General features: G+C 42.2%; 2 protein-coding genes across 34 annotated transcripts; both read right to left on the bottom strand.

Annotated features, from left to right (window-relative positions):
* Window positions 1-49,191: 49,191 nt before the first annotated feature.
* Window positions 49,192-126,824, bottom strand: CCDC6 (coiled-coil domain containing 6). The gene is made up of 9 exons (XM_073596305.1): window positions 126,430-126,824; window positions 102,462-102,611; window positions 81,420-81,548; window positions 72,590-72,693; window positions 68,750-68,910; window positions 62,477-62,633; window positions 56,153-56,253; window positions 53,380-53,504; window positions 49,192-50,463 (listed from the first exon to the last, which is right to left on the bottom strand). Exons 1-9 carry the CDS (start codon window positions 126,688-126,690, stop codon window positions 50,275-50,277), a joined length of 1,377 nt encoding a protein of 458 aa, XP_073452406.1. The 5' UTR covers window positions 126,691-126,824; the 3' UTR covers window positions 49,192-50,274.
* An 85,421-nt stretch (window positions 126,825-212,245) lies between these two features.
* Window positions 212,246-1,115,106, bottom strand: ANK3 (ankyrin 3). Of its 33 annotated transcripts, XM_073596276.1 has the most exons (51): window positions 1,114,845-1,115,106; window positions 937,576-937,611; window positions 510,788-510,892; window positions 506,220-506,318; window positions 501,508-501,606; window positions 493,759-493,857; window positions 492,082-492,267; window positions 485,930-485,953; window positions 481,760-481,858; window positions 473,719-473,817; window positions 453,798-453,896; window positions 432,171-432,368; window positions 410,798-410,896; window positions 409,551-409,649; window positions 405,857-405,955; window positions 401,553-401,750; window positions 400,535-400,633; window positions 397,561-397,659; window positions 393,234-393,431; window positions 390,241-390,339; window positions 381,422-381,520; window positions 380,483-380,581; window positions 377,757-377,852; window positions 374,366-374,438; window positions 372,691-372,753; window positions 335,461-335,584; window positions 323,495-323,597; window positions 312,359-312,465; window positions 304,701-304,733; window positions 298,402-298,626; window positions 289,418-289,516; window positions 283,197-283,351; window positions 276,114-276,325; window positions 275,207-275,414; window positions 273,682-273,778; window positions 272,408-272,636; window positions 271,215-271,340; window positions 267,577-267,699; window positions 265,532-265,558; window positions 261,697-261,778; window positions 252,481-258,759; window positions 250,599-250,673; window positions 249,230-249,361; window positions 246,308-246,454; window positions 240,778-241,414; window positions 239,641-239,938; window positions 232,579-232,707; window positions 227,123-227,206; window positions 226,896-226,967; window positions 224,351-224,432; window positions 212,246-213,588 (listed from the first exon to the last, which is right to left on the bottom strand). In XM_073596276.1, exons 1-50 carry the CDS (start codon window positions 1,114,884-1,114,886, stop codon window positions 224,367-224,369), a joined length of 12,474 nt encoding a protein of 4,157 aa, XP_073452377.1. In that variant the 5' UTR covers window positions 1,114,887-1,115,106; the 3' UTR covers window positions 212,246-213,588; window positions 224,351-224,366. The 33 variants fall into 33 exon arrangements, with proteins under 33 accessions (XP_073452377.1, XP_073452380.1, XP_073452388.1 ...); XM_073596279.1 differs by lacking the exons at window positions 937,576-937,611; window positions 1,114,845-1,115,106 and adding an exon at window positions 855,947-856,546; XM_073596287.1 differs by lacking the exons at window positions 937,576-937,611; window positions 1,114,845-1,115,106 and adding an exon at window positions 754,321-754,342.
* Window positions 1,115,107-1,153,433: the final 38,327 nt, after the last annotated feature.

The raw sequence follows: 1,153,433 nt of genomic DNA, 5'->3' as shown, positions 1-1,153,433 counted from the left end.
CTTGTTGGGGTCTTTTATGTTTCCTGTGCGATTGATCACATTTTTTCATGATTGACCGCACAGCTAACATGACATTATTATGAGAGTTTAACACTAATAACAATGGATATTTATTTATTTTTTTTTTTGTGGTTCATCTGGCGTCTTATCCATTTCCATGTTTCTGTTTATTTTTTACTGTTTTTCTTTTCAGGAAACAAAGATTTATTTGACAGTGTTTTGGATGCAATGTTAGATGTTTGACACATTTGTAACCACTTTTTCGAATAGTTGGCGACCCTTTTCTGATCTATTTCTTATTGCACACATTTTTGTCAACTCTTTTGTCTATAAAATACAAGTTGTCAAGTATGATTGGAGGAGTTGTTTCAATGTGCATATACTTTTGATCTCATGTTTAATGTACATACACTTTGATCTTATGTTTAATATGCATGTACCTTGATCTTATAGCAATTTATATTTATTCCATTTAAACTGCTTATGTACATTTCCTGTTCTAGGGTTGCGAGAGTGCTTTGGAGTGCCTATGTACACTATGTCGGGATCGCGCTGTCACACATCCATGCATATCTTGTTTAGGTTTATATATTATATTTTTTGTACTTTTTGATTTTTGGTTTTGTATATGTGTTAGCGAAGTACCCTGCAGTTACATGGCTTTATGGTTTAACACCCTTTGGCACTCCCCACTACTCTAAATTGTTCCATTGTTGCGGCTCCACCTGCTGTGGGGGGTTTTGGCATCCAATACCAACCTTTCTTTTCCTTTTTTCAGTTATTTATATGAGTCCGTGCTGATTCATATTGGCATGGTAGTTTTGTCTATATATTTTTCTTTATGTATATCGGTTTGGTTATTAATGGATGTTTTCGCTCCTCATTTTGCTGGTGTGGGTTTTTATAATGGGATCATTATCTTTTTAATTACACTGAGAGGGTGGGTCTGCTATGTAGCGCGGTGATTGGTTGTTCTACCGGCATGCATACTCCACCCTCCCTCTTTTACTTTTTTACTTTTCTATTTATATCACACTATTACTATCCCTCTCTAGCTACAAATAAGCATCCAAATGATGTGAAACGCTGTCAGAGACCTCACACAGCAAGCACCCGTCTCCATGCAGCAGCTGCCAATCATCGTTCTGCTAATGCCAATGTGCATGCACGGAACCATAGCCAGAGACAAATGAGATCCAGGGTGGACATGCACAATGGCACCTTATGCAAACACGCACGTGCGCTAACGCGAGCCCGCGAGTGCCAAAGCGCTAATGTGCTAACGCGCATGCGCCAATGTGGCAAGGTGCTAATGTGCTAACACGCATGTGCCAATGTGATAGTTTGCTAATGCACATGCGCGTACGGACGTACGCTGGCGCGAATCCTGGCACACAGCACCCTATATAAACAGAGAGTCTGCCTAGCATCAGTGCTGGATTGTCTTCAGCTTGTTCCTGTATTCCTGTTGCTACTCTGCCTGATTGACCTTGTTCCTGAAAACCTGGCTATCTTCTGACCATTCTCTTGGATCTCCCCTGCCTGCTGAACCTGCCTCTACCTGTAACACTTACCTTGGCTTGAACTTATGATTACGGCTCTGCCTCCCGATTCTGTACCCTGCTGCCCATCTGTTGCCAACCCCTGCCTGTTCCTGACTACGGTTTTGCCTTCTGACTTGGTACCCGCTGCCAGCCTGTTGCCGACTCCTGCCTGTTCCTGATTCTGCAGTTGATCCTGATCTGGCTCCCGCTGAACAAGTTTGGTGATCAGTTTCCACATCTCCTCAGCAGAGGTTCCTATATCTCCAAGTTCCAGCCTCCTGCCTGCAGGCACCTGCACCCTTTCGTTGCCCTCGCACTCCCTGTACCCACCACCAGGGGTGCTTGGACCGGAACCGTGCAAGAGGCCACCCTCATCATTTCGGGCTCCGCTGTAAGGTACGTGACAAACGCATTAGCAGTCTACCACCCTGTACGTCTCTGTATTTGACTGTATTGTTGGATTTTACCTAAATAAAGATGTCCTTATCCCAGAGTGCGGCTATCCAGGATTTCTTCTTACTTCATTGCAACCCAGCAAAGCCAGCACCTGGAACCAGTTCTCACTAGGGCAGTGTCATTCCAGAGCAAGAGTGTTTGTGAGCTGCATCTCCTTTTTTTTTCCTGTCTACTAACCTGGATTTTTGCTTTGTGTCTCCGCCTGCTCAACACACTTGTCTGCACATCGTGATCCATACGCACCTTGGCCGTTTTGGAGGCAACTTTTTGCACCATGGATATCCCTTCGAACAAGACATCTACGGATACTATGTCCAACCCAGTCATTCCAGAGCCAGACATGGGGTTTAGCCGGACTCTCATGGCTCCATCTGATAACTCACTTAGATCTAGCTAGCTATGCTCATCCCAAACTTTAGTCTCCAGCGATGCATCACTGCGGGGTACCTTCCGCAAACTTGAAAGCCTCATGGCTAAGGAAATTCGTATCTTTTGGGATATAAAGGCCTTGACCGATTATATATCACTGAAACAGATCCCTCGAGGTCTAAGAATAAAAAAGTTTCCTACTTTTGAATTCACAGATGAGGAATCGAAACTTGAATGGACTAATGCACTTTCCACCTGTTCCTTTAAACTGATGAACATCATTATAGACTTTAAACAAAAGGAATTGAATCGCATACAGAGTGAAATGGCCCTGATCCAAAAAGACCTCATAGTACAACAACAAGCGCCAGACTATGCCAATCTTGATGGACAGTTGAACAAAAGACTGGACAAACTTGAAAGAAATGTTATTTCCACTAAAAACGACAAGAGGACTAGGGATCAATTGGACTATGACACCAATAAGGTGTACCTATGGAAAAAAAACCCTTTTCAATCTCACTACCCACGGAAGTCCACTCCAAAGAAGAGGGTCAGTTTTTCCGACACAGAGGGGGAGCGCACTTGTGACACCTTGGCAACTACTGGATCCGACTCCTCTTCCGATGGTAACCACACAACCACCAAAACTAATCCGATATCTTTAAACCCGGGCGGACATGGCCGAAACAAGAAAAAAGGGAAGAAAAGAGGAAAACACAGAGGGGGGGAAAAGGCACAGAAGAAGCAGGCACAAATCGATACCAGCTTCGAGGCCGGAAATAATGGACACCCTTAACGTAGTCAACCTTTCATCCCGCCTTCTATCCACCTCTAGATATACTATTCTTGATGTGAACAAATTCGTATGGACTTTGACACTACAAAAACACTACTATATGGAGAATGAAGACGATCAAATTACCCCACAGCCAAATCAAACCACTTCACAACAAAGTCTTCTGTCAGCCAGTGAGTCAACTCTTTTCCCCATTTTATTTTCCGATGTATGCACGTCAGTAGACCTATCAGATCTAGCTATTGAATCAAGCTCACATGTACCGGCAGATAACACTAAGTGTCATACAGTATCCTTTAACCTGAGATCTGACTTTTACCCCATTAACTCCAGAGGAAAGGATATGGACACATATCAGAAATTGATAGAGAAGGATTTGGTACATCCTGCAAATAGCATTGTTTATAACAAATCTGGGAACCTCACTGCTGAGGAGAAAAAATCTCTTAACAACTTACATAAAGATTCCTCGATTGTAATAAGAAATGCAGATAAAGGGGGGGCTGTGGTGATCTTAAATGCCTCCTCGTACAGAGAAGAAGCCCTACGCCAGCTGTCAGATTCCTCTACCTACAGCAAACTAAAAGGTGATCCCACCGAACCTTTTAAAAAAGAGTTGATATGTCTTCTTGATAGAGCGGTCTCTATAGGTATTTTTACCCCTAAAGAGAAAGAAATGTTTATCCCTGCATTTCCAGTCATGCCCATTTTCCATCACCTTCCCAAGCTACATAAAGGCTTTTCACCACTTACAGGAAGACCAATTGTAGCCGGCATTGACTCTCTGAATGAACGTTTGGGCCAATGGGTTGATCAGCAACTACAGCCCCTGGTGATTAACCCTCCTGGATATTTACGTGACACTAAACAGCTTCTGTCTAAACTGAAAGGGATGTCCTGGGAGAAGAACTTTCGCTGGATTACTTGCGATGTTTCCAGCCTGTACTCTTCCATCCCACATAACTTAGGCCTTCGGGCCGTGGCCTTTTTTCTGGAAAGATCTGATCTTTTTTCTCTGGTCGTGCAAGAATTTATCATCATGTGTTTAGAATATTTACTTACACATAATTTCTTTATGTTCGACGGGGAATACTATCTCCAGAAGTGCGGTGCCTCTATGGGCGCGAAGTTCTCACCATCCCTGGCCAACCTTTACATGGGGTGGTGGGAAAGGCTTCGCATTTTTGGGGATGACAGTCCCCGCCGATTAGATACGGTGTTCTACTGTAGGTATATAGATGACCTGCTATTCATTGTGTCCGATCCACTGGTTGAAATTGACAAATGGCTTTTTTACTTAAATGATAACAATTTGAATTTAAAATTCACGGGTAAAATGGACCCAATTTCTATTGAGTTTCTGGATGTTCTTTTCACATCGGATGGTCCTGAGGTCACTTCTAACCTATATAGAAAACCCAGTGCGGGTAACACACTCCTTAGAGCCGATTCCAATCATCCTGGACATACAATTAGGAACATCCCATTTGGACAGTTCCTAAGGCTGAAGAGAATCTGCAGTATGGAGAGTGACTTTGATAGGGAGGCCATCTCCATGTCCTCTAGGTTCATGGACAGAGGATATTCTCCAGCTACCATCAATAAAGGTCTGTCCATAGCCAAAAAGACACCCCGTCACCAGCTCCTTGTGGACAAGATTAAGGACAGGGAGGACCCTGGGTCCCACAAGGGACCATCTTTCATTCCCACCTTTTCCACACCCTATAGTGTGGAATTCCACAAGATACAAAAAAATGTTACTAAATATCTCCCGGTCCTGTCTAATGATTCCATCTATTCTAAAGTTTTGGCTAAGGGTATCCGCAGTGTCTCTAGAAAAGCACCATCCCTTGGTAACCTTCTGTCACCCAGTCTTTTTTATAGCAAAAATAAATCCAATAATTGGTTATCATTCCAGGGCACATTTAAGTGTGGTGCTCGTAACTGCAATTATTGTTCATTTGTTAAGGGTGGGGATGTGGTGACATCAATGTCCACAGGAAAGTCCCATAAAATTAATTCCTTTGTTAATTGTAATACACGTTACGTAATATACATTATTACATGCACTACATGTTCCATCCAATATGTAGGGAGAACTACACGCAGGCTGAAAGACCGGTTGTACGACCATCTCTATGACATTGACAAAGATCATGCCACAAACGTTGCACATCATTGGAACGATGTCCATCAAAAGGACACGTCTTGCCTTGTTATACAAGGCATAGACAAAATTAGGACACCACCGAGGGGGGGTGACAAATTTAGAATCTTATGCAGACGCGAAGTCCAATGGATCTTCTTTCTCAACACTAGATGACCCCTCGGGCTCAATTTCGAGTGGGATGTGTCACATGTTTATGAATGATCTTACATGCGTTCTGCGGTCTCGCTTATAGAAAATACTTTACCTGTAGTTTCTGTTACCCATATCCTCAGCAGTCTTTCATTTGGGATTTAATAAATATAAATTAGCTACTCTAAAATTTCTTACCACTAGGAAGATGCATTAGCTTGTTTATGCTTTGCCTACAACTTACTATGTCTCATAGACATTTGCACTGCCATATACCAAATACGTATTTTTCACCGTTGGTAGATTAGAAATCTAACTCCCAAATACATACATACTCTTCATTACTGGTAGATTAGAAATATAACTCCCAAAGTCTAGATTTTTCAGGCTTCAGTCTTATGCCATAGCGAGTAGCAGTATTTTTCAGCAGTTTGAGTGAGACTCTTTCGTCCGCATTCTGCACGGCAAAATGCTATAGGGTTGTTCCTTTTCCAACTCTTTCTGGGTTCCTGCCTTTTTTGCCTTATTATACATATTTTCTATGGCAGTTTCCACTTGGTTTTTGCCTGCTTAATCTTTACAGAAATTACGGACTAGATCTGTTACAATGGTTATGATTTTCTATCTCATTTTTTACTCATAGCAGGGCATATCGCACTAGCCTTACGTAGCCAGATATATTAAGTTATAGTCTAATTTTTTCGATAGTAAACTGTGATATGCTGCAGCACTTCAAGTGAGACTCTTTGAGCCTCTGAATGCATGGCATAATGCAGTAAGGCTGTTACAGACTATTCTGTTCTCTTCGCCTTTCGGCTTTATTTTTGTTAGTCCCATTTTAGATTTGAGGAATTTCTATAGTGAGCCGTGGCGTTCTGCAGCATGGGAAGTGTGACTCTGGAAGTCTCTAATCACATGGTATTATGTAGCAAGGCTGCCTTAATTTTTCTTTTGACGTAGGTCTGGGCTTTGTTTGATGCAGATTCTATAGTTACCCTATCATATCTGTGTGCGCCTGTCGTTATTTCCCTTTGTGTTATTGTTTCACTCAACCTATTTGAGCATACGAAGTGAGACTTACGGTCTCTACATATTTGTTGTTGTAGCATAGTCTGCCAGCAGGTTGACATCTAATAGTTTTTTCGGTCCTTCGTTTTAGTTCTCTTGTTGGGGTCTTTTATGTTTCCTGTGCGATTGATCACATTTTTTCATGATTGACCGCACAGCTAACATGACATTATTATGAGAGTTTAACACTAATAACAATGGATATATATTTTTTTTTTTTTGTGGTTCATCTGGCGTCTTATCCATTTCCATGTTTCTGTTTATTTTTTACTGTTTTTCTTTTCAGGAAACAAAGATTTATTTGACACTAGTGTTTTGGATGCGATGCTACATGTTTGACACATTTGTAACCACTTTTTCGAATAGTTGGCGACCCTTTTCAGATCTATTTCTTATTGCACACATTTTTGTCAACTCTTTCGTCTATAAAATACAAGTTGTCAAGTATGATTGGAGGAGTTGTTTCAATGTGCATATACTTTTGATCTCATGTTTAATGTACATACACTTTGATCTTATGTTTAATATGCATGTACCTTGATCTTATAGCAATTTATATTTATTCCATTTAAACTGCTTATGTACATTTCCTGTTCTAGGGTTGCGAGAGTGCTTTGGAGTGCCTATGTACACTATGTCGGGATCGTGTTGTCACACATCCATGCATATTTTGTTTAGGTTTATATATTATATTTTTTGTACTTTTTGATTTTAGGTTTTGTATATGTGTTAGCGAGGTACCCTGCAGTTACATGGCTTTATGGTTTAACACCCTTTGGCATTCCCCACTACTCTAAATTGTTCCATTGTTGCGGCTCCACCTGCTGTGGAGGGTTTTGGCATCCAATACCAACCTTTCTTTTTCTTTTTTCAGTTATTTATATGAGTCCGTGCTGATTCATATTGGCATGGTAGTTTTGTCTATATATTTTTCTTTATGTATATCGGTTTGGTTATTAATGGATGTTTTCTCTCCTCATTTTGCAGGTGTGGGTTTTTATAATGGGATCATTATCTTTTTAATTACACTTAGAGGGTGGGTCTGCTATGTAGCGCGGTGATTGGTTGTTCTACCGGCATGCATACTCCACCCTCCCTCTTTTACTTTTTTACTTTTCTATTTATATCACACTATTACTATCCCTCTCTAGCTACGAATAAGCATCCAAATGATGTGAAACGCGTTAGCAGTCTACCACCCTGTACGTCTCTGTATTTGACTGTATTGTTGGATTTTACCTAAATAAAGATGTCCTTATCCCAGAGTGCGGCTATCCAGGATTTCTTCTTACTTCATTGTTCACCAACTAAACTAAAATTGTGACAATCACTAATCATTCACTCCTATGACTTACCTACAAATTGCTAAACAAGAGCAATTTGAAGCAGTGAACACTAACGATATGATGTAGCACAAGTCTTACATGGTCCCTTTTAATCCCTAATGCAGGAACAACCCCCAAAATGCATTGAATGTTTATTAAATGCAAATGATTAAATATATCTAGACAGGAAAACCTGTTCCCCTCCTTTAATCCCCTCTAGCAATAAGCACTGTGAAACAATTTGTATTAGAAAGGACATTAGGCTGCCTAGTCCCTGAGGGGAGAGTAAGCAAAAGTTAATGAACTCCACTTCCAGTGTCTCTGTTGTAAATTTGGAGGAAGAATTTCTCCAAGTATCTAAAGCTACATAGGTCTTTGAGATTTTGTTCTAAAGGCTAAGGTCACCTTTAGTAACATCTTACACGTCACACCCATATTTAGGGTCTAACATGTTACTATGGACCAGTCCTCCTCACCCCTTGATCCTCTCCATACACCAGCTGTTACAGTCTAAAAATAGCATGGCTGTGCATGGCTCCACCCACATATCTGCATCATTCATTCATAGGAATCTGTGAATGAACTGCAGGTTTCATTTTCCACTGTGGCAAATGGCTTGTGGTTCTCAATGGACTGTGAGGGCGCTCGTGAGCACTCCCGTAGTTCATTGTCACTTCCTGCACTTTGTAATTGTAATTGGCTGCCTGTATGGAGGTATGGGCAGACAGGTGTACTGAGTGTCTACAGGAGCCTGACATTGCACCCACAATCCACCGAGCAGAGAGTAAAGCTTTCTGCACAATGACAATGCTTGTCTACATTTTTTTTCTTAGTTGAGGCATATAAATAATTGCCAACACATTCTTACATATGTCCTGATACACACCCTATATATTAAACCTTACATACTGTACCTGACTCATATGTAGGGCACCCCCTAAGGAGCTGCAAGTAGATTGGGACCCCCCCCCACCCTGCACAGCCAGGCACACCGAATTTTCACAGTCACTTCAGAGTCAGAAAACATTCCAGTACTTTTTTTTCTGTATCATTGAGGGATAATAACTTGGATAGGGATTGGAGGTTATGGGATGCCCACTTGACTTCAAACAACTTCAAGGACAACTTTTCCTATATACAGTCCTATATACACTCCACTCTTCTTACAGCACTCACTTGCTTACAGAAACCAGCTGTACACTGTAGAGATCTGACAAGGCACTCAGTCAGATTTAGAACAATAGCCTGATATAGGCAGGAACCTGAGGCCCCTTAGTTGTGTAGCAAAAGTTAATTGTCCAGCATTAATCACTCCTGTGGCTACTGATCCCAGCACCACCTCTTCAGGCACTGCTAGTCCACCTGGCTGCAGTTGCCCATTTTACTAGCCCTCGTGGCTAACTTCTCCACAGTCTTCCCAGACTGAACACGGCTGACTTCACAGGAGATCTCCCAGACGTGTTGACCTGCTCCTGCTGTCATCCATGTGTTGTGGAGGATCCTTCCAGCACCCAAGCCCCAGACCTGAGGTCCCCCCCCCCCCCGGACTTGCGAGGGCCTCCTCAGCACTCCATCTCCATCTTCCACCCGACTGCCCCCTGTTGGCATGACTCATGCCTATTTAATGATGTATTTATTTATGATGTGTGGCTTTGAAATCACGCAATTTCAAAGTCGCACCGGTGTGAACAGGGGCTTATACACTCACTTTCCTAAATTTCTGTTGGCAATGAGCACAGTGGAATCTGTTTTGTATCAGACTTATTCTTTCATAAATCCCTTTCCCAAACCACATCACTCCATGTCTAAATGTCTCTTTTGCACTAAGCACATCAGTATTTCTTGTAATATCTATACAGTATAAATTGGTGTTTTGAAGAATACAGGTTAGAAGCATCAGTTTGAATGGTGGTATTGTACCACATGTAGTATGCTGATGTTGATTGTGGGATGCCCAGCTTCAAGGCTTAGGCTTTCTTTTGAAGAAGGGTTGGAACCTCACTCAGGCTTTACTGCTGTTTGAGTTTAATGACACAGTGTTAGAGACAGCTAGTTATCGGAAAAGAGACAACAACCTAACTTTTTGAGTTGAAAAGGATTAGAACCTTGGTGCCCAACACTGCTGGATCCTTATGGCAGACCAGGGGCTATTGGGCATTGTATGGGCAGCGGGGTGCCAAACACTGGTACGCTCTCTACGTTTCAGCACTCAGCACTGAAAGAGACTGTACTATGGGTGGAGTTATCTCCACCCACAGTACAAGTAAGGTCGCAGTCAGGGGAGAGAAAGAGTGGTGTTTGAGCATGTGATAGGTAAATGATCAATAATGAGGGTGGGGGAGATGGGGGGTGGTTTAACACTTTCACTGCCATGACCACCAAGTCATGGAATGATGTGGTGGGTTAACACTCCCGGTGTCATGATCACCAATATGGGAGGGAGGGGGCGGGGGGGTGGTTAACACTTTCACTGCCATGACCACCAAAACAGGGGGATTAACTTTCACTGCCATGACCACCAATGTGGGGGGGGGGGGTGTAACAATTACTGCCATTAGCGCCAATATAGGAAGGATGGGGGAGATTGAGGGGGGGGTTAATATTTTATGTTTCAATATTTTTATTGAGATTTTATACAAACAAGTCATTAACGTTCGAAGGCATACAACATTAGGTGGTTTAAGGAACCATGTAGGGTTCTTGGTTGATCATCTTACCAACAGTGTTTATTCTCCCTCGCTCTGATATCCCTATTGGGATCAGACTGAGTCGAGGGGAGGAAGATTCTGCCACCAACCAGCAAGTGAAAAACACTCTCTAACCAGCAGTATGTGCCCTACGTGGTACCCTGTCATAAGAGACTTCTTACAGAATATGGAGGAACAAAAAAGAAAGCTGAGATTCTGGATATAGTCCTCAGAGAACCAAAAAAAACGTATGTGTTGATCTTACGATCAAATGCAAAGGTTTGCTTGAACTAGGCTTGTAGTGTCATCAGTGAAAGATTGTTCCCAGGTGTTCACATTTTGAGTCATGCAAGTGGGTGATCAGGGAACGTTGAGAAGAATGGAGAAGGAGGAAGGAAAGAGAAAGGAGTGAAGATGATAAGATACGAAGGCATCAGAGAGTTACCTGGGGGTAGAGTGGTTGTAATCTGTTAGAGAGGTTGTGGGAGTTTTTGTATATAGGTCTTCCAGGGTTCCCATACCATGTTGTGCTTTTCTGTAGTGGACTGGAGAATACTGACTGTTTTTTCTTGAACCATCACCCATGATATTTTCCTTTTAACTTCATTTCATTTTCATCACTGTAGGCTGTTTCCATGCTCGGGCTATCGTGAATTTAGTGCCCAGTAAAATGAAGTGAATGAGTGTCCGGAGAGGCTTGGGACAACCTATTGGACTGCCATTCAGTAGGGCAAACTCCAGGGTTTTTGGTACAGGTGTACCGGTCACTTTATGTAATAAGAAAAAGATCTTGTTCCATAGGCCCCGAATACGGGGACACTCCCACCATATGTGATATAGGTATCCAGTCAGCCCACAACCCCTAAAACATAGTGGGGAAGAGCCAGGGAAAACCTTAGCCACACGTAGGGGTACATTATACCAACGTGTGAGTATTTTGGCGTTTTCCTTTATAAGAGTGACATTGGTTATGCCCTTAAAGGCTTTGTGGAATTTGGAGAACCACGTGTTTGCAACCCAAGAGACCTTAAGATCTTGTTCCCACCCCAGTGCGTATGATGGTTTCTCGGTATTCTTAGATATTCCTCCCCTCTGATCCATGACTCCAGAGCACCATTGTTCGTATGCTGTTATATGCAGAGGTTCGGGTTTTGAGGACCATAAAGATAAGATAAAGTGTCGGATTTGATGTAGATGAAATCCTTCGGAGGATGGCATATCCAGGTTCCTACTGCAATGTTCCTTCTTTGTCCACCACTGAAACGCCCTGGTATCTTGGCCTGGGGGAAAGTTGGGGTTGTGAAAAATGTGCGCTAAGGGGTGAAGCTCAGATATTAGATTGGGAGATTTGTATAAGATATCACATAGGGCCATGGTGTGCGATAAGGCAGGAGCCATTAAAGGAGGTCTGTGTTTATGGGGGATCCAAGCTAGATAGTCAATAGTGTGTAATGGAATAGCTTGCCTCTCCATGTCTACCCAATCTGGCTTATTGCCCTGTGAGTATATGATCGAGAACTGGGATAGTTGGGCTGCTTGGTAGTACCTCCATAGATCCGGCAGACCCAGTCCACCTTGTGTGCATCTTCTAAGGATCACACTTTTGGGGCAGCGATAACCCTTATTACCCCAAATTAATCCTATTATCTGGGATTTAAATTTTTGCAAAGGAGGTCTCAGGATCGGGATTGGTAGGGATCGGAACAAGTATAGGATCCTAGGAAAGAGGGTCATTTTTACTGCATTTATTTTGCCTAACCAGGACAGATTACCCCTTCCCCAACATGCTAGCTCCTCCTTCAGCTTTCTGTACATGGGGGGGTAATTGGCATTATATAGCAGGTCCACACTAGCTGTCAGTTTGATGCCTAAATATGGGCTTGGGGAAGGTTCCCAGGTAAATGCGAAGTGGTTTTTGAGACTCTACTGTAAGTGTTGGGGTGGTGACATTCGGAGCTACTGATTTAGCCATGTTGACTATCAATCCTGAGACCGGCAAACAAGGTGCATTTGTGTACACGGGGACCGCATTTAACCCCGTGAATATCTGGGTGGATTCTTATGGCGGTGGCTAGGGTTTCAATTGCTATGGCAAAGATGATGGGATCATCTTTGCCATAGCATTCCTGTCTTGTGCCCCTGCGTATTGAGAAAGGGTTTGAGTAGTGGCCCTAAAGTTTAACTAGGGCACTCGGGTTGGAGTATAAATTCCTTAGTAATTGTATGAAGTTAGGGCCAAACCCCCATCTGCGTAGCACTTCAAATAGATAAGGCCACTCTACGGTGTCAAACGCTTTTTGCAGATCCACTGATAGTAGAAATCCTTCCTGAGATGACGTCTACCGCTCTGCGGATCTGATCGGGACCCTGCCTCCCCGGGATGAAGCCTACCTGGTCCTGGTTGTGAATGTAGCCCCCTATAAAATCTGAAAATCTATTGGCCATGATTTTGGTTAATATTTTGAGATCATTATTGATCAATGTAATGGGTCTATAGTAGCTCACTTCAGAGCTATCTTTGTCCTGCTTAGGGATGACGGACACGTAAGCCAGGTTGACGGTGCTGTCCATGGAAGAACTACCCCAAAGGGCGTTGTAGAAACGCATCAGCTGGGGAGCTATCCTTATTGCAAGGGTTTTGTAGTAACAGGTGGAAAATCCATGTGGGCCTGGGGCTGAGCCCCTCTTGAGGTTTTTAATTACTCCTAAAACTTCTGTTTCAGTAATTGGTTCATCGAGCTGCTTGCTATGTTCCTGTTTCAATATAGGGAGAGGGATTTTGTCTAGAAAGTCAGTGAGGATATGAGTTCTGAGTGACACCTTTGATTTGTATAAGTCTGCATAGAAATCCTGAAATGCTGTCATAATCCGTTTCAGGTTTTGTGTAAACGTGCCTGTGGCATCGCTTACTTTGGGGAAGGAGAATGTTCTGGGTTTGGGTGTCAGTTTTGAAGCCAGACCGGGCCCTATCTTATCTTTACGAAGATAAAAGCGAGCATTGGACCATCGAAGGCTTTTTTCTGCTTGAGTGGTTAGCGCTAAGTTCAGGGTGACTCTGCTGGATTCCAACAGGGCTCTCGAATCAGTTGTGGGGTTACATTTGTGTGTTTTGGAGAGTTTCTGAAAATCCTGTTCTAGTCTGTCTAGGTCAGCTCAACTTTCCCTTTTGAATGTGGTGGAGATTTGGATTATCTTGCCCTGTAGTACCGCTTTATGTGCTGCCCAGAGCGTTACAGAGGAGAGCTCACCATTGTCGTTAACCCTAAAGTACTCTTTAATTTCTTTGTCCAGTATGGTGCATTGGACCAGATCGCTCAGCAGCGATTCATTCAATCGCCAACAAAGTACCATCTGATTCAGTCGGACTCATGAGTTCAAGGAATACAGCCGAGTGGTCACACAATAGCGAGTCCCTGTTGAACGCCCTAGTGGCCTGGGGGATAGAGGAGGCAGCTACAAAAATGTGGTCAATCCTTGCTAAGGTTTGGTGGGGTGCTGAGTAGTGGGTGTAGTCCTTCATTGTAGGGTTAAGTTCTCTCCAAATGTCCACTAATCCGTGGGTGTGTAAGGTTTTGCCTATCTTTAGGCTCTGTTTAGGGGGTTGGAGCAGTCTGGAGCGACCATTTCCTGACTTATCTAGCATTTGGTCTAAAGCTAAGTTCGAATCACCCCCCATGACTATTGTACCTACTAAGTGTGGGAATAGGGTTTCTAGCATAGAGGTAAAAAACCTGGCCTGATTTCGATTTGGTGTTTAATAGGAGATGAATGTGTAGAGGGTCCCATTCACGGAGCTGGATAGTAGGATATATCTACCCTTGTGATCCCGGATTACCTCCTTGGTAGAGAAGGTGACAGTTTTAGATAGGAAGATACCCACCCCTTTAGTTTTGTCTTCAGCGTTCGCCAGAAAAAATTGTGGGCATCTAGTGTGGACAAACAAGGGATTAGTGAGTCTCCTGAAGTAGAAGTATCCCCGTCTGCTGGGAGGATGCGGTTTGGAAATATTTCGGACGCTTCAGTGGGGAGTTCAGGCCCTGTACATTATGGGAAGCTATTCGAATGGATGGAACCTTCCCGTCATGTGGTGTCATGGATCAGAGGGAAGGGTAAAAGTGTCACTGAGCGGAGACCTACCTTCCACCAGGCAATTTCAGTGGGGAACCACTGTAGATCGAGTAAGGAGAATACCACTAATCTGGAGCACTAATTTATGGATCTTCTCTGATGTCTGGAAAAATAAAAGTAAGAGTAAGTGTGGAGGGAGATAGGAAAGAAGAGAGAGAGAGAGAGAGAGAGAAAGAAAATTAAGGTAAAGTGTCGTGGATGAAAGAAAAGGTCACGATGAACCAACATCGCCGACCTCCTCTAGACCTGCAAGAAAGGGGCAGTGTCGACCGCTCCCCCTCCTGTCAAGTCCTAACTAAGGCATCCGCTTGAGAGGCAGATTAACTACTACCTCCGTGTGGGGAGCCTGCCTACACGCGGGGGCAGAGGGAGGCGCACTACGTCCACTCCGGCTCCGCTGACCACCTATATAGGCTTAGTAGAGGGATAGGGGAATAACATGTGAAAACAGTTTTAGTCTGTGCAGGAGTGAAGTCCCCCCCTTCCCCCTCCCATGGGAAGCTCCACCTCTGGGGGAGCCCATAAGGAAAACCCACCCCTGACAGGGACAACGTCCCCCCCTGGGCCCCCCAGGTGCAGAGCATCAGAATAGTAATATAACAAGTTTTGTGCTGAACCAAAGAACAGAAAAAAACGTGAGCCAAAATCCATGTCAACAGGAACTAATTAAGACAGATGTGTATAATGAAAATAAGGGATCATAAACCGTGAATAATGTGGCGACCGGGACTGTCAAGAAGGGGTGCGGATATGGACTCCTCCGTCCGGACTCCTCTCCCAACCACCCCCCGCCTCCCGGGCCCGGAAAATAAAGGCTCATAATTTCAGCCACAGTGCTTGCAAAGTGAGCACTTCTGAAGGTTGGGCCACCAATGGGTGCTATAATAATCTTTAAGACATTTTTGTCCATGTTTACTGGAGATATGAGTCAGGTTTTCAAATGGACTATCAGGCACCTGGCAAGGGAGCAGTGTCCCTTAATGGCAGAAGTACACGTGGTGTGCAAGTGCCAGGTGTCCAAAAAGAAAACAGCATTAGTGACTATGAAAAATTAGTGAGAAATGAGGGACCCCAGTGTTCACGATGGGTGGGATTCTTTGGAACGCTTGGATTGCTGCTTTCTCCAGACTGGAGCAATCGTGCTCTGCGGTGATGGTCTTTTAGCCGAGCCGGCGTTCTTTTGGTTCGCAGTAGATGAAGAGTCCAGGATATGAGACCCAGTTGTACCATCAGTCTTTCCCCTTCATGAATTGAAGTGAAGCAGTATGTTTTATCTTTGAAGGGGAACGACTACCAGTATTTAATAATTTTTTGTGACAAGACTTGTAACAGTGGTTTCAGGGCTCTCCTGCGTTAAATAGTGAGAGGGGAGAGATCTGCGAAAATTTGGACGGGATGACCCTGAATGCATAGTTGCTCTGCATTTCTGGCCAGGCGCATGACTTCTTCCTTGTCCCCATAGAAGTGTGGTTTGACCACCACATCTCTGGGCAGTCCATCCAATCGAGGGGGTTGAAAAGCTCTATGAGCCCTATCCAGCTCCAAACGATGATCCTAGATGTTCGCTATAATTTCTTTGATAAAGGATTTGACTGCTTGGTGGGTGTCCTTTAATGCTTCTGGGAGTCCTCTAATGCGGAAATGATAACGCCTGGAGCGGTTCTCCAGGTCTTCAATTTTAGAGAAGGCAGTGTCCAGTTGATCCTGCAAATCCTGGATGCGGGCCGTATTCTGGTTTGCTCTGGATATTGTTTGTTCCACTTTTTGTTCTGTGGCCTCAATCCTAGAGCCTAGGTTCTGCAGGTCTGCCTGTATGGTGGAGGTAATTTGGGAAGCCGTTTGTGCCAGGCCCCTGGACAGCATCTTGGAGAATGCATTCATCAGTGTTGTAATGTCCAGAGGACCTGCGGGTGACAGGGGGCTGAGCATGGCAGACATGGCAGGGCTGGCCGCATGGCCTCTCACTGGGGTGGCTATAAGTTGATCCAGGGTCCTTTCTAATAATGACTCCGTGGAAGCTGGGGATAGAATGTTGGGGAATAGGTTACTCCCTGTTGTCGACTCGGGACCCTGCAGATGATCTGCTAGTGCTCCAGAGACCGTGGCTGCATCCATCTCCTTCTCCCCCTCCTCCGCAGTATGTATTGCTCCGGGCGCAATTTTAGAAATCTTCTCAGCTGACAGGCCGAATCCGGGGTGACGGGAGAGTTCCCTCCTCACCGTTTCCGAGGACATGGGATTGTTTCCGGGCTATTCCTGTATCGAGCCCCGGGAGAGGTGCGAGTGCTCTGGCTAGCGATCGCTGTGTGGCCAGGGAAACCGGAGGGGGCGGAGCTCTGAGTCTAAGCGTCCATCTCTCAACCATAGCCACCAACACGAAGGGGTTAACTGCCATGACCACCAATGTGGATGGTGGAAGGGCGTGCGGATGGGGGTTAACTGCCACTGACCACTAATGCTGGGGGGGAAGGGGGGTTGAATTTCAATGCCACTAACCACCAATGCAAGAAGGGGGTAAATTTCACTGCCACTGACCAATGTGGGGGGTTAATAGTATTGACACTAGTGCAGTTCTGGTGGCTATTATTGTGTTTATTGACTCCAATGCCGGGGTTATTTTTGCGTCCACTGACACCAAAGCTGGAGGTTATTATTTATGTCCACTGACACCAATGCTGAGTGTTATTATTGCATCCACTGACACCAATGTTGGGGGTTATTAAAGCGGAGCTCCACCCAAAAGCGTAAGCTCCGTTTATCTCCTCCCTCCCCCACTCTGGTACCACATTTGCCGCAAGGCTTCACTACTGGTTTTCTCTACAGACAATGGTAACGGCAGCACCCGAGTGCCAATGGAAACTTTGTTTCCCACTGTTGAGGGCTATTATTGTGTTACTGACACCAATGATGGGGTTATTATACTCCAACTTCTTCAGTCTGCATTGTATTTCACTGAAAAAATGCAGCTAACTGAAATTTTGTTGGAGGGCGACCCCCTGCCCTCATTTCTGTTCTGGTGTCACAGACTAGAAAAGTGAAGTGAGGGGTACTCAGTCTACCGGTAACTGTTTTAAGAAGAGAGGAGCTTGTCCTGTACTAAGGGCTTGAGAGCTAAAAAAAACGAATGCATCACTCTACCTTGTACATTCAGAAGGCATACATGCCATCTGGATTAGATTTTCTCTGCAGTCAAGGAGGTACTGAGGAGATACTGGTAAAATTATCCAACTATCCAGGAACACTATCTAGTCAGACAACCTGAAAGGCATTGCCTAGGATATGTAGAACAGCATTGTACTGTCAGCAGAGGAATTATTGGCTATAGTTACTATACCTTTCTCATTTCACCAGCCTGTACTACAGGTGATGTTAATACACTGCGGGCCTTCATAAATTATCTGTAAATCATGGGAGAGTGGTGAAGGATTAGCAAGAGTTTTTCCAGGAAAGGAATGGAAAATTGCCAGAGACGTGTTCATACTGTATTTACACCAGCTGATGAAAACCAGGAAAAGTACTGTGACCAGATTCACTGTTTGACTAAGTTTCCCACCTGTGTATTATCAGGTCCAGAAAATGTAATAACAGTTCATGCTACGCCAACATACCTAATCCTTTCCTCTATGAACGTCAGAGAGTATATTATTAACTGAAAAACATTGACTTCCAACATTTAAGTTATAGTTAAGACTTTTAAACCGGCACACATCTAAAGTTTGGAAGTAACATTTCAGTTATTTAGTGCGAAGTCAAACTGCTTTTGATTATCTTGTTTTTCAATTTTTCCTTTCTATTTTTTTCTTTTTTCTATTGAATTGATTGGCTTTTTTTTTACAGGGTGATCCCTTACTTTCAGTTTAAAATAGAAATAGAAGGCAAAACATTTTTGTATAGATATAAAAAAAATTATAATAACCATGTTTCCTTTGTTTTTATAAATTATCACATTCCCTCTGTTCTCAGCTGCATAAGAGCTGGAGGAGGAAAAGCAGCAGCACACTGAGCTGGCCAGTGAATGGCTGTGCAGTAGGGGCATGTCAAGACAAGTCTGCTCATTGGAGGAGAGTACACTGAGTTCCCAGCATAGCTAGAGAACTGACCACAGTGTGTTCTCCTGCTTAGTGTGGTCAGTTTTAAATAGGAAAGCAAGGGGACTAACAGGGACACCAGGGATTTCACATAAAGGAAACAATACAAGGAGAAGGGGCTACTTCCCCATACAAGTACATGGTACAGCAGGCACATAATCAGGAATATGAAGTGTTGGGGTAACAAATGCTTTAATTCATCAGTTACGCACATGAGCTATTTAAGTTAAACTTCATCTTTCACAACACAACCACCCCTAAGCGGCTGGCGGCAACTCCCCCCCCCCATGCTCGCTGTCTGCCGGTTGGTCCGGCACTTACCCCATCTAGGTGGTGGGTGGCGGTCAGTGGCTCCTGTGTCCTCTCTTCCATCATGGTGGCTTCTGTTGTGTGGCTGCTCCCCTCCTCCTAGGCTTCCAATAGGATCGCCTGTCCTTCCAGCCAATCAGGTGACGGGTCTCAAGGTCCGCTTCCCGATTGGCCGGGAGGAGGATCAGTGTTACAATAGGGAATATTCTTCCGCTATTGTAACACACCTGGGTGGGCTCAGTTTTGCATTCTCTACACCCCGAGCCCACCCTATTTTAAAGTCTATTAGAGCCACTGGTTCTAATCAGGTGTTTAAAAAAACACACACCCTCCATTGGAGTCCATGCATCCGGCGTCCTGCAAGGGGCTGGACACATGGCTAGGGGGACCGCATGGATAAATGGACGGCCGCCCCTGTTATGATAGATTTGATACTGTAGGGCAGTGAGACAACAATTGGATGTGGTATTTTTTGGTTTTGCCTATACAGGCTATTGCAGTAAATGCCCCCCCCCCCCAAAAAAATTGAAATAGTATACTGCGCAAGTGGTCAAATAAATCAAACAAATATAATTGTGAAAACCAGGTGCAGGCACAATAAGTGATATCAACTTAGTCACAAAAAAACAAAAAAATACTGTGCTGCACTAAACAAAGTAATTATAGTGCAAATAGTAGTAGAGTAGTGTAAATCACAAACAGTGTTAAAAAATCTTGCTGGTACTCAGGAATAATTTTATTGTGATTTATCTAAGACAGCTGGTAATCTTGTTATAAAAAAGCTATGACTGTGCTCCAGTCCTTTGAGGATGTCATATTTGACGAAACGCATCACGGCCACGCACATGACATCATCACAATCTGGAGGTGACCTTCATGTTGATATAATTATACAGTGTTGTATCTGCCATTTCTCTGTGTAACTGCAGTTTCTAGTTTTTAATACAATTTTAATATCTGGTTTACACTGTTTGGAGCATGGGTCTCCTTATATTATTTTTTTAGTGGTAAGTGCAAGTGAGTCAGGCACCAGAGGAAGTCCTGTCAATTGGCCTAGGGGGTCCTCTTTACTCCTAATGTGGGAATAATCTAATATCTTTAGATGGTTTTGCATCTGATATACTATCAAGTTGTGTGTCCTAGTCAGTGCCGGGACAAGTTCATCCAGCGACAAGGGCAAAGATGCCAAACTGCACCACCTTTTCCTTAAGAATAGGGTCAGGGTGACTCCATCCCTGCAATAAATCTTTGCGCCCAGGGCAGCTGCCCCTCCTGCCAACCCCTTGTCCCGGCCTTGCCTACAGTGTGCCAAGGAGTTTCTGTCTATGTGAGTTATGACCTTTGTATTAATTTAAGAGGTAATGGAACTCTGGTAAGCCTTCATACATTAATTTTGGGTGACAGTTTATTACACTTATTTGATTTTCCACTGAAGAATGGGATCACCACATGTATTTTCAGTTACAAGTAGACACTTTCTCACTTTCCAATGTTTTGTATAATTTAATGTTAAATAGCTTTTTTTGGTATCTCACCAATCTTTGGACTATTACTTTGTGTAGCGCAAAGTGCATGACTTTCAACATTTAAACAGCAAATATAAAAGAAAAGTCGGACATCCCCAACTATATACTTGTGGGGGTCCAAACCAAAAAGTATATAAGCCATTTGATCAGTATAACAGCCACTTCAGAATAATAAACATAGAAGATACCCCCTGCAAAAATGTCAATATTTCTAGGGCGCAGCTCTTATGTTCACCTCCTCTTCCCCTCCCACTATTATGGGCTGTCAAAGTGATAGCCAGGAATTTCTATATATTACATAGCAGGAGCAACTGTTTGCATAGTGCTTTTAGTCCATTACAGTGCCGCATGACTGGAAACCCCCCCAGTCTTGGGCATCACAGCACACTTACACGGCCGGCTCTAGCATTGGCAACAGGTTAAAAGGAGAAAAGTGTAAGGTTATATTTCTTGCACACCTCATCATTTTTTTTAACCAATAATGTTTTTTTGTTTTGTCATGTTGGTTGCATACATATTTGCACTTACAATATGTAGGTGGATATAATAGAAAAATGTATATGCTGAACTTGCCACAAATTGAGAAAGTTGAGGTTACAATGAACTTGCTCCACATTTCTCTGATGTTCATTTTTGGCAGGATCAATAGACAAGTTTTTCATTTGAATTTAGACTTCACCATGTATGTCTCTTGATTCTTTCAGAGTGACAAAATTGTGACAGAAGAAAGAAGGATCCACAGACGTGGGCAGAATACTGAAAAAAATAAATATGTAATAAAAAAATGATTGAGGACTTAGAGGTCTGCCACTCAAATGTATTGACTCTTCTGAAACACAAAAAATAGTACAGCCAAAAGCAATGAGCAAAACATTTGCCTGAAGGGATAATGGATAAGACCATTTCCAACATTTGCTGTATTTTGATTGAAAATTATCTAATAGAATTCCACAGTGTGTTGATATTGTCTGCATAATCTCAAAGTACAAGTCAACTGTAAATGCTGTGAACCTATCATTTGCACAGCATTTTATCTGGCATTGCCTTTAATCCTTGTTTGTGAGAGGCTTGTTATAATGTATCTAAAGACAAAAACAAAATGTAACATATTAAAGCTTTCCAGTATTTAGATGTGGTGGCTGTATTATTTTTCTTTTCAGGCGTTTTCCATTTTCACCTGGTGCTTCACTCACTGCATTTAAGGAGCAATGGTATTACCCAAACAGCTGTTTTGACTTGGGGTACAAACACCTCCATCTCTAAAGCTAAGAAAGCTAATAACATTGTTTTACATTTTGGTCCACTGAAAGTTATTATTATTTAAATAAAATGTGCAGCAGCCAAAGTAAACTTAAAGTGGTTGTAGAGGCAGAAGTTTTTTTTTATCTTAATGCTTAAGATAAAAAACCTTCTGTGTGCAGCAGCCCCCCTCATACTTACCTGAGCCCATCTTGATCCAGCAATGTTGCACGAAAGACTCGGCTGTATGGGACATTCATTCATCAGAATGCATTTGCTTCCACTGTGGAGCCTCTTATAAGTTAGAGGTAGGGTCTACAGATCACAGGGTGCCTTGCCGGGGCCTGTAGCTAAGTATGTATTTGCAAATTTGTGCAACTAAACCCATTTTTAAATGCATACTGTTAGACAGGTTAATATGGTTGATCGCAGGCTGGTTGGTAAGTAGGGCTTGGAATTTTTCCTGAATTGGACTCTCCCTCCTGATTGGCTGAGAGAGCAATGGGGCACCGTTGGCTCCTGCTGCTGTCAATCAAACTCAGTGAACCAATGAGGAGAAAGAGGGGACGGGACCGCGGCTCCATGTCTGAATGGAGGGGCACTCAGCAGGGGGGATGGGCCAGGAGTGCCAAAGAGGGACCCAAGAAGAGGAGAATCTGGGCTGCTCTGTGCAAAACCACTGCACAGAGTAGGTAAGTATAACATGTATACAAATGCTAGAAGCCTAGCTAATAAAATCGAAGAACTGGAGCTGCTGATTAGGGATGAGCTTCGTGTTCGAGTCGAACCCATGTTCGACTCGAACATCGGCTGTTCGATCGTTCGCCGAATTGCGAACGATATGGGCCGTTCGCGCCAAATTCGTGTGGCGCGTCACAGCCCATAATTCACTGCGGCATCGCAGTGCATTGCTTGCTGATGATTGGCCAAGCATGCACTATGACCCGCATGCTTGGCCAATCACAGCGCCGCCTTAACAGAGAGCCATAATTGGCCAAAGCCAAGGAGGCTTTGGCCAATTATGGCTCAGGGGATTTAGTACACGCCCCACACTATATAAGGCCGCCTGCACGGCGGCCCTGTGCAGTGTGTTCCGGTGTACTTAGAGAGAGAGAGAGACAGTGTCATTTCATTTGAGTTAGCTAGATTAGGCAGGACAGTCAGTCAGTTAGCTGCACTTAAAGTGTATTGTGTATATATATGCATCCCAGGTGTTGCATATATATATATATACACTGTATTCAGTTTAGCTAGATCCGTTCCTGTTATCTTCTAGACTATTTACATTTAGTGCAGTGCGTCCTGCTCACAGTGTTCAGCTAGATCCGTTCCTGTTATATTCCTACTGACAGGCAGGCTTGTCTTGTTACAGTATTTTGAAGAAAATTACTGGTGTTCTTTTGATCCTATTAGTACCACAGTCAGGCAGCTAGACTATTTACATTTAGTGCAGTGCGTCCTGCTCACAGTGTTCAGCTAGATCTGTTCCTGTTATCTTCTTACTGACAGGCAGGCTTGTCTTGTTACAGTATTTTAAAGAAAATTACTGATGTTCTTTTGATCCTATTAGTACCACAGTCAGGCAGCTAGACTATTTACAGTTAGTGCAGTGCGTCCTGCCCACAGTGTTCTGCTAAACCTACAAGTAAGTGGGGTGCGTCCTGCTCACAGTGTTCAGCTAAACCTACAAGTTAGTGGGGTGCGTCCACCTCACAGTGTTCAGCTAAACCTACAAGCTAGTGGGGTGCGTCCTGCTCACAGTGTTCAGCTAGATCCGTTTCTGTTATCTTCTTACTGACAGGCAGGCTTGTCTTGTTACAGTAAATACAGCTACCTGAAGAAAATTGCTGGTGTTCTTTTGATCCTATTAGTACCACAGTCAGGCAGCTAGACTATTTACAGTTAGTGCAGTGCGTCCTGCTCACAGTGTTCTGCTAAACCTACAAGTTAGTGGGGTGCGTCCTGCTCACAGTGTTCAGCTAAACCTACAAGTTAGTGGGGTGCGTCCACCTCACAGTGTTCAGCTAAAAATACAAGCTAGTGGGGTGCGTCCTGCTCACAGTGTTCAGCTAGATCCATTTCTGTTATCTTCTTACTGACAGGCAGGCTTGTCTTGTTACAGTAAATACAGCTACCTGAAGAAAATTGCTAGTGTTCTTTTGATCCTATTAGTACCACAGTCAGGCAGCTAGACTATTTACAGTTTGTGCAGTGCGTCCTGCTCACAGTGTTCTGCTAAACCTACAAGTTAGTAGGGTGCGTCCTGCTCACAGTGTTCAGCTAAACCTACAAGTTAGTGGGGTGCGTCCACCTCACAGTGTTCAGCTAAACCTACAAGCTAGTGGGGTGCGTCCTGCTCACAGTGTTCAGCTAGATCCGTTCCTGTTATCTTCTTACTGACAGGCAGGCTTGTCTTGTTACAGTATTTTAAAGAAAATTGCTGGTGTTCTTTTGATCCTATTAGTACCACAGTCAGGCAGCTAGACTATTTACAGTTAGTGCAGTGCGTCCTGCTCACAGTGTTCTGCTAAACCTACAAGTTAGTGGGGTGCGTCCTGCTCACAGTGTTCAGCTAAACCTACAAGTTAGTGGGGTGCGTCCACCTCACAGTGTTCAGCTAAACCTACAAGCTAGTGGGGTGCGTCCTGCTCACAGTGTTCAGCTAGATCCGTTCCTGTTATCTTCTTACTGACAGGCAGGCTTGTCTTGTTACAGTATTTTAAAGAAAATTACTGATGTTCTTTTGATCCTATTAGTACCACAGTCAGACAGCTAGACTATTTACAGTTAGTGCAGTGCGTCCTGCTCACAGTGTTCTGCTAAACCTACAAGTTAGTGGGGTGCGTCCTGCTCACAGTGTTCAGCTAAACCTACAAGTTAGTGGGGTGCGTCCACCTCACAGTGTTCAGCTAAACCTACAAGCTAGTGGGGTGCGTCCTGCTCACAGTGTTCAGCTAGATCCGTTTCTGTTATCTTCTTACTGACAGGCAGGCTTGTCTTGTTACAGTAAATACAGCTACCTGAAGAAAATTGCTGGTGTTCTTTTGATCCTATTAGTACCACAGTCAGGCAGCTAGACTATTTACAGTTAGTGCAGTGCGTCCTGCTCACAGTGTTCTGCTAAACCTACAAGTTAGTGGGGTGCGTCCACCTCACAGTGTTCAGCTAAAGCTACCTGTAGAAGGTTGGTGGTGTTCTCATACTACAGGCAGGCAGTTGATTTTGCTAGCTGCAGTATCAGTACATATATATATATATATATATATATCCCAGCTTAGTGCAGCTACAGGCCATTAGTATGTCTGGAAGGCCAAGAAGGAGAGGCAGACAGTCACAAGCCAATAAGAGAGGGCAAGCAGGCTCTGTGTCTAGTGCTGGTCGTGGAGGCGGTGCATCCTCATCAGCACGTGGCCATGGGACACGCTTGGCCTTTTTTTCGGCAGCTGGCCATGTTGAGCCGCAACATGCGGAAGACTTGGTCGAGTGGATGACCAAGCCGTCCTCATCCTCCTCATCCTCTCTCACCCATGCCCAGGGTACTTTGTCTGGCAAAGCAGCGGCCTCTTCCCTCGGCTCAATGTCATCAGTGACTCCTTCCCTAGCCCCACCATGTCCTCCTGAGGAGTCCCTCGAACTGTTTGACCACAGTGTTGGGTACATGCTCCAGGAGGATGCCCAGCGTTTGGAAGGCTCTGATGATGATACTGAGCTCGATGAAGGCAGTAACACGAGCACGGACAGAGGGGGTGCCCAAGAAGGACAGCAATCTGGCAGTCATGCTCCCCCTGCTGCAGCATACTGCCAGGTTTGCTCCAGTGATGAGGAGGGAGGGGATGATGAGGTCACTGACTCAACGTGGGTGCCTGATAGGAGAGAGGAGGAGGAGGAGGAGGAGGAGGCGGCACATCACCAACGAGGCAGGATGCCCTCCAGGGGCCAGCCTAAGGGCAGCACATTGACTGCATCACACCCCAAAGCTCCACATGTGCAGGGCGCTGCAGTCTCTGCACGTTATTCAAAAAGTTCTTTGGTGTGGGCCTTTTTTGAGACGAGTGCATCAGATCGCACCGCTGCTATTTGCAACATATGTCTCAAGCGTATCTCGCGTGGCCAAAACATCTCCCGCTTGGGTACCACATGCTTGACCAGACATATGTTGACCTGCCATGCAGTTCGTTGGCAAGCGTATCTAAAAGACCCACACCAAAGAACAAAGAGGACCTCTGCTTGCTCCTCATCAGTTGAGATTTCCAACCCCACTAGACCTTCAGTCCTCTCTGAGACCTACACTGAGAGGAATGAAGGTGTAGAATTAGGTGTGTCACAGCCACGTACTTGTGGGCAATCTGATTTTGGTACACCGACGTCAGATTGTACCAGGCAAATTTTCCTGCCCCAGCTGCTGCACCGCCGAAAGAAGTTTGCTTCCAGCCATCCACATGCCCAACGGTTGAATGCTAGCTTGACAAAATTGCTAGCACTTCAACTGCTGCCTTTTCAGTTGGTAGACTCTGCCCCCTTCCGTGAGTTTGTGGAATGTGCGGTTCCTCAGTGGCAGGTACCCAAACGCCACTTTTTCTCACGGAAGGCGATTCCGGCTCTCTACCAGCATGTGGAAGGCAATGTCCATGCCTCGCTGGACAGGGCAGTCAGCGGTAAGGTGCATATTACCGCTGACTCATGGTCCAGCAGGCATGGACAGGGACGTTACCTAAGTTTCACGGCGCATTGGGTGACTCTGCTGGCAGCTGGGAAGGATGCAGGACAAGGTGCAGTAGTGTTGGAGGTTGTTCCGCCACCACGCCTCCAAAATGCTAATGATTGTGACACACCTCTCTCCTCCACCCCCTCCTCTTCTTCTTCCTCCATGGCCTCTTCCTCGGAACCAGCGGTGCTCCGTAGTCGTTCAAGGGGCTACGCAAGTACGCAGGCCAAAAGATGCCATGCGGTGCTTGAGCTGGTGTGCTTGGGGGACAGGAGCCACACTGGGGCAGAGGTTCTGTCAGCTCTGCAGGGGCAGGTTCAGAGGTGGTTGACGCCACGCCAACTTAAGGCAGGAATGGTGGTTTGCGACAATGGCACCAACCTCCTCTCTGCCCTCCGACAGGGACAAATGACCCATGTGCCCTGTTTGGCTCACGTCCTTAACTTGGTGGTGCAGCGGTTCTTGGGCAGGTACCCGGGCTTACAGGATGTCCTGAGGCAGGCCAGGAAAGTCTGTGTGCATTTCCGCCGGTCATATAATGCCAGTGCTCGGCTGACGGACCTCCAAAAGGAGTTTAACCTGCCCAAGAACCGCCTAGTCTGTGACATGCCCACCAGGTGGAACTCAACGTTGGCCATGCTGCAGCGGCTGCACACGCAGCAGAGGGCCATCAATGAGTACCTGTGCGACTATGGCACCAGGACAGGGTCAGGGGAGCTTGGTTTTTTTTCCCCACGCCAGTGGGCCATGATCAGGGATGCATGCACTGTCCTGTCACCATTTGAGGAGGCCACGAGGATGGTGAGCAGTGACAGTGCATGCATCAGTGACACTGTCCCCCTTGTCCACCTGTTGGAGCACACGCTGCGTGGAATAATGGACAGGGCACTTGAGGCAGAACAGAGGCAGGAAGAGGAGGACTTCCTTAGCTCTCAAGGCCCCCTTTATCCAGACAGTGTTCCTGCGTGCCCGCCGATCACACAGGAAGAGGACGAGGAGGAAGAGGAGGAGGAGGAGGAGGAAGATTGTGTCAGTATGGAGGTGGAGCCTGGCACTCAGCATCAGCAGCAGTCTTTAAGGGATCAGTCCCAAGAAACACATGGACTTGTACGTGGCTGGGAGGAGGTGGCTGCGGACCATGTCGTCCTTAGTGACCCAGAGGACTCCGGACCGAATGCCTCAGCAAACCTACGCTGCATGGCCTCCCTGATCCTGCAAAGCCTGCGTAAGGATCCTCGTATTCGTGGTATCAAGGAGAAGGACCAATACTGGCTGGCAACCCTCCTTGATCCACGTTACAAGGGTAAGGTTGCGGACCTTATCTTGCCATCGCAGAGGGAGCAGAGGATGAAACATCTTCGGGAGGCCTTGCAGAAAGGTCTGTGCACCGCATTCCCAGAGACTGGGAGGTTACAAACTCCTGTTTCTGGACAACGTGTTGCTGAGGCTTCGGTCAGTCAAAGAAGGAGCGGTGGAGAAGGTGGCCGTCTGACCGATGCGTTCAGACAATTTTTTGGTCCGCAGCCCCAAGGTATGATCGGTTCCAGCAACCATCGCCAGCGTCTGTTTTACATGGTGCAGGAATACCTAGGGGCAAGATCAGACTTGGACACCTTTCCCACCGAAAATCCTCTGGGTTACTGGGTCTTGAGGATGGATCACTGGCCAGAGCTTGCACAGTATGCAACTGAGCTACTGGCCTGTCCTGCATCCAGCGTTCTTTCGGAACGCACATTCAGTGCTGCTGGAGGCGTGGTAACCGATCACAGGGTGCGTCTGTCCACTGACTCGGTCGATCGACTGACCTTCATAAAAATGAATGAGTCTTGGATCACCACCAGCTACCAAGCACCTGATGCTGATGTAACCGAATAATTTTTTTTTGAAATCTCAGATCCCTTCAAAGACTGCCTATGCTGATGCTGAGTGACTATCCCTGAGTAATTATCCTCTTCCTCCTCAATCATCACGCTGATAGCTTGTAAGAACATTTTTGGTTCTGGGTGCCACCACCAGTGCCTAAGGCACAATTTTTCAGCCCCTGTTTAACAGGGGCGTGTAATTACGATTTTTGATGTAATACTTTGCAGCAGGGCTCGTTCCTGCATTCCAACTAGAGTGTCTGTGAGGGGTTGCAGTGTTGTGGCACCAGCACCAGTGCCTAAGGCCCAATTTTTCAGCCCTTGTTTAACAGGGGCGTGTAATTACAATTTTTGATGCAATACTTTGCAGCAGGGCTCGTTCCTGCATTCCAACTAGAGTGTCTGTGAGAGGTTGCAGTGTTGTGGCACCAGCACCAGTGCCTAAGGCCTAATTTTTCAGCTCCTGTTCAACAGGGGCATGTAATTACAATTCTTGATCTAATATTTCACAGCAGAGCCCTGTGAGGGCTTACAGTGTTGTGGCCACAGCAACACCTAAGGCCCAAATTTCTGCTGAGTATATAGGGCAGGACCCTACTTTCAAACAACTAACTTACAAATGACTCCTACTTGCAAACGGAAGGAGACAACAGGAAGTGAGAATAAATCTACCCCTAGGAAGGGAAATTCTCTCCTGTAAGAGTTAATATGGGAAAAACATTTCTCCTTTCCACTGATGCTTTCCAATCCATTGGGACAAAAAGTGAGGTGAAATCTTCTGAAGAGGAGGAAAGACAGCAAAACAAATGTCACAGGGGTGATAACCCTTCCCTATGTTTTCCAAAAAGCTTAAAAAAGATTTTTTGGCTGGAGCTAAACACGTTAAAAATGTACCCGTTCAAAATTACAAAGAGATTCTACTTAACAACAAACCTACAGCCTGTATACTGCTGTTCAGAGTATATAGGGCCTGGTGGCCCCACACCTTTCCTTATTTTAATTTGGGTGCGGGGTTCCCCTTTATATCCATACAAGACCCAAAGGGCCTGGTAATGGACTGGGGGGTACCCATGCCGTTTGTCTCACTGATTTTCATCCATATTGCCAGGACCCGACATTACATTAAACCCGCAAGCAGTTTTAAATGAGATTTTTTCCTTTAAAAATGACATTTGGTGCAGGGACTGTTCTAAACACGGGAAACACGCGTCACTTTACAGGCATACTATAGACACCCCTCAGGTACGATATTTAAAGGAATATTTCACTTTTTTTTTTTTTTACTTTAAGCATCATTAAAATCACTGCTCCCGAAAAAACGGCCGTTTTTAAAAGTTTTTTTTGCATTGATACATGTCCCCTGGGGTAGGACCCGGGTCCCCAAACCCTTTTTAGGACAATACCATGCAAATTAGCCTTTAAAATGAGCACTTTTGATTTCGAATGTTCGAGTCCCATAGACGTCAATGGGGTTCTAACGTTCGTGCGAACTTTCGGTCCGTTCGCAGGTTCTGGTGCGAACCGAACCGGGGGGTGTTCGGCTCATCCCTACTGCTGATACACAAGGAGGATTTTGACTTTGTGGGTATATCAGAAACTTAGAGCTCACATGACTGGCTTGGCACTGTCCAGTGGTATTACTTGTATTGGAGGGACAGGGAGGGTAGAATAGGGAGAGGGGTGTTCCTGTATATCAAGAATAATTTGCTAGTGAACATGAGGGATGACATTGCTAATGGGGCAAGCGAGAAGATTATATCCTTATGGCAGGAGCTTCAACGGGAAGGAACAAATGAGAAATTAATAGTGGGCATATGCTACAAGCCCCCTATCACAGTTAGGAATGGCAGTGAGGCAGGGAAATGTTATTATAATGAGGGACTTCTATTATCTAAATATGAGTTGGGCGGAAAAAACTTCTCAATCATTCTAAGGCTCATTATTTCTTAAATATCTTGTAGGACAACATCATGTGTCATGTACCTGGTGATGGAGCCTGACATGAAAGCGTTTTCTCTTCTCAGTACCCCTGGTAAAGTAACAGGAGGCATGAGAGCCTGGAGTGGCATGAGTGCCTGCCTATTTCTTGTGATGATGGCTGCAGATGATGCTGTAGATGAGTAGTCTGTGTGCACTCTGATGCAGGCTGGACTGCAGAGCAGCAGAGACAGCAGGCTGGCAAGTCAGTGGCAGACCATCAGCAGGCACATGGCAGGCTGGTGGGTCACTAGCAGACAGACAGCAGGCACTTGGCAGGCTGCAGGAGTAAGTATGATAACCATAGGCAAGACACAGAGCAGGGTCAGGCAAGCCAATTCAGTAACTAGCAGACACGTCAGGAACAGAACGGCAGGCAGGAGAGTAGTCAGGTTTAGGCTGGAGTTGGCAACAGTGAAGCAGACAGGCAGAAGGAACAGGCAGAGACGTGGTCAAAAGGTAGAGTTCAAGCGTGGTCAGATGGGTCAGTCAGGATGGCAACAGGAGATCAAACACAGAAACAGGTAGCAGATATGCAGGAATGGTGTAGACCATAAGGCAAAGTCCTAGTGCATCAGTGAGGTTTAAATAGGCCGCTTGGCACCAGTCTAGTGGCGGGCACGTGCGTTGGGAGGAGTCCGGCCAACAGGTATTCTCTGTGCATAACTATGTGGCGGGGCACATTTCGCTTCTCCTGACACTGCCCCCTCACGAACAGCCTCCAGATGCCCAACTGGGCAAGTTTTTCAGGGTACCTGTGGCAGAAAGCCTGAATTAGTTCCTTGGCGTGAATAATTGACTTTCCATTTGATCAAATATTGGAGCCGATTCCTCCTTTTCCTACAATCTAAAATGGCCTCCACTTCATACTTTTTTTTTGCCGTTAATGATTAATGGTTCAGGAGGACCCGAGTTTCAATCTGGAAAGAAATTTGGCACCGCAGGCTTTAGTAATGACATATGAAATACAGGAAGAATCTTCAGTGAATCTGGCAATTAGTCCATAGGACACATTATTAATTCTTCTCTTTACAAGAAATGGCCCTACAAATTTTGGACTAAGCTATTTCATAGGACATACCAATTTCAGATTGTTAGTAGATAGCCATACTTCCCTCACCTGGTTACAGAATTAGGTCTCCCCTTTTCTTCCTGTCAATTAACCTTTTTTAGTCCTCCTGAGCCTTAAAGATTGTCTCCTGCAGGATTCTGTTGTTATTCTGGAGAAATTCAAGGGTGTCTTGCATGGCTGGAATTGATGACTCAGGTACAGCATTAGACAGAAATGAGGGATGAAACCCACAGTTAGTGAAAAAAGGAGACTGTTTTGTAGCAGTGTGTTTTGAGTTGTTATATGCGAACTTGGCCGAGGGCAATAATGACATCCAATCATCTTGGGAGAATGATGTAAAACAACAGATATAATTGTTTGAGTGCCTGATTAGTTCTCTCCGTCTGACCATCAGTCTGAGGATGATATGCAGAAGAAATAGAAAGCTTTACCTTCAGAGTTTACAAAGTGCTTTCCAGAACTTTGACATGGACCGCTCGATCAGAGACAATGTTCCCAGAAACACCATGAAGCCTCACAATTTCTTTTAAAAAGACTCGGGCCATTTCCATTGCAAAAAGTATCCCTTTCATGGGTACAAAGTGAGCCATCTTAAGAAAAATGGTCAACCACAACAAAAATGGCTGAGAATCCGTCGGATGGTGGAAGTTCGACAACAAAATCCACCTATATCATCTTTCAGGGTCTATTGGGGACTGGAAGGGGCCTAAGTAAACCCCAGGTCTTTCTGCTACTGATCTTATTATGGATACAAGTAGTACATTAATTTACATATATTTACAGTCCATGACTGGTCACCAGAATAAATGCTGTACCAGATCCGTGGTCTTGTGGATCCCAAAATGTCCTGCCAAGGGATGATCGCCCCAGAACCACTACTTGGACACTCTCTGGCATAAATATCTTATCTTTGGACCACAGAAGACCTTCTTTTGTGGACAGAGTCACAAAAGGGGACCCCCATTGAGGCCAGTGAAAGGAGGTCCGCTTGTAACAGCAAAAAGTTTCCTGCAGATAGCACAGTATCAGATGTAGGTGAGTTTTTAGAGTCATCAAACATTCAAGAAAGGACATCAGGTTTGAGAATCTTTGACCCTGGGCTGTAAGTAATCTGAAACAAGAATCCTGAAAAAATGTGATCCGAGTAGATCAAGAGGGGATGTGCCGCTCCCTCCGGAAGGTATCCCCATTCTTCCAGTGCTTATTTGATTGCAAGCAGTTTGCAATCTCCCACATCATAATTTTTCTCAGCAGGAGACAGTTTGCGAGAGAAAAACACCACTGGGTGTAGCATAGTCTTAAATCCCTTTCATTGTGATAAAACTGCTCTGACTGCGTTTTCAGATGTGTCTACTTCCAAGACAAAGGGTAGGACAGGACCTGGTTTACTCAGAATTAGTGCTAAAGTGAAAAGACCTATCAAGGTTTCAAAAGCAGCTTGTGCTTCAGGTGTCCAGCAGAATGAAACGCCCTGCTTAGTCAGCTGAGTGATGGGAGCAATGACAGCAGAAAATGTTCAAATCTTACAAAGCTCTGGATTCATTTCTTGTCAGAAAATGCAGGCGATTCTAGTATGGCAGAAAACTTTTGCGGATCTATCTATGCCTTCAGTAGAGATTATTAGCCCCAAGAGCTGAGTACCTTGTCATTCATATTTGCATTTTTTGGGCTTGGCATACAGTCCATGTAACCCAAGCTAACCGAGGACCTTTTTCACATGACCTTGGTGAAGCTCCAGTGAAACAGAAAAGATGAAGATATCATGGAGGTAAATAACAAAAATGCCCAAAAAGTCCTTGAAAATATCATTAATGAAGTGTTGGAAGGGTGCCGGTGCATTGCATAACCCGAAGGGCATTACTAGATACACTAAATGACCAAATCGAATATGAAAGACCACTTTCCATTCATCCCGTCTCGGATGCAAACAAGATTGTAAGCTCCCTGCAAGTCTAGCTTGGTGTACACTGACGTGGGGACCTGAGCCTCTGGAATAATTCAGAGACTAACGGAAAGGGATTTCAGTTTTTAACCGTAATCTTATTCAGCTCTTGGTAGTCCACGCAGGGCTAGAGGGAGTGATCCTTTTTTTCTACAAAAAAAGATGCCTGCCCCTGCTGGTGAAGTGGAAGGAGGAAGGAATCCTTTACTCAAGCAATCATCTATGTAATTCTTCAATGCTTCCAGTTCGCATTCAGACATGGGCAAATTTCACCCAAATGGGATTTCTGCCCGGGTAACAATTCAATTGGGCAATCATATGGTCTATATGGCAGAAGTGTGTCAGCTGCACGTTTGCTGAATACGTCCAACAAGTCATGATATGCTACTGGAATGACTTGGTGTAATTCAGCATCAGAGTCCATGCAAAGAAAAGGTGAGGATTCAACTGGAAGTTCTGGGAGGCAGTGTTTAGGACAGTGGGAAGATTGAAAGTCCACTTTAACAGATACCCAGTCAATACTGGAGTTGTGTGCCTGTAACCAAGGTACACCCAGATTAACCTGGAACAGAAGTGACAAGATGGCATCTAAGCGCAACATTTCTTTGTGACCAGAGGGGAATGTCAATACTGGCAAGTAACTGTTACAGGCTTTATACAAGATCCATGGGCCAGATACACGGAAAGTCCTTGAGCTTTGGCCTGCAAGGGTATCTGGTGCTGGGTGGCAAAAGTCAGATAAACAAAACAACTGCAAGCTCCTCAATCATAGTGGAATGCCTGCATGTCGGGTTCTGTGTGATCTGCCTACATGTGCTCTCCCTCTGCGCTCCTAGTTCATCATAACTATTTTATGTTTGCTATGTGCTGGTGTTTGGATGGATTTTGTTTTACTGTACTCTAAATAACTCTCACTTAAAGCATATACAGTCTGGTCCCAGTTTTCTAAGTGTAGCCACACAGATCTGGCCATCTCTGCAGCTGATACCTGACACCTACCTTCACTGGGAAGGTGGTTTGTTGCCCCTCTTAGTGGGCTTGAGATTCCAGGATTACTTTAGAAAATAAGGCTTAGGGTCCCTGAATTCTGAAAGGAAAGAAAGGAACCCTTCTTGGTCCCATACAAAGTCCCATACAAACCCTTCTTGGTCCCATACTTCAGAGGTAAGAGAGTGCTCTTTCCTCCTGTAATCTGTTGGATAGATTTATCCAAGGCATTGCCAAAGAGGCATTTACCCTGCTTGTAGGGAACTCCGTTAACAGGCATTTTAGCCATAGTACTTGCATATATGGACCAACATAAGTCTCAGATGAGAGAGGTGTCGGAGAGTGTCTTCCAACCCATTGACACAGAAGTGTAACATTTTGGGAAAGAGTTCCAAGTGTTGTCTAGCAGAAGAACCTGATTTCAGGATCCCAAGTTCTTTTTCTATGCACTTAGCCCAGATCAGCAAAGCTTTACAAACCCCCATGGATGCATTGGTGGGTTGCATGCCCACATTTACCAAGGAAAAGGTTGCCCTAAAAAGGGACCCAAACTTTATGTCCACAAATAAGACACAGCAAAATTCACTGCTGGGACCGCTTTTGTAAAAGCTCACTCACCACTAAGAAAAAATATCACCAAGAAAAATAAAAATAAAAGGAAATATGTTAAAAATGTGAAAGTCATATCTAAATGTACATAAACATTCCAATAACTCAAAATATGTGCTCAGTTAAAATACACTGTACTCCTCCTTTAAATATGCAAAATTTACAGAGGCATTTTTCATCCTTATATAATGAGGTCAATCCTAAAATTTGTGAAGAAATTTGTAAAATATTCCACAACCAGCATTAAACCAACCTTGTTGTTGATCATAAATGGTGATTACTCTTCATCAATCAAAATTACATCTGAGATTTACACCTTCGTAAGAATGTGCCTCTGTTTCCTGCATTGGCTTGTTACTGTGCAAAACAAGAAATTGGTGTTGATACGTTTCCCAAGTAAACACAGGTGCTAAGAACACCAAATTTCAGACTATAATTATGTGTACATACTGAACTGACTTGTGTCCCCAGTACAAGGCATAGGATAACAGTGGAAGCTTAACAGCCAATTTCCTCTTTTTTCTTTTTTTTTTTTTTTTTTTACATGTAGCATGGGAATGAGTTCGAAATTGTATTTCTATCTGGGACCACAGCAGAGTGTTTTACTCTTGCTTCCAGTCTACGTAACGCCGGTACAGGTACACCAGCTCTAATCATTCCCCACACTAAAAATGTTTTTGTCTGTGCTCCTCTTCAAGAGATGTCCTATCACTTCCTGTTCTGTTGAGAAGCAAGGGAAAATCCCTCCACTAGAGAAACAAATGGCAAAAAAAAACCCAACAGATGATCTATTGTTTAAGCCATAGGTGTGCGCATTCTGTTGCATTAGGGTGTGTACCCCAGAGCTCAAACACACATGCATGTGTAGGCATGCTGACCCAGTTGAGATTTGAACCATCTATGGTGATAAAGCTGCCTGAATATTATGTATTCAGTCTAATAATTCCAAAATGCCAAATGCTTTCAATAACTAAAATAGCAGCAGAATGTGCAACCCTGTCAAAAACGTATAAAAACTTGCAGGTGAAAGCATAGAAAAATCAATTGCAAAACACTTTTTCTTTTCATGGCATTTTGTATTCACTTGCAATGTGCCTTTGAACTTGCTAACTTATTTAATTTATTCAGGAAGAGTTAATTCCCTAGCACACCTACAGTTTCCCCTCCCTCCTGCCATGTCATAAATCCGATTACTGTTTGTGCTGACCCAGCTCCACCACTGCTCACCTCACCTCTCTATATAAACTTTTGTGAAGCTGCTGGGGGATGAGCAAACGGAAATGTAATAGAGTCTCACACGTGTGACTGCTCTAAGGCTGGCCGTTGATGGTTAAAATGTTTGTTACCCTAAAAAAAAAAATAAATAAAAAAAACAGAGCCTGATCTCTTAAAGCAGTGGTTCTCAACCCTTCTAGTGCCATGACCCCTTGATAAAATTTTCCAAGTTGTGGGGACCCCTAACAGTGAAATTATTTTCGGAACATGGGTTGTCAGCACCCACAGCAAGACAAGTAATTTGCGCCCCTAACCCACGGACATTTAGTGCTCCCTGAGTCCCTTCCACTCGTACAGTATTAAAACCCCTTATGGTACATTTTAGGATGTACCACTCTCTTTGTTCTCCTTTCTTTCCCTTTTATCTCTCTCTATGCCAATTTCTTGTCCTCCCCCCATCCCTCTCTATAGCCAGCTTTCTTGTTCTTTCTCCTATTCTTTCTCTCCCTTTTTCTTTGTTCCTTCCCCTCTTTTCCTCTCCCTTTCATGTATTCTCTATTTTTATTCCTTCTCTTACTCCTTGGTGGGGGGAATGGGATGAGTGGCAGTGCTAGCAGGTAGTTGGGATGAGTGGCAGTGCAAGGGGGAGTTCTTATCAGCCAACTTAACTGCTCTTGATCAAGGTCATCTGCTGATGTGAGAACTGTAGTGGGGACTTTTAATGGCAACTATAATCACAGGTAGTGTCACTCACTGTGTCTCCAACTTTGTGGTGTCTCGCAGCAGTGACACCTATGCCAAAATCAGGAGATAGGGTCTCCTCCAGCCCCACCCACTTCACATTCCTCACCAGTCAGCTGACCTCTAGTTTCTGCCCCCCAGCCATGCTGTGAACTGAATGAGCGGCTGCAAAGAGGCTGAGTGGGCGGCCGCAGGCTCCAGGAATAGCCCAGCTGGGTGGCCACAGGCTCTAGGGACAGCTCTGCTGGGCAGCCACGGAAAGGCTGGGAGAGCAGCGCGGGCTTCAGGAACAGCCCAGGATTCGGTGACCCCTGGCAAATCATCATTCGACCCCCAGGTTGAGAACCACTGCCCTTGAGGAAGCCCTTTTCAGGGCGAAACATGTCGGGATCTGCCAATATACCGCTATGAAATAAGGACCTCAAAAGCCAGGTCATATTTGTATATTTTTTTTAGATGGATGTACTATTTTAAACTATTGCCTAAATAAATATTGAACTTTTTAAGAAACATATTGTCTAATCAATATGCCGCACCTAAAAAAATCCCATTGAAACCTTTCTATTGTCAATATATAGAACAATTTGAACTGATGGTGCCTTCTCGGTTTTACCTAAATTAAATTTGTGGTCCAAACATCCACTAAACTGAAAGTCTGACACAAAGAAGCATGCTTCTGCTTAGGACCTGGAATTCCCTGTCCTCAACATCAGCTTTATAAAACTGCTGTCATGGTTGAAATGGGAGTACTCACACACATCTTCATTTTTCTTCTCATGCTCCCTGAGAACATGAACCCCCAGCTACTTCAACAAAAAAAAATCTTCATTCCGCCAGACAAGTTTGTCACTTTAGGGCAGTGGTCTCCAAACTGTGGCCAAATGTGGACTTTTGCTTGTCTTTATACAGCCCTTTGGGCACTATTTCTCTCACTGATACAAAGAACTATTCCTCCCACTTACACCAGCAGTCAGGGGTAATTGCTCTAATGGACAGCAACAATGAAGCATATTACCTCCCATTAATAGAAAAAAACGGAACACTATTCCTCCCACTGACAGCAACAATCAGGCATAATTTTTTCCACGGAAACAAACAGTTGGGCATAATTCCTTCTACTGACAACAATGATGGGGCATAATTCCTATCACTGCTATAAACAATAGGACACTATGAGGGTAAATTTAAAAAAAAGAGAAAACAGAGGCTAAGTTTATTAAAAATTAATGAAAGTAGCGCAGTGTTGAATAGTAAAAAATGCTCTGGTCATGAAGGGAGTAAAACCTTCCGGAGCTCAAGTGGTTACACATGCACCATAAATGCAGCATGCTAGACTTTTAAAATGCACCTGCAGAGCATTGATGTGAAGAGTTCCATAGGATTTGAAGGGATACATTTTTCATTCATTTTTGTTCTGCATTTAAACATCAAAAATGCAAAAAAAAATTATCAGCGTGAAAGGGTCTTACATATACATACATACAAGCTACATTGTTACATGGTTCAACATGGCTTCAACAGCTTGTTGCCATACAGTGTCACGTACCTGGTTGTAGTGCCTAATGAGAAGAGGAAGGGCTCTCTAAGGCTGGATTCACACCTATGCATTTTTAGTGCTTTTTGCATTTTGGAGATTTGCACTACAGTCCATTTAACATGGTTTCCTATGGAACACATTCCATAGTTCAAACCTGCAAAATGCACTAAAAATGCATAGGTGTGAATCCAGCCTTACAGCTCCTGCTCAAGAACCACTGGTAGTGAGACAGTGGCCACAAGAGTGCGGTGAGGTACAAGTGCTTGTGGAATGTCCAGAAAACTGCGCTGGTAAGTAGCTGGTGCTTCGCTAGGAACTGATCAGATGGCGTGGACAGTAGTTGGCAGCAGGAGCACAGGACCGTTGACTTGGCAGATGACAGGCTGGCAGAAGACTGTGGGTACCGAACGGGCTGGCAGGCGCTGACTGGCAGATGACTGGCTGGGACCAGGTAGTCAGGGTGCTGGTCAGGAGATGCTGAGCAGGTGGATAAAACAGGATGCGTGGTCACACGAGCCGGGTCAGTAACAAATGGTCAGATCAGCCATGGACAGCAGGCAGAAGAGTGGCCGAGGCTGGTACAGGGTGAGGTCAGTATGGTCAGAGCAGGCAGATGAGCAAGAGAGCAAAGCGGGATCCAGAGACAAGCCAAGGTCAGGGCAGGAGAGGCGTTCATGTGTTGTCAAGACAAGCTGGGTCAATCACAGGAGTCAGGTACAGGAACACAGGGAACGCTGTGGATCAGACAGCAACTAACTAGTACAGTTGCTGCACTTATATAGGTCACTTGGCGCCAGTATCAGTGGCGAACGAGCACCCACAGGCCTGCATCAGCCGTGTGCACCTTGGAGCTTCATTTGCACTATGGCCAGTGCATGTAAATTGCTCTTATTATAGTGTTGTACGTAATTAAAAAAAATATCTGCAACAGTTTTGGCTCGACAGCAACTTGTGCAACAAGTAGTTCTAATTTGCTCCACTTCTACATTATGGTGCAACAACTGCACTTCGCCAAATTTTAAATAAAATACTGGCAGTTCATATCTTATGAAAGTGAAGCTAATTAAGACCAAATTTTTTTTAGGGTATAGAGACAGATTTTGCTAAAGTGTCTCGAATGCTAAGAGTGGTGCAGCATGCTCCAAATTCAAGTACAAGTTCTAGACAGGTATATAAATTTGGGACAAGCTGCATTATTTTTAGAACGCATGTGAGACACTTTCACAAAATTTATCCATGCCATTCTTTTTGAATCCTGGGGATTGTGACAGAGCCTAGAAAATACTAGTGTTTATTATGGCACGAAAAGAACCCATCTGAAAACTGCCCAATTTCTGTGTGCCCTACATCCAAGTACAAGTTATTTATCTGTGTATGCAGTATATTACATGAAATTACAAGTTTAATAAGTGATTTCCACAATGTTTTTATTACTTTATAACTATTGGTACAATTGACCCTCTTGATATCAAAGTGCACCAAGACAGATAAAAGACCAATAAAGCAACTAACAATTAACCGTGTGGTACCTCCAGCTTTTAGACTGAGACACTATGCTATCTGTGTTCATTACTGCTAAAGGTGGAACTACATTTAAAGGGACTTTTACAAAGAAAAAGATCTGTTTGTGAATTACGAAATGACATTGTACTTCTCAATCTTACAACAGGGAACCACTTCTTCAACTTTACTGTGCCTGGACTTGTGACAAGTCAGCATCTGTGCTTCCATTAGCATGCCATCACACACAAATCAGACAGGCCCTTGCAGTACATAGATGATGATAAATCAAAGCCCAGATTCACACTGACTGCGGTTTAGAAATTGTGCAAGTTCAGCTGAACTCGCATGATTTCAAATAGGCAATGCAGTCTGACTTCAGGGGTGATTTGACAGACATCTGTGTGGGTTCCTGCACAGATGTCTATACAAATCGCCAAAAGTAGTTCAGGGACTACTTTTGGGAATTGGTGTGGTGCTGCAAAGTTGGTGCCGCACCGATCGGACGGTGCCATTGCCGGCAATAGCTGCCAATTTGGCATGCAATTTGACATGTCAAATCACATGCCAAATCGGACCGATGTGAACGTGGGCTAAAGGAGATTGTACAGTCAGACTGTACAGAAAGTGGATGGTGGTGTAGTAATGAGGCAGATGTGGTTATACACGCCTATTCTTTGATGCATTAAACCAATGCATGTTGGGAGATGATCTACAGGAAGTGATGGAACCAAAATAAAAACAGAAATGAACAGTGAAAGCTTCCGTGAATGAGGAAAATGAGAGATAAGAACATTGGGATGGTTGGGGCAGAAAGGACATTACAAGAGGCTTCTATTTATTATAAAAAGTGAAATTCTGCCCAAAAAAGGTCAACTTAGTCTTTAACCACTTGCCCCCCACGCACCGCCAAATGATGGAGGGACGGTGCTGCTCTCTTTCTGGGTGGACGTAAAATGACGTTGCCTCAGAACAGACGCTCTTGCAGTAGTTTTTTTTATCAATTACCAAAATAGAAGATAAATGAACAGAAGAGAAATCAAAATCAAGTCAATATTTGGTGTGACCCCCTTTGCCTTGAAAACAGCAACAATTCTTCTAGGCACACTTGCACACAGTTTTTTAAGGAACTTGGCAGGTAGGTTGTTCAAAACATCTTGGAAAATGGACTACAGATCATCTCTGGATGTAGGCTGCCTGAAATCCTTCTGTCTCTTCATGCAATCCCAGACAGACTCAATGATGGTAAGATCAGGGCTCTGTGGGGCCAAACCATCAGTTGTTCTTTACGCTGAAGACAGTTAATGACATTGGCTGTATGTTTAGGGTCAGTGTCCTGCTCTAGAATAAATTTAAATAAAATAAAAGTATCTGCCTGTACTTCTCAGCATTGAGGACACCATTGATCCTGACCAAATCTCCAGCTCCATTTGCAGAAATTCAGCTCCAAACTTGCAAGGCACCTCCACCATGCTTCACTGTTGCCCGCAGACACTCATTATTGTGCCACTCTCCAGCCCTTCGGCAAACTGCCTCTAGTTACAACCAAATATTTCAAATTTTGATTCATCAGTCCAATATATTGCTGCCATTTTTCTGTATCTCAGTCTGTATGTTTTCGTGCATAGTTGAGTTGCTTAGTTTGTTTGTATGATGGAGGTATGGCTTTTTGGCTGCAATTCTTCCATGAAGACACCCTCTGACCAAGACTTCTCTGGACATTAGATGGGTGTTCCTGGGTTCCACTGGTCTCTGCCAGATCTGTGCTGATGGAACTGCTGGACATTTTCCGATGTCTAAGGGAAGTACGCATGATCTGTCTTTAAACTGCAGCATTGTTTTCTTGGCCACTGCATCTAAAGTCTGTAACATTGCCCGATGGTGTCCTCAATGTTGAGTAATACAGGCAGATACTTTTCCATCATGCCATACCATCAGGAAGGCATGTGATTGGCCCCAAATTTTCTGCAGCAGGACAATGGCCCCAAACATACAGTTAATGTTATTAAGAACTTTCTTTGGTGTAAAAAAAGAACAAGGAGTCCTGGATGGTTTGGCTGCACACAGAGCCCTGATCTCAACCTTATCGAATCTGTCTGGGACTACATGAAGAGACAGAAGGATTTGATGCAGCCTATTCTTCGTTTTACAAATGCCCTGTTTACCATCTATTACCATAAAACTCTTTAACATTCATTCCTTCCAAATGTAGGACTGGAAATGTAATGCATTTTCCTGTATACCAGCCCTTCTCAACCAGGGTTCCTCCAGAATTTGCAAGGGATTTCTTGAGCAATGGGCAATTTCTGCCTCACACATAAGTAACTACTGACACCAATGATCTTTTTAGCTATCTGAGGTGGAATTCTTTCAGCTGACCAGGAATATAAGGAGCATTCTCTCCCACTGAGCAAAACATCAATAATCAGTGAGCTGTAGCTATAGTAATTATTAACAGGAATTTTTTGAGATGGAGAAAGTTATTTCACAGGTTGAGAAGGGCTGCTTTATACCGTCTTCAAAATACCAGACTATTCTATATATTAATGCCTGTATAGTTCCATATGTGCATAGGACAAGCCAAATCCACTGTTGTATCACCATCTGCTGTCTATACAAGGTAATGCAACTTTTGAATAGGTATTCAAACGTGGCTTGGCAATAAAGGCATCGCAAAAGAACAGTATAAAAGAAGATAAACTGCTATGTTCTGTCAACTTGAGTTTGATTTTGCTTGATAATGGTGAAACATTATTTTTTTGCTCATGGTAAGTACAAGATACAAACATTTATTTTGCCAGGCTAACATACCTCTGATAGAACACCAAGAGCACCTGTTTCACTTACATCTACCTGAATGATCTTGGAAGACAACTCGTTTTCCACTTGGGGCATCAGGGTTAGCTTGAGGCTGGGTTCACACTGAAGCATGGAGCGGCTCACAGCAGGGGTCCGGTGCATCCCTGTTTTAGGTCTAATTTCGGTCTGAATTTTTGGCTGAATTCGGACCTGAAATGGGCCAGAATAGGCACAGGACCCCTGTGCAATTCGCACCAGAGCCGCTCCGGGGATGTGTGAACCAGCTCCATAGAGAGCAGGTAACAAACTCCTGACATGCGAATTGGCTGCGGAGAAATCCGCATTCAATTCGTAATAGTGTGAACCCAGCCTGAAAGTTTTGCAATAGAACCTATCCCAGCAGGTAACTGGATAAGAGTAACAATAACACCATGAAGGGAGCTCAGACATAGCTACATGTTAAAAAAAAAAAAAGACAAAACTTGGAGTACAGTACAGGACAGGCTGAGTACTCTCAGACCCTGGGTTATAGACTGGCGCAAGAATCAACTGGGTAGTGGCTATATAAATGTTTAAGAGGTCCCAGATAAAATACAGTAAATATGAGGGGAAAGGGAAAAGCGAAAGGGGATATTTATAAAAAAGTCAGTTCAAATATAAACAGTTCCAGTATAAGTTCCAGTTTACACTGGCGGCAGCAGCCTTGAGAGTAGAAGCACAACTCTGGAAGACAAAATAGACAGAGGACCTGGTGGCGGCTTTACAAGGCCCTGCTGTCAGAATGTTCAGGAAATACCTGTGGCCTGTTGAAGTAAGTGCATAAATGTGCAGGAGAAGCTTTGTCCTTTAGTGCGTAAGCTCTGGCGAGAAGTTGTCTTAGCGATGGTGTACTTAGAAGCAAGATGTCCCTTGCGAGGTCATGGGGGTAGGACGAATAGGGAGTCCATTTTCCAGTGTTCATTTAGTCAACTAAAATAAAGCTAAAACTAAAACAATTCAGATGACTAAAACAAAAATGGCATTTTAGTCAAAAGACTGATTAAAACTAAAATTAAAATTTCTCTTCAAAAATAACAGGGCTTTATAGTTAGAGGAGTTGCACCCACTTTTACAAGATGGTCTTAAACGAATGACCACCCCTCGTTATTGGAGATCTATTTTTTTTTCTTCCCTACCTTTTTTGAAGTACTAAGTGTACTTCCGTTCTATCTTGGCCATGGCACAGGACGTCATGTCCTCTTCTCCGGCGAGCCATTCTCCTTCACCCTTACTGTCTTCTGGGACCTGTGTGTCCCCCAGAAGACAAGCTGGCCATTCACAAAGCCCCAGGTGGCTCGCGCATGCACAGTAGAAAACTGTGAAGCCTGAAGGCTCCACTGCCAGTTTCCCTTAGCTGGAATGGTGGCGCCTGCACCCAAGCTGGTGGACGAATCGACCTTGAGGGGCTGACATCGCGGGCTCCCTGGACAGGTAAGTGTCCTATTAAAAGTCAGCAGCTACAGTACTTGCGGACTTTACTTTGTGGCTGGAACTCCGTTTTAATGCTGGTAATATATTTAGGTGATATGTGCAATGGTGATAAAGCCAATCAAGTTTGCGCTTTGCTGGCGATATATCTTTGGAGCGGTGAAGGAGAGGTGTGTATACCGCTCCTCCACAGCTCCTGCCCATAGAAATCAAGATGTGTTGTATGGCCCTGAAGCCTACCTCATGGGGTATCGATGTGTACAAAGAGGTGACATCAAGAGCCACCTCCCTATGAATAATGTTGAAGGGTGTCAATGATATGACTGGAGTCGCTAATATAGGAGGGGAGTTGGCGTACTTTGGGCTGCAAGAAAAAAATCAATGTAAACGGAAAGACCACTGTTGGTATTCGCTACTATTGGTTTCCCAGGGGGGTCAACCAGAGATTTGTGAACCTTCCCGACAAGCCTGTTCCATCCAAGGCTTGGCTCCTCTGGTTTCCAGCTCCGGACATCAGTCACCTGGTCGGCTAATCCTCTTCCATCACGATCAGGCAGGACCATCTGGCTTCCCCCCCTCACCCAGGCTTCCGATGTCCACACACCACTCAGTGGTCCGCAGTGACACCAGCCTTCCAGCCAGTGAGCCCTCTCTTCCTTTGGCTTCCACTCCGCACAAGCATGGTCTTTGGCGCCAAGTTAACTTCTCATTGCCCAGGAGCCCTCCAGTGGTATCGTAGGCTTTTTTTTTTCCCCATCTTCTAGTGCAATTTTATTACAAGTTTTATCGTACATTGAAAACAATAAACCGACTCCAATTGACATGGCATTTACTTTTATACTTAACCCATTACATGCTACCTACCTACTTCTCATTATAAACTGGAAGGGATTGTCTCCTACTGAAAAGCTTATAAAACACTGATGAGGTGGATAAATGGGTATATGCAGATTTTTAGATGGTAAGCTCTAATGAGCAGGGCCCTCTGCTTCCTCTTGTACCAAATTCTAATGTAACTGTAATGTCTGCTGTCAATTTGTTAAGCACGGGACAAACTGTTGGTGCTATATAAATCCTGTATAATAATAATAGGCATCTTGGATGTCTACATATCTCAAGTAATCCCCTTTGTGCCAAACAGGCAATAACTGGTCTTGTGGATTGATCCCATGCAAAATTCTGGAATTTTAAGGTATTTATTAAAGGATTTTAGGTCCAGTAATTGGATAGGCGCGAATACAATCCCTTGAACTTGTCCTGTAGGGTTACTGGCACTACTCACTGGGACAAAAGATATTTCAGGGCACTCTGCAAATCTGACTGTTCTTGGGCAGATTTTGGTGATTTGAGAAAAGCAAGCGATATGTGAGGGGGAAGGTGGAATTTTGCACTCCTCTTTGTACCCCTTTGAAACCACCAATTGAACCCACAAGAGAGAAGCAACATTCAACCCACACTCTTGAGTGCTTAGGGGAAGACCTGTGGGAGCCCAAGTATTACACCAAAATAATACTTGATTTTGAAGTTGAAGCCAGAGTAGAATGGTGGTGCTCTGCATTTTGAGGAGGTAGGTGTCCCGGGGAAAGGGGATTTTTGAACTTTCTGTTATGGAAGAACTATTGCTCCTGTGATATCTTTAAAGAATTTGTGAAAGTGCTTCACAAAAGAGGCATCCTCCTTCAAAGGGTATGTGCGGGAGCAAACTTACAGGCAGCTTCAGCTGACCAGGCTTTGAGATGCACAATTCTGACATGGAAATTGGAGTAATTCCAGAGATTAGTGACATTGCTTGTTCTAGGATATTCACACAACACAGGGCAGAAGGTAATTGCTCAGTTAAAGTATGGTACTGGAATATAGGATCTTGTTGGCTATTTATTGCACAAGTCCAAAAACACTTCGGCACAAGACCCAGGAAAAACTTCCATCAAAATTCTTTCTAGAATGTCAATCAATGGTGCAGCCCTCCTCCACCCAGGAAGTCCTCTGAACACACTGCAAAAACACACAGGAGGGTGCAACCACCTCATGCATTACCATTAAAAACTTTTATTAAATCCACAGACAACTGGACAATCACATGCAAAAAAATAAAACCAAACAGATTTGCTCCAGCCAGAACATGAACAAATGTTTGGTTCTTTTTTTTTTTTGCATGCGAGTATCCATTTGTCTAGGCGATGCAAGACAGGAAATTCAAGTGTAATACCAAGCATATCCACATTGGCAAGTATATTGCATGAAGTTAACATTAGGTGTAAGAAATCTCCCACAGCCTGGTGGTGAACAATCTTCCTCCTCCCAACACTGGAATCAACTCCAGTAGAAATAGGGGAGCTGGCGTTTTTGAGCCCTGGACAGCAATGGCTGTATTATTGCATGCCTGATATGGATGCAGAGACTGGGGTTAAAATCAGGTCCTGCTCTGGTGCAAAAAGAGCAGGTTGAGTGTTGTACAGGCCTCCAGCAGAGCTAAATGTTTGCCTAATCTTTTGTCATGACACACTCACCTGGTTTCGGCCATAGCTATTCCCCTGTGGTGTACTCATACAGAATAGGGCGTGCAAAAAATGGTAAGCATGTCTGAGGAGCAACTTGGGTACAGAAAGTCATGTAGAGAAGACCTCATGGCAAAAGGACAGGAAGAAGTACCATATAAAAGGGGCTCTAGGCAGAAGCGGGAGGTAAAATATGTGACCTGTGGTGTGATGTAACAACTGGTCATCAACCGGAAACTAAGCTCTAAGTGACTGCATTTTAGTGTGAAGTTTGAAAAGTTTACACTGTAAAGTGAATACATTCCAAACACAGTTAAGTTTTTTTCACAGTAAGAAATAGAGATCCTGTCTTGCCTTTCTATGTTGCTGGTCCCTGGATGTTGCCTAGCATGGAGTCTATACCCCTCTCCTGGAGGGGTCTTCAGGGCCTGGGTTTCATAGGGATTAACTATTACCCTAATTCAATATAGCACTCTGTGACCAACTACATACCCTGCACAAAGTGTCAAGGTGAGCACCCATGTATGATCCAGCACCTGAAGCAACATTACAGGCTGTCCCCGCAGTGTTAGTGTTCAAGTGTGGTTCCCAAGGTTTTACTGAGGTTACACCAATCCAGATGCACTGCTGTTATTGTATTAGGAGACAGTAAAGCTGATTGAACAATCAGAAGCTTATAAAAATAATAAAAGTAGTAAATAAAAAGAGCAAATCCTCCATAGGGGAGCACAGGTGCAACACCTTAGGACACTAGAAAAAAAACTCACCCACAAAATAACTCACTGATTGGGCAATGGCCATGTGTATCCTCAAAAGCTTATAAGTATTCAATCACCTGAAAGTAGCAGCCTAAAACCCAGGGTCTATGAATACTCATCCTGTACAATTAAGATAAGCATTTGAAAGAATGGTGTTATCCATGGCTACCATGACACTAACATATTTGAAAAGGTAAAGACTGGCTAAAATGATATATACAGACAGACCTTTGAGATGCTATCACACGAGGACCATGTTTAGAGCAGAGATTGGCTCATTCACCCAAAACATACTATATGGCAGTTTTTTTTCTGGCCCGAGTAACCAGTGTCCAACATAAGTATATTAGAGATTTTAAATGACCATTGTTTTAAATAGCTCTTTTTTAGAAACAATGCAAGCTACAGTTTGAAAGCTATTCTGGCTAGCTTGCTATTGGATGTAGCCCACAATTTTTATAAAATGTGCTTGCATAATTCAATACCCAACCATGATTTGTACTTGCATTAGAATTCCTGCAAAAAAAATGCTGAAGGTTTTAAAAAGGAAACTTGTTAAGAAGTGTGGATGCCTCACTGCTGAACACTAGTAGTTTGGTTGTCATGCTCATCCGCTCAATGCCGGTGTATGAGAAGGTCACCAAGAAAGGAGCCATGGAACCAGATGCCAAAGAAATACAATATATTTAGCAAATTATGCATAAGAAAAGTCATTAGCTAATGAATATAATGAAATGATCATGAGTGAGCATCCCACAATAATTTGTACAGCAAAGACCTGTTGTCAGTGCAATGCCATGCAATGCATTGCTGTACACCTAGCCATACTGAAACTCATGGTATTTATATAATTGCAGCAAAATCATGTTTTTTGTGATGGCACTGCAACCTCTTATTACAAGCAAGTTCCCACTCAGACAAATATAGAGAAAGGTGATCCGTACCAAAATATTCACACAGGTTCACAGATTCAGGTCCGTATACTGTACAGTAAAACCTTGGTTTGCGAGCATAATTTGTTCCAGAAACATGCTTGTAATCCAAACCACTTGTATATCAAAGCATTTTTTTACAGGGTATAAAAGAGAAGAGAGGCACCTCTAAGTGTAGCAATAAGTTACTAAATGTTGTACCTTCATTAAATGTAACCATATTGCTACACTTGGAGGCTCCTCTTTTCTTTTTTATACTCCAGTTGTGACAGGAAGCTACTCTTATATCAAGACATCGCTTGTATATCAAGGCAAAATTAAAACATTTTGCTTGTCTTGCAAAACACTCTCAAACCAAGGTTTTACTGTATTGGAGAATAAATAGAAGAAAAGGGAGGATCTGCTAGCATGGTTGCCTGGTTCAAAAGATCACTGTACCTAAAATTATAAAAGCCTGGCTGCAACTCCAGCAAACAAGAAAAACACACACAGTTCCACTGCAAAGTGAAACCAAACAATTTATTTGTGCTAAATGAAAAAAAAAAAAAAAGAAAAAAAAGAAAAAAAATGTACTCAGAAAATAATGCCTTATACATTGTACCGGCTTACAGTATTCTGCTAATTAAGCATTCATTAGTGCCAAGCTGTGCTATTTTTTCTGTAACCTGTCTTGCTTTTGTTGAATACAAAGCCTCTGGCTGCACAGCCAGTACATAGCTAAAATTTACTCTTCAACTCACACGGGTGTCTCTGTGTTCAATTTAAATTTGCATTTTAAAACTCTGCAAAATTAAAAAAAAAAAAAAAAAAAAAAAGGTTCCATATATTTTACATAGCTTGTAAAGCCAATTTTATACACCTAAAAAAAAAAACAAAACAAAAAAAACAAAAAAAAAAAAAAAAAAAACTAAATACGGAGAGTCAGAAATGGATTTGCGGACAGTTTACGGTATAAGATCACCTAAAACTGATACAATTAAATGTTAAGATCCATTTACAATACATTCCACATACTTAAACAAAGTTGCCCACATTTTTCACTACCATGTTTATTAAATCAATGAGAAATTTGGTTTTTGTGACTTTGCATCAGTTATGGGCTGTGCGCAATAGACACTGAACTTGGGGTTGGGTCTATGGATAGCTAGCTAAAAATGGAAGTGATTTACAGGCACTGAAGAACTTCAAACCTACCTCCGCATAAAGCCATAAACACATCCTTACTAGCACATGATTTATACATTTAACACTGTGCTTTAATAGGCTTTTTTTTTTTTGCAATAAAACATGCTGTTATATCAGCTTACTGCTCTTCTATTACACAGTAAGACTGGCTCTGAGTGATTGGATTCAAAAGTTAGACACCAATGGACCTATGATCACAATATGCACTTTAAAAGTCAGATTATTTAAATGTAGTGATTTACGGTATGCACGGGATACTAGTAAAACTTTCAACCCATCATGCTTTAGCAAATTCTATGGAAACAAAAATAAAAACTGTATCCCTTTTATTACATAAACCTAAAAGCCTCAAGAGAAAAGCCTTTGAGCAGCATGATATAACATTTAGTAAGGTTGTCCCAGCCAGGGTAGTAACGTAGATGTAGCGTCAGTAAACATGAAGGGGGAATTTTGTGGGAACATTAACGCTGTAAGACCCACAACACTGGCTGTATTCTGAGACAAACATTTACAACACAATTAGACAGTGAAGCCTATGTAACCTCAGTGCAAATAAAGTCAAATCTGAATATGACAGGTAAGCCTTTGGCTTTGAGTAAACTGTTCCATGTTGAGTCCAACTCAAGATGCAGAATCTGCAGAGGCCATGCACTAGGGCTGAGAGGGAGGATGCACTGAATTGTGGGAAGTGGCGGACTGAGATGCGGCTGACTGGACTGCAGGTTGCGCTGGAGGAGGTGGAGGCGGTGGAGGCTGCACTGGAGTCTGGGTGTTCGGAGATGGAGGAGGAGTGGGGCGCTTAAACTTGTCAGGACTGTTGCTTCTTCGTGGTGAGGGTCTCTGAAGAGAAAGATATACAAAGTGTTTACCCAACATGTCTTGTCCCAGTTTGACATCAACACAAAAAGGTACACAAAAACTTCAAAATGCCCCACTTTGGAAAGTACAAAATATTGTACATGATTGTATGCCTAGATACGCAAATATTTCCTGTCAAGGGGTAATTTTTGTTCCCAAGCTAGTATTTTGGAGGGAGCATAACAAAAAAGAAAAATGTGGTTATAGAAAAAAAACTCGAGTAGAAAAAAAAACAAAATGGGCAAATAATATCTCAATACTCCCCATCAATCTTGAGCTGACCCCTGCAGTACTTTTTTATCCCTAGTGTCCCAGGGTGAATGCAAGCCAGCATCTTGCACCCCACATCCTCTGAACCCAAGCTGTCATGGCAGAAACATGTGGTCATCATATCTCTTCCAATCCAATATTTTTGTACCTCCAGTGTTAAACAGTTCCTCTGAGGAATTCAATCAAATTTAGAGTACATTTGCATTATGGGGTAAAGTAACCTGTATTGGAACTTTTGGGGGCTACCACTACTGACCTCTACCTCTCAAAATACTAGTTGTCTGGCTCTCATACCAAATAAATACAGTACTATCTGACCCAAAACAAGTATGCAGATCAGGAATTCTGACTGCACTCTGACTTTCGTGATCTGAATGTAAGCCATAAAGTAAAGCAGTCCATAGAGGAGTCAGTTGTCAACCAGTGGGTTAAAATGAAAAAAAAAAAAAAAGACTCGATTCCCCATCCACACATTCGAGGTGGATGCGGGAAGTTTCTTGCTGAGCTATTGTATTCTGGCAGCTGGCAGACTCCCCTGCTGTCAGAACAGACGGCAGGGGAGTCTGTAGGTAATAGCCAGCAGTGCTGATCGAGCGGCAAAACTCAGACAATGGTTGTGCAGAAGTTGATCAGTAAATCTACTTCTGTACATACACAGTGTGCATACATGGATCGAAATTCAAAGGGACTCTGCTGAAGCACCCGAATTTCAATCCATGCATGTTTATCTGCTTCAGCCCCGGAAGATTTTACCACAATCCCCCCCCCCCCCCCCCCCCATGATCGCCGGAAGACCGGCGGACTCGTCGCGCTGTATGCAGCGCGCGTGCTAGCCCCACCAGTTAAAAGGGGACTTACAGGTACTACCATTTGCCCACCGCTGCCATTGTGCCGACGTATATCGGCGTGCAGCGGTCGGCAAGTGGTTAAATCTCTATTAATTTTCATTGAAATAAACATTACAAAACATCCACAAATCACATATGTCATTCCTACATCCCCAATTACATATAACATACAACATTCCTAGAGTGAACATACCGCAATAATATTTAAAATATCCTTTAACCACTTCAGCCCCGGAAGGTTTTACCCCCTTCCTGACCAGAGCACTTTTTACAATTTGGCACTATGATGCTTTAACTGGTAGTTGGGTGAAGCGTTGCATGACTGCACAAACAAAATTTGCATTCTTTTTTTCCCCCACAAATAGAGCTATCTTTTGGTGCTATTTGATCACCTCTGCGGGGTTTTTTTTTCTTTTGCGCTATACACAAAAAAAGGAGCGACAATCTTGAAAACAAAGCATTTTTTTTACTTTTTGCTATAATAAATATCCCCAAAAACGTTTAAAAAAAATAAATAAATAAAATAAAATTCTTCATCAGTTTAGGCCAATATAAATTCTACATATTTTTGGTAAAAATCGAAATAAGCGTATATTGATTGGTTTGCGCAAAAGTAATAGCACGTTAAACTATGGAAAGATTTATAGTTTTGTTAGAATTTTTTTTTTTTTACTAGTAATAGCAGTGATCTGCGATTTTTAGCAGTATTGCGACGGACGGATCGGACACTTGACACATTTTTGGGACCACTGACATTTATACAGCAATCAGTGCTATAAAAATGCACTGATTACTGTGTAAACAACACTGGTAAGGAAGGGATTAACACTAGGGGGCGATCAAGGGGTTAAATGTGTGTTCCCTCAGTGTGTTCTAACTGGGGATAGGACTGAGTTGGAGAGGAGACACGTTGCTGTTCCTACTTACTAGGAACAAACGACATGTCTCCTCTCCTCTGACAGTACACACTAAAAAGGTGAGATTATTTTAAATTTAAGCTGGGATAACTACCAATAGATATCAACCCAAAACACCTAAATGTCCCCATACATTTACCCCAATTGCACTGCTTCCTAGTGAAATCCTAAAAAAAAAAAAGGAAACCTCTTTCCTTTTTAAAACTTTGGCATAAAATATAAATATAAAATATAGAGTGAAACTTTATTTAAGGGTGAATATTGTGAAAGCTGTTTACAGCTATCAACCCGATTCACCTAAATACCGTGATTTTATTAAAAAAGTGACTTCCTAAAGCCTAATTAAAAAAAAAAAAAAAAAAAAAAAAAAAATGTAAAAATCCATGTATGGTTGGGGCTTTAGCCTCGGTTCACACAGGGGCGGCACGACTTGCAGGTCGCCTCACTGAGGCGACCTGCACACGACTGCCACGGCGACTTGCAAAACGACTTCTGTATAGAAGTCTATGCAAGTCGCCCCCAAAGTAGTACAGGAACCTTTTTCTAAGTCGGAGTGACTTGCGTCGCTCCTATTAGAACGGTTCCATTGTACAGAACGGGAGGCGACTTGTCAGGCGGCTAGGTCACCTGACAAGTCGCCCCTGTGTGAACCGGCACTTAGCGTTTCCAGTAACTGGTCAGCAATTAAAACTTTTGTGGGAAGAAAACAAAAGCTGTAACGTGTAACAAAATAAAGAATAGAACATTTCAAATAAATGAGTACAGTAGATTCAGATGGTATTCCCCATTATCCAAAAAGGGAAAGAAAAACATGAATGCCACTGGCATAGTGAAGGTGACCATATCATTTTTAGAGTACTTACTGTAATTCCGTGGGATGAGCCCATGTGCTGCACATGTAAACCTGGAGAGTTGAAGTAAGACATTCCAGCTCTAGTGAGGGAAGTTGGAGGTGTGAATCCGACATTGTGACTTGCATAGGACAAGCCTAGGACACAAATCAGTTTTTATCACATTCAGGTAGTTCAATCGTTATAAAACACAATTTATAGTTTATATAATGGTCAACGATGCCTGATCAAAGAACTGAAAAAATAATGCGTATAGGGATGAAGGATGTTTATTAAAGGACAGCTATCATTTGAGGGCATAAATATCCATAAATCCCTTCTCACCTTTCCCTGCAAAATAATACTACTGTGGCAAACACTTCTGATAGAATTTCTTAGATATCTATATACAGTAAAACCTTGGATTGCGAGCATAATTCATTCCGGAAACGTGCTTGTAATCTAAAGCACTCGTATATCAAAGCAAATTTTCCCAGAAGAAATAATGGAAACTCAGATGATTAGTTCCACAGCCATTTATTCATAAGTCCTTCAGTCTATAGTCCATATAAAAAGATTATATCAATGTGACTTCAAGGCAACTTCGGGGAATGCCTGGGTAATCTTCCTGCAATGCCGGATCCAAATCACATCAATTAAAGTGGAGGTCCCGCTAATTTTTTACCTGTCCAGGGCGCCCGCGATGTCGGCGCCCGAGGCAGAACCGTACCCCGGTCCTCGGATGCTGCCGCCGCCATCTTCGGTAAGGGAATCAGAAAATGAAACCTTGCTGCTTCACTTCCCGGTTCCCTACAGCGCATGCGCGAGTCGCGCTGCGCAATCCGAATTGGTCCCTGCTGTCTCTGGGACCCGTGTGTGTCCCAGCAGACAGCGCGGGGGGATGGGAAGAGGAGTAGACTCCCGCGGGAGTCTATGCCCGAAAGTGGGTGCAAATACCTGTCTTAGACAGGTATCTGCACCCCCCCTCCCCCCTGAAATGTGCCAAAACGTGACACCTGAGGGGGGAGGGTTCCGAAAAGCGGAGGTTCAATTTTTGTGTGAACCTCCACTTTAAGATGAGGATCCGACTTAGGGCTCATGCACACTGCAGCTTAAAAAAAAAAAATAAAAAACTAAATAAATAAAAAGTGCTTTTACAGGCATTTGACATTTTATTTCCACTTAAAGAAGCTTGTGCTTTTTGTGCCCTTGTGCACTTTTTATTGAGCTTCTTAAAACTTCTTTGAGCATAAGCGTTTTTTTCACAAACCCTCCCTAAAGTGATACTAAAGTCTTTTTCCTCTAAAAATAACAAATATGTTATACTTACCTGTTTTGCACAAAGCAGCCCAGATCTTCCTCTTCTCTGGTCTCTTGCTGGCACTCCTGGCTCCTCCCTAAATGTCGAGTGCCCCTACAGCAAGCAGCTTGCTATGGGGGCACCCGAACAGAGCCGCAGCTTTGTGTCCCCCATTCAGACACCAGCCGTGGTTCGGCCCCGCCCCCTTTTATTGGCTGACTGATTGACAGCAGCGGGAGTCAATGGTACCGCTCCTGTGTCTCAGCCAATCAGAAGTGAGAATCCCAGATGGCTGAGGCACATCGCTGGATTGGGATGGGACTCATGTAAGTATTAGGGGGGCTGCTGCACATCGAAGGTTTTTTTTATCTTAATACAGAGAATGCAATAAGAAAAATTCCTTCTACCTTTAGAATCACTTTAAAGTCTTTGGGCACAAGTCAAATAAAAATCGATTCAGTGTAGCATTTTTTATTATCACAATTAAAATGTGATGGTAAAAATTGCTACACAGAGTGGTGTGCGCTCTCGGTTTCTTTTTGTGCCTATTTTTTAGTGGGAGTTCCCTGGTTCCTGAGTTAATTAGAGATTGCAGACACCATCAGTGAAGTCCCCTGAGCAGAGACTATTTTTAGTCCATCTGCAATATAACTATTTATTGGCTATAAGCAAAAGGTTTTCCATCCAGCATTTTTCTTTATTGCACCTTATAGCAAGATATACAAATGGCTGTATACAGGGGCTTTTCTCTTTTATATATATATATCAATTCTTAACCTCCAGGAGTCAGGTTGGCCATTATAATTTAAGTAGTGAGAAGCACAGGTGCAGTAGCTGGCTCCTAGGATAGAGATGAGCTAAATCAAGCCAGGCAGCAGATTTCTAACCTATATTTAATGATATATTTGCTATAAGGATAAGGAAACATTATCAATCTGCTACAAAAACCTGCAACTGCAACATTTTTCTCTACCTATGCTATCTGTGGCATCAGACTGAGACTTAAATTACCAGGTTTCAATGCGGTTTCCTTGCACATGCCTGAAACTTTTCATGAGTAATGATTGCTGTCCAAACACTCAGAGCTAAAAAGGTATATAGAGCCGATTGTATGTCAACCATTCCTACTCTGCCCTTATTACCGATTTCAAAAGCCAGTAAAGAAATTCCCATAATCAGCCGGATTTTTACATCCCTTGTAAATCCTTCTGTGAATATATACGACTACTTCAGTGAATATACAGTATACTACTACTGTTCATGAGAATTTGGCACAATGCAACACTGTGTGGAAAGGCTATGACTGAAGCACCCATTCCTTGACACGTGCAACATTCTAGTCTGGGGCACAAACTCTGAACAAGGTTAGTCCCACTGCCTCAGATCTAAGTTGTATGGACACATGGACTAGTGAATACATGCTTATATAAAAAAAGAGTCTTGCATTTCAGGTGTTTTTCTTTGTGGCAAGTCCTTTTAATCCAAGAACTAAAGAGAGGCAATTACCAGGAGAAATGGGTCGGCTGGAACTTGGGGATGGTGTGTAGGGAATAGGACTGGATACGGTACGTGGTCTTAATCCTTGTGCAGACATCTCATTAAAATACCTGTAGAAAAAATAAATGTATTTAAAACAACAGCATTGTGCATAAAGTGAATATAATCATAAATGTATAAGAAAAAGATAAAAACATACATTTATAAACATATAATATAAAAATTAAAATAAAAAAAAAATGTGCTTAGAGAAATTCAGGGGCTGCCACTCCTGAAAATGCTAGTTGCCTGTCTGTCCTGATCTAAGGAGATTTGATATTGTATTGACCCTGAATCAGTACGCATATCAGTTTTGCTTTAAAAACATAGAAGAGGGGGAAAAAAGGAGACCAAGTGGTCCTTCAAATCTGCCCTATTTATATCCATTTATCTTTTTTTTTTTTTTAACTTTAAACTGATTACAGATCTTTGTCCCAAGCAAGGTTGAATCCACTTACTGTTGACGGTCTCGCTACCTCTGCTTTGTTGGTGTAAAGAAAAAAAAAAGAAAAAAAAAAAAAAAGAAATGTTCTAGGAGCAGTTTAAAATTTTCCTCCTGCTACTTTGGGGTCATGTCCGTGTTCTTGATCTTAGCTTTTTATTGAAAATACTGGCCTCCTGAACCATGTTCACCCCCTTGATGTATTTAAAGGTTTCAATTATGTCTCCCGTTTTCCTTCAGACTGTACATATTAAAGTTCCTGAAGTCTCTCCTGATAGGTCTGAGGGATAAAACCTCACATCATTTTTGTTGCCCATCTCCGAACTCTATCTCATGACCTGCTGTAAAATGTTATATCCTGTCCATACGCTAGTCTTTATTCATTCAACAAGTTCAATCGATGTGGATGGGGGAATCATTCCCACTTATGTATTGTATTTTGACAGTAGGGCGACTGTCAGAACACAATGATCAGTGCTGCCGGCTATATTTAGCAGCACTGATCCATGGGGAAAAACCCAAGTTAAAGACAGACAGCAGGCAAACATTTCAGGGGCAAATAAATATTGTTTAATGGACAATTTCACCTTTACTAACATGTTACACCCAAAATGCATGCTTTTTTTACACCCAATAAGAGGACAGTATGCGACCAGTCTAAACTACGTGGCATGTTCACCAATGCCAGGAGCCTGGTGAACTAGAGACACTGTTGAACAAGGATTTCGATTTTGTGGGAATTTCAGAGACCTCGTTCAACAGTTCATGATTGGCTGGCAACCATTCAAGGGTATTCCCTTTATCGCAGGGATAAAGAGGGTAAAAAAGGGGGGAGGGGTATGCCTATATATCAAGAATAATGTACAAGTGAATGTGAGAGATGACATCAAAAAAGGATCTAGGGAGGAGGTGGAATCCTTATGGGTAGAGCTCCAAAGGATGAAGCCAAGTGGAAAATACTGGGAGTATGCTATAGGCCCCCTAACCTGAGGGAGGAGGGGGAGACAGACCTCCTATCACAATTTGGATTAGCAGCAAGGATGGGAAGTGTTATCATAATGGGGGATTTTAATTATCCAGACAGACTGGGCGGAGGGAACCACACATTTGTCTAAGGCTTGCCAGTTCCTAAAGGTCTTGCAGGACAATTTCATGGGTCTGTAGACGCACCAACTAGAAACAAGGTGTTACTAGATCTACTGATTACCAACAATACAGACCTGATCACGGATGTGGAAATACGGGGCAATTTAGGAAACAGCATCCACAGGTCAATTGGCTTCAGTATAAATCACACAAATAGGAAACACAAGGGGAACAAAAAGACACTGAATTTTAAAAGAGCCAACTTCCCTAAACTACGAACCTTGCTAGAAGATATAAAATTGGAATAAAATCTTAGAAACAAAGAACACGGAGGAGAGATGGGTTTGCTTTAAGAGCATAATAAATAAGGGCAAACAAAAGTCCTGGATGGCTTAACTTCAATGTAAAAATGCATATAAAAGCAAAGAAGGCCTTCAAAAAATACAAGGCTGAGGGATCATCGGCATTCAGACTTTACAAAGAATGCAACAAGATATGTAAGGGTGCCATAAGGGCGGCTAAGATAGAAAACGAAAGACACATAGCGGTGGGGAGCAAAAAAAAAAAAAATCCCAAGAAATTCTAAGTATACAAACAGTAAAAGAGGGAGGACAGATCACATTGGCCCATAAAGAATGAGGAAGGACATCTGGTTAAAAAGAATGGGGAGATGGCAAAGCTATCGAATTTATTCTTCTCAGTTTTCACAAGGGAAGTCAGTAACCAAAACTGCAGTGTTTGTCCTCATGACACATCACAGGAAGCACCCTCATGGCTAACAGAGGACAGAATTAGAAATAGACTTGGGAAACTTAACATTAATAAATCACCGGGACCAGACGGCTTGCACCCAAGGGTACTTAGGGAATTCAGTCAAGTAATTGCCAGACCATTGTTCCTAATTTTTACTGTCTACTGACTAGAATGGTACCAGCTGACTGGAGAAAAGCCAATGTAGCAACAATATTTAAAAAAGGGCCAAAATACATCCCCAGGAATTACACACCAGTTAGCCTAACATCAATAGTCTGCAAGCTCTTGGAGGAAAAAAGGGACTATATACACAAGATTTTTGTAATGAAAACGGTATCATTAGCAGTAATCGGCATGGATTCATGAAGAATCGTTCTTGCCAAACCAATCTATTAACCTTCTATGAGGAGGTGAGCTGCCATCTAGATAAAGGAAGTCCCGTAGATGTGGTGTATCTGGATTTTGCAAAAGCATTTGACACAGTTCCCCATAAACATTTACTGTACAAAGTAAGGTCCATTGGCATGGATCATAGGGTGAGTACATGGATTGATAACTGGCTACAAGGGCGAGTTCAGAGGGTGGTGATAGATGGGGAGTACTCGAAATGGTCAGGGGTGGGAAGTGGGGTCCCCCAGGGTTCTGTGCTGGGACCAATACTGTTTAATTTATTCATAAACAACCTGGGAGGATGGGGTAAACAGTTCAATCTCTGTATTTGCAGACACTAAGCAAAACAGGGCAATAACTTCTCCGCAGGATGTGGAAACCTTGCAAGAAGATCTGAACAAATTAATGGGGTGGACAACTACATGGCAAATGAGGTTTAATGTGGAAAAATTTAAAATAATGCATTTGGGTGGCAAAAATATGAAAGCAATCTACTCACTAGGTCATCTGGGGGAATCTAGGAAGGAAAGGGACCTGGGGACCCTAGTAGACGATAGGCTCAACAATGGCATGCAATGCCAAGCTGCTGCTAACAAAGCAAACAGAATATTGGCATGCATTAAAAAGGGAATTAACTCCAGGGATAAAGCGTTAATTCTCCCACTCTACAAGACTTTGGTCTGGAGTATTCTCTCTGGAGAAGAGACGCTTGAGAGGGGATATGATTTCAAACGACAAATACAAAACTGGTGACCCCACAATAGGGATAAAGCTTTTTTTTGCGGAAGGGAGTTAAAAAAGGCACGTGGCCACGTACTAAAATTAGAAGAAAAGAGGTTTAACGTTAAACTGCATAGACGGTTCTTTACTGTAAGAGCAGCAAGGATGTGGAATTCCCTTCCACAGGCGGTGGTTTCAGCGGGGGGGGGGGGCATCAATAGTTTCAAAAAACTATTAGATAAGCATCTGAACGAACGCAACATACAGGGATATACAATGCAATACTGACATATAAATCACACACACACACACATAGGTTGGACTTGATCAACTTGTGTCTTTTTTTCAACCTCACCTACTACAGTCATGGCCAAAAATATTGGCACTCCTGCATTTCTGTCAGATAATGCACCACTTCGCCCAGAAAATTGTTGTAATTACAAATGTTTAGGCATTCTCATGTTTATTTCTTTTGTTTGTATTGGTATGACACAAAAAAGTGGAAAAGCAAAAAGCCAAATCTGACACATTCCAGGCATAACTCCAAAATGGACTGGACAAAAATTATTGGCACCTTCTCAAAGTTGTAAGAAATAATTGCATTCCATGTTTGTGATGCTCCTGTAATCAAAGTCACCTGTATCCGGTAACACGTGCTGACAATATAGAAATCACACCGGCAACCAGTTAAAATGGTGAAAAATTCACTCAACCTTTCTGTTGTGCGTCTCTGTGTGCCAAAAGAAGAATGGAGAAGAGAAAGAGCAGCAAAGAATTGTCTTGAGGACTTGAGATCAAAAAATGTGGAAAAGCATGGACAACCTCAAGGTAAAAAGTCCATCTCCAGAGATCCTAATGTTCCTGTGTCCACTGGGCGCACCATTGTGAAACCGTTTACAGCCCATGGCACTGTAGCTAATCTCCCTAGACATGTACTAAAGAGAAAAATTGATCAAAGATTGCAACAAAGGATTGTTTGAATGGTGGAATAAGAAACCTTGACCACTTTCCAGACAAATTCAAGCTGACCTTTAGTCACAGGGTACAACTGTCAGCTCGCACTGTACGTCTCCATCTGAATGAAAAAGGACAGTATAGTAGGAGAACCAGGAAGACCCCACTGCTACACAGAAACATAAAAAGCCATATTTAGAGTTTGCCAAAACTTAACCGAGGAAGATAAAATCCTTTTGGGAGTATGTGCTGTGGACAGATAAAACAAAAATTACAGCTTTTTGTGCTACCAACTATTACATTGAGGGTGCCAATAATTTTGTCCAGTCCATTTTTGCAGTTTTGCATGGAATGTGTCAGATTTGGCTTTTTGTTTCTCACTTTTTTGTGTCATACCAATACAAACAAAAGAAATAAACATGAGAATGCTCAAACATTTGTAATTGCAAAGTGGGTGAAGTGGTGAATTATCTGACAGAAATGCAGGGGTGCCAATATATTTGGCCATGACTGTATGTAACGCGTTACTAACTGAGCATGCAACGCAAACAATACCCCCCCACACCCCCCTGTCCCTGTTGTGACAGCGGGTCTTTGGCTCCCGCTACTCTCAATCAGAGCCAGTGACAAGGGAGCAGGGAGTGGGGACGAGCGCCACTGTGTGTCCTACAGACACACAGAGCAAGGCTTGGGAGTGAGCACACACAAGGCTTGCTATGGGAGCACACGGTGGGGAGGAGGAGCCAGGAGCATCGGCGAGGGACCAAAGAGGAGGATCGGGGCTATTCTGTGCCAACCCCGGGACAGGTGAGAAGGGGTTAAAATACTAGAGATGCACCGAAACACATAGGCCGAAAATGGGAGAAAAAGGTGCCAATAATAGCACCGAAAAAGCTATTTTGCAGAGATCTTAGCATGATTTTACTGTGCTTATAGTGCTTTTTTTATGGGTCAAGTGGCTCAAAAACCGCATTAAAAAAATGTAACGGGTGCGTTAGTGATGCGTTTTCAATAGGCGTGTTTGTTTTTTTAACTGACCAAAGATGTAGCAAAGCAGGATTTTTAACACCACAACGGAAGCGCAAGGGACCAGTGTGAAGATATACATAGAATTTAAACGGATGCATTTTTCTTTTCTTGCGCTAAAGGTGCCAATAATGGCCGACAAATTCATGATTATTTAAATTCATTCATTAAAAAGTCGAAGAGAAGACAATTTTTTTTAAATTGTCATTTTAGGCCAAGTACCTTCTGCATTTTCAGAATGAATGAAGAATGAATTCCCCAACTATGTTGCCATATACCAAGCCATTGCCAAGTCCCATGAACTGGATTACATTTAGATTAATATATCAACAGCAGATCGGAAACACTACCAAAATGTTTAGCTTCTCCTATTTAAAACAGCATATTGTTTAAAAAAACAAAACCAAAAAAAGCTTTATAGCAGAACTAAAGCCATTTTTAGAAAAAATTACTGGCAGGTAGGATTTACTACACAAAGAAACTATTATGTTTTTTCCCTTCTGCCTGCCAACAATGTTTCTTCTGAATATATTGTGCATATGCAGGTCAGTGTACATTCTGGATATGCCTTCGGTGTTGGGATGAATTAATTCATGTGCATCAACCCAGGCCAATCAAATAAGATGGCCGAAGATGTCAAAACCAGAAAATGACCAGGAGATATCAGTGGCAGCAATGGAGCATGAGTGTGATTGTAGCCATTGCACTGCTGAAGGGGGGACTCAGAGGAGATTTCTATCATCCAATCATGTGCAAGCAAAAATTCTGTTTTTCACTTTTCTGGCATGTGATTGGGTATTCTTTGCAAAGTGACACTTTACCTCATTTACTAAGCTCTGGAGCAACTGCACTTGCAGTGCACAGTATATTTGCCTTTAGTAAATCAACCCCAATGTATTAAGAAGGTACATCAACCACAAGACCTCTCATCATCCATTTCTAAGCTGGACTCGCTTTCCGACAGCTGTCTGCACAGGGCTTCTCGTCTCTCCATTTCTCTCTGAAGTTTCCTCTGAAGTCTCAGGTTTTCTTCCCTCATATGACGCTCTTCCTCCAAATACTGTGCCATCTTCTCTGTATCTGATGAACAGACATTAAGATAATGTTATTACAGTAGTATTGACATAAAGCCTAGAGTGTAATATAGGATTTTTTAATCACTGTGAAATCCATTTCTTGGTGTCTATTTAAACACAGGAAATCTTCACCTCCAGTTATAATGCCACCAACAGGAAGATTTGTAAACAAAAAACTGCAGGCCAACCTCTGCTACTATCAATTTGCCTCAGTTTTGTAGCAAGCAATACCAAGAGCATGACCATAAAAACATAGGGCTAGGAAATGTAAAGAGGAAAGGATCGCCGCTACCCCCAACCAGCCCAGATGAATAAACGATAAGGAACAGCCTCAGCCTACATGTCTCCACCAACACCACATATCTTGTGCATTAAAAGTGGGAGTCCAGTAGCCATTCCTGATGTGCTTAAAGCAGAACTGTTTATAGAGCCAAATAGCTTACAGTATAATTGTACATTTAGTTATACATTTGTACTTGGCCTTGTAGCTTCTCTAAAATGTCAGTGTAAAGGGTTACTCTCAATAAAGAGAATTCATGCTACCTACATTGCCTGCAGCCTCCTTGTTCTGAGTGTATCCTGTTGGAAAATCTGCCCCTAGCAGAGAAGTTGTTCATTCAATTCACTGCAGAGCCCATCTCCTGGTTTAAAACTGCACTCTATTGGTGTCAAACTTGTTTACATCAGACACAGAGACAAACCAGACCTAGGTCATGCTTCTGTATATAAGATTTATCCTCAGTAAAGGAAAACCGCCATATTACTAGACAAACATCACAAATGCATGTAACAGCAGACATGATTTAGGACCTGTTCACACTAGAATGCTGTGTGGGAAAGCTGCGTTCCGCACAGTGCGTTTACCCGCACCACATCACATGGTACAAATGTACCTTGTGATCCTGTTGCAATGCGTTTCCAAAAGTAGAGCATGCACTACTTTTGTTGTGGTGCGCTTTCAGCCCAAACAAATGGCTGAAATTGCACTGCCCAGAATTGCACAGGAATATGGAGTGTGATCCTGTATAACTCACATGCAGTTCCTAGTGTGCATGGGCCCTTAAGGCTCCTTTCACATGGGCTTTCTGATCAGGTCCGCCTGTCAGTTTTTCAGGTGGACCTGATCAGACGCTCCATTCACTTTCATGGAGTGGCGGATGTCAGTGGGGACATGTCCTCTGACGCCAGCTGCTATCCGATCCGGTCTGTGAAATCCAGGTGGATGGAAACCCTATTTTCCATTCGTCTGGCGTAACGGATCAGATGAAAAAACGGACAGGCGTTCCGTTTTCATACAATCTCCCCATAGAGGAGAATGGGACTCTGACAGGTCTGTTTCAGCACAGTAAGCGGAGATGGACCTGTCATCCACCTACTCAGCGGGGATCAGTGGATTGAGCAAAGCAGAGCTCGCCGGGCAGACCGCCTGTGTGAAAGAGCCCTAAAGTGAAATTTGAGTTTTTGTTTATATTTCAAAGTTTTAGACCCGGAAAACAATTTTCATTTTTTTAGTCAGGTAAAAAATACTGCATATGAATATTTCATACTTAAATCAGCAGGTGCCACATTTCCATTCTTTTTTTCAGCAAGCTCACAATGCAATGCTGTTAAAAGTAGTAAGGGTCCCCCCGTTAATACTTACCTAGGTGGATGCAGCTTCGGACCGATGCTTCATTTGTCCCCCAGTGTCTGCACTGAGAACCGAGCCATCGAACACCACTGATGGCTCGGTTCTCACGGACCCCCCGAGAGAGTTGCTGTCAATCAGTGTCTCTCCTCTGCTTCGCTGCGTTCACTGGAGCATTGAGCTGTGAAGGGGCAGGGAGCGGGCGTTTCAGGCTCTCAGTGGGCAAGACAGGCATCAGTCAGATTCCAGTGATGCAAAACGAATTGCACTCCTGTGACCCATAGGAGAAGCCCAGCCAAACAAGCTTAGGGTGGACTTCTTCTTTAATAACTTATAGTGTGGACCTGAATAGCAATTAATAAAGTCGGAGAAGGGGCATAATCCCTTCCCACACTCGTATGGGTTTTCCATTACACATGAGACGTTAGGGCTGCTTTCACACTGATCTGCGGTAAAGAGGCATATGCATTTTGACACGTTTTTGATGCAATTCAGTGTGTTTTTTGGTTCCCTGCACCTGTGAAAAATGGACATGTGATTCAAAAAAGGACCCAAAAATGCAAACATGGTGCATTTTGTTTTATGTGCTTTAGCTGCATTTTCCATTCATTGCAATGGGGTGCTGAGTTTTTGGAGTGGTTTTCAAAACCGCTCTAAAGATGCAGCATGCAGGACTTTTCAAAATGCACTGCACCCGCAGCACAGTGGTGTGAAGAGTGCCATAGGATTTAAAAGGGGAATAGTTTAGGATGTGCTTTTGCCACGCTGGAATGGTGAGTTTTAGAGCAGCAAGAGCACATAAAGTGTGAAAGCAGCCTATCAGGTTTCCAGACAATGCTGGTCATTTCTCATTAAAAAGCCTAGCATGCTATTAAAACAAAGTGCCATGGAAACACCCTGTATTAAACACTTAAAGTGGTTGTAAATGTTCATTTGTTTAGAAAAAAAAAATAAACAGGCCTATACTTACCTGCTCTGTGCAATGGTTTTGCACAGAGCAGCCCCTAGCCTCTTATTCTGAAGTCCCCTGCCAGAGCTCCAGGCTCCTCCTCTTCATTGGGTGCCCCTGCGGAAAGCCGCTTGCCATGGGCGCAACCGTGCGGACTCACTCAATCCTGCTGCTTTCCTCCATGCTCCAGTGTCACAGCTTTTGATTGACAGCAGCGGGAGCCAATGGCTACTGCTGCTATCAATCTGTCCAATGAGAGCAACAATCTGATCGCTGGATCAGATTGGGCTCAGATAAGAAAAAGGGAGGGGGTCTGGGGGGAGCTGCAGCACAGAAGGTTTTTCACCTTAATGCATAGAATGTATTGAGGTGGAAAACCTTAAGGCTTTAGAACCACTTTGATAGTGCACTAAAGACTTGTATAGAGATAACTAAAAACTATATAGAATCGGTTTATAGAATTTGCAAAACATAAATAAAAAATAAACTCACTTTGCAGCAACAACTTCTCAAATATATGGGTTGCCCAAAGATGACCAGGCCTACTCAGCTAATAACAGGTCTTTCTCCAAGATTTCAAGAAATATACCCCACCTAGCTTATCCACCAACTTCCAAGAAGGATGAATAATTCCAGTGATTAAGCCTTAGCTGATAAATGGATCATGCATGTGCCAAAGTTGATCATTGCTTTAATAAACAGGCAACAGATTAGCTGTGAAAAACAGAGCCGATTTATGAAGCCACAATTTTATTAGTACAAAAAGGGTAACCTTTCTTATCTCTCGGAAATGCCAGAAAACAAAGTACACAAGGACATGAGAAAGCTGAAATGCTGCAGATAAAATCATCAAGAGGCATTAATTATGAACAAAGCAGTGTCCAGATAGGAGTTTGTTGGTTTTAGCACACATGAATGACAGTATCAGCTAATCTCCTTCAAAAATCTCTAGCCAAGGAAAAAATAATATTCATATAAAAGTTAATGAAAAAGAATGGGAATCCACTCCAAAAATCCATCAATATCCAGGGTAATGGGCAGGTAGAGGACAAAGCTCATTGTGAACTGTTGGATCACTGCACATTATAAATGTACACTCACTGATTTTTCAGCAGCAGATTTTACTTCCAATCAGATTTTATTATTTTCCTGTTCCTTACACACAGCTGCTCCCTTCCTATCCTACCATTTCCCCTTATTTTATTATCCCCTTTCCTTTCACTGGAATCTCTGTAGCATAAACCTAAGTCATCTCTCCATGTCCTAAAAGATATATGATCTTTTCCCCGCCCCCTCAATCATACTTACCTAGGTGGATGCTCCATCTGCCCCCCGCCGGCTCCAACACTGTGAACTGAGCGATCTAACTACGCAGATCGCTTAATTCTCACAGCTCTCTGAACAGAGAGCTGCTGACTGTTAGCAACTCTCTGCTGTGCATCCTCCAACCCCACTCCTTGGAGTGCTGGCCTGTGGAGGGGGCGGAAGTGGCCGGCTTAGGCTCTTATTAGTGGCTTGCGGAAAGGCTGAGCCGGGTGCTGGTCCAGGCATGCGGGCAAATTCCAACTCCCATTGTCGTGATCTTGCCCGAGCCTGGACTGGCACTGTGACGTCAGCAGACTTCAGCTCACTGTAAATTGAAAATGGGTCACAGGAATGCAAATACGAACGGTATTTCTCCTTTCAATAAAAATGTCATCTTTAACCACTTAAGGACCGGGCCCATACAAGCGCACTTTTTTTGCATTAAAAAAAGTAAAACAGTAAAGTTAGCCCAATATTTTTTTATGTTGTGAAAGAGAATGTTAAGCAGAGTAAACAGATACCAAACATGTCACTGCACCCACTCGTGGAATGGCGACAAAGATTTACCCTTAGAAATATCCATAGGTGAAGTTTAAAAACAGTGTTTAGGTAGAAAGAAAACCCCTTAGGGCACATGTTACAGCAGCATAACCGATTCTGTCCTGTGTATGCAGTGTTGTAGGATATTATGATGCAATGGAGAGGGTGGCCATTAATAAAAAGTTTACAGGTCCTGGGCTATTATCTCTTCTCATTAGAAAGGTCAGATACACATTTGTATGTTACTGTTTAACACGGCTGTATGATAACCACTGGGTAGTGTAATAATACATTTAGAGCCTTGGATGTAGAAGGATCCTTTATTCTAATATGTTAGTCCTGGATATTACGTACATTTAACTATAGCCACATCCTACAGGTTTTGTAGTATGTGTATTGTTCTCATTTTGCTCTGTAACTATACCTGACCAATGATAGGTTTGACTATATGCATATTTAATTATAAAAAAAAATATCGAAAAAAGAAAGGCTGATACAACTGTTAACATGTAGTGATTACAACAGTTTCTAAGTTAAAGTGGATGTAAACCCTAAATTTTTTTTTTTTTTTTTAATGTCAATGTAGAGTAAGATTTAATCCAGCTATGAGCAATCCTTTGTTTGTCCAGATTTACTGAACAATAAGGGAAAAACTTTGTCAAATCCTCCCCCTTGCTGTGAGTGACAGGTGATTTACATATCTCGTGCACTAGCCTAAGACATGCATTATTTTTTAATTCCCTCCCCCACTCCTTTCTTCAGCAGCTCTGCAAGGATTGGCTGTTCCACACCTCAGCATGATTTGGCATGCTGAAGTCATGTGGTTACTTTCCTGTCTTTTCACTGAATGTTAGAGATCATAGCAGAAGTTCAGTGTAAGAAATACACAGGAGAAAATGCATATTGACAAGGAGTATAGGAGTGTAGAGGTGGGCGGGGAGTCTACTGACATCACGACTCCACCCACCGAGCTCCAGACAACAGACCCACCCACAGAATATGCAGTTTTTCGGGTCTCATATCAGACAGAGGGGAGACATTTGACAGGTAAAGATACATGCAGGAGGCATGTATATCCTCATAGATAACCACTATGGCAGTAGTTTAGAAAGGATGACATTGGGTACATCTACTTTAAAGCCGGGTTCCACCCAAATTTTGAACAATATCTGTATTTATTCTCTTCCTTGCCTAGATGCTGACATGCCGTTTAAAAAAATTTAAATCGCCGTAATTACCTTTTATTTTTCTATTCTTCTTTGCACTTCCTGGTTCTCCTCCCGTGGGAGCAGGCGTGTTTCTAGCCTCTCCCAGACTCCTGGGAGCTAGTCTCAGGCTTCCCAGGATGCCACTGAGCATGTGCGGGAATGAGCAGTGAATGCTGGGAGCACAGCATTCACCACATCCAGGAAATAAATGCTTGTGGGCTTCAAATGCCCACAATGAAGATGGAAACTGCCTGCAGTGAATAATATAAGTTATTCTTTCCGACGAAATCTGACACAGGCGGACATATTACACACAATATGTGAGTATGTAATGCTGAGAAGAAAAGTTTGTGAATGAACTCAAAAAAAAAAAAACAAAAAAAAAAAAAAACGATAGATAGGTGGACCCCCGCTTTAAACATAATATTCTGCCATTCAAATAGGCTGGAGTTTACCAGAAGCAAAAGACATAGAACTAGATGTTCACTTACGCTGTAACTGAGCAGCCCGTAGTTGCTTCTTTAGCCTCTCTACTTCATTCTTTAGAAATCGTATATGTCTCATCATGTTTTCCGGAGAGTCAATGTCCATTGATATGTCTCGTGGTGAAGGTGGGGCAGACACAGGCTGGTCCAATTTCTCCTGTAAAATTCTAAAAACAGAAGTGGCTGCCATGAAATTTGACTTCCAAGGTTTACACATCCAGTAAGTAATGGGTCAAGAACTGTAAATTAATATTAACTAAGAGAATTTTTTTGTTTATAAAAACTTTTGTACTCCCTTTTATATGTATGCAAATGGAACAGCCACATTTTTTTTTATTACACATGAAGGCTTCGTAATGACCTACTTACTGGCTTCAAATACTGCGTCCCCGCCGGGAGTAATTATTGCAAATCTGGTTGTACCAAAGGTGATCAATTGAACATCTTGGAGTACATTAAAGTGTTTATTACCATAAAAAAAAAAAAAAAATTGATCCTGTTCCCTTAAAGCATGTTATACAGCACAGTGCCTGTGCTGTGTAATCTTTTGGCTCCCTGTATCACCTGAAATACCTGGCTGATCCTGCCTGGTTCTGCCCTCCCCCACGATTTATCATGGCTGCTGAACCCTGACATCGTGGTCAGTTTATGTGCCTCCATCATCCGCAGCTCTCCTGTCCTCCTCTCCCCCCTCCCCGTCAGCTTGTGAAAGTACCACTCCTGCAGCTATAAAACTATTGTATGATCATGCCATCCCCTCTGTTAAATAAGGACATGTGCTGCACAGTATGTTTTTTAAAAAAATATGCAGATTTCAACCTTCTTTCAGAGCGTCTCCCGGCGCTCATGTGACTCCTCGGCTCTCTCCTCCTCTTCTGACGTCCACTGAAGTTCTTGGCTCCGCCTGCTGGAGTTGTCAGCCCAGGAGAGGAGAGAGCCGAGGAGTCACATGAGCGCCAGGAGACGCTCTGAAAGAAGGTAGAATCCGCTTTTTTATATAAAAACACATAAATAAGGACATGTGCTGCACAGTATTTGTTTTATTAAAAAAAAAATGCGGATTTCTACCTGCTTTCAGAGCGTTTCCCGTCGCTCACGTGACTCCTCAGCTGACAGCTCCAGCGGGCGGGGGCAACAACTCCCGCTGACGTCAGAAGAGGAGAGAGCCGAGGAGCCAAGTGAACGCTGGGAGATGCTCTGAAAGAAGGTAGAAATCTGCATCTTTTTTTTTTTTTTTTTTTATAAAACACACACTGTGCAGCACATTATTTATTTAACAGAGGGGATGGCATGATAGTACAATAGTGGCTTTACAACCACTTTAAGCCCGCCCATACATGGTTCGAATCTCAGCTGGTTCCTGCTATATCGGCTGAGATTCAAACAGTCTATGGCCATCTTAATACAGTGACTAGTGCTAATACTATATACACTGTCACTGTACTGACACTGGCTGGGAAGAGGTTAACCTGTAGTGCGATCAAAGGGTTAACTGTGCCTAACAAGTGTTAATGTGTGTTGCTTTTCACAAAATATCGGTTTCTTATTTCGGCTTTATAGTTTCCCCTATACAGAGCCCTGTGTTTGTTAACACAGGGCTCTGGGCTGTGATTGGATACAGCCAAACAGCAGGTCCCGGCCATGAATCATTGTCCAGGACCTGCTGAGGAAACCCCACAGAGTCTAATCACAGCGGGTGTCGGCATGGGGACGGTTATGCACCCTAAACCCAGAAGAGGCCAGCAGCCTACGCTTGTACCGGCCGCCCATTTGCAGTACATTGCATGTAGTCCAAAAGAGGTTAACCACTTCACTACCACTGTATATTTATAGGACACTTCAGAAATCACCCTTAAGTGGTCAGTGCACGTGTTAATGGCTTTATACATAGCTGCTCTGAGCAGATCTGTACCTCATGATCACTGTGGTGACCAATCACAGCGATCACGAATGTAAACAGTACTACTGCTGACAATGGAGCAACTGCCCCTCTTCTCACAATGAATGGATGAATCAGTCACAGGGAGCAGCAGATTTGTGGCAATTTTTATTGTGGGATCGTTTTTTCTCCTTTCCCCCCAAACTTTTACTTCTCCTCCCCTCCTGTAGATCTGATTTACATCCTGCCTCAGAATGTGACCTGTAGATAAACCCTTTACTATAATAAGCCCCTCATCTCCACTGTGTATGACCTTGCCTTTTTTAGAATGCACTGTATCTAGTGCACCATTACCAAGCTACATTGTTTAACCATCTAAATACAAGCATGTTTCTTTATTTTCAAAAATGTGGCAAAGGAGACCTTGGTGTCTACTTTTCAAAAAGGTAATTTAGGCATTTGCTTTCCTGGCCATTTTTTAAATGTGTTAGAACAGTTTTCCCCTTTATATAGTAAAAAATAAAAAAACAGTGATTATTAAATAAAACCAAAATAAAGCTTTGTCTCAAAAAGGATATAAAATGAAATTGATTTCAGTGTTTAACCACTTTCAGTCAGGGCCAATTCTGACATTTCTCACACACACACTTTTTTTTTTTTACTTAGAACCCCCCCCCAACATTATATATTTTCTGAAAACAGAGGCCCCGAAGAAAAAAATAAATGGTTGTTGCAATTTTTTTTTTATGCTGCACAATATATGCGCAGCCGTTTATCAAATGCAAAATTTCAGGTAAAAAATACTTTACATTTTAGTGCACACAAACAATAAGATACCCCTTTTTTTGGCATTATATAAAACAGTGGTTCTCAACCCTGTCCTCAAGTACCCCCAACAGGCCATGTTTGCATCACACATGTGAGTTATCCCCACAGATGTCCAAGTGGAAGCAATAATTCTATTGCCAGAGCTCATGTTTAACTCTAAACTGGTAACATGTAAAGGCTCTTAAAGCGTTGGCCGTTGAGATTTTTAGGTACCATAGTTTGTTCATTCCTGACATGCTTGGTATCTTATTTACTTGGCGCAGCATCATCTTTTATATCAGTGGTTCTCGAACCTGTCCTCAAGTACCCCCAACAGTCTATGTTTTGGGAATTTAACTTAGATAAAATAGCTGTCCAAAATACCAAGCCATTGACTCTGATTTAAAGCACCTGTGCAAGATGAAGGAAAACATGCAAACATGGCCTGTTGGAGGTACTCGAGGACAGGGTTGAGAACCATTGATATAAAAGATGATGTTGCGCCAAGTAAATAAGATACCAAAAATGTCAGGAATGAACTATGGTACCTAAAAATCTCAATAGCCAAGGCTTTAAGAGCCTTTACATGTTACCAGTTTAGAGTTAAACATGAGCTCTGGCAATAGAATTATTGCTTCCACTTGGACATGTGTGGGGATAACTCACATGTGTGATGCAATCATAATTTACATATGCGTGCATGATTGCATTTGCTTTTTTTTTTTTAACATGGTTTCCTTTTTGTGATACCATGGGCCATGACAGGTACTATTTTTTGAGAGATCTGGGGTCTATTCCTTCTGTGCCCTGTAAACATGATCATGTGGCTGTAGAGCTGCTCTAATCACTTTTACAGTAAACCCCATCGCCAAATGCGGATTGCAATACCAGGATCATGGCTGCAGTTGCAGTACATCCTAGGGATGGGAAGTAGTTGCCCGACTGAGAAATTTTCACACTATAACACTGAAAACTGAAAAATGGCCTCATGAACAGATATTACAGGCTGGTAGTCAAGTGGTTAAACAATCGTTTTGGTGCACCAATACACACAGTAAGGCAACTAATGATGTCTGCTTGTCATTTCTTCACTGGCCACTTTATTAAACTTATAATTGAAAGGGTTAACTCATGTTTTCAAAGAGATGTCGCACACTTACCTTTTCTCAGCTTCAAGTTTGTCCATCCTTTTCCATAGACGATTTACTAGTGCCTCTTGCTCTTGTTCCAATGTATTTTCAAGGTCAATTTTTTCACGCCTTAGCTGAGTGCATAAAAAGATTTTGGTTAGAAAATGAATATATGCAGAGCTGTTGAGAATGGAACAAGATTAACCAGGTGTTCAGCTTCAGTAAACAAACTGACATGAAGAGAAAATGCTTCAAAACCAACTCCAGGCAGAACTTTAGCTTTGAATAGCGTGGAAAATTGTTAGAAATAATTTTTCAGTGCCGTTTTTATCTTCACTGAGCTAATTTCCCACTGCTTTCTACCTACCTGACAAAAAAAAGTAGTGAAGGGGATTCTAGACAGTGAGGGGGGGTATACACAGTATTCAGAGGGCAGAAGGGTTGGAACCGCCTTCAGGGTTTTATTTGTCCATGTCCCATTTGGAAAGATTCCCCTCTGACTTCTCGTCCAAATGATGGGTGTCAGGCAGAGTAGGAATTGAAGAGAAAATCTCTCAAACACAATCTATTCTTTTCATAAAAATATAGAAAATTATTTCAATCCAAAACTCCAAACTGCTGAAACGGCTGAAACTCAAAACTGTGCTTACTGTTACACCTGTCAATGTATATGTAATTCTGTGCAACCAATCATGTGAAACACACAGTCCTTAATTATGGACTGGTTCAGCAACGCTGCATCCTAGGTCACTGTTCCATCTCCAGATTCCTGATTGGACAGGAAATTATCATTACCTACATCCAGTAAACAGGGAGACAATTCAGGAGTAGCAGTGACCGTATTTACTACAAGTGGTATGTGAAAAATAACACTTGGCCAAATAACCACTAGCAGGCAGTAAAGAAAGACACTGTCACCTTACCCATACTGGGCAAAGTGACAGTGTCTTTGCAAGATCCATGCCGATCCTGTTTAACTCACCCCACCAGTGCTCTCCCATTGTTCCTTTCACCCCTGCAGCGGGTGACAATAACCAGTATGGCTGGGTATGAAGGAACAGATGAAGACCTCCCCAGCAAGTGTTCCAGTCTAGAAGCCAATCGCTAGGTCTGAGCAATGTCTGGTTTTGGAGTACACGTGTCTCTACAATCCCCTGGGTCATCAACACGAGTCATTTCAGTGACAGCTGCAGGAGGAGGAAATATAAATATATATTTATTTCAACAGTGTATGTAGCGTTTTCCTGGAGTTTCACTAATGACAAAATCTGTGTTTTTGTATCGGTAAAACTGAACTTATTCCTGTGATTTTTTTTTTTTTTTTAAAGTGCTTGCTATAGGCGATCTTATGTTGTCAGAAGTTGAATCAAAATATTGCACTTATGTAGTGTATAAAGAAAAATATATTTGTCTCACATGCTTTAGAAGTTGTAGCGACCTGGTGACTTAATAGGTCATAGTAAGAAATAACCTATAGCTGAAATTGATTCAGTGATTGTTGTGTCTACTTTTGGCTGCAGAACTGAACACCAGAGGCTTCAATGCCTCACAGGAGTAAGCAGTTGTTATGCGAGAGACTATTGCTCCCCTAAGACACTGGCCAAGTAGTCTATTCTACAGATACAGAAAACGCTCTCAACATTGAGCCAAGAAAACCTGTACTAAGAGAAATAAGGTGGTTGCTATTGGTGACCTCCCTATCCGAAAGTGATTTAAAAAAAAAAAAAAAAAAAACAAAAAAAAAAAAAACAAAACAAACAAACCTTTACAAACATGTTAATTTTACCTGCTCTGTGCAAGGGTTTTGCACAGAGCGGCCCCGATCCTCCTTTTCTGGGGTCCCCCGGCAGCACTCATGGCCCCTCCTCTAAATTGGGTGCCCCCACAGAGAGGCGCTTTCCATTGGGGCAACCGTGCGGGCACGCTTGAGTCCTGCATCTATTGACACAGACAGCAGGACTTGGCCCCTGCCCCCGGCTCCCACATCACTGGATTTGATTGACAGCAGCAGGGGCCATCGGCTCTTGCTGCTATCAATCTATCGAATGCGGACCCGAAACAGAGGCTGGAGCTGCTGGACCGATTGGGTTCAGGTAAGAAAAAGGGGGCTCTGGGGGGCAGCTGCAGCACAGAAGGTTTTTCACCTTAATGCATAGAATGCATTAAGTTGAAAAACCATGAGACTTTACAACTCCTTTAATTGTCTAGTCGTCTTGAATGTCCAAAAGGCTTATATATCCAGGGTCATGGATGAGGTGTTGGCTGGCTTCAGAGGTCAGGGGCAGTCATCGCTATGTGCCACTCAGCACCAGTGGTTCACACATGGTGTCATATCCTCACATTTGTCGTTTGATTTTATTGTCTGGTGCCCCTGTACCAACATCTTTCTATAGCAGTCTTCCATGGCCCCTGTATGCCCCCTGTGGCCACACAGAACCCCCTCCATCACGATTTGTGGACTGTCTTGGTATGTGCTTCTTTGGGTCTCTGAGCCGTTCTGAAAATTGATGATCTGTATTTAGCCCTGAAGAAGCCATCAATGGCGAAACATGTAGGGACGTGATATTCATCAGTGACCATTTTATGTATATGGATACATTGGCCAGTATAATCAGTCTGTATATTCACTCTGCCTATTTTATGAACCCTATCTGTTCTGTTTCTATGTAATAAAATGTACATATTTTTAGCAATTTTGCAAGTTCCTTTTGTATATGTGGCACCGTCATAATCCCCAAAAAACCCTTTGCTACTATTCCTACTACTGTAAAGGGATGAGGTGACAAATCTTTTAGAGTCACGCAATCCACCCCTTTTTGCACTTTCTGGCTTCAGTTGTTGCATGTTTATTCAAGGTGGAAGATTTAAATATTAGCATGGCAACTAGCATTTTCAGGAAGTCCGCAATGACAGGAAAGGTTTACCTTAAAACCTTTGTTACATTAAATGTTTTCTTTTAGCATTAATGTTTATAATTAGATCCAAGCAATTTATGGAAAGATTCCATCACTGGGGGAATAGAGGCAAACTGCTGCAAGTAAAAAGCGCATGCATGTTCCAATAGTGCTGAAGCTTGCCATCTTATTTATATTCACCAGTAAGGCTGCCAATCATTGCAATGGGTCAATAGGAATGTGGGGCAGGGCTCAGTAACAAGCTTCAAAACTACCTGATGTGTCCAAGCTTACCCATCAGAAGGCTTGTCACTGCAGTGCAACTGAAAGGTTCACACTTGCAGCAATCTGCCCCTTGTTACTAAAATAGTTGTGTTGGACATGTGAAAGCACGTTCTACCGAACAAGCAACACAAACTACTAATAAACCACTGATGTAAAACTGCAGCACACAAAAGCATCTTAAAGCAGTTCTAAAGTCTATTTTTTAACAATTAAAACAAAACATGGTATACTTGCCTGCTCTGTGCAGGGGTATTGCACAGAGTGGCGCCAAACCTCCTATCCTGGGGCCCCCCACCAGCGCATTCCATCCCTCTTCTCCATCTGCCCCCATAGCAAGCAGTTTGCTATGGGGTAGACGTGTGGGCTGTGTGCGTCTATTGCCACATACAGTGCAGCTTGGCCCTCCACTCCCATCCTACTGGATTTGACTGTGTCAGTGTGTGATGAGGGAGAGAGAAGACTGCAGCCAAGGACAGCACTGGATTAATCCAGGAAGGAAATGTTTAGCAGGGGAGGGTGGCACAGCAAGTCTTCTGTGCTTCCATGGCAGGCACTTGCAGAGAAGTACAATATATATCTCCACCTAGTGGTCAACTTACTGAAGCTACTAAAGCAGTTTTTTTTTCTTTTCTGTGTTTTGTAGCCTTTCTAGAAGGTCTCCCAGCTGCTGTGCACAGTGCAAGACATTGGGAGTCTCTATGACCTGACAACTTCAGCTTCTTCGCTGCACAGCTCAGAGGTATAAGGCATTAGCACAGAGCAGCCCCGATTCTCCTCTTCTGGGGTACCCCACCAGCTCTTCTGGCTCCTCCTGCCTTCAGAGTGCCCCTACAGTAAGCTATAAAGTATAGTATAGAGTGCCCCTATACCAAAGGAGAAAAAAAAAAAAAAAAAAAGACTGCCTTTAGAATCACTCACTTACTTCTCCTCCCCAAGACTACATGTCCAATGAGGCATTGCTCCTTGCACATTGACATGTTCTCAGGGATTTACTGACATGTATGGATGGTGTAATGAGCAGTATGTGCGCTGCACTGCATTTCCTAATATGTAAACAAATAATCCATTCTGTATGCAGGCCATCGAAATCGGCTGACCAGCTAAACGATGAAAATAGTTGACAACTATTTTCATATTTGCTTATAATCGATTATGCTGATTGGTTGTTTCAGCCTGACAAAATTATACACCACACCTTTAGAAATAAAGCAGTTCAAAACGACTCAATGTCCCAAGCTTGTAAATCCAGCGAGTCTCACTTTGGGATACTGCTTTCTTCATATCCATACCCCTCCAATGTTTGTCTGTCTTATCAATATCACAAAAAGACAGTACCCTCGGATCCCTGTTGTGGTATTGTCTAAAATGTTTGGAGATGCTATATTTACAAAAACCATACATATTTGCATGTTCTCGTACCCCCAACTTCCTAGGGGTTGCACAAGTACTGTTGCAAGTAATGATTTTTTTCCCCCCCATATTATTTACATGTGGTACTAGATTTAAAATGTTCCTTTTCCCTTCATTGTGCTGGACCATCCTACAAAAGGAATGTATCTACCACAAAAAACAAAATTAAAAAAATGTTTTGGTACAGAAACATGGTTAGCTTCTTCGGGGAGGCTGATAGATTGTGAACCAATTTCTTAAAAAGCGGGGCTTTTCTATACACAAATTGGGGTTTAAGAAGAACCAAGCGCACCAAAAAAAAAAAAAAAAACAGCATGCAGGACTTTTTAAAAAAACGCACTGCACCTGCGGGGCACTGGTTGGAAGAGTTCCATAGGATTTAAAGGGATACATTTTTCATGCATTTGTCTTCTGCTTTTTTACTTCAAAGACATGCCAGTGTGAAAGGACCCTTATTTCTAAATGTCTCTATCAGGGAATCAAAATTTCCCCTGATGCGCATCAGTTTCTTCCCCGTAGATTTCCTCCTCCTCATTTGCTCATAAAGATGTTGACAACACTGGGAGCATACTTTGCTCCCATCTCAATGCTACATCGTGCCAGAAAAATTCTAATATAAACTGTATTTGCTTAATTTTTAAGCCAGGTTATGCAATGCCCACCTTACTGCATCTAGAGCACCATCCTGTCTTATATTCATGTACGACTCCACATTTATCTTTAACAGAGGTCTCTTAATATGTCAATAAGTAGGACAGATAATTTTGTACCATAGGCTATAAAGTAGTGGTCTATGTATTCCCCTATCCTGAAAAACAGCAAATTGACTCCACGTATTATAGGTCTTCCTGGTGGATTGTGTTTGTTTTATTGCACCTTGGGCATCTGGTAGGTGACTGGTAATTTTGGTGCCTCTGGGCCTCATTCTTGCTCTGGCTTCATTCTTGTTCAGTATACCTTCTTTCGGGCCCTTTTTAATATCAGTATTTTCAATTGTCCTTTACACCTGTTACTTGGATCTCCCAACAGTACATCATATGTTTCTGATTCATTCAACGGCCTATTTAATTATATATCATAAATCGGCTTTATTCAGAACCACAATTCCCCCGCTTTATCCGCTGGTCTTAGAACAATGTTTTTCTTTTCCAATTATTTGACGCCTACTCCTCTGTCCCATTAACAGGATTTACTGTAATACATTCTATGGCATGCTCCAACAGATTTAAAAACATTACCCCCATCTTGGGATTAAAGGTGGATTGATCTCTCAACCCTCAAACCTTTAACCACTTCATATCCTTAGGCCCACACATGACGGCCTCGACTTTCCGGGATTATATCTAAATGATGCCTGAGGCTACAGACATCATTCAGATACTGGCATTTTCAGCCGGGGATTCCGTACACCATGAGAATGATCATAGCGGCTGTTCCGCCGCTTGATCGTTCTTACGGGCGGCGAAAGAGGACGCCCCGCCCCCCCGGTGCTTCTACTGACTCACCTCAGCGATCGGTGAGTCGGAGAGCGGATCAGCCGGCGCCGGATGTAGATCATAGAGGTTTCCGGCTGACCAGATGGCCGCCGGAGTCTCTATGATCGTTCGGAGGCCGGGCGCGAAGTTATAACATCACGCTTGGCCTCTGCATTCAAAAAAACTGCGCCACCTCAGCTGGGAAGCGGTGATCGATTTTTGTTTTTTTTTAATTTTAGGCTTCCCAGCCTAGAGGTGAGATGTGGGGGTCTTATTGACCCCATATCTCACTGTAAAGAGGACCGATCATGTCATATTCCTATTACAAGGGATGTTTACATTCCTTGTAATAGGAATAAAAGTGATCAAAAACATTTTTTTTTTAAAAAGTGTCAAAATAAAAAATTAAGTAAAATTAACAATAAAAATTTTTTTTTAAAGCGCCCCTGTCCCCGTGAGCTCGTATGCAGAACGCATACGTAAGTCCCGCCCACATATGAAAACGGTGTTCAAACCACACATGTGAGGCATCGCCGCAAACGTTAGAGCAAGAGCAATATTTTCTTTCATATTATGCAAAAAAATTTGGCTAACTTTGCTGTTTTGATTTTATTTAAAGCATGAAACAGTTTTTTAAAAAAAAAAAAAAAAAAAAAAACGCGTTTGAAAAATTGCTGCGCAAATACCGTGCAAGATAAAAAGTTGCAATGACCGCCATTGTATTCTCTAGGGTCTCTGCTAAAAAACATATATAACGTTTGGGGGTTCTATGTAATTTTATAGCAAAGAAATTATGATTTTTGACATGTAGGAGCGAAGTGTCAGAATTGGCCTGGATGCGAAGTGGTTAAACACTGTGTGCGTTGAACTTAATATTTTTTTTATTTGGGTCATATTTCAATCTAAAGTCCAACACCTTAGACTTCTTTTCTGAAAAGACAGTGGCACCAAGACTGAAAATACGGATTGATTGAAAGATTTAAATAAGGCTTGGTGGAAACCTTGGAAGAATCCATATTACTTGAGTGGTTTTTAAACATACTCTAGGCTGCTATACCAGCTGGGAGTGTGCACACACTTGTACAGCCAACTGTCAGCTTTCATGTGGAAGTGATACAAGCTGTTTTGTAGCCGTCTGATCATTTACACAAACGCTGCATGTGTGGACTCCTTCCACCATGTATACCGGGCTCCGTTGTCCCAGCTACAAGCCTGGTGCAGTCAGGGCAGGCGCCGCCAGCAAAGGCGGTGGGAGACAAGTTCCAGTCTCTGGGTCCACCTTCCTGCGAATGCATCAGGAAGCAATGTGTATGACGTTACTTCCTGGTCTGGTGCGGTCATTCTCTGAGAGGGAAATAAAATTGTAAAGCCTTACTACACTCTCACATATACGCATTCATTGGTGCACCTACGTATAAAAACAGCAAATGCCCTACACATGTTCTACATCACTGTGCATGCCAGAGCAAGATCAATAGTTCTAGCACCATACCTCATGGACATCTCTAAACTGATGACCTGTAGGGGGTTTCAAAGTGTCACCTATGAAAAAATATAGGGTGCCGAAGTTTGTCGCCATTTTACAGGGGCACACAATTTTGTATTTCACAAAATGCGTTATTGAGTAACAAAAAATTGGTAATGCCCCTATTTTCTTCTTTGGGGTGCCTTTCAAAAAATATATAATGTTCAGAGGTTTTAAAGTAATCTACAGCCCTAAAATTATTTTTAAAACCTGTAAACAAAAAAAAAAAAAAAAAAACCTTACACACGTTGAAATAATGGCTCCAAGACTCAAATTGCTAAAGAAAAAAACAACAGGAGGATGGAATTGGGAATATGATTTTTTTTACACTTGGTTGTTTATAAGAAAAATGAAAAACTGTGTACTCAAACTCACTTTAAAGAAACAGATTGCAACTGGTACCTCCCCATAGAAAGCTGTCACCACCCTAGGCGGAGAGCGGGGCCCCTAAGGGACAATTGATGCGCATCAGGAAAATTGCAATGAAGATTTTGATTCCCGGGCTGACATCCTGATGGGGAAATTTGGAACTATAAAAGCAGTATAAAAGTGGCTTGGCTCTCTTGACAATATAAAAAGACAGGAAAAACGCTGGATTTTATTCAATAAAGGGTACTTTACCATGTAAATTTTCTCCTCTCTCCTTTTTCATGACCAATACCTTCTCTGTGTGGGGGATGAGACTATAATGCTTACCCAAAGAAAAACAACGGGACCAGTGCCTGAAGAGTAATACAGAGCTTAAATTTAACTTGCTTGCTAAAACAAAGGGTCAACACCATCTGTTGAGTGGTGATAGTTGGGGGGGGGTTTACCTGAACTTGGGCTACACCTATGAGAACTTCGCTTCTTTACTGTATGTAGTGTACACAAGTCACACATTGATCAGGAATATTACAAGCCCTGAGCACGTTATAGGAGTTCTACTCCTATAGTTATTATAATATATGGACAGTATTTGTATCTTTTACTGGTGCACACAGATTTTATTTTAGTCAAATAGCTCTACAACTGCTGTTACATTTTTGTTTTAGTTTTCACAATGTTGTGAACACCTTGCAGCAGCAGCTGGGTTAATATACTTTCTTATAGGTAGCACAATTTCCATTTTGTACTCTTTTCCCATTTTGAAAGGAAAGGTTTCCATTTTAAAGAGGTATAAAATCTTTTTAATGGATAGGTTTTTGCCTTTTCATATTCTTTAATATGGCGTAAAAGTAATGTGGTAAACTGCTGTGTTTGAAAAGTAAACCCTAAAGGATATTTTTTACCTGTTCTAGTGTTAGCTGTTTGGAGATGGTATCATTTTCCAGTTTCCTGATTTTCTTCATTAGTTTGTTAACCTGAAACTCTTGCTCTTGTTCCAGGTGCTGCTCAAGTTCTGCTTTCTCGTGCTGCAACTAAACAAAAAGAAAAAATGCAGAGCGCAGGTCAGTGATCAGACAGTCTCTCCACCAACTCAGTTTACTGCATATTGGCAGTACACAAGGTGTGAAAACGTATTTCATTTCCCGGAATGCCCACGGTGTAGCACTATGGAGGCGAATCTCACAGCCATTCGCACTCAAGCATGTTCTAACTTGCACTCACCCGGGCTGCAGAACAGTTGACTTTACGGAGTAGCAGAAGAAATAACGTGTGAGAATTGCGCTGTTGGCGGAAAATGAGTGACAGGAATCTAGAGCAGCAGATTAACATTAAATTGTGCGTGAAAAATGGCAAAAAGCTTGAGTGAAACTTTAGCTCTGTTACAAACAGGCTTATGCTGAACATTCCATGAAGAAATCAAGCGTTTTTGAATGGCATAGGCGGTTTAAGGAGGGACAGGTAGAGGTCCACTATAACGCAAGAAGTGGGCAGCCAAAAACGCAAGGGACGGATGCAAATGTGGACACAGTGCAAACCCTCATACACTCATGCTGGTGTGTTCTTTTGTTCATGAGGGGACAGTTTACAAGTTCATAGAACATAATACAACAATGGTGATTCAACATTGTTACTTGGAAATTCTGAAAATGTTATGGAAATCTGTTGGAAGGAAAAAAAAAAAAAAAAAAAAAACAGAAAACTTGTATGAAAAGTGGGTTTTCCTCCCTTTTCGGGAATTAAATTGTCACACCTCGTATGGCTATTAAAGTATGCTACGAAGAAGCAAATATTTGGTATTTTGCACAGTTGAGTAGGAAATGGCCAGAAACAGATAACTGATGCAGTTGGTCAGCTATAAAACAAATTTTTGTGTCCCTGAACCAAATCTCTTTATACACACTTATAATATCTCTGACTTTGTTTTATGTACCTGGGCTTCATAACATACAGTGGGGAAAATAATTATTTGATCCCCTGCAGATTTTGTAAGCCTGCCCACTTAAAGAAATTAAGGGTCTATAATTTTTATCATAGGTGTATTTTAAATGATAGAGACAGAATATCAACCAAAAATCCAGAAAAGAAAAAACACATAAAACAATTGCTATAAATTACCCAAAGTTGCAGTTCAGTGAGTAAAATAAGTATTTGATCCCCAAGCAAAAACATGACTTCGTACTTGGTGGAGAAACCCTTGTTGGCAAGCAGAGGTAAGATATTTCTTGTAGTTGGTGACCAGGTTTGCACACATCTTAGTAGGAATTTTGGTCCACTCTTTACAGACCTTCTCTAAATCCTTAAGGTTTCTTGGTCGTCTCTTGGCAACCCAAAGTTTGAGCTCCCTCCATAAATTTTCTATAGGAGGTCTGGAGACTGACTAAGCCACTCCATGACCTTATTGTTGCTTCTTCTTGAGCCACTCCTTTGTTGCCTTCGTGGTATGTTTTGGGTCATTATCATGCTAGAGGACCCATCCACGACCCATCTTTAGTGTTCTGGCTGAGGAAAGAAGGTTCTCATCCAAGATTTTACAATACAAGGTTCCATCCATTGGCCCCTCAATGCAGCAAAGTCAGCCTGTACCTTTAACAGAGAAACAGCCCCAAATCATCATGTTTCCACCCCTGTGCTTGACTGTAGCGATGGTGCTCTGGGGTTCATAGTCACCATTTTTCTCTCTTACAAAACACAGCGAATCGGGTTAATGCCAAAGAGCTCAATTTTGGTGTCATCTGACAACAGCACTTTCTCCCAATCCTTCTCTGAATCATTTAGATGTTCATTGGCATGACTGTACATGTGCCTTCTTGAGGAGGCGGACTTGCCGTGTTTGGAGGAAGAAAAATGCTGAGTATGACCCTAAGAACACCATCCCTACAGTCAAGAACGGAGATGGAAACATGCTTTGGGGCTGTTTCTCTGCTAAAGGTACAGACCGACTTTGCCGCATTGAGGGGCCAATGGACGAGGCCACGTATTGTAAAATCTCAGATGAGAACCTTCTTCCCTCAGCCAGAACACTACAGATGAATGGGTTTTTCAGCATGACAACAACCCAAAACATACCGCCAAGGAAACAAAAAGGAGTGGCTCAAGAAGAAGCACATTAAGGTCATGGATTGGCCTAGCCAGTCTCCAGACCTTAATACTATAGAAAATTTATGGAGGGAGCTGAAACTCCGAGTTGCCAAGCCAAAGCTTAAGGATTTAGAGAAGATCTGTAAAGAGTGGAACAAAATTCCTCCTGAGAGGTGTGCAAACCTGGTAACCAACTGTAAGAAAAGTTTTACCTCTGTGCTTGCCAACAAGGATTTCTCAACAAAGTACAAAGTCATGTTTTGCTTGGGGATCAAATAATTTTTTTTACTCACTGAACTGCAACTCACTTTATAACATTTGTTTTGTGTTTTTTCTGGATTTGTGGTCGATATTCTGTCTCTATCATTTAAAATACACCTATGATAAAAATTATAGATCCTTCATTTTTTTTGTAAGTGGGCAAACTTACAAAAACTGCAGGGGATCAAATAATTATTATTATAAGAACTTTGTTGTTTGTATTTGTACTTGAATAATTTGCAAAACAAATGTCTTTAAAAAAAAAAGTCTCCACATCACCAAGATAAAAGCATACATACAAAACAATACACACAACGCACCCCACTGCTTTGCAGGGTAGGCCTAAACAGCACCTTCTGTGGATCAATCCACGATAAACTTCTGCACAAAAAGAGAAGCAACATGCAAGTATTTATCACTTATAAAATGTATGCTAATTTCACAACTGTGATCTGAGAGATGTGAACGCCTCATGGCATTGTGTGCAGAGTCCAAAGCTTTCAATTTATGACATGATCGGCATTTTATGCCATTTCTACTAGCCTGCTGCTTTCCATTTCTGGCAGCTGCTTCTCTGGAGAATAATGCTGAGAGAGAGGGCAGAAGAGCATCAGACTCCTGCAATCCGGTCCCCTGACACCAAATTCTCTCATCCAAAATGGTCTAGTCACAACCAGGCGATTGCAAAGCAACCTTGTAGTTTTCAGTGAATCCTATCTGGTGAACACCCAGGGTGTAAAGCCAGCCATAGATGGAGTGATTTTATCTCCAACAACCATGTGTTGCAGGAAAGAAAAATCGCTTGATACCTCAATTGACACAGTCAGTGTTGATGGGGGAATCCCTCCTGCAGAGCCATCGTGTTCTACGGGGGGGGGGGTTGAGCCATCCACAGTGATTACTGCTAACGGCTATAATAGCTGTTGTCAGGCACCCTTAAGTCTAGTACATACGATCAGAAAAATCGGACGAAAAATACCGCTTTAGAAGCGACTGTATGATAAGCTCATTTGTACATAGCTTTCCGGAGCTGATCACGACAGTTTATCCGAGATTATACCAAAAGACAAACATGAACGATTTTCTCGTACGATACCAGAGCGAACAATTCTCCTTTACTCAGTACAGTTTTCATCCGAAAATACAATACAAATTCAATACAATACATTATATCACTTCCGAAGTTGTATTCTGTCGTACGAGAATTTTTGAGTAACCTCTTCATTTTCAAAAGGAGATTAGCATGCAAAAATAGGATTTTTTAAAACAGCTTACCTGTAAAATCCTTTTCTTTCGAAGGACATCACGGGACACAGAGCCACAGTAATTACTGATGGGTTATATAGGTATCACTGGTGATTGGACACTGGCACACACTATCAGGAAGTTAAACCCCCTATATAATCCTTCCCCCTTGCAGGGATACCTCAGTTTTGTAGCCAAGCAATATAGTGTATTAGAAGAGGGGCGGACCTCTGTGTCCCGTGATGTCCTTCGAAAGAAAAGGATTTTACAGGTAAGCTGTTTTAAAAAATCCTATTTTCTTTCTCGAACATCACGGGACACAGAGCCACAGTAATTACTGATGGGATGTCCCAGAGCAATGCTACCTGAGGGGGGGGAACCACGACCAAGTAGGGTGCAATCAGACCTGAGGACCCTGTACCGCTGCCTGCAGCACACTACGCCCAAAGGCGATATCCTCATGCCTTCTCACATCCACCTGATAGAATTTGGTGAATGTATGAACTGAAGACCAGGTTGCGGCCTTGCAGATTTGAGCCATAGAGGCCCGGTGATGCACTGCCCAAGAAGCACCAATAGCCCTTGTGGAATGTGCCCTGATCTGAAACGGAGGAATCTTCTGTTTCAAACCGTAAGCTTGAAGGATCAACTGTCGAATCCATTTAGAAATGGTAGCTTTTTGACGCTGCCTGTCCTCTATTGGGACCCTCTGGCAGCACAAACAAAACATCCGTCTTGGTTTAAATGAAAATCAGAAACCACCTTCGGTAAAAAAACTAGGATGAGGGCGTAGTACCACTCTATCCCTTGTGTATAATCAAATAAGGCTCCTTACAGGAAAGAGCTGCTAATTCTGATACTCTTCTAGCAGAAGAGATGGCCACCAGAAAAATTAATTTCCTTGTCAACAAGACCAAAGGAATCTGACTTATTGGTTCAAAAGGCTGTTTCTGTAACACAGCCAGGACCAAATTCAAGTCCCAGGGGTTTAGGGGAGCTTTAACCGGAGGATTAAGACGCATCACCCCCTGCATAAAGTTTCGGACCAAAGAATGTGAAGCAAGTGGCCGCTGAAATAATACTGATAAAGCAGAAACCTGGCCCTTGATGGTACTCAAGGCCAGCTTCATCTCTAATCCCATCTGTAGAAAATCAAGGATTCTACCTATGACATATTTCCTGGGATGCCAACCTCTGGATTCACACCAGATTATATAAGCCTTCCAGACTCTATGATAAATCATCCTGGAAGCTGGCTTCCTTGCATTAATCAAGGTAGATATGACAGGACCTGAGAGCCCACGACTCTTCAGAACGTGGGTCTCAATAGCCAAACCGTCAAATTTAGCGTTTGTAAGGCAGGATGGAACACTGGATCTTGAGATAACAGGTCTGGGCGTTTCCGGTAGTGTCCACGGGGAACCTACCGTCATCCTTACTATTTCTGCATACCAAGTCCTTCTGGGCCAAGCGGGGGCCACCAGAAGTACCGACTTCCTTCCTGCCTGATCCTGCGAAGGAGTCGTGGTAGTAGCAGAATAGGCGGGAATGCGTAAATCAGTGAGAACCGATGCCACGGAATCACCAACGCATCCGTCCCGCATGCAAGAGGATCTTTTGTCCTTGCCACAAATCTATCTTTTTGTTGAATCGGGATGCAAAGAGATCTACATCTGGAACCCCCCATCTTTGGCATATGGCCCAAAAGACGTCGGGATGCAGAGACCATTCCCCTGGAAGTAACTGCTGGCGACTTAGATAGTCCGCCTGCCAATTTTCTATTCCCGGGATGAAAACTGCCGATATGCATGGCACATGCATCTCTGCCCAGACTAAGATCTGGTTCACCTCTTTTTGAGCAGCTCTGCTCCGGGTGCCTCCCTGATGATTGACATAAGCCACTGCTGTGGCATTGTCGGACTGGATCCTGACCGGACAACCCTGTAGCCTGATAGTCCAGGCTTTTAGAGCTAGATGTATCGCCCGGATCTCCAGAATGTTGATGGGTAAGGTCCTCTCTGTTTTGGACCATACCCCCTGGACCGCAGCCTGTTCCAGAACTGCTCCCCAACCTGACAGACTGGCATCTGTTGTTACCACCGTCCAGGTAACCAGTAGAAAGGATTTCCCCTTCTGCAGGTTTTCGGGTATGAGCCACCAATTGAGGCTCTGACGCACCGCATGCGACAGGTGCATCGGAAAGTCTAATGCCTGAACCTTCTTGTTCCAGGTCGACAGAATACTGTGTTGCAGCATTCTTGAGTGAAACTGAGCATAGGGAACTGCTTCGAATGAAGACACCATCTTCCCTAGTAGCCTCATACAAAGGCGGACTGAGGGACCCTTCTTGGTCCTTACTGTCAGAATCAGCTCTCTCAAAGCAGTGATCTTTGCCTGGGGTAGAAATATTTTCTCCTGGCTTGTATCTATAATCTGACCTAAATACTCCAGTCTTCTTACTGGTTTTAGGAAAGACTTTTCTAAGTTGAGGATCCAACCCAGGTGTTCTAGATACCTGACCGTGGTCCTCAAGTTTCCATTCAAAGAGGCTACCGACCGGTCTATCAAGAGCAGGTCGTCTAGGTATGCTATGACAGCTATACCCTGAGCCCTTAATCTGGCCAGAGGAGGAGCCAAGATCTTTATGAACACTCGAGGTGCAGTGGCTATCCCGAAAGGCAGAGCCACAAACTGGAAATGGCGCCCTCCTACCTCGAAGCGCAGAAACTTCTGATGAGCAGGAAAAATGGACACATGCAGATATGCATCTCTGATGTCTATTGATGCCAGAAATTCTCCTCCCTGCAGGGTGGGAACTACTGTTCGAATTGATTCCATGCGGAAGGATTGAATCCTTAGGAATCGGTTCAGATCCCTTAAGTCCAAAATGGACCTGACATCCCCATTTGGCTTTTGGACCGTAAAAAGGTTGGAATAGAAGCCCAATCCCTGGTCCTTTGCGGGCACTATCATAATGACCTCCTGCGACAAAAAAGTCGCTCTAACGCTAGAAGGAATGACTGCTTCTTCTCTGGGTCTCTGGGAACATTTGATCTGAGGAACCGAGGAGAAGGGAATTCCTGAAACTCCAGCTTGTACCCTAAGGTTACCGTGGAGACTACCCATCTGTCCTGGAAGTCCTCGTGCCAGAGCTCTGAGAACTGTCGCAGTCTTCCCCCCACTCGAGTGAGCGGGGGCGCCCCCTCATGCAGAGGTCTTAGTTTTTTGCCTAGTAGGCTTCTTTCCCCAGGACTTCTTTTGTCCCTGGGGTTGACTCTTGTCTCTGGACCCCGATGGAGGCGGCCGTCGAGACTGCCTGGAGGCTGAAGCCCCCGGCGCTGGGGAAAGAGTCCGTTTGAAAGAGGGACGCTTACTCTTCTTCTTGACAGGTAAGAGAGTGCTTTTCCCACAAGAGATTCTCTTGATATAGTTATCCAAGTCCTCTCCAAACAACCTTGCACCACGAAATGGAAACCCAGCCAGTAGCTTCTTACATGGTGCTTCGGCTGACCAATTTTTCAACCATAGGATTCTACGTATATGCACCAACCCCAGTGAAAGACGGGAGGTTTGCACGATAGAATCTCTAATGGCGTCAACCACAAAGCATAAGGCCGCTGGAAGGTTAGCAAACCCCTGGGCCTGCTGTTCAGGTAATACTTTGATGACCTGCTTAACATGGTCTCTTAAGTATTGACAGACTCCAATCGCTGCTACTGCAGGTTGGGCCACTGATCCTGCTAAGGAGAAAACATCCTTAAATAGGGATTCCATCCTTTTATCTACAGGATCCCTGAGCATTGTCTACAGGACAAGTCAGGCTATTATTTACGGAGGAAATGGCGGCATCAATAGCCGGTATTCCCCACATTTTAATAAACTTTTCTTCCATCGGATAAAGTGTTGAAAACTTTCTCGGCGGAAAAAAACGTTTGTCTGGGTGATCCCACTCAGAATAAATAAGCTTTTCAAGTAAAGTATGAACAGGAAAAACATGTGCTGCTTGGAAAGGTTTCAGTGACCCCAAAGCAGAAGAGGATTCTTTAGCAGTTTCAGGTATGGGCAACTTAAATGTGGAGCGGACCAATCCAGTGAGGATCTGCACTAAGACTTTCTCCTCTTGGGAAGTCGCAGAGGGTCCCTCTCCACCTGAATCCTCTGAAGAGGAATCATCTGTCCCATCCCGATCCTCTGAAAGGGATTCATCTCCTTTATCCCAGAGCTCCTCTGTCTGAGGGTCTTGGGGCACAGAGGAAAGCCTAGTGCGTTTTCTTCCACTGAGTGAAGACGTAATCAAGGCCATTAATCTTTCCTCTAGACCATTAATGGTTGAGGAAAAAACCTCTTGTGTAATATATACAGGGGCTGAAGTGCCAGAAGCAGGTGTAGCCCCTGACCCCGATGGCTCTCCCTGGCTAGCCGTCCCTGGCCCATCTTTAGGGGGGGAGGATGCTGCCGACAGGGGGCCCTCAGAACCTGAACGAGATCCCCTAGTGTCTCTGGTTCCTGGGGTGCTTGAACCTCTTCTACCCATAGTGCAAAGCAACAAAGTGTGAGGTATACAAATGAACACTGCCCGCTGAGCGATGTAGTCTGGCTAAAAGCCTTGCTACCCAATGCTCAGTCTGGTGTTACTTCAGTAAATGCTGCCTAGGAGAATGCCTGTGTCCCACCTTACATGCGACCGTCAGCTCTGTGTCTCTCAGAAGGCTGAGTGCACCTGTACAGAGTGCCTTTAATAGCCTGCAGCTGGCCTGAGTGGGAGTCTAAGCACTCTGTGCTGACATCCCGTCCCCTCCTCTACCGCCCCCCCCCCCCCTCGAGTTTTGAAAAAAACGAGAGCTTCCCGCGCTGCCGACTCCTGTCATGCTTTCGGAGAAAGGCTGGGGATGGGGAGGGAGGCTGGTAACAAGATCTGCCTGAACGGCTATCTTGAGAGATGGTGGCCATTAGGCTGCAGAGCCCAGGTGGTATAACCACTTTCTAGACCCCTGTGGCCCCTCTCTAGCCTGGGGGGAACATTCAAACATGAGAAATCCCCCTTTCCACCTTACCTGCTTGCAGCCTGCTTGAGACGCTGGGACATAAACAGCGATTACAACACCTGAGACAGAGTCAGCATGTGTAGGTTTGTGCTCTTGGCAGCCCCCGGTGGTCACAATAGGCATAGCATGCATTTACCTTAGAGAAAAGCCACTAGAACTCAAAAATTCTGTGGAATCTCCTCTTACCTTATCCAGCCGCAGGGTGCTGTTTACACAGACCCAATCTTCACCTCTCACGGTGGGCTCCGTTTGAAAAAACCGTCAGAGACTGGGGCCCCCATCAGTAGGGGGATCCAACAGTTCTGGGACCGTAAAGCACCTCGCCAGAAATTAGGAAGTTTAAAGCCATTTTCTGATCTGCGGGGTCCAGCTCTCTAAAAAGAGAAGCATTACGGGTAAAACCTCGTTTCTTCGGACACGAGGCCCGGGTACCATTCAATTCGGCCATGAAAAGACACTTTGAATGGATCCGGTTCGCCTGGCTTGCCCCAGTATAGGATCTTAGGATATTCCCTTTGGAGCTCAGCACAGGACATCTTTACACGTCCATCACCTAAGACACTGGCGTAAAAACTGAGGTATCCCTGCAAGGGGGAGGGATTATATAGGGGGTTGAACTTCCTGATAGGGTGTGCCAGTGTCCAATCACCAGTGATACCTATATAACCCATCAGTAATTACTGTGGCTCTGTGTCCCGTGATGTTCGAGAAAGAAAAAAATTTAAAAAAAAGAAGACAGACGATCAGTCGTCCGATAGTCTCATGTGTACAAGGCTTTAGGGCTAATTTGCACATGCAACAGTGTCTGAAAAGTGATGCTTGGACTACTTTTCAGAGCAGCAGAGCGGCTTTTTTTCTTTTCTTAAAAGCTGAACAGGGTTTGGTGACACAGCCACTCCATGTGTACAGAGCTGTCAAGTCAAACTATGTGACATCAGCTCATCAACAGCTCTATTTGGAAGTGTAAACTAGGCCTTATGCTATGTGTTTAAGCCGTAGAAGGGGAAATGGACAGTGGTACTTACATATGCTGCTGGCACAGCTTACAACGCAGAAAGTACCAGTCAGGACAGGTTTTCCAACCAGTCCGTTTTAAAAGTGACTAATCAATAATGCAAGACTCAAGTTTATGATTATCCCAGATCCATCGAAAAAGGGTTGTCAAAGAGGTTTACTTTTTTTAAACATCTTTGTATTAAAAGATTTAGGACTCATTCACACTACTGCATTGCACTTAACACAACGCACGTTACAAGCATTGGTGCAATGCTATTTTGAATGGCACCCCAATGCACCTTGTTGGAAAACGTGCACTGTACTACTGGAAGCGCTACATGGAACTCTATTGGTGCTTTAGGCAGCTTTTTCAAACGGGCTGCTTTACTGCAACACAAACATGCAGCAAAATGGTGTTAACGAGCCCTTAGGAAGCTTAAAATTAGTATTAGGCCTCCTTTACACGGCTGAACAGATTCCAGTGACAAGAATCAGCAGATTCTTGTGGATGGAATGACAGGAAGAGGGAGAGAAGTGGAGTAATGCATCATGGAAACCAGGAAGCCACAGAGAGGAAAATCTTATCTGTACTGACTGAGAGTGTTACAAATAAGGAAAAAGTAAGTGCGGCATTTGAAATACTTAATAAAAGTAGACGTTTTGCAGGGACTAAATTTAAAGAAACATATAAAGTTGTTTAAAGGTGAACCAACTCTTTAAAAAGAGAAACTAAACTCTGGAAGCCGTGCCCCAAAAATAGCAGGTGGAGGGCAAAAAAGACTAATTACCAGTATTGCCTGTGGTATTTCTACAGCTGATCTTTTCCCAATACGAACGCAGGGCTCGACAAATTCCAGATACAAGGTCGCCATGGCGAGTAAAAATTGCATCCTGGCGCCTGGGCTGTTGTCAGCCTATTCACTGTTGCAGAATTTGTGTCCCCTGTTGACCATTTCCCTGGCTAGCATGGCTGGGAAAGAAAGTAAAATGTAATGCAGTGCATTACATTCAGTGGAGCACACGGGAGACATGCAGGGTGTAAAAGGCTCGGTAAAGGGAACCTGTCAAACAATCACCACATAGGGGACTCCCCCCCCCCCCCCCCATGTAATTAAAAAAACAAAACCAAAAAAATAAAAGTTTTAGGGATTGTAAAAAATTAAAGTCACACCGGAGTACATAAACCCCCCCCCCCAAAAAAAAATTGAGGGCCCCCCACATCCAACTGCAAACGCACATGTTGGGGTGCCTACACATGAAAACCACGATTGCGATAAACGTTATATATTGCCGCGCACAAGCTGGCTCCAAACTTTAGCTTGCTCCTAGGTTCAGAGCAAATTTGTCAAGCCCTGTGCTAATGTATCTACTGTTTTACTAGATGAAGGCAGCCTTGTTTCCGCACACCAGATACACAGCCTTATTTCAGCCCATTGATACACACAGCTATACCAATCTGCCTTAAAGTCAGCTATCCTAACAGAATGTTTTTGGATTGTGGGGGGGGAAACTGAAGCACCAGAAGGAAACCCAAACAGGGGAGAAAGCAAAAACTTTGCAGATAGTGAACATGACACATGCCATACATTTAAGAATGGTGCTCCTCATTTTTTATTGTACTAGTTAGAATATCAGTCCATGTGTACAATAAAAAAAGTCAGCATTATTTATTCAACAGCTACACATTGTGGATTTCCTGCTAATGGAGTAGCCACTGGAGGAGATATGATGTGGGAGTAAAGTTCAAGTGAGGAATTTTCTATAAACAGAGAGTTATTTGATTTTGGATGAATTTACAGTTAGACTGCCTTTCAGGAACAATTGCAAGAATGAGCAGGCAAAAGCAGTAACAAGTAAATAAATCAAGATCAAATAGTAGCTGTAAAAAAGTTACCCAAACAGAAGAACTAGAGTGTTTGATTTTATAACCTGTAATAGCCTCCGATAATAGGCATGTGCAAGATCAGATTAGATCAGAGCATTATGGTGAAATAAAGGGTTGGTCAGACTACATGAAAAGATTGTTTCCTACTGTCACACCACGCTATTGCATAGAAAAATCTGTAGAAATAGTTGGCTATACCTTAAAGCTGATCCCAATATTTCATCTAACTTTAAAGTTAATCTGGCCCAAACTGTTTACTTTGGTAAAATATGCAGTGGCTGGGAGCTCTGTATGAACCGTTGTAAAAGCTCAGCTACATACAGTGTACAGTGCTGTGCTCTGCAGCAGGATCAGACCTTCCTGTCCCACTCCCAGTACAAAATCAAGTCGGGCTAAGTGCTGCTCAGCCAGAGGAAGTTTTGTATTCTATGAATGAACACAAAGGTTCCTCTGATTGGCTTAGGTGGAGTTCATTGCATCATCAGCCCGCCTCTACGCTAATCATTGATAGAATACAAAGCTTCCTTTGCATGGCTGAGCAGCACCCAGCCCAACACGATTTTGTTTCTGAGAGCGGGATGGTAAGGTCCCACTGCTGGAACACAGCGCTGTATACTTTTTGCAGCTGAGGCTACATACAACGCTCCCAGCTGCTGTTAGTTGTTTGGCCCAGCTTGGTTCATATGAACTATTTGAAGTCAAATTAAACATGAAGATCAGTTTTAAAGAAAGAGGAAAAACATTTTTTAAAAATCACTTGCCTTTAGGAGTCTGACTAAAATGGCCAATAGTTGATCCACAACGTACAGTGCCTTGAAAAATTATTCATACACCTTGAAATTTTCCACATTTTGTCATGTTACAACCAAAAACCTAAATGTATTTTATTGGGATTTTATGTGATAGACCAACACAAAGTGGCACATAATTGTGAAGTGGGAGGAAAATTATAAATGGTGTTAATTTTTTTTTTACAAATAACTATGTGAAAAGTGTGGTGTGCATTTGTATTCAGCCCCCTTTATTCTGATACCCCAACTAAATTCTAGGGGAACCAATTGCCTTCAGAAGTCACCTAATTAGTAAATCGAGTCCACCTGTGTGTAATTTAATCTCCGTACAAATACAGCTGTTCTGTGAAGCCCTCAGAGGTTTGTTAGAGAACCTTAGTGAACAAACCGTATTATGAAGGCCAAGGAACACACCAGACAGGTCAGGGATAAAGTTGAAGTTTAAAGCAGGGTTAGGTTATAAAAAAATATCTTTGAACATCTCACGAAGCACAGTTCAATCAATCATCTGAAAACGGAAAGAGTATGGCACAACTGCAAATCTACCAAGACATGGACGTCCACATAAACTGACAAGCCAGGCAAGAAGAGCATTAAATCAGAGAAGCAGCCAGGAGGCCCATGGTAACTCTAGAGGAGCTGCAGAGATCCACAGCTCAGGTGGGAGAATCTGTCCACAGGACAACTATTAGAGCCCTTTCACACCGGGCCGCCCATAGCTTCGGCGGTAAAACGCCACTATTTTTAGTGGCGTTTTAGAGTCGGAATAGCGGTGCATTTCGGCCTCTAGCGGGGAGCTTTTACCCCCCGCTAGCAGCCAAGAAAGGGTTAAAACCGCCCGCAATGTGCCACAATAGCGGCGTTTTGCCGGCGGTATCCCAGCGCTGCCCCATTGATTTCAATGGGGAGCAGCGGTGGAGGAGCGGTAAACACACCGCTCCTTCCCTGCTCCAAAGAAGCAGCTGGCAGGACTTTTCCTGACGTCCTGCCAGTGCAGCGCTCTGGTGTGAAAGCCCTCGGGCTTTCACACTGGAGACAATGCTGCAGCTGTTTGAGGGCAGATTGCAGGCGCTATTTTTAACGCTATAGCGCCTGCAAAACGCCCTCGGTGTGAAAGGGGTCTTAGTCATGCACCCCACAAATCTAGGCTTTACGGAAGAGTGACAAAAAGGAAGCCATTGTTGAAAGAAAGCCAAAAGAAGTCCTGTTTGCAAAAAGCCATGTGGGGGACACAGCAAACATGTAGAAGAAGGTGCTCTGGTCAGACGAGACCAAAAAGTAACTTTTTGGCCTAAAAGCAAAACGCTATGTGTGGCGGAAAACTAACACTGCACATCACCCTGAATACACCATCCCCACCGTGAAACATGGTGGTGGCAGCAGGATGCTTTTCTTCAGCAGGGACAGGGAAGCTGGTCAGAATTGATGGGAAGATGGATGGAGCGAAATACAGGGCAATCTTAGCAGAAAACCTGTTAGAGTCTGCAAAAGACTTGACTGGGGCGGAGGTTCACCTTCCAACAGGACAACAACGCTAAACATACAGCCAGAGCTACAATGGAATGTTTTAGATTAAAGTATATTCATGAGTTAGAATGGCCCAGTCAAAGTCCAAACCTAAATTCAATTCAAGAATCTGTGGAAAGACTTGAATAGAGAGCTGTTTACAGACGCATTCAATTCAATTACAGACGCATACTCCATTCAATCTGACAAAGCTTGAGCTATTTTGCAAAGAAGAATGGGCAAAAATTTCACTCTAGATGCGCAAAGCAGGTAGAGACATACCCCAAAAGACTTACAGCTGTATTGTCTCAGGGGGGCTGAATACTAACGTACGCCACACTTTTCAGATTTATAAAAAAAGTTGAACCATTTATCATTTTCCTTCCACTTCACAATTATGTGCCATTTTTTGTTGGCCTATCACATAATATACTTTAATGATTTTGGTTGTAACATGACAAAATGTGGAAAATTTCAAGGGGTATGAATACCTTCTCAAGGTACTGTATGGCAATACTGTATCACGAGGCAAATCACGCAATTCTGATTGGCAATTAATGTAGAACTATAGGTAAAACCTTTTTTCATTTTGGATATAGTAAGGGAGGGTAATAACCTCTGTTTTTTTTTTTTTTACCATCTGTGTCCCATTCGAGAGATCTACCTTCACTTCCTGTCCCATAGCCAAAACAGGAAGTGATAGGAAACCCCTGCCATTAACCTCCCTGGCGGTTTTCCTGAGTGTGGCTCGGGGTTAAATTTCAGCACCATTAGTGGTAACCCTGAGCCACACTCAGGATTGCATTGCAGGATCCTGGTGCGCTGTACTTACCTAGTCCCCAGGATCCTGCGATGTCCCCCCCGCGGTGTCCGTGGGCTCTTTCGTCCGCCCGAAGCCTCTCTTTGCGGGGCTCCGTTCCCTGCGAGCGTAGCGACACACGGGGCGGAGCCTGGCAGAAAATTTAAAAAAAGTGAAAAATCATAACACATACAATACACTGTAATCTTACAGATTACATTACTGTATGAAATTATTTCACATCCCTTTTGTCCCTAATGCTTTGTCCAATGCCCTGCATGCAGTTTTATATTATATATACTGTTATTTCTGCCTGGAAACTGGAGATTGTCCATAGCATCCAAAAACTGTCCCTTTACGTCAAAAGTGGTTTTAGACCAGCTAGAAAACAGTGATAGTAAATTAGAACACTTGCAGAATTGAGCAATAGTGAATCGTGGGGAAATAAATTTTATTATTACTATTATATTATTTATTATATTATAATTTATGATTTTGTGTTTCAAACTTCATCATACCCGGGATATCTACTAGACTCTTGGTGGACAGATATAAGTGCGTTATTGCTAAGAATTACAGGCCTACAATATAAAACGCCAAATTTCTATGCAAAATAATTGTACCGCTTTGAGATGCAAAAATCTGACATAATCATACCGCCAGGGAGGTTAAGGGAATCCCTTGGGGACCCTGAGGCCATCAGAGCTATTGTCCCTATTGGAAGATTTTCCCTCCATTACTTTTCTGGGGACAACCCAAATGAGGATGAATCTCCCTAATGGGAACACAGAACACAAATAAAAACTGACAGGTGTTCTAATCCCTCTCCACTCTATACAAAACTAAGGAAAACGTTTTGCCTTTAGCTATACTTTAAAGTAAAACTGTTGCTTAAAGTGGAAGTCCATGCTAAAGCTAAAATCCCTGCATCTATAGCCACCAACATTCTAACACTAACCTATCTAGCCCCGTAAAGAAAAAACAAAAAAAAAAAAAAAAAACATCAGTATACATACCTTTTCTGTAGGTGATCCGACCCGATCTCCAGCGGCAGAAGCTCTGCTGAGTACACATCCGACAACCGCTGTGAAACGACTGGGGAGTGACGTCTCCCATAGAGTTACTATGGGGCTTACGTTGTCAAACGTGTCCTCTGCACCCGCCTCCACAGCGAAGTCGCGGCTGACAGCTCAGCGTGGGATCAGAGCTTCTGCCGCTGGAGATTGGGTCGGATTACCTGCAGAAAAAGGTACGTATACTGATTTTTTTTCATTACAGGGCTAGATAGATTAGTGTTAGAATGTTAGTGGCTATAGATTCAGGGATTTAAGTTGTAGCATAGACTTATGTGTTAAAGTACCTTAGAGAGAGGCATATCCCTTCTTAGTCAGCTGTCACGGGAACAAGTCTACCCAATGAAATATTTCCCCTCTATCCCTGTTCTGAAAGCAACTCAATTTTGGATTTACCCAGTTTTATTCCCAATGACACAACAATTTGTGGGGTGAATCTCCTAGGCGGGGACAAGGACATGAATAATACACCGATTCCAACAACTTTACGCTTTAAAAAAAAAAAAAAAAAACCCTTGATTTTAAACTTTAGTTATGATTTTAAAATTAAAAAAAAAATCTGAATATATTCCTGCTTCACTGACTGACAACAAACCCTCAAACATTTCACAACTATACAGCAATAAAAACGGACTTTACTGTCTGTCTAGTGACATTAAAATTCAATGATTTACCCACTATAATTTCGGTATCTTTGTCACGACTAGCCAGAACATGACAAGGCCAAGATATAATCTGACTAACATGACAAGAAAATATGTAGCAAGAAACTAAGCTTGTACTCCAGAATGACCCTGGGATTTTAAGGGATAAGTATGCAAACAGTACATCCTTTCAAAGTGGTACATGCAGTACTTTAGTATTTTGATATGTGATCACAGAGAGCAGTAAAACTAGAACTTGTTCTATTTAAAATATTCTGGTAAAATTCAATAATGCTCAATGTGTTAGGTCAATGTATGATTCTATAAAAAAAAAAAAAAAAAAAAAAAAAAGAAGTATTTGAGCTGGGTCAGGAAATATTCTTTATTGCTTATGAGTGGCATAAACATCAATCCTCATTCTCTTCCTTTTTCCTCACAGCAAATTAGCCCAGCTCTGGGCCTCCCCTCTACATTATTTCAGGTATTTTTTTTGTATTCTTAACTTTTGCAGCTGCCCTTGGACCATTACATGAGGTGCAGGGTCCTGCTCAGTCTTTACCTGGTTGTGGGGGGCCCTTGATGATGCAGAAGGCACTGCTGACATCAAATCAACACCACTGTGCATGAAGGCCTCTCCGTCACCCAGCATTGTCCAACCAGGAAGGCAGAGAATATCCTGTGGTGACGAAGAGGTACTGCTTGCAACAGCTCTGGATTGAAAGAAGAGTATTGAGCCATAGTTCATTTATTTTATACCTCTAAGGAAACTTAAAATTTCGCCCAGAGCTGGGCAATGAAGTAGAACTTCCTTTTTACTAAACACTGCGGATTTATATTTGTCATGCAGTCTATGAAAAAATGCCACTACGTTGAGCAAGTTACCTTTACAGAGGATAAACCTGGTTTCCAGCAGCACAGTCAGGCCTTGTGTCTGCATCCATCTTTGACTGTCCCCTCTCTGCTGAGATGAATGCTCAGCCTCTTCATTAAAACTAGTCAGGTCCTGCTTCTCCTGAGTTTGTGCGCAGGAACGTGTGCGACATGGTGTATGAAAACGCACTATTTCCTGACAGGTATGCTGTGCTGCCATTTATTGCTATTGGTACTGAGAATGCACCAGCCAGCCCAGGTGCAAAACGACACCACAACACATGGCAAACTTATTACCATGTATTGTAGTGCAATGCAATTTAAAATATAAATTAAAAGTAGACTACCTCCTTGCAGGAGGGGAAAACAAATCTGATTACAAAAATAGGAAAGGGCGGTAAGCAGGCTTGCTTTCCATAGAAACACTGCTAGCAGTAACCCCAACTGAGAATTTCCCAAATTATCTTCCAGGATGGGGCTTCATAATGAGGTCACTTCTGCTCAGCTGGAATGCATGCTACCACCCAAGGCTTGCAGGTAAAGCAGCGGTTTCCTGGTACATTGATTTATACTGTCTTCCAGTGCTGACTGCAGCACATTTACGAAATGTATGAAATAACGGTCAAATGCACTCCTATAAAACTCCATTGGAGACTCCAGATATCATAAGGTGTCCATAATATCTGGTGAATGGTGCATTTTAGCAGACTACAAAACAAAGATCTAAAAAACTCTCTCCACTCCTTGATCTTAAGGGTTATTACAAAAAGGAGAATGCACAATTTCCTGAGACCTATGAAACATCCTATCGACTTTAGGTAGGTATAAGGGATCTGGCTTACACTGATTGTAAAGGCAGGTTTTTTTATCTTAATGCATTCTATGCACTGAAATAGAAAAAACCTTCTGTGTGCAGCAGCCCCCCTCAGCCCACCCTAATACTTACCTGAGCCCCATCTAGATCCAGCGATGCTATAGGATTGTCTCCGCTGCCCAGGACTCCCCTCCTCTTTGGCCGAGACCGCAGCGTGGCACCATTGGCTCCCACCAAAGTCAGTCAGCCAATGGAGGATATAAAGGGGGCGGGGCCAAATTGACACAGGGAGCTATGGCTCGGCTCAGGGGGCACCCATAGCAAGCGGCTTGCTGTGGGGGGGCGCTCAACAGTAGGGAGAGGCCAGGAGCAGCAAAGTGGGACATGAGAAGAGGAGGATCTGGGCTGCTCTGTGCAAATCCACTGCTCAGTGCAGGCAAGTATAACATTTATTCCCCCCTTTAAAAATAACAAAACACAACTACTTTAAGCACTACTCTATCGGGAATTGTCCACAAGGTGGATCCCTGTTCTGACATTTGTCTGGCGCAGCGTTGCAGTCCAGCAAAAAAAAAAAAAAAAAAAAAAAAAAATATCGCAGATCGCCGCCATTACTATTAAAAACAATTAAAAATTTAAAAAAGGCCCTATATATATCACATAGTTTGATTTGCGCAAAAGTTATTGCGTCTACAATCAACATACGCCTATTGCGATTTTTTTTAACAAAATTATGTAGAAGAATATATATTGGCCTAATCTGATGAATAAATTAGTTTTTTTATTTATTTTTCTTTAAGCAAAAAAGTTTTTTTTCAAAATGGTCGTTCTTTGTTTATAGCGCAAAAAAAAACAAAAGCCACAGAGGTGATCAAATTCCACTAAAAGCTCTATTTGTGGGAAAAAAGGACGTTAATTTTGTTTGGGTACAGTGTTGCATGACCGTGCAATTGTCAGTTAAAGCGATGCAGTGCCATATCGCAAAAAATGGCCTAGTCATGATGGGGGCAAATCCTTCTGGGAGTGAAGTGGTTAATAGACAAGGCCAGAAGGTCTCCAAATCGTCTAGCGGTAGTAATGGAAAGAAAAAAAGGCCATTTTAGGAGTGAAGCAGGACAGACAGTTTTTTTTCGCTTTAACTTGTACCCAAAGGGAGCCAAGTATCAGACCTCGATTCACTCAAACTTGAAGAAAATCCAAAATAACAGGCCGAGGAAGGGAACGCCTTTTGTTTTTCCATGTGGATAAACCCTTCCAAACTTTTATTAAGAATCAAGTTTTAGCGCAACTTTTTGATTCTTATTAGATTTATGGCTTACTACTTTTTAGTCGCAGCTTATGTAAATTAGTGTAAGCGCAGTATTTATTTTTTACTTTTTGACCTTCCAAACTTTTGCATAAAAATGTCCAAATATTCTTCCTCCTCAACAGCAGTGTTAATTTTAGTCTTATGACTAAAATGGCATTTTAGTTTTAGCCCCATTTTAGTCTTCTGCAATTTTTTAGTTTTAGTCAACTAAATCTCCAGTACATTTTAGTCGACTAAAATGTCCTACATTTTAGTCGACTAAAATCTCCAGTACATTTCAGTAATTGCAATTTAGTTTTAGTCATAGTCTTGACTAAAATGGCTTTTAGTTTTAGTCGTATTTTAGTCATCTCAATTGTTTTAGTTTAGTCGACTAAAATAGTATTCATTTACTCGACTAAAATGTTTTAGTCGACTAAATTAACACTGCTCAACAGTTCTGTGGGAAGATGAACAAGTATCCTCCTCACCTTCCTCTTCCTAAGCTAACGGGATGGAGGAATATTGTGAGAAGGCAGCTAGAAGCAAGAAAGCCTTGCATGGGTAGTGAACAGCAAAGTACTTGACAAAGCCCGCCCCCTCCTCGTCTGTGATAGGTGGAACACGGATACAGTTTCCCAGCATCGTATCACTGTTCCTCTATCACGGACGGAGGAGGAGGAGGTGGGGCGGGCTTTGTTTCATTGGACGGCTGAACAGAATGCATTACACAGCGGGAGACACATGCTGTTTTAGAGTTTAAATGGTCTGCAAAACTAGAAAAAAATAAGTAAATTTAAAAAAAAAAAAAAAAAGTCAAAAAAATACCTGGGGTAAACATAGATCAATAAAATAACAGAGAAGAGAATGCATACATAGTTAATAATTGAAAATGATCACAAGGGGATAAACTACACTGTCTCTGTGCAAAAAGCAGTACAACCAAATCCGATATTTGCACTCTTAAGTTACATCCACACAGATGTTGAGTTGTGGAAAGTTTCCCATGTTCAAAGAGTGCTAAACATCCCCAATGAGCGAAGCAACATTCTGTGCTTTGGCTGCATAAAAACTTACCAATTAGCTGCTGCTAGTTTGTGTGCGACCCAAACTCTAAAAAACGCAGACCCTTGATAGACACAGTCTATGTCCTAGGTCGGTTGGAGGTTCTATTCATATGCAACCACTGAGACAGAAATCTGACAGCTGCTGCGGCTCACACACTATGTGCAGACATTGTTTAGTACATTCACATGGCTGCACAGTAGCAGCCAGGGAAGGCCACTGGCAAGGATCACTAGATTCTTACTGGTGGCTGCTCCTGGCCGCTACATGTGAATTTACCCTTAGGCCAGCAAGTAAAGTGAGCTGTAACAGAAGTTGAATTTTTAAGGTTATGTCTGTCTGCCCCCTAAATACACAGCTTTGCTGCTACCGCGACAATCAGCCTGCACATGAGCTGGCACTAATGAAAAGCTAAACTTATGTTTTGTAACGATTTGTCTAATTTCTGAGATTTGATATGAATCTACATGTTTCTAGTGTCTAGACGTTAAATGGATGCACGATATCTAGGCAAGGAGCATCTTCCAGCATATGCACAGCTCATAGTATGTTTGCAACAGTAATGAAGCAGACAAAATATTCACCTGCATGAGTTTTCGTGACAGTTCATTAGTGAGGAATTCCTCTTCTTTCTCATAGTTGACTGCAAGCGTTTCCTTCTCTTTCTGCAAGGCCTGGATCTTCTTAAACAACGTGTTACTGATGAATTCTTCTTCTTGCTCGGCCCTTGCTTGCTAAGAAAAGAATAAACATGTTAGGATGAAAACAAAACAATCATACAAGAAAAGCACAAGGTCTACTGGGAATACATTAGCAGTAAGCAATATATCAACACAATCATTTCTGCAGTCTTATCTACAGCCGTTTATGTGAACTTCCAGGCAGCCATGTTCTAGAAGAAAAGGGAGGGCAACAAATACTGTTATAATTTGGTTCACCAACCACTTGCCTACTGGGCACTTATACTCACTTCCTGCCCAGGCCAATTTTCAGCTGTCACACTCTGAATGACAATTGCGCAGTCATGCAACACTGTACCCATACGAAACTTTTTTTTTTTTCCACACACATAGAGCTTTCTTTTGGTGGTATTTAATTACTACTGGGTTTTTTATTTTTTGCTAAACAAAGATTTAAAATTTTGAAAAAAAAAAAAAACCCCAACGGCACCGAGGCAGGGACTGATGTCATTGTAACAGAAGCCGGTTACCGGCGTTCTGCTTCTCTCCTCACGCTGATCGTGAGGAGCAAAAAAGCAGTCAACCAACTTTTTTACTTCCGTGATCAGCTGTCATTGGCTGAGCAGCGCGATCACGGGAGGACATCTATTGACTATTAAAGTGGTAGGGGTGGAGGAAGCCATCCCTGCCGGGAGAAGAGACAATGATTATTGATAGAAGATCTAACAGTCGCCTGCAATAATTGCATATATAATCCTGCAGGTTGGTTGTACCCAAGATGAGCGATCAAATCAACTTGGATACAACCCTGGCCAGTTCCTGCTGCACCAGCTGAGATTTAAACCGTCTATGGTCGGCTTATGGGGTGTATTTATAAAAACACTGAACAGCCGTTTAATCCAGCAATTTGTACACGTACATTTGTTCTGTGTGAATGAGGCAAAATTTAACATTCTCAGGCTACATCTTCTGCAATTCGAATTTGTAAATGTGGAAAATGCAATCTTAGAACCATGAGATGGTGCGGAGAAGCATACTTATTTGTATAGTTGTGGCATTATGGCAACTAGACAGCACGGACTATCATAGAAAGCAAGTATGCTACTCTGCGCCATCCAGTGGCCACAATACCATTATTTTTGCATTCGAATTCCAGAAAACAGCCCGAGAAAATTTTATTTTGCCCCATTCACACAGAATGAATTTACATGCAGTTTCAATAGATGGAGAGCTTTGCAAACGTTTCATAAATGTATCCCTATGTGCAAAAAGATTGAGCACAATTCTGCAACAATCCTTTAAATAAAAGATGAAGACAACCACAAAGTCTAATCATTTTTAACATATCAAATTTCTAATAGGCTAGATTAACCTATAAGGCCTCATTCACACGGGTAGTGTTTCCTTGCTTTTTGATGCATTTTCCAGATCAATGATAGGAGACTAACAGGTTCTGTATGAGAAGAATATCTACATCTGAGATATCACTTACTAAACAGTTTTACACGTCACCAAAAAATTATTAGGCACTATAAAAAAACAGTTGTCAAAACTACTGTTGCATCACATTTCAGTGATTTTCTTTAGCGGTCACTGCTACTCAATGTGCTTCCTCAAACACCACCATGTTGGAATGAATCACAAGCAGGTGACAGATCTAGGTTAAATTAGCTGTAGAAGGTCACAAATAACAAGAAAAACAGTAAATATTACAGAATAGCGCCCCAGGCAACGCAAGCACTTTATTAAACACGGAGACTAAAGCCATTAGAAAGGTGTGACAGAAGGGACTCTACAACCAGTAATGACACACTAATGCAAACTGAAAAAAAGGTCACCACCCAGCAACCATATGCATGTATTAGTTATGCAATAAATCCGGACAAAGTTTCTAATTTTTCTTATTCTGTATTATTGTACTTTAATTCCCTCATATCCAGACTAGAAAAAGTATTCCCAGGGCAAACAAGAATTTAGGCTTGCATCTATGGCATATAGTAGGCAGATGACAGGGGCACCTACCATCAGCTCAGACAGGAAAAAGTTTAATTTAGGAACTGTCTCTGGTGACACTGGAGAGGAGGTCTAAGTGTCATCAGAGTACAACTGTCATATGGCTGCTATGGGCTACAAAGACACTTGTCACCTTGCCATTTTGCATTAATAAACCCCAATATTTGACACGGATAACCAATGACTCTTGTGAGGGCTGACCCCTAACCAAAAAAGATGAAGTCACACAAGACAGGGAGAGCAGAACTCACATTATGCAGTATAGCCAAATCCTGATATTTGAATGGTGCAGTTTAGATATTCACAAGTGTTTTTTTCCTTTTTTGGCAAATGGAAGTACTGCTTTAAAATAACCAACTTTCAGAATTAGCTTTGCTGCCCATAGAATGTGCAAACAAAATCCTGGCTGAAGTAGGCAAAATGCTTCTGATTCTGCAGCTTCCGGTTCAGCCTGAACTCACTGTAAGGGAGCTCTGATTGGGACCTGGTCTTCATCCATTCCAATTTCAGAATAATTTGACGAGTAGCTCTAATATACTGGATGTGTCTGACACTGCTCTGTACCAAGAGGAATGATTCAACCTGGCACTTGGCCATCCACCTTTATTATTTATACAATTTCCTATTTTTAAAAGAATTCATTTGGTAAATGATCTACTAGAGGTCGATCTAACAGTCTGATTTCAGTTGATGTATAGTGGGGCCCTCAACTTTATCAGCTTCTGGCAGATCAAACCATTCATTTCAATGATGTACTCAACTTTGTGGCATGTTCACGCACAGAAATAAGGAGATTATTTCAAAGCAGCTGCATAAGATTCCTCCTTAATCAATCTGATATAATTAGCACAAGAAACAATGTGGTTTGAAAAATGAACAGTGTTAAATCTCAAATTGCCTTAATCGTTTAAAGTGGTTGTAAAGGCTCAAGGTTTTTTACCTTCATGCATTCTATGCATGAAGGTAAAAAAAAAAAAAAAAAAAAAAAAAAAAAAAAAAAAAAAACTTTGTGCAGTAGCACCCCTCTTACCTACCTGAGCCCCATATCGATCAAGCGATGTGCACGAGAGCAGCGGCTCACCCAATTCTCTTCCTCCTCCTCCCACTACAGTCAATCACAGCTAGTGAGCCAATGACGGGGGGGTGGGGCCGAGCCACGCTCCATGTGTGAATGGACACAGAGTAGCAGATGCCCCCATAGCAAGATGCTTGCTGTGGGGGCATTCGGTAGGAGGGAGGGGCCAAGTGCACCAGCAGGGGACACAAGAGGAGGATCGGGGGCTACTCTGTGCAAAACCACTGCACAGAGCAGGTAAGTATGACATGACCTTTTTTTTTTTTTTTTTTTAAATCTGCCTTTAATATCACATTAAATCAGATTTAAAGTCATGTTCTCTGCATTTCTATATTAAGCAAATATTTGTATTTTTTGCAATTACAAATCATATGGATAAAACAGCAAGCCTCAACAGAGAAGTGTTTTCTTCTATTCCATGGAACGCTCTGGGCTGCTATTCTGCAATCACATGAAGCAACAATGCTGGGTTCACATAAGTGAGTAATGGGCTCAAGTTACCCATGAAGCAGAATTAGGCCCCTTTCACACTTGTGCGACTTGAAGTCATACCTCATGATTTCCAAAGAATACCATTCATATCTGTGAGTCTTCAAGTAGCAGCAACTTCAAAGTAGTCCCTGCACTACTTTGGTCTGACTTTGATGCGACTTGAGGTCCACAGGCTTCAAGTCGCGTCAAAATCCTGGTAAAAAAATCGCACAAGCGTGAAAGGAGCCTAAAACATGCTATAATATTGATAATTGTTTAGCATATTAATATCAAAAAATATTTCTGAGAAACTACATCCTTAGGGAGTACACGTATTAGGCCGCATTCAAACCCGAACGTTTCTAAGCGTTTTTACAGCAATTTTTGCCGCAATTTTGTACAGGTCACCAACGTAAAAAGCAGAAAAATGCCTATAATCTGTCCCAAAAAAGCTCATGTCCTTTTTTTGAGCTTAAGGCGTTTTGCTTCAGGTGAAAAAACGCTCAGATGTGAACAGGTGCCACTGAAATTAAAGTGATTTTGCTAGTTGGGCGTTTTTCAGGCATTTTTATGAGCTGAAAAGGCTCAGGTGTGAATGCAGCCTTATCTGAATTCTTATATTTGATATGGCTTTTAGGTGTTATATCATCACTCTTCCATATTAAAATATCAGTCCTTCAAAACTTAAAAAAGATTCTCTATCGCATAGTTTTGGGCACACGACAGGGTGGATAAAAATCAATGATTTTAAAAAAATGTAAAATAAAAAAAATCCAATTTCTTTTTAATCAAACTTATTTTAACAAAATGCTTTTGAAATAAAAATCTATCTAAAGATTTTCTATTTAAGATACATTAATCATTTAGTTTATGCAGCATGAAATGGAGCTTAGTTAGTTATGTAGCATGAGGCTGTATATTCTGCACTATTTACATTTTTTGGTACACTCATTCAATGAATCCAAGCTGAGATAACATGCACTGCATTGATGCATTCACACAATTTCACAGTAACCATGAGATAAAACAAAGTTCAGGAATATTCCTTTATCCCATTGTTTTGCAAATCTATGTAAACTACAAACTGTATGATTGAATCGTGTATATCAGCGTTTTACTAATCTGACACCTTATTCTAAACCTTCATTTTGTTTGCAAATATTAAAAAAGTCAAAGGATTTTTATTTTTTTTTAATTTTTATAAGATTAAACACTTGGATGCATCGGTCCGATGCTGCATCTGTCCCCTGGCGCCTCTGCACTGAGAACAGAGCAATCAAACGCTCCCGATCGCTCACTGTCTTGGCTTACACTGTGTGGCAGCTGATTGGAGGAAAGGCACCCCTCCACTCTACACATAAGCAGAAAAGCGAAGATACTTGCAGAACTGTGCTGTGAATAGACAAGCTCTCTGCTAATCTATTTATAGTATCCACCCCAACATAAATTTCCAGCTGCTTTTATCTCCAGTGTTGGAGAACTTGTCTGAAGTTATCATGCTGATAACAGAAGAACGAAGCAGCAGAAAGACAGGGGACCTAGGGCTTTGGAGAGAGATAATTAAACACTACAGATATGTGTGCCCAGGTCAAATTTCGTGAATTGGGTTTACATCCACTTTATTATTTAAAAGTTTTAATCACGTTTTCTCTTCTTTCCTCAAGGCTGTGCATATGTAAGTTCACCTTTTGTAACATGTTACACACATGTTCATGTAACTGCAGCAGCCCCCGCACCGCCCCCCAACTCCGATCCCCCATTGTGACAGCTAGCAGGGGATCTTTTCCCTGCACTCGCCGTTACAACTTTTTTTAACCACTTGCCGACCGCCGCAAGTGGTCCCTACTTTGGAGATGGATATCGTTATGGCAGCAGCTAGCTGCCATAACCCCAGTATCCCCGTGTTCGGCTGGTGGTCTGCTACAAGATAAAAGTGGTCTCTGTGGCAGATTAGTCGCAAGATCACTTTTATCGGTGGCGGGAGAGGGGCTCCCCCCTCCTGCCGCGATCCGGTGCCCTCCGCCGCTTACCAGATCCATCAGCAGTGGCGGAGGCGATCGCATCCTCTCACTTGCTGTGCATGGAGACGAGGGAGGGTAAGATGGCCCCCACCCGACTCCATGACACTGCAGGGCAGAAGCGACGTCAAAACGTCACTTCCGCCCTTACGTCTTAAAAGGCACCATTTTTTCAAATGACAAAATGTTTTCTTCTTTTATTGCATTTAAGTCCAAATATGAGATCTGAGGACTTTTTGACCCCAGATCTCATATTTAGGAGGACCTGTCATGCTTTTTTTCTTTTACAAGAGATGTTTACATTCCTTGTAATAGGAGTAAAAGTGACCCAAATTGTTTTTTTTTTGTTTTTGTTTTTTTTTTTTTTTTAAAAACAGGTGTAAAAATAAATAAAATCAAGTAAAATAAATAAGAAAAAAATTAAAATTTTAAAAACGCCCTGTCCCGACGAGCTCACGCGCAAAAGCGAACGCATACATGAGCAGCACCCGCATATGAAAACTGTGGTCAAACCACACGTGAGGTATCGCCACAACCGTTAGAGCGAGAGTAATAATTCTAGCCCTAGACCTACTCTAACTCAAAACATGCAACCTGTAGAATTTTTGAGGGTAAAAGTTTGACACCATTCCATGAGCTGGCACAATTTTGAAGCGTGACATGCTGGGTATCAATTTACTTGGCGTAACATTATCTTTAACAAGAAAAAAAAAAAAATTGGGCTAACTTTACTGTTGTCTTATTTTTTTATTCAAAAAAAGTGAATTTTTTCCAAAAAAAAGTGTGCTTGTAAGACCGCTGCGCAAATCCGGTGTGAAAAAAAGTACTGCAATGACTTCCATTTTATTCTCTAGGGTACTAGAAAAAAAAAAAAAAAAAACACAATATTTGGGGGTTCTAAGTAATTTTCTAGCAAAAAAAACGGTTTTAAACATGTAAACACCAGAATCTCAAAACGAGGCTGGCCCTTAAGTGCTTTAACCACTTAAGGACCATCCTTGTTTTGGATTTTAGGTGTTTACATGTTTAAAACAGTTTTTTTTTTTTTGCTAGAAAATTACTTAGAACCCCCAAACATTGTATATTGTTTTTTTTTCTAGCACCCTAGAGAATAAAATGGAAGTCATTGCAGTACTTTTTTTTCACACCGGATTTGCGCAGCGGTCCTTTAAGCACACTTTTTTTTGGAAAAAATTAACTTTTTTGAATAAAAAAATTAAACAGTAAAGTTAGCCCAATTTTTTTTATACTGTGAAATATAATGTCACGCCAAGTAAATTGATACCAACCATGTCACGCTTCAAAATTGCGCCCGCTTGTGGAATGGCATCAAACTTTTACCCTTAAAAATCTCCATAGGCGACATTTAAAAAATTCTACAGGTTGCATGTTTTGCGTTACAGAGGAGGTCTAGGGCTAGAATTATTTCTCTTGCTCTACCGATCGCGGCAACACCTCACATGTGTGGTTTGACCACCGTTTTCATATGCGGGGCCTACTTACGTATGCGTTCGCTTCTGCGCGTGAGCTCGTCAGGACAGGGCGCTTTAAAAAAATATTTTTTTTATTATTTATTTTACTTTATTTTATTTCTTTTTTCACTGTTTTTAAAAAAAAAAAAAAATTGGATCACTTTTATTCCTATTACAAGGAGTGTAAACATCCCTCGTAATAGAAAAAAAGCATGACAGGTCCTCTTAAATATGAGATCTGGGGTCAAAAAGTCCTCAGATCTCACATTTGGACTTTAATGCAAAAAATAAATAAATTTAAAAAAAAAATTGTTTAAAAAAAAAAAATGACCTTTAAGACAAATGGGCGGAGCCGACGTCACGACGCCGCTTCCGCCCTCCTATGGTATGGAGACGGGTGGGGGCCATCTTAGCCTTGCTCGTCTCCATACCTAGGAAGTGAGGGGACCCGATCGCCTCCGCCGCTACCGACGGCTCCGGTAAGCGGCGGAGGGCGTGAGAGGGGTGGGCACCTCTCCCGCTGCCAAAAACAGTGATCTTGCGCGCCGCAGAGACCACCATTATCGTGTACAGAACCGCCGGCCCTAAAGATGGATACCTCGGTTGTGGCAGCAGCTGCCATTACCAAGATATCCATCTTCAAAGTAATGACGTATATATACAGTGGACGGTCGGTAAGTGGTTAAAAGCGGCCCTGCGGCGCTCCACCCACACGGCCGTGTCGTTCAGAGTTCTGTGAATGGGAGAAATACAAGTACAGACAGCCTTTGCAGCTGTCGACTTGTAGTTCTCAACTACAAGGGCGCTGTTGTGTGCTCTAGGTAGCTCATTGATGCTATCTGTCAGTTTGTAGCTGCCTGCCCGTATGAGGTACGAGCAAACGGCTTACACTGACAGTCTGCAAGAGTCCTGCATTGCAACCACGATCTGCTGATCATGGGTGAAACTTTGTAGGCTCCTAGCAAATAATTTAATAAATGCACATTTTTTTTGGTAACAAAGGTGAACATAGCATTTAGGTTCCTGCAGTCTCGCCAGATATATTTTTATCCCAAAGACCTTTAACCATTTTTTTTTCTGCCCTTCTCAAGATTTGTACCATCAATAACTTTTTTAATTAAAGTCTTTAGATCTAGACATGGGAGAATTAAATAAAATTGGAACAAACAGAATCTGGAGCAGCTTTGCATAGTAACCAATCAGCTTCTAGTTTCAGCTTGTTCAGTTAATCTCTGAAAAGCAAGAAGCTGACTGGTCGCCATGCACATCTGCTCCATTGTTTCGTAAATCCCCCTCACAATATTCTAAAATGGAGTCTAACTAAAGATCTATAGAATATACCTGCATGAGTTTCCCCAATTCGCCTGCAGCTTCACTGTGTCCTATATATTTATGTGCTTGAACAATGCACCGATTTTTCAAGCCAACAGCAGTAATGAATTAGCAGGTTTGCTGACACCACTAGTACACATTTCACAAAATATGCAGCCTTGGCAGATGAAATGCCATACTGCAAATCTCCCACCTATACATTTTAAACCAGCAAATTTAACTTTTTTTTCATTTAAACTAAAGGGGAGAATATTGTTTTTTGGGTTAAAGGGGATTTTCAGGTTAAACTCAAGGAGTAAGGACCGTTCAAATGTCAGCACAAGTGTAACATATAGCTAGTCAAATACAAATAACCAGGCAGTCATCAGGAAGCGTGACCTGGTGAATAGGTCATGCCCATCCTTGACTAACGGGAATTTGAGAACTGCATGACTCCAATTACCAAAAACTGCAGCAGGTGTCTGTAAACCTGAACAGATGATACACACAATAAAAACAAGCTTTACCACCAGTATTAAAGGATATTATTAAAGGATAACTCCACTTTCGCGGGGGGAACAAAATAGCAAATAAAGAAAAAATATAGCATATACAATTGCAACAAGTCATATCGTAATTGATTAATAAAAATTACCTCTTTTTCAATTTGCAGCCGCTGTAATTTTTTGAAAGTGCAATATGGCTGCCTGGAGTTGTTCTGTACACCGAATGCCCCCCAGAAACATTTCCTACTTGTGTGATTGGTTCACTGATTTTCTACACTAAGATAAAATCCTTGCAATGTACATAGATCACATGGGGGAATGTTTTTTTTCTCAAGAAAAGTTGAGTTACTATTTAAAGGAGGATTAAAGCGGAGTTCCACACAAATTTTGAACAATATCTGTATGTATTCTCTTCCTTGCCTAGATGCTGACATGCCGTTTAAAAAATTTGAAATCGCCGTAATTACCTTTTATTTTTCTATTCTTCTTTGCACTTCCTGGTTCTCCTCCCGTGGGAGTAGGCGTGTTTCTAGCCTCTCCCAGACTCCTGGGAGCTAGTCTCAGGCTTCCCAGGATGCCACTGAGCATGTGCGGGAACGAGCGGTGAATGCTGGGAGCACAGCATTCACCGCATCCAGGAAATAAATGCTTGTGGGCTTCAAATGCCCACAATGAAGATGGAAACCGCCTGCAGTGAATAATATAAGTTATTCTTTCCGACGAAATCTGTCACAGGCGGACATATTACACACAATATGCGAGTATGTAATGCTGAGAAGAAAAGCTTGTGAATGAACTCAAAAAAAAAAAAAAAAAAAAAAAAAAACCACGATAGATAGGTGGACCCCTGCTTTAATGCAGGCCATACATGGATCAACCGCCGAGCGATTTGTCAATCGAAATTTGAAAATTTGTGCGTTTAATTACGTGGTGGCACATGCCGATCACTCAAATTCGATGGCCGCACGAAAATTGGTCGTTGCTGCGGCTCCACTAATGGTCAAAAATCAAACGATTATTTAAAGGTGCAATTTTCAAACTAAAACTCGTTCAGAATATGACACGTATATGGCCAGCATAAGTTTATTTTTTAAAATGCAAACACTATGTGTTTAAAAATAGCAAGTTAAAGAGAAGCTCTACATCCCCCCCCAAAAAAAAAAAATGTATTAAAGAGGAGCGGGGGAAAGAGGTTTTATGAAGAAGCTACTTTTATTCTTTGCCAGGAACTGGGGATGGGGAAGTTCTATCCCCCATTCAGTCACTCGTTTTACACTGTGTACACACACACACACACACACACACACACACACACACACACACACGTATTTTGACCAAATCATCATTTTTATGCATATTGTCCAACTCCAAGCTGTATAAACTTGAATGCTTTTCGGACTTAACCACTTCAATACCTGCCCATTGTCATATGACATCCGCAGATGGATTCTCCCATCCAAGGGTGGGGGCATCATATGACATCCTCGGCTTCCCATCCGTATATTGGGCGCGCGTCACCAAGGAGCTGATGCGCGTGCTAGCGGCCGCGATGTCTGCCGGGCACCTGCGATCGCTCGTGACAGAGCAGGTACATGGATCTGTATGCTTAAACACACAGATTCACGTCCTGTCAGGGGAGAGAAGACAGATCGTGTGTTCCTAGTATATAGGAACAGCGATCAGTCTCCTCCCCTAGTCAGTCCCATCCCCCCCCACAGTTAGAATCACTCTCTAGGTAACACATTTAACCCCTTGATCGCCCCCTAGCGTTAATTCCTTCCCTGCCAGTGACATTTATACAGTAATCAGAGCATATTTATAGCACTGATCGCTGCATAAATATCAATGGTCCCAAAATATTGTCAAAAGTGTCCGATCTGTCCGCCGCAATGTCACAGTCAAGATAAAAATCGCAGACCACCACCATTAAAAAAAAAGAAAAAAAAAAGAAAAAAAATTAAAAATGCCATAAATCAATAACCTATTTTGTAGGCACTATAACTTTTGCAAAAATCAATCAATATACGCTTATTGCAATGTTTTGTGAGTATGCATTTTGACTTCCAATGCAAAGAGGTTCACATTAAACGTAATTTTTAACTTTAGAAGATACAATTCAATGATTAACAGCACCCTTCCTCTCTGGCTTGGTATAACAATGCTGTAAAACTTTAGCTTTATGATGACAGGCAGTCTACATTACTAGCAATTTGCATTAGGCACAGCAATTTGAATGTATGGCAACAGTCAGCTTAACAAGTACACACATTCCTGGCTGCTTCACCTCACTTCTGTTCTGGGGACAATGTTTTTTACCAGACAGGAAGTGCAGGTAAATCTGAAAAAGGATCAGACAATTAAAATTAGCAGTCTTATAGTGGTTAAAGCCACTACACCATAAAATACCATCTCCTCTGTAAAATAACATTATGAGTATCGGTGTTATAGAATAATATAAGGAATAGTTGCAGCAAGAGGGGAGGGCTGCGGAGTGGACAAAGCTGACAGGCAGGGAGGGGTGGGGTGGGGAAGAGGACAGGGGAGAGCAGAGAGGAGAGCTGCAGATGACGGAGGCACGTATACTGACCACGGTGTCAGGGCTTAGCAGCCATGATAAACTGGTCAGTTTACAGATGAGGAAGGGGGGGGGAGGCAGAACCATGCAGGATCAGCCAGGTACTTTAGGTGATAGAAGGGGCCAAATTACACAGCACAAGCACTGTGCTGTTATTCAGGCTTTAAGGAACAGGATTATTATTTATTTTTTTTTTTTGGGGCAACAAATACCTTAACCACTTGTCGACCACCCGCCGTCAGCGTAGGTGTACCTCGGCTCCTGCAAGGAGCCATAGCAGGCGCGCGCTCCCGCTGTACGGTGCAATGTCCACCAGCCACCCCCGATTGCGGGAAAAAGAGCCAGAAAGGGGATCTGTCAGGATCTGTCAATGTAAACAGACAGATCGCCGTTCTGACAGAGGAGTCAGAGAGATCTGCTGTTCCTAGTGATCAGGAACAGCGATGTCTCTCTTCTCCCAGGCAGCCCAGCCCCCATACAGTTAGAAACACTCCAAGGGAACACACTTAACCCCTTGATCGCCCTAGTGGACCCCTTCCCTGCCAGTGACATTTATACAGTAATCAGTGGCTATTTTTTGCACTGATCGCTGTATAAATGTCAATGGTCCCAAAAAACGTCAAAAGTGTCCAATCTGTCTGCCGCAATGTCGCAGTCCCGCTAAATAATAAAAATGCCATAAATATATCCCTCATTTTGTAGACGCTATAACTTTTGCGCAAACCAATCAATATATGCTTATTGTGATTTTTGTTTAACAAGAATATGTAGAATACATATTGGCCTAAACTGATGAAGAGATTCGTTTTATTATTTGGGGGATATTATAGCAAAAAGTAAAAAAATAGTATTTTTTTCAAAATTGGCGCTCTTTCTTTGTTTATCGCGCAAAAAATAAAAGCTGATAAAATACCACCAAAACAAAGCTCTATTTGTGGGGAAAAAAAGGACGTCAATTTTGTTTGGGTACAGCATCGCACGACTGCGCAATTGTCAGTTAAAGTGACGCAGTGCCATATCTCAAAAAATGGCCTTGTCATTAAGAGGGAAAATCCTCCGGTCTGTAAGTGATTAAGCAAGGTATATGGACTGACCGACTTTCAGTCCAAGTGTACCACTGACTGTTAGAGACTGTTAAACAGAAGCCGGTCTAATGACCAGCTTCTGACTAATGGTCATGCTGGAAAATCAGCATTTACTCAGCGCTGATCTGTGTATTCTGTCAGGAGGGATCGGTCAGGTTTTTCTTTCCCTTCATCCGGCTGGTTAAACGAAAGAAAAAAAAAAAAAAAAAACTGAACATGTATACCCCTACTTTACATCTATATGTATTGCTGTTGGAATGTTTCCTTCACTCAGTCTGGTAAAACAAGATTGTCCCAAGAAACTGCATATCGCAATTATTCTAGTGAGGGCGGGCAGCATTTGCCAGTGTTCTGACAGACACGTGATTAACCGCTTCTGGACCGCCCCACATACATTTACTGTGTCAGGGCGGCCTGGGTGCGCAAAATCACATACGTGTTTTCGTGCACGTGGTGTAGGAGGCGTGTGCCACTCCCACTGTGATTGGACATAGCGGGGTATAATCAGCGTGTCAGGCTGCCGTCACGACCCGCCGATCGTTCACAGGAGAGACGGATCAGCTGCCTGCCTGTGTAAACAAGGCAAACAGCAGATCTGTCAGGAAGGGAAAGAGAGATCTTGTGATTCAGCTAAGCAGAATCATGGATCTCTTTTCCTTCAGTGTGACACTGCCCCACACAATTAGTAAGAACCTCCCTAAGGAACATTTAACCCTTTGATCGCCCCTGGTGTTAACCCCTTTTCTGCCAGTGTCATTTATATAGTAATCAGTGCATTTTTATAGCACTGATCACTCTGTATTGGTGTCACTGGTCCCCAAAAGGTGTCACTCAGTGTCAGATTTGTCCACCGCAATGCCATTACCAGTAAAAAAAAAAAAAAGAAAAAAAAAAATTTAAAAAGTCCCTAAATCTATTCCGCAGTTTGTAGACACTAACTTTTGCAAAAACCTATATACGCTTATTGCGTTTTTTTTTTACCAAAAATATGTAGAATACCTATTGGCCTAAACTGATAAAGAATTTTTTGGGGGGGATATGCATTATAGTAGAAAGTTAAAAATATTGTTTTCTTCAAAATTGGCGCTATTTTTTTTGTTTACAGCGCAAAAAATAAAAAGCAGAGGCAATCAAATACCACCAAAAGAAAGCTCTATTTGTGGGGAAAAAATAGGACATCAATTTTATTTGGGTACAGCATCGCATGATCGTACAATTGTCGGCCTGGTCAGGAAGTGGCTAAAACCTTCCGGAGATGAAGTTAAGAAACGATCCTAAAGTAAATAGCACCATGGAAAACAAAACATAAAACATCAATTTGTTTAACGTAACGAGAGAGATAGAGATAGATATTTTTTTTAAATCAACCATGTGACTGCCAGAGCTCTGCCCATAAATAGACAGCAATGATAAACAGCAGAGCAAAAAAGAAAATGCTCTTCTGTCAATAACAATCCTTGAGACGCCCCGCATGATGTGCAGGTAAACAGCTTATTGTGGTGGACAATTCATACAGAGTTACAACGCAGATGAGTGCCGGTTGCCCCCAATAGAGTTGCCACTTTGAAGAGGGAACTGGTAGGATGCCTAGGAAATTACAACCACAATAAGTGTCACTAAACCCTCATCATAAAAAACTATCAATAAATGATGTATTACATGCTGTTCATACTCACTCAGTCACTATGAGATTAGTTTTCTGTATTCTGCAAAAAACCTGGTTGATCCTGCAGTTCTTGTCCCCAATTCAGTTAGGGATTTTGCAGCTATGGTGGCAGCTCTGCACATGCTCAGTTTTCAGAGATTCTATGCTGAGCATTTCCTCCCTATCACATTGGAGCAGTCCTTTTGACTATAGAGTCACAAATGTAGACGTATACACAGTGGTAAATGACAGCCCACTCCCTCCCCCTACCCAAGCTAAACACAAAGGGGGTGGGACATTACATGTAGATTAATGAAGACTTCACCTCCCTCCTATTCTAAGACAGGTATCCGCTCCCCCCCCGAAAGGTGCCAAATGTGGCACCTGAGGGAGGGAGGAGACAAATCAGCGGAAGTTCCACTTTTGGGTGGAACTCCACTTTAATTGCTGTTGCTAAAGCTGTGTTGGTACTGTAAGAGAAGTTTCAAAATATGAACTTAAAATAAAACAAAGTTTCTTAAGAATGCCGAGTAGAGCTGTCCTCTCTAAATATCAACGCATCAAATCACTTAGGGCACTGAACATGCAGCACGAGAAGCACATGCTTTCAAGAAAACATATTACTTAAAGTGGTTGTTAAGCCACTATCTCATCTTTATATCATCCCCTCTGTCAGATACAAAGCTGTATTCTAGTGCCCGTTTTAAAAAAAATAAATAAATAAGGAGAAGAAGATTTCTACCTGTTTTAACTCCATCTCCCAGCGATAAGATGACTCCAGGCTCTCCCCGTGTGATATCTCCAGTGGGCGGGGCTGAGATTCCCCTGCTGACGTCAGCCAGGGAGGAGAGGAGCTGAGAGCCCGGAGTCATGTGATCGCTGGAAGACACTGTTGGAACAGGTAGAAATCTTTTTTTCTTTTTTAATAAAGCATAGGCACTAGGACACAGCTTTTTATCTGACAGAGGGGATGGTATACAGATCAGTTCGTTTTGAAGCAGCAGGGTGAAGAGTAAATCAGCGAAAGTGAGAGATGACAGGCAGGGAGGGGGAGGAGGAGGACAGAGGGAGACCTGCAGATAGCAACGGATGACGGAGGCACATACACTGACAATGGTGTCAGGGCTCAGCAGCCCTGATATATCGGAGTCAGCGTACAGAGGGGAGGGTAGAAACTGGCAGGATCAGCCAGGTATTTCAGGTGATATGAGGGGCCAAAATACACAGCACAAGCACTGTATAACATGTATTTTAAGGTAACAGGATCTTTCATTTTTTTTGGGTTAACAATTTAATTATATTTACCTGCAATACATGTTGCAATCTAGCAATTACTTTACATACTCTGGTTACACCTACAGACTTAGCTCATAAACAAACTATAAGCATTTCTGAATACAGCCCTTACCACACAAGTAAAGCTGCATCACAATACCTGATGCTGTCCAATATGCAAACAGGCCAATTTTACCTCTATAGTAAAAACGGGTTTTATACAACCGTATACTTCAAAAGGAGCAAGGTAACAAAAATGGTGCCCCTGTGTATGGCCAGGACGAGTCTGTCAATGTTTTTTCCACAATTGTGCACAAAGGCCTTCAATTTTAAAACGTGTTCAAAATGCTGTAATGTCATCTTTATGACAACACTGACATTTATCTTAGTAGTGCAGTGTTAAAATTCTGGAGTTCCAAACTCAATTTTACACACAACACGGTTATGTACATTATCCTCGTGTGCAACACTGACAGTCCTGTCCACCTCACTGCCTCAAAGAAACAGCCCTGAGCTCCCTATATCTGAAGGCTGGATTATGTGTCATAGTTTGGGTGTGCCAAATCAAAGATCTGCAAAACAGGGCATTAGACAATGGAAACACTCTTCACATGATAATATCCCATTATGCAGTAAACTGGCATGATGTCTATGCAAGTCTCAACCATTGCCAAATTAGGTACAAAACACTGATATGCTCAATAATATAGGGATGCCATAGAGTAAAAAATGTTTTTCTGTGTTCAAATATTCCAGCTGTATTTTCTCCTCTTGTTCATTACCAACAGATGTGTTTTTTTTTTTTTTGCAGTTTGCTGTACTTTTTAATGGAAGCAATAGCATGGTACAGCTGTAAAGCTTAACTTAATGCATGGTCCTCACCAGAACCATGCACTGCAGTGCATCCTGAAAATGTTCTGCGTGTTTCTTTTCAGGGTCATCGCCTTGCCTTTCAAGTCACCTGAATGGAAACCTGTAAAATGGCATCACATACACAAACTCATAACATTGTTCTCTTATTCACAATGGATATGATCTGCAGGCAAACTAGTAAATACATTTCCAAAACACCAGGTACTTTACAAACCCAATAAAATCAATCTCCTGTGATGTGCAGATCACAGGTTTAGTGTCAGGCTCCCACAGTCCTCCCATACGGACTCTAGGAAGGCTCGAGGAAAACTGAATGAACCACGAGCGTGCTAAGCAGAAAGATCGCTGCCCATTCAAACCTACACTTCTCAGGTGGAAGATATGTACTTGTAGTTTTTTCATTTACAGGAATCTGTCAATGAATGACGCAGCTGTGTGGGAGGAGCCCTGTACAGCTGCGCTGTTTTCAAAAAGTGGGTGTGGGGAGAGGATACTCCACCCGCTGTCTCAGAGAGAAGAACGCTCACAGCGGGAGGTGGGTGTATAGGAGTGTAGCATGTAAAGGTGAACTTAAAGGGCAGGGTGATTGGCTCACTTTAAATCAGTGCTGAGAAAACAAACAAAAAAACAGGAGTAAAGCAGGTATTGCTAACAGCTGCTGCCCAATGTATTTTTTTTGTTTGTACTTGCAAATGGAAGCCTGTGTTTACGGTCTCCTAAAGATGCTAGCCAACTCATTAAATCTGCACAAAACAGCCAACGTCTGCATTTAAACCACACCATAAGTGTGAGATACTTAACTCAGAACTGTCAGCACATTGCAGGCACCTCTGGGTATCTGCATTATCAGGTTCATATTTAATTTAAAGTGGTTGTAAAGGATGAAGGTTTTTTACCTTCATACATTCAATGTATGAAGGTAAAAACCTTCAGTGCGCAGCTTCCCCCTCAGCCCCCCCAATACTTACCTAAGCCCGATCTCTATCCAGCGATGTGCACGAGACCCGAGGCTCTCCCGTCTTATGGATGCAGAGAGACAGCTCAGGAGCAAGCACGCACGAGTGACCCCACAGCAAGCAGCTTACTATGGGGGCACTCAGCAAGGGGGAGGGGCCCAGAATGCCGGTGAGGGACCCAAGAAGGAGGAGGATCTGGGCCACTCTGTGCAAAACCACTGCACAGAGCAGGTAAGTATGACATGTTTGTTATTTGTTTTTAAACATTTTTTTCCTTTACAATCACTTTATGCACCATAGGTGCCCAGAATGAAAAAAAAAATAAAACAACCAACCCTGTTAGTTGCCAACCACTGTAAGTACTTGCATGCTGTACTGATGTATTGATCAGTATTCCTGGTCGAAATTTATTGAGTTCATTTTGTGCGTATTTGAACATGCACAAAAAAAAAAAAAAAAAAAAAATAAAAAAAAAATAAAAAAAAAGGTATAGCTTTGAGAATGGAGTTCTAATCTCTTCATATTACATATTTATTAGAAAAAAAATTGAAAAAGTAATATTTTGATTCCCTATAAAAAATAGAAGTACGTTTTTTTTTTTTTTTTTTTTTAATATTCATACTTACCCAGGTGGATGAAGCATCAGACCGATGCTGCAGCTGTCCCCCGGCATCTCTACACTGAGAACCGAGCCGCCGCCCTGAGCGGAGGAATGCTGCCTGTCAGTCAGCATCTCTCCTGCACTGATCCTCCATGCTCATTGGAGCGATGAGCTGTGGGGGAGCGGCTGTCTCAGCAGCTTGCTGAGACTGCCATCAGTCAAGGCAGCTGGTGGATCCAGACTTGGGAAGTCGGGATGATGCGCTGCCTCGACTGATGGCAGTGACATCAGCGGAGAGTGGACTGCAGACCGATTTCTGCTGAAAACGGGTCAAAGGAGTGCAAAACGAATTGCACTCCTGTGACCCATAGGAGAAGCCCAGCCTAAAAAGCTCAGGCTGGACTTCTCCTTTAATGCATCAAATCTAAAAAAAAAAAAATGTTTTATAACATTCAACCCATGTATCAGCAGCCTCAATGTACCAAGTTGATCAATTAACTTGGGTACAACCAGCATGCCAGGTTTTACCTGCAATTATTGCTAGTGGCTGCTATAGTCGCTAGCAATAGTCACTGTCTTCTCCCGGTGGGGACAGCTTCTGTGTTGATGGCGAAATCAAGCAAATTTCTTTCCTGCAACCACGGCAAATTAGCTCAGTGTATGGCCGGCCTTACACTGCTCATTCCAAACAACCGTCTATGAGAGGTAAAAGGAGGAATTTGGGAACTCATGAAGGATGTTGCAAAGAAGCAGAAAAACAATAAAATAATAATAAAAAAAGGATTACAGGGCCATATGTGTATGAATTGTTGTTTATAAGAAAAATGAAAATAAAAAAAACACTAAAGTGGAAAGCATTCATCTATAAATGTTGGGTTGCAAGGTGCTGCATAAACTGCTGGTGCTATAAAAAAAATCCTGTATAATAATAATATAATGAGTCAAGAGCTTTCAACTCAAGACAAAGTGACTGTGCATTTTTTTAATCACCACCCCCCTACAACTTCCTTTACCAGCACTAGCTTGTCAAGCCTGCCTCTTTGATTGTGGCACTAAATGATGTTTCCAGGTATGGGGGGACTTGTGGCCTCCTCCCAGGTGTGCTTTGCCCAAGTAATGTCACATGACTCTGGGAGCAAGGTTGCCACCTCCCTTATAATCTAAGGCCTTAAATTTCAGTGTCAGCTACACTGGAGGCAGCAGCTGCAATAGAATGCTGGTAACCGGAGTGTAACTTGGGTAATTGGGGCTTTACAAATATACCATCACTTCACTGAACAAGCTGAAGTTAGAAGTGGCAGCAGATTCTGTGTGCACCAGTTTTGGTAAAGCTCTCCCCTTGTCTGCATTACACTGCAGCCAGAGACATTACCCAATACTTCTGGATATGGGAGGAACATGTGACCTCCTCTCCTTTGACAGTGCTTGGGTCATGAGGACAACTGCCAGGCCTGAACATGGACACGACCAAGCCAATGAAGGCAACACACCCTTTCGTCCCCGACACCACTGCTTTCAGTACTTGCCGTGATAGATAAAGAAAGGGAGGGAGGCATGGCGAGTATAAGGCGGTCAGGGGTGCCCCTCGGCAAGGAAATTGTCACTTTGCCTGCAAATTACCTAAAGTGGCTGTATCACCACAGGGACCTATATATCAAAAGGTGGACACCTGTAAAAGAAGTGCTTTTACTTACCTTTCCAGCAGCCTGTGTATTGAAAAGCCGCCAGATCTTCACTCCCCAGCAAGTATTAACCATTCGATGAGTCAAATATTTGCTCACCCTGCCAGACACTGTGGTGCCTTGTGCTGGCTCATATGTACTGTAATGATATACAAGCCAGCAGGAGGAGCCACAGTGGTCTGAGGGAAAGCAATTCTACATAAAGGACGAGTACAGGTTTGGTCTGAATATGGATAGAAGCAATTATCACCACCAATGCATTCCCTGCTCTGCAGAGTGAAAGAAAAAGGTGCAAATTATGCAAAAGTCCTCCTGAGTTGTCAGGTGGGGGATATGCAGTCTCTCAGTTGCCAACACAATAATTAGTAGAACATGATCCATAACTCCATACATGCCCTTAAATATATCCAAATTTATTGATACTCCATAAAAGACAGATAGGCACAGCAGATGTTAATGTTTTTAAGCCATGATGACCTTGTTCACAACATTCCCTGCTCTGCAGCCTCCCATAACAAAGGGATGGATGTTCATTACATCACCGACCTAACATGGCCACATTGTCCAAATATGGCCTACATTGGGTCAATGTAATGAGCTTCCCCGACTCCTTTTTTACATGCAGCTTTGGTGTGGGGTGTCTTAGCATTTGGACTGGATAGCAGTTCTGAGTTTGGTCTGAAACTAAACATACCCAAATCCATAGCTTCATAGCTGTACTGTCAGCAAAGTAACTGCATACATGTCTCCACCTGAAAACCAGCTTTCCTTAAGGAGGGAAGGTTTGCGGGTAGAGACGTGTTGTATGCAGTCACTTTGCTGACAATCAATAAATAAAAGTCACGAGGAGCCAAGTTTACAGTACAGCTGATGTTTTTTCACATCACATTGCAATCCTAACTTTGGTTCAAAACCTGTGCTCATCCCTTGTCTACACATCTGGAAGTGTAGAAAGCTCTCAGTGGTTGGAGAATGAGGATGCAGTGGCTTATCACTACACAAGCAGCAGGAAAAGTACATGAAAGTTTCCTTTCCAGGTTACTTCTTCTGTAAAAGTACCCCCTTGGTGATATGGTCACTTTAGGTAAGCAGGTTTATGCACTTGTTCTGACCATTGTGAAGGGTTCACGGGACTTGTTGAATTATTCTGGCATAGAATGTTTTGGAGTGTGCAAGAGAAGGAGCAGGAAACCCCAAAAACTCTGGAGGTGGACAAAATCAGTGCCAGGACCTATGGTACAGAAACCTCCATTACCCCACATCTTGTGCAGGAAGTCTAGAGGTGTGTCTGCCCATCATCACTCCAATGTCACTTCCAGGTGGAGCACCCCTTTATCAAGATATTAAAGACCAGTGCTGGTTCTAACTACAGAACTACACCAATGAACCAGAACTTTATGACCACACACCTAATTTGGAGTAGGCCACAATTTTGCTGCCAAAACAGTCCCGACCTGTTGAGGTATGGATGACACTAGACCTCTGAAGGTATGCTGTGATATCTGGCACCAAGCCGTCAGTAGTAGATCCGTTTAGTCCTGAGTGGCAAGGTGCTGCCTCAAGGATCGGATTTGTTTTTCCAGCACATCACACAGATGCTTGATTGGATTCAAATCTGGAGAATTTGGAGGCCAATCCAACACCTCAAACTTATTGGGGGTTATTTACTAAAGGCAAATCCACTTTGCACTACAAGTGCACTTGGAAGTGAAGTCCCTGTAGATCTGAGGGGGACATGCAAGGAAAATAAAAAATTAAAAAAAAAAAAAAAAACAGCAATTTTGCTTGCACATGATTGGATGATAAAAATCAGCAGAGCTTCCCCTCATTTCAGAACTTCCCCTCAGATCTAGTGCACAGTGGATTTGCCTTTAGTAAATAACCCCCATTGTGTCACTCAAAACATTCCTGAACAATTTTTGCAGTGTGGCAGGGCACATTATCCTACTGAAAGAGGCCACTGCCATCAGAGAATACCACTTCCATGAAGGGGTGTACTTGCTGAATAAGGATGAGCTCCGCAGTCGGCACTGCACAACGCTAATCACAGGCAGTGAGACATTTTCCCGATCTCTGCACCCGTGCATCAGGACAATGTCTCACTGCCTGCGATTAGCGCTCCGCAGTGCCGACTTCCTGGCAGGCTCTGCACGTGCTGTTTGTGAACACGCCTGAGCTCATCCTTATTGCTGAACAATGCTTAGGTAGCTGGTACGTGTCACAGTAATGTCCACATGAACAGCATGAGCCATGGCTTCCCATCAGAACATTGCCCAAAGCATCACACTGCCTCCACCAGCTTGCCTTCTTCTCATACTGCGTCCTGGAGCCATCTCTTCCCCAGGTAAGTGACACACACACCCGGCCATCCACATGATGTAAAAGAAAACATGATTCATCAGACCATGCTACCTTCTTCCACTGCTCCGTGGTCTGGTTCTGATGCTCATTTTAGGTGCTTTTGGCTGTAGACACTGGTCAGCACTGACACCCTGACCAGTCTGAGGCTACACATCCCATACACAACAAACTATAATGCCCATTTTTTTCTACTTTCCACACATCACCTTTACTTGCTGCCTAATATAGCTCATTAACTTTCACATGCCATTGTAATGAGATAATCAATGTTATAAACTTTACCTGTCATAAAGTTATGACTGATGGGGGTATTTACTGGAAGGTCCCTTCTGGGTGGAGCACAACTTTATTTATAGACATCTGTGGTCAGACATGTATGATCTGAACACAGGACATCTTTCTACTAAGCTGTGCTTGTACAAGGCGATCTTCACAGGGCAGGCCTCCCCAGCCATCTTGGGGTAAAAGCCTGACCATCTCCTTCCCCTGAGAACACTTGGTACCTACAGAAGCCATGTTCTTCCTCTCCAGGCAGAGGTAGGTGTGGCTCCACCAGAGCTCCCTCTCCGGGCAGAGGTAGGTGTGGCTCCACCAGAGCTCCCTCTCCGGGCAGAGGTAGGTGTGGCTCCAGAGCTCCCCCTACGGGCAGAGGTAGGTGTGGCTCCAGAGCTCCCCCTACGGGCAGAGGTAGGTGTGGCTCCAGAGCTCCCCCTACGGGCAGAGGTAGGTGTGGCTCCAGAGCTCCCCCTACGGGCAGAGGTAGGTGTGGCTCCAGAGCTCCCCCTACGGGCAGAGGTAGGTGTGGCTCCAGAGCTCCCCCTACGGGCAGAGGTAGGTGTGGCTCCAGAGCTCCCCCTACGGGCAGAGGTAGGTGTGGCTCCAGAGCTCCCCCTACGGGCAGAGGTAGGTGTGGCTCCAGAGCTCCCCCTACGGGCAGAGGTAGGTGTGGCTCCAGAGCTCCCCCTACGGGCAGAGGTAGGTGTGGCTCCAGAGCTCCCTCTCCGGGCAGAGGTAGGTGTGGCTCCAGAGCTCCCCCTACGGGCAGAGGTAGGTGTGGCTCCAGAGCTCCCCCTACGGGCAGAGGTAGGTGTGGCTCCAGAGCTCCCTCTACGGGCAGAGGTAGGTGTGGCTCCAGAGCTCCCCCTACGGGCAGAGGTAGGTGTGGCTCCAGAGCTCCCCCTACGGGCAGAGGTAGGTGTGGCTCCAGAGCTCCCCCTACGGGCAGAGGTAGGTGTGGCTCCAGAGCTCCCTCTACGGGCAGAGGTAGGTGTGGCTCCAGAGCTCCCTCTACGGGCAGAGGTAGGTGTGGCTCCAGAGCTCCCCCTACGGGCAGAGGTAGGTGTGGCTCCAGAGCTCCCTCTCCGGGCAGAGGTAGGTGTGGCTCCAGAGCTCCCTCTACGGGCAGAGGTAGGTGTGGCTCCAGAACTCCCTCTACGGGCAGAGGTAGGTGTGGCTCCAGAACTCCCTCTACGGGCAGAGGTAGGTGTGGCTCCAGAGCTCCCTCTACGGGCAGAGGTAGGTGTGGCAGCAGAGCTCCCTCTACGGGCAGAGGTAGGTGTGGCAGCAGAGCTCCCTCTACGGGCAGAGGTAGGTGTGGCAGCAGAGCTCCCTCTACGGGCAGAGGTAGGTGTGGCAGCAGAGCTCCCTCTATGGGCAGAGGTAGGTGTGGCAGCAGAGCTCCCTCTACGGGCAGAGGTAGGTGTGGCAGCAGAGCTCCCTCTACGGGCAGAGGTAGGTGTGGCAGCAGAGCTCCCTCTATGGGCAGAGGTAGGTGTGGCAGCAGAGCTCCCTCTAATACTAGTGATCTGATGGGAAGCCTGGACTGTACAAGGTTGGGCTCCCATCTGCTGTGGAACTACAAGTGTCAGCATGTCCCGGACGCTCCCTCGCAGCTGGCACTCCACAGGTGCCGCCCTCCTCCCCCTCCCGTCCCCGGGGGGGCGCTATACTCACAATGGTGACGCTGGCTTTTCTCAGGTCGCGGTTCTCCTCTTGCAGCGCCTTGCACTTCAGCTTGTAGGTCTCCAGCTCGATCTTCAGCACTTTGTTCTCCTGCTGCAGAGAGGCCAGCCGGTTGGTGAGCTCCTCCAGGCGGAAGGGCGAAATGACGATCCCGGTCTTGCTGGAGGAGGAAGCCGAAGAAGACGTCTGCATGGCGGCTGAGCTGTTCCCGCCGCCTCCGTCTGTGTCACTCTCGCTGGCACTGTCCGCCATGGCCGCGACTGGCTTGGGCAAGAGAGAAGGAGGGAGGAGGCAGAGGGGACACAGGCGGCGGCACCACACACAGCACACCCGCCCTCTGGGAGAGCACACTGCACTGCGCACACTCTGCAACACACCACCGAGTCCAGACAAGAGGGCGCTCCGTTCTCATCCCCAACAACGCCGCTTATTCACAGCGGCCCCTACAGGGCACCCGGGATAGTACAGGCAAAACCCCACTACGAAAGGAAACATTTATATAGAGCGAGGAAGAGTTATAATAACCAGTGTCATCTTTATTTTTGTCATCTGTGTCCTATTCAGGAAATTTCCTTTCACTTCCTGTCTCATAGCCAAAACAGGAAGAGAGAGCAACCCCCCCCCCCCCAGCGAGGGCGTTCCTGGCAGTGTTGTCAACCTAGATTTAAATTTACTGACACAGCACCCAAAATTTACTGGCACAGCCACGTTTTTACTGGCATTTCCAAAAGTTACAGTTTTAAGGGCAAATTTCAGTATTTAAGCTACAAACAAGTACAATATGCTATTACCAATGTGATTTAAGGTAGATATAAATGCAAAAAACATATTTCTTATTTTATTTTTTGATATAGTAAGTAAGTAACTCAGGGACAGGACTCAGGAGGGCAAGATATTAGAATGGGCGGTGCACACACATAAAATTGACTGTCACAGTGACACTGATGGCAGTGTGTAGCAGCACAGATGATGATGATGACACCTCACTGACACAACATCTCCCCTCCTGAGTAAGGATGAGCACATGATCGGAAGTCCACGTGTCCGCCAGAAAGCTGACACTCCGCACCGCTAATCACAGACAGTGAGACATTTCCCAATCCGCGACTGCACAGATCAGGAAATGCCTCACTACCTGTGATTAGCGCTGCGGAGTGTCATCTTCCTGTTGGGCGCTGGCACGTGGACTTGCGAACACGCCTGAGCTCATCCTTACTCCTGAGTCATAGTGAAAGTCTCTCTCCACACCGGGTGGTCCCTTCAGTCCACTCTAGTCCAAACAGCACTGACAGTCCCGCTCCCGGCTTGCCTTGCTCCTGTCCTTCAAACCCAGACACGAGGCTTCATCTGCTCTGCTCAGCTCCCTTGCACCATGACATCACACAACATCCTCGGCACCGCCTCCTCCAGACCCGCCGGTGACACCTGAACACACGGCACTCGGATGGTTTCGGCCGGCTCTGGACCAGAACTGTGCATGAGCAGTTCCGAGCCGAGCGCCACAACCATATTTTTAACTGGCAACCTTCTCCTGTCAACTGATAGGAGAAAAGTGCCTGTTTTTTACTGGCTGCCAGTAGAAATACTGATGGTTGGTAACACTGCTTCCTGGTTGTCATCAGATCTAGTGACAGGACAAATAAAGAGAGCGAATCTCCCCTCTCACAGACATAAAAAAACAGACAGGGGTTCTAATTAGTGGTGCACTGAAATAAAAATTCTGGATGGAAGCCGAAAATTCAGGATGCACTCAGCCGAAAACCGAAACAGACTTTTTTTAAAAAAAGTATAATTTTTTTTCTCTATATAATGTGATTATATTCTACTTTTTAATTAATCGTTTTTGAAGCGCTTTTGCATTAAGAAAAGCGCAAGAAAAGCTCAAGGAAAGTGCCACTCTTTAAATTCTATGTAGGTCTTCACACTAGTCCATTGCGCTTGCAGTGTGACGCACCAGCCCATTGAAATTAATTAAAAACACTGTAAAAACACATTTTTGTTGCATTTTAATGCTGTTTTTGAGTCACATGACCTATGAAAATCACGGCAAAATCTTGTTTTTTTTTCTTTTGCCAAATGCTTTTTCAGATGATTATTTTTGGAGGAGGAAATATCGAGGCATCCCTAGTTCTAATCTCTTTCCACGCTATCCAAAACTAACAAAAGGTTTTCCTTTTAGTTTTACTTTAAGGCTCGGTTCACTTCTAAACCGGCCGCGGATCACACAGCAACGCTGTCTGTCCCTGTTCTCCATTTCAGGGACGAATCAGGGCAGAATCTTTGCCTGAATTCCACCCTAAAACAGAGCCAAAGACGCACAGCATTTCTGTGCAGTGCGCTCCGCAGCCGCAACGGAGATATGTGAACCAGCTCCATAGGGAGCCAGTCACATTCTCTGCTATGCGAATTAGATGCGGGGAAACCTGCATCTAATTCGCATAGGTGTGAACCCGGCCTAAAGTGGTTGTAGGCCGGTTACATACAAAATGTTGGTTAGGCAGTTGGCTGACCCAGGCTGGGTTAATGATTGCACCACTGTTCCTGGGCTTTTTGGATCCTGCCTATCTGCCCTGTTATATAAATGAGGGGGAAGGCCAGGTTCAGGGATTTTCCTGATATCTGTGACTCAAGATGCTGTAGCTTCCATGGAGTACTCAGTGGGACTGCTACGCCCAGCAGTGTGTAGAAGGACATTGGGAGGCTGGAGAAAACAAGCCCTGGAGGATGCCATTATTGGACTAATACCTTGTTGAGGTATGCCTGGGCAGCCTAGTTGAGTTAGTTAGGTAATGTCGCATTGAATTGTTCATGCTGGACTGTGCTGCAAAATGTTCAAGTAAAGTTGTATCAACTGTTATAATCCTATTCTGAAGTAATTTAAAGGGGTGCATAGAGGTTCCTGGCATATGAAAATACTGAGGCCAGTAAAGCACATGTGGGGTATGAAGAAAAGCCACCAATTTAGGTCTACTCATCAAGACAAGGAGGAGGAATGCAGTTGCTATGGGTAGCCAAAAACGAGTGCAAGATACATTGCATCCAGTCATGAAGCATGGAACCTGCTGAAGGGGACGGGTCCTCCGATAGTGAGGGGATCAATGATATGGCTCCCTCCCCAGTGGTCAGTTTCCCAAAGGGAACCTGCGTTACCAAGACTTATAGCCTGGTCACATGATACAGGAATGAAGGAATTAACAAATACACGCATGAGGGTCACGCTAAGTGCCGGTTCACACAGGGGCGACTTGTCAGGCGACCTAGCCGCCTGACAAGTCGCCTCCCGTTCTGTACAATGGAACCGTTCTAATAGGAGCGACGCAAGTCGCTCCGACTTAGAAAAGGTTCCTGTACTACTTTGGGGGCGACTTGCATAGACTTCTATACAGAAGTCGTTTTGCAAGTTGCCGTGGCAGTCGTGTGCAGGTCGCCTCGGTGAGGCGACCTGCAAGTCGTGCCGCCCCTGTGTGAACTGGGGCTTAGTGCACGGCAGGACCCCATTCTGTTACTGGGAGTGAGGTGGCAGAGGTACGCTGGACTGGTGAAGAGGGCATGGGCTTAGAGGTGTCCCTCTTATTTGTAATATACAGAAGGAAAGTGTGTGTAGTGACATGGGACAGCACTTTACAGAGGGACTCTGTACATTTTTTTTTACTGCACACTGTGTAAGGCTCATCTCTAAGTTGGAGAACTGCCATAAATGTTTGATTATCACATAAACACGGTCCCCACCTTGTCCCGTGCAATGATAAGAGTGCTCCACGCGAAAGGTACCCCCGTGTGAAGGATGAGTGGCCCTGCCTACACCTTGGCATAGTCGGCAGGACACGCCCACACGGTATTAAACCTAAAAATGTAATTATTGCAGTTTAGCAATAATTTAGATGTGGTGTCTGCATTGGCTTTCCATCTGTTGATCTGTCTAGTAACACACCTCCTGTATTAGAGTGCCTCCACTCTGGATGAAGGAGCAATGGAAACACCTTTTGACCCTGTTCACACCTGGGTGTTTTAGAATCACCAGCAGAATCACGCGAACCTGCCCGTGATTCTAGAACAAAGTTAAATTGACGTAAAGCGTTTAATGCACGTTAGTGTGCCATTACTGTTAATGGTACCCCAAACGTAGAAAAGAAAAGGGCGTTTTGTTGCACAAAACAATGCGCGCAAAGCGCTCAAAAACATATATACAAATATATATATATATATATATATATATATATATATATATATATATGTGTGTGTGTGTATGTGTACCAAAAGATGCACATACACACTCACAGTGCAGCACTACTACAGTGATAATTCAATGCTATACTTAGTGCTATGTATACATGCAATTAAATTCAAATTCATAATAAATGTCCCATAAATCAATATCAATCTTGATAGTATTGCTCCAGTGTTATTATCATATCACAGTGCTTCTCAATAATTCTTCTTGCTTGTGCGTTTTCATGTTCTTTTGAGTCTTCCTGACTCATCCTTGAGGTGAGCAGATTAAATAGCTGGTGGTGGTTTGCACAAGCAATACGAATTATTGAGAAGCACGGTGATATGATAATAACACTGGAGCACTACTATCAAGATTTTTATTGATTTATGGGACATTTACTATGATTTTTTTATGAATTTAAATTTTATTGCATGTATACATAGAACTAAGTATAGCATTGAATTATGACTGTAGTAGCGCTGCACTGTGTGTGTGTATGTGCGTCTTTTGGTACACATACACATATATGATTTTATATATATATATATATATATATATATATATATATATATATATATAAATTTTTTTTTTTTTTTTAAGTGTTAAAAATCTTAATTGATTGATTAATTTCAGATGGCGCTGATTGTTTCACACATTTGTAGATCTGCAGGTACCGCAGACTCGATGTCCGTTGGCACCCGGCGAGCATCCAGCACATGTAAACAAGGCAGATCGCCACTCTGTCAGTAAGGAAGGCACGGATGCTGTGTTCCTGCAAAGCAGGTACATGGATCCATGCCTTCCCCTAGTAAAAGCACCTCCCACACAGTACACAAACACTGGCTAGGCACACAGTTAATCCTTTGATCGCCCACTTCCCAGTCAGTGTCATTAGTAATGTGACAGTGCAATATTTCTAGCACTGATCACTGTATTAGTGTCACTGATTCCAAAAAAGTGTCAGATAGTGTCGGACTGTCCTCCGCGATGTCGCAGTCTCGTTAAGTCGCTGATCGCTGCCATTACTGGTAAAAAATAAATACATATATCCCATAGTTTGCAGACGCAATAACTTTTGCGCAAACCAATCAATATACGCATATTGGGATTTTTTTATCAAAAATATGTAGCAGAATACATATCGGTCTAAGTTGATAATAAATGCTTTCTTTTAGGTTTAATACCGCTTCAAAGCGGACCTTCATCCCAAAAAACAAATTATTTGCACTTGAATGCAGCCCCCTCCCTCTTCCACAATTAGATTTTTTTTTTTATGTGGTTTGGACTTTAGGCAAAAACTTTCTTTTTTTGCTAAGTTATTTCCAATTCAGAAAATCACATGCCCAGCGAATCCAGCATTGTCCTGCTGCAATCTGTTGCTCCGTGCCTCTGCACCATCTCCTCTTCTAAGTCACCAGGAGATGGCTGTCTCTTGTAGATTCTTGATGACACAAATCTGCCCTTCCAGCCGCTGTATGTCTCTGGGCTAGGAGGTTGCAGGAGCAAGGAAATGTCATTTAAGCCTGACAAGCACAGAAGAGTATAAACCTCTTGCAGTCCCTATATAGCAGGGCTGGAGTTTTAAAAGAAGAAGCCGTAGAAGGAACCAAACAAATAATGTATGGACAAGAAGCATGCTGATAGATTGACAGAGAGATTAGCTGATACTGTGCTGCCTCTCCTTTCACTGGCCAGTCACAGGCTGGGGCTGCTCGAAGATGACATGGGCTCAGTGGAAGTGAGCTAAATAATGTTGGTCATCAAATTGAGGACATCTTATGGTGGAAAAGAAATTCTGTTGGGGAAAGTTCTGTATTAAAAGTAAAATTTGTAAAAATATATATATTTTTAAATTTTATCTTTAATTGGCTATTAATTTGTGATTTGTTATTTTTACCATAGCAGCCTCTTCGCAGCAGCATTGTGTGAGAGGAATGGTCAGCATTCTTAGCCAGTCAGGTGCTACTGCATGCACTTGTGCTTTTGGGGAAAATGCTAACTGTGGGAAGAGATAGAATGACTTATCAGTGTGTTGCTGCTCCTTTATTGTCCAGTCAGTAAGTGGGTATGTGACACTACTGTACTCCTTCACTCCAAAAGAGAAAGTGGTGTCACCCTCCTGGCAATGCTGCTTGATCGAACTATATGCATTGCAAATGCAGCTGGACAGACTTGTGCCGCGTACACACGACCGGAATTTCCGTCAGAGTAGACTCTGATGGTCTTTGCGATGGAGTTCCACTGAAACGGACTTGCCTACACACGATCACACCAAAGTCCGATCGTTTATAACGCGATGACGTACGACGGGACTAGACGAACGGTTTTCTCGATAGGTATTGAGTCCGTCGATTTGAAACATGTTCTATTTCTAGGTCTGTCAGAATTTTCGAAAGAGAAGGTCCGATGAAGCCCACACACGATCGGAATGTCCGACGGAATGACTCAGTCGGACCTTTTCTGCCGGTAAGTCCGGTCGTGTGTACGTGGCATTACACATTATTTGGCAGAGAATACAGTTCACATACTGTATAAAACTGTATATTTAAAGTGTTACTAAACCCACAACAGCAAAATCAGTCTGTATATGCAGTAAAGCATGCTTGTTTTACTCACTGTGGAACCTACAGTGCCTTGCAAAAGTATTCATCCCCTTGGTATTTTTCTTGTTTTTTTGCCTCACAACCTGGAATTAACATGGATTGTTTGGGGATTTGCATCATTTAATTTACAGAACATGCCCACAACTTTGAAGAGGTTTTTTTTTTTTTTTTTATTGTGAAGCAAACAACAAATAGGACAAAATAACAGAAAACGTCAATGTGCATAACTATTCACCCCCCTAAAGTCAATACTTTGTAGAGCCACCTTTTTGTGGCTTATTCAAGTTGGATGGTTTGCACTTATAAACAGCAATCTTTAAAGCGGTTGTATACTCAAATTTCAAACTTTCAATCCCACCATGGCTCCCAACATCTCAAAGCTATTGCTATTATCAATTTTTTGCCTACCTGCTTCCTTCATGTGTTATTGCAATATTTCCTTTGAATGACGTCACAAGCGCATGCGCCGTAACATCGCTAAAATACGGCAACTCGAGACCCTGCCGGACAGATGCCTGTGTATGTCTGGGCTGCGTCATTTCCTGTTGTAGACGTCAGCCCCGACCTCCCGCGATGGATCCTGATTTATCTATGTATAAAGTTTTTTTTCTCTAGTGCTTGGCCAATTACATGAAACTTATCATTCAGCCTGCTCCAGGAGGTATGGCCACTTACTTCAGTATTACCTAGTTTCTGGAGAAAGCTGTGACTCGCTATGCCTTGTTTCCATAGTAATCGGAAACGAAGAAGAGGCTTGGCTATTTTGTTACTGCGCATGCGCGGGATTAACAGGACGATTAGGTACTGTGGGCAGAAGCATTTATCACAGCAGAAGCGGAAGACCCACAGTACAGATGGCGCCGGCGAAGACAGAAAATAAACGGAGAAAGAACAACATTTTTATACAGTAAGAGAAACGTTTTCTAAACCAAAAGAGTGATCAATCGTTTCTCATTGATGATGTCTTTTGGAATATTTGTAAATTTAAAGTATTTTTTGAGGGTTTACTACCGCTTTAAGTCTCAACACAGATTTTCTATTGGATTGAGGTCTGGGCTTTGATTAGGCCATTCCAACACATTTACATGTTTCCCCTTAACCAGTGGTGTATTTAGGTTTTGAGCTGCCCTAGGCCTGACTAAACGCATGCACCCCCCTAATTTAAATACGACCCACCCCATCCTGTCGAGGCCACACCCCTTCCTGTTTAAGACCCACCCTATCATCTGTAAACCAAGCCCCTTCCTCTTTAGGCTTATTTGGCACCTTTCAGGGGGGAACGGGTACCTGTTTCTGACAGGTACCCTTCCCCACTTCCGGGAGCCTGCGCTGTCCCCTCTGAAGTTTGCCCCCCCTCCTCCTTCCTCCACTGGGCCATTCAGAAAGTGCAACGCGCTTCGCACATGTGCAGTAGGGAACCGGTCGGTTTCCCTTACCATGAATGATAGTGGTAAAACCCGAGAGCCAATCCGAAAATCGACTGAGGTGTCGACATCGCTGGACCCTGGGACAGGTAAGTGTCCTAATATTAAAAGTCAGCAGCTACAGTATTTGTAGCTGCTGAGTTTTATTGCTATCATGGGGGGGGGGTCTCACTGTGCCCATCAATTGCAGCCTCACTGTGCCCCATCAAATGCAGCCACTGTGCCATCAAATGCAGCCACTGTGCCATCAAATGCAGCCACTGTGCCATCAAATGCAGCCACTGTGCCCCATCAAATGCAGCCACTGTGCCCATCAAACGCAGCCACTGTGCCCATCAAACGCAGCCACTGTGCCCTCAAACGCAGCCACTGTACCCATCAAATGCTGCCACTGTGCTATCAAACGCAGCCACTGTGCCAAATGCAGCCACTGTGCCCATCAATTGCAGCCACTGTGCCCATCAATTGCAGCCACTGTGCCCATCAATTGCAGCCACTGTGCCCCATCAAACGCAGCCACTGTGCCCAAACGCAGCCACTGTGCCCATCAAACGCATCCACTGTGCCCATCAAACGCATCCACTGTGCCATCAAATGTAGCCATTGTACCATCAAACGCAGCCACTGTGCCCATCAAACGTAGCCACTGTGCCCATGAAACGTAGCCACTGTGCCCATCAAATGCTAACACTGTGCCCATCAAATGCTAACACTGTGCCCATCAATTGCAGCCACTGTGCCCATCAAACGCATCCACTGTGCCCATCAAACGCATCCACTGTGCCCATCAAACGCATCCACTGTGCCATCAAATGTAGCCATTGTGTCATCAAACGCAGCCATTGTGCCCATCAAACGTAGCCACTGTGCCCATCAAATGCTAACACTGTGCCCATCAAATGCCACTGTGCCCAAACGTAGCCACTGTGCCCATCAATTGCAGCCACTGTGCCCATCAAACGTAGCCACTGTGCCCATCAAATGCTAACACTGTGCCCATCAAATGCTAACACTGTGCCCATCAAACGTAGCCACTGTGCCCATCAAATGCTAACACTGTGCCCATCAAACGTAGCCACTGTGCCCATCAAATGCTAACACTGTGCCCATCAAATGCTGCCACTGCCAGTGCCCATAACACTGATATAATTTATTTAATCATTATACCTGCTGTCCTGGGGGTTTCCCTCGTGCTCCTCTCTCTCCTCTATCTGACGTCACAGCCAGATCCCGCCCCAGGGCCGAGGAGAAGATTCACTGCAGGGGAGGGTAGGCGGAGCTTAAGGCTCCACCTGTCACCTGCTGATTATAGAGGAGCGAGTGACACACGCCGCCCCCCCGCATGAGAAACACCCCCCCCCCACCTGTCTTGCCGATTCCCGGATGCCGCCTCCCGCACACATGCAGCCCAAGGCAGCCGGCTTTCTGTAGCGGCGCCGCGGTGTATGGGCGTGCTTGGCAGAGAGGGGGGGGTGTGAGGTACACGCCCCCACCCTCTGCCAAGCACGCCCATACACCGCGGCGCCGCTACAGAAAGCCGGCTGCCTTGGGCTGCATGTGTGCGGGAGGCGACAGCGGGAGCCGGGAATCGGCAAGACGGGTGGGGGGGCTTCCTCTCATGCGGGGGGGCGGCCCTTTTCGCCGCCCCCCGCAAAGTGCCGCCCTAGGCCTAGGCCTTGTTGGCCTAGGCCAAAACACAGCCCTGCCCTTAACCACTTAAGCCCTGGACCATTTTGCTGGCCAAAGACTAGAGCACTTTTTGCGATTCAGCACTGTGTCGCTTTAACTGACAATTGCGCGGTCGCACGACGTGGCTCCCAAACAAAATTGACGTCATTTGTTTCCCCACAAATAGAGCTTTCTTTTGGTGGTATTTGATCACCTCTGCGGTTTTTATCTTTTGCGCTATAAACAAAAAAATAGCGACAATTTTGAAAAAACGCATTTTTTTGCTTTTTGCTATAATAAATATCCCCCAAAAATATATAAAAAAACTTTTTTTTTCCTCAGTTTAGGCTGATACGTATTCTTCTACATATTTTTGGTAAAAAAAATCGCAATAAGCGTTTATTGATTGGTTTGATTGGCAAAAGTTATAGCGTCTACAAAATAGGAGATAGTTTTTATGGCATTTTTATTAATATTTTTTTTTTACTACTAATGGTGGCGATCAGTGATTTTTATCGTGACTGCAACATTTTATCATGACTGCGATTTTGGGATCATTCACATTTATACAGCGATCAGTGCAATTAAAATTGCATTGATTACTGTGTAAATTTGACTGGCAGTGAAGGGGTTAACACTAGGTGGCGCTGTAGGGGTTAAATGTGTCCTAGGGATGTGTTCTAACTGTAGGGGGGATGGGCTAGCTGTGACACATCACTGATCATAGCTCCCGATCACAGGGAGCTATGATCAGTGACACTGTCACTAGGCAGAACGGGAGATATCCCCGCGGACATCAAGTCCACGGGACCCGCAACCCGACTCACGGAGCTCCCAGCCAGCACGCACGCGATGGCACAGCGGCAAATGGTACAGGTATGCCCAATTTGCCCAGCCATGCCATTCTGCCGACGTACATCGGCGTGCGCCGGTCGGGAACCAGTTAAACCACTCAAATGTTGCTTTAGCGGTGTGTTTGGGGTCATTTTCCTGAGGGAAGGTGAACCTCCGTCCTAGCCTCAAATCACACATTGAGTGGTACAGGTTTTGCTCAAGAATATCCCTGTATTTAGCACCATCCATTTTTCCCTCAACTCTGACCAGTTTCCCAGTCCCAACTGCTGAAAAACATCCCCACAGCATGATGCTGCCACCACCATGTTTCACTGTGGGGATGGTGTTCTTTGGGTGATGTGAGGTGTTGGGTTTGTCCCAGACATAGCGTTTTCTTTGATGGACAAAAAGTTCAATTTTAGTCTCATCAGACCACATGCCATTTTGTTTTTTACTGAAAGTAATGGCTTTCTTCTGGCCACTTTGCCATAAAGCCCAACTCTATGGAGCGTATGGCTTATTGTCGTCCTATATACAGATACTCCAGTCTCTGCTGTGGAACTCTGCAACTCTTCCAGGTCCTTAGGTCTCTGTGCTGCCTCTCTGATTAATGCCCTCCTTGCCCGGTCCATGAGTTTTGGTGTGCGGCCGTCTCTTGGCAGGTTTGCTGTTGTGCCATGTTCTTTCCATTTGGTTATGATAGATTTGATGGTGCTCCTAGGGATCATCAAAGATTTGGATATGAACCTAACCCTGACTTGTACTTCTCAACAACATTGTCCCTTACTTGTTTGGAGAGTTCCTTGGTTTTCATGGCAGTGTTTGGTTAGTGGTGCCTCTTGCTTAGGTGTTGCAGCCTCTGGGGCCTTTCAAAAAGGTGTGTGTATATGTAATGACAGATCATGTGACACTTAGATTGCACACAGTTGGACATCATTTCACTAATTATGTGACTTCTGAAGGTAATTGGTTGCACCAGAGCTTTTATGGGCTTCAGAACAAAGGGGTGAATGCATACACAAATATAATATAATACTGTGCCAAACTGTACCATGTACAATGTGAAAAATTGTAACGGGAACACATAAATCTCTCTAGTAGACAGTGCAATAGTACAAACAGTGCAATCAAAGCTTCAAATAAAATCCATGGGTAATGTATGAAACAGAAAATAAATCATAAAGGTCCATATGGGAGAAACCCAAAAAGTGATGAACAGTCCTAGGTGATTCAAAATTAGGTAGAATCATAGATGTGTGGGTCCACCACCAAAAGAAAGGGGAGCCTGGCCCCTTACCGGAACCCCATGACCCCCCGTTACAGAGGGTCTAACTGGGCATTGAAATCCTACTAGTCTGGAACGCCCACGAATGAGGATGGAACTTGGAAGGGCGTCAAAGACTGTGATGGAAATGGACGAATCCCAGGAGACTCAGCTCTCAGCATTATGTAGTCATCATAGGAAAAGAAAAAGGGAGGGCTGTATAGGAGTTTCCTGTGAATGGGCTCCCAGCACTGGGCCCTGCAGACTCTGCTGTGAGGCTCACAGCAGAGCCTCACAGCAGAGTCTGCAGGGCCCAGTGCTGGGAGCCCATTCACAGGAAACTCCCCTCCTATATAGCCCTCCCTTTTTCTTTTCCTATGATGACTACATAATGCTGAGAGCTGAGTCTCCTGGGATTCGTCCATTTCCATCACAGTCTTTGACGCCCTTCCAAGTTCCATCCTCATTCGTGGGAGTTCCAGACTAGTAGGATTTCAATGCCCAGTTAGACCCTCTGTAACGGGGGGTCATGGGGTTCCGGTAAGCGGCCAGGCTCCCCTTTCTTTTGGTGGTGGACCCACACATCTATAATTCTACCTAATTTTGAATCACGTAGGACTGTACATCACTTTTTGGGTTTCTCCCATATGGACCTTTATGATTTATTTTCTGTTTCATACATTACCCATGGATTTTATTTGAAGCTTTGATTGCACTGTTTGTACTATTGCACTGTCTACTAGAGAGATTTATGTGTTCCCGTTACAATTTTTCACATTGTACATGGTACAGTTTGGCACAATATTATATTATATTTATGTATACACCGCACTGTGCGGCACTCTTCAGTCACATATTTATTTATTTGCTAAGCGCGAGTCCACATTTTTTTCTTTCGCATTTTTTGTTGTGTTTGTGTCACAATTTAGGACATCGCAGCTTTATGTCATTTATTTTGTAGAAATTCGAAGCGCAATTATTTATTTATTTTTTTTTAATACATACACACATGCCAATTATCATTTTTTTATTTCTGAAAAATAGTTTTATGTATATATTTTTCTAATTTTACTTCACTAACTTAGACTACTGTGTTCTGATCCATCACATAATAATTCAGATTAAACAAACATTGAACTAAAGGCTGTAATGTAACAAAATAGATAAAAAACCAAGGGGGTGAATACTTTTGCAAGGCACTGTAAGCGGTTATTCCTCTGTATTGGGTTAAAAAGGCTGAATGATCCTGTCTTCACTGATCCCCCCCTTCTTCCACAATCCCTAAACCATCTCCTGAGAGAACAGAGCCTTGGGGACAAGTTGCACATGTTCAGTTTGGTGTAAATTGCTAGAGGGATTTTTTTTTCTTGGGAGGGTGCATGTGATCAGCACAGGGCCAATAAGCATTGTCCAGACAGAGGGTCTGGGGTCCTGCAGCCTCATAGGGCAGTCAGAGTAGAATGAAAGCTCCTCCTACAAGCTTTAACCAGACACTGATAGAAGTCACAAGACTGCTCTAACTGCTGATGATAAAACGTATTAGCAGTTTATCTTTACTCACATTATTGCACCAGATATAGTGAATGCAGGGTCCTGGGTTTAGTAACACTTTAAGCTATACATTTAGAGGTTTGCCTGGATTTGAGCTTTCACTATATGAATTGTTTTCCCATTAAACAAAATTCTTGTGGACAAATATATCGGAACCGGAGATAAAAATTTTGAAAAATGTGTAACTTGTGTTTCAACGGTCAGATACTTGGTGCCCCTCAGTAGTTTGTTTCTTTCTTGATAGCAAAGGATAGAGGGAGGTAGAATATTATTATTAGTATTATTATACAGGACTTACAGTCAGGTCCATAAATATTGGGACATCGACACAATTCTAATCTTTTTGGCTCTATACACCACCACAATGGATTTGAAATTAAACGAACAAGATGTGCTTTAACTGCAGACTTTCATTTGAAGGAATTTAAATCCAAATCAGGTGAACGGTGTAGGAATTACAACCGTTTGTATATGTGCCTCCACTTTTTAAAGGACCAAAAGTAATGTGACAATTGGCTGCTCAGCTGTTCCATGGCCAGGTGTGTGTTATTCCCTCATTATCCCATTTACAAGGAGCAGATAAAAGGTCCAGAGTTCATTTCAAGTGTGCTATTTGCATTTGGAATCTGTTGCTGTCAACTCTCAATAGAAGATCCAAAGAGCTGTCACTATCAGTGAAGCAAGCCATCATTAGGCTGAAAAAACAAAACAAACCCATCAGAGAGATAGCAAAAACATTAGGTGTGACCAAATCAACTGTTTGGAATATCCTTAAAAAGAAAGAACGTATCAGTGAGCTCAGCAACACCAAAAGACCCGGAACAACCACGGAAAACAACTGAGGTGGATGACCGAAGAATTCTTTCCATGGTGAGGAAAACACCCTTCACAACAGTTGGCCAGATCAAGAACACTCTCCAGGAGGTAGGTGTATGTGTGTCAAAGTCAACAATCAAGAGAAGACTTCACCAGAGTGTATACAGAGGGTTCACCACAAGATGTAAACCATTGGTGAGCCTCAAAAACAGGAAGCCAGATTAGAGTTTGCCAAACAACATCTAAAAAAGCCTTCACAGTTCTGGAACAACATCCTATGGACAGATGAGACCAAGATCGACTTGTACCAGAGTGATGGGAAGAGAAGAGTATGGAGAAGGAAAGGAACTGCTCATGATCCAAAGCATGCCACCTCATCAGTGAAGCATGGTGGTGGTAGTGTCATGGTGTGGGCATGTATGGCTGCCAATGGAACTGGTTCGCTTGTATTTATTGATGATGTGACTGCTGACAAAAACGGTGTTTCGGGCAACATTATCTGCTCCTATTTAGCAAAATGCTTCAGAACTCATTGGACGGCGCTTCACAGTGCAGATGGACAATGACCAAAAGCATACTGCGAAAGCAACCAAAGAGTTTTTTTAAGGGAAAGAAGAGGAATGGTATGCAATGGCCAAGTCAATCCCCTGACCTGAATCCGATTGAGCATGCATTTCACTAGCTGAAGACAAAACTGATGGGAAAATGCCCCAAGAACAAGCAGGAACTGAAGATAGTTGCAGTAGAGGCCTGGCAGAGCATCACCAGGGATGAAACCCAGCGTCTGGTGATGTCTATGCGTTCCAGACTTCAGGCTGTAATTGACTGCAAAGGATTTGCAACCAAGTATTAAAAAGTGAAAGTTTGATGGATGATTGTTCATCTGTCCCATTACTTTTGGCCCCTTAAAAAGTGGAAGGCACATATACAAACTGTTGTAATTCCTACACCGTTCACCTGATTTGGATGTAAATACCCTCAAACTAAAGCTGAAAGTCTGCAGTTAAAGCACATCTTGTTCATTTAATTTTAAATCCATTGTGGTGGTATATAGAGCCAAAAAGATTAGAATTGTGTCAATGTCCCACTGTATATAGCGCCAACAGGCTGCTTCTCGATTTACAAAATAAAGGTAGACAGTACAGATTCAATACAATTTGAGAATAAAAGAGTTCAAAGGGCCCTGCTTACACGAGCTTACAATCATTCACAAGCAACAGCAGCCTTTAGTACCCCTCTGAAAAGCAACTTATGCCGCGTACACACGATTGGAATTTCCGTCCGAAAAAACTTGGATGGTTTTTCCGATGGAATTCTGCTCAAGTTTGCCTTGCATACACACGGTCACACAAAAGTTCTCTCAACTTTCGGCCGTCAAGAACGCGGTGACGTACAACACTACAACGAGCCAAGAAAATGAAGTTCAATGCTTCCAAGCATGTGTCAAATTGTTTCCGAGCATGTGTGATTTTTTTTGCGCGTCCGAATTGCATACAGACGAACGCATTTTCGGATAGGAACTTTTTCCGACCGAAAAAATTGAGAACCTGCTCTCAATCTTTTGCTGGCAGGAATTCCGCCAGCAAAAGTCCGATGGAGCATACACACGGTCGCATTTTCCGACCAAAAGCTCTCATCGGTCTTTTGCTGACTGAATTTCCGATTGTGTGTACTCGGCATTACAGTGTATTGCTTTCAGAGGGCGGTAAATTACCAGCTGCCAGGCATTGCGGAGGCGGTATTCCCACTTTCCAGATTCCTGATTTTTTACAGCTGATGGCATTTTATAATTAAAAGCTGGCGTTGCGGCCTTATTCATTTGAATGGGTTGCATTTCATTTGGTGTTGTCTGCCAAAAAGCATTGCATCTGCAGCCTGTGTACAGCCCTGAGCAGCTGCATTTTTTTTTTTTTTTTTGTGAGTGGTTGGGGGGAGGCAGCAAAACTGCCACTCAACTCCCTCTTTTTAACCCCCCAAATGCCCATAATGAGACCTTAAAGCGGAACTTATCCTTTACAGCCAAAGAAGCTGCCATCTTCGTCGCTGTTTGATCTGCAGATGCCACAGTCCTGAACATGTGATCAGTTATGACACCAGCTATTTGATGGATCAACAGATTGTTGAAAGCGCAAGCAACTGCGACAGTTATTATTCACGGCATGCCTTGAATGTTCGTTTAACTGTTTGGGAAACAGTTAAATTGATAAGTTTAGTTCCACTTTAAAAGGAAGGCAGATATTCATTACAAAACAGCAACATGCTTTGTCAGGTCAAAACTGTCAAAAGGCAGCATCCAACATCAGTTTTGCTCAGGCAGCCCTTATACTGGGAACATCCACCGATCAACCATAACACTATTACCACTGACAGGTAAATTAAATTAGTGAGGGAAAGAAAGTGGCGTATATTAAAAATTTAATGGATTGAATGTAAAAAAATAGTGAATACACTCACAAACAGATGAGAGAGACAGGCATGTACAATGGGTGTCATCCGCACTTATCCAGAGGATGCAGGGCTGGGACCGGTGTGTACCGAGAAGCCGTCCTCGGTAGAGAACGCAGTGGCGGAGTCCAATGCCTTCAGTATCCAGGGGAAGGGATCCGTGAACACCGGAACGTCCTGCTGCAATGTTGTCACTTCCGGATTAAAGTCCAGTGGGAGGGTGCGCACAATCGAAGCAGAAAGCCTGAGGAAGAAGCATACATGCTTCGAACGCGCGCACCCTCCAGTTCTCCTTCTTTGGACCAAAAATGGTCCAAAGAAGGAGAACAAAATATTTGATCGATCAATTATCTACTTGTTGTGCCACATCCTAAATTCGAGTTTAGAGCAAAAGAAGTTCCCCTAGCGGACTTTAAAGGCACATTTTTTAAGAAAATATTTTAAAAAAAAGGTATGTAAAGTAGATAACAGTTTATTAGTTACAAAAAATAATCAAGTGAATCACATAGTTACAAAGTTAAAAACAAGGAATGCATTTCCATAAATATAGAAGTTGATACCAATACATGTGCACCCGACGCGTTTCGGAGTTACTTATGCCTCCTTCTTCAGGGGTGATTGTAGGGTTTGCAACAAGAATTTTATTGGTATCTACGGATATAGGTTGTGCATTCCAGGACGAATTAAAAGAAACATAGATATGTTGACGTACTGCCCATCGGACACGCTCCCTGGTCGTGGTGTGTAGAACTTTAGTGAAGTATAGCAGGAGTATTCACATAGCCACTGTCAAGGTGGAAGTAGAGACGTATAAATATATAGGGTGGTTTTATTCTTCCTTCCAGTAGGAAGAAAGGCCCAAGGTTAGCGGGCGTATGACAGTTTAGATCTGAGGTCACACTGGGGCCAAATGTGTATCCTGGTCCGCCTACAATAATGGGGGGCAGTAACTGGTGGTAAATATGGATCAGATGTGGTTCAGAAAGCAAGTGTCACAGCACCTCGCACCAAGAGCGTCCTGTCTGCATCTGCTGCAGACAGGACGCTCTTGGTGCGAGGTGCTGTGACACTTGCTTTCTGAACCACATCTGATCCATATTTACCACCAGTTACTGCCCCCCATTATTGTAGGCGGACCAGGATACACATTTGGCCCCAGTGTGACCTCAGATCTAAACTGTCATACGCCCGCTAACCTTGGGCCTTTCTTCCTACTGGAAGGAAGAATAAAACCACCCTATATATTTATACGTCTCTACTTCCACCTTGACAGTGGCTATGTGAATACTCCTGCTATACTTCACTAAAGTTCTACACACCACGACCAGGGAGCGTGTCCGATGGGCAGTACGTCAACATATCTATGTTTCTTTTAATTCGTCCTGGAATGCACAACCTATATCCGTAGATACCAATAAAATTCTTGTTGCAAACCCTACAATCACCCCTGAAGAAGGAGGCATAAGTAACTCCGAAACGCGTCGGGTGCACATGTATTGGTATCAACTTCTATATTTATGGAAATGCATTCCTTGTTTTTAACTTTGTAACTATGTGATTCACTTGATTATTTTTTGTAACTAATAAACTGTTATCTACTTTACATACCTTTTTTTAAAATATTTTCTTAAAAAATGTGCCTTTAAAGTCCGCTAGGGGAACTTCTTTTGCTCTAAACAAAGAAGGAGAACTGGCAGCAGGGATGTGGGTGGCAAAGGGTCATTGATGCATGTGGGGAGAGAAAGCTGGCCAATGTAGTCTGATCCAATAGAAGAGCTGAAAAAGTTAATGCTGGCTCTAATAGTAAGGTGTCAGAACACACAGTGCATCACAGTTTGGTGTATAGTGCTGCAGATCTTCAGGATGCTCAAGCTGAATTATGCCTATAGCCAAAAGCACCTACAGCAGGCATGTGAGCATTAGAACTGAACCACTGAAAAATGGAAGAAACTGGCCTTGTCTGATGAATTTGAGATCAGTTTGAGGAACACAACAATAAGTTCAAGGTGTTGACTTGGCCTCCAAGTTCTCCAGATCTCAATCCAATCGAGCCTACGTAGGATGTACTGGAAAAACAAGTCCAATCCATGGAGGCCCCACCTCACAACTTACAGGACTTAAAGAGTGGTAAACACAACATTTCATATTGCTGATTTGTGTCTTCTGTACCGTGTACTTGTATTGGTTTCTTTGTGTGAAATCATTGGTGTTCCTGTCAGTCCCTCTGTTTCCAATTACAAACTGACCACACTAAGCAGGAGAACACACCATGGTCAGTTCTCTAGCTAAGCTGGGAACTCAGCCTCAGCTCCAATGATCAGACATGTCCTGACACCGCCTCCCCTGCACAGCCTTTCACTGGGAAGATCAGTATAGTGCTGTTTCTCCTCCCCCAGCTCTTATGCAGCTGAGAACAGAGGGAATGTGATAGTTTATTTAAAAAAAAGGGGGGGGAGGTATTTATAATGTTTTTATATCTATAAACAAATGTTTTGCCTTTAATTTCTATTTTAAACTGAATGGGTTGTTTTACAGGATAAGGGATTACAATCACTTTAAAGGATCTGTGTCTGGCAGTAACCCTTCTTGCTCAGTCACCTTGAATGCTGGACAGCACTCTGGACAATTCCTTGAATGATCCTGCGTTGAACTTTGTCTTGAACCCCTTGCTCCTCCCATGAACTTTATACTTCCTGTTTGCCAGATTACTGTGCTCTCTTCAGTCAATATCTCGCTCTTGTCATTCCTGCTGCCATCCATATATCCACAACCACTCGTTACCGACCCTTGGCTTGTTCCTCAACTGTGCTTCTGATTGACCCCAACCTGCAACCACTTATTACCAACCTTTGGCTTATTTACTGACTACGCCTCTGCTTATTCCTACCTGCTATATGTGATACTGGACCCTGGCTTGCTAAGCTCCTCAATGGGGCAATTCTGAGGACTCAACCTGGTACTAACACACAGCAAAACCCATCTCCACCATCAGGAGCTCTGGTGAACACCTGTTAGTACTTAGACTCCGCACCTCAGGAGAGCTTGTGTTATCCACCAGGTTGACCTGTTTCTGTACTTATCCAGCTGGTCGGTGGGTGCCTCACTATTGCTATAGCTACTGACCTCCAGACTGTGACAGACAGTTACTGATGGCTTGGTGCCAGATACCACAGCATACAGTGCCTTCAGAGGTCTAGTGGAGTCTATGCCTTAAAGGATTATGGTGGGTTGTATGGCTGATCAGTGTAGCTGTTAGAAATGGTGGCACGCTGGTTTATGAATGCACTGCTGTTTTTCTGATGTGTGGGCAATAAATCACTGTTCATACACTTTCTCTGCTTGTGTGGAAGTGGTAAAGTGATTGTGTGTGCAGCTTATTTGCAACAGCAATTACATGGAGACAGTAAGGGCAGTTGTTATGCCGCGTACACACGGCCGGACTTTCCATCAGAAAATGTCCGATGGGAGCTTTTGGTCGGACATTCCGACCGTGTGTATGCCCCATCGGACTTTTTCTGTCAGCATTTCCGACGGATTCAGATATAGAACAGACTCAGATATAGAACAATGAAATGCCAACAGAGTTTAGCCTGTTCGCAAGTCCGCTCATGTGTATGCGGCATTAGAGTGAGAGGCAAGTGGTGCAGTATTATTTGCCTGCCCAATGTCACCTTTTAGTATCCATATTGTACTGTTTATGTCCTGATTTGTGTTTTCTTTAACATACATTTATTTTCCACTTTAACCTTGTAAAAGGATACCTAAACAACACAATTCCCCCGTCCACCAACCAATGAGCAGCTCTCCCTTAATAAGTAAAGAACAGGTATGAATGGGTTATGCGGATTATGGGGAGCAGATTTTCTATAGTGCTGTTGTGCTATTTAAAGCGGAGTTCCACCCATTTAAAAGTCAGCAGCTACAAAAGTGTAGCTACTGACTTTTAATAATCAGAGACTTACCTGTCCCACGTTCCAGCGCTGCGGGCACACAAAGCCTCGCTCCTCCTGCCCTCCATTCCGCGGCGCCGGCGTTCTAACTGTGGGCGCCGGGCTGTGACCTGTCCCAGAAGATTGCAGGGAGGGAGGGGGGAGAGGTGAACTTCCTTCCGGCGCCGCGGTGCCAGGGGAGGAAGTCGGAGCTGGGTGCCTGTAAAAACTGGGTACCCGCTCCTCCCCCCAAAAAATGACATGCCAAATGTGGCATGTCAGGGGTCACCAGCACTTAAAGTGGAAGTTGCATTTTTGGGTGGAACTCCACTTTAACATAAGGGGTGAGGAGAGATCTACATGGCCATGTGAGGTACATCTGCTCTTCTGGACCTCTTGCAGTGTGGACAGCATTGCTGAAAACAATTCATATTTACAGCTTTCACAAGTACACGGGATTCAGGTGTTCCAGTACAGGTGCAAACTCAGGTAAAACTACAGCCATAGCAAACCATTCAATGGCTCTGCAGCCCAGCATAACTGGGGGCCTAACACTGCCTGCAAACACATTTGGATAAGCTGAATGATTATGCATGTGAACATCCAAAAGACTGGTACAAAGGAAAATAGGATTGGTATGGCTAGAAGTATTGGGAGTGGAGAGTACAGAGCAAGGAGCCCCTGAATAATTTTGCTATGGGGCCCCAACATGCATAGTTACACTTCTGGGTAGAACCCATCCTTGTTTTCCAGTGGCAGTAACAGATTTTGAAGACTTATATCTAAGAAACTTTGCCTGTTAAATGGCCTAGTTTTTCACCACAGTGTAGAATCACAAAAACCTGTGTCTTTCAAAATGTTAATTCATTTTTATCTTCTTATACCATATTGAATTTAAGGTTAATATATTTAAAGTGGTGCGTTTAAAATGCAAAGATACTCTATAATCCAATTTCATAAATATGCCAAGACAGAATAAGTGTTCTAACAAAAAAGTACTGTATTTATTGGCGTATAACACTCACTTTTTCACCATGAAAATCGGGTGCAAATATTGTGTGCGTGTTATAAGCCAATACTTCAATTTTAGCTGCCTCAGAGGGGACAGGGAGGGGGGCGGGATGAGCGCCGTCAGATTACATATAGTGAGAATCTCCTGTTTACTTGGCGGCCTCTGTAATAGGAAGTCCCGTCTGAGCCGCCATTGGACCACTGTTCTGTCTATCATAGAGATTTTCACTCTATGTAATCTGTCGGCGCTTGTCCCGCCCCCCCTCCCTGTCCCCTCTAGACTGCAGATGGGCATCGATCAGGCTGCACTAATGGCAATGGCGAGGCTGCTGCATTGATGGCAATGGTGAGGCTGCTGCATTGATGGCAATGGTGAGGCTGCTGCATTGATGGCAATGGTGAGGCTGCTACATTGATGGCAATAGCTAGGCTGCTGCATTGATGGCAATGGTGAGGCTGCATTGATGTGGACTGATGAGGCTGCATTGATGGCACTTGTGAGGCTGCAGATGGGCATTGATCAGGCTGCATTGATGGCAATGGTGAGGCTGCAGATGGGCACTGACCCTTATTTTGCTTCAAAGTTATTTAAAATGTAAGTTTTTTTCCTCTAACTTCCCTCTTAAAATGAATGTGCGTGTTATACGCCGATAAATACGGTATGCTTCTTTGTGGCTGATTTATTAAAACTAGAGAAAAGAAAATGAGTACAAAATCAGAGTTGTTACAAGAAGCAACCAATCAGATTTCACCTACCGTTTTATAGAAAAACTAAACAAGTATTGTGATTTGTGTGAAATCATTTGTTTTTCCATATATACTGTAAGTAAAATGAACATTGTTAAAGTTTATCTCTAGGCAAAATCTTTTTTGTGTGTTTTGGATAGAGTAGAGAAGAGTTACCCCACTGTCCTGGTTTTGATGGATGTCTGTATGCCCATTGAGTAGGTTCACCGCTCTATTTTAACTAGTGAACATTGTAACTAAAAAGGAAATGAGGAAAATCCAAAATGTTTTGGATTTGTACCCAGAACAAGAGGTAAAGGGAAATCTTTCAACAGGGACACCTGTTCTGGGGACAACTGTCTAGGAGGGTATTTCCCTCACTTTGGGAGATTTCCTCTAGATTCTTGAAATTGCAATTCTGGGACAGGAAGTGATGGGAAATTTCTCCATTGGTACACAGATGTTAAGAAAATAAACTGGCAGGGGTTATGACCCTTCAATTCTCTTTCCAAAAATAAAAAAATATTCTATGTCATTCTTTCTAGAAAGTATATGAACACTGACCATACTTTTTGGTAAGTCTTCTTTCTCAAAAAGAAAGCAGTCACGTTTGAAAGAAACAGCCACTTCTAAATGCGTTTTCCACCTGGGAGACTTTCTGAGTGTTTTTTTTCCTATCCTGTACCAACTGCATGGCTGAGCATTGACATCACATCCAAGTTATGCAGCTTCCAGTAATGCCATCTTCGGGTTCCTTTAATCGCACACCACGGCCATTTTGTTGGTTTCTCCAGCATCCTCATGCCAGATGGTGTCTTGCAACTCCCCTGCTTGGTCTGGGCTCCCCCACTTTAAATGGCCACAAGGTCAGGTATGTGGACTGTTGTTTACTTTGATTCATGGTACATTGTATGGTTTTGCACACGGGTCACCACCTCTTATGCACCGTACACACGGTCGGACTTTGTTCGGACATTCCGACAATGAAATCCTAGGATTTTTTCCGACGGATGTTGGCTCAAACTTGTCTTGCATACACACGGTCACACAAAGTTGTTGGAAAATCCGATTGTTCTAAACGCGGTGACGTAAAACACGTACATCGGGACTATAAACGGGGCAGTGGCCAATAGCTTTCATCTCTTTATTTATTCTGAGCATGCATGGCACTTTGTCCGTCGGATTTGTGTACACACGATCGGAATTTCCGACAACGGATTTTGTTGTCGGAAAATTTTATATCCTGCTCTCAAACTTTGTGTGTCGGAAAATCCGATGGAAAATGTGTGATGGAGCCTACACACGGTCAGAATTTCCGACAACAAGGTCCTATCACACATTTTCCATCGGAAAATCCGACCGTGTGTACAGGGCATAAGGCTTTTATTTTTTTATATACTTTGGTAAGCTACAATAATAGACATTATTCATAATCTTATTCACTATTATATTCCAGTGGTTTTGTTTAGCAGCACAAAGTTCTTTTGGACTTTTATCCACTACGGCTACGTTGGTTCAGCGCCATGGCATGGAGACTATTTATTGACAGATTAGTAGGGCAATCTACCAGTTTTACTTTCAATGTAAACCCAAAGATCTTCCACTGAGTTTTTCTAAGTATCGATTAAGGCCCTGTAGCAGGGGGGTCCTGTGCTACTGTGTAAAATGATGGTTTAGGCCAGGTTTTGTGGGAAGCAAGCGCACTGATGGCTCAGGTGTATGCTGACTTCATAATAAAGCCGGAGTTTGAGCTCAGGGCCCCCACCCTCTTGAGGGAGGTCAGTGTGTCTGAAGGAAGCCGTGTGAGATGCCCAAGCCTGAGAGGAAGTCCATGTGGAATGGGAGCAGCAAGGACACTGTAGAGAGAGTCCATGTGGAACAAGAGCAACAGCTAGGAAGTTGTATGGAAGACGCAGAGCTGAGGTGCAGTATCCCATGCATGGGAAGATATACGTGTATGAATTTTTGATGTTTGTTAAAACAAAAGTGGGCAGGAAGCTCTGAAAACTAAATCTGGTGTGGAGTTAACTCACAGTTTTGACGCTACAATTGAGCTAAGGAAACCCAACGTGTCATAGCCCCCAGAAATACAATTTTCTGTGTTGGCTGCATAAAACTTTTTATTCAGTTGATCAACTAGCTGTAAGTTTGGTGAGTCCCAAGCATTCTGTTCTGATACCGTATCAGGAGTTCCTGGTCACAGATTAATAGCAGAATATCATCTCAAGTAATGATGGATTCTCAGACCTTCCTCTTTGAGGTTTGCTTATAATGATAACCAGGAATTCTGTGAATGCTCTTGACAATGTTGACAGCCAAAATAGCGGACATAAAAACTGAACAAGTGTACCTGGGCCCCTGAAAAACAGAGGTACTGCTGGAAATTTAGATGCATGGGAATATTGAGGATTGCCCTCACAACTGCTGCTAGTTATTGCTGGTCTACAAGGGAAACGGGTCAAGGTGGATCGAATACTTAACCCAGAGATTACTATTTATTTGACTTGCACTGTATACATACCGTATTTGTTTGTATTATACTTTATTGGGTTTATTGTTTCCCTACATGAAACATTTTGTTTTGCTGCTAATGAAAGGAATACATTTTTTTTCATATTATGACATTTGTATGCCAATTTTAAATCTGGTTGAACGTTCTGTATGTAATAGCAACAGAAATGTTATTGCTCTGAGACATACACACTTTGCAGGGAATTGCTGGCACTTTTATTCAATGTATTAAAGTGATTGTAAACAATCACCTTGGAAAATAACCCATTCAATTTAGAGTGGTAGTAAACTCTATTTTTTATTTTTACTACGCTTTTACTAAGCTTATATTTTACCTGTAGGTCATTTTACCTGTAGGTTAAATAAATACTGTAGATGGGCAGATTGAGGCAAAGTTGAATTACGTGCATCAGTTCCACCCTGGTGAAAATAATTTGGGATCCTAAATAGCTATGGATAAAACCATATGCATTAAATTCAATAAAGCGTAGCTATTATGTATGGAATGAACATACACCAATACAATCTATAATATGATGAATATTAATATTTGTTACTGCTTGATATTTATATGCAGGACCAGTATATTCAATGCAATAACCCACTGAGGTTCAGCAGTTGGGTTTGATGATAACGTTGATATGATCTGCCTATAAAGTGTTTATTTGAGATTACTGTATTGCCAGTCAATTATATAAAGTTAGATCAAACATAGTGCATTATGATATATTGATAGATAAGTTATTCACTGGAATATCTAGTATGTTATTATCCCCTAGGGGTTTTTTTTCTATGAATAGTGAGTGGTTTCTTAATGTTTTATTTTTATAATACATTGATTGGCTCTATAGGTGGAAGTTGTAAACCTTTTTGAATTAGACTGCATTACCCTGGAGTGACTCCAGATTCATTATTTGGGATTGATAGCCCCATTGTTCGTCCCTTTCACATGATTTCTTCTTACCTTCTGTTGTGGAACAGAAACAAAGGGAAACCCACTGTATCCTCTAAGGTTGGGGCATGAAAGTGATGCTCCTGCATGCATGGTAGATGCTGCTGGCGCTCTCTGGCCAGTGCACATGCTGCAGGGGCTCCTGTCTTTTGTGATTTTGCACTGTGCCTGATCGGGTGCACTCCCAAGGGAAAAAAGTATCAAAAAGTATTTATTACATATTTCGAGAAATACACAACACAATGTAACAATATAACAAATTGGGTAACAGGTTCCATTTGAAGTGTTCCAAGTATTAGTTTACAGGATAAGAGTATAGTAATTTTCTAACAAATGTTCAAGTTCCGTAAGTAACCTATTTGCATCAGAAATAGTGATCAATGTTTTAGGGTATATGTGCTCCTCAGTTCAGTATGTCTCCTCTCAAGTTGGTTTACTACTGTTTCAGGAGTTTATCGGAACCACCTGCCAGGGCATACAAATATTAACTCAACCTGTCCCAATTGTTCCTATCTGTTGCTAGGGATCTGGGGCTCAGGATCAGACATTCCCGTCTGTTCCCAGCTCCAAGTCGCTCCTGCTACAAGGTTCAGATAATATAAAGAACAAAAAGAGAAAAGAAAGCGGGGAGAAGGGGGGGGGGTGGATACAGAAAAAAAGGTGGGGGGGGTGTATGTGGAGAGGGGGTGGAGTCCCACCTGCTAGCCTCTCTGTCCACTGTCCACACGCTACATCCACTGGGTCTCCCGAATCCCCGGGGAGGACCATCTACAATAAAAATGTGTTATGATAATAGGTTGCAGGTTATGTTGTAACAATTCCTGATATGGCTGGGAATTTTTGTATTTGATACATGCCTCCCAGATAGCTGAGAAGCTCGAGATTTTATCTTGCAAGGTAAGAATCAGTTCCTCCATCGTTGCTATGTGATCAACATAGTGCCCATTCTTTTCGGGAAGACGGCCTTGTGGACCTCCAATGTACCGGCATACAGAGCCTAGCGGCATTTATCAGATGCATAGCTATCGAGTTGAAGTTTTTTTGGGGGGGGTTTTAGATAAGTGTAGTAGGTATTGTCCTGGTGAAAACTCCAGCGGGAGTGAGGAGATTGCTGAAGTCACTTCATGTATCTTACACCAGTATGGCTGGATTAGAGGACAGGACCACCAGACATGAAGGAGGGTGCCAACCTCTGTTTCACATCGCCAACAGTGGTCTGGAACCATCGGGAAAATCTTATGGAGCACCTGTGGGATCTTATACCATATAGTTTTGAGCTTATATCAATTTTCCTGCATATTGACATTGAGAGAGCCTTTGTGTATGTATAAGTGCCAGCTGACTTCTCCTATCTCCCTGTCTAAGGCTGACTTCCAGAATTCATGGTCTGTGCGTAGAGAGGAGTATGGTTCTCCAAACACGATTGTTTAGATGCCCAAGGTATTGAGCCCAGTTCAGCTTCTGCAATTAGTTTCTCAAGATTCACCCAGCTTTTACAAGGGGCATGAACCTTCCAGTCCATCACCCTGGTCATGTGGATAGCCCAATAATATCGCTGTAAGTCCGGGGGGACCAATTCCGACCTTCTCCTTGGGCGAAACTAGCTTTGCCCATCCGATACGAGCTGATTTTGCACCCCATAGAAAGGATCTACACATCTTCCTATAAGCTGTAAAAAAGGTGGGAGGTAAGTGTATCGGGACAGTCTGCATTTCGTATAGAAGACGGGGTAAGACTGTGATCTTTAGGACAGAGGCCCGTCCAAACCATGAAAGGGTAGGCACATTCCACTTCAAGAGATCTTGTTGTATAAGTTTTAGCTCAGACAAGAAGTTTTTAGTATACAGTGTTTTTAGTTTAACTGGTAGCTGGGTAGCTAGTAAGTGATGGCCTCTTTCTCCCATTTAAACGGGAAGTTTGTTTAAATGAGAGAAATGGCATTGTCACACCAGGTCATTCAGTAATGAGACATTTAGTGCGAAGATTTGGATAGGTTGATTTTTAAATTTGAGATACGATGTAAAAGTTCTAAGATAGGCATAAGGTTGGGTAGGGACGTCAGTAGCAAGGAAAGAAAGAGCAGGATGTCGTCCGCAAAAGCCGCAATTTTGTATTCTTTTTGGTGGACTGCAATGCCTTTTATATTTGGATTGTTTTGGATGCAACGTAGTAAGTGTTCTTGGGTCAGAATATAGAGCAGGGGTCTCAAACTGGTGGCCCTCCAGCTGTTACGAAACTACAAGTCCCATCATGCCTCTGCCTCTGGGAGTCATGCTTTTAACTGTCAGCCTTGCAATGCCTCATGGGCCACCAGTTTGAGACCCCTGATATAGAGTATATGCGAGAGAGGACACCCCTGCCTAGTGCCATTATGGATGGGGAAGGCGTCCGATAAGCGGCCATTGACTCGGACTCTAGCTCTTGGGTTCACATAAAGGGAGCCTATAAAGGCAGGCATACCGCTCCCTAGACCAAGAGCTATTAGTGTCGCTTCCATATTGTCCCAGGCTACTCGACTGAACGCCTTCTCCGCATCCATTGCCAGGAAAAATCCCTCCTGTTGAGAGGAGGTGAGCCAGTGATGGAGATGCAGGGACTAAACCCACTTGGTCCAAGACTATCCAGGCCGGTACATGGAATGCAAGGCGATTGGCCAGGATTTTAGAGAAGAGTTTGACATCTACATTTAAAAGTGAAATTGGCCGATAGTTAGCCACATTAGTCCGGTCTTTGTTTTCTTTGGGAATTACGGAAATATTGGCTTCTTTTAGGGTCTCTAAAGTGGTATAAGGTAGTGGCCAACGTATTAAAGGCTTTAAGGAAGCATGGGGCTAGAAGGTCTGCAAAGCTTTTATAGTATTGCGCTGAGAAGCCATCCGGTTACGGACATCTGCCAGGTTTCGTGACTTTAAGGGCATCCGTCCATTCTTCAGAGGACAGAGGGGCTTTCAGCGCAATCTGATCGGTCTCTGACAGAGCTGTAGGGCTATATGTATTAAGGAGGTCCTTTTTCAGCCGTGCGCATGTTTCAGCAGTAGAAGGGTTCTGGTTCTGGCTTGCCCCTTTAAGATTGTAAAAGTCACTATAAAAGCGAAGAAATTGATGCACAATCTCTTTGCTTTTGGAGTAAATTGTTCCCGACGGGTCGGTCCCATGGTGCACAGTGTGGGCCTGTGTACGTTTCTGCGTAAGTCTGGCTAGTAGCTTATCTGGCTTATTACCCTGTTCATAGAACAGTTTATGTGACAGGACAAGGCCCTTGCGCGCTTTCTTAAACAGTTCCTCCACTAACTGAACTTGCGTGTCTGCTAATTCCTTAGCTTGGAGGGCCTGAGAGCATTTATGTTGGGCTTCCAGCCTAGTTTTTTCTTGGAAAAGGATATGATCAATGCTTGATGTACTTTCTTTTTCCTAGCAGCTATAACAAGGAGGTGTCCTCGTATGACACCTTATGCGCCTCTCATTGAACCATGGGAGACACCTCAGGTGTGTCATTCTGGGAGAAATAATCAATAAGGGCCTGCTTGATGCTTGCTAGATCTCCAGGATCAGCCAAAATGGATGCATCCAGTCTTCATGTCTTGGTGGACTCCACTCTTTGTGGGAATCGCAAAGTTAGGGTAATCAGGTGATGGTCGGTAAGGACCATATTTTCAATGGTCGGATCTGCAAGGTATGTCAGGTCAGACTGGTGAATGAAGAGGTAATCCAGTCTCGAGTACCGATTGTGGGGCGGCGAGAAGAATGTATAGTCCCTCTCCCTTGGGTTAAGAGTGCCCCTGGTATCGTGTAGTGTAAGAGAGGCCAATTGGAGTTTTACTTGTCGCAGTGCTGAGAACGGAAGGGAGGAGGTGCCCGTAGAGTTATCCAACAAGGGTTCATGGGCTATATTGAAATCACCCCCCAGTAGGCCTGTTTTTAAGGAAGCAAGTTTCAGAAAGGTCTCTTTTAGAAAGGTCACCCTCTTGGAGTTGGGGCATTATATGTTCGCTAGGGTCATAGGTTTGTCTTTCCAGGTGCCTTTCAAGAACAGAAACCTGCCCTCGGAATCCAGCATTTGGTCTGTCAGGTGAAACGTGAGTGACTTGGCCAGCAAAATGGAAACTCCTTTTGTTTTGGATTCCGCACATTTCGCGTGATACGCTTCTGGGAAGCGCTTGTCAGTAAGGCGAGGGACAGACCTTGTTTTAAAATGGGTCTCCTGAAGAAAAACCACATTTGCTCTGCAGTGGTGAGCCTCTGCTAAGACACTGCTACGCTTTTCCGGTACATTGAGGCCCTTAGCTTTTAATGAGTATATTTTGAGCAATAAAGGAACTGGCGATTGCACTGTAGAAGACATGAAAAAGTGATATCAGTGTGCGTGGATCACACTCGGAAGACGTACACGGAGGAGGGTCTCGGGGGGGGGGGGTATGGAGGAAGAGATTAGGAAGTGTCAAGAAGGGGGGAGAGGTAGGGTATATCTAAAGCCAACGTATGCACTGTAGGTATTAGAGGTGATGGGTAAAGATCTCTACGTGCGTGTGGCAAATATCCACAGCGCAGGTATGTTAAGGAATATACCGGAGATGGGCCTAGACCCGCTGACCCACCTGATTTAAAGGATTCAAGGGGTATGGGTATGGTGAGGAGGGTATACCGGTAACTGTCAAAGGGGAGGGAACCTGCCTCTTTGAGGTGGGAAAGTGGTCCAACACCAGGGAAGAAATCAGTACAACCACCACCTAGAAACTCCTAAAAATTATGTTTTAATTTCTGTGGGACAATCCTAGGCTAAGGACATCGGTGGGTAACAGCTAGATGCCCCCTAAACTGAGTAGCCATAATGACTATCTGTAGACCCCTCTGTTGCCATTGCACACCCAGGGCCTACATAGGGCAGAAGTAAGATATTCTGTGAGACCCACTAAAATTGTAAGGGGATTATGATATGAATACCTTAATACAGACACCTTTGCAAAGATATTGGGCTGGGGCCTTTGATTATCTGAAAAAAAAAAGAGGGGGGGTCCACCATAACAAATGTTACTAGGTATGAGGCCACACAGCTAACAGTCAACGGCCAACAGGTGTCTCAGTAAGCTAGGTGCAGGAGCACTTGCAGCTCCCAGATTGGTGACAGAGTGTGTGGCCTATACACTTTCCTTTGGAGCCTCATAGGCACGGTCTTGATAGCATGTGTGGTCTAGAGTATGAGTCCCCCTTCAGAGTAAGTGCAATGTCCTGAGGCCGGGCGACCAGTCTGTATACCTGGGACTCAGGAAACAATATAGCAACTACATCAGATGTAACAACAAAAAAAAAAAAAAAAAAAAGTCAGAGAGAGAAAAAAAACTGTTCTCTGGCAAGTTACTCGAGTACCCCATCAAACAGGGGTGAGGGCTACAATGCCAAGTAGGTTACATCGTGCCTGTGGTCTTTGCTGCCCGGCCTTTGTATTCAGACAGTTATCTGCGCATAAGTGGGAAACAGTTTCCTCTTTATTGTAGAAAACAGTCGTAAGGCCCCATAGTGATACATACAAAGTGTAAAGGTGTTCTGAAAAGTCTCACCTAACCATTGGTTTCACGGTTAACGAAATCCACCAATCCTCATTGGGGAGTTGGCTGATGTTCTGCATCTCCTCTGTCAGTGTCTGTGTGAGCGTGAGGTGTCCTTGGGAAATGTGGGATTTCCCACTATAAGCTATGCGCCTATTGCGTAGAGATTGCAGGAGAGGACGCAGGTCTCTCCTATGCTGCAAGGTGATTGTAGACAAGTCTTGGAATAGCTGTACCATTGTGCTATAGGCATTCGTGATTGCGGGCCAGGCGTAGTATCTCTTCTTTCTGTGTGAAATCAACTAGACAGCATACTGCATCTCTGGGGGGGGGGGTCAGTATCTCTACCCCTCGGTCTAAGAGCTCTATGGCACCTTTCCATCTCCACAGGAGCATCAGGCGGCCGCCCCAGCAGTGTATTAAAGATAGCCCACACCACTGATTGCAATTGGGGTCCTTCTACTGTCTCAGGGATGTCTCTCACCTGCAAATTGCGCCTGCGACCTCTACTATCCAGGTCCTCCATGTATCTATGCATCTCAATCAGGTGCTGTGCATGTACACTGACAACTTTCTGGACCTGTTGTATGGCTGTCCCATGTGTCATGGTGACTGTCTCTACATGCTCTAGCCTAGCTTCTACAGCTCTGTCCGTCTTGAGGTCTGCTATCGCTGCAAATCATGCTTTGATATCTAGTGCTACTTGCTAGAGGTCTGAGAGGCACAGTAAGGGGGAGGTGTGCGGGGCAGAGGTACCTGTTGCAGGGGCAGATGCGCCCAGGGAGTCCACGGTAACAGGCGGGCCCGCCGTATGCCAATCTGAGGCCTGAGATGCGGCCTGTGTGTCCCTCTGAGCTGTGTTGCCGGGTCTAGCTGTGACCGGGAACCCGAGTTGCTTCTCCCGGTCATCTCGGCGAGTCTGGGGAGGGATTGTCCGGCTGATGAAAGGCAAAAATAGAGCTCTAGGTGGCGGAGCTCTCAGATCAAGCTGCATCTTCGCCGGTGATAGGCCACGCCCCTACACTATTTTACTTTCAGGACTTAATACTACTTTAAATGGCCTTTGCCCAGAGTCCCCTTTTGTCTTAAAGCAGCTTTGGTTAAAGGTTTTATTTTATCGTGTTCTGTTTTGTAGTATTTGGCTTCCTAATATATTCCATGGCAATTAATTCCTGCATAGCTTTCCTGGAGCTTCATTCATACTTAACCTTTGATAGCTCTGATGGCTGAATAACTCTGTGGCTTTTCCTGATGCCGGAAAATCTGTTATTCAGCTGACCCCACCAACATGTTTCTGACTAACACTGCTGAGTCAGTGCTGGATCAACCCAACAGTAACGGAAGCGATAACAGGCAATGGCCAGTCTGGAAAATCATAGCTATTTTCAACTGTGCACATTTTTTCATATCCTTTTTTTTTTTCTCACAAGTAAATGATCAACCTGAAAGCTAGACTGGTTAAAAAAATCTTTAAAGAAAAGTTCCTTCAACACAATGTGAAATGGATTTTATGAACAGACGATATAATATGATTATCCAGGGCATTGTAATTTAATTATATTTGCATGATGCTATCACATGAGTAAACATTCACTTTTTTCTGCACTGTCCATTTGCTCTTTCATATACTTATAAGGTCTGCTCTGCTTGCATGCAGTTATTGCTATAAGTGATCTGAAAATAAAACCCCTAGCAAAGGACTGATGTGTTTTGGTTTTAGTTTAAGGTATCAAGTTTTTTTTGTTAAGAGTAGCCAGAAACAAAGTCTTGCCAGTAACTTCAGTCAGCCACACTGCAAAAAAAACAACAACTTTTGTGCCCACTACAGTTGTGCCCACTAAACCAACTACAAATTACAGGGTTTAGCTGTGTGGCATCAGAAAGCCATGATTATTTACACTTCTGCTGTCTGGCACATAGTAATTAAAGTTTATAATTTATAAGTGGGGGAAGCAATATTTGCTTAAAGCCCCGCTTTAGACAAAACTTATTTTTGTCATGGAAAGAGGACTGGAAGCCAAACTCTGGGCCCAGACCCCTCCATGGAGGTATCTGACAGTGTTTGTTTAACTTTATTTTTTCTTATACTTACTTTTCTTTTTACTCTATTATGTCTTCAAGCTAGTAACAAGATGCCCAGGGTTGTCTTCTTCTCTACTGATGCAGAGAGCATTGCTGACCTGATAATGTCACTACTGCTCACTATGAATGAAGAGCATTGAGAGGACCCCCTAGGGCAGGGCCATGACACCAGTTCATTCATAGCATCTCCTCAGTCTTCCAGGTTAAATGGCAATAACACTCAGGGAATATCATGGCAGAATATAATTATTGCAGGGAACAACTCCAGGTTAAATTTGAGTGCACTCATAATGATTTCAGTCTGAATAGCCAAACAGTTACTGCATCCAATTGGATGCAGTCACTTTTTAGCCAACAATTTTTTATCTGGCTCTTTGATTTTGAAATTGACTTTTGTTAAGCTGCATGGTGCCAACAGGGCCATCCAATGCTCAAATTCAACAGGAATTAATCTAAAGTCAAGTGGTGTATGGCCAGCTTAAAGATGCAAGTTGATCTTACCGGGTTTTTTTGAGAAAAAAAATATATCCCTGTCTTATGTAGCTCTTACCTTCGAAGGAGCCGCTGTTTCTTGGGACCCCTGTTTCTGTACTTATGACTTTACAAATAGAACCACGCACTTTGACACACCTGGCTAGGTGGGGAATATTTATTGCAGATGTATAGGCAGTACCCCGGTGGTAAAGGAGATATGAACATCAGTAATGACAATAAACAATAGCAAGAAATGTATAGCAAATAACCAATTAGAATGGAAAGTAAACTCTCCTAAACCCTATACTGGGGCATTCCTTAGGAGAGTTATGCTACCATAACAGTTCAGCAGTCTGTAGTATACCCTCTCTCTCTTCTGCTGGCCAGCTTGTTGGGTGCAAACTCTTATGTTGGTGCACTCAGGATAATGTCTCTTCAACTGCTGATAAAGCCATTTGCTCTGTGATACCTGTAGGTAACATTGTTTATCATTTGTCAAGGTGTAGTGGGGTCTAGCCAGCGGCTTCTCACCAACTCCTGTGGTAGCAGGTGATCTCCCTCTGTTATTTATGGCAGCACAACTGGTCAGTGCCAGCGGTGTCTTTCCCCATGATCAGCAGTGGGCTCTGTCAGCACCCATGATGCTCTCTGATATTGCATGCCTGTCACTGCATCTCTCTCCCTCTCAGGTGCGATGGTGAGCAATATGCTGGCAGCCTGAAGCACACTTATTCCTTTCTGAACATCCTACTTACACTCTGTCTCCTCAGCCCAGGTACAACAACCCTCCTCCTATACCATATGGGATCCATAGCTTTTTTGCTCAGTCTACTAAGCCATCTCAGACTGTACAGAACTACACTGCCCACAATACCCCTTTCCTCCTAGCGTTCCTAGCATTCCATATCCTCCTCCTCTGTGTATTCCTACTGGGAGGGTGGGCTAAACACTGGTTATACACAGTTCTATAATAGCAGTCTTTTCTTACAGCTGTGAAAGTGAATAGTCTCTGTTGCTAATCAGACAGAAAATCCTCTCTACATAAGTATTTGTCCACTATATCATTCTGCATATGTGGACAAGTACTGCAGCAGACACAATAAAACTGCAACCGCTCCTCTCTGCTAACATTGTGGGCCAGGGCTACATTCCCCCTAAAAAAAGGTCATTGGTCCCCAAGGATTTAACATGGCTCGGCAAGGGATTAAAGTATCAATGATGTATCGAATAACATAACCAGGGAACAGTAAACAAAAACAGCAGAAAGAGGGCTAGTAAATAGCCCTCTTGTAAATAGTAGTAGTAAAAGCAAGTAACACTTTATTCAGATACACTTACATAAAAGTATCTTGCAAGCTGCACACAGGGTGGATATGGATCACCAATCAAGCAGTCAGCCATCACAAGGGATGAGAAGACCACTGTGGGGATAAGCTCAGACTTTCCATATGGAGGTATATAACCAGCAGTGTCTCCAACTCTCATTCCTGCTCTCACAGATCTAGCAAGAGACCAAATCAGGACGGGGTGGGCCGCAACGCATTTCCGTGGTGCCGCCTTCTTCTTCAAGCAAACCGCCCCCCTCTAGAGGGGAACATTTATACCGTCAAGACAGAATAAAACAAAGAACACTGGGCGTGGCCAGTCGTCCAATCAACAGGGCTATACTGGCCAACTTTTTTAGCCGCGGTGCGCGCTTACAGTAGACTACTATAGACTATATGGACTACGTTTTATGAATTCATTTTGCGTATATCTTGTTCTTTTTCCTCCCCCTCCCTGTTATTGATCCCTTATAGTCCACCTTATAGCTGCCAGTGAGCGCTGACTCACACACTACCTAACAGTTCTGTGTGATATATTGCAGGGAACAGTAAACAGGACATTATTTACTTTATGCAAATTTGACCCTGGGAGTCAAGCTAATTTTATGATATTGCCTTGCAAAGGGAGAAGGCATCAGAAACACCCACCAAGGTGTGTGTCAGGAATTGGGCAAGAGTTTTTTTCCACCAAAGTTGTAACAGAAAGTATCAGAAACAACAAATGACTGGACGGCACCAAACCAATGTATAGGAAAACAACAAAATGTGGTTGTGGGTGTATGGTGCAAGTCACTTGCATGGGTAACAAGATGAAATGCAAAAAGAAAAAAAGAAAAAACTGCGCTAGGGTGAAATTAAATAGCGTACCTAAACATGAACCGTGCTAATAAGTATTGAATAAATATTGAATATTAAATATGAAATAGAGTGATGAAAGCAGCAATTCTTCTGCACAACAAAATACAGTGTCTAAAAATAGAGAATTAATAGAATTGCACTAAACATCAGCATAAATAATAATATATGCATGCACTAATCCATTGACAATAGTGATGTCCCATGTGCGTGAACAGATTATCAAACAGTAACGTAACACCAAAACAAAAAACAAAAGTGAAATAATAATAAATCAATATGTGTTAATGTAAATAAATATCATATAATAAGGTGTCCAAAAGCTTGGGCTTCAAATTTATTAGGATTAAAAAGAAACAGATAATACACTCACATATAGATGGCAGAAAACAGCGCCTGAAAAGTCTGGTGCTCTGGCCGGTAAGCACACAGACAGAACCCAGTCCTACTGAAACAGCAACAACGATGCAAGGTGACGCAAGCACGTCACTCCGCCCTATGCGTTTCGTAATAGAATTACGTTGTCCAGGGGCACCCGGCCGGAGCACCAGACTTTTCAGGCGCTGTTTTCTGCCATCTATATGTGAGTGCATTATCTTTTTAATCCTAATAAATTTGAAGGTTTTACACTATTGGAGCTTCTCTTATCTTTACATGCCATACTCGTTTATCCATGAGCTGGGATTGTTATGATGGGGTCTGAGGTCAATTAACCCTGTTTGGTGTTTGTGGATATCATATTACCACTAACGTCTCCAGATTCTGGTTTAATTTGCTATGCTCCGGAGGGCATTTTCTATTCAGGCTTCCCTTGATCCTCTGTAGTGGGGGATCATGGGTTTCTGGTAAGCGGCAACCCTCTATCATTGAGCACCAGTTTTTTTCTTCACATTACTGGAGATTTTTTATTTCTTGAATGGACTTTTTTTATTTTACTAATTAGCTCACGGGTGTTTGGTCATCCCAAGCTTTTGGACACCTTATCATACGATATTTATTTACATTACCACATATTGATTTATTATTATTTCACTTTTGTTTTTTCTTTTGGTGTTATGTTACTGTTTGATAATCTGTTCACATCATATGGTACACGCACATGGTACATCACTATTGTCAATGGATTAGTGCATGCATATATTATTATTTATGCTAATGTTTAGGGCGATTCTATTAATTCTTTAACAAGATGAAATGAAGTCTATGGAAAAACTCAAATTTTTTGTGAGGTCCCAAACCTATTAAGACGAGCCCAAAGAATCCATACATTGGACACAATGTAAGTGCTAAAACACTATGTCCTCTTTATTGAGAATAAAGATATGTGATGTGCCACTTACTGTACATCCAGCAGGTGTAACAAATCCACATTCCTACATGTGACCCGCTGCTGGTAAGGTGAGGTACCATCTATGTCGCCTGTGGCCACCAGGTAAACCAAGGATGAGAATATGGATGGACCAGCCGGGAGGAAAAATGCCAATGGTAAGTAGTGTGTATTCTAAACCAGGAAGAGCAGTCAACCAGACTGGAAATTACCTCACATGAAATGATATCACAGGAAGTGATGTCTCACCAACCAGAATCCAGAAAGCTGAAGACAGTGCTGAAAGGAGGCAATCAATCTCGATCTCTGTGGTAACATTTTGAGGCTCTGTGTCAGAAACCATGAACCAGACCGAGACAGAAGTACAGTTAAATCACACTTGTTTATTAATAAAAATAAAAAAGAGCAGCAAGCAGGATAAGCAGCCAGAAGGGATGGCAGCAAGCCAGTCTTTAAACAGGAATGCAGGAGATGGTTTCTTGTGATGTGGCCAAGGCGAAGGCAGGAAAGAAGTGAGCTGGACATCTTTAAGTAGGCGGGACTGACGAGCAGATCCACAATAGCTGGTTAACTGTGGAGAGAGAAGAGAGCTGGCAATTAGCCGACAGCTGAGCGGCCAGCTCAGAGAAGGAAGGGCTGAGCCAGCCCTGACAGTACCCCCTCCTCAATGACCCCTGCCCCTCGGAGGACCACCGGGCTTGAGGGGAAAACGTCTATGGAAATCACGGAGGAGGGCAGGGGCATGTACGTCCGAGGATGAGACCCAGGAGCGTTCCTCCAGACTGTACCCCTTCCAATGCACCAGGTACTGTATGCACCCACGGAACCTACGGGAGTCAACAATGGATTGTACCTCATACTCCTCATGGTTCTCAACCTGTATAGGGTGAGGACGTGGCACCGAGGTGGTAAAGCGGTTGCAGATCAACGGTTTCAATAAGGAGACATGAAACACATTTGAGATGCGCATACTAGGAGGAAGGTCCAACCCGTAAGCCACTGGGTTAATCCTGCAAAGGATACGGAAAGGCCCACTAAACCGAGGTGCGAACTTCAGTGAGGGAACGCGAAGTCGGAGGTTGCGAGATGACAGCCAGACCCTGTCCCCAACCTGGTAAGAAGGTGCAGGCAGGCGTCTGTGGTCAGCATGGAGTCTGTACCTATCATTAGCATGACGCAAAGCCTCCTGGACTTGTGCCCAAGTGGAACGAAGGCCACGGAGATGCTCCTCTAGCGCAGGAATACTCTGCGGAACAAACGAGTCAGGCAACATGGAAGGCTGGAAACCATAATTCGCCATAAATGGAGACAATTGAGAAGCAGAATTCAAGGCACTGTTGTGAGCAAACTCTGCCCATGGTAATAGGTCCGAACAGTTGTTGTGATGGTCAGAAATATAGCAACGTAGGAATTGCTCCAAGGACTGATTTGCTCATTCTGCAGCCCCATTAGACTGCGGGTAATACGCAGAGGAGAAAGCAAGCTGAATTCCCAGCTGTTCACAAAAGGCTTCCCAGAATCGGGACACAAACTGACTACCCCTATCCGAGACAATCACCTTGGTTAGCCCATGTAAGCGAAAGATCTCCCGAGCAAAAATGGAAGCCAGTTCCTTAGAAGTGGGCAACTTTTTAAGTGTAATACAATGACACATCTTTATGAACCGGTCAACCACCATAAGGATAACAGTGTTGCCTTGGGATTTGGGCAACTCCACAATGAAATCCATAGACAGGTGGGTCCAGTGCCTCTCTCCATTGGGTATGGGTTGTAGGAGGCCCACTGGAAGGTGTCGTGGAGTCTTACTTTGAGCACACACGGAACAGGCAGCTATGAAGGCAGTTACATTAGCACGTAGACTAGGCCACCAGAATTGTTGGGAAATGGCCCAAATGAGTTGATTCTTCCCAGGGTGGCCAACTGTCTTGGGAGAATGGTAAGTCTGGAGCATGGCAGTATGAAGACACTCTGGGACAAAGCAGCAGTCACAAGGTTTCTCAGGAGGAGCATCAACCTGAGCAGCAAGAATTTTGTCACCCAAAGGAGAAGTAAGACTGGTGCAAACCGTAGCCAAAATACAATCAGGAGGAATCATAGGAAACGGAACCGACTCCAACTTGGAAGTGGAGGAAAATTGTTGTGACAAGGCGTCAGCCCTTACATTCTTTTGTACCGGATAAGAATGAGACAATGTAATTGAAACTTGACAAGAAAAGAGCCCATCGCGCCCTTCTGGGAGAGAGGCATTTAGCCTCAGACAAGAGTGTGAGATTCTTATGGTCAGTAAGAATGAGAACTGGCACAGTGGTACATTGAAACAGATGTCTCCATTCTTTCAGGGCTAAAATGATCGCCAACAGCTCTCTGTCACCAATCTCGTAATTGCACTCCACAGGTGACAATTTCTTGGAAAAGTAGCCACAAGGATGCATAGCACTCTCAGAGGTAGGACGTTGAGACAGAAGGGCGTCAACACCAGTCTCAGAAGCATCAACCTCAAGGATAAAAGGTAACATAGGATCAGGATGTTCTAACACAGGAGCAGAAACAAAGGCAGCCTTGAGACTTTCAAAGGCCTGAATGGACTCCGGAGACCAACTCTGTGGGTTACCATTCTTTCTGGTCATATTGGTCAGGGGCTTAAGCAGAGACGAGAAGTTACGAATAAACTTCCGATAATAGTTGGCAAAACCCAGGAAACGCTGCAGAGGACGTAACCCCACGGGTCGAGGCCACTGTAGGACTGCCGAAAGTTTCTCTGGGTCCATCGAAAAACCAGCAGTGGAAATGCCATAGCCCAGGAATTTAACCTGTTCCCGATGGAACTCACACTTCTCTTACAATAGAAATTGTTCTCTCTTAATTTCTGAAGCACACGACAGACATCTGTGTAGTGGCTCTCCAGGGACTTGGAAAATATGAGGATATCATCGAGATAAACCACCACACTGCAACAAATCTCGGAGGACATTGTTAATAAAGTCCTGGAAAACTGCCGGGGCGTTACAAAGGCCAAAAGGCATTACGAGGTACTCATAATGGGCTGTTCTAGTATTAAACGCAGTTTTCCACTCGTCGCCCTCCTTAATCCTCACGAGATTGTAAGCCCCTCTCAGATCAAGCTTAGTGAAAACCATTGCTCCCTTGAGGCGGTCAAATAACTCTGTAATCAACGGGATCAGGTTGGCATTCTTAATCGTGAAACGATTGAGACCCCTATAATCAATGCAAGGTCTCAGTTCACCGCTCTTCTTCACAAAGAAGAAACCAGCACCAGCAGGAGACGAGGATTTGCGGATGAAACCTAGAGAAAGTGCTTCTGCAACATACTCCTCCATGGCTTTATCCTCCAAGACCGACAAAGGGTAAACCCGACCACGAGGGGGAGTGGCACCAGGCTGAAGGTCAATTGCGCAATCATATGGCCGGTGTGGAGGCAAACTACCGGCTTGACCTTTGTCAAAGACATTGCTAATATCACGGTACTCCTCTGGCAGGGAGGAGAGTGAAGAGGTACACAGGACCTTGGCTACCTTCCGGAAGCATGTTTCACTGCATTGTGGTGACCAGGAGAGAACCTCAGCACGGAGCCAATCAAAAGAGGCGTTGTGCCTCTGTAACCAAGGATAACCAATAACCAGTGGAAACTTAGGAGAGGAAATCACTTGGAATTGGATTATCTCATGGTGAAGAGCCCCTACGGCCATGGACAACTAAACCGTCTCATGAGTCACATGGGCAGGCTGTAGAGGTCTCCTGTCAAGAGCCTCTCATGGCAAGTGGAGTGTCACGCGGCTGCAGTGGAATCGAGTGCTTTGATACAAAGGCAGCATCAATGAACAGGCCTGCAGCCCCAGAGTCGATTAGAGCCTGTATCTCGATAGACGACTTAGCCCAAGAAAGGGTGACAGAAACCAGGGGCTTATCCTTCTGGATAACTGGGGATGACACAACACCACCTAAGGTCTGTCCATGACAGGACCTCAAGGTTCGAGTGTTCCCAGGATGGGTAGGACAAGACTTCAAAAAGTGACCTGCCTGGCCACAATAAAGGCACAATCTCTCCCTCCACCTAAAGGCTCTCTCATTTGCAGAGAGACGCGTGAAGCCCAAGTGCATGGGTTCATCTTCACTGACCGACTCGGTACCAGGAGGCATGGGAGGTGAGGGAGGCACGGGTGGGACTGCAAAGCTCGGAGTCAAACGTACAGGAGGCTTCCGCAAGCGCTCCTTAAAAGAAAGTCTTTCTCTGAGTCTGGAGTCAATGAGAATGGCAAACGAAATCAAGCTCTCCAGCTCAGTGCGTATATCTCGGGCTGCTATCTCATCCTTGATGGAATCTGAGAGACCATGAGAAAAAGCAGCCATGAGGGCCTCATTGTTTCTAGCAACCTCTGCTGCCAGAGTACGGAACTTAATGGCTTAGTCGGCAACCGTTCTCGTACTCTGTTTGATGGACATGAGGCACTTGGCAGCAGAAACAGAGCGTGCGGGAACATCAAATACCCTTTTAAAGGAGGCCACAAACTCAGGGTAACTCAAGACAATAGGTTTTTGCATCTCCCATAGAGGGTTAGCCCAGGCCAAGGCTCTCGCAGAAAGCAAAGATATCACAAACCCTACTTTGCTTCTGTCCGTGGGAAATGCCTGGGGCAGCATCTCAAAGTATATCTCAACTTGGTTGAGAAACCCTCTGCATTGAACTGGATCACCCCCAAATCGCTTATAGAGGTAATACTCAAGGCAGGTGCCTGCACAGAGACTGGTGCAGCAGCAGGGACGGCCTGCAACTCAGGTTGTACCGGAGCAGCCATAGTGGGGGGATTCCAGGTGAGCCGTGCGACTCAGGAGCATTTGTAACGCAATGGCAAACTGATCCATGCGGTGATCTTGCTCATGCAATCTGGAAAAAATATTACCAACACGTGGATTGATTGTATCTTCTGAATTCATAACCTTCGCCTACTGTCAGAAACCATGAACCAGACTGAGACAGAAGTACAGTTAAATCACACTTGTTTATTAATAAAAATAAAAAGGTAAATAGAGTAAGCGTAGTCAAAGCATAGCCAGAGTCCAGTAACCAGATCGGGTAATCAGCCAAGCCAGAGTTCGGTAACCAGATCGGGTAATCAGCCAGGCCAGAGGTCAGGGATCCAAGTGGAGGAACAGCAAGCAGGATAAGGAGCCAGAAGGGATGCCAGCAAGCCAGTCTTTAAACAGGAACACAGGAGATGGTTTCTTGTGATGTGACCAAGACGAAGGCAGGAAAGAAGTGAGCTGGACATCTTTAAGTAGGCGGGACTGAAGAGCAGATCCACAACAGCTGGTTAACTGTGGAGAGAGAAGAAAGCTGGCAATTAGCCGACAGCTGAGCGACCAGCTCAGAGAAGGAAGGGCTGAGCCAGCCCTGATACTCTGCCTCTTTATCAAGCCAGGCGACTAAAGAAACAGCAAGCCATTAATATGCAAACATAAGCCAATTAAAACTGGGGAACAAAAAATGGGCTGCATGGATAAAACCTCGCTCCACTCTCATAGAACAATTAACCCCTGAGTAACCTGCACGAGTCATGTAAAATACATTATATGAATTTGGGATTGATTGTTACAACCAGAGATAATTAAGTCTAGGTTGAACATAATCAAAAAATGACATATGGACTGTTATCAAGAAAATAGAAGCAAACAATCATAATCCATATGCTCAAAAACACCACTTCGTGATACATCAAAAAAAGACCCCCCCCAAAAAAATCCATTATATAAGGAAATAAAATTATAAGATAAAAGAACAAATAAAAATGTAAATAGAAAACAATAGAAATAAACCCATCAATGCATATAAATATATCCATGTAACAAACCCATAATAAAAAAATAAAACTGTGTGATGCTCTGGAACACATACTGGAGGGGGTGAAAGCACCCTGTAACGTTCCTCTGAGCAACTAAATAAAAATGAATACAAATTATTCACAAACCCAGATGGAGAAAAAAGCCTAGCGATCTGTGTGTATAAACATAGAATTACCCATGTCAATTGTATATGCTGTCGGGATCAGAGGGGTAAACAGGCTTCTGGGAGACAGTTCATTAAACTTAAAATCCGCTTTATTCAGCACCAAACAGAAACAATGACAGTCTTTGTCTTCAGATTCAGGTTACACATGGCAGGAAAATCTTCCCATCAGCAAAACATAGGCTTAGATGAATCCTTCAGCATCCCCGCAACAGCATATACAGTAAAGAAAGTCCCTGCTACAGGCCAGGTCACCCACTAGGTCAAAGTCAGAGTATGGAGGCTTCCATGCAGCATCCAGGTCTCCTCACCACAGACAGCAAAACAGCCATCCACCTCTCTTTGACCAGTTGCTTGGTAAACAGGCCTGAAGGGGAAGTATCTGCCCTCTACAATTAACCCCCTCCTAAACCTCCCTAAGGCTAACTCTCTACAATTTACATGTGTATACCAAAGCACAGCCACGAGATCACTCCTACAAGGACCTTCTTCTTAAACTACTGTGTATATGTCAATATACACAGTAAGTCCGTTCAGTTGTGATCCAAGCACCACATGGTTTTTATATTTATATGTATTGATGGGTTTATGTTTATTGTTTTCTATTTGCATTTGTATTTGTTCTTTTACCTTGTAATTTTATTTCCTTATATATTGGATTGTTCTTTTTCTTTTCTCATTATGCATTTTAATAGAGTTTTCATTATATACATGGTGTATGGAGTCTATTTATTGATGTATCACGAAGGGTGTTTTTTTGAGCATATGGATTATACGTTTTTGCTTCTATTTTCTAAAAGTCCATCTGTCATTTTATGATTACATTCATCCTAGACTTAGAAGATAAGTATTAGTTGTTTTTTTTTTTTTTTGGCTAATCATACTTACCTAGGTGGATGCAGCATCGGTCTGATGCTGCATCTGTCCCACGCTGCCTCTTCACTGAGAACCGAGCCACCGAACACCGCCGATGGCTCAGTTCTCTCACCTCCCCGAGCAGAGAGCTGCTGCCTGTCAATCAGCAGCTCTCCTGCTCTGCTCCTCCACGCTCACTGGAATACTGAGCTGTGGAGGGGCAGGGGGTGGCTGTCTCAGTGGCTCGCTGAGAGGCTGAGACTGCCATCAGTCCAGGCACCTGGCGGATCCAGACTTTGGAAGTTGGGATGACGTGGTGCCTGGACTGATCTTGGTGATGCCAGCAAAGAGCGGACTTCAGTCTCTGTCTCTCTGCTGAAAACGGGTCACAAGAGTGCAAAACGAATTGCACTTCTGTGACCCTTAGGAGAAGCCCAGCCAAACGAGCCCAGGCTTGACTTCTCCTTTAATGATCTCTGTTTGTAACAATGAATCACAATCTCATATAATGTATTTTACATGACTTTGGCAGGGTACTCTGGGGGTTATGTATTATAGGGAAGTGGAGCAAGGTTTTATCCATGCTGCCCATTTTCTTTGCCTGGTTTTAATTGGCTTATATTTGCATTTACACCAGCATTTTTTGGCCTGTTGTTTCTTCGGTTTCTGGCTTGACAAAGAGGCAGAGCCCTGAAACATTGCCACAGAAACTGGGGCTGTTTGCCTTCTTCCAGCAAAGTCCTCAGCTTCCTGAATTCTAGTTGGTGAGATGACACCAACCAGATTGGTGGTAGAACACGAAAGACACATAGCGGAGGAGAGCAAAAAAAATCCCAAGTAATTCTTTAAGTATGTAAACAGTAAAAAAGGGAGGACAGACCATATTGGCCCCATAAAGAATGAGGAAGGACATCTGGTTACAAAGGGTGGGGAGAAGGTATTGAATTTAGTCCTCTCCTCAGTCTTCACGAGGGAATCGGGGGGCTTCAGTAACCAAAACTGCAGTGTTTATCCTCGTGACACATCACAGGAAGCACCTCCATGGCTAACAGAGGACAGAATTAGAATTAGACTTGGGAAACTTATATTAACAAATCACCAGGATTGGATTGCTTGCACCCGAGGGTACTTAGGGAACTTGGTCAAGTATTTGCCAGACCATTGTTCCTAATTTTTACTGACAGTCTACTGCCTGGAATGGTACCAGTGGATTGGAGAAAAGCCAATGGAGCAGCAATATTTAAAAAGGGCCCAAAATACATCCCTGGGAATTACAGACCAACATCAATAGTATGCAAGCTCTTGGAGGGGATATACAAGATTTTAGTAATGAAAACTGTATCATTAGCAGTAATCAGCATGGATTCATGAAGAATTGTTCTTGCCAAACCAATCTATTAACCTTCTATGAGGAGGTGAGTTGCCATCTAGATAAAAGAAGGACCGTAGAAGTGGTGTATCTTGATTTTGCAAAAGCAATTGACACAGTTCCTCATAAACGTTTACTGTACAAAATAAGGTCCGTTGGCATGGACCATAGGGTGAGTACATGGATTGAAAACTAGCTACAAGGGCGAGTTCAGAGGGTGGTGATAAATGGGGAATACTGGGAATGTTCATAAACGACCTTGAGGATGGAGTAAACAGTTCAATTTCTGTATTTGCAGACAATACTAAGCTAAGCAGGGCAATAACTTCTCCGCAGGATGTGGAAACCTTGCAAGAATGTCTGAACAAATTAATGGGGTGGGCAACTACATGGCAAATGAGGTTTAATGTAGAAAAATTTTAAATAATGCATTTGGGTGGCAAAAATATGAATGCAATCTATACACTAGGGAGAGAACCTCTGGGGGAATCTAGGATGGAAAAAGACCTGGGGGTCCTAGTAGATGATAGGCTCAGCAATGGCATGCAATGCCAAGCTGCTGCTAACAAAACAAACAGAATATTGGCATGCATTAAAAAAGGGATTAACTCCAGGGATAAAGCGATAATTCTCCCACTCTACAAGGCTGTGGTCCGGCCACACCTGGAGTATGCTGTCCAGTTCTGGGCACCAGTCCTCAGGAAGGATGTACTGGAAATAGAGCGAGTACAAAGAAGGGCAACAAAGCTAATAAAGGTTCTGGAGGATATTAGTTATGAAGAAAGGTTGCGAGCACTGAATTTATTCTCTCTGGAGAAGAGACGCTTGAGAGGGGATGTGATTTAAATTTACAAATACCATACTGGTGACCCCACAATAAGGATAAAATCTTTTCGCGGACGGGAGTTTAACAAGACACATGGCCGCTCATTAAAATTAGAACAAAAGAGGTTTAACCTCAACCGCTTCCAGACCAGCCGCCGCAGTTATACTGCGGCAGAGTGGCTCCCCTGCACGAAACCACGTAACTATACGTTGGCTTGCGGGACTTGAATAGCAGGCGTGCGCATGCGCCCGCTGCACAGCGGGGGGTGCCGATGCTCGTGGCCAACGGTCGTGATGACCGCCAGCCACGAGCAATCGTGAGCTGGAGACACAGAACAGGGATGAGTGTGTGTAAACACACAATTCCCTGTTCTGTTCTGACAGGAGCGACAGATTGTGTGTTCCTATTAGCTAGGAACCACAATCTGTCACTTCCTGTAGTTAGACCCTCCCCCTTCAGTTAGAATCACCTCCCAGGGAACACAGTTAACCCCTTCACCGCCCCCTAGTGTTAACCCCTTCACTGCCAGTGACATTTTTACAGTAATCAACGCATTTTTAATCGCACTGATCGCTGTATTAATGCCAATGGTTCCAAAAATGTGACAAAATTGTCCGATGTGTCTGCCATAATGTCGCAGTCATGATAAAAGTCGATATCACTTTTGCGCAAACCAATCAATATACGCTTATTGCAATATTTTTTTAACCAAAAATATGTAGAAGAATACATATCGGCAACTGAGGAAAAAAATAGTTTTTTTATATTTTATTTTTGGGAGATATTTATTATAGCAAAAAGTAAAAAAAAATGCGTTTTTTTCAAAATTGACGCTTTTTTTTGTTCATAGCTGAAAAAAAAAACCGCAGAGGTGATCAAATACCACCAAAAGAAAGCTCTATTTGTGGGAAAAAAAGGACGTCAATTTTGTTTGGGTACAACGTCACATGACCGCGCAATTGTCAGTTAAAGCGACGCAGTGCCGAATCGCAAAAAGTACTCTGGTCAGGAATGGGGTAAATTCTTCCGGGGCTGAAGTGGTTAAACTACTTAGAGGGTTCTTTACTGTAAGAGCGGCAAGGATGTGCAATTCCCTTCCACAGGCAGTGGTCTCAGCGGGGGGCATCGATAGTTTCAAAAAACTATTAGGTAAGCACCTGAACGACTGCAACATACAGGGATATACAATGTAATACTGACATATAATCACAGACATAGGTTGGACTTGATGGACTTGTGTCTTTTTTCAACCTCACCTACTATGTACATAATTATGTAACTTCTTGTAACATCATTTCCTGTGACGTAATTTCCAGTCTCAAAATATAAAGAAAAGAATTGTGCTAGGTGTATAATAAATGTGAAACAAAAAAAGACTGTGAAGGATATCCTGCAGCTAAGCACTATAACCCTGATATGGGGCACAAAGAGTATGGATAAGGATAGGAGTGCAGAGCTGGATAATGTGCTAATATACAATACAAATAAATATGATTTATAATGTGTCATTAATAATCAAAAATATGTGCAGATAAAAAACCATAATGCAACAATATAAAAGATAGTCCACATATGATTACTGCAATGGCAGCAAAATCGTGCATGTAAACACAAAAGAAAAAAATATTTAAAAAAAAGGTTCATAAGTGTAGATATCCAATGAAAGATTTCTAGTGTGAAACCATAGGTATATATTTCCACCACTTGTGCTGCCATTGTCACCTTTCAATAAAAATGGAGGCTTACCAGAAAGCCTGCAACCGCCCTTACTCAGGGGGGTCAAACAAGGCTTAGTAGAACAACAGGATCGCTGCTGAGATCTTATAAACTTCCCTCACAGGTGACCGGCTGGCATCTATGAATGCACCTTCTGAGGCACGCTCCCGGGAGGCAATCACTACATGTCAGTGGACGTTCCCTTCCACGGGTGAGGTACAGGCATCCAGTGGGTTTCCCAAGTAGAGGACAGGAAAAACAAGAGTGGGAGAGAAAAAACTCCAGTAGTGCAGAGATTCCTTTGATTGGTTTATTAAAAGTTTCCAAAGATAGGATAAAAAATCCCAATACATAAAAGCGTTCCTTGCAAAGATAATGTAAAAAAAGCTCTGCTAGTATCTACAGAGACGGTTCGCGCATGTGCAGTGTGTGTATACGTGATGTCATTTCCAGTCTGGTTGACAGCTGTTCCTGGTTTGGAACACACACTACTCACCATTGCCATTTTCCTCCTGGCTGGTGCATCCATCCTCCCATCCTTTGTTCACCTGGTGGCCACAGGCGACATACAGTAGATGGTACCTCGCTTGACCAGCAGAGGGTCGTATGTGGGGCTGTGGATTTGTTACACATTTTTGGATGTAAGTGGCACAACACAAATGTTTTTATCTTTACTCTCAATAAGAAGCACCTGCTTCGTGTGCAATATATGGATTCTTTGGGCCCTTCATAATAGTTTGGGGACCTCACATAAAATTGATGGGTTTTCCCATAGATTACATTTCATCTGGTTACCCATGCAACTGATTTGCACAACACAACCACAACAACCACATTGTGTGGCTAACTGTTGCTATAAGCTCCACACATCTGTGTGCGCTGGGAATCTCTTTTGAACAGAAACTACCAGCCTCTCTTGCAACCTTGGAGGTGTGGACACAGGTTCTTCCAAACTTTGGCCTAGGGAGTCATAGATCAGTCTTTTTGGGGGGCATATTGAAATATTGTCTCTTTGCTCCGCTGGAGGAAGTATCAGGGGACTACAAGTGCAGTTACGTCCTGCTCCCTTGAGAACTACAGTCCCTCTACTGTGGTGGCAGATGGCACTGGTAGTTTTTCATTCACAATTCTATGGTAATGAATGATGTGGCACTGAATTCAAATTTGACAAGGGTCGGCAGGGGAAGAACCCCTAAATTCTGTAAGTGGGGGGTTTGAGGGTTAAGGACTGTGGACTCATGTTTCATGTTGCGCCCTAAATATAGGTGTAACATGAAACATAGTCTGAAAGGTGGAGTTATTTTTTAAACATAAACTTTCAAAGGGGATTAAAAAAAGAAAGAAAATCTTTGTCTGCAAAAATGTGTGATGACAAGGTTTCTTAGTTGAAGACCTCCAAAACCTCACTACAAAGTATGTTCAGATGAGTGATGAAGAGCACATACTGTCTGAGCCTAAAAATCATCAGAGTCTGGCAAACCCGGTAGTGTTCCAGCAGATATACTATGCACAGGATTCCAAGCCTGGATGAAAGAATGGGTTAGTTGATTTCCATAAAAAGGGCAACTGAGGTTGAAAAACACCTGTAGACAGGTGCCTAAAATGTTTTGTGTATGAGGTATTTAAAGTGTTAGAAGTGTGTGCTGTGGTGTACCATCCCCTGCCTGACATATGTCTTGCTTCTGGAGGTGATGCAGTATATGCAGGAGGAGGTCAGACCTCATGGTCTGTTTGATCACCTATGGGAAGTGAGCACTGAGGACAATCTGTGTCAAGAGGTGAGCTGAAGTGTACGATGGAGGTACCCCACAGTGGGATACTGACATGGGTCCAAGAACTGAGGTATCTGAATGACCTTGTGAGGAAGCGACTAATCTATTGAACGGTATGGACACCACAGCAAAGCACAGCCACAGCCCTGTACAGCATTTATAGTAACAGAGAATCAGAATTTGAAGGTATTCTGGACATTGCACCGAATGTATTCCTATGGAAACTAGTGCAGAACTATTAATACAACTGTTTTGCTTCAGTTAAAGAAGTTATGATTAAGAGACAACATCTTGTCTGATTTACTTGAAGAGGGAAAGTGTGCTTCTGCAGTGTATTGGTGAACTGGGGAACAAAGTGTACAACTACAGGTTAATTCTGAGGGTTATGACGTGAGGAGAATTAAGGAGGTGCAGCCAGCTCAGGAGCAGGAATAGTGGTGGCTGGCAATGCAGGTTGTATAGGTAGGGGAAGCCTGGCATTTGGCATAACCAAGATCTTGTGATGTAAGTTGGTGGTTCCCCTCTTTGTCTTTGGGTTGGACATTTGGACATGGTGAGGTGTACAGCGTGAGAAGAGTTGGTTGAGAAACTGAATGCCCTATCACTCAAAATGTCTCTATAGTTATAGGTGTCAGGACAGGTGTCATTGGCAAGTGTAAAGGACATTATCCTTCTGTACGTGGGGCCTCAGTGAAGCAGTTTGGCATCTGGCCATGAGGGGTCACTGAGCCTACATGAGTAATAGTATAAATCAATGAGAATGCAGTTTCCCCGTGCTTAACAGACTGATCTAAATTTTTCTGTGGATTGAACAGATGTATCTTCGGGGAAATAGTGAAATACGCATTTGAAATACATCAATGTTTTAAGCTATGGCTGCCAGGTGGCTGGACATTAAATCATGTCTGTCTTTATTAATCTCCATTGGGGTATGGGTCAATAAGTAGTTTACAGAAAGAAAATAACAATATTTTATGCTTCTAATTGAGCTCCCATGAAGTGACAGAGATGCAATGGGGTGGATTTACTAAATCAAATAAACTGCTGTGTCTGATCCAAGTGTATGCAAAGAAAATTAAAAAAAGCATTTTTGCTTGTACGTGGAGTGGATGATGGAAGTCAGAAGAGCTTTTCCTAATTTACTAAGCTCTAGAGAAGGGGTCTCAAACTGGAGGCCCTCCAGCTTTTGCAAAACTACAAGTCCCATCGTGCCTCTGCCTGTGGGTGTCATGCTTGTAACCGTCAGCCTTTCAATGCCTCATCGGACTTGTAGATTTGCAACAGCTGGAGGGCCACCAGTTTGAGACCCCTTCTCTAGAGCAAATGTCCTTGCAGAGTGCAAATACACAGTCTATTGGCCTTTAGTAAATCAACCCCAGTATTTCTGGCCAGATCAGCGGTCTGTCTTTGCTGAAAATGTTCTTAGGCTGAAAAAAGAAACCTAATGCAACCACACAATCTAAAAACTGGTAAGCTACAATATTTAACTTTTTTGTCCTTTGGTTTAGCTAACATGTAATGGTTGCCGCCAAAATATTTCATTAGTCGGTTGTTTGGACTAAATGAATTGCCATTTGTTTCATCCTAGTAGATCAACTTGGCTTAAAGGTTATGTTTGCTGAACTTTAATACCAGCTGTTTCCCAGCATGATTAGTTAGGCAAAAGTCTTGTTTATGTTTAGGCTGACAGGACATGCACTTTTTCTGGTGATAGGAAGGTCCTTCGTATCTTAGCCAAAAGATTTTTTTTTGTTAGACAGAGAGTGACGAAGGGTTAGAACTCCTGTTTCACTGCAGTCAAAAGTTCCATTGGAGAGATTCCTTTACCTCTCTCTTAAAAATGTTGTTTCCAGTTTGGAAAGTTAGGGGGAATCTCTCTATCAGCAACAGGTACAGAAGTAAAAATGCTCTTTTTTTAAGTCAAGTAGGGGAATTCTAGAACCTTACTATTGTTGTCCGTTTCCCTGTTGCAGATTTTCACCCTCTTCCTGTCTGGTTAAAGTTATTAACAGGAATCTCTAAATTTGAGCCCTGGGTAGCAATAAAACTTGAAAAGGGCTCTAACCTTTTCCCACTCTTTCCCAAACTGAAAAAGAACATAGACGTTTTTGAATATAAATATACTTTATGTTGGGTTAGCCCTGGTCTGCAATGCTAGCAAAGAGGAGTGGCTGCAGTTTCATTGTGTCTGCTGCTGCCCTTGTTCATGTTTGCAGAGGGACATAGTGGACAAACATTTCTGTGGAGAGAATTCTGTGTCTGATCAGCAACAGAGACTATTCACGGGCATAGCTGTAAGAAGGAACTGCTTTTATAGAAATGTGTACAACCAGTGTTAAGCCCACCCTCTACCCATCTGAGCTGAAGCTCCATAACTGATGCTCAGCTGGGGGAAGAGTCTGCAGGAGTCAGAGCATTGCATCAGAGATCCACTGATCATATTTGCAAAGCTTTGAAGGCTTCAATGCAAAAATTGCATTTTTGCTTTTTGCAACAAGTGTGCATTTATTCTTATGTTTTTTTTAACTTGGAATTCTCCTATAAACAATTTGTCTGGCTCATCAAGTCAAACTGGGCAGCTGCTGCTGCTTTATATCTGCTGGTACTGCAAGGTCATAGTTAATTGGTTACAGTAAATTTAATTTACGTCTTATTAGCAGGTGCAGTTAGCTTGCTTGTCAATCACAGATAGTCAGGTTAAAAAAAGACACTAGTTCGTCTAGTTCGACCAACCAAAAAAACACAAATTAAAAACCTTCATATACACTAACCTATACCCATAGTTGATCTCGAGGAAGGCAAACCCCCCCAAAAAAACAATAAAGCATGATTCAATTCGCTCCAGTGGGGGAAAAAAATTCTTACTGATCTCCCAGGAGGCAATTGGATATTCCCTGGATTGACTGGTGTTATTACTTCTAAAAATTTGCATCCAGATATACAGTATTTTGTGCATTTGGGGCTCTGTTCTGAATATAGTATTTTATAGGGAAAGTGGTAATTGGGTGTTATGCCTTTTTGGAGAAAATCTTTCTCTAGTGATGTAATGGGTGGAGTTTTAGTGCCCATATAAATGCCAGGATTGGAGGGGCCTAGGAGATGGGGCATGGTAGCCTAACACACCAGAGGTATCTGGATGTAATCGGCTACCGTCCAAGGGTCCTTAAAAAGAGAAGTTTCAGTTTTTTTTTGTTTCTTTTTTTGAGAAATCATACTTACCTAGGTGGATGCAACATCGGTCTGATGCTGCATCTGTCCCCCGATGGCTCTGAGGCTGAGAACTGAGTGACTGCCAATCAGTGGCCCTCTGCTCTGCCCCCCTGCGCTCACTGGAGAGCTGAGTTGTGAAGGGGGGGTGGGGCGGTAACGGCTCGCTGAGAGGCTGAGAAAGGTGTTGGTCCAGGCATCTGGGTGGATCCTGACCATATGATTGTGATCTTTCCCCAGCCTGGTCCGGCTCTGCGATGTCAGCCAACAGTAGACTTCAGCCCGCTCTCTGCTGAAAACGGGTCAAGGGAGGGCAGAATGAACTTTGGCTGTAATTCTCCTTTAACAAGGCTGAAACCCCCCGGGTGAGGTGGTTTAGAACTCAGTAGGAACAGTTGCAGTCGCCCTGACTCTTTCATGAGCCATGGGCAAGCTGCAAAAAACTTTTTTAGGCCAGGTCAGAGTCCTCGATGTGAGTACTAAGTCACCTGGGAGTGAGTGTGCCATCTGGGAGCATGCCCAGCTGATGCAGAGCTATGGAAGGTATATTGGGGGAGATGGGTATACTAATGAGGACACATTGATTATACTCATTAATGGAAGATGAATGCTATGGACTTAGTATACATGAGGGATATAGCCCCCACTCTCTGGTGCTCTTAAGGAAAGGAGGTGCAAAGGGAAGATGGCTAACAAAATGATGTAATGGCGTTCTACGCCTAAATGACAATTACAGAATGTCCACTCCTGTGCACAGCGTTCTGTGCCAAAGAATTCTGCTAGTATGTCAATGTGATGTTAGATGTCATAGAAACTTTATGTAAAGTAAAGTACGAAAAATACATTATGCTTGTATTCCTTTATTCTCAAATATTAAGGCCTACGGTCAAGAATGTCGTAAACGGGCCTACGGCCAGGAGGGTGACACATTATGGCCAAGGGTTCTATCTACAGCAGGTGGGTAGCTGTCCTATCCAAGAAGAAATGGACAGGGGACTTGGACAGTTTGACACCAACACCTGACCAAACACAAGCCCCTTTAAAGTGATTGTAAATGATCACCTTGTAAAACAATCCATTCAGTTTCAAATAGAAATGAAAAGCAAAACATTTGTGTATAAATACAGTCGTGAGTCAAAAGTTTGCATACCCTGGCAGAAATTGTGACATTTTGGCATTAATATTGAAAATATGACCGATCATGCCAAAAAACTGTATTTTATTTAAGGATAGCAATCAAATTTAAGCCATTTATTATCACATTGTTTTTTTTTTTTTTTTTTTTAAAGTTTTGTTTATTGCTTTTATAACATAACAATTACAATTAAACACAAGACCCAATGGGCCACACACACACAAAAAAAGAACTATTTACATCCTTCAGCATTGACTCTCTCCTCCTCCTTCCAGACCCTCACTTACTGACCGGATCAGAACAATGATAATAAGGCCCCTTACCCCTAATAGCAATTAACCATACATTTCAATATGTGAAATGATTATAAACATGTTAAGTCTCACATCAGGTGCATTTCATTATGTGCCACTTAATCTGCCACCGTATTGTCGCTATTCATCCAACTGCCCCACACTTTGTCAAATTTCTGTGGTATGCCCCTGCTAATATATGTAGCTTTGTAAAAAGGAGCAGCTCTATTTACCACACCCTTCCATGCTGATGCAGATGGAGGATTGGGCTTTTTCCATGATAACACTATTGTTTTCCTAGCATAATATATTAGTATTGTCAGTAATGTACGCGTTACTCTCTTTGGGGCTAGATTGTCTACCAAGCCCAAAAGATACACCTCTATCGTAGGCTGTATATTAATGGCGGTTACTTCAGCTATATTAATGGCGGTTACTTCAGCTATCGCATCGTTTTTTGGATCCTTTTTAAATCATAATGATAACAGAAATCACCCAAATGATAAAAAGTTTACATACCCTGGAATGTTTGGCTTTGGTACAGACACAGAAGGTGGCACACACAGGTTAAAATACCAAGGATAATTTCCCACATTTGTGGATTTTTAAATCACAATTAGTGTCTGTGTATAAATAGTCAATGAGTTTGTTAGCTCTCACTATGCACTAAGCAGGCTAAACACTGAGCCATGAGGAGGCAGAAAAGAACAGTCAAAAGGCCTGCGTAACAAGGTAATGAAACTTTACAAAAAGGATGGAAAAGGATATAAAAAGATATCCAAAGCCTTGAATATGCCAGTCAGTACTGTTCAATCACTTATTAAGAAGTGGAAAATTAGGGGCTCTTTTGATACCAAGCCAAGGTCAGGTAGACCAATAAAGATTGCAGCCAGAAGTGGCGGAAGAATTGCCCAGGATACAAAGAAAAACCCACAGGTAACCTCAGGAGAAATACAGGCTGCTCTCCAAAAAGACAGTGTGGCTGTTTTTAAGGAGCCCAATTCAACAATACTTGAACAAAAAAGAGCTGCATGGTTGAGCTGCCAGAAGTAAGCCTTTACTGCGCCAATGCCACAAAAAAGCCAATGAGGCTTGTCAAGGTGTTGTTGCACATATTGTAACCAGGCTTTTTTGTGGAACTTGTACAGTAAAGGCTTCTTTCTGGCAACTTGACCATGCAGCTCTTTTTTGTTCAAGTATCATTGTATTGTGCTCCTTAAAAACAACCACGCTATCTTTTTCCAGAGCAGCCTGTATTTCTCCTGCGGTTACTTGTGGGTTTTTCTTTGTATCCCGAACAATTCCTGTTGCAGTTGTGGCTGAAATCTTTCTTGATCTACCTGACCTTGGCTTGGTATCAAGAGATCCCCAAATGTTGTACTTTTTATCAAGGCCATTTGGGTGATTTCTGTTATCATTATGATTTAAAACAGACCCAAAAAACGATGTGATAATATATGGCTTCATGTGATTGCTATCCTTAACCTCCCTGATGGTATTCCCGAGTGTGGCTCGGGGTGGATTTTCAGTACCAAAAGTGGTAACCCCGAGCCAAACTTGGGATCGCATCGCAGGATCCAGGAAGAGGTTACTTACCTTGTCCCCAGGATCCTGTGATGTCTCCCCGCTCTGTGTGTGAGTCGCCCTCTGCCGGATCTATCACAGAGCCGAGCTCCGTTCCCTGCGAGCTTTGCGCCAGATTCAAAAAGTTAAAAACACACAATACATACAGTACACTGTAATCTTACAGATTACATTACTGTATCAATTGATTTCACATCCCTTTTGTCCCTAGTGGTTTGTCCAGTGCCCTGCATGCAGTTTTATATTATAAATACTGTTCTTTCTGCTGGAAACTGGAGATTGTCCATAGCAACCAAAAAGTGTCCCTTTACGTCAAAAGTGTTTTTGGACCAGCTAGAAAACAGCGATAATAAATTAGAATCACTTGCAGAATTGAGCGATAGTAATTTGTGGGGAAATCCGTCATGAAACACTGCAAGTAATGACAGCGACAATTCTGCAACTGAGCAAATTTCAGTGTTTTTGATTTGATTATTGAATAATTTTTATTATTAATATATTATCATTTGTTATAATTATTTATAGTTATTTATTATATTATAATTTATGATTTTGTGTTTCAAACTTTATCATACCCGTGATGTCTACTAGACTCTGGTTTGTACAGATTTAAGTGTGTAATTCCTAAGAATTACAGGCCTACAATATAAAATGCCAAATTTCCATGCAAAATAATTGTACCGCTTTCAGCACCTAAAATCCGACATAATCATACCGCCAGGGAGTTTAAATAAAAGACAGTTTTTTGGCATGATCAGTCATATTTTCAATATTAATGCCAAAACTTCACAATTTCTGCCAGGGTATGCAAACCTTTGAGCACAACTGTAAAAAAAAACATTATGAATAAAATAATTGTTTTATAAGTGATCCAATTCCCTCTGTTCTCAGCTGCATAGGAGCTGGGGGAAGAGAACCAATAGTACACTGACCTTCCCAGTGAAAGGCTTTGCAGGGGGAAGGGGGTGTCAGGACAAGTCTGATCAATGGAGAACTGACCATGCTGTGCTCTCTTACTTAGTGTCGTCAGCCCTAGGAAAGCAGAAGGGCTGGCATGAACACCAGGGATTTCACACAGAGGAAGCAATACAAAGAAAACAGGAGACTCTCTCATACAAGTACATGGTACAGCAGGCACAAATCAGGTTTACATACTCTTTAAAGGCTGCATAGATCACAGAGACCCTTGGACCTTGCTAAGTTATAGCTGCAAAGCAGATCATCATAGCTAAGTCCCTGAGGACATCTACCTTTGACGTATGGGAAGTCAGATGATTGCTAACTTTATGGTCAATTAAATATTACAGTAGATTAGCTGACACATTCTCAAGATTCTTCAACTTGCCGTTCACTTAACAAACCTCACTCAGCAGACAACCAGCAGACCAATGGAGTTTATTGTGTGTTGCACAGTCCTCAGCTGATTAGATGTCTAGTACTATACAGCACTTGGAACTTTGAAGGACAACTTCTGCCAAGTACATACTTAGGTGTATTTCTAGGAGTTTTACCTACATAGGATTGTACCTACTTAAACCAGCAACCCTTGTTTGCATAGCTGCAAAGCATATAGTGGGTGACAATGTTTTTAGGAACCTACAGTTCTGCAACCTACATGTTATTAACATGACTGTTGGCTGCTCTTGAACTGCCAGTAAACATGACCGCACTGGTGAGGCCCATCCTGGCATTCTCTTTCACCCTGTCTTATAATTTTAAAGAAGCTAACCACTGTAAATAAGAGTGGAACCCTGCTAGATACTCCTCCATATAGATACATGGAGTCATTATGCCTGCAATCTCCTTTTTTTCTGGACAGGTATCCATTGAAATAAGATACATGAGCAGCATTATATATGAAGAGACTGCAGCCAAAACTTTGTTTTTCCATTTCACATAGCGTGGGAACAGGACCCGGGACAAGGGGTGAGCAGGTGGGATGGCTGCCCTGGGTTTGGTGGGCATTTTGGGGGATTGTGCTAGACTGGGTGATTGGGAGGGGGTTGTGCTAGGGGAATGGATTTCTGTTGACAAGGGGGATTTGAGGGGGACAATTTGTGCAAACAGGGATGATTGAGGGGATTTGTGCTAGGAGGGGAAATTTGTGGGTGGGGATTAGTGCTAGTAGAGGGGATTTGGGTGTGTGGGGGGTGGGTTGTGCTGGGAGAAGAGGATTTGGAGTGGAGGGGGAATTTATGCTCAGAGGGGAAATTTGAGAAGGTGTGGATTTCTCTTAAGTAAGGGGGTTTGGGGGGAGGATTTGTGCTAGTAGGGATGATTGGTAGGATGAGTTCCAAGAGACAGGATTGGGGGGGGGGGCTTGTGCTAGGAGAGGGGGATTTGGAGGGGGCAGGATTTATGCTCAGAGGGAAAATGGATGGGAGTGGGAGCGGATGTCTGTTAGGACGGGGGAGTTGGGGGGGGGAGGATTTGTCCAAAATTGTCCAAAATGTCCACATTTTCCCTCTATGCCTGGTCTGCTAAAACCTATTAGGTTTTGGAATACCACTCACTTTCTGACCTGGAAACAGTGGTTCCAGGATAAATAGTAAAGGTGGATTTCTCCAATGGGCACAAAGAGGGAAAGGAGGGGTCTAACCCTTCCTTAACGTATCAAAAAGCTAAAGAACAGAGCAGAGATTTATGTTTGACTATGATGAGGAACCCCTTTTAGTATGGCTGAGGTGAAAATATGACCCATGTGAACATATCACTACTATACAATAGGGATGAGCTTCGTGTTCGAGTCGAACCCATGTTCGACTCGAACATCGTCTGTTCGCCTGTTCGCCGAATTGCGAACGATATGGGCCGTTCGCGCCAAATTTGTGTGGCGCTGTCAGGGACATGTCAGCTAGCGTTCGCGCTAGCGCCGTTTGGCGCCAAGGGGCCTTTAAAAGAGTCACAGGTGCTCATGTCAGGTGCTGTTCGTCTGCAGCTCTGCACCTGAAAGTTCCTGTATCTGCTTGCTGATTGTTTGCTATTGACCCGGCTACGTCTGACCACTCTCCAGTCTCCAAATCTGACCCGGCTTGCCTGACCTTGCTTATTCTGTTACCTGTTGCCGAACTCCTGCCTGTCTGACTATCCTTGGATCATCCCTCCTGTTTATACCTGCCTGATCTCCTGCCAACACGGACTGTCTGACCTTGTTTGCCTGTGTCCTGTGACGCTGCTTCCAGCCTGCTTGTTTGCTTCCAGCTGCTGTCATCGCATCTGTCCGCCTGCCCTCCGGCCTGCACCAGTTGCCTGCATCCGCGGTTCAGCCATCCCTGAGGGACATCCTTCCAGTTCCGGTGTCTGCTTCTGCTGGAACCTACATCAGGCCCTCCTACCCACTGTGCTCAGGAGACCACTGTTCCCACTTCCAGCGGCTCCTGAACCAGCATTTAAGAGAGGTCTCCTTCCACCAGTCAGGCTCAACTACCAGGTACATTACAGTACGAACAGCCATGACTGAGCCTGCAGGAGAGACCTCTCCCATTAAGGAAATCTGTACGCACCTGGCAGCCCTCACCCAAGCAGTTAAGACTTTACAGGACAGCTATGACAGACTAGAGGGTCAAGTGTTAAACCTCAGTGGTCCCGGCGGTGTGGCTCCTGCCCCCGCAGCCGCTCCAGTACAGGCTGCTGCACCACCCTCCGTTGTCATGCTTCCACCGGAACCAAGAGTCCCTCTTCCTGGAAAGTTTTCTGGTGACCGAACCAAGTTTTTGGCTTTCCGCAGCGCGTGTCAACTGTACTTCGGTTTACAGCCACGGACTTTTTCCTTGGAAGTCACCAAGGTGGGATTTGTCATATCCCTTCTCCAGGGGGAACCTCAGACCTGGGCCCACCGCTTGCTTGAATCCAACGCTGTACAGATCCAGTCTTTACCCGCCTTCTTTGAAGCCATGGCCCAGATTTATGAGGACCCTCAGCGGGCTGCCACCGCTGAGGCAGCTTTGTTCGCGCTCCAGCAAGGCCGTAGACCGGCCGAGGACTATGTCATGGACTTTCGACGCTGGAGCGCGGACACTCAATGGAACAACGCAGCTCTACGCCACCAGTTCCGCATGGGGCTATCTGAGGGTCTTAAGGATGAACTTGCCCGGGTGGGAATGCCTGACACCTTGGAGGAACTTATTGCCATTACAATCCAAATTGACCGACGCCTTCGTGAGCGCCGGTCTGAACGATCCTCTCAACAAACACGGCCTATGTGGATGACCACAAGAGCCCCGCTGCCTGCCTCTCGGTATCCATCTTCTGCCGGGCCAAGTCCAGTCAACCAAACAACTGATGCCTCCGAGCCTATGCAACTGGGTCTTATGTGTACTACTCTGACCCTTGAAGAACGGGCACGCAGACGCCAACTGAACCTTTGTCTCTATTGTGACGGGACGGGCCACTATGTGAACAACTGCCCAGTAAAGACCCGTAAGTGTTTTCCTTCAACTCCAACCAGTTTATCTGCTTTAACAGCCAATGCCACTCAACTTGTCCTCCCTCTCTCATTACATCTCCAGGGAAGAACAATTCAAGTCAACGCCATTGTTGATTCCGGGGCATGCAGCTGCTTTGTTGACTCTGTTTTTGCTACTCAACAAGATCTTCCGTTAAAGGATAAGACACATAGACTTTCAATTTTTCTGGCCGATGGATCCCATATAAAATCTGGACAGGTCTCTCAAGAAACCCTTCCTCTGTCTGCTACCTGCTCATCTCAGCACCGAGAAATCCTAGTCCTGGACGTTATCTCTTCACCACTTTTTCCAATCATTTTGGGAATGCCCTAGCTTCAAGCCCACAATCCTCTTGTTAACTGGGCCACGGGCGAGATCAAGTTTCAGTCACCCTATTGTCAGAAACATTGTCTACCTGAACCTGTCAATTCTGCTACCACCTTACTGTGTATGGACATTGACCCAGATCTGCTTCAAAACATACCAGAGGCCTATCAGGACTTTGCAGACATGTTCAGTAAGAAGGGAGCAGACTCTCTGCCACCCTATCGGCCCTATGACTGTCCAATTGAGTTGCTTCCTGGGGCTGAGATTCCTTTTGGGCGCATCTTTCCGCTATCCGAAAAGGAACAAGAGGCACTTAAGGCGTACATCAATGAAAATCTTGAAAAAGGCTTAATTCGACAGTCCACTTCACCAGCCGGGGCGGGCATATTTTTTGTCTCCAAAAAAGACCTTACGCTTCGCCCTTGTGTGGACTATCGGGAGCTAAACAAGATCACGGTCAAAAACCGTTACCCGTTGCCCCTAATACCCGAACTGTTTCAAAAATTAAGGTCCGCCATCATCTTTACCAAATTGGATTTGAGAGGAGCCTACAATCTGGTCCGCATTCGGGCCGGGGATGAATGGAAGACGGCCTTCCGGACCCGTTTCGGACACTATGAATATTTAGTCATGCCCTTCGGCCTTTGCAATGCTCCTGCCACCTTTCAGCATCTGGTCAATGATGTGTTTAAGGATTTCCTGGACATCTTCCTAATTGTCTACCTGGACGATATTTTAATTTTCTCCAGTTCTCTCGAGCAACATAGGGAACATGTCCGTAAAGTTCTGGCCCGACTCCGCCTGCACAGATTGTATGCCAAAGCAGAGAAGTGCGAATTTGAACAAAGGGAGATTCAGTTTCTGGGGTTGGTCATTTCCCCCACCGGCATCAAAATGGACCCTCAGAAAGTGTCTGCTGTATTAGAATGGCCAGCACCCATGGACAAGAAGGGCGTACAACGCTTCATCGGATTTGCAAACTTTTACAGGAAGTTTATCAGGGGATTCTCTACCATCATCTCCCCCATTACACAGCTTACCAAGCAGAATCTTCGTTTCCACTGGAACTCGGAAGCTCAAGAGGCCTTTGAAGAGTTAAAGAGGCGTTTCACGTCGGCTCCCATCCTTAGTCATCCTGACCCATCTTTGCCCTTTATCCTAGAGGTTGATGCCTCCGAAGTAGCTGTGGGTGCTATTATCTCCCAACGACAAGGCAACAAGGACCTGATGCATCCTGTAGGGTTCTTCTCTAGGAAACTTTCACCGGCTGAACGGAACTACGATGTGGGGGACCGGGAGTTACTTGCTATCAAGACAGCCTTGGAAGAATGGAGATATTTGCTTGAAGGTGCAGTCCATCCAGTACTAATTTATACGGATCACAAGAATCTGGAATATTTAAGATCTGCTAAGAGACTAAAACCCAGACAGGCCCGTTGGGCTCTATTCTTTACACGGTTTTGCTTCCATATAACCTACCGGCCGGGATCCAAGAATGTTAAGCCAGATGCGCTGTCGCGCATGTTTGATAATCCTAAGGACTCTTCTGTACCTGACACTATTCTGCCGGCAAATAGTTTTTTTCTCCTTCAGACAGATCTTCTATCCATGATCAGAGAAGCATCCCCAGAACCTTCAAGTCTCCAGGGGTCCTCTTTAACATCTCGAGATGGACTATTATGGAGGGGAAGTCAAATTTTTGTACCAGAGAACGTCCGAGTCAAGGTGCTAACACTCTTGCATGACCATCCACTTGCAGGACATTTTGGGGTCCGTAAGACCCTTGACTTGGTGCAGCGCACCTTTTGGTGGCCTAACTTAAAGGAATTTTGCAGAAAATATGTTAACTCCTGCTCTGTCTGCATCCAGAATAAAACTCCCAGAAACAGAGCTTGGGGACTACTAAGACCATTGCCTATACCAGATAGGCCCTGGAGGATGATAGCAATGGACTTTATAGTTGAATTGCCATGTTCTGAGGGATGTTCGGCAATCCTTGTGGTCGTTGACCGACTATCCAAAATGGCCCACTTCGTGCCCCTAAAGGGAACACCTTCTGCTGTGGAGACGGCCCGTGTGTTCATTAAGGAAATTGTCAGGTTACATGGAATTCCCGCAAATATAGTGTCTGATAGGGGGGTACAGTTTACTTCACGCTTTTGGAAAGCCCTCTGTGAAAACCTGAAAATTGAACTAGCTCTGTCCTCAGCATACCACCCCCAAACAAATGGGCAAACTGAAAGGACAAATCAGACTCTGGAGCAGTACATTAGGTGTTTTACATCTTTTGTGCAAGATGATTGGGTGACCCTGCTGCCCCTAGCGGAATTCGCTTATAACAATGCTAGTCACTCTGCCACCGGTCAATCCCCTTTCTTTGCCAACTATGGGTTTCATGCATCTTTTTTACCAGATTTTCTATCAGAATCCTCAGTTCCAGCGGTCCAGGACACAGTGCAATTCCTCAACCGTAATAATCGGATCTTGCAGGAAGCGGTATCCAAGGCGCAAGCGGACAATAAGAGGTTCTTTGATCAGAAAAGAAGAGGAGATCTAGACCTTCAGCTTGGCGACAAGGTATGGCTGTCTACCAATAATATTAGATTGACATGTCCTTCCAAGAAGCTTGCTCCTAAATTTATTGGGCCTTTCCCTGTGAAAAGGAAAATTAACGAGGTATCTTATGAATTATGCTTACCTGACTCACTTAAGATACACCCTGTGTTTCACGTGTCACTCTTAAAGCCTGCTGTAGATGACCCTTTTCCTGATAGGGGCACCAGGGTCCCTGAACCAGTTCTGGTGGATGGCAATGAGGAGTATGAAGTGGAATCCATCCTTGACTGCAGAAAGAGGTCTGGGCAAGTACAGTTTTTAATTAAATGGAAGGGGTATGGTCCGGAAAACAACTCATGGGAACCTGACTGTAATATTCATGCCAAACGTTTGATTCGTGCCTTTTTCTCTGCCCATCCGGAAAAGAAAAGTCATCTGGGCATCCGGAGGCTGCCCGTTGGGAGGGGGCAATGTCAGGGACATGTCAGCAGTTGTCGGGTGAATCTGCGTGCACGCAGGTCCACAAGAAATGTTTCTAGGCGAATTCAGCTAAATTCCCCACCAGGGGGTGCCGGCGCGCTTCCGCGTGCGCCCGTACGCGCGTTCGCGGGTGCGCGCACGCGCGCCAGTTCGCGCTAGCGCCGTTTGGCGCCAAGGGGCCTTTAAAAGAGTCACAGGTGCTCATGTCAGGTGCTGTTCGTCTGCAGCTCTGCACCTGAAAGTTCCTGTATCTGCTTGCTGATTGTTTGCTATTGACCCGGCTACGTCTGACCACTCTCCAGTCTCCAAATCCGACCCGGCTTGCCTGACCTTGCTTATTCTGTTACCTGTTGCCGAACTCCTGCCTGTCTGACTATCCTTGGATCATCCCTCCTGTTTATACCTGCCTGATCTCCTGCCAACACGGACTGTCTGACCTTGTTTGCCTGTGTCCTGTGATGCTGCTTCCAGCCTGCTTGTTTGCTTCCAGCTGCTGTCATCGCATCTGTCCGCCTGCCCTCCGGCCTGCACCAGTTGCCTGCATCCGCGGTTCAGCCATCCCTGAGGGACATCCTTCCAGTTCCGGTGTCTGCTTCTGCTGGAATCTACATCAGGCCCTCCTACCCACTGTGCTCAGGAGACCACTGTTCCCACTTCCAGCGGCTCCTGAACCAGCGTTTAAGAGAGGTCTCCTTCCACCAGTCAGGCTCAACTACCAGGTACATTACTGGCGCGTCACGGCCCATAATTCACTGCAGCATCGCAGTGCATTGCTGGCTGATGATTGGCCAAGCATGCACTATGACCCGCATGCTTGGCCAATCACAGCGCCGTCTGAACAGAGAGCCATAATTGGCCAAAGCCAAGGAGGCTTTGGCCAATTATGGCTCAGGGGATTTAGCACACGCCCCACACTATATAAGGCCGCCTGCATGGCGGCCCTGTGTAGTGTGTGTTCCGGCATTCATAGATATAGAGAGAGAGAGAGAGAGAGAGACAGACAGTATCGTTTGATTTGAGTTAGATAGATTAGGCAGAACAGTCAGTCAGTTAGCTGCACTTACAGTGTATTGTGTATATATATGCATCCCAGGTGTTGCATATATATATATATATATATATACACACTGTATTCAGTTTAGCTAGATCCGTTCCTGTTATCTTCTTACTGACAGGCAGGCTTGTCTTGTTACAGTATTTACAGCTACCTGAAGAAAATTGCTGGTGTTCTTTTGATCCTATTAGTACCACAGTCAGGCAGCTAGACTATTTACAGTTAGTGCAGTGCGTCCTGCTCACAGTGTTCAGCTAAAACTACAAGTTAGTGGGGTGCGTCCTGCTCACAGTGTTCAGCTAAACCTACAAGTTAGTGGGGTGCGTCCTGCTCACAGTGTTCAGCTAAACCTACAAGTTAGTGTGGTGCGTCCACCTCACAGTGTTCAGCTAAATCTACAAGTTAGTGCGGTGCGTCCTGCTCACAGTGTTCAGCTAAAACTACAAGTTAGTGCGGTGCGTCCACCTCACAGTGTTCAGCTAAAACTACAAGTTAGTGCTGTGCGTCCTCCTCACAGTGTTCAGCTAAACCTACAAGTTAGCGTAGTGAGACCTCTGCACAGTGTTCATCTAAAGCTACAAGTTAGTGCAGTGCGTCCTTCTCACAGTGTTCAGCTAGATCCGTTCCTGTTATCTTCTTACTGACAGGCAGGCTTGTCTTGTTACAGTATTTACAGCTACCTGAAGAAAATTGCTGGTGTTCTTTTGATCCTATTATTACCACAGTCAGGCAGCTAGACTATTTACAGTTAGTGCAGTGCGTCCTGCTCACAGTGTTCAGCTAAAACTACAAGTTAGTGGGGTAGGTCCACCTCACAGTGTTCAGCTAAACCTAGAAGTTAGTGCGGTGCCTCCTGCTCACAGTGTTCAGCTAAAACTACAAGTTAGTGCTGTGCGTCCTGCTCACAGTGTTCAGCTAAACCTACAAGTTAGTGTAGTGAGACCTCTGCACAGTGTTCATCTAAAGCTACAAGTTAGTGCATTGCGTCCTGCTCACAGTGTTCAGCAAAAAATACAAGTTAGTGGGGTACGTCCACCTCACAGTGTTCAGCTAAACCTAGAAGTTAGTGCGGTGCGTCCTACTCACAGTGTTCAGCTAAAACTACAAGTTAGTGCTGTGCGTCCTGCTCACAGTGTTCAGCTAGATCCGTTCCTGTTATCTTCTTACTGACAGGCAGGCTTGTCTTGTTACAGTATTTACAGCTACCTGAAGAAAATTGCTGGTGTTCTTTTGATCCTATTAGTACCACAGTCAGGCAGCTAGACTATTTACAGTTAGTGCTGTGCGTCCTGCTCACAGTGTTCAGCTAAACCTACAAGTTAGTGTGGTGCGTCCACCTCACAGTGTTCAGCTAAACCTACAAGTTAGTGCGGTGCGTCCTGCTCACAGTGTAAAGCTGAAACTACAAGTTAGTGCTGTGCGTCCTGCTCACAGTGTTCAGCTAAAACTACAAGTTAGTGTGGTGCATCCACCTCACAGTGTTCAGCTAAAACTACAAGTTAGTGCGGTGCGTCCACCTCACAGTGTTCAGCTAAACCTACAAGTTAGTGCGGTGCGTCCTGCTCACAGTGTTCAGCTAAAACTACAAGTTAGTGTGGTGCGTCCTCCTCACAGTGTCCAGCTAAACCTACAAGTTATTTTTTTGCGAGCTCTGCACAGTGTTCAGCTAAAGCTACCTGTAGAAGGTTGGTGGTGTTTTCCTGATCCTATCACTACCGCAGGCAGCAAAAAAAGCTACAAGTTTGTTTTTGGCGAGCTCTGCACAGTGTTCAGCTAAAGCTACCTGTAGAAGGTTGGTGGTTTTCTCATACTACAGGCAGGCAGTTGATTTTGCTAGCTGCAGTATCAGTACATATATATATATATATATATCCCAGCTTAGTGCAGCTACAGGCCATTAGTATGTCTGGAAGGCCAAGAAGGAGAGGCAGACAGTCACAAGCCAATAAGAGAGGGCAAGCAGGCTCGGTCGTGGAGATGGTGCATCCTCATCAGCACGTGGCCGTGGGACACGCTTGGCCTTTTTCCGGCAGCTGGCCGTGTTGAGCCGCAACATGCGGAAGACTTGGTCGAGTGGATGACCAAGCCGTCCTCATCCTCCTCATCCTCTCTCACCCATGCCCAGGGTACTTTGTCTGGCAAAGCAGCTGCCTCTTTCCTTGGCTCAATGTCATCAGTGACTCCTTCCCTAGCCCCACCATGTCCTCCTGAGGAGTCCCTCGAACTGTTTGACCACAGTGTTGGGTACATGCTCCAGGAGGATGCCCAGCGTTTGGAAGGCTCTGATGATGATACTGAGCTCGATGAAGGCAGTAACGTGAGCACGGACAGAGGGGGTGCCCAAGAAGGACAGCAATCTGGCAGTCATGCTCCCCCTGCTGCAGCATACTGCCAGGTTTGCTCCAGTGATGAGGAGGGAGGGGATGATGAGGTCACTGACTCAACGTGGGTGCCTGATAGGAGAGAGGAGGAGGAGGAGGCGGCACATCACCAACCAGGCAGGATGCCCTCCAGGGGCCAGCCTAAGGGCAGCACCTTGACTGCATCACACCCCAAAGCTCCACATGTGCAGGGCGCTGCAGTCTCTGCGCGTTATTCAAAAAGTTCTTTGGTGTGGGCCTTTTTTGAGACAAGTGCATCAGATCGCACCGCTGCTATTTGCAACATATGTCTCAAGCGTATCTCGTGTGGCCAAAACATCTCCCGCTTGGGTACCACATGCTTGACCAGACATATGTTGACCTGCCATGCAGTTCGTTGGCAAGCGTATCTAAAAGACCCACACCAAAGAACAAAGAGGACCTCTCCTTGCTCCTCATCAGCTGAGATCTCCAACCCCACTATACCTTCAGTCCTCTCTGAGACCTGCACTGAGAGGAATGAAGGTGTAGAATTAGGTGTGTCACAGCCAAGTACTTGTGGGCAATCTGCTTTTGGTACACTGACGTCAGATTGTACCAGGCAAATTTCCCTGCCCCAGCTGCTGCACCACCGAAAGAAGTTTGCTCCCAGCCATCCACATGCCCAGCAGTTGAATGCTAGCTTGGCAAAATTGCTAGCACTTCAACTGCTGCCTTTTCAGTTGGTAGACTCTGCCCCCTTCCGTGAGTTTGTGGAATGAGAGGTTCCTCAGTGGCAGGTACCCAAACGCCACTTTTTCTCACGGAAGGCGATTCCGGCTCTCTACCGGCATGTGGAAGGCAATGTCCATGCCTCGCTGGACAGGGCGGTCAGCGGTAAGGTGCATATTACCACTGACTCATGGTCCAGCAGGCATGGACAGGGACGTTACCTAAGTTTCACGGCACATTGGGTGACTCTGCTGGCAGCTGGGAAGGATGCAGGACAAGGTGCAGTAGTGTTGGAGGTTGTTCTGCCACCACGCCTCCAAAATGCTAATGATTGTGACACACCTCTCTCCTCCACCCCCTCCTCTTCTTCTTCCTCCATGGCCTCTTCCTGTGCTTTGTCCTCGGAACCAGCGGTGCTCCGTAGACGTTCAAGGGGCTACGCAAGTACGCAGGCCAAAAGATGCCATGCAGTGCTTGAGCTGGTGTGCTTGGGGGACAGGAGCCACACTGGGGCAGAGGTTCTGTCAGATCTGCAGGGGCAGGTTCAGAGGTGGTTGACGCCACGCCAACTTAAGGCAGGAATGGTGGTTTGTGACAATGGCACCAACCTCCTCTCTGCCCTCCGACAGGGACAAATGACCCATGTGCCCTGTTTGGCTCACGTCCTTAACTTGGTGGTGCAGCGGTTCTTGGGCAGGTACCCGGGCTTACAGGATGTCCTGAGGCAGGCCAGGAAAGTCTGTGTGCATTTCCGCCGGTCATATAATGCCAGTGCTCGGCTGACGGACCTCCAAAAGGAGTTTAACCTGCCCAAGAACCGCCTAATCTGTGACATGCCCACCAGGTGGAACTCAATGTTGGCCATGCTGCAGCGGCTGCACACGCAGCAGAGGGCCATCAATGAGTACCTGTGCAACTATGGCACCAGGACAGGGTCAGGGGAGCTTGTTTTTTTTTCCCCACGCCAGTGGGCCATGATCAGGCATGCATGCACTGTCCTGTCACCATTTGAGGAGGCCACGAGGATGGTAAGCAGTGACAGTGCATGCATCAGTGACACTGTCCCCCTTGTCCACCTGTTGGAGCACACGCTGCGTGGAATAATGGACAGGGCACTTGAGGCAGAACAGAGGCAGGAAGAGGAGGACTTCCTTAGCTCTCAAGGCCCCCTTTATCCAGACAGTGTTCCTGCGTGCCCGCCGATCACACAGGAAGAGGAGGAGGAGGAGGAGGAAGATTGTGTCAGTATGGAGGTGGAGCCTGGCACTCAGCATCAGCAGCAGTCTTTAAGGGATCAGTCCCAAGAAACACATGGACTTGTACGTGGCTGGGAGGAGGTGGCTGCGGACCATGTCGTCCTTAGTGACCCAGAGGACTCCGGACCGAATGCCTCAGCAAACCTACGCTGCATGGCCTCCCTGATCCTGCAAGGCCTGCGGAAGGATCCTCGTATTCGTGGTATCAAGGAGAAGGACCAATACTGGCTGGCAACCCTCCTTGATCCACGTTACAAGGGTAAGGTTGCGGACCTTATCTTGCCATCGCAGAGGGAGCAGAGGAAGAAACATCTTCGGGAGGCCTTGCAGAAAGGTCTGTGCAACGCGTTCCCAGAGACTGGGAGGTTACAAACTCCTGTTTCTGGACGACGTGTTGCTGAGGCTTCAGTCAGTCAAAGAAGGAGCGGTGGAGAAGGTGGCCGTCTGACCGATGCGTTCAGACAATTTTTTGGTCCGCAGCCCAAATGTATGATCGGTTCCAGCAACCATCGCCAGCGTCTGTTTTACATGGTGCAGGAATACCTAGGGGCAAGATCTGACTTGGACACCTTTCCCACTGAAAAATCTCTGGGTTACTGGGTCTTGAGGATGGATCACTGGCCAGAGCTTGCACAGTATGCAGTTGAGCTACTGGCCTGTCCTGCATCCAGCATTCTTTCGGAACGCACATTCAGTGCTGCTGGAGGCTTTGTAACCGATCACAGGGTGCGTCTGTCCACCGACTTGGTCGATCGACTGACCTTCATAAAAATGAATCAGTCTTGGATCACCACCAGCTACCAAGCACCTGATGCTGATGTAACCAAATAATTTTTTTTGAAATCTCAGACTCTCTTCAAAGACTGCCTATGCTGATGCTGAGTGACTATCCCTGAGTAATTATCCTCTTCCTCCTCAATCATCACGCTGATAGCTTGTAAGAACATTTTTGGTTCTGGGCGCCACCACCAGTGCCTAAGGCCCAATTTTTCAGCCCCTGTTTAACAGGGGCATGTAATTACAATTTCTGATGCAATACTTTGCAGCAGGGCTCATTTCTGCGTTCCAACTAGAGTATCTGTGAGAGGTTGCAGTGTTGTGGCACCAGCACCAGTGCCTAAGGCCCAATTTTTCAGCCCCTGTTTAACAGGGGCCTGTAATTACAATTTTTGATGCAATACTTTGCAGCAGGGCTCATTTCTGCGTTCCAACTAGAGTATCTGTGAGGGGTTGCAGTGTTGTGGCACCAGCACCAGTGCCTAAGGCCCAATTTTTCAGCCCCTGTTTAACAGGGGCGTGTTATTACAATTTTTGATGCAATACTTTGCAGCAGGGCTCATTTCTGCGTTCCAACTAGAGTATCTGTGAGGGGTTGCAGTGTTGTGGCACCAGCACCAGTGCCTAAGGCCTAATTTTTCAGCCCCTGTTCAACAGGGGCATGTAATTACAATTCTTGATCTAATATTTCACAGCAGGGCCCTGTGAGGGCTTACAGTGTTGTGGCCACAACAACACCTAAGGCCCAAATTTCTGCTGAGTATATAGGGCAGGCCCCTACTTTCAAACATCTAACTTACAAATGACTCCTACTTGCAAACGGAAGGAGACAACAGGAAGTGAGATGAAATCTACGCCTAGGAAGGGAAATTCTCTCCTGTAAGAGTTAATATGGGAAAAACATTTCTCCTTTCCACTGATGCTTTCCAATCCTTGTTCCACAAAAAACCCACATTTTCAAAAAACATTTGTCATTGGGACAAAAAGTGAGGTGAAATCTTCTGAAGAGGAGGAAAGACAGCAAAACAAATGTCACAGGGGTGATAACCCTTCCCTATGTTTTCCAAAAAGCTTAAAAAAGATTTTTTGGCTGGAGCTAAACACGTTAAAAATGTACCCGTTAAAAATTACAAACAGATTCTACTTAACAACAAACCTACAGTCCCTGTCTTGTTTGCACCACCTGTATACTGTTGTTCAGAGTTAATAGGGCCTGGTGGCCCCACACCTTTCCTTATTTTAATTTGGGTGCGGGGTTCCCCTTAATATCCATACAAGACCCAAAGGGCCTGGTAATGGTCTGGGGGGTACCCATGCCGTTTGTCTCACTGATTTTCATCCATATTGCCAGGACCTGACATTACATTAAACCCGCAAGCAGTTTTAAACGAGATTTTTTCCTTTAAAAATGACATTTGGTGCAGGGACTGTTCTAAACACGGGAAACACGTGCCACTTTACAGGCATACTATAGACACACCCCAGGTACGATATTTAAAGGAATATTTCACTTTTTTTTTTTTTACTTTAAGCATCATTAAAATCACTGCTCCCGAAAAAACGGCCGTTTTTAAAAGTTTTTTTTGCATTGATACATGTCCCCTGGGGCAGGACCCGGGTCCCCAAACCCTTTTTAGGACAATACCATGCAAATTAGCCTTTAAAATTAGCACTTTTGATTTCGAACGTTCGAGTCCCATAGACGTCAACGTTCGTGCAAATTTTCGGTCCGTTCGCAGGTTCTGGTGCGAACCGAACCGGGGGGTGTTCGGCTCATCCCTACTATACAAATTATTGCTTAACAGAATTGTATTGCCCATTTTCCTTCCAATGTAATCATTGTTCAAGCGGAAACTTATTCAGCCAAGACAATTGTCTGCAGTTTGGAATGTATCATTTCTTTCTTGACAATAAATCTGGTTGTAAAGACAAGATGTTTTATTAATAAAGTCATGCATTTTATGAAAGGTGAATTAAATAAACATATATTACATCCTAACCAATAAATGTATTCTTGCTAAAATACAGTGCTGTTGTCCCTTTAATTGCAATTGTGAGAACTGTCCTTATTAGCTTGTACTGTATTTGTAAATGTACTTCTCATTGCTGCACCCAACATGTGATCACACTTATGCTGGCTATACAGTAATAGAATTCTTCCTGCACACTGATTAAAAAAAATGAACAGATTCCTCTATCTTTGCTTTGCAGCAGGGGGGGGGGGGAGACAAATCTGCAGTGATAGCTATTGTATGCTGACAGCCAGCACTGACAACTGTCAGAATACCTAAACAGATGTAGTCACTGTTCAGGTGACAATTTTTAGCCTGATCCTTCAATTTTTTTAATATAGGCAAGTGGAAACCCCCCAAATTATGATATATATATATATATATATATATATAGTATGTGTATAGAGGGTATTAGAGCTTCCTGTATGTGTAGAAGAGGAGCACTGAGGGTAAGAGAGTGAGAAGTATATGCAGGAAAGGAGTGCTCAGGGTAAGACCAGCTTTCCTGTCCTGCACATACTGCCTGCTGTTTTACACTCAGTGTTCCTCTCCAGCACCTATGACCCTTCTGTGATGATCTAAGCCCTACCATTTGTGATGCTCTGAGCATTCCTCTCCCACACATACTACCCACAATCATGTCCTTAGCATTCCTTTAATGCACACAAAATCTTTTGTCATACCCTAAGCACTGCTCTGCTGCACATACTACCTGCTGTTATACCCTCAACTTTGCTCTCCTTCACATACTCCCATCTGTCATACCCTCAGCACTCCTCCACTATGCACACTGCCTGCCAGAGTGTAATATGTGCAGGAGAGAAGCGCTGAGGGTATGGCAGCGAGTAGTATGTGCAATAAAACAGTGCTTGGGGTATGACAATGTTTCAGGGATGTGCTGGTCATAGTGCTACTAATGCTCAAAGGCAGATACAAATGCTCAGGCGCTATCCCGCAAGTGCCCATCGTGTTAGGTACATTAATGTGCCCAATAAACGTGGGCGCCAAATGCCATATATAAATGCAGCGGTTGCACTAATGCTTTGCAGTCGGCAGCTCTACCTGTGTTCCTGAAACCTGATCTTGTTATTCCTGTATTTGACCCGGCTTGCCTCTGACTCCATTGAACCTCTCCATCCTTAACCCTGGCCTTTATCTGGATTTTGCTTCTTGTCTTTTTCTCATCTGCCTGAACTCACATTGCCGATCTCTGCCTGTACCCTGACTATTCTTTGCCTGCCGTCTATGCCTGCATCTGATTGTCTGTTACCAACCCGTCTTGTCTAAGCACGCATCCTGTGTCTCTTCTGCTCCACATGCACCTGTCTGGTCCCTGCTTCCTGCTGCCGCTAGCCCGAAATCTGCGGGTCTGCTAACGCCTGCCGTTTAACCTGCTGGTTCACCCAGGTGACACATCCACTACACGGAAGATGATCCAGGCACCCATACACCATCACACTCTCACGGCTGCTGTTACAACATCGATGGTCCCTGAGCCATGGTTGTACGTGAGGCCTTCCCTCTGCACGTTAGGCTCAACCATCAGGTACATGACACAATGTGTAGTATGTGTAGGAGAAGAGGAGTTCTAGGGTTAAAAGAACTAGTAGTATGTGTTCAAAGGGAGTGTTAAGAGTATAACAGCAGGTAGTACGTGCAGGATAAGAGTGCTGATGAGGGTATGAGTGGTGGCAGGTAAGGTTATTAGGTGAGGGTCTTCTTTTAGGACAACTGAAAGAAAAAATAACTAAGTACGTGAAAATGAGACTGGGGCTGGCTAATTCGAAAACTGCATATTTTGCATATATTAATAAGTGACTTCCCAAATTCACTTGACCAAAGAAAAAAAAATGAAACTTGCATAATACTGTGTGTATGGGTTATGGTCCCCTTAAGAATTTTGAATGCAGTCTTGGAGTACTCAGAGGTTCTCACCCATGCAGGTTGAGGGGTTCTGATTGGAAAAGGGGAAAACCGACTTACAGTCTGCCCAAGATCTGTAAGTCCCTATATGAGATTCAGAATTCGGTGGATCTGTCTGAGGTGGAGTGGAGCAGTACACAGTGAAGGCGTGGAAACTCTAGTGACTTTGACATTGTTTGCTGAACTCCTCTGACCTTTGCGCCCCTGAAGCAGATGGCAACCTTAAACCTTGGTGTGGTACTGGTAAACTGGTGGTGAGCCATTGTTATTTTCAACATATCAGAATTATTGACTGTTTCTGTTTATTTTGCTGAAGAAAGCGTTTTTGTTTGCCTGGTTTTGTAACAATAAATGTTTCTTTTACAAGTGGCTGACTGTAGTATCCAAGCTCCCCAGATTAAAATATATAGTGCAATCATAAGTGTTGGCTTTAATAGGTATATTGGTACAGCTCCTACCCGAGTCAGATGACAACCACAAAATCCTGTGACAAAGACAATTGTAAATAATAAGCAGCTTTATTCAATAGTGAAAATAAGAAAAAACGGACAACCAATTCAATGATTAAAAGTGGAATCACAGTATTAGCATTTCAACATCAATGAATGTGATATAGTGGTTCATTTTTCCTTCTCTACATAAAATAACTATTTAAGTTCAAAACTTGTTTGTTGATGAGCTGGCAAGTCTGCATTGGAGTCTAGGACAACTGTACAATAACTATTTCCTTTTCCAAATGAACTGATGTATTGTCTTTTGAAGCTACTACATGCTGAAAGAAATAACAGATGTGTGGACCCTTTAAGATGATATATCTTGAAAAAAGATATTTTCTCAGTCAGTTCGCTTGTCCATTAGACACCACTGTACAACAAATCTTTATCCTCTGTATGTGGCGAACAGTCCTCTCTTGACTATGCAATATAGTCTCTCACACTGGTTTCTGGTGAGATGAACAGATAACTGAAGACACGACAATATCGTATTGCAGAAAATTAGTCCCTTTTAAAAATCAAATAGACAGTCACTGTAGCATAAGGAACTTCTTTGCAGAGACTACGTATGTGACACTAATGCCCTGTACACACGATCGGACATTGATCGGACATTCCGACAACAAAATCCATGGATTTTTTCCGACGGATGTTGGCTCAAACTTGTCTTGCATACACACGGTGTCACAAAGTTGTCGGAAAATCCGATCGTTCTGAACGCGGTGACGTAAAACACCTACGTCGCGATTATAAACATGCGTCGGATTTGTGTACACACGATCGGAATTTAACCGATTGGATTTTGTTGGCGGAAAATTTTAAAGCCTGCTCTCAAACTTTGTGTGTCGGAAATTCTGATGGAAAAAGTCAGATGGAGCCCAACAACACAATCGGAATTTCCAACAACACAATCCGATCGTGTGTACAGGGTATTACACTGCAGCAATCAGCTCTCTGTAGTCCTTTTGGACATAAGAAACAGGTAGAGTCAGCTCCAGCTTCTCTGTGCTGTCCTCTGGGCACTGAACAAACACAAATCTGACTTACAGCATATTTAAACCCAAGAACAACAATTGAGAGTGTTGCAGCTTAGATGTGGTGGTTGCATTCCTTTTTTTTTTTTTTGCACTTTTTTTCTCTTTATTTTATCTTGGTAATCCTGCCATTAACAAACTTCCTGTTCTAGGGTGACAACCATACGGAACGGTGTTGTCACCCTAGGAAAGGAAGTGTGTTATGACTACATAAAACTGTTAGGACTACATAGGAGCTCCGTATCTTTTCCATATTAGGGGGTGGTGTTTTGTAGTTTATGGAGATAGCAGGAAACAATGTTCACGGGAAACAATGCTAACTTCAGAAGCAGAGAGCAGGTAAGTTTATTAGCTCATAAGATTTCTGGCTGGATAAAGAGCTATTTATTTTATGCACTTGTTGAACAGATATACATTGTAATAAAATGCTTTCAATTGTATATTTAACAGACAATATACATTTTAAGGTCCCAGCCGCATGCCTCCCTGAAGTCTCTTTTATCTACCCTCTTCCAATAACTTCTCTCACTAATCTCGTTCCTCCCAGACTATGCTACAGAACATTCCTCCCTCTATTGTTATGCACTCCTCATGCTGGTACATGTTCCTCTCATTTCTGTAGGTATCCCATAAAGGTAAATTGAGGCAGTCATTATGGGATAGTCTGAAATCCATTGCTGGTAAACTTGTTAAGTGGCCTCTGGTAGCAAAAAACAATCACTTAAATTCGTTGTAAACTCTGGAAAAAAAAAAACCCTGCAAGACAAAGGTATAATGAGCTAGTATGCATCACATACTAGCTCATTATGAAATACCTTTGTTCAAAGCTGTTGCAGCGGTCCCCTCACACCGCTGTGATTGGCAACATATCTCCCGGAGTTATTTCCGGTCACGGTACTGCTACTGAAGAAACGGCAGGAGCGAGACGTTTCTTCAGTGCGCATGTGCCGATGACGTTGGCACGCGTGGATACAGTGAATATCTCCTAAACTGTGCAAGTTTAGGAGATATTCACGGTACTTACAGGTAAGCCTTATTATAGGCTTTCCTGTAGGTAAAAGTGGTGTAACAGGGTTTACAACCACTTTACAGTACCTCTTTACTTGTATCTACAGATAAGCTTACAATCAGGCTTACCGTTAGGAACAATGAAAATCTCCTAAACGTACACCATTCAGAAGATATTCACATCGGCAATAACCAATGACGTCACACCGCGCATATTTAGTAACGCTCTGCACTCCAGGGCATACAGTATGCTATAGAATGCAAAACACCATGCCACGGGGCAGTTTAACACTGCTTTAATAGGTGAATATGTAAAAACAGTCTTGTACACGTGCACAGTAGACAGCATTGAAAATGGCTCTGAGCTGGCCTAAATACATGTATATGTGTGTGATATATATATATATAGATATATATATATATATCTATATATAGATATATCTATATCTATATATCTATATATAGATATAGATATATCTATATATAGATATATAGATATATATAAGTATATGTGTGTGATATATCTGGATATAAAATATTGTGATTAAAACCGGACACAGTAAGCATGTAAAATGATGAAAACTATGAAATATAATTTACATTAATAGCAAAATAAATACTTAGAAAACACACAGCAGCTCCCATTTAAACTGAGCTTCTTAGATCAAAGCATTCTTTTTGTAATTGTTGATCTAGTAAAAGCAGACCACCAGCTGTTCTGTCAGGCCCATATAATGGTACTCTGCAGTACAAGAGCAGCAAAGCCTTCTGGACAGCAGTGTCTGCTTGCATAATTGTAATAATCAACATAATATGTGGGTATTTAAGTATTGCCTTAATCTACAGCATTACAGAGACAAATTAGACATTTTTATTATTCACTTACAGTGGGAGTTCTTTTTGATTATTGGATTTATTGCAAGCGAGTGGAATGACACCAGTCTGGCTTTATAGATCATATGGATTTTAAAAATACATTAAAAATGACTATTATGGTAATGAAACCAACAATAAGCCCAGCTTGTAATATTGTTGTAAAACCTATAGAAAGCAACCATGGCATTAGGTATAATTACAGAAGGAGACAAAGCTTGACAACATAATTGTAGGCTTTAATATTCTTGTAACAAACAATGGAGAGAAAAGATGACATCGGATTTCAGATCAACAGATAGCATGGAAATCTATGGGACATAATGCATCCAAAATACAATTAGTTGATGTTGTTTTGTAGCCTATGTTTAATCAGTTATTTGGCCTAAAAGAACAAAGTTAGAAGACTTTCCTTTTTTGGGATAATGTGCACACTACACATCCCATAGTTCATGGTCTGTATTGGGAGCAGGCAAGAAAGGATAGCTACATTCCTTCATACAGTGGGACCCTCAGGTTACAGCAGCAAAAAAGGGAATTTGGAGATTTGGAGGAGGCTGACAGCAATAGAAGGTATTTTTTGAGTTAGGAATATATACTTAAAGAGTTCCGCTGAAATTTTTTTTTTAAAGTTAGCAGCTACAAATACTGCAGCTGCTGACTTTGAAATTATAGATACTTACCTGTCCAGGGCGCCCGCGATGTCCTCACCCGAAGCCGATCTGGCCCCCGACTCTCGGGTGGAGGCGCCGCCATCTTCCGTAAGGGAATCAGGAAGTGAAGCTTTGCGGCTTCACAGCCTGGTTCCCTACTGGGCATGCACGAGTCACTCTGCGTGTCCTCACTGGTCCCTGCTGTCTTCTGGGACCTGTGCGTCTCCCAGAAGACAGCGGGGGGGGGGTACGGAAAAGGGGCCGGACATGGTGTAGATCACCACGGAGCCTGCAGTGATCTATGCCCAGAAGTTGGAGCAAATACCTGGATTATACAGGTATATGCTCCCCACTCCCCCCTGAAAGGTGCCAAATGTGACACCAGAGGGGGGGAGGAATCCGATCAGCTGAATTTTTGGGTGGAACTCCGCTTTAAATGGAATTATTTTAAAGCTAGAGTTTAGCGTCACTTTACTGACCTTACATCTGGCATCATAAAAGGCCAGAACCCCTCATAAAAATTACAGCTAGGACTGAGCTGGCCATACCTGGATCAAAATTCAGCCAGTTCAGCAGGAGCCAGCCAAATTTTGATCCATTGATGGGCAGGGAATTACTCAGTTGAATTTTCACTGCTCGATCAGCGCCACTAGCTATTACCTCCAACGATAATCAGTATATTCTGGAGGCGGGGAAGTCTCACCGCCATTAGAATACAATAGACCAGCAGGGAGGATTCCCCAATCAAACAAGAAAACCCGCCGCTCCAGGTGAGACCAGGAAGCCTGATGATCCAGTGGGTGCTGGATTCCCCCTTCTACATCGAGTGTGTGGATGGAATTGAGTAATTTTATTTCCTTCAACCTGCTGATTGAATTAAAAAAAAAAAAGACTCATCTATGGGCTGTTCCAGCTGTCCTGTTATGTACAATTAAGAAACTTTTTGTTTTGTTTTGGATAGATTCGAGAACAATTAAAACCTCTTTCAAGTTTTTGGAACAATCACTGACCCAAAACAAGCATGCAGATAAGGCATCATACTTGTCAAGGGTTTTCATTAAAGCCAGTAGACCGTTATAACATATAGGCAACAAGAAGTTACAGAAAAAGGTCAGCAGCCCCCATATCTTTTTAATTTTAATGAATTTAATATTTACTGTATTACCACAGTTCAACCCTGTATACTAAAAACAAATATTCAGTACCATTTGGTTGCATTATTCATTTATATTTGGGCAGTAATGATGGTATATTTGATGCATTGGGGTTGATTTACAAAAGGCAAAAAAGACTGCAGTTGTGCCAGAGCTTAGTAAATGAGGTAAAGCTTCACTTTGCAAAAAAGTACCCAATCCCATGCAAAGAAAATAAACAGCATTTTTGCTTGCACTTGATTGGATGATGGAAGTCAGCAGAGCTTTTGCTCATTTACTAAGCTCTGGATCAACTGCTCTTGCAGAGGGCAACTGTACTTTGCAAAGTGCACAGTTTTTTTGCCTTTAGTAAATCAACCCCATTGCATCTCTCTGAGGGATGTTCTAGAACAGCCGGTAACCTGCACTTGTCTCTTGGCTTTGAATGTTGTTGTCATAGACACTGGTCATCAATATACAATGAGCTATATGGGTTATCTTAGGGACACTGTGACTCCGGGAATTTTGCTCATTTCATTGCCTGTGTTCTCTTTGTTTAGTTCTTTTGTGTTTTCCCTGTCCCATTCTGTTTACTGTGAATCCACAACAATAAAATTGAGGCATCTGCACTAGTGCAACATAGACTAAAACTGGAAAAATAAAGGCCTGCCTGACGTTATGACCTTAAAAACATCTAGAACTACATTATGTGGATTATTAGACCAATGGAGAAAATATGCCAGAAAAGTACAGTTATATATTTAAAAACACTTTTCAGTTCACTTATGGATTCAAAGGATTTCAATTATTTCAAATTAGCTATCTTAATTATCCAATAAGGCTTGCCCAATCATCCAGTAAGTGAATGCCCAGTCAAAAGATTTTCTGTTTTTGATTTTGGATAGAGTATAGAAGGATTTAAACCCCAGCCAGGTTTTTACTGCTATCCAGAGCTCTAGTTAGAGTTAGTTAGAATTCTCTCAAGACACAATTTTGCTACCGCAGTGTAATTTGACGAACATTACAGGCCTGTTCACTTTAAATGTCACCCCAATGCACTAAGGAAATGGAGCTCCAACACACCATAATGCATTAGTGTGCATTGTGGTACACTGCATTAGAAAAAAATATTACATTACTGTTTTTGGTTCCTTTGTGTTGGCATCCCTTTTAAAATGAACGGGCTGTCTTAACACAACGCATGTTAATGTGCATGTATTAAAGTGTTACTAAACCCAGTAATATTAAAATAGTTACTCTGCCACCCCCCACAGTGCCCACAGCTTATAAATCTTCTTTCTACATTAACCACTTGCCGTCAGCAATATAGCCGAAAGACGGCTACAGTGCGGACTTAATTTCCCGGGAGGACGTCCTTGGACGTCCTCCCATGCTTGAGCGGCCTGCGCGCCCCCTGCAGGGCGTGCGTGGCACGCTCTGTGATCAGTGAGTCTATGAGACTCGCCTGATCACAGATCGTAGTAAGGGGTCAATCCCGATCCCTTACCACGTGATCAGCTGTCAGCCAATGACAGCTGATCATGTGATGTAAACAGAGGTGGTAATTGGCTATTTTTCCTCCTCACGCGTGAGGAGGAAAAAAACAGCTGATCACCAGTGGCTGCGAGAGGGACATTGGTCCCGATTGTGGAGGTGTCACCAGCGTCACCTACCAGTGCCCACCAGCACCACCTACCAGTGCCCACAGTGTCACCTATCAGTGCCACCTATCAGTGCCCACAGTGCCGCCTATAAATCACCAATCAGTGTGTCATTACCAGTTCTGCCTATCAATATCACCTATCAGTGCCACCTACCAGTGCCTATTGTATGTGTCCCCATGGGAAATTGTTTTCTTTTGTTTCCAATTTTGGTGACCACTATCATCGAGACAGTAAAGTGAGTGAAATCCTCCCCAAATGGGATCTAAGCATTACTGAAATCTTAAAGGGGTTGTAAAGGTTCGAGTTTTTTCACCTTCATGCATCCTATGCATGAAGGTGAAAAAACATCCGACAATACCGGCCCCCCCAGCCCCCTGTTTTACTTACCTGAGCCCATTCACCTGCTGCGCTTGCCCCCGATGTCCTCTTCGCTGCTCAGCCTGGCCGTTGATTGGCTAGAGTGGATGGATTGAAAGCAGCGCAGCCATTGGCTCGCGCTGCTGTCAATCACATCCAATGACGCAGCGCGCCGGGGAGTGGGGCAGAGTGACACAGTGAGCGGCTATAGCCGCCGGTTGTATCATGGGAGCGCGCCCACAAGAACTAACCACCATGCAAGAGAGCACGCATGAAGGTGGTTAGTTCTTGCGGGGAGGAGCTGTGACAGCCGCCGAGGGACCCCAGAAGACCAGGTTAGGGGCCACTCTGTGCAAAACGAGCTGCACAGTGGAGGTAAGTATAACATGTTCGTTATTTTTTTTTTTTAATTGCCTTTACAACCCCTTTAAGCTGTCTTAAAGTGTTACTAAACCCAGGACCCTGCATTCACTATATCTGAAATCCCACAGTACACAGGACATGGAAATATAATTATTTTAGTAAATATAAAGTGCTAAATACTTTTTTTTCATCAGCAGTATATAGCAGTCTTGTGACTTCTATCAGTGTCTGGTTAACCTGGCTGTGCTGTGTGGGTGCCGGCCCATGGATGACCACTGCCACCCACCGATGATTGGAAAGACACACAGGACAGACCTATGCTTATGTAAACAAGGCAGATCTCTGTCCTGTCAGTGGTGGGAAGCTAAGCTGTGTTATTTTAAAGCCCTTTAAGTACATCTAATAAAATACATACATTTTAAATGTGTGAATGAACTCGGTTTCTAAAACCTAATTTAATTTGAATTGTTTTAAGTAGTATTTTCCTGTTTTGAAATGACAACGACTCTTTCTTTAGGGGGAGGGGGCACAGTTTGCCATCTTCACCCTGGGCACCAGATGACCTTGTCCCGGCACTGACTAAAGGAACATAGAGTGCGCACTTGTGCAGTTGCACTCTTAGCCTAGTAAATGAAGGGAAGCTCTTCTAACTTTCAAACTTCAAAAATGCTGTTTTTTTTTTCCCTTGCATGTGTAAAGTGAAGCTTCACCTCATTTACTAAGCTCTGGAGTAACTTAATTTATAGACTAATGCCCCGTACACGCGATCGGACTTTCCGACAACAAAACCATGGATTTTTGTTCGAAGTATGTTGGCTCCAACTTGTCTTGCATACACACGGTCACACAAATGTTGGCCAACAATTGCAAACGTAGTGACTTACAAGACATATGTGATATCTCCATTACGAACGCTAGTTATATCTCCGGCTCGTACTTGATTCCGAGCATGTGTGGACTTTTGTATGACGGACTTGTGTACACACGATCGGAAAGGGTGTCCGGTAAACTACATACTTGAATAGATTTTTTTCTTTAAAATCAGAGCTTAGTGCAACTTTAATGTCACTATTTTTATTTTTTCCTTAGGAGTATAGTTTTACCTTGGCAGTCATGGGCTGGCATAGAGGACCTCTCAGTGGAATTGACACGAATTGTTATATGACATGTCATTTTTGTATCTGTGAAAATCACCTAGCACTTTTCTACACCAGGGCAAATAGGATCCTATTTCAAAAATTCTGTAGCCCTCTTAGAACCAGGGACAGAATTGGAAAGCTTGGCTTTTGTGTCACATGTTCCTACACTTTCAAGATCACATTTACTGCATATGTGAATTTCTAATACTGGGTACACAAAGGAAGTATCTATTGTTCATCCCTGCGGGTTGAATGAAAAAAAAAAAAACGTACAGATCGCCATACTAACACATCCAATGTTAGTGCAGCAAACTTCCTTCTGAGCTATTGTGTTCTGACAGGAGGACTGTACCACCACCAGATCACACTGATCAGATGCCGGTTTTCCAGCATTCTCGTTTGGCAGATGCTGGCCGTGAGCTATACATACTACACACTGGCCGAAAGTCAGACGGTAACTGCCGAACTGACTGTCTTTTACTGATTTTCTCTGTACACAGAAGGTAGGGAGCTGAGCTGTACGGTGTGGGTGAAACCTGCACATACCCATGGGAGGCTTCGACAGATGCTAAAGGAATTCAGACAGAATTCAGACAGAAAATCCAATTATCCATTATCAAAGTCTCTTTGTGGGAATAAACAGGTTCTAGTCGCACTGCACTGATTGCCCTTTAGAAAAAGCTCTAGGTAAACCTCAGTGAAAGCCAGAAGCACTGACCAGATACTGCAAAACATTAATAGATATTTTTATTTATAGATATTATTCAGGCTATATACGATAAGAACAAGTAGGGAGTATAAATTTGTACCTTTAATGAAACCTAGAGCAAAATTCGAGCTGTAGTCTGCATTATAATCTTTTTTTCCCAGAGAATTAAAGATGAACAATGATGGTTTCTAATAGGTTACAGGTCCCCTTTTGCTCCTGTTCTTTGCAGAAGTGTTTTTGGCTTCTCTTCTATAAAACCGAAAACAGGAAAAACCCTGTGACTGTGATTTACTAAAACTGGTGCACACAGAATCTGGAGCAGCTGTACATATTAACCAATAAGCGTCTAGGTTTTAATCTACTTTCACACTGGGGGCGTGAGGGCTCTGGCGGTACAGTGGCGCTAAATATATTGTTTTAACCCCCCACTGGCGCCCGAAAAAGGATTAAAACGGTTTGGAGCGCTCTCCCATTGTTTTCAATGGGAAGGGGCGCTTTAGGAGCGGTAAATACACCGCTCCCTACAGCGCTCCAAAGATGCGGCTTGCAGGACTTTTTAGACCGCCCTGCAAGCGCACCGCTCCAGTGTAAAAGCCCTCGGGGCTTTCACATTGGAATGCATTGAGCGGCTCTTTCAGGGCACGTTGCAGGCGCAATTTTTAGCACTTTAGCGCCTGCAAAGCACCTCAGTGTGAAAGGAGCCTTATTGTCAAAACTTAAGGCCCCTTTTACATGGGGCGGAATCCATCCAAGCGGATCCGCCTGCTTAGCGGGGATCGCTTGGGTGATTCCCGCTGAGCAGGCAGATGACAGGTTCATGTTTGTTCTGCTATGCAGAGCGGACACGGACATAGCCTACTGTTCTCTATGGGGCGGTCGGATGGAAACAGATTGCCTGTCCATTTCCATCGATTGTTATCCAATCCGCTGGATGGATAGAGAAAACGAAACCCCATTCATCTGTTTTTAGCAGACCAGATCAAATCAGATGATAGCAGACACATGTCCGCTGACATCCGCCGCCTCATAGAGAACAATGGGTGCTCCGATCGGGTCTGCCTGTCTGCTGGTGTAAAAGGGGCCAAGCTGAAGTTAGAAGCTGATTGGTTACTATGCACAGCTGAACCAGATTCTGTATGCACCAGTTTTAGTAAATCTCCCCCTGCTGTCAACAATAAACTCAGGTTTCCTGACACAGTGAGCCATAGGGGTGAATTTATTAAAGGCAAATAGACTGTGCACTTTGCAAGTGCATTTGCTCCAGAGTTTAGTAAATGAGGGGAAGCTCTGCTGACTTCCATCATCCAATCATGTGCAAGCAAAAATGTTTTTTTTTATTTACTATTCTTGCATGTGATTGGGTATTCTTTGCAAATTAAAGCTTCGTCTCATGTACTAAGCTCTGGAGCAACTGCATGTGCAAAGTTGTCAATCTCTTTGCCTTTAGTAAATCCACCCCATAATCTCCAATGTCAGTACTGGTGGCAGAGCATGTCATTTTGGAGATCTTCTAACTAAATAATAGTGGTCAATGGGCCTGCCTTTTCTTTCAGGGCACTCTAGAGGATGCAAACTATGCTATTTTACTGCACAAATTAACCAGTATGATGGGAATTATGTCAAAAGCAAACAGCTTTGCAATCCAAACGTGCAACTTTCCCAAGAAGTACAACCAAAAAGAAAGTTCAAGCAATGCTAGTGTGTGCATAGTTATTGCTGGATGTTGTGCTTTGCCTCAAATTTTAATTCTTTGTAAAACAAACTTGTACTTTGCTCAGTTAGGGCAAGTAACATGTTCACTGGATGGTCTGCTACTTCCCCTTCTACTTACCTTCCATACGCTTCCTGACACCCCTTGTGAGTGACATACCCAGTACTTCCAGATATCAAAGCATGTGACTTTCTCTCCTACTTTCCTACCTCCTACAATTCAACACTGGTTTGCCAATTGCCAGATCCAAGTGCTGTCATGTGACCTAGAAACAAACAAAATTGACACAGGAGTTTTGTTGGGGGCTTCAGCAGACAAACAGAAGCACAGGGGCAAACGGGGAAGGTAATCAGCAGCAGGGAGAGAGGGCTATCCAGCTGATCTGTTACTTTGCAGCTCTAAAAAAAACAAAACTAAAAAAAAAAAAAAACGCAAAGCAGTTTTAAACACAATTTATTTTTTTGTTGTTTTAAATAATCAACTAGATCATCCAGTGTTTTGATTTCATACATTGTTATTAGAGCTATTATCAATGAATGCTGTTTCCATATGAAGAGAATCAACAAAATAAAAAGATTTCACCAAAACCCAAATAAAAATGCCCTTTAAAACACAGCAGCATTAACAACCTAATATTACACTGCTAGAATGAATACAGATGATCGGCTTGACTGAAAAGAGTCTACATCTTATAGCCAGTACACAATACAGTAAAGACTTTACATCGTGCTGCTTGCCTAAGATCTAATTGCTCCTTTTCAGTTGGTTGTGCTTTGCCCAAGCACAGGGTCACCTCTTAAGCCATAAGCCCAACCTTCGTAAAAGCAATACAGTTAGTGCCTATCACTATGCACAACTGTAGAATATATTATTTTTTTTTCTCTTCAAAGTTCATGAAAGTATATTGGCAACAGCGACAGGATTAAATAAAGGGCTTCGTGTGAAGAAGAGCTATAATGTCGTTTGGTTCATGTTTAGTGTAACCTTTTGCAAAGTTGAAAATAAAATCCTGAATTCAAATCAAGGTGAGAGAGCTACATGCACCAAAATATTAAATGTCCCGGGACTGCCAACATTCCCGTTTTTTTTTTTTTTCCTGTGTACTATTTACGTTTGCAGCAGAATTAAAGAAATTGTGTAAAATCTGCTTGGCTTTGTTTATTTTTTTTCCATATACAAATATTTTAGTTGATAATATACAAGATTTTGTGAAGACGCACCCAGTATACTGACCCATCTGTGAAGTCTTACTAGATGTCTATCTGGATTTATGAATATGTGAGCAACATCCGATCGATGCGTTATTAACATGAACTGTAGTCTTGTTAGAATTTTATACAAGTGTCACTTATTTACAGCAATTGATGATTTATAAAAGAAAAGAGCATTTTTAGACCCCGACTTTTAGGGTTCAGATAAAATAAGGCGAACTGTTGCTTATTTAGTGATTATTATAGGTCTTCCACAAGTCCAACCAATGTCATCTTCTTGGATAGTGTTGCAGGGATCTCCCGATGCTTGGATTGATGACCAGACCAGCATGGTATCTTATATATACACTGCATTGTAAACTGCACACTCCTTGACCCCATCTGAATGAAAGGTGATTTTTCCATGCTCAGTTTAATTGGCTCATGCTAAAATAAAGGTTTCTTGCATTAAAAAAAACCCATGCGGTTAATGTGTGGAAGCAGCAAACACACACTGTCTTCAGTGATTTTCACTAAAATTTCTGTTCTTCTGAAAGTGTCTTCAGAATACTGGCAGTAACCATTGATCCTAAGGGAAAAAAAATAGCAACATTTTAGTTTAACTTAGATTAGCACCCTTAAAGTGACATTAAATGTTAATAAAAAAAAAAACCCAAAAAAAAACAACCATGCCATACTTACCTGCCCCAATCCTCCTCTTTTCGTGTCCCCTGCCATCACTCCTGGCTTCTCCTCTTCATCCAGTTCCCCCAACAGCAGTTTGCTTGCTCTGGGGGCACTGTTGCGTGCTCGCTCCCGAGCCCCGCTCTATGCGTCCAGAAGACAGTCAGAGCCCCGCCCTCCACTCTCTCCTCTTTGGCTCACTGGCTGTAATTGACAGTAGCAGCAGCCAATGGCTCCTACTGCTGTCTCAGCCAATGAGGAATGAGAGACCCAGGAGAAGCTCAGGTGAGTATTGGGGGGGGGGGGGGGGGGGCTGGGGGGCACACAGAAGGCTTTTTACCTTCATGCATAGAATGCACAGAGGTGAAAAAAACTTTGAGCCTTTAAAACCACTTTAAATAACAGGAAAAGGGATAAAACCTGTTTTATTTTTTTCATTTTTTTGCTGACTGTGTCCCTATTGGAAAAGTTTCCCAGCACTTGCTCTCAAGACAGAATGTGATAGGAAACTCTCTTAGGACTCATGCACACTTGAGCTAAAAAATGCCTGATTTACAGGTGTTTGACTTTTTTTTTCTGCCCCTAACTGCCCCTCCATGTTAACCTATATACAGAAGTTTAGAGGCAGGGGTGCATAGAGGAAGAAAAAAAAAGAATATCACTTGCACTTTGTAAAGAGGTGCGTTTAGGCTGAAAAAACGTGCATTAACGCTAGGTATTTGTGCGCATTTGCACGTTAATACATTCTGATGGGCAGAATAAATGAATATTCTGGCCAATAGAATGCATTTACACCAAATGTGTGAACACGCATGGAAAAACACAGCTTTTACCGCATTTTTTCTACTGTTTTTCTCCTGTAGGAGAAAAGGCATCCAACAGAATATAGTGTGCATGTGGCCTTATGGGGGCACATACAAAAAAACTCAAACCTTTTGCCCACAGATTAGGTTTTAAACCTATTGAAATCAACAAAAAGTATTTTCTTTAGCTTTTGGACAGCTATTACCTCTCTCAGGTTTTAATTGCTGTCTGTGTCCCCCTTGAGAATATATTAAGCAGGGCCGATCCTGGGCGGGTGCGCGGGGTGCTCTGCATACCGGCGCTGCAGAGGGGGGGCACAAAGTGTCAGACTGCTCTGCTCCCTCATCCTCTTCTTGTGTCACACACAGAGCCGGTTCTAGCGTAAGGCAGCTGCTAGGGCGCCAGGAGGGCACTGAAGCTGGGAGTGACAAAATGTCCCTGAAGAAAAGTTACGATGCCGTCACCCACCGCTCTTATCTAGCTCAGCAGCACAGGTACAGGCACAAAGCGCACCATGACAGGCAGCACAGCCCCCACAATATGAATTTCAGCCGCTGTTTCCAGTGGAGGAATTACCAGGGTCGCACTTGCACCCTGGTATTCCGCCACTGTGGGGGGCCTTCAAGACCCTGCACCTCCCCCTGTACCTCTGGGCCAGCTGGCATCTCTAACTGTACAGGGGAGGGGGGCGATCGGCAGCTCTGTGATGTCCCTCCAGCCAGCACAGTTCACTTCCCGAGTGTCAGTGTATACAATGGAGAGGGGAGGGGCCTCTGACCCGAGCAGGCGCCAGATTCAGTGCACAAGTTTGTCTTGCCGATACATGCTCGGGTCAGAGGCCCCTCCCCTCTCCATTTTATACACTGACACTCGGGAAGTGAACTGTGCTGGCTGGAGGGACATCCTGCACATATCACAAGGATATGTACAAGGGCTGCTGCTTGTACTTCTCATGTGAGGTAAGCCCGACACTGGCCCCCCACCTGTAACACTGGGCCCCCCACCTGTGACACTGCCCCCCCACCTGTGACACTGGGCCCCCCCACCTCCTGTGACACTGGCCCCCCACCTGTCACACTGTCACCTTGGCACAATACCCCCCTGTCATACTGCCGCCCTCCTTTAACACTGCCCCTCCATCATTCTGCCCCCTCGTCACACTGCCCCCTTCTGTCATATTTCCCCCCCCCTTCCTGTCACACTACCCCCATCATACTGCCCCCTCTTATTACACAGCCCCCCTCCTTTCACAGTGCTCCCTCATTACACTGCCCCCTCCTGTCATACTTCCCAGGTATCCTTTTCCTGTCACACTGCCCACCTCTTGTTACTATATCCCCCTGTCATACTGCCCCCTCCTGTCACACAGCCCCCATCATACTGCTCCTTTTTGTCACACTGCCCCCATCATACTGCTCCTTCTTGTCACACTGCCCCCCTTCTTTCACACTCCCCCTTTCGGTCACACTTTCCAGATACCCTTCTTTTGTCACACTGCCCTCCTCCTGTCAAAATACCCTGTCACACTGCCCCCCCCCCCATCCTTTCACAATACCTCCCCCCATCAAACTATGGTTCAGGGGCCCTTCATGGTTTCTTGCAGTAGCAGAGGGTCCTGAAGGTTATAATTACGCCTCTGCTACTGCACTTCTGACTGCTATTCCTTCTTCCTCACAGGTATCGGGCATAGGACTGCCTTTTTTTCCCACTGCTTCTCTCCCTCCAGACAGTAGGCTCCAGCCCCCTGCAATTAACAACGGTTCCCATCCACCAGTCCAGCACAAAGATGGCAATCGCCGATGAACTCGTGGCATGAGGGGGAGGAGCCGAGTAAGACCAGGGGGAGGTACCAGCAGGCACAGGAGTGGGATCAGCATGGTACCATTACCAAGACATACCATCTGCTTACCAAAAAATGTACCTCTTAGCCTCCCATTCACACTGAATCTGATAAAGCACACTATAGTGCATTACCAGGATATTCTGTGCTGCTTCATTAAAAGTAATGTACTGACATCAAATTCTACTAGGATAAAGCAACAAATTGTTTAATTGTCCAGGTAATGAACTATACCAGACCGGGCATGCGGAGTACCTGGTACCAGACTAGGTGGAGCTGTGTGCGGAGTACCTATACCTATTACAGGAGCAGACGGAATGGTGAAAGGCCACTCTTGGGAGAAAGTGTTGCTACCTGCAGTGTTGCTCTTTGAGCAAAGTGGCTGCAAATATCCAGCAGATGACAAACGCATGTCACCTCATAAGTTTAAGATGTCATGTTTTGTGGTAAGCAGATGGTATGTGCTCTGACTTGGTGATGGTACACTGAAGTCAATGCAAACAGCTTGCAGTGGATCTGCACAAGTTTATCATGGCACGATTTTATTGAATTTTTGTAAGAAATGTATGTTTTATGCATATTATTTATTGTGCTAGGACTGTGGAAGGTACATGTATTAACCACTTCAATACCGGGCACTTACACCCCCTTACTGCCCAGGCCAATTTTCAAATGTCAGCGCTGTCACACTTTGACTGACAATAGCAACACTGTACCCATATGAAATTGTTATCTTTTTTTTCACACAAATAGAGCTTTCTTTTGGTGGTATTTGATCACCACTGTTTTTTTTTTTTTTTTTTTGAAAAAGGAATGAAAAAAGCATGAATGTTTTAAAAAAAATTTTTCTTGGTTTCTATTATAAAACTCAGCAAATAAGTAATTTTTCTCCTTCACTGATGTGGCTGCACTGATGGCCACGGATGTGGCTGCACTGATGGGCACTGCTAGGCTGCACTGACTGATAGTAATAGGTGGCATTGATGAGGCGGCATTGATGGGTACTGATGGGGTGATTGAACACAGCTGATCACATGGGAAAGGGCCACTGTGATTGGCCCTTTACTGTGATCTGTTAACTCTGCTGACTTTGACGTAAGAGGGGCACTGAGAACCTTGATTGTAAGGTGGAAATGTTGGGAACTTTGATGTAAAGGGGAATTTCATTGTGGAAGGGAGGGTGTGGTGGGAGTACAGTGGGGGGCACCAAAATACATCTTTGCCTGTGTAGACAAAAATCCTTGCACCAGCCCTGGTCACACATACTGTACTGAGCTTCATGAAATGCCCGGCGGCGCTGTAACAAAGTTCTGCCTCCTAGACCGGGCTCCTGTAATAGACGGCCCACTGATCCAATGCCATGAAATTGAATCAGTGTGACGTGTATCATAGGAGTTTGAATCCAAGCTCTGTGACAGCAGGAGATCGCTGCTCTGTGTGATCCATCTAAGGACACTGGTAGGCTGCAATTGGTGGGCACTGGTAGGCTGCAATTGGTGGGCACTAACAAGGCTGCAATTGGTGAGTACTGATAAGGCTGAAATTGGTGGGTACTGATAAGGCTGAAATTGGTGGGTACTGATAAGGCTGCAATTGATGGGCACTAGTAGGCTGCATTCTATGGGCACTGATAAGCTGCATTTGATGGGCACTGATGAGGCTGCATTGATGCACTGATCTCTTGTATCATTTCCACAGTCTCTGACCATTTCTGGTATCATGTCTGCATTCTCTGACCGTCTCCTGTAGTATGTCTGCAGTATGTCTGGGGGCTCTTTCTAACAGACTCTAACAGAGGCCCTCTCTGTGTCCATTAGAGAGACCCATTAGAGTACTTTGCTTCTCTTCCTGTATTTTGTTTATTGTTAAGAGATTGTGGGAGGATCCCAGGGCAACGAAGACTCCTTAGGGGAGCATCTCTGGGAGTCGTTGCCATAGAAACATTTGTAAAGGGGAGGGGTTAGCAAGATGACCATGCCCATGTGGGGGTGCCAGAAATATTTCTGCACCCAGGCGTCTGTGACCCTAGAATCGGCCCTGATATCAAGGCACTTTTTGTACCAAATGGCACCAGTGCAACCCTACAGAGGTTCTAACCCTTCCCTACTCTATCCAAAACCTGAAAAAAAATAATCTGAGGCTACTTCTTCTTTAAATATCAGAGAATGGGTCTGACTGATACAGATAATCACACTTGCAACATTTTCGAGTCCAGGCAGCTAAATTGGCAGCTGAATTACTGAAGGCATGTTGATATCTCGGCATCTGGCTGAGATACAAAACACATTTTGTTTTCTTTGTTTGATTGCAGGCAGCGTTCAAAATGATCTGATGTTTCTGTAGGATGATTGAATTCCCGCATTTCATTCCAGTGGACAAAACATTTCCACTTTATTTTTTCAGAAGTAAACTGCATAGAAAAAAATGGGCAACACATAATACCACTTCTTACAATGTGGTTTTAGTGCACATGGATCTGGTAGACCTTTTTTTTCGAGTGGCAATGCAGTCTTTAAAACAACAAAGGGAAAGATGCACATCATTATTTTAATAAGGATGCACTTTAATATGTAAGCATATGTGAAAATGAATGCATAAACACATTAGTACATGTGCATAGATAAGAACTGGCCTTTATGGTGGCCACATTCCTAGTCTTTTTAGGCAATTTCACTTTCAATCATCTTTTGATTGTAACAATGACTAACACATCAATGCAGGCTACCGTCAACAATGTTATTTATCAGCACCATGAAACGGATTACTGGTTGCAGTTGCTTGGAATTGTTTCATTTTTTGCAGTCAAAATATTGATTAGAAGCTTAGAAATTTCTTGAAAAATTTAATTAATGTTTCTTTTGAAGAAATCCTGAATTTGTTGAAAGTTTTGTTTGCAAATTTAGATATTTCTACTAGGTTTTTACTTTTGCCCAGTTTCAAGTGACCAAAAAGATCAAAACTGGCATGCATTTCAATTATAAATATCTCTGGACTGGCCCTGCAATGCTTTTGATAATTTTGCCCTACAAATTCAAAAGTTTGGCTCCTGAAAACCTGTGAAACAAATGAAAAGTCAGCTGACAGATTACATACAAATATACTGTACAGCTAACACAATGGCAGGTTTCCTTATTAAATAAATACCGATACAAGAGTCCCGATCAATAATTGCCAATATAGTAGCTAGCTGCTATCTGATACTATTAAGGCTCTATTCACATCTAAGTGCACATTATGCATGTGTTACGATACTCATTATTCATTCTGATTGGCACCCCAATGCACTCTGTGCTTTGTGGCACGCTGTTGGGCAAAAATAGTGCAGGTGTGTTTTTTCAAGCATTAAGACTTGTTTCGGGCCTATTCAAAAATAAATGGGCTTCTTCAATGCAACGTGGATCAATGCACTTTAATGTGCACAGAGGTGTAATTGTGCCCTTAAAGAGGTTCTAAAGGCACAATCTTTTTTACCTTGATACAACTGGGTGCAACCCCCCCCCCCCCCCCCCCAGCCCAACTATATTTACCTGAGCTCGATTTTGATCCAGCGCTGTGCCTGAGAGCCGCAGCAGCAAAGCAGAGCAGGGCCCAGCCACACTGTCTGTGTCTAGGGTCCATGGATGGGATCAAGCCACCACAGGAAGCGCCTTACTATGATGGCACACGGAGAAGAGGAGGAGCCTGAAGCACCAGCAGGGGGTCCAAGAGGAAGAGGATCGGGACTTTGCAAAATCATTGCACAGAGCAGGTAAGTATAACATGTTTAATTTTTTTTTTTAATTACCCTTTACCCATTTCTCTACAATTCGTAGAGGACACAGCTCTGCTTTAAAGGATTTGTAAACACTAAAGCTCGTAAAACAACCCATTCAGTTTAAAATAGAAATGAAAGGCAAGACATTTGTATATAGATATAAAAAATATTATAAATACCATTTTTTCCTTTTCTATAAGTGATCATATTCACTGTGTTCTCAGGTGCATAAGTGCTAGGGGAGGAGCAACTGTAGCACTGTAGCCGGTGAATGGCTGTCTGGGGGGGAGGGGGGGAAGTGTCGGGACAAGTCTGATCATTGGAGGACCACAATGTGTTCTCCTGCTTAGTGTGGTCAGTTTTTATTAGAAAAGCTGAGGAATTGGCAGGAATACCTGGGATTTTACACAAAGGAAGCAATACAAAGAGAACAGGATACTTTTTCATACAAGTACATGGTACAACAGGCACATATCAGGAATATGAATTGTTGGGTTTATGTATTCTTTAAATCAGCACTAACTCCTGCAGATGGCAATATATCCAAAAAGTGATGAACTAAAGCTCTAAAACAGAACTGTGTCCTTCAGTGAACAAAAGAAAAGTTTTTCTATCTTCTCTATTGAAAAAAACCCAGAATTGATAGAAATGCAATTGCTGCCATTGTTGACCTCCTTCAGAACATGGTAGTTGCCTGGCTTTCTCTGATGTCAATTCTCCAAGTTACTGACCCAGGACAAGTACAAAGCTACTTAAAATCAGAGTGAAATCAGAGTGAAATCAAAAGTCCTGATCAGTATACTTGTTTCAGGACAGTGATTCAGTCTATTAAATCCATTGGCGTAATAACTAGCCAATCAGCATTTTCATCTGTGGCAGTCTGCATACAGTGCTTTAAAAATGTATTCATACCCCTTAATACCCCATAAATTTTCCACATTTTGTCATGTTACAACCAAAAACGTAAATTTATTTTATTGGCATTTTATGTGATAGACCAACACAAAGTGGCATAAATTGTGAAGGGGAAATGAAAATGATTTTCAAATTTTTTTACAAATAAATATGTGAAAAGTATGGCGTGCATTTGTATTCAGCCCCCTTTACTTTAGGCTTCAAAAAAGGTGGACTCGTGGCGCAGAGCATTGCGCTATGAGCCCACCCATGTGTGTTAGCAAAGCAAATGAATATTTGCTTTGCTAACACTGAACCGCCTCTCTCTGCCAATCAGGGAGCGGGGGTCTAATACCCATCACCTGATTGGCTGAAGGCACAGACATCCCTATTGTACGCCTAGCGGAACAGAGGAGGAGATGCACGGGAACCATGGAGGATGCAGGAGCCGTCGCCTGCCCATCCCACAGGTTGCCGCCATCATCCGGATGGGGTAAGTGCTGGTCTGACAGCGGGCGAGGGGGGGGGGGGGGGCAGTGGCTGAATATTATGGACACAGGCTGCATATGATGGGCACAAAAGCTGCATCTGGTGGGCACAGAAGCTGCATATGGTGGGCACAGAGGCTGCATATGATGAGCACAGGCTGCCTATGATGGGCACAGAAGCTGCATATGGTGGGCACAGAGGCTGCATATGATGGGCACAATGGCTGCATATGATGGGCACAGAGGCTGTATATGATGGGCACAGAGGCTGCATATGATGGGCACAGAAGCTGCATATGGTGGGCACTGTGGCTGCATTTTTTGGGCACAGTGAGGCTGCAATTGATGGCACAGTGAGGCTGCAATTGATGGGTTTTTCAGTGTTTTTCAGAATTTTTCAGTTTGTTTGCCCCTCCCCCCCAAAAAAAAATTCTGAGCACCAGCTGACACTAGTGGTGGCAACATCATGTTGTGGGGATGCTTTTCTTCAGCAGGGACGGGGAAGCTGGTCAGAGTTGATGGGAAGATGGATGGAGCCAAATACAGGGCAATCTTAGAAGAAGACCTGTTAGAGTCTGCAAAAGACTTGAGACCGGGGCGGAGGTTCACCTTTCAGCAGGACAACAACCCTAAAAATACAGCCAGAGCTACAATGGAATGGATTAGATCAAAGCATATTCATGTGTTAGAATGGCCCAGTCAAAGTCCAGACCTAAATGCAATGGAGAATCTGTGGCAAGACTTGATAATTGCTGTTCACAGATGCTCTCCATCCAATCTGATGCTTGAGCTATTTTGCAAAGCAGAATGGACAAAAATTTCACTCTCTAGATGTGCAAAGCTGGTAGAGACATACCCAAAGAGACTTGCAGCTGTAATTGCAGCGAAAGTTGGTTCTACAAAGTATTGAATAAAAAGTAATGAATACAAATGCGCCACACTTTTCAAATATTTATTTGCAAAAAAAAATGAAAACCATTTATCATTTTCTTTCCACTTCCCAATTATGTCCACTTTGTGTTGGTCTATCACTTAAAATCCCAATAAAATACATTTACGCTTTAGGTTGTAACATGACAAAATGTGGAAAATTTCAAGGGGTATGAATACTTTTTCAAGGCACTGTAGTTTCTTGAATACAAGTTTTCGTTTAAGGCTTGGTTCATACTACTGCGACCTGAAAGTCATGCGACTTTGCTAGGCGACTTCCTGGTGATTTGCTGGTGACCTGATGTGATTCGAATACTACTTTGATGCGTCTCTGACGCGACTTAGTCTTGTGCAGGTATGCAGAGATAACAGCATACAGAAAGATGTAATGCACTGCCTTGGTAATCTTCTTGTAATGTTAGATCCAAATGACATCAATATAGATGAGGATCCGAATTGGATGCGACTTCTGTTAAAGTCTATGGGCACAAGTCTGATAGAAGTCGCCTTGAAGTAGTACAGGTATCTTTTCTAAAGTCGGACTGACTTTAGTAGTGCTAATTAAAGTGTTACTAATCCCAGGACACTGCAGTCACTATATCTGGTCTCCTACAGTACAGAGAACATTGAAATGCAATTATTTTAGTAAATATAAACAGCTAAAGACATTTTCTCATCGGCAGTATATAGCAGTCTTGTGATTTCTTTTAGTTCCTGCTGAAGCTTGTAGGAAGAGATTTCATACTGCACTGAGCTGTCCTATGAGGTTGCAGGGCTCCTGACCCTTTGTCTGGACATGTCTGGACATGTGTGGACAGTGCTGATTGGCCCCGTGCTGATCACATGCACTCTCCCAAGAAAAAAAAAAAAACCTCTCTAGCAATACACACCAAACTGAGCATGTGCAGCCTGACTCCAATGGCTCTGTCTATTCGGACTTGTCCAGGGGGACAGTGCAGGGAGGGAAGGAGCCTTTTTAAACAATGCACAGGATTAGCCCCTTAGGTTCCACAGTGAGTATAACAAGCATGCTTTACTGCATATACAGACTGATTTTACTCTTGTGGGTTTAGTAATACTTTAAAGCGGTTGTAAACCCCGCTTTGTGATTTTTACCTACAGGTAAGCCTATAAGGCTTACCTGTAGATAAAATAATTATCTCATAAACATACACCATTTAGGACAGTGGTTCTCAACCCTGTCCTCAAGTACCCCCAACAGGCCATGTTTGCAGGTTTTCCTTTATCTTGCACAGGTGCTTTAAATCAGAGTCAATGGCTTGGTATTTTGGACAGCTATTTTATCTAAGAGAAATTCCCAAAACATGGCCTATTGGGGTACTTGAGGACAGGGTTGAGAACCACTGGTTTAGGAGATATTCAACCTGCATGCAGCCACGCTCTAAAGGTCCGGTGTATCATGCCAAAACTTCAGTGCTTCTTGCCGGAACCGAGGGCTCCCGCACGCATGCACGGGAGTGATGTCATTGTGGTTCCGGCCACTCACAGCGAACCCGGAAGAAATGCCAGGGGAACATGTCAGCCCCCTCAGTGGTGACCGGGTGCCGCTGCGGGGGCTTCGATGCATACTAGCACATTATGCCATTGTCTTGCAGGTTTCTTTTTCCAGCGGTTTGCTACCTCTTTAAGACAGCGATTATTGACTAACATGGCATTTCACATGTCATGCGACTTAAGGATCTCACAAGTCGGATCCAAAGTCGCAGCAGTGTGAACAGAGCCATAATTGAGACAAACAATCTCAGTTTTCACAGTTTTCAGTTTTCCTATTGGTGAAAAAAGTAACTCATCAGTGCAAATATGGTGATGCACTGAAAGGGCTAGGCCAGGTCTCTGCTCCACCATAAGCCTCCCCCAAGTTACACCCACATTCACTGAATGACAATTAGGACAATCAGTATGTTTAGCCTGTTACCAAAGTTTATATAAAACTAACCTTAAGCACTAAGGTATTATGAAAAACTTTTCTTCTCAACATGTCGCACTTCCTTCTTGGTTTTCAGTTTATAGGTGTCACTCTGTAATGAAAATTATTATTATACATAAAGTAACAGAGGTCATTCCTGCAACATGTAACACAGAACTCTAAGCAACTACAAAAACCCTTTGTTCAACTACGGATTAATTCAGAAATAATTATGGGTATTTTAAATACCTGCACTCTGCACTGTGAGCCAATCAAGTACTATTACACTGCACAGTGCATTCACTCTAGAGTGTACAGGTTATTTACACATTAGGGGAATGTTTAGAAGAGGGGTAGATCACTTGTGTTCTGATGTTTATTTACTGTCAAGTGTGATGTTTTGAGGGGGGGGAGGGGGGGGGTAGAACAAAGATGCTGCAGAGCTGCAATGATGAATGGTAGTGCCATTTTCATTTCATTATGTGAACTGCAAGAGTGACTTTATAGAATTAAAAATATTTTTTTTTGCAGGTTAAACAGTTCAACTATATGTATTTAAGCTTTGATTTAGCTGTTTGGAGTTCTGCTTCAATTCATTTCTACAAAGCAGATAGAGTGAAAAAAATCCTGCAATAATACTCTAAACATAGGGTGGGGAGTGGGACACAGACAGCTGACATTGTCACATTAAATCCAGCTAGTGCAGATTTGTAGGATAATAATAAAACACAAAAACAGAGATAAACTACAACACAGCATAACACATGGTATGGCACTATACAATACTACTGGATGGTCCTGGGCAAAGCTATGCCAGAAAGCAAATCCACCTACATATACCACAACAATCTTGTGTGTTCCACTTTTCAGAATTATATATATGATACATTTTGTCATGTATAGAATAAAGGGATATAAGATGATTCAAACAGCAGGTGTCCACTTGATATTTTTATCTGTAGCCTTAATGTCATCCACATTGACAAGTGGGAAGAGTCTCCAGTGCAGTGAACGACGGCATGTAACCCTGCATTTTGTAGGATGTGGCACTTTAACTATTTTTATCAAGAGGTTAAAAGGAGGAGTGGATAAAAATAGAGGTAATTTAGATTAAATTCCATTTTAAAGAGGAAGTCAAGGCAACAGCATGCAGTCATATTTCAGTGAAGATGCGCCCCCCCGCACCACTGCCACAACCTCCCTAACTGACCATATAGATGCTTTAAAAACACTTTGCGTATAACTTTTCATTGGGAAAAATCCATACTTCTAAAATAAGATCAGATGATCCTGTTGTCATGTTTTCTGTTTCAAAAATTGCACCCTAGGTGGAGGTATGGCAGAGGCTCTAATTTCTCCTTTCTTAACCTTTTTACCCCAGATGAACCCCCTTACCGAAACCAATGGATCAGAGGTCAATGGGAAAATTGTCCCTTACATTGGTGGTAAGTAGGAAGAATGCAACCCTTACAGTGGTGGTCAGAATACCACACTTACAGACAGCTAAAATTATCATTGGTATCATGCTGCTGGCTTTGCCAAGTGCATTGGCCATGGAACTTTGTAGGCACGATCAATTGGCAGGTCAAGCAGCCATAGCTCAAATAACCTTCAGCAACCTCTGGAGTAACCCTGGGGTTCAATGGAACCTGGGATGAGAAGAGATCTAGTTGGTAAAGGAGGAAATTTACTCTGTAGACATAACATAGGGAAGTACTGTGCTGTCAATCAGCCTCTGCAGTCAGAGACAGAGATGCTGATGTTACTAGAGGGTTCTATATCCAATGTGCACTGGTGGCACGTCAAGTTCTTAGTGCTGTTACCCAGATCCACACTGAGATTTAACATCTCATACATTACAAAGCTGACTGCAGGACAATAATGTAAAAGGTAAAGCCCACAGTGGTAGAAATGGCTACAGATTAAAAAGAAGGTTGCCTTGACTTCACTTTAACACCTACTTATACTTTATAATATAAGTGCTTCAAATACTTACCCAGTTCCCACAATGCACCACTGACACTATTCAATTCATAAAGCATCTCATAGTGCTCCAGAATCGGATTACACCATGCTATACTTTTATTGCCGTTATAGCACATTTGGGATTGACTTACAAAAGGAGCATAGCATGTTCATTTTGGAAAGTGAAAAATCACTTAGCTTGGTAAAGCTGTTTTTACTTTAACCATTCTAATCATGTACTAAAAAATATCCTGTTTTTTGTTTTGAATTTCCTTGAATGTCTGGGTATTCTTTTCAAAGCAAATTTTCACTTAGCTTCATCACATTCACTAAACAAAGTAAACATGTTCCACGTCTCCAGTAAATCAACCCAAGCGTATTAAGATAAAGGTCAGGGTAGATGGGAACTAGTTTAGTCAAATGATGTGGTAATGAGAACTCTTTTGGCCTTTGCTCATTGCATCCAGTCATGCACTACTAAGAATCACACCACTGTAGTAAACATATCAAGCAACCAGTTAAAACAATCCAAACAGATACACAAAACTGTAATAAAAAACTAAAATAGTAAGGCACACAGCATACACCAGCACAACAAGGTATTACTTGCCCCAACTATTACAGTTCCACCAACTTTTTTCTCTTGTGGAACCATAACTCGTCTCACGACTTTCCGTGTCACCTATGAGAAGCAGGAATATTGACTGTGTTTCCTATAAGGACTTCGTGAAAGATACACGAAAGCACTGCACTGCATCAGTTGTCAAGCATGGGAATATACCAATGGACACAAAGGATTTTGGGAAATCACAGCAGCAGAAAATAAAGATCATTTACTTTTCTGGTGATGATGTTGCCTTCTTCATCTGTATACTGTTCTTCCGTAACAGATTCACCAGGAATGTTTTTTACTTCATCCCCCTAAAGAGCGTCAGAGCATTACATCAATCGTACATCTTAAGACCTATACATGGCACGCCAGACATGCAGGATAGGAAAATAAACACGCTGTAGGGCAGCATGCCAAGGCAAGATAGGGTTAAACTGGCAGCACAGCCAAGTTAAGAAAATGAATCTATAACAATATGTTGCACATGTACAAGTGAAAATTGTACATATCTCAGGAAGCTCTAATGACTGCTATAGCATAATTACAGAATTCTTTTATTCCTACCAGTGTGTATAATAATGAAGTTTCCTGCTTGTTCCTTTATTTTCACCTCATTCTTTATCTGCGTGACCTTGGATCCTGTGAACCCAAACACACAAAGCAAGTGCCAACTTTGGACCTCTGGCAAGCCCCACCATCTCCATACGTGGTGCATCCTCTGCCAAAGGAAAGCCAACCCAAGTGGTTGGCAGAATACAGAGGTCTGAAATAGGCCTCTGCTTGCTGTATGCAGATGTGGCCAGTAAATCCTGGACACACAAATGATCTAGGTACAAACTCCTTTTAATTCATGTTTTTAAGTGTGTAGAGTGGTGGTCCGAATACTACCCTTACAAATAGCTAATAATATCATACGGCTGGCATGGGCCCTAGAACTATGCAGGCACCATCAAATGTGGGGTAAATACCCATTAACTGGGAGGTCAATTGGCTCAAGGAACCCCTCGCAGCCTCTGGATGAACCCTAGCTGAGAATGGCTGATTTAAACAGTGAAACGGGTCTGCTTTAAGATTTTTATGCACCTAAAAGGTAAACGAGGGAGAAAACCCAGTACTTCTACTTATCAGAAGAGAAAAGGCTCAATCTGCAACAAATGACCCTTCACAGTAGTGATCAAGTCTGGCAGAAACGGGCAGAGTCAAAACAGGTGTCAGCGACAAAAAAAAAACAGTTATCTTTAGATCTGCATGTAGACACTAACGCAACCTGCATATCACTGCATCTTCTATTCCACCCATGAAATATCAAAAGCATACAATTATTGGATGGAATAATAGTGGAAACTTTAAAAGTTCTCATTATCAACAAGCCTTTTCTGCCAGTAACTTGCACCTACATGGGTGCCTTAAACAATATATCAGAACACAACTCTTTTTCACTTAGTTCAGATAGGATATTTTCCCACTGTCCTTTGAAAGAGTGTTTTTTTATGAACATCCTGTGTGATTACATGTCAGAAGAACAGCTAAATTCAGATACGTATTTGGCTGCGGATCCATATTACCTAATAATAAATCTTACTCATTGCTGATAAGAATCAATATGCACATTTTTGATCAATTGGCTGTGTGTGTGTCGTCTTTGTTCCTCTAGGCTGTACACTTCACTATGCATTTTTTATATGCTACATTGACTTCTAAATGGCAGATTTTTACTCTATATTTTACATCCCTTAATCAAAAACACATTTATGATATAATGAGTGCTGTTTAACATACTTTTTCTGTGAGACCCATCATACAATAAAAAAAAAGTGATGCACATCTACAGTGCAGTGAATAATCTCTATTGTCTATACTAAGAGGAAAAAAATAAAATCAGTCTAAAGTGAATGGTATCCTTCCACCATGGGGATGACGTAATATAGGGGGTTATTTACGAAAGGCAAATCCACTTTGCACAACAAGTGCAAAGTGCACTTGAAATTGCACTGAAAGTGCACTTGGAAGTGCAGTCGCTGTAGATCTGAGGGGGACATGCAAGGAAAATAAAAAAACAGCATTTTAGCTTGCACAGGATTGGATGATAAAATCAGCAGAGCTTCCCTCATTTCAGATCTACCCCTCAGATTTACAGCGACTGCACTTCCAAGTGCACTTTTAGTGCAATTTCAAGTGCACTTTGCATTTGTAGTTTGCACTTGTAGTGCAAAGTGGATTTGCCTTTCGAAAATAACCCCCATTGAGTTTTTATTTTTTTCTTATGCATAGCCAAATGGTTTTCCATATATATAGAAACAAACATGTAAAAGTGCAGTCTTTCCAAGACTCGGGTAGTCGAGTAGCTGCAATTATTTTGATCCTTTTCCCATGTGAATGCCAACTAAAACATGCAGTGTGTTTGTGGCAGTACACTGCCTGTGGCTGGACCATTGAGAAGGCCAGGAAACAATATGCACCTTCAAAATGAAAGCTTGGCCGAACTGCTGTAAAGAGCCCAAAATGTAATGTCCGCATGTAGGCAGGTATTTAGTTAGTTTCCAGCAGTCGGCCCAGGCTGGGTAAATGGTTAAACAATTTCAGCCTACTTCCCAGGGCTTTTGGATATTGGCAGGCCCACCTGTGTTATATAAAGAGAAGGACCGCTAAAATCAGAGAGAATTATACAGGAGTAATTGTAGTAGCAGTTGCCTTCAGAGAGCGCTTTAAGTCCTGCCGCTGGGGAGAAGACGTAAAGACACCGGGGACCACGAACAGCATCCAAGTCATGGAGAATGCCTATATGAACTCTCACCTCATGGGGGTATGCCTGGGCCACCACATCATGTTAGTTAGGATTAGGGAAATGACATTGTTTGTGCTGTATTATGATGCTGCACTGCAACAGTATCATTAACCGTTTTGAGCCTGGTCTGAAGTTATCAAAGGGGCGCATATTGGTTCTGGTGTATTACAAAGAACCTGGGTCTATAATTTCACTACGGAGTATGAAGTAACACTGCTACAAAAGGTTAACTTGGCAAAACAAGGAAAAGCAGTGCAGTTCCTATGGGTAACCAGGCAAAGAAACAAGCTACAGTAAACAGTCATTAAGCATTGTACCTGGTATGATGACAAGTCCTTTGGTAGCGAGGGGGTCGGTGTTCTGGCTCCCTCCCTAGCAGTCCATCTCCATGGCAACTAGTTGCAGACTAGCGTTCCAGAGATCTACGGCCTGGTCACGTGGTATGAAAAGGACAACTTGCAGTGCCGCTCTAAGCTGAAACAAAGGTCTCCCCGCCGGTTGCAGTGAAAGGTGCAGGCGCCTATGCACCATTCAGGGGTGTAGAAGCATCAACAGAGAAAAGAAGGAACACTGCTCACTGACCCAGTGTATGAATATGTGAATGAATGTGGCCTCAGCCAGTGTTGCTCCAGCCATGCCCTCTGACATGTTTCACCCCGCACACTGTTTACTAGAACAGGTTGGGACTTTAAATGAAACATGAGTCTCCATCCCTATGTATACTAGAAACGGGAGAAGTGGGACTTTGAGTGAGGTGTGCAAAAAAGGCCAAAGGATCAGTCACTGTATAACAAACCATTTATTGATTGACAATAGTCAGGTGGCACAGTGTAGTTCCAAAATGTACATAAAACCATCATAGGTGCTTGCATATATACATGATAAAAATAAATAACAAAACCCCAATGATGCAGGACAAGAAATGGTTAAAAGGTTGAAAACATCCATAAAATGCACAGGGTCACAGTATTGCTATACAACACTGGGGCTTTATCACAGCCCTGGTGTGTGGGTAAGAATGTGTCAGAGGGTGTGGCTTAAGCAGAACTGACTGAGGCCACATTCATTCACATATTCATACACTGGGTCAGTGAGCGGTGTTCCTTCCTTTCTCTGTTGGCAGAAAGTACAGAGTTAAGTGAGAGCACGCATGAGGTCCGCGCTAAGTGCTTGACGCACAGCAAAGGTTCATGTCTAAGTTGGGGAACTGTCTTAATAATGAGCTGAATGATGATGATATACACACTTTTTTGAAAGGCCCCAGAGGCTGCAACACCTAAGCTAGAGGCACCACTAACCAAACACTGCCATGAAGACCAAGGAACTCTCCAAACAAGTAAGGGACAATGTTGTTGAGAAGTACAAGTCAGGGTTAGGTTATAAAAACTATCCAAATCTTTGATGATCCCTAGGAGCACCATCAAATTTATCATAACCAAATGGAAAGACCATGGCACAACAGTTAACCTGTCAAGAGACGGCCGCACACCAAAACTCTGGGCAAGGAGGGCATTAATCAGAGAGGCAGCCCAGAGACCTAAGGTAACCCTGGAGGAACTGCAGAGTTCCACAGCAGAGACTGGAGTTTCTGTACATAGGACGACAATAAGCCGTACGCTCCATAGAGTTGGGCTTTATGGCAGAGTGGCCAGAAGAAAGCCATTACTTTCAGCAAAAAACAAAATGGTACGTTTTGAGTTTGCGAAAAGGCATGTGGGAGACTCCCAAAAATGTATGGAGGAAGGTGCTCTGGTCTGATGAGACTAAAATTTAACTTTTTGGCCATCAAAGAAAACTCTATGTCTGGCGCAAACCCAACACATCACATCACCCAAAGAACAACATTGTTTTCAGGTGCAATGGATTTTTTTTAATAAAAAGCTGAAAACTGAAAATTTGAGTGGGACCCAGTGATAAATTATCTCACAAATTCTCTACTATTTTCATAAAATATGACAAATGGATTTAAGTGAAATAAAGCAGTTCATAACAGAGCCAACAGCTGGCAGATTAGAATTACAATAGACATTTCTCATTAACCTGTTATTTTATTCTTTGCAGAACATTAGATTATGGCTTATAAACCTGAAACCACAGAACATAAAATACCCGTTACAACAACTGAATAAATAAAACAAAGCGATACAAGCATACAGAGTATCTGGGTAAAGAAGTTATTGTTCTGCGTGGTATTCACAGCAAACATCAGTGGAATAAAATAAGACAAGGATAAGGGCCACTTATCAGGCAGCTCTGAGTTTTTGCCATAATCAAATACAACTGCTGAAGTTCGACTTAGCCATGCTATGTGAACATATAACGTGCCAGTTATTTTATCAGCATTGTCATTGACACAAATGGTTGTCTAAAAGCATTTCCTTTTCCTGACATTTTGCTATAGACTGATTTTGTGTACTAAGCAAGAAGCGAAAATGCAGATTCGCATATATATTAAATGATCGTGTGCCTTCACTAAACAAGATATTAACTTAAAAGTCAGCACAAAGCAAAATAACACTGCTTCGGGGGTGGGAAAGCATATTCTCAAGCCATTACATTATTCAATGGCTTAATGCAGACTTACCGAGGAACATGCAAACAGCAACAGTGTGATAACCTAAAGCAACCAATCTCATATCAGCTTTCATTGATCTATGTCCTGGCAGTAGCTGAAAGCTGGTATCTGATTGCATACTATGGGTTACTAAGCACCATAGCTGCTTACACAGTTTAAATTAGCTTATAAATGTCTAATTCTGAAGTTATTTAAATATAGAATATGTATGTATTTACATATATAAATACATAATAGATTTTAGGAAAAAGCAAACGTCCAAGGCAAAAACAAAAATCCATGCTGGGATCTGCACTGGCACTGCAGTCAGACATACTTGGTACCTTATATATCAATCTCCGTCGAGTAATTTTCGTAGTGATCCTTTGTTCCTCATCTGAGCTTGACTCATATTCACTGTCACTGCCACTAGAATCCTGATAAATGCATTTTAGGCATGTTTTACCAGCAGACTTAAAGGAAAAAGAAATATTTTTATCTACGACAGAGGAAGGACATGGTTACTTTGACATTTCATAGAAGATGTCAAGATATGTGCTTAACATGACCAGCACCCAAACTATAAATTGTTTTGCTTATAAGCTAAAAAGAAAGAAATATGGGAGGTGCTGAGGCCGGGTCATCGGAAGTTTGGACAGACATGGCCTGTAATTTGCCTGACCATGTCACACACAGTCTCCCATCTTCTGAGTGTGCATTGTGCGGAGTCAGGCAGATATGCACGTCCTTGACACTTCAGCTAAAGTGCTAGGATAAGGTAATACTAAACAAAGGGGAAAAGCAAGTCTGCACAGTTATGACATTTAAACACTGACTATTTGGTTTCTTGTATGAACCCAAATCAAGACAGGCTTTTGCTGAAGCTCTAGTGCGTCATCTATACATGGCCAGCACTTGGCGGGGGGGGGGGGGGGGGGGGCAGGTTGGGGGTCTAGGCAAGTCTACAGGGCCCCCATATTCCAGAATGATCTACGTACAGCAAACAAAGTACTTATAAGTAGATTTGATTTCAGAAATGTATTACTGTTGTGCTCCTTTATAAAATTGAATAGAGTATTCTGCAAGGCTGCCTCTTTCAACCGAAGGGGTCTATCTTGGCATACAAGACGTTCTGGAAAGGGATCTTGGCAAGAAAGACTTGGAGAGGTAGAAGATATCAGGATGGACAGAGGCTTTAAATTTAATGTGTCAAAAAGTTGGAAATTCATACCAGGCAATATGATAACATGTTTAAGCAGAGGTTTGTTTCAGTGAAAACTGCACTGGCAGTCAGACTGATCAGTAGATTAATTGTTAATGGCACCCCCATGCATTAAGGAACATGTTACACCAGTATTTAGGGTGTAGCATGTAACATGTTCCAGTACCTGCCTCCCTCAGCCCCTTCCATGTGACAGCAGACGGAGGTTCCTCTCCCCCTCAGCCATTGTCACATATAAAATCGGTGCGGCTGTGCGGTGCTCCACTTGCACAACTGGGTCATTCATTCGCTGAGCTCTGTGAATGAATAAACTATAAGTTCCGTCTGCTACCTTGGTAGACAGGCTTGTAATTCTCAATGGATTACAATGCACTGATTGGTGCACTCATAGTCCATTAAATCTTCCTCCAGTTAAAGCCCATACAGAGGTAAGGGCAGAAGGCTGGAAGGAGAGTGTGCAGGAGCCTGACACTGCATCCGCGATTCACTGATCACAAATGCAAAACTTTGCAGGATCTTGTGTAAATGGAAAATAAATGCACATTTTTTTACCTTCAAAAATATGTGCATGTATTCGTTTTTACTTAAAGGTGAAATTAGCCTTTAATGTATTGTATACACCCATATACTCCATATGTATTTTTTCATGTATATGTATTTTTTCAAAAACCTACCGTATATAAAATCTTTATCTTTGAAATAAAAAATGTTACAGGGTGCAGCCATGGCACTGGGCGTTGGCTGTATGCTTTTTTAAAAGACTTGGTTAGTCCACCAAGTTAAAGTAAGTGTGGTCACAAATTATATATATAATAAGACAGAGTTTGTCCCTGCTACTAGTATTGAATGATAACTGGTGATCCAATATCAGCTGTACCTAACCTCATTCCATTGGCTGAAATGGTAAGCAGCATTATCAGTCCTGAATGTAAAGTCCACAGCTGGACTTTCAAACAATGTACTGATGTTAGCTACAAAAGCACGGTATCCCTCTGACCATCTCTCTAACACCAGCATTCATGGGAAGTGCAGTTCTGTGGCTGTCTGCATGTCAAGGTGCCACAGAAGGCTCATGTGAAAACCTCTGATACTGTATGCTGCAGGCAGAAACAAAGGATTTAAAGCTGGCTTTTTTACTTGTATTTAAAGTAATATGCTACACATGAAAATTGTTAAAAAAAGGTTTAAATTTCATTTAAAGCATTGCAGTCTCTGCTAGAACAGGAGAGGAAAGTATGTCCTTACTTATGTAGAGAGAATAAGTAGGCTGGCTTTGCTCCTTCTGAAAAGGCTAACTGTTTGGCTACCTTTGTTTTTTATTCATTCTGAGTCCTGGAATAAGCATGCAGCCAGAACTCCTTATCTGCATATTTGCTGAGGATCAATGATTTAAAATACTGAAGTTGCGGTGTCAGCATTACAGAGCCAGGCAAACAGCATTTTGAGATGGAGTCAGGCTTAGCTGTTGGGAGTAAATGCAGAATTTTCAAATGTTATATATCATATTTACCTGGTTAAATGGAAAACAATTTTTTTAAAATCTTCATTGTTTAATACTGAGGATAATAAATTAAGAAAATGACGGGGTTCTCTATAAAGCAATGAACTTTTGCAATTCATTCTCATAATAAATAATCATATACATAAGTGTAAATGGAAAATAATACTGTGCTAGCTCAAAATGAAAGAAAAGTGAAAAGCTGCTACATAAACAATGTGACAAAGAATACACATATCTATATGCACATAAATGATACGTGAATCAATCATAAATGAAAAGCAAAATGGGAATGTGAAAAAGTCCAATGGGTGTAAAGGTCCTAAAAAGGAGTCGTGTAAGTCCACCACCAAATAGTGGCTAATCGGGGATGGAGTACACTGGCACAGTCCGGCATAGAGAGCATCAGAGATGATACATCTTCAGCCAAAAAAGGGGAAGTATATCTACTCTTACCGGAACAGGTGGACTCGAATGTCAGCGACAACGAGTCATTAAGGCAAGGGTGCAGGGCTGTAAATCAGGCCTTTCGTCCCAAAGGACTAGTATGCCCCAGTTGAAGTCCTTTGGGATGAAACGCATCAGGCTTGGCTCTCTGCTTCCCACATTGCCCCTTTTCTCTTTTATTCTGTGATCACAATTTTTATCTCATTGATGTATGCCAGTTTTTAGAAATAAAAAACTACCTTTTTGACCTACACTATATGGAGGCATTTTTTCTTTTCATAACCTTTTGGGCTTGAGTTCCTTTGCGGTCCAGTCCGGCATTCCACTTTTTTGGCTGAAGATGTACCATCTCTGATGCTCTCTATGCCGGACCATGCCAGTGTACTCCATCTCTGATTAGCCACTATTTGGTGGTGGACTTACACGGGTCCTTTTTAGGACCTTTACACCCACTGGACTTTTTCACATTTCCATTTTGCTTTTCATTTATGATTGATTCACGTTTCATTTATGTGTATATAGATATATGTGTTTATTCCTCAGCGCTACATTATTTATCACTCAATCATATACATAAGTCTGATCACTCCTGGTCAAACTCCATGTTTTGCTGACTTTCAAAGTCAAAAGTGAACACCCTTTACCGGAAGCAAACTTAAATATGTAATTTCTTTTGCTGAGTTACTGTTTATACATGGAATTGAATTATCTGTAGCTTGACCGCTTCAGCCCCGGAAGATTTTACCCCCTTCCTGACCAGAGCACTTTTTGCGATTCGGCACTGTGTCACTTTAACTGACAATTACGTGGTCATTTGGTATTTGGTATTTGATCACCTCTGTGATTTTTATTTTTTGCGCTATAAATAAAAAAATGCGTCAATTTTGAAAAAAAAACGCAATATTTTTAACTTTTTGCTATAATACATATCCCCCAAAAATATATAAAAAAAGATTTTTTTCCTCAGTTTAGGCCGATATGTATTCTTCAACATATTTTTGGTAAAAAAAATTGCAATTAGCATATATTGATTGGTTTGCGCAAAAGTTATTGCGTCTACAAAATAGGGGATAGTTTTATGGCATTTTTATTATTATTTTTTTTTTTTATTAGTAACGGTGGCGATCTGCAATTTTTATCGTGACTGCGAGATTATGGCGGACACATCGGACACTTTTGACACTATTTTGGGACCATTGTCTTTTATACAGCGATCAGTGCTATAAAAATGCACTGATTACTGTGTAAATGACACTGGCAGGGAAGGGGTTAACTACTAGGGGGCGATGAAGGGGTTAAGTGTGTCCTAGGGAGTGGTTCTAACTGTGGGGGGGATGGGCTACAACTCATATGACAGCGATCACTGCTCCCGATGACAGGGAGCAGTGATCTCTGTCATGTCACAAGGCAGAACGGGGAAATGCCTTGTTTAAAAGCCACTTCCCCATTCTGCGGCTCTGAGACACGATCGGCGGGAGACCGGCGGACATCGAGTCCGCAGGTCCCGCGGGCACGGTAACGCTGTACACGGCGGGTGCGCGTGCCCGCTAACCCCGCCGATTAAAGGGGACGTACAGGTACGCCCATTTGCCCACCGCTGCCACTGTGCCGATGTATATCAGCGTGCAGCGGTCGGTAAGTGGTTAACTCCTGTACCAAGATTTCAAGTATGTGATACATGCAAGATGTCATACATTTCTGTGAACTACTGTATAAAAGGAAAAGCATTTCACAAATCATGTAATTTGATCAGGAGAGCCCAAACATTTTGTACACAGTTCAAAGCTGTTTCAAGCAGCAGCAGCTATTTCCATAACATGTTTTAGTAAATGGCCTAATGTCTAAAATGAACCTTTATTTTATAAATTCAGAGCCAATCGCTTTTGACTTTGTGTGGCAGGTTTAATGTTGCTCAAAGATTTCTCTCAAAAGGACCATTAATTAATTAAATTAAGCCGTAGTTTCAGAAAACTTGTTAAACTAAGCTCCTCTCCTTGAGATAATAGATATCATATGACCAGATATATTCTAAATTCACGTTCTCTCTATTCAAAGTACCAACACAGCATGTAGAAGTTCCTATGCAAAAGCTAACTTCCTGAGAACCAGCATATATTGGCCATGTGTCCCCTAACAGTGTTTAGACCTGGCAATTGATCACTCAGTCCTTGTCACTTGTGGGAGTAAACTTGTGCCTTCCCCTTCCATATCCTGCCTTCTTTTGTGAAGAAGGAAACACAAGAACAAAATGGGAGCTGGATTCAGATTTTCGAAGGCTCACAGAATATGTTATTGGATACACTGGCTCCAGTTTTGGCAGCACCCCACAAAACAGGGACTTCTGTCAAGAACAGGAAAAGGACCCAGAGTTGAGAATCCACATGACTACAATCCAAAGAGAACGGCACGCATTCTCAAGGTAATTTATTGATAAAATGAATTCATAGCAGAATAAAACTAATGCATTTCGGAGGCCAAACACACTCCCCTTTCATCAGGGCTTAGAAATTTTGACTGTGCTTAAACGAACTCAGGTGAGCAGATACAAAATAAATCTGTATAGTGATATACTGCTTGGAAATGTTTCAGGAAGGCAGGTTTAGTAAAAAAATTATAACATTGAACTGATGCTTCTACGTACATATTGTAAAAATAGACATGAAAAACAACTGTTCATTTGATTTTTCATTTTTGTTTTAAGTTAGCCATACATATTTTACAATCTGATTGTACTATCTATGTGCAATCTCCCTCAGAGAACACAGCTACCTACCAAAACAATCGTTTCAATCTGGCAGGCCTTTGCAGTACTTCGTTGTTTGTAGTTCTAAAGAAGATGTGCACTTAGATTGTAATTTGTATAAGACAAATTTTCCTTGAATGACCCATATGTTCAACTCAAAACCAGCCACTTATTTTATACCAAATACCACGAATTGGAAATTTCTAAAAATACCTGTAAATTTGAAGCTTTATTGTTCGGTATGTGTTTCCAACTGAGACAAGCATACTTTTTTTGACCTTTAAAGTGGAGTTCAAAAAAGTCAGCAGCTACAAATACTGCAGCTGCTGATTTTTAATAATTGGACACTCACCTGTCCCACAGTCTGCTCGTCTCCCCCTCCTCTCTGCGGCGCAAGCATTGTTACTGTGGGCACCCGACTGTGGCTTCACAGCCGGGCATGCACTGCACATATGCGAGCCACGTGTAGCGCCGTGACTGGCCGGGCAATCATCTAGGACCTGTGATGTGTCCCAGATGATTGGCGAGAGGGAGGGGGAGGGGAGGTGATCTGCCTTTTGGTGCTGCGGTGCGCCGGGAGGAAGTGGGAGCTGGGACCCACAAAAAAAATGACATGCCAAATGTGGCATGTCAGGGGGTCACCTTCCCTTAAAGCGGAAGTTCCATTTTTGGGTGGAACTCAGCTTTAAGGCTGCTATATGTATGTACTCAGGAGTAGGCCTTACTAATCCCAGTAAAATGGCATAACATTGTTTTTGAGCTGACATATGGTGTAACAGTCAGCAAATGACACACTGCACTTTGAGCTCTTCTCAGGAACCGTTTGGCTAGTTAACAACACGGTATGAGCTTTAATAAATGAATTCATAACATAGAACTGGTAAGGCCTCATGTACACTGCTGCTGCTAAATGGATGTTTAGGAGTGGTTGGGCATTTTTGCTCCTGAACTCTCCTCTATGTTATGTTATCAGTACATGTCAATAGGGTCATTTATAGTCGTTTCTAGGCAGTTGAGTTTAGAGGCTTTTTTTGGAAAGCAAAAAAATGATTTCAAACGCTGAGTTTAGAGGCATTTCAAGTGCCAAACGCTTCTAAACACGGCTAAACGCAGTAACTCGTGTTTAGCCGCGTTTTGTTTACAGGCGTTTTTCATTTTTTGGCTATTTTGAAAAAAAAAAAAAATTTTTTTCCCAAACGATTCTAAGCGCAAACGCGGCAAAACGGACGTTTTAAACGTGGGTTACTATCTGTCAAGTTAAATTGTTCAGGAGAGGTTGTAAAAACGTCCCGTGTACATTAAGCCTTACTGTTGGGTGGTATTATTCTTTCATTCCAGCTGATGTTCTATTGTAACCATAACCCAGTCATAGCAAGATGAAGACATGAGTTTCTTAAGCAGGCAAAGCTGCCAACCCATTCTGTTGACAAATACAGAATAAATATTTCTCATGTGTACAAATATTAGCATTCTCAAACATTCTGTCATAACTGTACCTTTTCTGCAGATGCTCCTTCATCTGCATGGGAGTGGGGCCTAGATCTGCCTTCGTCCAAGCCAGTCCTTTTAGCACTAACAGGTAATGAGCTCTTATGCTCTCCTATTACCACCTTCTGCTCTCCTCTTCCATTTGTTCCTTGGAGTGATTTTGGTTTCTGTTTGTCATTCGCTTTCACAGGGTCCATCTCTAGCATGCTGGAACTGGTCTTACCTTCTGTTAGTGACTCAGAAGGACTGACACTAGATTCCAGTCTTCCTACTTCTCCTTTGAGGTATGAGGTAATTGTCTCATGGCTACAACATAAAGAACAAAACTATAGTCATTTGGCAATGCAGGGACCATCTTCTCATCTAAAAATGACAGATTCAAAAGTGTCCTTCTGAGCTATTAAGCCCACATGCAAGATAACATCTTTTTGGTGTAATTTATAAAACTGCTTATTCAGACTGCTTATAGCAAAACCCTAAACCCTAAGCTTCTGCCACTGTTCCCCACCTCTGACCGGCTTAATATCATTAAACATCACTAACTGCTGACAGAACACTTTAATGCAGTGGCAGCAGTAGTTGACTTTTTTACATGCCTATCAAGCTCCAATGTTTAGTGCAGAATCCCCACTCTGGGAGGGGATGGGGGAAGACTACTCAAAGTTGGCTCTTGATTGATCCAGCCTGGCAGCCAATCAGAAACCAGTAACTAGTTGTCACACCCCCTGCTGGAAAGTAGAATCTGTAAAAAGACTATGATGCAAGAGAAAAGTACAACATAGATTCTGGCTGCTCAACCACAATAGTAGGGTGCTTTGAAAGTATGCAAAAATATCATATTTTATAATTACAAATGTTCCAACTGTTTGAGCAGAAACACTGCTTTACAATTGTCACAAGTTAGGGATGGCCGTTTACAGTGGGCACAATGACAAATGCAACTGCCCAGAAAAGCATAAACAAGCAAGATAGGTAACAAGTGATTTAAATAAAGTCAATTACTTAACTGTTTTACAATTTGAAATCTGCTAGAAATGTGGCACTAAACAAAAAATACTCAATGAAGTTCTAGATGTATGAATGTTATAACTACAGCATACGTCTACATAAAATTATTTTTTACTGGTACAGGGCACATTGCATACCTGTCATCCAATCTTTCCAACAGTTCGCTGCCGATTTTCCGCTCTGTATGTTCTGCCAGGGTGCTCATTGTATCTGTGTGCCAACCTGAAATTGAAGAAAGTTCTTGTTCTGCTTGTTGAACATTTCTGAGGATAGCCTGCACCTTCTCTTCAGTCATCTCCTCTGACTCTACCTCTTCAAGGTGAAGTTGCTTAAATAGTAATTTAAGCCTTTCTTCGGTCATTTCCTCCTCAGGACCAGATGCATCTCTCTCATGCGCCTCAGATTCCTCTCCTCTTTGAGCAGCCTTTTCAACTTCAATGTAGCTACCCTCACTTAGAGGTTCATCGTGCAATTTTACATCTTCAAATTTCACCCGATGAATGGCCATTTCATAAGAAGCACCAGGACTGTGAATTAAATAGTCCAGTCTGCCGTCATCTAGTGATGTGTCTTCTGCAGCCACCATGGGTGGAGCAGCTAAAATGTCTCCATTGCCCTGTGGAATTACTAATACGTCACTCAGTCTACTAGGAGTTCTAAAGGGGGACTCTATGCTAGAGTTATCACTAAAGAAATCATCTTGGTGTATGGGGGTGGGAGGCACATAACGCAAGCCAGTGGGAGTTTCCAGTTCCACTTGGATGGTTGGGTAACCTGAGGAAAACAGTACACTTCAACTGAATGGAATGGATTATGAAACCACGCATTAAAGAAATCATAAACAATAACATAAAGAAGAGTGTTAAGATAAAATGAATACATGAAATGAAGAGAAATACATTGCAATGAGACATGATATGAAATGAAGTTAACATTTTGCTATTTTGTTATTAGTATAATGGGAAGTTTAAAATCTAGTTCAATTAAAATTTTGTTTTATTTTTCTTTCATTTAAATTTTCACGCAAATTCGATGTTGATATTAGGTGTACCAGTGTCCCTGGAAACTCTACATCATTACATAATCTACAGGAGCGGGTAGCTAAATATGGGCCATCTATAAGAATATTTCTGGCACAGAAAGGACAAGCGGATGAGTAGAATGTGATGAGTAAGGTGATCTTGGAGAGTGAAGAGAGTTCGCAGTCATGGGTAAGATCAGAAGCACTGACCAAAGAGAAAAGAAAAAGAAACACAAAGTGAGCCATGAAACACAGACACAGAATTACAGTGATAAAAAGTAAAAGTTATTTAGTGGTTGGAAAATGAATGCTAGCTGCTTGCATACGGATGATCCAAAAGAGAAAAGTTCACTGGGCAATAAGGTCTCTAGCAATTCAGATCTTGCATTGCTTTGGAGCTGGAACTGGAAATCAAAACTGCCATTTATAAGGTATGTCCTTTCTGTAGTGGTTCTTTTAGATGTTTATTCAAATTATTTTATTATACTTTGAAAGTCCAGAACCAAAAATGATTAGTGTGGTTTTAGTGATATCTAATTTCAGCTCTAAAATCATAATTACCATAAGTGGTGGAGACGACAAAAAGCCCAGAAGGCTAATCTGAAAACTCTGTTATTCGCTGTGTGTCTAGGAGTACTGGCGAGATAATAAGGTGTAGATTTACCAAAGGCAAATAGGCTGTTCAAAATTAATTTTTACTCTGCAAAGGCATTTTTTTTTTTTTCTTTTCCGCCACATCAGCTAAGTACTTTTCATGAGGATATATTATTTCAACTTTTCAGTCAAACTTATCCCTCAATACTTTCACATCCTTGTGGCTATTTTCTAATTACGAATACTCTTGATATTCCCTGTATGCTCTATGCGTATGATTGCCTTTTGCCTTCATTATTTAGTTCCGTATCTTATTTCTATATACCCTCCCCCCTATCCCCCTCCCTTCCCAGATCTCTCCCCATTTGAGAGAGAGAGCGCCCCAACGCAACCTCGAACTGATGATAGTCCCTTCCTACTATTTCTAGTATTTCTATAGCATGTTGAAGTAAGATAGTTTCGATCTTGAATTAGATGCTTCATTTAGGGTGAGTTTTCTGCTTTGTCCTCCCACGCCTCAGCTGCATGGCTAGAGGCCTTAAATTTGACCCAATCTCTCCATATCTCCTCATACTCTTCCATCTCCAACCCTTCGCTATACCTCAGATATTCCATATAATAGATTTCATCCATTTTGTCGAGCCACTCCCGCTTTGAGGGTCTCATACTATCACGCCAGTGTCTAGGGATGAGACTCTTGGCCGCATTGAGGAGGTGTGGTGTTAGGCTTTTCCGGTAGTTTTTAGATGGTATATTGCTACCGTGGTGTAGGCATACCCAGGGGTCGTCCGGGATTTTCTTATTGGTTATCAAGTGTGTGATCCCTCGCACCTCCTCCCAGAATTTTCTTATTTCTGGGCACGACCACCAGATATGCACAGCTGTCCCAACTTCCCCACACCCCCTCCAGCAGAACTGCGAGGTCTCCTCCTGCATTTTGTGTGCAAAGGCATTTTACCTTAGCTTAGCTAAAATTCACTTTGCAAGGAAAATACTAAAAAAAAAAAAAAACTGTATTTTTGCTTGCAGATGGTTGGATGATGAAAGTCAGTAGAGCTTTAGCTCATTCACTAAGCTAAGGGAAAATTCCAATGCAAAATTAATAGCCTATTTACCTTAGTTAAATCAACCCCCATGAGAGCTCTTGTGGGCTGCGAAAATCCCAGTCACATCTGCTTTAACAAAAAAGCAAAAGCCTACACATATGCTACACCTAAAATCATCTTATATGGAATGAAAGGTAATGTAATACTAAAAATGATTAACCACTTTGTTCGCATACTGGTGCAAACTGTTAACCTTTGCATACAAGGGCTTATTTTTAGCCCCAAGTTATGTGCAGTTTGTTCCCAAATAAGAAATCCACAAGGCTTATTTTTTTGGATAATCATTTTTTTTTTTACGGATGCCCCTCCTGGGTAATTATTATATTATTATTATTATTATTATAATACAGGATTTATATAGCGCCAACAGTTTGTGCAGCGTTTTACAACATGGTAATCACTAATCATGCAGATATAAAATATATGTGTATTATTATTTTAGTTCTGTTAATATACGTAGGCTAATGTGGGTTGCAAATAGCATTGTTTCATCAGTTTCTTTAGGACCACCTAAAGTAAATCATAACTTTCAACTATATTCCTGTGAATTAGGTATCTCCATAAATCACACTGAAGTTCATGATTCAGGAAGACATTTTTTGTTTGACAAAAGTAATTTTTTTTCATAACAGCTTAATCAGCAGATTGCTTTAGACCGAGAGTATAGAAGCCAAAGTCTGGTCTTGATGAGGCGTATAACATTCAGAGGAGAAGCGGGAACAAAAGAGTACCCAATCATACAAGAGTGCAGAGGCAGACTGAGAAGCAGGTTAGCTAAGGAAAACAAACAAGCCTGCAAAAGGAAGCAGTGCATTTCACATGCATGTTATTGGAATACGCAGTAAAATAACAAAATTTGAAATCTTCACATTTAACAGACTGCAAATACAAAATGACACCAATTTGTATTTTGAAGTAAAGGATTTACTTTGAAGTAGTTCTGTAAATGATTTTCTTCCAACAACAAAATATGAAGGCGATGATGGCTCATGCCTATGTTAGGGCGTGATGAAACCAGTAGCATTACTTGGCAGAGAGTGGGTACTCTAGCATGGTGGACAGAGGAATCAGAAGGACAGGAGCAGTTACAGAATATTTCAACACTACCAGGATGAAAATTCATATTCTAAAAGTGAACCCAGCAAGTGTTAGTGATTCTGCTTTTAAATGATCAGAAAGCAAAGCAAGAATCCTTAACTACATGTAAACATAAGCAGTACCTTTACTTTTACCTTAAAATGAAACCAGCCTCCAAAGTTCACCATAAAATCTGTCTGCTCCATTAGGGCTATCAGAAGCATTCAGAACTACCCACAGGCATTGACAAAAGATACAACTGAGGTATCTACTGTTCATAATATAAAGCCTGAGAGGCCATGTTTTAAAGCTGCTGGTTTTTGAATCCTGTTCAAAAGGCAAAATGTTGCTAGGATGTGGTAAACCCTTAAGCCCAAACAAAATAAAAAGTAATGTAGAAGAATTTAATGGATAAATAAAAATTGAAATAATGAAAATACAGCATTCACTTTTGAATAACTATGACTGTAAGCAAAGCTTATATGCAATTTGGTATGTAAACATATGCTTTAAAGTGACACCAAACAATACCCTTATTCTCAAGAGATAGACCATACATGACTACCTATTTGTCCAGTAATCTGTTTTGCGTTAAATTGTTTCTTTAATGTGCTCCCAACCCTCTTCTTTATCCTCCTGATTTCAGTTTGTTTTGAACAAGCAGTGCATGTTAGTTGCGGTTATGTGCACTGCTCTATGCACACCACAAATCCAATAGTCCATAGTCTCTATTCCATTGTGGGAGTGAGTAAGAGAGGGTGGTTATGTTCCTACATACAGTGGGACCACAGAGAACAAACATACCCACCCTCTAACACAAAGTCAGTTTACAGCAACATAAAAAAAAATAAATGATAATAATTTGGAGATTTGGATGAGACAGGCATCAATAGAATGCACTTTTAGAGCTAAGATTTCGTTTTTGTAAACCAGTTTAGTGTCACTTTAATAACAGCAATAGCCTGGCTAAAAGGACAGAAATTACAGCAGTACTGGTAAGACCTTTTTTATAACTTTTTTTTTACATGTCAAATAACACAGTAAAATGAAGTGATTTATTTTTGTTTCTAATCTCTACAAACATGTAGTTGCCAAGTTCATTAAGGCCGGGTTCACATATGTGCGGCCCCAGTTCCCAGCATGGGGTCTGTTGTGTTCCTGTTCACCGGTTCAGGTGCAAATCAGGTCTGAATTTTTGCCTGAATTTACACCTGAACCGGACCCAAGCACGTACAGGACCCTTTTGGAATGGAGACCACGGCCGCCCAGGACCTCTGTGATCCGGCTCCATTGAGAGCCGGTCACACTCGCATGTCATACGAACTGGATGTGGGGAAACCCGCATCCAGTTCACACATATATGAACCCGGCCTAAACATTTATCCATAAAGCAATGTGCAACTACACCTAGCCAATACACTGGCTAAGCACTTAGTACTTTAGCCATACCATACTGAGGGACTGGATTTTACTTTCTCTGGGGACATTATCTGCACACAAGTTTGTATCTTCTCCCCAATCTGTGTTGCATTCCACTATTTGCCAGGTTTCCTCCCAATACATAGAAAACAAACTGATGTTTTTTGGTGTCTGACTTAATTGTTTCTTCTCTGCAATTCCTATGCAGAAAAAAGGACAGATAATCTACTTTTTATGTAACCCTGTCTTATGAAGGAATCCAAAGGTTTAGTTAAAATAGGATGACTAACCAAACATTCAGTGTCAGTCAACATTCCCTCCAATGCACTAGACAGATGAATACTGTATTTCTACTTATGAATAAAGATTTTTTTTTTTTTTTACAGTAGTGGGTTCCCTTTACAAACCTATACTTTCATTATTGCCATACTGTGCAAGTTATATAATTACCATCAACAGCAGGGTCATTGAACACATTGCCATCTTCTGCAAAACTTCTCGTTCCACTAATGTTTCCATAGTCAAATATTGGACCCTCCAACAATGTCACAATGTCTATTCGGTTGATCTTCGTTAGGACATTGGTTAAGGCATCAGCTTAAAACAAAACATACACAAGTTATTTTTGTGTATAAAGTGAATGAGATACAGGCAATGCAATAAATATATACCCATACATCTTTCATTCATTAAATGCATAATAAATTGTGATGCGAGTACAATGCTGACACTTTTCCAGATGCACGTTCGAAAAAGACCAAATGTAGTGTATTTTCTTTCAGTGCAAGTTATGATTTATTTTAGCAGTGTTTGAATTGACTTTCATATTTTTGTAAACTTGCTATTCACTATTTATCTCATTGTATTAAATAAAGATTTGTAGAGGCTACTTCGGGGAGTCCTTAAAGTGATTTAAACTGGGTATACAGTACACCAGTAGATTTTTGAACAAAAATTTTCATTTTAAGAATACTTGTTTACTTTTTTATTTGTCAGTGGGGAAAAATTGGAAACAGCCAGATGAAAAAAAAAATTCTCGAACAAATGTTTTTCTAACAGTGTATGTGGTTTTCATTCAGTAACTTACATTCATTCCAAAATCAAATGTTAAAATCAAAACATTGAATACGCTGAGAATTTTCATAAGAATCTTCGTAAGAGTTTTCTTACAAATTTTTGTTCAAAAATATTCTAGTGTATTCCCAGCTTTAGTGCAACTACTCTGTCTCTTCTAACAACTGAGATAAGTTTAGAGAATGAATATGTGATTTTGAAAGATGGTTGCCCCTATGTACATCTATAATCACATTTTGCACCTAAAACTAATTTTAAAAAATACATAAGACATAATGATGAGGTTAGTTACATCAAGTTTTTCCTTTAAATAATAAAAGATAACTAATGGATAAATCCACATTCTCTCTTAATTTTTTTTTTTTTGTGTGCGTTTCATAAATGCTTGTCGTGGGGTGCTGCAATGTTAAAGTGAAGTGTTAAAATGGTGAAAAGCAGACAGACTAAATAAACTGGAGAGTGCAAAATCTGGTGCAGCTGTGCATGGTAGCCCATCAGCTTCTAACTTCAGCTTGTTCAATCAAGCTTTGACAAAAAACCTGTAAGTTGATCAGTTTCTATGCAGTGCTGCACCAGATTTTGCACTCTCCAGTTTCAGTAAATCAACCCCATAACGCTTTAGCCCGGGTTCACACCACAACGGGCTGCGGATCGCACAGGAGCGCTGTGCGTCCCTGTTCACCGTTTCAGGGACGAATCAGGGACTATGCCTGAATTCGGCCCTGAAACGCAGCCAAAGACGCACAGTGCAGTGCGCACCGCAGCCGCCCCGGAGATATGTGAACTGGCTCCATAGGGAGCCAGTCACATTCTCCTGCTATGCGAATTAGAGGTGCGGAAACGCACCTCTAATTCGCATAGGTGTGAACCCGGGCTTAAGAAAAAAGTCTTGCTGCAAAATCAATTTTACTGGATTATTTAGGCCGGGTTCACATATGTGCGGCTACTGGTTCGTGCCTGGGGTTTGATGCGTGTCTGGGTGTGAATCAGGTCAGAATTTTGACCTGAATTTGCACCTGAATGGGACTCAAACATGTACAGGACCCTTTTTAAATCCAGGACTGCGGCTGCCCTGGACCTGTGTGAACCGACTCCATTGAGAGCCAATCACACTTGCATGTCATGTGAATTAAATGCGGAGAAACCCGCATGTGTGAACCCAGCCATAATCTCTGCTTTTGCTGGATTATGTAATCATTGTTAAAAAAACAAATGGAGCTTTTGCATTGGTTAGCTTTATAAAAAAGCTAAATTGCTAGGTTCATATTTAACACATTGTTAATCAGTTTCTATATTTCATAAATAGGCAACAGTCATTACCATTGTGCTCAATAGTAGTATGAAGACAAGCCACTTTGTTTCTATAGCAATGTAGGGATTAGACTCGACTGCAATACTGGAAGTGACTATTATTATATTATATAAAGTACTTTATTAGTATAAAATAAAAAAATGTCCTCCTGGCACTGAATTCCACAATCATCTACAAATACACTTGCTAAGAAATCTGGATATTTCATATGCTTGATCTCTCATTGTTCTCTGGTCCTTCTGCCAGTCCCTATGCCAGTACTGTGCCCCATAATAAAACCATAGAGGGAAGTAGGGGGGGTGGGAGCAGACACTCCCAGAAACGCTGAATGCTGCAGAATCTTCAGCAAGCTTATCTCAGCGATGTCGACAGTGGGAGGGCTGGGTATCAATGAGGACAGAATCGCCTGTAAGCCAAAGATTGTGTAGTATAGATTATGACAGGATGGTGCAAGCAATCACTCTGAGAGGTAAGTCAGTATTCTGTAATCAATGGTTGCCACCCAACAAGGAATTATAAGTATTAGCCCAGGTTAACACTCATGTGGTGCGGGACACTGCGTGTAATTCGCACAGGAATTGCAGCAAATTCCTGTGCGAATTACATGTGGTGTCTCTGGGGTGTGCGATTTGAGTCATGGATTTGTATGGCTCAAATCACACCAAACTCATGCAGGACAATTTTTTTTTCTGCACCAGAATCGGGTCGCATGGGTGTTTACACCCATGTGATCTGATTTTGTAAATCGCATTGCGTTTTGCAAACCGTTTACGAGGTGTCCTTAACTTAACATACACTCCGCAATCGGTTTGCATTGAAGGGGTTGCGACTTTAAAGCGGTGTGGAATCTGCAGCAAATTTGCTGTGAATTTGCACCGCATCTAATGTGAACCGAAGCTTAACTGAACGCTAATAAAATACCTACTGTACAAGATTATTCTGTTACCCACTACATAAATAAAAAAGTGCAAGGAAAGAGTACTTACTTGTTGCATTCTTGCCTTCTCTTATAACCCACTTCTTTAGCAGTATAAAACTTTGTGTGGTCAAAGAATTAGGATTTTCCACACGAATTTGATTAATTTCATCAACTGAAAAATTCAATTCTCTTGCAAGTTCTGAAATGTAAAAATGTAAAAAAAAAAAAAACAACATTAAAGAACATATGTTTCAAATGTCCACTAAACCTAGAATGTGATGCGGGAAATCTGCGATCTGTGCGCATTTGCCGCACCACAATCAAATCTCACTTCCCTTGCGTTCTGCAGTGGGCATCAGTGCAATCATAATGACACCCCAAAGGCAGTTTGCAAACGCAGTTTAAGTCAGGTTGCAGTGCAGTTCCAAAATTGGTGCAAACACGACTTTGGTGTGATATGGTGCGATTTGAGCCAATTCAAAATGAATGGGTTTAAGGCTGTGTTCCCACCTATGCAAATTGGAAGCGAGCTTTCCCCGCATCCAATTCACATAGAAGGAGAATTTGACCAGCTCTCTATGGAGCCAGTTCACATATCTCCGGGGCAGCTGCAGAGCGCACTGCACAGAAACGCGTGCGTCTTTAGCTCGGTTTCAGGGCCAAATTCAGGCAACGATTTGGCCCTGATTCTTCCTTGAACTGGAGAATGGGGACGCACAGCGTTTCTGTATGATCCGCAGCCGGTTTCAGTGTGAACCAAGCCTAAAACACACCACTTTGAATCATATGTAAATTGCACATGAATGCGCTGCGATTCCTGTGCAATTTATATGCAGTTCATAGTGTAAACTGAGGCTAAGCCTATCCACTCATTCTGCCTCAAAAAATATTATACAGTATATCCCCTACATACGAACAAGTTACGTTCTGAGAGAGCGTTCGTAAGTCCAGTTTGTTCGTCCAACAAAGTTAGTCTAGGTACCCAACACAATCAGCTATAAAGTACTATACTGTAATAGGTCTATAATATCTTACTTTTCACAAGAATAATGATAATGTACTCTATACAGTACTGTACAGTAAAGTGCACAAAAATGCATATACAAATTATTCGCTACAGTGAAACTTTCAAGTTCATTTACATCTCTGTGATGCTAGTTAACATGCTACTCTGGTAATAAAACAATGTCCACTTTTCCCAAACCCAACAAGAGTCCAAATATGGTAGGAAGAATAAAGAACCCTCCAAGTTTTTATGGAAGGAAAGCCTAGTGATTAATCATTTAGGTAACATTATTTAACATAATCAATAAATGCAAATTGTATAATACAGTAGTGGCTTTACCCCCTAAAGGAAATGTATCATTATATATTTTTAATCACAGTCTTTATAATACAGATGATATTTAAAATGTTTTGAAACCATTTTGTCTTACCTGTCCAACTAAGTCCTAAATGATCAGCAACTATGGCCATCCTTATGTCAGTACGTTCACATGGACTCTGTGGACCTGGAATTTACAAAGGTACAATTATAATAACATTTTGTTGTTTCACACATGTGTGGCAGAGTTGTGGATCTATTCTACAAAATTCAAAAGTGTATGTGATTAGTGATTTTCAAAATAAAATTAACTATTATAGGTTGTAATTTTGTATGTGCGATGACTAGAGTTTAAGTACGTGAGCACAGTTACTGAATGAATGTATACATGCTAGTTGAGTGTACAGAAGGTGAGTACAGGTGTTGGATGGTGTTGTCTATGTACAGGCTAGAAACATGTTTACAATCATGGGTAGTGTCATTTCTCTGAATGTTTTGGCATGCTTCTCTAGATAACTAGTGTATGTTTTCTAGACAGAACGAATAGTGTGGACAACAAACACAGATGACAATGGAAGAATGGAAACTAACAGAGGTCACTCCACAAGCAATCACGACAGGTCATGCACTAAGGTCAACAAGTCGAGAGGTTTACAAACTAGGCTGGATATCCACGATGTGAGCTATTACAGCTCCAGAAACCTGACTGCCTTAATTCTCACCAGTCCTTCTACTGCTCCTTCTCTCACTGTCGGTCTTTTCAATCTTTGATTTTAAAGATGTTGCGTCTGCTTTCATGTCTTTAGCAGACCTCGATGTTACTGAAGGCTGGGAGACTTGGGTGGCTTCAGATAATGACGTATTTCTCGATGTACTGTCTTCATCATCAGAGAGGTCAGGCTGTATCTTTTTCTCTTCATCAGAAAGGCGGTCCACAAGCTTTAATGTCTCACCACTAATTCCCTTAAAATATTCAATAGAGTGTTTACAAACCTCACTGAACTCATGATTCTTTACTTTGGCTGCTGAAGTGGCAGAAGGCAAAGATCTTACCTTTACTGGTAACTTTGAAGGAGTCGGTTTAGTTGCCTCCTTCTCTAATTGTTTCTGCTTAGGTTTCAATGCAGCTTTTCTCTGTATTGTTGTATTTACTTTACTCATGTTCTTTATGGGGATCTTAGAAGACCTAACATCTATACTGGATATGTGTTCCTGTCTTGTGTCTTTCTCATTCTTAATAAACGCTGTTCTTCTACTGAATGAAGTGTTTGTATTGCTGGACTGGTTATTTACTGGTTTAACTGATATGGCTTTAACTGGCAGTTTAGATCTTGGTTTACTCCCTGATGAATCTGTCAGTTTCTGTTGACTTTTTGGGGCTCTTTTCTTTTCCCTATCCGTGTCTAGACTGACTGTACCCTGTTCTTTATTAACACTGTCCTTCGTTTTGCTACCTTTGTCCACAGACTTGGATTCACAGTCTTTAATTAATACCAAATTAATTGCATTATTGTTTACATTTAAAGCTAATGAATCCAAGTTGTTGTTATTATTATAGTTTTCTGTCTGAAAATCATGTATTTCTATGTGACTAATGATTGTCTCATTGGTTGATATGTTTGTCAAAACAGTCTTATCATTATCTAGTACATGAGAATCTGGCACAGCCTCTGTTTTATCTGCCACTTCTCCAGTGCCATCTTTCTTCGTGGTCATTGTTGAGGCAGATATGCCCATCTTTATAGGTGTGCGCAATTTAGGATCAACTTTACAATTGGTAGTAGCTGCTGATTTCTCCAATGAATTATTACCATTTGTTGCATCAAGACAATCTCCATTTCCCTGGATGATGGTAGAATGTTCAACTGTAGATGTCTCTACTTGTTTTTCTAGGATGGGATCTACCAAGATGTCCCCTGACTGTGGAGGTGTGATGGAAGTAATTTTGTCCCCTTCCCCCTTGTCCCCTGACTTCCCTTCAGAATTATGCTCACCAATCTGGAAAAATTGGAGTCTTTCTTCAACAAAATCCCTCTTGCTCATGTCAATAGCACCACTGCGAGTCATCTCAAACATCTTCCCTTCATGAAATGGGAAGGGATTGGGCTCACTAGTTGGTGTACTTTCATCTGTAGGAGTTCTGGCAGGAGTCGTGTCGGGTGTGGTTGCCTGAGAACGATCTTCTACAGCCAGACTAAAAGGCTTGGGTTCTTCATCTTTGGATTTAGTTTCAAACACATCATCATCTCCTGGTTTACTCGACCAGGGATCAAAGTCAAGGCTCTTTGTAGCTACTGTTTTAAAAGGTGTTGCAAACTCTTCGTCCACTTTGTAACTAAAGTATGTGTCTGGAAACACTGGTCTATCTGGATGCCTTCCTTCTAAGGAATAGGATTGTGCCCCTTCTTCCTTCTTGTCACTTTGATCTGTGTTCTTTTCGCCATCGGATATCTTTCTACATGGCTTGTACTCCTCAGTTACTCCCTTTTCTTCTTCTATAACTTCAAGCTTACTTTGGCTAAAGCTGCGATCACTATGTTTCAGAACACTCTCTTTAGTCCACGGCTCCTTTTTAACTTCAACGTCCTGCATTAGCCCAAGTTTTGCCTCACTCTCAGTAGTCAGCCCATCATCTTCATCTTGCAGATCATAACCATCAAGAGAATCAATCTCAGTTGCATCAGTATCGTGTGAGAATTCTGCAGTGGTTGCTATAGAACAATCAGTAATAGACTGGTCGTTGCCATTACCATTTTGCTCTAGGTCATTGGATGGGGAACTTAAACCCATATCTGTTTCGATAGACTGTTTTTGAGGACAGGGCTTCCCAGAACCATTTATCTTTGTACACTCTTTTACTTCTTCATCTTTAATTTTAAAGGTATACTTTTTAATTGCAAAGGGTTGGAGAACAGATTCATCATCACTAGAATCAGTGGCATCTAATTCAGGGGGGACAGGAGACGGTGGTTGCACTCTAATTACTGGTTCAGCTGAAAGAAATTTGTCCTGATCATCTTGTAAATTAACTTCAGTAAGTTCCATTTCACTATCTGTTGAATTTTCTAAATTTTTTTTACTTGAATCACTGTTTTCAGAATCTAGAGGTGGCGGAGGAGGAAATTCAATATATGCCACTCTATTGTCCTTTGTTCTTTTGCTTGAGTCCTTGCTAAGAGTAACTGGTTTTACTATGTCAATATTTTGGGCATCTGGGATGTTTTGTTTAATAGATGGTAATTTGACTACTTCTTCCTCCTCTGATTCTTCAGATACTTCAGGTATTGGACTTGGTTTTCCTGGTATATATGGCATTAAGGAGTCAGGAGTTTTGGAATTAAATTCATAGCTGACTTCCTCTGAACTAGGTGTCTCTGGAGTTAAAGGACTTTTTCCTGAGCTATCTATAAAGGACACCTGTTCCAGGGTATCATCTTCAGGGCTGCCCTGAGGAGATGGGGGTTGTTTCTGTGGTTTAATAGAAAAAAGTGTACCTCTAGTTTCCTGAACTGTCCTACTTTCCTGGCTAACAACTTTTTTAACACCTCCCTGTTGCACCTCTTTCTCATATTGTTTTCCTACCTGTACAATACTAACATAGACTGGTAGTGTTTTTATCTCCTTTAACACTTCTGCATTCACTGTTGAATTTCTGTCCTCAGATGTCATAGATTCATGCAAGCCAGCTAATCTGTCTTTGCTAGGACTAATCTCTAAAGAATCTGGGGATTTAACAGGGGAGAGCTCAGTATCTTCATTATAAGATGAAAACCCAAGGTAATCTTGTGCTTTGCCCTGCAGGCCACTACTAGTGCGTCTATTGCTTTCATCTGTAATGAAAGCAGAATGAAGAATATCAGGCTTAATTTGCTTAGTTATTGGTGATATTGGTGCACTAGTGCCTTCCCTATTAATTTTTAAATGGCTGCTAATATTATCAACACTGCTTAATCCTTTCTTCTCTTCATTAATTGTAGAGATATGAGAACCTGTCCCTTCTTTCCTGCTCTCAAGTTTTTCTTCATTAGTATATCCTACATCCTTACGAGCAAGTTCAGTGTATAAAAGTTTTTTAGAAGGAGATTTAACATAATTCTCCTTTATTTCTTTTGTGGTAGATCCATTCCTGGTCGGTGTTTGTTCTTTAACAGTTTGTTGGGCTGGAAGATGAGCTCCATCCAATTCTGAATCTTTGTCCTGTATGATCACATGTTTTAGCTTTTCCTTTTGTGTTTTCTGATTTGCACTGCCAGACATTTCCCATGTTCTGTAAACTTTCTTGTCCGGAGAAACAGTATGACCAGTTGTAGTGTTTGTTGATTGTGGTACATATTGGTCTTTTAGTCCTCCAATCAATTTGTCAGGTTTCTGATCTAAAAATCCAGCACTATTTTTAATCCTTTCTTTGAACTTGGAACATTCTTCATTAATGGCTTCTGTAATAGACTCTTTGAGCAAAGGTAGCTCTCCATTCATTTCATCAATTGTTTTTTGTTGTTTGTCCTTTGTTTGGAACTGGAAAAATGGAAGTCGATTGTCCTGTGTTTTCTTCACAGGAATTTTTGATGGAGACTCATGTTTTTTTTCTTCCTGTGAACTGTCCTTGTTTTTGAGACTTATACTTTGCTCAAATTTTAGTTTAATAGAGCTGAGCTTTGACTGTGTTAGTTGGAAGCCAGATTGTGAACCTGATTGTTGACTCTCTGCCTTTTGGTCAAAAGCCCTCTTTTCTGGACTGCAAGGCAAACTTGTAGCTTTTCGGTCGTCAACCAAGGTGACACATTTTCCATCAGTCATAAACTGGGGGTTTTTTGTCCAGTCATCACTAGATGTTCTCATTTCAGTATATTTAAGTTTTTCAGGACTACTGTTAGTAGAACTGCGACCTGAGGCTACCTCCTTACTGTTCTTTCTGCGGGTTGTCTTCTCTGGTGACTGAAGTTCATCATTCAGTTTTTCAGTTTTGTCCCGAAAAAACTGGGATACCTCAGTCAGTTTGTCTTCTGCCTCTTTGACAGTCCTGTCTACTCTGTCTTCATATAGCAACTTCTCTCTACCCCTATCTAGCCTATCCTCAGTAAATCGCATCCACATTGCATGTTTGGGACTTTTGGGATCTCCAGCATAATGCAACACTGTCACTTTATCACGAGAGTCATCAGTGGACATTTTACCTATACCATTTTCAGTTACATCTTTGTATATTTTTGAAAGAATTTCCTTTTTAGGGGTTGGGATCACTCTTTCTCGCTCTCTGCAGTGCTTTTCAGTACGATGGAAGTCCGACCCAAGGAGTAGAGCATGGTCTGATTCCTCTGCGTCATCTAATTTTTCAGAAAGGAGCATTTTTTCAGCAAAGCGATATGACTCCCCTCTTAGTTCTGATAATTCATCATCATGATATTCTACCGAATGCTGACTCAATAATTTTAATGTTTTGTATGAGTCATCAGAGATAAGCTGAGCTGAACTTGGGCGGCTGTCTTCTTCTTGAGATACTGGGGTATTTACTCTTGAAGACTCTAAATAAGATGGCAAGGACTCTTCCACGGTTAGCTCCTCTTCTTCAGCCTGCCCTTGTTCATCTGAGTATGAAAATATTTTACTTCTTTCTGTTACCATATCTTTGCTGTTTAGGTCTCCCTGACTTAAGTCCCTTTGATAAACATACATCTCTTTTTCTGGATGTTTTTTTGTTTCTCTAATAATGACTTCTGTAGGTTCAGCCTGGTTACCTTTTTCAATATGGACCTCAATTATGCGCTCCAGTTTTGGTTTCATTTTGGTGTCCCTTTCAGCAAGTTGTTGTGGGCTTTCTGTACACTTCTGAACATCCGAAGCTACTGAAGTTTTGTGTTCAAACAGACCTGCCAGCTCTTTAGATGGATCTCGGCCCGACTGGAAAGCTTTCATTATATCATGGACAGACATAGTTTCCTCCATCCTTTCTGCTTTTTCAGAAGGAGGAGGCTGATGATAAACCATTCTCGTAGTAGTTGTGATATGAGTTTCTTCTTTTACTCTTACTCCTTTTCCTAAAAGCCCTGTGTGGTCCTCCTCATCAATTCCAGATTTAACCTGAAATCCCTTACTTTTGACTTTTATGGATCCAGGTGAACTTTGTTCTAGTTCCATAAAAGATTTATCTGGTTTTATTTGTGGAATTTCCCCCTTTTCGGGTTCTATAATCTCCCCACTTGAAGGCTCATAGCTTCTTATAACATGCACAACTTCAGTTCTTGTTTCAGTAATCACTGGTGGGATGGGTACATCCTGAAAAAGTGGCTTAGGACCAGTGCTTTCAGCACTCTGAGGGGCCGATGGCGTTTTTTCACTTCTTGTTTCAAATCCACTATCAGACAAAGGACTTTTGTCCTGCTCGTGTTGTGAAAAATCATCTGGTGACTCTAAAATCATGTCTGTTCCAAAGACAGAGTCTGCAATTTTACACAACTCTTTTTCAGAAGCCGAAGATCTCATTGATGATGGGGGCATTTTAAGTTTATGGTCCTGTAGCGCTATACCTGGTTTCAGAATTCTTTTTTGCTTTTCTTCTCCTTCTTTTTTCCCATCATCATATTTGTATTTCAAGTTTGAAAATGTGTTACCACCAATGTCATTTGTCAAGTAATCAATGACCTTTGTTAAATTATAGTCTTTTTCAGATAAAGTTCTAGATTTTAACTCCACTTTGTCTGTTCGGTAAAATAGTGGGGTGGTGCTGGCACACTCTCTAGCTTCTTCAAGTTCCTCCCTACTAAATTCTACCCAGTCATCTTCTGGTGATTGCCCCTGATCACAAAGAGATGTCATTTTTTCCAAAAACACATCTTTTTTCAAAATTTCACTGACTTTGACCAGGTCCTCTTTTACTTTCTCTACTATTTTAAATGGCTCTTCATCTTCAATTTTAACTTCTTTAGTTAATTCTGAGTGGTATGGTTTATCTTCAGAAGTATCAGTCTGTAAAATTGCTGTCATTCTTATTAAGTCTTCTTTCATATCAGCAACGTCTTTTAAGATCTCCTGACTTGAAGACAATGGAGAGGTAGCAGATAACTTGAGGGCAGCAGGAGACAAAAATAAGGATGTTTTAAGAGGTGAAGAAATTCGACTAAACTGACTGGTTGTGTCTGCTGATGCATTTTTTGATGGTGATAACAGAGCAGCAGCGGATTTAGTCAATGATGCAGACTCTGTCAATTTTTTTAAGGTTGGTTCTGACAAAACATTTACTACAGAATATACTGGTACAGTAAAGGTTGACGATGTAACAGATGAGGTAGTAGAGGACAGAGCAGACCTAAAAGATGTGTAAACTGCACCAGTAGGGGGAGTTCTTATGGTTTGAAAAGCTGAAGCTGTTGATGTGAAAGACTTGAGAGGTGAATATGACATTTGTGAAGTAGTGGGAATGGAGTAGCTTTTTTCCGCTGTCTCAATTGTTGTGCTAACTGAAGCAGTTGCTGATTTTGTAACTGCTGATATTCGGTCTTGCAAATTTACAGCTGAGCCATTGATGTAATTTGAACAAAGTGGGTACTTTAGAGGTGAGGCAGACCCGTTCATTAATCCAACCTCACTTGGACCATTCCCAATCTTTAATGGTGAAGAAAGAGTAGATGCAATATTCACTTTAGAAGTAGCAGAGATGGCAGGAGAAACCACTGATTTTAGAGCTGAAGATGAAAGTGACCCTGCAGAAGTAATGATTGATTTAAAAGGCAAAGTTGAAGAATACATATTGATGTTAGATTTAGGGGAGGCGGGAGGTGTCATTGTGATGGATGATCTTTCTAAAAGAGACCCAGCAGTGGTCACTGGAGAAGTTCTAGAAGTGAAAACTGAAGTGGAAGACAATCCCTTGAAAGCAGGAGCTTCTGCTATTGTAGAAGCCCTAATTGGTGACCCTGTAGAGCCTTGAATTGTATACGGAGGCTGAGACACAACAGTTTTTATTGGAGAAGCGATTGTCCGAAATGATCTTATTGGTGATGCTACATCACTAACAGATTTAACAGAAGATGTAGTAGAAGCTCCTAGCGTGGATTTTATTGGAGAAGCAGAGGAAACAGACCAAATTGATTTTAATGGGGATGCTGATGGTGTATTAGAGGAGGAGCTTGACAGGGAGGTAAAGCCTGATTTGGTCTGCCCAGGGACTGTAATTGGAGCAGTTGTCCATGACTGATAGGGTCTTGTTGGAAAGCCTGGCTTGTAAGCATAAGTGGCAGGGACAGGTCTTGTTGTTCCTGTGCTCCGTTCAACTGGTTCTTTCATGAGTAAATCAAAATTAAAAGCAAAATTAACGAAAAAATGATTGGAAAAACAGAGAGACCAGAGAAAAAAATTGGTCAGTAACGATTATATAATTTCAAAAAGCAAGTACAACTGTTTATATGAGTCAAAATGATGGTTATGGTGAAACTGAATGGGCTCAAATAAAAAAATAGCTGGGACTGCATGGATGTAAAATGAGCAAAGGATATAAGCAACAAAGGAAAAGACGTGAAGCAGAAATAACAATGAAAGACAGAAAAGACAACACATAAAAATGGACTACAAACACACACTGCTACTCAAGCTTCCTATTGACTTTCTGATGTGCCGTTTATTAATAAAACAAGCTGTATTCCCCTGAAAAATACAGTATAATTGTGTAGAGTTAGTGTTTGGAATTAGTATTGCCTTTTGCTCTTTCTCTGGTTGTACAATATTGACACACACACTATTGTCAACTGAAAACAATATCAACTACAAACAGTGTTAACTTTGTTCTTTTGTCAGAATCTTTCATGCACACTCCAGATTCATGTATATGACAGGCAAGTACGGTGCAAAATGTGGGGAAACCTTCAAATATATGTCTCTCTCTCATGCAAAATTTAGAAATAAGTTGCACAATCACAAAGCCAATAAGATCCGTTGTTTTCAGAACAATTCTGTTAACATTGTAGTTTTTGTTGCATTTTTCATGCATTTCTTCATCTTATATTTCTGATAAAACCAAATTAAACATAACATGAAATGGATTGGAAGCCTCTGTGTTTTGATGACAGGTGAGATGTGTGATCATTGAGAAAATGGTCAAGCAAGGTTAACTTAAAAAAAGTTGTGGATTTAAGCGTGCACGGAATGTTATGTTGGAACAAGCGATGGATTATGAGATTGTATCTTTAAAAAGCACATTATACAAATATTTTCCAAAGCCAGTCACTCAACAGCCATTATATGGCTTCATGCAAAGAACTTCCACCCAACTGGACCTCAGCATAATTCATGACGACTGAGTATAGTTACACGGAAGGCCTTAAAATAAGACTGGTCTTGGAAAACCATTGCTTACTAAGTCATATTTTTTAAAAGAAGAGTTTACCTTTAGCACAATATCATGACATCAGTTTTTTGCATCAGTTTAATATTTTTGACAGAATGCCATAAAACCAACCAAAGCAGGAAGACATTAATGAGCTTTTATTTATTTATTTAATTTTCTGCTAATCTCACCTCAAACTTTCCCTCTGTCAAAAAATGTGCAGTTGGAAACCATAGAAATTGTTAAGCTAAGACACATTTCTACTACTAGTCAGCAAATGTTTTATGTAAATCATGTGTGCAGCGCTCGTGTGTAAGTGGAACAATTCCAGGTATGGATATTTCTGCATTGTTATATTGGTCCCACTTGGACCAATTATTAAACTAAGAGTCACATGTTCCACCATGTCCAATCAGAGAATGCCTTGCATTAATTGAGAAAGTGCAAAGCATTCTCTAAATGGTGCCCATGCCAAGTAGGCAACCCCCTATGCTCACAATGCAGCAAAGCAGCCACCAGGCACGAGACTTGGAAGCTAGTGAAGATCAGTGTAGTAGCGGAGCCTGCCACAGTGATTTCCACAGGTATGGTATATACATAGTTAATATAAGTAAAAATATCCATACCTTGAATGCTTATTTAAATACAAAAAGGGCTAAAGACGTGTGCTGGGGCTAATTTGAGTGGAAAACAAGGAATTTCCTCATAAGTTCATTTTGGAATGACAATTACTTTCCAGCTGTACATATTTATGAGCTTAAAAAAGTATAGTGTATAGTCATTTTACAAGAAATAAAAGCAGACTCATGGGTATTGAGAACAAGTGTCCAAAGATGTTTGTCACTTGAAATGTTACCTCTTCAAAGCAAACCTGTGCTTTGCCCAATCAAGGCAAAGCAACAGGTTTACATTAACCAGCTTTCTCTCCCCAGCATATACTCGACTTTCATTGGCTTGCCTGCTGTTCTGTTCAGCGCATGGAGCAGGGAATGCCCAATATTTAAGAGTATTTAGGAGAATGTGACCCACCCCACATGACATTACTGGACCAATCAACACTGTCACAAAGGGAGTTTATAGCCCTAGATAAGCTAGAACTGTGGTAATTTGTAGCTTGGACAAGTCATTTGTTTGCTCCTGGTAGCTGAATAGAGTGGTGTAAAAACTAAAGGAAAGTTTGTATATGCGCTGTGGTGGGTTGTGTTAATGTGTCCTGCATAGCCAAAATTTTGGTTTACTTTGAAGTAGTATCTGATCCTCATCTTCATAAATTATATTAAATGGAACTACATGTAAATGCTGTGGAAACACTAATTATTATATATTTTTTTTATTGTGACAAGAAGCCTAGTGCAGCAGCTATCACTTTAATCAAACACTCTTGCTCATACCTGGCATATCAACTATGTTATTTGGCAAGGAGTATAATAGTTATGAAAGAATCCCACATCCTTGCATTACTTGAATTCATTTTATGGCATTTCTAAATTGTGTCTTAAAACCATGTATAATATATAGAAATTATACTATTCTCCTTTACCATTTAGGTGACAATGAATATCTTGCATTTCGCATTTCTTTCTTTTCTTGCCACCTTCTATACTCATGGCCTTTTTATTTGTGGTGAGAATGTGGAACTACAATGCCAAACCACAACATTTCCTGACACTAGTGAATATTTATTCATATATAAATATTTACAATATTCAAATGGACAGGAACCCAAAACTAAGCTAATCAGCTAATCACATTCAGGCTATCAAAATATCTGGAATTTTATATTACTGTGATATTTTTTCCTCATTTTCTCAAGTATCTGAAAATATAATCTGATGTCAAAAAGTAAACTGTTCTTTTAGAGTAATTAGTATTGTTAGAAGGTTATTAAACTCACTCATTCCAGGCTCAGTCAAATAGCTGTATCGCTTACGCAAAGCTAAAGACACAAAGTTCTGACGACGGTCCACTTTCTCCATCTGGGGAGCAAATAAAAAATAAATATAAAATGATAATGTCAGTCTACTAATTATTAAGCCATTGGTATGAACACTAATAATCCCAAATAACAACTATTTATTAAATTACACATACATTAAAACAAAATAAACAAATTACACAGAGCACATAGAACAAACAACACAACACAATACACAGCTTTCTCTACTGTGGTATTGTTTAGCATTTAAGACAAATGTATGCATTAAAAATTTTGGAATGAAGAAAAAATTACTTGGTTATGCTAACAACAAATTATTTGTTATATAGAAGCTGTTGCTAGAACCATGCAAACTAAAATTGTATTTATTATCTTATTATAAGGGTCCACACAGGAAGGGATATTTCAGATTTAATGGATACTAGAGTGATAAACCAAATTTCTTATATCTTACATGGGGTCCCATTGCAAGGGGATCCCACTCTCCCTGTCCTATATTTCTGATATTTTATAATATGGAAAATGAAAAGAAAGGTGTAGGAACATCCCAAGGTGAACAAGAAAACTAGAACCTCCAAGGTATGTGAGAATTGGGCAAGGAACCATAGTTTGACACTTTTCCCACCCAACTTGGAGTCCTAGGAAGAACTTATATGCTCACTGGAGTTTCCAGTAAGTATATAAGAAGCCAGTGGGGGATTCTTACCCATGTGTAACTGAAATCTAATTTTCTAGTTGCCTCACCATTAAAAAAGAAGTCCAGTCTAAGCTCGTTTGGCTGGGCTTCTCCTATGGGTCACAGGAGTGCAATCCGTTTTCCACTCCTGTGACCCGTTTTCAGCAGAGAGCGGACTTAAGTCTGCTCTTTGCTGACGTCACAGGAATCAGTCCAGGCACCACGTCATCCCGACAATGGAAGTCTGGATCCGCCAGGTGCCTGGACTGAGGCCCATCTCAGCCTCTCAGCGAGCCACTAAGAGGCTGAGACGGCTGCTCCCCGCCCCTCCACAGCTCAGCGCTTCAGTGAGCATGGAGAAGCAGAACGGAGAGAGCTGCTGATTGACAGTCAGCAGCTCTCTGCTCGGGGAGCTGTGAGAACCAAGCCATCGGCGGTGTTTGATCGCTCGGTTCTCAGTGTAGAGGCGCCGAGGGACAGATGCAGCATCAGACCAATGCTGCATCCACCTAGGTAAGTATAATGGACGAAAAACCACCAAACCCATACTTCTCTTTTAAATAATAAACCTCTTCAGTGTGAATTGGATGTTTAGGAGTCATTGTACTGCACTACTAAGAAGAGTTTTAGAATAACCACATATTTGACACTGCAATTAAATTATATATATATATATATATATATATATATATATATATATATATATATATATATATATATATATATTTACTTCGACCTTTGCAATAAGATTATTAACTCTCTACTAAGAAATAGACCAGAATTTGTTTCCCAGTTCTGGAAAAGGGACACGTGCTAAATAACATAGGGCAGGTGCTTAATAACATGTTCAGTTGGGAAGCAGGTATAAGCGAATAATGCCAAGCATACCACATCCTAGTCACTGGTATAATAAAAATTTGGATTTGTTTCTAATGGAAAAATAATCACATTTATGCCAGAGGGGAGAAGAAAGTAGAAGAAAGGAAAAGAGATAATGAAAAAGGAAAGAAAATAGTGGAAAGAAGGTGAGAAAATAAGAACAAAAAGGGAGTGGAGATCAAAGACCATTACAGGGGAGGAAAGTAATGAGGGAAGGGGAGATAAAATAAATTAAGAACAAGTAAGGCCGGCCATACACGGATCATATTTCTTTCCTGCAACCATGGGTTGCAGGAAATAAATGTGCGCAATTCCCCCATCAACACAGACAGTGTTGATGCGGGAATCCCTCCTGCTGGGCCATTGTCTTCTCCTGGGGGGGTGGGAGAAGCCGTCCCTGCCGTGAGAAGACAGTGATTATTGCTAGCGGCTATAACAGCTGCTAGCGATCATCACAGGTAAAGCTAATCAATTTGGTACACTCAGCATGCCCATGCACAGTTTGAATCTCAGCTGGCTCCTGCTGAACCAGCCGAGAACCAAACTGTGTATGACCTGACTTCATGAAAAATGCCGGGAAAAGAGAAAAAGATAATTGATTAGATGACAGGAAACAAGAGGAGTGAATATCAACAAGGGGAGTGGAAGAGAAAGAGGGAAAGAGAAGAAGAGGAAGGGAAATTAAAGGAAAGGTGAGCATATAAGCAGGAGAAGTGAGCATAGGAAACAAGAGGTCAGGATAGGGACAGAAAAAATGTATAGGATAAGGAAGGTCAGAGGATAAGAAAGAAAGCAAGAGCAGAGAAAAGAGGGAAGTGAAAATGAGAGGAGATGTGAAGAAAGGAAAGGAAACAAGGCAAGAGGAAAGGAATGTGAGGAGAAGAGATTCAAAAGAAAAAAAAAGGGTGGAGAAAACAAAAACAAAGTCAAGACAAAGAAAACAGGAGAAGAGGAAAGGAATCATGGAGAGGAAACCAGAGAAAGGATAAATGGAAAAGAAATAAGATGAGAGGCAATGAAAAAAAATAACAAGAAAAGCAGTGGAAACTATAAGAAAAAAGAGGAATGATAATCTCAAGTGAGAAAAAGAATGAAAATGTAAAGACAGGCGGGGAATGGAAACAAGAAGCGAGGAGGAAATAGGAAGAGAGGAGAGTAATGTAAACAAAAAGAGGATGTAATGTAAAGACACAAAGAGGAAAGGAATGTAAATGAGAAGAAAATAAAGTAAGAGAGAAGCTAGAACAGTAATGTAAACAAGTAGACAGAAATGTAAATAAGAAGAGAGGGGAGTGATGCAAATGTGAAGAGCAGAGAGGAATGTAAACAAGCAGAGAGAAGAGGAATGTAAACAAGAAGAGAGGAGAAGAATGTAAACAAGAAGAGAGGAGAAGAATGTAAACAAGAAGAGAGGAGAAGAATGTAAACAAGAAGAGAGGAGAAGAATGTAAACAAGAAGAGAGGAGAAGAATGTAAACAAGAAGAGAGGAGAAGAATGTAAACAAGAAGAGAGGAGAAGAATGTAAACAAGAAGAGAGGAGAAGAATGTAAACAAGAAGAGGGGAGAGGAATGTAAACAAGAAGAGAAGAGAGGAATGTAAACAAGAGAGGAGAAAAATGTTAACAAGAAGAGAGGAGAAGAATGTAAACAAAAAGAGAGGAGAAGAATGTAAACAAGAAGAGGGGAGAAGAATGTAAACAAGAAGGGAAGAGAGGAATGTAAACAAGACAATAGAAGAGAAATGGAAATGAAATCAAGCGAGAAGAATGGAAATTAGACGAGAGGAGAGAAATGGAAATGAGAAGACAGAAAAGGAATGGAAATGAGAAGAGAGAAATGGAAAAAAAAGGCAGAGGAAAGAAAAAGTAAAACTTAGAAAGAAAATGAGCAAAAAGAATAATAGGGTAGAGGAGGAGACAAGTTAGGAAAGAAGAGATAGAGAGGTGCAAACACAGGAATGAAAACAACATGTATTGTAACAGAATAGCTTCTTAACAGGATAAATTACCTAAAAAGGGACCGTCAACCTTCTATGTCTAGACACATATAGAATACGCAAGCTGCATAGTTCAGCTTTGACTTACTACATGTGCTCGAAGCACACTTGAATCATAGACCCTAATGCCATGCATATATATCATGAAGCCTGGGCATTTCATATGTGTCATTACTGACATGGCTGACACTATAACTATATCTACGGTTGATTAAAATAGAACAAAGTGCATGATTTTTACCTCATCATCTTGGTCTGACTCTGTTTCCTTTTGGATCCAATATGCATTGCAGAGATAAGGTAAATTATAGTGGGCAGCAGGGAAAGAAATATTAGGACATTGAAAGGGAGAGGCAGGCAGCAGCGCAAGCACATGAACAGCAAACAGTGACACAAGAAACTAAGTGGACAATTAAATTAAGAGCCAAATGTGAAGGAACAAACAGATTTATCTGAAGAATACAAACTCACGTTCTGAACTAAGTAATCCACTTTAACAGAAATCACAGTCATGACACCACATTGGAAACAACAGATATGTATTATATATTCCTTTGGTCTACACAAAGTTTGAAAAGACCCATTAAAGTAAAGTATTACATAATGGAATTTCAATACAATTAGGATGGGCTAGAAAATATAGTTTTAAACATTAAGTGGCAGTTTATGCAAGTTAAAATGTACAGCATATACAAGTAAATGGTTTCAAATGGAAATTAATACAGGTGATGGGATTTTTGTGGAAAGCTCATATACTGTCTTGTTAAAGTGTAAAAAAAAGAAAAGATTTGCTGTTTTATAGGGAACATTCATCAGTGTTAACTGTGCATTATGTCTCAAATGATATTATTCTGGTTGAAAAATAGCAGTCCACCTCATGGTATGTAAGAGCTCCTAGGCACTCCAGTTTTGTAGCCTCATAGACATGTGTCTGCAGTGTGGCATCTAAATCACTGAGTCTCTGACATTTAGTTTCTGGAGATTTAGAGCTGCTCACTGTTCTCCTTGCTAAAGGCTATGACTTTGTGCCTTATGCCTCTACCAAGATGGTTGCCTCCACCTAGACACATAGGTTCTTGATTCACAAGGCTTTAACATACAAAGAAGTATAATTATTTATAATAACAGTAATAAGTATAATTACTTGATAAGTAAAATTAAGTATAATTATACACAGTAGTTATTTTGAACTATAGGACTATAATTTTCAAATCTAATTGGACTGAACTGAAAATAACTGTCACCTTTTTGAATATAAGTATTCTTATCCTAGTGAGCTATCTTTGTGAATTGAACTTATATTGCAGAAAAAGATATAGTACATCAGCAAAGGGGGAAGATCAATACTTCCTACTAGTCCTTTGCCTAATTCTGCCTTTCCAGCATGGTTCCACTTACAGTAAATCTAAAGTTATTACAAAGCCAAATAACTGATGGTGCCACATTGATCAACTGACTTCTTCAAAATGCAATAGAAAAATAACTGGGGAGTCCACTACAATAGAGTGACCCCTTCAATGTTTCCTTGAGGCGTGGAATCAGTAAGAAATCTAAGGAACCGGCAAGTGCAAGCAGAAATATCAGTTTTGGATAGTTACTCTTAATATAAAGTTATTCTGGCAAGTAAAGAGAGAGTAACAACATTCTTCTGGATACATTTGGCAGATACAAAAAACTGTAAAATAGATCCTCTTCCAATATGTTTTATTTAGACATCATCTTTATGTGATGATAGTTCTAGGCAACTCACAAAGATCCCTTGGTCTTGTTTCCAACCCATGCATGCACAGTCATGCTCACAGAATGCTGAGCTGCATGAGCAAACTGCCCATGCATGGGTAAGGAATGAAGCGTGTGCTCTTTTGTGAGTTGCCAGCGGACCCGCATACAACACTCGGTATGTACTTTTATTTGTGGGACAAAGAAGGGAGGGCAATGAAATCTGCAGCTTGAAAAGTAAGCATCATTTTACAAAATGGGGGACTGCATATTTATTGAACTGAGGACATTGTAATGCATAGGGATTTTGGGGGAAATGTCAAAGGTAAACTAACAATTTAGGATTACTTTGAGGGCCAGATATATGAGGTTAAGTTGATGTTAGGTTAGAATTAATCTGGACTGAGGAGTAGGAAAAAAATCTACAACACAATATATGGGAGATAAGTTACTCCTACCCCCTCTGGATAGAAACTGTTTACAGTCTCCCCCAGCATGCCAAGGATTAGTTCTAAAAAGAAGTACAAAGTATTAATCTAAAGCGGTATTTAAAAAATGCCCAGTTACCTTCTTCTGGGTTGGAAGAGTGATGTTGAGGTTGCAGACGGCAGTCTGTGGCAGGCCTTTTGTTGTCTTTGGTTCTTTCAAAAAGGACAAGCGACCACAAGGTTCTTGGCTGGGGTCTCTCACCTGCAAATGGAGTTTGAAATCAGCTTTCAAGAGATATCAAATAATAAGATTCAAACACTTCAAAAGCATAATGACTATTTCATTTATAGGAAGAAATAAAAAAAGCAAGCTCTCTTTTCTGCTATCTGTGAAAATAGTGAACAGTACACCATTATCTTATAATGTGTGTAATATGACTGAAGGAACATATAAGCCATTTCTCTGTATTATATGGCATATCTGTTAACAGGTATTTTTCTTACCTTCAATAGTAAAAGATAGGTAGGTAGGCATGTTTCTACTTTCCTTAAAACAAACTCTGAGATTCTAGACCAGCTACAACTTAAGTTTGTTTACACCCATGTCCTCAGCACCGTAGGCAGCTGGCAGCAGGGGCTCCAGTCTCCTCAGCGCAGTGGGTGGCTGGTGGCAGGCTGGGAGCAGCTCCGGTGTCCTTTCTTCCATGGGTTTTGCCGTGCATGACCTCTCTCCTCCTCCTTCTCCTAGGTGTCCAACAGGATTGCCCAACGTTTTGGCCAATCGGGAAAAAGGTCTCAGACGCACTTCCTGATTGGCGGGGAGGAGATTTAGTATGAAAATAGCGAATACTGATTTGCTATTGTCACACAACTCGGATCGCAGTGCTCTGCGCCTGAGCCCACCCTTTTTTAGAGTCTATTAGAACCTCTGGCTCTAATCATGTGCTTCAAACCCCCCCATTGGAATCCATGGTCCAGCGTCCCTGTATGTAGATCAGGGTGCCAGATGCATGGCTGGGGGGGGGGTGCCGCCCATGCACCCTCTATGGATGGGCCGCCACTGCAAAGACTCCTCTCTACTTTTGGTGCTGTTTTAGTTTATCTCGAAAAAAACCCATAAGTGCTATCATAGCTAAAATAAAATGCATTTTCACAATCCTGTTTTTAGTAAGGTTAACTTAACTTTTAGTGAAGTTGTTCTTTAATTCCTTTCCATCTGTAGGACTGCTGGAGGCCACAGTGAATACAACTATCCCTTAGGAATGAACAAGCCATGGTATGCATGTGCAGCGTAAATAGGAACCTTTGGAGGTTTTTTTTACTATGGCTGTGCATCGTTTGGCAGGGCCTGAAGGAGTGTTACAGGTTGGGCTGCACTCAGCGTTGTGGTGGTGGGGAGGGTTAATTAAAAAGCAACTTCAGTAGAGGAGAAATTGTCCTTTAAAGTGAACCTTTCTTTATACAAAGAAACATATTTGAACAGGTCATGCCCCCCAAAATATAAAAAGGTAGGTATGGTTGGAGTCTGATGTCACCACAGTGGAGCAGGATAGCCCAGAGGACAGCTTACCTTAAATTACGGTTTCTGTCAGGATTAGACTATTAATCAGATTATTATTTTCATTGCTCAGATGGTTTATCAATCTGAAGTTCCTCAACATTTGCATAAATGGAGGTGGAAGGTTGCTAACAGTGTTCATTATATGTTTTCCTTTCCTGATGACCATATTTCTACAACGAAGCAGCATTCTTATTCCTGCTTTTTGAGTGACAAGCCCTAGGTGATCGTTGTTTTTATTTTTTTATGGTTTTAGGTTTTTTTTTTCTTGTATTGTGCCTTGTGACCTGGGGTATGCACAGAGGCTCTGTTTTGTACTTATTGCACTAAATCAATATAAAGTATTTGCAAAAAAAAAAAAAAAAAGAGAACCTTTCCTTACAGTGATTGTAAAGCTTTATTTTTAATTAAATTAATAAACATGTCATACTTATCTGCTCTGTACATTGGTTTTGCACAGAGCAGCCCCAATCCTCTTCTTCTGGGGTCCCCCACTGGTGCTCATGGCTCCTCCTATTCAGTGCGTGCCCCCATAGAAAGCAGCTATGGGGGCACTTGATCACAAGCCGCACTGTGTGCGTTCATAAACACAGACAGCGCGGCTCGGCCCTGCTTCCCCGCTTCCTTGTGCCTCCTTAATGTAGCTTCTCTCCAGTGCGTCTCTACATTTCCCCCTCCTCTCTCCCTGTCAGCTCCATAGTGTGTAGTGAGAACACAATCTCACTGCCCCTCCCCTCTCCTCTCCTGCCCTTCATTCACTGACTATACTTTTAAACAGAAGGGAATCTCAACCCCTCCCCCTTGGCTCCCTTAGATTGGGATCCAGAGCAGAGGGAGGACATAACCACAAATGAGCACAAGGAAAAAAGTATTTACAATTGGAAAAAGTAAAAACACAACCACACTGCACTGCTTAATGAACAAACACGTGGAGGCTAGATCATTTTTAGCCTTTTGAGTTTACAACCACTTTAATGCATAGAATGCATTAAGGTAAAGAAAAACATTGAGGCTTTAGAACCACTTTAACTAATACAGAGAAATGTAGAAGGTTTACATGGCTTCCCTCTCTCCAGCAGCATACATTCTTCTTTTCTTCATTCCCTCACTATTCTGTTTGGCTACCAGGAGAGAAATAAGGTAGGAGAACATAGCAACGTGTGAACTCTGATAAGTCCGTTTGGAGCATAAGGCTTTCTTAGCCAAGTTCCAGCAGCTGAATGGATCAGCATGGGAGCAAAGAATGGTGAGCATATGCTGCTGGGTAAGAGGGGTTAGCTAAATAGACTGTTCGGCTTGCACTAATTATGTAAAATGTTAATTTTCAGGGTGAAGCAAGTCTATTTATAAGTAATTTATAAAATGTAAAAAAAAAATGTGTGGAATTATAAAAATACCTAGGGTGCAAAATTAAAGCATAGGAGCCAAATTATCCCTTGTTTTATTACTTCAGATACATGTATGAAGTCTGTCTGGGGGATACTTGTAAAATGAACATGTATTCACATGCAGTCTTGTGTAGTATAAAAAAAAAATGACCACATACAGGTTTTCTGGGTCACAATGACCTGGCCTAATAGCGAACGACACAATAAAAGCAAACTATGGTGAAAGCCAGTTCTGTTGCAAACGTGTGCATTGTTTATTGACGCCAAAGGATTTAGAAAAATGTAAGGGAATGTAGAGTATTTTTAATGATTCTTTTAAGATATACACATTTCAGCTTGATCTAATATAATTAAAGACACCTTGCTCAGTTATATTTATCTATGATTAGCCATATTTAATTATTACATATTCAGGTTGCTCTGCTTCCTCCCTCGCAGTGCTTTACTGGCCCTCCTCGTAATGCAAGTTCATGGGTCGGCCAACTCATTGAAAGCAATACACAACCTGTCTGGCAGATATCTCAGCCAATGCTAAAAAGTTTTTGCTTACTCTAGAGGCTGTATTTAATGTAATGACAAACATATGGAAAAGTAAGCTGCTACAAATCTGAAAGTTAAATTAAATTGACTTAAATGCAACAAAAACTCAAAATATGTGTTCAATAAAAATACACTATACTTTCCCTTTGAAGCAAAAGAAATGTCCACTTCAGCCGACTGCTTCAAGATAAACAGTTTATTAGAACTCAAGCAGAAATGACTTTCAAGTAAATAGTAAGCAACTATAGGGTATACATTAAAACAGTAGGATGCAAAGTAGATTTACTTTACCTTTACAGAAAACGGTAGTCTATTTTCTTTGAAAGCATAGAAATTGAATATAAGCTGTTGTCCTCCTTTAGTTAGTGGAGCTAGATTTCCGTAGCAGTCAACGTGGATTGTTTTTCCTTCTAGAACCTATGTGGATGAGAAAACAAAGAAAAATTACGTTTTTTCACACACAATTAATTTTTCCCCATAAATTTCAAGGGCCGGAATGTCTGTATCTTTAAAGGGGAAGGGTGTAACAAGGTAAAACTAGGTTTTAGGCCTGCTTCTCCTCCTCTCCCTCTTGCAGGCATTCAGCAGCTGCAGTAGGAAATGGAGGGAATTGGTTCATCTATATGCTGCCCCCGCCACCCCTCCTATCTAGGTTACTCTTCTTTCTTCCCCAGGGCCCTTGTGTGCTCCCCTGACCCCCCCTCCCCTCTCCCACTGGCTGCTGAGGGGGATGTGTCAGGATAGAGAGGAGGGAAGGTGATGGTAAATATGTCAATTACCGCCCCCTTCATTTTCTGAATGGATGATTCTGTCCATTCATAACGGAAACATAGTAAACAGTGTTTACTGTGCTTCAGTTTGTAAATTAACGGGAAGATCTATACAGCGTTATTTGTGACCAAGAGGCTGCAGAGATGGAGACTGAAGGCCGTGTCCTCAATCTCTCTTCTCTGCCTCAAAGGTGAAACACCAGAGGTCTGTTTAGACCCCTGATATTTCACCAAAGCCCCCCAACGGGGCTCCTAAAAGAACTGTGAAAAATAATTTTAAAAAAATTGTAAAAAAAAAAAAAAAAAAAAAGGTAAAAAACAATAAAAAAATAAAATATCAAAAATAAAAAAAAAACTGACAGCAGTGGTGGAACTACCAGGGTCGCAAGTGCACTTGTGACTGGACCCTAGCGTTCCACCACCTGTCTCGGAGGGAAGGGCCCCAGCTGGTGGTCAGGGGGGCCCTTCAGGGTTTCTTGCAATGGGGCCCTGAAGGTTCTAGTTATGGCCTATAGACTCTTTTTCTCCAAGACACTGTTAAAGGGTGGAGGATTGTGTGAATGCCCTTTTAGGTTTGTGGGAACCCTAAATCCAATTAGTTTGCACCCAAGTATTACCTTACTGAATAAGTCGGAAAGAGTTTTCTGACAATATTTCCCTAATTCAGATCATACAATAAACTAACCATATAGCCATGGAGATCTGAGAATGTACCTCAATGTCTTTACTCCTAGCAACTTCTTCAAAGTTTTCTTGCTGTTCCAGGGTTTTGTCCACTTTGTCATCAGTCATACAGAAGCAGCGCAGTCGGGCTTCTACAGGATCATTCATTTTAGCAAAAACAACAAACTTGGCCATATAGGGAACACATATCAACTCCCTGTAAAGCTGTGTCGCTAGGCTTACAGTTTCGGGGATTTGATGGCAGTCACCAAGCCAAAATCTGCAGAAAAAAAATATAAAAAAGATATATAACATATATAAAACCAAAAAAAAAATGTATTTACTAGTAAAACAATATGCCATAATATTGATGCTATAAGTGGCCTTTGTCAGGTACCATATCTAGAACTGATGGAGGTCACTAAGCTTGATACTGCTGCACACAAGTTGGCTATATGGCTTTACATATTTGTCTGTGCTATAGTGAGGGACCTTGGATCTATGAACAAACAAAAGCTTTGCCCACAAGTCATTGCAAGAGGATATGAAAAACAACCAAAACAAGGTAGACAGCTTTAAACAACTTACATGCAATTCTGGCTGGGTGAACTTGTAATCCACACATCTCTGTCACAATGCATAGCAAGAAGTTCACTGTAGTGTTTCCTGGTTGAGTCCTAGGCTGGTGCCACAGTGGCATTTCTGTGAAATTTTTCTCCAGCACTAGATTAGGTGTGCTGGCCACTTACCCTAGATGGTGTTATTTCACAGAATCTGGCTCACTAGTAATGGAGCACCGATAGAGCTATTCCATAAAAGAGAGGTCTCTTAGAGATCCTGTGACTTGCAAGATGTTGCCAGCAACAGGATTGCTTGTGTGACAAAGCCTTTACAGCTTTCAGTCTTTCCCTGTTTATAGGACAGAGCTGATATATCACTCAATGCCTAGCGAGCAGGCTGCAGACAAAGAAGTGACATAGGCAGTGTTACTGCTGAACAAGGAAATAGATACGTCACTTATGTGGCTGTGCAATGCGGTGGAGAGGTTAGGCCTCATGCACACTGGACGTTTTTACAGATGCTCCTAGGGGAGTCTGTTTTTTTTTTCCTGCCTCTAAACCCCCCTGCATGTTAGCCTATGTGTTCATGCACATATAGGCTTTTAGCAGCGTTTAGTGGCAGGGGCTTTTAGAGGCAGGAAAAAAAAAAAAACACTGCCAGACTGCCAGCACAGGATATAAAATAAATCTTAAACAATTAACATGGAAGCAATCTATATTTTCTGCTTCAATTTCTGTAAATGACACCTAATGTATACAATTTACCTGGCGGATACATTGGTTGTAAAAGAGACACAGTCACTGACAAAGGTTAAAGGCGTAGTCCCTGTAATATCCTCCCACTGAGCTGGAGAAGTCCCACCTGTGGAAGACAACCAGAGTGAATGTGTATCGTTATCACTGGAGGTAGAGTATAAAGCCTTATACACACGATGAGAATATCGGACAAATGATTGCCATTTTATTGTATGCTAGTCTCATATCAAAAATGAAGAGGTTACTCAACTTACTAAAATTCTCATAGGACAGAATACAGCTTCGGAAATGACGTAACGTATTGTATTTTATAGTAATGCATACTTTCATTTCTGAGCATGCGTAATCTTGTTGCAATTATTTTCGGGGGAAAACTGTACTGAATAAACGAAAATTGTATGATCTGGTGTCGTACGAGAAAAATTTTTGTGTTTGTCCCTTCGTATAATTTTGGATGAACTGTCGTGATTGGCTCTCGAAGGCTAAGTACTAATGATCAGATTATCGTACAATCGCTTCAAAAGTGGTATTTTTCGTCCGATTTTCAGATCATGTGTACTAGGCTCAGGCTGCAATCTATCATGATAAAAGTTATTTTCACAAAAAATGGCCTCTCTGTGTAGTAAAATTGAAGGGTGTAAATTGCATAGCTTCATGGGTGGTCCTGACAAAAGCGTGATAAAAACTTATAAATTGAAGAAAAATATTTAGAAAAAATAATAGATCTCTGGCACTTTCTGGGCACAAGCTACCTTCACAGGGAGATGTATGTTGCGAGATTGAAGGCAGCAAGCTATCTTTCCCTTAATCTGTCCAGACAATCCATTTGTGTACAAATCAACGAATAATTGTCTATGGTATTGGACCTCCCATGAAAAGATACTTTAGTTTTAGATTTCAAATCCACTGTGTCACCTCACAGGATTTTTACTACTAGAATCATTTTCAACTAAAGGATTATCCAGAATGAGTCAAATTTAAAAGCAGGACGCTCTATTATCGAACAAGGATAGCTAAGATACAAAACCATGTAACATTATGGAGTTGATTTACTATGTGCAAATAAGCTGTTCACTTTGCAAGGGAATTTTCCCTTAGCTTAGTGAATGTGGTGAAAATTCACTTCACAAAGAATACCCAATAATGTGCAAGGGAAAAAAAAAGCAGTGTTTGCACATGATTGGATAATGGAAGTCAGCAGAATGTCACCTTATTCACTAAGCTAAGGTAAAATTATTTTGCAAAGTGAGAATTCTTGCAAAGTGAACAGACTATTTGCCTTTAGTAACCCCCTATATCTCTGCCCATGTACTTAACCTTATGAAGGGTGCTATTGGTTCAATTGGGTGTGGTTGCCCAACTTTCAAAATTGGAGCTCTATAGAGCATAATTTATAACAAAAAACATTCATATGCCTCTATACCTAGCAACTGATTAGATTCCAGCATCTAGGAGTGCAATAAAAATGATGAATGAAATCATAATGTTTGTCTTTGCATTTGTTTATGAAATAATGGTAATGTTAAAAACCTACCCGTAATACTGCACAGTAGCCTCAAACTTGGGGTTGTGTCTCCTTTATAGCCATTGCTTACACCTTCACCGGACGGTGGCGGTACTGGAATTGTCATAGTTATTGGCTTGTGGAATTTCCGTCTTCTGGGTTCAACTGTGACAATGGGGCTGAATGTTGCTTTGTTTCCAATTACTTTCTTGACAAGTTCATCAGGTACCGGCTGTGCCTGTGATGTGTTAATGTTTTGAATAATTAATTAGCTCTATAGAACATCATTCAATTAATTGTACCACCTAGCATTATCTAATGACTCAGCAATCAAACATCTATTGTTTCAGATTTTTCCATCAACTCAAATGTCATTTGTCCTAAGTGTTATTGAATGTATTGGGTAGCTGAACCCATTTGCAATGTGGCCAAGAAGAACAAAAACATATCCTGCATGCTAATGTTGCACTATATTCAAATATCAGCATCAGATTACAAAGCAGAACAGAGAATAAATCCAAAGTATTAATCTTGTATTGTAATAAAACTAAGTCTACAATCTTAGGTCTATGAAGTGAATTGTCATACATTAAGCTAATCTAAGCTAGTCTACAACTGTGTCCCTCAAAACCTACTGGCTGTAAGAGATTTAGTCTTGGTTTTAGCATTATTATGTGATCCCAAAATATATGAGCATCTCAGGGGAATGAACTGTAAGTAAAGTTCTATGAAGGCATGTAAAACAAAATGTAAAAATAATTTGAGGATTGAACTGACCTTTATACAACTAATTCACTGCAATATATTTTCCAATGCTACTACAAAACTCTCTCTATTTCCTCCACAGTCTAGGCCTAAAGACATTTTTTCCCCTAAATTTCCTTTTTGAAATTATAGGTATACGATGTACAAAGTTGCATGCATGTTTTCAATTTACCTGAAGGCCTACTCGAATTCTTTTAGTCAGTGCCCCCTCTGGGAAGGATGCCTGAACAAGTGGGACCGTTGTACTCTTCAAAACCCCACCTTCTGGTCCAATTTGGTTACTCTCTTGCTTTATCCGAGACACAACAGCAAAGTATTGGGGGAAATCCTTTGTAACGATTCTGCATATCCTTTTTTTCTCCAGTTCTTCTGCACTGTCCAGTTCTGAAATGTAAAACATTTGTAACCAATTAGGTTTATGTCTAATATGATAAGCAGTGTTTGAGAGTGCACACCTAGCCAGCAAAAACTTCTAGCAGTTTGTGAGACAGGCCAAGATCCAGTATATGTATTATAGTAAAGCTTAAACCATTTAAAAACCATGGCATCCAGGCACTTAGCCTGGCTTGACCCTTGTTAGAATTGGTTGCATACCAAAGCACATGGTAACACGTTTTCTAAAGGATTATTTTTCGGCTGTAGGAGTTGTTTAAAATGACTTTGAGAGAGGAGGGGAAGACACCCATAATTCCTGCCCAATACCTATATAGCATACTGTTAGGATAATAAGGAACCATCTTTGTATGAAGGTACCCAGTACCTTGCCATTAAGTGCTATACACAAATATGTCCACAAGGTGGCGCCATAACACCATAATTTACACAGAATTTGTTTGTTTATGACATAGTTAACAATGTAAAATTAAAATAGATAAATCTGCATAAGTAGTAGAGAGGCAAAAAAAGGCCTGTGTTTTGAATAGTAAAGATCTGGGGATATTTTCTGTGTAGGGCTGTAATAAATAGGCTCTCAATAATAGGAAATTGCAATACACCCATCTAGACCTCTTTCTAGAATATTAAAATTTTATTGTTCACAACTATGCTAGATGGTTGACAGAAGAAAAAATACTTTCAAGCTACCACATGACAAAACCTGCTACAATTATCTGAGTTGCATTTATTCTCTGTTGACCTAATTTCTTGGATTATCGGTACACATAGTAAGCAGATAATCAATAGAAAATCTCTTCCTTTTATGCAGCAATCACATTTCTGTACTATATCTGTATTTATGTACTTATATTAAGTGTATTCAGGTCTTCATGTGCTGTAAGACACTTGTGAGCCTTTGCCTAGGGCAGAGGATCTAAGACGTTGATTCCAAAATACAGTGCTTTCATTTGTTGGGTAATATTTACTTTTTATTTGATGTAAAAAGGCACTCTGATGCAGACAGCTGATGTAAGGGGGCACCCTGATGAGGACAACTGATGAAATTGGTCACTCTGATGGGTATACTCCATGTAAGGCGGCACTGTGATGGGGTCACTGATGTTAGGGTAACCCTGATGTAATAGGGGAACTTTGATAGGGACACCTCATATACAGACATGCCCCAAGTGAACAGGGAGTACCGGTTCTCTGAATCTCTATCACACTGTGTGACAGACTGCCCCCTGATTTCTTACTGCACAGATCAGATCCAGCCCTGGCTGTGAGTATCATTTACAGTGTAGTGATAGTTTAAAATGATTTGAAAGGCTATTTTTTTTAAATTACACACGTCATACTTACCTTCTCTGTGCAATGATTTTGCATAGAGCAGCCCTGACCCTCCTCTTTTTTTTGCCTTAATGCTTAGATGTAAGAAGGCAAAAAACCTTTAGCCTTTACAACCACTTTATGTGTTTGAAAAGACGCAGAAAATTTTAAGCCCATTTTTTCCAGAAAATGTCTTGATCTTGTTTTTTATAGTATATTTTTATTATGATCTAACGCTTAAACCAAAATTTCTGTCTCTTGGAGCCCTTGTATAGCAGAGCTAGAGTGTGAGAGGAAGACGCAGTACAATGAGCCAATCAGTTAGTGTGTGAACATGAGGCATAGGAAGAGAAAACAGGGTGACAGAGAGATGATCTCATCACTGTGCTGCTTTTCTTTTCACTGTCCAGTCATTTGCTGGGGGTTCCAAAACCTGGGCTCAGAGGAAGTGGCTTAAATGATGCTGACCATTAGACTGAAGACATCTAGTGGAAAAACAAAAGTAATGTGGGGGAAATCTCTGGAGTGAGGATAAATATTGCAGCCTAATCTGTTTTTATGTTTATCTTTAAATGGGCTATTCATGTGTATCTTGATGCTTTTGGTTGGCGTTCTGCTTTAAAATGTGCCTATCTCTCATGGTAATGCTGTTTTATGTCTCCCATGTCAGTGCATAGCTGCATAAGGCTGATGTCGCACATGCAACCGCTATCACTCAGGATCATATTAAAAACTGAAACAGTGTTGAAGTCACTGGTAAGAGTGAGGTCATATTCATCCAACCAGTGAGGGAGCTGCACATGGAAACCGTAAGCATTTCTCTGTGTAGTCGTCTTGTCGCTGGATAGGATCTCTACTAGTGTGGCCCTGAGAGAAGTAATAGTTGGGTTTCAAAATATACCAAATCCTCTATATTTAAATGATTCTGTCTAAGATGACAGCTTAAAAAGTTATAACATTAGGGAAGACAGTAGCTGCAGGATCAGTTTCTACGAGCTACAACCTACTCCTTTGCCATATAGGATTGCATTGTTGTTGTAGGTTTACCTTTTCCTATTTTCACAATATAGATAAAGACTGCAGCTGTCCCCATACAATGAATAGGGAAGGCAGGTGCATTGGTGTCTCCACGGCTTCCATTGTTCCCACTGAGAACAGACCCTGAAGGCAAGCTTTGCTCAGGAAATGGGAGATGGAAAGTGTTTACATAGAGACATGCAACCATAGCCATCTGTCATTTGTAAAGAATTACGCAAGAAAGATATTAACAGATAACAATCGTTACAGAAACATTTGCATTTACAGTACATGCTACATACCTTAATTAATTGTACTGTTTACACTTTTTTTTTTTTTGGTTTAGGTGATCCAAACAGATATAAATGTTTCGGGTTAACCCAGGAAAATGATTTTAATCAATAGAGAAGCTTTCACTGGCTTTAAAGTGGCGCTCTGGTCATTATAAATAAATAAAGGAAATTTAGGCCCCTTTCACGCTGACAGAGTCCGCCAGCAGATCAGCCTGCTCAGCTGGCAATTTTTCCACTGATTTCCGCTGAGCAGGAGGATGACAGGTCCGTGTCCACTCCGCTTATGCAGAGCAGACATGGACACAGTCCACACTCTCTTTGGGCACACCGATGGAAGCATACCAGCTGTCCGTTTCCATCCGACTGTCATCCAATCCACCAAACTGATGGGGAATGGATCTCCCATCATTCTGTTTTTAGTGGTCAGGGTCAGATCGGATGTCGGTGGGTGTCAATGGACACATATTCATTGACATCCGCTGCTCCACAGAGGGCAAAGGGTGGTCCAATAAGGTCCATCTAAAAAACTGACAGGTCGACCCAATCGGTTTACCCATGTGAAAGGGGACTAAAAGGAACATTTAAGAAATGCCTAGGGGCTAACTTTGTATAAGCAACCACAACTAGTAATTTCTCTCTCTAGAGCAGTCATTCTCAACCAAGGTTCCATGTAACTGTAGGTTTCTTCCACAGATTGCTAGGGGTGATTTAAACTGTGGCTAATTGACCTCTCATTCTATAGTGCCTGCATAGTTCGAGGACCAAATCATCCGCATGGGCGTGCACAGGGGGTGTGCCAGGTATGTCTAGACACACCCTAATCACTGTGTCCATTGCTGATTCCCCCTATTTCCCGGCCCCTCCCCCTTGTTGGTCCCCCAGCCCTGCAGTGCTGCTCGCCTCCCTCCTCTCCTCTTCCCCACCGCTGCTGCGGGAGATGTTTCAGAATGGAGAACAGGGGAGATGTTTCTAAATGAACCCAGTCAACACACTCGCTCACTGTGTCCATTCATAACTGAACAATAGTAAACTGTGTTTACTATGCTTCGATTTGTGAATGAACAGGAAGCCACTCAGCACAGAGCACTTCCCATTCATTCACTGCCCTGTGCCGCTGAGGCTGCAAAGAAAGGCATGTGTGTTTGAACTTTGGGGTACATAACCTAATGCAATAGGCTGCACAGAGCTATGATCATCTGGCACAGTTAGCGGCATGACACCAATAATCTTTTAAGCTGTCTGTAAGGGGGCATTTTCGCCACCACTGTAAGGGGTGCTTTCCTCCTACTAGTTATCAATGTAAGGTGCATGCATTCCACTGATTCCTAATGAATTTGTTTTAGCAGGGATTCCCTAAGACCTGAAAAAAATTTCAAGGATTCCCCTTGGGTAAAAAGGTCGAGAAAGTCTGCTCTAGAGCCTAGAAGCAAAAAGATCATGCCAGTATGTCTAACCACACTAGGGTACTGCATGAGAATGATCCACACATTACTGCCTATTATTTATTTAAACAAGCATAGATTTACAAGAGTAGCATCCATAATTAAATACACCCTAAATATCAATATTATTTTGCACCCAGCATGATCCTTTCTCAAGCCTGAGCAGCAAAGTCCAACTATCCATATCACTCTATGGACCACTGAAGCCATTGCACATACACACAAATGGGACACAATTGAACACATACAGTATATGTAAGCCCTGCGATCATCTCCCATCTCCCACTTAATGTCTATGAATGTAGGTTGAGTTGTAATAAACTTTAAACATGATGACTATTAATAACTATTTACACAAATGTATGTAATTATGCATTCCAGTAACTGTACCTGCCTAACTTAGATTTGCTTTTACTTTTAATACAGGTAAACAACACAATTCCATTGAGGTGAGAGCTTTGCCCTGACAAGTGTACAGTCTAGTGGACTAAGGATGAAACCCAGGCAGATATAAATATGCAAAGTAATTCAGGTTTGTATTCATGAATACAACATATATAAATGATATTCCTTTAAACGCTAGTGCAAGTAACTGAACTTAACTTGATATCAGTGACTTTCAAATCCCTCAAAAGCCTCTAATCAAACTGCGATCGGTTTGATCAGATGTTTTACAAGTTGGAAACGGCTTGTAAACATGAAACCAAAACCGGAAGTGTCAAAATCCTTGTTGCTTTTCTTCCATCATAGAGGGGAGGCGGGTATGGATGTACCTTCTTCCATCTCAGAGTAAATTAACACCAAGCAGCGGCTCTACTGAGCTCCCTGATGACTAAGGAGAGTTCGGTAAAGGAGACGGGCGATGGTGCGGGGGGGCTTCTGCACCCTGTAGAAGTGATCTAGTGGATATATAGCCGCTTTAACCCCTTTTTCAAGAAAGTCCATCGTCGGCTAAAAATTTTGATACTAGGATGATGCCTCATCCTGGTATAACCACTTCAACCTGAGGATGTACAGGTATGTCCTAAGAGGGTTTAAGAGGTTAAAGTCAATGGGGCTGTGCTGCTTCTGCTTGGCTCACAGTTGTGGTACATTAGCCTCATTATAATCTGCCAAATAAAGGCACTCTGGAAAGCGGCACTCTGGAAAGCAAACCACCGTAGATCACTTTTCAAATCATTGGCTAGTGTAAACCAAGCCTTACAGTTTTTTTTTTCTTTTTACAATGCAGTCACATCCTGAGTGTCTGGCCAGCAGCTGCAAAGTTGGACTCTTGCTCTATGTTTTTAAAGGATAAGTTCACCTTTTGGAACATGTTACATAATTACATATATATGTAATATGTTCCAGCTACTGCTGCCTCTCTCCCCGATCCCCCCTCAGTGTGACAACAGGAGGGGGAATCTTCTCCCTGCACCCACTGTCACAATTCAAAAACAGCATAGCCATGTGGGGCTCTGCCCACACAGCTGCATCATTCATTCACAGTTTCCTCTGAATGAATGAACTACAAGTACCGTAATCCACCACAGCAGATGGCTTGTAGTTCTGAATTAACTGCAAGGGTGCTGATGAGCACTCCAGTAGTTCATTCGGAAGCCTTGCAGCTTTCAAACTGACAGCCCGTATGGAGGTATAGTCTGAAAGCTGCAGGGCTTGTCTGCAGAAGCCTGACATTGCACCCATGATCCACTGATCATGGGTGCAATGCTTTCCAGGCTTCCACTGGAAAAAATTAGTTAACATACTTGTTTTTTTGCTGCAAAAATATGTACATTTATTATTTTATCTAAGAAGGAGAACTTCAGCTTTAAGAGGTGATCTATTTTACAGAGGTCTGACACACCCTCTGCTGAGTCTGGGAGTTCTCTAATCAGACTGCTTGCTGTTTTACAGGCCTAATTCAGTAGGAAGGGCCTGTCAGGCCTCTGCAATAAGATGACTGCTTCTTTACAGAAAGTATGCTTCTCACTCTGCAGCATTCTGGCAGGGGGTTGGCTTTCGTATTAAGGTAGTCGCTGCTTAAAGTGGTTGTTAAGCCACCATGTTATGTTTATACCATCCCCATTGTTAGATAAGAACATGTGTCCTAGTGTCTGTGCTTATAAATAAAAGCTGATTTCTACCTGATTTCACAGTGCCTCCTCCCAGCTCCATCGGGCAGGGCCAAGAACTCACGCTGACGTCAGCCAGAAAGGAAGGGAGAAGAGGAGGAGAGAGCTGAAGAGTCACAGACACTAGGACACATGTTCTTATCTAACAATGGGGATGGTATAAACATAACATTGTTTTGTAGGAGCGAGGAAAGGAGCAGAGCAGCACTAGTGAGAGCTGACAGGCAGGGAGGGGAGGGGGAGGAGGACAGAGGGAGACACAGGAGAGCTGCAGATAGCTGTGGATGATGGAGGCACGTAAGCTGACCACGGTGTCAGGGCTCAGCAGCCATAATAAATCGTTGTCAGTTTACAGGGGGGAGGGCAGAACCGGGCAGGATCAGCCAGGTATTTCAGGTGATAGAGAGGGCCAATTTACACAGCACAAGCACTGTGCTGTAAAACATGCTTTAAAGGAACAGGATCCATTTTTTTTTTTGGGTAACAAACACTTTAAGAAAACAAGAACAGTAAAAACACTGAACAACTTTTACCTTGGAGCACATGCAATGTATTTATATTTGTATTGGGTTTGAACATTATGTGAGTAAACATATCTGTACTAGCCACACAAGCTGGCAAACTCTTTCATAGGCTGAATTTTACTTTAGGTTTAGTGACCCTGCAGCATCATATGTAAACTTACCTTCATCCATGCCATTGAGTAACTCAGTCAGCTCCTCCAGCTTGCAGTCATATTGATGCTCTTTCCATGACTCTCCATTCTCACTTCTCAGTACAATCAATTCTCTCTCCTTACTTCTCATTGATCCAAAATGGGGAATTTCTACTACCACAGGTCTGCATAGAAACAAAATAAATGCTTTCAAACTAGAGCACCAACAAGCATTCTATTGTACGTTTTGTGACACCAAGCCTAACACGTTAAAAGCCAAAAATAAATGACATTTAATCAACCAATTACAAAAGCTGCATAATCCGCTAAAATAGAAATACAAATCAAATTTCAGATAGGATAAATCCAGCTGATTCTAACAATTCATCCAAATTTGAATTAATTTACCAATTCTAATAACTAAATTAACATAAAAATAGAAAGTCTGATTGTGCAGCTTTTTGTCTCATTAATAGACAGTATCTATCTTTTCCTACAGAGGTTGTACATACGTTATTCAAGTTTTTCAGAGCAAAAAAAAATGTACAACATCTTTATGGTAGTTTTCAGGTCCGAAAGAGGAGATTTGTAGAAGGAGAAAATATATCATCTTGTGGACCACATCTGCAAATTCCGTTTTAGTCATTTCCTATGTAATACTCACAGAATTAAACTGTTTACAGTAAATCATGAAATCTTGACATTACAATCCTTTAGACATACAAACAGTGTAGACTTGACAGATTCAGCCAAAGAAATGGACACAGGGCAATGGTGATGTCAATACAATCTTTGCAGGTTAATAGGTCAGATACTGTCTGCATATTGTCAGAGATCACATAATCAGTGTGCATGGTGTAGAACAAGACTGTTCACAGAGAAGGTATTTCATAGTAATTTCATCGTCTTATTTTTTTCTCCATATTTTTTATTACCAGTAAGTATGAAAGTACAACATAAGTTTAAAGCTAGATGAGGTCTAAGAGGATTTTTGGATAAATCCATGAAACAGCTCCTAATGTTGTATTCTGTAAGAAATTTACATTGAAGGTAATGCTTCATGGTTGATAGTAGGACACTACAGAAAGTAGTATTTATTTAGGTCAATTCTGAAAATAGTACTCCATGGGAAGACCAAAGTAAGAAATACCTCCACTAATACCATATTGTTGAGCCATAATTTGAAGGGATAGCCACAATATTTTGAAAACAGCAGAGAGCATAGAGTGCAAAAGAATGCCAAACAAAAAATCTAGGTCTCTCTTTGACGTTGTTACTCCATTGTTAATCTACATATGTTTATGCCTTGTCAACATTACCTGGAAGTAACCTTTCTCCATTAGGAACTCACAGGGCTTCTACAATTATTGTGGACCTGTTTTGCAGCTATGAAAGTTAGCTCTGTTTCATCCTATGTTCTACTGTTCACATACCATTTGCTTCAGAAGTGTCTTCACTAGCATCACCAACATTCGTGACATTATATATTTTGTACTTTACTAAACCAATATATCAATGATACCTTTGGGGAATTTTCTGAAATTCTGAATTAACAGTTTCTAAAATGCAATCTGATCTTCACCCAGGTCAAAAAATCATAAATTATTGTAATTTAACAAAAACCTAGACTTTTTTACTTTAAATTGCTATTTACTGAAAATTGTTTTGAACAAGCAAGGTAACTGAGGAAAAAGTACGTGACCCTCCAATCTGTAAATACTAGCGCTCACCTCACAAAATTCTCTAGCTTTAGGTTGTCTCGAAATGTAGTAATTGAAGTTCTGGCTATCCTAACAAAGACTGGTTTTCTCTAGGCTGATTTATAAGCAAACATTATATAAAAGAAGACTGTTTCCAGTACTGAACACATTAGGCATAACTGTTTTTAATTCTCAGATAAGAAGGCTGCACTGTATTTAACTCCACTATCTGCTCACTCTGGGGCATAAGTAATAAAGAGTTAGGGTATATGAATCATACTTTTAACATAGGCCACCTCAGAATGAGTTTAGAACATTTCTTACATGTCAATCTCACACACCGTTGCATTATCACAGTCAAATGTGGCTAGTTGACATGACATAAATGTGCAAAAACTCTTCTGCTGCAAATCCCTACCCCCCCCCCCCCCACTACTATATGCCATCAAGGCTTTAAATAACGATTCACAAAATAGATATAAAGTAACTATATATATCTGTTCCTACCCTCTCTGTAGGAATGACGGAATGACTTTTAGTGAATTTGCCCAAAGTTTTGGGAACAGGGTAGACCCCGCTATAAAACGAAAGAACGGCTGAAGTCCTGCAGAGCGACATGATCCTAAATACAAGGTCATGGAAGTCTAAGATGAATTAACAAGTCTTCAGGCAAATAAAATAATAAACACATGTCCTTGAGCAACTATGGAAAAGCTAATATAACCAAAAAATACCTCTGTGGAAAAGCCATAAAACACATGTACGCTAAAAAGACAATAATTTCAATAAGTTCCCCTGCTCAGCATTATCCATGCTTGTGTAATGTATAGGCTCTATAATGTTTTATTGAATTTCTCTGTTGAGTTAATTTCTCATTGTCTGCTCTACTTTATACTGTTTCTGATTCAAAGCCCTTAAACAAATTACACCCACAATAGTATCATACCATCATGATAATCACAACAATGTCACTCTTTACTCATTACTTAGTTAACAGTCTGTGTTAAGTTTCAATATAAGCTGTTTAGTTTATTGGATGTGCAAAGTGAAGAGTACAATTGCTGGGTCAATGCCCTACAACTGATTGTCATCTAATCATTAAAACACCCATTGAATCTGGATGCCTGTGGCTTGATGCATATGATTTTCACTTGCTTGCCAAAATGTAGGGCATTTTTGCAAAGGTCCCCACAGCTGCACAGAAAATGGTATGGAAAATATACAGTATCTCACAAAAGTGAGTACACCCCTCACATTTATGTAAATATTTTATTATATCTTTTCATGTGACAACACTGAAGAAATGTGTCAGAAACCATGAATCGGACTGAGACAGAAGAACAGTCAAATCAGACTAGTTTAATAATAATAAAAAAGGTAAACAGAGTAAATGTAGTCAAAACCTAGTCAGAGTTCAGGAACCAGAATGGATAGTCAGACAAGCCAAAATGTCAGGGAGCCAGAGAAGAGCGTAGTAGAACAACAAGCAGGATCTGGAGCCAGAAGGAATGTCAGCCAAGCAAGTCTGTAACAGGAACACAGGAGAGCGTCTCTAGAGATGTGACCAAGGTGAAGGCAGAGATCATCTGGACTGGACAGCTTAAGTAGGCAGGACTGACGAGCAGGATATCATCAACAGGTGAGTCACTGTGGAGAGAGCCAATGCACCAGGTACTGTATGCGCCCACGGAACCTACGGGAGTCAACATTGGACTGTACTTCATACTCAACCTGTACAGGGTGAGGAAGGCACCAAGGTGGTGAAGTGGTTGCAGACCAAAGGTTTTAATAGGGAGACATGAAATACATTTGAGATACGTATATTAGAAGGAAGGTCTAATGCGTAAGCCACTGAGTTAATCCTGCGAAGAATACGGAAAGGCCCAATAAACCGAGGTGCGAACTTCAGAGAGGGAACACAAAGTTCACAGGTTGCGAGATGACAACCAGATGACAGCCAGACCCAGGGTTTAGATCTGGAGACATGCTTGGCCAGTCCATCACATTTACCCTCAGCTTCTTTAGCAAGGCAGTGGTCCGTCTTGGAGGTGTGTTTGGGGTTGTTATGTTGGAATACTGCCCTACGGCCCAGTCTCCGAAGGGAGGGGATCATGCTCTGCTTCAGTATGTCACAGTACATGTTGGCATTCATGGTTCCCTCAATGAACTGTAGCTCACCAGTGTCGGCAGCACTCATGAAGCCCCAGACCATGACACTTCTACCACCATGCTTGATTGTAGGCAAGACACCCTTGTCTTTGTACTTCTCACCTGGTTGCCGCCACACACGCTTGACACCATCTGAACCAAATAAGTTTATTGTGGTCTCATCAGACCACAGAACATGGTTCCAGTAATCCATGTCCTTAGTCTGCTTGTTTTCAGCAAACTGTTTGTAGGCTTTCTTGTGCATCATCTTTAGAAAAGGCTTCCTTCTAGGATGACAGCCATGCAGACCAAATTGATGCAGTGTGCGGCGTATGGTCTGAGCACTGACAGGCTGACCCCCCACCCCTTCAACCTCTGCAGCAATGCTGGCAGCACTCATACATCTATTTCCCAAAGACAACCTCTGGACATGACGCTGATCACGTGCACTCAACTTCTTTGGTCGACCATGGCGAGGCCTGTTCTGAGTGGAAACTGTCCTGGTAAACCGCTGTATGGTCATGGCCAGCGTGCTGCAGCTCAGTTTCAGGGTCTTGGCAATCTTCTTATAGCCTAGGCCATCTTCATGTAGAGCAACAATTCTTTTTTTCAGATCCTCAGAGAGTTCGTTGCCATGAGGTGCCATGTTGAACTTCCAATGACCAGTATGAGAGAGTAAGAGTGATAACACCAAATTTAAAACAGCTGCTCCCCATTCACACCTGAGACCTTGTAACACCAACGAGTCACATGACAGCGGGGAGGGAAAATGGCTAATTGGGCCCAATTCAGACTTCAGAATTTTAACTTAAGGGTGTACTCACTTTTGTTGCCAGCGGTTTAGACATTAATGGCTGTGTGCTGAGTTATTTTGAGGGGACAGCAAATTTACACTGTTATACAAGCTGTACACTCACTAGTTTACATTGTAGCAAAGCATAATTTCTTCAGTGTTGTCACATGAAAAGATATAAAATATTTACAAAAATGTGAGGGGTGTACTCACTTTTGTGAGCTACTGTATATGTAACTTTGCTATGCAGGATGATGTTCTGTGTTGTTTGACCTCCCTTCAAACCAGCCATTCTCAACCAGGGTTCTGTGGAACCCTAAGGTTCCTCCAGAGGTTGTTAGGGGTTCCTTGGCCTGTGGCTCATTGACCTCTAATTTGATGGTGCCTCTATAGCTCAAGAGTCAATGCCATTTGGCAGAGCCCGCTGTATGACACCAATGATCTTTTTAGCTGTCTATAAAAGTGGCATCCAACCACCACCATAAGAGGGCCATTCTTCCCATTAGCCATAAATGTAAGGGGCATTTTCCCACTGACCATCAATGAATTGGTTTTTTGAAGGGTTCCCTGAGATCTGAAAATTATTTCAAGGGTTCTTCTGGGGTTAAAAGGTTGAGAAGGGCTGCCTTAGACTAATTAATAGATAAGTGCACTCACAAGTGTACTAGTCACTGCTAACCACCAATATAAGGTGAACATATATTTCACCTTACCTGTAGTGTAGCTTCCCTGAGCCTGGATTGAAGCACACAGTCTCTCTTCAAAAATACACCTTATCCTGCATAATGCTACCCGCATACATTTTCTGCTTGTTGTCTAATAATTTCAATGGATAGTAGTCTATATGTGGTTATGTGGTTTGGTAGCACTATGGCGGACTGTATAGATTTTCAAAGGGAGATTGGTTATGTGGAGTTGAGTGGATCACATAATGGATATCTTAGTGGAGCTGCATTAAAGAATAATAGAACTTGATATACAACCTGCGCAGCATCAGGAGTAGGGACAGTACCATTATCACTTTGCAGCATTCTTTAATGGAGTTACTACACAAGTAATGAGCTATGTGTAGGAAATTAATGCTCCCCCACCCTATACACATAATATCGCTTTCATTTTAAATACATTTATTTTTAAACAGCTCCTAAAAATAATTATATAGTTTTAATTATTCACTTAGAAAAGTTACAGTTTAGCAATTCTGTTGAATTCTACACCAATAGCAAAATAATATAAATAGCGAAAAGGGATAATATATAATTGTAAGATTTTTAGTTAATTGCAAATACCTTCTCTTGAACAAAATAAAATAAAATACTCTCTTCCAAAATGACAATGTGCTTGATGCATCATAAACATAAATAAGAGAAAAAAAACACAACAGACAAAAAGAGCAACTTAAAATTTTGTTAGCTGTGAGAATAACATGCCTAGAAAAGCACAATAAAGTCAGCGGTAATAAAGACAAGCCACTATCCTTTCAACAACATAAAAGCACTGAATGCTGTGACAAACTAAAAAAAGAAATATGGATGTAAAAATAATAATACAAAAAATAAAACCCTTCGATGAAATTGTATCCTTTTCATTTTAACAGTGCAGCATCCTACCCTATAAATTTTGTCCCTTGAGGCCCAAGCTGCAGGATTCGGCTAATCAAGCTCTCTCCCTCATTTAAAGGGGGGGAATTGGTAGGAAGATGAAGTTTACTGAATAAGATCCATGCAGCAAGAAGAGAAATAAGAAGGGGAGTATTAGGATTGGATGGCAACTACAGACATTGACTTCTGGTGCTACACCAGTTGTCTGGTGCCTGCTTTGAAAAATAAACAAAAATTCTGCATGCATTATAGGGACATCCGTTAAGAGAAAAATCTAAAGCATAGCTGTATGCTTTAAATGAATATGTGCAACCACTATAAAGGCAGAGGATTGACAATATCATTACAGACACAAAGAATTGCCTCAAAAAGGTGATACTGTGGCCTTTAAAAAGGGTTGTATTGCGACATTTTAAAACGTAGCAGTCTAGGTTTTGAGGCTTAGTTCATATCTTGCACTTGTTGTCTGCAAAAGAAAAGTTAAATGAAACAGCATATGATGGGGTTACAAAATGTAATGCTACAACCCTATTCATTTAAACCTCCAACCAGAAATAGTATTTCAGCTACCACTAGGCACTTTCAGCAACCACTTACCATCTTCTTTAAATCTCTCAGAGACTCCAGGAGACAGGTTTCCCTACAATAGTTTATTTCTTCACTCCAAACAACAAAGCTAACAAGATTTTTACTTTCTCACAGCTGAATTTCAAATATTATTCATAATATTAAGACTGCATTGGGGGAGAATCAACTATCATGAGCTCATCAATTACACGGAACTGAGAACTCTGGTGGGAACACCTCATCACTGAAGTCTCCAAAAGATAACAAAAGAAAAAGTGAAATATTCATTATGAGATGAGCTGTTTAGATCCAGAGGTCCTGTATTACAATGATGATCAGGTCCACCTTATATCAGAGAAAGTCCAGGACAAAGTTTAGGAATGCAAACTCAAATGTTACACTGTATGTGTATAACAGCATAAATATAAATTCATAAGTCTAACGGTTTCCAATAAGCCCTCTGCTTGTAGATTTGAACTGAATGATTTAGCTGTGGCAGAATGGCAGAGGAAGCAAAAGAAAATGCAAATGGGGAAGGATTTTGCAGATTTCGAGGACCATGTTAATACAATGGCATTACATCAGCAGTCACTCTGGTTAACACTCCAATGCTATGTACACACGATAGGATTTTCCGACAACAAAACCGTGGATTTGTTTCCGAAGGATGTTGGCTCAAACTTGTCTTGCATACACACGGTCACACAAATGTTGTCGGAAATTCCAAATGTCAAGAACGCGGTGACGTAGAACACGTACGAGGAGCCGAGAAAAATGAAGTTCAATAGCCAGTGTGGCTCTTCTGCTTGATTCCAAGCATGCGTGGACTTTTGTGCATTGGACTTGTGTACACATGCTCAGAATTTACGACAATTTGAGAACCTGCTCTCAAACATTTGTTGGCGGAAATTCCGACAAAAGCTCACATCCAACATTTGTTGTCGGAAAAACGGAGTTACTTACCGGTAACATCCTTTTCCAGGAATCTTTCAGGACAGCACCATAGAGAGACACCGGCTCCTCCCCTGTTAGGAAACACCGCCTTCCAATTCAATATTTAAATCTCATCCTCCCAACGGCCCCTCAGTTCTTCACGAGTTCCTCCGGCCAGCTGGGGAGACACAAGAATACGTCATACAAATCTTTATCTTACCTGACGTTCTCATGCGATGAGTTCTCATAGATAATCAAAAACCTGGGTGGGTACTAGTGCTGTCCTGAAAGATTCCTGGAAAAGGATGTTACCGGTAAGTAACTCCGTTTTTCCCCATTCATCTTTCAGGACAGCACCATAGAGAGGATAAGCGAGCACCTTACCTTAGGGAGGGACTACTGCCTGCAGCACCTTACGCCCAAAGGCTTGGTCTTTGGCTGACAGCAGGTCCAATCTGTAATGCTTCACAAACGTGGAAAAACTGGACCACGTTGCTGCTCTACAGATCTGCTCCGGAGAAGCACCAGCCCACTCTGCTTGAGAAGTTGCCACTGCCCTGGTGGAATGTGCTTTAATACCCTCCGGGGGCTCCAAACCCCCGATTACATAGGCCTGGCTAATGGCCAACCTTAACCATCTGGCTATTGATCGTCTAGAGGCTTTGAACCCTTTCCTAGCCCCTGAAAACAATACAAAAAAAGAATCGGATTTCCTAAACTGTTTTGTACTATCTAAGTACTGAAGGACGCACCTTCTAACGTCCAGTTTGTGAAAAATATGCTCCTGTTCCCTCACAGGATTCGAACAGAAGGTAGGTAAAATAATTTCCTGGCCCCTATGAAAACTAGAGGCCACTTTTGGTAAAAAGGCCGGATCCGTTTTAAAAATCAAACGGTCCGGAAAAACCTGAAAAAAAGGCGCCCTAATAGAAAGGGCTTCGAGTTCACTTACTCTCCTCGCTGTGGTGATCGCCACCAAAAACACAGTTTTGAGGGTGATCAACTTCAAGGTACAGGATTCCAATGGCTCAAAAGGATCCCCTGTAAGAGACTGTGAAACTAAGGAAAGATCCCACACTGGGAATGGGGAACTTTTAACAGGCCTCTGTCTGCCTAAAGCTCTAAAAAACCTAGCTTCCCAAGGATCTATAGCTAGCGGCTTTTCCAGGAAAACGCTTAGTGCCGATACTTGTCCTTTCAAGGTGCTAAGGGCTAATCCTTTGTCCGCTCCTGCCTGCAGAAACTCTAATACTGCTACAGAACTTCGTACATCGAAGGAGCTTTCTGTGCACCAACTGTTAAAGCGTTTCCACACCTTTAGGTAAATGGCTTGCGTCTCTCTTTTCCTGCAATTTAGGAGAGTTGTCACTAACCGATCCGAGAAACCTTTGCCCTTTAGCAATTCTTCCTCAGTAGCCACGCTGCGAGGTTCCATCGCTCCACCTGAGGGCAACAGATTGGACCCTGAGAGAGAAGATCCTCCCGGATAGGCAGAATCCAGGGAGGCTCCACTGTCAGACTCTTCAAGAGGGAGAACCACGGCCTCCTTGGCCAGTGTGGTGCGATCAGAATGAGGGTTGTGTCTTCTGACCGAAATTTTCTCAGAACTGCTGGAATCATTACGGGAGGGGGGAAGGCATAACACTTTGAGAAACGCCAGCTCTGAGCTAGTGCATCCACCCCGGCTGCTCCGTCTCATCTGTTTAGGGAAAAGAACAGACGAGCTTTCGTATTCGCCTTTGAGGCGAAGAGATCCACGGAGGGGACCCCCCACTTCCGAGTAATCATCTCGAAGATGTCCTGGTTCAAGACCCAGTCGCCTTCCTTCAGCATTTTTCTGCTCAGAAAATCTGCTACGTGGTTCTGCTCCCCCTTCAGATGTATTGCAGAGAGAGAGAGAATGCTCCCTTCGGCCCACCTGAGGATGGATTCTGCCAGACCCCACAAGGATCTGCTCCTGGTTCCCCCTTGCCTGTTGATGTAGGCCACTGCTGATGAGTTGTGCGAACGGACCCTCACATGCTGCCCCAGGAGTTCTCTCTGAAAAGCTCTGAGAGCCAACTCTATTGCTCTCAGTTCCCTCCAGTTCGAGGACTTCTTTGCGTCTTCTTTTTCCCAGGTGCCTTGCATCATCTTGGAATCTAGGTGTGCTCCCCACCCTGTGCCGCTCGCATCGGTCGTAACCGTTCTGGACACTGGAAGAACCCACTCCAGGCCCTGTGAGAGATTGGACCCTTTCCTCCACCACCAGAGGGACCTTTTGACCTGACTTGGCACAGATATAAGGGAGTCCAGAGATGCTGGACTGTGGTCCCAGACACTCAGAATAAACAGCTGTAGGGGGCGAAAGTGCAGCCCTGCCCACTGAACTGCCGGAAGCGTGGAAGTCAGTAAGCCCAGTGCTGACATTGCTTTCCTTACTGAGATCTGACTGCTGCCCTGGAGCAGTAATATTGCTCTGTCCACCTTCTGGATTTTTTCTGCTGGAAGGAACACTTTTTGTTTTGTCGAATCCAGTACATAGCCCAGGAAGGTGCCTTTTGGGCCGGAACCAAACTGGATTTTTCCAGGTTCAAGAGCCATCCCAGGTTTTCTAAGCTGTCTCTTGCTACCTGAAGATCCTGGTACAACTGCTCCGGGGAAGGAGCAAACAGGAGTAGGTCGTCCAGGTACGCAACTACAGAGATGCCTCTGAGCCGCAAGAAAGCCAGGACCTCCACCATCACTTTGGTGAAGATGCGGGGGGAAGAGGATAGTCCAAAGGGGAGTGCTTTGAACTGTAGATGAAACGTTCCTTCCCCAGTTTTCACCGCCAGTCTGAGAAACCTCTGGTAACTTTCTGCGACTGGAATGTGCAGATAAGCGTCCTTTAAGTCTATTGACGCCATGAAGCAATTTGGGGGAAGAAGCGCTTTCACCGAATAGATAGAATCCATCCGGAATTTCCTGTAGGTAATTGAGACATTCAGAGGCTTCAGATTCATGATAAGCCTGAATTTTCCCGAAGGCTTGCGGACCACAAAAATGTGGGAGTAAAAGCCTCTGCCTATCTCCTCTACAGGAACCCTCACTATCACCTCTTGTTCCTCTAACTCCTGTAGGGAGGATAGAAGAGCTGACGCTTTCTCTGCACACTTTGGCAGCTCGGTGACCAGAAGTCTGTGCTGAGGAGGTTCTGAGAACTCTAGCTGGCAACCTCTTCTTATGATCCCTAACACAAACTGGTTGGAGGTGATCATCTCCCATTGTGGGAGGAAGGCCCCCAATCCTCCTCCCACCGTGGTTACCCCGTCATTGGGTCTTCTTGGGCTGTTCAGGAGGGCGAAAAATCGCCCCTCCCCGCCCCTTGCCCTTCTGCCCCCAAGCTTTTTTCTGCCGCTCTCCTTTTGGGGTTTCAAACTTTCTCTGAGGGCGAAACTTTCTTTTAGCCTGCTCCCCAAACTTCTTTTTAATGGGAAAGGCCTTTTTCTTATCGGCCGTCCGGTCTAAAACGGTCTCTAAACCTGGGCCAAACAAGAGATCTCCTGTGAGGGGAATTCCACAGAGTTTAACTTTAGACGCGCTGTCCTTGCCACGTCTTAAGCCATAGGGCCCTTCGAGCCGAATTAGTGAGGGCTGAAGACCTTGCGGACATGCGCACTGATTCGGCGGAAGCGTCCGCAATATACGCTACACCCTTAAGTAGCATGGGAAAGGAAGCCAAAATAGTCTCTTTTGGCGTTCCTGCCTCAATATGCGCCTTTATCTGCGTAAGCCAATATTCCATATTGCGGGCCACTACTGTGACCGCCATGGCAGGCTTAAGGTTTCCCTGTGACGAATCCCAGGACTTCTTTAAGAGAGAGTCCATCCTTCTGTCCATGGGGTCTGCAAGAACCCCCATGTCCTCGAAGGCCAGATCTGTTTGCCTGGAAACCTGAGAAAAAGCAGCATCCAGCCTAGGGGTCTTATTCCAAACTAGAGACTCCCCTTCTGAAAAAGGAAACCTTCGCTTCAAAGCCCTTGAAAAGAAAGGTTTTCTCTCAGGATCTTTCCATTCATTCTTTATGGCCTCAACCAATACATCATGGACTGGGAAATCCTTCCTTTTTTGTTCCCCAAGACCTTTGTACATTTGGTCATGGAGCGATAACACCTTCTTTTCTTCCTGAATTCCCAAAGTGGTGTGAATAGCTCCCAAGAGCTCCTCCACTTCGTCCAGGGAAAGCTTATAGCGAGAGGTTCTTGTGGATTCCCCATCCACCTCCTCCACATCCGATTCCCTTTGAGAATCTGAAGCGGTGCTATCTGGCTCCTCCTCAATTTCCACTCTGGAGCCCCCTGGTCTCTCTCCACTAACAGAGGGAGTATCCACTGGGCTAGGTGTAACACTCTGCTGCACTGGTAAAGGACTGCTTTGGGTTTGCGGCAACTGGAAGCTAGAAAAGAGTGCCTTAAAGGACTGAAAGGTGCTAGAAAGCTCTTTGACGGATGCAGCAAGATCTGTACCCTGTTCTGCTGCCTGTTCCCTGACTAATCCATCAATGCACTCCTTGCAAAGTGCCTTGGTCCAGGATTCCCCCATACTAACTCTACAAGAGGGGCATTTTTTCTTTGAACCATGAGGCGACTTGCTTTTCTCTGTGGCTTTCTGAAAAAGAAAGAGAGAGAGTCGCCATAAATGCCCAATCCCACCAGTGCTTTTACAGAGGACCACCAGGAGTGCCCCCCCCAGGACCAACCACCACCAGGGTCCCAGACACACTCCCCTTCCCCCCGACCACCAGTGAGGGGAGAACACCCGTGAAGCTATCGGGACTTAGGTAAGGAAACACCACCCCAGGGTTCCACTTACCTTAGCATGGCTGGTGCTACTGTCTCCTGGAGCAGTTCTAGAGACCTCTGTCTCAGACATGTCCGCTGAGGATGGTGGTCGATCGTTTCCCCCAACAGCTGACTCTACAGCAAAGCAAGAGGGTCGCACCAGCCGAACGCTCGGTCCGTTTTCTTTCCCCGCGTCCGGAACCAGAAGACGCGGAATCATCGGAAGTGCCCGCCCTCGCCGGAACTGACGTCACCCGTCATCCGACCCGGCCATAGAGCTTCAAACGCTGGCTGCTTGAACAAGCAGGAGAGACTCAGGCACTTCCCACAGCGCCCCCCTGGGCAGAAGAAACACGGACCTCCTCAGCTGTCTCTTTCCCCAAGAGAGGCTGAGGCGCGCCAATTCAGTTTTAAAAACAGGTAAGTATGGCTTCCCCAGCCTTTACCTAACTGAATAAACAATAGTAGAGGGAAAGAGCTAGAGAGACCCGACTCCCCCTCTTCCTCACACAAAATCTTTGGCTTCAGTCTCCCTGACTGATCCGCCACGGTTCCCAAGCAGTGTCTCCCCACCGGAGGAAACACCTGAACTGAGGGGCCGTTGGGAGGATGAGATTTAAATATTGAATTGGAAGGCGGTGTTTCCTAAGAGGGGAGGAGCCGGTGTCTCTCTATGGTGCTGTCCTGAAAGATGAATGGGGAAAATCCTATCGTGTGTACGGCCCATCAATGTTAACCAGAGGGACTGCTCAGTCAAGGGTACTGTTCTGTCAACGTACATGATATTTCAATCAGTGCTAAGCTGTTATCCTTTAACTGTGTAAATCCCATCTCTTATTGTTGATACTTGTATTTCTTAAAAATCTGAATGAAACTATTTGAACAGAAAAACTGTCTCTAAGGGACAGTGCTAAGCTTTCTATTAATTGTATAGTTGCAAAGTATGAACAAAATCTAAATATATGGAAGCTAATTTGCTTCAAAACCATTTAATTTAAAGACTAATACTGTAATGTCATTGTGATGTAGTATTTTCTGGATTGTTTAAATTAAAAGACTTAGTATACTGAAATGATCAATCGTTCTAAATCTAGCCACTGAAGGATTGAAATTTGGCTGGTTCAAGAATTTTTATCTATCTATGGGCAGGCTGGTTAAACTGAAGTCAATCTGAAGTCGATCTATACAGTTTTCCCCGCTGTATTCTGACAGCGGGGAAACCTCTCACTGTCAGGATACAATAGCGCAGCAGTAGGGAGTCACAATCAGTGTTGATGGGGGAATTGAGTGATTTTCTTTTATTCAACCTGTTGCTGAAGGTAAGAAAATTGCATAATGTATGGCAAACTTAAGACTCACTAGCTAAATAAAGAGTTGCAGAGGTAAAAAATGCCACATTATTTTTAAAAGCCTAAGAATGTTAAATGCCCATTGCTGTTCTATTTAACCGTTATGCATCTGTGCCTATACATAGGTTGTACATTTGGATGTCACTCGGAAATACCGTATTTATCAGCGTATAACACGCATTTTTTTCCCCTTAAAATCAGGGGAAAGTCGTGGGTGCGTGTTATACGCCGATCCCCGCTATCGCTATGTGAATGTCGGCGATCGCCGCCGACATTTACATAGCGAGTAGTTTCAAATATGGCGCTGCGGACTTCGGAAGGACTCGGCGGTGCTGAACGAGCGCCGCCGAAATCACAGAGCCGAGATACACATAGTCGGGTGTATTCGGCTCTTTCCGGCGCCGCTCACTGTCACGCCCAGTCCCGCCATTGGACCTGTGTTATGTCCATCATAGGGCGGGACTGTGAGCGGCGCCGGAAAGAGCCGAGAACCCTCGGCTATGTGTATCTCGGCGGCGTTCGTTCACTTCCGCCGGCGCCGAGTCTCTCCGAACTCCGCGGCGCCATATTTAAAACTACTTCTATGTGTATGGCGGCGGCGGCAGCGGCAGGAGGCATGGACACTAGGCTGCACTGGGGACAAGGCTGCAGGGACAAGGCTGCACTGGGGACAAGGCTGCATTGATAAGGCTGCACTGGGGACAAGGCTGCATTGATAAGGCTGCACTGGGGACAAGGCTGCATTGATAAGGCTGCACTGGGGACAAGGCTGCATTGATAAGGCTGCACTGGGGACAAGGCTGCATTGATAAGGCTGCACTGGGGACAAGGCTGCATTAATAAGGCTGCACTGGGGACAAGGCTGCATTGACAAGGCTGCACTGGGGCAAAGCTGCACTGACAAGGCTGCACTGGGGCAAAGCTGCACTGACAAGGCTGCACTGGGGACAAGGCTGCATTGACAAGGCTGCACTGGGGCAAAGCTGCACTGACAAGGCTGCACTGGGGCAAAGCTGCACTGACAAGGCTGCACTGACACTGAAAAGGCTGCAATGACACTGAAAAGGCTGCAGATGAACACTGATGAGGCTGCATTGATGGGCATTTTAATGTAAGTTTCTTTTCCTTAAACTTCCCTCCTAAAAGTTTTTTTCCTTAAAATTCTCTCCTAAACTTGGGGTGCGTGTTATACGCCGGCGCGTGTTATACGCCGATAAATACGGTAATCATGTGCACATTTACTTCAGATATTAGTTGAAATATTAAATGAAAAATTATTTCTCAAAATGTTTTAAAAAAACATGGTATTGACATTCAAGGATTTAGGTTATAAGGACTTACCCCAAAAACTGAGCCCCTGATGGGCCCATTTCAACCAGCCGACTTGCCAGGCCTTCTCCTTCTACCATTGGTGGAGGGGTTGCCAGTTTGTGCCTTTTGACCAGACGGCAGGTGATGCGAGTAGGCGCCGTGCATTTTCTTGGCGGTATGACAATTCTCATTCCATTGTGTCGACTCCCCCTCATAGAACCTCCACGTGCATCCACCATAAAGCTAACCAAAAAACTACAAGATACAGAATTTTGAGTGTTAGGCTTATTTTAAACAATGGGAACAACTGACAAAAAACAGCATGCATAACAAACATACCAGAGTTAATGTTTAATTTCCCCTACAAACATTTTCAAATAGTAAAGGAAAGAGAAAAATTAGAACACTCAGCAACAAAGCAGATGATGATTCAAATACATTTTTAATTTGAATTCCATGCAATTAAATGTGCAAAAAGACTGTCAAAAAGTGAGAACGCAAATAATGATGTATTGTTTCAGCTGATTTTTATTTGCCAGAGACACAGGAGCAGTCAGCACATTTCAGGGGCTCGCCAGTGCTCATCAGGGCTTGCAGTGACTTAATAAAAGTCTGTTATCATGTGTAGGAGGGATCATTCAGGACACTAGTCAGACAGCACATGAAGTATGATAGCAAAAAACAAGACAATACAAAATACATCACATATAAAACTAGATGGGGTAATTACCCAAAGATTCCGTCTAAAAAACAGAGTGTTCTTCAGACAAAATAACACTTGTGACAGCATAATTAATACAAAACTAAAGCATGAGACATGGCTTAAATGAATGTAATAATAATTTCTGCTTTTCTGAATTTAAAGTACTAAATTTTAGTTTGTGTAAAGCTATGGAGACCAGGCCTTAAAGTGTAACTAAACCCAGTAATATGAAAATAGTTTATCCCCCACCCATATAACTTATAAATCTTTTTTTACATTAAAATACTGCCACTATATACCTTTTTGGGTGATCTGGATCAGAGTTCCGGGCAAAAATACAACTAGGTCTTGAACGACAGAACCCCCCACCCCTCCTCATTTTTGGATATAGTTTTTTTTTTCTATTTGTTTTGCACATTTCTAGTGTTTTGAAGGTGCACTTCTGCCCTAACCTTGCCGCGGTGAGGTACGTTATTTCCGAATCTGTCCCTCCTCCTTCCCAACCGCTGCCTTCTTGGTGTGTGTGTCCCAGAAGACGACGAGGCCATTCAGCGCAGCACGACTCGTGCATGTGCAGTAGGAAACCGGCAGTGAAGCCTGAAGGTTTCACTGCTGGTTTCCCTTAGTTGCAATGCCAGCGCCTGCACCCGAGCCAATGGATGAATCTGCTTCGGGGGGCCGACATCATGGGATCCCTGGACAGGTAAGTGTCCTTATATGAAAAGTCAGCAGCTATATGATTTGTAGCTGCTGACTTTTAAATTTCTTTTTAAGAGGCTGGAACTACACTTTAAGGGTTCCTCCGTGTTAAAAAGGTTGTGAAAATCTGCTCTATGCCATTCCTTTTCAACTCTGCTCATCTAAAACTCCTTTTCCACATAGTAGAAGTATATCTAAAGCCAAAACTTTGTTTTTCTTTTGGAAAGAGCAGGGAATGGTTGAAACCCCAGTCAGGTTTTTCTGTTGCCAGCTGTGCCCCATTCACAAGTGGCTTCCCTTCATTTACGAGTTCTGTAGAAACCACAAGTGAGGGGACATATCTCTACTAAGGTAAATTCCTTCTTGGACTGTTGTTACAAGAACATATGTCACCATTGGAAAATTCCACAGGTATTTCTTTTCTAGTGAAAACTCCAATTTTAGATATTCCCTCGCTTTTTGTCTCAAGCCTCGTACACACGATGAGAATATCAGACGAAAATGAAGAGGTTACTGAAATTACGAAAATTCTCGTACAACAGAATACAACTTTAGTAGTGGTGTAATGTGTTGTATTGTATTGTAATCTATCCTTTTGTTTCTGAGCATGCATGGTCTTGGTCACTCGATTTTTTCAGACGAATACTGTACTGGTTAAACGAAAATCGTTCATTCTGGTATCGTACAAGAAACATTTTCATGCTCATCCCTTCGGACAATTTCCCATGAACTGGTGTGATCGGCTCTCAATAGCTGTGTACTAACGTTCAGATTACTGTACGCTTGCTTCAAAATTGGTATTTTTTTAATCAGATTTTCTCATCGTGTGTGTAGGATTGGATTATCTAACTAAGTGTTTCTCAACTTTTAAGTCGAGGCACCCTTTAAAATTATGCACACTCTCAAGGCACCCGATTCTAAAATGTAAAAAACTAAATTAATTTTTACTAAAAGCAACAGCACCCAGACATATATGACACTTTAGAAGTGATTTACTCAAAGTAAATACACATTTGCACACTGGTACTGACTAGTATTCTAATGTGTCTCTTCTCCCTCAGTTTCTCTCCCTCACTCAGCTAATGTGTCCCCAGTACTGACTCAGAGGGTCAGGAGAAGGGAAAAACAAAGATGCTATGCAGGCACCTGATGTCCTCTTCATCAACCAATGATGTCATAGAAGGTTGTAATGATGCACAATGAAAACCTGTGACTTTGTGTAACTAAAAGACAAGCCTTATCCACCCACTGCCCTGCATACAATTTGTGGACAATTTTTAGGCATTTTGCCAAGGCACCCCTGAAGAAACTTGAAGGCACCCCAAGGTGCTTGTTCACCCTGGTTGAAAAAGACTGGTTTAACTAGAACAGGGTGGTACCACAACTTTCACACCTCCCATCCTGGACTGCCAGCATCTGGCTTGTTACATTCCATGGTGCTTGGAATAAGGTATCTGTGCAACTGTGGATTTATAAGTGAGATATATTTCTGACATATGTTAGAACTGGCTTGTTAGAAGTGGCTTGGAAGAGGCAAGAAAAATTTTCAACTTACTCAAGTTCAGTTGAATCTGACCAACTACTGTCATAATTTTATAATTCTAAGTTGGTAAAATACAGTATATGTTTTAATGATCTTATCTCATCATACACTATTCAACTTCATATTTTGGCTGGTAAAGCACAAATATTGAAAGTCGTTATTTAATCCAAAATGGATCCTTTCTCTATATGAAAGTATTATTGTTAAATATCTATTGCTTTAACCTTTTTGAATATTTTACCCAAAGGGAGAAGATTACAAATCCGCATGGCGCCACTCCATGGCTGTCTCTTGCCGATAACTATGGCCATAACATTGGTGTCACCCCTCTAAACAAGCAATACTAGGCAACTATAAAGGGCAAATATAGTTGTATAACTGTTACATCAGTCATCTTTTCCAGTACTCTGACAACGGGTATTTCAGGTTTCTGACAAAAGACCATGGAGCTTTGAAAACCGTGTCTACGTTTCAGGTGTTTTCCTACTGTGTAAAGCTTGGCAAGTCCTCCAACCTGAACATATACTTTGCTTCTTCTTCATTACAACAGGAGTTTTCCATCTATCACACAATTAAGACAGAAATCTGCTGGCAACAGCTACTGAGAGTGAATTCAAACAAGCAATGTCTGTCTCAGCCACACAAAGTGCCTTTTATTTTAACTGGTTTATGAAATGAGGGAAAGAATCATCAGGCAGGTTATAGGCTATCCTCAGGTTTCCCACGCATTGTGTTATGTGAAGCCTGAGCACCTAAAACCTTCCTATGCTCAAACAAAACCTCTCTACTGTATCTCATTGTGATAGTTAAATTAAACAAGAAAATATGTAGCTTTAGGTTTTGTTTCATTACCTGAATCGAACTATAGGTTTGTGTTCTACGCAACTCTCTCTGCATGCACAAATCCTGATTTCCTTAAATATCATGTACTATTCATAGTGCAGGACTTTGTCACCTTTAAGTGTATGTCAAGCCAAAAACTTTTTTTCCAAGTTTTGGATAGGGTGGAGAAGGATTAGTACTCCTGTTGGGTTTTTGCTGCTATCCGGGACTCTGTTGGAAAGTTTACCTTTACTTCCTGCCCTGCTGTTGGGAAGTTACAAAGATATAGACAACAAAAACCTGACAAGGGTTCTAGCATTCTCCTACTCTACTGAAGTGAAATGTTTTTATTTCTGTCTGTGCTGAAGAGTTCCCCTCACTTGCTATCTAGTTAAATGTCTTCAGCAAAGCAGGACGTTGGGTATAAACGGATACCATATGGCAGTAAAAACCTAACAGGGTTTCTAACCCTTCCTCAGTTTATCAAAAAACTAAGAAAACAAAAGCTTTGTCTGGATATACACTTTACTTTCAATATTTTTATTGATAAAGAGCAAAAAGATTTACAACCGTAATAATCATTATCTGTAACAAATTGGGATTTGAACATTTAGAACAATTTTACCCTTAAGGGATGTGACTTTCAACAAGTATAACAATTAGAAATCCTATTATACGCATCCACAGTAAAAAAAAAAAAAAAATGTACATACACTTTAAGACCCCTTTCACACTGGTGCATTTTTCAGGCGCTTTTGGGCTAAAAATAGCGCCTGTAAAGCGCCTGAAAAACACCTCCCCTGCAGCCCCAATGTGAGAGCTCGAGTGCTTTCACACTAGGGCGATGCGCTGGCAGGACGTTAAAAAAAGTCCTGCAAGCAGCATCTTTGGGGCGGTGAAGGAGCGTTGTATACACCGCTCCTGCCCTTTGAAATGAATGGGCACCACTGCCAAAGTGCCTGCAATGCCTCCAACGGCACTACGGCAGCGGCACTACACGGGCGCATCGATTGTTAGTGGGGGTTAAAAGCGCCCCTCTAGTGGCCGAATAGCGCTGCTAAAATGACGGTAAAGCTCTGCTAAAACTAGCAGCGTTTTACCGTCAACACCCGCCCGCCCCGGTGTGAAAGCAGCCTTAGGGCTCTTTCACACGGGGCGGATCAGTGATGATCTGCCCCGTGAACACCCACTTGCCGATCCCCGCTGAGCAGGAAGATGACAGGTCCGTCGCTGCACACTGTGCAGCGACGGACCTGTCAGAGCGCCGCTCTCTCCTATGGGGGATAGGATTATGACGGACCGTAGAGTCACCCGATCCGATCCGAAAACGGATGGAAAGGTAGGGTTTTCCTCCGTTACACTTTTTCGGATTGGAGCGGGTCGGATGTCAGCGGACGTTCATCCGCTATTCCATAGGGATACATGTATGTCTGTTTTTCATCCGAAAACGGAAGGATGAAAAACGGACCACATGATTTTTTAAGGGATTATTACCTTTTTTGGATATTACACAGGTGAACGTCTGCTGTACCCCCGCCACCCGTGGCTCCTGGGATAGAAGTGTCATCAATCCCAGGAGTCAATGGGCAGCCTCCGCAATACAAGTGTGCCACGCTTTGTATGAAATGTGCATGCGTGAGATCGGGTATCCTAGAAGAGCTACCAGTGGGCTTCAGATGCCCAAACTGAAGATGGGAGCGCGCATATTAAGGAGGTGACAGTGACTAATTTGCACAACTATCTAACAAAAAAGTTAATTTACTACATATTTTTTTAAAAGGCTGTAACTCCGCTTTAAAGGCCACACAGAAGCAAAAACGCTCATTTAGTCTGGACGTGTCAAGAGACGTGTCGTATATGTTCTGCAATCATTTAAATTTGCTTTCAAGCTTTGTTATTTAGATTGACAACTGATCATTTCCTCCCCTTAATGATCTTTGATGTTCCTGCACATTAAATTAGTTGTCAACCCCCCCCCCCCCCCCACCTCCCTAAATTTATCAAGAGGGAAAGATCAGAGGAAACCCTAACGGAATGACATTTGTTTTGCTACAGCCTTGTGTATCAGAAACAATTGCCATTTTTTTCAATTAAAATACTGTTTTTACCCTATTTCATCCTGTGGTCGATATCAGCACTGAAATTCTCCTGCAACCTTTTTGCAGTCACTTCCTGTCTACTGGTGACTAGAAACTGCCGAGTGTCATTTTTCAGGACAGGTTTCCTTACGGTAAGAACATGCTTGTTCAATATGTATCAACATGGCTACTTGTACATACAACAATGCCCTCATGTCGGGACTACCAGGTATTATTCTAATGAAAGCAGAAAATTTTAACATTTAGCATTATATTAACACATTAAAGCCTATGAGATTTTAGTAACTACAGTATGTTAAGTGAATGCCTGTATATCCACATGCTTGTATAACATATTACAAAGTTACTGGTATTAATAAAGATAGAAATACAGTGGTGCACCTAGCTAGAAAAATCAAAAATAAGTTAGTACTGTTAGTACAAATGCAGCAGGCAAAAACCACACACAGATCCTTATTATCACCTTGCATCATACACTGGAAGAGTAGAATAATAGCTGCAAAATAATATAAAAAAGCAAAACAAAAATCATATAATTCAGCATAGAGCAAGCAAAAGTCATGTTAGACTATATATCTACATGGTACTGCAAAGGAAAGAAATGCGACTCTGCTCCATGAAAGCTTAGGACAAACAAATCAGCACCGCATATACTGTGGTAATCCTCTTAACTTTACGAAATTAAAAAAATATATATATTTCTGCTCTCTAACCATTCATAATATGAGGACCCTAAAAAGGGACACAAGTACCCTCCGGTACAGCGAGACTTTAGGGGCGAACAAAAAATATATTGGTGTATCATAAAATATCATTTATTAGAAAGATTAAAAAACATGTATAAAAAACATGAAACAATTAATACAGCACTTTTGGTGCATAACAGAAAACACATTTTCATCATATTATATTGTTTACACATTCCAAAGATGAATATAATTTTCCTCCAATTAGCCTAACATGTTTCGGGAAAAAATCCCTTCCTCAGCGTTTATAGGAGATGATATAATATATTCTGAAAAAGAGGGTAGGAATGGTTTTAGAAAAACATCTTTCAAAGCAAATCAACATCATAATGCATGAGCATAACCAGCATATGTACCAATTATTGAAATATGAAAGAATATATTTGTTTTTTACATTTTTAAAAAGACAATTTTGCTTGGAAACCCTAATTTTGACACTGATTGTCCATTGGGACCGATGGACCCCGTCTTTGCTGGGAACAGCCCTCACAAGAGTCCCCACAGGACGGCCGCCACAACACAGCCACAGGAAAACCCTAAGAAAGGATGAAATGTCTTAGTAAGATTAAATTTGTATATATACACATGAGGATTGTGTAGAAATATACATAAAAAAATATATCATATAGGTGTTTTTAAAGGGTAAAATTTGATATTAAAGTGGTGTTCCGGCCGAAATTATACATATATATAAAAATACCCCTATAATACACAAGCTTAATGTATTCTAGTAAAGTTAGTCTGTAAACTAAGGTCTGTTTTGTTAGTTTATAGCAGTAGTTTGTTATTTTATAAACTTACAGCAGGCCGTGGCCATCTTAAGTGTGGGCATCTGAAGCCAGACTGTATTTATTTATTTTATTTATTTATGGTACTTATATAGCGCCGTCAATTTACGCAGCGCTTTACATATACATTGTACATTCACATCAGTCCCTACCCTCAAGGAGCTTACAATCTAAGGTCCCTAACTCACATTCATAAATACTAGGGACAATTTAGACAAGATCCAATTAGCCTACCAGCATGTCTTTGGAGTGTGAGAGGAAACTGGAGTACCCGGAGGAAACCCACGCAGGCACAGGGAGAACATGAAACTCCAGGCAGGTAGTGTCGTGGTTGGGATTTAAACCAGCGACCCTTCTTACTGCTAGGCGAGAGTACTACCCACTACACCACTGTGTCGCCCATATTTCTTCCTGGATCTCATCCTTGCAGATCTCGCACATGCTCAGTGCAGCACAAGCAGTGTAATAGGTTTCGGGTCAGGTTTCCATAGCAACGGCAGTGTCAGAGGAAGTTGCCGCCCCTTCCCTGAAGGCATTGCAAACAGGAAATGATGCGATGGGCCACGGCCGGGGAGGAAGAAGTGGAAAAATGAATACAGCAGATATACAGTAGGTGCTGAGAAAAAAAATGTAAAAATATCCAATTCGTTTACAGTGCACAGTTTAGTGAGGGATGCTGAACAGTTGTAAAAGTGGGTGGAACTCCACATTAAATGGGTTATATAGTTTTTATTTTCAACCCAAAGATGATGTTGTTTGCCACAGCAGCTCACTTGAGCAGTTTAATAAGAGTTTACAAATTGGAGATTGTTTCTGTATGAAACAGGGAAGGGGGGGGGAGCAGGGAGAGAGGAAAAGACAGGTCAAGGGGGGAGAGAAAGGGAGGGAGGGGAAAAACCAAGGGCGCAAAGGAAAACCGATGTTTCATACATTTGAAAATATCCAGTTGGAGAACAGCAAGAGCAGAATAAAAAAAATCCTGATGAGCTAAAGACAAACCTTTTTACTTGCTGGAGATATGTGACCATTCGTGGATAGATTGTTCTTTGATCTGAAGGGCTTAGACTGAGCAGTGCGCCAGCTGTGGGCTTAAAAAGCCGCCGGCGCATGTGCAGTGCTGTTCGATCGTGTGGTATCAGCAAGGTATGTTAGTTTGTATGGCGTAGTCGTGTACGATGACGCGGCAACGTCATCACGTAGCGACTCTGAATAAGAAGACCGAATCAGATGCTCCTGAGTGAGTCATCCCAATGGGTGAGTCATCCCAATCCCATCCCCTTCCTCCCCTTTCCTGTTTCATCCATTAAGAAACAATCTCCAATTTGTAAACTCTTATTAAAATGCCCAAGTGAGCTGCTGTGGCAAACAACATCATCTTTGGGTGGAAAATAAAAACTATATAACCCATTTAATATGAAATTTTACCCTTTAAAAACACCTATATGATATAATTTTTGATGTATATTTCTACACAAACCTCATATATATATATATATATATATATATATATATATATATATATATATATATATATACACACATTTAATCTTACTAAGACATTTCATCCTTTCTTAGGGTTTTCCTGTGGCTGTGTTGGGGCGGCCGTCCTTTGGGGACCCTTGTGAGGGCTGCTCCCAGCAAATACGGGGTCCATCGGTCCCGATGGACAATCAGTGGCAAAATTAGGGTTTCCAAGCAAAATTGTCTTTTAAACTAAAAAACTAAAAAAACAAATATATTGTTTCATATTTCAATAATTGGTACAAATGCTGGTTATGCTCATGCATTATGATGTTGATTTGCTTTGAAAGATGTTTTGCTTAAACCATTCCTACCCTCTTTTTCAGAATATATTATATCATCTCCTATAAATGCCTCTGAGGAAGGGATTTTTTCCTGAAACATGTTAGGCTAATTGGAGGAAAACTATATTCATCCTTGGAATGTGTAAACAATATAATATGATGAAAATGTGTTTTCTGTTATGCACCAAAAGTGCTGTATTAATTGTCATGTTTTTTAATCTTTCTAATAAATGATATTTTATGATACACCAATATATTTTTTGTTCGTCCCTAAAGTCCCGCTGTACCGGAGGGTACTTGTGTCCCTTTTTAGGGTCCTCATATAATGCATATTGGGATGTTGGCAACACCCTTTTGAGAATAGTACTTCTCTTTGTGGTTCACCACTTATACTCTAACCATTCATAAAACCTTAATGCACACAGAATGTTTTTTTTCCTCCCCTAGCCATCTTTGCTCCAGAGGATGAAAAGACGCAGCTTAAAAAAACGCATCAAAATCTGTGTCTTGCATGCACGTTTATGCGTCTGATAGATTGCATTAATTCGTGAACAAGCGCCCCTCTTTTGAATACTCAACTGATTTTTTTTTCCTGCTTCTAAATGCTCCTGCATCTAAATGCCTGTAAATGCCCATGTGTGCATGGACACATAGGCTAACAAAGAGGGGTGTTTAGAGGCAGAAAAAAAAAAAGTCAAACGTCTCTAAAAGTAGTGTTTTTTGATGTCCTGTGTGTATGAGGCTTTACAATGAGAGTACATTGTGTTCACACTGCACAGTACATCTTGCACAGCACAAAACACTGACTGTCCACTGCACTGCATTGCTTTAATGTATCGCTTGCCTTTATTTATTTTTTTTACTTGGTAATCCTTTGCACTGCAACATGTAACATGCTGCTCTGCAAAAAAAGATAATGTCTGCATCATTTTATCACAACAACACACCAACACAGACACAGCGTGTTGGTGTGAACAGGCCCTATACAAAGCAATGCTATTTGCCTCGTCTTTGGGTTGGGATTGCATTGAGAAAAAGCTGCCAAATGCAGCCCACGGTGTGAACCAGTTCTTATAACATAGTACCCCCATTAAAAGAACAATGTTTGTAATTTTTCTTAAAAAAACAAGCCTATATAACCGATGTATATTAAAAAAAAAAAAAAAAGCAGCGAGGGAAGTGAACCTAAGAACCAAATGAGCTGCCTAATTTCCTAGCTAGTGGATTCTAGATAAGCATAGTGTGTCGACTTCTAGTTGGACCCTGTGGGAAACACTGACATTATCTTCAGCATTGTTTTTTGGTACTTGTGTCATATAACACTATAGGGCTTCAGTAATGTGAAGGTCAAACGTTTAATAACCCCTAGAAATCAATCAGAAAAACTTTTACTGCTCTGACTTCAAAAAACAGAAATCAGATTGGTTGCTTTGAATTACTGCACTAGGCCAGCACAGTTTTATGGCATCACCCAATTATAACGTGACCTACTGTACTGTTCCAGAGGAAGTCTAAACAAAACTTGTTAACAACTGTGGACAATTTATTCTCACAGAATGAATTTTATTTAAACTAAATATAGCTACTGGCATTGCTTTTTATTAAATTGCTAACATTTAATTAAAATTAAATGAATACACCAACCAATGCAAATGAGAACAATAAAGTACATTTACAGAATAATTTACAGCGAAGAAGGGATAACCAATATGGCGTCCAATTACCTATTCAGTAGAACAGCAGAAAGTTTTATCCTAATCTTTAATTGCCTATTTTTTGACATTATGACTTTGCAATCTAGGAAATGTTTTAAATGTAAAAGGGAAATAGAGACAAAAGTAGCCGTGGATTGTGTGTAAACATATAGAAAAATGAACACTGATATAAAATCAAGAACATTTTTAGAACAATGATTACAATTAATATAAGCAGAGATTACTGCGGATAATAAAATACTACTATTTTTTGAAAAATTGATAAAAAATGGTCAAACAAAACTCCAAATGCAAACTCGACCCGTATCGAACATTCTTCTTCAGGAGGACAAGTGAGTAGAATCAAAATGCTGCAACCCCAACACTTCTTCTTAAGGATACATCAACAGGTAGTATAACTACACCATCCAAAGGAAGACCTCTATCACATAATGCAGATAATGGAAATTCACATGGAGAAACAAGTTAAACTGTTGTTCAACAAGTAGTGTAGTTTCCAGCACATACATCCTTTGATAATGTGTCAGATCCTACAATACAGGAGATCAACAGTCCACAATAAATCTTTAAATAACTACTATAAAAAAATCAAGAAGTGCATTCCTGCAGGCTCCTCCGTACACTGAAGGCAAAATAAGTCTTCCACATATAGCATATTTGGTAAAGTAGATAAGGAGATCATCAAGGCATAACATTTGTGATCTCAGGTTTAGCCATAATAGATATATCCAATGAAAATATACAATTTGGATAAGGCTCAACTTGACATGATGCATGTTATGCCTTGATGATCTTCTTATCTACTTTACCAAAAATGCTATATGTAGGAGACTTATTTCAGCTTCAGTGTATGGAGGAGCCTTTGGGAAGGCACTTCCAGATATTTATAGCAGTTATTTAAAGATTTATTGTTGTCTGTTGATCTCCCGTACCATATGATCTGATACACATCAACTACTTGTTGAACAATAGTTTATCTTGCTCCTCCATGTGAATTTCCCCTATGGGATAGAGATGTTCCTTTGGATGAGGATTCCATTATACTACCTGTTAATGTATCCTTAAAGAGGTTGTAAATCTCCATGCAGTGTTTGTACCTATAGGCAAGCCTAGATGCCACTCCTGCATGCGCAGGAGTGACGTCACTCGGCTCCGGCCAGTCACACAGCCGGAGTCCGCGGCCCCAGAAGGAAGACCAGAGGAAGATGGATGCGGCCTGCAGTGGGGACGGCGTGGGCTTTGTTTGCAGGTAAGTACTCATAATGTGCTAGTATGCAATGCATACTAACACATTATGCCTTTACTTTGCCGGGAAGGGGGATTTTTTTTTTGTGGAAGTGTTTACTTACTCTTTAAGAACAAGTATTGGGGCATTTTCATTCTAGTCACATGAACTCTGAAGAAGAATGTTTGAAACACGTTGAGTTTACATGTGGAGTTTTTTAACCATTTTCCATCCAATATGAACCAAAAATAGACATATTTTCTTATCTGCAGTATTCTCTACTTACGTAATTCTTAAACATTGTTGTAATAAATTTCTTGATAGTATGCCAGTGTTGTTGATTTTTCTATATGTCTACACACAATCCATGGCTATCCTTTTCTCTATTTTTATTGTAAACATTATGTGGATGTAAACATATAGCACACCTTATCAATCTGGAAACAACATTTAATTATATTCTTTAAAAGGGAACATATGTCTGCTACATGGCATTGTGTCTAAGGCTCAATTCCAATGCTGGACTCTACCATTGCCTGACTCTTGGTGCCAACACTAGACATGTGACATTATGGGGTTGATTTACTAAAGGTAAAAAGACTGTGCACTTTGCAGTTGCCCTCTTCAAGAGCAGTTGCTCCAGAGCTTGGTAAATGAGCAGACGCTCTGCTGACTTCTATCATCCAATCATGTGCAAGCAAAAATGCAGTTTTTTTAATTTTCCTTGCACGGGATTGGGTACCCTTTGCAAAGTGAAGCCTTACCTCATTTAATAAGCTCTGGAGCAATTGCACTTGCAGAGGGCAACTGCACTCTGCAAAGTGCACAGTTTTTTTGCCCTTAGTAAATCAACCCCTATGTGTGATGCTGCAGAGGTGTCTTCTCCCAAAACTATCAATACGTGGGCAACAGCCATCTCCAGTGCTAGATTTGTGGTTTCTTCTGTCTTAGATATTAGCTATCCATTTATGCTTAGTTTCCTATTGAAAGGCAATCACCATAACAAAATATGTAGCCTGTTAGTGCTAATAGCTATCTGAAAATGCTAGTTGTTAGGTGGTTATTCTGGCCCAACTGCTTCAATACGTACAAGTATGTATGTGAAGAAAGTCAGAGCTCCTGAGTGTTATGCTTTTGACTGGTCATTGATTCAAAGTATTGATGCCAGAAGGTCAGCATGATAGCCATACAATTAACATTTTCAGTACATAGTCAGCAATAACAGACTAAAAATTGCCCTATTGATGGATTTTTTTTAAGGCTATGCTATACAAAAGGTTACTTAATTACACTGCTGCAAGACAGAGAATCATTACTAGTGTCCTACAGCTGACAGGAGGGTTGATCACTAACTGTAGAGGCCAACAATAATCCTAAATGGTCAAGCAATGCAACAATTACTTGCATTTATTGCAGGTCCCTGCAACTCAGACAGTATCTCACATTCAGTTGAGATAGTCACTCAGCCCTGGGCATAATGTAGCATTCGCAAAGTCCAGAAATTTTATCAGCAAATATCCCATATAGCTAAGTCTTTATATAGACCATGTAGATACCACATTTTAGTAAAACCATTCTTACACAATACAGCTCATTTGTAAACAAATTAGAAATGGTAGAGCTCTAATTTACCTTCAAGTTATGTACATTTCTCCTAATGATATTTTTTGGGGTACTAGTACTTGTTATGGGTCATATTTACCTCTTCTGTTTAAGTTCATCTGTAATTCCTGAAGATCACCCAAAATAAAGTAAGGGCAGTCTCCATGTTTGGACTGCTCCCATCTACAGTCACATTTCTATGGCTGGAGAGCATGATCAGACATATTTTTTTCAACTTACCCAGAATGCACTGGACTTGAGACGAGATTGACATTGTCCAGCGTGTCCGCAGCCCAGCTATAGTGTCTAAGTGAGTCTGAGTCGAATTCTCTTGTAAATGAAAGATGCTGCAACAGACAATTTTAAAGACTGTTAAAAAGCAGGACGGATATAATTTTTTAATAAAATAATACATGGAATGCTTAGAGATCAAGGTTATAATCTCAGGACTGCCAAGCTAAGTGAACTTGAAGCTTTCCCCAATGATTTCTGAGCAAAAAGAAATTACAGTGGAACCTCGGATTGCAAGCAAGTTTACGAGCGTTTCGCAATAAAAGCTATTTAGAAAAAAAAATCCTGGCTCGATTTGCGAGTGTTGTCTCGCAAGACGAGCAGGATTCAAGACAGTGGGGTGTGCAGTACCGCATCTGGCCAGAGGTGCGGGGGTGCCGGTGACGCTTGGAGACACTAGGTTCCCGAGTGTCTCTGCTGCCCCCGCACCTCTGGCCACATGCGGTACTGCATACACCAGCAGTCACTGTAGAACTAATTATCTGAGATTCCTATGGGGAAACCCGGTTTGATATAACAGTGCTTTGGATTACAAGCATGATTCTGGAACAGATTATGCTCGTAATCCAAGATACTACTGTATAACTTTAAATAAAGGTATTTTTTTTACACTGGAAAATAGAAACTGAGGGTTAACAGCACTCTACGATGTGGTCATATGTGCATTTTGAAAGATCCATGTATGCAATATTTGAATAGAATGAGTGGAACTTCAGAAAATTTCCTAAATATGTCATACAATAACCACACACAATTACATGCAATCACCGTCCAACCTCATGTATAATTAGTAAGCAGTTGAGACCAATGTTAAAAACAATTGCATTAAAACTGAAATACTGTTTTAAGCCAGGACCAACATCAGTAAATATAAAAAGGCTGTTTACAAGCCAGGCCCATATGTTTTGCCATGTCATAGATCAATATGTCTTCTGTTACTATCAGTTATAGTTCTTGATGTAACCACTCAGCTTAAAGTGATGAAAGACTGCAAAAAAAATTGGGCTCTTTAAACCTGAGAATTAGATAGTAGGTTGTAAATAGTACCCTCACAAGGGGTCTGGCACACAAGCAGCAAAATGTTAATTTCTTTTGATCTTTCCCCTCAGTCCTTATTGACATGTGCATTACAATACACAGACTTTGCCAGCAGACATCTCTATACATGGCCCTTGCCTGACAATGAATGACTGAGAATTTGCAACTAGTCCACTCAACTGGTCATTCAGCTGAGCTTAGAGAGTTTAAGCTGAGACTTTATACAATTAAAGACTAATATAAAAGCTGCTCTCTTCTATGTGCAAAGAATAAAGACAGCTTATCATGCTCAGCGTATTTCCTTGAAGAATGTAAGGCATGTGCATATAAAGACTGAATTCTGAATGAGTAGGAAATTCTCATGCTCCACAAGGATAAACGTGTGTATACACACCCAAACACACACACACACACACACACACACACACACACACACACACACACACTGTATAAATGTAAACTTGCAAAATATACAGAGTTAATTTAAAAATTAAAATATGCAAAGCTAAAATCAGAGTTTGGCCACAGTACACATAAGGCCTTGGTGCCCAACCTGTGGCCCAGTATCAGCATGCTGTCATTTGGCACTTATTTGGGCCCTTAGGACCCCTACAGGCAGTTATACAGTAGTACCTTGGATTATGAGCTTAATTCGTTCCAGAAGCATGCTTGTACTCCAAAGCACTCGTTTATCAAAGCAAGTTTCCTCATAGGAATCAATAGAAAATCAGAAAATTCTTCCAGTGTCACTGCTAGTGTAAGCAGTACCGCATGTGGCCAGAGGTAGGGGAGACACTCGGAAACGCTCGGAGACTGGTCAAAGACGCTCGGAAGACACTCGGGAACCGAGCGTCTCCGAGCACCTCTGGCACCCCCCACCTCTGGCCAAATGCGGTACTGCACAACCCAGAGGCTTAAATCCTGCTTGTCTTGCGAGACAACGCTCGCAAATCGAGTCAGGATTTTTTTAAAAAGCAGCTCGTATTACGAAACGCTCGTAAACCACGTTACTCGCAATCCGAGGTTTTATTGTATTTACCTTTTGCGCGGAGCAGTCCCGACCCTCCTCTTCTCAGGTTCCCCTGCCAGTGCTTTTGGCCCCTCCCCCCTTCCAAACGCTCCCAGAGCAAGCTGCTTCTCTCGTGAATTTCTCCAACTGCTGTGTCCCAGCCAATGAGAAGGGAGAGACCTGGGAGAGCTTTGGCTCTTGTGCACATGGCTGAATCGGGATCAGGCTCAGGCCAGTATTAGGGGGGCTGCAGAGGAAGCTGCACATATAGAATGCATGAAGGTGAAAAACCTTTATCCTTTACAATCACATTAGGTGACTAGCTTCATGTGATACACAGAGATGAAACAAATCCTCCTACATATGTTATATCTCTGTATCTGCAGCTCTCTCCTTTACATCTTCTAAAACACCCAGATCAAAGGATTTTTCTCAGCATTAGAAAGAGGGACAGGGATCTGACGTCACACAGACACACTGCAGACCTAAAGCACAGAGGCCATGTAATCTGAAAGCTGGGAAGGAAGACACCCCCTCTAACAGGCTCATATAAAAACCTACAGAGTATGAGTCACCTGCTGCATGCTGGAGGGGGGTGGTCCGTCTCCAGGGAGGCCGTGGTGTTGGCATAGAGTATTATCAGATACTCATGCAGATAGCAAAGAGATCAAAGAGAAACGCTTTGGATAGTGGCAAGTATACACTATAGGGATGTACTTTATTCATTTTTTATGTTAGAGGTTTACAACTACTTTAACTAGGTGCTTACTCAAGCCAGTGAGGAAAAAATACATTTTTATACTGACTTCTAATAGCTAAAGTTTTTTATTTTGGGGGGAGGGGGGTCACACTAATTTGCTCTATTTTTGTGCTATCCACCCCCTTTATATTTTTAGCTTTTGTTTTTTCCTCTAAACTTATTGTGGATCTTGCTAAAAGAAACGTCAGATAAGGCACAAGTCAGGGTTGTAGGGAGCACAAATTTGGAAGCTTGATTTGTAAAGGGGCTGTAATATCAGCAGTCTTTATATGGCAGTTTATGGGAAGAAAGTTGACCACCATTTATATAAAGGCTAAATTAAAGGTGGAGGCTCAGTACCACACTTGGCTTCTTCATTTTATGGAGCCAGCAATATCCTGATTCGACAATATTACTTTTTTGGTACCCATATACTAACTCTCTGGTTGTAACAAAAGATTGTTTTGTCTGTACCAGGAAAGAGGTACGTACAAACTTCTTTATTAAATAGGACGATCATCAGTAGCGATTTCACTTTGAACTGCCCAGGAAGCTTACAATGGGGTAAAACTTCACCCCATTTCCTCTGCTATCTACTTTTTTTTGCACAACACAGACAGGAAGCAAATGGAATGATTCCTCCACCACGCATAGTCTTTTGTTGGCTATATCTACATGATGAAAACTTTAATGTGTTTACTATACAGACTCATACAACATGGATAATCCTGTTCAAGTGGCTCACAATTACCTTTAGTCCAGGTGCACCCAAGGATGCTTTCCTGCCAAGAGCTTTCTCTTTTCTTTAATAAATGTATTATTTATTCACCTGACAGTTGTTTGTAGCAGGACTGTTAGACAATATCCTGAAGTTAAGCAGATGGTTTCCGAATACTGGCCTGTAATAGCGTGATTAAAAAGTTCTCTCATTTCGCATGATTATATTATTGAGCTGTATAAAGGGGACAGATTTGTTTTCAGTACTGTTCTTGATATTAATGACCATCTCTATGTGATCCACTGTCCAGTCACTTAAAAACACAGAAAATGAAAAGTGGTTCTAAAGGCAGAAAGTTTTTTTTACTTTAATGCATTCTATGCATTAAGGTAAAAAAACTTTCTGCAAGCAGCCCCCCCCCCCCCCAAACAAAAATACTTAAGTTAGCCCGAGCTTGATCCAGGAATGTGCACGAGAGCAGAGGCTCTCTCTGCTCTCTCCCTCCCCATTGGCTCAGACACAGCAGAGGGAGCCATTGGCTCCCACTGCTGCAAATCACAGCCAGTAGAGTGAAGTGGAGGATGGGGCTTGGGAGTGAACACACAGAAGTGCCCCCATAGCAAGCGGTTTGCTATGGGGCACTTGGTGAGGAGGGTAGAGCCAGGAATGCCGTTAGGGAACCTGAGAAGAGGAGGATCAGGGCTGTTCTGTGCAAAACCATTCCACAGAGCATATAAGTAGAACAGGTTTGTTATTTTAAAAAAAGTAAAATGTATTCCCTTACAATAATTTTAAAGAAAAGCAAAGTGGTGTTATAAACCATAAAAAATACTGGACATTTCCCTTATAAGGCACTCAATTAATCATTGTAACATTCAGATGTTGGCCATCCATAGGCTTCAGTGTTCCATTATACTTTTGCCAGCCATGTTTCTCTAGGATGACACACTGCTACACACCATTTAAAGTGTATCTAAATCCAAGAACAAAAATATAATAAATTGCATTATTGCATAATTTATTTGGTGGCTGCATTTGTTTTTGTTTTTCAGGCTTCTTCTTTAACTGCACCTGGTGATCCTGCCAATAGCACACTTCCTGTCCTAATGTGACAACACTCTTTCACTGTACAGTATATCTATACGAACAGAACTGCCAACCTAGGTAGGGCTGAAACAACTAATCGATTATGAAATTAATCGATTACTATTTTCATTCGGCCAGTAACATAATGGGGTTAAAAAAACTAAAATGAGCCCTTTATAGTACAAAAAGAGCAAATCGCTACTGTAAATATTACTTTCACAGTTCTACAGTAAAAAAAAATGTACCCCTTACAGTAGTGATTATCTGCTTTTTTTGTACTATAAAGGGCTCATTTTCATTTTTTTAACCCCATTATGTCACTAAACGTAAAAGCAAACTGCATAGGTGTGTACCGAGCCTTATGCTGGCCACAAGGAACAATTTTCAGACAAGAATATTCAGACGAAAAATCTTTGTACATTCACTGAATGAAAGAATGTTGTTTGAATTTTTCACTTGTTTTTAACATTCTGTTTTTAAAATGAATGTAATTTCGGAAAGAAAACCACATACACTGTCTGAAAATTCTTTTGACCAAGAAGTTTTCTATTTCTAAATTTTCCCGTCACTGTGGTTGAAAACGAACGTCGATTTGACCCCACTAACAATTAGAAAATCGAACGAACGTTCTTAAAAAAATTTTTGAAGGAAGAAATTGTTTGTTTTTTAATAAAAAAATTTGATCTCTGAGTCTGATGATATTTACCAGATTCACCCTCTAATAGTATATACAGTATACAGTGGGGCAAAAAAGTATTTAGTCAGCCACCAATTGTGCAAGTTCTCCCACTTAAAAAGATGAGAGAGGCCTGTAATTGTCATCATAGGTATACCTCAACTATGAGAGACAAAATGTGGAAACAAATCCAGACAATCACATTGTCTGATTTTTGAAAGAATTTATTTACAAATTATGGTGGAAAATAAGTATTTGGTCACCTACAAACAAGCAAGATTTCTGGCTCTCACAGACCTGTATCTTCTTATTTAAGAGGCTCCTCTGTCCTCCACTCATTACCTATATTAATGGCACCTGTTTGAACTTGTTATCAGTATAAAAGACACCTGTCCACAACCTCAAACAGTCACACTCCAAACTCCACTATGGTGAAGACCAAAGAGCTGTTGAAGGACACCAGAAACAAAATTGTAGACCTACACCAGGCTGGGAAGACTGAATCTGCAATAGGCAAGCAGCTTGGTGTGAAGAAATCAACTGTGGGAGCAATAATTAGAAAATGGAAGACATACAAGACCACTGATAATCTCCCTCAATCTGGGGATCCACGCAAGATCTCACCCCGTGGGGTCAAAATGATCACAAGAACGGTGAGCAAAAATCCCAGAACCACACGGGGGACCTAGTGAATGACCTGCAGAGAGCTGGGATCAACGTAACAAAGGCTACCATCAGTAACACACTACGCCGCCAGGGACTCAGATCCTGCAGTGCCAGACGTGTCCCCCTGCTTAAGCCAGTACATGTCCGGGCCCGTCTGAGAGAGCATTTGGATGATCCAGAAGAGGATTGGGAGAATGTCATATGGTCAGATGAAACCAAAGTAGAACTGTTTGGTAGAAACACAACTCGTTGTGTTTGGAGGAGAGAGAATGTTGAGTTGCAACCGAAGAACACCATACCTACTGTGAAGCATGGGGGTGGCAACATCATGCTTTGGGGCTGTTTCTCTGCAAAGGGAACAGGACAACTGATCCGTGTACATGAAAGAATGAATGGGGCCATGTATCCTGAGATTTTGAGTGCAAACCTCGTCCCATCAGCAAGAGCATTGAAGATGAAACGTGGCTGGGTCTTTCAGCATGACAATGATCCCAAACACACCGCCCAGGCAACAAAGGAATGGCTTCGTAAGAAGCATTTCAAGGTCCTGGAGTGGCCTCGCCAGTCTTCAGATCTCAACCCCCTTAGAAAACCTTTGGAGGGAGTTGAAAGTCTGTGTTGCCCAGCGACAGCCCTAAAACATCACTGCTCTAGAGGAGATCTGCATGGAGGAATGGGCCAACATACCAGCAACAGTGTGTGACAACCTTGTGAAGACTTACAGAAAACGTTTGACCTCTGTCATTGCCAACAAAGGATATATAACAAAGTATTGAGATGAACTTTTGATATTGACCAAATACTTATTTTGTCTCTCATAGTTGAGGTATACCTATGATGACAATTACAGGCCTCTCTCATCTTTTTAAGTGGGAGAACTTGCACAATTGGTGGCTGACTAAATACTTTTTTGCCCCACTGTATCTCTCCTCTAATAGTATATACAGTATATCTCTCCTCTAATATTATATACAGTATATCTCCTCTAATAGTATATACAGTATATCTCTCCTCTAATAGTATATACAGTATATATCTCTTCTGTCTGTTATTCTCAAAGTGGATTCGATATTTTGCTCACTAACCATATATTTGGTTATTTATATTTACCACTGCATAGTGATATTTGAGAATAAACTGCCTTTTTTTTAAACTTTACATATTAACTAAATTATGCACCACACTTTTTTTTAAGGTTATTAACCAATTAATCGACACAATAATCGGCCAACTAATTGATTATGAAAATAATCGTTAGTTGCAGCCCTAAACCTAGGACAGATTTGGATAACAGAACACCCCCCTTCAGCTCCATAACATAGGAGGGAGGTGTTCTGCATTTCACAGATGGTAACTTGAGCAGGGCTGTTAAGACTGCAGAGTGCACAGGATGGAGGACAGCACTGGACTTCTGGCAGGATCCCACCCCCTTTTTTTTTTACTTAAAGTGTTACTAAACTAAACAACAGTAAATTCAGTCTGTATATGCAGTAAAGCATGCTTGTTATACTCACTGTGGAACCTAAGGGGTTAATCCTCTGCATTGTGTAAAATGGCCTGTCTTCTCTGATCCTCCCCTTTTACTGTCCCCAACCCATCTGCTGATAGTACAGAGCCTTGGAGGCACTCTGCACATGCTCAGTTTGGTGTGTATTGCTAGAGAGTTTTTGTCTGGGCGGGTGCATGTGATCAGCACAGGGCCAATCAGCACTATCCAGACAGAGGGTCAGGGGTTATGCAGCCTCATAGGACAGTTAGAGGAGAATGGAAACTCCTCTTACAAAATTCATCCTGCACACTGATAGAAGTCTCAAGACTTCTATATTAACTACTTCCCACCTGGCCACTGCACATAAACGGCTGGGTGGTCCTTTCCTCGTTCAGGAACGTCCCTCAGAAAGAGTGCTCGCAGCGTGGCCACGAGGCATGCTGTGGGTTGATCCTGTGATTATTCTGATCACAGGATCCAGCTGAGCAGAGATCGGGATATGGGCGCTGTGATTGGCCCTCCCGATCACCTCATGGCTGTGTCCAATCACAGCCATCACAATGTAAACAGAGACGCGTGTCTCTGTGACTGGTCTCCCCGCCGAGCTCAGTGAGAGCTCAGTGCGGGGGGGGGGGGAAGAGGGGGAATCGAAGGATGAATATACACAGAGAGCTGTTACAGATCACCCCACAAAGTACACCAAGCACCACTGATATACCCCTGTCCCTATATACATTTCAGTGTCCCAATAAAAAATCTGTCTGTCGCCCATCGCTGCCAACACCAAATAGACACTGATTTGGTTTATTTTTACCAAAGAAATGTAGCAGCATCATTTTTGGTCAAAATTTATCAAGAGAAATAACTTATTTGCAAAATTTTATAACAGAAACTAAGAAAAATGCATTTTTTTGGAAAATTTTCGGTCTTTTTTTATTTGTAGCGTAAAAAAGAAAAACCCCAGTGGTGATTAAATACCACCAAAAAGAAGCTCTATTTCTGTGAAAAAAATTGATAAAAACTTCATTTGGGTACAGTGATACATGACCGCGCAATTGTCATTCAGAGTGTGACAGCGCTGAAAGCTGAAAATTGGTCTGGGAAGGAAGGGGCAAAAGTGCCCAGTATTGAAGTGGTTAATATAGCAAAAATAATTGCATTTCCATGTTCTGTTTACTGTGGGAGACCAGATATAGTGAATGCAGGCTCCTGGGTTTAGTAACAATTTAAACATTTGTTATCCTGTTTACCCTTTTTCTAATTTAGGCACCCCTGTCAGAAATTATACAGGAGCCTGGCCTTTTACTTATGTTCACCGCTTTCAACAAAATACAGTTCAAGACTGGCTGATTGGAAAGTGAAGGAACGGCAGCAATGAAGTTATCTTTATGATCCCTCCTTTAATCATTAACCTCTATTTGTTAGATCTGCAGCACTGTGCAATACAGTTAAAGCGGAGTTCTGCTTAAAAAACAAAAAAATTAAAAGTCAGCAGCTACAAATACTGCAGCTGCTGACTTTTAATAATCGGACACTTACCTCTCCCAGGGTCCAGCAATGCGGGGGATCGAATCCCCACTCATCTCCCCCTCTGCTCTGCGGCTACGGAATTGTAACTGCAGGCACCCACTGTGCATGCGCCGCACAGCACGCCGTGATTGGCCGCGCAGTCATCTGTGACCTGTGACTTGTCCCAGATGACCGCCTAGAGGGAGGGGGGGAGCTGATCTCCCTTCCTGCGCTGAGGGAAGTGACGTCAAGAGCCCAGGCGCTGAAGAAGACAGACTACGAGGGACCCCCTAGCAACAGGTATTTAGAGGTGAGTAAAAAAAAAAAAAAATTTCCAAATTTTTATTTTTTTATTTTATTTATGTACATTAATGATTTTTTTGGGGGGGTGGAACTCCACTTTAAGAAGGATTGTGCAGTGCATAGTACAGTGGAACCCCTTCCTCTCCCAGTCTGAAAGCTGATGTGCAGCGATTACTACAAGAGGCTTGTACAGATTGAGCTGTTCAAAATACATACTAGCAATTTATAATGATCATGGATGAATTAAATGGGAGTCCTTTACATTGGCGTACACGTACAAGCAACCCTAAGTGTGTTCTCATCCTTTGAATTTCCAACATTAATAAACCTGGGCCACTATGAACCAGTTGCTGCTGAAGTTTGCACTTCCCATTACTGAATAACATTTTGCTTTTTGTCTCCTTGGCACACATCTTGAGAAGAACAGCTGAGGGTTGTTTATGAAATAAGAAGCATGTCCGCCTAATGATGGATTAATAGAAGGTCACTCGCAGGACTGTATACTTTCTTATCCAGCAGGAGCATATACCGATTATGTTGTTTGGACTTGAAGCAATTAAATCCCCAGGAAATTTAATTTTATGTCATTAGAGAACTGGAGACTTTCTAATACATTTTTATTTCACCCCCTTTAATTCGCTTTTTTTAAATTATTATCTACAAGCTAATACCACTCAAAATTAAATGATGTGCTCTGATCAGTAAACCCACGAATATCCTTGGCAGTCCGGACACCCAAGATCTGTGTCAACAGCATGACCAATGGTATCTTCAGTCTGTTTTGTAAATTAAATTAATAAATGTGGAATACAAAAGGAATAATGAGACCACCTTGATATGGCTGTGTTCCGTGACAGAAGTAAGAATTTACGGTGCCAATATTCCACCAATGGAAAGTTGCCAAAAGATGAGGGAGCCAAACCATTCACATTTATCCAAATCTTAAATATGTATTTTGTGAACATTGATCCTTTAAAAAGACACAGCCTAAACCTTTTGTAGCCAACGATAGTGGGGTAAATTAACTAAAGTTGTAAAGACTTCACTTTGCAAAGTGAATGTTCACTGTGCTTAATAAATATTGTGAGCTGTGTTCACTTCAGTCACCCAATCACATGCACGAAAATATCCTGTTTTTTTTTTTGCTTGCACATGATTGGGTATTTCTGGTGAATACAGCTTCACCTTACTTACTAGGCTCAGTTAACATTGACTTTACAAACTTGATTGACTTTAAAAAGTGAAGAACACCTAACACTTTTATAATCAACCCTTGTTTTTATTTAATAAATGAATTCATCCCACTACAAGGTACAAACATTTTTAAAATTTTAGTGTAGGAAAGTCTGGTGGCCATTGAAGCTATTTGAGAACTAGTTTGAGGGCAGCAGAAACATACAGATGTTATAAAGAATATAGTTAACTCAAAGCTTCATCTCACACCTTTTGCATCTGAATGATACAATTTAATCTATTAAATAAGATTGTATTGTTACACCACATCCCTGAAGCAAGGGAACAAAAGGGATGAACTGACTGAGCTGGTAAGCATTGTCTGCTAGTGTATGCTGAGGTTTTCGAGATTAAGAAAGCAGTAAGTACATGCTTATAATTGCAAACAAGAAGGTCAAGCTCAGAGATGATTGGGCTATGTGTGTTACATTTGTATACTTTAGTACTGTGGATAAATGCTTCATTTTTAATTTATTATGAAATAACTAAATAGTTAGATGGCAGCTTATTATATTGAGATTACCTTAACCAACCATCTTGTTTTAGGAATATTACTGCAGATGTCATCATCATTACAATGTTCATATCAGCTTTCGGCATAAAAAAACTGGATAAATACCTGTTCCTTTGAAGGCGCAAGGAGTTCTTCGATCATCATACTGTCCCGAGCGAAGGAGCTTCTGTTCAGTGTGTAGGACCTATCCGAACTGAAGGAGCGGAGGCTGTTGTTGCATTTACAATATACCACAGTACACGCAGATGACAATGAAATGGATGAAAAAAAACAAAACACAAAGGAAGAATGAATGCAGCTTCCAGGGCAACATGGAATATGATAAAAATGAATTTGATCACTGACACACAGAAATGGTGAGCTCAGAAAAATGCAAGTAGGAAAGAGCTTAAATCATTTTTATTTTGGTATTATAAATGTGAGAGATAATCATTATCTTTTGGTAAGCCTTACAAAGGAAAACATAGATATAGCTGTATTCAAGCTCATGTCATCCAACTTTATAGTGTAGTTTGATTTCAGATTGAACCCTGGAAGGTACATGAAAGGCAAAACTCAAACCAAAACCTATAACTAAAACACAAACCAAATCCAGTTCAAACCAAACATTCACTAAGACACCCTTGCTCCGGTCAAAAAGACTACATGCAGTTCAAAGTTAATTAATCAGAGCAGTAGCAAAATAATGGCATTAAGACGGTTTGAACACATGAAGTTAACAGCACAAATAAATTGTTTATTACAGCTAACTAACAATGATCTATATGAAGATTTCAGTGACAAATGGAAGCCAGTCAGAATTAAGCATTCTGCCTGGTTAGTGCAAGGCCATCATATGTTGAGCATTGGCCGGAATTTTTAAAGACAACAGGCAATAAGAATGAAAGCCCCAAATGAATCTTGCATCTAGACAAACGCCATGAGTGAAGAGAGAAGGTCTGCTTATGGTTTTACTGGGAGGGTGTGGGTTGGACACATGGATACTGAGCCTGAGGGTGGGGGGATGTGATCCTTTAATGGAGGGCCTAGGAAACTGTAACAATATATGTTATTCTTCAATGTGTTTTTTTATCTCAGTATACTTTATGCAAGCACACTCTCTTCTACACAAATTTGATGAGTCAGCCTGTCCAACAGCAGTTTTTTTGGGTTTAGCTTGACAAAGCATTGAGAAGCAATGCAACACGCTTATATTATATGCCTTTTCAAATTATTTCAAGTCTTTAGACACGCATTCTCCGGTTGTATCAATTTATAAATCCACACTATGGAGGTAACCATTGAGTAAGCTTAACTTGGGGAAGAACTTGAAGCCCAATCAAGCCTTCAGTTTATATCAGCTACAGTACCTTGAAATTTTCCACATTTTGTCATGTTACAACCAAAAACGTAAATGTATTTTATTGGGATTTTATGTGATAGACCAGCACAAAGTGGCACATAATTGTGAGGTGGAATGAAAATGATAAATGGTTTTCAACATTTTTTACAAACAAATGTGAAAAGTGTGGCGTGCATTTTTATTAAGCCCCCCTGGGTCAATACTTTGTAGAACCACCTTTCGTTGTAATTACAGCTGCAAGTCTTTTTGGGGATGTCTCTACCAGCTTTGCACATCTAGAGAGTGATATTTTTGCTCATTCTTCTTTGCAAAATAGCTCAAGCTCTGTCAGATTGGATGGAGAGCGTCTGTGAACCGTAACTTTCAAGTCTTGCCACAGATTCTGAACTGGATTTAGGTCTGGACTTTGACTGGGCCATTCTAACACATGAATATGCTTTGATCTAAATCATTCCATTGTAGCTCTGGCTGTATGTGTAGTGTCGTTGTCCTGCTGGAAAGTGAACCTCCTCCCCAGTCTTAAGTCTTTTGCAGACTAACAGGTTTTCTTCTAAGACTGCCCTGTATTTGGCTCCATCCATCTTCCCATAAACTCTGACCAGCTTCCTTGTCCCTGCTAAAGAAAAGTATCCCCACAACATGATGCTGCCACCACCATGTTTCAAGGTGGGGATGGTGTGTTCAGGGTGATGTGCAGTTTTAGTTTTTTGCCACACATAGCGTTTTGCTTTTAGGCCAAAGAGTTTAATCTTGGTCTCATCTGACCAGAGCACCTTCTTCCATGTGTTTGCTGTGTCCCCCACAAGACTTCTGACAAACTGCATATGGGACATTTTATGGCTTTCTTTCAACAATGGCTTTTTTCTTGCCACTCTTTCATAAAGGCCAGATATGCATGACTAATAGTTGTCCTGTGGACAGATTCTTCCACCTAAGCTGTGGATCTCTGCAGCTCCTCCAGAGTAACCATGGGCCTCTTGGCTGCTTCTATGAGTAATGCTCTCCTTGCCCGGCCTGTAAGTTTAGGTGGACGGCCATGTCTTGGGAGGTTTGCAGTTGTGTCATATTCTTTCCATTTCCAGATGGTGGCTTGAACAGGGCTCCGTGAGAGGTTAAAAGCTTGGGATATTTTTTTTATAACCTACTCCTGCTTTAAACTTCTCCACAACTTGACCTGTCTGGTGTCTTCCTTGGCCTTCATGATGCGGTTTCTTCACAAAGGTTCTTTAACAAAACTTTGAGGGCTTCACAGAACAGCTATATTTATAGGTGGACTAAATTTACTAATTAGGTGACTTCTGAAGGCACTTTGTTCCACTAGATTTTAGTTAGGGGTATTAGAGTAAAGGGGCTGAATACAAATGCACGCCACACTTTTCACATATTTATTTTTAAAATATCTTGAAAATCATTTATAATTTTTCTTCTATTTAATAAATATGTGCCACTTTGTTTTGGTCTATCACATAAAATCCAATTAAAATACATTTACATTTTTGGTTGTAACATAACAAAATGTGGAACATTTCAAGGGGTATGAATACTTTTTCAAGGTACTGCAAATACATTCCAGGTGCATCATAACAAAGGGTCTTCAATGTCTTACAACTTGTTTTCTTTCTAAAACAACCTTATCAGAGTAGAATGGTCTGTGTCCTGCCAGCATGCTACAAAGTGGGACCCTTGCTCCCTGTGAATAATAAATCATTTCTGTGCAGAAATCTAACACATTGCCCGTCAAAGCCAGAGCTCCCGATTCAGCAGGGACCAAGGGCTTTTAGAGATATAGGTCTGACTCAGGAGGCAGTGTTTAAGACCTCTGAAGAGAGACTATTGCTTACACACAAAGAGAAAAGGTCACCCTTTACAGCTGCTGGCAGAAAACAGGCCTTTCTACTCAGGCTATAGTTGCTTGAGAAATAAAGTAAACTGACATTGAATGCCTTTTGTTTTGATGCACCTAGGATGTATTTAGCTGATTTAAACTGGAGCTTCAATTGGGCTTTAAAGTCCCAATATAATGTGAGCAGAGTTTTTCAGGTGCTATATCCTCATAGTTTCTAGTCTCTTTACCATCTCTAAGAAACAGTTCCTGGTAAGAATTTGCTTGGGGTCACATGAATATTGGATCCACACAAAATACCTGTCTGGTGCATAGGTGATGGTTAACTAACAGCTGATAATACCAGTGTTTGGTTTCTGGGGCAAACAGAAAAGGCTGCCTTAACCCACTTGTGCCGAATTGTTCAATTCATTCATTGAAACATAAAAAGCATATCAAGACAATTTTTTGATGATGAAAATGGAGAAAATAAATATCACACCACAGCACAATATGAATGAAAATGAGCAAACGTTAAAAAAGCAACATGTTGAATGAATTACATGCTTTCTTACCTGACTTTAGGACTAGTTTAAAGTAATTTATTATGACCAAGGAAAAAAAAAGTAAGAATAAAAAAAAAAATCAGACGCAGTAAATGTAAACGTAGAAATGATCAAACTGTTCAATTATATCTACATGTTATACACAAGTTAAGTTGCATTTGTTTGTAAACGTATATACCATTTTTAAATTTTGTTGAGGAAAATTTTCCACAATCTAAGCATATAACATGTAGATTTGATAAGCAAAAGAACACCAAAATAGAAGATAAAATATGAATACGCATATTTGGAAATGATTAGGTATGTACTGCCCAACTGATTAAGCTCTTTACAGATCTAGGGTTATAAGCTTTAAAAAAGATATTTGAAAGTATATATTAAAAAAATTTCAGATCTATAAACTGTAGAACCCATGACATATTCAACTAAGGCTTCCAATTCAAAAGAATATTATTTTATATTATATACATACAGTATATACACACAGCAAGATTATCACCTCCCAATTCTGATGCTTTTGGCAGAAGTGGGGAATGATCAAGCTATATGAGTACTTCAGGCAGACCACAGCAGATACCTTTGGTTGGCACAGTTTGGAAGATAGATTAGTACACCTACTGTAAAATAATGGAGCCATTTGTATGTGCTAAGCAAATAAGGCACGTAAAGTCTTCCAAATTCATTCTACATGTATATCTGAGAATCAATAAAATGAAGTTAAATCATACAAATACATGGGATCACTGTTTGATGTCCTATGGCCAATTAAAACAACTTTAGTTAAAAAATTAAATAAAATACAAAACTGCTGCAGAATTCACTTTGAAATTTAAAGTAAACGTGTATTAACATATGACTAAATAGCCAAATGAATAAAGCTGGTGTACAACAGGTAAGCTACCTGCTCCAACCTTCACACTGCTGCCGCTGATTCCTTATTATGAGGCACATGTGACAATGTCAACTGGTTGCCACAAAGCAGTTCTCAATGTCTGAGCAGCCAGTCACATTTGAAGGTGTGCTTAGCCCCTAGAACACGTTTTTGCACTTTAGGTTGGCTACCGAACCAACAGCTTTGTTGTTTTGGCTGGTCTCACAGTAATACCGGTTCATATTGTTTTTTTAGTTCTTAATACATTTAAACAGCAGGTGGGAGAACCAAAAGGCAATGGAATTAGCAATAGATTGCTGTTATTGACTTGGAACTGATCTGTTTTTACCATAGGTGTGTTCTTTACCAGTTAGCATAAGATACGTTTACACAAAATGGCCACTTTTTAAAACTGCGGGGGGCTGTAACTCTAAAAAGTTTTATTAGATGAAATTTGCCGGACAGAAAACAAACTGCACCATAATCCAAAATACAGACATTAATCTCTGCAAACACACTGCCTTGTTTGTTTCAGGCTTTGAATAAGCTTCACAGAGAATGTGAGGCTGTGTGAGCGTTCGCAAAACTCCAGAGAGTACAGACAGCAATATCTCAGCCCACAGAGTCTTAACAGGCCTGAATTCCACATGTAAAGTGTAATATCCTGATAAATTGATGGGCGTTGGGCTCCTCCAGAGCCATGCAAAATCATGAGCTATATTATCCTGTAAGGCTCTATCCTTCTGCCTGCCAAACTAGTTGGTACGGATCTAGGTTTCTATAGTAAAAACTAAACACACAGAAAATGAACACTAAAATGGAAAAATTAGTAAATGTGCTTTTATTATAGAATGTCTGTTTTACATATGTATCTTTTGTGCATATTCTATGTATGCATGGGGTGCTTTGCTACTTATCAGAACCATTGGGGGCTGGAGCCTTACAATTCTGAAGTACTGACAGAAAAGGCAAATTTGTCATCACAAAAATAACAGTAAAAATGCTTGAGTGCCGGAGGTTTCATATGGTCTTTATGGAAAAATAAATGCAAGCCAACCTTTCATAAACTGTGATCAAGTGTAGGCAGTTGTCTAACTCAGTACAGAGAATGCAGCATCCATTTATGCAGATCTAGTCATCGAGAACTTTTATGTATGGGTGAAGGCTTGTAGGATCAACCTACACAGGTTATTTTCAGTTGCATGACTAAAACTGCAAGCATTCAGTCTCTGAACTTTAAAGGGCTGCTCCACCCCAAATGATATTTAGTTTTTGATTAAATGTCTGTACTTAAATGAAGTTATTTGCCAATAAGGGACTCTAAACTGGACGGGGTAGATGTGGCTGATTCTTCAAGCCAGAAAGTCAAGGTCTCCATAGCACAGTGAAAGTAATCTCAAAGCTGACACAGAGGATGCTTTTCAGGATCATAGAGGTAACAGCAGACCTTGTGGTGCCTAGACTTAAGTAGCACTTTCAGATGATGACAAAAAAGGTTCAACAAAGTATTTTCAGGTATGTTTCCACTTTAAAATATAAGTGGAACTAGCATCAGATATAGTATTTCATGTTAAGGCCATGCAGGCTAAGTAATGTTTAAAGTGTTACTAAACCCACAGCAGTAAAATCAGTCTGTATATGCAGTAAAGCATGCTTGGTGTACTCACTGTGGAACCTAAGGGGTTAATCCTGCACATTGTGTAAAAAGGCTGCTTGATTCTGGTTTCTCTGATGATCCTACCCTCCTTCCATTGTTCCCTAATCATTTCCTAATAACACATAGTCTATGGAGTCACTCTGCATATGCTCAGTTTGGTGTGTGCTGCTAGAGAGGTTTTATTTTGGCTGTGTTCACACATCAAGCACAAATAAGTTCCCTGCTGCACCCTGTCACCTTGTAGCATTCTAAGTTAAAATGTTTCAGCCTGATTCCTGGGGAAAAGGAGACTGAGGAAATGCTTCCTCCTGCCTGCAGAAGACTGATGACAACATTTCAGCCCAGGCAAAGTCACTTGCCTTGAGTTCAGACATGGCTTTTTAATGGTAAAAAGGGAGAGGTTATTTAAAAATTATACTGTTGCTGCTAGTAAATTGACAGATTGACCATGATTTATCCACACAGACTTGAAAGTGACTACAAGGTCCAATTTATGTTAAAAATTGATTTTAGACATGCAGACAATGAATAGTCACAGAAAGCACCACAATGCTGGAATGAGCTTAAAGTACTTTTGTTAAAGTGGTTGTAAACTCTTTACAACCACTTTTTGCTACAGGTAAGCCTATAATTAGGGCCCTTTCACACTGAAGCGGTTTGCAGGCGCTATTGCGCTAATAATAGCGCCTGAAAACCGACCCGAAACAGCCGCTGCTGTCTCTCCAGTGTGAAAGCCCATCAAGCGCCTTACCGCTGATGCCGCCCCCGCCCCAGTATGAAAGGGCCCCTAGGCTTACCTGTAGCTACACTGGATAGGAGATACGGTTTAGGAGATATCCCCTGTATTTGCATGTGCCGACATCATTGGCACATGTGCACTAAAGCAATGGCAGTACGAGCCGTTGGTTCAGTTGGACTGTGCCGCTACCGGCAGCATGAGCGGGAGTGACTTCATTGCACCTCCGGCAAATCACAGCGCTAGAGCCGTGATACCCGGAAGTAGCTTCGGGGAGAAATGTCGCCGGGCCGGTGCTGTGTACGGGCACCGTAGCGGGGGCTTCGATCTCAGGTAAGTAATTCATAATGAGCTAGTATGCTATGCATACTAGCTCATTATGCCTTTGTCTTGCAGGGGTTTTTTTTGTTTCTTTTTCTAGGGTTTACAACCACTTTAATGGTGAAGCTGTAACTGCAGATCACATGACTACTTCAATCCATACTGAAGTCATTTTGAAGCTAAGAGATTAGGGCTCATGTTTGTGATGCTCATTAACGGATCCCTGCCTTAATTTTCAGGAACATAATGGTGCATTCTTAAGTAAATGATAAATAGGATTACACTAGGATTGTGGGATTACGCTAATAACATGGCATCACTGAAGATGTTTCAATTGCTCATCTTCAAAATGTAAAGATTTTCACAGGCAAGAGGAGAGTGTGCGCAAAAAGCGATGACTCATTTTTCAATGTGTCGGGGTGGGGCGAGTGCGAAAATACCATCCCTTCTATAGAGGCACCATCCCATAAATATACTGTATGCAAATGTGTTCCTAAAAAGGTATATAGAACTGAATGGGACTTTAATTGTGCCTCTAAGAAGTATAAATAGATGAAAAGCAATTAATGAGAAAATACATTATTTTATTTTATTCAGTATAAAAACTTTTATACTAAATAAAATAAAATATTGTATTTTCTCATTACTAATTTTGCAAGTACCAGGCCATTAAAACATCTTACAACTGCTCACAGTCCACCATCTGTCTTTGCCAATCCCTCCATTAGCTTCCACACACGCAACAAATAAAATTCAAAATACTATCATCATACAAAGCCATCCATAACTCTGATTCAAGCTAAATCGCCAACCTAGTCTCAAAATATCACCAATATCATCACTTCTGTTCTTCCAAAGGCCTCTTGCTTTGTAGCCCCCTCTTTACCTCTAAAACTTCATCAGAGCCTTTCTCATCTTCTGGAACTTCCTACCCCAATCCATCTGGTCATTTCTACGGGCCGCCTTTAGACAATCCCTGAAAACTCATCTCTTTAAGGAAGGCTATCCTGCCTCCACCTAAAAGCTAATTAGTAAATAGAGTCCACCTGTGTGTAATTTAATCTCCCTATAAATATAGCTGTTCTGTGAAGCCCTCAGAGTTTGTTAGAGAACCTTAGTGCAGTGTTTCCTCAACTCCAGTCCTCAAGGCGCCCCCAACAGGTCATGTTTTCAGGATTTCCCTCAGATGAAACAGCTGTGGTAAATAAAGTGAAACTGATCAAATTACCTGTGCAAAATAATGGAAAGGCTGATAAAATGACCTGTTGGGGCGCCTTGAGGACTGGAGTTGAGAAACACTGCCTTAGTGAACAATCAGCATCATGAAGGCCAAAGAACACACCAGATAGGCCAGGGATAAAGCTGTGGAGAAGTTTTAAGCAGGGTTAGAAAAATAAAAAAATATCCTAAGCTTTGAGCATCTTACGGAGCACTGTTCAATCCAACATTCGAAAATTCGAAAGAGAATGACACAACTGCAAACCTACCAAAACATGGCCATCCACCTAAACTGACAGGCCAAGCAAGGAGAGCATTAATCATAGACGCAGCCAAGAGGCCCATGGTGACTCTGGAGGAGCTGCAGAGATCCACAGCTCAGGTGGGAGAATCTGTCCACAGGACAACTATTAGTTAGACAAACCTGGCCTTTATGGAAGTAGAAAGCCATTGTTGAAAGAAAGCCATAAAAAGTCCAGTTTGCAGTTTGCGAGAAGCCATGTTGGGGGACAAACCAAACATATGGACGAAGGTGCTCTGGTCAGATGAGACCAAAATGTAACTTTTTGGCCTAAAAGCAAAACGCTATGTGTGGCAGAAAACTAACACTACACATCACCCTGAACACACCTCACTGTGAAACATGGTGGTGGCAGCAGCATCATGTTGTGGGGATGCATTTCTTCAGCAGAGACAGGGAAGCTGGGCAGAGTTCATGGAAAGATGGATGGAGCCAAATACAGGGCAATCTTAGACCCCTTTCACACTGGGGCAGTTTGCAGGCGCTATTGTGCTAAAAATAGCGCCTGCAAACCGACCCAAAACAGCCACTGCTTTGTCTCCAATGTGAAAGCCCCGAGGGCTTTCACACTGGAGCGGTGCACTAGCAGGACGGGAAAAAAAGTCCTGCTAGCAGCATCTACACCGTATACACCGCTCCTTCACCACTCCTGCCCATTGAAATCAATGGGGCAGCGCGGCTATACTACCGGCAAAGCGCCTCTGCAGAGGCACTTTGCGGTGGGTTTTAACCCTTTCTTGGCCGCTAGTGGGGGTAAAACCGCCCCGCTAGCGGCCGAATGCCGCCGCTAAAACGATGGTAAAGCACCGCTAATAATTGTGGCACTTTACCGCCGACGCTCCTCCCGCCCCAGTGTGAAAGGGGCCTTAGAAAAAAACCTGTTAGAGCCTGCAAAAGACTTGAGACTGGGGCGGAGTTTCACCTTCCAGCAGGAGAATGACCCTAAACATACAGCCAGAGCTGCAATGGAATGGTTAGGATCATGTGTTAGAATGGCCCAGTCAACGTCCAGACCTAAATCCAATTGGGAGTCTGTAGCAAGGCTTGAAAATTGCTGTTCACGGACACTCTCCATCCAATCTGAAAGAGCTCAAGCTATTTTTTGCAAAGGCGAATGGGCAAAAATGTCACTCTCTCAATGTGCAAAGCTGGTAGAGACATACCCAAAAAAACTTGCAGCTGTAATTGCAGCGAAATATGGTTCTACAAAGTAGTGACTCAGGGGGGCTGAATACAAATACACGCCACACTTTTCACATATTTATTTGTAGAAAAAATTGAAAACCATTTATCATTTTCCTTCTACTTCACAATTATGTGCCACTTTGTGTTGGTCTATCACATACATTTACGTTTTTGGTTGTAACATGACAAAATGTGGAAAATTTTAAGGGGTATGAATACTTTTTCAAGTCACTGTATGTGTCAGTAGAGCAGTGGACAGTGTCAGTAGGGCAGAGATTCGTGTCAGTAGGGCAGTGGACATTGTCAGTAGTTTTTATTTGTATTATTTTATTTTTTATTATTTTCTACAATTTTATTTTTTTTGTATTATTTTATTTTTTATTTTTATAGGAGCCCTGTTAGGGGGCTTTGGTGAAATATTAGGGGTCTATCAGGGGGAATCTGCGCCACACGGGGTGATTAGGGTGTGCCCAATTACACCTGACACACCCTGTGCGCACGCCTATGATGCAATGAATATGCACTGCAAGCAAACCGCCATGAGTTAAAAAGCATATAAATTGTCCATGCATGAGTGTGTGAGAACACACATATTTGCAAGTACATACTGTACTGTAGATGTGTTTGCACCCTTACAATGGTTAAACATAAAAAAAATGCAGGTACAGAACCCCTTTAATGCACTGTTGCACTGGGAAGCTGCTGACATCTAGTACAGTAATGGTGCAGTATATACACTATATGTTCAAAAGTATTGGAAGGAACTTGACTGGTCTGCACAGAGTCTTAATCTCAACCGGATAGAACACCTTTGGGATGAAATAGAGCAGAGAGTGTGAGCCAGGCCTTCTCAGTGCATGACCTCACAAATGAGGAAGAATGGTCAAACATTCCCATAGACACACTCCTAAACCATGTGGACAGCCTTCCCAGAAGAGTTGAAGCCGTTATAGCTGCAAAGGGTGGGCCAACACAATACTGAACCCTACGGACTAAGACTGGGATGCCATTAAAGTTCATGTCCGTGTAAGGCCGTCCCAATACTTTTGACAATATAGTATACCTCTTGCACATGATCATGTGGCATCATATGACCAAACTCAGGGGTTGCATTACATTGCATACAAGTAGCAACTTTGTGCAGTCATCAGCTGTTTGCCTATGAAGCTCTGCATTGGAGAATCTTCTGCAATAATATCTCTGCTTACAACACACTGCATGATTTAAACGTTTACTACTCTACTATATTACTATGTACTTTGATACTATGAGGCTGTTAAGACAAGACTATCCGTGTTTGAACATCTTTGCCTTTTCTCTAGTCATTATTTCAGAAACTCAGCTCTTTGAACCAAAATCACCTTATGCCTTTTTGAAAGCTGTATTTTCTTGAAAACCAAATTAAATAAACTATAAAAAAAACTTTTACTAACGCTAATAAAAGCTTTTACTACTTCAATATGGTAGGGCAGTAAATTGGTAAAGGTACAGTAAATGGGAGAGCTGGGCAGTATTTGAATCTGGGTCCAATACTGTTTTAGCTACACCATTGCCTGCAAGCATCTGTATCTTATTATTAATATTTTATATGGGTTTATATAGCAAAAGTAGCCAGGGCTATTCAAGTGGCCATACTATAAACACATCTTACCGCCTGAATAATATGAATATAATTCACTACACTGCAGCAGATGCTAGCATTTTGGACTTAATTGTGATAACATAATATAAAGGACACAGTTTCTAATCACAGTTTAGTTTCCTCCATTCAGAAATACAATCTAATTCATTATTATTGTATGTGTGCTTACCACTGAAAACTAATACAAAAACTCCAATACACCAACTACAATTACACTTTTTAAAATAAATATAAATAGACACGATAGATGCCCAGATCAAACAGAAAAGGTCCGTTTTGCACAGCTATACTTATATTTTCATTGCTTATGAATTTAGAGTCTTGCATGAACGGAAAATGAAGAAAAGATGGTAAAATGTATTACAATGGTAAAATATGGATTATGACATATATAGACAAAAGAGACCTACCTGGCTGATCTGGCTCCTATACTGAAGCCCATATACCCTTCTTGAGGTAAAGAATCATCCCCCAGTTCTTTCAGATCTTGTGGTCCAAGGTACTTGTCCGTGTCGCCTGTCATTGCATCCTCACCTGACAAAAATAAAGAACCGTCTGTTTATTCAAATGATGATGTGAGGAATTCCTCTCAGTGAAGTTGCTGACAACACGTCAATGACATACCAGCCCCAGGCCTTTTTCCATGCAGTGATAACAATATGTACACCAAGCACCCGAGCACAGATATCAATAAGCTTTTATCTGTTAGTATATTACAGAAAAGTGTTAGAAGAAACCTCTTTCTATTTTCTAGTTTTCTTTTGTATGTCTTTATAAAACATGCTATAAACCACTGTAGGCCTGTTTATGTTTCTTTGATGCTGTCTGTCCTAACAAAGGGTTAAACATATAGAAATTGGCCTCCTGCATTATATGTTAATGAGAGATAGCTCAGTGAATCCCCAGGCAGAACCACTCAAACTCTCCAGAAATGCTTACAATCAACCATTACACCTTCTCTTCACAGACATAAAAGGAGAGAAATATATGTATGTTTTAATTATTTTATGGTATGCTCTGTAATCACTATAACACCTAAGAAGCGTATAGTGAGGTTTTCTCAAATTTGACTGCAAATGCTGAAATTTGCTTTAAAATGGAAAAAAGTGCTTATCTGGCAATTTGAACCCGAGCCTGCTTCTGATGAGCTATTGCTGTTAGTGGTATATGAATGTATACATTAATTTCATGGCATTCATGAGCACACCACCGGAAAAGACTTTGGGTTGATTTACTAAAACTGGAGAGTGCAAAATCTGGTGGAGCTCTGCATGGTAGCCAAGCAGCTCTTAAAGCGGGGTTCCACCCAAATTTTGAACAATATCTGTATGTATTCTCTTCCTTGCCTAGATGCTGACATGCCGTTTAAAAAAATTTAAATCGCCGTAATTACCTTTTATTTTTCTATTCTTCTTTGCACTTCCTGGTTCTCCTGCCGTGGGAGTAGGCGTGTTTCTAGTCTCTCCCAGACTCCGCACAGAATCCTGGGAGCTAGTCTCAGGCTTCCCAGGATGCCACTGAGCATGTGCGGGAATGAGCAGTGAATGCTGGGAGCACAGCATTCACCACATCCAGGAAATAAATGCTTGTGGGCTTTAAATGCCCACAATGAAGATGGAAACTGCCTGCAGTGAATAATATAAGTTATTCTTTCCGACGAAATCTGACACAGGCGGACATATTACACACAATATGTGAGTATGTAATGTTGAGAAGAAAAGTTTGTGAATGAACTAAAAAAAAAAAACGATAGATAGGTGGACCCCCGCTTTAACTTCAGCTTGTTCAATTAAAAAAAGACCTTGAAGCTGATTTTTAATGCAGAGCTGCACCAGATTTTGGACTCTCCAGTTTTAATAAATCAAGCCCTATGAGACTACATCCAAGATCAATGCATGTGTCCACAGATTACCCACAGAGAAGTCCAGAGAAATGGGCAAATTTTAAATGACTATTCGTCTCCAAATAGATCATTCATACAAAAGCTTATTTAAGGATGACAATCGACAGAATAATCTTTCAGTAATTTTGGAATGTTTCAGCCATTTTATGTCAGATAAACCATCTTTAAGCATGTCAATTTTTGCATCTCTGGTTGAACGATGGTATAGTTACACATGTACATTTCCTGTACCTGGAAGCATCATTTCGATATTACCTGACATCGTTGCATATGAGTTCTGCAAAAGAACAAGCTTTCTAGTTGATAAGATTGTTACTGTTTGTGGAAAATTCTCTTGTACAAAAGATTTCCCCAATCTGGCTAGAACTGCCTTATACCTATGGCTAGTGAAAGCAATATCGACTGAGTACCTCAACTGTCCATTTGGGTTTACTTACACCAGCCTGATTTCCATGCATTCTGCAGTGATTGCAAGAAAAGTGGCTCTTCCTGCTACTTGCCACATTGGGAAAATGTCACACATGCTACATTTCCATTTGTTGTCAGAACGCCCAATGCGTGTTACTGCAGCCTGCATTGCTGTGCACTTTACAGTGTGAACATTTTTGGCTTAGGTTCCCCCATTGAGGGTTAGCCAGTTGGTCAGGTACACTTTTGAATATATAAGCTAAGAGATCATACTTCCCTATGAACTGACTTTTACCTTACTATCAGATGCTAGATAAATACATGTGCTGAACATTGTCTCATGATCTCCTTAGACAAAACATATTCCAAAAAATAAAAGTGTATCAAAGCTGCTACCAATAACAGATGAGGGAAATCTCGAAGCTTCCAAATTCTTTCAGCTGAAAATCACAATAAACAAGTTTGCGCTATTCAATATGGAAGCAAGGGATCTGAGGGCAGCAAAAGAAGTGTGACCATAGGTCAAACATGCAGGATGCAGCCCTTCAGATAACCATTTTTGCATTTCATAGATACCCCTGATTCAAATTATGATAGCAGTTGTTCAGGCTGAGTTGTTTGTAACACCTGCAACCAACTGTTCCAGAATGAAGGGTTTTTTCCCCAATGCTCACTAATGTTCCTCAAACATAATCCCTTGTCAGGAATATCTGCACCCCACATATACATGTGCCCTCAGAAGATGCACACTTGTATTTTTGTATTGGAATCCGGAGTCATTCTACACTCGTAAAGCTAAGAAATGTTTAGTGCACTGAAGAGAGTTCCATATAGCTAGAAGTTCAGCTCCTTCATGTATACATGTTTATTTCAATGGAGAGGGGGGTAGCTACGACAAAAAGCTAGCAGCACCAGCATATTGAGGGGGACCAAAACGCCTTTTTCCAACTTTTCTGATTGCTTGTCCTTATGACATTGGAGTCTGCAACCACCCAGACACAATATTGTCATTTCACTTTGCTCTAGTTTTTACACATGAGGTCCAATATGTCATCTGTTATTTGAACAAGAAACAAAGAGAATAAAACAGAACTAGCAAGTTATATACAAAAGAAAGACTTAAATAGAAAATTTAAGTTAGTTGCTCATTTTTTAATCTTCTGTGGTTATTGGAATCATCACTCCACCAAGTTATTAGCACTGTATCTCAAATAACATCAATAATGTAATGTTTACTTAGGTCTACAAACATAATGCTCATTTGACTAGTTTGGAACATGTACACCTTGCAGACAGGCTGATAAACTTCCTGTTCTCGGTAACAGCTGCTGGTTACACTATTAACTTCTAAATGTCCCTCGTATGGAAGGTCACAAAATGAGGAACTTTCACCTGTACGGGAACTTGGCGTGGACAAATAGGTGTAGAGTTGTAAAACTATTGTGTATAGGAAAGAGTTCTTGCATGATTTTAAAATGAGGGATAAAGCACAACGCTTGGCATTTAAGGGCCCGTTCACCCCAGAACGCAGTGCAGCAAACCCATGTTCCCTGTGTGTTTCCCACATGTTCAAAACGCACTGCAAAGGCAATCTGCAACGGGTGTCAGCATTAAGTTAATGACACCTCAATAGCACTGCATTTGCCTGCACCGCATCTCATGGTACAGAAGTACCATGCAATCTGATTGCAGTGAGTTTCAAAAAGTAGTGCATGCGCTACGTTTGGTGTGGTATGATTTCAGTTCATTCAAAATGACTGGGCTGAAATCACACAGCACAGAACTGCCTGTGAACTGCAAAGGAACGCACTGTGCATTCTTACACTATTTTCGGAGTGAACTGGTCCTAAAGCATGACAGCCCAGCACTAATGTAAACTGGCGAAAGCTGGGTATACACTAATAAAATGTCGTACCTCATGTTTTGTTGTAAGAATCATCCAAGAACGTTTGTTCATTTTTCTAATCATTAGTTGGGTAAAACTGACATTAGTTTTCAACCACAGTGATGGGAAAATCTAAAGGCGAAGGAATTTAATTTTCGACTGTACAAGTTTTTAGTAAGAAACTGAATATTAAAAGAAAAGGATATCTTGAACTACTTTTGGACAACATTCGAATGTACTAAAACTTTTCTTTAAAATTTTCCTGTTTGAATGAATGAAAGAATATTCATACAAAATTCTACTACTGTATACCTAGCTTTACAGATTTAATGCCACAAATCTCTTAATTTAACACAAAGTCACATTTACCAATAGACTCGAAAGACTGAGTCTAGAGGCAGCAGAGACACTGAGATGGCTTCTCCTTTTAGGCTCCATTCACATCTAGGCGATTCAGATCGCGAGTGGGAACCTTTCGGGTGCTGCAGGATTTCAGTCCTTCATGGTGTATTAAGGGGGAGATATCAGAGGTTTGTTAAGACCCCTGATATCTCACCAAAGCCCCCCAACAGGGCTGATTAAAAAAAAAAACAAAAAAAAAAAAAACATATAAAGAATAAAAAAAATATTATTGTAAAAAATAAAAATTGTAAAAAAAAACAAAAAAACACACACACACACACATACACCGTTCACCCCACCCCCCCCCCAAAAAAAAAAGAAAACACTGTTAAAAAAAAAACAAAAAAAAAAAACAAACACTGTCACGTGACATTAAAAAAAAAGTATCGGTAATCGGTATCGGCGAGTACTTGAAAAAAGTATCGGTACTTGTACTCAGTCCTAAAAAAGTGGTATCGGGACAACCCTAGTAAAAACCCTGTTCTGTCAGGGGAGAGGAGACATATCGTTTGTTCCTACTAAGAAGGAACAACAATATGTCTCCTCTCCCAGTCAGTCCTATCCCCATACAGTTAGAAACACTAACGAGGGAACACATTTAAGCCCTTGATTGCCCCTAGTGTTAACCCCTTCCCTGCCAGTGACATTTACACAGTAATCAGTGCATTTTTATATTTCTGATCACTGTATAAATGTCAATGGTCCCGCAAATTTGTCAAAAGTGTCCGATCTGTCTGCAGCAATGTCACAATCCCAATAAAAATCGCAGATTGCCACCATTACTAGTAAAAAAAAAAAAAAAAAAAAAAAATAAATGCCATAAATCTATCCCTTATTTTGACGCTATAACTTTTGCGCAAACCAATCAATATACGCTTATTGTATATTTTTTTTACCAAAAATATGTAGAAGAATACATATTGGCCTAAACTGATGGAATAAATTTGTTAAAAAAAAAAATTGTGGATATTTATTATAGCAAAAAGTAAATATATTGTTTTTTTTTTTTTCAAAATTGTCTCTTTTTTGTTTATAGTGCAAAAAAAAAAACCCGCAGAGGTGATCAAATACCACAAAAAGAAAGCTCTACTTGTGGGAAAAAAAGGACGCTGATTTCTTTTGGGTACAGTATTGCACGACCACGCAATTGTCAGTTAAAGCGACGCAGTGCCAAATTGCAAAAAGTACTCCGGTCAGGAAGGGTGTAAAATCTTCCGGGGCTGAAGTGCTTAATAGGGGATCAAATACTTATTTCACTCATTAAAATGCAGATCAATTGATAACTTTTTTGAAATGCATTTTTCGGGATATTTTTGTTGTTATTTTGTCTCATTGTTAAAATAAACCTACCATTAAAATGATAGACTGGTCATTTCTTTGTCAGTGGGCAAATGTACAAAATCAGCAAGGATCAAATACTTTTTTGCCTCACCGTACTAGGTCACACTTTTTTTCCATCATTATAAAAACCATGGTCATGTCTTATTTACAAATTGTTAAGTCATGTCATGACCAGTAAAACAAGAATAAGTTCTAAAAGAGAAGATTCTAGCAGGAGCGTTGCTTTAGGCAGCAATAATTGTGTGCCGCACTCTCCAATGATGCAGCCCTGATGGAGTACACACTACATGTTATTATCACTGCTATAAGTTACAACAGAACCAACAGAAATACAATCCAATGTGCTAAAGCTTCAGTTACTAATACAGTATATCGAATTATCCCCTAATTAAACTAAAACCACAAATAATAAGGCAGCCACGTGACTCACTTGTTTTTATCAGGATTTCCAGGAGCTACAAATGTATCCAATTTTGTACAAAGGTACTAATAACAGTCCATTTAGTTAAAGGATATAAACTATAAATCCACAAGGCTAAATAACTCTCTATTGCAGGCATTATGAATATGTACTAACATTTATAGACAAAAATATTCACTTGTACAATTGCACTAGCTAGTTTACTGTTGCATAAAATGTAAAGAAACGGGTACCCCTGTCCGTCCTGTTCTTTGTATCTGAATAGTGCACCTAAGTCGACAAACCCAAGGAGTGACATCACTCGGGTGTTTGAATGCAGCACAGCATCACTCTGACTCATTTTGACAGGAAACGTCTATCTGCTTTCTCCAGGATAGCTGTGCAGTCTGCCTTTGAACTGGCAGGATAGTCCACCTCTGATTAACCCTTGAATAATCAAATTGATTCTTAAATTTCATACAACCATACTTTATTATTAAAAAAAATTATAAAAACATTCATAAGGACACTAAAAAGTTTCTCTATCTATTCTAATGCAAATGTAATAAAAAAAAGTGTAATATCTGTATTTAAAAATTTAGGGGATATTGTGTCCAGCTCATAAATCCAGTTGGAGTCTTGGCTTGGCATTTTTACGAATACTATTAATTGCCAACTCCTCAGTCTGGTCTCACAACCGTTATTCCCCAAAATAAGGATCCTTTCAAGCTACTAATATGGACAGTCATAAAATGTTTGGAAAGTAGATGCTTTAAGCTTCCCACAAAAATATTGCTAAGTGGTCCTTGATCTTAACCCACAGCTAACTTTTAATACGTCTGACATATACCTTGCTGCAAGGGCTCGGTATGCCATAGATGACTTCCTTGGTTTTACAAGTAATTAAATCTTTGATTTCATATTTCTTGCTTTCATGATGTATGGTAAATTCCTCCTTTTTCGTATGACTTTCATTATGTTTAAATATCATACATGTGTTAAATCTTCAAAATCCATCCAATTTACTTGTCAGGTTATTTGTCCTCTTGGATCTCAACAAACTGTAATTGCAATATTCAAACCCTTTGAACTTTTATGTTTTCCCATATTAAACATCTGCATTGCTGTACTTATTTGCTCATATACAATGTGTTCTAAGCTGTAATATATCCTGTATTTACCTAATCTTTTATATAGGACATTGTACCTTTAACATTTGGATGATACTCTTCTGTTATGACAAAATACAATATAAATATAATATATAATTATACAATATACAGGGCATAATGAACAGATATAGGCCAGGCTTATCTGTCTATATTGCTCACAATGCTCCAGGTATGCCCATAAACACGGTTTAATATTATACTTATCTATTCTTCATTTAGCATGGATCTGTATAAACTTATAACAGTGTACATAATATTTATATAATTTTAAGCATAAAAAGGCATAAGGGTCAAACATAAATATGCACATATACATATAACAGAGAAGGTTCAGTGCAGACCAGGTCATTCAACACAAGACACCAATCCATCTTCAAAGTAAATGTTATCTTGTTTTCCAAAGAGAGGAAGTCATAACTTACACACCATTATCATGCCTCACATAAACATTTCAATTAAAGTCCATGCAACAAAGAACAGATACCTTCTAATAATAAAAAGACTGCTCTTCTATATTACAACTAGGTCCAACCTATTTTGGTGATTTGAATGAGACATCGCTGCAACCTTTGTCAGAAATATAATGTTTTTCCTTGAGGGATTTCACTTCGCTTCCTTTTTCAGTGACAGTGTTGTCACTGGGAAAGGAAGTGAGGGGAAAATCCAAAACAACAGAGAGATACAACAGCAATACAAACATTTTGTCAGTAGTATGGGGAAGTGTTGGCGCCTCCATTAACTTTCTGTGTCCCTGCTGGAGATTTTTCCCTTACTTGCTGTCTTAGTGACAACATTGGAACTGATACAAAAGTGAGGGGGATTCACTCCAACTGGGCTGGAAATACCAATTAAAAAACTGACAGAAGTTTAGTTACACTTTAAATTTATGTTCCTACTAGTTTGAATGTCAACTCAGGCTTTGGATATGATTAAAATTTAGGATGACTGCTCCAGTCCAGTTATATAGGGTATGAAGAAAACTTATCCAGGATGTGAACATAAATTTGCTTCCTTTTTTTGGAGATTTGGGCAGAAGAATACCCAACATAACTTGCTAGGTACACAAATCAAGCAGAATTAGTATTACGGAAATTCATTTAAACTCTATAGATATTTTGTACACATGCACCTCTGGATGAGTCAGATCTGGTTATACCTGATTATGGGCAAATCTGAAATTTATGGATGAAGAAACTCCCATGGCAGAGGGACTTGTGGTTATCAATGGAACACAAGCGCGGTAATCACTTAAGGTAAAAAAATAAATAAATGCACATCTTTTTTCTGCATGAGTGCGTTTATTATTTTTGTCAAAAGGTGGAAGTAGCCCTTAAACTGCTTCTAAAGTCAAAAGGTTTTTAACCTTAATGCATTCTCTGCATTAGGGTAAAAAACTTCCCATTTCCACTAGCGTTTCCTCCCTTCTCTAAACACTTACCCGATTACTACATCAATCCAGCGCTGTGCCCGTCTGCAGCTCTTCTCTCCCCTCACCCCACTTTCAAAAGCTTTACTGAAAGCACCGGGAGCCGAGCCATGCTGTGGGGAATGGAGTCGAGCCGTGCTGTTTGTATCAAAAGACGTACACAGCCTGGCTTGGGAGCACACTCGCACATGTGCCCCCATAGCTTATGGCTTGGTATGGGGGCACACACAGAAAAGGAGCGGAGAGTGCTGGCGGGGGACATTAGAAGAGGTAAGTAGCCGCTCTGTGCAATAAAATTGCACATGGCAGGATAATATAAACCTTTTTTATTTAATACATAATTACATTTACAACCACAATAGGAGTGAGCCATAGAAACCCAGAATTAAGTCAGGTGGTCTGTTTTTTCTGAGCATGACAAACCTTCCGAAACTGAAGGAACATAAGCCTAGAGAACAACAACATCCACTGCAAGTATCAAGTACCCTACAATTACCCTTTGATTAAGCTCTGGTGAGTGAAGCAAAACATGTCAGAGGGCATGGCTTTGGCGGAGACTCATGGGCTAAGGCTATTTTCAAGTCAACACTAGGTTGGCAGGATGGGAGTGCAGTGCTTTAAATCAACTGCAAGTAGTCATATGTAAGTGGACTATATTGCAAGCATGGGTTTCATTCGATCATAATGGTTAGAAAATATCATTGTCTGCATGGTTTGCCTGAACTGTTGATAAACCCATAGTAGAATTAGTAAATCAGCTGGGTTGGAAACTTTCAATTTGCTCTGCAGCTAAGAATTTTTTTTTCGATGTATGTATGTGTCAGCTATACAATTCTACAAAGCAAGTACAATATAACAATAAAACCCTGGGAGAGAGAAAAAGTCATTGCTCTATGGGCTATAAACTAGTTTTCCAGTTTTCACCGCAATTCCTGTGCTGGCTTCAAAAACAACCTCAATGTGGCCAGATCATGTTAAGATTTTCTTAAATGACCATCTTTATCTAAGCACACGTACAGAAAATTGCTAACAGCAGTTTCAAAGTAGACATTTTCTGTGATTGTTCTGGATTCTTATAATGTCAGACGGTTGTAATACTCTTCCCAGCTGCAATTATTATTATGTAACCACTTGACTTGGAGTATAGAAGCCTTGAAGATCATTTACACCAGGTCTGTTGAGCTTGTGACTCAACAGAAGGGCACATAGAAAACAAATGTTCTCTTAATGCTGTGTTTAGGTGGGTTGTGATGCAATAAGAAAACAAATCAGAGATGCTACACTTTTATGGAATGCAACAAACCCCACGACATTATTATTATTAGTATACAGGATTTATATAGCGCCAACAGTTTACACACTGCTTTACACTGTAGAGGGGGGGCAGTGCAATTACACTACAATATAGGCGGAATCAGAGGGCCCTACTCATTAGATCTTATAATCTAAAAGGGGGGGGGTATGCAAATTACCAACTGATGATGTGTGAATGGACAGACATTTTGATTAATTATAAAGCATGTGGGCAGAAAATCATTTTGTCATATGGAAGGTACAGATTTTTTTTCAACATGCTGCACTATTAGGCCTCATTCACACGGGAGTACCTATCGGTACATCCGTGTGAAGGGCAGGCCCTCACCTTACCACACCGTGGAAAACGATGTGTCATTTTGGGGTTGATTTACTAAAGGCAAATAGACTGTTCACTTTGCAAGGAATGTTGCACATTGCAAGAAAATTTTCCTCAGAGCTTAGTGAATGATGTGAAGCTCTGCTGACTTTCATCACTTAATCATGTGCATGCAAAAATGACATCTTCTTTAGTTTCCTTGTATGCGATTGGGTACCCTTTTGCAAAGTAAAATTTCCCAACATAAAATTCTGGAGGAAGTTTACTTGCAAAGTGAACAACCTATTTGCCTTTAGTAAATCAACCCCTTTGCAACAATTAAATAAAGTTAAAAAAAGAAAAGAAAAAGGTAAACAGTGTGATGTGTTTTAACAATACATTGCACCATCTCTTACAGACCCAGTGCTATGTACACCAGCACGCATGCGTTTTAGCACATGGGTTGGTGAGCATGAACCCTTTGATCAGCTATATAAAGTCTCACCTTTCAAAAGGTGTAATGAAAAGGCCACCAATTCTTAGCAGGTATATCTCTCCCAGTGCCATTCTAAATCAGCCAGCATATAAACCAACCCACATAGTAAACGAACAATATCTCTATATTAGCATCTCAATCATTTCCCTAGCATATTATCAACCAGATGCAGACTATTAGCAATCTAACCAATTTTAACATCTCATCCGGCCAAAATGTTTCTTAATAGAACATAAAGGGTTAGATCTTCTGTCAAATTATTATTGCTATTTGTTTCCCCATTGGGGAGATGTATACTCGCTTTCTGACAGGACAAAAGTGATGGGAAATCTGTCCAGTTAAGAAATACAAAAGTATATTTTAACCCCTTGTTGCCACCTCCCAGCAGCTCTTTAAGGCCTGGTTCACACCTATGCAGGTTGCAGTTTGCATATTCCAGGTGCATTTTGCGTTTTTCAATACACATTTTTGATCCATTGCAGTCTATGGAACCAAAAACCAGAAACAAATCCCTGGTCCTTTGCATAAAATGCACAGATGTGAACTACATCCATAGGAAACCACGTTAAATGGACTGTAGTGTGTTTCTACAAAACTGAAAATGCACTAAAAACTGCATAGATGTGAACCAGGCCTTAGTTGGTGTTAATGCCAGAAGGCCACCCAATCACATGGTGGCTGTGATTGGCTTTCACGGGGTTCAGATGATCAGCAGCCTTTGCTGCTGGATCTCAGACCAGGAGCTATCGGCGCACGCTCGGAGTACAGAACCTTGTAGCCACCTGGATGCATATGATCAGTAGCTGGGCAATAATGCGCACCTTCTCTACAGCAGCATATATGCATTATGCAGGCAGGAAAAAGTCCAGTAGAATAAGGAAATGTTAGAACTTCTACTGGTTGTGCCTTCCTGTCCCAGTGACCACTGCTCCCCCATGTATTGTATGGAAGCAGAGAGCAAGTTAGGGAAACACAATGCAATGGAGTCATATAGAAAAAAAAATGGACAGCAGAAACAAAAAGTTGGAGTTACATTTTAGAGTGGTGTTTGAGAATAACCAGACTGCAAGTCTTATACCAAACCACGAGTAGCACATACCAGTATTTATGGGAAAGGCCACAGCTGCCATTATCAGTCCAGGCCTGTATTCTCCTCTGACCGCTGTTATGCTGAAGAAAGTTGTGTAGATATTTTTCTGCATGCATCGCAACCTCTACCCATGACACCATGGTTTTTTCCCAACAAGTGAGTTTGCATATGTCATGCCTTTTAGCTGACTAATGCTAACAATAATCATATCCCATATGGACTGTTTATATGAAATGTTCTTTAGTAACACATGCAAATGACTATATTACATTACACAGTGTCCCTAACAAAAAGGACAACCCGACTGATTTCCATTTCTTTTCAGGTTGAACTCAGGCCACAAAGGGTTAGCCGCATACACTTGCACCTCAGGTTACAGCAGCTACATTCCAACAGTGACACAGGTTCCAGAACCTTTATCTCTATTTCACTCCTAATTGTTTTTTCCATTGCAAGCTAGTGGGTAAAGCAAAGTTCAAAGCAGTACAGTCTCTCTCTCTCTCTTTACAACTAGTCATTACCTTTCTACAGAGACTTGTAATCAATGCAATCTCCTTCTTTCCATTCTTTTTTATAGGAATAATTCACTGAAAGCCACAGTTTCCATCCAGGAAGCCACAGATGGATTGTGTGTTTAACTGGCCAGAACCCATCTAAAAATACACAGCATGCTAGCGCGCACAGGAGTCTACTTATAAAGAATAGATCATCTTTCCGCCTCTCCCATTTTTATTTTAAGAAACAGGTTTAAGAGCCAGGAGGGGTTTATTTTTTGAAGTTGCTTTCTGCCTTTTGCAGTGACAAACATGTGAAAAGCAAAAGCATACAAAACCTTACTTGTTACGAGAGCCATTGAAGCTTAGAGCTGAGATAGAATAAAGGCAATCCAGAAATTCCTTGTCGTCCTTAAGCACTGAATTAAAATTAATCCAAAAGAGAACAGAGGGAAAAAAAAATAACTAATTCCACGGGGTCATGTTAACTTTTCCATGTGACAACCAACATATTCCAGACATTTTAAAGTGCCCAGCAGCTCTGTTCGGAATAATCCAAGACCAAAGTCCCTTTAAACGGTGTGCTACAAAATACAGCAATACAAACAACCCAAGAGGAAAGAAAATAGACAACAGCAGTCATCTGAAGTGTAGAAGATGATCCTAGTGACAAATCGCTCTGCAGACATCCATTGAATACCTCTTCTGATTGGATTACAAACTTTGGCAAAACTCTGCTCGCAGTGAATGGTGTAAATGTGAGCCCTTGAAGTATTTGTATGTAAATAGGGATCAGCCAGGGGGTGTGGATTTTTTTTTTTTTTCTGGTAATCTGAGCCTTAAAGATACAGCGTTTCTGCAGTTACAGTGTGCTAGCATCTGAAACAATACTTTTATTGGAGTTTGCAGTGACTTTTTGCTGCAGATTTTAAAGTGATATTCACATGCATTCATATCTGACAGACCCAGATATCAGGATTTGTACTGAATTTCTGTCCTAAAAAACTGGACATTAAAATTCATCTGCTGCTAAAACTTGCAATGCCTGTAAAAAGGTGGGTAAAGCCATTTATAAAGTATTCTGAAGTTCAGTGCACAAACCAAGATAGAGATTTTGAATGAAATAATACAGGAAATCGTGCAATGACCATCAATAACCATCCAGAATGCATGTATCAAATTGAAACTGACCTCAAGAACTGAGTTTTTTTTTTGACTCTCCTAATACCTATACCTCTTACCAGGGATGTGCAGTCAGGTGAGGCAGGTCCATGAACATAAAAAAAATAAAAAATCAAGCTTTGAGGGTTGTAGCTTGGCGACCTGGGGTCACAGAGACAACAAATTTGGGCAGTATGTAGCCTAAGTCCTACCCCACCACTAGGGTCTCCTATGACCTATGGTTCCAGAGATATGGGGCTCATTGCGCAGCCCGTCAGAAGCTAAATACAGAGCGGCCACTTTAAATAGCTGACACACTCTGCAGCAGACTGAGAGGATGAGCTCACAGTGCCTCTCACTTCTTGTCAAAAGCACTGAGTTCAATGAACAGCTTGGAGTCTTGGACCAATGGTAAAGTACCATTGGTCCCAGCAGTCCAATAAAAATGCTGCAATGGAGGCATTCCTTTCATTGCAGTGTCATAGAAGGTGGGCATATGTCTAAAAGACAAATGCTCCCTTCCAGCCCAGCCCTCTTAACTACAAGGAAAAAACACGTGTTTATGGGTATAAGATTTACCCACAATCCCATGTTTTTCTCACACAGTTAAGAGGGAGAAACTGATTCTGTTGAAAAGGTACTGTTATATTCAAGCTAAATCATATATTTATATGCTATATGTTATAACATAATAATTTATTATTTATTGTGAAATTACTGGTTGGAAGTTATAACTTCAAACTTCAGTCCATTAGGCCACCTGCTTGAGTACAGATTTTGAAAATATAGTAAATTACCTTAAAAATAATATATAATAATAATTTGTATATTACTTACTTATGGTAATTAACCCCTTGCCACCCAGGCCATTTCTGACACTTCTCTACATGTAAAAATCATAATTTTTTTTGCTAGAAAATTACTCAGAACCCCCAAACATTATATATATTGTTTTAGCAGACACCCTAGGGAATAAAATGGTGTTTGTTGCAACTTTTTATGTCACATGGTATTTGCGCAGCAAATTTTTGAACATGTCTTTTTTTTGGAAAAAACTGTTTCATGAATAAAAAAAACCAAAACACTAGTTAGCCCAATTTTTTTGTATAATGTGAAAGATGATGTTACACCGAGTAAATAGATACCTAACACGTCACACTTTAAAATTGCAGACACTTGTGGAATGGCTCCAAACTTCAGTACTTATAAATCTCCATAGGTGACGCTTACATTTTTTTTACAGGTTACATGTATCAAATTACAGAGGAGGTCTAGTGCTAGAATTGTTGCTCTCGCTCTAACGATCACGGCGTATGTAACTTGTGTGTATCTGGTTCTGATACTAGCCAGTGCCTCACCAGCCACTGACCTCACCGCACATCCCTGCTTTTACCGCATTCCTATGTTCCACTTTCTACTTTCTCCATAGGTAAAGCAACATTCCTCTGACCCTACCTTTAGCTGGGTACACACAGGCCAAATATTTGCAGACATTTGCCAGTTAAAAAAAATAAACAAACAGCGGACATTTGACCCGTGTGTATTGGCCGGTTTCTGTCAGACGAGCATGCTGGAAAGCCAGCAGCCAACCGAATCCCGGTCAGCGCTCTCAGTCAACAGTGGAGATCTCTCAGAACACAACAGATCAGCAGTGGAGATCGCTGTACTAATGTCGCATGGTTAGTACAGCTGCTCCAATGGGAGCTGCCAGTTCTTTAAAAAAAAAAAAATGTTATGCCCCGTACACACGGTCGGAATTTCCGACAGAAAAAGTCCGATGGGAGCTTTTCATTGTATATTCCGACCGCGTGTATGCCCCATTGGACTTTTTACGTCGAAAATTCAGACGGACTTATATAGAGAACATGTTCTATATTTTTCCGACGGAACAAATTCCTATCGGGAAAACCTCTCGTCTGTATGTTGTTCCGACGTGCCAAAAATGACCCATGCTCTGAAGCAAGTACGAGGCACCGTACGTGTTGTCCTGTCGTACGTGTTGTACATCACCGCGTTCTTGACGGTCGGAATTTGGTGTGACCGTGTGTATGCAAGACGGCTTGAGCAGAATTCCGTCGTAAAAACCTTCAGAGTTTATTCCGACGACAAAACCGGTCGTGTGTACAGGGCATAAGTGTGCAGCAGGCTTTTAGCTGGGTATACACAAAGTTTTTTTCATTCAATCAGCAGGTTGAACTTAAAAAACTCACAGATCCCTGCATCCACATAAGCAATGTGGATGCAGGGATCTCCACCCTGTCCGAATATACAGATTAGTTTTGCAGCCATTGGCTGCAGCAGCTGATTGAATGCTGGTTTTCCAACAGGACCATTCAACAGAAGCCAGTCTAATGCCCCGTACACACGGTCGGACTTTGTTCGGACATTCCGACAACAAAATCCTAGGATTTTTTCCGACGGATGTTGGCTCAAACTTGTCTTGCATACACACGGTCACACAAAGTTGACGGAAAATCCGATCGTTCTGAACGCGGTGACGTAAAACACGTACGTCGGGACTATAAACGGGGCAGTGGCCAATAGCTTTCATCTCTTTATTTATTCTGAGCATGCGTGGCACTTTGTCCTTCGGATTTGTGTACACACGATCGGAATTTCCGACAACGGATTTTGTTGTCGGAAAATTTTATCTCCTGCTCTCCAACTTTGTGTGTCGGAAAATCCGATGGAAAATGTCCGATGGAGCCCACACACGGTCGGAATTTCCGACAACACGCTCCGATCGGACATTTTCCATCGGAAAATCCGACCGTGTGTACGGGGCATTAAGCTGGCCATATATGGCTCAGTTTTTTTTCATTCAGCCAGCTACAGGGGTTAACCTTATGGTCTAGATTTCAACAAATAATATTCTTAGGCATTTTTCTTTTTGCATTCTTCTTATTTATATCGCTTTTCATTCTTGTAATATTATATGAATGCTTCCATCATACTCTTAAAGCTGAACTCCAGGAAATCTGAAAAATCTTCCTTCATATTTGTATTATTATATGAATGCTTCTGTCATACCCTTTAGGCTATATGCACACAGGCAGAACGAAATGCGCTTTTAGAAGAATTTTTCTTTCTTCACAGCACAGTATGTGTCCATGCACATTGTGGCACTAATATTCCTATTTTAGAGCAGTATTTAGGGAAATAAAAAAATGTCCTAAACCTGCATTCAGAGAGAAGTGCATAATTTAAAGAAGAACTCCGGGCAAATTTTTGTTTTCCCTATGCAGTGGGGCTGTGCCCATTTGGCATGGGTTAACGCCTGGCTTTTTCCAGGAGCACAAGGAAAAGTTATACTTTCCCGATCCTTCGATCCTCCAGAAAAAAGCACTCCCCCACGTCCAGCAGTGGACTGTTCCTGCCACCCTCACATCCAGCGCGATGGGCGTGATGACATCAGGAACAGTCCATTCACAAAAATGCTAACGTGTGTGTGTGTGTGTGGGGGGGGGGAAGGGGTGCAGGAGTGGCCGGGATAAATCTTGCGCTTAGAGGGTCGGCGGATATTAGGTACATTTCTCTCCGCTCTGCATTCCCCTAGACAAAAATTTGCAGTTAAACCATGCTGTGCAGACACAGTAGTAAAACAAATGCCTGGAGTTCTTCTTTAAGCATATGTGCACATAATCATGCATAGACGTGTACGCATATTTTCAGCCTAGTGGCAAGGACAAATTAATATTCTAGCCAATAGAATGAAATTAGGCACATGAACGAGTGTAAATACATGCTGGGTTGAACATTTTTTTTGCTGGATTTTTCTGCCAGCAACTGGCAGAAAGATAAAGCGTAAATGGGAATATTTTGAAATGCCCATGTGCATGTAGCATAAAGCTGAACTCTTGGAAATCTAAAAAAAATCTCACTTGCAATGTTACTACACCCACACTGCAGATTGAATTGCTTGTTTAGATCTAGTGAGCATAGAAAAGAAGATTTACTTACCTGATCCTGCTAGATCAATCCCACCACAGCATCTTCTCCCCCATGTTCCAGTCATCTAAGATCCTGGCGTGGTGACGTCAGGGGACAGTCCACTGGAACATTGAGGAGAGGGAGTTGGCTGAGGGAGCAGAGATTCGGATAAGTAAAAATGCCTTTGCGCATGGAGTTCACCAGAGCTTCACAGGTTGCCACTGGAGTCATCTTCCACTCCTCCATGATGACATCACGGAGCTGGTGGGTGTTAGAGAACTTGCGCTTCTCCACCTTCTGTTTGAGGATGCCCCACAGATGCTCAATAGGGTTTTATTATGGAGACATGCTTGGCCAGTCCATCACTTTTACCCTCAGCTTCGTTAGCAAGGCAGTGGTCATCTTGGAGGTGTGTTTGGGGTCGCTATTTTGGAATACTGCCCTGCGGCCCAGTCTCTGAAGGGAGGGGATCATGCTCTGCTTTAGTATGTCACAGTACATGTTGGCATTCATGGTTCCCTCAATGAACTGTAGCTCCCCAGTGTTGGCAGCACTCATGACACTCCCACCACCATGCTTGACTGTAGGCAGGACACACTTGTCTTTGTACTCCTCACCTGGTTGCCGCCACACACGCCTGACACCATCTGAACCAAATAAGTTTATCTTGGTCTCATCAGACCACCAGACATGGTTCCAATAATCCATGTCCTTAGTCTGCTGGTCTTCAGATAACTGTTTGCAGGCTTTCTTCTGCATCATCTTCAGAAAAGGCTTCCTTCTGGGACAACAGCCATGCAGACCAGTTTGATGCAGTGTGTGGCATATGGTCTGAGCACTGACAGGCTGACCCCCCACCCCTTCCACCTCTGCAGCAATGCTGGCAGCACTCATACGTCTATTTCCCAAAGACAACCTCTGGATAGGACGCTGAGCACGTGCACTCAACTCCTTTGGTTGACCATGGCGCGGCCTGTTCTGAGTGGAACCTGTCCTGTTAAACTGCTGTATGGTCTTGGACACAGTGTTGCAGATCAATTTCAGGGTCTTGGCAATCTTCTTATAGCCTAAGCCATCTTTACGTAGAGCAACAATTCTTTTTTTCAGATCCTCAGAGAGTTCTTTGCCATGAGGTGCCATGTTGAACTTCCAGCCACCAGTATGAGAGAGTAAGAGCGATAACACCAAATTTAACACACCTGCTCCCCATTTACACCTGAGACCTTGTTACACTAACGAGTCTCATGACATCGGGGAGGGAAAATGGCTAATTTGGACATTTTTCAATTAGGGGTGTACTCACTTTTGTTGTCAGCAGTTTAGACATTAATGGCTGTGTGTTGAGTGTTTTTGAGGGGACAGCAAATTTACACTGTTATACAAGCTGTACACTAACTACTTTACATTGTAGCAAAGTGTCATTTCTTCAGTGTTGTCACATGAAAAGATATAAAAGATATAAAATATTTACAAAAATGTGAGGGGTGTATACTGTATACATGTAAAAGAATGAATATTTTTTGCTAGAAAATTACTTAGAACCCATAAAAATGATATATATTTTTAAAAACAGAGGCCCCAGAGAATAGAATGGGGGTGTTGGACTTTTTTATAAAATTTTTTTTGGGGGAAAAAAACACTTTAATGAATTTTATTGCACAAAACACAATATAATATCCAATTGTTTGGTAATATATAAAAGATGATGTTACGTGGCGTAAATAGATACCAAACATGTCACGCTTTAAAACTGCACACACCCGTGGAACGTCGACAATCTAGGTGCATTATATCATCCATAGGAGACATTTTAAAAGCATTTACAAGTTACCACTTTAGATTCACACAGGAGGAATAGTGCTAGAATTATTGCTCTCAATCTGACATTCGGGGCGATACCTCACATGTGTGGTGCGATCACTATTCACATACCGAAGCACGCCTTTGTGCGTGGGCACGGGGGGGACAGGGGCGGTGAAAATTTTTATTTTTATATTTATTTTATTTCTTTATTTTTACACTGTATCTTTATTTTTTTTTGTTTTTGGACAATTTTTATTGTTATCAGAAGAAATGTAAACATCCCTTGTGATAGCAATGAGCAGTGACAGATCCTCTTTACTGAGACATCTGGGGTCTATTAGACCCCACATCTCTCCTCTGCCCTTAAAAGCTTCGGATCAAAAGATATTTAAAATCACAGGACAAGCACTGTTAATAAAACAAATATATATATAATAAGGGGCACAGCCCCCCCACCCATGCATCCTGCCCCCTCTCCTCCATCCCCCATTAACATACAGGGTGCTGGACTATGGATTCCAATAGGGGGTGGAGTGTTTTTTTGAGGCACGTGATTAGAGCCAGAGGCTCTAATAGGCTTCAAAAAAGGGTGGGCTCGGGGCATTATTGCTGTGTTTCATATGCATTTTCTGGTGCATTTTTGCATTGCCTGGACCTGTGAAAAATGGACATGTGACTCAAAAGCACACCAGAAATGTAAATCACGGTGCATTTTTACCGCCATTTGCTTCAATTTTCATTCATTTCAACAGGAAACTGCGTTTTTGGAGCGGTTTTCAACACCACACCAAAGATGCAGCATGCAGGACTTTTCAAGACGCAACGCAGCCACAGTACATTGTTGTAAAAATCTCATAGGATTTAAAGGGAAACATTTTTCTTGCAGAGTAAAAACACAGGAAAAATTTATCAGTGTTAAAAGGGGCCTTATAGTGAGTGAGCAAGTGCTGATTAAGTGAATGTACAGGAGATTGTATTAGAAAGGAATTAGTGAAGTTTATTTTGTAGTGATCACCTCCCCGGGACAGTGTGGTGCTGAGGACTGGATTTCTTATCTAATGACATTTGCACTGGCAGACTGTTTATGAATAAAATGTGATGAATGGATGCTGAGCGTGTGTGTAGTGATCGCTCTGTTCTGGGATGCAATCAGCGATGATGATGATGAAGCGCCCGGTAGGGAGGCAGGCGGTAATGGAAAGAAAGAAGGCGCAGTGCAGGCGCTAAAAGGAGGGTAGGCTGGCGCTTGCTGGGAGGCAGAGTAGGCATTAGTCGGATGGAAATGGGAGGGGACATGGGCGGTACAGCACTGATAAGGAGGAGGGGGCGGTCCGGCAACTCAGGCTCAACCCACATGGAATGTTTTTAAAGATCCCCCATTGATAGAAGATCCCACTTCAAATACAATCTTCACATGTCATCATTGCTACAAGTCATCCTGTAGTAGGCCCTGTTCACATATACTGCACTGACTGGCATCTTACCAAACCCGAAAGAATGCAAGTCACTGCAAGGACACATAGAAAACAATTGTCTACTAGGGGGAAACATAAATATATGCGTAGGTGGGAGGATCAACTTGGGGAGGAACTGACACCTGAACAATGGGCCATTATATGGAGATGGCAGCTAGGAGCTCTATATGCATACTTATGCATACAAAACTCATACAAGGTGCTCCTTCATTGGTACCTTACCCCATCACGTTTGCGAGCCATATACCAGTCGGCCTCGGATCGCTGCTGGAGGTGTCGCCGGGACTGGGGTACGCTATATAACATTTATTGGAGCTGTTCCTCTCTCCAGCCCTACTGCCGGGCGGTTCAGGACCTCCTTCACCAGCTATTTGAGGTAGATATTCCTCTCTCTCCTAAATTTTTCTTATTGGGGCTCCCTCCCACCATACTTCCAGGACTAGCCAAAAAACTGGCGACGCAAATACTCACGGCAGCCAGATGTCTAATATCCTTACATTGGAAGCATCGTAATCCCCCGTCTCTTTCTGATTTGTATACCAGAATTAAAGAAGTAGAGATTATGGAATCCATGACAGCCAGACTTACAGATAGAGTGGATAGACACATAGCAACATGGGAGCCTTGGCACAAGCGAATGGATCCCCCCGCGATTCCATGAGACCCCCCCGCCTTGTAAACTGTACATACCTGGGGCCCCGGAGAGATGAGCCTTAATATATGGGTTCTTTTTATCTACCACTTTCACTTCCCTTTTCTCTCTTTTCTTCTCTCTCCCCCTCTTTGAGCAGCATGGACAAAACACTATTTATGTGTTCGTCTAGAATCCTAAGGTCAGTTTGTCCTTTTTCCTAGAGAAATTTGTTATGACTGCTATGCTTATATTGCCTCTTTTTTCTCTATGTTTATGTTTTATTGTACATACGATGTTACTTTCAACAATTGTATTGTATAATTGGAAACTTAATAAAAATCGTCAATTATAAAAAAAAAAGAAAACAATTGTCTTCCTGTTCACACCACAACACCTATGTGATGTAGAGTGCGGTGCATTGTGGTGAAATGGTACATATATGCATTTTAATGCACGTAATGCATGTAAATACCCATCAACACAATGCAAATCTACCGAGAGAAGAAAAAGCTTTTTTTATTATTTTGTCGCCTACAAGGACCCATTTTAGTGTGCATAAACACCTGTCAACGGACATAACAATGCACACCAATGGAAGGCACATCCATTTCTCAAACATTTTCATGTAATTTAAAGTGGAACTTCATCCAAAAGGGGAAGTTCTGCTTTTCGACGCTGGATCCTTGGACAAGTGAATGACAGTTTATTTAAAGTCAGCAGCTACAGGATTTTAATTTTTTTTTCCTAAGGTGAAGATCTTCTTTTTAGCCCAGGTTCACACTGCCAGTGACTTCTGCACGACTTCCGCAAAACTTTGAAGTCAGACCCCAGTGCGCCTTCGGCACGACTTGCATGCGACTTCTTTTTTTTTCATTAAACAAAGGTTTTATTAAGTAAAAATAGTGCATATAAACACAGGGTTATACCAATATACATGTATATAAAATGCATGTTAAACAGGGGAAGTATACACTGTTAATATAGTCAAGATTTGGAGTAACATGTGCTAACACCAAATGTAAGTGTATACAACTATGAAATACTATTTCCCTCCCCCCCCCCCCCCCACCCCCGTTGAACATTTATTGTTTTTTATTTTAGTATACGTGCTGTATATATATATATCGTGGCGTTCTCATATATGTTACATACCTTTAAATCTGTATGGGATATGTTATGCACTGTGCAGACATGACCATTATGGGAAAACAACATTAACCATGGTGCCTTCTGATTTATACTTTCATTATTTGTAACTGGAATATAATCTTAGTTATGTAGGTCTAAGTGGTGTATTGTCGGATGATCCTATAATTAAGTACAGGTGTCAGATTCTTGCAACCATCGATCCCAAATTTTGTTGTATTTTGTCGGACAACCTCTATTGATGTAAATATGTTTTTTGTATGGCAAGGTTGCGTTAACTTCTGTTTTCCATTCCACCACGCTGGGGGGGGTTGGCCTCATCCATTTTCTTGCAATAATTTTCCTGACAGAGAATAGGGTTTCATGTAGAAATACCTTGGTAAATTTGTCTACTGTGTCTGGAAATATCCCTAAGAGACATTGTTTTGGTTCTAGCGTTATTGGAGAGCCCATGGTATCGTGTAGGAATGTTGTAACCTGTTTCCAAAGTAATTGAATCTTGTGACATGTCCATATTAAATGGAAGAACGTGCCTGTTTCTTGTCCACACATCGGACATAGAGTGGACTGATTGCGTTTGTATCTAGCTATTCGAATTGGGGTAAGGTATGTTCTATGAGTTATGTAAATCTGAGAGAGTCTGTCTGAAAGTTTTGGTGATACTGCTTTGCATGTCTCGAGGGCTTCCTCCCACTCCTCATTTTCCATCTGTCCCACTTCTCTTTCCCAGCGAGGCTTCAGGTCAAACGCTATTTTTGACGAAGTGGGAGTTAGGAGCATATTATAAAATGTGGATATTAATCCGCGTGGGTCTGTATTTTTAACAATGGCCATAATGGGGTGAAGAGTGGGCGGAGCCTCAACCCGCAAAAATTGTGTTTGGGTCGCGTGTCTTAATTGTAGGTATCTGAAGAACATGAAATTTGGAAGAGAAAATTCCTCTTTGAGTATGTTGTAAGTTTTGAGGACTCCATTGGATAGTAGATGATGTATATAGTAAATTCCCCTAGACTCCCACAGTTCCGAGTCCGGTATGTTTATAAATTCTGTCATATCCCTGTTGTGCCATATCGGTGTATGGTCGTGTAGTCTGGGTATTCCTAATTTAGTGGAAGCAAGGTCCCAAATACATCTGTAGTGGTATATCAAGGACTTCTTGTCTCCCCCCATCTCAGTATTCCTGGATCCTGCTGATATTGCATATAGTGAGTCCCCGGTAAGCTGTACTCTTTTAGAACAAAGGAGGGTCAGGAAGCGTACGTTGTCTGTCTTGTCTATGTGGAATAGTTGTGATAATTGTGATGCAATATAATAAAGGTTCAGATCAGGTAAGGCCATTCCCCCCATGTCTGTCGGGTTTTTAAGCGCTGGCCATGCGATTTTATGTCTGCTAGTCCCCCAGACAAAAGGTTTGAGTAGAGCCTCAAGAGATTTAAAGTGTTTTAGTGAGAGATATATTGGGGTATGCCACAATATGTAGAGGATTTTCGGGAGAAGGATCATTTTTATCAGATTTATGCGACCCCATACTCCTAGTGGTAAACGGGCCCAAGTGCGTATTTTGGTTTTGACTAGTGTAAAGAGGGGTTCTATATTGAGGGGAATATAATCAGCCGGATCTCTGGATATATGAATTCCTAGGTACTTGATTGTATCTGCTCTTTTTAGTGGGGTCTCTGTCCATGATTCAGGTGGTGGGAAACTGTCTATAGGTAGTATCTGGGACTTTTCCCAATTTATCTTTAAACCGGAAAACGTTCCGAAGTGTTCGATCAGCTGTAGTGCTTTTTGAAGGGAGGGACCTGAGTCAGCTAAATAAAGTAGGGTATCGTCCGCGTATAAGCTAATTTTTTCGGTTAAGGTCCCCATTTGTAAACCCACAATCCCGGGGTCTGCACGGATAGACACGGCCAACGGCTCTGCAGCCAGGGCGTAGAGAAGTGGGGAAAGAGGGCAACCCTGTCTCGTGCCTCGACTGAGGTCAAACTCTTGAGACGGCCACCCGTTCGCCACCACTCTAGCTGTAGGATGTTGATAAAGTAGTTTGATCCACTTAAGGAACCTGGGGCCAAAACCATACTTCCCCAGGCATTGCCACAGGTAATCCCACTCTACAGAGTCAAACGCCTTGGCCGTGTCAAGCGTCACAATCACCCGGGATCCCACATTTCCATGTGTGGCCTGTAAATTTATAAACAATTTCCGTAAGTTGAACGAGGTGTTACGACCAGGCATAAACCCCGCCTGATCTGTATGAATCAGAGAGAGAATAACTTGATTAAGTCGGAGGGAAAGTACCTTGGCTAATATTTTGATATCTACCTGTAATAAGGAAATTGGGCGGTAGGATTCGGGGTATCCTGGATCCTTTCCCGGTTTAGGTATGAGGACTATTGTTGCCTCTCTCATAGAATCTGGAAGTGAAAATGTCTCAAATAAATGGTTGTATAAGGTTAAAAGTTTTGGGATCAAAAAATCCCTAAATTGAGAGTAGAATTCTATAGGTAGGCCGTCCGAGCCTGGGGATTTGGACCTGGAGAATCCAGCTATAGCCACAGCTATTTCTTCCTCGGTGAGGGGTGCCTCGAGGAGGTTAACCTGGTCTTCTGTTAATTGAGGAAGCGCCGTCTCCTCCAAAAAGGAGTTCATTGGGCCCTTGTCCTCAGGGCTTTTTGAGGTGTAGAGGTCAATAAAGAACCCCCGGAACATAGAGGTCACTGTGAGGGGATCAGTAATGGATTGACCGCCAGGACCGTATAGGGATATTACCACCGGAGGTCTATCTTCATTGTGTACCAGGTATGCTAGGAGTTTGCCAGCCTTTTCCCCGTGCTCAAATAGCTTTTGTTTGGCAAAGAACATTTTATGTCGTTCCTTCCCATATTGAAGTTGGGCTACTACTCTGGTTTGAAGTTTAAGTAAGTCCGCATTTGCGGGAGAGGGGTCGCTCGTATAATTTTGTTCAGATTGGGATAGCGCCGTTACCGCTCTGTCTAGCTCCCTAGAGGAATCTGATTTGATTCTATTTATGCGAGCTGAAAGTATTGTGCGAACATGAGATTTAAAAGATTCCCAGATTGTTGCTATGGAGGTTGAATGGTCATTGTTCCTAAAGTATAACTTCCATTCATTCATGAGTTCATCATCCTCAGGGAGTATCGAGAGCCAAAATGGGTTTAACCGCCAGCTCCTTTTTGGTTTGTCAATGGGCATGTTTAATGTAATCGAGTATGGGCTATGGTCAGACAACAACCTGGGAGAGAAAACTGTCTCTAGTAATCTAGGTGTGAGACTTTGTGATAGCAATATCATGTCAATTCTAGACATAGAGTTGTGGGAAGAGGAGAAACAGGAGAATGATTGCTTGTGTGGGTATTTATATCTCCAAGAATCCACAAGGTGAAAAGGGGAAATTAGCTTGGCAAATTTGGTTTCTCTGTTGGTTATTGGATGTGGACTCGAGGGTTGAAGTCTATCAATCGAGGGGTTTAGCGTGGTGTTAAAATCCCCTAGCCAGACCGCCTGGACTGTGGGATGTTTGGTCATGAATGTAAATCCCTCTAAGATTATGGGTATGGAGAATGGGGGAGGAACGTAGAGAGCCAGAATGAGAAAGGGTTCCCCATATAATTTAACAAATAAAAAGACGTATCGTCCCTGCGGGTCTGTGGAAACCTCTATAAGCTCAAATTGTACCGATTTGGCCACCAAAACTGATACCCCACGCGCGTGCGATGTGTAGGTCGAATGAAATGCCCATCCAACCCAGGGTCGGCGAAGAGCCATTTGCAATCTCCCCTCCACGTGAGTCTCCACTAAGACCAGTATGTCAGCGTGTTGTTTTTTAAGGAACGCAAGGGCCGTCGAGCGTTTTATCTTCTCGCGCAAGCCCCTCACGTTCCAGGTAAGAAACTTTAAGGTCCCCATGTGTACCCTCTTATACTGCTACGTGTTTCAGCTATTATGTGTTTGTCTAGTTTTTTGGTTAGTCTTTCTATAAATTCGTATTGTATATTCAGTGTATACTTTACTAGATATAGCATAGCTTTTAATATCTGCAGCAACAGTGCCAAACTTTGGTTGGTGTACAGTCTGAATACAGCACATATAAATCTGTTCAACGGTTGAACTATCCCCCCTACCACCCCCCACCCCGCCTTACAACCCTCCCAACTGTTGCAGGCATCATCCCCAAACCAATTGAAATTCCCCAACAAGAAAATAAAAAACTTTGCATGGTAAAGCCATAAACACATGTGTAATCGGGGCCACCGCACTAGGTAATGATAACGGGATATACTCCGCGTTGGAGGATTGGCATTTAAATGTTCATTGCAGTGGCACCCAATCCCACAATCATATCCGTTGGTGTTGAGTGGGGTAAAGTCTCGCTGCACTTTGCAATAAAGGGGCAGGACTATGTCATCCCCGAGCTCCGTCTTCTCAAAAAAGATAGTGAGCCACATAATATAACAGAGGAAACAAATTGAAATAAAAAAAACGCATGGGCAAGGGGAAAAGTAAAAAGGGTTGACTGTTGGTCTAAACTTGACTCTCGCAGTAAGTATACAACTCACAGTTCCTTGGTGGGTTTCCCATCTGGCTCACTAAAGAAATAGGTGGGCTAGCGGGAAGAGCATTGAAATCTAGCAGTTTGATCTGTATATGTCCACTTCTGTGCTCATCGCATAGTTGTTAAACGCTAATCAGGTCTGCGAAAAGTATCGGGAGTAGTATGTTGTATTGATTGTAGTGAGTGGTGGCAAATAATGTACTTACAGCGGTATCAGTCTGCTCTCTCCGGTGCCCCTTGGCGTTCCAACCAGGTTATCACCTCCTCTGGCTCCTCGAAGAAGTGGACTCTGCCATCCCGCTCCACTCGAAGTCGGGCTGGGAACAGCATTGCGTACTTAATTTGCTTTACTCTCAGCCTACGTTTGGCCTCCGTGAACCCCTGTCTGCGGCGCTGTACTTCTGTCGAGAAATCGGGAAATATGGCGATTTTGCTGTTCCCTATTTGAATGTTGCCTTTTTCTCGCGCCATTCTCAGGGCCGCATCTCGATCTTTATAATTAAGGAGCTTGGCTATAAAGGTGCGCGGGGGTGCTCCCTGTGGAGGTGGTCTAGCAGGCATTCGGTGGGCTCTTTCTACAGTTAGCAGTGGGGAGAAGGCCTCTCTGCCATAGTGCGTGATGAGCAGCTGCTCCAGGAATGTGGTGGGGTCTTTACCCTCAGTGCCTTCAGGGAGGCCGATTAATCGCAGGTTGCACCTCCTCAGTCTGTTCTCCATTTCATCCTGCTTTGAGAATAGTTGCTGGATTTGGCGCTGCATACGTTCTGTTCTCTCTTGCAGGGGTGGGATGGTGTCTTCCACATTGCTGATTCGGTTTTCGGTAGTTTTAACCCGGTCTCGTAGTTTATGTAAATCTTGCCGGATGTGAGATATATCTACCTTTACCTCCTCTATCTGGGCTGTTAATGAGGTTCTGCAGAATGTGATTGCCTCTAGAAGCCGCTCTGTGTCTCCTGTCGCACGTTCCTCCTCAGGCTTCTCTGCAGCTCCATTTTCCTCCAACTCCTCTCCCTCTTGTCGGCGGTATTGAGCCAGTTTCGCTGCTGTCGCTGCTTTCTGAGCCTTTGTGGGAGACATCGTGTCTGGATGTTTCAGCGGTCACAAGGGGGAGGTTATTGCGCTTGTTTAAAGGGGGTCTGTGGGCACTGGATAGTGCAGAGGCAGGCAGCACGTGTAGGCCCAGGCCGCAATCTAGGCCGGTTTGGAGCGTCAGCCTCTCTGGGTCTCAAGGGGGCACACAGGTCAGAAGCAGGGGGATGACAAAAGTCCAGCTCCTCCGGAGAGTTGTCTGATGGCTGGGTACCTGGAATGTTGGGGCTGGTTTCATGCAGGGCCAAATCCGAGGTGTACCAAGATGGCCGCGGCCTCCGGGTGTAGGCCGAAGCCGCGGTCTCAATTAGTGCTTGCCGCCGAGCGGGAGATCGCCGCTCCGTTCGGGCCGCCGGGTCAGAAGCAGGGGGGTGACAAAAGTCCAGCTCCTCCGGAGAGTTGTCTGATGGCTGGGTACCTGGAATGTTGGGGCTGGTTTCATGTAGGGCCGAATCCGAGGTGCACCAAGATGGCCGCGGCCTCCGGGTGTAGGCCGAAGCCGCGGTCTCAATTAGTGCTTGCCGCCGAGCGGGAGATCGCCGCTCCGTTCGGGCCGCCGGGTGTCCTGTTCCTCCGGAGGTGAGATCCAGCTGTCTCAGGTGTCTCAGGGAGTCAGTCTAGCCAAACTGTCAGCGGTATTTGTGCAGGATTATTGCTTTTATCAGGAGTATTGGACGGAGCTCTGAGTCCACACACCCTACCCCATGCTGCGTCAGGCCACGCCCCCGCATGCGACTTCTTTAACAGAAGTCAATGCAAGTCGTACTAAAGTCAGATCAAAAGTAGTGCAGGGACCTTTTTCTAAGTCAGAGCGACTTAGGAGGAGCAACGACCCCGGCAGCAGCAAGAGCCTCTTCCATGAGACTGGATTCAGCAGTGCACCACCACCACGTCCTCCTCCCCGCACCTCTACCACAGTATAAGGTAAGGCCAATGGATTGCGCAGCGGGAGGGGGGCTGGCGGTAGTGCGAGTGGATCGAGAGCCCTTGAGGGGAGGGGGGAGCACGGGGGGTGGCGGCAGTGCGAGAGCCGTGTGGGGGGGGGTTGGGTGCGAGTGATGGGGCCAGGTCTGTTTGACACACAACCCCCCCCAAAATATTGACGGGGGGGAAAGGGGCAACACAGCTCAGCAGGAGAGATCGCTGTACTAACATCAGGCTGTTAATGGAGCGGCTTTTCCTGAGCTCAACCCGCTGGGTTGAACAGCAAAAAAACTACTAGTGTAGTAGCGGCATCAGCTTATGTTTTCACCTAGTACACCCAGGAATAACACACCCCTGTCCCTGGGTGGCTACGCTCACTTCTGCAGTTTATCTATATTTGCCACTCAGGTTGGACTACATACCTGTCTTTGTCTTGCCTTTTGCATTAATAAATAAATGTAAGGAACATTTGGTCAGCATTTAGCAAATGATACTTCCACTCTCTTGGCAGTGTTACCCTATTTGACCAGCACCGCACTAATAGTTTTGTAGTTTCCTTGCATGTAATTTTCTCTAGTGCCAGCTTCACCCAGCGATAAATTAACTTGTCTAAAAAGAAGCTGAGCGTGCAAAGTGACCTGCGTTCCCTGACGCTTGCTCAGTGTCATTATTCCTCATTTAACAGACACAGCAGAAGGACTTTTCAATGAGCAGACACATTCCTCTCATAGAGGAGCAACTAAAATGGTCTACAAATGAGAATATAATGCATAACCAGGTGGCATTGTCTAGAGATAGACTATTTGTTCTTCTTCTGTTTAGTGCTCTATTATTACTACAACAGATTCTGAAATGAAAACCAAGTATTTGGTCTGATTTATCCATATACAGTAGTTGGGTGACATGGCATGTTGATAAACAATCTAGTTGCATTTTTGTATGTCAACGGTATAGCTGACAATGATTGGGCTTCATTCAGATTGGCATTGACACCCATTCTGCATGCATGCCGCATTTGTTATTGCGCCTGCATCCGCTCCAAAGTGCTGGAGGCCTTTAGAGGTAGATGCAGGTATGGCGTCTGCACAGATACAGCCGTGTGTCAAAGTTTGACATGCATTCAGGAGCAGGTGCACTGATCCATGTACATCAAATTTTGACATGCAGATGTGTCTAGGCAGCTGCTGTGTCTGCATCCATCTCTTTATGCTTCCTGTGCAAAGTTCAGGGCAGATGCAGGCGCAATAACAAATGCAGTCTGAAAGTAAAACGGGTGTCAACACCCATCTGAATGAAGCCTAGGGTTGAAATAGATCTTCACTATAAATAGCAGTGACACACAAGTTTCTATCCTGAATAGCAGCACCAAGGGGCTAAAAGCATATTTAACAAGTTTCTGACACCATATACTTTCCTTGTCGGAAGAATAAAACATATATTTATATATTAATGGGCTTCCTGTGGGAGGATGCAGACGAGGCTCATAAACTGAAAGGTCGCCTGTCAGTGATCAATATTTCTTTTTTTCTCAGACATATTAGATTAATAAATTCTGTGTATTACAACAAAGTGTAGAATAGCTTGAGATCAGAATAGTGAAGCATACTGTTCAGGCATTAAAGGGTCGGTGCTGCTGACACAACTATCCATAGAGGCTAGCATGAGATGTTTAACACTACATATGTCAATAACACCCTCTAGTGGTTGAAAATATAATAACAGCCAAGACAACATCTACTCATAGAAAAGAAGTCCATAGGAATGTCCCAGGATCTTCTTTTAACTTACCATTCCCGCCGCAGGGTACAAACTGGAATACTCACAGTGACCCAATCTTCACCCATCACGGCGGGTCGGAGTAATGCCAGACCTTCAAGGACAGGGTCCCCTTTTAATGTAGGGTCCTCTGCCTTGGACCCGTATAGCGCCCTGCCAGAACAAACCTGTGGTATAGAAATGTGACCAAGATACTGGATCCTAGGGCCCAGCTCTCTTAAGAGAAGCGTTACAGGCAAAACCTCATTCTTCCGTACCAAGGCTCAGGTACCATCCCCATTAGCCTTTGATTGTAGCCTTTGAATGGATCCGATTGTGCAGCTCCTTGACCCTGACAGGCCTTTCCAGGGAGCTTCTTTAGCACAGATTTTAACCGTGACCAACACCTTAGACACTGGCAAAAAACTGAGGTACTCCCTGTGTGGGAGGGGTTATATAGGGAGGGGGACTTCCTGTCTGTAATTATGCCAGTGTCCATCACCTGAAGGTGGCATATAACCCATACAGTTATTACTGTCGTGCTCTGTGTCCCATGATGTACGAAAAAGAAAGTGATATTTCAGTTATAGGTGGTGTTTCATAAGCTGAGACATCACTTAGTTTTTACTTTCTTTGGAACTCCAGTGATAAAGACTGTCCACCCAAATCCCCAGTTGTTCTTACTCACCACAAAGAGGTATTAATCACAAAACCAAAACATACTGCAGCTTACCAAGGATTAGCTGTGATGGCTGCATTAAATACATTTTTAAGGCCTTTTCCTTCTGTTTTCACCTGTAAATCTGGTCAGTAAAACACTTCTTGTATCAGAGTGCCCCACTCTGGATGAAGAGGCACACGGGGGCTATCTTTGAACAGCAACACAGTCAGTCTGGGGTGAGGGGAGTCTTACATCTACTAGTAGATTTTTATATGTATATATATATATATATCTATATAGATATAGATATATATATAGATATATATATATCTATATCTATATAGATATAGATATAGATATATATATATATATATATACACACACTAACAAATGAAAGCCAAACAGCCAGCTAACACTTTAAAAACAGTTACAGCAAACATTTTTTTCCATTATAGGATAAAGATTTGACATAAATCAATAAAAAGCTGATCATTGTAAACACCACTGTCACTGTCCTTGTAACTGCTACTTGTTATTTTGAAAAACAGCAGACTTACTGGTTGAATCACCAGCTAAAAATAAAGTAAAGAAGGCCTAGAAAAGAAAACAAATGCAGCCACCACATCTAGGAGGTGGAATATAATACAAAATAATATATTTTGCTTTTGGGTTTAATACCACTTGAATCACTAGCCATACACATTTTGAATTGAGCCAAATTCTTCCATGTTAACAGGGTAGATGGGGGAATGTCCGCTGCTAGTGGCTGTATTCAAGCAGCCACCAACACCGACGGCTGTAAGGATACCCGAACAGTGACTGCATCTGGTTGGACACAGTCATGGTTTAGTCAACAATTTTCCACCTGGATACTTCGATTTTTCAATCAAAGTCTGTCAAGTGTCTATAGGGATCTCCACAGCTTGAATTTCAGCTGATTCAGCCAAAATCCAAGCTGTGTATGACTATCATTGCTCCTCCAGATACAGGAAAAGAGTGTTCTCTCTCCTCCCATTGCATTCTTCATAGTATACAATGAAACAATTCTACAAGACTGAAAACACCTTAAAATTAGTGAAGGGGAAATCATGATACAAGAGACATACAGTACCTGAGTGAAAGAAAACATAACACTCCATAATTCGAGATATTCGTTTTGAGTGGACTGTATTTTCTTCTGAGTTCGTCCCACAGTTCTTTAATGTGGTTAACATAGCATTCCAGGTAACAGAAGCTATTCTGGTACCAATTAACATAGAAATAGTTTCTTTGTTTTCTAGAGAATAATCTATTACAAGAAAACACTCTTGAGCATTAGCTCTTTGCCTGGAGCCACTTGTGTTCTCCCAGACTCTGCTCCCTACTGGGTTTCCTGATTGCCTGTTGGGCTCCTCAATGAGCTTTTCCATTCTTGTACCACATGTGTCTGTACAACAAATGGGTTCCATTCTGAATCTCTGTAACTGATGTATTGTGTGAATTCAACTACAGCTAATTATGGGCCATCCAGAGGACACCCGGGTAGTGCAATTTATTGGCTGTTTAGACAAGTTACACATTGCCATTGTCAGTGAGCAGGCAGGCCTGTTAGAATTGACCAAGCATGCAGCTAAAAGGTGGGCACACACAATCAATTAACCAATGCATCTAAACTGATCAAATAAAGACTGCCAACCAAAAACCCTCCATTCTATCCAATTATGTCACTTAACCAAGGCAGGCTCCAGAAAAACACCAACTTTACAGTCAGGATCCACCTAAATGCCTGGACTGGCAGCTGGCTCAGTCTCTCAGCGAGCCGCTGAGAGGCTGAGCCAGCTGCTCCCACTCCCTCCACAGCCCAGCGCTCCAGTGGGGGGGGGGCAGAACAGAGAGCCGAAGACTGACAGTCACAGGCTTTCTACTCACTCACATGTTAACCATTAAATGTTTTTAATGGTTAACATTTATAACTGATAGATCATATTTTTTAACAATATTTTCAGTTGACTGCAAAAAGCAGAATAATACCTTGCGTATTGGCTTGTTCAGAATTGTAAAGGGTGATTAATGGCTTGTTTGCAATCACTGGTAGCAAAATCCATCAAAAATCGCTATGTATGCTCACCTTAACCTGATCCTATGAAATGACAGTCCTCTGATCTGACCTTTACTAGCCAGACCGGGTAATAATCTTTTGTATACTGAATAAGACATTGCCTGCCTTTCTGGGGGTAACAAGCAATTAAACATTTTAGAAAATGTGTTCCGATTACTACTATTTCCTCATAAGATAAGTGCCCCTCCCCTGGGCTCCTTCTTCCTTTGTATAGGCATTAACAAGAATGCCTGCTTGATCCATACATTTGTGTTTTTGGAGCGGTTGTCAGATCTGAGAGCATGAGGATAGCTGGATAATGTTTTTAGGCACCTTCAGGATAAAGACAGACAGGCCTATTTATTTATTCTTTATACAAACTCTGTTTGCAGCTAGTCAGATATCTGGTTCACCTTGAGACCCATTGTTTTTATTATCACCAACAAACAATCCAATCCCGGTAGTAAATAGCAATATTCTGTCTTTCCTTTCAGTATGCGATTGTCAGAATGTGGACCTCAATTTTCTTTTGAATTGGTTGTGGTTATTACATAGTAAATAGGTGATAGCTGAGCACATATCTGTAGCCTTTTTTTTAGAGAGCCAATACGATCTTCGAATCACAGACCAGGAGCTTACTGTTCTGCAGTTTCTCTTTCAGATAAGATACTTTGGGGGTTATTTACTAAAGGCAAATCCACTTTGCCATACAAGTGCACTGCAAGTGCACTTGGAAGTGCAGTTGCTTTAGATCTTAGGCACTTGGAGGTACAGTTGCTTTAGATCTTAGGCACTTGGAGGTACAGTTGCTTTAGATCTTAGGCACTTGGAAGTGCAGTCGCTGTAGATCTGAGGGGGGCATGCAAGGAAAGTAAAAACCAGCATTTTTACTTGAACATGATTGGATGATAAAATCAGCAGAGCTTCCCCTCATTTCAGATCTTCCCCTCAGACTGCACTTCCAAGTGCACTTTCAGTTTGCACTTGTAGTGCAAAGTGGATTTGCCTTTCGTAAATAACCCCCTTTGTGTGCAAAATGTCAGGGTTGATTTAGGAAAGGGCAAATAGACAGTGCACTCTGCAAGTGCAGTTGCTCCAGAACGTAGTACATGAGTTGAAGCTTCAATTTGCATAGAATACCTAATCACTTGCAAGCAAAATAAAAAAGCAGCATTTTTGCTTGCACATGATTGGAGGATGAAAGTCAGTAGAGCTTCCCCTCCTTTACTAAAGCCCTATACACACAGCCAAATATTGGACATTCTGAGTTCTTTCATTTTATTTTCGTTCAGCCTGCAGGGTTGAACTAATAAAAAAAAAAAAAAAAAAAAACCTCACAGTATGTACTGGGTTTAAGGCCGGCCATAGACAGTTTGAATCTCCGAATCTGCTGAACCAGCTGAGAATCGAACCACGTATGGGTAGGATGAATGTTGATCAATCAACTTGGGTACAACCAGCCTGCCGGATTTATTTGCGATTATCGCTAGCAGTTGCTATAGCTAGGGGCTTTGCAGGAAAAATATTTGCACCAACTATGGCCTGCCTAAGCTCTGGAGCAACTGCCCTTACAGAATGCACAGTTAATTTGCCTTTAGTAAATCAACCCTTTCATATTAATTTATAGGATCATCCTCTTCTTAATAGAAATATTCCAGCTTGAAGCGTTTTTTGTTTTTTTTTTATAATCAGTGCTACACATTTTATTGTTTCTGTGAGCTCATTACTATGCAACATTTTTTTGTTCACTAGATATTCATAGCAACCTTTAAATCTTCCATACATTAAAGCGCAAACCTGTGCTGAGATAAAAAATGTAGGATAGATATCCCATAGCTAAAAGCCTTGTGAAAATTGGATCTGCCTGGCTGACTCTGTTTTCAGTGCTTTACTGGCAACAAGTATGCAGCCAGTGAAAGTGAAGTCATGCCTGCTCAATGGCTCAAAGTACTGAGGATATTGTTTTTCTATTTTTGTTTTTTTCTAAAACACAAAAACACACACACACACACACACACACACATATATATATATATATATATATATATATATATATATATATATATATATATATATATATATACGCATTATAGAATTGGAGTCACTTACAAGTGGAGTCAATTCTTTAAAGTTTAGTGGAAGTCAGAATGAAGTCAGCCCAGGACACATGCCACTTGCTACAGCAAACAAGTTAATCCATATGAAAGATTAAAGTCCTCTCACTCTGCTCCATATGGTGTGTCCTAGTCTGACTTGAATCTCATAATAACACTGGCCTCTGGCCCCAAAGTCCTACTAATTTTTACATTGTCCAAAAAATGTAATCAGGCCAGTTTTTACCAAGGCATTACCGGGAAACATATCTGTATGCATGTTTTTTTTTTTTTTACCTATTTCCCCCAATAATCCTTCTGTGCCCCAACCCACTAGCATTAGTTCTTCCTAATATATATATATATATATACAGCAAAGCAATGTTTGTTTGTTTTCTTTGCACTTTTCCATGTGTCTATTTAAACTTTGAATGCATCATTCTTCATCCAGTGTTAATAAACATTACCCGTTATGAAAGCACAGTCATACCAGACATTAGGCTTAGTGTGGTTACGATCAGAAATCTGGAATTAATTCAGTTGATTAAAAACAAAACACACCATGTAATTAGTAGAAAACGATGAGTATGTAACATGGAGCTCAAACAATACAAACCAGCTACATGTTTTTTTAATAACTTAAAAGCATTGAGCATTTCAGTAAATATGGCAAGGACAGATTCTGAGGTTTGATTTTTGTTTTGATTTAGCTGTTTTTTGGTCACATGCTGTTTTTATCATTGACTAATCCAGGGATTTTAGGATAACCAACATCTACAGAAAACAGCGTTAAACTCTTGCATGCACCTGACGGTGGGAATATAAGGCACAGACCTTTTTATATCTATAAAAAAAGAGTGAATTAACTTCACTGCATCCATAAGGGCCGGACCATTTATTTATGCCAGCAAGCTGGATAAAACACCTACTTTTTCTATCGCTCAGGGATCATGGAGACAAGATATTTAAACGGAAAATATAGAGCTGCCATTGGTGTCTTCTTAGCTGGCTAACTGCCTGGCTTACCTTATGCAGATAAGGACTTCTGACCACCCGAATGACTTTCCTGATCTACCTGTTTATTCTAGCTCAGTGACACAAAGCTTAATAAATGCAGCTTTCATAAAAAAAAAAAAAAAAAAAAAAAAAACTGGTGGTCCTGCCATGAAGATCCTTGTTCAGAGACTTCTTGTCATGGGGTGACAACCGCTGTGCTCCTGCATTGTCACCTTGTAACATGTGCCCCTGGCAGTGACCACAAACAGATGTGCCTGTAGTTAACATTAGGAAGCTGATCCAAAACAATGACATACAGCTAATGCTGTGTATGTAGACAAGAAGTGGCTGAAAAAAAGACTGGAGAAGACCAGTAATGCTAATAGGTGCAAAAGAAATAAAAAAAAAAACTGGTGAAAAAAAATAAAAGCAGAATTTTTCTAAAAGAAAAAATGGCAGTTGTTGAATTGCTTGTATTTGCTTTAACATTATTAGATTCCAGAGAAAGTGGTCAGAGTACTGAGAAATTATTGCTTGTCTGCATGTTGGATGCTAATAAGGCAAGAGATGCTTAATTTGGCAGGTGGACCTCAATGACATAGACCCCAGAGATATGGGAGGATGTAGTAGCTGTTGTAGTTGTTAGAGCCCCATATTACTGGTGTTTTGTTATATCTGCTGCAGTTATAAATACCTTCATCCCCTTCTGATAAATACTCAGCATCGCTGAGAATTTCAGGTATATTGGCTCTACGAACTGTACGAACAGGAGACAAAAATGTAATGCTTGGACAGGACAAGTGTGCCTAAATTTCTCATCAACAATAACAATAATAATGATATATGGACTATATCAGACTATAAGTATTATCTAAAGTAAGCGTGCTAAAAAACCATTAGCCATTATTTGCTGCCATATACTTATAGACTTCTTTCTTTACCAATGCTAACTGGCACAGATGGACAAACCTCTAGTTGTGGCCTTTGTATTCTGAGAGCCGGTGCCACCAGTTATCAGAATACCCAGTAGTGCTTGCATCTGATTGGATGCAGGCACTTGTCAGCTGAAAATGTTCCTCCCGGTTCCTTCGACTTTTCAATTGAAGGATGTCATTGGCGCTGACAGAGCCAGTTTAAAGGATAAGTTCACCTTCGGGAACATGTTACAAGTTCCACCCTTTTCTATGGTGGGACATGTAACATGTCCCAGCTCCTGCTGCCCCTCAGGGATCCACTGCCTCTGTGTGACAGCAGTATGGGGAGAAGTTCTCTGTGACAGCTGTCACTTTTTGGAAAGAGCGTGGCCATGTGGGGCTCCACCCACACAGCCATGTCATTTTTACATAGTTATATAGTAGGTGAGGTTGAAAAAAGACACACGTCCATCAAGTCCAACCTAGGTGTGTGATTATATGTCAGTATTACATTGTATATCCCTGTATGTTGCGGTCGTTCGGGTGCTTATCTAATAGTTTCTTGAAACTATTGATGCCCCCCGCTGAGACCACTGCCTGTGGAAGGGAATTCCACATCTTGCCGCTCTTACAGTAAAGAACCCTCTACATAGTAGAGTACTGTGAATGAATCAACTACAAGTACCGTCATCCTTTGTGGCTGTCGGCTTGTAGCTCTCAATGAATTACTACGGTGGTGTTGAGCGCTGTGGTAGTTTATTGATTCTTCCTGTCAGTGTGAAACTGCCTGCCCTTACAATGTATGGGCAGACAGCTTACACTGACAGATCTGCAGGAGTCCGTCATGGCACCAGCAATTTGATCATCGCGGGTGCAATGCTTTCCAGGCTCCTAAAAAAATTAGTAAATGCACAGTTTTTTAACTGCAAAAAAAATGTGCATTTTTTTTTCTTAAAAGGCGACTTTATCCTTTAGGATTTGTCAACAACTGTGTCACGGGAGGGCTTATCTAAACAGTCTATTGTATGGTCCAGGTTGTAACATTTTTGGTTAACTTCTGCATGACATTGCATAGTTCCAAAGATCAGATATCTGCATGCTGCTAAGCTGCAGTTACTGTGTCAGGCAGCTGCCCATATTTCATGGTTATGGAGGTAACTGCAGAGCATATCAGAGGTCAACAAAGGCCCCACACATCTGCAGACCAAAAATGCAGTCTTATGTGTGTGTGTGGGCCTGCATTGTACAGTAACCTTTGATAATCACAGAGATAAATAATGATACACCGACAGCCAGGAATGCTTGTGTAAAGTCAGTGTAGCTCAGGTAATCTGGGATCTTCAGACCCATGTAAACCACAGATAGCACAGTCACTTTATCATTTTACAGAACTGACTTTCAAGGCGGGACTGGCGATGACACGGATAAAAGGAAGGATGCACGTTACTTCCATACCTTCATCATCTGACATGTCCAAAACCTCGTTCATTGTTTCTGGGACGTTCATTTTATGTTTTTCAGTCACCATCTGTTAAAGAAAAAAGGAAGAGAAAACATTGCTTTAAATGTTAGACTGGGGAGTTTTACAAGCCAAATATGACAGCAGCGCAGGAACAATGCAGCCGCTTCACATGTTGTGTGTATACTCTCCAGGCTGCCAAAAATAAAAAATAAACAACAGAAACTCTCCCTGGTGTGTCCGTGGAGTTCTGATGCTAACTCAGAGCATATGTGTTCTAAACCCTTTCTGAGCCTGACATCGATACACCCCATTTGTCACTTCAAGGCTTGCAATACTTTTTTTTTTTTATTTGTAAAGGTTAATGCATAGGTTATGTATGTAATCTTACTAAAATTATATTATAAACTAAAGCAAAATTGTTAGACCCTTCTTGGCTTTGTTGGTAAAATTTAGTAATGGGGAAACATTTGCCTGTTGGCCTCTTCTTGACCTTCTCCTGTTGACCTTCTTGACTGGTTCTTAACAAACTGGTCAAGAAGGGCTGGTTTCAATGCAAAAATCCAGGCAATTAGTTATAGACTCAGTTATAGAACATACAGAAATGTTTTTTTATGTCAGTAAATTTGTATCTTTAGTTTGTGATCCTACCAGACAGCACAGCCTGATCCTGAGGCCCCATTCACACCTGAGCGTTTTGTAGCTTGAAGCCCGAAGCTACAAAATGCTGGAGGGGAAAAAATCTAATATTGTCTATGGGGATGGTTCACATCTCCACTCCAAAACACCTGAAGCTAGAAGCTCCAAAACGCCTGAGGCTCAAACAAGTTCTGGAGCTTCTTTTTAGGCAGATTACAGGCGTTTTTCTTCTTTTTACATTGGTGACCATTTGACCTGGGCAAAACTGCAGCAAAAACACATCAAAATCATGGCAAAATTACGGTAAAAACACCTGACTTTCTGCCTGAAAACGAAACACTCAGGCGTGAATGCAGCCTTAGCCTCCATTGAAGCAGCAGCAAAGTTTAGTCAAGAACATTACCCCAAGTCTGCTATAAAGGATTGATGAGGTCATCCTTCTGCTCACTGCTCCAGTCAGTAGGTTCTCTGCCAGCACATGTGTACTGCAGCATAACTTGATTGGCTGTCATTTATTATTTGTGCTATATTTAGCACAAGCATGGGATGTCTTTAATTGGCCTATGCAAGTTTGGATCACTTAATGTATTACAATAGCTCTAAAAGGCATGGGGTAACTTCCTTGCTGTCAATTTATTTCAAGCATTTGAGCATGAATAATTATATTCGGTTCATGCACACTGCATCTCAAAGAAGCGGCTCCTACGGGCTTTTGAGCTCTCATTTTTTCTGCCTGGAAACTCCCCTTCATATTGGCCAATGTGTCCATGCACACCATGGCTTTTCAGGAGTTTACAGGCATACGCTCTTACAGGCAGAAACAAACCCCACCAAATTTGAGAGGAGCTTTCCAGTAGAAAAGACACCTAAGTGCCCGAAAACATGCAAAAAAGCTCAAAGAAGCTTGAAAATGCACAAAAAAAAAAAAATAAATATAAAAAAAAAAAGATAAAATGAGCTGAGCGGAGGGTTTGTGAAAAAAACACGCTTATGCTTTAAAAAAAGCTCAAAGAAGCTAAAGAAAAAACACATGCAAAAGAACACAAAAAAGCACAAGCTTCTTCAAGGTTTTAGGCACAGAAATAAAAGCAGATTTTTTTTTTTTGCATACTGCAGCTCAAAAAAAAAAAACCTGCTTTTACAGGCATTTGAGCTTTTATATCAGCTTGAAGAAGCTTGTACTTTTTTGGGCTGAGCAGCTTCTTTGAGCTGCAGATGCGCAGTAAATGCAGTTATTGTGTTTTGAAATAAGATACAAATTCATTAAGTTTAGTTCTAATGAAATGTTGTTAAGTAGATTAACCCAATGTTCATAGAACAAATGGGCCAGTCTATAGCCTCGTACACACGATTGGATTTTCTGCAGACAAAACCCCAGACTTTTGTCCGAAGGTGTGTGCCTGGATTTTGTCTTGCATACAAACGGCAAGGAATTGTCGGCCAACAAACACGAATGTATTGACGTACTACGTGTTTTTTCAGCTCTTTAGCGCCACCCTTTGGGCTCCTTCTGCTAATTTTGTGTTAGTAGCAGTTTGGTGAGTGTTGATTCGCGCTTTTCATTTTGCGCTTTTCATTTTGTGCTTTTCAGTTCGTTTCTGAACGGTCGCTCGTCAACCAGACATATTTCGGAATCAGAGGTGATAACGTGTTATTTATTATTGGCCTTGGAGTTATTACTTTGACCCAAGTCCAGTCCAGGAACAGGAGGAGGAGGAGTTCTTGGACCAAAAACTGGTTACTTTATTAATCGTAACCTATGTCATATGCCTTTGCTGCGGGAGCTCCAAGAGAATAATTCAGATGTTTTTCAGAATTATCTCCGGATGACGAATCCCTGCTTTCACCAACTCTTGGCATTGTTGACCCCCTATATTAAGAAGCAGGACACATGCATGAGGTTTTTATTTTATTTTTTGGTTGAATAATAATCGTTTGATTTGTTATATTTTCTATATTTTTGGATGCATAGAATGCACTTTTTGGTTAAGTTCTATTGGCAGATAGCATGTCTAATGCTATTTTTCTTTTTTTAATGCACAATAAAAAAATTGTGGAGAATAATACTTGTGTTTTACTTCAAATGACAATTGGGGAGTAGGCAGTTACATTTTAAAAAAATACAATGTAAAATTGGCAAGGGATACCAACATAGTTGTAGCTTTGATCTTAAAAACTACGGGATAATGGTGTTGTGGTAAAAAAAATAAAAATAAATAAAAAGCATAATAATATTATTCTTGATATCACTAGAAAAAAAAAGCCTGTGAAAATTTGTTTGCAATAACTCCATCAGTATCACCAGCAAAGCAGATTCATTATTATCCCATTAAAGAAGAAAAGAATGTGCGCTGCATTTCGAGATTTCATAATTTGTCACATCACAAATGTTAATCCTCCATTACAAACGCTAGTTTACAAGACCGACCGCTTCTGGTTTGTCCTTGCTTCTGAGCATGCGTGTTTGTACTTTGGACTTTTGTCCGACGGACTTGTGTACACACGCTTGGAAAATCAGACAACAGACATTTGTCCACGGAAAATTTTAAAACTGCCATCCAACATTTGTCCACAGAAAATCCGACAAAAATTGTCCGATGGAGCGTACAAACGGTCGGATTTTCCACCAACAGCCTGTCATCACACATTTCCCGTCGGAAAATCTGATTGGCTAGCCGATCAACAACTTTTTTTATTAAAAATATATCATGCAGTAGATCAGAGACATAATTAGATAAGTTTACTCACAATTGTAGTCAGGGTCTCCTCTGTCACCACTTTCAGTGTATCGACCACTGAAATATAACCCAGTCTACGAGCTATAGCCAGAGCAGTATTGCCATTCTATTGAAAAAAAATGAATTAGTATAGAAGCCACAACAATGTTTATATAATTAGAAAAAAAAGTGTAATAATGTAATGTATGAGCAGAGGTGTTTCCTTCTTTATGTATAACATTACAGTGGACTTTCCTGTCTCACTTCCCTACCAGCATCATACAAATATTACACAATAACTTTCCCATTGCGGGATCTGCTCTGATGACATACATTTGGCTATCACCCATAAATGAGGATGTTAGGATTGACAGACAATATCCTGTATGTACTACATGTTTTATCTAAAATATCTGCATTGGCCCTAAAAGGCCATCTAAAAACAATAATATTACGTCTTTCGTAGGAGAAACAAATGGCTAGGACAATAATACACTTACTTTATTGGACTTAATGAAAAGAACAGTGAAATGCAGTAAGTCATGATAAAACATTCTACTATGCAAAAGTCTTCTATAAATTGAGAAGATGAGAGATAAAGAGAACATGTGCTTTGCCCATACAAGCTTCCCTTAATGGTGGCCTACTTGTTGTTATACTTAATTTTCCTTTGTTCTCTTGCTATACATACAAATACAAAATAAATATTTGTATGGGGTTCAAGTGACTTGCTGTTTTTCATGTCACGTGAAAGTGATGGTGCTTGGCGATTGGCAGCTCAGACACCTACTAATGGGGTTGATTTATTAAAACTGGAAAGTGCAAAATTTGGTGCAGCTTTGCATAGAAATCAATCAGTTTGCAGGTTTTATTGTCAAAGCTTAACTGAGCAAGTGGATTGGCTACTATGCACAGCTATACCAGATTTTGCACTCTCCCGTTTTAGTAAATCAGCCCCACTGTGACTTGGAAGTGACTAGAGTCACCACAACCTTGTGTAAGTTCCAAGCTTTGCCTGTACAAGTTTCCTTAATTGTGGCCTACTTGCTGTAATGCAGCGTACACACGGGCGGACTTTTCGACCGGACTGGTCCGACGGTCTATCCGACGGACTTTCGGCGGACTTCCGATGGACATTCCCAACGAACGGACTTGCCTACACATGATCCCACCAAAGTCCGACGGATTTGTACGTGATGACGTACAACCGAACTAAAATAAGGAAGTTGATAGCCAGTAGCCAATAGCTGCCCTAGCGTGGCTTTTTGTCCGTCGGAGCGGACTTTTCGCGGGGAATCGAGTCCGTTGGAAAGATTTGAAACATGTTCCAAATCTAAAATCAGTCAGATTTTCGACCGCAAAAGTCCGCTGCAGATCCGATGAAGCCCACACACGGTCAAATTGTCCGCCAAACTCAGTCAGTCGGACCAGTCCGGTCGAAAAGTCCGCTCGTGTGTACGCGGCCTTATACTTATTTTTTCTTTGTTCTTTTGCTACACATACAAATATTCAATAAATATTTGTATGGCGTTCAAGTGACTTGCTCTTTTTCATCTCATGTGAAAGTGCTGGTGCTTGGTAATTGTCAGCTCAGGCACCTACTACCGTGACATGGAAGCGACTAGAGAGTCACCAGCCTTGTATAAGCTCCAAGGTGTAAATACTAAGCTAACTGAGCGGAAATAAGCCAGGAATATGAAGTGTTATAGGGAGCTTATCTGATATGTAGTGAACCAATTAAAACATTTCTTTTCACAGGTACACATAAGGTACCTGTCATAAGGTGCACAATGTTAGCATTTTACCAAATAAAATTTAATTTAAAGTGTAACTCCACTGTTGTTGAGAAAAAAACATTCTCCTCTGGGTGATCTATGTACATTGCAAGGATTATAACAACCTTTGTTGCAGATTCCTACCTTCTGTTATTCTGAAGAAATCCCTGTTTGTTCCTCTATGCCGAGTAGGTCTAATGGGAGTGGTTTCATAATTATCTATCAGCTGTGCACCTACACAGCACTGATGAGGAAATCTGTTGGGCCTGCATCCCTTTAGACGTATTCCTATTGAAAGTATCTTAGCAAAAATGACAATTTTTGTTGCAGGGAATGCCTGAAATCTGACCTGTATCTTATGCAGACTTCTGGGAAAATTGGTGAGCCAATCACACAAGCAGGAAATTATGTTTCTGGGGTATGTTCAGTACACACTCTGCGTACAGAAAAACTCCAGGTAGCCATATTGCATTTCATTTACAGAAAATTACAGCGGCTGCCGATTGAAAGGTAATTTTTAGTGACATTCAATTACAATATGACTTGTGTCGCAATTGTATACACTATATTATTTTTTTCTTTATTTGCTATATTTTTCCCCATGAAAGTGGAGTTACCCTTTAAAAGAAAGATAGAGCAGAAGTCCATAGTAACAGAGGTCAACTTTTACTCTCTATCCTGCAACTGGAAAAAGAAGTCTGCAATCCTGGGGGTATATTAGAGGGATGCTGACATTCAAGGACTATTCACTGCAGTTGAATCTTCCTTGTGCATTTGTTTTAAATGACAGTAACTGATTCACCACCAGTAAATGTTTGGTGAAGGCCACATTTACGGCTTTATAAAATGTACCCCTGGCTATCAAAAGACCCTTTTTTTTTTACAATTTTTTGGGTTCTGAGACAAAATGTGACATTATAATGTATAAAAAAATTCAATGGATGTTAGTTTGCGGGTTATTGGAAACTGTTTCTCTACTTACCACAGTGACTTCATTGGGCGACGCACCATGCTGGAGCAACACGTTAATGATATGGGTATGTCCCTGCTGAGCAGCCTGATGTAGAGCAGTATACCCATTCTGAAAAGGAGAAACATATAATTATCAGAAGGAATTTGAAAACCATCGCTTTTTTTAATGCATCAGGAATAACACAGGGCAATCAAGTTTTATAATACTACTAGTATCATTAAACAGTAAAAAGAAAAGGGGAGGGGAGGGGAGTTTGAAGGCCCCATGCACACGTGCTTATAAAAATAAGCAGCTGATAGAATATGGCAGAAAAAAAAACACCTCTAATGTTACAGTATGCACATGCGTTTATGTGTACACCATTATAAACTCATAAAAACTATAGATAAAAACAAAACCCTCTCTAATATGCACAATGCATCCCAGTCCTATAGACATTTATTTATGATACATGGATCACTTATAGTCAACCTCTGTTTTTTACATTCATAAATATGCTTTTTGATGCGCTGGACAACAGGGTCTTAGTTCCTCTACACGTTTCTCATAAATGTTCCTCTTCATTGGGAGATAAAAGGAGGCCAGCACTATCAGTAGAGTAGTGGTACAACTTAACTAGGACCCTAGGCTCGTTTTGTTTTTGGTGAAAGGGTGATACCCCTTTTCAGGTTTTACTCTGGTCTTCCCCTCACTTCCTGTCCTGGTTGCCATATTGTCACTGGGACAGGAAAGGAGAGGAAATCACAGCAGACACACACAGCAAAAAAAAAAAAAAAAAAAAACAACATTCCCCAACCTATCCAACATTTTTGAAAAAAATCTTAGGTTGTAGACCCATAATAAGCAGGGTTTATGCACCTACAGGCTCAACCTAGTAACATCCCAGATGAAAAGCCCATATTCATGCATTTAACTTAATTATTTTCTGTAAATATATGCACAACTCACTCTGGTTTTGGCATTCACTTTAGCACCATGTTGCAGCAAGAAATTGACCATTTTAATGTTCCCGTAATGGCTTGCCACATGCAAAGGCGTATATCCCATCTGCAATACATACGAAAAAGATAAATGGTTAATGCTGGAGGATGACAGATTTCAGCTGATCATTTTGCATTGAAAATATTACATTTAATGGAAAATAAAAATGCTATGTTTTTTTTACTCCTAAGGTGTGTTCCATATCAATCAACATCGTGACTCAATAGCTCTCATGATTGGCTGGCAAACATTCAAGGGTATACCCTTTATTGAAAGGATAGAGAGGGTAAAAAAAAGGGAGGGGTATGCCTATATATCAAGAATAATGTACAAGTGAATGTGAGAGATGACATCACTAGTAGAGCTCCAAAGGGATGAAGCTAAGGGGAAAATAGTACTGGGAGTATGCTATAGGCCCCCTAACCTGAGGGAGGAAGGGGAGACAGATCTCCTATCACAATTGGGATTAGCAGCAAGGATGGGAAGTGTTATCATAATGGGGGATTTTAACTATCCAGACATAGACTGGGCGGAGGGAAGCACTCATTCATCTAAGGCTCACCAGTTCCTAAATGTCATGCAGGACAATTTTTATGGGTCAGATGGTAGACGCACCAACTAGAAATAAAGCGTTACTGGATCTATTACCATTGGGTAATAAATTTAAAAGAGCGAACAAAAGTCCTGGATGGCTTAACTCCAATGTAAAAATGCATATAAAAGCAATGGAGAAGGCCTTCAAAAAATACAAGGTTGAGGGATCATCATCAGCATTCAGACTTTATAAAGAATGCAATAAGAAATGTAAGGGTGCAATAAGGACGGCTAAGATAGAACAAAAAAGACACATAGCAAAGAAGAACAAAAAAAATCCCAAGAAATTCTTTAAGTATGTAAACAGTAAAAAAGGGAGGACAGACCATATTGGCCCCATAAAGAATGAGGAAGGACATCTGGTTACAAAGGATGGGGAGATGGCAAAGGTATTGAATTTATTCTTCTCCTCAGTCTTCACGAGGGAATCGAGGGGCTTCAGTAACCAAAACTGCAGTGTTTATCCTCATGACACATCACAGGAAGCACCTCCATGGTTAACAGAGGACAGAATTAAAATTAGACTTGGGAAACTTAACATTAAAAAATCACCGGGACCAGATGGCTTGCACCTGAGGGTACTTAGGGAACTCAGTCAAGTAATTGCCAGACCATTGTTCCTAATATTTACTGACAGTCTACTGACTGGAATGGTACCAGCTGATTGGAGAAAAGCCAATGTAGCACCAATATTTAAAAAGGGCCCAAAATACATCTCTGGGAATTACAGACCAGTTAGCCTAACATCAATAGTATGTAAACTCTCAGAGGGGGTGATAAGGGACTATATACAAGATTTTAGTAATGAGAACGGTATCATTAGCAGTAATCAGCATGGGTTCGTGAAGAATAGTTCTTGCCAAACCAATCTATTAACCTTCTATGTGGAAGCGGATGTGGAAACCTTGCAAAAAGATCTGAACAAATTAATGGGGTGGGCAACTACATGGCAAATGGGGTTCAATGTAGAAAAATGTAAAATAATGCATTTGGGAGGCAAAAATATGAATGCAATCTATACATTGGGGGAGAACCTCTGGGGGAATCTAGGATGGAAAAGGACCTGGGGGTCCTAGTAGATGATAGGCTCAGCAATGGAATGCAATCCCAAGCTGCTGCTAACAAAGGAAACAGAATATTGGCATGCATTAAAAAGGGGATCAACTCCAGAGATAAAACGATAATTCTCCCGCTCTACAAGACTCTGGTCCGGCCGCACCTAGAGTATGCTGTCCAGTTCTGGCCACCAGTCCTCAGGAAGGATATACTGGAAATGGAGTGAGTACAAAAAAGGGTAACAAAGCTAATAAAGGGTCTGGAAGATATTAGTTATGAGGAAAGGTTGCGAGCACTGAACTTATTCTCTCTAGAGAAGAGGCGCTTGAGAGGGGATATGATTTCAATATACAAATACCATACTGGTGACCCCACAATAGGGATAAAACTTTTTCGCAGAAGGGAGTTTAACAAGATTCGTGGCCACTCATTAAAATTAGAAGAAAAGAGGTTTAACATTAAACTACGTAGAGGGTTCTTTACTGTAAGAGCGGCAAGGATGTAGAATTCCCTTCCACAGGCGGTGGTCTCAGCGGGGAGCATCGATAGTTTAAAAAAACTATTAGATAAGCACCTGAACGACCACAACATACAGGGATATACAATGTAATACTGACATATAATCACACACATAGGTTGGACTTGATGGACTTGTGTCTTTTTTCAACCTCACCTACTATGTAACTATGTGACTTGCATGTATCCTATAAAATATTATGTTATCCTTGTTATTCTTGATGTTCAATAACCATGTTATACCCTTCCTTCCACCTTTTTTATTTTTCTCCTAAAGTTTAGACGTAACATGCCCCATGTACAAAGGATGCATATGGATGTGCATCTGGCCCCATTGCCTTTTGCACCACCACAACTCTGGTGTGCTTCACAAACTACTGCTTCATTGTTATGCCTTTACATTCTGTCAACATTTCATTTTAACTCTTTGGTGTTATGCAAAACGTTGGTCCTTATACACACTCAGTGAGGCATTGCAAAAGTGACCTAACAACATGAAAATCAAAAAATAATTACAGATTTTGCTTAGTTTACTGGGTGCATCATCACTGCTCTCTGCATTGCCTCTTAATACTTACTACTAGTAATACTTTTTACCTTTATGCTGCTTTACTTTTAGGTACTGTAGAGCAATATGAGGGAATAAGGGGGAACTTATACTCAGAACTAAGACTGGATGTGGTATTTTACAGCCTGCACTACCTTTGGCCACCACTAGAGGGAGACTCCACTCCAATCCAGCTGGCTGTCCACACACAGGCAGATACAAATCTTACATACAATCTGGTGCACTCTAATGCTACGTACACACGAGCGGATTTCTCGTCGGAAAAATATATGACAGCTTTTCCAACAGGATTCCGCTCAAGTTTGCCTTGTATACACACGGTCGCGCAAAAGTTAGCTAAACTTACGACCGTCAAGAACGCGGTGACGTACAACACTACGACAAGCCGAGAAAATTAAGTTCAATGCTTCCGGGCATGCATCAAATTGTTTCTGAGCATGCGCAGGAATTTTGCGCGTCGGAATTGCCACAGACGATCGCATTTTCGGATAGGAACTTTTTCCGACCGAAAAATTGAGAGTATGCTCTCAATCTTTTGCTGGCTGGAATTCAGCCAACAAAAGTCCGATGGAGCATACACACGGTCGCATTTTCCAACGAAAAACTCTCATCGGTCTTTTGCGGGCCAAAATTCCGATCATGTGTATGTGGCATAAGGCTACTTTCACACCTGGGCAATTTTTCAGGTGCTTCTGGGCTAAAAATAGCGCCTGTAAAGCGCCTGAAAAAGCACCTAAAAAGCGCTGCTATAACAGCGGTAAAGCGCCGCTAATATTAGCGGCACTTTACCGCTAGCGCCCCCACCCCAGTGTGAAAGTAGCCTAAGAGTTGGGGAGCAGTCTAGAAATTAGTACACATTACTAGGATTCCTCCAGCTATCCTAGAAGCTAGAACCCCTGTGTTAATCACTCTTCCCACTGTCCACACACCCACACACCAGACATACAACAAAGCCTGCCATCACCCAACAGTTTGACCGCAGACTTGTCTGCTGGGTCACCACACACACATAGATCTTTGTCTTGCAGGTCTGCTAATTTACAATCTGCATGCAATCTGCCAACACACAGAGCAATTGCATACCGATTGGCACGTAACTTAGACCGAGCACTTAGGCACTAAAATGCAACAATCTCTCCAGAGTCCTAGCTTAGTACACAGAAGTCACTTATTCATTTTATTTATTTTTTTTATTTATTTCAGGTACTTATAGCGCCGTCAATTTACGCAGCACTTTACATATACATTGTACATTCACATCAGTCCCTACCCTCAAGGAGCTTACAATCTAAGGTCCCTAACTCACATTCATACATACTAGGGACAATTTAGGCAGGATCCAAGCGTGTCTTTGGAGTGTGGGAGGAAACCGGAGTACCCGGAGGAAACTCACGCAGACACAGGGAGAACATGCAAACTCCAGGCAGGTAGTGTCGTGGTTGGGATTCGAACCAGCGACCCTTCTTACTGCTAGGTGAAAGTGCTATCCACTACACCACTGTGCCACCCATTTTATAACTTAATATCCCCAAAAGTGGGCAGTGCATAAAATATATACAAAAAAAATTTACAAAAAAATATAATAAAAAAAAGACAAAAAGATAATAATAATAATAATTGCCAATTTGCTATGAAAATAAAAAGAAAAAAAAACAGAAAAAAACTTTACCGAAGTTTATCCTTTAGTGGAAGCATACCGGACCATGTGGGGACTCCCCAGTTTCGAACTGGCTTCGTGAAAGAACGACGTACATATTTCAGGCTCCCCAATTTATTAAAATATGGATGATGGTGGGACTTTAGCCCTTGGCCAATCAACCCTGGGGGAAATTTCAGTCTCAGGCCACAGGATCTTTCGTGTTCTGAAATGATCACTGTCAAATTTGGCCCAGAACGGCGCTGATCGCTGTGTCAAGGATAGGATAGGACACCAGCGCATCGGTCCAATCACGACAGGACCAATTACTGTCTGCCTGCCGCAATCAGGCACCATATAATGGTTTTGTGTGTTCCTCTAAAATTCTACACATGCTACAAATACAGAGTTACATGTACTTGTAGCCCAACACGTGTACGGTCACCAGGAATCATTTTCATCTCTCTGCCGCTAATATTTTAACTTTTATGAGAGTTAAAATAGATTCCTCAGATCTGGTGATATCAATCAAAGGTGGCACACTGTTCAGGGCTCCTCATAGCCCCCTGCTGATATTGCTAGACGGAATAACTAGGCCTCTCCTTTGAGGTTTTTGGAAGGTGACAATCCATGTTTACTTGTATGGGAGAGTTTTATTGGCATCTAGGTGTCAACTCGATCCTTGGAGCTGGCCCTGTCCTTTTCAAATGCTAATGGAAGAACATACACGTGTATGACTGATACTGAACACTATATCTCTAATACCCCAGAATTACATCTACATCTAAAATTATACGACTTCTACGGATCACATCCCACTAAGGCAAAACTATCCTTCTCTTACATGCATGTTACACCCTTATAATGTAAAAAACAGCTGAGTTTAAATAAATATATTACTATATCCACATACACAATTACTGCAACAGTTTGAATATGTGCTACACATAATAAATACAATGTTACAAAGTTCACATTCTTTCTTTGTAACTGTGCTTCATTTACTACACAAAAAAGTACTTGGAAATTGATCCACCATCTAAGCAGGTTCAGTTATAAACAGCGCCGCATGTATTCGGAAATCCACATCAGGTGTGCTTGACTGTGTTATCCACCGCCAACTTCAGAAAGAATCACTCTCCTGATAGGGTGGAACTCAGAATATAGAGTCCGGAGGCACATTTTCACCATTATCTCTATATATTATATATCTCAAAGGACAAGAAATCTGTAGACAAAAACACCCTATTGTTTTATAAAAGATCTCTTTTCCACCAGTGCAACTTTAGCTCCAGGATGTGTCTCAATGTGGGAAGGATTTAAACATGAAATATAATCCAATAGTGTAATACTGTTTAAAAAAAAAAAAAACTGTACTTGAGTCCCACCATCAGAAACTCTATTAGCAGTATATCCTGTACTCGTTCCTAAACTCATGGTAGGTAGCATGAACCAGTGTAATGATGTCACCTGCTTAACCTCACTATATTTATTTTAGTTTTTTTTTTTTTTTTTTTTTTTTTTTTTTTAGGCTTATATCCTTCCCACATTGTGAGAATTCATGGGAATGGGGCTAGAATGATGGAATTGGAGAGACCCTTTATGAAAATAAATGGGTATTTGTATCTGTATGTTTTTTTCCCTATAAAGGATAATGATGAAAATGCACATCTGACCTTTATCATTTCAGGTTCGTCCCATCTGACGAGTGAGCCTTTCTGAAGGTGGTGGTAGATATAGATAATGCAGTTGGAGCACATTTGATGTTGACTTCAAAACACATAAGGTGCTTTGGATAGCTTACCTAGATAAAGATGGTGAATCAATTTCCAAGGACTCCTTTTGTATGGTGAATGAAACAGTTACACAGAAAGATTGTGGACTTTGCAACATTGCATTCCTTATCTGAAGCACATATTCGATCTTTAGTGCTAGTTTTGTATGTAAGTATAAGCCTTCTGCTTGGGTGGGTTCCTCCCGACTGTGTACAGTGATGCTGTAGGTGTGTGTGAGTGGTGGTAGGAGAAGAAAGATCTCCCCTGCCATTGCTCAGGTACCAGAATCAGAGTCATTCAAAAGTGTAAAGTGCCAGCAGGATCACAGCATGTTGATACTAGGAAACCACATGACACTAATACAGGGATAGGAGGCAGAGAGAGGTGAAAAGGGGTGAAACCAGGCATTAGTAGCTGGTAGCTTCCTACTCAATAATACTACAGGTGGATGGTTAGCAGACCGATCATCTAGCACACAGTCATGCAGCTGAGGATAACCTGGCTCCACAGCCAGAAGTGGGAGCTTTACTCATTCTGAAGAGACATTTTGCAAACACTTCAGGCTCGTTCACATCATGAGGTATATCTGAGCTTGTGCATGTTTTTGCATGGCACTTTTTAAGGCAGCCCATCAATTTCAATGGGCTGCCCTATGCAAGTAAAATGTGCAAAAAAAGATGCAGGCACAATTTTTTCAACTGAAGCTGCCCCAAAACACACGGTTCTGCGATACTATGCGTTTTGGCAGACACTGACGCACACGTATTTCCAAGATGCATGGGACTCGCACACGTCTACAGAAGGCAGTTCGGGACACATGCATTCCCACATCATACCTGGTGTGAACAAGCCCTCATCCAGTACCTGGAACATTCTAATATAATATTTAGGGTAGGTAAGCATGTTGCTTCTTTATATTTTATCTTATGTGTCTAAGTTCAGCTTTAATTTTTCTTATCCTGTGCAATCCAATGCAGCAAAAACACCTCACAGGGTTCCTAGAACTTTCTAAAGCCTGTCCAGTGTAACTTCCTCTCTTCCTGATTTCTATATCTCTTCTATATGTCCTTTCTATATCTCTATAACTTCCAAGGCAGGAATGAGTCTCATTGGTTTCTGGGACAAACTTTATACTGACATTTTTTTTTTTAAATCAAGTTTTCAGTATACTAGAGACAGAAGGAGACCTGCGATGGTTGTGTTTAGGAATGGCTCTTTTGTATCAGAAGCAGGAGTGCTGACATAAGCATAAAGCAGAAACAGAGGACTGGACTAGACTGGTGCACTGCAGCAATATCAGGATATAGACTTGTACTATGTGTATGCATCTCAAGGTTTAATTTTCACTTTTGACTAGGCTATACCTTCAAATAATAAGGCAAAGAAAAATGAGTTATGGTAGTAGCCAATGGCACCCAAGTAACAGTATACAGTACGTTCATTAATATGACAGCTCTAAACTGCTGACAAGTGCATTTTATTTATTTGACACTATGGTACTACTTTTGCAAGTTATTTTTGATCTCTACGCTACCCTTTTATATAGGCCTGAATGTTTTCTAACATGTTTGCACACTATGAATTTATGAGGAACTTCCTGTTCTTAGTCTTTAACCACAGCTATATGATTCATGTTCTAGTCTTAGCATTAGAACAAAATATAATCATAGCACACATCTGCTTAACTACAATCTGCTTTGCCTCTAGACAAGAGTAAAAGAAACAAGACAACCGTCTGCCCCATTCAAAAAGGTGTAAGTAGAAAGAGCAATAATTATGTGCAAAGCATACAGGAACCAATCAGATTCCTGTTTACTGTACAATACCAGAGATATTTGATTGATTTCTATTGAGTAATTCTAGAAGGCCTATCTACTAAGGTAAGAATCTGAATAATTAGGGCTGATTTACAGATATGGAAGTATTGGCTGCATTGGACTGAATGATGGAAATGGGGCTTAGAGTAGACTTGGACAGACATAGAGGAAAGATGTCCAGTCTGGGCTTGAAATACAGGTATTTCACAAAGACACAGGAAGTGATATGCAGCCCAACTTCAGGCCCACTACAATGCAAGGGTTAGTTGCTCAATAACTCTAGGGAATGATACCTACCTTATTTCTCGTTCCAGCAGGCTCCATCTATGTGACTGGTCCCCAAGCCTCTTCTATAAGATGCTCTGGGCCCCAGTCAAAACAATAACATCATCAAGTATGATGCAGGGCCTATAGCCCTCTATTGTATGTGAGGACAACAAGGGAGTGTTCATAAGTCTGAATGGAGCAGAGTGCTGGAGCAAGAACTTAGTATTACACAATATTCCTATGGAGCATGCCCCCACACAGCAGGGTTTGTTTTTTTTGTAATTTTCAGAGATGGGTTTTAAAGATTGAAGGAGATATTTGCAGGCATCATGGTTTACCAGCACTTCCTTTACCAGATTCTTTTTAGGCCAGATTCTTTTTAGGCCCTAACTGATTCACTATAAACTGACTTACTGAATAAGCACAAATGAGTCTATACAATGTCTGTCTGGCCTTGTCCATTAAAACAATTAAAACATTTTGCATCTAATTTACTATGTGAGATTACCTTTATAATATAAGACCTAATAGTAATGTCTATAACAGGTATAGATTACCTTTGTTGTACAGTCAGAGCCTGCTCCATTATTTGACAGAACCTGGGCCACTCCCACTCTATCCTCTTGCGCTGCCAGGTGAAGAGGTGTGAGTCCGCTCTACAAAATGCAAAATGAGGTAATATCAGTTCACAGTACATAGTAAAAATCAGTGGCGGCTGGTGCTCAATATTTTGGGGGGCGGCAAACAAACCTCCCCCCCCTCTCACACATAACGCAGCCAGCAACGCACCCCCCCCATGAAAAGGTCGGCCTCGGTACTCATACTGCTCCCGCTCATCCTACCATTTGTTGATGCAGTCTCCTCCTCTGAGGCCAATACATGCTCCTGGCCCGGATGGGCCAGGCTCTATGGAGTCGGAAAGGCAGCAATCAGTGTCGAGGGGCCACTGCTTCTCCTCACGGATGAACAGGAAGTGAGTCCTAAGACTCCCTGGCCAATCGGGTCTCAGGACCCACTTCCTGATTGGAGAAGCAGGAAGACATTAGCAAATATTAATTCGCTAATGTTACACAACTGGGTGGGCTCAGGACGCAGTGCTCTGCACCCCTGAACCTACCCTTTTTTGAAGCCAATTAGAGCTTCAGGCTCTAATCATGTGCTTCAAAAAAGAAAAAAAAAAACCTTTGAAATCCATGTGTCCAGCACCCTGCATGTAGATTAGGAGTCGAGCGCATTGTTTTGGGGGGGCACCACTGGTAAAAAGTATACAAAAGGGAACTTACTGATAGGAGGAAAGAGCAGAGTAGGCACAACTGCTAAGTTACCAGTGTGCAAGGGCTCCTATATTGTACAATTAGCAAGCTCTATATAGGGCAGGGATACCACTGAACTTCTCAACTGCAACATCAATGTAGTGTCACCTTCCTGGCTGTGCTGTATGGCAGAGGTGTATGCATCACAAAAGTGTCTGGACAGAATTACAAATGCTCTGGCAGAAAAGACAGTTCACATGTGTATTTAGTGCTTTGCTTTAACAACAATGTCAGAGACTTCCACTTAGGAGCAGATGTCCACGAAAAGTTCATCTCTTAAGAAAATGTTCAGTAGCAATGGCTGTCACTACTCATAACACCTAGCCCTTTTTCTGTTTTCAATTGAGAAAATAGGATTAGCTCCTCTGTGCCCCTTTTAGGGAAATTTCCTCTCCCATCAATATATTTTAGGTAGGAAAAAGTTTAAGAAGATTTGAGTTATGTTCTTTTTTTGTAACACGTCTTTGCGAACAGCAATGCAAGAGTTTTGCCTTGGGGTCTAAAGATGAATACAAACTAGACTTTCCTGTTTTATCCAGACTGGGACAAGGATTTATTCAGCTAAATGTTCTGTTATTCACTTTGGCTGTCACAGCTGTGTATATACAGAGATAGGAGGCATTTTAGGATGCCCAGAGCATAATTCTTAGCATTGCTATCGCAAAACGATAGGGTGCCTGGGTTCTGAGTCCAAATGTGATGCTATCTGTGTGGGGTCTGTATGTTCTCTCTGTCCCCCCATGGCTTTCTTGACCATAGTTCAAAGACATACCGATAAAATTAAGTGTTTAACCAAACGTGGACACCCGTTAACATAAGATAGACTGCAAGCCCCTGGGGAAAGTAACTGATACATGCAAATAAAACTTTCTAAAATGTTTCACAGAATAAAATGGACTATTATTTGCTGATTTATACATAATAAAACTCTGCCTTCCTTCACATTTTTTTTTTTTTACAAACTTGATATTGAACAGACAAGGAAGAAATGTGATTCCACTGTCAACTGAATATCACTGTCCATTCTGCAGAGACAGTCATGAGGACTACCAGCAACAATGTTAGCATCTCCTTTGGGAACAATCAATACATTTCAACAGCCTATATAAGGGTCAGTTTAAATTTGTATAGTGCATTTTAGGCACGTTGCATTTTAAACATGCTTTAGATTCGTTCTAGGCGCATTACCATTGAGCAAGCAAAACTTTTTTAACGCACCACACCTAAAATGCACAGATGTAAATGTGGCACAAAGTCCCCTTAGCCTGGGTTCACACTAATGCGAATTTGCAGCGGGTTTGATGCGTTTAGGAACACACAGATTTTGCAGCATAGTATTCCATGGCTTTGGTTCACATCTATGCATTGCGAATTTGGTGTGAGAAAAAAAAAGGGTCCTGTGCGTGTTGACGAATTCCTATGGTGCAGTGTGAATTTTATCTTCATAGGCTTCAACTGAACTTGCAGTAAACTCACAGCACACAGTTCACATCTCAGCAAATTGTTCACTGTCTGCCTCCTGAAATTTGCGGTAAAATCATGGTAAAATCGCAACTCACACATTACAAAAAAAATTATTAAATTTGCAGTACATCGCAGTAGTGTGAACCTAGGCTAAATCTGAGTTTGTGCAATCGGCATTCGTTTTTGGCAAGCTTTCTAGTTGGGGTTGACACTGCTTGTCACAAGAGCTTGTGCTTTGCAACTTCTATCTCTTTCTCTTTGTTAAGAAACAAAGATGCCCAAGTGAAGATCCCCAATACTCTGTATCCTGCGCTATATGGCTTAACGTATAACTCCCTGGTTTGTTTCTACTGCTGTCTCCCCTAATTTCAGTACTTTGCTTGTTGCCCCTTTGTCTTTTATGCTAGGTTTGTACTGCTGACCTTTTTTTCATTTCCATCTACTGACTAAACTGCTTCTGAACTTTCCTTGGCTAGCCAATGCAAAACAGCATTTTCCATACATGTGCCAACTGTCAACAGGCATCCAAGGTTTGTGACCTGGAAGCTTCATATAGCTAAATCCATACTTTTTTCCACAGTGTTCTTGCTAACTACCAGATTCTCCCTAGATTCTTTTTCTTAAGGTAGCCCATACAATGTGGTAGTGCCCTGGAGCACCTGGCATCTCATCTGAGAAATAGCAAGCAATTTACAGTGGATGGAGTTGAAATGGGATTTACTGCATATGTACATGCTACAATGCCAAGAAACATTGAGGACAACAGATGGTACCTTGTTGCTAACATGGACATTAGAATTTCTGGTGAGCAGCAAAGACACCATGTCAACATGGCCTTCTTGGGCAGCAAGGTGAATGGGAGCAATTCCTTGCTTAGTCATTGCATTGGCATCTGCCCCATATTCCAGTAACGTGGTGGCTATTTCCATCTGGTTTTTCTTTGCTGCAATGTGTAAAGGTGTGTACCCATTCTATAAAGAAAGACATACATTTACAAGGACAATTATTGGGAAATGTAAGCAAACATATATATTTTATCAATCATTCTGTCAAGTACCTGTTAACAAAAAATCCAGAGAACCTTGAATATGATGTTAGTCCTTTAATAAACTGCCTATCCTAGATTACTGTATGTGAACAGTAAACCTATAACAAAAGGTACTCTCCATCTATTCAACAATTTCCTTTGAGTATTCTAAAGTCATTTCACAATTAAAAAAACACTTCTGTAAACAGAGGAGTGATTTAGTAGATTGGGTGGCCTTTAAAGTTGTCTCAGTAGTCAGTTCTGAATTTTAAAGATTTGAATGACATGAAGTAGAGAAAGTAGTTGCAAAATGATTACCAATGCCTGGGTCCACAAAACTGAACATAAATCACATCACTGGTTAAGCAGCAGGGGCTAACTTTAGTAGTTGTTTGATCAAAGTTACATTCAAAATTACATTACCCTACATTACCATTATTGTAATGGTGTAAAAAGGTTTTTGTATCACCCAAGATTCTCATCCAGGCAGGCTGAGAGGATTCGGGCTGCTTGTCTCACATGGAGTACACTTTTTTCTCACTAGCTGGTAAAACCTGGATTGGGACCTGGAGCCTAGAGATTTCTTAAAGATTATGGGAGGGGCAAAATCTTTTATCCTAGATCCTGGTTTTCAGAACCACCAACACAATAATTAGGTAGTTGTGTGCTGAATTTTTAGTAGAGACCTGACTATAGTTCTGGACTTCACCCCAGGAGACAGAGGAGGTCACTGCCCAGGAGTCAGGTGGGCTCCACCTAGCACTACAGGTGGGAGCCAGAGCAGCAAGGGGTGGCTAGCTGTATGGACAAAATTTGAGTGAAGACTGTCTGTAAGAGACAGACAAGAGCCTAAAGGGTAAGATCAGAACGGCAGTACTGCTTGTATAAGTCAGAAGGATGACGATCCGTTTGATAAATCTGTGCAAGGGAACACACTGATTTTGATTTCTGGAACTGTGTTGAATTTCTTTTTAAAAAATTGGGCAAGAAAAGCCCTTACAAAGAAGTAGAAAGCGAGTGGCTGTGACCTTAATGTGCTACCAATTGAAGCTAATTCTCACTATATATACACTGTACAGTATATACACATACAGTACATATACACAGGCAAAACTTTTTAATACACTATCTACTTGCATCTTCCATTTATAGGTCAGCGTGGACATACTCTCCACCTCAGAGGATACCAGATTAGCATGCTCCAATCGACAGACCACATTTTAAGAATGCCTGATGCCAGATACATTCCAAATCATTAGTCACACTATAGCTGACAATGACAGGTCAGTAGAGCTTCTTATCCTAATGACACATTCCAGCTGATAACAAAGAACAGATTAACCGTCTCAGGGTTCTAAAAGTGCAAGCCCACAATGTATGGTATCAGCATGGAGAAAAATATATTTACAGTGATACCTCGGTTCACGAACGCTTCTGTTCACAAACAACTCAGTTCGCGAACAGAAGAGTTCACAAAAATTAGCTTTGGTACTCAAACTCTGCTTTGATTCATGAACACGAGTCGTGGCCAACTTCCCTGCTCTGACACGCGGTTGCGACTCCTGTAGGTGAGATTGCGGTCACACTCAGAGAGACACTGAAAGTATACTGTGAAGACACTTACAGTATTGAGAAGCTTTTTGGTGCACTTTTTAGCACATACTGTACAGTACTGTACTATACATCCCTGTGCACACTTGCTGGAAAGCTTTTTTGTGTGCTTTTTATCACATACTGTACTGTACCGGACATCCAGTATGGCTCCAAAGAAAATTCAAAGCCAGCATGGTTGTAAGAAGAAACTGCAGAGCAGTAATGAAGGTGACAAGACTGTTCAGAGCAAGCATGTTGTTGAAAAGAAAGCGCAGAGCGGTAATGCAGGTGACAAGAATGTGCAGAGCAGTAATGAAGGTGACAAGAAACCGCCTTCCTCCATGCCAGAAGTCATCTCAAGCAAGGTAAGTGTTAGTGTTCTCTCTCTTCATACTGTACTCTCTTCATACTGTACTGTACTTTGTTTCATATTTTCGTGGTTCAAAAACAAAAAAAAGAAATTGAACCCTATGGGAAAATTTTCCTCGGTTCGCGACTAATTCAGTTCGCAACCAGAGTCGTGGAATGGATTAAGTTCATGAACCGAGGGTACCACTGTACTTTAAAAAAATGAACCTGTGTATATATAGAGGTCACAGCTGACAATGAATACTGTATCAGAGAAAAGCCATGAGGCCAAAAGAACTGCCTGCAGAGCTCAGAGACAGGATTATTGCAAGGCACAGATCTGGGGAAGGCTACAAAAAACTTCTGCTGCAATGAAGGTTCCCAAGAGCAGAGTGGCCTCCGTAATTCTCAAATGGAAGAAGTTTGGCACAACCTTCCAAGACCTTCCAACTCTTCCAAAAGTTGGTCGCCCAGCCAAACTGAGCAATTGGGGGAGAAGAGCCTTAGTAAGAGAGGTGACCAAGAACCTGACTGAGCCCCAGAGATCCTGTGTGGAGATGGGACAAAGTTCCAGAAGGACAACCATCACTGCCGCCTTCCACCGATCTGGACCTTATGGCAGAATGGCTAGACAGAAGCCTCTCCTCAGTGCAAAACACATGAAAGTCTGCTTGCAATTTGTAAAAAAGCACTTTAAAGACTCTCAGACTATGAGAAACAAGATTCTCTGGTCTGATGAAATCAAGATTGAACAGTTTGGCCTCAATTCTAAACGTTATGTCTGTAGGAAACCAGACACTGCTCATCACCTGCCCAATACCATCCCAACAGTAAAGCATGGTGGTGGTAGCATCATGCTGTGGGGTGATTTTCAGCAGCAGGGACTGGGAGACTGGTCAGGGTTGAGGGAAAGCTGAATGGAGCAAAGTACAAAGATATCCTCAATGAAAACCCGTTCCACAGCACTCAGGACCTCAGGCTGGGTTCACCTTCCAACATGACAACTATCCTAAGGACACAGCCAAGACAACACAGGAGTGGCTTAGGGAGAACTGTGAATGTCCTATAGTGGCCCAGTCAGAGCCCTGACTTGAACCCTATTGAACATCTCTGGAGAGACCTGAAAATGGCTGTCCACAGACACTCCCCATCCCTGACTGAGCTTGAGAGGATTTGCAAAGAAGAATGACAGAAAATCCCCCAATCCAGGTGTGCAAAGCTTGTCGCATCACACTTAAAAAGAATTGAGGCTGTAATTGCTGCAAAGTACTGAGAAAGGGGTCTAAATACTTAAAGAGGCTGTAAACCTCTCTGTGGAAAGTGTACCTATAGGTAAGCCTAGACTAAGGCTTACCTATAGGAACTGTAAAATCTCCTAAACGTGCGCCGTTTAGGAGACATTTACTGGTGTTTTTTGACTTCCCTTCCATTTCTTCACAAGCGAGTGCCGTGACTGGCGGCACCCACGCGCATACGCGGGAGTGACGTCACGTAGTTCCAGACTATCCCCTCTTTTTCACATTTCTTCTAGATTTACCCTAGGGTGAATTTATTGATAGAGGCTGCAGCTCCTCATTTTTCATTTTCACCATAAGCGCGGGGGTCTAATAATTTTTTTCATTAGTCACGGAGCTGGAGTCCGCGGCCCCAAAAGGAAGAGGGGCGAACATGGATGTAGACTGCCGCGGGGATGGTGCTGACATCATTTGCTGGTAAGTGTCACATAATGTGCTATTAGTTTGCAGGGGCAAAGGAAGGATATAAAACCCATCAGGGTTTACTTCCTCTTTAAGTACATGTGGTATTTCAGATCTTTTTCTTTTTAATAAGTTCACAGACATTTCTAAAATCCTATTTTCACTTTGTCATTATGGGGTACTGAGTCTAGATTAATGAGAAAAAAAATGAATTTAAACAGTTGTAGTATCAGGCTGCAACATAACAAAATTGAAAAAAGTGAAGGGGGTCTGAATACTTTGTGAATGCACTCTATATGCCTATACATCTTGCTGCATTATTTATTTACCATAAAATACAGGGAGTTATTTCTTAATCATTCATTGTATATTATTAAGATCATTAGATGTCAGAACATGATTTTATTAAACATTATGAAATTTTGAGTTATTTACCTTTGCAGCTCCATGAGGGGATGCTCCTTTATCCAACAATAGCAATGCCACTTTCTGGTTATCATAGTGTGCCGCAACATGCAGTGGTGTTAGACCGGTCTAAAAACACATGCAAAAACAACCACTGTTATCACCAACACTGTGCCATACTAGAAGTTCTGTGAAGCATATTAGCAGCTATGTCTGCTCGTTAGTTACAAAAGTAACAGAGTAAAACTAGAAAAGATGCACTGTCACACTATTACTGATTAAGGAAGTACAGATGGCTTGTAACCTAACGGTGACATTAACACTTTTTACAAAATAAATAAGTGTATATTCAGATTCAGAATACTTTATTAAGTGGGAAATTATTATATACATTACAATAGGAAATACTGAACGTTTATATATTGCACTCATTTTCTGACCATGGAGATAGAGCTTTAAAGTGAATTTATGTTTTCCAATGCAGGACAAATCAACAAGTTCACTTTAATGCAGACACATATACTTGGTTTCCTTTCTTACCGCCTGGAGCTCCATTCAGCTGCCAGGAATAAAGGCTAATGGCCTGTACCCTTGATCCGAATATCGTACGACAGATCGTATGATTTTCTTTTTTTGCTTAATAGTAGGAAATTGAATAGGTTACTAAAGTCACGAAAATTCTCGTACGACAGAAAAAAAAAATCGGAAAGTGATGTCATGGGTTGTAATGTATTTGTATTGTATTTTTGGACGACAACTGTACTGACTAAACAAAAATCGTACGATCTGATATCGTACGAGGACATTTTCGTGCTTGTCCGGTCGAATAATATTGGATGAATTGTCGTGATTGGCTCTCAAAAGCTCTGTACTAACGATCTGATTATCGTACGATCGCATCGAAAGCGGTATCTTCCGTCCAAATTTCGGATCATGTGTACGGGCCATAAGGTGGGGTAGAGTATGTGCTACTGGGGACAGGTGAGTTAAAGTAAAACTGCATTCTGTGACCCGTTTGAGAAAACTCCCTTCACTTCCTGTCTCATAGCCACAATAAGGAATAAGAGGAAATTTTTCCAAAGTGAGGGAATCCCTGGTTGCCACCAGGGCCACCAGAACTACTGTTGCCACTGAAAAATGTTCCCTTTATTAATATTTTGGGGACAGCCCAAAATTTGTTATTTTCTTTCACTTTTTGTGATAAATGTAAACATGACAAATAGAGAGGGTGTACCTCCTTAACAGGGGCACAGATGGCAATAAAACACAAACGAGTGTCCTAATCCCCCTCCACTCTATACAAACTTTTTAAAAAATTGCCCTTAAGTATAATTTAAGGTGGTTCTAAAGGCAGATGTTTTTTTACTTTAATTCATTCTATACCTTATACTTATCTAGTGATGTGCATTAAAGCAGTGGCTCCCCGGGATGTCTCTCTCCTCATTGGCTCACACAGCAGCGGGAGCCATTGGCTGCTGTAAAACACAGCCACTTGAGCCAGTGAGGAGAGAGCAGGGGTGGGGTGGAGCCACGCTCTGTGTGTAAATAGACAATGCCCATTCACAGGAGGGCGGCTCGGGAGCGAGCCTGCTCGAGTGCCCCCAAAGCAAGAGGCTTGCAATTGGGGGCACTCGGCAGGGGTGAGGAGCCAGGACCACCGGTGGGGGACCCAAAAAGAAGAGGATCAGGGCTGCTCTGTGTAAAACCATTACACAGAGCAAGCAAGTATAACATGTTATTTTAAAAAAATTACAACTTTTACCATAACTTCAAAGGAAACCTTTTTGCCCTAATTTTTGCAAAGCACAGATTTTCTTCTTTAAAGTGGAGCTCCACCCAAAAATGGAAGCTCTGCTTGTTTGCACCCCCCTCTTCCACTGCCAGGTAAGATTGCCAATCTATGACATTTCCAGCCCCTCCTCCTTGCCCCCACTGCCTTCTGGGACACACACAAGTCTCAAAAGACGGGGGTACAATTCAGAAAGCACAGCGCGACATGCATGCTCAGTAGGAAACCAGCTGTGAAGCTAAAGACTAAAGGCTTCACTACCGGTTTCCCTTACTTACAATGCCAACGCCTGCACCGGAAGCCGATTGACGAATCGGCTTGGGGTGCCGAAATCGCAGTATCCCTAGACAAGTAAGTATTCTTATATTAAAAGTCAGCAGCTACAGTATTTGTAGCTGCTGACTTAAAAAAAAATGTTTACCGACTGGAGCTCCTCTTTAAGCACATTTCCATGTATTTACAGGTTGTTAGCATCTCTGTTAAAAGAAACATGTTGTTTACAGACTTCAGTAGCTCAAACTGTAGTTTACACACACACACACAAATAACTTATTCCAGTCACTAATCCCTTATCTTACCCCTGTGTCTAAAGTCTCAGACAAGCAGAGCCTAAAGGTAGGCAGCTACTGCTGTGCTGTTTCTCTCACTAAACCATGGTGCTCTTAAAATCCTTTGTCATGCCTTTGCTACCATTATATTTCCTTTAAGATAAATAAACAAAGGGTAGATCTTCATCTCCTGAACCTCTGCAGGGACACGCACTGGTTAAACATGACACTGACAGAAAATGAAGGGAAAGGGTTTGCTGAATGAATCTGTAGTCTGCCGGGATTTAAGGATTTAATGCTGCCCATACAGGTAATAAGTGATTAATCTGGTAATAATAAGTGATTATTCAATCACATATTTGATCATTTCAACCCCCTTTAATAAGAAAGGATTGCTCAACAAAAACAATTTAAGTTGGTTATTTTAGGCACATTTATTTTCCAAGGAAAACTATTGATAATTAATCTAACTGATATTTTATGCGAATGATTTTTGAAGGATACCACTCTTTCCTTGAAAGTTTGCCAACTTTTTGCATATGGCCAGCTTAGGTGTCATACCAGCTCTGGTGGAAATCTTTCACACACTACTGCCATCTCCTGTTTGTACTTGGTAACAGATATTTCTAAACGATGGAGCCAGTCAATGACATAGGTCTATACCCACCTTTCCTGCAGCATCTGGAGATGCACTTTTTTGTAATAGCAGTTTGGCAACTTCAAGCTTCCCATATTTTGCAGCAACATGTAGAGGAGTAAATCCTTTCTGTAAATATGAGTTTTAACAGTGGTTAAACCGGTTTGCATGTTTGCTCACTACTTGACGTTTTTACTCATCCATAATTTGTTTTTCCATAAAAGAGTCAGGCCAGTAAAAAATTATATTTCCAACATGAATAGATGTTTGTGGGCTGCTTCATCCACTGGCTACCTTTATGAATTAAAGAAGCCAGTTCACAGCTTCACTTGCCAGGTTTATGCCAGAGCCACTGTGCATCCAGCCAAAGCACTCCATCTGCTGTATTTTGAGTAATATAAAATGAATGAAAAATCCAGCAGTGGATGCATGTTTACAGGTAATGCAGGTATTATGTAAATTGAGTTCTCTGCCAAAGTCTATATGCCAGAGTCTTATAAACTCTGGGATGGGGAGCATAGCTGACTTGAATGACTTTCAATGCTTCTGCAGTGAACTTTATGGATTAATTGCTCCACACTGCCTAAAGCTACACAGATATTGAGATCTTGTATTAAAGCACATATGCTGCTTGTTAAGAATATGTAAAAATAAGTGTTTTTGAACAAATTGCTGCATAAACATGTAAGTTCACATCAGACAAATTTGAGAGTGCCTTTGGGGATAGAATAGGGAGCTCTGTTGGTGGGATAATAGTGATTGGCAGTGAAATGTCTCCAGGCAGGCTAAAACAGGAGATATCAGGGAAACTTGTAGGCCTGCAAATGCTCCCCAATCTCACCATTAAAGATCAGATGATCATTCTATTATTTTAGTGTGAACCTTTGGAAGAGGTATAAAAAGGTACAGAGTAACTGAAATCACTTATCAGTATTAGGATATGGTACTGAATTTATGTCTCTCACTCAATGATAGTTGTTGTATTGCCAGTTTCCACAGTATGAGTTAAGGAAAATATACATCCCATTTTTAAGTAATAGTAACTGACCTTTGTGACTATGGAATAGGATGCCCCATGGTCAAGTAGAACAGAAGCCACATCATCATGTCCCTCTCTTGAAGCCAGGTGCAGAGGAGTATAGCCAGATGTTGTTGCTGCATCGGGACACGCTCCTTGCTTGAGTAATTGCTGAACTATGTCTGCTTTTCCCAATCGAGCTGATATGTGTAGAGGTGTCTGATCATCCTGAACACAGAGATGAAGAATGGCAGGATGGTTAAACGTTCACAAACCTTAGCAAATACTTGGTGAAAAGATACAATTAGACTATTTTTACTGGGTCAGCTGAAAACATATACTGTATACATATAGGACAAAATCATACTGGAGAGTGTCTGCCCCACCACAACCAATTATATGTTCTGTTTAAACTGAAAGAAGGAACAAATCTGACTGGGTACTAAAGAGAAACACAAATTGTTACAGACAATTCTGTTGGTTCCACAAACAAGGTAGTGCACCTCTCGTGCCTCACAGTATACTATAGACAAATCCCTAATTAAGGTGCTACCGGGAAAGTAAGACATGAATATCATACCTATTTCCTATCAGCAGGCATGTACTGGCCATCGGGACTACCGGGAGTTTCCCGGTGGGCTGATGGCTCAGTGGGCCAGTCAGGCACAGTCCTGGAGCCACTCCTCACTGACAGTGAGTGATTGTGATTTCACTCCTGTCACCAAGGAGCAGCTGCAGACACTTGCTGGAGAGAGGATTGGGCTTTCTGCTTCCTCCAGCCTGCAGGGGGAGATAGACAACCGGCAGACTTTCCTTCCTCTCTGCCCTTGTCATGTCACTTATCACATGACTGCAGAGAGGAATGAGAAGCTGCCTTCAGAACTATGAGTACACGTGGGAGGGGGAGGAGAGGGGGGACACTTTGATGTAAGGGGATGCTGATGGGGACACTCTGATGTAAGGGGGTGCTGATGGGGACACTCTGATGTGTAAGGGGGTGCTGATGGGGACACTCTGATGTGAAAGGGGGTGCTGATGGGGACACTCTGATGTGAAAGGGGGTGCTGATGGGGACACTCTGATGTAGGGGGTGTGCTGATGGGGATACTCTGATCAAATCGGAAAAATTCTGTGAGCCACAATGATCTTATGCCTTGCTTGTGCTACCTCCAGCTGCATGCGCTAATCACGCTTCATATAACGTCCATAGGATAAATTTACAAGTTATGCGCTGCGTTTGGGTGACCCCAAAAACAAAATTAATAATAACCAACTCTGTGCTTACTAGTGTGATAATATTAAATACAAATAATATGAATGTTAAATACATAAACAAGGTGTGAAAAAACAAGTGCTTGTTACATCATAAATTAGTGCTTATTAGTGCTTGTTACACCATACATAGTGTCTTAATCAACATAAAAAGTGCTTAGTGCTCAATAAAAAGTATCCTGCTTGTTTAAATGAAAAACTTAATAAATAATAAAAAAAAGTTCTCTTTGGCACTCTGAATAGTGCGTGCAAATAATGTCCAGCAGTGATAATAAAACAATGCGTGCAGGTGGTGTTCAGCTGTGACAACAATCCAACATCATGCCGATGATATCCTGAGTGCTGCAAACCATGCTCCGGTGCTCCTTCGTGACCCCCTTAAGCTAATGTGCTCACCTCAGAGCGTGTGACTCAGCTGTTACCCTGAGTCCAAATACTCTTTGGAGCCACCCCTGGGCTCAGTCTCAGTGTCTGCTGCACTCTTCCAGCTGGAAACAATGTGGCTCCATACATATAAATGAAAAGGAAACTATATAGTGTAATATAGTCAAAATACTTTAATTAAAAGAAAACATCAGGGGGATATCCCCCTGATGACACGTGATCCCTGTGTCGAAGACGCGTAGGGGAGGGGCCAGGACGGAGAGACTGACACGGACTTTACACCACTGCTGTCCCAGCACAGCATACCGCACCAAACATCCAGTGATTTTGCATAGAAAGCGGTTATAGTATGGTGCACTGATGCACCAGTGCCATGTGAGTACCCCGGTGTGGGGAGCGTTTTCTTTTAATAAAAGTATTTTGACTATATTACACTATATAGTTTCCTTTTCATTTATATGTATGGAGCCACATTGTTTCCAGCTGGAGGAGTGCAGCAGACACTGAGACTGAGCCCAGGGGTGGCTCCAAAGAGTATTTGGACTCAGGGTAACAGCTGAGTCACACGCTCTGAGGTGAGCACATTAGCTTAAGGGGGTCACGAAGGAGCACCGGAGCATGGTTTGCAGCACTCAGGATATCATCGGCATGAAGTTTGATTGTTGTCACAGCTGAACACCACCTGCACTCATTGTTTTATTATCACTGCTGGACATTATTTGCACGCACTATTTAGAGTGCAAAAGAGAACTTTTTTCATTATTTATTATTTATTAATTTTTTAATTTAAACAAACAGGATGCTTTATATTGAGCACTAAGCACGTTTTATGTTGATTAAGACACTATGTATGGTGTAACAAGCACTAATAAGCACTAATTTATGGTGTAACAAGCACTTGTTTTTTCACACCTTGTTTATTTATTCAACATTCATATTATTTGTATTTAATATTATCGCACTAGTAAGCACAGAGTTGGTTATTATTAATTTTGTTTTTGGGGTCACCCAAGCGCAGCGCATAACTTGGGGATACTCTGATGTAAGAGGTATGCTGATGGGGACACTCGGATGTAAGGGGTATGCTGATGGGGACACTCGGATGTAAGGGGTGTGCTGATGGGGACACTTGGATGTAAGGGGTGTGCTGATGGGGACACTGTTGTAAGGGGTGTGCTGATGGGGACACTGTTGTAAGGGGTGTGCTGATGGGGACACTCTGATGTAAGGGGTGTGCTGATAGGGACAATCTGATGTGAAGGGGGGTGCTGTTGGGGACACTCTGATGTAGGGGGGTGCTAATGAGGACACTCTGATGTAAGGGGGGTGCTGATGGGGACAGTCAAAATTAAAGTGGGCCGGTCTGGATGAAGTCCAGGGCTAAATATTTGTCCCATTCCAGCCCTGCCTATCTGTAATGTTGTGTTCCATTGTGCTGCCTTGTTTTCTTGGCACACTGCTAATTGGTTCTAGGTTCCAACACTGACACTAGCAAGCCAATCCTGTGCATGTACACACTGTGAATGGAAAAATCTGTTCTAGTTCTCAAGAAATGTATAACAGGCTCAACATATTATGGTCCCTATAACAAACAAAAAACTCACTTGAATAGCATTAATATGAATGAATAGATTATCCATTTAAATGTATTGTCTAATGAAAGGCTATTTTTATTGTGCTTTTGGGATTGGGAGGAGCAGGGGAGAAGATAAGGGACTTTACTTATATATGCTTCTCTATTACCAGTACTTCCTTGCACATATGAGGCACAGATAAACAGTCTTATGCATAATGTGGGTGGGAGGAGGGTGGGGCTAATAACAGTATGCACAGTGCACTGCCACAAAATGTATGTAATGTTTTGTGGGAAGGGGAGCTGAGGGACCCTAAGGAATGGAGGAAACTAAGGGGCTGAGTTGACCCCCATCATCTGTGTACTCACTCAGTTTAGATCTCCTTCTAAGAGTGGAACACATAGGGAATGAAGGTAGCTTCTCCTTCTTCATGTGATATGTTACGTGACAAATGGAGATGTGAATCAGGGCAGTCTGCGTTCACTCCACAGCATCGCGGCAGAGGTCTGTTCTCTGTCCCAACACCCGCTCTCTTCTGCCTACAGCAGGCTGCTATTGTAGGAATGATAGAGCAGAATCCTGCCTCCTGCAGCTATCGAGGCCCCTGCTCCTTTTGGCAGGAGTGACACTGCAGTGCACCGTCCCCTCCACATATCAGCACAGCACCAGGGGAATGTGTACCTTCTGCCACCCCACCTTGTCCTGGCCCTCGTTGAGCTTGCAAGGACAACATATTGTAGACACCTAGTGATGCCAGGTCAAGGACACACTGTGACAAAATGGCATTATAAAAAGTGGGCATACATGCAAGAATGTTTAACTTAAAGAAGTGGTTACATTTTTTCCTTACACAAATACCCTCTGCATTGTGTATTGACTGGCGACAAGACTACAACACACAAAACAGTGAAGTAGGCAGGTATCAGAAAATCTGTGATGTTACTGTACATCAAATTAACAAGCTGTTGTTGGAAAAAATTATGCTTGGGTCAGTAATGAGTAATGTATTCCAGCATAGTAAATGGTTTTCTTTTAGTCCCAAATGCATATTCTAAACAGTACAAAATTTTTTTTGGGAACAATCAACCCTGTTTTGTGACTTACCTTCGCTTTAGCTTCTACTTGAGCTCCATTTTGCAAAAGATATCGGACAACTTCTGATTGGCCAGCTCTGGCGGCCATATGCAGCGCAGTCTCTCCTCTCTGCAACATTTAAAAATATATAAATTACCCACTGTCTCATATTACAGTGGCCCCCATGTATCAACTGCCAGAGCAGTAAGTGTCTTTATTGCCAATTGTAATTACATTCTTTTCATTTTCCAACATTTAGTACAAAAATGATGACTGCAATGAATCTGCTTGCTTCAGTAATTGCACACAATTCTTTTATTGTGTGTTATATGTATTCGTTTATGACAGTATGCACTGCTTACCAGCTTATAACTCTGCTATACTGTTTTATAGATAGCAATAGTCTAGCAAAGGCAAGGGAAGTAAAACTGTGCTGAATTGTAGGGCAACTATGTAACAGCTTCGCGGATAACGTGTTAGAACAATTAGGAAGAAACGTATGAACTTAATTTTAATCCTGGTTTACCATTTATCAAAAGGGAACGAATAGACTTTTAATACAGTATATAAATGAGATCAGTCAGATGTAAATAATGTTATCAATCTGTGTTAAACTCAGCACACACATTACCATCTGATTGCACGATCAACCTTTAGATCTACCAATAACTTTGTAATACAAGGGCCTACTTGGTAGGATACAGATTGATTGAATAGTTAAGCAGTACAGTCAAATCGTAATGCGCATGGTGAGTTTTAGTGTTTTACAAACCTTTCTTTTTATCATTTGTAATTTTATTTGTACATGAGGGCAAAACCTTGCCACAAATGAGAGCTGTTGAGGTGACCACCTCAGATGGCACTCATGGAGGCATAGCTGGGGCTGGGGTGGGGGTAACTGCATTAAGACCAGAATGTCCATGGTGAACTCTCCGTCCTCAGTACAGATCGGTAAGCTCCCTTCCCAGCCACTGCACCTCTCACACAGGCTAGTATCAACGAGCACAGTTCTGCTGCCCACTGCATCTACCTGTGACAGGCACATTGGCAGTGCAGAGACTTTTACTCAATGTAGTTGAACCTACACTTTTAAAAGGCTCCGCGTCACTGAGCTGACCGTACACATGTGGGAGGAGGAGGGAGCACAAAAATTGGCCACCTCGGGGGGAATATGCCCCCAGGACAGTCCAACATGGGGACGGGGGAAATATATATGGTTATTAAATACATAGACAATGCTTCCAGCTTTGCACAGCTACGCAATTGCATTGCTTTACTGCGCCTTCTTATAGTGCAAGTCTATAAGTTGCCAATCATGTGATCAATATCTTATCCTACCAGTTGCGAAACAGAGGTAAACTGATGGTGAAAGTAAATTTACCATATCTTTAGTGGGTAATCTACAAAATGTAAACAGTGCAATAACTCAAAATATAGAGAACTATATGAACTGATAAGTATTGCTTGTGTTCCATCCACTATCTCATGGCTCATGAATGGTCTACCTGTGAACACTATAGGGCTGATTTACTAAAACTGGAAAATTCTAAATATGGTGCAACTCTGCATAGAAACCAATCAGCTTCCAGTTTTTTGGGGGGTTTTTGGCATAGCTTAATTGAACAAACTGAAGTTAGAAGCAGATTGGCTACCATGCACAGCTGCACCAGATTTTGCACTCTCTAGTTTTAGTAAATTAACCCTCGTGCAGCTATAGATGGATGGCTTTTGACACTATACTTGGGAGTTATGCCCCTCTATGCCTGATATCGTCATTGTGCTATTTGTGGGGATTTTATACCATTATATTATGCATGACATGCAGTAAATACTGACATATTTCTGGATGCAGAGCTAGCCCTGTGTTATTACAGTGTTGCCATGCACATCTGGTTGTTACATGGACTCTCATCCCTACAGCACTAATACAACTGGAGACAGGCATAGATTAGGTTGTCTTATTACAGACCATCCTCTCTACTTATCATATATAAAGTTGAGTGCTTTGAAAACAAGTATGTGCACTGTAGAATGAGGTGCCTCAAGATATGAAACACCAAACCAATTACTGTATCTATAAGCACTCCTCTAATGCATACAAGCCTTCACTTTACCACATTTGGGTTTTAGTTTTCACAGTGTAATATTATCTACAAGATATTTGAATGAAATGAAGGAGATCCCAACTGTATTCAACTGGTTTGACCCATTTTTTATTTATTTTTGTAAACATTTTGGACTGAGTTTTGGACAGTCATAGCCAGATTTTTTACCTTCTTTTTGGGAGAGTACAAAATATGCATTCACTGAAAATGTACTATACTTTGCCTTTAAAGAAAGAGAAACAGACATCAAGGACTTGATCTGGGTTTATAAACAGAAGTGAATTTCTCCCACCTACAAATCTGACTTTTTACTATGGCCTGGAAACTGACCGCAATCAGTAGTGGAAATCGGTTCCCACACTGCTACTTATTAGTCACCAGACCATATACAAATATTCAGGACAAACAGCTGCAGCAATAACAGAAAGTCATTTATTCTTGGGATCCTAAGATCTAATATTACAACAAATGCAGAGGACTCATCAGTGAAACAGCTTACTAAAAAAAAAAAAAAAAAAATCAATACCCTAAATCAAATGACTTTTTTTAATTTGCTTAAAACATAACATTGTGAAAACTCTTGTGCCTTTCTACATCTTCATACTAAAGCAATTTGTAATCCCTGCAGCCAAAAAAAGCTGACCTAAAAAATTCACTGGAAATGAGAATGATGAAAGTTATCTGTGCAAAAAAAAATTACTGCAACGGAATTAAAAATAGTTTAGGCTTTTCGTCACCCAACATTTCAAATTCCAAAATTAGGACATTTTTATTTTTAATCTATTTAGCTAAGTTCAATTTAAATCTTACCACATTTAGCTTAACAATGCCTACACATTTATATCCACAACTCCCTGAGGATGTGAAAATCTGCACTGCCTTATCAGTATGGCAACAAAGAAGGTAGGCTGATTTTTCATCGATCAATGCTTTGGCTAGATAAAACTAAGTTCTGATATGTAAATTTTGTCAAGATTAAAATAAAGTATGGTGCTGCCCTGGACAGAGATGCATGTCACTCAATAATGTCACCTAACGTGGCATATTAGTGCTAGTACTATGGCCAACAAACAAGTCATCCAAAAGGGGGTAGTAAATGTAGCCATACATGAGAAGATATGTTCTTTCATTAATTTCCAAATCACAAAGTTGTATGACTTTTCTTTGGAGCAATTGAACTAATTATTAGAAAGCAAATTTTCTTTTTTATCATCAGTAGCAAATATCTAGAGTAACATGTTAATGATAAGTGACTACATCTGCTCTCTTCCCTGAGTATATCTGAATAAACAATCTGAACTCTATGCTCATTCCCACCCACACGTGTGTCCTCAGCTGATATCAGCGCAAATTCATTGTCAGTATCTCCTGACTGTCATAATGATTCAACTGGCTTAATTTTGTGAGTCTCAGACCCAGAGCAAATGTGTAGATCAGGCGTTTTGACTTGACTTTAAATTCAGTTGCTGCATGCTTGTTCGGGGTTTGTGACAGAATGGACTGAATTCAGAGACAGCCAGGCAGTTGCCATTTTCAAAGGGAGATAAGCAATGTCAGTTTCCATATACCTCTCAATAAGGCCTCCTTAAAAACTTTTTGTGAAAAATACAAACACTCACCACGTTCGTTGTGTTAGGTGACGCTCCATGATGCGTTAACTGGGATACAATATTGACGTGTCCCATGAAGGCAGCAACGTGGATTGGCGTCAGTCCAGACTATGGAGGAGGCAAAACACACAATTATACAACTATAGGGTAGTTGGGAATCAACTTTTTTTTTTTTCCAGAATCAAAGTAACCTTATCATGGTCTTTATTAATAAAATAAGAGACAATGGGGGTTATTTACGAAAGGCAAATCCACTTTGCACTAGAAGTGCACTTGGAAGTGCAGTCCCTGTAAATCTGAGGGGTAGATCTAAAATGAAGGGAAGCTCTGCTGATTTTATCATCCAATCATGTGCAAGCTAAAATGCTGGGGTTTTTTCCTTGCATGTCCCCCTCGGATTTACAGTGACTGCACTTCCAAGTGCACTTGCAGTGCAAAGTGGGTTTGCTTTTGGTAAATAACCCCCAATGTGCAATATTTAATACCTCATAACAAGTAGTAAAAAAAAAAAAAACACTGCTGTGACCAATCTTATTAGACTAAAGCTGAAATTTTATTAGTTACTATTGAATATTAGACACTTTTACTAAAGAGTAATTCCATTCAAACTTTGGCCTTTCAGTCAAACTACTTTTTAGCTACCTGTAAGTTCTTTGTATAGTCTGAAGAGCAATCTACTACAGCTATGATCCAGAACTGTGAAGCCATGACAGCAAGTTAAACCCTATTCCACCCCATCGAACATATGAAAAATCTGTTTTAGGCAAAATTATTAGGGTACACAAGACATCCAGTATGTCAAGTAGAAATAAATATAGATAATTAACAAAGACAGTAAAAAAAAAAAAAGTAGGCTACATACTGTGGCACAAGGATGAGAAAAAAATGCAAGTAAAAAAAAAAATTGTGCCTTTTAACCAGCACGACAGCTAGACCCTAACTGGTGGCTATGGGCTACATCTACACCTTTCTTATTTGTAAATTTGAATACATTATGCCAATGGTGTCTACAAAATAAAATCACAAATTGGAAGTGGAAACATAAATCTAATTATAGCGGCCCTGTGTCATGTACTTGAAAAATTATAGTTTTCATGACCTAAAAAAACAAAGCAAAGGGGTGCTACATTTATAGACAGACAGATGCAAAATATATATTTATCAATGTTTTACATGTTTTACATACTGTTATCTCTCTAAATGGACAGAATTGATTTTATTTTATTACAAATGCCTACAGCAATGTTGTCATTTACCTCCGTAACTGCCTGAATAGATGCCCCATGCTTCAGGAGAAGCTCCATTACTTTAGTCCGGTTCTTCTTGCAGGCAATGTGAAGTGGTGTGAAGCCATTCTGTATTAACAAACAAAAGCGTGATTTAACTACAATTCACACTGTACAATGCTTAAACTTCTTTTTCCAAGTATCCAAACTTGGATGCAATGACTACAGGGGTACAAGTAAAAGCCACGGCTTATCAAAAAGTGTGATTGTGTTAGTAAAGCTTATCTATATAAATATGTTGCTATATAGAAAGAAATAATAAAAATGACCTTATTTAAGAGATAGAGAAATAAATAGAAGCTGCTCAGGGAACTCGAAGTACAACAGATGGCGTTTTTATTTGTCAGAGAGAATGGTGCACCATAGCGAAGGATTAGGTGAGAAATCCACAACAGACTGCAAGAGCTATTCCACTGCCTTGGGATGTCTGAATTAAATACATGTAAATAAACAGATAAATAGAGATTGCTAAATATTTTCTAAAATGGCCAATGCACTGGGGGAAATGTACTAAAACTGGTGCACACAGAATCTGGTGAAGCTGCGCATAGTAACCAATCAGCTTCTAAGTTTAGCTTGTTCAATCAAGCACCTGATTCTGTGTGCAGCAGTTTTAGTAAATCTCCCCGATTTAATCCATCTCGACAACACATGAGCAAATTTTGTGACAAGAGCAAACTGAAGCAACATAAGGAAATGAGTGCCCTACCTAAAGGGTGTCTGCATAAAGTTTCAATCTTGCAAGAACTGGTTTAGTATTGTTTCTCATCAGTGAATATAACAGGTGAAAAATGAACTTCAGGCAAACCAGTAAATGCATATATACTGTAGGAGCTCTTTTACCTACCAACAGATTTGTGTTTTCGTCCATCAAGTTCTGAGATTTATTGAGCTTTGTCCCAGAGCCCAGTCCTGTCTGACAGGACAGAAGACCTGATTTTTCTCTGCTGCTGTTAAATTACATATACAGGTCTTGCCCTCCCCCAACCTGTGCCTGACCAGTGAAAGGAGAAGTATACAACATACAATCCTTGAAGCATGGTTTAATTTGCTTCAACAGGAGAAACAATTCCATCCTGATCCCCTAAGGCAGGGATCTCCAAACTACGGCCCTCCAGCTGTTGCGGAACTACACGTCCCATGAGGCATTGTAAAACTCTGACATTCACAGACATGACCAGGCACGATGGGAATTGTAGTTCCTGAACAACTGGAGGGCCATAGTTTGAAGACCCCTGCCCTAAGGCAATCATATTTTCCCTGGATCAACAATATCTGGTGTTATTACTTTTCCGTGCACGTTTCCAGCACCACAATCAAAATGCACTGCAGTAGCAATATGCAGTGGGTGTCAATATTAAGTAACATAGTTACTCAGGTTGAAAAAAGACACAAGTTCACCTAGTTCAACCAAAAAAAAAAAAGTTAATGACACCTTAACCCTCCTAGCAGTATTCCCGAGCCTGGATCGGGGTGGATTTTCAATACCAAAAGCAGTATCCCCGAGCCAGACTCGGGATTGCATCGCAGGATCCTTGCAGAGGTTACTTACCTTGTCCCCTGGATCCTGCGATGTCTCCCCGCTGTGATCTGCGAGCCGCCATGTCTCGCTCGATTCACAGTGCTGAGCTCTGTTCCCTGCGAGCGTTGCGACGCACGGGGACGGAGTTCGGCGCCAAATTCAAAAAGTAAAACACACAGTATAGATACAGTATACTGTAATCTTACAGATTATAGTACTGTATCAAATAATTACACATCCCCTTTGGTCCCTAGTGGTCTGCCCAGTGTCCTGCATGCAGTTTTACATTATAAAAACTGTTCTTTCTGCCTGGAAACTGGAGATTGTCCATAGCAACCAAAACTGTCCCTTTACATCAATAGTGGCTTTAGACCAGCTAGAAAACAGTGATAATAAATTAGAATCACTTGCAGAATTGAGCGATAGTGATTTGTGGAGAAATCCGTCATCAAACACTAAAAGTAACGAAAGCGACTGAGCAAATTTCAGTGTTTTTGATTTGATTACATTATTGAATAATTTTTATTATTATTATATTATTATTTGGTATAATTATTTATAGTTATTTATTATATTATAATTTTTTATTTCGTTTTTCAAACTTTATCATACCCGGGATGTCCACTAGACTCTTGTTTGGACAGATTTAAGTGAATTCCTAAGAATTACAGGCCTACAATATAAAATACCAAATTTCTGTGCAAAATAATTGTACCGCTTTCAGCACCTAAAATCTGAAATAATCATACCGCCAGGGAGGTTAAACAAAGGTCGCAAGTGCAGTGCGTTTGCCTCCACTGGATCACATGGTATAGAGGTACCATGCAATCCAGTTGCAGTGAGCATCTAAAAGTAATGCATGCACTACTGTTGGTGTGATACGATTTCAGCCTATTCAAAATGAATGGACTGAAATTGCAATGCACAGAACTGCATGTGAATCACACAAGAATGCACAGCCTCTAAATCCCAAACTCTATATCATTTCTAAAAAAGGTTGAAGCGATAGTATACTGATCTAGATTCTTTGAAAAAATATATTTTCGTCTCCTTTTATTCCTAATAATGCAAACGTTGTTCTGTGAAACATGTTAAATAAGAGTATAATAAAGAGCGACCACTATACCATCTATTTATCACCTCCGCTCCAGTGAGTGCTGGAGGGGCAGAGCACAGAGCTGGTGACTGACAGTCACTGGCCCTTTGCTCACTGAAGACCAAGAACTGAGTGATCAGCAGTCTTTTATCAATCCATTCTTAGTCTAGAGGTGGCGGAGGACAGATGCAGCATCAGACTGATGCCACATCCACCTAGGCGAGTATGTATGTTTATTATTCTTCTCTTTTAATTGGTTTTGGGTTGTGATGTAATGATTTTTATGGATCAATTAACAGACTGTCTGTATTAGTCACTGGTGTCATAAAAGTTACACTATTACTATTGTTATCTTTTCGATTCATGTATAAATGAGGATGCTGATAATACATTTCCTAGATATACACTGCAATCCAATCATTAGTCCACAGAAATAAGAAGGTGCACACTAATGTGCTCATCTCACTCTCTTGTTAGTAAATGAGCACTGCAGCACAGATGAATGGCTGCTTCAACCTCTTACAGCTGAGCTCTACTGTACAGGAACTGCAAGAGGCCGATACCATTTAAAATAAAATGCTCAAAATATGAAATTTTTCCTGTCTGTGTATTTTCATGAAACATAAGGTTGGAATCTCCCTTTCAAAATCCTAATCTCCCCTAAAGTGTCTAGGCGGATACCTAAAGTGTCTAGGTGGATTGGTGGCTGTGGGCAATTTTCATTCATTCTGAGGCTCACTGAATGCTTTAAGAAAGTAATCTATGGTGCCAAAAGTAGACCAAAGTATTACAGATTTGTGTATGCTGCGAGACAAAAGAAACTGCATACTGGACTCACATCAACCATTTTGCAACTAAAAAGATACAATATATTTCCTTTAGTACTGCAGATATAACTTCTGAAATGGAACAACACTTTTTCTTCTGCCATATACTGACCCTCTTCAGCATTTCAAGGGTATGAATTCTCTAAGCTCAGCAAAAACGAGACAATTGTAAAGCTGCACACCATTGAACTGGACTGATAAATTGGTGTGATGGATGTGTGCTTTCCACTGACCTTTGCAAAGTGATCGAATGCAATACAGGACTGTGATCACCAATATATATAGGCATTTACTATAAGTAAGGCATGTTTCTAGATCTCTAAAAACTCTCTAATAGCTTACTGTGTTTTAAAGATACTTCTGGCAACATACTGAGTGAAGGGAACAAATAATTATTAAAGTGGTTGCAAATGCAAGACATTTTTTCAACTTAATGCCTCACTTCCTGTTGGGTCTAGAGGACAGGAAGTAAAGGAAAATCTCCATAATGAAACACAGATAAGGCCCCTTTCCCAAGTGTGTGACTTTTCCTGCAACTTTGGACATCAGAGTCGCATGACAAGTCATACCCCATGGTTCCCAACGATAACCATGCATATCTGTGCGACTTCAAAGTAGTACCTGCACTACTTTGGTCAGACTTTGATGCGAGTTGAAGCCCATATTGCTCAAGTTTCCACAGGCATTCCCTAAAATCATGTCAAAGTCGCGGTAGTGTGAAAGGGGCCTTACAAAAAAAAAAGGTTTTGGCTTTAGATATTCTTTAACCACTTCCCGCCCGCCCTATAGCGGATTGACGTCCGGGAAGTGGTTCTGTTATCCTGACTGGACGTCATATGACGTCCAGCAGGATAACATGCCGCAGCGCGCCCCCTGGGGCGCGCATCGCGGCGATCGGTGGAGCGGTGTGTCAGTCTGACACACCGCTACACTGATCTTGGTAAAAAGCCTCCGGCGGAGGCTCTTTGCCACGTGATCAGCCGTGTCCAATCACGGCTGATCACGCTGTCAATAGGAAGAGCCGTTGATCGGCTCTTCCTCACTCGCGTCTGACAGACGCAAGTAGAGGAGAGCCGATCGGCGGCTCTCCTGGCAGGGGGGGTCAGCGCTGATTGTTTATCAGTGCAGCCCCCCTCAGATCACCCCACTGGACTACCAGGGATGCCACTAGGACCACCAGGGAAGGGGCAACATGGATGGCCAGGTATGTACCCCATGGCCATCCACATGTGCCCAATCTGTGCCAATCAGTGCCCACAAATGATTGGCACTATTATGTCCATGATCTGCCCAGCAATGCCCAGATCTGCCCAGCAATGCTTTTTTCAGTGCCACCTGTCATTGCCCATCTGTGCCAACTGTCATTGCCCATCGGTGCCACCTGTCAGTGCCCATCTGTGCCCATCTGTGCCTATCAGTGCCCACCTATCAGTGCCCATCAGTGCCACACATCAGTGCCACCCATATATACCAATCAATGCCACCTACGAGTGCCCATCAGTGATGCCTATGTGTGCCCATCGGTGCCACCTATGAGTGCCCATCAGTGCCGCATACCAGTGCCACCTATCAGTGCCCATCAGTGCCACCTATCAGTGCCCATCAGTGCCGTCTATCAGTGCCCATCATCAGTGCCCGTTAGTGCCACCTCATCAGTGCCACCTCATTGGTGCCACCTCATCGGTGCCCATCAGTGCCGTCGTATCAGTGCCCATCAGTGCAGCCATATCAGTGCCCATTATTGAAGGAAAAGCGTACTTATTTACAAAAAAATTTAACAGAAACAAAGAAAAACTTGTTTTTTTTCGAAATTTTCGGTCTTTTTTTATTTGTTGCGCAAAAAATAAAAACCGCAGAGGTGATCAAATACCACCAAAAGAAAGCTCTATTTGTGGGAACAAAATGATAAAAAAATTTGTTTGGGTACAGTGTAGCATGACCGCGCAATTGTCATTCAAATTGCAACAGCGCTGAAAGGTGAAAATTGGGCTGGGCGGGAAGGTGTCTAAGTGCCTGATATTGAAGTGGTTAAGGCCCCTTTCATATGGGCGGATCCGCTCAGAGGACTGCGCCAGCTCAGTGGAAGATTGCTCCGTTGATCCCCGATGAGCCGGCGGATGACAGGTCCGTCTCTGCTCACTGTGCAGGGACAGACCTGTCAGAGCCCCGCTAATCTCTATGGGAAGATTGGATGAAAACGGACAGCATGTCCGTTTTCATCTGATCCGATTCGCTGGACAGATGACAAACGTATCGCCATCTGTCTGTTTTCAGCGGATCTTGTCAGATCGGATGGTAGGCAGGTGTCAGCGGACACATCTCCGCTGATATCTGCCTGCCCATACAAGCCAATGGGTGGCCCGCTCGGATCCGCTTGAAAACGGACAGGTGGATCCGAGCAGGTCTATCATGTGAAAGGGGCCTAACTATATTATTAAAATACATGAATCCAACGATGCCAATCATGCCAGAATGTTGAGTAACCTGACCTCTCTCACTTGCATGCTTCCTATGATTGCTTGCTAAGACAACAAGTCAGAGAAGCAGAGCTCCCATCTGGCATCAGTCAAAAGAGGGAAAACAAATCTTCCATTTCCCTTTAGTATGTGCCTGTTTTAGGGAAAGGCATAACTTCAGCTATTCTTAGCTTTCCTAACCACAGTCACAGCACCTGGTAGCATGACGTTAAGGTAAAGTGTACTGCACTGAGCGAGAGAGGGCGAGAGCCTGAAGATGAATGTGGCTGCACTTGTAGCTGCTTCGAAGCTTGTTCCCAGCGACAATAAATCAGCAACAAGTGAAATAGAAATCTCATTAGCTACAAAATATATCTATCACCTTGGCACTATTCCCAGACAGGAGACAGTACAATTGTTAGTGCTTTGCTAGTGTTTTCAAATGTTAACCATTTATGACACAAAGCAACTTTATTTCAAATGCATCATTATGAAGAGTGCAGCTGTATAATGCCCCTCCGTGTGATGGACATGTCTATGCTGTTAAAGCAGACATCAAGAAATACAGAAACAACATACTTTAGTCTAGTTATAAAGTCATTAAAAACCTTTTTACAGTATATCCTCTTTTTTGGTTGTATAATATACCCCTTTTTTCTTTCCTTTTCTTTTTCTTTCTTTTTGAGGCACCTATCCTACCCATGTATTTTTTTTTCTATATTGTTTTCTGATTTTATGCCCTGTTTTTATTGTGTAATGCTTTGTTATGCTGTTTCTCAATTTAACATTGGCTGATGTAAGCATTTTGATTTTTTTTTCTAATTGTATCATTCATGTTGTCAAACCTAATCCTGAAAAGTAATAAAAATGTATTAAACAAAAAAAAATAAAAAATGCAAACCAACTCCACATTGTTGTATTGCACAATGCTGCCAGCAAACAGGAACAGGAAGCAGTTTTAGTAGATCTCCTCCAGAGTGCATAAGAAGTATAGATGGGCAGAGGTTCACCACTCTGTGAAAGGCTGCATCTAAAAATTGTTGAACAATTTCAGAATAATTTTCCTCAATGTAACATTGCAAAGACTAACTATATCATCATCTACAGTACATAATATCAACAAAAGATTCCGAGAATCTGTAGAAATCTCTGTGCACAAAGGACAAGGACGAAATGCAATATTGGATACCTGTGATCTTCTGGCCCTCAGGAGACACTGCATTTAAAAAACAAACATGAATCTGTGATGGATATCACTGCATGGGCTCAGGAATACTTCCAAAAAATACTGTCTGTGAACACAGTTCACTGTGCCATCCTAAAATGCAAGTTAAAGTTCTATCATGAAAAGAAGAAGCCATGTCTGAACATGATCCAGAAACGCCACCGTCTTCTCTGGGCCAAACATTGTTTAAAGTGGTCAGATGAATCAAAATTTGACATTGTTTCTGGCAACTATGGGCGCCGCATTCGCAGAGCAAAAGCCTGATGGTATGGGGGTGCATTAGCGCGTATGGAATAGGCAGCTTGCACATCTAGAAAGGCACCATCGCAACTGAAAGATATATCCAGATTTTAGAGCACCATATGCTTAGGCAAGAATGGGACAACATTCCTCTCCCGAAACTCCAGCAACTGGTCTCCTCAGTTCCCAAATGTTTACAGAGTGTTAATAAAAGAAGAAAGGATGCCACACTGTGGTAAACATGGCCCCGTCCCAACTTTTTGGGAATTGGGGTTGTTCTTTGCCAGCTTTTTGTTGCACTGTCCCAACTTTTTTGAAACGTATTGCTGCCATAAATTTAGAAATGACCTTATTTTTGTCTTAAAATGGTATATTTTCTCAGTTTAAACATTTGAAATGTTTTCTATTTTCTATTGTGAAAAAAAAATAGGTTTATGAGATTTGCATGTCATTGCATTCTGTTTTTATGTAGATTTTACACAGCGTCCCAACTTTTCGAAATTGAGGTTGTACCCAATATTGTTTTAATTCCATTTTACACAGCGTCCCAACTTTTTTGAAATTGAGGTTGTACCCAATATTGTTTTTTTTTTTTTTTGTAATTCTTTATGTCTTTCAAAGACATCACATGTTAATTAACAGATATAAATGTAACAAATGACAGCATATACAGAGATGGTTGAGTCATAGGCATGTCACATAGAGGGTTATAGATCGAATCAGAAGTGGCAAACAAACAGGCCCCTTAATTATATGTTCAGTGTAGCGTATGTAGGGTTACAACCTTATGGTAGGGCAGTCCGAAAACCCAGCCTGAGATAGGCAAAAAAAAAAAAACTTCTCAAGTATCATCTTAATAACCCGTTTGAGTCTGCAAAGCAATCAAAACTGACTAGTGATAATAAAATTAGAATAAAAAAAATAAATAAAAAGAAATTCCCCGGCTGGCCGGAAGGGATTACCCCAATGCGACCAGCTGGGTCCAGTCGTGGGAGCATAGATAGGCAATGTGCATCAAGATATTCTCATTATCTGGCTAAACTTTCCCCACAACTGGAGAGGATTGAGGGGGAAACAGAGGGGGGGGGGGGGGGGGGCAGAAAAGGAGGAAAGAGGTGAAAAGAAAGAAGAGGAAGAGAATACAGCGGCGGTGGAGTCCCCCGGCCAGGCAGGCAGCCCAGGCCCCGTAATCATTCAGCCCGAGCCATCTCCTGGAGGTACGATTCAGAGTAAGTAAAGTGTTGCCAAGGTCTCCAAGTCTCCCGAAAGGCCTCCTCCCTGTCGTACAGCGTGGCAGTTAGATCCTCCATATTGCGAAGTTCGTTCACTTTAGCATACCACTGCTTTTGTAGGTGGGGACTCCGATCTCCAACATAAGGGTATACATGCCTTGGCTGCGTTCAATAATTGAATGGTTAGAGAGGCTTTATATTTCTTGATCGGACGTTTAGAGAGATGCAGCAAGCAGGCCCCAGGGTCTCCCTCCAAAGCAACACCAGTAAGGTGTTCAACTGTGCGTGCCACCTCCAACCAGTAGGGTTTGATTTTGGGACAATCCCAGAAAACGTGAAGCATCGTTCCCTCTCCCTCCCCACATCGCCAACATGAGCTAGAAACCTGTGGGAAAAAACGGTGCAGAGTAGAAGGTACTCTGTACCATCTAGTCACAATCTTATAGCATGTTTCTTGAACCCTGGTGGCCAGGGACGATTTCTGGGCAAAATGTAGAATCTTTTCTCTCTGTGGTTCAGTGAATTGTACGCCTAGTTCTTCTTCCCACTTAGAGAGAAAGGGGGGTACGAATCCTTCTGCTGGTGATATCAGTGAGGAGTATATCATTGATAGACAATGGCGGGTCGGTTCTTTACGATAACAGATTTGTTCCAGCTCTGTAAGCTGGCGCGATATACCCGGAGTCCGTGCACAACGGCGTAGGAAATTGCGAAGTTGGAGGCCGCTCAAAAAGTCTAATGGAGGGTCAGAACCTGCCGACACCCGGCGTCCGCCGTGAGCTGGCCAGTCGGGTCTAGAAAGTCGTGGAGGTGTGGCCAACTGCCCTCCTTCGTTAAGTGACGGAATACAGGACCCTCGCAACCGGGTGAAAAATCAGGGTTGCCCGGAATTGGCACCATAGGTGAAGGTATTGGGGATATCGAGGAATGCCTGAAGGCATCTCTCGCCACCTGAATCGTGCTTCCTAGAGTGGGGTGAGCAGCGATGGCCTTCGGTATGGGAGTGGTGGTCCAGGGCCAGCTTTTGGCCGTGCCTTCGGAGTCCTCGAACTCCATTGTCACCCACTGCTTTGCCTCCGCATGACAATGCCAATCCACTACCCTGGTGAGGTGAGTTGCCCTATAGTACACTTTCACATCAGGAAGACCAACCCCACCTTTGTGTTTTGCCATGTGGAGAAGTTGCAGTTTAATGCGCGGCTTTCGGTGTGACCAGATAAAGTCACGGAACAGTGAGTGGATCCGCTTAAAGAAGGGAGGAGGGAGACGAATGGGGAGGGCCTGTAGCAGATAGAGCACCCTTGGCATGGCTGTCATCTTGATGGCATTGCATCGACCAAACCACGTCAGGGTCAAGGAGTGCCAGTGGAGCAAATCCGTCTTGAGTCGAAGGAGTAGAGGAGCGAAATTCGCCTGATATAGATTGGCAGGGTCGGGGGTAATGTCAACTCCCAGATATGGGATAGTATCGGTTGCCCAATGTAGCTGGTACTCTGCGCACAGGCGGCGTACTATGTCTGTGCCCACCGTGATGTTAAGTAAGGAGGATTTTGTTAAATTAATTCGGAACTGGGAGAGATCTCCATAGATTTGGAGGGAGTGAAGTAAAGTAGGAAGTGAGGCCAGTGGGTCCGTCAGGAAAAAGATGAGGTCGTCGGTTAAAGCGGCTACCTTATGTGTCCCAGAGGATTTGTGGTAGCCGATAATGCCCGAGTTCGCCCTTATCCTGCAAAGGAAGGGCTCCAACGTGAGTATAAAGATTAGCGGAGACAGAGGACAGCCCTGTCGGGTGCCATTACGTATGGTAAAGTAGCTTGACCTTGTTTCGTTTACCTTAACTGCTGCTGTAGGATGAGAGTAGAGGGATAGTATCCAGCTGAGCATTGATGAGCGGAGACCTATATGCTCCAGGGTGGCCTGTATGAAGGACCAATCTACACGGTCGAAAGCCTTCTCCGCGTCTGTAGACAGCAGGAGAAGGGGTCGCCGTGATGTCCTGGCTGCATGAATCAAATTGATTACCCTGATGGTGTTATCACGGGGTTCTCGAAGTGGCACAAAACCTGCCTGGTCCTTATGAATCAAGCTCGGCAAATGCAAAATTAGTCTATTGGCCAGTATCTTGGCAAACAATTTCAGATCAGTGTTCAGGAGAGCTATCGGCCGGTAGCTTCCGCACCGCAAGGGATCCTTCCCCTCTTTAGGGATAAGGGAAATATAGGCTCTTAAAGTGTCAATGGGAAAGGAGTTACCTTCAGTGATTGAATTAAGTGCAGATATCAGGGGTTTAGAAAGCGTCTCATAGAATGTCTTATAGTACGCCGGTGTAAACCCGTCTGGGCCTGGGGCTTTCTTAGGTTTTGAGTTCGCTAGTGCCACACCCAATTCTTCTAAGGTGATGGGTTCCTCTAATTCTTCCTGGACCGCAGTCGGGAGTGAGGGCATACCCGACATGGTAATGTAAGATCGGGGGGTGAATCCCCCGGCAGAATTAGGGTCTTCCAGTGGTTGCCTGTCAAGGTTGTAAAGGCCTTCATAGAAGGATCGAAACTCCACTGCAATATCAGAGGATGCAGTCATCTTCCGACCAGAGGATGACAGGATGTGGGAGATATAGGTTTTGGTACGTGGGCCACGTAGTGCTCTGGCTAGGAGCGAGCCAGGTTTATTGGAGTACTCGTACATCGTTCGGCGTGCCCACGCCAATTTTTGTTTCATTTTATGGAACAAAAGTGCGTGAAGCTCCTTGCGGGCTTTAAGGAGGTCATGGTGGGTGGATCGGGCAAGACTGGCCTTATGGGCACCCTCCAGGGTACGGATCTGGGCGAAGAGTTCATCAATGCGGCGTGTTCTGTCCCGCTTAAGGCGGGCACCTATACTAATTAGCGTGCCCCTAATAACTGTCTTGTGAGCCTCCCAAACCGTTAACGGGTTAGGAAGTGAGGCTTCGTTGACAGCAAAGTATTCCCGCAACTTGGCCTGTATTTCTGAACAAATCTCCTCTGACTGCAACAAGGCTTCATTAAGCCTCCAGGAGGGTGGAGTCCGGGTCATCGGCCCCAGCTGGAGAGTCATATGAATCGGTGCATGGTCTGAGAAGGATATGACATCTATGGAGGTATTCACCACCCTAGCTAGATCTTTATGTGTGATCAGCAAATAGTCCAATCTCGAGTAAGAGTGGTGGACTGAAGAAAAATATGTATAGTCCCTATCCTGTGGGCGCGACAGACGCCAGGGGTCTATTAGGCGTAGAGCATGGAGGTCTGCCTTCAGTCGCTTGAGGCATGCGTAAGAAAGATGGGACGAGCCGCGTGAGGCATCTAGCAAGGGATCCATTGTAAAGTTAAGATCCCCCCCAAAGACAAGCACCCCCTCCGAAAACTCCAGTAGCTAAGGTAGCAGCTTCCGCAGGAATTGTGGGTGGTCTACATTGGGGAAGTAGACATTGGCGAAGGTGACCTGTACATCAGACACCCTTCCCTTCAGGAGGAGAAAGCGACCCTGGGGATCTACCCGCTGCGCCTCGAAGACCCATGGTACTGGGATTTTGCTACAAGGATGCTGACCCCCTTAGATTTGGAGATGGGCGATATGCTGTGGTATGCCGTTGGGAATGCTCCATTAGTCAATTTAGGAGTGCGATCACCATGGAAATGTGTTTCCTGTAAAAAAGCAATTTGGGTTTTGCCTTTACGCAGATCAGTTAGTAACTGGGAGCGTTTTTCTGGTACATTGAGACCACGTACATTAAGGGAGGTGACCTTTAGGAGACCCATAATGCCAGTTATCAATCCGGTAAGCAGGGACAGTAATGTGAGGTATGTAATCTTCTCCAGTCTCAGGGCAGCACCACCGACAAACAGAAAAGGGAACTAAGGAGGGTACCCAATATTGTTTTAATACCATTTTATTTAATTGAAGAGAAAGAAAGCAAGCACTGGGGTTGATTTACTAAAGGCAAATACTGTGCACTTTGCAAGTGCAGTTGCACTCTGAAAGGGAATTCACCCTCATGCTTAGCTAATGAGGGGAAGCTCTGCTGACTCCCATCATCCATTCATGTACAAGCAAAAATTGTCTTTATTTTCCTTGCATGTGATTGCGCATTCTTTGCAAAGTGAAGCTTCACCTCATTTACTAAGCTCTGGAGCAAATGCCCTTGCAGAGTGTCTATTTGTCTATTTGTCTTTAGTAAATCAACCCCATTGCTTTTTAAGTAGTAATCAATCAATAAAGAATAAACAGGGTTGGAGTAACTTCAATACATACAGTACTAGCCCTTTAGTAGCATAAGGCCCAAAATGTGACATTGAGATCTTTTCAGCCATCACCAGCAACCGGTTTGATACTATACATTTTTTTCAGCTGTAATAGGCCTAAACATCAAAGATATTCATATTACTATAGGAGACTTCAGTGGCGGAATTACCAGGGTCGCAACAGTCGCACTTGGGACTGGGCCCGGCATTCCGCCACCGTCGGGGGGGGGGGCAGCGAGGTTGCTCTTCACAGCGCTCTGAGCGGAGAGCGTGTCTCTCATCTAACAGCAGAGAGACACCGGCATCATTTGTTTTATTTCCCTCTCCATGTGTCCTCTCTCTCGCACAGGATGACAGAGGACACACAGCTGATCTTCTCCCCCCTCCCCTCTCCTCTGTGCTCCGCGGGAAATGTGAGTTTCTTAGCTTCACACTTGACTGCCCGCAGAGCACAAAGGAGAGGGGAGGGGTGAGAAGATCAGCTGTGTGTCCTCTGTCATCCTGTGCGAGAGAGAGGACACACGGAGAGGGAAATAAAACAAACGATGCCGGTGTCTCTCTGCTGTTAGATGAGAGACACACAGGGGTTGCCGGGGGGGGCGCACCGGGTGACACCCGCCAGAGGGGTGACACCTGTGGGCAGCGGCACCGCATGCCACTGCACAGAGGAGCAGACCGAAGCCGCCTCCCCCTCCTCTCTGTTTACGGAGGGGGAGTCCGAGGGACACATGCCGCTGTGCCTATCCCGCACTGTTCTGAGGTCTGTAAAGTTTTTATCCAAATAGACATGTGCTGGGGGGTACACTATGGGAGGGGGGTCTGCACTGATGGAGGGACGGTGGTCTGCACTGAGGGGGGTCTGCATTGATGGGGTGGGGGTCTGAACTGAGGGGGGTCTGCATTGATGGGGTGGGGGTCTGCACTGAGGGGGGTCTGCATTGATGGGGTGGGGGTCTGAACTGAGGGGGAGTCTGCATTGATGGGGTGAGGGTCTGCATTGATGGGGTGGGGGTCTGCACTGAGGGGGTCTGTATTGATGGAGGGAGGGGGGTCTGCACTGAGTGGGGTCTGCATTGATGGGGGATCTGCACCATGGGGGGTCTGCATTGGGGGGGTGCTGATAGATTGGGATGGTCTGCAATGAGGGGGGTCTGCACTGATGGAGGGGGGTGGTCTGCATTGTGGGGTGCCTGCACTGATGGAGGGGGGTCTGTACTGAGGGGGGGTGTGAACTGATGGAGGGGGGGCGGCAATGAGGGAGGGGAGGTCTGCACTGATGGAGGGGGGTCTGTACTGAGGGGGGGTGTGAACTGATGGAGGGGGGGTCTGTACTGAGGGGGTGTGTGAACTGATGGAGGGGGGGTCTGTACTGAGGGGGGGTGTGAACTGATGGAGGGGGGGTCTGTACTGAGGGGGGGTGTGAACTGATGGAGGGGAGTCTGTACTGAGGGGGGGTGTGAACTGATGGAGGGGGGTCTGTACTGAGGGGGTGTGAACTGATGGAGGGGGGTCTGCAATGAGGGAGGGGAGGTCTGCACTGATGGAGGGGGGTCTGTACTGAGGGGGGTGTGAACTGATAGAGGGGGGTCTGCAATGAGGGAGGGGAGGTCTGCACTGATGGAGGGGGGTCTTCACTGGGGTCTATAGTGATAGAGGGGGGTCTATACTGATAGATGGGGGTCTGCACTAAGGAGGTCTACACTGATAGATGGGTGTCTATGCTGACAGAGAGGGGCTATACTGATAGATGGGGGGTCTGCAATGAGGGGGGGCTAAACTTATGGATGGGGTATGTACTTAGTGAGGAGGATCTATACTGCAAGAGGGGGGGTCTGTACTTAGTGGGGGGTCTATACTGAGAGGGGGGTCTGCAGTTAGTGGAGGGGGGTCTGTACTGAGGGGGGGCTATAGTTGGTGGAGGGGGTGACACCAATTTTTTCCTCACCGGGTGACACCAACCCTGGTGATGCCACTGGAGAGACACGCTCTCCGCTCAGAGCCGTGCTGTCCTGAGAAGACAGAGGACTCTGATAGAGGACTCTGATGGGCACTGATAAGATTTACTGATGAGCACTGAAGGGGAGGCACTGATAGGGGACACCAATGGGAGGCACTGATAGGGGACAACGATGGGAGGCACTGATAGGGGACACCGATGGGAGGCGCTGATAGGATTTACTGATGGGCACTGAAGAGAGGCACTGATAGGGGGCACTGATGGGCAATGATAGGAGGCACTGATGGGGAGCACTGAGAAGGCACTAGGGGGCACTGATAGGGGGCACCAATGAGAGGCACTGATATGATTTACTGATGAGCACTGATAGGGGGCACAGATGGGAAGCACCAATGGGATTTACTGATGAGCACTGAAGGGAGGCACTGATAGGGGGCACTGAGAAGGCACTAGGGGGCACTGATAGGGGGCACTAAGAAGGCACTGATAGGGGCACAGATAGGAGGCACTGATGAGCACTGAAAGGGGGCACTGATAGGCTGTACTGATAGGAGGCATTGATGGGCATCATTGGCACTGATAGGCAGAACTCATATGCTGCACGGATGGGCACTGAGGAACACTGATAGGCAGAACTAAGGCAGTATTGATGGGCACTGATGGGCAGTATTGAAGAGTACCGATAGGTGGCATGGATGGACGCTGCAATAATGAGCACTGATAGGTGATGCTGATAGGCAGATTTGATGGGCACTAATAGGCAGCATTAATGAGCACTGATAGGTAACACTTGTAGGCGGCATTGATGGGCACTGACAGGCGGCATTGATGGGCACTGATACATGGCACTGATGATTGGGGCACTGATTATCAGTGTAAACAATTTACTGACATTCTTGACAGTTAATGGCAGTCCTTTCCTCACACAGACACAGTGCTGGAGGAAAGGGCTGCGGATAACCGGCAAGTCTGTTTACATGTGATCAGCTGACATCACATGGTAAAGGGCCACTGTGATTGCGCTGGATGCACGTCCCAGGGGGCATGAATCACAGTTTTGGGAGGATGTCCATGGATAACCTCCCAAAATTGGAAGCCTGGTGCTCGGATGGAAAGGGAGGGGGGCCATCATTGTTTCTTGCACCAGGGCCCTGAAGGTTCTAGTTACGGCTCTGGGAGACTTTGTTTATTAACCGTTATAAAAAGAAAAAAAAAATATTTTTGCATATTTTCATGGGGCTGTTCTTTTGCCTTGTTTGAAATGATAAAAACTCCTACATGGTTTTATGTAGCAAAGCCTTAGACTTATGGACAAATCACAAAAATATTATAGTAGGCAACCTGAAAACTCAACTTGTAGGCAAATACATAAAGCATTTCTACCAATGACAGGAAAGTATGAATAGCCAATAACTGCACAAGCAAAAGCTGCTTTCCCTTCATTGCCTAGACCCACAAGCCTATTGTGCTGACTCGTAAATCCAGACTAGAAAAAATTGTGCAGTTCTAAAAGGCCACTAACAAATAGCAAATTCCTGAATTCTGATTTATAACAGATATTTACTATACGTTCAGCAGTCTGCTTAACAACAAATTAAAGACTTAACAAGTATAGCTACATGCCATATTTCCTAAGTGGTTTTAATTATCTGTGATAACTTAGTCCATCATTATTTAATACTGGTGCTTGCAACTCTACATAACTGAATGCTGTAGTTCAATTTTCACTCAACATACATACTATATTAATGGTGAGCTTTGCAATGTTGTGTAATAAGTACATTTTAACGTACTAGACACCATGGGTATTTTAAAGCTTTAGATTGGACCAAAAAATACAAGGGAAAAAAATGTATTTTAAATCTCCCAGCAAAGTCACATAAAAGACACAATGGAAGCGTAATTTTCTTTGGTTCACACTGTCAGTAAGAGATGCTAAGGTCTAATAAGTGCAATGTGTCTCTTTTATTCAATATCCAGGATTCTTTGATTTGATTTGACATGAAAAGAACCACGAGGCAACCTGCTGATAAGGAACTTCTGGATCTTCCAAAAGCCAATCTATCATTAACTAGTATTTTAACAAGCTACAAAAGGAAAGGAAACAAATAAAACAAGATGACAGGTTGTTGGATGACAGTATGTGGAGGGGGGTGACACTCACAAATTACGAGGAAAGTTTATTTCATTTTTAATTGGCTGTAAATTAAAAATGGAAGAAAAGAAAAGATTTTCCCACACATGTTAAACATAAATATCCATTACCCAATGCCACTAGCATTTGCAAGAAAGATGGGGATTTGAAAAAAAAAATATATAATAGTAGGGTCGCTAGTAACTACAAATGAGGTTTTTGTATCTATGTTCAAGATGCTATTCTGAAAAGTGAACAGCTAGATTTTAAAGCATTCCACAGACAACAAAGGCAATTACTTAGTAATGACAACCATTAAAAAAATTGGCAAACTGGGTATTGGTTGGCATGAAACCACTCGCTAAAATTCTGTTGTTCCCATATGACAGATACAGTATCAAAATATTCGGCAACAAGAAACCAGTTTCAGGTATTTGCTCTAGAATCCCCTAAAACCCAACCCTAATTCTCAACCTAAACTCTGACACTAGGTAAACTCCTTGAAATTCATAAGCTCTTTGCCATCACTAAAAATTTCAGGCAACATGCCAACAGTATTAATGCTGACACCACCATATCCCTATTCTACAAATAAATAGGCAAATAGGATGTTCATTCCAAAGCCGCGTACACACGATCGGAATTCCTGACGGGAAATGTTCGATGTGAGCTCATTGTCGGAAAGTCCGACTGTGTGTATGCTTCATCAAACATTTGCTGTCGGAATTTCCGCACACAAATGTTTGAGAGCAGGTTCTCAAATTTTCCGGCAACAAAACTTGTTGTCAGAAAGTACGATCGTGTCTACGCAAGTCCATCACACAAAAGTTTGTGCATGCTCTGAATCAAGCAGAAGGAGCCGCAATGGTTATTTAACTTCCTTATTCTCGGCTCGTCGTACGTGTTGTACGTCACGCATTCTTGACGTTTGGAATTTCCGACAACATTTGTGTGACCGTGTGTATGCAAGACAAGTTTGAGCCAACATGCTTCGGAAAAAAATCCACGGTTTTGTTGTCAGAAAATACGATCGTGTGTACGGAGCATAAAGGGAGTTTTCCTTTAAAGGATAAGTTTGCCTTTTTAAAAAAAAAAATTATAAATGCACATCTTTTTGCAGGTAAAAAAATGTGCATTATTTTTTTTATTGGGAGCCTGGAAAGCATTGCACCCACGATCGGGAGATCTTGGGTGCTATGCAGGGCTCTTGCAGGCTCTGTGTGTAAGCTATTTGGCTGTACATTATATGACCAAACAGTTACACATTAACAGGAAGCATCAATTCAGCTCTCAGCAGCGCCATGGTAGTTTATTGAGAACTATAAGCCAACAGCCGCAAAGGCTCCTGGACCTTGTAGCTTTCAATTCACAGAACTCTTGGGATGGGTGACGCAGCCGGGCAGGTAGAGCCCCGCACATCCACGTTCCTGCAGATTCTGACAGAGAGTGAGAAAAATCCCCTGCCACCTGTGACATCGGGATTCGGGGAGGTGCGGGGACCAGTGTATTTGTAACATGTTACATGTTACACCCTGAATATGGGTGTAACATGTTACAGAAGGTGAACTTGTCCTTTAAGGGCCTTACACACGGGCTAAATATCAGGTAGCATTGGCGGGTTCAGTAGGAACTGGCTGACATTTGGCTTCTGTCGAAAGGGCATGCCCAAAAAAGGTCTGCCGATCAGCACCCAATCAGCGCTCTTAGACAATGTCTGAGAGCACCAACCGGTGTGTTCTGGCCAAGGCCTGTCCCCCTGTCTGAACACAATAGCTCAGCGGGGGAGATCACTGTATTAACATTGGATAGTTAGTACTGCAGCTGCTCCCAAGCTCTTCAGTTTTTTTTTCATTCAGCCTGCTGGGTTGATTGAAAAAAAAAACTTCTAGAGTGTACTAGGCTTTAGCTTGAATGAAGTGAAGCACTGCTGACTTCCATCCAATCCAATCCTTTGCAAGCAAAATACAATTTTAATTTTATTTTCCTTTCATGTGATTGGGTATTCTTTACAAAGTACACTTTTACCACATTCACTAAGCAAGCTAAGTGAAAGGGAAATCTTTCAAAGAGAACAGCCAATTTGCTTTTAGTAAATCAACTCCTCTGTCTCGGACCAAAACCTTCTACCAACCCGACAGATGTGTTACAGCTCTTTTTCCTTTCTGTGTAAAAATGTCAATTTGAGCTGTTGAGCTCAGTACACAGATCTCTTTTTCAACAGAAACTAAAAGGAGACTAAAATGTAAAAATTTAAAAATAGCAGCCCAAATGGCCAGCTAGTGTTAATACAAAATAATAACATGCAATATCTCATATTTGGGTCAAATACAAAACATTTTTTTTTTTAGATTTTGATGTTTAGCCCTTACCATAATGAAAAAAAAAAAACATCCACAAAACCACTATACCTTCACTTTAATGGGGTCATTGGCTGGCTAGCTTATGAAACTGCCACCAGCCCACATGTACATAAAACTTTGTGTCAAATGCCACAGTTGCCAGATGGCCTGTCTAGTCTTCTATATCTGAACACAATTGCTTTCACAAAAACTCAGAGAAGTCTTGATTAGGATTCTTATATGAAAAATACAGCATGACAGTCCTATTTAACCCAATGCAGACATTTTATTTTATGGTGGATAAGTCAGACTTCCTTCCTGTGACATGAAAAGCTATATAACCAGAATTGTACAGGATCTGCTGTAAATTCTCATAGTTAAAAAGAAATCACAGCAGACAGACTTAAATAATAAATCACAAACTGTAGAAAGTGACAAGAGAAGTGCATGCACTGAGGGAAGAAAATCTCAGCGTGGCGGCACATATCAACTTCAACAAATTTGAAAAATCTTAGGATAATTACATTTTTTTCTAACTTAAGCAACATCAAAACACAAGCTAGTTTCAGAATATTACTTTTAAGTTTGTACACTGAAGCAAAGCAAGTTATTGCATTTTTTTAAAGGCTATATTCTTTCAAAACCCATATTTCACATAACTGTCTGCTGCAGTTCCCAGCATGCTTCCCTACTGCTAGAGTGCTTGATTTTAAGTCAACCTTTATATTTGAACTCTAATTAGCACTGTATGGAAATTTCACTCTATTTGGATAGATACAGTGCAACATGACATGGGTAATAAAAAGTAGAGAGTAACTTTCATGCACAGAACACAGTTTTATTCTACTGTTTATTTTTAAACCATCAGTAAAGTTGATCATATACCATACAACCTGACTGTATAATCTTCTTTAGATCTACCATCAATTATGTAATGCAAGAGCCTACGTGATCGGATACTAAGAGAATAGGCTGGTTAGGTGCATTCTCCAATTACACAGTTTTGGTAAATCTAAGGGACACTGTATAGAAATTATACAATCACATTGTATAGGTTATGGTCAGCTTTGAAGTAAAGCTGAAGATTCATTATCCTTTATATGTAATAAAAGGATAATAGTTTTTCCACAAATTGCAGCATTTAGAAAGCCACAGTTCACGTTCAACCCATGGTTTTCCTACATAAAAGATATAAACAACAACTTAAAGCCCAACAATAGTCAAGGTGGACAAATATGAACTGTACAGACTTGGTGGAAATGTGTACAGTTCTAAAATCTCGTTAAACCAAAGTATTGCTTAGCAAACTACCCAGATTCTTCCTCACACCTGTGCCAACTGATCTGTGTCCTACAGTATCCCACTGGAATTTCTTCCTAACCATGGACATACCCATCATATTAATCCAAAGGTTACTTTACTGAAATGTATGCATTAGCCCCTGCTTTAGATTCACTTTAAATTGACACAGGCAGTGCTGTGGATTAGAATTACCACAGCACATTTAGAATTTTTTTTTATATCTGACATGGTTTCAAAAGAGGAAATATTTGCAGTATAATAGTGTTATGCGTTAAAAAAAAAAAAAAACAAGGCTATGTTCCTTGTCCAGCTGTCACAAATTATACTGATTGGGTCTCCCTTAGCTTGTATTATTATGCACAGAATGTCACTTTACCATACATGACATAGAACATGATGTTCAACCCAAAGTTTCATCCATCACTGTAATGTTATTAGCAGTAAGTAAATGACGATCAATATTGTTTCACCATACAGTGTGACATTGTCATATACATTCATTGCATATGTTGCTATAGAAAAATGGATATACAGTATATATACTGTACCTAATAAAGTGGCCGGTGAGTGTATATATCTATAGCTATATATATATATATATATATATATATATATATATATATATAGCTATAGATATATACACAAATGCAAACAATTTGTATCTTGGCTAGTGTAGTTTGCTATCAGAATCAGAATCTTACAAAGGTGAAGGCAATACTGGAAAACAGAAATAATAAAATTTGGCTCATACCAGTGCTTTGGCGTTTGGGTTGGCTTTCTTATCCAGCAGGACTTTAGCGACTTTGTAATGTCCACAGTGGGCGGCCACATGCAGCGCAGTTAAATAGTCATTGGTGACATCATCCACAGGCACATTATGTAGGAGCAGCAACTGAACACAGTTCAAATGATCTCCTTGGGTTGCCATGTGCAGTGGGGAGAGACCATTCTGTAAAACAAACAGGAAGAGTCAGTGACAGCAGACTGACATGTGTCAGGTTTCCCACAGTGCTGTCCCATTAACACATAGGGCTGGACATTTACTACTGTAGGCTTGGCCTACTCACATTTGACCATTGAAAACTAGTTTTTCCTTGTTAGTCTTTCCTGAAAAAAATAATATTCAACAAAACATAATATCAAGTTATATTATTAAATCTGGTCTCCATTGGAGAAGCTGTACACACAATGAAAAACCTGTGGTGAATTGTTATGCTTGCCAAAGTATTTGTTAGTCTGATCAGAAAAAGGTGATCTAGGCAACCTTACTAGACCACATAATCAGGTTCTGGCCCGCCTATCAGATTAAAATAGAGCTAAGCAATATACCCTGGTCCAAGACTAACATCTGTCTGAGGTTAAACTAAAAAGGAATAGCAGACCTCCCCCCCTAAGCATATTCACAGTGTTCGACTGACAGCACCGTGGAAAGAAATAGAGCTGTGATTGGATTAGAGCTGTCCTGTAGTCATGCTGTATAGGGGACTGCAGATGGCCAATATCAAAACAATTTTGAAAAACTTGCTAGTAAGGTAATATTAGTTCTGTTTAAAATACAATTAATATATTTTTTTTAATGAATATATACTTTATTTAGTGGTGTTTTTAATATTTGCATGGAGTTTAACTTTAAAGTAAACCAGTTCTAAAAAGAATTGCAGAATAAAGCCTCGTACACGCAATGAGAACATCGGACTAATGATCATTCGTTTTTTGTTTTTTTTTGTATGTCTCATATTGAAAATAAAGAGGTTACTAAAGTTATGAAAATTCTCACATGTTTTGTGCTTGTCCCTTTGGATAATTTTTGCATAAACTGTCTTGATTGGTTCCCAAAAGCTGTGTACTAACGATCAGATCATTGTACGATCGCCTCAAAAGTGGTATTTTTCATCCGATTTCCTCATTGTGTGTACTAGGCTTTGATGTGAGGCTATAAAGCAGATACCATAGGAGGTCTAATCCTTTTGTCACAGCTGATCCCACTATCATCTCGATCTACCCTGTCAAAAAAAATAAATAAAACAAACCTCGAGGAAAGGGCACACTTGTATGTTTCCCCTGCTTGCCACAAAGCAGTGCTCAAATTCTGAATGATCTATCACAAGACCAAGGACTGTCATGTATGGGGTGTGATTAGTCCTACTGCCATACTAACATTCAGAGCAGGGGTCGCAAACTGGCGGCCCTCCAGCTTTTGCGAAACTACAAGTCCCGTCATGCCTCTGCCTTTGGGAGTCATGCTTGTAACTGTCAGCCTTGCAATGCCTCATGGGACTTGTAGTTTCGAGCCCTGATTTTGGGAGTTTTTTTCATGGGATTTGCAGAGGCTCTAGCGGTACATCAGGGTGGCAGGGGACTATGATCAAGGTACAGACATGTGATGGTACCTGCTGTACAGCTTCATTTTTTTTTTTTTGACATCTCTTTTCTTAAAACACATTTTTTGAACAACAATGCAACTTAGTCAGAACCCAAAGATCTCATGTTTTATAATCTACTAAAACATGTGACTGGAAAAGTTTTCCAAGCTCTCTGGCTTATTACTTGGTCAATCAGAATAAAAATGTAGCTGCCACCACAGCAACATTTCTTTTGAAGGTACAAAATTCCAGGTCTGTCATAGTCCTTTTTTCTTCAATGCATGGTGAGTCAATGACCTGGAGTAAGCATGTGCATATTAAATTGTCAGGACATCATATGTGCATGCTAATTTTAGCTTAATTTCTAACTAAAAAGTGACAGAATAAAGGAGGCTACCATTGCTGACTTGTTTTTGATGATGCATTCTTCCAAGCTGACATGCTTATTTTAGAGGACTCTAAAATAAGCATGTCAGCTTGGAAGAATGCATCATCAAAAACAAGTCAGCAATGGTAGCCTCCTTTATTCTGTCACTTTTTAGTTAGAAATTAAGCTAAAATTAGCATGTCAGCTTGGAAGAATGCATCATCAAAAACAAGTCAGCAATGGTAGCCTCCTTTATTCTGTCATGACAGACTTCCTTTATCTGCTCAACTTTTTGGCACATTCCTATTATATTTATCCTATATATGAAGCATTGCCTATCAAACTGTTGGAACGTGGGAGTCCAGTGTCAGTAGTAGAACTTTCTTAGCTCAGCAGATGAGTATCTACAACCCACCTCTTCCCATTGCTGACTATCAGGCTATGAATAGTAGATGCCATATTGGGCACCATGAGACTGTTCCGATCAGTTATTTCTGAATAATGACATCCCAGTGTCCATTGGCAGTTTTATATACACACAGTTTTTTTCAGCTAACATACAAAATCCCAGTCCATCAGTACTTTAGGATACATCTGTGGGTTAAACAGTGTGATTATTCTACAGCACTGTTCAGGTTCAACTGGTTTTCCAAATTATATGTCACGCTTCCCTATTAAAAACCAGTTTGTACTGGGTTAACAGGAATCTGCACATATTTAAACATTTGTCTTGGACAATCCACAAGGCATACAGTCACATGAGATAATGACAAACACTCCAGCAGTGATTCCTTTTCTAGTGTATATGTAAAATAGGCCTGGAGCCTATCATATCAGATACAGAACTTTATTGTAACTCATGGTTTTATTTACATATATACAGCCATGGAATGTTGAGGAAATACAAGGCTGATACAGAGTAAATTATCTACTGACATAAAATGCAGCTAGCACAGCATACATTCCTTTGCACTTATGTAGGCAGAGATTAAAGTGGAAGGACTTTCCCACGTGGAAGTTTAAATAAATCAAATGTTAGCCTTAGGGCTGCCATGCATGGGCAGATCTTCAACAGAGTACAATAAGCTTTTCCAAATGACTAGAAGTAATAAAAATATCATGACTTTATCAATTAATGACCCATTATTGGAAACCATGCTGAAATAATCTGCATAGTTAAAAAAATATGCATCATCAGTATTAGCTTTTATAATTTCCTTTAGACAAATACAGTAATTTAGAATCTGTCAGGCTAAACCTATGAGATTATAAAAACCTTATTATCACCTCATAAAAGGAGTATTCTGACTGGATGACCTTGATATTCAAAAAGTAGTATATATGAACACCAAAAATATAAACAAAATAACTAAACCAGCTTAAAAAATGATTTGAATAAAAAATAAAATAAAAATACAAAAAATATATATGGGGCGGGGGCGTGGTCTGGACATGGCCGTGTAGAGACGTGCTACCGCAGAGCTCCCGGCCGTCTCTCGCCCTTCCTGGCATCTATAGACCGCTTAAACACAGAATGCTATCTGCTAAGAAGCGGGCTAACAGGAGGAACAAGAAGAAAGCCAGCCCGGCCATTAATACCCCTGTTGCCGGTGATTTTCAGAGACTATTTGGAAGATCGCAGTCCGGCTCTCCGGATCCCAAGATGGCGGGTCCTCGTGACTCTCTTTCACAGACCCCAGACCTCATGGTGGATCCGGAATCGTCCGAGGGTTCCCGAAGCCCAATAATTTACTCTAGCTCCCCCAGACTGTTTGCTGGGACTCCGGGAACAGCGGCACCCCCGCCAGTTACTTACAGGGCAGATGCGGAGCTGAAAGCTATTTTACAGGCCCTACCGACGCGGGCAGATATAGAGGCGTTGGTGGGGAAGGTAGAGGCCGCACACAGAAAAGAGATCCGGGCGATCAAGCAAGACGTGCAAGTTCTATCTTCACGCATCACGACGGATGAATCATCTTTGGCGTCCCTTGAACAGAGAGTTACATCGATAGAATCCCGACAACGAGACCAAGCCAGTGCAGCTGTGGACACCCAACTACGCCTGGAGGAAATGGAGGACCGGAGCCGTAGGAACAACCTGCGGCTCCGGGGCCTCCCAGAAGCAACAGGCCCATCGGACCTACTAGCCACGGTCACGGACATTTTCAAGCGGGTGGCGGGCGACCATCTCCCTGAGCGTGTGGAGGTTGATAGGGTTCACAGGGCTTTGGGCCCCCGCCCATCTGACCTTACCAGACCACGGGATGTAATCTGTCGGCTACATCATTATACCCACAAGGAAGCCATAGCCCGTGGGGCCTGGGAGTCGGGAGATGTGGAATTCGATGGAGCAACTGTTAAGATCCTACCCGATATCTCCAGGCCGACACTGCACCGTCGCTCCCTTTTGAAACCCCTGTTAGACCTAGCCAGACGCTGCAACGCCACTTATCGATGGGGCTTCCCGCTGTCGGTCACCTTCCTCAAGGAACAGAAATACTTCCTCCTGCGGTCCCCGGAATCCCTACCAGCTCTCTTCGATTTCCTTGGTTCGGACCCGATCACCATCCCCAATTGGCTGGACTATCTTCCTCGTGCTCCGGGACGTCTAAGCGCATCGAGGGGACAGGTTCCACAGCCTCAGAGGCCGCAGAGAAATGGTCGTCGATCCCGCTCTCTATCCCAGGATGAACATCGGGAATCGTGAGTAATGACATCAAAGTCCCTTACACTTCTGATGAGACCTCTATACCCGTTTTGACCGAGCCTCGCCCTCAACAACCTCCACCTTAATGTAACCTGGACGGATACCTTAGACTCTGGCACCCATTCCCGTTATACAGACAACCACCGAAGTCCTCCACCACGGCTATTATATATCCCAGTTTTGTTGCCACTCCCCTTATCCTACAGTTGAATAAATATAAGGTGCTTTGGGAGAAAACATGGAACAATGTTTACCCCTCATCCTTGAGGGAGATCCCCCCACCCCCCCCCAGGAACAGAAACTGTACAGGAGCCACCGCAGGGAATGATCTCTGTCGGAGAACAACACTAATATCGCCCTTCAGAGTAATGTTGGTTATCCCAAGGCTCCCGCTCTGACAGACCCTCAGGATTGACGTGGAGGAGCAGGATGAGAAGACCGGCTGGTATTATGCTATGTACAAAAGACTAGGTTTTCCCTGTTACTTAAATTTACTCCCTGTCTTGGCATACTTGACTAGAGACCTCGGGATGACAAACCAGTCTTTTGGAAAAAGCTTTGGTAACATGAGCTGATACGCTCCGGGAAGTAGGTATCGAGGTCAGCCTATGTTGGGGATGGGGCTTGAACTAATACTACATCATGTGAAGTGTATGGACTCATTGTTTGGTTGCATATCCCCGGATGGCTGCTGGTGAGCGCGAAGCTCGGGGGCGAGTAACCAGCCGGGGATTGTCTTGCAAAACTTATTCATTGCTGACATCTGTTACTATTTTAGTTATCACTTTGCATTCTGTGTTTTATTGTTTTTAAGGAAAAACTACTGTTGATGTGATGTCGGGAGGGGTGGGAGACCTGGACATTCACTTACAGGCTACAGGTTTCTGACCACCCACACCCCAAATAGGCCATTGTATACATCCGGGGCTCCGGTTTTGTATACATAATAAGTTGATAAAACTTACACATTTAGTTGACGCTAGGTCAGACTTCTCTGACTTGAAACCCTTCCTTCATTTATCCCTCCTTTTCCCCCATCTTCCACCTCTTCCCACTTTCTCCCTCCCATCCCCCCCCTTGTCTTTTTTTTTTTTTTTTTTCTACACTTTTTCCTCATTCTCGAGACATGGCGGTAGATTCCCTTAAAGTAACATCTCTCAATGTTAGAGGCCTAAATACGCCTGAGAAGAGACGTATGTTACTTCATGACCTCAAAAAATCACATACTGACGTTGCCTTCATTCAGGAGACCCACTTTAAAACGGATAAGTCACCGATACTACAGAACAGAGCTTTCTCCCGAGCCTATCATTCAACTAACTCCCACTCTAAATCCAAAGGGGCCTCTATTTTGATCTCCAGCAAACTGCCATGGCAATTTCAGGAGATGCTGGTAGACCCTGAGGGGCGTTACATATTCCTTAAAGGCTTAATAGGGGGGTTACAATTCACGTTGGCCACACTCTATGCTCCTAACGAATGCCAGGATAAATTTTTGAGACACTTAATAGACAAACTCATGACATTTAAGCAGGGTCAACTGATTCTAGGGGGTGATTTTAATGTCCCTCTGACTCCCTCAGTGGACACATCCTCAGGTAGTTCCTCCACATCCCCAACCTCCAGGAAGCGTATAGCACAGGCCCTTCACGGTGCGCAGCTGACAGATGTATGGCGTCTCCAGCAGTCAGGGGAAAGAGATTACTCGTTTTTCTCTCCCCCGCACAAGGTCTACTCTAGGATCGACATGTTTCTGATACCCCATGACCAGTTGCACCTTGTGAGCTCCTCATCAATAGGTCTGATTACATGGTCAGACCACGCCCCTGTCTCTATCACATATAGACTCACGGAGAGACCCTCGCCCAGATCCCTATTCTGGCGTCTGAACGAGAGTCTCCTGCAGATCCCTGAGGTGATGGAGGACGTAACTAAAGAACTAGAGCTCTATTTCAGGGAAAACGATATACAGGGATGTGACCCTGGAATACTATGGGAAGCTCACAAGTGTGTCCTCCGGGGGGTCCTCATCAAACGTGGGACGACTATAAAAAGGAAAAGAAACGAACAACTCACTAAACTACTCTCCACATTAGCCTCAGTAGAAATACAACATAAGCAGACACCCACTCCAGACCTTGAGACGCAGCTGACGACACTGCGCACACAAATCATAGACTTACTACAGTACAGGGCAAAGGCAGCCTTACAGTATTGCCGTAAAATGTCATACGAGTCAGGAGACAAGTGCGGGAAACTACTAGCCAGATCTGTAAAAGAAGTCAGATCAGCCGCTTATATCCCACAGATCACTTGCCCTAACGGCCAAAGAGCCACCATCCCGACACAAATCTCTAAGGGTTTTGAGGACTTCTTCTCTGACTTATATAATCTTCCCGACTCGCCTCCTGCCCAGACAGACATAACCAAATATATCTCAGATTCGAAACTCCCGTCCCTACCAGCTGAAACCAAGGCAATCTTAGACGAACCAATAACTTTGGAAGAATTACAGGTAGCAGTAAGCACTATGAAACTAGGCAAAGCCCCAGGGCCAGATGGTTACACGGTCCAGTATTATAAAGCCTTTCTTCCCATTTTAGGCCCACGATTGGTTGCGCTTTTCAATGCACTGGGGGCAGAGGCTAGCTTCCCGAGAGAGACACTAAAAGCCCATATCTCCTTGATCTACAAAGAGGGGAAAGATCCAGGGGCCTGTGGTAGCTACAGGCCTATTTCTCTTTTAAATTTGGATCTAAAGTTATTCTCAAAGATTATTGCCACCAGATTAGCACAACATCTTCAACACCTTGTCCACCTTGACCAGGTCGGTTTTATCCCCACCAGAGAGGCGAGGGATAACACCATTAAGGCCCTCAACCTCCTACATGTAGCAAACGCCAATAAGACCCCCTGCGTATTCGTGAATACCGATGCTGAAAAGGCCTTTGACAGGGTCAACTGGAACTATATGTTCTCAGTCCTCCGTCATATAGGACTTGGGGATAAGATGTTGAAATGGATATACAACATCTATTCCAATCCTTCAGCCCAAGTAAAAGTAAATGGTGTACTGTCGAACCCCTTCGCTATTACCAATGGCACCAGGCAAGGTTGCCCCCTTTCCCCTCTACTCTTTGCCCTCTCCCTAGAACCGTTCCTCTGCACTATCAGAAATAACCCAGATATATCTGGACTTCAGATAAGAGATTCCCAATGTAAAATTTCGGCGTATGCCGATGACCTCTTATTCTCCCTCACCAACCCCAGAATATCTCTACCAAATCTTATGCGAGAATTTAAAATATATGGAGCAATCTCTCACCTAAAAATTAACTTCTCCAAATCAGAAGCAATGGGCATCGCCGTACCCCCTAATACGTTACTAGAACTGCAATCTAATTTTAACTTCAAGTGGACTGATACAGCCCTAACATACCTAGGTACGAAAATCCCCTCTGACTTGACACATACATTTGATCTAAATTTTCCGCCCCTACTAACAAACACCCGGATCTTACTAGAAAAATGGAACACAGGTTTTCACTCCTGGTTCGGGAGATGTAATCTCCTGAAAATGTGTATACTCCCTAAATTTATCTACCTCATACAAGCATTACCTGTTCATATCCCACCTTCCTTTTTCAAACAGACCCAATCTCTTTTCACAAGATTTGTGTGGGCCCACAAAAAACCCCGACTACGACGTTCACAATTAACGCTTCCCAAAAACGAGGGGGGACTAGCTTTACCTGACATTCTGGGGGGTGCACATTGCAGGGGCTTCTATCCTTAAGGCTTCTATCTCTAAGTGATTCTTTCTACAAGTGATATGCACTTCATTCTCTGCCTCACCTGATCATTCCTTCTGTCTCTTTACAGGTATGTGTCAGCTCATCCACATCTTCCACCGTTAACTGAAATTGGAATCTGCCTGCTGTCTCTGTGTGTGTGTGTCTCTGGTATGTGTCAGCTCATCCACATCTTCCACCGTTAACTGAAATTGGAATCTGCCTGCTGTCTCTGTGTGTGTGTGTCTCTGGTATGTGTCAGCTCATCCACATCTTCCACCGTTAACTGAAATTGGAATCTGCCTGCTGTCTCTGTGTGTGTGTGTCTCTGGTATGTGTCAGCTCATCCACATCTTCCACCGTTAACTGAAATTGGAATCTGCCTGCTGTCTCTGTGTGTGTGTGTCTCTGGTATGTGTCAGCTCATCCACATCTTCCACCGTTAACTGAAATTGGAATCTGCCTGCTGTCTCTGTGTGTGTGTGTCTCTGGTATGTGTCAGCTCATCCACATCTTCCACCGTTAACTGAAATTGGAATCTGCCTGCTGTCTCTGTGTGTGTGTGTCTCTGGTATGTGTCAGCTCATCCACATCTTCCACCGTTAACTGAAATTGGAATCTGCCTGCTGTCTCTGTGTGTGTGTGTCTCTGGTATGTGTCAGCTCATCCACATCTTCCACCGTTAACTGAAATTGGAATCTGCCTGCTGTCTCTGTGTGTGTGTGTCTCTGGTATGTGTCAGCTCATCCACATCTTCCACCGTTAACTGAAATTGGAATCTGCCTGCTGTCTCTGTGTGTGTGTGTGTCTCTGGTATGTGTCAGCTCATCCACATCTTCCACCGTTAACTGAAATTGGAATCTGCCTGCTGTCTCTGTGTGTGTGTGTCTCTGGTATGTGTCAGCTCATCCACATCTTCCACCGTTAACTGAAATTGGAATCTGCCTGCTGTCTCTGTGTGTGTGTGTCTCTGGTATGTGTCAGCTCATCCACATCTTCCACCGTTAACTGAAATTGGAATCTGCCTGCTGTCTCTGTGTGTGTGTGTCTCTGGTATGTGGCCTTCTCTATCTGTTGCCCTGTGCGAACAACCATGACATTATTTGTTTTTCTGGACTGTCTTACCTAAGTTTTATGTGTTGATCTTGTCTTGGCCTCTTGCTATTCTGACTTTTGAAGCAAAAAGTTCACTTTGATTGCCAGGCACTCTTATAGTCACTCATGATTAATTAACGAACTTCAACCCCACCCCTATAACAGTATATATTTGAGCATCCTTAAGGGGTCAGCACATTGCTGGGGGGTGCACATTGCAGGGGCTTCTATCCTTAAGGCTTCTATCTCTAAGTGATTCTTTCTACAAGTGATATGCACTTCATTCTCTGCCTCACCTGATCATTCCTTCTGTCTCTTTACAGGTATGTGTCAGCTCATCCACATCTTCCACCGTTAACTGAAATTGGAATCTGCCTGCTGTCTCTGTGTGTGTGTGTCTCTGGTATGTGTCAGCTCATCCACATCTTCCACCGTTAACTGAAATTGGAATCTGCCTGCTGTCTCTGTGTGTGTGTGTCTCTGGTATGTGGCCTTCTCTATCTGTTGCCCTGTGCGAACAACCATGACATTATTTGTTTTTCTGGACTGTCTTACCTAAGTTTTATGTGTTGATCTTGTCTTGGCCTCTTGCTATTCTGACTTTTGAAGCAAAAAGTTCACTTTGATTGCCAGGCACTCTTATAGTCACTCATGATTAATTAACGAACTTCAACCCCACCCCTATAACAGTATATATTTGAGCATCCTTAAGGGGTCAGCACATTGCTGGGGGGTGCACATTGCAGGGGCTTCTATCCTTAAGGCTTCTATCTCTAAGTGATTCTTTCTACAAGTGATATGCACTTCATTCTCTGCCTCACCTGATCATTCCTTCTGTCTCTTTACAGGTATGTGTCAGCTCATCCACATCTTCCACCGTTAACTGAAATTGGAATCTGCCTGCTGTCTCTGTGTGTGTGTGTCTCTGGTATGTGTCAGCTCATCCACATCTTCCACCGTTAACTGAAATTGGAATCTGCCTGCTGTCTCTGTGTGTGTGTGTCTCTGGTATGTGTCAGCTCATCCACATCTTCCACCGTTAACTGAAATTGGAATCTGCCTGCTGTCTCTGTGTGTGTGTGTCTCTGGTATGTGTCAGCTCATCCACATCTTCCACCGTTAACTGAAATTGGAATCTGCCTGCTGTCTCTGTGTGTGTGTGTCTCTGGTATGTGGCCTTCTCTATCTGTTGCCCTGTGCGAACAACCATGACATTATTTGTTTTTCTGGACTGTCTTACCTAAGTTTTATGTGTTGATCTTGTCTTGGCCTCTTGCTATTCTGACTTTTGAAGCAAAAAGTTCACTTTGATTGCCAGGCACTCTTATAGTCACTCATGATTAATTAACGAACTTCAACCCCACCCCTATAACAGTATATATTTGAGCATCCTTAAGGGGTCAGCACATTGCTGGGGGGTGCACATTGCAGGGGCTTCTATCCTTAAGGCTTCTATCTCTAAGTGATTCTTTCTACAAGTGATATGCACTTCATTCTCTGCACTTCAGCGATTGCACGAAGCAAACAATTACAGCAATCTGCACTGGAAAGCAGCTAACAGACTACAGGTGACCCTGTCTCTCTCTTAAGCTCTCCTTCCACTCTGTAACATGCACTCTCTACCACTACTTCTGACACTCCTGACCTCTCTCCTCAAACTCTCTTACCTTCACCCCCCCTCTCCACCCGCCTGCTTATACATATCACCCTGCCTTCTGTCTTCCTCCTACTACTGCTCTTACCAACTCTCGCTCATTCTACATCCATACACTGATAAAACCTCCAGTACTCTGAAACATGCCCCTTCACATAAATCACAGTCCCACATTACCTCCCTCACCCTCCTGCTTCTCCTAATCTCTGGTGACATATCCCCAAACCCTGGGCCACCATCATCTGTCATTGCCCATTGCTCCCATCCCCCTACACCCTCTGGCAGGAGCCGCAACCCACAGAACTTGGTCTCTATTCCTCTTTCCAATACCAGCCCCCCCTTTTCCTGTGCCCTGTGGAATGCACGTTCTGTCTGCAACAAACTCACCGCCCTCCACGACCTCTTCATCACAAATTCCTTTAACCTACTTGCCATTACTGAAACCTGGCTTCATGAATCGGATACTATTTCTCCTGCTTCCCTCTCCCATGGGGGCCTTCTCTGGACTCACTCCCCCAGACCAAGTGGACGGAAGGGAGGTGGAGTGGGAATCCTTCTAGCTCCATGCAGCACCTATCAGGTTCTTCACCCACCTCCCTCTCTGATACTCTCCTCTTTTGAGGCACACTGCATTCGTCTTTTCTCTCCCATTTCTCTAAGAATTGCTGTCATCTACCGGCCCCCTGGACCGGTATCAGCCTTTCTTGATGACTTCTCTGCCTGGCTACCCTACTTTCTCTCTTCTGAAATCCCCACAATTATTCTTGGGGACTTCAACATCCCTGTCAACACTAACACTACTATTACTTCTAAACTTCTCAGTCTAACCTCATCGCTTGACCTAAAGCAATGGATACAGGCTCCTACCCACTCCAATGGCAACACCCTTGACCTTGCCTTCTCCTATCTGTGCACTCCGTGCAACCTTTCCAACAATCCACTCCCACTCTCTGATCACCACCTTATTAGTTTTGCTCTCTCCTTGTCTTCCACCTCTTCTCCCTCCAACCGCCTAACAGTTACACGCAGAAACCTTCGCCACCTCAACCCTTCTCTTCTCTACTCTGCTACTGATCACCTCTATGACAAAATCTCCCCCCTGTCCTGTCCCAACCTAGCTACTTTCGTTTACAACAGCTCACTGTCTTCCTCCCTAGACAAGCTGGCCCCCCTCACTACACGCAGAATTAGGCCCCGACTGCTACAACCCTGGCAAACAGATGACACCAGAAGTCTCAGAAAACGTAGCCGCGCTCTTGAGCGCCTGTGGCATAAGACTAAGACCCAGGAAGACTTCACACAATATAAATCTGCCCTCCTAAAATACTACTCCTGCCTTCACACTGCCAAACAGACCTACTTTATCACACTCATCAACACCTTCTCATCCAGTCCACGTCAACTCTTCTCTACCTTCAACACTCTACTCTGTCCTCCACTGCCTCCACCCACCAACTCACTCACTGCCCAGGAGATTGCCAATCACTTCAAAACTAAGATTGATACAATTCATGAGGAGATCGCCAATGCGCAAAAACCTCCCCCATGCAACACTCCATGTCCACAGATACAATCATTACTTCCCTCATTCAACCCTGCTACTACTACTGAGGTTGCTAAACTTTTATCTAGCACTCATCTAACCACTTGCCCCCTGGATCCTGTTCCCTCGCAAATGCTACGCTCACCCTCTGACTCGATTCTACGCTCTCTAACTCACATTTTCAACCTCTCCCTCTCTTGTGGCATCTTCCCAAACTCTCTAAAACATGCGCTAGTCACCCCCATACTAAAAAAGCCCTCACTGGATCCCACCAATCTCAACAACTTACGTCCCATCTCCTTACTCTCCTTCTCCTCCAAACTTCTTGAAAGACTGGTCTACAACCGATTAAGCGACCATCTGACCATGAATAAACTTCTTGATCCCCTTCAGTCCGGTTTTCGACCTCAACACTCCACGGAAACTGCTCTCCTTAAACTCTCAAATGACCTACTAATGGCTAAAGCCAATGGACACTATTCTGTACTACTTCTCCTGGACCTCTCTGCTGCCTTTGACACAGTGGACCACCCCCTCCTCCTCAAAAAACTCCACTCCTTTGGTCTCCGTGACTGTACTCTTCGCTGGTTCTCATCCTACCTATCCCACCGCTCCTTCAGTGTCACTTACAACTCTACTTCCTCTTCTCCTCTTCCTTTTTCCGTCGGGGTCCCCCAAGGTTCTGTTCTCGGACCTCTCCTTTACTCAATCTACACCACCTCCCTGGGTCAATTGATTGCCTCCCACGGCTTTAAATATCATCTCTACGCTGATGACACCCAAATCTATCTCTCCACCCCCCAGCTCTCTCCATCTGTCTCCTCACGCATTACCAACTTATTAGCAGACATATCAGCCTGGATGTCACATCACTTTCTCAAACTCAACCTATCCAAAACCGAGCTCATGATATTTCCTCCCTCAGGTGCCACTTCCCCTGATCTCCCTGTCAAGATCAACGGCTCAACTATCAACCCATCTCCCCACGCCAAGGTCCTAGGTGTAATCCTGGACTCTGAACTAACCTTTCGACCCCACATTCTATCACTATCCAAAGCTTGCCGCCTCTGTCTTCGCAACATCTCCAAGATACGCCCCTTCCTAACCAATGACACCACAAAGCTTCTAATCCACTCCCTGGTCATCTCCCGCCTTGACTACTGCAACTCCCTCCTCATTGGTTTACCTCTAAATAGGCTATCCCCACTTCAGTCCATCATGAACGCTGCGGCCAGGCTCATCCACCACACAAACCGCTCAGCGTCTGCTACACCCCTCTGCCAATCCCTCCATTGGCTGCCACTCAGTCACCGAATTAAATTCAAGATACTAACTATAACTTACAAAGCCATCCACAACCTGGCCCCTAGCTACATCTCTAACCTAGTCACAAAATACCAACCTAATCGTTCTCTTCGCTCCTCCCAAGACCTCCTGCTCTCAAACTCCCTTGTCACCTCATCCCATGCTCGCCTTCAGGACTTCTCCAGAGCCTCCCCCATCCTCTGGAATGCTCTTCCCCAATCCGTCCGATTTTCTCCTACCTTATCCACTTTCAGACGATCCCTGAAAACTCATCTCTTCAGAGAAGCCTATCTGGCCCCCACCTAACAACTGTACATTTATCTTCTCAATCAGCACATCACCCACAGCTATTACCTCTTGTATCTCTTAACCTTCCCTCTTAGATTGTAAGCTCTAAGTGAGCAGGGCCCTCTGATTCCTACTGTATCAAATTGTATTGTATTTGTACTGTCTACCCTCAAGTTGTAAAGCGCTACGTAAACTGTTGGCGCTATATAAATATTGTATAATAATAATAATAATAATAATAATTCGACAGTACTACTTAGCCTCACATCTGGGGCGCATCCTTGACTGGAGGAGGAATGGTGAGTCCAAACTCTGGGTTCAACTTGAACAATCCCAAACCCTCATACCTCTGAAAAGTGCATTGTGGTGCTATGATGACCTTCCTCATGGAATGAAGTCGCACCCCTTAATTGGCACCACCTTAAGACATAGCCACCAAATCGCCATACAGGCTTCCATTACATCTAAAAACTCCTCTTTGTTCCCTATTCTGGGTCACCCAAACTTTACCCCTGGTTTACAGACAACGGATTACTCCACTCTAAGAGACACGGGCAAGGACCATGTAGCCAAATTCTCCATAGGAGGAACCTGGCCTTCCATATCAGAACTGACTAATCCTACAGGAGACTTCCAACTTACCTTCTGGAAGGCAGCTCAGCTACATCACTTCCTTCATTCCCTTCCAAAACCACAAACCTTTTCCCAACAGCAAACACCGTTTGAGGATCTTTGTACAGGAGAGGGCCCATTGGCCCACATTCTGTCCCAAACATACTCACTAATAAACACGCCAAAAGAACGAGCACCTCTACTCAGTTTGGACAGATGGGAGAGAGACCTTAACTGTACATTCTCAGCAGCACAGCGGCAACACATAATCATACTAGCTCTTAAATCCTCGTCTTGTGCTAAAGTACAGGAAACTAACTTCAAGCTACTTAACCGTTGGTACCTGACCCCCTCCCGGTTGCGAAGATGCTTTCCATCTTCCTCGAATCGGTGCTGGCGCTGTGACGAGGAGGAGGGAACCCTGATTCATATTTTTTGGTCTTGCTCTAAGCTGCGAGACTTTTGGGGAGAGGTCAGGCGCATAACGCAAAAGTGCACAGAATATAATATCCCTGATGAGGCCGCTTTTTTCCTCCTGCATCTTTCTTCCATCCCCATCAAAAAATATAAGAAGTCCCTCACACGTCATTTGCTCAATGCAGCAAGGGCGTGTATCCCACTTTGCTGGAAACAACATCTCCCTCCTGCCACTTCATTATGGCTACGGAGGGTAGAGGAAATAAAGAAAATGGAAGACCTGATCCTCACCGCACAACATAAACAAGAAATACATAAAAAGACCTGGGACATCTGGAACGCATTTATCTACTCCGAAGAAGGCCAGCGCTTACTTAGGTCATGATAACATCTCCACAATTATAAGGATTACACTGTCTAAAAGGAATATGGATCTAGATATCGCCATGTCTCTATCTTTGTCCCCCCCCCCCTTTTTTTTTTTTTTTTCTTCACTCCCTCTTCTTCCTTCTTGTCCCCCCCCCCCCTTCTACATCCCTTCTCCCTACCCTTACCCCTCTACCTGCCCAGGGAATTTAATTCCCATTTTCTAAAAGAAAAGTTGAAAAAGTAGGTGGGGGACACCCTGATGCTGTAGAACTTTGCATAAAGATATTTTGCACTAATAAAGTGACACACCAAAGATATTCACATGTTTCAAGGGTTCATGCTCACATATACATGGTATATTGTCTTGAATTTATGTGACCTCTTTATAGCAAATGTAACAAAACACCAGTACTCATTTATATTTGTATCGCGGGGCCCTCACCCCTGTTTGGAGTTGAATAAAGTTTATATTTGAAAAAAAAAAAAATATATATATATATGGGGCAAAGGAAACAGCTAAAAACAGTTACAAATGATAATCCCTTAGTTTGCAATAAACCATCTTGTATGTTGTACAAACTCAAGTTGAGAAAAGTAGAAAAATAGCGCTGGGCCCACAGGGTTATCCCAGTGGTATTGCTATGTTAAGGTATTGATGTTGACTTTCAGTGTAATCTAACAAAAACTGAAATTGAAGTGCCACACCACTGCTAAGAGGTACAACTTTATTCCAGTAACAGTCAGGGGGACAATCCAAAAAGTAGCCAATGCATTTTGGTCACCTATCTGGACTTCTTAGTTTCTTAGCAGTGATATGGCGCTTCAATTTAAATTTTTGCCTGTATTCAAGCTTAACCTTTTAAAACCTTAAACTAAGGCAACCACAGGAATTAATGGCAACTCTAAATAAGAGAAATATTTCCAAAAATATCAAAAAAGTTTCTGAATCAAAATATATTTGATCTTATATGACCTGTTCAACTGTTCAAACTAGAACTTTAGGCAAAACTTTTTTTCATTTTAGATAGAGTAAGGGGGGATTTTAACCCCTGCAAGGTTTATTTTTGCCTTCTTTGTTGCAATGGGGAGATTTACCTTCACTTCCTGCCCCATAGCCCAAACAGGAAGTGAGAGGAAATCCCTGCAAATTTGGGGAATCTCTTGGGGAGCCTCAGATCACCAGAACTAGTGCCCATTAGAAGATTTCTCCTCTATTACTTTTCTGGGGACAACCCAAAATTTGGTATTTTCTTTTATTTTCACTTCAATGATAATGGTAAACAGGACAAATATAGAGTATAAATCTCCTTAACAGGGACACAGGCAGCAACAAAAACTGTAACAAACAACTGGCCACTGCCCTCACCTATAACTGGCCTTTACAGCAAGGAGCACATGGAAGGGCAACACATACAAAACAAAACCAAAACGAAAATTCCCAGCTCAACTCACCAACCAGTCTGCAACCAATCGAATTACCCTGTCTAACAGTATGCATTAAAAATAGGGGTTTAGTTAGCACACATTTGCTAATACATGAGTAAGCAGAGTCGTTCCAAGGCACGCCTGGAGGTAGCCCATCCCTCCTTAAAGGCACAGGGGCACACTGGACACCCAGCACATAGCAGAATGGCAGCAAAGGTGTCCAGTGTGTCCCCTCACCAATATCAGTAACAAACAACTGGCCACTGCCCCCACCTATAACTGGCCTTCCCAGCAAGGAGCACATGGAAGGGCAGCACATGCAAACCAAAACCAAAGAAAATTCAACTCAACTAATTATTCTAACAGCAATAAAATCTGATAGGTGTTCAAATGCTTCTCCGCTCCATCCAAAACAAAACATTTTTTTCCTTTAGTTATACTTTATATAATGGCAATGATTGTCCATCCAAAAAATTTCCAGGCGTCTCCTGGCCCTCAAATATACTGTAAAGACCACTCTATTGTAATGTAGAAGCCAACAAAAACCATTCGTCAAAACCTGAAATAACTGCTGCAATATGATTGGAAGTTGCCTGCTATAGTCCCAGCCTAAGCATAGGTTCATGTAGGACCAACCTAATATGCAGCCAGACACCTCATTGCAGGATGCTAGCAAAAAAAATGCTCAATGGGGACTGTAACTCTCAAGTCAGAGTCACTTGTAGAATGACATCTAAAGGTATTTCTATATTAGTAGAATAGAGATGAGAGGGATACCTCCAATCAATGCACACCCATATGGGTATGTACAGTTTTCATTGCTGTTCATCACTGATAATACTTGCACATCTGCACTTGTATCCATCAAATTATATAGACTGGTGGTAGCTCAGTAGAAGGCCTCTACAGCACACAGACAATGGATAAATTCAAATTCTGAGAGCTGTATAGATATCCTACACATTCACATTCAGATGTACAATGTTGTAAAATATATACGCACAGAAGTTTCCAGTTCAAATATTGGTGATTTTTCCCCAAGCAGAAGCCAGGACCATATTAAGAAATCCACTGCTAGAGAGTTCCATGGCATTAATAGGGTAAATAACTCTGTTACTATAATGAGGGTTTACTACTCCCCTAGTTTCCAGGCAGCTGCACTGTTCTCTGTTACTCTGTGTATGTGAACTTTTCTGTTGGACCAGATGACTTATGAACACATCTTTGATATTTTTGTTTTGGGGATACAGCAATGATCTTTGAACTGGGGAACTACACCTGTACACAGACAAACATAGGTGTACAATATCTTAGATTGTCCATTGCACCCTCAGGGGATAAACATTTTTTTTTTGTATTTTTCATTTTTGGAGGTTGTATTATCATAACATTTTCAGTTACTTTATGTATTTTTGTTCTACATTTTGAACAGTTAGAACATCCTATGTTGGGGGAATAATAAGGTTGTGATAGTCTATTTCTATGGAATATAGATATTCCTAGGGGTGACAACAAATTTATAATTTTTTGGGAAACTCTAGTTTGGCCCCATTTATTTGTATTATAGTAATATTGAGGACTTGCTTCTGAAGATTCCTGTTGCTGGGTTGTCATCCTTACTCTTCACTTATTTAACACTGAATAAGAAAATGTATACAGTGTTTGGACACCTGATATACAAATGCTTGTTCCAGGCCTGTGACTCACATAGTAATGAAAGAAAGAGAAGGATGACAGTCCCAAAGCTTGAACCTTCAAAGCAATGACAGCTTCCATATTCCTATGACTTTCTTCACTAGTTGTAATTACCTGCCTGGGAAACACACTAAACCCCTTTGTAACTACTCCATTTGGTTTTGTGTAACTGAGTCCCATGTATACAACAGAAAGAAAAACAAAAGTGGACAAGCTGATCACAGCAGCCAGCTTAAAAATGAAAAAATCTGGTAACTGCTCTGAAAACGTTTTCATTTGTTTTACTTTCCATAGGTGAGGATCATTGTCTTTTACCTCTATTTTATAAGAAAAATGGTTTATTCTCTTAGTTTGTTTCAGTTTTTTAAAATGTATTCGTACCTGGGCAGCATGACACTGCCTAAGGTCAACTGGTACATGCCTGTTCAAGATCAACCCTCTTACTCACAACTTTTAGGATTCACTGAACCTTGTGAGCAGAACTTCCAAGGAGTGAATGCTTACAATTCCTACTACCCTTATCAAAGATTCTGCAACCTGAAAAATGCAGTCAGAAGACCCACTACGGCACATGTTGAGGCCGTGCTACGTACAGCCATGTGCAGGTAGAGCTTGAGTGGTTTCCAGCCACCCATGTACACCTTTCCCCAAATTGATATATGCAAACAAGGCCTTGTTGGTGTTAACTCAATCTGATATGTTAATATTTTCATGACATAATTTGTCATGTGATTTTCCAAATTCTGGTCTCTACCTTTTTTTGTATATCATACATTCAGCAACAGACCAGTGATCTCCAAACTACGGTCCTCCAGCTGTTGCAGACCTACACGTCCCATGAGGCATTGTAAAACCCTGACGTTCACAGACATGACGGGAATTGTAGTTCCTTAACAACTGGAGGGCCATAGTTTGGAGACCCCTGCTCTAGACTCTAGACATTTCACATAGAAGCCAGCATCAACATTTTTTAATTCTTACAACATTATAAAACCAACATAAACTTGTACAATGCACTTCTTTTACATTAGGTGTATAGATATGCTTGGTCATAAAATCTGTGGTCAGGGGTTTAAAGGGAAACCTCATTGACACCTGACACCGTCTACTCCAACTGTCCCAAAATTTTCAAGATTAGGTTTAAATTATAAAGATGCAACAGATGTTATCTGCCATAACTGCTATTTTCAGCAACGACCACTGATGAAAGATGAAAATACTGTCACATGGATGAAAATAGCATTCATAATGGCAACAGACACGTGCGGTATAGCTTAGTCAATGGAGCCCTTTATCCTGTATGGAATGTTTGGGTGGCTTCCTTCCAAGCTATCAGACAACCAGGGCAGGATTTACTATGGTGATAACACATGGTGTAGCGCTAGAACAAGATATTGACATATAAATCATGTGTAAAATATATCATACAATGCAATAATTAAACCACATTGCTTAATTAAAGTGCCAAGTGCAAAAGTGCAAAGAGTCGCTGATCGACCAAATAAAAATGCAAATAGATGGTGAATAAAGTTCATATAATGGTGAAAATGCTAATAATTAGACGGTGAATCAGAAAATTAAAGAGCTGCAGATTGAAAAGGAAAGGTATTTGCTGATCCATACATTGGATGATTTCTACCATCCACATTTTGGACGATTTCCACCAGAGCTTCAGCTTCAACTTTCGGTGTACGAGGTCCAGTGTTCCATCTCGGAGTCTACCTATTCAGTATTTTCTGACTGATTGACCCCCTGCCGCTGGCATGTGTGTCCACACCATCCGGTAAGAGTATTTACCCCCAAAATTGGGCCAAGGACGCACTATCCCGGGTGATCCAATTGTGGCTTTTTGGGTTTCTTCATGCATCTTCTCCCCTGTACTGGACCACATCTCGGATCCCTCCTCCCCGAGTGGACTGTTCTAGCATATTGTGGCATTAACACACCATTATATGAACTTTATTCACCATCTAATTATTTCCTTTTTTACCATTATATGAACTTTATTCACCATCTAACTATTTGCATTTTCATTTGGTCGATCAGCGACTCTTTGCACTTTAATTAAGCAATGTGGTTTAATTATTGCATTGTATGATATATTTTGCACATGATTTATATGTCAATATCTTGTTCTAGCGCTACACCATGTGTTATCTGTTTTAATTTGTTGAATTTTGTGTTAGCTGCTTAGACTTACGTTTCAGGTTAGCGCAGTAATCTCACCTCACTCACATTTACTATATGGTACTTCATTGGCCTGTCTTGCATGATTCATTTTGATTTACCATTACTATTTCTGATCTACCCTGGAAATGTAAATTCAACAGCAGATCCAAGGAGGCAAAGGATGCAGGAGCAACACAGAGAAGCCACACAACTGTATGCTATATGTCTGCTAGAGCATAGGCCATACAGCCACCCCCCTTTCCTGCTTTTCTCTGCAGGGTTTTGGCTGGGGCATTTACAATTCAACTGAAGCTCTGGAGAAAAAACAGACAGCACACTACCTCTACATTCTAATCTAAAGCTTCTTCAAATAATTATGTAACATGCCCGATGAGAAGGATTGCATGTGTACACAAGAGCATCATCATTTCTGTGCCTAGGGCTGCATGATCTCTAAATTCTGCTATTTCTAGAATATTTTGATTATTTTATTAACCCCCCTTTACATACAGAATTGTATTTCTGCTTTTCTCTACGTACAGAATTGCTTCTGTTTTGTGGATCATAGTTGCACAAACCTTGGTTTTGGAAAGAATAGGAGCTCCTCTGTCCAGTAGCATTTCCACAACTTGTTCATGGCCGCTCCTTGCCCCGCAATGAAGAGGTGTCAGACCATCCTAGAAAAGCAGAAAGTTTTTAGTTACTGAAGAAGTTTGTATGAATCAGAACCTTTTTTTTTCATCTGCACTTAATTCCATGAGTAGTTTTAGCTATGTGTATTCCTATCTGACCTTGAAGCTGGCAAACCATCTCCCAGTGTGCCAACTGATGTGTGTGCCAACTGATGTGTGTTACCTCCAGTGTATTCACTTCAAGCAACTTTCTTAAAAGAGGGATGATGGATTTAGAAAGCATTAATGTGTGTTATGCAATATTCCTTAAAGGTAACTGTTTACGCATGCAACATACTGGAATACATATATTAGTACCAGTAATAGTATAACAGCACTTGCACTATATGCACTGGATGGTCAAAAATCTGACCTACAACAGCCCTAGAATGGGAGGCTACTCCTAGGACTTAATGTGGATGGTCAAAAGAAGTTAGGTTTTAGTGCTAAGACCCAGTCAAGATCCTAAAGCTGTCTAAAGTATAATTAACAAGTTAAACTCCCTAACACTAAAACACCACAGCTTTTCCATACACATTCACTACTTAAAGGGTTTGTAAAGGAAATTAAAAAAAGAACAAAAACAAACATATCATACTTACCTGCTCTGAGTAATAATTTTGCACAGAGCAGCCCTGATCCTGCTCTTCTTGGGTCCCCCCTCAACGCTCTGGGCCCCTCCCCCTTGCTGAGTGCCCCCACAGCAAGCCACTTGCTATGGGGGCACTCGTGCATGCTCACTCCTGATTTGGCTTTCTCTGTCCATAAGACGCAGAGAGCGTGGCTCAGCCCTGCCCCAAGCTCTCTTCTCACTGGCTGTGATTGACAGCAGATTATGGGAAGTGTAGTGTGCAGAGGGCAGTGCTCATGACCACAACCAAAGTGCACTGCTCATTTTAAACAAACAGAAGTAGGGGGTAAAGGAGAAGTTCAGGAACTCGCAGAGAAAGATACAAAGACTTAGAAAAACACACCTATAAACAATTTAATGAAACATAGAATATAGAGCCATTAAGATGTGGATGTGTATAGATTATTTTTGGTGAATAAAGATATTGTTTACTTTTACTGTCACTTTAATGGCCCTGTAATGTATTTTTCATGAAATTGATTTCTATGCAACATACTCTGTGAGCTCCCAGACCTCTTCTCTTCCTTCTCACTTCTGTGTGTTAGGAACGAACAGTGCACATTAGTTGTGGTCATATGCACTACTCTATACATACTACAGATCCATAGTCCCTTGTCTATCTTGGGAGGGAATAAGAGAAGGTGGTTTTGTTCCAACATACAGTGGGACCATGGAAAACAAATGTAGCCACCTCTTATGCCCTGTACACACGGTTGGATTTTCCGACGGAAAATGTGTGATAGGACCTTGTTGTCGCAAATTCCGACCGTGTATAAGCTCCATCACACATTTTCCATCAGATTTTCTGACACACAAAGTTTGAGAGCAGGATATAAAATTTTCCGACAACAAAATCCGTTGTCGAAAATTCCGATCGTGTGTACACAAATCCGACGGACAAAGTGCCACGCATGCTCAGAATAAATAAAGAGATGAAAGCTATTGGCCACTGCCCCGTTTATAGTCCCGACGTACGTGTTTTACGTCACTGCGTTTAGAACGATCGGATTTTCCGACAACTTTGTGTGACCGTGTGTGTGCAAGACAAGTTTGAGCCAACATCCGTCTGAAAAAATCCTAGGATTTTGTTGTCGGAATGTCCGAACAAAGTCCGACCGTGTGTACGGGGCATAACAGAAAATAGAAACACAACTGTCAAAAAAAAAAAAGATATTAAAATACATACTTGAACATAATTAGTTTTTTTACAGAATTTATTACGACTTTAACCTTCCCCTACCTGAACTGAACCTAATTCTTAAAGTGAGAAGCTGCCCCCTAACAACATCTTAGCTCTAACAGTTATAACACCCCCAACACTAGCCTAACACATATGCACTTCCTTATCCCCTGCAGTAGAATGCTTACCTTATCAAGCACTGGGGGCAGTAAAACAACCGTACCCCATTGAAAACGAACATTGTGATCTCTCTGCTCTAAAAACAAACGATCTGCAAATAGGATGCCATACACACGTATCCTTATGTACACTATGGATATTCTTTTGGGTTGTACCCAATAACAGACAAGCAAAGCTTTTCAGAGGTAAAACACCCCCCCCCCCCCCCATTCATTGAGGCTGATCAAGAAGAAATGTTGCATATGCCTTTTTTTAGTTAGTATATGCAAAGACTAAAGGCTGGTCCATGCCACAAAAACGCGCTCCAGATTTGTTCCGGATGCGTTTCTGCATGCGCATTTTTGGCATGTTTATGAGGCATTTCCGGATGCATTCCAGATGCTTTTTTTCTTCTTTTTTCACTGTACTGTGGTCCGGTGCATTCTGATGCGTTTTTATATGTTTTACTGCGTTCCAGTACAGTCCAGTGCAGGAAAAATGCAGCATGTTTTACTTTTTTTTCTGGAACTGGAAAGCCCTGGAACTGACCGCACTGGTGTCAACTATGCCATTGGAAACCATATAACCTACTTTCCATCCGTTTTTGATGCAGAAAAAAAAACAAACTGGACTGCATGTGGTATGAACTGGCCCTAAGACAAACTGTAATGTCCTCTTGTTTTTAGAACAGAATTGTGTAGGATTGAATCAGGAAGGATTGTTTTTCGACTTTGGAAACGTGGGTTGTTTACCATAGCAATTTTGGCACACTTTGATACCTAGTGCTTTTTTTGTTTGTTTTTTACCTATTACTGAAAGAGAACGGCAAACTGCAGAGAAAATAAATTGAGAAAAAGAAAACAAACATAAAAACTAGGTTTTTAAAAAATGTGCTAAAGATGAACACATTGGGGGAGAGTTAGGTTACTTTCACACTGAGGCGGTTTTCAGGCGTTGGCCTCTGAAAAGCGCCTCCCATGCATTGCAGTGTGTCTTTTCACACTGGGGCCGTGCGCTTGCAGGACCTAAAAGTACTGAAAGCAGTATCTTTGGGGTGGGTTGGGAGCGCTGTAAATAATTCTCGTGCTGTGTAATCTTCCCCCCTCTAAACTGTGAAAAAACCTCCCTGAACCTGGCACTTACTGTATCCCCTCTCTGCCGTGACCATGAAAATCAGGGCTGCTCAGCCCTGACCACCATGGTCAGAGTATGTCCCGGCATCATACGCTGGTTTCCCCTCTGCTCCCCCTCACCCCTACCTTCCTGCATGTCATCTCCTTCCCTTGTCTGTCTCCGGCCTGCCCCCCCCCACCGCTATTATTGTAAAATAAAAACCTAAAATTGTCACTGCCAGCCCCTCTATTAGAGGGTGGCATAGCACACTATGTGAGTAGTTTTCAAAAACGAGCATTCTAAATACCAAATTTGAGCGGTCTTCAGGCCGGTCACCTGAATCTACGATACAGAGCTTCTGCGGAAGAGACGAGCGGCCACGTGATCTCCCCGGCTGACATCAGAGGGAGATCACGGCCCCTCCCGCAGAAGACATCCATCGCAGCGGTAAAGTGTCCACGAGTCATGTGACCAGCCTGAAGACAGCTCAAATTCGGTATTTAGAATGCTTGTTTTTGAAAAACAGCCCACTAATAGAGGGGCTGGCATAGTCTTATATATTTGGGTTAACAAACCCTTTAATGCATTCTATGCATTAAGATAAAAAGTCTTCTGCGTGCAGCAGCCCCCCTCAGCCCCCCTAATACTTATCTGAGGTTCCTCTAGCACCAGCGATGTTGTAGGAATGTCTCGGCCATCCGTGACTCCCCTCCTCGTTGGCTGAGACAGCAGCGCGACGCCATTGGCTCCCGCTGCTGTCAATCAAAGTCAGTCAGCCAATGAGCATAGAAAGGGGGCAGGGCCGGGCTGCAGCTCCGTGTCTGAATGGACACATGGAACTGTGACTTGGCTCGGGTGCCCCCCTAGCAAGATGCTTGCTGTGGGGGCACCCAACAAGAGGGAGGGGCCAGGAGAGCCGAAAAGGAACCAGAGAAGAGGAGGATCCGGGCTGCTCTATGCAAAACCACTGCAACAGTGGTCAGACATGTCAAATCGCATGCCAAATTGGATCCTATTGCCAGCAATAGCACAGTCCGAATCGGTGGGACACTGATTTTGCGGCGCCGCACCGATTCTCAAAAGTAGTTCCTGCAGTACTTTTGGCAACTTTGGGGGCGATTTCAATAGAAATCTGCATGCATAAACCCGCACAGATGTCTGTCAAATCACCCCCGAAGTCACACTGAAATGCTGGTTTGAAATCGTGTAAGTTCAGCTGAACTCGCACAATTTCAAACCGACATTTCTGTCTGACTTCAGGGGCGATTCGACAGACATCTGTGCGGGTTTATGCATGCAGATTTCTATTGAAATCGCCCCCAAAGTTGCCAAAAGTACTGCAGGAACTACTTTTGGGAATCGGTGCGGAGCTGCAAAGTGCCATTGCCGGCACTAGGATCCGATTTGCCATGCCAAATCGGCCCAATGTGAACGTGGGCTAAAACCTGGAAGCTGATTGGTTTCTATGTAGAACTGCACCAGATTTTGCACTCTCTAGTTTTATTAAATCTCCCCACTGCCATCTTCATAATCATGAGGCGACCTCTCCATCCTATTAAATGAAGTATGCTTTTCGTATAGAAAAAAAATTAAGTAGCAATTCTTCAACCTTTTATACGGTTTTTATAGGCCCCGTAGCTAGCCAAAACATCCTGCCCTGTTCCCCTTGCTATTTTTTGTAATTCAGACAAACAATCCTGGGAAGCTGCAAACATCTAGCACCTTCTTATACTAGACAAACACATTTAAGTAGTATTTAAGTCTACCCAAGGAAACGATAAAGCATTGAATCCTAAATACTGTCAATGATGTATGTCAACTTGTAAAGAAGCATACTACTCAGAAATAGTAGTAATCAAACACTATAACTACTGAAACTAGTGTAATAGCAGTTGTCTGTACACAGGGTGGCGCTGTTAATCAAGAAGTAAACCTTTCCTTTGAAGTACCTCCTGCAGAATCACTTGCAAACCATGAAGTTATAAAAAAAATCTAATTTTAGGGGCTCAAAATGGCGTGAAAGAAATATTTTCAAAATGTAAAGAGAAAAACAAATCAGCGCAATAAAATGACCCCAATATATATAAAAGCTGCTGAACACTAAGGGTCAAAATTCAAATCCCTAAAATAAAATATACAAAAGACAGTGCAGCGCTAAACAGTCTGTGAGGTGAGCTGCCATTCTTACTATTGGTGGAGGTTCGTTTTCCCACGAAGCCACTTGCATGATTGTATCTGTAGTTCATCACTAAAGACCTCACGGATTGTCTTTTATATTTGATCTATGGACATTTTGATTTGATTTATGGACTGTTTAGCGCTGCACTGTCTTTTGAATATTTTCAAAATGTTTACAGCTCTAGAGGGGTATACATAAGGACATTAACAGTAACACAATATGTGTTATATATATATATATATATATATATATATACACAGTATCTCACAAAAGTGAGTACACCCTCACATTTTTGTAAATATTTTATTATACCTATTCATGTGACAACACTGAAGAAATTACACTTTGCTACAATGTAAAGTAGTGAGTGTACAGCTTGTATAACAGTGTAAATTTGCTGTCCCCTCAAAATAACTCAACACAGCAATTCGTTGTCTAAAACGCTGGCAACAAAAGTGAGTACACCCCTAAGTGAAAATGTCCAAATTGGGCCTAAAAGTGACAATATTTTGTGTGGCCACCATTATTTTCCAGCACTGCCTTCACCCTCTTGGGCATGAGGTTCACCAGAGCTTCACAGGTTGCCACTGGAGTCCTTTTCCACTCCTCCATGATGACATCACAGAGCTGATGGATGTCAGAGACCTTGCGTTCCTCCACCTTCTGTTTGAGGATGCTCCACAGATGCCTAATAGGGTTTAGGTCTGGAAACACGCGTGGCCACTCCATCACCTTTACCTTCAGCTTCTTTAGCAATGCAGTGGTCGTCTTAGAGGTGTGTTTGGGGTCGTTATGTTGGAATACTGCCCTGTGACCCAGTCTCCGAAGGGAGGGGATCATGCTCTGCTTCAGTATGTCACAGTACATGTCGGGATTCATGGTTCCCTCAATGCAATGTAGCTCCCCAGTACCGACAGCACTCATGCAGCCCCAGACCATGACACTCCCATCACCATGCTTGACTGTAGGCAAGACACACTTGTCTTTGTACTCCTCACCTGTTTGACGCCACACACGCTTGACACCATCTGAACCAAATAAGTTTATCTTGGTCTCATCAGACCACAGGACATGGTTCCAGTAATCCATGTCCTTAGTCTGCTTGTCTTCAGCAAACTGTTTGTGGGCTTTCTTGTGCATCATCTTTAGAAGAGGCTTCCTTCTGGAATGACAGCCATGCAGACCAATTTGATGCAGTGTGCCGTGTATGGTCTGAGCACTGACAGACTGACCCCCCACCCCTTCAACCTCTGCAGCAATGCTGGCAGCGCTCATACGTCTATTTCCCAAAAACAACCTCTGCATAGGACGCTGAGCACGTGCACTCATTTTCTTTGAACAACCATGGCGAGGCCTGTTCTGAGTGGAACTTGTCCTGTTAAACTGTTGTATGGTCTCAGCCACCGTGCTGCAGCTCCGTTTCAGGGTCTCGCCAATCTTCTTACAGCCCAGGCCATCTTTATGTAGAGCAACAATTCTTTTTTCCAGATCTTCAGAGAGTCCTTTGCCATGAGATGTCAAGTTGAACTTCCAGTGACCAGTATGAGAGAGTGAGAGCGATAACACCAAATTTAACACACCTGCTCCCCATTCACACCTGAGACCTTGTAACACTAACGAGTCACATGACACCGGGGAGGGAAAATGGCTTATTAGGCCCAATTTGGACATTTTCACTTAGGGGTGTACTCACTTTTGTTCCCAGTGTTTTAGACATTAATGGCTGTGTGTTGAGTTATTTTGAGGGGACAGCAAATTTACACTGTTATACAAGCTGTACACTCACTACGTTACATTGTAGCAAAGTGTCATTTCTTCAGTGTTGTCACATGAAAAGATAGAAGAAAATATTTACATAAATGTTAGGGGTGTACTCACTTTTGTGAGATACTGTATATATTGGTCTAGAAAGACGTATTAAAATAGGTCTTATGTTTGATTTGTTTTTATTACCTCTTTTTTTTATTCTTTCTTTGTATTTAAACATATTTTTCTCTGTCAGTAAATGTCAGCAGGCAATTATACTCAAAGGTTTATAATCTTGGTATCAAATGTCTAACCTACTATTTAATAATAATGGAGATGACCCTTCCTCTTTGTCACTAGAACTAATTTGTGCTTCATAACACCCACATCTGGTTTTTTTTTAAAATGTAATATATATTGATATGGTGGTAAAAATAATATAGTGTGTTAATGTGGTACAATTACAAAGTGGGTGCATTTCAAAGCATGTAACATATACTAACAAGCTCTGCCATCTTTTTCCTTAATCCCAACTGAGAGAGCAGTTTCATCTTGTACATATATTTATTAGGACAGCTTCTGACTAATGTCACCCTCTGGTGATGAACCTTGTTAAGTCTCCAGTCAGTGGTTATTACCTCCCAGCAGTGTAGCATGTTCCCATTACTACAGTAAGAGTGCTACAAGGAGCCCCATGGCAGAAAATATTTTATTAAATTTAAATGGTTAACATCTGGAAAAGAAAACACTTTGGGCTAAGTTGACTAATGGGCAAAACGCCTGAACCCGTGGATGCTGAGAGGTAGTGTGCAGACAACTCCGCATCATAAATGACTTGCATCCAGCAAATATCTATGCTGTTAAACAGGTTTGATGTTCTCTTTATGTTAGGCTTAAAAATACTAGACTTTTGCTTTAAATATATGAGAATTTTGCAAGGGCTTTTGCACTGAAAAAAATTGAGATTATGTTGCTGCTGTAAATAACGTAGATTATATTTTCTGATACACAGCCCACCTCCTGTGGGGCTTGTTTACACTGGCATCACCCTCTGAAGAGCAATCCACAGTGTAGCACTTTTTAGAGAGAGCTTTACAGGTGGGGAGGAGGTGTTAGGGCTCTTTCTCACGGGGCGGATCAGTGATGATCCGCCCCGTGAACACCCGCTTGCTCAGCGGGGATCGCTCCGCCGATCCCCGCTGAGCAGGAAGATGACAGGTCCATCGCTGCACGCTGTGCAGCTACGGACCTGTCAGAGCGCCGCTCTCCCCTATGGGGGGATCGGATGATGACGGACCGTAGTGTCCGTCGTCACCCGATCCGATCCGAAAACGGATGGAAAAGTAGGTTTTTCCTCCGTTACACTTTTCGGATCGGAGCGGGGTCGGATGTCAGCGGACATGTCACCGCTGACATCCGACGCTCCATAGGGATGAATGTATGTCCGTTTTTCATCCGAAAACGGAAGGATGAAAAACGGACATACGGATCCCTCGTGTGAAAGAGGCCTTAAGCTACTTTCTCATCGCCTGTTTTAACAGCTATAACCACGTCGCAACCATGTGCTGCAACCATTATATGCGGTTGTGGGGTATGCCATCAAGCGCAATATTTTTTGCCATGTTTTTCTACTGCCCCCCCAAACACAAAGGCTGTAATCCGTGAATTGACTCAGGCTAGGTTTCCACTAGTGCGTCCCCAAAGTCGCGCGATTTTGCCGCGATTTTTTACCGCGATTTTACCGCGACTTTTTACCGCGATTTGAAGCAATGCCTGTATCTATGGACCTCAAGTCGCATCAAAGTGGGACCAAAGTAGTGCAGGGACTACTTTGAAGTCGCTGCGACTTGAAGTCGCACAGATATGAACGGTACTCATTGGAAATCATGGGAAACAATTTGTCATGCGACTTTTCAGTCCCAAGTCGCATGAAAAGTCGCACTAGTGGAAACAGAGCCTAAGTGCCGGTTCACACTACCGCGACTTGGGATCCGACTTGTCAGACCTCAAGTCGCCCCAAGTCGCTTGACATCTGAAAGTCCATGTAAGTGAATGAGAGCCGTCTATATGTACGCTACTGAAGTCGCTCCGACTTCAGAAAAGGTCCCTGTACTACTTCAAGGCGACTTGTAGGCGACTTGTACCCATTGATTTCAATGGAAGTCGCCTACAAGTCGGATCGTGGTCTATAGTGAAGCGACTTCACAGGAAGAGAAGATGTTTTTTTCAAGCAAACCCCTCCCTCCCCCAGAGCGGATTGTAGTTTGATTGGCCACTGGAAAGTCGCCTGTCTTGGAGGCGACTTGAAGTCGCCTTGTAAGTCGCCCCAAGTCGCGCTGAAGTCGCGCTGAAGTCGCCTTGCTAAGTCGCGCTGTAAGTCGTGTTGCCCCTGTGTGAACCAGCGCTAAGACAATAGGGTTGATTTACTAAAACTGGAGAGTGCAAAATCTGGTTCAGCTGTGTATAGTAGCCAATCAGCCTCTAAATTCAGCTTGTTCAATTAAGCTTTGACAAAAAAAAACCTGGAAGTTGATTGGTTTCTATGCAGAGCTGCACCAGAATTTGCACTCTCCAGTTTTAGTAAACGAACCCCTATGTCTTGTAGACAACAGTGGCTTGACATTGTTACAAGAACAAAAAAAAATACACTAAAGGTTCATAACAAGTACTGATAATGGAATTTTTAAAGCCACATCTATTAAAATGGTATTGGTATCACACTTTTTATTCCTTTTGCAAGTTTATTGCCTTACTTGACAAAAGATATGTACTGTAATTCTGGTCAGCCATTCTTATGATACACACAATGACAGCTAGTCACTCTCCTACTTCCTGATTTGAAGCTGAATTCCAAGCAGATCTAAAATACCAAAATTAGCGAAGCTCTGTGTTCATCAACCTCCCCGGTGGTATGATTATGTCAGATTTTTGAATGTCAAAGCAGTACATTGTTTTGCATGGAAACTTGGCGTTTTATATTGTAGGCCTGTGATTCTTAGGAAAAACACACTTAAATCTTTCCAAACCAGAGTCTAGGAGATATCCTGGGTATGATAAAGTTTGAAACAGTCTCGAGTGTGGCTCGGGGTTACCGCTCTTGGTATTGAAAATTCACCCCAAGCCACACCCGGGAATACCGCCAGGGAGGTTAATACATCAATGAATGTGTTGGATAAGTTCACCACTGGAACATGTTTTTAGGGTATTTCATTTGGAAAGTGTACCATGTTTCAGCTCCTGCCCCCTCTCCCCCCTCCCTGTGGCAGCAGGTGGGGGTTCTTCTCCTCACACCTGCTGTCACTATTTAAAACAGCGTGGTTGTGTAGGGCTCCGGCCACACAGCTGTGTCATTCATTCACAGATTCCTGTAAATGAATAAACTACCATCTTCCGCTGCAGCAGATAGTTTCTATGGGCTGTGGGGGTTCTGATGAACTCTCTTGTAGTCCACTGATATGTCCTTTGGCTTTTAAACAGAAAGCCCATACAGAGGTAGGAGCTAAAAGCCAGAGGACATGTCTGCAGGAGCCCACATTGCACCCGTGATCTACTGATCACAGCTGCAATGCTTCCCAGGCTCACGTAGGAAAGAATAGTAAATGCACATTTTTTTATGCCAAAATATGTACATTATTTCTTCTGTAAAGGCGAACTTATCCTTTAAGCACAAGCAGTGTAAGTACCTGAATTTACTTAGTATCAGCCTCTTGCAGTCCCAGGACAGAAAAGCTCAGACTGGTACTGTAAGAAGCAGAACAAGGAGCTAGTAAGTTGTGCTGCAGTGCTCATGTGCTAAGAATGGACATACTGTATACAGAATGAGAGAGAGATGAGATCATTAGTTTGATACTTCTCCTTTCACTGTCCAATCGCAGGCTGGGGAAGGGACACCACCTGAAGGTGTTACTGCGGAAGAGAAAAATAGGGGTTTGCCTGGGGTTTAGCTTTAAAGGCAAAGTCCACCTTTTGCAAAAAAAAAAGAAAAAACTAATAATAAATGCACATACAGTATATTTGCAAAAAAAAAAATAAAAGAGTGTGCATTTGTTATTTTGAAGATGCGCCTGCAGTGGATCACAGTTGCAATGCCAGACATGCTCTTCCTCCGGCTCCATGTCCATACTGAGGCACAGACTTTCAGTTAGAGACTTGGAGGAAATGTCCATGGAGAGGAACAAATCCTCTGCCACTATGGTAGCAGATAGGACGTGTAGTTTACTCATTCACAGATCTCTGTAAATAAATGACATGACTGTGTGGGTGGAACTATGGGGGAGAAGAACCCCAGCACCTTGTCAGAAGGATGCCCTCTTTGGGAGGTGGTGGTTCTGCATGGCACCACGTTACCCTGTGAATATGGGTGTAATGTAACACAGTGGGGCAGATTTACTAAAACTGGCGCACTCGGAATCTGGTGCAACGCTGCATGGTAACCAATCAGCTTCAGCTTGATCAGTTAAGCTTTGATATTAAAACCTGGAAGCTGAGTGCTTTCTATGCAGAGTTGCACCAGATTTTGCTCCAGTTTTAGTAAATAGCCCCCAGTGTAAAGCCTCATACACGCAATCAGATTTTTGAATGACCGTTCATCCGTTTTTTGTTGCATGCTAGTCTCATGTCGAAAGTGAAGAGGTTACTCGCCATACGAAAATTCTCGTACGACAGAATACAACTTCAGAAGTGAGGTCATGTGCTGAATAGTTTTGTATGTATTCTTTCGTTTCTGAGCAAGCTCTTATGATTTTTGTTCGGACGAAAACCGCACTAATTAAATGAAAATCGGACGTTGAGTTCACGTACGACAGAAATGTTATAGCCTGCACATCAAGCTTTTGTCTGACGAAAAACCGGAATCGGTTGTCGAAAAAGCACCATACACCAATGATCCGAAAATTGGCAGATCGTTCGTCGGACAACATTTTACTTCCGATTTTCATATCGTGTGTACGGGCCTTTAGAGTTAAGCTCGCCATGCACTCGTAGATTTTCAAATGAACGTTCATACAAACATTTGTATGAAAATTTCCAGTACATTTGGTGACTTGCCAAATGTTGTTCAAATGACTTTAAAATTTGGTTTGCTTTTAACATTTGGTTTTGGAATGAATGGACTTTCCAGCACCAAAACCACATTCACTTTCAGAAACTAATTGTTTTGAGAAAAAAAAAATCTATCCTGCCCCCTTTCAAATGTTCTCATCACTGTGGCCTAAAACAAAAGTTGATTCAACCTCACTAATAATTAGAAAAATCAAACAAACATTTAAAGATTTCAAGTAAAAATCTACTAGTGTATGGCCAGCTTTAGCCTTTAACCACTTGCCGACCCCGCCCGCCGATATACGTTGGCACAATGGCAGCGGTGGGCAAATGGTGCACCTGTATGTCCCCTGTAATTTGCAGGGCTAGTGGGCGTGTGTGCACCCGCTGCGTACAGCGTGACCGTGCCCGCCGGTCCCACGGACTCGATGTCCGTCGGTGTCCCGCCCCCTAGTGTTTAACCCTCTTCCCTGCCAGTGTCATTTACACAGTAATCAGTGCATTTTTATAGCACTGATAGCTGTATAAATGACAATGGTCCCAAAATAGTGTCAAAAGTGTTCGATGTGTCCGCCATGTTGCAGTCACGATAAAAATTGCAAATCGTCGCCATTACTAATAAAAGAATTAATAATAAAAATGCCATAAATCTATCCCCTATATTGTAGACTGTATAACTTTTGCGAAAAACCAATCAATATACGCTTATTGCGATTTTTCTTACCAAAAATATGTAGAAGAATACATATTGGCCCAAACCGAGGAAAAAATGTTTTGTTTTTTTTTTTTATATTTTTTGGGGGGATATTTATTATAGCAAAAAGTAAAAAATATTGCTTTTTTTTCAAAACTGTTGCTCTTTTTTTGTTTATAGCACAAAAAATAAAAACCGCAGAGGTGATCAAACACCACGAAAAGAAAACTCTATTTGTGGGAAAAAAAGGACGTCAATTTTGTTTTGGTGTAACGTTGCACGACCGCGCAATTGTCAGTTAAAGCGATGCCGTGCCGAATCGCAAAAAGTGCTCTGGTCAGGAAGGGGGTAAAATCTTCCGGGCTGAAGTGGTTAAGATCCCTGCTTGGTGGGTCAGTTTTACTTACTTAACTTTACTAGATAAATCCCCTGTTCAGGGGAGAAAGACGAGGACATGGATTCTCTATCCAACAGGGAAACTGAAGGACAGGAGGCCACATAAAAAGCTTGATCGCTGAATCTGAAAGATGAATTGCTTAACCAATATCTGTGTTTGCCACCTGTCTAGCTGTAATGAAAATGCGTGTAGCACAACATTGGCTGTACAAAACTACAAATCCCTTGGCAGGTAAAATGGTAAACATTTACCACTTCAACTGTTTAGGGATTTGATTTCAACTTGTGTTTAATTTGTACTGGCCTTTTAAACAGATTTCCCACAGCCAACATACGTGAGCTGCGAAACAAGCCGATCGACATCAGGAAATAGGTCCGATCTCACATGACATATCTCACCTCCAGGTCCATTTATGTATAATTCAGAAAGCGAAGGACTGGCTGCTCTCCAGAAAATCAATACTGCAGTATCAGCGTTACGTAAGATATGATGCGTGAGTTATAAGCTAAATGCACATTCAGCATCTCAGTCAAAAGATGTTTCTGCCTTCCAGACGCACTCATTAAAATGTATGATATCTGAAGCCGCTTTTTGATAAACAGACCTTTCATGTTGTTTTTCTGCTCAGAGTAGTGTTGCTAAGTGCCATAGATTTTCCTGAACTGGCCCCGAATGTGCAGTACAGGATTTCCCAAAGCGAGCTGGCAGGGAATGAGAGACTTATTTTTAACAGGTTCCAGCTGGTCTTAATTCAGCTGGTACCGCTGCCATTCATGTCTGACCTAACGATTATTATGTGGGTTGCAGAGAACAGACCTTCATGCCTGCTAATGTTTCATGTTCTCCTGTCAGGGTCATACACCTGCCATCTACTTTAAGGGCTTGTTCACACCATGACTAGTGACTCGCGGTATTCTGCACTGGATAAATGCAGGTCACTGCAAGGGCACCTAGAAAACAATGGATTCCTATGGGCCTCATTCACACCATGAGGTTGTCTACATGTGCCATGCAGTGTGTTGCATTGAAATGCAACATATATGCACATTATCACATCAACACAACTGAAGTGAAAAAGCTTTTCTTTTTTGATCCCTCCGGGGAACTGGGAAGGATTTAGGCCTCATGCACATTGGCTATTAAGAAAAAGAAAAAAAAGCTGTTTATATAGGTGTTTGGTGTTCTTTCAGCCTGTAGAAGCAACTCTATGTTAGCCTAAGGCCTCTTTCACACGGGCAGACCAATCGGGTCCTCCTGTCTTTAGGCTGACCTGATTGGCCCACCCGTTGCCCTCTATGGAACATGTGTCCTTTGTTGACACCCGCCAACATCCGATCTGATCCTGTCTGCAAAAAACAGATGGGGGATCGGATGACAGTCGGATGGAAATGACAGCAATTTTTTTCTGCTGTCTAATAGAGCTGCACGATTAATCGTTATCGCCATTTTTTCCCTGTTGCGATCTTGACAAAGTATTTCCCGATTCTTTCTATGCAGAAAAATCTCTCTGCTAAAGCCGACGGCCGTCAAAAGAAAGGGAAAAAATAAAACGGGCAGTCTGCCAAGAATCACAACACAGTGGAACCTAAGTATAAACATTGTAACAATTTGTCCTTTAGATCAAAGGAATACACTTTGGTGTGTAAATGAGGGAAGTTTAACCACTTAAACACTAAACCTTTTTCTGACATTTGTTGGTTTCAAGTTAAAATAAATTATTTTTTGCTAAAAAATTACTTAGAACCACCAAACATTATATATATATATATATATATATATATATATATATATATATATATATATATATATATATATATATATATATATATATATATATATATATATATATATATATATATATATATATATATTAGTAGAGACCCTAGAGAATAAAATGGTGCTTGTTGTAATATTTTATGTCACACTGTAGTTGTCGTTCAAATGCAATTTTTGGGGAAAAAATTACACTTTAATGAATTAAAAAAAACAACTAACCAGTAAAGTTAGTTTTATGTCACATTGTATTTGCGCAGCAGTCTTTCAAATGCAATTTTTTGGGAAAAAAATTACACTTTAATGAATTTTTAAAAAAAACTAACCAGTAAAGTTAGCCCAATTTTTTTTGGAAAGTGTCAAAGATTTTACACCGTGAGAATCACGAAAGAATGGCGATCTTTTTATTCTAAGCAAAAAAATTTGTGATTCTCATTTTGGCCAGAATCATGCAACTCCACTGTCTACTGTGCATGGAAAATAAAAAAAACTGCAAAATGTTCCTCAGAAGATAAACTTTAAAATGTATGGCAACGCATAAAAAAAGCAGCTCGCAGGTTACTGCCATGAATCATCATGTTGTTATAGTGCATTTGGTGTGATGTGGAGTATGGTGTGAAAGAACCCTTCGGGCCCATTCACACTAAAGGGTACATAAAGGCTACTGCTTGATTTTGGTACGTTTTTTTTTTTACTTGGTGTGCTGCTGTATGGTGACATGTGCCATCCAGTGCAGTGAGGAAAATTTCAGACCTGCGTTATTTTTCCACACTGTAATACACCACACATCACAACAGCGTTGTGGTGTGAACAGGTCACAGCAACTGTTTTCTATGTGTTTTCTATGTTTTCTATGTGACCTGTGTTAATTCAGTGCAGGAAAACTCAAGTCACCACATATACAGCATTTTACCATGCAGGCTAGTGCGATGCTGGCCCTGTAGAGAGTAGTGCTTGTTTTCCTTTTTTTGTTTAAGTTTATTTGAAGTGTCACACAGTGACACTTCATTTAACCCTTTCATGCCTAAGCGCCCTTTCACATGTGCGGACCGTTCAGATCCGCCTGTCAGTTTTTTCAGGCGGACCTGAACGGACGCTCCATACATCTCTATAAGGATATCAGCGGCTGACATCTGATCCGCCCTGATCTGATCCGCTCTGCTAAATCCAGATGGATGGAAACCCTTATTTTCATCCGTCTGGCGGATCGGATCGGATGAAAACGGACAGGCAGTCCGTTTTCATCCGATCCCGGCATAGAGGAGAACAGAGATCTGACAGGTCCGTCCCTGCACAGAGTGCAGAGACGGATTTGTCATCCGCCGGCTCAGCGGGGATCAACGGATCAATCCCTGCTGAGCGGATGTCTGAAAACGGATCCGCACATGTGATAGGGGCATAAGCCTATTTCTGACATTTGGTGTTTACAGGTTAAAATCCGTATTTTTTGCTAGAAAATTACTTCGAACCCCCAAACATTATATATATATATATATTTTAGCATAGAATCTAGAGAATAAAATGGTGATTGTTGCAATATTTTATGTCACATTGTATTTGCGCAGCGGTCTTTCAAATGCAATTTTTTGGGAAAAAAGACATTTTCATTAATTAAAAAAAAAAACGAAACAGTAAAGTTAGCCCAATTTTTTTGTATAATGTGAAAGATGATGTTATGCAGAGTAAAAAAGATACCCAACATGTCATGCTTTGAAATTGCGACAAACTTCGGTACCTAAAAGTCTCCCTAAGCAGGGTTAGAGTTACAGAGAAGGTCTAGTGCTAGAATTATTGCTCTCGCTCTGACAATCGCGGCAACACCTCACATATGTGATTTGACCGCCGTTTACAGGCGCAACTTACGTGTACGTTTTCTTTGCTGTGTGAGCTCGTGGGGATGGGGGGCACTTTAAATCTTTTTTTTTTTTTATTCGTGGATTGGGTCTCCCGGTGGGACGGGAGGCCCGGGAAGAGTGGCAGAAGGCGGTGGGAGGGGAGGATGTCCCCTCACGCTCCTTCGGGATAACAGCTAAGTGGCATTTAGCCGCATGAGTTGTTATCCCTGAAGAGCCGACCGCCCGCTCTAAAAAACGCTACTGGGATGATGCATGCAGCCGCATGCATCATCCCGGTATAACCCCTTAAAGCCGAGGCCGCATATGTGTGTACGGTTGGCACTAAGGGGTTAAGTCACATTGCGCTGTGGTGCAGGCATGTGGAGCCATCCAGTACAGTGTAGAAAAAATGCAAACATGCTACATCTTTTGCACTGCATTGGATTGTATATCACACCAACATTGTGGTGTGAACAGGGCAATAGAAAACAATTGTTTTTTAAGTGCCCTAGCTGTTATCTGGTGCAGAAAAGTGCAGTCACAGCATATTGTTCGAACGAGCTGGGTAGGTGATCTATTGTGGTGCATTAGGGCATGCGTGTTAATGTGCATTTTTGCCAATATTAGCAAGCTTTATTGCATGCATCCGCTTGCAATTAAGTGGATATTCACTGCATCTGAGCACCATAAACCGAAAACACAATTTAATATATTTTTTAATATTCAAAGCAAACTCCCCCATCTATCCATGTCTCTAGGCTTTATTTTGTTGAAAAATCACTTTGAAAAACAACACCCTAGCATTTATGGCGGTGGCCATTTTGAGTAAGGGCATATGATTCATATAGCATTTACTTCCTGGATTTCATCTGCCCTTAGCTCAAGCATGCATGCAGGAGAGTGTGCTTAGCAAAGAAAAACCCTCCTCCTTTTCTCCCGCTTCCTGAAGACTGCTCGGTTACTTAAAAATGAACCTAGTTGTTGATCCTCCTGAAGACTCCTGAGATGTATGACATGCTTTGCCTGGGCAAGAAGCCATAAAGTTTACTGAAGAAATGTGTAAAACAAAAGGTTTAAAACAAATAAATATTATATACTTTCCTAATGATAGTAGCACGAGGATTAAAAATAATCAATGTTAATTGGGTGAGTGAATTTCCACTTTAAGGAATTAATTATGAATAGGCTGCTAACACACCACAATGGAAAAAAAAAAAACATGCATTTTTACAAAAAAAAAATGCAGAGCACCTCAGCACTGCATATGTGTTGTTGTGCACTGCCGTGTGTCATATTGTAAAGTTTGTTCGGGTGCCATTGAAGTGAATGGAACTGCAACTCACCACACACAGAACAGATGGATTGGCATGCATTGAGATAATGTGTGTTTCAAAACGTGTTGCCACAATGCACAAGTGTGAATGGGCCCTTAAACATCTGGAGTACATTTACTTGTAGGGTCGATTCATTACAGTCTACATATTATACAATGTTTCATGGACACTTTTCAGCAGCTAGGTAAAAGCAAATAATCTGCAAAGAATTACAAGCTGGTGCCTTAAATGACTTCCATCAAAATTCGCCCTTAACATGTATAAAATGTATTTAACAGTGATAGGGATATTAGACTGTAAGTTCCTTAGGGAGCAACATGTATGTGAATGTTCCATGTAAAACACTGCAGAATATTCCGGTGGTATATAAAACAAAATCAACATCACTAAAAAAAAAAACTCCTAAACAATGGAATGAGTATGTCAGGGGAAGTATATTTGAAACATCACCGTGGAAGAGATCAATGTAAATGATCGCACAATTCCATGTAATGTAATGCAGAATGTGCTCACGATTGTGATATATAAATTTATATAACTGTTAATTTAAGTGTATGTCAAGCCAAAAAGCAAAAAAAAAGCAAAACAAAACATTTTCTAGCTTTGGAAAGAGTAGAGAAGGATTAGGAACCCTGTTTTTTATGGCTCACTGGGCTCCGTTAGAAGGGTGTAACGACATATTCGGTGACCCATTGCAGTTTGGTACGAAAGTGACGTTCCGTCGCCGCCATCTTGCTACACCCCACACTCGTCCACAGTAAGGATACACTAAGTATGTAAGTACTGTATTTTACTATATAAAATGACTTTACTGTTATAAATACATGTAAAATGCAAAACTCCGGTGGGTGTAACAACATGTCCGCTTTCCCCTTTCTTAGTGTATCCTTACTGTGGACGAGTGTGGGGTGTAGCAAGATGGCGGCAACGGAACGTCACTTCTGTAGCAAACTGCGATGGGTCACCGAATATGTTGTTACAAGGGCTTCCCTTCACTTCCTGTCTTGCTGACAACGTTTAACCAGACAGGAAGTGAGGCTTACTCTTTAATAGCAACACAGAAAGAAAAAAATGGTTTTGTTTTGTAGATTATGGGAAAAAAGAACAGATGCGTATTGCTGTATGTGACCTTGTTGCAGGTTGTCTCTCATTTCTAGTAATATGGTTATCAGCAGCACAGGAAGTGACAGTATTTTCTCTCTAACAAGGCCCCAGATAGAAAAAAAAACAGGCATGGGTTTTAACACTCTACCACGCTAATTAAAACTAATAAAAAGCTTTTTGCTTTGTATGTACCTAACAAATAAGTATAGGGTGTGTTTGTCTTATGTGTATTTGTGTATGTGTATTCCATATTGTTTATTATGTATCTCAGAAAGGAAATGTAAAACTCTTGGAGACAAAAGATCCATGTTCACATACACTGGATAGCACATATAATCAAAACAACAGATAAAGAACTCATGCAGAAGAGATGGACATGCTACACTTCTCTTCTGATTGCATTCATGCTCCATTTAGAGTCTTCTCCCAATAAGTTATGGAAGTCTAAGATTTCTTACACATTGTCAATTCTGTGGCCAGCTACTTAGCATAAAATATGAACAGCTGAGAGACATGCACATACCCTGGCATCCCCAAAGACAGAAAAAGATAAATCTGATCAAGATAAATAAACAATAAATTCTGCTGTTTTCAATGATTCCAACCTCTAATCTATCTCAGACTACATTACATGTCAACTCACTCTTGTTTTGGCATCAATTTTAGCTCCTCGATCAAGCAGAAGTTTCACCATATTGCCGTTACCTCTCTTGGAAGCCACGTGTAAGGGAGTAATGTCATTCTGTAAAAAAACAAGAGTATACCATGAGTTCACTTTTAAATCCACAGTAAAGGAGGATTAGGTTAACAAGCATATGCTTAGACTTCGTGTTTGCATTCTGGAGACTCAACTTACATCAATTAAATTGCAAATGCTATAACTGCAGATACTTTTGTGTCAACATTTTATTCAGCATTGATTTAAACCATAACGAGTAGCTATTAGTACAATTATTCGATGGTCTTTTTAAGAATGCAGTAGATTCGGAGCGGGCCAAGTGGATAAACTTTTCACCATAGCCACCAATAAGTGAGGCACTATGGAAAACTTTGCAAGGTACACTTTCTTTAGCCAACACTAATCTGTCCCTACCACCAAAGGGCTAGTTCATGGTGTTTGCTCCCCAGATCAGGATTTCACAGTCCTCCCCCACTATAAAGCTTTTCCAAAATTCAAATTCCACCCGCTCCACTTATTCCACATATAGCATTCCTTATTCGCTCCACTTATTCCACATATAGCATTCCGCTTCCACATATAGCATTCCTTATTTTACATGGTACCCACTCAATGGTCTTACAATGTCCCTTCTGTGGTCAGTTCTGATGCTGGCTCTGTTGAGGCCTAGATTTTTGTTGAGGATTTTACTGAATACTGGAATCAGGAATGCTACAGTTCGGTGTAGGTTGGGAAACGATTTTCTTTTCAAAGACACTACTTTCAACAAAATTTAGGACCTCTTTCAAATTGCCACTTAACAGGCTGAACTATCACAGTGGCATAATGTTCAAGATTCCAAAATGTATTATTCCTCTTTGCTGGCTACAGGTGATAATCCAAACTATAATTATCAGGGTTCCTTTAGGAAAACCTTTTGTGGTGTTGCATGGCTTACATTTAAAAAAAAAAAAACGTTTTTCAGCTTATAATCAGGAATTCCTAAGATGCTGTGCTGTAAATATATATCAGTCAGTCAAAATAATTGAGGCAGCCACCAAGTGACAGGAATCACTGAACCAGAATAATATAGAAATGTGCTGCACTAAATCAGACATCCACACATATACAAAGGAAGGGAAAGAGAAGACACAGTCAGATAAAAATATCTAAACAAGCAACAGCAAATCAATGTATGAAAAGTGGATAGTCAGGTATTTATGTAAAAGCAAAAAACTACTAGAAAATCTCATGGCAAAAGCTATTCAAGTCTGAAGGAATATATGGCTTTTTCCTATGGTATTTGATAATTATCTGGAGATTTAATCACCTTACCAACAGCTTGGTAACCCTCACTGCCTCTGTGGTTCCCTGCATTTGCTTCTGCTCATCCAGGGTATAAAATTCAGAATACTAACAACAATATAAAAAGCCATCCACAACTCTGTCCCAAGCTACATCACCATCCTCATCTCAAAAACAATCACCCAAACCATCCTATCTGCTCCTACCATGACCTCCTGCTTTCTAGCTCCCTTGTCACCTTTTTTCCATACTCAACTCAGGGACTTCTCCAGAGTCTCTCACGTCCTTGGAAACTCCTTATTCCAATCTGTCTGGCTATCCTACTCTGTCCACCTTTAGGCTATCTTAGGAAAATCATTTCTTCGGTGAAGTTTTCACCTAAGAAATTTACATTTTCTTTGAATGTCTTTTGTATCACTTGCCCTTCCCTTTAGATTGTAAGCTCTCATGAGTAGGGCCCTTCTACCCAAACAGTATTGAACTGTATTGTAACAGTATGATCTCTCTTACATTGTAAAGTACTAAGCAAACTGTTGGTGCTACCTTGTATTATAATATCTTGTAAAATAAAAAATAATAATCTGTAGAACTAATGTACAAGCATGTTTGTATCAACTGAAAGTACATTCCAAGTCAGCAACATGTTTTTTCCACACCGCTCCCCAAAGTGACCAAAGTTTACAGTCTGAGTATAATATGGGTACTAGTTTAAGTGACATGGCAGTTTTAAAGTGTAACTCAAGCTAAAACAGTTTACTATTCAAAATTTTAGACAGAATTGGGAGGTTTTGAACCTCTAACAGTTTTTTTATTCCTTTTTGAGGCACTGTTGGAGAGAGATCACCACACTTCCTGTCTTGGCGACAATATTGTCACTAAGAAAAGTGACTAAAAATCTACATTTATGCACACAGAAATATAAGGCTGAAAGAGTTCTGGTCTTCTCCTATTCTGGCCTTCTATTAAGAATGTTTTTATTGCTCTCTGTGTTCCTGATGGGAATTTTCCCTGATATCCTGTCCTGGTGATAATGTCATAGGACAGCAAGTGAGGGCACAGCTTGCAAACAAATCTCTGAACAATAAAAAAAACAGCCAGGCCGGGGTTCCTTCCCTTTCTCGTCAAGTCTTCATTTATATCCCATTGACTATTCTGAAAACCTATATATGAACCTATACAGATTCCATTAGGCTATTAAAAACAGTACCAAAAGAATCTGCTTCTCAAAGCCCACAATATGCCCATCTTTGTGGGTTCCTCTATTGCAGTTTTTCTCAACCTTCCTAGTGCCGTCTCAACCTTCCTAGTGCTGTGACCCCTTGAAAAAATTTCCCAAGTTGTGGGAATTATTTTCGTAGCGTGGGTTGTCAGCACCCAAGGCAAGACAAGTAATTTGCGCCCCTAACCCACGGACATTTAGCGCTCCCTGAGTCCCTTCCACTTGTAAATTATTAAAACCCCTTCTGGTACATTTTAGGATGTACCACTCTTTCTCTTTGTTCTCCTTTCTTTCCCGTTATCTCTCTCTATCCCAATTTCTTGTTTTTTTCCCCCAACCCTCTCTCTAGCTGTCTTTCTTGTTTTCTCTTATTTTTTCTCTCCCTTTTTCTTTGTTCCTACCCCTCTTTTCATCTCCCTTCCATGTATTCTCTATTTTTATTCCTTACTCCTTGGTGAGGGAGTGGGGGAATGGGATCAGTGGCAGTGCTGGGGGGAGTTCCGATCAGCCAACTTAGGTGCTCTTGAACAAGGTCATCTGAGAACTGTAGTGGAGACTTTTAATGTCAGCTATAATCACAGGTAGTGTTACTCACTGTGTCTCCGACTTTATGGTGACACCTATGCCAAAATCAGGAGATAGGGTCTCCTTTAGCCCCTCCCACTTCACATTCCTCACCAGTCAGCTGACCTCTATTCTCTGTCCCCCCCAGCCATACCCTGAACTGAATGTGTGGTTGCAAAGAGGCTGAGTGGGCAGCCACAGGCTCCAAGGACAGCCCTGCTGGGCTGAGAGAGCGGTGCAGGCTTCAGGAACAGCCCAGGATTCGGTGACCCCTGGCAAATCATCATTTGACCCCTGAGGGGGTCCCGACCCCCAGGTTGAGAACCATTGCTCTATTGGATAATGCTCTCAACATGGAATGAATGATCAAGCCGGCAGCACTACAATGACATTAGCCTTCACAAAACTTTACTGTTCCATGGCAAGACCACAAAAGAGTCTGCCCAGATCAAGCCTCACTTAAACATGTTCCGCCCCAAAAAAACCTTAATCATAGAGAATTCATCCCTGTGTTACATTTCATAAAAAGTAGCGTATTTGAACAGTTCTTTTTTCATGAGGGAGGTATCCGTGCTTTTTTGACTGCATCCTTTCCACAATTCACCAAATGGACTAGGCAATTTTTTTAATAAGCTGCTTCGTGAATGAGTGGCAGAACTTTGAGAAATATGTTCTATGGCAGCCTTTCTCAACCTTTTCAACACAGAGGAACCCTTGAAATAACTTTCCGGTCTCAGGGAACCCCTTCTAAAAAATGACTATATCTACAACTCATGATACATTAGTGTGATCGTCAGTGGGAAGAATGCTTCTTAGACTTGTGTCATTGGGAAGAATTACCTCCTTACAAATTGCTAAAAAGAGCAGTGGTGTCAGTGAGAACTTATCTCAGAGGCAGAAATTGCTTACTGCTCAAGGAACCCCTAGTAACCTCTGAAGGAACCCTAAGGCTCCAAGGAACCCTGGTTGAGAAACCCTGTTCTAAGGTTTACCCATATACAAGTGAAAGTGGGTTTGTAACTAATAGCTATCAGCAAAGGCTGTGGGGAAACTAAGGCCCCTTTCAAACTGGTGCACTTTTGCCACATTTTCCCAGGGAAACAAAAGTGAATGAAAACTATTCCCCAATAAATCCTATGTGAATGTTCATACTGCTGGTGTGCTGTGCTTTGAAAAGTCCTGCATGCTGCATCTTTGGTGCAGTTTTTCAAAAGCACACCCAAAAGGCACCGTCCATTGTAAGTCAATGGGAGTGCATCAAAAGCGCGTGAGTGTAAAAGAGCCCTTAAGCTTCACAAAAGCACATCAAAAACGCATCAGTGTGAAAGGGCCCTAATGCCGCGAACACATGCTCGGACTTTTCAGCAACAAAAGTCCGAAGGCCTGTCCGACGGACTTTCGACGGAGTTACGACGGACTTTCGACCGGACTCGCCTACACACGATCACACCAAAGTCTGACGGACTCGTACGTGATGACGTACGACCGGACTAAAATAAGAAAGTTGGTAGCCAGTAGCCAATAGCTGCCCTAGAGTCGGTTTTTGTCAGTCGGACTAGCATACAGACAAGCAGATTTTTTGACCGGACTCGAGTCCGTCAGAAAGATTTGAAGCATGTTCCAAATCTAAAGTCCGTCAGATTTTCGACCGAAAAAGTCCGCTGCAGGTCCGATGAAGCCCACACATGGCCGAATTGTCCGCTGGACTCAGTCCGTCGGACCAGTCTGGTCGAAAAGTCCGCTCGTGTGTACGCGGCATTAGTCTTCAATAACAGAAGTATTGTGTGGTTGTTAACTTCTGCAGGTCCCAGCAAATATAAGTCAGATTAACAGCTGTTCAAAGTAACCTATGCTTAGAAATAGGTAGGGAGCCATTAATGACTTCTGAAAACTCAAGTTATGCTTGTTCCTAAGTTGATTCAATGGCTTTTGCTAAAACAGAACTGTAATACTTGAAAAAAATTATATTATTGCAGATGGGACATGAGAACAATATGTATTGAAAAGGACTTTGATGTGAGGCAAGTACAGTGTTTACAGCCAGCCTGCAGTAAACATGGCTGGAACAAGAGAGGGACGCCTGAAGATATTCAACTGCCCCCCAGCATGGTGCCTGAAGGCTGATGAATTGGATGGACATTCTGTGTGATAATCTGCTCAAAGGAACTGAAAGTTGAGCCTAAAAGAGGAACAACCTTTTAATGACCTTTGGTTCAACTGTCTTTAATGGCCGTTATCACCAACACCCCCCCTTCCCCACCCCAGCTAGGGTGCGGGTCTCAAGTCTGGATAAAAAAGACCCTGGCCTGAGAGATTCAGAGAGAATGCGTGTGAATGTTAGACCTGTAAGACCCCTTTCTTCCCCTGTTACCACATCTTCCCTATCCTTATTTATAACTGTAATGTATTGATATCCCTATTGTAAGTAAATCTAACCCTTATTCTAAGAATTAGTCGTCCTTTTATTGGAAGCCAGACACCCCAAACAGAGCACATTTTACAAGAACACATGAACAGGTCAGGAGATCTAACTCAGAATTTTAATAACAATCTAACTCTTAAAGGTTCCATGGATGGCTTAAAAATCGAGCTGTGGGTGGCCCTGCAAGCACCACCCGGCTCAACAAAAGTCAATTTAAAATCAGTTGAGCAGGGTGGAAAATCATTGGCCAAAATAACTGCATACTATCAGTGGAGAATTGGCCATCCACTAAACAAATTGGTTGTCTTTCCTGAGCTGCTTATGGCTACCATAAAATGTAATTCCAATCTTGAAGCCAAATTGGCGTAACACCTACTTCATATTCCAGGCTCGGGAACGGTCCTGACTATATGGTCAGGATCCACCCAGATGCCTGGACCGCAACTTGGATCATCCTCTCAGCGATTCGCAGAGAGCTTGAGCCAGCCCCTCCCGCCCCCTCCACAGCCCAGTGCTACAGTGAGCCCTGGAGGGGAGAGCAGCGAGCTGCTTAGTGACAGTCACGGCTCTCTGCTCAGAGCGGAGGGGGATCAAAGACTGCTAATCGCTCAGTTCTTACTGCAGAGCCGGCAGGGAACAGAAGCAGCATTGGATCAATGCTGCGTCCACTAGGTAAGTATATGTTTGTTTTTTAAATTCCCCAACTTCTCTTTCAAAAAGATATTTACAAGCTGCTGCTTACTGCTTTAAATGTTCTTTTCTGATAACTTCAGCACTGAAAATTCATACTTAGTTATCTTTATTTATGAGGGGGCTGGGGAGCTGTTTTGCCATAATTAACCCTGTCTGTACTGTGCTGGCAGATCTCAATATCAGTTGTAAACTAAATTTGGGCACTGTCTGTCTTAACATCTAAAGAATGTACTTTTTTTTTTTTTTTTATGTCATGTGAATGGGAACACATAGCAAACATACAGTGGGGTATTCTCAAATTTGACCGCAAAACTGGAAATGAGCGAACAGCCCAGGTTCCAGAGATGACATGTTTCTACTAAAAAACAATGACAATTTTCATCAGTCAGCAAAGAGGCCTTAATGTGAAAGCTGCACTTTTCATGTCAATTACAAGTACTGCTTCTAAAGCATTAAAACAGACATGCCTTTGTCTGGGGATCAATAGCCACTATTTAAATCCCAGCATGGCCATTTCATCTCTTCATTTATCAGTCATGGTGGAAATAGGGAATGTTTAAACAGCAATTTAATATTCTGTATTGATTTGATCTAGTACTTTGTAAATCGAAAATAGTACATGTGCACAGGAAGGAAGCATTAAAGACTATGTAAGAACATGTACAGGTACAAAGGTCTCTTCCCTGGAAACCTGGAACTTATATATAGATGTATGTATCTGCTGCTCATCAGAGGATGTAGCTCACAAGGTTCAAGTAAGCCTTGCAGACCTCCCCTTGGGGCAGCAATCAGTGGGGAAAAGTGAGCTGCCGGCATCTGCGACATACAGTATCTAAAGTAGTGTATATAGTGTATAAAGTAGTGAATCAGTTACTGCAGGTAAATCTTCTTGGTGTATGTGTTTTAAATAACAGTAATCGATTCACCACCAATGAATGCTTGGTGATCAGTGTCTTCTGTCCACCTGTGCATATCTAAAACTTGAATGGTCCCATTGTATTACACACAGACCTATTCTCTATGTTAGTGGAACTGCCTCATTACGGCGAAAAAGTAACCCACGGCAGGAATCTGTCATCTATGCCAGCAGACAAATCTAAAACCTAAGGTTGGCCATACAAACAGACTCTGCAGGATGAACGAAAAAAAAAAAAAAAAAAAAAAAGATTCCTGATCCAGATGCTTAACAGAACAGATTGGTGAATCTCCCATTGTAGCTATTGTATTCTGACAGCTGGAGACAGAATACCTGAACAGAAGCTGCATTTGAGTGGATGCAGCCACTGTTAGGCCAATAATTTTCCAAATGGCTCCTTCAATTTTTAATTTGAAGGATGTCAGGTGTGATTGTGCCGACAAGGCTCCAAAAACCACATTTTCTGAAGTTTATCAGGAACTAGACAACATTTGATCAGTGTATGGCCAGATTTACTCTGGTTGTTTTTCGTTCCTGCACATTCTTGATAAGTAAGTTCACACATCAGCTTGTGATAAGCCCTGCATGGGCACTATGCATTCCTGTGGGAGTGATAATGAAAGCGTGAGAAAAACTTGTTATTATTTCCAAAGATTCTCAAAAAAAAAAACAGGACTATCCCTGCCATCAGTCAATGATTGTTTCCTGATGTATGCACTGGTTCTCTCTGTCCCCTGAGTATGGGAGAAAAACTAGTTAGAACAGGGATATGCAAATCTTATCACCCGTTGTTTTCAGTGAGATCTACCCATCTATGAACATCCTCGTATCCACATTTATGAACAGGTAACAGCCTTACAGTCAGTATATTAAAAAAAACATTTAGTAAGGTAAACTGGTGACTTACTCTGGCAGTGAAGTCCACGGCTGCCCCCCGGCTTAGCAGTAGGGTGGCCACGTTAATATTCCCGTAATGCGCGGCTATGTGTAGCGGAGTAAAGCCGCTCTGGAAAGGTCAAAAAACAAAAAAGTCATGATTATGAAAATTATGGTAATGGAATTAAAATAAGCATTTTCACAAGCAAAATGCATTCACATTCCAAAAATAATAAAGTATTCACATTCACACAAGTCTTTCTCATTATCTCACTGATATTCCTCTCTTTTACTTTGAACTTATTATTGAATCTACCCTTACTGACAAGTTGTGTTAACTGGCTATTCTTTCTTAAGTGATGTCTAAAATACCAGGGCCAAAAGTATAATGAGCCATTTACTTACAAAGAAAACTAGAATGCGTATGTATTTGCCATACAAGTCATTTTGCAGTCTGTTAGGGCTTTTCAGTTTTAACATCTGTATATAAAATCCATAAACCTTTTCTCTGCATTATACTTGCTGACTACGAAATCCCAAATCTCTGTTCGTGTATGTGGCTTCATTTCTCCCTGCAGAATTATGCTCAGATCCTGAAGTCATATCACATGCAGCCTGTTTTATTAAACAGGACACCCACAGCATGCTTTAATATTTGAGTCTTCATGTTTAAAAAAACAAAAAACTCGTAGAAGATCCATCAGTGGAATAAAGGTTCGTCATATCATTCCATAGACAATAAAGACTTTGATCCACTGAAAATCTCACATTTCATATGGCAACCATTTTATGGTTTACTATTTTAAATGAGTCCACAGCATTAATAAAAATCAAGCTCTTAACATACAGTACACAAGCCAATTGTCATAATCAATGTAAAAATTAGCACATTTGAGCCTTGCTTGCAATAATTGGATACTTTAGACAAAAAAAAAAAAAAAAAACAGCAATGAGACTGGGCACCGAAGGCATATTATCATTGGCAAGATTTTCCATCATGCTGGAAATGCATTCATTCTTTGAAGCATTATCCCCTTGCATTGGGAAAAGTCATTTTCGTTGGGCTCATGGTTATAGTGGATTTCTAAGTAGTACACTATATTAACAAAAGTATTAGGGGGCCTGCCTTTATACGCACATGAACTTTAATGGCATCCCAGTCTTAGTCCGTAGGGTTCAATATTGAGTTGGCCCACCCTTTGCAGCTATAACAGCTTCAACTCTTCCGGGAAGGCTGTCCACCAGGTTTAGGAGTGTGTCTATGGGAATGTTTGACCATTCTTCCAGAAGCGCACTTGTGGGGTCTGGCACTGATGTGGACGAGAAAGCCTAGCTCACAGTCTCCACTCTAATTCATCCCGGGTTAAGGTCAGGACTCTGTGCAGGTCAGTCAAGTTCCTTTATGGACCTTACTTTGTGCACTGGTCCAAATAATTTGGTGTGGGGGGGGGGTTATGGTGTGGGGTTGTTTTTCAGGGGTTGGGCTTGGCCCCTTAGTTCCAGTGAAGGGAATTCTTAAGACGTCAGCATACCAAGACATTTTGGACAATTTCATGCTCCCAACTTTGTGAGAACAGTTTGGGGATGGGCTCTTCCTGTTCCAACATGACTGCGCACCAGTTCACAAAGCAAGGTCCATAAAGACATGGATGAGCGAGTTTGGGGTGGAGGAACTTGACTGGCCTGCATAGAGTCCAGATCTCAACTCGATAGAGCACCTTTGGGATGAATTAGAGTGGAGACTGCGAGCCAGGTCTTCTCCTCAACATCAGTGGGCCAACTCAATATTGAACCCTACGGACTAAGAATGGGATGCACTTACAGTTCATGTGCATGTAATGGCAGGCATCCCAATACTTTTGCTAATATAGTGTATAACTCTATAGGATCATTTTTATAGGCTTTTGTTTAGATTCTGACAATGTTAAAGAAAACAAAATCTGTTTCTTTGTTTCAAAGTATTGACAGTTAGGAAATGATTTATCGCTTCTGTGATTTTTTTTTTCATTATATTCTCCATATTACTAGTTTATTGCACTAAATATGCATATATTTGCCATACAGCCATACAGAGCATGGTGAAGGGTATGGGGAATTCCATTTCTAAAGAAGTACTCCCCTGAATATCAAAAGCAAATAGCTGCTTTAGACACATACAAACAAAAAGGGACCCCAATGTCATTTACATGCCCTTGTAAATGAAAGTTGCACATAATCAGAGAGACATTTTTCAGTTAGAAAGGCAGGCAATGACATGCTTGCCTGTCTATGAACCTACTGCAATGTCCCTTGTGACTAAGCTGAAAAGCAGACGCACACAGTTAAACATTTCCTTTTTTTTTAACTGAAGGATCAGTGCCATCACCCAGACATTTTCCAATGAGTTGCTTTAGTTGTCAAGGAACGCACAATATCACCCCTAGACCTACAGTACAGGTTTCCTTTAAAGAGGCACTGTTAGCTTGCCTATTCAAGGCCAGCTGACGGTGTCTTTGCCAAGGCCCCCCACCTAAAAGTGTCTTTGCTATGGGCCCACTTGTTTGTTTAAAAAGACTGACCCATGTATGACTAGCTTTAGCCATAATGCTGGATTTCTAACAGCAGGAGAAAAGTTGCCATGAGAAGTGGGACACTATGCTAGGATCAGCAGAACCAGAAGAGACATTTCACCAGTCTCTGCCGCCCTCCTAATCCATGCGCCTGGCCCCTAATCTACATGCAGGGAGCTGGAAGCATGGATTTCAATTGGGGTTTTTTTTTTTTTTTTTTTTTTTATGCACATAATTAGAGCTTGAGGCTCTAACTGGCTTCAAAAAAGAGTGGGCTTGGGGAGCAAAACACTGCACCCTGAGCCAACCCAGTTGTGTGAAAATAGGGAATTAATATTGAATAAATGACTGGATACTGAGTCCTCTCATGGACTCTATCTGTGAAATGCACAGAAATGCACGGCAAACAAACCTGCCCCCCTCACTCGCACATACAGGAATTAGTATACAGTCATTTTTTTCAACTCAGTGTTGTGTTCCCACACCTTTAAAGTGTTACTAAACCCAAGAGCCTGCATTCACTATATCTGGTCTCCCACATTACACAGAACATGGAAATGCAATTATTTTAGTAAATATGAACTGCTAAATACCATTCCCATCAGCAGGAGTTTTCAGTCTACTCTGACTGTCCTATGAGGCTGCAGGATCCCTGACCCTCTGTCTGGGCAGTGCTGATTGGCCCTGTTCTGATCACAAGAAAAAAAATCTAAACTTTAGCAATGCACTCCAAACTAAGCATGTGCAGACTGCCCCCAAGGCTCTGTTCTATCAGCAGATGGATTGGGGACAGTGGAATTAGGGGAGGATCAGAGAAGACAGGATCAAACAGCCTTTTTACACAGTGTGCAGAATTAACCCCTTAGGTTCCAAGGGAGTATAACAAACATGTTTTATTGCATATACAGACTGATTTCACTGTTGTGGGTTTAGTAACACTTTAACATCACTTTTGTGTGGACTGAGCCTGTTTGCAATAAAGAATCTATTTTTCTATGGAAGCACTAGAAATTAGCTCATGTACTGTATGAGAGGAGCTTATTATCTTCTATAGTAGATAAAAAAATATTATGAATTGGTTCTGATGCAAACCCAGTTAATTTCATCTGATCTATGGTTAAGTATAGAACTATAGCTAAATTGTGGACTTTTATTGATTAAATAACTTTGCAAAATTCATGCAGTGAGTCTTCAATCCATTTCTCAAACAGCTGAACTAAAGGCAATCTGTAAAGAGCAGGAAATTTTAGCCATGCTAGCTAATAAAGTCTTCATCGCTGAAGGTCTGCGGGATCCAGGTTCTGGTCACCAGTTTGCTGACACCAGGTGAGTGCAAGTGTCATGCAGAGAAGCCTAAGAGGAACCACTCTAGGAAGGAGCGTGTCAGGACTGTCTGCCGCTCGGAACAAATGCTGAACAAACATTTACAGGATCATTCCAGACATTATGTGACATGCTGTCAATTTTGCTGCTCTTTTACAGTGCTCAGCCGCAGATAGCCCATATACAGGATTGCCTATTATTGCACATGCTACCTTGAGTTCTAAAGCAAAACAATAACTACATAGGAGGCAACACAAGAAAAGAGAAAGAGAATGCAGCAGCAGTGCTAAGATAGGAGCAAGTGACTGTGTGTATATATATATATATACCTCTGTTGTCCTATTCACCACCATCTACGTTTACACATTGGGAAGCAAAGAGGGGGGAAAAGAATGAATGGTTAGTCCACCACTGATGACATGGATGACAAAGGATTATGATAACTGTATGGGACATTGGATGACCACAAGGCACGCACAGAAGGGGAGTTCAGAGTCTGATGATTCATTATCACACAGTATTTCTGATTCTGCATGCTGTATCATGCAGTTTAAATAAAACAGATTTTATTACTCAGTGGAAAATGCTGTAGTGTGAATTTATACTACCTAGACAAATGCACACATCGCAATACATTGAGTCCATAAATTATTAGCAATAATAAACTCTTTGGAAATAATGAATAAATAAATGAAACTAGAAAAATAGAACACTGAATGTTAAATGGACAAGAACAGGAAATGTGTTACTAACATGCCAATAAGCGCTTTACAGGCTATTCACGAATCTATTCTTGGCAGACTAGTAAGGGTTAATACTGCACTTGGAGCTCTGTGTTTTTATTCATCAGTAGGATCTTTAAAATCAATGTTTGCCTCCTTGCCTGTCAATCACGCAAGCAAGCTCAAGCAATAGTAAAGTCACACAGAATAGAAGAGGAGAGTCTGCAGTCAGATCAGTAACTGCAGTCTATTAATGTCAAAGGCACGACATCGAGTCTGGCCAATAGCAAAAGAGGAGGGCGGATTTTTCTGAGCCCAACACAGGAATGTATGAGTATGCCTGTTTCGCGGACAGAGCCATCTGAATCCCCCTGTATTGGATTGTAACTGTATTGTCTTCCTTAAATTTTGTAAAGTGCTGTGCAAACTATTGGCATTATACAAACTCTGTGTTAGGGCCTGGTTCACACCTATGCATATTCCAGGTGCATTTTGCGTTTTTCAATACACATTTTTGATCCATTGAAGACTATGGAACCAAAAACCAGAAAAAAAGGAAATCATGTTAAATGGACTGTTGTGTGTTTCTGCAAAACTGAAAATATGATAAAAAATGCATAGGTGTGAACCAGGCCTAAGTGTCCATGCAAACTTTACAAAAAAAAGCCAGTCCCCTTGGCAGAAAAAAAACACTTTTTGTACAGGCGTTTAGGCATTTTTTTTCTACCTCTAAATGTTGAGTTTAAAATATGCCTCTAAACATCCTAATGTGATTGGACACATAGAATAACATTGAGCTGCATCTATAGCCAGTAAAAAAATCCTCAAAACTACTGGACCTTAATAATAATAAAATAATGCACAAGTGCTTTGGATGAATTTAAATGTTTGTGCACTGAGCAGATACCCATTTGTGTCAGCCTTATCTTGAGGGAAAAGTAGGAATCATCCAAAAAATTCTATTTTGGATGACTAATACACCACTAGCACCTTCCTTAAAGCCGGCCATAGACAGAGCGATTTCCTTTCCTGCAACCAAAGCAATTGTGTAACCAGGAAAAATCCGGCAGGCTGGTTGTACTCAAGTTGATCGATTGATAGACTTGGGTACATTGAGCCTGCTCATACATGGTTCGAATCTCGGCCGGTTCAGCATTTGAACTGTCTATGGCCGGCTTTAGACTGTTTGGTCCATGGTTATCTGCAGAGGTCACAGTGTTCATAGCTCTCTTGTCTACAGTTATCTGGAGCTCATCATTTATATAGACTGGGGACAACTATTACTGTGAACAATGTACATGTGGCCAGGAAACTGACTGGGTATTTATGGCCCATCATGAGTTATGGATAAACAACCGAAATAATTCTGAGCATATACAATTTTTTATCTGAAAACATATTAATAACTGTAGGTATGATGTAATGTATGATGCATGTTCAGGCCAATAATAAAAACAGTAGTTAGTTTATTAGTAAACTGTGTATAAAGCTTTAGCAACATGGCTGACAGCCAGCTCCTCATAAAATACATTGCTGTGAGCCAATTCTTTTAAATGAATATTTGGTTATCATCAGAGCAGTGTAAGCAGAATAACTGCTGCAACTGTACTTTTTGTAAAACCAAGGACTTGGCCCCCATTCATGTATTTAGGACTTTACACTTAATAATCCAGCCATGCACCAGCTTGCTTTTGATGCATTTTTGTTACAGTGGAAGACTGAGAAAAATAACATGACGATGTGAATTGTTGCACTGTACTATCCTATCTGGATGGTATTTTCAGCGATGCTTAAAGAGTTTTTAAACTGTATCTAAAGGGACTTTTTATTTTAGTCTGGATAGAGTGGGGAAGGGTTGTTTTGCTGTCCATGTTCCTGCTAGGGAGATTCACTCTCTATTTTGCTGCCATAATCAACTGGATTAAAAGTAAGAGAAAATTCACAATTTTACAGTTGTCACCAGAAAAGGAATAGAAGAGTAATCTTCTGATGGGAAAACTTGCTCTGGTGACATCTGCTTTGGATTTACTTCACTTTTGAGAGATTTCCTCTGACTTCCTGCAGTAACTTCCTTTCTTAGTCTAAGGATCCTTTTCTCAAGTATATCGGCATTTACTGTATTTGATATTAGGGATGAGCCCGATGTTCGAGTCGAACGTAAGTTCGACTCGAATATCGGGTGTTCGCCTAAAAGCGAACAATTTGGGGTGTTGGCAGCAAATTCGAAAGCCGCGGAACACCCTTTAAAAGTCTATGGGAGAAATCAAAAGTGCTAATTTTAAAGGCTTATATGCTTGGTATTGTCATACAAAGTGTTTGGGGACCCGGGTCTTGCCCCAGGGGACATGTATCAATGCAAAAAAGTAATTTAAAAGTACTCGTGGCTATAATGAATTGTCTATGGGAGAAATCAAAAGTGCTAATTTTAAAGGCTTATATGCTTGGTATTGTCATAAAAAGTGTTTGGGGACCCAGGTCCTGCTCCTGGGGACATGTATCAATGCAAAAAAAAAGTTTTAAAAATGGACGTTTTTTCGGGAGTAGTGATTTTAATAATGCTTAAAGTGAAAAAATACAAGTGAAATATTCCTTTAAATTTTGTACCTGGGGGGTGTCTATAGTATGCCTGTAAAGTGGCGCATGTTTCCCGTGTTTAGAACAGTCTCTGCACAAAATGACATTTCTAAAGGAAAGAAAGTCATTCAAAAGTACTTGTGGCTATAATGAATTGTCGGGTCCCGCATAACAGATAAAAGTCATTGAAAAAAACGGCTTGGGATCCCCCCAGTCCATTACCAGGACCTTTAGGTCTGGTATGAATATTAAGGGGAACCCCAAACCAAATTTAAAAAAAAAAAAATTGCGTGGGGGTCCCCTCAAATTCCATACCAGGCCCTTCAGGTCTGGTATGGATATTAAGGGGAACCCTGCGCCAATTTTTTTTTTCAATGGCATAGAGGTCCCCCTCAAAATCCATACCACACCCTAAAAAAAATGGCGTAGGGTCCCCCCAAAAATCCATACCAGATCCTTATCCGAGCACGCAACCTGGCAGGCTGCAGGAAAAGAGGGGGGATGAAAGAGCGCCCCCCCTCCTGAACTGTAGCAGGCCACATGCCCTCAGCATGGGGAGAGTGCTTTGGGGTAGCCCCCAAAGCACCTTGTCCCCATGTTGCTGGGGACAAGAGCCTCATCCCCACAACCCTTGTCTGGTGGTTGTGGGGGGTCTGCGGGCGGGGGGCTTATCGGAATCTGGAAGCCCCCTTTAACAAGGGCACCCCCAGATCCTGGCCTCCCCCCTGTGCAAAATGGTAACGGGGTACAAATGTACCCCTACCATTTCACAAAAAAGGGGTCAAAATGGTACAAAAGACAAGACACAACTTGGGACAAGTCCTTTATTAAAAATAAAAAAATAAAAATGTCCCACGGAGTCTTCTTCTCTCACTCTGCCGACGGACTGAAAAAGAAAAAAAAAACCAAAGCCGCGACCGACCCGCCTCCATGGGAGGCACCCGCCATATGACGTGTCCTCGTTTTTCCCTGTGGTGTCAGAGGGGGGCAGGGCCAACCGTTTACGTAACCGGGTGGCCCCGCCCCCCTCTGATGCCCTGGGAAAGCCATAGGGAAGTCTCCGTGCATCAGAGGGGGGCAGGGTCACCCGGGTATGTCACCGTGTGGCCCTGCCCTCAGTTATGAAAGAACTGTCACCTGCGAGGACACGTCATACGGAGGGTGCCTCTCATGGAGGCGGGTTGGTCACAGCTATGGTTTTTTTTTTGGTCCATCGTTGGAGCGAGAGAAGAAGACTTTGTGGTGCTTTGGGGGCCTACTCCAAAGCACCCTCCCCATGTTGAGGGCATGTGGCCTGGTACAGTTCAGGAGGGGGAGCGCTCTCTCTCCCCGCCTCTTTTCCTGCAGCCTGCCAGGTTGCCTGCTCGGATAAAGGTCTTGTATGGATTTTTGGGGGACCCCCACGCCATTTTTTAAAAAATTTTGGCGCGGGGTTTGCCATAAAATCCATACCAGACCTAAAGGGTCTGGTATGGATTTTGAGGGGGACCCCTACGCCATTAAAAAAAAAATGGTGCAGGGTTCCCCTTAATATCCATACCAGACCTGAAGGGCCTGGTATGGAATTTGGGGGACCCCCACGCAATTTTTTTTTTAAATTTGGTTTGGGGTTCCCCTTAATATTCATAGCAGACCCAAAGGGCCTGGAAATGGACTGGGGGGATCCCATGCCGTTTTTTTCAATGACTTTTATCTGTATTGCCCTGACCCGACAATTCATTATAGCCGCGAGTACTTTTAAATTACTTTTTTTCCTTTAGAAACGTCATTTTGTGCAGGGACTGTTCTAAACACGGGAAACATGCGCCACTTTACAGGCATACTATAGACACACCCCCAGGAATGATATTTAAAGGAATATTTCACTTTTATTGTTTCACTTTATGCATTATTAAAATCACTGCTCCCGAAAAAACTGACGTTTTTAAAACTTTTTTTTGCATTGATACATGTCCTCTGGGGCAGGACCCAGGTCCCCAAACACTTTTATGACAATAACTTGCATATTAATCCTTAAAATTAGCACTTTTGATTTTTCATGTTCGTGTCCCATAGACTTTAACGGTGTTCGCGTGTTCGAACAAATTTCTTTCCTGTTCGCATGTTCTGCTGCGAACCGACTGGGGGGTGTTCGGCTCAACGCTATTTGATATACTAAACAATACCATTGAAATACAACAGCATACACAACAAGCTTTTACATTGAAATGGCCAGACCATAATGACCATTTTTCTATGTGGTGACACTTCAGTTGAAATTTAGGTTTGGCAATAAAAAAGAACAAAGAAAAGGATACGCGAAAATCTCTAGATTGAGTTCTGAACCCCTTCTACTATAATTCAGCTTTAAACATGATGGGCAGATGAAAAGCATATACTGTATATATACCACACAAAAAGGCTGATTTACTAAAAGATTTGCAAATATTCACGCAATAATATAAATATTCACTTCAATTATCCATTCATGTGCAGATGACATAAGTTAGTGGATAAATGAGGTGAATCTTCATACACAATTTTACAATTAGAACACTTTCAAAGACTTTAGTAAATCAACATTAATGCGTGGTATTTAGAACAGTTAGATAAATGACTATTTGCATTTGAGTTACAATTTAGGTAAAATTGTTGATAGGTCTTGAACCTTTATATAACATTAACATAACAGCAGAAGCTAAATGAGGTTGTAGGAACACGTATTTGGACCGCAAAATCCTTTATTTATAAAGATATGTATTTTCATGCCCTACAAGGATGCATGTATGTGTGCACAAAAATATAATAGGAAAAGAGAAAAGGGAAGAAAGTGGTAGACTACTCTAGATTTCTTTTATATATATATAATTCAGAATAAATCTTAGGGGAAACTACCCTGTGCTGCAAATGTGTTTTCTATTAGAAAATGTTTGCATCATAGCAGTGCATACATTCATATGAGCTAGTTGTACTGGCGCATGCTCAGCTTAAAAGGTAGATAAAACAAACTTTAATGGCAAAAAGAAAAAAAAATTGTGCTCATAAAAAAAGGCTAAAAACCGTACATTGGGGTTAAAGCAAGGGTAATGACATTTAGAACTGAAGGAAGGTTTGCAATGCTTTATTCTTATGCTTTGCTAAAAGACATTTGATTTTATTACAGCGTGCAGAATATGGTGCTTTCCATCCATGTCCCATTCACAAACCTTGGATTCCACATCGGCATTGTGGTCATTTTGCAGGAGAAGTGCAGCAGCTTTTGTGTCATCCTTCCTGGCAGCGATGTGGAGTGCCGGAAGGCGAACCTTTCCTTTTGTGTCATTTTCCAGAAGCAGAGATACCACTTGGTCATGGCCCTGCTGTAAAGCGACTGCCAGCGGTGTAAAGCCATCCTGTGGATAGAACAAGAAACAGAGCCCTGGATTTAAAACCTCTTAAAACCCTAAAAGACATCCTACCAGAACTTAACCATTTATAAGTGCTGGTTTTGGTACATTAAGGAGGTCATGTGGAAACTGTGCTTGCAAAAGACAAGCAGGGGACAAATGATTAGTCACCAGTAACACCTGTAGGCTACCTGTTGATATTTTTACTAAAGGCAAATTGACTGTTCACTTTTCAAGAGTAGTTGCAATTTGCAAGGGCCATTTTCCCAGAGCTTGTTAAATGAGGTGAAGCTCTATTGACTTTCAGTATTTAATCATGTGCAAGCAAAAACACTGATTACTTTCCTTGCACGTAATGGGGTATTCTTTGTAAAGTGAAAATTCACCACATTCACTAAGCTCTGGGAAACAATTTTAAGCAGCAGTGGAGATGCAGAAAGCACAGACTCTCAGAATGAATGATGCAGAACAGGAATTTAAAGAGGAGCTCCAGTACCCCCTAAAAAAAATTAAGAGTCAGCAGCTACAAATACTGTAGCTGCTGACCTTTAATATAAGGACACTTACCTGTCCAGGGACCCCGCATTGTCCTGACCTGAGACAATTCTTCAAACAGCTTCTGGTCCAGGTGCCGGAATCTTCACTAAGGGAAACTGACAGTAAAGCCTTGCGATTCCCACTGCACAATCGTGAGCCATGCTGTACTTTGTGAATGGTCCCACAGTCTTCCAGGACCTGTAATGTGTCCCAGAAGGCTGTGGGGGGAAGGAGAGGGGTCCAAACTTCTGCCCGGATCGCCGTGGCGATCTGACCAGAAGTGGGAGTGGGCACCTGTCAAAACCAGTTAACCGCTCTCCCCCCAAATAAGTAAATAAGTGGAAGTTCCCTTTTTGGATGAAGTTCTGCTTTCATGAGACCAACAGTCAAAGCACACTGCCTTATATCACAATGCAGATATATAGCTATTAGGCTTAAAGCACAGGCGTGCTTAGGTGTAGTCAATGACATTTGCTATTTTTCAAAATAAACTCAAGACAAAAGGTACATTTTTTGGGGTATTGCTTAACAAGCAATTAAAAATTTTAGATGTTACTTACAAGATAGAAAATCTTTACTTTTTTAATTCGGGTCCACTAAAGTTTGTGTACAATGAACTCGTATCACTTTGCTGTGCCATAACTCTGACTTGATAGCAAACAACTGGCTATTCTGTCCCTGTAAGCACTTAGTGCTGTAATCACCTTTCACCCAATATAATAAATAATGGTAATGTTTCAAGTTATACTTGTTGGGGGTGATTTTGCCAACAGACAGCAATAGTGAGCCAGTGTCACTGGTTTCCATACGCCTCACTTGTAACAGAAGCTGTTAATAGATACAGAGCAAAAACGATTTTGTATATAGTTATTAGGTGTTGACTGCATGCAATCCTGCACAATCATATATTCATGGAACGTCCGTCTGATGTTTATGCCTTTCTCCAATAGGAACTCTTACCTCTGTAGCAAGACTCTGACCCGCCCCATTGTCCAGCAAAAACTTTACAACCTCCAAGTGATTCTCCTGTGCTGCCATATACAGTGGTGTAAAGCCATTCTGAAAATAGAGACAATACTTTTTAAATGAGACATGTGCTCCTATATATCATTATATGCATTAACAAAACAAGCTGACACAAGCAGGCATTTTTTTAAATAATGCAAACAGCAATATGCAAAGTGCAGGCCCTCATAGCAACCAACTAAAACCCTTCTTCATCATTCTAGTTACTATAATCAAATAAAGCTGAAATCAAAATGGTTGTTATGATCCATTACTACTTTAGATTTGTTGTCATAACTGAAAATATTGTTTAGGAAGGAAAGGAATATAGATGCTACCATTGTTGACCTTCTGAAAAAGCTGGTTTACAACCGCTTCAAATTACTAACCTACTGTTAGCATTGAAACTCTAATGGTTACCAAAACATGTCTCTACTTGTATCAACCGAGTAGAGACACGATCAGCAATAAATCCTAACTTTAACACTTTCTTACTACAACTGATAGGAAGCATTTTAAGGCTTGTGTCAATGGGTGAATGCAGAGTGCTTTTAAGATCGGTTTGAGACACTTCTGAGATCCTTCCTGCAGTTGGCTGCCTTCTGGCCTGCATTTGACCTTCTTCTGAGCTGCTCCAAGCTGTTTTTTCATTCCCATTAACTTGAATAGGGGGAGACGCAATCCTGACATAACCAAAATCCTGCATACACAAGCCCTTAATTACACAGTTACTATGTTCTGAAAGCAACATTTTTTGCTGAAGCCTGGCAATATATTGAACACCAACTGCTCAAGCTAATGTGGGTTCAGAAGCAGGTGGCCTAAATATGTTCTATCACCAGGGCCACCATCGGGGGGGGGGGGAGGGGGACAGCCCATACACATGTAGGGAGCCCAGCTGCCTGGCAGGGCTGGGAGAAGGCAGGGGCGGGAAGAGCACCTGCCCCTGGCCCATTCTTTTCATATGGGTGCAGGGGTGCCACTTCGCTGTGCTGGCTTTCTATATAGGTGCACTACAGAATGGTGTCGGCAGCTGCTGCTGCTCTGTGTCATTGAGCTCACATCGGGGCTCATTACTGCCACCTCTGGCTACTTCCTGGTTGTGCACTTCACTTGTGTGTGCTGCCTGTACCGTATTCAGGACTGTGCTTGGCTCCTGCTTCTCTCTGTCTCAGCGACATGTGTAAACCCAAGCTAGGATTAGGAAGCCCTCCTTTACTTTAGTTTACTTTACCTTTAGTAGGGGCTCTGTGTACAGATGTGTGGGTGGGCTGAGTGTGTACAGGTGTGAGGGAGGGCTGAGTATGTACAGGTGTGAGGGGGGACTGAGTGTGTATAGGGTTGGGCCATCTCTTTGCTGAATTGGGCTGTCTCTTTGCTGAATATATGGGGATTAATCTTTTCTGGATTGGAATGTCTCTTTGCTGAATACATGGGGATGTCTCTTTGCTGGATTGGGATGTCTCATTACTGAATATATGGGAATGTCTCTTTTCTGGATTGGATTTAATGAATTTTTTTTCTGTCTTAGATCTGCTCAGGGAAGATAGATTGATGGGTATCACGAATTTGCACGCCCATGGCGACTAACTAACCGCGACGTGCGCTCCGTGACCGGGGTATATGAGGAACTAAGGGAATAAGGGGGAACTTATACTGAGCATGTAAGACTGGCTGTAGTATTCTCACAACCTGCACTACCTTTGGCCACCACTAGAGGGAGACTCCACTCCAATCCAGCTAGCTGACCACACACAGGCAGATACAAATCTTACATACAATCTTGTGCACTCTAAGGGTTGGGGAGCAGTCTAGCAACTATACACTTCTAGGGTTCCTCCAGCTATCCTGCAAACTTGAAGCCCTGTGTTAATCACTCTTCCCACTGTCCCCACACCCACACACCAGACACACAATAAACGATAGCCTGCCACCACCCAACAGTTTCTCCGCAGACTGGTCTGCTGAGCCACCACACACACAGATCTGCGTCTGGCAGATCTGTTAGCTTACAATCTGCATGCAATCTGCCAAAACATAATGCAATTGCATACCGATTGATACATAACTTAGACCGAGTACTTAGGCACTAAAATACAACAACCTCTCCAGAGATAGGAGTCCTAGCTTAGTACACAGAAGTCACTTATTAATTTTATCATTTAATATCCTGAAAGTGGGCAGTGCATATAAGATATACAAAGAAAAAGGATTTACCAAAAAAGATATAAAAAATGCAGAAAGACACACAAATTGGCAATTTGCTATGAAAATAAAAAGGGATAAAAACAGAAATAAACTTTACCAAAGTCTATCTGTTAGTAGAAGCATACTGGAACATGTGGGAACTCCCCAGTTTCAAACTGGCTTCATGGAAGAACAATGTCCATATCTCAGGCTACCCAATTTATTGAAATATGGATGCGGGCTGGACTTTAGCCCTTGGCCAATCAACCCTGGGGGGGTGTTCCTGTCTCAGGCCAGAAATGTTTTGTGTTCTGAAATGACCAGAGTCAAATTGGCCCAGAACAGCGCTGATTGCTGGGTCATGGATAGGATTTCCAATACCAGCGCATCAGTCCGATCGCAACAGTACCAATCACTGCCTGCCTGTCGCAATCAGGCGCCATATAACGGTTTTGTGTGGTTCTCTAGGATTCCACACCTGCTAAACATACAGAGTTACATGTACATGTAAGCCATCAGGTGTACGATCAAAAGGAATTATTTTCATCTCTCTGCCGTTAATATTTTAGCTTTTATGAGAGATAAAATAGGTTCCTTAGATCTCTTGATATTAATCAAAGCTTACAGACTGTCCGGAGCCTTGTGAATGCCTCCTGCAGATCCGTGTGGCCAAGATGACTAGCAGTTTTCTTTGAGCCTCAGGAAGGTGGCAATCTATGTTTACTCTAATGGGAACTTTTATTGGCATCTAGGTGTCACTTAGATCCTAGAAAAAACTGTCTCTGTCCTTTTCAAATGCTAATGAAAGAACATATTGTGCATGACTGACATTGAATACTATATATTTAATAACCCAGAATTAAACTACATCTACAATTACATTACTTCTACAGATCACACCACGTCTTGTTAAGGCAAAACTATCCTACGCTTACATTTTCGTCACAACGGGGCATTGAAAAGGTAGTACAGTTAGTGTTAGTGTAGCGTCCTGCTCAAAAGAGTCTACCTTGTTGTGGTGGCAGGCTTCAAATTTTTGAGCCAAAATATAATTCCTTACTGTTAAATCTTAAAAGCACTGATGACTTGGAATATACTTTTCCTTTTCATATATTAAGTTGTAAGTGTTAAAATAAAAGTAGGTGCACTGAAGGACCCATGTTCTTTTTTTCAATGAGTTTTATCTATAATGCTGAGACCCGACAATTCAATACAGCCGCAATCAGTTTTAAATGACTTTTTTCCTTTAGAAATGTCATTTTGCTGCAGTACTGTTCTAAACACAGGAAAAATGTGCCACTTTATAGGCATACTATAGACACCCCCCAGGCACAATATTTAAAGGAATATTTCATTTTCATTGCTTCAAGCATTAAAAAAAAAATCATTGCTCCCGAAAAAAACGGCTGTTTTAAAAAAAATTTTATGCATTGATACAGGGCAGGACACGGGTCCCCAAACACTTTTTATGACAATAACTTGCATATAAGCTTTAAAATGAGCACTTTGATTTTTCATGTTAGTGTCCCATAGACTTTAACAGTGTTCCGGTGGCTTTCGTATTTGCCCCTTACACCGCATATTGTTCGGTGTTCGCAAAACATTCGAACAACCAAAGTTCGGCCCAAACCTATGCTCGGACTGAACCGTTCGCCCATCCCTATTAGGATCTATACCAATAGAGGATCTACATGTTGATTATTCATGTTTGTGTCCCATAGACTTTAACGGTGTTCGTGTGTTCTGCCAAATTTTTTTGTCTGTTTGCATGTTCTGCTGCGAACCGAATGGGAGGGTGTTCGGCTCATCCCTAGATCCCAAGCACTTGCCAAGGATGTATGGTTGACTGCTAGTGATTCCTACAAGATTAGGGTGAGGATGGGTTTCACCGCTTGCTCCTAGATACTGCACAAATAGACTATTATGATTAGAAAACAATAAACCATGTAAACACATAGCAGCATGTAGTGGACTTAGTTTAACTCATTAATTTGAACACTTTTTTCATAAAAGTTTAGGTTTATTTCTTTATTATCAGCAGATTATGTCTAAAATAATGTAACCGAGCCAAGAAGTTACCTTATCTGGCCAAGATTAGGTTTATAATAACAGTCATCGTTATCCCTTTTCCCAATAAGATCTGTATTCATGGACAGTTCAGGCTGCAGATCACATGGTAGATTATATAAAAATTTCCCTTTTTGCAGATTAAATTTGCAATTCAAATGCCGTATTTTTGGATAGTCTTTTGGAAAGCAAGATGTGTCTTAGTAATTAGGGAAAGGATGCTGAAACACAGGGGGGTGCCAGAGAATCAGCTTTGTACCGATATGTAAGAGTGCACAACTAACACCCACTGATGCTTTGCTTTCATATGCTGCCATCTTTTACATATTTTTCAGCCATCACCCTTTTTAACTCTGCTCCTGCCAGTCTCTTCCATGCCTTGCTTCATTTTCCACTAATCGTCTGTAAAACTGAGATGTTAAGCTTATGTTCCTGGTTTTCAAACCTGACCAACTGTACTAAAAAGTCTCTTTATTCTTCTCACATATTAGATATTTATATTAACTAACCTGCATCAAGCTGTGTTCAGGATGCTTTGCCAGCCTCAGTGTAACACATCTAAAATTTTAAGCTTGCCAAACATGTTACAATCTGACTAAACAATCTTCTTTAGATCTATCAATAACTATGTAGTATAATGGCCTGCCTGATTAGGTGAAAATTTATTGGATAATTTAGATAGGTCCTCACATTACATACATGTGTACCATGGTTTAGCATCCTTCTCTTTTCTTATCAACGCTCTGTAAAATGGCCGAAAACTGAGGAGACCAGTTGCTGGAGTTTTCAGAGAGGAATGTTGTTTCATTCTTGCCTGATATAGGATTCTAACTGGTCAACAGTTCTGGGTCTTCTTTTTCGTATTTTTTTTATTTCAAGATGCGCCAAATATTTATTTCAAGATGCGCCAAATATTTTCAATTGATGAAAGGTCTGGACTGAGGGCACACCAGACTATTCTACTATGAAGCCATTCTGTTGTCATAGATGCAGTATGCGGTTTAGCATTTCTATTGTGAATAAAATATGGGTTTATAAGATTTTCAAATGATTGCATTCTGTTTTTCAAGATTTTGCACAGCATCCTAACTTTTCTGGTATTGGGGTTGTAGTTTTGTAAAATCTAAAGATAACTGTACAAAGATTGTAACTTTAGATTGTAATATGTATGGTTTAACTTAAGACATGTTCTTCTTTATATGTTTCACACTACACTCGGCAAAGCAGCCTGATTATCTGTGCATATGAAAAGACTGCTGCTTGTGGGAATCAATGACCCTTATAAGCACCGGGTGGTGGGTGCCGTTTAAGATGTGCCAAGGGCAACTTGACGTAAATAGCCTCTTAGAAAAGGAGCCACATAGAACAAAGCTGCAGCGTATACAGTGCTATGTAATCCACTACAAAATCAAACTGGAGCCCAGGAACTTAGTTAAGGAAATTGAAAAATATCCATATGAGTTTATTAAAATTAACTCTTGTATGAAATTGTGCAATAAAAATTATTGGAACCACATTATTGAAACAAATTGCAGAGTCTCCATCTGCTTCTTCTGCCAGCATCATGACGTCATTTCTGGCCAGATATGCGTGTCACTTCCAGTCCTCGGTTACATCACCTCTGTGACTTTGGTGGCTGCTGGATCTACATGTATCCATGTTTCACATCTGTATACCATGTATCTACACCCCCAGGTCCAGGATATTGAGTCACTCCATCCCTTGTGCTGGCAGAACAGAGTCCATCACAATATATATATTTATATATATATATATATATATATATATATATATATATATCCACCATGAAGCTGCTTCCCAAGTCCTGAAACACGAGACCAGTGGATCTGGTTATAGTAACCCCAAGAACCAGACACCACCAGTCTTGGAGTACACCAGAAATAGAACTGTTTATTAGAATACGAATACAGGCTTTTAAACACTTAGGAGGTTCCCCCCTCTTGATCATACTACTCCAACAATACAACTGTAACCAGAAACATAAATTAACATGAGCTAATTAACTAGTCATTTAACCAGACTAGATGACCCAGAGATATGACCTTTCAGGTCAGCCTTCATCTCCTAGCTCACTAACTACAATACACATTATTATAAATATCAACACAGAACTCCTTCACACAATAGCAGAGTTAATTAGCACAACCAACAATGGGTGAAGGACCCTTAGAAGCCACACTAGACTTATTTACAATAAACACATTATAGCAGACAACCCCAGAAAGGTGGCTGGAGTTGATGACATCAGCATCTGCTATGAGTCCCAACAGTGTGAAGCAGTCACTATTTCAAATATGGCATATAGGTCCTATACAGGGTTCCCAGAGTCTGTGTGTCTTGGGGAGACATGGACTTGAATCCAAAGTAACATTACGCCACTGGTCCGCAGGCATACAACTCACAAAGAGTAGTGTTCCCTTAAAATCCAGGGCACATAATCAGTAGTGTGTTTTTAGCCCCTTAGAGAGCTGTCAGAAGGTACCCTAAAAGATAGAGGTGATGTCCAAAGCAAAACTAAGATGCGCTACAAAATGTCAGCTAAAATCTGAGAGATTCCTATGGGCAACACTCCCACTTTTACAGTAGCAAAAAAAGTTTCTTGGCTTTTAAACCTTTTACTAGAAAACCAGAAAGAGAAATCAGGCAGATTGTACACTCTCTCATTATTGATTCTGGCCATGTAACAATGCAGTTTGCACAACTATACAGAATATACATAGGTACAAGCTCAGAATTTGTTTGTGCATAACTTGACATGCCAGGCTCAGCTGCACGAATCCTTCATTGTAGGTGCTTTTTACTCCTTTCTGTGCATGTCTCCTTCTACACAGCATGCAATAATCAGCACTCCCATCACAGAATCTCTCAGTTAAGAAAGGAGGTAGAATGGCTTCAAACAGCTTGCTAACACAATACATATCCATATCAATCGGGGTAGAAGACATCAGACAAGTAAGATTGCAAATTAATATTTGCATGTATAGCTGACAGACTAAATGCTGGGAGCTCCAATGCTGACACCAATGTCCCCTCTGCAATGTGATTCAAATCAATAAAAAATGCTGGCATGAAAGTTATTTCTTCTTTTTTTATGGAACGCCAGCTTCTAATTATAATCTGACATTATGTAGCAAGACTGTATTGTCAAAGTATGCTTTTAGTTTCTGAAAATATAAGCTGGATATGCATTAAGGATAACAGCTTCACTTCATTGGGAATTGTGTGGCTAGAGTTGGGCTTTAAACCTCTTCCATTTACAGGTTTGGACTGAAGTTGTAACCTCCCTACAAACAATAATACTGCCAAGGTAGTGACTTTAGTTACATAGTTTTTGCTGAGGTTGGGCTTTAACAATTTGTTTTGATGTTTAAAACTGTGATTAGGTTTCACATATTTGTGCATATAAGTGCCGAGTTACAATATTTTTACCTGAGACTGTGCATTAACATTAGCGCCATTTGTTACCAAAACTTTCACTACTACTGCTTGTCCCGCTAAGGATGCTATGTGAAGAGCAGTGTTGCCTTTCTGCAAAATAAAATAAGAAATACATTTGTTACTTTAGATAAAGTACATTTTCTTTTCATAAGATGATAAAAAAAGGAATTATCATTAGGGACACATCAAGCTGTACACGTAAAGCTTCAAAATAATGTTAGTAAAGAAAAAAACAGTCTACATCAATTTTAATGGGTTTTACAATATTTACAAGATTGTTAACTGCACAACTCCACCTACTGTCTGTTAACTACAAAACTCCACCTGTATCATTAGTACAGGTCACGCTAACACTAACACGCTGACTATTCTACTTTTATTATGGCACAGACACCAAAGATTCTAGATATCTACGGACAGCAAAGTTGACATGCATAGCTATGAGTGATATTAGGAGGAAACACATACACAATATTGGTATAATGTTCAGCCCTAAACCATCTGATGAAAAAGATTAAAATTTAAATGAAAAGGCATGCATCTGCATGCTGATAGATGAAGGTGCATCCATGTGAATGGTGAGTGGATTAAAAGTTCTGGGGGATGAACCCCTAAAAATTACAGTCTCTAAAAGGAGGCTGTAAAGGGAGTGAGGCCGCTTCAGGCACAGGCTGGAGAACCTGATCACTGTGAAAAAAAGGCAAGCAAAAGGAGGAGGACATCTCCACGAAGCCTACCGAGGCTCCAGCTGCGGCTAACACACGGCGCTTGTGGATCCCTCAATAGAGACTTCCTGGCGGTCCTACTGTGCTCCTGTGACACTGTACGTGGAAGCTTCCACCCGCTCTAGCACTCTGCAAGTGCTCCAACATTTTTCACGCAAGTTTTTAGTGCTGTTTTATACCTATATACTGAATTAATTCCTAAGCTGTTTAAAGGATTGGCTTGGCGCTTCTCTCTCCTCCTTTTGCTTTGCGTTTATAGTTATGAGTGACAGCTACCCAGATGGCAAGCAAATGAGCTGCAAGTTTGAAAATGAATTGCTAAGCTATTGCTAGACTTGCCAGGCTTCACAAGTTTGTTGAACAATTGCAGCAAGTCCGCACTGCATGACTCCAGATCAAAATTCTTTGCAGACATTCTGCAAGTCTGTTGCAAGTTCAGGTTCAGTTATGTTGTGCAATAGTCATCCCACCACAGGGGTCACTGAGGCTGAATTTGGAAAAGTGTCAACTAGAACTTGTGCTTCAAGTGCTCTGCAAGTGTACAATTTGCCAGTGAAACTGTGCAGCAAGTTAAAAAGACTTACAATTCAACACTGCCACAAATGTGTGGCAAGTTATCCTTGCTATCTGGGTAATTATACTGGCCCCAATATTTAGAGAAACTGAAACCCTTCCACCCAGATCCTCCATGTAATGCAACATCATAGGTCCTTTAGGTCTTTGTAGCACTCTTATTATTAAATAAATACCATGGCAAAAAGGTGCTGGACATATCAGAAAATTTACCTAAGGCCATAAAAACTTAGATGCCGTGGTCCCACCATTAAAGTGTCCAAACCAACAGATTTAGGAATGCCAAGATAGGTCATGCACTAGAATTGCTTGTATCTTTGGCTTATTGTATCCTAAAGTGAAACGATGCCCCTTCGTTTAAAATAAATTTATACTGAGAGTAATATTGAGGCTGACATTGCTGGCCTCCTTCTGAAAAACAATATCTGCCTGGCTACCTTTGCTTTAAAAAAATGTAACAAACAGACCTGGAACAAGTATAATGCAAATGAAGTAAAGCTAGGGATATGCTTACATGTTCTGAGTCAGTAACTCACACAGAAATAAAACCACTGGCTCAGCAAGAGAATCAAGCAACTAGTATTTTCAGAAGTAAAGGTCAAAATCCTCGCAGTCAACCTTATTGCAAGAATTATTTTTTGCTAAAACTCACAGATCTCTAATTTTTCTGATTCCCAAGTCAACAACGATTTTTCCTCTGTGAAATGCTTAAAGGGGTTGTAAAGGTTGGTGTTTTTTCACCTTAATGCATCCTATGCATTAAGGTGAAAAAACACCTGTCAGTGACCGGCCTCCCAGCCCCCCCATTTTACTTACCTGAACCCTCGAACTTAACACACGGGGACGCGCTCTCTGTCTGCCTGGGGGTTCTTGGCTCTTGATTGGATAGATTGATAGCAGTGCAGCCTGCTGCTGTCAATCAAATCCAATGACGCGAGCGCCGGGGGGCGGGGCCGAGTCCTGCATTCGGCCTCTATGGGCGCCAAATGCTGGACTCGGAAGCACGCTCGCAAGGTAACCCCCCAGGAGAGCGCTTCTCCCAGGGGTTTATCTGATGTGGGGAGGAGCCGTGAGAGCTGCCGAGGGACCCCAGAAGACGAGCATGACATGAGCATGACATCAAGTTAAATATAAGTGTAGGGGTATTTAAAAAACAAGAAAATATAGACCAGCATAAGGAAACAGTTTTAAGAGGGCTACAGTAAGCCCCCCCCCCCCCAAAAAAAAAAATAAGAAAAGGGTGTTAATGATATTCAAAATGAATATCATTATTGTACAGGACAACTGAGATCCATTCATGGAAAGACAACAAAAGCCTATTTTTTGTGTAATCTGCTTTACTTTGCTTATGGAACATTGTGAGTACACTACTTTGCAGAGGGATGTCCCATCACAAGCGGGTGGGGGGTGGGGGCACACATCGTCTTTGTTTTGCACAGTGACCTTTTAGTGCCCAGTGACCTTCTACCTGCTGTGGAACATTTTGGGCCACCACAGTCCCTACTACGCAGAGAGATTTCACATGTGACCCTTGTTTTACCCAGTTCTGACCTTTCAAATATTACAGAAAACAACAGTTATAAATTGTCAGCAAGAGACCTAGAAGGAAGCATCAAGGTTTCTGGTCTCCAAATACCAAAATATCTATTCAAAAAAATTTAAATGAGAGCTGTGTTGAGAAGTGCCCACCAAACCTTTGTTAATAGTACGTAATGATTCATGTACTTCCTATTTAAAAATGGAGAAATAAATGTGGTATACAGTGCCTTGCAAAGGTATTCACCCCCCTTGGCTTTTTACCTATTTTGTTATATTACAGCCTTTAGTTCAATGTTTTTTTTAATCTGAATTATATGTTATGGATCAGAACACAATAGTCTAAGTTGGTGAAGTAAAATTAGAAAAATATATACATAAAACTATTTTTCAGAAATAAAAAACGGATAATTGGCATGTGCGTGTGTATTCACCCCCTTTGTTATGAAGCCCATAAAAAGCTCTGGTGCAACCAATTACCTTCAGAAGTCACATACTTAGTGAAATGATGTTCACCTGTGTGCAATCTAAGTGTCACATGATCTGTCATTACATATACACACCTTTTTGAAAGGCCCCAGTGGTTGCAACACCTAAGCAAGAGGCACCGCTAACCAAACACTGCCATGAAGTCCAAGGAACTCTCCAAACAAGTAAGGGACAATGTTGTTGAGAAGTACAAGTCAGGGTTAGGTTATAAAAAAATATCCAAATCTTTGATGATCCCTAGGAGCACCATCAAATCTATCATAACCAAATGGAAAGAACATGGCACAACAACAAACCTGCCAAGAGAAGGCCGCACACCAAAACTCATGGACCGGGGAAGGAGGGCATTAATCAGAGAGGCAGCACAGAGACCTAAAGTAACCCTGGAGGAGCTGCAGAGTTCCACAGCAGAGACTGGAGTATCTGTACATAGGACAACAATAAGCCGTACGCTCCATAGAGTTGGACTTTATGGTGGCCAGAAGAAAGACATTACTTTCAGCAAAAAACAAATTGGCACGTTTTGAGTTTGCGAAAAGGCATGTGGGAGACTCCCAAAATGTATGGAGGAAGGTGCTCTGGTCTGATGAGACTAAAATTGAACTTTTTGGCCATCAAAGAAAACGCTATGTCTGGTGCAAACCCAACACATCACATCACGCAAATAACACCATCCCCACAGTGAAACATGGTGGTGGTAGCATCATGCTGTGGGGATGTTTTTCAGCAGTTGGGACTGGGAAACTGGTCAGAGTTGAGGGAAAGATGGATGGTGCTAAATACAGGGATATTCTTGAGCAAAACCTGTACCACTCTGTGTGTGATTTGAGGCTAGGACGGAGGTTCACCTTCCAGCAGGACAATGACCCCAAAAACACTGCTAAAGCAACACTTGAGTGGTTTAAGGGAAACGTGTAAATGTGTTGGAATGGCCTAGTCAAAGCCCAGACCTCAATCCAATAGAAAATCTGTGGTCAGACTTAAAGATTGCTGTTCACAAGCGCAAACCATCCAACTTGAAGGAGCTGGAGCAGCTTTGCAAGGAGGAATGGGCAAAAATCCCTGTGGTAAGATGTGGCAAGCTCATAGAGACTTATCCAAAGCGACTTGGAGCTGTGATAGCCTCAAAAGTGGCTCTACAAAGTATTGACTTTAGGGGGGTGAATAGTTATACACATTGATTTTTTCTGTTATTTTGTCCTATTTGTTGTTTGCTTCACAATACAAAAAAAACAACTTCAAAGTTGTGGGCATGTTCTGTAAATTAAATGATGCAAATCCTTAAACAATCCATGTTAATTCCAGGTTGTGAGGCAACAAAACAGGAAAAACTTTTGCAAGGCACTGTATGCTTTAAAAATATAAGAGACAGACACAAACCTTTGTAGATGCGTCGACATCAGCACCTCGTTGAATGAGTTCCGAAACTATTTCAACATGCCCTTCTTTGGATGCAAGATGGAGAGCATTTAGCCCATTCTACAAAAACAAACACAAGTCATAAGACTTACATCCATACTTAATTGCTTCTAAGTTAAAAACCCATTTGGTTCAGCAAGTACTAGAAGGGGAGGTTGTCCCTTCTTTGTCACATTCAGCTGTGTGTTGTGAATAATTCTGAAAGCAGAAGATCAGTTTACACCTGCTAATAAATCCCTGCAGAAAACCAGGAGTCAGCAGGCTCTAACACAACACCTGCTAGCTGAAAGTGACAATTATTTCATTTTCATATGTATCTGACTCAATTTTGGATAGAGTGTGGTATATGGGAACTTCTGTCAACTTTTTATTGCCGAGTGTGACCACATTTGGGAAGTTTCTCACCACTTCCTATCTATTTGTAGGGTGTCAGAAAGAAAAGGAAATGAGGAGAAATCCACCCAACTGGAACACAGAAATAACAGGATTATTGTACTTAATGCAACATACATTTCTTAAGCCTGGTACATAGAGATAATATATCCGCCAGCTTAACAGAAACGTGTGTACGGCAGCCTGCCCTACAGAAGCCGGCTGAACGTCCGGCTTCTGTCAAAGGGGCGTGCCAGAAAAACTTGGCTGCGAGCGCTGACCGATGTGTTCTGGTGGGGGGCGGTCCCCTTGTCAGAACACAATAGCTCAGCGGGGGATTGCTGTACTGATATTGGATAGTTAGAACAGCAGGTTCCTCCCAAGCTCCACAGTTTTTCTTTCTTTCAGCCCGCTAAGTTGAACAAAAAAAAAACTGATAGTGTGTACCAGGCTTTAGAGTTCATTGGGGGACACAGGATTAATTCTAGACATGTGCAATTAGTTTTGGTCCCAATATATAGTGCATCCGGAAAGTATTCACAGCGCTTTGACTTTTTTTCACATTTTGTTATGTTGCAGCCTTATTCCAAAATGGATTCAATTCATTATTTTTCTCAAAATTCTACAAACAATACCCCATAATGACAACGTGAAAGAAGTTTGTTAGAAATCTTTGCAAAGGTATTAAAAATATTTTTTTTTTTCATTTTTGTATTTTTAATACCTTTGCAAAGATTTCTAACAAACTTCTTTCATGTTGTCATTATGGGGTATTGTTTGTAGAATTTTGAGGAAAATAATGAATTTAATCCATTTTGTATTAAAGCTGTAACTTAACAAAATGTGGAAAAAGTGAAGCGCTGTGACTACTTTCCGGATGCACTGACTAGTTTTTGGTTATGCGAAGATTTGTTTTTCATTTAAATCCATTTAATTTTGTTTTGTTTACTAATTTTTTAATAAATTCCAAATTTTCGGAGCGATTCTAATCTGGATCGGTTGAAAAATTATCAACCGATTCAAATTCTGTGTGAAGAATAGCTGGTTGTTAAGGAGCGGGCCGGGAAGCCGGCTACCGCATCCCTAACAACTGATGACTCACCAGCGATGAAATGCCAGCAATGAAAAATTCAGAAAAAAACAGCGTTGGTTCCCCCCCAATGGTTTTTAAGGGGAACCCCATGCCAAAATGTAAAAAAAACAGCATGGGGTACCCCCAAAATCAGTATCACCCCCGGAAGGATTTAGCCCCTTCCTGACCAGAGCACTTTTTGCAATACTGCACTGTGTCACTTTAACGGACAATTGCATGGTCGGGCGACGTTGCACCCAAACAAAATGTATGTGCTTTTTTTCCCACAAATAGAGCTTTCTTTTGGTGGTATTTGATCACCTTTGCAGTTTTTATTTGTTGCGCTATAAACAAAAAAAAAGCGACAATTTTGAAAAAAAAGCAATATTTTTTACTTTTTGCTATAAAAAATATCCCCAAAAAATATGTATATAAAAAAATTCTCTCTCAGTTTAGGCCGATATGTATTCTTCTACATATTTTTGATTAAAAAAATCGCTATAAGCGTATATTGATTGGTTTCCACAAAAGTTAGGGGATAGATTTATGGCATTTTTATTATTAATTTTTTTTTATTGGTAATGGTGGCGATCTGCAATTTTTATCATGACTGCGACATTATGGCGGACATATCGGACACTTTTGACACTATTTTGGGGCATTGTCATTTATACAGCGATCAGTGCTTTAAAATTGCACTGATTACTGTGTAAACGACACTGGCAGGGAAGGGGTTAAAGACTAGTGGGCGATCAAGGGGTTAAGTGTGTCCTAGGGAGTGATTCTAACTGTGGGGGTGATGGGCTCACAACAACATGACAGAGATCACTGCTCCTGATGATAGGGAGCAGTAGATCCCTGTCATGTTGCTAGGCAGAACAGGGAAATGCCTTGTTTACATAGGCATCTCCCTGTTCTGCCGCTCTGTGACATGACTGCGGACCCCCGGCGGACATGGAGTCCGTGGGCACGGTCACAGAGTATGCGGCGAGTGCCCACAATGCCGCAATTTAAAGGGGACGTACCTGTACGCCCATTTGCCCAGCCGTGCCATTGTGCCGACATACATCGTCGTGCACTAGTCGGCAAGGGGTTAAGGATGCAGAATTCGAATCAGACCAAAATGTGTAATTCATTGGAAAATTAATAAACAAATCAAAACAAAATTAAAACAAAAAACGCAATTAAACAAAACAAAATTCAACAAAACTAAACAAATTCCCAAACAAATCAACAAAACGAAATTAGTAACAACGAATTTATCCGAAACTAAACACATTTTTCCGTTCTGCATATGTCTAGTTAATTCTGAGATCAGAGGGTTATTCAGCTGCCTCCAATCTCCTCTAGACAGCAGTATAACCTTCCTGTCTCAGAATTAAGGCTGTGTCCCCTAATGAAGAGAATTTTTTTTTTTCAAGTAGAGTGGAGAAGGTTTTTAACTTCTTCAGAATTTTGATGCTCTCTGTGTCCCAGGGAGGTCAATTTCACCTCCTTTCCACTTCAAATGAATAAGACGACAACAGAATTCAAGAGCAGAGAGCTCAATAACAGTCCCTAAGAAATACAGGTAGTTTGACTCACCAGCAGCTAGCAAAACCTGAAATATCTATGAAATGACAAGTCTCTTTTTCAAATATCAAACAGGGCAAATTATATATTCGGGTCAATCATTTACTTTTTTGTCTGGTATCCATAAAAAACAAAAAAAAAACAAAACAAAAAAAAAACAAAACAAAACCAAAAACAGAATGTATATGCATCTATATAAAAACATTCAACATCAGCACTGAAGATGTTAAATACTCAAGTATTTGCACCCATTTTATTGTAATGTAAGTTGAAGGACCTGTGCCATCAGACATTTGTTTGCTTCAAGCAGGTTTTGAAATCTCATACAAATCTGAAGGAATGGAAAATATGCTTTAAGCAAGTCAACTGCAGGTCAAATGTACAGGTCAATAAATTCTTAACAATCTTAGAAGTATCTCAAACTGATACCACCAAGCTCAAATCCCATCCACACAACTTCAGTGAGTTTTTTCAACACTTCTAGTGGCTTCAATAGGGGTTGCTTTACTAAAGGCAAATAGGCTGTTTTTTTTGCAAGGGACTCTTCACTTTACAAGGGAATCTTCCCTTAGTTTAGTGAATGAGATAAAACTTTGCTGGCTTACATCACCCAATCATGTGCAAGCAAAAATATTGTTTTTGTTTCATATTCCCTACACATAATTGGGTATTCTTTGCAGGGCCATCTTTAATATTGATTGGACCCTGGGCAAAAAATTTCTTGGGCCCCCGTCCATGCAATTTTGCTCTCCACCTGCTCTGAGACATACAATAAATAGCAGCTAGACTTAAAATCAGTTTACTGTATCAGATCAGGCAGCGATTGGTTGCCAGAGGTTACAGCATATCACTGCCGCTTACTGACTGGTTTCTAGAGGTTACAGCAAACATTAAGGCTCACTGATTCATTGCTAAAGGTTACAGCACATGATTTCTGCTTGTTGATTGGTTGCTAGAGATTACTGTACAGTAATACTGCTCACTGATTGGTTGCTATAGGTTACAGCACATCTTCTCCTCACTGTAGGGGGGCATGATATACATATGAATGCCGCCTTTATTTACATATCAATGCTGCTGGCCTCAGCTATTTACATATGAATGTAGCTGCTATTTACATATGATTGATGGTTACATGTAAACACAGGGTCTGCAGGTGAGACATCTGTACACAACAATAGGGCAGAGCTGGGCAGCATTAATAGCAGCATTTCACACTGAGATATCGGGACACAGCACAGGACTAAAACTTCAAAGGACAAGGAAATATAAACTGGGATAGTTGGCAAGTATGAGGCAGCTGCTTTGGACCCCACAACAATGATGAGGCCCAGGGCAGCTGCCCCATTTGCCCTGCCTTAAAGACGGCCCTGATTCTTTGTGAATTTTCACCACATTCACTAAGCAAAGGGAAACTTTCCTTGTAAAGTGAACAGCCAATTTACCTATAGTAAATTAACCCAATAATGTGTACAAGATCTCAGTATTTTCTATTAAAAAAAGAAATATTTACCTGATTGCAGACATTGATGTCCACTCCATTTTTCAAATAATCAAGGGCCTTTTCTAGGTTACCAGCCCGGGCAGCTCTCAAGTAACTTGCACTTGTGTCAGACTGCTGTAAGACAAAAAGCAAATATTTCATCAATTACCAGGGTAGAAATAAAAACACACATTGTTTTAACAAAAATTCCATGTGCTTCAATCAAACATAAGTCTTTTGTATATAAATGTAGAAACATTTGATTAAATGAAACAATCAATTAACCTGATTGGTAGCCCTAGCTCAATATTTCAGCCTTAGGTCGGCCCCAACTTTACTGAAAAGAATATTGTAACAATAAATAAAATAACGTAACAATTAAAAAAATTCATGTTTGCAATATACTATATATCGTATAGCAGGGTATTAAAATAACATCAACTAAAAACTAATTTGACGTGAGTTTGGAAAGCACCTCAAACACAAATCAGCAAAATCTATTGAACTTTAATTTAATGAAATTCCCTCTCTTCCCTCTCTTCTGGGGTCCCACACCGGCGCTCTCCACTCCTCATCTTCTGTGTCTGCCCTGACTGCAAGCCGCTTGCTATTGGGGTAGATGTGCGGCTCGCTCCCAAGCCGGGCTATGGGCCTCCATAGACACACACAGTGCGGCATAGCCCTGCCCTCTGCTCACAGGATTAAACTGAGAGCAGCTTCAGCAAAGCCTGTGAGAGCAGGGAGAGAGGGGAGACCAGATGCAGCCGGGCACATCGCTGGATCGATTCAAGACTAAGGAAAGAGTTTGAGGGGGGCATACAGCAAATGCTAACACATTTTTTACCTTAATGCAGGAAATGCATTGAGGTAAAAAAAGTTTCAACTTTAGAACCACTTTAACTGAACAGTACATATGGCAGTTCAGCAGCTGTGTTTGACCTGTATTGCCCTTGCGCTGTATTTCTTTGATTGCAGCATGCCGTCTTAAGGTGCTTGTGAACTGTAGGCAAACGCTGCATGCATTTAAATGGAAAATGAAGTGTTTGAACAAAAAACCCAGCAACATGAACGAAAATTGTATTGTATTTATCATGTAAATGACACCCTCTAATCCCTGAAAGTTGTGTACTCCAACTTTAAAATTATACTTTAGGTGGATCCCAATGGGTTAAGTCAGTCCCTGGCTTTTCATATGCTATATGAACTTCAATCAAGACAACCCCCGACACAATTCACAACTTTGTTCTAATCCACCAGGGAGTTTTTGATGCTCCTGACAAAATCTGTGTGCTTTGGAAAAAGGGTCGCCAAACTTTTCAGTACAAGGATCACATTGTATATTTGACAAATATTCGCAGGCCAAAAAAAAGTCCCCCCTTACATCAGGGACCTCATTAACACCCCCCCCCCCCACATCAGGATCCTCATCGGAGTCCTCCTTACTTCAGAGTCCCTATCAGAACCTCCATTACATTAGGGTGCCTATCAAAGTCCCTCTTACATCAGGGCCCCTCCATTGGATTTCCCCCTTTTTTCTTTTACAGTCCCCCTTACATCAGAGACAGAGACCATAGGCAACCTCTGCTGACCCAATCTGTGCACACTGAGGAAATGCCACTGACCCTAGCTGGGGGCAGGATAAAGCCTGGATATTGTTCGCGGGTCATAGTTTGGAGACCCCTGTTCTAGAACCTCTGTTGAATTATGCTTCATGTGCAGGCCGCAGGCCGAGGAAGTCAAGCAGATCTCTCCAATACAGTCACAAAGAGATATAACCATCTGTCAGATGGATCAACTTTGAAGCATTAACCAAAAAATATCAGTTTTTAGTAGACTGACCCTTTAAGTCTGTGTCCTCCAATAAACGTTTGAATGCTGCTTGATGCCACGGAGGCCTTTGTACATTTAATAAATACAGTGTTCAGGAGCATCAGTATGCTTTTTTTCACGATTCAACAAGCAAATGTTAACACGGCCAAATAAGCTCAATTGAAACATAAGAACCTGAACAAGCACAACGTAACAAAATAGCTAATGGTAACACCATATACAAAATTATGCTATTGGCCTGGCTTTGAATATCAATGTAGCAAAAGATGCATATAAAGGTAGAGTAATATTAACAGTGTGTACAACTGAAACAGAGTGTTCATTTTATTATATCTAATTTTGCACTGACCTTCACTCTGGAAATAACATTGAACAAATGAAGAAGTATATGTAAAAACTGCTATGCTGGGGCTCACATAATACTGGTTTGTATATCTGTCACTAGTTTCTCTATACAATCTACAGATGCTTCTTTATACCATTTTAATGTCTCTCTGACACTGCTGCAGGCTCGAATAGAAGTATTCCACAAAGTACCATAGATTTTTTACTAATCATTATGTCTTTTAATCCATTCCCTACAATAAACCACTCCGTACATACACTGGACATGGTTATATAGTATCTCACAAAAGTGAATACACCCCTCACATTTGTGTAAATAATTTATTCTATCTTTTGATGTGACAACACTGAAGAAATGACACTTTGCTACAATCTGAAGTAGTGAGTGTACAGCTTGTACAACAGTGTAAATTTGCTGTCCCCTCAAAATAACTCAACACACAGCCATTAATGTCTAAATCGCTGGCAACAAAAGTGAGTACACCCCTAAGTGAAAATGTCCAAATTGGGCCCAATTAGCCATTTTACCTCCCCAGTGTCATGTGACTCATTAGTGCTACAAGGTCTCAGGTGTAAATGGGGAGCAGGTGTGTTAAATTTGGTGTTATCGCTCTCACTCTCTCACTGGAAGTTCAACATGGCAACTCATATGGCAAAGAACTCTCTAAGGAGCTAAAAAAAAGAATTGTTGCTCTACATAAAGATGGCCTAGGCTATAAGAAGATTGCCAAGACCCTGAAACTGAGTTGCAGCATGGTGGCCAAGACCATACAGGACAGGTTCCACTCATAACAGGCATCGCCATGGTCAGCCAAAGAAGTTGAGTGCACGTGCTCAGTGTCATATCCAGAAATTGTCTCTGGGAAATAGACGTATGAGTGCTGCCAGCATTGCTGCAGAGGTTGAAGGGGTGGGGGTCAGCCTGTCAGTGCTCAGACCATACGCCGTACACTGCATCAAATTGGACTGCATGGCTGCCATCCCAGAAGGAAGCCTCTTCTAAAGATGTTGCACAAGAAAGCCCACAAACAGTTTGCTGAAGACAAACAGACTAAGGACATGGATTATTGGAACCATGTCATGTGGTCTGATGAGACCAAGATAAATTTGGTTCAGATGGTGTCAGGCGTGTGTGGCGGCAACCAGGTGAGGAGTACAAAGACAAGTGAAGTGTGTCTTGCCTACAGTCAAGCATGGTGGTGGGAATGTCATGGTCTGGGGCTGCATGAGTGCTGCCGGCACTGGGGAGCTCCAGTTCATTGAGGGAACCATGAATGCCAACATGTACTGTGACATACTGAAGCAGCGCATGATCCCCTCCCTTCGAAGACTGGGCCGCAAGGCAGTATTCCAACGTGATAACGGCTCGAAACACACCTCCAAGACAACCACTCCCTTGCTAAAGAAGCTGAGGGTAAAGGTGATGGACTGGCCAAGCATGTCTCCAGACCTAAACCCTATTGAGTATCTGTGGGGCATCCTCAAAGGGAAGGTGGAGGAGCGCAAGGTCTCTAACATCCAACAGCTCTGTGATGTAGTCATGGAGGAGTGGAAGAGGACTCCAATGGCAACCTGCGAAGCTCTGGTGAGCTCCATGCCCAAGAGAGTTAAGGCAGTGCTGGAAAATAATGGTGGCCACACAAAATATTGACACTTTGGGCCCAATTTGGACATTTTCACTTAGAGATGTACTCACTTTTGTTGCCAGCGGTTTAGACATTAATGGCTGTTTGTTGAGTTATTTTGAGGGGACAGCAAATTTACACTGTTATACAAGCTGTACACTCACTACTTTACATTGTAGCAAAGTGTCATTTTTCAGTATTGTCACATGAAAAGATAGAATAAAATATTTACAAAAATGTGAGGGGTGTACTCACTTTTGTGAGATACTGTATATATATATATATATATATATATATATATATATATATATATATATATATATATATATATATATATATATATATATATATATATATATGAGTGTGCTACAAAGTGGTATTCGATGTCACAACAATCATCGGGGGAGTTTCTGAAATCTAGGACAATTGTAACAGCCTGTGTAGTGTATTTTACTTTGAAACCACATTGGATCTATGATAATTAACCGCTCTCAATGTGGCAAGCAATCTGGAGCTGACTGAAGAATTTATTATTACAAGAGAAAACAGCCAGAGAGCAGGTTATACAGTCCTTCTAGGAACAAAAATAGACTTCACACAATAAATGTCTTCTATTCCAGTGCTTCTTAGGCAGAGTTCACATTTATGCAATTGCGGGTTTTCCCCGCATCCAATTCGCATGACAGGAGACTGTGACTGGCTCTCAATGGAGTCAGTTCACACATCTCTGGGGTGGCCACAGAGCACACTGCAGAAGGGTCCTGTGCGCCTTTGACTCCATTTCAGGTCCAAATTCAGGCAAAAATTCGGACCTAATTCAAACCTGAAATGGTGAATGGGGACGCACCGGACCCGCCGCTGTTCCCCCGCACCACACATGGTGCAAACCCAGCCTATTACCTGTTGGGGGTACTTGAGGACTGAGGTTGTTGTAGTTCGATCAATCCAACTGCCTATAGGTGCACACATAAACCAAGGTGTTCATATATGTAAGGGCAGCCCAACTACCCTCAAGTATAACTGTCTAAAAACAGTACTGTAAACATGCATGCTAGAGGTTCACATATGTGTAGAGTGGAGAGGTTGGAGGTGCACAAGATGGTCACCCCCACAGCTGGAATGAGTGATGCTCATCGCATGCCTATGGGTACCTCAAGGATTATATCTGTAGTACAGGCAAAATACATGACACCATTGAATTATTTGGCTTTTCAGGTTTATAATACGATCACACTTGTAGATAAAGTGCGACATGGAAACTAAAGAACTGTCTTTATCCAACAGCAGAAATTATATATGACTAAAATATCTGAATATCTATAATGCACAACCGCAACACCAGCTCCTTATTGCCTCATCTTGCAGCTTCTCAATGAGGAAACCCATAGACACTATAGGTGATCAGATACACAAGTATGATCCAAATGTCTTCAAGTACAAGTATATTGCCAGTTACAACTACGTAGACTTAAGAGCATCACCAGAATAAGGTGAAAATGGCCACAATGGTCAACTCTAATCTCATGTCTGAGAGTACCCTAAAGAAGAAATGTGATGAGAAAAAAAAATGCAAGGGCGCCCAAATTGTTGTAATCCATATAAAGCTTTGCATACATATAAGATATGAATGTACTCGATAATTTCAAACTTATATTTCCAATAACAGAAAATTTAAATATTGCTGTGTATCGCCAGCATTAGACTGCAATTTCATACATTTCTAGATCAATGTTTTTGTTAAAGTGTAACTTCAGTCTTCTAATCAACATTGATTATTTTGAATCCTCATGCTGCTAGCATTAGTAAATAGATAGAAAAGTATATCATATTTACTTGTTTTAAACCTTTTTTTTTTACATTTCTTCAGTTGCTTCCTGTTTTTTTGCCTAGACAAATTATGCCGTACATCTCAGGAATATTCAGGAAAGGAAGAGGGGAGGAGGAGTTTTCTCAGCTAACCCCACTTTCCTGCATGCATCCCTGAGCTAAGAACAGATGGATTCCAGGAAGTAAATGCTACATGAATCATTTGCCCTTATTCAAGATGGCCACAGTCCTATATGGTAGGGGATTGTTTTTCAAAGTGATTTCTCAGCAAGTTAAAGCACAGAGACATGGATGGATGGAGGACTTTGCTTTGAATATTAATATTAATTACCGTATATTATATTAATATTTTTATTAATTCTATTCCTACATTTACATAAACTCAAACTGGACATTATTAGCAATGACAACTTCATACAAACATTTTGGCTGAAAATGTTAAATAACTGAGAACAATGACTGCTCTCTGTGGATAAATATGTAGCATTAGGTGAAAATCTACGTAATTACAGCATGGACTCATACAGAAAATACATGTTAAATTGGATATTCATTTATACGGACCCAAAAAATAAATTAAACTAAGAGGCAACTTTGGACAAGAGAGGTCAAATGGGACCCATGCGTATGGCCTTACGGTTAACAAATCTTGAGAAGTCTAAATGAACAGTTGGTGTTGCCTAAAGCAAGCAATAGTATTCTATTTTACAAGACTTTTTACACAATGCCCACATTTGTGTATCCAAGTGGCCTCAACAAACACAAAAATGGAATAAACCAACTGTATTGGAAGATCTTTAGTTAATATAATACATACCATTGCCATGCAAGCCTTTTTCTATTATTTTACGTTAATAAAATTACATAATTTCAATCTGTCAGCAGTTATGATTATTTAAAACAAAAAAAAAGAAATGTTATTTCCTGCCCATTGGATTAGTTCACTGCAGTCCTGGTCTTACAACACTGGCACTGATCATGTGACTGCAACAAGATGACACTCCCACACAGTACTTACTGGCAACAGTTAAAGTGGTTGTAAACCTTTGACGTGAAATATGAACAAATATGAACAAAGCATATCCCTTTATAGTGTGTACTTGTCTCAATCCAGAGCACTAAGTGTCATTTCTGTGTTCTGCCTCGTTCCTCTGCTATCTGCATGAGTCACTTCTGACACGTTTTCCTGACATCAAGAGGTAAAAAGGTGACATGGGAGCTCCAGCACATGGCCTGAGATTGACAGCCTCAGCTCTGTTCCTGTGTGCTGTGTGAAGGGGATGTGTCCCTTCCCACCAATCAGCGCCCATCCCCGAGTGTAACTTCTTCTCCCCATCCCCTACTTTCTAAATTCTGGACTCTGAAATGTGTTTCATCTCTGTGTATCATTGGAGGACATTCACTTCACTGGGTATATGTAAGGGTTTCCATCCCCTTTAATGCACTACAATTACGTTTTCTAAAACCCCTGTAATGTGTACAGGTATGGGAAAATGGTACTATTTTCCCAGAAAAAAATGCAAGAATACTTTAATTTCAGCAGAGGCATCCAGTGATTCAGTTTATTTAGGGATTGCTATACCAGCTTCTAAAGCCTCAGAAGTGAGATCACTAACCTGGCTCTCTCTGACTTCAACAATTTTTAAGCCACTGACCCGCAACAAGCAAGGAGTCAAGTTTTTCATAGGATGTCACCGTTCTGACTCCCACCTCCAAATAGTCTCATTTTGTTGTTATTTTCATTTAGTGATAACTCAGGAGATTATGGTCTGCACAATTGCATAAACTTGTTGGGTGGCTCGTGAATAATGTCATATCCGACCCCTGAATTTAGTAAATCCGACATTTCCCCCTTCTGCACATTATTTGTGTCTCCCAATGAGTTCCAAATCTGGACCAAACATCCAGCACCCCTGCAGGTATCTACATTTAGCCCATCAAGGAATTGGCTATGAGTTACTACCAGAACCAAGGCAGCTGCCAAATAAATATTTCTATAATAAGTAAAAATAATTCACCAGACGATAAATGCTATTTCTGTGAGCAATATAGGCCTATAGAAGTTAATTAGGACTGCATGCATCCTCCTTTTGAGAGTTTCAGATATCATAGTGGTTAATCACAACAAAACAAAAAAATAAAAAAATTAAAATAAAATAATAAAATAAAATAACATGACATTCCTTGAAAGATTTGTCAAAACTTAAATATATATTATTATAAAAACTGTTGTTAGCAAACACAAAGACAGCATGGACCACAGCATACCTACTCTCAATGAGCCTTAACGGTCTATACACGTGTATTTTGTATGTACAAGTACAGTATTATAAGCATATGTGTAACTTGATTTTTTTTCCTGTTTTGTGTAATTACTTTACTTACTTTTTTTTTTAATTTGTAGGTCTTATTACGGTCACAAGTGTTAGCTATGCTTCCATAAGACAGTCTACATGGGCTACGCGAAGGACTAAATGAATTATAAGAATACCAACTTTAACAGGCCATACTTTTCCCTTCCACATGTGCCATCTTCCCTCAAATCAGAGTGGCTGATATAACGGCAGGACAGGAGTTTGATGGTGCCATCTGCTCTCCCTGCCACCAAGACAATTAAGGTTCTCAGTACTGAGAACACTGGGTCTTCTGGTTTTGGCAAAGAGGGGCAAGAAAATACCTTTTTTATTTTGGTGCTGGGAGCCACATCCCTATTTGTCGCCTAGGCGAGAATGATGAAGCCCTCAGCCCACACGCCCTGCTCACAGTCTCCTGAGATACACATCACACATCCCAGGAGACTTCAGACCATTCTCCCAGTAGTTTGTGATTTTGCACATGTGCAATAAGGGAGCGGCTGTGAGTGATCAGGTGATCAAATAACATCCAGCTCCTGAATGCAAGACTGTGGCTTGGAAGAAGCCTTTTGAACAATCAGGTGTAAGGAAGATCATGCTGGACTTCATGGACTGGTAAGGATATTCTTTTTAAAAAACAGCAGCTAAAGTACTTGTAGCTGCTGACTTTTGGTTTTCCCGTAGCTGAGTAACGTTTCTCATTTTTATTAAGAGCGAACGTTCCTCTTTAACCGCGTGCCGACCACCAGCCACAACTGTGGCAACGCGAATCGCCGTCATGTTAGACGGCCACTTAGGATGCGCGTGCGTGCCCCCTGCTCGCCCACGGAAGGCAATGCAAGTGCCCGGCGGTCGCGATCACCGCTGGGCTCCCACGATCGCTCTGGGCACACCGAGAACTGGGATCTGTGTGTGTAAACACATAGTTTCCGGTTCTCTGAGGGGAGAACAGACAGATCGTCTGTTCATACAGAGTATGAACAGATGATCTGTCATCTCCCCTGCACAGTCCCATCCCCTTCAGTTAGAACACGTACTAGGACACACTTAACCCCTTCACTGCCCCCTAATGGTTAACCCCTTCACTGCCAGTGACATTTTTACAGTAATCAACGCAATTTTATAGCATTGATCGCTGTAAAAATGGCAATGGTCCCAAAAATGTGTCAAAATTGTCCGACGTGTCCGCCATAATGTCGCAGTCCTGATAAAGATCGCCGCCATTACTAGTAAAAAAAAAAAATAATAATAAAAAAGCCATAAAACTATCCCAATTTGTAGATGCTATAACTTTTGCGCAAACCAATCAATATACGCTTATAAGAAGAATACGTATCGGCCTAAACTGAGGAAAATAATTTTTTTTTATAGATTTTTTGGGGATATTTATTATAGCAAAAAGTAAAAAATATTGCGTTTTTTTTTTTCAAAATTGTCGCTCTTTTTTTGTTTATAGCGCAAAAAATAAAAACCGCAGAGGCGATCAAATAGCACCAAAAGAAAGCTCTATTTGTGGGAAAAAAGTGACGCAGTACTGAATCGCAAAAAGTGCTCTGGTCAGGAAGCGGGTAAAATCTTCCGGGGCTGAAGTGGTTAATGATGCTGACAGGGAAGGCTTATCAGCAACACAAGATCCGTTATTATCCTAGCTGTGTCCATTAAAGTAAATCTTCAACATATGACCTGGTGGGGGTGCCTGATGACTTGCATTAGGAAACACTAATCTACTATACACAATGGAAAGTAATAATCTCCCACATGCAAGATCATAGTAGATCATATTGTTTTGAAATAATGCAATTAAACAGCTTAATTTCACAACTGAACATAAATTGCCGCTATGCGTTAGCTAGTAGCTTTTAGTTCTGAAGATCCATCCAAAATAAAAACCACACTTCTTTGTGTCTTGATGCCAGAAAATACATTTCTGGCAAATAGTATTATGGCAAGTGATAATGACATTGAATCTCACTCTTACACTAGGCTCCACACTTCCTCCCACGCCATCATAATGGACTGACGTTAGCTATTCCAGTTAGTATCCAGCCTATGCTCGCTCTGTAATAGACATAGTTCTATTTTACATTGTATGGCTGCTGCCCCTCACAAAGCTGTTTTTTTGTAAACATCAACTGTGCCCTAACAGACGTCACGCTTTGAGGTAACACAAGTTCACGCCATCTAAATAGGGCAATTGTTCCAAAAACAAGTGTTCAGCATTGCCCGCATCCTGTTTCGGGACACAGGCCAATGCATTTTCTTACTCAGCACAGACAGAAGCTGCTAGAGGTTTTCTTTACAACAAAAACAATTAATGGACAAAGCGACGAGCATATAATGCCCTAATAAGCAAAATATTTATTCAGAAAATATCAAATCATGACATATTTTAAGAACAATTATTGTTGATACCCGGTCGGTCACATCTATGCGTTGCGATTGCTATGCAAATGCATGTGGCAACAAAAAGGGCCCTGTGCGAGTTTACTGTGTTGCGGTGTGATTTTCCTCTTCATAGACATCTATGGAAACCACACTGAAATCGCATCTTGTGTTCAGATGTGTGCAAATACTTATTTTTCTGTGGAGATTTTTACATTTTTTCCCCTGTCAGAAATCACATCTGCGCTCAATCTCATCCTAAAACCCATTCAATTTGCATTATAATCGCACTGTCTTTAGCACAAATTGCAACGCTAAATTGTACTGAACTTCAGGAAAAATCTGCATGAGAATCACACTCATTTGCATTGCATAAGTGTTAACCCAGACTTAAGAGGTGTACTGAGGCAGGGTGCTGTGATGTCTTCAGGAAGCTATGTACAGCACCCTGCTGGCCCTTATCACCAGCCATAGGCGTGTATAGGGGATGTGCCAGGTGTGCCTTTGTGCACTGCCGATTCCCACCACTTCCTGGGTTTCCCTCATCTCCTCTCCCCCCCCCAGCTGCTGCCCACGATGGAGATCGGGGAGGGGCTAGTAAATAGTTCCTTTCCTAAATTAACACAGTGAACACACTCGCTCACTGTGTCCATTTATAACTGGAGCATAGTAAACTGTGTTTACTATCCTTCAGTTTGTGGATGAACCAGGAAGCCACTAAGCACAGAGCACTTCCTATTCATTCACTGTCCCATGCAGCTGAGGCTGCAGAGAAAGGTATGTGTTTAAGATTTGTGGTGTACACCCTAATGCAATAGGCTGTGCACACCTATGCCCTCAGCCATGCTCTACCTGCTTTGCATAGAGCTTTGGTTCTCAACCTTGCCAGGCCATTTTTGCAGGTTTTCCTTTATCTTGCAAAGCTACTTTAAATCAGAGTCAATGGCTTGGTATTTTGGTCAGCTATTTTATCTTAGAGAAATTCCCAAAACATTGCCTGTTGGGGGTACTTGAAGACAAGATTGAGAACCAATGGCATAGAGCACTGTTTCTCAACCTTTTTTTAGTCAAGGCACCCCCTAATATTATAGGCACCTTCCAAAATTATGGACAGGCTTAGGGCGCCCCATTCTAAAATGCAAAAACTATTCTGATCGTTTTAAATAATGCAGCAACATCAATACACGTAGGACACCCAACGTTGGAGGTGATTTATTCTTCCAAAGCAAATACACTTTTGTAAATGGGTACTGACTAGTATTCCAATGTTTCTCTTCTCCCTCAGTTTTTATCCATCACTTAGCTAAGGAGACCCCAAAAGCTGATGGAGAAGGGCAGGGGTCAAACAAAGATGTTGTGCAGGCAACTGACATCCTTCTCATCAACTGATAATGTAATTGGTCCTTAGGAGGCTGGCGGCTAGAAGGTTGTAATAGTGTACAATGAAAACCTGTGACTTTGTGTAACTAACAGGCAGGTTTCATCCACCCACTGGCTTGTATCCAATTTTGGGGCAAATGCCTCAAGGCACCCTGGTGGGAAAAGACTGGAATAGAGACATAGGGGTTGATTTACTAAAGGCAAATAGGCTGCTCACTTTGCAAGGGAAGTTTCCGCAGAGCTTAACCTCCCTGGCGATTTTCCCGAGTGTGGCTCGGGGTTAAATTTCAGTACCATTAGCAGCAACCGCGAGCCACACTCGGGATTGCATTGCAGAATCCTGGTCAGGTTACTTACCTTGTCTCCAGGATCCTGCAATGTCCCCCCCCCCGCTGTGTCTGCGGGCTTTGTCCTCCGTCCGATGCCTCTGTGTGCCAGGCTCTGTTCCCTGCGAGCGTCGTGACACATGGGGGCGGAGCCTGGCGGCAAATTCAAAAAGTACTAAATTCATAACACATACAGTACACTGTAATCTTGCAGATTACATTACTGTATGAAATCATTTACCTCCCTAGTGCTTTGTCCAATGCCCTGCATGCAGTTTTATATTATATATACTGTTCTTTCTGCCTGGAAACTGGAGATTGTCCATAGCAACCAAAAAGTGTCCCTTTACGTCAAAAGTGGTTTTAGACCAGCTAGAAAATAGCGATAATAAATTAGAACACTTGCAGAAATGAGCGATAGTAAATCGTGGGGAAATTCATTTTATTATTATTATATTATTATTTTTTAGAATTATTTATAGTTATTTATTATATTATAATTTATGATTTTGTTTTTCAAACTTTCATACCTGGGATATCTACTAGACTCTTGTTTGGACAGATTTAAGTGTGCTATTACTAAGAATTACAGACCTACAATATAAAACGACAAAGTTCTATGCAAAACAATTGTATCGCAAAAATCTGACATAATCATACCGCCAGGGTGGTTAGTGATTGTAAAGGTAAATATTTTTTTGGGGTGAAAAATAACAAACATGTCTAAACTTACCTGCTCTGTGCAGTGGGCGCGAACCTCATCTATTTAGGTCCCCTGTCGGCGCTACTGGCCCCGCCCCTCTGTGCAGTGCCAATATATGAAGTCGCTTCCAATGGGGCACTCGTGCGTGATTGTACTTGAGCCCCGCTGCTGCGTCCATTGACAGAGATGGCAGGACTTGCCCCGCCCCTGCTTCCTTCTTCCTCTTTGGTGGCTTTAATTGACAGCACTGGGAGCAAATGGCTCCAGGTGACCCAGCAAAGCCAGCGAGACCCGGAAGAGAGGGGAGAGAAGACCTGGAAACGTTAACAGTGCTGGATCGATTGAGGGCTCAGGTAAGTAAAACGGGGGCTGAGGGGGCGATGCAGACACCTAGACATTTTTTATCTTAATACAAGGAATGCATAAAGGTTAAAAAATGTTTAGGCTTTAGAATCACTTTAAACAATGTGGTGAAGTTTCATGGTGCAGAATACCCAGAGAAAAAAAAAGGAAAAGTTTTATTTTTATTAATACGTAGACAAGGAGGGAAAAAGGAACTAGGGAAGGGAAAAAAGTAAGCAGATTAAACTTCAGTTTTTAAAAAATATATCACAGTGCAAACAGTAAGGCTACCCCTTTCCAAATGATCAAATTATCAAAATTATGCCGCGTACACACGGTCGGACTTTTCAGCTACAAAAGTCCGACAGCCGTCCGACAGCCGTCCGACAGACTTTCGACAGACTTTCGACGGACTTTCAACAGACTTTCTAACAACCGGACTTGCCTACACACGATCACACAAAAGTCCGACGGATTCGTACGTGATGACGTACACCGGACTAAAATAAGGAAGTTGATAGCCAGTAGCCAATAGCTGCCTTAGCATCGGTTTTTGTCCGTCGGACTAGCATACAGACAAGCGGATTTCTGGGTCCAGCGGAGTTACGACGTAAAGATTTGAAGCATGTTCCAAATCTAAAGTCCGTCAGATTTGCGGCTGGAAAAGTCTGCTGAAAGTCCGGGGAAGCCCACACAGGATCGGATTGTCCGCCGGACTTGGTCCGTCGGCGTCCGTCGGACTTTTGTAGCCGAAAAGTCCGACCGTGTGTACGCGGCATTAGGCTGCCATGCCTAATATGTGATTTGTTGTTATGCTGTCAATGGAAAGATGAAGGTAAAAGATACAAGCTTTTTAGGTTTCAAAAGATATGAGGGGATGACACATGTTTCCAGTCATGAACATTATACTAAATGACCATTCTTACGAGGATAAAGTATACAGGTATTTGTGTTTTGCTTGTGGTGTCTGTTCGTGATGCTTTTTTGACAGATGTGGAATGCAGCTTCCAAATCTTGTGGATTTTATGCACATTTGCTTATTTTGTTATAGCAAGTCATCAAAAATAGGATGCATTAAGGTGAAAAAACACGAGGGTTTACAACCCCTTTAATACCTGTATGAAACTGTACATGGTCATAAACATGGTGACAACCCATCGGCCACTCATCAGACCTTCGTATTGGTCAGATCATGTCTGTACACACTCATCTCAAGGACAGAAAAGAGGGGCCCCATCCGTGGTCTGGAGCTCTGTTTTTACCATTAAAACAAGGATTATCAGCCAAGATCCTTCTTATGCTCATTTATTGCACTCTGCTGAACGCACAGAACCAGGGCATTAAGTATTTTTACCCTTATTTCCTTTTTATTTCTTTGTTACACTATTGTCTATACACTCATACATGCATATATACATAGTATCAGGACACCTGCCTTTACACGCACATGAACTTTAATGACATCCCAGTCTTAGTCCGTAGGATTCAATATTGAGTTGGCCAACCCCGTATGCCTTTAGTAAATAGACCCCAATGTTTTCTTAGATCTATTTCTTTTCAGATCCTTCTTGATTGAACTTGTGAACTGACGAATCAGATGTTTCAGATGGAAATACAAAATCACTTCCAAATATTTAGTGATCAACTTTTTACTTTCCAACATTTTTTTACTTTTAGACCTCAGAGAAACAGAGATTTGTGTATGCTGGTTACTATGACAATAAGGTAACATACTTCTTGTTTTCTGATCTAACGTTTTGTGATATTTTTCTGTATGACTTAAAAAAGGGCAGCGTTGCCTGCAACTGTCATCTGTGTTTGTTTAATTACATGCAAATGTGAAATAAAAAATGCATGCGCTTTGGAAAAATGAAGCAGTGCACAGAAATTTTGGTTTAGATCCTGTTTAAATGCTCTAGGCTCCAAGTGTATGCACGTCTGTTATAAAGTTTACTTAACTAATTATGGCTGTACCATGCTAAAACAATTCTATCTATTCAAACCATTTCATACCATTACAAAAAAGCAATCCAAGGTACAAATTATCATTTATTTGTGCAAATACACAAGAACCATTTATCAAGGTTGCTAGAATGATACAGCAGCTTAACTAAGACAATTTGTTCCACTTTAGCTTTGTGGATATTTCAGCATCCTCTTTGCATTATAAAATGAACCAACATGGCCAAGTGTGGCCTTGGCTAATCCAGTCCTCTTCATTCTTCAAGCTCATGTGAACTGCCAACCAAATCCCTGAGTGCTTTACAAAAGATTCCATATTTATAGAGAAATAGTCATCATTACCATTGATCATTGTGATTATTTTACAATCTCCTAAAATAATCACATCTTTTTCTGTTGCTGAGGAAAAAAAGGACCTTCCTGTAAATTTGAGCATGATTACAAAAAAAAAATGTTTTCTCATGAAGCAGAAGGACAACCAGCAGATAATTACTTGTACGTTAAACCAGCAAGCGGGAACATATGAAAAGTAAGAGGATTAAGAGGATTTAGATTCCAAAGGAAAGTCTGTATAGCGCCTTCTAAACCCAGATACAAACCATCTCCACTGTCAAGAATCAATGTTTATTGTAAATGGTTTAGGAATGGCCTGTATTTGGCACTTGCGTTACTTGATCTTAGGAGCCTTGGTGTGCTGCCCTTTACCTGGCCCAAGTACAAAACTCCATGGCAGCTGTCTTACAGGGTGAAACTTCCGGCTTTAAAAACTTGCTGGGAAGAACTATGAACACTGCATCCAGCATTGTTTCAGTGTTGACACTGTTCTTTCTGGTCATCATCTCCTAAAGATTTGTGGACAGTGATACTTTCCACACCAGGAGGCACAGAAACATATGGGCTATCCATTTTAAAACATATTACTCTCAAACAATAATAGATTGCTAAAATTATCTAATGTTTATATTGAGCAAGTAAGGTTGCATTTTTATTTTCTCGCATTTTGCCACTTTTTTAAATGCACATTTTGGAACTTTTATGTGCATTTTGTAGTATTTTTTTAACGTGCATTTTGGGGCTTCAACACACACACACACGTACCTCTTCAGGAGCTTCCTGACCGTCAGTACCTTTCTTGTCTTCCTGACCATGAAACACATCCCAGTGTTTATACATAGATGCTGGACCTTAGCTCTGTGCCTTCCTTACAGCTTCCTAGCTGCTCTGTTCTGCATGGACTCTCTCTCAGGCTCGGGCTTTGCTCTGTCCTGACCTGGACACCATGGTGCATAGCAGCACTTCTTACATCTCTCTTCACACACTGACCACCTCGGGACGGTGGGGCTCTGAGTTTTATCTCAGGCTCTCATATGAAGCCAGCACACACCTGAGCCATTAGTGTGTCCTACAAAATCTGGCATAAACCACCATTTTACCCAGCGGCACCAGTTCACCCTGCTAATATATATATATATATATATATATATATATATATATATATATATAGTACACCTCTCACATTTTTGTAAATATTTTATTATACATTTTCATGTGACAACACTGAAGAAATGACACTTTGCTACAATGTAATGTAGTGAGTGTACAGCTTGTATAACATAGACATTAATGGCTGTGTGTTGAGTTATTTTGAGGGGACAGCAAATTTACACTGTTATACAAGTTGTACACTCACTACTTTACATTGTAGCAAAGTGTCATTTATTCAGTGCTGTCACATGAAAAGATATAATAAAATATTTACAAAAATGTGAGGGGTGTACTCACTATATATATATATATATATATATATATATATATATATATATATATACGCACACACACACACATACACATATATAGTTATTATTTATATTAATTTATAGCCCTGCTGGTGCTGTTATTAGGAAGAAAGATGGCTAGTGAGAGCTTCATATCTCACCTTCATAATCTCTGTTCAAGTGAATGACAGAAGGGTGTGTCCTGTGATAAGAAGTGAAGAACATGTTCTCCACTCCACATCTCAGCTACATAAGCAAGAACACATGAAAGATCAACTGAGATCATCAGGACCACAGCTTTTCTCGCTTTCATAAAAGGACACCAAATGCAGTTCCCTGTGAAAAAAAGGCAAGGTATGGTCACCTCTTCAGCTCCCCTTGTCCCCTACCGTTCTTTTAAAAAGTGTCCTTCAGATTCTTTGGTGTTTGACACTGACAGGATTGTCAGATGCCTTTGTCCCTCATCCTGCACCGTGGTTCCAATCTATCTAATCCATTCCTATGTTACTACAAGAGTCAGCAGGGATGTAAGGGTTGGTGGCAGGAACCATAGCTTGCTGCAGGAAACACAGGGACCTGACACTTCTAGAAGTTTTAAATACCAAAGATTCTAATAGGTTTTTAGCACTGGATCAAAGAGAGGGTAGAAGAAAAGAGCCATCAAAGTGATGAGTTTACTGTGTCTTCTTTGGAACAACACAGCTTGGCCAGATGTTTGGTCATTTCAGAACTTTACTACTATCCATGGCTGTGTTATTAAAATTTTCCCACCCTTGCCATCATAATGAGCTCAATTTCACCAGACAGGTGAAGATCAAGTGAAAAAAAAGATTTGCAACAGGGACAAAAAAAGGGGGGGGGGGCAGGAGTTCTAGCCTTTCCTGCTCTGCAGTGCTGCACTATGTATGTATTAGCAAGTTGAAGTACCATTCATTTCATGCACCTGACACACATCCAGATACAACAAATCTTCAGTACTGTACTACGCAGGTCCAAAAAAAACATGGCATAAGGAAGCAAAATCATATTTTGTCTAGAAACACTTCTCAATGCCTTTCACTTAAATTGCAGCCTCAGTCTATGTTTATAACAGAGAATTTTACAAGGTAGCTAATGTTTTATAGCACTTCCCCAGGTTATCTATTGAAAACAGAGAAATCAAAATGAGGTAAAAAATGAGTGATAGAAAATATAAAAATGGCACATTACAATAAGCATACGTCATTTCTTTTTCCTCCGTTTTCTATAACAATACATTTTCTTTGCAATTCTCTCATTGTTCCTTTACATGAGTAGTATGCATTGTTTCCAGGTTGACAAATAGGGCAATGGTTAAAAGGATCTCCACCCTGTGGTTCATATAAAATCAGATAACACCTCTAGCATACTATTGTTGGAGACAAGAGGTAGATATGAAATATTTATATAATATACTTAAGACCTCATTCACACTTCAGGTATCTGGAATCGTAGGCAGAATCACACAATTCTGCCTGTGATTCCAGATATGGGTAAAACCATGGCAAGCGCATGGTGCAAGTTTGGGTGCCATTAACTTGTAAAGCCCCCTCAAACGCAGTTAGCAGACTCTTATTTTAAAAACACGCCAAAAGGTTCATTGAAAGAGCATGGAAAACTCCACATCTGAAAAAGTGCATAGACTTCTCTGGCACATTTGTCGCACCTACAGCAGCCCATTCCAGCGAATGGCTACCTTATGCGCGACCCGCGAAGATCTCACAGAAAAAAAAAATAAAAGGAGGAACGCGTATTTCCACTACACAAAGTGTGAATGAAGCCTTATGCCGCGTACACACGAGCGGACTTTACGGCAGACTTTGTCCGGCGGACTTTTCGACGGACTTTTCGTCGGACTTTCCGAATGAACGGACTTGCCTACACACGATCAACCAAAGTCCGACGTGATGACGTACGACTGGACTAAAACAAAGAAGTTCATAGCCAGTAGCCAATAGCTGCCCTAGCGTCGGTTTTTGTCCGTCGGTCTAGCATACAGACAAGCGGACTTTTCGACTGGACTCGAGTCCGTCGAACCTTTGGGGAAAAAAAGTCTGCTGGAGCCCACACATGATCAAATTGTCCGACGGACTCCGGTCCGCCGGAGCAAGTATGCCGTAAAGTCCAGTCGTATGTACGCGGCATTAGATTTACCTGAATAAAAATACTTTTTCATTTTTTTAATCCTGCATCATACACCTCTATGAAACAGCACAGCCCGAAGGGTGAAGTCACTATTCTATCACAGTTAAAGAGGATCTTCACTCTTATTTTCTTATTTAAAGAATATTGTTACTTTTTCCCCTCCTTTCATGAAATCACAGATACTATTTTTTTTGTAAATATATTTTTTCATGGAATGCAACCCTCATCTTTTTCACACAGGTGGGAATAACATCCCCCTTCCCACCCAAAGCCTCCTAGGACACTCACCTCATGCATCCCAGAAGGCTGTGTGGCAACCTATATCACAGTGCATATGCACCAGGCACTCTCCACCACACTGAGCACTGAGGGGGCTTACATAAAATGCTGGATTTGATGGAAGTGTATGTTTTTTAAGGACAACCCAGTGTACAAGGTAAAGCCGGTCATACATTGATCGAAATTCAGTCGGTTCAGCAGGGACCGGGAGAATTTCAATCCATGTATGGACAGGGTGATTGACTTCTGTACAAATGCCCTGTCGGATTTTCACACTCGATCAATGCCACAAGCTATAGCCGGCAGCGCTGATCAGTGTAATCTGTCAGTGGGGGAGCCTCCCCGCTGTCAGAATATAATAGTTTAGTGGGGAGGATTGGGGGAATCAGTGATGTGGATGGGGGAATTCAGTTTTTTTTTTCATTCACCCGCTGACTTATCTATGGGCTGTCTAACAGAGAGACAAAAAATGTGGAGGGAAGTAAAGTCCTTCTTTAAAGGGTAACTCCACTTTCGTGGGGGAAAAAAAACAAATAAAAAATAATATAGCGCATATGGTTGCGACACGAATCATTTTGTAACTGGATGTTATTAAAAATTATCTTCACTTTTTAATCTGCAGCCAATGTAATTTTCTGAGAATAATTTGCAATATGGCTACCTGGCGTTTTCCGTACACAGAGTGTGTACTGCCCACTCCCTAGAAACATAATTTCCTGCTTGTGTGATTGGCTCACCAATTTTCCCAGAAGTCTGCCTAAGATACAAGTCAGATTTCAGGCATCCCCTGCCACAAAAATGTCATTTTTTGAGATATACTTTCAATAGGAACCCGTCTAAAGGGATGCAGACCCAGCATATTTCTTCATTAGTGCCCTGTAGCTTCACACCTGACAGTTAATTATGAAACCACTAACATTAGACCCACTCAGTACAGAGGCACAGAGAAACACACATGGATTTCTTCAGAATAACAAAAGGTAGGAATCTGCAACAAAGTTTGTTATAATCCTTGCAATGTACATTAATCAACCAGTGGGGAATGTTTTTTTTCTCAACAAAGCGGAGTTACGCTTTAATAAATACAGTGATGTCATCTCCTCACCCACAGCCTGCAGATAAGGACAATGAAACAGCAGCGAGATACTAATTAGGCCTAGTCTACACTTGCTGTTGAAGTGGTTGAGATGCGTTTTTGCATAATTAATGAAAGCTGCCTATGGGTGGGTAAGCACCTTATATTATGAAAGCAACTATTTGATGTATCATCACTACTTTCCCACAATTACATCTCCTATCCTTGCCTAATATACAAGCAGATATCTTGACTGCAGGATGGTGGGTGGTCTGCACATGGGTTGATTATCTGTGTACCAGTGATAAAGGTCCACAACAATGTTTTCTGCTAATAATTGCCAAATCTAAAGGCACCTTTCCCTGTTATGTAATTAAACATTACAGTGAGAATTGAACATTGCAAGATAGCTGTGTGTTGGGAGATCATTTGCTGTTGAATGTTGTTGTTCCATCCATGAAGTCACTGCAGACAGCAAATGAAAGCAGGGTTACTGGGTTCATGCAGCTAATGCAAAGATGACCATGTATCTTTTTTTTTTTTTTTTTTGATTAAATACAATAGCAGTGTGACTAATGATAAAGGCATACCAGCAATATCTATGGCTACAGGACAAGAAGAACATTCACTTAGCTTGCTAGGTGACCTTGCAATCAGTGCTCTACAGTTCTCTTTTTAACCCATTAGACTTAAAGCGATTGTAAAGTCTCATTTTTTTTCCTATAAAAATATTAAACATGTTATACTTACCTGCTCTGTTGCAGTGGAATTGCACAGAGCAGCCCGGATCCTCCTTTTCTCGGGTCCCTCTTCTGTGATCCTGGCCCCTCCCTCCTGTTCAGTGACTCCACAGCAAGCAGCTTCCTATGGGGGCACTCGAGCTGAGTCATAGCTCCCTGTGTCCATTCAGACACGGAGCCCTGGCCCGGCCCCGCCCCCTCTCTCCACTCATTGGCTAGCTGACTTTCATTGACAGCAGTGGAGGCTAATGGCACCGCTGCTGTGTCTCAGCCAATTAGGAAGGAGAATCTGGATGGCTGAGACAGAGAGGGGCCTCAGGTAAGTATGGGGGGGGGGGCTGCTGCACACAGAAGGCTTTTTATCTTAATACATTGAATGCATTAAGATAAAAAAACCTTCTGCCTTTACAACCCCTTTAAGCTGGCTATACACTATTAGATTTTAGAATGAGCGTCCCCACAAAAATGATTTGTACTTTCAATGACTGTACAAATGTCATTCAAAAGAGCTTCAAATGTTCAGTTGCTTTTAACATTCAATTTAGGAATAAATGTAATTCTCTGAACAAAAACCACTTTCACTGTTAGAAATTTGTTCATTTAAAAAAAAAAATTCCATCCTGCTCCTTTGAATTTTCTTGTCACGGTGGTCAAGAAATGAATGTTGATCCCACTAACCAACTTCCTTAAAATGAAAATGTTTGAACAAAATTCTAATAGTGTATAGCCAGCATAAGACTTAATGAAGACGCACAATATTGAGGTAACAGGGCACATGAAAAGTTTCTTCATGTTCCTTTCCTCCAAACAGCTCTCACACACTGTAACTGCAGCTCTCTCCCCCCTCCCCCTCCTATGATACTAACAGATGAAAAAGGATTTTAACACTTCTATGCCCTTTTGAAGGGGTGTAGGGAAGAGAGGGCTGCAGATAAACAAGTACAACCTATGTAGGAGGAATTGTTTGATCTCTGTGTATCATCTGAGGCTGTTCACTTCACTGGGTATATGTAAGGGTTTATAACCACTTTAACTAGTCTCCTCTCTTACAAATCCACAGCCCCAGCCAGCCTTATCTGATAAACCCTGATGGCCCTGAACACTAATTGCAGAGATATTTTTTTTCCTGACCACCAATGCAAAGGTAAAACTGTGCTCTGAACACCAACACAAAGTTAAATGTTTGCACCGAACACAAATACAAATGCGAGTTTTTTGCCAATGAAAAGTTAAGCTGGCCACAGATGTATACAAAATTCAGCCAGTTCAGCAGGGACCAGCCGAATTTTGATCAATGAATGGCCGTTCCTGCTTGACATTAGTAAATCTAATGACCAACTTCTGTGGAAAAGGAATGCTGTAAAAGTTTTCTCAAATAGCCAACTGTAGCTGCAGATCAGCATATTCTGAAAGTGGAGGAGTCCCACTGTGGGGGAGAAGTGTGATCCCGCTGGCTGATCAAAAAGGGGGAGGAGTGTGATCCCGTTCGCTGATCAAAAAGGGGGAGGAGTGTGATCCTGCTGGCTGATCAAAACAAAGTGGTCCATCTAAGACTAGCATTAGTGTTGCCATTGCGCACCAATGCAAATTCACTGTCTGTTGTGTCACTGTCATTCAAATATTTAGTACACAATTCTGTTCTATATTTTAATAGTGTTTATTATATCTACATATTTATTTCTATATCTACAACTGATCACACTAGTGTACTGTGAGTTGTAAAAGAGAAAATAATTTTAGGGTTTCTCCAAATTTTAATTATGCTTTCAACGGTTCCTCAAAGGCAAAGAGGTTGAGAAAGGCTAGTTTAGAGGATATACGTATGGAATTTTGGAGGTTGCCATTGATGACCTCCTCTCTAAAAAAAAAGCTAGTTCCCTGGTTATCATGATGATCCGATGGGTTAATTACTTTTAGAAGTGACTGCAGATTAGGAATTCTGATCGATTGGGAATTCAAACCGAATTTCCTGATCTCCATACTTGTTCTGGATGAGTAGCATCACTGAGATCGGAGACACCCCGTAATTATGCATTTTAAGAAGGACATCAGCAATGGCATCCTATATATTCCTCGCAGAACATGTTTCCTTTAAGATTGCTTTAATAACAAGTTTTTTTTTTTTTTAAATGTTATTTTAACAGATTTAAAATTATATTTGACCACGAAAGGGCTGTGTATCTGTTGCTGGCAGCTCGTACATTCTAGCATTACATGTAGGTACCCCTGGAGGATAACTTCCTACTTCTTCAGTGACAGGCTGCATTTGCAGATACTAGATAATCCAGTAATACAGTCCCCCTTTTTAGGGTTGAAAATGTTTTTATTATTAGCAGTTTAACAAACAATACAAGGAGCAACGTCTCAAGTTACAGTTTAGTGACAATCACAGGCTAACAAATGTTCTGAGTCAGCCCAATGGCTCTAGCCCACAGCTTGACTTCAGTCCCCCTTTTTAGACGTACCCTGTATAGCAGTCTGGATACCATTTGGTAGAATTAACTTCTGATAGCTAATCGCTTAAATTCCAGAACACAGCAATAGCATGGTGTGTGATGATGCTGGCCAGACACACATATTAGTCCTAATATACATCATGACATTCAGTGTCTGCTGGCACAATCCAACTAAGGCTGCAAACTGATATCAAGCTAGTTAAATGATATAACATTGACATAATGATTGGAATGGTGAATAAATTGAAGCTAAGACCAGAGGCAGACAATGAATGTCAATGAGCAGAAGACTTTGAAAACAAAAGGATCCATCATTGCCGCGATTGGGGCAGTAGGGAGGGTGATGGGTGGTCAGCTGAAAAGGACCAGATTCCTCCCCAAGTTCAACAAGTTTAATCCCACTCTAAGGTAAAGAGGGAAGTAGAAGACATGGGAAGTGTTCCTGACTCCTTGATCTGCCACTTATATCAGGCAACTGCAATATACATTTGGTGCATGCGAAATGCCATTCAAGCATATGACTAATTTTTACAGCACCGATGAAGTTACAACCACCATAAACAATGTCACCTGTTTTGGTTGTAACCCTAAAAAAAAATAAAAAAAAATAAAAAAAGATCCTGTTTCTTTAAAGCATGATCTATAGCACAGTGCTTGTGCCATGTAATTTGTCCCTTCCTATGTTGCAATATACCTGGTTGACCCTCCCTGTTCCTGTGTCCCCCTGTCTGTGCTGACCACCGCAATCACGGCTGGTAAGCCATGATACCGTGGTCAGTTTACGTGCCTCTGTCATCCCACTCTTTGCTGTGAGAGTCTCTTCTCTCTCCCCCTCCCTCCTTGTCAGTGTGAGAGCGGCTCTCCTCCCCGCCCCTTCTGCCACTTTTCAGCTGCAATATCCAGCAAAAATACATGTATCCCCTTCGGATTATGCATAAACTACAGTGTATGTGTTTATTTATAGCGCAAAAAATAAAAACTGCAGAGTTGATCAAATACCACCAAAAGAAAGCTCTATTTGTGGGGAAAAGAGGACATAAATTTTGTTTGGGTACAGTGTCGCATGACCACACAATTGTCAGTTAAAGCAACGCAGTGTCGTATTGCAAAAAATGGCCCGGTCAGGAAGGAGGCAAATCCTTCCGGGGCTGAAGTGGTTAAATACAAGCTGGCACACTCTGTTCACAGCAGAATGAGAGGATGAGCACACAGTGCCTCTGACTTCTTGTCAGAGGCACTGAGCTCAATGGACAGCTTGGAGCTTTGGACCAGTGGTAAAGCACCATTGGAACAAGCTGTCCAATAAAAATGCTGCAGTGGAGGCTCTCCTCTTACTGAAGTGTCATAAAAGGGGGCATGTGTCTAAAAGACAAATGCTGCCTTCCAGACCAGCCCTCTTAACTAGATAGAAAAAGCATGGGTTTATGGGTATAAGATTTACCCACAATCCAATGTTTTTGTCAAACAGTTATGAGAGGGAGAGTGAGAATCTGCTGCTGCTGAAAAGGTACTGTTTTAATCAAGCTAAATAATATATTATTATGCTATATGTTATAACATAATAATTTATTATTTATCTATTTACTGTAAAATTACTGTTTTGAAGTAATTTGTCCGTTAAGCCACCTGCTTGAGTACAGATTTTTAAAATATAAAAAATTACCTTTAAAACAATATATAATAATTATTTGTATATTACTTATGTTAATTGACCTCTTTCCACCCAGGCCAATTCTGACACTTCTCTTCTACATGTAAAAATCATCATTTGTTTGCTAGAAAATTACTCAAAACCCCCAAACATTATATATATATATATATTTTTAGCAGACACTCTAGGGAATAAAATGGTGGTCGTTGCAACTTTTTAGGTTACATGGTATTGTGCAGAAATTTTTCAAAGGCGTTTTTTTTTTTTTTAAACAGTTTCATGAATAAAAAAAATAAAACACTAAGTCAGCCCAATTTTTTGTATAATGTGAAAGATGATGTTATGCCAAGTAAATAGATACCTAACATGTCACACTTTAAAATTGCGCCCACTTGTGGAATGGCGCCAAACTTCAGTACTTCAAAATCTCTGCGACGCTTGAAATTTTTTTACAGGTTACATGTTTGGAGTTACAGAGGAGGTCTAGTGCTAGAATTATTGCTCTGGCTCTAGCGTTTGGGGCGTATATAACCTGTGTGTATCTGGCTCTGATACTAGCCAGTGCCTCACCAGCCACTGACCTCACCGCACATCCCTGCTTTTTACATACACTATCCTGTTTTTATCTAGTCTGTCAGCAACTGTAATGCAAAACTCAAACGATGAGAGGCCATATTAAATTATCCAAACACAAAGCACATTTAATTAAATGGCTCCAAAAACACTAAATTGCTTTGGCAGAATTACTTGGTCTACTCTACAGTATGACCTTTGGTATGCTCCCTGCAGCCCAGCTTCACATGGGGCAGACGTGCTTTAATGGGTCAACACACCATGTTATTTAATTAGAATCTGGTGGAGTCAGCTTCTATGGGCTGAGTGGGCTCCCTTATATAACTCAGTTTCACCAAAAACTAAAATGTCACTTCTAGGAGGTCCAACCCTTTAAAACAAGTTCAAGAATTTTTTCTGCAATGCAATAGTTCATTTTTCAGAAATTAGTACAAATTTAGACTGAAAATGCAACTGTTCCCAAGTTCCTTTAAACCCCAAAACACTGCACAGCTCTGCATCTTAAAAACACATACAAAATCCCTATCTCTATACAGCTCAGCAGAATCAAAATTCTACCATAGCATGCACTATCCGTATCAAGCATGCAGAAGAGCCCATATGTAAGGCATACTCTATCAATACTCAATATTTAAAAAAAAGGAAGATACAGTACCCACAGAGTGATGTTCTTTTCCATAGTTTAGCCCATTGAAGCTGACAAGCCACAGATAAAACCATCGGTAGACAAGGGACCCAAACTAGTGCTAACAAACTCCCCGGACAACACAGTAAATACCATCCCATTGTTGTATAATCACACTTGCACAGGGTCAGCACACTCCTAAATCCATTGCGGTGCCTGATTGATGATTTCACTTCTACTCTATGTGGCTAAGAACCACTGTGGTTACAGAGAAAAGCCCCAATTATAAGAGCTGGGCCATATGCTATTGATAATTACGCTATATATATTATATATTTATTACAAGCTATTAAAGTTTAATTTAAGTAGTTACCCAAGCACTTCTCACAGTTATATATTATTTCAATTATTTACTATTGCTCACAAACAGTGAATTTTATATTTAAATTGAACTGTTACCAAACATTTTTTTACGCTCTGCACAGAGTAAGAACAACTTAGAGCCTTTAATTGTTGCAGACGCTAGTATTTACCACTAATGCCAGCAAAGATCTAGAAGTGGGCTGTAGTCTCTTCGTGTGTCAAAATATACTGTTGAATCTAGAGAGCAAATCTGCTTCATAAATTTGTGAATATATATATATATATATATATATATATATATATATATATATATATATATATATCAAATAAGCCCTACCCTGTCTCCTCGAAAATAAGCCCTACCCTGAAAATAAGACCCACAAGGACTTTAACTAGGGCTTATTTGGGAGGTAGGGCTCATATTGCAGCCATCACCGGCAATCACGCTAGGTCTTATTTTCGGGGAAACAGGGTATATATATATATATATATATATATATATATATACACACCTCCCAACTTTTTGAGATGGGAATGAGGGACACCCATCAGCAAAAGTATGCAGGCATAGGACACACCCCTTGCCACGCCCCCTTAAAGGAGAATTGTACAAAAAAACAAGATTGGTTCAACCCACAAGTGCTTTTTTACCACTACTATTCCTTTATATTGACTTTTGGAATTTACAAATGCAACAATTTAGAAATCAGATGAAAGGTTTAGCACTGGAAAACACTTTTTGATAGATAAAAAGTGAATTTTATATACAACTATATAGATCAGATCAAAATGAGGGATAAATGAAGAGGAATGAGGGACAGAGGGGCATTAATCCAAATCAGGGACAGTCCCTTGAAATCAGGGACTGTTGGGAGTTATGTATATATACATATATAAAAGACCCTTTAGTATTTAAAATTAAATTCCAGACACTTTTTTGGGGACACTTGGAACCTCTATGAAGCTTTGATTGAAATTTGTATCGGAAAGATGTTTTTAATATTTATTTTCTGTCCACATGACACAACAGAAAGTAAGGGATCTCAGCATGGACACAGACCACAACAAAAAACTGCCAGAGTTTCTGAACTTTTCCTCATTCTGACAATATTATTGCTTGTCCCTGTTGCAAATATTCTCCTAATACTTCACATCAATTATTCAATGGGAAGTGAAAAGAAATCCCACCAATAGGTATACAGGCAGCAATAAAATCCTGTCAGTGATTCTAAATTATCTGAAAACTAAGAACAGTTCTGGAGTTTTAATTTAACGTATTTGTAATTAGATGGGATAATTATCAAACAAATATTATAACAGCAGATCTTAATTAAAAAAAACTCAGATGTCTCAAAACCCGCACATGAGCCAACTTTTGTCCCTTTTCCTCCTCCAGAGCTTACTCTACTACTTCCTAACCAGCTCTATTCCTTGCCAAAATAAGCCCCCTTACCCACATTGTGCCCCACCATGTGAACTGTCAAACTATGCCAAAATAAAAATTGGGGAATGGTTGTCAGTTCATTCAACAGATTACAGTAATTTAATCTCAACAATGTGCACAGCACAAGGACTGGCAGTAAAATCAATACACTCCATTCTACCAGAGACACTGCCCGTCCTGACCATCAACCAGGCCCATAGATCATCATACACAGCTAGATTTCTGAATAAACTCCACTATCCATCACAGCATGGATGAAGATATCTGCACCGATGGCTATTGTACGATCTTAACAATGGCTACATCTGATAGGATGTAGTCACTGTTTGGTCAACAATATTCCCAGTTCCTTTAATTTTTTAGTCAAATTCTGTTGAATGGGGTGGTATGGACAGGGCCACCCACAGCTGGCTCAGAGCTGTCTGTTTCAGCTGACTCAGAGTGAATTGGACAATTTTGTGTATGGCCAGGTTATGACAGGAGTGGAGGGGAAGTATGGAGATTGTCTCCTTTCCACATCCTACAGCAGTGGATCAGCTTCTATTCCAGTTTTTCTGTCATCAAATTGTGATAATGCAATTACTGCTGGTATTCCCAAGAGACGATATGTACCATATATCATTTAGATAGTGATTCATTTTTTTTTACTGTTATTTCCACTCTGTATCAGAAGAATGACATTAGAGAACGATTGAATCAGAAACATCACTCACAATAAAAATAAAAAAATTAAAAAATGAAATATGTACGATCGGCATTTGTGTACACAAGAAATGATGCAGAACTCTGCTGGTAATTAATGCTTAAAGTGGTGTTCCGGCCAAAATTATACTTTTTAAATAAAAATACCCCTATAATACACAAGCTTAATGTATTCTAGTAAAGATAGTCTGTAAACTAAGGTCTGTTTTGTTAGTTTATAGCAGTAGTTTGTTATGTTATAAACTTACAACAGGCCGTGGCCATCTTAAGTGTGGGCATCTGAAGCCAGACTGTATTTCTTCCAGGATCTCATCCTTGCAGATCTCGCACATGCTCAGTGCAGCACAAGCAGTGTAATAGGTTTCAGGTCAGGTTTCCATAGCAACGGCAGTGTCAGAGGAAGTTGCTGCCCCTTCCCAGAAGGCATTGCAAACAGGAAATGATGCGATGAACCACGGCCAGGGAGGAGGAAGTGAAAAATGAATACAGCAGATATACAGTAGGTGCTGAGAAAAAAACTAAAAAAATTTCCAATTCATTTACAGTGCACAGTTTAGTGAGGGATGCTGAAGAGTTGTAAAAGTGGGTGGAACTCCACTTTAACAGAGGTTTCAAATAACTTACTGCCTTATAGATAAAACCAGGGTATATAATAATAATAATGATAATAAAGTCAATGCATATACATGATGAACTATTCTAAACTCTGAAGCAAAATGCTACACTGGGACCCCACATTATCTCTTTAATACACAGAATGCCATATACACAGAGGTCAAGAGAACTCGAGAGCCTTTGACATACTTCACAGCGAGGCCTCTGCAGTTGTAGTTACATAGTTAGTAAGGTTAAAAAAAGGGACACAAGTCAATCGAGTCAAACCAAAAGACAAATGACTAAATTAAAAATCTTACATCCTCAGAACTCAGCTGTGCTACACAAATCTCTAGCCATTACATTGCTAGGAGCAGCAGCTGATTGCTAAAGTGATGGCTCCCTATAGAATAAGCTACACAATTACCATGCAGTGACATTCTGCAGCAGTTAATTACACATGTTTAGACATGGATAGGCATGTGCCATCATACGGGACTGATCGCAACTTCAAACTCGTGCATGCTATGCTATATAGGTAGCTTACTTCATAAGGAGCTATTTGTTGGATCTGTTTAGTGAACATTTGCTACTGCTAGTGATTCTAGTGGCACAATTGAGCTACTACAAAGCTCCCTATGGAGTAAGCTACATATACAGCATAGCATGCACTAGTTGTGAGTTGCAATCAATCCTATAAACTTTAGGAGATTACCATCTAGTGGATTCTTCTCAGTGGCAAAAGATCAAAATGGCATGTGTAGCCACATTTAGGAAAATAGTATTTTTATTGCAAAGCAAGACAAAACTCAAAATGGACATTTCCAGGAAAACGTACATCCAGGGAAAAGCTGATAGCAAAAAAGACTATGGCCTCTTTCTCACGGGGCGGATCAGTGATGATCCGCCCCGTGAACATCCGCTGGCTCAGCGGGGATCGCTCCGCCGATCCCCACTAAGCAGGAAGATGACAGGTGCATCGCTGCACGCTGTGCAGCGACGGACCTGTCAGAGCGCCGCTCTCCCCTATGGGGGGATCGGATGATGACGGACCGTAGTGTCCGTCGTCACCCAATCCGATCCGAAAACGGATGGAAAAGTAGGTTTTTCCTCCGTTACACTTTTCGGATCGGAGCGGGTCGGATGTCAGTGGACATGTCACCGCTGACATCCGACGCTCCATAGGGATGAATGTATGTCCGTTTTTCATCCGAAAACGGAAGGATGAAAAACGGACATACGGATCGTCCGTGTGAAAGAGGCCTATCTCTGAAAATCAGGAAGAGCAGGCAACTATACACATTCATCATAACTATAGTCATCTAGGACCTCTATATGATATTGTATGCAGGCACGGTGTTCCATGCGTCCCCATGCAGGCAGTCTCATTGATGTCAATTGGGACACAGTAGCTGCAGGGGCAATATGACATTCGTGTGGATGTGAGTGCGTGTCCCCAAACACAGACAGGGTGAGTTCGGGGACACACACCTGCACCCATACGGATGTCAAATTGGGTTTTATTTACTAAAGCTGGAGAGTGCAAAATCAGGCTAATTTCTGCATAGAAACTAATCAGCTTCTACGTTTTATTACCAAAACTTAAAGTGGTTCTAAAGGCAGAAGGTTCTTTATCTTAATGCATGCCATGAATTAGTATAAAAAAACCTTCTGTGGGCAGCAGCCCCCCTAAAACTTACCTGAGCCCCATCTTGATCCAGCAATGTTGGATGAGAGACTCAGCTGTTCATGACTCTCCCTCCTGATTGGCTGAGACACACAGTGGGCGCCATTGGCTTCCGCTGCTGTCAATCAAAGTCAGTAAGCCAATGAGCAGAGAGGGGGTGGGGCAGAGCCACAAACCCTTGTCTGAATGGACACACCATGCAGCAGCTCGGCTGGGGTGCCCCCATAGCAAGCTGCTTGCTGTGGGGGAAATCGGCAGAAGGGAGAGGCCAAGAGCGCCAACGAGGGACCTGAGAAGAGTAGGATCTGGGCTGCTCTGTGCAAAGCCACTACACATAGCAGGTAAGTATGACACGTTTGTTATTTAACAAAAAAAAAAATATTGAGTAAGCTGAGGTTAGAAGCTGATTGGTTTCTGTGCAGAAGTGAGCCTGATTTTGCGCTCTCCAGCTTTCCAACTTTAGTAAATAAACCCCATTGTGTCTGTGCAGCCGCTGTGTCCCAATAGACATCAATGAGACTGCCTGCACGGAACACCTGTGCATCCCTGTGCGGGTAAACATGGCTCTGCATGGGCATACCGTATAGCACTTAGTCATATCATGAATCCTAAGTCATATCATGGCATATGTACGATGTATAGTTGCTACAGACTGGACAATAGTAGTTGTAGAGGGGCACTGGACCTGGATTTTCACAAGGTATTAAGATGTGTACAAAGTCATTACTTCTATCCAGTGGCTGGAGAGGACATGTGTCACTTTTCTGTCACTGTTATTTGCACATCAGCAGTCAGAGGAAATAAGTAGACATATAAATGATGGCTCAGTTGTTAATTATTTTAGATACATTAGGGTAGGGTTAAAAGCACTGCCAGTCCATTTTTTCCTTTCTGTGCCCCGTAAGGAAGATTTCCATGTACTTCCTGCCACAAAGATGTAACTGGAAGTGAGAGGAAATCTCTACAAAGGGAGGAGATTTCCCATCTTAGACAGTCGTCACCAGAACATTTGTCCCCATCAGACAACTAACCCTCACCTCTTGTTCTTAAAGCAGATCTTCAATGCATCTGAGCATCACAAACCAAAAACACTATTTCATTCATTTTTAATATTTAAAGTAAACTCCCCCATTTATCTATGTCTCTATGCTTTATTTTATTGAGAAATCACTTTGGAAAACAACCCCCTAGCACAGGGATATGCAATTAGCGGACCTCCAGCTGTTGCAAAACTACAAGTCCCATCATGCCTCTGCCTCTGGGTGTCATTCTTTGGCTGTCAGAGTCTTGCTATGCCTCATGGGACTTGTAGTTCTGCAACAGCTGGAGGTCCGCTAATTGCATATCCCTGCCCTAGCATTTCTGGCCATGGCCATCTTGAGTAAGGGCAAATGATTTATGTAGCATTTACTTCCTGGAATCAATCTGTCTTTAGCCCAAGCATGCAAGCAGGAGAGTGCACTTACAGTATCTCTCAAAAGTGAGTACCCCCCTCACATTTTTGTAAATATTTATTCTATCTTTTCATGTGACAACACTGAAGAAATTACATTTTGATACAATGTAAAGTAGTGAGTGTATAGCTTGTATAACAGTGTAAATTTGCTGTTCCCTCAAAATAACTCACACAGCCATTAATGTCTAAACCGCTGGCAACAAAAGTGAGTACACCCCTAAGTGAAAATGTCCAAATTGGGCCCAAAGTGTCAATATTTTGGGCAGCCACCATTATTTTCCAGCACTCTCTTAACCCTCTTTGGCATGGAAGTGCACCAGGGTTTCATAGGTTGCCACTGGAGTCCTCTTCCACTCCTCCATGACATCATGGAGCTGGTGGATGTTAGAGACCTTGCTCTCCTCCACCGTCCGTCTGAGGATGCCCCACAGGTGCTCAATAAGGTTTAGCTCTGGAGACATGCTTGGCCAGTCCATCACCTTTACCCTGATCTTCTTTAGCAAGGCAGTGGTCATCTTGGAGGTGTGTTTGGGGTCGTTATCATGTTGGAATACTGCCCTGAGGCCCAGTCTCAGGAAGGAGGTGATCATGCTCTGCTTCAGTATGTCACAGTACATGTTGTAATTCATGGTTCCCTCAATGAACTGTAGCTTCCCAGTGCTGGCAGCACTCATGCAGCCCCAGACCATGACACTCCCACCACCATGCATGACTGTAGGCAAGACACACTTGTCTTTGTACTCCTCGCCTGGTTGCCGTCACACACGCCTGACGCCATCTGAACCAAATACGTTTATCTTGGTCTAATCAGACCACAGGACATGGTTCCAGAAATCTACGTCCTTAGTCTGCTTGTCTTCAGCAATCTGTTTGCTGGCTTTCTTGTGCATCATCTTTAGAAGAGGCTTCCTTCTGGGACGACAGCCATGTAGAATAATTTGATGCAGTGTGCAGCGTATTGTCTGAGCACTGACAAGCTGACCCCCCACCCCTTCAACCTCTGCAGCAAAGCTGGCAGCACTCATATGTCTATTTCCCAAAGACAACCTCCTCCTCCTCTTTATGAGTTTAAGACAGCACTAAAATTTGATTTTCACTCACTTTCTGTCTTGGGACAATGGTCACCAGGACAAATAGAGAGGGTCAATCTCCCCAGCATAGAGACAAACAGAAAAAAAAACATGACAGCAGTTCTATCCCTTCTTCATTCTTTCCATCATAAGTTAACGTGTATGTGAAAGCAAAGCTTATTTTATTTTTGAATAGTCAAAATCTGCATATAAGTAACAGCAATATTTAGAATAAATTATATTAGATACTTTATTACGATTGAATATAATACAACATTTTACATTGTAGCTTCAGTCTGTTTCAGCTGCATGTTTTGGGAAGAGATGTATGTTAGAAAACTGCCACTACATGCACAGGAAATAAAAAGGTTCACTTTAAAGTATAACTAAAGGAAATTTCTTTTTATGTTTTGGATAGAGTGGAGAGGGATTAGAATGACGGTCATGTTTTTATTGCTGTCTGTGCCTCCATTTAACGGGTTGTAAACCCTCGTGTTTTTTCAACCTTAATGCATCCTATGCATTAAGGTGAAAAAGCACCTGCCAGTGAGCGGCCCCCCAGCCCCCCCCCCCCCCGTTTTACTTACCTGAGCCCTGGAACTTGATCCGACGGGGACGCGCTGTCTCTCTGGCCGGGGTTCTCGGCTCTTGATTGGATAGATTGATAGCAGCACAGGCACTGGCTCCCACTGCTGTCAATCAAATCCAATGACGCGGGTGCTGGGGGGCGGAGCTGAGTCATACATTCGGCGGCTATGGCCGCCAAATGATGGACTCAGGAGCGCGCCCGCAAGGTAACCCCCCGGGAGAGCGCTTCTCCTAGGGGGTTATCTGATGTGGGGAGGAGCTGCGAGAGCCGCCAGGGGATGCCAGAAGACGAAGTTTGGGGCCACTCTGTGCAAAACGAGCTGCACATTGGAGGTACGTATGACATATTTGTTATTTAAAAAAAAACAAAAAAACTAACCCTTACAATCACTTTAAGGAGATTCACCCTCTCTATTTCTCCTGTTTACCATTATCATTGAAAATGAAAGTATAAAAAAATCCAACATTTCGGGCTGTCCCCAGAAAAGTAAGAGGGCAAACCCTCCTACGGGACACTAGTTCTGGTGACCTGGGGGCTCCCAAGGAATTCCCTTAATTTGCAGCAATTTCTTCTAATTTCCTGTTTGGCTATGGGACAGGAAATGAAGCGAAATCCACGCAATAGGACACCGATAGCGAAAAAAAAATCTGACAGGTGTTATAACCCTCCCTTGCTCTATCCAAAATGGAAAAAAAAAATTTTGCCTATAGTTCTATTTTAAGGCTACTTTCAGACGAGCATTCTGATCAGATCCGTCTGTCCATTTTTCAGGCGGATCTGAATGGAATGTCAATGTTAGTCTATGAGTGGGAGGATGTAAATAGATATCCATCTGTCTGTTTTTTTGGATCTAAATGTGATGGAGTAGAGGTAAAAGGATGTAAACAGATGCATGTCCTTTTACATCTGCCTGCCTATAGACCTAACGTAGGGCCAGTTTCAAGCTGGAGGTAAATCCCGAATGGACAAGGATGTCACAAAAGTGACATCTGTTCCATAATGTTTCGATTTAACGGGGGATCTGATCTTCTGCTGATCATAACAGAGGACTGCTTGGCTAAAAGGATTCTTAGGTAACCACTGCAGTAAAATGCTGAGTGAAAGTAAACAAAACTCTCTCTTTAGCAAACCACTTTAAAAAGGTCTTCTTCTGAAGGACCACAGATTGTCCACCTTGACTCAGTCATTAAGAACATACTTTACATCAGGGAAAACCTGCATATGCAGGTCACCATGCAGAACGTTCATCATGAAATGACGCACTACCCCACATCTGCAAACATATTTAATTTGTTATAGCAAATATAATCTGTGTGCAGTCACAAGGTGAAATGCAACCTCCCTCCCCATCTAAAGAGATCTCAAGGTCACGGAGCAGCAAATGTGCAGCAGCAGCGACACATTAATGTGCGTGTACCCTTGAAGGTTTGTAAAGACATGCATCTGTGTGATCTACGGTCACAATGCAGGCCTGTTTGTTAAGCAGTGACTACACAATAAAATGCTAGTTCTCCATAATAAGTAACTGTTTCTGATAGTACCTGGATACAAGAGATCCCACTCTACTCCTGACAGGTTGCAGGATGCCAACATTAGGCATTAGGTACTGACAGCTAGAAGAACCCTCAGGCAGTTTATACACAATTATAAGTCCATGTGGTGTGACTGCAGCTATTTGAAATTCGAAATCTGGTCATATCAGTTTCATTATTAATACTATTATCTATATGTATTTGGTACCACAGATGTGACTACATTTTGATATGGTCGGATTCCTAGGCACATTACAGATCAAGATCATGATTTGAAATGGATAAGGAATGCTTTAGCTGTTGTCACTTGCATAGTGAATGTCACCTAGAGGCCACAATGACACATTCATTTGTATACACCTTCACGTATATAACACAAGTATACAGAAAAAAAAACTTCTCTGCATACAACCAATAAAAAAAAAAAATTAAATCAATCGACTATATCATAAATACTACACAAAAAGGTTAGAAATTATAATTCAACTTGCTTTGCCTAAACATTAGCATAATAAAATGGCTTGCAAAATTACCTAATTATCTTAATAAAAAATCTTACTACAGCTTTTCCTATTGCTGGAATACAACAAAGAAATCAATCTCTGATACAAAAACCTTCAAACGCTGAGAAAATCAAGGCATGGCATTAGCAATCAGTTAATACAATATTAACATTTAGTTTGTACATTTAAAATAAAGGTTCATAATATGTCTGTCTCATCTATCGAGAGTAAATGAGTACATTCAAATGTGTACTCAGTGATCACATTTAACCTGAAGGCAAGGGCAAATTCCAGAGTCCTGTGCAGTTGCGTGTAAACATTTACATCTGTTCCTTGCTGACGAGTTAAGTTAAAAATAAAGGAATTCATACAAGCCATTGCGCTGCTCAGACAGAAATCTATGGAAAAAGTGGAAGCAACCTTACTTGATCAAAAATGCTCTCTCCTTCTTCCACCGCCATTTTCTCTGGCTTACAATGAAACTTGATAATATGATAGATTAATAGCGTAGACTCTGCATCCCAGAAGGGAAAAAAAAAAAAAAAAACAGAACACGTAATTCCGAAAAGGCTCAGGCTTCAATTGCAGGTGACGTCCCAGAGTTTCAACTATACACTCCACAACACTCAACCACTACTCTCATCACACTGCATAGGAATTCCTGGCTGGCTTACCATATTTGTAAGCTCCAATCATTCTCTGTATATGTAACCATGATATGTAGAATACCAAAAATAGCAGCAGAATCAGCTGGCTACTTCCCGACACTTGCTTGGAAGGGCTCAGAACAGGCTTTTGTCATTTTGCTTATCAGTTCTGTTAGACATAAGTCAGTCTGCTGGGAGAAATTAACCCAAGGATGATAGCCATGTAAAGCCACGGATGCAGCAAAGACTCCAAGAACGTTGTACAGGTACTATTATACAACAGGCTATATAAGCAAATTAAATAAATTTAATTATTGTAAAAATGTACTAAAGGAACGACTGCAATGGGAATAAATCAGCTGTACAACTTTTTAGGCCAAAAGCAAACTTTTTATCTTTCTCATTGTTATTCCACAACTGTTACGGGGCCTTAACGGAACTTGGAGAGAATAAAGTGGCCTCCCTTTACTCTCCTCTGCAATAAAAACTCACATAGAGTCTCTAAACCAGAAACAGCTGTGCCTTTACTTATAAAATCTTACTGGATAGAGAATGTTACACATAGTGTGTTATCCAAAAGCATTTTTCAGTTTTGTTAAGATACCTTTATTTATCTGTTTGCCTAATCTATAAAGACAAAATTTTTAAAAAAATGCATCTTTTACACATGCTGTTTCCACCAAGTAACTCCAGATGTGGTTCATTCAAACATTTCATTGATATGTGCACAATTATTTACAGTATACCCAGTATTTAAATATTATTCCTATATCCTTTCAAGCTTAAGCTTTACAACTAAAAACACTTACTCGATCTGTTTTTCGTAAAGTTTATTTGATAGCATTTTAAACACGATGTGATTAATCTATTTCGCAAAGGAAAAGTCCTTCATGGTGAGTTGGCAGTTCATAAAGTTTGTATACAAATTTTATATCCAAAACATGTATCACAGACTGGGAACATGTGTTAGAAGATATCTACTACTACATTCCTTATTCTTTAGTCACCTGCCACACCATTATACCAGCTGGGTAATACATTCAGTTTACACTTATTATCTGTAAAATAATATTGAAGTCTGGATGATTAAATTCATAGGTACAACAACTAAACCTTAGGGGTCTGCGCTCTGTGTGCCATACCAGCTGTTTCCCATAGCTATATTTAAGATGGCCACAGAAGAGGAGACATTTCCCAGAAAGAACGTACAAGAAGACATCTGCCAGTCCTCTGCAGTACTGGCACCTGTTGCCATTTATATTACAACTTGCCTTATGGACTGAAGCAGAGCATGTGTGAGACAGTATCCCCCTCCTTAATGAGAAAATGTAAGGACCAGCCAGGTTGTGGGCACCCTATGGAAAGTTCTGAATGAGGTAAGCGACTCGTACCATGCCCCTCAAAGTCCAGCTAGTTTGACTAGTGTGATCCCTCTGTACTGTGCTCAGGCACAGTTTAGCGTACTATGCCCTGGCCCATTTAAAGTGATGGGTTTGGGCATGGTTTAGTTGGACTCGCACATGGGATCACCCTTTGGTCTATGGCAAAGATGCTGACATAGACGTGCTCGGGCCTGCCACAATGTAAGCGCAGTGTCATATCAGGGGTAGTATATATATATATATATATATATATATATATATATATATATATATAAAACCTATTGAAACCTATATTTATAGAAGCCATATGAAGAATACGTTTTTTTCCCTTAAATTCCTAAGAACGTTGACTATTGATTTAAAGACTACTTTACATGCAAAGTTTTAGCAAATCCTTTTTTCCATAATTCATTCATATTAAATCCCATAAAAGATAGTAAAATTAATGTCTGTCTAATATCTTTATTGGATTAGCTAAGTACACTATTAGCATGTACAATAATCTTCTGAAATGCTAATCTGGATATACCTAGTAAGATTAATGAAACTGAATAATATTCTTACTTGGTAGAATATCACACTGAACCCTGATTATGGATTGTCTGGATTTATCACTGAGGTGCCATTCATCACAGATGTAGTAGAGAAAACACAGATGGCTTTGTGGTTCAGATTACATTGACTATAACAACCAATCAGCTTCTTACTCATATTTCCTAGCTAACACTGAACAATGAAAGTATGAAGGTAATTGGTTGCTAGAAAGAACATACCACAGTTAGTTCCTCCATATAATTTTTTGTAATCTGGACACATAATTAACAGAATAGGTGTTAATCCCAAAAAAATACAAGTGCACATGACAGAGATTACTTCTCTCACCATGACATTGTACAGTGCCTCCGGCAGTGACATCCTGGTCTGTAATCTCTCCAAACTTTTTGTTGGAATTATACAGATGTTATAGATCATTTCTGCCACCCAAGAAGCAGGATGAAGGACTATAGGAAGAATATAGGAGAATATAGGATTTGGAGATCAGAGAAACAAGCAACACACCACACTTACCTACTCTATGACCTGCCTATGAAAAAGACACAGGGTCTTTTTAAAATTGTATTCTAGCCAGGAAAACCCTGCACAGTATAATCCAAATCTAAAAAACAATTTTTAGTTTTGAATAGGGTAGTAGGGCAAACTTTTTTTTTTTGCTGTTCGAGTTACATTGGGGAGATTCCTTTCACTTTCTGGAAATCACTTCAAAGTAAAAGAAATCCTCTCTTAGTTGTCACCGCAACAAGTGTCCGTATTGGAAAAGGTTTGCTTTCTCCCACTCTTAGTCCCGGTAACAAAGGTAACTTGGAAAAACACAAAGGTGAATTTCCCATATGGGGAAACTGACAACAAAAGTAACCAGCAGGGTTAAATACCCTTCCCTTGTCCATCAAAAACAAACCAAAAAAAAGTTTTAGCTTTAAATATACTTTAAAGTTTCAATATTCTTATTAGGTGCCGCTATCTCTGAGCTTGCATTCACACCAGAGCAGAGCGTATTCCCAATGATTTTGTAACACATTTTTCCATGTGTTTTACAAGCATTTTTGCACATGTATTAGGCCTTCAGGCTTTTGTTTTCTGTGTTGGGCATAGGGAGGAGAGCATTTGTAAAGGAGGAGTTCTTCAGGCAAAAAAATGCACTAAAAAACTTGCAAAAGCGCATCATCATGCATCTACAGGTGCTTCTATGGAAAGTCAAGAGGCCAAATGTGTAAATGGGGCCAAAAACACACAAATATGGTCAAAATAGAACTTGTGTACTTTCACACTAAGTATTTTCCACTTGCTGTCTTTAGAAACAATAAAATTCTGGGTGTTCCGGGTCAGATTAGATACACTGAATGCATCTGAACGCTTGTAAACATGTCTAAATTTAGCTTGTAAACACAAACCAAAGAAACATTTACCAAAGTTTCTTCTGCATTTACAGGGCTAGATTCCCTGTGCTTAGTCAATAAACGCTTAGGAAGGTTTTGCTTAAAGGCATTATAAACCTTTCTACCTGCACCTTGTGTTTTTTCACCTGCATAGGATGTATATTGATCATGTAGTTTCATGCTGTCATTTGTTGCCCTCTATGCACAGCCTATAGTAAATCTTCATCTTCACATCCCTTTGTCAGCAATTTCTGTTTGTTTTCAAACATGAGGCATGTGGCATGGTACTGCACTGGTTAATTAGCTTGACATCTGTCTGTAGAGTGAGAACTGCATTTTCCTGTGAAGAAACAAAATATCCCACAATCCCTGGGTCTCTCAGTCAAGTGCTGGTGCAGGTGGCAGCTACCCAGTAATTTGATCTTGGTAAACAGGGACAAGCATGGTAAATGTATACATTGGCATAGGGCACATGTATCAAACACATCCAGCCCACCAGGTCATTTCATGTGACCCTTGCACCTCTCCTGCAGCCATGGCACCCTCCCTGACTCTGCTCCCACCTTGTCTCAGCAGTTGGCAGCAGAGAGAAAATAACTCCTCCTACAGATCCTGCACCTCTCTGTGCAGCTGCAACTCCCCTTCATCTCCACCCCCTGCTCTCAGCATTCAGCAGACTCCTGCCCTCATCTTGACCTCCTCCAGACCATGCAATTTGTCCACCCCCAGCTTCTTCCTGACAATAGCACAAAGTAAGTTGGGTGATGTAAGGGAGGGTGGAGGACTCTTGGCTTCTGATTGTGGTGAAGCTCTTGACATCTGATGTAAGGGGGGGAGGTGCTTTGGAAAGCTAGTTTCACAGATACAACTGGCCCTTTGATAAGTGTACAATACCTTTAAATGTCATCAGTTCTAATTAGAAAACAGTACAGGAAGTTTAGGAAAAGAGTATTTTGCAACTAACGAAAGGTGTTATGTTTAAAGTCTGAAAGTCAACAAAAATCTTATTAGCACGCATTGCTTGTTGCACCGTGGGCAGAGACCTATTTTAAAGGAGAAGTCCTAGTTATATTTGTCCATCAGTGCCTGTAAGTCTGCATTCATATATCATGGTCTGTGTGTATCAATGTTTGTCTATTTGATATTAACGTTCTGTCTATCAATGGTTTGTCCAGTCAACCCTCGCTTACTACTACTATCTTTTCAGACCTTAGGGAGACCAGACTGTGGCCAGTGAGAGTAGAAAATGCCCCACCATCAATGGGAGGAGTCCACAATGTCTCAGGGTTGGTGGTCAGTAGGATTTTAAAAAATGTGGTTAGTAGGAGGAGGAATAGTGCCCCATCTTTGATATTAGACATGAGCACACTGAAATATTTTGTTTCGGAAATTTGGTTTCATCCAGAAAATAAATTGATTTAGTTACTCCAGAAATTCGTTTTTATTTATTTAGTTTCATTAAAAAATGCATTTGTATGAAAATCCAAATTAATTAAAGTAGAATCTGTCAATTGAAGGCTTATGGTGTCTGTTGGATGTTCTAATAAGAATCGATAAAGCAGCTAAACTGTACGCCGCAATCGTACATTTCCGGTCGAATGCTCTGCCCACAAGCTATAGTAGAATTCTAATGTTGTTTGAACAGTAATAATTGTAATTATTAATTATTATTACCAGTCAAACAACATTATAATTCTTCTATAGCCTATGGGCAGAGCATTTGACAGTAAATGTCCGCTTGCGGCGATCATATGTTTTTAGCTGCTTCGTCGAATCTTCATGTCGAACAGTATTATACATATTTTTTTGTTTGTTTCTGTTCATGTTGAACGGTCTACCCCAACAGCCAATGGAATTGCGTTGTATCAAAATTCAAGCATATAACTTCCTTCCAGTTCGCTCTGCGCTCCTAATGGTTCTGGTTCACACTGACGTCGGCAGCATCCGATGGTGGCTCCAGGCAGTTCGACCCCCATGAAGGTTCCTGGGCCTTCTATAGAGGCAGCAGCAACACCACCACCACCACCATCAAAAAAGCGCAGGAGAGGGACACAAGCTGCAACCAGAAGGAAGCTTAACCTTCTGTGGACTCACATTGAGTCCCAGGTCCTTGTAAGGGAAATGCTTCCTTGCTGGATGCAGCTGTGTGGCACCCGCTCCAGGAGGACCACTCCGGAGTGGAAGCGGGAGAAGATCTCCCGGAAAGTTGAGGAGATGCAGTGCCATTAGCATGACCTATCGGCCTGTCGTAAAAAATTCAGCGACATAAAACGGTAAGTAATGTGTCTGATTATTTTATCTTTTTACATTTTAAAAATCCCATATGATGCCCAAAAACAAGTCCCCCCCCACCACTACACACACATAAACATATATTATTGCTATCACATGTGATGTCAGTAAAGTTAAGTGATTTTTTTTTTTTTTTTTTAAAGGAAAAAATTATTTTAAAATCATCCTCCCTCCTGTGAAGAACCTAATTTGCATAGATGTGCCTAGCCTACACTTGAAAGCATAGTTTGCACATGTTACATATTATCACCACGATCGATCGCTGTGAGAGGAATATTTCCATGTTATTTGTTCTTATCACTAAACTGATAAGCAGTAAGTGCTTTTAAGTTCCACTTGACCACCTGTAAGTTACGTCCCCTTCCTGACCAGGCCATATTTTGCTATTTAGCGCGCTGCAGCTTTAACTGACAATTGCACGCTCCTGCGATGTTGTACCCAAATGATATTTACTTCCTTTTCCCACCACATATAGAGCTTTTTTTTGGTGGTATTAGATCACCGCTGGGTTTTTAATTTTTTGTTATTGAAACAAAAAAAAAAGAATAAATTATTAAAAAAAAAAATTGTTGTGTTACGACGGCTGGACTTAACCATGATTCAGTGTGTCTCTCTCTGCTAGCAATCGTCAGTGAAAGTAAGTTGGCTGTACATGTGTACTTAACTTCTAGCTATTTTACTGCTCCTCCTCTTTGGTTACAATCAGCCAATAACATTCATCATCGTCATCATTTTACTTCCTCCACCCATTCCAGCAGCGACAACTAACAGTTCTTTTACTATTGTCTCTATAATGTTGAATCTTTTCTCTCTATATCGAATAATCTTGGACTAATAGAGTTAGGTTAGGCACATTCGACTGCAGGCTCGATAGACACAGATCGCTATTGTCACCGTCATGTCGAATCTTCTATCTATATCAAACTGTTGTCGCAACGATACGAAAATATAATGTATAAGAAAATAAAGCATTTTTTTATTTTGGATCTTTCGGATTTCGGATTCTGCATGTTCGTTATCGTTTTGTTAACACGAACATGAAAATCCCTGAAATTCGGACGAAAATGCATTCTGACGATAACGAATGCACACGTCTAATTGATATTAGTGGCAAGAATAGTGCACCATCGTTAATGTCAGTGGGAGGAATGATGGCCCATTTTTGGTGTCAGTGGAAGAAATTATGCTGTATTGTTGGTATCAGTGGGAGGAATAGTTCCCCATCATTGGTATCAGTGGGAGGAATAATGCCCCACTGTTGGTGTCAGTGAAAGGAATGGTTCCTCATCATTGGTGTCAATAAAAGGAATAGTGCCTCAAGGGCCAAACAAAGGCAAGCAAAGGGCCACATCTGGCCCTTGGGCCTCAGTTTGGAGACCACTGGTCTACAGCCTTAACCCAGAAAATGCAGCAAATCAGTTAGAGTGGAAGGTCTCTGGGCCACCAGTAGTTAGGTTTATAAGAGTAGTAACATTATTGTAACTATTACCATCAGCCAAGCACCAGAGCACACAAGCCCTCAGTGGCCACTGGCCAGGTGATGATCAAAGACTACCACTAGCTGCTTGACTGGAGGCCTGGAGTAAAGGGAAAGGAAGCTGACTGGCCTGAAATGATAATCATTAGCTTTCTATTGTATTGGAATGACTTCCCATTTGTTGCATGAGTATTGATAATGATTGCCTATTTGTTGCCTCTGTATCGTAAAACTTGATAATTTGCTGCCACACATTGCAATGATCCCTCAGTTATTGCCTGTGTATTTTAACTGTTGCCCAATTGTAGCTCAGTTATTGTAATGATTGCCCATTTGTAGCCTGGTTTTTGTAATGATTGCCCCTTTGTAGCCCATGTATTCTAATTTTTTGCCTATTGTCAGGTCAAAGCTGTTTGCTAAAGGACCATAATGCTATAATTTAAGCAAATATTGTCCAAATACAAGAGTCATGTGTATTTTTACTTAAATCTTGGTATGCTTTGTGTATTCCAGATTTATTTAGTGTTGCAACGTAAAACTTGACTCTGTGTTGGGTTTTTGTGTAATAAAGACCAGTCACTGCTGTAATCTCTCCTTGTGCAGGGTGATTGGTCTTATATCCACCCCCTTGTAATTTTCAGCAGGCAGCCTAAAGCGCAAGGACATGCTGGGTCCCGAGGCTCTGCACTTCGCAAAGGCTATGTAGGGCACAGTGATGATGTCACTGCTACTTACAATAACTGTGTCTGTAAAGGCATATATATATTTGTGGTTATTGGGGAGTATATTTAAATGGCAGCTTTTGTACCTTGAGTTCAGCCTTCAAATCTTCATTTTGCCTTAGCTCTTAGCCCAGTCCCATATACTTCTTCTCACATGACAGACTAAACATTTGAATTCTATCATATTCAAAAGAAGGGCGAGCCTTTGCTAGTTTTATATTAACCACTCCCAGCTCTTAGGACATATATAAGGATATCAGTGAACCTCTTTCGTGTACAAGTGATCCAAGTGACTATACAACAGCCTGATCACATTTAGAGGGTGCGGAAGTAGGCCCCCCTCCTGCTGCTGCTGTTCCCGGGCCCTCCTTTCCTATTGGAGTGCTCAGGAAAGCTGCGAATGGTAGTGTAAGCTGAGAAAAATTGGAGGAGGAGGAACATGCGTTCCTCCCTTTCCTCTGTGACAAATGAAGCCAACAGCAACATGTATTACGTCACATACAGTTCTTTTTTTTATTTATTGGCCCTTAGTCTCGGTTCACACTAGCGCAGCTGCAAAGTCGCCCAACTTTGAAGCGGCACCACACAAAGCGACTTCATCGCTGCTTGCAAATGACTTCTTTAATAGAAGTCAATGCAAGTCACTCTGAAGTCGCCCCCAAGTAGTAAATGAACCTCTTTCTAAGTCAGAGCGACTAGAGTCACTCTGATTAGAACGGTTCCATTGCACTGAATGGGGCACGACTTGCCAGGGGACTTAAATGTCATTTTTGTATGTGTGCGCTATAATCTATTTTGTTCTGTTTGCGGTCTTATAGCGGCACCATCTTGAATGTACATGCATTTTTAGGGTGTGCCCCCCAAGTCTGTGGTTTGTCAGGGGACTAAGTCGCCTGACAGGTTGCCCCAGTGTGAACCAAGCCCTATTGACCAGAGAGGAAGCCGATCAAACTGATCTGCATTTGAACAGCTGCCTTGGTGGGATGAGGAGAGGTCAGGGGTCTAGTAGATCCCAGATCTCTCAATAAAGAAGACCTGTCACTGCCCAGATATTACAAAGGATGTTGTTCATCCCTTATAATAGAAATAGTTGAAAAAAATGAAAGAGAAAGTGTAAAAAAAAAAAAAAAAAAAAAAAGTAAATAAAATGCATTTTAAAAAAGTGCTCCAGCCCCCTTGTGCTCTCACTGAACCGCATATGTAAACAGGGATTGCATCCCATTTGTGAGGTAGCACCACTACCGTCAGAGTGAGAGCAATATTTCTAGCATGCTAGATCACATCTTAAGCCTCGTACACATGATCGGATTTTCCAATGGGAATTGTGTGATGACAGGCTGTTGGCGGAAAATCCGAACGTTTGTGCGCTCCATCGGACAATTGTTTGTCAGTTTTGCCGCGGTCAAATGTCTGTTGTTGGATTTTCTGATCGTGTGTACACAAGTCCGTCAGACGAAAGTCCAAAGTACAAACATGCATGCTCGGAAGCAAGGACGAGCCAGAAGCGGTCGGTTTTGTAAACTAGCATTCGTAATGGAGAATTAACATTTGTGATGTGGCAAATTATGAAATTTCGAAATGCAGTGCACATTCTCTTCTTCTTTAATGGGATAATAATGAAGCTGCTTTGCTGGTGATACTGATGGAGTTCTGCCAAACGTATTTTAAAAGGCTTTTTTTTTTCTAGTGATGTTAAGAATATTATTATTATGCTTGTTTTTTTGTTGTTTTTGGGCAAGTTACCACAACACCATTATCTCATAGTTTTTAAGATCAAAGATACAACTATTTTTTTTAAATGTAACTGCCTACTCCCAAACTGTCATTTGAAGTAAAACACATAGCCAAGTATTATTCTCCACAATTTTTTTACTGTGCATTAAAAAAAGAAAACAAATACAATTAGACATGCTATCCGCCAATAGAACTTAACCAAAAAGTGCATTCTATACATCCAAAAATATAGAAAATATAACAAATTAAATCATTATTCAACCAAAAAATAAAATAAAAGCCTCATGCATGTGTCCTGCTTCTTAATATAGGGGGTCAACAATGCCAAGAGTTGGTAAAAGCAGGGGTCCGCCATCCGGAGATAATTCCAAAAATTATCCGGATTATTCTCCTGGAGCTCCTGCAGTAAAGGCATATGACATAATTGGTCACAATTAATAAAGCAATCAATTTTTGGACCAAGAAATCCTCTGCCTCCTGTTCCTGGACTGGACTTGTGTCAAAGCAATAACTCCAAGGCCAATAATAAATAACACGACACGTTATCTCCTCCGATTCCGCAACATGTCTGGTTGACGAACGGCCGTTCAGAAACCAACTGAAGAGCGCGAAATGAAAAGTGCAAAATTAAAAGCGCAAATCAACACTCACCAAACTCCTACTAACACGAAATTAGCAGAAGGAGCCCAAAGGGTGGCGCCTGACAATTTAACTTCCTCTTTATCGGCTCGTAAGTACGTCTAGTATGTCACTACGTTCGTGTTTGTTGGCCGAAAATTGTGTACTATTTGGTATGCAAGGCAGAATCCAGGCACACGCCCTTCGGACAAAAGTCCGACGCTTTGTCTGTGGAAAATCTGATCGTGTGTACGAGGCTTGTAAAGGCTTTTACTTGTAACCGATAACTTGTAAAGGCTTTTAAAGTGTCACCTATGGAGATTTTTAGGTAGCGTAGTTTGTCACCATTTCACAGGCGTGTGACATTTTAAATCTTGATGTGTCTGGTATCTATTTACTCAGGGCAACATCATATTTAATATTTTACAAAAAAAGGTATTATATTGCATTTGTGAAAACTAAAATGCCTTTAAGCATATTTTTTTCCTTAAAAGTAGCTTTTGATAAATGGCTACGCAAATATTATGCAACCACTTTATTCTCCAGGGCCTCTGCTTTCAGAAAATATATAATGTTTGGGGGTTCTAAGTAGCATGTATGTGAGAAGTGTCAAAATTAGCCTGGGCAGCAGGTGGTTAAAAGGAATGCAAGAGTAGGTGGCATTTTATTAATTTGGTATTTTGTTAGTTTTGGTCATTGGTTATTGCATGGCTTTAACATCTTTAACTTTTTTTTATTTTTCGTTGTGGTTTTTTTAACATGATTCACATGAAGTGTATGGTTTGTGCTGTAGTTTTTTGTTGGGGTGGTTAAGGAAAATATTTGGGTTTATAGGCATTTGAGAAATACACCCAGCTCTGTTAATAGCAGAAACTGTAAGTTCAATAAAATATAAGTGGAGTGGGCTTGAGTCTTCCTAGAGATGTTCTTAAATCAGCTAATTGCCTCGGACACCACAGAAAAAAGATGTCTCTGAGCTAAGAGACATGAACATAAAATTAATGAAAAGCATGGAGAGGACCTGCTCTACAGTTCACTGAGAATACAACCTCATTATATACCTGATTTATTCATCTGTAAAATTCAGAGCAGGGTCTTTGGCTGTATAGATTTCACTGTTTTAAATCTTAATTCACATCATCCCAGTACTAGGTCAGCCGTAAGTCATGCCAACTGATCTCTTTGAAAAAAGCAGCTCAAAAAATAATTCTATTTGCCAGATAAGTTATATTGGATAACGTAAACCCCCTTCAAACTGATTAATGAATTAGGTATTTCAAAAAGTGACATATCCCCTGTTAGAACAGTCTAAATACCCCCAAGTCTCATTGTAACCTCTTGTGACCCCTGACACTTAATTGATTATCCTATTCAGCTAACTGAGGTCTGCTTATCAAGGCATATTGTTGCCCATCTAAGTTCATTACACCCAAAGGGCTCTCTCAGACAGTGAATTGCTTTTCAGAGGGCGTCATAGAATTGGCTGGCAGATGTTCAGAAAGCGCTACTGACGTCTCCTGATACCTGTTTTTTTTTTTTTTTACTTTTTTGAATTGCTGAATGGCAATTATGGGACCATGTCACAACTGCAGAGGTCCTATTGATCTCAATGGATGAGTTTCATCGGTGGGGCCAGCTGCCAAACTCTGCAACCCGAGTTAAAATTTGCTTTGGCATGAAAAGCCCGGTCAGACCGTAATGTTAAAATTCTGGTGGTAGGCTATGGGGCATTAAAATTGTGGATCATCCACCTGTTTTACCACTCTAGCCCCCCCCCCCCCCCCCAGCTGCCAGTATGAAAGAGTCCAACATAGTAGTGAAGTTGGAGTCGGTGAGAGGAACCACAGAGTGCATTTGCACTCCCCGCATAATGTTGGTTTCTGAAGAGACTTCAGGGACAATTTATCTGCATTGGGCATCAACTGACAGTGTAGGCAGTAGGAGAAGTAAGTATTTAGTTTCTTCTATTGGGCCAATTTGTTTTAGGTGACAGAGTTGCCTTAATGTAGCAAACTACCCTGCATATTATGAAAAACAGGTCCAATGTGACTGGCATACCAGGGAATAATAAGTGGCAGGCCAGGGATGACTCCTGTTAGTACAGAAAAGTCATACCATTATGTTTTTTAGTTGTAACAGAAACATTTTCAAATGAATATTCTAGTTTACTATAAATTAAATTAATTAAATTACCTCTTGCTGCTTAAAAAATGGGCAGCACAGTGACTTTACACACTTATGACTTACAGCACTGAGGTCCTTGGTTAGAATCTTAGCCAGGACACTATCCGCTGGGAATTTGCATGTTCTCCCTGTGTTTGTGTTTCCGCCCGGTACTTATGACTTTCCATAACACTCCGAAGACATGCTGGTAGCTTACTTGGCGATTTTCTAAATTGGTCCAAGAATGTGTATACAAATTGGCTATGCACATTTGTTAACACATTCTGCATGCCAGTTCCAGGCATGTGCAAATACTGGGGGTTGAGGAAAGATCTGGCGACCTACCTTGTAAAACTCAGCTCAAGAAAATTCTATGGAAAATGTTCTTGAGCTTATCAGACACGGCGCTCAGAGGGCTGGCCTATAGAACTGTCAAACGTCAGATACAACAGATAACACATACGCACTTAAAATATACAAATTTCCACATTCTCTAGAACACAGCTTTTTCTTCTATATCCCTAATTAATATACATTTCTATTTTTCCTGCATGGTAGTTGATAGGCAGTTCCAGGCTTTTGACATTATCCACCAGCATGCTCATAAATTTTTGAGTAGGTCAAACAGACATTGGGGGGTTATTTACGAAAGGCAAATCCACTATGCACTACAAGTGCACTTGGAAGTGCAGTCGCTGTAGATCTGAGGGGAAGATCTGAAATGAGGGGAAGCTCTGCTGATTTTATCATCCAATCATGTGCAAGCTAAAATGCTGTTTTTTATTTTCCTTGCATGTCCCCCTCATCTACAGCGACTGCACTTCCAAGTGCACTTTCTGTAGTACTAAGTGGATTTGCCTTTTGTAAATAACCCCCTATGAATCATTGAGCTTTGCTTCTCTCACGTCACTTGACCTTCTCCTACCCGCACATTGGTTACAGTTCAAGGGCACTTTTGCCTGTGGTGTCAAGAGTTGTTCTTATTGTTTATTCATGAAGAGAGGCGAGGAGATACTCTCGGTTAGTACAGGCAAATCTTTCAAAATGTCAACTCCCATTAATTGCAATACACGTTTTGTAGTTTATGTTATTACATGTACATCCTGTTCTATAAATATGTAGGCCGTACAACAAGTAGATTGTGGGACCGCCTCCATGACATTCTATATGACATTGAGAAAAATCACTCCACAAATATAGCCAGACATTGGAGTGAATACCATCATAAAGATACTTCTAGTCTGGCCATTCAAGGCATGGAGAAGATCACCAAGCCATTAAGAGAGGGAGACAAATTCAGATTACTACGTAAACGAGAAGTTTTCTGGATATTCCATCTGAATACCAGGAAACCTATAGGCTTAAATTTCGACTGGGATGTATCACATTTTTATGAATAGATGTGGCAACTAAATCAATCAATGTACATGCATGTACACATTTGGGGGATAAAATATGAGCCAATCTCTAGTACTTTTATTTTTGTTTAGTTGGAGCACTATATGTTGAGACAATAGACACTACAAATATTTTAATATTATTGTATGCACATAGCGTTTTAAATGAATATCTTTAAATAATTACATGTAATTATAATCAATACACAGGCATACATGCAGAGAATGGAATATGAGCCAATTTTGAATGGCCCGTATTCCGATTAGTTGGTTTGCCAGATTTTTATGGTATAATCATGATAATTATTTTTGGATTCTTACATATGTATAAGTTCCTGAATAGATATTTTCAAATAATTGTCTACGCCATTAGTGCCCAATTAGCACGACAGGGGTTACATTTAAATTTAAATATAAATTTACATATAATGCATGGATATAGACACATACACCTTTCACAAATATTCTTGCGTTTCATTTTATTTCCATAATCTCATGTTTTTAATATGCATTTGTATATATATATATATATATATATATATATATATATATATATATATATATATATATATATATATATGCACAATGACAATGGTACTTGGTTTTTTAGTTCTTTACATTTTCATTCGTGTATTTATTCTTTCATTATTCATTTATTTTCTTTTTCATTATTTTTTTCACTTTCTTCATCTTTTGTTCATTGATTAATTTGTTTCAAATTTTAAGGAAGAATAATTACATATTATGTTTGTTCATCATGCATTTTTGTATTGCACGATACATCAGGTATGTCTATCAGGTTAATTTGGGATGTTGTGTTTAGGTTCATTGATTGAGATATCCCATGCACCTGAATGACTCCAGGTGTTTTGTATGTGTCCAGGAATTTGAACTGACGTGTGGTTGGCCTATCAGAAGGATTTCCTGTTTGATTGACCTTTTTCTCATCCCCATATATATGGATGATCATTCCATCTTCCAACAACAATGACTAAGCAACCCATAGTGGTGTGAAACATGTTAGCTTTTCATTGATCCTGTGACTCTGATGTCTTTGTACCAGAAGAATTTTTAAACCGTCTTCAATAAAGGTGTGCAGCTGTCCAGTCTTTTCTTCGATTCATGACTTTCTCTTACCCTCTACATTTGGGACAGAGATGACAATGAAAACTTGACAGAGATTCTAACCCGTCTCCACTCTATCCTAAACTAAACAAACATTTTTGGCCGTTGTATGAATTAGTATTCCCATTTAATTTTAGGCTATGAAATATCTGACTATACTATACAGGTATAAAGGTATGCCTTGTCTGTAAACTACCCTGTTTCCCCGAAAATAAGACCTAGCGTGATTGTCGGTGATGGCTGCAATATAAGCCCTACCCCCCAAATAAGCCCTAGTTAAAGTCCTTGTAGGTCTTATTTTCAGGGTAGGGCTTATTTTCAAAGACACATTGTAGGGCTTATTTGGGGGGTAGGGCTTATATTGCAGCCATCACTGACAATCACACTAGGTCTTATTTTCGGGGAAACAGGGTACCCAGCTTCTGCTTTGTCTCTGCATTATCTGGGGAATCACTCCTAGGCCAATCTGAATGTTTCTCAAACTTAACTATATGCTCAAAATCTCATTCCCTGGAGAGCAGAGTAAGGCTGAATCACATAGTGCTGAAAGGTATGTGCAATGCATGTAGATAACAAGCTCTAATCTCTGTAGGTTAGGCCATAGAACCCATTACTTTCCAGACTGCTCAGGATATTTATATAGATAGCATGCCTTTAAAGTACACCAGCAGTATTTTTTGCATGATATTTGTAATTATATATGCATAAAGAGGCAGTCATATTTGCTGATCATTTAAAATAATGTCTGGCAAAAATCTTTTATCAAGAGTGTTTACAGTATATGAATAGCAAAGCATTAAAAAAAAAAAAAAGAAATTGAAATCTAAGGTTGTTATTGCCATCTGTGTCCTCACTGGAAATATTCACCATCTCTATTTGTCCTGGTAAACATTGTCACTGAGACAGAAGGTGATGGAAAATGGAAAACTGTACAATCAGTAGAACTGGAACCAATAGGACATCTTCCAATGATGATATTTGTTCTAGTGAAAACTAAGAGGGGAATTCAACTCAGTTTTAGAGGTCTACTCACACTACTCTTTTGTGTCTCTGGGATAAATAGTAGAGGAATCCTCCCCAATCAGGCACAAACAGTATAAAAAAAACATACTGGACTTTTCACCTTTCCCTACTCTACTGAAATCTAAGGTTTTGGTTATACATACACTTTAAGCAGAGAGACTGAACAAGGCAATGTCAAATGCAGAGCTCCTTCTAGTGCTTAATCTATACATCTCTCTATACAGGGGTTGGACAAAATTATGGAAACAAGTAAAAGAACTAAATAGTTATCTATTATGGTGTTAAACCACCTTTGGCATCCAAGATGGCCTGAATTCTCTTGGGAATTGACAAATAGAAGTCTTGGATGGTGGATAATGGAATCTGACACCACTCTTCATGCAAATATCCTGGTCATAATCCTGTGCATTGTCCTTTTGTCTCTTTTGGTCAGTTGACCATGTTGACTGCACTTATGCTTATCAGACGACATTTTCCCAAAAACCTCTGAATTCTGTACCTCACAACACCAACAAATAAATTGGCAACTTATTAAATGCTTTGAAATGCAAAAATCAAATCAAAATTGCTTTAGATGTGATTTTCACATTTTTAATGTGGAATGGTACTCACAAAATACACTATATTTTCCCTTAAAAGTGTCCAAGAAGAAGCCCAGGTCAAATTCAGTATTACAATTTTAATATGTCCACTTGTGTCTTAAATAATGGACAAACTGCTTAAAAACAAATGCATTTATGCCAATCAAACAATCTTTAGAAACATTTCTAGCCCTAAAATCCGCAAATAATACATAGGATAAGGTTTTCACAGTGAACTACGTGGGCACATGATATACAGGTTAGGGTCTCAACAAAAGATGATGATTCAACCAAATCCTCCTGTAGCACCCTCTAGTGTGCTAGAAGGGTAGTGTATGTTTTTTTTTGTGAGAGTAGGTAAATTTCCAGGCTTGGCTGGCAACCGAGCCTGGGTATCTTTTAATCTGGGTTGGGAGTGACTCAAAGCAGAGTTGGGTGACTCACAGTCTAGCATCACCAAGACCTCCCATTTCTTTCCAGAATGGAAAGGAGGAGAGGGAAGGTGGCAATGTCTGGGGTGTTCTAAGGAGCCCTGACTAATCCCAATTAGGATTGGCAAGGGGCAGGCCTCCTTAAATACCTGGGGTCAACCCAGCTGGGGAGGAGTTGTTCAGGAGGAAGCTGGAAATGGAGTGCTAGGCTGTCGTGGCCTTTGAGGGAACTCCCCAGTCTGGGGAGGGGTGACCTTGGGCCTGGGGCTCGGGTGCGGACAGGACCCTTCTCATGACACACAGGGGGGTCCTGGACAGGTGGCATAGGAGCAAGAGCAGTGGGAGGGCACTGCCAGGAAAAGTCTCCAGGAGAGGAACAACAGGTTGTAGCCAAGAGGGCTGGTGAGTGACACACAGTCGGGAGAGGACTGGGGAGGCACGTCTGAGAGGACTGGGAGATTGCAGTCTGAGATGGGTGCAGAGCCAGATGAGTGGACTGGGGTGTCACGGGCAGGGGAGACAGACAGCTGCAGCTATAAGGGCTGGCAGGGCCTGAAGATGTGGTACTGGGCTCAGTAGCCATGTGGACAGCTAGCACTGAGACTATCTACAATTTTTGCTGCACTAAAGGGGCCCAGCGGTACCTGCCTGCAAAGGGCATTCACCTTAGGCCTGGCTGAGTCAGTTTCCACCCTACAAATAAGTAGACATGTGCATTCGTTTTCGTCCAAATGCATTTTCGTCCGAATTTCAGGTATTTTCGTTATCGTTTTAACAAACGATAACGAAAGTGCAGAGTCCGAAAAACGAAAGATCCGACATAAACAAATGCTTTATTTTCGTTTTCGTTGCTACAACAGTTCGATATAGATAGGAGATTCGACATGATGATGACAATAACAATCTGTGTCCATCAAACCTGTGGTCGAATGTGCCTAACCTTAGCTGTATTAGTCCAAGATTATTCTACATAGAGAAAAGATTCGACATAGAGAGAAAAGATTCGACGTAGGGGAGGAAAGATTCGACGTAGGGGAGGAAAGATTCGACGTAGGGGAGGAAAGATTCGACGTAGGGGAGAAAAGATTCGACATAGGGGAGAAAAGATAAATAAAAATAATGATGATGATGAATGTTATTGGCTGATTGTAACCAAAGAGGAGGAGCAGTAAAATAGCTAGAACTAAGTACACACGTACTTTGGCTTATGGTGTCTGTTGAAAGTTCTAAGAAGATTCGACGGAGCAGGTAAACTATACGGCGTTGTACAGTTTAGCTGCTCCGTCGAATCTTCTTTGAACATTCGACAGACACCATAAGCCTTCAATGACAGATTCGACCTTAATTTGGATTTTCGGACGAATGCAATTTTTAACGAAAAACGAAATAAATAAAAACGAATTTCGGGAGTAACTAAATAAATGTATTTTTCAGACGAAAACGAAATTCCGAAAGGAAATATTTCAGTGTGCACATGTCTACAAATAAGTGCTAGCTGGTCCAGGAAGCCTGCAAGTAAGTGATGTGCTGGAGTGAAGACTGGTGTTGTATATACCGGAGGTGTATATAGTTGGTCCCATGTAATTTTCTGCAATCAGTTAGGCATCTCATGAGCATATCAAAAATACAAACAATGTTCAAGGACTGGTTTTCTGCCTGAGGGTGAATGAGAACTGTGTGCCTGGCTGGGCAGGGTGACAGATGGACTACAACACACAGCAACTCCTATGGGGATACCTCTACATTCCCTCAATCCAAATCAATTGCAGCACTACCCAAATCTCTGTTAACGCAAGTCCCCATCAGCACTATTCACTCCTCCACTTGATCCCCATCCCCAGCAGACATTTTGTCCACACTATTATCTTGATGCACCTCTATTCTGCCTTTTCTGTCCGTGGTCTATGATCCGCTTCCCCTCTGCCACTAATACCGTCAGGCTCCAAAACCAACTCCTCAATGATGGCACAGTTGGTCAAATAACACATGTCCAGTAGGAGTTTTATTTGATTGGGCAGTAACAATTAAGCCTACATAAACCTTCTATTAAACACAAACACAGTTGTTAGTATTTTTAAAAGCTTGTTCACATAATGAACTAGTTTTTATATTAACCATTTATCTGTACTGTCTGTTCTTAATGTAAAAATGTATCAGTTACAAGGATGAGACAAACCCTTAACACTAATGGTGTTGTTTGCAATGATCAGATTTTATGTAAAGCTTTTATGTAAAACCCTTGTCCCAAAAGAAAAGAAAATATTTGCTGTAACTGCTTATAAAGTATTAGCTAGAGTTTGACTTCAATTTGTTAGTGTATTTAAATCTGCTAGCCCACCTAACACTCCCCTCCCCCTAAATTGACAATGCTGCTGTCCAGCATTGAAGGTGCTCCTTCAAACAGAGTGTAGGCACTCTAATACAAGGGTGTTTTACTGGCCAGATCACCAGATGAAAACAGAGGGAAAAAGCCTAAGAAACTAAAACGAATGCAGCCACCACATCTAATGACTGGTAAGCTGCAATATATTACATTTTTGGTTTTGGGTTGAATACCACTTTAAGGTTCTTTCATGAATCCCTCATCACACATGAGTTTTGCTTTGCAGTTTTTCAAAAAAAAATGCATCCATTGCTGAAAACTACTAGAGCCATCAGAAACAGTTGTCTGCAATAAAGTTGGGCCCAACCTACAGTTACCATACAGTTAAACTCGGGAAAACATATATATGTTACTTACGTGCTCCCTAAACAGCATACCTAAACAAAAAATTAAAAATAAATCGTATCCTTATGGTGACTTGGGCAGACTACAAGCTAAAATTTGAAATGAGAGGAAACTCAATCTGTCCCCAGGGACAAAGGGACACACTGATTTTCCCTCATTAACATACAATGAGGAAGCCCAGCTTCTAGATCTTTAAAACCTAAGTGCAGCCAAAAAAGTAGGTCAAAACTACACTATCCATCTATTCACACCTGACACACCATAATCTTTTGGGGCTGCGGGGGTTAATAGAACTAAGAGGCTGTCACAGGCTCCCGTCAAGAGTGCCCGACTAAGCCCCCCCTCCTTTCCTCCCAGGTTATAGGAGCAGTACTACAGAATACAGCTTGCTAACGAATATAAAGTAGGGGTTATCCCCTAGGGCACTACCTGCCTGGAGTTTGCATGTTCTCCCTGTGCCTGTGTGGGTTTCCTCCGGGTACTCCTGTTTCCTCCTACACTCCAAAGACAACAGCCTAAATTGGCCCTAGTATGTATATGTATCAATGCGAGTTAGGGACCTTAGATTGTAAGCTCCTTGAGGGCAGGGACTGATGTGAATGCACAATATATATGTGTAAATTGAGGGTGCTTTACAAGGTGTGTCTATTAAATAACGAGACTGTGATCCCACCTAGTAAACAAAGCAGTCAGAACCGGTTATAACTGCATGCGTGGTGACCTTGAACATGTTTGAACCTGCATGACAAGCAGCAACACTCTATGACGTTTAGTTGATTGTGAGTCGCCATTTAGTTTGGTTGTGTTTTCTGTAGTGTGCCGAAAAAATGCTAAGTTTAAAAGTTGAACGTGTCAATTTGAAATTTTTAGTAAAATTGCACAAAACACCAGCAGAAATGCTTACTACAGCTTATGGGAATGATGGCCTGTCTTGTGCGCGTGTGTTTGAGTGGCACAAAAGATTCAGCGAGGGACGCGAGAATGAATTACCAAAAGTTAAATCAGTGCTTAAAGGAACATGTTTTGAGTTAGTTGATGCTGTAAAGAAGAAAACGGAGGATGTGTTGAAACAGCTGACAGAAATTGATTTTCTCCATGCCTTCGACCAGTGAAAACAAGACTGCAGCAATGTATTAGTGCAAATGGGGAATATATTGAAGGGGACAAGCATTCAATTTGCGATACATATAAATAAAGGTGGGTTATTTAATCAGTCTCGTTATTTAATAGACACACCTTGTATAAGTACCTGTAATAAATAAAATAAATAAATATTTGGCTGCAAAAGTAGAAATACACTTTAACCACTTCCGGACCGCCGCACGCCGATGTACATCCAAACTTTGAAGGGGGATATTGTTGTTATGGCAGCAGCTAGCTGCCATAACCCTGGTATCCCCGTTTTCGTGCGGCGGTCCGCTTGCTGATAAAAGTGGTCCCTGCGGCGGATTCGGCGCAAGGTCACTTTTATCGGTGGCGGGAGAGGCCCCCCCTCCCGCCGTGATCTGGTGCCCTCCGCCGCACACACTGCTCCACACCTCTTAAAGACATATTTTTTTCAATGTCATTTTTTTTAAATGACTTTTTTTTTCTTTAATTGCATTTTAGTGTAAATATGAGATCTGAGGACTTTTTGACCCCAGATCTCATATTTAAGAGGTCCTGTCATGCTTTTTTCTATTAGAAGGGATGTTTACATTCCTTGTAATAGGAATAAAAGTGACACAATTTTTTTTTTAAACAGTGTAAAAATAAATAAAATAATGTAAAATAAATAATAAAAATTAAAAAAAAAAATTTAAAAACTCCCCGTCCCACCGAGCTCGCACACAGAAGCGAACGCATATGAAAACTGTGGTCAAACCACACATGTGAGGTATCACCGCGACCGGTAGAGCGAGAGCAATAATTCTAGCCCTAGACCTCCTCTGTAACGCAAAACATGCAACCTGTAGAATTTTTTAGACGTCGCCTATGGAGATTTTTGAGGGTAAAAGTTTGACGCCATTCCACGAGCGGGCGCAATTTTGAAGCGTGACATGTTGGGTATCAATTTACTTGGTGTAACATTATATTTCACAATATAAAAAAAAATTGGGCTAACTTTACTGTTGTCTTATTTTTTTATTCAAAAAAGTGAATTTTTTCCAAAAAAAGTGCGCTTATAAGACCGCTGCGCAAATACGGTGCAAAAAAAAGTATTGCAACAACTGCCATTTTATTCTCTAGGGTGTTAGAAAAAAAAAACATATATAATGTTTGGGTGTTTTAAGTAATTTTCTAGCAAAAAAACCTGTTTTAAACATGTAAACACCTAAAATCCAAAACGAGGCTGGTCCTTAAGTGGTTAAATAAAGAGAAATGGTGACACTGCACCTCATGCTAGAATTTGCAGGGCCATGGAATGGGTTTTACTGATCAGTGTTGCAATCAGAATTACAGTTTTAAGTGGCACAGGTGAAGGGAAAGCACCCCAGGGTCAAAAAAGCAGCTTCTGCAATTCTTTATCTTCTATTGCTTTTCAAGCCAACATATAAAAGCTCCTATAAATCCCATTGTGAAGGGGTGGATAATGCCTGGTGGTGGTGGGGTTGCGTAGGCAAACCGATCTCCATATTACTACTCAATACACAGCAGTATATGCTTTCAGCAATTGGGAACACCCCTTTAATTATTTAAGTTTGCAATTATTACTCAGAAATAGGTCATTAGAATTGACAAGTGTGAGTTGTCAGTATGTTATTTTAGGAGGGCACGTCAGCTCTGTCGTCTACTACCAGCATAGCAAAGAGTTAACTTCTGCAATGCAGAAAATTTAGAGGTTCTGTAGTGTGCTGTGTCTCTCTTCTAATGTCACTGCTTTTAATGTAAGAGAACATGGTTTAAATCACTGCATGTCATTCCTGTAACCTTTAACCAAGACACCAAAAATAGGATGCACGCATAAAAGCTGGAGGTCGGAGATATGCAGCACTGTAAAAAGAAACACAGCACATTGCCTATACTGAATAAGACAACAGCAATGCTCAGTGTGACTTAAACCCTAGACTAGTCAATCCGCTTTCATTTGTCTGACAATAACAAATTACTGACACAAATCCAGATGCATTTGCATGAGTATGATACAAGCAGGGCATTACACAGAATACATTTGTAGGTAGGCTGTATGACGCAGTACTGCAGCCTATATCGAGGAGTTATCACACCTATATCCAAAAACAAGAATTAAAAACAACATTCTAATATTGAAGGCAAAACACCACACGTCACACATTGCCATCTACTGCACATCCTGCTTTTTTTCTTTTTTTTTTTTTGCAAGCCTTGCATTTTATCGTAGTTTCCTATAAATAAAGTCAGATGTTCATCCGTTATTGTCATAGCAACTGCTATTAATGTCAAATGATCTGTTAGGAATAGAACAGCTGTAACAAAGATAGGAAAGGAGACCCTTAAAAAAGTTACTCAGCAAAAAAACAAAAAAAAAAAAAAAAAAACAATGCAGCGTAGTAAAGAGCATTACCATTTTTTAAAAATCTAATTATTGTCATATTTCTTGAGTTGGACATTTGGACATTTGTGAAGCTGGCTCAGAATAAGCATAATCTGAGTTAGTAAACATCTGCCTTATTTTATTTGGATCTCTTGAAAGGCAGGTCCAACCCCGATATAGGTCATAAAATAATTTAAATTTAAACCTTTATTGTTATGAACACTAAAGACTTTTGTCATTGTACATAGCACATTTTAACCTATACAGTACACGATTGCTGTTCATGAAAACAACGTACTGTAAGACCAGGCTAAGCTGTAGAAAGCAAGTATTGTCTAAATGACTACACTGATATGCACCAACAAATAACAGTTCTCTAAATTGTATATCATACATTTAATTTATACAGTGCCAACACAATTTCACAGAACTTAAAATAGAACCCATCACAGTCCCTAAAGGAGCTTGCAAAGCAATGCCTGTATCACACTGACACATACAGTATACAATATATTCTATATATGATTATTCTTGTAATCGTGTAGCATATTTGAGGGGGGGGGGGGAGGGGAAAACACATATGCAGGTTGTGTTCTTAGCAGACAAAGTTAGGATACAATCTTTGTAGGGTGGTGGTCCTCAAAGGTATATATGGCATTTAAAGAGATAAAGGATTGCAAAAAAGGATATATTTTACAGTGGGAGAGGTTGCAACTGAACAAGTTGCATGGTACAGGCAACCTTCCAAGTATAGAGAATACCTCTGTCTCTACCCAGGGAAAAGGTAGGTCGTTTCAAATGGTTCAGGGAACCTGATCTTAGGTACTCATGGGTTTTTACCCCAGTGCGGTAAACTGGGATGTAGAAGAGAGAAAAAAATCCCACAGACTGTTCAAATGACAGAGGCGTCTGTAGTGATGGGAATGGCTCAAAGTAATAGTTTTGCAGTCGGACGTCGTATTTATTTCTTAACGCCAAAGACATGCTTTGTAGCTAAAATATGCCACATCATCAGTTTCTGTATAGAGTGCTCTAGGTGCATTGTGTTTAAGGTGTGCTTATATTGAACTCAATATAACAAGCGTTTTGATGTTAGCGCATTAAAGATGCAGTGAGCAGGATTTTTTTTTTTTTTAATGCACCACACCAAAAGCACACAGGTGTGAACAGGGCTTTAGAGTCACAAAACCTACTGTTTCCTGCTACACACTTCCTACGGTCAACTGGCTAGTCTTAATATCACACTAACGTATAGGGATATTGTATCCATACAAGGCACACTAAGGCTTGGATCGAAGGGGCAAAAAGGGCAAGTTGCCTGTTTTATGTCGCCACACAGGACTAATGAATAGAAGGATGGGGTAAACTGTAATCCAGTTCTGCCAGAAGTCGTGGGTAAAATATGAGTTCATAGAACAACTAATAGCCAACAACTAATGGTCAACTAACAAGGATCTACGAACTATGTAGGGATAACAATCAGGACCTAGCTGCATTGCACTGACAGACAGGCCAGTACTCTGGAATCTTTAAGGGCTCCTACACACAGGTGCCCTAAGCCCGTGCAACATAAATTCTGGCATCTTACCCCTGCATGGAAAGCCCAGTTGCTGCATACAGACACCCATAGATATGAATGTAAGCTCTAATGAGCAGGGCCCTCTGATTCCTCTTGTACCAAATTGTAATTGTAACTGTAATGTCTGCCTTCATTTTGTTAAGTGATGCGCAAACTGATGGCGCTATATAAATCCTGTATAATAGAAAATAATAATAATGAATGGCTGTGTATGGCTGTATTTGGGTCTATGCCAGTACCCATGAAAATATTTGTATAGCATACAGGTGTATGACTTGGATAGACAATTTTCTACTCTTGGAATACTCCTGTATGTCATACAAGTGTTTACATGTATACTGCCAGAGCCCTTACATAGAGAAATGTGTTACTGATTGTCCACAATGGCCTTTGTTGGCTAGGCAGAGATCAAGGCCCGAGTGCAGGGGAGGTTGGCTATGCACAAACCAGACCTGGGTGAGGAGGATGTTGAGAGGAGTTAGAAGACACTTTACGGTTCTTTAAATGAGAATCCATCTCTCCTTTCTCTTGTTTGATGGTCTGTACAGTTGAGAAGTAATCCTGCATTAAACACACTGTATGCTGCCTCCATTAGCATATCCTAGCATCACCATATAATAACATGACACAAATAAAGCTTGTAAATAAGATGTAATCATTAGGTGTGCTTAGGGCAGTCTTGATGTCAAAATAGAGCCATGGGTATGTCTTTGCACTACATTGGTAAGTAAAAAGGAGATTGTAGAATTAGATAGTAGCATGCTTAGCAAGCTTAAACAGCATTCTCTCACTCATGTGTGACATTATATTAGTAGACCATAGACAATTATACTTTCAAATATGAAGTCTTTTTTTAAAATGCGTATAAGTTAAACTACTCTTTAAATTACCAGTAGCACAAAAGCCCACATAAAACTAAAAAGAGCATTAAAAAATGAACCTAATATAAAAAGGAAGGATCACATTATGTTGGTCCAAAGTTTGGTCCAGAAACCAAACATCAAAACACAGGAATGTACCCAAATATCAGGGACATCAATTGACAACTATGTTACTGTCTCAACAACTAGGCAAATACAATTTAAAATATGTTTTTATAGATTGATAAAAGCAGTAATGCACGTAGAAAAATAAAATATTCCTCTCCAAGGCGAAAGAAGAAACGAGTGAGTTGATGTTTTGCCGATTTTTTTGGCTTGCAATTTGCTGCTGCAGTTGTTTTTTGGATTCTCTTTAATTTAGCTCATCATGTGAATCAATGTTTTATGAGAGCATTAACTGTGATTGTATCACCAGAACCACTGAACTGTGAAAGAATGATTAGAGCACACAAAAGGACAACTGTGCATGAATACTACCCATTTCACATCACTCTCTGCAAAGGCTTGAAACATTCCTGGGTTTTAAAAAGGGAGTTATCTAAATTTAAATGGGGAAGATAATTTAAAAAAAGAGTTCTATTAAGAAGAAAAACATAAAAGAATGTGAAGCTTCTGGTGGAAGCTCTCATCCTTTGACTCTTAGATTTTTCTGCTTCCCAGTGCATTTTTCACTATTTGATGCATAGTTCTGCTCAGCAGTCAGATTTCCATTTCAGGCTTCTCCTTATTTAAAGCCCAACTGAACCTTCAGTTAAAATTAGCTAAATTCATTCCAGGTACACCAAAACAAAAGGTGTTCAATGCTTTTAAGTTCACTTTCTTTTGAAACAGCCACAGCCTGAGTAGAAAAGCCTGCTCCCTGCCAGCAGCTACAGAGTGGGACCCTTTTCTGAAGCTGTGGTCTTATTACAGAGAACCAATAGTGCCCCTACTGGGTCAAATCTATAACTCTGCAACTAACAAAGCTTACATTACCCAATGAGTGGAGATCTATTGCCCTGACTCATCAGGGGGTGTGTCACTGCAACAAGATCACTACTTCCTTACAAAGAGCAAGGGTCCCATTCTGCAGGATGCTGATAGTGGGCAGGATTTTCTGATCAGGCTGTGATTGCTTTCTAAAGAAAAGAAATTGTAAGATCTCATTCACAGGTGCACAAGGTTAAAGTGGAGTTCCACCCATTTAAAAGTCAGCAGCTACAAAAAGTGTAGCTGCTGACTTATAATAAACAGACACTCACCTGTCCCATGGTCCAGCAATGCAGCCGCCCGCAGCCTTGCGCCTCTCTCCCTCCTCTATGCGGCACCGGCATTGCAAGTGTGGGCGTCCAGCTTTGGCTTCACAGCTGGACGAGCCGCGCTGCACGCTGTGAATGGTCGGGCCATCTTCTGGGATCCGTCATGTGTCCCAGAAGATTGCATGGAGGGAGGGAGGAGAAATGATCTTCCTTTCCGGCGCCAGGGGAGTAAGTGGGAGTTGGGTACCTGTGAAAAGTAGGTACCAGCTCCCCTCCAAAAAAAATGACATGTCAAATGTGGCATGTCAGGGGGTCACAAGTACTTAAAGCGGAAGTTTCATTTTTGGCTGGAACTCCGCTTTAAATGCCTTTTTATGCATTTATAGTACATTAAAATGCATATAAAGGCCAATTTACACTATGCACCGTGACTGGCATTTTACCACACTGTCAAACACCAACAATTGTTTTCTGTTTGTCCTATTCAAACTGCAAAACAGCCTGGAGCTGCACTGCAGAAAGCTGTGATAAAATGCAGACATGCTGCATCTTATCACAGTGCACTGTACAGGATCACGTCACTGTATAGCAGTGCAGCACATCACACTGCTGTACAGTGGCATGACAGAGGCATCACTTTTGTGCACTTCAAATAAAGTTTCTAGAAAAAAAATTGAGGTGTGTGATGCACTGAATTGTGCACCACACCTCCCCCAACTGCAGAACAGACAGCAACCCGAGAAGTAAACTGCTGCGGTTTAACTCTTTGTAAGCTGCTTGTTTAGTGTGCACGGGCTCTAAATGCATGTAATGATTTTAAAATGTATAATGCATACTGTTTATTTACAAGTGTTCAAATGCATTAAGTTTAGCTGCACTTAGACAAAACAGAAATGTGTGCATTAAGTAGAGCTGGGCGATTTTCTCCAAAAAAAAAAAAATCTGCGATTTAAAAAAAAAAAAAAAACTCGATTCACTATTCGAATCGAGTTTTTTTTTTTTTTTGATGGACACCGCGCCGGTCCTGAGGAGCTGCGGGCACTAGTTTTTAGGTGAGGCCGTGGCTTTGGCCTAGTCCGCAGCGTCCGGCCTCGCGGACTAGGCCGAAGCCGCGGCCTCACCTAAAATCTCCTGCCCACAGCTCCTCAGGACCGGCGCGGTGTCAGCACCAGTCTTGGTGGGAAAAAAAAATATCGATTTGCTGAAAATTTGAATCGATTTGACCTCTCAATTCGATTCAAGATTCAAATTGATTTTTTCCCCAGCCCTAGCATTAAGGGGCAGATTAGATACTTTGTACACATCTAAACGCATGCAAGTGCATGTACATTTACATGCAGGAAAAACTGATGGGAACTACAGAGTTCTGTTATAGTACCCTGATCAGTTTCTCCCATGTTTAAATAAAATAAATGCTTGTGGTTCAGGTGAAGGAGAGATAATACTTAAAATTTCAGTTGACGTTTTATTTTGATGCACCTGGAATGTATTTAGCCAATATAAGCTAAAAGCTCAAATGGATTTTAGCCCCGTCCCGCCAACTGTAAGTGTATTCTGTATGTGGCCTCACGGAAGTGGGTCTTTATCAGTGACGCTGCATATATTTATACCAGTGTTTGTGCTGGGAGGGCGCCAAGAGTCCCAGGCCTCATACTAACAATCGTGACCCAGGACTCCCAGTTCCCAGTCACCTGATCACTGTGATAGCCTCTGACTGGCTATCACAGTGATCAATCACCGTGCAGCCCACCCAACTGTTTTCTTCCTCCTCTGAATGGAGAGAAAGATACATTGTATCTTTCTCTCCTTGCAGGGGAGAAAAATGTCAACAAAGAAAAGTGTGCAAAAAAATAACATAAATAAAAACAAACAAAAATTTAAGAAAAAATAGCTAAATCAAGGTTTGGTCTAGGTAAATGCCAGGGTTAGTGTTTGGGATCAATGTAAGGGTCAATGTTCAAGGTCTGGGTCAGTATATTTTGGGTAGGAGTAAAAAAAACATTTTTTAAATTAGGCCCCTTTCACACTGGGGCGGTTTGCAGGCGTTATTGCGCTAAAAATACCACCTGCAAACCGCCCCAAAACAGCCTCCGCTGTTTGTTCAGTGTGAAAGCCTGAGGGCTTTCACACTGAAGCGGTGCGCTGGCAGGAGAAGAAAAAATCTCCTGCAAGCCGCATCTTTGGAGCGGTGAAGGAGCGGTGTATTCACCGCTCCTAAACCGCTCCTGCCTATTGAAATCAAAGGGACAGCGCGGGTATACTGCGGCAATACCGCGGCTATAGCCGCGCTATACGAGTGGTTTTAACCCTTTTTCGGCGCTGTTTTACCGCCGATGCTCCCTACCGCCCCAGTGTGAAAGCAGCCATAGTATCAGTGCCAGGGTGTTTTAGGTAGCATTAAAAAAAAGCAAAACGTGCACTATTGTTTCTGAGCCCTACTACAGGTACAAACAACAAATAACATACACATATGTGATATTTCTGTGGTCATCAGGAGCCGGAGAATTTATTTTGGGTTGTTCTTTGGTTGTAAGTTAAGGTAATAGCAAGTAATATACAGCTAAATTTAAAAAGATTTTTTTTCTTTTACTATTTTGGGACAGTTTTCCTTTGGTAATAGAAAAAAACCCAGGAGATATCCATTACCATTTACCACCAAAAGAAAGCCAAATTTGTCCTGAAAAAAAAAGGACAGATAATCCACCTACCGTGCCTTGAAAAAGTATTCATACCCCCACATTTTGTCATGCTACAACCAAAAACGTAGTGGAAGGAAAATAATAAATGGTTTTCAAGATTTTTTACAAATATATATCTGAAAAGTGTAGCGTGCATTTGTATTACTCATAATTAAAATCTAGTGGAACCAATTGCCTTCAGAAGTCACCTAATTAGTAAATACAGTCCACCTGTGTGTAATTGAATCTCAGTATAAACACAGAAGCCCTCAGAGGTTTGTTAGAGAATCTTAGTGAACAAGAAGCATCATGAAAGCCAAGGAACACACCAGACAGGTCAGGGATAACGTTGTAGAGAAGTTTAAGGCAGGGTTAGGGTATAAAAAGATATCCCATCTTTAAATATCTCAAAGAGCACTGTTCAATCCATCATCCGAAAATAGGAAGAATAGAAAGAGTATGGCACAACTGCAAGCCTACCAAGAAATGGCCAACCACCTAAACTAACAGGCCGGGCAAGGAGAACAATAATCAGAGAAGCACCCAGGAGGCCCATGGTAACTCTGGAGGAGCTGCAGAGATCCACAGGGCAACTATTAGTTGTGCACTCCACAAATCTGGCCTTTATGGAAGAGTGGCAAGAAGAAAACCATTGTTGAAAAAAAGCCAGAAGTCCCTTTGCAGTTTGCGAGAAGCCAAAGCAGAAAACATGTTGAAGAAGGTGCTCTGGTCAGATGAGACCAAAATGTAACTTTTTGGCCTAAAAAAAAAAAAAACACTATATGTGGCAGAAAAATAACACTCAGCAGTCAAACTTCCATTTCAGGTTTCTCCTTATTTAAAAGCCCGACTGAACCTTCAATTAAAATGAGCTAAATTCATTGCAGGTACATCAAAACAAAAGGTGTTCAATGCTTTAAAGTTTGCTTTCTTTTGAAACAGCCACAGCCTGAGTAGAAAAGCCTGCTCCCTGCCAGCAGCTACAGAGTGGGACCCTTGTCTGAAGCTGTGGTCTTATTAAAAAGGACCAATAGTGCCCCTACTGGGTCAGGCCTATAGCTGCTGAGGTTTAACTAATCTTTTTTTTTTTTTTTATAATTCTCCTTTAAGGGGGTGTGGCAGGAGGTGTGTCCTATGCCTACATACGTTTGCTAATAGGTGTCCCTCACTGCCATCTCAAAAAGTTGGGTGATATGGGTAATGTAATACTATTTTTGGGGAAGAATTAATATTATTGCCACAATTATATCACAAGCGTATGTAAACCCTAACAGAGAACCTCTTTTATTTCCTCCCTTTTTCTCTTTTAATCACTTAAGCCCCAGACCATTTGACTGGCAAAAGACCAGAGCCCTTTTTGCGATTCGGCACTGCGTCACTTTAACTGACAATTGTGCGGTAGTGCGACGTGGCTCCCAAACAAAATTGATGTCCTTTTTCCCCCACAAATAGAGCTTTCTTTTGGTGGTATTTGATCACCTCTGCAGTTTTTATTTTTTGCGCAATAAACAAAAAAACTGTGACAATTTTGAAAAAAAGCATTATTTTTTACTTTTTGCTACAATAAATATCCCCCAAAAATATATAAAAAAACATTTTTTTCCTCAGTTCAGGCCGATACGTATTCTTCTACATATTTTTGGTAAAAATCACAATAAGCATTTATTGATTGGTTTTCGCAAAAGTTATAGCGTCTACAAAATAGGGGATAGTTTTATGGCATTTTTAATAATATATATTTTTTTACTAGTTATGGTGGCGATCAGCGATTTTATCGCGACTGCAACATTATGGGGGGCAGATTGGACACTTTTGCCGCTATTTTGGGACCATTCACATTTATACAGATCAAAAATTTCAATAAAAAATGCACTGATTACTGTGTAAATGTGACTGGCAGCGAAGGGGGTTAACCACTAGGGGGCAGTGAAGGGGTTAAGTGTGTCCTAGGGAGTGATTCTAACTGTGGGGGGGGAGGGGCTATGTATGACATGACACTGATCACCGCTACCGATTACAGGAGCGGTGATCAGTGTCAGTATCATAAGGCAGAACGGGGAAATGATTGTTTATGTCAGCATTTCCTCGTTCTTCCTCTCCGTGAGACGATCGCGGGTATCCCCGAGGACATTGAGTCTGCAGGACCCGCGATCACGCTCATGGAGCTTGTGGCCGGCACGCATGCCCGTAAACCGATTCTTAAAGGGCAACGTACAGGTACCTGCCTGTACATGCCCTTCTGCCGACGTATATCGGCGTGAGCCGGTCGGCAAGCGGTTAAATATACCACTGAAAGTGTTTTCTACTATCTGTTTGAAAAGTGTAAAAAACATCTGCTGATTTTGTAGGAAATCTTGTGAACTTTGGAGTACAGAACCACTCTATGTTATCGAAAACAGGTAAGGGATGGGGTTCCATAGCCTTATCTTGTTTTGTTGTATTGATAAATAAGGCGAGTGATTTTTGTCATCCTAGGTGTGGAATCACCAGGTGAATATACAGCAGCCACTACATCTAAGGACTGGGAAGCTTCAATACATAAAATCTTGTTTAACAGCACCAGAACTTAAAGTGTCACTAAACCCACATATTAAAAAAAAATATCAAAAAATGGTGTATTACATGCTGTTATACTCACTCGTTTTCTATGTTCTGCATAAAACCTGGTTGATCCTGCTGCTTTCTATCTCCACCTTCTGGTCTCCAATTCAGCTAGGGATTTTGCAGCATCGGTGGCAACTCTGCACATGCTCAGTTTTCAGTGAGTTTCTATGCTGAGCATTTATTCCCTATCACATCTGAGCAGCCCATGTGACTATAGAGTCACACTTGTGAGCATATACGCAGTGGTAAATGACATCCCACTCCCTCCCTCCCTCCTCCATGCCCACTAACCAGTTAAATAGAGGCAGGATATTACATGTAGATTGATGGAGGCTTTACCTCCTTTGTATTCTAAGACACAGGGTAGAAGGGGGGACACAGCCTGTGACTGTCAGAAATCCACCCACACCATATTTCCACAAAATAATAAAGGTTTGATTTCAAATCTATATTTGTGTGCCAATTTAAACAGTTTATTGATATTTATTTATTTTTACTCTGTATTCCAAAGGCTGTTTTTTTTTAAACATTTGACCAGCAGCAGAGGACTAGAAGCTCTTACCGATTATGTTTCCCTGCAGGCAGGCTGGGAAAAAAAGCTGGGTCATATGACTGTATATTGATTAGAAAAAATGTACTTCAATTTTTTTTTTTATTAGAATAATTACAGTGTCATCATCCACATACAGAAATAGAAGAGACCATGTAAATTTAAGAGTGTGTGTTTAGTATCACTTTAAATATGGTAAAACTACAGACCAGTACTTGAAATTCTCCTTTAAAAAAAGCCACCCATGAGAATTACACTTCTAGACGTACAAACATTTAAATACATACGCAAGCTGTCTACAGTTGGCAAGGTGGTTTGTCATCCCCAAAGTTTAAACAGGAGCTCCTTAGTAAATCAATATCAACCAAATACATCCCCAGATGCACTAGTGGCATGTATCCAGCAAGTACATCTGGTGAGTTTGTGCGAGTTGCTCTGACATAGAACTGCCAAATATAGAATTATCCGCATCACTGGCGTCACATGCTGCACCATGGTCAAGTACGATCAGAGGGATGGAGCACCACTGACCTGATTTACATTGTGGATTTTTAAAGTGTCTTATTTTCGACATGTGCACAGATTCTTATTATTAGTAATATGTTTCCATGTACTAATTATGTGTAAACCAATTTGACATGAACATATGTCAGATCATTCATGGTTAAAGCATTGCTTGCCCTGCAGTTTAAATGCAGTAAGAATGAAGTCATTGCAGTATCGTCAATGTCATGGAGCCTCCAGCACTGAATTCACGGTCATATAAGCTGAACGTCCCACACATTTCAGGACTTAGTCGCCTTACGGGAAAAGGTGATCTGGGGCAGAAGGCTGACCACTAAGGCATATTTGGAAATGTGCACAAAAGAAATCCCGACGTTGTAAATACAGTACAAGACACATTTGTAGAAAACACGGAAATGTTATCTGCAGCTTTGCTGTTAGTCAGTTGTAGCAATGTTAGCAAATTAGTATGCTTATCCAGTGTCAGAAATAGCCAAAGTAATGTCAAGTAACCAACAGCAAGCACAATAAATCCATCATTCACTGATCTGACTTGAATAAACTGAAATCTGGTTGGCTGCTAGAAGTCATTGTGCTTTGAACATTTGCAGCGCTCTTTGCATTGATGTGATGAGCACAGAACAATTTATCATTTTGCAGTAGCAGTACCATCAAAAAGTGACAGATCCTCAGCCTGCTGATGTTTGTAAACAGACCAATCAGACATCTCTGAGTGATGTCATTGATTGCTGCAACAACCAATCACAGTGGTCACATCAGGAACTCTGCTTCCCATCTTTCAGAATTTCTTAAAGGTCTGATGGGAAAAAGCACTAAGGGGTTAATAAAAGACTTTTCAGTGTTGGTGTTTTCATTTACAGTATGGTTCAATTTTTTTTGGTAAAGAAGGATACTATGTATTCTATACTCATTCACCAAGGAGTGGAGACAAATATCTGATGGCTCCCCTCACCACTGGGGACAAGGTGCCTTAAAGCAGTAGTAAACTCCACTTTTTAACTTGTATCTACAGGTAACCCTATAATAATGTGCTGTGTTTAGGAGATATTCGCTCTGAATGCAGCCAGTGATTTCACCGATACATGCGTTCTGAAAGATCGGCATACCTGTGCTGTCCCTTTAGAGCTCTGTACCGTAAACCACGACTCCTGTATGCAAGCACAGCAGTTATGTCTTCTCGGCTCAGCCATTCACAGGAGTGGAGCCAACGAACCTCGAAGGAAAACCGGGGGAAGGTAGAAGCCCTGTCAGCAGTGACAGCACACTGCTGGAGGGCTTTGTTCTATGGTAAGCATTTCATAATGTGCTAGTATGTGATGCATACTAGCACATTGTGCCGCTTTAAAATATGGGGGATACTTAACCCTCAACCCCCACTTTGTAGTGCACTCTCTCAATGTTAACAGCATGTTGCCTGGCCTGGTTCAGGAGGGATTGCACACACATGTAGCCAGTTCTTTCCTGGCCATGCAGGCTGCATGCTTGGATAAGTATACTTTATGAACATTTAGGGCAGGGATGTGCAGTCAGGGGAGGCAAGTGAGGCAGAGCCCCACCTGCCATGAACAAAAAGCTGTGGCTTGGTGACATGGGGTCACAGAGACCCCAAATGTGGGGGGTAGATAGCCGAAGTTATACCCCACAGCTGGTCAAAATTTGGAGTTCCAAGGACCCATGGTTCTAGGGATACGGGGCTCCTTGTGCAGCCTGTCAAAAGCTACATACAGAGCGGCCAGTTTAAATACAAGCTGGCACACTCTGCTTGCAGCAGACTGAGAGGATGAGCTCACAGTGCCTCTCACTTCTTGTCAGAGGCACTGAGCTCAATGGACAGCTTGGAGCCCTGGACCAATCGTAAAGTATGATTGGTCCCAGCTGTCCAATAAAAATGCTGCAGTGGAGGCTCTCCTCTCTCTCTGCAGTGTCATAGAAGTGGCATGTGTCTAAAAGACAAATGCTCCCTTCCAGCCCAGCCCTCCTAACTATAATGTCCTGTACACACGGTCGGACATTGATCGGACATTCCGACAACAAAATCCATGGATTTTTTCCGACGGATGTTGGCTCCAACTTGTCTTGCATACACACGGTCACACAAAGTTGTCGGAAAATCCGATCGTTCTAAACGCGGTGACGTAAAACACGTATGTCGAGACTATAAATGGGGCAGTAGCCAATAGCTTTTTAGCTTTTATCTCTTAATTTATTCTGGCACTTTGTGCGTCGGATTTGTGTACACACGATCGAAATTTCCGACAAAGGATTTTGTTGTCGGAAAATTTTATAGCAAGTTCACAAACTTTGTGTGTCGGAAATTCCGATGGAAAATGTGTGATGGAGCTCACACACGGTCGGAATTTCCGACAACAAGGTCCTATCACACATTTTCCGTCGGAAAATACGACCGTGTGTACAGGGCATAAGGAAAACGCACGTGTTTATGAGTATAAGATTTACCCACAATGCCATGTTTTTCTCACACAGTTAAGAGGGAGAATAAGAATTTGCTGCCTGCTGAAAAAGTACTGTTATATTCAAGTTAAATCATGTACTATTATGCTATATGTTATAACATACCGTAATCATTTATTATTTATCTATTTACTGTGAAATTACTGGTTTGAAGTTACAGTATAACTTCAAACTTCAGTAATTTGTCCGTTAAGCCACCTGCTTGAGTACAGTTTTTGAAAATATAGTAAACTACCTTAAAAACAATATATAATAATAATTTGTATATTACTTATGGTAATTAACCCCTTGCCACCCAGGCCAATTCTGACACTTCTCTCCTACATGTAAAAATCAGCATTTTTTTGCTAGAAAATTACTCAGAACCAGCAAACATTATATATACTTTTTTAGCAGACATCCTAGGGAATAAAATGGTGGTCATTGCAACTTTTTATGTTACAAGGTATTTGCGCAGCAAGTTTTTCAAACGCGTTTTTTCATGAATACAAAAAAAAACCCCCACTAAAGTTAGCCCGATTTTTTGTATACTATGAAAGATGATGTTACACTGAGTAAATAGATACCTAACATGTCACGTTTTAAAATTGTGCAATTGTGCATACTTGTGGAATAGCGGCAAACTTCGGGACTTAAAATTCTACATAGGCGACGCTTTCAAATTTTTTACAGGTTTAGAGTTACAGAGGAGGTCTAGTGCTAGAATTATTGTTCTCGCTCCAACGATCGTGGCGTATGTAACCTGTGTGTATCTGGCTCTGATACTACTCAATGCTTCTGACCTCAGCACACGTTCCTGATTTAGGGGGATCCCATGCTGTTTTTTTCGTTAAAACAAGTAAATATGATATGTCAAAAAATAAATAAATATGAGTAACTCCCGCACTGTCACAAAGGACCTATACTAAAGGGCACTGCTGCAACACCTGTGTGACTGATCCCAACAGAAAAAATATATACAAACAGAAGAATGGTAGTTGCGCTGTGATAAAGAGGGGAAAGGGGAAGTGGAATGTGGGAGGGACTAAGTAAAAAGTGAATGTAATGGAGAGGTGAAAACAGCCCAAAAGGGGCCACACATACACTAAAAAAGGAGATAATATACAAAATGATAAAATCCAGTGTAGTATGTATAATAAATGTGGCGACTGTAAATTAATAATAAATAAATTCATTATAATAATAAATGAACTTGAACAAAGTTAAGTAAGAGAACTCAACAGAGAGTCCAAGTGGTCTAGTCTCCAAACTAGCACAAATTGACTAACATAAATATGGAAGCTGGATACAGTGAGTCCATGTAGGTGAATAAATAGCAGTCCCGCCACCAAACAGCATACAAATCTTCAGTGTGAACACCTCCGTGTCTTTAAGCAGCTCACCTTACTGCTGTAAGGTATACAGCATGTGCTTAGTTACAGACCACGAGCGGACATGGATATCCCATCCGGTGTTTCAGATGGTTCCAATAATGGGTATATAGAATGATAATAGAGAATGACATAAGCAGTATATCAAATATAACACCGTGACGACCAGACAGGGGGCGGACCAAAAGAAAGGGATGCACTCACTTTTTATATAGTGGCACTCTAATACAGGAGGGGTGTTACTGACCAGATCACCAAGTGACAACAGAGGGGGAAATTGTCTAAGAAAAGAAAACGAATGCAGCCACCACATCTAATGATTGGTAAGATGCAATATATGACATTTTGGATTTTGGTTTTAATAGCACATTAATAATACATATATGCTGTAAACTAGATTGCTTTGCTTTTTTCACCAAGGCAGAAATAAATAAAAGATCTTTTGACGGTTATATTAAATCAAAAACATAACATCTGAGTTTATAAAACAAACTCAAAAGAACGACATTAGTTTTGTATGCAAAAAACAAAAACAAAAACAAATTATACTCCATTTAAAAAGAAAGAAGTATTTTAACAGAAAGCAATCTACAAAACATGCCTAGACCTAAATATGTAAATGAAAGTGTTCAAGAAGGAATACTGCAGGCTTTCTCCTCTCTCCTACACTGCAGAAAAATATGTTCCCCTTCGATATTTATAAGCCCGTGGCAAAATAACAATGGAATCGTGTATGCAGAATCCTGACTCCCTCTCCCTTGCCTTTCTCACTAACCCCCATGCTACTGAAAAAAGACAAGACCTTTTTTTAAAATTCTCATATAGCTAAGTAGCTACACAGCCTTTACACTCCAGTATCAAAGTGTCTTCAGAAAGGCATCCTGACAACCCCTTTCTAAGGCTAGGTTCACATCTATACATGTGCAGTTAATGCATTTTTGCAGCATGTTTTCTGTAATGTTTTGCTTTTTTTTTTTGTATGCGCATTTGTAAAGTATTTAGCATTTTTTTGGAAAGTGTTGATGTTGCTAGGAGGAAGTGTCTGTTGCCATGCAGGAAACACACCAAAAATACATGTGCATGCATTTTTTTATGCAATTCTATGGAACCAAAAATGCACCATGCTGCATGAAAAAAAAGTCCCTGCGCCTTCCCAAAAAACACATTGCTGGGAAACTAGATGTGAATGAGACCCATAGGAAAGAAGGTTAAATGGATTGTAGTGTTTTCTGTGAATCTGCAAACATACTAAAAATGCACAGAAGTGAACCTAGCCCTAGTGCAGCCCAGGTGACTCCCATCCACTTCCATGCTGAAGAGATATCAAGTGTAGACAGCACAAATCAGTACTGGCAGCACTCTTTCAAGGCCACAATGGGGTTTATTTACTAAAGGCAAATAGGCTGTGCACTTTGCAAAGTGCAGTTGTTCCAGAGCTTAGCAAATGAGGTAAGGCTTCACTTTGCATAAAAAAGAGAGAGGCTGTGGGAATTTAAATGAGGTCCATGACCAAAAGGTCAAGGTTACCTCCATCCCTGGTTCTGATAAGAAACTAAATGAAGGGTTGGGACTTTAAATGAAGCATGCACAATAAAAATCAATAATTGTTCGTATCAAATTTATTCCATATAATAATAAATAAAAACCAAACCAAGACACACAGCACTATGAGTCTTATAATACATTTCATACATATAGAGTCAATACATATATGTACACACACATACATGCAAAGGCACAATATCACATGATAGTTCAATATAAGTAACTTAAAAAACGAATGATAACATGATAAAAAATATCTAGTCTGGCCATAGATAGGTACAATGTTGCACATATCTGGATGTTGCTGTGAATAAAAGATGCATGGGTATAGCATCAGTAGCTCAGATATCAAGTGTAGACAGCACAAATCAGTACTTGCAGCACTCTTTCAAGGCCACAATGGGGTTTATTTACTAAAGGCAAATAGGCTGTGCCCTTTGCAAAGTGCAGTTGCTCCGGAGCTTAGAAAATGAGGTAAGGCTTCACTTTGCAAAGAATACCCAATCACATGCAAGAAAAAAAAAAAAAACTGAATTTTTGCTTGCACGTGATTGAATGATGGAGGTCAGCCAAACTTCTGCTCATTTCCCAAGCTATGGAGTAACTGCACATTGCAAAGTGCACAGCCTATTTGCCTTTAGTAAATAAACCCCAAAGTATCATCCACAATGAATGCAGTGCCATGCACTTCTACATATTGCCAAATAGCAAATATGCCTGTATAACAGAAAATCCGCTGGTTTTAATATGACCTGTTCACTTCAATGCACTGCTTTGCTATAGGTTTAAAAAAAAAAAAAAAAAACTCAATGCTGCATTTTGGCTGTTAACCTTCAATTTGCCAACTGAGTCAACATGACTCTTTTGAAAATGCACATCAATGTCAGTTAATGCATACACTGCAGTGCTTAAAGCAGATCTTCACTGCTTTTTAGCACCACAAACCAAAAATACTATTTAATTCATTTTAATATTCAAAGCAAACTCCTCCATCCATCCATGTCTCCATGCTTTATTTTGTTGAGAAATCACTTTGAAAAACACCACCCTAGCATTTCTGGCCATGGCTATCTTGAGTAAGGAGAAATGATTAATGTCGCATTTACTTCCAGGAATCCATCTGACCTTAGCTCAAGTATGATTGCAGGAGAGTGTACTTAGCTGAGAAAACTCCTCCCCCCTGCCTGAAGACTCCTGGGATGCATGACATCATTTGCCTAGGCAAGAAACCAGGAAGTAACTAAAGAAATGTTCCCAACACAAAGGTATGGTGGGAAGCAGGTTATGACTCAGAAGTCTTACTGACATTCATGTACAAGGTACAATCACCTCTTAGAAGACTTTGGCATTCTTCTGCTGTATTTTTCCTGCCTATGGTCATTAAATTGGATAGGCATAACATATACTGTTTAATCACCATCTATAAACAATGACCTTCATACAATGACTTAATATGAACAATTGTAATATTGTAATCATTGCAGAAGAACTGTAATTCCTAGCAGCCAGCCAGACATACAGTATCTCCCAAAAGTGAGTATACCCCTCACATTATTGTAAATATTTTATTCTATCTTTTCATGTGACAACACTGACGAAATGACACTTTTCTACAATGTAAAGTAGTGAGTGTACAGCTTGTATAACAGTGTACATTTGCTGTCCCCTCAAAATAACTCAACACACAGCCATTAATGTCTAAACCGCTGGCAACAAAAATGTCCAAATTGGGCTCAGTGTCAATATTTTTTGTGGCCACCATTATTTTCCAGCACTGCCTTAACCCTCTTGGGCATGGAGTTCACCGGAGCTTCACAGGCTGCCACTGGAGTCCTCTCCCACTCCTCCATGACGACATTACGGAGCTGGTGGATGTTAGAGACCTTGCGCTCCTCCACCTTCCGTTTGAGCATGCCCCACAGATGCTCAATAGGGTTTAGGTCTGGAGACATGTTTGGCCAGTCCATCACCTTTATCCTAAGCTTCTTTAGCAAGGCAGTGGTCATCTTGGAGGTGTGTTTGGGTTCGTGATCATGTTGGAATACTGCCCTGCGGCCCAGTCTCCGAAGGGAGGGGATCATGCTCGGCTTCAGTTTGTCACAGTACATGTTGGAATTCATGGTTCCCTCAATGAACTGTAGCTCCCCAGTGCTGGCAGCACTCATGCAGCCCCAGACCATGACACTCCCACCACCATGCTTGACTGTAGACAAAACATACTTGTCTTTGTGCTCACCTGGTTGCCACCCCACACGCTTAACACCATCTGAACCAAGTAAGTTTATCTTGGTCTCATCAGACCACAAGACATGGTTCCAGTAATCCATGTCCTTAGTCTGCTTGTCTTCAGCAAACAGTTTACGGGCTTTCTTGTGCATCAACATTAGAAGAGGCTTCCTTCTGGGATGACAGCCATGCAGATCAATTTGATGCAGTGTGCGGCTTATGGTCTAAGCACTGACAGGCTGACCCCCCACCCCTTCAACCTCTGCAGCAATGCTGGCAGCACTCATACATCTATTTCCCAAAGACAATCTCTGGATATGAGGCTGAGCACATGCACTCAACTTTTTTGGTCGACCATGGCGAGGCCTGTTCTCAAGTGGAACCCTTTCCTGTTAAACCGCTGTATGGTCTTGGCCACCGTGCTGCAGCTCAGTTTCAGGGTCTTGACAATCTTCTTATAGCCTAGGCCATTTTTATGTAGAGCAACAATTCTTTTTTCAGATCCTCAGAGAGTTCTTTGCCATGAGGTGCCATGTTGAACTTCCAGTGACCAGTATATGAGAGCAATAACACTAAATTTAACACACCTGCTCCCCATTCACACATGAGACCTTGTAACACTAACGAGTCACTTGACACTAGGGAGGGAAAATGGCTAATTTGGCCATTTTCTCTTAGGGATGTACTCACTTTTGTTGCCAGCGGTTTAGACATTAATGGCTGTGTGTTGAGTTATTTTGAGGGGACAGCAAATTTACACTGTTATACAAGCTGTACACTCACTACTTTACATTGTAGCAAAGTGTCATTTGTTCAGTGTTGTCGCATGAAAAGATCTAATAAAATGTTTACAAAAATGTGAGGGGTGTACTCACCTTTTGTGTGTCCTCTTTTTCAGCAGTATTCAAGAAGCCAGTTCCCCACACATGCACACAACAAACTGGATATTATTGATCAGCAATCACTAAATGCTAAACCTATCCCGATCAGCACAACTTTTCCAACACTATGGGGGGGATTTACGAATCTTGTGCAGCTGTGCATAGTAACCAATCAGCTTCTAACTTCAGCTTGTTCAATTAAGCTTCTGCGACTTGGGATCCGACTTGTAAGACCCCAAATCGCATGACATGTGAAATTATTTTTTTTTTTCTATGAGAGCCATTCCTACTGACACTACAGAAGTCGCTTCGACTTCAGAAAAGTTTCCTGCACTTCCTTAGTCCAACTTTTGATGCGATATTGGTCCAGAGAATGTAAACTCAGATAAAAGTCGCACCAAAAGTCACATCACTCCAAAGTCGCACTGGAAATTGTGTGAATCTGGAGACACCCTAATGTACAAAGGAGTCTAAAACCTGGAAGCTGATTGGTTATGTTCTGGAAATTTTATAGATAGGCAACTCCTATCCTCATATTGATTAGTGGTTCCAAATTAATAATAACTACTGCAGTAGGGAACAGACACAAAAGATACACTCCGCATCTTTCCAAAATAACTGATCTGTTTATTTGATGCAATTGATGTTTTTTATACACATGATTACGTAGGTATCACATTAATATTACAATTGTACTTTTATGATAACAAGGGGCGTAACATAGGCAGGCTAATTCTAATCAGAACGCGACAGAATGCAAACATGTAATGAAAACATTATTAGTGCCGTGTGCACAGTGAGTGCAGTGTGCAATACATAGGTAAACATACAAAATAGAATTCAAATATATACAGAATTTACAAATTTCCTTTACAGTTATGCCCCGTACACACGGTTGGATTTTCTAACGGGAAATGTTCGATGGGAGCTTGTTGTCGGAAATTCCGACCGTGTATAGGCTCCATCGGACATTTTCCGTCAGAATTTCCGACAAACAAAATTTGAGATCTGGATCTCAAATTTTCCGACAACAAAATCCGTTCTCGTAAATTCCGATTGTGTGTACACAATTCCAATGCACAAAGTTCCACGCATGCTTGGAATCAAGCAGAATAGCCACCCTGGCTATTGAACTTCATTTTCCGTCGTACGTGTTGTGCATCACCGCGTTCTTGACGTTCGGACTTTCCAACAAGATTTGTGTGACCGTGTGTATGCAAGACAAGTTTGAGCCAACATCCGTCGGAAAAAAACCATGGATTTTGTTGTCGGAATGTCCGATCGTGTGTATGCGCCATTGCTATGCACAGCTGCACCACTTTTAGGCTGGGTTCACACTTACGCGCATTGGATGGGGGTTTCCCTGCATCCAATTTGCATGACAGGAGACTGTGACTGGCTCTCAATGGAGCTGGTTCACACATCCATAGGGCGGCCGCAGAGCGCACTGCAGAAGGGTCCTGTGCGTCTTTGGCTCCATTTCAGGTCCGAATTCAGGCAAAAATTCAGGCCTAATTTAGACCTGAAAAGGTAAACGGGGACGCGCTGGACCCCTGCTGCAAGCCGCACCACAGATATTGTGAACCCAGCCTTAGTAAATCTCCCCCACTGTGTCCCTGTCTCTCAATTGTGCGTTGTCACCCAGTCAGAGGCTTTTGAGAGAGACTACAAGTGGCCAGTTGAACACACATTTCACAAGCATGGTCCACTGGTGTTACCATCAGGAATTTCACCCTGAGAAATTATATGCAGCCATCACCTGACTCCATGCATGTAGACAGAAGGTGGCTGCAAAGAGTCTGCAGGAGATCAGCAGCACTAATAAAACAAGTATTCTATTTAAAAAAGTGGTAATGGTTTATGATACATAAAGGCTTTAGCAAACTGAATGTCGCTCAGTTAGTGCTTATATCTTTAAGAAAGACTATATTTTTTTTTACCAATGCAAGGCCCTGAATGAATAAAATTACATTTATGGTAAGGTACAAGATGTTATAGTTTACAATAAAAATGTAAATTTTGTATGCCTTTATCAGTCAAGGTATTTAATTCCCATAGAGTAATATTGCCTCTTACACACATTAGCATATGATTACCAGCCAGATGGTGGAAAGATGCTACATATGTCATTTGTATCACAATTAACAGTGACATAACTGGTTGAATTTCATTATAATCAAGCCAAGAGGCTTTCACAGAAGTTTTCTTGGGCAGGGTGCAGACCTGCTTTAGCCAGTGCTATAAGCACCCAGAGTAAAATCCTGGTTAGGACAAGGTTCATTTAAAAATAAAAAACAAACATAAATAGTTTGCAGCAAAAGGAGAGGGGACTATGTTGGGTTTGTTTCAATTTTCAAACCTGCTCTAAAAAAAACAACACCTGGACATCTATGGATATTATAGGCAGTACGCTCAAGTTTTTAATTTATCTTGATTAAAATATGCCACAACAGCCTCCAGGATAAGCAAATAGTGTCTAAATACATTCATCATGTGTATTACTTGAATCTTGGTGTCTTCTGTGCAATTCTTCCAGATCTGTGCAGTAATTCTATGTGTAGCTTTGCCACTGTGCAGGAAGGTCCTTTAATAAGACCGGTCACTAATGCTCTCATTCCTTGTACAGGGTGATTGGTCTTGTCTCCACCCCCTCCTGTAGTTTTCTGCAGGCAGCCTGTAGTGGGTGAAGCCTGCTGGGTCCCTCCTACAGCTCTGCTCTCCGCTACCAGTTACACAAGTATACTCCCACGCACACTGACAATTCAGGCTCAAACTATGTCTTTTTAGGATTTAGTGCTAAAGAACTTTAACAGGAGAGGGGTTTACAGAATACTCCAAAACAATCAGTAACAGCAGTAGTAGAGGGTCAAACTTTTTCAGTTGCACCTTTTCTGGAAGTAGTAGGGGATAGCCAGTATATCTAGGACCCTACAGCAGCAGTCCATATAGCCACTTCAGGCTCTTAGTTTCCTTTCTGGTACTTGCACAACTACTGGTCCTGCATAAGGTCTTTACTCACAGTGTCCCAGGAACTGTCTGCAACCCAGCATCCACAGGGAGATCCTCAGCGAGGGTGGTAACAAGAACCTTCTCCAGACCAGGCATTCAATGCAGTTCCCTCCAGCAAAAATCAATTTTCAATCTTCTCCAGGCCCTCAGCAGCTACTGAGACCCAGACTGCAGTTTCTTGTCTCAGCAAAACTGCCTCCAAGGGCAGCAGCCCCAAGAGACCAGGAACCCTCACTGAAGGGAAAAAAAACACTGTGGGAAGTCTTCCAAAACATTTAATCACCTCCCCTGCCACCTTTTGGATGCCTCCTTCTAGTGATAGGCTGGGGCATGATAAATATTTGCACTCATCTTTTCAATCTCTCTGCCCTATACTCTGGAAACTTCTCTCAGAGGCAGGAGGGAGGAATCAAACTCTCAGCTCAGGAGACAGGCCAAATGTCAGAGAAATAATCAACCCGGCCATATTGGCCGAATGGGTTTCCAGAACGAATGCATGCGCAGTAGAACGATGCAGCGCTTGCACGCTCGTGGCCCAATGGCACAACGCGCACGCGTTCGTATTAGCAAACGCTCAACGTGATGCTCTGGCTGCCTATTTAAAGACACTCAGGTGTTCAAACAGGTTGCTGGTTTGTCTTCAGCTTCCTGTCTGAGTTGTTTCCTGTTTCCTGCCTACTGAATCACTGCTTGACCCGGATCGTCCCTGACCACTCTGCTCTTCTCCTGGACCCGACCAACGGCTTGTTTATATGGATTCTGCCTTGTCTTCAGTGTTTGACCCCCTTGCTTGTGACCCGGATTTACCTGCTATCTCCTGTGCCTGAACCTTTTGCTTGTGACCCGGATTTGCCTACTATCTCCTGTGCCTGAACTTCTGCTTGTGACCTGGACTTACCTGCTTTCTCCTGTGCTTGACCCTCTGCCTGTGTCCCGGATCTGCCTGCTAACCTTGTGTTTTATCCTCAGCCTGTTTCAGACCTTCTGAATTGCCAGTCTCTGCACATTTACCAGGACCCTTCAAGAAGTATTATGCAAGTCCCATCCAACCTACTGATAGCCTGTGCCTCTTCGTGCCATCTGCTCCCTGTTCCACCTCCAGGGAGCGGACTGTGCTTAGTCGCAAGGGGAATCGCTCTCGGCATCTCAGCCAGGTAAGTACTTACCTGACACCAAAACAATCAATCACTGCTCCACTCACTACAGTGGAGCCAAAAACTAAATTTAACTTAGCAGCCTAACTTGAGGCGGACACTAGATACAGCATGATGGTGAAGTCCTTGCTACTTTTACAAGGTAATATCTTCGTTTGCAAATACATTTGGCACAAAGTGGATTTATATTCTCTGTGGTTATTGAGGAATGTATTTACTTGATTTTTTTTGTGCCTGAAGTTCAGCTTTAAGATAACATTAAAATACAAAAGTTTGTTGAATCTGTAAAGACTCCCTGCTTGATATATATAGGGATGTTTTCACCATATCTTTCTAGTTACCTACTTTCCCTTTCTATTCAACATACCCTGTTGACAGTACTAGCTTGTATATGTTCTCCATTCCCTGCAATACTAATCTTAAAAAAGAAAAGTTGGTTCTCTTTAATCAGAAGTAACTAAAACAGTTTGTTCTTATTAAGACATACAGTGAATAGTATTAGCCCGTAGTGATGTGTGATCCCAGCAAAGCACAAGTGTAACCCATCCACCGGAAATACTAGCAGTACAGTCCAAACAAATGCAGCTATAAACCAACAAAATACAGCTTTGTAGTCGTGCTCAGATGTCAAATAGACAACCTACATACAATATTTGGTTTAATAGTTCTGCTTTCCTAACACACACAAAAAAATGAAATGAAAGCTAATTGTGCCTAATATGTACAGTGCCTTGAAAAGGGTATTCATACCCCTTGAAACTTTCCACATTTTGTCATTTTACAACCAAAAACGTAAAATGTATTTTATTGGGATTTTATGTGATAGACAACACAAAGTGGCACATAATTGTGAAGTGGAGGGAAAATGATAAATGGTTTTCAAAGTTGTGGAGAAGTTTAAAGCAGGGTTAGGTTAAAAAAAAATAGCCCAAGCTTTGAACATCTCACGAAGCACTGTTCAATCCATCAACCCGAAAATGGAAAGAGTATGGCACAACTGCAAACCTACCAAGACATGGCCATCCACCTAAACTGACAGGCCGGGCAAGGAGAGCGTTAATCAAAGAAGCAGCCAAGAGTCCCATGGTAACTCTGGAGGAGCTGCAGAGATCCACAGCTGAGATGGGAGAATCTGTCCACAGGACAACTATTAGTCATACACTCCACAAATCTGGTCTTTATGGAAGAGTGGCAAGAAAAAAGCCATTGTTGAAAGAAAGCCATAAGAAGTCCCGTTTGCAGTTTGCGAGAAGCCATATGGGGGACACAGCAAACATGCGGAAGAAGGTGCTCTGGTCAGATGAAACCAAAATTTTACTTTTTAGCCTAAAAGCAAAATGCTATATGTGGCAGAAAACTAACACTACACATCACCCTGAACACACCATCCCCACCGTGAAACATGATGGTGGCAGCATCATGTTATGGGGATGCTTTTCTTCAGCAGGGATAGGGAAACTGGCCAGAAAACCTGTTAGAGTCTGCTAAAGACTTCAGACTGGGGCGGAGGTTCACCTTCCAGCAGGAGAACGACCCTAAACATACAGCCAGAGCTACAATGAAATGGTTTAGATCAAAGCATATTTATGTGTTAGAATGGGCCAGTCCAGACCTAAATGCAATGGAGAATCTGTGGCAAGACTTGAAAATTTCTGTTCACAGATGCTAGGCATCCAATAGGCAAAAATTTCACTCTCTAGATGAGCAAAGCTGGTAGAGACATACCCAAAAAGAATTGCAGCTGTAATTGCAGCGAAAGGTGGCTCTACAAAGTATTAATATAGGGGGGCTGAATACAAATGCAGGCCACACTTTTCATATATTTATTTGTAAAAAAAATTGAAAACCATTTATGATTTTCCTTTCACTTCACATAAAATCCCAGTAAAATATATTTACATTTTTGGTTGTAACATGACAAAATGTGGAAAATTTCAAGGGGTGTGAATACTTTTTCAAGGCACTGTAAAACAGGTATAGAGAAAATAAAATTTGCCTGCACATTTTATGTGTCCCAGATGATGTCCTAGGGGACAAAACACGTTGGGGCAAGCTTCTGCACGTAACACTGTCCCGCCACCCCAGACTTGGAGTCTTTGCTGTACAGCCTGGAAATTTTTTTTTTGTGCTTATATTCATTTTTATCATGTGAGTAGAACCTGTATGGTGTATGTATGTTAAAGCTTTTAGTGGATTTACACTATGTGGTTTCCTTCGCTTTGATTCCATGTGGATGTCTTAAAAATATGGTCCTCACTGAGTTCATTCACCTTGGAGAGTGAGTCAGTCCGATATACTGCAACCAAGTGATGCAAAATGGATTGCCCCCTAAGTGTTTACAACAGGCGAATTGGACTCTGTAGTGGAGTCATTCCAATCTGGTAAGATTGCATTTTGCCTATTGGTGACGGTTCATGTGGTGATTACAGCAATGGATTAGCATGACTGTCGTTCAGTTCCATTTGTGGTGTTTGTCGCCAAGGCACACACTTTTGACTCTAAAGTCTTCACAAATTCATACTTTCTTCACTTTCTAGTGGGACTTTTTGTTGATTTGGTATTCATTATCACTGCTTTAGTGCAGCAACATACATGTTATGTAAATATATTATTGTCTGCAAAACTAGACTAGATTGCACGATGGATGAAAATGATTTGACTCAAAAATTCAGCATTAAAATAAAAATGTAGGTGTAAAAAATGTGTATGGTGAAGGCGGAAACACAAAACAAATCTGATTACCTTATTTAAAATGACAAAACATAGAAACACTGATATATACTAGAAAAACATGACTTTCACTCTAAGGGGTGAATTTACTAAAGGCAAATAGACTGTGCACTTTGCAAGTGCAGCTGCACTCATTCTCCCCAGATTTTAGTAAATAGGGTAAAGCTCTGCTTTTTTTCCATCATCTAATCATGTGCAAGCAAAAATGCAGTTTTTTAATTTTCCTTGCATCTGATTTGGTATTCTTTACAAAGGGAATCTTTACCACATTTACTAAGCTCTGACAATTAGTGCAACTGCACTTGCAAATTGCACGGTCTATTTGCCTTTAGTAAATCCACCCCTAAATGTCTAGGGTCCAGAGAATTCCATTCTTTATAGTTAGACTCCTTAACAAAACGCTACAAACCTCCATGTGAAACTTGTGCAATTGCAAAAACACGGGTTAAAATATTTGTTTCCACAATGCAAGGCAATGCACTTTCTCTATAGAGAGGCACTGCAGTGTCATTCATTGTGAATGGCAGTCCACTGCATTGTACAGTAGAGCGCAACGCACTTCAGCGCACCACAACACACCTACAAATGTGTGATGTGCTGTGTTGCCAAAAAAGGATCTGTTGTGGTGCACTGGTAGCCAGCGCCGCACTCGTCTGCAGGTCTTCTCTCCACTCACTTCTGGGTCTCACTGGCTTTGCTGGGGCACTGGTAGCCACTGGCTCCCAGTTCTGTCAATCAAAACCAGTGACGAGGGAGTGGGGGGCGGGGCTGAGTCCCACTTACTGTGTCAATGGAAGCAGCACATGAGTGCCCCCATGGGGGCACTGGACAGAGGGGAGGGGCCAGGAGCGCCGGTGGGGGACCCAAATAGAGCAGGTAAGTATAGACATGTTTGTTATTTTTTTTTTAAAGAAATTTCCCTTTACAATCACTTTAAGGCGTGTGCAGTAACGCACCACAATTGGCCCTTAGGGGTCATTCACACATGCGGCTAGGGCAGTTTTACTGCCCCCTGTTCACCCACCTGAACATAGATATGCAGCTGCTCAGGGCTGTACACGTGAAACACAGCATCTCTGTTGCGGCAAAAAGGAAACCGCATGTCACATTTGGCAGTTGTTACTGCCACCAAATTCAACCCACGCAAGTCTATGGGGCTGCGCCGCAATCACCCTGCATGCAACTGGGGTGCGGTGGTGAGGCATTTACATAGTTAAGTCAGGTAGTAAGAAGGTGACATATCTCCTCCTCACTACCAAAGAAGCATTCTGTGGTCAAAGCGGATCACATTAAAGAGGGGAGGCTAGGACTGCTACACATAAATGAGCCCTTACTGCTTCTGTGGTCCGCATGGCCCTGATAGATAAGGAATTCAAACATTTTCTAAGCTTCATTGTTGGCAGCTCAGAGTAGTGCAAACATTGCCTGTGCAAGCCTGGATGCTCTTGCATTCAACATTTTACTACAACATATTTGCATGTATTTACAACACGGGCCTAAAACTATAAAATGTTTTCTGAATCTAGAATTCGTTTTTAATGTTTCACCACAGTATATAACAGCTTTTCATATCTATCTCCAGCATTTCATTGCAACGTTCCCTCATTGTCATAAACTCTACAATGCACAAGCTACAGCTGTTACCCTGAAGTCGTTATTGATCAACCCTCTGTTTTATTCCAAAGGTTCGATCATTCTTCAAGTCACCACATAAAATATTTCTGAAATACACTCATTGACCATGTTCTTCCGTTCCTGTAACATTCTGTTGGTCAGTACTGATCTAGTATAATTGTCAGCAATTCATCCAGAATGGCAGAGCTCCTAGCTTTAGATACAACACACTAACATATACATTTACTATATCACTTTGTGATTAAAGTAGGATCAGCTCTCATGTAATCTTATAGATTAACCACTTGCTTACTGGGCACCTAAAACCCCCCTCCTGCCCAGATCAATTTTCAGCTTTCAGCGCTGACGCACTTTGAATGACAATTGCGCGGTCATACAACACTGTACCCAAATGAAATTTTTATCATTTTTTTCACACAAATAGAGCTTTCTTTTGGTGGTATTTAATCACTGCTGGGATTTTTATTTTTTGCTAAACAAACAAAAAAAATGGAAAATTTTGAAAAAAAACATTTTGCATACAGGTAATTTTTCTCCTTCATTGATATGCGCTGATGAGCACTAATAGGCTGCACTGGTGGGCACTGATAGGCTGCACTGATGGGCACTGATAGGCACAGGTAAGGCGGCACTGATGAGGACAGATAAGGTGGTACTGATGGGCACAGATAAGGCGGCACTGATGGCCACTGATAAGATGGCACTGATGGATGGCACTGATAGGTGTTATTGATAGGTACCACTGATAGATGGCACTGATGGGCACTGGTAGGTGACACTGATGGGCACTGGTAGGTGACACCGATGGGCACTGGTAGGTGACACTGATGAGCAGCACTGTTTATGAGGCACTGATTGGTGACACTCATGGGTGGCACTGTGGGCACTGATGGGTGGCACTGCGGGCACTGGTAGGTGGCACTGGTAGGTGGCACTGTTGTGCACTGGTAGGTGGCACTGGCAGGTGGCACAGGTGGGCACAGATGAGCTGGCGGGAGCTCTCCTTGATTGGGACTGATGTCCCTCTGAGAGCCGCCGGTGATCGGCTTTTTTTTTCTCCTCACACTATCAGCGCAAGGAGAAAAAAAACGCAGATTACAGGCTCTGTTTACATCACATGATCAGCTGTCATTGGCTGACAGCTAATCACGTGGTAAAGGGTCAGGATCGACCCCTTACTCCGATCTGTGATCAGCCGAGTTTCATAGACTCGCTGATCACAGAGCGCACCCCCTGCAAGGGGCGCGCAGGCCGCTCAGGCACAGGAGGACGTCAATAGACGTACCCACGGCAAAGTAGGTCTGCGCTGTAGCCGTCATTCGGCTATAGCCCGAATCTAAAGCAGTTAATGCCCAACTGAGTTTTCTGGTTTATTCAACTAAATGCATTTCAGGTGCAAAAAAACAAATGGTTTTCAAAGTAATTCAATTTGTTTTCTTTAGGGAAAAAAAGACTAAGTAGAAAAGCCTTTCCCCTGCCAGCATGCTGCAGAGAAAGACCTTTGGTATGTGTTTTGAAGTGGTGGTCTCTCTTTAGAGGTCCAAAATGGCCAATAGGGAGTCAGAGCTAGAACTCTAGAATTAGCAGGGAGCATGAGCTTTGTTGATTGCATAGTTATGGGTCTGACTCAGCAGGGGGTGTGTCAGACCTCTACAGAGAGATCACTGTTTCCACACACAGAGCAAAAGTCCTTCTTTGCAACATTCTTGAGGGGTGTTTTACTAAGGGACAGTTCACATGGGTGTGCACACCTTCCAGTTTTGTGTGGTTTGACAGCCTATTAATTTGAGTGGGCTGAGAAATGCACTGGACCACAGGAAAATACTGCAGAACACGTCACACCAAACTGCATGGTACATCGGTACGATGCGTTTTGGTGGTCGCAAATGCAGAGCCTGGGATGCCATTAACATTGCATTGGCACCTGTTTGCTTCTCACAAGGGCAGCGCATTCACCTGTGGTGCGGGAAATGTGCACGGAACGCACCCTTCACACACCGCTTTTTGTGCAAATGGGCCCTTAGGCTGTGGCTGCTTTCTAAAGAAATCAAACTTGGCACACTTTTTGTTTTGATGCTTCTGGAATCTATATCTGATTTAAACTAAAGATTCTATTGAGCTTTAGGCCCCTTTCACACTGGCGGACCCAATCAGGCTATCCATTGCTCTCTATGGAGTGGTGGATGTTACCCACTGGCCCGTTTCCATCCAATCGCCCCATAGAGAACTGCGGGCTGTGTCCATGTCCACTCTGCATAGACACAGTGGACACAGACCTGTCATCCGCCTGCTCAGTGGGGATCAGCGGAGAGGGGGCCTTAAAGCAGAGCTCCACCCAAAAGGGGAAGCTCCATTTGTTTGCACCCTCCCCCCCTCCACTTCCACATTTGCCACTTTTTGAGGAGGGAGTGAATACCTGGTTTTGACAGGTACCCTCTCCCAGTTTCATGTAAGGGCACCGCAGCGATCGACAAACATTTTCGGCTCTTTCTCCTTCCCCCTGCTGCCTTCTGGGACACACACAAGTCCCAGAAGATAGCAGGACTATTCAGAAAGCACAGCATGACTTGGCATTGCGCAGTAGGAAACTGGCTGTGAAGCCTGAAGGCACCCAAAGCTGATTTACGAATCAGCTCAGGGTGCCGACATCGCGGGATCCCTAGACAGGTAAGTGTCCTTATATTAAAAGTCAGCACAGCTACGGTATTTGTAGCTGCTGACTTAATTTTATTTTTTTCAGACTAGAGCTCCTCTTTAAGGAACGGGTCCATTTTTTATCAAATGGCATCTCAATGAATGTATACACATGAAAAAACATATGTATGCATGATTAAAGCTCAACTCCAGATCAAATTTCCCTTTACTGTTTTAAAATGTTTCTTTACCAAATAAAATGAGGAGCAGTCTGGACCTCTATGTGATGTTATTGTCTGTGTCCTCCCAAAGAAATGTTCCCTGACTCCCTGGGTGGTCACCAGTATAGGAAGTGAGGGTAATCTCTCCAACAAGGATACAGACAACTATAAAAATAAAAAACTAATAGAGGTCCAAACCCTTCTATTCAAATCTTAAAAAACAAAGATACACAAAATATTTTTTGCTGATTTTCACTTAAAACAAGACAGACACCTGAACATTGACACATCATTTACTTATGAAAGCTAAGCCAATTAAGCAAATTTCCTGTTTAAAGTTATATATCCAACGATAAGTCCGATTACTCCACAAGCAGTGTTTGTATCTTCAAACAATTGTCTGTCCAACTGACAGGGACATCCAGGGGACAGTGGACATTTCAGAAGAGCCCCAAGTAAGCTTTACATGCTATGCCACTCTATAGGACCCCAAACCTGTTCTCTCAGGTTTGTTGGACTGATATTATGGCTGTCGGTAGATTTAATACCATGGGGTTGATTTACTGAAGGAATACAAGCTGCTCACTTAGCAAAGTTAAATATTCACTGGGCAAAGTAATGTTAGTAAATCAGGGAAGCCTAAGTTCACTTTAATTTCCCAGTCAAGTGTGAGGGACTTTAAAAAATACAGTAGTTTTGCTAGGACAGCATTAGTTGATTGAACTGAAAACAGCTGCACCTTATTTACTAAGCTCAATTTTTACTTGAACAGGTACTATCTGATTAGTAAATAAACTCCTTTGAGTCACTGACTCCAATTTGCATTTTATACTTGATCTGATACTTCATCTGGATCAGAGACTCAAAAACAGGTAGTGGGTCAGCATGGTAGCCAGGCAAATATATTTTTTTATTTGTTTTTAGAAGAGATGACCGCTTACATAATTCTCATATTGTAATATGCAACTGATTTCACAAGCTTATCTTTGGAAACAGCAATCAGGAATTACATTTTCCAGCTCAGCCACTCAAGAGTTCCTTCAGTGGTGATGTTCTAAGGATGTCAAAGACAAGATCTATGTGCACTTGTAGCATGGCATTCACTTGGTATAAAATTGTTCTTAATGCCTGTCTTTAAATTCTTCATTTTGGATAGATCAGGAAAGTGACCACAAAGGAATGGAGAGTATATATTCTCCAAAAGACAGAGACATCATTAAAAAAAGGTCAGAGATTCTAATTTTCCCCACTCTACTGAAAACTGCTTTGACTGTTGTCTGAATGTCCATTGGAAACATTTTTCTTACCTTCTATCCAGTGGCCCCAAAAGGAGAGGAGAAATCTCTCCAGTGAAGAAAAAAATGTTCTTAAAAAAAAAAAAAAATGTTTTGGCTGGAGTTATACTTTTATTCATCAGACTAGCTAATGAACCATCCAACATCAAATGTATCTTTGAAAATATATGTATAAAAAATTGCAAGCATTTCTGTAATTCATAGGAGAAGAATGGCAAAATTAGCTTTGGCCATACTTCTCCTTTAAAGGCCATCTCACATACTACTGTGGATTCCATCACAAAGACCTTTCAATAAACCTCTTATTCTGTCATGTTCAGCTTAGAGATGCTAAATGTCTCCTAAATCATCTTTTCATCATTCTACAAGTTTAATTTTGATAATATTGTAAGAGAGCAACTGTAGAGACATATTACAGCAGGCATCCTGTCACTGACCCGGGTTCTTCAATAAATCTGTGTTTTTATACAATATTTACAGTAACACAAATCTATCTTAGAAAGCTTAACTATAGGAGGCAATTTAAGTTAATTAGCTATACCGAAATGAACGTCACAAAAGTCCATCTGCTTACCATGCTATTTAAGTCCATTTAATCCTTTTTTAAATATCTTTTTTTTTTTTGCAGTTTTGCAGTTCTTTTTTGATTCTCTTTGAGAAGAATTAAATCGATCCCATCACTTTACCAATTCAGGGCAAACTGACAGCCCACCCTCTGATCCGCTCACCATACCAGTGCTTCCCCACCACTCCTTTTTCAGCTGCTACAAAATATCTGGTCCTTCTGGGTATGGGAGAGCATATGACTGTACCCCATGATGCAGTGCTCGACATGGCAGCCGACCCCAAGACCAACCATGTCATATGAAGGCAACACCAGCCACTGCCATGGAGAAAGCTTAAGTGGGAGCATGCTGTTCAGGTAAGTATAAATGGGTAAACGGATGTACTTTAAAGAGACCCTAGATTAAGTTATTATAAGCCATTTTTTAATAAATACATACAAAAATCCATTTAAGGTCAAACTCAAGTCAAATACTGTATAATTCAAAATTTTGCTAATGGGGCAAAGAAAAGGATACAATAGTTAGAAATATGAGGAGAGCATTGAGAAGGAGGGTAAGGTGGTGAGGGGTAAGTTAGCAAATGTGGTAGGGACCAACAGAGAAGACATAGGGGTTGATTTACTAGAACTGCAGAGTGAAAAATCTGGTGCAGCTGTGCACAGAGCTTCCATGTTTTTTTTTCAAAGCCTATTTGGACAAGCTGAAGTTAGAAGCTAACTGGCTACCATCATGCACAGCTGCACCAGATTTTGAACTATCTAGTTTTAGTAAATCAACCCCATAGTGTGGAGAAGAGGAACTAGAAGCCTCCCCCCTAGAAATAAATGTTCTATATTGTCTGTCCTTAAATTAAGCTCTATTAGAGCTCTGATAATATTACTAGTAATAATAAAAATAGTACTGACAGTACTAAAAGAAACAAAGATTTTATTTAACTTCAAATAAAGGAAAGTCACTAAAAAGCACCAGTCAACACTCATGTCATGGGTTCCTCTACCTAAGGAGATAATATTCTCTATGTGATTCAAACATTTTTGAGTATCCACAGTGGAAGAGGGGGTTTCTGGTTGCCTCCACATTTCTAGTGTGCTGTTCATGGCTAATTGATATTTTTATAAATTTTTCCCAGTATAGAATTGTCAGCATGAATTGCAATTAAAAATCTGTGAATTTTTGACATATGCAGTGGATCTTCTCCCAAAACTGTGCAAGCATGGCACAAGATTAGAAGATATGTTTGATAATTCTGTCGGCTTGGCCACATCTCTAGCATGCTCTCAGAGATTCTAGTATGGTGATTTGGTGGAGAACTTGTGGCATTCTGTATCAATGGTAACTTCATACCAAGATTCCTGGTACTTTGTACAGTTCGAGGTTTTGTGCGTGTAATAAAGAATTCTTTTTTGTTCTGGTGAAAACTGTAACTGTAGGACTGCACATATACGTGTTACTCATTTAGTGGTTTGGCTGAATTTCTGCTTTAACATTTAATATTTAACATGATGATTCAAGGATGGAGTTGGAGAGGCAGAAACAGAAAAATCCCAGGAGTTAGGCTGGCAGACTTCTCTATATAATGCAAAAGGCACTTCACTTAAAAAGCCATTCCTGTCATTGTCAACAGAATCACCTGTTCTCTGGCCCCATAATGCGATCCTTGCATGGTCAAAAAGTACCAAAGTCAACATTACTGCTGAAGTTTAACCACCTTGTAAGGCCTGCAGATAAGAGTTTTAATCTTCAAATCCATTTCTGAGTCCTTGAGAAGCTCCCTTGGATGCTGGACACATACTGTACAAAAGACTGACTTTTGACCATGCTGACACTAAACTCTGCCCTCTGCTATTCTACTGTCTGGCACCAAAGCCTTTCCTGGCAAATGCAGGTTATTAAATGACAGGGCATGTTCTCTGTAAACTGATGGAGTCCTAAATTCTGCAGGACATTACAGGATATTTTTATTAGGAAAACTGCATATGCATGCCTTACTCAGTAAGGCTTACTGTGATGCTCTGATGTGGATTTAAGTTTTTAAACACTCAAAACACCTTGGGCTTGACTTACTAGTTATCGAGAAAAAAAGTGATCATTTCTCAATATTTGCAAGATTCTTCATTCCCTTGCAAATGTTTTTTGGATACAAAGGTAGCAGAAATAATTCAAACTGCATGCAAAATTTTATTTTAGGTAGATACTGAATAAAAATGTAAAAAACGTAAATAATACAATTAAGTAAAGAAAAACTTTATTTTTATTTTTATTAATATATATATAACAGTCTTTATATGCACACTAAGTTTTTTTAACCAGATGTTAAAACTGAAAGAACATCACGTACATAACTAATAGATGTCCATACATGAGTGACTGATATTATCATGTACCCATGTATAAGTACCACTGTGTAAAGATGTAAAATACATAAAATCATCACCGAAAAGCACTGCCTTGTTCCTTATTCCATTGAGTCAGACTGAAAAATCTCTTACCAGGAGGCATAAATTATTTGCCTAATAAAATGTGTTCATTAAACTTTGATCACCTATAGCATTATTCCTTTGTTGTGACCCTTGATGAAGAAGGGGGGGGGGGGGGGGGGTTTGTTGTGGCCACCGAAATTAATAGAGTGAATTGTGAACAATTAACATCTTTTCCTATGCTAGGTCACATATCACACTGCTGATATTAAATTTGTACATTTGTTTTCAAGCGGGAGGTTATCTAGTCAAATTAATTTCTATTTTTACATTTTCTTACAACTGTAATTTAATATCACCAACACACACAAACAAAAAAAAAACAGATGTGAATATGATTTGTTAAACACGCAGGTACAATTTGAATATTATTTGTTAAACACATGGGTATAATTTGTACAGCACTGTGGGCAGAAAAAGTAATGACTAATTGTTGGGGGCCCTTTCTGTATTGGGGTGAGGTTTTTTTTTTAGGTAGGTGTGCTCTGTACAGATTTGTGGCTTGGACCAAAATGTTTAAATTTAATATTACAAATTTGATAAGCAAAGTCTACATTTATTAGTAATAATAATAATAATAATAATAATGGACTGATGTGTCCAAATACAGGTGTGCGGTCATATACCGTATTTATCGGCGTATAACACGCACATTCATTTTAAGAGGGAAGTTTCAGAAAAAAAACTTACATTTTAAATAAGGAACTTTGAAGCAAAATAATGATCAATGCCCATCTGCAGCCTCACAAGTGCCATCAATGCAGCCTCACCAGTCCACATCAATGCAGCAGCCTCACCATTGCCATCAGTGCAGCCTGATCGATGCCCATCTGCAGCCTAGAGGGGACAGGGAGGGGGTGGGACGAGCGCCGACAGATTACATACAGTGAGAATCTCCTATGATAGACAGAACAGTGGTCCAATGGCGGCCCAGGAGACGGGACTTCCTATTACAGAGGCCACCAAGTAAACAGGAGTTTCTCACTGTATGTAATCTGACGGCGCTCGTCCCGCCCCCCTCCCTGTCCCCTCCCTGTCCCCTCCAAGGCAGCTAAAATTGAAGTATTGGCGTACAACACGCACATGCCATTTGCACCCAATTTTCTTGGTGAAAAAGTGAGTGTTATATGCCAATAAATACAGTAATTATTTATTAATAACAATAAAAGCAATGGGTTGTCATAAGCTGCTGTCTTAACAATATATGTCTCACATTTTGACACACCGCATAACACTGTTAATACTAACGGCTGTTTGGCTAAAAATCCCATATACCCTAATTCAGATTTAATTTTGCTTTTTATCTGTGCTAGAAAAAAAAAAAAAAGGAAAAATGTGGAAGATGAATTCAAATCTGTGAGCATGGCTACAAAAAAATGCAAACAATAGTAATAAATCATCTTGGTGCCAGCTATGGCTCACAACCCTCTAAGCACTTAAGGGTTTTACATTAATTTAGTAATTTTGACAGCCTGCCCCGTTCCCTTCCCCCACAGACATCAGGCACAATGAGGAGTGTGCAGAGTGCTTTCTGCAGTTGCCATGATAACGAAACAATTTTCCTTCTGAACAGATTAAGTGATTTTTTTATGTTTAAGAGCCAACCAAAATACAGGGTTCATCTACACAAGGTATTCCCTCTCCTCTGCTGAGGCTGCAGTAATAATGATAATAATAATAATGATATGGGCTGATTAAAGCATGTGATGCTAGCTAATCAAGTTATCAATTACAGCATTGTTAGGTGGTTACAGTAATCACTGCTTTGCCATTTATTTGACAGCTAAAATAGAAAACGAACTGCAATTGGTAACCCATGTTTACACTGTAGGTTGCAGAAAAAGCTTTGCTATGTAAAAACACATACAGCACAAATAGGAAAAACTAGCCAGTAAAAGACAGCCTTCTCTACAACTGGATTGTTGTATGTAGACACTCATATTTGAAGAGATGATCAGTGTCACATTTGTAAAAATAAGGCAAACAGTGATATGTCTGAGAACCTTAAGCAATCCTTATTCTGACAGCTGCTGAGTAAAACGTCATTGGCTGTTGGTTTATTGTTTTTTTAACTGCCTTTGTATTAGGCCTTTGCACTGCCTCATTTATTAAAGCTGAATTCATGGTATGGAAATTTTTGCATAGTTCCATTTTGTTTATCCTGGTTTTGTGATATTTAATTGTTGCGTTTTGTAACATCAATATCCTTCAGCTATCTGGCTTGTAATAAAAACAGTGTATAACGGGGGAAATTGAGAAGTGGAAAATCAAACCACCAAACATCAGCTATACAGATACAAATTTTGCTTTATTACACACATATCTCGCCAAAATTGTACTCCATATTGCATACAAAGTAGATTCCATTATGCAGATGCATTGATAAGGAACATAATCTATAACCATGAATATCCGAAGATCTATCTCATTATTCCTTACAACTTATATGGGTGTTTGCACACAGAACATTTCACCCAACACATTTCCCACAACAAGGTCTGCTCGTTAAGGATGTATGTGCAGATGGTAACTTATACCTTATAAAGCAGTGGTCTTCAAACTGCAGCCCGCAGGCCAGGTGCAGCCTTTTGTTTGCCTTTATCCAGCCCTTGGGACACCATTCTTCCCACTGGTATGAACATTCCTCCCCATTCACACCAACAATAAGATGCAATTCCTTCCACTGACACCAACAATGGGCCACTGTTCCTCCCCCTGAAACCAAAAATGGGGCACTATTCCTCCCACTGAGACCAATGATGAGGCACTTTTTCTCCCAATGACACCAGTGATCACAATCACTTTCACCGTCACCAGCAATGGGGTATTATTCCTTCCACTGACACAAGCAAAGCAGCACTATTCTTCCCACTGACCAGTGATGGGACACTATTCCTTCCACTGACATCAACAATGGAGCATTCTTCCTCCCACTGACACCAATGATGATTCACATTTCCTCCCACAAACAACGATGACCCACTTTTCAGGCCACTGACACGAGTGATGGGACACTATCACTTTTACCAACAATAGGCCACTATTTCTCCCACTGACACTAACAACGGGGGCATTATTCCTTACACTGACATAAACAAAGGAGCACTATTCTGCACACTTTGTGTGCCCAGTGTGCATGAGGCCTAAATCCTATGGATCTCTTTACGATGTTTAGTTGCATCTCAGTTGCTTCTTTTTTAAAGTCCTGCTTGCTGCATGTTTGGTGTGCTTTTCAGAACCGCACCAAAAATGCAGCTTCCCATTGCAGTTGTATTTTTGGCTCACATGTCCATGTTTAACAGGTGCATGATGGGAGTCAGGCAACCAAGAAACATGTCAGTAATACATCAAAAAAAGCATATGTGTTTTTGATGCATTTTTTATTTCAATGGAGCGGAGTAAAAGCAGCATTATTATCAAAGAAATAGTGTATATCATGAGATACTGCGGTGTGGAAAATCAAAATATCAAACATCCAACATACAAATAAAAAATGCTGCTTTATTACTTTACCTCTGTGTTCTCTACCTAGAAGCAAGAAAATTCCATAATGTCCCACGGAACAGAGAGAGAGAGGGACTGATGACCGGGGGTGACGAGTTTGCCGTCACTTCTGATCCGGCCTCTTTATTTACCTGGCCGTTAGCGGCCAGGAAAAAAGCCAATCAGACTGATCTGTGTCTGGTTGGCTGCAGTGGAGGCCCATGCTATCACAAGGGATGTTGTTCATAGCAATAAAGTTAATCCAAAATTAAAAAAAATAAAAGTTTTGCATAAAATAAATAAGAATAATAAAAAAATTTAAGCACCCCTGTCCCCCTATGCTTACGTGCAAATGCGAACATGATTGCACCACACGTGAGGTATTGTCACGAACGTCAGTGTGAGAGCAATAATTCTAGCACCAGACCCCCTGTGTAACTCTAAACTGGTAACCTGTAAAGGCACTTAAAGCGATGCCTATTGAGAATTTTAAGTACCATAGTTTGCCACCATTCCACGGGCAGACGCAATTTTAAAACCTGGCATATTAGGTATCTATTTACTCGGCGTAACATCATCTTCCACATTATACAAAAAATTGGGGTAAATATTATGTTTTTTTTAATTCATCAAAGTTTTCCAAATAAGTTGCATTTGAAAAACCGCTGAGTAAATACCGTGTGACATAAAAAATTGCAACACCCCTATTTTATTCTATAGGGCCTCTGCTAAAAAAATATATATAATGTTTGGGGGTTCTAAGTCGTTTTCTAGCAAAAGTAGATGTTTACATCTAGGAGCGAAGTGTCAGAATTGGCCCGAATACGATATGTTTAACTCACAAACTGATCAGTGTGAGCGAGCCCTAAGTCAGATAATCGAAGATGCTACAAAATATATCAAAATCACACAACAGTGACAATAATTACAGTTGCAAAAAAGCAAAGCATTTTTTTAATACTGATTTTAGTAACATGGTATAGGTGATAGTTTACAACGAGAAACCAAATAATCTTTTCTCTCTGGATGCACTGTGCTGTTATGTTACAGAGGAAACCTGGCACTATATGCATCCCTTATGTCCTGCTCATATAGTGTATGTGCTTTGGGGAGTTTGCAATGTCTTAAAAAATTCCCTTTTCAAGGGCAACTTTGCCCCTAAATTCTACATGCAAGAGGCTACATAAGCCAGTCTGCAATAGAGTGTTCCCAGTTTACCCCAAGGATGTCCCATCACACACATAACTGCACCATGCAAAACTGCGTGTTTTGCATGCTGGCGAGCTGTGGTCTTCAATGGCACCCCAACGCACCTTGCCGACAGACATATATTGCAGCGCACCACAGTACACGGTAATGAACTACTATGCATTTTGGTGTGCTGTGCAACATAAAAGAGTACATGTGCATTTTTTGGTGCATTAGGCAGTCCATAGATGGGCTGCTGTAGCTCAAAACACGATAAAGTGTGACTTAACACTCATGAGTAACTGCTTTGCAAATGCGTGAACCCAGAGTTTCTAAGCAAACAGCAAGAGCATTAAAACAGAAGTTTGGGATTAAAAAAAAAAAAAAAACATTTATGCTCACCTAGGTGGATATACCATCAATTCAATACTGCATCTGCCCCCACCAGCTCTGCAGTGAGAACTGCGCTATCAAACACCACTTATTGCTCAGTTCTCCCCTCCACTCTGAGCAGAGAGCCATGACGGTTAGTCATTGGCTCTCTGCTCTCCCCTCCAGCGCTCACTGGAGCGCTGGGCTGTGGAGGGGGCTAGCTCAGGCTCTTGGCGGTCCAGGCATCGGCTTGGATCCCGACCATATGGTGGGGACCTTTCCCAAGCCTGGACCGGCTAAGTGATACCAGCTGACAGCAGGCTTTAGCCCGCTGTCATGTGAAAACGGGTCACAGGACTGCAGAAAAAAACTGAACCCCTGAGATCCATGGAAGTATGCCAAAAAAATCTTTGGCCATACTTCTCTTTTAACAAAGTTTGCTAATAATGTATATAACTGACGACGGGTAACTATCTTACAAAGAGCCCTGGCAACTGGCTTACAAGGGCCCGTGCACACCAGCGCTACGATTCCATGTAACAATGCTTGCCCTTTTCCTTTGATTTTAACTTACAATCACTTCTTTCAACTTGACGCACGTCACGGAGTTGAGACACATTGCTGATTATTGTTAATGAACTTCATTGTGGTGAAATGTATTCCTATGTCATTTTATCGCAATGCACACCAATGCAGCACACTGGTGAGGACAGGCTCCATACAAAGCAAGGCTTTTAGCCTCATCTTTCCCTTGGGATTGTTTTGAGCAACACTGCCTAACAGAGCTGATGTAAGCAAACCACAACACACCAGGATAGGGATACTTAACAGCAAATAAGACTTTATGAATCAAGCCTATGGAGAGGATTATTTTTTTTCTCAAAAATAGTGGAGTCAGAATAGGTAGCTACGGGCAAAATTATTTCAGGTTTTAGGATTAAATCTGATGATCTGCATATTAGCACCCTGACAAATCACATGGGTGTAGTAATAGGGCGATACTGGAACAACCCTATGATTAAAGAACATATACATTTTTTTTGGAAGAAAGTTTTTCTTTTTCCAAAGTACTTCTTTAAACAACCACTGAAAAGTGAAATATGTTTGTTCAGGTGCTGCTCTGTTTCAGCTATCAGTATGTTTTTTTTTTTTTTTTTTTTCAGCATATACTTGTTGATGAATTAGCATTTTTCCTGGGAAAAGTGGGGCATTTTTTCTACTTGTGCTGGCATGCGACTTCTAGCTGACAGCATCATCTGAATAGCTCATATTTGAGGTTTGTTTCATTACAGCCTCTCCTGCCTTCCTAACCCAAGGCGCATTGTGCATGTGTACTTTCAAGCAGGATTTATTGTACGTGTTCAGTGGGTTTAGGTCTAATTGGACCCTTGCAAATGGAGCTTTACGGAGCACACCAGAAGTTTACCTTCCGAAACAATTACAGTCAAAAATGTCTAAAATGTAAATGCAGCGGTATTTTTGGCATACATATTTAGAACTCAGGCAGCTGCTCACATTAAATTATATTTGAAATATTTGCAAACTGGCTGAATAAATATTCTTGTTATGCCAGGAAAACACAAGGTTATTCCATGGATCAATTTTGGCAGATTTAGACATATTCACTATAGTCAGAAGATTGTGTGGATTTCCGGTGACACCTACGATGGTCAAAGCCATTGTAATTTCTTGCGAATTTAAGGGAATATGTCACATACATAGTTAAATATGAACCCATATAGCTCTATTATAAGGAGAATGTGGCACTTGAGGCGGGAATGGCAGCTTCCGTTGGTTTTTTGAGGAAGGTAGTTCACACTTCTGCGTGTGACTGCGGGTGCAGGAATCGCCGTGATTTCCGCAACAGCAACCACCCGCAGTGAAAACGCACTGCTCCGTGAAAGCATGCAAGGCTGCCATTGATTCTGAATGGCACCCCCACGCATGTAAAATCACAGTCTGTGTCCAGGAATTGCAGGGAAATCGCATGATCTTTTGATTTCCCTGCAGCCGCATTTTTTGAAAGGGCGCATGCACATTTTTTTTTGCGGAAACATAGGCACGGCAGCCCCTTCATTTGAATGGGCTGCCATGCATGCACAAACGCAGCCCACAAAAACACATGCACAAACGCGGCCCACAAAAACACATAGATGTGAACATAGCGTAAAAGTAGTTCCCCCAAAAAAAGTATTTCATTTTGGGAAGAAGATATTGCTACTGGCCACATGCTCAAAATAATAAAAAAAAAACAGCCTTTGGAAGACAGAGTAAAAATTAAAAAAAAATGATTGTAAAGGTTGTAATAAATAAAAAAGTCAGAGCGGCTCTGTGCAAAGCCATTGCACAGAGCAGACAAGATCCTTTTTTTTGGGGGGGGTTCCCCTTTGGCAGTCCTGGCTCCTCCCCATACCGAGTGCCCTAAATAGCAAGCCTTTTGCTATGGGGGCACTCGAGCAGGCTTGCTCCCAAGCTTGCTGCCCTGTGAATAAACACTGTCCATTCACACACAGAGTGCAGCGTGGCTCAGCACCGCCCCCTGGCTTCTCCTGATTGGCTCACTGGCTGTGATTGACAGCAGCGGGAGCTATTGTAAGTTGAGAGATCTGGGAGAGCCGCTGCTCTCATGCAAATTACTAGATCGAGATGGGTCTCAGGTAAATATAGGAGGGGGGGGGCGCTGCACCCAGGTTTTAAGGTAGAATCACTTTAATATCGATAATCTGTTATTAATTGTCATACAAATATATATTTGAAATCAGATGTTTAATATTTTATGGCAATAATATGGTATGGGTGGATTTCTGCCAGTCACAGTGTCACGCCCCTCCAGCCTGTGTCTTAAAATAACAGGGAGGTGAAGCCTCCATCAATCTACGTGTAATCACATGGGCTGCTCAGATATGAAATGCTCAGGGTAGAAATGCACTGAAAACCAAGCATTGTGCACTAGCTGCCAACACTGCTCTACAAAATTTACAACTGTAGTGGGGACATGGACAGAAGAGGGAGATAGAGAACAGCAGGATTAACCAGGACTATGAACAGCATTTTATTGATACAGTTTTAATGATTTGGGTTTAATGACACTTTAAAAAGATATTGTCACTTTGCCCAATCAGAACAAAGTTACAATATTGTGAAAGACTAACACCCAATACCCATCTTTTTGGTGACCCCCCCCCCTATTCTTTCTGCATCAAAGCCAACACTGTAATACCGGTGCTGACTAGTCTCAGAGCCTAGAGGGTGCAGAGTCGTCACCCCACCAGTCATGTGACAGTGCTCTGGCTTGGCAATTGGCCACTAGGTGACGTGCTCCCCCATAAACGGAAACCATGGATAGTCTGTATCATAAGGTAGTGGCGGGAGCGTATCATCAGGTCCTTGGGTCAGGGACTGTTACACTTTGCCTTTAATAGAAATACTACAATGGCAAAAAATATTTTGTCAATGAAGATCTCTTCTTTAGAAAATGCTTAATTGCCTGGCTGTCATACTAATTCCATGGCTTCCAAATTTACACTGATAAAGATTAGGGTCGCTTTAACCAATACAAGCAATAAAATGTAGACATTTCAAGATTAAGCATTTGGCTGGGCCGGATTCTTTTACTATTGTAAACTGAACCAACATAATCCCTTACATGCAAGCTGGCAGTGACTGTTTTATGTTACGGACAGCGTGCAGAAAATATTGGAATCATCCCTTATATACTGTATCTGTAGTATGGCACATGGCCAGGACTGAGCACTGCAGATGTATCCAGCGCGATGCATGTTTATGTAACACACAAGTAATGCTCAGATGTACTGCAGAGGCACTGAAGAATAGGGGAGTAGAGACTGCACTACAACGCATCACACTGACGTCCGCAGTGCTCCTTAACCCTTATACGACCTTCAAGTTAGAGACCATATTCTATATTTAAATAGCATTGACACAATGTAGCATCTTACATATCTAAAATCCTTAACAGTGTCACATAGGTTACACCCCCTAGGACCACATATCCGAGCAACTCAACTTACTACTGCACTAATTATGCTTGCATTGCAGATTACAGGAAAGGATGATTTCTCACCAGCGGCTGGCTGCCCCACATTTCCAGCTCTGTTGGGACAATGGAACAGACTGTATTCAGCAGCCATGTAGCAAGTATATAACAAATGCGGGCTGACATGCTAAATTCTACATCTTTTTCTACAATGCACTGAGCATTTTTTTAACAGGGGACAGCAAAGGGCGCATGCACTAAGTAGGCGTAGGCAGGTGTTAAATTGAAAAGGAAAAGAGTCGTGTTGATCAGCCAATACATAAAGGAGGGGAGTGGTGGAAAGTGAGATAGTCGTCGTAGATATATAGTAGGCTTGAAAAAAACACTGTTCACAGCTATAAGCGAATGAAAATATTAGTGAATAACATTTAGGTGAATAAATATATATATTATTTAAACACAACCTGAGCAAAAAAGGTTTAATTACGGTATCTTCCATGGTGTGATTACTCTTTGCAGGGAAAAGATTTCTCCATGGATCTGAATAGCAAAACAATAAACCACTGGATCAACAGGGTTAATTTACTAAAACTTTTAAGTGCAAAATCTGGTGCAGAGAAACCAATCAGCTTCCAGGATTTTTTGTCAAAGCTTAATTGAACAAGCTGAAGTTAGAAGCTGATTGGCCACAATGCACAGATTTTGCACGCTCCAGTTTTAATAAATCAACCCCAACATGCTAAATATATTTCCAAATTAGGCCTCATGCACACTGGGGCTCTTCTAAATGCCTTTCTCCTGGCAGGAGAAAAGCAGCTGAAATAATGCATCTAAGCCACGTTTTTTCAAGAACATTAAAGCGGAGTTCCACTCTGAATTTTTTTTTTTTTTTAGAAGCGGACTCCTCTAAACCTATAAAAAAACATTTGGAGGAAATTTTATACTTACCAGAATCGACTTGTTGCTATGTAGTCCTCCTAATCTGCCACTTCCTGGTCCGTGGAGCTCCTCGTCACTTTCTCCCTCGCCTATGCTCCTGGGAAATGATGTGTCTGTGGGCAGTACTGTGATGTTGCCATAACAATGGGCGGGACCTTCCTCCGTCGCCGCCCGTTGTTATGGCAACTTTAGAAACAATCGGCGCTACGGCCGGTGATTTGCGCATGCGCGAGATCGAGAGGTGCATGCTGGTCACCCAGCATGCATCTCTCCAAAATGAATTCAGGAAGCGATCTCGATAGGGCTTCACATGCCCACAATCATGATGGCAATGGCCACAAACGGAGGCATAAAATATTACAGTAAGAAATTTATATTGAAGTGATAAGTGTGCCTTCTCGGGACTCCAAATGAAGACACGTGACGGTGTCGTAACGCGTAGGGATTGGCCGGAGCGAGACATACACAGGAGGAGAAGCAAGAGGGCGCTTAGAGCGCCGTACGTTCATTGTCTGTAATTGTTACCATGTAAGAGTCCACCTTTTATACTCAATAAACATCTTTGCATTTTCTAATATACTACACTAGTGGAGCCCCTTCCTTTTCTCCTTTCTTCCCCCTATCACGGTGTTGCTGACACCAGAGTTTCATAGGTATTCCAGCAGAGGGCTTATAAGGAGAAATCTACAATCCATCCACTGACTACATAGAATAGTGGCAATATCAGCAAACCTGAACTCACAGATGCATTAATTAACCAGCCCTGAGGTGAGAGTTCTGGGAGACCACATTTAATTAATTGTATGAAGTTTCTATGGGCAATACCACTATATTCTATTACTGAGAAGCCAGCTATTCGAATTACATTCACCCCATCTCTTGTGACTTTTTAGTTTTACCATATTCCCAGGAGGACCTGGCATTCCTATCCATCCCCTCCTTTTATGGACTATTTATTTATATTGCACATTGATTAGTATATATGATTATTATTATCATTTTTATCAGTATTGCTGTCATTTTCTACCAACCCTTTGTTTGTATATATATGTTTCTATCAGTCATGTATTTATGACCACTTTTTATTGTATGCACTTTATGCGATTTTGGTAGACCTGTTATCACTTTTCACTTTATCACATTTAGAGGAGATATCCCTAGTTTATTGGATCACTGCGCGAAATCACCTTTATTGTCAAGAAATTTATATTTGTGATAAATCGATCATAATCATTGTATACTCGCTTTTGAATTTCATTAGTGATAATGCTAGGATCAAAAAAAAATAAAAAAATTTGTCCGGAACTCTGCTTTAAGACATGTTTAAGTTTGCTTAGAAGTTTATTCACTTCCTTGGCCAATCTAGCTATTGAAATGAAAAAACGCTCAATTGCCTAGCGCTAGCGTGCCTTTAGACGTGTTTACCTCCATTTAGGAGTATTAGCCGATTTTTTTCTGCCAAAATGCTCCTCTCTTGAACGCACAAGTGATGCAGTGGTGAAGCGTTTTTTTTTTGTCTGCTTCTAAGCTCCTATAAATGATAGTGTGTATGGACACTGGGGTTAACATGGAGAGGACTTTAGAGGCAGAGAAAAAAAAAAAAGATCAAACGCCTATAAAAGCAGCTCATGCATGAAAGTAATCCATATTAGAGGTCAAACTTCTTTTTCTCCAACAGCAAGGAAAAATCTCTTGTCTGCTGCAGTAATTATAGGGCCTGGGTGCACTTCCCTGCATTTTACAACATAGTTAATGCTCTGATATCAGAGCAATCACTGCTTATAATAGCGATTGGTAAAAAGCAGACACCCTTAGGCACTCGCACTTACCTTCCATTTGCCTCGCTGCTATCCTATTAGCCTGTCGGAGTGCCCTATAAATTGCTTAAAGTACGAGTCAATCCTGGGTTGGAGCTTATGCCTCGTACACACGATCGGACTTCCCGACAACAAAACCGTGGAATTTTGTTCGAAGGTTGTTGGCTCCAACTTGTCTTGCATACACACGGTCACACAAATGTTGGCCAACAATTACGAATGTAGTGATGTACTAGACGTACTACATGATTTTTTTAGCTCTTTAGCGCCACCCTTTGGGCTCCTTCTGCTAATTTTGTCTTAGTAGAAGTTTGGTGAGTGTTGATTCGTGCTTTTCTTTTTGCGTTTTTCATTTAGCGCTATTATTATTCTTGCTATCACTTGAAAAAAAAGCCTTTGAAAATTTGTTTGCAATAACTCCATCAGTATCACCAGCAAAGCAGCTTCATTATTATCCCATTAAAGAAGAAGAAAATTGTGCGCTGCTTTTGGACATTTCCTAATTTGCCACGTCACAAATGTTGATTCTCCATTAGGAATGCTAGTTTACAAGACCGACCACTTCTGAGCATGCGTGAACTTTTGTGCGACGAACTTGTGTGCACAAGATCGGAAATTCCGACAACAAAGTTTAGTTGGCGGAAAATTTGGGAACCTGCTAGCCAACATTTGTTGGCGGAAAGTCCGACAACAAATGTTCAATGAAGTATACACACGGTCGGAGTTTCAGCCAACAAGCTCGAACATTTCCCGTCGGAAAATCAGACCGTGTGTATGCGGCATTACATAGCACAAAATACCATTCATTTGCCCCTGACAGCCTAGCAACTGAATATGCAGGTACCCAGGGATGCAATAAAGTACAAGCAGTGGTGGGTGCTTGCTACCCAGCAAACCTGTTTCTTTAGCCTCATAGTGCAAGCATAATCTTTAGCGATCCTGCTTGTCCCTGCATTCATATCAATTTTCCTATGTGGAGATGCTGCCCACTCCGACACGCACAGGCAGTCTAGATTGCACACGCATGTACTGACAGAGCCTTGGAAACTGCTGTCAATGAAGGAGGAGCATAGAAGTGTCTTCTGTGTGATGTCCTCTTGGACTGCCTGTGCATGTTGGCGCAGGTGGGGTCCGCACATCTCCTTGTAGCCAGATTCTAGGAGGGCACATGAAATGGTGGCTCCATAGGACCCTTTAATGGAAAGGAACCACCCTGAAACAGGAAGAGGACCTGCTGAGTGGAGAGTGAATAGCAATTTTAACATATCACAAAAAGTCTTCACCTCAGCAGTAAACATTGACAAAAAAAATGATTTATCTAATAATAATAAAAATAAGAATAATAATCTTAGCCTGACTCTCCCAGTGCTTCAATTCTTGTCACAAAAACACCCACTTCAGTCTGAACACCGGCCAATTCCCCAGCGTTCATACTCTATTCTGAGCTGTAACAAACATCACACAGGTTGCTTCCAACACACAATGCAGCTCCATAGATCTGCTGCATGTAACATATTTATGAATTCTGCTTGAAGAGGACTCTTTCTTCCTGCTACCAGTACTTAGAAGTAGAACTCATAATTGAATTTTGCTTGAATATTCTGTTAAATATTTAACATTCTCTATTTCTATGCAGCATGTGTAAAAAGAAAGCTCATATACTCTGCATGTGTAATAATTAAAGTGAATATAAACTCTAACAATCGACTTCTCTTATTTGCTTCATGTTGCTCTGTCATATATAACGAAAAGTGCCTGTGAGCAATCTGCTGAGCTGACAGCTTCCCGTGCGCTCTGCTTCTGCTGACCGCAATCAGTAAGCACTGTTACCGGCAATCTCTGTGGATTGCAAAACACCAGTCCCTATGTTATGGAGGAGGGGTGGTGTTCTGTAGTCTTGACCTTGGGTGACAACGCTGCTCCTCCATAGATACAGTAAGAAAAAAAACGTATAAACTCTGAGCTTGGTAGAAACAATATTCAAACCAAATCTATAAATAGGGAAAAATGACAGCAGCGCCTGCAATTATCCACAGATATTAAACAGCATTACATACCTGCCTGGAGCATGTTCTCCCTGTGCCTGCGTGGGTTTCCTCCGGGTACTCCGGTTTCCTCCCACACTCCAAAGACATGCTGGTAGGTTAATTGGATCCTGTCTAAATTGGCCCTAGTATGTATGAATGTAAGTTAGGGACCTTAGATTGTTAGCTCCTTGAGGGTACGGACTGATGTGAATGTATAATATATATATGTAAAGCGCTGAGTAATTTGACAGTGCTATATAAGTACCTGAAATAATAATAATAATAATAATAATATAGAAATATGCTGCACTATCACTCTAAATTCACAACACAATTTGAATACAGATCTTAGGCTGTGCAAAATAGTGCAATAAAAGTGACCTAGATAGAGGAGCCACCCTAGGACAGGATGCCAGATAAGCAGATAATAAAGTAAAAAAGTCTAAGAAAACTAACACAGCCACAACATTTAGGGATTGACAAGCTACAAGATAATACATTTTGGGCTTTTTTCAAGGTCACATTCACACCTAAGCAATTTGAAGCTTTATCAGCAGTTCTTCAATGCTCAACACTAAGATTTCCATTCTATTCGATGATGCCCATTCACAAGAGTATAGTGTAGTTTTAAGCTCGTCGCTCAGAAAAGTTAATGAGTTTCTTTTGGGGCAGAGTCTGTGTTTTGGCCACAATAGACTATATTGGAAGCACAAGAAAAACATGCAAAAATCCACTAAATATGCATTTTGTGCATGTTTGTTGTGCAGTACCTAGTAAAAAAAAAATAATTAAAAAAAAGCTTAAACCTGAAATGCGTGCAAAACCCTTTTACAGATGCCCATAAAAATATCCAAAAGCAACTACTCAGGTGTCAATGGGACCTTACACTACCTTTCCAGCAAACACTTTTAAGTGTTTTCCTATAAATCTTTAAAAAAAGTGTTTTTAAAATAGGGGAGAAAGTAGGAAAAAAAATATCATAACCTTTAATAAACAGGTCTTCTTAAAAACAGAATTCACCTACCTAAGGTCCTGGTCAGATTTGGGAGATTACAACCCAGATTATAAGAGAATAAAATATAATGGATGATGCATACCTGGAGAATTTCTTATAGTAGTGAGCTCACAGACAATCTGATTAAGAGTTCATATCCGGACATCACATTTATTGGTTAATCTACAGGCTTAATTCCTCCTCATTATGCATAACCAATTAGAGCAGATGTAGAGAAAGCAAAGCTGACCTTAGTAAGTGAATCAATGGCAGGGCTCTGCTCTCAGTCCATTCTACTTAATGGTTATTTGTATAAAACACCCAAAAGCTTTGTCAGCACTCTAAAGAAGTGTTCTCACACAAGAAGTGTATGACGTCACTCTATGCTGGTGTCCATTTTGGTTGCAATATCACTTCCAATCAATATAACAGCATGCTTTACAAATTGTTTAGAAATTTAACAACATTGCACAGCAATGCCAAAGGCTGCCATTACACAGGCTGTTCAGACAAAGTTGACTTGTACTTGGGGTGCTTGTAAAAAATGTGACTTAAATAATTAAACTGGTCAGAATGGAAATAAAGGCCTGATTTGTAGAATACTAGTGGTAAAGGTGGGAAATACTTTGTCTTAATACAAATATAGCATAACTAAAATAATAGACATTTGCTTAATGATTTAAAATATATATATTTTTTTTATAAATCGGGAAATTTTTATTAAAAATGTTTTTCGTGTAACAGCAACTACTTATACAGAAACACACTTCTGCAGGATGAGTAGAAGCATCATAAAGATATCCAAATAAAAATAAAGTACAAAGTGCAAATATAACATAGAATTTAAAATATCTTCATTTGCAAAAGCCACACCACACTGATCTTCAGGGAAAGAACAAAACTAATTCAGACTCTGATATAGGGATCCTGCAATATTTTCACATAATTAGCACCTACCACACACATAAATGTTTCATACAATACAAAAATTATATCAAAAAACCCTAAAAAAAAAAAGAAAATTCTTAACAAAATATATAATCATCTTCAATAACAAGCTAGTTACTACCCCTTCCCTGAAGGCCATGGGGTGGTTAGTAGCTGTTGGATGGATGCAAGACATAAAACAAAACAAGAGATACATTTTTGTTTTACTGGAGCCACATCCTGGCCACACTAACATTTCTGTAAATGATGCATTAATTATACAGTATTTATATAACTCTTAAAATATATAATTTTTATATCACTGGAACAAAAATATTTGTATTTGTAAAATATGCTGTATCCTTGTGCACATCATTTCAAAGGGAAAACTTGTCTTCTTGTGAAATCAGCATCAGCGCCTTACTATATCTGTGCTTTGAAGATGACTTCAAAGAAAATTCACTGTATGAAGTCCAATTTAAAGTCAGCTTTGCCTGCGGTCTTGTTCTCACTAACCCCTTGTGTCTCAGTTCTTTATTTACCACATCCCTCCACCTCATCATCGCTAACATTCTCATGGCCATAGAAAACCCAGGTGTCCTATCTGCCTGAACACTGTATTTGTAGATATCCTGTGGGGATATATTACAATATTATTATTACATTTTACGGGGTTGAAGGAAGGCGCGATCACTGCTGTCGTCACCCACTCCCTGTTTGATTCCTTATATGAATTTTCAAAGGATCGTGTAAGGTCAAGTATCACCAGGATCATTTGGGACCTGGCCTAGGCTGACAAAATTTGAAGGGAGCCGAGGCCTGTCCTTTTATTTGTCATGTTATCACATTGCAGGTAAAGGTGGAAAGGAAAATTACTATTTATTTTCGGCATGCAGAAGTGTGCCACCACAGTCATGGACATGGAGGATACCCGGTAAACCTGGCCCATGCGGATATATCACTAAAATCTGCTCATGACACTGCTAGATCTTTAAACCGTGCACTTTGGTGTTTATGGATAGATTCTAACTGAAAGTTATCAGTACAAAAAACAATTGGCTAATGGAAGGTCCAGGTCGACAAGTTTCAAAACACAAACACAGGATCTTATATCAACTCTTCAGCATATGAGTGTTGAAGTTATTAGCTGTCTGTTGTATACAAAATGTAAAATTATATACAAAATTTGCCCAATACACAAGGAGAATCCACACACACCATGGTAGTAGAAAGTATCCTCAGTTAATTCTATAACTGACAAAGACTTTTGTATTGTTAAGAGAGAAGGTTAGATCATGTGTCGGCTGCCTGGCAACCAAGGTCACTCCTGGCTGTATGCTTGGATATCTGGAATGTTATCTCATTTTTTACCATGAGAGTGTAGCTAAAGCAAAGTGTATAACAAAATAAAAGCATAATGCCGCGTACAAACGAGCGGAATGTCCGACAGAAAAAGTCAGACGGAAGCTTTTCATCGTCTATTCCGATCGTGTGTATGCCTCATCGGACTTTTTTTTCGAAAATTCTGACGGACCTAGAAATGGAACATGTTCTAAATATTTCTGACGGAACCAACCGCTTGTCTATATGCTGTTCCGATGGACCAAAAACGATGCTTGCTCTGAAGCAAGTACGAGACAGAAGCTATTGGCTACTGGCTATTGCACTTCCTTTTTCTAGTCCCGTCGTACGCGTTGTAAGTCACCGCGTTCTGGACCGCTTGAATGGAATTCCATCCGAGTTCTGTCAGAAAAACCTTCGGAATTTATTCCGACGGCTAAACCGGTCGTGTGTACAGGGCTTAACTTTGATTGAGACCCACTTGCTCATTAGGGAAATGCACATTACATAGACGTTTCAATTCACTAACTTTCTCATGGATCTGAGAGGGTTCCACTTTGTTGCTAAAGTATATTATTGTTCAAAAGAATGACACCGTAAAAAAAAATGTTTTATTATCATGGTTTTTATTGATGGGAGTATTTTTAGGAGAAATTCACCTTTTAACAAAAAATAATAATAAATGTAAATTTTTTTGCAGGTAAAAAAATGTGCATTTACTATTTTTTGTTTTAGGAGCCTGGAATGCATTGCATCAGCAATCAGCAGATCGCTGATGCCATGCGGATCTCCTGCACACTGTCAGTGTAATCTGTGGTGTTTCATTGAGAACTACAAGCTGACAGCCCACACGGCCACACTCTCTTTGAATTGTGGCAGCAAGTACAGGGACAAGATCCCCGGCTCACTGGCGCAAGGAGGGGGGGTGGGGGGTTCAGGCGGCGAAGGAGTCTGATGCTGAATATGTTATATGTTGCACCAAAAATTCAGAAAGATTAACTTATCCTTTAGGCCAGGTTCACATATGTGTGGCCGCGGGTTCGTGCCTGGGATCCGAAGTGTGTCTGTTCACCTGTTCAGGTGTGAGTCAGGTCCGGATTGTTGCCTTAATTCACACCTGAACCAGACCAATAAACGCACTGGACCCTTTTGCAATCCGCTCCACGGCCGCCCTGGACCTGTGTGAACCAGCGCCATTGAGAACAGGTCACACTCACCTGTCATGTAAATTGGATGCGGGGAAACCCATGGGGATATATCACTAAAAGAGACAATCTGTAGCAGTACCATCAGCATGAGGAAAGTCATCTCTTCCAAGTAGATGATTCAAAAGTAGTATTTTAAAGGTTGAGAATAGTGGGTACCAACATTTCACATTTATTATACATTTCGGTATGGTGGACCAAAATAGTTGGCACATGGCAGAATCTCAATGCGTAAAAAACTTCAATAAGGAATGGGTTAAAATCCATGTCTTCAGACCTGCTTACACATTTAAGCCTTGCAGCCTTAGTCATAGTTGACCTGTACCATAAATATAATTTTTTTAACATATATGAAAACTACATGTATTTTGGATTATATTGCTAGAAGTTGTCTGAAGGAAGCCCAAGTCAAAGCACCGATGTTCCCCATCAGTCTTTAATTGGAATCCAGGTTTAGAGCAGAGAACTGCTTTTTGACGTGTTTACTCATTGGTTTCCTTCCTGCTGCCTAGTTGGCACCAACTGAAAAAAGACTACTTTTCCCTGTATTCATTGCAGTGTGGTTCCAGGAGATGTTTAGTGAAGATTCAAGGAAGCCTTCTTTGATTTGACCTTAACAGAAGGTTTAAACAGCACTGCTGCAAAACGACCTTGTTTGCCTTTACATTAGGATACCAACATGGAAATAAGTGAAAGTCATGGACCACCAATAAAAGGGAACATTTATTTAACAGGGTCTTTCCACTGACCATCAATATGAAAGAGATGAAAACAGAGGGATGCATAGGTCAACACAGACCAGCAGTGATCAAACAACAATTTGGGGTTCAAAACAGACCACTGATCACCAATGATAACACTGCCAAATATTAGGGTCACAAAGTGGCAGGTACAACACAGAGGTCAAAAGAAAGGGGGTTTAATTTTCTATATGGCCTTCCAAATTGTAGTATGCCCCTAGGAACGATTACATATTTTCTGTTAATTGCTGCAGCAGAAAACAAATGTTATGTTCCTATTCAAGTGACCCACTAGGCCCACACTTAGTTGTGTTTAACAAATACAGCTCTACTGTTGAACCATTAATATCTAATATCTACAAATAACTGTGATGTTCTATCATTATACTCAGATAAAATACAGTGCTGGAATAATACTTAAATCTGACATAACACAACTGTGAAGCATGATTTCCAAAAAGACAAGTAAGGCTACGCTGGGACCCATATGTGTTCCTACACTGCATGTAGTAAACTAGAGTCTGCTGTTTGCAGGAAAAGCAACAAAGGCCTTTGTTCGGCCACTCCTGTGTCTCCGATGGCTCACTATAAAAATCACCTATAAACATTTATCTGTTTATAGTGCCTGCATATAAATTGCCTGTCCAATAGACTGTCAGATAGAGGTTAATTTCATTTGACCTGAGATTTCTGTGCAAGAGAGGCTGGGCATCAGCTGGACCATGTTTTAATTGAATGCACTGGTAGAAGATCAATTCAACACTCATTGTAACAGATTGTTGCCTCCTTTCGCCTCCTTATTGGCATGTGTCATTAGAATATGAAAAGAACCTTAGCAAAGCCCATCAGACGATAATGAAAGCCCAAGTAGCTGAAGTGAAACATGACAGGTCTATATAATGGTGCAGTACTGTTTGCAGAGATTATTCTAGTGTGTTCAAATTGACACAGAACGACATGATTTTCAACATGATGCTGCGAAAGAACGTAAAGCATTACAAAACAGTACAAAAGAGTTCATACTGTATTTACATTCCCAAATATGTAAAAGAGCCTAATCCTATATAAAATGACATAAAACAACAATGTAACTTTATTGTGCTGCTATTTTAGATCAATAAGGATGCTTAAAGCTAATCTATGACCATATATGATTGAAAAATATATAGTGTTGTTGACGTGCATGTGATTTTTGATGTATTGCTGTGTGTTCTGGGTCTCTGAAAACTGGCATGCTCTGATGAGGAGACAGTGGCTAGCTTCCACGACTGCTGGCTTCCTTGGTCTCCCTTCTGTTTCCTAATCCTGTACTCAAATATTAGCTATTGATTATATTCACCAATATGGGTGATCCCACTTATTAACTGCGAGCAGCTAGAATTGGCAAGCCAGAGCTAGCTACCACAGAAGAAATTTATTTGTGACACTTTTCTGGTGTTATGGCCATACTAGAAAAACCTGCACCAAATTTATGAAAGCCTTGCAACAGTTTTCTTCTTTTTCTAGTGCATGTAAAAAAGTCAGTTATTTCTTAAGTGGGCCACTTTTGGATTCTAGCACTGTGTCTGCAAAAAATACTACATAGGAACTTTTTGATTAAAGAAAAAAAAAAAAAATTATATATATATATATATATATATATATATATATATATATATATATATATATATATATAAAGCGATATGCACAGTGATGCTCATGTAGCACCAATTCGCAGCATTTTCAAGCCATAGTTGCCTGGACCAGGCTGTGACACTTCACATGGCAGTTTTTACCTCTCTCCGGCCACAAGTGAACGGAGGAGTGGCTGCTTGGGGAGAGGTAGACTCCAGTCTGGCAGCTGTAGAAGGATATCCTAATATGATGAGTTATTAACAATTAAGCAAAAAAAAAATAGTTCATAGAATTAAAATTTGGTGTTGGAAAGAAAGATCTCTGCATGCTTCTTCTCAGACCTGGTTTGGGTGTGTGCACAGCCGTTTATCCTTCTTTGACTGGCATACTGCCATAGGACTGAGAAGGTTGCCAATATTGCTTACAGTCAGGTTAAATCATGATCAGTAAGATTACCGACACGTACAGAAAATATAGGCAGTTCTTACTACCCCCACTTTAAAAATCTATCTCTTTGGCAGCAACAAATTCTTAACAAATTACCGCCAGTTCTTGCTTTAGGAAACTGGCGCTAATTAAGACCAACTCTGATCTGGCAGAAAGAGGTACAGTGGGGGCCGTGTCTGTGCTGGGAAGCTGTCATGTACAGCTTCCTGCATTGTGTTCTATCGCCGCCAGGCTGAAAGCTAAATGTAAACAAAAGGGTTGGGGATACAGCTGATGTCATTACTCATATTGGGAAATTACTTCTCACTGGGTGGGCACAGCCTGATGGGGAACTGAGAGAGTGACAGTGCACAGTAGTGGGCAGATTCGAATGTTGCTATTGGACTGAATAGTGACTTTGGATACACCCACTCCTGTGCGCCGTCAATCAAAAGTGGAGTGGATCTCATAGGGAACAAGTCTCTCAGTTCCTTATCAGGCTCCACCCACCCCTAGTATAAAACTCCTCGGCCATGTGCCTGTCAGTGTGACAGTGCAGTGGTTGAGGAGGGAGGACAGGAGTGAGTGCAGTGGAAGAGGAGTGTCCAGTGTGGATACTCCTTCCCTAGCGCAATCACAGACAGAGTCATGTATCTATCTGTGACAGGTACAAGAAATGCATGCAAGCACCGACAAGCACAGTGCTGCACCCCAGTAGCGTTCCAAGGGGTGTCTTATGGCACCCTTTATGAATTCCCCCAATGTATGTTAAGAACAATATAAAATGCATGTGAATCCCCATATGACCCATTTCAAAATTCATAAACTGTAATGGAGATCCTTCAACAAAGTCTCACGGATAAAATACAAAAAACTACCATATATTAGGACCCCATGGTTGACAAGGTCCCAACACTTTAGGCCTGATTACCTAAAGTGTAAAGTGACATGATGAGAACCAACAGAGTTTTTCTTTCATATGACTGAAAATTAAAGTAAGCACAGTCCTTTGTTGCTGCTCATTGACTGCAAGCTCAAGCCAAAAGTTGTAGCCTCCATTTTTGGACACATAAATAAACGTTAACATGCAACTTTCTGACACGAAGATAACAATATATACTTCATTAGAGCATCAAAGTTCGATACCATAAGATAGCAGATTGATTTACACAAATGTGTTTGATATTATACATTTAGTAACCCCAGGTTACATTATACATATTTAGATTCTAGTTTCTGGCTGTGCATATTTCTAGGGATGGCAACCTGAAACTGACAACACCAAGGCTAGCGTGATAAGTCTTCTGACACCAGAGACTGTAGTGAAGCATAAACACTGCATCAAGGCCCAAGCTCCATAAACTTTTCTATGCACCAATGTTTGTAAAAATAGTCCTGCTTACAGTGATGTCCGCAGATCAGCATGGAAGTAGTTTGCTTTAAGAAAATCACAGTGTACATACAGGCTGGGAAACCATACCTGGTGGCAGGTATGATTGGGAGTGGAGTGGGTGCGGTGTGTGAAGATTGATGAGAATCGGAGGAGGATGGTGAACAGGAGGTGAGCAAAAGAGAAGTTTACCTTGATTGATATGGCATCGGATGGTGGACCTGCCACACAATATGTTGACTCAATGTTAATAGCATTTGAGTTCACACAATCTGGAAAGCACATTTAAATCTTTGTATCGATGGCAGCTTGCACATCAGGGAGACTTCTCGGTTTGATTGGCAAGGTTTTCTTCTATCAATACTGAAGTTTAACACACCTGTGGCTTACATCTTTAAGGATTTATTTGCTAATGTCACATATGGACTTTTTTCATTATTTTAATTCACATTCACTGGTTAGGTGTGGATATTTCTATTTGGATATGATTGTATGATATATTATTTGGTTGGTTAAACATTTTTTCATTATTTTAAATTAAGTATAAGTCATTTCATATCACTATATATAGCACAGCACTTTTTAACCTTTTTCTGTTAAACCATACCTGACTTATGAGTCAGCAGTATTCCTCTGTGAATATGTCTTATTACTAATGCAGGAATATAAACACAGATGTAATGGAATATCTACTTTACATGAGCCTTTGGCCAGGTATTGGACATTCAAGTATTTGCACATTCGTAACCGTAAAAGAAAAATGCCATTACTGAAATTTGTAGCTGCAGGCACTGTGGAGCTAATCATCCTCAAAATTACAGCAGAAGCATCAACTAAAATTGCTCACCTCACTCTGCTCCCCTCTCAGAGCACCTGCTCTATATTTGCATTAGATGGATGGAAAGCTGTCAAGCTGGATGGGAAAACTGGGTAAGCTGAGCAACTGAGAAAGAAACTTCAAGAACTTCAACTTTAGTTCTTTTGCTGTGAACTTTGAGGATGAGCCTGCAGCCACAATTACAAAAATAATGGAAATATATTGATAGAGCCCTTTTGACAAACATATTGAGACACAAAATAAATGGCTGTGGATGATACAATGGTTTCCAATGTTTACACCTCAGTTTCATAAAACAAATGTATATAATAAGGAACTAAACATAGAAAAACAAAAAAGAAACCAATAACCAACTATGGAGGTATACATAGTTGGAGAATTGGTAAAAATTGCAATTATGGGGTTACAAGATTTTTGAGGGTACAACAGCAAAAAATCCCACTCTCTATGGAAAATAGCCATTAGATCTAAATTATAAGCGGTCATTCTTTCAAATACACAGATTTCATCAACCTTCCTGATGACTTCTGTCAGGTATGGAACTATATTTCCCTTCAATCTCTTTACCTAAAGTCTGACCACAAAACGTGTATTCATAGAGAAAAGTTTAAAGATTGAGGGAACCTTATCTATGTCAAATGCTTAGTAGTGCTAATTCTACAGAGGGAGTTACAAAAATACCAGTAGAGCTTTCAGTTTAGTTAGAATACTGAGTTCCAATAACTTTTCGAGGACTTACACTGCCATAAATTGTGCTGTAGGATGCCTGCTTGATACCAGCCCCACCAACATAAATTGATACCTGAATGAGAGAATTATCCTATTCTGCAAGAGGGAAAAAAAGCATAATTTAATCTTTTTTCTCTTAGTAATTTGTATATTTAGAATATCTTATATTGTTACTTATAGCTTGCATCCATTTGGGTCGATGTAAAAACGTTGTTAAAGTCGTCCTCCCATCGAAGTAGTGGTGATAATGTTACACAAATCTCTTTAGACTGTAAAAGAGACAGTGTGCCCATAGTGTTGTACATAGTAAGACAATGTGAGATATGTGATATATTCCTTACTGATAAACAGAAAGTGTGAGAGTGAAAATTTAAATGGGACTAGCTTTTTTTTTTTTTTTTTGGACCTGTATATCATCCAATCAGGAAACACCTTTTTTCCTATTATGGGGAAAGTTAACGTATACCTAAAGGCAAAACTTTTTTTTTTTTTTTTTTTAGTTTTGGATAGAGTGGGGAGTGAATAGAACCCCTGCCAGTTTTTATTGCTGTCTGTGCCCAAGTTAAGAAGATTCACCCTCTCTGTTTGTCCTGTTTACCATTATCCTTTAAAGTAAATATAATGAAATATAATAATATTTTCGACCGGACTGGTCCGACGGTCCGAATCCGGCAGACAATCTGACCATGCGTGGGCTTCATCGGACCTTCAGCGGACTGTTTCTGGCAAAAATCTGACGGACTTTAGATTTGGAACATGTTTCAAATCTTTACGTCGGAATTCCGCTGGACCCAGTTCCTATTGAGAAATCTGCTCGTCTGTATGCTAGTCCGACGGACAAAAACAGACGCTAGGGCAGCTATTGGCTACTGGCTATGAACTTCCTTATTTTAGTCCGGTCGTACGTCATCACGTACAAATCCGTCGGACTTTGGTGTGATTGAGTGTAGGCAAGTCCGTTCGTTCGAAAGTCCATCGGAAGTCCGTCAAAAGTCCCTCAAAAGTCCGGCGGAAAAACTGTCGGACCTTTGTTGCTGAAAAGTCCGCCCGTGTGGTTCTGGTGATCTGGGGGTCCCCAAGGAATTCCCTTATTTTGCAGGGATTTCCTCTTGCTTCCTGTTTGGCTATGGGACAGGAAGTGAAGGGAAATCTCCGTAATGGGACATAGATAGCAAAATAAAAAAATGTACAGGGGTTATAACCCTCCCTTACTCTATCCAAAATGAAAAAAAAAAAAAGTTTTGCCTATAGTTCTACTTTAAGCTTTGAAATAAGATATTTAAATATTGTAATAGGCACTGGAAGGGATATTATGTCTTCACTTCATGTTAGCTTGTGTCAGTTGTTCCCATGCATACACTGTTGCCTGTACTGTAGTGTAAAGCAGTAAGGATTGATTTCTAAGAAAGCAGAAGAAAAAAGGTATAAACATATGCTGCATCTGGCTACTGCATTTGTTTCTAACAGACACCAGCGTTTTTCATTGGGGGTATTAAACCAGTATCTCACTTGATCCAAAACCATAGCTATGTAACACCCACCTAACAACTGTCCCTGAGCCACCCCCCATCAAATTATTACCCGCATTTATTACCTTTTGTACCACCACCCCCTCCCTTTAGAATGTAAGCTCTACGAGCAGGGCCCTCCTGTCCCTTCTGTATTGAACTGTACTGTAATTTTGCTGTCCCCCCTATACATTGTAAAGCACTGCGTAAACTGTTGGCGCTATATAAATCTTGAATAATAATAATGTAATAAGTTTTTTTTATCTGAATAACCCATCCCAACACACAGCTTATTGTTTAGTAAAACCAATTGACCGCATATAACCCGTTTGCCTTGCCATACATAAAGGCATAGCGGGCTTTAAAGTGTCCGAAAAAATAGCTAGTGGAGAAACAGCTTGTTTTAAAGCTTATATATTGTCTTTTAGGAATGTATGAATACTTGAGTGTTCATTTCCAGACCCTGAGTTCACATTAAGTTTTCATCAGCTGCATTTTTTTGTTTACTATAATGATCACTAATCTATATCATGCGCCTTATAGAATTACATACACATCTGTTAAAAATAGATATTTTGCCCTGAGTGATTTCTTAAGTAAAATGTACTATTAATATCACAAATAGATCATCTAATATCCCAAGTAAGGATGCTGTACAAAATATAACATACAAAATACTCATGTTCATCCAATCCAGGTACTACTGTGTGTTCAATAATTCTCAGACTAGGGCAGTGTTGATACACCAGATGTAGCAATATGACTTTACTGACAGCAGAGGTGTGCGTGCCAAAATAATGGTTGGCTAAATTGGCAGGTAAACAGTAAACATCATTGTATTACAGCAATGTATGTAGCTATTTTCCAGGGGTTCTACTTTAATGCTGATGTAAACCAATAAAATTGGTCAATGTTGTTTTCATATAAAGTAAATGGACTGATCACGCTACAGAAATTTTTTTAACTTTCTGGCCAGAGCATAAAAACAATCCCCTCTACTGAAAATGTTTAAAAAAAAAACAAAAAAAAAAAAAAAAAAAAAAAAACAATCCCCTCTTTCCTCATGTTTGGGTACCTTACTGCACAAGGATCAAAAGAGGTTTAGCAGTGATGCCAGTTGCTGCAAATTTTAGGGCAAGCATAGAACACAGTCCTGAACAAAATATAACTCAAATAATTGAATGTAATACCCAAAGAAGGGAAGTAACTAGCCGTCCACTAAAAAGGGTTCATTTAATTTCTTTTGAACATTATTTTCCATGGTAGTGTCCTAATGTATAGAAATACTAACTGCAGTGCCTGGTTATGATGGATACTGCAGAACACGGTTTTCCAGCTTTAATGAGATATGTATGACTTTTTAAAGCAACTTACTAATATTCAAAAGCTTTACCATCTACTAAAAACTTTGGCCGTGTACAGAAAGCCAGAGATGGGTCCTAGAAGGCAAGTATATTTCTCCATTATTTGGATTGTGTTCCCTTTAAGGGGTATGATAAGAGATGTTTTTGAGTACTCAGGGTTTCTCATCCATGCAGGGTGAGGGGTTCTGGGGTAGTCTGGATGGAGAGGAGAGGGCTGATTTGCAGTTCTCTCAGGATTGGTAATTCCTTTTTTGAGACCTGGAATCCAGAGACTAATGCCGCGTACACACGATCGGGATTTTGGTCGGAAAAAGATACGATGGCTGGGCGGATGGGATTCCGCTCAAGCTTCCCTTGCATACACACGGTCAGACAAAAGTTCACTGAACCTTTGATTGTCAAGAACGCGGTGACGTACAACACTACGACGAGCCGAGAAAATGAAGCTCAATGCTTCCGAGCATGCGTCAAATTGTTTCCGAGCATGCGTAGGAATTTTGCACGTCGGAATTGCTACAGACTATCGCATTTTTGGATAGGAACTTTTTCCGACCGAAAAATTGAGAACATGCTCTCTATCTTTTGCTGGCTGGAATTCGGCCAGCAAAAGTCCGATGGAGCATACACACGGTCGCATTTTCCCACCAAAAGCTCTCATCGGTCTTTTGCTGGCCTAATTTCCGATCGTGTGTACACGGCATGAGAAAGACTTTGGGTGGGAAAGAGCCTCCAACCATGAGTAATGAGACTTTGTTTCTATAAGGGTTAATCCGCCTGCAGGGAAGGCTTGAAAAGGAGAAGGAAGAAGTCAGAATCTGTCAGTGAGGTACAGTGGAGAAGCTCACAGCTGTGAGAAAGTGTGCACTGTCTTGTGATTGAGACCTTGCTGAGCTCCTGTCACTTTTCCAGTACCCTGAAGCAGCTGGGAACCTCCCCCCATGTGTAGGACTGGTATACTGGCTGTGAGCCGAAATACTGTGTTCAATATACCAGAACTATGGACTTTTTGTTTTTGCTTTGCTGAAGAAAGCAGTTTTTTCCAGATTTTGAAGGAACAAAAAGACCGTTTTACTTTTACAAAAGGCTGGTTGATGATTCTGGGCTCTCCATATTACACTTGTTATAACAGAAGATGCAGAAATAACAACTGAACCTGTCAGAGTATACAAACACTAGTTAGGAACCAGTTCTATAGAATGTACATTTCCTGGAGGGCCCTAAGATAGCCAGCTAACCTGTATACATGTATACTAACAACTGGTCATTTACAGTGAAATCAGTAAAACATGTATCCTTTTCTTCCATTACTTAAAATATGCTTTTCCCCTTCGGACGACCAACATTAAAATACCCTGGGCAGACTGTAAGCAACTCAACTCCAAAGATGTATTGTTTCATACCTTGGCAGACCTATATACAGACTGGCATCATTTCAAGAGTCATCAGGGAAGAAAATGTAAAACGCACATCTACAAGCTAGAACATAATAACATTATATAATATGGATAGTGCTGTATTTAAAGGGCAAACAAGACACCTGTGGAAAACCTGCAAAAGACTAAACATTCCTGGTTCCATACATGAACATACATCTAAAACGTATGTCTATTAGGACAGCATAAGGGGACAAATCAAGAACATAGCCATTAGCCATTCTTCTGTTCCAGCCTGCTCTGCCAACTACTATAATGTTACCATCACCCCATGTAGCTCAGATATTAAAGTTCTACCTAAGTCTGAAAGTGAGTTCTTGGTATATAGAAAGTACCCAGAACACCTCTTCTTATTAGATACTATAGGAAGCAGAGAGTCTTTACGCTATGTAGAAAGAGATACATTGTTTGTTAATGTAAAAGCTAAATGGCAATGTAAACTATGTTAGAGGGCCCTATAGTTATAAATGTACAATTCAAACAACATATTACCTTCATCGTGTGAATTGCATGTTATGACCATAGCGGGCCTGGTAGTGTAACAGCAAATAGATTAAAACCAGATATTAAAAAAGCATGGTCATGCAATCTAAAGTAGGTCAATGGACAGATTAGTGGACAACAGAAAACTTATTACCCCTAGTAAATGGAATAGGAAAAGTAGACACCTTACTAAAAGTACTGCCAAGACAAGAAAGTGCTGGTCTGTATACCCTCAAATAAACCACACCCTTCATTTTACTTGATCCTAAGTGTGTGGGAAATGGGCTCTTACATTATATATTTGCACTCCAGGGTTTAAATACATCCTTTGACAAACACTTTGTTAATGTATATCAGTTAAAGCACCTAGGATGCAATACCTTAGCAATGCATCTTGAAATGAAGTTTTCACATCCAACAAGGGAAAGGCTTATATAACAAGGCACAGAACAATGTGCAGAGCAGAGGAACCCATACAAACCAACTGGAATTCATTTTTAATGCCTTCATTTCAGACTGCTCTACATTCATGGATGCTGAAAACCGATTGGATGCTGTGCATTATTGCATATCACCCCTGTTCTGCCCAACATTACTCAGGTCATTGTACAAAATATAAACACGACTTCAGTAATAACCAAACCAACAGCTGAATTGTTTTTATCTAGAAAATTGATATTGTCCATTTTGCATATATGTAGACAGTGTAGGTTCTTATTTGATTGAGCTTTGTAGGCCTGACATAGACTCACATGATTTAAGCTCTTTTTCAAAGGACAAAGGCAATACACAGGACAATGTATAGCCTTTCAAGTCTCACTCCCCCTCAAGATTGAGGAGGTGGTCTTATGGTAATAGAAAACATTCCTAGAGAATAGAAACAGACAGTTTTGATCTCCACTCTGTATCCGTGCTTCCATTGTTTTTCAATACACCCAAGTATTTACAATGTGCGTATAAAAAATATCATTAAAATGGACAAATCAACATTTACTGCAGAGATACCTCTAGCATGGATGATATGCTTGTAACGTCAAACATTTTACAAATATACACTGTCTGCCTGCTACATAATGCTGCTAAACACCAATTCCTTGATCTACACTACAATATAAAAAAATGAAATAGAAAAATTAAAAACACCACTCATTGATTTGGTGGAGACTCAATTATATTACTAGGAGCTGTCCAAAATGTGATTGCTGAAGCTCATTGTCACTCTGCATCCAAGACCAGCACGTGTACAGTATGTGTTTTGTAAGAATTCCAAGGGTATTAAGACACAATCACAGATCAATCAAGCAATATATGCGCAGTTTAAGTCGTTTCTATCGTAGGAACCATTGTACTCTCTCAACTGCTGTGTTATTCCCACTGTGAATATTTGATATGGTCAACATCCGGATTTTACACATGGAATGTTGTGAATACACAATGAACCACCACTGATACCTTATCATGTCAATTACAGCAACACAGTTGTTTGGCCTTTAACACACTGTTATAACAAAGCATGCCGGTTAACTTCAAAAGTATATGCACTATATGCAATATCCACTGTCAACACCTATAGCGGCTTCTTCATTATGTCACTGATAACAATAGGTAATTGTTTCCTATGAGGGATATTAGACTAACAGTGTAAACAAAAGACTGACAAGCAGTTTGGTGCTTTATGTGATATACCAAGGAGGATTCTCCTTTACTGCAGCAAATCTACATGTCCCCGAACAAGCTCATGCATCAGTGCTCACAGAAAATTAGAATTATCTGTCCTTTAGGGAATATCACAAAGGATCATAAAAAACAGAAGGCCAAAAAAAAAAAAAACCTATAGCGACAAGCTCCTTTGCTTAGTCTTTCGGCCCTTTGGTCAATATTTATTAATTGCGACTGATGAGAGTGAAAACGCTTCTGGGCCTTATCTACAAAACTGGAGGGCAGAGGCTCAGTGAACACTAGATATACCTAATTCTCTATAGGAACATGCATTTTAATTGCCCTTTGTCCCTGGCTGCGAATGCGATATAAGCAAAGCAAAAGGTAGGAACAAAATGTTGGATGTAAATGCACTGAAATCAGTGGATAATGTTACATTTGTGCCAGAAAAATTGGATATAAAAAAAATAAAATTTTAGGGAATTAGGTCACACGAGCTAGAAATGAAAACTAAAAACCAAGCAAGATATATGATATATATAGATATATATCTATATCTAGATATAGATATATATCTAGATATAGATATAGATATACGGTATATCTATATATAGATATATAGATATATATATCATAGTAAGCAAACATTATATATCATAGTAAACATTTTTTTTTTCCCCTGAAAAGCATGTTGGGTAATTTTCACAAATAAACATGGAAGCTGAAGCAATTAGCCAGAGAAGTGGGAACAAAATTGTATATCCCATGAAGAAGACTGACGTGTACAGAGGACAAACACCCCCTGCACCATTACTGCAGCAGTCAGTACCAGTGAAATGTGGTCCAGGGTTTCAGAGCAGCCTAAGCCTGGTTGTGCACCTGTAAAATAAACATACAGAATTCCACTTGTCATAGGCAGAAAGGATACCTTTTTCTTTCGATCCCTAGAGCGCTTCCTGTGCCTTCTTTTCTCCTTAGCTTCCTCCTCTGCATTAATTTCAAAATCCCGGTTCTTCTTTAACTGGGATGCTGCATGAGCCATTGTGAGCGAGAATATCCCATGAAAAGCGCCCTTGAAGAAGGTAGTATACCCTAGTGCACCTTCTATCCAGATTCACAGTGAGGACTCCAATAAATGGAGTGATACAGCAGGGAAGCCAGTACGCAGGCTCAGGATGAGGAGGGGAACCATGTACAGATCCACTGCTTACATCTTTTCCATCACCTTCCAGTACCTGAAGCCTTCCCTGTCATTGTTATGTATCAGCACAATGAGAGAGAGAGAGAGAGAGAGAGAGGGAAAAAAAAGACAGCTGAAGCAGTGTGTGCTGCTTGACGGCACTATCCCCCTGCCACCAGCTGGAAGTGTCTAAGTGATCCCAGTAAAGGGGGATTGCTCCTAATGATGCTTCTATGCAGAAAAACAGTCATGTGGAGCTGCACATGCAAACACACAGCTTTACAATCTGCCTGCCAGCCCAGGCTCTGGGGGCAGCTGAAACAAGCACAGTGTCATCAGCATAAGAGCAGAACGTGTCCTTTGCAGAAGTCTCTGAACCCAAGATACAGTGCAGGCTCCCACTTTGAAAATAGCTGCTGTTGCTGCTGATGAGGAAGGCAAAATAAATAAATAAAACAAGAGGGAAAAAAAAATATTAATAATAATTTTGCCACACAGCCCCCAAGCTGCATTATGCAGAGCAAAATGTGAGAGGAGGTTTTTATTAACACAGTATGTGCATGGCACGTTGCCTCACTCTAGAATAAGAACACATTCATAAATGGTGGCGGAATTAAGCTCTTTTTTCATAAATGAATGCACAACTTACAGTTTGCCACTACAATATATATATATATATATATATATATATATATATATATATCTATATATATCTAGCTCATATGAGCATTCACATTCAATAAAATCATTTAAAAACAATACATGACATAACATTTGTGACATGACATAATACATGATATGATATACTTGAAATAATAAAAAATCTGAATTTATTTTTTGTTTTTATTTTTTTATTTATTTGATATTTCAGTGTGCAATAAAATTAAAAAATGATGTTGTGGTAGTACGCAATCAGTCCTAAAGCTCACATAGCACATGGGAATAAAAAAACAAACGTTTCTTTCCTTTTCTTTCTCAAAAACACTTAAGGCCCGTACACACGATACGAAAATCGGAAGTAAAATTTCGTCCGCTGAACGATCTGCCGATTTTCAGATCATTAGTACGGTGCTTTCGACAGCTGTTTCCGATTTTTTTGTCTGACAAAAGCTGGATGTGTAGACTATAAAATTTTTGTTGTACGTGAACTTAACGTCCGATTTTTGTTTAATTAGTACGGTTTTCATCTGAAAAAAAAAAATCGTAAGAGGAAAACTAGGCATGCTCAGAAACAAAAGAACACATACAAAACTATTCAACACATGACGTCACTTCCGAAGTTGTATTCTGGTGTACGAGAATTTTCTTATGGTGAGTAACCGCTTCACTTTCGACATGAGACTAGCATGCAACAACAAAACGGACGCACGGTCGTCCGAAAATCTGATCGTGTGTACGAGGCTTTAGGCTGGGTTCATACATGTGTGGCTGCGGTTTGCAGTCTGTAGTCCAGGGCGTTTCTGTTCATCGATTCAGGTGTGATTCAGGTGCACATTTTTACCTGAATTTACACCAAAAATGCGCAGGACCCTTTTCCAAACCGCACCACGGCAGCCCCGCACATGTGTGAACTGGCTCCATTGAAAGACGGTCACATTCACATGTTATGCGAATTGCATCCAATTGGCATATATGTGAACCCAGCCTAGATGGCTATGGATTAATGAGTTGCATGAGATCTCCTTCCATCACCTCAATATCTGTTTACCTCTTCAGTATCTGCAGCTTTTGAATATTCATTATGTGACCTAAAATAGCAGTATTCTAGCCCTGGAGCAGCAGCATGGAACATACACATCCAGTTAAAATAAAAGAGCCAATAATTGTCAATAATTACATAAACACACTTAAAAAAAAATCTAGTTTGATTAGCAATACAGTAGTACAATAGTGATAAAGGCAAGTTGCAAATAAATGGCTTCTCCTGTTTCCATACGACAGGACTCATCTTTTTTTATTTTTTTTTATATTTTATTTAACAGACACACGATCAACAGGGCTCAGACCATTCCACTTTTCATTAAGAGTGGGCATACCATCATGTCATCCCTGAGCCTGGTTAATCTCTGCTTGGTTGATCCAGATGTCGGCGTATACGTAACACTAGACCAATAAAACCTTCTAATATGCATGTAGGAGTAACTGGTTTATCTAAATGCTTCTAATCCAGATGAAAAATTGATTTTACCAACTGGTAAGCACCAAGTAGGTCAGGCTATATATGGAAACAAGTCAAAACAAAGAAAGCAAGCAAAACAAACAAAATGATAAAAATGGTAAATAGAAATGTTTATAAAGGCTTTGTGAAATATTATGGTTGTAAAATGGTAATAAAATTGTCTATCTCTAAGGCTAGGTTCACACTAGTGCAGCTGCGATTTGATCCGATTTTCAGTGTAATTATGTAATGTGACTTCTTTGCATTTTTTGATACTATTGCGTTTTTTGGTAGGGGAAGGAGACTGGATGCTGGTTGTTAACAGCCTTAACAACCTGCAAAAATGCATAAAAAATGCATGTACACCACCATAAAGAGGGATCCTTTTGAGGCCTTTCTATGGAAACCGATTACAGAGCTTCTCCGCCCTAAACGCCAATTGGCAACACATATCTTTACTGCAACTAAATTGACTATAGCATGAGCCTGGAAGACCCCGGCCCTTAGCTTTGAAGCAGTTAAAAACTGTGTGAACGACATCATGGTAAATGAGAAACTCACTGCCATAATATCAGACACTCATGACAAGTTTCTCAGGGTATGGCAACCCTGGGAGGCTCATAACCACCCTTCACGATTTGATCCAGCGCTCCTTTGCCTTTAATTGAACCTTAGTTCCCCCCACGCCAGGGACCTTCCTTTCCCCCTATCCCCCTCTTCCCTCTTAATTTTCTTCTTTTCTTTTTTCCTCTTTTGCATCATATGCTTATACTATTCTTTTCTCTCCTTCTCTTTCTCCTCATTGTCTCTCTATCCTTTCTTTCACCCTTCTTCTTATTCCTCTGGCCCTCAGGCTTAGCCCTGCTGGGATTGGATACTTGACATAACGCAGTATATTCTGCATATTGGTGAATGTTACTCTCTTTTATGTTTCCAGTATAGTTTGTTTTTATTTTTGTTTTTCCTTTATAATGCCATGTGTTATAATACCACCTCGCCATATGTTTCACATATGACCTTAAATGCCAACTATCATGCAATCCTGCATTAATGTTATGGTACTTCACCAGTACTCGTGGGATGCGGACAGTCCTTTGCATGTCACCTGGGCTCGCCCTCAGAATATCGAAGTCTGGCTCAAGTTTTTGATTGTTAAATTACCTGCCTGAAACCTGCAGTCTTATATCTGTTAGTTCAAGATGTATCCATTACTTTTTTTTGTACTATTCTATGGATGTATGTTTTCAATAAAACCCTTTGTAAAAGAAAAAATGCATATACATGTGGTTTTTTTTTTCTGTGTTTCTATTGAGGTCTATGGGGCCAAAATTGTGTTGAAATCGCATCAAAGTAGCACCGGACCCTTTTCCAAAAACACATTGTGCTGGGCTGCATTGACGTAAACGCCACCATAGAGATGATGACAATGATGTGATTTCCATTGTCATGTGACTCAGTGGAACTCAAATTGCATCTGAAATCGCATTAGTGTGAACCAGGCCTAAATAATTGGTACCTCCCCCCCCCCCATACAAAAAAGGTTATTCCATATGTATACAAATGAGCATGTTGTTGGAAATGCAGTTTGAAGCCCAATACAATGTTCAGCTTTGATGCACATGAGCGCGAACAAGTTCTGCCAACTTTCTACGATAAACACACATAAGACTCCTTTTCAAAAAAGTGTCAATTATTTTCAGCGCCAATGAGATTTGAAAACTGCAGTCAGTTACAGTCTCTGCAAAGAGCCCCAGGACCCTTCTATTATGAATAATTGCTTGCTGCTCATTCCTCCTCTGAATGATGATTACGTCACACCCCTACAGTGCAACTACTTTTTTCATCAAATCAGATGAGCAGTGAAGTAATAAATGATGTACATAGCATGGATTATATGTTTGCCTTCATTAAAGTGTATATACAGCCAAACCTTTTTTTTTATGTTTTAAATAGAGTAAGGAAAGATTAAAACATGTCTTGTTTTTCGTTGTTGTCTGTGTCCTGTTAGGGAAATTTCTATTCACTTTCTGTCTTGAAGACACAGCAGGGAGTAGAAAGCCTCCCTTAAACAGCTGTCACTGGCACATATGTCCCCATTGGAAGTTTCTCATCTGCTCTTGGTCTGGTGACATCTGTAAATTTTTGGATTTCCCATCACTTTCTGTTTTGGCGACGATGATCACCTGAACAAATAATAATACCTTTCAGGGGTTCTAACCTTTCCCTTCTTAACCCACCACAAAAAGCTTTGGTTATACATACACTTTAAATCTCTACAGTTACCCATTGTATCCTATTGGAAATGTTCACATTTTTTCTTGAGTCAATCTGTCTAACAGTCTACAATTAAAAAAGAGAAGCTTGGAATTTAAAAAAAACAAATAACAATTATACTCATGTAAGGCGAATGCAGCATTGATCCGATGCTGCACTTTTCCCCCACCAGCTCTGCAATGTGAACTGAGCGATCAAACACCACTGATCGCTCAGTTCTCCCCCTTTGCTCTGAGCAAAGAGCATTGACTGTCAGTCACTGGCTCTCTGCTCTCTGCTCTCCCCTCCAGAGCTCACTGGTTTTCTGGGCTGCGGAGGGGGCAGGAAGGATTGGCTCAGGCTCTAAGCGGATCGCTGAGATGCCGAGTCAGGTGCCGGTCCAGGCATCTGGGTGAATCCCGACCATAGGACTGAGTGATGTCAGGCAACAGTGAGCATTAGCCTGCTGTTGGCTGAAAATGGGTCACAGGAGTGCAGAACGAATTGCACTCCTGTGATCCATAGAAGTATGGGCAAAAAAAACTTTGCCCATACTTCTCCTTTAAAGAAGATGTCTCACCAGAAGCTGAAAAAGAATGTTAACCCTCCATGGAACCCAGTGCAAATCACACTTGGCCCCATTCATAGGCGTGCGCAAGGGGTGTGCCTGGGCACACCCTAATCCTGGAGTTGGCTACCCATCAATTGTGGGGCAGGTGACAGGTAAGTCGCGATCCTTACTTGCCAACCCCCTGAACCTGGACAGGATAGGCAGCTGGAGTGGAAATTAAGGGACAGATCTGTATTTTCTTCTGCAGCAGCTGAAAGTAGGCTTCTCCTCTTCCTCTCGCCAATATTCAACTGCCACGGGAGGAAAATACAGGGGATTGGTACCAATGTATGCCACCCCTCTTGTCCCAGTTCCTTTTCTTTCTGCTGCCCAAGTCCCCCTGTGTGCTCACCTGCTCCCCCCCCCCATTGTTTTAGGATGACGAGTGGGGAAGAGGCGGGTTAATATGTCACAAAGGCATATGTGTTGGAGCTTTGAGGTGCGCACCCTAATACAATAGGCTGCACATACCTATGGCCCCATTAAAATCTGTGTAGGGGTTACTGAGCAGAGTGGTTGAAAAGCAGTAGTGGGAGAGGGGCTCTCTGAGCTCTGGAGACACATTAACACAATTAAGCAATCCACATATCACGGTATATAGCATATTAAATTCTTATGTCTAAATAGCAAATTGCTCTATATACTGTACAGCATACAACTGATACAAAAAATTATCATTTATCCAATCACTGGAAAAGCATTTGCACATGAATGGGTATGCAAAATGAACAGGAATTTTGGCTACTGTCCTATTTGAATTCAGTCCAGGCAGGAGGAATGACCCACTCTTATGTCAGAACTCTCTCTTCTGTCCCCTGACACCACAGGCCCACAAACCATAAACACTGTACCTAGTGCAGTTTTCAATAATTTACCTCCCAAGTTAGACTACCCTGCTCATACACTATATAAACTGAGCCCTGGGTATGTGTGTGTGCCCGTATGGCACCCTTGGAGGAAGAAGGCATGGAATCTTCAGCTAGCCACTTTTAGTTGGTGCACTAAGATGTCCTGTCTGGTAGAGTGACAATGCAGTATGCTGGCAGAATCCGGGTATCAGGGCGGGCACTGTGACTGCTAAACAGGATGTAAGTGTGACCCAGATTCCACAGGTGTAGGCAAAAATAGACAAAGTTGTCTGCATGCAGTGTCTCTGTAAAATGGGTAAGTGCCCGCTCACCAATCCTGTGACCAAGGCCCTAACAAAATGTCCTGGAACAGGCAGGCTCTTCAGGGAGCCTGACCAGCTACCTCACAACTGGAGCACTTCACGCCGTAAGTACAGGTGCCTCTGGAGATGCGCCTGAGATCCCCTTTCAGGCAGGATATCCCCGACCGGCTGTGGCTACTTGGAATGAACCACATGTTGACCCGGGAAGTAACACATTTCCCCTGGGTCTGGTCTTCTCCCTTGCCTTGTGGCGTCTCCACCTGCCCAGGCAGACAAAATGGTGTCCTTACTTTTCTCCCCCCCAGAGCATGCTGGGATGTGTAGTTCAGCCCCTATGTACTGCTATGGGGCCGTTTGTATTAGGGACTACATGTCCCACAAACTTTTGTTGCAGCAACTCTGCCTGGTGATTGGTTCTCTTCCCTTTGCCAATGAGGAAGCAGGAATCAGAGCGGGCGGCTGTGTCTGTGTGAGCGCCGCTCGTATAAAGCACAGAGGAGGAGGGGGGGAGAAATTCCATCAGGAGCTGACAGGCTCTGTGTCCCTGAGCCTGTTTGTGTATAGTCCTTTGGCGGCCGGTGGGAGATGCGGGCTCGCAGGGCACTCACTGCAAACATCATACAGAATGTGTCCATCTCTGAAAATATGTTCCCTGCTTTAGAACAGCTTGTCTGTACATCGCTTCATATAACTACAGATATGCCTGTACCCTGGGAGCCACATCCACCTGTCTTTGAAGGCAAAATCCTGTACTCTCCCTTCACACCATGGTCGCAAATGAATCGCACAGAACCACGCTGTGCATTCCAGTGCGATTCACTTGCGGTTCTATGCAGTGCAATTTCAGCCTATTAATTTTGAGTGAGCTAAAATCGCACCGCACCAAAGTAGTGCATGTAGCCGGATCGCATTGTAAAAAATAGAAAAATACCATGCGATCTGGTAGAGAAAGGTGGGGCACTGCGTTTGCCACCTGTGTTTGGGGTGTCGTTAACTTTCTTTTGATACTCTCTGCAGAGTGCAAATGAAGTGCATTTTGCATGCGGTCTGAACCACACAGGAATGCACAGCATGTTTCCGTGCGATTCATGTATGGGTATGGTGTGAACTAGCCCTTACTCCACATTGGACACATTTGCCCCCCTTCCTGAACTTACATCCATAAGCACATAGACCCCACCCAAACATAGATATCACACTGCATTACATACAGCATATAAAATATTAATCCGGTACACCAACACACCATTTAAAGTGGTGTTAAACCCAAAAACAAAAATGTAATGCAGTATATTGCAGATTATGAATCCTAAGAAATGTTGGCTGCATTAGTTGAATGGGACGGGAATGTTGGATAACTTTTGTTAATCAGCAGCTATAGTCACTGATCAGTGTGTTCTGACAGTAGAGGAGTCCTACCGTCAAAATATATTGTACCAGTGGGGAGAAAGTCCTCTATCCACCTCGCTTGTGTGCATGGAGGAATCCATTTGTTTTTTTCAATCAAGACCAACTAGTCGACTATGGGTAGCTTCAGGTGCACTAGCAGATTTAGATGAATTTAAAGTGATTCTAAAGGCAGAAGGTTTTTTATCTCAATGCATTGAAATAAAAAACCCTCTGTGTGCAGAAGCTCTCCTTAGCCCCCTAATACTTACCTGAGTCCCATCTCGATCCAGCGATGTTGCACGAGGGACTCGGCTATCCGGGACCCTCCCTCCTGATTGGCTGAGACACAGCAGCAGCGCCATTGGCTCCCCCTGCTGTCAAAGTCAGTTAGCCAATCAGGAGAAAGAGGGGGCGGGCCGAACTGCGGCTCAGTGTCTGAATGGACACTTGCTGTAGGGGCACTCGGCAGGAGGGAGGGGCCAAGAGAGCTGGCCAGGGACCCGAGAAGAGGAGGATCTGGGCTGCTCTGTGCAAAACCATATATAACATGTTTAAAGTAAAAACAAAACAAGACTTTAGTATCACTTTAAATAACAAATTAAAACTTTTTAGGCAGTCCTAGCAACTGTTTTACTTCTCCTTTTGGGATAAAGGTTTTATTTAAATGAGTAAAAGCTAAATGCCGCTTTTACTGGACAGTTTGGTCTGTTAAGAGAAACTGAAAAGCAACTAATTTACTGGCTGGATCAACAGGTGAAAATAAATAAAGGGCCAACAAAAAAAAAAAAAAATAAAGCTAAAGCAGTTACCACATCTAAGGATTGGTAAATTGCAATATACCAAATTTTTGCTTTTGAATTTAATACTGCTTTAGGCTCAATTCACATCTATGCGTTTTTTATTGCTTTTTGCAGAAATGCACTACAGTCCATTTAACTTGGTTTCCTATTGGAAACTGTCACATATATGCTTTTTTCAGCCACTGCATTTCTGGAAAGGGTCAGGGACTTTTTTTAAGGCTGGGTTCACTTATGAGCCGCATGCGGCTCACACCAGGGGTCCGGTGCCTCCTGGTTCAACATTTCAGGTCCGATTTCAGTCCGAATTTTGGGCTGAATTCAGACCTGAAACGGCCCAAAAGACGCACCGGACCTGCTGCGGAGATATATCTGTACAGGCTCCATAGAGAGCCGGTCAAAATCTCCTGCTATTGCGAATTGGATGCAGGGATCCCGCATTCAATTCGCAATTGTGTAAATCAAGCCCAAAAGCAAAAAGGTGCTTTTTGTGCTTCAACAGACTCCAATAGAGAGGCTACAGAAAAGCATGTAGTGCGTTATTGCCACAATTTTGCGTTTTTAATTTTTTAATCTGCCCAACAACAAATTGGCCAACAAAAAAAGAAAGCATATAAAATCCTTCTAGATTGTAAGCTCTAACGAGCTGGGCCCTCTGATCCCTCCTGTATTGATTTGTATTGTAAGTGTACTGTCTGCCCTCATGTTGTAAAGCGCTGCACAAACTGTTGGCGCTATATAAATGCCTAATAATAATAATAATAATAATAATCTTATCGCCCAAAAAGGAGCAGGAGCTTCTCTTGGGTAACAGACATGCATAGGGCAGCCCACTGAAGAGAATGGGATGCCCTATGAGTGACATGCAAAATTGTGTGAAAATCGCTCATGCAAAGCGCTACGTGAAGTGTCAAATGTGGCCTCCCGCTGTTTGTGGGATAGGCAGGTGTTGTGGTATGTGGGTTCACATTATACCCTGTTATCAATGAACTGAGGTTAAATGGGGCCCTGCTATAAGAATAGTCATGTATAGTGAGAGAGAGAAAAAGGGGAGAGCAAGAGCGAAAAAGACACCATTCAGAGACATTTTGCAAAAGTCAACCCATTTACAATGTAGAGGAATATATATGTGAATATGTAAGAAGAAAAAAAGTAAATTGCACATGGGGGTACCTGAGCCTGTTCAAAGTAAATGTCACCCCATCCACCTGGACAGTTGAGGTGTCATGTACTGTACAGCCTCCCATAGACATGCATGGCTTTGCCCTGCTGTACTCTGAGTATTTGGTGGTGTTATCATAAATATAGCATACAGCATATGCATAAAATAGCATGTTTTCTATTTTTTGCATACGCCTATATGCTATACTCCTTTTTACACAAGTACTGCCCTGTGCGTGTAGTACAGCCATGCACAGTCATTCATGTGGGGAAAATCCATGTGCCAGAATTTAGATTGAATTGGCTCAGGCGACCAAGTGCAAGAGGCCTTAAGGCTCGGTTCACACCTATGCAGTTTACTTTTGGTCATTTCTGCAGTGCTTTTTGCTGTGCTTTTCGTGCTTTGCATTTTAAGATTCACATGATTTTTAAAGTTGTGTTTTACCGAGTTTGCAGTGCAACTCTGTCGCATGACAATTGCTGTAAAATCGCACCACGTTTAGGGTGCCATTTAGAATGAATGGCACCTAAATGCAGGTTGTGTGTTTTGCACCCACTGCCACGTGTTTTGGAATCGTGGACAGATTCATTGCAACTACGCCTGCGATTCCAAATCGCTAAGTGTTAATGGGGCCTAATACTTCATAGCACTACTATCTCTTGTCTTTTCTCTTCAGCCTCAGATTCACAGACATTGATATAATCTTCAGTGCCATGTACAAAACTTTCTTGACTTTTTATCTTAGGCATTACACTCCATATGTTGTGGAACTAAAAGTCCCATGAGACATTTCAAGACTGACAGCCACAGGCATGACTTCTGGAGGCATGATGGGATTTGTAGTTTCACCACAGCTGGAGTTCTGAGATTGCCTAACACTACCCTAGGGATTCAGGAATAGTGTACGATAGGACTACAGAGCATAATGACACATTAAAACGCAGCTTGGGTCTGCAGCTTCCTTAGGCCATAGTTGCCTTAAAATCTGCTATCCCATTCATCATGGTGTTAGCCTCCAGCCTGATTATGTAAAGGCAGAAAAGCCTGCTTAATCTCGCACTCCACTGAGGATCGGTTTGAGGAAACTTGAGATATTCAGGGTCTCCATTACCACAAAAGAACTCAAATCCAAAAGCAGTATAACCCAAAATTTGGCTATAAAGACCATAAATATTTTTTACAAACATGTTAAGATATAAATGCTTTGGCCTTCAGACATGAAGAGTTTCATATGGCAGTGCTACCAGATAAATGAGACTTTCTTTTTCTCTGAGAAGTAGGACTGTGGGGTATTGCAAGTCTCACTGTGACCTTGGGCAGGAGATTTTATCTTCTGTCAAGAAAAGTCATAAAATGACTGTATATTAAATGCTCAGCAGAACAGAACTTTGTTCCTGGAAATTACAAATACAGCTCAGAAGATGAGATGCCACTCTGGTTTTCACACACAATGCCTATGAGACAAAGGAGAGCTGTCAGTGTATAGCCTGCTTTGTATTAGAACTACTTTTTATTTATCTGTATTCCAAAAAGATCTCTCCCTCTAAGCTTTTTTTTTTTTTTTTTTTTTGTATGCTGAAAGATTATAATAAAGAGAGCTTTTGGATAATAGACTTCAACCGGTCACAAATTCCAGGATGCACAGGGGCAAAAATTCCAAATTCCAAATCCCACCTGCTCTTTACATCTCTCTGGGTACCATGCAAAAAGTCTGCTACTGGTTGCTGGTAGAGTACAGAAATACAGTATCATATGTCTACTTGTAGATTCTCTATAGAAGCATTGGGACTATTAAGCTTGTGACATTGACAACAGCAGCTTGGCTGAAATGGCAACCTGTTGGTAGGTGTAATTATGGACTATTAGCATACTTCCCAACTTTTAGAGATGGGAATGAGGGACATCCAGGGCTTCTTTTCAGCGGGAATGCGGGGGAACGCAGTTCCGGGACCTCCAGCACTGAATGTATGTAATAGCATGGGGTGTGCTGGAGGGTCTATTGATGTTGGCTGCTGAGGGATCTATTGTCACTGGTTGGGATCTGATTTTGTGCGAGGGTCTATTGTTGCTGATAGGGAATCTATTGTTGCTGGGGGGTCTTATGTTGCTGGAAGGGATCTACTGTTGAGGGAGAGGTCTATTTTTACTGGCTGCTGGAGGATCTATTGATGCTGGCTGCTGGGAGATCTGTTGTTGCTGCTGGGGGGGGGGGATTCTAATGTTGCTTGGGTGGATATTTTGTTACTGGGTGTGATATTTTGTTGTGGGTAGTTCACTGTTGCTGCAAGGAATCTATTGTTGGGGTGGAGTCCATTGTTGCTGGGGGAGTCTATTGTTGTGTGGGGATCTATTACTGGGATTCTATTGTTGCTGGCTGCAGGGGATCTATTTCATTGCTTTTCTTTTTATCATCAACATGTTCCATAAAAATGATTTAGCACCACAAAATGATACTTGGTTCTGTATTCTCTAAAAGGGGCAGAACTGGAAGGTGGGTAGGGGGTGGAATCAAGGGACGGTGGTCAGAGGTGGGTAGGGGGCAGAGACAAGGGGTGACTCAGACAGGGGGAGTTCCTGCACCTATTCTCCGAGAAAAAAAGCCCTGGGGACACCTATCAGCAAAAGTATGCAGGCATAGGACACACCCCTTGCCACGCCCCCTTAAAGGAGAATTGTAAAAAAAAAAAAACAAGATTGGTTCAACCCACAAGTGCTTTTTTTACCACTAATATTCCTTTATATTGGCTTTTGAAATTTACAAATGCAGCAATTTAGGAATCAGATGAAAGGTTTAGCGCTGGAAAAGGGCATTTTATATACATCCATGTAGATCAGACCAAAATGAAGGACAAATGGGGAGGAAAGGGAGACAGAGGGGCATTGTTCCAAATCAGGGACAGTCCCTCGAAATCAGGGACAGTTGGGAGCTATGTAATAGGAGTAGGATTCATTGTAAATGAGTTTGCTAAAGATACAAGGTTTATTCTAAATGCACCACCTCCCAGAATTTAGAAAGAGTTCATTAGAAAGGTGCAAGATGGGAGTTTTTTCGGTGTGTATTAATCAAATGAGACAACTGTATAAAAATAGTTTTTATTCTATATAAACATTGTTAAAAATCATATATTGTTAAAACCAACACAAACAAATTCAAAGTAGGCGTAGGATTAATGTGCTTACCATGAATGTGTAGACTGTAGAATAGGAGTATGATAAGGTACATCAGCTGATAGTTTGAATTAGAAAATCTTAAACATACCTTAAACCTTACACATAAAACCTTTACTTTTTAAACAAGTTACACCCAGAGCAGTGTTTTTTTTTTTTAAATCAGAAAATACGAGTTTATTTTGTTGAATAAATTGCCATATGCACAAACAATTGGAGTCCAAGCAACAGAAGCAGAGAATATACAGGACATATTCCATTTTTTAGTACAGAACATTTGCTTCCAAACCTGTCCGTTATACTGTCATGTATATTTCCAGTAGCAGAAAGGAAGAACAAGGTAAAGACAGGAATAGAACAAGCAACAATTAACTCTTAGATAATCAACACAAATGGTGCGCACCTTCCTCCTGGGCAAATAAAACAAGCAATCCTAAATTATGCATTTTCCAAAGTACCATTCTCGGTATTACTATTACTTCAGGCCTCCCAGACATACAGTAACATCTCCACCTGCTCACCGTTATACTTGTAACAACCTGTTAAGGACAAGCTGCGGAGGAGCAACCACAGGGGACTCCAGACACTCTGCCAGATTTTGGTGAATTTTTCCAGTACCTTCCTATGCTGGTATGTGTTCTTTTCCCTAACAAGTATCTTATTAACTGCTTGAATCCATTGGTGGGATGTAGGGGCTCGAGGAGAAAGCCAATATCTCGCAATCGGTTTCCTGGCTAAGTACAACAGCCTTTGGCCTCATGTACACTGTTGCTGGTAAACGGACATTTAGGAGCGGTTGGGCTCCTGAACTCTCCTCTATGTTATTTTATCAGTAGATGTACACAGGGTCGTCTACAGTCGTCTCTAGGCAGTTGAGTTTAGAAGCATTTTTTGTAAAGCAAAAAAATGCGTTCAGGAGAGAAGTTTAGAGGCAATCAAAACGCCAAACACCTGTAACAGCTTGTAAACACGGGCAAACGCAGTAACTCGGGGGGGCTGGGGGGGGGGTGGGCGGTATTGTCGGATGTTTTTTCACCTTAATGCATAGAATGCATTAAGGTGAAAAAAATTTTACCTTTACAACCCCTTTAAGCCTTAGTATTGCTGTGTATGTAGAAGAGGGTTACAAGTCTTCCTCTAAACCACCAAGTAGGCAAGTGACTGGAGCAAGTTGCAGTTGTATTTGATGAAGAAAGGTTTTCCAGTGCTCAGATTTTGTGATGTCAGGAATGGAATTGTATAATGATGGTTCTGATAGAACATTAATGTTAGAACAAAAAAGGGAGGGGGGGGAGAGAGGAGGCAGCCGTCCTCAGAGGGTGTCCATAGCCTCTGTGAGCATAGCACTGAAAAGGGAAGGGGGGTGTGGAGGCGCCAACTCTGCTGACACTGTTATATGGTGAAGGTGTAAAACATACACTTACTGGTAAGTCAGTTCAGATGGGGTGGCGATGTCCATCAGGGGTTGTGTTGTCCTGGGATGTGCTGGTGTGCAGGCTTCACTGGCAGTCCTTCACCTCAGGGGATGTTGGTTCCTGGTTGAGAGAGGCTTAACAGCAGTGTCTAGTGTGTGGAAGCTCCACGCTAACCACCCTGGAACCCGGAAGTGGAAGTGATGTCAGTGGTGCACAGGAAGGTATTATCTCCTATCTGTGTCTGGACACTTCCTGTGCACCGCTGACATCACTTCCACTTCCGGGTTCCAGGGTGGTGGCATTTTGGACACAGAAGGGAGTCCCTTCTTCCCCACTAGAGCCATCTCTAATCCAGGGCAAAGGGGCAGCTGCCTCAGGCCCAGTCATTGTTGTGGGGCCCAAATCAGCTCCCCTTGAGCCCACGCTGCCCGCAAATAGCTGACAAGTAGATTTGGCTATCAGTCAGGAGATGAGGGCGGAATTGAATGTTGGGGTTGCTGGTGATTGGTTGGGTGTTATGCCTGCAGCCTGTTGCGTAATTGGCCAGCTCAGTAAGGTAAACCTTGCCCGGGGAGAGCGCCTGTTGGTCCTAGGCACAGTCACACCGACTCCCTCACCATGTCCAACAAGCTGCAGTCCATCGGTCCCCTGAAGAACTTCTTTGCCGGAGGGTTTGGCGGAGTGTGCCTCCTCCTCACACAAACACTGTAAGAAGATTAGCATTTAGCTAAAGCACTAATCTGCTTCCTGCAACAATCACAGCACTTGCTGCACTTCACATAGGGAGCTTCAGGACACATTACTTTCACAAATAATGCTCCATGTCTTCTCTTTAGCTTTTCATGCCCGGTTAACACCATTATCACTAACTAGCAAGTGGACCAGAACCTCTGCTGTGTGCTGATCTACTTCCTGCTAACACAGTACGCTCTATGTGAACAGAAAGACTTACAAGACCTGTGTGTGATTTGTGAAAGGGGTAAGCACAGCGAGTCCAATCTGAAAACAGGCAGCCATGATTGTATGGCCATGACAGGAGGAGGGAAATTTAAAAGCGTAACAGTCAGTGAGGACCTACAGTATAAAACACCATCCTGCAGATTTCATAATTCAGCAGTTTATCTGTCTCTGCAATCCTACAACAGACATTGTGTTTATGGAAATAATAATGTGCCAAAATAAAAAAAAAATATAGGCTAAAAAAGTCAAATTACTCATATAATTAGGTATATATATATATATATATATATATATATATATATATATATATATATATATATATATATATATATATATATATATATATATATATAATATATAAATATAAAAATCTGCACTAGGTGATGATAATCAGTGAAGAAAAAATAATACATAAATGTTTTAAAGCAGCACTCAGTGATCATCTGAATAAAAGATATCAAAAAGTATATGAACGTAAAATCTTAAAACCATAAACATAAAATGCTTCCCCTTTAAATATACAGTATGTGTATCAGCAAAAGTGCACTAAAAAAGCAAATTGTGCAAAAATTCAATATATATTCTCCAAATAAAAAAATTACACTGAAAGAATAAAAAAATAAATAAATATTGCCCCACTGCATCCAAATAAAAAACAGGTACAATAATATATATGAAAAAAATGCGCCGCGCCTAGGGGTGTAACTGAATAACTGTAAATCTAAGTACAAATCATAGATAATAAAGAGTGCAAATCAAATAGAGCCTAAAGCTCTGATCACTTACTAAGATCACCTGCTGTGTGAATCCTAAAGCTCTGATCACTTACTAAGATCACCTGCTGTGTGAATCCTATGAACAAACACACTAACAAATAACTAGTGCAATAAAACACAAAGTGCAATGTGCATAGGAAAACGTAATAAGATAAATATACAATCCACAGTGATTAAAATATAATCATTCCTAATAAGGTGTATATGCTAAAAAATGTTACACATATGTAGATCCACTGTGATTAAAATGAAAAAGAAAAAAAAAAAAAATTAAATAAAACAATATATATATTCGTAAAGCACAAACAGAGTAAATCAATCACATGCATGGGCGAATTGAAACTATAATCGCCCTAATAAAGGTGTTCAAATCACATCCGTGAAAGAATCTTCCAATCCAGTAACATAAAGTGACCAAGTTCAAATAAAAGTCAGTGTAATGGTGATGGTTCAAAGAAAAAGTTCCGGTTTTGAATCAAACGTGCCCAAGAAAAACATGCTGTGAAGTGCCTTGGTGACCCCCAATGTGATTGCGCTCACCTTGGAGCGTGTGACACAGGTTTTAATTGTGTCAATACACGCTTTTGGAGCCACCCCTGGGCTCAGTATTAGGTACAGCTGATTCCCACACTAGATTCTTTATGGCTCCACTCACATCAGACCATATAAAAGAAAAAGGCTAATATAGTATAATACCGTAGGATACTTTTATTAAAATCACATCCAATCCCCACATGGGGTACTCACATTTATAAGGTGCTCATGTGCACCAAACATAACATAGGAAAAAACGGCTGTGCGGCGTGCTGCAGGGTGTGAGAGCTCCACAACCCAGCTCTGTGCTGATCGCTCCGTCCTGGCCCCTCCCCTACGCGTCTTCGACACAGGGAGTCACGTGTCTTCATCAGGGGGATATGATTGGACGGGCGCTCTACAGTTTAAATACCCTACCGGCGGCCATTTTGCGTAAGACCGCAGACATTAATATGCTGGGCTCCACTCCTCCTAGTGAAATTAAAGCCATTAACAGTGGCCATTTTACGTGGGACCGCAGACATATATACAATGGGCTCCGCTTTGAATACTCACAGCACAAAAATAATGCATCTATACGAATTCCAAATATAACTATATCCTGTAATAAAAATATCCTGTAATAAAAATACCCAGGACGGAGCTAGGAAGGGATTGGAAACTCACACCGCTCAGCATACCCTCAAACTAAATAAATACTAGTAAACATGGAAATGACTGTAATGATGATTAATAAATAATATGCAGGCATAGTGCAGACATGGTGATTAAATGTATAACCTACCCTTTAGATAAACTCCATAAGAATATATGCTGGGAAACAACTACCCGTATCATCATAATAAAAACAATAAAAAAATCTTTAATAAAATAAAATTGGGTTTTAGGGCAAACAAAAAAAAAAAAAAAAAAAAATTGGGTTTTATGGCAAGCTGATAAACGCCCTTTAATCGCATGATCTGCGAGTTGAATGTCATAATCGCATGGTATATGAATATAGATCAACATAGAAAACTAATTTTAAAACCTAGGTCAGGTTTATACATGCCCCACAATCGCACAACATGCGACCAAATAATATTTAATCGCATGGTGTGAAATATAATATAAAACATCAATAATTAATTAAAAACAAACGAAAAGGAGCTGATTTGATTAAGTCTAAGGTCAAGTTCGTGTGTGACCATCGATCGCACAACTTACAACTAGGTGTATAAAATCGCATGGTGTGTAGATACAGTAAAAAATCTCAAAAATTACTTAGAAAACATATCCTCAAACTAAGTAAATACTAGTAAACATGGAAATGACTGTAATGATGATTAATAAATAATATGCAGGCATAGTGCAGACATGGTGATTAAATGTATAAATGTATAACCTACCCTTTAGATAAACTCCATAAGAATATATACTGGGAAACAACTACCCGTATCATCATAATAAAAGCAATAAAAATTCTTTAAAATAAAATTGGGTTTTAGGGCAAACAAACAAAAAAAAAAAAAAAATTGGGTTTTATGGCAAGCTGATAAACGCCCTTTAATCGCATGATCTGCGAGTTGAATGCCATAATCGCATGGTATATGAATATAAATCAACATTAAAAACTAATTTTAAAACCTAGGTCAGGTTTATACATGCTCCACAATCGCACAACATGCAACTAAATAATATTTAATCGCATGGTGTGAAATATAATATAAAACATCAATAATTGATTAAAAACAAACGAAAAGGAGCCGAAAAGTCTAAGGTCAAGTACGTGTGTGACCATCGATCGCACAACTTGCAACTAGATGTATAAAATCGCATGGTGTGTAAATACAGTAAAAAATATCAAAAATTACTTAGAAAACATGCGAGATCAAATTCCTTGTTCAACCCACCAGGCGACAAGGAGCCAAGTTGGTATATCCACCATGACTCGCGTTTGCTAATGTCCCTGGTATAGTTAGAGCCTCTCCAATTACGTTTTGGGGCCTCCAATCCCCAAAAACTCATACCCTGCGTGCTCTGATTATGCACATTCTTAAAATGTACGTATAAAAAATGGCTATCAGATCCATTCCGTATGTTCCTAACGTGCTCCTCCATACGGTCTTTTAAAGCCCTAATAGTACGGCCAACATAGAACAAATTGCAAGGGCACTGGATTACATATACCACTCCAATGGTGTCACAAGAAACAAAATCATCTATCTTGTATATTTGTCCATTACGGGGGTTATGGAATTCTTTAACTCTCTTAGTGTTAGATGGTACTCTGATACAACTATAACATCTCCCACATCCAAAAAAGCCCTTTAAATCCCAGAACATCTTCGGTTTTGGTAGGGGAGGTTCTACTACATTGTGTACTAATCGGTCACGTAGACAGGGTGCTCTTTTATAAACAATCTTAGGACTGTCAGGTATCAATTCTCTTAAATGACAGTCCTGTTTGAGTACATTCCAGTACTTTTTTAAAATCTTCTCTACGTCCTTACTTTGTAGACAATAATCCAAAACTATACAAGTTCCATCATATTCATCATCACCCACAGTAATATCTTTATCTTTCAGTAAATCATCCCTCTTATAATTCTTCACCAAACTTTTCTCTTTTTCTAAAAATTCTTCCTTGTAACCTTTATCCAGAAACATCTTTTTTAATCTATCCGCTTGGGAATCAAAGTCATCATCTTGCGTACAGTTTCTCCTCATTCTTGTGAACTGTCCTCTGGGGATATTGCTAAGCCACGGTTTGTGATGGCAACTAGTAGTAGGAATGTAGGAGTTGCGATCAGTAGTTTTAAAAAAAGACCTCGTAATAACACCATGGGTTGTGGTCACAATCTCTAAGTCAAGAAAGTGTATGCGGTCCCTACTAATCTCCCAAGTCAGAGAGATACCTCGATCGTTATTATTCATAGACTCCAACAATTCCGTTAGTGATTCTGCACTCCCCTTCCATATGATCAAAAGATCATCTATAAATCTTCTGTACAGTAGTAAGTCTCCATATTGCTCAATTTGCACTGACTCCTCTTCCCATTTGGCCATGTACAAGTTTGCTACACTCGGGGCGAATTTCGCGCCCATGGCCACACCCCTTATTTGTAGGAAGAACCTATTATCATACCAAAAAAAGTTATGGTGTAAACAAAAATTTAAACACTTTAAAATGAACCCGCATAGGCCCCTATCAAAATCTTCTTCCTTACTTAAGGCCCATTCCACGGCTTCCAAGGCCCCTTCATGATTAATGTTGGTATATAATGAAGCTACATCACCCGTAGCCATTATTATATTGCCATCCGTGACGTATTCATCCAACAATTGAAGGGTATGCTTAGTATCCTTCAAATAAGCACGTGTTTTCTTTACTAGGGGCTGTAGATGAAGGTCAATGTACTCCCCCAATCTAGAAGTGAGGGACTCAATCCCACTCACAATGGGCCGTCCTGGTGGGTTCACACTATCTTTATGAATTTTGGGAAGATAATATATTACTGGGATCCTACTAACTGTGGGAATTAAGTATTTAGCTTCTTGATTATTAAGGAATTCATTATCCACCCCGTATTTTATAATCAAATCTAGTTCCTTCCTGAAATCCCTAGAGGGATCAGTACTTAATGCTTGGTATGTGCTCTCATCATTCAATATCCTATTCATCTCATCCTTGTATTGCTGTAATGAGAGTACCACGATACCCCCCCCCTTGTCCGCCGGTCTGATGACAATATCTGTTCTTTTTTCCAACGACTCCAGTCCCTTTTTGAAATTCCTATGTTCATGCACTTTTTTAATAGGCAGCTGTTCAAGTTCTGTGTTGACCAATTTTTTAAAAAGGTCCACATACTTATTATTAGCCACAAAAGGGTTGAAGACAGAATTATTTCTCAACCCCGTAAATTTCTCATTAATAGCTGTTTTTTCTACCGGATTTAAAGCGAAATACTTTTTAATATTAAGCTTCCTAATGAACTTCTGCACTCCTACATATGTATCAAATTTATTAAGACCCTTTTTAGGTGCAAACTTTATCCCCTTATCAAGTATTGAGATCTCTTCCCTTGATAAGTCCTTGCCACTCAAATTGAAGATTCCTTCACCTAATCTTCCCGCCTTCTTTTTCTGCTGTAACCTTCGTCCGGATCTTCTTCCCCTCTTCCTGGATTTCTTCCTTCGCGGGTAAATCCATCCCGGTTCTTCCCTAAAAAAGACTCATCAGAATATCGATCACTATTGTCTGCAAGTGGTTGGTAGCTGTTATATACTGGAACCCCATATTGATCTTGTGTGTGTCTATCATAACGTGTCCTCTGGGGTTTAGGTGAATAATAAACTCCATTTCTTTGGGGTTCATCCCTATATTGAGGGAACCGTCCATAACCTTGAGGTGGGGGTGGTGGAGGTGCTGGAGGACCCCCATATGGTGGACGTCGATCACCCCTCATCGGTGTCCCTTGTTGGTAACCTTGATTTCTATTATATTGTGGTCCATAGGAACGATTTTCACTATGTTGTGCACCCCTCCTATTTGGTGTATGGTAGGATTGATGTCCTCTGCCATATTGATTTCCACCGTAGTAGGGTTTAAAACCATTTCCCCTATGATGCGGTGCCCCATAACCCCAATTTCCTTGGTTAGTAGGGGGACCTTGATATGGGTTATCATATCTTCTTCCGTTCAACCCTTGATGTGTGTCATAATCCATCTGCGCCCTTCTTAGGGGTTGCTGAAGAGGTGTATAAGGTTGCTTATCCTCATATTGATGTGGTGGATGTCCTCTATTAGGTGGTCTTCCATCCTGCTGTTGTTGATTTGGTGGATAGGGTGCTCTAGCACCTACATTTTGGTCACCCGTATTATCTATCTGTGAATTATTGGCAACATTATTTTCCAACGTTGCTTGCCATCTGTAAACTCGTTTATTCTGGTAATCATCCAGATCTCTCTGGTATTTTTTCTTTTTTCCATTTCTGTTCTCTAAATCCTTTTTCTGCATATTTTTCTGCAGTTCACCCATGTGCTTATTATATTCCGGTGTATCTTTAAAAGGAGAGATTTTATCCCTAATTTCCTTAATCTGATTCTCCAAAGATTTCAATTTGCGTTGTTTCCTTTTAATCAGAAATTCCATAATCTCTCTCCCTTTACTTTCAAAGAACGAGTACCATTCATCTATATCCTCATTTCCCAATAAACCATCATTGATTGGGACATCCCATCTGAGTTTTCTGGGGATTAAGTTATCTTTCAAATATTTTTCCATCGTGGATTGGTCCCACCAGACATTACTCTTTTTATCCATACAGTGGCCTAACTTCCTAAACAAATGTGCAATATCATCATCTCTGGGTTTCTTATCTGAGAATAGATCCTCCAGATCCAATTCTCTATTATCAAAAAAGGCAAACGGATCCATAGGCTACAAACAAGTATATGAATTAAAAGACAGAATTATGGAAAAAAATCCTGCGAGCCACAATTATCCAGTGCCTTAATGGAAATTCAACCAAACAGCTACCCGGCTGCAGGCGCAGATCACGTATTCATGACCGTGCGATAAATGATATATGAAAAAAATGCGCCGCGCCTAGGGGTGTAACTGAATAACTGTAAATCTAAGTACAAATCATAGATAATAAAGAGTGCAAATCAAATAGAGCCTAAAGCTCTGATCACTTACTAAGATCACCTGCTGTGTGAATCCTAAAGCTCTGATCACTTACTAAGATCACCTGCTGTGTGAATCCTATGAACAAACACACTAACAAATAACTAGTGCAATAAAACACAAAGTGCAATGTGCATAGGAAAACGTAATAAGATAAATATACAATCCACAGTGATTAAAATATAATCATTCCTAATAAGGTGTATATGCTAAAAAATGTTACACATATGTAGATCCACTGTGATTAAAATGAAAAAGAAAAAAAAAAAATTAAATAAAACAATATATATATTCGTAAAGCACAAACAGAGTAAATCAATCACATGCATGGGCGAATTGAAACTATAATCGCCCTAATAAAGGTGTTCAAATCACATCCGTGAAAGAATCTTCCAATCCAGTAACATAAAGTGACCAACACTTTGTGTTTTATTGCACTAGTTATTTGTTAGTGTGTTTGTTCATAGGATTCACACAGCAGGTGATCTTAGTAAGTGATCAGAGCTTTAGGATTCACACAGCAGGTGATCTTAGTAAGTGATCAGAGCTTTAGGCTCTATTTGATTTGCACTCTTTATTATCTATGATTTGTACTTAGATTTACAGTTATTCAGTTACACCCCTAGGCGCGGCGCATTTTTTTCATATATCATTTATCGCACGGTCATGAATACGTGATCTGCGCCTGCAGCCGGGTAGCTGTTTGGTTGAATTTCCATTAAGGCACTGGATAATTGTGGCTCGCAGGATTTTTTTCCATAATTCTGTCTTTTAATTCATATACTTGTTTGTAGCCTATGGATCCGTTTGCCTTTTTTGATAATAGAGAATTGGATCTGGAGGATCTATTCTCAGATAAGAAACCCAGAGATGATGATATTGCACATTTGTTTAGGAAGTTAGGCCACTGTATGGATAAAAAGAGTAATGTCTGGTGGGACCAATCCACGATGGAAAAATATTTGAAAGATAACTTAATCCCCAGAAAACTCAGATGGGATGTCCCAATCAATGATGGTTTATTGGGAAATGAGGATATAGATGAATGGTACTCGTTCTTTGAAAGTAAAGGGAGAGAGATTATGGAATTTCTGATTAAAAGGAAACAACGCAAATTGAAATCTTTGGAGAATCAGATTAAGGAAATTAGGGATAAAATCTCTCCTTTTAAAGATACACCGGAATATAATAAGCACATGGGTGAACTGCAGAAAAATATGCAGAAAAAGGATTTAGAGAACAGAAATGGAAAAAAGAAAAAATACCAGAGAGATCTGGATGATTACCAGAATAAACGAGTTTACAGATGGCAAGCAACGTTGGAAAATAATGTTGCCAATAATTCACAGATAGATAATACGGGTGACCAAAATGTAGGTGCTAGAGCACCCTATCCACCAAATCAACAACAGCAGGATGGAAGACCACCTAATAGAGGACATCCACCACATCAATATGAGGATAAGCAACCTTATACACCTCTTCAGCAACCCCTAAGAAGGGCGCAGATGGATTATGACACACATCAAGGGTTGAACGGAAGAAGATATGATAACCCATATCAAGGTCCCCCTACTAACCAAGGAAATTGGGGTTATGGGGCACCGCATCATAGGGGAAATGGTTTTAAACCCTACTACGGTGGAAATCAATATGGCAGAGGACATCAATCCTACCATACACCAAATAGGAGGGGTGCACAACATAGTGAAAATCGTTCCTATGGACCACAATATAATAGAAATCAAGGTTACCAACAAGGGACACCGATGAGGGGTGATCGACGTCCACCATATGGGGGTCCTCCAGCACCTCCACCACCCCCACCTCAAGGTTATGGACGGTTCCCTCAATATAGGGATGAACCCCAAAGAAATGGAGTTTATTATTCACCTAAACCCCAGAGGACACGTTATGATAGACACACACAAGATCAATATGGGGTTCCAGTATATAACAGCTACCAACCACTTGCAGACAATAGTGATCGATATTCTGATGAGTCTTTTTTAGGGAAGAACCGGGATGGATTTACCCGCGAAGGAAGAAATCCAGGAAGAGGGGAAGAAGATCCGGACGAAGGTTACAGCAGAAAAAGAAGGCGGGAAGATTAGGTGAAGGAATCTTCAATTTGAGTGGCAAGGACTTATCAAGGGAAGAGATCTCAATACTTGATAAGGGGATAAAGTTTGCACCTAAAAAGGGTCTTAATAAATTTGATACATATGTAGGAGTGCAGAAGTTCATTAGGAAGCTTAATATTAAAAAGTATTTCGCTTTAAATCCGGTAGAAAAAACAGCTATTAATGAGAAATTTACGGGGTTGAGAAATAATTCTGTCTTCAACCCTTTTGTGGCTAATAATAAGTATGTGGACCTTTTTAAAAAATTGGTCAACACAGAACTTGAACAGCTGCCTATTAAAAAAGTGCATGAACATAGGAATTTCAAAAAGGGACTGGAGTCGTTGGAAAAAAGAACAGATATTGTCATCAGACCGGCGGACAAGGGGGGGGGTATCGTGGTACTCTCATTACAGCAATACAAGGATGAGATGAATAGGATATTGAATGATGAGAGCACATACCAAGCATTAAGTACTGATCCCTCTAGGGATTTCAGGAAGGAACTAGATTTGATTATAAAATACGGGGTGGATAATGAATTCCTTAATAATCAAGAAGCTAAATACTTAATTCCCACAGTTAGTAGGATCCCAGTAATATATTATCTTCCCAAAATTCATAAAGATAGTGTGAACCCACCAGGACGGCCCATTGTGAGTGGGATTGAGTCCCTCACTTCTAGATTGGGGGAGTACATTGACCTTCATCTACAGCCCCTAGTAAAGAAAACACGTGCTTATTTGAAGGATACTAAGCATACCCTTCAATTGTTGGATGAATACGTCACGGATGGCAATATAATAATGGCTACGGGTGATGTAGCTTCATTATATACCAACATTAATCATGAAGGGGCCTTGGAAGCCGTGGAATGGGCCTTAAGTAAGGAAGAAGATTTTGATAGGGGCCTATGCGGGTTCATTTTAAAGTGTTTAAATTTTTGTTTACACCATAACTTTTTTTGGTATGATAATAGGTTCTTCCTACAAATAAGGGGTGTGGCCATGGGCGCGAAATTCGCCCCGAGTGTAGCAAACTTGTACATGGCCAAATGGGAAGAGGAGTCAGTGCAAATTGAGCAATATGGAGACTTACTACTGTACAGAAGATTTATAGATGATCTTTTGATCATATGGAAGGGGAGTGCAGAATCACTAACGGAATTGTTGGAGTCTATGAATAATAACGATCGAGGTATCTCTCTGACTTGGGAGATTAGTAGGGACCGCATACACTTTCTTGACTTAGAGATTGTGACCACAACCCATGGTGTTATTACGAGGTCTTTTTTTAAAACTACTGATCGCAACTCCTACATTCCTACTACTAGTTGCCATCACAAACCGTGGCTTAGCAATATCCCCAGAGGACAGTTCACAAGAATGAGGAGAAACTGTACGCAAGATGATGACTTTGATTCCCAAGCGGATAGATTAAAAAAGATGTTTCTGGATAAAGGTTACAAGGAAGAATTTTTAGAAAAAGAGAAAAGTTTGGTGAAGAATTATAAGAGGGATGATTTACTGAAAGATAAAGATATTACTGTGGGTGATGATGAATATGATGGAACTTGTATAGTTTTGGATTATTGTCTACAAAGTAAGGACGTAGAGAAGATTTTAAAAAAGTACTGGAATGTACTCAAACAGGACTGTCATTTAAGAGAATTGATACCTGACAGTCCTAAGATTGTTTATAAAAGAGCACCCTGTCTACGTGACCGATTAGTACACAATGTAGTAGAACCTCCCCTACCAAAACCGAAGATGTTCTGGGATTTAAAGGGCTTTTTTGGATGTGGGAGATGTTATAGTTGTATCAGAGTACCATCTAACACTAAGAGAGTTAAAGAATTCCATAACCCCCGTAATGGACAAATATACAAGATAGATGATTTTGTTTCTTGTGACACCATTGGAGTGGTATATGTAATCCAGTGCCCTTGCAATTTGTTCTATGTTGGCCGTACTATTAGGGCTTTAAAAGACCGTATGGAGGAGCACGTTAGGAACATACGGAATGGATCTGATAGCCATTTTTTATACGTACATTTTAAGAATGTGCATAATCAGAGCACGCAGGGTATGAGTTTTTGGGGATTGGAGGCCCCAAAACGTAATTGGAGAGGCTCTAACTATACCAGGGACATTAGCAAACGCGAGTCATGGTGGATATACCAACTTGGCTCCTTGTCGCCTGGTGGGTTGAACAAGGAATTTGATCTCGCATGTTTTCTAAGTAATTTTTGATATTTTTTACTGTATTTACACACCATGCGATTTTATACATCTAGTTGCAAGTTGTGCGATCGATGGTCACACACGTACTTGACCTTAGACTTTTCGGCTCCTTTTCGTTTGTTTTTAATCAATTATTGATGTTTTATATTATATTTCACACCATGCGATTAAATATTATTTAGTTGCATGTTGTGCGATTGTGGAGCATGTATAAACCTGACCTAGGTTTTAAAATTAGTTTTTAATGTTGATTTATATTCATATACCATGCGATTATGGCATTCAACTCGCAGATCATGCGATTAAAGGGCGTTTATCAGCTTGCCATAAAACCCAATTTTTTTTTTTTTTGTTTGTTTGCCCTAAAACCCAATTTTATTTTAAAGAATTTTTATTGCTTTTATTATGATGATACGGGTAGTTGTTTCCCAGTATATATTCTTATGGAGTTTATCTAAAGGGTAGGTTATACATTTATACATTTAATCACCATGTCTGCACTATGCCTGCATATTATTTATTAATCATCATTACAGTCATTTCCATGTTTACTAGTATTTACTTAGTTTGAGGATATGTTTTCTAAGTAATTTTTGAGATTTTTTACTGTATCTACACACCATGCGATTTTATACACCTAGTTGTAAGTTGTGCGATCGATGGTCACACACGAACTTGACCTTAGACTTAATCAAATCAGCTCCTTTTCGTTTGTTTTTAATTAATTATTGATGTTTTATATTATATTTCACACCATGCGATTAAATATTATTTGGTCGCATGTTGTGCGATTGTGGGGCATGTATAAACCTGACCTAGGTTTTAAAATTAGTTTTCTATGTTGATCTATATTCATATACCATGCGATTATGACATTCAACTCGCAGATCATGCGATTAAAGGGCGTTTATCAGCTTGCCATAAAACCCAATTTTTTTTTTTTTTTTTTTTTTGTTTGCCCTAAAACCCAATTTTATTTTATTAAAGATTTTTTTATTGTTTTTATTATGATGATACGGGTAGTTGTTTCCCAGCATATATTCTTATGGAGTTTATCTAAAGGGTAGGTTATACATTTAATCACCATGTCTGCACTATGCCTGCATATTATTTATTAATCATCATTACAGTCATTTCCATGTTTACTAGTATTTATTTAGTTTGAGGGTATGCTGAGCGGTGTGAGTTTCCAATCCCTTCCTAGCTCCGTCCTGGGTATTTTTATTACAGGATATTTTTATTACAGGATATAGTTATATTTGGAATTCGTATAGATGCATTATTTTTGTGCTGTGAGTATTCAAAGCGGAGCCCATTGTATATATGTCTGCGGTCCCACGTAAAATGGCCACTGTTAATGGCTTTAATTTCACTAGGAGGAGTGGAGCCCAGCATATTAATGTCTGCGGTCTTACGCAAAATGGCCGCCGGTAGGGTATTTAAACTGTAGAGCGCCCGTCCAATCATATCCCCCTGATGAAGACACGTGACTCCCTGTGTCGAAGACGCGTAGGGGAGGGGCCAGGACGGAGCGATCAGCACAGAGCTGGGTTGTGGAGCTCTCACACCCTGCAGCACGCCGCACAGCCGTTTTTTCCTATGTTATGTTTGGTGCACATGAGCACCTTATAAATGTGAGTACCCCATGTGGGGATTGGATGTGATTTTAATAAAAGTATCCTACGGTATTATACTATATTAGCCTTTTTCTTTTATATGGTCTGATGTGAGTGGAGCCATAAAGAATCTAGTGTGGGAATCAGCTGTACCTAATACTGAGCCCAGGGGTGGCTCCAAAAGCGTGTATTGACACAATTAAAACCTGTGTCACACGCTCCAAGGTGAGCGCAATCACATTGGGGGTCACCAAGGCACTTCACAGCATGTTTTTCTTGGGCACGTTTGATTCAAAACCGGAACTTTTTCTTTGAACCATCACCATTACACTGACTTTTATTTGAACTTGGTCACTTTATGTTACTGGATTGGAAGATTCTTTCACGGATGTGATTTGAACACCTTTATTAGGGCGATTATAGTTTCAATTCGCCCATGCATGTGATTGATTTACTCTGTTTGTGCTTTACGAATATATATATTGTTTTATTTAATTTTTTTTTTTTTTCTTTTTCATTTTAATCACAGTGGATCTACATATGTGTAACATTTTTTAGCATATACACCTTATTAGGAATGATTATATTTTAATCACTGTGGATTGTATATTTATCTTATTACGTTTTCCTATGCACATTGCACTTTGTGTTTTATTGCACTAGTTATTTGTTAGTGTGTTTGTTCATAGGATTCACACAGCAGGTGATCTTAGTAAGTGATCAGAGCTTTAGGATTCACACAGCAGGTGATCTTAGTAAGTGATCAGAGCTTTAGGCTCTATTTGATTTGCACTCTTTATTATCTATGATTTGTACTTAGATTTACAGTTATTCAGTTACACCCCTAGGCGCGGCGCATTTTTTTCATATATCATTTATCGCACGGTCATGAATACGTGATCTGCGCCTGCAGCCGGGTAGCTGTTTGGTTGAATTTCCATTAAGGCACTGGATAATTGTGGCTCGCAGGATTTTTTTCCATAATTAGGTACAATAATATAGGTGAATCACTCCACAATAAAGAAAATACAGTGTTGCATCCACAGGGGACAGTGCTGATTGGATATCACACACGGTCACTTTTGTGCTCCAACAACAAACACGGCCTCTTGCCAAAGATATCAGACCTCTGAATAAGGCCTTCTTCACACCGATCCATTGCGCTTCTCCTGCAGTGCAGGTGCAGCGCAATGTACCTTCTGTTTTCACGCAGGTTAACTGCATTTTGCCTTAGACTTCTATTATGTTTTGCAGTTTTGGTGCACTTTCAGAAATCACACCAAAAGGCCTTCATGTAGGAGGTCTGGTGTGCTTTCTGAAAGCGCACGAAAAACGTGCGTGGCATAATAGAAGTCTATGGCACCCCACGCTGTTTTTTAAACATTTTTCTATTGCCGCAAATGGTACTGTATTGCCGGCAATTTAAACGTAATTTCTTGATTTTTTTTTCTTTGGAAAAGTCATTTTTGCTGTAGCATGTTCTTTACATGCTACAGATGTGCCACTTTACAGGCAGACTAAGTGGACCCTCCAGGCCTATATTTAAAGGAATTTTTCATTTTTATTGTTTCACTTTAAGCATCATTAAAATCACTGCTCCTGTAAAAACTTTTTCTTTTTAAAATTTGCATTGATAAATGTCCCACAGGGCAGTACCCAGACCCCCATATGCTTTTTATGGCCAACTACTTGCAAATAATGAGGACTTTTGATTTTTCAGGTCCCATAGACTTTAATAAGGTTCACCGTTCAGGTCAGAATTTTTTCTCTATTCGGGAGTTCTGGTGCGAACCGAACAGAGGGGTGTTCAGCACATCTCTAGTTATTACCCATGTCCCATTAAAATACAGGGCGCTATAGGACATAATGCTCCCATTTCCCTGACACACAGACATAGAATGTAATGATGTTTATACTCTGGATCTTGTTGACAAAAATATCCTGAGTAAAATGTTGTAATGTATGCAAGACCTTGCATAAATGTATATAAAGGAGCGCAAGTGTACACAAGTGTAACATTCTTCTTCATTGTCAGTATATACATATATTGCAAAATATCTGTATACTTCTGTGTGCAAGAGGACTAAAGGCAGTACATTCTTACATCCATGTGCAAATGGCCTTAAAGGGGTTGTAAAGTCAGAAGTTTTTTTATCTTGATGCATTCTATGCATTAAGATAAAAAAACCTTCTGTGTGCAGCAGCCCCCTCAGCTCTCTAATACTTACCTGAGCTCCGAGACTCTCCCTCCTGTTTTGCTGAGACACAGCTGCTGCACCATTGGCTCCTGCTGCTGTCAAAGTCAGTTAGCCAATCAGGAGAGAGAGGGGCGGGGCTCCATGTCTGAATGGACACACGGAGCTGCGACTCAGCTCGGGAGCCAACACAATAGAAATCTCTCCTGCGCTCAGGTGTCTAGTTCCTCAGTATGTGGTGTGACTAACTTCATACAGTAGTATCTGCCGTCTTGCAGCCCTCCTCAGAATAATGGGTATTCACAGGCTAAAGAAAAAAGAAAAAAGGAGGGCGCACCGACCTAGTGCATTACCACTGGTAACGCTTTATTAAAGCATAAAACAGCAAAGTGTATACTCACAAACGAGCATGGATAACAGGCATTAGGAATGTTACAGGTTCGCAGTTCTGAACAACAACAGGTCAGGACCTGACGTCAAGTAGATATAGCGATGGCTATATCTATCGCTATATCTACTTGACGTCAGGTCCTGACCCGTTGCTGTTCAGAACTGTGAACCTGTAACATTCCTAATGCCTGTTATCCATGCTCGTTTGTGAGTATACACTTAGCTGTTTTATGCTTTAGTAAAGCTTTACCAGTGGTAATGCACTAGGTCGGTGCGCCCCCTTTTTTTCTTTTTTCCTCAGCTCGGGAGCCCCCATAGCAAGCTGCTTGCTGTGGGGGCACTCAACAGGAGAGAGGGGCCAGGAGCAAAGAAGAGGGACCCAAGAAGAGGAGGATCTGGGCTGCTCTGCGCAAAATCATTTCACAGAGCAGGTAAGTATGACATGTTTGTTTTTTTTCTAGAAAAAAAACAAGACTTTACAATCACTTTAAAGTCTGCAAAATGCACCCACTGATGCAATCTGTGTATTCATTTCTCCTTTCCTCTTTTCTACTACTTGTAAAAAATACCCCAAGATATCTTTAAATTAAGAGCGTATCCAAACCCAAAAACAAAAGCTTATTATATTTCAACCTACCAATCCTTAGATTTTTCTACATTGGATTTTCTTTCTACAGGCCTCATGCACACAAGATGTTTATTTTTTACTCTCCTAGAAGCCAGCAGCATTTTTGCAGAAAAAATGCCTGACGCTTGCAAAAGTGCCTTTTACAAGCTTTTACAGGATTCAAGCTCTTGGACGTTAATTCATTTCATTGGCCAGAATTATTTAAACGCACCTAGCGTCAAGCGTTTTTTCTGTCCAAACTCTGCTGCTTCTGGATGCACTGGCAGTGGGTGTTTTCCCTGCCTCTAAAAGCCCCGACACTAAACGTTGCTAAAGCCTATGTGTGCATGGGCGCATAGGCTAACATGCAGTGGAGTTTAGAGGCAGAAAAAAAAACCATCAGACGCCCCTACAAGAATCTGTAAAAACGTCCGGTGTGTATGAGACTTTAGACTTTATTCCCTCAGTTTCCACCTGTGATCTGGTCTGTAACATGCTTTCTGTTTTAGGGTGGCCATGCTTACTCTATGGAGGATAAGCATAGCCACCTTTCGACATTGGCATTGTCAACCTGTTGAAAGGGTAGTGTTAAATGTACTGGTAGATTTAGATGGACCTTACATAAAATAAAGTATAATTTTAGATTTTAATGTACTTAAATGGTTTGTTTGGACCGAGCTAGCTTAACCTCCCTGGCAGTATGATTATTTCAGATTTTTGATGCTGAAAGCGGTACAACTATTTTGCACGGAAATTTGGCGTTTTATATTGTAGGCCTGTAATTCTTAGGAATAACTCACTTAAATCTGTCCAAACAAGAGTCTAGTAGACATCCCGGGTATGATAAAGTTTGAAAAACAAAATAAAAAATTATAATATAATAAATAACTATAAATAATTATAACAAATAATAATATAAAAATAATAATAAATATTCTATAATGTAATCAAATCAAAAACACTGAAATTTGCTCAGTTGCAGAATTGTCGCTGTCATTACTTTTAGTGTTTGATGATGAATTTCCCCACTAATCACTATCGCTCAATTTTGCGAGTGATTCTAATTTATTATCGCTGTTTTCTACCTGGTCTAAAAGCACTTTTGACAGTTCACAGTTTCCTTGCAGAAAGAATAGTATTTATAATATAAAACTGCATGCAGGACACTGGACACACCCCCTCCCTTATACTCTCCTTGAGCCCCCTCTCGATCCAGCGATGTGCACTGGAGCCTCGGCTGTCCTAGGTCTCTCTCTCCTCATTGGCTGACACACAGCAGTGTGAGCCATTGGCTCCCACTGCTATTAATCACAGCCAGTGAACCAATGAGGAGAAAGCGGGGGGCACAGCCGAGCCTCTAAGTGTCTTATGGATGCATAGAGCGGAGCTCAGGAGTGAGCATGTACCAGTGCCCCCACTGCAAGCAGCTTGCTATTGGGGGAACTGGTCAAGGGGGAGAGAGCAAGGAGCGCCAGTGGGGGACCTGAGAAGAAGAGGATCGGGGAGAACCATTGCACAGATAGGTAAGCCAACCGCAATACGTATAAATACATTGCGGTTTGCAAGTGGTTTACCGGCGTTATGGCAAAAGCTATCAGCAGCTATAACCCCTTGAGTTTTTTTTCAGCTGGTGGTTGGCTTTTTCATGAAAGTGGTCCGGGCAGCTTATGAGCCACTGGATCGCTTTCAGAAGTGGCTAAAGGAGACGTCCCCCTCTCCCCCCACACTGCCAGTGTTTCTTGGGCTCACCATCACACCCGAGGAACCATCCGACAGTGCGGCCGACTGGTCACAGAGGCAAAAAGAGACTAGATCATCTCTGATGCCTCTATGGCCTTGGAGGACCTGAGCGACATCATGACGTCACTTTTGGTCTAGGACGAAAATAAACACATTTTTTTATTTTAAAGCAAAAGATCAGCATTTTTTTTTTTTTTTTTGCTTTTAAAGGTGAAGGAGAGATTTGGGGTCTTTTTAACCCCAGATCTCTCCATAAAGAGGATCTGTCATCCTCATTTCTAATACAAAAGGATGTTTCCATTCCACGTAATAGGAATAAAAAAAAAAATAAGGGACAGTGTAAAATAAGAAATAAAATAAATGAGTAAAAATAGAAAAAAAAAAAAAGAAAACATCTCTCCATGCTTGTGCGCAGAAGTGAACGTATACGTAAGTCGCGCACACATATGTAAACGGTGTTCCCACCACACATGTGAGGTATCGCCGCGAACATTAGAGCAAGAGCAATAATTGTAGCACTAGATCTCCTCTGTAACTCTAAACAGGTAAACTGTTTGTCACCATTCCACAAGTGTGCACAATTTTAAAGAGTGACATGTTAGGTACAGTGCCTTGAAAAAGTATTCATACCCCTTGAAATTTTCCACCTATTGTCATGTTATAACCAAAAATGTAAATGTAATTTATTGTTTTTTTTTTTTTTTTTTTTTGTGATAGACCAACACAAAGTGGCACATAATTGTGAAGTGGAAGGAAAATAATAAATGGTTTATAACATTGTTTACAAATAAATATGTGAAAAATGGGACCTACATTTGTATTCAGCCCCCTTTACTGTGATACCCCTAACTAAAATCTAGTGGAACCAATTGCCTTCAGAAGTCACCCAATTAGTAAATAGAGTCCACCTGTGTGTAATTTAATCTCAGTATAAATTCAGATGTTCTGTGAAGCCCTCAGAGGTTTGTTAGAGAACCTTAGTGAAAGAACAGCATCATGAAGGCCAAGAAACACACCAGACAGGTCAGGGAAAAAGTTCTGGATAAGTTTAAAGCAGGGTTAGGTTATAAAAAAAAATATCCCAAGCTTTGAACATCTCATGGAGCACTGTTCAATCCATCATCCAAAAATGAAGAGTATGGCACAACTGCAAACCTACCAGGGCATGGCTGTCCACCTAAACTGACAGGCCAGGCAAGGGGGCATTCATCAGAGAAGCAGCCAAGAGGCCCATGGTAACTCTGGAGGAGCTGTAGGGATTCACAGCTCAGGTGGGAGAATCTGTCCACAGGACAACTATTAGTCGTGCACTCCACAAATCTGACGAAGAAAGCCATTGTTGAAAGAAAGCCATAAAAAGTCCCATTTGTAGTTTGCGAGAAGCCATGTGGGGGACACAGCAAACATGTGCAAGCAAGAAGGTGCTCTGGTCAGGTTAGCCCAAAACTGAACTTTTTGGCCTAAAAGCAAAATGCTATGTGTGGCAGAAAACTAACACTGCACATCACCCTGAAAACACCATCCTCACCGTGAAACATGGTGGTGGCAGCATCATGTTGTGGGGATGCTTTTCTTCAGCTGGGACAGGGAAGCTGGTCATAGTTGATGGAAAGATGGATGGAGCCAAATACTTCAAATACAATCTTAGAAGAAAACCTGTCAGAGTCTGCAAAAGACCTGAGACTGAGGTGGAGGTTCACCTTCCAGCAGGACAACGATCCTAAACATACAAAAAACAAAAAAGTGCATGCGCACAAAACATGTAAGCCACAGCAATACAGAGCTTGTGGTTCACCATCACACACGAGCTTCCTGGTCCCTTTACTTCCGGAAGCAGCCCTGACTTCACCCAGCACGCCCGGCTCCATCTTCTAGCAGCGGATGACACACCACACTGCCTGCAGCTCAGTCCAGTTGATTCCCGCGACCAGCCCCAGCACCTCACAGCAGTCAGCAGAGAGTCCCCCCGCCACTGTGGTTTCCATCCTAGACACCAACGGATCTTGACCACGAGCTTGCAGACAGCGGGCTGTCTATCACCTCCTTCCCTCCGGGCTGTCATCATTCTCCACATGGTTTGGGAAGTCTATTTTCCATGTCTAACCAGCAAGCCACCTGTATGATGTTAACCCCTTCCCACCCGGATGTCACTGTGGTACCGTTTTGCTTTTAACATTTTAATATCTTCATCTACACTGGCTATATGCTTTGACTGATTGCTGCAGCCCTTCAAGCATTTATAGTTTTCTGCAGTTGTTGTTCATATTTACAGTGCAAGAAATTCATTTTTATTTAGCCAATGGTTTACATGTACTTTCTGACTTTTACCTACAGAGCGCTGCTTTTTTGTTTTTTGTTTCCTGTTATGCATTTTTACAGTGGTTGGCAGCTGCACTGGGCTGTAGTCCATTTAACACCTTTACGGGTTCTACATCCACAGATATGACTGACAGCTCCTAGTGCAAAAGGAACAGAGCTACAATAGAATGGTTTAGATCAAAGCAAATTCATGTGTTAGAATGGCCCAGTCACAGTCCAGACCTAAATCCAATTGAGAATCTGTGGCAAGACTTGAAAACTGCTGTTCACAGACGCTCTCATCCAATCTGACAGAGCTTGAGCTATTTTGCAAAGAAGAATGGGTAAAAATGTAACTCTCTAGATGTGCAAAGCTGGTAGAGACATCCCCAAAAAGACTTGCAGCTGTAATTGCAGTGAAAGTTGGTTCTACAAAGTATTGACTCTGGGGGGCTAAATACAAATGCAAGCCACACTTTTCACATATTTATTTGCAAAAAATAATTGAAAACCATTTATCATTTTCCTTCCACTTCACAATTATGTGCCACTTTGTGGTCTATCGCATAAAATCCCAATAAAATACATTTACGTTTGTATTTTACGAAGTGCTGGATCACTTATTCGATGTGTGATCTAGTGTGGCGAACCTGCTTTGCCGCTGTACTTCTAAATGAGGTGGTTGGCAAGCGGTTAAGATGTGAACAAGCCCTTAGAGGGGTGGAGGGGGGTGTTACCCCTTCTGATGCCAACCACCAAGAAGCAGGGTTTAGGGAATGGAAAACCCTTTAAATAACTGCAATGAATTGTAGGCCCTTGCCATTCTAGTCACGTTCATCAAACCTTCTTAGGCTCCATTAGCCATGATTCTGCTTGTCCAGTGTGAGTCAGTGAATCCTGATATCTCCATAAGAGAAACTGATAAATAATTGCTTTCCAGTAAGCATCATAAATGTGTAGTGTTTTTATCTGCTGGAATTAATGGATAGGTGGCAGTAATATAATTTCACCAATTGGCAGAGAAGCTTATTGGTGCAATAAAATAGGTTGAAATGAACAGAAATTGCAGTTATGTGATATATCTGTATGTGTCACACTGCCTTATAATGTACTGTGAAAATCTGATCTGTGTTTTAATGCACGATCAAATTCCATATGGTTGTGCACATACTTTGTAAAAATGCCAGCCATGTCAAATATTATACTGCATACAGAAATGTGGCAATTGATGAACATGACACCATTATCAAATCAGTAAATATCATTTGGAGTGGCAGTGTCCTTGGGCACTTTGTCTTTTAAATTTAATAGAGTGCTGACAATTGCTTTGGTGTGGACAGCTTTTCGACTAAAAAGAACTCCACTAAATACTTTATTCATTGCATCCAAAATGGTTTTTCAAAATAACGTTATCATCATTTTGAAAAGTACCACTTGAATGAGTCTGAATGTTTGTTGTGTGTGTGGCCAGTCCTCTTGCTCAACGCATCACAAAAGAGGTCAGAATCTTTCCTATATGATTAAAGAGTGTGTCCCGTACTGGGATCCATAATAACATTTTTATTATATTATATTATTTTATTATAAATGATAAACTGGTAAAATTATTACATATAACCAATTACCTATTCTTCCAAAGCAATGTTTGCAATGCTTTGGAAGAATAGGTAATTGGTTATATGTAATAATTTTACCAGTTTATAATTTTCAAACAATATGTATCTTGTAGGAACAGACAATATAGTTTGTTAATCCAATGTTTAGAGGAACCACATGATCAATGAACAAAATCTCCAAAGGCACAGCTATTCCTCCATTTGGTGCTGCCAGTGTACCATCACAGCCTCTGCCCTTCCTATAACAAACCTGGGGATCTGCAGTACGCATACTGTACATCACCTAGCAGGGAAACTGGTTATAGATGGAAGCAAGATTTGGTGTGTGGAGATGGAGTATTATACAGGATCAACCCTTAGATGGTACCCCCCCTAAAAAATGATTAAAAAACTAAAAATGTATGGGACTTTTAGTATACATTCTAGGGTATATTACACACACACTCAGAAAGTATAAAAATATTTCAATTTTATTAGATATCACATGTTAAAAAAATGTTTTTTAACCACTTCCATGCTGGGCTTTTTCACCCCCTTCCTGCCCAAGCCAATTTTCAGCTTTCAGCACTGTCACACTTTGAATAACAATTGTGCAGTCATACAACACTGTACCCAAAAGAAATTTTTATCATTTTTTCCCCACTAATAGAGCTTTCTTTTGGTGGTATTTGATCACCCCTGCGGTTTTTATTTCTTGCGCTATAAACAAAACAAAAGCGACAAGTTTGAAAAAAAACTATACTTTTTGCTATAATAAATATCCAATTTTTTTTTTTTTAAACAAATTTTTTCCTCAGTTTAGGCCGATACATATTCTTCTACATATTTTTGGTAAAAAATATCGCAATAAGCGTATATTTATTGGTTTGCGCAAAAGTTATAGCGTCTACAAAATAAGGGGATAGATTTATAGCATTTTTATTATTATTTTTTTTTTACTAGTAATGGTGGCGATCTGTGATTTTTATCATGACTGCGATATTGCAGCGGACACATCGGACAATTTTGACACATTTTTGGGACCATTCACATTTATACAGCGATCCGTGCTATAAAAATGCATTGATTACTGTATAAATGTGACTGGCAATGAAGGGGTTAACCAGGAGGGGGCGCTGTAGGGTTAAATGTGTTCCTAAGGAGTGATTCTAACTGTGGGGGGAGGAGATTCACAAGGGGAGGAGACCGATCGGTGTTCCTCTGTACAAGGAACACACCATCACACACAGATCCACGGTCCTGCTCGGTTACCGGGCAATCGTGGGTGCCCGGCGGACATCGCGGCCGCCGGGCACGCGCACAGGGACCCGAGTGACGTGGCGGGCACGCGCGCGCACCCCCTAGGGATCCTGGAAGGCAGCGCCGTCATATGACGGCAGCCCAGGATAACAGCTGCACCATCCCGCCGTCATATGACGGTGGGCGGGGAGCAAGTGGTTAAAAACATATTCACGAGTTACGCAGCCACATAGATATCTATCTTGGCCTTGGGATGCGGTTGATTGGCCAACGAGTTATGACACTATGCCATTCAATGATTAAACATCTTATATATTTTTGTATATAATTACAGTACTTTTTATAGGATCCAAGACCCTGATGAAGCAGTTTTGCCCGGGAAATGCATTGGCCAAACAACCAGATCCCAAGGCCAAGGGGGGCCCCCCTTGTTAAAGGGGGCTTCCAGATTCTGATAAGCCCCCTGCCTGCAGACCCCCACAATCACAGCCCAGGGCTGTGGGGATGAGGCCCTTGTTCCCATCAACATGAGGGCATGTGGCCTGGTATGGTTCAGGAGGGGGGCGCTCACTCATCCTCCCCCTTTCCTGGCATGCCAGGCTGCATGCTTGCATAAGGGTCTGGATTTTGAGGGGGGCCCCGCGCCATTTTTTTTTCACTTTCTTATTGCCGTCAATGTTTTTTTTTATTCAGCTTTCAGCGGGGAAGGCCATTGACTGATGGCAGCTGACGACTCACTGGTTATTAAGGACACCATGGCTGGCTTCCCAGCCCGCTCCTTAACAACCAGCTAGTCACTGCACCCTAATTGGGCAAAGCTTTGCCCAATTAGTAGAATGCACTGTGCAGCACGCAGTGCATTGCAGGGCATTCGGCGGGGCTAACTAATACGCAGTGCTCATGCTAAAAAAACAGTATTGAGTGGGAAAAAAAAGAGAGGTTTGGGAGTTCATGGAGGGTGTTACAAGGAGGCAGAAAAACACAGTAGGAAACTTGAAAAACAGATTACAAGGCCATTAAAGTGATTGTAAAGTCTTGTTTTTTTTCCTATAAAAATAACAAACACGTTATACTTAAATGCTCTGTTGCAGTGGATTTGCACAGAACAGCCCGGATGCTCCTCTTCTCAGGTCCCTCTTCTGTGATCCTGGCCCCTCCCAGGTGTTCAGTGCCCCCCACAGGAAGCAGCTTGCTATGGGGGCAACCAAGCTAGGTCACAGCTCCCTGTGTCCATTCAGGCACGGAGCCTCGCCCCGTGTCTGACAGCAGCGGGAGCCAATGGTGCGGCTGTTGTGTCACAGCAAGTCAGGAAGAAGAATCTCGGATGGCTGAGACACTCGTTGGACATCGCTGGACAGGTAAGTGTTAGGAGGACTGCTGCACACAGAAGGCTTTTTATTCTATTGCACAGAATGCATTAAGATAGAAAACCTTCTGACTTTACAACCCCTTTAAGTAGAACATTTGTAAAAAAAAAAGCCCTCACTGGATCCCACCAATCTCAACAACTTATGTCCCATCTCCTTACTCTACTTCTCCTCCAAACTTCTTGAAAGAATGGTCTACAACCGACTAAGCGACCATCTGACCATGAATAAACTTCTTGATCCCCTTCAGTCCGGTTTTCGTCCTCAACACTCCACGGAAACTGCTCTCCTTAAACTCTCAAATGATCTACTAATGGCTAAAGCCAATGGACACTATTCTGTACTACTTCTCCTGGATCTCTCTGCTGCCTTTGACACAGTGGACCACCCCCTCCTCCTCAAAAAACTCCACTCCTTCGGTCTCCGTGACTGTACTCTTCGCTGGTTCTCATCCTACCTATCCCACCGCTCCTTCAGTGTCACTTACAACTCTACTTCCTCCTCTCCTCTTCCTTTTTCCATTGGGGTCCCCCAAGGTTCTGTTCTTGGACCTCTCCTTTTCTCAATCTACACCACCTCCTTGGGTCAGTTGATTGCCTCCCACAGCTTTAAATATCATCTCTACGCTGATGACACCCAAATCTATCTCTCCACCCCCCAGCTCTCTCCATCTGTCTCCTCACGCATTACCAACTTACTAGCAGACATATCAGCCTGGATGTCACATCACTTTCTCAAACTCAACCTATCCAAAAGTGAGCTCATGATATTTCCTCCCTCAGGTGCCACTTCCCCTGATTTCCCTGTCAAGATCAACGGCTCAACTATCAACCCATCTCCCCACACCAAGGTCCTAGGTGTAATCCTGGACTCTGAACTAACCTTTCGACCCCACATTCTATCACTAGCCAAAGCTTGCTGCCTCAGTCTTCGCAACATCTCCAAGATACGCCCCTTCCTAACCAATGACACCACAAAGCTTCTAATCCACTCCCTGGTCATCTCCCGCCTCGATTACTGCAACTCCCTCCTCATTGGTTTACCTCTAAATAGGCTATCCCCACTTCAGTCCATCATGAACGCTGCTGCCAGGCTCATCCACCACACAAACCGCTCAGCGTCTGCCACACCCCTCTGCCAATCTCTCCATTGGCTGCCACTCAGTCACCGAATTAAATTCAAGATACTAACTATAACTTACAAAGCCATCCACAACCTGGCCCCCAGCTACATCTCTAACCTAGTCACAAAATACCAACCTAATCGTTCTCTTCGCTCCTCCCAAGACCTCCTGCTCTCAAACTCCCTTGTCACCTCATCCCATGCTCGCCTTCAGGACTTCTCCAGAGCCTCCCCCATCCTCTGGAATGCCCTACCCCAATCCGTCCGATTTTCTCCTACTTTATTCACTTTCAGACGATCCCTGAAAACTCATCTCTTCAGAGAAGCCTATCTGGCCCCCACCTAACAACTGTACATTTATCTTCTCAATCAGCACATCACCCATAGTTATTACCTTTGTATCTGTTGACCTTCCCTCTTAGATTGTAAGCTCTAAGGAGCAGGGCCCTCTGATTCCTACTGTATCAAATTGTATTGTATTTGTACTGTTTACCCTCAAGTTGTAAAGCGCTACGTAAACTGTTGGCGCTATATAAATCCTGTATAATAATAATAATATAATCGAGCGTCACTTTAAGTCACAAATCACTTGAAAGCTGCAGTGAAACACAGACCTTTCACTGACTGCAATTCATTTATTCTTAGCAAGAAAGAGTCATATCAGAAACTTTGTAGCAGGGAAATGTAACAAATACAAGGTCTTTCTGGTGATTTGCAGCTGCTACAGTTTTGCTTCTCTATCTGCCTAAAATACTTTTCTATGCAACACTACACATTGCTACTGTCATGACACATTGTAGCAGACTATTCAGGGCCCCTGATTTTTAACAGTGGCCCTGCTGGAAGCTGGGGAAACCCTAGCTAGCTTGAAATGCTGCAACTGGTTAGTCATCGAGCGAACTGAACAAGCTTTTCATTGACTGCAGTTCACTTATTTTACCCAGAAAAAAAAAAGTTGAATAGGCAGAAGGCAGAAGTTTTTTTTATCATAATGCATTCTATGCATTAAGATAAAAAAAAACCCTTCTGTATGTAGCAGCCTCCCCAGCACCCCCCAATTACTTACCCATCTCTTACTTAATTACTTACCGATCTCTCGCCAGCGATGTCCATGAATATCTAAGCCATCCGGGACACTCCTCCTGATTGGCTGAGACACAGCAGCGGCGCCATAGGCTCCCGTGGCTGTCAAAGTCAGTCAGCCAATCAGGGGGGAAAGGGGGCTGGGCCAGGTCGGGGCTCTGTGTCTGAATACACTAAGCTGTGACTCGGCTTGGGTGTTAGGGTCCTTTCACACTGGGGCGGTTTGCAGGCGCTATTGCGCTAATAATAGCGCCTGCAAACCGACCCGAAAGTGCCGCTGCTTTCATTCCAGTGTGAAAGCCCATCGGGCTTTCACACTGGAGTGGTGCGCTAGCAGGACGGGAAAAAAAAGTCCTGCTAGCAGCATCTTCGGAGCGGTGAAAGAGCGGAGTGTATACCGCTCCTTCACCGCTCCTGCCCATTGAAATCAATGGGACAGCGCGGCTATACCGCCAGCAAAGCGCCTCTGCAGAGGCGCTTTGCGGAGGTTTTAACCCTTTCTCAGCCGCTAGCAGGGGGGTAAAACCGCACCGCTAGCGGCTGCATACCGAGGGTAAAGCGCCGCTAACAATAGCGGCGCTTTACCGCCAACGTCGCCCCCGCCCCAGTGTGAAAGGGCCCTTAGGGGCCAGGAGAAGCAAAGAGGGACCCGAGAAGAGGGGCTGCTCTGTGCAAAACCAACTGCACAGAGGAGGCAAGTATAACATGTTTGTTATTTAATAAAAACAAACAAAAAACAAGACTTTACAATCACTTTAAGGAAAGCAATTCAGTAGCTCCTGCAAAACACTGCTACAGAATCACTTGGGTAAGACCAGCCATAGACTGTTTGAATCTCAGCTGGTTCAGCAGGGACTGCTTCACGTATAGATTCATGTATGGGCAGGCTGAATAAACCAAATTGATCGATAGATCAACTTGGGTACAACCAGCCTGCCGGATTTTACATGTGATTATTACTAATAACTAGTGTAGACGCTGGCAAAAATCACTGTCTTCCTCTGGCAGGGATGGCTTCCCCCGCTGGGAGAATACAATGGTGGGAGGGATTGCCCTGTCCTACAGCCTGTGGTTGCAGTAAAAAAATTCACTCTGTGTACAGGCTGCTTTAGACACTTTCTAAATTGGGGGGGGATGTACAAAAACTGGAGGATGCAAATTCTGGTTCAGCTGTGCACAGAAACCAATCAGCTTCCAAGTTTTTAGTACAAAAAAGGGAAAACAAACTGCGCTAAGGTCAATAAAAATAATAAACTCATAAACCCAATCCCAATGGTTACAGTGAAATACCATGTAAGCAATACCAGCAGCAATTCTCCTGCACAACATAAACACAGCAATCAAATTGGAAAACGTAGAATCACAGTTGAATTAAACGCCCAACGACCCTCATAATTTCCTCATTTCATTTCAAACTCATGAGTGGATGTGCATGGCATGGACAGATATAAATGCTCCATAGTGTAAAACCTTCAGGGGCCCCTGGATGACGTAACCTATTACCAAACACGCAGGACGGAGCGACGAGCTGACGTCACCTCGTGTTGCTATTGACGGTTCCAGAAGGACGGGTTGGTCTGTGTGCTACCGGCCCAGCGCACCAGACATTAAGGCGTTTTATCTGCTTGCATATGTAAGTGCATTACTGTTTTTATTATTCAATAAACTTGAAGGTTTTACACTATGGAGCATTTATATCTTTCCATGCCATGCACATCCACTCATGAGTTTGAAATGTAATGAGTAAATTTGGAGTGTTTAGAGGGTCGTTGGGCATTTCTGGAGATCTTACTATCACTCCCAATACATCGAGGATAGTCGATGCACCTAATATGCTCTGGAGGGCTTTTCCATATACAGGCTTCCCTTGATCCACTGTAACGGGGGATCACGGGCTTCCGGTAAGTAGTAACCTCTTACATTCTGGTGGTGGATTTCTGCACTAGTCCTTCATTCAACTGTGAAGATTGCACCATTTATGGATGGACACTAATCATTATTTTAGTTCACGGGTGTAACTGCTGTGTGGGCCCTTTGGACACTATTTATTTGGCCCATTTATTCTGATATGCCATCATTTTTTGGATAATTTCACACACCTACAATACACATACTTTTTAGGCGTTTGTTAATATTTTACATATTTTTTGTTGTTCACTATATGGTCATACAATTTGGACACATGACCTCTTTTGATATCAGATTGGTGTATGAGAGCTCTTTCACTTTATTTTTTTTTATATGCCTGGAGCGATTCCAAGTTTTAAGCACCTTTTCACACCAGCGCAATGTCAGACATTGCATGTGATTCGCACCGCACTGCTATTCAGATCACATGCGATGTCTGTGCGATGCGAATTCAGCTATACAGATTGTATGGCTGAATTTGCTTCGCATTCGGACCAAAATCATGTAGGACCCTTTTTTTTTGTCCGCACCAGACTCCTGTCCGATTTCTGTCCGAATTCACAGTTAGCACTGCAATATGTGAAATGATCTGGGGGTGTCATTGACTTTCTATTGCCTGTGAGTTCTATGCGATGCAGGAACCCGCACTGGAATCTGTCTGGTTCCCGCTGGTATGAACCGACACTTATTATCAAAGCTTAATTGAAGAAGCTGATTGGCTAACACACGCAGCTGCGCCAAATTTAAGTGCTCCAGTTTGAGTAAATTTCCCTTACTGGGACAGTTCCAGAACGCTATTGCAGAATTACATGCCTTCTGGCTTAGGAATCAGCATTAGGATTCTCCAGGAAGAGTTGGAGTTAGTGGGGTTGATTTGCTTAAAGCTTGACACACACTATACACGTTTTCTTGTTAGATTTCCTTTAGATTTACCTTCAACTATGTAGTGCAAGGACCTGTCTGACTACATACAAATTGAAAGTGTTTAGGTTTAACCTCATATTATATGGTTTTGGTAAATCTAAAGGAAAAAACTATAAAAAAAAAACAGTATGTTTGCTTGCACATTACTAGATGAAGTCAACAGCTTTACCTCATTCACTAAGCTCTGGAGAAAATCCCAGCGCAAAGTACAACTTCCCATTCAAAGTTAACAGTCTAGGTGCCTTTTACAAGTAAACCCCAGTATCCAGGAACAGGACAGCTGCAAGGCTTACGTGCTTGGCAGAGAGGACTATTCCATTCCTGATGTGTACATAGGCTTTGACCTGGCAGTTCAGCTGGCACTCTTTTTAGGTGCCAGGCTGGACATGCTGGTACAGGTGGGTGCTGATAGAGCGGTATGGGAGCTGGCCATGAGCAGGCTAAGAGTGGGGTGTGGACACAGGGAAGAACTCCCAACCAAGTTTAAGCGGAACTTCACTCTCGCACTCAACAATGACTATTTTTAATCCTTATGCTGCTAGCATTAGTAAATGGACTCCCAAGTAAACTCTCCCAAGAGTTTGTGCATTTTGAAAAAGAGCAATTATACGCTTTTTGCCACTGAGGGTCTGTAAAAAAAAATTTAATTAATTCTCCCACAATCCGAGGGGAAGTTTTAGTAAAGGATAGTTTGGATTAGAGTAAGTTATACAAAAGTGTTATTGCCTTTCTTTTTGGGTAGAGAAGAGTTTTAGAAGGACCAGGCCGAGTCTGGAAACACTGAGTCCAAAACTGAATGTTGGGAAATGTATGCAGCCACCTTGGCATATAGTGAAAAGTCCCTCTGTGGGCTTGAAAATCTCGAAGTGAGTTCGCCAAAGGACGTCAATTTATCATCTTTCAAAATGTCCAAGACAGTTTTGATTCCCTTAGCCTCCCAATGCTTCAAAGAGACATCTTGAAGTAAAAAATAAAGGGATTCCAATGGCACAGAAATGGTAGTGGGTCTAGGTTGTTTACTGCCTACTAGTAGTATTCCTTTTTTTTAGAGCTGCTTTTATGATAGGGTTCATGTACTGTAAACTCTTTGAATCTGATTAATTTTCGGCACCAACAGAAGGGAATGTATACTACCCAATGTAACACAGGAAAGTTCCAGTTGACACCATAATTTGAGCTGTAAGGGAAGGAGCCAGAATTTTAGTTGATCCAGAATGGTGGCTGTATGGTAATACTTGAGGATAGGTAACCAATGCCTTCCACCGACCTATTTTTTAAGATGTTGAATGAGCATCAAACCTTCTTTGTGACCAAATAAACGTAGAAATTTTAACCCGAAGGGTTCTGTAGCAGCTATTGGGAACACAAATGGGCAAAGTTCCAAAGCAATATAGAACCCTCAGGAGTACTAACATCGTAAAAGCTGCCAGTCTATCTGACCATGATAGAGAATGTTCCTTCATCCTCTCCATGTCTCAACATACTAAGTCAATAAGAGGAGCATACTTTGCTTTATATAAATTAGAGAAAGGGGAAGTAGGGTAGATAGCCAAGTAGTGCAATGGGAAAGGGTACAAGGACTGTAAAGAGGGTTTTAGTGATGTGTTTATATTAACTCCCAATATACTGAATTTAATTTAATTGGCCTTGTAGTAAGATACTTCATTAAATAACTGGAGCACCTTGTAGGCCTTAGGCAGGGAAAGAGCCAGATTTGATAACGACAAAATCACGTCATCAGAAAATAACGTTATGGTATGGAAACTATTGTGCTCAAAATCTGCGAGGGAGTACAGAGCTTTTCTGCAAGTGATTCCATAAGGAGTGCAAAAATTAAATGGGAGAAGGGACACCCCTGCCTTGTGCCATTAGAAATAGAGAAACTTTCTCGAGAATAGGCTTTCGATAAACACAAAACTGTAGGGCATTTATATAGCGCTGAAATAGCTGCATGTATTTCTCTAGTAAAGCCAAACTTGTAAGAAACAGAAAAGGCTCCCCCCAAGATCTCCACCCAGTGAAGGAGATTTAAAATGCGTCTTGTAGCATCTGGGGCTTATTGCCCCGGGACGAAGCCCACCTGGCCCTGTTTAATTAAAGAAGGTATAAGACATGCAATCCTTTTAGCGATAAGTTTAGCATAGATTTAAAGATCTATATTTAATAATGATATTTAATAATGATATTGATGGTATAATAATGAAATTTTGTGGGGAAACCAGCTCTTTCAGGGAGAGCAGGATGTCTGTCTGCTGCCGGGACTGTGCCCCTTGTGTGTGCTTGCAAAGTCAGCAGTCTATTTGACTTTAGAAAATGAACCCCAGTGTCTGCCTGGAATTGCATGCTCCTCTCATAACCAGTACAAGGATGGAAGGATAGAAGGATGGGTGCAAAGCTCTGTTTTGGTGCATACACAGATAACAGCAACCCCTTGGTCAGCCAGATCTAAAACAAAAAGTCTGAGTCTCTGTAACAGGCCATAGATATGATTGTCCATAGGTAACTGTGTAGTCCCAATCTACACATTACACAGGAAGTCTGTAGCTCACAAAATACCTACATTGATCTACTTGCAAGAACAAAAACACAAAACAGTTAATCTGCAAAATAGGAACACTACAGTTAGGATTATGCTGCAGTGCTGCCTGTAGACATCAGAAGGGAATAAACACCACTGTGCCAACAGCAAGGGAAGGAAAACACTGTAAAATCATTTACATGGCATGAGGCTCTGAAAGTGGCCCGTTTGGCTTGAGGCAAAAAAAAAAAACATACATGAGTTAAAAACAAAGTTTGAAGAAGAAAATGTCTGTGCTTCTAAAAGTAACCAATCATTTTTTCCTCCAGTAGGTGAGTCCCCAGGGAGCAGAGTGCACTGAGCACATTTTCTAGATGGCAGAGTTGCCCTGAAAAGGTACAGGAAAAGCAAAATTATATATTGCTGCACATGCTCTGTACGTGGTCATGTTTCATTTCATTACATGACTTAATGGAATTGCAATAAGACAATGCCCAGAAAGGAAAGGAAGGTTGAGGTCCAAATTAATATCTGTACATAGGCCCTACCATGTATTATATGCCAATAAAGCAAACAATGTGGAAACTAGATTTCAAAAAGTCTCTACCAGCCACCCTTTACGCTAATGATTTCTGTAAAGCAACAAAGTAACAAAAAAGTGCAACAAAATCTTATACACATGAAATGATTAGTTAGTATGTTTCACCAGTGCTGCAATGAGGGCAACTGATGCAAGTGCAAAGGCAAGCACAACCCGACAATGCTGTCCCTATTGGCCCCATCAGACATTATGCCGCAATAAGTTCTGAAAGTGAAAAAAGTTTGAAAATGTGTTTAAAGTGCAATAACAGCTAGGGGAAAAACTCTGGGGTTCCCTTCCCTTGGAGTCCTAAGCATGTGCTTATTTTGCCTGTTAATCCAACTCTGATGAGCACTCCACAAATTTCCTAAAAGGTATTAGAATGATGTTATAGTGGTGTGTCTAAGGACAGAAATTGCAGACTGAAAGCAATGTTATATGTTTGAATGTCATTCAGACAATGTAGTCGACCCAGCAAAAGCTTGTCACACTGCAAACAGACACCGGATCTGGCTTAGAGTAAAACTCAAACAGCCACTATACACAAATCGTATGATTTTCATAAACTGGTTTGTGCAAAGGAAGTTTGATTAGTATTCATAGCTAAATATGTAAAAGCCTTTCAGGAGATGATGAGGACAGAAGGCATTGAATACCAATGTGATAAAGTGGGAGGTGATATTCTCCAACACACAGCTCATTAACCCTTTTGAGGAAAAATGTCCATCTGTCATCTTGTTACCTTTAATGCCCTCTAATTGCAATTTATATAGAGCAAAAGGTTCAAAAGACATCAATTTCTGTACAATTATGGGAACTTTTACTTTGTTTAGTAGTGTAGTGCAGCTTTTATTTGAAAAGAAAAAAATGTCCTGTTGGGTGTCCCTGTTCGACAGAACCCCCAAAGCACATTAGGTTATTTTTAAACTTTTAATGAATAATAAGCTGACTGTATTTGGATTTTAAATGTTGGTTTGGTTATCTTTTAAATCACACTTTTTGTCTGAAGTGCTATCCTATTGATCATGCTAATGTACCAAAGCTGCAAGTATAATTTTTAACAGGGGTTCCCTGAGACCGGAACATTTTTTCAAGGGTTCCTCCAAGGTAAAAAGTTTAACAGGGGCAGGCTGGGGTGGGGGGCAATTGACCACCGGCCTCTCCGATGCCCCGTAATAAGGCCACACCGCTTCTGCTGCAGACATGCCTAAAGGTGCAGAGGAGTAAAAAATCCCGCCGGGGTCCTATTAAGTGCAGGATGAGGATGAGGACAGATCGCAGGCCGCTGTGTCGGAGTCAGTGCAGCAGGTGCTGTCCAGCCCAGTGGGCAGGGAGTGCATGGAGCAGAGCTTAAGCCTGTGATGGGGGCCAGGAGGAAGCGGAGAAGAGGGAGAGAGGGAGGGGTGCCAAGTCGCTGCACCATGGGCCTCTGGGTTGTACTTACCCCCTGGGCCAAAAGTTGCCAGTCAGCCCCTGAAGTTAGAGAAAGGCTGCTCAAACGTATGTAACCATTTACAGCCGAGATCAGTCTGCAAACTTTTGTTAGATACGTTTGTAGTGTGCACTGTCATGTCTTATGTTTGTACAAGGCTATAGTGGGCTAAAAAATATTGCATTGCTGTAACCAAAGAATAAATAGCTCTTGAGGACACTTTATAGGAATTAGGCTCAGAGGCATAAGCTGAATGTCGGTAAAGCAAACTAAAACATCTCAGAAGGCTGTGCTCCCCAAGTAAGAGCAAGTGTAATCGCCTAACATTTACCTAAAGCAGCCTTTCTAAAAAAAAAAATGTTTTTTTCAATCAAAAAAAGTTTTATTGTGCCAATTGTAATACATCACAGGTTACATTAAAAAAATGTTTTTATATCAGTAGGAATGCAAACTACAAATAAAGGGAATAAAACAATAGCACAACGTGAAATTCAATGACATACCTTATAGAAAGCACAAAAATTGTTCCGGCTACCGCTATATACCCATAATCTAAACCTTAGGTGTTTTTTGTAGGATTATACTTTCACAAAAGGCATTGGATGGTAACACATAGAAAACTATAAAAACAATAGCAACCATCCATGTCGAGGAGGCAGGGTCTAACCCTCCAACCCAACACAGAAGAACAGGAGGCCAACGGGCCAAAGAATGACCGTGGTTGCCCTCATCCAACCCGCTCTTAAAGAAACTTCCCCTCTACGGTCAGAGCGTGCATATGAAAGTTGTACTTATATAATTAAATGTTAACAACAGTAAAACTTTTCTCCTGCCCTAAAGGTCAATGTTATCCTTTTCCACAGACATTCATGCCATTTATGCTTGTAGCAACCGATGTAAGACCAGTTTCCAACCAGGCTTGCCATATGGAATAAAATTTTCTATTCGCATTTCTATGCTATGTCAACTGCTCCCTGACCAGGATGTAATTGACTTGTTCTACCAATTGTTTGTTAGTGGGAACACGTGGAGAAAAAAAGAACCTGGCTACTAGCTTTCAAGCTACATATAGTAGTCTGAGCACTGCTATATTGATGGGGGGGGGGTATATATTTCTTCGTCAACAGCTCCTAAGACACAGATTAAAGGATCCAATGGGACCTGGTAAATTGAGAGCAATCTCTCCTTCCCCAGCGATGCAATTGGATGGGTGTTCGGTAAGCCCTGTGCAATAAGAATAAATGAGATAACCTGTGTAACTGTGAGATCGATGTAATCGACCCAGATTGCACGCACATCTCCCAGATTTCATAATTTATCTCCCCTAAGTCCTGTGTTCATCCCCTCCTACACAGTAAAGTTGCCGGGTCTTATATGGATGATAGTAGGCTTGAAAAGGTATGAGATATCAGGCCCTTTTTCTCTTGTCTGAAAAAGTTGTCCCTCAGCAAGGGATGACTCGAAAGGGAAAGTGTGGATATATGACCCTGGGCCTGGAGAGCATGTCTCAATTGGAGGTACTTATAAAATTGTTGTCTAGGTAGGTTAAATCCTGCCTGAAGGTCCATAAAGGATTTTAGTGTATTTTGGTTATATAATTGGGAAATATTATGGATGCCAGCCAGTTTCCATGCCTGCCAGTTTATATACTTCTGCCAGATTAGGATTGAACCATAGTGGAGTATCTTCAAGAAATCCTGAGATTTCTAAACCCGCTAAAACTGAGTCATTTCGCGTTCCAGCCTGCAATAGGCAATTGATCGGGTCAGATTCACTTGGTAACCCATAGCCACTCAAGTGTTGTTTTCTCAACATTTTTAATGCAGAGGAACCCTGAAAATAAATTTATTTTTTGCAATAAATTTTTATTGATTATTGACATTAAAAAGAAAAATAATAACTGTTGCAGTTACATATCCTGCTCTACATGAAAAAAATCATTTCAGTAACAATCATGAAACAGAACAAAAAATAATAATGGCCAGAAAAGAAACGCATATGGTGAAAACTATATTGAGTGTCAGTAGAAAGGTGTCCCATACAATGGTGGCTAATGGGAGAAGGACCCCTTGTAGTAGTGGTCAGTTGGAGAAGGACACTCTTTGTTGAGCAGTGGGAAAGCTGCCCTCTGCCCCCCATGCCCCTCTTATACACAACTAAAAAGATAACTGATATCAGTGGTTACTGGGAGTCATTTCTTCATTGCTCAAGGAAGAACCCAAAGCAAACTCTGGAGGAACCCCCGGGGTTCCACGGAACTGTGACCTAGCGTTTGCCTTAAAGATCAATATATGTTTTTTTCTCTAGTAAACAATAATAAAAATATACTTCAGCAAAATAATCCACTTATAAGCACCTTTGTCAGAAAATGCTCAGTGCATCTAAAAACGCAATTATTTTCATGTTCAGCTGAAAAACTGTAAACAGTTGAACTGTTCTTTATAACCAGAAGTGAACACCATCTAGTGGTAACAGCATACTATGTCACAGATGGACAATAAAGCTGGGAAATGATTTCCGTATGCATGTGACTGACAGAACGCGGTGGTTTTACTGAGGTCCTGAAAGCTTTCATAGGGAAACACTGTGGTTCACACTATGATCAGTAGTTTTGGTGCAATTATAAGGCCCTAGTAATTGAATCTATATGCATTATCTCCCTTACCCATACAATAGAGAGGAAAAGAAACATCCACCATAGTCAGTCCTACAGGATAAAACATGACATAGCAACAATATTCCAATAACATACTTTTTTCACTAAATAACCCAAGCCATTTTAAACTACTACCCCAGAAAAAGATTGCAGAAACCAGAATACTGTATTAACTAATTCAATCATTTTAATTGCTAGCCAGAAAAAAAAATATTTCCCAGGTTTGTATTACTGTTCCATGTTCCCATTTCATGAACACAAAGTAATAGTAAATCTGACTCTTCTCTATTCTTCTCTATTCATCCAAAACTAATTAAAAAACATTATTATGTATTGTACATTACAATAATAAGAACATTTATTGTGCTTAAAAGTCTTTGCTTATATAATACATTTGTGTTTTTGATCAAAATCTACAAACACAGAACCAATTAAAGAGGAACTGCAGTCCGTTCACATAATTTGTAATAAACAACATCTTTGCCATTCTGAAGCTTCCCTCCAACCACTTTGCATATTATTTTTTATATACTGTGATTCTGTACTTGCCAAATATGCTGCAGAAATCTCCCTCCACGGAGTCTGGCTGCAACCATTTTAACTGTGGGCAACTAAAGCTGCTGCCTGTTCACTTCCTGGATTTACATAGAGGCACACCTCCAGCTCTGCAGCTCTCATTGGCCCTCCTATGACTCATCCCCCCTCCAAAGTTAAAACAACAAGGGCAGAAGATTTAATAGAAGGAAAGATGAAAAATGACTGAAGTTCCGCTTTAAGCATATTCCACCCTCAAACTGGCAAAGAAAACTGTTATGCCGCCCACTGTTTTTTTTTCTCCAGATCAATGTGTGGCATGCATAAAACTAAACACCAACCAGTGAACCAGAAAAGCGCATGTGAAAAAGTGCACAGGGTGTCTCATTGGTCCCCTCCCAAAAAGGAAGGACCTCCCAAAATTCTTGGGGTGCAAGGCACTCTGGTCCACCTAGCCCAAAGTCCTGGTGAACTCCTCTCCTCATGGCTAACCAAGGTCAGCCACCGAGTACTAGGTTAGGGGCTCTCCCGAAGAGAGACCTCTGGGCAGCAGTGGAAGGGACTCTCTCGAAGAGAAACCTCCGGGCAGCAGTTGAAGGAACTTAAGGGCCACACATCCTCCCCCATGACTTCAGGGCAGGCTCACAGACCCATGCCCTACCATTCTGGGTGGGAGACCTACAATATAAAGGCACTGCCTGTTTAGAGAGCTTGCCATGTGGAAACACTGCCTGGTTGGGGAGATCACTATGTAAAGACACTGCCTCACTGCCTGGCTAGGAAGCCTGCCATGTGAAGACACTGCTTGAGTGGGCAGCCTGTCATGTGGAGAGACTGTCTGGTTGGAAAGTTTGCCATTTGGAAAAATGTCTGTTTAGGGAATCTGACTTGTGGAAACACTGCCTAGTTAGAGAGCCTGCCTTGTGAAGACACCACACAGTTAGAAAGCCTGTCATGTCGAGACACTGACTGGTTAAATCGCCTGACACGTGAAGACATAGTCCTGTTTGAGAGCCTGCCATGTTGAGATAAAGCTCTGTTAGAAACCCTGCCAAGTAAGGACGTTGCATGATTGTAAATCCTGCTATGTAGAGAGACTGTATGGTTGGAAAGCCAGCATTGTGGGAGGTATTGCCCTGTTAGAGAGTTTGCCATGTGGATACACTGTCTGGTTAGATGGCCTACCGTTTGAGATTACCTTGTTAACCACCCAGTAAAGATATGCACAGAAGTGACTTGTTCCTCACCTGACACAGGATGAGACTAAGATTCAGTCTAATGTGTCCCTGAGGCCCAATCACGAAGCCTGTATGACACTTTCAGAGGATTATAGAATTGTTTTTTCACTGGACAAGGACTTGGACATTACATAGGAGTGCGCTTTCTCTCTAAAGCAATAGGATGGTACTCTATAGCAACTCCTGTGTATATTGAAGGTACAATACCAGGAAACTAAAGCTGGCCATAGATGATTTGAATCTCACCCAGTTCAGCGGGGACCCCCCGCGATTCGAACCATCTATGGGCAGGCTGATTGTACCAAAGTACAAAGAACATAATAGCTCCACGGGAGGAATTCCCCCATCAACACTTTACCGTGGTTGCAAGAAAAAATATTGCATCATCTAAGGCCTGCCTAAGGCCTCCAATTATAACAGAGTGCCAATACCACTATCCACTCTCCACCAAATAGGCCATTTAATAATTGAGGCCACAGTGTGGAGTATGTGCTGGCCCACAGGGTGTTCTCTGCATATTACTCCAAGGAACACTTCATGATAGATGGAAGGGCAGGTCACAGGACTTTGACTGGACATTTGACTTTTTTCCCCACAATAATTAACTTGAACAGGACTTTGCTTGCTTTGGAGTCCTAAAGCAGGTGAAGTGCTAAACACAGTGGCGTACCTGGAAAATATGGTCCACATTAGGTACAGTAAGGCTTGTCTCTGATATGCCACATAACACAGCAGAGGGGAAGCCTGAGAGGACTTCCCTTCACTCTGTTGGAAGCTGTTCTGAGGTCTGGTAAGTACATGCATAGAGGGGGAGAGGATCCTAATCATACACTCCTCCATTCACAGATCATGTTACAAGCAGTGTAATCAATAGAAGAACAGAGGAGGAGTAAGCAGGGGGTGTGTCCTCATCAGAGCATCTGTACTGCTATTCTGCCTGAAGAACCTATAATGTTTTTTTTTATAATTTCTTTATTTTATTTTAACAAGGAAAATGAACAGTCTCTTCATAATTAACATTCCACTAATATGTATATACAACCAAAGACATATCATTACATTCAATACCATTTAATCTTGCCAACTACTAGAGTGGTGTCAAGTGAAAAAAAAAGTCTCCATCTAAATTCCACTTTCAAAGTCGCTACCCTGAGCTCGATCAGGAGGTGACGCTACTTCTGATTCTGGCTCGGGTGCAACTACTACCCCTCCTGATATTGCAGCTATGGCAGCTTTTATTAATCCTTTTCCCTTTTCTTTACAACCCCTCTGACCCCCCCCCCCCAAAAAAAAAACATAATTATATTTCCCTCTCACCGATACACCCCCTCCCCCCCCCCCCATCCAACAAGAGCCTCATCCCCTCGGAATTGCAGCAATACATTTTTTTCCTTCTTCTGAAGAGACAAAAAGATTCCATGGCGACCATGTTTTCATATATATTTCTCTTTTTTTCGGGATGTCCAAACTAGATTTTCCATCCGATTTACTTCCTCTACTTTTCTAAGCCACATACCCACTGTAGGGGGTTGTGTCTGTTTCCACATAAGCGGAATACATGCTTTAGCTGCATTCAGTAAGTGGCACAGAATAGAATCCCTATAGGTTTTAGCCGGGATTTCTGATAAATGCAATAGAAAAAAAGCCCATTCTTCCCGTATTTCAATATCACTAATTATTTTTATGTAGAACCTACAATGTTAACCATTACAGCACCAGAAGTTCAGAAACAGGAAGAAGACAGGCAACGCTGCAGTGAATATTTCTTCAGGATCCAGCTGCCTGCATAACGTGGGACATACAGTACTTTATTACAGGTAAGGGATGTAACTAAAGCTGTAGGATATTTTTTTCCTTAACTAAACTCAGCTTTAGAGAAAACCACTTTGTTTTGGCAGGTATCCGCTCCCACTTCCGCTTGAATCAGCTAGGCAATCTGAGCGGACGTTCTCCTCCCCTTGCCTGCCCACAACCTTCTGGGATGCATCACTTGTCCCAAAAGGCTGCAGGACTATTCACAAAGCTCAGCTTGGCTCATGCATGCACAGTGGGAAGCCAGCTGTGAAGCCACAAGGAGGCTGCCTGCAGTTAAAATGCCAGTGCTGGGGACCTGAAGATCACTGAAGAACCGGCCCGGGTGAGGATGGTGCTGGATCCTGGGACAAATGAGTGCGTGTTTATTAAAAGGCAGCAGCTACAGCTTTTGTAGCTGCTGACTTATTTTTTTGGAGAACTGACTGAAGCTGCTCTTTAAACCAGGGATGGGCAAACCTCAGCACGGGTGCCACAAGTGGCACGCAGAGCACGCGGCTCCCACCTCATCAGCAGAGCTATGGGATACAGCTTTTGCTGCACTAATACACTCCAGTCTCCGAATGCCTTGCACCGCACCTGCACTAAGGTGGAGGCACTATGCCCCCACACATTGTAAAAAATGGGAAATATTGTTTGGTTCTCTACCTTTCCTGTAGCTGCGATAATTCTCTCTTGTGATGGGGGAAGAGAGAGGGTGTAGTTCTGCTAAGGGGGGGGGTCCTTGTTTCCAGGAGGAGGAAGACTGTGATTGGCCACTGCTAAAGCAATCACAGTCCTGCTAGCCCAGTCCACCATCTGGAAGAAGATGACTCTCTTGGTTGCCGCTACTAATCTCAGAAAGAAGGAATTTCACTGTGATTGAGAAAACCACAATCAGAGTTTGTGGAATTACTGTTGAGCTTCTGGAAACTTTGTTGATATATATATATATATATATATACACACACACAGTATTTCACAAAAGTGAGTACGGCCCTCACATTTTTGTAAATATTTTATTATACCTTTTCATGTGACAACACTGAAGAAATTACACTTTGCTACAATGTAAAGTAGTGAGTGTACAGCTTGTACAACAGTGTAAATTTGCTGTCCCCTCAAAATAACTCAACACACAGTCATTGATGTATAAACCGCTGGCAACAAAAGTGAGTACACCCCTAAGCGAAAATATCCAAATTGGGCCCAATTAGCCATTTTCTCTTCCCGGTGTCATGTGACTCATTAGTGTTACAAGGTCTCAGGTGTGAATGGGGAGCAGGTGTGTTAAATTTGGTGTTATCGCTCTCACTCTCTCATACTGGAAGTTCAACATGGCACTTCATGCCAAAGAACTCTCTGAGGATCTGACCAAAGAAGTTGAGTGCACGTGCTCAGCGTCATATCCAGAGGTTGTCTTTGGGAAATAGACATATGAGTGCTGCCAGCATTGCTGCAGAGGTTGAAGGGGTGGGGGGGGGGGTGAGCCTGTCAATGCTCAGATCATACGCCGCAAACTGCATCAAATTGGTCTGCATGGCTGTCATCCCAGAAGGAAGCCTCTTCTAAATATGATGCACAAGAAAGACTGCTAACAGGTTGCTGAAGACAAGCAGACTAAGGACATGGATTACTGGAACCATGTTCTGTGGTCTAATGACAACAAGATAAACGTATTTGGTTCAGATGGTGTGAAGCGTGTGTGGCGGCAACCAGGTGAGGAGTACAAAGACAAGTGTGTCTTCCCTACAGTCAAGCATGATGGTGGGAGTGTCATGGTCTGGGGCTGCATGAGTGCTGCCAGCACTGGGGAGCTACAGTTCATTGAGGATGTCATGAATGCCAACATGTATTGTAACATACATGTTACAGATCATACGCCGCAAACTGCACCAAATGCAGTTTGCGGTGGTGGGACAGATGAGAAGGGGGTTCAACAGTGGGACAGAAAAGCAGGGGGGTACAGTGGTGGGGCAAAGGAGAAAAGAGGTACATTGGTGGGACAGATGAGCAGGGGGTTACAGTGGTGGGGCAGAAGAGCAGGTGGGTACTGTAATGGGGCAGATGAGCAAGGGGTTACAGTGGTGGGACAGATGAGCATATGGGTTCAGTGCTAGGACAGATGAGAAGCTGGTTCAGAGATGAGACAGAAAAGCATGGGGGTACAGTGGTGGAGCAGATGTGGAGGGAGATACAGTGAGAGGGCAGATGTGCAGGAGGTTACAGTGGTGAGACAGATGAGCGGGAGGTACAGAGGTGGGGGGCAGATGTGCAGGGGGGGGCACAGTGGTGAGACAGATGAGTGGGGGGTACAGAGGAGGGGCAAATGTGCAGGGGGGCAGAGTGGTGGGACAGATGAGTAGGGGCAAATGTGCAGGGGGGCACAGTGGTGAGACAGATGTGCAGGGGGCACAGCGGTGGGTCAGATGAGCAGGGGGATACAGAAGTGGGGCAGATGTGCAGGGGGGCACAGTGGTGGCGCAGATGTGCAGGGAGGTACAGTGATAGGGCAGATGTGTAGGAGGGCACAGTGGTGGGACAGATGAGCAGGGGGTTACAGAGGTGGGACAGATGAGTAGGGGGGTACAGAGGTGGGACAGATGAGTAGGGGGGTACAGAGGTGGGACAGATGAGTAGGGGGGTACAGAGGTGGAACAAATTTGCAGGGGGGTACAGTAATCTAAGGTGTGAAGGTACATGAATTGGGGCTGTTCAGAGGACTGGAAGTGCAGGAATTGGGACTGATCTGAGGCGTGAGAGTGCAGGATGTTAATTTGTCACTATTATTCAAGTAGTTTACAGCATTTACTTTATAAAAAATCCTTTTTCGTGATTGAGAGTGTGAAGTTGATGTTTTTTTTGTTATAAAATTTGCACGCTCAATTTCTTTGAAAACATTTTTCGCCATACTGTGCTCAAAAGGTTGCCTATCCCTCTTGATTTTTTATTTTTTTAACTAATATCATTATATTTACAACATTCAGATGAAGAAAACCATCACTCTCTCTATTTTTTTTGTCTACATTCAATAATAATGAAAATTAATATTATTATGAATGTATGGCTGCAGTAAGGTCCCACCACTGCTTTATAACTAAGCATCTAAGTATCTGCACAACACTAATTTAACAGCATTTGGGGGATTATCCAGTTATGCTTTTGGGGATCAGAAAAAAAAAATCCCTGTTGGAGCAATTGAACCACGCTTCATAAGGAATTTGTTTTGCTTTCCTCGTGATCAATTAAAGGTTTGCATTTTTTAAATGTATTTATTTTTTGTTGACCGGATGTCTTTTTTCAACCCGACTTACTATGTAATACCTTAACAGGGATCTGGCTCTCCTCAGACATACACAAGCCCTACAAAGTTGAATTATTTAGTAAATAAAGCATTGGTTGTGTAAATATTTTTTCAGATACGCAATTTCAATTAGCCTTCTCCTTAACATTTTCCAGAACAGGTTAGTGAACAAAACATTTGATTTGTGTCACATTTAAACAGCATACAACATTTTTAATCTTTATACAGGGACACTGATACTAAGCCAGTAGAGCTAAATTATATTAATGACTAAGAATTTGGGCATTTTTGGGGGAACTATTCCTGATGATCAAGGATGCCACAGAAATGTCTGATATGTAGGATATATAAACAGACACTGCTTAACCATAGCAAAGAAATCACTAGTTTTTGTTGCAATGTTATAAGATACAAATAGGGTGCCATCTAGTGGCCAAATTGTATATGACCATTTTACTGTTTTCAAGGCTTATAGGTGTTTATAAAACATCTTTGTTAGCTACAAATTACCATCTAAAGGCATTTGCAAAATCAATCAGTGGAAATCGATTCGGTACTGAATAACGCAATATTCACTGTAAGCACTCATGGAAAAGTCAAACGTGAGCTGGCTCATTTACTGGATCATATGCAAAAATGCATTGAATTTTGTTATTTTTTTTTATTGAAATGCAATAAAGCTGCAAGCGACGGCAAGGCAAGTTGCCAACATAAATTGTTCTGCCCAACGGCAAATGCCACAATGAGCTTTTTTTTTTCTAACCAGAATAACTTTGTGTTCCTCCCTGATTTCATTTTACTTTGTTACTAGGTGCTTAAAGGGTAACTCCACTTTTGTGGGGCATATGAAGAAAAAAAAAGATATAGCGTATACAATTGCGACACAAGTCACAATGTAATTGAATGTTATTAAAAGTTACCTTTCCTTTTCAATCTCCAGCTCTGTCATTTTCTGAAAACGCAATGCAATACGGCTACCTGGAGCTGTTTTGTACACAGAGGGGGTTATTTACGAAAGGCAAATCCACTTTGCACTGCAAGTGCACTTGGATGTGCAGTCGCTCTAAATCTAAGGGGTAGATCTGAAATGAGTATAAGCTCTGCTGATTTTATCATCCAATCATGTGCAAGCTAAAATGCTGTTTTTTTATTTTCCTTGCATGTCCCCCTTGGATCTACAGCGACTGCACTTCCAAGTGTCTTTGCAGTGCAAAGTGGATTTTCCTTTAGTAAATAACCCCCAGAGTGTGTACAGACTGCCCCCCAGAAACAACATTTCCTGCTTGTGTGATTGGCTCACTGATTTTCCTCCGAAGTCTGCACTAAGTCAGATTTCAGGCATCCCCTGGAACAAAAATTTCAATAGGAAATCACGGGTAAAGGAATGCAGGCCCAGCAGCTTTTCTGATTAGAGCCCTGCTGGTGCACAGTTGATTGATAATTACGAAACCACTCCCATTAGAATCACGTTCCCACATGGGCACAGACTAACACACAGGGATTTTTTTCAGAATAACAAAGGTTTGGAATCTGCAACAACGTTTGTTAAAATCCTTGTAATGTAATGTACATAGATCACCCAGAGGGGAATGTTTTTTTTCTCAACAAAAGTGGCGTTATGCTTTAACTTCCCTGAATTATGGACCCTGCCTGGTCTTCATCCTGTTCAAAAATTGTGCCCACTGAACATGGAATGGCTGGAGGGGTTAGTACACAAACAAATTCAGACAGTTGCTTAGAGAAGGCTTTTCTTACTAAAGATAAGAGAAGGCACCTCCTGGTGCCCACTCTTGGGGCTCATTCACATGGCATACTAGTTTTCCACAAAGGATCCTGCTTATATCTGCTCTGTATATGGGCTGTGTGCTGTACAAGTGTAAAAGCTGAACTCCATCTGTTAGACGCACCTGATAAAACATGGGGAGGGGGGTGGGGCCAGAATGGTTTTGCGCAGGTCTACTCTGATGGCCAATAGGAGCAGCCATTTCTGCTTTTGTAAATATTGGTTGGCTCGGCAAATCATATTCCGCAAAGGCAGAAATGGCTCCACCCATCAGTGTGGACCTGATGGAGAAACGAAAAACCCTAAACCCATTCTGGCTCCGCCCCTTCCAAATGTCCCATAAGGTCTGACGGCAGATGGCAGGAGCCATTTCTGAATGTGTAGAATGTAAATATCTTAGCCACTCAATTTCTACAAAGGCAGAAATGGCTGCTCCCACCAGCCGTCAGAGCAGATTTGATGCACTTTCAGGTGCGCTCTGACAGCCAGTGGGATTAGTCGTTTGTGCATGGGTAGAATTTGATTGGCTGAGCCGTCAGAGCGGACCTGATTGGGAACTGAGGCCCATATGTCATACATGCAGAAGGCTCCTCCAGCATCATGCACAAAGAATGACTCATTTATTGGGCAGACATGTAAAATCAACAATGTGTAATCAGTGTGGAGGACTTACAGATTGTTGATATACTCTATACATATTGGCTCTCAGCAGCAGAAGCGAACAATAGGATTGCACGAAGGCTTACATGTGTACATCATTAATTATATACGGCTCTGGACGCAGCTGTGTCCTACTTTTTTTGTATACTGCCAAACACAGCGCAAATTTACACTGCAGGACACAGATGTATATGTGGGCCCATACACTTATTTTTTGCTGCGTTCAGATCCATACAAAAGTATACATTGTACGTATAGCTGTACTAGAAAAAAGTCTTTTATTGCTGCCTGCATCCCTATTGGGGGTTGACAGAAATTCTAACCCTTTCATTGCTGGAGTTGGACTTCAATATTGTGCAAATATGAAATAATATGTTTAGCAATCTGGAAACATTTACAAAGTGGTAATGCTATAGAGGTTATTAACACTTTCCAACGTAAAGTACAACTAATGCCCCGTACACACGAGCGGATTTTCCGTCAGAAAAAACTTGGATGGTTTTTCCGACGCAATTCCGCTCAAGCTTGCCTTGCATACACACGGTCACACAAAAGTTCTCTGAACTTTCGACCGTCAAGAACGCGGTGACGTACAACACTACGACAAGCCGTGAAAATGAAGTTCAATGCTTCTGAGCATGCGTCGAATTGTTTCCGAGCATGCGTGACTTTTTGCGCGTCCAAATTGCATACAGACAAACGCATTTTCAGATAGGAACTTTTTCCGACCGAAAAATAGAGAACCTGCTCTCAATCTTTTGCTGGCTGGAATTCTGCCAGCAAAAGTCCGATGGAGCGTACACACGGTCGGAATTTCTGACCAAAAGCTCACATCCGACTTTTGCTGGTGGAATTTCTGATCGTGTGTACGGGGCATAAGGCTAAGACATTTTTATATTGGATAGAGTAAGAGAGGGTTATAATATAATCCTTGTGGGTTTTTTTTTTTTTGCCATCGGTGGCCCATTGGGGATATTTCCATTCACTTTCTGCCCAATAGTCACAACAGGAAGTGAGTGGAAATACCTCAAAATTTAAGGGAATCCCTGGTAGTGACCAGAACTAGTGTCCACATTGGAAGAATTCTCTTCATTCCTCTTCTAGTGACAACTCAAAATTTAGGATTTCTTTCACTTTCACTGATTACGGTCACCTGGACAATTGGAGGGGCGAATCTACCTAATGGGGGCCCAGACAAAATGAAAACCTGACAGTTGTTATAATTCCTCTCCAATCTATCCTAAATTGGGGGGAAAAAAATTTCCTTCGGTTCTACTTCCATGCAAGATTGGTCTTGTTGTCATTTACAGCTACTCTGATTAGCAGATTTTATACCATCTAAATTTATCAAGCACTTGTTCCTACATATGTTTCATGCTGGTATCCACGGCCTCCAACAATAAGGGGGTACCACCAGTCCTCCTGTACAGAGCCCAGGCCCCAAAAGTTCAGAAGGAGGGCCCAGGCATCTGACAAGCAAGGTGAATCAGATCCTGGACAGTGAGGGTGATCGGTGCGGTGGAAGGACAAATACTGGAACTGATTCCCCTGTGTGGCTCTCCTTGCAGCAGCTGAAAGCTGGCGAATGGGAGAGGGTAGCCAGATTTCAGCTGCTGCAGGGAGAGACATACAGGGGGTTTGGTTTCAGTAACTGCCACAATGATCACCCTCCCTTGATCCGATTCCCTCTACTGCTCCCCCCCCGTGTGCCCCTTTCCCCCGCAGCGCTGCCGGCTTCCCCTCCACTTTCTCCCTCCTTTCGGCTGCTGCAGTCACACAGTGGGATTTATTCAGGATGGTGAGTGGGGGGGGGGGGCACACAGGGGGCCTAGGCAGCAGAGGCAATCGGATCATGGGAGGGCGAGGGTGCGGCAGTTACTGGAACCAAACCACCTGTATGTCTCTCCATGCAGCAGCTGAAAGCTGGCTCCTCTCTCCCTCTGCTGGCTTTCAGGTCATATACCAATCACTCACTGTGTTAATTCACATACTGGAAGCATAGTAAACTGTGTTTACTATGCTTCAGTTAGTGAATGAACAGGAAGTCTCTGTACAGAGTGCGCCCTGTTCATTCATCTGCAGTGCAGCTGAGGCTGCAATGAAAGGATTGGGGATCCATGTCCTCAATTCCTTCTCTGTCTCAAAAGTCAGACATCAGGGGTCTGTTTAGACTTCTGATATTTCACCAAAGCCCCGACCCCCCCCCCCCCCCACAGCATTGTGGGGATTTTTCTTTTAATGAAGTAAAAAAAAAATAAAAAAAGTAAAAAATTATTTAAAAAATGAAGGGCTCATTCACTGATCCATACAGTGTAAATGAGCGTTCTGTTTGTGCCACTCTTTACTCTATGGGGACGCAGCAGCTGTACAAACACAGCTTCAGGCCCTGATTTGACAGGAGTGCAGGTGCAGGTGAATTCACCCGGATGCACACTGTATCTGCACCCACAGGTAGACTGTACAGGGCCCCATGATTTCTAACAGCAGCCCTGCTGGCATCTACCAGGCTCCCCAGCCCACAAGTTGCCATAGCTAATTTTACATTGCTCACTACCAGACTATAATGATTCCTTCTGAATTGCAGGCCCATTAAGTCCTCATGCACATTGGAGTGACTTGTCATGTGATTTGACAGGTCAAATCGTATGACAAGTTGCACCCTATTGCTGGCAATGGCCATGATCAAATCGGTGCGACAGCAACTTTGTAGTACCGCATCGATTTGAAAAAGTCGTTCCTGCAATTCTTTTGCTGATTTCGGGCGCGACTTGCATAGACATCTGTGCATGAAGCCGCACAGATGTCTTCAAAGTGCACTGACATGCAGCTAATGTGAACAAGGACCCACACTTGCTGTTTTTTGGCAGATGCTTTTTCTATTAAAATACATTTTAAAAATGCATCAAAGCAAACATCATGTTTTTGCATTTTTTAATGCATGTTACAGTGCATTTTGCACTACATGGGAACGAGCATCATAGCGCATGTGAAAAAGTGACGTGTTTCTGCACACAAAATGCGTATTTATGCACATTGACATGCGTTTTGATGTGATATAATTGAATTGAATGGAATATACCTTTGGAAAAAAATGAACAATCAGAATGGGCCCTGCCTTTGAGGACCTGGTTAATGAATTGCAAGTAGGAAACTTCTAAGAATCGTTCAATTTTTTAATCCCTACATAAATGTTTTAAAAAAAAAATCAAGAAATTGTTTTTTTTTTTTTAAATACAAAGTATGTTATTGAAGGAAGCAGTTTTTGGAAAAGTCATATGTATTTAAGGAAATTCTCCAGAAAATGAGAGACTCCAGATAAGGATTCAGCTACTGCTGTTCAGTAGACGAGTGTAATGCTTGTGTATTTCCAAACTCTCTGCAGGCAGTACTTCAGCACAGCATTCTTCCCATTTGTAATCAGCACTATACTATTAGAATGTCAACCAAAAGCTGTTTGGTAGAAAAGTACCTGTTTTTGGTCATCAGAAGTCACTGAGGGAAATAAAAGTGGTTTTGGTTAAGTGTAGGGCATCATATTTAAAATAAAGAATGTTTAAAAAAAAAAAGTGTGTAGGGCATCATAGATCAGGCTTGGCACAACCAAATTGGAGCTTAACTTGAAATGATAATCAAATGAAGATGTTTGGAGGTAGAAGATAACAGCCATTACACCAAGGCAGTGCTTTCTGAGGACATGCTTCCTCCTGTGAAGGGATGAAGAAGTTCTAAGCTGGCCCACACCACAAGCTGATTATTAGGATGAGGATAAGAATGAGGTCAGCTGAACATTTTTCATTAGGCGGTATAAACCCCAAAAAACAGAAATTGTATATATTGTAGCTTACCACTACTTAAATGTGGAGGCTGCATTCGGTTTTTTAAGTATATACCTTTATTTTCAACTGATGATCCGATCAACAACTAATTTCCTGTCTTAGCCTGGCTCCTCTATCTATGGAGAGGCAATGGAGTCACCCTTGGACAGCAGCATTGTCCAGGGAGGGTAGTGTTAGATGGACAAGTAGTTTTAAATGGGCTCTAAAGTGATTACCAAATTAACCACTTATCGACCACCCTATAGCAGTTTTATCGCTACAGGGCAGCAGCTGTGCACCAGATCACATGTATATATATATATATGGGATTCCAGACTTCCACCTGCAGGTGTCGGGCACTCGATGTTCTCCGGCACCCACCAATCACCGGTAAACTACATAGAACGGGGATCTTGATAAAGCGTATGCGTGCAAAACGCGTCGTCTATGTAACAGGGAAGCGTGCGTTCCAAGCTGGCCGCGGCTACCTACTCTTATGGACACCCTAGGTCCGTCCAGGGCTCCAGTGACGTCACCCTCACACGCCAGCCACAGCGGCTTTCCCTTCTGGGCATCGTGCTTCCGCCCTTAGCTCCAGTGATGTCATCCATACATGCCGGCGGGTCCGGCATGGAACACCCCGTTTGCCTGCTCCAACTGCGGCGATGACAGTCAGCGCTTCCCCTTGGATTTCCCTGGTCTGGATACATTGATCCATCAGTGCCCGAGTCAGCCTCACAGCCAGCGCAGTAATGTTGCAACCATATAGTTTATGAACTATGTACTGTTTTACCACTTTTTTGAATAAATCGCCAGCAAGCTTATTGTAGAGACATTGTGGTTTATTGCAGCCACCATTCACTATTCCTCATCTCAGCTCCTGAGCACTGTCAGCCTTGTTTGTTTACAGAACGGGGATCTGCCTTTGTAAACAAGGCAGATCCCGGTTCCGATAGGGGGGAAGGCATGTATTCTGTCTACTACAAAGCAGGGACTAGAATCCATGTCTTCCCCAACTAAAATTAGCACACATAGTAAACACATATTAAACACAAACACAGTTAACCCTTTGATCACCCTAGCTGTGTCATTAGTATAGTGACAGTGCATATTTTTAGCCCTGATCACTGTATTACTGCAAAGTGTGAAGTGTCAGTGTGCGATTGTCCACTGCAATATCGCAGTCCCGCTATAAATCTCTGATCGCCGCCATTACTAGTAAAAAAAACTTTTCCATAGTTTGTAGATGCTTTAAACTTCGTGTAAACCAATCAATATACGCTTATTGGTATTTTTTTTACCAATAATAGGTAGCAGAATACATATTAGCCTAAATTATGAAGAAATTTGAATTTTTACATTTTTTTAAATTGGATATGTTTTATAACAGAAAGTAAAAAATATTGTTGTCGGTCTTTTTTTGTTTATAGCGCAAACATTTAAAAACAAAGTGGTGATCAAATACCACCAAAATAAAGCTCTATTTGTGGTAAAAAAAATTGACAAATTTTATTTGGGTACAGCGTCGCACAACCGCACAATTTTTAGTGAAAGTAACGCAATGCCGTATCGCAAAAAATGGCCTGGTCATGAGTGGTAAATCTTCCTGAGCTCAAGCGGTTAAAGCCAAATGCTTTTTTGGGATAAAGGTTTTAACTAAATTAATAAGAACTGACCGTTGTAAGCCCCTCTTGTCAGTGTGAAATGGTTTTAGACCTCTAAATGCCACTTTTGCTGAAATGAACGGATGATTTTAAACAAATTGGATTAAAAATTAAACAAAATTACAGGAGGGACTCAGAAAAGCAAAGCCTGCTTTGTTAATGCTCGTGACAGACTGCATCATATATTTCATCTTTTATTTTGCCTTTAGCACCACTTTAACTGCTTAAAATGGTTGTATATCTCTTCAGCACATTTTTACCTACAGGCAACCCTATAATAAGGCTTACCTGTAGGTAAAATGAATATCTCCTAAACCTGTACGGTTAAGGAGATATTCACCTTGCATGTGGCGCATGCGCAGTGAAGGTCCGGCAAAGGTCCGGCGTATCATGCCGGAACTTGTCGGAACGGAGGGCTCCCACATGCATGCGCAGGATTGACGTCATCCCGGCTCCAGCCACACACAGCGGCAGAGCCGTGAACCCGGAAGAATCACTGAGGCATAATGTCAGCTCCCTCGGCAGTGACCTGGAGACGGTGCGGGGGCTTCGTTCTAAATTAAGTATTTCATAATGAGCTAGAATGTGGTGCATACTAGCTCATTATGCCTTTGCTTTATAGTTTTTTAAAATTATTATTATGGGTATACTGTGGCAGGACAGCCCTTAAGCGCAAAATCACGTACCTGCACGTGATTTCTTTTTTCTTCGGATCGGGAACCCGGCGATCGTTCCGAGAGAGGCAGAACGGCGTTCTTCCTATGTAAACAAGGCAGATCGCCATTCTGCTAGTACGGAAGACAGATCTCTGTCTTCCTACAGTTAAACCACACAGTAAGAAAGCACTCCCAGGGAACACATTTAATTCTTTGATCGCCCCTGATGTTAACCCCTTCCCTGCCAGTGACATTAGTACAGTGACAGTACATATTTTTTTTAGCACTGATCACTGTAAAATAGGGCTGGGGAAAAAAGCGATTTGAATCTTGAATCGAGTTGAGAGGTCAAATCGATTCAAATTTTCAGCAAATCAATTTTTTCGTTTTTTTTTTTTTTTTTTTTCACCAGGACCGGCGCTGACACCGCGCCGGTCCTGAGGAGCTGCAGGCAGGAGTTTTTAGGTGAGGCCGTGGCTTCGACCTAGTCTGTGAGGCCGGATGCCGCGGACTAGGCCGAAGCCGTGGCCTCACCTAAAAACTCCTGCCCGCAGCTCCTCAGGACTGGCGTGGTGTCCATCAAAAAAAAAAAAAAAACTCGATTTGAATCGTGAATAGAGTTTTTTTTTTTTTAAATCGCAGATTTTTTTATGGAGAAAATCACGCAGCTCTACTGTAAAAAATGTCAGAGTGTCAGATTTGTCTGCCACAATGTCACAGTCCCGCTAAAAATCAGCGATTGCTGCCATTACTACTAAGAAAAAAAAAATTCCATAAATATTTCCCATAGTTTGTAGACTCTATAACTTTTGCGCAAACCAATCAATATACGCTTATTGGGATTTTGTTTACCAAAAACATGTAGTAGAATACATTTTGGCCTAAACTGATGAAGAAATTTGATTTTTTACATATTTTTATAGGATGTGTTTTATAGCAGAATGTAAAAAATATATATATATATTTTTTAAATTGTCGGTCTTTTTTCGTTTATAGCGCAAAAAAAAATTAAAAACGCAGAGGTGATCAAATACCACCAAAAGAAAGCTCTATTTGCGGGGAAAAGGACATCAATTTTATTTGGCTATCGCGTCTAATGACTGCACAGTTAAAGCAACGCAGTGCAGTATTGTAATAAATAACTTGGTCAGGAAGGGGGGTGAACCTTCCGGAGCTGAAGTGATTAATGAAACAAACACAGCATCTCCTGCTAAATATCTACATGTAACAGAGAAAAACAAAAAAGTTTTTGGCCACTAGAGGGCTCTGTTATTCTACTGAATCCCATGTTGAATGACTTCAAGCATAGATACAGCTTAAACAAGAGAATTTTTCACCTACCATACATACACCTGTTTCAGGCTCAGTATTCCTCTTCATTACAAGATATGAGCGACCTAACTCCTACAAAACAGAATAGGCAAATATCTTCCATTTTAAGAAAGTAACAGTGTTTTTCATTGTATTTTGGCTTTTGGTTTCTTTTTGGAACACCTTACCATAACAATCGGTTATTTTGCCTGGATCAAAAGAAAAATAAACTTCCTCATGTCACGCTGAACACGACCCATTTAAGTGAAGGAGGCTGTGCTGAAAACACTCTGCAATGCACACACAGATTTGTGGTGTGGGATTTGCAGGGTTAAAACAGGCAATGAGGAGGCAACATATCTCACTTCCTGGCAAATGCCTCTGAAAAGTGATCCACTGCAGATCTCTTTTCATAGGGGAGGCAAGGTCTGCCAAAATTGTACGTAACCCTCTAACAACGAACTTTTTTTCCCCGTCTTTTGGATCTATTATCTAGGTCTAAACCCAATTCTCATAAACTCTTTCATGAAAAAAAATATCTGGTTATCCTCCTGCGTAGAAATGTTTGTTATACACAGCATGATAGCAAGGGTTTAGATCTACTTTAAATATACAATTTGAAGTGCACCTTTTCCCCCTCCTTTACTAAAATTCAAGTCAGTATGCATCTCTGCATGCTGATGTGAAATCTTTTAACATTAGTTACTTTAAAAACTCTTTTTTTTTTTTTTTTTTTTTTTTTTTGCTTTTACTTCATTTTTTGGTTTTAACATCCACTATCATGGTGGTGGCCCAGGCTACACAGAGGAACAAAAGAAAAGTTACCTGGACATTGGATACGTATACTTGCTTGTGTGCAAACAAGAATAAAAAGGGGGGGGGGGGTAGCTAAAATATTGATATGGGATTCGGATTTTCAATTGAATCAACTCAGTAACGGGGGTAAACATTCGCAGATCTCCAGAAGCCGCTCTCTTTCACAAATTACCTGACGAAACACCCAAACAATCGGTAAAATTGATTATATTATGCTGGCGGCGAGAATCACAGTCGCCAGACACTGGAAACAGTCGATAATTTCACTTGACCAGGTTAAAAATAAACTCAATTGGATTCTGATTAATGATAAACTCACCCATATTCTTTGTAATAAAACCAAGAAATGTAATAAGATCTGGGAACCGTGGATCGACTACATTTCGATTCCGTAGTGAACTCCAGGACGACCCTCGCTCTCCTCATCTCCCTCTTTTCCTTCGTTTCTCCCTCTCCTCTCTTCTCTCTTCTCTTTTTTACTTGTTTTTTATTTCCAGAAACTTTATACACAATACAGATGATCACGTATGATGCCTCATACGTCCTGAGATTGTCCCGGAGATCACAACCGAGACTTCCCGGGACTCTGGATCTCTACCATCCCTTCATACAGGGGTACTCCGGATCATAGCGGGGAAATTACTGTTAAACCCCATCAGTTTTGGGATACATAATACCACAGCCGTTACGTTCTGTTATTGTGATAGATGATGGATAAATATTATGGCCATACGTTTTATTTGTCTGTATTGTTATGTGATGATCTGAAAAACTGACACCAATCTGTCTATGTGTCTGGTTATTCTGAACTTTGTTGTTCGTTTAATAAAAATATTGAAATGTAAAATATTGATATGTATCTCACAAAAGTGAGTATACCCCTCACATTTTTGTAAATATTTTATTGACAGGCTGACCCCTTGTCCCTTCAACCTCTGCAGCAATGCTGGCAGCACTCATACGTCTATTTCCTGAGGACAACCTCTGGATATGACGCTGATCACGTGCACTCAACTTCTTTGGTGGACCATGGTGAGGCCTGTTCTGAGTGGAACCTGTCCTGGTAAACCGCTGTATGGTCTTGGCCACCATGCTGTAGCTCAGTTTCAGGGTCAATCTTCTTATAGCCCTAGGCCAACTCTATGTAGAGGAACAATTCTTTTTTTTGGATCCTCAGAGAGTTCTTTGCCATGAGGTGCCATGTTAAACTTCCAGTGACCAGTATGAGAGAGTGAGAGCGATAACACCAAATTTAACACACCTGCTCCCCCATTCACACCTGGGATCTTGTAACATTAACAAGTCACATGACACCAGGGAGGGAAAATGGCTCATTGGGCCCAGTTTGGATATTTTCACTTAGGGGTGTACTCACTTTTGTTGCCAGCGGTTTAGACATTAATGGCTGTGTTGAGTTATTTTGAGGGGACAGCAAATTTACACTGTTATACAAGCTATACACTCACTACTTTACATTGTAGCAAAGTGTCATTTCTGTTCTCACATGAAAAGATAGAATAAAATATTTACAAAAATGTGAGGGGTGTACTAACTTTTGTGAGATACTGTAGGTACCATATCCTAAATTGAATATACAGTATTTACATATTTAGTATAAATTAAGTATTCATTTATGTTTATAGACAATATATTAGTTTATATGGGATCTTGTAAAGTTATAAATATATAATTGTTGCTATCAACATACCCGGAATACACTAAAGCCAGATTTCAGAAGGGAACGGATGAGATTTGAATCATGTATGGGCAAGGCTGATTGTACCCAAGTCGATCCATCAATTGACTTGAGTACAGCCAGCATGTGGGATATTTGATTGTTGCCAGTGGCCATAGACCTCTAGCAATAATACCTGGGGTAGATTTACTAAAACTGGTGCACTCAGAAACTGGTGCAGCTATGCATGGCTGCCAATCAGCTTCTAACCTCAGCGTGTTCAATTAAGCTATGGCAATAAGCCCCCATTCACATTGGAGCGATTTGACAGGTCAAATCACAGCCTATTGACGGCAATGGCACCGTCCCAGCCAGTGCAACACCAACTTTGCGGCGCCGCACCGATTTCCAAAAGTAGTTCCTGCACTACTTTGGCCACTTCGGGGGCAATTTCAAAAGACATTTGTGTATGAACCCACAGAGATGTCATACAAGTCACCCCCTAAGTGGTACTGAAATGCAGCTTTGAAATCAAGCGAGTTGAGATAAAGTCGCACGATTTTACAGCAGTATTCAGTGTGAACAAAGGCCGAAACCTGGAAGCTGATTCTGTTTCTATGCAGAAATGAGCCTGATTTTGCACTTGCCAGCTTCAGTACATAAACCCCAGTGTGTTCTCCCAGTAGGGACGGCTCAACACTGACTTTGTTGATGGGGAAATCAAACTATTTTCTTTCCTGCAACCCGTATCATCTATCACCTGGGTAAGAGAACATCAAAGCTGTTCAATCTCAAAAATAAGGGAGGGTAGAAAACACAGAGGATTATAGTTATATGTGAATAATATTATAGAAACTTGGGTTCCCAAAGGATTCCTACAAGTGTGGATAACAGGGAAAAGTTGGATAATGGACAGTAGGGGGAAAGAGAAGAAGAGGATTCTCCTCCACCTCCTGAAATACATACAATTTAAATGTACTTGTCTTTTAACTGCTTCTAGACCGCCCCATGTACATTCACTGCAGCGGGGAGGCCTCTCTACCTGGTCTGGGGTGCACAGGCGGGCTGCCGACGACCTTCTCCCACTGTGATTGGACACAGCGGGAGCCAATCATCGATGTCCACCAGGACCCACCGATCATTCCCGAGGCAGACAGAACGGCGGTCTGCCTATGTAAACAAGGCAGATCGCCGTTCTGTGATGGGAGAGGACAGAGATCTTGTGTTTCTGCTAAGCAGGAACACGGATCTCTGTCTTATTACAGTACAAGCACATCCCCCACAGTTAGAAAGCACTCCCTAGGAACACATTTAACCCTATAATTGCCGATGTTAACCCCTTCCCAGCCAGTGTCATTAGTATAGTGACAGTGCATATGATTTCGCACTGATCATTGTATTGGTGTCAATGGTCCCCAAAGAAGTGTCAAAAGTGTCACTTTGTGTCCGATTTGTCCACAGCAATGTCGCAGTCCCACTATAAGCCACTGATCGCCGCCAGTACTAGTAAAAATAAATTAATAAATAAAAACATCCCATAGTTTGTAGACGCTATAACTTTTGCGCAAAACCAATCAATATACACTTATTGGGTTTTTTTAAGCAAAAATATGTAGCAGAATACATATTGGCCTAAATTACCGAAGAAATTTGATTTTTCCCATTTTTTTTATTAGATATGTTTTGTAGCAGAATGTTAAAAATATATACTGTATATTTTTTTTTCAAAATTGTCATTTTTTTTTTTATAGCGCAAAAAAAAAAAAAAATCAAATACCACCAAAAGAAAGCTCTATTTGTGGGGGGAAAAAGACCATCAGTTTTATTTGTATGCAATGTCGCAATTTGTGCAATTGCAGTTAAAGCGGAGTTCCGCTGAAAAAATGAAAGAACGAAAACGAAAGAAAAGTCAGCAGCTGCTGACTTTTAAAATATAAGGCCACTTACCTGTCCAGGGTGCCCGCGATGTCCTCACCCGAAGCGGACCTGTCCCTCGGTTCCCGGGTGGAGGTGCCGGCATTTTCAGTAATGGAATCAGGAAGTGAAGCCGCAAGGCTTCACAGACTGGTTCCCTACTGCGCATGCGCCAGTGTTGTGTGTTCTGAGTGGTCCCTGCTGTTTTCTGGGACCTGTGTGTCTCCCAAAAGACAGCGGGGGGGACGGAGGAGGTACTTTCGCCAGAAGTGTGAGCAAATGAGCAAATACCTGGATTAGACAGGTATCTGCTTCCCCCTCCCCCCTGAAAGGTGCCAAATGTGACACCGGAGGGGGGGAGGAATCCGGACAGCGGAAGTTCCATTTTTGGGTAGAACTCCACTTTAAAGTAACGCAGTGCCGTATTGCAAAAAATCGCCTGGTCATGAAGAGGGGTAAACCTTTCCGGGGCTGAAGTGGTTAATCTCATAATTTACATACAGAAATGGAAAGGAATGGTAAAAGGTTTTGTAGGAGGATTTTCCTGAACGTGAGCAATTTGATTGTTCATGTTCAAATATTCTGATACACAGCAACATCCTATTTTTAAACTGAACTATTTTCCAAAAACGTGATGAGCCGTATGGTGTGCTGTGTAAACATATGGAAGCAAATTTTATTTGAAATGTAATATCAGACACAGAGCTAATATTTATGCTGACTGAACTAATAAACAAACAGCGATGAAACTGTAACTGTCATGTAGGAACTGACATTCAGTGCCGGTTCACACAGGGGTGGCTTTAAAGTTGTCCGACTCTGAAGCCTCCCTGCACAGCGCGACCTCAGCACGGCTTGCAATTTACTTCTTTAATAGAAGTCAATGCAAACCGCTCTGAAGTCACCCCAAAGTAGTACAGGAACCTTTTTCTAAGGAGTCGCTCCTATTAGAATGGTTCCATTGTACAGAATGGAGCACGATTTGTCGGGCTGACAAGTCACCTGACAGGTTTCGCCCCTGTGTGAACTGGAACTTATATAGATATAGTATAGTATTAGCTAGGGTTCCCTGACACCTGCAAATTATTTCCAAGGGTCCCTATTTGTTAAGATAGTTGAGAAAGGTTGGTTTGTTGTTGTGTCCTGCACTGTGGTGGGCAGAAGGTGTCTGGTCTGCCCATGTATAGTGAGCTTGTCCTCTAGGTGCCAACTCTATTTGCAATCTTCTTCTCATTTCAATGGAAACCCATCAATAACTTTTGATCACCTTTATACGGTTAAACCAAGCATTTCTGTGACATGATACCCAGAGAACCGAATCCCCCCGCAGGCTGCATGGTGTGGAGATCAGATTTTGGAAGTGGTTTGAATGCAGCGTCTGTACACAGCTTTACACAGTATCACTATACACAACATCATGTTCTTTGTGACACAGGGCTTTCTGCAATGACATTTGCCGTTTTTGGTTTCCACAGTGCACCTTGCTAAGAGTCTGCCTGAGTAACTTTGCCTGTTGGCATACAAAGATGTTTAGGGAAAGTGACATGGCTTAAAAAATGTCTCTTGTCACATTGTACGACTTGACAGGTTTACACTATAGGCAGTTTTGTCATGGACAACATCAATTGCACATTGCACTTCACCAAGTATAGTGTCAACAGCCAGGACTATGACAAAGGATTTGCTGCAAGCCCTTAGCACTGTAGTTTCCATAAGATTCTAACATTTTTATAACACATCACTAAGTCAATGACATGAACATTAAAAGGTGAAATCATTCACTGAATTGCTAATATTCAAGACAGTAAGGGAATCAAAAAGTCCACTTAATTTATATTATTTTAAATTTTTCAATGTACAGTTATCTAAGATCCTCATGCAAACAAGGACTGAGCTCCTTGTCACATGTCACATGATTCTATACCGTGCAACTTCTCTTCCCGTGTTTAGGCAGCAACAAGGAGAATGCAATGGTTGGGACAGGAAAGTCATTCACCACATCACATAAATTCAAAGTTAGGCCTGATTTACACTTAAGGGCCATGCACACTATATAAATGTCTTTAGATTTTTTCCTTTAGATTTACCGAAACCATGCAGTTTAAGGGCCTGCCTGATTGCATACAAATTAAAAGTATTTAGGTTTGACCTCATATTATATGGTTTTGGTAAATCTAAAGGAAAACATTCTTTAAGTGGCCCCAAAATTTGGTTTGGAAAAGGTCATTCTCTGCTGCAGAAAAGTGCTTGACATTTTCCGAACCGTATCTCTGGGCCACTTAGAGCTAGGAACCCCAGCTTGGATATGTTGTAGTGCTAGTTCCACTGGGTTTGCACACCAAATTTGGGGTTCCTAGAACCAAGTGGCCCCGAGATACGGGGCCCCAAAGTCGGTCAACTGTGTCCATCTGCAGCAATGTCATTTCAGGACTCTTTGGGTCCAGAGACCCCAAATTTTGGCTGTAGCTAGGGGGCATCTAGGAACACTTAACTACCAAGTTTGAAGTTCGTAGGACCTATGGGCTGCAATTGGGCACAGTGAGGCATGCAAATAGGCATTGTTGACCCTCTTTTCCACTTACAGTAGCTGCGCATTTCTCACCCTAGGCTTATACTCGAGTCAATAAGTTTTCCAAGTTTTTTGTAGTAAAATTAGGTGCCTCAGCTTATATTCGGGTCAGCTTACTCTCGAGTATATACAGTAATAATACCTAGAAAGATTGTGAAAAGGAGATTTCTTTATAAATTATTATTGTTCATTTAGGAATTTTCAGTACTTTGTTGGGGCCCCAAAAAATGTATTAAAGTGTTTGTAAACCCCTTCCCAAAAAAAATACAGATCCTGGTCGCTTAAAGTGGTTGTAAACCCTTACACACCACTTTTACCTACAGGTAAGCCTATAATAAGGCTTACCTGTAGGTAACGTGAATATCTCCTAAACTTGTGCCGTTTAGGAGATGTTCACTGTATCAGCAAGTGTCGATTGGCACATGCGCACTGAAGAAACGTCTCGCTCATGCCATTTCTTCAGCTGCTGTACCGTTACATGCGCGGGAGTGACGTCATCGCGGCTCCGGCCAATCACAGCACCGGAGCCCACGATACCCGGAAATAACTCAGGGAGACATGTCACTGGCCACAGCGTTGTGCCAGGACAGCTGCAGGGGCTTTGATCTAAGGTAAGTATTTCATAATGAGCTAGTATGCTATGCTATGCCTTTGTCTTGCAGGTTTTTTTTTTTCCTGTGGATTTACAACCACTTTAAAGCAGATTAAACAGCACAGTGCCTGCCTGAACCTGCCGCTTCCTGTGTCCCCCTCTCTGCACTGACCACGAAAATCAGGGCTGCTGAGCCCTGACCACTGTGGTCAGTGTACGTCCCACCGTTATCCACAGCCCTGCTCTCAGTGCTTCTCTCTCCCCCTTACCCCCGCCTGTCAGCTCTGTGTCTGCGTCTTTGTCTGTGCCCCCCTGCCGCTATTAGTACAAATAAAAAACTAGAATAGATCACTGCCAGCTCTGTATTATAGGCCGGCATAGCACACTGTATTAATCTTTTATAAAAATTAGGCTTGTAAATACAGATTTAGCGCGATCTTCAGGCCAGTCATGTGACTCTCGTCGGTTTCCAGGGCTACTGCAGGAGGGGCTAAGCGGCCATGTGAACTCCCCGGCTGACGTCAGAGGGAGATCTCAGCCCCTCCTGCAGTAGCCAGGTATAGGAGGTATACAGCGGCCGCGAGTCACGTGACCGGCCTGAAGAACGTTCTAAAATAGTATTTACAAGCCTCTTTTTTTAAATAAAAGACAGGTACAGTGTGCTATGCCTGCCTATAATAGAGGGGCTACCAATGATTTATATATATGGGTTTACAAACACTTTAATACAAAGTAAGTTTATTAACTTCAAGATCATTCAGATTAATAGGAGTAGGCTAGAAATATTAGAAAATGTGGAAATGAATATATAATTTTACGATTTGACCATAAATACGCTTTAAGAATAATGTAAATATTTGAGCCATAGGCTGGTCACAGGTTCATTTTACGGTTATGAATATTGTATATCTTTAATTCACTTTGCCGGAGATGCATTTTTATACAAGTTTAATCAAGAAACATTCCAAGGTATCTAGTCATTAGAAGTCACAGTGCTTTGCAATGAATGGCAAGGATTCATTTAGGGTCTTGGAGCATGGCATCTATCTAAATCTAGCAACATGAGGCAGTCCTGGCTTTTATAACATAGTATTATTGTTCTAGCTACATAGCATTAATTGTGATTCTCATAACACAGCTCTGGTTTTGACAATTTAGCAATGTGTCTGGGTCTGCTAACTGTTAACAGATATGGTGCTGTGCCAAGGTTAGAGGATTCCAGAAGGACCTAGTTTGATTCTTTTGCCCTGGAAACATTTAGTCTAAAACTGTCCTTGAGATACGGTATATTTGGCATTGAACACGCAGCCTCTGGACCACTGGGAAAAGTGCACAAAAGTCTATGACTAACTCTCCTCCTTGCCCGAAACTTTGCAGTTGTTTTATATATTATTTATAATGACAAGAATGCTTTGACTTTAAATTGTGTGCTCCAAGGTTACTTTTTCTAAAGCAAAATGTTCTATTTCGGTTTTAGGGCCAGTTCACACAGAGAATTGCACAGGAATGGGCCCTGGGTTCTGTACAATTCACATGCAGTTCTGTGCAATGCTATTTCAGCCTATTCATTTTGAGCAGCACAGCATCAAAAGCAGTGCATGTACTACTTTTGGAAACTCACTGCAACTGCATTGCAAGGTACTTCTGTACCAAGTGATCCGGTCATCACACACAGAGGTAAGTACAGCGGGGACTGGGGAGCGGGAAGGGTGTTAATTCACCTTAAGGCCCCTTTCACACGAGTGCCTCAGTGCGGCAGATTCTACTTGCTCATCGGGGGATCGCTCCTCTGATCCCCGCTGAGCAGGCGGATGAGGTACGATTAGGTCCACCTGAAAAACGGACAGGCCGACCTGATCGGACAGCTCATGTGAAAGGGCCCTAAAAGGTGACCTTTCACTTCCTGAGAAAACTTGTAGGCCAAATCAATAACTTAATCCTAAAAGTCTTGTTTAATAGCAGGTAGGTGTTTCTAGAACCATTGTTAACTATACATCCCTCTGGATGTAGTTTCCCTTACTAAGGGCCTAATTCTGTGACTTCTGGACTAAACTCTTCCCAAATGCAAAATAAGAGAACTTACTGCCTAAAAGAGCACTGTTACTAAATAGCCATCCATATTACCATCACACATGCTCCTGGAAGAGGTTCTAGGTTACTTGGTGCTGCAACAACCACCAGCTGGAGACTGGATCATGCATGACACAGTGTAGATATTTGCCAGCATAGCACAGATCTCCAAGTTGAGTCCAAACGCCTTTTTTTTAATTGAAGTATGATCACATCACAAGCAAGAGTGCAACATTTCGAAGTCATGCAGCACCCCTTCCTCAGAAATGTGGTCACATACCTGACAAAGCGGTCCTGCGTGACTCCAAAATGTTGCACTCTCTTGTTTGTGATGTGATCATGTTTTAATTAAAAAAAAGTTTGGACTAAACTTGAAGATCCTTGGTGTGCTGGCAAATATCTACACTCTGTTACTAGATAAGGTACAGTAAGGTGAGTGGGGCTTAAAGGAGTGTTTTCTGGTCATTAAGTAGACACCTGCTATTAGGCAGGACTTTTACTTTTAAATGTATAAAATGGCTGAATGACTCATTAAACATTTCAAATCCTTTAAAAGGTTTACAGCTTTCTTATAGAAACGCTTTGGTATTAGTCTACTACAGAAAAAAAAGTAGTTTTCCATTAGTTATATACAGCTTCTCGCTGTTTCACACAAGGATTTATTCTGCATATTCCTTCCAGTAGTTTATAGAACCATCTTGTTATGACGCACAAGCAATTACAATGAAAGGAAAATGTTTTTCCATCACTGAAAAGCCTCAAGTTTAAAGCACAGAGTACTTGAGATGTTCAATATCTATTATTAGGAATTTGTGTTGGTGGATGAAGATGAACACTCAAATGTTTAACCATCCAGTGTCCTCTTATGTCAGAGCACCTGGGAAATATTATTTATCATTAATGTATTCAACATTTCACCAGGGGGGCAGATCCTTGGAGATGAAAACGTGTAGCTTTTTTAGAAGAATTACTTTGCATTCTGTGTAATCAGCAATTGTGCAAAATGTTCCATGTGTACAATTAAACTGCAGCTTTCAATGCAATGCAGTGACTCAAGCTTATAGCTCCTTGGATGTTATGCCACACACAGCTAACAGGCTTCTCTGAGATTTGTTTTTTTTGGCTTTGGTACCTTCTCACAATTAGTGGCATGCCCCACCACCACGTTTAAGGCTACTTTTTTTTTATGAACATATGCAAGAAGAACAAAAACAAGGTACATAACAAAGACTTCACATCTCCCGAATGAATTTACACACAGAATTAGAACAAACAGCCAATAACAAGTACAGTAAACATTATTGACTGAAGTTGTAAATGGGACCACGGAGCAGCCGCTGAGGGGGGTAGCATGTAATATAAGTAACTGTAACAATGCCAAAGGCTAATGGGAAGAACATTAAATAAGTATAAATCATAATATAAATAGAAAAAAAAAAGAAAGAAAAGAATGAGAAATAAGGAGGGATGGTGAGATCCTAATTTGAAAAAGAGGAGGGCACTACATTATTTCATGGAAGAGCTGAGGCATCCAAGATGGGGAAGGACAGCGCTATCTAAGGTTGAAGGCCGGTGACCACCACCATTTTCAAAGAGATCACCACACGAAGCAGTTATCTCACCAATCCTTTAAAAAAGCTAACATGAGAAACATTTTTACCCCAACCCCCCAGAACATATCATCTATACCTCCCAGAAGAATGTGAAACTTGATTGTGATGAGGGCATCCTGGTGTGTGACTAGTATTTCTACAAGGGGTAAAATACAACAAAAAACATACATTTTCCAATATGTATTCTACGTGGCTTCATTCTAAAATAATAAACATCTGCAAAATTATGATCAACAGTAGGAAACAGACCCCATTATACAAAATATCTGTTAAAATTATGCTGCTACAAATGTTATTTCCAGTTCAAAAAATTTTACGTATTTGCATAAATCCACAAAACAGGCACACTAAGGTTAAGGTATGCTCTACTGTATGATTAAGTGTGAAATGTGTCAGCCGTCTCTGCCTTCTATGGTGTCTTAAAAATTTATGAGTAATAAAGTATATTAAACTTTACTGGAAGTGCAGTCATCAACTATTTTATTCTTGTTTTTCAGTGAGATGCAACCAGGAGCAAGGGTGGGCCAACCTGGATCATTGGATCATGTTTTCAACACTTTTTGTACAAACTTTATATGTTGTAATGATTTATATAACTCATAACTTCATTATTACAAGTAAGGTGCAAGTGGTACAAAAGGTTATGTGGGGGATGAGCTGATGGAAGAGTTAAGCCTAGTAAACACGGGCCAAATCCTGGGCGGCATCGGCCGGTTCAAAAGAAACCAGCCGACGTTCGGCCCATGTGTACTGCAGTCGGTTGAAGGGGTATGACTGAAATAGGTCTGCTGATCGACTGCCAATCAGCGCTCTCAGTCAATGGCTGAGGTAGGGAGTTCCAGAGGATGGCAGAGGCTCTAGAGAAGTCCTGGGGACGAACATGGGAGGAGGAAACAAGGGAGCTTGGAAGCAGGAGGTCTTGGGGGGAGCAGAGAGGACGGTTTTGGTCATATTTGGAGAAAAGATTGGTGATGTAGCTCAGGGCAGAGTTGTGGATGGCTTTGTTTCTTGTTGTTAGTATTTTAGATTTAATTTGCCGGGCAATCAGAAGCCAGTGTAGGTATTGGCAGAGAGGGGTAGTAGACATTGAGCAGTTGGTAAGGTAGAGGAGTCTGTCAGCAGAATTCATGATAAACTAAAAAGGGGATAGCCTATGGAGAGGTAGGCCTATGAAAATAAGTTTGATGAAAACTCTCATGTTGCCTGAATGGTCTGACTCCTAGGTAAAAAGAGGGATAATGCTCCTTCTACTGTAGCAGTAGTAGTAGTAATGTAATATCAAGGTGCCCTGGTTCCTAGTCTTCCTCTTAAGACAAGAGTGTCATTCGCCTATTCTAGAAGGCTTCCAACACCACTAAAGCAGATCTGGCACAGCTGTAATCTCACCACCTGTCAGGAAATGACAGAATGAGGGGCCAAGGGGCAGAGCTAAACATATTGAACATATAATCAACTTGCACCAGCTCTGAGTGTGCACATTCTGGTTAGGCTGATTAAATGCCTCACAAGGTGATGACTTTAGTGCCAGCTGTGGCCGCCAGTCCACAAACCTGCCTTTGACTATCATCAAAAAGCATCATCACACAGGAAGTCAGGTTATTCTGTGCACAGATTTAAATTTATTTCATAAAATTATTTATTACAACAGTAATCATTTGCTAAACAGGCAGACTGAATTAATAATAAAAAAAGTTGTTTAAAGTAGCATTCAAGTCAAATTCTAAATCTACTCTCACCCCCTGTTAAACATATACTAACTACACTATAAAGGAAAGATGTCTATACTTTCCTAAGCTGAGGGCACTCTGGTCCACATGATTGGTGCCCAGCGCTGGCTTCAGTGTAGAAGAGGGACAGCCAACAAATGCCCCATAGCAAGTCTATAGGTGAAGATATTGCCAAAGCTCTGCAGATGTTGCTGATCTCTGCTCTTCACTGAAGCAGGCTGTTGGAGAGATCATGTGACCGGACCAGGGCAACCTCAGAATAGGCAAGTATACACATCTTTCCATTATAGGGTAGTTAGAATAGGCTTAGAATGAGGTTGGGAGCAGGTTTAGGTATAGTTAGGATTTTACTGGATTGCTACTTTAACCTTGACCAATCTATGGAACCTCCTAAGAGTTGAAAAAGTAAAAAGTTTCAGAGTCTTAAAATTGTGTGGTTTTCAGGGTATCCCTCACCCTGAATATAGACCTGCCTCCTCAGAACTCAAAGGCCAGTAACCTAGCAACAAAAATAAATTTTACAGCTATATAACATTTTATATTACAGTACCAGAAAGAAGTGAGGTTGACTGTGCAGTTGCGTATGAGATCCAGAGCTCCAGATAACAATGGAAATGGAAATGTAAATGGGTGGCAATGAGTATATAATCTTAAATTCTTCTTTCACCCCTGAAAGCTGACCTGCCTATTATGAAAATGTAATTTTCATGGATGACATGCAAACTGGAACAAACACTCAACATCTGAAGGCCAAATTCTTTTTTTCATAAATAAAGACTGAACAAATGGACCCAACGCAGCCATGAAAACTTACAAATAAGAAAAATCTTTTTCTATAAAAAAAATAGACAAAAGAATCAATAAATACCATAAAAATAAAAAATAAATTGACACATCTGTCATTAAAACAGCACACGCATTTGTTAGACATTATTCCTGGAACTTATTCTCAGTGATGCATCGTGCAATAAAATTAGAATTCTGTATTCTATCTAATAATTCCAGAATTCTGTATTCTAGCTAATACTTCACTTAGTTTAGTTTTAGTTTCTCAAATTCCTATGGAGTAAAATAAATAATAATAATAATGAGTAAATTCATGATCAATTAAAGTGAGACATAGGGGTTGTTTAACAAATATTAAAAATAGTGCAAAATCTGTTGTAGCTCTGCATAGAAGCCAATTAGCTTCCAAGTTTTTTTGTCAAAGCTTAATTGAAAAAGTTAAAGTTAGAAGTTGATTGGCTACCATGCACAGCTGCACCAGATTTTGCACTCTCCAATTTTAGTAAATCAACCCCATAGCTTTGTTATGTAGTTGTATCACACAAGGAGGGTCCAGGGTTTATAACCACTTCTTCCAGCAGCCATTTTATGCATATATACTTCTTTCACCTTTCACTTCTTTCTTTCAGTTACCCAGACTGTTCATCGGTCACCACTACATGCTCCTCTCACTCCTGTTGCTTTTACGTTTCACAAATTATACAGCTCAAATAAGTAGAGGAGCAGTGGTGCATCCAGTCGGATCGCGGTCACAGGTCCCAAAGGGCTGCGGGACCATTCGCAAACAGCAGCGTGACATGCACATGCACATTGGGCAGCCGGCTGTGAATCCGCAAGGAATCACAGCCGTCTGCCCACAGTAAACATGCCGGAGCTGGGACCAGAAGACCTCCAAAGAATTGGTTCGGGTGAACACGCGCTGGACAGGTATGTTTCCTTTTATTGAAAGTCAGCAGCTACAGTCTTTTGTAAAACATTTATTGAATAAAATGATAATAAAAGAAATTACTCACAAGCAGTAGTAAAATCTGGTGCCATAAAACTCGAGCAACAACAAGCAGCAAGTGGTAGTGATGATGAGCGAAGCCTTCCAAAGGTCTTAGAGGAACATAAAAGCTTCACTACTAGCTGACGCGTTTCGAAGGGCACGTCCCTTCTTCATCAGAGCTCAGTTGCTGCTTGTTGTTGCTCAAGTTTTATGGCACCAGATTTTACTACTGCTTGTGAGTAATTTCTTTTATTATCATTTTATTCAATAAATGTTTTACAAAAGATAATGCACATGGCCGGTGCGCCCCACTCTCTTTTTATTTCTTTGTCTGCTAGGATTCCCCATCCTTGAGGGCAGCAAGGCCTGTGTCGTCCTTCCATCTATCTGGTTGACCACTTGTGCGCAGGAGTCAATTTCTTTTTTCTGTATCAGCAGCTACAGTATTTGTAGCTTCTGACTTTTATTTTTTTTTTTTAAAGGCTGAAGAACTGCTTTAAGGACATCCAAGATGCTGTATAATTTTTCAATAGTCACGAGGCACGGAGGAACCAAACGGCTAGACATGTGCACTGACAAAAAATGTGTTTGTTTTCGTTTTATTTGTTTTTTTTTTTGCTTTTTCCGGAGATTCGTAAATCCGAAAATTTTGATTTTCAAATTTCCGAATTTCTGAAACTTCCAAACTTCCGAATTCTGAATTTCCGAATTTCTGAATTCTGAATTTTCGAATTCCGAATTTCCAAACTTCAGAATTTTAGAATTTCCGAATTTTCAGATTTCCGAATTTTAGTATTCCGAATTTTCGGTATTCGAATATTCGGAAATTAAAAAATCTGAAAATCCGAAAATCGAAAATATGAAAAAAGTAAGAAAATCTGTAAAATTCGAAATAACTAACTAATAATAACTAACTATTAAATTATAGGTATTGGAATTTCTTTTCAAATTTGGCTGTTTGTGAGCGTAACGAATACAAATTTATCAGAAGTTACGAATTATCTGAAATAACGAATGCCGCACCTAAACAAACGGAATGGAACAAATTAATAATAAATAATACTAATAAAAAGGTTTAATTATTATTATTATTGTTATTTATTTTTATTAGGTCATTACGCTCCATTCGTTTATATACGGCATTCGTTATGTCAGATAATTCGTAACTTCGGATAAATGCATACTGGTTACATTCACTAACAGCCAAATTTGAAATGAAATTCCAATACCTATAATTTAATAGTTATTATTAGTTAGCTATTCTTACAGATTTTTGGGTTTTCAAATTTTCGGATTTTCATTCTTCTTTTCAAATTTTCAAATTTCTGAAATTTTGAATTTACGAATTTACTCATTTCCGAACTTCCGAATTTACGAATTTTCGAATCTATGAATTTCCGAAATTTTCCAATTTCCGAAATTTCCAATTTCTGAAATTTAGAATTTTCGAATTTCGTAAATTTCCAAAATCTCCCATTTACAAAATTTCCAATTTCTGACCATTTGAATTTTCCAATTTCCGAAATTTCAAATTTCCAAAATTCCGAATTTCCAAAATTCCGAATTTCTGAAAATTTGAAAAATTCGGAAATTTGAGAATTCAGAAATTTGAGAATTCGGAAATTTCGGAAATGGAAAAATTCGGAAATTTTGGAATTAACGTTAAAAAATGAATTCGGAACAAAACGAATTGCACATGTCTACAAACGGCCACGTTGGTGGAACATAAGCAGAATGCATCAATGAAACATGATGCATTCAAAATGGGTACTTTTGTCTTTTTCAATAGTAATAAAGATGTTTTCTAATTTATAATAAATATATATGAGTGTACTTTTTCAGTCATTGTTTGTGATCATTTTGGGAGTCGCATCACATTGTCAATAATATAGGTGTAGAATCTATTCTAAATAGTGAAGCATTGTTTTAATAACTAGTAAATTTCTAGTCTGCGTATTTGTTCTGTACTACTGTTACAGCCTAAATAATACCTTTATCACATCTTTTTCTGCTTTGAACATGCTGACACTTACCAGGCTGACTGAGTCATGCTCTGGAGTAAGAGAATGAACTGCCGCCTTCACTGTTTGAAATAACAGCTGCCTAATCTATAGAAGAAAATATATGCTATAGTGACTCATACTGACATAGTTTACACTTTCTGTGTAATATGAAAAGCAAAGGAGTCATATCTGAAGAATAAAGACATTTCTATGATTAAAGCTGGACATGAAGGAATGGTTGGATGTGAGAGCTTATCTGCCAGTGCCAGCTGTTGTTATAGAGAGATAAGATCAAGATACAAGCATGTCCCTTTTTTAGTGATGGAGGCGAGAGGAGCAGGCATGGCTTTACAGGCAGCAGACAGTTACAGTTTTGGTTTATTCTACCAAAACAACTTGATTAGGGTAATTCAGAGTGAGCCTGTCATCATTACCGCTATTTTCAACATACAGTTAGGTCCATATATATTTGGACACAGGCACAATGTTCATACTTTTGGCTCTGTATGCCACCAGACTAAAATTAAAATGAGACAATCCAAATGAATTTGAAGTGCAGACTTTCAGCTTTAATTCAAGGGGTTGACCATAAATATCAAGCACAAATTTTAGGAACTGCAACCATTTTTTTACACAGCCCCCCCATTTTCAGGGGCTCAAATGTAATTTGACAAATGAATATAATCATAAATAATATGCTCAGTTTGCTGAGAATTCTTTACTGGCAATGACTGCCTAAAGTCTGGAACCCATAGACATTACCAAGGGTTTCCTCCTTTCTGATGCTTTGCCAGGCTCTAACTGCAGCTGTCTTCAGTTGTTCTTTGTTTGTAGGTCTTTCTGCCTTTTGTTTTGACATCAACAAGTGAAATGCATGCTCAATTGGGTTGAGATCAGGTGATTGACTCGGCCATTGCAGAATATTCACCTTCTTTTCCTTCAAAAGCTACAGGGTTGCTTTTGCAGTGTGTTTTGAATCATTGTCCATCTGTACTGTGAAGCGCCGTCCAATCAACTTTGCTGCATTTGGCTAAATCTGGGCTGACAGTACATCTCTAAACATTGTAGAATTCATCCAGCTGCTTCTGTCACATCATCAATAAACACCAATGACCCAGTGCCACTGGAAGCCATGCATTCCCATGCCACCACACTGCCTCCACCATGTTTTATAGATGATGTTGTGTGCTTTGGATCATGAGCTGCTCCACATTTTTTGCTTCCTGTTATTTTGGTACAGATTAATCTTAGTTTCATCCATATAAAGAATGTTTTTCCAGGACTGGTCTGGCTTTTTAGATGTTTTTTGGCAGTATAATCTGGCTTTTCTGTTATTCTGGCTTATGAATGATTTGCACCTTGTGGTGAACCCTCTGTATTTGCTCTTGTGAAGTCTTCTCTTGACTGTAGACTTTGACAATGATACGTCCATCTCCTGGAGAGTGTCCTTCACTTGTCTGGATGTTGTGAATGGGTTTTTCTTTATCATAGAGAGGATCCTGCGATCATCCACCACTGTTGCCTTCTGTGGACATCCAGGCCTTTTTACGTTGCTGAGCTCACCAGTGTGTTCTTCTTTCCTCAGAATGTACCAAACCATTTTTTAAGTCTTATAATGCCGTTTTACTTGCATGGACAGCTCCTTTGAAAGCATGATGTAGGTTCACAGCAATAGCTTCCAAATGCAAATACCACACTTATAATTAACGCCAGACCTTTTACCTGCCTAATTGATGAATAAATAATGAAGGAGTAGCCCACACCTGGCCATGAAACAGCCTTTGATTAAATTGTTCAATTACTTTTGGTTCCTTGAAAAAGGGGTGGGGGTGGTGGCTATTCTTAAGGGCTGTAATTCTTAAACCCTTCCGCCGGTTTGGATATACATACTCTCAAATTAAACCTGAGAGTATGCACTTTCAGCCCATATCCATTATACAACTATAGCTTGAATATGTTTTGGGAAATACCTGAAAAAAATCTAAAATTGCACCTGTGTCCAAATATATATGGACCTAACTGTAGTTAGAGGCCACCAAGATGGATTTAATGGCTGTATCAGCTTTTTATTACAAAGCTTCCATACAACAATAACAAGGATGGTTGATGGTGAAAAAAAAGAAGAATGCCGTTCTCCCGACCAGCCTGTGTAACAGAGGTATGGAGCGGTCTAAACCTACAAGTCTCCGGAGCAGGATGAGAGTTTTTTATGCATCATAAGCTGATAAAAAACTCCAATATGTGATGTGGACAGGATAGGTGAATGGTGTTGTTATAATTAGAGCTCATTGTTGTGTTGCAAAGAAAGAAAGATGGTGAAAAGTGCAAATAAAATAAAAGAACATACAATATGAAAATAAGAATAAAAAAAAAACGAAGAGCAAAAATAAAAAAAGACAAAAAAACAAAAAAAAACAAAATGAAAAAGTTAAAAAGATGTAACTAAAAACAATGAGTAAACAATGATAATAATAATAATGATAATAAACAAATGAAAATTAAAAAATAAAAACTAAAAAAAAAAAAAAAAAAAAAAAAAAAATTACAACAGATAAAGTGAGAATAAATGAAGAAGAATTTATTCTCACTATATCTGTTTTATTCCTTAATTTTTTTAGTTTTTTCTTTTTCTTTTCAAATTTGTATTTGCTTATCTTTATCTATTATCATTTTGTTTACGTATTATTTTTGGTTACATATTTTTACCTTTCCCATTCTTATTTTCTTTTTGTCTTTTTTTACTTTTCACCTTCATTTTTATTCTTGCGTTCATATTATTTGTGTATTAATTTTTATTCTATTTTCACTTTTCACCATCTTCCTTTCTCTGCAACACAACAATGAGCCCTTATTATAACACCATTCAGCTGCCTTGTCCATGTCACATATTAGAGGTTTTTAGTGGCTTTTGATGCATAAAACACACTTATGCCGCGTACACACGAGCGGACTTTACGGCAGACTTTGTCTGGCGGACTTTTCAACGAACTTTACGACGGACTTTCCGAATGAATGGACTTGCCTACACACGCTCAACCAAAGTCTGACGGATTCGTACGTGATGATGTACGACCGGACTAAAACAAGGAAGTTCACAGCCAGTAGCCAATAGCTGCCCTAGCGTCGGTTTTTGTCAGTTGGACTAGCATACAGACGAGCGGACTTTTCGACCTGACTCGAGTCCGTCGGACAGATTTGAAACATGTTTCAAATCTAAGTCCGTCAAACTTTTGAGAAAAAAAAGTCCGCTGGAGCCCACACACGATCGAATTGTCTGACGGACTCAGGTTCGCCGGACCAAGTATGCCGCAAAGTCCAATCGTGTGTACGCGGCATTATCCTGCTCCCAGCTCTCACCCTATGGCTAATCCACTGTGTGTGGGGCGAAATTCATCAGCCCGTTGTTTTTGGCATAGATACATAGCCTGAGGCCGCTCCATACCTCTGTGTTACACTGGCTGGTCGGGAGAGCGGTGTTCTTTATTTATGTACACACTACTCTCCGGATGAGTACATCAGTACACCTGCACCTGCTTGTTTCTGTGGATCACGGAAATAGAGGTTGCAAGGATGGTTGATGATCCTTGAAGGCATAAGAGAGAACAAACCAAAACAAGAGCCAGCCAGAGCAATGGATCTGCAGCCCAATCTGTTACTTGCCATGCCCCTAGCCACACCACACCTAGGGGACAATAACAGAAATCTACAGCAGAATAACCTTCTGTACACCAGTCCTAGATCATCAACAAATGGAACATCAACACGTAATGCCATACCATCGACAGGTCCCTTCGGTCACTGGTGGAGCTGAAAATGACACCTGTCCTCCTTCCTTCTGCAGATAGACTCAAAATGCCCCCCACCTCCCCTCTGCGACTACCCTTTACAGCCAGGTAAGGTGACCCTAGTCATTTGTTCTCTGCCCCCTTCTAACAAACCTCCCATTGCCAAGCACCCTTCCCCCTGTCATGAGCCCCCTCTACCTATTAACTTCGCCTTCTTGTTCCAGGCCCTTTTGGACTTTCTGAAGATGCTCTGGAGATATGAGATCGTCCCCAGATCCAGCTGGAAAAGGACTGTCCTTTAATGACCATGGGCCCCTAAACATGTAAAACACAACCCTAGGCAAATCATAAACATTTCACTAAGCCTCGATTTTCTAATTTGTTACATATGAAATCATGATCAAGTATGATCTCTTTGTGACTAAATAAGCATTTCACATACTAAACGTACAATGTAAAATATTAACCAACTCACCAAATATATAACTATATATATAGTAAACAAGATAAAAAAAGAGGTTGGGAGAACAGAGAAGAATGGACAAGCGGCAGTCTCCAGAGATGACTGGAAGGTCAGTGAGTTAAAGCTTCATAAGATATGACAATCAAAAATTGTTAGCATGACTGAAACTCTTCTACATGATAAAGTATCAAAGCTACAGTGCATGGTAAATAAATACTATTTTCTGGGATAATGAGCAATGTACAGAGCTTAAGAGCTAGAACAAAAAATGCCATGACCTCATCATAATATCTGCAACAGCATAAAAACATATCCCCAGTCCATTAAATACATTTATGGAAACACAAGTCACAACAAGCAAACAGTCATTTTCCCGTAAGGAATGAAAAATATTGATGCGGGCTAATGAAGCAGGAAAGTGTTTGGAGAACAGCCTGAGCCCTAACAGGGATTACCACACTGTGCAAGCAATATCTCCAATAAGAAGTGACATATTCTACAGGAAACGCAGCAATGAAGGCTACAGCACCACGGTCTCTTAAAGTGCTACATTTGCCAACTCTCTAGTTCTGAGGTTTTATATAACCTGCAGAAACATTGATTCTTGCTGTGTGATGATGACGACTACACTGCAGTGACTCAAACGAAATGTCTTGTCTAAATGTCTTGTATAGATAACTCCAGCTGAGACAAAAATTGCCAGTCACTGTATACTTACTAGGTCATGTTCACCTTGTATATTTCACCATTTAATATGAGCTCCCAAAAGCGCCTGTTTTCAATTTGAAAACTTAAAATTAAATACACAAAAGAAACACATATACAGGTGCTCTTTTACCTGTCAAAGGATTTGTATTTCTGAGTCAGATAAAAAAAAAAAATCTGTAGCTCTTGCGGGATGTTCCCAGTCTGCAGTTGTCAGGACCAACCAAACGTGCTCCAAGAAAGAAAACCTGGTGAATCATCAGCAGGGACTTGAGCGGTCAAAGGCTTGTTGATGCACGTGAGGAGCTAGGGCTGCCCAATGTAGTCTGATCCAATAGAAGAGCTACTGTAGCTCAAATTGCTGAAAAAACTTAAAGCTGGCTCTGATAAAAAGGTGTCAGAACACACAGTGTATTGCAGTTTGATGCGTATGGGGTTGCGAAGCCACACACCTGTCAGGGTGTCCTTTGCTGATTCATGTTCAAATCCAAAAGCATCTACAATGGGCACGTAAGCATCAGAACTGCACCATAGAGCAATAAAAGAAGGTGGCCTAGTCTGATAAATTTAGGAATGGTTTGAGGAACACAAGTTTGAGGTTGTTGCCTACAAATTCTCAATACAATCGAATATATGTGGGATGTGCAGGAAAAACAAGTCCGATTCAAGGAGGCCCCACCTCGCAACTTACAGAGGTCTAGTGGAGTTCATGCCTTGAAGAGTTATGACAAGTCTGTGCCTTGACGGGTTATGGTGAGCGGTCATAATGTTATGGCAGGCTGGTGTAAGTTTCTACTTAAGATTTTTTCACAGTTGTGTGTAAAACATTACACATTTTGAAGTATAACTTTATACCATAGACTTGTATCAAAATGCAAAACCTGTATGATGCAAAGAAAAACCCATCAACACAGACTCTTAATCTGTCACCTAGCCAAAAGCCAATTGTCAGAAAAGCCTTCCTCAAACTTTTTACCCTAGAAAAATACTTGAAATCATTTTGAGGTCTCAGCAAACCTTTGCTAAAACCACTTAATCATCAGCCAGTGGGAAAAATGCCCCTTGCTTGTTGGTCAGTATGAATATTACAGCCCCTATAAAGTTGTGGTCAGACTGCCACCCTTCTGAATAGCAAAATGAGCATTGTTGTCATTGTTGCATGCTGGGGAAGCAGATTTAGGGTGTCTGACACCAACAGACTCAACAAACTGATTTGCAAGGCCAGTGATGTTGCTGGATTGGAATTGGAGTCTTTAACAACAGTTTTGGAGAGGAGAATGTTGTTCAAGGTACATTCAATCTTGAACTCCTCCCACCCACTCCACAATACGCTGGTCAGTCTGCGGAGTACCATCAGTCAGGTTGTTACAACCACGATGCACCACAGAACGACACAGGAGATCATTTTTGCCTGTGGCAATCAAGTTATATAATTCTTCTCTGTGAGGACTGGAGGTGAACACCCCCCTCGCCCGTGAAATGGACGGCCCTCTTAAGTGCCTGGGATGACTCCGATCTCCCCTCTTCCTCCCTCCCCTGTCCGAGCCGGGGAGTGCTGGATGGCATCCATGTCACAGTGGCGGCTGATGGGTCGGTCGGTCTTCTCCTGTGGCCGTGCTCTCCTCTCTCATCCTCCCCCCTCCTAGGCGTCCAATAGGATCACCTGACATTTTGGCCAATCGGGAAACAGGGCTCACAAGGAAATTTAGTGTGAAAATAGCGAATATTAATTTGCTATTGTCACACAACTGGGTGGGCTCGGAGTGCTCTTCCCCCCCAGACCACACTTTTTTAAAGCCTGTTAGAGCCTCCGGCTCTAATCACGTGCTTCAAAACCCCACCCCCCCTCCAATTGCACTCCTGGCGTCAGGCGTCCCTGTATGTACAGTATCTCACAAAAGGGAGTACACCCCCACATATTTGTAAATATTTTATAAATTACACTTTGCTACAATGTAAAGTAGTAAGTGTACAGCTTGTATAACAGTGTAAATTTGCTGTCCCGTCAAAATAACGCAACACACAGCCATTAATGTCTAAACCACTGGCAACAAAAGTGAGTACACTCCCTAAGTGAAAATGTCCAAATTTGGGCCCAAAGTTTCAATATTTTGTGTGGCCACCATTATTTTCCAGCACTGCCTTAATCCTCTTGGGCATGAAGTTCACCAGAGCTTCACAGGTTGCCACTGGAGTCCTCTTACACTCCTCCATGACGACATAATGGAACTGGTGGATGTTAGAGACCTTGCACTCCTTCACCTTCCATTTGAGGATGCCCCACAGATGCTCAATAGGGTTTAGGTCTGGAGACATGCTTGGCCAGTCAATCACCTTTACCCTCAGCTTCTTTAGCAAGGCATTAGTTGTCCTGGAGGTGTGTTTGTGGTCATTATCATGTTGAAATACTGCCCTGCAGCCCTGTCCGTGAAGGGAGGGGATCATGCTCTGCTTCAGTATGTCACAGTACATGTTGGCATTCATAGTTCCCTCAATGAACTGTAGCTCCCCAGTACCAGCAGCACTCATGCAGCCCCAGGCCATGACACTTCCACCACCATGCTTGACTGTAGGCAAGACACAACTGTCTTTGTAATCCCCACCTGGTTGTCGCCACACATACTTGACACCATCTGAACCAAATAAGTTTATCTTGGTCTCATCAGACCACAGGATATGGTTCCAGGAATGTCCTTAGTCTGCTTGTCTTCAGCAAACTGTTTGCAAGCTTTTTTGTGCATCAACTAGAAGAGGCTTCCTTCTGGGATGACAGCTATGCAGACCAATTTGATGCAGTGTACGGCATATGGTCTGAGAACTGACAGGCTGACCATACGTCTCATCACTCATACGTCTATTTCCCAAAGACAACCTCTGGATAGGACGATGAGCATGTGCACTCAACTTCTTTGGTTGTCCACGGTGAAGGCCTGTTCTGAGTGGAACCTGTCCAGTTAAACCGCTGTATGGTCTTGGCCACCGTGCTGCAGCTTAGTTTCAGGGTCTTGGCAATCTTCTTATAGCCTAAGTCATCCTTATGTAGAGTAATTCTTTTTTTCAGATCCTAAGAAAGTTCTTTGCCATGAGGTGCCATGTTAAACTTCCAGTGACCAGTATGAGAGAGTGAGAGCGATAACACCAAATTTAACACACCTGCTTCCCATTCACACCTGAGACCTTGTAAGTCACATGACACTGGGGAGGGAAAATGGCTAATTGGGCCCAATTTGGACATTTTCACTTAAGGATGTACTCACTTTTGTTGCCAGCAGTTTAGACATTAATGGCTGTGTGTTGAGTTATTTTGAGGGGACAGCAAATTTACACTGTTATACAAGCTGTACACTCACTACTTTACATTGTAGCAAAGCGTAATTTCTTCAGTCATTTCATTCAGTGGTGTCAAATGAAAAGCTATAATAAGATATTTACAAAAATGTGACGGGTGTAGACACTGTAGATCAGGGGGCCGGATGCATGGATAATGGGGGCGGCGCCCATGCGCCCCTAATGGATGGGCAGCCACTGTATATGATCATGTTTTTTGTTGTTTTTATAGTATGTTGGTATGTTAATTATTATTTGGGATAATGTTAGAGTAAGGGGTGTATTATTTGCATTTGGTAGTTTGACTTTCTGTTATTTTAATCTGTGTTATTTATTCTAGGTTGTATTTTAATTGTAAGGATGGTTTTATTTGTAGCGTAGTTTCAGTTTGTTTTATTTAGTGCTAATGGTTATTACTGGTAATTTTGTTGTGTTATTTTTATCTTGTTCTGTTCATTGTGATCTTGTGTTGTCTTTGAGTGTGGCTGTGTCACAACAATTTCCCTTGGGATTTTTAAAGTATTCTGTATTCTGTCATGCCTTGTCATGGCATTGGCCTTGGAACTATGCAGGCACCATCAAATGGGAGGTCAATCAGACACAGTTCAAGAAACCCCTAACAACCTTTGGGGAAACCCTAATTGAGAATGGCTATTTCAGAATACTAGAACAGTGCCTGCATCCGATTGGATGCAGGCACCGTTTAGCTGACACCCAGTTCCTCCCATTTTGCAATGGAAGGATGTCAAGGAGAACGGTGCAATAAGGGCAACCCACTGATCAAATTTTAGCTAGTCCATTAGAGACTGTCTGAAATTCGCTCAGTGTATGGCCAGCTTTAGTAATATTGAGACCCTTTTCAGTTTAATACTTTCAGTCACTGACTCAGACAAAGTGCACAGGTTAGGAGATATAACTTTGCTTTGACTTTTCTGATCTGTGTGCTTATTCCTGGTTTACTACTCAGAAAGTACTGAAAATGGGGGATCTGTGTAACAAATAGAAAACTAGCTTTTTCAGATGGGGGTTGTTCCCGTGTTTTTCCCAGGAATGGCTTTTAAAGGGGAGCGATGTACTGACTTAGCTGCTCACTGATTTATTTTACCGGTGGCTTCCAGTTGCTTATTCAATGTCAGCAAAGCTCTCCATAACAATTTCAGTAGATGCTTTTTTTTACTGGTCTAGCAATGCAATATGGTGTCCTAGTGATTTATAAAAAATCACCACATTCATAACAACAGTTTTGCCTGCAGTCAAGAGTCATCTTCAGATGACAGATGTCTAATACAAAAAAAAATGTAAAAGTTAGGTGACAGTGAAAACTGAACAGGACTGACGGAATCAGGTGTAGTACCCAGAGTCACATCTAATTTAAAAAACTGGATTTATGATCAGAGGTGACAGTAATGACTGACAAAGTTAGGTAGACTCATTCAGCAACAATGTCAAGTCTCATTTGAAATGACAACTTATTAGTTATTATTATTATTTGTCCCTGTCAGTCTAGACCCAGGTGTCGGCATCAGTCACGGATCTCACTCAAACAACACTGATGTCTTACTGGGAAGTATGATGATCGACTGAAACAGAGAATGAGACAATGTGCAAACCTTTACAGATCATCAGGTTAGAAGTAATGAGGATCTTGTATTATAAGATTTTTGTGTCAATAAAAGGAAGTTGTAATACTTTTTTTTACATTGAACAAGCAAGGTCTATATTGAAAAGTCTGCATACAAAGGCAAAATAAAGTTAAAAAATGGCCAATTATAACCAGAGTGTGACTTACAATATTACTCATAACGGTATTCCAGGCCCCTTCCGGAGTCATTCGGACATTAGCAGAGCAGACAAGTACAAAACGGACTACATGCATTGAAATGTTACACCAAGGTTCTTTACACGTGTCTAGCAAAGTAGTAATGGCGGTAAATGGGAAGCAGGATAGTGCAAAAATCTAGATTGGAAGGCCCATTAATTGCATGAGAGAAAAACAGGTTTGGGCATTGTAACATTTACACTATATTAACAAAAGTATTGGGACACCTGCCTTTACATTCACATGAACTTTAATGGCATCCCAGTCTTAGTCCGCAGAGTTCAATATTGAGTTGGCCAACCCTTTGCAGCTATAACAGCTTCAACTCTTCTGGGAAGGCTGTCCACAAGGTTTAGGAGTGTGTCTATGGGAATGTTTGACCATTCTTCCAGAACGCATTTGTTAGGTCAGGCAATGATGTGGACGAGAAGGCCTGGCTCGCAGTCTCCGCTCTAATTCATCCCAAAGGTGTTCTATCGGGTTGAGGTCAGGACAGTCAAGTTCTTCCACTCCAAACTCGTTCATCCATGCCTTTATAGACCTTGCTTTGTGCACTGGTCCAAATCATTTGGTGAAGGGTGGATTATGGTGTGGGGTTGTTTTTCAGGGGTTGGGCTTGGCCCCTTAGTTCCAGTGAAGGGATTTCTTAAGGCGTCAGCATACCAAGATATTTTGGACAAATTCATGTCCCCAACTTTGTGGGGACAGTTTAGGGATGGCCCCTTCCTGTTCCAACATGACTGCACACCAGTGCACAAACAAGGTCCATAAAGACAAGGATTAACGAGTTTGGGGTGGAAGAACTTGACTGGCCTGCACAGATATGCTTTTGGAAGAATGGTCAAACATTCCCATAGACACACTTCTAAACCTTGTGGACAGTCTTCCCAGAAGAGTTGAAGCTGTTATAGCTGCAAAGGGTGGACAAATTCAAAATTGAACCCTACGGACTTATGCTGGCCATACACTATACGAAAAATCGCCCGAAAAATCGTTCGTTCGTTTTTTTCCCACAAAAACGTCACAAACGATTATCGATTTGTGCCCATTAACTTGCCGAAAAACGAACGAAGTGTCTATACGAACGATTTTTCGGCCGATTTTTCGTATAGTGTATGGCCAGCATAAGGATGTCAGGGACAAGGCTGAAATGGGCTGCAAGACCATCTCCAAGCAGCTTGGTGAGAGGGTGACAACAGTTGGTGCGATTATTCGCAAATGGAAGAAACACAAAATAACCATCAATCTCCCTCGGTCTGGGGCTCCATGCAAGATCTCACCTCGTGGGGTTTCAATGATCATGAGAACAGTGAGGAATCAGCTCAAAACTACATAGGAGAATCTTGTCAATGATCTCAAGACAGCTGGGACCATAGTCACCAAGAAAATAATTGGTAACACACTACGCAATGAAGGATTGAAATCCTGCAGCGCCCACAAGGTCACCCTGCTCAAGAAAGCACATGTACAGGCCAGTCTGAAGTTTGCTAATGAACATCTGAATGATTCAGAGGAGAACTAGGTGAAAGTGTTGTGGTCAGATGAGACCAAAATTAAGCTTTTTGGCATCAACTCAACTCAACGTGTTTGGATGAGGAGGAATGCTGCCTACGACCCCAAGAATACCATCCCCACCATCAAATATGGAGGTGAAAACATTATGCTTTGGGGGTGTTTTTCTGCTAAGGGGTCAGGACAACTTCACTGCATCAAAGGGACGGTGGACAGGGCCACGTACCATCAAATCTTGGGTGAGAACCTACTTCCCTCAGCCAGGGCATTGAAAATGGGTCGTGGATGGGTATTCCAGCATCATAATGACCCAAAACACATGGCCAAGGCAACAAAGGAGTGGCTCAAGAAGAAGCACATTAGGGTCCTGGAGTGGCCTAGCCATTCTCCAGACCTTAACCCCTTGCTGACCAACCGCCGTCATTATACTGCGGCAGGTCGGCACGTTCCCGCGAGCCGTCGTAGCTGTATGTCGGCTCCTTTAACCGGGATAGCAGGCGCGCGCACTGTGTCAAAAGTGTCCGATCTGTCCATCATAATGTCGCAGTAACAATAAAAATCGCAGATCACCGCCATTACTAGTAAAATAAATAAATAAATAAATAAAAATGCCATAAATCTATCCCCTATTTTGTAGACACTATAACTTTTGTGCAAACCAATCAATATATGCTTATTGCGATTTTTATTACCAAAAATATGTAGAATTCATATTGGCCTAGGAAGGGTTCTGGTCGTCCCAAACGTCTTCCATTTAAGGATTATGGAAGCCACAGTTCTCTTAGGAAGTGCAGCAGAAATTTTTTTGTGACCTTGGCCAGATCTGTGCCTTGCCACAATTCTGTCTCTGAGCTCTTCAGGCAGTTCCTTTGACCTCATGATTCTCATTTGCTCTGACATGCATTTGCTTCCAAGAGCTGACCGTCTTGGCCAAACTGAGCTATCGGGGGAGAAGAGCCTTGGTGAAAGAGGTAAAGAAGAACCCAAAGATCACTGTGGCTGAGCTCCAGAGATGCAGTCGGGAGATGGGAGAAAGTTGTAGAAAGTCAACCATCACTGCAGCCCTCCACCAGTCGGGGCTTTATGGCAGAGTGGCCTGACGGAAGCCTCTCTTCAGTGCAAGACACATGAAAGCCCGCATGGAGTTTGCTAAAAAAACCCCTGAAGGACTCCAGGATGGTGAGAAATAAGATTCTCTGGTCTGATGAGACCAAGATAGAACTTTTTGGCCTTAATTCTAAGCGAAATGTGTGGAGAAAACCAGGCACTGCTCATCACCTGTCCAATACAGTCCCAACAGTGAAGCAGCACCAGGTGGTGGCAGCATCATGCTGTGGGGGTGTTTTTCAGCTGCAGGGACAGGACGACTGGTTGCAATCGAGGGAAAGATGAATGCGGCCAAGTACAGGGATATCCTGGACGAAAACCTTCTCCAGAGTGCTCAGGACCTCAGACTGGGCTGAAGGTTTACATTCCAACAAGACAATGACCCAAAGGCACACAGCTAAAATAATGAACAAGTGGCTTCACAACAACTCCATAACTGTTCTTGAATGGCCCAGCCAGAGCCCTTACTTAAACCCAATTGAGCATCTCTGGAGAGACCTAAAAATGGCTGTCCACCAACGTTTACCATCCAACCTGACAGAACTGGAGAGGATCTGCAAGGAGGAATGGCAGAGGATCCCAAAAATCCAGGTGTGAAAAACTTGTTGCATCTTTCCCAAAAAGACTTATGGCTGTATTACATCAAAGGGGTGCTTCTACTAAATACTGAGCAAAGGGTCTGAATACTTAGGACCATGTGATATTTCAGTTTTTCTTTTTTAATAAATCTGCAAAAAAAATGAACTTAAACGATTTTAGCAAATGGCTGCAATATAACAAAGAGTGAAAAATTTAAGGGGGTCTGAATACTTTCCGCCCCCACCATGTGTATATATATATATATATATATATATATATATATATATATATATATATATATATATATATATAGCAGTCTTGTGACTTCTATCAGTGCCTGGTTAAAGCTTGTCGGAGGAGCTTTCATTCTACTCTGACTGTCCTATGAGCCAGCAAGACCCCTAGCCCTCTGTCTGAACAATGCTGATCACATGCACCCTCCCAAAAAAAAAAAAAACACTCTACCAATACACACCAAACTGAGCATGTGCAAAGTGACTCCAAAGGCTCTGTCTTATCAGAAGATAGATTAGGGACAGTGAAAGAAGGGGAGGATCAGAGAAGAATGGGTTTAAACATCCTTTGTACAGAATGTGGAGAAGTAACTCCTTAGGTTTCACAGTAAACAGGGGCAGCCTTTGTCCATTAGGGGTGCCCGTCCATCGCCACCTTCCCTATCCATGTGCCTGGCCCCTTTCAGGACACCAGCGCATGGATTCCAATGCGGAGGGGCTGTTTTTTTGAAGCAACGATTAGAGCCAGAGGCTCTAATAGGCTTCAATATAGGATGGCCTCAGATCGCAGAGAGTGTGCTCCGAGCCCACCTAGGTGTGTTACAAAAGCGAATCAATATTCGCTGTTGTAACACTGATCCTCCTCCCGGCCAATCAGGAAGTGGGTTTTGACACTGGTCACCCGATTGGCTGAAAGGACTGGCGATCCTATTGGATTACTAGGAGGAGGAGGAGAGGAGCAGGAAGCTGCCATGGAGGAGAGGACTCGGAGTCGGGCCGCTGCACCACGCTGCCTGCCACCCACCACGATGGAGTAAGTGCCGGACCGACCAGCAAACAGTGGTGGGGTGCAGCTTGGGGGGTGGGGGGTGTTTGGTTTTTTGCCACCCCCCAAAAAAAAAACAAAAAAAAAACAGCCCCCACTGACAGTGAGTATAACAAGCATGCTTTACAGCAATATACCCCCAACAGGTCATCTTTTCAGGCTTTCCATTATTTTGCACAGGTGATTTGATTAGTTTCACTGCCTTAGTAATTATCACAGCTGATTCATCTGGGGGAAATCCTGAAAACGTGACCTGTTGGGGGTACTTGAGGACTGGAGTTGAGAAACATTGCTTTATTGCATATATAGACTGATTTTACTGTTGTGGGTTTAGAAACACTTTAATTGTTTGAGAGCTATAGACTGTCAACTGACCCTATTACACTAACCAGATTAAAAAACAATTGTCAAAATATAGAACCAAAGTCCACATTATTTAGCAGATAAAGGTACATTTACAGAACAAAATGTATTCTACTCCTACCCCAAAGTCCCATAACATGGGAGGTAGAGAGGGACATTTACAGAACAAACCTACTGGTGGAAAATAAAATGTACATGTTATATTATAGTCATTATATTATATACATATTATAGTCCTCGGATGAGCAGAACACAAATGTGCGCACAATGTGTACAAGGTCAAAGAAGTGCAATTAATAAATAGTTGCTTCACCAACCATCCTTTTGTTTTGTCTGCAGAACGACAATAATTATGAAGATGCAAATCTGGACTTTTTCTTTTTAACAAAAACAAATGTGTTACACAGATAAGCATGGCCGCTTTTTAGAATCCCTATCAGTCAATTTCATGCAGTAGAAGCTCAAAGGACCATTCTGCAGCATTTATGTACATTCATCACACGCTCAAGAACATAATCACAGCCGTCACCATGGTTACTGAAAGCATAAAAAAAAAAAACACACTTTATCCCCAATGTTAGAATTAAAGAATCTCTAACCTTTTGGATTTTGTTTTAGAACTGGATGGAATTGCATATCTGAATGCCTTTAATCCGATCTGCTCCCAGCATGGAACACACTTAGGAGAATTAGTTTGTAGGGAGGGAGAAAAATGTACTTTGTCTTTAATATTTCCTTTGCTGTTCTGCTTAGCCACTTTGCTTGGTTCATTTCCGGAGACATGGTTTATAGAGATGAGACATTAATGTGGTTTAATAGGTATAAAGGGTTGTTTATTTGTGGCATGCGATTTACCAGATAGAGCTATACTTTCCCGTTTCCTTTTAGCTGTTGCTTTGTTTTCACTGGAACAAATATAAATGCAAAAAAGGCATAAAAAGGAACTAAACCCTACTATAGTTTTCAGCCAAGGAAGCTGCCATCTTAGCCTCTGTTTGATCAGCAATTTCCATTATGCTGTACGTGTGATTCGTTATCACACCAGCCCATTTGAAGGTGTGACAGTTACATTACCAGCACGGAATTTAAAGCGTAGTTCCACTCATTTTATAAACTTTGCACCCCCTGCGTTTGTGATCACTTTATAATGTCTCCTTTGACACTTTTTTTCTTCCTTTTAATGTAAGTACATTTTTTTTTTAAAGCCAATTGTCCTGCTTCACCTTGCTGCGGCGAGGTACGTAATATTCGTCCGTCCATTGGCTCCCGAGATATGAGTGTCATTAATCCCAGGAGTCAATGGGCGTCCACCGCTTGTAGCTCTGTACGATATGCGCATGGGCGTGATCAGAAGGTGCATGCTGGGTAGCCATCAGCACTGTATCCCAGAAAGGATCAAAGAGTGGGCTTTAGATGCCCACACTGAAGATAGAAGTGTGTTTTTAAAAAATAAAATTTATTATAAAACCTACATTTATTACTAATACCATTATGTATAGGATTAGTTGCGACCATCACGGGGGCTTTTTTTTTTTAAATAAAAGAAAAACAAGCTGGAACTCCGCTTTAACTGTTTTTCAAAACTGATAAATTGATAGGTTTGGTTCTGCTTTAAAGTGAAAACTCTCCAGGGAATTACTCTATAAACACTGAACAGCCATATAATGCATGCACCTTGATAGCATGTCTGACTTCTGCCTTTGCTTTGGTTGTCCAGCAAACAGTATTGGAATCTTCCAGCCATTTACCAGCAACACCATACAACACATGCCCCCTTCATGCTACCTACATCTTTAACAGTCTTAGGGCGTAGAGGAGGTGATTCCAATTCAAATAATGAGACATCACCAGAGGTGCGTTACAAACATATACAACTCATTTATAGGTGCAATGTCACATCAGTCAAAAATGCCAAAGTTTCAAGGTCCCCTCTTCAAGGCAACAGAGTGACAACTTGCAATGCAATGAAACATGTATATATACATAAGTGAACACGCAAACCAAATACCTACCCCCAGTGATGTCATAGTGACATAGTTACATAGTTACATAGTAGGTGAGGTTGAAAAAAGACACAAGTCCATCAAGTCCAACCTATGTGTGTGATTATGTGTCAGTATTTCATTACATATCCCTGTATGTTGCGGTCATTCAGGTGATTATCTAATAGTTTCTTGAAGCTTTCAATGCTCCCCGCTGAGACCACCGCCTGTGGAAGGGAATTCCACATCCTTGCCGCTCTTACAGTAAAGAACCCTCTACGTAGTTTAAGGTTAAACCTCTTTTCTTCTAATTGTAATGAGTGGCCATGAGTCTTATTAAACTCTCTTCTGCGAAAAAGTTTTATCCCTATTGTGGGGTCACCAGTACAGTATTTGTAAATTGAAATCATATCCCCTCTCAAGCGTCTCTTCTCCAGAGAGAATAAGTTCAGTGCTCGCAACCTTTCCTCATAACTAAGATCCTCTAGACCCTTAGCTTTGTTGCCCTTCTTTGTACTCGCTCCATTTCCAGTACATCCCTCCTGAGGACTGGTGCCCAGAACTGGACAGCATACTCCAGGTGCGGCCGGACCAGAGTCTTGTAGAGCGGAAGAATTATCGTTTTATCTCTGGAGTTGATCCCCCTTTTAATGCATGCCAATATTCTGTTTGCTTTATTAGCAGCAGCTTGGCATTGCATGCCATTGCTGAGCCTATCATCTACTAGGACCCCCAGGTCCTTTTCCATCCTACATTCCCCCAGAGGTTCTCCCCCCAGTGTATAGATTGCATTCATATTTTTGCCACCCAAATGCATTATTTTACATTTTTCTACATTGAACCTCATTTGCCATGTAGTCGCCCACCCCATTAATTTGTTCAGGTCTTTTTGCAAGGTTTCCACATCTTGCGGAGAAGTTATTGCCCTGCTTAGCTTAGTATCGTCTGCAAATACAGAGATTGAACTGTTTATCCCATCCTCCAGGTCGTTTATAAACAAATTAAATAGGATTGGTCCCAGCACAGAACCCTGGGGAACCCCACTACCCACCCCTGACCATTCTGAGTACTCCCCATTTATCACCACCCTCTGAACACTCCCTTGTAGCCAGTTTTCAATCCATGTACTCACCCTATGGTCCATGCCAACGCACCTTATTTTGTACAGTAAACGTTTATGGGGAACTGTGTCAAATGCTTTTGCAAAATCCAGATACACCACGTCTACGTGCCTTCCTTTATCTAGATGGCAACTCACCTCCTCATAGAAGGTTAATAGATTGGTTTGGCAAGAACGATTCTTCATGAATCCATGCCGATTACTGCTAATGATATCATTCTTATTACTAAAATCTTGTATATAGTCCCTTATCATCCCCTCCAAGAGTTTACATACTATTGATGTTAGGCTAACTGGTCTGTAATTCCCAGGGATGTTTTTTGGGCCCTTTTTAAATATTGGTGCTACATTGGCTTTTCTCCAATCAGCTGGTACCATTCCAGTCAATAGACTGTCTGTAAAAATTAGGAACAACGGTCTGGCAATCACCTGACTGAGTTCCCTAAGTACCCTCGGATGCAAGCCATCTGGTCCCGGTGATTTATTAATGTTAAGTTTCTCAAGTCTAATTTTAATTCCGTCCTCTGTTAACCATGTAGGTGCTTCCTGTGTTGTGTCATGAGGATAAACACTGCAGTTTTGGTTACTGAAGCCCCCCGATTCACTCGTGAATACTGAGGAGAAGAATAAATTCAATACCTTTGCCATCTCCCCATCCTTTGTAACCAGATGTCCTTCCTCATTCTTTATGGGGCCAATAGGGTCTGTCCTCCCTTTTTTACTGTTTACATACTTAAAGAATTTCTTGGGATTTTTTTTGCTCTCCTCCGCTATGTGTCTTTCATGTCCTATCTTAGCCGTCCTAATTGCACCCTTACATTTCTTATTGCATTCTTACATAATCTCACCTAGAAAAACTCCTTGATGTTTCACTGGAAAAAATTAAGTATATACAAAGAAATATTCCATAAGAAAAACAAACAAGTGGAAAGGGTATTTCAAAACCCTGAAATGCCATGCAGGTGGCAAGGTAAATTGAGAATTCAGCAGTGACATCATTGTTGCCTAGCAACCCCATGCGGCTCAGTGCCCACCCATCAGTGGGATCAGTACAGGGAATCCTGCCAACATGTTGCCAAGTTGGTGCATGTAGACTACCAAAGACACATTTGCACAAAAATCACAATGTCTATGAGGTCTGCTAAAAATCGGTAACACGGTCAAAAAACTGCCATGTGGGTGCCTCTCCCACAGAGAACATATGACATGCAATCAGTAGGGATCAAAAAGAGGAAAAGGTACAGAAAGTAAACAAAACCAAATAAAGTAAATACATATGTATTTTGGGCACCATAAACAAAATAATAAGCGACAGTGGAAAAGGCTACACATAAGGTGGTAATGATCTCAGTAAAAAGATTCTGAACATCTCCATTTTATATTGTAGCATAATATGACAACACATGAGTCTGGGGCAGCATGAATGACATGATATAGCATATTATAGTAGAACAATCAGAAAAAAACGTGCCCAAATGAAAACCATCCACAAACACAAAACCCTACCAGAGACCACAGAATGAATAAAGGGGGCACAACAATTTGGGCCCACTTTCTTGGGATTGCGGCCACCGCAGCCCATTTTTTCCTTTAATTGTGTATAATGACATTTGTTTTAATGTGAATGCAAATCGGTACACTGTCCCTTTAAATATGCAGATAAGGTATCCAATTTTACCCAATCAGGATTCTTGGAAGTTTCTGGAAAACTTGGGAAGCGCTGTATAAGGGCTCAGGGCTGCAGGATTGGGGAATTTCCGACAATTGGTCAAAAATAGCACCAAAAGAGCTTCCCACCCTTTCGCGAGTGCTTTATGTGGTTGGGTCACCCTGGATTTCTGTAGTGGGACGTTTTGTTATTCAATGTTAATCTGTGGATAAAGTTGCTTGAGCTCTGATAACTGAGCAAACGTTTTGGACTTACTGTTCTGTCAATTAAAGTTGTAATAAAATACCGGTTGTTTGGATATTATATAAACCAATAAAGTGCCGTGACCATTTCTTGCCAAGAATGGGCTTATGTTTTATTTATTGGTTGTATTTGGGGGAGCAGTATGGTTAGGGTGGGTGTGGCCTGCAATCCCATAGATGTGGAAATGCTGGCTAGCGGTCATTGAGAAAACACGAAAACGAGAAGGCAGTATTGAGGCTTCTCAGATACGTGGTGTCTAAAGTGTGTACCCAAAATGCTTCACGTCTGAGTAAACAGTTATCCCAGCTGCCACCCCTATGTAGTTTTATTTTCAATCACCAGCTCTGACTTTGTGGACTTGGTGATTATGCATAGCAAATATGCAAAATGAACTGCAACTGTTTTTTGGGGATTCAAATTGGACCCAAGACCTAAGGCCTGAATGGCATTCCATGCCTAGATCTCAGACCACAATGTGATGATTTCTTTACCCTAGGATATCCCTTCTTCTTTATGTGAATCTGAAGCTTTCTCTATATTCATATCTGTCAGAAGGCTTCCAATAACCTTCACTCTCAGATAAAGTCTTCACAAGCCTCCCACGCATAAGAGCGTAAGGTCTCCTCAGTCTCCCATGAATGGAGAGGACAGGCACAGGAGTCAAGGAGAGGTGTGGCCCACAGTAACGTAGAAATCTTTGGTTGTCATTTTTCCCACAGCAACAGATGAAAAGTCTCAGTGCACTCACTCATATAACACCATGTGCTCCACCTAGGATACTTGCCAATTTTCCAACCTACTATTAATTTGGCCTCCTTTTCCAAAATTTAAGATTCTCCCCTACAGTCAGGTCAGTTAATGTACCAGCTCTGTCTAGCAAAAAAATTACATTCTGTAGAAGTTACCAGCCTTTCACATCCGCTAGACAATATCAGAATAATGGTTTAGCAAGTGCATCTAATTTAATGTGTATCCTGAAAGGCAATCAGGAATACAACAAGATGGATTTAAAAGCTCTGAGCACAGTCTGTTCTGTGAGACTCACATCAAGAGAAATTGCTAGCAAATCTAGAGAGCGTACAAGGAAATGCAGTTGGTATTGCAATCAATGGTAAGAGTTTGCCCAGGAAATAATGGAAGCAGATATCTACATACAGCTGGGATGTCATGTCAGAAGGTACCAAAATTAACCCACACATTCCTGTCATCACTACAGCCAGAATATTTCAGTCTTGTTTCCGGTCCTACGTTCCTTACAAAGGACTCAGCAGACTGCTGCGGTGTCACATTATATTTTAATCACCTGCTTAGTTATAACATTGATTGGGCTGTCATTGATTAAATCTGAAATCAGAGCTGTATACATACAGCCTGCTCCCCATGCCCTGTTTTGTTCTAGAACCTGTACAGTTTATGGAGTAGAAAAAAGCACAAATGACTTAAAGAAAAATCTGACCTTTAAAGCAAACTTGTAAGAAGTACCATTGTGTAAAACTAGCTTATATGGCATTTATATAGCACCAACAATATGTCAATACCTTTATGAATTAAAGGAAGACAGTACAGTTACAATACAACTCAAGACAAGAGGGTTAGGAGGGCTCATCTCGTGAGAGCTTACAATCTAAAAGGAAAGGGCAAAGCTTAGAAAAAGTAGCAAATGTGTGGAGATGATTAGTCAAGAAAGCAAACTGTAAGTTGTTGGCTAGAGGCGATAGACTTCCCTGATATTATGAGTTTTCAGGGATCGCCTAAAGACATACAGAACAGGAGATAACCAAACAGGTTGGAGTAGAGAGTTCCAGAGGATGAAACAGGCTCTGGAGAAGTCCTGTACACGAGCATGAGAGGAGTTGACAAAGGAACTAAAAAGAGTAAGAGGCCTCTGCAGGAGCAAAGAGGATGATTTGGGTGACAAATTGAGATGAGGTTAGTGATGTAGCTCAGGCCAGAGTTGTGGATGGCTTTCTATGATGATGTTGATAGGATATCAAATTGTATTAATTGGGTGAGCGGAAGCCAGTGGAGGGACTGGCAGAGCAGGGGAACAGCAGATACTGATATGTCCTTAAGGTGGATTAGTCTGGCAGAAGAATGATAAACTGAAGGGGGGGGGTGTAGTCTGTGTAGGGGTAGGCTAATTAGAAGAAGTTGCAATAGTCAAGGCAAAAGATAACAAGTCAGGGAATTAGTAGCTTGGTGTTGTCACTGGTTATTTGTTATGTTATTTGTCAACATTAGGCAATATCAACTCCTGCAGACAACTAGCTATGCTCAAAAACTGCTTTAAGTGATCAGTTAAGTGGCACCCACATTGCACTGTAGGATGCATATAAATACTTGATTTTCTTAAAGTTCAACATTTGCATAGGGCTGTGGTTGGGGAATCCCAGGGTGCCGCAGATGATTTTTGAAGTATGTAGCTTCAGCCCTACAAATCACCTACTTACAGAATATAATATTAGCCAAAGGAGAACCTATGACCTTGCCCATACATGAAGGTGAAGGCGTGTATAATAAGGAAAGGGCTGGGGGGGGGGGGGGTAACATGGTGGTCTCTAGGTTTAAAATTTAGCTGTATACTCCATAATATATTGTTTCAATAATTAAACAGGGTCCTCAGTAACACTGTGCAATACTAAATAGATTGACAGCCTGTGCCATATTATATACTAACGGCCATTAGACCACATGTATTAAGACCTAATGACAATTCCAACTGACAATGGCATGTTTGCTGACTGACATGGAATAAGCAGGCTAAACTATCACTCATAGGTGTGCACAGCATTAGTGTGTGCACCCCAAAGCTCAGACACACGTGTGTGTATATACATGCACATAAACACACCCTTATAAATGTAAACAATCATTTTAAAATGTATTAAAACATGGACAATGCCAGTAAGCCAGTGGAGTTTGTCAGTAGGGCAGGGGATGGTGTCATGAGAGCGGAGATTGGTGTCAGTAAGGCAGTGGATGGTGTCAGTAGTTTTTACATTTTTTTGTTTTTTATTTATTTGTTTACAATTTTTTTAGGAGCCTTATTTGGGGGGAGAAGGGAGGGGGGTCAGAGTTTTTCCAGTACCTTTCTCTGCAGCCTCAGCTGCCCTGCACAGTGAATGAATAGTATGTGCTCTGTGCTGAGCGGCTTCCTGTTCATTCACAAACTGAAGTACAGTAAACACAGTTTATACTTCAGTTATGAATAAACACAGTGAATGATCAGTACCAATCAATCACTGTGTTCATTCAGACACCGGGGGCCCGGGCAGCGTGGGGAATCTGGCCCAGGCACACCCGACACACCCCCTGTGCACACTGATGCTGTCACTTAAAGTGGTTGTAAAGGTACATTCTATGCATTAAGGTAAAAGAACCTTCTGTGTGCAGCTCAACCCCAGCTCCACCTTAAATTTACCAGAGCCCCATGTCGACCAGCGCTGTGCTCGAGAGCAGCATCTCTCTCTGCTTTCTCTCTCCTCACCAGACAAATAGGGAACAGTGGGAGCCATTGGATCCTGCAGCTGTTAATCAAATCCTATGACGAGGGAGCAGGGGACAGGGCAGAGCCACAGTGTCTGTGTCTTTGGACACAGACAGCGCGGCTTGGGATCAAACTTGCAGGTTATGGTGGCAACTTGAAAAGAGAAAGAGCCAGGAGCGGCAGCAAGGGACCAGAGAAGAGCATGATCGGGGATGCTCTGTGCAAAAGGATTGCACGGAGCAGGTAAGTATAAGATGTTTATTATTTTAAAAATAAGTTTACAATCACTTTAAGAACTAGAACGGGAAGAGAAAATCTCTTTTACATTCAGGACAATAACACAAAGTCTCTTATTAGCCCAACCCCAACCCACTTACATTTTCCATTGCTACACTCCCCCACCTCAATAGCAGCTGTTGCAAATACCTAGTGCTTCCAGATATAGGAGAGTATACGACCTTCTTCCAGGATACAGTGCCCACGCCTGAGTGGCCAATTGGCAAATTGAAGACTTTCACCTTGAAAGCAGGACAGCATCATCAACTATGTGTAAGCTACAACACTATGTATAATAAAGCTTCCTTGAGTACTCCAGTTTTCTCTCACACTTCATAGACATGTTGGTAGGTTAAGTGGCCCTAGTATGTGTGTGCATGTGATCTAGGGACGTTAGACTGTAAGCTCCTTGAGGGCAGGGACTGATGTGAATGTAAAGTAAAGCACTGGCAAATTATTTTATTGCTACATAAAAATACCTATAATAAATAAATAAATAAAATAAATTAAAGCTTGGACAGGGTTAGGACTGCTGAGTAATCAAGTAATGGAAGAGTGCGAGGAAAGTCAGTATAAGTGGGTTGGGGGTGAGATTTAAAAATATACTGTCACTTTGCCCTAAATGGTCGGAGTGACGAAATATCTTTAAAAATAAGCTTGCTGGTAAATAATGGAAAATGATGAATGGCAAATGTTATTAAACGGGTATATATTGTGCTTTTTTCAATGAATAGAGGCTTCTTAAAATACATGTCATTTAAGACAATCCAGCATGCCAATATCAAATTATATAAGGCATCTACATTTATTTATTTTAACTAATTCTTTTAAAAGTATCAATGATCTTTTGTTCCTGCCACCGTACAATATACTGAATGAAAAAATATCATGCATGTCTGTTCAAATCATCCGTACAGTGACACTATGAAATAAAGCTATTTGCCAACTAAAAATAGCAGCCGAAAATGCCTGCCTGCTCAGCTAAGGGAAGTCTTGGAGCTTACAAGGAGAATTCTTAGAATGAAGCCTGGAGTGAAATTTCTTTTGGTTCCTTAGACACAGCTGAAAGTGCTGAAGTCATACAGTGGGCTCAGCTGGTATACTGCGCACAGACTGTAATTGGAAGTAAAGTATTTAAAATAATATCCATCTTCTATGCAAGGAAGGAGGGAAGTAGCTTGTTGCTTAAGATGACACATAATACACTTGGTGTTCAAAACCTATATGAGCTCCAGGTGCTAAGCTGAGGATGTAAACTGGAATGATAAATAAAACATGGCAGTCCTGGTACAGAAATTTACCAAAATAAATATTACATGATTAAATAGTTGGAAATCCAAAAGGTTTTATATAGGCGATTGCCTCTGCTGCTTCTAATCTGGATCTATAATTTAACTTATACATCTATGCAATCATCCTTTAATGTCGTAATTGTTAAAAGTTCCCAGTTTCTGTGGGATTCTGATTTTCATGCTATCACTCAGCCTGAGGACCCCTTATTTTGTTATTCTTCTGCTAGATCTAATTAGACAGCCCAGGATATAAAAAAATTATGATCTGTCTTTCTTGATTGGCAACAGCCTGGGCTGGGATTACAATAGGTCACAGTAGGCCTGTTTGCCACATATATTTTTCTATCATCTCATATAAAGTTATCTACATTTTCTATGACAGATTAGAACCAGCAAGACAACAGAATGGTCTCAACCTTTTTACTCCAAAGAACCCCTTGAAAATATTTTCTTGTCTCAATAAAACCCTGCTAAAATTAATTCATCAAGGGTCAGTGGAAAGCACGCCCCCTTTACAATAGTGGTCAGAATGCCACCCTAAAAGACAGGTAAAAAGATCACTAGTGTCATTCTGCTGGTTCTGCCAAATGCCATTTGACCCAGAACTATCCAGGCACCATCAAATGAGAGCTCAATGAATTCCTACCAACCTCGGAAGGAACCTTAGGGTTCCACAGAACCCTGGTTGAGAATGCCTACCTATATAATAGAAGTGATCCTGGTAGATGGGTGCTGCTTAGAGCAAGGTGTCTGCTTACAGGCTAAAGTAATGAGAATCCAAAACTGGCAACAGCCTTAGCTGCTAACTAGCAAAAAACACATAAATAGCTAGTTGCTGGTCTTGTAACTCTCAAAGTTTATCAACCATAGTGTCTCTTATTGCCCAGAAACATCTGGTCACCAGACAAAACATGTAAGGGTATTGTTGACAGAAAGTAATGTGAAATTTATAATTTTATAGTTGTCATTAGAACAGGAGGAGAAGGGAAATTTTCTGGTGGAAACACCACGCATAATGTTCACTGCGGTGCCATTTCATTTTGAATGGCACTCCAACCCACCTTTATATTGCAGCTGTGCTTTAACATACCTGTGTTGCTATGGCTATTTCAGTGACTTTTTATAGCGAAATATATGGAATAATACATTTTATCCCAGAAGTTGGGCTTCCTCTACTCAAATGCTAATCAACTCATTTGACTGGTTCATGGAGGCTAGTAAAATAGGAAGTGATGTTGGCAGGAAAATGGGAGGAGTCAAGAAAGGAGATAAAGCAGCCAAGTGCTGGATACAAAAGGTTTGAGATGAGTTCTGCAAGAAGACCTGGGTAAAAATAGGACAACTCCATAACACCAGGAAGAACTGAATAGAAGGAAGGTCTGTGCCAAAGAAGGAACTTCACCTGGAGATGACACTAAATCTACACTATAACCCAAGCAAAGTAACTTTTTAGTGTATACTTATTGAATCCATTGTCAATGCTCATTTGCTGGGAAGGACAGCTTGTGCAGGTGTATATTGTATGCATTTTGTAATACTTCACATAGTAAATTTACAAACTTCAAGGTCATTCAGATGAATAGGAATCAGTTAAAAATAATTAAAATGCAATGTGGAAATTAATATAAAAATGTTTTAAAATTTTGACCACAAATACACTTTAAAGTTTACCTACCGCACATCATGAGGATTAGTGTTTCATATGTCAGCATTACTTTATTAATAAATATAATTATTATTTTAAGTAAAAAAAAAAAAAAGACATCTGGCATTCCATGAATGAAAACTTCTGCTCCTAAACTTCTCAAGCAGACAAAATTACCACTTCCAAAAAGAGCATTAATGTGCAGTGATTGATTTTAACTGATTGCTCCACATAAAATAAATACCCATATTTATTGGCCTTTAACACACATTCTTTTTACCTGAAAATAGGGGGAAAATCGCGGGTGTGTGTTATACGTACCTCGGAGGGTGAAGGAGGGGGACGAGTGCCGCCAGAATTCACCGAGCCGTCATCTCCTCTCCACTCGGCTCTAACTCAGCTCTCACATCACACCCAGTCCCGTCTCTGCCACCAGCATTGGACCAGTGTTCTGTCTATCACAGGAGCTGGTCCAATGCCAATGGCGGAGGTAGGACTGTGTGTGTAAATGCCAGCTGAGAGCCGAGTAAACAGGAGATGATGGCTCTGTGTTTTCCTGCGAGAGATGAGAGATGGTGAGATGCATTGATGGGGGAGATGGGCACAGATAAGGCTGCAGATGGGCACAGATCAGGCTGCACTGAAGCTGCAGATGGGCACAGATTAGGCTGCATTGAGGCTGCAGTTGGGGACTAATCAGGCTGCATAGATGCTCACTGACCATTATTTTGCTTCAAATTGGTTTATTTAAAAAAAAAACTTTTTTCCCTGAAACTTCCCTTTTAAATTGGGGTGCGTGTTATACGCCGATAAATATATATTATATTATTTTAAGGCAGAGGACCAGTCAAGCAGCTAAAACATGGTAAAAATACATATAAGTGAATGTTTTATACGTGAAAGGTTTGTACTTCTGTGTAGCCACTCTTTGGTTATACAATCTTCTTTCAAATAATGCAGACAGATCCTTGACCTCCACCGCAGAACAAACTGCTTCTTCAAAAATACCCCCAAGCTTACTGATTGGAAAATGAAAGAATAGCAGCATACTGAAGAGTCATCACTCTGAGGTGGCATTCTGGAGACGTTGTATACTAAAGCGCTAGTGCCTTCGAGTAATTAAAAAGGCAAGTGAGGTGGTATGCGTTCAATTGTGGGTGGAGGGATTTACAATCAGTGGTGGCGTGAAGAAAGAACTCTTTGAAAGCCTCTTTGATGTCACTTGAGGTGCTTTGGAAGACTTCATTTGTAGAAGATTTTGCATAGACTACTTTGTACACTATATTACATTTAATTTGTTTATCCAGCACTATTAATACTGAGAGTGTTAAATTGTTTCTATATGTGAACAATATGCTGCACATCTTCCCTCTATCCAGTGGATGAGACGGAGCAAAGACTTAAATTTACTCTATGTCTGGCCACATGCCATTTAGATTACCTTTAGATCCGATATACTGACCATACAAATAACCATACAACTGTTGATTACTATATAATTATTTAGATAAAAGGATCATTTGTATATCAACAGATTAAAAGGTACCTGCAGTCTTGGTGGAAAATCCAACTAAATTCAACTTTAAAGAGTCCTGTCTTCACACTTTGAACTGCTTTATTACATGAAGCGTAAAGCCCCCGAAAAAGTAATTGGCTGCACCCACACGGCAAGGGTTAACTGCCCCTTTCCATTGAGGGGATAAGAAGTCGGTTTTACTTACAGATCCTCTGCTGCCCTGGCAGACAGTGCTCCTTAATGCTCTGTCAGCAGACTGCCCCTCGGTGTAACGGAATTCCAGTACGGCCACTGGAACATAGATATGTGCATAGCATCACTCATACAAATGAGCACAAGCGCATCGCTAATGAAAATGAGCATAGGCGTATGCGGGAGCGTGCCCAAAGTTTCTGGTGCCAGACGGGCTATGAAATGCACTTTGCTCACTGTCAGTGCTTTCTGGTCTTCAGCTTTTCCTGTGTCTCGAGTGTATCTTGTATCCGATTTCCATTGATGACTGGGCTTGTTACTGACCTGATCCTGGATTCTGCCTGTACCTTTGCTCACCCGTTCCTGCCCCGACATTGTTCCTGACCACGCTTCCACCTACGCTTCTGTACCTCACTGCCCACCTGCTGCTGACTTTGGTTACCCCTGTGACCTCGCTCCTGCCACCGATTTGACTTCATACTACCTGTGAGTGTCTGCTTCAGCTGTACTTCATAACTGCTTGAGTCATCGCAGTATGTTCCTGTCTAAAGCTTGCTGAGAGCTTCAAAAAGCCATGCTTCCAGAACCTGCAGTATATGCGGAATAGCCCTTTCGTCTTGGCTGATCCTGTGTGCTTCACATCTGCTCCTGGCTTGATGTCCTGCCTGACTTTGCAAGCCTGCATCTCCTGCTGCAAGTTCTGCTATCAACACCTGCCAGCACTCGTATTCCTCCTGTCCCTCGGCACCATGTGTTTCACCTTCAGTGGGATCCAGGCTGAAGATACAAGAGAAGCCAACCTCATCGATTCAGACTGCTACCAGGTACATGACACTCTGCATCCTCACGTCCAAAGCAAGGCCCTGGACCTTGATGACATTAGAGAACTTTGAAGCATCGACGGAGGGGAGGACCAGTCTAGCAGTTTGGAGGAGCCTGCATGTGCAAAGGATAAGGTAGGTAAAACTACTGTACTAGGTCCCCTTAGACATAAATGAGCAGTTAACCCCTGCAGTGAGGGTGCAGCCCAGAGTTCAGCTTTAATTATAGAAAAAGTGCCAGGAAAGAAGCTACCTCCTTTATATTTAGGCACAGGCACAACATATAAATTGGGGGCTAAAATTAGAACTTTTGTTTCTCTGTATTGGAACTTTGCTTTCTTTGCTTTTTTGCAAATGACATTTTAGTGTCACTGTCTCAATCTTTACATTGTAAACAATAAAAATGTATTCAACGTAAAAATTTTAATCTGAAATACTCATATAGATTATTCCATATTTACCGGATTAAAAAAATAAACTTTTTTTTTTAATAAATATTACTATAACAGACAGAAATATATACAAAATGAATGTACATTCCCTTTCCTTTTTTATTAAATTAGGTCTAAATTTGAAACCTGGTTTGTTCCTTGTATATCCAAATCTCATTAAGCAAAAAACTGGATATAATATATTGGATTTAACATATTGCAAATCATTTTATTCTGAAATGTTATGTGAAATATAACTCTGACAAGCACAACATTGATCCATGCTAGGTGTCTGGCACAGTGGAGGCAGTCATTTTAATGCGATTGGACGACGACAAGGCCAGGTCATATAACAGCTCTTCAAGTAAGTAATGTATTTTTCCTAGTAGAAAATGCTCTGATCCCAAAAAATTGCACCTGATCTCCATGTCTGATAGGATTGGACCTCTTCCCATTTACTTCCATACCAAGATGCTGCTGCCATCAACAACTAAGGAGCTAGTGCCGTTTTCAATTTTAAAAAAAGCAAATATGTAGTCACGGAATGTATACACAGGGTTAATGATAGTGGAACTACACTTTATCAGAGATCTTTATTTTTTTTTTATATATAAGTCTTTGACTCAAAGTATTAGAGCAAGAAGGTTAGAATGACAGCCAATCAATTAACGGTTTGATTTACTAACCTTCTGGCTCCTCTCTGGTGATAGGTTTTCTTTTAACTAATCCAAGCAAGATATAAAGAGAGGAATTTATCATAACTGGAGCAGAACTGGAGCAGCCAGAATCTGGAGCAAATCAGCTTCTAGCTTCAGCCTGTTCAGTTAAGCTTTCGAAATGAAAGATCAAAGCTGACTGCAGGGGTGGCCCATCCATTAGGGGTTCCCAGGCCCTGTCCCCTCTTCCCAGGCCACCCCCTATATGCAATGGATAGATTCATGCATGGCATGAATCTATCCATGGCTGCCGCGGCCACCCCCTATTCATGCTTTCAGGGCACCGGCGCAAGAATTACAGCGGCCAGGGGTTTTTTTAAGCCCCGAGCCAGAGGCTCTAATAGGCTTCAAAATAGGGTGGGCTCAGGACGCAGAGAGTGCGACCAGAGCCCACCCAGATGTGTTGCTACAGTGAATGAATATTCCCCTGATGAAGTCACGTGAGCGTGCCGCTACGTGTTGGGACAGACAGGCACAGGAAGTGACGTCAATGTGCAAGCTCGCCGCTCATGGAGATTAGCTCTTTACACTGTTGTTCATGTGAGTACCACAGCTGTTCATTTTAATAAAGCATTGTCTGGTTTTACAATACTACACTATCTGGAACCCCTTTTCTTTTATATACCATAGGGGTAAGCCCGGGAGGGACACCCATGATGCTCACTGGCTCCAAAGAAGTTCCGTTACTATATATATCGTAGTGGGAACCATCCATCAGGAGAAAGAGGCCCCGTAGAGGATTTTCGTTTTATGTTATCCACAAGAAGTTTACAGCGTGACCTACTATACTATTCAGGATCTTCACTGTTATCTTCATATGCTGTTACCTTACAGCTGTAAGGTGAGAGGCCACCCTGCACTGAGGTGTCACTGCACAGAAGACAAAAAGACACTTATATTTATTTTTGCATATTGCACAGAGTGTTAGAGGGGATCCAGCACTCTATTCACCCCCTTTCCCATTGCCAACCTATTTATTCAGGACATTTGTTAAATTTTTTAATTGTGTGCAATATACTGTTTGGACTTCATCACAACCTCATTGTCAGTCTAGTCACACAGTACTTTATTTATGACTGTAGTTATTACATTATTTGTTTATACACTGTTTGGATTTTCTTATGATATATGTACTGCTATTTATTGGCTTTTACCACAACATCATTCACTTATTTAATCACTTTTGCATTCATTACTAACAGTGCAGCACCATTTGCATACAATCAGAATCCATGTTTCATTTTTGGAACTGCATAAGGCCTGGTTCACACCTATGCATTTTTCAGTGCTTTTCAGTTTTGCCGACACACACTACAGTTCATTTAACATGGTTTCCTATCGGTACCACTCACATCTGTGCGTTTTCCACCGGTGTGTTTTTTTTGGAAAGGGTCCGGGACTTTTTTTCTGCAGCATGTTGCATTTTTTGCATTGCCTTCAATGGAAATGCATGAAAAACACAGTACTTGCATTTTTTAGACTTTTTTAGGCTTTTTTAAAAGCACATCAAAACCGCATGTGAAAAAAAAGAAAAATGCACCGGAAAAACGCATCAACTGCAACCTACATAGATGTGAACCAGACCTAAAACGATAAAGGGAAACAGATTGGTTACTACTGGCAAAAAAAGTTCCTAGTCTCCATAACAGAGCGATTCAAACAAGTCCAGCACCATTTTTAACTAGAGCAAGTTTGTAGACTAATGACAGTACTGTATATAATTCTCAAATAGATACCAGCTTCAGCAAGTGCTAAATTATTTTTATTAAATACATCCACAAATGTTTATCTGTGGTTTACAGGGCTATACGTTTCCAAATAAATGCCAAGCCAAACACAAGCAAAATAGTGGAGAAATGTAATCCAGCTTGGGGATATTCAGGGGCATTTCTCATTACTATAGGCCCTGTAAACATACCAGTGATTACAACAAAGCACAGCCATTTAGCTTGCAACCAATAAACGTTCTTCTCATCATACGCAATTATCAAATATTAGCACAAAATGCTGACACGTTGTCATGGGCAAGCTTCCAGAGTGCCGAGTGCCTTAAGAAAACACATATATCAACAGAAAATCAATATTTCCCAATTTAGCAGAGTGGCCACTTTATTCCAGATAAAGCTTCTGTTCCCTTGGAAAGAATTAACGGCCATTGTCAGATGTGGTCAGTCCTCCGCAAGACGGGTAACGTTCACTTACCATATTGTTCAGGTTTTAAATCCACAGGGGATCAGAAAATTCAACGTTAACATAGCAGCCATCATCAACATAGCACCATAGAAAGTGATAACGAGAAGAGACGGTTCACGGTCACTTACCTGGAAAGAGAAAAGGACAAAATTTGAGCTTGCTAATCGCAAAAGGCTAAGCTCTTTACCATGCTACTAATTGGTCTGGACACAAAGTAGGATCAAGGCCTGACGTGGCAAAAGGAAACAGGAGTGTTTAACCTTGGGGTGAGGGGGATATTTGATGGAGTGACACATTAGAGACGAGAAAGAATTCATTTATTGAACAGAAACATTCAGACTGTTTAAGGGATCGCACAACAGATGAGACAATGGGGCATGTGATGGATATGTAAGCATCTCAGGTCTCGCTGTGGTTATCCCTTCAGGAAATATCGAATGATCGCAGCGAGATCTGTGGCAGCTTTCTCTCTTTGTAGGCCAGCCGGGTGCAGGTTGTTGTTGGGAGTCTGCCAGTGATCTCCTAGGCAACTGACATCTCAAAGGAGCCACAAATAGCAGCAAACCCCAGCGTGCTTACTGGTGTCGCGCACAATCCTATCCTGCCTGACAGCAAACATGCAAGTAATCTTCAAACATGCATTGTGCAAACAAACGTAAATCTGGCTTTCTTTTGACTAGCTGGAATTCACCACTTCATTGGGGTTTGATACAGAATTTTATGGTGACTGCCACTGGTTAAGGCTAGGTTCACATCTATGCAGGTTGCGGTTGATGCATTTTTACTGGCGCATTTTGCATTTTTGAACATGTGGTTGTTGTGTGTTTTTCCGTTTTGTTTTTGTTAATAGGAATAATAGGAAAATATCACAGTTGTGTTCATGTAGTGTGACTTTACACTCTCTGGCACTCAGGTAGCATCAAAGGCACATCAAAGTTGTACTACATGAACAGAACGGTCGTACTTTCCTATTCGCAACAAACCCCCCCCCCATAAAACGCATCAAAAACACAACACTTGCGTTTTTGGTGTGGGTCCACAGAAGTCTATCACATGCAAAAAGCAACCTGCTGCGGGAAACAAAAGTCCCTAACCCTGTCCAAAAACGCAGCGGCTGTGAACGTGTCCCATAGAAAACCATGTTAAAGGTGCGTTTCTGCAAAACGCATTAAAAACACATTGGTGTGAACCAGGCCTTATATCACTGTGAAACAGAACCAAATTGCCTATCCTACAGTAACCAATCAGCTTCTGTACCATACTAATCTTCTAGAACCAGTGGTCTCCAAACTGCGGCCCAGGGGCCAGATGTGACCCTTTGCTTTCCTTTATCCAGCCCTTAGGGCACTATACCTCCCACTGACACCAAAGAAGCACTATTTATCCCACTGATACCATAGTTGGGGCATTATTCTTCCCACTGACACCATAGTTGGGTTTATAAATCTTATTACACAAGATTTACACACCTTTTGCCCAAGATCCACACATTTTTCTTAGCGGATTCAATTATAAAACGCTGTGAATTCTGGATGAAAGTTGTGTGAATATTTTGGGAAATCATTGATAGTGGTGTTTACTGGCAGTACATTCATTCTGTCTGCTATTCAGAGCGCTGACTAAAAGGAAGACATCTCTCCTTGAGATACAATCATCCTACAATTCTACAACCCAGGATCAGGGCCATCTTTAACACTGATTGGACCCTGGGCAAACATTTTCTTGGGCTCACCCAAATCCACTTATCAACTATTTGCAGGCAGCGCAGATTCAAGGGGCAGCTGCTTTGGGCCCCACAACAATGACTGGGCCCCAGGGCAGCTGCCCCTTTTGCCCTGCTTTAAAGATGGCCCTGCCCAGGAGCAGAAAGGACATGGGCATCACTCTGATGGGTGTACTCCTGTCTACAGACATTCATCTGCAGCATTCTGTTTATGTGGACATAATTTACCAATCATTGGAAGGTCTGTGTACAACTCTGGGGAGTAAGCAAGTGCAGCCTGATATACTGAGTACACAGGAGATCTATGAGAAGGAAATCATTGAGTTATTTGTAGTGATCACCTCCCTGGGACAGTGTGCTGAGGACTGCATTTCTTGCCTATTGACATTTGCACTGGCACACCGTCTATGAATAAAACATTTGGAATGGATGCTGAGTGTGTGTGTAGTGATCCCAGGAGTGTTCATGTGATGGATGCAATCAGCATACATGATGATGATGATGAAGCTCTCAGAGCTCACCCTCTGTACAGTGTTTGCGTTGACAGCGGAGTGCGAACTCCACCCACCTGGCCTGGCATAATCACATCAACCAATGGCCGTTCATATAGGTGGGCATATAAGCGGCTAGTGTGAGTGACGCTATGATGGAGGTGGAGTATTGAACAGTGAACCGGGCATGGCAAGAGAGGTGCTAACAGGGAGAAACGGAGCGAAAGGCAGGCGCTAGTAAGGAATAATGGGACGCAAAGCAAGCATTAGTGGAGGATAACGGAGCATAAGGCATGCGCCAATAGTAATCAATTCGGCGCTATGCAGGGAATAATGGGGCGCAAGGTAGGTGCTTAACAGGGATAAAGTCAGCGCAATACAGACAATTATTACTAAACCTAAACAAAGGATAGTTTATTTACAGTTTGTTATATTTATTTGTTAAATCACAGTTGTATATTCAACATTACTATATGAAATGCTATGTATACATAATAAATAAATATATATAAATGTAGTACCCTCCTGGTTGCTAGTGTAGATAAATGTAGTCTGGCTCCTCTGTATGCAGAGGAGCAGGGGTTAATTTGTTTTTAGACTGTGCAGTGCTTCCAAGGCTGTGGCTCAGTTACCTCCCCCTGGCTTCTAGAACTTAGAGGGTGGAGGAACAGAGCCTGCAGCCTCAATATTTATAGAGTTCCCACCAATCCCAAGGGAGGCGAGGTCCAGAAGGTGAAGGAACAACCCATAAATACCCAGGAGCCTGGCAATCCGGGTACAGAGTCCAGTTGTCTGGAGGGATCCCTGTGCTTGTAACCCTAAAAAAATAAATAAAACAGGTCGTGGCGGGAGGGGGGGTCAAGCCCTTTCAGGCTCTAAAAGATGAATTTGCCCTCCCCAATCACATGTTTTTCAGATATCTCCAGATTCGTCATGCCCTTCAATCCCAATTCAGTAATAATATGCCCGCCCTGGAGGTGGTGACTGTCACTGACCTTCTCTTAGGCGACGACCCGAAAAAGATGATCTCCACCCTATATAATACCCTCCTGACAACCGTAGCCACTAACCATACTCAAAACCTAAGGGTTCAGTGGGAAGCTGATGTTGGGACCTTGGATGACGACCAGTGGGGGGACATGCTAGGGACCAGTGCAAAAGTATCCCCGAAACTATCAGATCGCCTCACCCACTTATACATTCTCCACAGATCCTATCTCACCCCTGCACGCATCTGCAAGTACAGACCGGACGCCAATTCGGCCTGTTCTCGCTGTGGTGACACCTCTAGCACCTTCTATCACCTGATTTGGTCTTGTCCAATCATTCAAAATTACTGGCTGCAAATAGTTAAATTTCTCCACGATCAAATGGGCTCTCCTCTGACGCTGTGCCCTCGCCAATGTCTACTTGGCCTGCTCACAGTATCGGAGGAGGAGAAATAGCTATCAATATTCATGCAGGAGACCCTCTTCATGGCCAGATTGCTCAACAGTGGCTTCGGCCTAGCCCCCCAACAGTGCAGCAGTGGAAGAGGGCGGTGAACATCGTCCTACCCTACAAAAAAGTTCTGTATTCCCATCGTGGATGCCCTGCCAAATACCATAAAATATGGGACAGATGGATAAATGAAGCCTCTACATGCACAGACTAGCAAACCACAATACTTGCATGTGCGATGGCACAATATCTCCTACCTCTGCATATGTCCAAACTTTTAGCAACTCAATGTAAGATATGTACCCCGATATTGGCTTGTAATGACATGTCACAATTATCAATGTAAAAGTCTGTGCCTTTGACATCAACAATTATTGTGAACTGTTAACCATCACCTGTAAGATGTACTGACTATTATGCTCAATAAACTTTATTTCTGATTAAAAAAAAAATAAATAAATAAAAGATCCTGCTCCTTTAAAGCATGATATACAGCATTGTGACTGCGCTGTGTAATTTGTCCCTCTCTATGCTGTAAACTACCTGGTTAAGCCTGTCTGTTCCTGTGTCCCCCTATGTGAACCGACCACAGTAATTATGGCTGCTGATCCATGATACTGTGGTCAGTTTTTATGTGCCTCTGCCATCTCGCAGTCTCTCCCTCTTCCTCTCCCTCCCTCCCTGCCTGTTAGCTCGGGAGTCTGTGTATGAGCCATCTCCTCCTAGCCCCTCCCACTGCTAATTCTGCTGTGGCTGTAAAGTCATTGATCACAAATCCTGGAATCCCCTGTGTTACAGCAAGATATACAGAGCAGTGTTTATGTTTTTATGCAGCAATACCTTATTTCAGAGTGCCGCTGTACAGTCACGTGACCTCCCACCGCTCTTCTCCCAACTGACACCAGAGGGGAATCTTAGCCCCTCCCATTGTAGTTCTCAGATCAGAGAGGTCATGTGACTGCACAGAGGTGCAGTAAATCTAAGGTATTAAGCTGCAGAATTTTCAAAAATACACTACACTGTATATCTTGCTGTAACAGAGGGGATTCCAGGATTTGTGATCAGTGACTTTACAACTGCTTTAAAGAGGTTGTAAACCTCCCTTTATTATTTGTACCTATAGGTAAGCCTAGAATAAGGCTTACCTATAGGTACTGTAAATATCTCCTAAGAGTGTGCCGTTTAGGAGATATTTACTGTATACTGCATGGATGATATCATCCGTGCTCTCATGTGCTCTGAAGGAACGGTCACCCGTCTTCCGAAGCGTGTGCCGTGACCGACGGCTCCCGTGCACATGTGCGCGGGAGTGATGTCACACGGCTCCGGCCAATCACACAGATAGAGTCGGCTGGAGGAAGATGGGTGAAGATGGATGCGGCCTGCAGTGGGGACGTCGCGGGCTTTGTTTTGCAGATAAATGTCACATAATGTGCTAGTATGCGATGTATAGTAGCACATTATGCCTTTACTTTGCAGGGAAGAAAAAAGGGGGAGAAAAACAACAGACTTTACTTCCTCTTTAAAGTGGTTGTAAACCCTTTTACACCACTTGTACCTACAGGTAAGCCTATAATAAGGCTTACCTGTAGGTACTGTAAATATCTCCTAAACTTGCACAGTTTAGGAGATATTCACTATATGCGCTGCTGCCGACGTCATTGGCGCATGCGCACTGAAGAAACGGCCCGCTCGAGCTGTGCTGTGACTGGCGGCACCCGCGCGCATGTGTGGGAGTGACGTAATTGAGGCTCCAGCCAATCACAGCGCCGGAGCCCGCGAACCCGGAAGTAACTCCGGTAAAAGATGTCGGCCATGGGGGTGGAGTGCAGGCGGCACTGCAGGGCCTCATTATAAGGTAAGTATTTCATAATGAGCTAGTATGTGATGCATACTAGTTCATTATGCCTTTGTCTTGCAGGGTTTTTTTTTTTTCTTTTCGGAGGTTTACAACCTCTTTAAGCTGAAGACTTCCAGGAATCCAGACCCAGCCTGTGCAGCAGTGTGTCAGTACAGCACTACAGACTACTGGATTCAAGGAGCTACTTAAAGAGGAGCGCCAGTGTCCTGTGTAAAAATTAAAAGTCAGCAGCTACAAATGCTGCAGCTGCTGAATTTTATTAAACAGTGACTCACCTGACCTACAATCCAGCACCGTCCTCACCCAGGATAGTAATTCACTAGCCTTCAGGTTCCTGGTGCCAGCATCTTAACTGTGGGTACCCGGCTGTGACAGCTTCCAGCTTCACAGCTGGGTGCCCACTGGGCATGTGCAAGCCACGCTGCGCATTGTTAATGGTCCCACAGTCTTCTGGGACCTGTGGCGTGTCCCAGAAGACTGCGAAGGGGGAGGAGAACTTCCACTCCAATCGCCTAGGCAGTGGGAGTGGGTAACTGTCAAAATCAGATACCCGCCCTCTCAAAAAGTGTCATTCTTGAAAGAGGAGGGGGGGAGAGGCCTTAAAGCGGAACTTCCCCTTTTGGGTGGAGTTCCGCTTTAAAGGGACTAAGTGAGTATCTTCCATTTCAACATACCCCAAGGCTACAAAGAAGACAATAAGAACCCTTTCACACTGGGGCGGGCGTCGGCGGTAAAGCGCCGCTTTACCGTAGGTATGCGGCCGCTAGCGGGGGCGGTTTTACCCCCCTGCTAGTGGCAGAGAAAGGGTTAAAACCACCGCAAAGCGCCTCTGCAGAGGCGCTTTGCCGGCGGTATAGCCGCGCCGTCCCATTGATTTCAATGGGCAGGAGCGGTAAAGGAGCGGTATACACTCCGCTCCTTCACCGCTCCAAAGATGCTGCTGGCAGGACTTTTTTTACCGTCCTGCCAGCGCATCGTTCCAGTGTGAAAGCCCTTGGGACTTTCACACTGGAATTAAAGCAGCGGCTGTTTCGGGTCGGTTTGCAAGCGCTATTATTAGCGCAATAGCGCCTGCAAACCGCCCCAGTGTGAAAGGACCTTAAGACGCAATATTTTACAAGTCTGGGACCAGGGGACAGCTTAGAGCCAGCACAAAGCAGCCAGAAGCACCCCAGTATCTCTATCTTGGGACAGTAGCAGCCAGGTGCTTTGGTATTTCTGCCAGAAGCTGCACCTGCAACTTCAGTTTGGAACCTTTCTGTTGCTATTTTAGCTTCACCACTTCTCTCATAGATGGGCAGCACAGTTGGAGTCAGTTCATAGCAGCCAGAGGCATTAGCAAGTCCTCAAGTGTTTATCTAAATTAAAGTTCTTTGTTTCTGGGCATCCCATGCATCCCTATCCCTATTCAAGTTTACCCTTTTAAATAAACAAAACAAAATCAAATCCCCTGGACTGATTATTGAGCCCGTGAAAGTGCTTGGGGCCTGGCTGTGGGGGGAGCCCAAAATTCAGCGGCTCATAATACCATGAACTGTGATGTATCAATGGGTTGTAGACCATCTAATTGTACAGATTATCAGATGGTCTCTGAAGGGCTGAGCCTGCTATATAACATGAACATGTCAGTTAGTGAGTCTCCAGCAGTGTTATTGTCATCTCTGTAGTCACAGATTTTCAGGCCTCATTCACCTGGGGCATTTCAATCCATGTCCCGTGTAAATGCCATGTTTCTATCTGCACAGGTTTTCCGCACATCCCTGTGCAGGCAGCACCCAGGGTGCATTCTGGGCTGTGTGCCAACATAAGTGCATAGTTGCCAACTGTCCCGGATTTCCCGGGACATTCCCGGGACTTGGACTCCATTCCCGAATTTGTGGGAAATGTCCCGAGAAATCCAGTTCTCGGTTTTCGAAGCCGCCGCCGCTAGAGGTCCGCGGCCAGTGGAGACATTGTCTCCGCCGGCCGCAATTTTATTGAAGTTCAGGAAGACGGCTGGGGGGGCTAGACAGAGCTCCTGCGTCGCCGCCCACCCCCGCCCCGCCTACCCCCCACCCCGCTGCCAGTCTGATATGGAAAGAGGCGGGGGTTCTAGCCATGCTTAGGACACCTCTGAGGTGGGGGGGCGCACCGCTGTGGGACTCCTGATGTGAGGGGGGGCTCCACTGGGGACACACACCTGATGCAAGGGGGCCTCCACTGGGGACACCTGATGTGAGGGGGGGTCCACTGGGGACACCTAATGTGAGGGGGAGCTCCACTGGGGACACCTAATGTGAGGGGGGCTCCACTGGGGACACATAATGTGAGGGGGGCTTCACTGGGGACACCTGATGTGAGGGGGGGGTCCACTGGGGACACCTAATGTGAGGGGGGGCTCCACTGGGGACACCTAATGTGAGGGGGAGCTCCACTGGGGACACCTAATGTGAGGGGGGCTCCACTGGGGACACCTAATGTGAGGGGGAGCTCCACTGGGGACACCTGATGTGAGGGGGAGCTCTGCCGGGGGGACCTGATGTGAGGGGGAGCTCCGCCGGGGGGACCTGATGTGAGGGGGAGCTCCGCCGGGGACTCCTGATGTGAGGGGGGCTCCGCCGGGGACTCCTGATGTGAGGGGGGCTCCGCCGGGGACTCCTGGTGTGAGGGGGGGCTCCGCCGGGGACTCCTGGTGTGAGGGGGGCTCCGCCGGGGATTCCTGGTGTGAGGGGGGGCTCTGCCGGGGACTCCTGGTGTGAGGGGGGGCTCCGCCGGGGACTCCTGGTGTGAGGGGAGGCTCCGCCGGGGACTCCTGGTGTGAGGGGGGGCTCCGCTGGGGACATCTGATGCAAGGACGGAATCTGCTGGGACATCTGACGCAAGGACGGACGGCTGGTGGCAGGTGACGTGGCTAGTGACATGCTCAGGGATCCCACTGATTCTGCATTATGGTGAGTTGAATGATTTCATTTTATATTTCAATGTAATAATAGAAATAATGCACTTCAATCATCCTGACACCATAACAACCATGGTGCCGGGATGATTGAAGTGCTAACACCAGGTGTTTGGAGTATCTTTATCTGCTAATTGTTAAACTTTCTAGAATACACCTATTTTTATTGTGTAGGATCTGGGGCTGCTGTCCCGCTCATTTCCCTCTCCCCTTCTCCCCCTCTAATCTCTCTCCCCCTCTCTCCCTCTCCATCCCTCATTCATCTCAGACTCTAACCACACCCTCTTGAGCCACGCCCATTTAAGCCATGCCCACTATGTAGCATAAACCATGCCCATTTTTCGCAGCGGCGCACTTGTATATTTTTCCTAAGCCACGCCTACAAACGAATGCCCCGCCCCCTAATTATTGTACGGCTCCGCCTACAGCCACAAGAGTGTCCCACATTTTTTTTTTTACAATGTTGGCAACTATGTAAGTGTCACATTGGGAGCAGCAGCTGTGTCCCAATTGACAGCTATGGGACTGCCTGCACAGAGATGCACGGAACACCTGTACATCCTCATGCAGATATACACAGCCTTCACATGGGGCATTGATGTATACGCTCCCTGTGAAAAAAACCTTAAAGTATCTTTATGGCATTTTTTTGTGTTTAAAAAAGTGAGGAAGGGTTAAATCATTTTTCAAGTTTTTTTTCTGTCTACGTTCCCCACCCTCGCACCTATCTGTAATGGTGACCGTTTTCCCCGAGAGAGAACGTTAGGGGAAATCCAACATAGAGTTTTCTCCAGAAAAAGGAGGGAAATTTTCTAATGTTGACATTTGCTCAGAAAACAACTGTCTAAAAAGGGAATTCTCCTCAATCTGGGAGATTTCCTCTAACTCTTTGGGAATGGAAGTGAATGGAACAATTTTTTTAATGGTACACAGACATCAAATAATGACCCAACAGCAGGCTTTAACCTTTTCCTACTCTATCTGAAACAAACAAAAAGTATGGGCTACACACAGGCCACACAGAAGAGGAAGAGGCCCCATACTGACAAAGGCCTTGTTTACACAGGCTTCTAGAGAAATGCTCACCAAATGTCTATCCATTTTTATGATTGTAGTAAATGGGTTAGTACACACAGTCGGGGTTGGCTGTCACTTGGATTAACCACTTGCCCTCCAGAAGGTTTACCACCATGACCAGGGCACTTTTTGTGATACAGCACTGCGTTACTTTAACTGACAATTGCGCAGTCATGCGACGCTGTACCCAAATAAAATGTATGTCCTTTTTTCTCCACAAATGGAGCTTTCTTTTGGTAGTATTTGATCAAACTCTGCTTTTTTTTTGCGCTATAAACAAAAAAAGACTAACAACTTTGAAAAAATATATATATTTCTTACTTTCTGCTATAAAACATAGCCAATAAAAAAATTGAAAAAAATGGAATTTCTTCATTAACCACTTACCTACGGGGCACTTACACCCCCTTCCTGCCCAGGCCATTTTTCAGTTTTCAGAGCTGTCGCACTTTGAGTGACAATTGCGCGGTCATGCTACACTGTACCCATGTGACATGTTTATCATTTTCTTCACACAAATAGAGCTTTCTTTTGGTGGAATTTAATCACTGCTAGGTTTCTTATTTTTTACTTTAAAAAAGTACCAAAAATTTTGAAAAAAATATTTTTTTTTACTTAGTTTCTGTCAGTAAATTTTGTAACGAAGTAATTTTTCTCCTTCACTGATGTGCGCTGATGAGGCGGCACTGATAGGCTGAACTGGTGGGCATTGACGAGGTGGCACTTATGGGCACTGATTAGGTGGCACTAATATGCCACACTTATGGGCACTGATAGGTGGCACTGATGGGCACTAATAGGTGGCACTGGTGGGCACTGAGAGGCACTGATATCACAGATAGGCAGTACTGATGGGCACTGATGGGTGGCATTGATGGACAGCAGTGATAGCCAGCACTGTCTGGCATCGCTAATGGGCACTGATTGGTGGCACTTGTGGGCAGTGGTGGGCACTGACTGCTGGCACTGATTGGTGGCACTGTTGCCGCTATATTGTAATCAGGGCACCATTGGGCAGTGCCCTGATTACATGCCTAGATGCCCCCCTGCGTGGAGATGCCGCTGATCGGCTCTCCTCGCCACAAACACTGTCAGTGTGAGGCGAGGAGCGCCGATTACTGGCATCTCCGTGTTTACATGTGACCGGCTGTGACTGGACACAGCCGATCACATGGTTAAAGAGCAGGCTCTTTACAGAGATCGAGGCTGTTTACAGAGATCGGGGTTGTGCTGTGTCCTAACAACATGGTGCGGCCTCAATCACCACGCTGTGTGCCCCCGCAGGCATGCGAGAGCAGCCGTTCTGGGACGTCGTTATGTGACATTGTCCCAGAACGAGAGCCACACCGTCCCGCCGTCATTTGACGGTGGGTGGGCGGCAACTGGTTAATTTAGGCCAATATGTTTTCTGCTATATATTTTTGGTAAACAAAATCCCAATAAGCGTATATTGATTGGTTTGCGCAAAAGTTATAGCATCTACAAACTATGGGATAGATTTATGGATTATTTATTTATTTATTTTTATTAGTAATGGCGGCAATCAGGACTGTGGTGGACAAATCAGACACTAAGTGACACTTTTTGGGGGCCAGTGACACAAATACAGTGATCAGTGCTAAAAATATGCACGGGTCATTGTACTAATGACACTGGCAGGGTAGGAGATCGTACTTTCTAGCTGTGTGGGGGGTGCTTTTACTATGGAAAGGCAGAGATCCGTGTTCCTGCTTTGTAGAAACACAGGATCACAACCTTCCCCTCTCACAGAATGGCGATCTGCCTTGTTTACATAGGCAGACCACCCTTCTGCCTGTGTCCTGAACGATCGGCTGATTGGCTCTCGCTATGTCCAATCACAGCAAGAGTGTGTCGCCGGTGGCACGTGTGCACGCCCCTGACCCGGAAGTTCAGGATCACATACAGGTACGTGATGCTGCCCAGCGGAGCCACCTTGCCGCCATATATTTACTGTATATACAACCTACTCCTACAATTTTCCATTTTCTTCAGGTGCTAACACTTTACTATGGCTCCAATATAATTCTATTGGAATGCCCTCTTAAGACAGTTTGAAGCCCACATGTGGCACATGATAAGTGTCTGTAGTGTTATATTCATACACCTATTGAACTTTCTATCCCCATGGAGAATTCCTTCTATAATGAAACAGTTCCGCAGTGCTAAGGGGATGAGAATGGACAGAGGCCATTTTCCAGCGTAGCGAGCTATGTTCTCAGTGATGAATATGAATAAGATGGAAAATGAATCCATGTCTTTAAAATGACAGTTGGGTTTCTCCAAGTGCAGAATCAGATACAGCCAAACAAAGAAAAAATGAACAACCAACACAGTAAAAAACATCAAAATTCACCACAGATATCAACTCTTTTATGATATCACTTCCTCTCTGAAAATACATTTACTGCTTAGCAGAGGTTAAATCAACTTCCCCCAGGCTGCTTTTAAGTGTTTTCAAACTGACCAAATGTTTTGCAAATGCTACATGAAGGTTCTGACAGCCAAAGTCCATGTAAATGATGCCAAAGGCACATGAACAAAGCTCTAAATCATGAAATATTTCACACATACCTTCTATATGAGAGTAATGTCTAAAACATGGCCACAACTCCATTGCATTAGACATGTTGGACATACAGGGAGCATGGATAGAACGCATGCTTCAACATGTCCCATGCAACTGAATGTGAACTATTTTAGTGGTGAGGAGACAATGCCTGTCAAGTTAGGGACAGATTTATTAAGCATTGGTATAGCTGGGTTCTCTCTCTGCTATAAAGCATAGAGAAAGCTGCGTCAAGAGAGGAACTTGAAAAACACCTCAGAACAATTCACACTTATGTGTAAAAAGAAGAACTGATACGTATTCTAGCAGACATCCCACAAATGTCACCCCCACAACATCAATTTAATATCAGTCCTCTTCTGGCATTCGTAAAAAGTCAGAGCAAAAGAATGTCACCAGCACACCATGGATTTCCAGAACGGGTCCAAAGCTTTAATCAACAATCACACTGTTACAACAGATGGCAACATTTTGGAATGCGGAACCTCTTGTTTTAGACTTGTGACCATGACTGATGAAGGGGTCCTGCGCCACTCCGAAACATTGCTATCTGCTGTAACGATGTAATCGCTGATTAGAAGTTTGGACCCATTCTGGAGATCCATGGTGTGCTGGTGACATTCTTTCTCTCTGACTTTTTATGGTTCCAGGCGGTGGTCACCTCAGCACCCACTTACATGCACAGCCATTTCTACAGGAACGTGTGCGTTTGACTCTTCTGGCATTCGATCATTAGCAATGCTTTTGACATTGGTATTTTCTGTATAGGTCTATCCATATAAGGACATACGATAAACTTTGACCTTGGGTTGCAATGGAACTGGATGATCAACTACTCGTATTACCACTTGGGCAGGCATGGAAGTGTGCAGCTGGGCATTGACCTAGGCCAACTTATCAGTAGGGTTGGTCTAACTTTAACTAGAGGCCCCAAATTTTCTTCTAAGATAAAAAGTCTTCTGGACTGTCAAACTTTTTCCTGCTGGTGCACAACACTCATACTAAAGCGTCCAAAAGTATGAGTACATATACCACACTGCAGCAAACACTACATTAACAGATGAATGACTCACACTATAAAGAGAAGCAATGCACTTATTTTAATAATGACTTTTCTGTTATACGTTACATTTTGTCACAAGTACCTGTAATATCCAAAACACATTACTCACATTGCTTAAAAAGATTTATGCATGAAAGCAATTGTGAATCACGACTTTCATTGTTCTGATTATTTTTCTTACTGAGTCACCACGTTATACAAATTACCTGATTATACACAGTACGCTCAAAATGCAGAGCGATGGTCAAATGTTTCAATTGTTGCTTCAGCAGTTCTGACATCACATCAGCAATCAGTCTTTTTACATTCTATATCTACAAAATAAAGCTGATGTTTTAATAATAGCTACGCAAAGCAACACCTATACATAATACAGATTATGCCTCCATATGGGGTTACACTTGGCTTCTTACTCAGTTTTATAGTAAACCTGTTAGAAATAACGTTTGAAAAATTGGCAGTAGAGCCGCGGTTTTGCTGCCCCAAGACTACCTCGCTTAACCTAACGCAGCAGCCGGAGGGTGTTGTAGACATGCTACAGCAAAAAATTATACCCCCTGTCACAGTACTACCATCAAACATGCTTCAAAAATGCACGCGTTTCAGGCACAGTAGTAGAGGCTTTTTAAAGGGATTGTAAAGTCAGACTTTTTTTATCTTAATGAATTGTATACATTAAAATAAAAAGCCTTCTGTGTGCAGCAACCCCCCTCAGCCCCCCTAACACTTACCTGAAGTCCCGCTCTGTCCAGTGATGTGCACGAGTGTCTCAGCCATCCAAGATTCTCCCTCCTGACTGGCTGAGACAGAGAAGCGGAACCACTGGCTCCCACTGCTGTCAGTCAAAGTCAGCTAGTCAATCAGGAGAGAGAGGGGGCAAGGCCAGGTTGGGGCTCCGTGTCTAAATGGACATAGCAAGCTGCTTGCTGTGGGGGCACTTAACAGGAGGGAGGGGCTAGGAGCACCGACAAGGGTCTCCAGAAGAGGAGGATCTGGCCTGCCCTGTGCAAAACCACTGCACAGAGCAGGTAAGTATAACATGTTTGTTATTGTTATAGAAAAAAAAAAACAAGACTTTAGTATCACTTTAAACAGTTGACATCCACGCTATAGCCGAATGACGGCTACAGCGCGGACCTGAATTCCTGGGAGGCCATCATATGACGGCCTCACCTGTGCACGCGCCCTGTGCACGCCCTACAGGGTGCGCGCGGAGCGCGCTGTGATCACCGAGTTACTGAGACTCAGGTGATCACCGATCCGAGTAAGGGGCAGTTCCCGGCCCCTTACCAAGTGATCAGCTCTCAGCCAATGACAGCTGATCACATTATCAAAACAAAAGCTCTGTGATTGTTTTTTTTTTCTCTTCGTGCTGACAGCGTGAGGAGAAAAAAAAAACGATCACTGGCTCATCAGCAAGGGACATCTGTCCCGAAGAGGAAGAGGCAATAATGCCTCATATGTGCCACCAGTACCCCCTGCCAGTGCCACCTGCCATTGCCACCTGACAGTGCCCACCAGTGCCACCTATCAATGCCCATGAGTGCCACCTATCAATGCCTACAAGTGCCACCTATCAATACCCACCAGTGGTGCCAATCAGTGCCACCTAGCAGTGCTGCATATCAGTATAACACATCAGTGCCCATTATTGCCACCCATCAGTGCCCATCAGTGCTGCCTCATCAGCGTACATCAATGAAGGAGAAAAATGCCCTTTTTAAAAATTTTATAACAAAATATAAAAAGAAATTTTTTTATTTTTTAAATTCTGACTTTTTACATTTATTTAACAAAAAATAAAAACCGCAAAGGTGATCAAATACCACCAAAAGAATGCTCTATTTGTGGGGAAAAAAATGATAAAAATTTCATTTGGGTACATTGTTGTATGACCGCGCAATTATCATTCAAAGTGCGTCAGCGCTGAAAGCTGAAAATTGGTCTGGATAGGAGGGGGGTTTAAGTGCCCAGTAAGCAAGTGGTTCAGGTTAAAATAGGCCGAGAGGAGGCAACTACCCTGTATGTGGACATTCACCCTCTCTGGAGACAACACAAAGTTACTGGGACAGGAAGAAAAGGAACATGAAAAATTGAATGAAATGAAATGAAAATTGTCAACTGAAGAGCAATGTATGGGGAAATCTTTCAATGGGTAGACCTGTGCAAGTGGAAGCTGTTTAAGATGAGATTTCCCCCATTTATAGTGAAAAAAAAAAACTTTTTTTGCCTAGGGATTATATATCCCTAATAATAAATATGCCATCATTTGGGTTAATGAAACAAACAAAAAACTGTTAACTGTAGATACCATAATATATTGTATCAATAGAACCAAATCATTTAAAAAAATGCCCAGTAAATCAACAGTTTTATAAAAGTTGGTATATACAGCACCTGTTTTTGTCTACAGTTATATCATTTTTTTTTTTTTTTTAACACAGGCATACTACGAATTTCAGTCTAACTAAAAAATCAGTTGATCTGCCCCTTTCAATGCACCAGGCCTATCTTACTTTGATCCATAAGGACCTTAAGGACCCAGAGCTATGTGCCTCATATAGGCCAATAGCCCTATTGAATAATGACCTGAAAATCTTAACCAAACTGCTGGCTACCCGTCTATATCCATTATTACCTTCGGTTATTGACTCTGATCAAACAGGATTTATGCCTAAAAGGTCAACCGACGTTAATCTTAGGAGACTCTTTACCAATATTCATGCCCAACACAATAACTCCGGTACCAGAGCTATTGCCCTACTAGATATAGAAAAGGCATTCGACACTGTGGAGTGGCCCTTTTTGTGGGAGACTCTACGTCGAATGGGTTTTCCACTACGGTTTATATCATGGTTGCAGGTGATCTATAGGTGTCCCATCTCATCGATTCGTTTGGGCTCCAGACTCTCAACTCCATTTCAACTGTTTCGGGAAACTAGACAGGGCTGCCCTCTTTCTCCGGCTCTATTTGCTCTAGCTATAGAGCCAGTTGCAGAGGCTCTCCGTACATCGCCTCATATTAAGGGGCTTAGGATAGGCATGCTGGAGGAGAGAGTAGCCCTGTATGCTGACGACATGGTTTTATTTTTGGGGGACGCGGGTCCATCACTTCAGGGTGCTCTGTCACTCCTCAACACTTTCTCCATGGTAACGGGCCTCCGGGTAAACTGGCCAAAATCTACTCTATTTCCAATAGATCAAGCAGCCAAATTGACATCCTCTCCAGATAGCCCATTAAAGTGGGTTGACTCCTTTAAATATCTTGGGGTTTGTGTCTCTGCACAAGCCTCAGATTTTCTTAAATTAAACTTGGATCCGGTAGTGGGGGATATGAAAGCTAAACTCAAGGCATGGAATAATCTCCCCCTATCGGTATGGGGAAGGGTCAACTTGCTTAAAATGAAGGTCATCCCCAAATTCATATATTTATTCCGCCATTCCCCGCAGTGGATTCCTAAATCCTTCTTTACTAAACTAAACCAACGCTTTTCAGAGTTTCTCTGGGGCTCCTTACCACCGAGATATAAGTTAACTACATTAATGAGGCCACTATCGCAGGGTGGTATGGCCTTTCCAGATTGCTATAAGTACTTTTTGGCGACACAGCTGGTGACAGTGGTCTGGTGGCTAAATCCTGATAAAACCAATGTGGCCTCCGCTTTGGAGGCCACTGTGGCAGGCTCCTGGGAATCTCTTCAATACCTAATTTACAGAGGCCCATGTGCCCCACACTTATTAACTCCGTCTATGCTTACTACTTTACGGGCCTGGAAAATGGGCTTGGCTATTGAAAAACACAGCCAGATGGGAATTTCCCCTAATACACCCCTATGGCTAAACCCCAATTTACCACATTTTTACAAATCTATTGACCCCCAGATATGGACTAGATATGGTATAAAATTAATCTCACAAGTGGTGTCTTGCACCTCACTGCTTTCTTTTTGTCAGCTTTCCTCCCAGTATAATCTTCCGCAGCACTATCAGTTCCGTTATCTTCAACTTTCGCATGCTTTGGAAGCCCAATTCCCACGTTCGTCCTGTATATTAATACAGTCTAAACTGGAGACTACTCTTAGATCCGGTTGTACAAAAAAACCTATATCTCACATATATCAGCATTTAATCTATGAGTCCTTGCCTCCGTTGGACGGCCTTTTGTCCCGTTGGCAGCGTGACATTCCAGCTTTGAGTGGCGAAGATTGGGATGGTGTTTGGGACTTCCCTTTTAGTTCGCTAGTCTCTATACGTGACAAGTTAGTCCAATTTAAAATAGTCCACCGGGCGTATTTCACTCCCCACAGACTTCATTTGATAAATCCTGCCCACTCCCCTAAGTGTTGGAGATGTAGCTACACCCCCGGAGATTTTTCCCATATCTTTTGGCATTGTCCAAAGATACAACAATTCTGAGGGGAGGTACTAGGCCTAATCAATAAAATTGCATCCACTAATCTACCACTGTCTATGGAGATTTGTATGTTGGGCCTTATAAAAAAATTAGTTCCTGCTGTAGCTAAACGCACGATGATTGGCTTGCTTCTATTTTACGCTAGGAAAACCATAACATTTCAATGGAAGAAGCCCTATCCCCCCACAAATGTCCAGTGGAAACGTTTGGTTAACGATAATCTTCCACTATATAAAGATACCTATCTTAATAGAGGCTGCCAATTGAAATTTAATAAGGTTTGGAGTGGGTGGCTGGAGGAAATGAACATTGCTTACTAATGTTGGACTAGCTTCAGTTACGATACCAAGAATCGACGATTAAATGTAATTCCTAGTTAATAGGTATAGGCCTTTATGGGCAGTGGGGGGGCGGCCCAAAAATTCCAAAAATCCCCTTTTCACTTACATGTTAAAATTGTATTGCATGGATGTATTCCTCTCTTTTTCTTTCCCTTTCATTTTTTTTTTTTTTTTTTTTTTTTTCTTTTTTTTACCTGATGTACTTGCGATATTACCTGTACAAGCTAGACAACCAATTTGTATATGTCTTTATGTCTTTGTGTCTTATAAGGAAAATTTGAATAAAAATAAATTAAAAAAAAAAAAAAAAAAAAAAATCAGTTTACGGTAATGAAAAGAAGAGCCGATGCTGAAATGTATTGTTGAGTTCTTCCAAACATTCTCTTCCATAAATATTGCATTAAATACAAAAATAAAACCCAGAAACTATTGCATTCATATCAAATATACAGAAAATAAGGATTTTTGGAGCACTTGAAAAATGGCAAATCGAAAATTTTTCAAGGACACATCTTCAAAATCTGCGGCTGTCCATGGAATGTAGGCACAGCATTCTCTAATAAGCCCTATCAAACTGTAACTAAACATATAAAGTGAGTACACCCCTCACATTTTTATTATATCTTTTCATGTGACAACACTGAAAAAATGATACTTTGCTACAATGTAAAGTAGTGAGTGTACAGCTTGTATAACAGTGAAAATGTGCTGTCCCTTCAAAATAACTCAACACACAGCCATTAATGTCTAAACCACTGGCAATAAACGTGAGTACACTCCTAAGTGATAATGTCCAAATTGGGCCCAAAGTGTCAATATTTTGTGTGGCAACCATTATTTTCCAGCACTGCCTTAACCCTCTTGGGCATGGAGTTCACCAGAACTTCACAGGTTGACACTGGATTCCTCTTCCACTCCTCAATGACGACATAATGGAGCTGGTAGATGTTAGAGACCTTGCCCTCCACCACATTCCGAAGAGGATGTCCCACAGATGCTCAATAGAGTTTAGGTCTGGAGACATGCTTGGCCAGCCCATCACCTTTACCCTCAGCTTCTTCAGCAAGGCAGTGGTCATCTTGGAGGTGTGTTTGGGGTCGTTATCGTGTTGGAATACTGCCCTGCGGCCCAGTCTCCAAAGGGAGGGGATCATGGCTTCAGTATGTTACAGTACATGTTGGCATTCATGGTTCCCTCAATGAACTATAGCTCTCCAGTGTTGGCAGAACTCATGCAGCCCCAGATCATGACACTTCCACCACCCCGCTTGAATGTAGGCAGGCACACTTGTCTTTGTTCTCCTTACCTGGTTGCCGCCACACATGCTTGACACCATCTGAACCAAATAAGTTTATCTTCGTCTCATCAGACCACAGGACATAGTTCCAAAAATCCATGTCCTTAGTCTGCTCATCTTCAGCAAACTGTTTGGGGGCTTTCTTGTGCATCATCTTTAGAAGAGGCTTCTTTCTGGGACGACAGCCATGCAGACCAATTTGATGCAGTGAGCAGGGTATGATATGAGCACTGACAGGCTGACCCCCCACCCCTTCAACCTCTGCAGCAATGCTGGCAGCACTCATACGTCTATTTCCCAAAGACAACCTCTGGATTTGATGCTAAGCACGTGCACTTAACTTCTTTGGTCGACCATGGCGAGGCCTGTTTGAGTGCAACCTGTCCAGTTAAACCGCTGTATGGTTTTGGCCACCGTGCTGAAGCTCAGTTTCAGGGTCTTGGCAATCTTCTTATAGCCTTGGCCATCTTTATGTATAGCAACAACTCTTTTTTTCAGATCCTTACGGAGTTCTTTGCCAAGAGGTGCCACGTTGAACATCCAGTGACCAGTATGAGAGAGTGAGATTCGATAACACCAAATTTAACATACCTACTCCCCATTCACACCTGAGACCTTGTAACACTAATGAGTCACATGACACCGGGGAGGGAAAATGGCTAATTGGGCCCAATTTGGACATTTCCACTTAGGGGTGTACTCACTTTTGTTGCCAGAGGTTTAGACATTAATGGCTGTGTGTTTAATTATTTTGAGGGGACAGCATAGTTATACAAGCTGTACACTCACTACTTTACATTGTAGCAAATTGTAATTTCTTCAGTGTTTTCACATGAAAAGATATAATAAAATATTTACAAAAGTGTGAGGGGTGTACTTACTTTTGTGAGATACTGTACATACTGTTCAAGCCAAGACAGTTTTTCTAATGCTATACAGGGCTTTGTTAGGAAACACTCTTATTTGAGTGTCAGCCACCTGTGTACCCCACAGCACTCAGTGGTACCTCCAGACAACCTCCACATTACTGCTGTCACCTGTAGTGACATGGATGTAGACAGCAAGAACCACTGGGTGTTGCAGGGAATGCAGGATATTGTCACTCCCAGAAGTGTTGGATTCCCAGCAAACTTTGAGTGAAAGTTCCTTAGCATTGGAGCAGCCAAGTTCAACTTTGGCAGTATCCTACACATAACACCGGTACTTAGGGTGTAATGTGTAAAATGCTCCAACACCTCCAGCCACAGCCGCCACCCCCCCCCCCCCTTGTGACAGCAGATGGGGTCCCTCTCCCTGAACCCACTGTCACATTTTAAAAACAGTGTGGCTGTGCGGGGCTCTGCCTACACAACTGCGTCATTCATTCAAAGGAATCTGTGAATGAATGAACTACAAGTCCTGTCGGCCACCACGGAATATGGCTTGTAGTTCTCAATGAACTGCAAGGGTGCTGGTGATGCTCTTGTAGTTCATTGATACATCCTGTAGCTTTCAAACAGAAAGACTGAAAGCTGTATGCGGTGTCTGAAGGAGGCCAACATTCTGCTGATCACCGGTGCTATCCTCTGCAGGCTCCTGAGAAAAAAAATAATAAATGCACTTTTTTACCTGCAAAATCATGTGCATTTATTATTTTTTTTTTAAAGGTGTACATAGCCTTTAAGATAGCCTTTCTCAACCTTTTTAGCACTGAGGAACCCTTGAAGTAACTTTCTGAGTCCAGAGAACACCTGCTAATAATTACAATATCTATAGCTCACAGTACATTAGTTTGATGACCATTGGGAAGAATGCTCCCATATTTGAGGTCACTGGAAATAATTCCTCCTTAGATATAGTTAAAAATATAATTGTTGTCAGTGGTTACTCCTCTGACAAGCAGAAGTTGCTCATTGCTCAAGGAATACCTAGCAACCACTGGAGTAACCCCAGGGTTCTATGGAACTCTGTTTGAGAAAGGCTGCTTTAGGTACTGATATTGTTCTTTTGAGGTAATAGCTTTAATTTGAATTTGATATTGGTAACAGAGTCGCTTTAAGCAGGAAATTTATCCAATCTTTTCTAAACCTCAATATTGAAGAAACAAGAGTTACATTCTGCAGGATACGGCCTTACATGCAGTCAATTACCCCTGGGTGTTTGTTGTCCACATGGGTGAGTCTATTCTGCATGTTTTTGGAAGGAGGGAAGCTTAAAGTGGATGTAAACCCAATGTCATCCTTTCTAAACTACTGCCATAGAAGTTATCTATAAGGATATACATGCCTCCTGCATGTATCTTTACCTGTCAAATGTCTCCCCTCTGTCTGTTATGAGAGCCGAAAAACTGCAGATTCTGTGGGTGGGTCTGTTGTCTGAAGCTCAGTGGGTGGAGTCGTGATGTCAGTAGACTCCCCGCCCACCTCTACACTCCCCTTGCAAATATGCATTTTCTCCTGTGTATTTCTTACACTGAACTTCTGCTATGATCTCTAACATCCAGTGAAAAGACAGGAAAGTAACCACATGACTTCAGCATGCCAACTCATGCTGAGGTGTAAAACACCTGAAGAAAGGAATGGGGGTGGGAATTAAAAAATAATGCATGTCTTAGGCTAGTGCACAAGATATGTAAATCACCTGTCACTCACAGCAAGGGGGAGGATTTGACAAAGTTTTTCTCTGTTTGTCAAGTTTTATCTCACTGAACAATAAAAGAGGATTGCTCAGAGATGGATTAACTCTGTGTGGCAAGACTGGGCTCAAATGATAGGAAATCGTATACTCTACATTATCAAAAAAAAAAAAAATTTGGGTTTACATCCACTTTAAGGCCCCTTTTACATGTGCGGACAGTATGTCCGTATTTCATCCATCCGTTTTCGGATGAAATACGGACATACATACATCCCTATGGGATAGCAGGTGTCAGCAGATGAACATCCCCTGACACCCGATATCGTCCGTCCCCGCTATGGTCTGATTCTGCAGATGGAGGAAAATCCTAATTTTCTATCCGTCTGCAGAGCAGATCGGATGAACACGGACAGACGGTCCGTGTTCATCCGATCCCCCCCATGGTAAGAGCGGAGATCTGACAGGGCAGTCCCTGCACAGTGTGCAGGGCCCGCCCTGTCATCCGTCGGCTCAGTGGGGATCACGGATGTTCACGGGGCGGATCATCACGGATCCGTCCCGTGTGAATGGACCCTAAGATGGGCAACTTTTTACCAGACTTTACCCTCAAAAGTTTAGCTGTAGAAACACTTCACTGTTCAAGGCATTGTCTTCCAAACAGTAGCAATACATTTGTATTACTTGTTTGTCACTGACTTATAGCTGTGGGAATGCTCATCTCAAGGGCTAGAGTCTAATGGTCCTAAGGATGCATATTTCAATAAAAACAGATCCCTAGGATATAATTCATGTTCTCCCGGTGTTTTCATGGGTTTCCTTGCAAAATCATACTTGTATGAGGATCATCCTAAACCCAGGCTGGTCAGTGTGCATGTACATGTGTGACTTTGGTAGTGATATTAGGATGTAAGCTCTTTTACCGACAGCAAGGGATGTAAATAGTTTATATACTTTGTAATGCTGCATCAGAACTATACAAATACAAAGAGATTATAAACAGTTAATCGTGGATCTCATTGATATATTTACTCCTCTTGCTTGACAACATATAATAATACAAATTGGTTGTTCTGGCTTTTTTTATTTTTTTGCATTGCCTTAAAAGAACCTGGCATAAGGATTCCCACTTCCTACAAGTCTCTACTTTAGCTTTCTGCAAGCATTGTGGGCCCCCTGACACATGAGTTGGATGAAGGAATGTGTTTTATCTGGAGTAAGCTATTCCTGATGCACTATGATCTCTAGGAAGTGCTGGAGCACACAGCTCTGATTCCAAAGCAGCGGAAGCATTGGATCTATCTAAGTAATGTCAACACTGCACCGGACGAGCCATCTACTAGGTTCAAGTTATTCCTATTATACCCCATCATATCCTGTTTCCAAAGAGTGAGTGACAAAACTTCCTATACATACTGCTAATTAGAACCTCTTGACAGTGACCAGGAACAGAGCTGTCTTTTCTGCATGCACAAATAAAGAAAATTAAATAAAAGTCATGGGGATGGCTGGAGGAAACGTGACTCCGACATCTGTAGAGATGATAGAGGAAAAACAATTCACTGCTCATGGGAGAATAAAAATTCAAAAAGCACAAAAATAAAATACATACAGTATCTCACAAAAGTGAGTACACCCCTCACATTTTTGTAAATATTTTATTACATCTTTTCATGTGACAATACTGAAGAAATTACACTTTGCTACAATGTAAAGTAGTGAGTGTACAGCTTGTATAACAGTGTAAATGTGCTGTCCCCTCAAAATAACTCAACACACAGCCATTAATTTCTAAACCGCTGGCAACAAAAGTGAGTACACCCCTAAGTGAAAAAGTCTAAATTGGGTCCAAAGTGTCAATATTTTTTGTGGCCACCATTATTTTCCAGCACTGCCTTAACCCTCTTTGGCATGGAGTTCACCAGAGCTTCACAGGTTGCCACTGGAGTCCTCTTCCACTCCTCCATGAAGACATCACGGAGATGGTGGATGTTAGAGACCTCCACCTTCTATTTGAGAATGCCCCACAGATGCCTAATAGGGTTTAGGTCTGGAGACATGCTTGGCCAGTCCATCACCTTTACCCTCAGCTTCTTTAGCAAGGCAGTGGTCGTCTTGGAGGTGTGTTTTGGGTCGTTAAAATGCTGTAATACTCACTGCGGTCCAGTCTCCGAAGTCTCAGAATGGAGGGGATCATGCTCTGCTTCAGTATGTCACAGTACATGTTGGCATTCATGGTTCCCTCAACAAACTGTAGCTCCCCAGTGCCGGAAGCTCTCATGCAGCCCCAGACCATGACACTCCCACCACCACAATGCTTGAATGTAGTCTTTACACTCCTCACCTGGTTGCCGCCACACACACTTGAAACTATCTGAAACAAATAAGTTTATCTTGGTCTCATCAGACCACAGGACATGGTTCCAGTAATCCTTAGTCTACTTGTCTTCAGCAAACAGTTTGCAGGCCTTCTTGTGCATTATCTTTAGAAGAGGCTTCCTTCTGGGACAACAGCCATGCAGACCAATTTGATGCAGTGTGCGGCATATGGTCTGAGCACTGGCAGGCTGACCCCCACCCCTTCAACCTCTGCAGCAATGCTGGCAGTACTCATACGTCTATTTCCCAAAGTCAACCTCTGGATACGACGCTGAGCACGTACACTCAACTTCTTTAAACCGCTGTATAGTCTTGGCCACCATGCTGCAGCTCAGTTTCAGAGTCTTGGCAATCTTCTTATAACCTAGGCCATCTTTATGTAGAGCAACAATCCCTTTTTTCAGATCCTCAGAGAGTTCTTTTCCACAAGGTGCCATGTTGAACTTCCAGTGACCAGTATGAGAGAGTGAGAGCGACAACACCAAATTTACCACACCTGCTCCCCATTTACACCTGAGACCTTGTAACACTAATGAGTCATATAACACAGGGGAGGGAAAATGGCTAATTGGGCCCAATTTGGACATTTTCACTTAGGGGTGTACTTACTTTTGTTGCCAGCGGTTTAGACATTAATGGTTGTGTATTGAGTTATTTTGAGGGGACAGCAAATTTACACTGTTATACAAGCTGTACACTCACTACTTTACATTGTAGCAAAGTGTAATTTCTTCAGTGTTGTCACATGAAAAGATATAATAAAATATTTACAAAAATGTGAGGGGTGTACTCACATATGTGAGATACTGTACATTTAAAATATATACAGTAATTAAGTAACTTTTTATATAGTCTCTCAGCAGATTGCACTTGCACTGGTGTGTACAGTTAGATGTCCAATTTATGATGGTTTGATGTGGATCACTGTTTTAACATAAATCTTTGGAATGTATCTGTGCTTAAAGGTGGACTCTAGGCTGGAGAAAAAGTTGCCCTCTTTCTACTGCATGGGTTCAATGCTCATTTTGTCTTGCATGATGTACAAGGTTTAACTACCTTGTTCCTCACTCCTCCAGCAGCCGGTGCTCTCCTCCACTACCAGGATTTGGGCAGGACCTCCCTCTGTATCCTTACATACAAGGCAGGACCACTGGTCCTGCACTGTACATCACAACATTTGGCAGCAAAATGGAGCAGCTTCAGGTGACCTATCTTACAAAGAGAAGGAAGCACGATTTCACCTTCTTCCTATTCTTTTTGGATAGAAAGGAGAAGGCCCCTCACAGGTTTTTACTGCTGTCTATGTCCCCAATGGGAAAAACCACCCTTTATTTGTCCTAGTGACTAGTGTTACTGGGACATAAAATGATGAGTAATACAAAATCTCCCCCCAAAAAAGCTGCAAAAAAACAAAAACTGACAGGGGATTAACAATTCTCTACTCTAAAAAAAAAACTAGGAGCTACAGCAGGGGTCTCCAAACTATATATACAAAGGGCCAGTTCAGACTTTAGGGGGATTAGAAAATGTCAGGCATCATAGTAAACAATGCCCCATCTTTGGTGTCATTGAGAGGAATTGTGCCCCATCGTTGATGTCATTGGGCCTCATTGTTGATGTCATTGGAAGAAACCGTGCCCCATTAATGGTGTCATTGGGCCCCATTGTTGGTGTAATTGGGAGGAACTGTGCCCCATCGTTGGTGTAATTGGTAGAAATTGCTTGCCATCGTTGGATTTATTGAAAGGAATTGTGCCCCTTCATTGGTGTCAGTAGATGAAATAGTGCCCCAAGGGCCAGATAAAAGCAGGCAGAGGGGCGCATCCGGCCCCCAGTCCACAGTTTGGAGACCACTGAGCTATAAATGCACTTTAACAGGATAAAGCCATAAGGTATTTCAGTTGTGGTTGATGCTGTTGGACTGAACCCCACACTGACTTAGTAGGGCTCCTGATGACACTGGAAAGAAGATTCTTATAATTTCTCAGTCTGCCTATTCTCAGTCTGGCTCTTAAATTTCCCCTTCTGGCCATTTGCAAGCAGCAGCAGATCTGCAGGAACAAATTAGCAATGCGCTTGTGTGGAATCACATAGGAGGACATCCTAAGAGAAACCACCAACTGCTAGAATATCAACTCTTTGATCCATACATTAAAATTATTATTTTATTTTATTACAGGTACTTCTATAGCACCGTCAATTTATGCAGCACTTTACATCTATATTGTACATTCACATCAGTCCCTGCCCTCAAGGACTCACATTCATACATACACGTACTAGGGCTAATTTAGACAGGAGCCAATTAACCTACCAGCATGTCTTTGGAGTGTGGGAGGAAACCCACGCAGGCACAAGGAGAACATGCAAACTAAAGGCAGGTAGTGCCATGGTTGGGATTCAAACCAGCAACCCCAGTGCCGATTACCTTTATTATACAGTAATACGGTTCACGTACATATCAAATTACAGGGCAAAATAACAATACAACTCTACTTATAAAAAAAGGACCCTTTCACACCTTTCTGTTCATGTGCATTGCATGAATGCATATTGTGTCATGCATTACTGTGCATTTCATAAACACAGCCTAATAATTGTGAATGGGATGCCAACACTAGAGCTGCTGCTATAGGAATGGCGCAAAACATGGACATGCAGCATTCTTCCCAATGCAGCATACCACATTGCATGGTAGTATATTATTCTGTGCTGCAACACAAGTGCATTGGAGCTGCATTAGAGTGCCATTTAAAACTGATGTCAACTAAATGTGCTAATACATTTAATAGTGTATTTCAGCCCTAAGAGAATAATCCAAGTCAATTTAAATCTGCATATATTTTATAAAAGATTACCATATTATTATATGCATCTGTTGTATAAAAAAAGAAGAAAGCACTTAACCGTGACAAAATAACAGACAAGAATTATTCATGCAGGACCTAAAACAGATAAAATGGATTGTAAGTACAATGGCAGGTCTCAGGATTGCATATTACAGAAGTCAATTTTCTGGACAGGAACAGCAAGCGATCACAGGTTTTTGTATTTAGAATGTGCAGTGTATTGTCTGACTACAAAGAGCATAGTTTTGCACGATTTTTTTTCTAAGAACGATAACGTTTTTTGCTTTTTTTTAAACCATGGTAACTATCTTTCATGATTCCATATCTGACATGATTGAAAATACTATCCACTTTTTAATATGTAAAGTATTTGGGGCTTAAATCTACCCTAGCTACAACAACTGAACATACTTTTGATCACCCACAAATAAAACTCTTTTTTGCACTAACTGCATGCTCAGGGCTATATTTACCATAATGGCATTGAAAACCTGCAGGAGCCTGAGATTGCACCAGTGATGTGCTGATCATAGGTGAAATGCTTTACAGGCTCCTACTAAATAATAAAAAAAAAAGTAAATGAAAGTAAATATTTTTTACCCGCAAAAAGACTTGCATTTATAATTTTTTTTTTTTTTAAAGGTGATATTTTCCTTGAAACCACAGCACCAACAATATATATCATATGTCAAAACAACACAGGACAATCTGCATTAGGGTTTATGTGAATAAAATCTATTCTACCATTGTTTCTAATCTAGGTTAGGAAGAAATAGAAAAGATCTGACTGGTGGCTTAAAGTATTCCCACTTTTTTCCTATGTTATTTTTTTAACGTAAACTAAAAAATAATGTAAGCAAACTGTGTAGACATTAAGTATATGGTAAATATTGTAATATATGGACTAAAATAAAAAAAGAAATACTCCACCTGCCCTTCATGCTGCAAATTCCTGTTTTTACCTGTTTAGACATCACTGTCTAGAATTGTAACATTTGGACCAAAGAATATCCATTTGAAATAAGCAAGTTTTTAATTGTTAAAGTGGTTGCACAGGCAGAAGGGTTTTTATCTTAATGCATTCCATGCATTAAGATAAAAAGCCTTCTGTGTGCAGCAGCCCCCTCAGCCCCCCTAATACTTACCTGAACCCATCTAGATCCAGCAATGTTGCAGGAGTGTCTCAGCTGCCCAGGACTCCCCTCCTCATTGGCTGAGACAGTAGCGCGGTGCCTTTGGCTCCCACTGCTGTCAATTTAAGTCAGTCGGCCAGTGAGGAGAGAAAGCAGGCGGGGGCGCGGCTCCGTGTCTGAATGGACACAGGGAGCTGTGACTCGGCTCAGATGCCCCCATAGCATGCTGCTTGTTGTGGGGGCAGTCAACAGGAGGGAGGGGCCAGGAGCACCGAAGAGGGACCCGAGAAGAGGAGGATCTTGGCTGCCCTGTGCAAAACAACTGCAACAAGGCAGGTAAGTATAACATGTTTGTTATTTTTAACTAAAAAAAAAAATACACTCACTTTAAGTACCTGTGATTCAGAGAACTCTGCCAAGTTTGATGGTTTTATCTGCCAGCATATGTTGCATTAAGATAGGATTATGTCTCAGAAGCCTACTGTGTATGGGGGAGGGCTGATAAGTTTTGGCCCTGATCCCTTTCCCAACATGTAACACCAATTTTGTTATTGTAGTTCTACATAGTGAAATTTCAGATGATATTATGCTGATTAGGAGGATTAGAGCTCTATTTTCTCAATTGTTTCAGGTACTTGAATGAACCATGATGTAGAGGCTGAAGACAGAAAGATCTAAGGCCACCATTAAGTTGTTCTTAAAGCGGAACTTCATTCTCTCAATTTACTATTTTTAATTCTTATGGTACTAGCATTAGTAAATAGATAGGAAATTATATCAGATCTATAACCTGCATTACTCGCATTACTAACTTACTGACATATCAGCATGGATGTCACACCACTTTCTTAAACTAAATCTCTCTAAAACTGAGCTATTAATATTCCCCCCCACCCATGCCCCACCCATGCCCCCCTCCGCGACTTTTCCATCAAAATCAACAATGCAACCCTGAGTCCCTCCCCTCACGCCAGGGTACTAGGTGTAATCCTAGACTCTGACTTGTCATTTCAGCTTCAAATCCAATCGTTGTCAAAAGTTTGTAGAATTCACCTCCGTAACATCTCTAAAATTCGCCCCTTTTTAACAATTGAAACCACCAAGCTCTTCATTCACTCTCTAGTTATCTCTCGCCTTGACTATTGCAACTCCCTGGTCATTGGCCTGCCTCTCCATAGGCTATCCCCTCTTCAGGCTATCATGAATGCTGCTGCCAGACTTATCCACCTTACCAACCGCTCAGTGTCTGCCAACCCTCTCCTCCAATCCCTACAATGGCTTCCAATCACCCAGCAAATTAAATTAAAAATACTAACCAACATACAAAGCCATTCACAACTCTGCTCCGAGCTACATCACCAATCTTGTCTCCAAATATCACCCAAATTGTCCTCTCCGCTCTTCTCAAGACCTCCTACTCTCAAGCTCTCTCATCTCCTCCTCTTATGCTCATCTCCAGGATTTCTCCAGAGCCTCTCCCATCCTCTGGAACTCGCTACCTCCACCTGTCCGGCTATCCCCTACTCTTGCTACCTTCAGGCGATCCCTGAAAACTCATCTTTTCAGGAAAGCCTATAACGTCTCTAACTAATCTTTTACCACTTCCATAAGCTCATTCCCCACAGTTACCACTTTTGTACCACCTGCCCTACCCTATTAGATTGTAAGCTCTTCTGAGCAGGGCCCTCTTAATCCTCTTGTATCTTATTGTATTATAACTGTATTGTCTCCCTTTTATATTGTAAAGCGCTGCGTAAACTGTTGGCGCTATATAAATCCTGTATTATAATAATAATAATAATAATAACCCCAATTCCCAAAAAGTTAGGGCGCTGTGTGCAATCTACTTAAAAGCAGACTGCAATGATTTGCAAATCTCATAAACTCATACTTTATTCACAATAGAAAATAACAGTAAATGCTGGGCCTGTTGAAGACCTTTAGTGTTGAAACGCGTCGTACCCAGCATTTACTGCACCGCACATGACGTGGGTCCACAACAGCTGGTAAGAGTAACCCATCTTATCACTCTAGAATTACTACAGACAACTTGTTTCTGATGTCTCTTGTTTTGGTACCAACCTGACAGAAAGCAGCTCACCTTATCTACCACTTTATTTCTTTGGACTTTATTTTTTATGATTTATTTTTACCTTATTATGCATGCACTTCCTGTGCTTTATATATTTTTTTATAATTACAATTACATTTATAATACTGGGTAATCCCAACCACGTCTCACTATATGTATTGGCATTTGCACTTTTACACTCATATTATTTGCTCTGTAATCACATATTATTGCACTTTGGCATTTGCACTTTAGAGCGCTACACTATTTTTTCCTATTCCTGTTCAACTTTGTTTGAGTGTTTACCAGCCTTTTGTATATTTGTTTAGCGCAGTGTTTTCCCCCCATTGCACAATCCAGTATAAGTATTTCTTGAAAAATCTCCTTTCATGTTGCGAAAGCTGCCTGTCTGCAGGTCATATCTTTCTACAACTTCCTGATTTCCTTGCATGCATTTGCAGCTTCCTCTCTGCATTTAATTTTAACTCACTAAGGACTACCTATCCCATGGTACCTTGCTTCCAGCCAACAGTGATTCCTGTACTGACTCCGCCTCTTGAAACTCCTCCTCTTAGCACCTCTGTAGTTCAGAAAGTGGGCACGGTGAAATGTGTGACATAGGGCATATTGATAATGTAATTCAAGGTAGTAAATAGGTACGGTAGTAGGATTTTAAAAAAAGTTTACAAAATTCAAGATTGTTCAGATTAATAGGCATGAAGTAGTATTAAACCATTAGTGTAAATAAATGTTTTGCCAAAATCTCAATGTAACTACCTATTAAACAAATATGTATCCTCTCATTTTCCGCAAAAACACATTTGGATTATGGAAAATCTCCAGACTGTGTTTCTCTCTGCCGTGCTTCATCTGCACTTTGGGTCAGGAGGCACGCACTGGGGAATGGTTTTGATATGATGTTCTTGAACTACATGTCCCGCAATTACTTGCCCACTCATCACATTGTGCATGGATTCCCTTTAAAGGACCCTGGCCACACTGTTTATGTGCACCTCCAGAACAGCGCATGTAGGCACAATGCCAAGGGCCCTGACCATATTGTACTTGTATGCCCTAAACACAGCACCTGGGCAGGCACAATAAGAGTGAGTCCCCCTGCCACACTGCGCATGCATACCCACAAACTGAGAAAAACCTCTGCCAGCAGTGTGCATCTCAGGGTGGCTCCAAGAAGACCCTGCAAGGAAACAGAGCCACCCTATAAGGTAGAAATGAGTTACACTCCACTGTAAAAGCTAATTGTGCAACAAACAGAGGCTGAACAGAAAAAGGGTACTAGAAACATGCATCAAAATAAGGTATGCTGCTACATTTTATTTTCCACAGGTAGTTTGCTAACACTTTATGTAGGAGAATGCTAAAAACGTCTGTCAGATTTTTATTGTTGTCTGTTTCCCTGGTGCAGATTTTCCATCACTTCCAGTTTGACGAAAGGTTGTCACCAGAGCCGAAAGTTCAGGAAAATCTCTCTACTGGAGCTTCTGACAACAGTAAACCTGACAGGTTCCATACTAAGTTTTGGGTCCTGGTCATACTGTTCTGGGTCCTGGCCATACACTTAAGAGGAAACGTACTCAATCAACATTGGCTATTTCTAATTCTAAAGCTGTTAGTTACAGTAAATAGTTAGGATTCTATATTATATTCACTTATTTTAAACTTTTTTTTTGTACGTCTTCAGTTGTTTTCTGGTTTAAGTCAAAATGGTTTCATACATCCCAGGAGTCATCAAGGGCATTTTTTATTTTATTGGGACGAGGGGCAGTCTCAGCTATGCATGCCCCCCTGCATGCATGATTGCAAAAATCTACTGGCAGCCTGTGTATATTGTACTGTGCATGCACACGATGTTCTAGGGTGTCATCACAGTAAGGGTAGATAGATTCCAGTGAAAAAAATTGCTACATAAATCATTTGCCCTTACTCAAAATAGCCACAGCTAAAAAATGAGGGGTATTTTTCCAAAGTGATTTCCTGACAAAATGAAGTATGGAGACAAAAAAGATGAGTGAGTTTGCGTTGAATATTAAAAATCGTTTAAATAGTATTTTCAGTTTATGTTGCTCAGATACAATTGAGTTCTGCTTTAGGTATCTCTCCTACCAAATTAAACACATCTAGTAAACGCATACTTGGACAAACATTTTCATTTTTGAACCTCATATGGTTTATGGTTTATATACCACTGTGATTCACTTCTCTTCTTTTTTGATTTTCTGTAATCAGCCTTATTTTTTAATAAAGAGGAATAACATCAAACATCAAGTATATACATTACATTCATTTTGCTATGCTATGTAAAACAGTTGTCCTGAAAACTATAGAATACATCTACACCTTTGCATACTGCAGTCTGTGACCTTAGTTCCATGTTAACATTAAACTATTTTAATCCAAGACTTGGAAAAAGCACAGAAATGAAAATCCCAATTAATTAAATACTGCACCCAGCTTCAGAGCCAATATTGCAGTCAGTTTCAATAATCAAGCATTCAGGGATTCACTCATGCTAGCCAGCTTTAATTTGCATAAATAAAATAGAATTAAAATGTGAGAAGAAAAATGTTATCAGTTTACGCAGAGTATTTTTCATACAAAACGCTCCCAGTTTAATTATGTATATGGTACTTTTCGCTCCAAGTTAAGCAGCGCATAAAATACATTTTTAATGTTCCGGGTAACTAGAACTAGATGGGAAAATCTCTGCAGGCAGAGGGCATACGGTCTATGTGGAGGATTACAAAGAAACATGAGCACTAAATGATTAACAAGACCAAGTGATTAAGAGTAAAAACTGTGCTTTACTATATACTGTACAATCAACCAGTCAGGGGTGAATATGTATGCAGATGATTGAAGCCTTCAGTGAAAACAAACTTTTTCCCTAACGGAACTTTGGTTTGGGAAAGCTATCTTTAAAACCGCACTAATGAACTATATAGCCAATAGTTTGCATACATCTCCTAAACACCATTTTTGACTATAACAGCCTCCACTCTTCTGGTAAAGCTTTCCTTACTAAATGAAAAGAACTGACTCACAATCATTGTTCCAATTCATCTCAAAAGTGCTCAACATGGTTGAGGTTACTCTATATGCAAACCAGGTCTTATTGGACTTAGCTTTGTGCACACAGGCACAGTCATGCTGGAACAAAATAATGGTGTCACAAGATTTGATATACCCATTTCTTTTTTCAAATTTTGATTTACAAAACAGCAGGTTCCATCCACATAAAAGATTACAAGGCAAACACAGTAATGCCCAAGTATCAAGTACATAATGCACCCTCTTGACAGTTACAGCATATAACAGGTAACACATATGATGACTCTAGTAACGTAGGGTCACCTCGGAGATCGGAAGGTCAAAGAGTAACAACTGAGGCAGGACCTCTGAAGTTTAACAGATGATGTGGGACACTGCTGAATATTTTGACTCTTCCCTGAGGCTAAACCAAATAAGTAGCCTGGGAAGAGAAAAAGTAGAGGCCAAGAAAGCTGAGAAGAGAAAGAAGGAGAATAGAAGATGGGAGAGGCTGAAAAAAGGATTGGAGAAAAAAAAAGGGGGGCTGAAGGGGAAAGGGGTTTTTTAGAGAAAAGAAAATCAGTCATATATATAACCGCCAGTAGAACTTACCACGAGAAGAGACTTCCCCTTCTCAGAATATATGAACCTGTTCCATAGAGTCCAAGTTTTGGGGTAAACCCCACGTGGATGTGGCCATTTATTTAAAATGTCTTTGTATACCGCACCCTAAAAAAACCTGAACTCAATATTTTTTGTCCATATACATATATGGGGGAGATGGTCAAGTTTCTAAATACTTTTGGCCTTAAAAGTGTAGGGGGTTAGGGAAAATACTGTTAGTCCTTAAAATATTCTTTGTAAGATTTCTTTTTTATTATGTCTACAATTTATTTCACAGTTTTACATTTTCCTTGTCACATTCACATATTCATATACTAATGTATAAATTCTTCTTTTATCTACATATTTTACTCACTCTATACCTCTGAAACCAGGACAATAAATGAGGAAAAGGGGGGGGGGGTCTAATCTCTTCCTATCCTACTAAAGAAAGCTGATTTTGCTGTGGTCTGATTTTGTTGTGGGGAGAATTCCTATCACTTCCTGTCCTTCTGACCTCCTGTGACTAGGACAGGCAGTGAAGGGAAATCTCCACAATGCAGATGCAACAATAACAACCTCAAACAAGTTTTAATTCTTACATTCAAAATTGGAGTTTGGGTTACAAAAATAAAAGAAAATCCCAGAAAGCTTGATCATGACTTGAGATTAGGGCCAGGTACAGGATTGTTTTCAAGAGATAACAAACACATGCCAGTGTGCCTGGATCCCAAGTCCTTGTTATCACAAACATATACGCATTATTCATTATGTTACAAAATCTCTGTGCTTATCACAGAAGGAAACCATCCTTTCACTAGGCAACTGAAAGACAAAAGAAACATATAAGTGGGTGTTAAAATTAACTGGACCCCACAGAACTGTGGTGATATAAGGGACCAGATGAAGAACTCTCTCCACCAGGGTTCAAAGTGAGGGCAATGTCCATGTAAAGTCAACCTTGCACCAAAAGAAATGATGATGTATGAGTACTGGTAAACATGATAATAGGAGAAACCTTTTATGCTTTTTTTTATTAGTGTGTTGCTTCTACATACTGCTTAAAAAAATACATCTGAGCTACTGTAACAATCTTCTAGTAGCCAGCCTTTCTCAAACTTTTTACCTTAGAAGGAACCACTGAAATACGTATCAAGTTTTAGGCTGGGTTCACACTTGCTGTGGCCACGGCTCACATCAGGGGGTCCGGCGTGTCTATGTTCAACGATTGAGGTTCAACAATTGAGGTGCAAATCAGGTGCACTAGGTAGGCCACATATGCTTTATTCTTTTAATTTAAACTTTGTACAACTTACTGATCATGCTGATGTACCATCTAGTGTATTTGACACCCAGCACAGATCTTTTTTTAAACCACCACCTGTTCTATACAACAAAATAATTGTCAGTAATAGTCTTAAAATAAAAATTGTGGTGTCCCCTTACAATATTGGCCAGCGTAGACATGACCTTTTACATTGGGGGTTAGTGGAATATTGACCACTGCTCACTTTGGAGTTTGGGAGGAAATCAAGATGTACCAAGATGAAAGCCATGTAAACACAGAGAGAACATGAAAATGCAATGCAGATAGTGTCCTGGACGGGATATGAACTGGGGAATCCAATGCTGCAAGGCAGAAGTGCTAGCCACTAAGCCACTGTGCTGCCCCACATCACAGTGGCTTACCTCCGTTACAGTGCTGTGGCATCCTTCTGTGTTTACATTCCTTCTATTTAGCGCTGCCTGTACTGCACACTGTATATTCGTTGGTATGAATGAATGAATGGGCTATATACCATGTTAGAGGACGTACTTATTACTTCACAGGACCAGGGCTCTTATTCGTACCTGCAATAAAATAATGAGGAGTAGTAGCAGTTACATAAAGGATCTACTTTTTTATTCTTCCAATTGTACTTAGCAGGTAAACATGCGGAGTCCATAAAAAGTAATTTCCTTCACAGGAAGGGTTGTAGGTTTTCTGTGGGATTTCGATGTAAATAGTACTTGGCAGAGCCTATAAAGTAAAGCAGCAATGACTACGGCTTTGATATTTTACAAATGTAAAAATGTTTTTTTTTCTCCTTATTTTATTATGTGTTGCCATCAGCTGGAAACCTACACATGCAGCCTGCTGGTTGAATAAAGCATATATTAGCTTTCATAAAGCCCACTGTTTCTTCATTTTACTAAGGTTTCAAAAAGAATACATTTATACACCATCATCAGAAATCCCATGTTTTAATTCACTGTGATAAAACTATAATTATTGATTGTTTGCCACCATTCACTTAAACAGCTATTAAATTAAAGCAGCTGATGTCCGCTGTAACCATTTAAAAAGATTCTATTTGCCAGACTTCCTGTACAAACAACATTACACAATAATGAATAATTATTATTTGATTGTAACCTATTATTTACTTCTGATTTTGGTCTGGTTTCAAAGATTATGCTACAATACACTGGTGTGTTGCAACCTGTGTTATTTAAAGTAGAATTGCAGCCTAAACCTAATGACTACTAAATACTTACCTATTCTCAGCCTGCTTCAATTCGGTCAGGTGGTTGGGCTACCATGGCAGCCAATGCAGCTGCAGGGAAGAGTAGGGTGCACCAGCAATGGGTGGCACATGGGAGCCTAAAGGTGACGTCACCACTCCTCGAATTCCCAGCTATTGTCGAGTGCTATCTCCTCTCCCCTGCAGCCACCACTGGCTGACACAAGGCCACATAACCAGACTGGAGCGGGCTGAAAATAGATAAGTATATACATCTTTCTTACACAGGTTAGTCAGCATAGGTGTTAGAAGGAAGGATGGGGCACTTTTAGGACTAGTTAGGTTTAGGCTGGAATTCTACTCTGATGTGTCATTTAACTCCTAGGCGCCAACAGTACACAAATATTTTGGCCTCTCTTCAGGTGGGCCTCAGTGCCGAGCGGCCGCATATTTGCGTACCAATTAGCAGACTTAGCTAGCTCCTGGCACAGTTACCAGCAGCTAAGAAGTGATCGGGAGCTTTCTGATCATATGACGCCAATCACAGCGCTCACATGACCATGAACCCTGCCCTCCCGGAATCTGAAACTTCTTAAAGGGCAGGGAAGTGCCAGCCGCTGTGAAACCAACATTTTCGGTAGTACTGATCAACTTGGTCTCCCACAGCAGTTGATAGTTTCTCCTGATAACTTCCAAGTCACTACATTAGTGACCTAGAAGATAGCAGGGGGTAACAGTGAGAACTGCATGGGACTAGATCAACATTCTTAAAATGTTGGTTGGCCAGCAGACTTTGGGGGATGATTTCTCACGAAAATAACAGCTTCTAGGTTTTATCGTCAAAGCCAAATTGAACAAGCTGAAGCGGATTGGTTACTATGCACAGCTAAAGATTTTGTGTTTTCTCTTTAGTAAATACCCACCCTCCTCCCCCATGAATGGCAGGATTGACAGTCTTTTGGAGTTCAAGAGGCCTGAGGAATTGTTCTTACACCTTTCTGTATCCTTTTCCAGGTTCTTTCTCATTGCACTGTATAAAGCATCCCCTAAAATCATACTGCGGTGTGCAGTACTTTAGCCCACATAGTGCTGGTAACAACCTCTAGAATGTTCCTCTACAGACATCAGTGGCCACTAAAAATGCACTTAAAGGATATATAAACCCAAGAACAAAAAACTTGCAGCTAACTAAACCTTAGATGTGGTGGTTGCATTTGTTTTGGGGTTTCAGTCAAGTACATTTTCTGTAAATCCAGAAAAATATCTGTAGATCTTGCCAAAATTCCAGTGACCTTGAAACTTTCTGAGCTCTGAACTGATACTTTAACCACTTCACATCCCGGCTATTGTCAAATGACATCCGCAGGAGGGACGGGCGGGCGGGCTTCCCGGCTGTCTAGGGGGTGCGTGCGCCCGCCACGATACTCGGGAGCGATGTCCGCCAGGCACCTGCGATCCACAGCCTGTCAGGGGAGAGATGACCGATCATGTGTTCCCAGTACAGAGGAACACTGATCGGTCTCCTCCCCTTGTGAGTCCCCTCCCCTTACAGTTAGAACCCCTTGATCACCCCCTAGTGTTAACCCCTTCCCTGCCAGTGACATTTATACAGTAATCAGTGCATTTTTATAGCACTGATCGCTGTATAAATGTGAATGGTCCCAAAATAGTCTCCAATGTGTCCACCATAATGTCACAGTCATGATAAAAATCGCAGATCGCTGCCATTACTAGTAAAAAAAATAATAATAATAATAAAAATGCCATAAATCTATCCCCTATTTTGTAGATGCTATAACTTTTGCGCAAACCAATCGATATATGCTTATTGCGATTTTTTTTACCAAAAATATGTAGAAGAATACATATGTGTCCGCCGCAATGTCACAGTCACGATAAAAATTGCAGATCGCTGTCATTACTAGTAAAAAAAAAATAATAATAAAAATGCCATAAATTTATCCCCTATTTTGTAGACGCTATAACTTTTGCGCAAACCAATCAATATACGCTTATTGCTATTTTTACCAAAAATATGTAGAAGAATATATATCCGCCTAAACTGAGGAAAAAATAAAAAAAAATAAAAATTGTGATATTTATTATAGCAAAAAGTAAAAAATATTGTGTTTTTTTTTCAAACTTGTCACTCTTCTTTTGTTTATAGAGCAAGAAATAAAAACCACAGAGGTGATCAAATACCACCAAAAGAAAGCTCTATTTGTGGGGAAAAAATGATAAAAATTTCATATGGGTACAGTGTTGCATGACCGCGCAATTGTCATTCAAAATGCAACAGCGCTGCATTGAAGTAGTTAAACAACGCTGTCTGCTTTCCCAGCTATCTTCTGTCAACTACAAAACTCCACCTCTCTATTTAGAAGATGAAGGGAGGAAAAGGTGCTTGTAGTTCAAATCAGAAGAGCAGACGAGGCTGGCAATGTTGCATTTAAATCTTTTTATACAGTATACACACAAACAGTAGAGTGAGTAAACGAGCAAGCTTTGTAGGACACTTGTTGGACTGATGGGGACTTCTGTTCTAGGAAGGTTTTGATGTAATAGGGTTGCTGAGAGTGAACACCAATATAAAACATTTAAATCTTAGGATGTCTCCCTGCTTACCCTAGTACCTTTGAAAGCAATGTCTGAAGTGTGCGTTACAAAGAAGATGCACTCGAAGAATGTAAACAGAAGGCTGAATGTCCTAAGAAACAGTAATGTAATACAAACACTAGAGGGCATTCAAGAAGTGCACACAGAATAAAGACTTTCCAGGTCAAGCAATGCATCTTAATGATATTAAATCATACCTAAATAAATCTCATTTCTGTTGCTCTAGAATGAAGGACAGTTCTGTCTGCATATAGCACTTTATCATTTGCAGTAGATCATTTATGTAAATTAGCAGCTACTGTATACAATTTCTCAATGACAAAAAAAGGGGAAATGTTGAGATACAAAGAATGTGGTAACTTTCTAAAATAGATCAAAGTGGTTTACCTGTGATTGTCCGGTAGTACAACCAAACTTTCCCAACACTGCTCTGTGCCATGACAAGGGCAGAGCTTATGGTTTGGGTTAGAAAAAAATAAATCTATGTTTAAAACTTACCTATAATATTACGCTTACCCTGACAACAAGAAATCGCATAACTTTTTAAAAAAAAAATAACCTCTGGCAGTTTTCAACATCTGTGTCCCATTGGGGAGATTTCCCTTCACTTTCTGTCCCACAGCCAAACAGGAAGTAAGGGAGTCTGTGGTTGTCACCGGGGTCACTGGAACTAGTATCCCCATCCGAAGATTTACCCTCTATTTCTGTTCTGTTCTCTATTTCTGTTCTGGTGATCACTTAAAATTTGGGATTTTCTTTTACTTTCACTCTCAGTAAACAGGACAAATGGAGAAGCTGAATCTCTCTAAGGCTCCATGCACACTGGAGCTCAAAAAAGCTTTTTCTGGACGCCAGATTGCTGGCAGAAAACGCTGGTTGAAAAACACGCTTTTAACAGCATTTTGTACTAGCCTTTATGCGCGTTTATGAGTGTTTTTCAGCGTTAGCACGTTTATGGGCAATTATAATAAAAATACACAGAGGACATTCCAAAAATCCCACAATGCATTCCCATCTCCCACAATGCATTGATAAAATAGAATGGCAAACGCTAATTAACGCGCATTTATGAGCATTTATTGTCGTTTAGCGTTTTTTTTTAGCTTTTTTTTGTGGTCAGAAAAACAGCACTTTGAACGTGATTTTATGGCATTCAGAGAACAGCCCGTAAACATCACTGCTGATAAAAGCTAAAAAACGTCCATGTGTGCATGGACACATAGGATAACATAGAGTGGAGTTTATGGGTTGTTAAAAAAAACGCCCAAACTACAAAAAACGTCCGTTTATGAGCTCCAGTGTGCATGGAGCCTAATAGGGGGACAGACAGCAATAAAAACCTGTCAGGGGTTCTAATCCCTCTCTAGTCTATCCAAAACTAAACAAAAGTTTTGCCTTTAGTTATATTTAGATTTTACTTGGGGCGTGGCCAAGTCAGGCATGTGAGAGTATGCATACTTAGATTTTACTCAGCTATTTACATAATGGATTGCACCCCAAGGGTATATAAAATATATTTTGAGCACTCATTTTGAGTTATAGCATTTACTGAACAGTCATTTTTGATGCAACACTATAACAAGCTTGCATTTTTATTTTCTTTATTTTAAATAACATAAATGTAAACCCTAACTGAATAATGGATAGTTTGCTTAACTAGTTGCAGACTTTGGGCATGCTACCAATGGCAAAGAAGACCTCATTGTATTAAAATAAATTGTACACAGGACATCTGGGACCTGGAACCTAGAAACCCCACCTAGTATACCTTGCCGGCTTTGATTAATCAAAGCCAGTATTACAGAATATTCAGTGTTTATAAACATTTTTTAATAAAATGTTCCTCGGTTTAACCTCTTATTAACCCTTGGTTAATGCTAATCAGCTCTAATTAACTCTTTTGTCTCCTTCTCTCTTGAACTATTATTTTCCTGCTGATTTTTTTGTTTGTTTCAATTTTATAAACAATTAATATTTAAACTTTTTTGTTTTGTTTGTTAATATTTTTACACATTTAAAAAAAAGGTGCAAAATAAATAAAAAAAAAAAAAAAACAAACAAAAAAAAACACTTCATTTAAATTTGTAAATAACTTTGCAATGCTTTGTACCAGAATCATAGTTTTAGTGTCATTTTAAACAGTACGAATTGCAAAATAAAAGTAACACACTTTATGTAAAGTAACACTATTGATTTTTAAACTAACTGCTCAAATTAAAGATAAAGTGCATTTTGTTTAGTTTTGTTGCGTTTTATTGTCCACTTGTCAGCTTGCAGGGAAAAAAAAAAATTGTTGTAATCTGAGCTGTACGTTACTTCAATTACAGCTGCATGATGCCAGCTGGCTGTACAAGTAATGCATTTTGGACAATTCCTATTGAATCGGTGGAAATTCGTTCTGTGGTTGGCACTGTCGGCAACACCCAGATCAGCACCAGAATCAATGCCCAGGTCGACTTTAGTTGAAAATTGTTGGCCGGAACAATGCTTGCATCTAATCAGATCAGATCGGCTGTTAGAATACAATGATCCACAGCAGGAGATTCATCCAGAAAATGCTGTTAGATTTCTTTAGTTCAGCCCATAGACTCAACTAAAGAAATCTGTAATGTGTAAATATGGCCAGCTCCAAAGATGTGTGTGTGTGAGCACCTGTGGGTTTGAGTACCAGCAGTGTTTTATTTTTATAATGGAACATCACAGCCCAATACAAGAATAAAAAAAGTATAATTACTTTACATGTTATTTCAAAACACAAAGTACACCATAAGGCAACAAGATGAACGTTACGAAAAAAAGTAGCACTGTGTAACAATAAAGTAACCCTTTAAACATCCGCCAAGACATCAAAGCAACAGATTAAATTTATCATTAGCCAATAATGACAACATTCCACTGACCTCATCTGGAACATCTTAACAGAACTGATGCAGAATCAAAACACTTTAGATATTCAATGAGGTTGTTAAAGGAAACAACAAGTCTTCAACTGGCATTTTTAACCACTAAGGACCGGGCCTCTTTTTGAGATTTGTTGTTTACAAGTTAAAAACTGTTTTTTTTGCTAGAAAATTACTTACAACATTATACTTTTTTTTCACATACCATAGCGTTATGTAGGATTAGAAAATGTAATATGACCTGCTGCCCTGTACCTTTAAATAAGGCAACTTACTGTATACATTTTGTGATTGATGACTGTTTCTTTTTGTTCTGGCGAATAAAAAATGTTTAAAACAGAGGTACATTTATTAAAAATATATATATATTAAGCTATTTGTCATTTGTACATTTGTTTTGTGTGAATAGGGGGGCAAAATGAAGAGTTATTAGGCTATTTTCTTTCCAGGTGGAATGTAATTCATTTATACAGAATAGAGTGAATCAGAAAAATAAGGCCCCTTTCACACAGGGCGGACTCCGTTGAGATCACCAGGGGATTTGTACGCTGATCCTCTGCTGACCAGAGCAGAGCAGGTGGATGAGCCATTTATGTCCGCTCATTGTATGCAGTGTGGACATGGGCAGAGTCTGTTCTGCTCTATGGTTGGCCAGGAGTAAATGGATTCCACTGTCCATTTAGACATGACTTCACTCTGATTCGATCCACCTGGACGGAGGAGGACGGATATCTTTCCATTTTTTTTTTTTAGCGGAGCAGAGGTAGGCGGGTGTAGACGGACATGAGACTGTTCACACTCGATGGTCCATAGGAGTGAATAGACCGTCCGAGCAGGTCCACCTGAGAAACTGTCAGGCGGATCTGATCCGACTCTCTGTGTGAAAGGGGCCCAATGCATTAGGCCACATTCACACCTGTATTTTGGCCTGACAGCATGTAGATGTGAGAAAATAAACAGGTCCCACTGATTTGGGAGGCAGCCCCACTGATTCAGAAGGCAGCCCCACTGAAAGCAATGGGTGGCTGCCAGCTCCCGCAGCTAATTACAGCCATTCACTATGTGGCGATTACCTGTGAGTGATTAGCCCTAGATGCAGACAGTCTGCGTCCACCATCGATCACTCACAGATAATCGCTGCATAGATTTTCTCACATCTATACGCTCTTGGGCAAAAAGGCGGATATGAATGTAGCCTTATGGTATGACCAAATTAAGTATTTATTTGGATTGTTATATTCATCTTAGTGACCATAATGTAGTATTTTCCCAAACCACTCTATTTTTTATGATTTAATAACATTTGACCTAGCTAGCCTAATAACATTCGATTTGGCCCCCATTTGCACAGAACGAATGTCTATGCAGTTTTACAGAAGGAATGGCTTTTAAAAAATTTACCCCATAGGCTACTTTCACACTGAATCACTTTACAGGTGCTACAGCGCTAAAAACAGCACCTGTATAGAGCCTCTCCTGTCACTCCAACGTGAAAGTCCGAGGGTTTTCATACTGGACCAGTGCGCTTGCAGGACGATCAAAAAAGTCCTGCAAGCAGCATCTTTGCAGCGATGTAGGAGCGGTGTATACACCACTCCTAAACGCCCCTGCCCATTGAAATCAATGGGGCTGCGCCGCCAAACCGCCAGAAAAGCGCCACTACAGGTTTTAACCCTTTTTCAGACGCTACCAGGGTTTAAAACTGCCCCGCTAGCGGCCGAATAGTGCCGATAAAACAACCGTAAAGCGGCACTAAAAATAGCGCCTCTTTACCGCCGATGCCCGCCTGCCCCAGTCTGAAAGTAGCCATAGTCTTTAAACCCTAAAGTGAAAAATCCTGCTGAAAACTGCAACACAAAGAGCTTCTTGGGTTTTCAATCTGTCAAACACCAGGCTCAGCCAAGTAGGTTAGACTTTACCAAGCATGTCAGGTTGGCACAGGATTTCTATGGTCTGATAGGAACAAATAACGTGATCATTTGGTGAATTGCTAGTTAAGATGGTAAGCCTATTGATAGGGTTAACCAGAAGACCATTAAAATTGCCCACCTGAAACATTCTAAGCCATTTAAAAATGAAGGATACCAGCAACCACAGAGATTTAGGGATTGGAACTGCTAGCTGCAGAATACAAATGCTAGGATGAAAGTTGTAAACATTCAACAGGTAGGCTGTGCTCGCTAAATGAAATCTGATTTTAAAAAATGCATTATATAGATAAAATCAGGCTCTTCAGGCTTAGTATAATTGGAGGAGGTCACAAAATAATGGCTGGGACTGTACTCAATGTAATCCTTATTTCCTAAGGTCTAGAAAACAAACATCAATCACTATGGCATCTCTGCTGCAGTCATCTGGGTAGACCATGCACCCAACAACAGAGACTGGGCAGCATAACGGGAGATGTAAATTAAATACTGCAGATTGCTTTTAATAGCGAACGGGATGGCATGGCACCATTTCTGGGAAGAAAAATACAGTCAGGCAATAAGCCCAACATGCCACTCCTTTCCATTAGGACTTGAATTGGATTTGGACATAGTCCCAGACTGAATATTATTAAAGTCAGAATAAGAACTAATAGGCAAGCTTCTCTGAGAAATTGAATACATTTGATGAGTGCTGCACAAAAGGACAGACAGTACACAGTATACCAGATGTTACTGGGGAAGTTGTTCAACCATATTTAAAAAAAAATGACTAGAGCCCATTCATATTTAATGTATTAATTTTCAGTGAAAAAGATAACATATACATATAACATATACCATACTAATATATACTTGCTAGCAAGTATTTTGCAGGTTCTTGAAAACTCTGAGAACCAACAAATATATTTAAACTGTATTAAGTAATAAACCATGCTATTCCTGTTATTGCTTTACATTCTTGGAATGGATAGATTTTTGTGTTAAAATTTTTTTAACAGATTCCTTCATTCACACTACACAGAATGGATAGATAAATCTCTGTTGTATTTTGACAGTCTGCCCGTCCGCTATCAAAATACTTAATCAGTGCCTGCAAGTGATTGGATGCAGGCGCTGTTGGGCCAACAATATTCCGGCCAGCTCCTTCAATTTTTCAATTGTAGGAGGTCAGGCGTGAGCCAGCCAACAAGGCCACTTAAAGAGTGAACTGGTTTATGGGGAATTAGCGGAAACTTGCTCTATGTATTATTTATTTATTTGTACATTCACATCAGTTCCTGCCCTCATGGAGCTTACGATCTAAGGTCCTTAACTCACATTCATACACATACTAGGGCCAATTTAGGCAGGTAATGCCATGGTTGGGATTAGAACCAACAACCCTAATATTATTATGAATATATTTGGTGGTCCAAAAAGAGGAACTCAGATGACCAACACTGTGGTGGTATGTGGAATTTATTTCCTTGCCAAAGAATTTTTCAGCCTGTAGGTAAAGAAAGATATCCCTGTATAGCTCTAGTCAGAGCCTACCCAGGACTGATGGTCTCCTCTCCCCTATGTCATAAGCATTGGGTCAGTCTCTAAGCGAAGCTCCTCCATAACCAGCCATGCATGCCAATTTCTTCAGTCTTGAGACTGAATGTTGCCAGGGAAAGGGCTTTGAGACTATCAGGCTGATTTATTAAATGTAAATAGACTGTACACTTTGCAAGAGAATTGTCCCTTAGCTTAGTAAATGAAGTGAGGTTCAGCTGATTTCTGTCATCCAATCATGGTCAAGCAAAAATTTGTTTTAATTTGGGTTTTAGCCCACCCATTAAGGTGGGCACAAGTTTATCTGTAATGTTATGGTTGTATATAATTATGCATGGCTGCTTGGGACAACAATTTTTTCAAATGTGTAATTCCACATATGTAGCAAAAATGATATAACATACGGTATAATTTAGTTTTAATATAATTTGCAACTGGTAAAATGTTTTTTAAAAAGACTTACTTGTGGGGGGGAGGGGGGGGGTTGTTGTGTACACTGCTGGCGTTCAGTGCTCCTCCAATAATGTAATTTCCTGATCATGTGATTGGCTCACAGCTGTCCCCAGCCATATTTTTGTCATTACAACGCTGGCGCTGATCTAGCGAAGAGCGTTGAGTTTTCAAAACTCCTTGTAATGTATGCAACTGACGAGGGGAGGGTTATTTTATTTTTCTCAGTAAAAGTGAAGTTACGCTATTCGGGATCCACCACCCTCCTTCCCCTATAGTAATATCCTGGTAGTTTACACTGACCAGACTCAGAGAACTCAGAGTTTCAGGTTATCTGCGCTCCCAGTACCACCTTGCGATCCAGTGCATATGTTAATGCTAGATATACTGAATTAGGTGATGTGGATGAGTACAGGCATACCCCACTTTTAAGTACACAATGGGGTTTATTTACTAAAGCTGGAAAGTGCAAAATCGGGCTCACTTCTGCATAGAAACCAATCAGCTTCCAGGTTTTATTACCAAGGCTTAATTTAACAAGCTGGAGTTAGAAGCTCATTGGTTTCTATGCAGAAGTGAGCCTGATTTTGCAGTTTCCAGCTTTAGTAAATAAACCTCATTGTCTACTTAAAAGTGGGGTATGTCTGTACTAAACTACCGTGGGCCTCTCCTTTTCTGGACGTGTCTATATACTCTCTCTGCTGGCCCAGCTCCTCCATACATTTATGTAGCTGTCAGGACAGAACAAAGTGGTATACTATAAAGTTTGAGCAACAGCTCTGAGTGTGCTGACATCATATTCAAGATGGCGTGACCCAGGAGCAGGGCTTTTGGAAGTCTACACAAGGGAGGTTTTAACAGGTATACAACATGTAAAACAATGTTAAATACACATATAATCTTATGTAAAGATTTTTGTTATAATGCACGGCCTGGTGACAGTGTCTCATTAGCCCCTTGGTGCAGACCTAACACAAATATGTGGCCCCGCTGCACTGGGCGGAGGGGCGCATATTTGCGTACCTTCCTTTGTGCTGGTAGCGCCGTGCGGTACCAAGGACCCCGGGCCCTGTTCGAATGATTGGGACCTGTAACGTCCAATTCCGGGTCACCTAATCACTAGACATGTGCGATTAGTTTCGTACGAATCGAAAATTCGTATGAATTTCCCTAAATTCGTACACTCGGGAGGATCTGAAATACGAATTGCTATGCTTCCGAATTTTGTACGAAATATGAAATTTCGTTTACGTATTTCGGATCCAAATTCCGTTACAACGGAAACGAGAATGTTTGTTAATTACAATTATTCATTATGATGAAGTTAAAAAACCCAGGAAGTCAGCACAGCACAGGGATGGTGGGAGCCCCTCATAATAAATTCATCATAACGAACATTCGTAATTGTTACGAAAAGTTAACGAACCTAACGAAAATTCGTACGAATCCAAATTGAATTTGAGACACGAATTACGAAATACGAATTAATTCTAATACGAAGCGGAACGAAACAAAACAAATTTATTGATGGCGCACATGTCTACTAATCGCTGTGATAGCCTCTGATTGGCTATCACAGTGATCAATCAAAAAAAAAGTATGTGTAGAAAAATAATAATAATAATAATATCAATTAAACAACTAAAATTAAAGTAAAAGTTTAAAAATACATAGTTTAAGGTTTGATCTAGGTCAATGCCAGGGTAAGTGTTTGGTTCAAGGTCAAAGGTCAATGTCAGGGTAAAAGGTCAGGGTCAGTATTTTTTGGACAGGATTTTTTTTTAATTATTATCATGTCAGTGTGTTTTAGGTAGGATTAAAAAAAAGCAAAATTCGCACTATTGTTTCTGAGCTGTACTACAGGTACAAACAACAACAAGTTATGGTAGTAGCAAGAAATATACAGCTAAAATAAAAAAAAAATATTATTATTTATTTTAATTTTTTTTTTTTTTTTTACTATTTTGGGCCTGTTTTCTTTTGATAAGAAAAAAAAAAATCAGGAGATATCCATTACCATTACCACCAAATGAAAGCCCAATTTGTCCTGAAAAAGACAAGGTATAATCCACCTGGATGCACAAAGTAGTGGTGATAATATGTACGGTTTTACAAACACATATCAAAGTTGCAAAATTGGGCCTCGGCGTTAAGATTTGTTTTACCCTTAGGCACGAAGGGGTTAAGATGGGCTGGGTAATGGACTAAGGTGCCTATAGGTACAGTTGAAATACAGTTTGATTATTTAATGCTTATAATTTCTTCATAGTTTGTGTATTATTTGCATGAATCCATTTTAATAAAGGCCCATGATTATTAAACCAGCAATCAGTGTTTATTTTAATTTACATATTTTAAATGGCTTTAGACTTAAAATGAGCAGACATATACATTCCTATGGTGATTGCATTAGCTACATAAAAGAACACATGTCCTTGAAAAGGGGAGAATCTGTTTAACAGGCATAGGAAAAAGAAAAATGAGCTATGACTTCATAACATAAAATGTAAGGCAAAGTAGATCATGGAAAACTCTTTATTGTAAAACTCAGTTGTATAGTATACAGCTCAGAAAACTAGGATGTATGGAGTTCAGAATGAGAGCAGTCTTGCAGGAAGGAGTGGGAGGAAGTTACAAGCGTATAAGACAGACAAACTGGATACAGAAAAGCTAATGATATGGGGGTGTTCCTTATCAATAGGACTGACGTGTGTAGTGGAAATGGGTTCTGTGCTATAAAATTAATTTCAGGATTTCATTGGATTTTTTTCTGGATGCTACTAGGAGCTGGTCTATGCGGTTTGTAGAGCTTCCTGCGATATTACAGAGGAATATTTAAAAGTCAACAGGATTCTAGATCTTCATTTTATAAATTAAAGCAATCATAAATAGCCAAGTTGTTTTGTGCACATTCTTTACCTTTGAACAGGGTTTCTCAACTAGGGTTGCTCCAGAGGTTGCTAGGGGTTCCTTGAGCAATGAGCAAGTTCTGTCTTTAACATAGGCTCCCACTGACACCAATGATCTTTTTCGCTATCTGTAAGGGGGTAATTCTTCCCAATGATCATAACTGTAAGGAGCATTCTTCCCATTGACCATCACATCACACATCATTATCATGAGTAGATATATAGTCATTTTTACAAGGGATTCCCTGAGACCAGAAAGCTATTTCAAGGGTTACTCTGTGTTGAAAGGGTTGAGAAAGGCTGACTTAGAATAATCAAAACCTTTACAAAACATTGTCTCGCAAATGGTGTGCCATTAGGGTTCATCCAGAATACTCCTGATATGGGACACAGTTTGCCCTGTATTTTCACACTAAAAAAATGGGTTTCCATGGTGTGGGTGGGGCCTTTTGGTCGCCAGCTTCATAACAACCAATGATACTATTGTCTAGGGCCAGGACGTGTTAAGGCATTCGCTGGACCACCCGCATCATGGCAATGCATGATGCTGATGCTAGGCTGCCTCTAGCATTTGGGTGAGGACAGAAGTGCACCTCCATACAGGATTTAGTATTAAGCACAGAAGCAAAGAGGGGGTTTATTCCTGGAAACATATTGTTTTCCATCATGAATATAAATATTTCATATAGGCTAACAGTAGCTATATACTGTCACAATATTCTAAACCAGGTGTGGACCAGTAAAAGAAGAAAACATTCTGTGCAGAAGATTGACCTAATGCAGACTATTACTTTAGGCGTTAAAGACTATTTGCTTACAGGCTCCCAGAATGGAAATCGGGCCCTGGGTAAAATCTAAGAATGCCTACACTATTGTTTCCATGGGCACCCCACCTGTTTGTGTTTCACTGGTATGTTGGTAGCTTCAATACGACACATTATAGATTATTGCTTTTCAGAGATCTGCCACATCCACCTTCTGTACAGCCCTAGAGTTGTAGAAAGATATTTCATCTTTCTGCCAGTTACTGGTCTGTAAACTTTCACAGACCAGTAATAATTCAGGGAGCAACTTTCTTAGTTACAACTAGTTTCCAAACAGCAGAGGTTGCAAGGAGCAAATATAAATAGAAAAGGAAATGGTTGCAGATAACATAAATCAGTCACTACTGAAACTTTAAAATTTTTCTTGAAAACAACATGATATAACATTGATTAACACCCCATAGAAATGGACAATAAACCAACCCACCTGCACAAATCTATCAAATTACTGTACTCAGATTTTATCAGTCAAGGCCAACAGATCAGATTTTGAACAATTCTCTCTCCACAAAGCTTTCCATAGACAATGATAAACAACTGGATCCAAGCTCTGTTCACAAGTCTCTAAATGTGAATAGAATGTGAATATTTCTCAAAGGTCAAAACTAATGCTTCAAAAATCTTCTTACAGCATAACCGAGAAAGAGATATATCCAGTTACAGGGTTTACGCTGGCAGAAGGACAATGACAAGCTAGTGAGACTCACATGTTATTATCAGTTATTTAGTCACAAAAGAGATTTCAAACATGGAATCTTAAAACAAAGGAGATGCAGCGCTAAGAAATGAGTGTACCCTAGATTTGCATCATAAGAGTAAAATATAAAGTGCAGTGAATCAAATAAGTACGTATATAATCAATGAGTAACCTTAGGAATGTTGCAAACAATAATGAAAAAAACAAGAATAGTTCATAGTGATGAAACAACAAGAAAAAAGTATACAACCCCTGGCAAAAATGATGGAATCACCAGTCCCTGAGGATGTTCCTTCAGTTGTTTATTGTTGTACAAAAAAAAGCAGATCACAGCCAAAAACTAAAGGCATTTCAAATGGCAACTTTCTGGCTTTAAGAAACACTAAAAGAAATCAAGAAAAATAATTGTGGTGGCCAGTAACAGTTAGATTTATAGAACAAGCACAGGGAATAAATTATGGAATCACTCAACTCTGAGGAAAAAATTCTGGAATCATGAAAAACAAACAAAATAACACTCCAACACATCACTAGTACTTTGTTGCACCACCTCTGGCTTTTATAACTGCTTGCAGTCTCTGAGGCATTGACTTAATGAGTGATAAACAGTACTCTTCATCAATCTGACTCCAGCCTTCTCTGATTGCTGTTGCCAAATCATCTTTGCAGGTTGGAGCCTTGTCATGGACCATTTTCTTTAACTTCCACCACAGATTTTCAATTGGATTGAGATCCGGACTGTTTGCAGGCCATGACATTGACCTTATGTGTCTTTCTTCAAGGATTTTTTTCACAGTTTTTGCTCTATGGCAAGATGCATTATCATCTTGATAAATGATTTCATCATCCCCAAACATCCTTTCAATAGATGGGATAAGAAAAGTGTCCAAAATTTCAATGTAAACCTGTGCATTTATTGAAGATTTAATGACAGCCATCTCCCCAGTGGAGGAAATTTGCATGTTTTCTTCAGACAGTCGTCTGCATAAATCTCACTGGAACGGCACCAAACAAAAGTTCCAGCATCATCACCTTGCCCAATGCAGATTCGAGATTCATCACTGAATAGGACTTTCATCCAATCATCCACAGTCCACGATTGCCTTTCCTTAGCCCATTGTAACCTTGTTTTTTTGTGTTTAAGTGTTAGAAATGGCTTTCTTTTAGCTTTTCTGTATGTAAATTCCATTTCCTTTAGGCGGTTTCTTACAGTTCGGTCACAGATGTTGACTCCAGTTTCCTCCCATTTGTTCCTCATTTGTTTTGTTGTACATTTTCTGTTTTCAAGGCATATTGCTTTAAGTTTTCTGTCTTGACGCTTTGATGTCTTCCTTGGTCTACCAGTATGCTTGCCTTTAACCACCTTCCCATGTCGTTTGTATTTGGTCCATGTTTTAGATACAGCCGACTGTGAACAACCAACATCTTGTGCAACACTGCGTGATGATTTACCCTCTTTTAACACATAACACATATAAAAAATATATAACACATATAAAAAAAATGGAAAACTGCATAAAAGCAGAGAATGTAAGTACCGACATTCATACTAGAGAGTCAGTATAGTGACATAGAGTTCATCATAATAGATATATCACGTTCAATCGCTTTGACATGACCACAAAATGATGTTATTCACAAGGTGTAGTTGAATGGCTGGACCATACAGAGTGGTAATATCACACAACACCCAGGATTGTGTTGACAACACCAGGGGGAAGGGATGTGTACTCTTACCCTAAACTGTGGACGCACACGCAAGCGGGTCAAACAAGCATGGAGGACAGTCAGGAACCAAATCACGAACATAAACTCCTGTGGCTGGAACTGGTGTATGCATACACCTGCCTCAATCAGGCAATGGATGGTCCAAGAAACCGGACTTTCCTGATATATGTAGTGCTCCTCCCGTCAGGAAAAAATGTGGATCATATGAAGAAAAAAAAAGAAGGCCTCCACATTTAGAGACTTGTGAACAGAGCTTGGATCCAGTTGTTTATCATTGTCTCTGCAGATGAATCCAAAGTATAAAATTTAATAATATAAAAAAAATTACAGACATCACTCAAGATGCGTACAGTGGTGATCACAAAAAAGAATGAAAACAAGCGTGGTATGTAGAGCTAAGCAGATTATGTACCCATTTTCCTTCACTAATAAACATGGAATCTTCCCTTGTTCAATAACGATCTCATTTAAAAAATTGCAAATTGCTCATTACCAAACTCCCACAAGGCCTGGCTAATGCAGATCCTGCTCCAATCAGTCATGCCACTACTGGCCAGCAGTATAATATCACCTGTCAAATGGTAAAGTTGCATTTTAAAAAGTACAGTAAGCTTTTAGGCCCCTTTCAGACAGAGCAGAATCCATCAAGCAGATCTGCCTGCTCAGCGGGGGATCTCTCCGCTGAGCAGGTGGATGACAGGTCCGTGCCTTCTCTGCCCGCTATTCTCTAGGGGGAGGTTGGATGGAAATGGATGGACCATCCAATCGGATGTCATCCAATCCAATTCGCCGGATGGATGGGGAATGGATCCCCATCCGTTTTGTTTTGGTGGACCAGATCGGATCGGATGCCAGCAGGTGTCCGCTCTATAGAGAACAACGGGTGGTCCTATCGGGGCAGGTGGACCCGATCGATTCGCTGGTTTAAAGGGGCCTTATCCACTTCATGGCTGGGTGGCATGTGTGCACACATTTAGAAGTTGCAGGGAAAATTGGAGAACAAAAACATGGTTTCAAACCTAGAATAAAGTCAGGCTGCAAAAATAAAATGCCCAGATCCAGTCTGTGTATTTGAATTTCAAATTTGAGAAGAAGGATATGTGGGAAATAAAATATGAATTATATTATCAAAGTTCCTTATGTCTACAATTACAACTCTAAATTTTAATGGACCCACACACAACTAGTTCAAAAAATCAAGAGGGATAACACTTCAACGCAAGAACTGTACATATTGCTTTGCCTATAGACACCGGATGAAAGGAAAGAAGATAACATAACACATTAAAAAGTTCTTAGAACCTGTAGGTCAGAGGCTATAGCCTATGTAATCTATACTGTACTGTTTTTCATATATATTATGAGGAAATAGGATAAGAATAAAGCACAACTTGTAAGGAGAGAAAATCTCTAGTCTTATCAAGACTAAAGCTGCTAGAAATGGATTACACATACTGCTATATTTAAATCCTCACACTGCATAAGAAAAGAGACAAATCCTACTCATAGCACAAACTGAAATTAATGATGAGCTTACATTGCCAATTAACATGAAGGGGGAAGCAGAACAATTCAACATTCTAAATCACATATGAATGGAACTGAAAATTAAGTAATAACACAGAGAATTATGCCTCTGACTTTGAGCAGAACTATAGCCTGCAGCTTTGTGTAGCTATCACTGTAGTTTGCATTTTAAACGGCAAGCTTTTGCACTGGAGGATTAATTCTGATGTTCGAATGGTAACAGTCCATGATTTTGTAAAGTTGCATTTTAAAAAGTACAGTAAACTTTTAGGTCCCTTTCAGATGGAGCAGAATCTATCAAGCGGATCTGGCTGCTCAGCGGGGGGTCTCTCCTCTGATCCCCGCTGAGCAGGTGGATGACAGGTTCGTGCCTGCTCAGCCCACTGTTCTCTATGGGGAGGTTGGATCGAAATGGACCAGCTGTCTGTTTCCATCCGACATCCAATCGAATGTCATCCAGTCCATGATTCTGGTAGATTGTGGTTAAACTAGTAAAAGATTATACCATTGTTCCTTGCCTTATTAAGCACAACCTATATTTGTTAGGTAGAAAAAATTTTTCGATAACTCCTTAGATCCTTAGACTCTAATTCCATAATCTGGGGTCTAAAGCCCCTTATATCTGCCACCCCCTGGTACAATGAAAGCGCCCTTATTACCATGGAGGTGCGGTCTGTGAACAGAATACAGGCAGTCCCCGAGTTACATATATCTAACTTATACTTACAAACGGAGGGAGAAAACAGGAAGTGGGAGGAAATCTCCCCCTAGGAAGGGAAATTCACTCCTGTAAGTGTTATCATGGGGAAAAGGTGTCTCCACTGAGGCTTTATCACCAATCCTTGTTTCCACAACAACCCAAAATTTTCAAAATCCAATTGTCACAGGGACAGAAAATGAGGTGAAATCGTCTGAACAAAGGCACAGACAGTCAAAACAAACATTACAAGGGTGTTAACCCTTCCCTGTACTATCCAAAACTTAAAAATTATTTTTTGGGCTGGAGTTACACTTACAAAATGTAGCTGTTCCAACTTACATAAAAATTCATCTTAAGAACAAACCTACAGAACTTATCTCGTTTGTAACACAAGGACTGCCTGTATAGTCTAAAAGGCAGCAATGTTGACCTTTTGACAACAAAGTGAAACAATGAGCAGAACACAGACATTTTTTTTTGTTTTTTTTGTCGCTAATAAAGGTAATAGATAACAATAGTGACTGCTTTTATGCAGAGTATTTCATTTTTTTAATGTATAACAGGTTTACATTAAAGCAAACCTGTGCCCTCACCCACAAAAAAATGACCTGATAGTCACCACAAAGAGCAGCTACTTCCAAATCCATTGAAGATCTCCTGCAGCTTAGCTTTCCTTAGCAAACTTTTTTTCTTTACAGTACAACGCACGTTCGAAGAAAGGAGATTCATCGCTCTTAGATGAATAATTTTATACTCAGAAGGCTGAAAGATTTCACAGTGGCAACAAACTTCTTTATCAGATGCCAAACTTCTATAGCTCTTTATCACTAATCCATTTAAAAACACAGACGTTTCGTAAATAGGTAATTCATTCACATATACACACACTATACTAGTATAGGAACTCTCATTTTGTTTATGTTATCTATGCAGCTGTGTGCAAATGATTAGCCACTTCAGGCTTAGATCTGATTAAACTGATTGCAATATATTTTAATGGGATTATCAGACAGGAAGTCAGCTATGCACAGTATAATAGATCTCCTAGCACTGTATTTTAGTGCCAAATCCTTTATTCCCATGTAGTGCTTATTTAACTATTATTCAAAGTTCTTTTATTTAATCCAGATGGAATTCTAGGTTTACTGGTTTCTTTAAACATTACTACATAAAATTTCCTGGAACCCGACCATACTGGCCAGCAAAGAGGACCTATATAATGTTTTTAGGATAGATACAGAAGTCCCAGCTGCATATACAGTATATGAAAATATACGTAGAAACCGCTTGTTATAACAATGCACCGCTGAATCCAGCAATCCAAAAAACAGAAAAATGCAGTAGCTGTTTAAAGTGTATGTAAACCCTAATTCCGCGTACACACAATCGGATTTTTTGGGAAATGTTGGATGTGAGCTTGTTGGCGGTAAGTCAGACAGTGTGTATGCTCCATCGGACATTTGTTGTTGGCTAGCATGTTCTCAAATTTTCCGCCAACAAATTCTGTTGTCAAATTTTTTGATCGTGTATACACAAGTCCATCGGACAAAAGTCCAAAGTACAAACATGCATGTTCGGAAGCAGAAGCGGCCGGTCTTGTAAACTAGCGTTCGTAATGGAGAATTAACATTCGTAACGTGGCAATTTATGAAATCTCCAAATGTAGCGCACATTCTCTTCTTCTTTAATGGGATAATAATGAAACTGCTTTGCTGGTGATACTGATGGAGTTTTTGCAAACTAATTTTCAAAGGCTTTTTTTTTCTAGTGATATCAAGAATAATATTATTATGGGTTTTTTTTTGTGCAAGTTACCACAACACCATTATCCCCTAGTTTTTAAGAGCAAAGATACAACTATGTTGGTGTCCATTGTCAATTTTACATTGTATTTTTTAAAATGTAACTGCCTACTCCCAAACTGCCATTTGAAGTAAAACACATAGCCAAGTATTATTCTCCACAATTTTTTTTATTTTGCATTAAAAAAAAAAAAACAAATAGACATGCTAACTGCCAATATAAAATAACCAAAAAGTGCATTCTATGCATCCAAAAATATAGAAAATTTACCAAATCAAATCATTATTCAACCAAAAAAACAATGTCAAAGCAATAACTCCAAGGCCAATAATAAATAACACGTTATCTCCTTCGATTCCGCAACATATCTGGTTGATGAACGGCCATTCAGAAACGAACTGGAAACGAAAAGCGATAAATGAAAAACGTGAAAAGAAAAGCGCGAATCAACACTCACCAAACTTCTACTAACACAAAATTAGCAGAAGGAGCTCAAAGGGTGGTAAAGAGCTGAAAAACCACGTAGTACATCTAGTACGTCACTACGTTCGTAATTGTTGGGCAACATTTGTGTGACCGTGTGTATGCAAGACAAGTTTGAGCCAACACCCTTCGGACAAAATTCCACGGTTTTGTTGGTGGAAAGTCCGATCGTGTGTACGAGGCTTAACAATGAAGTTCTCTTGTTATAAGAAAGCAATGAATGTCACCTCTCTGAAAACCCTCTTATGCCTCCCTATTTGGGCGCTGTACATGTGCTGGCCTGGGAGCCCTTCCATGCTCCATGCTCTGTGGGTCCCCAGCACTTAGATCTGACATGTGCTAACTGTGATGTAGCGCCCCTCTTGGGCTGGCTAAGTTTCGTATATCAGTACTCAACCCTTCTGTGCTTTAGGACGATGACCAAATATTAACAAAAATAATAAATAGAGTCTGAAGATCATGGAATCCCCGGATCCCCACCTGGTACAACGTTGCTCAATCAATTCCAGTACATATATAATGCACACAAATAAAAATTTGACAAGCCTGGTCAATCAATCAATATATACATTTAAAACACCAAGGGATTGTTATCATAAATTACATAAACCTAAAATATAGTGTCCATATAAAAACATGTAGAGCAATATTCTATTTCCAAATCCAAATGTCTACCCGCTGTGTTAAATGACTTGACGACACATACAGTTCTCCGTGCTCCCATCACCACACTCTTGAAGTTGCACTCACCGAATGTGTTTGCCCTTCTTATTACAGAATAGGCAGACACAGCTTGTGTAAACACAGCCCAGATAAGCGATCCAGTTGTGAAGCACCTGGAATGATTGTTCTCCGCTCGCCTCCCCTTCACACAATCCCCTTCACACGATCCAGGAAGGTGATATACAAACCATAAGAAAACCCACACAGTGTGATAACATTTTGATACACTTTTACTAAAAACATAGGTAGCCTACTGATATAATGATAAGAAACTGTAGGCAAAACACAAGATTTGTAAACACCCCACTTATCCAGAGTGCTATTTTTGCTGTACGAGATGAGCTGCAGACCCACCCCGGCCGCCTTGCCCCTTTTTTTGTATTTAGCTGCGGCTGGTACATGTAGCAAGGATAGGCGGATGGTAGTTTTTTGTGACTTTCTCCATGTTTCCCTCCTCGTTGGGCGCAAGCAAAGGTCACATGAGAGGCCTACGCTAGGGAGGGTTCTTCTGGGCTACTTTTAGGCACCTTGTACAGGGTCACTTTACTACACATTAGGTACCTTTGCTATGTGCAGTTTTTATCAATGCCATGGTAAAGGGTTGAGGTTGCCGTGGGGGAATACTCAACCTTAAAGGGGTTGTAAACCCTTTACAACCACTTTTTGCTACAGGTAAGCCTATAATTAGGCTTACCTGTAGCTACCCTGGATATCTTCTAAACCTGCATGGTTTAGGAGATATCACCTGTATTTGCATGTGCCGACGTCATTGGCACATGTGCACTAAAGCAAACTGAAGCAATGTCACGTACATGCCGTTGCTTCAGTTAGCCTGTGCCATTACCGGAAGCTCCCGTGTGCATGTGCGGGAGTGACGTCATCGTGGCTCCGGCCAATGCTATAACCGGAAGTAACTCCGGGGGCGATGTCTGCCGACGGAGCGGTAAACGAAGACCGCTGCGGGGGTTTCGATCTCAGGTAAGCAATTCACAATGAGCTAGTATGCTATGCATACTAGCTCATTATGCCATTGTCTTACAGGCTTTTTTTGATTTTTTTTTTTAGGGTTTATAACCACTTTAAGGCAGGTCTCTGCTCTTAGAGATGAATGTACACCATGTACACTTGCACTGCAACTGTTCTCCACCTAACTCTATGGTCCCCGTGACAATGTACGCCTTCTCTGTAATCTGTGTTAAGGTGGGATATGCTGAGCATGGTCCACATCCATCCGTTCACTGTTTTCCACTACCGTTCCCCAGTAACGGAGCTGGCCCAGCCGTGCACTTTGGACGGGCTCTGCATGTGCACTCAAAGCCTTATTATAGGCTTACCTATACAGTAGGTAAAAGTTATAGAGGAAAGTTTACTTCCTCTTTAACTCTAACTTCCGTATGCTATGGGAACCTCTGCGGTGCAAATCCACTCCCATCGCTCTGGGAGACAGACCGCTGGCAGAAGGAGTGCCAACAACATCACCCTCGCTGCTAGAGGCCACAGTCTGTTACTGTAGGGGGATGCATTTATGTTAACCTACTGTCAAAACCAAAGTGGACTACGCTACTAGGGTTATTACCTGATATCTCAAGCAGACTTTATTAACCATTTAGCTACTGGAGGGATATCCTGAGGTACCGATTTCACATCTATTAGCAACCTGCTAGAACTACTAAATGGACTGCTCTGCTCCCTTAAATTTCTTTCCACTTTGTGCTTGGAATAGGATGTAACACAGAGAAAGAGCTGTGGGTGATAAGCGCGAGGCCTGTATGTCTGTGTGTGGTGGCCACCTGTATCTTTAGACAATCGTCTAATTTTATGTGATTGTGGTGGAGGTTGGTTATTTTAATTCATTAATCATGTCATTATGTGGAAAATTTTCAATAAAGTAAATATATATTTTTGAATACTGATAGTTCCTCTCTGAAGAATTCTTTCTGGGAAACCGCCCTTTTTCCCTCCCCTTTTTCTTGTATGCTTAGTTTAATTCAGAGGAACACACCTAGTTGGTTGATTACATTTAATACCCTAGGTGACAGTACCTTACGACTATCATTGGAACTATTCTATTGGTAAAAGTTCCCACTACAGTCCTACCTACAGGGATGTAGCCGTTTTGTCTTCTTTATTTATTATTTTTGTTTTAAACAGTGGCTGCATCCTTTTAGATGCAGTCATTGTTCAGGTATGCAGTCGCGGATGTCAGCAATGATCTGGGGCAGGCACCGAGCTGATACATCTACTTCAAAAGGGACAGAATACCAGTCAATAACAGGACACACAACCATTTGCTGGGGGTATCTGTAACAATTTAAAAGTTGAAAAGTTCTCACAAAATGGCGATTCCTGACCTGTTCTTTTTAAAGCTATGTTGTGCAATTAGGAGTGCTTTCCAGAAAAAGCTGTATGTCCATATTTGTACAGTCGACATTATAAATCCAGAAAATAATAATTGTAATAACAAATTTTCATAAGCATTATCAAGCAAAAGACGATAAAGGATTAAAAACATAGAGCCATTAATCCTCCAGTGAGGGATCCAAAGTTTTTGTCCATTAGTAAAACATCAATCAAAGCCTACCCACACACAGAGTGGCGGCTGCTAGACTGAGTACCCTTCCTAAGATACAACAGTTTATTCCTGTTCTTGTTGCTATTAATAACAAAAAATCAAATTTACATCACTTTACTTTTGAATACTGCTATGACTGGGTCATCTGTGACCAGCTTTCCTTTTTATATCATCAATTTAGGCAGAAACATTAAATTAATGTGTTAGTAATGGAATGAAGTTAAACAATAATAATATCACCAGACTCCGTGGTCCAATAAAAAACTCAATGCAGCCTCAGGTTGCCAAGTCATGACCAATTACTGGTTTATAAGCTTAGCCTACTGGCATTTAGTGGGCAAGTGAAAAGCAACATTATGTTTTTAGGTTCACCACAAATATGCAGTAGTGCTGACTAATAAGCACAAATGTAATTTCCAGTTCATAGAAAGGTTACACATGTCCCAACAAGGAGGTTTAAATTAAGTAGCAAATAAATCCACACATAAAGAATATTCAGCGCTGGAAAATGTGCATTTTACTGAAAGCAAACCTATCTCAACTTTTACACTTCTACAATTAAAACTGAGCATATAATGAAGAGACCCACAAGAAGAGATTTAGTGGAAACCATTCATACAGTGCCTTGAAAAAGTATTCATGCCCCTTGAAAATTTCCACATTTTGTCATGTTACAAACAAAAACATAAATGTACTTTATTGGGATTTTATGTCATAGACCAACACAAAGTGGCACATAATTGTGAAGTGGAAGGAAAATGATAAATGTTTTTCAACATTTACAAATAAATATCTGAAAAGTGTGGCGTGCATTTGTATCCAGCCCCCCCTGAGTCAATACTTTGTAGAACCCCCTTTCGCTGCAATTACAGCTGCAAGTCTTTTTGGAGAAGTCTCTACCAGCTTTGCACATCTAGAGAGTGACATTTTTGCCCATTCTTTGCAAAATGGCTCAAGCTCTGTCAGATTGGATGGAGAGCGTCTGTGAACAACAGTTTTCAAGTCTTACCACAGATTCTGAATTGGATTTAGGTCTGGACTTTGACTGGGTCATTTTAACACCTAAGCCATACCATTTCATTGTAGCTCTGGCTGTATGTTTAGGGTCGTTGTCCTGCTGGAAGGTGAACTTCCACCCCAGTCTCAAGTCTTTTGCAGACTCTAACATGTTTTCTTCTAAGATTCCCCTGTATTTGGCTCCATCCATCTTCCCTTCAACTCTGACCAGCTTCCCTGTCCCTACTGAAGAAAAGCTTCCCCACAAGATGATGCTGCCACCACCATGTTTCACGGTGGGGATAGTGTGTTCAGGGTGATGGGCAGTGTTAGTTTTCCGCCACATGTAGCGTTTTGCTTTTAGGCCAAAAAGTTAAATTTTGGTCTCATCTGACCAGAGCACCTTCTTCCACGTTTGCTGTGCCCCACACATGGCTTCTCGCAAACCACAAACGGGACTACTTATGGCTTTCTTTCAACAATGGCTTTCTTCTTACCACTCTTCCATAAAGGCCAGATTTGTGGAGTGATAAAGTCAAAATATCCAGGGACTATTTTAGTCACATTGAGAAAGTTCTCTGTCTCCTGGTTGTGCCTGCTCAGTAAAGCCCCATAGAAGTCAATGGGGACCATCTACCTCCATCTCCAGTTGGGGACACAGTTGCAGCTGTTGAATCAATGTGAGTATGCATCTCTGGAGGGAGGGGGGTGATCAGTTAGGTCAGCCTAAAAGGCTAAACAGGATAAGTGCATTTTCTTTGAAAGCTCTCCCTGGCCCCTCCCAAGCCTTCATTTTGCCCACTGAGGCTGCCAACCACTAGGGCATCAAATTTAAGGCTTGGGTAGGGAAGATCTAACTCATGTTCTGACAGGAGTCCAAATGCGCCTAAGCTATCCCAACAGCAAATCAAATGCGGTGGATGCACTCCCTGCCAAACCGCCACATGTATACATGGGGTGTGTATATGTGCAGTTGCATGTCGCAAAATGCCTTGGCTGCTTATGATTGGCCGTCAGCTTTGACAACTTACTGGCAGAGTAGGTCAGGTGGGTTTGGACTGGTGTCCTAACCTGCTTGAGCTCATCCCTGCTTGGAAAGCAGGAAAGGAAAAACCCAAGTTAAATTTTTCTCTTTAGTTTCAATTTGAATATAAGTTTAGTAGAGTTCTGATTTTAGAGCTAAGTTATTTCTATAATTAAACACCCTAGATTTCCAGGCACTGTAAAGGGCAGCTTAAGGTACCTGTAGGCACCTTTTTCCTGTTGTTCTGTTGGAAGTAATTGACTGAAACTACCCGAATAAAAGCAATATAGCTAGGGCATTGATACGGCAATAAGGACAGGCCCCTGTTAGCATAATGTCACTGCATATGGTATAATGATGTTGCTGTGCATGGAGCAACTATATCACTGTACATTCAGTGCATCCGGAAATTATAGCCTTATTCCAAAATAGATCAAATTCATTATTTTCCTCAAAATTTTACAAACAATACCCCATAAAGACAATGTGAAAGACATTTGTTTGAAATCTTTGCAAATGTATTAAAAATAAAAAACGAAACAAATCACATGTACATACATATTGACAGCCTTTGCTCAATACTTTGTTGAAGCACCCTTTGCACCAATTACAGTCTCAAGTCTTTTTGAGTATGATGCTACAAGCTTGGCACACCTATTTTTGGGCAGTTTCGTTCATTCTTCTTTGCAAGAACTCTCAAGCTCCATCAGGTTGGATGGGGAGTGTCTGTGCACAGCGATTTTCAGATTTCTCCAGAGATGTTTAATCGGGTTCAAGTCTGCGCTCTGGCTGAGCCACTCAAGAACATTCACAGAGTTGTTCCTTAGCCACTCCTTTGTTATCTTGGCTGTGTGCTTAGAGTCGTTGTTCTGTTAGAAGATGAACCTTCGCCCCAGTCTGAGGTCCAGAGTGCTCTGGAGCAAGTTTTCATCAAGGATGTCTGCTGCATTCATCTTTCCCTCGATCATGACTAGTCTTCCAGTTCCTGCCGCTAAAAAACATCCCTGCAGCATGATGGTGCCACCACCATGCTTCTCTGTAAGAATAGTATTGGCCAGGTGATGAGTGGTGCCTGGGTTCCTCCAGATATGATGCTTGCCATTCAGGCCTAAGAGTTCAATCTTTGTTTCATCAGACCAGAGAATTTTGTTTCTCATGGTCTGAGAGTCCTTTAGGTGCCTTTTGGCAAACTCCAGATGGGCTGTCATGTGCCTTTTACTGAGGAGTGGCTTTTGTTTGGCCACTCCACCATACAGGCCTGATTAGTGGAGTGCTGCAGAGATGGTTGTTCTTCTGGTAGGTTCTCCTCTCTCCACAGAGAAATGCTGGAGCTCTGTCAAGAGTGACCATTGGGTTCTTGGTCACCTCCCTGACTAAGGCCCTTCTCCCCCAATCGCTCGGTTTGGCCAGGCGGCCCGCTCTATGAAAAGTCCTGGTGATTCCAAACTTCTTCTATTTACGAATGATGGAGGCCCCTCTGCTCATTGGGACCTTCAATGCTGCAGAAATTTTTCTGTACCCCAGATCTGTGCCTTGATACAGTCTTGTAGGTCTACAGACAATTCCTTGGACTTCATGGCTTGGTTGGTGCTTTGACATGTACTGTTAACTGTGGGACCTTACAGTGGGGACGGAAAGTATTCAGACCCCCTTAAATTATTCACTTGTTGTTATATTGCAGCCGTTTGCTAAAATCATTTGAGTTCATTTTTTTTCCTCATTAATGTACACACAGCACCCCATATAGACAGAAAAACACAGAATTGTTGACATTTTTGCAGATTTATTAAAAAAGAAAAACTGAAATATCACATGAATACTTTCCATCCCCACTGTATATAGATAGGTGTGTGCCTTTCCAAATCATGTCCAATCAACTTAATTTACCACAGGTGGACTCTAATCAAATTGTAGAAATATCTCAAGGATGATCAGTGGAAACAGGATGCACCTGAGTGTCATGGCAAAGGCTGTGAATACTTTTGTACATGTGATTTTTTTCGTTTTTTATTTTTAATAAATTTTAAAAAGATTTCAAACAAATTTAGTATTGGAAATACAATGTGACATGAAAGCTCAAAGGAATACATCTACGACCAAGCGAGTGAAAATCAGTCAGCACTAAGAATTTGTTATTCTGGTAAACCATCTCTTGTTAATATTATTTTATAGAACAAAAGAAAACAACAGTATAACATCTCAAATATACTTTTGTTCAATCTGTGAAACGTCTTATGCCCTGTACACACGGTCGGACATTGATCGGACATTCCGACAACAAAATCCATGGATTTTTTCAGACGGATGTTGGCTCAAACTTGTCTTGCATACACACGGTCACACAAAGTTGTTGGAAAATCCGATCATTCTGAACGCGGTGACATAAAACACGTACGACGGGACTATAAACGGGGCAGTAGCCAATAGCTTTTGTTTCTTAATTTATTCTGAGCATGCGTGGCACTTTGTGCATTGGATTTGTGTATCGGAATTTCCGACAACGGATTTTGTCGGAAAATTTTATAGCAAGCTCTCAAACTTTGTGTGTTGGAAATTCCTATGGAAAATGTGTGATGGAGCCTACACACGGTCGGAATTTCCGACAACAAGGTCCTAGCACACATTTTCCATCGGAAAATCCTATCGTGTGTACAGGGCATTATTCTATTGATGGCAATATACTGCTTGCTTTTTATTCTATGAAATGGATTTAAAGAGTTGTTTTACTGTCAGAAACAAAGTCCTTGGTGTATTCTGATTTGCTGACCACCTGGGGAAATGCATACGGGTTTTCCAACTCAATATCTCACTTTTTTTATTCTGTAGTGTTATTTTCTTTCTTTACAGATCACCTTAGGACTCTTAAGCTTGACTCAAGAATGGCTCAAATAGTATGTATTTATTGATGTTTCATGCATCGAACAAGCTACATATTGCAACACTAGAGTTCAGCCTTTGCTGTCAGTCAAGGGTAGTCAAGCCTGAGGGATTTCTTGCTAGGAGAGTTTATTTCACACCTATGTAGTCATCTATTCCCGTACAAAATGAAGAACACTGTTGCTTGTTGACAGAGGCCAGACACTGCTTGCATATTGGGTAAAGTGGCATATTTAAACTTGCAATTTGATAGTTTGTAACCAATCAGATCCTTAAATAATCCTGGCATGAACATTAACAATTAAGTGCAGGTTAGCCAATTACTCATTACTGCCTATGAAATTAACCACAAAGCACTGGCTTATCACTATTCATCTTCTCTTCTACACACAAAGATTTCCAGCTCAATAAAAGTTTGCTTGTAACCAATTTTGGTCTCACAACATGATCGTATGCTTGCCTAAAGAGTTGCCATAGACCTTAGAAAGAAGAACAACATGTAGGCATGATCTGAACAAGTTTAGGTAACTTAGAAATGCAGTGCTTCCCTAAACATGAAATGTAAACTAATGGTAAATAGTGCTCTCCCATAGAGATTAAGTAAGCAAATGCATCTAAATGTTAATTACAATCAAAAACCTAAACATGAACTGTTACACTGTACAACAGTTTGCATCAGCTTACAGTGGAAAGGAAAGGGGAGAGGAGCAATCTTGATTAGACAAGGTTTTCCAGCCTGTATTTCTCCCGACAAGCTTTCATCAGCAGTATCTGCTAATGCTCCCTAGACATTAGATTGTCTCCTGCTTCAGCTGTTTTGTCCTTTATAGTTACCTTAAAGGGTAATTCCACTTTCATGGGAAAAAAATAGCAAATAAAAAAAAAATAATATAGCATATACAATTGTGACACACGTCATGTTGTAACTTAATGTTATTAAAAATTACCTTTCCTTCTCAATCTGCAGCACTGTCATTTTCCCAAAAGTCTACACTAAGATACTAAGTCAGATTTTTGGCATCCCTTGCAACAAAAATGTAATTTTTGGTAAGATACTCCCAATATGAAATCACATCTAAAGGAATGCAGAATCTGCAACTTTCCTCATTAGAGCCCTAATTCTGCAGCAGCTGGTTGATAATTATGAAACCACTCCCATTAGACTCGTTCATCACAGGGGCACAGAGGAACAAACAGTGATTTCTTCAGGAATCTGCAACAAAGTTTGTTAAAATCCTTGCAATATACATATATTGGATATAAAAAGTCTACACACCCTTGTTAAAATGTCAGGTTTCTGTGATGTAAAAAAATGAAACAAAGATAAATAATTTAAGAACTTTTTCCACCTTTAACCACTTGCCGACCGCCTAACGTATATATACGTCGGCAGAATGGCACGGGCAGGCAGAATCACGTACCTGTACGTGATCTGCCTCCCGCGGGCGGGGGGTCCGATCGGACCCCCCCCCGGTGCCATCGGCGGTCGGCATCTGACTGGGAGCGTCGGGAGGCGAGGGGGAGACCATCCGATCGTGGCCCCCCCCTCGCGATCGCTCCCAGCCAATGGGAATCCTCCTCTACCTGTGTATAGTTTCACACAGGCAGAGGATGTGATGTCATCTCTCCTCGGTCTGGCAGTTTCCGTCCAGCGCCGAGGAGAGAAGACATGTAAGTGCACAACACACAAACACACACAGTAGAACATGCCAGGCATACCTTACACCCCCGATCCCCCCCCGATCGCCCCCCGATCCCCCCCCAATCACCCCCCCCCCCGTCACAAACTGACATTAGCAGTATTTTTTTTTTTTTTTTCTGATTACTGCATAGTGTCAGTTTGTGACAGTTGCAGTGTTAGGGCAGTGAGTGGTAGCCCCCTTTAGGTCTAGGATACCCCCCTAACCCCCCCTAATAAAGTTTTAACCCCTTGATCACCCCCTGTCACCAGTGTTGCTAAGCGATCATTTTTCTGATCGCTGTATTAGTGTCGCTGGTGACGATAGTTAGAGACGTAAATATTTAGGTTCGCTGTCAGCGTTTTATAGCGACAGGGACCCCCATATACTATCTAATAAAGGTTTTAACCCCTTGATTGCCCCCTAGTTAACCCTTTCACCACTGATCACCGTATAACTGTTACGAGTGACGCTGGTTAGTTTGTTTATTTTTTATAGTGTCAGGGCACCCGCCGTTTATTACCGAATAAAGGTTTAGCCCCCTGATCGCCCGGCGGTGATATGCGTCGCCCCAGGCAGCGTCAGATTAGCGCCAGTACCGCTAACACCCACGCACGCAGCATACACCTCCCTTAGTGGTATAGTATCTGTACGGATCAATATCTGATCCAATCAGATCTATACTAGCGTCCCCAGCAGTTTAGGGTTCCCGAAAACGCAGTGTTAGCGGGATCAGCCCAGATACTCGCTAGCACCTGCGTTTTGCCCCTCTGCCCGGCCCACCCAAGTGCAGTATCGATCGATCACTGTCACTTACAAAACACTAAACGCATAACTGCAGCGTTCGCATAGTCAGGCCTGATCCCTGCGATCGCTAACAGTTTTTTTGGTAGCGTTTTGGTGAACTGGCAAGCACCAGCCCCAGGCAGCGTCAGATTAGCGCCAGTACCGCTAACACCCACGCACGCACCGTACACCTCCCTTAGTGGTATAGTATCTGATCGGATCAATATCTGATCTGATCAGATCTATACTAGCGTCCCCAGCAGTTTAGGGTTCCCACAAACGCAGTGTTAGCGGGATCAGCCCAGATACCTGCTAGCACCTGCGTTTTGCCCCTCCGCCCGGCCCAGCCCAGCCCACCCAAGTGCAGTATCGATCGATCACTGACACTTACAAAACACTAAACACATAACTGCAGCGTTCGCAGAGTCAGGCCTGATCCCTGCGATCGCTAACAGTTTTTCTGGTAGCGTTTTGGTGAACTGGCAAGCACCAGCCCCAGGCAGCGTCAGGTTAGCGCCAGTACCGCTAACACCCACGCACGCAGCATACGCCTCCCTTAGTGGTATAGTATCTGAACTGATCAATATCTGATCCGATCAGATCTATACTAGCGTCCCCAGCAGTTTAGGGTTCCCACAAACGCAGTGTTAGCGGGATCAGCCCAGATACCTGCTAGCACCTGCGTTTTGCCCCTCCGCCCGGCCCAGCCCAGCCCACCCAAGTGCAGTATCGATCGATCACTGTCACTTACAAAACACTAAACGCATAACTGCAGCGTTCGCAGAGTCAGGCCTGATCCTTGCGATCGCTAACAGTTTTTTTGGTAGCGTTTTGGTGAACTGGCAAGCACCAGCGGCCTAGTACACCCCGGTCGTAGTCAAACCAGCACTGCAGTAACACTTGGTGACGTGGCGAGTCCCATAAGTGCAGTTCAAGCTGGTGAGGTGACAAGCACAAGTAGTGTCCCGCTGCCACCAAGAAGACGAACACAGGCCCGTCGTGCCCATAATGCCCTTCCTGCTGCATTCGCCAATCCTAATTGGGAACCCACCGCTTCTGCGGCGCCCGTACTTCCCCCATTCACATCCCCAACCAAATGCAGTCGGCTGCATGAGAGGCATTTTCTTTATGTCCTCCCGAGTACCCCTACCCAGCGAACCCCCCCAAAAAAGATGTCGTGTCTGCAGCAAGCGCGGATATAGGCGTGACACCCGCTATTATTGTCCCTCCTGTCCTGACAATCCTGGTCTTTGCATTGGTGAATATTTTGAACGCTACCATGCACTAGTTGAGTATTAGCGTAGGGTACAGCATTGCACAGACTAGGCACACTTTCACAGGGTCTCCCAAGATGCCATCGCATTTTGAGAGACCCGAACCTGGAACCGGTTACAGTTATAAAAGTTAGTTACAAAAAAAAGTGTAAAAAAAAAAAAAAACACATACAAAAATATAAAATAAAAAAAAAATAGTTGTCGTTTTATTGTTCTTTCTCTCTCTATTCTCTCTCTCTATTGTTCTGTTCTTTTTTACTGTATTCTATTCTGCAATGTTTTATTGTTATTATGTTTTATCATGTTTGCTTTTCAGGTATGCAATTTTTTATACCTTACCGTTTACTGTGCTTTATTGTTAACCATTTTTTTGTCTTCAGGTACGCCATTCACGACTTTGAGTGGTTATACCAGAATGATGCCTGCAGGTTTAGGTATCATCTTGGTATCATTCTTTTCAGCCAGCGGTCGGCTTTCATGTAAAAGCAATCCTAGCGGCTAATTAGCCTCTAGACTGCTTTTACAAGCAGTGGGAGGGAATGCCCCTCCCCCCCCAACGTCTTCCGTGTTTTTCTCTGGCTCTCCTGTCTCAACAGGGAACCTGAAAATGCAGCCGGTGATTCAGCCAGCTGACCATAGAGCTGATCAGAGACCAGAGTGGCTCCAAACATCTCTATGGCCTAAGAAACCGGAAGCTACGAGCATTTTATGACTTAGATTTCGCCGGATGTAAACAGCGCCATTGGGAAATTGGGAAAGCATTTTATCACACCGATCTTGGTGTGGTCAGATGCTTTGAGGGCAGAGGAGAAATCTAGGGTCTAATAGACCCCAATTTTTGCAAAAAAGAGTACCTGTCACTACCTATTGCTATGATAGGGGATATTTACATTCCCTGAGATAACAATAAAAATGATTAAAAAAAAAAAAAAAATGAAAGGAACAGTTTAAAAATAAGATAAAAAAATAATAATAATAAAGAAAAAAAAAAAAAAAAAAAAAAAGCACCCCTGTCCCCCCTGCTCTCGCGCTAAGGCGAACGCAAGCGTCGGTCTGGCGTCAAATGTAAACAGCAATTGCACCATGCATGTGAGGTATCGCCGCGAAGGTCAGATCGAGGGCAGTAAGTTTAGCAGTAGACCTCCTCTGTAAATCTAAAGTGGTAACCTGTAAAGGCTTTTAAAGGCTTTTAAAAATGTATTTAGTTTGTCGCCACTGCACGTTTGTGCGCAATTTTAAAGCATGTCATGTTTGGTATCCATGTACTCGGCCTAAGATCATCTTTTTTATTTCATCAAACATTTGGGCAATATAGTGTGTTTTAGTGCATTAAAATGTAAAAAAGTGTGTTTTTTCCCCAAAAAATGCGTTTGAAAAATCGCTGCGCAAATACTGTGTGAAAAAAAAAAATGAAACACCCACCATTTTAATCTGTAGGGCATTTGCTTTAAAAAAAATATATAATGTTTGGGGGTTCAAAGTAATTTTCTTGCAAAAAAAAATTATTTTTTTATGTAAACAATAAGTGTCAGAAAGGGCTTTGTCTTCAAGTGGTTAGAAGTGTGGGTGATGTGTGACATAAGCTTCTAGATGTTGTGCATAAAATGCCAGGACAGTTCAAAACCCCCCCAAATGACCCCATTTTGGAAAGTAGACACCCCAAGCTATTTGCTGAGAGTCATGTTGAGTCCATGGAATAATTTATATTGTGACACAAGTTGCGGGAAAGAGACAATTTTTTATTTTTTTTATTTTTTTTTGCGCAAAGTTGTCACTAAATGATATATTGCTCAAACATGCCATGGGAATATGTGAAATTACACCCCAAAATACATTCTGCTGCTTCTCCTGAGTACGGGGATACCACATGTGTGGGACTTTTTGGGAGCCTAGCCGCGTACGGGACCCCGAAAACCAAGCACCGCCTTCAGGCTTTCTTAGGCCGTAAATTTTTGATTTCACTCTTCACTGCCTATCACAGTTTCGGAGGCCATGGAATGCCCAGGTGGCAAAAAAAACCCCCAAATGACCCCATTTTGGAAAGTAGACACCCCAAGCTATTTGATGAGAGGTATAGTGAGTATTTTGCAGACCTCACTTTTTGTCACAAAGTTTTGAAAATTGAAAAAAGAAAAAAAAAAATTTTTTTTCTCGTCTTTCTTTATTTTCAAAAACAAATGAGAGCTGCAAAATACTCACCATGCCTCTCAGCAAATAGCTTGGGGTGTCTACTTTCCAAAATGGGGTCATTTGGGGGGGGTTTGTGCCACCTGGGCATTCCATGGCCTCCGAAACTGTGATAGGCAGTGAGGAGTAAAATCAAAAATGTACGCCCTTAGAAATCCTGAAGGCAGTGATTGGTTTTCGGGGTCCCGTACGCGGCTAGGCTCCCAAAAAGTCCCACACATGTGGTATCCCCATACTCAGGAGAAGCAGCTAAATGTATTTTGGGGTGCAATTCCACATATGCCCATGGCCTGTGTGAGCAATATATCATTTAGTGACAACTTTGTGCAAAAAAAAAAAAAAAAAAAAAAAATTTGTCACTTTCCCGCAACTTGTGTCAAAATATAAAACATTCCATGGACTCAACATGCCTCAAAGCAAATAGCTTGGGGTGTCTACTTTCCAAAATGGGGTCATTTGGGGGGTTTTTATGTCATCTGGGCATTTTATGGCCTTCAAAACTGTGATAGGTAGTGAGGAGTAAAATCAAAAATGTACGCCCTTAGAAATCCTGAAGGCAGTGATTGGTTTTCGGGGCCCCGTACGCGGCTAGGCTCCCAAAAAGTCTCACACATGTGGTATCCCCATACTCAGGAGAAGCAGCTAAATGTATTTTGGGGTGCAATTCCACATATGCCCATGGCCTGTGTGAGCAATATATCATTTAGTGACAACTTTTTGTAATTTTTTTTTTTTTTTTTTTTTTTTGTCATTGTTCAATCACTTGGGACAAAAAAAATGAATATTCAATGGGCTCAACATGCCTCTCAGCAAATTCCTTGGGGTGTCTACTTTCCAAAATGGGGTCATTTGTGGGGGTTTTGTACTGCCCTGCCATTTTAGCACCTCAAGAAACGACATAGGCAGTCATAAATTAAAGGCTGTGTAAATTCCAGAAAATGTACCCTAGTTTGTAGACGCTATAACTTTTGCGCAAACCAATAAATATACACTTATTGACATTTTTTTTACCAAAGACATGTGGCCGAATACATTTTGGCCTAGATGTATGACTAAAATTGAGTTTATTGGATTTTTTTTAGAACAAAAAGTAGAAAATATCATTTTTTTTCAAAATTTTCGGTCTTTTTCCGTGTATAGCGCAAAAAATAAAAACGGCAGAGGTGATCAAATACTATCAAAAGAAAGCTCTATTTGTGGGAAGAAAAGGACGCAAATTTCGTTTGGGTACAGCATTGCATGACCGCGCAATTAGCAGTTAAAGCGACGCAGTGCCGAATTGTAAAAAGTGCTCTGGTCAGGAAGGGGGTAAAACCTTCCGGGGCTGAAGTGGTTAATGTGACCTATAAACCGTACAACTCAGTTGAATAACAAACCAAACTCTTTTAGGTGAAGGAAAGTAAAAAAAAAAAAAAATAATAATATGTTTGCATAAATGTTCCACCCTTAAACTAATACTTTGTTGAAGCACCTTTTGATTTTATTACAGCACTCACTCTGTTTGGGTATGAGTATATCAGGATGGCACATCTTGACTTGGCAATATTTGCTCACTCTTCTTTGCTAAAACACTCCAAATCTGTCAGATAGTGAGGGCAACTCCTGTGCACAGCCCCCCTCAGACCACCCCACAGATTTTTAATCGGATTCAGGTCTGGGCTCTGGCTGGGCCCCTTCAAAACTTTAATCTTCTCCTGGTGAAGCCATTCCTTTGTTGATTTGGATGTATGCTTTGGGTCCTTGTCATTCTGGAAAATGAAGTTCCTCTTCATGTTCACCTTTCTAGCAGAAGCCTGAAGGTTTTGTGCCAGTATTGACTGGTATTTGGAACTGTTCATAATTCCCTCTACCTTGACTAAGGCCCCTGTTCCAGATGAAGAAAAACAGCCCCAAACCATGATGCTGCCACCACCATGCTTCACTGTGGGTATGGTGTTCTTTTGGTGATGTGCAGTGTTGTTTTTGTGCCAAATATATCTTTTGGAATTATGGCCAAAAAGTTTAATCAGACCATAACACATTTTCCCAGATGCTTTTGGGAGACTTCAGATGTGTTTTTGCGGGGTGAACTAAGCATCACCATGACTTCATTTATTTCCCAACTTTCAATGGATAACTTATACTAAATAATACAAACAAACTAATTGCGAGGCAGAAACCAAAGTTATTTACATGTTTTGGATGGGTAGATAAAGAGAACTGATGCCGCAATAAAAGTGAACACATATACTTAACTGGATTGTTCTCAAAGAGAAATCACACATCTCTAACGGAACCTATTGTTAAGACTCTGAGAATTGTTTATATAGATAAACTCTATCTAAATATTCATTGAGTCTGTCCAAAGTTAATTTCAAACACTTCAGGGAGACATTTGAATTCTGTCTACCCAGTGGTATTTCAAAATATATATGATTATAAGTCATTCAAATTATATAATATATTCCAGGTTATAGATACAGTTATGATTTCAGTGTCTACTGACCCAATGAAAATTCTGTCATAAGGCAAAAATATATTTGGATGTAGAACAAATTAGAAGTAAGAATTGTTTTAAAGATACCAATCATTGTTACGAATGACATATATTGTGACTATATCTATATAATATCCACACAGCATGTGTCTTTACCTCATCTTATGCTGGTTGTATTGTACATTGCACTGGTTACCAGAGTCCCTGAATATTATATACATATTCATCAGCACCACTATACAAACATTTACACATTATGAAAATAGAACATATTATTTAACAGATATTTCAGAACACGTATATCTGCCCTCAGACTTGCCTAGTGGTTGGAAGTGATATTACCTAAATCCACAAAAGTTAATCAATAGATTTTTTCAACCAATGGGAAAGAAGTCATACCTTTTGGGCTGAGCCTATTGTCCAACATGGTATTTAGGATCAGGATAAATGCCTTGGAAGGACATTCAATCAGACACGCAGACACACATACTCCATTCATCAACTCATATCTCTACATTCATGAATATTCCTTGACACCTTATGCTTTGAAACTCTGAGGTCGCAAGAAGTAATTCCTGTTTAAGCAGTAGCGATCCTGAAAGCCACGGCGGCCATTCTAAAAACTCTGGTAACCAGCAGTTCAGACCACTAGCCATCTTGAGAAGGGTAATAATGTCGTATTGATTCTACCTGATATTCATGTGTGTTCTCTTAAATATTGATTTATTGAGTATTATACAGTTGGACATTATTTCTCTCGAATCAGTAACCGCCTTGTAGATTTTTCTCTAAGCTTCAATTTTTCATTTTATAGTTTCCATTCTATTGACATAACAAAGGTCTAATTTTATTTCACTTTGTTAACCATTTACTTACCTGCAGTATAGTAACAGTTGAATTTGTGAAATACAGACGTTCTGTCTAATTGTCATTTTTACAAGGTTATGGATTCTACAGGGAAGTATATCATTTCTGTGTCATTTAAAAAATACAACACTCTCCTTAGCGGTGTTTCAATTGATATTCATAATTTTATTTAGCACAATCAGTATTTTTCATTTTATGTAACATTTGTTTTTGTCAACCAATATATATAACTATTTTGTATGAATACATGTCTGGTGAATAAATCTCCTATTTTTAGTCTGTGTTCATATTAATTGATCCTGTATCTTAAAAATATTGTTTAAAAATTACTCATTCATAAATACTGTGCAGGAAAATTATCCCCATAAGCGCGACAGCCCAGATATATAAAGAATACGGGAGATTGTTGTCACATATTGTCTTTGCAGCCTCCCTGATCAGTTTTCTTCTAGTCTTTTCATCAATTTTGGAGGGACGTCCAATTCTTGGTAATGTCACTGTTGTGCCATATTTTCTCCACTTGATGATGATGGTCTTCACTGTGTTCCATGGTATATCTAATGCCTTGGAAATTATTTTTATACCCTTCTCCTGACTTATACCATTTAACAATGAGATCCCTCTGATGTTTTGGAAGCTCTCTGCCGACCATGGCTTTTGCTGTAGGCTGTGACTAAGAAAATGTCAGGAAAGAACTACTAGAACAGCTGAACTTTATTTGGGATTAATCAGAGGCACTTTAAATGATGATAGGTGTATACTGACTTCTATTTTACATGAGTTTGAATGTGATTGCTTAATTCTCAACACAGCTACATCCCCAGTTATAAGAGGGTGTGCACACTTATGCAACCACATTATTTTATTTTTACTTCCCTCCCCCTAAAAGATTTTCAATTGTTGTTTTTCAATTGAGTTGTACAATTTATAGGTCACATTAAAAGGTGGAAAAAGTTCTGAAATTATTTATCTTTGTCTCATTTTTTTAAATAACAGAAACCTGACAATTTAACAGGGGGGTGTAGACTTTTTATATCCATTGTGGATCACCCAGTGGGGAATGTTTTTTCTCAACAAAAGTGGAGTTACACTTTAACGCCAAATTATTTTTGCATAATTGATTGTATAGTTCAAAAATGTCTTTATGAATGTGACCAACGCCTGGTAAATTTTCTATATGACTATGAAATCTGCCCAATACAATAAAATGATCGCCAAGCTCCAACTTTTTCTTATAATTTGTGCATCAAAAATTAAACAATATGTGCATGGTGAAAGGATCATTGAGTTTTCTATGTAGAAAAAGAACAATGGAGTGACTGAACACAAATATTCCAACAAACCCTTCTTTTTTCCACTATAGTAGGAGATTAAAGCCTTGAGTCACAAAACACAATGGAGAAGTAGTCAACATGCTATTGTGAATAGTAATGCCATGAGCTAAGTCTTCTGTTTGGTAGAACATGAGAACTGTCTTCATGTGGCATCTGGGACAGTCTGCATGTTGTGCTCCTGGGTGAAGGATACAAATGCTTTTTATTCTACCATTGGACTCAAGCGTCACAACATACTAACAATTCTTTGTTCTGTGTGCACTGGAGGCACCTAAGATGTCAAGGTGGCCTTGCACATAAAGAAAGTACTTTATATTGTGTATGACTGTGTACAATGCAGGAAATTTAAAGTATAACTAAAGGTAAAACTTTTTTTTTTTAGTTTTGGACAGAGTAGAGATGGATTAGAATATCCATTAGGTTTTTTTGCTGATTCACTCTCTCTGTTTGTGCCGTTTACCATTATCATTGAAAGTAAAAAAAAGAATCCCAAATTTTGGATTGTCCCCTGAAAAGTAATAGAAGGGAACTTTTCCAATGGGTGACCTGGGGGCCCCCAAGGAATTCCCTTAATTTACAGGGATTATCTCTCACTTCCTGTTTTGGCTATGGAACAGGATGTGACGGTATATCTCCCTAATGGGACACAGTTGGCAAAGAATAAATAGACAGGGATTATAACCCTCCGTTACTCTATCCAAAATGGAAAAGTTTTGCCTATAGTTCTACTTTAAAATGTGACTATACATTACTAAATTAAAGCAGTACCGGGGAGATCGCTTGCATGCAACAGTGGCCTGATATTTTACAAACACTTGCTGCATGAACGGCCAGCATTAGACACAGTGCTGCATTGCATCAATTTTAAGAGCAATATTAATCAGTACTGGTATATTCATATGGGCATAGGACACTAAATGCACAGAGATCAGGACAGGTGGACCATGGTCTTGAATCGAATAGACATTTCATGAACAGATTTGAGGGTTTATTTCCTAAAATTGTTAAAAGTAAAACACTGGGGGTTATATACTAAAACTGAAGTGTGCAAGATCTGGTGCAGCTGTGCATAGAAACCAAACAGCTTCCAGGTTTTATTGCCAAAGCTTAATTATACAAGCTAAAGTTAGAAGTTGATTGCCTACCATACACTGCTGCACCAGATTCTGAGTGCTATCCCACTGTCCCAGATTCTATCCCATTGTCCCATAACCTGCAGTATCCAAGTTTCATCACCTTACAGTGTCAAAACAAACAGATATAAGTTGCCATTGTTACTGCACTTTTCCAGTGGCACTTTGTCTTGCTATATAAAATGTATAGTATTACTCTACCAAAAACAATCCAGTAAACAACTGCATAAATACATTTTTATGTTGGTACTTCTTAAAGATGTCTTACTTTTTAGCATTAATGTGGAGTTGTCTGAAAACAAAGAATTGCAAGCAGCAAAGTTTTTTTATCACAGAAGATATATACTTTGTCCCTTCTGCAGTAAAGGCTTTTAACACGGGGTAACCAACCTTTTGACCTTCCTGGGACCCAATAAAGAAGAGGAATGGTCTTGGGCCACACATAAAATACACAAACAATAAGGATAGCTGATGAGCAGAAAAAGTCAGGCAGATCACAAGTTAATGATCACTGATAAAGATAATGTACCTATCTGAGTAAAAAAATGTTTTTGTTAAAATATTTTTTATTATAAAAGTGAAAGAGAGCAACATAAAAGTAGTGTTATATTTGACACTGTGAGGTTGATTTACTAAAGGCAAATATACTGTGGTACTGAAAGTGCACTTTAAGTGCATTTGCTCTAGATCTCAGGGGAAGCTCTGAAATGAGGGGAAGCTCTGTTGGATTCTATCATCCAATCATGTAAAAACAAAAATGCTGTTTTTTATTTTCCTTGCATGTGATTAAGTATTCTTTTTAAAGTGAAACTTTACCTCATATACTAAGCTGTGGAGCAAGTGCACTTGCAGTGCACACTATGGGGGTTATTTACAAAAGGAAAATCCACTTTGCACTACAAGTGCACTTGGAAGTAAAGTCGCTGTAGATCTGAGGGGGACACGCAAGGAAAATAAAAAACAGCATTTTAGCTTGCACATGATTGGATTATAAAATCAGCAGAGCTTCCACTCTTTTCAGATCTACCCCTTAGATTTAGAGCGACTGCACTTCCAAGTGCACTTTCAGTGCAAAGTGGATTTGCCTTTCGTAAATAACCCCCTATATTTGCCTGTAGTAAATCAAACCCTGTGTTTGGAAAAAAGAACACATCAATATCTGGTTCAATGGTTGTAGTAACAATTCTAAATGAATTCTCAAGGTGCCCTTCAGATATTTTGGTTCTAATTTTGCACTTCGCGTGCTTCATCCATGAAAATCATTGTTCACAAATTTAGGTGCTACCGAAAACTGATGACATGAATAAGGTGCGATTGTGAAGAGTGGGATATTTTCTTTGGGAGGATAAAACTTATAAAAGTCCAGTAAAGAGACACTGTCAAACTTTTTTTTTGGCCGCATGTGTTCCCCAAGTGTAAAAAATTCCCAAAAATCACAAATTTTTAAGTAGATTTTTCTGATTTAGTATTGGGCTGCATTCAAAGCAATTGCGGGCAGAGGTTGGACATCCATGCTTTTAACCTTATGCCCCACAATTTACTTTACAAACTACACTGAGCTGCACATGCAGGGTGCCAGGATGAATTAACTCCTGTGCACATGTGCGGGAGCTATATCATCCCATGCTGGCCAATCAAGATGGCTGAAGACCATAAACCCAGAAGAAGACTGGGAGAAGAGATCAACACCACATCAATGGAGCAGAGGTAAGTACAGGCAGAGATTAGTTCTCATGTAAGCATCATAAAAAATGCTTTGCTGTATGATCCAGGTTTACATTTACAATTTGATTTTGTATATAAAACTATACTTTCAATATCTTCCTTGCATCCAAGAGCATCTCATGCTTAACCACTTCCATACTGGGCATTTTCACCCCCTTCCTGCCCAAGCCAATTTTCAGCTTTCAGCGCTGTTGCACTTTGAATAACAATTGCGCGGTCATACAACACTGTACCCAAATGAAATTTTTATAATTTTTTTCCCCACTAATAGAGCTTTCTTTTGGTGGTATTTGATCACCTCTGCGGTTTTTATTTCTTGTGCTATAAACAAAACAAGAGTGACAAGGTTGAAAAAAAACAATATTTTTTACTTTTTGCTATAATAAATATCCAAATTTTTTTTTTTAAACAAATCTTTTCCTCAGTTTAGGCCGATACATATTCTTCTACATATTTTTGGTAAAAAATATCGCAATAAGCGTATATTTATTGGTTTGCGCAAAAGTTATAGCGTCTACAAAATAAGGGGATAGATTTATAGCATTTTTATTATTATTTTTTTTTTACTAGTAATGGCGGTGATCTGCGATTTTTATCGTGACTGCGATATTGTGGCGGACACATCGGACAGTTTTGACAAATTTTTGGGACCATTCACATTTATACAGCAATCCGTGCTATAAAAATGCATTGATTACTGTATAAATGTGACTGGCAATGAAGGGGTTAACCAGGAGGGGGCGCTATAGGGTTAATCGTGTTGCTAGGGAGTGATTCTAACTTTGGGGGGAGGGGATTCACAAGGGGAGGAGACCGATCGGTGTTCCTCTGTACAAGGAACACACCATCAGTCTCCTCCTATCTGACAGGACGTGGATCTGTGTGTTTACACACACAGATCCACGGTCCTGCTCGGTTACTGGGCAATCGCGGGTGCCCGGCGGACATCGCGGCCGCCGGGCACGCGCACCGGGACCGGAGCGATGCGGCGCGCGCGCGCGCCCCCTGGGCTGCCTTGAAGGCTGTGCTGTCATATGACGGCGGCCCAGAACAACAGCTGCACCATCCCGCCGTCATATGACGGCGGGCGGGCAGCAAGTGGTTATAGGGGTTGTAAACCTTTGCTTTTCTTCACCTTAATGCATGCTATGCATTAAGGTGAAAAAACACCTGGCAGTGACCGGCCCCCCAGCCCCCCCCCCCGTTTTACTTACCTGAGCCCTGGAACTTGACACACGGGGACGCACTGTCTCTCTGCCCGGGGTTCTCAGCTCTTCATTGGATAGATTGAAAGCAGCGCAGCCATTGCTGCTGTCAAACAAATACGACGACGTGGGCACCGGGCCGAGTCCAGCATTCAGCCTCTATGGACGCCGAATGCTGGTCTCGGGAACGCACCCGCAAGGTAAACCCCCGGGAGAGCGCTTCTCCTAGGGGGTTATCTTATGTGGGGAGGAGCCGCGAGAGCCACCGGGGGACCCCAGAAGACGAGGTTCAGGGCCACTCTGTGCAAAACAAGCTGCACAGTAAAGGTAAGTATGAAAAAAAACAAACAAACCCTTACAATCGCTTTAAAGGGGGCCAACTGGGATAAAAATATGGTAACTGCCATAGCCAACTTTGTTTGCAGGTTATAGGGCTTTCATCTTGATCCTCGCTTTACAACCTAGAGCTAATCTGGAGCAAATAGGCGTGAAGTTTGACCTTCCATCCTACAAACTGTCTGTGTAGGTTTTTATTTATCCAGGTCATGGTATAGCTGGTAGAAATTAGCCACAGTGCATTGGACTTGTTTTGTAATGTTGATGTCATTTGTTCGCTTATCCAAGCCATTTCTTTAGTTCAATAATTATCAGAAAAATGCCCCAGTATTTTTATCAACACAGATCTCACAGACACCTTAAAGAATATGTAAACCAAACATTTCACATTCCTGATATCTGCCTGCTGTTCCATGGAAAAGTATTCTGTTCTCTTTGTATTGCTTCCTTTTTGTAAAATCCCTGGTGTCCCTGCCAGTCCCTCTGCTTTCCTATTAAAACAGAACACACTAGGCATGAAAACACATTGTGGTCAGTTGTACTGGGAATGAAGCCTGCTTTCCTCCAATGATCAGACTTATCCTGACATACCCCCCCACCCCTGCACAGCCATTTACCGGGAAGATCGGTGTACTGCTGTTCCCCCCCCCCCCCCCCCCCAGCTCGTATGCAGCTGAGAACAGAGGTAATGGGATAAAAAAGTTATTTATAATGTTTTTTATATCTATACACAAATATTTTGCCTTTCAGTTCTATTTTAAACTGAATGGGTTGTTTTGTAAGGAGAGGGTTTACAATCACTTTTATCCTTTCACCGTGGAAAGGCAGATGTTATTGTCTAAGAACAGGATGGGAAGTGTGAAACTTGCAGAACCTTGTTCTAGTTATATAATCCCACCCTTGGTTTCAGGTGTTATTCCTTCGATTTACACAGCTAAAGCTGTGAATTGTTGTCAGAACATAAAGCATCCACAGGGTCAAGAAAAAACACAGGACCATCTGACAGAGGGAAGAAGCAGAACACATTGAGTAATATAGTCATTCCATATGTAGCTGGAGCACTGAAATAACTCAGAAGAATCTTAAACAAGCATCGGATCCCTGTCTCTTTCAAGCCCAGAAGCAGGGCTTTTTTCAGCAGGAACGTGGGGGAACGCAGTTCTGGCACCTCCAACACTGAATGTATGTAATGGCAAGGGGGTCTGTTGATGCTAGTTGCTGGGAGGATCTATTGTTGTCAATTTTTGCCAAGGAGGTCTATTGTTGCTGGTGTAGAATCTACTGTTGCTGGTGTGGGATCTACTGTTGCTGGGGGTCCGTTGTTGCTGGGAGGGATCTACTGATGCAGGTTGAAGGGAAATCTGTTGTTGCTGCTGGGGTTCTATTGTTTCTGGGGGGGAGGGGGTATTTTGTTGTGCGTGATCCATTGTTGCTGGGGGGTCTATTGTTGCTGGAGGGGATCTATTTTTTGCGGGATGGGGGTGTCTATTTTTGGTGGTGTGGGATCTACTGTTGCTGGGAGTGGGTCTTCTGTTGCTGGAGGTCAGTTGTTGCTGGGAGGGATCTAGTGATGCTGGCTGCAGGGAAATCTATTGTTGCTGCTGGGGGTCTGTTGTTTCTGGGGGAGGGGGTATTTTTGCTGCTGGCGGTCTATTGTTTCTGGGGGGAGGGGTATTTTGTTGTGCGTGATCCATTGGTGCTGGGGGGTCTATTGTTGCTGTAGGGGATCTATTTTTTGCGGGGTGGGGGTGTCTATTTTTGGTGATGTGGGATCTACTGTTGCTGGGGGTGGGTCTTCTGTTGCTGGAGGTCAGTTGTTGCTGGGAGGGATCTAGTGATGCTGGCTGCAGGGAAATCCATTGTTGCTGGGGGGTCTATTGTTGTTGGCTGCTGCAGAGTCTATTGATGCTGGCTGCAGGGAGATCTGTTATTGCTGCTGGGGATCTTTTGTTGCTGCAGGAGGGGTATTTTGTTGCGGGTGGTCCATTGCTGCTGGGGGAATCTATTGTTGCTTGCTGCATGGGATCTATTTTTTTGCTTTTCTTGTTATCATTAACAAATTTCATACAAATTACTTAGTACCACAATTAAAACTTGGTTCTGTATCCTCTAAAAAGGGCAGTACTGGGAGGTGGGTAGAGGTGAAACCAAGGGACGTTGCTCAGAGGTGGGTAGGGGGCGAAGACAAGGGGTGACTCAGAAAGGGGGAAGTTCCTGCACCCATTGTCTGAGAAAAAGCCCTGCCAGAAGTAAACTAAGCCACAAGCTTCTAAATCCAAAAGACCCAATGTTCAAACACAAGAAAAGTAGCTTGGTATATGCAGTGCTGTGTACTGAGAAAAGCAAAGACCTGTACATTTGGGAGCCAAAACAACCTATCAAACAAATTATACATGTCAAGACTCAGCAGTTTTTTCCTACACCTTAAAGGAAAAGGGACATTCTTATGAAGACAGTGAGGTGCATTAGTGAGGTGCATATTTTGGACATAGAGGACAACTGATTCCCAAGATCTGAAGAACTGAACAGGGATGGGGGCCCTTTGACGCCATCTTGTTGCTACCACATATACTGTAATTTTACCATCTCTACCCTGGTACTCGCCTTTAGCCATGTAAATTGAAAGAGTAAGACATATGATGCCTTCCTGACACCGAGAATAGGATTATGAGGTCAATTTACTAGAGGCAAATAGACTGTGCACTTTGCAAAGTGCAGTTGCTCCAGAGCTTAGTAAATGAGCAGAAGCCCTGGCTCACTGCCATCATTTAATCACATGCAAGCAAAAATGCTTTTTTTTTTCTTGCATGTGATTGGGTATTCTTTGCCAAATGAAGCTTCACCTCATTTACTAAACTCTTTGTAAAGTGCACAGTCTTTGACTTTAGTAAATCAACCCCTATGTATCTAGCACAGGGTGGTCCCACAACTTTCACACATCCCATCCCATTCTTGGACAATAACATCTGTCTTTTCATGGTGAATGGATAATGCTGTGTGGATATAAATGTTGGCGTATTATCCTGACTCTTATTAGAACTGAAGAAGCTCCTTGGATAATCTAAAAACACTTTCAGCATTACAGAACAAGTCCAGCTGAATGTGACTAATTACTACTAGCTATTCTATAAAATTGTTTGAAGCAGTAAAGTTATAAACAGGATGACAACCCAGTAACCAGCAGCTTTAAAAAAAAAAAAAAATAAAAGTGTCAACAATGCAGTGGCGTTTCCAGCTTTCATATTTAGGGGGGGCATATGGGGGGACAGGGACAAAAGTAGGGGGGCAACTATAAAATGCATATATATATCTATATATCTATAGATATATAGATATATATCTATAGATATAGATATATCTATAGATATATAAATATATACTGGGGCCCTTTACTACGTCCCCACAACGGCCCTTTCACATGTTCTGCAGTGAGCTCCCTTCCTACTGTATTGGGCCCCCCCCCCAGGGTGGCAGAAAACAAGATATATATGTCACCAGCATACCAAGAAAATATAAGGATCCAAAGCAGTGGGAGAACTATCAGGGTTGCAAAGGTTGTCTTGCCTCCGGGCCCTGGTTTTCTGCCACTGTGGGGTTTCCCAGCCTCCTCTTGCTGTCCTGCCCCTGCATTTGACCGCGCTGGTCTGGCATCTCTTGAAATTTACAGGCTGGTTCTCCTGTCCTAAGGATGGGAGAAATCAGTCTGTTTTTTCAGTAACTGAGAGTCCTAGTGGAGTCCTTCCTGCAACTCGCTCTTCTTCCTGCAAATGAGGATGCAGGGGAAGGAGCAGATCGGGCGGCCGTGGTTGTGTGAGCGCTCGCATTATGCAGTGTCAGCAAGCAGAGGGAGGGGGGAGGAATCAGCCGCAGGAGCTGACTGGGGACTCTCTCCCTCTTAGACATTGATTTTTTGTAAAAAAAAAAAAAAAATTATTTTTTTTATTGGGGCATAATGTTGGGGGGGGGTCAGGGCCCCCTCTGCCCCCCCCCCCTAGGGACGCCATTGCAGCAATGACAGATCTCCCATTTCTATCTTCACAATGGTCCCTATTTTCCATATACAGGGGTAACAGCAACTTTGTAGTCAATGGTGCGATACCCAAACAAACAAGGTGTCTGTGCCCACCCAAACATGACATGTTGAACCAAAGTATGTTTCCACAGAACAAAACAGTGCCTATGGGCATATTTCTTTTTATCTGGCTGTCAATTTGTGGCATGGAGGCACTATAAAAGTGAATTTGTTTTTATAGAAAGGGTCTCAGTATTTCAAACATTCAGACTGTGGCCTACTTTCAATGCAACTCTGGCACAGCCAATATACTGTCTAGAGCAGTTTTTCTCAACGCTTTAACTCCAGAGGAACCCCTAAAATAAGGTCAAATAATCAGGTTTTGGGGAACTCTTAGTTAAACCAATTTAAAGGGGCACAATGAGGAAAAGACACTATTCTTCTCACTAATATCAACAATGGGGCATAATTCATGCTACTGACATCAATAACAGAAAACTATTTATCCCACTGACACCAACAATGGGGATCTATGCCACCCACTGATGCCAACAATGGGGCACTATTTCTCCCACTGACGCCAACAATGAGGCACTATTCCATCCACTGATACCAATGATGGGACACTATTCCTTCTGCTGATAATAATGGTGGGTCATTTTTCCTCCCACTGATACCAATGATGGGGTACTATTCCTCCTCCTAACACCAAAGATGCATTGTTTACTCCCACGGACGCCAGGACAATTTCTACTCCCACTGGCCACAGTCTGCCCCCCAAGGTCTGAAGGACAGTAAACTGGCCCTTTGTTTAGAATTCTATTCCTCTCACTGATACCAATGATAGAACATTATTCCTCCCACTGATACCAATGATGGGAAATTATTCCTCCCACTAATACCAATGATGGGTCAATATTCCTCCCACTGATACCAATGATGGGACATTATTTCTCCCACTGGTACCAATGACAGGGTACTATTCCTCCTCCCAAACACCAAAGATGCACTGGTTACTTCCACTGATGCCAGGACAATTTCTACTCCCAATGGCCACAGTCTGGCTCCCCCTAAGGTCTGAAACTGGCCCTTTATTGAGAAAGTTTGGAGAACCCTGGTCTGGAGTAAAGCACTCTAAAAATGTTTTGTCTGTGCCCAGCATAGCATGGAGACACAGTTTTAATAATTTCACCAAAAGAATTGTAGTATTTTTTCTTTTATTGTCAGACTACTTTACAGCCACACAGTGCTCACATTTCCTGCAGAGCTAGTGTTATCTGAATTTGCAGTTGTAGGGTACTGTTGTATACAGTGGATATAAAAGGTCCACACACCCCTGTTAAAATGTCAGGTTTCTGTGATGTAAAAAATGAGACAAAGAAATAATTTCAGAACTTTTTTCCACCTTTAGCCTAGGTTCACATATGTGCGATCTCAGACATCTCATGCGATTCGCACCCGCACCACAGGTGCCGATCACATGCGATGTCTGTGCAGTGCGAGTTCAGCCATACAGTTGTATGGCTGAACTCACATTGGATTTGCACGAATAAGTGCAGGGACTTTTTTTTGCCGCACTAGAATCGGATCGAATGGGTGTTCTCACGCGTGCGATCTGATTCATGTGCGAGTTCACAGTTCGCACTGCGTTCTGTGAACCGATCTGGGAGTGTCATTAACAATGTGTTGACACCCGCAGAGGTTTGCAGAGGGCAGTGTGAAATGTCTGCGGGAGAGATGCGATTGCGGGAACCGGCGCTGTAATCGTGCTGGTTCCAGCATTGCACATATGTGAACCTAGGCTCAATGCGATCTACAAACTGTAAAACTCAATTGAAAAATAAACTGAAATCTTTTGGGGGGAAGTAAAAATAAAAAACTATCATAATGTGGGTTGCATAAGTGTGCACACCCTCTTATAACTGGGAATGTAGCTGTGTTCAGAATTAAGCAATCACATTCAAACTCATGTTAAATAGGAGTCAGTACACACCTGCCGTCATTTAAAGTGCCTCTGATTAACCCCAAATAAAGTTCAGCTGTTCTAGTAGATCTTTCCTGACATTTTATTAGTCGCATCCTACAGCAAAAGCCATGGTCGGCAGAGAGCTTCCAACGCATCAGAGGGATCTCATTGTTAAAAGGTATCAGTCAGGAGAAGGGTACAAAAGAATTTCCAAGGCATTAGATATACCATGGAACACAGTGACGACAGTCATCAAGTGGAGAAAATATGACACAACCGTGACATTACTAAGAACTGGACATCCCTCCAAAATTGATGAAAATAGGAGAAGAAAACTGGCCAGGGAGGCTGCCAAGAGGCCTTCAGCAATATTAAAGGAGCTGCAGGAATATCTGGCAATTACAGTCTGTGTGGTACAACAATCTCCCATATTCTCCACTTGTCTGGTATATGGGGTAGCATGGCAAGACAAAAGCATTTTCTTAAAACATCAAAGCCCGGCTAAATTTTGCAAAAACACATCTGAAGTCTCCCAAAAGCATGTGGGAAAACGTGTTATGGTCTGATGAAACCAAGGTTGAACTTTTGGCCATAATTCCAAAAGATATGTTTGGCGCAAAAACAACACTGCACATCACCAAAAGAACACCATACCCACCGTGAAGCATGGTGGGGGCATCATCATGCTTTGGGGCTGATTTTCCTTAGCTGGAACAGAGGCCTTAGACAAGGTAGAGGGAATTATGAACATTCCCAAATACCAGTCAAAATTGGCACAAAACCTTCAGGCTTCTGCTAGAAAGCTGAACATGAATAGGAACTTCCTATTTCAGCATGACAACGACCCAAATCATACATCCAAATTAACAAAGGAATGGCTTCACCAGAAGAAGATTAAAGTTTTGGAATGGTCCAGCCAGAGCCAAGACCTGAATCCAATTGAAAATCTGTGGAGTGATCTGAAGAGGGCTGTGCACAGGAGATGTCCTCGCAATCTGACAGATTTGGAGTGGTTTTGCAAAAAATAGTGGGCAACTATTGCCAAGTCAAGATGTGCCATGCTGATAGTTTTTATTTTTTTATTTTTACTTCCCTCCACCTCAAAGATTTCAGTTTGATATTCAACTGAGTTGTACAGTTTATAGGTTACATTAAAGGTGGAAAAAGTTCTGAAATGTTTAATCTTTGTCTCATTTTTTACATCACAGAAACCTGTCATTTTAAAAGGGGTGTGTAGACTTTTTATATCTACTGTATTTAAAGTTTTTTACCTTAAGGCCCCTTTCACACAGGGGATAGAATTCAGCTTTTAGCTGTGGATAGATCAAGTTATCTACCACAGTTAAACTCAGACAATGCTTTCCTATGGCCCCATTCACACACTGCATTTAGCAACGGTTTCGTTACATGGGGTTTGGTGCGGTTAGAAAAAATCAATTTGACTGCATCCAGGACCAATTTATTGCAGCTATCTGCACATAACTGCAGGTAATTGCAGTGTACTATGTCATCTGCAGATAGCAGCGGCAACAAGGAAAGAAAAACAACAGGAAGCACATCAGAAATGGCAAGAATGTTTCACCGCAGCTAAACGCAGCCGTATGTAAATGCATGTAAACACAGCTAATCGCAATGTACAAATGCAAATGATCGCTGTGCCTGGAGTCTTGGAATTTCAAAATAACAAAACATGCTTTTAACAGCAGCAGAACAGCCGCCTGTGTGAAAGGGGCCTAATACATTCTGTGCATTAGGAAACCTTCCACAATCAGCTCCTAGCTCAAATCGTGTGAGGGGCTGTGAGTGTGTGTCTATGAATGCATACAGCTTGGCTCAAGAGTGAGCCCACACATGCACCCCCATATCAAGCAAGACTAGGAGCCTAGAGCCATAATCGTCACTGGGAGAGACATACACAGACTAAGTACTTACTCCCTATGATGCTAAAACAGACAGAATATATCCTGGATGCCCAGAACACATGCAGTCCTCCCAGCCTCAGAAACTGATACCAAATGCTTAATATGATATATTTAAAGTGTTACTAAACCCACAACAGTAAAATTAGTCTGTATATGTAGTAAATCATGCTTGTTATACTCACTGTGGAACCTAAAGGGTTATTCCTCTGCATTGTGTACACAAATGCGGTTTAATCCCCTTGTCTCTGGTGTCCCCAATCCATCTCCTGATAGATCAAAGCCTTGGAGGCACGCTGCACATGCTTGGTTTGGTGTGTATTGCCAGAGAGTGCACGTGATCGGCACAGGGCCAATCAGCACTGTCCAGACAGAGGATCAGGGGTCCTGCAGCTTCATAGGACAGTCAGAGGAGAATGAAAACTCCTCCTACAAGCTTTAACCATACACAGATAGATGTCATAAGACTGCTATATACTGCTGATGAAAAAAGGTATTTAGCAGTTTATATTTACTAAAATAATTGAATTTCTATGTTCTGTATATTGTGGGAGACCAGATATAGTGAATGCAAGGTCCTGGGTTTAATAACACTTTAAATACCTAAATTAAATTAATATAAATACTAAATGGAAACTACAAAAATGTACTGACAGACCAGCCTCACTTTTAGGACTTGCTCACACTATCTGCGGTGACCTTCCTTTTTCCCCACTTGATAAACACAGGACACCACATGGGCACAAAGAAAACAATTGTTTTCTATGTGCCGCATTCACACCGCAATGCTGGTGTGATGTGCGGTGTGGAAAAATACAGCATGCCTGCATAGTTCCGCAGCGCACCGAATGGCACCACTGAATGTGACACTTCAAATAAAGAAAAAAAAAAAAAAGACGTATGCAGTGCGATGCGTCAACAGCAAAACTAGCCTGCATGGTAAATTGCTGCGTTTTACCTTTCGGGCTCATGTAAACCTAGCACAAATATTTATTTTTGTAGCATATTTATTTTCAGAAACTAAAAGGAAAATGTTAACACACAACACAAAAACAGGACACATCTGCATCAGCAGTAATGAAGTGATTTAAATGAAATCTGATTGGGTATTTACAAGGTTATCAAAATCGCCAGCAGCACTTTAAGCCCAGACCGGAATTTCAGAAATCATATTCAACAGACTTCCTGTATTTTATTAGATCAAAATGATCTTGCCCTGGGGTAATTCACAGCTGTATGTAACGTGTTATGCATGCGTGTACTTTAAATATTACACTGCTGTATAAGTACCAATCAATGAGAACTGGGTGTGCATTAGAAGGAAATGCTTACGGTTTACATTTTAGGGATTTACAGCATAGTGAATAGACTAGCACTTTGCTTACAGGAGATTCAGCCTTAACGTGACCTTGTCAATCATGTCATCCTTAATTACTGTGGTTCCATTACATTCACAATGAAAGAGCAGATTGCTGTTACTGTATGTTGTTTGATTTCAAACACTGGGAGTGCCATGTTTTTCTGTAATATATATGCGTTTTTTCTAGGTGAAATACACATTAGTATTTTACATATGACTGACTGACAGGTGTGTTACATTTTACATACTAGAAAACCGAGGCGGCTATATTTTGTGAATAATATTTGATATCAGGTGACCAAACAAACATTATACTTAGCTGCTCTGTGCAATGATTTTGTACAGAGAATGAATGGGTGGGGAGAGTGTGTGACGTCACAGTGTGGCGGCGGGTTGGGAGACACTGCGGCCGGTGGCAGGTTGGCAGACACTGCGGCTGGCGGCGGGTTGGGAGACACTGCGGCCGGCATTGTTTTTATGTTTCAGGCCTGATATTTGCTGTTTTAATGTAAGTGCCATCCTTTTTTTTTTTCAAATAAAATACACCCAGCTGTATTACACAATGAGGTTCTCCCTGCTTGCTTTTCATATATGACCGCATTGGAGAACATATTTATGAGACTATGAGGGGTCATCTTCCATAATCTGGCTCTATTCGTATGTGGAGTACATCCTTTGAGGCTCAGTGTGTGATGGGAATTGCCCATTAGGAGATGGATAACATGCTTTTATGATTCCTATAATCTGGGATCTACATCGTTTGGTAAGCGGCCATCCTCTTTAAAGGAGCACCTTTGAGCACTCCAGCACTTTTTGTGGAAATTATTGGTGGCAAACAAACCTGGTGACTCACCCCCCACCACCCCCCCAGTCGTTTGATTGCCGCTTCACTCGCCCGTTAGCCCCGCACTTACCCCATCCAGGTCGTGGCTTTCCCACCTGCATCTCCTCCCGCCGGCTAACTGGGTCTTCAGACTCCCGGCCAATCGGGTCTTAGGACTCCCTGCTTCTCCTCCCAGCCAATCAGGAAGTGGGTCATGAGACCCGATTGGCCAGAAGGAGAAGCAGGAAGACATTAGCGAATATTAATTTGCTAATGTCACGCAAGTGGGTGAGCTCAGGGCGCAATGCTCTGCGCCCGGAGAACACCCTTTTTGAAGCCTAATCATTCAAAAAAAAACAAAAACCCCCCCTTGAAATCCATGCGTACGGCACCCTGTATGGAGATTAGGGGCAGGGCACATGGATTAGGGGCAGTCGCGTAGCGTGACGTCACGTGAGTGGGACCACCCAATGCATTTCCAGCCAATTCTCATCCTCAGATCGTGGCTACGTTTACATGCAAGTGTTTTTATGCCATTTGTATTATATGCATGATTGTTTTTTAATCTGGACTTTTTAATAAATAATGCTACTCTATGATACCCTGTTTCTTTTGTTTGGTATCATGATGTGGTGGGAGCAACTGAGTGTCCCTTAAATCCTTGGAACAAGTGGATATTGGAGGCAGTGTTACTGGTTTCCGTATACTTCCTGCTGTGTTTACTGTATTGTAATTGGCGCAATATTACATTCTGTCTGGTGAGTTTGCACTACATGTGGGGAAGATGGAGCAATGCACCGATTTTTTATGTTTGCCACCATCACGGGTGTGCCCTCCTTAGTCACTTCTATTAACATTTTGATGCTATACTACAATATGAGATTTTTCTTTTGATCTTTCACTGTATGGTGGTGAGAGAAGCAAACACTTATCATTAAGAGCGGGCTCCTTCTGAAGACCCACCCAGGCACCTTCAGTGTAATTCATTAAGGCTGGGTTCACACCGCAGCATGGAGCGGCTCACAGCGGGGGTCTGGTGTGCCCCCATTCACCGTTTCAGGTCTGATTTCAGCCCAAATTTTTGGGCAAAGTATTGGACTGTTTTAATTGGCTCGGTTTAAGAGCCAATTAACACTGCTCGCATGCTAAACGCTCGCTCGATCTATGGGCAGCTGTCAGTTTCAGTCTGCAGTGTGGTGTGGACAGGGGTGGTGTAATGCTTGTTTTACAGTTCCATTTTTTTTTTGTCCACTTTATCTGAAGTGCACAAAGTGACACTTCATTCATTTCACCGCACAGCGATAAGGTGCATTGCCCTGCAGTGCGATGACATGTGGTGCCTTCCTGTGCTCTGTGATAAAATGCAGTATTTCTGCATTTTACTGCAGCTCAGTTCACAGCACCTTCTGGCTATGTTGCAGTGTGACCAGGGCACATAGAAAACAATTATTTTTTATATGCTATAGCGGTGACTGGCATCGTTGCAGTGTGGGAAAACGTCAGTCTCTGTGTAAATGAGCCCTTAAGCTGAACTCTAAGCAAATTTAAAAAAAACAAATCAATGCAGCTCTTTAATCATTAATATATAATTAAATGTATTAAATTGCCAATAAATAATAAATTAATTGGCCAATTAATTAAATAAATGGCCAATCCGTTCATGTGCTGACCAGAAACATGCTGAATGGAGGAAAAAGCAGAGTAACAGAGAGATGAGCTGATAACTGTGCTGCTTCTCCTTTTGCTGTCTAGTCTCAGGCTGAGACGGGTCCAGAACAACCTGGGCTCAGAGAGAGTGGGTTAAACAATGCTGGCCATCAGACTAAAAACATCCCATGCCACAAAAAAAGTGATGTGGGAGGAACCTCTGGCTCGAAGATGAATATTGTAGCAAAAAAAAGATTTTTGCGATTTTTTAGAGGGTATTCATGTTATCTTATAATTGGTAGAGTTCTCCTCCCTCTGGGCAGCCAAACAGAGGAAAGATAAGTATAAACTGAAGAAGGGGCTGCCATTAAAGTGAACCTGTTACCTAGCCCTTCATGGGCAAAAACACAAGGCACCTGTAAATTTCTTTCAGTCTATCGGCTGGTTACTTCCAACGTAACAGTGGATATGCTCTCTACATCAGCAACAGTAGTTACAGTATGTTAGCCTTTGTGTATGCCAGTTACGTGCCTAAAGCTGTACATGCATTAAAAATAAATCAATTCTTTTTTATGTTGCCCATACACATGGCAATGTTATAAGCGCTACGTAAACTGCTGGCGCTATATAAATCCTGTATAATAATAATAATAATAATAATAATAAAAATAATAATGTTATTCAACTGACTTTCAATACGAGAACTGCATGGATCAAGGACACCTACCAACTTGGAAATCATCAACACTGTTAGTGGCTAGATCTCTTGATCTACTTGGTTAATTTTGAATTTAGTAAAAAAAAACAAATTGAAAGTGGTTGAAAATACTTGTGATTTACTGTGCCTATGGTTGGTATATGCCTTGCTCAAGTAAAAAGTGCCAATGGGCTTTTTTTCACTTAAAATAGGTTCTGCATTCCTAGTCATGTCTATGGGAATGGAAAACTGACTTAAAGCATTAGTTCACCTTTAAAAAAAATCTGTGAAGGTGACCTAATGTGGGAACCCCTCCCCGGTCCCCGCTGTACTTACCTCCTGTCATCCTGAGCTGTCAGGGCTCCCGCAAGCTGCTCCACCAGCAGTGGCGGCCCGTGCATTGTGGGCGCACGTGCGCCGCCCCCCCCTATCCCTGCTGCCGCAGAGAGTGCGCCCTGATCCCACCCAATTGTGTGACCATAGCGAATGAATATTCGCAATTTTCACACCGCATTGCTTCCCCACCAATCTGGAGGCAGGTCAGTGAGACCTGTTTCCAGATTGGTCAAAGCACCAGGCATCCATATTGGATAGGAAGCTGAAAAGAGGAAAGGAGACGCCAGAGAAGAGGACACCAAGGTAAGTGCCGGTCTTCCTGCATGGGGTGTCCCGCGATCCATCCGCAGGGGGGGTGAGAGGGCCGGGGTGTCCCGCGATCCATCCGTGCAGGGTGTGGGGGGGGGAGCGGGGTGTCCCACGATCCATCTGCATGGGGGGGTGGTGGGAGTGGGGTGTCCTGTGATCCACCCGCATAGGGGGGTGAGCGGGGTGGCAGCATATGATGGGCAGACTGGCAGCATATGATGGGCACACCGGCAGCATTTGATGGGCACACTGGCAGCATTTGATGGGCAGACTGGCAGCATAAGATGGGCAGACTGGCAGCATTTGATGGGCACACTGGCAGCGTATGATGGGCACATTGACAGCGTATGATGGGCACATTGGCAGCGTATGATGGGCACACCGGCAGCGTATGATGGGCACACTGGCAGCGTTTGATGGCACAGTGACAGCATTTGGGCACAGGGGCAGTGTTTGATGGCACACTGGCAGAGTTTGATGGACACAGTGGCTGCAACTGAGGGCACAGTGGCAGCCATTGATGGGCACAGTGGCAGCGTTTGATGGCACAGTGGCAGTATTTGATGGCAAAGTGGCAGCGTTTAATGGGCACAGTGGCAGCGTTTGAGGGCACAGTGGCAGCATTTGATGGCACAGTGGCTGCAATTGAAAATAGTTTTTGTGGTCTAAGCTGGCTACTATTTAAAGTAGCACAAGGGCACTTCTCTTCAGTCCCAGCGATGAACACATCAGCGAGGAAATGAAAGAAATGTGAGAATATATGGGGGGGGGGGGGGGCATTCAAGTGCCCACACTTAAAGTGATTGTAAGCAATCACCTTGTAATACAATATATTCAGTTTAAAATAGAAATGAAAGGTAAAACATTTGTGTATAGATGTAAAAAAAACAAAAAAACATTAGAAATACCCTTTCCCCCTTTTTAATATAAGTGATCACTTTCCCTCTGTTCTCAGCTGCATAAGAGCTGAGGGAGGAGAAGCAACAGTATACTGAACCTCCCAGTGAATGGCTGTGCAAGGGGAATTGGGGTGTCAGGACAAGTCTGCTGATCATTGGAGGAGAGCACACTGAGTTCCCAGCGTAGCTAAGGAACTGACCACGATGTAATCTCCTGCTTAGTGTGGTCAGATTTTAATAGGAAAGCAGAGGGACTGGCAGGAACAACCAGGGATTTCATACAAAGGAAGCAAATATAAAGACAACAGGATACTTTTTCATACAAGTGAATATTTAACATAAGACTTTAAAAGGACACAAATGGAATAACCTGCAGAAGCAAGCTATATAGTCCCAGACTTTACAGCATTTGCCAGGTTTTACATGAATGTAACAGCATGAAATAATCCATGTCTACCTTCAATCTCCTTGCTCATGTGTACCTCCCAAATAATTGAATGCTGTCAGTGGTGCATCTGCCGTGAGGCAAACAAGGTGTTTGCCTTGGGTGGCATTTTTCAGGGAGGAGTCACCGTCTCCCAGGTGACTGCGCTATAGCTGAATGACGGCTTTAGTGCGGGTGTAGAGTTATGGGAGGGCGCCAATTGACACCGTCCCAGAAGCACGTCATTCGGACACAGCTGATCACAGATTGGGGTAAAGAGCCAATCACATCAGTTCTTTACCACGTGATCAGCTGTGTCCAATCACAGCTCATCACGATGTAAATACACTTGCTGGTTATCGGTATACTTTTCCTCACGCTGTCACGTGGGGAGAGGAGAGAGGTAGAAACTGGCCAGTTTAAAAGTATACTGTTTATCAGTGCAGCCTCAACAGTGCCCATCAGTGCTGCCCACCAGTGCTGCCAATCAGTGCCCATGATTGCTGCCAATCAGTGCCTCCTCATCAGTGCCACCTATCAGTGCTGCCTATTAGTGCCTATCGGTGCCGCCTATTAGTTCTGCCTATCAGTGCCCATCAGTGGCATTTATCAGTGCCACATATCAGTGCAGCTTCATCAGTGCCGCCTCATCCTCTGCCCCGCTGACCCCATCTTCTGCTCCACTGACCACATATGTGGCACTTCGACAAATCATGTCTCAGGGTCTGATGAGGAAGCCACAGCTGTTGATTTGCTGCAGCTCCTTCATCAGACCCAGAGACAATAACAGTATTCCGTGTGGGAAGTTGGCTGTGAAGCCGCACACACTAGACATGCTGGTGCCGGGGACCCGAACACCAGCGAAGAACCAGCCTAGGTGAGGACAACTCTGGATTCCTGAACAGGTAAGTGTCCTGTTATTAAAAGTCAGCAGCTACAGTATTTGTAGCTGCTTACTTTTATTTTTTTGGGGGGAGCTAATGATCATCTTTAAGTTTACCCAATGCTTACATTAAACTTGTGCTGTATAGGCTAATGCTTTAAAAAAATCTATAACTAGTCCTTGATTGATAGAAATTAATAAAATTTTTGTTCATGTGCTCATTGTGTCCAGAAATGTTCTGACTACAGGTGCAAAGACTCATGGGACATGTAGACTTGAAATTTGTAAAATGTGACATAAGCGTGCCCCTGTCCACCTGGAAGTTCAGTTAAGTGGTGTAAGGAAAGCCAGAGGAGGAGCTGTAAACACACCTAAAAAGTGTTCATGAAGGCATAGTTTATATTGTGTTAAATTACCGTATTTATCGGCGTATAACACGCACATTCATTTTAAGAGGGAAGTTTCAGGAAAAAAACTTAAATTCTAAATAAGGAACTTTGAAGCAAAATAAGGGTCAGTGCCCATCTTCAGCCTCAGAATTGCCATCAATGCAGCCTGATCAATGCCCATCTGCAGCCTCAGAATTGCCATCAATGCAGCCTGATCAATGCCCATCTGCAGCCTCACCATTGCCATCAATGCAGTAGCCTCACCATTGCCATCAATGCAGCAGCCTCAACGTTGCCATCAATGCAGTAGCCTCACCATTGCCATCAATGCAGCAGTCTCACCATTGCCTTCAATGCAGCAGCCTCACCATTGCCATCAGTGCAGCCTGATCAATGCCCACCTGCAGCCTAAAGAGGACAGGGAGGGGGGCGAGACGAGCGCCGACAGATTACATACAGTAAGACTCTCCTATGATTAACAGAACAGTGGTCCAATGGCGGCCCAGGAGATGGGACTTCCTATTACAGAGGCCTCCAAGAAAACAGGAGATTGTCACTGTATGTAATCTGATGGCGCTCGTCCCACCCCCCTCCCTGTTCCCTCCGAGGCAGCTAAAATTTAAGTATTGGCATATAACACGCACACGCTATTTGCACCCGATTTCCAGAGTGAAAAAGTGCGTGTTATACGCCAATACATACAGTAATCAGTCCTGAATTGCTCCTGTTAAAAAAGATGAGGATAAGTTACCAGTGCTTATGCCATGTCATTAGTAGGGATGGGTGAACGGTTCAGCCCGAGCATAAGTTTGGGCCGAACTTTGGTTGTGCGGACGTTCGGAGAACAGCAAACATTATGCGGTGTTCGTGGAAAATTTGAAAGCAGCGGAACCCCGTTAAAGTCTATAAGAACACTAACATAAAAAAACAAAAGTGCTAATTTTAAAGGCTTATATGCAAGTTATTGCCATAAAAAATGTTTGGGGACCCGGGTCCTGCCCCAGGGGACATGTATCAATGCAAAAAAAAGTTTTAAAAACTGAAGTTTTTTTGGGAGCAGTGATTTTAATAATGCTTAAAGTGAAAGGATAAAAAATTAAATATTCCTTTAAATATCGTGGCTGGGGGGGTGTCTATAGTATGCCTGTAAAGTGGCACATTTTTCCCATGTTTAGAACAGTACCACAGCAAAATGACATTTCTAAAGGAAAAAAAGTCATTTAAAACTGATCGCGGCTGTAATGAATTGTTGGATCTTGGCAATATAGATAAAACTCATTGAAAAAAACCCAAATTTAAAAAAAAAAAATTACGTGGGGGTCCCCCCAAAATCCATACCAGGCCCTTCAGGTCTGGTATGGATATTAAGGGGAATCCTGCACTAGATTTAAAAAGAAAAAAATGACATAGGGGTCCCCCCAAAATCCATAGCAGACCCTTATCCAAGCATGCAACCTGGCAGGCCGCAGGAAAAGAGGGGGAATGAGAGAGCGCCCCCCCTCCTGAACCGTACCAGGCCACATGCCCTCAACAAGGGGAGGGTGCTTTGGAGTAGCCCCCCAAAGCACCTTGTCCCATGTTGATGGGGACAAGGGCCTCATACCTACAACCCTTGGCCGGTGGTTGTGGGGGTCTGTGGGCAGGGGGCTTATCGGAATCTTGAAGCCCCCTTTAACAAGGGGACCCCCAGATCCTGGCCTCCCCCACTATGTGAATTGGTAATGGGTACATTGTACCCCTACAATTTCACAAAAAAAGTGTCAAAAATAGTAAAAAAGACAGGAGACACTTTGGGACAAAACCTTTATTAAAAAATAAAAATGTCCTGCGATGTAGATCCATCTCACACCGCCCGACGAGCTGAAAAAAGAAAAAAAAAAAGCCACAATAGCTCCGCCTCCATGGGAGGCTCCCGCAGAGTGACGCTTCTTCTCAATGACAGCTGTTATACAGCTGAGGGTGGTGCCACACGGTGATGTAAGCAGGCAACTCCGCCTTCCTCTGACATCAGGTAGTGTTCTAAACACAGGAAAACTGCGCCACTTTACAAGCATACTATAGACACCCCCCAGGCACAATATTTAAAGGAATATTTCATTTGTATTGTTTCACTTTAAGCATTATTAAATTCACTGCTCCCGAAAAAACTGCAGTTTTTAAAACTTTTTTTTGCATTGATACATGTCCCGGGTCTCCAAACACTATTTATGACAATAACCTGCATATAAGCCTTTAAAATGAGCACTTTTGATTTTTTATGTTCGTGTACCATAGACTTTAACAGTGTTTGTCCAAATGTTTTGCCTGTTCGCAAGTTCTGGTGCGAACCGAACCGGGGGGTGTTCAGCTCATCCTTAGTCATTAGTAATAGTGATGTGAAATGAACATCTTATCCAAATGAAGAAAAAAATGCACCGTATACTATACAGACTGGCAACTAAGTTAGTGTAAACAATAATGGAATGAACTTCGGCACCTGCATACAAGCAATCCTGCTTGTATACAGGCAGACTTCACATAACCACAGGTAATGTCAGGGGCTTTACTTTTCTCAATTAGATCCATTTTATCCATTTATTTAGATATGCACCATGTTTGGGTCAGCCCAACTCCTGCTCCATCCCATAAAACATTTCCAACTTCTTGGAAGTAGAATTGGGTTTCAGGAGAGAGCTGCTCATGGGGTAAATGTCCCCAAGCCACTGTTCTTTTTGCAATTAAGGAGGGCTTCTTTCAGTAGCTGACAAACGTAATGTACTTTTGCTGTGCGCAGATCCTATATAGTGGATTGTCATTGATCATTTATTTTTCCAAGTAATCATTTTTCTGATTCTTTTGCAGTTTACTAGGAAGGAAAACTATCACTGCCATGTTAAACCTGCAGGATTATAAAGCAGCACTTCCCATCATGTACTTTGACATGTTTTCTAGTATTTTTACAGTATTATTGTGAATGTGGAGCTGGTGCTGCTAAAACATGTACCATTCAGTTCTAATAGTCTACAGGCCACAAGCAGACATGCCTCTATTGGAAAGATGCATGCATTATTTTCTATTCTATATTCTTCTATATTCCCACACTGCTTCCAGCTGCCATTCTTTTAGATTCTTAATCCCTGTCCTTTCCTCCTCCAGTGTGCCTATTTTAAGTCTAGTATTAAAATAATGTACTATTTCAGTAACAAAAGTGTTTAAAGGACACTAAACTCAAACAATTCATACACTACATGCAACCTCTAACTTATTACAATGCTATGTTTGCATCATTTTTTTGTGCACTAATTCTTCATGGTCTGAGAGACTGGTAGCATGCCCTAAACATTTGGGATGTGTTCCTTTCTCCCATTTTAAAACATTGGAAATTGTGTCCTCCAAGTATCAGGCAGCTGCTCCAAGTTGTTTTTGATTTAGTTTGTTAATAAAATAGATTATATTAAAGGTTCAATCCACCTACAAATTAAATTGTAGTTACAAATGGAGTCTTATGTGCCCAATCAGCTCCTTGCTTCTTCTATGTCTTGGGCATTCCAGAAGTGAGATCTGCCAGCCATAATTCTGGACTCTGTTCCTGTCTTGGTAGTTCAACAAGTGAAGGCCCTTTATAAGTCCCACAGCAAGAAATTTAAAGAGGATCCTCATTCTATTTAAAAAAAAAAAAATAACTTAACAGCCCATGTAGTCTAGCACAGTCTACATTGCAGTCGATTCCTTGTTGGTCTTCCACTTTCTGGAGCTTCCACCTTGGATTTAGGAGCAGGCTGTGACTTCCTGATGCCTCACAGCCAGCTTCCTGATGCACATGTGTGAGGCAAAGACAGCACTCTGGGGCTGGTTCTGAAGCCTTCTGGCATGTATGAGGTGTCCCAGGAGGCTGCGGATGGCAAAAGGGGCAGCCCAAGCAATTCTTGCCTAGAGAAGAATTGATGAAGTGGGGGCTAGTACCTGTCAAAAAGGTACCCCCAAAAAAGAACACCACAAATAACACCACAAATGTGTTAAAGGCAGGTGGGGGAGGGGAATGAATGGTACTTTTACTTTTGAGTGAAGATCTGCTTTAAGCGAAGATACTTCACCAACAGAGTCCATAAGAGTTATGAGAATTTGTTAAGTGGTTCAACGCTACAGTGTCTATTAATTTAATTTAAAATAATCTAGTCTACCTTTACATAAAGGAACGTGTCTAGTTGGTAGTTTTTTTTATTATTTCCTAATAAACATAGGAATCATCTTTCACATTATAGTGTCCATTAATTCCTTCTAACTAGCTAGCCTTCAATTGAGTAATGTTAGCAGGAACAAAATAAGCAAAAAAAAAAAAATGAATAAAGTCAAAGACACACTAGAAAAATATACAGATGACAGTAGTCATTTCATGACATGAGAATGCTTTTCTGTGCTTACAGTAACGTATAAATACTACAACCACGATACTACAACCATAATACAATTACTGGTACTGAAATTGCTTTATAATAGCTGCTGAGAAGATGAAAATGGAAACAATTCAATTTTCTTCTTCAAACACATTTAAAAACACAATTCAAGTGAGTAAAAATAGCTATCATATCTATCTATCGTATCTATCTATTGTATCTATCTATCGTATCTATCTATCGTATCTATCTATCGTATCTATCTATCGTATCTATCTATCTATCTATCTATCTATCTATCTATCTATCTATCTATCTATCTATCTATCTATCTATCTATCTATCTATCTATCTATCTATCTATCGTATCTATCTATCTATCGTATCTATCGTATCTATCTATCTATCTATCTATCTATCTATCTATCGTATCTATCTATCTATCTATCTATCTATCTATCTATCTATCTATCTATCTATCTATCTATCTATCGTATCTATCTATCTATCTATCTATCTATCTATCTATCTATCTATCTATCTATCTATCTATCTATCTATCTATCTATCTATCTATCTATCTATCTATCTATCTATCTATCTATCTATCTATCTATCTATCTATCATATCTATCATATATATCTGAGTTTAAGCCATTTACGACTATTTTGAAATTGGCAGAAAAAAAAAATCTGGTATAATTTTTTATTCCAAACACTATATAAAATGCAGACAAGACATAAAAGCGCAGAAATGTTATTCATAATAAACTAGACTTGATTCACTAGAATTGACTCCATGCACACCTTCAGATTACCAGCTGAAGAGGTGATGTCATAAAAAGAGGTGTGTCTAGGGTGGAGTTAATCCTACAAAAACAGTATGGCAGTACTCTGGAAAATGACTATCCAGTTTTTTCTAATCCCACAAAAACAGACGACAGTAAATCTAACAAGAAAGAACGCTCAAACTATTCCCCTTCTAACAGAAAACAGGTGGCCATACCCATTCACACTCTGTTCACCTTGAAAATTTTGTATATTAAATTAATCCTCAATCATTTACCATCTCAGGTTTTCCCAGTATCCAAATTGTGCCTAAAATAGCAAGTGGCGTAGTGCTGTGTGACTACTATTCTGTCATGCCTGTCATTTCATCCCTTTCATTCCGAAAACCCGACAGAAGTGACAGTTTGGAGCAGATTGTCAGCATAAGCACACCCTGATTATCTGAATTGTCCGATTTACCATGGCTGTCAAACGCAGAACCACAAACATGGCTTGTACTTTTATGTTGGTTTTTCCTCTGTACCTCCTGATTGGAACAGAGCACCTGTTTGCTTAAAATCACAGAATTTCTAATGACTTGTAGATAGCACCTAGAGAACACAATAAACAAATATTTAACATAGTCAATAGCTTGCATGGTGTTCATCTTATTATAAGGGTACCAGTCCCCTCTAGATGATGTGTAGGTTATTTGGATACACCTCCAAGTGCCCAGCCCTAACATCCACTCAATATGTAGCTACTTACAACCCTACCATAACACCACAATACAAAAAGTTATAAAGACAAAATATCTGGATAAGCAATATAGCTGTACCAAATGTAGGATTTTTACAGATGTGATGTCAAATTTGACACATCTATCAATTATCAATAACATGAGAAGGTGTGTCTGATTATCTTCTTCTGCTTTTAAAATCTGGACAATCCATGTTTTCCTTTTTAGAACACACCCAGCAGAAAGCATAAACAGCAAGCATCCCCTTTAACAGCAACTTATTCTCTATCGGTAAAGAAAATGAACGCCTTGATCACAATGATCAACACACAAAAACCCAAAGGAAACAATGGAGACACATTACCTTTTTTCCTTTCTTTTTCCTGTGTGCAGGCTTAGAGGGTTTCTCCTTAGGTTCCTCACTCATTTTACTGATGTGATGTAGCGAAAGGGACCGCTGATCCTATATATTCCAACATCCAAAGCCAACGTGTGGATTCAAAACACAGAAACCAAAATTTCCTGCTCCCGATGTGTCACAGACAAGTACTGCTTGCAAGCTGACAGCTTTAGAGTCTTAATTCCAGCTGCACAGACAGAGATTGCCCATGCTCACCGCCTGTGCTTAAAGGGAAGAAAAAAAACTGGGAGTTTCCCTGACACAAAAGACTATTATTACTTTAAATAAATGAGGGTTAACCCAATCTGGCTTTAAGCGCACTGTATTCCTGGAGTAGATGGGAATAAGACTTTCTAACCAAGCTCTTACTACACTGCTTCCAGCCTTTAAATGGTATTGACGAGCACAACAGGAATGAGCTGCAGACTGCTGACAAGTCTCGGAAGCTTTGCTTGCGTGAAGATCTGCCCTCTTTCTTGTGGAAGGGAAAAGTGAATGTATAATATTGCATGGATTGTCGTGAGAGGCTTGATCCTGACCCATGTGTTAAATGCATTAGGGCATGACAGAAAGGACCTACTCACGTTACCCTGGCTTTGAAGCCACTCCCAGGCTGGGTTTAACACTAGGGCATGCTAGAGAATTAGGTTGCATCAAACAGACTAGTTACTTACTGAATCCACTGCAGGTAGAATCTCAGTAATGCAACAGTTGCTATCATAATCCATATAGTTGAAACCATTCCTTGGCTAGGTTTTACGCAAGCAACAGTTTGCAGGATTTAAACTATAAAATGGGACAAAAGAACATATAACATGGAAAAGGAGCCACTGAGAGCTGCACATGCACCATTTTTGCGGATTAATCTGATGTTCTGAGCACCTCGATAGCTAAATGTGTGTATTGGAGCTATTCTACCCACCAAATGATTTGTATTTTTTTCTATTCAGTCCTCAGATGCACATAGACTCCCCACACTGCACAGCCAATGGAACAACTTACAATGAGGAATACAGCTCCAAGCCTGCTGACTGCACAATGAAAGAGCAGCATCAGACTAATGATGTTATCCCTCTGCACACTCCTCCATTCTGCATGCTTCTTGTGAACACAGCCACATACAGCACACTTGAGTGGCTCCCAGTCCTGCCCCTCCCTCTCCCCGCCCATGCAAGTGCTGCTCTACACTAAAAAGCAAGAGAATGATACCAAGTCAAATTTAGGTAGTTACACATGACATTAAAAATGTTGTATTTATATGCATTTATAAAATTCATTAAAGTGGCTATAAAGGAAGAAGGTTTGTTTTATCTTAATGCATTCTATGCATTAAAATTAAAAAAAGCCTTCTGTGTGCAGCAGCCCCTAATACTTACCTGAGCCCATCTAGATCCAGCGATGTTGCAGGTGTCAAGGCTCTCATTGTCTGAGACAGCAGCACAGCACCATTGGCTCCCGCTGCTGTCAATAAAAGTCAGTCAGCCAGTGAGGAGAGAAAGGGGGTGGGGCCAGGCAGTGGCTCCCTGTCTGAATGGACATAGGGAGCTGTAGTTTAGCTCTGGTGCCCCCAAAGCAAACTGCTTGTTGCAGGGGCACTAAACATGAGGGAGGGGCCAGGACGAGGAAGAGGGACTCGAGAAGTGAAGGATCCAGGCTGCTCTATGTAAAACCACAGAGCAGGTAAGTTTAACTTAAAAAAAAAAAAAAAAAATGAGACTTTAGTATCACTTTAATTAATTTTTTTCTGTTTTGGTTTTCCCACTTGGACTCTTCTTGCCTTTTCATTTTCCTTAATTTTGCCCTTAGCCAGATTTTACTTTTATACTAATTGTTATTGCTACTTTGTAGTTTTGTTACATAAACATTGTAACAGTATTAACGTAACCCTGTATCCTTTTCTCAATTATAAAGTTAAACAAACATATTAAAAAAAAATACGTCACAATCTAAATAGGTAACAAACAAATAGTGTATACAAACAAATCATTAGACTAGGCTTTAAACATGATTTATGACTCGAGGATGGGATCATGATGTACATCACCCTTAGATCCCCCCCTCCCCTTTAACATGGTTGTAAAGGCTGAAGTTTTTTTTACCTTAATGCATTCTCTGCATTATGGTTAAAAACCTACCATTTTTTAATTTCCCCCAAATACTTACCTGAGCCCAATCTCGATCCAGCACTGTGTCCGAGAGCAGAGGTTCTCTTGGCTCTGTCCCTTCTCATTAGACTCAGTGAGAACCAGCGGGAGCCATTGGCTCCTGCTACTGTCAATCAAATCCAGTGACAAGGGATCAGAAGGCAGGGCCAAGCTGCACTGCCTGTGTCAATGGACACACAGGGCGCAGCTCAAGATCAAGCCCACATGTGTGCCACTGACACCATAGAAAGCAGCTTCTTATGGTGGCACATGGAGAAGAGGAGGAGCCCAGAGCACCGGTGGACCCTAGAAGAGGAGAATTGGGTCTGTTCTGTGCATAAACATTGCAGAGAGCAGGTATGACATGTTTGTTATTAAAAAAATAATTACTTTAGGAGTCTATTCTCACCAGCCACTGCGTTACAATGCAATGGCTGGTGTGCGGTGCAACAGTGATATTCCATTAAATTCAATTGGCCCGCCAAGTGGTGTGAGGTGGTGGATTGCCCTGCACTGCGATGTGCCAAAAAAAAAAGCCGGTGACCCCACTTCCTATGATGTCAAGTGGTGCACTATGACCATCACTGAGTGATACTGCCCCTTTGTTCACATAGTGTCAGGGAGAAGTGGCATTGTCAATCAGCGAGTGTCATGTTCGGCTGTTTTTGTTTTTTATCGTGCGTGTTGCGGACGCCGTTCATCGTGCATGACAATGGATTTCCATCATTTTTTTTAAATAAAGGGCTTGTCAAAAATTGTCTTGTGTTATTTACATTTGTCTTTTTTTTGGGTGAATAAGTAGGGGTACTATATACCCCATACTCATTCACATGGGGGGACTGGGATCTGGGGGGCGCCTTGTTAACCCTTTCGCTGCCAGGCCCTGCACTCCAAAGCATACATTTTATGAAAGCAAAAAGGCTCTAAAAAGAAGGTACTACTGATTTTTTTAGGCCCTGTGATATTTGTTCAAATGTTTATTCAAACAATATTTTTGCTAAAAATACACTAAAATAATTATTAGTGGATCGTACATGGCTAAATTTACTAAATTCTTCCCAAATTCCTACTAAATAGAAAAGCTAAAAATGTATTGAGTTAATAAATAACAAACATTTGTACATTTTAAAGTGCACCTTTTTTGTTAAATGGGGAAAACTGAAGGTATGCAAAACTGTAAACAAAAACAATTTACTTATCTGGAGGTTATCATTTCTCACTTAAAGTGATACTAAAGGTTAGTTTTTCATTTTTTTAAAAATAACAAACATGTCATACTTACCTCCACTGTGCAGCTCGAACATTCATTTATGAGGTCCCTTGGCAGCTCTTGCGGCTCCTCTCCACATTAGATAACCTCCTTGGAGAAACGCTCTCCCGAGGTGGTTACCTTACGGGCGCGGTCCTGAGTCCAGCATCCATAGAGGCCGAATGCAGGACTCGGCCCTACCCCCCGGGTCACTGGATTTGATTGACAGCAGCTGGGAGCCGATGGCTGCGCTGCTATCAATCTATCCAATCAAGATCCGGGAACCCGTGTAGAGAGGGACGGCGGGGATGCGCCGACGGAAATTCAGGGCTCAGGTAAGTAAAACGTAGGGTTAGGGGGCCGGTGACTGCAAGGTGTTTTTTTTTTTTTTACACGAGCCTGTACAACCCCTTTAAAGCTTTCAGAGTTTGTAAAAGACCCCCCAAATCATACATTTTCTGAAAGCACATGACCTGCAGAATAAAAAAAAATGTGCTACTGATTTTTTAGGCCCAATAGTTGCACAAATGTTTATCAAATTGCTATTTTCACTAAAAATACACTACAATTTTTATTAGTGTACATAAACACAACCTAACTTACAAAATCCCTGCTAAATTCCTACTGAGGCCTCGTTCACATGGGGAGTACAAAAGTGTATGTCTGTGGAGGGTCGTGTTTGCCTGCATCCATGCACAGGTGTTCCTTGCATCCATGTACAGGCAGTCCGATCCGCAGCCGCTGCTCCCAATCTGACATCTGTGTGGGTGTACAGCCCGGAATTATGACAGTGTGAGCACAGGGACATGCACCCAGAGAGACACAGATGTAAAATTAGGATCAATGGCTGTGTTCCCGCAGTTGCTACATCACAGTAACTATGTGTGACTGGATGGTGAGCTGCAATATCACTAGGGCTGGTGAGCTGCTGCTGTGGGGATTTACTATCTGCTGCTAGAGAGACTGAGACCTTCAGGAACTGACCATACAGCCATCTAGTAGCACTTATCTGCAAACAAAGCCCACGATGTTCCCGAGGTCCCCGCTGGTGGCTGTGTCCATCTTCACCCCTCTTCCTTCTGGGGCCTTGGACTCCGGCTCTGTGACTGGGTGGAGTCGCGTGACCTCACTCCCACGGGAGCCGACGGTCATGGCAGGGGCACTTTCTTGAGTGCGCCAATGACACTGACGCAAGCGTATATGGTAAGTATCTTCTAAACAGTGCAGGTTTAGGAGATAATTTCAGTACCTACAGGTAAGCCTTATTATAGGCTTACCTGTAGGGAAAAGTGGTGTGTAAGGGTTTACAACCACTTTAACTGCAGAGTTAAAGGTATTTTTACTTGTGTTCTTTGTAAGTGCTTGCAGTAACTTTAATTCAACCTGGTGTGTCAGAGGGGCTGAAGGTGTTCTTGGAGTTGAGGTGCACAACAGAGAACACAATTTACCAAGAAGCTACTTCGGGGGTAGCACTACATAAGTAAAACCTGACCTTCAGAAAAGCTTAGAATCTTAAAATGAATAACGTGAATAATTCAATGAGGAGTTTAAAGATCAAAAAAGACGCAAGAAAGGTATAGCGGGTGTGTCACAGGAGCGTCCTGGTTTTTCATTTCAAATAAGTGGAATCCCCAACCATGCAGAAGATATGTTTAGGAAATGCTGCGCCAACTTTCATTGAAAAGGGAGAGTGGAAAAAAATGCGAAGCAGCCAACACGACAATCTGACTATTGTGCATATATAGAGAACAACAAAGTGTGGCGCTAGAAAGGTATTGGTGAAAAAATCACAAAACACAATAAGTAGTGATAATAAAGGAAGAAAATGGGGAAGGGGTATATTACCCAAAAATAGTGTTAAACCCAAGGTATTCCCAAGGAATATGTACCCAAAGGTTTCTCCCCAGAGACAAAAAAAGAGAAGAATAAGTAAATACCTTGATGAGAAAGTAAATATAAGGGGTGTTAAAAAATAAAACTACTAATATCTCGTAGTATTCATTGGTAATGCAGTGAGTATGTTGTGATAGGAATGACCTAAATGGTTGGAAAAATTAAAAATTAAAAATCTAATCCAAGTGTATAGTAGAAAGCACCTCAATATAATGAAGGTAAGCTTAACAATATGTGTCTAACAGATTAATTGCATAATCACACATCACAAGTGTATCAGACAAATCAGTATGTACAATAGCAATGTCCGTCACTACACAATGAGTTGGTCTCGGTGTCTAGGTGTCGCTCTAGGTACTCCCGGTCTTCACGTGTGTTAAAGAGGAACTGTCAGAAACATCTTTGCATGTGGGGTAGGCTCTTCTCTCAGCATGACACTATCATCTCCGACAAATAAACATAAAATGCCCTTACCAGAACTGGTGGACTCACAGGCCGTTGGCGGTGAGTCAGAAAGGCTTGTACCGTGTAACGGTGTAGTAGGTCAAACGGTCGAGTTATTGGGATTTTGGATCCTGCCGGTAGACTTGGCTTGAAGGGGCGAAGAGTGTCGTCAACTGGTGTATCCCTGAGGGGGTTGGACCGGACCCAGATGTCCTTTTGAACCAGCTTGGATTGACCGCCAGACACCACCTCAGTATCGACCATTCACATGAGGGGGCAAGGATTAAAAGAAAAACTTCCACATAGTGTAAATCCGTTTAAAGCGTTGAAAACATTTATTGGTAAAAAGTTTTTTATATCCAACAAATAATAAAAATTGGGTGGTAAAAACTAGGCTCACAAGTGAACCGGATACCGCAGTAGGTGATGGTTAGGGTAAAACAAATGAACGGGTTACTACACCGTTACACGGTACAAGCCTTTCTGACTCACCGCCAAGGGCCTGTGAGTCCACCAGTTCTGGTAAGGGCATTTTATGTTTATTTGTCGGAGATGATAGTGTCATGCTGAGAGAAGAGCCTACCCCACATGCAAAGATGTTCCTGACAGTTCCTTTTTAACACATGTGAAGACCGGGAGTACCTAGAGCGACACCTAGACACCGAGACCAACTCATTGTGTAGTGACGGACATTGCTATTCTACATACTGATTTGTCTGATACACTTGTGATGTGTGATTATGCAATTAATCTGTTAGACACATATTGTTAAGCTTACCTTCATTATATTGAGGTGCTTTCTACTATACACTTGGATTAGATTTTTAATTTTTAATTTTTCCAACCATTTAGGTCATTCCTATCACAACATACTCACTGCATTACTAATGAATACTACGAGATATATGTAGTTTTATTTTTTAACACCCCTTATATTTACTTTCTCATCAAGGTATTTACTTATTCCTCTCTTTTTTTGTCTCTGGGGAGATACCTTTGGGTACATATTCCTTGGGAATACCTTGGGTTTAACACTATTTTTGGGTAATATACCCCTTCCCCATTTTCTACCTTTATTATCACTACTTATTGTGTTTTGTGATTTTTTCACCAATACCTTTCTAGCGCCACACTTTGTTGTTCTCTATACATGCAGAAGATATCTAAATAGGAAATCCTAATGCTCTGACATTATAATGGTATGAACAGGCTGGCAGAGGCTACACTGACTGCAGTCAGTGAGAGAGAATTTCTGCCAGTTATACATAATTAATTGTTCATCTGTGCTTACCATGGGACAAAAAGCTTTCTGAGTTTCTCCACACTTTGCTCATACAATTTATCAAGGCTTTTTAATATTCTTCTCTCACAGTCTAACATCATCTTCTATTATCTCAGAGCATGGCTACTGCATTTGGCTTTATTCATTCATATCCTCTTGTCCAATGTGATGTCTAAAAGCAATGGTGCACTTCATACCACTGTGCATACCAATAGAATCACCAGTACAAAACTTCTTAAAGACTTTTTCTGACGTTATATATGAGCAAATTAAGTCACAGCTTATTCAGTATGCCAACATAAATAACAGTCCTTGTCTGAAAGTCATTGCAAAGTGGATTGTGAGGCTAAAGAAGTAGAAAAAAAATTGTGCAACCAGTCTTTCAGTCTTGTAAATGGAGCTTTCGGATTTTCTAGTACTTTAACAAACAGTCAAGCTGAATAGTCATGGGGAGGGAGACACCACAATTCAACAATGCATTTCTGAGTCATCTGCTTGGTGTTTGGAGAATAAAAGAGCATCATCATACTGCTAAGGTGATCCCTGCTCTCGTAAGTTGAATAGATACATTCCTCTCCAGTGCTAACAAGGTTGATCAGCCTTTCTAAACCTTTTTACCCAAGAAATTCCTAGAATAATTTTCAGGTCTTTGGGAACCCTTGAGAAAACCAAAGCATCTGGGGGACAATGGGAAAAATTCCTCTTACATTGGTAGTCAGTGGGAAGAAAGACGCCTTTGCAGTGATAGTCAAAGATATTTAGTGCCATGCTGCTGGCCTTGCCAGGTGATGTTGGCCCTGGAACTTTGCTGGCACCATCAAATGAAAAGTACAATCATTCACAGCTCAAGGAACTGGATCAGGGTTAGATTGACAGCACTGCGCAATGTAATTGTCTGGGTCACAGTGCATACCCTTACATTTATAGATTGATGTTAACTGTGGAAGAGACTGTAAAAGATAATATGGCTATAGATAACAATCAGCTTTACTAGTAGTATCTCAAAATATATTTAATTATTTCCAATACCTACATCACTGGAAATAGGGTGTTTTTAGGTAATGCCTTCGTTACTCTTTAATTGTAGTCTTTGTTCATCTGGGATTATGAGCACTAAAATTAATCAATATGTCTCCTAATATTTTTAAATAAAATATTTTTAATCAGGTACATACAGTATATTAGAGCAATTAGTGAACCCATGCTTTGCTTTGTACCCATCTTTGGATGGATTTACCCTTTACATCCCACAACAACAACATTTAAGAGGAACTCCAGGCTATTAGTGAATTGCTAATACTATCCAGGCAACAATAAAACTGTTGCCATAAAAAACAAGATGACTTAAAGAGAAGTGCAGGAATTAAAAAAGAAAATCATACTCGCCTAGGTGGGTGCAGCATCAGACCAACGCTGTCCCTTACCTCCTTTAAGACCAAGAACTGAGTGATCAAAGACTGTTGATCTCTCAGTTCTTGATCTTCAGTGAGCAGAGAGCCAGTGACTCCAGTGCTCACTGGAGCATCGGGCTGTGGAGGGGGTGGGAAGGGCTGGCTCAGGTTCTCAAGGCAGCTGCTGATCAGTCATCTGGGTGGATCCTGACATTAAAGTCAGGATCTCTTCAGAGCCTGGACCAGCTAAGTGACGTTAGTCAACAGCGAACTTTAGCCCAATGTCAGATAAATACGGGTCACAGGAGTGCAGAACTAAGGGCACGCCTGTGACCCACAAAAGAACTAAGGCCAAATAAGCTTTGATCCTACTTCACCTTTAAAATGAACCTATGTTATGGCCAAGTGAATCAACTGTTTCTTTATACCCAGAGGCTCAGGGTATTTTCTAGCGACTCAAGTGAGTGATGACGGAGCGAAGGAAAGCTAAGTATGTGCAGTTGGAGAGGGGAATATTAAAGTGAATCTGCTGCTTTGCCCTAGCTTAATAAAGAACAGGTTCACTTCAAAGCATGATAGGGTCCTAAAAGAAATGTACTAAAATTCAGACAATACTACTATGGGTCCTGTATATGGAGGTTTTCTATTTATTACATTTTTCTATTGGATGAACTAGATGAAATTGTGTTTCTTTTTTTCAACATGACTATGTAACAAATACATGGAACCTTACCAGTTCGCCAGACCAAATAACACTCTAGAAATTAATGTTAAAAGCTAAAATAAAAAAGAACAGATTTTGCTTCAATATACCTCTACAATCCAAAGATTTTCCCACAGTACTTTTTTTTCTGCCACTAGGTATCCTCAGTCTAATGGCCAGAAACATTTAAGCCATTTCTTTTGAGTCCAGGTCATCCTGGACCCACCCCTGTGACTGGACAGTGAAAAAAGAAGCAGAGCAGTTATGAGCTCATCCCTTTGTCACTCTGCTTTCTTCTCCTATCAATATGCTTCTTGTCAGCACAAGAACTGATTGGATCTCTGTACTGATCCTTTCTCTCACACTCCAGCTCTGGTATAGAGGAAATGCAAGAGGCTGATTCAGGTACTTACACGTTTGCATTATAAAAAAACACACACGTTTAGAATAGCTTCAATCATCATCAGGTGCAATCCCCAGTTGTTTTTCAACTTTGTACTTAAAAAATTCACCGAAAAAAAAAAAACCCACCTAAACCTGAATATTCGATATGGCACTGGATGCAGTTTAAATAGGATGTTCGTGATATCTATAACATTTAATTGAATTCATTAATTCTTTTTTGATGTTCTGTATGGCTATGCCTCTATGCCACATAATCTGTACCATTGTAACCAACACTTCTATTGTGCCTCTTTACCACACTTTGCCTATTCTCTGTTCACATCTCTTGTAGGTTAAACCTAATAAGATTAGACTGAACTAACAAAAAAATACATTTAACAATGTAATAAATTGTAAGTTTACCTTATCTTCTTCCTATCATTCCTTAAGGCTTCTTGGACTGATCAGAGCGATTCTGCTCAGTTGCTGATACGTGACCATTTTGACAAATCAGAATTGCTCTGATCTGTCCCTGAAGCCAAAAGGAAAGATGGGGAAGAAGAGCGGAGCTTTCAAATTCCTGGACTGCTGCACCAGCTGTGTGGAAGTGACCGCTAATCATCCACAGAAGTACAAAGACTGGGAAGTGGGGAGGATGTAAGGTTGTTAGTTATTTTTTTTATTTTTTTTGTGGAAAGGAGAACTTACACTTGAATGATTATATGGCTGTGGTAAATTGTGTCTTTTATATCTGCCTAGAGTTTGGTTTTAAATGCTCCCCATTACAGTCAAGATTTGACCTCAGCAAGGCTACACATACAGTAGATATCAGGTAGGGCTGGGGAAACTTTTCCCCTATGCAGCCTGGCACTAAGGAAAAGTAATACTTTAATGTAAATAATACTATCCAAACTGTGTCAATCTGAGGAATTTGACTTGTGAATTATGTTGTAGATCAGCATGGCAGCAAATCAAATGGTTAGGTCAATATTTCTCAACCAGGGATCTTGTCAGGGCCTGGATTTGAACCCGGCACCTCTGCTGCGTCAGGCAATGTCTCTTCTTGCTGAGCTACCTGGAATGCAGGACAGTTCCCTGGGCAATTCCTTGAATGATCCTGTCTCGAATCCTTTGCTCCTCCCATGAACTTCCTGATTTAAGCCATGTGTGCACTTAATGTTTGCCAGATTTTTGTGCTCTCTCCAGCCAGTATCTCGCTCCTGTCTTCCCTGCCATCCAAATTTTTCTACCACTCATTGTCAACCCTTAGCTTGCTCCTCGACTATGCTTCTGCCTGATCCCAACCTGCAACTACTCGTAATCAATCTTTGGCTTGTTTCCTGACTACGCTTCTGTTTGATCCCTACCTGCTTATGCACTACTGGGCCTGGCTTGTTCACCTCCTGGTGGGGCGACCTGGTACTAACACGAAGCAAAATCCATCTACACCATCAGGAGCTCTGGTGAACACCAGGGGCGGCTCCAGACATTTTTTTGGGGGGTGCTGTGTGGGTGCTGAAAGTATAAATGGTGGTGCTAATGCGGCACGCGTTGCCCTCTTGTGGGTGTGGTGAAAAAGTGGGTGTTTTTTCATGGTCTCTCCCACTGTATAAACCAGTGGTCTCCAAACTGTGGCTTGGGGGCCTGATGCGGCCCTTTATTTTCCTTAATCTGGCCCTTGAGGCACTAGGTCTCCCACTGATACTAGACACTATTCCTCCTTCTGACACCAGTGATGGAGCATAATTCCTACCACTGACACCAAAAATGGGGCACTATTCCTCTCCCTAATGTCAAAGATAAGGCACTGACACCAGGACAATTTCTACTCCCACTGGCCACAGTCTGGCCCCCCTAAAGTCTGAAAGACAGTCAAAAAGGCCCTTTGTTTAGAAAGTTTGGAGACCGCTGGTATAGACAAAATAGGGCCTTCGGGCACACAGAATTGATTGTTGGAGTAAAACAAGCCCAAATGGAACCAGCAATGATAAACCCCAACATGTATAAGGGCCAGCAATGATAACCCCTAGTACATGTTAGGGCCAACCAGAAGACCCAGCACAGCATAAGGGCACTTTCACACTGGCAGCGCCCGTGCGTTGGCAGCAAAGCGCCGCTATTTTTAGCCCCTCGCTAATGGCCGAAAAGGGTTAGAAGCGCCCGCAAAATGGCGCTGCCCACTGATTTCAATGGGCTGGGGTGCACAGTGAACAGTACACAGCATACAGTGCAGAGCAGGAGTGACCCATTAGAGTGCCCAGATTAGGAATGACCCCTTAGAGTGCAAAAAGAAGGAGAGTGACCCTATAGAGAGAGTGCCCCCTTTAGAGGGCCCAAAGCAGCAGAGTGCCCCCTTTTGAGGGCCCAGAGCAAGAGAGTGCCCCCTTTAGAGGGCCCAGAGCAGGAGTACTTAGACTCCGCACCTCAGATGGGCCCACGTCATTCACCAGGGTAACTGCCTATGTACCTATCCTGCTGGTCGGTGGTAGTTCCCCTACTGCTATAGTAACTGGTCTTACCTGAGCCTGACCCCTGATCGTGACAGATCTATAAGCGGTTACAAGGGGGTTCAGCAACTGGCTAACATTGTCAAAAATGTATATCTGTCCAATGGTGTTTTTACTGTTCTGTCATTGGCTACCACTGTAGTAGATTTAGATTTGCCTGATGTTGCCTTTACAACTCTGGGTATCATTATGTCATTATGCCTTTAGATTTCATGTACCCAGTATCACTGGTGAGTGACAGCAACACCTGACGAGTCAAACAGCTATAAGATATGTAACACAGGATGGGAGATTAACACTAATGTTAATGTATTTTTCCCGTTGAACGCCAATGCAAATATTTCACTGCTACTGAACACCAATGCAAATATATTATTCCCATAGACATGAGTACTTGAGCAGCACAATAAAATAATAAAAGGGAAGAAGAGAAACCAGTTTCACATTAAAAAATACATCTAATTACTTATTCCCCAATATTATATTTACAATCCACATTAGACTGAACATACGAAAATGCAGGCTGTGGTTAACTGCCTCACAACCTAGTCTCAATAAAAGATGTGGGACTGTCACACAATCCAACACCATTCCTGCTCAGGTTACAAGTTAGACAACAGGTTGCTTTCCATACTGACACTTCCTACAATAATTCTTTGAAAAGGATGGTGAGCACACTATTTGATGACAGATACAGTATGTAATCCAATGTTTAAAAAAAAAAATATATATATATATATATATATATATATATATATATATATATATATATATATATATATGAATTATGGGCATGAAAAAACAATAAGCATGTGAAATTGGAAAATCATGCAACAAGATTTTGGATAATAGTTACAGTCATATCACAAAATGAATACTTAGAAAATATGTTACAACTTGCAAGTTAACCACTTGCCAACTGGCTCACGCCGATATATGTCGGCAGCAGTGGTGGCTGGTGAAGTTTTTGGATGGGGGGGCGCCAGACCCCGCCCATAATTTTTGACCCCTCCCACTTCTCATAAACCACACCCCTTATATAATCTACCCACTCCGTCATATTTTATACAAGAAAAGGAAAAATGGGAGACATATTTAGACTAAAAATGTCCTGGCTGCACATACCCCTAATGAAATAGACATCTTAACCACTTAAGGACCGGGCCTCTTTTACAGACTCGGTGTTTACAAGCTAAAAACTGTTTTTTTTTTGCAAGAAAATTACTTAGAACCCCCAAACATTATACATTTTTTTCTAACACCCTAGAGAATAAAATGGTGGTGGTTGCGATACTTTCTGTCACACCGTATTTATGCAGCGGTCTTACAAGCGCACTTTTTAAAAAAAAAAAAACTTTTTTGAATTAAAAAATAAGACAACAGTAAAGTTAGCCCAATTTTTTTCTATATTGTGAAAGATAATGTTACGCCGAGTATACTGATATCCAACATGTCACGCTTCAAAATTGCACCCGCTCGTGGAATGGCGACAAACTTTTATCCTTAAAAATCTCCATAGGGGACATTTAAAAAAATTCTACCGGTTGCATGTTTTGTGTTATAGAGGAGGTCTAGTGCTAAAATTATTGCTCTCGCTCTACCGATCACGGCGATACCTTACATGTGTGCTTTGAATACCGTTTTCCTATGCGGGTGCTACTCATGTATGTGTTCGTTTCTGCACGCAAGCTCGGCGGGACGGGGCACGTTTAAAAAATTCTTTTCATTTTCTATTTATTTTACCTTTTATTTTTACACTGTTTAAAAAAAAAAAAAATTGTGTCACTTTTATTCCTATTACAAGGAATGTAAACATCCCTTGTAATAGAAAAAAGCATGACAGGTCCTCTTAAATATGAGATCGGGGTCAAAAAGTTCTCAGATCTTATATTTGGACTTAAATGCAAAAAAAATTAAAATTTTGTCATTTTGAAAAAATGACATAAAAAAAATGTGCCTTTAAGAAGTATGGGCAGAAGTGACGTTTAAAAATGATCTTGAGGTGAATCCACCGCAGAGATTACTTTTATCTTGTAGCCGACCGCCAGCTGAATACGGGGATACCGGGGTTGTGGCAGCTAGCTGCTGCCATAAGAACGATATCCGTCCCCAAAGCAGGGATGTACATCGGCGTGCTGCGGTCAAAAAAAAAAAAAAAAGTGAAAAGTTGAAGTTTTAAAAATTACTGTAAAATAAGATATGTAAATCAGATCTTTTTTAAATCAGTTGCAATGTTATGGTGAGACTGAGAATATATTTACAAATGTCTTAAAATGGAACAGACTGACACAATATGGAATAAAGTATTAAACCCCATGTTAGTGTTACTGAACATGCGTTGGTGCATCCACTTTTGTTTCACACACATTTCTGTAAATGAATTCCTTTGCTAACATAATGTGTGCAGGCAGTCACTAAGCTGTTTCCACTTTGTCAGGGCACAGGGAGATGATTTATTACATTAGAGCATTAGCATAAGAATTCGGACAATGAAAGGATGAGGCGCGCTCTCTCACTCACTTCCTTCCTTACTGCAGCTCCGCTCGGGCTGAAGAACGGAGCTGCCGACGTGACGACGTCACTTCCAGCTTTCGTCAGTTTCAGAATACCCGGCCGGAAGTGACCTCTAGAATTGTGACAACAATGCTCCCGCAGTGATTCTACGGGCGGAAGCTACTCAGCGTTCTGCATTGCACCCCAAGGTGGAGTAGAGGCCCGCAAATGAAGCGCCATGTCTGCAATCTCATGACTGCATTGACATGGCGCTTCCCATAGTGCACTGCGTCCGGCGCCACAGTGCACTATGTTAAAGGATTTTTTTTTTTTCTTAAAGGGCCAGTTTTAAGAAAAAAAATTTTTTTTTCATTTTTTTGGTGACTACAGGAGGGGGGGGCAGCGCCCGGGCGCCCCCTATGGATGGGCCGCCACTGGTCGGCAGAACGGTACGGGTGCACAAAACGACTTACCCGTACGTCACGCCGTCATTAGCGGCTAGCGAGTGTGTGACCGCTGCGCTCCGTGGTAGCGTGCCCGCGGGTCCCACGGTCTCGATGTCCGCCGGTGGCCCGCGATCATGGCATGGAGAGGCAGAACGGGGAGATTCAAACAAGGCATTTCCCTGTTCTGCCTAGCAAAATGACACACATCTACTGCTCCCAGTGATCTCTGTCATGTTCAAGTGAGCCCATCCCCTCTACAGTTAGAACACACTGAGGGAACACACTTAAACTCCTGACCACCCCCTAGTGTATAACCCCTTCCCTGCCAGTGACATTTACACCGTAATTAGTGCATTTGTATACCACTGATCGCTGTACAGATGTCAATGGTTCCAAAGTAGTGACAAAAGTGTCTGATCTGTCTGCTGCAGTCGCAGTCACGATAAAAATCGCAGAACGCCGCCATTACTAATAAAAAAATAATAATAATAAAAATGCCATAAATCTATCCCCTATTTTGTAGACACGATAACTTTTGCGCAAACCAATCAATATACGCTGATTGCGATTTTTTTTTTAGCAAAAATATGTAGAAGAATACATATTGGCCTAAACTGAGGAAGAAAATTGTTTTTTTAGATTTTTTGTGGGGATATTTATAATAGCAAAAAGTAAAAAAATATTGCTTTTTTTTCAAAATTGTCGCTATTTTTTTTTAGTTTTTAGCGCAAAAAATAAAAACTACAGAGGTGATCAAATACCACCAAAAGAAAGCTCTATTTGTGGGGGGAAAAAAGGTCATCAATTTTGTTTGGGTACAACGTCCCACAACCACGCGATTGTCAGTTAAAGCGACGCAGTGCCGTATCGCAAAAAAAAAGGGCTTGGTCAAGAGATCAAGTTTAATTTTATATTTTATATATATTTTATATTTTTCACCTACTAAAAGGGGGTAATTTGTAAAGGGTGAGGGGGTCTGGGCAATTTGAGCAGACCCTGCATTGTACTACAAGGTCTGCTTTAAAAAGTTTGAACAGGCTACATACAGTATTTACAAGGAGCCCATACAGATGGTGGAAAACAGACCAAAAAATGTTCAGACTTTAATGACATTTAAGCTTCGTATTCCGCAAGAGAGTGCTACATAAAACCAGATGGTGTCCTTAATTAGTCTCACTGTACCATGTGTACTAACACAAAGGTTGCTGACTGTAGACAGTTCTTTCAATTGGAATGGCAAAGAGTTTTCTTATGACAGTCTTAACTTGCAGGCAAGCAAACAACCAGTGTAAGCCAGTAGAATTTGTTGAAGGAATCTTCCAGCCTACTAGAAACGTATTTTCCCAAGCGTGTAAATATATTATTTGGCTTTTCCTACTGCATGCATTTTTAGACAGGATATATCACCCACTATATATCCATTTTGATATATAATTGTAATTTTAATTTCAATATTGTTTATATGCTTTGCCGTTTACTTACTTATTGCTCAATATTGTAAGGATGGCATTTCTTACATAGAATAATAGTTCAGCCAAGACCATTACAGAACAAATTGTATATTGAGAAAGTGCTGCTTTCAGCCAGACAAAGCAGACTTATAGGATTGAGCTGAACTAAAGGCACAATACAGCACACATTTAAGGCAAATGTGGTCTCCCCAACCAATACCACTTACATCCATTCACAATGTAGTCCACCATCAAATGGCCCTCTGTGGTACATTTTTCAGGAGTGAATACAGACTAACCACTGCTGCCTGAGCCTGTCAACCATCATTGTGATGTCACAATGCCACCACTGGAGTCTTCAAGAGCCCTTTATTACTCTCCTGAGTAAACCAAAACATGACTCACCAGGGTACCTCTTCCAGGACTGAACACCACCAATTATTCACCACTGCCGTACTGTTCATATCCCCCCCCCCCTTGTGATGTCACCATGTCCACACTGAAGTCTTCAGGACCCTGTGAAGACCTAGCCAATGAACCCAATAGGATGTGTATACTTCAGAAAACATAAAAGTGACAGGGGCAACCAAAAAAGAACCCTCAAATTCTGCAGTCCAGACAGTTTTGTGAGTCACATCCATGGATTTAGGTATGTATTTGGGACATTTAAATATTTTGTAAAAGTATTGGGACCACGTGTGGCGAATAAAAAAAAAAAAAAAAAACATAACACTTGTATGTCATAAATGAATAAAGAAGTCAGCCTGCTATCCAGTGATGCCATGACCCATTATTACATTTCTCTGGTGATTATCTAGAGAGGGTTATGGAGTACTGGCCTTCAGTTTTAGGTTAAAGTAAAATTCCATCCATTTTTTTTATAGTGTGGAGAAAGGAAAGTTAAATCCCTGTTGCAAGATTTTCTTTCCCTTCCTGCTGACATGACAGAAAGTAGTGGTAGGAGAAATCCCTTCTTTGGCAGTTAAGCCAATTGGGAGATTCCTCACTTCCTGGGGACAATTAGCATCTGTCATCAGATTAGAAAGGGAGGGGAAAACTCCCTATCAGTGATGCTGATGGTTAAAAAAAAAGCCTGACAGAGGTTGTATCCCTTCCCAGATCTATTGGGGAAAAAAAGGTTTTGGCTGAAGTTCCACTTTACCACACATCAATATGATTATAGTATATACATAATGTTTGTTACCTGATTTAAAGTCAAATGGGCACAGACTATGAGCATTAAATATTTATATGATTGTTTTTTTTTTAAATTTTATTGCGAGAATGCAATTAAAAATAAGAATGGCTGCAACATTTGGCCAATAAGTCAATGCAGGAAAACAATGTACTGTATGTTGGTATAGGTCAAGAGCAACCTAACAATACTGGGTCCAGTGGTAAACATGAACAAACATTGAAATTGATGGTGGTCAGACTAGTAGGTAGCAGGCAGAGGAAAGGAGGGCGGGTCAATATTAGAATTAATAGGTGCAATTTGGTTTAAGAAGGAAGTGGAGTGTCAATTGGAGGATCGTTGGTTAGGAGTCTGAGTTGATACCATTGAGTATACTGAAAGCATTGCAATATAGATTGTGGAGTTTCTACTGGCAAAGTTTGCATGAAAGATTCACAAACATCTGAGAATATTTCAACACGTGATTTTTATGCAGAAAGGCATTCCATGAGAAAAATGTAAGATCATCTATCTATAAATAAAGAGACAGTGGGAGGTTCCGGTAGATCCATTTATGTAAAATAGCTTTTCATGCTGCAAGGGAAATGATAATAAGGAGTTGCTTTCAGCCTCTTGAGATTTTAATGCCCAGGGTATTGAGTAGGCCAAAAAGTGCCCATTCAGGGGTTAGAGGTAGGTAGTTTACTAAGTATGTGGTAGCATAATAAACTCAATGGTTTAAAATGGTTTGCTTTACATAATTTTAAAAAAGCAGCAAAAGATCTTCATGCCATGACCTCTCTAGTTGCTTTTATTATGAAGTTATTCATTCTCAAAGATCATAACAAAGACTTTGAAGTTGGATTTCAGTAAATTACTAACCGTTTAGGGACTCTACACGTTAATTGTGTTAGTGCAATGCGATGCAATTCATTCTGAATGGTACTCCAATGAACCTTGCGAAGACCCTGCATTGCAGCACCATGCATGCACCATTTTTGGCAATGCATATTAGGGCAATGCTCCGCAACACATGACCATCAAAGGATGCATTGCTTCACACCAACTCATGTGTGCATTGCTTTAAACCAACACATGTGTGCTGCCATGCCTTATTGTAAATACATAGTGTGAACATGCCCTTCAAAACACTTGGTGGTTGCTTACATTAGAGCAGTGGTCATCAACCTTGTCCTAAGGGCCCATTAACAGGCCAGGTTTGCAAGATCACTGAAATACATCACAGGTGATATCATTTGCTGCTCAGTGATTGCAGTATTCTAGTCTGCATCTCCCCAAGGTAATACATAAAACCTGGCCTGTTAGTGGGCCCTGAGGACAGGGTTGATGACAGATAAAGTACCAAGATCTGTTCCCAGAGATAAAAAAAGAGATTTTAATGCCTGTGTTTGGGAACTTTGTTTGTTTTTTTGTTTTTTTTTAATTGCTTTAACTGCTTAATTGTATATATAAATATTTTAGTGTGCATGTTATGGGCACAGGACACATTTTATGTGGCACCACTAAGATGGAGTGGCAACAGAGAATATATACTTAAACATAAAGAAGTGCAAGGAATCCACAGATTTTATTAATGACAAACCCAATTAATGGACATGCCATGTATGCACAAAACGCAGTGATGCATAGGTGTGAAACTAGCCTTAAAACAGAGGTAGGAGAGAAATCATAGTAATTTGTGAATGGGAAATGAATGAATGGATCTGCAGCAAAAGCTGCAGATCCATTTATTCCTCTTCCGCTGACTATGAGTCATTTTTTTTAACCTTTTCACCCCCTCCCCGTACAACACATCTCCAGTCTGTCTTTGTATATGGCTTGTATATTAACCCCGCAACTCACTTATCCTGCACATTAACCCCTCCATCTCCACTCTGCCACTGTGTATAACTCTTCATCACCTCTTCCCTCTACATACGGCCTATACATTATTTGTAATGCAGCATTACCAAGCTCCATGTTCTAACCCCCTCAATACCAGCATGTTTCTTCAGTTCCAAAAAATTGTGACAAAAATGCAATTACCTTGGTGTAAAAAACAAAAAAAAAGTACATTTATTTGGGTCCAGTGCTGTATGACTGAGTACGGTAATTGTCAGAATAGGTAGAACAGGCTGGTACTCAACTGGTTAATACTATACATCCCAGAGGTGTAAATGTAGATTTTAACCTATTTTTAATTTTATAAACCAGATTTTTTTACATTGTCAGATTATAATTTCTTTTATTGTTTAGGAATGGCCAACAGAACATTCCAAATGTCTGGGTTATACGATTCAGGAATTTTACATATTGAAAGTAATGTTTCTATACTGTATCATATTGAATTTGTTACATTTGAAGTTTTTAGTAGCATGTCTCTTTTCTAGCCACTAGTGTTGACAGCAACAAGCCCCAAATTGTTGTCTAATGATTGTACATACCTGGCTTTTTGGCAGAGTTTTGAATATACTGCATTGCTGGTGGCCCATCAACAAAAAAGAGTGCTGCAACCTGCAAATTCTGTGTTTTCTCATGAGCTTTTAAAGCCACAAGGCTGAATCGTGTGCAGGAGGTACCTTCAACAATCTGTATCACACTTCAATGAAGATTGAAAGAAAATTCCAGAACCACTTTACATCAGCAATCCAGGGATACAAGCAATGGAAAGGAAAATTCAATCATCCTACAACAAAACAATCAAATATTGCACAACACTGAGTTTTGCATTACATAGAGTGGTCTTGTGAAGAATGGTATACAGTAAAGTTGTGTGTAGGTAATGCATATGGGGTAGCCATAAGACTAAGATACATCAGACTTGAAGCGTATCCTTTGGCTTTTTATGTTTTTTTGGCTTCCCCCCAAGTCATTAGGGGCAGGGCCGTCTTTGCTGCAGGGCAAACGGGGCAGCTGCCCAGGGCCCTGTCACTGTTTGGGGCCCAAAGCAGAGCTGCCCATTAAACCCGTGTACTGCCTGAAAATCGGCACTGAAAATCCCCACACACAGACAGTCTGTCAGGGCCGATGCTAGGCGGGTGCAGTGCACCCGCGCCACAAAGGTGGGGGCGCTGAAGCGCCAGAGTACTCCCCTCCCTCCTCCTTCTCTCCTTGTCTGTGTCCAGAGGCAGTGTTCTCTCCGCCGGTCACCACTGCCGCCGCCGCCTTGTTTCCTGCACAGGCTCGTCCCCCTCCCTCCTCCTGTCAGAGAAGGAGAGCTAAGCAGCCGGAGATCGGAGACCAGCCACGCAGTGACATCGCTGGGGGGCGGTCCGTGCCTGACCTGTGTTCACCTACTCTCTGTCTACGCCTGCCTCCTGTGATCTGTCCCCCCCCCCGGGGGCATGGCTACACACTGTCCTCTCCTCTCCAGCTGCCGCCGGGTGTTTTTATGTACCCTAATGGAGGGGGATGGTTTGTCCTGGGGGGGATCTGTACTTATGGAGGGGGGGTTGTCCTGGGGGGGATCTGTACTAATGGAGGGGGGGTTTGTCCTGGGGGATCTGTACTAATGGAGGGGGGGTTTGTCCTGGGGGGATCTGTACTAATGGAAGGGGGGGTTGGGGTTTGTCCTGGTGGGTCTGTACTAATGAAGGAGGGATTTGTCCTGGGGGGTCTTTACTAATGGAGGGGGGTGGTTTGTCCTGGGGGGTTCTGTACTAATGGAGGGGGGCGGTTTGTCCTGGGGGTCCGTACTAATGGAGGGGGGCGTTTTGTCCTGGGGGGGGGGTCTGTGCTAATGGAGGGGGGTGGCCATGCAGTCTGTCACTGTCATCAGCGGCGTACGCACACTGCAGGTGCGGCATTTTCTCGATCGAGAGCGGTCCGTGGGTGGGGGGGGCCCTTGAGCTCCACTGATGCTCTGGCCCCGCCCCTTGCTATGCATGCACAGTGTACCTGATCGGAGGAGCGGAGGCCTCGGCAGGAGGAGTCAGACCGCGGCGCAGAGTGGAATGCTGCTTGGTGCCTGGTCAAGTGAAACTAGCAGTGTTTGTGGAGAACTGATTGGAGCTGAGCTTGCCAGGACAAGGTAGGTCTTATTTCTCCTCCCCTGGCACCAGCTCCCCATCCCCATGCCATGTGTAAAATAGTAGAAAGTAGAGATTATTTGCTCTTTTTGTACTATAAAGGGATATTTTTGGCTTTTATTAACCCCATTATGTTACTGGTTGATTAATCGATTATGAAAATAGTAATCGATTATTTTCGTAATCGATTAGTTGTCGATTGATCGATTAGTTGTTTCGGTCCTAGTAGAAAGTTTAAAAACGCTGACCTGCAGTCCAGGCTGAGTGAGGCTGTGGCTGTATTTTTTTTTTTACAAAGCACACAGCATAATTTACAGCACATGGCATTACTGCCTGTATTTAACTGCTTGATGGGCTTATTTTGGGCCTCGCTGGTTCACATGTATGTGTTTTGGCGGCCCACATTTGCACAGGCACAGCAGACCATTCATTTGAATGGGTTGTCATGCTTGCATTTCCTGCAAAAAAAAAAAAAAAGGTGCATGCATCATGCTATAGGCCCATCAAGCAATGAAATACAGCACTGTCTGTCCATTCTGCTTTTGCACCATGTGACTTACCTGCAGTTCCTGCACCAGCAAACTTGCTGCATTTTTAGATGTTTAGGACACGCTTTTAAAAACACAGAGCGTGTGTGCAGGAACTGTGGGTAAGTTGCATTGTTCAAAAGTAGAATGGATTTCAAGGCCACTGCAATTTTAAAATGCTGCATGCACCTTTTTTTCTTCAGGAAACGCAGGCATGGCAGCCCATTCAAATTAATGGGCTGCATACATGTAGAGTTGCCATCTCATCCCTTTAGGCCTGAACACATATTGATTACACAGGTTCTGTGGCTGATGAAGGTGGTAATTAAACTCACTTGGTGCCTTATCTGCATTAAATAAGCCTCAGAATCTGTGTAATTCATATGTGTTTAAAGGGATGATGTGGCAACCCTACATACATGTGAATGTGTAATGTGACAATGGCTGCAATGTAATGGGGGTGCTGTGATGTGTAAAGGGGCACTATAATGTGAAAATGTCTGCAATTTAATGGGGCGCTGTAACATTAAAGGGAACTGAGGACACTGTGGGACTGCTGTGAAGGGGGTCTGCCAATTTTTTTTTTTTTTAAATAATTCTATGTGTGTGTCTGTTTTTTGAGATGTTGGAGGGAAAAGCAAAATTGCATTGGGGGGGGGGCAAAAAAAAACTTTGCCCAGGGCCCAAATTAGGGGGGTGTGAGGAATCGAACCATGAGGTCCACCAGTCTAGTGGGTGGTGAAAAGACATTGTGAGGAAGTAGGTGGAATTGAGCAGCAGCATGTAGGGGTGTAGAAGAAAGAGAATGAATGAATTAGACAGAGTAGGAAGTGAGTTCAGAGGGACTATTTTAGTGGAGGTTGGGGGGATTCCCCAGGCCACCACTGGCAGGACAATGGTCATAGTTTGGGCCTCTTTAACAGTAGCATAATGCTTATTAGAATTAGCTCTTGGTTGTAATTTATAGAATCGTCAAACATTGCACTTTTCATTGTACCTTAAGAAATATCGCTGAGGAATGACCTGCTTTAGCATAAATCCACCCAAAATAAATAAATTAAATTAAGTGGGCTCATGCAGATTGTTATAAAACAATAATCGTTCCTGGCACAGTCTAAAGCCTCGTGCACACGATCGGATTTTCGTCCGGGAATTGTGTGATGACAGACTGTTTGTATAAAATCCAACCGTTAGTACGCTCCATCAGACAATTTGTTGGCCAACTTTCCGCTAACAAATGTTTGATGGCAGGCTAGTACATTTTCGGTGGACAACAATCTTTTGACAGATTTTCGTATTGTGTGTACACAAGTTCGTCACACAAAAGTCAAAAGTACAAACTAGGACCGAAACAACTAATCGATTAATTGACAACTAATCGATTATGAAATTAATCGATTACTATTTTCATAATCGATTAATCAACCAGTAACATAATGGGGTTAATAAAAGCTAAAAATAGCCCTTTATAGTACAAAAAAAGCAAATAATCTCTACTGTAGATATTACTTTCACTGTTGCACAGTAAAAAAATGAAGGGCTAATTTTTTTTTTCTTAACTCCATTATGTTACTAAGACCCCTTTCACACTGGGGCGGTTTGCAGGCTGTATTGCTCTAAAAATACCGCCTGCAAACCGCCCCTAAACAGCCTCCGCTGTTTGTTCAGTGTGAAAGCCCGAGGGCTTTCACACTGAAGCGGTGCGCAGGCAGGACGGTAAAAAAAGTCCTGCAAACTGCTTTTTTGGAGCACGCCCCCACCGCCCCAGTGTGAAAGGGGCCTTAATGTCTTAGGCCTGGTTCCCACCCATGTGTTTTTTGGTGCTTTTTGCAGAAATGCACTACAGTTCATTTAATGTTCACAACTATGCTTTTTTCAGCTGCTGTGTATTTGGAAAGGGTCAAGGACCTTTTTCAATGCAAAACAGTGCTTTTTTGGTTCAATATACTTCAATGGAGAAGCTGCAGAAAAGCATGTAATATTACAGTTCTGTTTGAAAATCTGCAAAACAGTCTAGAACTTTTTTTTTTTCTTTAAACAAAAAAATTTGATCTGATGATATTTACCAGATTCAACCTCTAATAGTATATAGAGTATATCTCTTGTGTCTTTTATTCTCAGAGTGGATTAAAGATTTTATTCCCTAACCATATAGTTGGTTATTTATATTTACCCCTGCGTATAGAGATATTTAGGAATAAATTGCCTTTTTTTAACTTTACGTATTAACTAAATTATACACCACACTTTTTTTTTAAAGGTTATTAATCGATTAATAGAAACAATAATCAGCCAACTAATCGATTATGAAAATAATTGTTAGTTGCAGCCCTAGTACAAACACGCATGCTCGTAATCAATGCTCACCAAACACAACATTAGCAGAAGGTGCCCAAAGGGTAGTGCTCAAGAGCTGAAATTCCACGTAGTACGTAACTACGTTTGTGTTTGTTGGCTGACAATTGTGTACCGTTTGTATTCAAGACAAGATCCTGGCATGCGCCCTTCAGACAAAAGTCTGACGCTCAATCCGATCGTGTGTACGAGGCTTAAGACACCAGTCCAAGGAGTGTGGTGTTGTAGACTGTTCAGTATGTGGCCTGAAAAATGCTGCATTGGGGGGAATTTTCATAAACCCCCCAAGGTACCAGTTGACCATCTGAGAAAGGGGGGTATGGGAACTTCACAGAAAGGAAAACTGATTTATTTGTCTGTCATTTTTGGTGGCTTGAAACACGCTGGGCCACACTGTAAATAAAATTGTTAGGATCCATCATAGCTAAACAGCACAATCCTTTTTGACATGTGTAAGCTACCAGCTAATGGCAAAGCTATTACATTCTAATAGGAATTCATTTTCTAGTTGCTGTGAATTTATGGTGCATTTGTTCATTGCCATGACAACATTGCAGTCTTGCTCACTTGTTGGACACTAAAAATCAGATGTGAACAGAACTCTCTATGTCAATGTAACCATTTTCATGAGAAATCCTTCATTTCTACTCTTGAAGGATAACGCATTATGAAGTCCTGCCCTTCAAATGTTCCTCTCTATCATGGGTACTCAAAGGTAAACTTTCCTCAAATGCCTCTTGCTTCTCTGCTCCAAGCACTACCTCCTGTCTGTTGCACACAATTAAGGAGATTTACTAAAACTGGTGCACACAGAATCTGGTGCAGCTCTCCATAGTAACCAATCAGCTTCCAGGTTTTATTGTCAACCCTTAACAGAACAAGCTGAAGTTAGAAGCGGATTGGTTAATATGCACAGTAGCACCAGATTCTGTGTGCGCCAGTTTTAGTAAATCTCTCCGCTGCCTCAAATTACTTTGTTATACACATAACACACTGTTATACACAATACTCCACAACACTGTTACACACAATACCTAACAGCACTCTGTTACACACCCAATGCTTCACAACACTGTTACACACAATGGCTCACAACACTAAATTACACACAATGCCTTATAACACTCTGTAACACACAATGTTTCACAACACTCTGTTGCACATGTCATCTCACACCACTACGTTACATGCAATGCCACGTAACACTCAGTTTCACACAATGCTTCACATTACTTGGTATGGAAACAAAAAGTAAGAGGGGCGCCAGGCAACCACATAGTGTAGTATGTCTCTTTATTCAATAAAATCATAAAATAAAGAATTTATGCTCTCACGTGTAAAGGAAAGAGATGAACATATCGCTGTGAGAGTGTCCTTGCCGTGACTGGATCTAGGAGACCAGCTCAGCCACTGTGGCTGAGCTGGTCTCCTAGATCCAGGAGACCAGCGAGGAACGTTAAGGCTTTAGAACAGGCATCACTAAATGGAGGGTCGCGGTCTGGGTCCGAACCGAGCCCCTGTCCCATCCGGACCCGTGGTCGTGCCATTTAGGAGCCGCTTCTATCTCCCAGCCTCTACTGCTGTCATTCTCGAGATCGAGTGAAGAGCGGGAGGCCAAGCTCTGGATTGGATGGAGGGTGGGAGTGGGAGCTGCTGGAGATAACTTTTCATATTAACCAGCAAGTGATTGGTGGCTAGGACCATCTTGTGTCCTAGCCACCATTCACCTGCTGGTTAATCTTGAAAGAACACTACTTTGAAGAGAACTATGGGGGGGGGGTTTGGGACTTTAGATGAAGCACACAACGTGTGCCTCCATCCCTGGTTCAAGTGTAAGAGAAAGGGAGTGTGGGACTTTAAATGAGGCTATTGATTTGTGGAGGTAAATGGTTTGAAAGTATATTTAATTGGCATATTGAATGTGACAATACATAACAACAATGCACATTTTGTATATACACACACACATGGTGTGGACCTCATGAGTACATAGACATATACATATCGATTAAACGGCATATAATAATGACGAAACATTGGTATAATAAATAAATAATTGCAAATTCATATATATACACATAATCTAAACGGCACTATGCAGTGTGGTAATGATAAAAAAAGAAGGTATGGTCGTATTTGGTTGTAGATGATGAGTCTAAATTGGTTCCTATAAACAGACATGTGGACATGTGGATGCATCCTGAAAGCCCCGACGCGTTTCATGTGTGAACACTTCCTCAGGGGCGGATGCACAAATTTAGTCTACAATAAACAAGAGGGAGTCATTTTATTAGGGCACTAAACATAACAGGAAAAAGCAATTGCCAATCCTGATTACTTACATAGAAAAGGAATGCAGTGGTATTTAGTGGACGTGGGGCCAGGACCAGAGGGTTGTCTGTCCCAGGAACTGAGGTATTTTCAAGACACGTGCAAGCAAGGCGCACAACAAGCACCCCCAGAATACAGATTGACGAACTTCATGGTAAATCAGAATGATGGATAAGTGATGATTGCCAAATAGTCTGGATAAATATAATATTCATGAATAAATGGAATTGGTGAAAAGGTGGATAAAAGTACCCGAGTGAGAGTATATGGAAGAAGGTGAAAGCCTTATAAATAAAGTAGTGATGGTAAACCAAAAACCAAGATGTCACAGCGTGAGTACAGAAAAGAGAAATTATACGCAGAAAAAAAAACAGAGCAGTACCAGATTACCAAAAAGACATAGCCAAAAGAGTGATTAGCTAAGTGAACAGTGGGGTAGGATAACATAATAGTTACCTTAGATATAAGCATGGAAGCAAATGCTCCTGTGACAAGTAACGTCTCCAAGTGTGTGGCACTCTACTTTGAAGAGAGAACTGTGAAGTGAAGTGGGGGACTTTGATGTTTGGGGGACTGAGGACACCGATGTAAGAATGGGATTGTGATACTGGGGGGGGGGGGGGGGCAATTTGGACCTCTGCTAGGATTTTTTTTTACTGATTGGACCTGCGTAAATTTAAATTCAATACCCCTGCTTTAGAACCACTTTATATTTTGTCCATAGATACACTTTAGCTGTTGCTGCAAAAAAAAATAAATCTGGTTTTCCTCACCCTGACAGATAGGGTTGTGCTTATGCTGATCTCATGTGTATATCTATACATTAAAGTTCCATTGGAGGAAATGGCTAGAACTGTATGTGTAACTTTGCAGAATAAGAAGGCTCTATTACCTATTAAACATATGTTCAAGAACTGGTAGCCAATCAAGATTTTCGTTCATGGTTAAAGGAAAAAAAAAAACCTTTGACTGGTTACAAGTAGGGATGAGCCGAACACCCCCCTGTTCGGTTCGCACCAGAACATGCGAACAGGAAAAAAGTTCGTTCGAACAAGCGAACACCGTTAAAGTCTATGGGACACGAACATGAATAATCAAAAGTGCTAATTTTAAAGGCTTATATGCAAGTTATTGTCATAAAAAGTGTTTGGGGACCTGGGTCCTGCCCCAGGGGACATGGATCAATGCAAAAAAAAGTTTTAAAAACGGCCGTTTTTTCAGGAGCAGTGATTTTAATAATGCTTAAAGTCAAACAATAAAGGTGTAATATCCCTTTAAATTTCGTAGCTGGGGGGTGTCTATAGTATGCCTGTAAAGGGGCGCATGTTTCCCGTGTTTAGAACAGTCTGACAGCAAAATGACATTTCGAAGGAAAAAACCCATTTAAAACTACTCGCGGCTATTGCATTGCCGACAATACACATAGAAGTTCATTGATAAAAACGGCATGGGAATTCCCCACAGGGGAACCCCGAACCAAAATTTAAAAAAAAAAATGACGTGGGGGGTCCCCCTAAATTCCATACCAGGCCCTTCAGGTCTGGTATGGATATTAAGGGGAACCCCGGCCAAAATTTTAAAAAAAAAATGACGTGGGGTTCCCCTAAATTCCATACCAGACCCTTCAGGTCTGGTATGGATTTTAAGGGGAACCCCGCGCCAAAAAAAAAAAAAAACCGGCGGGGGTCCCCCCAAAAATCCATACCAGACCCTTATCCAAGCATGCAACCTGGCAGGCCGCAGGAAAAGAGGGGGGGACGAGAGTGCGGCCCCCCCCTCCTGAACCGTACCAGGCCACATGCCCTCAACATTGGGAGGGTGCTTTGGGGTAGCCCCCCAAAACACCTTGTCCCCATGTTGATGAGGACAAGGGCCTCATCCCCACAACCCTGGCCGGTGGTTGTGGGGGTCTGCGTGCAGGGGGCTTATCGGAATCTGGAAGCCCCCTTTAACAAGGGGACCCCAGATCCCGGCCCCCCCCCTGTGTGAAATGGTAAGGGGGTACTTACCCCTACCATTTCACTAAAAAACTGTCAAAAATGTTAAAGAGACAGTTTTTGACAATTCCTTTATTTAAATGCTTCTTCTTTCTTCTATCTTCCTTCATCTTCTTCTTCTGGTTCTTCTGGCTCTTCTGGTTCTTCCTCCGGCGTTCTCATCCAGCATCTCCTCCGCAGCGTCTTCTATCTTCTTCTCCTCGGGCCGCTCTGCACCCATGGCATGGGGGGAGGCTCCCGCTCTTCTCTTCATCTTCTTCTTCTTCTTTTCTTCTCTTCTTCATTTTCTTCTCCGGGCCGCTCCGCACCCATGCTGGCATGGAGGGAGGCTCCCGCTGTGTGACAGCGTCTCCTCGTCTGACGGTTCTTAAATAACAGGGGGGCGTGGCCACCCGGTGACCCCGCCCCCCTCTGACGCACTGTGACTTGACGGGACTTCCCTGGGACGTCACGGGGAATGCCACAGGGAAGTCCCGTCATGTCCCGTGCGCAGAGGGGGGCGGGGTCACCGGGTGGCCCCGCCCCCGTTATTTAAGAACCATCAGATGAGGAGACGCCGTCACACAGCGGGAGCCTCCCTCCATGCCAGCATGGATGCGGAGCGGCCCGGAGAAGAAAATGAAGAAGAGAAGAGAAGAAGGAAGAAGAGAAGAAGATGAAGAAGATGAAGAGAAGAGCGGGAGCCTCCCCCCATGCCATGGGTGTGGAGCGGCCCGAGGAGAAGAAGATAGAAGACGCCGCGGAGGAGATGCTGGACGAGAACGCCGGAGGAAGAACCAGAAGAAGAAGAAGATGAAGGAAGATAGAAGAAAGAAGAAGCATTTAAATAAAGGAATTGTCAAAAACTGTCTCTTGTCATTTTTAACATTTTTGACAGTTTTTTAGTGAAATGGTAGGGGTAAGTACCCCCTTACCATTTCACACGGGGGGGGCCGGGATCTGGGGGTCCCCTTGTTAAAGGGGGCTTCCAGATTCCGATAAGCCCCCCGCCCGCAGACCCCCACAACTACCGGCCAGGGTTGTGGGGATGAGGCCCTTGTCCTCATCAACATGGGGACAAGGTGTTTTGGGGGGCTACCCCAAAGCACCCTCCCAATGTTGAGGGCATGTGGCCTGGTACGGTTCAGGAGGGGGGGGCCGCACTCTCATCCCCCCTCTTTTCCTGCGGCCTGCCAGGTTGCGTGCTTGGATAAGGGTCTGGTATGGATTTTTGGGGGAACCCCACGCCGTTTTTTTTTTTTTTTTTTGGCGGGGGTTCCCCTTAAAATCCATACCAGACCTGAAGGGTCTGGTATGGAATTTAGGGGGAACCCCACGTCACTTTTTAAAAAAATTTTGGCCAGGGTTCCCCTTAATATCCATACCAGACCTGAAGGGCCTGGTATGGAATTTAGGGGGACTCCCACGTCATTTTTTTTTTTCAATTTTGGTTCAGGGTTCCCCTGTGGGGAATTCCCATGCCGTTTTTATCAATGAACTTCTATGTGTATTGTCGGCAATGCAATAGCCGCGAGTAGTTTTAAATGGGTTTTTTCCTTCGAAATGTCATTTTGCTGTCAGACTGTTCTAAACACGGGAAACATGCGCCCCTTTACAGGCATACTATAGACACCCCCCAGCTACGAAATTTAAAGGGATATTACACTTTTATTGTTTGACTTTAAGCATTATTAAAATCACTGCTCCTGAAAAAACGGCCGTTTTTAAAACTTTTTTTTGCATTGATCCATGTCCCCTGGGGCAGGACCCAGGTCCCCAAACACTTTTTATGACAATAACTTGCATATAAGCCTTTAAAATTAGCACTTTTGATTTTTCCCATAGACTTTTAAAGGGTGTTCCGCGGCATTCGAATTTGCCGCAAACACCCCAAATTGTTCGCCGTTCGGCAAACTTGCGAACAGCCAATGTTCGAGTCGAACATGAGTTCGACTCGAACTCGAAGCTCATCCCTAGTTACAAGGGGTGACTACACATTGCTTTAGGCACCTTTCACACTTGTGCGACTTCAAAGTCGCGCAATTTTACCATGATTTCGCGGGCACGATTTTACCACTATTTTAACGCAAATTTGCGCGATTTTGCCACGATTTGGGATCAGTATTACTTTGTATGACTTTGCCACAACTTTGGCATTAACAAATGAAAACATACATGGTGTGAGGCTTGTGCTTACAGCTTGTGGTTACAAAGTCATACTGAAATCGTGTCTATATTATTCAGGTACGATTTGCATGCTACTTGAGGGTTTAACATTGAGGTCTATGGAGTACAACTCGCATGGAAGTTGGACCAAAGTAGTGCAGGGACTACTTTGAAGTCGGCACAACTTAAAGTCGTGCCAATATGAATGGTAGTCATTGAAAATCATGGAGAATGACTTGTCATACGATTTTGCAGTACAAAATCATGGGACAAGTGGTATAAGTGTGAAAGGGGCCTTACCAAATGAGCTGCCTTCTGCAGAAGTAGTGTGGTTATTCCACATGTGTCAATTCTACAGCCCAAGAGGACTCACCACTAGTGTGGGAAGAGACAGGGATGGGTATGGTATGGGCCTTTTTAAAGTGGATGTAATTCATGGAGGACATTTCAAAAAGGCAGAACACCACAAGAAGAAACAATTTCATGAAAAATAGATTACAGGCCATTAAGTCGTGGATGTATATAGATTACTTTTGGAGAATAAGAATATTGTTTAGTGCCACTTTAACCCTTATCTGCCTACAGGAGCTGTTCAAGCTTTACTTGCAAAGCCCCTTTGAAAAAAAAAAAAAACAGATTGCCTTATTTATATGTGCAAGACAGAACTAATATAATTAAATCATTTTATAAAACAATACCATATAAAATGTTCATCCATGAACCCCTGAAATCTGTACTGAAAACATGGAACATCTGAGCGGGATACAATCTTGGCTTTCAGTCCAGCAGGTATTTTCCACATGTCTGGTACATAACTAAACAGGTGGCGTCTGAGAATGTCAACCGCTCAGGAACTACTGAATATTTTATACATGGTGTTATTTCACAATCTGATTTCTCCAGCAGTGCCAAAAATTACCATGAATCACAGTGTTGCTTTCCCAGTCACTGTATTCTATACAGATACAGTTTAAAGAAATGTTTACTTACTATGTACAACAGAACTAAAATAAAAAAATACAATATGTTAAAAAGCATCACAGATCCATTGCTCATCACAATGGCAATCCAACCGTTTTTAAGCAATATTTCACATCTATCTCTGAGTCCCAAGCAAGCAATTGTACATGGAGGAAAGCAGTAGGAGAGAGAGTTTGAACACGCCTGGAATCAGCTTAATCTAAATGGAACAGATGATTGGCTTATTTCAGTGATACATGGTGCTGCATATAATGGCATAAAAAGCAATAGCAAAATGACTTATGTGTGGAATAACACATTTTCTACAGAAATGTATGAATGTATTTTAACCCTTTCACTGCGGACATTAAGATAATCACGTAAAACAGTGTATGGAACTGACCATCACCTGTATTCCTTTAATATACAGTATTGATGTCTATATATTATTCTAAGTACGTTGAATAATAAATAATTTTAAATAAAATAATTGATTTTACATATACGTGTTCAGTTTGTATCTTTTCCTGTGTGCTACATATTAAAGTCCCCTTATTATGAGGATTGGACAGAGGTTTACTATTGTGGGTTGGAAGCACCCTGAGATTGCTCTTGATAGAAATCTTGTGAGCTGATAACTTTCTGAGCTCTGCCTGTGCTGTTATCAGTTACATTGTTTTTTGAGGACTACAGGATTACTCCCCTCTATCCTACATACAATGGAAGAAGAGTAAGGTTCTCTAGTCCTATCTTGATTCTATTGTTCAGATTCAGAAGAACAATTGAGTCTTGTCATCCTAGGACTGCAGAATATTAGCAGAATAATCACATAAAAAAAAAAAAAATCGAATGCAGCCTCCACATCTGTGGATCGGTAAGCTGCAATATTTTATATTTTTGTTTTCTGGGTTTAGCTATGCTTTTATTTTTCTAGTGTTTGAGGGTCCTCATCTCATATTTTAAGAGAGCATATCTGCACAGTATTCTTATGGGTGCAATTGCTATTAGTATCTGCAAGCCCTACTAGTGACATGCTGGAATACTGCCTTGGTATTCTGTGTATAGTAGAGCATGTGACAGGTCAGCATGGAGGACTGCCTCCCCTTCTGAAAGCAAGAGCAACTAACAGCACTGTGGCACTGTATCAAACATGTCCACACGCCTTTTATGCAATGCCCAAGTTTCTAAATATAAAAACAACTACCATCATGAAAAATACAGCACTCATATTTCCTGCGATAGCAACATAATTATATGAACTCGGACTCACATTTAAGACCCTCTTTAAAAGTGAGATACCTGAACTGACATTTGAGCAAAACCCGCAATGAGCTCTACAGATATTAAGCAAGAAAAAAAAACATAGAAAAATACTTTTTTTTTCAATTATTTTCTGGAAAGCCAGCCTTTGGTTCTTCCTGGTTCCTGGTTCTGTCTGCAGAGCTTCTTCACATCAAGCATGACTGTACTTTTCTGTGCCCACAATTATTTCTCCCAGTTACCATAATTTTTATGTGATCTTGTCTTTTTCTCACTGTCTAAGACCATCCTTGTCCACCCCTATTCTTACAACATAGGTGACAGGAGTGAAGAGAGAGAGGAGAAACATGGAAAGAGAAGAGAAAAGAGAAAAGAAAAAGGGAAGAGAAAAGAGAAGAGACAAAAGGAGGAGGGAGACTAGAGAGGAAGAGGAGGAGAGAGACGGGAGAGGAAGAGGAGGAGAGAGACAAGAGAGGAAGAGGAGGAGAGAGACTAGAGAGGAAGAGGAGGAGAGAGACTAGAGAGGAAGAGGAAGAGAGAGGAGGAGAGAGGTGGAGAGAGACTAGAGAGGAAGGGGAGGAGAGAGGAGGAGAGAGACTAGAGAGGAAGAGGAGGAGAGAGACTAGAGAGGAAGAGAAGAAGAGGAGGAGAGAGACTAGAGAGGAAGAGGAGGAGAGAGACTAGAGAGGAAAAGGAGGAGAGAGACTAGAGAGGAAGAGGAGGAGAGAGACTAGAGAGAAAGAGGAGGAGAGAGGAGGCGAGAGACTAGAGAGAAAGTGGAGGAGAGAGGCGGAGAGAGACCAGAGAGGAAGAGGAGGAGCGAGACAAGAGAGGAAGAGGAGGAGAGAGGAGTAGAGAGACTAGAGAGGAACAGGAGGAGAAAGACTAGAGAGGAAGAGGAGGAGAGAGGAGTAGAGAGACTAGAGAGGAAGAGGAGGAGAGAGACTAGAGAGGAAGAGGAGGAGAGAGACTAGAGAGGAAGAGGAGGCGAGAGACAAGAGAGTAAAACAAGTAGAGGCGCAACAACTAAAACCATAAAAAAACAAATAAAAATCTGCAATAAAACTGTAGAATGATCAATCATAGATCTGTGATCAATCCGTTTTGTTTTGTATACACAGTCTATATAAGTCTATGTACGGAGTGAGAAGGGGTTAAGAGTCCAGGGCAAGAAGGGCTGCCATCATATTAGAACAGAAACCATGTTCCAGGTAGCTGCAAAACAAGGAGAGAGGCGCCTCTGGGTGCAGACATTTTTAACAAGCTTTAATATACATAAATTAGTCAAACTCACATTTCAGCAGAAAGTGATAGGCATAGAAGTATAGACAAGGTTATGTAATGGTGGCGATCCTGAGTCCTGGGCCTTGTAGTTCCTCTGTCAAAATAGTCTAGTCAGAGAGGTGTCCATAGTTAGGATGGTTATGCCGGCTCCGGAAGACAAATTCAAGACGAGGCGTGAGGCACAGGGAACAGCAGGCTGCAGGGGATGACGTCACCAGTAGTGGACGCGTTTCTTGAGTAGGCGCGCTGCGGTGTACTGGCCAGCCGCACTCTTTTATCAACAGACATCTCTGTTGATAAAGGAGTGCAGTTGATAAAGTAGTGCAGCTGGCCAGTACACCACAGCGCGCCTACTCAAGAAATGCATCCACTACTGGTGACGTCATCCCCTGCAGCCTGCTGTTCCCTGTGCCTCACGCCTCGTCTTGAGTTTGTCTTCCAGAGCCGGCATAACCATCTTAACGGCGGACACCTCTCTGACCAGACTGTTTTGACAGAGGAACTACAAGGCCCAGGACTCAGGATCGCCACCGTGACATAACCATGTCTATACTTCTATGCCTATCACTTTCCGCTGAAATGTGAGTTTGACTAATTTATGTATATTAAAGCTTGTTAAAAACGTCTGCACCCAGAGGTGCCTCTCTCCTTGAGAGACAAGAAAGACTAAAGAGGAAGAGGAGGAGAGAGGAGGAGAGAGACTAGAGAGGAAGAGGGAGAGAGACTAGAGAGGAAGAGGAGGAGAGAGGAGGAGAGAGACTAGAGAGGAAGAGGAGGAGAGAGACTAGAGAGGAAGAGGTGGAGAGAGACTAGAGAGGAAGAGGAGGAGAGAGGAGGAGAGAGACTAGAGAGGAAGAGGGAGAGAGAGACTAGAGAGGAAGAGGAGGAGAGAGGAGGAGAGAGACTAGAGAGGAAGAGGGAGAGAGACTAGAGAGGAAGAGGAGGAGAGAGGAGGCGAGAGACAAGAGAGGAAGAGGAGGCGAGAGACAAGAGAGGAAGAGGAGGCGAGAGACAAGAGAGGAAGAGGAGGCAAGAGACAAGAGAGGAAGTGGAGGCGAGAGACAAGAGAGGAAGAGGAGGCGAGTGACTAGAGAAGAAGAGGAGGCGAGAGACAAGAGAGGAAGAGGAGGAGAGAGGAGGAGAGAGACAAGAGAGGAAGAGGAAGAGAGAGACTAGAGAGGAAGAGGAGGAGAGAGACTAGAGAGGAAGAGGAGGAGAGAGGAGGAGAGAGACAAGAGAGGAAGAGGAGGAGAGAGACTAGAGAGGAAGAGAAGGACAGAGGATGAGAGAGACTAGAGAGGAAGAGGAGGAGAGAGACTAGAGAGGAAGAGGATGAGAGAGACTAGAGAGGAAGAGGAGGAGACAGAAAGGGAGAGGAGGAGAGAGAAGGAGAAAAGATGTATACCCCTTAAATTTGCCTTCTTTCTCCTCTTTCTATTTCACAACCAGTGCTTCTCCACTTTGTTAGTTCAGATCAACCTGATAGCTCCCTTTTGCTTTAGTTTCTTTTTTTTCAACTTTACTGAAATGTCACAAAATTATTTTCATTCATCTTCATTCATTTCAGTGTGTTGTGATGAAGTAATGCATCACAACACACTGCACTGAAAAAAGTGCAGCATGTTCGACTTTTTTTTTAGGGCACACCACTGCAGTGCAGTGGTGTAAACTGGACTGATAGGACTCAGTGCCTGACAGGATAGTGCCTTGCGTTGTGCTTCTTTTGAGCAGCACTGCCCAACACAACACAATATAACTGAGGTGAATGAGCTCTTAGAAGAAGCTTCTTTGGCTAACAGAGGTACCAACAGACATCAAGGTGCATTCTCTGTCCTTGAATAAGAAAGCATAACCAAATACACTTATAGTAAGAGGGGACTAAAGGATTTAAAGCGTAACTCAAGGAATTCAGCTACTTTGTAAAAACTGCAGGCATACTTGTACGAGGTACAATCTATCTTGTGGGCTTATTGCTTTAATTTACATCTGGCAGGTTTATTGTTCTCCAGGAAAATAGCTTCTTGAGCTCCAACGCTGGATCCGCTGGTCTTAGTTCCTTTAAGTGTAGAGTCACTGCTACTTCTATGCCCACTCTGTCCCTCCTACTGCCCAATCACAGAAGCCTTTGTATTATATGAACTAATTTACCAAATACAAAGGCTTCTGTATAAATTGTTATATTCTGCAGTTAGGTGTAGGCCGGACTGCTGCCTCCCCTGGAGTGCTTCAATTGAAGCTCCCATGTTAAAAGATTGTGTATATGTAGGGGTGGGTGGCGCTGCCCATCACCTGAAGAGTGATCCTCTACAGTGAGTAACTCCTCCCAGGTGAATATGCAATAGATGGGTGATGGTTACTTCAGGTGGCGGTGCCCGTCACCTGAAGAGTGATCCTCTACCATGGGTCACTCCTCCCAGGTAAACATGCAATGGATGGGTGATAACTACTCCCGTCACCTGAAGGGTGATTCTTCAATAGGTCACTCTTCTCAGATGGTTGGTGAGTAATTTCACAATATATGAGCTAGATATCATAAAAGGTGTTCTCACCCTGTGACCTATATCAAATAGTGTATTAATAGTGCTCTATTTGTGCTCTAATTGTGCTGTTTACAACCATATCAAAGTAAACTCATCAAATGTACAAAGGCAATCAAATTGCATCCTAAACAATTCATCCCAAACAATATGTAGTAAATGTACAAAATAATATATGATAACAAATATGATAAAAGATTAATTTTCATGGAAAAAAATAAGGTTAAAATCCAAAAAAAAGTATAAAAAATGGAAAAAAGTAAATCAATTATAAAGTTCAATCTCAAGTAGTGCAAAATGGCAAAATTTCTGGTGACTTGTGCTTGTCCAAAGTGACTCGTGCCTAGGTTTAGCCACAGGTTTGCAGTAAATCAAGTGACCTCCTGTACTCCCCTTCAGTTCCCCACTCACCAGATTCTTGCACCCCTACAGGGGTAAACCACATGGTAGTGAGTATACTGGCTGTACTCAGAGCAAACACCTCCTCCTTGGCTCAGCAAACACTGGGGTATCCGGATCCGTCTGCCCCTCCGGGGGTGAATCGCTTCTATTAGATGAGGTTACAGTAATCACCTCTTCCATATCGAACCGTAGGATATCCAACTGCAATCAACAGGTGGGCTGGAGCATGACCAAAAAAGAAGAACGATTGGTTCTTCTTTTTTTTCACCAATTCACCAATTTTTTTTCTCACGACCACCAAGCCTATGGCATTGTCAACTCCCACCGATGCCAGGGCATTTTCTACTCCTACAGGCCACAGTCCAGCCCCCCTTAATTTTGAAGGGCAGTTAGCTGGCCCTTTGTTTTGAAAGTTTGGAGACCCCTGCTTTAAAAGATGACAATTTAGTGCAGGTGGCACAAATACCATCTGTACCAAACTATGCTACAACGTTTCAAAAGACAAATCCAGGGCCATATTGCCTCGCCGTTCCATTCTATGCATTAAGATAAAAAGCCTTCTGTGTGCAGCAGCCCCCTAACACTTACCCAAGGTCCATCTAGTTCCAGCGATGTCCATGAATGTCTCAGCTGTCCAAGATTCTCTTTCCTGATTGGCTGGGACACAGCAGCGGTGCCATTAGCTCCCGCTGCTGTCAATCAAAGTCAGCTAGCCAATCAGGGGAATGAGGGGGCAGGGCCAGGGCGGAGCTCTGTGTCAGAATGGACACAGGGAGCTGTGACTCAGCTTGGATGCTCCCATAGCAAGCTGCTTGCTGTGGGGGCACTGAACAGGAGGGAGGGCCCAGGATCACAGAAGAGGGACCCAAGAAGAGAAGGATCTGGGCTGCTCTGTGCAAATCCACTGCAACAGAGCAGGTAAGTATAACATATTTGTTATTTTTATAGGAAAAATACAATCACTTTAATGTAGCTGTTTCAGCTAAGGATCAATTCTGAATGTTTTTTTTGAATCGCTGCACCTTCCTCTTTATTTTTGGAAAATATTCTATTTTTTTTTTTTTTTAGGAATGATTATTGTGACTTTAATATGTTTCTTTAAACAAACCCAGCTCTGCAATTTACCAGATTCTTACATAATAATGGAGGAGATGTAGTGTCAGAATATTTTTAAGTGGTTGGGGTTTTGTACCTTATACAAACAGGTTGACTGGCACGCCATATTGCGAGGCAGCCAGCTTAAAAAGCTGCACCGTCTTTCATCTCCAGAGTCTTTTTATGTTTGTGACTGGGTACTCCACATCAAGCTCCTAATGAGAGGAGTGTCAACGCAATCTGTCTTATTCTTTCCACTGTATTAAACATTAACTTTGCATAGTTTTACAGCTCTTTTTGGTGACCTTATTTTCCCTAGGCAGAACAGTACATATAACGCAAACTTTGTTGAAAAAGCAATCAAATGTAAACTTCAGACAAACCTGCAAATTTTGTACTTTAACAGGGAACACAACGGACCTACTGTGTGGCTGCAACACATTCTTCTTTCATCTTCAGGGGTTGTTGTACTTACTCAAAGCCTATGTCTCGCAGACGTTTTTTTGAATGGTGCTGTATCTGAGCAGGAGAAACACAGGACGTTATGTTCCCTTGTTCCACCTTTAGTCCTTTGTAGTTCAAAGGAATGGAATCATCTTGTGGCGGTGGTCCCATTTTGAAGTATTGATGAAAGCTTTCTGAATGCAGCTACCCAGGATAGGAAAAACTCAGTTTAAAGCTGAACCCCAGACAGATATAAAAAAAAAACACCAATGAATGCCAGTATGCAGGGCTTTTTTTTCCAGCAGGAATGTGGGGGAACGTGGGGGAACGCAGTTCCGCCACCTCCAGCACTGAATGTATGGAATGGCAAGGGGTGCTGTGGTTGTGCTGGAGGTTCTATTGATGCTGCTGCTGGGGAATCTATTGATGGAGGGGATCTACTGCATTATTGCAGGGGGGGCTATTGTTGCTGGAGAGGTCTATTGTTGCTGGTGGAGGACCTGCTGTTGCTGGGGGTGGGTCAATCATTGCTGGGAGGGATCTCCTGTTGGGGGTGGGGTCTATTGCTGCTGGTGGATCGGTTGTTTCTGGGGTGTCCATTGTTGCCGACTACAGGGAATCTATTTTACTGTCTTTCTTGTTGTCATTAACAAATTCCATACAAATTACTTAGCACCACAAAATAATACTTGGTTCTGTATTCTCTAAATGAGGCCATACTGGGGAGGTGGGGAGGGGGTGCAACTAAGGAACGATGCTCAGAGGTGGGTAAGGGGTAGAGACAAGGGTGACTCGGAAGGGGGGAGTCCCTGTACCTATTATCTGAGAAAAAAAGCCCTGTCAGCATGTATTTATTACAAAATATTTAAAGTGGTATTAAACCCAAAACATCATTTATTGCAGCTTACCAATCATTAGATGTGGTGTCTGCATTCGTTTTCTTTTTTTAGGTTTTAATATACAGATTACAGCGGGTCAATCAGTCTGCAGCTTGTCCATTCTGAAAATGTCTTGCATTCTGTTTAATGCATGCAAGACATTCTGTGATTGGGTTAGGCGTGGACAAACATCACAATCTCTGCTCCTCCAATCACAGAATGCCTTGCATCCATTGAATAACATGCAAGATGCTTTGTGAATAGATGCGCTAAAGAGTACGTGGTCTTCTGTGATTTGTATATTCCGGCCATACTGTATTTGTGCATTGCAGGAAGCTGAATCGTGCACGTTCCTGCGATGCACAAAAAACGCACATCCCTTTTGCAGGCATGTGACAGTGCCATTAATTCCTAATGGACCCCCAACCACCTTGCTAACGCACACTCATTCGCATACGCCAAAATGCATGGTAACAAAGTATCATGCGCTTTGATGTGATGTGATAAAAAAAAAGGGTCATACACGTCTTCTGTATGATTTTCATGCGCAGGGCGGTTGAAATGAATGGGCTGCCCTAAATGCGCCGCACAAAAAACAAACATGCACTGTCGCACTTGTATAGGGGTGAATGGGGCCTAAGGTTCAGTGCTTTCTGTACCGTATGGAGGGATTAAAAGTGAGAGAATTACACAACACAGCAGGGGTCGCACATTGCACACACTTTATTAGTGTTTATTTACTTATACTGTGCAAACGGTCAAAATTGTTTTTACCATAGTTCGGCTTTAACTGCAGCACAGAAAAATCAGGTTACCAACTATGTAAAACCTCAGGATTGTTTGGTCAAAAATAGAAACTCTTTCTCAGGTAAAACAGCTCCCATATACAGTAAGTGATCGAATTGTGTATTTTAGATGTTTGCTGGGAGTTTTAAATATTTAAAGTACATAAAATCCTTGGACCAAGTATGTAATATATATACTATATTACCAAAAGTATTGGGTCTATGGGAATGTTTGACCATTCTTCCAGAAGCGCATTTGTGAAGTCAGGCACTGATGTTGGATGAGTAGGCCTTGCTCATCCCAAAGGTGTTCTATTGGGTTGAGGTCAGGACTGTCAAGTTCCTCCACCACAAACTTGCTCATCCATGTATTATTTTATCTTATTTTGTGCATTTGTGAGCAGTCATGTTGGCACAGGAAGAGCCCATCCCCAAACTGTTCCCACAAAGTTGGGAGCATGAAATTGGCCAAAACGTCTTGGTATGCTGACAACTTAAGAGTTCCCTTAACTGGAACTAAGGGGCCAAGCCCAACCCCTCAAAAACAACCCCATACCATAATATCCCCTCCACAAGATGATTTGAACCAGTGCACAAAGCAAGGTCCATAAAGGCATGGATGAGCGAGTTTGGCGTGGAGGAACTTGACTGACCTGCACAGAGTCCTGACCTCAACCCGAACACTTTTGGGAAGAATTAGAGCGGAGACTGCGAGCCAGGCCTTCTTGTCCAATCAGTGCCTGTCCTCACAAATGCACTTCTGGAAGGATGGCGAAACATTCCCATAGACACTCCTAAACCTTGTGGACAGCCTTCCCAGAAGAGTTGAAGCTGTTATAGCTGCAAAGGGTGGGCCAACTCAATATTGAGCTCTACGGACTAAGACTGGGATGGCATTAAAGTTCATGTGTGTGTAAAGACAGGCTTCCCAATACTTTTGGTAATATAGTGTATAACAGCTTTTTTTTAATTCTCTTTTCACCTGGTGATCCTGCCAGTAACACATCTCTTGTTCTAGGAGGACAACACTCCTCACTGTACAGTAGCTACGGAGCAGCATTGCTGCTAGGAATACTGAGTGCCTCTCGCCATCTCCATAATATAGAGGGAGTTGTTCTGTACTTCATAGAGAAAAACTGGGCTGGGCTGATTACCCTGTCTGACATAATTTTTTTTACCTCTTTTTTACATATTTATTAGACCAAATGGAGCAAAAAAGAGCTCATCAAGGCCCAGCACTAACTTCACAAGGAAAATATTTGCTTGGCTCCTTGTACTGTACATGTGCACCATGGCCACATTCATTTATTTGGGACAGCTGTACTTCTCAGGGCAGCTGTAATACACCATGAACACAACCATCTCATAGATATATAGCAGGCAACTAAGATTTCTGCTTCTACTTCTACAGAATCGTATTACTTCCATTAATAAGGGAGCACATACACATGTTGTTGACCTGTCACCAAGTTCAATTACTATCACATGGGAGAGGGTACTACAGAGCAATATGCAAATACCAACTTTTAGAAAGTCAATGATGGAATATGAGCTTTGGATGGAAAGAAGTTCTGGATCATAGAACACATTAGGGCTCTTTCACACGGGGCAGATCAGTGATGATCCGCCCCGTGAACACCCGCTTGCTCAGCGGGGATCGCTCCGCCGATCCCCGCTGAGCAGGAAGATGACAGGTCCATCGCTGCACGCTGTGCAGCGGCGGACCTGTCAGAGCGCCACTCTCCCCTATGGGGGGGATCGGATGATGACGGACCGCAGTGTCCGTCGTCACCCGATCCGATCCGAAAACGGATGGAAAAGTAGGTTTTTCCTCCGTTACACTTTTCGGATCGGAGCGGGTCGGATGTCAGTGGACATGTCACCGCTGACATCCGACGCTCCATAGGGATGAATGTATGTCCGTTTTTCATCCGAAAACGGAAGGATGAAAAACGGACATACGGATCGTCCGTGTGAAAGAGGCCTTAGTGTGGCCTGCTACACATTGGGGTTGATTTACTAAAACTGGAGAGTGCAAAATCTGTCACAGCTGTGCATGGTAGCCAATCAGCTTCTAACTTCTGCTTGTTCAATTAAGCTTTCACAAAAAAAAAAAAAAAACCCTGAAAACCGATGGACTATCATGCACAGCTGCACTCTCCAGTTTTAGACTCCTTTCACACTGAGGCGGTTTTCCGGTACTTTAGTGCCAGAAAACTGCCTCCCATTCATTTGAATGGGTGCTTACACACTGGGGCGGTGGGCTTGCAGGACGGTAGAAAAAGGTCCTGCAAGCAGCATCTTTGGGGCATGTTTGGAGTGCTATAAATAGCGCTTCAAATACGTCCCTGCCCATTGAAATGAATGCTTTAAAAGCGATTTGAAAGCGCCGCAAAACTGGTCTTTTTTCTATTTTTTAAGGTCAGGTTATCACCTGACCTTAAAAAAAATCTCCCCGCTAGCGCCCGAAAAACGCCGCTAAAGCACCGCAAAAACAACCGGCGCTTTAGCGGCTATTTGAGCAGCACTTCCGCGTAAAAGGGGTCTTAGTGAATCAACCCTATTGCATGTTTTTTGTAAATGTTCTGTAGGCTTGAGGCCCCATCATGCTTTGGCTGAGCGTCCATGGTCATCTCTCTGTCTTTTTCATGACTGTCTGTACACATTTAGCCAATGGAAGGCTAGTTATATGGCAAGAAACCAATCAAAAAATGCAGGATATGTTTAGTAAAGCCTATTGGGGCCAAAATGCGTGACTCTGCCCCAGAGGAAGCTCACATACTTTTTCAAGCGTTGAGCTTCAAGCGACACTATAGGGTTTATTTACTAAAGCTTGAGAGTGCAAAATCAGGCTCACTTCTGCCTGAAAACCAATCAGCTTCTAACCTCAGCTTGTTCAATTAAGCTTTGGCAATAAAACCTGGAAGCTAATTGGCTTCTATGCAGAAGTGAGCTTGATTTTGCACTCTCCAGCTATAGCAAATAAACCCCTATGTTCAAAGATAAATGGGCATCATCGAATATAATCCTGGTGCTGAGCGTTGAAGCAATTCCGGTGTAGATTCAAACCACTTTTCAAATAGCTCAGATGCGTGGGACCTGACATTTAAATGTTATATCCACCAATCAAAAACCCAAGCAGCATTAGCACAGTAAACCCAGGAAGTAAGATGGCTCCAATTTTCACACATTAGCACCGATAAGACTATTGATTTTCTGGGAAACGATAGGGTAAGGCTGGGCAATGGTTTACAGTATTTCCTAATACGGTCGTTTTTTCTGCGTGCAGAGAAAAATTGCACTTTAAAGGTAAGAACAGACATGCATAGTGATCACACAAAAGGTTTATCAATACAGAGACCTTGAAGCAAGGCCTGTGAGATCTGCATGCAGCTGTTTCACAAACCAAGTCATGCTACTCATGAAGGTTTCTATCCATAGAATAGAAGAGATGAGTGACTAATGCATAAAGCAAGTCTGCCAGCATATGATGTGTCAAGGTGACTCATTAAAGAAGAACAGTTACAGCTTACTTAAAACTGAGAAATCCTGTTTCCCTGTGGGATATACCACTAAGTGTTTGTGTGTAGGGTGGGAGGGGGGAATACTCGAGCTAATGCTTCCACTTAATGTCTCACATTTCAGACTTGTTCAGAAGCAAAGATATCTGTGCTGCTTATAGTAAAGTTGCTTCCTTTTTGCCCGAATCCTCCAGCAAGGTACAAAATGGCAGAATGACGGCTGATAAAATGACTAGTACAAATGCAAAAAGTCTTGCTCCTCTCATAATCTAGGCCAGTAGTTCTCAATCTGGGGGTCGGGACCTCCTTGAGGGTCGAATGACGATTTGCTAGGGGTCACTAAATTTTGGGCTGTTCCTGAAGCCCACGCTGCTCTCCCAGCCTTTCTGCAGCTGCCCAGCAGGGCTGTCCCTGGAGCCCGTGGCCACCCACTCAGCCCCTTCGCAGCTGGCCATTTAGTTCATAGCATGGCTGTGGGGTAGAGACTAGAGGTCAGCTGACTGGTGAGGAATGTGAAGTGGGAGGGTCTGGAGGAGACCCTATCTCCTGATTTCGGCATAGGTGTCACTGCTACGAGACACCACAAAGTCAGAGACACAGTGAATCCAGAGAGACAGTCATTACACTGTGATTATAGTTGTCATTAAAAGTCCCCACTACAGTTCTCAGATCAGCAGATGACCTTGATCAAGAGCACCTAAATTGGCTGATCAGAACTCCCCTGAGCACTGCCACTCATCCCATTCCCCCCACCCTCCCACCAAGGAGTAAGAGAAGGAATAAAAATAGAGAATACATGAAAAAGAGGGGGAGGAACAAAGAAAAAGGGAGAGCGAGAATAAGAGTAAGAACAAGAAAGACCAAGAAAGATGGCTAGATAGATGGATGGGAGAAAAAAAACAAGAAATTAGGATAGAGAGAGATAAAAGGGAAAGAAAGGAGAACAAAGAGAAAGAGTGGTACATCCTAAAATTTACCATAAAGGGTTTTAATACTGTAAGAGTGGAAGGGACTCAGGGAGCGCTAAATGTCCGTGGGTTAGGGGCACAAATTGGCTTGCCTTGGGTGCTGACAACCCATGCTACAAAAATAATTTTACTGTTAGGGGTCCCCACAACTTGGAAAATTTTATCAAGGGGTAACGGCACTAGAAAGGTTGAGAACCACTGATCTATGCTAAACAATAAACAGCTGTGCCCAATGCACACAAAATTGGCCTCTGTGCAACCATTAGCATCAGGTGCGACATTTCATGAATATTTTTCCAGGCCAAAATTATGTAGAATTCACTAGTACAGATACAACCCCACAAATAAGCTGTTGTCTAAACATTTTATTTTAAATTTTTAATAATCCAATGGGACTGTAAATTGATATAATCCTTTGCCTTGCAGCTCTCCCCAGGCCAGGAAATCTTCAACCAACACTATTAGACAATAATGCCGCGTACACACGGTCGGACTTTTCGTCTACAAAAGTCCAACGGACGCCGACGGACTAAAGCTGGCTGGTAATCCGATCGTGTGTGGGCTTCTCCGGACTTTCAGCAGACTTTTTCAGCCTCAAATCCGACGGACTTTAGATTTGAAACATGCTTCAAAACTTTACGTCGTAACTACGACGGACCCCGAAATCCGCTCGTCTGTGTGCTAGTCCGACGGACAAAAACCCATGCTAGGGCAGCTATTGGCTACTGGCTATGAACTTCCTTATTTTAGTCCGGTGTACGTCATCACGTACGAATCCGTCGGACTTTTGTGTGGTCGTGTGTAGGCAAGTCCGTTCGTTAGAAAGTCTGCTGCAAGTCCGCCGAAAGTCCGCAGGAAGTCTGTCGGACAGGCTGTCGGACTTTTGTAGACGAAAAGTCCGACCGTGTGTACGCGGCATTAGAGCCTACCAGCCTTACTAACCTCATTAGTAAATGCTTCTTACACTCACATTAGGTGCTTAAAACCAACTGTAGGATTCATTCAGCCACCCTCTGTATTCAACTCAATAATGCATGGGCAAAAATGTCAGCTTTGAGTAAGAAAGTTTTTTTTTCCTGCACTGAGTCAACCACCAAGGGTGGCTGGGCCAGTCCTATGGTTGGTCATCTGTATCTGGTGTGCTCAGATGAATGCCATGTTTGATATGCTTTGATTTGAAACACCTTTGTGAGTATAAAAAGCAAAAAATGTTTTTATTGAACATTTTGCACAAGGCTGGAATGCTCTCTTTTCATCTTAAATATCCCAGGCCAGTTTTAACTTGGCTAAATACTGCTGGGCCACACCAGTAATTCCTATCACAGACATCCATAAATAAGGTCCCTTTCCATTACAAATTTTTCAAATTACTTTAAATTAGGGGGGATTTTCTTGGTAATGTCAACAGACATAAACAAATTTTATTAAATCACTAATTATTTATTGAAGATACAAAATTTAAGAACAAAAATTTAAGAACAATCAAGAAGCAAATAATCATACATAAGAAAAAATGATAAAATAATCTAGTAACCCTCTGAATGGCTGTACTACACCCCAAATACTGGGGTCACCTCTACCTAGGAGGTTAATCCAGGGAGGATGCACATGTGTAGTCAGTCAAACTCGACATGTCTCGCGGTTGTCTGCTTCCTCAGGAGAACATTGTGGAGGGAACATAATACTATAATAACAAAAGCATATAGTATCACAAGACAATAACTTAATAATGTAAAATAATACATACAATAACTACACAACAATGCAAAAATGCAAGAAAGTGCAACATATATGATTTGTACATGAGATAGTTAGAGGATACTCAACTCCACAGCTGGATATGGTCAAGCGAGAGCCAGTTAAATGGACCATAGGTTATCGTCACCAGGCGGACATGGGATTTCAACTTTTCTTTTGTATGATTATTTGCTTCTTGATTGTTCTTAACCACTTCTGGACCACACAGATATACTGTGGCAGGGCAGCCCTCATGCACAAAATCATGTACCTGTACGTAATTTCGTGCACTGGGTCTGGGGCGCACGCCACCGAAGACCCGATTGGACACAGCGTGAGCCAATCAGCGGGTCTGGCAGACCTGATGTTCACCGGCACCAGGAGAGGCAGAGCGGCGGTCTGCCTAAATAAGGCAGAGGCTGTTCTGTGAGAGGGGAAGATGGAGATCTTGTGTTCCTGCTAAGCAGTAACACAGATCTCTGCCTTCCCCCAGCCAAAGCACCCCCCCCCACACACACACACACACACACACACACACAGTTAGAAAGCACTTCCTAGGAGCACATTTAACCCTTTCATCACCCCTGATGTTAACTTCTTCCCTGCCAGTGTCATTAGTACAGTGACAATGGATTTTTCTTTAGCACTGATTACAGTATCGGTGTCACTGGTCCCCTAAAAAGTGTCACTTAATGTCAGATTTGTCTGCTGCAATGTCACAGTCCTGCTAAAAATTGCTGATCACCGCCATTACTAGTAAAAAACAATAAAAATTCCATAAACATATCCCATAGATTGTAGACGCTATCACTTTTGCGCAAACCTATCAATATACGCTTATTAGGATTTTTTTTACCTTCCGAGGCTGAAGAGGTAAAATTTGAAATCTTCAATAAATAATAAATAACCTCTTAGGATGTAGGTACATTTTATAATATAATCTTTTTCCCTGAGCAAATATAACATACACAATTTTTTTGAAAGCTTGAATATCAGGCAAATAGCTAAACACATTGAAACACATATTGTAAATGGGAGCTGTTTTACCTAAAAATACTTTGTAGTTCTGTCCATGCAGTCATGAGATTTTCACAGCCCTGCCACACCATAGAGCCAGGTTGGTGACCAAACTTTATACTACTGCACCACAGCCAGTCACCTCTCTGCCCCCCCAGCCTCTGCATGGTCAGTATTGGTACATAAGCACAGTAATAAGTCACCCTCTGTTTCTTCTGCTCTCTTCTGCTGTGAGAATGTTCCTTTCCAGCTCATTTGCACTGCAGCGCAACCAACTGGCTCCCAGTACTATCTCTTCTGCTCTGAATCTAAATGTTGATGTGCAGGGTTTTGCAAGAAGCTGATATCTTGTCAAACTACTGCATGATACTTGCTCATTCAATACTCACTGGAGCACTGGACTGTGGAGGGGCGGGAGCAGCTGGCTTTCAATGGAGTGCTGAAAGGCTGAGCCAGCTGCTAGTCAGGCATCTGGGTGCATCCCGACATTATTGTTGGGATCCCTGCAGAGCCTGGACCGGCTCTGTGACATCAGCCAATAGCGGGTTTTAGCTGTAGTCGGCTGAATTTGGGTCACTGGAGTGCAGAAATAGGTGCACTTCTGTGACCCACATGAGAAATATGGCCAAAAGAGCTTTGGTCATGCTTCGCTTTTAATGAACATATAATGAACACTAATTTGTGTCATTTATATCTGCCCAGAGATCCGCTTTAAAGCCCGAATCTGTGTTTTAGGAAAATCAGTGGGTTCAGCTAGGAGAATGTTTTTAAACTACAGCTGTCCCTTAAAACCAGGATGAAGTGTGTAACACAACAAATGTCTGAGCTATATTTTAGCGTAGCATGCCACAGAAAAAAAAAAATCTTATTACATTTTACAATCCGTGGTAATTTTTCTATCTGATCCAAGTCTGTGTAAAGCTCCAGAGCTGAGAGTTTGCCGATTTCCCCTCCCACGGTAGGTGCTGTACTCTGTGATCACATAATGGAAGCCTGGAGCAGGGCCCAGTTATCTTGGCATCTAGTGCACATGATTCAACAATCTGCTCTTCTGGCTCTTCAGCCGTAGCGAAACAATTCTCACGTCTCCTATTTTGCCTGTGACGTACTACATATGGTATTACTGCAATGTAAACTAGTTACTAGCTTTTTAAAAAGAGATCTGTGTGGTGCAGCTAGCTATTACAGTAGAGAGTGTAGTTTTTTTTTGAAGGAGGTTATACAATAGAATGTTAGAAGGCTTGTTTACAAAGAGATCTACTATAAGAGCTACTAAACACTTAAATGCGGCTTTTAAACCCACTGCTTTTAACGCATACTGTTAGACAGGTTTATTTGGTTGTCTACAAGCTGGTCGGCAAGTGAGCTTGGTCTTTTTCCCCTGGATTTATTCTTGGCCTTGTTTTTACCTTATGTCGCCCCCCAATGCTGCTTACTGCGATGGCCAGTTATAGATGGGGGCGTGTAAAAATAATAATTGAAGCGCTTAACTCTATGATAATAATCCCTCATAAAAACGTGTAAAAATAATAATTGAAGCGCTTAACTCTATGATAATAATCCCTCGTAAAAACGTGTAAAAATAATAATTGAAGCGCTTAACTCTATGATTATTGAGCACCTTTTATTGATAGCAGCCTTTCTTATATATGATCAGTTTATATTTTATATATTATATAATTTTTATTTTTGGTTTGTGGCTATTTTAATCATCACAGCGCTTTGTATTTTTCACAATTTATTTATAGATGGGGGCAGTGGCGCATGTTTTTGTTTCTACTACACACTTAAAAGCTGACCTACATGTTTTTTAGCTGCATGCTCATATTTTTAACATGTACTCTACATTTTGCCGCTACATATACCTTATTTGTTCCTTTTTCCTTTGGGAAGCATACAGACACATCTCCTCTTGGAGAGATCAGTCACCTTAGCCTACATATTATGTCCTGTGTGATTGGTCACCTCACCAACCCTTAGGCCTCATGCAAACTGGTTTATTGTAAACACTGTTCCTTCTGACAGGAGAAAATCAGTGTTACAATCTCACCACAAGCGAGTTTAGCAGCGTTTGGGCGTTTATGTATTTATTTCATTGGCCGGGATTTTAATTTATTCTGGGTATTAAAATTAATAAATGCTGAGATGCTAAATGCGCCTAGCGCTTAGGCTCGTTTGGACGCGTTCAGTGTTTTTATACGCACCTTTGATGAATGCGATTCTTCTGCGTTCAGGAGAAGGAGCTTTGACTGCCTCTAAACTCCGCTGCTCCTAAACTCCTCTAAAAGGCTATGTGTTCATGGACACATAGGCTTTTATTGAAATGTGTTCAGGGGCTTAGGCAAAAAAAAATGCCAAAAGCCCCAAAAACGCCAGTTTAGGAGCAGCAGTGTGCATGAGGCCTTATGATTCTATGATTTAAATCAGGCAGCCCTAAATTCACCATGTGAATCAGGTGATGCCAAGATCCAGATGCTCATGTGATTGAATCTACCTCTCCTTGGCCAGCATCTCCCTGCTTGGCTTTGCTCTGCCCAACCACCATCTACTATTCAGAAGCTAAGGATGTTGGGAGCTGCAAAGAATCAATAGAGCGAGTGCAAGATGACTCACCTATGTAAAATAATGCTGCTTGGGTCGATGCTGCAGAGAAGGCACGGGAGTTCTCCTGTCACCTCCCATACATCTGCCTATTCTTCTGAACTCATACATCTATCCCTATGTCTGCACCCATAAATCTTCCCATACGTCTGCACCAATACATCTGCCCATACATTTGCACGAATACATCCGCCCATACGTCTGCTCCCATACATACATCCATTTGTCTTGCCCGTACTCTTGCACTCTTGGAGTCTGGCAGGGCCCACCTACATGTACAGGAACAATCCAAAATACACCAGTATACTATCAAGCTAGTCAACACTAAACTAAATGTTGTGCGAAACCCTGCCACAGTAAGGTCACTGAGTTTGCACGTGTGCAGCATGTGGACTGTTTTTACAGTTTTTTCTGGATTTTGGTAGACCTGGATTGGGCTTCATAGTTTGGAGATTTTAAAGTGTCTTGGGAGAGAAGAAATCTCCACTCCAGTGTATGGGTTTTGTGGAAAACCAGCACGGTGTGTGTCCAGGTGCACACAGCCCTTATAATGATGGACTGGTAAGAGCTCAGGGCAGACGCTGCCATTTGAAGACAAAGCCCTGTCAGGAGACCTGTTTTTTTCCTATCAGAGTCTGCATCCTTTGTGTGAGGGACTTCTGCCTAAAGGACTGGGAAGGTCAGGACAGCTACGTGGGCCTGGGAGACCAAGAGAGGGTCTGGGAGGCTGAGAAAGCTGGGGTGGCTAGTGGGTTTAGGGGGCTGGAGGAAGTCTGAAAGTCTCTGAAAGAGTGAGCAAACTGGGGGGGGCTGGAGAACCCTTTTTGGAGGCCAGGAGTGGGCCCGTGCAGAGAGCTACTGCAACTAAGGCTAAGAGATTCTGAGGAACCTTTGGTCAGGGAGACCTTTGCTAACAGTAGCAAAGCTGCTGAATGTAGCTAGGTGGGCTAACATTTTTCGTTACCTGTTGTTGCTTTGTGAAGCTGAAGCCACTGCATGGGAAACCTTGTAAAGACTTTATTTTTGTTTAAATAAAAGTGGGTTTCTGAGCCCTTGAATATAGTTCCTGTCTGGCATAGGCTCACTTAAAAAATGCATCTACCATTGAGCTAAATATCCCTCCTAATACAATTTATATAAACTGTTTCAACACTTAAGGTAAACAGGTTTCAATTGCATACATTTGCAAATACATATAGGGCCACTATGATGCATCAAGACATCTCTGCTAAGTGTGTGGTCCCTTACTATAAATAATCTGTTTAGAGGAATATAGCCATGAATTGAGAGGTAGACTCACGTTTTTTAAGGAATCCTTCACACCAGCAGTCATGCTGAACATACTACCACTGGTATGCACTGGTAGAAATAGTGATGATGTGCTGATTCAGGTGCGGTTTCATTTTTTTTTTCTTGTTTTTGTTAGTTTTGCATAAGTCGCAATTTATTAAAGCAGAACTAAAGGGATCAATAACCACCTTTCAAACAGTCCCTCGCTGGCATCTTCTCCTGTGTGCTGGTTTTCGGTCATCTTTATTGCAATCACAGGAGCATTCTAGCGCACAGGGACTGGGCTGGCCCACTGTAAGTTCTACTGGCCACAATGTTGTGTAGCTCTGTTCCTGATTGCTGTGTGAAGGGGGGTGTGTGCTTTCCTTCCAATCAGCTGTCAGAGCTCTCCTCGCTGAGCCCTGCACAGTGTAATTTCAGTTCTCTGCCCCCTTTTTTCTGACAGCTCGGACACACTTTATAAATGCTGGACTTTGAACAGTTGTAGAGAATAGAAGACTGCTGATAAACAGGTACAACTTATGTAGGAGGATTTGTTTCATCTTTATGTATCACCTGAGGCCAGTCACTTCACTGGGTGTATGTAAGGATTTACAACCACTTTAAAACAGAGTTCCAGGCTTTTTTTCATTTATTAAAAGTCAGCAGCTACAAAAAGTGTAGCTGCTGGCTTTTAATAAACAGACACTCACCTGTCCCATGGTCCAGTGATGCAGCCGCACGGAGCCTCGCTCCTCCCCCCTTTCTCTGCAGCACCTCCATTGAAACTGTGGGCACACGGCTGTGACAGCTTGCGGCTTCACGGCCGCGCGCTCACTGCACATGCGCAAGTAGCGCTGCGCTCTCTGAGCGGACATGCAATCTTCTGGGAGCTGTAACGTGTCCCAGAAGGTTGTCGAGAGGGAGGGGCCGCCTAGGGGGAGAGGAGAAGTTGCCTAGGCGTTCCGTAGTCAGAAGTGGGACAGGAAGCCCCACTCAAAATGAGTCACCCCCCATAAAAAAGGCATGCCAAATGTGACATGTAAGGGGGCAAGGAGTGCTTAAAGCGGAAGTTCCACTTTTGGGTGGAACTCTGCTTTATGTTGCAATGGGCTTATGAACTGCACTGGAAGTACTACTGAATACTACGTGAAGAGCAACTATACAACTGGGAGATAACAGTAGAAGTAGAATGGAAATTTGTTCTGAGAGAACTTTCAGAGGCTATCATGACTGACCTTTCCTTCTGAAGCCACCACCTGCCTGGCTGTCATGCTAAACCAATGACTTTAAAGTGTACCTGTACCCAGATTACAGACATTAAACTGTTTGCCTATTTACTATTGTGAAGCATTTCATTTTTAAGAGCCTGTTCACATCATAAGGGCTCATACACATGGCCGTAAAGGGGACATATATTGTCCAGAGAGTGCCCAAAAACTTTCCCAGGACCCGCAGCTGCTGCATACAGCCACCCATAGATATCGAGCGACATCAGCTGGTTTAAAAACACCATCCGACATTCGGTCCGTGTGTACGGCAGGTGGTCCCACAGAAGCCGGTCATTGGGCATGTTGGAAGAACAGTAGCCGATCAGTGGCTCGGGATCAGTGCTCTCAGTACCAGTACTCTGGTAGGGGGATCGTCCCCCAGTCAGAATACAATAGCTCAGCAGGGGAGATCACTGTACTAGCGTTGTATTGTTAGTACAGCGGCTCCGACCTGAGCTGATAGTGTGTACCAGGCTTTAACCTATTCCTATATGTAACCCTATATTTTCTTCCAAACCATAAATCTAATGTATTCCCTAAGGTTGACCTGTAACCCTGAACACTAAACAGTTAACTTAGCAGTGGAAGGGGACAGCTCTGTTGCTAAATCATCTTGGGGAAAAGATTACTGTGCAAACAAAGTTTTCTAATGGAGAGTTAGATGCAGCACTCTCGACCAATCAGATTTCCTTAATGCACACGTGCCGACACCAAACATACTGACAGGTGAACAAAGCAAAGTGAAGACCTCATCAATGCACTGATGCTACTTCACTGTGCTCTTGCAGGCTGGAGATAGGTAATGACTTATCTCTGTTGCTTAACTGCAAAAGGGATGGTCAGAAATACAAACATTTTGTCAGGTAAATACATATTTCAGTGGTGTATTAAGCAGTTTTCCCAGACTTTAGCTTTATGAATATATCAGTTGTGCATTATCTGGGTCTCCAGCCACTTCTTTTGGCTGACATTGTCTGCACTTATATTGACACCCAACCTAAAATACCCACTTTCTACAAACAATTAAGCCTAAGCAATCTCTTGAGATAGAAAAAAGATTTTGGAAATTGCAAACAGATCTAAATAGTGAATGATGAAAAATGTAGCACTAAAGGATAAACAAATCTGGCTGTATGGACATAATAAATGGGTGGTGGGAAATCAATCATACAAAAAATTAAAAGTTTCCATTCTTTTGCCGGTGATTTCTGCCCTTTGATTGCTGTAAACATGCACCCTTGCCTTAATGACTCGTTGTCGCTGACATTCGAGTCCACCTGTTTCGGTAAGAGTAGATATACTTCCCTTTTTGGTTGAAAATGTACCATCCCTGATGCTCTACATGCCGGACTGTGCCAGTGTACTCCATCTCTGAATAGCCACGATCTGGTGGTGGACATCGGTCCTTTCCAGGACCTTTACATTTATTGGACTTTTTCACTTTTCCATTCCTTTTAATTTTTTGTATGATCGATTTCCCACCACCCATTTATTATGTGCATACAGCCATATTTGTTTATCCTTTAGCGCTACATTTTTCATCATTCACTATTTAGTATCTTTGTCACATTGTTTATGTAGCAGCTTTCAACTTTTCATTTACTTGAGTTAGTGCAGTAACATTTCCCATTTACACTTTGCTCACAGAGCTGCCTAGTATTTAGGAAATACTGATAAAGATGAAAAAATATCTGAACCTACCTGGCCAATAACCTAATTACAATACTCTATGATCACATAATCCAACATGATACTTTTACTGCCACCATAAAACCTGTGTAGCTGTAAATGTAAAACAGTGCTATATAATTATTCAAACACTACTGAATAAGAAAATTCCACTTCAAGGTTCACTTTATTTGTTCTTGTTCCTCTCTCCTACTGTTAATACTTACATATATTTTTTCGACTTTCAGCATTTAGGATCTTTGCTTATTTTTTCCCATGCCAGCTAAAAAGTTTCTTCCTGAACGTCAACATTGTACTGCAGTTGTCTTGTAGTTCATTCTAATTAGAAAGACAGCTATGAAGTACATTGCCACATCAGTACAGTCCATGTGACAAATCTTTCCATGGCATATTACACAAGTAAGCTAGGTCATTCTTCAGTGGCTCATGATACTGCCATTTGATGTAGACAGTTCATGCTTGTTCAATGTAAACTTATAAAAGTGACCTGAAGTTCCCTTAGAGTTCGCTAAACTCATTTAAAGATTACAGATAGTGATCTAATATTCACTTAATGATTACAGATGGCGATCCAAGTTAATTCCCTTATCAAAAAAACACTAGTTAAAGTGAAACATAAGTTTTATTGAGAGTGGAAAAAGTGTACCCTTCAGTTCATCTACATACATTATAAGGTGTGACAGTGCTAGGCCCTGCCAACGTTTAAGGACAGGGAAAAATTGACACAGGGTTCGCACTAATGTAGAGTACGGGGCTCCAGAATGTTGTGACTGAGTGGAAAAAACTGAGTATTCAGTTTTCTCTGGGTTTTGTAATCCCAAATCAGGGTCTGGAGCTTGAATGCTTTAAAACGTCTTGGGTGGGACAAAACCTTCAAACCTATGTCCAGGTTTTACTTGAGACCTGTAGGTGGTGTGGGGAGGTAGGGTGGGGGTGCATGTGTACATACTCATAAGCTAGGTCTGGCCATAGCTCAGTGCTTCAGCCAAGAAGGAGGTGTGTGCCCATTAGGGGAGAGTTGTGTGCTCCTGTTTGGAGAGGGAGTGAGAGATCTACTCAGGAGACAACATTTCATGTTGGAGAGGTTCCTTGCACACAGGACTGGGAGAGTTGGGACAGCTGAGGCGAGTCTGGGAGACTAAGAAAGCTGAGGCGACTTAGTGAGGAAGTCTGTGAGCCTCAGTAGAGTGAAAGAGCCCGGGGTGCCAGAAGATCCCATATTACGAGGCCAGAGTGTGCCTGTGCAACTGGAAGCTGCAACTGTAGGATGAGGGATCCAGGAGAACATAGACAACTAGGAGAGCTCAGGATATGGTCTGTGGGACCAGTGAGCAGAGTAGCGGAGCTGCTAAAGAGTGAGCCAGTTGGCTTTGCATTATCGTTATTTGTGTGGGCAACCTGATGTATTACTTTTACTTTACTCAATACTGTTAAAGTTTGCCAAAGGATCTTCAAAGTGGCCAGCTGAAGTGGTTCTAAAGGCTAAAGGTTTTTATCTTCATGCAGGGGCCGAGCTGCAGCTCTGTGTGTAAATGGACACGCAGACCTGCAGCTCGGGAGTGAGCCTGCTTGGGTGCCCCTATTGCAAGCTGCTTGCTCTGGGGGCACTTGGCATGAGGAAGGGGCTAGGAGCACCGGTGGGGGACTTGAGATGAGGAGTATTGAGCTGCTCTGTGCACCACTGCACAGAGCAGGTAAGTATATGTTTATATTTAAATAAGAAAAAAATTGCCTTTAATATTACTGCCCCCTTCACACAGGTGCCTCCGTTCTGTGGGATCTGCTTGCTCAGCGGAGGATCATTCCACTGGTCCCTGTTTACTGAGCAGAGCGGAGATGGACAGAGTCCCGCTCTCCTCTATGGGGAGATCAGATGAAAACGTACCGCTTGTCCGTTTTCATCCAATCTGCCAGACGGATGGAAAATAGGATCTCCATCCATCTGGTTTTGGGGAAGAGGATCTAATCGGATAGCAACGGGTGTCAGTGGACATGTCACTGTTGAAATCCGCCACTCCATAGGAGGTGAATGGAGTGTCTGACCAGGTCCACCTGAAAAACTGACAGGCAGACCTAATCAGACAACCTGTGTGAAAGGGGCCTAAGGAAGATTGGGCTTCGTACATGGATGCTCCAGGTACATCTAGTGGAGTGGAGGCCTGGAAAAAAACACTGAACCTCCTAGGAGACATTCTGATTCCTTGGAATCCTAGAGGACATGTCTTTGGCCAGGCAAGTTTTGGTCTGGTCTACCTGCATTGCTGCTCACAAAACTCTTATGAATAGAAAAATGATATAAAATGATCATTGACACATTAGGCAATAATAACAGGCACCATTTTTATTCACTTCCATTTATCAGAATATAGAAGGATGGATTCAAGGCTTGGGTACTCAATTTTTATTTTTTTTTAAGATTTTCCTTTTCGCCACATTTTTGGTAAAATCTGAGACAGAAAGGACAAAGGTATCATTCAGAATATGTTACCTTGAAGATCAACAGTTTTCACCAGTGCTGTCTTGATGAGCAAGAAATGGTGCACACAAAAGCAAGTGATTAAATACTTCCTCTCTACCTCTCTTGTCGCATTTTGACCCCAACAGTAGTGGGGTCAGGATACTCATGAATGTATTGAAAACTATCGTTCTACAGGCCCCCCTTCTCTGCCCTACAACTTTAACCCCCATTTATTGTCTCTTGTTAGAAAACATAGAGACACCTCTGAAAACATCTATGTATAAAGCCTAAAAATGCCCATAAGCTCATCCTTGGCCTGCATACATTTCTGAAGAACTTAGTACATTCCATTATTATTTCAAATAACTTGCACTTGTTCCCTGCTAAAAATCTGACACAGGAAGGACCACAATCCGAGACAGTGTCATTTCCTGCTATTAGGGTTAAAAAAAGAAAGACAAATTTAACTCTAGAAGGAAAGTGGTAATTAAAAGACATTCCCTGTGATGTGTTTAGAAGGTATCATGTAATTCACACTTCCAGCCATGCGAAATATGCAAGGGGAAAAGTTCAGGCTTTGCTGACCTTGTAGACGCACAGGGAATTGGACTGTGTACTGCATGTCCTAGTTTTTACTGTGCCAGTTAGAAGGGAAAGAAGTGTGAAGTCTTCTGAAATACTTCAATGTTTTTTTTTCACAAGACAACATAAAATACTTTACACCAAAGATTTCATACAAGAGCAGTCTGGCAAAAAAAAAAAAAAAACAACAAAAACAAATCAAGTTTAAAATGGTTCTAAACTCAAACTGTTTGTTTTTTTTTACCTTATTGCATTATCTGCATTAAGGTTAAAAAAACTCCCCACTACCTAATCTACCTACCCCCATCCCTAAAGACTTACCTGACCAAGTCACCTATACATTGGACAGTGGTCCCAGCTGCAGCACCGCTCCCCTCACTTCCTGCTTTCACAAGAGACACTGAGAGCAGCGGGGGCCATAGGCTACTTCTGTTGTCAGTCAATTTTCTGAGAGATGGGAGCATGGGCATGGTTTATACCAGTGATGGCGAACCTTTTTGAGCCCGAGTGCCCAAACTGCGACACAAAACCAACTTAGTTTTTCCAAAGCGCCAACACCGCAATTAGTAACAGCCACAGATAATGGCCGCAGGGGCCTCTCACCAATCCCAGCGACACAGCAACAACGCTTCCTCTGAACAGATGTCCTCTTGCTCTCGGTTGCGACACCTGCAACTGGCTCTCCAGGGGCGGTATCCTCGCAGCCTCTATCCCCTGGCTAACAGCGTGCTGCTCCAGTCTCTCTCCCTTGCAGTAATGACTCCCCTCTCTCTCTCCGGGTGGTGATGCTGGGCTGGACAATAAAATGGACCCATAGCCTTCCAGGACTACATGTCCCATGGTGCACCTGTCCTGGTTCCTCATTGGTCCCTGGCTGCGGCTAATGCGATCTCTGCAAGCACCGTTCTGTCCCTGTCCAGCGCTGCCTGGTGCCTCAAGTAATGAGATAGGCCATCTGTACATCAGTATTGATTCATTTTCAAATATACAGTATATACCATAGTTTGTAGACACTATTACTTTCACACAAACTAATTAATGTACACATTCTGTTTTTTTTTTTTGTTTTGTTTTTTTTGTTTTTTTTTTTTACCAAGACATGTAGCAGAATACATTTTGGCCTAAATTTATGAAGAAATTCGATTTTTTTTATTGGATATTTTTTATAACAGAACGTAGAAAATATGTTTGTTTGTTTTTTCAATATTTTTGGTCCTTTTTCATTTATATTATTAAAAAAAAAAAAAAAACAGTGGTGATCAAATACCACCAAAATAAAGCTCTAGTTAAAAAAAAAAAATTATATAAATTTATTTTGTGTACAATGTTGCATGGCTGCGCAGCCTTTAACCTTATCTTTTGTTTAATGTTATTTGTTGTACCTTTAAATGTGCAGAATAAGTTATAAGAGGGCTAATGAAAGCTGCAGGGCTGCAGAGCTGGAGGTGTGCCTCTGTGTGTCTGTGTAAATCCAGGAAGTTAAGAGGCAGCAGATCTAGCTGCCCACAGTTAAAATGGCTGCGGCCAGACTTAGTGGAGGGAGATTTCTGCAGCATATTTGGCAAGTACAGAATCACAGTATATATAAAATAATATGCAAAGTGGTTGGAGAGAAGCTGCAGAATGGAAAAACTGTTTTTATTACAAATTATGTGAGCAGACTGCAGTTCCTCTTATAGGAGAATTATAACATCTACACATTATATCATGTCATGTATTCTTCTATTTCAGTTAACATAAACATTTCTCAGCTTTACCTATGTGCATTTCACAGTGAAGAAAATCAATGGAAGGTGGCCAGGAAACCAAAAGCACTCAGTTTTATTATGATGCATGAATTATTCAAATCAAAAATCACAGGAAAGCTCTAGTATTATGTACAATTACATGGTTCAAAGGGATGATCGAGCAAGCTTGCTTTTATCCCAGCTCATATCCCACTTAGGAGTTTTACTGAAGAGCAGCTTATAGAAATGGATGAACCACATTTTCATAAAAGCTTGAACATATGTGTCTATTAATTTATTTATAGTATCAGAAAGTGCGAAACAGACACAAATCCCAACTTTTTGAGATGGGAACGAAGGATACCTAATACCAAAAGTATGTAGGCATAGGACACGCCCCCTGCCACTCCCCCTTAAGGGATGGTTCACACTGCTGTGATGCGGGAACCCTGCGAATCCACTGAGGATTCCCGCATCGCATGTCTCCCGGTGGCAGATTCTGCTGCGGACCAAAAAAGGGTCCTGTGCGAGTTTGGTCCAAATGCGATGCGAATTTAGCCATACTATCTGTATGGCTGAAATCTAATTCACACAGAGATCGCATGTGATTTGCACTGCATTGCGGTGCGAATCATATCCGATCTCGGACATCGCACCAGTGGGAGCCGGCCCTTAAGGAAAATTAACCACCCGCAATCGTCCACAGGAGAGGCAGAATTGCCTCTGATGTTAACCCCTTCCCTGCCAGTGTCATTAGTACAGTTACATTGCATATTATTTAGCACTGATCACTGTATTAGTGTCACTGGTCCACAAAAAGTACCAAAAGTGTCAGTTAGGTGTCCGATTTGTCCACTTCAATGTTGCAGCCCCGCTAAAAATCGCAATTACTAATAAAAATAAAAAAATTTCATAAACATATCCCATAGTTTGTAGATGCTATAACTTTTCCGAAAACCAATCAATACACGCCTATTGGGATTTTTTTTACCAAAAATGTGGCAGAAAACATATTGGCCTAAACCGATAATTAGATTTTTTACATTTGTTTTATTGGGTGTGTTTTCAAAATTGTCAGTCTTTTTGTTTATAGCGCAAAAAATAAAAACCGCAAGGGTGATTAAATACCACCAAAAGAAAGCTCTATTTGTAGGAAAAAAAGGACATCAATTGTATTTGTGTACAGCATCTCACGACAGCGCAATTGTCAGTTAAAGCGGGGGTCCACCCACACCGCCAAAAAAAAAAAATATTAAAAGAGAGCAGCTACAAATACTGCAGCTGCTGACTTTTAATACATGGCCACTTACCTGTCCCAGGGTCCAGCGATGTCGGCAGGGGACGCCGAGAACCCGCTCGGTTCTCGGCAGGTGCCGCCGCCATCCTAGGTGAGGGAATCAGGAAGTGAAGCGTTGCGGCTTCACTTCCCGGTTCCCTACTGCGCATGCGCGAGTCGCGCTGCGCGTCCCTAGTGGTCCCCGCTCTCTCCTGGGAGCTGTGTGATTCCCAGGATTCAGCGCGGAGGGACGGAAGTGGCGTAGACTCCCATGGGAGTCTATGCCGGAAGTGGGTGCAAATACCTGTCTTAGACAGGTATCTGCACCCCCCTCCCCCCTGAAAGGTGCCAAATGTGACACCGGAGGGGGGGAGGGTTCCGAAAAGCGGAAGTTCCATTTTTGTGTGGAACAAAAAAGGGGCAAAAAACAAAACAAAACAAAAAAAAACCACACAGCAGTCAAAAAACAAAAAGGGTACACGGCACTAAATGTTTTGTAATGCTGAGTTAAACACTACACTAATACTACACTATGCTCACACTATACTAACACTAACACTCTACATTCAGAGTCACAATAAGCGAACACACTAACTCGCTAGTAGTAAACTGAGCCCTGCTCTATCTATCTCCACTCCAACAACACACTGTAAAAGTTTCCTGTGGGAAGTGTGGGGTGGGACCAGTAGAGGCCCGTCCATAGGGGGCGCCCGGACGTGCCCCCCCCAGGCAATCACAAGAAAATAAATAATTAAAACATTTTTTTTTTTAAACATGGCCCTTTAAAAAAAAAAAGTAAAACAAAACAAAACAAAAAAAACCACACAGCAGTCAAAAAACAAAAAGGGTACACGGCACTAAATGTTTTGTAATGCTGAGTTAAACACTACACTAATACTACACTATGCTCACACTATACTAACACTAACACTCTACATTCAGAGTCACAATAAGCGAACACACTAACTCGCTAGTAGTAAACTGAGCCCTGCTCTATCTATCTCCACTCCAACAACACACTGTAAAAGTTTCCTGTGGGAAGTGTGGGGTGGGACCAGTAGAGGCCCGTCCATAGGGGGTGCCCGGACGTGCCCCCCCCAGGCAATCACAAGAAAATAAATAATTAAAACATTTTTTTTTTTAAACATGGCCCTTTAAAAAAAAAAAGCCCTTAAGTGCACTGTGTTCGACAGAGTGTACTATAGGAAGCCTCACGTCTATGCAATCACAAGATTGCAGACGAGGCGGGCTACAAAAAGATGGCCGCCGCCGTGAGGACTAATAACCTTGTGCTCAGATGTAAGGCGGACTCTGCTCTGCTGATGGGGACACAGATGTAAGGAGGGGCTCCGCTGATGGGGACACAGACGTAAGGAGGGGCTCCGCTGATGGGGACACAGATGTAAGGAGGGACTCTGCTGGGGGCCCCTGATGTAAGGAGGGACTCTGCTGGGGGCACCTGATGTAAGGAGGGACTCTGCTGGGGGCACCTGATGTAAGGAGGGACTCTGCTGGGGGCACCTGATGTAAGGAGGGACTCTGCTGGGGGCACCTGATGTAAGGAGGGACTCTGCTGGGGGCACCTGATGTAAGGAGTGACTCTGCTGGGGACACCTGATGTAAGGAGGGACTCTGCTGGGGGCACCTGATGTAAGGAGGGACTCTGCTGGGGGCACCTGATGTAAGGAGGAACTCCGCTGGGGGCACCCGATGTAAGGAGGGACTCCGCTGGGGGCACCTGATGTAAGGAGGGACTCTGCTGGGGGCAACTGATGTAAGGAGGAACTCCGCTGGGGGCAACTGATGTAAGGAGGGACTCTGCTGGGGGAACCTGATGTAAGGAGGGACTCTGCTGGGGGCACCTGATGTAAGGAGGGAATCTGCTGGGGGCACCTGATGTAAGGAGGGACTCTGCTGGAGGCACCTGATGCATGGAGGGACTCTGCTGGGGGCACCTGATGTAAGGAGGGTCTCTTGATGGCACCTGATGGCAGGTGACATGCTCAGGGCTAAAACTGATTCTGCATTATGGCGAGTTGAATGATTTCATTTTATATTACAATGTAATAATAGAAATAATGCACTTCAATCATCCTGACACCATAACAACCAAGGCGCCGGGATGATTAAAGTGCTAACACCAGGTGTTTGGAGTATCTTTATCTGCTGATTGTTAAACTTTGAAAAATACACATATTTCTATTGTTGTGTAGGATCTGGCCCTGCTGTCCCTCCCTCTCTCACTCCCTCTCCCTCCATCCCTCGTTCATCTCAGACGCTAACCACACCCCCTTAGAGCCACACCCTTTAAACCACGCCCAATATTCCGCTGAACCTACGCCCCTTTTCACCAAGTGGGAGTGGTCAAAATAGAAGGGCAGGGTCTGGCGCCCCCATCCTAAAACTTCATCAGTCGCCACTGGTTGGGACTATGAGCACTAAGCTGTGACTGGAAAAATCAGGGCTCTGACAGTGCTTTGTGGCCTATTTGGCAAAGCCTTGCACCTGACCAGCTGTCAGGTGCAAAGATTTATCCAATTAGGGACCTAGAATACACTGTGCAGCGCCTAATGCATTGTGGGGCACTCGGCAGGGCACATCCTGCCGAACACCCGCAAATTAGAGTGTTTGTCGAACAGGCGATGTTCGGGCTGAACGTTTGCTTGCCCCAAACCGTTGGCCAAACTCTATTCTTGGCTTTTGAACTTTTAGATCAGATGGTTTACAATGACCAATAAGGCCTCATTCCCATTGGCACCTGTACTGTGTGAATGAGGTGTTTGTTTTTGCACCTGGAGCTGCGTGTAGACAGCCTATGGAAGTGAATGCAGATGCAGCGGTTGTATGGATACAACCACATGTAATCGGACAGGCGTGCAGGAGCCAGTGTGCATCCTTGAACGCACATGGTCTATGTTTGGAGCTGCACATCTGCTCCTGTGTGCCTGTCAAACTAGGACAAGTGATTCTGTCCGTATAGCCGCAGCATCACATTCACTTCCAAAGGCTGCTTGCCTGCAGCTCTGGCTGGTTCCAGGTGCAAAAATAAATGTTTCATTTACACAGTATGGGTCCCTGTGTAAATGAGGCCTTCAGGGGTGTTTGGATAAGCCAGCCCCCCCCCTCACTATAAAAGGTTGGATTCCCAGGAGCCAATTTGACAATGGGGGTTATTTACGAAAGGCAAATCCACTTTGCCCTACAAGTGCACTTTCAAGTGCAGTCGCTGTAAATCTGAGGGGTAGATCTGAAATGAGGGGAGCTCTGCTGATTTTACCATCCAATCATGTGCAAGCTAAAATGCTGTTTTTTATTCTCCTTGCATGTCCCCCTCAGATCTACAGCGACTGCACTTCCAAGTGCACTTGTAGTGCAAAGTGGATTTGCCTTTAGTAAATAACCCCCAATGTGTTTTGATTTGATAGAGGAAGCAAAGGAAAGCCTGCTGATAAAGTGCATAGGGACAAATTTGTGCAGGGTTTGTAGACACTGGTCTCTTTAATTTAATGTAAACCCTTACTGAATGTCCTGTAGGGAGCAAAATGCTATTCATCTTGGGAGGGAAGAGATTTCATCTCTCAATTCTACTGATGTCCGGCAGCTTCTTTACAGCCTGTCCCTGTGCACAAACCCTACACTTATAAATGGCTGCATTTGAATTTTTCTCAGGACATGTAACTGTTCCTGGCTGCAATTCATTTTTCACAACCTGTCCCTGTCGCATGCACACCACTGATAACAGGCTACATGTGTTTTTTTACACAGCATATCTCCTAATGTTCACTGGCTGCAATTTTATTTTTGTAAAAGAGCCCTCTTTTATATGGGGACAGCACTGAAATGTGCCTGTGCAATGTGGGGAAAAAAAAGCTTATAGCTTGCATTGGGAAAACATGAGAATGGGTGCTTTAGGTAGGAGATTGTGGGAGAAAGGGGCAGAGCATTGTCATCCCATAACACAAAGTGCCCAAACAAGAACATTTATATCAGTATTACCAACAATTTTCATAAAAGCTGCTATTACAATAAAAATAAGCTTTCCCGGTGATATTATCATGTAGCGCTGTGGCAGGGTTTACATCTACTACCTATGTTCTTTGAATTGCAGTGCTGGGTACATTTTATGTGTACAGGACGAACATCTGTCCACAATGACTAATTGATAGCTAAAACTGTTAACACCTATGCTACTTTTATTTTTAAATTCATTTGCGATCCTTTACCTTTTATTTTTTTTCTGCTTTAGGGCTCATCACACTAGGTGCATTGGGATTGCCCTGTGCTGTCCCAGCCCAAGACAAGGCAAAAAGCCTTGTTCCCTATGAGTTCAGTCCATACTGTGTTGCAGTGGTGTGTGCTGAATAAACGTATTGCAACAATGTTGAGTGAATAGAACTTATACAACTGTCACTAGTGACACTTCAATAAAGCTCTTTAAAAAAAAGTAAACAATGTGGTGGCCAATTTTAAATTGATGTGTCATGCGTGGCCCGTTATTTTTTGTAGTAAACCACCTGCCGGTCCTGCCACTGTTCATTTTTTTTGAAAGGTAAAAACAGTCTTATCTTTCTTCTGTAAACCACTATTGTTTTCTAAATTATTATAGAGGTTTTAGAGTTTATATATTTATTTTAGTGTCAACAGTTTGCATAGTGCTTTACAATATAAAAGGAGACAGTTCAATTAAAATACAGTTCAATACAGAAGGATTAGAAGGGCCCTGGTCGTGGAGCTTCCAATCTAAAAAGGGAGGGGGAGGTGATACAAAAGGTACTGATGGAACTGGTCAACATACAGTTTTTAGGTGGAGGTAGGGTAGGCTTCTCTATATAAATGAGTTTCTGGGATCGCCGAAAGACAGACAGGGTAGGAGATAACTAGACACATTGGGGTAGGGAGTTCCAGAGGATGAGGGAGGTTCTGCAGCAGACCAGTAGGTAAGCATGAGAGGGGGTGGTGAGAGTGCTGGAAAGAAGGGTGTCTTGGAGGATCCAGAGAGGATGATATGGTGATAAATTGAAATGAGGTTGGTGATGTAGCTCAGGGCAGTGTTATGGATGTTTTTTTAAGTTATAGTTAGTATTTATACGCTAAGTTCAGACATATTTTTAGTCCTGTCTGACAGACAACCATGGCTCCCTCCATAAAAAGAGTATAGGAGTGAGCATAGCCACACAGGGACAGAAAGTTTGTTACTGGCAGGATCACCAGATAAAAAAAAAAAGAAAGCTTGAAAAAAAAGATACACTTGTTTGCAAAGCTGATCTACCTAAAGATCTCCTTCTTCACACACTCATTTGTTAGCACAGCCATGATAATAGGCAACTGTTCAGATGGTTACAAAGAGGTATAAAGGTTTTACTGTAAACCGAAAACCTAAAAACTGAGGGTATCTGATTTGCAAATGGTGTCCACCTTCCGAAAACACAGCTCTGAAAGATGCAGAAACTTGGGTGGGGAGGGTTTTGACGACGGATATACATCCAAGTTCCCATTATTCAGGGCTCTGCTTTATAGGCCATTCATAATCATACTTCTGTGCAACCATTACATTTCAAGAATATAATTTTTGATTTTTACTGCAGTTAATTTTAAGTCAATAAGTGCAAACAGTATAATTGTGGGAAGGCACAGATGTTAGGAGGGCTCTGCATCCAAGTTACATACCTTTAGAAAACTTCCAAATTTTCTTTTACAAAAGGTTTTATTGATAGTCATAGCAATTTCACAGTCTAACAGTGTGGAGAATGCATCATGAATAAACATAACATAATATTTATAACAGAAAAAATTACTGCGCTATCCCTATAAAACCCGTATAAATAGTATACAGAGTATTTAAATTAACACAAAGCTGCAACTAGAAAATGTGAGATGCCCACACTATAATACACATAGTTCAAAAAATAGCTGCGCTAAAAAAATTAACTTAATATATAATGAAACAATATATATACCTCTCAGTGTGAAGGTTATGCACCCGTGATGTAGTGACAATATGTGCTATTTAGAAAAACCTATTGATACCCTATCAAGCGAAAATATATATAAAATGATGGGTACATTCAGTCCATTCCAATAAATGATGGGGAAGGGAAAAAGTTCACTGGCAGAAAGTTTCCTCACAAGTGGGTAAGACAAGAATCCATGCGGTGTGAGTGCCACAGTAATAACATCAAGAAGAACGTGATGACAGAAGGGTTCCTCCACCAATGTAAATGCTGCCCCTTACCAACTCCTTTGATCTCCTGTTACAGAGATCATACAGGCATGTGGCTATCAACCCCAGCCGCGGGTCTTGGCAAGGAAGGGTCCCACTGTATCTCTCCACCACAGGTCTTCTAGGTATTGCGTTAGACGCTCATCCCCCATATGAATAAACAAAGAAAGGTTTGCAGGGACTTGTAATGAGGGAGGCCCAGCAGTGTATAATGAGAAGCTGTGTGCGATGGCTGACATCACCTGGGAGGTAGGGCCACCTCCCAGGTGATGTCAGCTTCCCCGTCATTTATTGCAATGGACTGAATGTACCCATCATTTTATATATATTTTCGCTTGATAGGGTATCAATAGGTTTTTCTTAATAGCACATATTGTCACTACATCACGGGTGCATAACCTTCACACTGAGAGGTATATATATTGTTTCATTATATATTAAGTTAATTTTTTAGCGCAGCTATTTTTTGAACTATAACATAATATTTAGCATCTTATAAGTAAAATAAGTGTGCTAGTAAATAAAAGAAAAACAAAACAATAAAAGTATAACAGAGGCTGAAAACAGTTGTACATTGGAAACATGAAAGTGGTTGGACATACTAAGGTTTCAGGAATGTTCGTAGGACTGCGTCTGATTTTTAACAAATACTTGAAAAGATTGTCTCTACAGGGACCTAACTGTAAATAGCCCTGAATATCTATCCATGTAACATCTCAACCAAGGCTATGCCCGGTGGCCAGATGGATTCTTAAGTGCAACTAAGAAGTAAAAGCATTGAGAGGGAGGTTAAAGAAGATCTAGGGGTTGAGATTAGCCAAGAAAGGAGGAGTAAAGAATAGGGGGGAAGGAGAGAAGAGGAGAAGAAGAAGAAAAAGAAAAAAAAGGGGGGGGGGGGTCCTCGCAGTGGGGAGCAAGAGTGCATTAAATCTCAAGAAGGGTGGTATCAAATCTGGTGGGTTTAGTATATTCAACCCATAGCCTCCATACCTTCAGGAACTTGTCATGAGTGTCCGAAAGGACAGCAGTCAGCTTTTCATTAACCATTATATCATCCATGCGATTTTTAACCGCCTCAAAACTTAGTGTCTGTGTCTTCCATGCCCTAGCTATCGTTAGTTTGGTTGCAGTAAAGAGATGCAGAGCCAGCTGGCGGTCCGAGCGAAGTAGCTCTGCTATTGGGTTGCAGAGAAGTGCTTCGTAAGGATCTTTTTTGAAAGTCAGCATGGAGTATGTTTCAGAGGAGGGAGTAAACTCTGATCCATAACCTGCGTAGCCTCGGACAATGAGGAGATGGGTGTTGGGTGCAAGTCTACTAGATCTAAGGTGGCCCATAGCGGCATTTGGTGTTGTGCATGGAGTTGGGATAATGGGGCAATGTTGGCAGCTATATAGTAGGTTTGTAGGTTAGGGACTGAGAGTCCTCCATTGATTCTGCGGGCATATAATATTTGCTTATTGATCCTGAGACAGGTAGAACCCCACACAAATTTCAGGATTTTACGCTGATGTATTCGTACGATATGCGGCGGAATCGGGACCGGTAGGACTCTAAAGAAGTAAAGTAGTTTCGGCAGGTATGTCATGCGAATTGCCACGATCCTACCGAACCAGGATAATGGGAGATGAGCCCAGGAGGACATGTCTGTCAGCTTCTTAAGTATAGCAGGAAAGTTCGCCTTATAGAGTCCCGCGTAGGTTGGGGTGAGCTGGATCCCCAGGTAGGGTAATGAGGTCAGCCATTGGAACGGGAAGGTGTTTTGTAAGGTTGTCAAGTCCGAGGGTTGAAGATTGATTGACATGGCTTTTGATTTGGTGGGGTTAACGGACAAGCCAGAGAGGGAGGCAAAGGAGTCTAGCAGAGAGAACAGGTTAGGTAGGGTGATTCTAGGGTTTGTCAGGGTTAAAAGGATATCGTCTGCGAACAGTGATATCTTATGGGGTGTGCCTGCTATTTCAACACCAGTTATGTCTGAGTGAGATCGGATCGCCTCTGCCAACGGTACCATGGCCAAAATAAATAGGAGTGGGGAGAGTGGGCAGCCTTGCCGGGTTCCCCTCCTGATGGAAAAGGGGGCTGATTCGAAACCATAGTATAAGAAAACTTCCAAATTTTCAATATAATACTGTATGTTGGGCAAGAGAATTACTGGTCTTTTAGAGACTAGAACAGCTGGTTAGCAGAATATGTACAAAACAATGCATTATAATTACATGTCTGCACAAAGAGGTGACAGGAATGACAGTATACAAAAAAAAAAAAAATACTGTATATATATATATATCTGACCACTTCCTTTAAGGCATTGCTGACACTGTGCCCATTTTAAACTACATTTAATTGGATACATCATTCATACATCATTCCTGATTACCTTAGGAGACCATTGTTTGATGTCTTGGAATTGCTACAACAGTGAAGGTTCTAGCTTTCCTCTAGAATCTGCTGACTTACTTTAACTGGAATTTTTTTTTCTAGCAATAGCCAAATGAAAGCCAATGTCTGAAATTTATTACCTCTTTACTAAATTGAATGTCCCTAATGCCCTGTATAAGAACTGGCTCATCATCGATGTATATAGAAGAAAGTATTTGCAGTATACTGTGGAGTCCTCTGCTCTATCTGTGGGACTCGCCATATGACTCTTATGTCCCGTACACACGGTCGGATTTTCTGACGGAAAATGTGTGATAGGATTAGAGGTCGACCGATATGGGTTTTTCTCTGGCCGATGCCAAAGCCGATATTTAGAAATCGCAGTGGCCGATGGCCGATATATGATGCCGATTTTTTTGGGCCGATATATTGGGCAGATTTCTTTTTTTTTTTTTTCCCTTCATCGCATAAAATCTAACAGTTAGACCCCTTTCACACTGGGGCGTTTTTCAGGCGCTTTTGGGCTAAAAATAGCGCCTGTAAAACGGCTCCCCTGCAGTCTATGTGAAAGCTCGAGTGCTTTCACACTGAGGCGATGCGCTGGCAGGATGTTAAAAAAAAAGTCCTGCAAGCCTCATCTTTGGAGCGGTGTATACCGCTCCTCCACCACTCCTGCCCATTGAAATGAATGCGCACCGCTGCCGAAGCGCCTGCAAAGCGTTTCGGCAGCAGCGCTTCAGGGGCGCATTTAACCCCTTCTTCGGCTGCTAGCTGGGTTATAAGCACCCCGCTAGCAGCCGAATAGCGCCGCTAAAATGACGGTAAAGCGCCGCTAAAACTAACAGCGTTTTACCCTCAACGCATGCCCGCTCCAGTGTGAAAGCAGCCTTAAGTAATAAGTGATACAGAAAATTTTTTATATTTAAACATTTATTAAACAAAACAAACCTTCAATCAGTTCACTTGTATGTATAATTTAGATTAAAAAAAAAATAACTATCTTAAATATTAAATACACAAAAACAGGTAATCAAAACTTTTGGACGAAAAAAAATGGGCTAACTTTACTGCTTTTTTTTTTTTTTTTTTTTTTTATTTCATTAGTGTATTTTTTTAAAAAAAATTGCGTTTGAAAGACCGCTGCGCAAATACCGTGTGACATAAAATATTGCAACAACCGCTATTTTATTCCCTAGGGTCTCTGCTAGAAAAAATATATATAATGTTTGGGGGTTCTAAGTGATTTTCTAGCAGAAAATACAGGATTTTTACTTGTAAGCAACAAGTGTCAGAAAAAATTTAGTCTTTAAATGGTTAAACTGAGAACTTCTCCACGGAGTTCAGTCTATTGATAAAAGAACCTGAAAGAGATACAATGTATCTTCTTATCAGACTTGGCAGGCTGCCCAGAGGAGGAGAGAAGATAACTTCAGAAAACTTGCATTGACTTCTATTACAGAAGTCATTTGCAAGTCCCGCTGAAGGTATAATCGGCTTTTTTTATCGGCACAATCGGCCGATGCCGATTAAGTAAAAAAAGCCAAATATCGGCCGATATATCGGCCGGCCGATATATCGGTCGACCTCTAGATAGGACCTTGTTGTCGGAAATTCCGACCGTGTGTAGGCTCCATCACACATTTTCCATCGGATTTTCCGACACACAAATTTTGAGAGCAGGATATAAAATTTTCCGACAACAAAATCCGTTGTCGGAAATTCCGATCGTGTGTACACAAATCCAACGGACAAAGTGCCACGCATGCTCAGAATAAATAAAGAGATGAAAGCTATTGGCCACTGCCCCGTTTATAGTCCCGACGTACGTGTTTTACGTCACCGCGTTCAGAATGATCGGATTTTCCGACAACTTTGTGTGACCGTGTGTATGCAAGACAAGTTTGAGCCAACATCCGTCGGAAAAAATCCTAGGATTTTGTTGTCGGAATGTCCGAACAAAGTCCGACCGTGTGTACGGGGCATTAGTCTGGTTCTTTGCCATTAAAATTGCCATTTGTTCCACTGACCCCAGTCACCACTGTGTTACCTTGTATCCAGCACCCTCCTCCTCTTCTCTTTATCGATATTAATCAGGTTTTTTTGGTACTTCCATTAACTTTTCTTAGGCTGGCCATACACGGAGCAAATTTATTTCTTGCAACCACAGGTTGACTGTGTTGATGTTGGAATCCCTCATGTTGGGCCATTGTCTGAAGACCGTGATTATCGCTAGAGGCTATAGCAGCCACTTGCGATAATCACAATCAAATCTGGCAGGCTGGTTGTACCCAGGTGGCTGCAATACGTCCTTAAGGGAGAAGATGCAGGTGGAGGTGAGGAGGGAGAAGTTGCTGGAAAAAGAGGGACAGAGTTTAGAGGAGGGGGAGTAAAAAAACACATCAGTAATGATTGCCACCTACTTACATTCACATGCAGCACCTCCTCCTGCCTTTCAATTTTTTTTTTTTAGCACAATCCTTTTTTGGGAAAGGGAGCGCAGCCTACGGCCATATGTTTCTATGTAAATTTTTTGCTGCTTCGTGTTTTTTCACTGGTTGTTCCTCCCCCCCCCCTCCACTTTCTGCTGCCTGCTCTTTCTCTGCTTTGTGGAAGGGCGGCTGCCTATGACCATAGGTTTTCCACCAGCAACGATGCCTCCAGAGCCCCGACTATCCTAATACTAATGATAGACAGGAAAGAAAATCACACAGTCTATGTCCATCTTAATCTATCCCAAGACCCCTTTCACACTGGGGCACTTTGCAGGCACTACAGCGCTAAAAATAGCACCTGCAAAGCGCCCTGAAAGAGCCGCTGCTGTCTCTCCAATGTGAAAGCCCCGAGGGCTTTCACACTAGAGTGGTGTGCTGGCGGGATGCTAAAAAAAAGTTCTGCTAGCAGCATCTTTGGAGCGTTGATGGAGCGGTGTATACACCGCTCCTGCCCATTGAAATCAATGGGTCAGCGCGGCTATACCACTGGCATAGCGCTGCTGCAGCAGCACTTTGCGGTGGTTTTAACCCTTTGGTGGCTGGTTTTTAACCCTTCCTTGGCTGCTAGCGGGGGGTAAAGTGCCCCGTTAGCAGGCGAATAGCGCCGCGAAATTGACGGTAAAGCGCCGCTAACAATAGCGGCGCTTTACTGCCAACGCAACCACCGCCCCAGTGTGAAAGGGGCCTTACTGTTGTCTTCTAACAGAATACAAAACAGCTTGTCACTTCCGCAATCAGATCAGCTGTAAGCTATCTGGGTAGATAAGTAACACACCGATGTGACAAAGCATGCAAATTATACTACATTTTTACATTTTTTTAAATACACTGAAAAGAAGGCAGAAACGAAAGGTACATTATCTTTCAGTGCATAAAGATCGGTGCTAGTAGTCTGCAGCATCTGGGATAGCAATGTTCACACATTAACCCTTCCTTTTGTACATTTAAAGAATAATACAATCCAAGAACAATGATTTATTATGTCCTTAAATGTTACAGGCTAAGTACATTTTCAGCAAGTACAGAAAATACCTACTGATCTTGACATGGTCACTTCCTGTGAGCTTCACTGAAAGTAAAAACAGTCTTATCTTTCATCTGTAAACCACTATTTTCCAAATTATTATAGAGGTTTTAGAGTTTATATATTTATTTTAGTGCCAACAGTTTGCATAGTGCTTTACAATATAAAAGGAGACAGTTCAATTAAAATACAGTTCAATACAGGATTAGAAGGGCCATGGTCGTGGAGCTTACAATCTAAAAAGGGAGGTGATGCAAAAGGTAAAGAGCTGATGGAACTGGTCAACATACAGTTTTTAGGTGGAGGTAGGTAGGGTAGGCTTCTCTGAATGAATTGTTCTGGGTTATAGCGCTACACTTTTTTGTTTATTGTCCTTTGCCTTGAGTCTATAGGTGTGTTGGCTGCTATTCTTTCCCATTTTTTAGCGCAGCGCTGTATTTAACATCTTTTTTCTATGCTTCTCTGAATAAATGAGTTTCTGGGATCGCCGAAAGACAGACAGGGTTGAAGATAACTAGACACATTGCGGTAGGGAGTTCCAGAGGATGGGAAGGGGATTACCGCTCCAGGTGGAAATGTGGATATAGAACTCTCCTCGGAACTGGAACACCAGGTACCGGCTAAGCATATAGCAACAAATACAAGCCACAGCAAAAAATGGGACAAACGAGCAAACGAGCTGACGCGTTTCACACTTAACAGTGCTTAGTCATAGCTTTGACTAAGCACTGTTAAGTGTGAAATGCGTCAGCTCGTTTGTCCCATTTTTTGCTGTGGCTTGTATTGGTTGGACTTTTTACAAATAAAGGCTATATTCCGGAGTGTGGCTGTCCAGAACTTCCTTTTTGCCTCGAGTTCCAGAGGATGAGGGAGGTTCTGCAGAAGACCAGCAAGTAAGCATGAAAGGAGGTGGTGAGGGAGCTAGAAAGAAGGGTGTCTTGGAGGATCCAGAGAGGATTATATGGTGATAAATTGAAATGAGGTTGGTGATGTAGCTCAGGGCAGTGTTATGGATGTTTTTTTAAGTTATAGTTAGTATTTTGAATTTCATACGCAAAGTTCAGACATATTTTTGGTCCTGTCTGACAGACAACCATGGCTCCCACCATAAAGACAGTATAGGGGTGAGCAGGGACAGAAAGTTTGTTACTGGCAGGATCACCAAATAAAAAAAAAAAAAAGAAAGCTTGAAAAAAAAAAAAAGATACACCTGTTTGCAAAGCTGGTATACCCAAAGATCTGCTTCTTCACACACTCATTTGTTAGCACTGTCATGATAATAGGCAACTGTTCAGATGGGTAAAAAGAGGTATAGAGGTTTACTGTAAACCGAAAACCTAAAAACTGAGGGTATCTGATTTGCAAATGTTGTCCACCTTCCGAAAACACAGCTCTGAAAGATGCAGAAACTTGGATGGGGAGGGTTTTGAAGACGGATATACATCCAAGTTCCCATTATTCAGGGCTCTGCTTTATAGGCCATTCATAATCATACTTCTGTGCGACCATTACATTTCAAGAATAGTTCATTTTTGATTCTTACTGCAGTTAATTTTCAGTCAATAAGTCCATACAGTATAATTGTGGGAAGGCACAGATGTTAGGAGGGCTCTGCATCCCAGGTACATACCTTAAGAAAACTTCCAAATTTTCAATATAATACTGTATGTTGGGCAAGAGAATTACTGGTCTTTTAGAGACTAGAACAGCTGGTTAGCAGAATATGTACAAAACAATGCATTATAATTACATATCTGCACAAAGAGGTGACAGGAATGACAGCATACAAAAAAAAAATATATATATATATATATACTGTATATATATATATCTGACCACTTCCTTTAAGGCATTGCTGACACTGTGCCATTTTAAACTACATTTAATTGAATACATCATTCATACATCATTCCTGATTACCTTAGGAGACCATTGTTTGATGTCTTGGAATTGCTACAACAGTGGAGGTTCTAGCTTTCCTCTAGAATCTGCTGACTTACTTTAACTGGATTTTTTTTTCTAGCAATAGCCAAATGAAATTTATTACCTCTTTACTAAATTGAATGTCCCTAATGCCCTGTTTATCATCGATGTATATAGAAAAAAGTATTTGCAGTATACTGTGGAGTCCTCTCTGCTCTATCTGTGGGACTCGCCATATGACTCTTCTTATGGGGCTTACACACGTCGGACTTTTCTACTGGACTGGTCTGACGGACGCCGACGGACCAAATCCGGCGAACAATCCGATCGTGTGTGGGCTTCACCGGACCTTCAGCGGACTTTTCCAGTCGCAAATCTGACGGATCTTAGATTTGGAACATGCTTCAAATCTTTACGTCGTAATTCCGCCGGATCCAGAAATCCACTTGTCTGTATGCTAGTCCGACGGACAAAAACCGACGCTAGGGCAGCTATTGGCTACTGGCTATCAACTTCCTTATTTTAGTTCGGTGTACGTCATCACGTACGAATCCGTTGGACTTTGGTGTGATCGTGTGTAGGCAAGTCCGGTCGTTAGAAAGTCCGTTGAAAGCCTGCCAAAAGTCAGTTGAAAGTCTGTTGGACGGGCTGTCGGACTTTTGTAGCTGAAAAGTCCGATTGTGTGTACACGGCATTAGTCTGGTTCTTTGTTCTTTCTGTTATTAATCAGGTTTTTCTGGTACTTCCATTAACTTTTCTTAGGCTGGCCATACACGGAGCAAATTTATTTCTTGCAACCACAGGTTGCAGGAAAGTAATTCACTCAATTCCCCTATCAACACAGACCATGTTGATGTGGGAATCCCTCCTGTCGGGCCATTGTCTGAAGACAATGATTATCGCTAGTGGCTATAGCAGCCACTTGCGATAATCGCAATCAAATCTGGCAGGCTGATTGTACCCAAGTTGATCGATCAATCAGCTTGGAACATTCAGCCTTCCCAATAATGGTTCAAATCTCAGCCAGTTCTTGCAGAACTGGCCGAGATTCGAACCGTGTATGGCCAGCCTTAAAGTGGTTGTAAACCCACTTAGTAATTATTACGCAATCCCCTATCTTTCATAATACTAAGTGTCCTGTATATGTGCCTTATTAAAAAATATGCTGTTCCAAACCTTATTTTATAGCGCCGCTCACATGACCGGCCATCTCTCCCCTCTCCTGATCTGACATCTAGAGCAGGAGGGGCCGAGCATCCCCCGCTGATGTCAGTTGGGAGGAGGAGAGAGCCAGCCGGTCACATGAGCACCGAGCAGCACTAGGAAATCAGGTATAGAACAGCATATTTTTTATAAGGCATATATACAGGGCACTTAGTATTATGAAAGACAGGTGATTACGTGATTTTTACTAAGTTATTTCAGCAGCAGGAGGGGGGGCTGGCACAGAGCTGACAGGAGGAGGACAGAGGAAGACACAGGAGGGCTGCAGATGATGGAGGCACGTAAACTGACCACGTTGTCAGGGCTCAGCAGCCATGATAAACCGTGGTCAGTTTACAGGGGGGAGGGCATAGCCAGGCAGGATCAGCCAGGTATTTCAGGTGATAAAAGGGGCCAAATTACACACCACAAGCACTGTGCTGTTATACATGCGTTAACCACTTCCGTACCACCCACCGCACAAATACTTGCGGCAGGGCGGCCCGGCTGCGCAAAACGACATACCTGTACGTCGTTTCATGCATGAGATACTGTGGGCACGCGTGGGTCCGGTGGACTCTATGTCCTCCAGCAACCCGCGATCGCTCCACAGAGAGGCAGAACGGGGATCTGACTATGTAAACAAGGTGGATCCCTGTTCTGACAGGGGACAACACTGAGATCAGCTGTTCCTAGTTATCAGGAACAGCGATTTCTGTGTTGTCCCAGTAAACCCATCCCCAACACAGTTAGAAAACACCTAGTGAACACAGTTAACCCTTTGATCACCCCTTAGTTTTAACCCCTTCCCTACCAGTGTCTTTTATACATTGATCAGTGCATTTTTTTAGCACTGGTCACTGTATTGGTGTCACTGGTCCCAAAAAGTGTTACTTAGGGTCAGATTTGTCCGCCGCAATGTCACAGTCCTGCTAAAAATCGCAGATCACCGCAATTACCAGTAAAAAAATAAATAATAATTAAAAGTCCCTAAATCTATCCACTATTTTGTAGACGCTATAACTTTTGTGCAAACCAAGCAATATATGCTTATTGGGATTGGAAGTTGATTTAAACAACTGAATTCTGTCGAAAGGGACTGTTTGAAAATTTTTGGCCGATCAGCTGGCTGCAGTCTATTGATCAGTGTATTCTGACAGTGGAGGGGCCCAGCTATCAGAATACATTGGCACAATAGGGAGGATTCCTCCATCCACCTTTCTTGTCCGTTCTTGTTGACTGAAAAGAAATGAAGCAACCGATCCGTGACTGCTGCCCCCCCCCCAAAAAAAACACAACATAAAAGGCCATCCACAACATCGCCTCTAGCTACATCACCAACCTCATCTGCAGATATGACCAAAATCATCCCCTCCGCTCCTCCCGGGACCTCCTGCTCTCTAGCTCCCTTGTTACCTCCTCCCATGCTCGCCTAGAGGACTTCACTAGAGCCTCTCCCATCCTCTGGAACTCCCTGCCCCGGTAAGTCCGATCAGCCCCTACCCTGTCCACCTTTAGGAGATCCCTGAAAACTCATTTATTCAGGGAAGCCTATCCCACACCCACCTAAGAACTGTACCCGAGCCACCCCCATCAAATAATCTCCTGCAGCTATTACCTGTTATACCACCACCCCCTCCCTTAAGAATGTAAGCTCCACGAGCAGGGCCCTCCTGTACCTTCTGTATTGAACTGTATTGTACTTGTGCTGTCCCCCCTCTACATTGTAAAGCGCTGCGCAAACTGTTGGCGCTATATAAGTCAAGTATAATAATAATAATAATAATCTTCTATGGCCAGCAGGCTTCAAGCTATTACTGCTGTATAGAAGAGATTAAACCACACTACAAATTAGGGGTGTATAAATGAAAGCCTATCTATGGTCAACATTTGTAATCATATATTAATTTCCACATTGTATTTCAATTACAGTATTTCTTGCCAGCTCTATAAATCTGAATGACCTTGAAGTTCGTAAACTTATTTTCTGAAGAACCACACACATTTACAGTATTTTCTTAAATTATGTGACAGTCTCTATGGGTTGGCACTGCTGTATCACAGAATTTACAGAGCCTGCCTGATGAACTACAGAACTAAGAGGAGGAGTTTCAGGAGACGGAATCAGGGGGCCCCCAGATCCCGCCCCCCTATCTGAATGGGTATCGGGTAAATTGTACCCCTACCAATTCACCAAAAAAGTGTCAAAACGTAAAAACCACAAGAGACAGTTTTTGACAATTCCTTTAAAGAAGGTGGAAAAAAAAGTGTCCCGCGATGTACATCAATCTTCAATCGTGTTGCCCAACGGACCTGAAAAATAGAAACAAATAAAAAAGCTCTGCCTCCTGGCGACTGCTGTTATATAGGCAAGGGCGGGGCCACCCGGTTACGTAACCGAGTGACCCGCCCCCTTCTGACGTAATGTGCAGTCAGAGGGGGGTGGGGTCATCCAGGTACATCAGTGGATGGCCCTGCCCTTGCCTTTATGAGAGCTGTCAAAGCGAAGAGAGAGCAGTCACCGGGAAGCCTCCCATGGAGGCTTCCATGGAGGCAGAGTTTTTTTTTTCGGGTCCGTCGGGCTTCCAGACATTGATAAGCCACACGCCCGCAGACCCAGACAACCATTGGCCAGGGTTATCGGGAGGAGGCCCTTGTTCCCATCAACATGCAAAGAACCCACCTCCCCCCATGTTGAGGGCATGCGCTTGCTTGTACCCCCCCTACCCTGACCTGCCAGGCTGCATGCTTGGATAAGGGTCTGGTATGGATTTTGGGGGGCATCCCGCACCAATTTTTTTTTATGTTTTAACATGGTGTTCCCCTTAACATCCATACCAGACCCGAAAAGGTATTGCCGGGAGCTGGCAATACATTACAGCCAGGAGCAAGTTTAAATTACATTTTTTCCTTTAGAAGTGTCATTATTGCTGCGGCACGTTGTACACATCGCACATATGCGCCAAGGGGACCCCCCAGGCACGATATTTAAAAAAATATTTCATTTTCATTATTTCACTTTAGGCATAATTAAAATCACTGCTCCTGTCAGAGAGGTTACCTCGGTGGACATGGTGTTGCTCGCCGTGGCGTGCGTCGGGGTGCGCTGGCGCGTGCGTTCCTGCTCGTCCTGGTGTGCATGCTCCTGTTGGCACTGACATGTGCGACTCGGCTGGCCCTGGTGTGCGCGCCGGTGTTCGGTGCTGCCTGATCAACAGCTCTTCCGTGCCCTTGTTCCTGTTTCCTGTGCCTGTACTTTGATCTCCTGACGAACCCGGCTTGCTTCTTGGAATCCTCTGAACTCTGCCCACACCTGACCTCTGGCCTGTTTGACTACACTTCTGCTTGCTCCTTTGTACCTCGTAGCCTGCCTGTTGCAGAACCCCGCCTGCACCCGGACCTCCCTGCTCTGCTCAGCTCCTGTTTGCCTGTGTTTCAGCTTGCACCTTGCTGTTTAGGACTGCCTATCAACCTGCATCTACACTCTATTACCAGGCTCCCATACCACTCCGCACCCCTGTGCTTCCTGTATACTCTACCAGGGGCCGCAAGTCGGACGCGTAAGGGAGTCTACCCTCTGCCCAAGTGGACTCGCCGGTCAGGTACGTAGAAGTCTGATAGCTCCTGAAAAAATTACTGTTTTCAAAACTTTTCTTTGCATTGATACATGTCCCCTAGGGCAGTACCCGGGTCCCCATACACTTTTTTATGGCAATAAATTGCATATAAGCCTTTAAAATGAGGACTTTTGATTATTGATTATTGAGGAATTGATTAGCCATGACACAACAAACTATAGCCAAAACATAGTGCATAACGTGAGCCCATCATTACAAGGCAAGACAAATAACAAAAATATTTGAATATGTACAATTCCTTAATGTAAATTAGAATTTTATGCAGTATATATATGCCTGTGAAAAAAGCCTAATGGTACCTGGTCAAGGTCAATCTCATGAGTGTTGACGTCTCCCAAGCTTGCCACCTGTCCACACACAGGTGGGCAGGTTAGACATAATGTGCCTCAGACTATTTTTATGCTTTTTGTTTGAAGGATGCTTAACTAATGCAGGGAGCATTACAACTAAACTGCCAATGCCAGATAAACATAGCTCCATCCTCGGATTCCAGCCAAGAGGAAATACCCAGTGTGTAAGCAACAATTACAGACTAGTACTCAAGCAGCTTCACCCCACTCATCTGTGAGTCACACATGAGCTGTAGATTATTTGAGTCCCAAAGGAAAAGATTTCTTTGAGTGACACCCATACAATAGAAAGCGAACACTGGACATTTTTATTATTAGTCACACAAAAGCAGCAGATATATTGACGAGCCATCTATTCAGATCTGCTACTCTAATCTGCCCTTCATGTGTGTTTCAACAAACAGATATTGCTGACAGCCATCTCCATGCCCTATTCTAGTCTGAGAATGGGCAAACATTTCCAACTAGTCTAGCTGACCACAATCTGATGATCGTCCTTTGCATCCACTGCGTCTTCTGCCTGCAGCTGAAATTTTTGCCACAAGAAGCCATAGAAAAGATTAGGGCAGCTGTGGTGCGAACACTGTAAATAACATTTCCACTGCTGCACTGTCACACCTATGAAGTGTGTACATTAGATGCTTTTAGACCCATTTTTTGCAGGGGGCCTGGTTGAGAGCCTCCTTCTAAGCACCCAAATGCAGTGGCGGCTGGTGCTTCATTTTTTTTTTGGGGGGGGGGCGGCAAACAAACACCCGCCAGCCCCGCACTTACCGCATCCAGGTCACGGGCAGCTTCTCCCCCTTGCCAATCTGGCCTTAGACCTTGGCCAGGAGGAGAAGCAGGAAGACATCAGAAAATGTTGATTCGCTAATGTCACAAGTGGGTGAGCCCAACTTTTTTGAAGCCAATTAGAGCCTTAGGCTTTGCATCCACTGCGTTTTTCTATACAGTCTTCTGCCTGCCGCTGAATCTCTCGCCACAAGAACTGATAGAAAACATTAGGGAAGCTGTGGTCCGAACACTGTAGATAACATTTCCACTTCCGCACTGCCACACCCATGAAGTGTGTACATTAGATGCTTTTGGGCCCATTTTTTGCAGGGTGCCTGGTTGGGGTTTAGAGCCTCCTTCTAAGCAACTAAAAGCAGTGGCAGCTGGTGCTTCATTTTTTTGGGGGGGCGGCAAACAAACACCCACCAGCCCTGCACTTACCACATCCAGGTCACGGACAGCTTCGGCGGCTTCTCCTTTCTGCTAATCCGGTCTTAGGACCTGCTTCCTGTCCTGATTGGCCAGGAGGAGAAGCAGGATAACATTAGAAAATGTTGATTTTCTAATGTCACAAGTGGGTGAGCCCAACCTTTCTGAAGTTAATTAGAGCCTCAGGCTCTAAGCATAAGCTTAAAAAAAAAAGAAAAGAAACTCGTAGAAATCTATGCATCCGGCATGGAGATTAGGTGCCGACGCATAGAGATTGGGGGGGTAGGGGTTTCCCCTGCACCCCTTATGGACCGGCCGCCTCTGCCTAAAAGCTGCCAAAAAAGGCCATGGTGTGAGGGAGAGCTCTTTAAAACAAAAAACATTCATTTACAAAAAGAGTTTCCACAATACACAAATCTGTAGATTTTGTTTACTAATTAACTGTTTAAAGGTCTTACCTTAGATGGGCTGCGAGGGGATGACTTCCTGTCAACCTAAAACACCAAAGAAATAAAACAACTGTAAGAAAGCCTGAAATCTCGTAACTGCTGCACAATTATTTTAAAGTACAGTGGAACCTCGGATTACGAGCATAATCCGTTCCAGCAGTAATCCAAAGTACTCGCATATCAAAGCGAGTTTTCCCATTGAAGTCAATGGAAACTAAAGTAATTTGTTCCGCATTGACTTCAATGGGGTGCAATACCGCATGCGGCCAGAGGCGGGGGGCGCCGGAGAGCCTTGGAAACAGCCGAAAAGGCCCAAGCACACTTCAGCTAACCTCGGCAAACCTCGGAAATACTCCGTTCACAAGCCTTTCCGAGGTTTGCTGAGGTCAGCCAAACTGTGCTTGGGCCTTTCCGTGCATTTCCGAACGCCGACGTTCGGCTCCAGGGCCCCCCACCTCAGGCCAAAAGCGGTACTGCACACCGCTTTTGGCCTGAAACCTGCTCGTTTTGCGAGACAACACTTGCAAACCGAGTTAGGATTTTTAGAAATACAGTGCTCCTTTTGCGAAACGCTCGTTAACCGTGTTAATCGCAAACTGAGGTTCCACTGTAACACTAAATGTCCTTAGGCTCCAAAATAAACCATACATTGTACATATACACGAATAGTTCTGTAATATATTTTCCTGAAATTGTTTCTTGCCTGGTTTTTCTGCTTCCTTGTAACATCCTCTGTGAGCTCTTGAACCTCTCCTTTTTTCACTCACTTCCATTTGTTTGGAACAAGCAGTGCACATTAGTTGCGGTCACATGCACTGCTCTATGCTCGCTACAAATCCCATAGTCCATATCAAAAGAAAGCAGGAGGGGGTGGCTATGTTCCTACATACAAACAATGGCGACTGAAAGTAGTCAACCTCTATCAGGAAGTCAGATCACAGTAGCAAAAAACATTTTTAAACATAGCTCAGTGTCGCTAAGTTTCGAAGTTAAGTGATATTTGATGTTTATATATACCAACTCACTAATACAGTGTGTGATAGAGTTTCACTTTTTCCCAATATATACTGACATCATTCAACTCATTAGACTGTGGACACCTTGTGTGAACCTGTCCCTAATGCCACGTACACACGGCCGGACTTCGACGGACTTTCCGACGGACTTTACGAATGAACGGATTTGCCTACACACGATCAACCAAAGTCCGACAGATTCGTACGTGATGACGTACGACCGGACTAAAACAAGGAAGTTCATAACTAGTAGCCAATAGCTGCCCTAGCTTCGTTTTTTGTCCGTCGGACTAGCATACAGACGAGCGGACTTTTCGACCGGACTCGAGTCCATCGGAAAGATTTGAAACATGTTTCATTTCTAGGTCCCTCAAACTTTTGAGGAAAAAAAGTCCGCTGGAGCCCACACACAATCGAATTATCTGACAGACTCCGGTCCGCCGGACCAAGTCTGCCGTAAAGTCCGCTCGCGTGTACGCGGCATAAGAGGTATGTCACCAAGGTACCTTGCACTCACTTACAGTGATGCAGAAAGCAGCCTTGATTCATCATGTCAGCACCACTATATGCATTGAGAACCACCAAGTCAAGGGAAATGAGGATGCCTGGGTCATGTGACTGGCCTAAAAACATCTGGAAATGGCAAGAGTTTGGAGTTTGGCTTTAATTTTAAAGTGACACTAAACTCTGGTTTAAAAAAAAAATATTCATTAATCTTTATATAGAATGTATTTTATTTGGTATTTCTATCTCAAAATGTGATATTTGGGGAGTTTGGATCGCTAGGTGGCTGTGTTTGTACAAGAAAAGGCATTATTTTCCAAGGAGCAAATGCAAAACCACTTTTCTAGACCATAAAACAAAACAGTTCATAAACTGGTACAAAAACAAAAATTAGGCTTACCATCAGCATAAACCTGTCCCACAACAGGGTTTAAAGTTCCCACCTGCTTCAGGGCTCCAGAAAAATGATCACAGCAGTCCAGCAATGTTTCAACAAATAAACAGCCCACAGGCTTCCCACAACTATGAGCTGCTCCACTCCACACCTCATGGACACCTGCTGGCTACTTCCTGCCCTTTTCTACCCTCTCTCGCAGGTGACTTGGACCCTCACAGGACCATGGGTTGGAGGGTCTTTCCCACCCAAGAACTCTCTGAACCTCTGAATTCTGGGTCGCATTTCAGGACCTAATAATTCCAGGAAACTGTAAATCAGTTTCCCCTCTCTACCCTGGATAACCCTGGAACCCCTCATGCTGCATAGGTGAGAAATAGAGAAAGGCTGCTCTACTGTGTACGCCATTGTTAAACTAAATGAGACACATGAAATCAAACACAACCAACGTGTTTGAACTATAGTGAAAACATGCTTGTGTTATGAGTAAATATGGTATTCACCATGCACATAAACTATATAATATTAAAAAAAACTAATATTATCAAGTTTTTTTACATTAACACATTTTGACAATTTACATCAACGACATCATGTTTGGGTATATATACTGTATGTATCTTTACAACCACTTCAGGGGAAGAGGAATGATTCTCTAGCGTCAATAACTTAAATGGAAAAGGCATAAAAATGAATTTGGAAAACATGCAGAAACACTCTTGAGTGCTGAAAATGACTGCAGTTGGTTCTACAACGGAAGGCAAACAGAAATGTTAAGGTAATTTTGAGGCTAATGAAAAAATATAAATCAAGTTAATAGTCAAGTTTGGTGCAGCTAAACATTTATAATTACTCCTTTAATCCACATACATTATATTTCCTTGTAAACTTGTTTTACCATGTAGACCCCTCAGATACTCATCATCAACATCTGGCATTTTTTAAATGAATATTAATCCACACCACTCCTGCCCAACTCCTCTGCTGCAGTATCAGATACAGCCAACATGATGTATAAATTCCTGATATCATTGTATTGCTGTTCTGGCACTGTGTTCCATATATTCAATAGAGGCTTGATTTAAGTAACTGTATCGTAATTAAATGCCTTTGCATGCTCCAGCCAAGAGTTAGCAATCTGGCTCTGAAAAACAAAAATGTCAAAATCTCTTAAAAAATAAATTAACCACAGGGCAGAAATTTTTATTGATGGAGCATAATGTACCTACATAAAACGCCACAAAGCTCAATAGAACTGCATGTAGCAAATGGATTGCTCAGACTGCATATACTGGATTTAAGTCATAGTGAGGGTTGTGGAGACATAATTTTCAGTGATTAAAGTATATGTAAATCCTCACCTTTAAAATAGAAATAAAATGCAAAATATTTATGTGTATACAATACACACACTATTGTCAAAAGTATTGGGATGCCCACCTTTACATGCTCATGAACTTTAATGGCATCCCGGTCTTTTATGCTGGCCATACACGCACAAAATTTCAGCCGAAACTGGTCGTTTTTTGCAAAATCGCTCGACAATCATGCCGTTAGTGGACACAACTTTACCGATGATTTCGACCATGGGCCTGGTTAATGTCGATGGATTTATTAAGTACCTTTAACCACTTGCATACAGGGCATTTTCACCCCCTTCCTGCCCAAGCCAATTTTCAGCTTTCAGTTCTGTCGCACTTTGAATAACAATTGCGCGGTCATACAACACTGTACCCAAATGAAATTTTTATCATTTTTTCCCCACTAATAGAGCTTTCTTTTGGTGGTATTTGATCACCCCTGGGGTTTTTATTTCTTGTGCTATAAACAAAACAAGAGTGACAAGTTTGAAAAAAACACAATATTTTTTACTTTTTGCTATAATAAATATCCAAATTTTTTTTTTAAACAAATTTTTTCCTCAGTTTAGGCCGATACGTATTCTTCTACATATTTTTGGTAAAAAATATTGCAATAAGCGTATATTTATTGGTTTGCGCAAAAGTTATAGCGTCTACAAAATAAGGTGATAGATTTATAGCATTTTTATTATGATTTTTTTTTTACTAGTAATGGCGGCGATCTGCGATTTTTATCGTGACTGCGATATTGTGGCGGAAATATCGGACAATTTTGACACATTTTTGGGACCATTCACATTTATACAGCGATCCGTGCTATAAAAATGCATTGATTACTGTATAAATGTGACTGGCAATGAAGGGGTTAACCAGGAGGGGGGCGCTATAGGGTTAATCGTGTTGCTAGGGGGTGATTCTAACTGTGGGGGGAGGGGATTCACAAGGGGAGGAGACCGATCGGTATTCCTCTGTACAAGGAACACACCATCGGTCTCCTCCCATCTGACAGGACGTGGATCTGTGTGTTTACACACACAGATCCACGGTCCTGCTCGGTTACCGGGCAATCGCGGGTGCCCGGCGGTCATCGCGGCCGCCGGGCACGCGCACCGGGACCGGAGCGATGCGGCGGGTGCACGCTGGCGGCGGCGCGTGCACGCCCCCTGGGCTGCCTAGAAGGCTGCGCCGTCATATGACGGCAGCCCAGAACAACAGCTGCACCGTCCCGCCGTCATATGACGGCGGGCGGGCAGCAAGTGGTTAAGGAAGCCATTTCCTCTGGTTCTCTCCCTCCTTCCATGACAGAAGCAACCATTGTGGTGATACCCAAAAAAGACAAAGATCCTTTATATCCAGACTCATATAGACGAATATCACTGCTTACCAGTGATGTAAAGATTTTTGCAAAAGTACTCGCTAATAGAATAAACAAGGTAATGTCTAAAATAATACACCCAGATCAAACGGGCTTTATGCCTAATCTCTCCACTGCAATTAATATTAAGCGTACTTTCTTAAATATTCAGATTTCAACTGATGCATCTAATAATAGAGCTCTTCTTTCACTTGATGCCATCAAAGCATTTGACAGTATTAAGTGTTGTTATATGTGGGAAGTTTTAAAAAAATTGGGGTTTGGAGATGTTTTTTCGTACCTGGGTCAAATTGCCTCTCCAAAGGCCTCGGTCCGGATCAATGGTGTGCAGTCCTCTCTCTTTCCACTTTATCGTGGAACGAGACAGGGCTGCCCTCTGTCGCCGCTTCTATTTGCAGTCGCAGACCTCAGAAGTGCGTGGCTTTTATAGAGAAATGCACGAGGAGAAGGTAGCTCTTTATGCTGATGATATACTTCTTTTTCTCTCTGATACATACACATCCCTCTCCTCTGCAATGTCTCATATTGCAGAGTTTGGTAAGTTTTCAGGGTTTAGAATTAACTGGGACAAATCTGTACTGCTTCCACTTGATCCACTTCCTCATTTATCTTTTTCTATATTGTCCTAGTTTAACCCCAGTTTAAGATGGTCCTATTGGTTACACAGTAGGTCTAGTAAGATGAATGCGCGGTTCCTTCCGCCCAGTCTATGTCTGGATAATTAAAATCCCCCATTATGATGACACCTACCATCCTTGCCCCTTATCCAATTTGTGATAGGAGGGCCGTCTCCCCCTCCTCTCTCAGGTTAGGGGGCCTATAGAATACTCCCAGTATTACTTTCCCCTTAGTTTCATCCCTCTGGAGCTCTGCCCATAAGGATTCCACCTCCTCCCTAGCTCCCCTAGTTATGTCATCTCTCACATTCACTTGTACATTATTCTTAATATACGGGCATCCCGGTAGATCCTGTTTCTTTGTGATTGTATGGCAGATTACTAGCCAGATACAGGATTACATCCCCCTGAACTTAAATCCATTACTTATTAGATTTCAATCCCAATGCTCTGTATGGTGTAAACTGCCATAGCCGAATGACAGCTACAGCGCAGCTCGATAACTCTGGGAGGGCTTACATTGATGTCCGCCCGGGATCCCGCTCCTGCGCGCCCCCTGGGGCACGCACCCGGGAATATCCGTGAGCGCCGAGTCCAGAGGTCGTTTACCACGTGATCGCTCTGTCAAATGATGGATCGATCACTTGTAAACAAACTGGCATCACATCCGGTTCCTCTATCCCCTCTCTGTACTGATCGGTACAGTGTGAGCAAAGAGGGGAGAGATCGGTGGCAGCAGTGCTGTGGGCAGGATGTGTAGTGCCCACAGCGCTGATACGTGCCCATTCCAGCACTCATCCATCCATGTTCAGCCATCCATACTCAGCATACTCATCCATCCATCCATGCTCAGCATACCCATCCATACTCAGCATACTCATACATCCATGCTCAGCCATCCATACTCAGCATACTCATCCATGCTCAGCCATCCATACTCAGCATACTCATCATTCTCATCCATCCATCTATGCTCAGCAATCCATACGCCGCATACTCAGCCATCCATACTCAGCATACCCATCCATACTCAGCATACTCATCCATCCATCCATGCTCAGCCATCCATACTCAGCATACTCATCCATACTCAGCATACTCATCCATCCATCCATGCTCAGCCATCCATACTCCGCATACTCATCCATCCATCCATCCATGCTCAGCCATCCACACAGCATACTCATCCATCCATCCATGCTAAGCATATTCATCCATCCATACTCATCAATGCTCAGCCATCCATCCATCCTCAGCAATACCCATCCATCCAAGCTCAGCCATCCCATCCACCCCCATCCATACTCAGCCATACCCAGCCATACTCAGCCATACCCAGCAATACCCAACCGTACTCAGCCATACTCAGACGTGCCCAGCCATACTCAGCCATACCCAGCCATACTCAGTCGTACCCAGCCATACTCAGCCATACCCAGCTATCCCATCTTATACCCAGCCATACTCCACCGTACCCATCCGTATTCAGCCGTACCCGGCCGTACTGAGCCATATTCATTCATGCTGTCATCCCATCCATACTCAGCCATCCCCATCCACGGCTCATCCATCCCCATTCATGCTCATCCATGCCACATCAGCAATCATCCATGCCACTGCAGTGCCTCACAAAAGTGTAATAGATAGTCAAATTAGATTTGAAACTTGTGCCCCTAGAACACCTGATGGTGCTCCCTGCATGTTGGGCCTCTCTATATGGCCACGCTGTGGAAAAGTCTCACACATGTGGTATCGCCGTACTCAGGAGGAGTAGGAGAATCTATTTTGGGGTGTAATTTTTGATATGTACATGCTATGTGTTAGAAATATTGTGTAAATGGACAACATTGTGTTAAAAAAAAAATGCGTTTTCATTTTCTTTACACATTTTCCAAAAACTTGTAGAAAAAAATGACAAGTTCAAAAGACTCATTATGCCTCATAGATTATACATTGGGTTGTTTTCTTTCCAAAATGGGGTCATTTTTGGGGTGTTTCCATTGTTGTGGTGCTCCAGGGCCTTCAAAAGTGTAAGAGGTAGTCAAGAAATGATATGTGTAATTTATGCTTCAAGAACGCCTGATGGCGCTCCCTGCATTTTGGGCCTCTCTATGTGGCCAGGCTGTGTAAAAGTCTCACATATGTGGTATTGCCATACTCAGGAGGAGTAGTGGAATGTGTTTTGGGGTATAATTTGTGCTATGCATATGCTGTGTGTGAGAAATAACCTGTTAATATAACAATTTTGTGAAAAAAAAAAAAATCTTGATTTTGCAAAGAATTGTGGGAAAAAATTACAACTTCAAAAAACTCACCATGCCTCTTACTAAATACCTTGGAATGTCTACTTTCCAAAAAGGGGGATTTTTTTTTTCCTGGATTGTTAGGGTTTCAAGAAATGAGATCAGTCAGCCGTGAGCCATCAGTGCATCAGGTGTGATCAATTTTCAGAGATTGGCACCATAGCTTGTGGACTCTATAACGTTCACAAAGACCAAATAATATACACCAATTTGGGTTATTTTTACCAAAGTTATGTAGCACTATAAATTTTGGCCAAAATATATGAAGAAAAATGACTAATTTGCAAAAGTTTATAACAGAAACTAAGAAAAATCCTTTTTTTTTTTTACAGAATTTTCGGTCTTTTTTCTTTTATAGCGCAAAAAATAAAAAACCCAGCATTGATTAAATACCACCGAAAGAAAGTTCTATTTGTGTGAAAAAAATTACAAAAATTTCATATAGGTACAGTGTTGCATGACTGAGTAATTGTCATTCAAAATGTGAGAGCACCGAAAGCTGAAAATTGGTCTGGTTAGGAAAGGGGTTTAAGTGACCAGTGGGTAAGTGGTTAAAGTGCAATCTGCACATCCTACAATAAAATTGATGCATAAGGTGTGGCAAACAGTTAAAACTCTTTTAGAAATTGTTGGATACACCAGATATACTCCACTTTGATCCAGTGCTACATTGGCGGAACTTTCTCGGCTGGAAGGCTTTTTGAGGTGGGAGAGAACACTTTGTGCACAGGGCTCGATTCCATTTACTTCCTTTGCCTCAATGACTTTGCTTGATATACTTGCCCAGGCTGAGACTACTAAGGGGCTCGTCTCATTGACACACACACAGTTGTTGTCAAAATTTCTTCTTAAGTTTCCTCTTCCATGTAAGCAAAGATGGAAGGAGGATCTGGGTCCATCACTTTCTCCATCACACAGAGTAACACAGCTCTTTATTTGCATAGAGTGTATCGTACACCAGAATTTTTGTATTTCTGCAGGGAAAACTCACACTGTGCTAGATGTAGCCATCCACATGGTAATCTTATACATTTACTGTCGAAATGCCCAAAGTTTAGGCGCTACTGGCAGGGGATTATTTCAACTCTAAATGATTTATATGGTATTTCTCTAACCCTTGACCCTATTTTATGTATCCTGGGATATGTTGATTCCAATACATTGGACTCAAAGTTAATTGTTACAGTTTTAAGATCTCTTTTTATTGCACAAAAATTGATTGCTTTACGATGGGTATCCTCTACTCGCCATCAGTAGATAAGTGGAAATCCGAAGTGAATAAATATATTCTGTTTGAGAAACATACGTACCTCTCTCGCAATGCTCTATATACGTTTGCTGCAATATGGTCTAGTAGTTGTATAGACGTGATGGGCCTGTCCATGACTCTTTGTTGCAAAAGTTGCTCTCATTGTTACTTGTGGGATATTTATTGGTTTGCAGAGTATGTTAGAGGGGTACAGGTGCTACATTGATATATTTATTCAATGGTAACTTGTGGGCTTTTTCCCTCTTCTTTCTTTTGTTGCCATTTTGTTTAAATTTTTCTATTTTTAGTTCTTTTATTCTGTGTGACAGTGTGTCTCTAGGTTATTCTGTACTTGTGAAGAAAATAAAAAAAAATGCTAATTAAAATTTGAATTAAAAAAAAATGTTGATGGATCCGAAACCAAAACTTTTACCGTTTCAACGAAAGTGTACATGTGTATATTGTAATTGAAACAATAAGAATATTCTGTCTTGCATAAGTTATATATAGTTAGGTTCATATACAGTACCTTGAAAAAGTATTCGTACCCCTTGACATTTTCCACATTTTGTTACAACCAAAAATGTAAATGTATTTTTTGGGGGATTTTATGTGATGGACCAACACAAAGTGGCACAAAATTGTGAGGTGGAAGGAAAATGATAAATGGTTTTCAATTTTTTTTACAAATAAATATCTAAAAAGTGTGGTGTGCATTTGTATTCAGCCCACCCGGGTCAATACTTTGTAGAACCACAATTCGCTGCAATTACAACTGCAAGTCTTTTTGGGGATGTCTCTACCAGCTTTGCACATCTAGAGTTTGACATTTTTGCCCATTCTTCTTTGCAAAATAGCTCAAGCTCTGTTAGATGGTATGGAGAGCGTCTGTGAACAGCAGTTTTCAAGTCTTGCCACAGATTCTCAATTAGATTTAGGTCTGGACTTTGACTGGACCATTGTAACACAGGGGCGGCTCGTCCATTAAGGGCGCACGGGCGCCACCACCCCATCCATGCGTCCGGCCCCTTGCAGGATGCCGGGCGCATGAATTACAGTGGTGGGGGTGTTTTTTTGAAGCCCCGCAAAGCATTGCGTCCGGAACCCACCCAGGTGTGTTGCAATAGCGAATGAATATATATATGATCCTCCTCCTTGCCAATCAGGAAGCGGGTCTGAAACCCGTCACCCGATTGGCTGAAAGGACAGGAGGGGAGGAGATACATGGCAGAAGTGAGGAGGAGGAGACACAGGAGCCAATGCCTGCTGCTGCCTGATACCCGATGCCCATGGTCCCTTCTTAATATCAGCACCCCAAGGCTCCCTAAGCATTTTAGTTACTGCACTTAAACTTGCAGTGGCTTATTAACACATTCATTCTCTGCTCATGAGAAAGCTCTGATTTTTTTTTTTTACACAGATATATATGGCTGGTCTTTATACCCCCTTCCTTCCCTGGCTCCATTCTCCTTCTCCTTTCTAGAGACAGGGCTAAAATTGCCCAGCCATAGCTGTGGCCAATCACAGTGGTGTTCCTGCCCCTGTTCCTGGCAGGCCTGCCAATTAAGAGCTGAGAAGGAGGGGGGTTGGTGAAAATACTTTGGCAAGGCCATGAAGAAGGAAGTGCATGGGTTGCGCAGCTCCTGCGTGTTGAGAGGGCCACCAGCCAGGGCTACAATTACATACATTACATGATGCAGACTGTCACAAGGGTTAACTGCAGTTTTTGTTTTTCTAAGTCCCCCTGATACATAGTTTTATTACCTGTTGATATTATTTTTTCCCACTTTCAGCAATAGGGTGCCAACGCTGTCAGTTCAGCAGTGAAATTGCACAACATTGTTGTTACCATGAGACGGCTTTAGATAAAATGACATTTTAATTGGACTTTAAGTGACAAACGAATTAATGCTGGATTACTGCACAATAATGGAAGAAATACACAAAAGGATACCAAGATCCATGTAAGAATACACATGCCTCTTCTATTTAGACAATATCTGTTTAACCTGGATTTCTACTTCCTTATGGAAAGAGTTCTGTCTTCTGTTCACACTCTGCTGTTTCCATATAGGGATACAACATGGCTGTGATACAGCAATAAATATTCACTGCAAATGAAATGTGTATCTTCTTTTAGCATTCTGTCTGACGCTTCTGGGAAAGCTGAGAGCTCTTTGTCAGTTCTCAAACAAGCAGGACATGGCGAGCGTGTACCAGAACCTGTGATTTCCCTGTCAAACATTCTAAAGCAAACCCTTCCGCTTTCACCCCCCCACCCCTGCACTTATGTTCTTCATGTCACATGCGGAAAAAGGATTAAAGAGAAGAAAAATGATGAAGAATTCAGAATGGGTTGCAGGAAAACATGGAAGACTGGGAATAATCATGGTGGGGCATAGTTGCAAAGTGTTAAAGAGGTCAAGAGGCAGTTATATTGACTGCCACAGCTTAAATGGTAACTCCATTTTTATGGCAAAAAAAAAAAAAAAATTGCAAATAAAAAAAAATAATAATTTAGCATATACAATTGCAACACAAGTTGTATTGTAATTGGATTTTATTAAAAATTGCCTTTCTTTTTCAATCTGCAGCACTGTCATTTTCTGTAAAATGCAATGCAATATGGCTACCTGGAGGCTTTCTGTACACAAATGGTGTTCAGAATGCCTCCTGAAAATGTAATTTCCTGCTTGTGTGATTGGCTCACTAATTTTCCCAGAAGTCTGCACTAAGATACAAGTCATATTTTTGGAATCCCCTGCAACAAAAATGTCATTTTTGTTGAGATGCTCCCAAAAGGGAAATCACAGCTAAAGGGATGTAGACCTTGCCAATTTCCTCATTAGCTGACTGTTAATTATAAAACCACTCCCATACAGGTTCACTCTGAACATGGACAAAGACAAACAACTATATCTTCAAAATAACAAAAGGCAGGAATATGAAAAAAGGTGTGTTCATTGATTACCCAGAGGGGAATGTTTGGTTGAGCTGCTGCAATAGGCAGCAAACAGGGGTGTTTACATGCTGCGGACACAATGTTTCACGCCCGCAGCAAAGTTTACCTAACATGTAGCGATGGGCAGGCAGCAAGCCCAGCGAAGGCTACACACTCAAGTGAATTGGGACATGCCACAAATGTCCAGCAACCGCATGCAATTGCGATGCGTTTGTCGGCAAAAATTGTGTTAAAACAGGCAGTAAGGAGACATCACATGGCTTCCTCACCACCTGTCAGTAGCCTCTGAAACACGATCCAAATACAGATCAGGCTTCAGATGGAAGAGAGATTCAGACACACATCTAAAATCTATCCTAACTCCTTCTGAAAATGCTTGTTGCCTGGCTCTTGTGCGGTCCCCCAGACTTCACTATTTCACAGTACAAGCATGCATAAAGTGAAGTGTGATCTATTGACCTAACTACCATGTCAGTGTCATATAAAGTATTAAAGCTAAACTCTAGGCAGGTATAAAAGACACAAATGAATGCACAAACTATTGGAGTTATATAAATCCTGTATAATCATAATATTAATAATAATAAATCATGCAATCATACATATAATACATGATTAAATGTATTTTTTCAATGCAAGCTGTGCAAGTATCTGTAGCACCCTTTTAGACAGGTTGCTAGGTGTTAAGTAAATTTAGTTCTTTTTTTGCTCCTCTGTAATCATTAGAGCAGCTATTGATTTCTTTGGGCTGTTCTGGATCTCAGAGACTGCAGGTTTGATTGCTTCCTCCTGCATTGTAGAGGTTTCTAGAACAAGAGGGCTGGAAGATTCAGGTAGGCAGCCTGAATATTGATTATGCTGTAGCCAGTCCCTGGGGAGGCATGCCCAGTAGTTGGCTGGAGAGGGACATAAATAGTCTGAGGCCTGGAGCAGCCCTGTTCTTGTCCTGCGTGGAGAAGTCCCCAGCCAGAGAGGCCTACACCTCTGAGGCAGTTTTTCTGGAGTTTGTTGATGTCCCCTAAAGTCCCAGCTATGGCAGAGGGAGGCCTATTTATACTCCTCTTGGGAGCCAACTATGCAGTCTCACCTAAGGATATGGTCTGGAGGACCCACTGAAGAGTGCAGGGTAGAAGCTGGAAGGTTTGCAGATGTCCTGTGGCATTGTGTATTAACTGCCATTTCTGCAATTTTGCTGAAGAGAAGAGTGTCCCCTATTTATTGTGCTCAGTGTGCTCAGTTGTTTGAAGTATCCCATCCCACCCTCAACACTCTCCCATCCCACGTTCTACAAGCAATAAATACTAACCTCTGGCCTCTGCATTGTCTGGGAAAGAACCAGTTAAAATCAGCAGATCCAGGGGGTGCGGGGTTTGGGGGGGGGGGGGTGTCAGTGCCACATACCCAATTATTATTGTTATTATTATACAGGATTTATATAGCACCAACAGTTTGTGTAGCGCTTTACAATATATTGGGAGACAATATAGCAATGATACAAGTCAATAAAAGAGGGTTAGGAGGGTCCTGCTCCCGCAAGCTTACGATCTAATAGGGAGGGGCTGGTGGAACAAATGGTAATAATTATGAGGGATGAACTGATGGGAGAAATAGAAGATTTGGTTATTAGCGGAAGGAAGGATAGGCCTCCCTGAGGGAGGAGTGGAGAGGACGGTTTGGGTAATATTTGGAGACAAGATTGATGATGTAGCATGGGGCAAAATTGTAAATTGCTTCGTATGTTATTGTTACGGTTTTGAATTGTATTCTTTCGTCAATGCAAAGCAGTGGAGGGATTGGCAAAGAGGGGTTGTGGACACTGAATGGTTGGCAAGGTGGATGAGTCTGGCAGCAGCATTCATGACAGACTAAAGAGGGGATAGCCTTCAGAGAGGTAGACCATTGAGGAGGGAGTTACAATAGTCAAGGCGAGAAATAACAAGAGAGTGAATAAGTTGCTTAGTGGCTTCAACAGTTAAAAGGGGCGTATTTTGGATATGTTACAGAGGTGAAGTCTGCAAGATTTGGACAGCGCTACATACTTAACGCTGTCAGTGCTACATACCTAATTTATTTTACTTGCTATTAGCCTCTTGCAGTCTACTTGTACAGCAGGGCTGAAGTGGAGACAATAAGTCCATATGCTCACCAGAAGCATGCTGATAGGAAGAGAAAGCAGAGTGACTGAGAGATGAGCTGATCACTGAGCTGCTTCTTCTTTCACTGCCCAGTCTCAGGCTGGGTGGCTCCAGGATGACCAGAGTTCAGAGGAAGTGGGGCGAATGATGCTGTCCATCTGACTGAGGACATCTAGCAGCAGAACAAATGTATTGCAAAGAAATCTCTGCCATATTGAAGCAAAAGCTGGCTTTGTTATTTATTTTTATTTAAATTGATTTCATTGCCAAGACATTATCCAGAGCAAAGTAACCAGGTATACATACAAGGATTACACGGTAGTCTCTCATAGAGAGCGTATACAAAGTGACAAATCAATTGCTATCCAGACTGGTCACAGACACAGGACAAGAAACCTTGAACAATTAAGTAAATAAAAAGAAGAGGGAAGTGCAAGAAGAAGTATTGATATTCCAATCCCCACACACCTGTGGAAGGAGAATTGGTTTGTGGACTGCTGTGAGCAAGTTAAGGGTCATGTGGTTTAGCGTTTACACTTGAATCTAAACTGTAAGCCAAATAAAAGTTAAAGAAGGGGTAAAAGTAGTCAGGAATAAATGAGAAGGAAAAATAAACCAGTAACCTAGACACCAAGGATCAAGGTGCTCTCCACTGTAGAAGAACATATACTGTAGCTACTCTACCTGGAAGGAGGAAAGGAAAAGGGGAACATGGGAGGAACAGGTAGGCAGTTAAAGTTTAACCACTTGACAACTGGGCACTTAAACCCCCTTCCTAACCAGACCAATTTTCAGCTTTTGGTGCTCTCACATTTTGAATGACAATTACTCAGTCATGCAACACTGTATCTATATGAAATTTTTGTCCTTTTTTCACACAAATGGAGCTTTCTTTTGGTGGTATTTAATCACCGCTGGGTTCTTTATTTTTTTGCGCCGTAAAAGAAAAAAGACCGAAAAATCTGTAAAAAAATACATTTTTCTTCATTTCTGTTATAATATTTTGCAAATTAGTAATTTTTCTTCATATATTTTGGCCAAAATTTATACCGCTACATATCTTTGGTAAAATTAACCCAAATCGGTGGATATTATTTGGTCTTTGTGAAAGTTATAGAGTCCAAAAGCTATGGTGCGAATATCTGAAAATTGATCACACCTGAAGTACTGACGGCCTATCTAATTTCTTGAGACCCTAACATTCCAGAAAAGTACAAATACCCCCCAAATGACCCCTTTTTGGAAAGAAGACATTCCAAGGTATTTAGAAAGATGCATGGTGAGTTTTTTGAAGTTGTCATTTTTTCCCACAATTCTTTGCAAAATCAAGGTTTTTTTTTTACTTTTTTTTTTTCCCACAAAATTGTCATATTAGCAGGTTATTTCTCACACGCAGCATATGCATACCACAAATTACACCCCAAAACACATTCTGCTATTACTCCCGAGTACGGTGATACCACATGTGTGAGACTTTTACACAGCGTGGCCACATACAGAGGCCCAACATGCAGGGGAGCACCTTCAGGCGTTCTGGAGCACCCAGGCCAATTCTGACATTTCTCTCCTACATGTAAAAATCATCATTTATTAGCAGAAAATTACATAGAACCCCAAAACATTATATATGTTTTTTTAGCAAAGACCCTAGAGAATACAATGGCGGTCGTTGCAACTTTTTATCTCGCACGGTATTTGCGCAGCAATTTTTTTAACGCGTTTTTTTTTGGAAAAAAAACAGTTTTGTGCTTTACAAAAACCAAAACAGTAAAGTTAGCCTAATGTTTTTGCATAATGTGAAAGATAAATAGATACCCAACATGTCACCTTTCAAAATTGCACGTGCTTGTGGAATGGCGCCAAACTTTGCTACTCAAAAATCCCCATAGGCGACGCTTTAAAATTTTTTACTGGTTACATGTTTTGAGTTACAGAGGAGGTCTAGGGCCAAAATTATTGCTCTCGCTCTACCGATACCTCACATGTGTGGTTTGAACACCGTTTTCATATGTGGGCGGGACTTACGTATGCGTTCGCTTCTGCATGCGAGCACACAGGGACAGGGGCGCTTTAAACATTTTTTTTTTTTTTTTATTGTTCATTTTACTTTATTTATTTTAGTTTGATGCTTTTTCCAAAAAAAAAAAATTTTGGACCACTTTTATTCCTATTACAAGGAATATAAACATCCTTGTAATAGGAATATGGCATGACAGGTCCTCTTTACAGTGAGATATGGGGTCAATAAGCGGTGAGTCGGTAGAAGCGCGGGAGGGGGGGACATCCCCTCTCGCCTCCCGTGAGAACGATCAAGCAGTGGAACAGCTGCTATGATTGTTCTTATGGTGTAGGGAATCGCCGGCTGAAAAAGCTGATATCTGAATGATGCCTGTAGCTGCAACCATCATTCAGATATCCCCACACAAATTCAAGGACGTTGTATGACGGCCGGCGGGCGGGAAGTGGTTAAAACGCTTTTTTTTTTTTTTTTAACACAAAGTTGTCCATTTATACAATATTTCTACCACATAACATGTACATACCAAAAATGACACCCCAAAATAGATTCTCCTACTCCTCCTGAGTACGGCGATACCACATGTGTGAGACTTCCACAGCCTGGCCACATACAGAGGCCGAGTACAGCTGAGCATGGCTCAGCATGGCAGGGTATGGCGGGGTATTGCGGAGTATGGCGGGGTATTGCAGAGTATGGCGGGGTATGGCGGGGTATGGCGGAGTATGGCGGGGTATGGCGGGGTATGGCGGGGTATGGCGGAGTATGGCGGGGGCATGGCAGAGTATGGCGGGGGCATGGCAGAGTATGGCGGGGGCATGGCAGAGTATGGCGGGGGCATGGCAGAGTATGGCGGGGGCATGGCAGAGTATGGCGGGGGCATGGCAGAGTATGGCGGGGGCATGGCACAGAGTATGGCGGGGGCATTGCAGAGTATTGTGGGGGCATTGCAGAGTATTGTGGGGGCATTGCAGAGTATTGCACAGCATTGCAGAGTATTGTGGGGGCATTGCAGAGTATTGTGGGGGCATTGCAGAGTATTGCACAGCATTGCAGAGTATTGTGGGGGCATTGCAGAGTATTGCACAGCATTGCAGAGTATTGTGGGGGCATTGCAGAGTATTGCACAGCATTGCAGAGTATTGTGGGGGCATTGCAGAGTATTGCACAGCATTGCAGAGTATTGCACAGCATTGCAGAGTATTGTGGGGGCATTGCAGAGTATTGCACAGCATTGCAGAGTATTGTGGGGGCATTGCAGAGTATTGCACAGCATTGCAGAGTATTGTGGGGGTATTGCAGAGTATTGCACAGCATTGCATAGTAGTAGGGATGGCTGAGCATGGATGGATGGATGGATGGATGGCTGGATGTCTCTGTGCAGCGCTGTGGGCACTACACATACAGCCCACAGCGCTGCAGACATCCATCCATCTCCCTCCCCGCTCACTGTGTACCGATCGGTACACAGGAGGGGAGGAGAGGAACCGGCGTCATCAGATGACGCCGGTCTGTTTACATGTGATCGCGCCGTCATTTGACGGCGCAATCACATGGTAAACGGCCGCGATTAGCGGCTATTTACCGGGATCCGGTCACGGATGTGTTCGGGTGCGCGCCCCAGGGGGCGCGCGAGAGGGGAATTCTGGGAGGACGTCATAGTACGTCCTCCCAGAGTTATCCAACCGCCCTGCAGCCGTCATTCGGCTATGGGCCGGTTGGTAAGTGGTTAAGTAACCTAGGGGCAAATGTAGTTAAAGCAGAGTGGTGGTCCACTGTGACATGGCTCTTAAAGTGATACTAAACACATACAGTACTGTTTAATTTATATTGTCCCTTCTATTTCTGTAAAAAAAAAAACAAAAAAAAACATCCAATTACCTTTTCCTAATCAATATACAGCTGTCACATGACCCAGCTCTCTCCTAGCCTGTCTGAAACATAAGCAGGAGGAGCTTCTAGTCCTCTGCTGCTGGTCACATGTTCAAAATAAAAAACAGCTTTTGGAATACAAAGTAAAAATAAATAACAGCAATAAACTGTTTTAAATTGTCATACAAAATATATATTTGAAATGAAATCTTTATTATTTTTTGGCAATAGCATGGTGTGGGCGGATTTTTGCCAGTCACAGGCTGTGTCACGCCCCTCCAGCCTGTGTCTGAGAATAAAAGGGTGGTGAAGGCTCCATCAATATACAAGTAATATCCTGCTCTCATTGTGTTTAGCTGGTTACTGGGCATGGAGGAGGAGGGAGGGGAGGAGGGAGGGAGTGGGCTGTCATTTACCACTGTGTATACGCTGACATGTGTGACTCTATAGTCACATGGGCTCCACAGATGTGATAGGGAAGAAAAGCTCAGCATAGAAAATCACTAATTAACTAAATAACTGAGCATGTGCAGAGCTGCCAAAACTGCTCTGCAAAATCCCTAGCTGAATTGGGGACTTGGACAGAAGTGGGAGACAGAGAACAGCAGGATCAACTAGGTTTTTTGTAGAATACAGAAAATGAATCTCATAGTGACTGAGTGAGTATAAACAGCATGTAATACATCATTTTTTGATAGTTTTTTTATGATGTGGGTTTAACAAAACTTTAACTATGCATCTGTAGATGTAAAATAACGCTAGGGCCTCCATGTCAACCTGAATTTCTCATCTGAGGTGCGCAGTGTAAAGGTAAGGTCTTCCACAATCCATATTCATAGCAAACTACAGAACCTTGGAGGGTGGGAGGGACTTCTTCCACAAAAAAGGTATACATATTTTCACAGCATTAAAATGATGAATGGTTAGTGAGGACTTGTACTTAGCTATGAGTAAGTCTCTCGGTCAGGTATAACAAACAAGCATCTGGATTGTCGCTTAAGTTCGATAGAGGTAAGATGTTAAATTGTTTTGAGTACATCATCCGAAAATTACTGGAACTTTAGACAATGCCAAAGTATACAAAGCATAGTACCCGACACTTCTCCACACCTCCAACAAGTGTTCGTAATTTTATAGTAGATGTTGTGTAGTTGTGTGGTTGCGTAGGTGCTTTGTAGCACCTGGTAAGGATCCTGTACCCTATCTCCTGGAAGCAATTGAGGGTTTGTGTGTGAGAATTAAGACTCTCTCTTGCTAATGCGTGGTCAATTGAACACCAAGCTTGCCTTCCCACTTAAGGAGAAAGGGAGGGGCGTATGCCCCATCTGGCTGCACTAGTAGGGTGTACTCTTTTCAAAGGGTATGGCAAGAGGGCTTTCCTGCCCGAGTGATTTGAATACTGTGAGAGGGCGATTTCATTGTCACTGATTGGAAAGTGTCGTAGCTGTTGCATACTCCAGAAGTCTAAAGGTGGGTCAGAGAGGTTTGTTATGTTTTGGTTGTATCATGACAAAATGTGGAAAATTTCAAGTGGTATGAATACTTTTTCAAGGCACTGTATATGGAGGAAGCTTGATTAACTGAATGTGTTCTGGCACATTTTTTACCTAGAACTTTTTATGGACTGTCTTTTTTATGGACTCTATCATTTAATGGCTCCTTTTGTTTTAGGGTTTTCTATTTTAACAAAAGAGCACTATTTGTGCCATTCTGTTATACTTTTATTTTTTGACACTTCTGATACATTATAAACCTTGCTACTTGTCACCAGTTATGTTACTTAAGAAAAGCATTACCAAGAGCTACATTTCACACACCTTCCAGCAATCGTATTTTAGGCATTTAAAGAAGAAATCCAGATATGGATATTTTTACATAGTTACATTGATCCAGTTTGGAACATTGTAACCATGCATATACCATACCTGTTAGATCCCCTGGATGCTGGAAATCACTGCAGTAGGAACTGCTAATACAGTAATCTGAACTAGCTTCCATGTCAAGCCAAGTAGCTGCTCTGCTGCATTGTGAACATAGGTCGCCCACTCCACATAGATGCCAGTGAATGCTTTGCATTTTCTCAATGAATACAAAGCATTCTCTGATTGGATGAGGTGGAACGCATGACATTACTGCTCCACCTCTCCACCTTGTCCAATCAGAGAATGCTCATTGAGAAAATGCAAAGCAATCTGTGAATGGCACTCAATGCAGCCGGGCAGTTGCTCAGCAACTGAACCATACAGTGGAGACCACTGTAGTAGCTGTGCCTAATAATATAATGATTTTAAGCTTTTAGCGGGATCGCACTGATATGTTATATACATTGTTGCATTTGTGCAAGCTGAACCAACTTGCATATTCTGAGAAAACATTCTGGTGGTGTTATTCATTTTTTTAATTTTCTCCAATAGAGCAAAGAGAGATGTACTTAATTCAAAACACGTAAAATCTTTCTTTATTCATCCACGCACTTCTCTACTTTGTAGTAATGTGAACAAAAAAAGGTAAACTGTAGGTATTCTCAATGATAGTTGACAAAAAAAAAATATTTCGCTTCAGACCAAAAATTGGGTGTTGATTAATATCTGTAACATGAATAATGATTCAAGGTCATTTAAACATCCCTTGGTGAATGTATATTAGGAGATGTCATTGCACTGCTATACAAACGGATCTCCTTCCTCTTGAAGATACCTAATGGCGGAGAGTCACCATGGAAACACCTCTACAACTACATGTTTTGCCATGACAACCAGGCCTCCCTGGAATATTAATGACTGCCTATGGCAACAGGAAGTTAGTACAGGGATATCTGGGGACCTGGGATCTCATGTATCATTTATAAAACGTTGCCTTAAATGCAGTTAGACACATTTCCAAACATTATTTAGATTCTACATATTAACAATACATTTTATGCATGCACGTAAACAACTGCTAACACCTCAGAGTGCTTAGATCCATGGACAGTGCCTTCATCAGCAATTCATTAAAAGATGCTAGTGTAAAATAACTTCATCTTGAAAAAACAATGGTCTCTGCATACTGACTGGACTGGATTTACATAATACAGAAAGTATTTTAGCTTTAGGAATCAGCATTGTGGTATTGTTATTGCTGATTTCATTCAAAGCAGTATTAAGGCCTACAGTCAAGCTGGAGAAATGTAGTATGGATTCATCTTACTAAGCTAGGCCTTGTTCGTAATGCTCAACTTTTACAAAAGTGTGCATATATATATATATATATATATATATATATATATATATATATATATATATATATATAAACACATTTCATTAATAAGTTGAAAACATCAACAGATAGTTATAAGTAAATCTAGTAATCAGGGCTTTTTTTCAGCAGGAACATGGGGGAACACAGCAAGGGGTGCTGGAATGTGTTGGAGGGTCTATTGATGCCGGCTGCTGGGAAGATCTATTTTACCTGAGGGAGGGGATTTATTGTTGCTGGGGAGGTCTATTGTTGCTGCTGGGTGATCTATTGTCACTGAAGGAGGGGTTGCTATGTTGCTGGGAGGTCAATTGTTGCTGGGAGTGATCTACTGTTGCAGGAAGGGTCTATTGTTGCTGGCTACTGGAAGGTGTATTGATGCCGGCTACTGGAAGATTGTTATTATTGCTGGGGATCTGTTGTTGCTGGCGGTTCATTTTACTGCTTTTCTTGTTATCATTAACAAATTCCATACAAATTACGTAGCACTATAAAATCATACTTGTTATTGTATTCTCTAAAAGGGGCGGTACTGGGAGGTGAGTAGGTGGTGTAATCAAGAGATGATGCTTAGAGATGAGTGGGGGGAGAGAGACGGGGTGACTTGACAGGGGGGAGTACCTGCACTTACGCTCTGAGAAAACAAGCCCTGCTAGCAATAAACTGTATGATTTATCCTGTTCAGGCCGGTGGTGTTCACTCAAATCACTCAATCCTCCCCATTCACACTAAACAGCTTAGATGGAAGATTCTTCCCTGCTGGCTATTGCACTCTGATAGCTGTTGGAATACCTGAACAGCTCCTGCATTTGATTGGTTGCAGCACTGTTCAGCCTAGAATTGTCCACCTGGCTTCTTCAACAAAAGTCGATTAAGAAATTTACTTTTGGCCAGCCAGGTGGTACTGACAGGGTCAATCATGAAATTAATTCTGGTTGATCCAGCAGTAATTTGATGAATGGCCAGCCTAAAGAGTAAGTTCACCCATTCAGAAAAAATTAAAAGGGAATACCACCCTATACCCTCTCCACCCTACCTCCCCGGTCCCTGCTGTACTGGTCTCCATGAGTGATGAGCTGTTACTGCCCACGTAGCTGGTGTAGAAGTCAAGGGATTGAAAATCCCTGCTCTTCTCCAACTTCTCTTTGCAGGACTACTGGGATATATTGGAGTGATTCTGTTGGGTCAGTGCCAGTACAGAGAACTGCTCTGATCTATCCCAGAAACCCTGCAGAAAGAAGGGGGGAAGAGCAGGGACTTCAATTGCCCGAACCACTACGCCAGCTGTGTGGGCACTGACAGCTAATGACCCATAGAGGTAAGTACAATGGTGACCAGGGGGGTGGGGAGGGTGTAGGATGTTAGTTTATTTTTTTCTGGGAAGGTAAACTAATACGTGGTTGTTAAGGCACAAGATTTTTTACCATCATGCATACCCCATCCTAATGCATATCTGAGCCCCCTCTCAATCTAGTGATGTCCATGAGAGCCTTCCCGGGACTCACACTCCCATTGGCTTCTGCTGCTGTCAATCACAGCCAGTGAGCCAAACAGGAGACGAGAGGGGCAAGGCCACTTCATGGCTCTGTGTGTGAATGGACACACAGAGCCTCTGATCAGGAGGGCGCCTGCTTGGGTGTCCCCATTGCAAGCTGGGACCTGAGAAGAGGAGGATCCAGGCTGCTCTGTGCAAAAGCATTACCCAGAGCAGGTAAGTGTAACATGTTTGTTATAAAAAAAACAAAAAAACAAGACTTTACAATCATACAATTTAAGTTTTAGGTGGCTATTGGTGGAGATAAAAAGGTAGTAGAGTGGGCAGTTGTATTTTTGACTTCATGTACTCACATAGAAGAAAGCTATCAGCTAGGTGCTTCCTTCTATAGAAATGGCAGGGTAGGGTAATAAAGGAGAAAATAAACCACAATAAAAAAGCACAGTCAAAGGAGTCTTTTTAAGGAATAAGACTAAATCGTAGCAAGCCAGTGTATTACAATATTTAACATACTGTATATCCTGCTCTGGCAATATTCATGCAATTACTGCACAGCTAACAGCTCTGTGCATCTGGAACTCATTACCTCCTATTAGTGCAGAAAAAGAGATATCTCCAGCAATGGGTCTGTGTGGATGTTAGTAGCTCTTTTATACAAAGCACTTTTTTGTGTCTAACATAAAAGTACCCTGTCCAAACACTGACACTTTAAAAATAAATAATTAATGGATTTTAAAATTATTCTAATTCTAAAGAATTCTAAGAAATAAATTATATTTTACATAAAAATGCTAAAGCCCCCAGTTGAGATATTCTCTTAACAGAACTGCATCTCTGCCCCCTGATTCACTATCAACCAACCTGACACTGGACCCTGCTGCCCTTCCCCCATCTTCTTCTCAAATGTACACTGCCCATCCCTTCTGTTAAAGTGTTTGTTAACCCATTAAAAAAAAATGGATCCTGCATTTTATACAGCACAGTAATTGTGCTCTGTCATTTGGCCCTCTGTAACACCTAAAAAACCTGGTTGATCCTGCCAGTTTCTGCCCTCCCCTCTGTAAACTGACCACGGTGTATCACAGCTGCTGAGCCCTGACACCGTGGTCAGTTTATGTGCCTCCGTTATCCGCAGCCCTGCTCTCATCTCTGCTCCTGTGTCCTCCTCCCCCCTCCCTGCCAGTCAACTAGTGACAGTGCCCGCCCTCCCACCACCTGCTGCTGGAATAACAAATACATCTGCATACTATCCACTCTGTCTCTTAATGCAGTGCCCCCTGTCTCTGTGTTTTATTTTAAAAATGCTTTACCGTATTTCACGGTGGCTCCCGGCGATTACGTGACCGGTCAGCTCTCTCTCTCCTCTCCACGTCCCACTGACCTCAGCGGGGGAATCCCTGGTAATTTTGGCCCCGCCTCCTGCATCTGTCAAACGGGCAGAGGAGAGAGCTGGCCGATCACATGAGCACCAGGAGCCGCAATGAAATACGGTAAAAGAGACATTTTTTTAAATAAAACACAGAGACAGTGGGGCACTGCATTAACAGAAAGAACGGATTATGTGAACTTGTGAAAGTGGGTTAACAACCTTAACCATTGGCACATCAAAGATATAAGCATGGCACTAATTTAATACAGGCTAGGCAGCTGGGAGATGATTTTCCTCTACCAAAAGGTTAACCCCTTCCCGCCTGCCCCAGCGCCCCTTTAAAAGGTTCTGAATGCCCAGTGGGCAGGAAGGATCGGTGATCATGTGACCACTGTGTTTAGCTGTCACGGTGACCAGATGATCATACGGCGATCCCGCCGGCTCTTGATTGTTAGTGAGGACAGGGAGCTGTCTTTAACAACTTGGTCTCTGTGCTGGAAGCTCACTCTCGGCAAAAGAAACATCAGTCACTCAGTGATATACATGTGCGGTGTGTGGGTGTTAAAGCCCACCCGTTTGCCGCTGCATATATGTGTTATGTGGGCGGCAACAGGTTAAGCTTACTATTTCAGACATAATTCATATTTCATATATGGTAGTTACTTAAAGTCCTTTTGAATATAACATCCTTTTTTATCTAATTATAATCTTGAACATTAGCATGTTGATTTGTGACTGTTTTTTGCTAAAAATGCCTGTTTTCTCTTACTTATAAATGCTGCTTTCTGCCTGCCTGCCTCCCGTACTCTGTGCTGGCAGAGCCGAGTATCCTTCACACCCCTCAGCATAAGTGTCCTAACACAGAGAAAGAGAAGAGATTGTGACCAGTTCCATTACCAAGTGTTGATTTACTAAAAGCAGTACTAACGACAGTAGTTTTACAGTTGATCTGAAAAGTTTGCACACCCTGGCAGAAATTGTGAAATTTTGGTATTAAAATGAAATATGACAGATCATGCCAAAATATTGTCTTTTATTTAGGGGTAGTGATCACATGAAGCCATTCATTATCACATAGTTTTTTTGATCCTTTTTAAATCCTTTTTAAATCATAATGATAACAGAAATCACCCAAATGACCCTGATAAAAAGTTTACATATGCTGGAATGTTTGGCCTTGGTACAGACACAGAAGGTGGCACACACAGGTTAAAATGGCAATTAAAGGTTAATTTCCCACATCTGTGGCTTTTTAATTCACAATTAGTGCCTGTGTATAATTAGTCAATGAGTTTGTTAGCTCTCAAATGGATGCACTAAGCAGGCTAGACACTAAGCCACGAGGAGGTAGAAAAGAACAGTCAAAAGACCTGCTTAACAAATGAATGGACCTTTATAAAGATGGAAAAGGATATAAAAAGATACCCAAAGCCTTGAAAATGCCAGTCAGTACTGTTTAATCCCTTATTAAGAAGTGGAAAATTCAGGGCTCTTTTGATACCAAGCCAAGATCAGGTAGACCAAGAAAGATTGCAGCCACAACTGGTGGAAGAATTGCCCAGGATACAAAGAAAAACCCACAGGTAACCTCAGGAGAAATACAGGCTGCTCTCCAAAAATACGGTGTGGTTGTTTTTAAGGAGCCCAATTCAACGATATTTGAACAAAAAAGAGCTGCATGGTTGAGCTGCCAGAAGGAAGCCTTTACTGTGCCAATGCCACAAAAAAGCCAATGAGGCATGTCAAGGTGTTGTTGGGCATATTGTATTTTTTGTGGAACTTGTGCAGTAAAGGCTTCTTTCTGGCAACTTCACCATGCAGCTCTTTTTTTGTTCATTATCATTGTATTGTGCTCCTTAAAAACAACCACGCTATCTTTTTCCAGAGCAGCCTTTATTTCTCCTGAGGTTACCTGTGGGTTTTTCTTTGTATCCCGAACAATTCCTGTTGCAGTTGTGGCTGAAATCTTTCTTGATCTACCTGACCTTGGCTTGGTATCAAGAGATCCCCAAATTTTTCACTTCTTATTAAATAATTGAACAGTAGTGACTGGCATATTCAAGGCTTTGGATATCTTTTTATATCCTTTTCCATCTTTGTAAAGTTTCATTATCTTGTTACGCAGGTCTTTTGACTGTTCTTTTCTGCTCCCCGTGGCTTAGTATCTAGCCTGCATAGTGCAGCCATGTGAGAGCTAACAAACTCATTGACTATTTATACACAGACACTAATTGCGATTCAACCCTTTCATGACTAAGCCTATTTCTGAAATTTGGTGTTTACAAGTTAAAATCTGTATTTTTTGCTAGAAAATTACTTAGAACCCCCAAACATTATGTATATTTTTTTGCAGAGAATCTAGAGAATAAAATGGCGATTGTTGCAATATTTTATGTCACATGGTATTTGTGCAGTGGTCTTTTAAACGCAACTTTTTTGGGAAAAAGACACTTTCATGAATTAAAAAAAAACGAAACAGTAAAGTTAGCCCAATTTTTTTGTATAATGTGAAAGATGATGTTACGCCAAGTAAATAGATATCAAACATGTCACGCTTTAAAATTTAAAAAACACACTCGTGGAATGGCGACAATCTACGGTACCTAAAAATCTCCATAGGCGACATTTAAAAAAAAAAAACGGTTACCAGCTTAGAGTTACAGAGGAGGTCTAGTGCTCAAATTATTGCTCTTGCTCTGATGGTTGCGGCGATACCTTACATGTGTGATCTGAACACCGTTTACATATGCGGGCGCGACTTCTGTATGCGTTTTCTTTGCTGTGCGAGCTCGCGGGGACAGGGGCGCTTTAAAAATGTTTTGTTTTGTTTTTTAATTTCATTTATTTTTATTTTTTTACTTTGTGTTTTTTTTTTTTTTTTTTAATTTTGATCACTTTTATTGCTGTCACAAGGAATGTAAACATCCCTAGGTGGTGACAGGTACTCTTTATGGAGGGATCGGGGGTCTAAAAGACCCCAAATTCCTCCTTTGCACTTCGAAGTATTCAGATCGCCGAAAACAATGATCCTGAATACTGTATATTTTTTAAAAACCGGCGCTATTGGCAGCCGAGTAAACAAGAAGTGACAGTGTGACGTAATTTCCGTGTTTACAGAGAGAAGACTGGAACAAAGCCGTTTCGGGCTTCGTGCCAGTCTGTCTCTAGCCGCCGGAAGTGGCGGATTGAGGATCGGGTCCCACGGAGGGACGGGAGGCCCGGTAATAGTGGCGGAAGGCCCCTCCTGCTCCTCCGGGATAACAACCGAGCGGTTTTTAGCCACATTGGTTGTTATCCCTGGATAGCCGATCGCCCGCTCTAAAAAATGGTACCGGGATGATGCCTGCAGCTGTGGACATCATCCCGGTATAACCCCCTAAAGCCGAGGCCACATATCTGCGTACGCTTGGCAGCAAGGGCTTAAAAAGCCACCAATGTGGGGAATTAACCTTTAATAGCCATTTTAATCTATGTGTGCCACCTTCTGTGTCTGTACCAAGGCCAAACATTCCAGGGTATGTAAACTTTTTATCAGGGCCATTTGGGTGATTTCTGTTATCATTATGATTTAAAAAGGAGCCAAACAACTATGTGATAATAAATGGCTTCATGTGAAGACTATCCTTAAATAAAAGACAGTTTTTTGGCATGATTAGTCACATTCAGTAGCATCGAGGGGGGGGGCCTGGTGGTGGCTGGAGCCCGGTGTGGGTCCCCAAAAAGCCCCGGGTCTCGGGCATGCACAGTTCTATTTTTATCCCTGAGCGCCGCCGCTGAGCAGGGACCTATCAGACCCGAGCGCGGCCGAGTGACATAGCAGGTTCCACCTTCTGGAGCCTGCAGCGCCTATGATGGATGTCCCACTGGCCTAATGCAGGGACCGCGGGACGTGTGACGTCCATCATAGGCGGGAATTACAATGCGGCCGCGGCACCACTATGAGAAGATCCCCACTCAGCGCTCGGGCGGCTCTCCTCTCCTGTCCTGTCATCATGACTCTGGCTGCCTGGAGGGCCTGCTGTCTACTCTGCTGTGTGACGGGCACACCACACACTGTGGCTAAGCTGCAGGAGGAGGTCACGTCACCTGAAGTCTGGTCAGGTAGGTCAGTGCGTGTCAGTGTGGGTCATTGTATGTCAGGTAGGTCAGTGTGTGTCAGGTAGGTCAGTGTGTGTCAGGTAGGTCAGTGTATGTCAGGTAGGTCAGTGTGGGTCAGTGTATGTCAGGTAGGTCAGTGTAAGTCAGGTAGATCAGTGTGTGTCAGTGTCAGGTAGGTCAGAGTGTATGTCAGGTAGGTCAGTGTGGGGCAGTGTATGTCAGGTAGGTCAGTGTGGGTCAGTGTATGTCAGGTAAGTTAGTGCGTGTCAGGTAGGTCAGTGTGGGGCAGTGTATGTCAGGTAGGTTAGTGCGGGTCAGTGTATGTCAGGTAGGTCAGTGTATGTCAGGTAGATCAGTGTGTTTTAGGTAGGTCAGTGTGTGTCAGGTAGGTCAGTGTGTGTCAGTGTCAGGTAGGTCAGAGTGTATGTCAGGTAGGTCAGTGTGTGTCAGGTAGGTCAGTGCGCGTCAGGTAGGTCAGTGCGCCTCAGGTAGGTAACACCTCCACACCCCCCTATGCTGGGCTCGGACTTCGGGCTGAAGCCCCTGTTTTTTTTGCCACCTAGCAATGCCCCTGGTCATATTTTCAATATACAGTTGTGCTCATAAGTTTACATACCATGGTAGAATTTATGATTTCTTGGCCATTTTTTAGAAAATATGAATGATAACACAAAAACATTTTTCACTCATGGTTAGTGTTTGGCTGAAGCCATTTATTATCAATCATCTGTGTTTACTCTTTTTAAATCATAATGACAACAGAAACTACTCAAAATGACCCTGATCAAAAGTCTACATACCCTGGTGATTTTGGCCTGATAACATGCACACAAGTTGACACAAAGGGGTTTGAATGGCTGTTAAAGGTAACCATCCTCACCTGTGATCTGTTTGCTTGTAATTAGTGTGTGTGTATAAAAGGTCAATGAGTTTCTGGACTCCTGACAGACCCTTGCATCATTCATCCAGTGCTGCACTGACATTTCTGGATTCTGAGTCATGGGGAAAGCAAAAAATTGTCAAAGGATCTGCGGGAAAAGGTAGTTGAACTGTATAAAACCGGAATATATTCCTTTATATAAAGGAATATAAAAAGATATTCCAGGAATTGAGAATGCCAATCAGTGTTCAAACCCTAATCAATAAGTGGAAAATGAGGGGTTCTGTTTAAACCAAACCATGGTCAGGTAGACCAACTAAAATTTTAGCCACAACTGCCAGGAAAATTGTTCGGGATGCAAAGAAAGACCCACAAATAACTGGTGAAATACAGGACTCTCTGAAAACATGTGGTGTGGCTGTTTCAAGATGCACAATAAGGAGGCACTTGAAGAGAAATGGGCTGCATGGTCGAGTCCCCAGAAGAAAGCCATTACTATGCAAATGCCACTAAGTTTCCCACTTACAATATGCCAAACAGCACAGAGACAAGCCTCAAACTTTCTGGCACAAAGTCATTTGGAGTGATGACACCAAAAATGAGCCAACAAGGCCTATAATGAAAGGTACACCATTCCTACTGTGAAACACGGAGGTGGATCACTGATGTTTTGGGGATGTGTGAGCTACAAAGGCACAGGAAATTTGATCAAAATTGATGGCAAGATGAATGCAGTATGTTATCAAAAAATACTGGAGGAACATTTCCATTCATCAGCCAGGAAGCTGCCCATGGGACGTATTGGACATTCCAACATGATAATGATCCAAAACACAAGGTCAAGTCGACCTGGTCAATTCTGATACAGCAGAATAAAGTGAAGGTTCTGGAGTGGCCATGTCAGTATCTTGACCTCAATATCATTGAGCCACTCTAGGGAGATCTCAAACATGCAGTTCATGCAAGACAGCCCAAGAATTTATAGGAAGTGAAGGCTTTTTTACCAAGAGGAATGGGCAGCTTTACCATCTGAGAAGATAAAAAGCCTCATCCACAAAAACCACAAAAGACTTCAAGCTGTCATTGATGTTAAAAAGAGCAATACACAGTATTAAGAACTGGGGTATGTAAACTTTTGATCAGGGTCATTTGCGTAGTTTCTGTTGTGATTATGATTTAAAAAGAGTAAACACAGTTGACTGATAATAAATGGCTTCAGCCAAACACTAACCATGAGTGAAAGAAAAGTTTTTGTGTTATTATTCATATTCTCTGAAAAATGGCCTAGAAATCATAAATTCTGCCAGGGTATGTAAACTTATGAGCACAACTATAAATGCCTAAATTTCACAATTTCTGCCAGGGTATGCAAACTTATGAGCAAAACTGTAACTTGTGCCTACAGTCGTACAGTCATTTATGGACACCCTGTCCAACTCCTGTAACACGAAAGTGGAGGTGAGGCTGGGTTCACACTGGTGCGACACGACAGCCGTCCTACTTTGGATCCGACTTTGCCCTGCGACATGAAGCCGGCATGTGTCCGACTTTCAATGAACGGGGATCCGACTTGGATCCCCGCCAATGCCGGCACTGTGTTTGGTATGAATCTTTAGGGGGGAACTCCGCGCCAAATTTTAAATAAAAAACCGGCATGGGTTCCCCCTCCAGAGGCATACCAGGCCCTTGGGTCTGGTATGGACCTTGAGGGGAACCCCCTACGCCGAAAAAACGGCGTGGGGGGTCGCCCCCAATCCATACCAGACCCTTATCCGAGCACGCAGCCCGGCCGGACAGGAATGGGGGTGGGGACGAGCGAGCGCCCCCCCCCTCCTGAACCGTACCAGGCCGCATGCCCTCAACATGGGGGGTGGTGCCTTGGGGGAGGGGGCGCGCTGCGGCCCCCCCACCCCAAAGCACCTTGTCCCCATGTTGATGAGGACAAGGGCCTCTTCCCGACAACCCTGGCCGTTGGTTGTCGGGGTCTGCGGGCGGGGGGCTTATCGGAATCCGGGAGCCCCCTTTAATAAGGGAGCCCCCAGATCCCGGCCCCCCACCCTATGTGAATGAGTATGGGGTACAGCGTACCCCTACCCATTCACCTAGGAAAAAAGTGTCAATTTAAAAAAAAACACTACACAGATTTTTAAAGCATTTTATTAGACAGCTCCGGGGGTCTTCTTCCGACTTCGGGGGTCTCTCCGGTTCTTCTCCACGCTCTCCGGATCTTCTGCCGGGCTCCTCCGCTCTCTTCTGCTCTTTTGCTGCTCTTTTGCTAAAGCGGAGGAGCCCGGTCTTCAATCTTCTGCCTTCTGCCTTCTGCCCTCTTCTCCTGATGTTGACACGACGCTCTCCCCGGCTGGAATGCTCTCTGTGCGCTCTGCTCTGACTTATATAGGCGGTGACCCCGCCCCCTTATGCCGTCACAGTCCCTGGGCATGCTGGGACTGTGACGGCATAAGGGGGCGTGGTCATCGGGTGATGACCACGCCCCCTAAAACGTCACAGTCCCAGCATGCCCAGGGACTGTGACGGCATAAGGGGGCGGGGTCACCGCCTATATAAGTCAGAGCAGAGCGCACAGAGAGCATTCCAGCCGGGGAGAGCGTCGTGTCAACATCAGGAGAAGAGGGCAGAAGGCAGAAGGCAGAAGATTGAAGACCAGGCTCCTCCGCTTTAGCAAAAGAGCGGCAAAAGAGCAGAAGAGAGCGGAGGAGCCCGGCAGAAGATCCGGAGAGCGTGGAGAAGAACCGGAGAGACCCCCGAAGTCGGAAGAAGACCCCCGGAGCTGTCTAATAAAATGCTTTAAAAATCTGTGTAGTGTTTTTTTTTAAATTGACACTTTTTTCCTAGGTGAATGGGTAGGGGTACGCTGTACCCCATACTCATTCACATAGGGTGGGGGGCCGGGATCTGGGGGCTCCCTTATTAAAGGGGGCTCCCGGATTCCGATAAGCCCCCCGCCCGCAGACCCCGACAACCAACGGCCAGGGTTGTCGGGAAGAGGCCCTTGTCCTCATCAACATGGGGACAAGGTGCTTTGGGGTGGGGGGGCCGCAGCGCGCCCCCCTCCCCCAAGGCAACAACCCCCCATGTTGAGGGCATGCGGCCTGGTACGGTTCAGGAGGGGGGGGGGCGCTCGCTCGTCCCCACCCCCATTCCTGTCCGGCCGGGCTGCGTGCTCGGATAAGGGTCTGGTATGGATTGGGGGGGACCCCCACGCCGTTTTTATCGGCGTAGGGGGTTCCCCTCAAGGTCCATACCAGACCCAAGGGCCTGGTATGCTCTTGGAGGGGGAAGCCATGCCGGTTTTTTATTTAAAATTTGGCGCGGAGTTCCCCCTCAAGAACATCTGAGCACAAGTCGCGTGCCAAAGTCGGATCATGCAAGACGGCAATCCGACTTTGATCCGACTTCAATGATAGTCAATAGGCTGAAGTAGGATCAAAGTCGGACCAAAGTAGTACAGGGAGCATTTCTAAAGTCGGAACGACTTGTGTCGGACCAGTTAGGACGGCTCCCATAGGGAAACATTAAATTTCACACGTCATGCGACATGAGCTCCCAATGTCGGAGCGTTTGTCGGACCAGTGTGAACCCAGCCTCAGTCAATTAAAATGAAGTTTGTTAAAAGAATGTCCATTTGACTACATATACATTTCTGTGACTTCAGTTGGGTTTTCAGAAAATCTCACTAGGCTGTATATACCATAATGACACTCTATGGTCACTGCCCAGGGCAGCAAGGTTAGAGTAGGCAGCACCAAACCTCCAAATTTACAGGTTGTAATAATCTTTATTTCTTAGAATCAGGCCACCTGTGGCACTTGCTCCTCCACCTTTTTCATTCAGCATCCACCGTTCAGTCCTTAAGTGACTGCCCCAGAGTGGATTTGATTTAAATCAAGTCGATTTAAGTCATGATTTAAATCACTGGTAAAAAAGCTTGATTTAAATCAACTCAATTTAAATCATAATTTTTAAAGAGTAACTGTCATCTCTGTTCTGCAGCGGTCCCCCCTCCTGACCCGCTGTTGACTCACCGATAGTCCCATTCACTTTAATGGGATGGCTGGTGATGCGGCAGTGACACAAAAAAGTGAGGGACGTGGCGGCGGCAGGTGAGTGGATGCCGCTAACAGGCACTGCCATGATGGAACTGAAATGACAGGTGCTCTTTAAATGTAAGGACTTATTCTTGCTGGTAGTTAGAATCTTTAATATTTGCAAACAAAATAAAGGTTTCCTATTTAGGATAATAAGCTGTCAGGTTATTAAAACAGCGATATCAGGGCTGATTCAATCATACAGTTTGCAGTGTACATAGATTTGCAAAAAAGCTGGATATAGGAATATTCCTAAACATTGGTTTCATGTTTACTCTCAGCTTGGATTCACTGAATGAGTTTAACAAAAATGTAAATATTGGAGAATATACAGCCTCATGCTACATAACTAAGCTCAATTTCATGCTGAATAAATGAAAGTATTAATGTATCTTAAATAGAAAACTATTTAATCACTTCAGACACAGGAAGCTGCCAGAAGCTCGGCCCAACTTGATTTTATTTGAACAGGTTTCTCTTAAAGTCCATTAAAACACATCTTCTAAGCCAATCAATCATTCAGCGTTTCTATTCAGATGGTGGTTTACCTAAGTATGCCCAGTAGCAGGGGTGCCCAATCCAGGGGTATTGTTGAAAAGAATAGTTTCTTAGGTCATGGCTCTATAACTGGCTGTTCTTCCCATCTGCCAGCTTCTTCCAAACCAGAAGACCCTTAGCTAAGCTACAACCATTATTTTTTTTAAGTCATTCTCCTTACTGGAAGGATTTTAAAACAGCAACAATATTAAATGGGGGAAACATAGTGCCCCATGCCTACAAGAAGGCCTCCACTGGTAAATTAGATAAAGCTTGCCATATAAGTTAGCGTTCACACTGTAAGGATTATACAACACAAAAGAATGATTGTAAGAATCTGCTTATGAAAAAATATGATAAATAAAGCAAAAAATAATGCCATATTTTCTGAATTATTTGGACTTGCCATTTTTCATATTCACAAATGTGCATCGAGCAGGCTCTTCTCATGGACATGAATGATATTCTTCTGTTGTTCTGCAATTCAGCTGAAATAAACCGTGAAAAGGAACCTACACTAAAATATTGCTCCTTTGTGCTTTGTCTTAAAATTGCAGATAATGCGTTCAATCACAACAGATGTTTTTATGTCATAGTTACGCTTTGGAAGTCAATGAGATGTATTCAAAGCCATCTATACACGATATTATTGAACAGGAATTCTAAATGTTATAAAACACAGATAGGAATCCATTTATAGGGTGCTTTGATTAAATTATACATGGATATTTTAAAGATATCCTCAGTTGCACATATGCTTCATCTCTGTAATTAGACGAGTCCTATTCTGAGATGTCAATCACTTTAGTGTACGGACTTGTCTGGCCTGAGTCTTAAGAAGTCTCAGCATCCCATAATGAAAAGTCATAACTGGCAGGTGGAATCCAATGGCGGTAGTAAAGATTAAAGCTGGCCATATATGAATAGATTTGTTTTGTTCCGTCTTCTGGCTGCATGAAAAAAATATAACAGATTCTTCCATCAACGCTAAACTATATGGCTGGATAAATCTCACCTGCCATTGTATTCTGACAGCCAGCACCAGCCGATGTTAAAGTACTTGAACAGTGGCTGCATCTGGCTGGATGCTATCACTGTTCGGCCGACAATTTTCCACTCAGCTTATTCGAAAAAAAGAAAATCAAAACTGGGTGGTGCTTACAGGTACAACCACAACACGAATTTTACGTTGTGTATGGCACCCTAAACTATTCTAAATTCTAGACATTTAGACCTCATTCACACGGACACAGCCACTGCTTCTAATGTGACATCCATGAGGGTTCATGGTCCCAAATGCACCAGCATGGATGTCACACTGGAAGCAGCGGTTGTGTTCGTGCAGCCGGTGTCCCAATTGACAATGAGACTGCTTCCAGGAAAATGTACAGATCACCACCCCCAAGCGGGTAAACCCAGCAATCACACAGGTTACAGACCCATATGTCTTGTGTCAACGAGGCCTTAAAGAAAAGCATTTGACATTTTTTGCATTTACAATATGACTAATTTAACAATTGGAATGAGTTCAAATACAATCTAGACTCCAATCTTCAAATGTTATCAAAATGATTGTTGTTCTGTGGACTGTGCCCAGAGGCAATATGAATATTGCTTTTGGGTTTATTAATTTAGGAAGAACAAAAACCAAAGCCAATAGGAGCACACCTTTGCTTGTTCTGACTACACTAAACTAAATTACTGAATACTAATGTTTGAAGTACAGTAAACCCAACTTAAAGTTTTATTTATGTACTTGTTATGCATTCAGGCTGCATGGCGAGCAAAGAATCTGGCATCATTAATAATTTTTATTTATTTTTTACTATGGGTCTATTTATAAAACATTTATTAGACAAATGTCACAAGCATTTGTCCAGATTGCACGGACTTTCCCATATTTTCTCGAATACTATGACATTCTATTATTGCTAGCTCCTTCTACCGCAGGCCCTTAGGGTGGGTTCACACTAGGATGACTTGTCAGGCGACCTACCCACCTGACAAGTAGCGTCCCGTTCTGTACAATGGAACCGTTCTAATCGGAGCGACGTAAGTCGCTCCGACTTAGAAAAAGGTTCCTGTACTACTTTGGGGGCGACTTGAGGCGACTTGCATAGACTTCTATACAGAAGTCGTTTTGCAAGTCGCTGCCCCTGTCGTGTCCAGGTCGCCTGAGGCAGTCGCGCTGCAAGTCACGCTGCCTCAGTGTGAACCGGGGCTTAGTAAAAGGAAAACTTTGCCAGTGGAGTCCCCAAAAATTATTAGAATCTTTTGGGATATTTACCTAACCTGTACACTCCTAAAGGAGAGGATTAAGTTGTCCCTAACCCCCAATTCCTGAAGGCAAAACCAATCTTAATGCCTGCACACATTTTTGAAACTGTGGCATATGTTAAACATAAAAAGTACTGCTCTAAAGCATAACATGTAATGAATTGATACAGATCGTATAAAACAGCTTGTCAGGCTACAATGTGTACAGAAAAATGGTAAATGATTGCACTCAGGATGCAGACACACTGTTACCAAAAGATAACCAGGTAGTGTAAGATGGATTGAGCTCTGCTCTCCACCTGCAGACGTGTTTCTCCCCCTAGGGGGCTTAGTCATTGAGCCTGGGTTCACACTAGATGCGGTGCGAATTCACTGCGGATTCGGCGCCGCATCTAAATCGCAACCTGTCCATGTGAATTGATTGCAGAGTGTTTTGAGGAAGAAAAATGCTGACTATGACCCTAAGAACACCATCCCTACAGTCAAGCATGAAGGCGCAAACATGATGCTTTGAGGCTGCTTCTCTGCTAAAGGTACAAGCCGACTTTGTGGTATTGAGGGGCCAAGTATTTTTAATACCTTCTTCCCTCAGCCAGAACACTGAAGATAGATCGTGGATGGGTCTTCCAGCATGACAATGAACCAAAACATACCGCCAAGGCAACAAAGGAGTGGCTCAAGGAGAAGCATATTAAGGTCATAGAGTGGCCTAGCCAGTCTATAGACTTTAATCCTATAGAAAATTTACGTAGGGAGCTGAAACTTTGAGTTGCCAAGAGACAGTCAAGAAACCTTAAGGATTTAGAGAAGATCTGTAAAGAAGTGTGGACCAAAATCCCTACTGAGATGTGTGCAAACCTTGTCACTAACTACAAGAAACGTCTTACCTCTGTGCTTGCCAACAAGGGTTTCTCCACCAAGTGCTAAGTCATGTTTTGCTTGGGGATCAAATACTTAGTTTACTCACTGAACTGCAACTTAATTTATAGCATTTGTTTTACGTGTTTTTTTTTCTGGATTTTTGGTTGATAGTCTCTATCATTTAAAATACACCTATGATAAAAATGATAGGCCCTTCATTTATTTGTAAGTGGCCCAACTTACAAAATCTGCAGGGGATCAATAATTATTTCCCCCCCCCCCCCCCTAATTCTTGCAATTACCGTGACCTGCCACCAAAAAACTTCTGAAATAAAAATTCTCCTGCTCCTCAAATTTGCGATGATACCACATACCGTATTTTTTGTCATCGTACCTAAACACACTGACCCTGACACTAACCTAGATCACAAAGATCAAGCACCGAACTAGCTATTTTATCTTTATTTCTTTTTTTTCTTTCAGACACAGATTTTTTTTGTTTACATACTTCTCTTCTGGATGGGAGAAAAAGAAACAATGTATCTTTTTCTCCATTCAGAAAAGAAAGCCTACAAGGCAAGGTTTTACTATGTGATCACTGTGATAGCCAATGACAGACTATCACAGCACACATGTGATGAGGAGCCGGACCTCCTGATCGGTGACAGCTTGGTCTCAATGCTGGGATTGTGCTATCAGGGCCAGTGCTACCAATAGGCGAACTAGGCAGCCGCCTAGGGTGCAGCCACAGACAGGGGGAATCTGGGAACCCTAATGTAAGGGGGGACTTTGGGATTCTAATGTAAGGGAAGACTTTGGGGATCGTAATGAATGTGGGGTCTCTGTTAGGGTGAACTCTAAGAACCCTGATGTAAGGGGGGGGGACTCTTGGAACCCTGATTTAAGGGGGGGGGGACTTTGTGGACCCTAATGAATAGGGGGGCCCAAGCCTAAAGCTGTGTAAGGGGCCCCAAAATTTCTGATGGCTGCTCTGTTCCCCACACACTGCACCGACTTTCCGCATACCACTGCAGGATTGGATGATGTTAGCTGGAGATGAAGCCATCTCCTGCAAGCTTCAGCCAATCTGCGAAGAAGAGGTACCGTACAAGCCCTGCTGTGTGCAACATCACTTCCTCCCAGCTTCTCAGTCCATCTGCATACGGAGCAAACGTTGGCAAGGATTGAGAAACCATCCCTGTACAGGCTGCATTTGGAGCCTTTGTTTATTTTTTTTTTTTGGGGGGGGGTGCAGGTAGCTGGTCTTGCCTAGGGTGCAAAATAGTCTAGCACCGGCTCTGTGTGCTATGGAGTGCACTTATGACCGTCTTTAAGGCAGGGCAAAAGGGGCATCTGCCCTTGCTCCAGTCATTGTTGTGGGGCCCAAAGCAGCTGCCCCTTGAGCCTACACTGCCTGAAAATAGTTAACAAGTGGATTTGGGAGGGTCCAAAAAAATGTTTGCCCAGGGTCCAATTAATATTAAAGACGGCCCTGACGCACTTCCAATACAAACATCCGAGTCCATTTATGCGGCTCATCGGAAGAAGGCCAACCTGTGGACAGTGGCATCAGTGGGTTATGGGGCACCTCTAAAGACCTAAAACGGTTTACAAATTCTAGCTGCTTGTAATGTGATAGAATGTAACCTCAAAGATCACAATAAATGCTTCAGTATCACTTGATTTCTAACAGCTTCAAAAACACGCGCTGGTTGTTTACAGTAGAGGGTCGGCAGCCTGCCAAGATCTGTTTTTAACCCTTTCCTTAATATGAGCTCCACCACTTAGTATTCAAATGATCCTGCGACTGGACCTGTCTACACTGAACAGCAGCCTGTTGAGTTAGGGGGAATCTTGTAATACCAAAATGCATTTTACTCCTCCGGCAAGGTTAATTCGATTCATACTATTTTATCTTGCTCGCCAGCACTAGACAAGAACTGATTTCTGCCTGAAGGAAGCTGAAGACTAATATAGACTAATATATTCTGCTTAGAAGAAGGAGCTTATCAGACACGCTTTTGGGTACATTCTAATTGGAGTTAGTTAATGAAAACAAATACTCAGTCTAGGATTTTTTTTTTTTTTTTACGTTTGTGGATCATCTCCTGATAACAACTTAAAGGATAAACGTACATTTGCTTGAGAACTTAAATGGATGTAATAGTAAAAAGGGCAAAGTCCAGCTATTTTCTATCCCCCCCCCCCCCCAACCACCTATGTAAAATTGTTAAGCTAAACCTGAAAAAAAAAAAAAAAAAAAAAGATACTAAATCGCTCTAAAGCATTTATTCTGGTCACTATAAAAAGTATATATCTTATTCTCCTTTAAAGCCAGCATGCCCCCAGCATTCAATGTGAATTGGGAATCCTTCCCGCTGTGGTATTGTATTCTGTCAGCAGAAAGCCTACCCCATCCTTAGAAAACAATGATCAGTGCTGCTGGCTATAGCCGGCACCACTGATCCTTTGGTAGAAACCTGACAGGCTGGTTCATGCTGAACTGGCCGAATTTCATCCATGTATGGCCGGCTTTAGACTAAAACCTCTGCATTTTAAGAGTTCAGTAGCTCAAACAGAAATTCACACAAATGAGTCAAGTCAGAGCAATGTCCTATACATTGTTGAGTGGCTCCACTCATAATTCTGAGACAGAAAAAAATAGGAGCTTCAGCTCTTTAACCACTTCAATACCAGGCACTTAGACACCTTCCCGCCCAGGCCAATTTTCAGCTTTCAGTGCTGTCGCAATTTGAATGACAATCGCGCGGTCATGCTACACTGTACTGAAACACGTTTTTTATCATTTTGTTCCCACAAATAGAGCTTTCTTTTGGTGGTATTTGATCACCTCTGCGGTTTTAATTTTTTGCGCAACAAATAAAAAAAGACCGAAAATTTTGAAAAAAAAACAAGTTTTTCTTTGTTTCTGTTTTGTAAACAAGTACGTTTTCTTCTTCAATGACGGGCACTGATATGGCTGCACTGACAGGCACTGATACGGTGGAACTGATGGGCACCGATGAGGTGGCATTGATGAGGTGGCACTGAAGGGCACTGATGATGGGCACTGATAGGCGGCTCTGATAGTTGGCACTGGTATGCGGCACTGATGGGCACTCATAGGTGGCACCAATGGGCACTCGTAGGTGGCATTGATGGGTACTTATGAGTGGCACTGATGGGTACTTATGGGTAGCACTGACAGGTAGCACCGATGGGCACTGACAGGTGGCACCGATGGACACTGATGGGTGGCACTGATGCCCCTAAGGGTGGCATTGCTGGGCATCACTGCAATTTAATGGTGCCAATCAGTGCCCATTTGTGGGCACTGATTGGCACAGATTGGGCACTGACTGGGCACATGTGGATGGTCATGGGGTACATACCATCCACATGTTGCCCCCTTCCCTGGTGGTCCTAGTGGCGATCCCTGGTGGTCCAGTGTGGTCATCTGGGGAGGGGTCTGCGCTGATAAACAATCTGTCAGACGCAAGTGAGGAAAAGCCGATCAACAACTCTTCCTATTGACATTGTGATCAGCCGTGATTGGACACTGGGAGGGCCGGGATCTGGGGGTCCCCTTGGCTAAAGGGGGCTTCCAGATTCCGATAAGCCCCCCGCCCGCAGACCCCCACAACCACCGGGCAAGGGTTGTGGGGATGAGGCCCTTGTCCCCATCAACATGGGGACAAGGTGTTTTGGGGGGCTACCTCAAAGCACCCTCCCAAAGTTGAGGGCATGTGGCCTGGTACGGTTCAGGAGGGGGGGCGCTCTCTCATCCCCACCTCTTTTCCTGCGGCCTGCCAGGTTGCGTGCTCGGATAAGGGTCTGGTATGGATTTTTGGGGGGACCCCACGTCATTTTTTAAAAAAATTTTGGCCGGGGTTCCCCTTAATATCCATACTAGACCTGAAGGGCCTGGTATGGAATTTAGGGGGACCCCCCACATCATTTTTTTTTTAAATTTTGGTTCGGGGTTCCCCTGTGCAGAATTCCCATGCCGTTTTTATCAATGAACTTTTATGTGTCTTGTCAGACCGGCAATTCATTATTAGCCGCGAGTAGTTTTAAATTACTTTTTTTCCTTTGAAATGTCATTTTGCTGTCAGACTGTTCTAAACACGGGAAACATACGCCCCTTTACAGGCATACTATAGACACCCCCCAGGTACGAAATTTAAAGGAATATTACACTTTTATTGTTTCACTTTAAGCATTATTAAAATCACTGCTCCCGAAAAAACGGCCGTTTTTAAAACTTTTTTTTGCATTGATCCATGTCCCCTGGGGCAGGACCCAGGTCCCCAAACACTTTTTATGACAATACCATGCATATAAGCCTTTAAAATTAGCACTTTTGATTTCTCCCATAGACTTTTAAAGGGTGTTCCGTGGCTTTTGAATTTGCTGCGAACACTCCTAATTGTCCGTTGTTCGACAAACTAGCAAACAGCCGATGTTCGAGTCGAACATAAATTCGACTCGAACTCGAAGCTCATCCCTATCTGCCACTATACCTCTCTATACTACCCACATCTGCCACTATACCTCCCTATACTACTCATATCTGCCACTATACCACCCGAATCTGCCACTATACTGCCCTGTACACACGATAGGATTTTCCGATGGAAAATGTGTGATAGGACCTTGTTGTCGGAAATTCCGACCGTGTGTAGGCTCCATCACACATTTTCCATAGAAATTTCCGACACACAAAGTTTGAGAGCTTGCTATAAAATTTTCCGACAACAAAATCCGTTGTCGGAAATTCCGATCGTGTGTACACAAATCCAACACACAAAGTGCCACGCATGCTCAGAATAAATTAAGAGACGAAAGCTAATGGCTACTGCCCCGTTTATAGTCCTGACGTACAATGTTGCATGTCACCGCGTTCAGAACGATCGGATTTCCGGACAACTATGTGTGACCGTGTGTATGCAAGACAAGTTTGAGCCAACATCCATCGGAAAAAAACCAAGGATTTTGTTGTCGGAATGTCCGATCAATTTCTGACCATGTGTACGGGGCATTACTCTCTACACTACCCACATCTGCCACTATACCTCTCTATACTACTCAGATTTGCCACTATACCTCCCTATACTACTCACATCTGCCACTATACCTCCCTATACTACTCACATCTGCCACTATACCTCCCTATAATACTCACATCTGCCACTATACCTCTCTATACTACCTGAATCTGCCACTATACCTCTCTATACTACCCACATCTGCCACTATACCTCCACTATACTACCCACATCTGACACTATACCGCTCTATACTACCCAAATCTGCCACTATACCACCCTCTACTACCCACATCTGCCACTATACCCCCTTATACTACCCAGATCTGCCAGTATACCGCCCTATACTACTCAAAGCTGCCACTATATCGCCCTATACTACCCAAACCTGCCACTATATTGCCCTATACTACCCAAACCTGCCACTATACCACCCTATACCTGCTACTATATCACCTATACTACCCAAACCTTCCACTATACCACCCTATACTACTCAAACCTTCCACTATACCACCCTATACTATCCAAACCTTCCACTATACCGTCTTATACTAACTAAACCTTCCACTATACCGCCCTATACTACCCAAACCTGCCACTATAAGCACCTATACCACCCAAACCTGCCAACTATACCACCTATGCTACCCAAATCTGCCACTATACAACCCTACACTACCCAAACCTTTCACTATACCACCTATACAACCCAAGCCTGCCACTATACCACCCTATACTACACCCTATACTGTGCCCTCCTGACCTCCCCTTTACTGTGTCCTCCAACCCCCCTGTACTGTGCCCCCTTGCCACCCCCTCCCCATACTGTCATACATAAATACAAGCCACTGATGGCTGGGAGAGGCATTTATGACAGGGGGCAGTGTGTACAGGGAGGGGGATAGTTTCAAAAAGGAGTGGGAGCAGTGTGTACAGGGAAAAAGAGTCAGTGTATACAGAGGGTCAGTGTATATAGGGGGGGGGGGGGGGGCAGTGTGTAGAGAAGGCGGGACAGTGTGTATAAGGGGTAAATTTCATTTGGGATAATTCCCTGGTTGTGTGTATTTTTTGTTTCTAATCAGACTCAAAAGCCACTCCCAATATGTAGCATCATTTAGCCACACCCACTCCTTGCCACCATGCACATAGCGTGCCACAGGTCATGATGCATACTAGCACATTATGCTGTTGCCTTGCAGTTTTTTTTTTTTTTTTTTTTTGTTTTTTTTTACAACAGCCGCGGTTTACAACCGTTTTAATTAAGAGCTCTCTGGCAATCCTTTGTCTATTAATAAATATCTATTTGCCAAACATACTGAATATGTGTAAATATGTATACAAAAGATGAGTTAAAAAAAATCACTAAAAATCATTATAGTTTCCTTTTAAGGCTGCGTTCACACCATTGTGAATTGGATGCCGTTTCACCGCATCCAATTCGTGATAGCAGGAGATTTTGACCGGCTCTCTCTCCTCTGCGGCTCCGGTGCAAATTTGCACAGGAGCCATGTATGTCTTTTGGTCCGTTTCAGCGTTTTTTTCAGAATTTTTGGCTGAATTCGCACCTAAAACGGTGAACCAGGATGTACTGGACCACTGCTGGGGGCCACATACGGCGATGGTGTGAACCCAGCCTTAAGTATATGTGCACCTATCTAGTTTTACCCCCTTTCCTGAGCTAAATCTCTTACCTGATGCATACTTACCCTGATCCAGAAGGCGCAGCCTTTACTGCTTGTTATACATCCTGGCTTCACCGGCACTTAGCTCCTCAGACTTCTATGGGGCTGCGACCCAAGGGCCAGGACGCAGCTCCCTAGCAGTCTATGGGAAGCTACTGTGCAGGGGTGGCCTCTTGTACACAGGTGGCACTCCCTACCACCCCTCTGAAAAATGTTCTGCTGTGGATCACTTTTCAGAAGTGGTTTGTAGGCAGTCAGGACACAATACTGCTGCCAGCTTAATGCCTGATTTTTTGTCAGTTTTTTTTTTCAGTCAAAGGGCTGAAATGCTTATGCATTGAAATGCCATGCTGCAACCACAAGCCAAGTATTAGGCTTGTGGTTGCAGCGGGTGGTAATTTAAAGAGCAAGTGTGACAGACATTGAAGCCTCTCAAACTCAACATCAAGTACCCACCATGTTCATTTGGTTGTAGGCAGTCAGATGGCGCTAAAATTGTGGATCAATCGCATATTTTTATTGCCCCCTTGCCACCCATGAAAAAAAAAATGTACACTGTGTTTATGCCTGGGTTCACACTGTAGCGATGTGGGAACCAGCGCAATTCCAGCGCCAGTTCCCACATCGCATCTCTCCCACAAGCAGTTGACACTGCCCTCTGCGAACCGCTGCGGGTGTCAATACAATGTTAATGACACCCTCAGATCGGTTTACATATCTCAGTGCGAATTGTGGATTAGGACAGGAATCGGATCGCATGGATGAGAACACCCATGCGATCTGATTCCAGTGCGGGGAAAAAAAGGTCCTTGCACCTTTTTTGTGCAAATCCAGTGTGAGTATGTATGGCTGAACTCGCATTGCACAGACATCGCATGTGATCGGCATGCGATGTCTGTGTTCGCTACGGTGGGAACCCAGGCTTAAAGTGAACTTATATTTGAAAGGGAAATCAGTTGACATGTTAATCAGCTTTCCGATGGGAACTGTCATTGTCTGGCTCACACACTGCATGCTAATTGTAAACCAGTGAAGCACCTGTTCAGTATCACTGCAGGAGACATCACAGTTTTGGAACTAGTACAAAGCTTTCAGGTCAGACAATGATAGCTTCCAACAGAAAAGTAATGACAGGTTCCTTTTTTATTATAAATTACAACATCTGTGTAATTTTATCAGCACTAGGTTCTGAATGTTCTCCAAAGTAACTGCATTAGACTTATGGTAGGTTCACTTTAAGTTGTATATATTTTATATAAGAAAGCATATTTTGCATGATGTACTAATCATTCTCCCCATGCAACAGCTTTATTGCACTCTTCTCCCATGATACCAACCCGGCTGCTTTGTTGACAATTTAAAAGCTGTAAGGGGAGACATAGAACATGCGTCATCACATGATTCTTCCCTCACTGCTAGTTTCTGTTCTGCAATGATTCCAGGTAGGTTGTGACTGATTTCACCAAGCTATCTGTCCTAAAAGGCCCAGCACTTGCATAAGGACACAGTGGGTTGGGCTTAAAGTGGTTGTAAACCCCAAAATATACCCAGTGAAGTGACTAGCCCCAGGTGATACATAGAGATTAAACATCCCACGTAAGTTTTACCTGTTTATCTGCAGCCATCTCTTCTCTACAGCCATTCAAAGGGAAGAATTTATGCAGCATTTCTGAGCTTTTGAAAAGTAGGGGGGGGGGGGACTGAAGTTACACTCTGCAGAGATAGTTCCTTCTCTCCTCAGGGCTTTATTTAGGCATAACCGGTACACATGCCTGGTTCTCCCGGATATGGGTAAGTATCAGACTTATTTCCCTACCTCCTGGATAAGGATGAGCTCAGGCGTGTTCGTAACCTGCACGTGCAGAGCCCGCCAGGAAGTCAGCACTGCACATCGCTAATTACAGGCAGTGAGACATTTACCCGATCCGCGGCTGCAGAGATTGAGAAATGTCTCACTGCCTGTAATTAGCGCTGTGCAATGCTGACTTCCTGGCTGGCTCTGCACGTGCAGGTTGCGAACACGCCTGAGCTCATCCTTACTCATGGACAACAGCACTGATCCCCAGCTCTGTTCAGCCACAGGAGTAAAAGAAAACCCCACATACGGTTTGAGTATAGAGGAGCACGCGGCTCACTCCACTTCCTTTTAAGCGACAGCCTTGGTGCTTGGAAATCAGTTGAGGGCTGCCACCTGGCGATAGAACAAAATATCTCAGCCTTGTGTAAGTTCTTACAGGATTTTATTTCTGTACTCCCAGCAGCTGAATGAAGTGAGGTAATCATTAAAATGTAAATTTAAAGTGTTACTAAACCCAGGACCCTGCATTCGCTATATCTAGTCTACCGCAGTACACAGAACATGGAAATATAATCATTTTAGTAACTGCTAAATACCTTTTCTCATCAGCATATTTCAACTTTGACAGACTGCAAGAAGTGGAGTTGGACACTGCGCCTGTGTCTCCTGGGCACATAAGTACACCACGACTGAACTGGACCCAGTGTTTAGGTGTCCTTATGCTAAGCTTAGCAGTCACGGTGTAATCATAAAGGTAGTGATAGATTCGTCCTGTCCTGGCCAAAAAAGGTAACTTTAGTGCTGAAGTTCAGGCACCTTTGTACTCTAGTCTTCAAATCAATCTTTGCTGTGAAACTTTATAGGGCCCATGCTGGACACAGGGACTTTTCTCCAATTTAAGATTAAAACCACCTTTGTTTTTCTTTATTTTGGGTAAAGTAGGTCTGGTGTGTTTTTGCCATCTCATTTGAGAGATTTGTCTTTATTTTCTTGTAGACCCAACAGGAAGTGAGAAGAAATGTCCAAAGTGTAAGTTCCCATTCCATTTAGACATTTATTGACACAACAATTTATAAAAAAAATTCACAGAGCTAGTTGTCCTCTGGAACTGCATGTATATTTGTTCTGCATGATGCAAATGGGGGCAAAAACCAATGCTAATAGGATAATTCCTCTCCAGGTCAAGAGTTATTTATATAATATTTATTTCCTAACTAGACAAACAAATGGCAACCACCCCAAACTATAACTAGCCTTTGCAGCAGGGAGAACATGGAAGGGCAACTCATGTTTGTATAGTTGGTGAATTGGTGTGGGAATGCACTGGATACCTTCGCTGCCAATGTGCTTTTGCTGTGTGTCTAGTGTGTCCCTGTACCTTTAAGGAGGGGTGGGCTCCCTCCAAGCATATCTGCCCTTAATCTATCCATATATATAGGTTGACAGGCTGGCTGGTATATGAGCTGGCAATTATTTTTTTTTTGACAAGTATTTATTTCCTGTGATCATCAGCTCCATCTAGTGGCCATAATACAGTACAGTATATTCCTGAATTCCTGATTCACTCTATTCTATATGAAGAATAACATTCAACCTGGACAGAAAATAGCCTAATACCATTTGGTTTTGCCCCATTTACACAAAACAGACATATTTGCAGTTTCACAGGATGTAAATTCCCCCCCCCCCCCCCCCCACATGATCCAAAAAAAGAAAACTTTGCCCTTAGACTTACATGGGAAAAGTACGGGTTAAAGTGTACAAAAAGTGTGTCCTCACATCCTGTGTTCATGTCTATCTTCCAAAAACAAATATACACGCTTTAAAAGTGAACATTATGATTTACCCTTGTATTATTTTTATAGGTCATCTACGGACTTTAATTAATGAACAGGCAGTGATTGAAGTGGAAAGTGCGTGTTGACATTAGCACACCAATTCTCTGGAGGGCTTGACCCGAGCACAGCAGGAAAATTTCACTGGCAAAATAAAAAACTAATTAAGAATACATAGGCAATTTCCAGTGTCCTTGCTGTTTTTCCAGCCAGATGAGAAAAACAAACAAAAAAAAAGAATCATTGTACATTTTAAGATGGAAATGTGCTCAAATGTATGATTAAATACAGCACTAAATGATACAGTCAGGGAAACTGTCCTTTAAAAGGTACACTCCAATCAAACTTGCAAATTAAAGCTGAAGTTTAGGTATGGCAATATTTCCAGCTTGGACCAATGTAACTATGTATGTGCCATACCTGTGGGACCCCCCTGGAAGCTGGAAATCACTGTAATAGGAACCAAGTGGCTACCCTGCTGCACTGTGAACACAAGACGTCGCCCGCTTGGCACAGGCACCATTCAGAAAACACTTTTCTTCATTTTCTCAATCAAGGCAAAGCACTCTCTGATTGGAGGTGGAGAAGGGGGTGGTGATGTCACAATCCTTATCTTGTCCAATCAGAGAACACCTTATATTTTTTTGAGAAAATGCAAAGTGTTCTCTGAATGGTACCTGTGCCCCACCATGTGTTCAGTAAGCAGCAGGGCAGAAGCTTGGCATGGCACCTGAAGCTAGTGTAGATGACTGTAGTATTGGTGCCTACTACAGTGATTTCCAGCTTCTACTGGGATCCCACAGGTATGGCACATACATACTTACATTGGTCCAAGCTGGACCAATTAACTAGTTGCCACCCGCCCACAGTCAAACGACGGCGGGGCAGTGTGGCACTCGTTCTGGGCTGCTGTCATATGACAGCGTCCCAGAACAGGTGCGCAGCACGGCGATCGCGGCTGCGCCGTGTTGCTAGGACATGGCGCGACCCCGATCTCTGCAAAGAGACACAACTGCGGCTTTTTAACCATGTGATCGGCTGTGTCCAATCACAGACGGTCACATGTAAACGCGGAGATGACGGTAATCGGCGCTCTTTGCCTCACACTGCCACCTATCAGTGCCCAACAGTGCCGCCTATCAGTACCCACCAGTACCGCCTATCAGTGCCACCTATTAGTGCCCATCAGTGCCACCTATGAGTGCTCATGAGTGCCACCTCATTGATGCCCACCAGTTCAGCCTATCAGTGCCAATCAGTGTCGCCTCATCAGCGCACATCAGTGAAGGAGAAAAATTACCGGTACTTAATTACAAAACTTACTGACAGAAACTAAGAAAAATTTTTTATTTTTTTCACTTTTTTGGGTTTTCTTTTTTTTTTTTTTTTTTTAGTAAAAAATAAAAAAACCCAGCAGTGATTAACCACTTCAATACAGGGCACTTATACACCTTCCTGCCCAGATGAATTTTCAGCTTTCAGTGCTGTCGCAGTTTGAATGACAATTGCGCGGTCATGCTACACTGTACCCAAACTCATTTTTTTATCATTTTGTTCCCACAAATAGAGCTTTCTTTTGGTGGTATTTGATCACCTCTGCGGTTTTTATTTTTTGCTAAACAAAAAAAAAGACCAAAAATTTTGAAAAAAATAAAAATGTTGCTTTTGTTTCTGTTAAAATTTTTTGTAAATAAGTAAGTTTTCTCTTTCACTGATGGGCACTGATAAGGCGGCACTGATAAGGCGGCACCGATGAGGTGGCACCAATGAGCGGGCACTGATATGCGGCACTGATGGGCACTGGTAGGCAGCACTGATGGGTGGCACTGATATGCAGCACTGATGGGCATTGATAGGCGGCACTGATGGGCACTCATGGGTGGCACTGATAGGCAACACTGATGGGCACTGAAAAGCTGCAAAGATGGGTTCTTATGGGTGGCATTGATGGGCACTGATGAGCGGCACTGATATGAGGCACTGATAGGCATCCCTGGTGGCACTGGCAGTGGTAGGCATTGTGAGTGGGCACTGATTGGCAGCTGCCTGGACACAGATTAGTATTTCCCTGGGGGTCTAGGGGGCATAGCTGATGGTCCAGTGTGGATGGCCATCCTGGTGGTCCTGGGCGGCTTCCCTGGTTGTCCTGGGTGGGATCCGAGAGGGGGCTGTACTGATAAACAATCAGCACAGACCCCCCCTGTCAGGACAGCAGCCGATCGGCTCTCCTCTACTCGCGTCTGTCAGACGCAAGTGAGGAAAAGCCGATCACTGGCTCTTACTATTAACATTGTGATCAGCCGTGATTGGACACAGCTGATCACGTGGTAAAGAGTCTCCGTCAGAGACTCTTTACCTAGATCGGAGTTGCAACAACGATCCCCATGCAGCGGCTTAATATCCTGATCACGTCATATGACATCCGGTCAGGATATTGAAACCACTTTGCCGCCATCATTTTGCTATATGGCGGGCGGCAAGTGGTTAAATACCACCAAAAGAAAGCTCTATTTGTGTGAAGAAAATGATAAAAATTTCATTTGGGTACAGTGTAGCATGACCGCGCAATTGTCATTGAAAGTGCGAAAAATGGCTTGGGCAGGAAGGGGGTGTAAGTGCCCTGTAGGTAAGTGGTTAACTATGTAAAAATTGCCAAGCCTAAACTTCAGCTTTAGGCCTCATTTTCACCTGGCGTATTAGTGCATATTCAGACAGCATGAGTTCGGGGACACGCAACCCGCATGGATGTAAAACAGGTAACTGACATGAATGGGACTGCCTGCATGGAACACATGTGCATCCCAAGCAGGCAAAGACAGCCTTTGCACGGATGTACGCATTGATATGCCCCTTGAGAACAAGGCCTTAAGCTTTGAGATGCATATAGAGAGTACAGACTACCTGCTCCACACTAGTTTCATCCAGGCTTTGCTGGAGCCCATTTTGCTGGTAATCTGAGAACCCCTACTTGTGAGGCAGGACAGCTACAGTCCCAAACACACCCACTGCAGGTTTTTTGCTGTCTCTCACACGCAAAAGGCCTGATGTGAAAAAGACATCAGCACCATAAAGTTTCTCACTGCTACCAAATTTAAACTTGCCTTGGTAGCTTGAATGTTATTGCTGTTACAGGAAGCAAAGAGAAAATTGTAGAGCATAGTATTTAGGAAATAATTTCCCAGTTACCTTGTGTTCTCTATTCTTCTAATATTTATGAGGGGGCTGGCAAGTTCATGTTTAAAATAGTTAATCCTGCCTGCACTGTGCTGGAAGATTTCGATATCAGTAGATCGGAACAAGGTGTCTTAACAAAGGGTAAAGTAACACTAAACTCTGGTTTCAAAAACATTTTATCAAAGTACGTGTTCTTAACTCATGCAAACAAAGTAAGTAAGGCCCCTTTCACACTGGGGCGATAGGGGCGTCGGTGGTAAAGCAGCGCTATTTTTAGCATTGCTTTACCGTCGTTTTAGCAGCGGTATTCGGCCGCTAGCGGTGCGGTTTTAACCCCCGCTGGCGGCCAAAAAAGGGTTAAAACCGCTCGCATAGCACCGCTACAGCGGCGGTATAGCCGCGCTGCCCCATTTATTTCAATGGGCAGGAGCGGTGAAGGAGCGGTGAATACACCGCTCCTTCACCGCTCCAAAGATGCTGTTTGCAGGAGTTTTTTTTTTCTCCTGCCAGTGCACCGCTTCAGTGTGAAAGCCCTCGGGCTTTCACACTGGAGAAACAGTAGCGGCAGTTTTAGGTCGGTTTGCAGGCGCTATTTTTAGCGCAATAGTGCCTGCAAACCGCCCCAGTGTGAAAGGGGCCTAAGGGGGAAAGGGAGAGGTTCTGGAGCCCATAGAGGATGTTAAAAGGAGGCAGAAAAACACAGTAGGAAATTAAAATGAATTACTGGGTCAATAAGTAGTGAATTGCAAAGACGATTTTAGGGAATAAGGAAAATGTATAATTTAATGATCTGGAATCCGGTCTCCTTGTATAGTATGTTAAAGAAAGAAAGCCCATGGTGTCCCTCTTTGTCAGTGAGGACAGAATCACAGGGAAAGTGTTCAGAGTAGCTTGAAGTCTGCCCAGAGGTCTGCACCAAACATACAAAAGGAATTTAAAAAAATATATACAGTATCTCACAAAAGTGAGTACACCCCTCACATTTTTGTAAATATTTTATTTTTATCTTTTTGTTGTGACAACACTGAAGAAATGACACTTTGCTACAAGGTAAAGTAATGAGTATACAGCTTGTATAACAGTGTAAATTTGCTGTCCCCTCGAAATAACTCAACACCCAGCCATTAATGTCTAAACCTCTGGCAACAAAAGTGAGTATACCCCTAAGTGAAAATGTCCAAATTGGGCCCAGTTAGCCTCCCCACCCCCCGTGTTATGTGACTCGTTAGTGTTACAAGGTCTCAGGTGTGAATGGGGAGCAGGTGTGTTAAATTTGGTGTTATCGATCTCACTCTCTTACTGGTCACTGTAAGTTCAACATGGCGCTTCATGGCAATGAACTCTCTGAGGATCTGAAAAAAAGAATTGTTGCTCTACATAAAGATGGCCTAGGCTATAAGAAGATTGCCAAGACTCTGAAACTGAGCTGCAGCAAGGTGGCCAAGACCATACAGTTGTTTAAAGGGACAGGTTCCACTCAGAACAGGCCTCACCATGGTCGACCAAAGAAGTTGAGTGCACATGCTGAGCATCATATCCAGAGGCTGTCTTTGGGAAATAGACATGTGGGTGCTGCCAGCATTGCTGCAGAGGTAGAAGGGGTGGGGGGGTCAGTCTGTCAGTGCTCAGACCATACACTACACACTGCATCAGATTGGTCTGCATGGCTGTCGTCCCAGAAGGAAGCCTCTTCTAAAGATGATGCACAAGAAAGCCTGCAGTTTGCTGAAGACAAGCAGACTAAGGACATGGATTACTGGAACCATGTCATGTGGTCTGATGAGACCAAGATAAACTTATTTGGTTCAGATGGTGTCAAGCGTGTGTGATGGCAACCAGGCGAGGAGTACAAACACAAGTGTGTCTTGTCTATAGTCAAGCATGGTGGTGGGAGTGTCATGGTCTGGGGCTACATGAGTGCTGCCAGCACTGGGGAGCTACAGTTCATTGAGGGAACCATGAATGCCAACATGTACTGTGACATACTGAAGCACAACATGATCCCCTCCCTTCAACGACTGGGCCGCAGGGCAGTATTCCAACATGATAACGACCCCAAACACACCTCCAAGACGACCACTGCCTTGCTAAAGAAGCTGAGGGTAAAGGTGATGGAATGGCCAAGCATATGTCAAGACCTAAACCCTATTGAGCATATGTGGGGCATCCTCAAACAGAAGGTGTAGGAGCGCAAGGTCTCTAACATTCACCAGTTCCGTGATGTTGTCATGGAGGAGTGGAAGAGGACTCCATTGGCAACCTGTGAAGCTCTGGTGAACTCCATGCCCAAGAGGGTTAAGGCAGTGCTAGAAAATAATGGTGGCCACACAAAATATTGACATTTTGGGCCCAATTTGGACATTTTCACTTAGGGGTGTACTCACTTTTGTTGCCAGCTGTTTAGACATTAATGGCTGTGTGTTGAGTTATTTTCAGGGGACAGCAAATTTACACTGTTATACAAGCTGTACACTCACTACTTTACATTGTAGCAAAGTGTCATTTCTTCAGTGTCGTCACATGAAAAGATATTATAGAATATTTACAAAAATGTGAGGGGTGTACTCACTTCTGTTAGATACTGTATTTTTAGGTATGCTGTGTGAATGGAAGCATAAACATAAGGTGATAAAGCGAATAAAGCTTGCGAGCAAACCAAACTAATGACTCAGAAACTTCTTAATTGACACAGCTGCTGGCACTGATCACAATCTCATAAGTGCATAAATATATCAAAACAGATAAAATGTTGCGCTATATTAAGATTACCAATGTGATATGATACATATAAAATGCATGAATATCTTAATGCAAACTGTGCATGATATTAAACATAATAAAATATAATACATAAAATGTCCAATGTGCTGCCAAATTAAAAAAAAATAACAGATCAAAAGTGCCGCACTATATTGAAATAACCAATGTGATATGACACATATAAATAAAGTGCATGAATGACTAAGTGCAAAACGTGCATAATATCAAACATATTAAATAATAAAATAAAACGTCCATTGTGCTGGCAAAGCAAAATCCTGTGATGGTGCTTCAAAGTTGACAAGGTGACAACAAACTTGTGCCCCCCACCCCCCCTCCGCCGTGTGAATCTGCTCACCTCAGGACGTTTGACACCTACTTTGGTCAAAAAACGCCTGTGAACCACCCCTGGGTTCTATGGGAATGAAGCTCTTTGGGATCCTGAGATGTCCATCAGTAAGTTCCTGTGTCCATATATAAAAATAAAGTCTAATGGTGTTTTATTGGTTAAAAACATATTTTATGTATAACAACATCAATCTGGGTACTTGCATCTTCCAGGTGCTGAAGTGCACCACTCTATAGCAGATAAAAGAAAAAAAACTATGAGATAGCTTGTCCATTCGCAGCGTTCAAACCTACTGCCTCTACTGCACCGTCCTGTCCCCCCCCCCACGCGTGTTCGACACAGGGATCCGTCACGTGTCTTCTTCAGGGGAAAAGAGGAAGACACGTGACGGATCCCTGTGTTGAACACGCTGGCTGCAGGAGAGTCTATTGATGCTGGGCTGATGCTGGGAAATCTGTTGTTGCTACCAGGGTCTATTGTTGTTGGTTTCCATTGTTGCTGGGGGAATCTTTTGTTACTTGGAAGGGTCTATTGTAGCTGTGGAGATCTATTGTTGCTGGGGATCTACTCTAATGCTTTTCTTGTTATTAGAGTTGCAACGATACCAATACTAGTATCGGTGCAGATACCAAGCATTTGCACGAGTACTTGTACTTGTGCAAATGCTCTGATACTTGACCCAATACCTGCATCCTCAGCGTAGCAGGGGGGGCCGGGCAGCCTCACAGATGATCGGTGCCGGCAGTTAGAAGCACCGATCTCCCCGTATACCTTTTAATAAAGCAGCTCACAGTCGTTTCTTCTCTTCTCCCTCCCGTGGCTTTCGGCTGCTTTATTAAAAGGTATACAGGGAGATTGGTGCTTGTAACTGCCCGCACCGATCGTACCAACTCTCCCCTATGCCCTCCTCCGGCTCCCCGGGTCCTCCTCCGGCTCCCCGAGTCCGCTCCGGTCCTTCTCCGTGCTCCTCCGGTCCCCCTCTGTGTTCCCCCTCCATGTCCTCCTTTGTGCTCCTCCGGTCCCCCTCTGTGCTCCCCCTCCGTGTCCTCTTCCATGCTCCTCCGCCCCCCCTGTGCTCCTCTGGTCCCCCCCCATCCCGGATCTGTCAGGATGGAGAGCGGAGGAAGGAGCCTGTAAATATGTCGTTTACTGGCTCCTTCCTTTTCCGAATGGACACAGTCACTAACTCTGTCCATTCACAACTGAGCATTGTAAACTGTGTTTACGATGTCTCACTTTATGAATAAACAGGAGCCGCTGTCTCCTGTCCATTTATCTTCAGTGCAGCGAAGGCTGCAGAGAAAGGGACTGGGGAATCTCTGTCCTCAGTCCCTGTTTCAAAGGGGAGATGTCAGGGGTCTGTTTAGACCCCTTATATCTCAGCAAAGCCCCCCAACAGGGCTGATAAAAAATAAAAAGAAAGAAAGAATTGTAATAAAAAAAATATTTAAAAGGTTAAATTATAAAAAAACAAAAAAACAAAAAAAAAAAACAAATAAAAAACAAACACTGACACCGTTCACTCCCCCCCAAAAAAAAAAGGCATTGTAAAAAAAAAATTGTAAAAAATAAGATAAAAATAAAAAACTACTGACACAGTGACACAGTCCACGCCTCATCAGTGCCACTTATCAGTGCTGCATATTAGTGCCACTGTCACATGACATTACAAAAAAGTATCAGAAATCGGTATGTGCGAGTATTTGAAAAAAAGTATCGGTACTTGTACTCTGTCTTAAAAAGTGGTATCGGTGCAACCCTACTTGTTATTATTAACAAACTCTATACAAATTACTTATCACCACAAAATGATAATTGGTTCTTTAGTCTCTAATGCCGCGTACACACGACCGGACTTTCCGGCAAAAATGGTCCGATCGTGTGTGGGCTTCATCTGACTTTTTCTTTATAAAATTCTGACGGACCTAGAAATAGAACATGTTTCAAATCTTTCCGACGGACTCAATTCCTATCGGGAAAACCGCTCGTCTGTATGCTAGTCCGACGGACCAAAAACGACGCAAGGGCAGCTATTGGCTACTGGCTATTGAACTTCCTTTTTCTAGTCCCATCGTACGTCATCGCGTTATAAACGATCGGACTTTGGTGTGATCGTGTGTAGTCAAGTCGGTTTCAGCGGAACTCTGTCGGAAAGACCATCAGAGTCTACTGTGATGGAAAGTCCGGTCGTGTGTACGCGGCATAAAAGGAACGGTACTGAGAGATGGGTAGGGGGGTGGAGGCAAGAAGTGACTCAGAAGGGGTGAATTCCTGCACCCTGAAATCCCTGAAAGTAACACTTAGAATATAACTAAAGGCAAACCTTTTTTTTTTTAGCTTTGGATAAAGTGGAGAGCGATTAGAACACCTTTTTATTGATACCTCTGCCCCCATTAGGGAGATTCATGCTTCCAATCTATCCTGTTTACCATTATCATCAGAAGTGAACGTAAAAGGATATCCCAAATTTTGGGTTGTCCCCAGAACAGAAACAGAGGGGAAATCTTCCAATGGGGACACTAGTTCCTGTGACCTGGGGAGCCCCAATAGATTTTCTTAACTGCTTGCCAACTTTCCAGTATATGTACTGCGGCGGGCTGGCTCATACAGGCACTGTAATGTATCTGTATGTTGCAGCTTTCTTCCGAGTTCAGGGTGCGTGCACCCCCACCTGCCAGCTCTGCTGTGATTGAACACAGTGGGACTTAGCACATCCAGGCCAATGATTCGTAACCAGGACCTGCTGATCGGCTGTGTCCAATCACAGCCCAGAACCCTGTGTTGATAATCAACACAGGGCTCTGTACAGAAGGAAGGACCTTTCTGTTACTTCTCCCTGCAAAGCACAGCTCTAATGTTCACAGGACCAACTTCTCGAGGAATTACGTAATCACATGAGTTATAAAACCTCGTCACTACATTCCTAATAAGCATGCAGATGGTCTTCCCTACAGATTCTTTCATATGGCATCCTTTCTTAAAATGTCAAAGCCCATTTTTTAAAGGTACGGTCTGTGTAATATCTCCAGAACAGAAGCAGGCAGAAATTGTTGCCAACATTTTGTGCAATAGAAGCAGTAAACCTTTGTTGTTTTATGTATTACTTCCACAATAATGCAGGAATGTTGGCAGGCTGTACAAACAGCGCACTAAATTTGCATATGACAGGCAACCCGTTACTAAAAATAAACACAAAGCAAAGTAATATTAATATTTAAATGACAGAGGCTGTCAGAAGTTAGATGCACTGAAATGTGATAAAGAGTGCAAAAACCTTTGAATTAACTGAATTGTTATTATGACTGTAACTGGGGAAAAAAACAATTTCCTAGCCTTTCCCATCTAGACATACATAGGCCCACAGGTTTGGCAAGATGTTACTAGGAATTCTTCTAGAGATCAAGATTAGAAGTGACCCATCTGGGCGGACTGATCTCCTGCGTGACAGTGCCCTGTGTTGTTTCGGTATCACTGCCACTTGGCGGTTTCCGTGGCACCAAGCAGGCACATCTGCCAGGCAGTTAACCCCTGCCACCAATCTTTTTAGCGGTCAGTAAGAGGCATTCTTTGTTTTAAACACTAAAGTAAAAGGGCTCTTCTCACAGTGACTCATGTAAGGAGCATAATTCTTCCCACTGACCACCAATGTTAGGGGACCTTCTCTCACAAACTACCAATGAAAGGGGGAGAGGGAGACCTTTCCACTGACCACCAAAGTACACTGATTACCAATGTAATGAGGAACATTATGCTGACTATCAACATACAGGGCACTTCTTCACTGAACACCAGTGTAAAGGAGCACATCTTCAATGACCACTTGCCAACCACCTAACTGGGAAAATAAGTCATGACTTTGACATTTTATTAACGGCCTTATGGCTGCAGCTAGATGCCTTAACCCCGTATTCATTTTTCCATTTTTCTAAAAAAGTGATCCGACTGTCTGGATCATCTTTAGAAGCAGCGGAATGGGGCGCCCCCTTCCCGATGATTTCCGATGGTTCCCGGTCTTACCTGGTTGATCGGTAGCTCTGGGAACCGATCCGGTGCTGGCGGTGGCTGGTCACAGAGATGAGCAAAGGAAAGATGGCCTCTGCTCATCTCTATGGCCTAGGAGGACTGGAGCTACATCATGACATCACTTCTGGTTCCAAAACAAGGCCATTTTTTTTTTAAAGCAAAACATCAAATTGTTGTTTTTTTTTGATCTTTTGTTTTAAAAGGTAGAGGAGAGATTTGGGGTCTTAAAGACTCCAGATCTTGCCATGAAGAGGACATGTCATGCTGTTTTGTTATTGCAAGAGGTGTTTACATTTCTTGCAAAAGCAATAAAAGTGATCAAAAAACATTTTTTTTTTTAAAAGGACAGTGAAAAAAAATGTAATAAAAGAAATAATACTTTTTTTTTTTTAAAGCACCCCGTCCCCCTTTGCTACTGCGCAGTGGTGAACGCCCACAAATGTAAAAGGTGTTCGCACCACACATGAGGTATCGACATGAACGTCAGAGCGAGAGCAATAATTCTAGCATTAGAACTCCTCCTCTGGTAACCTGTAGAAATTTTTAAATAGTCAATTTGGCACCGTTCCACGAGCATGCGCAATTTTAAAGCCTGACATGTTGGGTATCTATTTACTCAGAGTAACATCTTTCAGATTTCCAAAATTGGGGTATATATAGTTTTGTTTTTTTTAAGTCATTAAAGTGTATTTTTTCCAAAAAAATTGCATTTGAAAAAAATGTGTGACATAAAAAATTGCAACGACCACCATTTTATTCTCTAGGGCCTCTGCTAAAAAAATTATATATATATATATATATATATATATATATATATATATACACAAATACAGATTTTTACTTGTAAATAATGAGTCAGAAATAAGCCTGGTCCTTAAGTGGATATACAAGGGCACATCTAAACTGACCACCAATGTAAAGAGGGTACATCTTCACTGACCACCAATGTAAAGGGTTACATCCACACTGACCACGAATGAAAGGGGCACTTCTGCACTGACCATCAAAAGAAAGGGGGCATGTCTGCCCACCAATATACAAGGGCACATCTACACTGACCACCAATGTAAAAGAGGCACTATTTCACTGACCACCACTGTAAAGGGGGCACATCACTGACCACCAATGTACAGGGGGCACATCGTCACTGACCACCAATACAGGGGGCACTAGTGAAAGAGGCATTCCTCTACTGACTATCAATGTGATGGCTTGTGCCAGCAGGCTTTTGTCAGATATGCTTCTCTCCCCCTCAAAGGCATTCTCCTTGGTAGTAGAGAAGATGCATGTCCCCTGCCCCATCCTACAATGCATTAAGCAACTTATCTTTAGGCCTGAGCATAGGCGCATGAAGCAAACAAGTTATGAACTAACAGCTTATATGGGCAACGACCCGCAGGCAATGCTGTATCCTGGCCTAGGCCGACAAGGCCCAGGCCTAGGGAAGCACTTTGCAGGGGGGCAGCACAGAAAGAGTCCCCGCCAGCTTGTGCTACACTGTTAGTGTAGCGCCAGTCTTATGGGGCGGACTGGGCTGAGAGGCAAATTAGTCTAGCGCCCCCATAAAGCAGCCGCACTGCTTCCGGTATGCAGGCGGCTGGCATTCCGCAACTGTGGGGGGGGGGGGGGTGGCTGCTTCTAATTTTGACTGTCCTATCATCCTGGAGCACAAACCTTCCTCACTGTACTATGTTTTCTGCTACACCATTGGCATGGTTATATCTTCCTAGTCCTCTCCATAAAATTATCAGAAATTTGTGCTTAAAGTAGAACTACAGGCAACACTTTTTTTTTTCATTTTGGATAGAGTAAGGGAGGGTTATGGCCCATGACAGTTTATTTTTTACCATCCTTGTCCCATTGCAGAGATTTCCCTTCACTTCCTGCCCCATAGCCAAACAGGAAGTGAGAGGAAATCTATGCAAATTAAGGGAATCCATTACCCCCCCCCCCCCCCAGGCCCCCATAACTAGTGTCCCCACTCAAAAATTTCAGGGCAGGTCTTAAACAGCAAGGGGTATGGCCTTGACAGGAAGGGTGGGTCATATTTGAATAAAGGGGTACACGAGTTAGTCAGGCCTGGGGCAGCACAAAACCTAAATACACTACTGCCCACAAGTTTAGATCACCAGCAAATGTATACAATGCCTGATGATGCACATTTGCAGTTTGTTTTACCTGAAAGCTGTAGTTGTCCTTATACTGAATGTCATTTTTTACTTTTTCCAGATCATCTCAGTACTGCTAATTGTAATTTTTCAATAGCGGACATTGGACAGAATGGCATTGTGTGTAACTGTCAGTTTACTGTCAGAACCCACACAAACAGAACATTATGTAAGACAGGTTTCTTTCATTTCCTGCTACTGACCAAACTGGCTAACAGAACCCTTCTTTTTCCATTCAGCAATGGACCTGAAGAGAGAAAGCAGATCTGAGCCTAATAATGACATCATGTTTTCTGCACACTAAAACCAACCTGAAAGCTGAACTCCAACATACAATATTGTCTAAATACAAGAGGCATTTGTGAATGTACTTGAATCCTGGCGTGCTTTGTATATTTTTTCCAGATCTGTGCAGTAATCCAGTGTAAAAAGTTTGCCTCGGTGCAGAAGCTTCCTCTAATAAAGACCAGTCACCGGATCTCTCTCTCCTTGTGCAGGGTGACTGGTCTTGTCTCCGCCCCCTCAGGTAGTTTTCTGCAAGCAGCCTGAAGTGGGTGGAGATGCTGGACTCCTCCCACAGCTCTGCAGCACAGTGATGATGTCACTGCTGCTCTTACAAAGTATTACCTGGGTTTGCAAAGGCATTTGCTGCACACAAAGTAGATTTTCTATCTACGTTTATCAGCAAGGAAATGTAGCAGAGCTGTGAGTCACACTGAGCAATGCACATAAATGACTCTCTGATGTAAATGATACAGCTGTTCTGTTGCTGCCATACAACTATAACAATAAACACAATAAAAATCTAGAATATGGAGTCTGCTAATATACCTTTAAAAACTGCATGGCAAAAAATGTTTGGTCTCAACATACTGAGGAAGAAGAAAATGCGTTAAATGACTCGCAGAAAAAAAAGCCTTAATAACAACATCATCGGCCATGACAATAACTGTATTATTACCATGGCAACCACCAATCATTGAGGAGTGACATCGTATTCATCGCTCCTCTTTGTGAAGTGGCCACACAGCACTGGAGGATTCAGTAGCAATAACTGTTGCCATGGCAATACATCATTTTTTCGTCCTATTGTTTTTGATGTGATATGACCCTCTCTGTAAGAGACATGTAGGAGCGAGCGATGGGAGCCCGTCCAAGGACGTTTTATAAAATGTCTACTCCTCTAACAAAGCATTTTGCTTAGCAATTATTTACAGGATTACATAAATGTCTGTGAAAAAATGAAATGCTGGTTTAAGAGCTTGGTGACAATGTTCAGTGTATAGAGGTTATCAGAAGGTCATAGAACATAGAGGCTATATCAGAGCTTCCCAACTGATTTTAATGGAGTCTTGTGCTTTAAAAACAAAACAGGAAACAATTTAATTATGGCCTTAAAGCGGTGCCTCTAAAAACAGGGTACCTGCTCCCCCCCAAAAAAAATGACATGCCAGGGGGTCACCTGCACTTAAAGCGGAAGTTCCATTTTTGGGTGGAACTCCGCTTTAATGGAGAGGAATATGTCGTACTGGCTATATCTGAGTCCTGTTGGTAGAACAGGTTCTCTTAAGGGGGCCAGTAAATAAAAATGACTGGTATTAACCCCTTTATAACCAGGTTAAAAAAAATACTTAATGTCCAAGCCTAATTTTGCAACTTTAACATGTGTTATTAAAACTGTACTTATCGAAATTACTTAGTGTATTGAGGTAGATTATACCATTTTTGTCAGGACAGATTGGGCTTTCATTTGTTGGGAAATGTAGTGAATATCTGCTGATTTTTTTTTTTTATTATCAAAAGAAAAATGGCCCAAAATAGTAAAAAAAAGTAAATGTTTAAGCTTTTTTAAAATTTAGCTGAATATTTTTCTATCAGTACCATGTGCCACAACCAATCCCCCCTCCTCACTGAAAATAAATTTCCCAATTCCTGACGATCACACCGATACCACATATGTGTGTGTATGATTTGTTCTATATACCTGTAGTCGGGCCAAGAAACAAAAGTACACATTTTGTTTTTCTTCTTTTTTAATGTCCTACCACAGTGATACAGACACTCGCACTCACACGAAATATAAAACTTTTTTTTTCTTACCTAAAACACACTACCACTAATCCTGCCATCACCTACCACGGACCCTAACTTACACTGCCACTAATTGCCATTAACTGCCACTAACACCTACACTGCCACTAATACAGACACCTACACTGCCACCAACACTGACACCTACACTGCCACCAATACTGACACCTATACTGCCACTAATACTGACACCTACACTGTCACTAACACTTACACTGCCACTAATACTGACACCTACACTGTCACTAATACTGACACCTACACTGCCACTAATACTGACATCTATACTGCCACTAATATTGACACCTACACTGCCACTAATACTGACACCTACACTGCCACTAATACTGACACCTACACTGCCACTAATACTGACACCTATACTGCCACTAATACTGACACCTACACTGTCACTAATACTGACACCTACACTGTCACTAATACTGACACCTACACTGCCACTAATACTGACACCTATACTGCCACTAATATTGACACCTACACTGCCACTAATACTGACACCTACACTGCCACTAATACTGACACCTACACTGCCACTAATACGGACACCTACGCTGCCACTAATACTGACACCTACACTGTAACTAACATATACACTGCTACTAACACTGACACCTACACTGCCACTAATACGGACACCTACACTGTCACTGACACCTACACTGCCACTAATACTGACACCTATACTGCCACTAATATTGACACCTACACTGCCACTAATACTGACACCTACACTGCCACTAATACTGACACCTACACTGCCACTAATACTGACACCTACACTGCCACTAATACTGACACCTATACTGCCACTAATACTGACACCTACACCTACACTGCCACTAATACTGAAACCTACACTGTAACTAACATATACACTGCTACTAACACTGACACCTACACTGCCACTAATACGGACACCTACACTGTCACTGACACCTACACTGCCACTAACACTGACACCTACACTGCCACTAATACTGACACCTACACTGCCACTAACACTGACACCTACACTGCCACTAACACTGACACCTACACTGCCACTAATACGGACACCTACACTGCCACTAATACTGACACCTACACGGTCACTGACACCTACACTGCCACTAACACTGACACCTACACTGCCACTTATACTGATACCTACACTGCCACCTACACTACCACTGACACCTACACAGCCACTAATACTGACACCTACACTGCCACTAACACCTACACTATCACTGACAACTACACTGCCACTAATACTGACACCTACACTGCCACTAATACTGACACCTACACTGCCACTAACACTGACACCTACACTGCCACCAATACTGACACCTACACTGTCCCTGACACCTACACTGCCACTAATACTGACACCTATACTGCCACTAATACTGACACCTAAACTGCCACTAACACCTACACTGCCACTAATATGGACACCTACACTGCCACTAATACTGACACCTACACTGTCACTGACACCTACACTGCCACTAACACTGACACCTACACTGCCACTAATACTACACCTACACTGCCACTAATACTACACCTACACTGCCACTAACACTGACACCTATACTGTCACCAACACCTACACTGCCACTAACACTGACACCTACACTGCCACTAACACTGACACCTACACTGCCACTAACACTGACACCTACACTGCCACTAATACTACACCTACACTGCCACTAATAATGACACCTTCACTGCCACTAACACTGACACCTATACTCAATAAACTAGGTAAAGCAATGAACTAGTGAATATTTATTTTTTACCATCAACAGACTTATTTCATACAGACTTCTCCAGAGGTGAAATAGATACGGTGGGGTTGATTTACTAAAACTGGAGAGTGCAAAATCTGGTGCAGCTGTGCATGGCAGTCAATCAGCTTCTAACTTCAGCTTGTTTAATTAAGCTTTGACAAAAAAATCTGGAAGCAGATTGGTTTCTCTGCAGAGCTGCACCAGGTTTTTCACTTTCCAGTTTTAGTGAATCCCCCCCCCCCCCCTATCTTTTCCTCCTCACTAGCACTGAAGTCTGCTGTCTCTCCTCTTCACATAGGAGAGAGGACACAGGCACCGGCTGAAGAATGAATGATCACTCATAGTTGCCAACAGTCCCGATTTTCCCGGGACAATCCCGATTTTGGGACCCTCGTCCCGATTGGAGAGTGTCCCGAATTGGGATTTTCCATAAGGAAAATCGGGAATGTTGTTTTTTTTTTGTTTTTTTGGAGCAGCGGGCTCCAGCAAAATGGCGGCCGGCGCCGCCGCTCTATCTGCCTCTAGTGTTGAGTGGAGAGGGGAAGGGGGCTCGATCCGTGCAGCCAATGAAGCGGCTTCTTTGGCTGCACGGCCCCTCCCCTCTCCACTGAAGCGAGCAGAAGACACGGCGCCGGCGCCGTGTCTTCCTGAAAGTTCCCCAGCCCCGTACTGCGCAAGCGCTGCGCCTGCGCAGTACAGGGGGTCCGCCATTGCCGAGGGGAACTTTCTCGGCAGAACACCGGCCGCTCCTCCACTGAGCGGGGGCCGGGCTGCATTGAGGGGGGGGCTGCACTAACTGAGGGGGGGCTGCACTGAGGGGGGGGCTGCAATAACTGAGGGGGGCTGCACTGAGGGGGGGAGGCTGCACTAACTGAGGGGGGCTGCATTAACTGAGGGGAGGCTGCACTAACTGAGGGGGGGCTGCACTGAGGGGGGGGCTGCACTAACTGAGGGGGGCTGCACTGAGGGGGGGCTGCACTAACTGAGGGGGGCTGCACTGAGGGGGGGAGGCTGCACTAACTGAGGGGGGGGCTGCACTGGCGGGGGCACCTGATGCAAGGACAGACTCTGGCGGGGGCACCTGATGCAAGAACAGACTCTGCCGGGGCACCTGATGCAAGGACAGACTCTGCCGGGGGCACCTGATGCAAGGACAGACTCTGCCGGGGGCACCTGATGCAAGGACAGACTCTGCCGGGGGCACCTGATGCAAGGACAGACTCTGCTGGTGGCAGGCGATGTGGCTAGTGACACGCTCAGGGATCCCACTGATTCGGCATTATGGTGAGTTGAATGATTTAATTTTATATTACAATGTAATAATAGAAATAATGCGCTTCAATCATCCTGACACCATAACAACCATGGTGCCGGGATGATTGAAGCGTTAACACCAGGTGTTTGGAGTATCTTTATCTGCTGATTGTTAAACTTTCTAGAATACACATATTTCTATTGTTGTGTAGGATCTGGGGCTGCTGTCCCGTCATTCCTCTCTCCCCCTCTCCCTTTCCCTCTCCCCCTTTCCCTCTCCCTCTCCATCCCTCATTCATCTCAGACTCTAACCACACCCTCTTGAGCCACGCCAATTTAAGCCACGTCCACTTTCATGCAAGACACGCCCACTTTTCGTGCAAGCCACGCCCACTTACCACGTAAGCCACGCCCATTTTTCGCCGCAGCGCGCCGCAACTATTATTTTTTACTAGACCACACCTACAAACGAATGCCCCGCCTCCTAATTATTGATCGGCTCCGCCTACAGCCAAAAAAGTGTCCCACATATTTTTTTTTCAATGTTGGCAACTATGATCACTGTGATAGCCAATTAGAGGTTATCACAGCGATCATGTGATCAGGATCTGGTTCCCCCAGGTCCAAGTTGTGCATAGAGACCCGGGGCTGTCAAGAACTGTCCAGTCTCCGTGCTGGGAGTGTGAAATCAAGCACGCTCCCAGCACAAACACAAGAACACATATATGCTGTGGCCAGGTTTAAAAGCCCACACCCTGAATGCCACACATATGTGCAAGGCCGGCCATACACGGTTCGAATCTCAGCCGGGTCAGCAGGAACCATTTATGGGCAGGCTGAAAGTACCAAGTTCATTGATCAATCAACTTGGGTACAACCAGCCTGCCAGATTCTCTTGTGATTATTGGTAATGCCTCTTATAGCCGCTAGCGATAATCACTGTCTGTGGGGGAATCAAGCTAATTTCTTTGCTGCAACCCGTGGGGGCCTTCAAAAATAAAAGATACTCAGGAGATGGCAGTATTGTGCCCTGAATACTTGACAGCCATTGCTCTACCTGCCCTATGAAAAGCAATCCATTACAGAGGCTGCAAGGACTGCTACCCAAGTGGCATTAAAATTTTGCCCAGACATGTTATTTGACTAGAATCCCAAACATATTAAACTTTTTTTTTTTACAATACTGTACATTCACAGTTAGTAGTTCATTGGAGAAAAAATTTCGATCCTGCTCCATCAAATTTACTCGCCAATGTGATTGAAAATGAACACTGATTTGACCCCACTAAGTGTAATGCCCTGTACACACGGTCGGACTTTCCGATGGCAAATGTGCGATCGGAGCTTGTTGTCGGAAATTCCGACCGTGTGTGGGCTCCATCGGACAGTTTCCATCGGAATTTCCAACGCACAAAGTTTGAGAGTAACAAAATCTGATCGTGTGTAGACAATTCTGACACACAAAGTTCTCGGAATGCTCGGAATCAAGCAGAAGAGCTGCACTTGCTATTGAAATTCATTTTGTCTCGGCTCGTTGTACGTGTTGTACGTCACCGCGTTCTTGACATTTGGAATTTCCGACAAGATTTGTGTGTCCGTGTTTATGCAAGACAAGTTTGAGCCAACATCCGTCTGAAAAAAATCAGATGGATTTTGTTGTCGGAATGTCCGATCGTGTGTACAGGGCATTAGAATATTGAATGAGAAATTAAATTGGAAATTAAAAATATAACTAAAGGCAAAACAGGTTTTTGTTAAACTGTTGTTTTTTACTATTATTATTATGATATTGTTACGTTCCATTAGTTTAGATGCGCCATTCATTATTTATTCGTAACTTCGGATAAATTCGTATTCGTTACGTTCACAGCCAAATTTGAAAGGAAATTCCAATACCTATAATTTATTAGTTAGTAATAGTTATTATTAGTTAGTTATTATTTCGCATTTTGGGGTTTTTGGATTTTCGTTAAAGGAGTTTTCATTAATTCGAATATTTCTGAATTAAGGAATTTGTCGAATTTCTTCGAAAAACGAATTCGGAGCCAAACGAATGAATTGCACATGTCTAATCCATAACCCTTATTTTTCTTTTTCTTTAGCAATTCCTTGAAGGATCTGCTTTGGCTTATTATCATGTGGAAAGACTGATTTCCCGTTCAAATTCACCTTTGGGACAGATGGCCTCATATTTTTTCCAGTACATTTCGATATGATGCAGAGCGTGTACCTGACTCAATGACTGTGAGCTGCCCATACCCTGAAGCAGCAAATCAACCTCAATCCATAACATTTCTACCACCATGTTTCACGGTTGGTATTAGGTTTTTCTTCTGGAATACTATTTTCGATTTGCAGCAAACTTGTATAGTGTTATGGTGACCAAACAACTCTGTCAGACATAAGATTACAGCTAGTCCAGGTGATGCAATCAAAGGTAGAAAGATCTAATTTCCTACAGTATATTCGTTTTTATCGCAGGAGTTCTCAACATGGGATTTTCAGTGCTGAAAACATGTAAGGCTCGGTTCACACTTGTGCAATGCGGGAACCCTGCAAATCCACTGCAGGTTCCCGCATCGCACCCAACTCACATGGCAGTTCACAATACCATATGCGAATTGCCAGGAGTGTCAATACATTGTTAATGACACCCCCATTTCAGCTCGCATTTCACACTGCGAACTGTCAGTTCAGACATGAATCAGATTTTGGTGTAGACCAAAAAAAGGGTCCTGTGCGATTTTGGTCTGAATGCGATGCAATATCAGCCATGCTATCTGTATGGCTGAAATCGCATGGCACTGACATTGCATGTGATTTGCACTGCACTGCGGTACAAATCACATGCGATCTCGCAGAGCGCAGTAGTGTGAACCGGCACTAAATATATAATAAATCGAGACAAATTGACTCCAACTTCTAACCTATTCATGATCAGTGCTGAATTTTACATCATGATCCCGTAGGAACACCTGAATTATAATGTTCCTTTTAAACAGACTCTGCTCTGTAGGTCATGTGATTATTTTAGTAAAAGCTCATTTGGAAGCAGGTGGTTTCATATTTCTATCTACGTTGTCACTATACAGTTCACCAAACAAGAGATAGAAAACGAAAGGATGGTTACATTTTCCCTGAACTATATGCCCCTGTTCACACCGGTGCGATTTGTAATGCGATTTGCATGACAAGTTGCACCCAACTGTTGGCAATGGAACCATTGAAATTGCCGCAACTCATGCCGTAGCAACTATGAGAAAGGTTGCTACACTACTTTTTGCTGTATGAAGTTGCAAGCCACAACAGGCAGTGCAAATAGTACTGATGTGCGGCTTTGAAATCGCCCTGAAGTAGCACCATTTCAAAGCCGCACTGGTGTGAACAGGGGGCTCAGGTTTTATGCAGATGGAGATTTATATACATTTTATATGCCTAGTGTATATTTTCCTGGGCTTTCTCATGCCCAGGGAGCTGTAGGTGCCGCATGCAACCTGCCATACAAGTGAAGGATTGTACGTGGCTGGACTCTTGTAAATGCCAATGAATCTTTGCATTGACGTTTACCTACATAGCTATCTATGTCTGATGTTTTTCCCAAATGTAAAACTTTGAGTGTCAATAACAAAGAGCAGCGTTGCTAACCAATGGTAAGGCACAAGTAAACAGATCAATAGAAATCTTTACAGCTATCTCACCATAAAACTACAGGATATATTGTAGAAGACATTATTATCTACAGGAACAATCCATAGTTCCCAATAAAAAGCTGAGAACCCAGATTATTATTTTGCCTGTGGAATGGATCTTTTTCTTACAAAAAAAAAAAGGTTTTGTCTTTGTGTTGGCATGGTTCTTGTTCTCACCTTTTCAACTGAAGTTATTTATAGTTTAAATCACCAGTTCAAAAACTATGACTCATCTAATCAATAATTCCGAGCATGCTGTCTTGTGTTCTTTTTTACATGTGAACCAATTCTTTTTAAGGCATGGGACAACATTGCCATCTGCTGTCCAAGGCAGGTTTAGCGTATTGCATACAGAGGTACCAAACTTACTAGATATTAGGAGAATCATAATAAATTGCGCTAATGCTCGATTTGTTCCCGAAGCATGCCTATGCCTTCTTAGTGGGATTAAAGAGATAATATCAGAGCAGATTTTATGTTTATGAAGTTACGTAAATTATCTGTTTTAACAGCTATGCTTTATCTTTTTTTTTTAATGAAATGGGACATTTGAGAGCCGCAGAACATATCCCTAGCTTATCTACATATTGTAAATGCTACAAAATAGCATGCAGAAAACAAGTGATATATATGCTGTTAGGGTTGTAGTTTTACATCCGTAATGAAAATCTATTCTGCATTGAAAATGTCTTCATAACAAGAGCAAAGAAAGCGGAGGAGTTGCCCATAGCAAGCTAATTCTACCTGTTTTCTACCCCAGGTCAAGCAACAATAATGAATTAAATTCAGTTGTGGATAGGGTAAGGGAAAGTTATAACCCCTGTCCATTTTTTATTTTTTTATTTTTTTTCACCATCTGTGTCCCATTGGGGAGATTTCCCTTCACTTCCTGGCCCCAACAGGAAGTGATGGTGGTCCATAGTGAATAATATGGAGTTTAACACAGATTCTATTCAAATAGACAATGCTAGTTAAATGAAGATATATTGGTGGCATGCTAGATCTGGATTTTGGTTGGTATTTAGATCAGTTGACATATTATTTCATAGTTAAGAGGCTGCTCTCTAAGATCAGATGGGTCTGAAGAAGAGGTCCCCTGATTGAAAGTTGTGAGTTTGGCAGAGTGAAGACGGTGCCAGACCCATAGTTAAGTGTCCAGTTCAATTTGTTCTATTTGTCATAAGAGTAAATAGAGCAGTAAACATTTTTCCAGCTGATCCCCTCCTGAAGACCCTAGGGATTCACCAATATCAGTTATTTAAGACCAAATACGAGTACCGATACTTTTTCTCAAGTACTCGTCGATACCAATTACCGATACCTATTTTTAGTGTCACGTGATACATTATTAAATTAGCTAATATAATAATTGAACACTAAATACATTTTATGTGGTTCTGTTTACTTAGTTATTAAATGAGTATTATATATTGCATTTTGAGCCACATCTGATTCGCATGACATGTGAATCAAACTGGTTTTCTATGGACCTGGTTCACACATGTGAAGGCTGGTTGCAGTGCAATTTTAAAAACAGTCGGGTACGATTTTCAGTCTGGTTTAGGTGCAATTTTCAGTGTCATACATTTTAAAAATTTGCACCTAAACTGCTGAACGAAATTGCACCGGACTCTTTTTACAGATTGCACTGAAACTGGTCCCTCGCACATATGTGAATCCGTTTTAAAGGTTAAAGTTACCGCCGGCGGACTTGAAGGTATCGGTTTTAGCATCTGAGTATTTGCACAAGTGCTTGTGAAAATTATTATTTCAGGTACTTATACAGCGTTGCCAATTTACGCAGCGTTTTTTTTTTTTCATATATATTGTACATTCACATCAGTTCCTGCTCTCAAGGAGCTTACAATCTAAGGTCCCTAACTCACATTCATACATACACATACTGGAGCCAATTTAGACAGGATCCAATTAACCAGCATGTCTTTGGAGCGTGGGACGAAAACCAGAATACCCGGAGAAAACCCACGCAGGCACAGCGAGAACATGCCATGGTTGGGATGCTTAGTATCAGAATCGATAACGATACCTGCATCGGTGCAAAACTAGAAGACCCTCTTAGGTATTTATTGCCATCTGTATCCCCATTAGGGAACTTCCACTGCTCTCTGTCATGGTGACCACTGCCATTGAGACTGGAAATGAGGGGGGAAAAAAAATCTCTAATTTTGAGCTGTCACTAACAGGAATATAGGTGAAAACCTCTTATGGGGACATTTGTCCTGTTTACAACAGTGTAAGTGGGCTACTGTATTTTCTCATTTCCTTTTGAGTCTAAAGGACATTATATTGATCAGCACCAGATCTGCAGTCAAGCACAGACAGGAAGTCCACGTCTTCATCACTGAAAACATAGATTGCCTCTTCATCACAGAAACCTGGCTAACACCCGACTGCAACACTATCCTAACAGAATTAGTGCCGGAGAACTACAGAATACTAACTGAGCATAGAACAGGAAAAAAAGGAGGAGGCCTTGCAGTGATCTTCAAATCCCACCTTGCGCTCGTCAAACCAACGCTACAGAACTCAGTGCCATTCATGGAGACACTTATTCAACATCTTCAAACAACACCCCAAGACACCATCCACATACTGCTATGCTACAGACCACCAGGACCGAAGACACATCTCCTTATACCCTTCACCGAATTCATTTCAATACACACCCTGAAATCCAGAGACTTTCTGGTTCTCGGCGATTTCAACCTCTGGGCAAACTCCACCCAAGACCACATCGCCACCGCCTGCATAAACCAACTAGAGGAACTAGGTCTTTAGCAACTGATAAATGCTCCCACGCATGGGTCAGGGCACACTCTGGACCTCAGCTTCAAACAAAATATGGACATCATCATACTCGACAACACACCGCTGCCATGGATGGACCACCATGCTATCAAATTCAAAATCGCCGCCAACTCCACCCTCCAAAAACCGAAACACCCAATAACAACACACTGGACAAGATCTCAGAAGAAACTACACTCGGAACTCTTCAAAAACACACTATCAAACAAAATAGCAAGGCTAAATGTAAACCACTCAACGGAACAAACACTCGACTCTCTAAACAAGGCAATACTACAAACAGCAGACTCAGTCGCTCCAAAACGTAGAGCACTCATCTGTAAAAAAAAATTCTGGATGGTTTAATGACACTCTCATTCCATTAAAGCAAGAACATAGAAGAGCTGAAAGAGCCTGGGAGAAGAAATTCTACAAAGGAAAACCATGCAAACTACATAGCACTCACCAAGAAATATCACAAAGCAATCTTCAATGCAAAAAAGGAACATTTCTCAAACACCATCTCAAAAGCCTTAAACCACCCTCATGAACTTTTCAAACTAGTCGCTCAGACTATGGACCCTACTTGCCTAGAGTCACCAGCAAATGAAACTCAACAATACTGCAATGAGTTATCGGATTTTTTCATCAACAAAGTCGAGAACATTCAGAAAATAATTCAATAGAAAGACAACCAACCTCGGTCAACTAAAGAAAGAAGGGGAAATCAATACGATCAATATGAACATCGCATAATCACCGAATTTCTCGTTGATCCCGATCTCCACAGACACCACCAAAAACATCATCAGAAGCCTCCGAGACAGCACATCACCTAATGACATCATCCCCACAAAACTCTTAAAAGAATGCTCCAACATCTTGGCGCCTACAATAACACACCTCATAAATCAGTCGTTCAAAGAAGGGATTGTTCCAACCGCCCTCAAGCAAGGCATAGTCAAACCCCTCCTAAAGAATCCCAACCTCGACCCCAAAGACCCTAACCAGCGCAGACCGGTAACAAGCCTGAACACCATCTCCAAGATTATGGAGAAAGCAGTAGTACTACAGCTACAACTCCATCTGTACACACACAAACTCCTGGACCCACTACAATCAGGCTTCCACCCAGACCATGGCACAGAAACAGCACTCCTCAAAATATGGGATGATGCCCTTGAAGCAGCAGATGACGGAGAATCATGTCTTCTAGTACTGTTGGACCTCAGCGCAGCGTTCGACACAGTGGACCACAATATTCTACTCACCCACCTCACAGAAGTAGCAGGAGTCACAGATGCAGATTTACCATGGTTCGCATCCTTCTTAGGAAATCGCTCACAGATAGTGAAACTAGGAGCCTTCACCTCTGAACCTCGCGCAATTTCTTATGGAGTCCCGCAAGGATCACCCTTGTCACCCGTGCTCTTCAACATTTACATTCGCCCACTCCTCAAAATCATCAGGAAATCGAACCTATGCTTCCACTCATACGCAGATGACACTTAACTCTACTTTCGCATCACCAGACAAAAAGACCAATATCAAGGACTAGAAAAATGCCTCTCATCGATTGATGACTGGATGACCGCGAGTTCCCTCAAACTCATTGGATCCAAAACAGAACTCCTTCTCCTCCACGCAAACCAAAATACAAAAACCAAGCTCCCATGGACACCACCCACCATCCTTGGACAGACCATCTGCCCAAGCACCAAAGCTAAAAGTCTCGGTCTTTGACTCAGCGATGTCAATGGATGCACAAATAGGATTGGTAGTCAGCGGATCTCACCATCTCCTCCGCCTGCTAAGTAGACTCATCCCCTTCATTCAAGAAAAGGAGAAAGCAGTAGTAGTTGGGACCATCATCAACTCCAATCTCGACTACGCAAACTCCCTCTACATAGGTCTACCTAAATACCAGATTCAACGCCTTCAAGTCGTCCAAAACACGGCAGCAAGACTGGTAACGGGACAAAAACCCTGGGAATCCATCTCTCCGTCGCTGAGGACCCTACATTGGCTAACCGTGAAGGATCGGATCACTTTTAAGACCCTCTGCCTCACCCACAAATGCACACAAGGAAATGCTCCTCAATACCTCTGCGAGAAAATAAAACACTACACACCCAATCGCAGCCTCCGCTCAACCAACCAAAACCTCCTCCGCATCCCCAAGTTCCGCTACAGATCAAAAGGAGAATGACGATTCGCAGTCCAAGGACCTCGGCTATGGAACGCTCTACCCACTAACATCCGCATGGAAGAAAACCATCGGGCCTTCAGAAAAAAACTCAAGACCCACCTCCTCTAAATATGCAGGACAATTTAGGACGGATCAGCGCCTTGAGGCGATTCACTTCGCATTTGTAGCGCTATACAAGTCTTTCATTCATTCATATTGAGAGAAATTTCTCCACTGGAGCTCAGTTTTCAACAAAAATGTGAAATGGTTTTTATCCATTATCAGTTCACTTTAGGCCCATTTACATTGCCCATTACAGTGCCTGTCGAATGCATCACAGCGGTCCTAAAATTGAACATGTAGCATTTTTTGTATTTCATTACAGCTCAATGCACACAATATGCAGTACTGCAGCATACTAATGCGAATGGGCTGTGGATCACTTAGAATAGCACTCACTTTATTTATTGGAAAAAAAGTTTTTCAAGCTTCAATCAGTAGTCATATAAATAGATTATTACGTTTTTTTAACATGTAACACTGTCTATGGTACCAGTTAACATTTTGTTCTATTTAAAGTAATGTATAGAAGTTAGGGCCCAAAAGTGACTCAAGCCCAGGGGCCCCACCACCCTAACTCCTGCCCTGGTTGTTAAATTTTCTTATATCCCAGTTGTGTAGCTTGCACTTCAGTGAGTCATTTGTGCTGTGTGTGTAGCAGTCAATCACTATTGTTAGTGATTAATAGCTAGTGGCTTTAGTATTGCAAGAAAGCTACTAAATCCACATTCAGAGTAGTGTAAAATGGGAATGTGCACAAAAGTTTACATGTGTTTAGGAAATGCTTGATAAACACAAGTTGTGCTTCCAGTGCCATTCAATGGCACACCAAGTGCGCCAGACAAAACCAAACACTTAAAGCCCAAAAAGGTGCATGAACTCCCTTGCCACGTTTGTGCACATAGGGCAGTCCTTTGGAATGAATAGTTGCCCTAAGATAGTAGCGCAGCAATGCGCCAAATACAATATGTGAATGAACGCGATGACAGATTCTGCGCTGCACTACTGCAAACGGAGGAAACGTCATCCCTGTGCTATTGCCCACTTTTGCGCAGTACTGTAACCCTGATATTTACATGAGCCTAAAGCCAACCTTTACCCTCTTTGGTGTTTTTATATAGTGTTTCTTCATCCCCTACAACCACCCCCCCACCCCACCCCCCGGTACACAGTTGAACACAGTCAGACATTAAAGCAATTTCTCAAAAAACTGTTGTGGGACCCAACCCCACACTTCCTGCTGGAATGACATTCTCTCAATGCCCAAAGCCTTCTGGGATGCATGACGTGAGTATCCTGGGATACATCATACATCCCAGGAGACTTTGGAGCAATCTTTACACACTGCACCTAGCAATTCCCAGCAAAATGTGCATGTGCCACATCATCAGGTCACCAAGTATTATCTACCACAATGCAAATGCGCTGAGCCATTAGGGTGCCAAGCAATATCCACCTCAATATGTGCCAAGTCATTAGAGGGCCAGCGCCAAGAACCAGGAAGAAATAGCCTGCCCTCTAATGGTATAAGAAAAGGTGGCGGCACAAGACCTTGCATGCATGACACTGGATTTGTTGGGCATGCAAATATTTTTTTAGGACAACTAAGCAGACAAGAAAAAAAACAAATCTTTAGGGCTCGTTCTCACTTGCAGCAGCCCTTGCTGCTCTTCTGGAAAGCAATCTGCTGTGGCTGACAGATGGCTTGGAGGCGATATGTTGCCTTTCTCACCACCTGTTTTAACCCTAAAAAATGAAGAACCACTGCGCCCCAAACGGTTGCATTGCAAAACCCCATTAATTTCTATGGGTCGTAATCGGTGACCGTGCTGCCCGCTGAATGCAACCAGTGATTTCATTTTTGCCCCGGCATGTGCACAGCCCTGAGTGGCTGCATTGTTTTGCTAAGGTGGGCAATCGGGGGGGATGATAAAACTGTGGTCGAATTGCCATCTTTTTCCACCCCTTGGCTGCACATTTGAATGAGCTCTTATGCCCCGTACACAGGGTTGGATTTTCTGACGGAAAAAGTTCAATGGGAGCTGGTTGTCGGAAATTCCGACTGTGTGTAGGCTCCATCGGACATTTTGCATCGGAATTTCCGTCACACAAAATTTGAGATCTGGATCTCAAATTTTCCGACAACAAAATCCGTTGTCATAAATTCCGATCGTGTGTACACAAATCTGACGCACAAAGTTCCATGCATGCTCGGAATCAAGCAAAAGAGCAACACTGGCTATTGAACTTAATTTTTCTTGGCTCTTCGTATGTGTTGTACGTCACCGCGTTCTTGACATTCGGAATTTCCGACAAGATTTGTGTGTCCGTGTTTATGCAAGACAAGTTTGAGCCAACATCCATCGGAAAAAATCCATGGATTTTGTTGTCGGAATGTCCGATCGTGTGTACCGGGCATGAGCGTGGAGTCCCTCTTTAAAGACATAAAATGATCTGTGCCGATATAATTCTGTAATGCTCCTGGAGGCACTGTTATCTCTATAATAAGAAAAAGATGAATACTGTTCAACATCATTCTGTTTAATTCATTCATTTGTGAAACCAGTGCTGACACAGAGTTGTGCAATCAGGCAATTCATAGTGTGAAAAAGTTAGCCCATTGTCTCCACAATTCAAGGAATTGCCTGATACATAAAGTGCATATAATACGGTTACTTTAAATAAATCTGTAATGAAGAATAACGATTTGTTTTGTTTTGCCACGATTCTGATAATCCAAATGCTTGTTTAAATATACTTTTACATTCACTTGTGAAATCTTGAATGAGAAGAACAAAGAGGATTCTGTCTGGTATGAAGCAATCAGTCAATGGGAGGCATTCTCCCATTATACTATTCATTACTGCTGCGATTCCCCCGATGTCTGCTGACACAGGGCTCAGAACAGGCAGGTGCAAGTCACATTATGTCTTCTTGTATCATTGTTGTGTTTTCTGTAATAGAATAATGTCTTCTTAAATATGAAACAAAATGTCATTCTGTTACCATCCTGCAATTTCAGTGCTTTATTTAGGCAACATGCACACTGGACATTTAGCCCCAGTGCATCCAATCCCAGCATTTACGTGCATCCACGAAGTTCTGGGGACTCCTCCAGGATAGTCCACTTAAGGTCACCTGACCCCCCAGAACATTCCAGAAACTCCTAGAATCCCTATTTAAGCAGGAGGCTAGAAGAATATTTGAAGAATGCCGCACTGATTTGGGCTGATTCTGTTTACAGTTTTAAAAGTATTTATTGATTAAAAGAGTTCTGGTGAATGGTTAAGGTGGTTGTATACCCCACTTGCACATTTTTACCTACAGGTAAGCCTAGAATAAGGCTTACCTGTAGTTAAAATGAATATCTCCTAAACGTGTATGGTTTAGGAGATATTCAACTTGCGTGCAGCCGCTGATGTCAGAGGTGCATGCCCTCTGAAGGTCTGGTGGATGCTGCTGGACCTTGCCCAAAAGAGGACTCCCGCCCGCATGCATGAGTGACGTCATCACAACTTCGCCCACTCACAGCGCCTAGGCGGCGAACCCAGAAGAAATGCAGAGGGAACATGTCAGCTCCCTCAGCGATGACCAGGAGGCGGTGTGGGTGCTTTGTTCTAAGATAAGTATTTCATAATGAGCTAGTATGCGGCGCTTACTAGCTCATTATGCCTTTACCTTTCGGTTTGTTTGTTTTTTTTCAGGGCATACAACTGCTTTAATTGCTTATATTTGTGAAAACCAATAAACAAGGCTGCGGCCGGTATTAATCCAGTTTGGTATGTCTAGTGTTCTTTGTAGGTTTGGCGTTTATGCCGCCTACCACCCCATGTTACGTCGCTTCTACTTTCAATGCGAAACATGTCGTAGATTTCACACCTGCAAAGCTTGTAGTGTTTCCATATTTTTGTCAAACCCCTGTACACTGTGGCTGTACTGAGTGATACTCACTTTTAGGAACCATATACCCCCATGAACACAAAGGGCCCTAAAATCAAGTACTACCCGGTATAGCATGCAGACACATCCAGACACAGCGTATTTCAGCGTTGACAGACTGCAGGCAGTGGGGATGGACGCTGCACTTGTGCCTACTGGGCACATAAAAACACCACGACTGAACACACACAGGCTAAACACCCAGTCTACCTGTCCTGGCCAAAAAAGGTGACTTTAGTGGTAAAGTGCAGTCACCTTTGTATTCTTTAAATCAATCTTTGCTGTGGAACTTTATAAGGCCCATGCTGTACACAGGGACTTTTCTCCAACTCAAGGTTAAATGTATATAAACCCCAGCACTGGCAGGCATATCTGCATTTTTGACATGTGCCTGTGCCAATCAGATTAACCCCTGCAGCACTGGGTGGGCCGGACGGGGGGGGACGGGAGTGAATCATGGCCATCAGGTGGGAAATTTTACTCATCTGATCCTCCAAAGTACCAGTTGTAAGTCCTAATGCGTCTCACTTCCAGGATTGTACCTGGCTTCCTCATCTTCCCAGGCATCAAAGATTCCCCCATAGGCTTGCATGTGACAGATGAACAGTTCTGGGAAGAGGAGCAGAGCTAAAGCAGATACATGCTTCATTCTTACTTTCCCAACCCCAGATACTTTAAAAAAAAAAAAAAAAGGAGCCGAGCAGTTTATACAACAAAGAAAATGCAGCTTTTGCTGCAATAGTCACCTTCACCATGGCCTTGTCCCTTATTGAATCACCACTCTGTGGTCCAGCACCAACCCTCTTCCAGTTTGTATGACATTGGAGTTGGAGTTCAGCTGTAAAAGCACTGTCTGGGTGTGAAACAATGTTACTAAAATGTAAACTAAAGTAGGAAATGCCAAAGTTTAGACACTTCGCTCTTTCATTAAAAGGGTGTGCTCATATAGTTGAAGACTAGGTGTGGAGGATGATAGTTAAGGTTGGTAGGATGTTTAAACAGTTTGAATTGAGAGATGGGTGAGGCAGACAGCACATAAAAGAACACATTTGTGAGAAGTACATCAATAATGACATAAACAGTATATAAAATAGCCAACATCTCAGAACTAGAGACCTGGTAGAATAATAATTTATTCCCTCCTAACCAAGAAGCTTTAAAATGGTAATTAAAAGGCTATTATGCCCAGAGTAGTTGGCTTTTTTAGATGAACTGGTTAGAATTTCTACCTTGAAGCCCTGGGTTACGAGTTTCAATCCCATCCAGGACAATATTGTTATAGAGCACATATGTCAAACACAAGGCTGCGGGCCGACTCCATCCTGCAAGGCCTTGTCATGTGGACCTCGCACCCAGTTGTGCAGCCGGAACGTGGCGGAACTCCATTCCACCACCACCGGCTCTCACCCAGGTAGGAGAGAGAGAGATGCGAGGAAGCTCTGAGGGCAGGTTGGGGTTGCACACTGTGCGCAACGCACTCTTTAACCCTGCACATAGCACACCTCTGAACTTTGCACTCTGTATGTAATGCACTCTGTATGTAATGCACTCTGTACTTAGTGCACCCCTAAACCCTGCACTCTGTACATAATTGAATCCTGAACCTTGCGCTCTGTATGTAGCACACTCCTGAGCGCTACACTCTGTACGTAGCGCACACCTGAACTCTGCACTCTGCTTAATCTTGAACTCTGCACTCTGTACGTCGTGCACCCCAGATACAACCAGCCCTTTGAGGGCAACCATAAAGGGGATGTTGTCCGTGATGAAATTGAGTTTGACACCCCTGCCATAGAGTGGGTTCATGTGGGTTTCTTCCTGGTGCTCCAGTTTCCACCCACAATACATAATATAATAAAATCTGGGAAGTACAAAATATTACAAATTGTCACCAGAACAGTAGTAGAGGGGACATCTTTCAATGGGGACAAAGGTTTAGGACTTTCCTTAAAGGGGTTGTAAACCCTCGTGGTTTTCAACCTTAATGCATTCTATGCATTAAGGTGAAAAACTTTCTCATGCTGCAGCCCCCAGACCCCCCGTTTTACTTACCTGAGCCCTGTCTTTCTCGCCCCAGGGACGAGCACACCAGCTATGGCTGCTGTCTTGTGTCCCGATTGGATAGAATGATAGCAGCGCAGCCACTGGCTCCCACTCCTGTCAATCAAATCCAATGACGCGGGTGCCGGGTGGCGGGGCTAAGTCCTGCTTTCTGTGTCAAACCAACTGCACAGAGGAGGAAAGTATGACATGTTTGTTATTTAAAAAAAAAAAAAAAAAAACGAGGGTTTCATAACCCTTTAAATTTGGAGAGGTTTCAACTCGCTTCCTGTTGACAAGTTATAATGTCCATTCTTCTATAGCTGCAGCAGTAGCATATCTCACTCTGTAGCTTAAAGTGTTTCTAAACCCACAACAGTAAAATCAGTCTGTATACGCAATAAAGCATGCTTGTTATACTCACTGTGGATCCTAAGGAGTTATTCCTCTACATTATGTAAAAAGGCTGTTTCATCTTGTCTTCTCTGATCCCCCCCTTTTTACTCTCCCCAATCCATCTGCTGATAGAACAGAGCCTTGAAGGCACTCTGCACATTCTCAATTTGGTGTGTATTGCTACATAGTTTTTTTTTTTTTTGGGGGGGGGGGTGCATGTGATAAGCACAGGGCCAATCAGCACTATCCAGACAGAGGGTCAGGGGTCAAGCAGCCTCATAGGAGAGTCAGAGGAGAATGAAAACTCCTCCTACAAGCTTTAACCAGTGCTGATAGAAGTCACAAAACTGCGATATACTGCTGATGAGAAAAGGTATTTAGCCCTTTATATTTACTCAAATATTTGCATATCCATGTTCTATGTACTGTGGGAGACCAGATATAGTGACTGCAGGCTCCTGGGTTTAGTAACACTTTAAGAAGAGTAATCTCTGCCCAGCATAAAACTGAACAAGGTACTTTACAGATGGGTGTGGGCTGTGGATGGATACCTTATCTGTGAGTTATTTGACAGTTTCTCTGTACTGCCTGGAATTACCTTTTGAAAGATTTATAAATACAGTAAATTGTCAGATAAGTAAGTCCATAAGAGTAAAATATTCCTGGAACATGATCTGCATGGCTGGGACTTTCCATTGGGAACTTTAAGCATGAGATGCAAGCGTAAAGAAAACATTAATCTTCAAGGATGCGAAACGCATTATATTTGATATGCTTCCATGCTTACTCTGCTCTGGATAAAGAACAAATACCTTTGCAGTACAGGTTAAGCTTGGTTACCATAAAATAATGAGAGGTTTCTCAAGCCAGCATTCTTTCTGATGTGTGAAACAGTAACCTTCTGATAAATATCAGCCATGTAATTGAAATTCAAGCTTGCTAGCCATCAGGAAAACACAGAGGTCCTAACAAGTCAGGGACACATACTCCCTGTAGATCCTACCACGATGCAAGAAGAAACAAAGGTGTTGGAAGATACCCATGCTGGTGATATTCACAGTTTCCAGTCTCTGTCCTATAATTTTTCCAAGCTACATAACTAACGGGGATTGCACGGTTTTCCACAAGTGACAAAAACCCCAAAAACCCCTTCCTTCAATAAACATTTTGATGTAAGATGGTAATGTGGTTGGGGGGAGTTGGCGGCCTAGCAAAACATAATCATACATTTTTTTTCATCTTGGGCTCTTCATGATGATGTTTGAGTCCAGAGAACATTTAGAATGGAAAGGATTTTTAAGAGTTAAATCTTGATTCTAGGTAGATGTATAACCATATTTGATATGCCACTCCCGATGGTCTTGATAAATGGATGTACTCACTCTTATGCCAAACTCTATTCTCATAAAACAAAACAACAATTACTAAAACAGAAAAATGGTGATGCATGTGAAATCCTCACAAAATAACCAAATGGTTCTTATGAAATAGAGCGACAACATTCTCCAGCCATGCCATACTCTTTCAGAATATTTATCAAATGGCAATCATATGCAAGGGAAATTTATTGCGCAAATTATAGACGCAATTAGACACAAACTAGACTGCTTGGCAAAGTTTCTGCATTAGGTTTACAGACTATTTGTAACCTGTTATTATGTGTTTGTAATCCCTAGCAGTCAACCTAGACAGATTGCAAAGATCTGCAATTAATTAATCACTGGGGATGGGACAGATTTTTGCTTTAAAAAAAAATTAAGTGCCCCTTACATCAGTGCCCCGATCAAACTCTCCCCTTACATCAGTGCCCGCATCAAACTCTCCCCTTACATCAGTGAATCCACCAGAGTCTCCTCTACATCAGTTGTCCCCATAAGAGTGTCTCCTTATATCGGGGTCCCTATCAGAGTGCCCCCCTTCATCAGGTGTCCCCACCAGAGTGCCCACTTACATCAGGTGTCCCCACCAGAGTGCCCCTTTACATCAGGTATCCCCTTTAGAGTGCCACCTTCAGAATTCCCTCTTACATTAGTGTCCCCATCAGAGCCCCCCCCTTACATCAATTATCCCCATAAGAGTGCCCCTTACATCAGTGTCCTCATCAGAGTGCCTCCCTACATCAGGTGCCCCCACCAGAGTGCCTCCGTACATCAGGTGTCCCCACCAGAGTGCCCCTTTACATCAGGTGTCCCCACCAGAGTGCCCCTTTACATCAGGTGTCCCCACCAGAGTGCCCCTTTACATCAGGTATCCCCACCAGAGTGCCCCTTTACATCAGGTATCCCCACCAGAGTGCCCCCTTAGATCAACTGACTGCATTAGACTGGCTGATGGATCAGTGGATGCACTTTTAGAGACCCAGGGGCACAATTAAAATCTGGGGAGCACAGTTCACCCCAGCACCCCCTAGACCTGATCCTGGTGAGTAGGCTTCTTAAGCAGAATGCATGAATTAATGCACCACAACAGTGTGAAAACAGCCTAAGGAAGTCATGATGGCTGTAATATACAGCGGCTCTTGATCACAATCTTAAGCCTTGACGTATCCATAATACTATAACATCCCATAAATGCAATTAAAAAAAGTTTATTGATACCTATTGTAAGGTATATTAAGTGAACTAGCCCAGTTCTACTGGAGTTTAAAGATGATTTCTAATTGGTTGTTAGGGGTTTTTGCACTTTGAACATCATCATCATCTCACAGGATAAAGAATTATTACACAAAAATGTATTCCTTTTTATCAGGTGCAAGAGTGCCTGATTTAGAATTTACTAATGAAGGTATTACAAATATGTGAAAGGAAAGGCAAGGAGACAGAGGCGCCATAGCCTGAGGGAAAGGTTGTCAGAATGAAGGCTGACATACCATTTTCAGAGGAATGACTGAACATGTGCAGAGATGGAAAATACATTCCACATAATTAATCGAACATGCAGTCTTATACCATCCACAGCCATCTACAAATCTGTCCTCTAGGAAATGGAAGTAAAATTATCAAACCAGCTTAAACACTGTATTACTTAACCACTTCAGCCCCGGAAGGATTTACTATCTTCCTGACCAAGCCCTTTTTTGCGATATGGCACTGCGACGCTTTTAACTGACAATTGCGCAGTCGTGCGACATCGTGCCATGATCGCAGGCCACCGGTGGACATCGAGTCCGCGGGACCCGCGGGCATTGCTCCCGCGGTGCGTGGTGGGCGTGCGCCGTTAGCCGCCAATGATGAAGTGACGTACGGGTACGTAATTTTGCACACCCGTGCCACTTTGTCAACGTCTATCGGCGTGAGCCAGTCGGCAAGTGATTAAAGCGTTTGTCAACCCCCCCAAAAAAAAAATTGATTTCCTGGTCCCATAAAGCAGAATAAACAGCACAGTGCTTGTGCTGTGTAATCTGACCCCCTCTAAACTGTAAAAAAAAAAAAAAAAAAACCCTGAACCCTCCATTTTCTGTATCCCTAAACTGACCACAAGAATCATGGCTGCTGAGCCATGACCACCGTGGTCAAAGTGTGTCCCTCAGTCATACGCTGCCCTGCTCTCCTCTCTCCCCTTCCTTCCTGCCTGTCAGTTAGTGTCTGTGTGTCTGTCTCCAAACCCCCCCCCACCGCTATTAGCAAAATGAAAAATTTGTAAATGCTCACTGCCAGCCACTTTATTATATCCTGCCATAGCACACTGAATTAATTTTTCATAAAAACGAGTGTTGTAAATATCGATTCAGCGCTGTCTTCAGGCTGGTCACGTGACTCTCGTCTGGTTTCCAGGATTACTATAGGAGAGGCTGAGCGGCCATGTGATCTCCCCAGCTGACGTCAGAGGGAGATCACGGCCCCTCCTGCAGTATCCATGGAACGGATCTGTACAGCGGCCACGAGTAATGTGACCCGGCCTAAAGACAGCTCAAAATAGGCAGCTCAAATTTGTTTTTACAACATACTATTGCGGTGTTCTCTGCCAGGCTCTAATAAAGGGTCTCTGGCAGAGTTTGTGTTATATGGGTTAACAAACCCTTTAAATCTGAACTCAAGGCAAACATAACGCAACACATTGCCCACACCATTAATGTTTATTTTCACAGTGCAAATGACATAAAGGGGTTTTTGGCTGGAGTTCAGCTTTAACCCTTTTGTGCCTAGAGGCCCAGGTCAAATTTAGCAACATCTGCATGTAAATAATAATATTAATAAGTATTTTATTAACAAAAATACCCTTTTTTTTATCATTTTTGGATAAATGCGCAATACACACACACATACACTAAGGAAAAGAGTAGAAAGCACATGTTTGTAAATTGTGGCGCTCATAACAGGGATCAGTCCAAAAATAGGTTGCAGCACAAAAATCCACTTTAATCAAAGAAACAAATTTGTTACATGATTACATCAAATTAGCAACAGTTTTGAGCCAGCAACTGCTCTTCATCAGGCCAAACAAGTAACAATGACATGATATCACTGATCTATTCTAAAATCTAGGCTAACCGGAAATAGAAAGATTTCAGATTCATGAACCCTATATAACCTCATTCAGGCACTTAACTTACAATTAAAAGTGGCTGTAAAGTCTAAATGTTTTTACGTTCATGTATTCTCTGCATTAAATAATATCTTACCCCTACATTTCATATTCCTGATAGGTGTCTGAGTTACAATGTATTTATGTTAAAAATTATATCGTTCTCTTTGCATTGCTTCCTTTGTATTAAATATCTATTGATCCTGCCAGTCCCCCTGCTTTTTCATTTCAAACTGCCCACGCTAGGCCTGGAAGTACATTTATCTTAGTGTGGTCAGTTTCCTGGCTGAACTGGGAGAACAATACAAGAGAAAATTCCCACCTAAACTCACCATTCAGTCTGCTTACCAACCAAATTAACCTGTCCAACAGTATGCGTTAAAAACAGGGATTTAGTTAGCACACATTTGCAAATGCATGCGTAAGCTGCAAGGCCTCTTCACGGCACCCTGTGTATCGCTTGAAGTCCTAACCCTTCTAAATTTTTTGAGAGTACTCCACAATGGAAGCACATGCATTCTAATAGATAGATAAGGGGCAGGTTGGCCTGGAGGTAGCCCAACCCTTCTTATGCCTTGTAGACACGACCGGTTTTCCCATCGGAATAAACTCTGAAGGTTTTTCCGAAGGATTTCCGACGGAATTCCGCTCAGGCTGTCTTGCATTCACATGGTCACACCAAATTCCGATCGTCCAGAACGCGGTGACGTACAAACCTATGACAGGACTAGAAAACGGAAGTTCAATAGCCAGTAGCCAATAGCTTCCGTCTCGTACTTGTTTCAGAGCATACATCGTTTTTGGTACGTTGGAACAGCATATAGACGAGCGGTTTTCCTGATAGGAATTGGTTCAGTCGGAAAAATTTAGAACATGTTCTCTTTCTAGGTCCGTCAGAATTTTCGATGTAATAAGTCCAATGGGGCATACACACGATCGGAATATATACGATGAAAAGCTCCCTTCTGACTATCTCTGTTGGACATTCCGCTCGTGTGTACACAGCATTGAAGGCACAGGGGCACATTGGACACCCAGCACATAGCACCGTGGCAGCAAAAGTGCCCAGTGTGTCCCCTGACCAAATTTACTCCAGTAACAAAGAGATGGCCCCTGCCCCCACCTATAACTGTCCTTCACAGCATGGAGCACATGGAAGGGCAAACGCATGAAAGACAAAACCAGAGAAAATTCCCAGCTCAACTCACCAACCAGCCTGTTTACCAACCAAATAACCTGTCCAACAGTATGCGTTAAACACAACTGGGAGAACAGCCTGCCTGTCCTCCAATGGCCAGGACTTGTAATGACAATGCACAGCCATTTACTGGGAAGATCAGTGTACTGCTATTTCCCAACCTCCACCTTTCCAAGTCCAAGGCCCTTATGCAGCTGAGAACTCGGATTATGTGATCACTTATGAATAAAAAGTAAAAAAGAAAGATTTTTTTTTTTTTTTCTCAAACTGTTTGCCTTTTGTTTCTGTTTTAAACTGAATGGACATATATACAAAAGCCTGTGATATTGATAACATCTAACTGTGGCAAAAATAAATTAGAACTAGACAAGGGTGCGCTTCCCTATGCACCAAAAGGCCACCTAACTTAAACTTAACCTTTATTGTAAATCATAAAAGGTATGTAAATGACTAGAACAGGTATACCTATACGATGAAATCAATGCCATTATATATGAATCAACATTCTATCTCTATGTGGTAATATTAACATCTACCAAGTTTAAAATGGTGAAACTTCTATACATACATATAGACAATATGAGGGTTATAATCTCCTCCTACATTCAATATAATCGTTCTCTTCACTCCTCCCAAGACCTCCTGCTTTCTAACTCCATTGTCACCTCATCCAATGCTCACCTTCAGGACTTCTCCAAAGCCTCTCCCATCCTCTGGAATGCTCTACCCCAATCTGTCCGACTTTCTCCTACTTTGTCCACTTTCAGACAATCCCTGAAAACTCATCTCTTCAGAGAAGCATATCTAGCTTCCACCTAACAACTGTACATTTATTTTCTCCATCAGCACATCCCCCCCCCAATTTTTACCTCTTGTATCTCTTGTCCTTCCCTCTTAGATTGTAAGCTCTAAGGAGCAGGACCCAGTGCCATCTTAAGAGCATTATAGGCCCCCGGGCAATACAGTGCACTGGGGCCCTGTCTACACAATCACGCACGATTGCTCATCAAATGCAGCTTTACTGTGACTGTGAATGCAGCCTCACTGTGCCCGTGAATGCAGCCTCACTGTGCCCATTAAATGCAGCCTCACTGTGTCCATGAATGCAGCCTCACTGTGCCCACCATTGCAGTCTTACTGTGCCCACCATTGCAGCCTCACTGTGCCCGTGATTGCAGCCTTACTGTGCCCGTGATTGCAGCCTCACTGTGCCCACCATTGGAGCCTCACTGTGCCCACCATTGGAGCCTCACTGTGCCCACCATTGGAGCCTCACTGTGCCCACCATTGGAGCCTCACTGTGCCCACCATTGGAGCCTCACTGTGCCCATGAATGTAGCATCACTGTGCCAAATTATACAGACTCATCATCGCCTGGTAACACACAAACACAGCGGGCATCTCCTCCTGTGTATCACGGAGCTGGCTGGGTCTGTGTTCGGTGGCCGTGCTGTAACAAGGTTCCGCCCCCCTAGACCGGCTCGTGTGATAGGCGGAACACTGATTCAATCTACTATTACACGAGCTGGTCTAGGGGGGGTGGGACCTTGTTACAGTCTGGCCGCCGAACACAGTATCAGCCAGCTCCGTGATACACAGGAGGAGGAGAGAGTGAAAGAGCGGAGAGCTGCAGCCGCAACTCAAAGCGGCCCCAGGGCAGGCGGCCTACTGGGAAATTTCCCGGTATCCCGGTAGGCCAGTCTGGCCCTGGCTGGGGTCGCTGGGCAGGTGCGGCCCCCCCAGGCAAGTGGGGCCCCCGGGCAACTGCCCAGCGTGCCCATGCGAAAAGATGGCCCTGGCAGGGCCCTCTGATTCCTACTGTATTTGTACTGTCTACCCTCAAGTTGTAAATCGCTGCGTAAACTGTTGGCGCTATATAAAAATAATAATAATAATAATAATATAAAGGCTCCAGGCTGTGCAGGGGATATGTAAATTCAAGGTCTACTCAGCAAAACACCAACTGCTATCAAGAGATGGGGGTATATCTACTAGCCACAAATAAAAATGAGATGAACAGAAAGAGAGAAAAGTATGCTAGTAAATACTGTCTTACTGAAAATATGGGCTATCTGTCTTCTGCCCTATGAAATTATCTATCTCTCAGATATGTAATACGGGTACACTCATGCTTGTGGACACAAATAACCACTAATGGACCAGCCCCATATATCACCATATCCACAAAAAAAAGCTTCTCTTAATCAAGACTGCATTGACACAAGGCATATCTCACCCCACTAAAAAGAAAAATGGAGGGAGGGAGGGGGGGGGGAATGTTTCAGGACAAAAATTAAATCATGTAAACCTAAAATGAAATAAAATCAGAAGGTGCTCCCAAAATCAAATCACCCAAACCTAACATGTTTCACTCTTCAAATAGAGCTTTGTAGGAGGTATGAAAAAAAAAAAGTGAAGAAAATGAGCAACCAAGAGTAGCTGTCACATGGTGAAAATATTTTTTTTGTGGGGTGAGATATGCCTATAATATAACTTTAACAATCCTCAAATTAAAATGAGAGACACAGACAAATATTATTCCACACAGAAGTGAATTGTCATCTACCAGAAAAATAGTAATTACATAAACCTACCCCCACATACCATCAAAAAAAAAAAAAATAATAACTGACTAGCAAAAATATGTACATTTTATTTACACGCATAAATGCGAATCAAAGTCATGATATATTCCTTTGGGATTCAGAGTAATAGGTTGGTGAATCCACTTAACCTCCAAATGTTGCTGATAAACACTGCAGCTTAAAGATGGAAGTGTTTATTTGCAGGCTAAAGTCAGTGAAGTCATAAGCATGCATGTAATCACTATATCAGTGTGATCACATAGTTGGGAACCATTCTGGTTCCCGATCATTAACCCCAGCTGTCAGTGGTTTTCAACCATGATTAGGCCTAGTCACACAGATTTAGATGCTAATTACAGTAAAAATGCATTAAAAATATATTGTTTTTGTTTTGGATAAAGTAGAAAAGGGTTAGAACTTATGCCAAGTTTTAATGCTGCCTGTGTTTCTCTTTGGGGAAATTTTACTTATTACCAGGCTTGGTAACAACACGCTATCTAGAATACATGCAACATAATTACAAATTCTTTGGCAGGTAAAAGAGTTCATATATATGTAATACCCTTGTGTATCAAGTTGGTTGTCTGGAGTTCAGCTTTCAGTAGACTGGAGGCCAGTGAAAGCCATGCTTTGTATTTGCTCCCATGCGTGGCCACATGAACTTCTATTCAATTTTTTTAACACATGCCCATGACGGTCAAGAGGGATGAGAACTTCAACAAACAGTGCAAATAAGTATTCTTCTGAAATATTGAAGTTACGTTAGATACACCTGTCCGGTGTTGATGCAAATTCCTGTAGTTTTGGGCAAAGTTGAGACTTGACAAGGGTGGACCAATGGCATGGTCAAGCAGGAAATTGTGTTTTAAATAAATATATGGGAGTAGGTGGTGGTAAGAGATAACAGGCAGGGAGCTTAGAATAGGTGGCTGTTAGCTGGGGGGGGTCAGAGCTCAGGGAGGTAAGAGTTGCAAGGACTTCAAAGCAGCAGCCATTTCCTTTGGAAGAGCATTGAAAGCAGTCCCACCTACCCTCCCTTCTGGTTTTGAGCTTTTTTTTATTTTATAGCTGCCAGAGATGTGAAGTTTGGAAGTCAGAGCACATGCTTTCAGTTGGCTAGCCAAAAGGGGTGGTTGGTGGCATTTGATTACCAATTTGGATTTATTATAGTGGTGGGCTCCTGACAATGCCAATCACTTTCAGCACAACAAAGCAGTGGATTTCACGGTGAAGACATTGGTGGCGTATGATTTAGTAGGTCGTTGGGGCCCCCATGACCACTTTGTTTTGATGTATGTGCCTACTTTGCTAGGTTCAATAAGGGGCTGGTGGAAAGTACAGCTAGTTGGGTCACAATTTGATTTGCCCCAGTTAGAGATTTAAGAGTAAGTTTGGAAGCATTGCCAGGGGCCTGGGGCTACCAGGTTAACTAATATTTTCCTTTTTTTCAGGTTAGGTTCTTTCATAAATTGTATTAATTAAGTTACTTGGATGGTATTATTTATGGTTTATGTTAAATTATAAATAATGTATTTACTTGATTGATATCCAACTCTTTATCTTGTAATGCTGTGGCCTACAGTATATCATATCTGATTAAAATGTCTGTCATCAAGCAGCAGCGTGTAGTGTGGTTTCAGATGGGGGGGCCAATTTAGCACTACCATGCTGTGTTGTCACAGTTTAGCCACTGGAACTTTTTCTCCAATTGTAGGTCACTAAAAAAAAAAATGTCCTTATATTTTTAGAAACCTCAAATTTACTTGCATCTCACACTTTCAAATTTCCTGCCGATTCAATCAAGAGGTTACCTATTAATAAAGATTACATGGAGTGTCAGTAGCAGTTTTCTTTGTTTTGCTTTCCTTCACCTACAGAAGTGTGAGATTGAGCTTCTCCCCTGGGTGGAATTTTCATTCTGTCGGGAGGGATGACAACTAAGCTTCGGTGAGATAATGATCCAGTCCAGCTTTTTGGAGTGAATTTCTCTTTTTATCAGCTATAGTTTAATACTATTAATCCTCAAGCACCAGACAAAAATGGTCACTAATACTAAAATTCTCTTGTGAGTTGACTTTGCATATTGCAGAATAAATAATTCTGCTGCTTCAGGTTGCAATTTTAAACCATTTCAACACTGGCTTTGGAAGGATGGAAACATCTTTAAAGGGCAAGCGGTTCTTACTTTTGTGCTGCAGCACAGCACTTCCTATTTTCTCGCCTAGAATGATGTTGGGCTCTCCAGTGCCTCTGATGGCACTGGAGATCACTGCATGATGCTGGATTCCATCCATGCAAAACAGTCTTCATTAAAAATTTCTTCCTGTGTGTGCAAAAAAGACTTTTCTGGGTTCTGAAGTGCCGCTTCCTCGAAACTCCTGGGTAGGGGAGTGCACAGCCTGTAATACAAACAGATGGCAACCACCCTAACCTATAACTTGCCTTTGCAGCAAGGCACACATGGAAGGGCGACGTGTGTTAAAAAACAACAAACAAAAATTCCCCAATCTCTTTCCAGCCAGTCGAATTGTCCGATATAACACTTCACGTTAAGGCTGCTTTCACACTGCAGCTGCCCGAGCATTAGCGGTAAAGCGCCGCTCATTACCGATGTTATAGCGGTGCTTTGAAGCTGCTATTCGGGCGGTAGCGGGGCGCTTTTAAGCCCAAAAGAGGGGTTAAAAAGGGGGTTAAAAGCGCTCTGCGCTTCCAAAGCAGTATTTTAGCCGCTTTGGAAGTGCTGCCCATTCATTCCAATGGACAGGGGCGGCCTGAGAGCACTAAATACACCGCTCCTAAACCGCCCCAAAGATGCTGCTTGCAGGACTTTTTCTAACGTTGGCTTTCACACTGGGGTGACAGGGGAGGCAATTTTCAGGTGCTTTACACGCGCTATTTCTTGCGCTAAAATGCCTAAAAACTGCCCCAGTGTGGAAGCTGTCTAAAAGAAGCGTTTTATTTTGCCCACGTTTGCAAACATATGCATAAGCATAAGCTGCAGAGGTCACGTCACGGCAACCCAGTATGCTGCAGTCCTACCTCTATAATTTTGAGAGTCCCCAAAGTTGGAGCACATATATAATAATGGACAGATTTGGGTCAGGTATGCCTGGAGGGAGCCCACCCCTCCTTAAAAAGGTACAGGGACACACTGGAGTACCAGCAGGAGTGCACATGCAAAGGTGTCTCCAATAGAACCCTGTAATGGGAAGAAGAAGCAACCACAGCAAACAGCAATGATGAAGTGCTAAACGCAATAGTGATGACGTGATACGTGCTGAAGTCTGCAGCACTATAGGCAATTTAATTGTAAAGTTTTTATTTTCACTTTAATGTTGTGGGAAAGGGGGCAGTGTACCCAATTTCCTTTTTTCAGCAAACAACATGCACTCACTGCCAGGGAGGACTGTGATGCCTGGAGATGGGCTCTAGAGCCCATTCACATCTGCCTGCCCTGGTGTGCTGCATTAACAGAGGTAGATGGAAAACAATTTTCACCCCAGGTAATCAGAGGTAGTCATGTATTCATTGAAATACAATACAATACAAGGCTTCTCCTAAATTGCAGAGATGCAGTACGGTCGACTCTCTCTATATCCAGCAGCACAAATGTCTTGTACTGCTGCTGGAACACAGTGCCACTTACTGTATGTACCACAAGCTACTTACAGTATATATTACAGCCGTAGCATCCAGTCTGTTCCAGTATGCAAATACTTCATTTGTTCCAAGCTGGCCCAAACAAATTACCGTATTTATCGGCGAATAACATGCACTTTTTTCCCCTTAAAATCAGGGGAAAATCGCGGGTGCGTGTTATACGCCGACCCCCTGCGATCCTGAGCTGCCAGATCTTCAAAATCGTGGGCCGCGATTTGAAAATGGCGCCGCCGGCGCCGAAATACACAGAGCCGGTCCTCGGCTCTTCTCGGCCACTTTCGGCTTCACTCGAGCGCCGCCCGAACCTAGCCGAGTGTACTCGGCTAGGTTCGGATAGTTCCGCTCACAGTCAAGCCCATCCCGGGCGGGACTACGAGTGGAGCCGAAAGTGAACGAGAGCCGCCGAGAAGAGCCGAGGACCGGCTCTGTGTATTTCGGCGCCGGCGGCGCCATTTTCAAATCGCGGTCGGCGATTTTGAAGCACAGGATCGAAGGCTGCACTGGGGCAAGGCTGCACTGGGGAAGGCTGCACTGACAAGGCTGCACTAACAAGGCTGCACTGGGGAAGGCTGCACTGACAAGGCTGCACTGGGGAAGGCTGCACTGACAAGGCTGCACTGGGGAAGGCTGCACTGGGGCAAGGCTGCACTGGGGAAGGCTGCACTGACAAGGCTGCACTGGGGAAGGCTGCACTGGGGAAGGCTGCACTGACAAGGCTGCACTGACATGGCTGCACTGGGGCAAGGCTGCACTGAGAAGGCTGCAGTGATGGGCATTTAAATGTAAGTTTTTTTCCCTTCAACTTCCCTCCTAAAAGTTTTTTTTCCTTAAAATTCCCTCCTAAACTTGGGGTGCGTGTTATACGCCGATAAATACGGTATTTCAAGTAGTAATAAACACAAAAGGAAACATGTGTCGTATTGCAGCTTACCAATTCTTATGCTGCGTACACACGAGCGGACTTTTCGACCAATTTGGTCTGACGGTCTATCCGACGGACTTTCGGTGCACTTTCTGAACAAACGGACTTGCCTACACACGATCACACCAAAGTCCCAGGGATTCGTACGTGATGACGTACGACCGGACTAAAATAAGGAAGTTGATAGCCAGTAGCCAATAGCTGCCCTAGCGTCGGTTTTCATCCGTGGCACTAGCATACAGACGAGCGGACTTTTAGATAGGAACTGGGTCCGGTGGAGTTCAGACGTAAAGATTTGAAACATGTTCCAAATCTAAAGTCCGTCAGATTTTCGACCGAAAAAGTCAGCTGCAGGTCCGATGAAGCCCACACACGGTCGAATTGTCCGCCGGACCAGTCTGGTCGAAAAGTCCACTCGTGTGTACGCGGCATTAGATGTGATAGCTGCATTTATTTTCTTTTTTAGGCCTCTTCCACACTGGGCATTTTAACAGCTGCTGTTTTGGGCATCAGGCTTTTTTTCTACAGCCAGTAAACTCCTCAGCATTATATCCCATGTGTCCATGCAGACACAGGCTTTTATCAGTGTTTTTTAGCAGGGGCGTTTCAGACCGGAAACAAAACTCCAGAACTACTGCATTTAAAGAGGAGTTTTTTAGCTGGAAAAAACACTCTAATGCTGAAAAATGCTAAAAAAAAAAATGGTAAAAACGTGGCTATCCAGCGTTTATGAGCATTTTTGAGCCTCAAGCTTTGGTGGGAGTATAGTTTTGCTAAGAAACACTAAAAAACATGGCAAAGCACTACTGCAAACATGCTGGCCAGTAATGCCGTGTACACAAGAGTGGAATGTCCGGCAGAAAAAGTCAGACGGGAGCTTTTCATCGTATATTCCGATCGTGTGTATGCCCCATCGGACTTTTTACATCGAAAATCTTGACGGACCTAGAAAGAGAACATATTCTAAATTTTTCCAACGGAACCAATTCCTATCAGGAAAACCGCCCGTCTGTATGCTGTTCCGACGTACCAAAAATGACGCATGCTCTGAAGCAAGTACGAGACGGAAGCTATTGGCTACTGGATATTGAACTTCTGTTTTCTAGTCCCGTCCTACGTGTTGTATGTCACTGCGTTCTGGACGGTCGGAATTTGGTGTGACCGTGTGTGTGCAAGACAGCTTGAGCGGAATTCCGTCGGAACTCCGTCAGAAAAACCTTCAGAGTTTATTCCGACGGGAAAACCAGTCGTGTGTACAGGACATTAGTCAATTTTTCAAAAAGAACAAGCTGTCCTATATACACATTAGTGGTCTAGGGTGCCTTATGTCAAATCAAATCCCCTGGATATGTCACCTAGTCACGACACATGGCACTGCTCACTCAGTGATGGTACATTTGAAGGAGTTTTAAGCAACTGATTTCATTGATACTGTATTTTATGTATGGTCTTTCTAGTTTTTCCAGAAGTAGTCTACAAAATGTGTTGAGAACTCAGAACAGCTCTGAAAAATCTATGCAATACCTATGAATTACTTTTTGCTGTGACTCTGGGGTAGGCGATCTTTTATTATTCGTTTTTAAAAAAAAGTAGGTCTTTAAAAAGGCACAATATCTGATCATTATTTTCTTGGTATTTTATTTGACTTCTGCCCCAAAGACATCCAATAGTCAGGACCAACAAGGATACAGACAGCGATAAACTTGATAGAGGTTTTAACCCTTCTCTAATGTATCCAAAATGGTGGAAAAAAAAAACACAGCACAGTTCTAAAAGAACAATGCTATAATCAGATAAAAACACTTTTAGCTATAAAGTGATAAAAAACGAATAAAGTGTTCCTGCACATCATTGATCTCTGTTCCTTGTTACCACATAAAGATTGTCTCTAAAATGCACAGAAAACTAATAAGAAGGGTGTGGGATCAGAAACATAAAGGTGTGGAAATGTAGTTTACCTGAATGGTCTCTGAACACTTAAGTCATTAATGCAATTATTAATTCATTTTGCTGAGTGCAACAAAATCACACAATACATTACCAACAGTATGTTTTTAGTCCTCTCAGCCAAAACTCTATTGCTGCATTTTTTCCTTATCTAGACAGGAATCAGTAATAGTGGTGATAGTGGTATATTCTGTATAAGAACTTTCATTTTCCAAAAGCTCAGATTGCATGGTTGCGGCTACATAAGAAAACAATAGGAATATACTATGATGATGTCAGACATACACCTATTCATGGAAGTAGGATCACTGGAATGACAGGTTTGTGTGACCCTAGCCTTAGAATTTATATTTAAGAGGTAGGGCTATATTTAAAGCATAGCTAACTCCAAAAACAAACAAGTAATATAGTGCAGATTACTGTTCCCTAGATATGGTGGCTCTTTAGTCTTCATTTTGTAGATTTTGTGGAAGAAAGATGAATTGTCAGATGAAACTTGTAATAAATGTATGGGGACTAATGCGCAAAGACCACACTCTAGACGGGAAATATCCAATCTAAGACTATCAGTAAGGTACAAGGTAAAAAGCTGCCAACATACATGGGTCCACTCAGCTCCCCCAAGAGAAACAATAGGTTCACATAAAATATGTGCCGCTACTCTATCATTCAGTACCAAACTAGCAATTATAATCCTATCAATGATCTTCTAAGGCAAAAGATAAACAATATGCCTAACGGTAACTCCAAGGTACTGGTTCCTAACAGGAAAATGTTATGGTGACCTCTGAACTCATAATAGCCCCATGCTGGAGTCCATCAAAGAAATCATTGGTGCCAAATATATGAAATATGTGAGTGAACGTCAACTATTAAAGTGCCAAGTGCAAAGTGAGATTCCTGATGTATAGGTCACCACGCATCAAAGGGAGTGACAATATATACGAAACTGGATGTAATAAAAAATATAATAGCCTCCCAAAAAGGCTGGGAAGCAAATAGTGCCTGGTGCTAAACAAATAAAAAAAATATACTAAATATTCAAAAGCTCTTGGAAGTGTAGCAAGTAATAATATAAATAGTAGACTGTCATACTGTGCATGAAAAATAAAAAATATTAAATAATGTAGGTGAACTGTGATAGAAGATGCGTTCAAGGTCCCCACATCAATATGGATCCACAATAACTAAATCAAAAAGATCAAACAGTGATAATTGTGCAATCATCCATAGGCGTGCGCAGGGGGTGTGCCAGGTGTGCCTGGGCACACCCTAATCACTCTGTGCGGTGCCGATTCCCCTTACTGCCCAAGCTTCCCCTTGTGTTGCGCCTCCCCACTGCAGTGCTGCTGGCTTTCCTCCTTTCCTCTCCTCTGCTGTGTGGGATGTTTCAGGACGGAGTGTGAGTGAAGACGCTAATCAATATGTCATTTACCGGCCCCTTCCTTTTCTAAATGAATACAGCGAACACACTCACTAACTGTGTTCAATCATAACTGAAGCATAGTGAACTCTCACTGGGACAAACATAAAGCTATAGTCAGAAGTTTACTGTGTTTACTATGCTTTAGTTTGTGAATAAATAGGAAGCCGCTCATCACAGAGCACTTCCCATTCATTCACTGTTCGGTGCAGCTGAGGCTGCAGAGAAAGGCATGTGTTTGAGCTTTGGGGTGCACACCCTAATGCAAGGGTCTGCGCACACCTATGCAATCATGCCATCATTAACGCACTAATGCGCTATAAATAAATATGTAAATATAAAGAGAGACACCCCACAACAAAAGTGCAGAGATGTCGTCCCAAAGTGACAGTAGTGCATTCAGTCCATAAAATTGTATATATAAAACCATGCAGCTGTGATAGGTAGTGTCCACTCAAACAGTCTTTAAATAAAGTGACAATATGCAGTGACTGGTGCTATTCTTCTATTTAAATTCTGGTGCACACACCGAGTGTTTCCCCCAGCCTCTCACCTCCAGCAGTGGCCCCCAGTGGGCCAAGTAAGGCAGATAGATAATCTCGGGGTAGAGAGGATGGGTTTCCTGGAACGGTGTCCGTGGATCTGGCTCTCTGGATCTCCTCCCGCCGCTCACAGTAATCCCAGCGATGGTAATTAGGAACAAAGGAGAGGTCTCATAGTGTAGTAATATCGGGTGAATTTTATTAAAAAACGTAGTAACTTACATTAAAATAAGCAACGATCAATGGATGATGTGGTAAGCTTCCGGGTTCGGCCGTCCCTGAGAAGCGTCGGCACCTGACTCCTCCTACCCTGACGCGTTGCGTCACACCACGTGACTTTATCAAAGGGATCTTGTTTATTTCCAGCCAACAGTGAGCTGCGTGTAAGCCTTTTTTAGTTTAACTTCATAACTTCCTACTTCCTGTTCCCACCCCCGGGTCCTCAGACCTCTATGTAAATCTGCAGTACATACATATTCTACAATTTTCCCCTTTTAAAGAAAAGATATGCATATATAAATTGTAATATAGAACTAACAAGGAGTGCAACATCGCAAGAAACAATAACATACTGCAATATATAACGAAAAATTAAAAAAATCAGTGTGTGATAAAGTCTTGGAACCTAGGATTGGGTTTACACACTCTTCCAGAACAAGTAACAACTTCTGAGGCTTGCGAGTCTGACACCTCTTGTCTGTCACTGTCATAATTTTGTTGTGGTTATGTTTTAAATCTGTTTTTGGATGTGTCAATTGGCACAGCAGCAGATGGCTGTGCTTGGGGTCCTGAAGTCATCATAGGCACATAGGCAGCGGCAGTACAGTACGATTCAGGTACCTGTAGGAGGTGACGGCAGTTCCTTACATAGGTCTTACCATCAGCATAGACAACATAGCTGTTTGGTTGGCAGCCCTTTCCATGAACCCTGGCCAGTTTATCAAACCCACGGGTTGTCTCCAACCTTACCAGCTGCCCAGGATCCAGAGGAGAAAGGCGTCTGGTCAATTTGTCATGGCTTAGCTTTCCTTTTTGCCTGAGTGTAAATAAAGCAGCCTGAACATCAATCCTGGTTCGTCATGATAGTATTACGTTGTGTCGCAGAGAGGGCATGCCATCCCTAGGTGTGTTGTGGAGGTTGAGTAGGGCTGCATAAATGTCAGAACCATCACGTGCTACAATTCTCTAGGAGGTGCTTGGCCAACCTTACACTGCACTCTGCAAGACCATTGGATCTAGGGTAACTGGGACTGCTAGTGATGTGCTGAAAATCCCATTGGTGAGCAAAGTTCTTGAATTCTCTACTGGAAAATGATGTTGCATTTTCAGTCATCAGTTGATAGGGAATTCCATGTGTAGAAAATATCAGCTTTAATCTCCTGATCACTGTGTTACTGGAAGTGTTTGGGAGGATATCAAATTCCCACCATCCAGAATACAAACCTACCAGGACCAGGCAATCCTTGTTTGACCACTCAAATATGTCAGCTGCTGTGATAGGCCGTGGTCTGTCAGGTATTTGGTAAAGAGTTAAAGGTTATCTTATCTGGTGCTGTCATAGAGCATTGCATAGGGCACATCTGAAAACTTCTCTTTCAATGTCAGTGTATATAGTGGGCCAAAACATGGTTTCACATGCCCTTCGCTTAGTGGAAAGAATGCCAGGATGACCATGATGGAGCTGTGTCAAGCAGTATTTCTAGAGAGAGTAAGGGATTACATATCTCTGACCACGCAGGATTAATCCATCATCCACTGTCAATTCATCCCCCATAGAGTATAATGGTCAGATGCCATGTGGGATTTCCTTAAAGGAGCCAGGCCACCCATTGAGAATGATGTCAATGAGGCGCTGACAGGTGGCATCTACCTGTGTTTCTTGCTTAAGTTCTTGAATCCTTCTGGATGACAATACCCCATTCAGAGCCAACACATCATAATCCTCAACAGCTCCGGACTTATCAGAAGTGGGGAGGTGTGCACGTGAAAGAGTATTCGCAACAAATAGTTCACGGCCTTGTTTATAAATTACATTCAGGTGGTAGCGTTGAAGCTTTAGCATAATTCGCTGGATGCGCGCAGATGCTGTGTGTAGGGTTTTTCCCATTATGGTTATGAGTGTCTGATGATCCGTTTCCACAGTCACAGAGCAGCTATAGCTATAATTGTGGAATTTTACACAGGTAAATACCAGTCCCAATAATTCCATCTCAATTTCTGCAAAGCGTGCTTCAGTCTCAGTGAGCGCTCTTGATGCAAAAGCCACAGGCCTTCCATCTTAGAGACGGATTGCACCGAGACCATGCTGGGAAGCAGCAGTAGACAATGGCACCAGCTTATGCACATCAAAATACTGTAGGACAGGTGGACTAGTTAAATGTGCTTTCACTGTATCCACAGCAACAGCGTGTTGTTCAGTCCAACACCAGTCGGCATCTTGGCGCAAAAGCTGAAGGAGTGGAGATGTTATCTCAGTGTAATGATGCCTAAACTTCGAGAGATAATTGGTCATGCCAAAAAACCTTTGCAATCCATGCTTGTCTTCTGGAGCAGGCATTTGATGGATGGCTTTGTTTTTTTCTGGGTCAGGCTTGACACCTTTACTTGTGAGAATGTGTCCAACATATGGCACCTCTGAGCCCCTGAAGCAACATTTGGTAGGGTTGGGCTGCATATTGATGGCTCTGACACGGTCTAGTATGTATTTAAGTAATTTGTCATGTTCCTCATTGGAGAATCCCCAAATCAAGATATCATCTACAATTATTTCACAAGGCTGTCCAGCAAAGAGCTGTTCCATACAGCTCCGAAAGACTTTGCTTCCAGTTGAAATTCCATGTGGCATCTGTAAGCATTTGTATCTCCCAAATGGGGTCATAAATGTTGTGAGTAAGGATGATTCCACATCCAGAGGGATTTGCCAGAATACACATTTTGCATCTAGAATGCTGAAGACCTTTGCCTGTGGAAATCAGTGATCACTTGCTCTATAGTCTTTAATGGGTGATAAGGCCTCAGAAGAGACTTAAGGTTAACAGGTTCACAGGATTAATGCATATGTGGACAGTGCCATTTTTCTTGACCACTGCTGCCATAGCAGACACCCAAGGAGTAGCCTCCTGCACTGGGGTGATGATGCCCAGTCTAGTCATTCTTTCCAAATCTGTTGAATATTTCTCCCTTATTTGCAATTAGGTCTACACTTTCACAATGAAAACAACTTTGGTAATCATCACCTTCCACTTCATTAATTCGGTTCACATTTTATTGTTTAGGGTCCTCTATTTTGAGGCTTGGACCTACAACATTTTGCAAAATGATTCCATTTGTTGCATGAGTTACACCTTTTGTTAAAAGGCAGACAATTGTTACGCTCAGTAGCATATTCACTACAACAGTTGCTGCATTGCCTTTTGTTCTGTTGCACCACAAACACTTCTGTCTCTTTTTAATTCCTCAGTGGCCCATTCTGAATGTTTAAACAACATACATATTCTGATGGCTGTTTCCAGTGTCAAATCTTTCTTCCTTAACAACTGAGCATGAACTGCATCATTGCAGATACCACATACAATTCTGTCACGTATCAGTTCATCTGTTAGTGCACCAAAATCACATTTTTTAGCCAGCTATCTCAGTGTGGCTACATAGGATTGTATTCCTTCATCAGGTTAAATGCATGTCTGTCTATTATCACATTACGTTGTGGTAAGCATATTTCACCAAATTTCTTGATTAAGACATCAGGATCCTCTGTCCTCAGTGTCTTGAAAATGAAATGAATATTTATCTAGTGCATCTGAACCAGCAAAAATTGAGAAAAGTGTAAGCTTGTACCTTTTTTGACTTGTCTGAGAGTCCTGCTTTGCTGTACACTTCCCATTCTCTTTTGAACTTCAGCCTGTTGTTAGCTATGTCATTATCAAAGATTAGGGGTTGTATGCCACGTAGATTCTGAGCCATGATGTTTCAGCGATCTCACTTCTGTCACCATGTAGATTTTGTGGAAGAAAGAGGAATCATCAGATGAACCTTGTAAAGAACTTGTTTATTTCCAGCCAACAGTGAGCTGCGTGACAGCACTTACTGCACTATATGTATGGATGAGCATTGTTTTCACCCTAGGACAGGACTACAGTCCTAGGACTCTCTCCCCCCTCCTCTATTTAACAGGCCAAAAGGAAACAAATAGGAGATGCTCATTGTTAGAGTACAACTAATGGCAAAACATTTTTGGTTTTGTTTTGGATAGAGGAGATATGGATTAGAACACCTGTCAGTTTTTATTACTGCCTGTGTCCCGTTAAGAAAATTCACCCTCTCTATTTGTCCTCTTTACCATTATCCTTGTGAAAGCAAAAGCAAACCCCACATTTTGGGTTGATCCCAGAAATGTAATAGAGGGAAAATCTTCCAGTGGGGGCACTAGTTCGGGTAATCTTAATTTGCAGGGATGTCCACTTGCTTCCTGTTTGGCTATGGGACAAGTAGTGTGGGTAAAATCTTCCCAATGGGACAAAGATGACAAAAATAAACCTCTCAGGAGTTATAACTGTTCCTTACCCTATCCAAAATGAAAAAAAAAAAACGTTTTGCCTATATTTCTACTGCAAAGTTTATGTACTCTTTAACTAGTTCAGCTCTTTGGACGTTGATAGAACATCCAAAGAGTTAGGTCCTGTTCACACTCAAGATTTTGTGTGGGCGATTCTCTCGCGAATCTGCGTGTCACACATAGGGTAGCCTATTCACTTGAATGGGCTGTCCTATGTGGATTTGTCGTGTCAAAGAAGCTCAGAGACCAAATTTTGGCCCTGAGCCAGGCACGATTTAACTTGTGCATTTTTCTGCAATTCTAACGCATTCTGTCGTGCAGCAAAATGGCACCCAAATGTGCATTGTGCATTTTACCGTATATCCTAATTACCCAAGTGTGAATAGGGCTCAAATGGTTGGGCACATGTGCTTGTTTTCCTCAGCTAGCTCCAGGCTATAAAGTGAAAGCGCTTCAGTGGCTGTATGTCAGGTCATCTGAGGCCAGGTGACAGATGCATGCTGTTGGGGTCAGGAGTGCACCGCTAAGGTAGTGGACCTTACGGCTGACTGCCGTGGATGGGGCTCTGGGTGCTCAGGAAAGCAGGTCCTCTGGATCACACTGGGAGCTAGAGCATGAGATTCCCTGGGGCGCAGAGTCTAAGAGCCAGCAGGTGTTCACTAGAGCCCCTAGTGGCGGGGATGGACTTCACTGCAACTGGCTCCAGGTCACAGCCCTCAGGGTCTCCCAGCTCATGCTCACAGTAGGCTACTGAAGGATAGAGAGGAAGCAGCAGACCGGGACAACAAGGGATAGTCAGAAGATAAGACAAAAGGTCGGGGCAACTAGCAGACGGGTAGTCAAAGAAGATGCCAAATGTCAGGGTATGAAGCAGACAAGGATAGTCAAGAACAGGCCAAGGACAGTAAACAGAATCAGACATAGAGCACACGGCAAGAAGCACACAGGAAGCCAAACACACAATATTGATCAGCGAGGCTGGCTTGTAGTGCACAGGTTAATATAGTGTTCCCAGTTAGAGGCTGGGGTGGAGCCATGCTTGAGGGAAGATTACCTAAACAAACAGGTGTGAGAGTGCAGGCGCTAAAGCTGATACACAACCAGAGGTAAGCAGAGAGACAGAGCATGAAAGTATTACTGCAGATTCATGACACTGTATATTCGCTGAAGTACTTGTTTTTTTTTTTAATATATATATGTTTATTGATTTTCTTGTCAAAAAGTTATTTTACAGGCACAATTAAATGGTTACATCTCGTGGATAAGTCACATTACATAAACGGTAGCCGAACAGGGCTTACTCGTAACAACCCTGTGTGATAAATCCCGGTTCCTCAAAGGAGGAAAACATAAACTTAAGGTATCCCAGGATAATAAATGTGGACCACATAGGGTCCAACTACAGTAAGTCATAGTGCAATATGCAGTAGCTATACAATCATTGTCCAATACATCCATACAAACACATACACGCACACACATACACTCAATCACTGCAAGTGGAAAAGCTACTCCGCCCTCACCGTTCCTACACACTCCACCAGTCCACAGGAGCACAGAGCCTACAATAGGGCTCTTGACAGCATACAGACACCGCAGTCCCCTCAGAGGGGGCAGAAGTCCCCTATTGCTGAGAGAGCGGGGTGTCATTCCAGAAGGAATCAGCTATGTCAAACCAAGGTTGCCATATCTTAGTAAACTTTTTGGGACAGGCCCTACCATTATAAATGAGTTTAAAGATGGATATAATCTTATTTATCATATGGTACAACATTTGAACAGTTGGAACAGATACATTTTTCCATTGTAGCAAAATTAATTTCCTAGCATAAAACAATAATATGCAAGCCAGAGTTCGGGCATGGGTCTTGTGTAGGAAGTTGTTTAGTACACCCAATAGTCCGACTTCTGGAGTGTGAGGTACTGGTAAATGTAAGGTGTCTTCAAAAAAATAAAATAAGTCCTTCCAGAATGTTGACAGAGCTGGGCAGGACAAAACATATGCATGTATCCGGCATCAGTGGAGCCACACCTAAAACAGGCAGCGGAAGCATAACCCATACGAGAGAGCCTGGCAAGAGTATAGTGCAACTGGTGTATAAATTTAAACTGTACATATTGGTCATTAGACCCAATAAGATGCAGAAAGCAGACCTCCGAGGCCTCCTCCCACCCCTCCTCAGGCAGCCTGGGAATTTCTACCCCAGCAGTTTGCAGGCGTGTGTCCTGACCAGTTTTTCAATATCCGGGTATGACAGTAGCGCATCCATAGGTAATTCAGTGAGCTCCTGGGTCAGACCATTGAATTGTGCCCGGATGGTATGACGTAATAAAGATATTTAAAGAAGAATTTATTCATCACTCCACACCGTGCCTTCAAGCCTTCGAAGGAAATGAATGCATTGTTAACAAAAATATGGGAGGCGTGGGTGACACCAAGTCGTGTCCACCACAGGGAATCTGGGTGACCCAGGAGCTCTAAGAAGTTAGGATTGTGCCATAAGGGGGCCTTGGGAGAAACCCCACCTGAGTTTTTGAGCACCTTATTTCCCTTATGCCAGGCTAGCCAGCTAACTTCTATCAGAGAGCCAAGAAAGCAACGTTTAGGTATAGATCTATGTAGTATGTTGATAAGTGAGGCCCCAGAACCAGCAAGAGCAGTCAATAGAGCGGTGGAACAGGACGAGGAGGCCTCCAGAAACCAGTCATAAACGTATGCAAGCTGTGACACTATAAAAGTAGTTTCATAGGTTGGGGTAGGCTAGCCCCCCATCTACCTTAGCGGCCTGGAGAGAGGTCCTCGCAATTCTAGGGTTTGACCCCTGCCAGAAGAAGGAGGATAAAAGTGCATTCATTTTGTTAAAAAGTTTTTTAAACAAGAAGACTGGGGATGCCCGGAAAACAAAGAAATTTAGGTAAGTATATCATTTTAAAAATATTCACACAACCAATTAAATTTAGTGGTAGGGAGGCCCAGGTACGTAGCCTGGTCTCCATGTGTTATAATCGGGGTAATGTTAAGGGTTTCAAAAATAGATAAGTCTGCGTTAATATAGATCCCCAAATATTTAAATGTGGGTTGGATGGTCAATTTGGATTGAGATAGGTAGGTATAGTCAAGTTTGGGGCCTATAGGGAATGCCACAGACTTGTCCCAGCCAACCTTTAGCCAGGAGACCTTCCCAAACTCCTCCACAACTCCCAATAGGGAAATAAAGGATTACTCTGAGCCATCTAAGTAAATTAGGGCATCATCCACATAAAGGGAGATCTTTTCAGACAGCTCCCTACAGCAGATGCCACCTACTGTCGCCATCTGCCGCACCGCCAGAGCAAGGGGCTCTATGGCCAGTGCAAACAGAAGCGGCGAGAGCAGGCAGCCCTGCCTAGTACCCCTTTGGAAATTAAACAGATCAGAAACATCCTTATTGGTACCTATCCTGGCCCTAGGGTTGGTATAGAGAAGGCGGACTCACTTGATAAATTGAGAGCTAAAGCCCATATGATGCATAGTTTCCCAAAGAAAGGAGCAGTTAACTGTATCGAAGGCTTTTAACACATCTAGCGATAACAATAGTCCACTTTTTTGGTCAGTGGCAGCCCTGTGTATATGTATATACAGACGAAGAATGTTATCATACGTACTCTTTCCAGGCATGAACCCAGTCTGGTCCCTGTGAACGAGGTGGAGAATGACCTTCTGCAGTCTCAGAGCTAGAATTTTAGCTAACACCTTAACATCACTATTTAGCAGTGAGATTAGATGGTAAGACCCGCATAACAGTTTATCCTTACCGGGTTTGGGTATTACAACAATTAGGGCTTCGCACATGGAGGAGGGAAGTATGCCCTCCTCCATGTGCGAAGCCCTAATTGTTGTAATACAATTAGGGTTGTACCTGTCACCTGCTCAATAGTATCACAGGGGGGTTTAAAAAAAAAAAGGAATACATTTTTTTTGTAGCAGACAAATGTGGAATGTCAAACACAAAAAGTAAAATGATTCTAAAGTCTCCCTTCTTTTGAGACCAGAAAGTGAGAGGAGAGAGCCCCTACAGATGGGTACAGTGCTGGATCGAGTGAGGTAAGTATAAGGGGGAGAGGGGGCAATACTGCTATCTAAACAATTTAACCTTAACCACTTTCTGACCACGCTATAGCCAAAAGATAGCTACAGAGCATTCCTCTAGTTCTGGGAGGGGGTCAATAGACGTCCTCCCAGAACTCCGCCCCCGTGCGCCTCCTGCGGCGCACATTAGGCGCGATCTGTGACCCCTTTGTCCTTCGGACACCCCAGATGATGATGATGATCCCAGATTAGGGTAAAAGGTCAATCACAGCTGCCCTGATTATTAGTGCCTATCAGTGCAGCCCCATTAGTGCCTATCAGTGCAGCCTATCAGTGCCCATCAGCGCACAACAGTGCCGCCTATCAGTGCCCATCAATGCCGCCTCAACATTGCCGATCAGTGCAGCCTCATCAGCACACCTCTGTGAAGAAGAAAACATACTTATTTGCAAAATTTTATAACAGAAACTAAATAAAACCTTTTTTTTGTTCAAAATGTTCAATCTTTTTTTTTGTTTACCAAAAAATTAACAACCCAGTGGTAATTAAATGCCACCAAAAGAAAGCTCTGTCTCATAAAATGATAGATATTTCATATGGGTACAGTGTTGCATGGTTGAGTAATTGTCATTAAAAGTGTTGTACTGAAAACAGGACTGGTCAGGAAGGGGGTAAAAGTGCCCGGTAGGGAAGTGGTTAATGCAGGGAATGCAAGAAAGGTAAAAAATGTTTAGGCTTTAAAACCACTTTAAAGGGGTTGTAAAAGTAAAAGTTTTTTCACCTTAATGCATTATATGCATTAAGGTGAAGAAACATCCGACAATACTGCCCCCCCCCCCCCAGACCCCCCCCCCCTTACCTGACCCCTCGAAAGTCCTGCGCTTGCCCCGACATCCTCTTCGCCGCTCAGCCTGGCCGTTGATTGGTTACAGTGGATGGACTGAAAGCAGCACAGCCATTGGCTTGCTCTGCTGTCAATCGCATCCAATGACGCGGCGCGCTAGGGGGGCGGGGCCGAGTGATACAGTGAACGGCTATGGCCGTCGGCTATATCACGGGATCCCGCCCGCGAGCACTCAACACCACGTGAGGGAGCTCGCATGAAGGTGTTGAGTCCTTGCGGGAGGGAGCCGAGACAGCCGCCGAGGGAACCCAAAAGACCACTCTGTGCAAAACGAGCTGCACAGTGGAGGTAAGTATAACATGTTTGTTATTTTAAAAAAAGAAAAAAATTATCTTTTAGTGATCCTTTAAATCAACCAGCCCTATTAATGTAAAACTTCACTTTCGCTAAAATTGAACTTGTCCCCTCCTGATCAATTATAAACATTGCACGAGTTTAGCAAACTTTATTGCTGTTTCACCCACCTTTGTTCTTTTGCACCTGATACATTGATCCAAGTCACCACCTACTTTGTGTGTGCTGACTAGGAGCCATGTACCTACAACAGTCACCTGATCAGTTTTAGTTTTATATAGTAAGGCTAAGTTTACACTTGCAGACCTTACGATGATATGTTGCCCCCTGAAAGCTTGCTTTAACCCTGTAAAGCCCACCACTGCACCGCAAGCGTGTGCATTGCATGTGGTTGTTGGCAACCCTGTTTAAATTTTTGGTTTTGGGTTTAATACGCCTTTAAGGTTGACAGTAAAAATGCAGCTCAATTGCCTATTTTTGCCATCTTCCAACTGTAAGTGTAAATGAGCCCAACTAGAGAAGAACTACTTGGAAAAACAGAAAGGCCAATTGCATAAGCAGGAAATTCGATTTCTGGACGAGTTCTGCAAACAAGCTTCTATGCAAATACTCCCAGCCCTGTGTGCTTTGTAATCAAGTATTTTCTTCAGTAAGACCTGTCTCCGGTTTCTTCATCAAGCGTGGTAAGGTAAATCTGAGCATAAACTATAAGAGATGGCAGCCCGTAACAAATTATAGGACAGGTTTTACCTAATAACACATTGCCTGAAAGACTAGACTGAAATCTGATTACATAGCAATTAAAAATCAGAGTACCTACTCCTATAAATTGGCAGAGTGCTTTCATTAGCAGTAATAAATTGTTTCTCAGCTAAAGCTATGGAGTTTTACACACTACATGATATAACAAGGTGAGCTGGCATTGTCACCTTAGGTCTGGAAGTGTTTACTGGCAGAATCACCAGGTGAAATGGGAGAAAAATAAACTACAATAAGGAAACCTCATTTAAGAACTGGTAAGATGCAATATAATACCGTCATTTTTTTTTTTGAGACTTTAGATACGCATTAAAGCAGTGGTTCTCAACCTTTCTAGTGCCGAGACCCCTTGATAAAATTTCCCAAGTTGTGGGGACCCCTAACAGTAAAATAATTTTCGTAGCCTGGGTTGTCAGCACCCAAGGTAAGACAAGTCATTTGCGCCCCTAACCCATGAACATTTAGCGCTCCTAGAGTCCCTTCCACTCGTACAGTATTAAAACCCCCTATGGTACATTTTAGGATGTACCACTCTCTTTGTTCTCCTTTCTTTCCCTTTTATCTCTCTCTATCCTAATGTCTTGTTTTTTTTTTCCACATCCCTCTCTCTAGCCTTCTTTCTTGTTCTCTCCCTTATTCTTTCTCTCCTTTTTCTTTGTTCCTCCCCCTCTTTTCCTCTCCCTTCCATGTATTCTCTATTTTCCTTCTCCTACTCCTTGGTGGGGGGGGGAATGGGATGAGTGGCAGTGCTGGCGGGGAGTTGGGATGAGTACCAGTGCTGGTGGGGAGTGGGATCAGTGGCAGTGCTGGTGGTGGGGGGGGGGGGGATGGGATGAGTGGCAGTGCTGGCGGGGAGTTGGGATGAGTACCAGTGCTGGTGGGGAGTGGGATCAGTGGCAGTGCTGGGGGGGGATGGTATGAGTGGCAATGCTGACGGGGAGTTGGGATGAGTACCAGTGCTAGTGGGGAGTGGGATCAGTGGCAGTGTTGGGGGGGGGGTCAGCCAACTTAGGTGCTCTTAAGGTCATCTGCTGATCTGAGAACTGTAGTGGGGACTTTTAATGGCAACTATAATCACAGGTAGTGTTAATCACTATGTCTCTGAATTTGTGGTGTCTCACAGCAGTGACACCTATGCCGAAATAAGGAGATAGGGTCTCCTTTAGCCCCTCACAGTTCACATTACTCACCATGAGGAACCTCTAGTTTCTGCCCCCCAGCTATGCCGTGAACTGAATGGGAGGCTGCGAAGAGGCTGAGTGGGCGGCTAAAGGCTCCAGGGACAGCCCTGCTGGGCGGCTGCGAAAAGGCTGGGAGAGCGGTGCGGGATTCAGGAACAGCCCAGGTGTTCGTGACCCCTGGCAAATCGTCATTCGACCCCCAGGTTGAGAACCACTGCATTAAAGGAAGCTTGTACCAAGAAAAATATGTAGGCTGCCATTTCAGATGTCGTAAACTGGACCTGAACCTAAAAAGCGTAGATTTGCTGCTGTGTTATAGTAAACATCTAAAAAAAGTGGTTGTAAAGGCTCAAGGCTTTTTGCCTTCATGTATTCTATACATGTAGGTAAATAACCTTCTGTGCTCAGCAGTCCCCTCAGCCCCATTTCAACCCACTGATGTGCAGGAGAGCAGTGGCTCTGCTGGGTCTCTTCCTCCTCATTGGCTGAGACAGCAGCGGGAGCCATTGGTTCCTGTGAGCCAATGAGGAGAGGGTGTAGGGCCAAGCCACGCTCTGCCTGGAATTCTTCCTAAAAATAGCAGTGCCCTGAGCCCCATATCTGTAAATATGCAGTGTGAGATCATCCAAGGGACAGTGTGAGATCATCTATGGGACTGCGCCTCTGACTGCTAGTCTCGCAGGATGTGGAGTAGGGATGAGCTTAGGTTTTGTCTAAACTTGGTTTAAGATTGAAGCTGGAAGGAAGCGGTCACTCCCACCCATGGCTGCTCTAATGAATGGCCATATTTGGTGATTGATGTCACAAGCAGCCAGGGCAACTGCAGCAAGGGCATTCCCCACCCCACAACTACATGTCAGGGTAGTGCCCACCCCACAGCTGCATGTACACCAAGGGGCAAGGATTCTCCTGACATTGTTGACCTAATCTGTCACGAGCATCCCTGCCCCTTTGTGTACGTGCAGCTGCGGAGTGGGGAAAGCTCCAGCCAAAGTTGGGCTCACAACACAATGCCTCTGTTGCACTGAAATCCCAGCCAACGTTGTCAGCCCTTTCTGCTGGACTGCAGATTCTTCACCTCTTTATTCCCCTCTCTTCATGCATTGATTGACTTTTTCGCTAGCAAAAAACATTGCTGCCTTGAGTACCAAGAGCCTGCTTAGCTACTGTGTATAAACATCTAGACATTCTTTCACCTGGGGCAAAGACTCAGTTCGGTGCCCCCCCTCCACTGAGAGATTTTCCATTCATACACTCCCAGCCCCCTGCCCAGAGAGGGAAGTGTAATAAATACGTAGATATACTGAAGGATGGTAATAATAATAAAAGTTTTGGTAATAGTGATTTCAAGCCTCACTTCTGTAGCGGATTAGGACAGACGCCACCAGGGAAGAAGTGGGCCAAGAAGCTGGTCTTTATTAAGGCCTGCTTCTGTGTGCTCTTCTTCCTTCCCAGCAGCGCCCCTCTCAATCCGCTGTGGGGGCAAAGCTTGAAACCTCTACATAAAGTGCTGCTGCTTTCTTCTGGCATGGCGGCTAGGGCTGACACCTATTCTTCCAGCCAATCCTGAACACTTTAGAGTCACACAACAACAATTTAAATTTTTTTCTGTAGTATACATTACAGGATTGTAAAAGGCCTTAGGACACCTTTGGGTGCCCCAAGGAGAGCAGCAATGTGGCATGCAGTGAAGAGTGTGTGTGGCCAAATTGTGTTAAAAGTTGGAGGGGCTTAAAGGGGCATGGTTATATAAAACAAAAGCATTCTTGTACCTATGAAATATACTAAGATTACTAAAACAAATGTCACTGAAAAATATGAACCTGGCCTACCTTATAAGATGGACATGGGTATTTTATAGTGGACTTCAGGAGAGGCCTGGTGGCAGTGATGACAAACCTTGGCACCCCAGATGTTTTGGAACTACATTTCCCATGATGCTCATGCACTCTGCAGTGTAGTTGGGCATCAAGGGGAAATGCAGTTCCAAAACATCTGGGGTGCCAAGGTTTGCCATCACTGACCTAGGGTATTGCGTAGAGCACATCAGGGGAGGCCTGTACATTCTATGTTAGATATAGGAAGGACCCGGATATTGTATAGTGGGTATCAGGAGAGAGCTGCACTTTGTATACTGTATCTTAGAAGGATGTGGGTATTGTATTATGAATATCAGGAGATGCCTGCTATTGTATACTGGACATAAGGAGGAGATGGGTATTGTAAAATTGGCCATAGGGAGAGGCCTGTGGTATAATAGGTATAAGGGTCTATATATTGTATAGTGAACATCAGTGGAGGTCTGCATATTGTATACTGGATTTATTAAAGGCCTGTATATTGTATTGTGGACATAAGGCCCACATATAGTATATTCCATTTGGGAACGACCTGTGCATTGTATAATGGACCAGACATCAGGAGAGGCCTGCACGTGGTATGCTGGATATAAAAAAGACCTGAGTATTGTATAATGAATATCAGGAGAAGCCTATACCTTACATTAATTAAATACATAAAGCACCCATAGACCTTTGAGTTTTTAGAAGCAGAAATGCACTGTTGGATGCATTTTACCAAGTGTCTACTTCTTCCTGTTCCACCATTAATGCAGGTTTTCATTATACAAAGAACAAACGTCAGATAGTTTACAGTGCAAGTGATTAGGCAGGACAAAGCACAAACTTGCAATATACACGATCAAAATTCTGTGCCTTGTGTTATTGTGTGTGCGCAACAGCCTGGGTTCACCATTACCGAAAACAAGGTTAAAATCTTATATCTGATATTAAAAAAAAAAAGTATGCTTTTCAATGACCAAAAAAAGATTAAAAACGGAACTTCACTCTAAAAGGGAAGTTCTGCCTTAAAACCTCCGTCCCCCCTCCTCTCCCATTTTTGGAGGTGTTTTTTTTTTTGGGGGGGGGGGTACCTAGTTTTAGCAGGTACCCGCTCCCACTTCCATTCTGACCACCTAGGTGATTAGAGCAGAAGTTCTCCCTTCCTACCCTCCCTGCCCACAACCTTCTGGGAAAAGGGTAGCTCATTTATGTGCAGCGGGAAGCCAGTTGTTAAGCTGCACTGAGTCGCAGCCGGTTTCCCTTAGTAAACAAGCCGGGACCCAAAGACCAGCAAAGAACTGGCCTGGGTGAGGATGGCACTGGAGGATCCCTGGACAGGTAAGTGTCCTTTTTAAAAAAATCAGCAGCAACAGTATTTGTAGCTGCTGACTTTTTTTGTTAAGACGTAAGATCCTCTTTAAACACTGATCCCCCTGACTGCTACCAGCCACATCGAATATCATATTTCCAGCATGCCAAAATCCTGGCTGATTCAACTAGCCTCCCTGACAGAATAGCTATGGTATGGCGTTATTTATCACACACATCAGAATATTTGTGACCCACAGTACATTATTTTATAGCGGCTCAGCTGGATGTCACAGGAAGTAGTTATTACTTAACACCTTCTATAAATAAGTTGCCCTTTGGGAGCCACTTGTCACACAGTTCGGAAAGGATAATTAATATGTGTCTGTCCTCCTGGCTTTCTAATGCCATTCTCCTTGAATGCCAATTACAACATTTATTAGAATTTCCCAGCACAGTTAATAGTAATAATCACAAGGCTGAGTAACAAAGTCATCACTTCAAGCACACAGAACCGTTCGGGTCAGGATCTAACAAGCGGTCACACACAGTACATATCTCATGATAGAACTAGTTCAGATAATTCAGCAGAAGTCTGTCACATTTCCAGGAAATTTAGGGAAAGTTAAAAGGCATGTTATAACATATCAATGTAAAGATAATGAGCCTACACACAGTTATAATGATCTCAACATTGCCAGGATCACTAGATCAATGAACAGTGTGCAAGCACTGGAAGGTTAACTCATGTATTAAAAGTGAAAAAGACCTCTATCATACATACATATGTATCTATATGTATATGTCTATATACATATGTATCTAATATACATATCTAAGAGAAGAATTTAATATACATAGTTACATAGTAGGTGAGGTTGAAAAAAGACACAAGTCCATCAAGTCCAACCTATACCATCAACCGCACAAAATTAGGCGGGCATGTTAACCCCTTCCATACCAGTGACATTTTTACAGTAATCAGTGCCTTTTTATAGCACTGATCGCTGTATAAATGCCAATGGTCCCAAAAATGTGTCAAAATTGCCCGATGTGTCCGCCATAATGTCGCAGTCCCAATAAAAATCGCAGATCACCGTTATTTTTTTTTTTTAACAAAAACAGTGGTGCTTTATTGTAATAAATAAGCAGAGTTACAGAATACCATTTAACAGAGTACAATACACTACATATGTGGATTATATAATTGAGGATAGGGAAAATAGTATGCAAAACCTGCAGGCAATACATAGGTTAATAGTACCATTCTCAACAAGTACCGTCCACCCTCCACCCTCCAAAAAAACCCCTCCCCAATTGGGTCAAATGATCATAAGGAATTGAATTTTTCTTTACGAGGCCATCCACGGAGCCCAAACTTTTTCAAATTTCCACGGACAGCCACGGTTTATATATGTCATTTTATACATGGGAATTACTGCCTCAATCTGTGCCTCCCAGGCTGAAAAGGATGGAGGGGAAGAATCTATCCATTTCATAAGTATTTCTTTTTTGGCATAGAAAAGAAGAAAGGAAATCAGTAATTTAAGATGATATGGCCTCTGCTCATCGTCATGTATCCCCAGCAACGCCATGGCCGGTAAGAGCGGGATAGAGGTCTGCAATCTGGAGTTAATTTCACCTACTATCTTAGTCCAAAATAGTGCAACAATTGGGCACTCCCAGAACATATGTATAAATGTGCCTATATGGACTTTGCATTTAGGACACATGGGGTCTCTCTCAGGAAATATGCGATGGAGTCTCTGTGGGGTATAGTAGACCCTGTGTATAAATTTAACTTGAATCAGTTTGTCCTTGGATGCTATCACCAATTTCGGGCCATACTCTAGACAGTCCTCCCATCCCTCTCTATCCAGCGACGGGATATCAGCCCGCCATCTTTCCCATAATTCATTAATCTTAGGGGAATCTCTTCCCAGCAACGCATTATATAGAGAGGATAGGGGTTTGGTCAAGTCTCCAGGGGATAGGAGATCTTCGATGGGGTCCGTCTGTAACAGGGGAGTTTGCGGGAATTGAGCCCTGGCTGCATGTCTCAGCTGTAGGTACCGGAAACCCATCCAACGGGGCAGTCCGAATTTAGCCGTAAGCTCATCCCCCAGACATTACGTGTTCCAACATGGTTACACCATATCTGGCCCACACCTGCGGGTCCGGAACCATACGGAAGTGTTTAGGTCGTGGGTTCCCCCATAGGGGATGAGCTGGAGACAATTGGCCAGGTCTCAAGTATCTGCGCCTAGCCGCCTCCCATACTCTCCAAGTTGCTCTAGTAGGTCCAGGGACCCCACAATATGCCTTGGGTCCTCTATAGGGAAAATTCCGAAGGTCCGTCAGGGAACCCAGAATATTCACCTCGAGACAGGTTGCCACATTGGATCTAGAACCCTGGAACCACCAGTGCACCGTCACCAACATAGCCGCCCAAAAATAAATCTGGAAATTTGGGAGGGCAAGTCCACCCAAATCTGCAGGCAAACATAACGTAGTACGTGCCAACCTAGGGTTTCTCCCCGACCAGATAAAGGAGCCCACTATACGGTCAATCTCCCGAAAAAATGAGGCGGGGACCCAGACCGGGCAATTCCTAAACAGATAATTAAATTTCGGCAGTATCATCATTTTAAGAAGACTAATGCGACCCAGAAGATTCAGAGGAAGACTCTCCCAGGCAGCACATTTCGAACGTAGGGTGTTCAGGACAGGGGCCAGGTTTTTTACAATAAAATCAGAGAGATTCCTAGTGATCACAACTCCAAGATATTTAAATTCCCCAACCCTTTGTAGTGGGGAGGAGAGGGGTCCAGAGTCAACCCCATCATCTATAAAAAATAGGACTGATTTGGTCCAATTTATTTTAACTCCCGAGAGTCCACCAAAATTGTCAAAGATACGTAGGGCAGCTTGAAGAGAGGGCCCAGCATCATTTAGGTACAATAATGCGTCGTCGGCATAGAGGGAGAGGCGCTCTTCCATCATATCCACCCGCAGGCCCAGAACGTCCGGTGCACTCCTAATGGCGATTGCCAGAGGCTCCAGCGCCAGGGCGAACAGGCTGGGGGAGAGCGGACATCCCTGCCTCGTACCACGAAACAGATCGAAGGAGTCTGAGACCCAATTATTGGTGCGAACCCGCGCCCGGGGGGATCGATACAGCAATCGTACTCCGTGAATAAATTTGGGGCCGAATCCAAATCTACGCAAGGTCTCCCATAAAAATTTCCACTCAACGGAGTCGAAAGCCTTCTCAGCATCTAGAGAGGCAATAACCCTGGACCCCATGTTATCATGCAATGTTGCTAAGTTAAGGAATAAGCGCCTAATATTTATGTCTGTGCCCTTGCCTGGCATAAATCCCGTTTGGTCTATACCCACTAAGTCTTCTATGACGTGAGATAGTCGGGTGGCCAAGACCTTAGCAAAGATCTTGGCATCGACATTAAGCAATGAGATGGGCCTGTACGATGCGCAGTCAAGAGGGTCCTTTCCTGGTTTAGGAACCAGTACAATAATCGCCTCATTCATTGAGTCAGGGAGGGCTGGCAGAGTTGCAAATTTAGAAAGCAGTGAAGTCAACTTAGGGGCCAGTAGTTCAGAAAAATTAGAGTAAAATTCAGATGGTAACCCATCTGCACCCGGGGCCTTTCCTCCCTTGAGATGTCCCATGGCAACCTGTATCTCCTCAAGTGTGATGTCAGCCTCCAGCCCCTCCCTTGCCTCCTCAGACAGAACAGGAATAGACAGGGAGTCAAAAAAAGAGGACATGGATGATTCCGATGCAACATCTCTAGAGGAGTAAACCTCCTGAAAATATTCTCGAAAACGGTCATTAATATTAGCAGGGGCAGTAAGGATCTGGTCAGTATTGTCTCTAATGGTGCCTATGGGGTTTGAAGGTATGTTTCCCCTAGCCAGCCACGCGAGAAGCTTCCCATTTTTACCACCATGCTCAAACACTCGTTGAGCGGAGTATAACAAAGCCTTGTCCGTCTGGGCCATCCTAGTGGTGGATAAGTCACGCAGAGCTTTTCTCCACGCCCTGTACCGATCCTCTCCAGGAGCAGAAATATATTCAGCCTCCAACCTGCCTGCCAGTACCTCCAGCTCATCTATGGATCGAGTAGAGTCACGCTTGAGCCGGGTGATACTATGACCATACTCCCCTCGTATCCAAGCTTTAAATGAGTCCCATACAACAATAGGGGCAGCTGAATCAGCATTGTCTGTCCAGAAGTTACAGATAGAGGCCGTCAGGGGTTCCAACAGTCTCTCATCGTTAGCCCAGAATCTGGACAAGCGCCACAAACGAGTTCCTGGTGGAACAGACAGCGTCAGTGTCAAACACAATGGTGCGTGATCTGAAATTCCCCTGGGAAGCACAGATAGGTCGTGTACATATTGTAGTGCAGGGCCTGAAGCATAGACAAGATCAATTCTGGACGGTGTTTTGTGTGAGGCTGAATGGCAGGTGAAGACTTTCAGTGTCGGGTACAGGTGCCTCCAAACATCAGTGAGGGCAAAAGTTTCCGCCCACTGCCTGAGGTCCGGAGTGTCCCGAGCCGAGGATTGTAGCCGGTCAAGTTCAACCAGCGGAACCATGTTAAAGTCCCCCATAAGGTATACCAATGCGGGATCAAATTGCACCGCTATTTGCATGATTTCGTGAAGGACCCTGCCAGAAGCTGGCGGAGGAACATAAAGCCCAACTAGTACCACATTTTTATCAAATATAGTAGCATGTATAACAACAAATCTCCCTTCTTTATCTGTTTTTACCTCAAGCAGCGTAAATGGTAATGTTTTGTGGACCAGGATGCTAACCCCCCGGGCATAGGTAGAAAAGGTGGAATGATAATTAAGGCCCACCCAGGCTTTCCTAAGGCATACCGTTTTGTTTTGCAGCAGATGTGTCTCCTGGAGAATACAGATCTGCGGGTTGTGGGAGCGGAGGAAGCGAAACGCAGATCACCGTTATTACTTGAGAAACTTAACATTAATAAATCACCGGGACCAAATGGCTTGCATCTGAGGGTACTTAGGGAACTCAGTCAAGTGATTGCCAGACCGTTGTTCCTAGTTTTTACAGATAGTCTACTGACTGGAATGGTACCAGCTGATTGGAGAAAAGCCAATGTAGCACCAATATTTAAAAAGGGCCCAAAATACATCCCTGGGAATTACAGACCAGTTAGCCTAACATCAATAGTATGTAAACTCTTGGAGGGGATGATAAGGGACTATATACAAGATTTTAGTAATAAGAACGGTATCATTAGCAGTAATCAGCATGGATTCATGAAGAATTGTTCTTACCAAACCAATCTATTAACCTTCTATGAGGAGGTGAGTTGCCATCTAGATAAAGGAAGGCCTGTAGACGTGGTGTATCTGGATTTTGCAAAAGCATTTGACACAGTTCCCCATAAACGTTTACTGTACAAAATAAGGTCCGTTGGCATGGACCATAGGGTGAGTACATGGATTGACAACTGGCTACAAGGGCGAGTTCAGAGGGTGGTAATAAATGGGGAGTACTCAGAATGGTCAGGGGTGGGTAGTGGGGTTCCCCTGGGTTCTGTGCTGGGACCAATCCTATTTAATTTGTTCATAAACGATCTGGAGGATGGGATAAACAGTTCAATATCTGTATTTGCAGACGATACTAAGCTAAGCAGGGCAATAACTTCTCCGCAGGATGTGGAAACCTTGCAAAAAGACCTGAACAAATTAATGGGGTGGGCGACTACATGGCAAATGAGGTTCAATGTAGAAAAATGTAAAATAATGCATTTGGGTGTCAAAAATATGAATGCAATCTATACACTGGGGGGAGAACCTCTGGGGGAATCTAGGATGGAAAAGGACCTGGGGGTCCTAGTAGATGATAGGCTCAGCAATGGCATGCAATGCCAAACTGCTGCTAACAAAGCAAACAGAATATTGGCATGCATTAAAAGGGGGATCAACTCAAGAGATAAAACAATAATTCTCCCACTCTACAAGGCTCTTGTTCGGCCGCACCTGGAGTATGCTGTCCAGTTCTGGTCACCAGTCCTCAGGAAGGATGTACTGGAAATGGAGCGAGTACAAAGAAGGGCAACAAAGCTAATAAAGGGTCTGGAGGATCTTAGTTATGAGGAAAGGTTGCGAGCACTGAACTTATTCTCTCTGGAGAAGAGACGCTTGAGACGTGATATGATTTCAATTACAAATACCGTACTGGTGACCCCACAATAGGGATAAAACTTTTTCGCAGAAGAGAGTTTAACAAGACTCGTGGCCACTCATTAAAATTAGAAGAAAAGAGGTTTAACCTTAAACAATGTAGAGGGTTCTTTACTGTAAGAGCAGCAAGAATGTGGAATTCCCTTCCACAGGCGGTGGTCTCAGCGGGGAGCATTGATAGCTTCAAGAAACTATTAGATAAGCACCTGAATGACCGCAACATACAGGGATATACAATGTAATACTGACACATAATCACACACATAGGTTGGACTTGATGGACTTGTGTCTTTTTTCACCTTACCTACTATGTAACTATATAACTAGTAAAAAAAATAATAATAAAAATGCTATAAATCTATCCCCTATTTTGTAGACGCTATAACTTTTGTGCAAACCAATCAATATACACTTATTGCGAATTTTCCTTACCAAAAACATGTAGAAGAATACATATTAGCCTAAACTGAGAAAAAATTTGCTTTTTCAAAAAAAAATGGGGATATTTATTATAGCAAAAGTACAAAATATTTTGTTTCTTTTCAAAATTGCTGCTCGTTTTTTGTTTATAGCGCAAAAATTAAACACAGAGGCGATCAAATAGCACCAAAGGAAGGCTCTACTTGTGAGAAAAAAAGGACGTCAATTTTTTTTGGGTGCAGCGTCGCACGACCGCGCAATTGTCGGTTAAAGCAACGCAGTGTCCCTTTCGTTTAGCAGCCAAATCTTCCGGAGTTGAAGTGGTTAAAGTCTGTGTGCAGCCAAGACTTATGCCCCGTACACACGATCGGACTTTCCGACAACAAAACCGTGGAATTTTGTTTGGAGGTTGTTGGCTCCAACTTGTCTTGCATACACATGGTCACACAAATGTTGGCCAACAATTACGAACACAGTGACGTACAAGACGTACGGCGAGCCGAGAAAAAGGAAGTTCGTCAGTCATGTGATATCATTACGAACGCTAGTTTTACAAGACTGAGCACTTCCGGCTGGTACTTGATTCTGAGCATGCGTGAACTTTTGTGTGACGGACTTGTTTTGTTGTCGTAAAATTTGAGAACCTGCTAGCCAAAATTTGTTGGCGAAAAATCCAACAAATGTTCAATGGAGCATACACACGTTCGGACTTTCCTCCAACAAGCTCACATCCAACATCTCCCGTCGGAAAGTCAGACCATGTGTACGCGGCATTAGTCTAGTTTTGGATAGAGTAGGGAAGAATTCAAACTCTTTCACCTAACATTTTGATGTATGTATCTTGTTGGGCAAATTTACTTTTACTTCCTGTCTTGACTGTGCAACTGGAATTAAAGCTCCCCATAGATGGATCAATGTTTTGCCAGTTCCTGCTGAAATTTGTTGATTTACAAAAGTTAATTTAAAAATTCAGTGGGCTGACTGGTAAAATTATCATATCTGATAATTATGTTTGGGTATTTAAGTAGCCACAGGTGCTGTTACTGCCTGAACACAAAAGCCACGTGAATAGGGCAATTTACTGATTTTCACTCATTCAGCCCGCAGGTTGTTTTGGTGGATAGATAGATAGATATCAGTTTTAAAAAAAATGAAGTTCAATTGGCCGTCAACATGAACCTGTAACTAGGACAGCAATTTGTGTCCTAGGCCGGCCATAGAAACGTTTGATTGAAGGTTTCCGCTGAACCAGCCGAGATTCAAACCATTAATGGGCAGGCTGAATGTAGTTAGTTGATCGATTGATAAACTACGACCAGCCTGCCAGATTCACTTGCGAAGACAATGGCCCGGCATTAGGGATTCCCGCATCAGCACTGTCTGTGTTGATGGGGGAATCAAGCAAATTTCTTTCCTGCAACCCGGTTGCAGGAAAGAAAGTCTCCCTGTGTATGGGCGGTCTTAGCCAGGCATTCCCTGTCTTGCATTACCCTAACGTTTCCTTCCCTCCCATGTGACCCAACCTTCATACTTCCCACCTCCTTTTTTCCCCCTTCTTTTTCTCTCTTCTTCTCCTTCCCGTTCCTTTCCTACATCTCTCATCTTCATTCTCTTTATTCTTTTCTCTGCTTTCGTACAACCTTTAGAGTCATAAGGTATAATGGTACATAGTAGCATTTTGTTTTCATGACCTGCTATTCTTCAATTTTGCTGAAGGTTTAGTCGACTTTCGTTATCTATTTGTCTAGTCTATGGTTTTGTACATTCACCTGTCAAATGACGTGACTTGTATTTGTATTTACACTTTGCCTCTTTAAATAAATACCAATTTGAATAAAATGAACCTGTAAGCATAGAACCGAGATACCAATTATCTTATTTTTAAAGGCACAAACTCCCAGGCTGTCCTTATTTGCTTTGCCTGGATTGGGTATTGATTGTATGTCTGTATTTACCTTTCCAAAAATCTCAGAGCCAGAAATCTCAGAAATTGTCCTACCATCAGTGTGAGTAATAAATGCATCTTTAGTATTAGGGGAAGGAAAAGCTCCCCGTTGGTGTCAGTGGGAGGAATATTGTCCAATCTTTGGTGTCGGTGGGAGGAATAGTGCCCCATCATGGGTATCAGTGGGAGGAATAGTGCCCCATTATTGGTGTCAGTGAGAGGAATAGTGCCCTATAATTGGTATCAATGAGACGAATAGTGCACCATCATTGGTATCAATAGGAGGAATAGTGCCCCATCATTGGTAGCAGTGGGAGGAATAGCGCCCCATCATTGGTATCAGTGGGAGCAATAGTGCCCTATAATCGGTATCAGTGCAAGGAATAGCGCCTCATTGCTGGTGTCAGTGGGAGAAATTGTGCCCCATTGTGGATGTCACCACCAAGAAATATGCCCCATTGTTAGGGTCAGTGGAAGAAAGTGTCTTGTATCAGTGGGAGGAAAAGTACCTCAAATGCCGGATAAATGCGAGCTAAGGGCCGCATCTGGCCCCTGGGCCACAGTTTGGAGACCGCCTGTCTAAATCAAAGCGATTGGTGTATGTTATATCCAACCAGAGAGTCGCATCAGTCTTTTCTTCGCATATGCGTTGGTATAATTAATGTAGTAGCGTAGCCATGGATATAAAGCAATTCAAGTCACAGGGGCTCAAAATGATGGTCAAAAAGAGGTTTGTTTTTCAGTACTGCCCAGGTCAGTTCACGAATACCATAGTGTTGACTATACAGTATAATGTAGTTTGCAGCTGCTAATTAATGTAAAATTTCCACCTACACAGATGATCCAGAAGTACGGCATACATTCCACCTTTTTTTTTAGAACTACTAGTACAGTAGGCAGGCACCTATTTTAGTAAACTTGTCCACAATTTGGGCTTTTTCCAATATGGCACTTCTTGTTTTTTGAGAATGATGGCAATATTTATAATTTTTTGGCATTGTCTATATTTGATGCTTAGGTATGGGGAAAGAGTACCCCTCTTTGGCACTGTTAAGGTTTAATGATATTATTGTCAGTTTTTACTTATGAGCTGGTTGTGGGTATGAATTTTAATAAATTTCACAATTTTGTATAACAAAGCTATACTTTTTTTGGAGATATGCTTTTAGCAGTGTCTTTCTTCACCCCCTTTTTTTTATATATATATATAATTATAGTTTAGTTTGTAGACACCTGCCCTAATCACAAGATGCAAACGCCATAGCTTTTGAAGCATTGTAGCATAGCACTCCCTCTACACCTTAAAAAGTCACTTACACAAGGTTAATTTGATGGCTTCATTGCTTTCTGAGTCACTGACCTAGAACAAGAATGCAGACCAGGAGTTATGACTTCACTTGTTTTAGGCTTGTTCTTGACTAGTGACTCAATAGGAGGTGTGCAGTGATGGCATCCATATTTTTCCCAGCACAGAGGTCTCTCAGCATGATGTTGTGGGAATGATCACAATTTTAAGGACAATTGTACTTTTGGTACAGTTGCCCTTTAACTACTTTTCTTTTCCCCCTCCACCAAGTGCAGCCCAGCACGAAATATACCTTCATGCCTAGTCCAGTGATATTCACTGTGCAGCCATCGTCAGAGAAACACAGCTTTTTGTCCAAAAAACATCCAGTTGGGTTTGATTCTTAGTGCACATGAAAGCCATGGCCCTATTCTTTCCTATAGGAAAGCCCTAACACAAGAAGAGCTTTTTTTGCTACCCGGCACTGTGAATATTGCTGGATTGGGGCAGAAGGTAAGTATGTATCCAGGTGGGCTGCACTTGAGGAGTGGGCAGGTAATTAAAGGAGGACTTTAAAGAGGTTGTAAACCGCCCCCCCCCCCCCAAAAAAACAAAAACAAAACAAAAAACTGTAAAACAAAAGGCATAATGAGCTAGTATGCATCGCATACTAGCTCACTATGAAATACTCACCTTAGAACAAAGCCCTCTCAGCGGCGCCTACATGCCGCTGAGATGACCGACATCCTCCCCAGTGTTTCTTCAGGGTTTGCGGGCTCTGGTGCTGTGATTGGCCAGAGCCAGAATGACGCCACTACCGCAGATGCGCGTGAGAGCCGCCAGTCACTGCACCAGACCCTGAAGAAACAGAACGGGCGGCTGCTCCTTCAGAGCACATGCGCCGATGACGTAATCGGCTTAGTCTACAGTAAATATCTCCTCCTAAACGGTGCAAGTTTAAGGGATATTGACAGTACCTATAGGTAAGCCTAATGTAGCAACCTCTACCATAGGTAGGTGCTAGCCTAGGATTTTTTGCTAGGGAAGCTATCAGTACAGGTAAATTTAGGCAGGCCTATGCTGCAAGCTGGATCTGTCTATTTTGATCTGGGGGCAGGGAGTGGTTAGTGTAGCAGTGGGTGTGACCACCTGTACTTTAGTTCTGAGGCGCCTCCCCTGCCTCCAGGGAGAATGTTCTGGAAGAGGGGCAGGGCCTAGAACTGGAGTGGCAGGCAGCTCATGTGGGAGCCCTGACCAATCCCCAACTGGAATTGGCAGGGGGCGGACCTCCTATATATGCTGAGGTAACAGGCCACTGGGGGGAGTTGTCGGCTGGGAGAAGTGGAGAATGGAGTACCACAGCAGAGGGGCAGGAGAAGCTGTCGGAACATACGGTCCGGTTAAGTTCTCCATCATGGACTCGGGGCAGAGAGGCTGGATGTGGATACATGCCAGGAAGTCTGTGAGGGAACTTCACCTTTACACGGTCATTGATGAGGAGTCCTGGATCAGAGGAGAGACTGTGGGGAATAGTGTTAAATCGATACGGCCCGAGGGCAAAGGATTTGCAAGCTGGGCTGGCTGGGAACAGTAGTCCACCGTTCAACACATGCTATTAAACTACTAGGCCTCCGGGGAGACGTACTGCGGGCCTCTGGCCTAGTAGCATCTACCAGAGTCAGCATAAGAGACTATTCAGAATGGGATCTTTTGTACATAGAAGGAGATGTGACAAGAAATTAATGTATAAGTTTTGTGCAAGAGGGAAAGATTTCTGGGAGCTTCACCCTTATATGGTCATGGGCGAAGTCCTCATCTTTACACGGTCATTGATGAGGAAGTCCTAGGAGCAATAGTCTCTAGGAGTTACGCAGAGGAGGAGCAATAATCTGCATGGTGATGTAGGGAAGAGACTGTAGATGTTATATATGCGCACCAAAGTTCTAATCTACACATATGATGGCAAAGTAATTTGATCTATGGGCATCCCATATACCCCTTTCCCCAACCAAGTTATACCCCCAAATAAACACAAACAAAACAAAGCAAATGACTGTTCATTGTCTCAGATGTGATATATGGAGGTCGGGCAGCAGGGTAATATGGTGGATGTTTGTTACTAGTGGCAACTACACCGCTACACTTATTATAGGCTTACCTATAGGTACAAAAAAAACAGAGGTGTTTACTTCCTCTTTAAGTTTAAAGGAAATAAATTAACAGCATATACTCATATAAAGTCTCAATCTTTAGCATCTAGTGTGGTTCCTGACTGCCATCGACTTTCCTTTGCAATCTGCATCTGTCACTTCTGTGGACTGGTATTGTTCAGGAGGGGGAGGGACCCCATGGCCGGGTACTAATTACGGGGGAATGCCTACACCATTTTTTGTATCGGAGGGTTCCTCCTTAACATCTATATCAGATCCTCATCTAGGATAAGAGTCCGATATTGATGAAAAGAATACCTGATCATGTAAACAAAGGAGCTGGAAATAGTTTTAAAAATAATGATGGGGCCCCCCTCGTAAAGCACTTTGTACTTATGTTGATAAGCACATGGGCCTCTTCCCCACAACCCTGACCTGGTGGTTGTGGGGTTTGTGGATCGCAGACTTATCCAGAAACTTTAAAACATATCTGCTCGTTTTGTCTAGGGCTAAGGAAAAGCGCTTTTACTTAAAGCGGAGCTCCACCTTAAACAAAAATATTAAAAGCCAGCAGCTACAAATACTGCAGCTGCTGACTTTTAATAAATGGACACTTTCCTGTCCCAGGGTCCAGCGATGTCGGCAGCCGAAGCCGATCGATCGCTCGTCTCTCGGCTGCCCCCGCCACCATCCTCAGTCAGGGAATCAGGAAGTGAAGCGTTGCGACTTCACTGCCCGGTTCCCTACTGCACATGCGTGAGTCGCGCTGCGCATCTACACTGGTTCCCGTTGTGTTGTGGGAACTGTGTGTTTCCCACAACACAACGTGGGGGGGGGGGGGGGGGGGGGGCGGCTAGTACTATACAGGTATCTGCACCCCCCTCCCCCCTGAAAGCTGCCAATTGAGGCACCGGAGGTGGGGAGGAATCCGATGAGCGGAAGTTCCACTTTAGGGTGGAACTCCGCTTTAACCAATTCCCCACTTCCCCATGATTTAGAGGTGGACTGTCCCTCGGTGTTCTAACATCCTGAGGAGAACTATGAACCCTACTCTAGTCCTAACGACATCAGAACCCTGGACTGCGGGGACCAGTCTAGCTGAGGGTAGAAGCAGAGGATTGGGTATGTATATGGCCTTTTATTGTTTCCTAGACATGAACAAGCAATTACCCATTTGCAGGGCAGGCATAGCCCCACTGCAGGGGATATGTTTTCATTTGCTCAGAGATGGGCTTTATTGATGTTTTGCTGTTTTAATTCTTTACTTTAAGCAATGATGATAAAATCACTACTCTGTGCCTAACAGAATACATTTTTTTTTGCTTTGGTACATGTTCATAAGAGCAGAACCCAGCCCCCCCATACCATTTCTAGACCATTCCTTGTCTGTTAGAAAATGACCATTACAGTTTTCTTTTACATTCTTCCCCTATTTACTTGGGGTTCGGATTCAGCACGTGAACTTTAGTAAGGTTTGCTGAACCCCAATGTTTCCAGAGACATTTAGAAAACTGCTTAAATACAGGAAACCAATATATCTCTCCTAAATTCTTCAAATTCTTCATCATTAAATATACTAACTGTCTATGTTTAAAGCTATACCTGAAAAACAATATTCCACTATAAATCCTTACATGTGCATGTCTGTTTCACAAAAAAACTATCCAATTTCGAAGGGGTTGCCTAATGTGAATATATGTCAAAGCTGCATCATTTTACACTCAAAAAAAACATATATGGCAAAAGCTGGTGAGACCCATGTGAAGCTATACAATATTTTGATGAACAACCAAACCTATTTTTTTCCTTCACAGTTCACAGTAGATGCTTATCTAGACATGCCACAGATTGGGTGGGCAAGGGAACTTGACATCTCTCATTTATCTGATACATGTTTTGGGTAAATACAGCAATCTGCATATAAGATCAATGGAATGGCAAAACTCATATGCGCAATTTGAAGGAAGCATTACATGAAAAGCAATTTGATCCACAGGTGTCCCTACCTCCTTGCAGCTTTTCAATATTCACAAATATCTATAGACCTAAGATAGAGGAAATTGAGTTTGCAGATTTGCACATCGTCTCAGATATAACAAGCAAGCATGAGCTACCAGAGAGGGGGATCACACCATGTAGTTCATGGTTTTTCAATGAAGTTGGGCCTAAATCCAAAATGCTATGTAGGCCAAGTAGGGTTTCCAGCAAAATAACACTCCGAATTCACATAATAGCCATTTTGATACTTAATACCACCATCTAAGTTTGTTGGGTGGCTTTAGGTTTATTAGGGACCGCTACTGTATCTTCCCATCACACAATTTCTCCATCCTTTAAATTCCTCACTGCTCATAGTTTAAAATGACACTAAACAACTTCCTTATGGCCTGTACACACGATCCGAATATCGCACAACCTTTTTCGCTTAATAGACACAAGTAGAAATCGAATAGGTAAATAAAGTCACGAAAATTCTCATACCACAGAAAAAAAAAAATCGGAAGTGATGTCATGTGTTATGTATTTGTATTGTATTGTCGGACAACAACTATACCGACTAAACGAAAATCGTACGATCTGGTATCGTACGAGGAAAATGTTCGTGCTTGTCTGGTCGAATAATATCGGATGAACTGCCGTGATCGGCTCTCGAAAGTAGTGTACAAACGATCCGAAAATTGTATGATTCTTCCTTGGACGATATTCGGATCGTGTGTACGAGCCATAGGTCTAATGCCCTGTACACACGTCCGGTTTTGCCGTCGGAATAAACTCCGAAGGTTTCTCCAATGGAACTCTGACGGAATTCCATTCAAGCGGTCTTGCCTACATACGGTTAAACCAAAGTCTGACCAAAGTCCGACCATCAAGAACGCGGTGACATACAGCACGTACGACTGGACTAGAAAAAGGAAGTTCAATAGCCAGTAGCCAATAGCTTCCATCTCGTACTTGCTTCAGAGCATGCGTCATTTTTGGTCTGTCGGAACAGCATACAGACGAGCGGTTTTCCTGATGGGAATTGGTTCCGTCGGAAATATTTAGAACATGTTCCATTTCTAGGTCCGTCAGAATTTTCAAAAAAAAAAGTCCGATGAGGCACACACACGATCGGAATAGACGATGAAAAGCTTCCGTCTGACTTTTTCTGTCGGACATTACGCTCGTGTGTACGCGGCTTAAGGGTACTTTTTAACACGGTCTTGACGTTTGAACATCAGTATTCCTGGCCGAAATGTCTTGCGTTTATTTTGCACATGTTTTCGCATATGTGCGTACATGCATAAAGTAAAATCTAGCACCCAGAATGCAATTCTAATCTCTTCAATTTACCACTGTACATGTGTATTTACACGTATTTGTACGCGTGCACTCGTAAAAAAATTCTGACCGGCAACGCAGATTTCTGTGTTTTTTTTTTTTGTTTTTTTTTATTAGATCTATATGCAGTGCATGTTTACACGTCTGTGTGTACTGGCACACTGAAAACAATGGTCTGTGTTTGCAAGTACAAAATCACCTGTATGCCTAAAATGCTGAGTTTTTAGGCATTGGTGTGCAAGAGGCCCGAAAACAATCCATACACATCTACAACCTAATGGCCCTATAATCTATTTTTCATTAAAAATCTTTTCTTATTGGGTTTCACTGCCTTCTTGGAATGTTCTCTATGAGCTCACGAATATCTCATTTTCCCCCCTCACTTCTGTTTGTTTGGAATGAGCTGTGCACATTAGTAGTGGTCATGTGCACTGCTCTATGCACGCTACAAATCACATATTCCATGTCAGGAGCGAGTGGGAGGGTGGCTATATTGCTACAAACAGTAGGACCATGAAGAAGCAATGTAGCCACCCTCTAACCGGAAGTTGGATTACAGCAGCAACAAAAAAAGGAATATCGAGATTTGTGAGGGCTGACAGCATTAGTACTGTTCTGGGTTCATACTTGAATAGAATTTGTTTTTTTTTCTTTAAACAGAGTTTAGTTTTACTTTAAGCATGTACAAATTCTTCATGCGTCACAGGACAATTCTGTACTATGGAGATTGGCCGGTCATGCAGGTATATTTCTTCTACTAGGCTCCATTCACACTAGTGCGATTTGTGATGCGACTTGAGTTGAACAAAAAAAAAAAAAAAATCGCATGGCAATGGAAATCATATTGTTTTCAATGGTGTCCGTTCACATCAATGCAACTAAGCACAGTGCGGTTTTGGAAAAGGTTCCTGTACTACTTTGGTGTGATTCCAGCCTCAGAATATGCAAACCATTTCAAACCATTTCAAAGTGGCATCCAAGTTGCACTACATAAATGCACTGAAACTCGGATCAGATATCCAGAAAACCCCCCACTATGAGAAGTCATCTCTCAGTGCACCCCACTTACCTTTTGCTGCTGCCAGGAGAAAGCTAGGGCGGAGCTGAAAAAGTAAAAAGTGCAGGGTCTGGAGGAGGAATAGAGGAGGGCTGGAGTCAGCTGACTGGGTCTGCTGAATGTTGAGACTAGGGGAGGCACAAATGAGGGGATGCTGCACAGAGAGGCGCAGGATCTGTACGAGTTCTGTTCTTTTTTCTGCGGCCGACTGCTGAAACAAAGTGGGGGGGACAAGGGAGGTGCTGCAGCTGCAGGAGAGGGGTGAAATGGCCTGGCTGGCCGGATTCAGCCCGCGGGCCTTGTGCTTGACACGTGTTTTAGAATGAAGTAAAACTGACCCAATTCCCCCATCCACACATTCGAGTTGGAAGTTGGAATCCTCCACGCTGAGCCTTTTATATTGTGACAGCGGGGAGACTTTTCTGCTGTCATGCCGTCAGAATACACTGATCAACACTACCCGGTAGGGCAGAAATTTTCCAACAGGGCGGTTCTACAGAAGTTGATTGGCTACTTATTACCTTCTGTACAACCACCCTGCACATACATTATTCGAAATTCGGACGATCCCTGGGTTAGGCTTAAAGTGTTTGTTACCCCAACATTTCATATTCCTGATAGGTGCCTGCTGTACCATGTACTTATATGAAAAAAGTATCCTGTTCTCTTTGTATTTCTTCCTTTATGTGAAATCCCTGGTGTTCCTGCCAGTCCCTCTGGTTTCCTATTAAAAACTGACCACTCTATGCAGGAGAGTACAGCATGGTCCGTTCTCTAGCTATGCTGGGAACTCAGTGTACTCTCCTCCAGTAATCAGACTTGTAATGACACCCCCCAGCTGCACAGCCATTCACTGGGAAACTCAGTGTACTGCTGCTTTTCCTCCCCCCAGCTCTCATGCAGCTGAGAACAGAAGGAATGTGATCACTTATAAAAAGGGAAAAAAAAGGTATTTATAATATTTTTTTTATATCTATACAAAAATGTTTTACCTTTCATTTCTATTTTAAACTGAATTGGTTGTTTTACAAGGTGATCGTTTACAGTCACTTTAAAGACAGCTCCCTATCACTACAGAGTACAAAGAGCCTTAATAGGTTGATAAAATAGTATTTGCCTTTATCAAAGGAATCCTGGTATTGCGGAACACAATCCAACAATATAACTGCTGTGCTATAAACAACTCTAGATTTACAGTATAGAGGTAATGATGTGAATGCCATAGCTAGGACATCTTTCCAGCACAAAAAAATAAAGAAGTGTAAAAAGGGTTCTTTAATACTGTATATTTACTTTAACAAATGCTTGGAAAATGTGGGTTTTGCCAGCTATCTGGATAAACTGTTTCTTGTCCACATCCCTAGTACAGACAATGAACAAAAGGAGGTTCTTCAAAATTGGGATTTTAACGGACCAGAAACAGTAATGCCGCGTACACACGGTTAGAATTTCCGACAACAAGTGTTCAATGTGAGCTTGTTGTCAGAAATTCCGACCATGTGAGGCTCCATCGGACATTTGTTGTCGGAATTTCCGACAATAAAAACTTGAGAGCTGGTTCTCAAATTTTCCGACAACAAAATCCGTTGTCGGAAATTCCAACGCACAAAATTCCACGCATGCTCGGAATGAAGCAAAAGAGCCGCACTGGCTATTGAACTTCATTTTTCTCGGCTCGTTGTAAGTGTTGTACGTCAAAGCGTTCTTGACGCTCAGAATTTCCGAACAACATTTGTGCGACCATGTGTATGCAAGACAAGTTTGAGCCAACATCCGTCGGAAATAAATCCAGGATTTAGTTGTCGGAATGTCCGATTGTGTGTACGCGGCATAAGTGTAATACAAAAGTACAAAGTTTATTAATACAAAATAGAAAAATCAAGATTAAAATGAATCAATAAAAGCAAGCACATGAGATCACATGAAATGGCATTAAATGGAACCAGAATCTATTGGTCAACTGCCTATGGATATAGGACAGAAGAAATCCCATTTAACAAATGCTTGGTGAGATTGTGTATATTATTAAAAAAACAAAAGAAACAAAAAAAAACCAAAAAAAAAACCACAACATACATGATTATATATAATAAAGCCTGACATGAGAGCAGCATAAGCACATAAAGAAGATAAAAAGCAGTCATAATTCTGTACACACAAGCCATATTTTTATTATTCATATCCCTTGAGAAACCTAATGTAGCTGGAAATATTTGTCTTAAGCAGATTACAAGAGATTAATATTAGCTTTACATGAGAGAAAAAGGAAAACAATGAGGCATTGATTGGGACAGCTCCTTCCTCTTTCTTGGCATCCACCGTATACTATATACAATGTCCAGCTGTTTGGTCATCATGTTGCACATTCATCTGTCTTAGTCTCCCCCATATAAAAAGTCAGTTGATGCAGATCAGATTAAAATGGGATGTAAATTTTAAAGAGCGATCCGCCAACCTCCACCAAACTATGTAGCATCAGTATTCTTAAAAACATAGTGCTGTATTGGGATGATGAAATATACAGCAAGCAGCACATTTTACAGTAAAACAAAGCCTTTTTTTATTAGTAGGATTTTGGATAGAGTAAGGGAGGGGTTATAAGCCCTGCTGGTTCATTTTTTGCCATCTGTGCCCCACTGGAGAGATTTGCCTTCACTTCCTGTACCATAGTCAAAACAGGAAGTGAGAGGCAATCCCTTGGGGAGCCCCTTGCCACCAGAAATAGTGTCCTCATTAGAAGATTTCACCTCTGTTACCTTTCTGGGGACAACCCAACATTTGGGATTTTTCTTTTACTTTCACTTTCAAAGCTAATGCTAAACAGAATAGAGAGGATGAATCTCCCTAATGGAAGCACAGACAGCAATAAAAACTGACAGGTTTTCTAATCCCTCCATACTCTGTCCAAAACTGAAGAAAAAGTTTTGCCTAGTTATATTAGAAAGTGGAAGTTCACTCAAAACCAACTAACTTTAAAACCAACTGGCAGCCACATTCTAAAACAAATCTATCTAGCCCTGTAAAGAAGAAAATCGCTATACATACCTTTTCTGAAGCCAATCCGGTTCAGTCTCCAGCGGTGGATGCTGTGTGCAAGAGAGAACCAACAACGGCTGGGAAATGCCTGGAGAGTGATGTCACACATAGAGTTGCATACTTAAAATGAAAACCATTTATTTAAAAATGAGGATTCAAGGTGCTATAGAGACTTTGTTAGTAGGGGAATACGTGCAGCAAGATGGGAGCCAAGACAGAAATTGTAACTACTCAACACGGTGCCAAGCAAAAATAAGGAAAAGTAATTGTGACACTCTACAACAGGCACCATAAGATGCCTACCTCTTCTTCCTACTGTTGGAGCCCCAAAAAGCAAACCTATACTTTGGGAATGGACCCCATGTGCGCACCTACTCCACCACACACAGTACAGCAGTTGGTGCCTGAGTAACCTAATGCCAGCCCAAGTGTTAGGACTTGGAGGTCATGTCTACCCCTATGTAGCGCTACCGCCGAAGAAACCGCTGGAAATATGCCTGGATTCCTTTTCCCTTTTCCCCGCAGCCAGGCACATAATCACAGTCACTCTTTGGCTCAATAACAAGCCTAGGGGTGTACTTTTTGATGTTCTTATTTTTGGGGTAACTTGGACAGGGTTGGGGAATTGAGATGGATACGCCAAAAAGAACTATGTTCAAGATGAGGACAGTGATCTTCCTTCTGTAGAACTGAAGCAATAAGTCCTTGCAAATGCAAACTGTGGACTTGGTTTTGTACTAGAAGCAGTTAAAAGCACAAAGCTTATTCTTTAGAACAGTCAGAGCAGAGTCCCTTCACAAAGAATTAGATAGACTGTGCTCTTTAGGACACCAACCAGTGTCTCCTTTACACAAACACACAGCTGACTCTCTAGCACCAGCGAGCTGGCAGCAGCCCAAAACTCTCTAACATCTCTTACAGCAGTCTGTGCTCACAAATGTCCTTGGAAAGTTTGGTGCCTCCTTTCAACATCCATGCAACCCCATTCTCCTGTGATACCACACGAGATCTTCAAATGAAAGACCCTCAGTCAGCTCTCTAACTTCAGCATCCAGGCCCCTCAGCTAGCCCGGCTGAGGCCTCATGAACAGCAAGTACCCGGCAAGGCTGCCCAGGGGGTAGCAAGCCCTCGAGGCTGGACTTCTCCTTTCAAGGATAAGACAAGACTGCTCTGGGTCTCAGAGAATTTATACTGACTCCCAATAGCCTTCAGGGCCACCCTCCCTGGGATTGGTCAGGGCCTTATAAATATTCATGCTGCTATTTGTATTGTTCCATACCTATTTTTCAAAGGAGATCCACAATTCTCTGGAAAGCAGAGGAAGCAATCAAACCTACAGCAGCTGAAACAATGAACAGGCCCAACTAATCACATGCAGCTGCACTGAATACTAAATTTGAATAACCCAGAAATTGCAGACACACAGACTACAGTGAGAGAAGCTAAATTCACCTAACAAAAATACAGCTCCACTGAACACAGTGAGCCAGAACTAAATTTTCCTAATCCTAGCACCTTTCTGGGAGGGTGCTACACCTATATAAATGTTTCACATACAAAAAAGGTCAAAGAGCTAAAACTGCAATCATTATAATAGTTAATGCTTTTATATATCAGTTTCAAGTCGTCTGAAAACACCAATTCATGCAGTGTAAATTTGAAAAACAAAGCCAGCTATTCTTATGCCTCATGTACACTGCTGTTGGATGTTTTTTGCAGCTGCCCCTGAACTCATCCATGTTATCTTATCAGTACGTGTACACAGGTTTGTTTAATGTCATTTTTAGGCAGTTGAGTGTAGAGGGCTTTTTTGGAAAGCAAAAAAATGAGTTCAGACGCTGAATTTAGAGGCATTTCAAGCGCTAAACGTGGCTAAGCACGGTAACTCGTGTTTAGCCGCGTTTCGTTTTACAGGCGTTTTTCAATTTTGCCTATTTTGAAAAAAATAATAAATAAAAAAAATTTTTTTTCAAATGCTTCTAAACGCAAACGCTGCTAAACGCGGCATGTAATTGCGGCAAAACAGACATTTTAAACGTGGGTTACTATCTGTCAAGTTAAATCATTCAGGAGAGATTGAAAAAACGTCCTGTGTACATTAAGCCTAACTCTACCTACATTTATAGAGGTTTTATTTCATTATAGCTAATGCAGAATATGAAATAGTAAAGAATACTAATGTTCTCGTAGCTAAACATTTTAATAACATTTTATCGATGCAATGAACACTCTTGTTTGAATGTGATCCTCAGTGCAACTGCAAATAACCAGCATGCAAACAAAGGCCATTTTTAATCACCAACATCAAATGCATAATCATGAGTCGGGGCTTTGAAGTACTATTTTTACAATTATGGTATTACATCTTATCACTAGATAGCAAAGAAAAACCTCAAGCAGGTTAACAAACACCCATCGAATTAAGTAAGGGTATTTCTTATCCTGAGATGTGATTAACCACTTGCACTTACACCCCCTTCCTGCCCAGGCCATTTTTCAGCTTTCAGCGCTGTCGCACTTCGAATTGTGCGGTCGTGCTACACTGTACCCAAACTAATTTTTTATAATTTTCTTCACACAAATAGAGCTTTCTTTTGGTGGTATTTAATCACTGCTGGGTTTTTTATTTTTTACAAAAAAATAAAGACCAAAATTTTGGGAAAAAAAATGTTTTTTTACTTTTTTTTCTGTCAGTAACTTTTGTAACAAAGTAATTTTTCGCCTTCACTGATGTGCGCTGATGAGGTGGCACTGATAGGCTGAACTGGTGGGTATTGATGAGGTGGCATTTATGGGCACTGATGAGGCTGCACTTATGGGCACTGATGAAGAGGCACTAATATGCCGCACTTATGGGCACTGATAGGTGGCACTGATATGCGCCACTGATGAGTACTGATGGGCACTAATAGGCAGCACAAGTGGGCGCAGATAGGCGGCACTGGTAGGCACGAATAGGCGGCACGGACAGGCAGTACGGAGAGGCGGTACAGATGGGCATTAATGGGTAGCACTGATGGGCGACACTGATGGGCATTGATCGACAGCAATGATGGGCAGCACTGATAGGCGGCACTGATTGCCAACAGTAACTGGCATCGCTAATGGGCACCGATTGGTGGCACTTGTGGGCACTGATTGCTGCCACTGGTGGGCACTATATGCTGGCATTGGTGGGGAATGGTGGGCACTGTTTGTGACACTGTATTTATTTACTGTAATCAAGGTACTGATGATCAGTGCCCTGATTACATCCCTAGATGTCCCCCTGTGAGGAGATGCCGCTGATCGGCTCTCCTCACACTCTGTCAGTGTGAGGTGAGGAGCGCTGATTACTGGCATCTCCTTGTTTACATGTGAGTGGCTGTGATTGGACACAGCCGATCACATGGTTAAAGAGCCGTGGACGTGGCACTTTACACAGATTGGGGTCGCGCCGTTTCCTAGGAACACGGCGCGGCCGCAATCGATGCTGGCGCGTGTGGCTGTTCTGGGAGGCCGTCATTTGACAGTGGGCGGACAGCAAGCAGTTAATATCTAAGGGGTTGATTTATTAAAGGAAAATCGACTGTGCACTTTGCACGTGCATTCACCTTATTTTCCCCAGAGCTTAGTGAATGCAGCGAAAGTCTGCTTATTTCTATCACTGCATGCACTAAGCTCTGGGACAAAGGAGTGCAACTGCACTTGCAAAGTGCACAGTCTATTTGCCTTTAATAAATGAACCCCCAATTCTCCACTTACCAAGAAAGGCCGCAATCTCAACACTGTTGACAAACAGCAAAGCCCTGAACTCAATGCTCATTTTTTCTACTGTCCATTTCCCAGTTTGACCCATTTCCCTTCAACTACTATGCCTGTGACAACATTGCAAGATGTGAGGGAAAGCTCCAATGGGGTCACAGACGGCAACTAAAAGTAAAAGCTGAACTCAAGGAAGATATAAAAAAAAAGACACATATTGCAGCTATATAAAAGGTTGATACATAATAAATTGTATTTTGTTTTTGCATGTACAATTTTAACGTATTAATTCCATCAGTGTCAGTACCTGCATCTGATTTGGTATCAGCAAATTGCAGTCTACTGTATAGCAGAGCTGAGGGGGTGGGGTGGGAGAAGCAACCAAGGCAATATTCAGATGAGCTGAAGTGCAAAGAGCATTCTGAAAGGAGGAGAGAACAGAGTAATTACTTTATCGATTTGTTCATTCAGAGTGGGGATGGAAAGGACCTAAAAGTGAAAGTGAAACTGCAGCAGAGAAAAGATCAGATCCCCTTCCCTGCTAGTCATGGCTGTGTTGTGGGACAGAGCTGTAAGTGGGAGGACAGGGCAGGATGGACAGAAAATTTAATTCTTAAGCAGCTTTCAAATGTTTATTACATCTGTGTATTAAGCACATGGGCAGTAAAAACAAAAAACCTCTGCTTTCAGTGGCATCTGGCATTTTTATTTTACCCCTCTAAATGCAACTGCATATTATCTACTGTGTCCAAGCACATGGAGGTGCAGTGGATATAAAAAGTCTACATACCCTTGTTAAAATGTCAGGTTTCTGTGATGTAAAAAAATGAGACAAAGACAAATCATTTCAGAACTTTTTACACCTTTAGGCTCGGTTCACAACCAAACAAGCTGCGGATCACACAGCAGCACTGTGCGTCCCCGTTCTCCATTTCAGAGATGAATCAGGACAGAATCTTTGCTTGAATTCAGCCCTGAAATGGAACCAAAGACACACAGCGTTTTCTGTGCAGTGCGCTCTGCAGCCTCCCTGGAGATATGTGAACCGGCTCCATAGAGAGCAGATCACATTCTCCTGCTATGCAAATTCAATGCGGGGAAACCTGCATCCAATTTGCCTAGGTGTGAACCCAGTCTTAATGTGATCTATAAACTGTACAACTCAGTTGAACAACAAACAAACAATCTTTTAGGTGGAGAGATATAATGTGGTTGCATAAGTGTGCACACCCTTAAACTATCACTTTGTGAAGCACCTTTTGATTTTATTACAGCACTCAGTCTTTTTGGGTATGAGTCTATCAGCATGGCACATCTTGACTTGGCAATATTTGCCCACTCTTCTTTGCAAAAACACTCCAAATCTGTCAGATTGTGAGGGCATCTCCTGTGCACAGCCCTCTTCAGATCACCCCAAAGATTTTCAATCGGATTCGGGTCTGGGCTCTGTTTGGGCCATACCAAAACTTTACTCTTCTTCTGGTGAAGCTATTCCTTTGTTGATTTGGATGTATGGTTCGGGTCGTTATCATGCTGAAAGATTCATGTTCAGCTTTCTAGCAGAAGCCTGAAGGTTTTGTGCCAGTATTGACTGGGATTTGGAACTGTTCATAATTCCCTCTACCTTGACTAAGGCCCCTGTTCCAGCTGAAGAAAAACAGCCCCAAAGCATGATGCTTCCACCGCCATGCTTCACAGTGGGTATGGTGCTCTTTTGGTGATATGCAGTGTTGTTTTTGCACCAAACATATCTTTTGGAATTATGGCCAAAAAGTTCAACCTTGGTTTCATCAGACCAGAACACATTTTCCCACATGCTTTTGGGAGACATCATATGTGTTTCTGCAAAATGTAGCCGGGCTTTGATGTTTTTCTTCGTAAGAAAAGGCTTCTCTCTTGCCACTCTACCTCATAGCCCAGACAAATGAAGAATACGGGAGATTGTTGTCACATGTACCACACAGCCAGCACTTGCCAGATATTCCTGCAGCTCCTTTAATGATGCTGTAGGCCTCTTGGAAGCCTCCCTGACCAGTTTTCTTCTCGTCTTTTCATCAGTTTCGGAGGGATGTTCAGTTCTTAGTAATGTCACTGTTGTGCCATATTTTCTTCACTTGGTGATGACTGTCTTCACTGTGTTCCATGGTTTATATAATGCCGTGGAAATTCTTTTGTACCCTTCTCCTGACTGATACCTTTTAACAATGAGATCCCTCTGATAATTTGGAAGCTCTCTGCGGACCAAGGCTTTTGCTGTAGGATTCGACTTTAAAGATGACAGGAAAGACCTACTAGAACAGTTGAACTTTATTTGGGGTTAATCAGAGGCACTTTAAATGATGGCAGGTGTGTACTGACTCCTATTTAACATGAGTTTGAATGTGATTGCTTCATTCTGAACACAGCTACATCCCCGGTTATAAGAGGGTGTGCACACTTATGCAACCACATTATTTTAGTTTTTTAATTTTTATTTCTCCCCCTAAAACATTTGTTTTGTTTTGTTTTTCAATTGAGTTGTACAGTTTATAGGTCACATTAAAAAGGTGGAGAATATTCTGAAATGATTTATCTTTGTCTCATTTTTTTACATTACAGAAATCTTACATTTTAACAGGGGTGTGTAGACTTTTTATATCCACTGTATATAAGCGGAAAGAAGCATATTTTCTCTTTTTACACTTACGTGCGCATAAACGCACGTAAGTGTATTTAGACGCACATGAACTTGCATAAACATGTGTAAATGCATTTTAGTGGCAAGAATAAATGACATTTCCTGTCCTGTAGTCACAAAAGTAAGCGGAAATCCCTCCAAAGTGAGAGAAGTCCCTATTGGAAGATTTTGCCTCTAATCCTGTTCTGGTAAAAACCCAAAATTTTGGATTCATCTGGGATTTTCTTTTACTTTCACTCTTGGTGATTACAGTAAACAGGACAAATAGAGATGGCGAATCTCCCGAATAGGAGCACAGAAAATAAAAACCTGAGAGGTATTCTAATCCCTCTCAATTCCATCTAAAACTAAAAAAATAGTTTTCCTTTGAATTATACTTTAAACGTATCTTTAGCCAAAAAAATCCAATGTTGGCTCAAATGGTTAGAGGTCTCTTTTTTGTTTTGGGGGACTATTAGAGAGATGTACCTTAACCACTACAGCCCCGAAAGGATTTACTCTACTAATGACCAGGCCATTTTTTGCGATATGGCACTGCGTTACTTTTACTGACAATTGCGCGGTCGTGCCACGCTGTACCCAAATAAAATTGATGTCCTTTTTTCCCACAAATAGAGCTTTCTTTTGGTGGTATTTGATCACCTTTATTTGTTTGCGCTATAAACAAAAAAATACAGAGAGACAATTTTGAAAAAAAAAAAAAAATTAAGTTTTTTAAGTTTGTGCTATAATACATATCCAAAAAAATTTAAAAAAAAACAGTGGCGGCTGGTGGGCTTTGCTTCTGGGGGGGAGGTAAACAGCCAGCACTAACCCCCCCCCCTCACTCCCAGCAGCACAGCAGTGACTATGCGATGGACTGTGTCCTCCTCTCCTCCGGGCAGCGGCAGCATGGGTCCAGCTCCAGTGTGTCTCCTTTGGCCATTCGGGAAACAGGTCTCACTGACCTGCCTCCTGATTGGCGAGGAGTAACTGCAGTGTGAAAATAGCAAAAATTCATTTGCTATGGTCACACAATTGGGTGGGATCGGGACGTTCTCTCGGCGCCCTGAGCCCAGCCTATTTTGAAGCCTATCAGAGACTCCGGCTCTAATCAGGCACTTCAAATATACCACCCCCGCCATAGAAATTCATGTGCCCGGTGTCCTGAAAGGGGCCGGGCACATGGATAGGGAGGGTGGCGGACGTGTTAGGCCAATATGTATTCTTCTATATATTTTTGGTAAAAAATAAATAAAAAAAAAAAAAAAATCGCAATAAGCGTGTATTGATTGGTTTGCACAAAACGTATGGGGTCTACAATATAGGGGATAATATTATGACATTTTTATTATTATTTTTTTTAACTACTAATGGCGGTGATTTTTAGCGGGACTGCGACATTGCAGCGGACAGATCGGACACTTTTTTGGGACCATTGACATTATTACAGTGATCCGAGCTAAAAATATGCACTGATCACTGTATAAATGACACTGGCAGGGAAGGAGTTAACACTAGGTGGGTTAAGTGTGTCCTAGGGTGGGGCTTTAGACAGCAAAATCTTGATATTCAGAAATAATAAAAAAATGTATAACCAGTAAGTGATTTTATTGAACCATGAACAATTGTAATGCTATAATTCAATTGGCATTACAACATAGAGCACTGGCCAAGTAGTACAATACATATTCCACAATATAAAGTCGACACATCTTTACACAAAATTATATACAGTCATACATTTCCGGGCTGTTGACGGTATAAATCCCCGACGCGTTTCGACCTGTGTACGGTCATCATCAGGGGGATAGTTGGTTCTATAAAATACATTGAATATCTTCAAAATTTAAGAACATGTCATCATAAATCTCATTGTAAGGTTAAAAGTGGTAGTATATTTACCGCTGAAAAGTAGAGGGAATAATCCTTTGGCCAGTAAAAGCCGTAAATGGATCCGGGGGGCCCCCATATTCCCCCCTGTCTCCCCAGAGCGCATGAGTCCAGCATGAGTTTTTTTTTTTTTTTGCCTACAGGGATGCCGGGGGAGCCACATGTGGGCTGCTTACTCTGGGGGGGAGGAGATCAGCACCTGTGCCTACTCAATTAATTGCCTACTTTAGGCATATATCCATGATCGGCTGCCTGTGAGTCTTACTATGACTCCACGCAGACCGTAATGGATGGCACTGCACAAATCCTTTTTTTTGGCTCCAGCCTTTTACCTTTTTTGCTCCATTGCAATTTGGTTCATACAAGTCAAACTCTACTACATCAGCCACACTGTGGCACAAGGTAAATTATTATACTATACATATACCCTTACTACTCTAATATTACAACACTACACTCATACTCCTATTCCTATAATCAGTTTAGATCTTCCACACATGTTTTTGATTGTTTCATTTGGTTTTATTCATTCACACACTCTCCTTTTGATTTGTTTTTCACTTTTATTCCACCATGTGTTGGCTGACACTACACACTCATTTCATTCACCTGGACATGGCACTGTAGTCAGCATTGTGCTGGCCATACATTTAATTTTACTTTATCACTCAAAGGGTTTTTCATATTCCTAGTACCACATATCACTTCCCACTCACCTGTGTTTACACACCACACCACTCAAACAACCCTATAACTATACAACCATTTCTTTTATGGTTGTGCCACTTTCTATATAATTAATTAGAATCATGAAACCTTAGGACACCAGATCAATATATATTGATCACTAGGATTGCAGTTAGCCCATACACTTCATACTTTTGCCAATGTGCTGAGAATCATTTTGACTGATTGGGTATTTGTCGCAGGTGCTGACTTCTCCTTCCCCTGGAGGGCGTCTATGTGGCTCCTTGTAAGCCCCTTGGGCTGGACTCATGCGCTCTGGGGAGACAGGGGCAAATATGGGGGCCCCCCGGATCCATTTACGGCTTTTACTGGCCAAAGGATTATTCCCTCTACTTTTCAGCGGTAAATATACTACCACTTTTAACCTTACAATGAGATTTATGATGACATGTTCTTAAATTTTGAAGATATTCAATGTATTTTATAGAACCAACTATCCCCCTGATGATGACCGTACACAGGTCGAAACGCGTCGGGGATTTATACCGTCAACAGCCCGGAAATGTATGACTGTATATAATTTTGTGTAAAGATGTGTCGACTTTATATTGTGGAATATGTATTGTACTACTTGGCCAGTGCTCTATGTTGTAATGCCAACTGAATTATAGCATTACAATTGTTCATGGTTCAATAAAAGCACTTACTGGTTATACATTTTTTTATTATTTCTGAATATCAAGATTTTGCTGTCTAAAGCCTCACCGGGGAAACTGTCCATTTTTTACTATTATTGTTTCGGGGTGTGCAGCGCATGCGTCTCTCCCACATGTGTTTTTCTCTTTATAAGTGTGTCCTAGGGAGGTGCTTTCTAACCGTGGGGGGAGTGGACTGACTGGAAGTAGAGAGAGATCCTGATCACTAGGAACAGACAATCTCTCTGTACTCCCCTGTCAGAATGGGGATCTGTTTGTTTACATAGGCAGATCCCCATTCTGTCTCTCTGAGGAGTGATCGCGGGTGGCCGGCGGACATCGCGCTCCCCTATACGGGTATGTAATTTCACGCAATAGGCCCACGCTGCCGCAGTATATATGCGGTGGGCAGCTCTTAAGTGCTTAAAGACATGATTGACTTTTGTACCTGTACCTTGTGTTTTTCATCTGCATAAGATGTACATTGATCCTGTAGTTTCATGGTGTCATTTGTTGCCCTGTACACACGACCTATAGTAATTCTTCACATTCCAGTGTCGGAAGTTTCTCTTTGTGCTCAAACATGAAGCATGCAGCATGGCACTGCACAGGTTAATGCATGACCTCCGTTTGTAGTCTGAGAACTGACACTTTCTTTGAAGAAACAACATATCCCACAATCCCTAGATCTGTTAGTCTGGTGTTCTGCAGGTGATAGTTGCATAGTAATTAGATCTGACAGACAAGCAGGCAGAGCAATGAAGAGAGAAGCAAAGAGATGTGTTTTCATCACATTAGCTCTCCTACATTTGTGATGCAACACAGAGGAAATGGTGAAGGTATGGATTGGGTGCTGCATAACCTGGAACAAACATTACCTGTTCCTTTAACGAAAAGGGTCAAGCTAGGTGAATGAATACATGGACACAGGGGAATATATCAACCATGACATTACAAACTGCAGACACAACATGTGTTCCAATCATTACAAGGTAAGACAAGCAAACAACACAAGGAATATCACTAAACCAATACCTAGTTAAAACAACAAAAACCTTTGAAAGTGCACAATGCCTTTAAAACACAACTGAAAGAATTTAGGTAAAAAAAAAAAACAAAAAACACTGACTGTGTATATCTTGCCTGTACACAATATATAGAATTTTCCAGCTATCCACTTCTTAATACCTCACAGGAAAGGTTTATGAGGCTTGCTTTACAGGAAAGAAAAGCAATAAAAAAGGGAGGTACTATATATTAGAAACTTGAAAAGTTTTCCTATAATGTGCCACACCTGACAGACATAACAAGTCGAGGAAAGGTGAAGCAGAAGCACAATAATACAGATACAATCCAATATCACATGGCAGTAATAAAAAAGATTTAATTCTGCACCATCTGCTAAATAAGCAAAAATGCATTTGCCACACCATAACACTAATGGAGTGCATTTGAAATAAAAATTTTGGTAAAATGTAAAAAAAAAAACACTTGTGTCAATATTTTGTATGTATCCATGTGTTTAGTTATGCTTTCAGGGCCCTGAATTGCACAGGAACGCAGCTTCTGTTCCTGTGCAATTCAATGAGGTGAAATTTTCAGCCCTTTCATTTGAATGGGCAGAAATCGCATTGGATCGCACCAAAAATAGCACATGCACTAGTTTTAAAACATACTGCAACCGGATTGCATGGTACTCCATGCGATCTGCTGCAGACAAACTGACAGTGTTTGCGTCACGCATTTGGGGTGTTGTTAGAAAAAAACTCAGTCCTGGAAATAAATTCTGATTCTGGATAATGCCTTAAAGTAGATGTAAACCCGATTCATGAAATTTGACCTGGGCACATATATCTGTAGCGTTTACTTATCTCTCTCTCCAAAGCCCTAAGTCTTGTGTCTTTCTGCTGCTTCGTTCCTCTGTTATCAGCATGAGAACTTCTGACAAGCTCTCAGACAGGGGAGATAAAAGCAGCTGAAAATTTGTGTTGGTGAGGTTGCTATAAATAGATTAGCAGAGAGCTGATCTATTCACAGCACAGCTCTGCCTATGTGGAGTGGGGTGTGTGTCTTTCCTCCAATCAGCTGTCACACAGTGTATACCCAGACTCCCCCCCACTGCTGAAAGAGGAATTACAAATTCTAACATGATGTTCAATTTCTAAAGAATATAGAAAGCTGAAGACAGCAGATATACCTGTAAAACTTATGTGGGGAGACTTTTTTAATCTCTGTGTATCATCTGAGGCTGTTCACTTCACTGGGTATAGGACAGGGTTAACATCCAATTTAAAGTAACACTAAACAATATTCTTATTCTCCACAGATAATCTATACACATGCAATACTTAATTACATTATGAATTCCCAAACATCTCCTTTTCCTTTCACTTTCGTCTGTTTGGAATGAACAGTGAACATTAAAGTGGTTGTAAAGTCAGAAGGTTTTTAGCTAAATGATTTTTTGCATTAAGCTAAAAAGCCTTCTGTGCGCAGCAGCCCCCCTCAGCCCCCCTAATACTTACCTGAGCCCCATCTCTATCCAGCGATGTGCCTTGGCCCTCCGGGACTCTCCCTCCTCATTGGCTGAGACACAGCAGTGGTGCCATTGTCTCCCACTGCTGTCAAAGTCAGTTAGCCATTCAGGAGAGAGAGGGGGCAGGGCCAAACAGGGAGCTGCGGCTCGGCTCGGGTGCTTCCATAGCAAGCTGCTTGCTGTAAGGGGCACTTAACAGGAGGGAGGAGCCAGGAGCTCCAGCCAGGGACCTGAGAAGAGGAGGATCTGGGCTGCCCTGTGCAAAACCACTGCAATGGAGCGGGTAAGTATAACATGTTTGTTATTTAAATTTTTTATTTGAAAAAAAACAGAGACTTTACAATCATTTTAATTGCAGTAAAGCGCACTGCTGTATGCACACTACAAATCCCATAGTCCCTAGACCATCTTGGAAGCCCACAAGAGAGGGTGGCTATGTTTCCACTTTGAGACTTTAGAATTCCTAGTCAATAATCTAATAAATGAAACTGAAGAATAATAGGGCAAGTTAAACCCTTCAGAGCTTCCTCTGAAACATTACAAAATGTTACATACCCTCATTAGGTGTGATCTTCATGACATGTAAAGATTCATGCTCCTATTTTATAAAGCAATGATAGTAAGGGTATTAACCCATAGCATACTTCAGTCAGATCATTCAAAGATTATTTGTACTTGGTCTATGGAGGTCAATTACCTTTAAACTGCTCCGTGCCTAACTCAAAAAAAAAAAAAAAAAAAAAAAAAAAAGAAGATTAACATGGTTTAGTTTACAGCGGTAATAGACATCCGCTTGAGTGAACTTTGCCCTAGATCTGCTGAAATCTTTAAGCATAATTGTAAGGCATGTTAAATGCATTCAGCATTTTATATTGTGTGACATTGGAAATAAAACTAGGATTGAAGCCTGAAGCTACAAAACGCCGGTGGGGAAAAAAATCAATTATTCTCTATGGAGATAGTTCACATCTCCACTCCAAAATGCCTAAAGCCAGAAGCTTCAAAACGCCTGAAGCTCAAACAAGCTCTGGAACTTTATTTTAAGCAGATTTAGGCGTTTTTCTGCTTTTTACATTGGTGACCTTTTGACCTGTACAAAATCGCGGCAAAAACCCACGGTAAAATCGCGCGACTTTCTGCCTGAAAACACTATGCTCAGTTGTGAATGGGGCCTAACAGCACTCCCGTTATTCCTTCCATCTCTGCAGTTATCCAATATCTGGCACTTCTGGGTATGAGGGAGCATATGATCTTCCGCTTGTAACAATGCTTGGTTTTCATGGCCGTTCAATTTCAATTTCCAGCTGCAGAAGAGGCAGAACTGTAGAGGGATCGCTGGCAAGGAGAGTATAGTGCATCGGGCGGCCCTTTGTAGAGACACTGGTGTATTTTTCTTGCAGGTGATTGGGTATACTTTGCAAAGTGAAATTTTACAACATTAACTAGCTCTTGTGATACTTCCCTTGCACAGTGCAACTGCCCTTGCCATCAGCCTACTTGCCTTTAGTAAGTCAACCTGTCATTTTGCCCTGCATGGGCAAGGTGACAGTGTCTATTTAGTGTTTTTGTATGATTGGGGATATTTGTTGAAAATCAGTAAGCCCTCTATTGTTTTTAGGCAGTCTGAGCAAGTCTTTGATTTATGGAGGATATGTATAGATGTGCTATAGTGTCTCTGGATCATGACATATACGGGAGGAGCGCAGACTCCATCATTTATCAGAGAACAGAACATTATAACCTGTTTTACTACCTACCTTTGACCTTTTATTTAATAGCTTGTGTGCATCCCCTAACCCCCCCCCCTCCTTTATCTTACTCCCTACCACTGCCAGTTTAATGGACAGGCACCATCAAAACCACTTTTTTTTCCAGAGATGTCTACCAATCTATTTTTTTTAGCATACTTAGTTTGAAACTTCAGTGCCTTATCAGTAACTGTTTTCTATGTATGATTTCACTTTTATCCTATTATCTTTTTCTTGGGTATATTACATAGGTTTAATATCCTGAATGTTTTATTCCCTCTTGTAAGTTATGACCAAATAAAATCTCGGACTTTGGTAACTAATTACAGGAACACAGATTAACAAAATTTTTTACATAGTTACATAGTAGGTGAGGTTGAAAAAAGACACAAGTCCATCAAGTCCAACCTATGTGTGTGATTATGTGTCAGTATTACATTGTATATCCCTGTATGTTGCGGTCATTCAGGTGATTATCTAATAGTTTCTTGAAGCTATCAATGCTCCCCGCTGAGACCACCGCCTGTGGAAGGGAATTCCACATCCTTGCCGCTCTTACAGTAAAGAACCCTCTACGTAGTTTAAGGTTAAACCTCTTTTCTTCTAATTGTAATGAGTGGCCACAAGTCTTATTAAACTCTCTTCTGCGAAAAAGTTTTATCCCTATTGTGGGGTCACCAGTACGGTATTTGTATATTGAAATCATATCCCCTCTCAAGCGTCTCTTCTCCAGAGAGAATAAGTTCAGTGCTCGCAACCTTTCCTCATAACTAAGATCCTCCAGACCCTTTATTAGCTTTGTTGCCCTTCTTTGTACTCGCTCCATTTCCAGTACATCCTTCCTGAGGACTGGTGCCCAGAACTGGACTGCATACTCCAGGTGCGGCCGGACCAGAGTCTTGTAGAGTGGGAGAATTATCGTTTTATCTCTGGAGTTGATCCCCCTTTTAATGCATGCCAATATTCTGTTTGCTTTATTAGCAGCAGCTTGGCATTGCATGCCATTGCTGAGCCTATCATCTACTAGGACCCCCAGGTCCTTTTCCATCCTAGATTCCCCCAGAGGTTCTCCCCCCAGTCTATAGATTGCATTCAAATTTTTGCCACCCAAATGCATTATTTTACATTTTTCTACATTGAATCTCATTTGCCATGTAGTCGCCCACCCCATTAATTTGTTCAGGTCTTTTTGCAAGGTTTCCACATCCTGCGGAGAAGTTATTGCCCTGCTTAGCTTAGTATCGTCTGCAAATACAGAGATTCAACTGTTTATCCCATCCTCCAGATAGTTTATGAACAAATTAAATAGGATTGGTCCCAGCACAGAAAAAACATTTCTGCTTAACAAAAGGTTACAGCAGATATTTTGTGGTGCCTGCTCTTTTAAAAGTTTAAAATGGCTAACAAGGTTTGATTATAACAAGACTTTGATTATAATTAGCTTGATTCTGTTTAAAATGATTGCCGTGCTTCCTTGATTTGCAGACAAGAGCAAAGTAATAAAAGGAATTATGTTCTTTCATTTTAAAAAAAAAAGTTCCATGAATCTCAAAACTGAATTTCTTTATCGTACATCACGGGACACAGAGCCATAGTAGTTACTATGTGGGTTATATAGGCCACCTTCAGGTGATGGACACTGGCACACCCTAAGACAAGAAGTCCACTCCCTATATAACCCCTCCCACTACCGGGAGTACCTCCGTTTTTTTGTCAGGGTCTTAGGTGTTGGTCACGAGTAAAGAGGTGCTGTGCTGAGCTCCAATGGAATATTCCTTGATGGCGCAGGCTATGCAACCGGAACCATTCAAAAGTGTCTTTTTAGGCCGAACTGAATGGTACCCAGGCCTCGTGGTGGAAGAAACAAGGTTTAGCCCGTATTGCTTCTCTTTTTAGAGAGCTGGACCCCGGGATCCAGTGCTTTAGTTTTTTCAGCCATAAAGTTTTCCTGGCGGGGTGCTTTATGGGTTCAGGAGTGTGGATCCCCCGATAAAAAGGGGCCCCCGATTCCTGAAGGTTTTTTTACGGAACCCACCATGAGGGGTGAAGATTGGGTCTGTTGGTTTTACAACAGAATCCCTGCGGTGGGAAAGGTAAGTGGAGGTTTCTAAGGAATTTTAAATTCTTTTATGAATTGTCTCCTTTAAAATGTAAATGTTGTCATGCCTAGAAGTCACCACTGGGAGGTGTATAGAGCACGTACCTTTCATGCTTTCCTCAGATCACTCTGTAATCAGCAGAAGCTGCAGACTTCCCTCCGGCGAGCAGTCCCAGGCCGCTCCATTTTCCACCACCTGCACGGCGGTTTGTTACAGCCCCCTTGCCGCCGCCCCGCCCCTCCCACACACACACACACACACACACACACACACACACACACACCCCGATCCCCTTAGATCAGAGGCCCGCGCTCGCGCGGAAAACATTTTTTTTTTTTAAAAGGGAGGAGGGGGGCGTGGTTTAGCGTGCAGCAACATCCAGCGCAGGAGTACACTTGAAAAACTCCATTATGCTGGCTGCAAGCTGTCGGAGGGACACAAGAGCAAAAAGGGGGCATGTAATTGGTGACACAGGCATTCCCTTGGCACATTTACTAAAGCACCAGGCTGAGCACTAATAGCAGCGGCAGTTGCTGGACTATTTGCTCAAGAAGTGGGTGCAATTTCTTCTGGTAGTACCTCTGCATTTGTGCATCGGGCTATGGTCAGAAGGGGAGGTAGAAACACCCCAAAAAAGGGCTCAAGAGGGACTCCTTCAAGCTCTAAAAAGCCTAAACTAATCTCTACAATAGCATCCTCCCCTGAGAGATCTGAGGTGGCTGGTCAGAGTGAGCCATCAGGGCCGTCAAGTGTTGCAACTGTTTCCAACACTGCAGCCCCTGTCTATATTACTGAAGAGTTTTTTTCTGCAGCCATGATAGGTTTGGAAGATAGGTTAGCGGCTTTAATCGCATCCCAGTGTGGGACAAAACGCGACAGATCCCCTTCCATTACCCAGGACCCTCAAACTGAGGATCTCGGGGTGGGGGAAGATAAATTTCCTTCAGGGGACCATGAAGAGGCTGATGACTCCTCTTCTGAGGGGTCAAATGCGGAAGGATCAGCTTCACAATCTGATAGATTGTTGGTGCAATCTCTCACTGAGATGGTTCGTTCCACATTTTTGCTATCCTTAAAGAGGGAGTCCCGCAAAAAAAAAAAAAAAATTTAAATGTCAGCAGCTACAAATACTGCAGCTGCTGACTTTTAAAATAAGGACACTTACCTGTCTCAGGGTCCAGCGAAGTCGGCACCCGAGGCCGAACTGTCGCTCGGCTCTTGGGTGCTGCCACGGCCATCTTCTGTAAGGGAATCAGGAAATGAAGCCTTGCGGCTTCACATCCCGGTTCCCTACTGCGCATGCGCGAGTCGCGCTGCGCAATCAGAACGGTCCCTGCTGTCTCTGGGACCCGTGTGTGTCCCAGCAGACAGCGCGGGGGGATGGGAAGTGGCGTAGACTCCCGTGAGAGTCTCCGCATGGAAGTGGGTGCAAATACCTGTATTAGACAGGTATCTGCACCCCCCTGAAAGGTGCCAAATGTGACACCGGAGGAGGGGAGGGTTCCAAAAAGCGGAAGTTCAATTTTTGTGTGAACCTCTGCTTTAACTGAGTTGGTTGATAAGCCCACTTCTTGTTTGGGTTTGCTAAAGCCTCCTCAAACTGTGCATGTCTTTCCTGTCCATTCATTGCTGGAAAAGCTTATGTATTCTGAGTAGGATCACCCATATAAGCATTTATTTCCTCCGAAAAAGTTTTCAACAGTTTATCCTATGGAGGAGAAATTCACTAAAAAGTTAGAGATACCAGCAATTGACACTGCTATATCCTCTGTGAATAAAAGTTTGACTTTGAATCCAGTAGACAATGCTCAAATGCTTAGGGATCCAACAGACAAAAAGTTGGAATTTCTATTAAAAAAACACTTTTTCTCTAGCAGGTTCAGTGACTCAGCCTGCGCTGGCGGCAATTGGTGTATGTCAATCTTTGAGAGACCAGTTTAAACAGGTGCTCGAGGTTATTCCTGATCAGCAGGCCCAGGATTTAGCCGAACTACCAGCGGCGTTATGTTTTCAATAGATGCCATGAGAGATTCTATTATTCAGGCCTCGTGCCTTATGCTTCGGCTAGTGCATATGCGTAGAATCTTATGGTTGAAAAATTGGTCAGCCGAGACGCCATGCAAAAAGCTCCTGGCTAGTTTTCCTTTTCACAGTGAACGGCTGTTTGAGGATGATTTGGATAAATACATCCAAAGAATTTCTGGTGGAAAAAGTACTCTTTTGCCAGTTAGGAAGAGGAGTAAACATGTCTCATTTAAACAAGCTACTTCTCCAGTGCCAGGGGCAGCAACCTCCAGGCAGTCACGACGACCTCCGCTGTCAGGTTCAAGAGGTAAACCTCAGGAACAACCCCAGGGACAAAAGAAGTCCTAGGGAAGAAACCTGCAAAACAAAGTACTAAAGCCTCCTTATGAAGGGGTGCCCCCGCTTGCTTGAATGGGAGGAAGACTTCTGCAGTTCTCAAGGGTCTGGCAGGAAGAGTGTTGAGACAAATGAGTGACTTCTTCAATAGCTCTAGGGTACAAGCTAGAGTTCCGTGAGTCCCCGTCTCCTCGTTTTCTCAGTTCAAACGTTCCCAAGGATCCAGAGAAAAAGAAGTCTCTCTTTCAAGCATTGGAACGTCTTTTGTCTCAAAAAGTGATCTTGGTGGTCCCCATGCAAGAGCAAGGATTGGGGTTTAATTCAAACCTTTTCACGGTGCCAAAACCAAATGGAGATGTCAGACCCATTCTCGATCTCAAAGATCTAAACCGGTTCCTGAATATCTGCTCTTTCCACATGGAGTCAATCCGATCAGTAGTCTCCATCCTACAAGGAGGAGAACTTCTGGCGTCAATCGACATCAAGGATGCATACCTCCATGTGCCGATTTTTCCCGCTCACCAGAAATACAGTATCTACGCTTCGAGGTAGAAAATCTTCATTTTCAGTTTATAGCTCTGCCTTTCGGTCTAGCTACTGCACCTCGAGTGTTTACAAAAGTCCTGGCCCCTCCTCTAGCCAGATTAAGGGCCCAAGGTATAACAATTATAGCATACCTAGACGATCTACTCTTGATAGACCAGTCGGTAGCCCACTTAGACCAAAGTGTGATCTCCACAGTCAACTACCTGGAATACCTAGGTTGGATTCTCAACCTAGAGAAATCCTCCTTAAAACCATCAAAGAGATTAGAATACTTGGGTCTGATTATAGATACAGCCCACAAAAGAGTATTCTTGCCCCAGGCAAGGATCAGTGCCATAAAGAAAATGATTCAGCTGGTTAAGGCAAAGAAGAATCCTTCCATTCGACTTTGCATGAGGTTGCTGGGAAAGATGGTGGCTTCGTTCGAGGCCGTTCCTTATGCCCAGTTTCATTCGAGGCTGCTGCAAAAACAGTATCCTATCGGCTTGGAATGAGAAGGTCCAAGCGCTAGATTTCCCAATGCGTCTGCCTCCAAGGGTACGCCAGACCCTCAGTTGGTGGCTAATAACAAAGAATCTACAGAAGGCAAAATTCTTCCTACCAGTTACCTGGAAGGTGGTAACAGATGCCAGCCTTTCAGGTTGGGGAGCAGTCCTGGAAGGGGCGACTGTCCAAGGGAAATGGTCCAATTCAGAAATGACCTTGTCCATCAACAATTTAGAGATTCGGGCAGCAGGCTTGGCCATGAGGGCCTGGACGCTCAGGTTACAGAATTGTCCTGTCAGGATCCAATCCGACAATGCCACAGCAGTGGCCTATATCAATCATCAAGGGGGCACGAGAAGTCATGCGGCCCAGAGAGAGGTGAATCATATCTTAACAATGTACCTTGCCTATCGGCAGTCTTCATTCCGAAATTGAGAATTGGCAGGCGGTCTACTTGAGTCGCCAGCAGTTGTTCCCAGGAGAATGGGCCCTTCACCCCGATATCTTCCTGGCAATATGCCAGAGATGGGGGATTCCAGACGTAAATCTGTTTGCGTCCAGGTTCAACAAAAAGATCGACAACTTTTGTGTCAAGAACAAGGGATCCACTAGCATGCGGAACAGATGCCTTGGTGTTCCCGTGGAATCAGTTCTCACTGATTTATGCATTCCCTCCTATTCTGCTGCTTCCACGATTTCTTCGCAGGGTCAAGCAGGAAGGGAAGTCAGTGATTCTTGTGGCCCCAGCATGGCCCAGAAGATCCTGGTATGCAGAGATCATAAGAATGGTGGTAGGGGAACCATGGACCCTACCACCACGTCCAGACCTTCTCTCGCAAGGTCCGGTATTCCATCCTACCTTACTAACGCTAAATTTAACGGTTTGGCTATTGAGACCCACATTCTGAAGAGGCGTGGGCTATCAAGTTCTGTGGCATCTACCTTGGTTAATGCAAGGAAACTGGCCTCCAGAATCATATATTATAGAGTATGGAAGGCATATGTCTCCTGGTATGAATCCAGGGGTTGGCATCCCAGGAAGTATGTCATAGGTAGAATCCTTGACTTTCTGCAGATGGGGTTAAATATGAAGCTGGCCTTGAGTACTATTACTACTACTAGTGCTATTACTACTAAGGTCTTGGCCTTATCGGTATTGTTTCAACGACCACTTGCTTCTTATTCTTTGGTTCGTAGTTTTATTCAAGGGGTATTATGGCTTAATCCCCCGGTTAGGTCACCCTTGAACCCTTGGGACTTGAATTTAGTTCTGTCGGCGTTTCAGAAACAGCCTTTTGAGCCGATACGGCATATTCCCTTGGTCCTTTTGACAAGGAAACTAATTTTTCGCAGTCCACTAGGGCTGTTAGTGCTTCGTGGGCAGTGCATCACTAAGCCTCCATGGCTCAAATCTGCAAGGCCGCAACTTGGTCTTCAGTCCATACATTTACCAGATTCTATCAGGTGGATGTAAAAAAGCACGAGGATATTGCCTTTGGGCGTACTGTGTTGCAGGCAGCAGTATAAGTCCTCTAGTCTCATGGTGCCCTACTTTTGTTGTGTCTCCCTCCCCTCAGTTGGCATTGCTGTGAGACATCCCACATAGTAACTACTATGACTCTGTGTCCCGTGATGTACAATAAAGAAAATAGGATTTTTATAACAGCTTACCTGTAAAATCCTTTTCTTGGTGTACATCACAGGACACAGAGGTCCCTCCCCTCTTCTAATACACATATATTGCTTTGCTACAAAACTGAGGTACTCCCAGTAGTAGGAGGGGTTATATAAGGAGTGGACTTCTTGTCTTAGGTTGTGCCAGTGTCCATTACCTGAAGGTGGCCTATAACCCACTTAGTAACTACTATGGCTCTGTGTCCCGTGATGTACTCCAAAAAAAGGATTTTACAGGTAAGCTGTTATAAAAATCCTATCTTTTGGTTCACTGCTGCTTTGGATAATAGCAACGTTGAAATGAAATCTACCAACCAATATCTGTTTAGAATAATCATATGAAAAAGACAATTCTATTTGGGGGGGGGGGGGGATAAAGAGAAGCACATTCTTGCACAAATATGCAAAGAAAGAATTGACTGATCTGAGATTTAATTTGAAAAAACAGTTTTGGTTTGAAAACACTTCATTTTAGTTTCACATTTAGGTTAGGCAATCATGAACTTTCTCACTCATAAATATCTTACATCATCTGGGGCTTTCCATGGCAAACGATTTCTATCAGCGCTCCCAGATAGCTTTTCTATTGTGGCTTTTGCAAAAAGCGTATCCAACATGTAAAATGCATGAAAAGGTATGGAACCCCGCTGAGAGTGTAAAAATCTGTGTAATGCCTTGAGGTTTTGGTGAATCAGGACTAGAAAGGGGATCTCCATCGATCAGAGTCCAGACAAGACATGAAAAAGCCGGAAGCTGATTCTGCAATCTGAAATCTACCTTAATCTGATAAAAACACTTTGCTGGGCTAAGAAGGAAATTCAGAGCATGCATAAGACAATTATAAACATGCCCCTGATGTTACTATACAAAAATTGAAATAGTGTTAGTTTGTAAAAGAAGAAGAACACCTGTCCATTGGATGGTGCCTCTAATCTTTCCTTCCTAGTACAACTCCAGTCATTGCTGCCATTTGACACTTCCAGATGTATTGGATAGCGTATCCCTGCTGGCCATTTTTGTTCCTCCCACTGGCTGCTATGTCACTACAGAACACACAGAGATGATTGGTTTCTGTGGCATTCCACTGTTTTTGTGTTTACTGTTTTGGTATCACTATGCAATTCTTTTTCTTTAGAAACTGAGAAATGGATGGATCAGATCAGCCATTCCCAACCAGAGTTCTGTGGAACCTTAGGATTCCTCCAGAGATTGGCCAGGGTTTTATTACTGAATTCTGACCATGGATTAAAGAGACACAGAGTTCAGGGTTTCAGTAGTAAATAACGCAGATTACAGAGGTTAGTAGTAAGTGGCGCAGAGTTCAATGGTAAGCGATGCAGAGTTCAGAGGTCATGAGTAAGTGATGCAGAGGTCAGAGATCACTAGTAAGTGGTGTAGAGTTCAGAGATCAGTAGTAAGTGACCCTCTATCCCACAGTACAGCCACATAGCCCTCCCCTGCACCGCCTACCACCTGGACTAAAGATGTTCCTTCTGTCCTCAGCGTGTGCTCTCTTTCTCCTTTTCCTGGGTTCCATTAGGCAGGGCTAGCAGGACTGTGACTGGCATTAGCAGTGGCCAATCACAGTCTTTCTCCACCTAGAAGCAGGGACCCACCTCATAGCATTGGACCTGCACCTAATCTCCTCCAGCTGTGAGTGACAATCAAAACTGCAGCAAAAACATAGAATAGAACAGCATTTCCCCATGTGGCATGAAGTTTGAGGGGAGGGAGCCCGCCCACACACACAACACCGATGAACGATATGCTACTGCAGGGGTTCCTTGCATTCAATGGTTCCTGCACAGTTCTGGAGCCTATGTCATTTGTCATAGCCAACTGCATGACACCAACACTATATTTAGTGGTCTGTAAGGGTACCATCCTGACCACTACCATAAGGGGGACACTTTTACCACTGGCCACCAATGTAAGGGGCATTCTCCCACTGACTTTAAATTGGTTTTAGTAGGGGTTCCCTAAGAACGGAGTTCCAAGCAAGGAACTTGGGTCTGTGTTGACTGGCTTTTGTTCACATAAGACAGGTTTTGCATTGCCATACAAATCTATGCAAAAACAAACTCCAGTTAGAGGTCGACAGGTCAGAAGGAGGTCCACTTGCCATCAACACAAGTCCTAAAAAAGTTTTTTTTATTTTATTTTTGCAGCCTTCACTGTCATTGTATATTTTGTCCCAAGTGCCCATTCACACCACTTCCCTATAAGAGATAAATGGCAAGATATTTGGAAGGAAGTGGCCTGCAGACATAACCCAATAAAGACCAAGTGGTGGCAACCAGAAAATTACTCATCACAAGTGCAGTAAAAAAGGTTGACCTTCTTTGACAACCATCACATTTGTGTGCAACCCCAACTTTGCCTCATTTCAGCCCTACCTACATTGCCACATTACAACAAACCTCTTATCCTTACCATGTAAATGTATATTGATCCAAAAGGTGCCACCTGATTTTTTTATGCACATTTCCCTCTTGGAAAAGTATAACACCAGTCATTTTGTCTTTAAATAATTATCTCAGTTCTTTTACAGCCTATTGTGTCAGAGAAGTTGTATTGCCAAGCTCTAATGCCCGCAGCTTCTATTGCGCACCCTTGGTCAGAGGAATGTGTTGCATTTCACAGTGAATGCATTTTGTTGGCAATGGATGAATATTAAAAGACGGATGCTAAAGCAGGCTGGAAAAATATAGGAACACAGAAGTGATGACCTGGCTCCAAATATAAAAACATATATTTTTTCACATCTGAATGAAATTTATGTGATCTACATGAGTGCTTAATAAATATGCATGTGAATTATTACTTCACATTTAACTATTAACTTTCATAAAAGAATGTCTGCATAATCGGCTCCTAAAAAAATTGTCACGTGCAACAGAAGACTGGTGGTCATGTTTGGAGATCCTACAAAATGTGAAGACAATGTGGGGATGATTCTAAGAAATGGAACGGTACAAAATCCAGAATCACAACTGGGGAATCAGAGAATGGATATTACAAACAGGACAAAACCACCAGGGCAAGAGGCACACCTGACAACTTAGCACGGAGTCATAGAAGGGTTCACATTCTTTGAGTTCTGCTCATAGAAGCTCTCCTTCTATTGAAATCAGTGTGTTTGCCAGTACTCACCTGCCCTGAGTATTTACTACCTAAAAGTGATATTAAATATTCCATTTTTTTTTATTAAAGTAATAAAGATTTCAATGGTTTTGCACAGAGCAGCCCTCATCCTCATGTTCTTGGATCCCCTGTCAGCGCTCCTGGCTTCTCCCCCACCCGACCCTCAGCCAAGTGCTCCCATAGAAAGCCGCTTTCTGTAAAGGGGTGGGGAATGGCCGTCTCAGTCTCTCAGCAGCTCTCTGAGAGGCTGAGACAGGCATAAGTCCAGACACCTGGTGGATCCAGACTTTATGGTCGTGATGACACGGTGCCTGGGCTGATTCCTGTGACGTCAACAGAGAGCGGATTTCAGACCACTCCTTGCTAAAAACAGGTCACAGGAGTGCAAAACGAATTGCATTCCTGTGAGCCATAGGAGAAGCCCAGCTAAACGAGCTCAGGCTAGACTTGTCCTTTAAAGCAGTGGTCAGCAACCCTGTCCTCAGGACCCACTAACAGGCCAGGTTTGCAAGATAACTGAAATACATCACAGGTGATATCATTTGCTGCTCAGTGATTGCAGTATTCTAGTCTGCATCTCCCCAAGGTAATACATAAAACCTGGCCTGTTAGTGGGCCCCGAGGACAGGGTTGATGACCACTGCTTTAAAGGGAAGCTGCTTTTACTGAACACATGTGATGTATCAAAAACAATAGGAGGAAACACATACACAACATTGGTATAATGTTCAGCGCTAAACTATCTGATGAAAAAGATTAAAGTTTAAAATTTTAATGAAAAAGCATGCATCTGCATGCTGATACATGAAGGTGCAACCATGTGAATGGTGAGTGGATTGAAATTTCTGAGGATGAACCTCTAAAAATTAGTCTCTAAAAAAAGTCTCTAAATGGAGGCTGTAAAGGGAGCGAGGCTGCTTCAGGCGTGGGCTAGGGAACCTGATCACTGTGAACTAAAGGAAAGCAAAAGGAGCAGAGAGAAGCGCCAAGTAAATCCTTTAAACAGCTTAGGAATTTATTCAGTATATAAGTATAAAACAACACTAAAAACTTGCGTGAAAAATGTTGGAGCACTTGCAGAGTGCTAGAGTGGGTGGGAGCTTCCATGTGCAGTGTCACAGCACAGGAGGACCGCCGGAAAGTCTCTATTGAGGGATCCACGAGCGCCGTGTGTTAGCCACAGATAAGCCTCATGGAGACGTCGGTTGTGTCTCTGGGTGGGAGTGGCCCAGGGTTGTCAAACTGGGGAGCCGCCCACACGCTGTCTGGCCAATCAGATCGCGAAGGCACAGTCCCAGCTGATGAAGAAGGCGACGCAATGCCTCCGAAAAATTTTTGATACAAAAAACGTATTTCTTTTAACCGCTTCCCGACCGCCTCATGCAGATATACTGCAGCAGAAGGGCACGTACAGGCAGATTAACGTACCTGTACATTGCCCTTTAAGAGGAGGCTTGCGGGCGCGCGCCTGCCGGGAGCACCGTGAGTGTGATTGCGGGTCCCGAAGACTTGATGTCCGCGAGGATACCCATGATCATCTCATAGAGAGGAAGAACGGGGAAATGCTAATGTAAACAAGCATTTCCCGTTCTGCCTAATGACACTGACACTGATTACCGCTCCCTGTGATCGGAAGCACTGATCAGTGTCGTGTCACACATAGCCCATTCCCCCCACAGTTAGAATCACTCCCTAGGACACACTTAACCCCTACAGCGCCACCTAGTGGTTAACCCCTTCACTGCCAGTCACATTTACACAGTAATCAATGCATTTTTAATCGCACGGATCGCTGTATAAATGTGAATGGTCCCAAAATAGCGCCAAAAGTGTCCGATCTGTCCGCCATAATGTCGCAGTCACGATAAAAATCGTTGATCGCCATTACTAGTAAAAAAAAAAAATTTATAAAAATGCCATAAAACTATCCCCTATTTTGTAGACGCTATAACTTTTGCACAAACCAATCAATAAACGCTTATTGCGATTTTTTTACCAAAAATATGTAGAAGAATACGTATCGGCCTAAACTGAGGAAAAAAATGTTTTTTTATATATTTTTTGGGGATATTTATTATAGCAAAAAGTAAAAAATATTGCTTTTTTTTCAAAATTGACGCTCTTTTTGTGTTTATAGCGCAAAAAATAAAAAACGCAGAGGTGATCAAATACCACCAAAAGAAAGCTATATTTGTGGGATAAAAAGGAATTTGTGGGATAAAAAGGAAAGGCGGACAGATCGGACACTTTTGGCGCTATTTAATTTTGTTTGGGAGCCACATTGCACGACCGCGCAATTGTCAGTTAAAGCAACGCAGTGCCGAATCGCAAAAAGTGCTCTGGTCTTTGGCCAGCCAAATGGTCCAGGGCTTTAATGGTTAATAAATAACATAACATACCAATGCTTATCTGCTCTGTGCAATGGTTTTGCACAGAGCAGCCCCAATCCTTCTCTGTTTCAGGATTGCATGCAAATTTAGGCAAAATGTGTCTGGACACCTACATACCATATGCAAATTGCTTTTGTGAATGGAGCCCAATGTCTCTAATCATTCAGACAATGACTGATATAGCATCACTTCAAAGTTTTCTGGAAAAAAAAAGCCATTCACAACAAGAAGGTTTTTGAAGTCACTCAAGTTGACTCTGAACATATCAACCACTGAAACTACAAAAAGTGGTGGCAAATGCCCGGGCAAAGCGACAGATCGACTTTATTGCTAGCCCCCATAGCTGCTTATACTTGCTTTCCCTTGCTCCCCCACAATTCCCATTCACCAAAGGAAGGGAAGTGACAAACCTAGTACGTTTGGTGCTTGGTGAATGGTCTTTTAGACCACCAGTACTGTCACATGGAGGGTAGGGAGGAGTATTGCAGCAAATGGTTCAGGCATGACTGCCTTTCAGAAATATTAGCCATCAATGGAGTAGAAGTCATGAGGGAGCCAGGGCTGGACAAGTCCCAGGAGCCTGGTAGTCTTGGATTGAACAGACTGGCTCCTTCATACCATATGAATTTGTCCACCCATGATGTAACAGAACTATAGTGTACAGTTTTTAAAGCCATTGTTCTTTGTCCCCTTTAGAAGAGTGGTAACAGTGTCAACCTTCCAAGTCTGTATATATGAGCACACCAAACAGTTAATGGAGCAATAAATACTGGACACCAGCCAGGAAATACACTAAGGCTGAAGAAGTCAAAGTATGAAGTGCGCTCCTTAGTACCATCCATTATCTCAGATGCAATTCTCACATCCTAGAGACTATGCCTGGAAGTGTTAAAATAGTATATTAATGATAATGACTGAACACATTTTCTTCTCAAATTTCATTCGTTTTCACAGGAGATATTACACTTGAAAGTGCTTTCCTAACTTCCTGTTGTCTGACTGCAGAATGTTCTCATCTTTACTTTGAAAAATTGTAGTCCTTCAAGAAAGCCTGCCTCTGGGTCTTTAGGCAGAAACAGGCAAACTCATCTTTCACTCAAGGTGAAATTGAAATATCTAATCTGATATGTACTGAAGCCAGTCATCGCATAAAACCTGCCCTCCAAGTCTGAAAGGGGCTAGTAGTTGTGGGAGATCCTACAAAAGGTGAAGACAATACGGGGAAGGGAAGGCAGGGGTACCAAATCCAGAATTAGAATCTTGGGAAACAGAGAAAGGATATCACAAACTGGACAGTCCCACCAGGCCAAGAAGTAGACCTGACACCCCAGTGCAGTCATAGATGGGTTCATGCTCTGGCGAGCTCTTCTGCTTACATAAGCTATCCTTCTGTTGAAGTCAATGTTTGCCGTACTCAGCTGCTACTTACTACTTAACAAACCCTCTTCTGTAGCTGAGTCAGCACACTACTTTTCTCTCTAAAGTACATTGTCACTTAAAGCTAAATTTTAGTGATCAAAAAAATAAAAAAAAAACATGGACAGTAATTACCATGAATGAAGACTGGCCAGGTATAGAATATGTATACTGTACTTATATTAGCTGGAATTTAGATTAATATTATTTAGTTTGCATACAGTTATCAGATGGAACTGTAGCTTCTTTTACACATATTAAGCTATTTTAGTCACTCATCTACTTTCCATCATTTTATTTCTATCCTGCTTCTTACCTATCACACATTTATTTATTTAATTCCCTTTTTTTTTTTTTTTTTTGGAGGGGTGTGCTTCTACACTTCTGAGATTCCTTCCTAGGTGAAGTGGATGACCTTTGTTGTTCTCAGCCTCCTAGAATGCCAATGTCATGGATATCCCCATCACATAATCAAGGGCTGGATGGCTGTCTCCTTATGGTTCTTGCGGCTGACCCCAAATGATGTGCCACAGAGCATACATGCTATCAGTGGGCTCGCCACAAGAACCTTGAAGAGACATCCAAGCTCCCAGCCGGTTGTGAGGCAGCAAAGCGGCAGATCTCTACCGACTAAAGCCCTGTACACACTGATTATCAGTGTAGATGTCCCTTTCACACAAGCCAGTTACCAGCTCTCCTTGCCTCATGCTATCAGCGTGAGGAAAGGAATGTCGATAACTGGCTTGTGTTTACATCGTGATCAGCTGTGATTGGACCAAATAGATCAAATAGTAAAGGGCCGCTGTGATTGGCCCTTTACACCGATCTGTGATCAGCTGTGTTCCAAGGACACAGCAATCACAGAGCACACCACCTGAATGCCACAGTGGGCGCATGGTGGGTACAATCACGGGAGGACGTCATAAAATGGCCTCCGAGAACTGGCTAACCACTCTGTAGCTGTCATTTTGCTATAGCATGGTCAGGAAGTGGTTAAAGGCTATAATTTGAAAAAAAAAAAAACAACAAATGACATGTGCAGTAGTTTTGCACAGAACAGCCCTGATCCTCCAGTTCTTGGGTCCTCTTATGGTGCTCCTGGCCCCTCCCTCCTGCCAAGTGCAACCATAGCAAGCAGCTTGTAATTGGGGCACCCAGGGAGATGCACTCCAAGCTTGCCCCCCCCCATATTCTCCTCATTGGCTCACTGGCTGTGACTGACAGCAGTGGGAGCCAATGGCTCCCGTTGATGTCTCAGCCAATGAGGAGGGACAGCCGAGGCACTCGTGCACATCAATGGATCACCATGGGTCTCAGGTAAGTATTAGGGGGGCTGCTGCACAGAAAAGGTTTTTTACCTGCATGCATAGAACCTTTAGGCTGGATTCACACCTATGCGAATTGGAATGCGGGTTTTCCCGCATCCAATTCGCATGACAGGAGATTGTGACCGGCTCTCTATGGAGATCGGCTTGCACAGGAATGCTGTGCGGCTTTGGCTCCGTTTCAGGGCCAAATTTAGGCAAAAATTTGGCCCTGATTCGTTCCTGGAAACGGAGAACAGGGATGCACCAGACCCCTGCTGCGAGCCGCATCTGTCGGAGATGTGAACCCAGCCTTAGCCTTTAGAACCACTTTAAAGAGTAGTTACGATTAAGACTAGAATTCAACTTTAATGGCAGCTTTCATGCAGGCAGGCTGGATCACTAAGCAAACAGCATCTGCTGTGTCTCTTTAGCTGAGCTATAGTGCTCTGGGATGCATTAAACTTTTATTTGTAAAACAAAGATAACAATCCACACTTGTTCAGACATGAATTGTCCGTTCACACATTTCTCAAAATTCTATTATGCATCTCTTTATTACAACAAACATTTATTAATAGCTTCCAAGTGTGTTGTTTATTTCATATAGTAGTTCAAGTAGTATATCTCATTGGTGTACAAATATATTCATACCCTGTGTATCTCAGGGATGTTTAACCACTTCCCGCCCGCCCTATAGCGGATTGACATCCGGGAACTGGTTCCGTTATCCTGACTGGACGTCATATGTCCAGCAGGATAACATGCCACCGTGCGCCCGCAGGGGCGCGCATCGCGGCGATCAGTGGAGCGGTGTGTCAGCCTGACACACCGCTACACCGATCTTTACCATGTGATCAGCCGTGTCCAATCACGGCCGATCACGCTGTCAATAGGAAGAGCCGTTGATCGGCTTTTCCTCACTCGCGTCTGACAGACGCAAGTAGAGGAGAGCCGATCGGCAGTTTTACTGACAGGGGGGGGTCTGCGCTGATTGTTTATCAGTGCAGCCCCCCCCTCAGATCACCACACTGGACCACCAGGGATGCCACTAGGACCACCAGGGAAGGGGGCAACATGTGGATGGCCAGGTATGTACCCCATGGCCATCCACATGTGCCCAATCTGTGCCAATCAGTGCCCACAAATGGGCACTGATTGGCACCAATATGTTTTAGTTATGACCAGCAATGCCACCAATACATTTTATCAGTGCCACCAAGCAGTGTCATCAGTGCCACCTGTCCTTGCCCATCGGTGCCACCTGTCAGTGCCCATCTGTGCCCATCAGTGCCCACCTATCAGTGCCCATCAGTGGCACCTATCAGTGCCACCCATAAGTACCCATCAGTGCCACCCATATGTACCAATCAATGCCACCTACGAGTGCCCATCAGTGCCGCCTATAAGTGCCCATCGGTGCCACCTATGAGTGCCCATCAGTGCCATATACCAGTGCCACCTATCAGTGCCCATCAGTCCCACCTATCAGTGCCCATCATCAGTGCCACCTCATTGGTGCCACCTCATCGGTGCCCATCAGTGCCGCTGTATCAGTGCCCGTCAGTGCAGCCATATCAGCGCCCATTATTGAAGAAGAAAAACTTGTTTTTTTTTTTTTTAATTTCGGTCTTTTTTTATTTGTTGCGCAAAAAATAAAAACCGCAGAGGTGATCAAATACCACCAAAAGAAAGCTCTATTTGTGGGAACAAAATGATAAAAAATTTGTTTTGGTACAGTGTAGCATGACCGCGCAATTGTCATTCAAATTGCGACAGCGCTGAAAGCTGAAAATTGGTCTGGGCGGGAAGGTGTCTAAGTGCCTGGTATTGAAGTGGTTAAAGTGCTTTAAAGTCAAATTTAAAATAAATAAATACAAATAGCAAACATGTTATACTTATCTGCTCTGTGCAGTGTTTTTGCACAGAGCAGCCCAGATCCTCCTCTTCTCAGGTCCCTTCGCCAGCACTCCTGGCCCCTCCCTCCTGCCCCGAGATCAAGCAGCTTGCAATGGGGGCACCCAGGGAGGCACGCTCCCACTGGTTTTACTGCTCCCCGGCAGCCCATGTGAAAAAGAGTTCGAAGGGCCCCTTCACACCTTTGTAGTGCCATTTAAAAAGAATGACACAGCAACGCATGCATGGTGCAGCTCTATGTGTTACTGCAACACAAAGTTGCTCTGCCCTTGGTATTGGAGCTGCAGCAAGAACAACTTACAGTGTTTGAAAAAAGGCCGTATTATTGTTCACTTGATCTTGAAAACAATTAATTCAGGCCCCAGGTAATAGAAATACCTAATAAGTAATACATAACTTAGTGTTTACAAAGTCTGCATTTTATTACATTGTGCTATTCTTGTGCAGTTAGTTGGTTCAGATGTGAGCACGTACAGTAATGCCCCGTACACACGGTCGGACTTTGTTCGGACATTCCGACAACAAAATCCTAGGATTTTTTCCGACGGATGTTGGCTCAAACTTGTCTTGCATACACACGGTCACACAAAGTTGTCAGAAAATCTGATCGTTCTAAACGCGGTGACGTAAAACACGTATGTCGGGACTATAAACGGGGCAGTGGCCAATAGCTTTCATCTCTTTATTTATTCTGAGCATGCGTGGCACTTTGTCCGTCGGATTTGTGTACACACGATCGGAATTTCCGACAACGGATTTTGTTGTCGGAAAATTTTATCTCCTGCTCTCCAACTTTGTGTGTCGGAAAATCCGATGGAAAATGTCAGATGGAGCCCACACACGGTCGGAATTTCCGACAACACGCTCCGATCGGACATTTTCCATTGGAAAATCCGACCGTGTGTACGGGGCATAAGTATGCAAAACTTGTTGGAATGTAGACATTTTACCCTATTATTGTTCATGAGGATTTTATGCTCTAATGAGGCAGCTGAATCATTTCCCAAAAGGCACAGAGCACTGGAATGCCATACAAAGCAGACCAGCGTCTGGACACATGTGAACATCTGAGCCTGACAGCAACACAGAGGACCTGACCGGGGGACGGTGCAAATGGAACTGACAGGACTACATGTTTATGAAAATATATACAGCAGTGTGGCTCACTGGGCCCCTTGTAAAAAAATATATAATAATAGTAATAATAATACAAAGGAAATGTAAAGCTGTTGCCCATAGCAATCAAATTTCAGAGGTCATTTTCTAGAGCAAGAAGTGGAAAGTTACATTTGATCCTTTACTACTGAAAATACTTAGACCCCTTTCACACTGGGGGCGTTTTGCAGGCACTACAGCGTTAAAAATAGCGCCTGCAAAACGCCCTAAAACAGCTGCTCCATGCACTCCAGTGTGAAAGCCCGAGGGGTACGCTGGCAGAGCGTCAGAAAAAGTCCTGCCAGCAGCTTCTTTGGAGCAGTGAAGGAGCAGTGAACTCACCGCTCCTCCACCACTGCTCCCCATTGAACTCAATGGGGCAGCACTGCGATACCGGCGGTGTTTTGCGGCAGATTTAACCCCTTTTTGGCCGCTAGTGGGGGGGGTTAAAACCGCCCCCGCTAGCGTCCGAATAGCGCCGCTTTACCGCTGACGCTCGGTGTGAAAAGGGTTTTATAGACAGCCTAGTTCTAAATCTAATATAAACTTCCTCACATTAGAGCAGCTCTTGCATCTTAAAGTGGTTCTAAAGTCAGAAGGTTTTTTATCTTAATGCATTCTATGCATTCGAATAAAAAACCTTCTGTGTGCAGCAGCCCCCCTCAGCGACCCTTATACTTACCTGAGCCCCATCTCGATCCAGCACTGTTGCACAAGAGTCTCTGCTGTCCGGGACCCCCTCTCTCATTCGCTTCTCATTGGCTGAGACAGCAGCGGGGCACAACTAGCTCCCTCTGCTGTCTAAGTCAGTGAATCAATGAGGCGAGAGAGGGGGCAGGGCCAAGCTGCAGCTCTGTGTCTGAAAGGACACAAGAGTGCCTCGGCTTGGGTGCCCCCATAGCAAGCTGCTTGCTGTGAGGGCACGAGGGAGGAGCCAGGAGCACTGGCAGGGGACCCGAGAAGAGGATTGGAGCTACCCTGTGCAAAACCACTGTGCAGAGCAGAGAAGTATGACATGTTTGTTAGTGTTTTTTTGTTAATTTTTATTATAGCCTTTAACCACTTCCCGACTGAGCTATAGCCAAATGACGGCTACAGCGTGGTCGGCCAATTTTGGGAGGGCGTCCTATGACGTCCTCCCATGAACGTGTGTGTGGGTGGCGCAGTCTGTGATCCTTGGAACACAGCTGATCACAGATCAGGGTAAAGAGCCAATCATGGCGGCCCTTTACCACATGATCAGCTGTGTCCAATTTCAGCTGATCATGATGTAAACACAAGGCAGTTATCGACATTCCTTTCCTCACGCTGACAGCTTGTGTGAAAGGGACATCTATACTGATAATCACATAATATAACAGGTTTGTTATTTTTAAACTAAAAGAAACAATACTTTAAAAGGGGTTGTAATGACAGAAGGGTTTTTATCTTAATGCATTCTATGTATTAATCTATTTATCTTTTATCTGTGATTAGGATAAAAAATCTTCTGTGTGCAGCTCCCTCCTCAGTGCCCCTAATACTTACCTGAGCCCCCTCTCTATTCATCAGCGATGTCCACAAGTGCCTCAGCCACCCGGGACTCTTCCTCCTGATTGGCCAAGACACAGCAATGGCGAAATTGGCTCCCACTGCTGTCAAAGTCAGTTAGCCTATCAGGAGAGAGAGGGTGGGCAGGGCCGAACCATGGCTCCATGTCTGAATGGACACACAGAGCTGTAACTCGGCTCGGATGCCCCCATAGCAAGCTGCTTGCTGTGGGGGCACTCGACAGGAAGGAGGGGCCGGGAGTGTCGAAGAGGGACCTGAGAAGAGGAGAATTTGGGCTGCTCTGTGCAAAACCATTTCACAGGGCAGGTAAGTATAACATATCTGTTATTTTTAAAGAAATACAAAAAAAACTAAACTTTAGTGTCACTTTAACCACTTGCCAACCGGCCGCCGTCATTATACTGCGGCAGGTCGGCACGTTCCCGCGAGCCGTCGTAGCTATGTGTCAGCTCCTTTAAGCGGGATTGCAGGCGCGCGCATGCACCCGCTGCACTGTGGGGGTGCCGATGAGCGATCGCAGGCACAAGAGGCAGAACAGGGACGTGTGTGGGTGTAAACACACAAATCCCTGTTCTGTTCTGTGTGGAGAGACAGATCGTGAGTTCCTAAAAGCTAGGAACCACGATCTCTCATCCTCTCTAGTCACTCCCCTCCCCCTACAGTTAAAACACACAATCATGGAGCATATTTAACCCCTTGATCGCCCCCTAGTGTTAACCCTTTCCCTGCCAGTGACATTTATACAATAATCAGTGCATTTTTATAGCACTGATCGCTATATAATTGTCAATCATCCCAAAAATGTGTCAAAAGTGTTCGCCATAATGTCGCAGTCACGATAAAAATCGCATAAACCTATTGTATATTTTGTAGACGCTATAACTTTTGCGCAAACCAATCAATATACGCTTATTGCGTTTTTTTTTACCAAAAATGTGTAGAATACATATCGGCCTAAACTGAGAAAAAAAAATAGCTTTTTTTTTAAAAAAAATTGGGGATATTTATTATAGCAAAAAGTACAAATATTGTGTTTTTTTCAAACTTCTCTCTCTTTTTTTGTTTATAGCGCAAAGAATAAAAACCACAGAGGTGATCAAATACCCCCAAAAGAAAGCTCTATTTGTGGGAAAAAAAAGGACATCAATTTTGTTTGGGTACAACATCGCATAACTGCGCAATTGTCAGTTAAAGCGACGCAGTGCCGTATCGCAAAAAAATGCTCTGGTCATTGAGCTGCCAAATCTTCCGGGGCTGAAGTGATTAATGCAGAACTACACAGCATTTGAGCACCACAAACCAAAAACGCCATTTCATTAATTCATTATCAAAGGAAACACAACCATTCGTCCATGGTTTATATTGCTCAGAAATAACGTTGAAAAACACCCCGCCTAGCAGTACTGGCTGTGGCCATCTTTAGTAAGGGCAGTTGATTAATGTAGCATTTACTTCCCAGAATCCTTCTGCCTTTAGTTCAGGCGTGCAGGCAGGAGGGTGTGCTTAGTAGAGAAAACCCCTCCTGAAGACTCCTGGGACAGCTGACTGCCTCTAGGCTCGGACATCTGTCCCGGAACCACAGATAAACGCTCGGTGTGCGGGTGCATACATTCGCCCAGTTCTTGGTCAGCTCTGAGCAGTGACTTCTGTGAGTATCACCAAAAAAAAAAAAAAAAAAGTGTAAACAAAAACTTCTCGGTACTATCCAATACCTGAGCTTGTTAGATCTCTGAATAGAATTCTGTTATCAATGCTGCCACGGCTTCAGAAGCTGGGAGGGCTGATAACATGCCAACGAGCTGATTGCTATTTCAAAGGAATAAACATGATTTCTCCTAAGTACCTGCCCAGCTTTACAATCATGTGAACCAGGTGGAAGGTGTGCCGAGTCTGTGCCGTCCCCATTCAATGACTGCTAGGATCTGGGACAATGAGGAAGAGGAATGCTTTATAGATTATATTACAATCCTTCTACAATGTTTACGCCTGTCGGAGGCAAGAGAAGAGCAAACAAATAGAATCGCAGTTTTACAAAAGTTTTTAGAAAACTGCATCTGGAGTAAGCTGATTAGAATCGGTGGAGTTCCTCTTTAAAACCATAGTGTAAAAAATCTAGTAAAATCTGTGTTAGTGACAGTCGGGTTTTATCATTCATTGTCTGTGAAAGTTAAAATGTAACTAAAACACACAACTTTCTTTTTTTTCATTTTGGATAGAATAAGGGAGGGTTATAACCCCTGTCAGTTTTTTTTTTCCAATCTGTGTCCCACTTGGGTGTTTTCCTTTCACTTCCTGCCCTATAGCCACAACAGGAAGTGAGAGGAAATCCCCCCTTCTCCAAAAGGTGAGGGAATCTCAGGGTGTCAACAGGACTAGTGGAAGATTTCCCCTCTATTACTGTTCTGATGTCAACTCAAACTTTGGGATTTTCTTTTACTTTCACTTTTGTTTAACAGTACAAATAGAGAGGGGGAATCTCCCTAACAGGAGCACAGACAGCAATAAATACCTGACAGGCGTTCTAATCCTTCTCCACTTTTCCAAAACGAAAAAAAAAAAAGTTTTGCCTTTAGTTATACTTTAAAGTACTATAAGTGCTACTAAAAACTCAAATACATTTTGGCTGGTGTTAACCCCCAAACCTAGCTCATAAATGAAACATGTACTAATATATTAAAGTAGAATGAAATCCTCTGTGTCTTCCTATCCTACATTGCCGTTTACAGCTTTCAGTGCTGCTCTCTCAGTGCTGCTTCCCCGAACTTCTGGTCTTCACAGGAAAGAGTTTAAGTCCAACTCCAGGAAACTTTAAACGTATACCTTGCAGTAGGGCTGTGACTAGGCTGCAAGGGTTAACTGCTCATTTTGTGTAGGGCGTAGGAGAAGCATTTTTACTTTCCCAATTGTCTGGAGTCTGGACCCTGCACTGGTCTAAGACCCCATACACACTATTAGATTTTCTGCAGATTTTTGTTTTCAGATTTACCAAAACCATGTAGTGCAAGGGGCCTGCCTAATTGCATACAAATTGAAACTCTTAAGCCTCGTACACACAATCGCATTTTCGGCAGGGAATTATGTGATGACAGACTGTTTGCCGAAAATCTCAATGTTAGTACGCTCCATCAGACAATTGTTGGCCAACTTTCCGCCAACAAATGTTGGATAGCAGACTAGTAAATTTTCGGTGGACAACGGTCTTTTGTCAGATTCTCGTATCGTGTGTACACAAGTCCGTCACACAAAAGTCCAAAGTACAAACACGCATGCTCAGAATCGATGCTCATCATACACATTAGCAGAAGGTGCCCAAAGGGTGGCGCTCAAGAGCTGAAATTCCACGTAGTACGTCACTACGTTCGTGTTTGTTGGCGGACAATTGTGTACCTTTTGTATGCAAGACAAGTTCTTGGCACACACCCTTCGGACAAATTCTGGCGCTTTGTCTGCCAAAAATCCACTCGTGTGTACAAGGCTTTTAGGTTTGACCTCATATTATATGGTTTTGTTAAATCTGAAGACAAAAATCTGCAGAAAATCTAATAGTGTGTATGGGGCTTTAACCGCTTGCCGACCAGCCTCCTTCATTTTACTGCAGCAGGTCGGCACGATCCCGCGAACCGGTGTAGCTATACAAAGGCTCGCGGGATCGGGATAGCAGGCGCGCACCCGCTGCACAGCGGGGATGCTGATGCTCGAGGACGACAGTCGGGATGACCGCCAGCCACGAGCGATCGCGGGCACGAGAGGCAGAACAAGGACAGATGTGTGTAAACACACAAATCCCTATTCTGAGAGGCGTGACAGATCGTGACTTCCTATGGGACCACGATCTGTCATTTCCTCTAGGTCACTCCCCTCCCCCTACAGTTAGAAACACGCACTAGGGAACACAGTTAACCCCTTGATCGCCCCCTAGTGTTAACCCCTTCCCTGCCAGTGACATTTTTACAATAATCAGTGCATTTTTATAGCACTGATTGCTGTATAAATGCCAATGGTCCCAAAAATGTGTCAAAAGTGTCCGATGTGTCCGCCATAATGTCGCAGTCCCAATAAAAATCAAAGATCACCACCATTAGCAGTAAAAGAAAAAATAATAATAAAAATGCCATAAAACTATCCCCTATTTGTAGACGCTATAACTTTTGCGCAAACCAATCAATATACGCTTATTTCGATTTTTTTTACCAAAAATATGTAGAAGAATACATATCGGCCTAAACTGAGGGAAAAAACAGTTTTTTTATATATTTTTGGGGGATATTTATTATAGCAAAAAGTAAAAAATATTGCGTTTTTTTCAAAATTGTCGCAATTTTTTGTTTATAGCGCAAAAAATAAAAACTGCAGAGGCAATCAAATACCACCAAAAGAAAGCTCTATTTGTGGGAAAAAAAGGACATCAATTTTGTTTGGGTACAACGTCGTACGACCGTGCAATTGACAGTTAAAGCGACGCATTGCCGAATCGCACAAAATGGCCCGGTTATTCAGCAGCCAAATCTCCCGGGGCTGAAGTGGTTAAGGATATCAGGACAAAGGAGCATGTGGGAAAAGACCTTGAAGGGGTCAGTCTAGCAGCTCAGAGGAGCAGGTAAGTAAATCATCTTTTCTATATTCCCTAGACCTGAATGAGCAATTAACCCTTGCAGTGCAGATGCAGCCCCGCTGCAAGGGATCATTTTGAAAGTTTTCAGAGTTGGGCTTCAAGAGTGGACAGTCCGGTCTGTTAGCTTGGAGAAGGGAGGGAGGAGCAGGGGAGTGTCCTGCCATCCTAGACTATAGGGCTATGTGTTTCTATTGATGCCCTGTGTAGGGAGACACAACTCTGGTCCCTGTATTTAAGGGTGACTCCATAGGACGCTGCAAGAGAAAGTAGCCACCCTGAAACAGAAAACCTGGGGCAGCGGTCACAGCTCCAGGCTTCATGTACACGGGATGTTTTAAAACCGCTCCTGAATGATTTAACTTGACAGATAGTAACTGATGTTTAAAAACGTTCATTGTGCCGCGTTTACAAGCATTTTTTACATTAAAGATAGTCTAAAATGTTCCTCCATTAAAAACGCCTGTAAACGAAACGCGGCTAAAACGCAAGTTACTGCCTTTATAAGCTGTACAGTCATTTGGCGTTTCAAATACCTTTGAACATCAGTCCTGAAAACATTTTTTTGCTTCTAAATGCTTCTAAACTCAAAACGACTATAAATGACCCTGTGTACATGTACTGATAAGATAACATAGAGGAGAGTTCAGGGGCAGCTGGAAAAAAAAATGCCCAACTGCACCTAAACGTCCGCTTACCAGCAGCAGTGTACATGAAGCCTTATAGCACAAAAAATAAAAACCACAGAGGTGATCAAATTCCACCAAAATAAAGCTCTATTTGTGGGAAAAAAAAAAAAAAAAGAAGAAGCATTGCATGACTGTGCAATTTTCAGTTAAACTAACGCAGTGCCGTATTGCAAAAAATGGCCTGGTCACGAGGGGGGTAAATCTTCCAATGGTCAAGTGGTTAAAGTGCTTTAAAAACTGAGGGTTTACAATCAATTAAAACAAGAATTCTGGTTGGCTGTTACCGGCAGCTCCACTACTAATGGAGTTTCCATAGGTTAGCACCAATGGGCGAAGACAGCTCTGCTCCCAACACAAAACTTCTGGAAGGAATTCATGCTTCCGCCATTATAAGTGTGTTAAGTCTCAGTTTTAGGAGTTAGCCTCTTGGGTCCCAAGTCTATATTTCACTCAGACGTTCATGCTGCATCTTGCCTAAAATGCTTTGTGACATTTTATCCAATGCTTACTCTATCTTGCTGAACTCTTGTTTTCATGCAGCGCCGACATGCTTTCCTAAATAAATAAGCCTTGTATAAAAGTGAAAACAAACGCCTTCTATACTATCAAGCTTCGTTTTTTTATAACATATGCGGTATACACACACACACAAACACATAATTCATAGTAAGCAGTCTTTTATCTATTTATATCACAGATAAAGTAAGCACACCCACTACAGATTAGATGCATACAAAAGTAGTCCGGGATAAAACATGTACAAACAATCATATGTTTACATAGTAACAGTAAGATACAAAACAGCAGCAAAGAATCATATAACAGATACAAAGTAAAGTAATAAAACATAACAAAGTTGGTGGACCAAAAAGTAAAAGTCGGGCAGCAGGAGAAAATTAAGGCTCAAACCTCCAATGTTTTGGAGTATTAAGATCCCTTCATCAAGAAGAACCTCTGCATTCTTCAATTCTGTTTTTTATCTCATACTTTGTAGTTACTATGTATACATATGATACTTTGTATATGTCTATTATCCCTGAACCCTTTTGTACAATACAATGGTGCATCTAAACCCCTGGTGCTCAACCTGCGGTCCTTTGTATTTACTGTGCGGCACTTGTATGACCCTACCAGGCACTAGCAGTGTTTTCCTTGCCTAGGCTGAATCTTCAGGGACACTAATCGACTCATTTACCTGAATTCTACTAGCTTAATATTTATGTTTATTATTTTCAGGCTGGGTTCACACTAGTTTCCCCGCATCCAATTCTCGCATGACAGGAGATTGTAACCGGCTCTCTATGGAGCTGATTCACACAACTCCGTGGCGGCTGCGGAGCGAATTGCACAGGAGTCCTGACCCCTGTGCGTCTCTGGTTCCGTTTCAGGTCCGAATTCAGGAAAAAATTCCGGCCTGATTCATCTCTGAAACGGGAGAACAGGGACACACCGAAGCCCTGCTGTGAGCCGCATGCAGTCTTAGTGTGAACCCAGCCCCACACTTCCTTACTTTTTTATATGGTTCATTTTTTCTGTGTTGTCTATTTGCATTTTAACATTTGAGGAATATCAAATAAGTTCTGAACAGGGCTGTAGAGAGCACCAATTATAAGGGCACCAGTCTCAGAAAGTTGCTTGTAACATGTCCCCAGTTTTTGACAGAATTTTGCCACATGTCCCTAGTCTTCAACCATGCATGTCTACAGTGTCTGGCCATCTACTGTAGTATGTCTGCAGTCTCCTACATTTACTGTAGTAGGCATGTGTATGTCCAGCAATCTACTGTAGTATATTCAGTCTCTGGCCATTTTAGCAGCATTACATACACTGCACATTATGGGGTGTATGTAAAAAAAAATTGCATAGCAATTGAGCCATGCATGTACAAGGGGCGTGTTTATTTAACAAAAAAAAAAAGTAAATATTACATTTGGTCACTAGATGGCGCTAAGTATCATAGGGAATTTCTATGATATTTGGCACCATCTAGTAGCCAAATGCGGTATTTTTGGGTTTACATCAATAAGACATTCGATCAGCACAGGAAATAGCCTAACATTGTTTGTTTCTTTATTTTTTGCCCCATTTGCACAGCATTAATGTACATGCACTTTCACTGAGCACATTGCTATGCAATTTTTTTTACACCAATTTGTGGGGCCCTTTGCTGATGTCAGGAGCTGCACTTAAAGAAGTACTAAAGTCACAATACCTACTTCCTTTCCAACATACTCGAGGGGTCCCTCACTGAAATCTTCTCCCCAGCTTCTTCCGGGTGCCGGTCTTTGGTCGTCATAAGTGGCTGGAGCAGGATGACGGAACTCCTGTGCATGTGCAGTATTCAGTCATCCTGGCTCACAGGGACCGTGCACATGTGCAGCTCAGTTTACTTGCCACAGAAGACTGAGTGGGCAAGTAGCTTTATTTTATTGCAGAAGAGACATTACAGGGTACATTTACTAAAACTCAGAATTTGTTGCAGCTGTGCATGATAGCCAATCAAAGCTTTGGCAATAAAACATGGAAGCTGATCGGTTTCCATGCAAAAGTGTGCCAGATTTTAGTAAATACCCACCTTTGTGTCTCTTCTGCAATAATAGCCTGCCTGCTGGTACATTTTGAATTGGTGCTTTCAGCTCAGCTTTAAGACCCTCTATTATCAAGTATGTTGACCAGCAATGATCTAAACCAATGGTCTCCAAACTGCGGCACAGGGGCTGGATGGTGCCCTTTGCTTGCCTTTATCTGGCCCTTGGGGCACTATTTCTCCGACTAAAACGAAACACTATAATGCCAACTGACACCAACAATGGGGCATCATTTCTCCCACTGACACCAATAATGGGCACTATTCTTCACTATGATTTCAATGATGCAGCACTATTTCTCCCTCTAATACTAAATGTGGTGATGTTTACTCCCACCGATGCCAGGAAAATTTCCACTCCTGCTGGCCACTATCCAGCCCCCTAAAGTCTGAAGGACAATAAATTGGGCCTTTGTTTAGAAAGTTTGGAGACCCCTGATCTTAACTGTAGTAGGTGTGCTTATTTTAGCATTTATACAGTTGTGCTCATAAGTTTACATACTCTGGCAGAATTTATGATTTCTTGGCCATTTTTCAGAGAATATGAATGATAACACAAAAACTTTTCTTTCACTCATGGTTAGTGTTTGGCTGAAGCCATTTATTATCAATCAACTGTGTTTACTCTTTTTAAATCATAATGACAATAGAAATTACCCAAATAACCCTGATCAAAAGTTTACATACCCCAGTTCTTAATACCGTGTATTGCCCCCTTTAACATCAATGGCAGCTTGAAGTCTTTTGTGGTATTTGTGGATGAGGCTCTTTATCTTCTCAGATGGTAAAGCTGTCTATTCCTCTTGGCAAAAAGCCTCCAGTTCCTGTCAATTCTTGGGCTGTCTTGCATGAACTGCACGTTTGAGATCTCCCCAGAGTGGCTCAATGATATTGAGGTCAGGAGAATGAGATAGCCACTCCAGAACCTTCACTTTATTCTGCTGTAGCCAATGACAGGTCGACTTGGCCTTGTGTTTGGATCATTGTCATGTTGGAATGTCCGAGTACGTCCCATGCGTAGCTTCCTGGCTGATGAATGCAAATGTTCCTCCAGTATTTTTTGATAACATACTGCATTCATCTTGCCAACAATTTTGACCAAATGTCCTGTGCCTTTGTAGCTCACACATCCCCAAAACATCACCGATCCACCTCCGTACCTTTCATCATAGGCCTTGTTGACTCCTCTCCAAATGTAGCGTTTATGGTTGTGGCCAAAAAGCTCAATTTTGATCTCATCACTCCAAATGACTTTGTGCCAGAAGGTTTGAGGCTTGTCTCTTGTCTCTTGTCTTGTCTCTGTGCTGTTTGGTGTATTGTAAATGGGATACTTTGTGGCATTTGCATAGTAATGGCTTTCTTCTGGCAACTCGACCATGCAGCCCATCGTTCTTCAAGTGCCTCCTTATTGTGCATCTTGAAACAGCCACACCACATATTTTCAGAGAATCCTGTATTTCATCTGAAATTATTTGTGGGTTTTTCTTTGCATCCGAACAATTTTCCTGGCAGTCGTGGCTGAAATTTTAGTTGGTCTACCTGACCGTGGTTTGGTTTCAACAGAACCCCTCATTTTCCACTTCTTGATTAGAGTTTGAACACTGCTGATTGGCATTCTCAATTCCTTGGATATCCTTTTATAGCCCTTTCCTGTTTTATACAGTTCATCTACCTTTTCCCACAGATCCTTTGACAATTCTTTTGCTTTCCCCATGACTCAGAATCCAGAAACGTCAGTGCAGCACTGGATGAAAGATGCAAGGGTATGTCAAGAGTCCAGAAACTCATTGACCTTTTATACACACACACACACTAATTACAAGCAAACAGATCACAGGCAAGGAAGGTTACCTTTAATAGCCATTCAAACCCCTTTGTTTCAACTTGTGTGCATGTTATCAGGCCAAAGACACCAGGGTATGTAAACTTTTGATTAGGGTCATTTGGGTAGTTTCTGCTGCCATTATGATTTAAAAATAGTAAACACAGTTGACTGATAATAAATGGCTTCAGCCAAACACTCACCATGAGTGAAAGAAATGTTTTTGTGTTATCATTCATATTCTCTGAAAAATGGCCAAGAAATCATAAATTCTGCCAGGGTATGTAAACTTATGAGCACATCAGTTATAGATCCTTTAAGTCCAAAGCGTTGCAAGGTGGGGCCTCAAGGATTGGACTTATTTTTTCGACACATCCCACAGATGCTCGATGGATTGAGATCTGGAGATATTGTATACCAAGTCAACAACTCAAACTCACTGTGTTCCGCAAACCATTCTTGAACCATTTGTGCAGAGTGGCAGGGCGCATTATCCTGCTGAAAGAGGCCACTGCCATCAGAGAATACAGTTTCCAAGAAGGGGTGTACTTAGTCAGCAAAAATGTTTAGGTAGGTGGTACGTGTCAAGAAACATCCATGTGAATGGCAGGAGCCAAGGTATACCAGTAGGACATTGCTTTAAGCATCACCCCCCCCCCCCCCCCCCCGGGTTGTTTTCTTCCCATTCTGCATCCTGGAGCCAACTCTTCCCCAGGTAAGTGACACACACACCCGGCCATCCACATGATGTAAAAGAAAACAGGATTCATCAGACCATGCTACCTTCTTCCACTCCTCCGTTCACCAGTTATGATGCTCATGTGCCCATTTGTATGCTTTTGGCTGTGGACAGCATGGACACCTTGAGCAGTCTGCCGCTACACATCCCATACACAACAAACTGCAATGCCCATTTTTTCTGTTTTCAGCACATCAACTTCAGGGACAACATGTTTACTTGCTGCCTAAAATACACTTATGCCAGGGTTTATTAACTAGGATTCCTCCAGAGGTAGCAAGGGGTTCCTTGAGCAATGACCAACTTTTGTCTTTCAAATAAGCTCCCACTGACACCAATGTTCTTTTTAGTTTTCTATAAGGGGGTAATTCTTCCCACTGACCATCACACTAATGTATCATGAATTGTAGATATAGTCATTTTTAGCAGGTATTCCCTGAGACTAGAAAGTTATTTCAAGGGTTCTTCTTTGTTGAAACGGTTGAGTAAGGCTGACTTAAAGAGAAGGTCCAGCCTGGGTGAAAAAATTAAGTCAGCGGTTACAAGTACTGTAGCTGCAGGCCTTTAATATTAGGACACTTACCTGTCCAGGGACCCACAATGTCGGCTCCGCAGCCGATCTTCAGATCGACTCCTGGGTGCTGCCGCCCCCATTCCTGGTAAGGGAACCTGGCAGTGAAGCCTTTTAGCTTCACAGCTGGTTCCCTACTGCGCAAGCGCTAAGCGTGCTGCACTTTCTAATTGGCCCGGCAGCTGGGGGAGGAGGAGAGGGGCCAAACTTCCGGGAGATCGGGACGTGGCCCAGTTTTTTCGGAAGTGGGGAAGGAGACCGGTCAAAAACAGGTCCTCGTTCCCCCCTCCTCCCTGAAAAGGTGCCAAAAGGCTGGGGGTGGGGGGGGGGGGGGGGGGGGCGGCGTATAAGCGGAAGTTCTCCTTTTGGGTGGAACTCTGCTTTAAGTGATTATAAACCCAAAAATGTATTAAATTGCAGCTTACCAGTCATTCGATGTGGTGGCTGCATTTGTTTATTTGGGGGGGGGTTAAGCTTTTCCCCTCTGTTTTCACCTGATGATCCGGCCAGTAACACACCTCCTATATCAGACTGCCCCTACTCTGGATGAAGGAGCACAGGGGGCACCTTTGACCAGCAGCATTCTCAGTCTGAGTGGAAAGAGAGTGTTAGAAGTACTAGCAGATTTTGATACACTGACATAATTGAAGCCAAACCCCAGCTAATACTTTATAAGCAGTTACAGCAAACTTTTTTTCCTTTTAGGATAAAGGATTTACATTGTCAAAAGCGGACCATTGTAAGCACCCCTGCCAGTGGTAAATGGTTTATCTCATCTCTGGAAGAGAGCTTGTTCTTTTAAAAAAACAACAGGCTTGCTGGCTGGATCACCAAATGAAAATAACGAATAGAAAACATAAATAAAAAATAGAAAAGGAATGCACATCAAGGAAATGGTATGCTGCAATATAATAAATGTTTTCTTTGGGGCCAGGGGTCATGAAGATATGTCTGATTTGTGATGATGACAAGTAGCTCTCGGTGCATCCTGTGCCTTGTGGATCTCTACTACTAGAACTAGAACTGTCAGTGATAGCAGATCTAATAAACCAGAAGAGAAACAACTGAAAACACATGAAAAGTCCCCCCTCTAATCAGGAATGTATTTATATATAGAAGCCTGCCTGGCAGCCCTGCACAGTGCCAACACCAGCAGACCATGCTGGGACTTATAGTCCTGCATCAGATGGCCAATCACAGGCTGTGCAGTGCAATCTCAGATCGCTGGAGTCACAGAAAAAGAAAGTCAGCAGTAATAACAGGTGTGATCCGGTGATCAGGAGTCATAGAGCGGTCATAGAGACTCACCTGCTTCCACCCTCTGCTTCCTCCAGAAGGAGATGAGGCCATGCTGCTCCCAGGCTGGAAACTTTCCCCCCGATCTCCTCCTGTCAGTCCGATCTCCTCCTGTCAGTCCGATCTCCTCCTGTCAGTCCGATCTCCCGGAGTGTAATAAAGGGACAGATCTCCGCTGTGTGTCCGCTCAGTGATCCCGGCCTGCCCGCACCTCCTTGGATACTTTGTTACAGCAGTTACAGCGCCCCCACCTTCCAGCCTGGCAATAGAGAGGGCGTGTGCAGGCGTCCAGGTAGTCGGAGCTATCTACACCCAGCCCAGCTGCTTTCCCTGTCCGTTCATCCCCCTCCCGGCTCATTCACTCCCCTCCCGGCTCATTCACCCCTCTCCCCGCTCATTCACCCCTCTCCCCGCTCATTCACCCCTCTCCCAGCTCATTCACCCCTCACCCCGCTTATTCACCCCTCTCCCCGCTCATTCACCCCTCTCCCAGCTCATTCACCCCTCACCCCGCTTATTCACCCCTCTCCCAGCTCATTCACCCCTCTCCCAGCTCATTCACCCCTCTCCCGGCTCATTCACCCCTCTCCCGGCTCATTCACTCTCCTCCTGGCTTATTCACCCCCCTCCCGGCTTATTTATCCCCCTCCAGGCTCATTCACTCCCCTCCTGGCTCAGTCATCCCCCCCCCATTTATCCTCCTCCCGTCTCATTCAGCCCCCTTCCTAGCTCATTCGGCCCCCTCCTTGTCCATTCATCCCCCCTCCCGCTCATTCATCCTCCTCCTGGCTCATTCGCCCCTCTCCCGCTCATTCGCCCCTCTCCCGGCTCATTCATCCCTCTCCCGGCTCATTCACCCAACCTCTCTGCTTATTCACCCTCCTCCCAGTTCATTCACCCAACCTCCCGGCTCATTCACCCCTCTCCCGGCTCATTCATCCCCCTACCGACTTATTCACTCCCCCCAGCTCATTCATCCCCCTACCGACTTATTCACTCCCCCCAGCTCATACATCCCCCTCTCGGCTCATTCATCCCCCCTCCCTGTCCATTCATCCCCCCTCCCTGTCCATTCATCCCCCCTTCCGGCTCATTCATCCGCCTCCTGGCTCATTCATCCCCCCTCCCTGTCCATTCCCCCCTCCCGGCTCATTCATCCCCCCTCCCTGTCCATTCCCCCCTCCCAGCTCATTCATCCCCCCTCCCGGCTCATTCACCCCCTTCCCTGTCCATTCATCCCTCCTCCCGGCTCATTCATCCCCCCCCCTCCCTGTCCATTCCCCCCTCCCGATTCATTCATCCCCCCTCCCGGCTCATTCACCCCCCCTCCCTGTCCATTCCCCCCTCCCGGCTCATTCATCCCCCCTCCCAGCTCATTCATCCCCCCTCCCGGCTCATTCACCCCCCTCCCGGCTCATTCATCCCCCCTCCCTGTCCATTCCCCCCTCCCGGCTCATTCATCCCCCCTCCCTGTCCATTCATCCCCCCTCCCTGTCCATTCAGCCCCCTTCCCTGTCCATTCAGCCCCCCTCCCTGTCCATTCAGCCCCCTTCCCTGTCCATTCAGCCCCCTTCCCTGTCCATTCAGCCCCCCTCCCTGTCCATTCATCCCCCCTCCCTGTCCATTCATCCCCCCTTCCGGCTCATTCATCCGCCTCCTGGCTCATTCATCCCCCCTCCCTGTCCATTCCCCCCTCCCGGTTCATTCATCCCCCCTCCCGGCTCATTCATCCCTCCTCCCGGCTCATTCACCCCCCCCTCCCTGTCCATTCCCCCCTCCCGGCTCATTCATCCCCCCTCCCGGCTCATTCATCCCCCCTCCCGGCTCATTCACCCCCCTCCCGGCTCATTCATCCCCCCTCCCTGTCCATTCCCCCCTCCCGGCTCATTCATCCCCCCTCCCTGTCCATTCATCCCCCCTCCCTGTCCATTCCCCCCTCCCGGCTCATTCAGCCCCCCTCCCGGCTCATTCATCCCCCCTCCCTGTCCATTCATCCCCCCTTCCGGCTCATTCATCCGCCTCCTGGCTCATTCATTCCCCCTCCCTCTCCATTCCCCCCTCCCGGCTCATTCATCCCCCCCTCCCTGTCCATTCATCCCCCTCCCTGTCCATTCCCCCCTCCCGGCTCATTCATCCCCCCTCCCTGTTCATTCCCCCCTCCCAGCTCATTCATCCCCCCTCCCGGCTCATTCACCCCCTTCCCTGTCCATTCATCCCTCCTCCCGGCTCATTCATCCCCCCCCTCCCTGTCCATTCCCCCCTCCCGGTTCATTCATCCCCCCTCCTGGCTCATTCATCCCCCCTCCCGGCTCATTCATCCCCCCTCCTGGCTCATTCATCCCCACTCCCGGCTCATTCACCCCCCTCCCGGCTCATTCATCCCCCCTCCCTGTCCATTCCCCCCACCCGGCTCATTCATCCCCCCTCCCTGTCCATTCATCCCCCCTCCCTGTCCATTCCCCCCTCCCGGCTCATTCATCCCCCTTCCCTGTCCATTCACCCCCCTCCCGGCTCATTCCCCCCCCCCCCCAGCTCTACACTACTTTCTTCTAGCACCGAGTCACAGCATTTTCCTAATAAAACATGTACAAATATTCCAGGTAAATGTTTGTGTTTGGGCAGCTGGAAGATGGAATTTGTAAAAAATAAATAATTTTGTCACACCTTCACATCCCAGAGCCTGCATTTCTGCGTTTTCCGCGTTTCTAAGAATTTTTTTTTGAAAAAGGTTTATTTTTTTTTGTTTAGGCTCCATTTCCACTAGTAGGACTTGTCATGCGACTTTGGAAACATAAAGTCGCATGACAATTCACAGCCCATTGATTTCAATGGCACCCGTTAAAATCTATGCAACTTAAAGTTGAAAAGGTTCCTGCACTATTTGATGCCACTTATGATCCAGAGACTGTAAAGTTGGATCAAAGCTGCACTCAAAATCACATCTAACCCTGGGCTCACACTAGTGATTCCAGCGCCGATTCCCGCATCGCTCCTCTCCCGCAGACAGTTCACACTGCCTTGTGCGAACCGCTGCGGGTGTCATTAACAAAGTTAATGACACCCCCAGTTTAGTTCACAGATCGCAGTGCGAACTGTGAACTCGCACAGGAATCGGATCGCATAGGTGAGAACACCCATGCAATCCGATTCTAGTTCTGGGAAAAACAAGTCCCTGCACTATTTTATGTGTGAATCCAATGCGAGTTCAACCATACAACTGTATGGCTGAACTCGCATTGCTCAGAGATCGCATGTGATCGGCACCTGCAGTGCGGTTGCGAATCACATGCAATCTCTGAGATCGCACTAGTGTGAACCCAGGCAAAGTCGCACTCTAAATCGCGCGACTTTAGGGTTGCAATAGTGGAAACGTAGTCCTAAAGGGCCAGTTCACACCACATGCAGTCCAGTGCATTTTTTTTTCTGCATCAAAAATGCATGGAAAGTAGGTTATATGGTTTCCAATGGCATAGTTCACACTAGTGCGGCCAGTGCCAGAAAAAATAGAACATTTTGCATCTTTCCTGCATTGGACTGTACTGGAACGCAGTATGGACTGGTTCACAGTACAAAAACACACTCCAGATCCGTTCTGGATGCGTTTCTGCATGCGTGTTTCTGATGCATTTCCGGATGCTTTTTTCTTCTTTTTTCCCTTCTTTTTTTTTTTCACTGTACTCGGGTCCAGTGCAATTTTGATGCGTTTCAGCGCATTTTATGCTTTTTACCACATTCCTGTACAGTCCAGTGCAGGAAAAATGCAGCATGTTTTTTTTTCTGGAACGACGTGGAATTCACTGCACTGGTGTGAACTATGCCATTGGAAACCATACAACATACTTTCCATGCGTTTTTGAAGTAGAAAAAAAAAGCACTGGACTGCATGTGCTGTGAACTGGGCCTGAAAACGCATCAGAATGCACTGGAATGCATCAAAAACACATAAAAAACGCACCAGGCCCCAGTACAGTGAAAAAAAAAAAAGGAAAAAAGAAGAAAACCACACATGCAGATAGGCATCCAGATGGATTTGGAGTGTGGTTTTTGTAATGTGAACCAGCCCTAAGGAAATAAAGGGGCCACACTTCTCCTTCTTCATCCATATAGTACATGGAAACGCGTAAAAAATGTGCACTCTTGGGGAGGGCTTACACCACAAAAATGCACTCCGGATGCGTCCTGGATGCGATTTGCTTACAGTTCACACCACAAAAATTCACTCTGGATGCCTTTCTGCATGCGCATTTTTTTATGCATTTTCAATGCGTTTCACTGTGTTTTTTTCTTTTTGTCCAGGGTTATTTTTTGCTGTAATGCATTCTGGTGCAAATTTGCTGCATTTTGCTACATTCTAGTACAGTTTAAAAAAAAAAAAGAAAGAATTATAGCATGTTCTAATTTTTTTCTACTGCATTGGAACACACTGCACTGGTTGAACCATGCCATTGGAACCCATATAACCTACTGTCCATGTGTTTTTGATGCAGAAAATAAACCCCACACTGGACTGCATCTGGTGTGAACCAGCCCTTAAGGCTAGGTTCACGCCTATGTGTTTTGCAGTGCATTTTCAGTTTAACTACAGTCCATTTAACATGACTCCCTATGGGACACATTCACATCTGTATGTTTTCAACCAGTGTGTTTTTTGAAAAGGGTCAGGGATTTTTTTTCGCAGGTTGTGTTTTGGGTTGCATAGACATAGAAACGCAGCAGGAATGTATAAAAAATGCAGTGCTTGCATTTTTGATGTGTTTCCATCTTGTTGTTACTGGTTTCTCCTGCATGACAATAGACACCTCCTAAAACCGCAAAATGCATCAAAAACACATTAAAAACGTGTCAGAAACACGTGTTAAAATGCAAAACGCATCGAACAAACACATCAACCACAGCCTGCAAAGGTGTAACCCTAACCTAAAGGCACCCCAGTGAAAGGCATGAAAAAAAAATGCAATGCACAGCTGTGACTGGGAGGACCTGAGTTTTCCTGCACAAGGGCCTATTTAAATACTCCTTTGTTTAAAGGATCTTCCTGTCAGGAGCTGTTAGAAAAAATCACTGTAGAAAAAAAATGCTTGGTTTGGGGCATAATTACACTTGTTGATGCATGTTTATAGGAGTTTGGCAAAAATGCATGTACAGTTGTGCTCATAAGTTTTCATACCCTGGCAGAATTTATGATTTCTTGGCCATTTTTTAAAGAATATGAATGATAACACAAAAACATTTCTTTCACTCATGGTTAGCGATTGGCTGAAGCAATTTATTATCAATCAACTGTGTTTACTCTTTTTAAAACATAAATCACAACAGAAACTACCCAAATGACCCTGATCAAAAGTTTACATACCCTGGTGATTTTGGCCTGATAACATGTACACAAGTTGACACAAAGGGTTTTGAATGGCTATTAAAGATAACCTTCCTCACTTGTGATCTGTTTGCTTGTAATTAGTGTGTGTATATAAAAGGTCAATGCGTTTCTGGATTCCTGACAGACCCTTGCATCTTTCATCCAGTGCTGCACTGATGTTTCTGGATTCTGAGTCATGGAGAAAGCAAAAGAATTGTCAAAGGATCTGTGGGAAAATGTAGTTGAACTGTATAACTGAGAATGCCAATTAGCAGTGTTCAAACTCTAATCAAGAAGTGGAAAATGAGGGGTTCTGTTGAAACCAAATCACGGTCAGGTAGACCAACTAAAATTTCAGCCACAACTATCAGGAAAATTGTTTGGCATGCAAAGAAAAACTCACAAGTAACTTCAGGTGAAATCCAGGACTCTCTGAAAACATGAGGTGTGGCTGTTTCAAGATGCACAATAAGGAGGCACTTGAAGAAAGATGGGCTGCATGATCGAGTTGCCAGAAGAAAGCCATTACTACGCAAATTCCACAAAGCATCCCGCTTACAATACAGCACAGAGACAAGACTCAAACTTTCTGGCACAAAGTCATTTGGAGTGATGAGATCAAAATTTAGCTTTTTGGCCTCAACCATAAACGCTACATTTGGAGAGAAGTCAACAAGGCCTATGATGAAAGGTACACCATTCCTACTGTGAAACACGGAGGTGGATCGCTGATGTTTTGGGGATGTGTGAGCTACAAAGGCACAGGAAATGTGGTCAAAATTGTTGGCAAGATGAATGCAGTATGTTACAAAAAATACTGGAGGAACATTTGCATTCATCAGCCAGAAAGCTGCGCATGGGATGTACTTGGACATTCCAACATGAGAATGATCCAAAACACAAGGCAAAGTCGACCTGTCATTGGTTACAGCAGAATAAAGTGAAGGTTCTAGATTGTCTATCTCAGTCTCCTGACCTCAGTATCATTGAGCCACTCTGGGGGCATCTCAAACGTGCAGTTCATGCAAGACAGCCCAAGAATTTACAGGAACTGGAGGCTTTTTGCCAATCTCAGGCAACTTTGGACATCATTTAGCAACCCATTATTTTCAATGGCACCCATTCAAATCAGTGTGACTGTAAAAAGGCACCTGCACAACTTTGGTGCAACTTTTGATGCGACTTTGGTCCAGAAGATGTAAAGTCGGATCAAAGTCACACCAAAAGTCACACTGAAAGTTGTGTGACTTTGGATACGGGCTAATGTGAATGGAGCTGTACAATAGGAACTTAAGAAAAAAGAGCATATCCTTGAACTACTGTGTGTTAAGGATGTACCCTGGCAATTCAATGTAATTGTGCGAGCAGACAACAAGGCTGAATCATCCATCGGATTCCATTACTTTAGCCATTGGGAAAGGGAGAATGTTAATGTGCAGTAGACGCAGATTTACACTAAGGAATTGAAGCTTTGCGGTCATGTAACTGCTTAAGCCGGCCATTGATGGTTCAAATCTTGGCTGGTTCAGCAGGTACTATGTATGGGCAGGCTAAATGTACCCAAGTTGATTGATCAATCAACTTGGATACAACCAGCCTGCTGAATTTTACATACAGTGCCTTGAAAAAGTATTGATACCCCTTGAAATGTTCCACATTTTGTCATGTTACAACCAAAAACATAAATTTTTGGAAAATTTATGTGATAGACCAACACAAACTGGCACATAATTGTGAAGTGGAAGTGATAAATCGTTTTCATTTTTTTTTACAAATAAATATATGAAAAGTGTGGTGGTGTGCATTTGTATTTAGCCCCCATTACTCTGATACCCACAACTAAAATTTAGGGGAACCAATTGCCTTCAGAAGTCACCTAATTAGTAAATAGAGTCCACCTGTGTGTAATTTAATCTCAGTATAAATACAATTGTTTGTGAAGCCCTCAGAGGTTTGTTAGAGAACCTTAGTGAACAAACAGCATCATGAAGGCCAAGGGACACACCAGACAGGTCAGGGATAAAGTTGTAGAGAAGTTTAAAGCAGGGTTAGGTTATAAAAAAAAATATCCCAAGCTTTGAACATCTCACGGAACACTGTTCAATCCATCATCCGAAAATGGAAAGAGTATGGCACAACTGCAAACCTACCAAGACATGGCCGTCCACACAAACTGACAGGCCGGGCAAGGAGAACATTCATTAGAGAAGAAACCAAGAGGCCCATGGTAACTCTGGAGGAGCTGCAGAGATCTACAGCTCAGGTTGGAGAGCCTGTCCACAGGACAACTATTAGTCATACACTCCACAAATCTGGCCTTTATGGAAGAGTGGCAAGAAAAAAGCCATTGGTAAAAGAAGCCATAAGAAGTCTTGTTTGTGAGAAGCCATGTGGGGGACACAGCAAACACATGGAAGAAGGTGCTCTGGTCAGATGGGACAAAAATTGAACTTTTTGGCCAAAAAGCAAAACAAAAATGTGTGGTGGGAAAACTAACACTGCACATCACCCTGAACACACCAACCCCACTGTGAAACATAGTGGTGGCAGCATCATGTTGCAGGGACAGAGAAGCGGGTCAGAGTTAATGGGAGGATGGATGGAGCCAAATACAGGCAATCTTAGAAGAATACCTGTTAGAGTCTGCAAAAGACTTGAGACTGGGGCAGAGGTTCACCTTCCAGCAGGACAACGACCCTAAACGTACAGCCAGAGCTACAATGGAATGGTTTAGATCAAAGCATAGTCATGTGTTAGGCTTGATTCACATCTATGCATGTTGCTTTTAAACATTTCTGCAGTGCCTTTTGCTGTGCTTTCCACATTTTTTTTACTGCGATTTTGCTGCGAATTGCGCTTTTATGCTTCTTTTTTTTTTAATTTGTTGTTGGGCAGATTTAAAAATGCAAATTGTGGCAAAAATGCAGTAAAAACGCACTACATGCTTCTCCATTGGAGTCTATTTAACCAAAAAAAGCACTGTTCTGCAATTAAAAAAGTCCCTGAACCTTTCCAAAAACGCAGATGCACAAAAATGCATTGATGTGAACATGTTCCATAGGAACCCATGTTAAAAAAATGTCCTGCATTTCAGCAAAAGGCAAAGGGCATGAAAAAATGCATTTGTGTGAATGGAGCCTTAAAATGGCCCAGTCAAAGTCCAGACCTAAATCCAACTGAGAATCTGTGGCAAGACTTGAAATTGCTGTTAACAGATGCTCTCCAGCCAATCTGACAGAGCTTGTGCTATTTTGCAAAGAAGAATGGGCACAAATTTCACTCTCTAGATGAGCAAAGCTGGTAGAGACATACCCAAAAAGATTTGCAGCTGTAATTGCAGTGAAAGGTGGTTCTACAAAGTATTGACTCAGGGGGGCTGAATACAAATGCAAGCCACACTTTTCACATATTTGTAAAAAAAAATTAAAAACCATTTATTGTTTTCCTTCCACTTCACAATTATGTGCCACTTTTGATTTGGTCCATCGCATAAAATCCCAATAAAATTTGAAATTTTCAAGGGGTATGAATACTTTTTCAAGGCACTGTAACTCTCCCCACCAAGATGAGGGATTCTGACACTTTATCTATATCATGCTTGTTTCCGGTCTAAGACTCAAAAGTAGTGAAGTCAGACACTGCCATGGCTCTAGCATTTTCAAGTGTAAGCTACTTCTGTCATAACAGACTGACTTTAAGATTATTTAACCACTTGGCATCCTGCCCATAGTCAAATGACGTCCGCAGAAGAGATCTCCCAGCCTGGGCGGATGTCATATGACGTCCTGGGCTTCCTGGCCATCTAGGGGGTGTCACTAGGGAGCCGGTGCGTGTGCCCGGAAGCAGCGATGTCCGCCGGGCACCCGCGATGGCCTGATAACAGAGCAGGACCGTGGATCTGTGTGGACACACAGATCCATGTCCTGTCAGGGGAGAGGAGACCGATCGTGTGTTCCCAGTACAGAGGAACACTGATCGGTCTCCTCCCCTTGTGAGTCCCCTCCCCCTACAGTTAGAATCACTCCCTAGGTAACACATTTAACCCCTTGATCGCCCTCTAGTGTTAACCCCTTCCCTGCCAGTGACATTTATACAGTAATCAGTGCATTTTTATAGCACTGATTGCTGTATAAATGTGAATGGTCCCAAAATAGTGTCAAAGTGTCCGATGTGTCTGCCGCAATATCGCAGTCATGATAAAAATCGCAGATCGCCGCCATTACTAGTAAAAAAAATAAATAAATAAAAATGCCATAAAACTATCCCCTATTTTGTAGACACTATAACTTTTGCTCAAACCAATCAATATACGCTTATTGCAATTTTTTTTTTACCAAAAATATGCAGAAGATTACATATCGGCCTAAACTCAGAAAGAAATTTTTTTTTTTTTTTTTTTTTAATTGGGATATTTTGTATAGCAAAAAGTAAAAAATAATAGGATTTTTATAACAGCTTACCTGTAAAATCCTTTTCTTGGAGTACATCATGGGACACAGAGCCTAAGTAATAACTTAATGGGTTATGGGCCACCTTCAGGTGATAGACACTGGTATACCCAATACAGGAAGTTCACTCCCCTATATAACCCCTCCTCCTTCCAGGAGTACCTCAGTTTTTGTAGAAAAGCAATATAATTAAACCCCATAAAAGAGGGGAGGGACCTCTGTGTCCCATGATGTACTCCAAGAAAAGGATTTTACAGGTAAGCTGTTATAAAAATCCTATTTTCTTTATCGTACATCATGGGACACAGAGCCTAAGTAATAACTTAATGGGACGTCCCATAGCAATGCTATTTGAGGGGAGGGAGAGACAACCCGTAGGGCACCCTCAGACCTGAGCACTTATACTGCTGCCTGCAGCACGCTGCACCCGAAGGCAATATCCTCATACCTCCTTACATCCACCTGATAAAAATTTTGTGAATGTATGTACTGAAGACCAAGTTGCAGCCTTGCAGATCTGAGCCATGGAGGCCTGGTGACGCAATGCCCAAGAAGCACTAACCGACCTGGTAGAGTGCGCCTTAACTTGAAAAGGGGGAATCTTACCCCTTAAATCATAAGTTTGAATTATAACTTGGCGAATCCACTTAGCGACAGTGGATTTCGATGCTGCCTGTCCTTTCTTAGGAGCCTCTGGCAGAATAAATAAGACACCATTCTTATGAATCTGAGCACTTGTCTTTAAATAGATCTTCACTGCTCTCACCATATCAAGACAATGTAGTGACTTCTCTTCCCTGGAACAAGGTTTTGGAAAAAACGATGGCAGGACAATATCTTGGTTCAGGTGAAAACCTAAAACCACTTTTGGCAAAAAGTCTGGACGAGGGCGTAACACCACTCTGTCCTCATGAATAATCAAGTATGGCTCTTTACAAGAAACTCCGAAACCAAGAACACCAGCTTATTTGTCAGAAGGACTAAGAGAATATGCTGTACCGGTTCAAATGGCTGTTTTTGTAACACTGACAAAACTAAGTTCAAGTCCCAAGGGCTCAAAGGCGATTTAACTGGCGGATTAATCCACATCACCCCTTGCATAAAACCCCGGACTAAAGAATGCATAGCAAGCGGTCTTTGAAATAAGATTGATAAGGCTGAGACTTGGCCCTTAGTACTCAAGGCCAATTTCATCTCTACGCCTAATTGTAGAAAGGCAAAAATTCTGCCTATGATATATCCCAGAGGGTGCCAACCCTTGGATTCACACCAGGAAACATAAGCCTCTCAGACTCTATAATATATAGTTCTGGAAGCTGGCTTTCTTGCATTAATCAAAGTAGAGATAACTGACCCGGAAAGCCCACGTTTCTTCAGAATGTGGGTTTCAATAGCCAGGTCGTTAAATTTAGCGTTCGTAAAGTAGGATGGAATATCGGCCCCTGTGAGAGTAGGCCTTAGTGGAAGTGACCATGGGCCCTCCACTGCCATCTATATGATTTCTGCATACCATAATCTTCTGGGCCATGCTGCTGCTACCAGAATTACCGGCTTTCTTTCCAGCTTGATTCTACAACAAAGTCGTGGTAGCAACTAAATAGGGGGGAATGCATAGATCAGTGAAAACTGATCCCACAGGGTCACCAACGCATCTGTTCCGCATATGAGTGAATCCCTTGTCCTGGACACAAAGTTGACTAACTTCATGTTGAATCTGGACGCTAGAAGATCTATGTCCAGGGTCCCCCATCTTTGGCAAACAGCCCGAAAAATGTCAGGGTGAAGAGACCATTCCCCCCGGGAATAACTGCTGGCGACTTAAGTAGTCCGCCTGCCAATTCTCTTCTCCTGAAATGAAGACTGCCGATAGGCACGGAACATTCCTTTCTGCCCAAGTTAGAATATGGTTCACCTCTCTCTGCGCTGAGAGACTCTTGGTGTCCCCTTGGTGATTGATATAAGCCACAGCCGTGGCATTGACGGATTGGATCCTGACAGGACAATCCCTTAACCTGGAAGTCTAGGCCTTCAGAGCCAGACGCACTGCCCGAATCTCTAGGATGTTGATGGGCAAGTCTCTTTCGGTTCTTGACCACTGGCCCTGGACAGTCGTTTTATCTAGTAGTGCTCCCCAGCCAGAAAGGCTGGCATCTGTTGTTACTACTTTCCAGATAATTGGTCTGAAGGATTTTCCTTTCAGCAGATTCTGGGTTAGTAACCACCAACTGAGGCTTTGGGACACCCTTGGGTACAGCCGCATTGGCAAGTCCAAAGTTTGGATCGTTTTGTTCCAAGCAGACAGGATAATGTTTTGCAACAATCTCAAATGGAACTGGGCATAGGGAACTGAATGAAGCCATCATCTTTCCTAACAACCTCATGCAAAGTCGAATTGAGGGATTTCTTTTCAACCTGACCATCCGCACCAGCTCTCGTATGGAGCTGATCTTTGCCAAAGGCAAGAACACATTTTTCTGGGCAGTGTCTACGATCAGGCCCAAATACTCCAGCTTTTTTAGCGGTTTTAAGGAAGACTTTTCTAGGTTGAGAATCCAACCCAAACTTTCCAGGTAACTGGTTGAAATGTGTACACTTTGCTCCAAGCGAGCCACTGACTGGTCTATTAACAATAGATTGTCTAGGTACACCAAGACTGTTATGCCCTGTGCCCTTAACCTGGCTAGAGGTGGGGCCAGTACTTTTATGAACACCCAGGGTGCTGTAGCTAGCACGAAGGGCAAGGTTACAAACTGAAAGTGCTGCTGTTCTACTTCTAATCGCAGAAACCTTTGGTGAGCGGGAAATATAAGGACATGCAGATATGCATCCCTGATGTCAATGGACGCCAGCAGTTCTCTTCCCTGTAGAATAGAAACTACTGACCTGATTGACTCCATGCAAAAGGAGCGGATTTTCAGGAACTGATTTAGATTCCTTAGATCTAGAATGGGTCTGACATCTCCATTTGGTTTTGGTACCGTAAACAGGTTTGAATAAAACCCCAAATCTTGCTCTTCTGTGGGGATCTTTATGATCACCCCCTGAGCCAATAATCGGTCTAATGCTTGAAACAGAGGTTGCCTTTTCCCTGGATCTTTGGGAACGTTTGATCTCAGAAAAAGAGACGGTGGAAATTCCCAGAATTCTAGTTTGTATCCTAGAGACACCGTGGAGATGACCCATCTGTTCTGAATTTCCTTTTGCCAGACTTCTGAGTATTGCAGAAGTCTTCCCCCCACTCTGACGAGGGGGGCGCCTCTTCATGATGAGGCTTTAGTATTCTGCTTTGCAGATTTCCAGGTCTTCTTTTGTGCCTGGGCCTGACCCTGAGGCTTTCCTCTAGAGTCTGACGATGGAGGCCTTCGCCACTGCCTAGAGGCGGATGCATTTATCCAAATCATCCACAAATAGTCGCTCTCCATGAAAAGGGAAACTAGTCAGAAGCCTTTTGCAAGGTGCTTCGGCTGACCAATTTTTTAACCAAAGGGTCCTACGCATGTGTACTAGCACAAGCGCAAGGCGAGACACCTGGTGACTAGAGTCTTTCATAGCGTCTATGGCAAAACATAATGCCTTTGGTAGTTCGGCCAACTCTCGGGCCTGTTGTGCAGGGATCTCCTTAAGGGCCTCTCTGAACTAGTCCTTTAGGGACTGGCAGATGCCTATTGCAGCAACTGCAGGCTGAGTAACAGCCCCTGCTAAGGAAAAAGGGGATTTTAACAGGAATTCCAACTTTTTATCTGTTGGAACAGTTTACGTAGCGCTTTACAACTTGAGGGTAGACAGTACAAATACAATACACTTTAATACTGTAGGAATCAGAGGGCCCTGCTCCTTAGAGCTTACAATCTAAGAGGGAAGGTCAAGAGATACAAGAGGTAATAACTGTGGGTGATGTGCTGATTGAGAAGATAAATGTACAGTTGTTAAGTGGGGGCCAGATAGGCTTCTCTGAAGAGATGAGTTTTCAGGAATCGTCTGAAAGTGGATAAAGTTGGAGAAAATCGTATGGATTGGGGTAGAGCATTCCAGAGGATGGGAGCGGCTCTGGAGAAGTCCTGAAGGCGAGCATGGGATGAGGTGACAAGGGAGTTTGAGATTAGTAGGTCTTGGGAGGAGCGAAGAGAACAATTAGGTTGGTATTTTGAGACTAGGTTAGTGATGTAGCTGGGGGCCAGATTGTGGATGGCTTTGTAAGTTATAGTTAGTTTCGGTGACTGAGTGGCAGCCAATGGAGGGATTGGCGGTTTGTGAGGTGGATGAGCCTGGCAGCAGCGTTCATGATGGACTGAAGTGGGGATAGCCTATTTAGAGGTAAGCCAAGACCAGGGAGTGGATTAGAAGCTTTGTGGTGACATTGGTTAGAAAGGGGCGTATCTTGGAGATGTTGCAGAGGCTGAGGCGGCAAATTTTGGATAGCGATAGGATGTGGGGCCGAAAGGTTAGTTCAGAGTACAGGATTACACCTAGGACCTTGGCGTGGGGGGACAAGTTGATAGTTGAGCCGTTGATATTGACAGAGAAATCAGGGGAAGCGGCACCTGAGGGAGGAAATATCATGAGCTTGGTTTTGGATAGGTTGAGTTTGAGGAAGTGATGTTACATCCAGGCTGATATGTCTGCTAGTAAGTTGGTAATGCGTGAGGAGACAGATGGAGCAAGCTGGGGGGTGGAGAGATAGATTTGGGTGTCATCAGCGTAGAGATGATATTTAAAGCCGTGAGAGGCAATCAACTGACCCAGGGAGGTGGTGTAGATTGAGAAAAGGAGATGTCCAAGAACAGAACCTTGGGGGACCCCAACAGAGAAAGGAAGAGGAGAGGAGGAAGTAAAGTTGTAAGTGACACTGAAGGAGCGGTGGGATAGGTAGGATGAGAACCAGCGAAGAGTACAGTCATGGAGACCAAAGCAGTGGAGTTTATTGAGAAGGAGGGGGTGGTCCACTGTGTCAAAGGCAGCAGAGAGATCCAGGAGAAGTAGTACAGAATAGTGTCCACTGGTTTTAGCTATTAGTAGGTCATTGGAGAGTTTAAGGAGAGCAGTTTCTGTGGAGTGTTGAGGGCGAAATCCGGACTGAAGGGGATCAAGAAATGTATTCATGGTCAGATGGTCGCTTAGTCGGTTGTAGACCAGTCTTTTAAGAAGTTTGGAAGAGAAGGCGAGTAAGGAGATGGGACATAGGTTGTTAAGATTGGTGTGGTCCAGTGAGGGCTTTTTAAGTATGGTGGTGACTAGCGCATGTTTTAGAGAGTTTGGGAATATGCCACAAGAGAGGGAGAGGTTGAAAATGTGAGTTAGAGAGTATAGAATTGAGTCAGAGGTTGAGTGTAACATTTGCGAGGGAGCAGGATCCAGGGGGCTGGTGGTTAGATGAGTGTTAGATAAAAGTTTAGCAACCTCATTAATAGTAGCAGGGCTGAATGAGGGAAGTAATGATTGTATCTGTGGACATGGGGTGTTGCATGGGGGAGGTTTTTGTGCATTGGAGATCTCCTCATGAATTGTATCAATCTTAGTTTTGAAGTGATTGGCGATCTCCTGGGCAGTGAGTGAGTTGGTGGGTGGAGGACAGAGTAGAGTGTTGAAGGTAGAGAAGAGTTGACGTGGACTGCATGAGAATGCGTTAATGAGTGTGATAAAGTAGGTCTGTTTGGCAGTGTGAAGGCAGGAATAGTATTTTAGTAATTTATTCACACTGGAAATCGCAGCATCAACTGCTGGTACATTCCATCTTTTAGTGAATTTCTCCTCCATGGGATAGAGAACTGAAAATCTCTTTGGGGGGAGAAAATGCTTATCCAGGTGATCCCATTCAGCATAAATAAGCTTTTCTAGTAATGCAAGACCGGAAACGCATGAAAAGGCTGTAAAGGTTTTAAAGAACCCAAGGAAGAAACCAAACTTTCAGCTGACTCTGTTAGGGGTAGCATGAAAGTGGAACGAACCATCTTCATAAGAGTTTGTATCATCAATCTCTCAGATTGCGAGGTTGGAAAAGGTTCATCAACTGTTGTTTCCCCCGCACAGGAATAATCTGCTTGTTTTTCCACGTGATCGCCTGAGGGTAATACCTCATCCTGTGCCTACTGTTCCCTTGGTAAAGGGTTTGAGGTGGGGGAAGGGGATCTAGCACGCTTCCTATCCATTTGGATGGAGGATACAATTAAAGCTGCTAATCTTCCTTCTAAGCCCTGCAGGGCAGAAGAAAATGCATCTTCAGTCACATATACAGAGGCTGAAGTGTGAGAAGCAGTTGCACCACCAATAGGTTCCAATGACTCACCCTGGCTTGCTATATCTGGTATCTGAGGATGACAGTGTGGAGGCATGACTGGAGTTCCCAGCGCCTGGGAGTGGAATTTTTGGTACCTTTGTAGTAACTCTGGAAGCCATAGTGCTAAGCACAAAAGCAGAGGCACTCTAGTAAAAAGTACTACTTGCTGAGCAATAGTCTAGAAATAACAAAGGCACCATAAGATCAGCTTGATGCTGAGGAACAATGTATTTCCTGTACTGGAAATGCCTGTATACACCCTTTACGTGCTCCAGCGCTCCCGTGTCCTGTGTGACAGACTCTTCACTTTTTTTTTTTTTTATTTATAAATCTTTATTTATTTTTCAAAATAGAAAATATCTTACATACGCATAAAATGCAAAAAAAAACAAAACAAAAAAAAAAAACCCTACAGCAGAGAGGGTCTTGCTATATTTCATAACAGCATCTCTTCATATCCCCCTAACCACCTTCCGGGGTTACCTCTCCCACTAAACCCCCTCCCCACCCCAACCTCCCCCCCATTCCCCCTACCCCCCCTCACCCCACCCCCCGCAGACTCGCGCCTTCTCTACCAATCCTTAATATCCTGCCCTACTCCCCTTGAGCTATCTTGACACTGCTTCCACATATTTCTCTGTTTTTTTGAAAGCCCCCCAAGGATTCCACTTCCCTTTTTCTCTCTCTTGGCTCCCGTCTAGATGTTCCTTCCTCTCAATATTCTCTAATCTATAGATTTCATCTACTTTTATAATCCAATCTTTAATCTTTGGGGGCTCTGTTTCTTGCCATTTCTTTGGAATAACGTTTTTAGCTGCATTAAGTAGAATTGGTGTCAGAGAGGAATTATATCCCCTCTTCCCTCCCTCCTGACCAGACAGACTCTTCACTTAAGCTGCTCTGATAGAGACCTTCTGTTATAAGAGCATCTGCTTTTTATGAAGAAACTTCAGGTGTGAGCCTGATTGGCGTCCCAGCATGTGCGCCATGTGCTCCACGTGGATGCTGAGTCCCGCACACGGCGCCGCCTGCCTTAGGCCATGCCCCCTCGAGTGACCCACCCTCCTCCTTTAACTATGAACCTTAGCCCGCCCGCGCGCACGGAAGGCACACATTCGGGTCTGCAATACAGACCGAAGGAGAAGAGGCTGCAGCCACCATCTGGCGCTCCTGGCAGGCTTCCACACTCACATGGGGCACAACAAGGCTCTATTTAAAAAGGCAGGTAAAACATAGCAAAATGTAATTTGGTAATAAAGAAGCTGTCCCTAACCCCTCCGGGGGGGGGGGGATTTTAACTTAGCAGTAGAGGCTTAATATCTGTTTAGCCATAGTACATATAAAATGCTGTAACCCCAGCCCTTTAGTTTCCCCAATTGGGGGGAGAGGAACACTTTGTTCAATTACAAACCCCCTCCTGGCTACTGGGACACACACACACGCTGTTGTAGCTGGACACAGAGCTGCTGAGAGCAACGTACCAAGGTCTGTGTATCTTTGCTCCCTCTAGTGGAGATTTTAAGGCATTACAATGTTTTTCATATGAAAGAAAATAGGCATAGGTGGACTTTTTACAGTTCCTAAGCTTCTTCCCTTACCTTATCCTCGCTGCAGGATACTGCTGAAAACAGACAGATCCAAGCTTCACCCATCACGGCAGGCAGCGTTAGTAAGCCTTCAAAGACTGGGTCCCTATAATAGGGGTCCACTCCTTTGGACCTGTATAGCACCCCTCAGGAGCAACTTTAGGTAATGTAGCATGATCAAAAAGAGTCCTGGTTCCTGGGGTCCAGCCCTCAAAAGAAAGACATACAGGCAAAACCTCGATCTTCTATGCGAGGCCCGGGTACCATCCTGTGGCCTCAGTGGCTTGGATGGATCTGGTCTGTGGAGGAATTTAAATCCATCATGGATCCCTCCGGAGCTCCTCAGAGCACATCTTTACTCGTGACCAACACCTTAGACACTGGCGAAAAAACTGAGGTACTCCTGGAAGTAGGAGGGGTTATATAGGGGAGTGAACTTCCTGTATTGGGTATACCAGTGTCCATCACCTGAAGGTGGCCCATAACCCATTAAGTTATTACTGAGGCTCTGTGTCCCATGATGTACGATAAAGAAATTGTGTTTTTTTTCAAACTTGTCACTCTTCTTTTGTTTATAGTGCAAAAAATAAAAACCACAGAGGTGATCAAATACCACCAAAAGAAAGCTCTATTTGTGGGGAAACAAAGATAATTTAATATGGGAACAGCGATGTATGACCGCGCAATTGTCATTCAAAATGCGACAGCGCTGAAAACTGAAAATTGGCCTGGGCAGGAAGGGGGTGAACATGTCCTGTATTGAAGTGGTTAAACTCCACTTTTGTTGAAAGAAAAAAAAAAACATCACAACATTCCCCTCTGGGTGATCTCTGTACATTGCAAGGATTTTAACAAACTTTGTTGCAGATTCCTACCTTTTGTTATTCTGAAGTAATAGCTGTTTGTTTCTCTGTGTCCATGTGGAAAGTGAATCTAATGACATTTTTGTTGACATTTTTGTTGCATGAGATGCCTAAAATCTTAGTGCGGACTTCTGAAAAATCAGTAAACCAAGCACACACACGCAGATTTAAAAAAGGTAACTTTAAATAACATCCAAATACAAAATTACTTGTATAGCAATTTTATATGCTATATAAAAAAAGTTATTTGTTTTTTTTTTCCACGACAGTGGAGTTTCCCTTTAGTTTGTGCCTGGGGTCTTGTGCGTGTCTGTTCACCGGTTCAGGTGCGATTCAAGTCCGAATGTTTGCCTGAATTCACACCTGAACTGGACCTAAAGAAGCCGGTCACTTTCGCCTATCATGCGAATTGGATGCGGAAAAAGAATAGTTACTCACCTAACATAACCAGTTTTTACAGAATCTTTATTTACCTGCCAGTAGTTTTTAGCTCTATGTAGCCTCTTTGTGATATTTGTCATAAATAAAGTACATTGAAGATATGTACAAAGATGTAAACTTCTTTAAAAAGTACAAGTATTTTTGCATTTAATGCTACATCACAGATAACAGTGATCATAAATAAGATGGGGAAATTATATTACAGATATAGTATAGTTCAACACTTTGTGTTAAATACACACGTGAAAGATTCAATATACAGTATGTAGATCTTATGAGTGTGTGTCAATAGTTTGTAACTATAGGAACATGGTAGCAGCTATATTTGCTCAATACATACAGTACGCAAACTGTACATCCTGCATTGTAGTGCTACATAATAGGACTGATTTACTATAAGCAAATAGACTGTGCAATTTGCAAGTGCAGTTGCTCCAGAGCTTATTAAATGAGATAAAGCTTTCCTTTGCAAAGAACACCAAATCACATACAAGGAAACAAAAAACGTTTTTGCTTGTACATGATTGGATGGTGGAAGTCAACAGAGCTTCATCTCATTTACCAAGCTCTGAAGCAAATGCACTTGCAAAGTTTACAGTCTCTTTGCCTTTAGTAAGTGCACCCCATTGTTTTTGCTTTATGGCATTTCATGAAGCTTTGTACATCTGTGTGCATTCTCCTATAGATAACAATGCACCTGTGTTCAGATCTGTAAAAAAAAAAAAAAAATGTACAAGGCTACAGGCTCCCACTGCTCTCAGCCAAGCCTGTGAGACAGAGGAGAAGGAAGAAGAGCTGCTGCAGATGTGTGCAGCGATGGATCGAAAGCAAGCTCAAGTGAGATTTTAGGGGGGCCGGGGAGCTACTATTAAAAGTTTTTTTTTACCTTAATGTAGAGAATGCATTATGGTACAAAACCTTTTACCTTTACAGCCACTTTATTCACTTGAGTATTTTAAACACAGGTGATATGTCTTAAAACACATTAATAAAGTTTTTTGGAATGTATCTCTTATGTCCAGCTCTCCCCTTGCTGCCACTCCCCCACTGCTACAACCGTCAATGACCCTAGGTTCACACCAATGCATTTTTTTAGTGTGTTTTGCAGTTTGCAGAAATGGACTACAGTCCATTTAACGTGGTTTCCTATGGAACACATTAATATCTATGCATTTGCAGCCGGTGCGTTTTTTTTGAAGGGGTCGGGGACTTTGTTTCCCGTGTTTTGCATGTAATAGACTTCAATGGAATTGCACCAGAAACACAGGTGTTGTGATTTTTGATGTGTTTTGCGTTTTTATTTTTCTGTTTAAACACTGTATATAGCTGATTGCTAAAGAGCGGGCAGGAAAAATGCATGAAAACTGCATGCAAAAATGTATAAAAACCGAGGGTTTAAAAACGCAAAACGCACTGCAAAACGTGCCTGAAAAACGCATCAAGCGCAGCCACATAGTTGTACACCTAGACTGACTGGCTGACAAACTGATTTTGTTTTTCCATTTTCATTCATTTTGTTTGTTACTTTTTCAGTGTTGCATAACAAGAAAACGCTCAAAAAGTGAACAAAAAGGCCTTTTTTTAAATGAACACTGATCAAAAAAAATAAAATAAATGAACATTTAAATATTTTACATCTTTTTGTCTTTAGATTATATAGAAAATAAAATAATTTTTGCAAAACGACACTGCCAAAAGAATTAAACAATGTAGGTATTATGTTGTATCACCAAAGTTATCACCAAATAAACAAGTCCTTAGTGGAAATGTAAAAATTGCTTTGGTCCTGAAGGGGTATACAATAGCTGAAGTAGTTAAATAACAAGCCCTCCAAAAATGTAAAACATTAAAAATAAGTGTCTATACTGTTTAAAATCCCGTAATACATTGGGGTTATTTATTAAAGGAAAATCCATTTTGCACTGCTAGTGCACTTGGAAGTGCAGTCGCTGTAGATCTGAGGGGGACATGCAAGGAAAATAAAAAACAGCATTTTAGCTTGCACATGATTGGATGATAAAATCAGCAGAGCTTCCACTCATTTCAGATCTACCCCTTAGATTTAGAGCGACTGCACTTCCAAGTGCACTTGCCGTGCAAAGTGGATTTGCCTTTCATAAAGAACCCCCACTGTGTCACCCTGCTCTGCACATGCTCAGTTGCCCTCTATTTTTAGGCACTGCCGAGTTTGTAGAGGCGGAGCTGCTGAGGGCCTTAAAGTGGAATTAAAGTAGTTGTAAAGGCAAAAGGTTTTTATCTTAATACATTCTATGCATTAGGATTAGGGATGGTCTCCCAAGTTCAACTTGAACATCGGGTATTCGTTTGTTTGCAAACGAACCAAACATATGGGGTGTTCGCGGCAAATTCGAGCGCCACAGAGCGCCCCATAATGTACTGTGAGATTGCAGTGCATTGACAGCTGCTGATTGGCCAAAGCATGCACCTGACCTGCATGCTTTGGCCAATCACAGCGCAATCTGCTGTGAGAGTATATATATAGACTATAGACTATATATAGTGTAGACTATATATACAGTGCAAGCAGTCTAGTGTGTATATATATATATATATATATATATATATATATATATATATATATATATATATATATATATATAGTGCAGAGTATATAATACAGTGCATTGAAGTTGTTAAGGGGAACCATATGACAGACCCTTTGGGTCTGGTATAGATTTTTAAGGGGATCTCCACGCCAAAATTAAGAAAAGCAAAACTGCGTGGGGTCCCCCCCCCAAAATCCATACCCTCCATACCCAGACCCTTATCCAAGGAAGCAGCCTGGCAGGCCAGGAAAGGGAGGGGGAACGAGTGAGCGGCCCCCTCTCCTGAACCATACCAGATCGCTTGCCCTCCACATGGGGAGGGTGCTTTGGGGTCCCCCCAAAGCACCTTGTTCCCGTGTTGTTGGGGACAAGGACCTCTTCCCGACAACCCTGGCCATCGGTTGTTGGGGTCTGCGGGTGGGGGGCTTATCGGAATCTGCAAGCCCCCTTTAACAAGGGGGACCCCAGATCTGCCCCCCCCCCCCCATATGAGTGGGTAGGGGTACATTGTGTCAAAAAGTAAGAACCACAAAAACATTTTTTGACAATTCCTTTATTAAAAATAAATAAATTTTAAAAAAGTGCCCTGCATTGTCCATCGATCTTCTATCACGCTGCCCGATGGACCCAAAAAATAGAAAAAAAAAGCTCTGCCTCAATGGGAGGCCTCCCGGCGATTGCTGTCTCTTGGCTGTGACAGCTGTTAGCTGTTAAAAGAAAAAAAAAGTGTCTCGCGATGTACATCCATCTTTAATCACGCCGCCAGACGGACCTGAAAAATAGAAAAAAAAAAACAGAAAAACGCCGCCTCCATGGGAGGCCTTCCGGCGACTGCTGTCTTTTGGCTTTGACAGCTGTTATATAGACAAGGGCAGGGCCACCCGGTGACCTAACCGAGTGACTCCGCCCCCTTCTGACGCCATGTGACATCAGAGGGGTTGGGGTCACTCGGTTAAGTCAGTGGGTGGCCCCGCCCTTTCCTATATAACAGCTGTCAAAGCCAAAAGACAGCAGTCTCCGGAAGACCTCCCATGGAGGCGGCGTTTTTTCTGGGTTTTTTTTTTCTATTTTTCAGGTCCGTCTGGCGGCGTGATTAAAGATGGATGTACATCGCGGGACACTTTTTTTTTTCTTTTTTAATAAAGGAATTGTCAAAAACTGTCTATTGTGCATTTTACTTTTTGACACTTTTTATTGGTGAATGGGTAGGGGTACAATGTACCCGATACGCATTCACATAGGGGAGGGGGCCTGGGATCTGGGGGCCCCCTTGTTAAAGGGGGCTTCCAGATTCCGATAAGCCCCCCACCCACAGACCCCGACAACCAATGGCCAGGGTAGTTGGGAAGAGGTCCTTTATCCCCATCAACATGGGGACAAGGTGCTTTGGGGTGGACCCCAAAGCACCCTCCCCATGTTGAGGGCATGTGGCCGTATGGTTCGGGGGGTTGCTCGCTGCCTCCCCCATCCTGTCTTCCAGGCTGCATGCTTGGATAAGGGTCTGGTATGGATTTTGGGGGGGGGGGGACTCAGGCCATTTTTTTTTTAAAAACCCACGCCATTTTTTTCCTTGATTTTTCATCTATATTGCCATGAGCCAGCAATACATTACAGCCGCAAGCAAGTTTAAATGACATTTTTTCCTTTAGAAATGTCATTTTGATCGGCACTGTTCTACACATCACACAGATGTGCCACTTTACAGGCAGACTAAGGGGACCCCCCAGGCACAATATTTAAAGGAATATTTCATTTTGATTGTTTCATTTTAAGCATTATTAAAATCACTGCTCCTGAAAAAGCGTTTATTTTAAAAACTTTTTTTTGCATTGATACAAGTACCCAGGTCCCCATTCACTTTTTTGGCAATAACGTGCATATAAGCCTTTAAAATGAGCACTTTTGATTTTTAATGTTCATGTTCCATAGACTTTAATAGGGTTCGCATGTTCGCTCAAACGTTTTGCCTGTTCACATGTTCTGGTGCGAAGCAAACTGGGGGGTTTTCGGCTCATCCCTAATTAGGATAAAAAGCCTTCTGTGTGCAGCAGCCCCCTCAGCCTCTCCCTCCTGATTGGCTGAGACACAGCAGCAGTGCGTTCAGCAACTGCTGGTGTGAATCAAATTTAGTTAGCCAATCAGGAGAGAAAGGGGTGGGGCCGAACCGCAGCTTCGTGTCTGAATGGACACACGGAGCTGCGTCTCGGCTCAGGTGCTCCCATAGCAAGCTGCTTGCTGTTGGGGCACTCGATAGGAGGGGGGGACCAGGACCGCCGGCGAGGGACCTGAGAAGAAAAGGGTCCAGGCTGCTCTGTGCAAAACCACTGCACAGAGCAGGTAAGTATAACATGTTTGTTATTTTTAAAGGAAAAAAAAAACGAGACTTTACAATCATTTTAAATCCTCCTATGCTTTACAGCCAAGGAAGATGCTTCTGTTTGATCTGCAACTGCCATGGTGATGCACATGTGATCAGTGATGACACCAGTCATTTGATGGTTTGACAGTTTGGTTGAGGATACAAGCAAATGTGACAGTTAGCAATCTCGGCATTCCAGGAATGTAACTGTTTTTTAAAACAGTTAAATCGATAGGTTTATCTCTGCTTTATGATTTACTGCTGCTCAGTGGGTTTGGGCTTCAGCAAAATGTCAGCCTCCAGCAAGAAGAAACAGGATCAATGCTGGAGGCAATTTACAGCACACACTCATTTTGGTAGCATAATTTTTGTTGTGGAATGTATGTTCCTTGCTAAAGAACATTCTTTTTTTTTATAAAGTTGTTATGAGTAAAGTTCTGCTTTATTCTGCATCCTATGCAGTAAAGAGGAACTGCAGTCTGCTCACATAATTTGTAATAAAAACATCTTTGCCATTCTGAAGCTTCCCTCCAACCCCTTTGCAAATTATTTTATATATACTGTAATATTGTACTTGCCAAATATGCTGCAGAAATCTCCCTCCAATGAGTCTGGCTGCATCCATTTTATTGTGGGCAGCTGAAGCTGCTGCCTATTCACTTCCTGGATTTACACAGACACACCTCCAGCTCTGCAGTCCTGCAGCTCTCATTGGCCCTCTTATGACTCCCCCCCCCCTTCCTGGCAAACTCTCACAAGAGTGAGAGAGAGAGCTGTACATGATGTCATAAGCCTAGGCTAGTGACCAGACAAGAAACAGGAAGTGGGCTGTATAAAGTAATTACTGGCAGAAAAAAATTGTTTTACTATCCAAAGTTAAAACAACAAGGGCAGAAGATTTAATAGATGGAAATTTGAAAAAATTGCTGAAGTTCCGCCTTAAGGTAAAATACCTTAATGCATAGAATTATGCAATATGCCGCCCCCCCCTTATACTTACCCGAACCCGATCTCGTTCCAGTAATGTGCATGAGTGCAGCAGTTCTCCCCAGTCTCTCTCTCCTCATTGGCTCACACAGCAGTAGGAGCCATTTGCTCCCGTTGCTGTCAATCACAGCCAGTGAGCCAATGAGGAGAGAGCAGGGAGGGGGCTGAGCCGCACTTGTGTGTGAATGGACACACAGAGCACGGCTCTTGAGTGAGCCTGCTCGGGTGCCCTCAGATTTGTCCTGACACCCCTTCCACTAAGCCTTTCACTGGGAAGATCAGTGTGCTGCTGCTTCTGCTCCCCCAGCTCTTATGCAGCTGAGAACAGGGATTATGTAATCACTTAACTACAAGGGGGAAAAAAGGTATTTATAATTACTTTCAGAAAATGCGGCAAAAACATGCAGCCTAATAGAAGCCAATGGGACTGCGGTTAAAAAGGCGTGTAAAAGGCAAAGAAACCATGCATACACCTGCACTGCACCCAAGCCACAGTGCGCCAGGGTTAACCCAGCCTTAAAGTGTAAGAAAAGCCTAATACTAACTATTCTTAACAATATTCCCTCCCCCTTCCTACCTGTTCTGCATACCCTGTGTAAAAAGGATCTGTGTACTTACCTCTTTTTAATCCACTCTGGTCCAGTCACTTGTTCCTGCAGTTCCAGCTGCCCTGCGTTAGTAAGCAGCTGCTGCAGGGGAGAAAGAGGGAGTGCCGACAACAGCTGGTCCATGGGAACCTATGGGTGACTTCACAGGGCCGCAATTCACAGCTGATGCCGAGTGTTCCCTTACACAGGGGAGCCAGAGCTGCGGGATCACGTGACCACACCAGATTAAAAGTAAGTACACAGATCTTTTTTTTTTACACAGAGTATAAGGATAGGGAGGAGGAGGAGGGGGTGAATGTTTTAAAGAATAACTAATGTTAGGCTTTTCTTCCACTTTAAGCACTGCAACTCACTTTCATTATTGCATAAGCGTTAAAAAAAATCCTATGCATTATGAATTACAATAATGTATAATATAATAATAATTAAAACTTTGGAAAACCCAAACCACTAAGGTCTCGTGGACATTTTTGCCAACTCTCCTAGATGCCTTTCCTCCTGGCAGCAGCATTTTGGCAGAAAAAATGCTTGATGCTTGTAAACATGCGTAATGCGTTTAGGTGTGTCAAGCGCTTGGGCATTAAGTCATATCATTGGCCATAAGAATCATTTATGCTGGCCATTGAAATGAATTAATTCTCAAGCGCTAAATGTGCTTAGTAGTAACATGCATTTAGACATGTCAAGCATTTTTTCCGTTTCTGGACGCACTGGCAGTGTTTTTTTTCTGCCTCTAAACGCTTGTGTGCATGGACACAAAGGCTAACATGCAGGGGCTTTTAGAGGCAGAAAAAAAACAAAAAACTAGAGGCCCCTAACAGCCACAGTAAAAACGTCCAGTGTGCATGGGGCCCAAGAGTTATGAAATACTAAAAGGGACACTATGCTGGGAGTTGCCACTAGAGGAAGGCATTGTACTAAGAACACACTACTACTATAGGAAAAAGAAAACTCACAGTGTAACAATGTTGCTAAAACGTAACTAGTAGAAATAAAGAAATAAAGTGATTGTAACGCTTTGTTTTATTTAATTTTTTTTTTTTAACCACTTCAATACCGGACACTTATACACCTTCCTGCCCAGACCAATTTTCAGCTTTCAGCACTGTCGCATTTTGAATGACAATTGCGTGGTCATGCTACACTGTACCCAAACTAAATTTTTTATGATATTGTTCCCACAAATAGAGCTTTCTTTTGGTGGTATTTGATCACCTCTGGGATTTTTATCTTTTGTTAAACAAATAAAAAAAAGACAGAAAATTTTGAAAAAAACATTTTTTTTGTTTCTGTTACAAACTTTGTAAATAAATACATTTTCTCCTTCACTGATGGGCACTGATGGGGCTGTACTGACAGGCACTGATAAGGCGGCACTGATGGGCACCGATGAGGTGGCACTGATGAGGTGGCACTAATATGCGGCACTGATAGAGCACTGATAGGGCTGCACTGACGGGCACTGATAAGGCGGCACTGATGGGCACTGAAGAGGTGGCACTGATGAGGTGGCACTAATATGCGGCACTGATGGAGCACTGATAGGCGGCACTGATAGGTGGCACTGAAAGGCGGCACTGATGGGCACGGAAAGGCAGCACGGATGGGCACTGATAGGTGGCATGGATGGGCACTGATAGGCAGCACGGATGGGCACTGATAGGCGGCACGGATGGGCACTGATAGGCAGCATGGATGGGCACTGATAGGTGGCACGGATGGGCACTGATAGGTGGCACAGATGGGCACTGATAGAGACACTGATGTACACTTATTGATGGTATGGATGGATGCCAATCAGTGCCAAACAATAATGCCTGCCAATCAGTGATGCCCATTGTGAGCACTGATTGGCATCCATTGTGGGCACTGATTGACATCTCTGGTAACCTAGGGTGGCATACCTGGTGTTAGGCATCCCTGGTGGCATCCCTGGTCCAGTGTGGGCATCTTGGGGGGGGGGGCTGCGCTGATAATCGATGAGCGCAGACCCCCTGTCAGAGGAAAAGCCGATCACCGACTCTTCCGGTTTACATCGTGATCAGCCGTGATTGGACATGGCTGATCATGTGGTAAAGAGTCTTCGTCAGAGACTCTTTACCCAGATCGGAGTTGCGTTGTGTCAGATTGAAACACCGCAACAACGATCGCCGCGATGCACGCCCCGGGGGCACACAGCGACTTTATATCCTGCTGGACGTCATATTATGCCCGGTCTGGATATTGAAACCGCTTTGTCGACGTCATATTGCTATATGGCGGGCGACAAGTGGTTAAATAACAAACATGTCATTCTTACCTCCACTGTGCAATTCGTTTTGCACAGTGGCCCCGATCCTAGACTTCTGGGGTCCCCCAGCAGCGCTGGTAGCTCCTCCCCGCATAGTATAACCGCCTTGGAGAAGCACTCTCCTGGGGGGTTACCTTGTGGGCACGCTCCCGAGTCCAGTATTTGCATCCCTAGACACAGAATGCCGGACTCGCCCCCCCCCATCATTGGATTTGATTGACAGCAGCTGGAGCCAATGGCTGCGCTGCTATCAATCTATCCAATCAAGACCCGAGACAATGGGCAGAGGGGAAGAAAGCGTCTCAGGCGTGGGAATTACAGGACTCAGATGAGTAAAAAGGGGGGGAATAGATGCATTAAGGTGAAAAAACATGAGGGTTTACAACCCCTTTAATTCCATGATTGAAAAGGAAACATTCCTGAAGAAACAATAATTTTCAATCATGAGTAATACTTTGGAAGTGACCCTTTCCTGCTCACCCAGCTCAGGAAAGCTGGGGGATAGTCCCTGGACATTCTTTAATGGACACTCCGTGCCTCTCCCCTAATTGTAAGTGGAACTCAGTATCATCATTTAACAATACGTTCACAACCATGTGCTATTTTACATTTTGCAGAAACGCACTACAGTCCATTTAACATGGCTTTCTATTAATGTAGTTCACATCTGTGCGTTTTGCGGTGCTGCATTTTTTGAAAAGGGTCGGGGACTGTTTTTCCCGCAGCAGTTTGCATTTTGTGTGTAATAGACTTCAATGGAGTCGCACAAAAAATGCAAGTATTGTGTTTTTGATGCGTTTTGCGCTTTGTGTTTTTTTCTTTCCTTGTAAAAACACTGTATATAGCTGGTTGCTAAGGAGCGGACTGGGAAGCCAGCTGTCACGTCCTTAACTACCGATGAGTCATCAGCTGTCAGCGGGTTTCCCGCTGACAGCTGAATGCAAAAAGAAAAACGAATTGGTGTCAAAAAAATTTGGGAAGGGGCGTGTCCTGCCTATGGAGGGATTAGGACATGTGACTCCGCAGCTCCGTCTCACCGCTGCTCTTAAGCACCGCTAAGGGAGAGAATCTGACCCCATCCATGGCTCAAAATGTCACAGAGGAGCTGGACATCTTCACAACCGCAGCAGACCAATCGCACAAGACAGGGGCAGCTGGAATCTTTCTTCCCCGGGGCCGGCGGATGGGACCGCGAGGCTCCAAAGATGGCGCCGACTGCAAAGGCCCAGAAAACATCCAAGGCCTCACAGAACGCTGCTGCACGTCCTAATCAGCCTGCCTGCTCGCCCATACCATCACCGGGGTGGGAAGTGAATCGGCCCCTCTGACCTCCCCGGGCGCTCCTTCATCCCCTGATGGCGATCCTGAAGTTCCAGACCCCCTGGATGAGGCAGACATTAGGCGCCATATTTGGTCTCTGCCCACAAAAGCTGACCTGGAGCGCTTCGCTGACAGGGTAGAGAAGGCCCTCAAAGAGGACATAGCACAGCTTAAAGCTGATACATCACATCTAGGTGGCAGAATGGAATCTCTGGAGCAGAGGTTTGAGGAAGCACTCCCAGTCATCTCTATGCTGCAGGATAAGTGTACCACTCAGAACCACCAGATTGAAGCTCTGCTCTGTCAGTTGGATGACATGGAGAATCGCAGCCGCAGGGCCAACATCAGAATCCGGGGGCTACCTGAAGCAATTGGTGCTAGGGACATTATTCCCACCCTGGAAAGGATCTTTAGAGAAATCTTAGAACTGCCTGCCACAGCTACAATAGAAATTGATCACGCCCACAGGGCCCCGAAACCCCCCTCTCAAGATGTCAATAACCCAAGAGACATTATCTGCAAACTGCATAGATACACTCTCAAAGACTGCATAATGCAGAAAATGCGTGGTAAGCCCTATTTCGACTTTGACGGCGCACATTTGGCCTTTTACCAGGACATCTCCAGACGCACTTTAATGCAGCGCAGATCTCTTCGCCCCCTCCTGGTAGCCATCCAAGATGCAGGCCTGCAATACAGATGGGGCTTTCCCTTTTTTCTACAAGTCACAAAGGAAAATAAGACTGTAACTCTCCGTACAAAGGATGATTTGCCGAACTTTCTGTCTTCCCTGGACTTGGATCCGGTAGACTTCCCCAACTGGAGAGGAATACCTGACTTTTCTGTCGCCAAGCTCCCACCGCCCCAACCATGGCAGTCTGCCAAATGCAGGACATGCAGACGGGACCGCAGACGGCAGCCATCCGACTCCTCGGCTGACCCTACCTCTGCTAGAGACTAGTGGAGTAATCCTCTAGGATGGAGAGATTTCATCTTGTGATTGTTAATCTCGAGATGGCAGGAAAGGATGTTGACCCATATACACCATTGCTGCCCTAATTATATATAAATAATTTAATTGTCCCCTAAATTTTCCCAGTCAGGGGTAACATTCTCGATTCCCACCTACACCGAATACTGTTAGATGTGGTGGGCGGGGCTAAGGACCCCTTCGCCCTTCTCCTATGTTGGCCACGTATCCCCTCATAGGACACCCTTCTTTATTTTAGGGTATTGATCCCCATTTGGATCTTGAGCCAGGGTTCGGGACCCCCCCCCCCCCCTTTGGGGGACGGAGTCCCGAATGTGGCATGTAGTTGTTTCTCAGGTTTTGATGGCCTTTGCCATTTAGTTTGTTATGTTTTCCATTTTTGTCTTATATGTTCTTCTTTTCTTCCCTTTTTTCTCTCCCTTCCCTTCCCTCTACCCTCCCCTCCATTTACAGGAGCGACGTACCACTCCGTCGTCCGCATCGAGTGTGCCACCAACCTGAACTTCTTATCCACCTCTGTCTCCTCCTATGGCTACGTTACAGGTAAGCTCATATAATGTCAGAGGGCTTTGCTCCCCACATAAACGCAGTAAACTCTGGAGAGAGTTAAAAAGCTTAAAAACACAGGTGGTCTTCCTTCAGGAGACTCATTTCACACCCCAGTCGCTTCCTAAATTACCCACACACCTTTTCAACCAGTGTTTTATCAGCACCTCCCCGATGTCAATATCTAAGGGGACAGCTATCGCAATACAAAAAACTTGTCCCTTTCAACCCTTAGAAAACAAAATAGATCCCCAGGGCAGATATGTTTTTTTGAAAGGTAGCATTGCAGGGCAGACGTATACGTTTGCGACACTGTACGCCCCCAACACTGACCAACTCACCTTCATTGACTCTACTCTGACACTTCTAGCAGACTTCAGGGAAGGCCTCTTGATTCTCGGAGGAGACTTCAACATAAGCCCAGACCCCTTGCTGGACACGTCCCATGCGAGATCCCCACATTCTTATGCGTTCCTCAAACACTTCCGCAAGACCCTCCAATCTCATCTATTGATAGATTGCTGGCAGGTACTACACCCTTCAGACCGTGATTATAGTTATTACTCTAAGATACATGGCGTTTATACTCGCATCGACCATCTATGTGTAGACCGCCACGCTCTGGAATTCGGGAACATCTCTATCTCGGACCACGCCCCGGTCTCTGTGGCCTTTGCCCTGTCTTCGGGCGGGCACAGGACCTGGACGTGGAGAATGAACGGCAATCTGCTAGATGATGAAGTGGTAGTGAAGACGGTCTTGGACAGTTTAACTCATTACTTCAGAGAGAACTTATCCGACGATATAAGTGAGGGGATAATATGGGAGGCCCATAGGGCCGTGGCTCGAGGAGAATTAATCTCCCAAGGGACAAGACTTAAGAAAGAACGCCAAGCTGATTTTCTAAGAGTACACACAGCTTTACAAAAAGCTGAACTCCAACATAAAGCGAATGGGAGCCCTGAAGAGTTAAAAAAAACTTATGGAATTACGGGAATTGGTCCTTCGCCTTTTAGATAGACAAACTAGGAAACAATTCCATTACATGTCCCACAAATTCTACAAACAGGGGAACAAATGCGGACGGATGTTGGCACGGGCACTCAGGAAGAGACAAACACAGACATACGTGCAACAACTGCAATCTACCTCTGGACAGCTGACGGTGCAGTCTTCTAAGATTGCCTCAGGGTTCCGAGATTATTATGCTATACTTTATAATTTGAATTCCGAGCGTCCTTCTACCGCGCGTGATGCTAGACAACAAGCGATACGGAAGTACCTTTCCTCAGCTGGCCTTCCTTCACTTACTGATGACCAAGTTTTGGCTTTAGAACTCCCAATCACGAAAACCGAAATAGAGGTGATGGTGGAATCCCTGCCCAACGGAAAGAGCCCCGGCCCAGATGGGTTCACCAAGGAATATTATAAAACTTTCCTCCCCCAATTAGCAATTCCTATGTGCAAATACTTCAATTCCATTGCAGCAGGTAAAGACATCCCCTCAGAGGCCCTGTTGGCCCGCATCACTGTGATCCCGAAAGAGGGCAAGGATCCCGCCATCCCCCAAAGCTATCACCCCATTTCACTCCTTAATTTAGACAGAAAACTATTGGCAAAAATTTTAGCTAACAGACTTACACACCTCCTACCAGGAATTATCCTCCCAGACCAGACAGGATTCATAACAGGCAGAGAAGCCAGAGACAATTCACTTAGAGCGGTCCAACTTATCCACTGGGCCCGTTCCCGTCCAGACCCACAACCTTACTTGATCCTATCAACAGATGCAGAAAAAGTGTTTGACAGGGTTGACTGGTCATATCTGAAAGCAGTACTCGACTCACTAGGCCTAGGACCGCGAATGCTAACATCGGTGCTGGCACTATATTCTACGCTGTGTGCACAGGTTAAGGTTAATGGGACACTTTCTTCCTGCTTCCCCATTAGAAACGGCACGAGACAGGGGTGTCCCCTGTCTCCTCTGTTGTTCGCTCTAGTGCTGGAGCCACTACTCTGCACTGTGAGAGCCAACCAGAACATCACGGGACTTCAGGTAGGAAAAATGGAACACAAACTCTCGGCATATGCTGATGATGTTTTGTTCCACCTCTCAAACCCCCTAATATCATTGCCCAATCTAATGAAGGAACTGAAGCTTTTTGGGTCAATTTCCAACTTCAAAATTAACTTCACAAAATCTGAAATTCTCCCCATTTGTCTGCCTCCCCACTTGATCGCGAGCCTTAAAGCTGCTTTTCCCTTTTCGCCTGGACCACTTCATCCTTACGATATCTAGGCGTGCGACTCAGATCGTTTTGATACCTTATATGCAGCTAATTATCCCCAGCTGTTGACCACGGTCAAAGAAGACCTTTCGCTTTGGACACAGACTGCCTTTACGTGGCTGGGCCACGTGAACATTATAAAAATGAATGTATTGCCCCGGATACTTTTTTATTTGCAAATGTTACCGATCCCCCTTCCCAGAGTCTTCTTTGATCGTCTGTCCAGCATGTTATCTGACTTTATTTGGAACGCACGCAAACCTAGAATATCTTTACAGACACTCAAACGCTCGAAGCGGGAGGGAGGCCTGGGTATCCCCAACATAAAACGATACTACAGAGCCATAGTCCTTCAGAGGATACTTAACTGATGTTTCCACACACACTCGAAACTTTGGGTCACCTTGGAGAAATCCCTGGCAGGCAGGAACTTAGCTTATGCACCGTGGTTGCCCCGAGGATATAGGGGGCTATCTGAGACGACCTCCCCACTGACGACACAGGTGTTGTCGGTTTGGGATAGAATTAATCCTTTGCTGAATTTGGCCCCCCCTATGTCCCCGCTGGCGCCACTAGGTGGATACCAATGGTTCATTCCGGGGGAGCAGATGTTTTTTTTTGAGCCATGGGTGGATGATGGGAACACTAGTTGTGGTAAATTCATGAGAGACGGCAAACTAATGCGATACGAAGACTTACCAGTGGGACGTAAAGGCCCACAACTCAACTTTTGGAGATACAGACAGCCACATCATTTTTTCGAGAAAAATAGCCACACGATTAGGGATCCCTCTACCTCCACCCCATATGAACGCCTCTTCACCGGAGAGGAGCCTGTCCCTCATATGGTGTCAGAACTATACCGACTCCTAGGTTCTGCCGCCCCTCAAACTAAACCCGCCTATATCCGACAGTGGGAGAACAACTTAAGGCAGGAATTCACAGAAATGCAACTGAACCATTTGTTTTACTTTACCCATTCATCCTCCATAGACTCCCAAACTCAAGAAACAAACTTTAAGATAATGTCTCGCTGGTACCGTGTGCCGGCGGACTTGGCCCGTATATACCCAGCTGTGTCAGAACAATGCTGGCGAGGCTGTGGTCACAGAGGAACACTTATTCACATATGGTGGGAATGCCCCTTAATTAAACCCTTTTGGAAGGATATACGAGACCAAATAAAAACTGTCACAGAGATAGAGGTTCCTTTCTCTCTAAAGCATTTTCTACTGCATGTACCTCCAACTTCACTTCGCCATTATAAAAAAACTGTGTTACCTCACCTGCTAAATGCAGCAAGGCGCCTACTCCCAATTCACTGGAAAAAATCCAGTATTCCTAACCGAGATCATTGGATTGCTAAGGTAAATGCAGTGAGAGAGGCTGAGGACTGAATAGCAACCTGCCGAGGTTCCCGGGAAAAGTACTCCATGATCTGGGCACCTTGGAATGAATTTGTTTCCGACCCTAACCAGGTTCCCTCCAGCTTAGATATTGCTCTACTAGAGCTGGAAGACCCCTCTCTCTCAACCTGTAGAACAATGAGATCCTAAAAGATAGAGACCTGGCCTCCTGGTATGCCTCGACAATAGAATTCAGACATGAGAAGGAGATGAGACTGGTGTGGTGCACTCGATGTGGACATAGACCAACCTTCCTTCTGGAACACAGGTACGCTTGGATCGCTCTCTGACCTAACACCCCCATCCCCCTCCACCCCATTTTCCTTTTCTTTTTTTTTTTGTCTCACTCATATACCCTCCAAAAGTTGATTGTTTTGTGGCCATTTAACTACCGGTTGGGAAAATAAGTGATTTGTTGGCGATAAACATAGACCCTGCAAAACCTTCATATCCATGAGACTGGCCCTTGATGTTACAGGGACACTAGTATCCCCGTTGGATAAACACATCATTTTCTACCTGGTTCACCCGGCGTGTGAGGGACAGGGGGCGGTTTGATGGAGACCACAGAGTCCCCCCCCCGCCCTGATCGCATGCTGGAGAGCCATACACTCAAACTCCTTGGTAGATGACCAACCTTTAGACTCATTGCTCATGACTATATCTTACATGGCATGACGGGTCAACACCTCACCTATATTTAAAGTCTTCACAACGATTTTAGAATCAATTATTCCTATACTCCCATAATAATCCCCAACCGGTACATGCCACTCAGTTACTGTATATGAGACCAAATAAGTCTACTATTGTGATAAGTATCTCTGTTCAACCAGTTTAACTGAATTAGTACACTGTAAGAGACCCTGCAATGTCAGAATTCGTAACTTATCAAAGATTGTTAGACATGTCTAGCTATGTGTTTTCTTTAATAAAATAAATACTGATTATTTAAAAAAAAAAAAAAAAAAAAACAATTGGGGAAAAAAATTGAGTGCCCCCCCCCCCCCCCAATCCATACTAGGCCCTTAGGCATGAGGTCCACCCCAAATCCATACCAGGCCCTTATTCAAGCATGCAGCCTGGCAGGTCAGGAAAGGGAGGGGACAAGCAAGCACCCCCCCCTAAACCATACCAGACCACATGCCCTCAACGTGGGGTCATGCTCTGGGGCAGGGGGGCTCTGCCCCCACCCCAAAGTGCCTTGTCCCCATGTTGATGGGCACAAGGACCTCTTCCCTACAATCCTGGGCTGCGATTGTGAGGGTCGGCGGACAGGGGGCTTATCAGAATCTGGAAGCCCCTGTTAACAAAGGGGTCCCCAGATCCTGCTCCCCCATGTAAATGAGTATGGGGTACTATTAATGCACCAAAAAAAGTCACTTTTGCCGCATACACATGAGCGGACTTTCCAGCAGACTTGGTCCGGCGGACCGGACTCCGTTCGACAATTCGATCGTGTGTGGGCTCCAGCAGACTTTTTTTTCCCAAAAGTCCGACGGACCTAGAAATAAAACATGTTTCAAATCTTTCCAACAGACTCGAGTCCGGTCGAAAAATCCGCTCGTCTGTATGCTAGTCCGACGGACTAAAACCAACGCTAGGGCAGCTATTGGCTACTGGCTATCAACTTCCTTATTTTAGTCCGGGGGTACGTCATCACGTACGAATCTTTCGGACTTTGGTTGATCGTGTGTAGGCAAGTCGTTTCGTTCGAAAGTCCGTCGGAAAGTCCGTCGGACCAGTCTGGTCGAAAAGTCCGCCTGTGTGTACGCAGCATCAGAAAATAAAACACAAACACAGTTTTTAACAATACCTTTATTAAAAAATCTAAAAATAATATTCCCCGATGTAGATCCATCACCAATCACGATGCGATGAAGGAAAAAAAAAACAAGACAAAAAAATCCTCCGCACTGATTGAAGGCTAACTGCCAACTGCCCGCTCCTTCTTCTGACAGTTCTTAAACAGGTAAGGGGTGGGGCCACCCGGTGACATCCCCTTGTGGCCCGCGCTTTGCCATGACTTGTGACACTTGGCCCCCTTGTGTATGCTGGGGCAGTGACATCACAAGGGGGTCAAGTGTCACAAGTCATGGCTAAATGCTCTGCTTCCCGACCAAGTTCCATCAGATCAAACCTTCATACCTCCAATGATGTACAGCCAGACTGGCCATAGGTCACACTTCGCATTTGCTCGGTGGACTGGGGCTGCATGTTCTAACAAGAGCTGGCTAATGCAGGTGTCTCCCAGGGGAATGCACTGTAAAGGGACGCTGTGATATAAAGGGGAATGCACTGTAAAGGGGCGCTGTGATATAAAGGGGAATGCACTGTAAAGGGACACTGTGATATAAAGGGGAATGCACTGTAAAGGGACACTGTGATATAAAGGGGAACGCACTGTAAAGGGGCCCTGTGATATAAAGGGGAATGCACTGTAAAGGGGCGCTGTGATATAAAGGGGAATGCACTGTAAAGGGACGCTGTGATATAAAGGGGAATGCACTGTAAAGGGACCCTGTGATATAAAGGGGAATGCACTGTAAAGGGGCGCTGTGATATAAAGGGGAATGCACTGTAAAGGGACGCTGTGATATAAAGGGGAATGCACTGTAAAGGGACCCTGTGATATAAAGGGGAATGCACTGTAAAGGGGCGCTGTGATATAAAGGGGAATGCACTGTAAAGGGGCGCTTTGATATAAAGGGGAATGAACTGTGAAGGGACACTGTGATATAAAGGGGAATGCACTGTAAAAGGACACTGATATACAGGGGAATGTGCTGTAAAGGGGCGCTGTGATATAAAGGGGAATGCACTGTAAAGGGGCACTATGATATAAAGGGGAATGCACTGTAAAGGGGCGCTGTGATATAAAGGGGAATGCACTGTAAAGGGGCGCTGTGATGTAAAGGGGAATGCACTGTAAAGGGACGCTGTGATATAAAGGGGAATGCACTGTAAAGGGGCACTGTGATATAAAGGGGAATGCACTGTAAAGGGGCGCTGTGATATAAAGGGGAATGCACTGTAAAGGGGCACTGTGATATAAAGGGGAATGCACTGTAAAGGGACACTGATATAAAGGGGAATGCACTGTAAAGGGACGCTGTGATATAAAGGGGAATGCACTGTAAAGGGACACTGATATAAAGGGGAATGCACTGTAAAGGGGCGCTTTGATATAAAGGGGAATGCACTTGAAAGGGACACTGTGATATAAAGGGGAATGCACTGTAAAAGAACACTGATATAAAGGGGAATGCACTGTAAAGGGGCGCTGTGATATAAAGGGGAATGCACTGTAAAGGGGCACTATGATATAAAGGGGAATGCACTGTAAAGGGGCACTATGATATAAAGGGGAATGCACTGTAAAGGGGCGCTGTGATATAAAGGGGAATGCACTGTAAAGGGACGCTGTGATATAAAGGGGAATGCACTGTAAAGGGGCGCTGTGATATAAAGGGGAATGCACTGTAAAGGGACGCTGTGATATAAAGGGGAATGCACTGTAAAGGGGCCCTGTGATATAAAGGGGAATGCACTGTAAAGGGGCACTGTGATATAAAGGGGAATGCACTGTAAAGGGGCGCTGTGATATAAAGGGGAATGCACTGTAAAGGGGCGCTGTGATATAAAGGGGAATGCACTGTAAAGGGAGACTGTGATATAAAGGGGAATGCACTGTAAAGGGACGCTGTGATATAAAGGGGAATGCACTGTAAAGGGACGCTGTGACATGAAGGGGAATGTCTGGACCTATTTTTTGCCCTAGTCCAGGCCTATTACCCACACATGTGCACATATTTTCCTAAACATACACATAGTTGCCAACAGTCTCGATTTTTCCGGGACAATCCTGATTTTGGGACCCTCGTCCTGATCGGATGCTGTCCCGACTCGGGATTTTCATTAGGAAAATCGGGAATGTTTGTTTTTTAATTTTTGGAGCAGCTGGCTCCAGCAAAATGGCCGCCGGCGCCGCCGCTAGATCTTCCCCCTTGTGTTCAGTGGAGAGAGGAAGGGGGCTCGATCCATGCAGCCAATGAATCGGGTTCTCCTCTCACAATACTGAAGCTGGGGTTAGCTGCACGGATCGGCCCCTCCCCTCTCCACTGAACACACGGCGCCAACCGCTCCTGGAGTTCCTTCTCAGTTCTGCTCTTGACAAATGGACGTGTGCTGGGGGGCGTTATGGGAGGGGAGGGTCTGCACTGGCACTGACGGAGGGGGTGGTCTGCATTGAGGGGGGCCTGCACTAATAG

Source organism: Aquarana catesbeiana, linkage group LG08, assembly GCF_042186555.1.
Source record: "Aquarana catesbeiana isolate 2022-GZ linkage group LG08, ASM4218655v1, whole genome shotgun sequence".
NCBI lineage: Eukaryota > Metazoa > Chordata > Amphibia > Anura > Ranidae > Aquarana > Aquarana catesbeiana.
The sequence above is the reverse complement of the archived record's forward strand: the minus strand, read 5'-3'. Positions and strand labels throughout refer to the sequence as shown.

What these genes read in the sequence shown, in the direction of transcription:
- CCDC6 (XM_073596305.1), bottom strand. Translation starts at nt 126,690, where the DNA reads ATGGCGGACAGTGCCAGCGAGAGTGACACAGACGGAGGCGGCGGGAAC. An exon ending in TGTCACGAAAACTCATGCAG is followed by an intron (nt 81,549 to 102,461) that starts GTGAATATTTTG and finishes CTTTTTGTTTAG; the next exon opens with TTGCAGCACGAGAAAGCAGA. An exon ending in AAACTTGAAGCTGAGAAAAG is followed by an intron (nt 68,911 to 72,589) that starts GTAAGTGTGCGA and finishes TTCTGTTTTTAG; the next exon opens with AATTTTACAGGAGAAATTGG.
- ANK3 (XM_073596270.1), bottom strand. Translation starts at nt 636,643, where the DNA reads ATGGCTCATGCAGCATCCCAGTTAAAGAAGAACCGGGATTTTGAAATT. An exon ending in AAGTAGAAGCTAAAGCGAAG is followed by an intron (nt 401,751 to 405,856) that starts GTAAGTCACAAA and finishes CTCTGTGTTCAG; the next exon opens with GATGATCAGACACCTCTACA. An exon ending in GCTACTGTGCAGTATTACGG is followed by an intron (nt 273,779 to 275,206) that starts GTAGGTTTTTAA and finishes TGTCTTCCACAG; the next exon opens with GTGGGACTTCTCCAGCTCAG.